At 39.2% G+C, this 1,133,903-nt stretch overlaps 8 protein-coding genes, 1 long non-coding RNA gene, 1 other non-coding gene and 4 pseudogenes across 89 annotated transcripts; 5 read left to right on the plus strand and 9 right to left on the minus strand.

Annotated features, from left to right (window-relative positions):
* The first annotated feature begins 705 nt into the window (after window positions 1–705).
* TANC1 (tetratricopeptide repeat, ankyrin repeat and coiled-coil containing 1) lies at window positions 706–264,402 on the plus strand. Of its 7 annotated transcripts, none has more exons than XM_055108612.2 (27): window positions 706–952; window positions 33,266–33,375; window positions 97,693–97,768; window positions 129,444–129,641; window positions 167,920–168,024; window positions 180,872–181,002; window positions 182,101–182,287; window positions 195,009–195,272; window positions 200,993–201,115; window positions 202,264–202,545; window positions 203,874–204,025; window positions 206,706–206,937; window positions 208,105–208,271; window positions 210,305–210,912; window positions 217,538–217,646; window positions 218,650–218,772; window positions 225,993–226,229; window positions 228,346–228,531; window positions 230,712–230,790; window positions 249,247–249,380; window positions 250,988–251,111; window positions 251,442–251,617; window positions 255,965–256,097; window positions 257,421–257,512; window positions 259,559–259,705; window positions 260,535–260,635; window positions 261,317–264,402. In XM_055108612.2, exons 3-27 carry the CDS (start codon window positions 97,708–97,710, stop codon window positions 262,749–262,751), a joined length of 5,586 nt encoding a protein of 1,861 aa, XP_054964587.1. In that variant the 5' UTR covers window positions 706–952; window positions 33,266–33,375; window positions 97,693–97,707; the 3' UTR covers window positions 262,752–264,402. The 7 variants fall into 7 exon arrangements, with proteins under 7 accessions (XP_054964587.1, XP_054964590.1, XP_054964591.1 ...); XM_055108615.2 differs by having other exon boundaries at window positions 200,993–201,094; XM_055108613.2 differs by lacking the exon at window positions 706–952 and adding an exon at window positions 1,840–2,151.
* LOC103786524 (transcription factor BTF3 homolog 4-like) lies at window positions 35,926–36,737 on the plus strand (annotated as a pseudogene).
* LOC112439113 (U6 spliceosomal RNA) lies at window positions 59,143–59,249 on the minus strand. The gene has a single exon (XR_003027419.3). It is a non-coding gene; the product is annotated as a U6 spliceosomal RNA (small nuclear RNA).
* Window positions 87,958–92,924, minus strand: LOC103786525 (glutathione S-transferase Mu 3-like; annotated as a pseudogene).
* Window positions 264,403–266,612: 2,210 nt separating the features above from the next.
* On the minus strand, window positions 266,613–318,138 carry WDSUB1 (WD repeat, sterile alpha motif and U-box domain containing 1). Of its 14 annotated transcripts, none has more exons than XM_055108617.2 (11): window positions 317,900–318,138; window positions 314,164–314,585; window positions 311,557–311,741; window positions 307,336–307,428; window positions 303,484–303,577; window positions 291,662–291,695; window positions 289,797–289,837; window positions 289,610–289,716; window positions 288,052–288,231; window positions 280,241–280,381; window positions 266,613–268,033 (listed from the first exon to the last, which is right to left on the minus strand). In XM_055108617.2, exons 2-11 carry the CDS (start codon window positions 314,559–314,561, stop codon window positions 267,876–267,878), a joined length of 1,431 nt encoding a protein of 476 aa, XP_054964592.1. In that variant the 5' UTR covers window positions 314,562–314,585; window positions 317,900–318,138; the 3' UTR covers window positions 266,613–267,875. The 14 variants fall into 14 exon arrangements, with proteins under 14 accessions (XP_054964592.1, XP_034810227.2, XP_034810225.2 ...); XM_034954336.3 differs by having other exon boundaries at window positions 317,937–318,108; XM_034954334.3 differs by having other exon boundaries at window positions 317,890–318,108.
* A 29,607-nt stretch (window positions 318,139–347,745) lies between these two features.
* BAZ2B (bromodomain adjacent to zinc finger domain 2B) lies at window positions 347,746–746,943 on the minus strand. Of its 8 annotated transcripts, XM_057301418.2 has the most exons (41): window positions 746,813–746,943; window positions 745,215–745,392; window positions 705,215–705,317; window positions 671,661–671,802; window positions 653,030–653,389; window positions 590,947–590,989; window positions 575,397–575,494; window positions 514,268–514,414; window positions 489,284–489,472; window positions 483,898–484,059; window positions 482,434–482,627; window positions 474,664–474,867; window positions 473,958–474,350; window positions 468,423–469,029; window positions 466,526–466,819; window positions 464,864–464,924; window positions 463,975–464,083; window positions 447,930–448,140; window positions 440,625–440,717; window positions 440,452–440,513; window positions 436,200–436,265; window positions 434,416–434,481; window positions 432,933–432,977; window positions 431,356–431,421; window positions 418,309–418,449; window positions 415,330–415,584; window positions 414,134–414,348; window positions 412,584–412,658; window positions 411,538–411,781; window positions 403,385–403,447; window positions 401,747–401,891; window positions 378,419–379,068; window positions 377,718–377,991; window positions 377,389–377,544; window positions 376,201–376,361; window positions 366,256–366,461; window positions 365,631–365,766; window positions 361,220–361,366; window positions 354,319–354,584; window positions 353,561–353,704; window positions 347,746–349,188 (listed from the first exon to the last, which is right to left on the minus strand). In XM_057301418.2, the coding sequence occupies exons 7-41, from the start codon at window positions 575,443–575,445 to the stop codon at window positions 349,035–349,037; spliced, it is 6,450 nt and encodes a 2,149-aa protein (XP_057157401.1). In that variant the 5' UTR covers window positions 575,446–575,494; window positions 590,947–590,989; window positions 653,030–653,389; window positions 671,661–671,802; window positions 705,215–705,317; window positions 745,215–745,392; window positions 746,813–746,943; the 3' UTR covers window positions 347,746–349,034. The 8 variants fall into 8 exon arrangements, with proteins under 8 accessions (XP_057157401.1, XP_063451457.1, XP_063451459.1 ...); XM_063595387.1 differs by lacking the exons at window positions 671,661–671,802; window positions 705,215–705,317; window positions 745,215–745,392; window positions 746,813–746,943 and adding exons at window positions 432,656–432,688; window positions 463,606–463,707 and having other exon boundaries at window positions 366,151–366,461; window positions 483,898–484,065; window positions 653,030–655,964; XM_063595389.1 differs by lacking the exons at window positions 575,397–575,494; window positions 653,030–653,389; window positions 671,661–671,802; ... (1 more) ...; window positions 745,215–745,392; window positions 746,813–746,943 and adding exons at window positions 432,656–432,688; window positions 463,606–463,707; window positions 583,782–583,905; window positions 652,182–652,368 and having other exon boundaries at window positions 366,151–366,461; window positions 483,898–484,065.
* On the minus strand, window positions 497,624–505,662 carry LOC134728729 (F-actin-capping protein subunit alpha-1-like; annotated as a pseudogene).
* On the plus strand, window positions 649,676–654,829 carry LOC134728730 (uncharacterized). The gene is made up of 2 exons (XR_010109468.1): window positions 649,676–652,241; window positions 652,535–654,829. It is a non-coding gene; the product is annotated as an uncharacterized LOC134728730 (long non-coding RNA).
* On the minus strand, window positions 715,670–746,859 carry LOC134728679 (small ribosomal subunit protein eS1-like; annotated as a pseudogene). The gene is made up of 4 exons (XR_010109328.1): window positions 746,813–746,859; window positions 745,215–745,392; window positions 724,177–729,950; window positions 715,670–723,918 (listed from the first exon to the last, which is right to left on the minus strand). The product of XR_010109328.1 is annotated as a small ribosomal subunit protein eS1-like (transcript).
* Window positions 746,814–802,666, plus strand: MARCHF7 (membrane associated ring-CH-type finger 7). 50 transcript variants are annotated; one of them, XM_055108651.2, is made up of 13 exons: window positions 746,993–747,105; window positions 749,051–749,092; window positions 750,174–750,259; window positions 753,511–753,618; window positions 763,474–763,640; window positions 777,525–777,717; window positions 779,911–780,078; window positions 781,947–783,045; window positions 786,528–786,697; window positions 793,356–793,465; window positions 797,007–797,120; window positions 798,725–798,773; window positions 801,377–802,666. In XM_055108651.2, the coding sequence occupies exons 5-13, from the start codon at window positions 763,488–763,490 to the stop codon at window positions 801,433–801,435; spliced, it is 2,115 nt and encodes a 704-aa protein (XP_054964626.1). In that variant the 5' UTR covers window positions 746,993–747,105; window positions 749,051–749,092; window positions 750,174–750,259; window positions 753,511–753,618; window positions 763,474–763,487; the 3' UTR covers window positions 801,436–802,666. The 50 variants fall into 50 exon arrangements, with proteins under 50 accessions (XP_054964605.1, XP_034810260.2, XP_003820999.2 ...); XM_055108636.2 differs by lacking the exon at window positions 750,174–750,259 and adding an exon at window positions 750,026–750,124 and having other exon boundaries at window positions 746,998–747,105; XM_055108629.2 differs by lacking the exon at window positions 750,174–750,259 and adding an exon at window positions 750,026–750,124 and having other exon boundaries at window positions 747,022–747,160.
* A 54-nt stretch (window positions 802,667–802,720) lies between these two features.
* On the minus strand, window positions 802,721–832,853 carry CD302 (CD302 molecule). 2 transcript variants are annotated; one of them, XM_008974432.5, is made up of 6 exons: window positions 832,570–832,853; window positions 817,790–817,900; window positions 815,298–815,414; window positions 814,417–814,590; window positions 812,040–812,066; window positions 802,721–806,150 (listed from the first exon to the last, which is right to left on the minus strand). In XM_008974432.5, the coding sequence occupies exons 1-6, from the start codon at window positions 832,634–832,636 to the stop codon at window positions 805,948–805,950; spliced, it is 699 nt and encodes a 232-aa protein (XP_008972680.1). In that variant the 5' UTR covers window positions 832,637–832,853; the 3' UTR covers window positions 802,721–805,947. The 2 variants fall into 2 exon arrangements, with proteins under 2 accessions (XP_008972680.1, XP_008972681.1); XM_008974433.5 differs by lacking the exon at window positions 817,790–817,900 and having other exon boundaries at window positions 802,944–806,150; window positions 832,570–832,822.
* A 4,587-nt stretch (window positions 832,854–837,440) lies between these two features.
* Window positions 837,441–939,628, minus strand: LY75 (lymphocyte antigen 75). The gene is made up of 35 exons (XM_024928001.5): window positions 939,461–939,628; window positions 933,604–933,975; window positions 928,822–928,992; window positions 925,116–925,280; window positions 921,278–921,388; window positions 920,011–920,151; window positions 916,980–917,171; window positions 915,939–916,096; window positions 914,116–914,226; window positions 913,490–913,578; window positions 913,181–913,350; window positions 910,427–910,626; window positions 906,882–907,024; window positions 899,285–899,366; window positions 895,264–895,332; window positions 892,803–892,917; window positions 889,342–889,377; window positions 888,801–888,976; window positions 888,071–888,138; window positions 887,715–887,794; window positions 886,636–886,775; window positions 884,799–884,904; window positions 884,413–884,573; window positions 876,664–876,793; window positions 875,155–875,381; window positions 869,905–870,070; window positions 868,469–868,636; window positions 866,116–866,232; window positions 854,165–854,359; window positions 851,245–851,471; window positions 849,844–850,012; window positions 844,958–845,107; window positions 842,881–843,003; window positions 841,405–841,572; window positions 837,441–839,654 (listed from the first exon to the last, which is right to left on the minus strand). The coding sequence occupies exons 1-35, from the start codon at window positions 939,552–939,554 to the stop codon at window positions 839,476–839,478; spliced, it is 5,169 nt and encodes a 1,722-aa protein (XP_024783769.2). The 5' UTR covers window positions 939,555–939,628; the 3' UTR covers window positions 837,441–839,475.
* Window positions 939,629–967,703: 28,075 nt separating this feature from the next.
* PLA2R1 (phospholipase A2 receptor 1) lies at window positions 967,704–1,098,583 on the minus strand. 3 transcript variants are annotated; one of them, XM_063595200.1, is made up of 31 exons: window positions 1,096,421–1,098,583; window positions 1,079,238–1,079,621; window positions 1,076,501–1,076,674; window positions 1,067,449–1,067,622; window positions 1,063,372–1,063,485; window positions 1,062,723–1,062,866; window positions 1,057,192–1,057,386; window positions 1,054,629–1,054,786; window positions 1,051,131–1,051,229; window positions 1,047,756–1,047,868; window positions 1,040,150–1,040,319; window positions 1,022,030–1,022,232; window positions 1,018,797–1,018,942; window positions 1,014,716–1,014,800; window positions 1,012,170–1,012,302; window positions 1,011,571–1,011,606; window positions 1,010,950–1,011,107; window positions 1,005,030–1,005,094; window positions 1,004,138–1,004,241; window positions 1,002,422–1,002,561; window positions 991,389–991,506; window positions 990,577–990,707; window positions 990,078–990,225; window positions 986,215–986,453; window positions 984,483–984,651; window positions 982,288–982,428; window positions 981,670–981,786; window positions 979,789–979,965; window positions 977,002–977,034; window positions 976,621–976,867; window positions 967,704–975,442 (listed from the first exon to the last, which is right to left on the minus strand). In XM_063595200.1, exons 1-30 carry the CDS (start codon window positions 1,096,821–1,096,823, stop codon window positions 976,653–976,655), a joined length of 4,686 nt encoding a protein of 1,561 aa, XP_063451270.1. In that variant the 5' UTR covers window positions 1,096,824–1,098,583; the 3' UTR covers window positions 967,704–975,442; window positions 976,621–976,652. The 3 variants fall into 3 exon arrangements, with proteins under 3 accessions (XP_063451270.1, XP_057157405.1, XP_057157403.1); XM_057301422.2 differs by having other exon boundaries at window positions 967,704–976,867; window positions 981,676–981,786; XM_057301420.2 differs by having other exon boundaries at window positions 967,704–976,867.
* LOC117979314 (elongin-B-like) lies at window positions 1,098,480–1,104,010 on the plus strand. The gene is made up of 3 exons (XM_055108391.1): window positions 1,098,480–1,098,531; window positions 1,099,605–1,099,651; window positions 1,103,518–1,104,010. Exons 1-3 carry the CDS (start codon window positions 1,098,480–1,098,482, stop codon window positions 1,103,959–1,103,961), a joined length of 543 nt encoding a protein of 180 aa, XP_054964366.1. The 3' UTR covers window positions 1,103,962–1,104,010.
* Window positions 1,104,011–1,133,903: the final 29,893 nt, after the last annotated feature.

Here is a 1,133,903-nt window from a genome sequence, read left to right on the forward strand (position 1 = left end):
GCCACCAACCGACAAAATAATAGCATCTTTGTGTGTTCTCTCCCCTCCGTCCCTCCCACCTCCTTCCGACAGAAGCACGACGCTGGCCCTCTGTGAATGTAGCGCAGACAGCACGGGCCAGCCCGGAGCGGTCGCAGGAGGCTCTAGACCCGCGGCCCCAGGGACGCCCGGGAAATCACCGGCCCCAGAACGTCCCCCATTCCTTTTGGGAAATAAAAAGACGCAGCCAGCGAGATGCCTTCTTAGACCTTCCAGCTCATTTAGCTGATTCTGGCCCCAGAAAGAGTGTTTGTGTTTGTGTGTAGTTAAGTGAGGCAGAGAAAATCCAAGAAAGCCGCACAAGCCACCCTAAAGCGTCCACGGAAACTCCAGCTCGGTTAATTGCTCCCATATGTCCTCCTCGGCTGTGGTAAAAAAGCAGCGAGGAGGGAAGGCCGGGTCGCTTTATTGATTTTGAAGAGGCTGTAAAAAAGACTATGGCCCATCCCATTTTGGTCCCAGAGGGGCCTAGGCGCAGCCCCGGGGGACCCGGTGCCCAGAGGGACGGTAGGGTGCCTCAGGCCCGGACCTGGCGCCGACAGGCGGGACAAGGGGACCTCGCGCCCAAGCCCCGCGGAAAGTTCGCGCTCCGCGCTCCAGCCGGTCCCTGGATCCGCCGCAGCCCGGGGCGGGGAGGGGCGCGGGAGGCGCGGCCGGGGCGGGCGCGCGAGAGGAAGGTGCCTTCGGGAACACGCGCAAGGGCGGGGATTCGCGCTGCCAATGAGGCCCCGGTGTGGGCCGAGCAAGGCGGGGGGACGGGCCGGAGCGGAGGCTTTGCTGTGGCAGCTGCTGGAGCGGCGGCCGCCTCGGGAGCCGGAGGAGAGGCAGCCGCGGAGCGCCGAGCTGGCCTCGCCCCGAGGCCCGGCCCTGGGTGTGGGGAACCGCGCTGAGGAGCTGGAAACTTTCCCGGCAGGTAACTCCCGCAGCCCGGGCTCCGCCGCGGGCCTGCGAGCGCCCCGGGCATGGCCAGCTGCCAGTGTGCGGAGAGGTCGAGAGGGACCCGGGGTGGAGAGGGTGATGGGAGAAGGGAAAGGCGTGTGGGAAAGTTTCTGGAGCGCCCCCTCCTCCGCCGGGCACACCCGGGAGCTTTCCGGGAATAGGCACAGACATGTTGGGCGCCCCGGGCCTTGGTCTCTCGGCGGCTTTGGGGAGTCCGCACTTTCCTTGCGCGGTTCCCCCGCGCCGGACCGAGCCGGCCTCCCCTGGAACCGGGGTGGTGGGAACCGGGAACGCTTGGGGCACGCTCGAGTTCTGGGACCACCCCCGCCCGGCGCGCCCACTCGCCCCCTTTCCCGCCTTCTCTGTAGCCCTCGGGCTTGGCAAGGGCCTGGGCTACGCATGGTACCTGGCGCGGGGGAGGCGGGGGGAGGCGCGCCTGGCACCGCGGGGTCCTGGGCGCCCCCCGGAGTGTTGGGGTGCGCGGGTCGCGAAGTTGCCGAGAGAACTTAAGCCGGGGGCATCGTATTGCCCCAGTCTGAGCTGAAAGTCTATTGCTTTGCTTCCAAGAACACTGCGATTAGCATATCCACACTCCTTTATTGGGGGTGGGGGTGAGTTAGGATTAGACGTTGGGGGTTTTTCTTTAGGGGTGGGGCGCTGAGAAGAGCGGTAATTGTCAAGATTGTGAGCCCCCTTGTTCTTGGATGCAGAGTGGTCATTTTCGGGGGACGATATCAGGGCACTGGCTTCCTGGAGGACTTTGGGGTGCGGGCGCGCAGCGCTGTGGGTGTGCGGGGCTCCCGGCTTTGGCGCGGCGGCTTTCTGGAACGCCTGGCTGGGAAGGAAGCTCTAGGCATTGTGTGGTGTGTTTGCAGACAGAAAGGTCCCTGGACCGGTGTTCTCAAAACTTACTGGACTTATTGTGTAAAGCTCCGGGAGGAAATGTGGCGTTGGCCAGGTAGAAACGCGGCGCTGCGGCCAAGGGGCGGAGGACGCCAGGCTCGGCAACGGCCTTCTCCCAGCCCCCTCCTGCCAGCTCCAGATCCCCGTGCCTCCAGTGTTGGGACCGTTCTCAGTGGCGTTGTTCCCTGCTGGAGTTAACTTGGGAGGTGAGGAGGGAACCTTCATCTTGAACTTGACCCCAGAAGCAGCGTCGTCCGTACAGGTTACAAGGTAAATGGAAGCTGAGTCTTAACGTGGGTTGGACCGCAAACTCTCGCTGGCGCGGAAAGGAAGTTCCTGGTTCAGAATCTTTGAGGAAAGGGCTCAAGATTGTTGAGATCGCTCGCTCTGGAAATGCCAGACACACCAGACTGCAGAAGTTAATGCGTGTTTGGAGGGGTGGGGGTGGGAGAGGAAAGGAGAAACCTGGTTAGTTGGCACAGAGGGCTGGTATTTCTCTGTAGTGGAAATGAAGGGAGTCTGCGTCTCTGCTTTCACCAGATCCGCTACCCTCTTTTTTCCTTCCTTGGTCATCTTTATTCCTGCCAGGCTGGCACTCCTGAGGCAGGGGAAGGGAAGGAGAGGAAAGCAGTTGTGAAGCTTCCTGGGTCAGCCTGGAGGTATTTCAGATCTGCTACTAGGAAGATTCCAGGATTTTAACAGCTACTTCTTGATTGCTGGGAATGAAAGAATTTATGAGCGGCTGAGACTACTTCATTATAGAAGTAGTCTGAGTGTTTTACTCATCTAAGCTACTTAAAGACCTCACAAGGGACCTTCCCTAGAGTATGCCGGTTTCTGCAGTTTGTGTCAGCCAGAATGCTTGGTGAGTGTTAGTCAAAAAGCATCATAAATATATCCTGGTGGTTCTGAAATGAAAAGTATGTGGCAGTAAAGGAAGTATGGTATCTGATATCCTTCAGGACTTCCTCCTAGGGTTGTTCCTGTTACCTGCCAAGTGAACTTGGTTCAGGCTTCCGGACTGTTGTGATTTGACAATAAGAGATGGGAAATAGTGTCATCGATTTTAGTGGAAGCAGGAAAAGTCCACAAATAAATTTAAGGTGAGTTTTTATGACCCTGTCTTGCACATGTGGTGCCCCAAACTTAACTTTTTGGCACCAAGCCTCTTGGTTTGAAGTGTTGCTGGAACTTGGAAGCAATGGTTTTCCTGCTTTCTTGGTTTAACCACCAGAATACCCAAATTATTATAATTTATATCCATCCTTGATCTAAGATATAACTGATTCATAGTCAGCCTTTTTCTGCTTCCCATAACAGCCTGTAGAAAAAAGAACATTTTGTCTCTTTAACCACACACAATTTATTTGGTGCCATAGTAGGTTTTGACACTGGGTGATTTAGGGCATAATTTTAGAGACAATGGAGTTGTCTGGATTAAATCGTCCATTTTTAGGCAACGTTCTCTTCTGAGTTGCTGATTAATTCTTTATTTCTCTGGGAACATTAAAACCAGCATCCCTGAGCCAGTGGAACTATAATCCATATTATAATGACTCCTGCCAGCATAGCTGGAGGTTAACTTTATGTCGATGTTTCCATTAGACATTTCTAACCTAATTGTAAAGATTTTGTCTCAGTTGGGTTGAGAGTAGGGTTGAGAGTCTCATAGAAAAAGAAATGGCTTTATTTTTATCTTTATGATAAATAGTTTGTGTTACAGGAATATATTTACAGAAGCAAAATAAAGAAGAGTGTTTATATATTTGTGGGGAGGATTTGTTTTAGTGTTTAAAATAGTTTGGTTTTCAACTGTCTCTTAAATGCATATTTCAGTGGTGGAAAAACCAGAACCTCTCCCTGCCCCCTTTCTCCCCAGGTTACGAAAGTGTTCACTGTACAAAGAACTCTTAAGCCTTTCTGGGTCTTGGTTTTCTCATTTTTTTCATCCCTAAAATGGGATTACGTTGCATCCCTAAAGTTCTGTGACTCTCCAAAAGTTTGAGAAATGTAGGAATTCTGGAGCCAGTGCTGTAATGTTAGAACACTGCTATGGGGTTTATAAGGGCTTGATTTACATATTTTATCCCTAACCCTTTATTTGAATAAACCAAGGCCTAGAAAGTTAAATTAGACCTGTATCATCTATAAATAGTTGAGTTGAACTTGAACCAGAGTCTTCTGATTCTCCCTAGTCTCTTCTCTTCTGTTTATTCAAACCTGCCAAACAGACTAAAGTTAATATGTGGCAATTTCTCACAATACATTTTTAGGGTTATATATGAGTTATTTTGATTTCAGAACCCCAGGGTTAACATCTATGCTTTGATGTCAGGGATTAAAAACAGTTCACCAATAATGGTAATAAAACTTTCTCCTCAAGAGAGTTTCAGAAAGTCACATGCTTCAAACTAGTCATTTGTTTATTTTCAACTTCTTTTTTATTAAGTAGGCTTCAGGGTGTAATGTGATTTATAATCCGGACTAGTAACCCAGACAGCATTCTTAAGGAAATCACTTCTCAAATCTGTACCTCTTTTTAAAAATAAAAAAATGAACATATCATTTGCCTTTGATCTTGGTATCTCTCAGCCTAATTGCAAAGCCTGGGTGAGTATTCCTTTTTTTGGTGTCATCATTCTTGGACTGTTCCTACTGATGGCTGGATAAGTCTGATTTTGCAGCACTTTCCATGCTAAATACATCCTTCCCTTATGCTGTTGGGTTGATGGTAAAGAGGTAGTAGGTTGCAGGTGACCCATTTTTGCTGTGTCTCTAAATGTTTGTGCTTTGTCCCGCTTGCCTAGTTAGCAGCACTCACTGCAGCTTGACACTCATCTGGAGGCTGGTATTGATTTTCTTTAACAGGTTCTAAAATGCAATTATGTGTTAAGCTGTAGGCTCTTTTATGTCTGAGCAGCTTGTCCATCTTCAGCTTTTTAAACTTATTCTCAGAGGAATGTTTTTTCAAAATATTAAGCAATGGGGTTTAAACCTCAATAAGAAGATGTATCAGTGCTCATTGGCTGGGAAAGAGGTGTAGTATATCTGAAATTGCCGCCATTTCCATGAGCAAGAGAAGAGAACATTATGAAGCGCTATTTGCCAGAGAAGTTGGGACACTTTGTACCAGGAGGGCACAAGAGCAGCAAAGGAGAAGAATGATTCTTGGTTTTTAATAATATTATCAGGAGCATGGATTTGGAATGATAGAGGACTTTGATGAAGAAGGCTTTCAGAGGACATTATCTTGTGGAGAGTGAAAGGAGTTCTCCTGGTTTGGTTTAGCTGTGTTGCTGATGGAACTTGCCCTTCTAGGGTCGGTGTTGTCTTTAGGTTCCCCTGCAGGTGGGTGTGATCAAGGAGAATGTCCTAGAAAGAAGAGTTCCATAGACAGAATGTCAAGGACAAAAGTGTTGCAGAGGGATGACATAGTTCCTGGATTTTAGCACAGATTTTTTCACTAACATGAGGGAATTTATTAGGGAAAACCTTCCAGTTGCAGAGGTAGACAGATGCGAACCCATCATGTTCAGTTCACATAGCCCAGAGCCACAGTGACTCAACCTCTTCCCTGCCCCACCTCAGCACACCTAGGGTTACGTGCCAGTCATGAACAGTGGCTTATTACCTCTTTGGGTAGGAGATGGGGGTGGAGAGTAGGGAAGTCTCTCAGAAGCACTCAGCTGTGACCTTTTCATGCATGTATACTCATGCAAAAATGGGATCTTCTGTTGCATGAGCTTTTGAAGAAATATGAAAAAGATCATACGTATACGGCTACTGGTATTATAGCTCTCAAGCCTCATATCCAGAATTGGCCTTTTTGATGTTAGTTCCAATTTGGGAAAGCCCTGGAGGGAACCCGAATTGGCTTGATGCCAGCCAAAGGAGAGTTACGGTTAGACCCATAAAATGGGGCTGTGGGGAGACAAAGTATCCCGCAAAGAAGAGGGTTATTGTTAATGGAAGAGGGAGGGAGCTGGATCAACAAAAGAGCTAGCCAGGGCAGTGTACATTTCCACAAGTGGTATTGCTGATCATAACAACATACCAAAGGATATGAAGATTCTTAATGTTGTTGTGATGTACACCCCTGTAGTCTTGAGGGCAGTGGACTTGTCCACATTCTGTGGGACTCTGAATTGCTATGTATACAGACATGAGGGGGTATTGAATTACTGCTAAAAATGTAAGAGTTGGTCATTATTCCCATGTAACCCATTACACTCCCCTCTCTCTGCCATGCTTTGTTCTAAATTACTTGGGATAAGTAACATTAATTATTAATGTTTATTGAGTGCCGGCTGACTCTGAACTACATGTTTGAATTTAAAAAGTCTGTGGATGAAACAGTTTGGTTCTTTCTTCCCCTGTTGTCCTACATACGTGGAATACTATGGCAGGGATGGTCACCATACAACAGCATTCTGTGTTCTGGTCCTCCTTGCTTCTTGTGGCTTAACAACAACTGTTTATTTGCTTGGGATTCAGAAATGGGGGCCAGGTTCCCTGTGCCTAGGCTCACTGGTGCCGTGGTGGTTACATGATTCATTGAGGGCCATTGCTGCAATAGTTTACAACATTATAACCATCCTTGATACCTATGGAAGATTGGTTCCAGGATTCCTACGGATACTAAAATCCTCAAATGCTTAAGTCCCTTATTAAAAATCATGTATTATTTGCATATAGCTTATGCATACCCTCATATATATATATTTTTAAATTTTATTATTAGTTTCGAGACAGAGTCTCACTCTGTCACCCAGGCTGGAGCACAGTGGTACAGTCTCGGCTACTGCATCCTTTGCCTCCCGGGTTCAAGTGATTCTCCTGCCTCAGCCTCCCGAGTAGCTGGGATTACAGGCATGTGCCACCACGCCTGGCTAATTTTTGTGTTTTTAGTAAAGATGGGGTTTCACCATGTTGGCTAGGCTGGTCTTGAACTCCTGACCTCAGGTGATCCACCTGCCTCAGCCTCCCAAAGTGCTGGGATTACAGGCGTGAGCCACCTTGCCTGGCCTCCTTTGTATTTTATTTTGAGAAAGGGTTTCCATTTGTTGCCCAGGCTGGACTGCACTGGTGTGATCATGGCTCACTGCATCCTCAACCTCCTGGACTCAAGCAATCCTTCCACCTCAGCCTCCTAAGTAGCTGGGAGTACAGGTGCACACCACCACACCCAGCTAATTTTTGTATTTTTTTTTTTTTTTTTGTAGAGACAGGGTCTTACTATGAGACCAAACCAGGCTGGTCTCAACTCTTGGTTCAAGTGATCCTCCTGCCTTGGCCTCTCAAAGTGCTGGGATTACAGGCATGAGCCAACCCCCCAGTCCTCCTTCATACTTTAAATCATCTCTAGATTATTTATAATACCTAATATAATGTAAATGCTAGATAAATAGTTGTTATTCTGTATTGTTTTAAAATTTATATTTTTATTGTATTTATTGTATTTTATTGTGTTTATTGTATTGTTATCTTTTTTCCAGTGGTCAGTTACTAGAATATTTTTTGAATATTTTCTAACCTAGGTTTGTTGAATCTGTGGCCATGGAACCTGAGATATGGAGGGTTGGGTGTGGAGGGGGTGACTGTGCTTACTACTATAATCCTGCTTTTGATTAGTTTTCCACTGGCCATGTACTTAAGGGTAAGGTGGATGCGTCCCCTGCCCAAGGGAGTGAATTTTGATTAAGCCATCAATTTCAGTAATGCCATACCTTTTGCCAGTGACTCATTAATGAATATGTATGTGACGCCTGTTAGGTCCTGGCATATTTGAAGCATAAGGTTGTCAGCACAAGAGAACAAGTAGCACCGAGTGCAGACTAAAGGTGCCTAAGACCACAATTACTTTTTTTTTTTTTTGTCGGTGTCGGGGGTGTAGGAGGCGGGCGGGTAGAGACAGGGTCTCACCATGTTGCCCAGGCTCGTCTCGAACTCCTGGCCTCAAGCAGTCCTTCCACCTCAGTTTCCCAAAGTGCTGGATTACAGAGTGAACCACCATCCCCAGCCCACAATGACTTATTTTAGCTGCTGATTAGCCAGCCCTAGAACCACTGTGACTCAGAACTTCTGTGAGAAAAAACATTTTCATTATTGTTTCTTTCTTATCTTTTTTTTTTTTTTTTAAGCTAGGGTCTCACTCTGTCACCCAGGCTGGACTGCAGTGGCATGATCATGGCTCACTGTAGCCTCTGCCTCCTGGGCTCAAATGATCCTCCCACCTCAGCCTCCCAAATAGCTGGGACTACAGGTGTGCACCACCACACCCGGCTAATTTTTGTATTTTTTGTAGAGATGGGGTTTCCCCATGTTGCCCAGGCTGGTCCCGAACTCCTGGGCTCAAGTGATCCTCCCACCTTGGCCTCCCAAAGTGCTGGGATTACAGGTGTGAGTCACTCTGCCCAGCCTCATTATTGTTTAAGCTCAGTGGTCCCCAGAGTGGAGTGTGCTAGATCATCCAATATGGGAGGGAAGAAAATATTCAAGAATGTTAGAAAAAATTAAGCTTTTAAAATATTTAATGTATGAGTTGACACTGGTTGGTATATCTGATAGTCTTTTATCAACTTACATTATATGAGGTTGCCTGAGGGAAGACTGGGCCTTTTACAACCTGGTGGAATTGACAGTGGTACCCTCATTCTTATTCTTGCCTTTGGTGAACTCTATCCATCTAAATACATTTATAGCTAGATTATCTGGTTTTAACTAAACTGACCCCCAGAAAATGGGCGAGTGGTTTAAAAAGATTCTTGCAAAGAAAGTGTAATGATAATGATATAAGTATAAAGGAACAAGAAAATGTTCTTATGAGTTTAGAACATGACTTTTAAAACAAATTTGACAAGAAGGTGGCTCAAAAATTATGTATGGGCTGAGCGCGGTGACTCATGCCTGTAATCCCAGCACTTTGGGAGGCCGAGGTGGGCAGATCACCTGAGGTCAGGAGTTTAAGACCAGCCTGGCCAACATGGTGAAACCCTGTCTCTACTAAAAATACAAAAATTAGCCAGGTGTGGTAGTGTACACCTGTAATCTCAGCTACTCGAGAGGCTGAGGCAGGAGAATCACTTGAACCTGGGAGGTGGAGGTTGCCGTGAGCCAAGATTGTGCCACTGAACTCTAGCCTCGGCGGCAGAATGAGACTCCATCTTGAAAAACAACAACAACAACAACAAAATTATGTTTGGATTTGTATTATTAATAAAAATGAACTTAAAAATACTGTTTGACTCCCATCCTTTAAAAGTTTTAAATGTTGTATAATGTATATACTACATTCATGTATGTATATACATACCATTCATAACTAGTTTTAATTACACATAAATTAATACAATTTATAATATGTTAGTATATATGTTATAAATTTTTTCCCCTGAAATTCCTGAGCTTCAATACGTTTTTAAAATTTTTTACTTTTTATTTTTTTAGAGGTGAGTCTTGCTCTGTTGCCCAAGCTGGAGTACAGTGGTGTGATGATAGTTCACTGCAGCCTCCAACTCCTGGGCTCAAGTGATCCTGTCACCTCAGACTCCCAAGTATCTGGGACTACAGGTGTGCACCATCACACCTGGCTTAATTAAAAAGAAATTTTTTTTTTGAGATGGAAACTTTCTCTGTTGCCCAGGTTGGAGTGCAGTGGTGCTGTCTCAGCTCACCATAGCCTCTGCCTCCTGGGTTGGAGTGATTGTCCTGCCTCAGCCTCCTGAATAGCTGGGATTACAGGTGTGCACCACCACACCTGGCTAATTTTTGTATTTTTCGTAGACATGGGGTTTCACCATGTTGGCCAGGCTGGTCTCAAACTCCTGAGCTCAAGTGATCTGCCCGCCTCGGCCTCCCAAAGTGCTGGGATTACAGGCATGAGCCACCGTGCCTGGCTAATTTTTTTTTTTTTTTTACTGATAGTCCTGCGTGATCAAAAAAGCTTTGATACCACAATTTAAGTCACTTAGAGTTAGGTATTTTTGTTACTTGCAGCTGAAAGCATCATACCTGATATAAGGACAGATAAGAGTAGTAGCTGTCCCTGTTTTATTCTTAGCTTTCAAGAATCTCTGTGATCTGGACCCTAACTTCTTTGCAGGCCCAGCTGTCCTCTCCTTGTCTCTGCTAGTACCACTGAACTCCTGCCCGTCCCTGATACTTTGTTTCAATTTTGCCTCTTCCCTCACCCTACCACCACCACTGAAATTTTGACTTTCAAGGGCTAGCTTAAATAAATATTGCTTTCTTATGAACATTTTTTTCTGATTTACCCCCGCTTCCACATTTCAGTTTTTCTTTCCTTTTAGTCTCCCTAGTACATTGTACATTCATTATAATGTCTTTCTCTGTTTGCTTTTTATTATTAAGTTGTTCGCCTATTGGCTTTGCAGATGGGTTGTAGGCTTTTTGATGGTGGGGGTCCTGTCTTACCTTTCTCATTTAAAAAGAAAACAATCTGTTTCTCCTTTGGGAGAAAGGGAGACAGAGAATCCACAGTTGTTAAACATCACTCTGGACTTGTTACTCTGGGGTGGGTCTCGCCTCCAGCCTTCTGGCAGCCTTAGGAAGGCAGGGAGCTCCATGTACATGAAAGGAGATTGAGGGCAGGGAGCTCACAGAACCAAGACAGCAGGACCCAGGATTCAGACCTGGAAAATTTTTATTTCCTGGCTGGTTTGTGTGCCCTCATGCATGTTATTTACAGTGCCATGTTCTTTCACATGGGAACACTGACACAGGTGAAATGGGAGGTTCCATAGGATGATAGTGCAAAAACATTAAAGACAATCCTAACAGATGCAGTGAGTTCAAGGGAGAGTCCTTGTGGAGTAACAGGAAAGGCCTGGTGGATGAGATGTATGAAGATCTAAATGCCTGCAGATAGTGAGCTGTCTGCAACTACCACAAAGCAAAATCATGGGCGATAACTCCCCGGGGTAGGATCTGGCCTGAGCATCCCCATTGGGAGATGGGAGGTGATGGGCTCTGTAGTGCTTAGCTGAATAGAGTTATCTATGTCAGTATTCCCTCTATGCAAAGATAGTTGAGAGTTCACAAGTTGTAGGCTTTCAAGTTGAGCTATGTTAGATATATGCTCCCCTGATGGAAGACAGACATGTCTCCAGGGTTTTGAGGGTCAAATGACAGAATGTATATAAAGTGTTTTGAACATTATAAATTGCCTCCTTAGAGGCAAGGGAACATCAAATTTGGTTGTTTTCTTGCATCAGAGACTTCTAGCTCAGATTTCTTTGTTGGCCATTTTTAAGGGCATTTCCAATGAGTTTTTAAGTGTAATGAGTTTTTAAGTGTTGGGGTTCTTAAATGGAATATGATATAATTTTTTTCAGATGAACTGCAGATATTACTTAAAATCTTGCTGTGAAACTTTCACCTGTGGAGTAAGTAGAATTCATGATTAAGGTGAATCTCTTTTGGGATCCAGTTCAGTTTTCCCAAAGGATCTGTTTATAAGCATAGGACCACTTAGCTGAGTGTGGTTGCTCATGCCTATAATTCTAGTACTTTGGGTGGCTGAGGTAGGAGGATCTCTTGAGCCAAGGAATTTCAGACCATCCTGGGCAACATAGGAAGTCTCTGTCTCTACAAAAATTTTTTTAAAAAATTAGCCAGGCATGGTGGTACCATGCCTGTGGTCTCAGCTACGTGGGAGACTGAGGTGGGAGGGTCGCTTGAGCCTGGGAGGTTGAGGCTGCAGTTAGCTGTGATTACAGCACTGCACTCTAGCCTTGGCGACAGAGCAAGTCCTTATCTCAAAAAAAAGAAAAAAGAAAAAAAAAAAACTTACCGTTTTCATAAAGATGGGAATCTGTGGGGCTTTTATTTCTGGTCCTGGAAACCCTAAGTACCAACTGAAAGACTCAAAAGAGCTTTGATTTCAAGGTTTTTTGTTGTTGTTGTTCTTGGCTACTGTAAATCCAGTAATTTATTTTCATGAGTCTTTGGAAAGGGTTAGGGAGAGCTTTGAAATATCTTAAGGTAGTTTTGAAAGTAAAAAGTAGGTATGGTTTGACAATTTGAAATTTGTTTCATTGTAGATTTCCAAGGCAATGGGTTTGAATAAATTAAAGTTAATTCCATTTCAAAGAACTTTTGCAGTGGGATTTCATACTGTAGAAAGAGTCTGACTTATAAATCAAAACATGTTAAAGAGTAAACATATTTATAGATGCAAAAGACATCAAAACAGTGAGTGGCTCCTAAATTGCAAATAGATGCAATTGTGAAATTCTTATTCAGGGGTTGTTGAATCATCCATGTAACTTAAGAGGGCCTTATTTTTCTTAGGATTTATTTAAGTAAAGCAAGAATTCCCAAAATGCATTCTGGGGGAAACTGAGTCTTAGGAAGTTAACAGGTGTTACGCAGGGGAAAAAGTCCTGTGGTCAAGTAAGTGGGAAAATCTGGGTTAACCAAAGTAAACCAGGTATTTTTGTTTTTAACTACAGGTCTTTTGAGCACCCTTAGATCTAGTGTTCATTATAAATATCCTGGAAGGGAAATAGAGTAGTCAGTGTTTTCCAAACACATTGAATTGTAGAAACTTTTCTTTTTTTTCCAGAACATCTTTTGGCCAGAGAACAATGTTTGTTGGGTTATCTAATTTGTTGAAATACTTAAAAATCAAATCTCAGACATCATGTAATTTTGCCTAACTTTGCTATGCATTTCTAACTTAGGACTTAAAAAAATCACCACCCCATTATCACTTTTAATACAATTAACAATAATGTAAAAATATTATCTAATTTGGGCTGGGCGCGGTGGCTCACACCTGTAATCCCAGCACTTTGGGAGGCCGAAGTGGGCAGATCACGAGGTCAGGAGATTGAGACCATCCTGGCTAACACGGTGAAACCCCGTCTCTACTAAAAATACAAAAAATAGCCGGGCATGGTGGCGGGCGCCTGTAGTCCCAGCTACTCAGGAGGCTGAGGCAGGAGAATGGCGTGAACCCAGAAGACGGAGCTTGCAGTGAGCCGAGATCGTGCCACTGCACTCTAGCCTGGGCAACAGAGCAAGACTCCATCTCAAAAAAAAAAAAAAAAAATTCTCCCTTAAATAGCATTTGTCACCATTTTTGTTTTTTGGAAACCAAGATTCAATCAAGGTTCACATTGCACTGTGGGCTGTTGTTGTTGTTTGTCTCTTTCGTCTTTTTAAATGTAGAAAAATAATATCTCATTACCTCCCTCCCTCCCATTCCTGACTTTTCTGGGTTGTCCCATATTCTGAATTTGTTTCCTGTGGTGGTGTTTACCTTGTCCCATTGTTTCCTGTATTTCCTATAAACTGGAGGCTAGGTCTAAAAGCAAGATTAGAGTCAAGTAAAATATTTTTGGCAAAAATAGGTCCTAGACTAAGGTTCCCCTCTGCACTCCCGACCCCCTCTATGATTTGAGAACAGACATTTAAGTTTAGCCATTCAGAGCAGCATGGTGAGTCAGACACACCTGTAATCCTGGCACTTTGGGAGGTGGAGGTGGAGGCAGGAGGATTGCTTGAACTCAGGAGTTCGGGACCCTGGGCAACACGGTGAGACCTTATCTCTATTGAAAGTGAAAAAAAAATCATCTGGGTATGGTGGTTCAAGCCTGTATGTAGTCCTTGCCACTAGGGAGCCTGAGGCGGGAGGATTGCTTGAGCCTGGGAGATGATTAAAGCTGCTGCAAGCTATGATTGAACCACTGCACTCCAGCCTGGGTGACAGAGTGAGACCCTATCTTTAAAAAGTTTAGCAATTAATATATAGCTTTAAAATATATATATATATAAAGAAGTAACAGCTTAGAGTTTAAAAATTAGGTTTATTAGTATATCAAAGGGATGCAAGTTGAATTGATTCCAGGTGTGTTTGGAAAGGTACTCTGAATAGTTGGCATGGTTAAAAGGATATGTTTTCAGTATATCTTGAGACTATAAACCATGTGTCTCTTGGGTAAAGTGGCCCGGGTGTTAAACGTTTTTGGTGGTTGAATTTTATTTAGAATGACAAGTATCTGAGTTGTGATGGTAAAATAATACTCCATAGACACTTATTTTTAAAGCACATTTAGGAATGTGCATTCTTTCTACCTCTGCTTGATAAATTTTTAACAGAATATTTTCCTGATAAATGCTTATGCTAATCTAAAATACAGCCATAAATTCAAGGACACCCTCAGGGTGATAATTTTCTATGTACATTGTCTTAGAAACCCAGACAAGCAAATAAAAGTTCCTATCATAGCTAACTTTGCTAACTTAATTTGCTATTTACATTTTTTTTTCCCTTGATATCCTTCCAAGTGCTAGTTGTATGTCTGGGAAAAGTTAAAGGATTTTGTGAATCTTAATGAAGAATAGCTTAGTATATATAAAGAAGCTTTGCATGATGAATGGTAGCTGTCATAAGCAGCTCCCAGCGCATTCTTATATTTAATCCTTTAACCAGCAGGGACACTGTTTTCTGCATTAAAATTTGCCTGTTGTGAATAATAAGGTGACTTGGACAGAGTAGGTACTTTGTAACTATATTTAGTCCATTAAAAATATACATATACACTCTTTTTTTCTCCCCTCTTTAAAAAAACACAAACATATAGGATATAGTAAAAAGGATGATCTTTGAAACCAGATAGACTTTGGTTTTGTGTTTGGCTCTGGCAATTTACTTGACCTGTTTCTATGTCTGTAGAATGGGGACAATAATTCCTGTTTCATAGAGGTTATGCCAAGGCCAAAGGCGAAGCCCTGTATGAAAGGCTTAGCACCGTGCATGGATCAGAGCTACCAAAACCAGATCATCTTCCACCTTCTCCTCCTCTTACCATATTTTATTTTATTCTGTTTTCCTTTGTTTGTTTATTTAGTTTTTGAGACAGGGTTTTGCTCTGTTGCCCAGGCTGAAGTGCAGTGGCACAGTCTTGGCTCACTGCAGCTTCAACCTCCTGGGCTCAAATGATGCTCCTGCCTTAGCCTCCCCAAGAGCTGGGACCACAGGTGTGCACCATCATGCCTGACTAATTTTTTTATTTTTTTATTTTATTTTTTCTGTAGAGATAGGATCTGCTATGTCGCCCAGGCTGGTCTCGAATGCCTGGGCTCAAGCAGTCTTCCTGCCTTGACCTCCCAAAGTGTGGGGATTATAGGCTGAACCACCACATCCAGTCCTTACCATATTTTATTCAGCATTCTGGATCAGTTGTTAAATTGAAGTTTTTAATTGTTCTGAGTGTTTTAAAAATTGTGAATTTTGAGGTACTTGTTACAGAAGTCGAGATAAGTTCTTGATTTCAAGATAATCTGTATGGGAGTTGGTTGCTTATATTAAAACAATTATATGCCTATATGTAATGTTTTGAGCTAACAAGTAGGACAGTTTTAGATGGTGATTTATAGAGGAGAAGGAGTAAGAGTCAAAAGTGGTATTTTAGCCAGGCGCGGTGGCTCACACCTGTAATCCCAGCACTTTGGGAGGCCGTGGTGGGTTGGATCACGAGGTCAGGAGATCGAGACCATCTTGGCTAACACAGTGAAACCCCGTCTCTACTAAAAATACAAAAAATTAGCCGGGCGTGGTGGCGGGTGCCTGTAGTCCCAGCTACTCGGGAGGCTGAGGCAGGAGAATGGCGTGAACCCGGGAGGCGGAGCTTGCAATGAGCCGAGATCGCGCCACTGTACTCCAGCCTGGGAGACAGAGCAAGACTCCGTCTCCAAAAAAAAAAAAAAAAAAAAAAAAACACCAAACAAACAACAAAAAAGTGATATTTTATTATTGGCACAAAAATATTGCTAACAAACTCTGGTTTTTATGAAAATCAGTATTTTAAAAATCAGTTTTTTTTACTGAGACTGACAACATGTGAAGCTCCTCAGACTTTTGTAATGTTTTGCTTGAGTATGGTTTAGAACAATACACTTTATTTAGGTGGAATAAGTCTATTGTACTGTGCTCAAGTCATACATGCATATTCATTTATGAAATAAATATTACCGACAGGAGAGCAGGCTTTTCTAGAGAAGAGGATGGTCAGTGCTTCATTCAAGATCCTCACAGTGGAGAAATGGGGATTCTCCTTATTGCCTTTGTGCCTATTAAAGATGCACGCGAAGGTGGAATTAATATATCCTAAGTTTTGAACAGAAATGGAGGAACAGTTTGGAGAATGCCTGGATATCTATGGTCCTTGCATTCTTGCCATTTATGGGTAAACCAAAAAGTGTTGTCTTCTGTCATCAGCTGTTTCCAAGTCTTGGGACATTTGGCTTTGAATCTGGCTTGGACAAGAAAAGATCTCAGCCAGGCAAGGACTCACACTGCTCCTTCCCAGATAGTGCCTGTTCTCTCAGAATGAACTTGATTCCCTACAGACTTCAAGTCAAGTGGTACTTGAGCTTTTTACACTTTTCCTCTACCATTACAAAGTTTTGTTTAATCTCTTCCTTTCTGAAATGTTTTGCTTCAACAAAAAGGACCCTTTTAACTGTCCCAACTCTACATACCAAAAGTTAAGCCAGGAGGAATCAAAGGGTGTTAGTTCCCCCTTCCATCTGGAAAAAAGAGATGCCATTTCTAGGACAGTGATTGAGACCTAAGCCAGTGGAAAATGTAAAGAGACTTTACCTTCTTCACAAGGCTTTTTTGCTTCCTTCATAAGAGTGGTGTTAGCCAACTCAACAAATAGAATTTCCTTATGAGTTTTTTAAAGATAAAAAGTTACCATGAAGGTGGTCACTATTTGACAAATTAGAAACCGTTTTCATTTGTCAGCGGGTGGTGGAGGTCTTGTATTCATTTTTCCACAAAATGTTTCTTGAGAGCTGGTCATTGTGCCCTTCAGGGTTTCAGGCCCAGTGCTGTGTCTCAATCTGAGGAGACAAGTGCACACACAGTACCACTGCAAGGTGTTAGGGAGTGCAGGAGGAGGAGGAGTAGGGGGAGGAGGAGGAGTTGACAGTGGCTGGGGAGAGCTTCAGGGAGGAGGGGGAGGAGGTGAAGGTGACTTTGCCAGGTGGGAAAGAGGGTGAGAGGCTTTCTAGAGAAAAGGAGCGCAAGAAGCAGAGGCTGGGAGGCATGAAAACACAAGTCGTGTTTGGGGTGTTGTTACTAGAACAGACGGTGCTTGGCATTTGGGTACAGTGGCAGGGAGAAGAGAGCCAGATTGCAAAGGCCTTGCATGCCAGGCTAAGAAGTGTGGACTTGATCCTGTAAGCAAGTGATAGCTGTCAAAGGTTTTTCAGCAGGGAGATGATGTAATCAGATCTGTGTGTTGGAGAAAAGCTTTGGCAGCGGTGGTGTGGAGGAGAGACTGGCCTGGGGACAGATGGGCTGCAGAGCTCTCTGTTAGGAGGCTTTTGAAGTAGGTCAGGTGAGAGATGATGTTTGAGGCCTGAGTTAGCGGGAGGAAGAGAACTAATGCCAGTTGAATACCTTTGAGTGTGCACTTAAGGTGAAGGTGCATTAGCTCATGTAATCTTCACAGAAAAACTTTTCATAGGGTGCTGTTGTCATCCTCATTTTGCAGAAAAGGAAGCAGGCTCAAAGTAACCTAGTTCAGCCAGGATTGAACTTGGGTTTACTGTCCTGTGCCACCATGGTTTTTAGAACAAGATGTCAAAGAACAAAATTTCAATAAATGAAGCTTTAAAGATCTAATTGTTGTTTTTTAGGGGTCCATGAACTAGGCAGCACCCAGACTACAAAATAGGCAGGCGCTCTGCAGGGCATGGCTGAACAGCGGGTTTTGTAAGGCAGCTTGAGCAGGAGCACAGAGATTGCATAGTGCCAAAGGTGGACTGGTTAACCTCAGATTATTACTTCAGGTTACTTTCCTTGTGTGGGTTAAAGCAGAGGGGATTTCCTTATTTTTGCCAGCTCTGGTTGACTGGGCCCGCCTTTTTTTTCCCTTTTCTTCCAAGACAGAGTCTCGCTTTGTTGCCCAGGCTGGAGTGCAGTGGCGTGATCTCGGTTCACTACAGCCTCCACCTCCCGGGTTCAAGCAATTCTCCTGCCTCAGCCTCCCAAGTAGCTGGGATTACAGGCATGTGCCACCACACCCAGCTAATTTTTGTATTTTTAGTAGAGACTGGGTTTCACCACATGGCCAGGCTGGTCTGAAACTCCTGACCTTGCGATCTGCCTGCCTTGGCCTCTCAAAGTGCTGCGATTATAAGCATGAGCGACCGCACCCAGCTGACTGGGCCCCCTTTGATTGGTTGTCGTGAATCTTGTGCTTTTTGAAAACTGGCCTGTTTGGAGATTTGACTATCATTTCTCTCCTGTTTGCTTGGAGGGTCCGATCTTACAAGTAAACAGCTTAGGTTTTGGTTTGGTGACGTGAAACTTTTGCATGAATGACTCCATTTGGGTTGGTCTGTTGGATTCTAGTGCAAGAGCTCAGTCCAAATCAGTGGCTCCCTATCAATTTCACTTAACAAGACGGAATGAGAACATGAAGAAGGAGTGCACATGGTGTATGATTTTTGGACTGGGATGAAAAGGAATACTTAGCAGCTTACTGAAGGTAGAGAGTTTCCAGGTGTGGCAACAAGGTATGGATGATGAACAATACTATAACAGCACTCTCTCAGGAGGGGAGGGGCAGAGTTCGGGGGCCATCTGGGATACCCAGTTGGAAATGCCCAGTCGGTGGTTGGAAATTTGGCATTCCTGTGGAAACTCTTTTAAGCTAATGATATACCTCCAGGTAGGCATGGACTTAGAATTTGTAGGAGGGCATGGTTAATGCCTAAGCATCATCTGGGGCACTTAATTTGGAATGCAGATTTCCAGGCCCTGCCCCCAGGAGGTGCTTCAGTAGGCCTGTGGTGGGTTTTGGGGATCTGCACTCATGTCAAGCTCCTGGGTTGAGAGTGAGACAGGTTCTCACATTTGAGAAATGTTTGGCTTTCCCAATGGCCTAGGCTGTCTTGTAATTTCACTTCCTTCAGGGAGCTTTTGATAACTCCTCAAAGAATAGGATGTTGATCTCTGGTAAAAAGCAACATCTGAGAAAATTGCTTGTTTTTAGGAACCTGTGTACATTCATACTTAATTCTGCCAATGATGCTTTTTAGTTTTTTGGATTAACACTCAAAAGTAACAAGTCCTCAAAATTAGGTTTGTTCTGTTGTTTTAAGTGGACCTTTGTTTGGCAAGAGATTTCTAGTGAAGCTTGATTCTGAGTACTTTTCTCATGTATTAAAAAGAGGCTGGAGGAGGGAACCTGGGACGTGGAGAGTGAGGAGTGATAGCCTGAGGTTCTTGGTTTGCCAACCTGGGGAAACCCTGTCTCTACTTAAAATATATATATATATATACAAAAATTGGTCAGGCGTCATTGTGGGTGCCTGTGATACTAGTTACTTAGGAGGCTGAGGCAGGAGAATCGCTTGAACCCAAGAGTTGGAGGCTGCAGTGAGCCGAGATTGCGCCACTGCACTCCAGCCTGGGTGACAGAGCAAGACTCGTCTCCAAAAAAAAAAAAAAAAAGAGTCACTGAAGGCTGGGTATGGTGGCTCATGCCTGTGATCCCAGCAGTTTGGGAGGCTGAGGTGGGTGGATCACTTGAGCTTAGGAGTTCAAGACCAGCCTGGGCAACATGGCAAAACCCCATCTCTACAAAAAATACAAAAATTAGCCGGCTGTGGTGGCGCACACCTGTAGTTCCAGCTACTTGGGAGGCTGGGGTAGGAGGATCGCTTGAGCCCAGAAGGTCAAGGCTACAGTGAGCTATGATCACGCCACTGCACTCCAGCCTGTACAACAGAGCGAGACCCTGTCTCAAAAAAAGTACTCAATTCCTTGAAATCTGGGTTGTAAACCTGATCACTCATTCATTAGACCATTTGCTTATAATTAGTCCTAACCAGCCTAGGTTCCCCTTCCCCTCTGTCATGCATGTCTTTTTCTCAGGAGTAGAAGCTTTGAAGCCAGACAGACTGGGATAAGGTCCCAGTTTAGTCCCTTTGCCCCACTATGACCCTGGACAGGTTACACAGCCTCCCTGAGCTGTTTTCTGTGAATTTGGAATGTGGGAAGGTAGTTTTGGGAATGGAGTGGATAAAGTCAGAACACCTGGACTTGAGCTAGTGCCACTCTGAATCTTGGGCGGGAAGGTGAAGGCTGGGCACCTGCCTGGTTCATTCAGCACACATTAAGTGCCTACTTATTCAGCTAGAGAGTGTATTTAGGGTTGACCGTGTGCATTGCTTTACATTACCTGCCTTACTCTAATTTTCCTCCACAGTTGGAGGGGATTTTTGTGTGGTTGTGGTTGATGGTTATCAAGAAAAAGTGGCCAGGCGTGGTGGCTCACAAGTGTAATCCCAGCACTTTGGGAGGCTGTGGTGGGCAGATCACCTGAGGTCAGGAGTTCAAGACCAGCCTGGCCAACATGGTGAAACCCCGTCTCTACTAAAAAGTACAAAAATTAGCCGGGCGTGGTGGTGGGCGCCTGTAATCCCAGCTACTCAGGAGGCTGAGGCTGAGAGACTTGCTTGAACCCCGGGAGGTGGAGGTTGCAGTGAGCCGAGATCGGGCCACTGTATTCCAGCCTGGGTGACAGGCAAGACCCTGTCTCAAAAAAAAAAAAAAAAAGAAAAAGTGTTTTCGTTTTGTTTTCAGCTTGTGTGTCTTTTTTGTTGGTATCTTGTTACCCTTGGGATAATTTTTACTTTCTCTCCCGGGAGCAAGATTTGGGTTCATTAACTGCTTGCTGCTGATTAGTTCATTTTTCCAATGTGTGGGAGAGAGGAGCATCTTCCTTTATTTTCCCCTCCACCTTTGCTAAATGCCGTTACTACTTCCTGTTGCAATGACAGGGCTTCCCAGCTCCCAGCTTCTTTTCCTTAGTCCCCATCGTGTTGGGGAGGACACAGGAGAAAGTTGGCTTGCTCACTGGTTGGTTTACTCAGTCACTTAACAGGAGCCAATTGAGCCCCCACTGTATGCCAGGCTCTGTGCTAAGTGCTAGTCTAATTCAGCCCTCTTGAAGGCCTTAAGAGAGAGCAGGCATTCTTTCTTCCTACCTCATGGGGTTTTTGCAGGTGAGGCTCTGTACCTTCCCCCAGGTCTCATGGCAGGCTGACTGGACCCATGCTGCCCCAGGTCTCATGGCAGGTCGACTGGACCCCTGCCACCTCCTGCGGTGCTGCCCTCCTCACCCACTCCTTGCCCACTCTCACTATCGGCTTCCTAATAGGCATTTCCTGGGGCGACTGTATCTGACCAAAATTGGTCATTTTGTAGATCCTTTAGGGGTCCTGGTCCAAAGGTCAGTTTTAATGAGTGGTATGGGGACTGTGGAGTTGCAGGGTGGGGAGAGAAATGTGGACCATAACTGACAGTGTTCACAGGGAGAGCACACTGGGGGAAATAAGCCTCACTATTGCAGCTGCTGAGACTGCACGTCTAGTTCATTTTGAATGGCCCCTCAAAGATACCCCCTGAGGATGCTAAATGCAGATTTGTGGATGCTGTTGGCAGAATTTGCTTGTTTATAATACTTTTTTTGGGGGGTGCTGGGCAAGGTCACTCATGCCTATAATTTCAGTACTTTGGGATCTCACCTGGCTCCACCATGATTTGGGAACAGGCATTTAAGTTTAGCAATTCAGGCCAGGCACAATGGCTCACGCCTGCAGTCCCAGCACTGTGGGAGGCTGAGGTGGGAGGATTGCTTGAGCTCAGGAGTTTGAGAGCAGCCTGGCAACGTAGTGAGACCTCATCTCTACTAAAAGTTAAAAAAAAAAAATCAGCTAAACGTGGTGGCTCATGCCTATAGTCCCAGCCACTTGGAAGGCTGAGGTGGGAGAATCACTTGAGCCTGTAAGATCGAGGCTGCACTGAGCTATGATTGTGCCACTGCATTCCAGCTTAGGCAACAGAGCAAGACTCAGTCTCAAAAAAAAAAAAAAAAGAATCTTTTTTGTTTTCGGCCAGTTTGGTTCTACATTTTAGATTGCTTTCGACTGACTTTTTGGGAGACTATCGTGCCCTTAGAGTATCCATAATAATTATGAAGATGTCAAGTCCCTTGGGACTGCATGTTTGACTTAGCTTTCAGCATCAAAACATGCATCAGAACAGCGTAATGGAAAGATCAGTGATTCTGGAGTAAAGTAGACTTGGTTTCAAATTCCAGCCCTCCTCTAATGCCCTTGGATAAATTTCTTCACGGCCTTAGTTTCTTCATCTGTAAAATGGGGATTTTTTTTTTTTTTTGGAGACGGATTCTCGCATTGTCACAGTGGCTGGTGTGCAGTGATACAATCTCGGTTCACTGCAGCCTCCACCTCCCGGGTTCAAGCGATTCTCCTGCCTCAGCCTCCTGAGTAGCTGGGGTTACAGGCCCCTGCCACCATGCCTGGCTAACTTTTTGTATTTTTAGTAGAGATGGGGTTTCACTATGTTGGCCAGGCTGGTCTTGAACTCCTGACCTCGTGATCTGCCCGCCTCGGCCTCCCAAAGTGCTGGGATTACAGGCATGAGCCACAGCACCCGGCCAAAATGGGGATCATTTTACAAGGTGAGAAATAATGTTTGTACAGTACTTTTAGAGTAGCTCCTAGCACATAATAGATGTTCAGAAGTTCCCTTCTTGTTTGATTCAGCAGGAACTAAATTGTATCAAACTGTAGGCAGTTTGATGAATAAGATGTGGTTTCTATCCTGGAGGAACTTAAAATCTAATGGGCTAGGCTGACACATGAATTCATCCTGAGGAGGTTAAGTGCCAAGACCCAGGTTGAGGCTGGAGCAGAGCACAGGAGCATTTCCTCTGCCTGGAGGGTTGGGAGAGCCTTCTGGGAGGAGGTTATGCCTAAGCCCTGTCTTGAGGGATTGAGTAAGAATTCACTTAAGCAAGCAAGGTGGGATGGGTTGTAGCCAAAGCAACAGCATGAGCAATGGATGGAGTATTTAGGGGCACTACATGCAGTTGGGGGTTGGCTGGATGGAATAGTGTGAAGTAGGAATTCCTAGGAAATGAGCCTAGAGAGCCTGGTGAGTGTGAACTTGCTGGTGGGCCTTGTGTACCTTGCTGAAGAATTCAGGGTTATGGGCTGAGTGCTGTGGCTCACACCTGTAATCCCAGCTCTTTGGGAGGCCAGGGTGGGCGGATTGCTTGAGCTCAGGAGTTTGAGAACAGCCTGGGCAACATGGCAAACCCTCGTCTCTACAAAAAATACAGAAAGTATATGGGCATGGTGGCGGGCGGCTCTAGTCCCAGCTAGTGAGGAGGCTGAGGTGGGAGGATTGCTTGAGCCTGGGAGGATTGCTTGAGCCAGGGAGGTGGAGGTTGTGGTGAGCTGAGATTGCGCCACTGCACTCCAACCTGGGTGACAGAGCCAGATCCTGTGTCAAAAAAAAAAAAAAAAGTAGAAAAAACAGCAGGGCTAGAGATCAGAGGTAGTTTAGGGATTAAAATACACTGTTACTGATTAATAATACTTACATGTAAATTTCCTGTTTTGATAGGAAGATGTAGAATTTGCTAGGAAAGAAAATAAAAGTACAAGGAAAAATAATATATAAATAGTGTTAATAACATACTCATGCATTTTTACAGTGCACGGTCTGATTAAGTAAATTGTGGTACATCCATACGATAGAGTGGAATGCAGATGTTAAAAGAATGAGGTAGGTTTATGTGTGCTCTTAAGGAAAATTTTCCAAGAATATTATTTAACAAAAAATATATATGCATAGAGTATCTTTAGAAGTATATATAAGAGGCTGGGGAGGGTGGCTCACGTCTGTAATCCCAGCACTTTGGGAGGCCGAGGTGGGTGGATCACGAGGTCAGGAGATCGAGACCATCCTGGCTAACATGATGAAACCCCATCTCTACTAAAAATACAAAAAAATTAGCCAGGCGTGGTGGCGGGCACCTGTAGTCCCGGGAGGCTGAGGCGGGAGAATGGCGTGAACCTGGGAGACGGAGCTTGCAGTGAGCTGATATCGCACCACTGCACTCCAGCCTGGGCGAGAGAGTGAGACTCTGTCTCAAAAAAGAAAGAAAGAAAGAAAATATTGTAAAGAAATGACTAACACTATACATTTTCAGGTGAGCTGGAAACCAAGTGGCAGAACATAAAAATAACCTGTGCTACTACAGTGTCATAGTATTATGCATAATGCTAGATTATTTCATGCTCTGACAATAACAGCATTCATTCATGGGGGTTTTTAGAGTTTTCACCATTCGCATACATTATTTCAGTCAAAATTAATCACTCTTCCATCTGTGCTCTCACATCAATTAAAATATTTTAAGAATTATAAATGTTAAGTGATGTTATGTAAAGTTTGGAAAGCGAGAGAAAAGAGTAATACACGTTTAGGCTGGGTGTGGTGGCTCATGTCTGTAATCCCAGCACTTTGGGAGGCTGAGACAGGCAGATCGCTTGAACCCAGGAGTTTGAGACCAGCCTGGGCAACACAGGTGAGACCTCATCTCTAGAAAAAATACAAAAATTAGATGGGCATAGTGGCGTGCACCTGCAATCTCATCTACTCCGGAGGCTGAGGTGGGTGGATCGCTTGAGCCCAGGGAGGTAGAGGCTGCAGTGAGCTGTGATCACACCACTGCACTCCATCCTGGGCAACAGACTGATACCCTGTCTCAAAAAAAAAAAAAAAAAAGAAAGTGTTTAAGTGCAGCAGCCATGATTTTATTCTCTTCCTTCCTTCCCTTCTGTTCTTTGCCTATGCCTTAAAAATGTATAGCTGTAGCTAAGGTATACATGTACTTATAGGCTTTTCTGTGTAATATATTTCTTTTTTCTTTTTTTTTTTTTTTTTTGGAGACGGAGTCTCGCCCTGTCGCCCAGGCTGGAGTGTAGTGGCGCGATCTTGGCTCACTACAAGTTCTGCCTCCAGGGTTCATGCCATTCTCCTGCCTCAGCCTCCTGAGTAGCTGGGACTACAGGCACCCACCACCATGCCCAGCTAATTTTTTTTTTTTTTTTTTTTTTTTTTTTGTATTTTTAGTAGAGACAGGGTTTCACCGTGTTAGCCAGGATGGTCTTGATCTCCTGACCTCGTGATCCGCCCGCCTCGGCTTCCCAAAGTGCTGGGATTACAGGCATGAGCCACCGCTCCCGGACTGTGTAATATATTTCATGCATTTCCCCAGGTGTTGTGTGGTTCTCCTCCTTAGCTTTTTAAATAGCTGCTGTTTTGTGGAACATTGTGATTACTTCACTGTGCTTCACTTGCACCTTTACTCATGTGTTCTCCATCACAGCCGCGTTAGTTTACTGCCTTCATGCTCATCTCTTCCTAGACTCTTGGGGCTGGTATGACCTCTTTGTCATTAGAATCAGGGCAGAGAGAAAATATTTAGCAAGTATGTCTGAAGGAATAGATGTTCCTTCTGGGCTTTATAACAGCGTTTTAAGGTGTAGGTAAATATGAGCAGTTTTCAGCCAAGGAAAGGAGTCAGATTAAACGGTCACACAGCAGCTATGTGGAAGTGGGTGAACTCAAACTTCGGTTCAGTTCTCCTAACCCCAGCAAAGCACTTGGCAGTGTTTTGTTTTGTTTTTTGTTCTGTTTTGTTTGTTTTGGAGGTAGGATCTCGTTCTGTCAGGCAGGAGTGCAATGGCGCGATCGGCTTACTTGAGCCTCCTAGGCTCAAGCGATCCTTCCACCTCAGCCTCCTGAGTTGCTGAGATTATAGATGCATGCCACCACACCTGGCTAATTTTTGTATTTTTTGTAGAGACAGGGTTTCACCATGTTGCCCAGGCTGGTTTTGAACTTGTGTGCTCAAGTGATCTGGCGTGAAACACCGTGCCCGCGTTTATTTTTTATTTTTTTTAAGGCTAGTCAAGTGAAGCAGTGGGAATGGGAAATCCTCTGTTCTTAAGAAATAAAACATGGGGGTCGGCTTTCTCTCCCTTGAACTTTCAACTCTTAAATTTTTTTGTTAAAAATTTTAAAAGTTAATTTCTAAAGCCATCTTGTGGTTTGTCTCAAGAGAAGACATTACCTTTTGTCCTGAATTCTCTCCCCTGAACTTTCTCTTCCTCGAACTTTCAACCCTTAAATTTTCTTGTTAAATTTTTAAAAAGTTAATTTCTAAAGTCATCTCCTGGTTTGTCTGAAGAGAAGACATTACCTTTTGTCCTGAATTGCCTTTATTCCATAACAAATAGCATTTGAATGCCTTCTGTATGAATGTATGTTCTGAGGTTTGGCCAATACCTACAGTGTTCATTTGACACTATCACTCTGGTCATTTAAAGAGTACTTAAAAATTTAAATCATTTTAATATGAAAAACCTTTCTCATTGTTTGGACCATGCACTAGTGCCCTAGTATCTCTAGTGCACTACACATATCTGATTTTCACTTTCCAGGGGGGGATTTCTATCTCAGGGTAATGGAGATTATAACTATCAACGGATCCTAATCTTTTTTATTTCGTGGTTTCTGAATGATAGAATTGTTTTGCAATTAACCATAGAAGCAAGAATCTCTTTTGGGGGTGAGAGGTGGTACGTAGGAGCAGAGAAGGGATATATAGGAATAGAGTGATCTATTTTATTTTACTATTTTTTCTTTATATTTTTTAGAGACAAGGTCTTGCACTGTTGCCCAGGCTGTAGTGCAGTGGTGCATAGCTCACTGCAGCCTCCAACTCCTGGGCTCAAGCAATTTTCCAGCTTCAGCCTCCTGAGTAGCTAGGACTACAGGCGAGTGCTACCAAACCCTGCTAATCTTTTATTTATTTTTTGTAGATATGGGATGTCTACTTGCCTAGGCTGGTCTACAGTGCTTAGGCTCAAGCCATCCTTCTCCCTTGGCTTCCCCAAGTGCTGGGATTACAGATGTAAGCCACCACACCTGCCTAGGGTGATATATTTTAAGAGTACAAAGTAGATTAGTTGTCATTGAGAATGAAAAGAATCAAATCTAGATGTTCGTGTCTCAATTTGAGATCTTCATGTTGCAAAAGGTTATTTTTGATTTGTAACTTTTTAAAACTTTGTAATCAAGTTGATTTATTTGTGGTTATTGTAATACTATTTTGCCAAGTCATAAATGGTTAACTTTACTGCATTCAGATTTGAGAATATGCTTTAGGTTTTAAAGTTGCAATCTTGACATCATGTATGAATTATCTCACAAAATAACTACTGTTTGGAGAAAGAACTGATCTGATTTCTTCTTTTTAAACCAGTGATACTAAAGGTGTATTTAAGCCTGTTTTGAGTTTGTTGAAACATCACTCCAAAGTGGAAACATGGAAGGCTTTGAGCTGGACAGAGCTGAGTATAAATTTAAATTTTTGCCATTTCCAAACTAGCCATTTATGGGGCTGATCTTTGCCTTGTTTGTTTTGAGGATTAAAGGAGATAATGGGTGTAAGATACCTATGCCTTGTCTAGTTAAGTGTTCAGCAAATACTAATTCTCCCCCACCTGTTACAGTGAGCTGGGGAGTCCCTGTGTTTGCATAAGGTTGTCCTGTAGCTCTTTCTGTATTTACATATGTGATCTAGTCTTGAAGGTGGCTGGCTGAGGGGGCGCTCAGTTTTGTGTATTGAAAATTGCTAGAAACTGAGAGTTGGTTATTATATTGCCATTGAACTTTCTGTGTAATGGATGGTTACCATGTGTTTGTGTTATTCTCTGGTAAAAGGCACTTTTTATACCAGTGGAGTGTAAATTCCAATGTGAAAACGTTAATCTTTGAAAACCCTGAGCTAGGCTCCTGTTATCAGCCACTTGCGGTTATCTGGTGCTAGAGGCTAACCAGATCCCATTACGCAATCCTTTCCCTCCCTGTAGCACATTACCCGAGGGTGGGACTCTTGGAAACTTCAAACTGAGGCTCCCCATGGCTGTCATTGCTTAAGATCTCCCCTGGGTTTTTACAGAGTGGGATAATGAGAAACCTTCCAGACAGAGGGGCAGTCTTATACCTGTCCCCATTCATTTTGCCTCCCTTCCTCCTCCCTGCCTCTATTTAAATCTTTCCTGTTCTTTAAACCCTACGTTTCTCAGGATGCTTCCCCAGACAGCTCTCAATTCCACCCTTCTGTCTGTATTAAACATATTAGCACTGACACCCACTGCCTTACCTACTGCCTTGGCCTTTTTGATGCTCATCTCGGATTACAGCCGACCCGAGGGCATCCACCAGCCAGCCTGCCGTGCCCTGTGCATCTCTGGCCTGGCTCAGCCGTGGGTGCACTCTGCCTGGTCCACAGCAACTGATTCTGTTTCTTCTTTGTCAGATCCAACACTCTGTCTTGGAAGAATTCTCTGTAAGGTTTTCCACGCAGCAGTCTTCTGTCTGTTACTTTTAGAAAGAAATGAAAAAAGTAATTTAAAAATAACTTGATGGCTGGACATGGTGACCCACACCTAAAATCCCAGCACTTTGGGAGGCCAAGGTGGGAGGACTGTTTGAGCCCAGGAGTTCGAGACCAGCCTGGGCAACATAGTAAGACCCCCCAAGTCTGCAAAAAATACTAAAATTATTTGATAGCTGGGTGTGGTGGCATGTGCCTGTAGTACCAGCCACTCGTGAGGCTGAGGTGGAAGGATCACTTGAGCCTAGGAGGTTGAGGCTGCAGTGAGCCGAGATCTCACCACTGTACTCCAGCCTGGGTGACAGTGACAGCCTGTCTCAAAACAAAAACAAAACTTGGTATATGCCTTCCTTAAGTGTTTTTCTTTTCACAGACATATGTTAAATAAATGCCATACTTTTTGCTGTATAACTTGATATTTTTGTACACACACAGTGTGTATTATATCAATATGCATTCTTCTAGAAATGATTTCTAGTGATTGCATGTAATTCATTTTCCAGCCTGTAGGTGTAACATAATTTTTTCAACTATTTACTTATTACTGAATTTTAAATAACACTGCAGTGAACATTGTTCTAGTTTTATTGAATGACTTCCAGCAATTAACTGTGTTGAATTACTAAACATAGTAGTTTCTTTCAATAAATTTGTGGAATATGTTCATCTTATTAGTATCTGAGTAATTTACTTCGTGGTCCAGAACTGAGCTAGGTGTCAGGGATACACGTAGACATAAGTATTGTAGTACTAAGGATAAAACAATGTGTATACCAATAGGAAGGGATGTCAGCTACTTAAGTAAATAGACTTTAATTATTTAGATAAAATAGGCATGAAAGAACTTTAATGTATGCAAATTTATAAAACGTCAACCAGCAGCTGTTCATACCTCTCCATGTGTGGGGTGTTGGGAGTGGGGCACTGAGATGCAGACTGTGGCAAAAAAAAAAAAAAATCTACCTGCTTTACAGACTGTGGGAAAAGAATCCACCTGCTTTACAGTTGCATGACATGGTCACTGAAGAGAGTGGGGACAGAAAGACATGGACCTGGGTAGCTTTGGAAAATGGTGTTTTGACTATAATCTATAAAAACTACAAAAAGAACTGCATAAACGCTGTACTCTAGTGGGTAAAGTTTCTCATGGGACACAGGTTGACAGTTCCAACATTGTTTTATATATGTACAAGGGTTAAACAAATAGTGAAGGGGTGGTGGATGGAGAGAGCCAAATTTCCCACAGCTGGAGAGGAAAGTCAAAGGTATGCAAGGAAGGAAAGCTAGAACGAACTTTGTGGGACTGTATTAAAGTCAGAAACCTCAATGTGAACTTAGGTTTAGCTTGACATAGATACAGAAATAATTATATTTTAGTGTGTATTCATGGATTAGGACACACATGTATTTCCTAGATCTGTTCACTGAAAGAGCTTAGAAGCAATAACACCCCAGTATCTTGGTTCCTAAATTCCATTCTCTAATCACAGTAACCAGGACTCCTTGAAGAAATGGATAATTATAGGTCTGGGACATCTTGCATTGTCAGAAAATAAGGAAGTGCTCACGAACAAAGGACATGGGCATGTCTGAAGGCCATACCAGCCAACCTCAAAGAGCTCCTAATAGCCAAAGCTGGAATAATTTGAGCAACAAAATAAATAATATGATGTACTGCATTGTAGTCCAAGATATAAAATAAATATACCTGCACATAACTGTATACTGGGAGAAGAGACATCTTCCTTATAGAAGAATTTCGAGTAATGTTTGCAGATACCTCCCCCTTCACTAGCTAGGCCTTAGTCCTCCCTACACCTTGAGTGTGGACTGAATTTAGTGACTCACTTCTAAGAGACAGAGTATGGAAAGGTGGGGAAAAAGTAAATTTACAGTGGAGAAACCTGCCAGCACTACCTTGACCAAGTAATCAAAGTTTAACACAACCAGCAGTAAACCATGTTCAAACATGAAGAAAAGTTTCACTTTGGGAGAATTGCTTGAGGCCAGGAGTTTGAGACCAACCTGTGCAATGTAGCGAGACCCCATCTCTACGAAAAATAAAATTTAAAACTTAGCTGGGTGTGGTGGTGTGCGCCTGTAGTTCCAGCTACTTGGGAGGCTGAGGTGGGCACATCGAGGTTCCAGTGAGTCGTGATTGTGCCACTGCACTCCAGCCTGGGGGACAGAGTGAGACCCTGTCTCAAAAAAAAAAAAAAGAAAAAAGTTAAAAGAAATGTACAGTGAATACTGACATACCCCCCACCTAGATTCTATAATTAAGATCATGCAATCTGGGCTTTATTACATATCTACCCATCACACCATCTTATTTCAAAAAGTATTTCAAAGTAAATTGCAAACATCAGTACATGTGATCCCCAGCCCCTACCCCCAACAAAAATTTGTTTAAAATGTAATTTCTACATTCTCTGCCAAGGTTGTTGTGCAGCACCTACCAGCCACAGCACAGTTGACGCTATGTGATTGTGCCCTGTTGAGCCTCGAGGCGTGTGGGAAATTGGAGAGGATGTAGGTGATGTAGGCATGCTCCGAGGTGAGCACAGATGTGTGTGATTGGGTGACCCACTGGACTGACGTGGATCTGTACTTGTGGGTGCTGGGGCATCATGGGATCTGTGAAGATCCAGAAAATAGCAGCTGTTTCCTGGCACAAGGGCGGCTTTAAGGATGGCGAGAAGGGATGGTGAGTCTGCTCTGGGACAGAACTGAGCTACTAAAGTTGTAATAATGTAGACTGCCTGAGCATTTATTTGGGGAGAGCCAAAGGCCTGCCTCACCATGCCATTCCCCCCTCCCCTCTGATCTCTTGGGAAAATAAATAGAGCGGGAAGAGAGGGTTTAGCTCAGGAAGGGGTAGGAACACTGATCAGCTCACAATCATCAATCAGGAGAGTGCAATTATGCAGAAAGGACAGAAATCACTCCCTGAAGGCCACAGACTTGGGGATTTGCCCAGAAGAAGACCTTACAGCTGCTAACAGTAGCCCTATTCAGTTGGGGTGCATAATGATTTTAAAACTAATCAGGAACCAAAGCCTGAGGCTGGGGACAAGCACAAATATCTTGTTGACAGAGCAAACATCTAGATTTTGTCAGATAGGAAGTTTCCGAGGAGGTCAGAGTGATGTAATGGTGTGCACTAAGCTTTCATCCTTAAACAGATGGGCCCCCGAGGTACCATCTGCAGCTCCCTGGGGCCCTTAAAAATGACTTCCTATAAATTAAATAGTCCTAAATTGGTATCGAGAAATTAGTGTGGTAGCCATATACCAGAAGCAAAACTAGACAAAGGAAGGAAATTTCCATGGAGTTACCCATTTCCTTTTCCTCCCTTGCTTTATAAATAGCAAGGGAGGTTTATTATTTTGATCAACTTTCTTGGTTAGCATGTGAATATTATTGCCTCCCTCAAATAGCCATCCAAGGTAAACTTCCCTTTCTCCTCTTCAGCTGGGACAACTGCATTGATCCCTACCTAAGCCAGTGTCAGCTGGATGTTTTTCATAAACTGCCTTGCTATTTTGGGCGTTCTGTTTTTGTTGAGGAGGAAGTAGTGGTTTTGTTTCTGGTTTTTTTCTTTCATCAAAGGGATATTTGTTCTGGAAGGGCAAGGAAAGGGGATGCTTCTCGGTCTAGATCGAGGGAGAAAATGTCCGACATCATATGTAAGTGGCTGATGATGAGTCTTAATTGGTGAAACATTTCAGAACAGAAAGTGGGTCCACTGTACTCATCCTTTTATTTATTCAACACTTACTGGCACTTTGATTCGCAATGGACAATATAGCCTCTGTTCTCAGGGAGACAGACAATCAAAAAATAGCGAAGTAAAGTTTACATAGGTATGAGTGGAGTATTAGAGAAGCTGGGGCAGGGGGTTCAAGGAGGAGGTAATTTTCCTTTCTTGAGATGGAATCTCACTGTGTTGCCCAGGCTGGTCTCTAACTCCTGGGCTCAAGCGATCCTCCCTCAGCCTCCGAAATCACTAGGATTACAGGCATGGGCCTCCATGCCCAGCAGGAGGTGATTCTTGAGCTGCGTCTCAAGGGAGTAGCCAGGTGAGGTGGGAGTTGGGTTGGGGTAGGGGGGACCACCCTAGCCAAGGATGAAAGGTGAACCGGCTGGTGTGTGTGGGTAAGTGGATGGAGCGTGGGGTGCGGCAGGGAGCTGTGAAGAAGGTTGGCTTGGAACAGGAGTGAAGAGGAAAAGCCGAGGCAGGTGCATGTGGGTAAGTGGGTAGGCGAGGCACCGGGGCGGGAAGCTGGGGTGTTAGCACGTCAAGCCTGCCGGCTTCTGTTACCTGAGTAAAATGGGAAGAAAGGGCATTTGCTAGAGTAGGATGGAGGAGAATGACAAAAGTTTGAAACAGTGGTTGCAGGGAGTGGGAGGAGGGCCTTTTAGAATATTCAGGGTCTTTTGGATCAGAGAATTCAAGTGCAGTGGCGTCTTTCTGCACAGTGATGCGATTTCTGTGGTCTTTCGGGCCCAGGGTGTAGGTGAGGACAAGCTGAGTTGTGTTATTAGTTCCCTTGGGTTTGGCTAAAGAGGAGGGTTGCAGAAAATTGAGGGTGCTGGCAAGGGGGTGATTGGTGGTGGAGTCCAGACTGTGGGAATGAAGAAGGGGACATACTCAAGGGACATCCGAGAGCAAGGACCTCAGGAGGGAGGGGGTGTGCGAGCCGGAAGGATAGGAGGCTGTGGTCATGAAGCAAGAGTATGGAAATACGGCTTCTGACTGAGGTGTGACCCTGGAAATGGCTGGCCAGAGTCAAGAGCCAGGGATCAGAGCTTAAGTGTAGGCGTAATGAGAACATCTGCCATCACTGACCCTGCGCTGGACACTGCCCTAAGTGCTTTGGACTATTCATTCAACCCAGCCCCACAAATAGGTACTCTTATTTATTGCCATTTACAGGTGAGGCAGCTGAGGCCCAGAGAGGTGAAGTAATTGCTCAGGGTCATGGAGTTAATAAATGGTGGAGCGGAGCTTCTAACCCATGTTGTCTCCTCTGCTCTTGTTCCTTTAGGAGCTGACTACTGGGCAGGAACGTCTCTCAGGAGAAAGAGTGGAAGAGAAAATTGTGAACTAAGGCCCCCTGCCCCCTTTTCCTGGTGCATGTGAAGTTATCAAAAACAGGTAGGTGATGGCTGAGGATTGGGGTAGAGTGTGGTATGACTGTGAGTAGTGACTCAAAGAGGGATGAATCTTTACATGAGGTTAGAAGAGAGATGGTCTGTAGAACGTCCAGTCTTTCCACCTGCCCAGAGCCACTGGTGAGCCAGCGCCTCCAGGGGAGAGAAGCCCTGTCAAAAGCAGAGATAGGGGAGTTAGTGTTTAATGAGTACAGAGTTTCAGTTGGGGAAGACAAAAAACTTGTATAGGTGGATGGTGCTGATGGTTGCAGAAGGACGTGCTTAGTGCTACTGAACTATATACTTAAAAATGGTTAAAACGGTAAATTTTATGTCTATTTTATCACAATGAAAAATAAAAACGTGGTGGAGGGAGGGAGTAATAATCACTACCATTTATGAAACCCTTTCCTGGTTCAAAATTGTCACTTATTAAATATTTGAATGTGTGCTGGGGATTTTGTTAAGTGCTTTATGTGTATTTTCATTTAATCCTCACTTTCAGAGATGAGGTAAACTCTGCTGTACAGATGAGGAATCTCAGGTTTAACCAGATTAGGCAACTTGCCCAAGGTCATACATCCAGAAATGGTAGGGGCTGGGCTCAACCAGATCCTCACACTCCAAAGCCCTTGCTTGTAATTGTTAGGGAATTGAACAGTGGACAGAAGGTTCCAGAGGCTGTGGGGGAAGGGAGAGGGGGTTGTTGATGGAGGGAGGACCTGGGATAGGGAAATGCTGGGTGAAAAGAGGAGGGTTGGGGATAGAGGAGCAGCTAGACCAAAGGAATGAGAAGTCGGATGGACAGGATCATCCTCCAGTGTCCAGACTGGGCATGTGCTGTCATGGAACTGGCAAAAAGTCCAAGTGACACCAACTTGTTCTCAGAAAGGGGCTGGAGGTTACGGAGAAGTGGGAGAGCCCAGCGTGGGGTGTGCCAGTGTGATCCAAAGAAAGTCTTGTCAGCAGAGGATTCTTCCCAGACTGGGACCTGCGGCCGGAGGGGCTGGCGGTATGGACAGTGTGGACATGAGTTCAGCCTGGGTGCCTCTTCTCATCTTCCTCCTGAATGCCCTTTCTTCCTGCTGGCCTGCCCGAGGGGACCCAGGCTGCCCATTGAGCCTGAAGTCAGCAAGCTGATCGTGAATTTAGGTGCATGAACGTAGGGAGGGGGTGGCAGTGAGGAGGACTGAATACCTTTCTAATGCTGACAGACCAAATGCCAAGGGTGAGGGTAAATCATGACCAATTACCTGGCTTTGTAGATGATCAGCAAACTGCAAATATTTTGCCACAGATTTTCTTTGTTTTTAGCAGAATGGTATGAAATGCATACATGAGGAAATAAATTTTATCTGACTCCTTCACAGAGATTTTGAGGTTGTAACCTGTAACTTCTAAGGCGTGGCCAGTGGTATTTGTGATCCTCTGGGTGCAGATGTGGGTTTGTCTCAGATATTTGGGTTTAGTGAGGCGTTTGTGAGCTGCTGAGGAGGGAAATGCGCTCTCGAGAGTTTCTGTTACCTTCCTGTGTTTACTTTAGATTCAGCAGGATTCTTTTACTGTCTTGCTGGTGGTTCTACAATCTGTGCTAAAAGCAGGCTGCCTGAGCAGTGCTTTCTGTGTAATAGAGGTGACCATGGAGAGCGTGGTTCTGTGATTATATAATAATTTTGAATAAATAAAAAGATGTCTCATGGCAGGTCCTATAAGGGCAGCCTGGAAGTGACATCATGAGGGATTAGGTTGCACTGCAGCTGAATCTTGCAGCTATCAGACATGCAGCAGTATGTCAGCTGTAACCTCCAGGTGTAAATAGACCTTCATCAGCATCGCTGGAAAGTGCTAGGAGGATCCAGAGTGCTGCGGGATGCTATCCATCAAAAGTCGTTTGCAGAACTTTGTTCCTGGCTGTGATAGGTTTTTAACCCCTGTAGCTGACTGGATCTGTGGAGCTTTTCATAGTTTATTTCAAGGAAAGGTAGCGGGTATATGTGCTCACTGGTGCCAAATTCAGATTGATCGTTTTACTGTCTCCTTTTCTGCCCCTTTTCACCAGCTAAGAAACAGGAGCTAGGTAGAATTTGCCTTAAAATCAAAACAGGACTAAGGTAATGTTAAGAGAAGTAGCGAAGTAGCCCTTTGTTTTGGGAAATAGTAATGGCTAACCTTATAATGACTAGTTACCTTCTGTGCTTTCTTGGAATTACCTAACAGGATGCTTAGGAACAGGATTGTGTCTTTTATTCACTGCCATATCCCTCAGCCAGAAACAGTGCCTGGCTTTTACTAGGCACTCTAATAAAGGAACTTCATGCAGATTAGGATTCTAAAGCACAGAGAGGTTAAATTGCCTGCCCGAGGCTACACAGTTAATGGGTTGGATTCCTTAACAACTGGTAGAGGCATAAAGTGGAAGTCACAGAAAATAATGTTTTCCCTTCAGAAGCTCTTCATTAACAATATTTGGGTTGGAGTTCAGATGTGCGCTCCCGGGATAGGCTGCCCCGGAGAGGGAGAGGCGGGGTCAGCTGTATCACGTGGATCTGCTCCAGCCGCGGCTGCGGCAGTTGTCGTCTTTCTCTGTCTCGCCTGAGGCAGCCATCTTGCTCTTGCCGCGTGCTGGTGTTGGAGGACCCTCCCTGCTTCAGATTTACCAACAGCATGAATCAAGAAAAGTTAGCCAAACTTCAGGCTCAGGTCCAGATAGGGGACAAGGGTACAGCTCGCAGAAAGAAGAAGGTGGTACATAGAACAGCCACAGCTGATGACAAAAAGCTTCAGAGTTCTCTAAAAAAAACTGGCTGTGAATAATATAGCTGGTATTGAAGAGGTGAACATGATTAAAGATGATGGGACAGTTATTCATTTCAACAATCCCAAAGTCCAAGCTTCCCTTTCTGCTAATACCTTTGCAATTACTGGTCATGCAGAAGCCAAACCAATCACAGAAATGCTTCCTGGAATATTAAGTCAGCTTGGTGCTGACAGTTTAACAAGCCTTAGGAAGTTAGCTGAACAGTTCCCACGGCAAGTCTTGGACAGTAAAGCACCAAAACCAGAAGACATTGATGAAGAAGATGATGATATTCCAGATCTTGTAGAAAATTTTGATGAGGCATCAAAGAATGAAGCTAACTAAAAGTTTGGTTTTTGGAAGCTGGCATGGACTAGATTGAACAAATCAGCTATGTGGTTCCAAAGTTTTACAGACACAGAGAACATCACCTGTTACTAGTTCAGTAATATAAATATTTTCTATATTAATAATGCTGTTTGTTCAGCATTTTTCAGTCATTTGATTTTGCATTTTGCACTTCCTCCCAGGATTTTTTTCTGGTCAAAATATGAAGTATTGGTGCAGTTTGAGGGTGTTTTGGTTTTTAATTCCTGGTTTTTTTGTTTTTTGTTTGGGGTATTTTTGGTGTATGTATGTTTATGTATGTGTGTGGGTATGTGTGTATATAGTGGAGAGCAAATTGGAAAACAGTTCTATTTATCCTCCTCCCTCCCCAGTAGAAATAAAAAAAAACTTTACAAAAACAAACAAACAAACAAAAAAAACAATATTTGCCGAGACCAGCTCAGTTGTGGAGACCCTAACCCGGGGTGCTAGAGGAATTAAAGACAGACAGACACACACACACACACAAATATAGGGTGTGGAGTGGGAAATCAGGGGTCTCACAGCCTTCAGAGCTGAGAGCCCTGAACAGTGATTTACCCACATATTTATTGACAGCAAGCCAGTGATAAGCATTGTTTCTATAGATTATAGATTAACTAAATGCATTTCTTACGAGAAATAAAGCGATGGGCCGAAACAAAGGGATGGGTCTGGCTAGTTATCTGCAGCAGGAACATGTCCTTAAGGCACAGATCACTCATGCTATTGTTTGTGGTTCAGGAACAGCTTTAAGTGGTTTTCTGCCCTGGGTGGGCCAGTTGTTCCTTGCCCTCATTCCGGTAAACCCACAACCTTCAGCATGGGTGTCATGGCCATCACACACGTTACAGTGCTGCAGAGATTTTGTTTATGGTCAGTTTTGGGGCCAGTTTATGGTCAGATTTGGGGGCCTGTTCCCAGCAATATTGACCATGGTTTTAGAGGAGGCTTGAATAAAACTAAAGGCCAGGTGTGGTGGCTTATGCCTATAATCCCCGCACTTTGGGAGGCTGAGGCAGGTGGATTGCTTGACCTCTGGAGTTTGAGACCAGCCTGGGCAACATGGCGAAACCCCATCTCTACAAAAAATACAAAAATTAGCTGGACATGGTGGCTTGCGCCTATAGTGCAAGCTACTGAGGCTGAGGTGGGAGGATCACCTGAGCCCAGGAGGCGGAGATTGCAGTGAGCTGAGATCACACCACTGCACTCCAACCTGGGTGAAAGAGTAAGACCTGTCTCAAAAAAAAGTAAAATTTCTGTATCTATTAATGCTAGTTTTTATAATTCATTTTATTAAAAATAAATATAATTTTATGATATAATTTTATAATTTTGTTATGAGGATTAAATGAGAAAGAACTTAGAACAGTCTGTACCATGTAAGTGCTATACATGTTTGAAAATTTGCCTGGTCTATTCTGAGACCACTACAAAAACAAAATTGAAAAAGAAAAAAAAAAGAAAATTGTCCTTGAATGTCATTTATTTTTTAGGATATTTGATGGCTTACTTGGTTTTAATTTTTAAGTAAAGGCCAAAAAAATTTTTTTTAAACTATGGAGATGTCTTTAAGACTAGACCTGAATAAGAAAATGTAATTCAAGATACAACAGGAAGGCCAAATGAGGTCTGATTTTTAGTAATTAGAATGTTATGGCCGGGCGCAGTGACTTACACCTGTAATCCCAACACCTTGGGAGGCCGAGGCCCATGGATTGCTTGAGTCCAGGAGTTCGAGACCGGCCCTGGCTAACATGGTAAAACCCCCGTCTCTACTAAAAATACAAAAATTAGCCAGGAGTGGTGGTGCACACCTGTAGTCCCAGCTACTCTGGAGGCTGAGGCAGAAGATCGCTTGAAACTGGGAGGCGGAGGTTGCAGTGAGCCGAGATGGTGCTGCTGCACTCCAGCCTGGGTGACAGAGTGAGACTTAGTCTCAAAAAAAAAAAAAAAAAAGAATGTCACATTACAATCTGAACACTACATTAATACAAAATATTTTATAAACCAAACAACTAGAATACAAACTTTTAGTAGGAATTATCCACACAGGACCAAGAAAAGTATATTAGGAGAAAGTGTTATTGTTTGGTACAGTAGTCTTTAAACATTTTTCACTTTACAGTCCTTTAAGTAAAATACTTTTTGCTCATACCTGCAACATTTGTAAATTTATAATTACACATTGTTTACTAAAGCTATTTCCATTATAAAATATAGAAAAACAAATAATGAGACAAGTAAACATGACTACAAATTTCAGTATTTTCTTTCTATACCCCTAGAGATCATCTTTTACTCTCTTTTAAGACATCTGGTTTAGAAAGAGTAATCTAGAAGAGGAGACCCACAGCATTTTTTGAAGGAGAGTTTATTATTTCTTTGGAGTTATATGTAGATGAGATATTGACAGAAAGGTATATTGTTAGACAGATTGAATATAGGATGTTTGGAGAGTAAACCAGAAAGCTATCCCTGGCCATCTGTCTAAAAATATTGGTGAGGTATCACAAACTCCTAAGGATTAAAGTGTCCCATTAGAATTTCTAAATCATTTCCTCATAACTGACAATAATAATGCTGTGCACTCTGGAATAGGGGAAAAATATAGTTCTTACACAGGTATGCAAAATTGCTTTTAAATTTGAAAGGTATTTCAACAACAGTCATGCACCATATAAGGTTTAGGTCAATGACAGACCACATATACAATGGTGGTCCCATAAGTTTATATTGGAGCTGCCCTATACGGGTGTACTGTTTTTTATCTTTAATACTGTTTTTTTTTTTTTTTTTTTGAGACAGAGTTTTGCTCTTGTTGCCCAGGCTACATTGCAATGGTGCGATCTCGGCTCACCGCAACCACTGCCTCCCTGGTTCAAGCGATTCTTCTGCCTCAGCCTCCCTAGTAGCTGGGATTACAGGCTTGTGCCACCACATCCAACTAATTTTGTATCTTTAATAGAGACAGGGTTTTTCCATGTTGGTCAGGCTGGTGTTGAACTCCTGACCTCAGGTGATCTGCCCTCCTTGGCCTCCCAAAGTGCTGGGATTGCAGGCATGAGCCACTGCACCTGGCCATATACTGTGTTTTTACTGTCCCCTTTCTATGTTTAGATGTATAAGTACTTACTATTGTTTTACAGTTGCCTACAGTATTCACTACAGTAGCATGCTATATGGTTTTGTATCCTAGGAGCAATAGTCTCTACCACAGAGCCTAGGTATATAGTAGGCTGTCCCATCTAGATTTGTGTAAGTACACTCTGTGATGTACATACGGCAAAATCTCCTGACACATTTCTCAGAACGTATCCTCGTTGATAAGTGATGCGTAACTGTATTCCTGAACGGAATGGTAAGGAGGCCAGGTTAATCTTTCAGAAGTGAAGTAGTGGAGAGGAGATGAAATCCCTGGACTTAATATGGACAAGAGCTGTGGGATAGATAGCTGAGTAGTGAGGAGGTGACTTGGCTCAAGGGCCCCCAAACAGACCAGGGTGGAGGTGGCCGAAAACTGTGACAGGGCAGGTGCAGAGTCTAAAGTGGGGCGCTCACCCTCATTGTGGAATATTTGCTGGTACATTAATCTTAGTTTCTTCACAAATTAACATTTTCTAAGATTGTCAATCCTTTACGTGTTTTTGGACCTAAAATATCACTTGAAGAGAGATTATCAAGTTAAACTGGATCAATTGAAAAATTTGCCCCTGTGGATCAAAATCAAATTTTTTGAGTGGTTTTATTTTTGAGAAAATTTTTATTTCAAGAGAAAGTAGCAACTATTGTTACTGGAATTTCAGCTTATGCTGTGATTAATATCTGTTATACAATTGCTGTTGCAAACTATGCAAGCGTTACTTTGAACTGCATCTGATACAGCTTGGTAGTCCAGGTCATTACTTGCAAATTGATGAGTCCTGTAGCCATAAAATCAAGTATCACAGCTGTGCCCTATTGAGGGAAATATGGGCTTTTGGTGTAAGTCATCAACGAGCTGTTGATTATTTGGAAATTGTTGGTGACAGTTCTGCCCAAACTTTGCTGCCTACTTTGCAGGCATAGGTTTGCTGCTATTCATGGGCTGCATAAAATAACATTCAGCCTTTCCTTGGTTTCCAGCATGCTCAGGTTAACCATAATGATTCAACGTTCACTTCCTGTTGCCTTTTGGTGTGCATACCCAAAACGTCGAATCTTACTGGAAAAACAAATGTAAAGCAAAGTGCGAGACCATGAGAGGAGTTTTTCTTGATATGCTAGACTCATAGTTGTCTGAATGTATGTGGTGTGATTGATTTGGAAATAATGCTTTCAATTCTCTTTTACTGCATATATCAAATAATTTCATGTTTAATATGATGTTTTGGCTTTTGGTTTTAGTATGTCTTAGTACAAAATTCAGGGATAAATTCTTTAATTGAATACATCTTGGAGACAAAGTATTCGGTTGATCTATTAAACTACCCTCTGCTCAACTGGGGAGAGTCCTGTAGTAGGACTCCCAGGGTAGAATTCATTGGCCTTGCAACATCAGTAACCACCTAGACCAACAAATGGTAATGAATATGAATTTAAATTTATTTGGGATGATGGTTGGGGTAAGCTGATCATTCTTAGTTTCCTATTGATCTTGGGGACTGGGCTTAACTACTGAAGAAGGCAGCAATTTCAGACATTTAGAATTAAAACTATCCTTTCTTGAATAACTAAGAGCAGGTTGGAAAATAAATTATAGATTGCCCAAAGCTTCATTTTCACTTGAGAGTGTTTAAAACTATGTACTTTAATTAGATGTGAGCCCATAAAAAAATAAAAATAATTGAAAACAGGTGAAGGTGCCTCAAAAAAGCTAAAAACACAGCTACCATATGGTCTACCAACCCCACTACTGAGTATATATCCCAAGGAGAGGAAATCAGTATGTTGAAGACATATCTGCATTCCCATGTTTATTGCAGCCCTGTTCGCAGTAGTCAAGATATGGAATCAACTTAAGTGTCCATCAGCAGATGAATAGAATGTAATATACAATGGAATACTATTTAGCCATAAAAAAGACATTCTGTCATTTGAGGTAACATGGATGAGGTTGGAGGACACTATGTCAAGTGAAATAAGCCAGGCACAGAAAGATAAATACCGCATGGTCTCACTCATATGTGAAAACTAAAAACGTTGATCTCATGGAAGTAGAGAGTAGAATAGTGGTTACTAGAGGCTGGGAAGTTCTGGAGGAGGGATGGAGCTAGCTAGAGGTTGGTTAACAGATACAAAATCACAGCTAGATAGGGGGAATAAGTCCTAGTGTCCTATAGCAATCTCAGGTGATGATAATTAACCGGAATTCATTGTATATTTTCAGATAGCTAGAAGAGTGGATTTTGAATGTCCCCAACACAAAGAAATGATAAATGTTTGAGGTGATACATGTTAATTATCCTGATTTGATCACTATACATTGTATACATGTATCAACATATCCCACTGTACCCTCTCAAAAAGTTAGCAATAATTTACAAATTAAAAAAAAAATCTGTGTACCTAGTACTGGAAAGAAGATAGAAATTGACAACATTTCAGCAATGATGGCATTCTGTGAATTAACAATTAAAATATTTAAGTGTTATTGGAGTATTTCCAGCAGAAAGATTTCACAACAAGAGAAAAGATCTGGAAATAGGTGGGCAGATATTAAAGAACCAGAGGAAATAGCAAATATGGACCACTGGTGCATGCCTTTCATTCCTCAGTAACTTCCTTGAAAGATGAGCTATGTAGGGAGCTAGTCTGGCAGTATTCAGCCCTGGAGTTTTCTTAAATGATAGTTATGCTATCATTCAGAGAACATTAGTAGTAAGATTCTTATCCTTAATTTTACATAAGAAAGACTTAGTCACTTTCATAACTAATTAGTTGCATTTGTGGCTTAGATGGGGGAAAACTGAGAAAATGATAGTTGGCAAATACTTAGAAGTGACAGGAATAAAATAAAAAACTGATAAAATAAGAATTTGGGGTTGCTAGGAGTCCTTGAGAAAAGTAGCCTCACTAAAAGAGTGAATCAGGGAAAAGTTGTGCTGATTCTAGATGCATTACTCATTAGGAGAATGCAAACATGCCCTCCTCACTCTTGAAGTGGAGGCCGTGGGCGTGTCGGGGGAGGGCCTGGCTGTGGCAGGCATGCTGGCAAACCCTGGGGTCTGCCTCACATTGTTTGTACAGTAAAGAAAGATTTAATACTGACACGTGGCTCTAGTTTACAGATTCTAATCTGCCAAATCCTATTTCAAGGATGTGGACAGGAGACTACATTCAGAACTATGTGCTTATAGAAATGAATGAAAGGCTTTTTTTTTTTAATGAAAGCCTTTAAAATTTTTTCTCTGAATGACCTTAGACAGATCACTCATTCACACTGGATCTTAATTTCTTATCTAAAAATGAAGGAAAGGTTTATTGGAATAATCTCCTAAAGACCATTCTGCTTCTGAATCTGTCCATTTTGGTTTTTTTCTTTCTTTTGGTTTTTGTTTTGAGACAGGGTCTTGCTTTGTCGCCCAAGCTGGGGTTGAATGAGTCCGTTGTGAAGAGCTGAGGATGGAAGGTGATGTTATTTAATACTATCCCCATGAGTGTTCTGGGGCTTTACATACAATAGTTGCTTTAATCCTGCATTATTCATTCACTCTATAAATCACACCTATGAGTTTAGGATATCACCATCCCCATTTTACAGATGAGAGTGAGTAACATGGACAAGTTCATTTAAGTACTACTAGTTAGTGCTTGAGGTGGAATACATTGACCAATGGCTGTAATGATATCAGTGAGTCATTGTAAGGTTTAAATGAAATGAAAAAAGTCATTGTTTTGGGTATTAGAATTGTTCTGGTTTTTCTCTTTCTTTCTGTTTTCTCACAGATTACTTGGAAGTAAAAACAAAACAAAACAAAAAAAAAACCTTTTTTAAAGATAGTAAGATCTCAAATCTACTCCTCAAAGAGGAAACACTCAGTGTTTGGATTCTTTGGATCTGATGAGGGCAGGCAATAAATGGTAGGTCAGTTTTCCCTGTCTGAATTCTGAACCAGTTCTGAGAGACAAGGAGAAAGAAAACATGTGGAATTCAAATTACACCTTAATTTTTTTTTTTTTTTTTTTTTTTTTGCCAAGACAAGGTCTCACTCTGTTGCCCAAGCTGGAGTACGGTAGCAGGATCATAGCTCACTGCATCCTCAAGGTCCTGGCCTCAAGCCATCTTCCCTCCTTAGCCTCCTGAGTAATTGGGACCACAAGTGCACACCACCATGCCTGGTCAAATTGCACCTTTTTAAGATGATAGAACTAATATCAGAGACTTTGACTTACATTTTTAAAAAAATGATTTTTATATGTGCCAAAAGTGTACATCCCACTCCTGAATTCCACAGTAGAGACAGCCTGCCCTCCTGCTTCCTGGCAGTGTTGGGCCATCAAGGCTTCCCATGTGGGGCCAGAAGGCTGACCAGACTTAAACCTGTGCTTCCAGAGAGCAGCTCAGTCCCCAAGAAGAAGGAGGAGGGAAGGGCTGGGACCCATCCCCAGTCTCTATTCCTAAACTTCCTGGGTTAGGAAAGTCACTAGAGCTTCTAGGAAGGGGGCTAGTGACAGGCCAGAAGAGGAGCCCAGATGGTAAGCTAGAGGGGTGCTGTCCTCATAGAAGGAAACAGGAACCAGGCACACCCATCCCACCCCTGGACCCCAATCATAAATGCTCTGTGTTTCCTAAAGCCAGCATCATTCAGAATAAATTATTTTCTTTTACTTGAGATACCAGCTTTTCTAAAAGTGAAATTGGATTAAAAACAAACAACAACAAAAAACCCTAACCTTGTTGCTGAGGCCAGTGCTGCTGCTGTTTCTATTTTAGTAGAAGTCAAAGTAAAATATTCTGGCATGTATTCATTCCGTGCTCTAAGAAAGTCCCTGTACATGATTGTGCCGATAGCAATGTCTTTCAGAACCCAAATTCAAACACGTGCCTCTGGAACCTTAAAATACCTTGGCACTCTATTTTTTTTTTTGAGATGGTGGATAGATGGAAGACTTCATGTAAACAGAAACTGCCCCTCTCTATTGCGGCGGTTGAAGTCTCTGCCACACAAGAGACCCAGTTTTAAAGTTGTGCTTTCCCTCACACAGTTTTTTCCTAATAGGAATGGAAGATACTGAGACTGAAAATTTCTGTGGGTAACTGACTTGTCAATTTCTGAAGTAACATTTTTATTTAACAAGGAGTAAAACAAATTTGCCCAACTAAATTATTCAGAGGAATTACAAAACTTGTCACTTAGAGTGGATGTTGGGATATTCAGGTCATTTAGGAGGCTGTGGTTAAAAATAAAATGACCTAAATATAAAGCTCTACTTTTTTTAAAAAAGGGAATTTTGAGCTTTTAATTTTTGTTTGACATTGTTCCTAATTCTGTTTCTGTGGGGGGATGTAGGAGGCTACTCTTTCGGTGTTCCAAATAAAGAAAAATTCTTCTCTTCTTGTTGGTAGTTTTGCATGGTATTTATGTAGCTCTATTTTTTAGCCAGGATATATAAATTCTGTATTCTTTTTGATATATTAGGGGGATGTATGTGTGTGATGGAGAAATTGGAGAAGGTCATAAACAAATGACTCTCTTCCAAGAAAAATTGAAGACAATTCATTAATTGTTCTGGTCATTCTTTTTGTACTTTTAAGCAAGGAGCATTTGAAATATGAACTTGCCCCAATCTGCTTTTGGGCAATAATTGGAGCATAAAATGTTGAAAATCAATTATGTATTTAGGGAGGATGAAACAGGCTGACATATTGAAGGCATATTGTATTATGTTTGGTGCACTAACCAGGACAGTTACGTCATATTCCTGCAGTCAAATTGTGTCTCGAGAGGGTGAGACACAGAGGATCACACATCCTGATGTACTCAAACTTCACAGAACATGAGAGTATTTATAATAGGCCTGCCATCTGTCCTGGGAACGAGTCCTATCTTAAAAATTGGCTATGCATTTGTTGTTATTGTTGACTGATAAGCACAGAGTTTGATATTTTTGTATTATACATGCTTATACCTGATTTATAGCAGTGTGATAATTTCACAATGCATTATGAGTTCCCCATGCTGGCTAGGGGGTAAGATCTTTGCAGGAGAGGGTAGAGAGAGTTTTAGATTTCTCCCGTAACCCCAATGTGCCTGACACAGTACTGACGGTCCATATCCCCAGTTGTAGATTTGCAGGAGATTTGCAGAATATTGTCTTGTGTCCTCCTGATAGGAGAGGCACCCGAGGACTGGGTTGTGTTGTCTGAGGTCACATAATTGGTAAGCAGCTGTATTAGTTGCTAGGGTGGCTATAACCAGGTACCAGAAAGTAGATGGCTTGAATAACAGAAATGTATTGTCTCAGAGTTATACAGAGGCTGGAAGTCCCAGATCAAGCTGTTGGCAGAGCTGGTTCTTTCCTAGGCTCCGGGAGGGATCTGTCCTGGGCCTCGCTCCTTGACTTGTAGAGGGCCATCTTCTCCCTGTATCTCTTCATGCCATCTTCTGTCTGTGCCTATGTCCAAATTTCTCCTTTTTAAAAAGACACCAGTTAAATTGGATTAGGGCCCACCCTAATGACTTCATTTTAACTTGATTACCTCTGTATAAAGAATCTATCTCTAAATAAGGTCACATTCTGAGGTATTGGGTGTTAAAACTTTGTATTAGTCCATTTTCACACTGCTGATAAAGACATACCTGAGACTGGGCAATTTACAAAAGAAAGAGGTTTAATTGGGCTTACAGTTCCACATGGCTGGGGAAGCCTCACAATCATGGCAGAAGGCAAGGAGAAGCAAGTCACGTCTTATGTGAATGGCAGAGAATGAGGAAGACACAAAAGTGGAAACCCCTAATAAAATGATAAGATTTTGTGAGACTTACTCAGTACCATGAGAACAGTATGGGGGAAACTGCCCCCCATGATTCAGTTATCTCCCACTGGGTCCCTCCCACAACATGTGGGAATTATGGGAGTACAATTCAAGATGAGATTTGGGTGGGGACACAGAGCCAAACCATATCATTCCACCACCAGCCCCTCCAAAGCTCATGTCCTCACATTTCAAACCAATCATTGCCTTCCCAATAGTCCCCCACAGTCTTAACTCATTTCAGCATTAACTCAGAAGTCCATAGTCCAAAGTCTTATCTGAGACAAGGCAAGTCCCTTCCACCTATGAGCCTATAAAATCAAAAGCAAGCTAGTTATTTCTTAGATACAAAGGGGGTACTGACATTGGGCAAATACAACCATTCCAAATGGGAGAAATTGGCCAAAACCAAGAGGCTACAGGGCCCATGCAAGACTGAAATCCAAATCTTAAAGCTCCAAAGTGATCTCCTTTGTCTCCATGTCTCACATCCAGGTCATACTGATGCAAGAGTTGGGTATCCGTGGTCTTGGGCAGCTCCACCCCTATGGCTTTGCAGGGTACAGCCTCCTTCCTGGCTGCATTCACAGGCTGGCATGAGTGTCTGTGGATTTTCCATGCGCACAGTGCAAGCTGTTAGTGGATCTACAATTCTGGGGTCTGGAGGATGATGGCCCTCTTCTCACAGCTCTACTAGGTGGTGCCCCCTTAGGGACTTTGTGTGGGGGCTCTGACCCCACATTTCCTTTCCACACTGCTGTAGCAGAGGTTCTCCATGAGGGGCCTACCCCTACAGCAAACTTCTGCCAGGGCATCCAGGCATTCCCGTGCATCTTCTGAAATCTAGGCAGAGATTCTCAAACCTCAGTTCTTGACTTCTGTGCACTGGCAGGCTTAACACCATGTGGAAGCTGCCAAGGCTTGGGGCTTATACCCTCTGAGGCCACAGTCCAAGCTCTACGTTGGCCCCTTTCATTCATGGCTGGAGTAGCTTGGACACAGGGCAACAACTCCCTAGGCTGCCCACAGCATGAAAACCCTTGGCTCAACCTACAAAACCACTTTTTCCTCCTAGGCCTCTGGGCCTGTGATGGGAGGGGCTGCCATGAAGACCTCTGATATGCACTGGAGACATTTTCCCCATTGTCTTGGGGATTAACATTGGCTCTTCATTACTTACGCAAATTTCTACAGCTGGCTTGGATTTCTCCTCAGAAAATAGAATTTTCTTTTCTATTGCATTGTCAGGCTGCAAATTTTCTGAACTTAGATGCTCTGCTTCCCTTATAAAACTGGATGCCTTTAATAGCACCCAGGTAACCTTTTGAATGCTTTGCTGCTTAGAAATTTTTTCTATCAGATACCCTAAATCATCTCTTTCAAGTTCAGAGTTCCACAAATCTCTAGGGCAGGGGCAAAATGCTGCCAGTCTCTTTGCTGAAACATAACAGGAGTCACCTTTGCTCCAGTTCCTGATGAGTTCTTCATCTCCATCTGAGTCCACGCCAGCCTGGATTTCATTGTCCATATCATTATCAGTGTATTTTGGTCAAAGCCATTCAACAAGTCTCTAGGGAGTTCCAAACTTTCCCACATTTTTCTGTCTTCTTCTGAGCCCTTCAAACTGTTCCAGCCTCTGTATGTTACCCAGTTCCAAAGCCGCTTCCACATTTTTGGGTACCTTTTCAGTAGCACCCCACTCCTGGTACCAATTTACTGAATTAGTCCATTTTCACACTGCTGATAAAGACATACCCGAGACTGAGCAGTTTACAAAAGAAAGAGATTTAATTGGACTTTTCCATGTGACTGAGGAACTCTCACAATCATGGCGGAAGGTAAGAAGGAACAAGTCCCATCTTATATGGATTGCAGCAGGCAAAGAGAGAATGAGGAAGATGCAAAAGCAGAAACCCCTAATAAAACAATCAGATCTCATGAGACTTATTCACTACCACAAGAACAGTATGGGGGAATGACCCCCATGATTCAATTATCTCCCACTGAGTCTCTCCCACAACACATGGGAATTATGGGAGTACAATTCAAGGTGAGATTTGGGTGGGGACACAGAGCCAAACCATATTAGACTTTGACATGAATTTTGGGGACACACAATTCAACCCTAACAGCAAAGATCTGGGGTCACAGTCTCTTTCTGTCTCCTAATTCAGTACCTTCCTCTGCCCTGTTTAATAAGTATTTGTTTTTTAGTTTATATGCAGCTTGGTCAAAAAAAGTTTTTTTTTTTTTTTGAGATGGAGTCTCGCTCTGTCGCCCAGGGTGGAGTGCAGTGGTGTGATCTTGGCTCACTGCATGCTCTGCCTCCCGGGTTCATGCCATTTTCCTGCCTCAGCCTCCCAAGTAGCTGGGACTACAGGTGCCCCCCACCACACCTGGCTAATTTTTTGTATTTTTAGTAGAGACAGGGTTTCACTGTGTTAGCCAGGATGGTCTTGATCTCCTGACCTCGTGATCTGCCCGCCTTGGCCTCCCAAAGTGCTGGGATTACAGGTGTGAGCCACTGCACCCAGCCTAGCTTGGCCAAATTTTCTAGTCAAAGAAATATCTACTCCTCTTCTTATATTTCCTTCCATTGCTGGTTTATGGATTGAAATATTTTTCTTAGATGGTGACAGTTTTGCTTAAGGCTGTTTTTCAGTGATTTTTAAAAAATTTATCTCCGCCCTGTTTGATCCTAGGAGTATAAAAGTAATTGCTATTTGATGTACACATTGTTTTTAAAGAGGTATAAACTGCATACCTTGCCTATGATCTTTTCCCTTTTAGTCTTTTTGGAACACTTCTTTGGCGCCCTAACAGGGGAAAATGATCAGTGTTTGAGGGTTTATTATATGGGACATACAGCCACCTGGGGAGTTGGGACCTTAACTGTTAGGCAACGGTGGAAATCAAGCTGCCAGCTAGTTCTTGAGTTTGGGTTGGTACTCAGAATGTAATATTTATAAGATAAAAGATATTATATTCTCTCACTTTGAATTACCAATAGTATTTTAAGGAACCTTTTATGCCAAACAGCATTTGTGCCAAAAAGGCATCAGTTTATTTAAGAAATTCCCAAATGCAGTGGAGTTTCTCCTTAGAGCTAGGTGTCTTCTGCCTGACTCAAGATTGTAAACTCACAGGGGATGGCCCTGTAAATGTTAGGAAATAAGTATTTGCAGTGGTTCTGAGTTTGGAAGACTGTGAATGCAGACTGGATATACCTGTTTTGTGTGTGTGTCTCAGGTTAATTGCAGTTTTCAAAGTAACTTTAAATTTGCTTATATTTCACATTTTTTTTAATGAAAGAGAGATGCCTTGCAGATGAACAGTCTGGGTAACAGCAACAACAACATATATATATATATATATATATATATATATATATATATATATGAAAGAAAGGGGAAGGAGAGCATTAGGACAAATACCTAATGCACGCGGGACTTCAAACCTAGATGACGGGTTAATAGGTGCAGCAAACCACCATGGCCCATGTATACCTATGTAACAAACCTGCATATTCTGCACATGTATCCCAGAACTTAAAGTAAAATAAATAAAAAAGAAAGAAAGATGCCTTAGAAAGTGGCAGCATGTAGAAATGTAAAAATAGTACCCTGATTGGGATGTTCTCCTATGTGTGTTGATTTATAGCCTGATGGAACTCTTAGTGTATGTGTGCGTTTTGAATACTGTTATAGAACAGGCGTGAATCAAACCTGGTCAGTGTTGTGCAGCATCCCACAGTTCAAAGGCAGCCAGTTACATAGTGCTTGGCAGGAAGGCTTCCATTTTTAATACTGGTTGAGAGAAAAGAGAGAATGAGGAGTCTGTTTGGAGCATTTTATTATGAAGGAAGCACAGCCCAACTGCTCTAGACAGGTATTAAAAGCCTATCCCACTGGCCTCATACTGTATTTGCTACAGATGCATTCCCACAAGGCTTCGAGATCGAAAAGGAAGCCCACTGTTCTGCTGCACAGCTGTTAAAATAGTTAATACTGCGCTTCCCAACCATTATGGGATGTGCCATATGTGGCCTTTGAGAACATGAACTTATAGTGCATTGGGGGTCTTTGGGATTATTAACAGTATAATTCTAGCAAACAGTAGCAGACAAAATTATGCAGGCTACAGTAATTCTTTTTTTAAAAAACTGTAGTAAAATATATGTAACATAGAATTTACATTTTAGTCCAAAATGTAAGTGTACGGTTCAGTGGCATTAAGTACATTCACATTGTTGTGTAGCCATTACCACCATCCATCTCCAGAACTTTTTTATCACCGCAAAGAGAAATTCTGTACCCATTAAACAATAACTTTCCATTTCTCCTTCCCTCAGCCCCTCTAACCTCTATTCTACTTTGTCTTTATGAATTTGTGTATCCTAGGTATTGCGTGCAGTAGAATCGCGTATTCGTCCCTTTGTGTCTGATGGCTCTAGTAATTCTTAAGTTGTATCTGTATAGCTTCTACTATGTGCCATTTTCTTTTTGATCATAAAGTAATTTAGTAGATGACTTCAGAATATTAAAACTTGAGGGCAAAAAATAAAAGAAAGAATAAAACTCAAGGACAGAAATTTGAAACTCTTATGCCTTCTCGGGCATGAAGGTAGTAACATCTAATATTTATAGAGCATTTATTTCCTGTATCAGGCACAGCTCTGAGCACTTTGCAGATAATAACACATTGACACTCATGCTAGCTCTGTGAGGTAGATACCATTAATAATACCCTAGTTTTGCAGATGGGAAACTGAGGCCCAGAGAGATGAATTCCTTGCTTAAGATACAGACATGGCTGGTGTGCAGCAGAGCCGGGATTGCAGGTCAGCAGTCTGCTCCAGAGCCCAAGCTCCTTCGAGCACCTTAGGTGCACAGGTGCACTGGGCTGGGGGAGGGAAACTGCAGCCCAGCAGCCACGCAGTGAGCTGAAGGAAGCAGCCAGCGATCTTCAGCCCGTGTTAGGAGTGATGGGAATAGAGATTCTGCACCGGTAGTTGCTGAGTGGGAATACAGGCATGATACTGCTGGCACTTGCAAATTTTCAAGAGAAACTAGAAATCCTTATTTATGTGTAACCTCCTGCTTTCTAAGTGTTGGCAACCTAATTCAGTTAAAGACAAAAACAAAGCATGTGGGCCACACAATATCTGTGGCCCACTACCTTCAGACCTTTGCTCTGGAGGTTTCAGGACAATCTTTTTCTTATCCAGACCCCTCAGCAGTTGGTACTTCTGGGCAGTCGTCCACTTGTTTGGACCTGGAGGCAGGGTCTTGATGATCTTTGCTTCCCTAACTGCAGCTTGCTTTCTTTCTGTTTTTTGTTTTTTTTTTTTTTGAGGCAGAGTCTTGCTCTGTCACCCAGGCTGGAGTGCAGTGGCATGATCTCTGCTCACAAAGTAGCTGGGACTACAGGTGCGTGCCACTATGCCTGGCTGAGTTTTGTATTTTTTGATAGAGACGGGGTTTCGACATGTTGGCCAGGCTGGTCCCAAACTCCTGGCTTCAGCCTCCCGAAGTGTTGGGATTTCAGGGGTGCAGCTGCAGCTTTCATATAGCAATGGTCAGTAAATGCATGCTGAGCAAAAGTCTTGAAAGCACTCAAGACTTCTTTCCAAGCGCTGCCAAGAGTTCACAGAAAATCTAATTTAACACAAAATAAAACTAGTCGATTTTGAGAGGATTGTATCTTTTCATGTAGAACTTCGTAATTTATTGTTTCATTACGGACTCCTTTGAATTAACAATTCTGACTAGAATAGGACTTTATTTTTTATTTTTATTTTTGAGATGGAGTCTCGTTCTATCGGCTAGGCTGGAGTGCAGTGGCACGATCTCAGCTCACTGCAACCTCTGCCTTCCGGGTTCAAGTCTCCTGCCTCAGCCTCCTGAGTAGGTGGGATTACAGGCACATGCCACCACACCCAGCCAATTTTTGTATTTTTCATAGAGACAGGGTTTCGCCATTTTGGCCAGGCTGGTCTTGAACTCCTGGCCTCAAGTAATCCACCTGCCTTGGCCTCCCGAAGTGCTGGGATTACAGGTGTGATTATAGGTGTGAGCCACTGCACCTGGCCTTAGAATAGGACTTTAAAGTGATTTTTTTTTTCCTTCAGAAAAAGTCCCACCAAAGAAATTTAAATATATGCTGTGTGTAACACATACAAACCTAAACTTCTTTTTTTTCAATAACAGCCACAGCACAGCATTTATGACATACTTACTGCATGGTAGCCACTGTGTGAAGAGTTTTACATGCCTTATTTTTTTAGTGTGAAGTCAACTAAGAATTTGTGAATTTGAACTGAATTTAGATTCAGAAAGGCTTGAACATATCTAATACAATGTACTGGCTTTGCCTATGAAGCTGCTCAGGGGCAATGAATTTAAGAGACTTTAAGAAAATTTAAGAGTCCAAGGTCATACATCTGTTGTGTGGTACAGCCAGAACCCTCTGGACACACACATCTGTTGAGTTATATAGACAACCTTCTTGGACACACCTGTGGTGTGGGGCAGTCAGTCTCTTTTTTTTTTTTTCCTGGCCTCGGGTCCAGTTGTGTCTTTTTAGATACCGTGGTGCTTCTACTTTTATCTTTCCATCATCTGTGGAAAGGTAGGGTTAAACTGTAATATAATGTGTCACTCATATACATCTTCTGAGCTACCAGTCATTACCAGGGTATTCGAAGTGGTTTGCTAGTACTGGTGTGGATTTGGATTGTCTTTTTGCCTCTGTGAGATGCCTGGAGTTAACAGTTACCTGTGGCCAAGAAAAGACCGTACTTCATTAGAACAGAACCCTAAACCAAATGATCTGATCATCTTATAGATAATACAGTAAATGAGAATGTAAGGAGAATTTTAAACTTTTTTTTAAATGGGTAGTTTACACATAATGATATAGTAATCATCACATTCATCTCCTTGACTTTTGTCCTCTTAATTTGGTAGGTAGACATCAGTGGTTTTAAGATCAGTTTCTAGTGGGGAGGGCAGGGTTTGTATCCTTCTCTCATTCAACTGAAAATCATTTGGGCTTTTCTTTTAAAAAGATAACCAAAGTAATCTAAGCTTCTGGTAGAACTTATTAAAAATAGGGAAGTAGCTGGGCAAGGTGGCATGCGCCTGTAGTCCTAGCTACTCAGGAGGCTGAGGCAGGAGTAGCAGTAGAGCTTGAGCTCAGGGATTTGAGGTGGTAGTGAGTTAGGATCATGTCTGTGAATAGCCATTGCACTCCAACCTGGGCAATGTAACGAGACCCTATCTCTTTAAAAAAGAAAGAAAGAAAGAAAGAAAAAGTAATTTTGCATTCAGAAATTTGCTGTAGACATTTTAAAATAAAATAGTAACTTAAATTTAACAGAATACAACTGAAATTAAAATTAAATGAATTGCTGAACTTTGGTTAAATTTTTTTCTCAAACTTTCAGTCTTTTCTGCTTTACTATACTGTCCACATGCAAGAGAAGTATAAATAGTATAGACTGGCATGTAATTAAGGACTAGAGTCTGCTATATAGGTCGTAAGGCCAAGTTTGAGGAAGAATGGAGAAATCTCAGGGACATGTAAAGTCTCATTTAAAAAATTAAAAACCTTAAAGCCTGTCTTAAATTAAGACAGCTGAAAAATTTTCAAGATAAATTAATGGAGAGATCAATGTCTTTTTCAGTGTTTCAGAACTGTGGAAAAAAAGAGCTCTGCTACTTAGAAGTTGCTTTGAAATCCTGGTATACATAACTTTACTCGTTCCCAACAACCTTTGGTGGTATTCATGTTTTTATCATTGCACGCTGTTGAAGGCTGATGGAGTAATGTCACTCTGGAGGTGACACTACTTATCAGAGGAGTGGCCAGAATGCCACTCTTTCTCAACTATCACTCTTGTTATCCCATTCACAGTTGCAACTTGGGAGTTAAGCAGGGAAGCCCTCTGAGCAGTTCAGAATATGTGATACATGTATGGGGTACACACCAGCGTGTATGCACCTTTTTCCTAAGTGTGTGCCCAGGACCTCTTGTTTTTGATCTGGAGACCACTTGAATTCAGGATGTTTGTTCCAGGGTTCTATTCATAAGAAATGACAAGCTGGAAATTAGAAGTGGAGGTGGGGCAAGGCACAGTGGTTCACGCCTGTAATCCCAGCACTTTGGGAAGCTGAGGTGGGCGATTGCTTCAGGTCAGGAGTTTGAGACCAGCCTGGCTAACATGGTGAAACCCCATCTCTACTAAAAATACAAAAATTAGCTGGGCATGGTGGCACATGCCTGTAGTCCTCGGGAGGCTGAGGCAGGAGAATCGCTTGAACCCAGGAGGTGAAGGTTGCAGTGAGCTGAGATCACACCACTGCACTCCAGCCTGGGCAATAGAGCAAGACCCTGTTTTTGAAAAATAACATAAAAAATAGAAGTGGAGGTGGCCTGGAGAAGCTGGCATTCCTGACTGGGTAAGGTCATCAGCTTGGGAAGCACACAGGCTATGTAGCTCGACAGACCTTCCTAAGATCTCTTGGCAGGACAACAACTGGGTTTTTGATGACTTTGGGCTAGGTCTTGTTCATGACCCAAATATTCATCAGGTGCATACTATACCACGCGCTGGGTGTGTGATGATAAACAAATTAGGGTCCCTTCCTTGTTCACAGCCTAAGAGGGCACATGGTTTCATATATAAATATAAGATAGTATACTAAGGATTACATAATGGGATGAGTGGCATATAGTGGGAGCATAGGGAAAATTGAGACTTCTGCTTCCAAGTGAAAGGAAGTCACAAATATCAACACTTTGTCAGTCTTATTTCAGTAACCCTACATTGCTTTTTTTGTGTGTGGTCTTGGGGAGTGACTAGGAGTTGTCCAGGTGGAATAAAAGGACATTCTAGGTAGAATTCTCTCTCATTCTAGAAAGAGAGAGATCTGTGTATGTAAAGTGGACAGAATCTGACAAATTTTAGAGAAAAGTTTATACCAAATGGGTAACCCATGGCCTTTTTTTTTCTTTCTTTTTTTTTGAGGCAGAGTCTCGCTCTGTCACCCAGGCTGGAGTGCAGTGGTACGATCTTGGCTCACTGCAACCTCCACCCTCCCAGCTCAAGTGATCTTCCCATCAGCTTCCTGAGTAGCTGGGACCACAGGCACATACAACCACGCCTGGGTACTTTTTTGTATTTTTGGAAGAGACAGGATCTTGCCATTCTGCCCAGGCTGTTCTCAAACTCCTGAGCTCAAGCAATCCTCCCACCTCGGCTTCCCAAAGTGCTGGAATTACAGGCATGTGCCATGGCCCCTGGCCACCCATGGCTTTTAAAAGTCATTATAGAAATTGTCAAAAATAAGGCCAAGTGCAGTGGCTCACGCCTGTAATCCCAGCACTTTGCGAGGCCGAGGTGGGTGGATCACCTGAGGTCAGGAGTTTGAGACCAGCCTGACCAACATGGTGAAACTCCATCTCTACTAAAAATACAAAAAATTAACTGGGTATTATGGCACATGCCTGTAGTCCCAGCTACTCGAGAGGCTGAGGCAGGAGAATCACTTGAACCCAGGAGGTGGAAGTTGCAATGAGCCAAGATCGTGCCACTGCACTCCAGCCTGGGTGACAGAGTAAGACTCCATCTCAAAAAAAAAAATTGTCAAAAATATACAAGTAATGAGGCATATAACAAACCATCATGTATCTACCAACCAGCTTCACAAATATTAACACTTTGTCAGTCGTGTTTCAGTAACCCTACATTGCTTTTTTGTGGTTGGAGCAGTTTATTTTTTATTGTATATATTTAAGGTCTACAACATGATGTTTTTGTATATAGTCATGTGCCACAACATGGCATGTATATGCAATGGCAGTCCCGTAAGATTATAATAGGAACTGGAAAATCCCTATTGCCTAGTGACATGGTAGCCATTATAATGTTATAGTGCAGTTACCTTATTTTTAAAATATATTTAGTGTAGCCTAAGTGTACAGTGTTCATAAAGTCTACAGTATTGTACGGTAATGTCCCAGGCCTTTACAGTCACTCACTGACCCACCCAGAGCAACTTGCAGTCCTGCAAACTCCATTTGTGGTAGGTACTCTATGCCGCACTGTTTAAAAAATCCTATAGGCATGGGCGCAGTGGCTCATGCCTATAATCCCTGCACTTTGGGAGGCTGAGGCAGGCGGATCACTTGAGATCAGGAGTTCAACACCAGCCTGGCCAATATGGTGAAACCCCGTCTCTACTAAAAATATAAAAATTAGCTGGGCATGGTGGCATGTGTCTGTAACCCCAGCTACTCAGGAGGCTGAGTCAGGAGAATCGCTTGAATCTGGGAGGCAGAGGCTGTAGTGAGCCAAGATTGCACCACTGCACTCCAGCCTGGGTGACAGAACAAGACTTCATCTCAAAAAAAAAAAAAATCTTTTAGATCATATTTAGATTATATTTTTACTGTGCCTTTTCTATGTTTAGATATGTTTAGATAACACAAGTACTTCCCATTGTGCTACATTTGCCTACAATATTCAGGACAGTAACATGCTGTTCTGGTTTGTAGCCTAGGAGCAATAGGCTCTAGCATATAGCCCAGGCTTGTGGATTTGTGTAAGTACACTCTGTTATATTCGCACAGCAATGCTGATGCTGAATCCCCCACCTTCCATCCTCTATCCCCATCATTAAGCCACCTATGACTGTACTTATTGATACACATATACATAGTGAAGTGATAACTATGGTCAAGAAAATTAACATTCCCATTATCTCATATAGTTACCTTCCTTTCTTGCTTTCTTTTTCTTTCTTTCTCTCTCTTTCTCTTTTTCTTTCTTTCTTTTTCTTTCTCTTCTTTCTTTCTTTCTTTTCTCCTTCCTTCTCCTTCCTTCCTTTTTTCCTTTTCTTTTCTTTTCTTTCTTTTCTTGTGGTAAGAGTACCTAAAACCTACTCTCTTAACAAAGTACCACTAAGCAATACAATGTTATTAACTATAGCCTTCATATTGTACATTAGATCTCTAGACTTACTCATTCTGCATAACTGCAACCTTGGAACCTTTGACCTATATTTTATCCCCAGCAATTTAAAGCAAATCCCAGACACTATGTAATTCCCTTTGTAAATAGTATGTATCTATAACTCAGTAAAGATCCCCCCATGACATTAACACAAAACAAAATGAGGATAATTCCCTAATACTCGTCAATACCTAGTCCATACATAGATTTTTCCTGTTAACACAGGTTTCAGTATCTAAGGGATTCCTTTTTTTTAGCACAGTAAGTTTTTCAGGGATGTTGGATACATGGGGCTTTACTATAATACCATATTTTTATTTATTTCTTTGAAATGGTATACAATTTATCTGGTCTTATTTCTGATCATTTAACTAATCAGGTTGGCCCCAATGGATGGCTGTGCCTTAAAACTTTCTTGATTGCTTGTTTGTCATATAGGAAGGCCTTTTCAGGGATTCAGTGAACATTCAAATTCTGAGAGCTAGATTATAAATGGCTTAGGGAACTCCGACCAATTCCTTTGATTTTGCTTCAGTGTTTTTTTGCTATTTTTATTTTTTGTAGAGACAGGGTCTCACTCTATTGCCCAGGCTGGAGCGCAGTGGCATGATCATAGCTCACTGAAGCCTCCAGTCCTGGGCTCAAGCGATCATCTTGCCTCAGCTTCCCAATGGCTAGGACTACAGGGGTACCCACAATTCCTGGCTAATTTTTAAATTTTTTGTAGAGATAGGGTGTTGCTGTTGTTGCCTAGCATAGTCTTGAACACCTGGCCTCAAGCAGTCCTCCTGTCTTGGCTTCCCAAAGTGCTGGGATTACAGATGTGAGCCACTGTGTCTGGCCTTGCTTCAGTTTTTAGCTTCTAGTGTTTAGTTCATGTCCTCCTCAGCCTTTAAAAGCTGTTGCCTAGCATGCCTTCTTGGCGTGGACCAGCTCAGTGTCCTTACTCAGATGCTTGTAGCAGTCCCTGCAGCCTCAGCTGATCCTTCAGGGTTGGACCTATGTTGCCCTTTTTTTCTGAGGCTTTCCTCGATGACCTCAGCTTCTTTGGCTTCCTGTTCCTCTCCATTTCTCCTACCTTGCACTCTAGCCTTTAATTATGTGCTGTTTTCCATTGCTATAACTGAATATCTGAGACTCAGCAATTTATAAAGAAAATTTATTTCTTACAGTTTTGGAGACTATGAAGTCCAGTGTCTTGAGGCTGCATCTGGGAGAGCCTTCTTGCTGGTAGGGACTCTTTATAGAGTCCTAAGGTGGCTCAGAGTATCCTGAGCCTGGTACATGCTGCTAGTCCCTGCTGCTTGTACCTTCTGGAGTGCTGGGTTGAGCTGCACTTGGGGTCGCTTGAGCCACAGCTGGGGTGGCTGAGGAGTGCTGCACTGGGATGCAGAAAGCAGAGACCCAAGGGGGCCCTGGGCAGCAACCCCATGAAGGGTGCCTGGGTCCTTCTGAAACCATTCCGCCCTTCTAGAGCTCTGGGCCAGGGATGGGAGGGACAGCCTCAAAGATCTCTGAAATGGCAGGGGTCTTTTTCCTATTCTCTTGATAATTTCATCTATCAATAGTAATCTCCTTAACAAATGATGGTTTCCTCTCCTGAACACACTTTTTCACTCTTTTTTTTTTTTTAAACATGGAATGCTTCATGAATTTGCGTGTTATCCTTGTGCAGGGACCATGCTAATCTTCTCTGTATCAGTCCAGTTTTAGTATATGTGCTGCTGAGGGAAGCGTCTTTTTCACTCTTTATGTGGCCAGGCTGCAGAGTTTTGAAGTCTTCCCATTCTGTTTTCCTTTTAATTATACATTTTGTCTTTAAGTCATTTCTTTGCTCTCACATATCACTGAATGTGGTCAAAAGTAACCATGCAATATCCTGAATGCTTTGCTGCTTAAATATTTCTTCTGCCAGATATTTTAGTTTATTGCCCTCAAGCTCTGCATTTCACAAAGACCTAGGACATGGACACAATTTAGCCAAGCTTGTTGCTACTTTGTGACAAGGATGGCCTTTACTCTAGTTTCCAGTACTTTGTTCCTCATTTCCGTCTGAGACCTTGTCGGAATGGCCTTTATTGTTCAAATTTCTACCAACATTTTGGCCACCACCACTTAAGCAAATCTTGAAGAAGATTCAGACTTTTCCCTAGCTCTCGTCTTCTGAACCCTCATCAGAATCTCCCCTAATGCTCCACTTATAGCAATTACAGGCTTTTTCTAGCTTGCTCCCTCAAACCCTTCCAACCTCTACTCATTGCCCAGTTTCAAAGCCACTTCCACATTTTCAGCTATCTGTTATAGCAATGACCCCATTCTTGGTACCAATTTTCGGTCTTAGTCCGTCTCTTGCTATAACTGAATGCCACCTTCTGCATAATTTATAAAAAAGGGAAAATTATTTCTCACAGTTCTGGAGGCTGTGAAGTCCAGGAGCATGGTGCTGGCATCTGCTTAGCTTCAAATGAGGGTCTTCTTCCTGCTTCATAACGTGGTAGAAGGTATCACACAGCGAGAGGGCAAGAGTGTGCATGTCAGCTCAAGTCTCTCCTCTTTTTTCAAGCCGCCAGTACTATCATGGGAGCCCCATCCCGATGACCTCATCTCATCCTTATTTCCTCCCAAAGGCCTCACCTCCACTCCACATATGAATTTGGGGATTACGTTGCCAACACATGAAAGTTGGGGGACACATTCAAACCATAGTATATGCTAATTGCTTTTTTTTTTCTTGATATGGAGTCTCACTCTTGTTGCCTAGGCTGGAGTGCAATGGTGCAATCTCACCTCACTGCAACCTCTACCTCCTAGATTCCAGGGATTCTCCTGCCTTAGCATCCCAAGTAGCTGGGATTATAGGCACACACCACCACACTTGGCTAATTTTTGTGTTTTTAGTAGAGACGGGGTTTCACCATGTTGGCCAAGCTGGTCTCGAACTTCTGACCTCAAGTGATTCGCCCGCCTTGGCCTCCCAAAGTGCTGGGATTACAGGTGTGAGCCATCATGTCGGGCCTATTCTTTACTGTTTATACTTCTCTTGTGTGTAGACAAAATGAAACAGTAGAAAGGACAAGAACTTTGAAGCTAATGTAATCTGAATCCTTGAGTTTGTATCCTCATATTTTAAAAAATTGTGGTTACAAAACAAAACACATGAGATCTAACTCCTAACAAAATTTTAAGTGTACAGTGTTGTTAACTTATAAACACAATGTTATACAGCAGATTTCTAGAAGTATTTCATCCTCTGTGACTGAAACTTTATATTCTTTGAACAATTCTCCATTTTCCTCTCTCCCCAAGCTCCTGGCATTCACCATTCTGCTCTGCTTCTATGAGTTTGATTATTAATTAATTAATTATGATTATTATTGTTGAGATAGGGTCTCTCACTCTGTTGCCCAGTCTAGATGCAGTGGCTTGATTGTAGCTCACTGTAAGTTCAAACTCCTGTGCTCAAGTGATCCTCTCAAGCAGCTGAGACTATAGGCATGTGCTGCTATACACAGCTAATTTGTAGATTTTTTTATAGAGATGAGGATCTTGCTATGTTGCCCACGCTGGTCTTGAACTCCTGGCCTCAAGTGGTCCTCCCAAGTCAGCCTCCCAAAGTGTTGGGATTACAGGTGTGAGCCACAGTGCCTAGCCGAGTTTGACTACTTTATATACCTCATAAGAGTGGAATCGTGTGCTGTTTGTCCTCCTGTGACTGTTTTATTTCTCTTGTGTAATGTCTTCAAGTTTCATTCATGTTGTAGCATGTATCAGGATTTCCTTTTTTTATGGCGGAATAATCCATTATGTGTATATATCACATTTTGTTTATCCATTCATCTGTTAGTGAATATTTAGGATGCTTCTACACTTTGGTTATTGTGAATAATGCTGCAATGAACATGGGAGTGAAAATAGCTCTTTGGGATCCTGACTTCAGTTCTTTTGGATAAATACCCAGAAATGAGATTGTTGGATCGTATGCCTCACTTTTTAAGTAAAGGTTTGTAATATGGAACATGTGCATTGTTCCATGTAATGCATGGCATACAGAGTGGGTTCTTTCCTGTCTAGGCACCCTCTTTTGAAACCAAGTGTCCATATAGTTTGAGTATTTTCACTGTGGTTTATCATAAGTACTTAGTATTTCTTGCTTAACTAATGCCTTATAATTATTTTTTAGAGACAGTCTTGCTCTGTCAACCAGGCTGGAGTGCAGTGGCACAATCATAGTTCACTATAATCTTGGACTCCTGGGCTCAAGCAGTCCTCCCACGTCAGTCTCCTGAGTAGCTAAGACTATAGGTGCTTGCCACCACACCCAGTTAATTTTAAAAATTTTGTGTAGAGGTGAGGTCTGTGTTGCCCAGGCTAGTTTTGAACTCCTAGTCTCAAGTGATCCTCCTGCCTCAGCTTCCCAAGTAGCTAGGTCTACACGTATGTGCCACCATGCCTGTATTTTTAACATAGTGATATGGGGTCTTGCCATCTTGTCCAGGCTGGTCTTGAACTCCTGTTCTCAAGCAGTCCTCCTGCTTTGACCTCCCAAAGTGCTGGGATTATAGGTGTGAGCCACTGTACCCAGCCTCTACTATTTTTGATCATGTCTTCAATAACACTGAGAATTATTTTGGAGAGAAGTCAACATTTCCCCACAAAAACCCTTTTATTCACTGGTCACTCACAGCAGCTGTGTCATTGAGAAGTGTTGACACTGCTTTTGGTTTTTTAAGTGACTGTGTGTTATTCCTTCCCGGGGTGAAAAAAAAAATTGCAAGGTTGGAATTTTCTGGATTGTTAACAAGATCAAAAAGCAAAGATATAAAGCCAAGGGGGGAATGTCTTTCTACGGAATGGTGGTAGAAAGCAAAAAATGCTAGAATTTTGTAGAAATTACTAGGTATTACAAAAATAATCTTTGACCAGAAAATGAAGGTTGCTGTTTTTTATGTTATTCTAAAGTGTAGTACACTTTAACCAGCTAGGGGTTTTGTCTGGATTTTTAAAGTATATTGATAAAAATGCACATACACATTTATCTTTCTTTTAGAAGATGACTTGATTTCCTAGGACAGAAGTTATTTCATAGTTGTAATTTCAATAACCATGGATGTTAGCTTTGAAGTGGTTGATAAGAAGCTCTCTGATTCTCCTCTATTCAGAGAAGACACAGTTGTAGCCATTTCTCTGATTTTCCTCAGTTTTCGCCTTAGAACTAGTAAAAGAGGATTCAGTGGCTTCAGCATACTCAAAGCCAACATAGGGGTGTTGAATTCTCCAGGAAAAGAGAGATCCTGTTTTCTCAGTTTGTTGTTGGGGTTTTGTTTTTGACATTTTTTGACAGCTAAGATCAAGATCTCATGACTTGTGTTCTGGCCAGAGGACCCTCAGCTTTTTGTGATGAGTCATTTCCTAATGCGTCCCGAGGCACTGGGCTTGGAACCCCCATCTTAGAGTTGGGGGCAGCAGATCCAGCCACTGCAGCTGGGAGGGAGTCCAGGTGTCAGGAGGAAAGGGCTGAGGTCTTCAGGGCTGGTGGCTCAGGGTATATGAGTAGCCTGACACAGGCACCCATGTCCCCAGACCTTCTCTGGCCATATGGAGTCAGAGTGACCTCCAGTCCCCTGGAAGATTGCCAAGAGCAAGGCAGCTCCTCAGCCCCTGAGGAGTTAGCAGCAGATTATCCAGAGAGGGTCTCAGGCTCCTTATCAGAACTGAGCTAGAGGGTGATTTAGGCCTGTGGAATGCAGGAGCAAGAAAGCCAAGTTACTGGATACAAGGTCAGGGCCTGCCTGTTAAGCAGCAAGAGCAACTTAGCCAGAGCTATTTAAATCTCTATCTTAGAAATTCCCGCTGGGTTAAGCCAGCAAGGGGAGTGTGGGGGCAAGGGTTAAGAGGCTTCAGCTGTGGGGAAGGAAGGGCCATGGACACTGAAAACAACAGGCCAGGCCTGGATGTCCTGACAGCCTAGACCTAAATAGAGAGGTTTTTAGTGTCCTGGTAGGTCATTTCAGCCTGCTTGCAAGTGAATGGGTCTTAGGGTGTAAGGTACATATTCAATCATGAGCTTGAAAACTGAGAATTACTTATGTGAATCTGGAAGTGGATGTAGTTTTAAATTCAATTTAGACAAAACAAATTCCTCAATTTTTCCCAAGTGTAAATTATAACCCTATATTACAGAACTGTCAGTTAAATTCATGAAAGTACTCTTTACCAAGCCTGAAGCAAATTGGTGCTTTTGAGTGCTATTACTTATCGAGAAATAAATATATAAATCAGAAAGCTGAGCTTTGGAAAAAAGAAATAAATATGAAGTCACCCAATAATCCATTCTGAGTAGATGAATGATTAAAGATACGTGAGGTGAGGTTGCTTTAGAGCAAGGGAAAACTCACCCTAGCCTCTGTGGTTCACATGGGCATGCATAACAGTACAGAATTTATTCCTTGGCTCTGTATGTCATACAGATTAGATTCCAAAGTCAACTGAAGCTTGCCTTATTGATCACAGAATCCTAACATTTAAACCAATTTTATCATCTTTAAGAAAGTTGAAAACTTAATACCTTTAGAGACTACAGAAACGCTTAGGCTGTTTAAAAACACTCTCATTCAAATACCTTCTTCCCTAAGGTCATATGGCCCTGGGGTATCTGGGCAGATTGAACTGGCAAAGATTCAGAAGGCTTCATTGGTGACTTAGGAGGAGATAGGGGGCGTGTCATTAATACAAAGGCATAGTCCATCTGCTCAAAGAAGTTTATAATCTGGTGAGGAGCTTTACTCACAGATACCATAAGAAAAGATGGATGAGAATAATGAATGGGAGAGTACTCAGATGGAATATTCCAGATCAGAATGGCAGTGCTTTTGAGAAAGCCTGTCCTGGTTTCCGTTGGTGTTAGAGACCACACAGAGACAGCACATTGCAGTTGGATACAGTCCCCATTCCTATTTTTGAGGACATTTGGATCTTGTGGACTGAGGTTAGCCATGTGGATATCTCTCCTGGATATAGTGGCAGAGACACACTGTGAGCAAAGTAACCTTTTCTTGGTGCCCAGGGTCACCTTTCAGAGCCAAGAATTGTGCTGCTTTAAAATGCTTTTTTTTGGTGTCCTTGCATGCATTTGGGGATTGAAAGGCTGTTAAAATATAACAGCGTGTAATCTACTGTTTCGAATTTTACAGATTCTCTCCTGTCAGTCGCAGCTTCTCAGGGCTGTCATTGTGCCCAGATCTAACACTGTCCCTCCATTCTCTTAACTTACAACAGTCTGGGAAACCATATATTCTCTCCTGTTAGAATTGAATCTGAAAGACAGTGGGAGGGCTCTGAGGGAGAGCCTGTGAAGAGGTGTTGGGGGTTGGTGTGGGGGTTAGGAGGTTCGCTTCTGCATTGTGCATGAACTGAGCCCCAGATTTTGGCAGCTTTGAAGACTTATTTGCATCTTGGTTCTTGGTGTTTTCTGGATAAGTTGAGGTTGCAGCATATGACTTCTGTCTTTGATAGGCCTCCCCCTTTTTTCCTCCTACTCTTGCCTGAATCAATTTTGTTATGGAAAGAATGAAAGTTTTCTCAGGGAAAATGAGAAGAAGCTGAATGGAGGAAGACCCAGGGCTGAGCAAGCCTTGGCCGGTCCATCAGCCACTGTTTGTACAGCCTAAATATACTGAGCCCTGCAAAAGGTTCAGTGGGATGTCATGGACCCTGTCATCAAGAAGCCTAGTCTGTGGTTGGGAGAGAGAACAAACAGACCTCAAACTCCCGATTAAAAGTAGTGGTTTTGCATCTTGTGTGAGTTCAGAGAAGAGTGATTTAAGTCAGGGGCTTGGTGTCGGGAGGGTGGGATCCAAGTGGGATTCAAGTAAGTGGCCATGGATGAATTTGTGAATCACCAGTTAGGAAGTGGCAGAGGTTAGGGACAGATGTAGCAGCACAACTGAGGAACTCATTTCAAAGGAAGAATCGTAAATGTATGACCGCTTCACAGACTGTTGAGTTGTGTGGTTGATGAAAATGCAGTCTCTTGGGCTCCAGGTGTGATTGCCCATGGGCTGCGGGAGAGGGGAAGTGCCCAGGAGCAGCTCAGGTTGCTCTAGTACAGATGGGATACACTTTGGGAAACATTGGTAAAGGATGGGTAAGGCAAAGCAGATGAATTTCCTTCCCATGAGAGACAGAAATTGGGGAAGCCATCCAGACTCAACAGCCTGGTGGTTGTCCCTCTATTACAGAAGAGCAGGTAGCAAGCAGGTATCCCTAAGAATGACGGGACATGGGAGTGACAATAGGGTTAGCACCTCAGATGGAGCCGGTGTTCCCGCAGGCTTCACCCCAGGTTCTTTCTTATCCAGCCTCTGTCACATCTGAAAACATCATGATGCTCATGAAATCAAGGTCACATTCAACCTGCATGTGCGCCAGCTGGTTTTATACCAAGGAAAGCTCTGTTCTTCAGGCACTGTGGCTCTAAGTAGTTATCCTTGAATGCGTTGTGCTTTGTCAAACTTGGTGAGCAAGAAAATATGGATCCTCAGTAAAAAAACAAAAACAAAAACCCTATCAGGACTATTAGAAGAACAGGTGAAATCATAGTGGCAAATACAGTGGTGCAGTAAATTCCTCACATCTGAAAACCATCATATCACTTCTCATATAGTTAACACTTAATGGAAATATTCTTTACAGATGAGCTTTGAATTGCTGCCTCTTGGCCCTGCCTCTACCTGCCAAAGCAGCCGGACTCAATGCAGATGCCATGCAGGGCTCACTTAGTGAATGGCCTAATCTGTCCCTCCTCCTGCCTTCTCCCTTGGGCCACACCTTGCACCCACTCCAGCGATCATCACCTACAAATCGTTAGTCACTCCAACTTTCTTCAGCTCTCTTCCCTGGTCCATTTGCTTTTCCCTCTCTCCCCTGTTTTTGAGGCATAAATATTTCCCACCTGACCCCATCAGGAGGACAAAAGAAACAGCTGGGAGTTGGTCAGGTGTAGTGACTCTCAATCCTGGCTACACATTAAAATCAACTGGTGGGTTTGAAAAGCGCCAGTGGGCCCTATTCCCAGAGATCCCGTTTCACTTCTTCTAGGCCTCAGAATTTTTAAAGCTACCTAGGAGATTCTCATGGGCCATGGGATGGAAAACCACCTCAGGGCGGTTGATAGGTGTAACAGTACTAGCAGGACACCTGTCTCATGGAAATGGAAGCTGAAAGATTTGGGATGGAAATTGGTATGTTTTAATGCCTTTTGCTACTCAAGCCCCAAATGTAGGACAGATCCCCATGAAGTTCTCCTCCTCCCATCTTCCTCTGTTATGTAAGCTTGCTTTCTATTAAGTAGCAGCATTCAACATGAAAGAAGAGCTTTCTTTTATTTGCTTTAGGATTTCTGTGGTATTGTTTCCACTGTGCTGTGGTTGAGTGTGACTTGAACGTCCTCACGAACTCACCGACGCTGGCTTTGCCTGAGTGGTCTTTGTCACGTTGTTTAGCCTCTCTGGGCCTCACATTGTAGTCAAAGTAGTGTTCAATGCTGCAGAACCCTTTACAGCTGGAGGATTTGGACCGTCACATGGAATCGATGGAGACATGCTTTGGTCCGTGAACACATACAGTAGCCTTTGTCTTGTGGTCTGAGGAGGCCCAGTGCTAGGCTTTAGAAGGGTACTTGGGAGAAAAAAAATTTTTTTGATGAATACTTCTATTGGATAAACAAATTTGAAGTGTGTCTGTTCATCCTTGCAAGAAAGTGATGACCACGAGGTAAACTGTAATAATTCTCTATGAAGTTTTTTTTTGAAGGAGTCAGTGGGAAATTAGATCTGAAAAGAAAAAGCTATTGATGGGCATTTGAAATTCTCATTCAGCTAGTCTCTAACCTCCTGCGTTTTAGGTTTCAGAAAAATTCCCACAATAAGTATATTTTGTCATCTTTTACATGAGAATATTTCGTGGTGTAATGCTCATTTTTTCAAAACTATCATGGGCCCAAATGCTGGGTTGTGCATTGAAGAAGGCCTTTGAACACAGGAATGCCAAAACAGTAAAAGTTCATAATTTTTTTGCTAATCTAAAATTGATTCTGAAGAACAGCAACAAAAATCTCAAGGCATAGTTTCTTTTCTGCGTCTGATAGGTGATCTCGCTGTAGTTATAAGTAACCTCTCAAACACCACTCAGTTTCTCTGGTCTCATTGACCTTCCTTTTTCCTTTCTGTAATTACTAAAGAAGGCCCTTAAAACCCATGTAGGACCAAATACAGAATCTAAACTCTGTGATCTCATCACCACAAAAACAGGCTGGAGGGACAGTCTTCCTCCTCTCAGGAAGCTGCCTTCCTTGAGATCTCTGCGACTCTGTAATTTATAGTGGTGCCTTTGTAGCTTTAAACTCAGAAAGGACTTTTCCCCTGCTGCCCTTACAGAAGTTTTATAAATGGGTTGCTGTAGATGGGGAAGAGGCCAAAGAGAAAGTGCATGTCTATGTGTACATGACCTGTTAGATTTAATTTTAAGGGTGCACACGCATCTGTGGGTCCTCCGGACAGAGGGTCTGAGAGCGGGCATGCTGTGAGAGTGGGCGTGCTGTGGGCTATGATGGGTATTCTTTTATACTTGTCTGTCGGTTGTGGTTAGGACAGATGAGGAGTCTCCCTTTTCTGCTGAGGTGTGCTTTATGAAAGGAGACTTGGCTGAAGGACATGCAGCAGCTGGGAGACGATTCCCTTCCTGGCTGCCAGGGCCCTCTCCCTTTTATGAGCCTGTCCTGGGAAACCTCAGGTATTTGAGCTACGACTGTTCACCAGGTGGTGCTGTCCTGCAGTGAATGCTTAGATACATGCCAGTGAGGTCATCAACCTTATGTAGGAAAAACCTAGGGTGCTTAGAAGCTCTTGCAGCATTTGCAAGCTGTCGCTGAACGTGAGTTGAGGCTTTTTGTAAAAAATTATTATTATACTTCAAGTTCTAGGGTACGTGTGCACAATGTGCAGGTTTCTTACATATGTATACATGTGCCATGTTGGTTTGCTGCACCCATTAAGTCATCATTTACATTAGGTATCTCTCCTAATGCTATCCCTCCCCCATCCTCCCACCCCATGACAGGCCCTCGTGTGTGATGTTTCCCGCCCTGTGTCCAAATGTTTTCATTGTTCAATTCCCGCCTATGAGTGAGAACATGCAGTGTTTGGTTTTCTGTCCTTGTGATAGTTTGCTGAGAATGATAGTTTCCAGCTTCATCCATGTTCCTACAAAGGACATGAACTCATCCTTTTTTATGGCTGCATAGTATTCCATGGTGTATATGTGGCACATTTTCTTAATCCAGTCTATCATTGATGGACATTTGGGTTGGTTCCAAGTCTTTGCTATTGTGAATAGTTCCACAATAAACATACATGTGCATGTGTCTTTATAGTAGAATGATTTATAATCCTTTGAGTATATACCCAGTAATGGGATGGCTGGGTCAAATGGTATTTCTAGTTCTAGATCCTTGAGGAATCACCACACTGTCTTCCACAATGGTTGAACTAGTTTACAATCCCACCAACAGTGTAAAAGTGTTCCTGTTTCTCCACATCCTCTCCAGCACCTGTTGTTTCCTGACTTTTTAATGATCGCCATTCTAACTGGTGTGAAATGGTATCTCATTGTGGTTTTGATTTGCATTTCTCTGATGACCAGTGGATGATGAGCATTTTTTCATGTGTCTGTTGGCTGCATAAATGTCTTCTTTTGAGAAGTGTCTGTTCATTTCCTTTACCCACTTTTTGATGGGGTTGTTTGATTTTTTCTTGAAAATTTGCTTAAGTTCTTTGTAGATTCTGGGTATTAGCTCTTTGTCAGATGGGTAGATTGCAAAAATTTTCTCCCATTCTGTAGGTTGCCTTTTCACTCTGATGGTAGTTTCTTTTGCTGTGCAGAAGCTCTTTAGTTTAATTAGATCCCATTTGTCAATTTTGGCTTTTGTTGCCAAAATTGTTTTAGTCATGAAGTCTTTGCCCGTGCCTATGTCCTGAATGGTATTGCCTAGGTTTTCTTCTAGGGCTTTGATGGTTTTAGGTCTAACATTTAAGTCTTTAATCCATCTTGAATTAATTTTTGTATAGGTATAAGGAAGGAATCCAGTTTCAGCTTTCTACATATGGCTAGCCAGTTTTCCCAGCACCATTTATCAGATAGGGAATCCTTTCCGTGTTCCTTGTTTTTGTCAGGTTTGTCAAAGATCAGATGGTTGTAGATGTGTGATGTTATTTCTGAGGCCTCTGTTCTGTTCCATTGGTCTATCTCTCTGTTTTGGTACCAGTACCATGCTGTTTTGGTTACTGTAGCCTTGTAGTATAGTTTGAAGTCGGGTAGCATGATTCCTCCAGCTTTGTTCTTTTTGCTTAGGATTGCCTTGGCAATGGAGGCTCTTTTTTAGTTCCATATGGACTTTAAGGGAGTTTTTTCCAATTCTGTGAAGAAAGTCATTGGTAGCTTGATGGAGATGGCATTGAATCTATAAATTACCTTGGGCAGTATGGCCATTTTCACAATATTGATTCTTCCTATCCATGAGCATGGAATGTTCTTCCATTTGTTTGTGTCCTCTTTTATTTCGTTGAACAGTGGTTTGTAGTTCTCCTTGAAGAAGTCCTTCACATCCCTTGTAAGTTGTATTCCTAGGTATTTTATTCTCTTTGTAGCAATTGTGAATGGGAGTTCACTCATGATTTGGCTCTCTGTGTCTGTTATTGGCGTATAGGAATGCTTGTGATTTTTGCCCATTGATTTTGTATCCTGAAACTTTGCTGAAGTTGCTTATCAGCTTAAGGAGATTTTGGGCTGAGATGATGGGGTTTTCTAAATATACACTCATGTCATCTGCAAACAGGGACAATTTGACTTCCTCTTTTCCTAATCAAATACCCTTTATTTCTTTATCTTGTCTGATTGCCCTGGCCAGAACTTCCAACACTTGAATAGGAGTGGTGAGAAAGGGCATCCCTGTCTTGTGCGAGTTTTCAAAGGGAATGCTTCCAGTGTTTGCCCATTCAGTATGATATTGGCTGTGAGTTTGTCATAAATAGCTCTTATTATTTTGAGATATGTCCCATCAATACCTAATTTATTGAGAGTTTTTAGCATGAAGGGCTGTTGAATTTTGTTGAAGACCTTTCTGCATCTATTGAGATAATCATGTGGTTTTTGTCTTTGGTTCTGTTTATGTGATGGATTACATTTATTGATTTGTGTATGTTGAACCAGCCTTTCATCCCAGGGATGAAGCCCACTTGATCTTGGTGGATAAGCTTTTTGATGTGCTGCTGGATTCAGTTTGCCAGTATTTCATTGAGGATTTTTGCATCGATGTTCATCAGGGATATTGGTCTAAAATTCTCTTTTTGTTGTGTCTCTGCCCAGCTTTGGTATCAGGATGATGCTGGCCTCATAAAATGAGTTAGGGAAGATTCCCTCTTTTTCTATTGATTGGAATTAGTTTCAGAAGGAATGGTACCAGCTCCTCTTTGTACCTCTGGTAGAATTTGGCTGTGAATCCGTCTGGTCCTGAACTTTTTTTGATTGGTAGGCTATTAATTATTGCCTCAATTTCATAGTCTGTTATTGGTCTATTCAGGGACTCAACTTCTTCCTGGTTTAGTCTTGGGAGAGTGTGTGCGTCCAGGAACTTACCCATTTCTTCTAGATTTTCTAGTTTATTTGCATAGAGGTGTTTATAGTATTCTCTGATTGTAGTTTGTATTTCTGTGGGATCATTGGTGATATCCCCTTTATCATTTTTTATTGCATCTGTTTGATTCTTCTCTTCTTTATTAGTCTTGCTAGCGGTCTATCAATTTCATTGATCTTTTCAAAAAACAGCTCCTGGATTCATTATTTTTTTTTTTGAAGGGTTTTTTATGTCTCTATCTCCTTCAGTTCTGCTCTGATCTTAGTTATTTATTGCCTTCTGCTAGCTTTTGAATGTGTTTGCTCTTGCTACTCTAGTTCTTTTAATTGTGATGTTAGGGTGTCAATTTTAGATCTTTCCTGCTTTCTCCTGTGGGCATTTAGTGCTATAAATTTCCCTCTACACACTGCTCTAAATGTGTCCCAGAGACTCTGGTACGTTGTGTCTTTGTTCTCATTGGTTTCAAAAAACGTCTTTATTTCTGCCTTCATTCATTATTTACCCGGTACTCATTCAGGAGCAGGTTGTTCAGTTTCCATGTAGTTGTGCAGTTTTGAGTGAGTTTCTTAGTCCTGAGTTCTAATTTGATTGCACTATGGTCTGAGAGATGGTTTGTTGTGATTTCTGTTCTTTTACATTTGCTGAGGAGTGCTTTATTTCCGGCTATGTGGTCAATTTTGGAATAAGTGTGATGTGGTGCTGAGAAGAATGTATATTCTGTTGATTTGGGGTGGAGAGTTCTGTAGATGTCTATTAGGTCCACTTGGTGCAGAGCTGAGTTCAAGTCCTGGCTATCCTTGTTAACCTTCTGTCTCATTGTTCTGTCTAATATTGACAGTGGGGTGTTAAAGTCTCCCATTATTATTGTGTGGGAGTCTAAGTCTCTTTGTAGGTCTCTAAGGACTTGCTTTATGAATCTGAGTGCTCCTGCATTGGGTGCATATATATTTAGGATAGTTAGCTCTTCTTGTTGTATTGATCCCTTTACCATTATGTAATGGCCTTCTTTGTCTCTTTTGATCTCTGTTGGTTTAAAGTCTGTTTTATCAGAGACTAGGATTGCAACCCCTGCTTTTTTTTTGCTTTCCATTTGCTTGGTAGATCTTTCCCCATCCCTTTATTTTGAGCCTGGGGGTTGCTCTTCTCAAGGAGTATCTTTGTGGTGTTCTCTGTATTTCCTGAATTTGAATGTTGGCGTGCCTTGCTAGGTTGGGGAAGTTCTCCTGGATAATATCCTGAAGAGTGTTTTTCAGCTTGGTTACATTGTCCCCATCACTTTCAGGTATACCAATCAAATGTAGATTTGGTCTTTTCACATAGTCCCATATTTCTTGGAGGCTTTGTGCGTTTCTTTTTACTCTTCTTTCTCTAAACTTCTCTTCTCGCTTCATTTCATTCATTTGATCTTCAATCACTGATTCCCTTTCTTCCACTTGATCAAATTGGCTACTGAAGCTTGTGCATGCGTCATGTAGTTCTCGTGCCATGATTTTCAGCTCCATCAGGTCATTTAAGGTCTTCTCTATACTGGTTATTCTAGTTAGCCATTCGTCTAATCTTTTTTGAAGGTTTTTAGCTTCCTTGCAATGGGTTTGAACATCCTCCTTTAGCTTGGAGAAGTTTGTTATTACTGACTTTCTGAAGCCTACTTCTGTCAACTAGTCAAAGTCATTCTCTGTCCAGCTTTTTTCCATTTCTGGTAAGGAGCTGCGTTCCTTTGGAGGAGAAGAGGCGTTCTGGTTTTTAGAATTTTCAGCTTTTCTGCTCTGGTTTCTCACCATCTTTGTGGTTTATCTACCTTCGGTCTTTGATGATGGTGACCTACAGATGGGGTTTTGGTGTGGATGTCCTTTTTGTTGATGTTGATGCTATTCCTTTCTGTTTTTTAGTTTTCCTTCTAAGAGTCAGGTCCCTCAGCTGCAGGTCTGTTGGAGTTTGCTGGAGGTTCACTACAGACCCTGTTTGCCTGGGTATCACCAGCAGAGGCTGCAGAACAGCAAATATTGCAGAACAGCAAATATTGCTGCCTGATCCTTCTTCTGGAAGCTTCATCTCAGAGGAGCACCCAGCTGTATGAGGTGTCAGTTGGCCCCTACTGGGAGGTGTCTGCCAGTAAGGCTACATGGGGGTCAGGGACCCACTTGAGGAGGCAATCTGTCCATTCTCAGAGCTCAAACACTGTACTGGGAGAACCACTGCTCTCTTCAGAGCTGTCAGACAGGGACGTTTAAGTCTGCAGAAGTTTCTGCTGCCTTTTGTTCAGCTGTGCCCTTCCCCCAGAGGAGGAGTCTACAGAGGCAGGCAGGCCTCCTTGAGCTGCGGTGGACTGCACGCAGTTCGAGCTTCCCGGCTGCTTTGTTTACCTACTCAAGCCTCAGCAATGGTGGATGCCCCTCCCCCAGCTAGGCTGCCACCTTGCAGCTCGATCTCGGACTGCTGTGCTAGCAGTGAGCAAGGCTCTGTGGGAGCGGGACCCGCTGAGCCAGGTGCAGGATATAATCTCCTGGTGTGCCGTTTGCTAAGACAGTTGGAAAAGTGCAGTGTTAGGGTGGTAGTGTCCCGATTTTCCAGGTACAGTCTGCCACGGCTTCCCTTGGCTAGGAAAGGGAATTCCCCGACCCCTTGTACTTCCTGGGTGAGGTGATGCCCTGCCCTGCTTTGGCTTGCCCTCTGTGGGCTGCATCCACTGTCCACCCAGTCCCAGTTGAGATGAACCAGGCACCTCAGTTGGAAATGCAGAAATCACCTGTCTTCTGTGTCAGTCACGCTGCGGGCTGAAGACTGGAGCTGTTCCTATTCAGCCATCTTGGAACCCTACCCCATGTTCGAGTTGAGACTTTTTTTGAGGAAACATTAGGCATTTGACATGGGGGTGACCACCTGGTTCATGTAGGGTTCTCCTCTGTGCTTGGCTCAAATGAGATCTCAGCTGACCCTGAAGTCAGGGAAAGGCTGAACCCATCCCCTGTATTACTTCCTGGTTTCCTTCCAGAGAAACCTCCTATTCTCCGTTCTCATCTTTGAAGTCCTGGTGGGGAAGGCAGCAGGTCTTCTGGAGCTCCTCATTAAACAGACTTAGGAGGAGGAGAGGCCTCCACCCAGCCTCGGCACGCACAAACCTGTTAGCACCCTGGTGCCCTGCCAAGGTGGTTTTTTTGGCCCAAACGTGACTGCACATGATCCCGTTCTTTCTGGCAGTGAAGCCCGGCAGGATTGACTTGGGCAGGAGCCTAGTTGGTGGTGTGTTTGAACATGGAGAGCACCCTTGAAAACGAATGTTCTCCAGGACGTGTAGCAGTGAAAAGGACACTTCCCAGGGAGATAGGCTCTGGGTCAGTCACAGGAGCTCCTTGTTGGAATCTTTCAATGAGCAAGCGTGCATGGAGCATCTGCTTCTGCTTGTGATGAGAGTGAGAGGGGGAGGGTGGTGGATGATGCCAGGGAAGACCAGCCCTGGAGAGACTGGTAGGAGGGGAGCTCAGGCAGAATGAAGCCAGTGCTGCAACTCAGAGGCCAACCGGGTGTTCTGAGCACAGAGAAAGGGCTGGCAAGATTCCGTGGGGGGTGGCGTGGGCATGCAGGTGATATTTGAGCTGTACCTGGAGGATGACTAATTTCCAGAGAGAGAGGGGGTTTCAGGTTGAGGGAAGAGAAAGAGCAAAGGTGTGAAGTTGAGTGGTGTGTTTGGGAATGGTGAATTTTGTAGAAACCTGGGACTCCTGAGCGGTGAGGCAGGAGATAGGGGAAGGAGGTGCTTAGGAGGACTTCAGCATGCTAAGGGTTTGAGAGAGGTTCTTGGCATGTTATCTTAAACCTTTAAAACATTTCGTTGTGGACTGGGCTGTAAACCTATTAGCATCACATAAACAGAAAACCTGAGATAGTGGTGGTAAACCGGATGCATCTAGTACCTTGCTTAAGAGCAGGTGCTTCTTGGTTGATGTCCTGACTCAGCTTAGATAGTGAGCATCTGAGGAAGGAATGGATTCTCTTGGTTTTGCCAACCCCCGGTCACTCTGCTTTTACTGGGCTTGACAGTATGTCCATGTGATGTCTTTTTCTCCATTACTGCTGCTTTGGGATTTTTGGGGAGGTCAGAGCTGGTGTTTATAAACTCTGTGCCTCTCGTCTCATAGGGAAGAGTGCTGACGGGTTTTCTTTTTTCCAGTTCTTTTGCCAGCTTTCTATGGTCATCTTGTTGGGAGGAACTTATGGGCATCCCTGAGTGAGGGAGACAACCACTCTCTGTTGCAAGCAAGTGGCATGTGGGGTGAGGAGAGTTGAGACCAGGGATGTGCTTATAGGGAATCCATGCTTTGACAGGCCAGGTATTCAAGGTATGCTATTCTTGGTAAATTTTGAGGGCTTTGAAAGTAAATCAGATTTCTTCGAAGAAACTTAAAGTAAATCATTATCTTACTGTGTTAAAGCACTCTTACTAATAACATGCGTGCTTTAGTGCACTCTTCTGAAGCTTTCCTAATTTTATTGACTTGTGCCCATTTTAGAATTTTGGATCCCTTTTTTATGGTGTCTAGCACAGTACTTTTCCATTGAAAACATTTAATATATGTTGATTGAATGGCTTAGTATCTTTGTTTACAGTTTAAGTACAGTTGTCAGAAGTATAACTGATAAAATTTTCACATTTTTAATAAAGTCAGACTGGCTGTCTAATCCGTATCATTTTCATTCTTCTACTCCTTATTCCCCGTGAAAAACTTCTTAAAGTTTAATGACAAGGCTCCTTATCGCTCCTGGAAGACAAATAAGGAAACATTTACAGGTTGCCTTACCTCAAATGCTCTTCATAGATTGGCTTTTTGGGGTCATGTCAGTTAAAGCTGGCATAGGTTCTGCCTCATGCCCGTTCTACAGACTGTCCTGTTAACTTACTCTGAGTTGTCATCCCTCTTCTTCCCCTGGGTTTCAAGGAGGATTTTCTAGTTGTGTGGCTTTAGGAACTTGGGGAAACTTGCTAACCGTGTGCTGAGATCTCCCTGTATTGTAGTCTTATATGTAAGTTATGAAACAGAAATACCTATTTTAATGCCAGGAACAATGGCTCTCGCCTGTAATCCCAGCACTTTGGGAGGTTGAGGTGGGAGGATCACTTGAGACCAGCCTGGGCAACGCAGCGAGACCTCATCTCTACCAAACCAAACAGAACAAAACAAAAATGGCTGGGTTATGGTGGCATGCACCTGTAGTCCCAGCTACTCGGGAGGCTGAGGTGGGAGGATCGCTTGAGCCCAGGAGATTGAGGCTGCAGTGAGCTCTGATGGCGCCACTGTACTCCAGCCTGGGTGACAGCATGAAACCCTGTCTTAAAACTATTTCAAGAGGTTTGGCGAGGCTGGAGGCGCCTAATGTATATGATCTTTGTTCTAGTCATCTTTTTATTTGCATTCTGTCTCCAATGCCTAGCATCTAGTAGGACTCAGATACTCCCTCTTTTAAGAAAGAGACCTGGCTGAGAATGGTGCCTCCAATCCCATCTTAAGTGAGCACAGCTTGGAAGACTGGCTATTTATGCCTAGCTGTGCACAGTGGAGGCAGCAAGCAGGAGTCCCCAAGACATCCAGGACCAAATGGCTGACTGGGGGCATTGGAGACACCCGGCTCCCTTCTCCATGGGTGTTGGAAATACTGCCCCAAGGGGATGGGGGTCAAGATAAAAGGAGCTTCCAAATTGCTGTGAGTTCTTGAAATGTCTATGAGATGTGCCCATGTACTCTGCCATCTGTTTTGTGTGACTTGCCAGCAGGATTTCATTTTCTGCATTCAGTTCTCCTGCCACACCCTGCTATCCATGAGGAATGCAGTGGCCATGTTGCTCCCCAGAACTTTGGGTGATCCTGCCAAAAGGCGGAGCTTCTCCACAGGGGCAGGGCAGCAGAGTACATATCACAATTCCTGTGAAGCTTTAAAAATTAGGATACTGGGACTCACTTGAGGAGTGCTGAACTAGAATTAGGGGGAGGAGGAGTCCCTGCTGTGTTGTTGTTGTTGTTTTAAAGTTCCACAAGAGGTGATAGTGTATATCATGAAGTAAGATAGCCACATATGGGCCGGGCGCAGTGGCTCATGCCTGTAATCCTAGCACTTTCAGAGGCTGAGGTGAGCAGATTGCCTGAGCTCAGGAGTTTAAGACCAGCCTGGGCAACATGGCGAAACCCTGTCTGTACTAAAAATACAAAAAAATTAGCCGGGCATGGTGGCACATGCCTGTAGTCCCAGCTACTCGGGAGGCTGAGGCATGAGAATTGCTTGAACTCGGGAGGCAGAGGTTGCAGTGAGCCGAGATTGCACCACTGCACAACAGCCTGGGTGACAGAGCAAGACTGTCTCATAAATAAATAAAATTAAGATAGCCACATATGATAAAGAGTTTAAAGGATACATAAAATTAGTTACCAGAAGATCTGAAGAAATTGTCTGCTTAAATTCAGTGATGCATACAAAGAGTGAGTAGTATTTTTGGAGGACTGTATTTCAGAAGCCTCAGATCTTCAAATTTTTTTGCTTTATATTAATGACAATTCTATAATAGTCATTAATATTTGAGATATGTAACTTTTGAAAAATATTTGTATGGGGAGTAAACTTAAAAACCTCTTTCTTAGCCTGAGCCGATGTTTAGGGGAACTTTTTTGAATTCCACTGACCTGTTTAACCAGTTGACACTGCCAACCCAAACATTCCCTTGTGCCATAATTCATATCGTAAAACTATTTTATAATTTTCACTTAAAATTGCATGCGATAGCATTTTCTATGATTCTAACATGACAAAGAACAAGAAAAATGACATGGAAGAGGAATTTACTAAATTCAACCAGAGTTTAGGCTTACTGAGAAATACAGGTGGAAATCTGCTTAAATGGAATTTTACAATAGATTTGCGTATTGAAACCAAGCCTTTCTTCCTGTGGTAACACGTTTCTCAAAGTAACATTGAAATAGCAATTTAAGTGTATTGCCCATAGAGATTTATCAGAAAGGAAATTTATTTAGAAAGTTGTGGGGGTTTTTTTCCCCCTTCAGTTTTTGTTTGGCAGAGAATTCACTAATTTTTCTCCTTCCCTGGGACCAACTTTAGAAAATAGATAGGAACTTAATAGCAAAAATCATGTTAAATGGTTTTGTGGTTTTAGACTGCGTCTCTCTTTTGCAAATTCCTTTTCTGTGAAAGAAAACCTTGCAACACATTGCTATTTGATATTTTATTAATTTGGTGGGTTTGAGGGAGAAGGGTGAGTTTCAGTTTTGAAGTTAAAGAATTTTACAATTTAGGAGGGACTGACCCTACAGATGGCCTGTCTCCTGGTTTCCTTGGCCTCAATAGAAACTGCCCTTGTCGACGTCCCAAATGGCCTCTGATCATTGAAGCCTGTTGTCACTTGTTAGTCCTTGACATGACTTTTCCCGTAGTATTTGATTCTGCTGATCATTCCTCATCAAAGCTTTCTCTTCTGGGTTCCTATGTACCATTCTTTTCTTTTCTTTACTTTTTTTTTTTTTTTTTTTTTTTGAGGCAGGGTCTAGCTTTGTCACCCAGGCTAGAGCGCAGCGGCACAATCTCAGCTCATTGCAACCTCTGCCTCCTTGGGCTCAAGCGATCCTCCCACCTCAGACCCTCAAATAGCTAGGAGTACAGGCGTGAGGCACCAGGCCTGGCTAATTTTTTTTGTATTTTTTGTGGAGACGGGTTTTCACCATGTTACCCAGGCTGGTCTCAAACTTCTGAGTTCTAGTGACCCACTTGCCTCGGCCTCCCCAAAATGCTGGGATTACAGGCATGAACCATGGTGCCCCGCCCCTTTGCACCATACTCGACTGCTTTGTTTTTGCTTCTTTAATTTCCTCTTAGGTCCTGCTGTATCTGCCCTTATGTTCCTGGTTCATCCTTGGTGGTTTTCTTTTAGTCTGCTCAGCCTTTATGGGGGAGACCTCAATAATTCTGTGGCTTCAGCCACCATCCACACTTCATGGACCCCCCAGGTCTCTCTGAATTCATCCTCCTCTTAGACAATCTTTTGGACATTTCTGCTTGGATGACTCATAGGTACTTTTAAATCAGGATATCCAAACTGAACTCATTTCCCCCCCAGTTATTGCCTGCTTCCTGCTCCCCACTCCAAACCACTCACCCCACGCTTGTCTGCTTTTCCCATTTTGGTCATTGGCACTACTTTCTACCCTGTCACTCAAGCCAGAAATTTGTGATTCATCCTTCAGCCCTCCCTCAGCCCCATTTTAAAATTGCTGATTACATTTTATCTTAATTTCCTAAATAAAGAAGGAAAAGGCAAACTTAAGTCATTCCACCGTGAAAGAAAAATATCTTGGGCCCCCAAATCGCTAAAGCTAAAAGAAAATTCAAGCTGGGAACTACTTAGGGCAAACCTGCCTCTGATTCTATTCAAAGCCATCCCTCTGCTCACTGAGATAAATGCATATCTCATTGCCTCCTTTGGAAAGGCTAATCAGAAACTCAAAAGAATGCAACAGTTGGTCTCCCACCTGTGACCTGGAAGCCACCTCCCCATTTCCAGTTGTCCTGCCTTTCCAGACCGAACCAATGTTCATTTTACATATATTGATTGATGTCTCATGTTTCCCTAAAATGTATAAAACCAAGCTGTGCTCTGACCACTTTGGGCACATGTCATCAGGACCTCCTGAGGCTGTCTGAAGGGCATGCATCCTTAACCTTGGCAGAATAAACTTTCTAAATTGAGACCTGTCTCAAATTTTGGGACTTCACACCACTAACATTTAATTATAAATGTTTAAAACTCATCACTGGGCCTATATAAACAAGTGTAATAATACAACACATTAGTGACCATTTCTATAATATATATTTCATGCTAGGTATAGTCCTACAAACTTGTCATGTTTTATTTCTGATTTTTTTTCACAGCTATTCTGAGGGATGTCATCTCTGTTACAAGTGAGGAATCTAGGGTCAGAGAGCTTGTGTCCAGGCCCAGGGGCACAGGGCAAGGAAAGCACAGTATAGTTGGGGTTTAGACCACATGGGCTGGTGTTGGTTGACCTGACCCCAACACCTTTGCCTTTGGTATCATGCCACCTTGTTTTGAGTTGTTTCTATAATGCCACAGCACTGTTGTAGATATCTGGCAAGTAGATTGGCTTTGGGGGGCAGTAACTGGTCTTGTTCATATTTGAATCTGTTAATGTGTATTTTTTCTTATAATTAGTGGTAAAGACATGACTCTTGATGGTCCATGTTGTCTGTGGCTTCGTCTGGATACCAGCCCTGGCTCTTCCGTGAACTGTCTATTAGCTGGGTGGCCTGAGACAAGGACAGTAGGATCATGCTGCTCACCCTCAGAGGGTTTTTATGAGGAGGAAATGGAATGCCGTACAGGAAAGTGCTTCTAAATTCAGGGCATTTTTGAAAAGTTGTGTTCAATTGTGGGAATTGATCATTTGCTGGCTTACATGAGCCCTCTTTTTTAATAAACGACAATGTGAACATAGAAATTTTCCTGGATTTCTGATGTTGATGCTGATCATTCTTGCACAGGCAGAAAAGGCAAGAAACGACCTTGTTTATAGCACATATAGACCTAAATTTTGTTAGTCCTTAGTAAAACTAGTTTAGAACAGGTAAGGATATGATCTACAAAAATCATACAGAACCTTTTTGGGTGTAGGCGGGTGAACGAAAGCAGAGTCTACTGAAGCTTTTTGTAGAGATGGGCTCTTGCTATGTTCCCCAGGCTGGTCTTGAACTCTTGGCCTCAAGCCATTCTCCCACCTTGGCCTCCCAAAAGTGCTGGGATTACAGGCATGAGCCACCACAATTGGCCCTCTTTATTCTGTTAAATTGCTCTTGGGAGCATGGATGGACTTTTGTGCTGTACCACAATGAACTGTAAATTGAGACCTGGCCGTTTTATGTTTTGTTTCCTCATAGGTCCCTCCTTTTGCCCTGTTCTGAAAAGGAAATGCTCCTTTTTCTTCATAGGTCTCCCTCTTCCATCATATTTGGTTTTTAGAGTGTGTCTAAGGAGAGGGCCCTTTTAATACATAGATAAACTCAATCTATTATTGTGGAATTTAGAAATTGTTTAATTTTCAAAGTCTTGGTTTCTTATAAAATTGTCCTGTAAATTTAGGGGCAGTGCTGTGTATTTTGCAGTTGTTTTGACTGAACTTGACAGACTGTGACTCACAGTAGGTCCTTGGCAGTTGGTAGCCATTACCATCCAAACTTAGTTATCAGAGACCTAAATGTTCAGATTTTACAAGGGTTACATTGGTTTATGTTAAGATTCAAGAAGAATTTTTGTAAGTGTTGTAGAAAGGGAGGGAGGACAGTGTATAATAACAGTGGTTCCTGGGAGTGTGGACCATGAGGGACTGCTTCATCATCAGCAGGGTAGCTGTACCCCAGACCTAAAGAACCGTCGAGGGTGGGGTCCAGCAGCCTGCCTCTTAACAAGTCCCCCAGGTAACTCTGATGCACTTAACTGGCCTAACGTTACAGGTTTCAGCCTGAAGTCCACCCAAGAGATAGTGAGGACCTCCCCAGAATGGTGGAAGCGAATGGAGGGGAGTCAGGACTGGTGAGACGGAGACCTGTTTGGCTGTTTACCAGACAAGGAAGGGAGGCCATGAGAAAGAGGAGGGGCTTTGAGTCTCATGAACTAAAAAGGATGGTGCTTTATCAGCAGGAACCTGGACCCAGACTAGTGAGTGGGTTTTGGAAGTGGGGAGAGGAAGATGGGTTTAGTTTTGGACATGTTGGGGTATGTGAGCCAGGGCTGATGACGGCAAGTTGGAAATAAAGTCGTGTAACTGTAGCACAGATAAAGAATGGAGAAACAGATTTGTGACTTGCCTGCATACAGGCAGCAGTTGAAGTGGGTATTCTGGTCATTTTTCCAAGGATGATAGCACAGAGAAAGAGAGCCAAGAATAGACTGATATGGGATTGGGTGCTTGGGAGTGCAGCATTTGTTTCTCTTTCAGAAGAGTAAGTGAAAATGCTTAGGAATACATAGTGACATAATTTTTTTTGTTTAAGAGCCTAACTCTGTTATCTAGGCTCAAGTGCAATGGCATGATTAGAGCTCATTGCAGCCTCGAACACCTGGGCTCAAATGAGCCCACCTCAGCCCCGCAAAGTACTGTGACTACAGGCATGTGCCACCACTCCCAGCTAATTAAAAAAAATTTCTTTTTGTAGAAACAAAGACTCACACTCCTGGACTCAAGTGATCCTCCTACCTTGGCCTCCCAAAGTGTTGATTACAGGTGTGAGCCACCACACCCAGCCTGTGATATAGTTTTAAATTAAACCAGGTTATCAGAACAGCGTTGCAGTTTTGCCATTTATCTTTAGGCCCCATGCTGTGTAACAGAGACTTGTTCTTGAATGTCATTTTATCTGGAAATCCAAGGCTTAGGGTGCCAAGGCATGGTTTTAGTGCATGTTTTTCTTGCAAAGGAAGAAGTGGAATGAGGTGTTAAGAGCTAAGGTGTGACCTAGAGCAGGCTGCTGAGATTCTCTAAGTCTCAATTTCCTTATCTGTCAAAAGAGGATAATTATAGTTCCCACCTGGTAGTTGTGAGGACTAAACAGGAGGTTGTCTGTGAAATAAGTTTCTCTACCTCTGCCATTGCTTTTGTGGTTGGTTGCTGGATTTGTGAAGTAAAGGTCTTCCATTTGTATCGATAAATCTTCCATTTGTATTGATTTATGATATGAGGATTATAAAAAGTGATGTCAATTAGAGATGAATGCAGTTTTATAGTTTTTAGTGAATTATCAGTACATTGAAATATGGGCTTTGTTAGGTTTGTGAGAAGGCAAAAGAGAGTTGGCTTGAGAAGTTTTACTGCATAAAAACAAGAATCAGATATTTTAAAAATTATTTTATATCCAGCTTTGTTGCAGACTGACATATTTTGCTGTACCAGGAAGATGTTTTGCTGAGACCATGAAAACTTAGTACATCTGTGCAACATCTTCATTATATCTAGAACAATTTTACATCCACTGTCTCTAATTCAAAGCCATTCAAGAAACATGTGTCTTGTTTTCCACTGGGTTCTAATTGGGCTGTTTTTCCTTAGTGGGAGACATTTGGACCACACACTTACATTTAGGAAATAACTTGGTAACTCGGCTACATGTACAAGAGTGTATAAAGAATGTTCTCATTGTGGAAAAAGTAGCTTCTGCAACTCCCTATTCCTCCCCAAGAAAAGAAAGCTGTGTGTATGTATGTGTGCATGTGTTTTCTGTGCTGCGTCACAATAGTGATTTTTGTTCTTTAGGTCTGAGATGTTTCATACTAAGAGAAGTGATGACAGAATCAGTGATCAAAGGTTTCACTGCAGAGTTACTAAGAGCTTTAATTGAATCTTTCACTGGGTTTTAGAGGAAAAACATCTGATGTTCATACATGGCACGTAACATACCTTCAAGTATAAGGCTTAAACTTCATAGGTTTGATTAGTTTTATGGGACCCCTACAAATAACATGTCATATCCACCCATAGGAATTAGCTCTAATTCAAAATTTAGTTGAAGTGGTGTGTGTGTGTGTGTGTGTGTGTGTGTGTGTGTGTGTGTGTGTGTGTGTGTTTGCTGTTGGGTTGGGTTTGGATGCCTTCAGTTTAGTTCAGAACTACCACCCCAGCTCTTCCAGAACTGCACGAGGCTTGCACCATTCTGGGAAGTTTGGCTGCTGCCACAGCTGAAATACTGAGCCAGACTTAGGTTATTTTATTAGTCTAGAAAGAGTATTGCGCTCTTGCAGCTGTTCCTAACCATGAAAACAAAAACCATCTCGGTTACCCAGGATCCATGAGAAATTGGCAATGGCTCAGTTTAAGTCCGTGTATTTTGGACTCTGAATTATATTTATCTTCCTATGGGCATCCCCTGATTTAGGGCATACAGCTGGGGAATGGCCTGTGACTGTATGAGGCAGTGGGGGTGGGAGAGGCCAAGCCTTGGGTACCACATTCATTAGGAAGCCTGATCCAGTTAACTGAAACACTGCAGTTTCCAGAGCACAAATACTTTCAAAAAGAGTGAGGAGAGCACCAAGAAAACAATACAACCAACAGCGTGTATTAAAAACACCTGTCTCAAATATGAAATGTGGCATTTTGTTTTTGTACATTGTCTGTCACAGTAAATATCTGGAGTCTTTCTCCTGTCATGCCAGGCCTGGTTTTTGTAGATAGTAATTTGGTGGTGATGGACATTCTTGATAAATAGGGCTTTTACAGACTATTCTGAAAATGAATCATGGGACTTGCCTTTAATTGCTAGCAGTGGCGTGTATGTGACATACTCGCTCCTGCTAATGTGTGCCAATCAGTAAGTTACTGTTTAATTTTCTGAATTTTATGGGATGATGCAGTAAGAAGGCACTCCCCAGAAGTGGGCTCCTCGATCTTGGACTTCCCAGCTTCCAGAACTGTGAGCCAAATAGAAGTTTATAAACAAACTTCTATTGTTTATAAATTACTGTCTCCATGATATTCTGTGACAAAAGTACAAAATGGACTAAGACAAGGGATCTGTGAACTTGAATGGGTGGAGAAAAACTCAACTGTATTTTCACTAACCTCTAGCCAAAATATAGCCATTGCTTCAATCATGAAAGTGGGCAACCAACCATGTAAGATCAACAGGACATGTAACTTTGTCACATGGAAATTAACTGATTTTTGTATCATATTGTGGAAATAGTTTAAAATACATTTATGCCCATCGCTGCTTTAAAAACTGCAGTAGTTATAAAACCTGCTGCTGTGTCTTATTTATGCGTTAAGCATACTTTAGTGTATCAGGTTTGCTTTTTGAACATTTTGCTATCTGTGTTTCAATATAATTAGTTTTCTTTGTAATAAGACTGTCTACTTAAAAATCATTCAAAAACACTCTGAGGGTACAGATTGCTGAAGCCATCCATGGAACTTAAAAGGTTACAGATTCATGCCTTGGATATGGCACCCTTGTGTCTTTCTCATCCTCATTTGAGACTAGATTTGTTAACATTAAACCTGAATTTTTTTTTTTTAAGTCTTAACATAGTTGGCCTTTGTTTTCTAGCATGACTTGTCTGTGACTTTTATCATCTGGAGCTCTGGTATTCCCCTTTTGGGGCTGTTGGAGTTAATTAAAAAATTAAGCCTTCAAGTCCAACAGAGCTTAAGGGAAAAAAAAAAAGAGAAAAAAATAAAGCTATTGTCCTTGCCCATATGCCCTTTCTCACAGGCTTCTGTGAGACTGCTTACTGCAACCAAATGTTTATGGCCAAGAATGGTTTCCTTTACAAATTCCAGAGGAGAGCGCAGTGATGCATATGCTGATGTCATTGCTTTAGCTATGGGAAGAGATGATGCTGTGTGGCTTGTATGAATTTGATTCAGCTCTCCACTGCAGTATCACTGCAGGCATATCTTGGTTTAATTTAGAACTTGATATCCAAGGTTAAAACCTCACTAAATTTATTAGACTGTATAAAATTGCCCAGAGAAAGACATTGAGATCATCAGGCCATTTCTCACTGCATCCTGTCACTGTGTAACAAGCTTTATACAATTTATTCACAAGAAATGAGGCAGTTTTCCGGGTTTTTCATGAATACCATAGTTGCTAACTTCTGGGTAAGTGTTAGGAATAGGGGCAGCATTGTTTGTATGACACAAAGGTGTCTGTCTCCCCAAATCCTCCATATTGGCATTGTAGCCCACCTCCCAGGGTTCTCCCCCTGTGGGCTAATGAACTCAAGAGCTTGCTCATTTTGGCATGAGTTCTGTTGCATGGTGCCTCCAGGTCACACATGGACAGCACTGTAGTTTGAAATAACTGATAACTCGAGGGACTGTACTGTAGATGTCTCTCAGTGGAGGCAGGTGTTTTTGTTTTTTTCAGGATAGATTTGCAGCATGGGATGCTGCTCTAGGAGTGAAGTGTGTGTGAGCCGTGTGTATGTTTGGCCAAAGCCAATTTATCTTTTCCACCTGTTGAGCAGCTTTGCCTTTGACTCTCACCACTCCCTGGGGGCTGGTCTCTCTTCTTTTCAACTGAAAGGAGGCCTGGTAGACTGACTGCATGGTCAGGCTGGGGATCAAGACTGCCTGGATGCACACTGAGTTGTGTGACCCTGGGCAAGTCACTAGCTTGTCTGTGCCTTTGTGGAATGGAGATTAACAGTACCTTCCTCAGACGGTGGTTGTGAGGATTTAATGAGTATATGCATGGTAAGTGCTTAGAACAGGGCCAGGCATATGGATAGTGGTAAATAAGGGTTGCTGGCTGCACATTAGAATCACCTGGTGGAGTTTTAAAACCCTGCGTGGGTATTGAGAACTCCAATCCTAATGAAATTAGGGCCTGGGGAGGTTATAACCTTGTTCAGCAAGTGGAGGAGTGTTTTTGATGTCTTATATTCTGGGCATTAAGTGAAAGATCCATCTGTCAGCTACATAAGCAAGAGATCATTCTGTGATGAATAGCTGCCTTTCACAGGCATCTTTGAGGCTGTCTGACCCTTCACTTTGAGGCCAGATCCAGTGCAATTTAAAAATTTTAATTTCCTTAGGTTTATAATACCAAATTTCATTCAGCTGGCATTGATTGAGTGCCTTTTAACACTTTTTGAAAATGTCCTCAAGGTCTCTTTTCGTAGTAAAAGCTTATCACGCATACAGTGGCCTCCTCTGAGGGGTTCCTTTTTCATCTGTGATGATGGTTTATTATGTACTGTGCTTACAGTGGTCTTAGGAACAAGAAAGTTTCCCCCTTAAAAATTATAATGCCTACAGGTGGAAGAGACCTGAAATTATCCAGTCCAGCAGGAAAGGGAACAGTATTCTTGGTGAAATAACAACTTGTCCAGAATCACTTTGTATACATAATGCCTCTACCTGTATTCTGGGAGTTGCGATTGCACATCAGAAAGGTGGGCAGTGTAAGTTGGGGATTGTAGCTCTGTTGTATGACACAAGTGGGAAACAACAGGAAGGAGAAAGGAAAAGAGAATGTAATTCTGAGTGTGGTTGTTGTGGAGCTAACTGTCATAAGGAGGATTGGGACTTGGGTTTCCGGTTGCCCTAAACCTTACACAAGGGAAGACTCTATGGCCCTAGCCACGCCTTCTACTGAGTTATGTGAGAGGAGGAGACCACGATCAGACTGTGGTTCATACTCAAACCCTAGGTGGTTCTCCAGGAGCTTTTTAGCTGCATGGCTACTGGGTCCCTGAGGTGATGCTGGTATCCATAACTGCTACACTTTCATCCTCATGCAAAGCCTCCCTTTCTTTGAGGCGTGTATTCTGTGCTGTCCTGATCACCTCCCTATTCCCCCTACCCTCAGTTCATTGAGGACTTTGGAGGCAGCTATTCAGTGCCTGAGCTTTCAAGTCAGGCCTGGGTTCACATCACAGATTTGCCTTTACTAATCCTGTGGGCTTTATCATTGTCTGGAATTGTTCCACATCCAAAATTTAAAAATTCTTTAAAAAGAACCAGACTCTTTCAACTTCCTCATTCATTTATTCCGACTGTGTTTGTTCTTTGATCTCTTTGAGACACCATACTTTTTCTCTCTGGCTATCCTAGCTACCTCTCAGGGCTTCATTCCCTTCCTGACCAGCCTTGATTTCACAGCACACCACTCTGAGCACTCCTGTACTGGCCCCTGCACTGTGAACTCCTGATCATTGATCAGATCCTGCATTCTCTGGACCATCCCTGGATGGTTCTTGGGGCTGAGCGTCAGAGAAGGGAATTGCACAGCATAGCTTATTTATTTATTTATTTATTTTAGCCCAAGTGCTGTTTATTTAAAAGAACAAAAAAGAGTGGAGGCCCCCTAGGGACGGGATGAAACAAAACTAGCAGTGCAAGTCTGCCTCTAGCTCAGCATAAAAGCTTGTTGCCCCACTGGGCCATCTTGTTGTTGATAGGCATCTTCAAGAAGCAGTCAGACTGCATGTAGGCAGCAATTTTCTCCAAAGCCTCAACGGCACATGAAAGCCTTAAGATGTGGGAACTCATCCAGGCACTTGGACTCAAACATGCACTTCTGATCCAGGACGTCATAGATGGGAAAATCCACAAAGGTGAGCTTTCCCCTGCAAACCATGAGAATTTCTCCCAGGAATATGGAGAATTGTTTCAGTTGTTCAGGTAGCTGTTCCAAGTACTGAGGTTTCAGGGTTGGTTTTTATTTATTTTATTTATTTATTTTTTTTGAGATGGAGTCTTGCTCTGTCGCCCAGGCTGGAGTGCAATGGTGCGATCTCGGCTCACTGCAACCTCTGCCTCCCGGGTTCAAGCTATTCTCCTGCCTCAGCCTCCTGAGTAGCTGAGACTACAGGCGCCCGCCACCACGCCCAGCTAACTTTTTGTATTTTTAGTAGAGACAGTGTTTCGCCGTATTAGCCAGGATGGTCTTGATCCCCTGAACTTGTGATCCACGAGAAAAGAGAAGCCTCCCAAAGTGCTGGGATTACAGGTGTGAGCCACTGCGCCTGGCCAGGTTTCAGTTTTTCATGGTCAGAGTTGTAACAGCGCTGTATCAGTTGTTTGCAGAAACTGGTTGCTTGGTTCCCTAAAATGTCCACTTCAATCTTTTCAGTCTTACCACACATGTGCCTGCCAGCAGTGTAGCACAAGATGGCATTGCTCTGGGTGACCTTGTTCTTCCCGTCCATGAAGTTGGGCAGATTAGGAAAGTCCAGGTCTAGCTTGAATATCACATCCAGCCATTGGCTTCAGTCATAGTCAGGAGTTTCCTGGCATGTGTACCATTTCTCCTCATAGGACATATCTGTGAACTACAGGAGCAGGCAAATGGTCTGTGCCAGCCCGCAAATATTCCACTAACCCAGAACCATAGATGAGTTGCACGATATGATGATGCTACTTGTGAGCCTTTGAGGATAGGAGCAGTTTCATAATCGGGTGTTATGGCCTGGTCTGCAGCCTAGTTTGGATGATCAGAGCTGTTCAGCTGTCCGTTTTATTGTTTTTGGTTTTTCTGAGAATCTCCTTCTGTTGCCCAGGCTGGTCTCAAAGGCCTGGGCTCAAATGATCCTCCCAAAGTGCTGGGATTACAGGCGTGAGCCACCATGCCCAGCCAGCTGTCCTTTTAATCTCTTACTTGCCTTCCTCTCATCTACAGGGCTATCCTGAACCTTCACTGCACCTCTTACCTTGTTTTTACCTTGTAGACAAAATGGAGGCATGAATGTTTTTAGCTTCCTGCTCATGTTTGGCCACATGTTGTCTTCCTCCTCTATCAGATTGTACTTGCCTTTGTGTCCCTTGTTGTTTGGCACAGGGTAGCAACGTACAAATGTATGTCGAATGAAAACCTCCAATTGCTAACCCAACACTCATTCCTTAATTGGAAAATTAGGTTGTAACCCAATTTCTGCCACTTGCTGGTCCAGGAGAGCCAGGGCAAGTTTCTCCATTGCTCATAGCCTGTAGAAGGATATTAATTTTACTTAAAGTTATTAAAGGATAACAGTCTGTTTTTAGGTACAATAATTCCCTTTGAAAATTATAGATTAAAATTATGTTTCTCCACAACCATTCATTGATGTTGAAATTGGAAAACAAATACTTTGCTGGGGTGGGGAGCAAGGCAGGGTCTGACCATTCAGAGGCCCAAAGCCTGGTGAAGGAAGCAGGTGTATAAACAATTAAAATAAGATGAAGAAGGCTTCTAAGATGAGGTGATTCTGTGGTGTGTTTTGAAGTGGGTGGGCTTATGAAATTCTTTGGCTTTCTCTAATATATCTAAACATCTATGTAAATACCTGGATGATGTACAGTACTAGTGACAATATTGGAGTTTTGTCTTCTAGTTAGCCGTGTTTTGCTGCTGTGGTAGGGAGGTAAGTCTCAGCTAGGGAGCACTCAGGTGACAGGGAAATGAAGACAGGGAACTCCTGCCTGTAAGTGAGCAGGAGCTCTCTGCAAGACTGAGCTCTGCCTTGCACAGTAGCCATTGGCCTGGGAGACATCATGATTATTGCTGGAAATGCTGCCCTTTCTGAACCCTTCCTTTTTTTGAAGGAGAGTGTATTGATTTCAGATTTTTGGCTACTGTCTTTGCACTTATCCCTTCTGTGTGCCTATTTGAAATACCCAAATAAAACCTACCTGCAGCCAGTGCTTCTGAAAGCCTGATATTTGAACAGATCTTACTATGTTAAATGTGCACTTCTTCATGTATACACCAAATTATTTTGACCATAAAGTTGGGAATTAGTACTTGGTACCAGAATTCTTAAATTATTAGTCCAAACTCCTTGTTGGAAGAGAATTGCCGTTGATTTTGATTTCCCTTCCATAATAACCCTGCCACTCATTTAAAGACTTTTTTTTTAGTGTTTGTTGTGTGTAAGGTACATTGCTAGATGCCATGGGGGATTTGTGGAGTTCAACATTTTTCACCATAATTTTGATCTATCATCATATTAGAACAAGGCAGGATGTAGAATTAGAGAAAACATATCTTTTGACCATTGTGGCCTGAGAAGGCTTTATGGAAGAGATGGTGTTAGAATTTGGATTGAACAAATCCCTTTACAGGTATATGAAGATGGCTCTTGTACTTAGAAGGAAGCAACTTCTTTATCTTCTCCTCCAAAAGTGAAATTTTCTTTCTGCCAAGTACTTATCAAAATACTAATTTTCTAGTAACTTGAAATACTGGCTAAGGTAAGGTGTTTTGTTTGTTTGTTTGTTTGTTTTGGTAGAAACTCTTCCTGAAACAACCTATATGAATGTACAGAATATTTTAAATATAGGTGGAAGGTGATTTCACCACAGTAGTTTCCACTTAATTTTGGTGTATCAGAACTTAAGCATTTGATTTCCAATTTCATGCCCAGAACTCTTTTAAATTCATATTACTTGTGACTGTAAATTTACTATGCTTTTTAATAACTCATACTTAAATCTGAAGTGTTTTTGCTTAGGACAAAACTATAAAGAATAGAATAGTAGAATAGAGGTTCAGTTTGTAGAATGGGTTGTTGAATAAAGAATAAATGACTGGATCTATGTGTCTTAGAGAATAAATTATAGTTTAATGTCATATTTTCCAGCTATGCAAATTAAGAAAAACCAGACTAGGTGCTGTACCTCATGCCTATAATCCCTGTGCTTTGGGAGGCTGAAGTAAGAGAATTACTTGAGCCCAGGAGTTTAGAGACCAGCCTGGGCAACCTAATGAGACCTCCATCTCTATGAAAAAATAAGCAGCTGGTCTTGGTGGTACATGCCTGTAGTCCCAGCTACTCTGGAGGCTGAGATGGGAAGATAGCCTGAGCCTGAGAAGACAAGACTGCAGTGAACTGTCACTGTCATGGTGCCATTGCATTCCAGCCTGGGCAACAGAGTAAGACACTCTCTCTAAAAAAAAGCCAAATATATAAAAAAAAGAAGAACCAAAGGCCAATTATTTACTTGTCACAATTATTTACGAGTTGTTCTAGCCATCCCCCGCACCCTGACACACTTTTCTGGATGAAGCATCTGGATCCTGGAGAAGTTCCGTTAGTTGTTTCCAGTCATATTGGCAAGGTCTCTGTCAATTCCTAGGATTTCTCTACTAAAGTGGGGGAAAGTGTGAGAGAAATCTTGGAATGTCAAAAACTCATCAAGGGCTGGTTTTTCCCAGCCTCCTAGGATCTCCTAGGAGTGATGAGACATGGCTCTTGCTTTCAGGAAATTTCTGTGTACAGGGTTTTCCATGAGTTTCTAGATAACAGCCAGTGTACCATCTAGCAGACCTCTTTGTGTGTGTGTGTTTGTGGTTTTTGTTTTTTTTTGGTTTTTTTTGGTCTCTTACGCTTTGTTTTTTCTTATTTGCTTTAGTCTGTATTATTTATTTTGTGGGCTGCTTCAGACTCCCTGCTACCACCACTACTTTCTTGTTGCTAATAGGAAGAACAGTTCTAAAGGTGTTATACAGAAGGCATGACTGTTAGTTACGTGAGTCAGACTAACTAGGTTTTAAGAACTTTTCAAGCTTCTAACACTGAGGATGTTTTTGATGCTTCTTTGAAGCAAAGAAGAAAAATGTCTTAATTAAATGTACCTTAGTTTACAGTGTTTCACTTGTAAATGTTGCTACTCTGGCTTTATTATTTTTGACAAACGCAGCATCTTCAGAGAATTTTGCTTTGAGGCCAGGTGGATAGTTTGATAGGAGAAGCCTCTTCATTAGAGCGTGCACAGAGTATGTGTGTTTAGGTATTTGGGGTAACTGGACTGAGGTTCTAAGGTTAATTCAGATGTGGATATGAAGAGACATTGCTAAATGCAGCATTTTCCTCCCTAATATCTCATTGTCTGATGTCACATGGATTTAACTGAATTTTCTTGCATTCCTTGCAAGTGTGAATATATAGGAATATTCTTTGTCAATTATAAACTGCTATAAATGTTTTTTAATTGCTTGATTTGGAGGAAATCTTACATCTGTATTCATTGCAGCCTGTCAACAAATACTGAGAACAGGGTGGGTGCGAAGCCTGTGTTCTGGCTTCTGTTTGTATCTGTTAAAGAATAAACATAGTCTCTGCCCTCAGCTCCCAGATTCCACTTGAAATTGTGTAAATAGGCAGTATGGCACTCCAGAAGAGAAACGTTTTACTGCCAGTACTCTTCTATGATCTCAGACAAGGTGGTCATGGTTCTGATATTGCCACTGTGATTACAGACTGAAATAGATTTTGTCTTGTTTTGGAATCATCTTACTATTTTGTCTAGGGTGTTTTTTGTTATATTTTATATGCCAACTCAACATGCTGTGCAGAATTCGAATACATAATGTAGAGAGGTTGTGCCTGTCCCCAAAGACTTGGTGTGCTGAAGGAGAAATACCAGAAGTAAAAGTAAGCTTTTGATAGTCTATTTAACTTCTGGGGGGCTTAAAAGAAGAATCTGTGACATTTGGAAAACTTACATGTTGAATGATAGTAGAAATTTAGGTGACTTCAGGCCATTGGCCCTCTCAGAGTAATGTTACCTATTCACCTTTTCTCCTCAATGAACGTTACAGGAAATTTACTTCTATTAGTCAGTTTTAGTTGTAGTAACTTTTAGTTGTAATAACAAAGAGGCTGGTCTTTCCTTTTGTTGGGGCTCAGGACAGGATACCCCCCAATATGGCACCTTGGCATATAAGAGAAACTGCAGAAGAAAGGAGGTCCCTCTGACCTCCCCTTGCTTTTCTCCCCTGAAGCATGGTCATCAAGGAATTCTCTGACCTATCTCACCTGACAGTGAGTTATAAGACTCTCATTCCAGAGAGGTCCTGCCCTGTACCCAGAGGACAAGAAGAATCTGGACAAGCAGGCCTTGCTAAGGGCCCCCACCCCAATTATTAGGCCTCATTCCCTTTTTGTTCAATCATGCTTCTACGTGGCTGTCCATTCTTCATTGTACTTAAGCGTAAAAATTCAAGTTTCCTAAGTCTCTGGATCCTCATTTCTGAAGGCTCCTGTGTCATGCAAAACTTTGGTTGAATAAATTTGTTATGCCTTTCTCTTGTTAATCTGTCTTTTTGTTATAGGGGTGTCAGCCATGAACTTTGCCATGGGTGAGGAAAAAGATACCTTTTCTCCCCTACACTCTCTTCCTCAAAAATATATAATGGAAAGAAATGACATCTGACGTTCTTCACATTTTCAAAGACTTATTCTTAAGTATTTGAGTTCAACAGTACCTTTGTTCTACTTGCTGTCATAGAGGCTAAGGTTTTATGGGGCAGAACTTCAGGGACTGTTTGGTCAGTATTTGAGTTATACCTGTGCCTTTGGTCTATAATATAAAGTAGGCCGGGTGCGGTGGTTCACACCTGTAATCCCAGCACTTTGGGAGGCCAAGGCAGGCAGATCACCTGAGGTCAGGAGTTTGAGACCAGCCTGGCCAACATGGTGAAACCCCATCTCTACTAAAAATACAAAAATTAGCTGGGTGTGGTGGTGGGTGCCTGTAATCACAGCTACTCAGGAGGCTGAGGCAAGAAAATTGCTTGAACCCAGGAGGTGGAGGTTGCAGTGAGCTGAGATTGTGCCACTGCATTCCAGCCTGGGCAATAAAGTGAGACTCCTTCTCAAAACAAACAAACAAAAAACAAAACAAAAACCACACACATACACATATAGTAAAAAAGAACATTATTTCTTATGTTTTATCCTATGATACTTATCCATAAGTACTTCCTTACCATACAGTATGTTGGGCTTGTCATTTAATCTGCTGAGTCTGAATTACTGTGTCAGAAAGGCTGGTTTGCATCATTTCTATTTGGTTCAAGTGCATGACAGCTCAGTGTTCACCCTTTTAGGGGAAAAATGACAGTAGTTGAAGTTGCTACTGGAAGGGAAGTGTGATGATGCAGAAGAGGAGAGCCTGCTGGCTGCCTACACAGGTGGGCTTCAAGGTGCCATTTCCATTGAGGAATTTACCACTGCCTTCTCTTTGGTCCTCAGAAACTCAATATTCTCCATGTCTTAAATGGATGGGACTGGGCAAAGTGACTCCCTTTAATAAAGCAAAGCTCATGAGAGCTTCTGTTTAAAGCTGGAGTCCCGATTTGTTAATTTATTCTCAGAATTGTCTGTCAGCAAGCCAGACAGTTGTGTGAACTGGACCAGCACACTCTCTCCCTACTATTTGCAGACTAAGAAAGGAGCCAAATTACGAGGTGTCTCTCAGTGTGAACAGAACCAGAACAAGAAGTAGTTGTATCATGCCAATGTGTGACAGCACCTAGCTCCAACAGCCCAATGTGTCCATTTCCAGAATTGGATATAGGGGTATGTGTTTATAAGTGTGCAGATACCAGATAGTCTTCTCTGGAGTGTACTGTCATTATTGGCCCCTAGGGTCTATTCCTATAAATGCTATTTGTGACCATCCCCCTTTCAGTGGGCATAGCCTGTATGTCCATTGGTGACTGTTAAGTTCCAGTTATGGGTTTAAGGCCAGAGACGATTGAAACTTCCAGGTGACTTTGTATAGCTCCACTCTGATCTGTGTTAGTTTCAGAATTTAACTTGCTGGGAAGACTTACTTTTTTCCTTTCCAGTCTGGGGGAGGGGAGGATGGTTCCTTATTTTTGCACTCAGGTATAATCAGTTAAAGTTGCTCCAGGTCGCAGTTTGAATAGCTTTTTTAAGAATATAAAATTTAAGCTATTTCCCTTGAGTTGCTATTTATGGAGGAAAACAGGAACTGGAAGAAATATTATAGCAGATATTTGATAGCCTCTTTCACTTAAGACCACTGATGTGGAAGGTATGTCTATCCTGAAAATAGCTGGGTGCCCCAAAATAGGAAAACAGGGTGTCTGGGATGAGATACCAAAGTCAGTGTCACCTAGTCCTTGCCCCGTGTGATGCCTATTCTGAGTGGCATGGTAGGTGTACTGCCAACTGGTGATGACCTGGGTGATTAATCAGGAGCAGCTCATAGATGTGGTGGGGCCTGAGCTTGGTCAATGATCCAGGTAAACACACGGCTCTGGAAGAGTTCACCAAGGCTTGGTGCAAGGGACCTTGCATGAGCTTTGGTGGCATGGCTCTGTCAGTATTTTTCTCTTATTTTTTAGGTAGTTTTTGCTAAATTATAAACCCCAAAGTTGGTTGGTTGAAGAATATGTCTGTGTTTACCTATCTATTTATTATTAACTTTTACTACCATTTTTTTATACTACAGTGTTTTTCATTGTTTCTCTGAAGTGTGCTTGTTAAGAGAAGTTTGTGTTTTCCATCGGTTCCATATGGAAACTATTGCTGCCTTCCAACTTTAGTGTTTGCCCTTTAGGTGAAACCTAAATTTTTTCACCAGGGTTTATTCAAGCAGCATTTTCAAAAACAGAATTAGGCTCTAAGCCATGCCCCTTCAGTATGTAAAACTTGTGTGTAAGATGATTTTACTCCGATAACCTTCAGTATGGCTTTTTCCAAATTCTGCCTAAGATAGTATCTTTCTAGTATCACTCAGTTTTGTTTGATTGTTGTTGCCCAAAGCTTTCATTGATCTGTGAGGAGAGACCAGCCTGGTGGAGGGGAGGAAGGTGGTCCTGCTGGGCTGCTGCAGATTTGGATTCTGGCCCTGCTGTTAATTAGCTTCGTGACCCCTGGCAAGCCAGCCTCCCTGGGTCTCTGTTTCTTCATCAGTAAAACAAAAGGCTTGGGAAAACAAATACAGGCTTGGACCAAATGATAAGAAAGGTCACCCTGCCTTTTTATGTTGTGTGATTCTATGAATGGCAACACATTGGGATTCCTTACCCTTCTCAACGGGTGCCACAAAACTTCTGCTTACTCTGGGGGCTGAGAGGTGGTGTGTGGTGTGTTACACTGAGGCCATTTGAGGCATTTGTGCTAACTAGGCAGATGTGGGAGCCCTCCTACATAGGAGTTTCTCCCTCCTTGCCTCCCTTCCTCTGCTCCCTTCCCCATCCTCATTCCTCCCCTCCCCACCCCTTTTCTTGCCTGTTCAATAGAGACCTGCTTGCCTTCTGCTTCCCTTAGTGCATTAATAAAGGTGTGATGGTAACACAACCCACTAAGATTGGTTACCATCTGGGGTTGTTCAGCCATCTCATCTGAGTTAGCAGTGGGGAGAGAGAGCTTGAAGGAGACTGGCTTCATGATGAAATAATGGTCCTTTTGTCTGTCTCTTGCTGTAGAGATGGTTTCATGTTTCATCTTAGACCTGGGCCATTGTGGTGTTTTTACAAGCTCAGTACAACCCTGCTTAAAGATACAGCCTTTTCTTTAAAGGACCTGGCCATAGTGCCACAGGCCTGTTCTACTTACTTCCCTTCCCCACCCCAAAGTTATAACTTCCTATATATAGTAAAAACCCACTGTAGTGTGTGCTGTTTAATTGGGTTCTCTGATCAGGGTTAAAATGTGTTCCACTGTATTTATTTTGCAAATGTTTATAAGATATGCCTCATTTCATAACCTTCCAAAATGTTTTCCTTGTGATTATATAATTAGTAACACCTGTAAAACATTGCCTTTAACCATGTAGCTTCTTTCATTATCTTTTTGATTCCATGTTCTAGTGCCGCCTTTTGATGAACTGGGATTGGGAAACTGTGCCAAATATCTTGCAGTACTGTACCCAGGTTTAGCCTCATAACCTTAATTAGATGTGGAATGCTGAGAATGCACTATTGTTTTTTTTTTTTTTTTTTAGCTTTTCTAACAACAGTGAACTTCTGAGCACTTCATTAAAAGTTATAGAACATTCCTTGTGTCTTCAGCATTTAGTTTCCCACCATAGTTTATTCAAAGAAAATTAATGTAAGGCTTAGGGTACCTTAATATTAAGCGGTCTGTTTGTTTGAACACAAGTTACCTCTTTTGTCAAGACACAAGTTATATTCCAACTTTCAATGTTTAATTCCTCTTCTCTCTGTTTCTTTTCTCCTTAGAAACAAGTGTTGAAAATGTTAAAGGCTGTGCTGAAGAAGAGCCGAGAGGGAGGAAAGGGAGGCAAGAAGGAAGCAGGTATGTGTGCAAGAATGAGCAGCTCAGCCATGGACAGCGGGCAGCAAGCTGCTCCTCACCCCAGGCCGGATGGATTTGTTGCTTTGGGAGTGGGTCAGAGAGGGTTACCTGGGTTAGAACAAACAATGTGCTGGAGGCTATGAGAAATGAAATAGGCCAGACATGGTGACCCACACCTGTAATCCCAGCATTTTGAGAGGCCAAGGCAGGAGGATTGCTTGAGGCTAGGAGTTCCAGGACCAGCCTGGGCAACATAAAGAGACACTTTCCTCTACAAAAAAATTTTAAAAAATTATCCGGGTATGGTGGCACATACCTGTAAATCCTAGCTACTTGGGAGGCTCTGGCAGGAGGATCTCTTGAGCCCAGGAGTTCAAGGCTGCAGTGAGCTATGATAATGCCACTGTACTCCAGCCTGGACAACAGAGCCAGACCCTGTCTCTTAAAAAAGAAAAAGGACAGGAAACATAATTTTGAACTTTATTATGAGAAGTGACTTTGAGAATTGAGTTTGGGTTATAACCAAATCCTTTCCCAGAAACTTTAAAGGTTCATAATTTTAATAGGTCATTCAGATCTGGAGGGAGTCAAAGTTAAAGACATTGAGGGATAGCAGGTGTGTTCAGGAATTTGGTTTCTAGAAATCCCATTCCCTTTCCCACATGATTACATTTTATATGTTTGACCAACTGCTGGCTGACTGGTCCTCATCGTTTGGAGTATCAAATTTTACTCCTAACAGGTGGAGCCCCACTTAATGCCAGACTGCTTGTTTTCATTATAATGAGAACTACTTAATTTGGCTTGAATTTCATTCTTGTTTGTAGAGTTCTGGTGCATATTGTCACTGTGACTTTAATAGCATTACATTCCTTGTGCTAACCTATTCTAGGATTATTTTGGTGAATACTCACTGGTACACCATTTTTCTCTCGCTAGAGAAACTATATATTGTCTACCTGTATTGCACAATAAAAATATGTTAGCATGAATTGACTTGCCTGAAATGTTACATTTCACTCTGTAAACCCGTGTTAATCCAATCTCCTTGGAGAATGACTGGTTTTCTGAGTTACTATGTCAAATAACGTTTCAGTTTTAATTTCTGTTTTAAGAAGTATGCTTATTACTAAAGCATCATAAAATTATGGTTAACTCTTTAATTCAAAAGATCTTGCAGTGCCTTGTGATAATAATGTCTGTTGTTTCCATACTTATATAAGAGAATAAGTGGGTTTCTAACGTTTTTGGTTATATAGAACCTAGACAAAATTTATTTTTCTTGCTAATTATCCCTTAAACCAAGTCTGCAGAATGACAAACTCACCTTAAAAGTAGAGCCTTTATTGCAAGGCTGCTGTTAAAGCTTCTCATCAATGCCTGGGTGAGCAGACACCAAAGAAAAGGAGAAACCAGTTTTTAATGACCTAAACAGGAGACCATAGTTAACCTTAGAAAATCAACCCCTGGCTTTGAATAATTAATTAGAATTGTTACTCTGGAGAAATTTCGTTCACAGAATTTCCATCCAGGGGGACATTCACCCTCTGCTGGGTCAAGGCCAAAATGTCTTTCTTGTTAGTTTTCTGAAAGCTGTTTAAAAATAATAACAACAAAAAACTTTTTCAGTTTTGGCTCATCTGTCACCAATCATGGGAACTTTATTTGCTTCTTTAGAAGCCTTTGTAATTTCCAGCATAAAGTTACCTCCTAAGCTGTCTGTTGGGGTGGAACTGCCAACCAGTGGGTTATTTTTCTCAGGACCAGGGTCCCCAAGCCTAAACTCACCAGTCGGTAACAGTTCTTCAAAACAGGCCTACCATCCTCTTTGACCAGTGCCATACTTAGAAGAAATAGCAATATATTAATAATCTTCAGCACCCATGCCTTTCAGACACACCAGACAGGAACATAATTTGCATTTGAAACTTTTCCAGTTTCAGAGCGTGTGATTTTGGGTTTATTTCTCCCTTTGGTCTTTAAAAGCAACTATTGCTTTTTCTGAATCATTTCTTCATAATAATTTCCACACTATGGCTTTTTCACTAATACAAACCAACTTGAAAGACCAATGGGAACGTTTCCCATAAAACATCTGCATGGTATGTGCCTTTTTGCTCTTAACTAGAACCTGGTTGTATTAGGCTAGCAACAAAGCAGATGGAATTTTAAATCCTGATAAAGTTATATCACAGGATTGTTGGGGGAAATACTTGGAATTTGACCACTCATATGTTGAGTCCATGCCAGTCCTCATTATATAAGTAAATCATAGCTAAGATTTTCTATAAATTAAAGCTGGCTAGTCTACCAAGACTGCTCTGAAACTTAGGTAATATCTCCTGCAATATGGAAAAATTTTGCTGTACTGTTTCCAATTAAAACCAGTCTTTGTTGCAAAGACATAAGAAAATTCATTCCCATGTACTTGAACTCATAATCATAGAAATTTAGGAGACATGTCTAAAAACTTGAGTTCAGCTTTTCATGTCCTTTATAGGTTGTTTTTGCAGGCAATCTTTTACTACACTTTTATGTTAAACCTATTTTGAGAATTTGGAAAAATGCAGTAACTGAGATAAACTTAGTATCCTTCAATGGAAACCAAATATTTTTCAGAAGCGTTGAACAGTTGTTATTCCCTCATTTATCCCTAAAAAAAAGTTATCACCTATATCTATAGGTAAAACTTTAGCAGGTATTGAATTCAAACTATATGTATATAAGGATATTTGCAATATTATGTTTGTTGGTTCTTATTCTTTTGAGACAGCCTGTGTCTTTTGAGACAGACAGACTCTGTTACCCAGGCTGGAGTGCAGTTGTGCACCATCTCCACTCACTGCAACCTCCGCCTCCTGGGTTCAAGCAATTCTCCTGCCTCAGCCTCCCGAGTAGTTGGGATTATAGGCCCGTGCCACCACGCCTGGCTAATTTTTGTATTTTTGGTAGACATGGGGGTTTCACCATGTTGGCCAGGCTGGTCTTGAACTCCTGACCTCAAGTGATCCACTCGCCTCGGCCTCGCAAAGTGCTAGGATTACAAATATGAGCCACTGCGCCCAGCGGATATTTGCAATATTATGTACAGTGAAACTTAAACTATTGAAAATCATTGAGTAAACTCAAAATAGCAGAATTCCTCTCTTTTTTGTGATTATGCATTTTTACCTAGGAAATGCTTATAGCTGGGCAAAAAGTGTTTTCAGAAGGCAATAGAGGCATGGTGGAGAATGTAATTTTTAAAACTTTACCATGTTTTTTTAGAAAGCATATTCACCTTGTTCCTGCTGTTCCATCAGTGCAAATGAGCACTGTATTTTTCTTGACCTTGAGTTTGGCCTAAGGGAGCAAAAATCAGTATTAAACCATAATACAGGGAGAAGGCCAGATGAGGGCATCTTATTTTTTTTCCTCTCCCTGCTTTATGTTAGGACCTTGATCTAAAATAAGCAAACGAGGTGCTGTGTTTATTTTTGAAGCTCTCCAGAGAGGCCTACAACCTTTACCACATGTTTCTTAATTTTAAGTGACCTTTACTATCAGAAAACATTCATATTACTACTATTAAACAGTTACTTAGTTTTAAAAATTAAATAATTACTAGACTCTTAAGAGTATTGTGATATTAAATCTGGACCTAGTAGGAGTTTACAGTAGATATAAGAGCCACACTGGAAGTTAGTATCTTTCTGTACAGCAACACTGTTTGGAAAATGAATAGGAAAAAAATTCCCATTTTACATTAGAACAAAAACTTTATCAACCTAAGAAGAAATATGTGCAAGCTTTTTTTTTTTTTTTTTTTGAGACAGGGTTTTGCTGAGTCACCCGGGCTGGAGTGCAGTGGCGTGATCTCGGCTCACTGCATCCTTGACCTCTCAGGCTCAAGTAATTCTCCCACCTCAGTCTCCTGAGTAGCCACCACGCTACCATGCCTGGCTAATTTTTGTGGGGTTTTGTTGCTGTTGTTGTTTTTTTAAATAGAGATGGGGTTTCCGCCATGTTGCCCAGGCTGGTTTCAAACTCCTGGGCCTACACAATGCACCCACTTTGGCCTCCCAAAGTGCTGGTATTACAAGTGTGAATCACTGTGACTGGCTATGCAAGCCTCACATTAAAGAAAATAAAACTTTATTGAAGGACTTAAAGGAAGACCTGAATAAGTAGAAGGAAATACTGTTTTTCTGAATAAGCTGATTCATTATTTTAAACCATCTAGCTCCTCCATAATTATGTAGACATTCCATTTAATCCCTAATGAAATCCCCAATTTTTAAAGAAGGCTTTTTTTTTTTTTTTTTTGAGTGGTTTTAGGTTCACAGCCAAAATTGGGAGGAAGGTTCAGAGATTTTCCCCCACACATGCATAGCTTCCACCATTATCAACATTTTCCACCAGAGTTGTGCATTTGTTACAACTGATAAACCTACGTTGACACATTATTATCACCCAAAGTCCATAGTTTACATCAGGTTCACTCTTGATATTGTGTATTCTGTGGGTTTGAACAAATGTGTAATGACATATCTACCATTGTTGTATCACAGAGTAGTTTCATGGCTCTAAAAATCCTGTGTGTTTTTTTAAAACACTACAAAATTGATTCAAAAATCCATCTGGAAGAGAAAGTGCTTAAAGGAAAATCAAGGACAATTTGAAAATGTGAGGCAGGTGCATATAAATGGCCGAACCTGGTTCACGTGCCTCGGATCTAGCTACATGAGAGAGCCCGGAAGAGTGTGTTTGGACTTCTTGGCTAAGATTTGTACAAGATGGACTTTACTATCCACCACCATATGCATGGTGGAGGATTCTTCAGTCATAGACATTGGGCAGGTTCCCTCCCCTTCAAAAACTAAGGAAGCACAGATATCTAATTGCAGCTCATTATGGTAGCTGTTACTACCACATAGCGAGTAAATGGCTCAGCTAATATTTTTTTTTCTACTGGTCTCCAAGAAATGAAACATAATTTGATCTAACATCTGTGATGTAATTAAAGCTCACAGTTGGTAGTGTTTCTGTTCTTTCTTTAAACCCTGGAGATTTTGTCCTTACTCTGGAAGCATTAGGTGGTCAAGGCCTCTTGCTCTCTAGAGAAGGCTGGTCTACTTCTGTCCCTTCTGCCTTCCACCAGTCTTCAATCTGTAGTGTTTTGCCTGCTGTAATTCTCCTAGTTGTTCAGTATTGGTGAGGAAGTAGGTTCAAGCTGAGGCAGAACAGCAAAGTTCAGTGAACTTTTAATTGCAGTACTGCCTCAATTAAAATACAGAAAAAATATAGACTGATTAAGGAATAGTTCCTTAATGTGCCAAAATAATAACTGTTTATATTAAGTCTTTTATTTGTAGTTAAATTATTTGTGCTTTTTTATTTTTCCCCAGTAGGGGGGCTTAGTTTAAAGCAACTTGTTAAAAAAAAAAATTTTTGACCTTTACCTTTCTCTCATTAAAACCCAGGTGGTTGGCTAAATACACTTGTAATGATGTTAATTAAGGCATTGGATAGTCTCTAAGCCTGTGTGTGTACTGAATTAATCTATTAGCTTTGCATCTAATTCTTCACTTTGAATTTCAAGTAGAAGGAAGCTGTTTGCCTCTAAAGTTTAAAAGCCATTGATGTGATTGTTAAACTTGGTATTTTAAGCCATTCCAGGCTGCAGCCTGGCTTTCAGTGGTACCTTCTAAACATGCCTCAATACAAATGATGCTTTGTTTTATGTAGAAAATACGAAGCTGCTTTTGATTATTCTGTGCTGCCACTGCCCGTTTTCTGTGGTTGTGGACTATTTAGGAATTTAGTGCAGTGACTCTCTTGCTGAGCTATGGATATTTGGTATCTTCTTGTTAACATTCTCCAAAAGTGTTTCCCAAGCAACAAAACAAGCAGAAATAATTAGTATAAAGGTATTGTATTTTTCTTTACTGGGGCATTTAAACAAATTCTGCAAAATGTTAGAACATGATTTAAACATAGAATGGGACTTCTGTGTTTTTTTGTTTTGTTTTTTGTTTTTTGAGACGAAGTCTCGGCTCTGTTGCCTGGGCTGGAGTGCAGTGGGTGCCCTCTTGGATCATTGCAACCTCAGCCTCCTAGGTTCAAGCGATTTTCCTGCCCAAGCTTCCCAAGTACCTGGGATTACAGGCATGTGCCACCACACCCAGCTAATATTCGTATTTTTAGTAGAGGTGGGGTTTTGCCATGTTGGCCAGGCTGGTCTCAAAATCCTAACCTCAGGTGATCTGCCCACCTCAGCCTCCCAGAGTGCTGGGATTACAGGTGTGAGCCACTGCGCCCAGCCTGATTTTTAATAGGAGCAGGAATGCTGGTTGTTCCCTCTGGTTTGATAGGTTCCTTCATCAGATTTTCTTTGTTGTCCCTCATGTATGTCACAAAGTCAAGAAAAAGCATGGACTTTGAAATTAGAGGACACAGACTCACATCCCTGCTCGATCACCTCCTATTTAACTTGAATTTGGACAGATTTTCTTAACCTTGATTAAACTACCTTATAGTTGTAGTGTCAGGGTTGAATACGAATACCTTTCTGCAAAAGTGTTTTAGCTTGACATTTGGCCTCTGCTAGATATCCAGTACATCTTTTCTTTCTTGAGAAAACTGTGTGATACCTTAAAGAACTAACAAAACCCTTAAAAATATATAAATAAAAGATATACCTAATGTTAAAGGACGAGTTAATGGGTGCAGCACACCAACATGGCACACGTATACATATGTAACTAACCTACACGTTGTGCCCATGTACCCTAAAACTTAAAGTATAATAATTTAAAAAAAACAAAACTTCTTATTCCTTTTCTGTTATGGAGAAGACAGGACTGATCTCAGATGAAGAGTGATGTTCTAGAAGCTTCTTTCCATGACTTCCTATTCCCAAATATTCTGGCATCTCCTCTGGATACTAAAGGCTCTTCTCCCAGCTTCAGCCTTTCCCCTATAACAAAACTGGGGAAGCTCTGAGTCATTTGTCTGCCCTGTGGTGGTTTATGCTTTCAAAATAATGTATTTTACCTTTTAACCTCTATGAAGTACTTGCATTTTATGGTTTTCTCTTTATGAAGTTAAACTGAAAGGCTTTTCTCCTTGCTTAAAGGGATTTCGGGAGTTGGCAAGCAGTTTCGAGAATAGATTTCTAAGTACAGTTTATAAAATGTTATCTCAACACATCCTTTGTGAATGAAGGTCTTTATATATGGAGGGCCCTTGTCCCCCGACCTCTTCATAGATTTTCCATGTGTTTTAGGGAAATATAAAGGATGAAAGAGTTAGGGGAAGTAGGGAACAGATATCTACCGTTTTATCATTAGGCACCTACATGTAAGGCCCAAGCTGGTTTCATGCTGAACTGCCTGTTTTCCTGGTGGGGGGCGTACTTGGAGAAAGCTCTGGACCCCAGAGGAAAGGGAATTCAGTCACCCTGGACTAATAAGACCTTTTTGTGGCATAAGATCTCCAGCAAGGCACCACCTATCTGAATCATCATAAAGCATGTGATAAAACTCTCAAACAATGCTTCTTTACTTGAGCTGCTTTTTGTATGTGTATGTATAAATGCCATAGGAAGCTAGATCAGTAGTAGGCAAATGAGCAATTCCGAGTTCATTTTTAAATTATCAAATCTAATTTTATTTCACAAATTTTTATTAAAACTCCTCTGTAAAACACAAAGGTCTTATTTTGTACAGACTTAGTTTTCAGAAAGTTCCATGTATATGTAACTTAATTCCCATAAAAAGTTTCATCTTTGCTTTTCCATGTTTTCTATTTGCACTTCCTAGAAGGGGAATTCTAGGAATTCCTACAGGAAAGTAAAAAAGTTGATTTCCTATAATCTACTGGCAAGTGTAGTTCCTGAGTGGGGAGATGGGCTACAAAGGATTCTGAAGTAGATTGACTTTTATTTCGTGGCTGGTGATCCAAACTGAGTATTCCTCATAAGAGTCTTAAGGGGATGGTGTGTTCACCAACCAGTTGCCTTGCAGTTAATGAGGGTGGACATCAGGTGACCAGCTGGGTAGCCCTAGCTCTGGATCAGCATCAAATTGAGAAACCTTATTCACATCCAGAATCAGAGTTAGAAAGCAGCATCTGTGTGTCTTCTCTCTCCCACTCCCCTCTGTCCTTTTAGGGGCAGGCTAGTTATAACTCATCAGCCATGAAAATACCATTGTTCTTGTCCTGTGTTCTGGTGACCACAGTGCAGTGGGTAAAGGTAAAACGAGCAACTGAGCAGCTGGTTTTAATTCTTCACACTCTTAAAGTTTGTCAGGGAGTTGCCCATTTTTAAGGTAGTTTGGAGCCTTCAACTGCTAGATTTGGTACATGGTGATGATCTTTATGCCCTGGGATGTCATCAGGAATGATGTCTCTGATGTGAGACATGCATGGAGGTGGCTGTAGTGGTTTGAGATCTTGTCTGGGTTTTTGTAGATCACGAAACTGGCTGATAGCAGAGGCTAAGAGCCTGGAGGTAGACTCCAGGTTAAGGATGGAAGAGAGCCACCTGCACACAGGGTCTTCCTGATGATTGTGTTTTTATTTCACTTAACAAAATTAAGGAATTTATGTTAATGCATTGTTTCTTTGTGAGGGCTTGCTCTTCACTCCCCACTAAGCAAATTTTCTATATGACTTATCTAGAAAGCTTCTTTCCAAGTACGAGATGTTAAAAATATTTTGATTTTTGATAGTACATCTTTGTGTTGTCTTAGTTTGCTTGAGCTGCCGTAACAAAGCACCATTGACTGGGTGGCTTTAACAATAGAAACTTATTTCCCCTCACCATGCTGCAGGCTTGAAAGTCTGAGATGAGCGTGCCAGCATGGTTGGGTGCTTGTAGGGGTTGCCCTCTCCCTGTGTTCTCACATGGTAGAGACAGGGATAGCAAGTTTTCTGGTATCTCTTCTTATAAGAGCGCTAATCTCATCATGTGCTCATGTAACCCAACCATCTAATCTGACCTCATCCAACCTAATTGTCTCCCAAAGGCCCCATCTCCCAAATACTCTCACATTGGGAGTTAGAGCTTCAACATAGGAATTTGGGGAACACAATTCATCTATAGCACTTTAATGTTGTTATTATAAACACGATACCCTGGAGAATTGGCCATGAAACACCATTATTTTATGTACTAAGGAAGAAAAAAAGTCAATCAATTAGAATGTTTATTACACTTAAGATTTTCTTTAAACTACTAGAGAAGTAAAAATGAGAATATCAGTATTTGAATCCATGCCTAATATTTATATACTCAATGTACAAAATTCGAAAAATACGCTGGGCCCAGTGGTTCATGCCTGTAATCCCAACACTTTGGGAGGCTGAGGCGGGAGGATTGCTTGAGCCTAGGTGTTCAAGACCAGCCTGAGCAACATAGTGAGACCTTGCCTATTAAAAAAAAAAAAAAAAAAAACTGGCCAGGTGTTGTGGAACATGCCTATAGTCTCAGCTACTTAGGAGGCTGACATGGGAGGATTGCTTGAGCCTGGAAAGTCGAGGTTGCAGTGAGCTGTGATCACACCATCACACTCCAGCCCAAGTGACAGAGTAGTAAGACCCTGTCTCCACAAAAAAAAGAAAATAGAAAACACTCATAATACTTACAAGCAAATAACCCAAGATATTCTATATTTTTTGCTTTATCTGTTTTAAATACAATGTCATTTTTTTGTATAAAAAAATGCCTAAGATTTTATTGTACCAATGTACCATGGTTTTATTTGGGCCCATTTTGTTTCATTTAAAAAACCCTCTGGAAAATACATACCTTGGTATGAATTTTATTTTAGAATATGTTTTCAAGCATGGAGTTAATAGGGAAAGGAAATGAACTTTTTATAAGCTGTTAGTGCCTCTTGCCAAATTGTTTTCTAGAAAGCTCATGTTGGTTGCCACCTGTATAAGCAGTATGTGAATGTGCCTGCTTGCACAATTCCTATTACTAGGGGGTATTTGTGGGTTTTAGTAATCTTTGTCACTTTTATAGGTTAAAACTTGCACTTCATTGTTTTTAATTAGCATTTCTTTGAGACTGGTAGACCTCTTCCAGTATTTATTGCTCTGTTACATTTCTTCTTCAATGATTGTCTTTTTCATGCTCTTGTACTTGTTTTTTTCTGTTGGGATTGTGAGGGGCTTATTAGTTTTGTTCTTCCCTTTTCCTAATGTGGCTGTTGTGTATAGTAATGCAAATTTTCTATATGACTTATCCAGAAAGCTTCTTGGGGAATTTTTACTGAAGTCGCTGATGGTGAAACTGCCTATGTTCTATAGGTAAAAGTTTCTCTGCGTTGTTAACATTTCATGTTTGTGCTGAGGCTAGAGATCCACTAGTCTGATTGGCTTACATTCAAGAATTTATAAAGAAACCAAAATAAAAGCATAAAAGCAACCCCATTGAGTCATCAAGCCATCCACAGTACTTGATAACATTCTGTCTTTGTGCACAGCCAAAGATGTCAAAGTTCCTCCTCTACCCAGATGTGCTGGAAGCCTGAGTCCTGGTAAGTTCCCAACAGTAGATGGGGATAGTTCCAGCAACATTTCCTTAATAAATTGCTATAATCATAAGTGCAAACTTTTATCCATGGCTGCATGTTCTTAGATTATTATGTGTAGAGATTCTTTTTTAAACTATGATAAAGTAATGACATTTTGAAGTTTTAGATCTAGGAGGATCTTAGAAATTGAGTTCAATTTCTTGCTTGAGGAAGACCTGGAAAAAGAGGCATTGAGCAACTACCCAAAGTCGTATAGCTAGTTAAAGCAAAGATGGACTCAGAGTGTAGTGTTTGTACGTTAGTGGTTTATACTATGTCTCCGGCTGGCTTCCTTTATTATCTCACACTGAGTAAACATAAAGGAAAACATATCTCTATGTTATATCTCTATATCTCTATCCCTGAGATAGAAGATAGAAAATTTTCTTTATAATTTCTTCCTTCAGGGATGTTCATTTTGTTTTTTTTTTTTTCCTTTAGATTTTTTTTTCTTTTCCTAGAAGGATTATTTGTGAGATTCTTACATGGTCTTGATCTAGACTGAATCACTGAGTAGACAGGGTCTTGCTTTGTCACCCAGGCTAAAGTGCAGTGGTGCGATCATAGCTCACTGTAGCCTCCAACTTCTGGATTACGCAGTCCTCCCACCTCAGGCTCCCTAGTTGCTGCGCTACAGGCGTGCAGCTCTACACCTGGCTAACTTTTAAATTTTTTGTAGAGGTGGGGTCTCAATATTTTAAAGCAAAGTTTTGCTTGGTATCCTTGAGACTGTCCTAATTCCATCCTATTCTAAAATCACTTGTTTTCGTAAAGCCATTCAAACTCCATAAATGTAATAGTGTACACAATTATAAAAACAAAACCTATATGATGGTATTAAAACAGACACTATTCCTATTTCTTCTCTGCTTCTCTTTTCGCTCCCCAAAGGCAATTAATGTTAACAATTTCTTAGATGATCGTTCAAGATATTTTCTGTGCTTCTGTGCATATATGTATGTGCATATGGACACACATCAATACATATATCGATCCTTAAGAAACCCCACATGGACTTTATAATACATCTTATTCTGTAAACTACTATGATGATTGCATTTTATACATTTTTTTCGTATTGGCACATATCGATATATAGCCTTCTAAAAAGTAGCTCAGTGTTGCATTGGGTAGTTACAATTTATCTCATTCTTCTGTTGATGGACACTTAAGTTATATTTTTTTGTTTTTATTACAAGTCAGTTCTAGAGTGAATCTCCTTGTACATAACTGCCTGTGCTTTCATAAGAATAGTTGTAAGAAATTCTGTTGGGTAACAGGTTTGTTCATTTAAAACTTTTCTAGGTTTTGTCAAATTGTCCCTTTGAAAGGTGGTAAGTTTACAATTCCACCAGTAATATAAGAGAATACTTGTTTATTCAAATCCTTAGGTTATGATCAAACTATTTCATCTTTGCCAGCATGAGAGGCAAAAATTGTGTCTGTTTTTAATTATGCAGTTCTTTAGAATGAACTCAAACACATTTTTATATGTTTATGGGCTATTTGAAACCATACTTCCTGGGTTTGTATCCTGGCTCCACAGTTTATCAGCTGTGTGAACTTGGGCAAATTACTTAACCTTTCTGTGCCCTGTGATTCACTTGTGAGGATTAAATGAATTACTATTTATAAAGGGCTCAAGCCCATGCTTGGCATATAGTATATGTTATGTCAGTATTTGTCAAAAATTAAAATTTAAATTTCTTACTCTCTCCTACCTGTTTGTTTACCTATTTTTGTCTTGGGTTCAATAGCTGTTTTAATATTTTGGTAAGTGGTTAATCATCTGATAGCTTACTAGCTAAAGTTCTAAGCAAGGCAAATGTGTGTCTTGTTTAATTTTGAATTATAAAGCCTGAAAAGATATATGTAAGTCATCCTTTATTTTTTATAGGATTAAGTGAAGGATTTTGTATCAGTTCTGTAAATTTACTGTTGAAAACTAAGAGGTTACAAAGCAATATTTCATGGAGGTCAGCTCTCTTTATTTCCCTGCTTTGTCTGTGAGTTTTGATTCTACTAATCTGATTAAACCTCTTAGAGCTACATCCTTAGCTCCAAGATTCTGAAGATTAGAGATTCTGGAGGATTTTTTCCCCCTCCATCCATTAAATTGTTACCATGGTTATTGGACTCCTCCAACAGTACCTCTAATCCTTCTGATTTCTGGAAGCAGTATCTTAAGGGTGAATAACTCTGCTGGTTTGGTTTCAAAAAACTTAAGTAACGTAAGAGTCTGTTTGAATATGCCTACAGTTTTCTTTGAATAATTTTTTCTGAACCTGTTTTCTTGCCTACAAAATGAAGTTAGTATTGCTCTGTATCATTAAGTAATTATGAGGGTTAAATATTTTTTTAAAAAACTTCAGGCATGATAGTGTTGAAGATACAGGGTTGTTTTGTTTTTGTATTTTTTTAAACCTATGGTATACCTGCTTTTGGGAAATGCCCATTAAGCAAGGAACAATAAAATATATTTGTAGAGATATTTAAATTTATATTGGGGGTTTTTGGTACTTAAATGTTTGGGGGAGGGATGAGATAATGCTCAAGATATTAGAAACCAGAAGGTGAATCTCAGTTCAGCAAAAAGTGAATCTTTTGGAGAAAATATGATAGCACTATGAGAAGTTGTTGTTTTTTAAAGAGATGGGGTCTCACTGTATTGTCCAGGCTGATCTTGAATTCCCGAACTCAAGCGATCCTCCTGCCTTAGCATCCCTAGTAACTGGGATTACAGGTGTGAGCAACCTCACTTGGCTGAAAAGTGTGTGTGTCTTTTTTTTTTTTTTTTTTTTGAGTGTTTGCTGTGTTTCAGACAGTGTGCTGCATGTTTATAAACAGTTACATCATCAATAGCTTATTAATAGAGGTCAAAGTACTAGCTTAAGACTACATAGTTACTGAGTGTCAGAGCCATGGTTTGAACCTAGTTTGTCTCCAAAGCCTATGTTTTGGGCAGTATAGCAGCCAGGCTGCTTGGGTTCACCTGCATCTATACAATGGGGATAATAACAGTATCTATGTCCTCTCCATTGTGAAGATTAAATAAATTACAGTGCTTTGTTGACAAGGGCTGTCCCAAATCAATAGAAAGGGAAAGGGTGGGCGGAGTTAGTGGAAGGTTGAGGGAACCCATCACGGACTCAGACAGTGCCACTTAGGGTAAAGCCAGTGCCCGCAATAACAGTTTATCATGCTCATTAATTTGGGATTTCAAAACACAAATGAGAACTCACACCTACCCACCCCCAAGTGCATGTCTTCATCATGTAAAAAGTAAGTTTCCTTTGAAAATATCCTTTTGCCCCTATTTTTGTTTGTTTAGACAAATATCTAATTTATAAGAAGTGCATGGGAGGGGTTTTAGAAGTTTAACAAATTTTTAAATGAGAAAGGGTAGTTTGGTAGTCTACTTGAAAATGTTTCTGGGAGATTCCCTAAAAACATAGGATTTTGGTGACCTTAGCTTCTGTGTTCCTACTGCCACCCAGAAAAGGGGCAGGGCTCTGCAACCCCCGGGACAAATGGGCACCCCATGCCTATACCTCCCTCCCTGAGCTAAGTCCCAGGGCATCTGGGCCTTGCCTGGAGACTGGGCTAGCTCTGTAGGCTCGGAGAGCCTGGGGAGGGTGTTACCCCACCTCTTGTATTTTGGGAGACAGGGAAAGTGAACAGACTTCCCCTTCCCATACCCCTCAGGGTGGTTTCCCTACCAGTCAGGCTTACTGCTTCTAGAAGAGAGCAGAGAGTGTCAGGGAGTGAGACTGCATTTCTGGGCTTAGAAGTAAAGGATGTGAGACTTGTTCAGTATTTGCCATCAGTACAGGGAAAACCAGGAGAAAGCCTGGCTCTAGGACCTGGAGGCTTCTGCCTCGTACGATCAGAAGGTGGATAGATCTTCCCACTCTAGCATGGCTAGAACTCTTAAGAGTCTGTGGTGCTCCATCTCTATTGATGACCCCAGCTCAGTAACTATACCTGGTATATTTCCTATGTAAAATCTGTACCTTGAAGGCAGAGCATTCTGAATAAAGTTGGAAAAAGAATAGCTTTGCAAAGATTGATGACAGACTGGTTCCCCATAGGCCTAGGCTACGCATCACCCCTTTTTCCAGAGCGAGGGCCTGGAATGAAGACAGTTCCTCCTCTGCCCCTGCAGCCTGAGATTTGCTTTGGCTCCTTGAGGTGGAAGAGGCTAAGAGTGCAGCTGCCCAGAGCAGCTCTATGTACAGCCCGGCTCCTCTTGGGTTTCTGATGCCTTCCGTGGCACTGTGCCCTATCCCTCAGCCAGCCAGACGGCCTCCCAACTCCTGACCAGCAGGTAGGTTTTGGAGTGGTTGGTTGGTATGGTATTGTGATTAGAGCAGCTTATGGTGCCAAGGTGGCAAGCTAATTTTCACAGGCTCACTCCACCTCGGGCTCCCTGTGGGAATGGTAGGCCAGGCCCAGCAAGCCATGTCCCACCACATCCTCCTCTCAGGAGGAAGGGCCAGCTGTCGAGCCAGCAGCTGGTCCATAGCATGGCCTTATAACTGTATAAAGCCAGGCATTGCCCGTGAGCAGAGCTGGAACCAGAGCTTCAGTCAGTAAGAGGGAGGATTATCTTCAGGAGAAGACAAGGAAGAAAATTGGCTATCTTTATAGTTGCACTGTCATAACCAAGTGTCCACATTCAAAATGTATAGTGTCCATCCCTCATGTAATGGTGGTTTCTGGCCCAAAGTGAGACTGTCCTTTCAATTAGAGAAGGGTACAGAGATAGTCTAGGTGGGAAGGCCAGAAATGCTGGCTGCTTAGCCACTGGGACCACCTGTTCTTGCCCCACTGCCATCTAATAGGGCCAAAGTAAAGGCTGGCTGTGGGTGTCTGTGGATTGAGAATGTGGCAGGGACTGGTGCTCCTACCTCCCTCTGGCCGAAGATGGGGTCTACCCTCTGTGTGCATGTCACCACCAGCAGTCATAGCTTCCCAAATGGAGATGTGGCAGGAAAAAGTTTAAAAAAGAAAACGGGCAACTGTATTGTGTTGGGGAGAAATTGATGGGAGATGAGAAAACAGTTTGGATTTTGTGTATGGGAGTATAGTTGTCTGTAACTTTGCTTATATGCTTTTTTTTCCTTTTGTATTTTAAAGTAAGTGAAAGGCTTTGGCTTGGAAAACCCTAGAGAGATTGGAGGGGTGGGGCAGAAACCTGAGGCTGCTGCCCCTTTATCTGCCTTCACGGTACTGTCCCCTTCCCCCAGCTCCTCCCTGGCCCCATGGGCCAGGCCTCAGACCTTCCAGCTAACCACTTCCCAAGAGCCACTTCTCTGATGTTAGCCTATAACCAAAGGAGCTGGGGGATCCAGGTCCAGTGACCAGCCCTTCTCAGCCCACTCGATCAGGGTGCTCCCCACCTGCAGGCAGGAGGCAACACCCTATATGCTACCATCAGACCCTTCCAGAGCCCACCTGCTGCCCAGCCCTGCCCTGCCCAGCCAAGCCATACCCTGCTCTGCCCCATCTGGGGGTGCCCTGCTCAGAGATGGGCCAGCAGGGCTATACTCAGCCTCCCTAGTAAACAGAGACTAAAGAAACCTCTGGGGTCCTGTTTTCTGGTCGTGTGATCCCAGGGGTGCACACAGGCCCCTTGGGTGTCTGAACAGAAGGACATGGGAGAGAGGGCCACACCCCTGCAGTCTTGCTCTGCTGGTGTAGCAGGCAGCTGCCCACTGCCACCCAACCCTGTACCGAGGGCTCCTGAGTCAGCAGATTAAGTATTTTGTAAATTGTATTTAAAATACAGGTTTTAAACTTGTTTAAAAAAAAAAAAAAAAGACGGTGCTTAGAACAGTGCCTGAACCACAGTAAGCATCTTACAAATGTTTGCTTTTATTATAATTTAGGTAATTTCTATACCATTTTGGCTTGCTTTTCTGCTCCTTTACACTCTCCTTTTGACTTTGGTAAGTGGTGGCATCTAGGATATTTTTGTTTCCTAGCTCACTTGTCTGTGTGGCAAACATGACCCTCGCCTTTCCATCTGGAGCAGATGGGGGAAAAAGCCATGGTAATAGGCATGTCCGTAGCAGAGTGCTGTAGGGACCGTTGCTGTAAACAGGCTTGGGGGATATGTGTTCACTAGGAGACAGAAGGGGGCAGGGATATGAGGCCTGAATGCAGGGACCTAAAACCAGAAACCTGTGTGTCTTCAAAGATGCATGCACATTCAAAGAGTCAGTGTTCACCTTTGGCTTTACAAGAATGGGCTCTACTGTAATTGTGTAGTGCAGTGATTCCTAAACCTGGCTGGTTCACCTAGGCCCTTGTGACTCAAATTCCCTTAAGACCTACCGAATTTAGTGTTGGGGTCCAAGCATCTATTTTTATTTATATTTTTATTCTTTATTTATTTAAGACAGAGTCTTGCTTTGTCTCCCAGGCTGGAGTGCATTGGCACAATCTCAGCTCACTGCAACCTCCACCACCTGGGTTCAAGTGATTCTCCTGCTTCATCTTCCTGAGTAGCTGGGACTACAGGCACCCACCATATGTCCAGCTAATTTTTGTATTTTTAGTAGGGATGGGGTTTCACCATGTTGGTTCAAGACCGCCAGGCTGGTCTTGAACTCCTGGCCTCAAGTGATCTGCCTGCCTTGGCCTCCCAAAGTGCTGGGATTACAGGCATGAGCCACCATACCTGGCCTATTTTTTTTTTTTAAATAACGATTTTTGAATGGTTAGCCATGTTTGGGAGTCACTGGTATGCTGTTTGTTCCTGTGTCTCCACAGGGCCTGCCCCCACCAGCCATGTTGTATGTGACTTTAAAAACTCTTAGAAGATCCCTCATTATCTAGTAAACTCTGTTTTTGGCAGTTACTGTAAAGATAAACTTGGAATACAAATATACAAGCAGATGAGTGAAAGGGTTCCATTAGAGAAATAACAAAGGAAGAGTATTTGATCAAAGTAATTTGTCAGTGTATTTTGTTTGGTTCTTATACTTATGTTGATTTCCTTGTCAACATTTGCTTATTTTCATACTGATACTTGCAAGTTAGATACACAAAAAGTAATAGCTATTGAACGTAATTTTCATGCTTAATTTACATGCCAATTTATAGAATTGTTAGAGGGCTCTTTTCCCAGAGTAACACTCAAAAAATGAATGAAGTAAGTAATTCACATTCCATTTTATATTTGAGAATTCATGATTAGAATGGAATGTTAATATGGTTAGCTGTAGTCAGACAATATTGACATTGTTGCTAAGATATTTTACGAGACATGTCATTGAGACTGCTGTTTGGAAAACTGAGCAGTGAATTTTTTTTTTTTTTTTTTGGTGCTGATGGTGGAATAGGGATAAAGTAAACAAAATATACAAGATGCATACAAATAAGATATAGAAAAATGCAGTCATCAGCCGGGCATGGTGGCTTACGCCTGTAATCCAAACGCTTTGGGAGGCCGAGGCGGGCGGATCATGAGGTCAGGAGTTCGAGACCATCCTGGCCAACATGGCGAAACCCCCTCTCCACTAAAAATACAAAAATTAGCAGGGGGTGGTGGTGAATGCCTGTAATCCCAGCTACTCAGAAGGCTGAGGCAGGGGAATGGCTTGAACCTGGGAGGTGGAGGGTGCAGTGAGCCGAGATCGTGCCACTGCACTCCAGCCTGGGTGACAGAGCAAGACTCCATCTCAAAAAAAAAAAAAATTCGGTCATTTCATTTTCTTCGTCACTCCTAGCTCCCCCCCAATACAGGCCTGGGAAAGACCTTGTTATATAGCCACATGTACACGGCAGATTTAGTCTGCTTTTTTCTAGAATGTGAGCTAAGTTGGTAGTATTTTTGAACATGTTTTTGTGGGGAAGAAACTTTAAATACTGCCTAGAAACTTTGAGGCATTTTTTCCCCCAAAATGATCCCATTTTCCTTGTAAGGAGTTGAAGTAAGATAAATGGTAGCAGCTCCCTTTTATTCTCTCCCTTCTCTTGTAAGGAGGCCTTTTGGCAGACAGCTTTGCTGACGGGACTGCCAGAGTTTGGATTTGAGTAGTTAGTGAGGGGGTGGTGTACTGCTTAGAGTATTGTTCTAAAAGTCTTTTTCCCTTCCACTTATTTTTCCACCCCCAAAATGTCAGCATGTCCAACATGACAGAATGTTCCTGACAATTATCACTCAGGGAAACATGACTTGCTAAATTATCTGGGGCTAAGTCAGACTTTCTTTAGCACCAAGCAATGCTCCATGCTCAGTATACACCTTGGTTAGGGAATATGCTATCTGGGACAGTCCAGTGTGGTACTGTGGTTAAGAGTTCTGACTCTGGAGTCAAACTGCCTGGGTTCAATTCCGGATCTGCCACTTTCAGGGTAGGGGATCCTAGGCAACTTAGCCCTCCTCCAAGCCTTGATTTCCTCATCTGCAGCAAGGGGGCAATGACAGTGTCATTTTAAATGGAATGGGGTGAATAATTAGTGTATTCAAGTTAATGTATTGCTGTGGTTTGTTCTCACCAAAACCTCATGAATGGCTTGGTGCTGTTCTCCTGCAACAAGTCAGAGTTCTTGCTCTGGGAAGACTGGGTGAGTCCTCATGGGAATGGATTAGTTCCAGAGAGAGTGGGTTGTAACAAAGCCAGGATACTTCTCAGCTTTTCCCCTCTTTGCTTGTGTCCACTTCCCGTTTGACTGTCTCTGCCGTGTTGTGATGCATGGGGAAGCCATGGCCTTGCCCTTCTACTTCTCAGCCTGCAGAACGATGAGCTAAAGAACTCTCTTTTCTTTATTAATTGCCTAGTCTCAGGTATTCTTTTATAGCAACTCAAAATGGACTTGATATATAGATGTAAAGTGCTTAGCAAGATGTCTGGCACACAAAGGAAGGGCTTAAGAACTGTCAGCTTGATCATCATTATTAGGGCCGATATACACAATGGGCATTGTGTTAGTCCATTTTGCATTGCTATAAAGGAATACCTGAGGCTGGGTAATTTATAAAGAAAGGGGGGTTATTTTGTCTCACAGTTCTGCAGGCTGTAGTGCCAGCATCTGCTTTGGTGAGGCCTCAGGAAGCCTTTATTCCTGGTAGAAAGCCAAGGGGAGCAGGCATGTCACATGGCAAGGGAGGAGGTGCCAGGCTCTTTTTAATAATCAGATCTCTAGTGAACTAATAGAGTGAGAACTCACTCATTACTGCTGGGAGGGCACCGAGCCATTCATGAAGGATCCACCCCCATGACCCAACACCTCTCACTAGGCCCCATCTAGTGCGGATTACATTTCCACATGAAATTTCAAAGGGGCAGATGTTCAAACTCTATCAGGCATACACACATAGGTAAAACAGTACTCAATGTAAATCCTGTCATGTTACTCAGGAATGAAACAGTATGTGAAGTTCGAGGATAAGTGGCCTCTGGCAGTAATCTCAGGGCTTGGTGAGTAATTGGGATGGAGAATGGCTTTAGCAGTGGGGTATCCTGTGGTTAGTTGTTGTCCCTGGGATGGCCTCATTGCACAGCTCCGGGGGCACTATTAACATAGACGTGACAGGTGCAGCATGGTGGTCCACTACTGTTGTCATTTCTCATGTCACCTTCAAGAAAGTGCTGTGAAAAAAATGTGGAGTTCTCTGTTATTATAAATTAAGAGGGTGTATTTGGATTTTTTTTTTTTTTGAGAAAGTTTAATGTTAAAGCATTAACTGGTTGAGATTGCAGATAGCTGGGGCAGTGAGGCTCCTTTTAAGTGCTTTGAAGCACCTAGGGTGAGGCACTAGATCTTGGACCCTGCAGTGTCTGTAGGGTGAAGCTGATCCAGAACTTCATTGTGAGAACAATCAATAGGAAAGACCATCTGACATTAGAGAGATCTGGATATGGTCAGTTGGAGCTACATGGACAAGGGCAAGTGTGTGGCAGGCAGATTGAGCAACAACAGTGGGCATAGCTCGAGGTGCCTGAATAGGGGAAAAGTGAGACCTTCCTGGAAGAGGACTCATGACAGCAGGAGCCTCAAGAACTTGGCAGGTGTCCAATGTGGCAGCTTGCAGGGGAACCTCTGGAAATAAAGGGAGATGGATACAAATTTGAGTTTCAAATAAATGTTCACTGGAAAATAAAGTATATTTTATTTTATAAAACATGTCAGAATATATGTCAAACTGAAAATGTAAAAGGAAGGGGAAAAAACCGTTCATACTTCCACTCCCTTCAAAATAACCACCTTCATCTTACTGACTGCCTTCGAACTTTTGGGTCATGTATCTTACTTATTTTTCCATTATAAAAGATTGTGTATACTAGCTTAAATGTTTTTTCTACATGTTTTTGAAAATGTTCATATGGTAAACTGATTTTTTTTTTTTTAATTTGAGTTCCTTGGCAATGAAAACAGTCATTGTGGTGTTCCGTGCTACTCTGCTTGTTTAGAGGGGTGGGTGGGGATAAAGAGAGCTTTCCTTGCCCAGCGTCCCAGTCGTGAAAAATGTAAGCTATTGTTAGCGAGTTCTGGCAGGCAGCATCAGTTATTGCTTTAAGGGTCTCCAGATAAAGTAAGAGATTCTTTCTGCACTGTGGGGTGAAGGATGTGGTTCAAAAAGCCCGTTTCCTGAAAGAGAAGGCTGTGGAAGAGGGGCAGTTGAGTGAAGTGCTGGAAGGGCAGGATTGGTTTATACAGTTTCTTATATTTTTTAAAAACCATAATGTCCCCACTGTTGAGTAGTGGATTCTGTTTTTTCTCTGAAGGAACTTGTTTCTTTCAGAAGGATAAATGGGTTGTACATTTTCTGAGCTTTTGAGTATCTGAGAATGTTTTCTGGTTGATATCATGTATAATAGCCTGGTGCAGTTTTAGAAGATTTGGCCGTGCTTTTTTTCTCCCTCAAGTTTTGTAGATGTTGCTTTTTTTGTTTTTCTGGGTTTTTTTTTTTTTTTTTGTCATTGTTGTTTGTTGTTTGTTTGTTTTGTTTTTGTTTTTTTTTGACACAGGGTCTCCTTTTGTTGCCCAGGCTGCTGTACAGTGGCACAATCACAGTTCACTTCAGCCTCAACCTCCTGGGCTCAAGCGGTCCTCCTACCTTTGCCTCCCACAGGGTTGGGATTATAGGTGTGAGCCACCACAGCTGGCCAATGTTGCTTTTTTTATTTCAGGCTTTCGGTGTTGGACGGGAGGGGACAAGGGTTGTGGGTGAAATTGTGTTCACCAAAAAGGTACATTGAAGTCTCAACCCTTGATACCTGTTAAAGTGATCCTGTTTGGAAATTTGCTCGTTGCAGATGTCAGGAAGTTCAGATGAAGTCACGCTAGGTTAGGGTGGGTCCTAATCTAGTATGACTGTTGTCCTTAGGAGACACAGACACAGAGGGAGAATGTGATGTGATGACGTAGGCAGAGATTTGAGGCATGAATCTATAATCCAAGGAATGTCAAGGATTGCTGACCACACCAGAAAGGAAGAGAAAGGCATGAACTAGATTCTCCCCGAGAGCCTTCAGAGAGATCATGGCCTTGCCTGATACCTTGATGTTGGACTTGGAGCCTCCAGAAATGTGAGAAAGTAAACTTCTGTTGTTTAGGCCACCCTATTTATGGAACTTTGTTACAGCAGCCCCAGGAAACTAACACAAGAGTTCTGAGTGCAGTCGGGCTCTGGTGCCTTTCAGAGGCTCCGAGGTTTTGTTTGTATCCTAGTAAAACACCTTTTTAATGCTTACCTGGAAGCCTGTGATAATTTTTCTTAGGTTTTTAGAAAAATTACTTTATCTTGTCCTTATTTCTTCTCAGAAAGGTTTTTGTTTCCCATATCTATAATATTTTCTCACATTGTTAAAATTTTAGCTCCTTCCCTCTGCTTCTTGGGGAAACCTTCCCGAGCTTATTCTCTTTATCATGGACTAAGTTTTCTATAGTATCAGTTTTCCTTGACTACCTGAAATGTGGATCATGCTTTTTAAATTTCCTGCTTTTCTTTCCTTATCTTTAATAGTCTATAGTGTAGATATATAGTATAGAATGCCTTAGTCTGTAGTATAGCTCAAGCTTGTCCAACCCACGGCCTGTGGGCCACATGAGGCCCAGGACGGCTTTGAATGCGGCCCAACAAAAATTTGTAAACTTTCTTAAAACATTATGAGACTTTTTTTGTGACTTTTTAAAAAAACTCATCAGCTATCATTAGTGTATTTTACGTGTGGCCCAAGACAATTCTTCCAATGTGGCCCAAGGAAGCCAAAAGATTAGACACCCCCGGTATGGATTGTCATCAGGAAAGAAACACTCTATGAAGGGTCTGGAGGCCAGGCCATCTTATATTCTATTGATGGTACCAAGCGGTTCACAGAATTTTGTTCTCAGTCGTCTTTGAGTGTTCAAGCAGATGTTCTCTTTCCTTTCACTAATAAGCTATGTTTTCTCAGTCCTGTCATTGATTATTTTGGGTGTGGTTGGGGGAGGCTTATCAAAAGAGAAAAGATGCAATCAGCCAGGTTTTACTGATCTGGAGCTGTTGTTCCTGCTGGTGGGCACAGGGTGGAGATACAAAGGCCGACTCCAGGGTCAGGGGTTTGCTATCCTCCCCCCTCCACGGTGGGCTGGGCTCTGATGTTTTATAGACTGGAGTGTGGTTAGGCCACCAATTGTTTATTGCAACAACAAAGGATCCTCTTTTGTCATCTTTAAAATTACTGGAAATTCTTTCCTTTTCTGGCAGTCTCTTCCTTTTAGTATGGTTTTTTTGCACTTGTGAGTTTTCTTACTTTGTAGTTAGATATTTTACTAGGGTATTGGGAGAGGCCTTGCCAGGACTGCTAGCCAGATGCAGTTTTAAAAAGAAACAGGAATTCATGTGTTTATCGCCTGCACCCCACCTCCACCCCTCCCTGCTCCTTGAGTGGCTGTTCCCCCTTTTCTCTTTACTTCTCAATTCCTTGGTCCTGTCCTGCCTCATTTCCTTCCTTTTTAGCATCTGTTTTCTTCCCTGTCCTCCCATTACACTCCAACCCTCATGTCTCTCTTTCCCTCTTTCCTCCCTGGCAGACTGGATGTTTTCCTAGTGCTTTGGATTATCCATGTCCCATGTGAGCAGGCATCTGCAAGTGTGCCCACACCCAACCACCAACAGCAGAGATGACCAGGACCTGGAAGAGAAACAGAAGGGTGGGAAGAGAAGAAATGCCAGCTGACCCAGAGCCCATCAATGACAGGAGTGTGGCAGGCTCAGCACTGCTGGCATCCAACCTTCAGAGCAGGGCACTGGCACTCTTCTTCCTGTCATGCCCGTGTCCACTGTAGTCAGCTGCAAACAAGCTTGCCTCCAAGCAGTGCCTACACACATGTCACTTCGAGCACATGCTTTGTGGAATAGAGCTTCATTTCACCCACTTGCCAAGTTAGGCCTTAGTAGGTGGCCCATTTATCCTAAAGATCTTAAAATTGACACATGGCTCAATCCTCGGGAATGTACATTTAAATATTTACAGGAAATGTGCACATAGGAAAAAATATAAACCATCTAAACGTGTGTATCTTAACACCCATGCTTCAGTTGATCAGTTCCCATTCCCAGAGGCAGCCACTGCTACTGGTTCGATGTGTATCCTTCTCGAGACCCTCCATGCATGTACAAGTGTCCATGTTTGTATAGATGTAAACATAATGTGTGTGCATACATACATATGTAGATACACATATATATACCCTCAAGGAATGTACATTTGGAATGGAAACTTTTATTTTAATCATCTGCATTACTTAGTACAGTAGGCCTTGTAGTTCCTTTTCTCCCGACCTCTTTGTCTTGGGAAGTGGCATAAGCATTCCAGATCTTTTTGACCACCTTCTTGCTTCTGTGGCTCTCAGTCCTGGCTGCACAGTAAAATCACTTGGTAAGCTTTAAGGACCATCACCTGTGCCATTTTCCCAACCAGTTAAAACAGCCTCGCTCGGCAGGGATCGGGGGTCCCTCTGTGTGGAGGGTGTTGGGAACTGCTGCTCTAATCAGGTGTAGCATCAGTAGTCCTGGCAGAGCCATGGAATTCAAGCTGCAGTGTGTTCCACAGGACTGGTGGACCTGGACAAGTCTGTGCTGGCAAGGAAATGTAGAATCCCAAATTCCATGCAGATTGACGGTGAATCCTGCCAGGTTGCCTTCCACCACAGCTAGCTCGCGACTTCACCCTTCATTGGGCCAGGCAGAATGACCAGAGCCAGCGCCACTGTGCTGCAGAAGCAGCAGGCCCAAATGCTGCAAGAGTTAATAAATGTCCAGTACCCACGGAGAGGAGAGGAAACTAGGGTGCTTGATGACTAAACACCTATCCTGGATCCACTTCGCTTGTATGGTGACAGCATGAGGTGTGACTGAGAGAAGATTAATGATCACTGGGCCTGGGTACCTCCCAAAAGGAGTGCTGCGGGAGTGCTGTGGAGCTAATTAACCAGCCGGCATGAAAAGTGAAAATAGACGAGGGAACAGGGTGTTTTTTTGTTTTTTTTTTTTCCCCTCTGTGGTGGCCCAGTACTGTGCGTAGACCTACATATACTATTTTTGGTTTTCCTTCTTAAGTATGCAAAATGACATAATGTTGAAAGCCTCTCTCAGTAGCCTTCTCCAAGGGGAGCAATACTGAGACAGTGGACTCTGGATCCCGCTGCCTGGGTTCAGACTCAGCTCTGATATATGCCAGAGTGGCCTTGGGCAAGATACTTGATCCTTTCTGTGCCTCAGTTTCTTCATCTGAAAAGGGGGCTAATGGCAATGCCTAATTTGTGGCGTGGCTGTGAAGATTAAGTTTAAATAATATATGTATAAAGCACCCAGAACCCTGTCCTGGCACCTAATACATCTAAAAAAAAAAAAGAGCATTTATTTTAAATTGCACCCCTCTGGGAGTTTGGGGGTGGGAGTTTTTCTGAGGTCATTTATTTTTAAAGCACAGAAACTCTTGCATGCTGATATGTCTTAAAAGGAAAACTTTGACAATTAGAGAGGAAATGCCAGTCTGTTTACTCATCTGTTTCAGGATAAGGCACATTTGTACGTTTGGTTCTATAACCATTGAGTATTAAGAATAAAACCATGTGGACAGTATTTACTGATCTCTATTTAGATCCCACTGGGTGGATTTTTGAAGACAAGGATATGCTGTCCTGTTGGCTAGGTTTCTTGTACCCTAGGGGTTAGCTGCTTTCTTGCCTCTTAGTGGTATTGTTTGAGAATTAATCATGATTGTCTGAATAAAGTTTTTGAAAATTGTTTTCTTGGATGCATTTATTTTCAGAATGTTCTGCCTGAATATTAGGAGATTCTATAAGACATAAAATGGCTTCAAGTGCTTTTAGTTGTAGTCTTCTGAAGGGTCCAAAAATGATACTGGATCTTGTGGAAGAAATCTTTCAGTTTTCTGTAAATATAGGTGTGTGTGTGTGTGTGTGTGTGTGTGTGTGTGTGTGTGTGTATGTATGTGTATGTAGAGTTATGTGGTTATACAACCTTTAAGAAACATTAGTGCACTGTAAGGCGGGGACTGCACAAAAGGTGCCCTAACACATTTAATGCCCTAGTTAAATGCATTGCACAAGTTCCGTTTTCTGGAGCTGGATAAACAGAACATCTTTCTTTTTCTATTTTAAGCTTCTATCGCCCCACCCCACCTCAGCCACTTCAGTGGCACAATAAATGGAAATCTTATTTCCTGCCTCTGCAGACCTATTTACCTGAGTGTCTAAGTGCACCCTTGCCTTTCTCAGGCCTTCCCTTCCTGAAATATGCTTTTACTTTCATCTCCTTGCCTTCGTTGCCCTCATTTTTTAAAGCTGTCTCTAATGCTGCACTCTATGTACTTTAATCTGTGATGTTGGATGTTGCCATTCTGCATAGCTGCCTTTAAACATTCATCTCCCAGATTGACATTTTCTTCCATTATGAATTGAAATCCCTTTTCACAGCCTGTAATGGTAAAAACATTTTAAAATAAAGAACTGTTATCAAAAGCCATTTCTGCCAATTTAAAACGCCTTATTGGATGGCTTTATTCCCTTTGATAATTTTGTTATCTTTGCAAACTATGACTTTGACTTACTTGTATGTGTATATATTTTTATTTATTACGAACAGAGAGGTTCTTATAGATGTCTGTGTGTCCCCTTGCCCTTTCTGGACTTTTATTTTTGGACGTAAGGGAATTGATGATTTTAAAAGAAGCAAAGGAGTGTGTGTGTATGAGTGACAGAGGCTATATGTAACCTGCAAAGCCTGAAATATTTACTGTCATACCCTTTGTAGCAAAGTGTGCTGACTCCTTATGTATTTAAAATACTCATTAAAAATGTGTCTGTTTTGGGGATCTCTATCTTTTTCCCCAAATTAAAGCTCTTAAACGTGTGAAGTGGTGAGAATGTTAGAGCCTGAGCTGACCGGTTGTGGGGAGGTTGTAGCTGTGATCCCTGTTCCTCAGGGTTACCTTCCAGGCCCCAGTCTCCCATCTGAGACAGTGTGATTGCATTTGATGCTGTGCGATGGAAAGCATTTTGGGGTAGGTGGGACTGTCTGTGGTGTGTAAATGTTCCAATGGAAACACCTGCCAGTGAAGCTGGAGGAGGTGAATTACTAGTCATTGATAACATAGTTTTCATACCCTGGAGAGGTTGCATCGTCCTACCTGGCATTTCTGCCTGCAGTAACAGGAAGGGTGATTGAAATGTGCTTCCCATCACTTAATCAAGGTGGGGAATAAAATAGGTCATAGTTAAAAGAAAACAGTATCTATTCAAGGGTTAAGAAATATGCCAGCTGTGCTGGTTGTTGCAGTGAAACATCTTTAATTCCTCTTAAATGTCTTTAAGCTTCTGCTGAGGAATGTTACATCTACTGGAGAATCTCTGGTGTCTTGTTGCCCAGAACCAATATTGTATTGTTCACGTGGATGCCCCTAAGAGATTTTCACTTTCTGCCCCTGGCATCATCGTGATGCTTTCTTTGTTTGACCGTATTCCCCTTGCCCTTGTACAGTTAAAGCTCCTGGCTCCAGAGTGCTAGATCCACCCAGCTTTGTGCTTCCTGTTCATACATAAAACTTCTCTCCCTACTTTGTGCCTTTCTAATGAAAGGATACTGGAAGTTAGAGATCTTTCATTGCCTCTGAAAAACAAACCAAACAGAACAACATGTTTGAGAGTGATTATAGTGAGATGGTAAAGTAAACTTGAAATGGAAACCCCCCTCCCCCTCCCTCTTCTCTTAAGCCTCGTTTTATTGCAGCCTGCATAAAATCATAGTGCTGGAGACCAGCTGCTCCAAAGGCTGAAGGTCCTCATGCTTACAGCATGCTTTGGAAACTCATCCGCACCACATTTGCAGTTAATGAAAATATTTGCTTTGCTTGTTATAAACAAAGTTTATGGGCAGAATTTATAATTAGGAAACTTTTTAATTCTTTTTCCCTTCAATGCCTAATTTCTCTTGTGTCATGTTGGAGAATTATAAGTATTTAAGAAAATAAACCTTTTCTCAATGCTGTTTATTTCTGGTGGTGGTACATGTATTTCTCCCTTCTTTTGTGTCCTCATGCAAATTAAAGGACTTGAAATCTGGGTTTTTATTTGTTTTTGTATAGGTCAGTAATACTCATGTGTGAGTAGGGGAGACAGTGCCTTTGTGGCCTGTCAGGCCATCCCACAGCCATTTGACTAGCTGGGTCTGTGATTTAGGCTATGTGAGAACAGCCACAGGGCAATGTAGCTCTCTTCAAACCACATGGAAAACCAGTGTCACCTCTTCAAGGTCCCCCACATGTCTTTTGTATGTAATGTTCTGGGGCTGTGGCCTCAGTGCTTTCCAAGTTCTGATCTGTCTCTTGGTGATTCTTGCCTGTACACCCATGAATTAGGTGACGTGATGTGGTTCTTGTAGGCACAGCACCTGCTTGCATTCTCAGTGTGAGAGTGAGGTGGTGATGAGAAAACAACTATCCCTCAGCTTTTACAAGTTTGTCGGGTCAGAGGGCATCCAGCTCCACTGCGAGCTGGCATCATGGTGCAGCCTAGCTCTGCCTTAAGATCTGTTTCCTCGCCAGACAGTTGAAGGGAAAGCAGCTGGGGAAACTCGTGACCTGGCTGAAAGCCTCTAGGTGGTTTCTCAAAGATTCCAGACTCATGCGCAGTGCTATAAGACTGGCCCCTGTGGTTCTGGGGATTGGTGACAATGGTATCTTACAGTGCTGGCTAGCAAAAGAAGGTGGATGAAGCTTGTGTGTGTGTGGGGGTGGTGGGGGCCAGCCTGGGGGCCACTGCTGTCCACACAGCCTCTAGGAGGAAAGGCCTCTAACTCCTGTCTGCTTCTCTCCCTTGAGGACAGAACTTTGTCCTGGGCATTTGCATGAATGTCCTTATTTTTGTAACGCCAGTGAGAGGTGTTTTTTTTTTGTTTGTTTTTTGTTTTTTTTTTTGAGATGGAGTCTCGCACTGTTGCCCGAGCTAGAGTGCAGTGGTGTGATCTCGGCTCACTGCAACCTCTGCTTCCTGGGTTCAAGTGATACTCCTGCCTCAGCCTCCCAAGTAGCTGGGATTACCGGTGCCCACCACCATGCCCAGCTATTTTTTTTGTATTTTCAGTAGAGACGGGGTTTCACTGTGTTGGCCAGGCTGGTCTCGAACTCCTGACCTCGTGATTCGCTTGCTTCAGCCTCCCAAAATGTTGGGATTATGGGCATGAGCCACTGCACCCAGCCCTAGTGAGTTTTCTGATCTGTCTTGTTTCTTCAAATGCCAGTCATTTGGGCAGTGAGTGATAAATCTTTAGTTTCCCAGGTTTATAAAAACCGTCCATGCATAGATAACCCAGGAGAGACTAAAATTATCTGACTTTGCTGACATGCCCATTGTGGGGCTTTTCTGTTCACTGCTCTGCTGTGAGTTCCCTTTAAAAGTAAGGCATGTGCTGGCCAGGCGCTGTGGCTCATGCCTGTAATCCCAGCACTTTGGGGGCCAAGGCAGGCAGATCACGAGGTCAGAAGTTCAAGACCAGCCTGACCAACATGGTGAAACCCTGTCTCTACTAAAAATACAAAGATTAGCCGGGTGTGGTGGCAGGCGCCTGTAATCCCAGCTACTCAGGAGGCTGAAGCAGGAGAATCGCTTGAACCCAGGAGGCGGATGTTGCAGTGAGTCGAGATCGTGCCACTGCACTCCAGCCTGGGCAACACAGCAAGACTGTCTCAAAAAAAAAAAAAAAAAAAAAAAGGCATGTACCTGTCCTATATGTCTCATATAAGGCATATGTCCTATATGGAGGGGGTGACTCTACTTCCTCTTCACTCCTAACACAAAAAACAAGCACAGTGATACCACTTGAAACTTGATGGTCTGGTTTGTATCCCCTTTGAGCCTTGTACACAAAAATCTGCAGAATTTAGTTCCTGCCTAGCTAGGCAGCTTTCATTGTTTCTTTTTTTAAAATCTGGTCTTTGATTGTGTGTGTGTATGTGTGGTTTTTTTGGTTTGTTTTTGGAGCCAGGAAGGCGTGGCAAGGACTGGTTGGATAGCTTTTGTCATAGAGACTGGTGTGCTTGTGGGAAAGTTTATACATCTTTCAAATTCTGCTCTCTGTGACTTAGAGTTTGAAGATGCTTTTTAAGAAGCAGGTAATGATTTACATTCTTTCCCTGCACATCCTCAGTTCCATCTTAGTACATACTAAGGAGCGGGGAAGGTGATTGGTGGGGAGAAGCAGTCAGAGGAAAATGTGTTATCTGAATACATGAGGACTGGCTGTATTTTTTTTTGGGGGGGGGAGACTAGTTCCAGCCAAGATACTCTTTCTTGTATATATTTTTTAACATTGTGATTACATCCTTTCTGCTTCTTAAGGTTCTGCCTACCCTAGAATGTTGTTAGAAATGCTTGTTCCCTGGTGCCACAAAGAAATAGCACTCAAACATAAATTTAATTATCTCAGCAAGGCAGTTTTTACTTTCTGCAGAAAGGGTGCTCATCACAGATGGAACAATGGCGAGAGCACACCTGGACAGGGGAGGGGCAGGAGTTCTTATTCCTGACGCAGGTAGCCCCTGCTGCTGTGTTGTTCCCCTATTGGCTAGGGTTGGACCACACAGTCTAAGCTAATTCTGATTGACTGTTTTAAAGAGGGCAGGGGTATGAGCCAGAATGGCAGGGTAAGTAGTTTGGTGGGAAGGACGGTGAGGAACAGGTAACTAAAGGTGACTTAGGTCAGAGCAGGTGACCGGGATGAGTCAGGACGGAGCAGGTAACCAGGGAACAGACGTGAACTACTAATTAGGATTGGCGGGAAAGTTGTTGACTGAAACTAGAAGCGAGAAGCCAAAGAGAACCAGGAAGTTAAACTTTAAAATGGAGAATCAAAGAATAAGAGCTGAACATACTGACATACTGGTTTTTTTGAGGAGAAATTTGGGGTTTACCATATTTAACAATGTTTAATTTCCTAATAGTAAGCTTGTTTGTTCCCAAGCTTGTTTAGGGGCAGAGTGTCAAGCGGAAGCTGCCTAATAAGTGAGCAATGTTTCCAGTCCCATGACTGGTTTGGGGCTGTTTGAGTTTTAGGAGGGTGGCCCTGTGTCATGGGGAGTGTTGAGTAGATGGGATGAGAGCCAAGGGATGGTGCTGGGGAGGAATGTGGATGTAGACTACACTCTCACTTAGACTTTTCTTATTAGAGAGGAGCAGTGGAGGCCTGGGAGTTCTGGAAGGGTTGGTATCTGAATCTGTTTTACTGATACTCATGTAAGGCTAGTAAGCCCTCTCCTTTTCCTTTTCTGAGATCAAAGCTTCTTGTGGATCATTCATACTTGACCTTGATCTAATCCCAGATCAGTGGCTTCCTGGATCCTTTGTTAGGGATTGAAACCAGATCAGTTAGGATAGTGCAGAAAGGCACATGGAGCAGAGTTCACTGATGCTTGAGTTTTCCCTCACAGGGTAAAAAGTTTCAAGAGTAGTGGGGGAAAAGTCATTTAAAAAAATTCAATACACACATCTGATATGTGGGAATTATATTCTGAGAATATAGTTTATAGGAATTAAATTTGCATCAACTTATAATGAATGGATGGTTTAACCTAAGTATTCTCTCTCTACTCTAGGAAGTGACTTTGGTCCAGAGACTTCTCCAGTCCTGCCCCTTGACCACAGTGCTAACTCTCCTGTGAGCAGTCTTCCCGCAGCAGAGGACACCTATAGGGTGAGCTTGGCCAAAGGTGTCTCGATGTCTCTGCCTTCCTCACCTTTGCTGCCTCGACAGTCTCACTTGGTGCAATCAAGAGTGAACAAAAAATCCCCAGGTAAACAGGCAATGAAGGAGCTGCCTTGGTTGTATATGTAGTACCTGCATTGAAAATAAGCAAAACTAGTGCCCATGAGAAATCTTCTGGGACAATGTTTTTTCTTTGTTGCAGTATCTTCTAGAAGAAATAAATCTTTTTTTTTTTTTTAATTTAAGGAAAAAGTATGGTTTTAATAGATTCATCCTGTTTGGACTACCAGACTAGATTTTTATAAAGATTTAAGATTTTGTTATCAGTACTGATGTTAACCAGCAATTTTGTTGTTTTCTTGCTGATGAATTAAGGAGCACTATACAGTTATGGCACCGACTAATGATGTTTCTTTTGATCAATGACAAACTGCATGTATGATGGTGGTCCCATGAGGTTATAATACTGTGTTTTTACTGTACCTTTTCTATGTTTAGATACGCAGATACTTGCCACTACATTAATAGTTGCCTACTGCATTCAGTATAGTAACGTGCTGTACAGGTTTGTAGCCTAGGAGCAATAGGCTATGCCATATAGCCTAGGTATATAGTAGGCTATGCCACCTTGATTTGTGAAGTACACTTGAGGATGTTCGCACAATGACAAAATCACCTAATGGCGCCTGTCTTAGCATGTATCCTCATCATTAAGTGACACATGACTGTAATCCAAACTCATACGTGGTGTGTTTAAAGGTTATGGATGTAGGCAAATGTCATCTGACAATAGTCTATTTATTACTACCTAGTATATACTGATGTATTTCATTTGATTACATCATCTAGCATTTGAACAGCTATAAAGTTTGTTTGTGAAAACTCAGACTTGTAAAGGGGGGTGGGGGAAACAGACTTTGGATTATTCCTATTATACTTTGGAAGTATTTTGGCTTCCCTCTATCAATGTGTTTTACACTTAACATTACCCAAAAAAAACAAAACAGAACTTTGAGAGGTTATGATTCACATGTGAGGAAAGCCTTTCTAAAATGCTGATACCTTGAGTTTTAAAAATTCTTGGATTCTTTTTTTTTAAGGTTTGCGGAGTGTTTACAAAAGGCAGGGGCCCAGTTGATCATATGCCAGTGTAAGGATTCTTCTCAATTACATGTAAACATATTCAGAATCTATCAAAAATGTGCCTAGGGCTGTGAAATGGTATCTGTTTCTCTGATTTCATGGTAATATTTGTATTACTTGAGATCACATATGCTGACTCATTTAGTAGATCTTTGAGGTTTATGTGCGGGTAAAATTAGGAGGGCATCCTTAAAGGCTCTGAATGTTAGAAATGGTGCTATGAATTGGTGAGTGTCCAAAATCTTTTATTGTTGCAGAATTTTCTGGTTTAGGACAACATTGTTTACAATCCATTAATTAGCTGGAACTCAGGAACCTTTTTGGTATGAAGTAATTTCCTGTGCCAAGGAATTTGACCTGTTTATCAGTATTTGGGGAAGTTCCTGGAATGTCCGTCCTTCCTTCTTTGCCCTCCCTCACTGCTGTATCTCTTTGTCACATTTCTTCTCTTCCTTCAAATCATAGTTCCCACACTGCCTGTCATACTGGGTTATCCTGATTGGAATTACTCTTCCCAAAAAGTATGCACAGTGTTTTACTTTTTCTTTATTATCAGGTACGTCATTTGTCCTTTTCCCCTGAATTAGTGTGTATATTGACCAAAAACAAAACAAAACAAAACAAAACAAAAAAACTTTGGTTGGCTACACTGTAGTCATGCTCCTGAACTTTCTCCTAGGTCTGTGTGTGTGTGTGCACACACATTTTCTTGTAAAATCCAGGTTTAGCTAAGAAGCATGCTACTAAGTTTAGCAAGAACGCCTCCCCACCCCCACCCAAATCTGATTAGATTCCTCATCCTCCACCATCTTCCAGGTGACGTCTGGTCACCCTGACCTGTCTTTAACAAGAATTGCCTTCCTACCCCTGATGTTGCCTCTTAGTAATTTTTCATGCACCGATACCTACCCTGTTCCTTGACTATAAATTCCCACTTCCCCATGCGGTATTTGGAGTTGAGCTCAATCAACTCTTTCCCTAACTGCAAAATCCTACTGCATTGGTCCCTATATGTGTTAAGATGGTCCTGAATAAAGTCTGCCCTACTATGCTTTAAAAAGTATCACTGAGTAGTTTTTTCTTCTTAAAAACATTATGTGCTTCCTCTGTCTGATGCTTGAGGACAAACAAGATGTCTTATACCTCATCTCTATATAATAGATAATAGAGATAATTCAGAAACTATCGATATTTTTAAGGGATCTCTGTTGAAGGTAATGCCAAGTGCAGAGATTTGACCTTTTGTACAATTTGCCTACCTATAGTCTGTGCTACTGCAAATGAATTAATGTTGCTTGGGCCTTAGGACTGGGGAAAACCTGAGAGACTTCAGGGAAGACTGCATGTCAGATATAATTTTATTCACAAATTCAGTGTTTTAGTGGGACTTTAGGTGGGATTGAATGGCATGGCAAGCCTGGAGAGTGTGGCTACCCAGAAAGGTTTCATGGAGGTTACAGGCATGGAGGCAGAAGAATCCCTGATGAAGCCGTGTCTCCTTATATGTGTGTGGACCACATTAGTTTTTGTCTTTTTTCAAGAAAATATCCTCAAGTTTTTCTCCATAGGAATGAAATTTATTTTTGCTAAATTCTTTGCAAGGCCTTAGAATAGAAGGTTAGTAGTTCTGAAACATACAAGCTTCTGATGGATTTGGGATGTTCTCTCTATTAGATGTTTTTGGTCCAAATGATAATTAAATAAACTAAGCAGATACATCTCTAACGGAGCAGTGCTTGTTCACTGCCCAAATTTGTACAGCAAATTAGTGTCTCACAGTGGTAATTTGGCTTCATTATCTTGGTAATTTTAATTGGAAAAGTTTAGGGCAGAGATGCTGTTTAAAAATGGCAGTGACTCAATACATCAAATGATGAACAGTATTTTTTTTCAGTGTCTAACACAGATTTCTGCTTAAACCATATTGTTGGTAAAAGTATCCAGAGCTCTAATGTTCTACCTGCCTGGTTTTAATAATAATAATAAAAAAAACTGACATATGGTTGTGAATGTGTACTGGATTTAAAAAGACTCATCTATTTTAAAAGCTAGCACTGTTGCTGCTAATGATAGAGTCAATACAGTGTGTCTGCAGCACCCAGAGGTATGGAGCCACTCCCCTCCTCTCCTTCCACGCCGGCCCCACAGTGGGTCATGCTCCAGGGTCGTGCCATCATTCAGACATGTGCTCTGAAACTACCTTGATGACTTCTGTTCTGATTTGTAAGATGCCCCCCACCCCTGCCAATTCCTCTCTTGTTCAAGGTTAAAAAACAAAAACAAAAAAACCAAACTTGTTTCAGTTGTTTGTATAGAAACTCTTCTCTAATTGATGCTAATCCAGAAACTGTTAGGGACTGGAACAATTATTCTTGCAAGGATCAAATACTACAAACCCCTGTAAGAAGACACTCTGAACAACACAGCCTGTATTAATAAAAATATGTATGTTAATACAATTGATGATTACTTCCTGGATCTTGGGAACTGTGGGCCAGAGATAATTTAATTAACCTTGCAATAATGTGACCCTGCATGTTACATGATTGAGTTTCTTACTTTCCACTCATATTGAGGTTATTATTTTTATTTACTCTTCTGCCACCTTCCTCCATTTATTTGGTTTTTTTTTTCATTGTTAGAAGATTGTTTTCTGAGTATTGTTTCAAAACTTTTGTTTTTAATGGTAAATATATTTTCTGTTAATGAAAACAAGGACCAGCATCCATTAAAGTAGTTCTGTGGCAGTTGCAAGTCTTTTTGGATTAAGAATTCATCAATATTTTTAATGTGTGCTGCTGTTTTCCAGAGAAGAGAAAAGCTCATTTCCTGTGATTTATTAGTAATATCATTAGATACTTTATAAAGTATCTGCATTTATTTTCCCAGATCACTCTGGGCCCATTATCAAACAATCAAAACATCATGCATGAATGAGAAGCAACCCTTTGAAATGCTGTGATGGAGTAAGACAGCAGATGGTGACAAGTGGGCGATACTGCCCTACTCCTTGTATGGAGACACTGGAGAGTGCCGGCCACTTCCGCTTCTGCCGATTCCAGTTCCAGTTCTGTCTCACAGTGGACATAGCTGATGTAGCAGTTTTGAAAACTTCTCTGCCTGTTTTGTTAAGGGAAAAACCGCTAAATTGACAGGCTGTGGAGTAGAAGCCATATTGTCTCTTTGATTCTTGGACCATGAGTTAATGTCTGCGAAGGCACTCCCTCCCCCAACCCGCAAGTATTTCTTGTAGAAAATCGGGAAATCCCATCGAGAAAGAACTACTGTGAACATCTTTTCTTCTAGTCTTTTGAAAAAAATCTGCTCCACCTAAACCTGAGACCACATTATGTAACCCTCTTGTGTGCTGCTTGTGTCACTTAAGTTTTTTTTATTTGTTTTGAGACAAGGTCTTGCTGTGTCACCCAGGCTGGAGTGCAGTGGTGCTATCAAGGCTCACTGTAGCCTCAACCTCCTGGGCTCAAGCGATCCTTCCACCTCAGCCTCAAGTAGCTGGGACTACAGGCATGCACCACCATGCCCAGCTAATTTAATTCTTTGCTTTTTTCTTTTTTTTCCTAGAGAAGAGATTTTCGCCATGTTGCCTAGTTTGGTCTTGAACTCCTGGCCTCAAGTGATTCTCCCAACTTGGCCTCCCAAAGTGCTGGGATTACAGGCATGAGCCACTGCACCCAGCTCTTGCTTAATATTTTATCACGAGCAATTTCCAGTTTACTTGAAGAGCTTGATATTTGTTGTCCATTGTTTCAGTATTTTATAATTGATTTTTAAACATTCCTGATTGTTGGATATTTGCTTTTTTTTTTTTTTTTTTTGAGATGGAGTCTCGCTCTATTGCCCAGGCTGGAGTGCAGTGGTGTGATCTGGGCTCACTGCAAGCTCCGCCTCCCAGGTTCACGCCATTCTCCTGCTTCAGCCTTCTGAGTAGCTGGGACTACAGGCGCCCACCACCACACCTGGCTAATTTTTTGTATTTTTAGTAGAGACGGGGTTTCACCGTGTTAGCCAGGATGGTCTCGATCTCCTGATCCCATGATCCGCCCACCTCGGCCTCCCAGAGTGCTGGGATTACAGGCATGAGCCACCCCGCCCGGCCAGATACTTACTTTTTAAAAAAATTTTTAGCATGTTATAATGTTTTCGCTATTCCTGGTGTGAATATTTTTAATTATGGTGAAATACATATAACAAAATTGACCATCTTAACCATTTAAGTGTACGGTTCAGTGGTAATTACACTCACGTTGTTGTACAACCCATCTTTAGAACTTCCAACTGGAATACTTTTGTCCAGTGATATTTACAAACATCTCTGATATCTCCTTGGGGTAGCAGGTTCCCAGCAGTGGAATTATTGAACTAAATGGCCTGCATTTATAAAGAGTCTTGATACATAGTGCCCACTTCCTTTCCAGAAAGGCTGTATTGATTTCATATTCCCCCCAGCAATCTTTGAGTGGCTGCTTTTTGAAATTCACATCTTCTGGGAACAGCTTAAATGGATGGTGCTTTGTGCGGCCTAACTGTGGACTACTGACAATTTTAAGAGGCTGAGACGTCATTCTGTAGCTGCCTTCTTTAGAACTTCCCTTCTGTCTGCACTTCTCAGGCAATTTTCATTTTCTTTCTTTGCATGAGACTGTGTCGGGAATTATGACAGCTGAGTCAGATCAAGTTCATGGTCAGAAAAACATTCAGCTGGCTCCCAGTTTCAGCCGCCTGGTGCGGATCCTAGAGATCATGGAGGTTCACAGGCATGTTGGAGTTGGAGAGGCCTCCAGAGCACATCCTGTCCAGGCCTCTTTGCAGATGTGCAAGCAAAGACCCCTTGGTCATTAGGGAACTTGTCCAAAATTCATACAAGTTATTGGTAGACCCTGATCCTCCATGCTGTTCCCAGCGTCTTCTCTTATGTCAGCCAGCCTGTGCCGATGTTCTGCCTGTACGTTGTTGGCATGTGAGCTGTAAATAATGTGAGTGTGTTCTGATTTCATAGAAGGTGTGGGCAGGAGGAGGGCATGGGCTTAAAGCCTCACATGGATCCATGAGGCTGCTTCTTGGAGGGTGAAGAATAACACAGGACATGCACAGCCCCATTTCTCCTTGTAGAGCCAGCTGGTTCTAGTCCTTGCTTCCACTGCTGAGTGGTTGGGACCACAGTTGACATCTAACCTTCAGAAAGGATAGTTCCTCCTGCTGAGGTGAATAGGAGAGCATTCTTTGTTTCCTCCTGGAAACTTGTTATATGATGGCCTCCTTACTGCGTGCCCAGCTGTGAACGTGACACACAGATTTTCTGTTGTACTTGAACATGTGTTCATACATAGAACCAGTGTGCATGCATTTGCTCTACTTCAAGTCCATTTATTCCCCTGCCAATGAGTCCTGGTTCACCTGTATACAATTTGGCTATACTCTGGAGTCAGACCAGGAATTTTAAAGGGTACTGATGATGCCCAGCTCCTACGTTCAGAGACTCAGATTAAATGCATATGAAGTATGGTCTGGACATTGGGATTTTTAAAAAGGCTTCCTCGGTGATTCTAATATGTAACAAAGTTTGAGAATTACTGATAAAGAATATGTGATTATCTCATATAATTGCTTTTTCATGAGGACAAATATATGTGTATATATTTGTTTTGAGACAAGGTCTTGCTGTGTCACCCAGGCTGGAGTGCAGTGGTGCTATCAAGGCTCACTGTAGCCTCAACCTCCTGGGCTCAAGCGATCCTTCCACCTCAGCCTCAAGTAGCTGGGACCACAGGCATGCACCACCATGCCCAGCTAATTTAATGCTTTGCTTTTTTCTTTTTTTTCCTAGAGATGAGGTTTTTGCCATGTTGCCTAGTTTGGTCTTGAACTCCTGGCCTCAAGTGATTCTCCCAACTTGGCCTCCCAAAGTGCTGGGATTACAGGCATGAGCCACTGCACCCAGCTCTTGCTTAATATTTTATCATGAGCAATTTCCAGTTTACTTGAAGAGTTTGATATTTGTTGTCCATTGTTTCAGTATCTTATAATTGATTTTTAAACATTTCTGATTGTTGGATATTTGCTTTTTTTTTTTTTTTTTTTTCTGAGATGGAGTCTCGCTCTATTGCCCAGGCTGGAGTGCAGTGGTGTGATCTGGGCTCACTGCAAGCTCTGCCTCCCAGGTTCACGCCATTCTCCTGCTTCAGCCTTCCGAGTAGCTGGGACTACAGGCACCCACCACCACGCCTGGCTAATTTTTTGTATTTTTAGTAGAGACGGGGTTTCACCGTGTTAGCCAGGATGGTCTTGATCTCCTGATCCCATGATCCGCCCACCTCGGCCTCCCAGAGTGCTGGGATTACAGGCATGAGCCACCTCGCCCGGCCAGATACTTACTTTTTAAAAAAATTTTTAGCATGTTATAATGTTTTCGCTATTCCTGGTGTGAATATTTTTAATTATGGTGAAATACATATAACAAAATTGACCATCTTAACCATTTAAGTGTACAGTTCAGTGGTAATTACACTCACGTTGTTGTACAACCCATCTTTAGAACTTCCAACTGGAATACTTTTGTCCAGTGATATTTACAAACATCTCTGATATCTCCTTGGGGTAGCAGGTTCCCAGCAGTGGAATTACAAAAAGAAGTACAAAATAATGAAAGTATTGAGTCCCTCTATACCCCCCAAAAGACAACCACTTTTGATGGTCGCTCCTGCTTTGTTTCTATAGTACGTAACCAACAGTAACACATTTGCCCATTCCCCCAGCATTGGACAGGTAAGAGGTCCCCCGTTTTCTGCTAAAAAATAACATTCTTGTATATTAAGATTTAAAGGCATCTCTGATATTTTTATCAGACTATGAAAGTGAGTTTACTGGGCCAAAACTTACTTGTTTAACATTGTAGATGAATTATTATATTCTTAATGGCCATTGGTAGCTTTTTCTTTTGGAAATTCTTTGTGATAGTTGTCCTTTATTCTACTAGGACAATATGTGTTTCTTATTGATTTAGCACAGCTTCATTGTTTTAAGGGTATCAGTCATGTATGTTTAAAAAAAAAAACTGTTTCTGGTTCGTTTTCCATCTAATTAGGTTACAGTGTTTTATGACTCACAGAAGTTTTTCATTTTCTCCAGTCAAATTTATGTATTTTTCCATTGTGATTTATTCCATTGCATTTTTTTAAAAAACAGCTTTATTGAGATATAATTTACATACCACATAATTCACCCTTTTAAAGTTTACAGTTCGATGTTCTTTTTGTAGCATTTTCACAGGGTTGTGCAACCATCCCCACAGTCTTAATTTTAGAACATTGTTATCTCCTCCTCAAAGAAACCAAAGCAAAAACCCCATACCCGTTACTAGTCATTTCACATTCCTCCCTGCCCTTACTCTTCACTCCCTACTTCCTAGCCCCTAGTAACCACAAGTCTACTTTATGTCTCTTGATTTGCTTATTCTGGTCATTCCATTAAAATGGAATCATAATATGTGGTATTTTGTGACTGGCTTCTTTTATGGAGCATCGTGTTGTCTAGGTTCATCCATGTTGTGGCATGTATCAGTACTGCATTCAGTAAAATATTGTTTGGTAATAAAATAGAATGAAGTACTCCTACATGCCACTCGTTTTGTTTATCCAGTCTTCCATTGGTGGGTATTTCGTTGTTTCCGCATTGGCTATTTATTATATATAAAGCTGCAATCAGCTTTTGTGTCTGCATTTTTATATGGACATATATTTTTCCCTTGGGTATATACCTAGTGAAATTGTTGAATCATATGGTAGTTCCGTAAAACCTTCTTAAGGTGCTGCCAAATTATTTTTTAAGTGGCTGTACTATTTTATATCACTACCAGCTGAGTATGAGGTTTCCAATTGCTTCATATCCTTGCCAATGCTTGTATTGTCTTTTTTATTATAGCCATTCTAGAGAATGTGAACTGATATCTCATTGTAGGTTTATTAAGTTGTGAAAATTGTTTTTATATTCTGAATACAGGTTCCTTATGAGATAAATGATTTACAAGTATTTTCTTCCATTCTGAGGATTGTCTTTTTTACTTTGATTTTATTGGTGGTTTTTTTGTTTTTTGTTTGTTTGTTTGTTTGTTTTTGAGACGGAGTCTCGCTCTGTCTCGCCCAGGCTGGTGTGCAATGGTGCTATCTCGGCTCATTGCAGCTTCCACCTCCTGGGTTCAAGCGATTCTCCTGTCTCAGCCTCCTGAGTAGCTGGGACTAAATGCATGTGCCACCATGCCCAGCTAATTTTGTATTTTTAGTAGAGAGGGCATTTCACCATGTTTGCCAGGCTGGTCTCGAACTCCAGACATCAGGTGATCCACCTGCCTCAGCTTTCCAAAGTGCTGGGATTACAGGCGTGAGCCACCATGCCCAGCCGCTTACAGTGTTTCAAGTACAGCAGTTCTAAATTTTTACAAGGTTTTAAATTTATTTATTATTAGTCTGTCTTTTTGATGTCATGTCCTAGTAACCATTGCCTAATCCAAGGTCATACAGATACATATCCCTGTTTTCCCCTAACAGTTTTGACTCTTACATTTAGTCCTGTGAACCATTTTGAGTTCATTTTCTTGTGTGATGTGAAGTAGGGACCAACTTCATTCTCTTTCACGTGGATACCAGTTGTCCTGGCACCATTTACTGAAAAGACTGTTCTTTCCCCACTGAATTGTCTTCTCTTGACCAAATCATTGTTGTGCCTTCACCCAGCCCTATTGTTCCTCTTTCCCCATTGCTCATCCTCTGGAAATTCCTATGCCTAGGTCAGAACCTTCTCCTTAGGAGTTGACCGTGGGTATGGCTTGCATCTCTTGCTTGGTCCAGCCTTTCTCTGTGCCTCTCCTTTTCTCTAGGTGAGAAGTAATATCCTTTTGCTCCGAGCATCTGTAGCACTGTGTCTCCTTTTTGCTCTGCATAACCCTTTATTTCGCGTCTCTGCCCTGACATTCTGTGACATTCTCTGTAAGGACTGCTGTCTTGTCTTTGTTGACATCTTGTCATTCCCCCTTGGGAGCACTGAAAACAGGATCCAATCGTATCTTCAGAATCCCATCACTTCCTTTATCCTGGTGATGGAGCATAGGTAAGTAACTGTTAAAACAAATAGGATTTTAGTATTTCCATGCCCATCAGTTCCATGTGATTGGTTGAAAATACTAATGGACGCATAGGCAATTTTAAATGTAACAGTCCTTTACATTTAGAAAGCTGGGAATGTACCTTTCCCCATATCCAGAGAAAAGTGATGCTTTAGGTCCAGCCTCCCTCTTAGGGCTTTTCTGTCCAGGCGCTGAGCAAAAGGGAGTGTGTCTTCAACTGGGTTTGTCAGTAGCCGCTCAGCCTTGCTTTCCTCCACTCCTGTCTCTCTCCCATTTTCACGCTTTGGCATTTTTGCTGCCCATTTCCCGCCGCCTGCAGTTAATGATGACTGGGTTTTATCCAGTCACACTTTACAGCAGTGTCAGCTGCACCCTGTGGTGGTGTCAGATGGCGGCTGGAACAAACCCAGTGCCATGCTCAGAAATGAATGTTTTCACCTCAGAGAAAATAGATGAGGGCCGGGGCCTTGGTGGTGGAGATCTTTTTCATCATTTCTGATTTACAGAGAAACAGAAGTCACAGGAGCCCATGCAGGTGATTATATCTAGTGCTAATGAGCACTAGTGTAAAGCAGAAATAAACAGGAAAGAAAACCTGATATTCCAGCTCGACTCATCAGGTTTGCTGTGACAGGACTGCGCGTGCGTCTGCGTCTGTTGGCAGGGGTGGCTGGCTGCCTCCAGGCAGAGGGGCAGCCAGGGTTGTGCCAAGTGGAGGTGGGAAACTAAGATGAACACAGAGTGGTGATTTCTAGAAGGGAGAGCCCAGTGGGAACCAGAGTGCCTTACAAAAGGGAAACTGGTACCTTTGGGAAAAACATCATTATTAGGGTCTGGAGCACTGAAACCAGAAAGCCTTGCCTGGGGTGGGGGCCTATCGAGATAGTTAACTGTGCCATGCAGGGAGCCCCTTTTCTGGACAAGGGCTCTGAGAAGTATAATTTAGGAAACACTCTTCAAAGGAGATGTGATTTTCTTGTTACTTCCACCACCAACAAAGTCCTCTTTATTGGTCACAGGTCCTGAGTACAGCTAATGAGCTGACCTTTTGAAGAGGCTAGGAGAGTGAGTTCACCACCCTAAATCCAGAACTGGTGAGACTGCAGTTCAGCTAATGAGACGTGAAGGGTCCTGACAGATGCAGGCTGTCTCTGTCTGCCCCAGTCATGAGTGTGTCTGTCTGCCCCAGTCATGGGCAGGTGGACGCAGCTGGATTCATGTCCCAGCTCTGTAGGCTTGAGCAGGCCATAGGTGTTTCTTCCTCTGAAACATGGGGTAATAATGGGGCTTCTAAGATGTTATGGACTGCATGTTTATGTCCCCCCAAAATTGATGTTGAAACTGTAACCTCTAATTAGGATGCTATGAAGAGATGGGGCCTTTGGGAGGTGATTAAGTTTTGAAATCAGGAGGGTGGAACCTCCATGATGGGATTAATGCCCTTATATAAGAAGAGGAAGGTACTAGAGCTCTTTCTGTTAGCCATGTGAGGATACGGTAGTTCTTCCTTATCTGTGGTTTCAGTTACCTGCAGTCAACTGTGGTTCAAAAATATTACATGAGAAATTCTTGAAATAATTGATAAGTCATAAATTGCATGCCATTCTGAGTAGCATGCTGAAATCCAGCTCTTTCCAGCCCAGGACAGGAATCTTCCCTTGGCCCAGTGTCCATGTGCTGCACACGCTACCCTCCTGTTAATCACTCAGTAGCCCTCTCAGTTGTCAGGCTGACTGTCACAGTATCACACCGCATGTGTTCAAGTCAACCTTATTTTACTTAACTGTGGCCCCAAAGCATAAGAGTAGTGACACTGGCAATTTGGAAGTGCCAAGGAGAAGCTGTAAAGTGCTTCCTTTAAGTGGAAAGGCAAAGTTCTTGACTTAATAAAGAAAAAACATTGCATGCTGAGGTTGCTAAGATCTATAGTAAGAATGAATCTTCCATGAAATTATGACAAAGGAAAAAGAAATTCATGGTAGTTTTGCTGTCATACCTCAAACTGCATAAGTTACTGCCACTGTGTGTGATAAATTCTTAGTTAAGATGAAAAAGGCATTCCATTTATGGGTTGAAGACAAGAACAGAAAATGAGTTCCATTTGTTGGCAACATGTTGCCAAGAGAAAGCGTTGAGACTATGTAGAAAATTCTGCAAGAGAGGTCCCCTGAAATGAGTGACACAAAGCCATTTAGTGCAAGCGAAGGATGTATGTATAGGAAAAAGCATAGTGTGTATACAGGGTTCAGTACTATCCTCAGTTTCCACTGGAGGCCTTGGTATATATCCTCTGCAGATAAGGAGGCACTGCTGTTCAGTGAGTAGGCACTGTCCTCAGACACTGGTTCTGCTGGTTCCTTGATCTGGGACTTCCCAGCCTCCAAACTGAGAAATAAATTGTTGTTTAAGCCACCCAATCTATGTTTTGTTTTGTTTCTTTAAATTTTTTGAAAAAGATGAGGTCTCACCATGTTGCACAGGCTGGTCTTGAACTCCTGGGCTAAAGCAATCCTTCCGCCTCAGCCTCCCAAAGTGCTGGGATTACAGGTGTGTGCCATGGCACCCAGCCTTCTGTGGTATGTGAAAAGTAGCAGCCTGAACTAAGACACAGGACAAGTGAAATTTAAACGAGATGTAGACTGTAAAGTGTAGGGTCGTGGTGGTTGCAATTTCCATGTCACCATCTTCCCTGGAGCCCACCTTCAGCTTCCCTCATGTGACTTGGTCGCCATGAATGGATTCCCATGGTATCTGTCCCCTTGATTGTTTATCCTCAGTCAAATGCCCTCCAGTGGGATTCCACCCTCAGGTCTGTGTTTTCTGGCAAGCATGTGTCGTCTTGACATGCAGCACAGCCCTCCTTCGGGGCTTTGTTCCCTGGGAATAGGACATGAAAGTGGAACGCAGTGGGTTCCACTTCTAGCCCTGCTGCCAGCTTCTTGGATTATTCATCTTCTCCTGGTTTGCACATGATTTGTGTGAAGTGATTAAAATGTTATGTATGTAGAATTACCCTATACAGAAAGCCAGCTCTTAGAACTGGTGATGTGAGTATAAAGGTCTAAGAAAGCAATGGTTCTTGGCAGAAAAGAGAAACACAGGTAAAGCAAAAAGGCAGGATGCCTGGTGGTGCCCTGCCTGGGTAATTTGTGAAGCTGCCATGTGCACACTATGGAAATGAGAGCCTCTGATTCATGAAGCTGATGGAGAGTGTAAATGCTGCAAGGTGGTCCAGGTTTGCTCTCCAAGCAATGAGAACAAAACTCCGGTTGAAGCTGAGCACATAGCTACATACTGTTCAAAGCTGTGCAACACAGCAGAGAAACACAGGTGCTCCTTACACAGGTAAGTGATAAAGTCAGCACTTGAGGCAGAAGCCTTTGTGTCAGGTTACCCTTGAACATCCCTCAGATGACTTAAATGCCATCTGCAGACATGCTGTCTCTTGATGGCACAGCTGTTGTTCTGCCATTTAAACAGATTGTTGTTTATTTGGACGAGCACCAGATGAAGTAGATAGCTTGTACTCAGGATTACACTGTACCAGAAACACATACCTGGTACACCAGAATCCCGTATAGGAGGGGCACGTGGGGCTGAGACGGGCTGAGGGACCAGCAGATGAGTCTGCGCCACAGTTGGCAGTGCTGCCTCCTCCTTTTAGAGTGCACACAGTGGAATGCAAGTGAGGTCATTGTGCCCTGGTCACAACTGCACCATGATGCCAGATGGAGGCGTCCTCTGAGAACACAGCGAGTATTATGGAGGCTTCTATCTTGGGCTGTTTGAAGTTTGTTTGATGTTTCACCAGGACTTTGGATGTAACACTTGGATATTGAAGGTCTTTGGTAATCACAGAAAAATATATGCCCATTGTACGCCTTGTAGAGTCTAGTGTTAACATTTGATACAGAAATTGTATGTCTTGAAGTGAGACATACAAACTAGAATCTCCTGTTGTGTCAGTCAGAAAGAGATTGTGGACTACAGCTCTTCAGTGAAAATTCAGTAGGGATTTCTTTTCTTGAAAGTATTTTACTTTTACAAAATAATTCACTTTTTTCAGTTATACAGTTGCTATTAGAGCAGATATGTGCACTCAGAGTTGAATGAATGTGTATGCACTCATATGTACATTAAAATTTGAATGTAGGCATGCAAAATATTCTCAGTAAGTTTTTTGGGTTTTTTTTGTTGGTTTGTTTTTTGTTTTTGTTTTGTTTTTGAGACAGAGTCTCACTCTGCTGCCCAGGCTGGAGTGCCGTGGTGTGATCTCATCTTGCTCGGCTCACTGCAACCTCCCCCTCACAGGTGCAAGTGATTCTCCTGCTTCACCCTCCCAAGTAGCTGGGACTATGGGCAGATTCCACCACATGCAGCTAATTTTCGTATTTTTAGGAGAGACAGGATTTCACCATGTTGCCCAGGCTGGTGTCAAACTCCTGACCTCAGGTGATCTGCACGCCTCGGCCTCACAAAGTGCTGAGATTACAGGCGTGAGCCACTGCACCCAGCCTTTTTTTTTTTTTTTTTTTTTCTTCTCCTTTTCCTAAGAGACAGGTTCTTGCTTTGTCGCTCAGCTGGAGTGCAATGGCACAATCGCAGCTCACTGCATCCTTGAACTCCTGGGCTCCTGGGCGTAAGCAGTCCTCCCACCTGGGTCTCCTGAGTAGCTAGGACTACAGGCACATGCCACCATGGCCGGGTAATTTTTTTATCTTGCATTTTTATAGAGATAGGGTTCTGCTGTGTTGCCAGGCTGCTCTCAAACTCCTAGCCTCAAGCTATCACCCGGCCTTGGCCTCCCAAACGGCTGGGATTACAGGTGTAAGCCACCACACCCAGCCAGTATTTTTTTTTTTTAAGGTTGTGAAGTTTAAGCAGATTTTTTTCTTTTTAAACTTATGGCATTTTTTAAAAAAATTTTTTTGAGACAGGGTCTTGCTGTGTCACCCAGGCTGGGGAATCTCGGCTCATTGCAACCTCTTCCTCCTGGGCTTAATCGATCCTCCCACCTCAGCCTCCCAAGTAGCTGGGACTACAAGCATGTGTCACTACGTGTGGCTAATTTTTGTATTTTTTGTAGAGAAGGGTTTTCTCTGCCTCACCCTGTTGCCTTCAGCCATATTGCCCAGGCTGGTCTTGAACTCCTGGACTTGAGCAATCTTCCCTCCTTGGCCTCCCAAAGTGCTGGGATTATGGGCATGAGAAGTTTAAGCAAATCTTAGCTGCATTAGATGATTTTAGTATATTGTCCCTTTTACTGCCTCCTAAACAGAAAAATTCTACCCAGGATATTGTATTGTAGGAGGACAGACAGACCTGGGTTCAATCCCAAGACCTTGTTCTTAGTGGCTCTGTTTCCTTAGAAGAGTACTAAATTAATGTCTCTAATAGTTGGTTTCCTCATTGAGAAAGGAGAATAACCTATCTACCATACGGGTCTTTGAGAGGATTGGAAGGAATGTAAAGTGCCTGGCTCCTAGAATATGTTGGAAGAATGCTGCCCTTGCCATGTTCCATCAAACTGGTCCTGACATCTGAGATTGGGGTAAATCGCCCCTTCTGCCTTTTATTGTCCTCTCTCCTGTATCATCCTCTTTTGCCTTTAGTCTGTTTCTCTCACCTGGAGAATAGAGAAGGCACCACTCCTTCAGTGGAGGACTCTTGAAATCTAATTGCTTGCCAGGCACAGCAGTGCACTTGTAATCCCGATTACTGGGGAAGCAGAGGCTGGAGTATAACTTGAGCCAAGGAGTTTGTGATAAGCATGGGCAGCATAGTGAGACTCCAATCTCTTAAAAATTTTTTGAACAAAAAAATCTAATTGCTGACATTTGGACTTGGGTTAGCAAATATTGTTGAAACCATGAAAACCAAATTATTCATCATTGGGATCTGAGTTTTTGAATTGTGGGCACGGCTCTGTGGATGAGCTGACCCATCTACAGCTTCTGTGGGAAGGGTCTTGCCAGATACTTAATTGGTTTTCATTTCCTGAAGTGTGTGTTGCTTCCAGCCAAATGCTTTATGCTTATTTATTCTTAGTCCTATTGTAGCTTTTATTAAAAGTGATAAAGATCAGTGAGAGCACAAGGAACCAAGTTTTAGAGGAGTGTGAAAAGCAGTTCACAAGACAACGAGCTGATACCAAAGATTATGGGGACTGAAGGTAGGGAGCCAACCAAGCACCCAACTGTCCTCCTGAGGGGAGGACAGATGTGGCCTGGCTGTAAAGAGATGCCTTGCAGGGGCCACCTGAGTCCCATAAGATTGTCAGGAAGAAATGATATCAGTGGCCAGGTCAAGGAGCTATCCATTAGTATCTGAGGATGTAATATTTACTAATATTTACTTGGTTTTAGGTTTTACTGTACACTTAATTTTTTCTTATAGTTTGTGGTATTTTAACAGGCAAGCAGGTGCTTTTAAGGTGGGGGGAAACATCTTAACTGTAGGATGAAATCTTGACTTACTGACAGTGTTGCTAGTAGAGTAGTGTGTGACACCCAGAAAGGAAAAAATAAACCTGTTGAGTTCAACATGTTTCCCCTGAAATGAGCAAGAAACATATATCAGACTGCTTAAGAGAATCCCATTTTTATTTGCATTTTGACACTCTTTTATTATTTTTATGGTATACTTTTCCTGTTTCTTCCTTTCAACCTGGAAATTATTAGTTTGTGTGCCCTTTGGGCTTTAAAATAAAGTTCATTTTATTCTGTGGTCATCTCAAGAGCTCTTACTCCCCCAGTTCTCCTGGACTTGTTTTGGTGAGAGCCTGTTCCAGGATCCCTTTCATTGTAAGGAGGACATTGTATGGGTGGATATGATGACTTTTGGTGGTGATCTTTATTTTTACAAATGGCCTCAGAGGCACTCTGAGTTATTCAGTCTTTCACGCAGTGATTTCATGAGCTTCCATAAACATTTGTTTTATACCAGTTTATTGAGCACCAGCCATGTGTTGGGCTCTGGACTAGAGATGTGGTGGATATAAAGGTAAATAAATACTCGGCTCTAAGCTCTGGGGACCTCCCAGTTTGGCAAGAGATGACAACAGTGAAGACATTGAGGTGTCTACAAAGTGTTGTGACCTCACGGAGAAGAGCGAGACTCTCCTTTCGGAAGCTGGTAAGGGTGTGTGTGTGTGTGTGTATGTATGTGTGTCCGTGTGTGTGTGTCATTGGAGGAGCCAGGCGTTTTATTTTGGCAGTGATGTCCTATGACAGAGTTAAGCAGAAGAGGGATGAAATAAATAGATTTGGTTTCTAGGACGGTAACTGTTTCACACAGGCCTCCTTGGGGTTGAGACTGGGACTCCTTGAGTCAAATGCAGTATAGTGGCTTAACTCTGCAGGGGAATGTGCAGTGTGGTGGAGGTTGCTTTGAAAAAGTTTTAGGAAAAAGAATCTTTAGGTTGTGGTGACCTGTTTGTACATGAGAATTAGGGAAGGAAGAAAGTGCAGAAGGAAAGTACTCAAGGCAGGGGCTTCCTAGTCCTTTTAATCTCATGGCACATATAGGAGATTTTTGTACAGCAAATGGGATCAATGAACTGTCCCTCAGGCACTGCCCCAGACTCTGCCCAACGGTCCGGAGAGCTGAGAGAATCCATATCCTGGCATACCCTTAACTCATTATTTGCATGCCATTGGGAAGCTTGCTGAGCTCCAGCTTGGTTTTCTTGATAGGTCAAGATTCAAAATATTCTGTTGTGCCTCATGACTTTGTTTTTCTCCCCAGTTTAATTTTCATAGTATTTCCAAGGTGGGCATTATTCCTGTGTTTTGGGTAGGAATTCTAAGGTTCTGAAAGGTAGAATGTCAGCCCTCGTTGGTCCTGGGATTCCAAGTAATGCTGTTTCCGCCCTACCACAGGTGTAGGTGCTGGTGTAATTAACTACAGTGTGGAGTGGTTTGACTTTGCCTATCTTGAACTTTGAGTGCTCCACGAAGCCATGTTTGTGAAGAGCACCAAGGAGTTGAGTGCAGAGCCTGAGCTAAGGTTGCTGGCCTCAAGAGAGAAAAGAGGATTTTGAAACAGGGCATCTGACACAGAGGCTGTGAAGGTCAAGTATGATAAGGAATGAAAAGTACCTGTTAGTGGCTGGGCGCGGTGGCTCACACTTGTAATCCCAGCACTTTGGGAGGCCGAGGCGGACAGATCATCAGGTCAGGAGTTTGAGAACAGCCTGACCAACATGGTGAAACCCCGTCTCTACTAAAAATACAAAAAAATTAGCTGGGTGTGGTGGCAGGTGCCTGTAATCCCAGCTACTCAGGAGGCTGAAGCAGGAGAATCGCTTGAACCCAGGAGGCAGATGTTGCAGTTAGCCGAGATTGTACCACTGTATTACAGCCTGGGTGACAGAGCAAGACTCAGTCTCAAAAAAAAAAAAGAAAACAACAACAACAACAACAACAAAAACAAAGGACCTGTTAGCTTTTGGAAATATGGCAATTGATGACCTTTGAGCAGAATAGGCAAACTTTTTCTGTCAAGGGCCAGATAGTAAATATCTCAGGCTTTGAGGGCCACACAGTCCCTGTTGCGACTATGTAACTCTGCCATCGTAGTACAGAGCAGCCTTAGACAATACATAAATGAGTGGTCATGGCTGTGTTCCAGTGATATTTTATGTATAAAAACACTCAGTGGTCCAATTTGGCCCCTGGGCTGTAGTTGGCCAATGTTAACTTTTGTCTCAGGAAAGGAAAGGAGAAATGGAAACTTAGCATTTATTCAACCATGTGCTAGACACTGCATGAACATTTTCAAGCCTGCAGCTTAGGTATGAACCCCACTTAGAGTGAGTTGATGGAGCGCCCCAAGAGCTTAGTTATAACTTTGCTGAAGGTTAGACTGCTCGTTGATAACCAGTTGGGATTTGAACCTCAGTCTAATTCCAAAGCCTGGGTCATTTTCACTTTACTTCATTGCCACCCGGAATAGTGGCCTTCGATCACTCTCGAAAGGTGCAGATGGCACAGGAGCCCTCACACTCTGCCTTTCCACCATATCCTTCACATGACCTTCAGTGAAGCAGTGTTTGCTGCTTTACCCTCCTCTATGCTGAGGGTGAAAGGACTGTCAGGAACACAACCTAAATACAACATAGAAAGTAAAAGGACTCTCCTGTATGTGACGAGACCTCTTAGTTACCATTAAAGCTTGGGTGAACTTCTATTTTTAATAAAATTTAAATTCAGAATAGCGTTAGATTTATAGAGAAGTTGCAAAGAATGCAGAGTTCCCGTGCACTCCATACCAAGTCTCCTCTTATTAACATAGGACATTAGTATGACACACTTGTCAGAGTTAATGAACTGATATTGATACCTACTAAAGTCTGTACTTTATTCCTTTTTTTTTTGAGATGGGGTCTTGCTCTGTTGCCCAGGCTGGAGTGCAGTGGCGCAATCTCGGCTCACTGCAAGCTCTGCCTCCTGGGTTCACGCCATTCTCCTGCCTCAGCCTCCCGAGTAGCTGTGACTACAGGTGCCCGCCACCATGCCCGGCTAATTTTTTGTATTTTTTAATAGAGACGGGGTTTCACCGTGTTGGCCAGGATGGTCTCAATCTCCTGACCTCGTGACCCGCCTGCCTCGGCCTCCCAAAGTGCTGGGATTACAGGCATGAGCCACCGTGCCTGGCCTATTCCTTTTTTTTTTTTTTTTTTTTTTTTTTTAAAGCTTATACCCAATGTCCTTTTTCTATTCCAGTATCCAAGAGGACACCATATTGCATTTAGTTGTCAGGTCTTAGACTCTTCTTGGCTGTGGTGGTTGCTCAGACTTTCCTTGTTTTGATGACCTTGGCAGTTTTGGGGAGTGCTGGGCTGGTGTTTTGCAGGTTGCCCCTCTACTGGAGTTTTTCTGTACTGGAGTTTTTCTGTACTGGAGTTTTTCTCTACTGGTGTTTTTCTCTACTGGTGTTTTTCTCATGATTAGACTGGAGTTACAGGTTTTGGGGCAGAAACCACAGAAGTGAAGTGCCTTCTGCTCCCATCTTTTGATGTACACAGTAGCTACCTGGCTTATCACTGTCTTGACTTCGATCACCTGGCCAAGGTAGTGGGTGCCAGGTTGCTCCGAGGTGAAGTTATTCGTTTCCTTCCCTCCCCCTTCCATATATTAACATGAACGCATTTGTATGCTTGCATAGATGCTGTATGTGGAGTGCGCTGTACTCTCCAGAAGGCAGGAAGCCGCTGTGTGCAGCCCACACTTAGGGGTATGGTGGTGTACACCACCACCATGAGAGTGGAGGATCTATGTAAATTGTTTGGAATTTTTCTGCATAGGAGATTTGTCTTGTTTCCCATTTATTTTCATCAGTATGGATTCCCGGGAAGATGAACTCCCAGTGTTGTACTTTGGTGTAATTCAGGAGTATGCAAGCCTTTCTGCCCCACTTTGTTGCCTTGTTAACTAAGGGAGGCTGAGATAAGTCCTCTCAGGTGCAGTCAGAGTCTGTCCTAAGATGGGGGTAGGGAGTTGCTGTGCCTCAGTGGTTTACTTTCTCAATATAGACTGTTAGCCATATGTGTATTACCTGAAACCTTAAGGAGAAAGCATTTTTGGCCGGCCTGGAAAGGACACAAGCAAATGTAGCCTTGATGGTGGAGAAACGTCTCTAGCAGGGCTGTGCCTCTGAATCAGCATTGAAGCAGCGCCACCTTGTGGTTGATGCTGAATGAGCGGTGTATTCGGCCAGGTTCTGTGATTCTTACCCTGTCTGCATGCTGTTCGAGTAGCTAAAGTACTTTAGAAAAGAAGAAACACTTTAAACTCTTAAAGAAAAAGAGAAGCTACCTTCTAACTTTGCCTTTGTACATGACTGGGTACACAAACAGCAGACACCTTAAAGTAAAAAATCTCTGTAGTTACTTTGTTTGACATACTGTTAATCATGTATTTTCTGCTAAGCCTTTTTGTCTCTGATTGTTCAAAATTGTTCAATAGCTGAGGCGTAGAAGTAGAATAGGTTATAACCCCAAGCCTCTGTCATATTTTTCTTTGGTATAGGCAGATTGGGCAGTTATTTTAATATTCATTCTTCTTTGCCCCCAAATGTCTTCAGATGTTTTTGTACACATGCCTAAGAGGTTTGAGCCTATGTAGGAAGTAGCCAGGGAGTCTACTGAAGTCCACTGTAATGTGTGGGAATGTGGAACCAGTTATGATTAACAGCTGTCTGCATCCTGGATTGTTTAACCCATTGTTTACACCCACTCTTCAGAACCAGTGGAGGTGGGGGAGTTGGGAAGATGGTTTAATATGACCTGTGGTTGACCTGATTGACTGTTAGCAGGTGCTAAGATGGAGATCAGTTTCAGTTGGTTTTAAAAAAAATCAAGAAGCAGCCACTCTGTTGTAATAAATCATTGTATATTCAGGAATTCTAACTTTAATGTAAAATCTTGATCACCTGTTTTAGAGTAAGGTAAGCAGTGACTGTAGTTGCTTTAACCAATAAAAATTCTACATCAACCTGAGCTGTAGCATGTTTAATGTGGAAACCCTGTTCTCTGTTTTGTCCTGAATGCTGAACACTGATAGGAAGTCAGATGCGGTAGCTGAGAGGTCACGATGGCCTGGGTTGCTGCAGGGGACGGCAGCAGGCACTCTTAGGAGGTGAGCTGCGGTCGTGGCTTATCTGGCCCCTCTCACTGATGTCACGGGTTACCTATGCAATCTGTGAGTGCAATTTGTCCTTTTTAGACTCTAAACAGATAATGGCTGAGCCCCCAAATATGGCTTTGCTGCTGCGCTTGATGTTTGCAAGAGGGAAGAGGTGTTTCAGATAATGGAAAGCATGTGCTTGCCAGTGTGAGCTCATCAACAATGAGGTCAGAGGAGGACAGTGCCTCTTGCTCGCAAGCCCAGCCTTCATACTGCCTTTTCTTTCAGTCTCAGGTGCAGCCTGTTGTGGGATTGTTAGAGGCCCCTTGCGTGTGGTCTGACATGCCAGCCTTCTGACCATGTGCAACAGGATTGTGGGCTACTCCTGACTTCAGAGATAGCATCTTTGTACAGATGCCAGAGATGCCAGAGACACCCAGGAGTTGAGTCTGCTGGGGGACATGGACAAGGACATGGGTGACAATAGTGTATGTGCTGTGGGGAAAGGACGACTGTGGTAGCATGTGGAAGGTTCTAGAATTCAGAGGGTAACAGAAATGAGATGGCAGTCCTTACCAGCAGGGTGGGCACTGTGGGATAGGGAGTAGACAATGGTGGACTTGGACTTGAGGGAGTGGTTTTTTTTTTTTTTTTTAGAATCTTGAACTTCCATTAAGTATTCTGAAAGGGAGAGATTGACTTTACATGGTGGAGGGACTATTTTGAGCCTTTTGATGTTGAGAGAAGCATTTTATGTACAAATGATATGAATTTTGCATTGCTATTCAGTGCATTATGGTTAAAAATTTTAAATATGGCTTCCCACAAGCCTTAAAATTCAATGTGTCAATCTTGTGTTTAAAAAAATTTTAATTATTTTTAGAATGAATTTCACTTAAAGCTAAAAATTATGTATTTCAGGATAGGGTGTGGTGGCACAATGGATCATCACTCACTGCAGCCTCAACCTCCCAAGCTCAAGCGATCCTCCTACCTCAGCCTCCCAAGTAGCTGGGACTACAGGCACACACCACAACTAATTTTTGTATTTTTTTGTAGAGATGGGGTTTCACCATGTTGCCTAAGCTGGTCTTGAACTCCTGAACTTAAGCGATCCTCCTGCCTCTGCCTCCCAAAGTGCTGAGATTACAGGCATGAGCCACCGTGTCTGGCCTCTCCTTTCTCTTTTACTTATGGCAGTTGAGGCCCACCTAGATAAGCCCCTCATCTCAGGATCCTTAACTTAGTCACATCTACACAGATGATTTTTCCAAATCAAGTAGCAAATACCATAGGTTCCAGGGAGTATGTCTTTGGGAACCATTATCAGTTTACCACACCTTCCTAACACAAGGTAACCTGATGGTCTAATAACATGTTTGCTGGAGTACTAGCTAGCATGTCCACATGTCCTGCCAGAAGAAGGAAAGAGAAGAACAAAATGGGGTTTCTCCCAGCTGGCTCATCTTTGTAAACAGTCTTCCTTGAAATCCTACCCGATGCTGGCTCACCTCTCATTGGTTCTGTGGACCTAGCTGCCAAGGAGGCTGGGAAATGCAATTATTTATGCACTTAATTGCACTAGGGTGCTAAAGCATAATTTTCTCCGCTATTGTTGTTGTTTGAGACGGACTCTCACCGTTATCGCCCAGGCTGGAGTGCAGTGGTGCAATCTTCGCTTACTGCAACCTCTGCCTCCTGGGTTCAAGTGATTCTTCTGCCTCAACCTCCTGAGTAGCTGGGGTTACAGGTGCCCACCACGATGCCTGGCTAATTTTTGTATTTTTAGTGGAGACGGGGTTTCGCCATGTTGGCCATGTCTCAAACTCCTGACCTCTGGTGATCCACCTGCCTTGGCCTCCCAAAGTGCTAGGATTGTGAGCCACTATGCCCAGCAGTTACAAGAAAGGCAATAGCATAATTCATTAATTAGGGAATCCAAAAAGATGTTAATGGTTTAGGAATTTGGGTTATAGAGATTTATATTGTCTGCCAGAGAATTGGTATGGACAAACATTGCTAGGGACAGGAATCATTTGCACTGCCAAGTTTTCTGCAATTTACAGACCTGTAAACTAGTCAATAGAAAGTCAAGAGTGTACACAGCTATGGAAAGATACTGTTGGAGGGTCTGCTTTACATAAGCAACATCCAGGCCCACTGAAGGTACACCCTGTTATCTCTTTTGTCCCTTTCCAAGTGTTTGAAACTTTTTATTTATTTATTTTTGAGAGATGCTCTCGTTCTGTTGCCCAGGCTGGAGTGCAGTGGCAGGATCACGGCTCACTGCAGCCTTAACCTCCCAGGTTGAAGTGATCCTCCCACCTCAGCCTCCCAAGTACATGGGACTACAGGCACACGCCACCACACCCACCTAATTTTTGTATTTTCTGTAGAGACAGGGTTTCACCATATTACCCAGGCTGGTCTGGAACTCCTGGGCTCAAGCCATCTGCCCGCCTTGGTCTTCCAAAATGCTGGAATTACAGGTGTGAGCCACTGTTCCTGGCCTATTTTTTAAAATAGTGAAAAATTAGGGCTTTCTTACAGAGGTGGAAGGAGATGATAGATGCTGGGGCTGGCCTTTAGCTGTTGCTGTCTATACATGGGTCAGAGACGTTTACCCAGGATTTGAGACTTGGGGACTTCCTATAACTGGGTATCACTATTATCATTGAAGTGGCCAGACCCTCTTTTCTAACTAAAAAAAAATTTTAATGTGTTTTTTTAAATTAACATAGAGCAAAAATGAACTTTTTTTTCTCATTGTACAGATCTGTGACTGTCAAATGCACAGTTGTGTAACTACCACAAAGATACCAGTTCTTTCACCCCAAAATATTCCCTCATGCTGCTCCTTTGTCATCAACACCCAACTCCTGACAACCCCTGAACTGTCCTCCAAACCTATAGTTTTGCCTTTTCAGATGTCGTGTTGAGAATTGTGTATAACCTTTTGAGTCTGGCTTCTTTCGCTTAGCCTAATGCAGTTGATTCATTCATGTTGTAGTGGGTATCAATTCTTTTTCTTTTTTTTTCTTTTTTTTTTTTGCAGAGTAATACTGTTTTCCAAAGTGGTTCTACCATTTTGCATTTTCACCAACAGTATGAGGGTTTCAGTTACTTTGCATCTTCACCAGCAGTTTTTATATTTTTTTTAAGTTTTAGCCATCCTAAAAGGTGTGCAGTGGTAGCTCATTGTCCAAGCTGGCCCTTTTAATGGTCTCAGTGCAACCTAGTCAGGTTGAAACTATGATCCATAGCTAATCTTTGGACCTAATCTGATTAAACTCATAAATCCTATTAAGAGCAACAGTGCTTACAGGTATTTCTCTAGAGACAATTGCGTTCTGCATCTCTGTTCCCTGTTCTTGCCCTTGATCTCTGCACCCTGATCTTGGCCCATGAGTGCAGGTAGAGGATTCACTGTGTGTGGATGTATGCAGATGCATGCCAGAGCAGGTAGGTGTGAGGATGGGGCTGAAGAATTTCCTTCAGGTGCTCCCTTCCGATGGTGATTTTTTTCTGTATAGGGCGAAGGGTGGAGTGTGTATGTGCGTGTATTAGATTTGTTGGAGAAGGCTGGGATAGTCTTGACCTGGTCACTGTGGAGGATGGAAAGAGAGAGTGCTATTGAGTGAGACATAGGACTGCTCTGCCTTCACCCTCTCCTGGCTGGTTAGGGAGGGGTCGTGGAGCACCTTCTAATCAGTGGAACCTTTCAAGGGACTGGGCTGGGACTCACGCTTCCCTCACCCCACCTCAACCCCTCCAACACCTCCCCATACCTCCCTTCTCACATTCCTCCCCTTACTTCTGAATCTCCTGCCCTGACAGAAATGAAATGGAATTCTGTGGTAGCCACTGTACTGAGTAAATATTGGAGAAGACATTCCCAAATTACAGGATTTCTTAGAAGTTACTAATTTATAGCAAATGAGTATAATTTACTTAAAAAGCAGAAATAAACTTTTTCTTATTGAAATACATATTTATGCCCCACCTGAGTACATAGCTCTGTGCTAAACACTGTAAAGAAGCTAAACAGAGACAAAGTTCTCTTCCTCCAACTGCTGTTACTTCGTTTAGGAAAATGCAAAGAGTAAAACCCCCTGCCTCCCACCTCTGTGGTCCCATTCAGTGACGCCAGTCCCCCCTCGTGCCCCCAGCCTCAGGTACAGCTCAATCGCTGCCTTCCTCCCTCCCGCTGCTGTTTTTCTCAAGTCATTTAACATCATACTGTTTTGTCTTCATACTTGAATTTTGAGCTTTCTTGGGCTGTGGGCAAGGTCTTGCATAGCTACTCCAGACAGGCCGTGCCAGTGGGTTTCAAACTTGAGTGGGAGGCTAGGTGAGGTGGCTCACACCTATAATCCCAGCACTTTGGGAAGCTGAGGCGGGCGGATCATTTGAGGTCTGGTGTTCGAGACCAGCCTGGCCAACATAGTGAAACCCTGTCTCTACTAAAAATACAAAAATTAGCCGGGTGTGGTGGTGCCTGTCTGTAGGAGGCTGAGGCATAAGAATCACTTGAACCTGGGAGGCAGAGGTTGCAGTGAGCTGAGATCGCACCACTGCACTCCATCCTGGGCGACGGAACGAGATTTTGTCTCAAAAACAAAAAACAAGCCTGAGTGGGGCATCGGAATCACTCTGTGGTCTGGGGAGGGGCTGAGAATTTGCATGTCTAACAAGTTCGCAGGTGATGCTGTTGCTGTTGGTCCAGGGGCTGGTCTGAACCCACAGGGAAAGAAAATTCTCAAGGATCCTGCCTTCCTTTTGGAGTCAGTTACTTCATGCAGTGGAGGGCTCATTTCCTCCTTGTGCAAACAACAGAAGAGCCCTGTGGCTTAAGGCCTACTTCCTGAGTTCCTTAGACAAACTCTGAAATTAGCCATTCTAGGAAGATCGATCTTTCTTCCAGGGATATCTTTAAATCAAAGTTTGTGGTGGTTCAATTGTTTGTAGCTATTTTCTTAACCATTCCTACAAAGCTAAGGAAATCAGCTGCATTTTTTTTTTTTTTTCCGGAGACAGGGCCTCATTTTGTCACCCAGACTGGAGTACAGTAGCGTGAGCATGACTCACTGCAGCCTCGACTTGTGTGATCCTCCCGCCTCAGCTCTCCCCACCCCCCGCCCTCCTCACCAAGTACAGGCATGCACCACCATGCCCAGCTAATTTTTGTATTTTTTTGTAGAGATGGAGTTTCACCATGTTTCCCAGGCTGGTCCTGAACTCCTGGGCTCAAGTGATCCTCCCACCTCAGCCTCACAAAGTGCTGGGATTTCAGGCGTGAGCCACCATGCCCAGCTGGTATTAGATTCTTTATGGCACATTATAATTACTACCAAAAGTCAGAGGAAGTAAGAGCTAGAGATTTCCTCCTTGTGAGCTCACAACCAGGCATGAATGAAAATAAGGCTTAGGTGGAGTTCTGCCCATACAGATTTATTAGTAGGCTGTCACAGCACAGCCACACAACCTGCTTTATACGCCTGGTGAGGCTCCAGCTTTGTCCTTTTCAGGAGTCTGCTCTGACAGCAGCTTGCATTTGGTGTTTACCTGTAGCACATGAGACAGTGTTTCATAGACATTGTGTCAGTGTTTTATTGCTGCCCTGAGAAATTACTACAAGCTTATCTTAAATCTATTATCTCACAGTTCTTTAGGACAGAAGTCCAGGCACATCTGGCTCTCTTCTCTAGGTTTCCTTAGGCCAAAATCAAGACGGTAGCAGGGTGGTGTTCTGTTAAGGCTCAGGGGATGAACCACTTCCAGGCTCATTCAGGAGGGCAGAATTCAGTTCCATGTGACTGTAGGACTGAGGTCCCCATTCCTTCCTTCCTCCCTCCCTCCCTCCCTCCCTTCCTTCCTTCCTTTTTTGACAGAGTCTCACTCTGTTGCCCAGGCTGGAGTGCAGTGGCGTGATCTCAGCTCACTGCAACCTCCGACTCCCGGGTTCAAGCAATTCTCCTGCCTCAGCCTCCTGAGTAGCTGGGAATACAGGTGCCTACCACTCCCAGCTAATTTTTGTATTTTTAGTAGAGATGGGGTTTCACCATGTTGGTCAGGCTGGTCTCGAACTCCTGACCTCAGGTGATCCACCCACCTCGGTCTCGAAAAGTGCTGGGATTACAGGCGTGAGCTGTTGAGCCCGGCCTAGGTCCCCATTTCTTTACTGGCTGTCAGCTGAGGATTCTTCTCAACTTTAGAGGCTGCCTGCATTCCTGTTTGTGGTTCCCTTCCTTCATCTTCAATGCCAGAAAGGTGGCTTCCTTCTCACACTTTAGTGTCTGACCCTTCCTCCTGCCTTTTCTCACTTCTGCTTTCGAGGGTCTGTGTGATTACAGCAAGCTTACCCAGATAATCCAGGATAATCTATTTGAAGGTCATCTAATTAGTATTCTTAATTCCATCTGCAGAGTCCCTACATGGTCGTACCCAGATTGTGTTTGATTCAGTAATGAGGGGATGGGATCTTGGAATGATATCTTTAGAATTTGGCCCACCAAAGGCAGAATTCAGGTTTTCCTGCCATTTTACATCAGGGACTTAACAATTCCTGGGAATCAGCAGCTGGACCTGGGGCCATTTACTTATCAAACCTAGGGCACCATTCTTAACCTTGAGCCTTACATTTCTGAGGCTTATTACAATCTGGCCTGCTAGATTTTTATATTTGGGTCACACACAGGCAGAGTGTTTCTGACATTTCCAGTCAACTCCCTTACCTCAAATATCATCAATTTCACCACTGAAAATGTTCCAACAGCTGTAATACTAATTAACAAAATCAGTAATTTAACCAATGTGAAAGCCCATTTCTGGCCCAAAATATACTAGTTAACATAACCTGCTGTTGGTTGGTGATAAGGATAGCTAGCAGACTGGCTTGCAGTAGTGTCTCTTGAGTGTGGCTTTTTGATTAAAAGCTGGTTAACTACTCTTGGAGCCTGTCTTCCAGATTAAGACAACTCATTGCCTTTAGGCAGTTGGCTTACAGCCACTGGACATATCCCAGCTTATGTTGAAGTGTTTTGAAATAAAATTCAAATGATATAGTAGACTCTTGCCATCTTAACCGAGAGCATCGAGAGAGTTCAGTCATGTCTGTGGTTCTCACCCTTGTGCCTGGTATGCAGTGGATGTGTCACAGATATTTGTTGAGTGAATAAAATGAATTAATGCATTTCCATGCTTTCATATATAACAATTTTAGTACAGTGTGAGAACAGCATGACAAATTGCACTGGAAGAAAGCGGAAATGTTACTCAAGTTACTTTGTTGTACTAGGAGCTTATTGTACTCATGATGCTATAAACATGTAGACTACAAACTGGGACTTGAAAGTGTTAACATTTATTTTAATGATACCTTATTGAAAGGAGCATGGCTACAAAAAAATCCCATCAAAAAGTGGGCGAAGGACATGAACAGACAATTCTGAAAAGAAGACATTTACGTGGCCAACAAACATAAGAAAAAAAGCTCAACATCACTGATCATTTGAGAAATGCAAATCAGAACCACAATGAGATACCATCTCATGTCAGTCGGAATGGCGGTTATTAAAAAGCCAAGAAACAGATGCTGGTGAGGCTGTGGAGAAACAGAACCTCTTTTACACTGTTCCTGGGAATGTAAATTAGTTGAACTATCATGGAAGACAGTGTGGCGATTCCTCAAGGATCTAGAACCAGAAATACCATTTGACCTAGCAATCCCATTACGAGGTATATACCCAAAAGAACACAAATCTTTCTGTAAAGACGTGCACACGTATGTTTATTGTGGCACTATTCACAATAGTAAAGATGTGGAATCAACCCAAATGCCCATCAGTGATAAACTAAAGGAAGTGTAGTACATATACACCATAGAATACTATGCAGCCACAAAAAGGAACAAGATCATGTCCTTTGCAGGGACATGGATGAAGTAATGAGAACACATGGAGAAGAACAACACATACTGGGGCCCGTCAGGGCACAGGGGGAGGGAGAGCATCAGGATAAGTAGCTAATGTATGTGGGGCTTAATACCTAGGTGATGGGTTGATAGGTGCAGCAAACCACCATTGCCATGTTTACCTATGTAACAAACCTGCACATTTTGCACACGTATCCTGGAACTTAAGATACAATTTGGAAAAAAGGAGCATGGCTCCAGTTTGATATACTGTTTTCCTACTAGATTGTGAACATTTACATCCTCACAATGTCTTAGGCGTTGCACCAATGAATAAAGGCTGTCTGCCCTTTCCCAGTGGATCTTCGCAAACAAGGTATTTGAAATAAATAAAAGGAGGCTTATTAAGAGTGGTGTTAGGTGACTTTTGTGTTCTCTTCACTATCAGCAGGTGACACACTTTTTTGTCTTCTGTTTTTTTCTTCCCTAGAATTGCAGTCTGAATTTCCCTAGATCTCACTTGTCTTTGGATTAGGATGAGGTCCCAGTAGTAGTAACTCAAATCACACTGATCTTTTGCCACTACCTTTTCATACAAGGCCCCAGGCCCTTGTAAAAGAGTTCCTGAATGCTTCTGGAAGTACCCAGAGGGTGTCTGCTGGGACAGCTGGTGCACTTCTGTTTCCAGGTGCCTTGTCCTTCATCCATACCCTGTATCCCGGGAGTTGTGGGGGGCCTGGTGCTGCGTTTTGTCATTCCCTGGAGGAGAGCTGTCAGCAGTTTAGTTACTTAATTCCCTTCTGCCTCTCATGGGAGATATCCAAGGGATGGATGCCAGGCTGTGTTTGAAATTGCCCTCCTCTTTGGCCAAGGTTTTCCAGCTTGGTCAGTTCATTTTCTGTCTCCTTCCCCCAGGGTGAATCTTCCCAAGAGGCTCTTACCCTGTAAGATGGTGTCTTTGGGCGGTGCCTTCTGTCCCCCCAGCCGTGCCTCAACTCAGGCAGGAGACAAAAGCACAGGGAGCCAGCCCATGTTCCTGTTATAAAGACTCCCTTTATCCTACAGGCTTGGGTAGGCCAAGTCATCATCTTTTTTCAGTCCCTAATTGCATGCCACCTCATTCTCTTCCCTGACCAAGCACTCTTTTGTTGCGGGGGCAGGGGTGTGGTGTGGGTACTAGAGGAAGAGGGGTCAAACTTTAGAAGCTCTGTCTGGATGTCTTGCTCCTTAAAATCCAAGACTTATCTGGTAGTTTACCACGGTTTGCCATTAGGAATTGGCTATTTAGTGCAATTTGCCTTAGTGATAAAGGTTCCCCCTGCCCCCAAAATATTCTCTTACTCATCTCTTTATTTTCCTCATCTTGTGAAATTTCCCACTGTAGAATGAAAACCTAGATCAGATAAAATTGGCAGGAACCTTTACTGTGAAAGTTCAGGATGCAAAAAAATCCCTAAAATGATTGATAACATACAGTGTCACTTTTCACAGCCTCCAGATATCATGAAAAATGTAAGATCCACTTTAAATGCAATAAGTAGCCTCAGGTGTTCTGTGTCCCAAATATTGCTTTCATATAAATATATAATTATCTTTAACCGAAACACTCAGAAATGAAAGGTAATCCCTGCCCTTCTCCCTTTCACTGCCTCGAGATAAAGCTGGGTTTGGTTTATTTCTACCATCCCTTTTAAAAAATACTCCTTATGTGGCAGTTTCTAAGCAGCAAAATAGTCAGCTGTGTGATTAAAATGTCAAAAAGCAGGAAAACTGGCCGCTGGGAAAGTCTATTTGGAGATTTATGTAAAGGCAGAATTCTGAATGGGGAGAGTGCTGTACCTTCTGGGCTGCAGAGTGGAGTAATTAAGGGAGGGTTCTGGCCACATCCTTCCAGACTGACACAGGCCCTGCTACACAGTTAAAGAAGCTGACAGGTGCTTGGGTTTTGTTTTGTTGTTTTTTTTTTCTTTTGCAAGCTGCATACTTGATATCTTTGGGTTTATGGCTGTGTAACTTACTTTTGGCACTTTGTTGTTTTTAATTTTAAGGGTCCTTTATAACTTTGAGATCCACCTTCTCGTGTATCACATAGTGGAGATTGTGAGGGGAGGGGCAGTGGCCTGGGGAAATTGGAGTGAGGAGAAGGATCTAGAGTTCAGATGAAGTAGCTTTAATTTATGATGGAGGATAATGCCCATTTATCTTAAATCTTGTAAACTGAACACGTTGGTGCTCCACTCACAGCCACTGCACTTCACTTGAACCTGACTGGAGTGGGTGGTAAACAGCGGTCTTCCCTAGAGACCCCGTTCGTGCTACCAAAGTGTCATCTGTGGTCCCAGCCCACACCTTGAACATCAGAATCTACATTTGAAGCCTGTGCACGTTACAGCTGGAAAAGCGGCAGCAGCAGGATACCAGTACCGGGGGCGGCGGGGGACTGGGAGCCCAGCCCTGGAGACATGCCAGCTCCTAGAGGAGCTGGTTGTCAGCTAATACCAGGCGGTCTTTCCTTGTTCTCGTTGTTGTTGTTGTTGTTTATTTTATGTTTTTATCCACAGACAAGTCTTGTTTTGTTTTTAAGAGCCTCCTGCGTTAAAACATACCCAGTAGCTGGAATATCATGCTTTCTGGGTAATTATTATGTAGTATTACATTCTGGTTAATTTGGGGGGATTAACCTTGTAACACTTGGTTTAAGTAAAAGGGGGAAGTTAAAAGTAGCTTATGCTTGAATATTTTGTTTTAAACAAAAAGTTGTGAGGGGAAGGTGCTGGGCAGTAGTTTTCCCTGAGTGAGGGCTTGGGGAGATGGATTTTTCAGTCTGGATCTCTGTTGATAAGGACTGTGGCTGCTTTATGTGGGGGAGTGTTCCGTATAGATGGCACAGCGATTAGTTTCATTGTGGTTTAATAGGTGGTCATGTGTGATTGGCGCTTGGTGACTGTGATGGCTCCTGACTGTGTGGCCTGCAGTTGTTCTGTAGCCGCAGCCTGCTTAGCTGCCCACATCATGGGCTCCAGGTGTCCCTTGTCCCAGTATCCTTTTGTGTAATAGAAGCAGTATTGCTTTTCTTTCTATAGGGCGTTTCTTCTTTTCTCTCATTCCTTAGTTTATTTTTTTAAAGAGACAGGGTTGGCACAATCATAGCTCATTGCAGCCTCGAACTCCTGGGCTTAGGCAGTCCTCCCAAGTAGCTGGGACTACAGGCGTGCACCACCGTGCCCAACTCAAGAGTTCCTTTCTTAGTCTGTGTCAGTTGCTGTCTTTCAGGGTAGGTCTTTCCTCACCTGCCTGGTGGTCCTTGGCTCCTTATTTGTATATAAGGTGCTAAAAGCTGATTGAAAGGGGTACGTTGAGGGCAAGCTGTGCTGCAGCATGATGGTCAGGGATCTACCTTTCTTGGGGTAGGGGGATCCCCAACTATGATTATCTTTAGGCCTTCTTCTCTTGATGAGCTTCCCCAGAGAGGAATCCTCCCATCTCTTCCTGCCGTGGCCTATAAGCTTGGCTGTCAGATCTCATAGCTGGGGGCTGGGGGTGGGAGATACGTCTCTGGCCCATCAGTCTGCATGTAGAATATTTCTTGATCTACTTTTTCCTTAGCAGTTACAAGTTTAAAAAAAAACACGAAAAGAAAACAGCACTCATGAGTTTAGCTCTTGAATCTCTCTCCATGGTCTTAGAATTGAGCCTTTCCAGAGAATAAACTTGGCCTCCAGGATGAGGGAGGGGAAGGGATGCTCCAGGCTTAAGAAATTTCTGGGATTGGGGGGTCTCACTTTTCCTTCAGTAGTTTTCAACCAGCCACACTACTGGATGTCACCCGCGCCCCTGCCTTCCGATGGGCCTGCTGTCACCGAGGCTCTGGCCCGGGCTGAGCCCTCATCACTCCCCCCCCCCCGCCCCTTCCCCTGCCCCCACCCAACACTAACCTTTCTGCTCCACCTGCTCCACTGCTCCTTGGCAATCTGTTTCCTACCTTCAGAGGCTTGGTTTCTGGCCAGTGGCTCTTTCTCCTTTCCCCACTGGTCTTTCTTTAATCTTTTTGCTACAACTTTAATGGTGTTTTGAGAGGGAGTGGAGGCAAACACGTATCATCTGCTCTGCTTAATGCAAAGTATGCACAAATTCTCTAATGAGTGATTGTGGGGGACAATAAAACCTATGGCTATAAATTCATCTTGTTTTACAGCACTTTATGTTCAGCTGTTTGTGAAAAGCAATTTAAATACAAGGATCATGCAGGAGAACAGTTGTTTATATTCACTTAATATTTCCTCTAGTAAAAGGGAAGATCAGAGACAAGTAGGATGCATAAACGATTTGCTGCCTCTGCAGCCAGCGTCCATGGATGTTGATGACTGGGTGGTGGAAGTTCCCAGTGCCTTGGCTTTTTCTAGAATTGCATATTTAATCCAGATTTGATAGTTGTATAAGTGCTCAATGGTGATTCAGTGCATGGGCTTCAAAACTGCATAGACCAGGGTGTGAATTCCTTCCTGCTTTGTCATGTGTGGGCCGAGTTCAGATAAGAACAACTTATTTGAACCTCAGTTTCCTGACCTAAAAATGAGGGAAATTGTACTTTTCTCCCAGAGTTATTAGGAATGAGTGAATTAATATATGTGCGTGCTTTGCCTTGTGTGACCACTGAATATATGTTTTACTTACTTTGTTATATTCTAGGTCTCCTTTCGTATGTGACATTACTGTGATTTCGTGTGCCTGGGAACCAGGTGGGCCTGGTCTTTGTGCGTGGATTTTCCCCTTGTAGCAAGAGGTTCATTTGCTCACCTTTAGGGTCTGGGACATAGTAAGGCCTGAGTTAGGGGACATGAGGAGGGAGGGGTACAGTTTTGTTTTGTTTTGTTTTGTTTTTCTTTTGTTTTGTTTGAGACAGAGTCTCACTCTGTTGCCCAGGCTGGAGTGCAGTGGTGTGATCTCAGCTCACTGCAACCTCCGTCTCCTGGGTTCAAGTGATTCTCGTACTTCAGCCTCCAAAGTAGCTGGGACTACAGGCACATGCCACCACGCCCAGCTAATTTTTTTTTTTTTTTTTTTTTAAGTAGAGATGGGGTTTCACTATGTTACCCAGGCTGGTCTGGAACTCATGAGGCAATCCACCCACCTCGGCCTCCCAAAGTGCTGGGATTACAGGCATGAACCACTGTGCCAGGCCTGGGTACAGTATTTGAACCTAGGTCTGCCCAACTCATGAGTCCCTGCGTTGAGTATCCTGGCTCCTCAGGGTTGAGTCTATGAGTTAGGGGTTGGATCTGAATAGAACCGTTCTAAGACAGTTAAACAGGCAGGCATGTGGATGCTTTCTGAAGGCTCTGGGTGATACTGGGTTCCAGGATCCAGACATTTACAATAACCATCATACATTAATGAAATAGCCCACATTTTAAGAAAGTGCTTACTATTAGAGAATAGTTTTGAAGACTCTCTTGGGTAGGTAGATTGGAGCTTGGAAATAGATCTCTTTAGATTTGCTGTTACTGTACCCTGAAGAGTTAAGGGGAGCAGAAATACAGGCACTTCTTGAGCAGTGGCCATGCCTGCTCATTGGGCAAATTATCAGGCAATAATAACAAAGAGCTTTACCTCCCCAGGTCCTTCAAATGGACGAGGGCAGATGAAGGGAAAATATGTCAGCAGTTCATTTTACCTTAGAGAGTAGGTGGCAAACCAAAAGTGTATATGGGTTCTTGTCTTTGTTCTGGTTCCTTTTTTTTCTCTCTCTTTTTTGTCTGAGACAGGGTCTTGCTCTGTCACCTTGGCTGGAGCGCAGTGGTGCAATCACGGCTTACTGTAGCCTCCAACTCCTGGGCTCACAAGACCCTCCTACCTCAGCCTCCTGAGTAGCTGGGACTACAGGCAAATGCCACCACACCCAGCTAATTGATTCCATTTGTATCTGTCCTATTCAGGCCCTTCTTTCTAGTTTATGTCTCTTACACAGCAAATAGTTTAGCTCCACCCCCAAACCCCCACAAGTCTTTTTCCCTACGCATATTTATGTGTGGATATATATATATATGTTGTAGATAAAGTCTGGATACTGTTGAATAGCCTACATCCCGCACTTAGATTGCAATTATGTGTCCCCTGTAATCATTCTATTTTAATCTTTGTAAAAGTTCCCTTTATGACAGGGTTAAATTATGAAGACCGCCAAGTGATTAAATACTACATGAATCATTTAAAAATGATGGTTCCTGAAGTTTGAAATACCGTCCTTATTTGTAAAGTATTATTAGCTTATTTGATAACAGTCTAGTTTAAGATGTAGTACACCCATGTAGCTGGCTAGGAATTGGATTATTTTTATAGTAGTATAAATGCTTTTGTAGTATGCCTTTAGATGGCAGCATCTCTCACCATAAACCATCTTTTGAACAGAATTTCTTAGATGCAGAAGACGTTTGAGACAGAAGGATGGTCTATCTGCATCACCCCATCATGACACAGTGGTGGAACTGGGCCCCTGGGACTGTCAGGGCTATGGCCCAGGGCTAAGAAGAGGGGATAGTTGTAGATTGCTGCCTGCATGTCTTCTACTACCCCTTCTCTTACTGATGTAAAATGTTTCCTATCTTTGTGGTCTTGCTAAAAGCCACTTTAAGGCAACCAAAGAACACTAGAATCAAGGAAGTGATTTTGGACCAAAATGTAACAGAATAGGCAGTATTTTCTTTATTTTTCAGACAGGGTTTCACCCTGTCGCCCAGGCTAGAATGCAGTGGTGTGATCTTGGCTCACTGCAACCTTTACCTCCTGGGCTCAAGTGATCCTCCCACCTCAGCCTCCTGAGTAGCTTGGACTTCAGGCACACATCACTGCACCCAGCTAACTTTGTTTATTTTTATTTATTTATTTTTTGAGACGGAGTCTTGCTCTGTCGCCCAGGCTAGAGTGCAGTGGCGTGATCTCAGCTCACTGCAGACTCCACCTCCTGGGTTCAAGCGATTCTCCTGCCTCAGCCTCCTGAGTAGCTGAGATTACAGGCACCCACTACCGCGCCTGGCTAATTTTTGTATTTTTTTTAGTTGAGATGGGGTTTCACCATCTTGGCCAGGCTGGTCTCGAACTCCTGACCTCATGATCCACCCGCCTCGGCCTCCCAATGTGCTGGGATTACAGGCATGAGCCACCGTGCCTGGCCTCTTTGTTATTATTTTTGTATAGAGACCAGGTCTTCACTGTGTTGCCCAGGCTTGTCTCAAACTCCTGGGCTCAAGTGATCCTTCTGTGTTGGCCTAAGTGCAAGAATTACAGGTGTGAGCCACCGCGCCTAGCCTTTTAATTTTTTTTAAGCAGTTTTGTTTAGGTATAATACACATCCATACAGTTCACCCATTTAAAGCATACAATAGACTAATTTTAAATATATTCATAGAGTTGTACAACCATCCCTACAACCTAATTTTAGAACATCTGGTCACTCTAGAAAGAAGTCACATATCCCTTACCATTACCCCACAGGCCTGCATAGCCTGCATAACCCCCAGCCCCGGCAACCATTTATACTTTCTGAAAGATTTGGCTATTCTGGGCATGACATATGAATGGAATCATGTAGATCCTTTGTGACTGGCTTCTTTCACTTAGCAGAATGTTTTCAAGCTTCATCCATGTTGTAGCATGAATCGATACTTCATTCCTTTCTACTGCCCAATAATATTCCATTGTGTGGGCAAAGAACATTTTGTTGTTGTCATTTGACATACCTTTAGCTAGTACAAATGGCGTTACTATGAGCATTTGTGTACAAGTTTTTGTGTGAACATATATTCCCATAGGAGTAGAACTGCAGGACCATGTAGTAACTCTGCACTTAACCTTTTGAACGACTGCCAAACTGTTTTCCAAAACGGCTGCATCATTGTATGTGAGGGTTCCATCCAGTCTTACGAAGAATTCCGGATTTTCTGATAATAAGCAGGGGCTGTGGGAACAGGAGGTAGGAGATAAGCCTGTTGGTCTCTCCTATGTCTGACCCGCTTGCTGGCTGCTGTGCCCCGCACAGTTACTGTGCGTCACCAGCCAGATAAGATGCCTGCGTTCTTGTGGCTGGTGCGCAGACTGTGTTGCTGTTACAGGCCGGCTGTTTGTAATCCTTGCCCCCTGACTTTAGAGATACCAAGCTACCAAATCATCTTTGTCCCATCCTTGTCCTAGTTAGAGGAAAATCAAACCCTTCATCACAAAGCAGTCCAGGTTTGAACATGTCAAAATCACCCACTTGACCAGTGAAGACAGCTGTAGCGACTTCACAGCAAGAGAGCAGCTTTTGTTTTTGTTAGGGTTTACATTCTCAAATCTGAGCTTACTCTTTTCTTCTTTGGCAGGCCAGACTGGACGTTCCCTCGTCTGTACTGAAATTGTGTGTGTGTGTGTGTGCGCGCGTGTTTAAGGGAGGGGAAGGCACTGGCTCTTCCTCTAGGCATATTTGGGTCCTGGTAAGGACACACACTGTACATTCCAAGGCTTTGTTTGCATCTGGAAAAAATTAGCCACACTCAGATCTTTCCCACTACAGGTCCCGTCAGGAAGCCCAAGTATGTGGAAAGCCCCAGAGTGCCTGGAGATGCAGTTATAATGCCATTCAGAGAAGTATCCAAGCCAACAGAGCCTGATGAGCATGGTAAGAATGTTTTCAGTGATTTCCTTCCCCCTCTACCAAAGATTTTATACAATGACACTTCATTTCTGAATGAAACTTGAGTGTCCTTGCAGTACTGCTTTGCTGAGAATGTATTTGGGAGGTATTTTCCCCTCCAGCAGTTACAGAGATCTGTTTGGCTAACGGAAATTCTTGGAAATTGTATACCTGGCGTATAAATAGTTAAGTGGGTACATATGCATTATTTAAGGATTGAGTCCTATTTCCTCTGAATTTTGACCTACCAGGTCTTGGAGGATAGGAAGCGTCACCCAGTAGATTGCTTCCAAGATTTTGTTTTGTTTTTAATATTCTACTGCTTGAGAAAATTCAACAACAGGCTTTGGCTGAAAAGCTGAAACCTTAACTGGACAAAGCATGTAATTGCTAGCTTTAAAAAAAGCATTTGATGTCTTTTGAAGGCTGCTTTTTTTAACATCTGAAGTTTTTCTTTAGGGGATGTTGAAGTAGGAGCAAAAAAAAAAAAAAAAACCAAATTGATGGAAATATTTTTAAAGACATTTTATATGTATATATATTTTATACCTGGAAATATGTGTGACATTACAAATTTGCAGCGTTTAACAGATATATTCATAGTTGTTTATTTTAAAAAATCAATTCAAGAATTTTCCTGTTTGTTCCTTTCTGGGGAGTCCCCAACTCACATCTCTCTTGCCTTTAATTTGGGTGTTTTGAATTTCCACCCTGTTTTTCTGCAGAAACATGGGACTAGGAATCTTGCTGTATGTAAAGGGGCTTGCTTTATCCTCAGTGTGGACAAAAGTTTATGTAGCAATGCTGAAAGAGAACTCAACCATATTTTTACTTTGGCATATCTGGCACCTTCCTCTGCCTAATTGTGGGTGGTGGGAGATACAGACCCTTTATGTCCTAACCTGTGTGTGCCTTTTGTGTTGCTGGTGCTGTATGGCAGGGAGTGGGTAATAAGTAGGACATGGGAAGACAATATACTGGAGTGGTGGTAAAAATACAGCTAAAAATGAGCTGTGAGGAAGGATCAGCAAAAGCTGAAAACTGGGAAGGGAAGGGGAGTTTGGGACATGGGGAAAAGATGGGGCCAGGCACTGGGCACTCTGGGCAGGCAAGAGGTGCTATTGCAGGTGTCTTGGCATGAGAAATGCCACCCTTTTCCTTTCTGTCCAGGCACTCATTGTGTGGTTGAGGGAAGAAGTTTTGAGCTGAGGATTTGTGCACACCGAATGTTGCTGGTGAAGGTGGAGATTCCACTGTGGTGTCTGGTTAGGATAGCCAACTGCTGGTACATGAGGCCTCTCTTGATTGTGCGTTCACGTGGGCAGGCAGTCTGTTCTCTCTCTCCTCGGTGTCCTGAAAGGAAAGTAAAATCTCTCTCTCTGTAGTGAATATCAGTCATCAAATGTCTAAGCTGTCTGCCTGGCTCAGATTAAGCCTGCTACCTACCTCTTCCCTTCTTCCCCACCCACCAAAGCCTTTGTAGCCCTGGTCAATTATGCCCCTGGCATTTTGGCTGGCCTAGGCTCATTATGTAACCTCTTCCTCCCTGGCTGGGAGTATCATTAAGGTTGTGTACAGGGATTGGGACCTCCTCCTCCTGGTGTGGGAGTGGGGGTAGAAAATTTGGATTTTTATTAGGCAATGAAAGGTTATAAATAGTTCCTATTGTTAACTTTTCTCCCTTGCTCAAAGCAGAATTGGCCACCTTTCTTGACGAATGGAAGTGTTCTTATGCTTGGCTGTGGGCTGAGCTAAATTTCAAATGCAGCAATTGGTCTTGCGGAGTAGCCTGAAGTTTGCATGTGTGCTCACTCGTGAGACCTGAGCTTTCTGATTCGGCATCTTTAGTCTCCATGGGGACCAAAGTTATGAGATCTATGGGCTACAAATACAGGACCAGACATTTCGGTTTCGCCTGAAATTAAGAAGCAGGGTATGTTTTCATTTTTGTTAAGTGTCTCGGGAGCAGGTGTAGTTCACGTCTGTGGGTGCATGGTCTTGCCTGAAGATAGCCATGATGTTGGTGGATGCCGCAGCAGGGTGAGCTTTCTCTTGGTTGATGAGGAGAGGTGGCTGCCTAACAAAGTCGAACAGGACAATTAGTATAGAATGGTATGTTTTGTAATCCCCATGGAGTCCCTTAAATTTCAATGGGGTTAATTAAGTCTGCCCTGTCAAAGTGTAAATTTTATCCAGATCACTGAACCCAAAGGAAATGATAGAGCCAACTAAAACTAATTGAGTTTGAGTGTTAACCGAGGTGTGTACAGATACATGATGGGCAAACCCTCATTTTTCGGGTTTAATATCAGCATCATCACTTAAGCTTTACTTTAAAACGTGGTCTTCTGTTATCTATATTTCCTTTGGACATTCTTGTTTAAGTTTCTAAGACGCTTTTCTGGGTGCTGTCAATAATAGCATGCCAGTATTCACCAGACTAACAGACTCCACTGAAAACAGCTCTTTGTGAAGTGCTTTTGAAATTTCCCATGGACTCGTGAAATAGCAGGTTATTCCTAAATGCTTGAAATACTTTCCTGCCTCACTTTTGCTTTGGTCATGTAGCTCCATCAACTCTTGATTCTTAGCTCTCTGTTTGGATTTTAAATCAAAGGAAAACAAACCAAAGAACATTTTGAATTTGCTTATTTATAAGTAATTGCATTTATGTGTGATGCACGTTTTAGCCTTCTGGGAAGTGTGGGTTCGATGATGTAAGAAGATGAATTTTTTTTTTTGTAAGCAAATAACTTGTTTCTTAAAGCTTGCAAGCTGGGCACTGTAGCTCACACCTGTAATTCCAGTGATTCAGGGGGCCGAGGTGGGAGGATTGCTTGAGACTGGGAGTTTGAGAACAGCCTGAGCAGCATAGTGAGACCTTGTCTCTTTAAAAAAGAAAGGAAGGAAAGGAAGGAGTTTGCACTCACCTGGAAACATCTTTAGGAAAAAACATTCTATCTTAGTATGTTTAAATATATTTGAAACACAGCATTTTCTACTCTAGGAAAAACGGATGACTTAATAAAATCATCAAACAAAATACAAAGCCCATTTTCATGTCAAATGGTCCTAATAAGCTGTGTGTCAGATAGAATAAGTTCTTAATGAGTAAGCTTCCTATTGCTAAATCAACATATCGTTTAGGGGAAAGCTCATTTACCCACAAACAATATCTGCGTTAAGGGAAAAAAGACCTTCAGATAAATTAGAGATGATTATTATAACAGGATCCACGCTTTATTTCTTTGATTTAGGGGTAACCATAATTTATTTAGGTTTGCATTAATATATTTCTAGCTACTAGGGCAAGTTTTGAGGAGGGGCTAAAAAGTTTTTAGTCTCATAAGTCATTGCTCTGTGAAGATCAATCTCAAAATGTGATGAAACTTTTTTTAAATGATATCTTCATGTCAGTCAGTGACGAAACTTTTTTCCTGGCAGTCTGACTAAGCAAATAAAGCTAACACATATGAAAGAGCAGAATAATTCAATGTGAAACTATCTTCTGGGAGGAGAGGGTCTTTAGTTATATGCTTAAGTAAATATTTTGACACCTTATGTTTTTTATTACCATTTTAGATGGTCAAACAGGTATAGAGGATTAAAGAGGTATAAAGCATAAAGGGGCTGGGTGTGGTGGCTCGCCCTTATAATCCCAGCACTTTGGGAGGCCAAGGCAGGAGGATTGCTTGAGCCTAGGAGTTTGATACCAGCCTGGACAATGTAGCAAGGCCTCATATCAACAAAAAGTCAAAAAATTAGCCAGATATAGCAGTGCACCTCTCTGGTCCCAGCTACTCAGGATGCTGAGGTGGGAGGATTCTTTAGCCAGGGAGGTGGAAGCTGCAGTGAGCCATGATCACACCATTACACTGCAGCCTGGGAGACAGAGTGAGACCCTGTCTCAAAAAAAAAAAAAAGTGAAAAAAAGAATGTGATTGAAAAAAATGCATAGTCATGTTTTATTTCTTAAAACCCTTTCTTTCCCAAGAGGTAACCTCGATCCTGCTTTAATTTTCAGCTTCTTAGAATGGCAGTGCAACATTCAACCAATGGTTGAATGAGGTTTTATTTGATGGAAGTATAGAAAAGGGGCATACCTGGTATGTGTGCACAGAAGAGAGACTCTTGGAAGTAGAGTATCCATTCATTCTGCATTTCCTTGAATAAGTATTCAGTTTCTATGCTGTGAAAAACCACTATGCTAAATGCTATTTGAGATGGGTTATCAAGCATAGGTCCTGTCTTTATGGAGCCTTAGAGTCTGGCAGGGGATTAGAGACCTGTATATGGCGTGACTGTAATAAAGGAGGAAGTAATGACTAATCCAAGCTGTGTGATGAACTAGGAGTTCAGCAGATGGAGATTCTCTTTTTTTTTTTTTTTTTTGAGATGGAGCTTCATTCTTGTTGCCCAGACTGGAGTGCAGTGGCACAGTCTTGGCTCACTGCAACCTCCGCCTCCTGGGTTCAAGCGATTCTTTTGCCTCAGCCTCCCAAGTAGCTGGGATTACAGGCACCCGCCGCCACACCCGGCTAATTTTTGTATTTTTAGTAGAGACAGAGTTTTGCCATGTTAGCCAAGCTGGTCTCAAACTCCTGACCTCAGGTGACCCACCCGCCTTGGCCTCCCAAAGTGCCAGGATTACAAGTGCGAACCACTATGCTTGGCCAGCAGATGGAGATTCTGAGCATGGAAAGACTTAATTGTAGCTATGCCTTAAGATTTACCTGTTGTCTTAGTTCAGGCTGCTATAACAAAAATACCATAAACTGAGTGGTTTATAAACAACAGTAATTTATTTCTTAGATTTGTGCAGGATGGAAAGTCCAAGATCAAGGTAGTCTGCAGATTTGGGGTCTGGCAAAGGCCTACTTGCTGGTTCATAGACAGCCATCTTTTTGCTGTAACCTCATGTAGTAGAAGGGACAAACAAGCTCCCTCATTTATAAGGTCACTAATCCCATTCTGAGACACAGACATTCAGACTATAGTACGTGGCAACAGAGTAGGATGGAGTGGGACTGGAAAGAGACTACGGTTAAGAATGATTAAAAAATTGTTTTAGTAATTAAGTGAGAGGATAAAGTCTCAAATTAGTTCAGGTTCAGTGAAGAAGAGGTGGTGAATGGGAGATTCTTGAGGAATTGCAAGGACCTGGGAACTGAAAAAGACAGAGACAACAACTTCATGCCTTTGAGACCACATTAAGGGACACTGGAGGAGCAGGGACTGTGTTTTGGTTTGAGTTCAGTTTCAGGCATGTAGACTTCAAAGTGCTGGTGGAACATCTTCGCAAGTGTCCAGCCACCAGTTGGAAAATCAAACTGGGTATCAAGAAAGAGCTCAGGATATAAACTGGTCAGCCATTTGCTTGGAAGTAATGCTATGAGACTAGGCAAGTTACAGTAGGGAAACAGGTCGTTGACAAAAGAGGGCTGAGAAACTGGTATTTCATTTGTGAGCTGGGACTAAGGTGCAAGGAGCACCAGCAAGAGGGACAGGAAAAGACCACACAAGACCACAGTATTCTGGTAATCATGGATTTTTCCCTCTGTGTGTCTCTTACAACAATTGCCACTTTACACCTTGCAGGACAGAGTGCTTGCAAGGCCGTAGATCTACAGGAAAATCAAAAGAGAAGGTGTACTACAAAAAAGGAAAAAGAAAAATTAATGTGCTTAACAGGGCTGTTTCAGGAGACTTGTGAAGGTCTGTGAGTTGAAGTTATAGGTATGTGATAAGGAAATGGAATTGGTGAGAATAGAGAGCCCTCTTTTACCCCCAAATTAAACAGATAAAGATGGGAGATCAGTTACTAGGATGAGAGATGTGTGCAGCTGTGGTTTTTATTTAACACAGTTGTAGACTTAATTCAGAGGTTCTGACAGTGTAGGCTGTGGACTTCTAGTGCCCAAGACACTTTCAGGGGTTTGTGATGTCAAAACTCTTTATAATAGTACAAAACCCTTTTGTAATAATACGGAGAAGGTATTTACATTTCCCTTTGTTGACATTTGCACTGATGCTGCAAAAGCAATTGTCGGTAAAACTTCTGATACCTTAGTATATGTCAAGGCACTGGCTACACTGGTAGTCCTGGTGTTCTTCACTGCCAAGTGCTGGCTTCACAAATAATTCACTGAAGAATGTCCTTGATGAAGCACTAAAAGTAATGTTATTAAATCTTGACCCTTGGAGACCCATCTTTTTAATATTCTGTGTGATGAAGTGGGAAGTCTGAGTAAAGCCCTTCTGCATGCTCGGAAGTCTGATGGTTTTCTTGAGGCAGAGCACTTGTATGATTGAATTGCAAGCTGAACTCGCTACTTTTAAAATGGAATATTGTTTTTATTTGAAAGAATGACTGACAACCCATGGTTATTCTGAAGTAGGTATTTGGCACACTTTTTCTTCAACAGGAATGAAATTAGCCTGGCACTTCAATTGAAAAAAAAAAAAAAAGGCCAGGCGCGGTGGCTGACACCTGTAATCCTAGCACTTTGGGAGGCCAAGGCGGGCGGATTGCCTGAGGTCAGGAGTTTGAGACCAGCCTGGCCAACATGGTGAAACCCTGTCTCTACTAAAAATACAAAACTAACTGGGCATGGTGGTGGGCACCTGTAATCCCAGCTACTCGGGAGGCTGAGGCAGGAGAATTGCTGGAACCCAGGAGTTGGAGGTTGCTGTGAGCCAAGATTGCACCACTGCACTCCAGCCTGGGCCACAGAGCGAGACTCTGTCTCAAAAAAACAAAAAACAAAACAAAACAAAAAAAAACAAAAAACCAACTCTGACAGGATTAGTTGCCCATAATAAAACTTGACATTTCAAATGAAAATTAGGTTTTTTGGGAAATTTTACACCTGTCACATTGAGCTTGATGGTTTCCCAAGACTTTTCAATTGAGATCTCTCGTAATGTGATGTTTTGATATTATGTGATAACATTTGTCAACATTTGCAAAATCTGTAAAACCATTATTTTCCAAATGACCCAATGCATAATGTTACACAGTCTTGCATGGGTAAAAGATCCATTTACAGTATAAAACAGACCATTGGATCTTACTGTAACAGTACAAAAAATTCATCGATGCAGATTGAGTCAACAGTGGAACTTACCTTTAAGAAATTGCTGTTTCCAGCACTTGGGGAGGCTGAGGCAGGAGGATTGCTTGAGCCCCAGGAGTTCATAACCAGCCTGAGTAACATAGCGAGACCCTGTCTCAAAAAAAAAAAAAAAAAAAAAAAAAAAAAAAAAAAAAAAAGGGGGAAATTGCTGATTGTCAAGTTTTGGCTGGGTATCAGAGAAGAATATCTATAATTAACTAAAAAGACTCCTGTCTTTCCCAATTATGTATCTGTCTGAGGCTGCAGTTCTTCACATGCTTCAACCAAAAGAACTGATCCCCACAGATTGAATGCAGAAGAAGTTATGCAAATCCAGCTGTCCTCTATTTAATTGCACATTAAAGTTTGTAAAATTGTAAAAACAATGCCATTCTTCTTAACTAATCTTTAAAATCAAAAGTACAGCTTTTTACCTATGTACCCATAAGTTAAAAATTAGTTTTTTAATTAAAATATAATTGTTAACATGAAGTTTTATAACATTAAAATGAACTAACATACAGTTTAAAAATTCTTAGTTTTAATATCTAGTATGATAAATGTCAATAGACATAACCCTCCTAAGCCTGCAGTCCTCAGTTTTTAAGAGTGAATTCTGAGACCAAAAAGCTTAAGAACCTACTGGCTCTAGAGGAAGGAAAAGAGGGAGAAAATAAAAATAGAGATTAGAAAATTGATCCAAACTCTGATAGTCCTCTAGACTTAAGAGGATGAAGACTTTAAGTTGAGTGATGGATGACTGAAGAAGAAAAGGCTAATTCAGGAGGCATTTTGAATGGAGAAATAGTAAGTTTGGTGATAATTTCAATATGGGGTGGATGACATGAAAATTTTGAAGGTAACCTGCATGATAACTATGTTTTGGTATTGCAGACCAGAAACAACAAATTATTGACAGAAACAGAGCAGGTCCATGGATGGATGTTCCTTTTTATTTTTATTTTTCTGAGACGGAGTCTCGCTCTGTCTCTCAGGCTGGAGTGCAGTGGCACAATCTTGGCTCACTGTGACCTCCGCCTCCTGGGTTCAGGTGATTCTCCTGCCTCAACCTCTGGAGTAGCTGGGATTACAGGCACGTGCTACCATGCCCAGTTAGTTTTTTTGTATTTTTAGTAGAGACAGGGTTTCACCATGTTGGCCAGGCTGCTCTCAAACTCCTGATCCACTCGAACATCTGATCACTCAGGTGATCCATCTGCCTCGGCCTCCCAAAGTGCTGGGATTACAGGTGTGAGCCACCGCATCCGGCCAATGTTCCTTTTTAAATACTATTTTTGGAACTCTAAGGAGGGAGGGAATGGTAATGGCTGAGAAGGAGCAGACAGAAACAGGGAAAATACTTGTAAGTAGGAGTCATGGAAGGCAAGAGGATAAGTGAGAAGCAGGTCATGGATAGATAGAGGCAGAGGATTAATGTCAAACCAAGGGCCTGTCTCATTTAGCAGACTAGATTCACAAGTGCTATCTTGGACACTTGGTATTAAGTCAACTTCGAGGTCACATGGTGATAGGTCACATGATAGTGAACTGACGAATGTCGTCAGCAGTACTCAGTGTTCTTTAGAGTCTGAGGAGGACGAGAATGGAGGAAAGACTTTTCTCTGGAGTGATAATACTTGGTGATCACTAGGGACCTGCACTCCTCCCCTGGCTTTAAACAAGAGAGAATGATTGGAATGGAAAATGAAAGCAGTAAGGTGCAGGCCAAATTGGGATGGTTTGGTAAGCAGAAAAAGGAGGGGGTTTGTTGTCATGGAATAGTGAGTTTACAAAAACCTATTTGAGGCAGAAAAATTATGAACAGAAAGTTACGTAAGACATACAAGCACACTTGAAAATAGATATGAACTTGTGAAACCAGAAAATAATCGCAAGGAAGTGTGGGCTCTTGGTGTTAAAGTTGGTAGAGAGAATGACCAATTCTATAGCATCTTGTGGTTTATAAGCTGTTTCTCACACACATTGGTTTTGAGCCTCACAACCTGTAGGAGGTGGGTATGGCCACTTCCCTCACTAAGAAAGTGCAGTTGAGAGAGGTTCAGTACCCAAAAGGGTCTAGATGGTGGTTAGCACTGAGAACACCCTGGCTTCCCAGACAGTGGCGGAAGATGAGAAGATGATTGTAGAGGGCACTGATGGTTTAAAGTTATGATGGCAGTTGGGAGCTGGTCAGTTTGTGGACTGCTCCTTAGCATTTGTGCCCCCATATGTGGTCCACAAGGGGGTGAGTAGCTGAATAGAGGCAGTCAGAAGTGATTCAAGAACTTCCCTTTACCTTTCTCCATGCAGTCAGCCTTTCACGCTATGTAATACTGAGGGTTCCATGAATGTGCTGCTTGGGGGAGTATTGTTCTCCACTTGCCTAATGGATTCCTAGGGCATTCTCTCATCTCCAAATATAGCCATCATACAGTCGTCAGATATTTAAATCTGTGAAATGAAAAGTGAAGTCTTCTCTCCAGCCCTCATCCCATTGGTATTGGGTAATGTACACCCATTATTGATCAGCAATTTAATATTAACTACATGAATGAAAATAGACTTGCTATTTAGAGTGGTCTGTTTGAATTTGACTTGGAGGTGCTTTTGTAGTAACTAGCTTAAAACCATCTGGCTGTTCAGATCTCAGTATTCAGTGAACAGCTATGCAAGTAGACATGTATTTCCATTTCACAGCGTGTCCATGTGAGTTCCTAAGCAACTCATCACTCCCAAGATGGCTCAGTGACACTTCTCCCAGGCGGTCCTTCTCCCAGAGTGGGAAGTTCAGTGAGAGAGGGCTCTGTGCATTAGGGAAGGGAGAGATTCAGACAGCTTCATTGGATTAAGGAATTCAGACTGAAGGGGACTTTTTAAGGGGATGATCACTGGGATGACACTTTAGAAGACAGAATAATATGAAAAGACAGGTGGGAAGCCTTTGGAAGAATACAGTTGCAGTGCCTTAATGGATATAAACATGAAGTAAATAAAATAACGTCTGTCCATTCATCCCAACCCCGGGTAAGGGTTTAGAACTTGGGTAGCAGCAAAGTCCAGGTTGTGCAGTTAAGGGAACAGTTGATCATGAATTTGGGTGTCCCTTTTCCTTTTTTTTTTTTTTTTTTTTTTTGGAGACAGAATCTTGCTCTGTTGCCAAGGCTGGAGTTCAGTGGCACAATCTCGGCTCACTGCAACCTCTGCCTCCCGGATTCAAGTGATTCCCCTGCCTCAGCCTCCCGAGTAGCTGGGATTACAGGCATCTGCCACTACGCCCAGCTAATTTTTGTATTTTTAATAGAGATGGGGTTTCACCATGTTGGCCAGGCTGCTCTCAAACTTCTGACCTCAGATGATCCACCCGCCTCGGCCTCCCAAAGTGCTGGGATTACAGGCGTGAGCCACCGCACCTGGCCTAGGTGTCCCTTTTCAACTCAACCATTAAAGCTGGAATCGCCACTGCTCCCCAATTTATCTGAAATGGGTTGGATGGTACGTTGTTTTTGGATTAAAAAAAAAAAATGAAACACTTGAGATCCTGGAGTATCTGTTTGCAGACACAGTGTGGAGGCAGCAGCCACTGTGCTGGGGTGTTGCGGTCCCCCTGCTGCACATAGGACCTACATAGGATCAGGGTCCTCCTGCCAGTCCCAAGTGAGCCGCAGGCATGGCCCTGTTTGTTGTCGAGGTGAATTCTGTGGAGCCAAGCTCCTGCAGCTGCTCTCTCTGCCTCCACGGCAGCTGCCAAATGGGAGTCGTTTCTGGCTCTCTACACAGAGTGTTTCAGGTTGAACCAGAAGCTAGACATTCTGGGGCATAATCACAATCGGGAGCAGTGTGGAGATTGTTTCGAAAGGGAAGCAGGGTGTGGAGTGGAGAAACTGCGGAGATCTGCCCCCTCACCCACTTCTTCCCTTTCCATCTGCGTCCTGTTCCCTCCCTCCAGCCCAGCTGCCACCTGAGATAAAGTAGCTGCCCTGCCTGGGCCCGGGGCAGAGGCGGAGGGAGGGCGGTGCCATCCTGTTCTGAGGGCCTCACCCCTTGGGTGTGCCTCTGTCTGCTGATCTGGTTTGGTTCCCGCCCTCCTTTCCCAAACGCCCAGCTACCTTGAGAATCAAAATGTGCTTTGAGGTAGGAAGGGACCTCCTGTAGAGCGGCTTTGGCATGCGGTCGACCCGCCCTGGGGTGGCTCCTTTTCCCTGTGTTGGCTTGGGGCCACTGCCCCTTCATGTTTGGCTCACATGGTCCAGAAGCATCAGGGCTCTTTTAACCCAGAATAGTCAAGCCTTGGTTTCCTTACCCCTGCAGTTTTCCAGAGCAGCTAAAAAACATCCAAGCTGGCAAACCATTCTCCCTACTCCAAACATTAGGAGCTTTTACCAGTAAGCAAGGGGTGGGAAGCTTTTCCTTTCTTGAAGATGCTGCCAGCGTAGTTTCCCTTGTAGCTGCCATCCTGGGTGCATGACTTGCAAAACTGATATGTGAGTGACAATAAACCAAATGGCCTTTGCAAAAGCTCTGCTTACTTTGATTTTTGTGGTTCCTTACAAAAGGCGAAGTGAGCATTGATCTTTGTTGGTGCTGTTGTAGCTCAATGGCAACATCACTGTGTTGTTTCCTCATTTTATTTTTCCTAAAACCTTTACCCATTATCTGCAGATTTTCACATCTAAGCAAAATAGGTTCATATGAGTCCAGTTACCTAGACAATTAATAAAAAAGAGCAAAATGTTGAGTGACTATGTCATAGGTTACTTATTGTTAAGTTACAACTTTGTAAGCAGCTTGCTTTGTAAATTTTTCATCCCCTGATGGATGCTGATTTTAGAAGGTGAGAGAAGTGTTAGAAGGATGTGAATATCGTTTTATTTATTGGCCATAATTAAGTGCCTTTGGGCTTTTTGGGTACAGGGTTAAACTACAGCTCAACATTTAAATCAAATCCACCCATAAAATTCTCTTAAGTACAAAAAAACCAGATGACCAACCTCAGGGAGAACCCAAGAAAAGGTGGGCTTTCCCAGCATTGCTGTGCAGCATTCTGAGAATACAGCTTGATTTTTCTACATCTTTGCATGGGCAACAGTGGTACTGGGTCCTGTCTCTTGGGACAAGTTTCACTGTGATTTAAAATTTTTGTTTCAACTTGGATTCTTCACGATTGACCGTCAAGTCGAAATCCTGGTTTTGACTTTCACTACTGTGGGATGTGCACAGGAAGTTTTCCACCAAATTTTCCACGTCGTTCCCCTGGCTTATTTAATGAGAGCTTGGATTTCAGTTTTACTCCAACACCTAAATAGCCTGGGTCTCTACCAGCATGCCACTAGGGTTTTACTTCATTTCAGCCTCCTGTGGGCATTGGACACCCGGCACTCTGTGAGGGTAACATGAAAGATAGGCCCTTTTCTTACCCAAGCTGATGTCTGAAGTACCCGTTTTCACATGACTCGGAATTAGGAATTGCCGTCAGATAACACTGGGCTCTTCTCACTCACCCTTTGCACTTGGAGTTTTTGTTTTACTGTTTCCTTAACCTGTCACAGTCCCTTAATTAGAATGTATTGCTAGAGGACAGGCTGCATTGTCCAACTTTGTGCACATTTTATAGAAACACACAAAATCACCAGACAAAGCAGCTGTAGTGTGAACTCATCCAGATGCGATACTGAAATTCCCCAGAGGGGCATCTTCATTGTTTTCTTTCTTTGTTCCAGAAGCAAAGGCCGATAATGAACCGAGCTGTTCGCCGGCAGCTCAAGAACTGTTGACAAGGCTGGGATTTTTACTGGGAGAAGGGATCCCAAGTGCCACACACATAACCATTGAAGACAAAAATGAAACCATGGTAATGCCCGAGGAAGACACTACATTGCATACCTCTTCAGAGGATGAACGAAGCAATAACCATCTTCTCCCTTTCCTTGAGCAGGGAAGCCATTGTTCAGTTAAATGAGTTCTGGGCTGTTGTGTATTGAAATTTATTTCAACAGTTTGGTTCTGGGTTTTTGCAGTGGGGAGGTGGGGAAAAGCAGAAAGAAGCAGAACGTAAGAAAATGTCCACATTAACCTTCTAGTCACCACCCAGAGAATAATGGCTACATGAATTAAAGAGGCTAAAAGAATGCCTTCATAGTGCTACCAGTACTTTTACCTTTATAGCACCGTTCTTCTCATCTGGTTGCTTTGGTATACACTTTCCTGTGCTTTTTTAGCTGTTGAGATTTTGGAGGGTCAGTGGGGTGAGGAAAAGATTTATAGGAGATGAGGCAGAGACAAAATAAGATGAGATCAAATGGTCCATCTATCAGGAAAGCACTTGCCCTCCAAGGGAGCAGCAGCATGCACCCTGCCACCTCCCAGATGTGATGTATGCATCTGAATAGCAATGCAGGATGGAGCTTCTACCCTGGTGAAGGTCTCTACACTGCAAGGGAGGGTGTCATGCATTGATTGAGACTGCAGTGGTCACCAGTCTCCTTCCCCTGATTGCAGAGCCCATAAATCTTGAGGAATTGAATCAGGTTGCAGTGTTCGTGAAACATTACAAAAACAGAGTTCCCAGGTTTTCCGTACAGAGGTCAAATAACCCATTTGTCTTCTGCAGACTTCAAATGAAAGGAAGTCTGCCTGTTTGCCATTTCTGTTGTACAAATGTGCATCCTCACTAAATTATTGCTAAGACTGACCTTTTAATAAAAAGGAAAATCACAAAGGAGGGGAACAGAGCAAAGATACTGCTTTCTCAAAATTTGGAAGACCACATATACATTTATATAGATAAAGCTCCATGAATCCATATCTATACACACATATCTCTTTAGATTTTTTTTTTAAAACTTCCGTTTTCCTGTTCTTAGTTTTATTGTTTTAGCACAAAAACAAAAGCATGTGTCGAAGCATCCTGTGTAAGCCGTGCTAACTCCTCCTTCCATTCGTCTTGCAGTGCACAGCTCTGAGTCAAGGCATCAGTCCTTGCTCCACACTAACAAGCAGCACCGCATCTCCTAGCACCGATAGCCCCTGCTCAACCTTGAATAGCTGTGTCAGCAAGACGGCAGCCAACAAAAGTCCCTGTGAGACCATTAGCAGCCCTAGTTCCACCCTGGAAAGCAAGGACAGTGGAATTATAGGTAAGAAGCACACTGCTCGGTAACATAATGGCTCGAAGCTCATCAACCAGAGCATTCACCAGGCACTTCCTCAGAGGGTTTTAGCGTGGTCTGTGAAGGTCAGTCTGCCAGCGCCTGCTCTGTTCTTTGCAGGCAGCACTGACTCCATGTATAGCTGAGAGAGTGGAGCATTGGCTTTTACATTCCTTGATGTTTACTTTGTAACAGTCAGCTCATTTGTTAAAAAAAAAAAAAAAAGGAATTCCAGATCAGATCTGGCCTGTGAAGCAAAAATCATTGCTCTTCTATATTCAGTTCCATTTGTTGGGCATCAGGTCCCACTGGGGCACACAGCAGAGCAATGAAATTCCTGCATATTAAGACGTCGTCTTATCCCAATCTCAAGGTCACTTATTTTCCTGATGATAGCTCAGGCGTATGTTTTCTAGGGTTTCTTATCATGGGATCTGACTGCGTTTTGAGGCCAGAATTTTCTAAGGATGACCTCCCTGAGCCCCTACACCCACGTAATAAGTGTGGTTGTCCTGAAGCCTAAGAGTCAGGAGACTTGGGTTCCAGTCCGGACTCTTAGGCTGATTTGCCCGGTGACTTGAGCAACATTGAATTTACCTTTTTGCACACTTTCTTTCTCTAGATCATTAAGGATTTTGATTAATCCAGTAGTTTTCAGTCCCAGGTTTGTATTAGAATCATCCATGGAATTTAAGAGTCTTTATTTTTATATGCTATCCCAGACAGACTGCATTTATGTTTCTGCAGCTGGGCTCCAGTGTCTGTGTGACTCAGGTCTCCAGCTTGGTGCCTTTCAGGTAACAGATGGGTGGGACCCCTGGAGGGGATTGTTCAGACCTTCCTCTGTTCCAAGATTATATTGCAGTTTCACGCAGAGCTCTTCTGAAAGATTTAACTCCCCTTTTGCTGAGTTATGCACGTGTCTTTGAGGGATAGTTTATGCTTTATTGTGGACTGAGTGCCACTTCCACATTAATATGTAATCAAATGGAATGAACGACCTTTGAGCTCCTTATTTTCTTTAGTCACCTGCAGTTTATTTCAAGTGTAATTTGGAAAACCAGGCAGCAGGTTCATCCAGTTTTCACTTTGGAGATTGCCCCAGAAGGTCTGTGAGATTCCTGGGATTGGGTTATGGGCTCTTTGGTGTAGACCTCACTATAGCTTCTAGAGGGGCCCCTCAGCTTAAGGAAGGTGGCTTCTTGCCATAATTTTCAATTGAATCAGAATCTTTAATGGATTTTTGTTTTATTTTACCTTCATTCTTTATTAAGATGAAATTCACATACCATAGTATTCACTCATTTGAACCATTTGATGGTTTTTAGTATATTTTAAAAGTTGTGCAACTATCACCACTATCTGATTTTAGAACATTTTCATTATCCCCAAAAGAAACCTTGTGACCATTAGAAGGCACACTCTATTTCCTACTCCAAGCTCCCCAGTCCTAGTCAACCAGGAATCTATTAATCTTTCTGTCTCTGTAGCTTATTCTGAACATTTCATATAAATGGTGGGCTGAGTTTTGTGTAGCAAATTTATATTCTTTTCACTCAGCTTGAAGGCCTTCCAGTGAGCTTGTTCTGCTAATTCCCCATTCTCATCTTACCCTGCTTCCCCAGCTGCTGTTTAGTCTAGTTCAGCTAATTTTTCCTAGCGTTACTTCTGTTCTTACGCCCTATCTCTTCTGAGCTGTCCACCATAGATGGATCTTTGGTATTTATTCTGAGATAAGCAGATGACTTTCTTCACAGTATTCTCGGTTCTTCTGAAATTTTGTCTCCTGCAGATAGTTTATCTTCAAGGATGTGGCCACTGCAGCACTGTTTTGACAGGCTTTTTCTTTTGAACATCCTGGCCATTGGCATTACATGCCTTTGATTATAACCAAATTTTTTTTTTTTTTTTTTTTTTTTTGCTTTGACAGTTACAAACTTTTCTTGAGACAGGGTTTTGCTCTGTTGCCCAGGCTGGAGTGCAGTGGTGCAATTGTAGCTCACTGCAGCCAAACTTCTGGGCTAATGCAATCCTCCCACCTCAGGTTCCCGGGTAGTTGGGACTACAGGCATGTGCCACCACACTTAGCTCATTAAAAAAAATTTTAACGTATTTCACTGTGTTACCCAGGCTGGTCTCAAATTTGTGGCCTCAAGAATTCCTCCCACCTTGGCCTCCCAAAGTACTGTGATTACAGGCATGAGCCGCTGTGCCCGGCCCAAACTTTTAATAACTGAGAGCCACCCATTCGTTTATTTCTCTTTCTCTCTCATTGAGATACAGTGCCACAATTTTTAAGGTATTCTAAGCAGAGGAAAGAAATGGTGCTGGTTTGGTTTTTTGTGTTGTCAATGAAAGATTAAACTGCAGGTGGTTCTTAATACTTAATCTCATACAGCCCTACCCAGTAGCTGACTGATTAGACCCCTCTTACATGTTCCCCATAGTGTCTCAATATTCCCCTTCAGTGTATTTGTTCTTGTTTTGTTATTTAATTTTCTCTCCAGATATAAACAGGGGTCTCATTAATCCAGCTATCTACTAGGTTCCTAGCATGGTGCTGGAAATGAGAAATTAAGGAAAGAGAAGTGTTGCCAGTGTCGAGTTGCATCGGGAGAGGGAACGTTCAGTTTATAAAGAAGCTATGCAGGATCCCCATTCCACATGGGCTTTGTCAAACCTTTCAATGTCTGTGTTGTAACCTCTGCCATGATGACAGAGTAGCACATTTCATGACATTGAAGCTGTGTTTTTCCTCTGCTCAAGCCAACATGTTCCCATAACTCGGCTGAGCATGAAAAGTGGCAACTGTAGGTGAAAGCAGAAGGAATTAGGAAGTGGCTGGTAAGTCCCTCTCATCCAGAAGACCTCAGCTCTGGAGACCATGCCTCCCACTGTGTTTTCCTGCAGGTTGCAAGGGCTGTAGAGGGATGAGAGGGAGGCACTGCTGTTGACAGCGTTCCTCTGTTCTCTCTCCTTCCGTGACATGCAGAATTAGAACCTGTTGCCAAGGGACACGCTGGAGGTGTGGTAGGGAGGAGAAGGAAAAGACACAAGAATTTCCTCTCCAGGCAGACTGTAGCCACAGGTCTTTGAAGAGGCAGGAGTGGTGGGGACAGAAAGGGGAAGAGCTTCCTTTTAAATCAATACAGGGTGTGCAGGTTCCACTGCCTCTTCACAGAGCAGGTTATCTATGACTCAGTTGTGGTTCTGTGATTGCTGGAGTAGGGGTGTGCCTTTTCCATCTGAAGAGCATGCCTGTTTTTATAAGGTGTAGCCTGGGAATGGCAGCTTTTGGGCATTGTAAGTGTTTCACAGAGTGAAGTATTCAAGAGCACCATGACCCTAGTTGGGCGGAGATGAAGATGAGATACCTTGGCTTCCTGCTTTGGAAGACCTAACAGTGGCTTGTAAAACAGGCTGGTGAGGACCCATGCTCCCAATTACATAGGGCCTGGAGAAGGCAGGAAGAGGCTTTCCATTTAATTTTCCATTTTAAGTAGTTTAATATTTGTCAGCCAGTAGAGCTGGGTTTGGAATGGCAGAGGCTTTGGGGGTGGACTGTTACAAAGTGCACACAGCTGCCGAGGCCTTGCAAGCTTTGGGCAGCTGTGGGCTCAAAGCAGGGTTCCACGTACAGTATTCACATGGTTTATTCAGAGCAGTTTGGGGAAATTTCCGACAGTGCTAAACCATCCTTTAAAATTCCTGGACCTTTCTTTACTCTTTAAGTTGATTCGCATCATGTTGGTTATATTTAATCTAAATATTTTTGTCCAGCAGATGCAGGGACAGGAAGCTTGTGTTCCCACATGCCCAGGCACCCAGTTTAGAAAGAAATATAAAGTATGTGTTTTCATCGGGACTGCCACAGGGTGCCCTGCCTGTGTTCTGTTTCCACTGCTTAGGAGGAGAAAGGGCAGGCTAGTAACCAGTACAAGAATTTACTGGGCCGCCTCCAGTCTTCCTCTCTGGAGGCCAGGGCTTAGTAAACCCCTCCTGCCCCTTGTTTCAACTGTATTATGTTATCCAGAGGGGAGTCCCGCTTTATCCTCTTTCAGGAGGTCCAAGTTCTTCTGACATAAATGTCTTTAGAAGTATAATAATTCTGTCATGTAGAAATACTGTCTAAGCTGAGTGGGATTAACTGAATTCCCTATGATTATCTTTTTTATTTTTTTAAGTGAACTTCTTTACTCTTTACATGTTAAAATCATTGGCATTACCTACAAGTTGGTGTCTGATTTTCAAATTTGCAATGTGAAAATCTTCTCAAGGTGAAACCCAACTGTACCCAATCACCATAAAATAGCTTTCAGTTACTTACTGTGAAAAGAAAAACTTTACAGAGTATGCTTTTAAAGGTGTTTCCTCCTTGTCTGAGAAAACATTTTTTCTTAGTGACATTCCTTTGAATATGTCTTGCTTCCAACTGTTACAAATGGAAACTGTAAGCTGTATTAATCCCAGTTTAGAAAGAAATATAAAGTATGTTTTCATTAGAATGTGTGAAAACCAATCTGATTTTCAAACAAAGCATCACTGAAAATGTGTTTTAAAGTGCTTTGAGATAAATTTAATTTGTGTTTATGTACATATCGTGATAAAATTTTAAGTGTGTATATTAGTTTCAAGAAAATAGGCTATTTCTGCATTTAGGAAGAAAGAGGATAGAGCCTGGATGAGAAGAAACGAAGAAAACCCAGCTTTCCTATCAAAATAAAAAGAAATCCTTCCTATCCATTAATGATAGATGTGCAGAGGGGAAGGACTTATTCTGGCTGAGGGAGGGGCCGTTAAGTCAGTCACTCTCTCCATTCGTCTTTTTAATCTGCCTTTCTTTACCTGTTGAGATATGTAATCTCCGGAGTATTTTTGTAGTGTCCTGAATCGGCCTCCTTTGGAGAAACAGTGCTAGGACAGTTCCATGAAGGGAGGGGACCCTGAGGGAACAGTGGCTGCCTCTCCCCAGCTGGGTGTGTCTGCCACACAGAGCAGGTGTGTCATCTACCTGCCCAGCTCTCAGCACCTGAGCTGGCAGGCATGAGCCGCCACATTCCACCTGGCTAGGTGGCTTTCTGGGTGATTAAGTGCTCAGAATTCAAGCTCTTCTGAATGCCTTTCCTTTGCTTTCCTCATGCTTACATTTGTTTTCTTCTTGCTCAGTTTGAAGCAGAGAGGCAGGTATGCATTTAGACAGGGGAATACCTTCGTAGAAACACTTCTGCAGAAGTAGCTTGCAGTAAAATATTAGACAACTGGTTAGTATCCTGCTAGAGTATCTTGCTAGAGTTTGATAATATTTATTTTTCTGCCTAGTTGCTTAGGATATTTTTTTAAAAATTATCATGGGCTGACTTTTATCTTCCTTTGACTCTCTCCTACCTCCTGCTAGGCTTATAAAATGAAAGTGATTCCAGAGGTAGCTTTAGACCTTTTATTTCCTGGACTTTGTGCCCCAAGGGAGATAATCAGATGCAGAGGCACACAAAGATGAATTAATTGTACTTTATTTTCCTTTTTGACTTGTTGTAAATCCTGCCCTTTTGATTTTATGCTAATACTGCTTTGTTGCCACCTGTATCGCCCTGCTCACTACTAAATTGAAATGCTTTGAAATTGATTTGGTAATAACTATTTAGACTGTTTCAAGTCTGGGTTAATATTCATTTTGCTACATTGCCTGCAATTTTTAAAATCATCCTTAATTATAGAAGCCTTTTTTTTTAAATCTCTGGGGTGAAGAGAAGAATTTTTCTTTATGTATATAATTTGGTAATATGCTTAATGTGGGAAAGAAATTCTTGGCAATGATTTGAGTCAGCAAAGAGCCTGCTGTACTTTTATTCAGACTGTAGTTGGATTCTTCAGGCTGTTCTATTGGTGTAGCAAGCATTTATTGGCGCCTACTGTGTACCAGGAGCAAGCATGTTCAGTACTGGGACAATAAAGATAAGGCACAGCATCTATTGTCAAAACTTGTCCACTTGTGGGACTACAAAATGGTCTTCTGTTCTGTGGAGAGTCTGAGCAAGTTGTGAATTACTGAGAAGAATTTAAGACATGACAGTGATTGATACCTCTGACGGAAGATGTATGCTGTGGGTGCATAATGATACCACTAATCGAACTCTTTTCCAAAGTCTGGAAAAGGGTCATTAGACTGTGTGAGAAGCTCCAGTGTCTGTGCACAGGTTATGTGAGGCTTTACCAAAACACTGTGCTTTTTCTGGAAAATGTCATGTTATTTAAGTCCTTAGACTTGTCTCTGGAGACTTCTTCTCAGTTGGGCAGTGTGGTGGGTCCCATCCTCCCTGCCCAGCACCACCTGCTCCCAGCCATTCCTTTAGGTGTTTCCTTAGTTGAAGAGCCTGATGAATGTGGCTGGGAATGTGCTGCTCGGGCCCCTGGCCTTGCTGCATGTCATAGCAGAGCATGCCTTGCGCAACACAGGTGAGCACTGAGCTAGAAATTTCGTACAGAGATCTGGCTGTCACAAGCCAGCATACGGGGCTCCCAGAGCAAGGCCAGAGAGGGAGCAGGGCCCTGTGGCGCATTGGATGGGGCTGGGCAGTTGCAGAAGGAGAAGCCAGAAGTCTCCTGAAGCTGAAGGTTACCGTGCAGGGTTGGGGCGGGGGGTCCCACCTGGGACATTCTGTTGGCATTCCAGGCAAGGTGGCTTAAGTGCCTTCACTAGACCCCTCAGGTTAAAAGCTGTGGCCGCAGGTGAACCAGGGACTTTGTTCTCTGTGGTTGGTTAGTTTGCAGGTGGCCGGGGCTGGGTAGGGGTGGAAATAAAAGTACAGTCTGGCATTTCTGGCCAGAAAGGTTTAAGTCAGGCCGGTTTCATTGTGCAGGCTTTCCCTTACACACTTGGGAAAATCCAAAATCTGGCCTGGTGGCTTGAATGCCTGCTGGGTGTGAGGTGTGGGTGCACAAGAGAGGGACGCCACCTGTCAGCCAAGAGGCCTACAGACTTCTGCGCTCGTTGCCTTGACTTGTCTCTGATCTTTTCCTGATCGGACTTCCTCTGCAGCAGTGAAACCTAATTTGGAAAGTTCTTAGTCACAGGAGGCAGTCTCGCTACAGTAGTGGGCTTTTCCTTTTCTATTCACTTCTTCCTTTCATCCACTTTTATGAGCGGCCATTATGTTCCTTTCTTGTTTGATCCTTAATTCATTGGTCCAGTGTTTTAACTTTAAATTCTTCCTGTCAACCACTAAGCTAAATACAGAGGTTAAAAAATGTTTGCTTTTTAAGTGCTACTTTATTTTTCTTCAGTTGTGTGGGGAGGAAAACATTCCTGAGCATTCATGATGCCTGAGGCACTTGACATATGCCCTTATGTCTAATTTTCTCTGCAACCCAGGGAAGGACAAATCACTCTCTTCAGAGAGTCCTCTCAAAATGCGTATTTTCTATTATAATAGTATATATACATAATTTATAGTACATGTATTTGGGATGTACGCCAAGTCTTGTCTTAATAGTATGGTATGATCAGAGCAGTGTAGAGAGGCCGGGCATGGTGGGTCACGCCTGTTGTCCCATCACCATGTGAGGCTGAGGTGGGAGGATCGCTTGAGCCCATTAGTTCAAAACCAGCCTGGGCAACATAGGGAGATTTTGTTTCTACAAAAAAAATTTAAAAATGAGCCAGGGGTGCTGGTGGTGCATGCCTGTGGTCCCAGCTACTCAGGAGGCTGAGGTGGAAAGATCATTTGAGCCCGTGAGGTCGAGGCTGCAGTGAGCTGTCATTGCACCACTGTACTCCAGCCTGGGCAACAGAGCGAGACCCTGTCTCGAAACAAAAAAAAAACCATGTAGAGCCCCATTCTAGGATAGAGTGGGACTTAGGGCATTCTGGGGCTTTCCTGTCCATAGGGCTGTTAATGAGAGTCAGTGAGTTGAAGTGCAAAAAGAACTTAGAATGAAGCCTGGCATATAGTAAACAGTATTCCAATATTCATCTTAGCCACTGTTGTGATTTCTTAAGGATCATTACTTAATTCCTCACCAGTGAATTTGAAATGCTCAAAACAGAGCATTTTCAAAGGAAAAAACCAAGATTTTTCCTTTTCCATGAAGGTATGAGTTGGGGAAAGTATGAAATAGGGCAAGAGAAAAGATGCATTGAGGAGTCACATTCATAAGACTGTATTCTTCTTATAAGTGGGCAGAAAGCTTTACTCCTAAGTTTCCTGATAGCTAGTGGAAAGAGAGAAAACACATGTGGAGGGTGGTGTTTATAAAGACAAAAATGTCCATTGCCCAAAATGGTACCGGGTCTGGAGACGCATACCTCCTTGTGGACCCCCTAGAGGGGAGAAGCCAAGGTTGCAGCAAGCCCCTTGCTCTTTTCACCCTTGTCTTCTCTGTAGCTCAAAGAGAAGGTTCTGATGAATTGTTTGTGGCATATGTTTGGTATCTCTGGTCCTTAGTTCCTGAACAATTCTGGGCTAATGCTGTAGTCAGGTTACAGTTAGCTTTCTTCTTGATGTTCATTTAAGCCTATAACTTGATTTGGATCCCACCAAACTACCTATAGGGCCCTGGACCGACACTGATTTTATTTTTCTTTTGCTGATTCTATTTTAAGTGTCCATTCAACATAGCACCTTCAGAAGGCAAGGGGTAAAGTTGGCTCCTAGCACTTTAGGAGGCCAAGGTGGGTGGATTGCTTGAGCTCAGGAGTTCGAGACCAGTGTGGACAACATGGTGACACCCTGTCTCTACAAAAATATAAAAAATTAGCAAGGTGTGGTACCTGTAGTCCCAGCTACTTAGGGGGCTGAGGTGGGAGGATCGCTTGAGCCTTGGAAGTTCGAGGCTGCAGTGAGCCGAGATAGCACCACTGCACTCCAGCCTGGGCAAGAGAGTGAGACCCTGTCTCAAAAAAAAAAAAAAAAAAACTTTGGGAAGGTGAAGAAAGAGTGCAGTCGTATTTCAGAGCCTTGCAGAGCAAAGTATTTGATGACTGAGTGGATGACTTTTTAACAAGGCAGACTTCATGAACTTTTAGCCACAGATAATTAACTCCTTTTGTGTAATGAGCACCATGCAAGCAAATGGTGTTTTAAAAATACGCTGTATGTATAATCAGAAGAATTGGTATTAGCTATACCACTAATTGTGCATACACATACGTGTGTGTGTGTGTGTGAGAGAGAGAGAGAGAGAGAGAGATCAGGTTCTCTGGAGCCTTTTATCTCTATAAGGTGGGGTTGATGGTTCTCAGCCTATCTGCCTCCTCTCATGGGATGTGATCAGGTATACGCCCTGTTATATTAAGAAAGTGAGCCAGGTGCAATGATGTGTGCCTATAGTCCCAGCTACTTGGGAGGCTGATGCAGGAGGACTGATTGAGGCCAGGAGTTTGAGACCAGCCTGGGCAGCATAGTGAAATCCCATATTATTCAAAAAAAAAAAGTGTTTTGGAAGTATTCTACCCCTGTACACTAGTACAAAGGAAGATAAGACACTGTCCTTGAGACTAAACGGAATGTAACACTAAATTGTGAGGCACAGCCTAACCTCACAGCCTTATAAAATTTAAGGCCTGATAAGTCGCTCAGTTTCAGAATGCTCTGTGTCACGAGGGTGGCTGAGACCCAGTTTGGGTGATGATAGCAAGCTGTAATTGACAAAAGCTGCCATCTATACTAGTCCAAAGAACAAAATGCTAGGATTTTTAAATTATTAAGGCAACTATAAACATTAGCCAGTCTCTGGGAAATGTCAAATAGCACTTTTTAGAGTTTTTTTTTTTTTTTTAAGTCATCACAGTTAAGATGCTGCCCTTGATGTGTACGTGTACCCACAAGCATTCTTGAGAGTGATTGACTGGGTTAACCTGATTAGGAGTTTGAATTTCTGTAAGGTTGGAAGAAAGAAAGATGTCGTTTATTGGAAGAACCAGCTTTCTCTTCTTGGGGACTCCGGGGCTGCCATGTTTGGTGTTGTTCTTAGGTTATGCAGGGAAGCCAGACTGATTTGGCCTTCATCTGCTCAGCTGGATCTGCCTCAGGGCTCAGATGGAGCTGAGCCAAGATGAGAGTGTCTGGGCTTCCACCTGTGTAGGCTACATCTGATATTGAATCCCAGGAAGGAGTGTCAATGGAGTGGCTTCAGATTTTCCAGCCTCCCTGCCTCTGAGAACCCTGGGACATGTGGACCGTGGAATGCCTCTCTCACAGGAACTTTGTGAGGGCAGCAGAAGGGCTGCCTCTTCTTCCTCACTAGTCTCCTTCATATAAACACTGACCTTACAATATGTTCATTTCTAAATGGTTACCCCATCTGGGACTTCTCTTCGCAGTGACTGCTCCTGCAGCTGAGCCCTTCCTCCCCCACCCCTTTTCCTTCCTCTCCCTGCCAGGACCTGAGTGTTGCCCCTCCGCCCCCTCTCCCCCTCCACGAGATGCTGGGCACAGTGTAGGGCACATATCTGCCAGTGAGAGCCACACCTTCCACCTGTCCTGCCATCAGGAGCTCTGACCTGGCCTTCCCAGCCGTCCTCAGCTGCTCCATGGGTCCCTGAGGTCCTGATTACAGTGCTGTCACTTATAACAGGAAGTGAGCTAAGTCCTTATTTCCCCTGCTTGAGGTCCTAGTTAGGACTCAGATCTTTGGGGTTTGTTTCAGAAGTGCTTGGCACTTAGGGAGAGCACTTTGACTTTTGGTTTAATTTTTCAGTTTACAAATACGTGCTCTCCAATGTAACAGCCACAAAAATAAAACCAAACAAATCCCCTCTCTCCCTAGCCTGGAACTCTTCCTGTCACTTGGATGTTGGAGTAGCCTGTGAACCTAACTTATTACAATATGTCTGAGAAAAGCATTTTGAGTTGCAAATGCTGGATTTAAATGTGAAGGTTTGTAACACCACAATCTGTGTTATGGGATGGCCCACATTTTTATGCTTCAAGCTTATTAACAGGATTACCATTAATAAGCAATAATCTTATCAATAAATTAGACCACTCCTGAAAAACATTAGCACACTTCTAGCATATAGCAAACCTTCAGTAAATGCTAGCTTCTGCTGTCAACACCACCATTGGCATTTTTATGATGGAAAGAGTCATACTTGCTATGCCTATGTTCATATAAATGGTCTATTTAAAAACACAAGGAAGGCTGTGATTGATTCCAAAGAGGTGGAGGTATGGTTTAATACTGCTGATGGAACACTGGCAAATGCTGGGAATCATAACGATGGGCACCCAAAATCAGATCCTGAACTCTGGTAAGTGAGATTAAGTGTAGTGTCTCTGACCACAAATGGAATTGAAGTTTATTCATTTGCTCATTCATTCAATTAGCAAGCATTTATTGAGCACTTACTATGTGCTGTGCTGTGCTATTCAGAAAAGGAAAAGGTAGCCATGGATACTCTAGGGAAGGCTTCAGCATTTATGTGGGATTTTTAAAAATAGGCAACCAGAGAGGGTGATAAGTCCAGGCTGCAGCAGCAGGAGGAGTAAAGACAGTCAGAATTGTGACAGGATGTCCTGTGGCCACTGCAAGGAAATAGTTTTGTCTTTACTTCTAAACCGTAAAGAATATAAACAAAGCTAAACCCTTCAGACCCTTTGATCCTAAATAACTGACCCTGAGCTAATTTACCAGCCTTATGATACAGTGTGTATCATCTTGGTGTGTGGCTAAAGCAGCCTGATCCAGGAGCTGGGTTCTGAATGCACTTTGGCCCTGTGCACTCCCATTTAACAGGCTTGGAGTTGAGGGCCTAGGTGACTGGAATCCAGATAGGGAAAGAGGCATCGGTGGACATGGCCCCTGTTCTCAAGGACGCAGCCAGCGTTAGTTCTAACAGTGGGGCGGTGTGAGTGGCCCAGGTGATGATGACCTGTGGTTGCAAGGGGATCCCGTATGGCTCAGCATCTTTAAATTTGAAGTGACTCTTTGTAGAAGCTATGTAGGGTGAGTATTGCTTCGCTCTTTGACCATGTTCTTTCTGCTCTTTTGCCAAGATGTTTACAAAAGGTTTTTTGTACCTTTTTTCTGTGCTGGTTTTCTTTCTTGGAGATTAAATGTGAATTCTGCAGTCATAGTATACCTTCTCCTGCTGGTGCTTCACCTGCGCTGGATATGGGAAGGTTTTCCATTTCGTGTTGCTGAGGAAATAATAAGTCAGTCTCTCTGGATCATCTTGAATAGATGTTATAAGCTTTAAGGGTCAAATTCTCTGTTTGACTTTATAATTGTATTTTTGTTTCTAAAGATTTTCTCCTGCACCGTTTCTGCATTAACCATTCTGTTGTTTGTTCCCGCTCCCCCACCCCCAGCAAATGTTATTAATTTGGAAAGTATATTTAAAGGTTCAAAGGAATTTAATGAGACATGAATTCTTTTGTGAGTAATCTTTGTTAAAAAGAGGATACATTATCTGCAAGTTACATAATTTTACTCTTAACTCTGATACTTTTTAGACAATTTTTTTCATTATCTTCCTATCAGAGTTTCTCCCTCTCTCCTCTTCTCTGTAGAGTGATTTAGCAGCTTATTTCCCCTGGTAAGCCACATTCTTCTAATTTACCAAAATACATTGTATGGAACATACTTTGATAAAAATCTGTGTGGACTGGAAAACTTTCCATTGATCCTGGGGAGGGCAGTGTGCATGTTTTAACTCTTCAGCCCCAGCTGTGCCTGGCCTCCTTCAAAGTATTTTGGTCTTTCATTTCAGCCACAATTACAAGTTCATCCGAAAATGATGACCGGAGTGGCTCCAGTTTGGAATGGAATAAAGATGGAAGCCTAAGATTAGGGGTTCAGAAGGGAGTGCTTCATGACCGCAGGGCAGATAACTGCTCCCCAGTGGCAGAAGAGGAGACCACCGGGTCAGCAGAGAGCACGCTGCCCAAAGCAGAATCCTCAGCTGGAGATGGTCCAGTCCCTTATTCTCAGGGCTCCAGCTCACTAATAATGCCACGGCCCAACTCAGTTGCAGGTAAGGCCACACCTTTCCCTGGAAGGATTATCTCAGGGAGACCAAGGTGCCCTGTGTTCACTGTCTTCACATGGGAAGGCACTCCAGATACAAGCCAGCTTCGTGGCCGTGGGTCAGGCACTTACCTTTTCTAAGCCTCAGTTTACTAATCTGTAAACACAATAAGGCTGTACTTAATGGTCTTTAAGTGATCCTTCTGCTCTGGAATTCTTTAAATCGATTATTTGGACTGTCGGGCTCTTTGTATATAAGAGAAGAAAGTATAAAAACTCTCCTCTCGGTTTTTGTTGTTTTAAGCCTTAGAAAATTCATTACTGTTTATTACCTCCTGGTAAATGGGAATTGTTGAGTGAGTTTGTTAATATCAGCTCGAGGATCTTCTTACCAAACTTACAAACTTATTTTCGTCTAATTGAGGCCGATTGTACAGGCAAGAGGGCCGAATTTCTGTACAATTTAGTTAAAATGGAGCTCACGGCTTAAAATGTAAGCAGTGGAAGTAGGAGCTCTCAATCAAGGAAATGAAAATATTCGAGATAGACATGCTTTACCGAGATGCAGCAGCTGGAACAAAGAAGAAAGCACAAAGGCTGGCAACTGTCAATAGTCAGACTGGTCGCCAGGTGTGTGTCAAGCAAGGAGAATACAGTCAGTCCCCTGTATCTATAGTTCTACATCTATGAATTCATCCAGCCATGGAGCAGAAATACCCAAGGAAAAAAATCGATAAAAAATAATAAGAATTTAAAAATACAGTCTCACAACTATTTACATTGTATTAGGTATTATAAGTAATCTAGAGATTATTTAAAATATATGGGAGGATGTTTGTAGGTTATGTGCAAATATTACCCCATTTTATAGTAGGAACTTGAGCATCTGAGGATTTCGGTATCCTCAGGGGGCCCTGGAAGTGATCTCCAGTGCATAGTGAAGGATGACTATAGCTCCAGGTGGGTGGGGAAAGGAGCTCTCTGCATCTGAGCTGTGGGGCCTGTTTTTAAGGTTTCTAGTTTCTAAACTCCATGCCCTGTGCTGAGTTTAGAAGAGGAACTTGTTACAGTCATTCTTAGTTATCAGTGTAGCACTTAACATTTCTCTTCTACTAGTGCAGGGACCCAGATTCTCCGCTCCTACGTCAGAGAATTTCTCTGTGATTTATACTATGCTTTCAGGATGCGGTGGGTCACTCTGGTGGTTGTTGGGTGTTCTTTTACAATGGGACTCTGAAGTAGCTGATAAATAAGTGACCCTAATGGAAAAGTTCTGAGGCACAACTCTAATTCACTTTCAAAGGAAGTGAAATGGCCTTGTTCCAGAAGAGGGATTTGGCATGTCTGCTGGAGAGAAATACTAGAGAACATTTTACAAGTTGACTGATAGTCCTTCCACAAGCTTTCCTGTCCTCCCACCACTGTCCCACCACTTTAACAGAGTATGTGGCACCCAAGGCGCTTTAGACCGTATTTACCTAGTTATGATGAATGGATCATTTGTATTATCCCAGAACTTGATCACTTTATTGACTTCAACAAAAATAGTGAACTTGTGCTCAATTTAGTCAAGCTGTTTTAAAATTAGGAAACATGACTGTGTTAATTTTAACAGTGTTAAAAGCATCCCATTTGGGGTTGTTTTCTGCTCGATGTTCTTTATGGGTCTCCTGCCATGTGAAGTGACAGTGGGTGTGAGCTGAGCTTTTCCAGGAGGCTGCCGTGATTATAGAGCAGAGCTTTCTGATTTCTGCTGTGCGCATTCATTAGCTTCTGCGTGTGCCCTTGAGCTAGACCTCCTGTGGAATGGGAGGGTTTCACCTCTAGATTTGAGCAAAGTCTACCTGGCCTAATGGGTTTGCTCATTTCTTGTGTGGTACGTGTTTTTTAAACTAAATGCATATTTTGAAAGGACGTGAGCAAAGGCCTATTTCATGATATCTGTTAACAAGCTAGGAGTCTGGTAGATTCTTCATTGCCTCCCTTCCTGCCCCTGAAGTTGAACCTCAGTTAAGAGGAAATGGCAAGATTTTTCAAGTACCATTGAAGAGTAAGATTCAGGTTGTATAGACTCTATGCAGCACTATTTAGTGATTAGAAGGCAGGCTGCTACAAACAGGGCAGCAGAGAACACTCAGTGTTAGAAGAATCAGAATAATATGTGAAGGACTGTATACAGAAATCTCTTAGAAGTATTTGCATGTTATGATCCAGGTAAACAAATTGCCTTTTGGTGGGAAAGGTGTTTTGGCATATGAGGATTGGCAGGTAAAGGAAGGGTGATGCCAGACCTCTGTTCACAGCCTCCTCATGGGGCTGGCCCCTAGGGGATTGGGTGCAGAAGTTCTTCCTAAGGTCCTTTACTGAGCTTGCTACAGAGAATGGAATTGTCTGTTAACCATGTAGTACAGTGACAGGTTTTTTTTATTTTTATTTTTTGACAAAGATTATAAAAATAAGTTGGCTAGGTTTAAAGATTATTTCACTATACAGATTTTCTTTGTAAAGATATTTATTAGAGTGGGATTGGTTTGGACAACTATATATCACATCAAAATGCATGACATGGACACCTCTTTCCTTTATTAAAAACAGACCTAGAAGCCTTTAAAGGTATGTTTTAAATCAAAGAAGTTGGGTAATGGGTTCTATTTTTTACTATTTTTTTCCTTTCAAAATACTTTCTGAGTGGATTATAGAACACTGTGTTTAATTTTCCAGGAAACAAGCATGATTGCTATCCAGTTTTCCTAAAACTGGTCATTGCCCTGGACTTATTGGCATGGACTTTCCATAGGTTAGACCACAACTTTAGCAAATGTTCCTCTTTGTTCAGCTTAGAGATGTCTCCCTCTGCCTTGCCCCACCAAGCCCACCCTCACCAAAAAACGGACTTTCCTCCACATCTTGAAATGTGCTTCTTATCCAGATGTTAGATATGGTGTGTGTGTGTGTGCACAACAAGTATATAATTAATTTCGCTGTAGAGATTCTAGCAGTGGGTTTATTATAGCATGAAATTATTGCTTTACCTTTGGGTTTTTGGGGCCCTGAGTAGTGTCTAGGATTTTGAAAGTGTTTATGGGTAAATACTGAATGTGAGTCTGACTTTTGCATAGGTAACAACTGAGAATCTACTGTAGGCATGCCTGAGAGGGCAGAGTGGCCCAAGTTACCTGCTCAGAGGGTGGGGAGCACCTGGGCACATAGCTAAGCCACTGAAATCTCCCTGCCCTATTCACTGGCACCTCTATTGGTGGCTTCGAAAATGCCTCAGAAAACTGAGATAGCTGGCAGGTGGTGGCTTAGGGCCCTGCTGCAGCTTTCAGCTTGGCTTAATCGTATTTGAAATTGAGAATCAGCCAAGAGCTGTGGAAGTGCTGAGGCTGCTCTGTTGCAGATTTTGGTGCCGAAGCTCTAGTGACTGGGAATCTGAAAACAGGCCTGTGGAATCTTAACATCTCCTGTACCTGTTTAGATACGATCTAGGGCATTTTTGCAATCCTTTATTTGGAATGTCTTTTATGGTCACATATTTTTAATCCTTTCAGTTGTTATAAATTTATAAACTGTTCTAAGGAGTCAGGGGAAGAAGGGAAATAGGCAACACTTTTGAGGCTCTAAAGCATCTTTTTATTCTCTAGGGCTGCAACATTATGTCAGATGTTCATGACTGTTCTGGCTCTGAAATGAATTACGGGTTATGAATATGGCTGCCTGCCCCTTCTACCTGTGCCTTGGTGGGTGCATTCACCATGAGGCATGTGAGGAGAAGGGTCTCAGTGCTCAGGCAGGAGCCTAGAAAATGTTCCAAGCTGTGTTACTGTAGGGAGGTAAGAAGGTTTGGGGAAGACAGTGTAGTCCTGTTAGCCCTCCGGGAGATTTTATACACCCTACTTATGAAGGGCCTAGAGAGAAGCTAGACGCTGTCCTTGGATTACCGTACATTCGATCCATTTAAAATCCCCAACAAGTAATTAGCTGAGTCTTTCTAATGGGAAAGATTTGTGTGGTAGCTGGCAAAGTGCATAGAATATTCACTTAAATGTGTATACACTGTGGATATGCACCAGGAGGATACAGAGGCATAGGTGCATGCTGTCGTGAAGTCAAGGTTTCAGGTGTTTCTTGCTCGCTGGGAGGATGAGTAGGCAGGGCACGTGTTGGATTGCCCTTTGGAGGATGCAGCGAGAGGGGATATGCCAACACAGTCAGGCCTGGAGCCACCCAGGTGGCTGTTGAATGAAGGAATAAGAGAGGATGATATGGATAGTGAGGAAGAGAAGGACTGAGATCTTAGTAGGGGGAAATAGGAAGGGTGCAGGTAGGACGGATGGCACTGGTCAGCAGCTGGATGCTGGGTCAGAGCCTGTTGGGCAGCCAGAGGGTTTTCAGAAGACAGATGGCCCAACTCGACTTCTGTGCCCTGCACCTTGGTCCCACTGAAGATGTGTCCCCAGTGCTAAGAAGGCTTTACCCAGGCACTATGTCTCCCTCTAGGCTCTCATTTGCCCTCAAGTCACTGTATATTTTCTTGTCCTGAAAGATAATAATCTGACTAAGATTAACAGTACTTCATGTTGGGCTTAACCCATAAACCAAATTAGGTTAATTTTAGATTTTCCTCAATGTAATAACAGGAGGGGTTTTTAAAAGGCAAAAACGTGTACTATCTACTTGCTTCTAAGATTTCTTGAGAATTAGCAAAATTATTTTGCGGTAGTTGTTTTTGTAATCTAACTTGTATGAATGTTTGAATAGATCTTTAATTTTTTTTTTTTTTTTTTTTTTTTTTGAGACAGAGTTTTGCTCTGTCACCCAGGCTGGAGTGTAGTGGCACGATCCTGGCTCACTGCAACCTCTGCCTCCCGGGTTTAAGCGATTCTCCTGCCTTGGCCTCCCAAGTAGCTGGGATTTCAGAGACCCGCCTCCATGCCCAGCTAATTTTTTTTGTATTTTAGTAGAAATGGGGTTTCACCATGTTGGCCAGGCTGGTCTTGAACTCCTGACCTCAAGCGATCCACCCACCCCAGCCTCCCAAAGTCCTGTGATTACAGGCGTGAGCCACTGCACCCTGCTCTTTAATGCTTTATAACAAATACTTAGGTGATATGAGTCTTACTGACTTGGTCAGAGGTAAACATAACTTATTTTTATAATAAAAAACACCAAAAAATGCGGTATGATATAGAATGTGTATATAAGTCTACACATATATTTGAAGCTTAGGAATATGATTATACTATTACTACTGAGCCAACTTTTAGTGTTCTCGGTGCTGTGGAATTGTACACATAGAATCTGCCCATTTAATTAATAAGTTTGGAATTCCAAACAGCAGAAAGCTCCCCAGAGCTGCAGAGAAGAATCTAGCAGCATGCCACCTGCTTGTGGTGTTAAGTACTGAAGCTTTGCTGTGTGCCACATGATTGTCAGATTTCCTCATCAAACACTTTATGGTGAATTCTGTCTCTTTCCAGGAATAATGGAGAATTCTGGCAACTCAGTCAACGTAACTTTAAGAAAAAGAAGCATTTGGTTTTTACCACTTTTCAACTAATGATACTGCCAGAAAAATAAACTGGGGCAAACAATATCAAAATGACGTTTAAGTAAATTTTGTTGAAAGCCTGAACTGAATTGCTTAGTGATTTATAAGTTATAGTCACTTAGGTATGAAATTTAAAGTCACCTTTGAAGATACTAAACTTCAGTTTAATATTACAGCAACAAGCTCAACCAAATTGGAAGATCTGAGTTATTTAGACGGGCAGAGAAATGCTCCTCTACGGACGTCAATTAGATTACCATGGCACAATACGGCCGGAGGTAGGGCACAGGAAGTTAAAGGTATTTATCCTGGCATCAGCTGCGATAATGGTTATGACTAACTCAGTCAGTAACTTTGAAAGTCTGTGATAACCAGCATTGAAGCCAACTGTGTTTATAACATGATGGAAAGTGTGTTTGCGCTAAAAGCATATCTGTGAGGTGTGCTAAGAGGTCATCCTCAACGGTTTGGGGCTTCTTCCTTTAAAATATGTGATTGACTTGCTTCTGGAATTGAAAAAGTAATTCTGCAGTAAGTTATTTTGAAGTGAGGGGTAGTTTTGAAGTGAGGGGTAGTTTAACACTCATTAGGTGTTTATTACTAATAAAGTATAAGCTTTGTTTCAATTCTTGGACTAGGCCAGGCGCGGTGGCTCATGCCTGTAATCCCAGCACTTTGAGAGGCCGAGGCGGGTGGATCACCTGAGGTCAGGAGTTTGAGACCAGCCTGGCCAATGTGGTGAAACCTTATCTCTGTTAAAAATATAAAAATTAGCTGGGCATGGTGGCAGGTACCTGTAATCACAGCTACTTGGGAGGCTGAGGTAGGAGAATTGCTTGAACCCAAGAGGCGGAGGTTGCAGTGAGCTGAGATCGTGCCATTGCACTCCAGCCTGGGCAACAAGAGTGAAACTATCTCAAAAAAAAAAAAAAAAAATCCTTGGACTGTATTGGCCATGTTCTCTGTCTACCTGTAACACAGTTGTGTGAGGTACACAGCAGCCTCACTGTACAGGCAAAGAGTCATCACACCTGGATGAGAGCAGAGCCCTATTTCTAGGGAAAACATGTTTCTGTTTTATTCATACAGCAGGGAAGAAGCACGTCTTAAATGCAGTTCCAGATGAACCAATGAGACATGATTTGGCCCCTCACATGGCTTGCTCTAATCCTCTGTGTGTCTGCCTTGAGTCCTGAGAATAATTCAAAGCCATGACAAGACTAGACAGTAATTTCAATAGGACGCTCTAGTTTCCTATTGGTCCAATAGGGTATGGTAATTGAGGTATTACAGAAGTATTAATAGAACGAGATTGGAAATGCTTACAGACAGATCCTAGTGGGGGGTAAAGCTAAGGATTTAATGTAACACACAAGCAATGATATTTGAGTTTCTTAGTTTATAAAATTATGACATTTTTCTAAAATTTTTTTTTCTTCTTTTGAAGCACGATTTGCTCCCTACAAGCCACAAGACATTTTGTTGAAACCCTTGTTGTTTGAAGTACCAAGCATAACAACAGACTCTGTGTTTGTGGGAAGGGATTGGCTCTTTCACCAGATAGAAGAAAACTTGAGGAACACAGAACTGGCAGAAAACAGAGGCGCGGTGGTGGTTGGCAATGTGGGATTTGGGAAGACGGCAATCATTTCCAAGTTGGTGGCCCTGAGCTGCCACGGAAGCCGCATGAGGCAGATTGCTTCCAACAGCCCGGGTTCATCACCTAAAAGTACGTGCATGTTTAATTACTTGTCTAGTTTATTAACATAAGATAGATGGAGGAAATTGCTGTTCACATAGACATAAAATACCAATTTTCCTCAAGTTGTTGCAGCTACTATATCAGGTTTGCCATCATGTGTGAAGTGAACTGTTTCAATATGTCCCTCCATCATGATGTGTATTCAGCTGTAAGCTGGGGTGAGGCCAGTGTTCCCTGATGTCCTCCTGAACTGTAACCCCCTCTTCCTTTAGATACAGGCAGAGATGGGCCAGTGAGGCCTGATCAAGTGTCCTGGAGAATTTGGGGCCCTAAGAGCAAGGGGTTGGGCTCCTGGCAGAACAAGCTCAGATGGACTCTAATGTGGAGTTCTTTTGCACCCTGTTTGGCATAGCCTTCGTCTTCTGTATTGGATTTTCCAAAATTATAAAGACATAGGATAGAGTAGCCAAATGTTTGACTGTTTACTGTTTATTTCATATGCAATAAACCCACTCTAAACATGGTGAACAAGTGAATCATGCGAGATTTTTAAGACACAAAAGAATTTAATAGGTCAGGCGCAGTGGCTCACATCTGTAATACCAACACTTTGGAAGGCCGAGGTGGGAGGATCACTTGAGCCCAGGAGTTTGAGACCAGCTTGGACAACATAGGGAGACCTCGTCTCTACAAAAAATTAGCCAGTCATAGTGGTGCCCGCCTTTTGTCCCAGCTACTCAGGAGGCTGAGGTGGGAGGATCGCTTGAGCCCAGTAAATCAAGGCTGCAGTGAGCTGGGATTGTGCCACTGCCCTCATGCCTGTAATCCCAGCACTTTGGGAGGCCAAGATGGGCAGATCACCTAAGGTCAGGAGATTGAGACCAGCCTGACCAACATGGTAAAACCCCGTCTCTACTGAAAATACAAAAATTAGCTGGGTGTGGTGGCGGGTGCCTGTAATCCCAGCTACTTGGGAGGCTGAGGCAGGAGAATCACCTGAACCCAGGAGGTCGAGGTTGCAGTGAGCCGAGATGGCACCACTGTACTCTAGCCTGGGCCACAGAGTGAGACTCCGCCTTAAAAAAAAAAAAAAAGAAAAGAAAAGAAAAAGAAAAAAAAAATTTAATAGAGGAAACTGGAAACAGTACACTGATGGCTGTTCTCCAGGGAGGGGAACCAGTTGGGTGGCAGACAGATGGAGATGGGAACCTGTGCTCTCGTGTGGACCTCTGAATTTTGGACCATGTTCACTCCTTGCTTATTAAAATATGCCCTGGCACGAATCAAGAAATATATTCAATACCACACCCTGCTCCTACTGTGATGTACATAATGAAATGGGTCTTTCTCTGCAGCCTCTGACCCCACTCAGGATCTTCATTTCACTCCATTACTTTCACCGAGTTCTTCCACAAGTGCTTCCAGCACAGCTAAAACACCTCTTGGGTCTATCAGTGCTGAAAACCAGAGACCAAGAGAGGATGCAGTGAAATATCTTGCTTCTAAGGTAATCTTTCTTGTTTTATGGGAGCCTTCCACATAGAGAGATTTGCTAGTTTGGTTTCTGAGAAGTAGATTGGAAAAGGAAGCTTAAAACAGAGACAACTGCTTAATGATAAAGTATAGCTTTTAATGAAATAGTGATAAAGTTCTCCAAGTAAAAGTGTGAATGACAGTAAGTATCTGTTTTAAGACATTGGCAGTGGACCTGATCCATCTTAAACAATGGATTGAAAGAGTTCCTCAAGGCAGCAGAAGGTAGCATGTGCACTCGCCACAAATCCGTGCTTATCTGCATGTGCTCTTCTTAATTTGGTATGTGAGCAGGAAATTGGGAGCTTTTGACTTGACCCAGACGTCTTCCCCTGCACTCTGTTGTCTGAGGCCTTTGGTTTCCTCGGCTTTCTGACAGAGGTTTCTCGTGAAGTTGTAATAGAGCCTTCCTTGGCTAACTTTCCCTTCTTAAATTTGTGATCATCAAGGTCTTTCTGAAGTTTTTCTTCTGCTTAGCACCCATCACTGGCTCACCAACCGCACTCCTGCATTAAAGCAGTTACATCCCTTGCTCCTAGTGAGCTACTTAAGTTTCCCTGGGCAGCAGTGGTGTGAGTCGGTGGAGCTGGAGAGCTGCTGGAGCCAGCAGCCATGGGGACACCTTGTGAGGAGGCCCTGTGGGGAGGTTGGTGAGGGGAGCTGAACCGAATCCTGCCCTGCACCAGATCCCCGTCCCTTCTGCTTTCCGGATGATGACTGCTCTTGGCGCCATCACCCCTGATGGTTCTGACCACTGGTTCAGAACAGTCCTCTAGTCATGAGTGGGTGATTTGAGATGAGTGATGTAGTGCAGGCTTCAAAGCCATCCCTGCTTATGGTGATTTTCAAACTCCATTGACTGTGACCCACATAAGAGATACATCTTACACTAGAGATCACTCACACATAATCACCCACATAACTAAAGCATTTTAGAACTATGTTTATTCTTATATCCTATAATACACTCTAGTGTTCCTAAGTTTATTTTTTAAAAAATTGTGGCTCTAAATTGATTTCAAGGCCGGGCCTGGCGGCTCATGCTTGTAATCCCAGCACTTTGGGAGGCCAAGGCGTACAGATCACTCCAGTGGTCAGGAGTTGGAGACCAGCCTGGCCAACATATTGAAATCTTGTCTCTACTAAAAATACAAAAATTAGCCAGGCATGGTGCCAGGCACCTGTAATCCCAGCTACTCGGGAGGCTGAGGCGGGAGAATCACTTGAACTCAGGAGGTGGAGGCTGCAGTGAGCCAAGATTGTGCAACTGCACTCCAACCTGGGTGACAGAGCAAGACTTCATCTCAAAAAAATAAAAAAAATAAATAAATAGATTTCATGACCCACTGTTGGGTTGCCAAGCTGTTTTTGTCAAATGCCATGTGAGACTGTGGTACTGGACATCTCATGATGGTTTGCACGAGCTTACGGGATCCTCACATGTATCCCTGCTAATTTCTGTCCAGGTGAGAGTTGGAGAGCAGCCAGCTTTCCTCTGTTGATGATAAATTTAATCTAAACCAAAAGTCTCATGGCAACTCCAGGTTGGCCAGAGAAAAGCTGTTGCACATTTACTTTTGCCACTTGCCTTTTAAAGATTCTGCAGACTTGGGATCTAATCCCACATCCCTGACTGTCTGTGTCAGGTTGGCAAGGCATCTAACCTCAGTGTCTGGTGCCCTCAGTGATGAACTGTGGCTAGTGGTTCTTGTCCTACTTCCTGCAGGCGCTTGCCGCACCCAGTGGGACAGCAGCAAGGCAGATACTCCCAAAAAACAGGTAGCTCTTGGCACGAGTGTTTTGCTCTTCTTTTCCTTCCTTACCTTCTACTTGTGTTTCTCCTATCATCCTCCTTTGGAAAAGTATTGGATTTTTCTTCTATCTATAGCACGCCTCCCATTCCCAACACTTCAGTGTCTGGCCCTTTCGTGGGGTCCCTCTCACAAACAGCCTGCTGACACTGCAGGTCCCTTAGAACAGGGACCATTCCTTTTCCTCTCAGTACCTGGGCAGCTCCCTCTCAACTCCAACTTATCTCTCCACACGATGGGCAGAGATTTGGTGATTTCGGGTTTCATTCTTCAGACAGCGCCCCTGTAGAACTCCTCCACAGTGTCCCTTGATGCAGTGTGGGTGTGGGGAGGGGCCAAGGTCTTGACCCTCCTGACCAGGAGAAGGAGCTGCTGTGACTCTACAGCCCCAGTCTCACAGCCACTAGGTTTATCATCTGCCTTTTGGGATCAGCAAAAGGGTTTCCTAAAGAGGTGCCGCTGCTCTTGAGAACAGAAACCTAGTGAAGATGGCACTTTTTGATGTTGAGAATATTAGGATGGCTTGGAGCTGCTCTAAGCCAGGGTAGGTTTTAGGTTTTATGAATGCTGTTTGTTTATATTAAATACAAAAATAAAAAAATAACTTGTGCTGATTTTTATGCTAATCAAGATGGCTTTGTGGATGCAGTTAAAGGTCTGCAAACCACATAAGTGAAGGAAGGAATAAATGGAACAATTATGCTAACAAATGACCCAGTCTTGGGGAATAGATGCTATGTATCTTGTTACCAGCGAATGGGCAGAGTTGTGTTCCTGTTTGAGATTGCAGAAGGAGCTGTGTGAAGAGGGTGAGGTGATGCTGACGGTTCTGCTTCCCCCTAGGTGGTGGCCTACCACTACTGCCAGGCTGACAACACGTACACTTGCCTGGTGCCCGAGTTTGTGCACAGCATCGCAGCTTTGCTCTGCCGGTCCCATCAGCTGGCCGCCTACAGAGACCTTCTGATAAAGGAGCCCCAACTACAGAGCATGCTGAGCCTCCGATCCTGTGTGCAGGACCCGGTGGCAGCTTTCAAGAGGGGAGTGCTGGAGCCACTCACAAACCTGAGAAATGGTACTTCGCAGCAGCTACCCACAGCCCCATCTCAGTAGTGGTACAGCAGACACAGGTGGTCCCCAGAAGGCAGGTGGTCAGCCGGGCTGGGGTAGAAGTGAGGTGGAGCATGGAGAGGATGTCGAAGCCTCCGTGCCCATCCACTCCTCTTTCTCAGAACCAGCCCCATGAGGTCGCTCCTACACCACCCCTATGGTATAGTGTTAAAAGAAGCACCCTGATAAGAATGAATGTGATGACTGAGCAGTTCCAAAGTAGTCAGCTTGTAAGTGTGGGCTGTTTAGGTGACTTGCACCACAGAAGACTGTTGCGTATTTTGCACTCCTAAGTATCTGAGGGAATAAGTGGATTATTTGGAGGAATTTTCCAGCATATATATTTGTCAGGGCCTCTGCTCAGTTGAATTGAAACCTTAAAGTGACTTCTAAAGGTTTCCATTTTAATTTTTTGTCCCCGACAAGGTAATGGACATCAGTGACCTGATGGGCCCTTCAGTTTCCCATCCTCTCTGCCCTGGACTCCTCACCTTTTGAGCTTGTTTACTTGCCCACATGGCACCTCTGCTGGAAGGTGCTAGAGGGATAGAAAACAGATATGTCATCATTTCTTCTCTATTGCCTGGGCAGAAAATCAGCACTAATAAATAGAAAACCAGATTCAGGCTCGCAGAGAAAAGCCCTGTTGGAGGAGTCGGTAGCGTGGAGCTCTCACGCTGTGTTGGTTGTATGGCTTGGCCAGGGCAGTTTGCCCTGGGCTGGGGGCAGTGAGGGGGTCAGTTTCCCTTCCCTGGAATCCACTGGGGAGCTCTCATGGGGGGACCTAGTGACCTTTCCGAATTGGGCCTCTGTATGTGTTCATTATCTTTGTGTAGCCCACCCCAATGACAATGGTTTATGAAGAGCTAACTGTGTTACATACACGAGTGAGATTCTGCTAACGTGTGTCATGCAATATGTTTGTTTTGTGAGAATTGGTTTTCTTTTGGCTCTGTGCTCCAGTTTCCATTATAAATTTAATAGAAAATATGCTTCTGTGAAAACTGTTTCTTGTGCCATATGTAAACCTTTTTAGTTTCTAACACTAAACTGGGCACTAAAATACACTGGGTGTTGCTGTCTTAGAGAAATGTATAATTTCTTAATTTGAAAAAATTATTTTATCCTGTAGAGCAGAAAATTCCTGAAGAAGAATACATTATTTTGATAGATGGCTTAAATGAAGCTGAGTTTCATAAACCTGATTATGGAGATACGCTTTCTTCATTTATTACCAAAATTATTTCTAAATTTCCTGCCTGGTTGAAGTTGATTGTGACTGTAAGAGCAAATTTTCAGGTAACAAAGAATTCTCAAATCTTTCTCCAAGTCCCCATTCCAATTTTACAGTGATAAATGTTAATAACGTAAAACTGTTGTAAACCATTCAGCTGCTTGAATTGGAAACTATGTTAAGAATTTGAAAAACTAGTCCAGAGAGCCGGACATGGGTGAAACTCTGACCTTTTTAGCCCCAGGTATATTTATCAAGATGTCAGGTAAGTTTCCTGTTGGCATCGAATTGCACGTTCACTTTTCAAATGGTGGCATCTAGCCCTGGTTACCGTCATGGAGTGTGTGGGGCCAAGAGGCCTGCCAGAGTTTAAAGCTACTCCTGCTGGTAGTTATTTGCAAGGGTTTACTGTGGGGCTTTGTGTTTTTTTGAAGGGAAAAATGAAGGTGAAAGATTTTTTTTTTTTTTTTTTTGAGATAGAGTCTCGCTCTGTCGCCCAGGATGGAGTGCAGTGGCATGATCTCGGCTTAATGCAGCCTCCGCCTCCCTGGTTCCAGTGATTCTCCTGCCTCGGCCTCCAGAGTAGCTGGGATTACAGGCATCTGCCACCATGCCCAGCTAATTTTTGTATTTTTAGTAGAGACGGATTTTCACCATGTTGGCCAGGCTGGTCTCCAACTCCTGACCTCAGGTGATCCACCCACCTTGGCCTCCCAAAGTGCTGGGATTACAGGCGTGAGCCACTGTGCCTGGCTGAAGGTGAAACATTTTTAAGGCCTATTCCCAGAGGTCTATTTTTTCACAAAACTTAAGCATGAGGTAACATTTGCAGCGAGGGGTAGGGTGATTTTTTTTTTCTCCTCCATCTTCTTCCTCACTTAAACCCTGAAATTGTATCTTAACCATTGACTCCTTCTATACCTATCCTTTTTCAGTGAAGACTTTTAGACATTAGGTTTTGATTTTTGCCCTTTTATGATATTTATTTAAAAACAGCATTTGGAATTTTTTCATTATAAAAACTGAAATTAGACCTCGGTTGAACTTGATGCGTGTTTTTTGGACATTCAGTTTGTATATTTTTCAGTCATTTTTTACATAGTAAGCACAATTTGTCCATCAGATCATAGGAACCAGGAATCTTACGTTCTTCTTCCCAGCTGTGTAAGTTTTCAGAGCTTCAGATAGCATCCATGTAAAATGGGAATAATTGTATTCTGCCCTCTTTATCTACATTGTTATATTAAATGAGCACGTGCATTTAAATACTTCAGAAACAATAGTGGGAAGTCTTTTTAAAAAGGCAAAACTCTTCTTTGCTTTTAGGTGTCAGATGTGCTTAATCTTTGGAATGGGGAAGAGATGGGAAGGGCACATGAGGCTTCTGAGAGCTGAGGATGTTTTGTTTCTGGGTGCTGGTTACATAGGTATATTTGACTTAGTGAAAATTAGTGACACTGTGCAATTGTCATTTGTACACAAATCATATGTTCATTGTTAGACTTCAATTTAAAAGTTTACTTTAAAAAAGCAATTAATAAAATAACGTGCTATACCAAAGTAGGCAGCTTTGTTAAGATGCGCTGTCGTTGAGACACAGCCCAGGGGCAGACTCAGATTTCCTGATTGGGTTACACAGCCCCAGTGTTTGCTGCATAAAGAAGGATGTCTTTTATCTTGGCGTCTGGCCGTGTTCTTAGATGTGCAGTGTTGGTTGGTGTTTGTCCTTGTTATATAAGCAGTTTCACAGTGTAAGGATTATGGGTATCAGGTCACCTGCAGAGTCTCACTGCCCTTACTGGCCCTGACCTTGTTGCCGCTGTCTGCACAGGGCTCTTACTCTGCTCGCTAGGCTCAGGGTCCTTGGATGAGGGCCTCAGGATAGCACTTACTGATTCCATCTCCCATCAGGATTTCTTTCACATAAGCTTTTTATCTTCACCTTATCCTATTACACGTTTTAATGCAAAACAATGAGTCCCTGTAATCCATGAAAATCCTCCTTGAAACAAAACTAGTGAATCTGGTTTAAAATGCTGCTAAAATAAAAAAGGAATCTCTTTAGAGTGACACTGTGGGTTTTTGTTTTCTCCCCCAGGAAATCATAAGTGCGCTGCCATTTGTCAAGCTTTCCTTAGATGACTTCCCAGACAACAAAGACATCCACAGTGACCTGCACGCCTACGTCCAGCACAGGGTGCACAGCAGCCAGGACATCCTCAGCAACATCTCCCTGAACGGCAAGGCTGATGCCACACTCATTGGAAAAGTGAGCAGCCACCTGGTGCTGCGGAGCCTCGGCTCCTACCTGTACCTCAAGCTCACCCTGGACCTTTTCCAGAGGGGCCACTTGGTCATTAAGAGTGCCAGCTACAAGGTGGTGCCCGTGTCTCTCTCTGAGCTCTATTTGCTTCAGTGCAACATGAAGTTCATGACCCAGTCCGCCTTTGAGAGGGCACTTCCGATTCTCAACGTGGCCCTCGCATCCCTCCACCCCATGACAGACGAGCAGATCTTTCAGGCTATTAATGCTGGCCACATCCAGGGGGAGCAGGGATGGGAAGACTTTCAGCAGAGGATGGACGCCCTCTCCTGCTTCCTCATTAAGAGGCGAGACAAAACCCGCATGTTCTGCCACCCGTCCTTCAGGGAGTGGCTTGTTTGGAGAGCAGACGGGGAAAACACGGCCTTCCTGTGTGAGCCCAGGTACGGCAGGCGCTTTCTTTCAGCTCTTTGTAAGGAATCTCGTGTGCAGTTGGGGAAAGGATTTAAATGTGATGCACGTGTCTCAATGGAAGGGCAATCCAGAATGACTAATTCAGTGTTACTGCTTTGTTTTATTATTTTTCTTCCTTTTTGGCAGAAGGATGGGCAATGGGGAATTCTCTATACAGAGGCTGCCTTCTAATTGCTAGGACTCCCTTATGGATGGTACATGTGGATAAAAGAGAAGCTGGGTGGTGCCTGTGTGGTCCTTCCTTACTGCCCATTCTCTCATGGAGACCCGTCTCCTCCCCCACCCAGCTTCTGCAGGGTCATGCATGGGAATGTGTGAGATCAGCCCCTGGGAACAGGGGGCTTCTCTAGAGGGTGTTCCCTGTGTGTCTGCAGACTGTCATGGGTCCTCAGCATCTCCACTCCCCTGCCACCCCTTGAACATGGAGTGACTTGTCCCAGGGATCAGGTATATCTGTGAGCCCAGAGGGAGCACCATGATCCAATCTAGCCTCCCCGCTCCACACCCTTCACCCTTTGTCGATGAGCTCTGTGTGGTGGACTGGACCAGGCTGGGATGCAGTTCTCCTTGCTGCCTGGGCCGCTGTTATCACAGTGGGATGGGGAAGGAAGCCTGTCTGCTGTGTGGCTTGGTAACAGTGTGAGAGGTCAGAAAGTTTGAGGATGCAGATGCTTTCAGATATGTATATGGCAAGCCCCCAACTTCCACTTGGCCCTGGCTTTGGCCTGTGTCTCTGCTGTCTCGAGTGGCTTCTGCTATCTGTGAGCCAGAATTGCCCCCTGCTGTAGTAACAGGGCTGGCAAGCTGCTCAGCTGACCCGTTAGGCATTTGACCAGATGCTGGGATCCAGAAATGAAGAGGTGAACAAGCATTGGTGAGCCCTGGGAGCCTCACAGCCACTTTCCTCCCTGTGAATATTGACTGAACATCCACCTGATAGGCCTGGCTGCTGTTCATGTTGGGGCTATTATTATTTTCTTCAGTAACACTGGCTGAAGGTTTGTTGTTATCTTTTGAACCTGGTTTGGGGCAATAAACTAACATCCAGGTTATTTAGCCAGACCATAATAGCTAGGTGAAACATGTGCTGTGACATTTCTAGCCAAGTCAGATTACTTTCTAGGGAAAGTCCAGTCATTTTCTAGGAAGATTGACTATAGCTGAGTTTGTAGAGACATAAAAACAAATTGAAAGACTCCATCAGGCGTGTAGGTTGTTACTGGGTTGGAGGCTAAAGTGGCTGGACTGTAGTCTTCATTAAGCTTCGCTTCATTTTGGGTATTGGTGGGCATTGAGGTTATGTAGCCTAGGTCAGAGCTAGGGTGGGTGCCTGTGGGCTCCTGAATGCCACTGTGTTCTTAAAAGCAGGCATGCGGACATCCCCTGGGGCAGGACCTGGACTAGGTGGAGGCAAGAGAGGTACCAAGGGTGCAGAATTTAAGGAAGCACCCACTCCTGGGTGGTGCGAGTTGTTGCCATTTTCCCAAGACCCCTGTAGTATTTGAGCTTCATTCAATTGAGAGGATATAGAACAATGTTGGAAGGAAGCTACTGGATTCAGTTCAGCAACAGTTTTTGTTATATGCAGTTATGTGCAAAGTACTGTGGCAGACACCAATTCTTGGGACAAGGACCCTGCTCTCAGGGCTTCCCACACAGGGCAGGGGAGGCAGGAAGTGATATGCGAGAGGGAGGCACACTTCATGCGGACCTCACGAGAGGGAGAAGCTCCCAGCGTAAGTAAAGGGGCCTGGGGAGGTGATTTTAAAACATGGTGATGGTGGGTTGGGCCTCGAAAAATGGTAGCATTTCTTCCCCAACTCCCAGTTGTCGTATTTTTGCCCTAATTATAAAAGCAGAAAATTTCAACCCTCAGACAAAGACAGTTCATTTTTTATTTCTGCCTCTCTCTGTAGCATTTTAAATGATATACCAATCTTCTTTTTCTCTTGGAATTCTTGTCTGGGTTTTTGCTTAACACATCACGGGCACCTTACTAAGCTGTTAGAAGTCTTAGAAAAGTGTCATTTTCATTTTTCATGGTTGTGCAAAACTCCTAGGAGGCAAATTATTATGTACTTCACTATACCCTCGTTGGATTTTTTTGTTTTTTTGTTTTTTTTTTTCAGACGGCGTCTCACTGTCGCCCAGGCTAGAGTGCAGTGGTGTGATCTCAGCTCACTGCAGGCTCCGCCCCCTGGGGTTCACACCATTCTCCTGCCTCAGCCTTCCCGCGTAGCTGGGACTACAGGCACCCGCCACCTCATCCGGCTAATTTTTTGTATTTTTAGTAGAGACGGGGTTTCACCGTGTTAGCCAGGATGGTCTCGATCTCCTGACCTCGTGATCCGCCCGCCTCGGCCTCCCAAAGTGCTGGGATTACAGGCGTGAGCCACTGCACCCGGCCCCCTCGTTGGATTTTTAAGTTGTTTCTAAATTACTTACAAACAGAACAACCTGTCATGTCTTGGTGCCTTGCAGGTCTGGATTCAAATCTTCCATTGATTCTTGTATATTTTTCTCTGCATGAAATATATTTTAATTCTCCATGCCTTCCTTCCTTATCTATAAAAAATGAGTGTCTTCTCACTGAGTGCTGGTAGCTATTAAATCAGATCTTAAGACGATGTACTACCTCTCTTCTTTCCTTTCTTCTCTCTTAGTTTTGATTATGCCCTAGGTTAGCATTCCAGAAATAGAATTATGAAGATAAAGAATAGTTTGAGTCTGGCCAGGTGCGGTGGCTTACGTGCGTAATCCTAGCACTTTGGGAGGCAGAGATGGGTGGATCACCTGAGGTCAGGGGTTCGAGACCAGCCTGGCCAACATGGTGAACCCAGTCTCTACTAAAAATACAAAAAAAAAGAAAAATTAGCCGGGTGTGGTGGCAAGCACCTGTAATCCCAGCTGCTTGGGAGGCTGAGGTAGGAGAATCGCTTGAACCCAGGAGGCGAAGGTTGCAGAGTCGAGATCGTGCCACTACACTCCAGCCTGGGCAACAAGAACAAAACTGTCTCAAAAAAAAAAAAAAAAAAGAAAGAGTTTTCATTCATATCACCTAGACTTAAACATATTTACATTTTGCAATATTTGCTACATCTGTTTCCTTTTTTTTGTTGAAGTATGTTAAATTGTAAACATGACATTTTACTTTAAATAACTGAATATTCATCTTAGAGATATTTTCATACTTAACCACGCTATTACTGCACCTAAAATATTAATGCAAATTCTTAATAATCTTAAACATTTAGCCATGCTCAAATTTCTATTTTTTAGTATGTTCACATCAGGATCCAAAAAGTCCATAAAATGCATTCGATTATCTCTCTTAATCTATAGTTTCTCTCCTCATCTTTTTTTCTTTTTCCTCAAAATTTATTTGTTTAAAAAGGGCAGCTGGGTAGTTCATCCTGTATAGTTTCCCATCATCTGAATTTTGTGTCCTCATGTTTTTTCATGTGTTCCTCTCACCCCTATTTCCTATAAATTGGTAGTGAAGTTTAGAGGCTTGTTCAGATTCTATATTTTTAAACAAGGACACTTAGTAGGTGGTGGTGAGTACCTCTCTCAGGAGGCGCATGACATTGTCATGTCTCTGTAGGCACTAGAAGCCACTGATGACCATTTTTAAGATCCATCAGTTTTTTGGGGTTGCACAGGCAGTCTCATCTGGAACAGTCCCCCATTAGCTCTGTTCTCTGTTAACTCGAGGAGTTAATAGGTATTAGTAGGTAGAACAAGGCTGTTGCAGACAGGAGGAGCTATTGAAGACGTCGCATCAGAATGAGCAGGCCGTGTTCTGCAACAGCAAATCTAGTTTGACTTGACCTTTTTTCATGGAACAGAGGAGAGGAAAGAGCTGGCAGAAGGAGTGTGCAGGGCACAGAGTGTATAGGGCCTACTATAGCAGTCAGGAGTGGGGACTTGGGGGGACTGGGGTTAGAGACGGGCCTTGCTGACATGAGGTAGCTGTTGTGGCTTAGCTAGAGGAAGAAGAGCCAGAAACTAGGTGTGGCATTGCTCTTGGGAAGGGTAAGAAAGGCAGGTGGTATGTGGCAGGCTTTGCAGGGACAGAGCTGGTTTTAGTTTTCAGCAGTTGAGATTGCAAGATAGCCGTCTGTCCCAGGCAGACAGGTTCCAGCGCCAGGGAGGGTCGGCAGGTTGGAGGAGAAGCTGACAGTTGAAGATCTAGCATCACTGATGGAGAGGTGTCTGGCATGACTAGGTGAGGAAGCTCATGTCATTAGAGAAAAGATAGCACTGGGCTTCCAGGGCGTGGAGGAGGGTTTCAGGGAGGGACCTTACGGATGTAAGTGTTGCCAAGAGGTGAAGGGAAATGACGGTTAAGAGGAAGCCATTGGATTTTCAGTGAGGGAGGAGGGTCCTGGATCCTTAGGAAACTCCGCCTGTTGGGTTGAGAGGAGAGAGAGGAGGGAGCCAGCGTCTTGGGATGGGAGGTGGAAGGGCTTAGGGGGCGGGTGGTTTTGTTTGTTTGTTTGTTTTTTAATAACACAGGAGATTGGAACATTGTCAGAAACATCACTGAGAGATAGTGTGGAGAAAGATCCATAAAGAAGGAGAAATTGGGAATGTAAGGAGGAGGGACCGGGGCCTGAGTGACGGGGCAGGTTGTCTCCTCTTTGTTCCCGTGGAATCTGTTCACAGCACCCAGTTAACTGACTTGCATATCGTTTGCGTGTCCCCTCCCATTGCTTAGAGCTTCTCAATGGAAGCACCTTGCATTGTTCCCCCATAGAATCCCCCCGTCAGACGTGGTGCCAGTGATAAGGTGTAGTTGTGAATGAATGGAGGACTCAAGCTCCGCAGGTTAAGAGCACAGGCTCTCCTGTCTGACCAACTTTAGTTCAAATCTCTGTTCTGTCATCTAGCCATGTGGTCTTGCACAAGTCGCTTAACCTGTTCAGGCCTCTGTTTCTTCATGTAAGCATATGGGGGTCATAGTACTTAGTCACAGGATTGTGCAGGTAAATGAGATAATTCAATTAGGTTTCTGCATCTGGCATAGAGTAAGAGCTTGATACCTGGAAGCTTTGGAAATTAACAGAATCATGAATGCAGATTGTCTTAGAAGGGGATTGCTTGGTCTCAAGAACAGGAGGGCAGGGAGGAACGATGAGCAGGGTATGCAGGAGTATAGGTGGGGAGCAGTGGCATGGGGAGTTGTCTCCTCAGAGAGGTGGGATGCCCTGTGCTCAGCTGGGAGCACTGGAAACTTTAGGCCCGGCCACCAAGGGGTGTGTGGTCATCACCCTGTAAAGTGATAGTTAGTGCGTCTTTGTGATGGACACGGTTGGCCTGGCCACAGAGCTCAGCCAACTGGGAGACTTAGGAGGACTTAGCCTGTGGTTGGGAGAGTGGCTCCCAACTGACATGAACTGGGCCAGAATGAATCCTGGGATCAGCCCATGGGTAGGACCTGGGGAGGCCTTGGGGGCCTAGAGCACTAGAGAGATGCTGACAGCGGTTTCCATGGGAATAAGGGAGGAGGGGAATCCCAGGCTCAAGATCTGGGACATGGAAGGTGTTCAGGGAATGACAGGGCATGTGCTCGTGGGAAAACTTCAGGCCATTACAAGACAATGGACGAGACTCAGTGGGCAGTGTGGCCTTAAACGTCATGCCCTCCCCTGTAGTATAAAAACTGATTCCTTGGCCTCCATCTGCCTTGATTTCCTCATCTGTAACACGGTTTATAACCTATTTGAGAAGCAGGCATGCACCTGGAAAGACAAATGCAGTTTAAATAATGCATGCTTTTAATCATCTAGATTAGCAACTACTAGGAGGATGCGTTTTAAAACATATATAATGTTTATCTTTTCCTCCCTCCACAACTACCTGCTCTTCCCCAACCAAACAGCTCAAAGTTGACAGGATGATAGAAATGAAAGTAATTTACATTGCATAGAAGTCACTCCTATTGGAATAAGCAACTCTGTGTGTCATTTAGAAACTAATTGGCTCAAAGGCATGGGATCCACAGGAAGACAGAGTGAGTCCTATGGACATGGAGGGCAAATGGGCAGGATGGCCCTTTCACAAAAGGGAAATGGGCAGGAAAATAGGCAGGATGGTACCTTCACAAAAGGGAAATGGGTGCTGTTGGCTGGATGTCCACCATGTGCCAGCCACAGCAAACCCACTTAGATGCCTTAGCCTTCTTCTCACCACAAGGACTTGTGTGCCATCCAAGCCTAGAATTCTCTGCTTTCTTGATCATGAGCTGTCACCTAGCACGGCCTGGCTTTTCTCTCCTTCCCACATGAGACCTTGTCCTTTGTCTACCCCTAGTGGTGGTGATCCTGAGGGGACCTGAAGGCTAGGCCCAGGGATGGTTCTGCGCTCTGTGTCTATTCATGCATGCATTCCAGAAACACATTTGAGTGTTCACCAAGTGCTCAGCACTTTGCTAGGCATTATGACTCAGATGAGACCCTTAGCCTCCCGGAGTTTACATCTTTGTCACGGGCATAAATCAGTGACTAAGGCAATGGGCGGTGAATTGAGGGGGGGTCTGCGGTGTGGTGGAATGGGCTCTTCTGCTGTGAGCCTTTGTATTCCTTCCCCTAGGAACGGGCACGCGCTCTTGGCATTCATGTTCTCGCGTCAGGAGGGCAAGTTGAACCGCCAGCAGACCATGGAGCTTGGCCACCACATCCTGAAGGCGCACATTTTCAAGGTGAGATGCACACCAACTTGGGGAAGGGTTTCTTTGTTGTCATTTTGAGGTTTTGCTTTGGAGATTTTAGACAGCTCTGTCAGCCATCCAAGAAACGCTCCATGCACCTCAGCCCAGTTGCAACCTCCTCCTGCCTCCCCTCTCCAAAAGTAACCGCTGTTCTGACTCAGCCTGGGCATTTCCTTGCATTTTGCTATAGTTGATTGCTCAAGTGTATATCAGAGTGCTGTGCTTAAGTTTTACTTCTTTCCACCTTTAAATCTCTGATAAGTTTCTTTTTATCTAAAGGTTCCACTTTGTTCACTACTTTTTGTTTCCTTATTATTGATTTGTTCAAGAACCTGAGTTTCTTGACCTGTGTGATTTTATACCACCTGGACTTTCTGACTGTGTTTGCCCAGGCTGGAGAGCAGTGGTGCGATCATAGCTTACTGGACTCAAGCCATCCTCCCGCCTCAGCCTCCCAAGTAACTGGGACTATAGGCACGCTCCACCTTGCAGGGCTCAGATGGTGATATTCTAATTCTGTCATTTATTCTTCCTCTAATTTACTTCCAACATGGTAAAACCTTGTCTCTACTAAAAATACAAAAATTAGCTGGGAGTGGTGGCATGTATCTGTAATCCCAGGTACTTGAGAGGCTGAGGGATGAGAATCACTTGAGCCTGGGAGGTGGAAGTTGAAGTGAGTTGAGATTGCACCACTGCACTTCCAGCCTGGGCAACACAGCAAGACTCTGACTCAAAGAGAAACTCTCATCTGCCATCTGTCTCCCAAGGCACAAAGTTAACCTAGTGAAGGCAGGCTGGTTCCTTGACCCTTGGTTTCAGGTAGTGAAAGCTCGCATGTCCAGGCATTCTTTGTGTGTGACCCCGTGCCTTCTGCAGGTATCTGCACCCTCTGCGGCAGACCCACTTTCAGAGTGACCCTGCAGGTGGGAAGGAGATGCTCAGGCAGATCTGTCTCTGATTGTTTCCAAGATCTGTCTCTGATTGTTTCCAGGGCCTCAGTAAGAAGACGGGAATTTCTTCAAGCCATCTCCAAGCCCTGTGGATCGGCTACAGCACCGAGGGGCTGTCCGCCGCCCTGGCCTCTCTCAGGAATCTCTATACTCCCAACGTGAAGGTGAGCAACCTTCTGCACAGAGAGCCGGAGACCCAGCCCTGGCCGGCTGCTGGCCGTTCCTCCAACAGCCCTGTTTCCCTCTGCCCTGGGTGGTGGTGAGAGGACGCAGAGGAGCTTCTAAAGATGTGCTTCCCTGATCACACGGGCTTGGGTGCTGTATTACTCGTTCTTCCAGTAGTTTAGCTTTTCTTTGGCCAGGAAGATGTGGGTGGTCGGGGCTGCTCTGAGCACATGTGGTGACTGTTTCACAGCAGATGTGATAAGGAAGCAATTTACAAAAGAAATCAAAGATCAGAGAGATTTCTAGGGAAAACGGATTTTTTAAGTGTCCTGCGTTACTAATCTGGGCCATCTCTTTAGAGTTCATGGGAAATTAAGCATGGATGGGTGATGCACAGAGATAAGTACACAGAAAAACAATCATCGAGGTTTCATGTATACATATTTCTGCCTATGGAAAGGGTATCAGCATGGCCTTCTGTGGAGCCAAGAGCTTCTTCACTTCTTGGTCAGTGGCTTTCATGTCATGATGTTCCACTCAGCTTTTTAAGGTAGATTTTTCTTCCTGATTTCATGTAGCCTGGGAATCTGAAGCACACAGAGGCCAAGCAGCCTGTTAAGGCCACAGAGACAGTGTCCAGGCCTTTCAGCTTCAGGCCCTGATGTACCCGGCTGCCTGTGGAAGCCCTGGGTCAGTTTAGGGAGCAAGGTCTTCCCCCCGAATCACTCACATTGTTTCATCTTTCATTTCAGCTAAGAGTGTATCTCTCGGCTTCTCCATAACTAATAAAATTCTATAATCATAAGAAAGATGAGAATAAAAATGGCAATATGTTTTCATATGTTAATGAATTTCTGGGCATAGAATTTATTTTAATATGGAAATAAGTAAATGGGAAACATCTGTTGAGTACAAGTTTTTAAGACAGTAAATTTAAAGGTACTGCATAATAGTGTAATGAGCATGGCCCTCCTGAGATTATAAACTTTGCTCTTTAACGTATGTGCGATTTTAAGAGTTAATCATTTTTACTTTGTTTTGTAAAACTCCAGTGTCACCTACATCTACACCATCTCCGAAATTATTTCTATAATGTGGTTATAGAATCTTAAGTCTTTTCATTATCCTTCTGTTTCTTTTATCTTTCAAGGGGGGAAAAAGGTTTTCACAGGATCTTGAACAAATTACAGTAATTTTAAATTATGCATGCAATTAAGGAACTTTTTTTAGAGTGTATTAAATGTTGTCATACAGGAATGAATGTCATTTTGAACAATAATTGCAGTTTGCCACTTTGGTAAATTAAAGTGACTTGCTCTGGTAGATGGTAGATCTGGTAGATCTGGTAGATCTACTTACTTGGTAGATGGATTTTAGTTGCAGTGGCATGCCAGCAGTCTCTAACCATGTTGTCTCCTGTGGCCAGGCCAGGATGGGGCCAGCCTGGGCCCCGCTGGCCCACTGGAGTCCAATCCAGCCAGTGGTTTTGTTGTACCATCTCATAGGACTGGTGGCCAGCCGCAAGCTGTGGCCTCAGGAGAATTTAGGTTGCAGTTCTTTTCTCAGCTGACAACAGAAAGGAGAGGAGAACAGGAGCTAGGTGAGGCCTTTGGCCCAACTTCCCTTGGCCGGGAGATCCAGTCATATCCTACATCATAGTCAGGAAGGACACATTTAAAAACAATTGTGCTTGTGTGAGCTTCCAGTGTACTTAGTGGGAATGCTGATGCTGCCCTATGGCCACCCTGGCCAAGCCTCTTCTGGTCCTCATGATCGTATTGCCTCGCATATCCCCAGCTCCCTTCCTGTTTTCCTGTTTTCATTAAATCCAGAAGTTGAGAGATACCACCACTTCTGAGTGTTGTCCAAGGAGGGCTTCTGTGATCATGGTCGGAAAATTTCCATATCGTTGGGGGAAAATCTATAGGATGAATCATTTAAACAGGTTCCTTCAGCACAGTGCCGTCTCAGCCAAGACTGCTGCTCTGCCACCTGGCTGCTCTGTGACCGTCATTAGCTTTGTGCTTAGCGCTCAGCTCTGCCTTACTCCCTCTGAGCCTTGGCTTTCTCACCTATAAAGTGGAGACACAAAAGAGGCTGTCTCTCAAGTGATGAGAAACCTTACTGAGATGTTAAAGTTACTGGGAACATACTTGGCATTTATTATGTTTACATGAATTGTTGTTAGTGCTTTGCCTCATCTCTGGAAACAGTGGCTCTGCTGTAGGCACCTGGGAAGTTTTGGATGTGCCAGTTGGTGCTTGTTAATAGGAGCTGCCGACCTTGAGGATGTGATGGTTGCAGGTGACTTACCTCTGCCCTCATCTCGGCATGAGGTGTCCCTGCTGCTCTGTGCTGGTGAACAGCCCAGGCTGGGCATGCAGGGTGATGTGGACAGGAGGGCAGAGCTCCCTCCTGTGCCTTCCAGAGGTCAGGGACCTGAGTTCTTGTCGTTTCTGAAGACTCCATGAAAGGTTGATTATAACATCGATTAACGTTTATTTAACATGTACAGATGCTGAGTGCTGTGCTAAATGCTTAATGCACATATATATACATACACTTTTTTTTTTACACATTGATTTTTAATCTTTACAACCACCAAGTGAAGTGAAACTTTTATCCTCATTTTTTTAGATGAGAAAACTGAGGTTTAGGGCAGTTGATACTTTCCAAAATCACACAGCTGGAAGGGCGCCTGACACTCCGCAAGCCCTTGCTCTGCAGGTGCCTTTATCACTTGATGTGTTTACAGCCCTGGCTGCCAGCTAAAATCACCTGGGAGCTCTGGGCACCACAGCCCCAGCCCCAGTTAAGTCAGAATCTCCAAGAGTGGGGCCAGGGTATTGGAAACTTTCAAGCTCCCAGGTGGTTTCAGCGTGCATCAAGGTTAAGAACCATAGTTTAGGGGAAGGTGATGGAGGGTTAAGTGGTAAAGATACCTACAGCATTACACCGACAAAGGAAAATGTTATTCCCAGAAGCAGAGGAAGTGTGAATTGATGACATCTTTAGGAAACCTCTGCCCTGAGCACATGCCTTCCAGGTAAACTCTTGTAAGGGATTCATCATGGTACTCCAAGTATACCTTCCACCATTATTAGCAAAAGAGTACCTGTTAGATAGAATGGGATGGCATGCTGCTGTTTTCTTAGGTGGCACCTAAAGCACAGAGAGGTTGAGGAATTTTCTGAAAATCACACAGTAGGTTAGTTTGGGGGCTGGCTGAGAACTCACACCACTTAATCCTTCATTTTTTAGGCCCATGGATCTCAAGAAGGTATGGGGTTGATGGGGGAGGACAGATTGTAACTGGCTGGCAAAATTATCCAGGGAATTTACAAATGATCCTGCCCATCCTGTGGCTAGCAGAGTCTGGTGTGCCCCTTGGTGGCATTGCGTGTATTTCCAGATGTGTATCTTCTCTACTCCTTTTGCTGAGGACTGGTTTCATTGGCCTTAATAAAATCCTATTTCTTCAGCATAATCTGATTCTGTCCACGCTGTTACTCAAAGGGATTTTTAAAACACTTTTATTATTTTATTTTTATTTTTATTTATTATTATTATTTTGAGATGGAGTTTTGCTCTTGTTGCCCAGGCTGGAGTGCAATGGCGTGATCTTGGCTCACTGCAACCTCCGCCTCCTGGGTTCAAGTGATTCTCCTGCCTCAGCCTCCCGAGTAGCCGGGATTACAGGCGTGTGCCACCGCAGCCAGCTAATTTTTGTATTTTTAGTAGAGACTCAGTTTCACCATATTGGCCAGGCTGGTCTCAAACTCCTGACCTCAGGTGATCCACCCACCTCGGCCTCCCAAAGTGTTGGGATTACAGGTGTGAGCCACCATGCCCAGCCACACCTTTATTAATGTTGTAGCATAATGCAGTCTTAAAATGCTTTTGAATTAGATCAGAGTCTAGTGGCATTTTTAAAAAGCAAGCCTATATAGATCTGTAGAGCAGGCTTGGTGGGGATTAATTAAGTCATTTGCCTGAAGTTGCCCATGAAACAGCAGTGTTAGGACTGGACACCCTTTCTGATCTCTCATCCATTCCTCCACAAGTGCAAGTTGACAGCGAGACCCTAGAGGCTGGGTTGGTGTTCACCTGGATCTGGCTAGACAGTGGTCTCTCTGATGGTGTAGACAGCAGGGTGGTGGTCAGGTGGTTGGCTGGCTCCTTGTCACTTGCACATGGCCTGTTCTTCCTTAAATATAGATGGCAGTCCCAGCAGTGTGAAGAAACTGATGTGTGGGTCATCCCCATCCATGGAGGGGCTCTGTTTGCCTTTCTTCTCTGTGAACTTCTGTATCGTAGAACCAGTGTCTGGTGCAGTGGACTAAGCAGGAAAACAGAGCATGCTGAGGGATAGAGAGGGCCTGGGTGCACAGGGTACCCTCTCCCCCATGTCCTGGCACTGGAGCAGAGCCCTGCAGGAAGTGATTATATTTATGGAATGAGCATTCCAGTCAGGGAACTAAAAGTGGGTAAAGACCATGAGGCCGGCCCTGCTTGGCATTGTCACAGCACGTGTTGGGTCCAAGGTGGCTGCAGTGAGGGAAGGATTCTGCAGAGAAGATCAGAGAGGAAGCTGGAGGCCTGTATCACAGAGGTTCAAGCTTCAGCAGCCAAGACATCTTCAAATTTGACACCTGGGGTTCTAACCTGTCACTATGCCATTGTGAGTTATGGTTTCACTACTTGGTAGTATAATTTTCCAGACCCATTTGTTTGTAAATATTCTGTTTGTCAGCTACTCTTGTGGACATGTATCACTGAAATACCACGAATTTTTTATGCCTTGTCATCTCTCTGTATCTTTTAATGATCCCCATGTGTCTCTAGTCAATAAATGATAGTCTCTGTGGTTTTCACATTTAGTGGGCAGGTGGAGGACGTGCCAGGCTTTGGCAGGGGCAGTGATTGATGTGGGTCAGGACCATTGAAGTAAGCCATTGAAAGAAACACACTGGGCATCTTAATAGCTGTTAAAGGAGCATCATTTGTATCTAATGATCTGAAGATCTGAAAGAAAAAATATTAATATACCTAAAATTTGCGTATGTTCAGTAATTTTATTTTAAAACCTGTAGATAAAAAGCTTTTCCCAATACCTAGATCCAGGGAGATTACTAAGTGGGGGATATAGTAATTAGTGGAAGCAGCACATTATTTTCTAGCAGTGTTATGCTGCGGACAATCCTGGCACATGTGGACATTTCCATATTTTCTGTTTCTTTTAGGAACACATCCCTATAAAGTATTTGTATTTACTTTTGGCCTTATCTCACTGTTAACACCATGACTATTTTTTTCTTTTTTAAAAAATTTTTTATAGAGACGGGGTCTTGCCATGTTGCCCATGTTGGTCTCAAACTCCTGGGCTCAAGCAGTCCTCCCTCCTCAGCCTCCTAACATACTGGGATTACAGTTGTGAGCCACTGCACCCAGCCACAATTATTACTTCATTACCAGGAAATGAAGTAATATGAATGAAAATGAATTTCCTGGTTTTGTTGAGGTTAAACAGTGATTTTTCAAAGTGTGGTTCCCCAAACCAAGAGTGTCAGTATCAACGAGGAACTTATTAAAAATGTACCACCCAGATATAATGTTTTTGTTTTGCTTTTGAGACGGAGTCTTGCTCTGTCCCCCAGGCTGGAGTGCAGTGACGTAATCTCGGCTCACTGCAGCCTCCACCTCCTTCGTTCAAGCGATTCTCCTGCATCAGTCTCCTGAGTAGCTGGGATTACAGGCGTGCGCCACCACGCTGGCTAATTTTTGTATTTTTAGTAGACACGGGGTTTTCACCCTGTTGTTCAGGCTGGTCTCGAACTCCTAACTGCAGGTGATCCGCCCGCCTCAGCCTCCCAAAGTGGTGGGATTACAGGCATGAGCCACCTTGCCTGGCTATTTGTTTAGTTTTTATTTTTAATTATGGTTAAGAAACACATAAAAGGAAATTTACCATCTTAACCATTTTTAAGTCTGCAATTCAGTAGTGTTAACAATATTCACATTGTTGTGCGATAGATGTCCAGTACTTTTCATGTTGCAAAATCAAAACTCTATATCCCTTAAGCAACAACTCTCATTTCCCCTGTGCCCAGGCCCAGAAACCTTCATTCTACTGTCTGTGAATTTGACTACTGTATATATCTCATAAGTGGTTTCACACAGTATTTGTTCTTTTGCGTCTGGCTTGCTTCACTTATTTCACTTCCCCGAGGTTTACCCATGTTGTCACATATGGCAGGATTTTCTCCCTTTTTAAGCAGGAATAATCCATTGTATGTATATGTACCACATTTTCTTCATCCATCCACTGATGAACACTGAGGTTGCATCTACCTGTTGGCTGTTGTGAATAATGCTGCAATTAACATGAGGGTACAAATATGTCTTTGAGATCCTGCTTTCAATTCTTTTGAATATGTACCCAGAAGTGGGATGACTGATCACATGGCCGTTCTATTGTTATTTTTTGTTGTTTTGTTTTTGTTTTTGAGACTGAGTCTCACTCTGTCGCCAGGCTGGAGTGCAGTGGTGCAATCTCAGCTCACTGCAACCTCCACCTCCCGGGTTCAAGCGATTCTCCTGCCTCAGCCTCCCAAGTAGCTGAGATACAGGCACACACCACCACGCCCGGCTAATTTTTGTATTTTTAGTAGAGACGGGGTTTCACCATGTTGGCCAGATGGTCTCGATCTCTTGACCTCGTGATCCACCCGCCATGGCCTCTCAAAGTGCTGGAATTACAGGCGTGAGCCACCGCACCTGGCCTCTACTGACATTTTTAATTAAATTTTTTTTTTTTTTTTAATTTTCACATCAGGGCCTTGCTGTGTTGCCCAGGCTAGAGTGCAGCAGGCTGTTCACAGGCATGATCATAGTGCACTACAGCCTCAAACTCCTGGCCCCAAGCAATCCTCCCACCTCAGCTTCCTGAGTAGCTGGGATTACAGTCACGTGCCTGGGGCAGTAGTTCTATTTTTAATATTTTGAGGAACCATCTACTGTTTCCCAGTAAGCTACACTATTTTACATTCCCACCAATGAGAATGTGCATTGTTAATATATTCCCAGGTGATACTGGTGCACATTCAAGTTTGAGAACCACTGGATTAAAATGATACCGAAAATTGAGGATACTGCCCATTTCCAGAAATGTTTAGATGACATACATGTGACAATCTTGTTGGGGGGCCTTGTCCAACAGGTGAGCCGTCTCCTGATTTTGGGAGGGGCCAACGTGAACTACAGGACAGAAGTGTTAAATAATGCCCCAATCCTGTGCGTCCAGTCTCACCTTGGCCACGAGGAAGTTGTCACTCTGCTCCTGGAATTTGGTGCCTGCCTGGACGGAACGTCAGAGAATGGCATGACTGCCCTCTGTTACGCAGCAGCTGCTGGCCACATGAAGCTGGTGTGTCTGCTGACCAAGAAGGGAGCGAGAGTAAGCTGCAGCCTGCTCTTTTGGGGCTGGGGCAGGGAAATGGCTTCATCTCATTGCTAGAATTGTTATTTGCTGGGCCAGATTCTCTTGTCTCTGAAACCACAGCATACACAGAAAGGGTCGGGCTCCAGGGATTGGTCACTTTGTAATGTGGCAGCCTCAGAGAGGTGTGTTTTGCTCATACACAGCAACTCTGCTTAATGTTGTCCAGCGGAAGGCAGAATTCCAGGGAGACCCTGGCTCCTAGCTGCATGAGGAGGGCCAGCCTTTAAAAAGCCTGCAAGTATCGATCTAGAAAGCACCAAGATTGGTTTAAAATATTTTAAATGTTTGCTTTTTCCCCCTCTCTTCTTCTTATCCCATTTTATGTCCTTTTAAAACAGTAGGATGAGTTCCATGAACTCATGAAGAAGCCATGTGCCTGAGCTCCAGGAACTAGATTGCCTGGAATCTTCATCTTTCCACTTGCCAGCTCTAGGGTATTGGGCAAGTTATTGAGCCTATATATAACTTCAGGCTTCTTATCTGTAAAATGGGCATAACAGCAGTCCCTACCACAGGGCTGTTGAGTAAGCATTCAGTTATATATGAAGTAAGTATGTATTGCTATACAAGTTACTCTAGAGCCATCAACTTTTTTTTCTGTTTTGACAGTCTCACCCTGTCACTCAGTCTGGAGTGCAGAGGCATGATCTTGGCTCACTGCAACCTCCACCTCCCAGGTTTAAGTGATTCTCCTGCTTCAGCCTCCAAGTAGCTGGGACTACAGGCACATGCCACTGTGCCTGGTTAATTTTTGTATTTTTAGTACAGATGGGGTTTCACCACGTTGGCCAGGCTGGTCTTGAACTCCTGACCTCACATGATCTGCCTGCCTTGGCCTCCCAAACTGTTGGGATTATAGGTATGAGCCACCACGTCTGGCCAGGAGCTGTCAGCTTTAATAGGGTGAATGAGAATAATATCGAGCTCACAGTAAATGCTAGGTTTACTGGAAGCATTTTTTTGGGAAATGTGCCTTTTGAATAACAGTAGAGATAAACTGCTAATTATCTTTTGTCTTTTAATTAGGATATTTAAAGTTCAAAAAAATTAGGCTTATAACAGCTGTGGGAGATTTATTTTTTTCTCTCAAATCCAACATTTGGGACATACATAAACTTCAGTTCATGGAGAAGGAAATGTGTGGCTAAGCCTTTGGGGTGGGTATGTTACTGCTGCACATCACCGCACCTCCATTTACGGATGGCAGCTGGGCTTTACACTTTATTCTGAGGCCAGCAGGCCTCCCCCCATCACAGCTGAAAGCTCTGGAGTAGGAGGCTGAGTGCTATGTCAGGGGGCTCTGGCAAAGCCTCTGAATGAGGGTACAGGGCGTCCCCAGAGTTGGCAGGCATGCAAGGCTAGGCCCTGGGCTCTGCTCCCAGGCCCAGTACTCTGGGGTTTAGACAGGGCATGAAGGGCTGCCGCTGCTTTGGGGCCTTGAGGAGGAGGTGTGTGGCACTCACTCACTTTTTCTGCCTAGCTGGCCTGCCCTGACTTTGTGGCCGCCCCCCCTTTACTTGCCAGCATGCCCAGGCCACCGGCCTACATGAGACCTCCTTCCCAATCAGATGCCACTTGGACTCCTTTCCTGCCCTTCCACACTCAGCTGTTTTTCCACATCCCTCTCTTTCTTTGGATCCCCTGGCTCAGTGACCAGAGAGTGGCTCTACTCCTTCAAATTATAGCTTGTCACAGCAGACTTAGAATGCCCCACCCAAGCAACCAATGTTGGGAAATACAGGGCTTTGTCCGAGGTTTTGGTCTGTGTCTCCACACATGCTCACAAGAGAGTTAGGAGCTTTGTGTAGTTTGCTGCAGGGACATGGGAGTAAGGAGGGTGTTTTGTGACCCTGAATCTTGCAAAGGGAACCTGAGGCCTGGAATGGTACATTCATTACCATCTGGAAGTAATCCAGACTAAGGTTCCATGTTCTCCAGAAAGACAAGTTGGACTGTGAACCCCATGTATGCTTACAGGGAGTGGGGTTTGCACACAGCTAGGTGGTGTGCATCTGCATGCTCAGAGGCAAAGTAATGCTCAGCCGTAACCTTCCCCTACTCCTGCCCCCAGGTGGACCACTTGGATAAGAAGGGCCAGTGTGCGCTTGTCCACAGTGCCCTACGGGGCCACGGTGACATTCTCCAGTACCTGCTGACTTGTGAGTGGTCGCCGGGTCCTCCCCAGCCAGGCGCCCTGAGGAAGAGCCACGCCCTGCAGCAGGCGCTGACCGCGGCGGCCAGCATGGGCCACAGCTCGGTGAGTGGGGCAGGGGTTTCCCTCCTGGGAAACAAGAAGCTGTAGGCCAGCAAGTCAGTTGACACACCGAAGGACCGAAAGAAGGAGGATGCCAAGAACTAGCATTTGGCATTGACCACCTGCAGTAGAAGGTCTTCTATGGGCACCACATCCTTCCCGTGAGTGACAGTGCACACTCCTATGCACACGTGATGGGGACAGGCAGGCTTATTTTTCTATGGGAAGCCTTTTGATGACATTCACTCTCAGCTCTTCCTCATGTCTCTCCTCCTTCCCTGCTCTGCCCTCTAGACCTGCTGTTTTAAATTTTTTCCCCTTTGATTCATTTCTTCTGTCCTTGTGTTCATTTAAAAATAATCACATAGAATCCTGATTCTAAAATCGTTCCTGAGTATTTGAAGGATTTTTAAAAATAGAGCTTTAATGCTTTGATAGCATACAAGAATGCTTGTCATTTACAGCTCCTCTACTGAATGAAAACTCCATGCAGTAGTTAAATAGAGCATTTATTTCTGACAGATGTTGGTATTCCTCAGTTTGAAGATTTAATTGTCACCTCCTGACCTGTGTGTCTTGGCTTTCTTTATCTGTGAATTTAATAATGTTTTGCTCGCTTCCTCCTGTGTATTTCTTACTCTGAATTATCTTCAAGCAATTAGAGGTGCCAGTATTTGGTAAGATTCTTTTTCTAAAATGACTTTAGTAAATTCGAGTGCGAAGCTGGCTGGCTGACTTTGGCATTCAAAACTCATGGGCGGACACACACACAAGCATGAAATAGTGGCTGGCTAATTTCTGGTTTAAACATTAAACACACACACACACACACACACACAGAGATACTGTTAAACACACATATGAAAATGTAGATGTTTTCCTTTTTTTAAGTGTGAAAAGTCATCATTGGGAGGACCATGAATGCCTAGGAATGACCTTGGTCTTAATCCATGCTAACCCCCTTGTTTTAAAGCTGGTTGGGAGGAAATGCTGAGCGAAAATCACCTCAGCACAGCCAGTAGGGTGAAAAAAGCAGGGTTTGTTCACCATAAGACTTGGAGGGTATGTTAGTTTCCTAATGCCATTATCACAAATAGATGCAACCTTAGTGGCTTAAAGCAGCACACACTTACTCTTAGAATTCTGATGGTCAGAAGTCTAAAATCACACTATTGGGAGGTCAGCCTTCCTTCTGAAGTCTCTAGGGGAGAACCTGTCTCCTTGCTTTTTCTCAATTCTTGAAGCCACCTGTATTTTTTAGCTCATGGCCCCTTCCTCCATCTCCAAAGTGCCTTACTTTCACCTTAGCCTCTGTCATCTCATTTCCTCTGTCCTCTGACGTGGACTCCTCCTGTCCCTCTTAAGAGGATGGTTGTGATTGATTAGATCAGGTGTGTATCAGATATAGACCTTGATAATTTGAGATAATCGCCCCATTTCAACATTCATAATCACATCTGCAATTCCTTCTTGCCCTGTAAGGTCACATTCACAGGCTTTGAAGATTGGGATGTAGACATCTTTGGGGGCCATTATTCAGCCTACCACAAAGGGTGTGGGCTAGGAGACTGGAAGGTGGCTTTGTCGTGTTCTCCCGTTGCTCGCTGCTGTTGCTCAGGGTGAACGCCGGCTCAGGTCCAGGGCACAGATGCCTTGTCTCCCTGCAAGCCAGGCTTCCTGCCTCCATACCTGTGACTTGACCCGCCCTTTGACAGGAAGAGTCCCATAAGGGAAAAAGAATAATGCTACCAGCAGAAAATGTATTTGAACAATACTTTGTAAAAATTTGCAAAAACGTATATCGCTTTGTTTTCCTTCCTTGTGAAAAACTGATTCACTATCTTGTGATTTATGCAGAAACTGCACTTTGTGTGATCTGCCATGTCCTTTGTTGATTAGGCTGGCATATTTGGGTCATGTTGGAATTCATTAGAATTCTGAGTACCTAGTAATCCTGAACCATATTGCTGAAATTCACTGAGATTTTTTTTTAATTCTTCTCCAACTGAAAGTGTGAATAGCATATGAAATTATGCTTGAAAACAGTTTTCATTATATTTTTCTCTCCTTGGGCAGTGTGAGATAATGGTTAAAAAACAACACACTGTCTCCTTTGATACATGGGCTATAATAAGCACCTCTTGCTAAGAGAACTCATTAAATCACCTTGCCACTTCTGACAGGTGGTCCAGTGCTTGCTGGGGATGGAGAAGGAACATGAAGTAGAAGTCAATGGCACCGACACATTGTGGGGAGAAACAGGTAATTATAATGCCACTGCTTGTAGTCTGGGGCAGCTTGCTTGATGTTTTAGCCCTATTTTGGCCTAATTGTCTTAAGAATGACTGATATATGTAGTCCTGTTTTTATTTTATCACAAGCATTTGAAGTTTAGAGCTCCTTGAACTTTCTACATGAGTAGCAAAACTTTGCTGGAAGCGTAAGATTTTATTTTTTAAAGCAATCCTATTAACTGATTATTTTGAATTAGACTAGCAGTTACGGTACATCTGATGAATGTCAGATGGAAGTACCTAAGTAAGGTGTTGTTTTCTGATTTGCCAAATCTCACACATCTAACCAATGTGATCCTGTGACCTGTGCATGGCGAGCCAGGCATGAACTTCTGTCCCCATCGTCACACGAATCAAAGGCGGCTCAGCACAGAAGGCAGTGGCCTGCCCTGCCCTGTACAGAATGAGGGTAAAACTCAGCCTCGTGGGGTTTACTCACATTACCGTATGAATGCAAGCTATCGGGTCATTTCCATTGGTCTTTACAGTGAGAAGCCTGGGCTGAGCACATCCTGGTGAAGATTTGAGTTGGTTACTTGTGAGACTAAAAGTAATGCTGCTTTCCAGTTTTCCACTTGACTGGATTAGTGTTAGAAATCTAAGACTTTAAATTACAAGTTGTTTTTAAATAGATGTCAGCATGAGTATTTAAAATGAATTTCCAGGTTATGTTTCTGTGTGTGTACCTGGTATATATGATTTCCATTTTTCTTGCACAGATTTGTTTCCAAATGCTTCTAAATTATTTCCTAATAAGCCAAATGGTGGTGTGAAGAGCTTATTAGATAGCTCACCCTAGGGGAAAGCCGCAGAGCTTCACCTTCTGGCAGGAGTGCAGGCCTGTCCTTCAGAGCCTCACAGCTGTTTGTTCCATCCCCTTTGTGGGTCCAAAGAAGGAGCTGGGTGTGCTCCCAGGCGCAGAGAAAGTACAGAATTCCAGCGGAGTTGGATTATGTCTACGGGTAAAAGTATGTGGATTGAAATATTGCCTAATTGTTTATGGAGTCCTTCCCCTTCCCTTTTAAACAGTATAGGCTGCTCTATAATTTGGTGAAAGAAAAGTTTCCATCACATTCCAAATGATGTGGTGGGCAGCAGTGTTGCTGAGTGGATAAGAGCATGACTGCTGACAGCCAAAAGGTCCAAACCCCTGTTCTTTCATTGCCTAGTGATAAGAGCCTCCTGGGGCACTTGGGCTTAGACATTCTGATTCACTAGGGGGAAAGCCCAGGATTTGATTTTCTTAACAAGCATCCCAAGTCATTTCAGGTTACTCCTAGCTCCCTGCAGAGCTGTCTAGAAAGCCTGACATAGAGTGACACACAGTGAGAGGTACCCATGAAGACGATGGACATCAGGTCTAGCAGCCATGACATCACACATTTAGCTCAAGTGAGAATTTCTAACATTTTAATATTCAAGATGACTTTTTTATTTGGAAGAAAATTCCAGAGAAGGGCTGACTTTGAAGGCTTTGTTTGAGCGCTCTTCTCTCAATGACCAGTCCTGAATTGCATTATCATCCTGCTTGAGAATCTGCCCATCAGTTGATGGCTAAAGACACACATGAGAAACAACAGACTTCCCACCAGTCTTTATCTAGATCAGAATTCTTGGCACAGTTTGGCTGGATTCTCTACTTCAGGATCTTACCAGGCTCCTAATTGGGTATTGGCTGGGGCTGTGTTCTCGTCAGAGACTCCACTGGGGAAAGACCCACTTCCAAGCTCTCAGCTGTTGGCAGAATTCATCTCCTTGTAGTTGTCCCTCGGGTCTTAATGAAAAGGTAAACAGTAACTTGGCCCCTCCCTTCCAAAGCCTCATGAGTAACCTCCAGACCACTTTGCAACCTGGGAAGCAGTTCACACTCTTCCTCACCAGGCATCAGGGTGAATTTCATCAGGCAAGAGTTTACTTGAGACGTTTGTTAAAATTTAAACCAAGAAGAGGCAAGCTAAGTGCTTTTTTTCAGGCTTAGCCACAGTGGCTTTCTGTGGACTGCATGTCAACAAAATCCACCTTGCCTTCTCTGCATTTTTCTGTCTGGTACCTTTCTCTTGTGCCCCTTCAAAGACAACCACTATCGTCTACTGCCCCAAACCTTCCTACTTTCCAGGCCTGCATTTGTCAGAGGAATACCCTGAAATCTTGCAGGGGGTTTCAGCTGAGAGAACATCTGCAAATATAGGTCTTTACACAAATGTATACTGCATGCTCTGGAATGTGACATGTGTTTTGGGATTTGGCCACGTGGGGTCTGTTACCGACCCTAAATGTGGGAATGAAGGCAGATGAGGCATCGTACAGAGAACTGAAGGCCTTGAGAGTGAATGGGTCAGCTCACAGTCCTGGTTCTCACCAAGGCTCAACTTCAAGCCATGGGCCCCGGGATTCCCCAGCCTGTGTGGCTGTACTGCTGTGTGCATTGTTGCTCGTTGCTATGGGGACCCACAGAAGGGAAAGTAGTGGTTTTGCATCCTGTTCTCGTTTGGTCCTCATTGCTGGGTGTAGTCAATGGTGTTTTGTGTCCAAAACACTCTAGGATGGACTGTATCTGTCCCTAGCCACAGCACAAGGATAGGATCCCAAGAGTAATACTTATCTGGGATGTGGGAAGGTGGCAGAAAAACTGGAAGCTTTGTGTGGATAACAGTTCATTATTTATTTTGAAACCTTAAGTATGTTTACACAAGTCTGTCCAGCATAGATTTAGCTGTGAACAGCTTGGCTTTAAAATGCTAGCTGATGAGGTGACAAGGCAGAGCTTCCTCGTCTGTTTTGACTCACCTGCCTGCCTTTGAACAGCCTGTGGTTTTCCTGCAGGGATACCCCCGTTAGGAGGACAGCTACCTGCCCATCTCTTCTCTGCCATTGCCAGAGCCAGTGGCGCAGGAGCTAAATTCACGCACAAATTCTTCCTCCAGTTTTCTGCTAGGAGAGCCTTGCAATTCAGTGAATCTGTTCCACATGGCAGAAGTGTGGTTGTCGTGCCTGTTGCTGATTGGAAGCAGTGGGTTCTTGGTTAAGAATGACGGCCACCAGCCAGGGAACAGCAGCCCTGTGGAGGTCCCCCTCACTCAGGCCGTCAGTGTAGTGGCACTGGGCACAGCAGCAGCCCTCCACCCTCAGAGCCCTGCACATCTGACTGCTGGTGACCCTGAGTCAATGAATGTCATCACAGAAGTAGGTGGCTCCTGTGTTAGGTTGAAGGAGACAAGAAAATGTACAATAGAATTTTAAGACGTTCATAAAAAATGGGAACAGTATTTAGTTTAGGGGTTTATTGCAATCAACTCACAGCCTTTAGAAAACTTGCAGACTGTCTCTACTGGTTTTGGAGAGCAGAGGGCTTAACTTGTTTAAGTTTCTGTTTTCACCAGCATCCAGGACCATTTGGTTTTTGTCTGTCCAATGTTTAGGGACCAGCCATTCAGAACTCAGTTCTGTCGTTCCAGTAGCTCTCAAGCTCTCCCTCTCGCCATGCATCCTCCCCACCCTCAAACAAAAGGCTCTAGTGGAGAATAAGTAGTATGATCCATTCATCAGAAGAAAGCTCAGAGCAGATGATGAATGCCTGCATCTAACAGTACCACCCTCAGGATGCCAAGGCTCTTGGCTCGGTGATATTCACAGACTCGGTCAGTGTCTGTTCCGTAGTTTCTCGGCAGCCTGAAACATGGTGAGAACCCACCAGATGCTTATGGCATCTGTTTCAGGCATTCCACAGCTGTGACAACTCCATGCTGCCTCCCAGAAAGTTCTGGCTACACTGAGTTACTATCTCCATGTCAGTGTTTGCTGTGAATCAGCCCAAGCCGAAATGACCAGAGATGCTTAGCTGGTGACCTCATGCTGCTGTGGATTGGCAGAAGGACTGTGTTTGCAAGTTCCAGGCCACACTCAAGTGTGTGAGCCTGCTTGTGGGCTTCTGGTTAGAACCTTGCTCTGAATAGAAGAGAACAGAGGCCCTTCTGCTCCAGCACTTGCCATTCAGGCAGATGGTCCTGTCTGGTATCAGAGCCTTAACCCTCTCCACTCCCTTGGCTCACTCTCCAGTTCCCTTTGTAGGACTTACCATCAGTACATCTTATTCGATAGGCTTTTTTTTTTTTTTTTTTTTTTTTTTTTTTGAGATGGAGTCTCACTGTGTCACCAGGCTAGAGTGCTGTGGTGCAATCTTGGCTCACTGCAACCTCCAACTCCCTGGTTCAAGGGCTTCTCCTGCCTCAGCCTCCCGAGTAGCTGGGATTACAGGCATGCACCACCATGCCAAGCTAATTTTTGTATTTTTAGTAGAGATGGGGTTTCACTGTATTGGCCAGGATGGTCTCCATCTCCTGACCTCATGATCCACCCACCTCGGCCTCCCAGAGTGGTGGGATTACAGGCGTGAGCCACCACGCCCAGCCTTGATAGGCTTATTTGATGTGGCTTATTTGATAGGAGGCTGCTTTTCCCAAATTGTGAGCTTTTTTGGGTTTGTTTTTTGAAACAGGGTCTCACTCTGTCACCCATGTTGGAGTGCAGTGGCACAATCACAGTTCACTGCAGCATCTGCCTCCCCACACTCAGGTGCTCCTCCCACCTTGGGCTCCTGATTAGCTAGGACTACAGGCATGAGCCACCACACCTGGCTAATTTTTGTATTTTTTTTGTAGAGATGCAAAACATGGGGATTCGCCATGTTGCCTAGGCTGGTCTCAAACCCCTGGGCTCAAGCAGTCCTCCTGACTCAGCCTCCCAAAGTGCTGGGATTACAGGCATGAGCCACCACACCCAGCCAGTCATGGGCTTTGTGAAGGCAGAAATTTCCCTGTCTCTTGTCCACACCATTGTGTATGGCAACCGTCCATTCTAGTGCTGCCCAATAGAACTTTCCGTAATAATGGAAGTGGTGTCTGTTTTGTCCAGCATAGTAGCTGCTACTAGCCACATGTGGCTATTGAGTACTTGAAATGTGACTTGTGCAACTGAGGAACAATAGTTTAAAATCTCATCTTAATTTATCTAAATTACATGTGACAGGTGGCCACCAAATTGGACAGTGCAGGTATAGCCTGGTCCTTGTCATATAGGTATTGACCAAGTGGACAAGTGGATTTAAATGAAGCAAAGTCATATTTTTAGTGAGGGAGATGTTCACTTGCAGAATAATTTGGGAGAAATACCTGTGGTTGGAGGGGGAGCAGTAAGGGGCCTAGTCACTCATAAAGACCCAGTGTCCTGATTTCTTGGTGTCCTAGCTCAGACCATGCTCTGTTGGACTCCAAGATGGCTCAGATCCTCTCCCCAAGTCCTCGGTGGGGCATCTGTGCTGAGGGCATGGTGGGCTGCTGGTTTGGGTCTTTGGGAATACAGCTAATAGCCAAGCATGGTGTGGGCATAGCCCCATCTGTGTCCATAACATCTCCCTCTCTGCAGCCTGGGTGTGCTGTGTCCTCATGCTGGTCTCTGGCAGTCGTCCTGCCCTGTCATGGTCACCTCCTCAGAGGTCCTTCTGTTTGAAAGAAGGTCGCCAGCACACCCAGAGCCCCATGCTTCATGCACAGGACGCTGGCGGCTCCCCAGGGCTACGCTTCCCTAATTTCTGGAAGGGGATGCCCTATCGGAGTTGGTTAAAAGTGTGACTGAAATACTTCATGTGAAGTGTTTTTATGTTAAGTCAGTAATATTTTAATTGTTGAATACTTTCTAAAGGAGTTTATTCAGGTAAATAATTTTTATTGCCAAAGCTACTATTTGCCTCTGTTCCTAAGATGGGCCAGATTTTCTCCGCTGTGAATTGAATGGGCTATTTAGCTGCATCGTAGGCCTCCCTTTGTGTAGCGCGTTGAAGCAATTCCACTTGGCATGTGTGCTCACCGTAGTTTACTGTTCACTAATTCTGGATGGAATTTTGGACAGAACCTGGCTCCCTCTGGATCTTGAGCCTCAGGCAGTGCCCTGCAGCTGGGGTGGGTGTTTCCAGGCCCCTCTTGGGGGTGGGGTCCTCACACCTGTTTCCAAATTGGGCTGCGAAGCTGGGTCCTGTTGTATTTGACACTTTGATGATTTTCGTTTCCCTCTTGTTTCCATGGGACTGCTTTCCTTTCCCCTTTTGTGGCTCTTTTGGCTTCAGTCACAGGGAGGCCCCAGGCGTGGACGGTGGGCTTCCCACATCCAAGGCTGCCCCAGAACACAGGGAGCTGGATGCCTAATTACTGTTGGTGTAAAAATGACCCGTTCTTCATTTGAATTTACCTTAGGCATTTTGGAGAGAGAAGGGGCTGTTCTTTGGTAAGAATGTAAAATAAATGTCAGGCCTACTGGATTGAGCCTTGCAGTCACATATACAGCCATCCCCCACATAATGATGTTTCTGTCAGCGATGGACTGCATGTGAGAAGGTGTTCCCATACAATACTGTGTCTTTATTTTTTCTATGTTGCTACTTTTTCTATGTTTTGTTACACAAGTACCACCGTGTTACAGCTGCCTACAGTATCCACTACAGTAACAGGCTGTACAGGTTAGCAGTTTAGGAGCAAAAGGCTGTACCATATAGTCTAGGCATGTAGTAGGCTACACCATCGAAGTTTGTGTAAGTCCACTATGTGGTGTTAGCACAATGATACAATCACCTAACGACTCATTTCTCAGGATGCATCCCTGTCATTGATGATGTGTGGCCTTTCTCAGGAAGTATCCACCTCATTAGGTGATGCATGCACATCTCAGGACAGAATTTCAGGTGAGAGATTGGAAGGAAAGCGTTTGCCCATGGCTTGTTGGGGCATGTGGAGAATATGTGTTACATGGAACGCACATGGAGGATGCTGTAGAGAAAACTGTGACTTGCTGTCGTACACTGAAGATACTGGATTTTTCAGAGGTCCTGAGCATCTCACCAGTACTGGTTTTGGAAATTTTTTATCAAGGCATTCCTTCCTCTGCAAGTGTTTGTTCTAAGAAGGTTCAGTAAGATTAGTGGGCATGGAAGTCCAGACTGCTGACAGTCAGAACTATCCTCGGCAAAGCAACACGATGGGGAGTAAGCCAGTACCCTCAAGGGTGCGTGGGAGGGACCACCCAGGATCCTGAAAGGAGATGGGGTGGGGTGACCCTGTGCCCTGTAAGGGGAGGGACAAAGTGGGGTTACCAACATGGAAGGGGTAACAGGGCTCTGGATGGAGGAGGATGTGTATGGGGGTCCCCCAAACAGTGGAGGCAGATAGGGGATCAGAACTGAGGGGGCTGGGTTTGTCCATACCCTATCCTCCTGGTCTCACAGACCCCTGGGTTTTGCCCCTGATGTGGGTGGGTTCCGGAGACCACTCCTCTCTGCGAAGAAGGCAGAGGGGTCAGGTCAGCATGTCCCCGCCCTGTAGGGCAGGCTGAGTGGCCAGCAGTGAGCAGGTAGAAACCCAGGGGTGGTGTCTCAAGCACGAACAAATTAGCCCCTTGACCACCTTCATCAAGCTGTTCTTGCTGTACAGAGTCCATTTTTCTAGTGAGTGATTCCTGAGTATTTAATAAAAAATACTTCTGCCTTCAACAGAAAAATGTATTCATTCATATTTTGGGAAGGATTACACTCCCACAGAAAAATCATCCTTGTTTCTTCTTGAAATGATATTTGGATTCTTTCTGTGTTTTGGGGGCCAGATGTGAGGTTGTGTAAAATGCTTTTGTGGAAATGCCCCCTTTTTACACTGAGACCTCATGTGGTGTCCTGGCATGTAACGAAGTCCTCAGCACAAGCTTAGCCCTTACCGAGAGGAGAGAGAGAACCTTATGCCTGCTTTAAATAACTTGGTGTGTAACCCAGCCTTCCACATGCGAACATTCTCAGCACACTTTAGAAGTGACAGCTGTCCAAAGGTCCGGTCTTCTCATGGATTCTTAGAAGAACAAAGTCTGTATGAAAGATGGCTTATGTTGTTGATCTTTTAGGAAATTATTTTTAAATTGAGGTTACATTATTTATAGCACACACATTATTCCTCAAAGGATTTGAAGAGACTTACTTGAAATGATGCAGATAAGAACTTTAAAACACTAAGTCAGGAATAGGACATGAGGAACCGCTCAAACATTCGTGCCATGGCATACTAAATTGAGCTACTACTGTGGCTGTGGAATGCCATGTGGCCAGAATTAGAGGGGAACACAATCCTTGTAAACCATTTTTATTGTCCATGGGAGAAATCGCAGCAGTTCCTCAGAAAAAGAGAAGCACTTTCTGGTACTTTCATTCTAAACAACTCTCATAGAAGGCTGTTGGATGCTTTAGATATTTTTAAAGGTGACTTCCTGGAGGCAGCATTGTAGGAGCTAAGAACTCAGACTGGCCAGGTCCAGTGGCTCACGCCTGTAATCCCAGCACTTTGGGAGACTGAGGCGGGTGGATCACGAGGTCAGGAGTTCAAGACCAGTCTGGCCAACATGGTGAAACCCCGTCTCTACTAAAAATACAAAAACTAGCCAGGTGTGGTGGCGGGTACCTGTAATCTCAGCTACTCAGGAGGCTGAGTCAGGGAATTCCTTGAACCCAGGAGGCAGAGGTTGCAGTGAGCCGAGATCGTGCCACTGTACTCCAGCCTGGGCGACTGAGCAACACTTGTCTCAAAAAAAAAAAAAAAAAAAACTCAGACTTAGCCACACTCCCTCTAGCTGTGGGACCTTAAGTAAGTGGTTTAATTTCTGAGGCTTATTTTCCTCATCTGTAACAGAGAACTAAGAGTAGTGCTTGCCTCATAGAAGTTGATTGTGTTCACTGAATTTATGAATATGGAGGACCAAGAGCATCGTGTAGGCAGCCCTTTACAAATGGCATGGTATGTTATTTAAATCCAATAGCATCTTCCTGTTTTAATCAAGAGCATGACTTCAGGTCCATTCAGTTGCTTGGGTTAAATTTCTGATACTGACACTGATTCCCTTTGTGATTTGGGGCAGATGATATAACCCCTGTGACTCAGTTATTTCACCTCAGTAACATGGGCATCATCATGACACCTGGTTCAAAAGGTTCTTAACAAGATTAAATGAGAATCCACCCAGGGTATTTTGTGCAGCTCTCAGCAGTTGATACGTGTTGATACAATGCTATGTATTGTCAGGGTTGTGATAAGTTGATTAATATTATTAATATAATATGTTAATGTATGCTATACATTTGTCAGTTGAATAAGTGGATGTATAAGTGATGGAATCTTCAATTTTGCAATTACTTTGGAAGATGGAGTCATAAGTGAGGGATGGAAAAGAAAGGAATTTTGATCACACACATGAAGTCTTGTTTACAGGTGCAGTTACACATTTTATTTTTTAAAAGAAGTTGGCATTTTGAGGTTCCTGTTTAATCTTGAATGCACATACAGGCTGACAGTGTTTTTACCGTAGAATTTGTAACATGGTCAGGAGTGTTCTGGTTACCCAGATTTGGATTCTGCCCTGTATTCACCTCTGTTAGATAGCTCGATGAAAATGGGGTCATGTCTGTCGGCAGAGGGAGCCACATTTTTCCATGATGCTTTGTTGATGCCTGTTGCCTTATAACACAGAATCCCCATACTTGGCTCCAGCCAGGCTGCTTCTGCAGGCCCCATCATGGCCATTGGGCGATATGGCCCTCCTGGGAGAGTTTTGCCAAATGGGAAACAATAAGGAAGGTGTTCAAAACCACAACTTTTTAAATTCGTGCATGAGATAGTTCTGAGAGATGCATCCTTAGGCGATTTGGTCATTGCGTGAACATCCTCCAGTGTACTTACACAAGCCTGGATGGCACAGCCTATTGCTCCCAGGCTCCAAGCCTGTACAGCATATTGCTGTACTGAATACTGTAGGCAGCTATAACACAAAGGTAAATACTTGTGTGTCTAAACATGTCTAAACATAGAGAAGGTATAAAAATATGGTATTATCATCTTATGAGACCACTGTGCTATTGTATACGCAGTCTGTCGCTGACTGAAACATCATCACACAGCATGTGACTGTACCTGGGCAGTGCTGGCTTCCATTTGTGAGGTCACTGAGCAGCAGCGCCCCAGCCTGCAGAAGCTTCAGTTGAGGCTGGCAGTGTTGGAGGCTTGTCCCAGACCCCAAGGCTTGGGGTGTTTGTCTCCCAGTGCAAGTACAGTTTTCTGGAAGAGCCATCTTGATTACCTTTCATTTTATCCTTTAAATTGTTGAGGATTAGGTTAGATAACTGCCTCGTCTTTGTAGAGGTGAAAAATTTATAGCTCTTGGAAAGTATGTTCTTCTTTCTAATAGAAGCCTTCCCCTCGCTCAGAGACGGGAGGAAATGCCTAACAAAGAACACAGTGAAGCTATGAAATTTGGCTTCTGTAAATCTTAGTCCTATTTCTAGAAGGTGGGGCGGGGAGGCAAGGCACATTGCCTGGCCTTTTGGGGAAAGGTTGCTGCTTTCAGCCAGGGAATGTGGGGGCCAGCTTCCCTGAGGCCCTCAGTGTGACGGCCGAGCTCCCAGTGGCAGCAAAGCGAGCCTGACCGGTCAGCCGCCATATAGCCACTTAGAGTCAGTTACCAAGGCAGGGCGGGCAGTCATTCCCAGAGTTTAAAAAAAAGAAAAAATCCTAAAATCCCTCATTACATTTTACCATTGAGATAAAGTAGCTGAGAAATGTGCAGTGTGTCAGGCACACTCTTTCCTGATGTTCTCTGCCTTTACAGTTGAGCAGGGTGTGGCCATCGGGCCTGCCGCTGAGGGTCAAGCATCACTGCCTTCACCACATCTCACAGTTCTCACCTTGGCCACAATTAGATGACATTTATGAGGACCCTGCTGCTTTCAATTAATGTTGACACTCATTTTTTTCATTTTCCACTCATTTTTTAAAATATGGGAGAGGCCAGGATAATAGGAAGTAAATTGCACACGTGAATACAAGCAAGTAAATTGCACATGTGAATATAAGCATACAAGCAGAGCCCAGCCGCCCTGCCCTGCCCTGCCCGCAGTGCCCTCTCAGCTAGCAGGAAGTGGGTTCTGCAGGTACAAGCTGTTCTCTGGAGGTACTCAGTTCCAGTTTGCAGAATGGTTTTCATACATCCGTGGGTAATGCATGAAAAGGTCATAGTCTGCCAGCGGGAAGCTGCTTCTGTGTGCGCTGACCCTGCCGCCCTTCTCTCCAAGCCCCCAAGTTGGGTCCAAAAGCAAATGTGGGTGGGAATACAGACCCATTGTTGTGATCTGTAAGCCAAGCGATCCTGAGCCTGGGCAGCACATCCTGTGAATTTGAGTGACAGATCTGCTTTAAAATTTTAGGAATAGCCCTGTTTGTGGAATGACTGTGTCCCCGGCAAGTTGACAATTGAGTTTTTGCAAATCAAATCTTTTCCCAGAGAACTTTAATATATGAGAGATTCCTGCAAACCATCCATTTTATGGTGCCAAAAGCTCTCTCACTGCTGTTTCCAATACGTTCAGATTGTTGTCAGGTTTTGTTTGTTTGTTTGTTTTTTGTTTTTTTTTTTTGAGATGGTGTCTTACTCTTTCACCAGGCTGGAGTGCAGTGGCGAGATCTCGGCTCACTGCAAGCTCTGCCTCCCGGGTTCAAGTGATTCTCCTGCCTCAGCTTTCCCAAGTAGCTGGGATTACAGGAATGTGTCATCACGCCCAGCTAATTTTTGTACTTTTAATAGAGACAGGGTTTCACCATGTTGGCCAGAATGGTCTCGATCTCTTGACCTCGTGATCTGATCTGCACGCCTCAGCCTCCCAAAGTGCTGGGATTACAGGCATGAGCCACCATGCCCGATCTTTTATTTATTTTTTTTTTAAGATGGAGTCTTGCTCTGTCGCCCAGGCTGGAGTACAATGGCACAATCTCAGCTCACTGCAACCTCCGCCTCCCAGGTTCAAGCGATTCTCTTGCTCAGCCTCCCGAGTAGCTGGGATTATAGGCGCGTGCCACCACTCCCGGCTAATTTTTGTATTTTTAGTAGAGGCAGGGTTTCACCATGTTGGCCAGGCTGGTCTTGAACTCCTGACCTCAGGTGACTTGCCCGCCACAGCCTCCCAAAGTGCTGGGATTACAGGCATGAGCCACTGCACCTGGCCAGTCAGGTTGTTCTTAAAATGAACGTCTGCCATTACAAACCTACTTGCCTTCTCAAGACAGGACAGTGTTGCTGAGGTGAAATTATTCAGATCGTCAGAAAATATGTGCTTTCATGGGAATCTAATTCACAAATGCCATCTTGTTAAGGATTTTACAACTAGAAGAAATTGTGTCCAATTTGAGTCCTAAAAAGTGCCATCTGTTCACGTTGATTTTTGAGCTCCCATTTCATACCAAGTCTTTTTTTCTCCATCTTTGTATTTCATTGGCCAGAAGGCAAGGTACTGCCCATAGCAAGGCATTCTCTTCTCCTGCCCTCCCCTGCCCTCTTTTCCTTCGGGTCAGGTGGGGTGCATTAACCCTCACTGGAGCCTGGTGGGCAGCACCAGAGGTCGGCCTTTGCAGCAGAATAGCTGGAATTCCTGAGCATAATTTAGCCATGGTTCTGTTTGCTTAAGCATGTGGGTGGCTATTCTTCAGTCTCTCTTGTGTTCGTAAGTCCCTGTGGCTGCTAAAACTTGAGATCCCCTGAAAATGGCAGAGCCTCAGGAGTTCGCCGTGATGGCCCCAGAATACTCAATCTGCTTAGAAAAAGGAAAACACAGATCTTGTTGTCTGTCTGCATCATTTGTAAACGAGAGCCTTGTCAGGAATTTGTGTGTAGAACGTGATCTGTTTTAAGCCTGAGCAAAGTCTGCCTGTGCTTACAGGTTTTTAGTTGCCTCAAGAGGGAGTCACCAAATACATAGCAAGGGTTGTGAAGGAAAAGGAGGACAGGGTCCAACCCAGTTGCCATGCCCGGGGTGGCGCACTCGCCCCTTGTCAGTTGCTCCAACTTGTGGTTTCTCTGACGCCCCTGTGAAACAGAGGTCCCTATTTTTAGTGCTGGACTGTCATTTCTGATGTGCTGCTGTTGCAAAAATTCAGTAGCAGCTTTAACAGAAATCCTGATTTAAAGGCCCCGTTTATAATGTAGATGAAGCTTGTTTACCAAATAAAAGAGCAGAATGCTGTGGTGGATTGGCTGCTTCAGATCTCATCAAATGGAAGAGTCCTGTGTTTATTCCTTTGCATGGCGTCATGCAAAGGCCCTGCCTCTGGCCTCTGCGTGGAGCCCATGCGTCTTTGTTTTGATTCATTCCTTCTTCTGGTCAACCAGGGAGAGGAGGAAGAGGGAGTTGTTCCTTGCCTAGAGGAAAATGGCAGAGCAGCAGCAGATCCAGGTAGTGGTTCAATACCCAGATCTTCTAGCGTAAGAATCACGCGTGTTCAGGGTCACGATCAAATCAATCCAGAAAATGTATATTGTAGGAGAGGAAGAAATCACTTCATCCCTACCCTTCACAGTTCTTGGGACAGACTGCAGCAACGAAAGACAGATTAACACAAACAGAAGTTGAATAGTAGGTATATCTTGTGTTGTATCCATGGGAGATACCCAGAGAAATGAGTCAGTGTCCAAGAGGTGGCTTAGATTTTAGTCTTAAAAACCATCATCCTGGCTGGGCACGGTGGCTCACGCCTGTAATCCCAGCACTTTGGAAGGCCAAGGCAGGCAGATCCACGAGGTCAAGAGTTGGAGACCATCCTGGCCAACATGGTGAAACCCTGTCTCTACTAAAAATACAAAAATTAGCCAGGCGTGGTGGCACATGCTGTAATCCTAGCTACCCAGGAGGCTGAGGCAGGAAAATGGCGTGAACCCAGGAGGCGGAGGTTGCAGTGAGCTGAGATTGTGCTACTGCACTCCAGCCTGGGTGACAGGGCGAGACACCGTCTCAAAAAAAAAAAAAACATTTCCCTGAAACAAAGATAAATGGTTTGGGGAAGGCCAGTTATGGGGAGGTACCCAAGAAAAGCAGTTAACAAAGGTAAGGTTTGAGAGCCAGATTCTCCACTGATAGAAATCTCTAGTGATGTAGTCATCCTTCTCTTCTTGGTAATAGAAAGGAAGACACCCATGAATTTTGTCTTACAAGAGGATAACTTACCTGTTTTTGGGATATCTCCTGTGTTTGCAGTCTCTCAAAATAATCAACTCAAAATCTTTATGCGAAAAGGCATATTTTGGGGTGTCATATTCTGGTCTCTCACAATATAAAAGTACCCCAAGCCTTACGTTAGTAGGAATCATTAACGTTATCATCGTGGCAGGAAGAGACTACAGCGGGAATTCCTGGGACAGCAGGGACCAGAACTGGTTTGTGTAGATTCTCAGAGTATAGATAGGATCACATTGGACCCTGGTTTCCAAACATTTTAGGTATGGGAACCCCCCCACCTCTGTCTCAGTGCGTCGGTATGTAAAACTGACATAAATACCATTAGCAGAATGGTATTTATGTCAGTTTTACATACCGACACGCTGAGATGAAGTTTAAATGTCTGCTCAGTAAGGGCAATGGGCCTGTTTGCATAACACAAATATGAATGGTACCTGCAGTCCAGATCAGCTGTAGCATCCCTGCCCTTCAATATTTTGTTCTGGTTGCACTGTCTTGAAAGAATCCACTTCATCATCCAGATCAGTGATGCAGATGGCAATTGTTGTTAAGAACGGCTCTTCCTGTAGTTCTAAGAAATTATCTGACTAGAAAGATGACAGGAAAAGCACTATTATGAGACTGCCCAGTGATAAGTTATTCTGGGCACCCATGGTAATGCACTGGGCCCCAAGGTATTAGAATTTAGTAACAGCGGCCGGGCACAGTGGCTCGCACCTGTAATCACAGCACTTTGGGAGGCCAAGGTGGGCAGATCACCTGAGGTCAGGAGTTCGAGACCAGCCTGGCCAATATGGTGAAACCCCATCTCTACTAAAAATATAAAAATCAGCCGGGCTTGGGGGCTCGTGCCTGTAATCCCAGCTACTTGGGAGGCTGAGGCAGGAGAATCCCTGAACCTGGGAAGTGGAGGTTGCAGTGAGCCAAGATTGCACCACTGCACTCCAGCCTGGGCAACAGAGCAAGATCCTGTCTCAAAAAAAAAAAAAAAAAGGGGGGGGGGGGAATTTAGTAACAGCAAATGTTGTGGTGGTTGGGGGGGGTTGGGTATTGTGTTTGTTACAAATTTTTAAATAAGCTGCATTTAAAAAATGAAATTTGGACTAAGCATTTGCGGAAACTTTGGCCTCTTCATAACTCTGGTCAGGCTCAACTCTTTAGCTTTCTGCAGGGGAAAACTGAAGCTCACAGACCTTGAGGATTTGCCAAGGTCATACATAGCAACTGGGACTAGATCATATCTTCAGGTGTCTTTCTTGTGTTACATCCTGGACCTTGGGACTCCAGAGCTGAGCAGTCTCTCACCTGCTGAGAACCATGGTGCACAGGCCCCCTGTGCCCTCCACTAGGGTGACTCACTGAACACACATGTTGGTACCAGCACTGACTTCTCATGAGGACCTTGGCTCGGCTTACCAGCTACCTCCTTGGAGAGCTGCAAGGGACTATGTCCCAGTGCATGTGAAGGACTGTTCTACCACGGAGGACTGAAGTTGTTACGCCTCTTGGAAAAATATTGTAGCATCAGGTGTCAGAGCATCTTGACAGCTGGCAGATGCCTGCTCCCTCTGGTGTTCAGATAAGGCCTGGGGAGCTGGGAATCAGCTCCTGACTTGTTACCTCCTCTGGTCCACCACCGCTTTAGTGCTGTCTGCTGCAAACATAGATTAAGAGGCTTGAGGACATCCAACAGGACAGAGCCCTTTAAATGCATTTTTCTGGAGAAATGTGGTGGCCTCCTTTCTGAAAAGAAACAGGCCATCATCTGGGTGGTGAGGAATAGGGCGTGGAACATTCGGAATCAGCCAGGCCTACAGACTGGCCCTGAGCTCCCTGGGCTGCCATGTAAACTCTTATGAGGGGCTGGTCTGTGATGAGGCCACTGAAGAAGTTCCCCTCACTGCTGAGGTCCACACTGACTGAGGACCAGAAGCAAAGTGAGAGCTGCCTTACCATTCTGGAAGGATGGAGAAGGGGATGCTTTCCCCATGGTCATCCTGGACCTAACCCTTACATTCTTAGGTCCACAAGACCAGGACTGCCTGCTGCCCACGCTTACTCCCTCACTTTCCGGTGACGAGGCCCCAGATAGAACGCAGAGCTCAGGTGATCCACGGGAGAGATGTGGCTACCTCTCTGTGACATGTGAAGAGGTGAGGTTGCCAGCCACACTGCACCATGGCCCTAAGGACAGTCGGTAGAGACTGTTCAGTAGGAGGGCTAGTTTCTTGCAGGGAGATAACAGGTTTGCCGCCTTTTGTGTATGTGGCTCCTGGAGGTTAAACCATGGCCATGCTGACTGGTGTGACCAGAGGAGGTCACAAATCAGCAACAGACTCCCAGCTTCCCTGGGCATTATTGTAGGCACCAGAGGAAGCAGGCATCTGTTAGCTGCTCTGAGGGCTGTCAAAGAAGACAGGCAGACCAAGGGGTGCGTGCAGACACCAGCATCACTGAGCCCTTGGCTCCCGGGGCTTAGCTCTGAGACCCGAGCTCAGAAGGTGCGCAGGAGACAAACCAGGTCCCACCCTTGCTAATCGGAAGCCCACAGATGACCCTTTCCCGAGATGGCTGTCGTGGCACTCTGCTTTTGAACTATGTATGAACAAAATCCTCTGTGTGTTTTCTTTTGGGTTTGGTTTCTTTCAATCCTTGTTAAGTTTGTGAGACTGACTTGGTCAGTCGTGTTTAGCTGCGTGGTGTTTATTTTTGTAGACATGTAGTGTTCTGCTGATTGACTGTGCCACTTTCTTGTAGCTTGCTAATGATGATGATAGTTGTTTGGATTGTTTGCAGCCCGGGGTGCGGTGAGCATTTTTGCTTGTGTTTCTGGTACACCTTGAGAGTGCCTGCAGGGTGCATCTCTGCAAGTGGGTTGCTGGGTGGGGAGATACACCCGTCTTCAACTTACTCGTAGCGTCAGCCTGTTTTCCAGAGCAGCCACCATGCACCTTTCTGCTAGCAGGGTGCAAGCTTTCCTGTTGTTCCGCATCCATCTCTCGTTAGTGAGCCTGGTTACTAATGGGGCTTGGTGCTCTTCATAGGCTCCCTGGCATGGGGACCACACCTTTTGAAGGCCTGTTCTTGTGTTGCCCCATTTTCAGCCTGAGAGGTCTGTCTGCCTGACTGACTTGTAAGAAGACTTCCCTGTTCTGGAAACTGGAAATATATAGGTTCGAGGCTGTATTTAGAAACAGAGCCATCCCAGGCACATGCTGGGAATAGAGCCAGGGTGCTGTGCTCCATCTCCTTCCTCCCTCCAGAGGAACAGCCATCCCTCGCCACTCAGCCTTTTCCTGGCCTCTGGTCCCACCAAAGAGCTGATCATCCTGGCCTGGGGTTGTTTCTGCCACCTCCTCCGTCCTCCTCTCTAGACAATGATTCTTGCGATGAGCAGAAGCAACTCTTCGAACTACACCCCCTGCTTATTACCCCCAAATTAAGAATCGGGGAGTGGGGATGCCCAGGCTGACGGGAGGGTGTCGTGAGTACCCCGCCTCGTTGTCCTTTCTCCTTGCATGCCATTTTTCTTTCATCCTTAGCTGACTTCCCGCAGCACCACCACGACAGTGGGCAGCTCACTGCCTCTGGGCCAGCGTGTTCACTCGGGCCCTCTACGGTTGGATCTTCTTTTCTTTCTTGACTTTCTTAACCCTGAATCTTGACTTGTTAAAGAGATTCTTTAACAAGGGGGGAGTGACATGCACTCTAGACTGCCTCAGTGATTATTCTTGTTGAATGAAATTTTATGATTTTAGGGTAAGAGGCCAAACTAGACAATAATACCAACCTGTGTTTGCATTGCACTGTATTCTGGTTATCTCTTCCTGAGAAAAACAAAAACAAAACTTAGCCACCTCTGAATCTACAGTTTGGGCCGGGCATGGTGGGGATGGCTCACCTCTGCTCACATGGCTTTAGCTGGGGCAGCTTGACCCAGGCTGGTGGATCCCCTTCCAGATGGGACATGCATGTGGCTGGCTGGCTGGTGCTGGCTGTCTGCTGGGAGCCCATCTGGAACTGGCAGCCATGCCCAGGCCTCAGTTCTTCTTTCTGTGGGTCTCACCACAGGACTGCTTGGGCTTCCTCTCAGCATGGCATCCGGGCTCCGAGAAAGAGTGTTCAAGGAAGTGCAAGCAGCCCATCTCTTAGGACCTGGGCCTTGACATGCACACAGAATTGGTTCTGCTGTGTTCTGTTGGTCAAAGCTGTCACAGAGCCCCCGCAGGTTCAAAGGGGGAGGACATATAGACCCCATCTCCCACTGGGGGAGAGAACTGTTAAAGAATTTCTGGCTATCTGTGCTCCACCACATGCTAACAGATTCCCCTCCATGTGACTTTCCTTTAGCCCTGACTGCCGCTGCAGGAAGAGGGAAGCTGGAGGTCTGTGAGCTGCTGCTGGGGCATGGAGCTACTGTGTCGCGGACAAACAGGAGAGGGGTTCCACCTTTGTTTTGTGCAGCACGCCAGGGGCATTGGCAGGTACCCAGGGGGCCCCTGAATGCTTCAGAAGCAATGAGTGGGGATGGAGTTCACTATTGCCTCGCTCCCCTGAGAACACAATGCAGCTCCCCTGAGCCTGTCTGTTCCCCATCCTCGGCTTCTGCTGTGCCATCAGGACTGCTTGATAGAGCCACGTTTGACAAGATAACACAGTTGGCCACGTAGGCTGGGGAGCAAGGCTGCTCAAGGCTGAGCTATCCAGGTCAGAGACACAGCCACTGCCTTCAGCTGTGGAGGGAAGTGGAGTGGGTGGATTCATCGTGGTAACAGGAGACTCGCTTTAACATATGTGCTGTTGTAGTTTGGTGACGCATTTGTCCAACATACTTGGAAGAAGAGCAGTTCTTTTGTGCTCTTTGGAAAAGAAAATGTTTCCCTCTGGTCCAGCACTGATTCAGGCTGGGTTGTTTGTTTGTTTTTAGTTTTTGTTTTGTTTTGTTTTTTTACTATGAAATGATGTATTGTTGTGGTTCATTCAAGGGAGCAGGGAATCCTTGTTCCTTCATTTCGTAAACAGTGACCACATACCTACCCTACACCTAGCACCAAGTTACACATACACTACGGATGCAAAGGATGTTATGACCATTACAAAGAAGAATTTTCTAGACCAAAGTTTTGGTCATGGAATCGCGTCTCTGCTGATGCCTGCTGGCTCCCTTGGTAGGAGCTGTGAGTGCTTCCTGGCAGGATTCTTCTCCCCTTTCCATTCCTAAGAGCTTGTTTTGTACCATCTGTTCCCTGTCACCCTCACTGCTTCACCTTGATCATCTGGCTAATCCTTTCCTGGCCCTGCTGTGTCCTAAGTCACGGGGAATTTTGGAAAGCATTTGTTAGTGGATAAACGAGCAAGAAGGCAGTGGGATTGTGTTGCCTCCTGTTGCTGCGGCCATGTAACAGGTGATGTGTTGGGGAAAAATGGGCTAAGCTACGGGTGAAGCAGTTCCTGCTGGGATGGTGGTGATGGGATACCCCTGTCTGGTTTTCTAGGGTTTTTTCTCCCCAAACTTATGACTATGCATGGTTGAAAGGCATATTTCTAGGGCTGAGAATCTCCTCAAGGTGCTTTGCTAAAAGTTGCCTTCCCTGAAGGGCATGCCATCCGCCAATGCTGCATCTTAGGAAAGCCCATGGCTTGGGTGTGTGGTGGGAGAGCTTCTTTCTGCGACCCCCTCATGCCCTGCACTCAGCTGTAGGTACTTAGTTTCAGTGCCCGTGGGGGACCCCATGACCGCTGCTCGCCCCTCTTAGTTATGCTTCATTCTCCCACGCCCCTGTGGCTATCTTGTCCTTGTAGATAGTGATTGGCATCCCTCCTCCCCCAAATTACCATTTCTGTCTGGTATGTGTATATTTAGTTGATAACAGCAATGAAGTGGGCATGTTAAAAAGAGTACATATTTTGGAAAAGGTTCTGTTCAAAGGAATACAGTGGAAAGATTTTCCAGGCCCCATGGTTCACACAACTTACAGATTTTTGAAAGAAAGTCATTTGACTATTTTTAAAGGTTGAGAAACCTGTCTGGGTATAGCAGGTGTGGTGGAAAAGGCAGCAGGAGGATGGTAATTCCAAGTGTCTCTTCCAGATTGTTAGACTGCTGTTGGAACGCGGCTGTGATGTGAACCTAAGTGACAAGCAAGGCCGGACGCCCCTCATGGTGGCTGCTTGTGAAGGGCACTTGAGCACCGTGGAATTCCTCCTTTCAAAAGGTAGCAGCGTGATGCCCTCCAAGGTTTCTTTTGGACGGACACAGAGAGAACTTTAGCAGACCCATTCAGTGCTTTCTGATTCAAATTCTAAGTTTTCTGTTAATGGAAATTTTCTAATAAACAGTAGAGAGAATAGGCAACACAGCCACATGCCTGGTATTCCTCTTCAGCAGCGATGACCATTCTGCCAGCCCATCCGGCCAGTGTCACCCTTCACAGTGCTTGACTGACACTTGGTTCAGGCCAGGTGTTCCGCAGGTGTGAAACGATTTGCTTTCTGGCTTTGTCATCTCATAATGTTCATGTTCTGTGAATGGGCTTTCCTTTCAGGTGCAGCCCTTTCTTCTCTAGACAAAGAGGGTCTGTCAGCATTAAGCTGGGCTTGTCTGAAAGGTCACAGGGCAGTGGTCCAGTATCTGGTTGAAGAAGGAGCTGCAATAGACCAGACAGACAAGAATGGCCGCACACCCTTGGACCTGGCTGCCTTCTATGGCGATGCCGAGACTGTGAGTACCAGCAGGTGTTCCCCACCTCCACCTGCATTGGAAAGAAACCCCAGGAAGTGAACAGCTCAATCCAGGGCCTGCATGAGGTTGTGTCTCAGTGTCATCAGAGTGTGTGTGTGTGTGTGTGTGTGTGTGTCTTGTCAGGGATCTTTCATTTTTCTCTAATTCTGTGACATGCAATCTATTTCAGGACTTAAGATTTTAGTTGACTCTTAAAAGCTTAAAAATACCTGCTTGCAAATAGCACATACAACAGACACATACGTGAATATGCATACACATGTGCATATGTGATTTTCTCAGTCATCCATATAAATAAAACTTTTGCATAGATCATTTAGAAACTACTTTTATATATGGTAAGTGACTAATCAAATGACTACCTGGTTGCTTTTTTTTTTTAAGTTGTTTTGTTTTTAATTTATTAATTTTTTTTTTCCCAAGATGGAGTCTTGCTCTGTTGCCCAGGCTGGAGTGCAGTGGTGCGATCTTGGCTCACTGCAACTTCCGCCTCCTGGGTTCAAGCAGTTCTCCTGCCTCAGCCTCCTGAGTAGCTGGGATTACAGGCATGCACCACCATGCCTAATTTTTGTATTTTTAGTAGAGACAGGGTTTCACCATGTTGGCCAGGCTGGTCTTGAACTCCTGACCTCATGATCCGCCTGCCTCAGCCTCCCAAAGTGCTGGGATTACAGGCGTAAGCCCCTGCACCTGGCTTATTATTAATTTTTGAGACACAGTCTTGCTCTGTTGCCCAGGCTGGAGTGCAGTGGTGTGATGACTGCAGCCTTGTTCTCCTGGTCTCAAGAGGTCCTCCCACCTCAGCCCCCTGAGTAGCTGGGAATACAGGCATGCACCACCGTACCTGGCTAATTTTTAGAGACACGGTTTTTCACCATGTTGCCCAGGCTGGTCTCGAACTCCTGGGCTCAAGTGATCTCCCCACCTTGGCTTCTGAAAATGGTAGGATTACAGGCATGAGCCACCATGCCCGGACAAAGTTTTATTTTTAATTGACAAATGATTGTGTATATTTATGGGGTACAGTGATGTTTTGATACTTGTACACATTGTGGAATGATCAAATCAGGCTAATTCATGTATCCATCACCCAAATAGTATTTCTTTTTGGTGAGAGCATTTGAGATCTCTTTTCGCTATTTTGAAATAAACAATACATTACTGGCCGGGTGCGGTGGCTCATGCCTGTAATCCCGGCACTTTGGGAGGCCAAGATGGGCAGATCACTTGAGGTCAGGAGTTCGAGATCAAGCGAACTTGAGGTCAGGAGTTCAAGATCAAGCAAACTAGTAGATACTATTTTAGTATCTACTAAAAATACAAAAATTAGCCGGGCGTGGTGGCGGGTGCCTGTAATCCCAGCTACTCAGAAGGGTGAGGCACGAGAATCACTTGAACCCGGGAGGTGGAGGCTGCAGTGAGCCAAGATCATACCATTGCACTCCAGCCTGGGCAACAGAGTGAGATTCAGTCTCAAAAAAATAATAAATAAAAGTTATTAATTCTAGTTGCAGTACTGTGCAGTAGATACCAGAAGTTACTCCTCCTGTCTAACTGAATCTTCATACCCTTTGACCGGTGCCTACCCTTTCCCCAGGTCCCCCTGTCTCCCAGCCTCTTTCTATTCTCTGCTTCTGTTGTGAGTTCAACTTGTTTAGATTCCACATATAAGTGAGATCATGCTGTCTTTCCGTGCCTGGCTTATTTCACTTAGCCATAATGTCCTTCAGCTTCATCCATGTTGTGGCTAATGACAGGATTTCCTTATTTTAAAGCCTGCATAGTATTTCATCATGTACATATACTGGTTGTTTTTAAAGTGATATGGCATTGCCTAAAAATAATATGGAAAGCTTTGGGCACTATCTTTATCTCTTTGCCAAATGCCCATGTCTAATCGAGGTTTGGGGGAATAAAACCTTGATAAACTGAGAACTGTGAAATGTCTTTCAGGGCAGAAACTGATTTTATCAGGCTCCATGTCCCAGGCACCCAGCAGGTGCCAGAGAAATAGTCAGCTACATGAGAGTTACCAGTTTCCAATAATTCAATACATCTAATGGAAGGACTAGCTGGAGAGACAGATGCTTGCAAACCTGGCAGTGGAAGCCATGGCCCTGTACCTCTGTGCCTTGGTGCTTTTAGAAGGCAGCGCTGTCAGAGTTCAATGGTATAAACTTCAGTACCTTGTAAACTCTACTTCATGTCAGTTTTCAAAAACATACTCAACTAAATCTCACATGTCTACACTTATTTTTCAGCTACCTTCCCACATTGTGTAGTTTATCAAAATTAGAGAAGAGTGAAGGAGCTTAGCATTCCAACATCATTTTTTTAATATCGTGGCAAAAACACATAGCATAAAATTTACCCTTAATCATTTCTAAACATATAGAGTTCAGTAGTTTAAGTATATTCACATTGTTGTACAACCAGTATCCAGAACTTTTCATCTTGCAAAGGTGAAACTGTATTTGTTAAACAACTCTCCATCTCCCCCAGCCCATCACAGCCACCACTCTACTTTGTGAGTTTTTTACCCCTTTAGATATCTCATGTAAGTAGAATCATATAGTATTTGTCTCGTTGTGACTGGCTTATTTCACATAGCATAGTGTCCTCCAGGTTCACCCATGTTGTAGCGTGTGTTAGAATAGCATTTCCTTCCTTTGTAAGGATGAATATTGCTCCATTGTACATATATACCACATCTCGTTTATCGTGTCATCTGTCAGTGGACACTTAGGTTGCTTCTATGTTTTTTGCTATTGTGAATAATGTTGCAATGAATGTGGGTGTCCAAGTATTTATTCAAGATCCTGTTTTCAGTTCTTTGGGGTATATATCCAGAAGCAGAATTTCTGGCTCATATAGTGATTGTATTTTTAATTTTTTGAGGAACTGCCCTACTTTTTTTCCACAGCTGCTGCACCATTTTACATTCATAGCACAGTGCATAAGGGCTCCAGAATTGTTCCACATCGTCACCAATACTTGTTTTTTGTTTTTGTGTTTTTGAGATGGAGTCCCGCTCTGTCACCCAGGCCGAAGTGCAGTGGTAGAATTTCAACTCACTGCAACGTCCGCCTCCTCGGTTCAAGCGATTCTCCTGCCTCAGCCTCCTGAGTAGCTGGGATTACAGGTGCCCACCACCACACTCAGCTTATTTTTGTATTTTTAGTAGAGATAGGGTTTTCACTATGTTGGCCAGGCTGGTCTTGAACTCCTGACCTCAGGTGATTGCCTGCCTCGGCCTCCCAAAGTGCTGGGATTACAGGCGTGAGCCATCACGCCCAGCCAGTACTTGTGGAAGGACTAGCTGGACAGACAGGTGCTTGCAGACCTGGCAGTGGAAGCCATGGCCCTGCATGTCTGAGGTGCTTTTTTTAATAGTAGCTTTTTTTTTTTAATCGTAGCCATCGTAATGGGTATAAGTTGAACATCTTCTCATATGCTTGTTGAGCACTTGTTGATCATTTTTGTAGAAATCTATTCCAGTCCTTTGCCCATTCTAAAGATGAGGTTATTTGGTTTTTGTAGTTGGGTTGTAGTTCTTTATGTAGATAATCCCTCTAGTTACTGTCATTTTGAATAGTGGGGTGGATGATAGGAAGCATATATTTTTAGATTCACATGAAAATCTAAAATAGCCACAGGCTAAAAAATGGCTACAGGCTAAAATGGCTCCAGTAAATGGAGAAATTTTAGTGGCCACAGTATTTCTTCCTCTTGTTTCCAGTTTGGTTCAACTGACAGCTATTATATCACATCAAATCAGTCTTTGTACCGTGGTATCAAACTTGCCATCTTTACTCTCCCAATTTCCTTCACATCTCTTTGAAGTGGATTATACTCGGGTCCATCCGGTCCCAAGCTGCCAATCTTAACAGTCTGCCGTGCACAGGTTGTGTGGGTCTGAGTATTTCTAAAGTCACCACTGCTGTGGCCTGCTCATTTGTTAGAGCTCATTGCAGAAGTCTGCTGCCTACTTCATTGGAGATGCAAAGGTGACTATGTCCCGTCTCTGTGGCCTGGGAAGTGGTGTGAGACAGAGACAGATCACGCATGTGTGCACACACCCACCTGTGGTAGCATGTCCCCTGCTTTCCTCATCCCTGACAGCAAAATCTCTTCAGCAGTGAAGGTTCTAGCTGTGGATTGCAGCTCCTCTTCTCTGTTTCGTGTCCACTTTATTTCTAGTCTAGGATCCTTAATAGGCAGAGGCATCTAAAATCAGAGTGAAGCTAAGACTGCCCACCCCTAAATCCGTGTGCGCCCCTGAACTCCTGTTCCCAGCTGCTGCTTAGGCTTCTGCTGTCCCTGCAGGTGCTGTACCTGGTGGAGAAGGGAGCCGTGATCGAGCATGTGGACCACAGCGGGATGCGGCCCTTGGACAGAGCCATCGGCTGCCGGAACACATCTGTAGTGGTGGCGCTACTCAGAAAGGGAGCCAAGTTAGGTCAGTGAGCACTGCCTCCATTGAGCAGGAGGAGGGGTGAGCTCCCGATTGTAGAAGCCTAGACAGCACAGAGAGTGACCTGCTCCCAGGTTAGGAAGTAAGATGTCAGATGTTTGCAGATCTCTGTCTCAGTCTCACTTAATCACCATTATACACAATGTGTAAGTAGCTCACGGTGTTTCTGCGGGAAGGGTGTGGAAAGCAGAGGCTGGTGTTGAAGGACAGTCTGGAGTGGTATCAGTGGCCAGGAACCACGCCAGAGAGGAACCACAGCCTCTTGCTGTGGGGTGGGGCCGGGTGGTGCTGCTGGAAGCTCGCCCAGGTGACTCTGAGCAGCAGCGGAGGCTGAGCCACTGTTCTGGAGCCACCAGTCAGCTGTGTGGGGAAATGGCCACCACAGCAAGTTTCTGTGAAGAAGTAGTAGTATGATTTCATGGAGACAAACTAGGACGATACTTGAGGATTGTGTGGGGGACCCTGAGTAGGGAAAGCCCTTTCCACGTGGCTGGCTTTGACACAAACACACCATTCCAGATGTGGGGAGGGTCACTATTTTGGTTTGATGTATGGAGCCCTTGGTCAGGAGCAGCTCTGGGTAGGGCACTGTGATGAAAATGCTATTCACTAATACTGTCAAGCAGTGAATAGTGCCAGGAACTATCCAAGCAGTTTCGCCCTCTGCCTTAATCCCTACCACAGCCCTGAAAGTCTCAGTGACAATCCCATGATTTTACAGATGAGGAAACCAAGGCACCGAGCAGCTAAATGGCTTCCCCCAGGACTGCCTTGTGGTACTCGCCGTGGGGACCTAGCAGCTGGCTCCAGGGCTGTGCTCTTCAGCACTCCTCCCACAGTGTCCCGAGAGCTCAGGCAGGGGTTAGAGAGGTTGTGGCCGAGCTGTAGGGTAGGAGAGAGAAGCCATGACATCTCGGAGTACAGCAGATGACACAGCACAGGGACTGCGTGCTGAGAACACATGCCTGCACGGTGGCCGCTGCAGGAACTGAGGAGGTTATGCTGAGGCCTCATTTAATTAATTTTCCCCACATCCCACCCGGAAGGGAGGAATGAGTGTTCGCTGCTCGGATGCCTTCGTTTCTCATTACTTTTTTCAGTAAAATAACAAGGACAGATTTGAGTGCCCAGGTCAGTGGGAAAGGATTAGCAACAGCCTCGCCGGCGTCCTGCTCCCTCCCTCATCGTGCTGTGGTCCTTGCAGCTGGGCTCCTGCTGGTGCTGACCTCCAGCTGTGGGGCCACGGAGGAATTGGGATCCTTTCCGCAGGGCCTCTGAAGTGCCTCTGAATGCGTGTTTGTTTTGCAGGAAATGCTGCTTGGGCGATGGCCACTTCCAAACCTGATATCTTGATTATACTTTTACAGAAATTAATGGAGGAAGGAAATGTGATGTACAAAGTAAGTGGTTCCGCCCTTTTCTTTGCCATTGAAACTGCCTCGGAGCACCCTCTTAATTGGGTATATAATGGCTACAGCTGTGCTACTGCACAGACTCCATGTAATAGAAGTGCAAAAAGTGGCTGGGTGGGGTGGCTCACGCCTGTAACTCCAGCACTTTTGGAGGCCGAGGTGGGCAGATCACTTGAGGCCAGGAATTCCAGACCAACCTGGCCAATATGGCAAAACCCCATCTTTACTAAAAATACAAAAATTAGCCAGGTGCCTGTAATCCCAGCTACTCGGGAGGCTGAGGCAGGAGAATTGCTTGAATCTGGGAGGCAGAGGTTGCAGTGAGCTGAGATTGCACCACTGCACTCCAGCCTCAGCAACAGAGTGAGACTCAGTCTCAAAAGAAAAAAAAAAAGTGTCAAGAGGTGCTGACCTGGCCTCATGCCCGTTGTTGGCTTAATATCTTTCCGGCAGAATCTTAAAGGTAGAAAGCACCTCTCTTTGTGTCTGAGAGCCATTATTTCTGAGCTAATCCTTGAGGTTGTAGTGGTGACTTCCTGTCTGAAGCCATGGCGTGAAGCTGAGTCACCTCTAGGTCAACTGAACGTCATAGAGAAGGTTCCTCAGCCCTTCACATTCTGAGTTCAGAACACCATGCTGAGGCACAGTCATGAGACGTGGGAGAGGAACACCCAGCAGACATTTCTAGAAGAAAAGGGTTATTCTGTCTCCTAAGCCTTTCCTATCTAATTTTTAATATCTATTAATTTCTAGAATTTGAAAGTGTTTTTAGAGATTTTTACTTAATACAGTCAAGTAATACCTCAGTTACTCAGAAGACTGAATTAATTTTTTCCATTTTCCCTTGGAAATGGAAATATGATTTACAGATCAATAAACTTCACTTTAAATTTTTCCAAATAAGACATCAGTTTAGGTCAGAGGTCAGCAAACTTTTTTTGTAAAGGGCCAGACAGTAAATGTTTTAGGCTTTGCAGACTGTGTGGCCTCTGTCACAACTCCCCAGTTCTGATGTGAGGGCACAGATAGCACAGAGTGAATGAACACAGCTGTGTCCCAATAAAACTTTATTTGTAAACATAGGTGGCTGGCCAGACTTAGTATCCAAGCTATAGTTTGCCAACCCCTGGTTTAGATAGATATGCAGGCCATTTGCATAGGTCACTATTCTTTGCAGCTCTGCGATTAGACAGAATTAAAAGATTATAGGGGAAAAACTAGATTATGACCATTTTAATCCTTTTTACTGTTAGGCAGCTGTATTTGATATGTTGTAGATTTTTTTCCTTCTCATTTTTTAAAATAGTAACAAATAAATAGGCAATATAGCATGACCCAGCAGGGTTCCTGGCTTGGAATCAGCTTGAAATTGAGTTGAGAGTGTGTATTGTTGTGGCTTTGAAGTGCTTTTAATATGGATTGGTAGGCAATTATGTCAGAAATAGGAAGCCATTTTCAACAGGCTTCATACCTGCTGTGCAATGGGACTGACTGAGCAAATGGATTTTTTTAGCTTTGAAAATGATGTGTGGTGCTGTTCTGATTTTTAAAGCCCATGTTTTAGTTCCTCTTAGAAGAAAAATTATTATTCTGCAGCAAGCTCTCTAGGTTTATCTACAAGATGCTACTTGTCCTAGGAATAGGATCAGTTTTTCATCTGATTTCTATTACACTTAGCATTCAAATAGATTTGAGATCATTCTTGAAATAATTTTCAAAAATACATACCAGAAGGTAATCTGATTCATTAAGTTTGGTAATTATCAATCTAGCAGTTTACAGACACCTTATTGTAAAACCAGCTTCTTTCTCACTGTGTAACCACAGGATGCGGGTGCATGTGAGGACAGTGAAGCCCTCATGTGCCAGCCCAGTTAGTGAACTAGCTCCCACCTTGACACTTGTTTGGATGCTTTCAATGTTCTGTCATGGGTTTGCAGGGGGAAGTAAACTCTCCACAGTGTTCCGGGTGTGGGAGTTATTCATTTTAGAACCTCTGAAAAAGGACAAATGTTTGTGATTTTTGAATCCTAGAAAGGGAAAATGAAAGAGGCAGCCCAGAGGTACCAGTATGCCTTAAGAAAGTTTCCTCGAGAAGGATTCGGAGAGGACATGAGACCCTTCAATGAATTAAGGGTTTCCCTCTATCTCAATTTGTCGCGATGCCGAAGAAAAACAAATGTAAGCTGTGCCCCTTTATTCCAACCCAGTCTTCCAGCAACAGAGCCCTTCTCCAGCGGTGAAGGCCAGCCCTTCTCCAGACCAGATCCTGGGCCCTCCTGTCCAATTTGCTTGCACATTTACATGAACCTGGCATGTGGGAAACAGCTCCTATCCGTGACTATCGTTTGGTCACGGGTGCTACGCTCCTCGCATGATGTTGAAGGAATGCACTTGGGTTTCGTTTCCTTGGCCTCAGTAATGAGAAGCAAATGCAGTCTGCTCCTCTGCAGCTTCCCAACACTGTTGCTGCCGGCACTGCCGTCCCCGGATTCAGGAGAGTCCAACCCAAGCCTATTGTGGTGGGCCTGCCTTCTGTGTTAGGTTTGCTCAGAGGGTCTGCCAGTAACTAATTTGTAACTGGTCGTGGGGAACTCATAGTCGATTTGTAACTAGTAGATCTGTTTCAGTAGTACTTCCTACCTTTTTTTAACTGTGTCCTCCTGCCCCAGTCTGTTGAGCTGCCTGCTTCTGTGCCCTGCTGCCGGAATAGATGCAGTGTCTGCGCTCCTCTCTGAGGCTGCCCCTCCACCGGGCTGTGAGGTTCCACCATCTGGCCTTCTTGGGGCACTGTTACTACCACTGTTTTCATAGTGGATTCTTCTCCTAATGATATTAATCAACCATCATTATCTCCTCACTTTAAAACAAGATAGAAAACGGAACTTTCCCTTCCTCCTTCTCTGGCTGTGCCTCAGAGCGCTGCTACCCTTTAGAACAAAACTAGACGGGCTTCCCACAATCGTGTGTCCAGGCTGCTTCTGACTCCTGTATTTCTTGTCGACACCAGGACTTTGGCATGGCAGAGGAATTTGCTTCCAAGGCTCTCGAATTGAAGCCCAAGTCCTATGAAGCCTTTTATGCCAGAGCAAGAGCGAAGAGAAATAGCAGGTACCGTCTGTGGTTATCTTTGTGTCTAGAGCTTTTTTTCTTGTGGGATCAAACCTGCCTGTTGAATTTGGGGAGATTTTGCTGCAGAAGTGTTGCTCAGGTGCCTCTCATCCTTTTTAGTACTGAATTAGTATTACTACCTGCTTCCAAGAGGCATAGTAGTGGACATTATCAGTGATGAGTAAACTTCTATTTTCTCCTGACGTCTCAATAATTATTCCTTCCCACCCCTCCCCCCATGTGAAACTTACTGCAACATGAACTTCCTACCTAGTTTAGTCCATATTTCAAGGAAACTGCCAACTAGGGACATTAGGAAGTTCAGAGGTGGGGAAGAGTGATATAAGCCTGTTGACTGAGAGGTGGGCACAGTGTTACCACGGGATGGTAACAATATTAAAAAGATTCTGGCGCCCACTGATTCATGCTTCTCCCTATTCCCAGCCCAGTGGTCTTTATGGAGAGCAGGGCTGTAGAGTCACACCCATCTAGGTTAGAATTCAGCACTGCCACTTAGCTGAGTTACTCTGGGCTGGTTAAGTGGGTCCTGGCCACCACCGTAAGTGTTCAAAACTCACTTGCTACCTTCTCTTTCCTTTGAGCACAGCTCTTTTATGAACAGTTACACTCTGAGCATGTTCGTGTGTGGTTTGTAATGTTACCTTACATTTTCCTACAAAGGCAATTCGTGGCAGCTCTGGCTGACCTGCAAGAGGCTGTGAAACTCTGTCCCACCAATCAGGAAATCAAGAGGCTTCTGGCCCGCGTAGAAGAGGAGTGCAAACAACTCCAGAGGAGTCAACAGCAAAAACAGCAGGGCCCGCTACCAGCCCCACCCAACGACTCCGAGAACGAAGAGGACACCCCAACCCCTGGCTTAAGTGACCACTTTCACTCTGAGGAGACTGAAGAGGAAGAAACTTCTCCCCAGGAAGAATCTGTTTCCCCAACTCCCAGGTCCCAGCCATCCTCATCTGTCCCTTCCTCATACATCCGAAACCTTCAAGAAGGGTTACAGTCCAAAGGAAGGCCAGTATCGCCACAGAGCAGGGCAGGAATCAGCAAGTCCCTGAGAGAGCCTGTGGCCCAGCCAGGGCTGGTCCTGCAGCCCTCCAAGCAGGCCCAGATCGTGAAAACCAGCCAGCACCTGGGCTCTGGCCAGTCGGCAGTGAGAAATGGCAGTATGAAAGTTCAGATCTCTTCTCAGAACCCTCCTCCAAGTCCCATGCCAGGGAGAATCGCTGCCGCTCCTGCTGGGAGCAGAACCCAGCATTTAGAGGGAACAGGTACTTTCACTACAAGAGCTGGTTGTGGCCACTTTGGGGATCGGCTGGGCCCCAGCCAGAATGTCCGCCTGCAGTGCGGTGAGAATGGCCCTGCACACCCTTTACCAAGTAAGACGAAAACCACAGAGAGGCTTCTGTCTCATTCCTCCGTGGCTGTGGACGCAGCCCCTCCAAACCAAGGTGGGCTGGCGACCTGCAGCGACGTGCGACACCCAGCTTCCCTCACCAGCTCAGGCTCTTCTGGTTCTCCATCCAGCAGCATAAAGATGTCAAGTTCAACCAGTAGTTTGACTTCGAGCAGCAGTTTTTCAGATGGCTTCAAGGTCCAAGGACCAGATACTCGAATTAAAGACAAGGTTGTAACCCACGTTCAGAGCGGTACAGCTGAGCACAGACCCCGCAATACGCCGTTCATGGGCATCATGGATAAGACTGCGAGGTTCCAACAGCAGAGCAATCCTCCAAGCCGCACCTGGCACTGTCCGGCGCCAGAGGGGCTGCTGACAAACACGTCTTCTGCAGCTGGCCTGCAGTCTGCTAACACTGAGAAGCCCTCTCTCATGCAAGTGGGAGGATATAATAACCAAGCCAAAACCTGTTCTGTTTCTACCCTGAGTGCAAGTGTCCACAATGGGGCACAAGTGAAGGAGCTAGAAGAAAGCAAGTGCCAAATTCCAGTTCACTCTCAAGAGAACAGGATAACTAAGACTGTTTCTCATCTGTACCAGGAAAGTATCTCCAAACAGCAGCCTCATATTAGTAATGAAGCCCACAGGAGCCACCTCACTGCAGCCAAACCAAAGCGATCATTTATAGAGTCAAATGTGTGAACCTTAAGAAAGCCCCATTTGTGGAATTTGGAAACGTGTGTTGACTCCTGGTGGTAAATTAAATAGTTTTTTTCATCATAAAAATTATTTTTTAGCCATTTTTTTTCTTTGGGGTGGATCTGATGCCATTGATATATCTAGAATGTGGGATAAAACTTCTTTAATAGCTAGAAATCACCATAAATAAGAATGCTAAACAGAATTGAAAATTATATCAACTTAAAATTTTAAGACAGCCCAGAAGACATTAATGACTCTCACTTATGAAATTGTTTGGCTTTTGCCACTTTCCTCCTTGCCTTTGCTATATGGTAGAATCACAGAACTTACTTAGAGAATAAATATGTCTATTGTTCAAGAGTGACAGGTTTAACTCATGACCAAGTGATGTACATCCAAGTGATGTATTCTGGAAACGATGGAATTTTACAGTTACAGTTCCATTGAGTCAAATCCCATTTTATATATACATAAAAATTAAGTTCTGAGTGAGTTCTAGCTAAATATAAGTGTGACTGTAAATGCAGCCATTTTTTTTAAGCAGAATATGAGAACACCTAAGTATTCCCTTCATAGCAGTTCCTATAAAGGGATTAAACACTTATTTCTGTGTTATGGTTCTTATTCATATATTTTTATAGCACCTTTTTTTGGAACCTATATTTGTGCTTGAAGGTGTTTTTGATATTTGGAAACAGTATAAGCCATTTGGAGTCATGATTGGTGGTCAAGTGGATTCAAGCTAAAATACTAAGACCAGCATTCTTAGTGGCGCTTATAAATTAGCTCTCACCTGGTTTACAAACTGCTTTTAACAATGGTAGTGCTCCTGGAACAATCCTTCCAAGCTCCTCTAAGGACAATATTTAATTCAGATACTAAAGGTAAGACTGGTTGTTACTTTTGTTTTGTTGTACAATTAGTACTTTATAGTCACATGTTGTATATATTAAATAGCCCAGTTTTATTCAGACTTGTAAATAGAACTATTTCAATGTAGTTAATCTAAAAACAAAAAAGAAAACCCCAGTCATGATTTGCATGTTCTCTGTAAGCTTCATCGATGCTGGTTATTGCACTGAATGATATATTATTATGGCATGTTAACAGTATACCAGTAACAGCACTTTATCTCATTTATATGAACACCTTTGAGGTGCTACTTCAGTCCAAGCTCTGATGTATTATTCATTTGTAAAGATAAGGTACAGGAATGAACCTTGGTTTAAAGGTATTTTTATATGAAAATGGTGTGTTATTGGAAGATGTTAAAATGCTAATTTGAGAGAAGTAGGAGTGTATCTGTTTTATATGTTGGGATGTGAAATTTATTTTCTAAAATTGAGGAGAAGGAAGTTATATATTTGTAGAATGTTTTAAAGTGAATTGTTGTAATGAAGTTCCTGTGAACATCATTATGGTTTTGTACAAATAGGAACCTCTGATGTCATTCTTCAACGTTTGTTCCTGTGTGTACAATTGTACTTTGTATGAACAGCTTTATCATTTTTATAGGCTTTCCATGAGTTTTGCTGTAACTACTATGGCTTATTTATTTTCTTTAATATTTGTGAAAGTCTTACTCCTTTGTTAGTTTTGTTTCTGCACAACTACTGTACTTTTCCATATGGAATAAAGACTATTAATAGAATGTGTTTTGCACTAAATGAGTCAATGGATAAGTAGAGAACAGCCTGATGACAGCTATCTCTGTTGCTTTTAATCTTTGTTACCCTAGAGGGAATAGTGAAAAGCATATTTTATATTAACACTACAAAATGCATATTTAATTTTGTTTTATAATTTCAGAATAAGGGTGACAGCTGCTAGAAATTCCACAATACTCAAGGGCCAAATTTAGTCTTTTTGCCTCAAATAGAAAGAAAGCATGCAGGAAAGCAATATATACTTCCTATCTATCTGTTTCAAGACATCTTGGTGTCTGTTTTTACTGGCAACGGGACATCTTTACTACTGTAATTCTCAAACACTTTGGCAATACACTGAACACTGTTATGACAGTTTGTTCTTTAACACATTTGTATTATCTTTCACTTAAAAGTATGTTTGTCTTTATGCCTACATATTTCAAAGTAATATGAGAGAGAACATTAAACTGTGTTGTATTGTGATAAAATTCTTGGAATCTTAAACATCATAATACCTCAGGTTATTTGGTCACTGCTCTTGCTAGCAAGGCTAAGTAGTTTCCGTCCTTTAGAGCTTTATATTTAATGGAAGGTTAAAAACAAAAACGGGATGGGAAGGAACGTATCGCCTAATACATAATTCTTGTCATTAGATGATTTTTCCTGTAAAGGAGCTAATAAGAATATTCTCATAATTTATTGTTCATTATGATTTTGATATATACTTAGTAAAGATAAGTAAGGTACTTGGCCCAGCCAGGAAGAGGTGATACATCCTTAGAAAGCTAATGGTCAGTCCTGACAGGACTGGGTGGTGGGCAGGTGTTGCTGCTCCACATTGCCCTGAACTAACAAACAAACAAACAGTGGGGTCTGGAGCGCCCAGCATGGGGGCTGTTTCGTGTCCCCTCTTACTGATGGTTTTGGTTTGCTTGTGTGGAAGACAGTTGTTCGGCTTTGGTTTATGTTTTATACAAGAAGAGATGTGTCAATTAGGTAAATTACTGGCATCTTAGTTTTCAGCAGTTTTGTTTTACAAGAAACTAGCCTGGTAAAGTATAAGAATGCAAAATACTGGCTGGGCGTGGTGGCTCACGCCTGTAATCCCAGCACTTTGGGAGGCCAAGGCGGGTGGATCACGAGGTCAGGAGATAGATACAGACCATCCTGGCCAACATGGTGAAACCCCGTCTCTACTAAAAATAAAAAATTAGCTGGGCATGGTGGTGTACACTTGTAGTCCCAGCTACTCAGGAGGCTGAGGCAGGAGAATCACTTGAACCTGGGAGGCAGAGGTTGCAGTGAGCCGAGATTGCACCACTGCACTCCAGCACAAGTCTCAAAAAAAAAAAAAAAAAAAAAAGAAAAGCAAAATACCTTAACACTTCTTTAAAAAAATGCCTTTTTGGCCAGGCGTGGTGGCTCACGCCTGTAATCCCAGCACTTTGGGAGGCCAAGGTGGGCAGATCACGAGGTCAGGAGATCGAGACCCTCCTGGCTAACACACGGTGAAACCCACCCCGTCTCTACTAAAAATACAAAAAATTAGCTGGGTGTGGTGGCGGGCACCTGCAATCCCAGCTACTCGGGAGGCTGAGGCAGGAGAATGGCGTGACCTGGGAGGCGGAGCTTGCAGTGAGCCCAGATCACGCCACTACACTCCAGCCTGGGTGACAGAGCGAGACTCCGTCTCAAAAAAAAAAAAAAAAAAAAAGCCTTTTTGCATTTTCTAGCAATGACTTTGAATGATTTAATTTTTATTTAAAAAACAGCTAACCTCCATCGGAAAATGTCTATCAATCAAAACAGAGACAGTTGGACCAATGGTAAGTTCTTTTAAGTTAAGTTTAAAAAGTGTTCTGTTGAAATTATTAGCATACTTTATTTAAAGAATACAACAGAAAAACGGCCGGGCCTGGTGGCTCACGCCTGTAATCCCAGCATCTTGGGAGGGCAAGGCAGGTGGATCAGGAGCTCAGGAGTTTGAGACCAGCCTAACCGACATGGTGAAACCCTCTCTGTACTAAAAATACAAAAAGTAGCTGGGTGTGGTGGCACGCACCTGTAATCACAGCTACCTGGGAGTGAGGCAGGAGAATTGACTGAACCCAGGAGGCAGAGGCTGCAGTGAGCCAAGATCGTGCCATTGCACTCCAGCCCGGGTGACAGAGCGAGACCCTACAAGAAAAGAATACAACAGAAAAACACCTAGAACATGCTTCTAGCCTTTTTAATCCTGAATAGTAAGAATGTGAGAAGCACGTCATATTAATAAAAAAGTTTTCTGGAACCATTGATTATGAATCCTAGTTATGTCGTAAAGGTTAACAAAGTTTAGCAATACATTAAGTTAAAAAGGTTTACAAAGAAAGAATTATTATAAAGAAATGTTTGGAGATTTCCATGTTAGCAAGGCTTGCTGCCTTTCTGTGAACATGCAGCATATTAGCTATGAGTTCATAAAATGCGTAGTCAGCCTTTTCCTATATTTACATTGCTTTTCCCTTTTTATTTCCAAGTTTCAACGTTCCTGAACAGTTCTTCAGCAACTGGAGGTAATTAATAGTGCAAAGAAGGGTGCAGTCCCAGAGGCTCAGCCTGCGCTGACAATGCAGTTCTAACAAGCTTCCCGCGGATGGCTTCCATTCTAGTAACAACTTTGGACAGGCAAGAAGTTAGCACCACCTTTACTTCCTGAACCTGAAGTTTTTTTCTGGAGTGAACATATCAGGCTATTGTGTAAAAATGCCTTTGTATAGTTACTCCAGCTTAGAATTATATGTGAGAACATTTAATAATTCTTCATTCTGAAGGGAGGCTAGAGTTTGTCACGTTATATATTTCAGCAAAGTCAACTTGACTTACTCAGAATTTATTTCATCTAACTTGTACCTAAGTTTGGAAAATAAGAAAAAAATCATTATCCTGCAAATTTAAAATCCAAAAAAATTGCTTCAACATCTGAAGTGATTTTTCTCAATTTAATCATAAACAATCTACAACCATTTTGCTACAAATTCTCTTTAAAAGGCCTCCAAAGAGTTATTGAATGAATGGCTATTACCTAGAATGTAAACATCTGTTATTCTAGGCTATTACCTAGAATGTAAACATCTGTTATTCTAGAGTAGTCCAACCTTTAGTTATAAAGAGAGATGACCTACATCTAACAAGAATAAATGTGGGCACTGTTGGGAATGATAGTAAGAGGAATTTTAAAAACTTAGGACACTGCAATTTAAAGTATAACTTTATTTCTATATAGCTGAAGATTCTTTTCACTAGTACAAAAAGGCTTTTATAGTAAGTCCATGTGTTTTTAAAGAATGAAAATTGACAATTTTTATAGGTAACTAAATTTAAGAAGTTTACCTTTTTCCTGTTTTGCTTTTAATAATGTCTGATTAGTATTTATTTACCTATAAATCATTCAAATGAGATCACTGAAAATATAAATAATACAATATCAACAATTTTACTTTTGGTGTGTCTCCAGCCATCTATTGATGGCCATTTTCAGAGTCCTATTTGGTGTAAGTACCGCTGAAGGAAGAACAAGATTTGTCATGGGACTTGTACGTTTCTTTTTGCTGATCCAATTTTCCATTGCTTCCTTTTCATATGAATAGCCATCTAAAAAAAAAAATCACACAAATTACATGATGTAGGAAAGGGAAATGAGGATTTCTAAAATGAAGTGAATGTAAAAACTCCTTGCAGAGGCCTTTATTGTGACTTAAGGGTTATTCCTGTCTTGCTTGTACCAGCACCCCCAAAAATCTCTCTGCCACAACACCTGAAATGCATTGATTGGATGGAGATGTATGAAGCAAAAATTGCCCAGAAGAGTAACATTATAAACACTTTGAACAGTACCACTGAGACCGGGACCCTGTCAAATTCAGACACAGTGGAAGAGAAGAAAGGAACAGAGCTGGGAAGAGTGGGAGTGAGGATAAACTGCCCATCAGAGCTGTTGAAAAGAGCCTTATGATTCAGCCAAACTTTCCAACACCTTGAAAAGTCAGGAAAACAGGTACCCAGAGATGACAGAATTTACTCCCCTAAGGATTTGACAGTGAAGGGACTTAGGTTTTTTTGTTTGTTTGTTTGTTTTGAGACCAAGTCTCACACTGTTGCCCAGGCTGGAGTACACTGGCGAGATCTTGGCTCACTGCAAGCTCCACCTCCCAAGTAGCTGGGATCACAGGCACCTGGTACCACATCCGGCTAATGTTTTGTATTTTTAGTAGAGTTTCACTATGTTGGCCAGTCTGGTCTGGAACTCCTGACCTCAGGTGATCCACCCACCTTGGCCTCCCGAAGTGCTCGGATTACAGGCATGAGCCACCATGCCCGGCCACTAAGGTTTTTTTAAAACCATATTCTTGCAAAATTATTTGCCTTTATACATGTAAAGATTGGACTTTTGCTTCACTACTTTCATTTTTATACTTGTAGCTCTTTCTCAAGCTGAAAATCTTGGTTCCTGATTTCATTTACTCATTTAATCTACAGTACATATCACTGTTTCAAAATAATGCCAGTATATTTACTAACATAAAACTGAAAGAAATTTTAAGATTACTTTATGGTTCTTTCTGTCATCAAGGTAGATTCACTACAGTGGTCCCAAAATACTGTGTCTGAAAACAACACTTACTTGGTTTCAAAGTTAAAACTATAGGCTGGGCGTGGTGGCTTTCACCTGTGATCCCAGCACTCTGGGAGGCCAAGGCGGGTGGATCCACTTGAGGTCAGGTGTTTGTTTGAGACCAGCCTGGCCAACATGGCAAAACCCTACCTCTACTAAAAATACACAAATTAGCTGGGCATGGTGGCAGGTGCCTGTAATTCCAGCTACTCAGGAGGCTGAGGCAGGAGAATCACTTGAGCCCGGGAGACAGAGGTTGCAGTGAGCTGAGATCGCACCACTGCACTCCAGCCTGGGTGACAGAGCAAGACTCCATCTCAAAAAAAAAAAAAAGTTACAACTATAAAACAAGGTACCTTCAGAGGGGTCTAATCTAACCCTGTCCAATCCTTGTTACCCACCCTTCCCATATAAGTAACCATGTGTAATCCATTTTCAAATATGTATATGTGCACACAGTACATATACATTCTACATAAAAGCTAGCATACTAGCAACACTATTTTGCACCTTGGTGTGTTTATTTTCCCCACAGTACTCCACTGTAAGGATGTAAGATGTAAGGACATCTGGGTGGTTTCCAATCTTTGCCTTTTACAAATAGTGCTGTACCAAGGAAACCCCAAGAAAACCATACACACACAAAATACAAATAGTGCTGCAATGAATCTTTGCCTTTTACAAATAGTGCTGTACCAAGGAAACCCCAAGAAAACCATACACACACAAAATACAAATAGTGCTACAATGAAGTCTTATGCATGTGTCACTTTTGGGGAGATTTCAGAAGTAGGATTGCTAAAGCAGCATATATAATCTCGCTAGATAGTGCCAACTTCCTTCCATAGGAATTCTACGTTTTTCATTCCTGCTAGCAATGTTTATGAGAATGCCTTTTTCCCCTACAGCCTAACCAACAGTATATGTTGTCAAACTCCTGGATTTTTGCCAGTCTCTAGGTAAGCAATGGTACAATATATCAGCTGGAGAATCTTTTGTTCATATGTTTGAGCCATTTGCTTTTCTTTTTCCTGTGAGCTATTCATATTTTTTGCCCATTTTTCTACTAGGTTGTCCTTAAGATTTCAAATATATGGAATATCAACACTTCATCAATTTCTCCCTTGATTCCCAGAGAGCGAAGTTTTCCCAATTCTATCAAGGAATTTACTTACATTGTCTTTAGGACTTTAAGTCTTTGAAGAGATGGGGTCCTGCTGGTCTCAAGCTCCTGGGCTCAAGTGACCCTCCTTACATCAGCTTCCGGAATAGCTGGGACTCCAGGTACAAGCTGCTGCGCTCTGCAGGTTTCCCTTTTTATGTCTGGGTTTCTGATTCATTTGGAATTTAAATGTACACTATGCAAGATGGATCCAATTTTATCCTTTTCCACAGGGTGATCTTATTGTCAAAATACCACTTGTTAGAAGTAATTTTTACCACTGATTTTAAATGCTATCTTTATCAATCACTAAATTTCCAAATGCACATGGATCGATTTCTGGATTTTAAACTTTTCCATTGTTCTATTCCTGGGCCAACACTACACATTCACTTATGGAGGTTCTCGACATGTAACATCTCATAGGACTAGCAACCTTCCTCATTGTTTTTTTCTAGGTTATTTTTGCTGTTCTTGTTTATTAGGTTCCACGTGAAGAATCACCTTGTGTATCTCTCGGTAAAAAGTTTTATCAGGATCATGTCAACCCTATGAAATGGAGAAAGCTGATATCCCGCAGCCACTGAGTCTTCCTACCCCTCAGCATGCTCCACCTGCCATTATACTTTCACAGGGATGTTTTTGTTTTTATGTAGGGTTGAAAGTTTTACCTATTTCTTAAGTTTGGGGTTTTGGTGTGTGTGGTTTTTTTCTAAGATAGGGTCTCACTCTGTCACCCAGGCTAGAGTCCAGTGACATGACGGTAGCTCACTGCAGCCTCGACCTCCCAGGCTCAAGCAATCCTCTCACCTCATCCTCCCAAGTAGCTGGGACTACAGGCATACACCACAACACCTGGCTAATTTTTTAAATTTTTTTGTAGAGAAGGGGGGTCTCATTATGTTGCCCAGGCTGGTCTAGAACACCTTGGCTCAAACAACGCTCCCACCTTGGCTTCCCAAAGTGCTGGGTTTACAGACATGGATTACACTGCACCCAGCCAAGTTTAGGTCTCATTTGTTCTAGTTTTTGTTACTGTAACTTAACTATTCAGTTATAACTTTTAAGTGCTTTGGTTCACTGAATCTTACTTAACTTGCTACTTTACGAAATTCATATTGTTTATAGATTTTCTATTCTTTTGGGCTTTCTACATATACAGTTATATAGAAAGGGTTTTTCCCTTTCAAGTTTTTTTTGCGGGGGGGGCAAGGGGTGGCTAATATTTCTAAAACAATAGCTGAGAGAGAGCATCCTTTATATCCCTGACTGTAATGGGAATGCTTCCACTGGCTTCTGTGCCAAGGTATATGTACTTTTTATCATATAAGAAAGTCGGCTAGGCTCAGTGGCTCATGCCTATAATCTCAGCACTTGGGAGGCCAAGGCAAGTGGATCACTTGAGCCCTGGAGTTTAAGACCAGCCTGGGCGACATGGTGAAACCCCAGATCTGGATTGTTTTGGTTGTTTCACCTCTGTGTTACTTTTGCCTACTTACAAATTAGTACCAGCTGTGTAGCTCCCCCACCTTGGGGGCCTGAGTTCTGGCCCTGAGAGACTGAGGTTCTGAGAAACTAAACTTCTGTTTCCTCCGTCCTAGAGAAGGAAACATGCTTTCTGCAGAAACTGTTACCTGTGACTGCCTTTTGCTCTTTTTGAGATATATTTCACACCATAAAATGCACCCATTTGTGGTTCTTGGTATATTTCAGAGTTGTGTATCACTCCATCAATCCCATACCCATTAGCAGTCACTGCCCCCGCAGCCTGTGGCCGCCTCTAACTGACTTTGTCTCTATGGATTTGCCTGTTTTGGGCATTTCATATAATGGGAATCATACACTATGCAGCCTTTGGTATAGGGCTTCTTGCACTTACTTACCATAATTTTTCCAAGGTCCATCCTCTACATATTTGTGCATTTTTATGGCTCGATATTCTCTTGTAAGGCTATACAACATTTCATGCATTCACTTGTTGATGGACATCTGGGTTGTTTCCACCTTTGGGCTACTAGCTGCTATGCCTGTACAACTTTTTGTATGATTATGTGTTTTCAATCCTCCTGCCTATAGACTTAGGAGTGGAATTGTAATAACTTTCTGAAGAGCTTCCAGACTGTTTTCAACAGCAACCACACATGAAGGTTCCATTTTCTGCACATCCTTGCCAACACGTATTTTCCTACTTTTTGATTCTAGCCATCTTAACAGGTATGACATGGTTTTGTTTGGCATTAATGACACTGACCGTCTTTTGAAGTGCTTATTGCCAAATAGCATATCATTAGACCATTCCAGGGCACCATTACCTATATTAACTTCTTTAATCTGCACAACAACCTTATGATGTAAGATATTGTTAGCATTCCTATTTTACAAATGAGGAAACTGAGGCATGGCCTGAATAACTTTCCAGGGTCACACAGGTAGGGAGCAACTGACCTGGGATTTAAACCCAAGCAGTGTGGCTCCACAGACAATGCTCTTACTCTCCCTGTACATGGGACTTCCAGAAAGGACAACTATAGTAACTGAAATTTAAAAAAAAATCTCATTGGACAGGTAAATAGCAGTTAGACAACTGGAGGAAAGACAACTGGTAGGCAGGTCCAAGAAAAACACCTAGAAAGGCTTAAGAGAGACGCTGCAGGGGATGAGAATGGCTGAAACATTTCCAGAACTAGTGAAGGGCATGAAAGAGAAAAGTCTATGAAGACAAATAGAAATTAGACAGTATACTTGAACTGCAACTGAAAAGCATACCTGAAGTCAGAGTATAACCAAGTATAACCCAACACGGTGAAGGCTCTAGAGAAAAAGCAGAGTGGGCAGATCAGGTTTAGGAGGTTTTTATATGTTCAGAATAGACCTGAAAGAAATAATCTAGCTGGAACACCTACCAGTGCAGGGCAGGCATTTCTACTCTTTAGCCCCAGTTAACATTTAGTTTTTAGGTTTTCTGTAATTCTAACCAAAATACCACTTTGTGTTGTAACATAAGATGATTCTAAAATTTATCTTGGCTGGGCACATCACTTGAGGTCAGGAGTTCAAGACCAGCCTGGCCAACGTGGCAAAACCCTGTCTCTACTAAAAATACAAAAATGAGCCAGACATGGTGGCACGTGCCCATAATCCTAGCTACTAGGGAGGCTGAGGCAGGAGAATCGCTTAAACCCAGGAGGTAGAGGTCTCAGTGAACTGAGATCACGTCACTGCATTCCAGCCTGGGTGACACAGTGAGACTCTGTCTCAAAACAAAAATTATCTTGACAGCTAAATTGGCAAAAATGACCAAGCCAAATTTTTTTAAAGATTGGACATAACTAAAAATGTACAGCAGTGCCTATCAGTATTAGGAATGTATACAAATGTACCTGTAAATACATGACTGGGGATGTTTTCTTTTTTCTTTTTTTTTTTTTTTTTTTTGAGATAGAGTCTTGCATTGTCGCCAGGGCTAGAGTGCAGTGGCATGATCTCGGCTCACTGCAACCTCTGCCTTCCGGGTTCAAGCAATTCTCCTGCCTCAGCCTCCCAAGTAGCTGGATGTTTTCTATAGAGTCACTTGTGGTAAGCTGGCAAAAAAAATGGAGAAAGATGCCTATAAACAGAGTAAGAGTTAATTTCAGTAACATCCATACCAGGAAATGCTATCCTGCAGATAAGAATGAAGCATGTACTTCCAAATATACTGACAAATGGTGTTCTCTCTGATACACTGTTGATAAACAAAAGCAACTTTTATTTATTTATTTAGAGATGGAGTCTCGCTCTGTTGCCCAGGCTGGAGTGCAGTGGCACGATCTCGGCTCACTGCAAGCTCTGCCTCCTGGGTTCATGCCATTCTCCTGCCTCAGCCTCCCAAGCAGCTGAGACGACAGGCACACGCCACCACACCCAGCTAATTTTTTTTTTAATATATTTTTAGTAGAGACGGGGTTTTACCGTGTTAGCCAGGATGGTCTCGCTCTCCTGACCTCATGATCTGCCCGCCTCGGCCTCCCAAAGTGCTGGGATTACAGGCGTGAGCCACCGCGCCCGGCCAAAAGCAACTTTTTAAAAATATGCATCAGGCTGGGTGAGGTGGCTCACACCTGTAATCCCAGCATTTTGGGAGGCAGGCAGATCACCTGAGGTTGGGAGATCGAGACCATCCTGGCTAACAAGGTGAAACCCCATCTCTACTAAAAATACAAAAAAATTAGCTGGGTGTGGTGGCACATGCCTGTAATCCCAGCTACTCAGGAGGCTGAGGCAGGAGAATCGCTTGAACTGAGGAGGCAGAGGTTGCAGTGAGCCAAGATTGTGCCATTGCACTCCAGTCTGGGCAACAAGAGCGAAACTCCCTCTCAAAAATAAATAAATAAAAGTATGCATCATAACTCATTTGTTATAGGACACTATAAATGGATGGAAAAATATCTAGAAGGATACACCTAAACCGTATCATTGCTACATGAGAATACAGAAGAGCCCCCATTTTTAAAATCGCTTGTCTGTTTTTCACTAAGCCCGTATTACTTTCATAATTTAAAAGAATGAATAAAAATGAGGTATAAGAATGCTGAAATACAAACAGGTCCTGAAAATTTTTCTGAGGCAATTAGTCCAATAGATATAAAAATATACATAAGGAAAAACTGAAAAAAGATGTATTCTGAATATTCAGAAAAATGTAGGTGGGAAAAGGAAAGTAGAAGAGAAATTAGAATTATATGCTGGCAGGAATTTCTCCACACATGTATCAATCAATAGAAAGAAATTGGTTCAATTCTGCTATTAATGATTAGGATTGGGTTTTTTAAAAAAATTCAACTGTATGTTTCCCATAGGAACACCTATAAAACAAAGTAACACAGGAAGGTTAAAAACAAATGAGTGGTAAGTCTACAGGGATTACGCTAAGAAAAAAAAGCCACTTGAAAGCTGTTTTACTACATGATTCCACTGATATACCATTTTTGAAATGGAGGACAAATTAGTGGTTTCCAGGGGCTGGGGTCGGAAGACAGTAGGGAGATCATGGGTCCAGTTATAATTTGGAAGTGCTCTGTCTCAAATGTAGTAAGGTAATCACAAACCTCTAGACAGGATAAGACTGTGTAGAGCTTCACACACACAGATAAGTACAAGTAAAACTGGGGAAATCTAAGATCTGTGGGTTCTAGCAATGTCAATATCCTGGTTGTGATATAATAGTATCATTTTGAAAAATGTTACCAGTGGGGAAAGCTGGGAAGTGCACAAGGTATATGTCTCTATTGTTTCTTATAACAGCATCAATTAAAAATAATAAAATTTAAAAATAAATGTGTGGTACCAGAAAGGTTAAAATCAAAGACATAGACAATAGGAAAAAGTAAGGCTGTGAAGCAATTAGAATTCCTATACACTGCTGGTGGGCATAGAAAGTGATTTAACCACTCTGGAATGCTGTTTATGTATACCTTCTCCTAGGAATATAGCTAACAGAAATGCATACATATGTTAACCAAAAACATGTACAGAAAGGTTCATGGCAGCACTATTTATAACAGCCAACAATGCCCGTCAACAGAATGAATTATATGCACACAATGGACTTCTATACAGAAATGAAAATTAAACTGCTTTGTGCAACAATATAAATGAATCTCACAAACATGTTTAAGAAGCCAGACCCAAGAGAGAGACACGTTATGATCCAATAGCAAACTAATAAAGTAATCTATCCTATTATAGTCTAAAGGAGAAAAAAAATATGTCAATAGCCTAAAAATTCTCAGCAAACTGGAGATAGAAGGGAACTAACTTGATAAGGGGAGCTAATTATCATACTTAATGGTGAAAGTTGAATGCTTTCCCTCTAAGTGCAGGTGAAGGTAAGAATGTCTACACACCACTTCTTTTCAACATTGTACTGGAAATTCTGACCCAAAATAACATGAAAAGAAAAAAAGGATTCATACAAATTGGAAAGAAAGAAATTACTTAGATGACACACTCATGTATGAAGAAAGTCTATTAAGCTTCTATTAAAAAGCTACTAACAGCCCTACATATCTAAGGAGTCTGCATCCACTGATTCAACTAACTGCTGATAAAAAAAAAAAAAAGCCAATACAGTATAACAGCTATTTACAAAGCACTTACATTGTATTGGGCGCATAAGTAAGCTAGAGATGATTTGAAAGGGGACAGGACGTGTGGTGTGTAGAGCATCCACAGACTTTTGTGTTGAGGGAGTTGGTTACTGAAGGATGACTTTACTACTCAATGTAGCAAGGTCACAAAGTCAATATATAACATTGTATTTCTATTTGCTCAAATTGTACAGTTATAAAAATATGAGCTACTGGCCAGGCTCAGTGGCTCACACGTCTTATCTCAGCACTTTGGGAGGACAAAGCAGGAGGATGGCTTGAAGCCAGAAGTTCAGGACCAGCCTGGGCAACAGAGAGACCCCATCTCTACAAAAATAAAAATTTTTTAAAGTTAGCCGGGCATGGTAGTAGGTGTTTGTGGTTCCAGCTACTTGGCAGGCAGAAGGATTGCTTGAGCCCAGGAGGTCGAAACTGCAGTGAGTTAAGATTGTGCCACTGCATGCCAGCCTGGGCAACAGAATGAGACCTCATCTCTAAAAAGTAAAAATTTAAACATTTTTTTAAAATAAGCTACCTAAAGATAATTTTGACAAAATGTGCAAAACCTATAACGGAAAAGAAGACCTAAGCAAATGCAATGCAAAGTGATACCATGTTCATGGATTAGAGCAGTTCAACTCCAAACTAATCTATAGATTAAACACCATCCCAGTGAAAATCCGGGCAAGGAAACTGAGAAAGTGTTTCTAAGATCTATGTGGAAATGCAAAGGGAGCAAGAATAATCAAAACAGTAAAAGAACTAAGTCATGTGATTTTCACTATCTGACTTCAAGACTTACTATAAAGCAGCTGGACACCGTGGCTCATGCTTGTAATACCAGCACTTTGGAAAGCCAAAGGAGGACAGACCCCCTGAGGCCAGCAGTTCAAGACCAGCCTGACCAACGTGGCGAAACCCCATCTCTACTAAAAATAATAAAAAAAAATTAGCCAGGCATGGTGTTACACACCTGTAATCCCAGCTACTTGGGAGGCTGAGGCATGAGAATCACGTGAACCCGGAAGGCGGAGGTTGCAGTAAGCCGAGATGGAGCCACTGCACTCCAGCGTGGGCAACAGAGCAAGACTCTGTCTCAAAAAAAAAAAAAAGACTATAAAGCTACAGTAATCGAAGCACTGTGGTAACCGGCCCCCAGATAGACATAAAAATCAATCAAACATCATACAAAGTCTAGAAATGGATGATTTCAACAAACATGCCAGGTAATTCATTAATAGAATGATTTCTCAATAAGTGATGCTGGAACAACTGGATATTCATTTAGGAAAGCCATATACAAAAATGTGAAATAAGTCCTAGACCTAAACCTAAAATTTAAAACCTTAAATTGTCTAGAAGAAAAAAGGATAAAAGATCTCTGAAACCTTGGGGTAGGCAGATTTCTTAGAACTCAAAAAGTATGAAAGTGAAAAATAAGATTTCATCAAAATTAAAAACGTTGTCTCTATAAGAGACATCATTATGAAACTGATGAGGCAGGCTACAGACCAAGAGAAAATATGTGCAATACATTACCTTACAAAAGACTTGCATCTAAAGAACTCACAACACAGTAAGATAATCCAACATGAAATGGGGAAAAGACTTGAAGATATAAATTACAGAAAAGATATATGACTGGATAAATAAGCTCACAAAAAGATGCTCAACATCATTAGTCAAGAGGGAAATGCAAATTAAAAACACAATGAGAGGCCGGGTACAGTGGCTCACGCCTGTAATCCCAGCACTTTTGCAGCCCAAGGCAGGTGGATCACGAGGTCAGGAGATCGAGACCATCCTGGCTAACACTGTGAAACCCCGTCTCTATTAAAAATACAAGAAATTAGCCGGGCATGGTGGCAGGTGCCTGTAGTCCCAGCTACTCAGGAGGCTGACGCAGGAGAACGGTGTGAACCCGGGAGGCGGAGCTTGCAGTGAGCAGAGATCACACCACTGCACTCCAGCCTGGGCGACAGAGCAAGAGTCCATCTCAAAAAAAAAAAAAAAGCACAATGAGATACCACTTCATATCCACTAAAATGGCAAAATTTAAAAGACTAGCAATACCAAGTGCTGGAGAGGATGTGGAGAAACTGGAAGACTCAGCTAGGAAATTACAATGATACAATCACTTTGAGAAACATTTTGGTAGTCCCTTTAAACATTCGCTTATCGTACAACCCAGTAATTTCACTCCTATATATTTAACCAAGAGAAATGAGAAATGTCCAGACAAAGATCTGTACATAAATGTTACAGCAGCTTCAGTCATAATAGCCACAAAATAGAAAAGACCTGAAAGTCCACTGACAGGTTAATGGATAAACATATTATGGCATATCTATGCAAGGAAACATTACTCAGCAATAAATATAAATTACTGATACTACAAGCTAGATCAATCTGGAAAGCTGAGAAAAAGCAGCCAGACTCAAAAGAGTTGCAGCCAGAAGGAAATGTTGGATTGGTATCTGCCTCATGGATGAAACTAAAATTTGAGACCTGTCTATGGTCACGTGTGGTTTTTTTTTTTGTAGCAAAAAAGCACACTGAACATCAGAGTGAATATTCAGAAGCCTCTCAATAAGTTGAGACAGAACCCTATTACACTCTTTGCTGCCAGGTTTTCCTAAGATTCACTTTTAATAAATCAACTGCAAACAAGAGTCCTGATAAACCAGTCAAAAAATGTGCAGCCACTGCTATACTCACAGCAAATTTCATAGCCTGAAATAAAAATAGCTAATTGACTTTTATTGAGTGTTTATTATATGCAGGTACAGCTTTAAGTACCTAATACAGATGAACTCATAACGATAAGACACTACATAATTAGTTCCACTAATGTGGACGGTGGACAGCATATACAAAGTAAGTCCATCAGCTAATTATCAGAGAAGATGAATAGATGTTTTATACTCAAATATATGTAAATAGTAAACTACCATGTAAAAAAAATTCATTGCCTCCCTAGCAAAGTAAGGACTATAGTTTCAAAACAACTATTAAGCTGGCAAAAGTAAATGGAGTTATAAAATACAATGATCACAAAACTGGAAAACCAGGTACAATTAGATATATTACTGGCAGTACTCTAAACTGTTTTTTTTTCCTAGAAAATAACACATCTAACAAAATGTGTCAAACTGTTTTCACATTCATAAAACATCCTCAAATTGACTAATTCTGCTTTGCAACATATAACCCACGTAAATAACCCTAAGAAATGGTAAAAACAGAAATGTGCCAAGTTGTCAGCATAATGCCATTTACAGTGTAAAGATTTGCAAGCACATACACACCAACTAACAGAAAAGTCCAACACAATGTATCATACAGCCACAATGGGATAAAGCTATTCAAAGTGAAAACTCCAGACAAAGTCAACATAGACTAAGCCAATATTCAGAAACATATAAGGAAGCTGTAGGCCAAAATTAAATATATATATATATATATAAAATTTGGATTCACTGATTACAACTATGTATAATAAAGTATGTAGGTCTGTTAACAACACTTAGAAATATGGAATGATACAACTTTATAATTAAATTCTTTGTAGAAGATTGTTTAAATTCATGATAGACAAACACAAGAGATCTCAACAATCTGTCTTTAAAAAATAGTATTTTATCTTTACATCCTAGCAACTAAATACACATTTCACAAGTTTAAGTAAAACTTAATCCTTTTGTGTCAACTCCACAACTACTCTGTCCAATTTCATTATGAAATATACAATATTCATTTGTTCACCCAAGGTTTAATTAGTTTACGAAAAAACTACTTAAAATTCTTCACATTTAAGCAAACTTCTGAGAACTGTCTAAACTTTTTATTCATTTAGCACAAAACATCCCCTGAACTTAGTATAGCATCACACATACCTGATGCGATGACCGGATCTTTCATAAGTTCTCTAGTTATTGGACATATAAATTCATCAGGAATTCCTGAAGAAAGGGATTTAACCTTGGTCCTGAGCTCTTCAATTTTCCTCAGCACTTTACTACGCAGTCCTAGAGATTCTGAAAAGAAATTACTGTTAGGGCTGGATAACTACTAGTAATCCTTACTACTAGGATACTACCAGTAATCCTTATTCACAAATAGAGTTTGTTGTTGGGGTTGATTTTGAGACAGGGGCTCACTCTTTTGCCCAGGCTGGAGTGCAGTGGCAAAACGATCACCACTCATTGCAGCCTTGACCTCCTGGGCTCAAGTGATCCTCCCACCTCAGCCTCCTGAGTAGCTGGGACTACAGGCACATGGCACCATGCCCAATTAATTTATATATTTTCTGTAGAGATAAGGTTTCACTATATTGCCCACGCTGGTCTCAAATTCCTGGGTTCAAGTGATCCTACTGCCTCATCCTCTCAAAGTGTTGGGATTACAGGTGTGAGCCACCACAGCCAGCCACAAATAGAGATTTTATCTACTACCACCAGAAATCTTCTGACATACTGTTTTACCGCATGAACTATTGTTTTCTTTATAAATTCCTTAACAAATCTCTGTTGTATAGAATACTGTTGGTTAAAATATATCAGCAGCTAATAGCTCATTTTAAATAGATTCTGAAAGTTCAAGAATTTCAGGTTGCCAGACACTAATATACTCTACAAAATCAGAAAAGGCTCATTACTGGTTACTTACACAACAAAAAATTTCCTAAAAATCATTTTTAAATATGTTTGAGTTCAAAACGTAAAAATGCCATGTTACGATATTTTTAAACTTAATGAAATTGGATATATTTGCTGATTCTTGCAAGAAACACAATCACAAATAAAGCTCATCTGTTTGTCCAAACCATAAACAGTTTCACTTGTTTTTATTCTTAACTTTAAAAGATTTTTAGTTTTAGAAAGTCTAATGAATTTTAGGAATTTTAGAATTATTGGCTGTTTACACTTTTAGAACTAGTTGACAGTTCTACTTTAGGTTGAAGTGGGTAGAAGAATTAGATTTCAGAATGCCTTACAGTTACTAGAAAAAGCCAAACCAACTTTCTTTCTGTTGGGAGGTAATGCTCCATGAGGTTTATACATGTCTTAGGACACCCTGTGTTTCAGACAGTCTTCTTGAGGATGTCTGAAAACATCCTTGGAAGCTAGAGATAGTGCGTCCCTCCCTGTGGGAGGGCAGATGTTTCCTGACCACTATAATGTCTTGCCTCTTGGGGGCTATTTGCTTAGCCCCCTCATAAGACTGGGGGTTTCCCAAGCTCAGGGCTCCTCAGCTGTGACATAAACATAAACCACCACCATGAAACTTAAGAGGGAAAGGGGAGGCTGGGTACAGTGGCTCATGCCTGTAACCCCAGCACTTTGGGAGGATGAGGCAGGTGGATCACTTGAGGTCAGAATTTCAAGACCAGCCTGGCCAACATGGCAAAACTCCATCTCTATTAAAAATACAAAAAAAAAAAAAAAGAAAGAAAAAAAATAGCTGGATGTGGTGGCACATGCCTGTAATCCCAGCTACTCGGGAGGCTGAGGCAGGAACTTCACTTGAACCCAGGAGGCGGAGGTTGCAGTGAGCTGAGATGGCGCCACTGCATTCCAGCCTGGGCGACACAGTGAGACTCTGCCTCAAAAAAAAAAAAAAGAGGGGAAGGGGAAACAATCAGAACCTGAAGTGCAAGTGTCTGCTGTGTCACGAGTAATAAACCGTTTGAGTCAGTCAGGGCTCATTGCCCACATTCATGTGAATGTGGCAAGTTACCCTAGCAGCTTCCTGCCACCGAAGGGCTGCTTTCCTCTGACTTCCTTCCAATGGGATATGCTGAGACCAAACTGAGGATTTTTAAAACAATTTTTTTTAAAGTGTCACAAACAAATCAATGATTTCTTTACATGTTGAATATGATTTTGCAAAAATATTTATAACTCAAAAAGATTCCCTCAAATTCTTTATGAAATCACCATCCAGTTTCAAGAGAAAGCTATTTCAACACAAAGTACTCAAAAGTGCTTAGTTAGGGAAGTACCTCTAAAATGCAGCACAGTGTTAGCTGATCACCACAGCCAGCCTTGAATGTAACAAATCAGAGAATGGTCATGACAGTTTATCGAGTCCACCTCTTCCCAGAATGTCCCATTCACAACGCTGTGTTTTCCAAGGGTTAGCTGAGCTGTGTTTTTATTTTGCCAGGCAAATACAGTGGAAGGTTTACGAGGAGTTATAATGATGGATCATGTATTCTAAGCTAAGTAAGGTGGAAAATAAGAGTAGAGATAGATAAGAGGTACATAAGATTAATAGAATAAAGGCTTAAATAAGATCAAGATTTGCTGAAGTGGGGTATTAGAGGATGAGATGGTAGAAAATCTGTCGTGACTGGGGTATGCTTCCTAAAAATCTTCCACCTGGGTAGAGACATGGCTTCAAAAACTGTCATAAATGTTTCCAGAACACGTTTGCAATAAGACAGTAGACATCTCATTTAAAGAGATAATTATATAACATAATAAGAAAAGGAGGCTGGGTGTAGTGGCTCATGCCTATAATCTCAGCACTTGAGAGGCCAATGTGGGAGCACTGCTTAAGACCAGGAGTTTGAGACCAGCCTGGGCAACATAGCAAGACTCTTTCTCTACAAAAAAAATTTTAAAAATTAGCTGGGCATGGTGGTGCATACCTGTAGTCCCAGCTCCTCAGGAGGCTGAGGCAGGAGAATCTACAGAGCCCAAGAGGTAGAGGCTACAGTGAGCCATGTTCATGCCACTGCACTCCAGCCTGGGCAACAGAGTGAGACTCTGTCTCAAAAAAAAATTAAGAAAAAGAAAAAAATATAGGAGCAACTAATATTCTTTAAAAAGTATATTTTCCTGTCAAAAATATTCTACATGTGTGCTAATACTTACAATGCTTCTAATATTTATAACAGAGAACACAGAAGGCCTAATTCAAAATTCCCCAGAGAAGGTTAAATTGGGCATTATCCTTCTCCAATCCTAACGTCATTTAGAAATGAAGTCAGATCATCTTGCCCTCAGGGAAGCGTTTACTAAACCATATCCCCAGAGCTCTACCGGAACCAAACATCTCCTTTTGTGATTGGGAGTTAAGAATAAGTCTTATACACTTAATTGCTGAGAAAGAAAGGACCCTTACCAGCTAAGGGCTAGTAAACCCTCGGTACCAGTATTGGGCAATATCTGGCTATTACTGACTATAATCCTGAAAAGACATCTTGATGACAAGTTAAAATCACCCAACTCTGGAAATGCTACATCACTGAGAGTTTGATGGAATCTAGACACTAATAACCATCAAATATACAAAACTAAACTAACGGATATAAAAACTCAACCCCAAAAACCTCTGACGAAACAGAAGGTAACGGGGTTCCGGAGTGAGAGCTGGGAAATGACAGCATAGAGCAGAGATGTGGGTACATGAATGAGACAGAGACCTTCCTACGTGTGCCCTTTACTCTCCCAACTTTGTGCTGTAAGTACCGATGCCACAGCAGCCCCAGCTGGAGGCCAGTTACCAAGACAGCACGAGAGCCTGGAATTGAACAAGCACAGACCACCAAGCTGGTCACTGACTCACCTCTCCCCTACCCTGACAGAGAACAACAGAACCAAATGCTGGTTTCTTACGAAGAAAGCTAAAAATCTGCTTTTTAAAAATATATTTTTTAATTTAAAAAATCAAATTTCTACATAGAATGATCAAGAGAAGACACGAAACCTATATTAAGGATGGAAAACACAGCTATAGATACATGAGGAATTTTTAAGAGGGTATGAAGAACAGGATAGAAGCAGTATAGTTTTTAAATTTCTCTGAAAAAACAGCAACCAGATAAACTCAAATTGCATGGACATTTCCAACAAAACAAGGTAGCAAGATATCTTCATGAACCCTACAATATACGTGAGTGAGGACAAGCCAGTAACAGCCATAAAGACCTGTGGTTGGCATCTGTGTAGAAGAAAGCAACAGGACATCTGATGGGCCTGAGCAAATGAGACCCCAGCATGTCCAACAAGTAAGCACTGGAAGGGAGAGTGGGCCAACTTCAGACAGCAGCTGACCAGGGAGGGTTATGCCCTTTCAACAGGGGGTCATTGCACAGTAACTAGATTTGAACAGCCTATTTCACTTTAATCACATATAAACAACAACAAAAAAACTGTAAATGTTCAATTACTTAACAATAAATGCAGTTACATAGGCAACAAGTGAAATCTACGTAACGAATTAATAAGAACCGAAACATGAAACTTTGAAAACCCGACGATACTAAGACAAGTGATGTATTTAAATTACTAGTTTTAATTTTAAATTAGAAAATGATAAAAATGTCTTATGTGCTTTTATGATTTCTTGGAAAGAAGAGCAAATGGAAGAGTGAACCCTTTGAAAAAAATCTTGTTCCCAATTAGGCATCTATGGTTGATAATTATCTGAATTTCATAAATACCAACATGATATACAATAGTTCCTTAGCATTTGTCATTTTAAGTTTCTATCATTTTATCTTCTATAGCAATTCCAAACTCCAAGATACGTAGCAATCTGCCGCATTCCCAAGGCCTAGATATAAACTGAGACCAATGAGTAGCTAGATGGAAGCTGTGTGGCTAGTTAGTAGTAGACTCAACTCGTTGCGTAATATCACATCTAAAAGTGACTTTCCTACTCTTAACCTTTCACACTTTATGCCTTTTGAATGAGATATTAAATGTTATAGTAGTAGTCACAAATTCATAGCAAATGTCTTAAGACATATCCCTCTCAACATCAAGGATCTCTTGAACCTGTACTCTGTCCGGACATTCCTTATCCAAATATAGTTCTAGATATAAGGAATTATTTCCTAACTAAAGCTGTACGTCTATTGTACCCTAGGCTTCCATTAACACAATCCTAGAAAATGACTATTATCCTTGGGTAAAGCTCCAAAGTCAAACATACTCAAGTCTGCAGAAATTTCATTTATTGTGTATTTACAAAAGACCCATTGAAAAAAGATTTGATAAACTGCTCAATTCCTTAAAAATAATTTAAATGTCAAACATAATAGATATACGACTTTGGTCTCAAACCCTCCAATGTACTTTACTGTACAATTAATCAACTTCCTCCATTTGCTGAATGTTAAACTCAGATTTATTCACATTGACATGGCAGCTGTTTTAAACAGTTATATCACAAAGGCAAACGCAGGTAAAACAGATATGCATTAAAAAAGCAAAATTCAATAGCATATATACTCATTGGTTCACCTCAACATATTTGTTTCTAGACCAAATTTAATTCTCTATTAGTGCAATTTACTATTTTGAGGTCTATTTTTCTGAAAATTCAGGACCAAAAGAAATTCATTGTAGCTTACAATACCATTTATAGAAGATTAAAGTTAGCCACTTGATCCTTTATAATGAAGTTTGCAAAAACCTTAAAATACATTAGAATGACATAAAAAATAAATGTTACAGTCAATTTTTACTACTTTATTCTAATTTGTTGAGTTTGCTAGATCTCCATATCTTAAACACAAGCCTAAGAGTCCTTATTTACTAGAGAATGTGCAACATTTTTGTCTCCATTCTTAATGGTTTTTCAAATTCACCTATTAGACCATCACAGAACTTGTTTAAACTGTATTTCAATTTTGGCTTGGGCCTGACACTTCCAAAACCCATTTCACTGAACTTTGAAGTAAAATGATTACTACTGCTAAACCTGAGACTCATCCTTCAAAAACTAATTGAATCATTAATTGATCATTAATTGAATCCTACAAGAATGTCTTATTCTTGGCCAGGCGCAGTGGCTCATGCCTGTAATCCTAGCACATTGGGAGGCCGAGCTGGGAGGGTCACTTAAGGTCAGGAGTTTGAGACCAGCCTGGGCAAAGTAGTGAGACCTCATCTCTACAAATAATTTTAAAAATTAGCCAGGCATGGTGACACATGCCTGTGGTTCCAGCTACTCACGAGGCCGAGGCAGGAGGATCACTTGAGCCTAGGAGGTTGAAGCTGCAGTGAGGCATGACCATGCCAGAGGACTCCAGCCTGGGCAACAGAGGGAGACCCTGTCTCAAACAAAAAACTAGAATGCCTGATTTACCTAGTTATAAAAATAGAATTGTATTTCTATTGTTTCTATATGCTTTTCTTATGTTTTCAAACATCCTTTGTTGAATCTGAAATTATTTCATATTGTAAAGTAATTCTACTTGATAAGGTACCCTTAAGATTGTGAGAGATTAACAAGAAATTAAGATGCTAAATTTGTGAGTTTTTTTTAAAAACAAAGCCCCTACTCTATTACCTACTCTCAGAAGAAAGAGGAAGTTGAAAGGAAATATTTTATTACAGAGAGATGCTGGGTGCAGTGGCTCATGCCCATAATCCCAACACTTTGGGAGGCCAAGGCTGGAGGACTGCTTGACCCCAGCAGTTTAAGACCAGCCTGGGCAATAGAGAGACCTCATCTCTACAAAAATTTGTAAAAATAAGCTGGGCGTGGTAGCATGTGCATGTGGTCCCAATTACTTGGGAGGCTGAGACAGGAAGACCACTTGAGCCTGGGAGGTCGAGGCTGTAGTGAGCTGTGACCGCACCACTGCACTCCAGCCTGGGCAACAGAGTGAGACCCTCCTATCTCTTCCCCCACCCTGCCACCCCCACACAAAAAGAGATAGAAAAGTGACTGTACTTGGCCAGGCACGGTGGCTCAGGTCTGTAATCCCAGCACTTTGGGAGGCTGAGGCAGGCGGATCACAAGGTCAGGAGATCAAGACCATCCTGGCTAACATGGTGAAACCCTGTCTTTACTAAAACTATAAAAAATTAGCCAGGCATGGTGGCAGGCACCTGTAGTCCCAGCTACTCGGGAGGCTGAGGCAGAAGAATGGTGTGAACCTGGGAGGCGGAGCTTGCAGTGAACCGAGATCGCGCCACTGCACACCGGCCTGGGTGACAGAGCAAGACTCCATCTCAAAAATAAATAAATAAAATAAATTAAATTAAATTAAATTAAGAAAAGTGACTGTACTCAAGTATAGCCTGAGTATAGTACAAAACCACTTATGTGTTTTCACAAAATCATTCTGTTAACTCCTTAAAAGGCCATAGGCTTCCAAGAGATTTAAATAGGCTCACGTACTATGTTTACTATGTAAGGAAAGTAAAATACTTATAATACTATACTTTAAAATGGTTTTCTATAACAAAGATTTTTAGTTATTTCACTCTTCATTAGTAATAAATCTCAACATGAATATCTTATTTCCTGAGCTTTCTGGTTAACTAAAATTTTACTATAGCATATTAGTAATAGTGTCTGGCAATTATGTTTATTAGAGCATGATATCAAAACTTGTTTTTGGTAAAGATCTAGTACCCAGAATACATAAACAACTCTTACAAAGTCAACAATAAAAAGACAACCCAGTTTAAAAATGGGCAATGGATCTGAACAGACATTTCTCCAAAGAAGATATATAAATGGCAAATAAGCACATGAAAGATGCATGTCATTAGGTAAATGAAAATCAAAACCATAATGAAATTCCACTTCACAACTGCTAGGATGGCCATAATCAAGAAGATGGGTCATTAGTGTAGTGCCAGAACATTAAGAAGAAACCATTAATGCAACAAAATCCAACTGCAGAGTAATTTGGTAAAAGTTGTTTTGAAGATTGCCTATCTTTCACTAAGCTTACCAATTTTCAAATCATCAGCCAGACTTTCTTTTGTAAGATTCAACAGTTCTTTTCCATCGATGTTATTCATCTTGAAAATACCAACAAGATCTTTTAAATCTTGTGCACAAAGCCATGTTGAGACATCCTCCTCTGACCAATCTTCGGTAAATTGCTTCAGCTGATGTTCTGTGCTCCTTGCTTAAAATAAACAAACAGGTAAGTGAGATAACAAAAAAGTATTTCCTTTATAAACATTCTCACTTTGAATTAAAAGTAAATGAAATTTCCTTAAATCTGTGTTCTATAGCTAGGTACAGTGGCTCATGCCTATAATCCTAGCTTCTCAAGTGGCTGAGGCAGGAGGATCACTTGAAGTCAGGAGTTCAAGACCGGCCTAAGTAACATAGGGAGACCAGTCTCAAAAAAAAAAAAAAAAATTGTTTTACCACTTTAACTTGCTTTTGGATCATTTTCTTTTTCACATCAGGGAAACAATTTTTTATTATATAAAATTCATACCAGCAAAGGTATTCTATTTGCTCCATCATCTGCATATCAGCACCAATATTTAGATAATTCTGACAGTGATAAAAATAAAACTCCTAAATTATGTGCCAATGTCGCTTGATGCCAAAATAAAACCAACAAAATACAACGATAATTTCGATTTTGTCCTGAGGTTATATTTACCTGAAAAATTAGTATGGAGTATAAACAAATAACTTACAAACCATGGGAGGAGTGGGACACATGAATGTGCACTGAAAGCATTTACCAACAGCTTTAACACAGCCCAGCCACTTCAACACTGGCTTCTCTAAAATTATTATTATTTTAGAGATGAGTTCTCACTCCCTTGCCCAGGCTGAAGTACAGTGGCGTGTTCTCAGCTCACTGCAGCCTCATGACCTCCTGGGCTCAGGTGATCCTTCCCACCTCAGCATCCCAAGTAGCTGGGGCCACAAGTGCACACCCCCATGTGTGGCTAATTTTTGTCTTTTTTGTAGAGATGGGGTTTCACCATGTTGCCCAAGCTAATCTCAGACTCCTGGGCTCACGCAATCCATCCACCTCAGCCTCCCAAAGTGCTGGGATTATAAGTGTGAGCCACCATGCCAGGCCAAACTATTTTTAAATGACATTAAATTTGGATGTATACTTTATATTGATAAAAGCAACGTGAATAACCTGTCAAATGATTTACTAACTTTTTTTTTTTTTTGAGATGGAGTTTCACTCTTGTCGCCCAGGCTGGAGAGCAATGGCACGATCTCAGGTCACTGTAACCTCCGCCTCCCAGGTTCAAGCGATTCTCCTGCCTCAGCCTCCCGAGTAGCGGGGATTATAAGCATGCACCATCACGCTGAGCTACTTTTTTGTATTTTTAGTAGAGACAGGGTTTCACCATGTTGGCCAGGCTGGTCTCGAACTTCTGACCTCAAGTGATACACCCACCTTGGCCTCCCAAAGTGCTGGGATTACAGGTGTGAGCCACGGTGCCCAGCCCGATTTACTAACTTTCTGACCCTAATGGTGAGTGGGGTTGAAATGAGTGAAAAATGATGTCCTTACTAACCTTGGCAAAGTGTTTCCAGGTCAAATTGCCAGATGTTCACTGTTTTGTCCATTGAACCAGTAGCAAGTAAAAGGGTATTAGGTGCAAAAGCACAAGTTGTGACATACCTAGTTAATAAAAACAACTATTATGTATCTTCTGACTAATTTTTAAATTATATTAATACAAAGTGAGGTTAAGTTCAGACCTGGTGTGCTGAGTCAATCTGTGAAGTATATTCTCAGTATTCTGAAAAACAATAAAAACAGCTTTAAATTTACTCAAGTAAGAGTAAAGTTACTGATGAAGACTCATTTGACATAAATGGGTTGTATACTAAGTGGATATATTAATATTTATTAGTAACTAACATAAGTTGAAACTTTACTCAATGAATAGCAGAAACAGCATCTGTAACAGCATTCTCAGGTACTTACTTCACTTTTTGTCAATTATCGGCATTATTGTCTGCTAGCCACCTCCTTAGAAATTTTTAGTACAGTAGACCCTTGGCATTTGCTCATCTGTTTGAACCTACTAATAGTAACCTAAACATCTATTATCTGAAATAATTCATATTTTTGACTATGGCATTTGACTTGTATACATTGCAGGACCAGTGAGTAGAAATTAGTCCCTTGGCCGGGTGCAGTGGCTCACACCTATAATCCCAGCACGTCGGGAGGCCGAGGCAGGTGGATCACTTGAGCTCAGGAGTTTGAGACCAGCCTGGCCAACACGGTGAAACCCCATCCCTATTAAAAATATAAAATATTAGCTGGCATGGTGGCACGTGCCTGTAGTCCCAGCTACTTGGGAGGCTAAGGCAGGAGAATTGCTTGAACCCGGGAGGCAGAGGTTGCAGTGAGCCAAGATCGCACCACTGCACTACGGCCTGGGCAAAGGAGCAAGAGTCTGTCTCAAAAAAACAAATAAATAAATTAGTCCCTTAGAGTACACTAAGGTGTCCATCTAACATTTTAGGTGTATTTAAGTGGGACTCATACATATTTTACAGAGACAATTTAGTGTTATAATTGTTTTTGAGAATGTAAAATCTCATGAAACGTTCATGAGAAATATTAAAGATTTACCTCACCTAGCTTGAGTATTCTTTCCCATTTCCTGCCAGAACACTCAGTGACTCGAACTTCTGTGTGGAAGACTAGCTTACATCACTTGCTTAACTCGCTACCCTTTGATTACTTATATCTCCATTTATTTGCTGGCATAGCTACAGCATTAGGAGGCTCCACTCAACATTTTCTTCTTTTGGACAATATTTTTTTCAACTACTTTATTTTTGAGACAGGGTCTCACTCTGTTGCCCAGGCTGGAGTGCAGTGGCACAATCTCAGCTCACTGCAACCTCCACCTCTGGGGTTCAAGCCATCCTCTTGCCTCAGACTCCCAAGTAGCTGGGACTACAGGGACGCGCCACCACGGTCAGCTAAGTTTTTGTATTTTTGGTAGAGATGAGGTTTCACCATGTTGGCCAGGCTGGTCTTAAACTCCTGGACTCAAGCCATCTGCCTGCTTCAGCCTCCTGACATGCTGGGATTACAGGTGTGAGCCACTGCACCCGGCCACAACTTGGTCTTTACCCACACATGGATCAGTAAAAAACTCCCATTTTCCAAGTCCATGATAACCTATCCTTTCTTATGCCTCTCTCTAAATCCAGCTAGGACTCTAAGAATGGTAGGTCACTTTCAACCATATTCACCAAAAACCCTAGGGTAAACATTCATCCTTTGCTATTATGGAAGCCTGGTGTAAAAGTTTAATAATTGATTGTATGTGATGTTTTGAACACTGGTGCTCTTTAAATATGTATAGTTTATGATCACATTTAAAATCTATCCATCTTAAAATCATTACTGAAATATTTAAGGGCTTGTTGCAGAACCAATATCTTACTTGCATAACTATTTTAGCATTTGTGAAAATATTTATGTTCTTAGTCATACTAAACAGAAAAAATATATACTTTTTCTACCAGGCCTAACTTGAAGTTCAGTAGTCTAATAAACATAACTTTCATAGATCACCACAAGATTTTTAAATACTTACAGTATCATATACTATGACAGACTTATCCACTGACCTTAAAAGAAAATAAATTATAGGTGAAAAGTTCTATAAAAACAAAGTACAGCATTTATGTAATTAGTATTTTTAAGTAATTTTAGTAACTTTTCTAGAAAAGACAGATATTAACATACATTTAGAATGCAATCCTTTTGTTCATATGCATGAAAACTTTAATTCAAAAAACTACACGTGGCCAGGCGCAGTGGCTCACGCCTGTAATCCCAGCACTTTGGGAGGCTGATTCGAGCGGATCATGAGGTCAGGAGTTTGAGACCAGCCTGGCCAACATGGTGAAACCCATGTCTACTAAAAATACAGAAAAAAATTATCCGGGCATGGTGGCGTACACCTGTAATCCCATCTCCTTGGTAAGCTGAGGCAAGAGGATGGCCTGAACCTGGGAGGTGGAGGTTACAATGAGCCAAGATCATGCCACTGTACTCCAGCCTGGGTGGCAAAGTGAGACTCTATCTCAAAAAAAACAACATGCCATATATAAAATTTAGAAAATTATAAGCTTTATTAAAACAATAGTATATACTATTTACGCTACATGACCATGAACAGAACAAGCATCTCTGATATATAAATAAAACACGACTCTATAACAAGTTAGTAACTGAATGGGAAAAACCACAAGGAAAAGCTATTATTTGCTACTTAGTTTTGTTTCAGATAGCACTATTCTTTACCATTGATAAGGCGTGCCTTAAATGCTAATCAATGTATATATGTTTTGATTATGATCCATTTTTGAAAATTATAATTCTAAACTTGATGTTGACTACATGATTCCTTGTAATGGTATAAAAATTAAAAGCAGACATCTGGGGTTATGCTAGCAAAGAAAAAGAACATCACACACACAAAAATACAACATTATAACAAAATGAGTAATTTAAAACAATGGATAAATATGCCTCTATCTGGCATTTCTACCCCCCTTGGAAACAGGCTTTTATGCCAGAACAATATACACTACAAGGTGAAAAAACATCTGCAATACAAGTGGTACCACACTCTGCAGAACATTAATATTTGTACTTATTAAGGGAGCTGATCACAGTCTGACCACAGGATTCACACCTATTAGCTTAAAATTCCTTGTTCAGTAGACCCTCCAATGTTGATGATGGATACTGACTACAGAATCTTTGTCATAAGTTCAAAACAGAAATTATACTTTAAAAGTTCAAAGATATAAAATGAAACACAAGAACTTGGGAAGCATATACTGTCAGCCCTCCATATCCACAGGTTTCCTATCTGTGAATTCAACCATGAATCAAAATATTCAAGAAAAACATAATAAATTGAAATAGGAAAAAAATAACAAAAACTAATACAAATAAAAATACTGCAAAACTATTTACATAGCCCGTACATTGTATTAGGTATTATAAGTAATCTAGAGATGATTTAAAGTATATGGATAATGTGTGTAGGTTACATGCAAATATCACACCATTTTATATAAGGGACTTGAGCATCCACAGGTTTTGGTATCCAAGGTAGCAGTCCTGGACCCAATCCCCTGCAGATACCAACGGACAACTGTAATGCATTCCAGATGCAAAAAGAATTATAGCTTTCAATGTTAAACTGCATCCAAAATACAGTGAGAAATAGTATTGAGAGCTAACACTACGTGAGTATGTATATGATGGACATAATTTACAGACACTTTTATTTAGTCCTAAGTTCTTCAAGGTACAAGTTCTTATTTGTGAAATATCTGAAATTCTTAGGCCAAATTCTGCTATTTTGAGCATCCTTAAAACACACACACAACTAAAGAGTGATGTCAGCAAGATGGCAGAGTATAACTTCCCATGCTTGTCCCCTCACAGGGACATCAATTTGAAAAAGTATCCACACACACACAAAAATACTTTCATAACAGCTAAGGAAACCAGGTCTCCAGCTATAGCTACATGGCTGGGGGTCAGAAGCATGTTAAATATTACTTTTCAAGATTATATGATGAGATGAAAGGAAAACTGGTCAACTGAAACTCATATATATATATTTTAAATAAATGAACTGGTCATTGGGTGAACTGGCTTTTGGTTAATTGACCTAGAGCCCAGTTCTGCTTAAGCCTGACTTTTCTAAAGGGATAATTAGCCAAAATTTCATCTGGAGCTGGCTAGAGCCCAGCCATGCTAAGCTTACAAAGAAAATGGTTCTCTCATCTGGTCCCCATTACACTGTCTCAAATAAAATCCTCATTGGTACCACAAATCAAAAACAAAACCCCAAAATTAAAAAGAAATCCCACTTTCCTAGACTACCACCAGAGACAATTCAAACCAACTCATCACTTAATAAGCAGGATTATCCTTAGTGATCTCTATGAGCATTGGATTGGGAAGACAGAAATCAGTGCGACAAGCAAGAGTCCACATATGGGAATGGCAAGCAGTAAGGCTGAAAACACAGCCCCGAACAAAAATACAAAGCACCCTGAGTGTCTGCCCAAGGAATCTGGACGATTTCACAGGCCACAGCTAGCCATGAGGGCAGTGGAATAAGTTCACTTGCTGATGAGGTATAAAAAGGAATTTGAGAAGCGCAAGGCCAAACATGAATAAACCAGTAGGAGACCACTGAATCCATGAAAAAAAAAAAAAAAAAACGAAAATTATAAACACATGAACAGACCTGCAGGCTCTGGAAGAAAGGATTTTAAACTCACTTCCTATTCTCTTTAGTTTAACTAATGATGATTCCAAGGAAGATGCAATAGGATTTGATAATTCATTAGATTTTGAGGAAGGTAAATTAGGGTTAGGGAAAAATAACAGAAGTTTTCAATATTTTGAGATTTGAGTTTGAGAGATCAGGAGAATAAAAGCCAACTTACACAGACACAAAATAGTTTGAAACTACTGAAGCAATAAAAACCCTCAAAACATTCCCTAAATTGAAGCCAAATCAACAACCACTAAACAAAAAATCCAACTGTTTGGTGTCCCTGGTTATGTATTTTCTTCCTGCTATAGTTCGTCCCCCAAATTTTCAGTACATACATTCTGCCACAATCTGCCCTGTCATCTTTCCCCCAGTTTCCTCATGAGGCAGGTATTCAACCCTTTGATACTCCATTCCTACAGTTTTGTGGTGCTCTAAAACCTCAGCTCTGCTCACTCAAGAATACAAGAGAAACCCATCAATTATATCTAGACAGCTACTGGACAACATCAACAACACATAGCTATGTGCTTGACATGGACGTGGTGTAATCACAGACTCCTCGAGATCCGTGACATCGCAGTGACCCATCTCAAAACTAACTTTGTACAATGGCCAAAAAACTAATCAAATACAATCACTAGCAATTATTTCCTGAGCCCAAGTATGTTGCTAACATTTAAAGATTTTACACTTCAGTATTTTAATTTTAAATGTATTTATGTTTCTTCTCATTTAGAAAGGATTTGCAGTCTCTTACAAAGATAGAGCAAAAACAAAAGTTACGTGAAGAACCTGAAGGGGAAGAGAACGTAAGAATGAGGTGAGGGGAGAGAATGAAGGTGAAGATTAATATAGATTAATATCAAAAACACGTGTCATAGGTCCAGTCCACTTTGCCAAAGAAAGGTTGCATGTTTGATTCTGAGCTTCTTCAGTAGCAATGCAAAAAGGAAATATGACCAGTTATGCAATGTAAAATAGAAACACAAACCCAATGCTTGGGGAAAAAGGACATGAAGCCCTCAGACTGAGACCTGACAGGACCACTTTCCCCAAGGCCTTTAGAGGAGGATGCTATGAAACATAAACCGAGTCCTCGACAACTCTTCCTGAATGAAAATAAGTTTCAAAGAGCTGTTCTGTAATGCTGCTTACTGTAAGCTAATGGCTAATAGCTCAATTCAGAAAAATGGGGTAAAATACGTTATATAATTGGTGTTCTGGATTACATAAATTATATCTATTATTTTATGTACTATTTAATATATATGTATTGAGCAGTGATGTCCCAAACATAATAAATGCTTTATCTGCATTTTCTTAATCTTCATAACAATGTTATGAGGAAAGTGCTATTACATTCTCCATTTTATAGTCAGAACATGAAGCTGGGAGAAGACACGGAACCAGAACTTGTTCAAGGTCCTGCAGCTAGTTAAGTGGCAAGGCTGGGGTTAAAACCCAGTTCTGTGTAATTCTAAAACCCATGTTTTTTAATATTATGCTTGCTAAAATATCTTCCCCCAATGTATCAAAATTGATTCAACACAGGCACATACTCTGATGATTTCAGCCTAAAAACTTGAAAAGTGATGGTGTGGCTATTCAAATTTCACTAAAGCTCTTAGAAGACATCTACTTTCAAGCAATCTAGCATCTGATAACCCTCCGTGATACACAGATGGCAACGTGTCCTTTTCAGTTACTAAATAAACTTACTTGTTCAACAGGACTATTAGCAATATTGTAGAGAAAAAACATGATTTGCATTTTGGGAAAGATAACGTGAAGCCTTCTTCAGCTAGTCATCGCTGAGCAAGAGGGGGCTGTTCATGAAAGCACTCCTAACTCGTGACAATAAACTCTATCATTTACTTACAAAATAGATAAAATATAAACAACTGTCTTGTTGGGGAGAGGAGAAACCTATTTCCCACCCCTTCTGGGGTAAGATTCTTGGCCTCTTTCCTCCCTCTCATGCCTAGCGGAAAATGACAGATAACTGGAGAGTGTGGGGCAAGCGCTGGGCCATGGAGCTGAGCCCCTTCTGGATTTTCTCTTTTTTCTGATCTGCACTGGCAGGGGAAGACTGCAGTGGTCCATGCTGCCCAAAAGCAGGTGGGCAAGTGGGTTGCCGATCAAAAGTCATGTTACCCAGTCCCATATTGCCCTCTCATTGGTTTTCAACTCAAGAAAAGGAAAAGGGCCAGGCGCAGTGGCTCACACTTCTAATCACAGCACTTTGGGAGGCTGAGGTAGGCGGATCACCTGAGGTCAGGAGTTCGAGACCAGCCTGGCCAACATGGTGAAACCCTGTCTCTACTAAAAATACAAAAATTAGCCAGGCATGGTCGCGGGCGCCTGTAATCCCAGCTACTTGGGAGGCTGACGCAGGAGAATCACTTGAACCTGGAAGGCAGAGGTTGCAGTGAGCTGAGATCGCACCATTGCAGTCCAGACTGGGTAACAAGAGCGAAACTCCATCTCAAAAAAAAAATAAATAAAACAACAACAACAACAACAAAAAAAAAAAAACAACTCCTAACTGACTGGGCCTGGTTGCACACACCTATAGTTCCAGCTACTTGAGAGGCTGAAGTGGGATGACTCTTTGAGCCCAGGAAGTCAAGGCTCCAGTGAGCCACTCCAGCCTGGGTAATGGAGTGAGGCCTTATCTCTAAAGCAAACACACACACCACACACACACACACACTCACTCTCTTTTCTTCCTTTCTGTCTCTCACACACAACTGTGGGCATTTTAAAAACTCATTTCCAAGGAATCCTAAACTCTGAGACCTTCTGGAAACAGGCAGACTTTATTTGAATTACAAAGACTGACCCGGCTAGGTGTGGTGACTCATGCCTATAATCCCAACACTTTGGGAGGCCAAGGTGGGAGGATCACTTGAGCCCAGGAATGAGATCCCTGACTCTACAAAAAATACAAAAATTAGCCAAGCATGGTGGCCTGCAAGTGTAGTCCCAGCTACTCAGGAGGCTGAGGTGGGAGGATCACTTGAGGCCAGGAGGTCAGGGCTGCAGTAAGCCATGATAGTGCCATCACACTCCAGCCTGGGTGACAGAGGAGACCCTGTCCCAAAAAAAAGACTGACTCTTCCTGTTTTAACAGCGGCTGATATATATAATGTTTGTTGTATCTGGCTAGATCAAGAGAAGTAGGGTGGAACAAAAGACAAATTCTGCTAAGGGGCTGGAGCAAAGTTATTAGGGGACAGAAGTGGAGAAAGACCAAGGGAAAAACCTCTTGCGTATTTTGCTACAGGACCTGTAATGCCATCACAGCTCTGAGGGCTGGTGGAATATGTGAAGCAGATGTGAAAATCCAGCTGTCTTCTGCTATGCCAGACATTGAAAAGATCTTCAAAAATGTAGAACAATGCCACTCTTTTCACTATTTATTTTTTCCTCAAAAAGCTAATATGCAATAATCTATTGCTTTTAAATGAATTTAAAATATTTCAGAATATTCTCGATTGTATTTTCTAGTATTATAAATAGTGATAGATGTAACCCATATAAGTGAAAGCTCTTTAGGGTAATAACTTTTAAGAGTGTCAAGGAATCTTACTTTTTTTTTGAGACAGAGTCTTGCTCTGTCGCCCAGGCTGGAGTGCGGTGGCACGATCTGGACTCACCGCAAGCTCCGCCTCCCGGGTTCACGCCATTCTCCTGCCTCAGCCTCCCGAGTAGCTGGGACTACAGGCGCCCGCCACAACGCCCGGCTAATTTTTTGTATTTTTAGTACAGATGGGGTTTCACCATGTTAGCCAGGATGGTCTTGATCTCCTGACCTCATGATCCGCCCGCCTCGGCCTCCCAAAGTGCTGGGATTACAGGCGTGAGCCACCGCGCCCGGCCAAGGAATCTTACTTTTAAGAATGTCAAGGAATCTTAAGACCAAAAAGTATAAGAACCACTGACCTAAATCATGATTCAATTCTTCACTTCTCTATTCTGACCTATAACCACATTCTGTTGTCCACTCACTTTTCATTTCTAGCCACTTATATTCATCTCTAGACACTAGTCTCCTATAGCTAGGCTTTGCATGTTAGAATTGCTTTACAAGTTTCAGAAGTTCTCCTAAATTTAATATATAAGGTTTGAACAAGTTCTAACACCATCCTAGGTTCTCAGGGGTTTTTTTGTTGTTTTTTGTTTTGAGTCAGGGTTTCACTCTGTTGCCTAGGCTGGAGTTTAGTGGCACGATTGTGGCTCACTGCAGCCTCCACTGCCTAGGCTCAAGTGATCCTCCCACCTCAGCCTCCTGAGGAGCTAGGACCACAGGTGCAAGCCACCATGCTTGGCTAACTTTTTTATTGTTTGTAGAGACCAGGTCTTCCTATGTTGCCCAGACTGGTCTCAAACTCCTGGGCGCAAGTGATCCTCCTGCCTCAGCCTCCCAAAGTGGTGGGATTACAGGCATGAGCCACCATGCCCGGTCCATCCTAGGTTCTCTGTTATCTCTACAATCTGTTTTTCTGGCCTCATTTCTCCTTATTTATTTGAATGTTTATTATACATTTTGATCTACTCAAGAATTTCCTGCCTCCTGGAATGCTCTTTCTGTTCCTCAATCTTCCCATATCTGCATAGAAATCCTATACTGCCTTTTCCAAGGCCACCCCTATCTATGCCGTACACACCTTCATTAGTACACCTCTTTTTTCTTTCTTCTTTTTTTTTAAAGAGACAAGTTCTGACTTTGTTGCCCAGGCTGGAGGGCAGTGGCATGATCATAGGTTGCTGCAGCCTCAAACTCCTGGGCTCAGGGGATTCTCCTGCCTCAGCCTCCCAAGTAGCTAAGACTACAGGCACACACCCCTATGCCCAGCTAATTTCTTTAATTTTTTTTTGTAGGGACTGGGTCTCACTGTGTTGTCCGGGCTGGTCTCAAACTCCTGGCCTCAAGTGATCCTTCTGCTTTGACCTCTCAAAGTGTTGGAATAACAGGCATGAGCTCCACACCCAGCCCTTAGTACACAATTCTGACCTACAACCACATTCTGCTGTCCATTCACTTTTCATCTCTAGCCACTTATATTCATATACAGCCTCCTTTTATCCTACTCACTTTTTTTCAGTCTCCCTCTTTCCCATACATATTCATTCTATCTTATCATTGACTTTTAGTCACAAATAGAATCTATCATTAACTAATTGACCTATTTTTATCTACTAAGTATGATTTAAATATGCCTGTCAATTCTTCTAAAAACTAAATGTTTATTAAGTTTATTAATTTACATTTCTCATTCATTTGCCTGTATATTTGTCCAAATAAACTAGAAATATTCAGAAAAATATTTGAATGTGACCTTGAGCAACACCATATACCCAAAAGCACTTGATAATGTAAACTTCCATTTATCCAGAATGATTGGGAAAGACACATTTCCATAAATACAATGTTAACTAAGACACACATATATACAAACTGGCAAAGAATTATACCGCTATAAAATGAACTTAAAACAATACTGAGTATCACTTAACACTTCCTCCATGACTCAGAGGATAAGTACATGTCAGGGTCTTGCAGTGTTATTAGTTCATCACTATGAACATCAACTACTAAATAGAAAAGAGGGGACTTAAAATGTCTTCAAGAGCACAAACACTGTCTTATACTTCCTTTTCTATGCCCTACTCCAACTGGCAGAGAGCTGGGCACATAATCATTCTGCCAGCTAACCTGTCCCCTAACACAGCAGACAGAGTTCAACTTTATTTGTTTAAACTTTCCAATGATTTAAATTCTAGGTCAAAAGACAATTACTATAAATACTTTTTGATGATGAATAATCTTCATCTTGAGAGATCAAACAGCCACATCTACAATAATGACAACAACATAACTAGTAATTTGGCTGTTTGGCAAGAATTGGAGCATATGGAAAAAAAGAACCATCAGCCTTAGTCCAGACATTCTAAATGGAGGTTAGGAGCCTAAATATCTTAGCTGGAATGAAAGCTGCTATGAAGAGCCATAAATGTGGGTCAGAATGCTATGACCTGTGAGATCAGACAGGAAAGTTTTAGAAAATCTAATGGCAAGGAGAAAATATACAAAAGTATTCAAAAGGAAAAGAGTATAAAGTAATTGAATCATGCAACGATGTTCCAGCCCATTGCCTAACAGAATAAAGCTTTGAAAAATAAAAGCCAAGGTTGACAATTTCAACACAGAACTGGAAATCATAAAAAGTGACACCACTGAAAAAAATTGCCAAATAGGAATTCTAGGACCAAAAAATAAAATAAGCAAAATTAAGAATTCAATGGACCAGTTTAATATATTAGCTGAAGAAAGGAAAGGGAAAACCATCCAGAATGAAGCACAGGAAACAGGAAAAAACAAACAAACAAAAAAAAAACAGAAGCATAAATACAAAAGAGAGAATAAAGTTTACAGTGAGGTGTAATGTGCCTTTAACTGGAATCCCAGAATTAGAGGACAGAAAGAAAGGAACAGAGGCAATATTTGAAGAGATAATAAATAAGAATTTTCCAAAAGTGGTAAAATATCTTTCCACAGATTTTTTTTTTTTTTTTTTTTTTTTGAGATGGAGTCTTGCTCTGTCACCCAGGCTGGAGTGCAGTGGTGTGATCTCAGCTCACTGCAACCTCCACCTCTTGGGTTCAAGCAACTCTCCTGCCTCAGCCTCCTGAGTAGCTGAAATTACAGGTGCCCACCATCATGCCTGGCTAATTTTTGTATTTTTAGTAGAGATGAGGTTTCACCATGTTAGCCAGGCTGGTCTTGAACTCCTGAGCTCAAGTGATAGGCCTGCCTCTGCCTCCCAAAGTGCTGGGATTACAGGCATGAACCACCACGCCCTGCCCAACATCATTCCAAGGATTTAAGAAGTTCAATGAATTCCAAGCAAACTAAATAGGAAACTCATATGTAGATACAAAGTGGATGTGCAAAAACCTCAAAACAGAAAATTTCATGAGCAGCCAGAGAAAAACACATGAATTACATCCAAAGGAACAACAGTTAGAATGAAACTAACTTTTCTATAGCAATACACAACAATAATATACCCTAAAATTTGTTTGTTCCAACAAAGCAAGGTTGGTTTAACATTTAAAAATCTTGTAATTCACTCCACTAACAGAGTAACAGAGAAAAATTGTATCATCTCAAAGATGTAGGAAAAATCATCTGATGAAATACAATACCCTTGCATGATTAAAAAAATAACAACAAAACTCTTACAAACTAAAAGGAATAGAAGAATAAAGCTTATCTCCCCAAAACCTACAATGATCATATTGAATAATGAAAGCTTTCCCTCTGCAGTGAGGAATCAGACAAGGCCTGTTATTGCCACTTTTATTATCCTGGTAGTATCAACAGTTCAGTAAGGCACAGAAGATACCAAAGATATAAGGATTAGAAAGGAAGGAACAAAACCATCATTATCCACAAATGATCTGATTTCATATACATATAATCCAAAATAAGAAATTTCCTAGGTAAGTCCAATTTATTTCCATTATATATTTCCTTATATTGGCCACATCTTTTATATACTAACAACAAGTGCCTAGAAAGAAGGCTAATAAAAGATGAGAACTTCTACACAGAAGACAATTATTGAAATTCAAAGATAAATAAATGAAGAAATATGCAACATTCTCAGATTACAAGACCAATATCATAAAGATGTCAATTCTCCCCAAATTCATCAGACTCTATATAATCCTAATTAAAACCCAAACAGGTTTGTGTCTGTGGAGACAGGAATTGGGGCAATTTAACAAGTTGATTCTAAAATTTACATGAAAATGTCAATAGCTAGGAATAGACAAAATATAAAGCCTGGGAGAGACAGAATGATATTAGAGCAAGGACAGAAACAGAACAAAGTAGCAGAAACAGTAGTTAAGAAACAGACTCACAAATATATTGTCAGTGATTTCTGACAAGGGAGTACAACAAAATGGAGGAGAAAAGTGGTCTTTTCAATACGTAGTACTAGGACAACTGGATATTCACGTAGAAAGGAATAAAATGGGATTCCTATTGCACATCATACACATTAAGTGTGAAAGGCAAAACAATGAAGGTCTTAGAATATAGGAAAATATCTTCATGACCTCAGAACATAAAGAAGCTGACTACACTAAAATTATAAACTGTGAAAAGGCAAATCTAGAGGCTGGGAAAATATATTTGCAACTAGCAACAAATGGCTCAAATATAAAAATACACACACACACACACATACATATATAACAACAAATCAGTAAGAAAAAGATAACCTAGAGAAAAAAATGGGCCGGAGGCATGAACGGGCACTTCATACGAGAGAAAATACATATGGCTAATAAACTTCTGAAAAGGTTCCAACCACTTTGTTCTGGGGAAACGCAAATTAAAACCATAGTAAGGCAACACTACACACTCATCAGAACGGCTAAAATTTTAAACACTCACAATACCAAGTACAGGCTAGGATACAAAACAACACCGCTATAGAAGTATTAATTGTTCAGCCACTTGGAAACTGTTGTTATCTGCCAAAGTTGAAAATGCACATATTCTATGACTCAGCAAGGCCATTCCTAGGTACTTATCTTACAGAAATCCATGAACATGTACACCAGGACATACAATATATTCATAGAATTATTATTGTAATGCTCTCAAACCAGAAACAATCATATAACCATTTACATTAAAATGAACTATTATATATATTATAATGTATCCATGCCATGGAATATTACACAGCAATGAAAATCAAAGGGCCACAGCTCCGGGCAATAATATGAATTAATGTCACAAGTGTAATGTTGGGTACAGGAAGCCTGACAAAATAATTCATATTGCGTAATTTGTTTTAGGTCAGTTTTAAAGAAAACAGCAGTAGTGCATATGATCTAACATGTTGTCACCAAAAAGGGGCACTTGGAAGGGGAGGGCTTCTGGGGCAGAACCAGCAATGTTCTATTTCTTGACCTTTGTGTGGCTCATCAAGCTATTCTTTGAGGTTTCATGTACTTTTCCGTGTGTCTGTTTGATTTCATATAAAAATGGTTTAGGAAAATTAAACCAACTAGCTTACCCTGAGACTAGCATCTGCCCATCATGGGAAAAAGCACAAGCCAGAACAGGAGCACAGTGCCCACTCAGTGTACTTTTATATTTTAATTCAAAACCTGCAAATAACAAGGTAACAGAGATTAGAAAGCTGACCATGCTTAGAATTGATTTTTAAGTCAACACCATTTCACTTATTTATTTAACAAATAATCTTTGAGTGCCTAAAGGACACAAAAATTAAAAATCCTCATGCAGCTCAGATATCTATAAGGAAATAATTGGGATGCAGTGTGATTAACTGGTTTCTGTTGACTGAAGAATAAAGTCAAGTTTTTAAAGAATTGAAGTAGCTTTACTCAGAAGTCTTACTGAGGACTATAGACTAAGGCCTATGGCCTGGGAGCTACAGGGCAATCTGTGAGACCACTCCCAAGCAGCGTTTCAGCCCGCTGCATACATACAGGTGGTAGAGGTTTAGTATGTGCAAAATCACGTCAAACAGAAGTTACATTAAAGCAGAATCACCTCAAGGTCTGGGTTTAAGAGTACATCTGGTTATAGATTTCTAAAGTGCATTCGGTTACGGATTGCAGAAACATGATCACTAACCCCACTGGACGTTATCTCAGGTAAGAAAAGGCAAGGCTGGGCTCATTTATCTTTTAAGGAATGTAGTGACTCAGGGAAGAGACATGTGGGACTCTGTGCTCTCCTCTGTTTTGTCTTCAAGGCATTCCTCCAGAGAGCTGCACGTTGTCACAGAGTCGGGGGATTTGTCAAATTATGCTGGCAAGCAGAAAGGAGCAAACATGGCTTCTTGTGTTTGTTACTGTGTCTCACATTTCAAAAGCTCAGTAATGGATTTTAAAAAGCAGTTCAACAAAGGCTAGATGGGGTAATTTCATAACTACCAAAATTTTTAACTTTTAAACTATACCACAATTTTAGTGTCTGATAAAAACAAAATACGCCAATTGCCCAAAAGACTTAAAAAAATGCTTATAATTTTTTAAATCTGGCACTTAAAAATATTTTCTCATCCTGTAAAAAAATACTTTCTCATCCTGTAAATAATCAATGGTAATTTACACATCTTGTAATTCCAATATTATCTTTATAAAATATAACACTCCTACAAAGTATAAAAAGGTATAAAATCCTTTTCATGCTTTTAGAATTACTAAATATAAACTCACAACTACTTTAAAAGTATACTGAGGGAATTCAATATATTTTGGTGACAACCTATAAAAATAAAAAGAAATTGGCAGGGGTTGGGAAAGATGGAAAAGGAAATACACGAGGGAAATTTATAACTACATCAGACACAATAAAACCTTTTTTGAAGTGTTAAATGTCTTTTAGTGAGGATAACAAGCATTTAAAGAAAAAGGTCATCAGAGTAAGTAAAAGTTTCAAGCTCAAAACAGGAAAAAATATATATTTTTATCTGGGAGAGCAGAGACACACACTAAAGACACCATGCTAAGTGCTAGAAATACAATGATAAACTTCAAAAGGCTTTAATTCTAACTGGGAACAGAGCAATAAATAGGCATGATTAATCAAACAAAGCAAACATATTAAGTTGCACACCAAATTAAGACTATAAAACTTCAATACAACAATAATAGGTTATGTCCTCAAGTATAAGACCCATATGTCTCTCTACTCCTCCCTACAAATAAGCAAATAATAAGGTACAAATGATGATAAATGCTTTATGAAAAGATTTTGTTTTTATTATTTTTTTTTTTTGAGAGCATCTCCTTCTGTCACCCAGGCTGGAGTGCAGTGGTACAGTCTCGGCTCACTGCAACCTCCGCCTCCTGGGTTCAAGTGATTCTCCTGACTCAGGCTCCCAAGAAGCTGGGACTACAGGTGTGCACTACCACACCTGGCTAATTTTTGTATTTTTGTCAAGACAGGGTTTCACCATGTTGGCCAGGCTGGTATCGAACTCCTGACCTCAAGTGATCCGCCTGCCTCAGCCTCCCAAAGCGCTGGGATTACAGGTGTGAGCCACCACGCCCAGCCTTATGAAAAGGTTTTAACTGCACGTTTATAAACTGTCATGTATGTTTTTGTTAAAAAGTCAGTGTCAACATATTTTCCAGTAAACATATGAAAGGCTTTACTTTTGAACAATTACTAAAGGAACATATTTATTTCCCGATAAAAGGTTCTTCTCTATACACTATAAACTAGGATAATTATGAACAACAAAAATACAGTTTGTCATTTAACTGAAGCTTACTAGGTAACAAATAATAATATTCTGAGGCTCCTGAATCAATCAAGATGACCACAAAATTTCAGATTCCCCATGAAAATGTCAAGGAAGGAATTAATAAAAACAGAAATGTACACTGGTAAAGAGAGTGGGAAGGGGGCATCAGCAAAGCAGAAACTGAATCAACTTTGGGGAGGCAGAAAGCACATTAAGTAATGAAGAAGTATAAAAGAATAACAGCCCAGCATACAAAGAGACAGGGGTACAGCCAAGAAAGTTATTCTGCCCTAGAAAACACCCCAAGACTGGCCACGCGCAGTGGCTCACGCCTGTAATCCCAGCATTTTGAGAGGCCAAGGTGGGAGGATCATTTGAACTCCGGGGAGGCCCGGAGTTCAAGACCATCCTGAGAAACAAACTGAGACACTGTCTCTATAAAAAATTTAAAAATTAGCCAGGGCAAGACCTGAGAGAGGAGATGGAGAGGGTAGGAAGAAAATACCTCAAGGTTCCAGAATATCAATAGCCAGGAAAAAGGAAAATTAGAATGACACAGACATAGACCTGAAAAGAGAAAAATGAACTGACTGACTGTATACAGACCATTCAGTGTCTACCTCCAATCTCTCCCCAACTTCACCCTTAGTATGCTGCACAAAAGCCAAGCATTTATCCCTGGCGAAACCTCTCAAAAAATACAACTGCCTGGGAAGCTCTAGGGTGACAGAGTGTCTACTCCCTAAGTCCCCAGTCCTTCACCCAGAAGGGCCAACTACCCACCTCCTCATCCTAGAGGGAAGCCAGCAATAACGAACCACTTCTGTGCACAGAGTTTCTGAACATTGTCTAATTCTTAAATGCAAACAGAGTACTGAGCAAAAAGGGGACTCAACTGCAAACAAAGATCAGAAAACAGAAGGGAACTTAAAGCAAAAACTCCTAAATGACATCCTGAGAGTTTTGAGATCTTACATTTATAAAGGACACTATGAAAAGAAAACAAAGAAGATGGTGAGCTTTTAGAATCTGAAAATATGATTAATGTGATAAAACATTCAAAAAAAGGTTAAGAGAAAAAGCAGAGAAATTTTCCCCTAAAGTACAAGAAAAGAGAGAGAAATGTGGGGGATAAAAAAAGAGAATCAATTCAGGAGGCCCAACATTCAATTAATGGAAGTTGTAAAAAGAGAGATGAATTAAAGAAATAACATAACGGAATAGTTTATTCCAAAACTGTACAAAATAAGCTTCCTGACTGAAAGGGTCACCTGATGGAATAGTACAATGGATGGGAAAAGACCCACACACTAACAAAAAGCAGTACCTACAGTGAATAAATAAAAAAATGTAGTGGTATAAACAATGTTTACAGAAACTGTGAAAACCACAAAGGAGTTGAAATCAAGTGCAAAGTGGTCACCTCTGGTGAGCAGAAATGTGCATGGCAGTAGAATGGGTGAGGTCATGATCAGCAATGAGCGTCTGATTTTTAAATCATGTGTATTATTTTGACTAAAAGTTTCTTAAACCATATTTTAATACTTACTTTTAGATACTCAGGGTACCTTAAGTAAAAAGATTAAATAGAAATTTTATCCAGACCACAAATAATTTTAGAGAAGCACTATTTGGCATACATACCTAAGATATGGGTAAAAGAAACAATCCAAATTTTGACTTGGCAATCCTGACCACATGATGCCAGTCGAAAAAACTGAAGACCTTGTTCTCCATCTAAAATTTATTAAAGATAAATACAGAGAATTTGTAAAACACTGAAACCTCCCAAAAATTCCCATTTCTTATACTAAGATCTATTAATTCTACTCATTTAAACCATGTTCACAAGTTATTAGTTAACTTATATCATTTAACAAAATGCTGATTAAAGAATTTCTTTTAAACAAGGTACTATGTGGGATTATTAGTCCTCAAGTTGCTACAAAAAAATACCTTTCATTTTCCTTCCTCAAAGAATAGAACTCAAGGCTGCAAGGACCAATACTGAGCCACTCAATAGAGCATCCTCCTCTAACTCAATTTGAGAGTCTATGAGGCTAGCACTGATAGGAAAAATCAGGAAGAAAAGTCAGTTACTTTGAGAGTGTTAAATGTTTAATCATTCCTAACCTTTTTTTAAGGTCATAGCAATTTCTTCCTTTTTTTTTTTTGAGATGGAGTCTCGCTCTGATGCCCAGGCTGGAGTGCAGTGGTGCGATCTTGGCAGCTCACCGCAACCTCCACCTCCCAGGTTCAAGCAATTCTCCTGCCTCAGCCTCCCAAGTAGCTGAGATTACAGGCATGTGCCACCACACCCGGCTAATTTCTGTGTTTTTAGTAGAGATGGGGTTTCACCATATTGGCCAGGCTGGTCTTGAACTCCTGACCTTGCAATCCGCCTGCCTCGGCCTCCCAAAGTGCTGGGATTACAGACGTGAGCCACTGCACTGGCCTAAGGTCATATCAATTTCTTAAAAGCCTGATCTATAGTTCACATGGAATAATAATGGGAATTTTTTTCCATCTGATTTAATCAAGCCAAAGGCTGGAATTATAGAAATCAAAAATAACATCAATTCACTCCATTTGGTTGAAAATATTATATTATTTTGGGAAAGTAATCAGTTATATGGTGTCCCAGAAGCACTACTACTTTACACTTACTTAATTTTAGTGTATCATTATATATCTACTAGATTAAGTTCCTAAACAATTTTGGATAATGTAAATATTGACATCATCAATGCAATTTTATACAAGTTGCACCTAATATCACAAGTAGTTTCATCAAGTAAGTTTTGGCACTCATATGCAGTAAAGCACAATTAAGAAATTGAGGCTGGGCATGGTGGCTGAAGTCTGTAATCCCAGCACTTTGAGAGGCTGACACCAGGAGTTTGAGACCAGGCTAGGAAAGATGGTAAGACCCTGTCTCTACAAAAAATTTTTTTAAATTAGCCGGGTGTGGTGGCACACATCTGTAGTTGTAGCTACTTAGGAGGCCGAGGCAGGGGATCTCCTTGAGCCCAGGAGTTTGAGGCTGCAGTGAGCTATGATCACACCACTGCACTCTAGCCTGGATGACGGAGCAAGACCCTGTCACCAAAACAGAAATCTAATATCCATCTTAAGATTGCACTCTGGCTTAACAAATTTTCAGTATATAAAATTTAACAAACGTGTACACCTGGGCATGTACATTTTTTCTATGGACTCTGCCTCTTTGAAAGTACAAACACTTTACTAACGAACAACAAATTAAATTCCATTTCACTGAAAGCTTTTTTAACTCCATGGGACTTCCATATTTCAATAGCATTTTTGTTTCTTTCTGTAGCATAGATTTACCCAAAATATATCCTTTCTAAGAGAGATCTTGAGGGATACAAGCAATTCCTGATAATCACTGTCTTTTTAAGACAAAACATTTTATTCAATAAATGGCTGAGAGCAAAATATTTCTGTATTAGACCTAATTAGCAACGCTATTTGTTTCTTAACTAAATAGATCCTTTGAAGTTAATTCTGAAGTTCTCTAAGGAGTGAAAATTCAGCTAAGACAATGGAAAATTACACAAGTTAAAATGTGCTTATGTTCAGTATCTAAATATAATATTTAGAAACATACTTTTCTTCAGGAAAAATATTTAAATTATAATAACCTAACCTACACTTTATCATTTAAAAACTGGAGAGAAATGATCATTTACTCTCAGGTGCAAACAGGATTATTTTTCCTTATTTCAGCAAAATGTCACAAGATGAGTCAATATGTCATAAGTATTTACAGATAATAACAAATACGAAATTAAATAAATTGAAATTATATACTTTGTCTTCTAAATAAATACAGTTGTTCCCACAAATTCCTACAATAATCACTTTAAAGCATGTATCAATTTGTTTCAGAGAATTTACTCATAAGGTTAAGATATATTTCAACAGCAACACTAAAGGAACTAAAGAAGGCACAAAGATTAATATTATACCGAGAGAAGTGTATAATATGTTCTAAAGGCAGGGTGGGGATGTGGGTATCATTTCAGAATCTCACCTAGAATTCTCTGCCTGGTTTAGTGAGCCTTTCCTGACCCCATAAGCTCCCAATCTCTCTAAATGCAGGACAAAAAAGCCCTTATTTTTATTCTAATATTAACTAATATAATGGTATTTTCATTGGAAATCTATCTTCAGATCATTTAGAACCAAAAAAGGAACCTAGATCTCTCCACACTTATATAATTCACCAGATTCATTGAGTGCCTACAAGATGTAGAGAAGGTCCCACAGAAATGGAAGCAATGGCTTGTTTGTTACAAGCTGTTCGTAATTACCGTAAAATATCACAGAACAATATACTAAAAGAATAACTGCCTTAATTAAATTAGGGAGGGAGTTTAACATAAGAATGGGTTTATGAAAAGAAAATCTATTATTTCAGCAAATCATTAAAAGGAATCTTACTCATCAATCTACATTTCAAGGCCTATTCTGTATCAGGCACGATGAAGAAAGGAGACCCAGGCCCTGCCTGCCTGGAGCTTACAAGCTAATAGGAAAAACACCATTAAATATTATCCATATAAATATAGAATTAAAAATTGTGATAGTACTGTAACAGAAAAATAAAGCATGCAAAAAAAGACTATATCAAAATTATACAGATTTAATGCAGGGGTTAAGATCAGGAGAGACTTATCTTTAGTGATTTTCAGCCAAATTCTAAAGGATATTAACAGCAAACCAGGTAAAGGGTCTGCACGTAAAACCCTTGGAAAAATCTTAGAAACATTCCAGGAATTAAAGAAAGTCAATGTGGCAAAAAATGCATGAGGCCAAGAGCAATTTGAGATTAGGGGGAAGCAGAACATGTTTTGCTTTTGGGATTTGAGATCTTAATCATATCTTAACAAGCCACTGATGGGCTTGAAAAGGGGGGAAATACCAAAACCTTTCTGTCTACTCTTTGGACCTGTTTTGTCCAATAGGGCAGTGACTGGCCATATGTGGGTATCAAAGACTTGAAATGCAGCTAGTCCAAATTGAAATGTACTATCTGTAATATACATACCAGATTTCAAAGACTTAGTACGAAAGATAAAATCTTATTAATAATTTTTATTATCAATTATTGAAACTACATTATAGATATATCAGGATATATTATTAATTAATTTCATCTACTACTACATTTTAAATTTTCCTAAGTGGCTTGCATTACGTTGTTATGGATAGCACTGGTCTGGTAACAAGACTGCAGGGGGACAAAAGCTACAGAACTCCCATCCACTAACACGGAAAATGAAAACTCTAAAGAAAGAACTTTCCAAATCACTGTACCTATTTAAAACCAAGAGACTATATTCAGGAGTTCTGTTTATTTCTAAAAAACTAATTGTGTTGGCAAACATTTTATAAATTTAGCTTTTCGAAGATTAAATTAGTAAATGGAAAACACAGCTTCTATTTCCAATTTTTAAAGTTTACATTTCTACTTGAATATCAATATAGTGTTCTTTTAATTGCAATTGTATCAATAGGGTTAGGTCCTCTAAATTGCCATATCCAAGGAATCTGAATCTGTTGTACCAATTTGAGCCACCCCCTGCATATAATAAAGAATGTAATTTTCTTGCAGGAAACTCCAAGACCAAAAAAAAAGAATGCAATTTTCTCATATATTTTTTCATGATTTCATTTTTGGTCAAAAAAGAGAGAAGGATAATCCCTTTACAGGAATAAATTAAGAGGGCTCCTCACTCTACTAATGATAACATAAAAAAGAATAAAAGAATGAAAAGTCATATACAGCACAAATTACAAATAGGAATTTCTAGTGCTTAAAAGAATAAAATAACCAACCAGAAACTGGCTGTGAAGAAAAATCGCAGCAGGTAATTCCAAGATCATGTGCTTTTTCACTATGCAGACACCTCATTTTATCATCCCACACTGTTAAATCACCACATGAGGAGCCAGTGACAAAGAAGCTTCCATTAGGAGAAAATGCACATGCCGCCAAGGAGCCATCTTTAACACTACCACATCTGAAATAAAAGCAAAAAGTGGGTTTTCATTTCAGAGTATCCTTTACTTTATACCACAGTCTCTAACAGCAGCTTGATACAGTGAAAAGAGAATAAATGGCTATCACAGAACTAGAGAGAAAGGACAACTGATGCCTACAGAAATAAAATATCATTTATATGCTATGAACTGAGATATACTGTCTAAAAGCAAGGGAGGATTTAAATATCCTCCCTTAAACATTTTAACTGGTATGTTCAAGCCTAAATTACAAACCAAAGTCCACATATCTTCATATTTTTCCACAGGGCAAATCAGTATAAACACATTAAAATCTGTAAAACTTAACCAGAAAAGCAATGACAAGCAACATCAACTACAGCCATATTTTTTAAAAAAAGGTAAGATAAAACTATTTTTATTGGAAAATATGTTATTGGAGTCAAAGGTACTTTCAACGTCTGTATTAAAAATTACCCAGAAGCAATGGCGAGGTCTTCAAATATAAATTATTTATGAAAGGAAAATGCTGTGGGCAAGTTAAAATTACGTTAGGAAGACAGGGAGGCACGGTGCTGAAGTATTAGTATTTGCTCAATTAGGAAAAATAAGCTGTTAAAAACCCAACAATTAACACACTGTCCCATCCAGCAGGGTATCTATCATTTATATATAATTAATTACATAGTTTAGGGATAGTTATGCTATAGAGCCAGAAGTCGTCATTGGATAAGTAAGATTCCTAGTTGACAGCTGGATTTCATGCATATAAAAAAGATATTTGGCATAAGTGTTTATTAACACCACTTAAAACATGTCACCCTCTTCAACCCAAAGACCTAAGCTAAAATGAGCAATAGTTGTTGACCAACTGGCATTTGTGCTCTGAAAGATGTTGGGAGACAGAAGGAGGGGGAGGTACACTAGGCTCTTTTAATTGGTAATTACTTAAAAGCGCATGGTTTCTAATGTACTTAATGTCATCTAAAAGTGTTAGCGTGAAAATTTTAACTTTTTTTTTGAGACAGGGTCACTCAGTCACTCAGGCTGGGGTACAGTAGTGCAATCCTAGCACACTGCAGCCTCAAACACCTGGGTTCAGGCGATCCTCTCACCTCAGCCTCTGGAGTAGCGAGGACTACAGGCACACGCCACCACGCCTAGCTAATAAAAATGATAACTTCTGTTATGTATATTTTGCCACAATATAAATAAATGTGAATAGTTTTAATGTTGTTAAATTGCAATACAATATTACCAATGTAAATTAATTGGTTTTTTCCAAAAGAGTTTTTCAGGTGAGTTTTTAAGAAATGATAAATAACACATCACCACCACACCAGGCATGAGGTTCCTTCTTCTGGGCTTGGTCATTCATCCAGCAAGAATTGCAGTCACAGAAATAACTGCATCTCTTAGCTGAGCTTTACATACTATTACTTTATTATTGAAAACACTTGGGCCAGGCGCAGTGGCTCATACCTGTAATCCCAGCCCTTTGGGAAGCCAGCCGAAGCGGGTGGATCACATGAGGTCAGGAGTTCAAGACCAGCCTGGCCAATATGGTGAAACCCGGTCTCTACTAAAAATACAAAAAACTCGCTGGGCGTGGTGGCAGGAGTCTGTAATCCCAACAACTCGGGAGGCCGAGGCAGGAGAATCGCTTGAATCCGGGAGGCGGAGGTTTCAGTGAACTGAGATCCCACCACTGCACTCCAGCCTGGGCAACAAGAGTGAAACTCTGTCTCAAAAAAGAAAGAAAACACTTAAACCACAAGTGACAAAAATAAAGCCTAAAATTACTGAACCTTCAAAATACTGCTTTAACTCTTACAATTAAAAAAAAAAAAACCATAAAAGTCTAACAAGATTAACTCTTAATTTTAAGATTGGCGCTAAGCAAATCTACTATAAGAATCATATTAAACATCTCTCTGGGTTTTTGACCTTTAGAAGGCCAGTTAAAAAAAAATTTTTTTTTTTTTTTTTGAGACGGAGTCTCGCTGTGTCACCCAGGCTGGAGTACAGTGGTGTGATCTCGGCTCACTGCAAGCTCCCCCTCCCTGGGTTCACGTCATTCTCCCGCCTCAGCCTCCCAAGTAGCTGGGACTACAGGCGCCCGCCACCTAATTTTTTGTATTTTTAGTAGACGGGGTTTCACCATGTTAGCCAGGATGGTCTCGATCTCCTGACCTCGTGATCCACCTGCCTTGGCCTCCCAAAGTGCTGGGATTACACGCGTGAGCCACCGCACCCAGCCCAGTTAAAATATTTTTCCTTGTGCTACCTGAAAACTATTGGCTTCCTAGGGTCATCAAAATATTTTTCTTTTTTTCTACATCACTTAGACTGTGCAGAGTATCAAAATATTTTGCTTTCAGTTTTTTTTTTAAGTACACCTAGTCAACAGGATTAAAACAGGAAGGATTTAAATATCCATACCTATATAATTTGTATGACTGTGCATTCCACAAAACCACAGTTCCATCAGCTGCCCCTGATGCCAAACACGTGGAGTCTGGGGAAAACTGGCAAACCCTCACAGGGCTGCCACTAGGCTGTTCCATCACTGCCAGCATCTGTCCATTTTCAGTATTCCATAGGACAGTGGTACCATCTGTTGAACACGATGCCAAAATATGCCCTGAAGGGGAGAAACAGCAGCAGTGGACAGCATAGGTGTGAAACTTCAATGGAGAATATGGCAGTTCAGTAAAGTCACGTAACGAGTACAGGCGAATTGTTTTGTCCAAGGAGCAAGTAGCCAAGAGGGAAAAGGAGAAGGCACAGCAGTTGACATCGTCACCATGATCAGCTAATGTGTGAATCAGTTTCACCATGTTCTTTATTTGAAGTAAAACAGCCTGAAATTTTTAAGCAGATAAAGATTATTTATTCTAGGAATCAGATACATGCAATTTGAGTCTATATAAAAGGGCCAAAATGTTTTAATTTGCTCAATGAAAGCTTCTACATCAACATTTTAAAGCAGTGGTCCCCACCTTTTCGGCAGCAGGGACCAGTTTCATGGAAGACAATTATTCCCTGGACTGGGGTGTGGGGGATGGTTTCAGGATGAAACAGTTCCACCTCAGATCATCCGGCATTAGATTCATAAGCAGCACACCCTCGATCCCTCGCAGGCGCAGTTCATAATAGGGTTTGTGGATGCCTGGAGCCCCAGCTACAAAAATTAGCTGGGTGTGGTGGCACATGCCTGTAGTTTCAGCTACTTGGGAGGCTGAGGCAGAAGAATCCCTTGAAGGGAGGAAGAGGTTGCAGTGAGCTGATATCGTGCCACTGCACTCCAGCTTGGGTGACAGAGCGAAACTCCATCTCAAAAAAAAAAAAAAAGAAAAAAAATCTAACACTGCAGCTGATCTGACAAGAGGTGGAGCTCACTCATGCCCTCACCTCCTGCTGTGCAGCCCAGTTCCTAACAGGCCACGATGGGTACCAGTCCTCAGCCCTGGGGGTTGGGGATCTATGTTTTGTTTTTGTTTTGTTTTGTTGAGACAGGATCTCCCTCTGTCATCCAAGCTTGAGTGCAGTGGCATGTTCTCAGGTCACTGCAACTCCCGCCTCGCGGGTTCAAGTGATTCTCCCACCTCAGCCTCCCAAGTAGCTGGGATTACAGGCATGTCCCACCACGCCCGGCTAATTTTTTGTATTTTTAGTAGAGACCGGGTTTCCCCATGTTGGCCAGGTCTTGAACTCCTGGCCTCAAGTGATCCGCCCACCTCAGCCTCCCAAAGTGCTGGGATAACCAGTGTGAGCCACCGTACCCGGCCAAGGGAGCTCTGTTTTAAAGGACAACCTGTTACCTGGGATAAGAACAATTTGGAGAAAAAAAAAATCTATAAGACTATAACCTCTGATTCTCACAACTACCGTTGTCATACCAATAAATTTCCACAACTCCTCAAAAAGAACCTTCAAACTGTCAAATAACTTCAAACTGATTTGAGGTTGAGCTTTCAAAACCTAAGGTGTTTATTTCACCTTTGAAGCCTTTCTCATAAGGAGTTCTCAAAAATACCTCACTCCAGATCTGCTCATCTCAACTCAAAAAGTATTTTCTATTCTAATAAACTATCTTAGCTGTTCCCTTCACAGGATGGAGCCAAGGCTATCTGCTCCGCCTTTAAAATCAAACTGTAGGATTTGCTCTTAAAAAAAAAAAACAACAGAAGTCTCATTGAAAATTTATTAATAAGTGACCATGTGGAAAGCTGTCCTATCATGGTTTGTCATCCTGTCTGATAAATAGTAAAATTATACAAAAGACTTGGGGTGAGGAACCACCTCTGAATGAATCAAGGAAACCAAGAAAAGAAAACCTAAGAAAGTGTCAAAAAATGAACTTAGCCAGACCACGCTCAAGAACAAATTTACAAATTTAGAATAAAATCAAACTCCTCATCATGGCAAACAAAATCCTATATAATTCCCACCTGCCCACTTCTCAGATCTCAACTCTGGCCACTGTCCCTCTCTTCTTTCCAGCCTCCTTGGCCAGTCTTCCGTCTCCATAAAGCGGTTTTCTCAAGCTGAAATGTTCTTGCCTCTGCTCTTGGGATCCTATTTGTCATTTAGATCTCAATTTCAGTGTCTCTCCTCAGAGACGGTTTCCCTATTTAAAGTAGCCACTCCCTAGGCTAGCACATCACCCTATATTCTCAGCAATTACCACCAGCATCGGATATTTGTTAAATTGTCTCCCCCGACTAGGATGTAAATCCCAAAGGAGTAGGTACTTTGCCATCTTGCTCATTTCTGTATCCACACCATGTAAAACTGTCAGGCACCTAATGTACTTAAATAAATATATGTTGAATATTTATTTTGTTCGAGCCCAACTGAGTTCCAGCCTTTAAATAATCCATATGTAATATGAAATTAGAAAATCTACCAAGACTAAATATATATACACACACAGAAACATAACTGACGGTGGAAAACTGGTGTCAAGTGAGGCAGAATCAGCTCTGAAAGGGGCAGGTATAACCTTGACTTGTAAAATTGATAATCCTTTGTCCTAGTCTTATTTATGGAAACACCTCTACCAAAGAAAAAAAAAAGTCTGGGCGCGATGGTGCACACCTGTAGTCCCAGCACTTTGGGAGGCCGAGATGGGTGGAACACTTGAGCCCAGGAGTTTAAGACCAGTCTGGGCAACAAGGCAAGACCCCATCTCTCCAAAAATAAAAATAATTAGCTGGGTGTGGTGGCGAGCACCTGTAGTCCCAGCTACTTGAGAAGCTGAGGAGGGAGCATCACTTGAACCCCGGAGGTGACGCCGGCGGTGAGCTGTGATTGCACCACTGCACTCTAGCCTGGGCAACAGAGCAGGACCCCATCAATCAATCAAACAAATATTAAGGCATGAAGAGCATGCCTTTCCCTATCTTCATCTTATCCTTTAGGATAAGTTCAGCTTCTTTTCTTCGAACATAAACTCCAATAAAGCCTAAAAACCAAACACGAAAATTTCTGGTAGACTATCCCTGTACTGCTGTCTTGAAAACAATCAAGACCAGGTGGTGCTTTCTGGAGAGCTCGCAAATCCCAGCTGTGCAAGTGCGCACAGGTGATTTTCCAAACAAACTCCGGCTCCCAGCCCTCTGCCGCACTCAGCTCCCTTTGCAGTTCCAGGGCATTCAGTGGGAAGCACCGAGGCCACCGTCAGCTGAACAGTTTGTTTTGAAAAAGCTCTCAGGCCTACCCAGGACCTGCCTTGGGGTGGGGGGGGCGGTGTGGGCGTTCCCTCGGGCCTCGGCTGTCACGCGAACAGTAAATTCCCGGGCACACCAGGTCAGCTGGCCAGCGTAAACACATGGATCCCATCTCATTCAAAGCAAACCCGAAAGGTGTCCAGCGCTCCCAAAATAAAGTCCGCCACTTACAACCCCCACGCACGAAAGACCAGGAATGTGCCCCACTCTAAGAGCGGCCGGGCCTCTGTGGACTGAGCGACCCCAGGCAAGAGGGAGGCCTGGGAGGCAGGGAGCTCACCCGCAAGGGGCTTCCTTCCACCCGACGCCGACACGCCCGCCCTAGCCCCGGGCCAAGGGTGCACGAACCACGCCTCGCCGCACTCAAGGTCCCGGTTGGGCCCTGCTGCGCGGTTAGAACCGGGAAATGGAGGGCTCAGACGCGCTTCCCCACCTGCCGCCACCGCCGCTGAGCCGGCCCGTGGGCGCGGCCGCTCTCACCTTCAAGGTGCCCACGGGCGGTGCGGGTCACGTGCCGCGCAAGTGAGGCTGGCGGGGCGGGCGCCTGCGGAGACCCAGAGCAGAGGGAACAGGCCCCGCCCCCGAACGCCCGCGGTGACCCAGAGCGGAGGGAGTAGGCCCCGCCCCGCGAAAGCCTGTGGAGACCCAGGGCGGAGGGAACAGGCCCCGCCCCCGGGACCGGCCCCTGAGGCGGCGCATGCGCGCTCTTCCGCCCGGACTGCGAGTTCCTCCCCAGCTTCTGGCTCCTAGGGTCAAGGCGATTTCAGGCTTGGAAAGGGACTTCCGTCGCAAATCTTTCTGTTTTGCTAAAGCTGCGGTCGCAAGGCCTAGTGATCGCCTGAAACGTCGTTTTAAAGGGGCGTTGCATGGAATGTTCGGCCATCCCTGCTGAAAGCTTTTACCTCTTTCTCCAGTTCTCCACCCTGCACTGTGTACTCCGAGGCCGGTCTCCCAGATTGGCCTTCTCTATTTCGGCCACCCTGGGCGGTCCGTGACTTGGCGTCTTCTGCCGTCGCCTCCTCATTCGGGTTCCCCTAGGGGTCTCTCCCGGGCAGGCTGCCTGCCCCGGGCCCCAGCCCTGCCGTTGGGTGGGTATCCTGAGCTCACTGGAACCCCGGGCGCCTTTTCTTCAGCCTTTCCCAGTGCGTCCCAGTGGCTCATGGTAGACTGGTTTCCACGTGTCATTGACTACAAAGTGGCCCTGCCAGTGCTTTTTGAGATAAAAATTATCCAGAAAAAAAAAAGTTCCTGAGCAAGTTACCACTTGTTAACTAAATGCGCAACATAGTGTGGGACTATGTTCAGATGAAAATCAAAGATACAGAGAGCTTTTATTTTTAATCCATGAGGAAACATTAAAAATATATCAGCCTATGGAGACCAAAGTTACATTTGAAGAGTAATGACCTAAAATGCTCACATTTAAAGATGAAGTTGAGACCGTGGGAAACTATTTGCAATGAAAAAGACTAAGGGGAAAGGGAAGATCAAAATTAGGATTTTGTGAAGTTCTTGTTAATTTTTTAAAATCAGCGGAGTGCATCATGATTGAGACTTTGAACACCAAATTCCATTCCAAAGTATTGCCAAAACAGTATTTTTCTAAAAACAAGTTTTTGATTGTATAAATAATAGAGCTCTCTGTAGGAAACACAGAATATATCAACAGGAAAATAAATAGTCAATAATTACACCCCTCAGAGATAACCCACTCAGAGATAACATTTTCTCTCAGTCTTTCAGAAAAAACTAATTTTACAAAAAGTCCTGGAAACTGCCTTTTTAAACAAACTTGTGTCATGAGCTGTTCCCATGTCTAAAATTTCATTAGCTTTTTTTTCTACATAATGGTCTACATGTAAACATACCATAAATTATTTAACATTTTCCATGTTGCTGGATGGTTTCAACATTTTTGATCTTAGTGTAAATAATGCTGGATTAAATATCTTTGAACCTAAATCTTTTTCTTTTAGCCTCAATATATTACCACGTTATGTACATAAATCTTTTTCCATATTTATGAATATGTACTTAGGATAAAAATTGAAATGGAGGCCAGGTGCGGTGGCTCACGCCTGTAATCCCAGCATTTTGGGAGGCCAAGCTGGGTGGATCACCTGAGGTCAGGAGTTCTAGACCAGCCTGGCCAACATGGTGAAACCCCATCTCTACTGAAAATAGAAAAAAATTAGCCGGGCATGGTGGCACGCACCTGTAATCCCAGCTACTCAGGAGGCTGAGACAGGAGAATCTCTTGAACCCAGGAGGCTGAGGTTGCAGTGGGCAGAGATCACCCCATTCCACTTCCAGTCTGGGGGATAGAGTGAGACTTTGTCTCACAAAAGAAAAAAAAAAGAAAATGGAATCACTGGGCATAAAGGTGTAGACAGTTTTAATAAGTATTACCATACTGCTCTTCAGAGAGGTTGTACAGTTTACACTCTCAGCAATATGTAGTTGTGTTTGTCTCTCCACTTTCTTGTCAAACTTGAGGGATACCTTTTTTATCTACACTAATTTGTGTGTGGGTTTTTTTGTTTGTTTGTGAGATGGAGTCTTGCTCTGTCGCCCAGGCTGGAATGCAGTGGCACGATCTTGGCTCATTGCAACCTCCACCTCCCGGGTTCAAGTGATTCTCGTGCCTCAGACTCCCAAGTAGCTGGGATTACAGGCGCTTGCCACCGCGCCCGGCTGACTTTTTATATTTTTAGTAGAAACAGGGTTTCACCATGTTGGCCAGGCTGGTCTCGAACTCCTGACCTCAAGTTATCCACCCACCTCAGCCTCTATCTACACTAATTTGATAAGCCAAATTGGTTATAATATTCTTTAAGTAAAATATATAAAAGAAGCCCGTGACTACACCTGCCAGTAGTTTAGCACCATGACCTCATGTCCAGTATAGTCAGCTTTGCCTGTCCTACAGAGACAGGCAGTTTCAAAGATAGAAGCCTCATTGAGGCTGTTCTCCAAAGATCTAACTACTTTAACCCTCTGTCCTGTACCAGTTCACTCTACAAATCTATAAATTCTTATAAATGTATCTTTATAAATTCTGTTTCTATAGTATATTGGCAAGATATTTTAGTTAACATCTCCCAAAGTAGTTAGACCTTTGATTCGGAATATTAAAGATTTGAAAGTTTTATGCATTCCTCACCCTAATTGTGTAGCTGTGAAAATCTTATTTAAGGCTGGGTGCGGTGGCTCACACCTGTAATGACAGCACTTTGGGAGGCCAAGGTGGGCAGATCATTTGAGGTCAAGAGTTCAAGACCAGCCTGGCCAACGTGGTGAAACCCCGTCTCTACTAAAAATACAAAAATTAGCCAGGCGTGGTGGTGCACACCTATAATACCCACTACTCAGGAGGCTGAGGCAGGAGAATTTCTTGAACCCGGGAGGCAGAGGTTGCAGTGAGCCGAGATCGAGCCACTGCACTCCAACCTTGGCAACAGAGTGAGACTGTGTCTTCAAAAAAAAGAAAATCTTATTTAAGGATAAAAATCCCATTTTGTCATTAATTTCTTGTTCTGCTCCTTAAAATAATGCTACTTGAAGAATATAGAAAACAATTTTAAGTGATGTATTTAAAGAAAAACCACCTTTTCTTTTCTTTTTTTTTTTGAGACGGAGCAAGCTCTGTCGCCCAGGCTGGAGTGCAGTGGTGCGATCTCGGCTCACTGCAAGCTCCACCCCTGGGTTCATGCCATTGCCCTGTCTCAGCCTCCTGAGTAGCTGGGACTGCAGGTGCCAGCCACCATGCCTGGCTAATTTTTTTATTTTTGATAGAGATGGGGTTTCACCATGTTAGCCAGGATGGTCTCGAATTCCTGACCTCATGATCCGCCCGCCTCTGCCTCCCAAAGTGCTGGGATTACAGGGGTGAGCCACCGCGGCCAACCAGAAAAACCAACTTTTCTTTTTTTTTTTTTAATTTTATTATTATTATACTTTAAGTTTTAGGGTACATGTGCACAACGTGCAGGTTTGTTACATATGTATACATGTGCCATGTTAGTGTGCTGCACCCATTAACTCGTTATTTAGCATTAGGTATATCTCCTAATGCTATCCCTCCCCAACTTTTCAATTAAATAGTAAGCAATACATGTTGTCAAAATACAGTGGCAATGGGAACCGAATAGATGTGAAGCAATGAGTGAGCCACCAATTACTAAAATATGTGGTCCTGAGTAAACAAGAGCTTAACGGAGAGATGAGAGGCGCCTGTGAAGTTGGAAAAGGTGGGCATAAGAATGTGTGCTAAATAGACCTGAAGTCTAGGCCGGCTGAGGGATGAGCTTTGGAAATACCCAGTTTCACAGTAAATACTCAGGCATGTATTGAGGTTGTTTTCCTTTGCAGGCAAACCCAATGTCAGAGTTTCCAGAACAGTTGGACAAGGTAGAGCTCAAGGTATAAAAACTCCCTTGAGGTGTTTAGTTTATGAAACTATATCAAGCTGAACGCATGAAATTTGCCTTTTTCTATGTGTATATTACACTGCAGAAGACGTTTTTAAAAACATCCTGGCAGATTGCCCAGAGATTATCTCATATCTGATGCAACCATCAACTCTCCACATCTGGTATGAGCCACAGTGCCACCTCCTTGTAGAGAACTCTGGGGATCTGGAAAGCTGCAACTCTGCCTGGGAGAAAGATAACTTCTGCATCATAAAATGTTCTCTTAATTTGCTTTATCCTTTGCCACTATGTAAAATTTACACCTTCGAACTGGCCATCTTTTCATTAAACCATTCAGAGTCCCTGTGTGCCAACCCAGTAATAAGAATTAGCAGAGTTCTTTAGAAACAACTGGAATTCCATACAGGAAAAAAGAAAGATCCGGGGGCTGCCTAACAACAAAACAGAGGGTTGGGATGAGATGGTGTATATTGGGCACAGTGAGAACTGCCTGACAGCAGAAAATATGCATATGGCTGGAAGTAAGAATACCAGAAAGAAATGTAATGACATGTATGAAACTTGGTATTTGGTACACACTAAAAAATTTTTTTGCAATTCTCACTGTGCCTTTTTCTGCCTTTATGGTACAAGAAATATTTTTTGCTTATGAAATTTTTATTTTGTTTTGTTGGTTTTGTTTTTGTTTTGTTTTCCAATTCCTGGGCTCAAGCGATCCTCCCACTTCAGCCTCCTGAGTAGCTGAGACTACAGGCGTGCAACACAAACCCCAGCTCATTTTTTGATTTTGATCTGTATAGAGACAGGGTCTCACTATGTTGCTGAGGCTGGTCTCAACTCCTGGGCCCAAGCAATCCTCCCCCCTTGGCCCCCCCACCAAAGTGCTGGGATTACAGGCATGAGCCACTCCGTGCCCAGCTTTTGTTTATGAAATTTTAAATTGCAGTTTACATTTTTTCATTTTCTTATTGTCTCATTTTCTCAAATTCTTTATTTTCAGATACTATTATTAATGTTCTTCAAGAGAATTCAAGATGTTAATGCATTTCTGAAAAAAATACTTTTGTTTCCAGATTTACGGTTTTTATTACATAAGGTAAAAATATTACAGATATGGAAAAATTAATTCATTCAACAATAATTCAATTTACAGAATTACAGATTATGTTTCCAGTTTACTGCCTATTATAGTCTGGAATACAGTATTTGATGCTACCAGTCTTTGGCATCTTGTAACATTCTGTCAATTAATTGGCCAAATAATGCTAGGTCTCCATTTTAACCTGATTATCTGGAATTAATATTTCTCCATATTTTCACTAATGACTTTCAAACTAGTTGACTGATTTTTGCCTAAAGAAAATCACGATACTTCTTTAGTTTTACTTTTTGTTTGTAACTTAAAAAGGGAAGGACAATTGTCACATTTTAAAGAATGTAATAAAATGTCATACCTGATGTAGCAAATTGTATTTTTCAAAAATAACTACAACAATATATCCCATCCCACATGCTCTTCCAAAACTTTGCCACTCACCCTCAAGAGGTGGGGGTTATGTCCCTTCCCCTTAATTTGTGTGTCATTAGACTGACACACGTGATAGACAACACTGTATAACTTCCAAGCCTGGGTCTTAAGAGGCAATACGGTCCTTGAGTCACTTTCCCTCAGCAGCCAGCCACCGTGCAGTGAGGAAGCCTGGGCTACATGAAGAGACCCACATGGAGAGGAATGAAGTTCCTATCTCTCAATCCAGGCTGAGCTCCCAGACAATAACCAGTGCCTGTGAGTGACCCCTCTTGGAGAGGGGTCGCCAACTCTCAGTGGAGACACCAAAGCTGATGTCATGTGAAGCAGAGATGAGCCTTCCTGTCAAGCCCCGTCCAAGTTGCAGATTGTTATTTTAAACCACTAAGTTTTGAGGTACCTGCTTTTGCAGCTAGATAACTGCCAGAGAGATAGAAGTGTAGTAATTAAAGGCTGAACTTTGCATTGTTTAGAATTTCCTTATCACTTCAGTGAATTACGAATAGAAATATGCCAACACAATATCTCTTTGCTTAAAATGGATTAAACTCAAACTTGTTAGTTATAGTTATTTGTCCAAAATTTGAAAACTACTATAGGGAAATATAATTTGGTTACTTTCTTTTCATTTTATTTGCATTTTATTTTTTCTGAAGCAGGGTCTCACTCTGTTGTCCATGCTAGAGTGCAATGGCGTGATCACAGCTCACTGCAGCCTCGACCTCCTGGACTCAAGCAATCCTCCCACCTCAGTCTCCTGAGTAGCTGGGACTACAAGTGCACGCCACCATGCCTGGCTGATTTTTGTATTTTTTTTTATAGAGACAGGGTTTCACCATGCTGTCCAGGCTGGTCTCAAACTCCTGACCTCAAGTGATCTGCCTGCCTCAGCCTCCCAAAGTGCTGGGCTTATGGGTGTGAGCCACTGCGCCCAACCTGTCTAATACTTTTTAATAAACTTTCATTCCTGCTCAAAAACTTGCCTTGGTCTCTCACTCTGCCTTATGTCCCTCAGATGAATTCTTTCCTCTAAGGAGGTAAGAATCAAGTTGCTGCACATTCTGTGGATTTGCCGCTGCTAACACCATGAATGTGTGTCCCTTTCTCTGTAGTGACTTTTCTATCTTTTTTGAATATTACAATCTAAATAATTTTCAAGACCAAGACCAATGGTTATCTCATTTGTGAAAGAATCTTCCTGGCTCTATAATATACTATCAATTGATGTGCTACATCTACACATAGAGTTTGAAGAAGCCAACAGATCTGTTTTTCCCATCTGAATTCCATGCCAATTGAAGAATACAGAGACAACAGAGATCAAAACATTTAATATTGAAAAAGTCTAAGCTGGTGACGTGGGCGAGGTGTTTGCCACAATGGGCTTCTTGATTCTGAACCCCAGAATTAAACTGATTTGCCCACCCAGTAAGTGCAGAAAAACTGGAAGCTTCCATCCATAGGACAGGTTTTGCTGCCAGGCTTGCAGCACAGCCCACATCAACCAGAATACATGCTCCTATAGGCAGGCCAAAGAGATGGGAGGGGGCACTGAGCTATACAAGCTCATTCTCTTACCTTAACCCACCTACCGCAGAGGGGAGGCATGAGTAAAGTATGGAAGGACCAAGAGTACCACACTGCTGGAGGTCCCATCATGGGGAAATCGAACCCAGGAGTGCATGTTCTTCCAACCCCAGCTTCCTGCAGCTTGTTCTTCTCTTCACTGAACCACTGAGGAAGGCCAGCCAAGGTTGCAGCCATCCCCTGAGGGTATTGTGGGAAGGTCCCACACTCCTGGATTGTCTTGCTCCTAACTTTCACTAAGTTACTCCCTTAATACCAACTACTGTTTTTTTGTGGATCATTTTTAGTCAACAGAGGTCAATATTAATTTTTGCCCCCATAAAGCTCTGACATAGGCCAGATCGGTGTATTAATTAAATCAATTATGGGGCCATTCTGTACCCCAAACTGAATAATTATTCCCTAATCTTATTCCCATTGTAGACTATGTGCCGCCATAGTGTCCAGATTTGTTCATGAGAGGCTCTGCAATGAGATTAAGTAACTAAATTAAAATATTCCAGCAACAAAATGACTAAAATATGACTCTAACTGCTTCCTGTTATGAAATTCATAAAATAAAATTAAAGACCTAAGTTTAAATCTCCTTGAAAATTAAAGTCCAAAGGCATAAAAAGTCAAAGGAATTTAAGTTAAATCCAATTACTTTTCCAAAGAAAAAATATTTTGTTTTTTTGATACATATAGATTTTGTCTTATGGAGTCTTCCATGGTGATGGTTATGAAATTAGCGTTACTAGAACTGCCAAAAGCAGTGTCAACCCAAACTGAGCCACAGAGAGACCAAGAAAGAAACAAAGAAGTTGTTGGAGAATGGCAAGGGCTTGCAATCCACAATATGAATGCATTGGCGACCATAGATGCGTCAGAGGGGGTTGGGGCAACAGGAAGTTTTTAGAGGCAAAAGAAGAAATCAGCCAGGCATGGTGGTTTATGCCTTGTAATCCCAGCTATTAGGGTGGCTGAGGCTCAAGCCCAGGAGTTTGAGGCTGCAGTGAGCTAAGATCACCACTGTACTGCAGCCTAGGTGACAGAGCAGGACCCTGTCTCTAAAAAAATAAAAAAGGAGAAATCCACTAAACTGTATTGAAACAACACCCTGGGCTATAGGGGCTTATTACAGATGGTGGCATTTGTTCATTAGTGGTACCAGCTATTGCTAGAAGAGCTCCATCATAGAAGTGGCTTAGCTGGAAATTCCAGTTGGGAAAGTCCTTTGTGACAGTTCCTGTTACAGGACTATGTGTGAATGACCGTACCTCCTTTACAACCTTCCAGCTCCATTTTGTTAGGGTTTGACATAAGTGATTCCATTTTGGTACTGACAAAGCATTTGTGGTTTAAATGAATCTTGTCCACCTTTACCTATCTAGGATAATCATACCCAAGAAAGAGTCTCCTATGAGACCAATATATAATAGGTCTGGACTTTTTTTGTTTTGTCTGTTTTTTTGTTTGTTTTTGTTGTTGTTGTTGTTCATTTGTTTGTCTGTTTTTAGGAGATAGGGTCTGGCTGTCACCCAGGCTGGGGTGCTGTGGTGCAATCATAGCTCACTGCAGCCTCCAACTCCTGGGCTCGAGCCATCCTTCTGCCTCAGCTTCCCAAGTAGCTGGGACTATAGGCATGCACCACTGCGCTGGGCAAATATTTTTAGTTTTTGTAGAGATGGGACCTTGCTTTGTCACCCAGGCTGGTTTCAAACTCCTCGCCTCAAGTGATCTTCCCACCTCAGCCTCACTAGTTGCTGGGATTACAGGCGTTAGCCGCTGCATGCCTGGGTCATATTTAATATACTTCATCTTTCTTATGCCTTCCAATTTCTCAGGCATGTTCTTTAGGGAATAGGCAATATTTGTGTCCACACCTACAATAATTGTATCACCTTGAAATTCAACAGTGAGTCAGTGAGACGACTTTTTTTAACAGCTTAATTGACTTTAGGCCTCTGAGCCCAAGCTAAGCCATCATAACCCCTGTGACCTGAACGTATACATCCAGATGGCCTGAAGCAATTGAAGAACCACAAAAGAAGTGAAATAGTCAGTTCCTGCCTTAACTGATGACATTCCACCATTGTGATTTGTTCCCACCCCACCCTAACTGATCAATTGACCTTGTGACATTCCTTCTCCTGGACAATGAATCTCAGGAGTTCCCCACCGAGCACCTTGTGACCCCCACCCCTGCCCACAAGAGAACAACCCCCTTTAACTCTAGTTTTCCACTACCTACCCAAATCCTATACTGCCCCACCCCTATTTCCCTTTGCTGACTCCTTTTTTGGACTCAGTCCACCTGCACTCAAGTGATTAAAAAACTTTATTGCTCACACAAAGCCTGTTTGGTGGTCTCTTCACACGGACGCGAGTAACATCGACATATAATGTATATGCCATACAATTCATCCATTTAAAGTATAGATTTCAATGGCTTTTAGTATATTCACAGAATTGTGCAACCATCACTGCAATCTAAGTTTAGAATATTTTTTATAACTACAAAAATAACCCTATACCTATTAGCAGTTACTACCTGATCCACCCAACTCTACCAACAAACCCGATCAAACACTAATCTACTTTCCATTCTCACAGCTTTTCCTATTCTGGTCATTTTATGTAAATGGAATAATATATAATCCTTTGTGAGTGGCTCTTTCATTTATCATAGGATTTCCAAGGTTTGCCCATATTATGGCATATTTGCCAAGTAATATTCCAGTGTGTGTATATATATATATATATATGGCACATTTATTTTATTCATTCATCAGTTGATGGAATTTGAGTTTCCAGTTTTTAGCTGTTATGAATAATGCTGCTATGAAATTTGTGTATAAGTTTTTGGTTGACAGATGTTTTCAATTTTCTCAAGCATATACCTAGGTGTAGAATTTCTGGGTTATAAAGTAATTGCTTAACATTTTGAGGAATTGTCAAACTGTTTTCCAAAACAGTTACACTATTTCACAATCCCACAAGCAATGTATGAGAGTTCCAATCTCTCCACAACCTCACCAATACTTAATATTTTCTGTCTCTTTTATTATAGCCATCTTAATGATTCTAAAGAGGTATCTCATGAAGTCCAATTTTTCTATTTTGTTCTTTTGTCACTTACGGATTTTATATAGTATATAGGGAGAATTTGCCTAACCCACAGTTACAAAGATTTACTCCTATGCATCCTTCTAAGAGTTTTTAGGCCAGGCGCAGTGGCTCATGCCTATAATCCCAGCACTTTGGGAGGCTGAGGGTGGATCACAAGGTCAGGAGTTCGATACCAGCCTGGCCAAGATGGTGAAACCCAGTCTCTACTAAAAATACAAAAATTAGCCGGGCGAAGAGGCAGGCGCCTGTAATCCCAGCTACTCAGGGGGCTGAGGCAGGAGAATGGCTTGAACCCAGGAGGTGGAGGTTGCAGTGAGCCAAGATCAAGCCACTGCATTCTAGCCTGGGCAACAGAGCAAGACTCTGTCTCAAAAAAAAAGAGTTTTATAGTTTTGGCTCTGACATGTAAGTCTGTGATCCATTTGGACTTAATTTTTATGTGTGGTTAAAGGAGAAATCCAACTTTATTATTTTGCATGTAGGTATCCAGTTATCTTAGCACCATTTGTTAAAAAGGCTGTTTCTCCCGTTGAATTGTCTTGGCACCATTTTCAAATCAATTGGACATAAAGATAAGGATTTATTTTTGGACTCTCAATTCTGTTTCATTGGTTTATATGTCTATCCTTATGCACTGCCACACTGTGTTGGTTACTGTAGTTTTTAGTAAGTTTTCAAATCGGCACATGTGATCCTCCAACTTTCATGAAAGTGTTCTTTTTCAAGATTGTTGTGGCTATTCTTGGGCCCTTGCATTTCCTTGTGAATTTTAGAAACAGCTTGTCAATTTCCACACACACACAAAAGCTATCTGAGATTTTAATAGAGATTGTGTTAAATCTGTAGATCAACTTGGGGATTATTGTCATCTTAACAATATTAAGTCTTTCAACTGTAAAAATGGCTTGTCTTTCCATTTATTTAGGTTTTATTTCATTTCTTTCCACAGTGTTTTATAGTTTTTATGGCACAAGTTTTATACTTCATTTGTTACATTTATTTCTAAGTATTTTGTTCTTTTTGATGATATTACCAATGGAATTATTTTATTAATTTCATTTTCAGACTTTTTCATTGCTAACACAGTAAGTCCTCACTTAACATCATGGATACATACTTGGAAATTGCAGCTTTAAGTGAAATGATGTATAATGAAACTAACTTTACCATAGGTTAATTGATAGAAACAAGAATTAAATTCCTGCAGCATATTTCTGGTCACAAAAACATCACCAAACTTCTAAATAAAGACCAAAACACTTGTAATAATATTAAACATTGAAATAAATGTGAGCTATCCATATATTTAAGACAGATTAATAAAAAACAAGTAAGATAATTATTTACCTGCTGATTCCAGTTCAGGGCCACAGGTGGCCAGAGTCTATCTCAGCAGTTCAGGGCTTGAGGCGGGAACCAGCCCTGGACAGGACAACATTCCATCACCAGATGTACTCACACACACCACCCACACTCAGACTGAGGCAATTCAGACACACCATTTAACCTAATGTGCACATCTTTGGGAGGTGGGAGAAAACAGAATACCTGGAAAAAACCCACACGACAAAGGGAGAACGTGCTAACTCCAAACGGGACAGGGGATCTGGTGGAATCAATTTTTTTTCTCATTCTTATAATGAAACAATGTAGAAGGAACTGACGTTATTCAAAGACCTGCTGTATACAGAAATACAATTGATTTTTGTCTATTAGCTTATATCCTGCAAACTTGCTGAACCTGTTTTTTAGTTATAATAGTTTTTTTGTGTGTGTATTTATTAGGATTTTCTCTGTATAGGAATATATCCACCGTAAAATAGAGATAGTTAGTTTTACTCTTTTTTCCCAGTCTGGATGCCTTTTATTTCTTTTTCTTGCCTAATTGTCCTGGCTAGATCCTCCAGTACAATGTTGACTAGAAGTATGTGACTTGTTTATTTCTTGCTTATATTAGGGGGAAAGCATTGAGTGTTTCATTATTAAGTCTGATATTAGCTGTGGGTGTTTTGTCAATATCCTTCATCTGGTTGGGGAAGTTCTCTTCTATCTTACTTTGTTGAGTATTTTATCACAAAAAGGTGTAAGATTTTATTAAATGATTTTTTTCTGCACCTATTGAGATGATCACGGGCTTTTTGTTTTTATTCTATTGACATAGTATATTACATTAATTATTTGGACATTAAACCAATCTTTTATTCCTAGAATAAATCCTACTTGGTTATGGCATATAATTATTTTTATATGTTGATGGATTTAGTTTGCTAATATTTTGCTGAGGATTTTTGCAACTATAATCTCATGAGAGATATTGGCCTCTAGTTTTCTTCTCTTGTGATGTCATTTGATTTTTGTTTTAGGATAAAACTGGCCTCATAAAATGAGTTGGGAAGTAATCCTTTCTCCAAATATTTTGGAATCATTCATGAAGAATTGGTATTAGTTCTTCTCTAAATGTTTGGCAGAATTCAGTGGTGAAGCCATTTGGGTCTGGGCTTTTCTTTGTGAAAACTTTTTAAAATTCTCATTAATTCAGTCTGTTTCCTTGTTATAGTTCTAGTCACTTTATCTCCTTGATTGACTTGCAGTACGTTGTGTCTTCTAAGAATTTGTCCATTTACACCTAAGTCATCTAATTTGTTGGGATTCACTTGATCATAGTATTCACTTATACTCCTTTTTATTTACTTTTGTAAGGTCAGTAGTAATGTACTCTCTTTCATTCCTGACTTCAGTAATTTGTGTCTTGTTTTTCTCAGTCTAGCTAAAACTTTGTCCATTTTGTTGGCAAATACTGTGTACTTTCACTTATATGAGGTACCTAGAGTAGTCAAATTCATAGACAGAAAGTAGAATGGTTATTTCCAGGGACTTGGAGAAAGGGAGAATGGTGAGTTATTATTTAACGAGTATAGAGTTTCAGGATTTTTTTTAACAAATCAAAATTACATATATTAAGATATACAAAGTACTGTTTTGTTATATGTATACATTGTGAAATGATTACCATAATCAAGTTAATTAACATATCCATCACCTCACATTGTTACCGTGTGTGTGTATGTGTGTGTGTGTATGGGTGTGTGTGTGTGTATGGGTGTGTGTGGGTGGGTGGGTGGGTGTGGTGAGAACGTTTAAGATCTACTCTCTCATCAAATTTCAAGTACATAATATAGTATCATTAACTATAGTCACTATGCTGTACATTAATTTTAATAAGAGCTTTCTGCCATATGAACTTGTCTGCTGCAATCTCTCCCTGAAGGTGAGCTACATGGAAAGCCAACTGAATAGAAACAAACGTTCTTGCTGAGTGAGGAATTTGAGCAAGGAAAGTTGGTTATTTGATTTGGGTGTATAACATAACTGTATCTTTCTTCACATAATACTCCAGCTAGTCTGGAGAGCTACTGCTTAAGGGTCTCAGATGGGCATTCTCAGTATTTGCCTCCACATTGTATTTTTTTTTCTTCAACTTTTATTTTAAGTTCTTGGTACATGTGCAGGATGTGCAGGTTTGTTATATAGGTAAACGTGTGCCATGGTGGTTTGCTGCATAGATCAACCCATCACCTAGGTGTTAGGCCCAGCATCCATTAGCTATTCTTCCTGATGCTCTCCCATCGGCTCCACCCCGCTGACAGGCCCCAGTGAGTGTTGTTCCCCTCATGTTCCCATGTGTTCTCATCGATCAGCTTTGACTTATAAGTGAGAACATTTGGTATTTGATTTTCTGTTCCTTTGTTAGTTTGCTAAGGATAACAGCTTCCAGCTCCATCCCTGTCCCTGCAAAGAACAGGATCTTGTTCCTTTTTATGGCTGCATAGTATTCCATAGTGGATATGTACCACATTTTCTTTATTCAGTCAATCATTGATGGGCATTTGGGTTGATTCCATGTCTCTGCTATTGTGAATAGTGCTGCAGTGAACATACGTGTGCATGTATCTTTATAATAGAATAATTTATATTCCTTTGGGTATATATACAGTAATGAGATTACTGGGTCAAATCGTATTTCTGCTTCTATGTCTTTGAGGAATCACCACACTGTCTTCCACAATGGTTGAACTAATTTACACTCCCACCAACAGCGTAAAAGTGTTCCTTTTTCCCCGGGTTCAAGCAATTCTCCTGCCTCAGCCTCCTGAGTAGTGGGGATTACAGGCACACGCCACCATGCCTGGGTAATTTTTGTATTTTTAATAGAGACAGGGTTTCACCATATTGGCCAGGCTGGTCTTGAACTCCTGACCTCAGGTGATCTGCCCGCCTCTGCCTCCCAAAGTGCTGAGATTACAGGCATGAGCCACCACACTCGTCCTTTTGCCCATTTTTTAATGCGATTGTCTCATTCTTGTAAATATGTTTAAGTTCTTTTTAGACTCTGAATATTAGGCCTTTGTCAGATAGATAGATTGCAAAAATTTTCTCCCATTCTGTAGGTTGTCTTTTTATTCTGATGATAGTGGTTCTTTTTTTTTTTTTTTTTTTTTTTTTTTTTTTGCTATGCAGAAGCTCTTTCATTTAATTAGATCCCATTTGTCAATTTTTGCTTTTGTTGCAATTATCTTTGGCATTCTGGTCATGATATCTTTGCCTGTGCCTATGTCCTGAAGGGCTGAAATACACAGACCAGTGACACTATGAAGCAACCACATAACAAGTCTGCAAAATAACCAGCTAGCATCATCATGACAGGATCAAATTCACACATAATAATATTAACCTTAAATGAAAATGGGCTAAATGACCCCAATTAAAAGACACAGAATGACAAGATGAGTAGAGTCAACACCAATTGGTATGCTGTCTTCAAGAGACCTATCTCACGTGTAAAGACACATGTAGGCTCAAAATAAAGGGATGGAGGAAAATTTACCAAGCACATGGAAAACAGAAAAAAGCAGAGGTCACAATCCTAGTTTCTGACAAAACAGACTTTAAATCCACAAAGATTAAAAAAGACAAAGAAGGGCATTATGTAATGGTAAAGGATTCAATTCAATAAGAAGAGCTAACTATTGTAAATATATATGCACCCAATACAAGAGCACCCAGATTCATAAAGCAAGTTCTTAGAGGCCTACAAAGAGACATAGACTCCTACATAATGATAATTGTAGATGTTAACACCTCACTGACAACATTAGATCATCAAGACAGAAAATTAACAAAGATATTCAGGACCTGAACTCAGTTCTGGATCAAGCAGGCCTGATAGATATCTACAGAGCTCTCCACCCAAAAACAACAGAAAATATATATTCTTCTCATCACCACATGGCACTTACTCTAAAAGTGATCACAATATAGGAAGTAAAACACTCCTCATCAAATGCAGAAGAACTGAAATCCTAACAGTCTCCCAGACCACAGTGCGATCCCATTAAAACTCAAGACTAATAAACTCACTCAAAACCACACACTACATGGAAATTGAACAACCTGTTCCTGAATGACTCCTGGGTAAATAATGAAATTAAGGCAGAAATCAAGAAGTTCTTTGAAACCAACGAGAACAATAAGACGGTGTACCAGAATCTCTGGGATGCAGCTGAAGCAGTGTCAAGAGGGAAATTTAAGCTAGAAAGACCTCAAAACAACAACCTAACATCACAACTAAAAGAACTAAAGAACCAAGAGCAAACAAACCCCAAAGCTAGCAGAAGACAGGAAATAACCAAGATCAGAGCAGAACCAAAGGAGATAAAGACATGGAAACCCTTTCAAAAAATCAACAGATCCAGGAGCTGGTTTTTTGAAAAAATTAGTAGACTGCTAGCTAGACTAATGAAGAAAAGAGAGAAAAATCTAATAGACACAATCAGAAACGATAAGGGAGAAATGAACACTGACCCTACAGAAATCCAAACAAGCATTAGAGAATACTACAAATGCATCTATGCACATAAACTAGAAAATCTAGAAGAAATGGATAAATTCCTGGACACATACACCCTCCCAAGACTGAATCAGGAAGAAATTGAATCCCTGAATAAACCAATAACAAGTTCTGAAATTGAGGCGGTATTTAGCTTATGAACCAAAAAAAGCCCAGGACCAGACGAATTTACAGCTGAATTATACCAGAGGTACAAAGGAGAGCTGGTACCATTTCTACGGGAACGATTCCAGTCAATTGAAAAGGAGGGACTCCTCCCTAACTCGTTTTATGAGGCCAGCATCATCCTAATACAAAAACCTGGCAGAGATAGAACAAAAAAAAGAAAACTTCAGGCCAATATCCCTGACGAATATAGATGCAAAAATCCTCAATAAAATAGTGAGTTTCAGGTTTGCAAGATGAAAAGAATTCTGGGGATGGATGGTGGTTGTGGTTGTACAACAATGTGAACACACTAATCACCAGTGAACTGTACACTTAAAAATGATTAAGATGATAAATTTTATGTTATGTGTATTGTATCACAATTTTTTACACTTGATCTTAGCCAAAAGGCTGAAAAGTGATTTTTTTTTTTTTTTTTTGAGACAGAGTCTCGCTCTGTCACCCAGGCTGGAGTGCAGAATGCAATGGCACGATCTTGGCTCACTGCAACCTCGGCCTCCCAGGTTCAAAAGAGTCTCCTGCCTCAGCCTCCCAAGTGGTTGGGGTTACAGATACCCACCACCACGCCTGGCTAATTTTTGTATTTTTAGTGGCAACGGGGTTTTGCCATGTTGGCCAGGCTGGTCTTGAACCCCTGACATCAGGTGAACTGCCCGCCTCGACCTCCCAAAGTGCTGGGATTACAGGCATGAGCCACTGCGCCTGGCCTATATCACAATTTTTTAAAAGAAAAAAGAGGCAACTAGAAAAAGTGAGATATTGGTACCTGGCAAATGGTGAGTGCTAAATTAGTATAGTATCGGTGGGAATGGAAATTTGCAAATGAATTCACACTATAGGAATTTTAGAGGAAGTCTCAACAGGATATTGTGGAGAGGGGAAGTAAAATGAGAAGTCCAGAGGAACTCTGAGGTTTCTAACCTTGGGTGGCTAGATATGTGTTAATCCTGTTAACCGAGGTATGGAATGCAGAGGAAAGAGCAAATCAGAAAGTAGGAAGATTATGAACTCAATTTTAGATGTGTTGAGTTTGTGTTACCTGTGGTATGTCCTGGTAGGGGATTAAAGATAAGAGTTTGAGGTCAGAAGAAGGAAAAGGAGTACAGTTGTTCCTCAATTTATGATGGGGTTATTTCCCAAAAAACCCATTGTAAGTTAAAATATCCTAAGTCAAAAATGCATTTAATACACTTACTGAATAGCATAGCTTAACCTAGCCTACCCTAAATGTGCTCAGAACACTTACATTAGCCTACAGTTGGCCAAAATCATCTAACACAAAACTTATTTTATAGTGAATTGTTGAATAGCTCATGTAATTTATTTGAATACTTTACTGAGACATGATTTCTACTGAATGCATATTGCTTTTGCAACATGGTAAAGTTGGAAAATTATAAGTCAAGCATTGTAAATCAGGGGCCATCTGTGTATGAATTGATATAGGAATCATCAATGATAAGTAAAGCTGAGATTTTCCAGCCTTTTCACGTCTCTGAATAAAATATTAGTGTTTTAGTGCTACTTTCAATGTTCCAAATAGCTGCAAATGAATGGTACATGCACCTGTCATGATATCGCATAAGCGATAATTATTTTAATGCCATTATTTGGTAAATATAACATTTTAGGCATGGCATCATGGAAATACAAGAACAATTACAATAACAACAACAACAATTGTTGTACAATAGATGTACTTAATGTTTGCCTGTTTGTTTTTGAGACAGAGTCTCACTCTGTCACCAGGCTGGAGTGCAGTGGCGTGATCTCGGCTCACTGCAACCTCTGCCTCCTGAGTTCAAGTGTTTCTCCTGCCTCAGCCTCCTGAGTAGCTGGGATTACAGGCATGCGCCACCACACCTGGCTAATTTTTGTATTTTTAGTAGAGACAGGGTTTCACCATGTTGGCCAGGATGGTCTCAATTTTCTGACCTTGTGATCCACCCACCTTGGCCTCCAAAAGTGTTGGGATTACAGGCGTGAGCCACAGTGCCCAACCGTACTTAATGTTAAAAACATTGAGAAATAGTCATGGAAGTAATATTTGAAACTGTATAAAGATGAATAAGGGACATAATTTTTATTCTTGGTTCAGATAAGGCATCAGCCTGCTACATTCAAAGCTGAAGTGCCCCATTTTTCAAAAGACAGTTTCTTTCCACTTGTCTTTCATATGACTCTCAAATTATCTAGAGGGCTTAAACGTATTTTACGCCACCATAGCACCAGTTCCACATGGAAAAAAATCAACATTGAAAGATGAACTACCATGAAAATCTAGCCTGTAGTGGTGACCACATCCTATGCTATAAAGTGCTGATAAATAAAAATGATGGATAAAACAATAAAATTCAGGATGTAACACATCCAGATACCAAATCTTCAGGTCTCTGAAGAAATGGACTATATTAAAATATAATTTATGTAAAATAAAATGCAACTATTTAAACTGCACAGTATGTTGAATTTTAACATCATTTAAATAGTAGAATAATTCCATCACACAAAAAATTCCCATGACACTTTGCAATCAATCTTTTTCCACCCCTGGCTGTAGGCAACCACTGATCTGCATTTTTTCACTGTAGATTAGTTTGCCTTTTCTTGAATTTCATAGAAATGGAATCATATGGTGCATAGTCTTTTATGTCTGGCTTTTTTGTTCATTATGTTTTTGAGATTCAAACTTGTTGGCATATTAGTAGTTTATTACTTTTTATTGCTGACTAATGTTCTATTGTACAGACATAGTAAAATTTGTTTATTCATTTGTTAATGAACAGTTTTTTCCCCCAAATTCTGGCTATTATGAATAAAAGTGTTATTAACATTTATGTTCAAGTCCCTGTCTAAACATGTTTCCATTTTTCTTGATTAATACATAGAAGTGGAATTAGTATGGAAAGTGTATCTTTGAGTTTATAAGAAACTTGAACAATTTTCCCAAGTGGTCATACCATTTTCCATTTCCAACAGTACTGCATGAGAGTTCCAAATTCCTCTACATCATTGCCAACAAGTGGTATTTATTTTCAGCCTTTTTAGTTTTAGCCATTGTAGTGAGTGTATAGTTGTATCTCATTATGCTTTTTAAAAAACTCCCATTTATTTGATATTAATAAAATTAAACACATTTGTGTGTGCTTACTGTCCATTTGTATATCTTCTTTTGTGGAGTTATATTTTATAAGGGTTTTTAACATATTTTTGATACAAACCTTTCAAAAACAGGTGTATTGCCAATTCTGTGTTTTCTCCCAGTCAGTAGTCTCTTTTCTTTATAAAAAATATTGTTTTGAAGAGCATACGTTTTTAATTTTGATGAAATCTAACTTAAGCATTTTTTTCTTGGGTCTTGTGACCTGGCTAAATTCACTTATTAGTTTTGATCACCTTTCTGTAGTCTCCTTGGGATTGTGTATATAAATAATCATGTCATCTGCAAATCAAGACAATTTTGCCTCTTCCTTTATATTTTGAGTGCTTTTTATTTCTTCTTTGTTACTGTAAAGGCTAATACTTTCAGTGCAATGTAGAAGATATGTGGTAAAAATGAATATCCTTGCCTTGTTCCCAGTCTTAGAATGGTCAAAGTCCATTAGTCTAATGGACTAATGGTCAAAGACCAAATAGATGCGATGCCATGTATAGGTTTTTCATAATGCCCTTCATCAAATTGAGGAGATTCTCTTCTAGTCTTAATTTGCTTAGAATTTTAAACATGAAATGGTAAATTTCAAATGCTTTATCTGCATCTATTGAGATAAGTGGCTTTCTTCCTGTATTGTTAATATGGTAAATTTTCTAATGTTCTATTACTATGATGTTTTTCAAGAGTTAAACTAAACTTGTACTCTTGTGATAAATCCCACTTGATCATAATATATTTTCTTTTTGTATATTGTACTTAAGAAAAAATCCCCAGGGCTTCTGTTTGTTTTTGATATATTTCATTCTCTCTTCATCATACTCATTTTTCCTTCAACATATTTATAATATCTATTTTAAAGTCCTTTCCTCTTAGTTCCATCATCGTTGTCATTTCTGGGTCTGTTTCTCTTGAGTGATTTTTTTCCTGGTTATGGGTCATGTTTTCCTTCATTTCATGTCTAGGTATAGTAATTTTTGATTGAATGGTAAACATATTAAATTTTACTTGTTGAGCGCTGAATTGTGTTGTCTTCTCCAAAGAGTATTGGACTTTGTTCTAGTAGCCTGTTAAGTTACTTGCAGATCATTTTGATCCTTTTGAGGCTTGTTTTTAAACTTCATTAGGGCAGGAGTATAGTAGACTTTTCTCTAGGGCTAATTTAGTCCTACTCTTAAGGTATGACTCTTGGTGTCTCTACTCAATTTCTTGAAAGTTCTATGAAGTTTCTCTACTTGGGCTGGTCAGAACTCAAATGTCTCCCAGCCCTGTGTGAGCTTTGGGGATTGTTTGACTTACAGATCCCTGGTCATTCTTTGCATGGCCTTAGAGAGTTTCACCCTATTGATGTGCAGGTTAGTATTTATCAAGTGTCTCAGGGCAGACTTGATTTCTGGAGCTGTTTCTGTGTAGCCCTCTGTTCTCTGGTATTATAACCTGGAAACACCAGCAACCTCAGCCTTCCTAGACTTTGACCTCTGTCTCCTCAACTCAGTGTGATTTCTGTGCTCTATTTAGAATATATCTCCTCTGCTAAAGTCCAGAAAGTGCCTTCAGAAGAAGCCAGGGAAAACACAAGGCCAGCTTCATTTGTTACACTTATTTTAGGAATTAGAGTCTTGTACTGCCTATAATCTAATGTCTGAACACATTTATTTCATATATTTTCTCCAGTTGCCTGATTGATTACAGTAGGAGGCTTAAAGTTAGACCTAGTTTCTTCCTCATGTACAGAAGCAAAGTTAGCTTTCATTCTTCTTTTTATATTTTCATTCCAAAGCAATGTAACTGTTTCTAAATAAACTAGTATGCATTAATATTTTAAGAATAAACATCCTGGCTGGGCGCAATTGCTCACGCCTATAATCTTGCTACTTTGGGAGGCCGAAGTGGGAGGATTGCTTGAGCCCAGGAGTTCGAGACCAGCCTGGGCAACATGGCAAGACCCCATCTCTTAAAAAAAAAATAGCTAGGTGTGGTGGCATGGGCCTGTGGTCCCAGCTACTCAGGAGGCTGAGGGGAAGATTGCTTGAGTCCAGGAGGTTGAGGCTGCAGTGAGCCATGGTTGCATCAGTACACTCCAGCCTGGGCAACAGAGCAAGACCTTATCTCAAATAAATAAATAAATAAATAAATAAATAAATAAATAAATAAACAAAATGAAAATAAACATCTAGATATTATTCTGTAATGCTATCAGTGCTCAAATCAGTTTTGGAATATTTTGTGGAAAAATGCATTCAACAAATATTTAAGGTCATCAAGAAAATCAGTCATAGCATGTTCTGAGGAATGCTGTTTTTGAAGGCCAAAAACAAATGTTTAAGTCCTAACTCAAGTTTACCAAGCTGGGTGGCAATGAGTATTAGCAGTATTGGTTATTAGTTTTCTTATCTGTAAAATAAGCTGTACCCTAATCTACATAAATGAAGCACGCTTGAGTTGTACAGCATGTAGCCTGAATAACTATGAAGCAGTAGCCCTGGCTATATCAAGATACTTCCATCCGAAAGAAAAGACTCAAATCAAATGGCTTGCACAATAAATTTATTACCTCACCTAGCAAAATGTTCAGATGTAGTGGTGGTTCCAAGGTTAATTTGATGGCTCATGTTATTACCCAAGTCCTTTCTTTCCCCCTCCCGTCCTCACCCCTTTCCTCAGTTACTTTTATCTTCTCTCTGCAGTTATATAATGGATGCAGAAGCTCCAAGCATCATGGCCTCTGACAACCATCTCCAAAGACAAGAGAATATGTCTCTTTGGGGCACAAGTTCTCCACAGGACACTTCTCCAGAAGTCTCCCAGCAGATTTGCTCTCGTCACTACCTAGAATTCTATCACATGCCTTCATTAAGCAATCACTCGCAAGAGGAATGGAATTACTATGGTTGGCTTACTAACAAAGATTCACCCCTGGAATCATATGGCCAACCAGCATCTAAAAAGACTGGAAGGAAGGAGTGAAGATAGACAAGACTGCTACTGAATAGGCAACTGAAGTGTCTATTTATTATATAGATATTTTACATACAAAATATCTATACAATAAAAAACTAACTTAAGTTAGATCTTATATGTGAAGTTAACCTGCATCTCAATCATTATGTAATGTTATATCAATTTTAATCCTTAAATGACATTTTTTAGTAAATTCACCAGTTATATCTACTAGCTAAATTGACCCTCCTTGGTTGTAAAAGATTTTTTAAATGTTTAAAAAGCAAACAATGTACATTTGCTGCAGAGATATTATATACAGATAAGGAAGATGACATTAGTCTTTCCAAATTCTACCAACTAGAGGAAAAAGCTAACATTTAAATACATACATACAACCCCTTCAGAATTTTCTCCATGCTAAGTACAATATATTTTACAGAAATACTCTATGTTCTATACTATAGCCAGCCTTTCAACTTAATTTACTAATATTTACATAGATTTACATAAGTTTTAATGGCTGGGTAGAATCTGTCTTTGTTTCAAAAAAGTCACTTCTGTATTCAAAAGAATTGAGACTTGGCACAATGAAGATAGGAAAGTGCATCACGAATGCTGAATGCAATCTTGAAAAAGCTGTGAAAATATCTGGAGATTAGAAACATGATTAGAATAAGTCTATAGCCTCTCCAGGCCTTTTACTGTCTCCATGCAAATCTGTGTCATGTGAATGCCTCACTCATTTTTAATGGCCTACTAAAGTCACTGAGCTTTCCTTTTACCTCCTACCCAATATCTATTCCCAAATGGGAATAAGCCTTATTTCTCTTTTTCATTCACTAATGAATTTCTCTTCAAAATTCAACCACATTCTTTTGATAGCCACTACCATGATTATTAGGGCTATTTTTACTAAGGGACATAACGAGGAGTCTGTTCAGAGGTAATAAGGATATTCTTTCAAGTCCAGCTTAATACTTAATTTTTAAGAAAGGTTTTATTTTATTTATTTATTTGGGACAGAGCCTCACTCTGTTGCCCAGGCTGGAGTGCAGTGGCACAATTTCAGCTCACTGCAACAACAGTCTCCTGTGTTCAAGTGATTCTCCTGCCTCAGCCTCCCCAGTAGCTGGGACTACAGGTGTGCACTACCATGCCTGGCTAAGTTTTGTATTTTTTAGTAGAGACGGGGTTTTGCCATGTTGGCCAGGCTGGTCTGGAACTCCTGGCCTCAGGTGACCTGCCCACCTTGGCCTCCCAAAGTGCTGGAATTACAGGCGTGAGCCACTGCACCTGGCCAAAAAAGGTTTTAAATTTAAAAAAAATTTAAAGAATGAACTACGCACAATTTATGGTATTCCCATAATGCATTTTTCTTTAGGCATCTAATGAGAACAACCCAGCTAATCTTCATGTGTATGGCTAAGGAAGAGAAACTACAAATTGATATCACATAGTAATTTTGCCACTGCCTTTCCATGGACTTAAATGCTAAGGTGCAAAATTCTTTCCGTGAAGGTCCAGAAGAACCCAATGAGCTTTTTCCTTTCACCTTGGATTTAGCCAACTGCCTATCCAGCACACCTACAAATACTTCTTTTGCTACAGTAACTCATAAATCTGTTAGCTCCAGTCTTACCCAAAACTCTATTTTCTAGGAACTTCTGTATACCTATCTGAGCTTTTCCTTTAGCACCATCAGTCTTTCCAAGTAACCACAGCAAATGCGAATGTTTCATCTCCTGAATATCACTTGCTGAAAGTAAAATTTGGGGCCATTTCTACAGTCTAGAAAGCAGATAGGGTTAAGCTATGTCTACATAAGATAAAAACTACAAAAAGGTAAATGAAAATTAAAGCTGTTCATGTGACTAGAAAAAAATGCTTGATACTGCTCAAGGAAACAAGAGAGGACACAAACAAATGGAAAAACATTCCATGCTCATGGATAGGAAGAATCAATACCGTGAAAATGGCCATACTGCCCAAAGTAATTTATAGATTCAATGCTATCCCCATCAAGCTACCATTGACTTTCTTCACAGAATTAGAAAAAACTACTTTAAATTTCATATGGAACTAAAAAAGAGCCTGTATAGCCAACACAATCCTAAGCAAAAAGAACAAAGCTAGAGGCATCACACTACCTGACTTCAAACTATACTACGAGGCTACAGTAACCAAAACAGCATGGTGCTGGTACCAAAACAGATATATAGACCAATGGAACAGAACAGAGGCCTCAGAAATAATGCCACACATCTACAACCGTCTCATCTTTGACAAACCTGAGAAAAACAAGCAACAGGGAAAGGATTCCCTATTTAATAAATGGTGTTGGGAAAACTGGCTAGCCATATGCAGAAAACTGAAACTTACACCTTATACAAAAATTAACTCAAGATGGATTAAAGACTTAAACGTAAGACCTAAAACGATAAAAACCCTAGAACAAAACCTAGGCAATACCATTCAGGACATAGGCATGGGCAAAGACTTCACGACTAAAACACCAAAAGCAATGGCAGCAAAAGCCAAAATTGACAAATAGGACCTAATTAAACTAAAGAGCTTGTGCACAGCAAAAGAAACTATCATCAGAGTGAACAGGCAACCTACAGAATGGGAGAAGATTTTTGCAATCTAGCCATCTGACAAAGCGCTAGTATCCTGAATCTACAAAGAACTTAAACTAATTTACAAGAAAAAAATAACCCCATCAAAAAGTGGGTAAAGGATATGAACAGACAATTCTCAAGAGAAGACACTGATGCAGCCAACAGGCATGAAAAAAAGCTCATCATCACGGGTCATTAGAGAAATGCAAATCAAAAGCCCAATGAGACACCATCTCACGCCACTTAGAATAGCGATCATTAAAAAGGAAATAACAGATGCTGGAGAGGACGTGGAGAAATAGGAATGCTTTTACACTGTTGGTGGGAGTGTAAGTTTGTTCAATCATTGTGGAAGACAGTGTGGTGATTCCTCAAGGATCTAGAACCAGAAATACTATTTGACCCAGCAATCCCATTACTGAGTATATACCCAAAGGATTATAAATCATTCTACTATAAAGACACATACACACGTATGTTTATTGCAGCACTGTTCACAATAGCAAAGACTTGGAACCAATTCAAATGCCCATCAATGATAGAGTGGACAAAGAAAATGTGGCACATATACACCATGGAATACTATGCGGCCATAAAAAAGGATGAGTTAATGTCCTTTGCAGGGACATGGATGAAGCTGGAAACCATCATTCTCAGCAAACTAACACAGGAACAGAAAACCAAACACTGCACGTTCTCACTCATAAGTGGGAGCTGAACAATGAGAACACACGGACATAGGGAGGGGAACATCACACACCGGTGCCTGTGGGGGGATTGGAGGCTAGGGGAGGGATAGCATTAGGAGGAATACCTAATGTAGATGACGGGTTGATGGGTGCAGCAAACCACCATGGCATGTGTATACCAATGGAACAAACTTGTACATTCTGCACATGTATCTCAGAACTTAAAGTATAATAATAATAATAAATGCTTGATACTTTTCAAAATTCAAAATCTGTAATAAGTTGTTAGGAAAAAATAATCCAAATATTGAGCACTGGTTGGGCAGTAGGGAGAAAGAGCCCTCTTCCATTGATGGTAGGAGGCTAAACTGGTGCAGTCGTCTGGAGAGTAGCATGGCAATATCACGGCAAGTTAAACAAGTACAGACCTAACAACTGGGGCATACTCCCCTGTGTAGATCCAAGAGAAACTCTTACCTCAGGATATTAGTTATCTATTGACGGATAACAAATTACTCAAAACGGAGTGGTTTAAACCAACAATAAACATTTATTATCTCATAGTTTTTGTGGGTCAAGAAATCAGGAGTGGCTTAGCTGGATAGTTCTGGCTCAGGGTTGCTTATGAAGTTTCAGTCGAGATGTTGGCTGGGGCTCCGGTCATCTGAATGTTTAACTTGGGCTGAAGGGTCCACTTCTAAGATGCCTCAGTCACAGGGCTGGTAAGCTGGTGGTAGCTGTTGGCTGCTCCATAGGGCTGGGCTGCTAAAGCATCCTCATAACATAGTGGCTGGTTTTGCCGAGAACAAGGCGGAAGCAGCAGTGTTATTTTATGACTTAGTCTGGGAATTCACAAAGCTATCACTATGCCATATTAGGTTGGTCACAAAGATTAACCCCGACACAATGTGGAAAGGGATTATACATGGGCATGAATACTAGAAGACAAGGGTCACTTGGGGATACCTTGGAAACTGGATTCCATACACAAGTCCATGTATTAAAAAAATCACTGCAGTATTATTTGCAGTGACAATGAGTTGCAGGCAACCTAGGTTTTCATTTCTAGAGAAATTTGTAAGTAAAATGTTGTGTATGCCTCTGATGGAATACCTTATAGCAATCAAAACCAATGAACTAGAGTTACACATTTTTTCAACTCAAAAGAAACAGAAACAAAATTTAAAAACAATAAGATTTATAGCATAATACAACTGATATGTCTAAAAACCACTGTGTGTACATACGTATTTTTCATATTATATAAAGAAACATATTGCTAAATAAATACATAAGTAGTCAACTGGAAAGGCATATTTTAAGTGGTTGTATATGGGGGAAAGTGGAGATGAACTGAAGAATAAAACAAAAAAAGTAACACAGAGGGGCTTTGCAAGAATAATGTAAAGAGTGTGCCATGAATTGAAGAAAGAAATTAATTACCTCAATTATTTGAGGTTTAAAAAAATTCCTTTTTTTGTAGAGTTGTAATGAGGCCAAAGCAAGTCTAAGAGATCTTGTTGAAGCAAGATTCCCAGCAGATAAGATTCTATTCATTTCCCTATTTTTTAAAGTCACATCCCGGTAGAAAGACAATTTTAGTGGCTTGGCTGGGCGCGGTGGCTCACGCCTGTAATCCCAGCACTTCGGGAGGCCACGGGGGCGGATCACGAGGTCAGGAGATCGAGACCATCCTGGCTAACACGGTGAAACCCCGTCTCTACTAAAAATACAAAAATTAGCCGGGCGTGGTGGAGGCCGCCTGTAGTCCCAGCTACTTGGGAGGCTGAGGCAGGAGAATGGCGTGAACCCAGGAGGCAGAGCTTGCAGTGAGCCGAGATTGCACCACTGCACTCCAGCCTGGGTGACAGAGCAAGACTCCATCTTAAAAAACAAAAAGAGAGAAAAGAACATTTTAGTGGCTTATGTCTGTAATCCCAGCACTTTGGGAGGCTGAGGCAGGCAGATCATCTGAGTTTGAGAACAGCCTGGCCAATATAGTGAAACCCCCATCTCTACTGAAAATACAGAAATCAGCCAGGTGTGGTGGCACGTGCTTGTAGTCCCAACTACTCAGGAGGCTGAGGCACAAGAATCACTTGAACCCATGAGGCGGAGGTTGCAGTGAGCTGTGATCACACCACTGCACTCCAGCCTGGGTGACCGAGCAATACTCTGTCTCAAAATAAAATAAAATAAAATAAAATAAAATCCCTCCTTTCTTCTCCTTGTTGAAATAAAATTCTTTTAGCAAGACACAAACCTCTTTCATTTCTCAAATGGAGATATTTGAAAAGCAAATAACCTTGAAAGAGGAAGCTCATAAATTAAATGTACAATTAGGAGTAAATGTCTGATAGCAGATTTCCTTGTTGAGGATGTGTTTAAAGGGAGAAAGCTAAAGGGACAGAATTTTGAATTTCCTTAAAGAATATGGGGATTGAGGGGCTGGAAAAGAGAAGGAGCATGGAGGGGTACATTAAGGTACTAAAGACAGATTAGATCCTTCATAATTCAGATTAAAACTGGTGCTTGTGACAAATTTTATTTTGGAGTTGGAACAAGAAAAAGATCACCTTGCATTTATGGTTAATTTACTTCTTTTGGGTTTTAGGTGTACCTATAGACACATCTTCACCTGTTTAATTTTCACTGTGGTTAACGACTCCAATATTAATTTACTGTCTGCATACTGTTTCAAACTGATGATTATTTTCTGTGTTCAACAGTAGTGGATTGTTTGGTTATCCTTGGTTGGTCACCACTTGAGTGATAATCTAAATCTAAACTTGAAAGTAGGCCAGTTTCTTAATAATTTACAGATTTTAGGACTAAAATGAGGAAGGTTCAGGTGAAAGCCTAATTTATCTTAAGGAAAATATGTTGTATATACTTGCAATTATGTGACAGCAGAGAGAGTTAGGATAATCTTTTTTTTTTTTAATTTGAGGAGAACAATGATACTGGTTTTATTGAGAATAAGCCCAACCAAGGGCACTGGGAGTGCATGAATCACTTACATAACAAGTGATCCACGTATGTATAGTAACCACTGTCATGTGCTCCAACCTCAGCCCTTGTGGGCTCATGCCCACTCAGTGTTTAACAGCTACCTCTGCTGAGTAACAACAATGAAGACACCAGTCCGAAGTAGCCAGTGTTTACCAAGCCTTCCTTTTTTTCCTATTTATTTTTAAAATTATCACTCTCAAAACATTTTGTGTGTGTGTTTAAGTACTTTCTTATTTATGAGCCCCTGAGGCACCAGACATGTTATTATCAAGCCCCTTATATACCATCTAATATAAATTAACATAAGCATATATAATCTCTAAGGCAAAAAAAAAATCATCATGAAGAATCCCCATGGAGCATCAGGCAGTTCTAGAAACACAAAAACCAGACACTTTTATTCACAGTGCTGCCTTCTTCCCTGCTCTACAAAGCATTTTTGCTTAAGCACCAGCCCCTTTAAGGCATCACTGCAATATCTGGTTAACAGAAACTGACATATTTACATAGTAACAGCTGATTTTTCATATAAGTCTTCACAAAGAATCTAGAGATACTGAAAATACTCTGTGGCTTTGAAGCTTTGTGAAGTTAAAAAAATTTTTTGCAAAACATTTCTATATTCTCTCTTCATGATAAAAAGCAGTGGACATTATCTAAGGCCCACTTCAAGGGGCTATAAGCTCCATGAAAGCAAGGCCTGTCTTGTACGCCAATGATTCTCTGGAGTCTGGCGGAGCCCAGCAGGGCAGCAAATTGCATTTCTTGAATTCTTGGAGAAATACATGTCTTATTAGACTAATTTATATATCCGTTTTTCTTCTTGACAACTGAGTTATTTGGCTACCCATAGAGGCATTTTTCAGACCAGAACAAGATCTAATGTATTCTAATATTTTCATCTTGAAAATGTGAAATAAGAAAGAAGACGAGGTTCGGAGAAGTTCACAGACCAGAGAGGCTTACAGGCTACAGAAGTTTGGCCACCTGACTTAAACTCACCCTCTTCCACCCAGCCCAGTGCTCTTTGAACCACACTCTACACACTGTTCCTCCTACAGGTCTCTGTAAAAATCAAATTTAAATTAACTGGCTTTTAAAAAAGAATATATTTTCAGGTACATTAAGAAAAACTAAAAAATTAGTTTGTAAAAGTCTTTTATTGTATCCGTGCCACACATAGTGAAAAATAACACTCCTAAAAAAAGAATGCTACCTTTTCCACAACATTTTATTTTAAATAAAACTTCAAGTACTCTTACATAGGTACAAAAAAAATCTGATCTATTTGCCTCCAACAGGCCACCACAACACACAGTAGATAAAACACAGTGGTTACAAACGTCTTTTAAATTTATTTCTGAGGCAAGGCAAATGGGAGGGAAATGTTTCTATGAAAAAATACTGTGTGCGTAGGAAATTGTCACAATTTTATTCCACATGGATACAAATGATTATACTTTAATTTAGGCCCTGGTGGCTTAAAATTATATAACAAAATAGAAAAATGGAAAACTAATATCCCCTACACCCTGTTTCAAAGGCAGGCACTACCAAGATTAAGGAGACGCCACAGTGTTGGTAGAGGATAATTACTGTACAGACTGTATAGCTATCATTACCTTCAGACGAAAATAAAATGCTACAATCCTCTAAGGCATGAACAATAATGTCTGCAAACAATATATACACATAATACATATTTAAAACAAGACTTAATATAAACAAGAATGAACAGTATATACATGTCAATTTTTTCACTGTTTTGAAATACAATTTAACTACACAAGTGATGCAGCAACATATATATATAAATGTACTTGTAACTCTACAGTAAAGTTTCTTTTTGGTGCTTTTATAGCACATCAGTGTAAACAGTTTAACTTGGCTTTGTTTTATATTTTAAAACATTCCTTGTTGTATTTTCAAGATTTAAAGCAATTTTCTAGTTCTTCCTTTTCACAGAAAACGAAGATTCTGGATGTGGTTTAATCATAAATAATTCATAAAATTAAATACATTCACTAAAAAATAAACTACAAAGTAAAAAAATGAAAAATAGATATTTATTGAGAGGGAAAGGAGAACCATTTCCCACATTAGAGCTCTGGTGTTGAGTATTCAGTGCGATTTGATATATTTTAATTGCTATTGCACTATAACACCCTTTCCTTTGAAAATTCTTTGGGTGTGCTTCCCTGTTCTACCTAAATTAGCTGATAAATCACACAAACCAATAACCGAGGGCCTTGGTTGTTGTAGGAATGAAGCCTTTAAAAATGGTATCATTCTTCTGATACTTTTTTTTTATACTTAAGGAAAAAGAAAGTCATTATGTATGTGCCTTGCACGTTTATGTAAATACAGTTCACATTGCTGGTCTCATTTGTCCTTGTTTAGAAGGAAAAAAATAAAGAGATTATTATAACTTCAGCTCACTTTGAAAGTATCTGTCCATTTTTTTTCAAAATACTTCCTCATATTGTGGCCAGCTCTGCCTATATCAGAATCATCTTCATTAAATGTTTCACAGTTGTCAAAAACAAGCCTGACATCTAGAGCAAAGGTTTCAAGGTTTGGATACCTGAAAGAAAACACATAATTAGAGATTGCGTTCATGGAGTGGATTTGTTTTGTAAACAAATGAAGAGTTAATAAAGGGTAAAAATGAAAGAAAAATGATTAGGATAACTGCATTTAAATTGATATAAAATATATGATATCCTCTTACAAATGGAACATTTAAACATTTTTGTATGTTCTGGAACATACTGGATTTAAAGAACAGGTTAAATGAAAAAATAGGTTTCTCCAAAGATCAAAACATATTTCAACTGGCATTTTCCCCATAACCCAACTCCTGTTTGACCTGTATCACACAATTCTGTCACAGGACCTATCCCACTTGACTAGTTTATTAAGTTCTCTGACCAAATGTATCACTTGCAGAATCCTATTATCCATATTAAAAAATGCTCAGCTGCAGTAGAAATTATGTCAATGCTCCCCATGCAATGATAAAAATTACACTTGTCCTGTAGCTTTTATATACACCCCAAGATATGGTGCTCTGCGTTGTCTTCCCCATTTCCTATTTCTCTTCTCTTCATATGTGCTCTTCTGCCCAAGCAATAGAGTATGATGAACCCAAACAAGCAAAACAAGCATATGCTATCTTTCTACTAGAGGTAACATTATGAGGGTCTGTCTTTCAACAAGAAGCACTGTGGCTTCTGTGCTTTTCTGGCGGGATAAGCCCAATTCTCTTTCTCTGTAGAAAAACAGAAAAGAGAAAAGAAAGGTGAATGAATCTGCAGAAGCTTATTAGTAAGAAGGGAATGGTCATTTCAAACCAACTCAAGCCAGTTCAATACATTTTAAAAGATAGCTTTTAGAAATGCAAATTTTAAGTTAATTCTAACCTATGACAATCTGTATACTAAAATAATGTAACCATTAAAAATATCTCATGAGTGTAAATTAGTACAACCACTATGGAGAACAGTTTGTAGGTTCCTCAAAAAAACTAAAAACAGAGCTACCATGTGATCCAGCAATCCCACAGCTGAGTATATACCCAAAAGAAAGGACATCAGTATATGAAAGAGATATTTGCACTCCTATGTTTGGTGCAGCACTGTTCACAATAGCCAAGGTTTGGAAGCAATCTAAGTGTCCATCAACAGACGAATGGATAAAGAAAACATGGTACTTAAACACAATGGCGCACCATTCAGCCATAAAAAAAGAATGAGATTTTGTCATTTGAAACAACGTGGATCAAACTGGAGGTCATTATATTAAGTGAAATAAGCCAGGCACAGAAACACAAACATCACGTGTTCTCACTTATTTGTGGGATCTAAAAATCAAAACAATTGAGCTCATGGAAACAGAGTAGAAGGATGGTTACCAGAGGCTGGGAACTGCAGTGGGGAGGTGGGGATAGTTAATGGGTACAAAAAAATAGAAGGAATGAATAAGACCTAGTATGTGACAGCACAACAAGGAGACTATAGTCAATCATAGTTTAACTGTACACTTTAAAATAAGCAAAAGAGTAGAAGTGGATTATCTGTAACACAAAGGATAAATGCTTGAGGTGATGAATACCCAGTTTTCCATGATGTGATTATTATGCATTGCATGCCTGTATCTCATGTAGTCCATAAATATATACACCTACTGTGTACCTGCAAAAATTAAAATAAAAATTAAAAAAAGAGAAATACCCTATGAGGCACTGATGCTGTGAGATCTTGTCAAAGTGGAATTCTATTTCTTCGGTGAAATATCTTGTATGACCTTTCACTCGCTTCTTCTGTGTGATAATGAAAGAAATATTTCTCTATGTGTAATGTGCTCACAGAGTTAAGTCAGCCCTTATGTAACCTCATCCATTTTCCTAGGAATTATTTGCTTATTTTTATTGAGGTTAAGAAATTCACATAAAATTAACCATATTAAGGTGGACGGTTCAGTGGCATTTAAGTCACAACACTGTATTATCGTCACCTCTAAAACACTGTCATCACCCTGAAAGGAAACATCATACTCATTAAACAGTTATTCCCCATTCCTCCCTCTTCCCAGTACCTGGCAACCACCAATCTTCTATCTGTCTCTATGGATTTATCTATTCTAGATACTTCATCTAAATGGAATCATACAATCTGTGTGGGAATGATTTTTACAAAATATTTTAAAGTTGATTTGAGAACTACTTCTGCCTTTGTTCCTTACCCTAAGAAAAGGTTAATGATTAACATTAGGGAGAGTGGAGTCCAGGAGAGAATTCTAGGTGAGATTCTAGGTGAAAAAAGTATACAACTCATATGTGTGTCCTTCCTTTATGGGATGGGGCAGCTAATGCAACTCAGAAAAATTCATGTAAGTAGGCCCGCCCCTCCCTCTATTCTAAAAATTTCTAGTTTAAAAATTTGAAATATGGTTTGTGAGTTTTGGTTCCAACTCATTAATTTGGGTTTAATCAAACAACTCAAAGTGGAGAGTTCGAGGAGCTTGAATCCACTGAAATTTTGCTTCCCACACACCTGGCATCACAAACGGGAATACACAGACTGTTTCCTTCTCTCTTTCTCTTCCCCTGTGACTTCCTCCATTCACTGGGACTCATTTTTCAAAGGAGCTCTGATTTTGTAGCTTTTTTTTTTTTTTTTTGAGACAGTCTCACTCTGTTGCCCAGGCTGGAGTGCAGTGGTGAGGTAACTCACTGCAACCTGCACCTCCAGTTTCAAGTGATTCTTGTGCCTCATCCCTGAGTAGCTGGGACTACAGGCATACACCACCATGCCCAGCTAATTTTTGTACTTTTAGTAGAGATGAGATTTCACCATATTGGCCAGGCTGGTCTTGAACTCCTGACTTTAAGTGATCCATCTGCCTCCACCTCCCAAAGTGCTGGGATTACAGGCGTGAGCTACCTTGCCTGGCCCATGTGATTTTGTAGCATTTTTTTGTTATATATATTTCTAAGCCTATTTGTTTTAGGAATTTTGAGGTTTACGTTAATCTTTTGTCCAGGAATTGGAAGATCATGGAAGTTAAAATCAAGAGTTAATTTAAATACTAGTAAAGTCTTCATGTGTAATTCTTTTTCTTGGCCATGTTAGTTATAAATTTCATTGTGCCATCTACCTAGACAACTATTTTGATAGAACAGACAAAAGAGGCTGGGTGAGGTGGCTCACGCCTGTAATCCCAGCACTTTAGGAGGTGGAGGTGGGCGGATCACCTGAGGTCAGGAGTTCGAGACCAGCCTGGCTAACATGGTGAAACCCTGTTTATACTAAAAATACAAAAAATTAGCCAGGCATGGTGGCGTGCACCTGTAATCCCAGCTACTTGGGAGGCTGAGGCAGGAGAATCACTTGAACCCGGGAGGCGGAGGTTGCAGTGAGCCAAGATGCACCACTGCACTCCAGCTTGGGCAACAAAACTGAAACTCTCTCAAAAAAAAAAAAAAAAGAACAAACAAAAGAACTAGTCCATATCTAGGTAACAGTGTTTGCATATTGGAACCAATCAGTACCAATCAATCATTTAAATGCTTCCTTAATTTAGGCAGATCCCTTCTGTAATTAAAAAATAATAAAACAAAACAGACATAAACCTTTGGACGGCTGTTATTTCATCCTCCAAAGAAATAAATTCGTCATTTGGTCAATCTAGTAAATCAGTTGATATATGTGAGGGATGCTGATCATTATAAGTTCTATTTAACTCTTCTAAATTGAATATAAATCATAGAGAACAGTTATTTTCACCAAAAGAATGTATAGGAAGAACTAAATAATATACTGGATAATAACAATGTAATTAAAATATATATTGTATGAGTATCAGGAAAGCCTCCCAAAGTAAGTAACTTTATTCTTGGAATAGGATTGCAAAGAGAATATGGTAGAGAAGAGCAAATAAGCTTTCTCTCCCGCATTTAATAAATGGAATTTTGGTATTCTCCAATAACTCACATTAAAGCTCTTAATATGTAAAGCTTCCAAAGATCTTCTATTTCTACATTGTGATAATCTAACAATATTTGAGTCAATTTTTGTTAAATCCATATGACGTGTGGTTGATACTCCATGGATGCAAAATACAAATTCCGGCTTATATGTTACTTACTTTGGGAGGCTCTCCTGATACTTTTCCTTACCTTCAGCTTGGGTTTGTGGTGCTCTTTCAATGTCAAAAGCAGGTTTATTACACGGGTTTTTAATTTCTTAAATAATTTTAGTTGGTTTCTCTTCTATACTATTCTACTCTAACCAAATACACACACACACACACACACACACACACACACACACACCTGCCTCAAAGGCAGGGCCTATATCTTGCTGTTAATTAAAATATCTTTGGCTCACTAAAAATATGCCTAGCATATATCAGGTATTCAATAAATATTTAGTGAACTGAAATGATTTACTTACTGTCCACCACTTAGTTTCTCTCTAATTGTGGAAAAATCCATAGGCTTCTTAATAACTTTCTTATAACCAGGAACAAGTTTCAAGTTTACAGGAAGTAGAAAAGGCCATGCATCCTCATGAGTTTCCATTTCAGTCAGAATCATACTAAAGAAAATAATGTTTGAAATCAGTATCCATACTTTACAACTGTCTTATTTTTTAATTAAAAAAGCTTTCAGTTATTATACATATGATATATATATATATATATATACGAGATAGGGTCTTGCTCTATCTCCCAGACTGGAGCACAGTGGCACCATCTCGGCTCACTACAACCCCTGCCTCCCGGGTTCAAGTGATTCTCCTGCCTCAGCCCCTCGAGTAGCTGGGATTATGGGTGCACGCCACTATACCCAGCTAATTTTTGTATTTTTAGTAGAGACAAGGTTTCACCATGTTGGCCAGGCTGGTCTTGAACTCCTGACCTCAGGTGACCCACCTGTCTTGACCTCTCAAAGTGCTGGGATTTCAGGTGTGAGCCACTGTGCCAGGCCCAATTATAATCTTTCAAATAAAAACTCAATGCAAATTAACATTAAAAGAAGATAAAGGAATACATTTACTATACTTTTACTTATATATTTTCTTAACATTTATGCTTTACATTTTTTTATTTACATAAATTATCAGAAACAAAGCTTTAATATGGTAAAAGGTTTCTAAACAAATAAAATGGGACATTATAAATATACAGTGCATGAAAACGGAAATAATACCTGCAAAGAGCTAGGTCCTTGGAGTCATCTCTTTTAGGTTTCTTAACTGAAGTAAAACTTTCTTGTTTTGACAAGTTAATAGAAGTGTTTTCCTCCATTTTTCTTTTCTTGAGGTCTTTGTTTCCTCTTTTTAGTGAACTACTTGTAGATGCAGAGTCTTCATCTTCAGTATCTCCTGTTAAAGTTACCTTCTTGCCTTTCTTTGACTCATTAGTCTTTTTTCCTTTGACATGAAGTTTTTTGATTTTTAGAGTTTGACCACTTGCCTTTAATTAAAAAAAAAAGTAAATGAGTTGTAAGAAAGTGACTGTCTACAGACCTATTATTTTAAATTATGAAAGTCTGACAGGACAAATAAGTAAAAAGAATAACTCTGATCTAGAATGTTGATAACTATTATTCTTAAGAAAGATCTGTGTATTTTTTCCTCTCATAATATAAGGATAAAATCTAATAAAACATGAAAAGTCTATTCATCTTAAGAATTCTTAAAACTTGAAGATGCTAATCTCATGGTAATTCATCTACAGAAGGTGTCTGTAGTATTCTTTCAGTCTAGGTCACTACTTGAATGAGTTTAAAGATACAAAAGAATTCTCTTTTGGAGCACAACAGAATTAGGAACAAAGATGAATATAAATGAAAATATAGAGATTGTTAATAAGAAAGTTGAAGAGGTAATAAAAAGCCAGGCCAAAAAATGAAAAAGAGCTAAGGAAGTGTCAAATAGAGAAGTCCAAGTGATCAAATCTACTAGAAATTGATTTGATTTTTTTTCCTGGATAAAAGATAACAGGTATTTGCAATAAGAAGAGAGTTCCACAAACTTGTGGTTCCCAGGTGTGAACAAAGCAGTGGTGAAAGATGGGGCAAAAAGATGTCTGTTTTTGAGAAAAACAACATAGAAAGAAATGACATAAAGGACATTATACTTGGAATCGAAGGATATGAATTCCAGCTATGGCTCTGCTACTAAACTTTAAGCAAAAATATTTGTGAGGCCCTGTTTTCTCACTTAAAAAATAAGGATGACAAGCCACATACTTGCTAAAGTCATTCTAGCTCTAGAATTACATGCAAAAAAGAACTCTCAACATGGTCTTATGCAATATAACTACAAATTGCAGGCAGCACACTGATGCAACAAGAAGGGTGCCCCACCCTGTATTCATAGAGAAAAAAAAAATCTGCCTTTTGAGAGTTAAATGTTATAATAAATATAATAGATCATGAAAGAAAGATACGTAAACTTCCGGCAACGTATGGCTTTTATTTTTATTTTCCAAATATGTGGTACACACCGAACACTTTTAGAAAACTACTATTCCCTTAACCAGATTGTTAAGAAATCCTAGACTGCAAAGTCACATAATCAGTGTAGCAATAATTTAAAGTTGGCTGCAATCTTTCTTTTTTTTTTTTTTTTTGAGGTAGTCTCGCTCTGTTGCCCAGGCTGGGAGTGCAGTGGTACAATCATGGCTTACTGCAGCCTCAACCTCCCGGGCTCAAGACATCCTCCCATATCAGCCACCCGAGTAGCTGGGGCTACGAGTGTGAGCCACCATGCCTGGCTAATAAAGGTGGTTGTATTCTTAAAATTGGCTGAAAAACAGTCCTTTGGAGTATTTCATAGCATTGTCTTTGAGGATTTCATGACCCCTGCCAGTACATTACTTAAAAACGCTCTTAAGCAGTTAAAATTATTTGTTTCTTTATTGGCAGGTTAAAGTATAGTTAAGGAGATATTTTAATTGACTAAATAAGGCAAACCATAAATCCAACACTTTCACCATATCATATCAAAGAATCACAACCCCTGTCACTAACTGAAATAATAATATGTTTTATTTAGTCTCCTCTCCATTTAGTTATTTATATTCATTAAAATCTGATTATTTTGGGTTTTTATATTACACTGAACTTTTATTCTGAATCTCTAAAATCATTAAAAAGGGGAACTTAATATAATGAGGAAAAAGTCCATTTAATGACAAGTTAGATTAAATAGCTGTGTTACTTAAAACAGAGCTGGAATTATGAATAGTGGGCCAAAACATTTAGTTTCTATTTGAACTAAAATATTATTTGGGATAATTTTCTAACAAATTAATATTCACAATAAGAAAATATGAAATTGGGCCAGGTGCGGTAACTCACGCCTGTAATCCCAGCGCTTTGGGAGGCCCAATGGGGGCGGATCGCCTGAGGTCAGGAGTTTGAGACCAGCTTGGCCAACATGGTGAAACCCCGTCTCTACGAAAAATACAAAAATTGGCTGGGTGTGGTGGTGCACACCTGTAATCTCAGCTACTTAGGAGGTTGAGGCACAAGAATCACTTGAACCTAGGAGGTGGAGGTTGCAGTGAGCTGAGATCACACCACTGCACTCCAGCCTGGGTGATGGAATGAGACTCAGCCTCAAAACAAAAAAAAAAAAAAAAAAAAAAAGAAAGTATGAAATTGAAATCACAGAATCAAAAAACTTGTGATTTTTTAAAGACAAAAAATGATGTGTGTCAGCTGATGATCTCATTAGATAGTGCACCTACACATACTTTAAAAGCAAACTTTTATCAAGTTACTCTGTTACCTGATTACTTTGCTCTTGGGCAGGGCATCCCCCCAACCCCCATCACCTTTTCTTGGCTAGAGTACAAATTCAAAGAGGAACTTAGTGGGTCTTAAGCAAAACTTATCAGATTTCATGAACAATGGTACATATCTTTCTAGTTTATATATTGATAGAAGTCACGAACTGGTGGCTCACAGGCTCCAAACAGGCCACAGAATGTATTTGGTTCATATAATGCTTGTAAAAATTCTGAATTTGTTTCCAATATTTAATATTTGGGAGGACATAAAAATCCATAGTCTTGACTTCCCTTGAAATATTAGTGGGTTCTGGAACATGGGGCCCACATTCCTACATGGCAACAATTGGGTGGAGTTGAGCTTTGACTATTAAATTTAAATAGGGCCGTGACTCCCCTGTTTGCCACAGTGCCCATGAGGGGTCCAATGAACTCTTTCATGTCATTTACTTGGCTTTTGTAGGCACTGAAGTTTGAAATGTCTAATATGTGAGTTTGTGTGTGTATGTGTGTGTGTATCTAAGAGTGTATATTCATATAATTGGCCCTCCATATCTGCAGGTTCTACATCTGTGGATTCAACCAGCTGCAGATGGAAAATATAAAACAAAGGCCGGGCACAGTGGCTCATGCCTGTAATCCCAGCACTTTGGGAGGCCGAGGCAGGCAGATAACTTGAGGTTAGGAGTTCGAGACCAGCTTGGCCAACATGGCAAAACCCCATCTCTACTAAAAATACAAAAGTTAACCAGGCATTGTGGAGCACGCCTGTAATCTCAGCTACTCAGGAGGCTGAGGCAGGAGAATCGCTTGAACCCGGGAGGTGGAGGTTGCAGCAGTGAGCCAAGATCGTGCCACTGCACTCCAGCCTGGGCAACAGAGTGAGACTCTGTCTTAATAGGAAAAAAAAAAAAAAAAAAAAAAGAAAATATAAAGCAAAAAATCCAACCCCCTCATAACAAAATAACAATTAAAAAATAATAAATAAAAAACAATATAGTCTAACAACTATTTGCATAGCATTTATTGGGTATTTATTGCATAGTTTTATTGGGTATTATAAATAATCTAGAGATGACTTAAAGTATACAGGAGGATGTGTGTAGGTTATATGCAAATAATATTCCATTTTATATAAGGAACTTGAGCATCTGTGACTCTGGTATCCATGGTGGATCCTGGAGCTAATCTCTTGCAGATTTGCAGATACTGGGGTATAGCTATGTTGTATATATATGCACACACACACAAACACATACACATCTTTTCAATTCTGTGATCCTGTGATCACATATATACATACATACACACACACATACACGCAGAGTAAAAACAGTTAATCAGGATAATGTATGCAGAAAAAGCCACTTGAGAGCAAGGTGTATGTATAGTATAAATATTTTTAAATAACTATGAATTAAATTGAAAGATACTTTAAAAACCTTAACTCTTCATTATATATCAAAATCAATGTTTAGAGTTTTACTGTTGTAAGAAATATCTAGTTCACTACATTTAAAAAACAAAAAAAGCAGAAGCTTAGAAAGCTGTATTCACATAGAAGGGCTTGAATGAGATTACAGATCTTATGTCTCCAAGTTTACTGCTTGAATGGTAGATAGCTAGGATACTAATTTAAGAAAATTTATTGAAAACAAATGTCCAATGACCTACCAGGTGATACTCCCAAGACCAAAAACACTAATCTGTTAGTAATTCATAGAGTATTAGAGAAACTTTCTATAACTTAAGTTATGAAGTTATAAGATAATTTTATGTACATCAGTGAAGACTGCTGTTAAGTAATATTTAACTATGTATGACAAAAATGATCAATGAGAATAATCAAAATAATCAAAAAATGACTATTAGTGAATATGATGCCATGTAAGACCACTTGCTATCTTGTGAAATATAGTCTAAAATATAAAGTACTAAAATAAACATTTCACAGAACTATAAAGTTATAAAAACTTTCACATTTATGACCTTATTTGATCTTCACAAATTCCCACAAAGCAGATACTATCCCATTTTACAAATGATAACCTCGAGGCAAAAAAAGCACTCCCATGTTTACAGATCAGGAAGGTGGGGAGAAATCGATGAAGATTTGAGAAGAAGCAAAGACTGGAAAGAAAACCAGGAGAGTATGGTATCCTAGAAGTCAAGTGAAAATCAATGTTTCAAAGAGGAGAGAGCGTTCAGTTCTATCAAATGTAATAGGTCAGATGACATAGGCACTGATCACTGGAGTGAGAAATGTGAATGCTGTTTGTGGTCACGATAAGAGCACTTTTGGAGAAGCTGTGGAGGTGAAAATCTATAGTGAGTTCAAGAGTGAATCAGGGCCAAGTGTGGTGTCTCACACCTGTAATCCCAGACTTCGGAGGCTGTAGTGCGAGGATCAGCTGAGCCCAGGAGTTTGAGACCAGCCTGGGCACATAGCGAGAACCCATCTCTACAAAATTAAAAAAAAAATAGCCAGGCATAGTGGCACAGGCCTGTAGTCCCTGCTGCTTGGGAGGCTGAGGTGAGAGGATAACTTGAACCTGGGGGACTCAAGACTGCAATAAACCGTGATAGTGTCACTGCATTCCAGCCAAGGCAACAGATCAAGATTCTGTCTTAAAAAACAAAGAGTGAACCAGAGGAGAGATATTAGATAGAACCAGAACAAAAAATTTTCCAAGTGTTTTTCTGTAAATGGAAGGAAAAAATGGAGGAACTGGATCAAGGGAGAAGTGAGGATAGAAGAGGGTTTTTGTTTAGTTTTCTTAAGATGGGAGAGATAGCAGCACATCAGTAGGCTAAAGAGAGGAACCCAGTGGAGAAGGAGAAATTGGTGATGCAGGAGAAGGGAGAACTGCTGGAATAATATTCCCAAGGAGGTAAGAATGGATGGGATCTGAGGCACAAGTGGGAAAAATCGCTTAGTTAGGAGTTCATGTCAACAGCAGAGAAGGTAAGGTATGTGAGCCCGGATGCAGAAGGACAGCAGATGTGCTGGCAAGATGTGATATTTTCTTCCAATGACTTCCATTTTCTCAGTTGAATGACAATAAATTGAGAATGAAGATGGAGGAGGCAGAGCTAGAGATAAATTATTGACATCATTAAAGGCCTCTAACACCTTATTTATTTATTTATTAATTTAGAGATGGAGTCTCACTCTGTCACTCAGGCTGGAGTGCAGTGGCATGATCTGGGTTCACTGCAACCTCCACCTCTGAGGTTCAAGCAGTTCTCCTGCCTGAGCCCCCCAAATAGTTGGGACTACAGGCATGTGCCACCGCTAATTTTTGCCTGGCTAAAATTTTGTATTTTTAGTAGAGATGGGGTTTTGCCATGTTGGCCAGGCTGGTCTTGCTCTCCTGGCCTCAAGTGATCTGCTCGCCTCGGCCTCCCAAAGTGCTTGAATTACAGGTGTGAGCCAACATACCCAGGCCTTAAAGCCTTGAATTTAAAGGCTGAGTATTACACAGCTATATTCAGATACAAAGGTATAGGTGCTAGAGAAATCAGAGAATTGTATTAACCAGAATAACGGTTTTACCAAGGGCAGGGGCAGGCAAAGGACCTAATGGTGGAAGCAATGATTGGGATAATGGGATAATGACACATAAGACAGAATAGGAGGAAAGAGAGGACATGAAGTGGGAGAGCAACAGTGAAAAGTCTTAAGACAAACCGAAAGTCCTGGTGAGATCCAAGGATTGTTGGAGTTGAAGTGCTACAGGGAGTGAACTGGAAGGGAAGAAAGGAGGTGGACAGATGGATGTTTGAAGTGAGTTTATGGAGAGGCGGTAGTTAAAAATTAGGTTAAGAGATTGTTAACAATTAGCTTACTGTTAATAATTAGGTTAAGAGATTAAACATGGGAGAAAGTAACTGAGGTAGGGAATACCTAGAGTCTGCCTTCAAAAATAAACACCATAAAATTCTGCATTTTGATCTAGTAATTAAAAAGTTGTTTGGAGCCAGGTGCAGTGGCTTGCATTTGTAATTCCAGTGACTTGGCAGGCTGAGGTAGGAAGATTGCTTGAGGCCAGGGATGAGACCACTGCAGGCAACATAGCAAGACCCTATCTCTCTCTCAAAAAAAAAAAAATTAGCTGGGTGCAGTGCACACCTGTAGTCTCAGCTACTCAAGAGATTGAGGCCAGAGGATAGCTTGAGCCCAGGAGTTTTAGGCTGTAGTGGGCTATGATCATACCACTGCACTCCAGCCTGGGCAACTGAGACCATGTATTAAAAACATAATAAAAAGATAAAATAAAATGAAAAGTTTAGTTTTAGATTGGTCTTACCTTAGCAATGCAAGCTGGACAAAACCAGTCTCCATCTGGGATTGTTGTAATCTTGGGTCTATGGCAGTAGGTATGACAGCCTTTGTCACAGCCATCACAAAGAAGAAGCAGTTCTTCATTATCTCCCTTTCGACAGATTTGGCAGTACTATAATACATGAAAAATCATTTAAAATTAACGCTCTGCCATGAATAATAGTTATTGGGATGTTAAACACACCATAATTCCTAATTTATATTAGTAATGAACATTCCGCTTGCTTACAAATATACAGTAGCCATACACATCTATGTATCTTTCGTTACACAGATTTGGACCACATGACGGGTGAGCAGTTCTATTGGGGTAAATGCACATTTCAAGTACACTGCAAAGAACAAAGCTAGAGGCAGAATGCCTTGCACACACTTCAGAAGCATGTACACATTAACATATGAAATAATTAACATGACATTAGAGCACATAAAGCAATGAATAGCTTTAATACATGGTGTTTTATTTGTTTAATGTGCTTCATCTTTTGCTTATCTTAGCATCCTCATGATATCCTGAGAAAGAAATAAGAGTTAGAGTATTTTTTAAAATCAAAATTAGAAAACTTGTATTAGTATCATAATTATGTATAATAAAAAGATAACCCTAGATTTTTGACTAATTCATCTATATATTGTGATAGATTGGAAAATGTGTTCAAACCAGGAAACTTTGAAAATCAACCCAAATCAAACATGTGTCACAAGTGCAGAAAATGGATCCTACAAAATGGTTTCTAAGGAAAAAAGATACAATACATGTAAGAAGTTAAGAGGTCATTATTTATTTTTTTAGAATTAAAAATAAAACTAGTTGTTTTCTACTGAAAATTTTCTAATATAATTAAAGACTTTAAATCTGCAAAAAGAAGACTTTTTCCATGTACACATATTCTGTACAGTAAGTTTTACAAAGGAAAGAAGAAAAGTTAGACAAGTAAAAACTTCCAAGATGGCTTTAAAAGACAGTAAGCATTAACACTGTTTTTTGACATCTAGTTCATACTCCAGTCACAAAAAAAAAGTCCTGCAGTCCATATTTTTAAAAATGAAAACATTTAACCAGAAATCATTTAAACTACTTTAAAGTTAGGTATTTATACGCTCTTAAAAACAAAATAGCTTAACTGTTCAAACTTACTTTAATTTTCAATGCAACATTATATCTTAGTCTGGGAAAGTCTAAAATGGTCTTCTTATAACTTAGTATGTATACCAATGACAGTTGTAGAATCTTATCAAAACAGCAGACACACTATTCAAGTTAACAAATGTTTATCAAATGTATATACTATATATTTCATATTAACATTGGCGTGGTTACCAAGGGCAAAAGCAGCAGTTTAACATTCCAATACTCAGTACCTATTTTTTGACCTTTCCTAACATCACCATCACTGAATACCTTAAGATGGTGTTGTTTCTCCATATTTGAGTTACATCGTTAAAACTTCTATTGTAAAAGTATTCACTGAGAAATAACAATTGCAAGGTTATATGTATATCCCTGTAACAACACAATTTAAAAATCAGATTCATGAACATAAGTAAATACTCATTGTTTTCTCTACTAGGCAACTATAAATGCTACAAGATCTGTCTTACATCTCACACTTAGGATTTAAAAATAAAATTATTTCCTGATACTTTTAAAGAAAGGGTGACAGATATCAAACTCATAACAATTTTGAAAAATTATAGGAATAGCTCACAATATGTTACAGTAAATATATTATTATTTGGTTTTAATTCCTCTGCTACTACAGTAAAAAATAGTGGATGCTGCCTACTGTTTAACAACATAAAGCATACTGTGGGTAGAGAATTATCTAGAGGCAAATTATGACAACTCCCTCTTTTTCTTGATAACCTTGGTCTTTGTCCAAAAGGGTATTTCTAAAGATATCGAGCACTTTAATATTTTGTCAGGACTTACTATGAGGATTACTATAGGCACTGTTATGTCTCTAAAGGTTATAAAGTGCTTCTTAATTTTTGAATATGAAACACTGCCTTCTTTTCAAGGTAGTTTCATAGCAAGAAATGTATTATTAAGCATTTTAAAAAGGAAATGAAGATTGTGAGAGATGGAGTTATATGATTAATAAGAGTAGATGAAGAACAAGAGAAAGGTTAATGAATTTGCAAAAATGGAAATAAAGCTATAGATTGCAGAATTTAAATATATCAACATAAAGGCAGGTTTTGATACAAGTTTTAGGTTTATGTGTATAAGTTTATAATAAAACTGAACACATCATGATGACTGCTTTGGTGTAGATGAGAAAAATATAAATACAAATTTCATTTTGATCTAGGACTTAATCTTTTTTTTTCAATTTTATTTACAGACAAGGTCTCATTATGTTGCCCAGGCTATAGTGCAGTGGCTGTTCTCAAGTGTAATCATAGCACACTACAGCCTCAAACTCTTGGGCTCAAATGATCCTGCCTTGGCCTCTGGAGTAGCTGGGACTATCAGCATGCACCACCATAACTGGCAAGAAATCAGTCTCAGTTTCTCTCTCTTTTTTTAAAAAATCATTATTGCCTAGATCTCACCAAATATATTTGTCTAAGGTGACATTCAAGCTGGTTTTAATAATAATTTTTAGAAGGAAAAAATATTTGTACCTGGTAAAAACACTATTAAATGAATTGAACAGTGCCTTAAAATTTATAGTAAATTCTGTGCCAGGTGCGGTGGCTCATGCTTGTAATCCCAGCACTTTGGGAGGCCAAGGCAGGCGGATCATTTGAGTTCAGGAGTTCGAGACCAGCCTGGCCAACATGGTGAAACACTGTCTTTACTGAAAATACAAAATTTAGCTGGGCATGGTGGTGCACGCCTGTAATCCCAGCTACTCGGGAGGCTGAGGGCAGGAGAACTGCTTGAACCCAGGAGATTGAGGTTGTAGTGAGCTGAGATTCTGCTACTGCACTCCAGCCTGGGCAACAGAGACTCTGTCTCAAAAAAAAAAAAAAAAAAAAAAAAAAAAAATTATAGTAAATTCCAATCTGAATTGAGAAAGACCCTGTATTCCAGCACATTATGAAACTGCAGATTCATAGATGTTTTAGGAAGCAGTGAAAAACCATAGAAGAAACGTAATTTATTTGTGTGGAATTAATAAGGCCTTGAGTAGTCTAAGCATAAAGGTAAAAATGAAAGAAAGAATGCTAAGTTATTTAAGAATCAATTCTTTTCTTCAGGGAAACAACCATTTTAAGTAAAGGAATTTCACCTTTAACCATTCATGAAAAGAATCTCAAATGTTTAAATTTTAAAGCTAGTCTGTAATTCAAAGTAAATGGTAGCCAGGCACGGTGGCTCACGCCTGTAATCCTAGCACTCTGGGAGGCTGAGGTGGGCGGATCACCTGAGGTCAAGAGTTTGAGACTTGCTTTGCCAACATAGTGAAACCCCATCTCTTCTAAAAATACAAAAATTAGCCGGGTATGGTGGTGGGTGCCTGTAATCCCAGTTACTCAGGAGGCTGATGCAGGAGAATCGCCTGAACCCAGGAGGCGGAGGTTGCAGTGAGCCAAGATTGTGCCACTGCACTCCAGCCTGGGTGAGCGAGACTCTGTCTCAAAAAACAAACAAAAAAGCAAATGTTAAAGTAATTCATAAAAGACTACATATAATAGATAATTCTATATATGATAATATAAAAGAGGCAAGAGGGACACTTGTACATGATTTAAAGTAAATATTTCTCTGGAAAACATGAATTATAGCTCTGTATTTTGAACACACACCATTTTGGTGCCTGATACAAAATAGAGATTTTTGTGATAAACTAAATGATAAACTAATTGGGGTTGTAGAAAGAAGGTGGAAAACCAATTTTAATTAGTAGAAGAAAGACTAAAGGATCTACTGTTCATGTCAACCACATCTGATGCCAAATACATGATATAAGCACATAAACTAAGAGTTCTCTGCTTATCTTGTATTTACTTATCTAAGTGCTTCTTAGAATTAAAAAATGAAAACTGATAGAAAAAGACATTTTAGCAACGCAGTAATATAGCAGGTAATGTTAGCAATGGAACTGTTTACTACAGTGAAACGGCCTTCAAGATTTAGATTAATAACTATTGTGCTGACGGAATGTGGGAGACAACTTCAGTTAGAGTTATAAACGATATTCAAAGGAGGCAGAAGCAAGATTTTAAAAAATAAAAGATAACACATTTGAAAGGTTCCTTCAGTAAGGAGGAAAGTATCAAAAATCTTTTAGAATTAGAAAAACTCTCAAGTATAGCATACATTATTATGACAATAGGTAATGTATAATTAAGAAAGATCTGGAGGTTGGAAGAAACAGGACAAAGTAAATTAGTTATAATATTTCTTAAATAAAAACACTTACAACTTTCATAATTGATTTTTCCCATGCTATTGATTTCTGTAATTGCTGAATGCACAGAGCTACCTGTGCAGCACTGCGAGCTTCTGATAATGCCCTTCTCCATACCCTGAGCCCTGGAGCAATATCCTCTTCAATTCTGCATTGAAATATAGAAAAATTAAGTAGGTCATGTCCACACTTACGATTACGGAATGTGAAACAATCATCACACTGAAAGCCAAGCAATGACAAAAACATGTAACAGCCAATAAGTATAAGGTTTAAGCAACTAAATTTGATGTAGTGCACAGACTGTGGCTACGTGCCTCAAAGCTTAGTCACAACCAGGTAGATGTAAGATCACTTTGCAGGATTATCAACGCACATAACAAAAAAAAAGTTTTTACAAAGCACCATGCAAATAGCATGATCCGTATGGATCACAGACATACAAGAAGATACATAGATAACAGGCAATAGAAAATAGGCTCCAATTAGCAAAGAAGCACAATAATTTTTCAAGTTAATCTCAATAACCTACCCGTCACCATCACCACTAACGGATGGTGCAGGAGCAGGGACAGTAACTGTGCCCACATTATCCAGTTTGATCTGAATGGTGGTACTTAAGGGGCTCTTCAGATACCTTCTTTCAATGTTCCGCTCCAAATCAGCCAGCCTGGTTACAGCTATATCTAGGGGGTTGTCACTCTTCCGTTCTAGTGCATGTGTACTGCTTTCGTCTTCGCCAGTAAATTCTCCATCATGCTCCTTGCACAATTTAGTAAATGATTTATGTTCAAAATATACCAAGTCCTCCCTTTCTGATGCAGGCTCTGGACACATCCAACCCTATATATCAAGAGAATAGTGTTATTATGGTTTCCTCTTAAAATGCTAGGTGGGTGAATTACCTTTACTTAAAATACAGCATTGGATACTGGCAGATCTCAAGGATTGTTACTAAAAGATTTTACCTTGTGTTTCCTAAAACTAGGTGGAAATAAGAAGAAAAAAATGAAAAGAAATAGTTGTAAGAAAAGTTTGAAAAATAAAATTTATAAACTTTTGATATTATAAAATGTATAAGAATAATCAGCAAAATATTTTGAAGGATTTTAGACCAAAATGCTTATCAGTTTCATGGGATCACTTAAATGGAAATCTCTGGGTAGCCTCTGAGCCTTTGCTCTTCCTTTCTGTTTTCATTCCTTCCATTATTCTTCTGTACAGGTCCTTCTGTGCTCACCATTTTTCCTTTGACTGCAGGGGCTTCAAATATGCTATTACCTTTATCTGTATTGCTTTTCTTTTGCTCCTCTTCACCTAGTTAACGCCACTCATTTCGTAGGTCTCATGTTAAGATTCACTTTAACATGAAAGGATCCTGATAGGAATCCTTTCCTGACCTCTTTCAGGAGCTAAGTCCCTCTCTGACAGGTTCTCATAGGACCATGCTCCTTAGCCTTGTCATATATGTAATTTTATAGTAGTGTAATTATTCGATGAATATTTTTCTACTTCTAAATTCCATGAGAGCAGGGACTATGTCTGCTTTTACTCATTTATCTCCAGTACAGTGCAGGCAAATAATGGGCACTCAATACATGTATGTTGACTGAACAATCAATGATCCTGTAGCTCAAAATCCTTCAAAGATTTCCTATTCTTTAGGAAATGTTCATCATGGCATTGAAGTACCTCAATCTATCCCTTTTCATGTTCCCATTCACACATCTTATGTTGCAGTCAAATTCTATAATTTGCTCTTCCACAAACATGGGATAAGCTTTCCAATCCTCGTGCTCTGCTCATGCTGTTCCCACTTCCTGGGATGATATTGCCTGGTCTCCAATTGTCCAAACCATACTCATTTTCTTAAGTTCCATTTCAACTTCTAAATGAAATCTTCCATATCTCTGCCAGAAGTCAGTATTCTTCTTCTAAATTCATACATTACTCTGTTCTCAACAATCAGCTACTAGATTCTGCATATATGTATATGTCTGATCTCCCTATTATATGACAAGCTTTCTTATGGTAGGAACTACACTTTATCCAATTTTTTGGTGTCCACTGCCTGAGATGCAATAGGTATTTAATAAATGCATATTAAATGAAAAATGGAATAAACTTAAACATCTCTTCAGATATAATTATTTTATCTTATATACTAGGATAAATTCTTCCCCTTTAACTCAGTAGAATATTTATATTTAGAAAGGAAGGATGGACTCTAAAATGGTGTCACAGATACAAGCTGGCTTCAGTTCCTGCCTCCAATGCCCCCCCGTCCCTGCCGCCAACCACTCAGAAAACCCAAAATAAATATACGGCACTGAGACGATCACCAGCAACATCCCAAAATTCAAACATGAGGATGAGATAGTTCCCGTGGCAAGAGAGAAGTGAAAAAACTCTGAGCAGATGGTAAGAGAACTGGACTTCCATATCCACGATGCTTCTCTACCCTCATTCTGCCAGGAACCAAGCACACAGAAAACTTCCCCCTAACTCACAGTTTCTACACTGAAAAAAGTGAGATCAAGATAGACAACCAACTTATCCACTATGAAAAACAGTGTGAAAGTTCCTCAAAAATCTGAAAATAGAACTACCATATGATCTAGCAATTCCATTAGTGGGTATACATAGAAAAGAAAGAAAATCAATATATGGAAGAGATATTTGTACTCCTATATTTACTGCAGCAATATTCACAATAGCTAAAATATGGAATCAACCTAAATGCCCATCAACAGATGAATGGATAAAGAAAATGCAGTATATTTATAGGATGGAATATTATTCAGTCATAAAGAAGAATGAAATCCTGTTATTTGCAGCAAAATGGATGGACTGGAGGACATTATCCTGGGTGAAATAAGCCAGATACAGAAAGACAAATTATTATATGTTCTCACTCATATGTGAGAACTATAAAAGCCACTCTACTCTAGAATGTAGAGAGTAGATTGGTGGTTACCAGAGGCTGAGAAGGGTAGGGAGAGAGTGAGAGTAAGAGAAATTGACTAATGGGTACAAATATATGGTTTGACAGAAGAAATAGGAGAATACATAAAGACAATTAGACAAAATCTGGAAAACAATTCATGATTTGAATGAGAAAATCAACAGAGACAGATATAAAAAAGAACCAAACAGAAGTTCTAGAGCTAAATAATTCAATGAATAAAGTAAAAAATACAAGACTAGATCAAAAAGACAGACTAGACCAAGGGGAAGAAAGAATTTCTGAAGACAGGTCTTTTGAAGTAACACAGGCAGACCAAGGGGTGGGGGGAAAGAAAGAAAGGAAAACAAAGAAAAAGGAAAAAAGAAGGAAAAAGCCTATAGGATTTATGGGACACCATTAAGCAAACAAATATTCCTGTGGGTGTTACAGAAGGTGAAGAGAAGGGAAAGGTGAGGAAAAAAAATTTAATGAAATAATAGTAGAAAACTTTCCACATCCTGGGAGAAAGAGGAAAATTCAGGTACAGGAAGTTTGAAGAATCCCAAGAAATTCAACCCAGACAGGTCCTCTTTGAGGCATATTATAGTCACCCTGTAAGAAGTCAAAAGACAAAGAATTCTGAAAGCATTAACAGTGTCAAGTCACATATAAGGAAATCTCCATTAGACTAACATTGGATTTCTCAGCAGAAACCTTGTAGGCCAGGAGAGAATGGGATGATATATTCAAAGTAGTGAGAGAAAAAAAAAACCCTGCCAGCCAAGAATATTATACCCAGCAAAGCTAGCCTTCAGAAATGAAGGAGAAAAAGAATCTTTTACAGACTGAGGGAAACTGAAGGAATTTATCACCACTAGGCTAAACATGCAAGAAATGCTCAAGGACTCCTATATCTGAAAGTAAAAAGATGATAACCACCATCATGAAAATATGAAACTATAAAACTCACTGGGAAAGCTAATACACAAAGGAGAAAGGAAATTATTACACACATAATTTTAAAAAGCCTGATGATAAACTGTATCCTTATGGAAAAACACCCAGCCACAAAAATAAATAATAATCAAGGAAGTAAGGAACAAAGGATTATACAAAACAAGAGAAAAGCAATCAATAAAATGACAGGAGTAAGCACTCACCTATAAATAGTAATCTTGAATGTAAATGAATTAAATTTCCCATTTAAAAGACATAGACTGGCTGGATTAAAAAAACAAGGCCCAACTATATGCTGCCTATAAGAAACTCCCCTCACCTGTAAAGACATATGTAGACTGAAAGTGAATGGATGGATAGAAATAGCCCATGCAAATGAAAACCAAAAGTGAAGAGGAATAGTTATACTTATGTCAGATAAAAAAAACAAACAAACAAACTTCAAGTTAAAAGCTGTAAAAAGAGACAAAGAAGGACAATTATATAATAAAGGGATCAATTCAACAAGAGAATACAATAATTGTAAATATATATGCACTCAATACCAGAGCACTCAATACATAAAGCAAATATTATTAGATCCAAATGTAGAGGTAGATCCTAATATGATAATGGCTGGGGATTTCAACATCCCACTGTCAGCATTGGACAGATTTTCTAAACAGAAAATCAACAAAGTAACATCAAATTTAATCTGCACCATAGACCAAATGGACACGTACAGAACATTTCATCCACCAGCTGCAGAATACACATTATTTTCATCAGCACATGGAACATATGCCAGGACTGACCATATGTTAGAACTCAAATCTCAAAAAATTTTAAAAATTTGAAATCATATCAAGTATATTCTCTGACTACATGGAAATAAACTATAAATCAGTAACAAGAGGAACATTTAAAACCATACAAATACATGAAATGTAAACAACAGGGTCCTGAACAACCACTGCGTAAAAGAAGAAATTAAGAATGAAATTTAAAAATTCCTTGAAATGAATGAAAACAGAAACACAACATTCCAAAATGTATGGGACACAGCAAAGGCAGTATTAAGAAGCAAGTTTATAGCAATAAATGCCTACATCAATAAAGTAGAAATATTTCAAGTAAACAATCTAGCAATGCCCTTCAAGTAACTGGAAATGCAAGAACAAATCAAACCCCAAATTAGTAGAAGGAAAGAAACGATAAAGATCAGAGCAGAAATAAACCAAATTGAGACAAAAATACAAAAGATCAACAAAACAAAAAGTTACTTTTCCTAACAATAAAATACCTAGGAATGCAGCCAACCAGGGAGGTGAAAGATCTCTACATGGAAATTGCATCACACTGCTCAAAGAAATCAAAGATGATACAGATGGAAAAAATCCCATGCTCATAGATAGGAAGACTAAATATCATTAAAATGGCCATACTGCCCAAAGCAATTTACAGATTCAATGCTATTCCTATAAAACTACCAATGAAATTCTTCTTCGAACTAGAAAAAACTATTGAAAAGTTCATATAGAACCAAAAGAGAGCCCAAATAGCCAAGGCAACTTCACTTCTTGGGCTCAAGCCATTCTCCCACCTCAGCCTCCCAAGTAGCTGGGACTATAGGCATGTGTCACTACGCCCACCTAATTTTTGTATTTTTTGTAGAGATGGGGTTTTGCCATGTTCCCCAGGCTGGTCTCAAACTCCTGAGCTCAAGTGATCCTCTCACCTTGGCCTCCCAAAGTTCTGGGATTACAGGCATGAGCCACTGTGTCTGGCCTCAGCAGCATTTTGATACATGAACAATGAATTCACTAAAAAAGAAATCAAGAAGGCAATCCCATTTACAATAGCTACCAAACAAACAAGCAAAAACAAAAACAAAAATCCAATTCTAGGAGTAAATTTAACCAAAGAAGTGAAAGACCTCTACAAGGAAAACTATAAAACACTGATGAAAAAAAACTGAAGAGGATGAGAGGATACAATCATGCTTATGGATCAGAAGAATCAATATTGTTAAGATGATAATACTACCCAATGCGATCTACAGATTCAATACAATCCCTATCAAAACACTAATGACATTCTCCACAGAAATAAAGAAAAAATATTAAACTTTGTGTGGAATTACAAAAGACTGAATAGCTAAAGCAATCCTGAGTAACAAGAACAAAGCTGGAGGTATCAGACTACTAAGACTTCAAAATAAACTACAAAGCTGTAGTAATCAGAACAGCATGGTATAGGCATAAAAACTGACACATAAACCAATGGGATAGAATAGAAAACCCAGAAATTAATCCACACCTCTACAATCAACTGCTTTTTAACAAAGCTGCCAAGAACGCTCATTGTGAAAAGAATAGTCTCTTCAATAAATGGTGCCAGGAAAACTGGATATCCATATGCAGAGGAATTAAACTAGACCCCCACCTCTTATCCTATACAAAAATAACTCAAAATAGATCAAAGACTTAATGTAAGACCCCAAATGATAAAACTACAGAAGAAACAGGACATTGGTCTGGGAAAATATTTTATATATAAAACTTCAAAAGCACAGGTAACAGAAGCAAAAATAAATGCAACTACATCAAATGAAAAAACTTCTGTACAGCAAAAGAAAAAGTCAACAGAGTGAAAAGAAAATCCTCAAAATGGGATAAAATATTTGCAAATAATACATCTGAAAGGAGATTAATACCAGGATATACAAGGAACTCAAACATCTCAACAGCAAAAAACCAAACAATCTGATTAAAAATGGGCAAATAATCTGAACAGACATTTCTCAAAAGAAGACATATACATGGCCAACAAATATATGAAAAAATGCTGAACATCACCACTCATCAGAGAAATGCAAATCAAAGCCACAATGAGATATTATCTCACCCCAGTTAGAATGGCTATTATCAAAAAGAAAAAAAACGGCCGGGCGCCGTGGCTCACATCTGTAATCCCAGCACTTTGGGAGGCTGAGGCGGGCAGATCACGAGGTCAGGAGATCAAGACCGTCCTGGCTAACATGATGAAACCCCATCTCTACTAAAAATACAAAAAATTAGCTGGGTGTGGTGGTGGGCGCCTGTAGTCTCAGCTACTCGGGAGACTGAGGCAGCAGAATGGCGGGAACCCGGGAGGTGGAGCTTGCAGTGAGCCAAGATCACGCCACTGCACTGCAGAGCCTGGGCGACAGAACAAGACTCCATCTCAAAAAACAAAAAAAAAAAAAAGAAAAGAAAAAAAATGAGATGCTGGTAAGAATGCATAGAAAAGGGAACTCTTACATACTGTTGGTGGGAATGTAAACTAGTACAGCCACTATGAAGAACAGTATGTAGGTTCCTCAAGAAACTACAAATAGAGCTATCATATGATCCAGCAATCCTACTACTGGGAATTTATCCAAAGGAAAAGAAAATTGTCATATTGAAAAGACATCTGGCCGGGTGTGGTGGCTCATGCCTGTAATCCCAGCACTTTGGGAGGCTGAGGCGGGTGGATCACCTGAGGTCAGGAGTTCGAGACCAGCCTCAACATGGAGAAACCCCGTCTCTACTAAAAATACAAAATTAGCCAGGCGTGGTGGTGCATGCCTGTAATCCCAGCTACTCAGGAGGCTGAGGCAGGAGAGTTGCTTGAACCTGGGAGGTGGAGGTTGTGGTGAGCTGAGATGGCGCCATTGAACTCCAGCCTGGGCAACAAGAGTGAAACTCCGTCTCAAAAAAAAAAAAAAAAAGAAAAGAAAAGACATCTGCATCCCGATGTTTACTGCGGCACTATACACAATAGCCAAAATACAGAATGAATCCAGGTATTCAACAACAGATAAATGGATAAAGAAAATGTGGCATGCATACACAACAGAATGCTATACAACCATAAAAAGAACGAAATATCCTGTCATTAGAGGCAACATGGATGGAACTGGAGGACATTACTTTAAGTGAAGTAAGCCAGGCACACAAAGTTAAACACTGCATGTTCTCATTCATGTGGAAGCTTGAAAAAAAACTGATCTCATAGAAGTAAAAAGTAGACCAGAGGATATACTATAGGCTGGGAAAAGTGGGGGCAGGGAGGGATAAAGAGAGATTTGTTAAAGAATACAAAATTACTGGCTGGGCGCAGTGGCTCACACCTGTAATCCCAGCACTTTCGGAGGCCGAGGTGGGCAGATGATCTGAGGTCGGGAGTTTGAGACCAGCCTGACCAACATGGAGAAACCCTGTCTCTACTAAAAATACAGAAATTAGCTGGGCTTGGTGGGGCATGCCTGTAATCCCAGCTACTCAGGAAGGCTGAGGCAGGAGAATCGCTTGAACCTGGGAGGTGGAGGTTGCTGTGAGCTGAGATCACGCCACTATACTCAAGCCTGGGCAACAAAAGCGAAACTTGGTCTCAAAAAAAAAAAAAAGAATACAAAATTATTGGTAGGTAGGAGAAATAAGTTCTCGTGCTCTATACCACTGTACGATGACTATAGTTAATAATATATATTGTTTCAAGTAGCTAAAGGAGGATATTATTCTTAACAGAAAAAAATGGTAAATGTTTGAGATAATGAATATGCTAATTACTCTGATCTGATCACTATACATTAAATGTACCAAAACATCACCATGTACTCCATGATACTGTACATTATTATTTATGAATTTAAAACAATTTATGAAGCAAATTCTACTTATCTTAGCTACTGATAACACAGCCAAGAACATTTAAGCAGTCAGCAATGTGATAAAGGTCAAAGGACCAAAATCTGAGTATGTCACCAGGAAAATGTTTCAGGCCCACACTCGGACTTTACACATATTTTTTAAAAGGCTGATGATATACTTTCCCAACCAACAGTCAACTAGAATTGGCAAATGAGTTGGGAAAAAGCTGGAGGAAAATAGGGCTTATGGAACCAATCAAATTTAAACCAGCAAGTAGTATCAACTGACAAACTGAGAGGACAACCACAGACTATAGAAAGTAGATGTAGCAGTTTTAAAACCAAAGCACACTAGGATCATTTAGGTTAGGTGCAAAACCTCTTCTCATTTCCTGAGGGAATTATTGTCTGATAATTGATCTTCATACTGATGATTCTGTGCCACCATGAGAAGTTAAATCAGGCTTTTTATTTTCAATTTAAGAAGGCAGTGAAATGTGTAACATAAGCGATCCAAAAACACATTAAAAAATTCTAGCACTAAATGGAATAATTTTCATTTCTCCAGAAAATAAAATAGTGTGAAAGGGTTCATCTGTTGAAGATGCCAGAAAGATGACAATACACGAGGCACTTTTATACTGTATTATAGAACCTGGAGAAGGAGACATAGTTTACTAGCACAATAGTTTCAATAATAAATTTTTGCTTCCCAAGGTTGGTAATTATGTTTGTCACAAGAAAGGGATATTTTATTAGCTCTGGAAAACTACATTTTTTGAGATCCTCAAAAGTGTCCAAATGCCTATGTTAAACTAATTATGAAGCAAAATCTCAATTATTAAATAGGATAGCATTATGCCATAAATTTCTCATTCTGAATAAAGCAAGGCATTTCAAATCAAATTACATGGAGATTAAGGTTTCTAAACCTTTAGTACCTTAGCAGATTCTAGCCAGGCACAGTGGCTCATGCCTGTAATCCCAGCATTTTGGGAGGCCAAAGTGAGTGGATCACTTGAGGTCAGGAGTTTGAGACCAGCCTGGCCAACGTAGCAAAACCCCATCTCTACTAAAAATACAAAAATTAGTGGGGCATCACGGCTTGTACTTTGGAAGCCTGAGGCAGGACAATCACTTGAACCTGGAGGTGGAGGTTGCAGTAAGCCAAGATCACGCCACCGTACTCCAGCCTGGGCGACAGCGTGAGACTCCATCTCAAAAACAAAAAACGAAAAACAAAAAAACAAAAAACCCCCAAACCAAAACAGAACCTTAGCAGGTTCTAAACCTTTCATGCTTTTAAGGAGACCTTTATACCCCTCTTTACAAAACCAAAAATTCTTGCACAAGGGTAAAGCTTTCCTTTTGTTTGTCCACTGGAAACCAGTTCTGATCATTACCTGTAACATGATAATACCCAGGAGATAGATGAGGGAATGAATGAATAAATCAGTAAACAAAAACTTTATATATATATATGTAGGGTATGTGTGCATGTGTCAGTATATCATAATGGTCTATAACATATATTTGGATATATCTATATTGGTCTCCAAATTAAACTATATAGTATAAAAGTCTGACATATAACAAGGCTTGTATGTAAGGAAGTTCATGGCCCTATATGAAACACTACAATAGGAGTTTGATAATATTTGTACTAGATCATCACATTCATCTCAGTGAAACTGAAATTCTGCTGGTAGTAAAGAACTGCGCACCAGAAATAATACCTCTGAATACCATTAAGGAGGTAGCAAGATTACTAAAAAGAACATGGGCTCTGGAGTCAGACTTGATTTAAATGCACATTTAGGCACTTACTATATGACCACTGGCACATTACTTACTCTGAGCCTGGTTCCTTAACAGATGGGGCAAATTAATCCAGGATTGTTTTCAGAATTAAATGAGACAAAATAAAAACATTTAGCACATTAACTAGCATATATTAGGCATGTAATAAACATTAGTTATCTTCCATTATCCTAAAAACATATTTTATTCCAAGTCGATTTTACCTTCACTTGCAAACTTGCTGATGCAACTCTCCTTTCTAGATCTTCTACCTGTTGAAGGACACTCAAATCCATTTCCATTGCTTGTTCTTCTACTGACCAGTTCTCCACAATATCTCGAGTTACTTGGTTTTCTTCATTTTCATTCAGTTCAATAATAGCAACTACATTTAAAAAGAAATTAATTTAAAAATCCACTTATTAAGCTTTTCCCCACAGAGACTTCTTCCAGAAAGTGAATAAAATTCTAGGAGACCCACGTACATCTAACTTGACATACACAAATGCACTTGTGTACGTACAGGCAGCTTACTCTTAAAAGTAGAAACACGCTAAGAAACACAAAACAATATGCTACGGGTGTAAAAAATTACAAGACAGTAACACCAACTTAAAAAATGTAAATAGTTTGTTGAGTAAAACAGAAAAAAATAGTAGTGCATTAAGATATCATTTCTCTCTTGATATCTGTGGGGGATTGGTTCTAGGACCCCCTCTGCCCCCACGAATACCAAAGCCTAGAGATGTTCACATCCCTTATATAAAATGGTGTTGGCCAGGAGTGGTGGCTCATGCCCATAATCTTAGCACTTTGGGAAGCTGAGGTCAGAGGATCACTTGAGGCCAGGAGTTCGAGACCAGCCTGGGCAACATAGTGAGGCCCTGTCTCTACAAAAAATTTAAAAAACTAGCTGGGTGTGGGGGCATGTGCCTGTAGTCCCAGCTACTCAGAAGGCTGAGGCAGGAAGATTGCTTGAGCCCAGGACTTTGAGAATGCAGTCAACTATGACTGCACCACCATTCTCCAGCCTAGGTGACACAGCAAGACTCTCTCACAAAAAAAAAAAAAAAAAAAAAAGGTGTACTATTTGCATGTAATCTATGTACATCCTCCCATATGCTTCAAGTTATTTCTAGGTTACTTATAGTACCTAAGACAATGTAGATGCTATGGAAATAGTTGTTATACTATATATTATTTAGGGAAGAATGATAAGAAAAAAAAGCCTGTATACGTTCAGTACAGATGCACCCATCTTTCTTTGACTGTTTGATCTGCGATTGGTTGAATCCATAGATGTGGAACCCATGAATATGAAGGACCAATAGACTGTACTAAAATATGCTTTAGAATAATTAATTCTCATAACTAAGCAAGAAAGAAAGCTGAAATCTCTTTTAGGTACACACCATCCTTATTCTTGAGGCAGGCTTGAGTAATATAATCCAAATGTTTCTGAATTTGTTTTTGTAATGCCTTTTCTCTTATTCCTCTGAGATGCAGCACTTTGAGCAAAGCTTTTAGGTCCTCCGGGTCAATAATTCTCCACCAACCAAACTGCATTTCTAAGTCAAGATAAATAAGTAGAACTTTTACAAATATTTTGAATAGGAAATGACACCATGGAAATAAAAAGATTTATTAACTATATATAGAACCATCAAATATTCAGTTATAATATAGGAATCCATAATGTTGAAATTGAGTAAGTGGCTGTAAACCATCTCAATGTACCTACCTTCTGGAATAGGTTTTGGACTAGGAAAATCTACTGGTTTTGCTACTTCAACAGCTGCAGGTTGAGCTGAAGTGGCCTTTTCATTCTGTGGTACTGGAGATTCACTTTTAGTTGAAGCAACATTGGAAGTCAAGAATGAATTACCATTTCCTTCTGATAACCCTAACCCCGATCCTAGACTAGGTACAGATGATGTAAATGGAATATTAGAAGTAGCCACACCAGTGGGCCATCCACAAAACTGAAGTCCCATCATAGATACTCCACCTTTCACCTGCAAAAAGAAAACATTTATTAATGAAAAGTAGATTACTCTAAGAAGTTAGGAAAAATGTTTGGAATATGAAATTATTTTTCAAATTCCAAAAAATATTCTTTCATTTATTACAATTACAGGAAAATGAAATAGATTAGCAACAAAAATGTTAAATTCCATGTTCTTATTTGTTTCCCAAAGTAATTTTCCTTTCAGATATACCGTTACAGTAATAAGTTAAAAAGTAATTAAAGAAGACTTAGACAAAGGCTAGAAATCAGTAGTTCTAATGAACCTTGGTGACAGAAATTCTGACTTGTTTTAGTTTTCAAACTGTAGCAGGAATATTTTAACTATCTGAGTGAGCCCCCTTGAGCAAAAATCTCCATGGGGTCAAAGATTACATAAAGCAATATAAAAATGAGTTACAGTTAGCAGTACTAACCTGAAGAGGTGATAAAACAAATGGATTTAAGCCAACAGGATTCTGAGCAGAAGATCCAAGAGGAGCTGGGGTAGGTGAAGGTGACTTAGATGGTGGCTGAGACTGAGGAGTCACCAAAGAAGCAGTTGACATATCGGCATGAGTAAGTGAAGTGTCATCACAGGGTGTTCGTGGCAAAAGACTAAACCATTGTCTATTCTTTTCAGTCAGTGTTTTTAGTAACTGGTCATTGGGGAGAGGACTGTAGAACTTCCCTGGACCACTTGAACCAGTATTAAACAGATTATTAGAGTCTGCCTTTTCCACATTGCTTTGCGTTGCTGTTGACTGAACGCTGCCCAGTGAATGTTTTCCACTGTTCTGATAAGACAACGTGCACCCATTTGCACCAGCATTTGGTTTGGGGGTCATAACCTCTGACTCAGGAGGCATCTTAGCTACTTCCAAAAGCTTGCTTAATTTGGAAAAAGAGCCAGGTTTCTGAAGGAATAGATTTGTGTTATCTTTTTCTTTAAGATCTTCCTTTTGTTCACAGTGATCTGTATTTGAACAATTTAAACTGTCCCCAGAAGTCTCAAACATTTCTTCTTTGATCTGGACACTTTCTGCCTTTTTCAGTTTTTCTCTTTCTTTTGCAATTTCTTCTAGACCTACAAAATCAAAAAGCATTATGAACATCAGTTACTCCAGATCAAACCAATACTGTAATTAAATTTCATTACTCTTTATCAAATTATATGCATAAATACTTAAACTTTTCTATATTACCTAATACTCCCTATATTTTCCTTTTTTATAGATTATAGCTTTCACTCACTGGAAAATTAACATATATATATATATTTTGTTTGTTGGTTTGTTTACATTTTATTTTGAGATGGACGGAGTCTCACTCTTCCGCCAGGCTGGAGTGCAATGGCGTGAATTCAGCTCACTGCAACCTCTGCCTCCTGGGTTCAAGCGATTCTCCTGCTTCAGCCTCCTGAGTAAATGAGATTACAAAGGTGCACCACCATGCCTGGCTAATTTTTTTGTATTTTTAGTAGAAACAGGGTTTCACCATGTTAGCCAGGCTGGTCTCGAATCTCTGAGGTCAGGCAATCCACCTGCCTTGGCCTCCCAAAGTGCAGGGATAACAGGCATGAGCCACCACTCCCAGCCGGCATTAACATATATTTGTTATAAAAAATTAAAATCCAGTGGGGGGAGGGGGGAGGGATAACATTGGGAGATCTACCTAATGCTAGATGACGAGTTAGTGGGTGCAGCGCACCAGCATGGCACACATATACATATGTAACTAACCTGCACATTGTGCACATGTACCCTAAAACTTAAAGTATAATAATAATAATAAAAAATTAAAATCCAAAAATATTAAAAGTACAAAAAAATATTACAAGCCGTACTACACAGCAAAAATTATCCTTAATATTTTTGTATTAAACTTCTAGGAGTTCTGTATGTGATACATACACACTTAAATCCACATACTTAAGGAAAGAAATTCTACTACATACATAATATTCTAAACTGCTAGAGGGTTTTATTGAATAATACCCTGTAAACACCTTGACATGTCGATAAACATATAACTTCATCATAAATTTTAATGGCAACAGAATGAACTATATCATAACTTAAATAATTTTCTACTGATATATAATAGGTCCCAATTATTCACTATTATAAACAATGCTGTAAATAATGACCTTTTATCTGTATTTTTAGACTTGTTCTCCCGATTTACTTCCTTAAAATAAATTCCTAAAAAAAAAACTAAGATGTGTACTTTTCAGAGTTTTTGAAATATACTGTCAAACTGTCCTCTAAAAAGTCTGGATGAATATATACTCATATTAAAGTAACTGAGAGCATCTGTGTGCCTACACCCTCAATGAAACTGGATGCTGTCAGTATTTTTTGTCTTTGCCAATATTTGAGGTGAAAATCTAGATTGCATTATTTCTGGTCATTAGTAAGGCTGAATATCTTTTCATAGGTTTATTGGTATTTCTCTTTTGTAAATTTCTGGTTCATATTTTTGCTCATTGTTTTAAAAATAATTTATAAGAACTATTTTAAAAACATAAATCCACTACTTTATTCAATTTGAAAAGTAATATGCTCACAAGTTAAAATATTCAGTCATGAAGGGTATAAAGTAAAGGCCTTTCTACCTATTCCTTCAATCTCTATTTCTACACTTCAGGGGTAGCCATGGTTAATTACATCAATACACCTTCCCAGAAATAGTATATACGTTATCTATGACTACCATTTTGCATTATTACATAAATGGAATACTACTATTCACTTTTCTGCGGCTTAGAATAAAAACCAAACTCCTAACCAAGGCCTACAACATTCTATAATCTGGTTCCTGAAAACTTCCATCACCTCTGCACCACTCTTGTCCTTGATAACTCTGCTCCTCTTCTCACTTTCTATTTTCAGCTTCTTGAACATGCTAAGTTCTTGCCCTTCTCAGAGCCTTTGATCTTGTTCTTCCCTCTGCATGGGATACTGTTTTGTTGACTGGCTCCTTATCCTTCATGTCTCAGATAATAAACGTTATTTCCTTACGGAGATTTTCTCTGATCACCTTATCTAAAATTAGGACCCCCCATTCATCTTAGAATGTCATTCTATATATTTCCTTTACAGAATTTAATATTAATCATGATGTTTGTTTATTTTCGATTACCTTCCCTTCCACGTACTAGAATTTAAATCAACAAGCTCTGTTTAAAGGCAGAGCAATGTCTATATCTTATTTTTTTTTTTCTTAGATAGGGTCTCACTCTGTCACCCAGGCTGGAGTGCAGTGGTGTGATTAGGGCTTACTGCAACCTCGACCTACCAAGCTCAAGTGATTCTCCCAACTCAGCCTCCCAATTAGCTGGGACTACAGGTGCACACCACCATGTCCAAGTAATTTTTGTATTTTTTGTAGAGACGAGGTTTCACTATGTTGCCAGGCTAGTCTCAAACTTCTGAGCTCAAGCCATCCACCTGCAGATTACAGGCATGAGCTTTGGGATTACAGGCATGAGCCACTGTGCCCGGTCAATGTCTGTATCTTGCTATTATTGGATTCCAAATGCTTAGCATGGTGGCCACTACAAAACAGTGGCTCAGTAAACCAGGCACAGTGGCATGCACCTGTAGTCCCAGCTACTTGGGAGGCTGAGGTGGAAGGATCGCTTGAGCCCAGGAGTTTGAGTCCAGCATGGGCAACATAGTGAGATCCTGTCTCTAAAGAAAATAAAAGAAGGTGCTCAATAAATATTCCTTGATAACGAAATAAAAGGATGAATTTAATTCTTTCACTAACAGTATTCCTTAGAGAACTTTCCAAAACATGTAACTGTAGTTCATCTGTAGTTCATTTTTGTGATCAGCTGCACAATTTTGTTATATAGGTATATCATAATTTATCCAACCAGTCCTTTATTAATGTTTGACATAGCCCTCATATCCTTCTCTTCAAATTAGTTTCTAGTTGAAATTAAATCCCTATACATCAGATTTATACTTCTGACCAATATAGAGTAACAGGGACTAGATTACCTTCTTGTATGAAACAACCAGAAACAGATAAAATACATGAAACAACAGTTTGCAGGAAACTGAACATCAAATAACAAAGTTGAAAAACAAACTCAGTGAGTCTTGTGATTGCCCCAGCTTACTGCCTTGGGATAGCTTCTAGGATACAGCAATAAGGAGGAGTAATCCAGGTGGAGCCTGGCAAACTCCCTAAGATGAGAAGATGCAACTGAAAGCTCAGGGAGACAAAAGTGGCTAGAGTGCTCAGGAGAATATTCTGGAAGGGAGAGAGTTGCACAGAGAACTCCAGTGATCTGCAGAGGAACCCCTCGAGTATTTAGCTAAATACTGATCAGCACATATGTGTGAGGCTTGCTGAAAAAAGAACCTTAAAGGATTAGAGGGGAAAGTGCCAGGTGCTCACACAGGCTGGGAATAGTTCCCGTTCCTACCCACCAGAGTGGGAAACCTCAAGATTCATAGGCATTGGGTAGAGTACTCAGAAGGATCTTGCTTTAGGAGCAGGGGATAATCAGTCCTAGAATGAGCACTGTTCTAGTTCTGCCTGACAAAGTTTAAATGCAAGACTTGAAAGGATCGAACTTTTCCAAGGATGTAACTTAACTGTGCCTTGGTTAAACAAAGGTCAAGAATACAGGAACTTAAAAATATCCAGCACCCAACAAGGCAAAATTCACAATATCTGGCATCCAATCAAAGTTAGCAGGCATGCAAAGAAGAAAAAAAAACAAGACATATACTTTTACCTCCAGTTAGGGACATGTGAAAATAGTCACAAATATTTTCCTCATATACCTGTGTGTTCCAATCCTTTTAACTTTAGATAATGTATTAGTTAGTAGTGGAGTACTAATATTTGTATTCTGAGAACTAAAAAAATTTCAAAAATTGCTGTCATATATTCTAAAACAAATAAGAAACACGCCTATTTTTACGAGTTTGAGACTAGAAGATGACTTATTTGTATCTAATATTGAGCTGATGGTAATTTCAAAAGTCATGGCTATCTTTGACTTTTACATTCAAATTGCTTAATCCTAACAGTTAAACCTCTAATTAAAAAAAAATATATATATATATTTTTTTTTTGAGATGGAGTCTTACTCTGTCACCCAGGTAGAGTGCAGTGGCATAATCTCGGTTCACTGCAACCTCCACCTCCCAGGTTCAACTGATTCTCCTGCCTCAGTCTCCCAAGTAGCTGAGACTAGAGGCACGTGCCACCATGACTGGCTAATTTCTGTATTTTCAGTAGAGATGGGGTTTTACCATGGTGGTCAGGCTGGTCTCGAACTCATGACCTCAGGTGATCCACCTGCCTCAGCCTCCCAAAGTGCTGGGATTACAGGTGTGAGCCACCGCCTCTGGCTGTAAAATTACTTTTAATCATTTGAAAATATATATGGGATATTTAGTGTAAAGAGATTCTTTAATTTTAAATAGTTTTCTATCTTTTATCTCATATAATCCCCTGGTCTTTCTAGTCCTTACTTCTTTGACATGTGTCAATGACTATAGATAACCATCTTCAAAGCAGAAGAAAGAAGAGGAAGGCAAGTAAGAGAGAAAATTGGAAGTACTCTTCACTTAATTAACTACCCTGGCAGCAACTGCAGTACACAATGACAAAATATCATTTCCTAATTTAAATGAATGCTAAAAGTAGCAAAGTTTGCTACTGGAAAGAAGCTATGTCTTCTTGAGTTTTACCAGAATCACTCTGACCCTTGTTAGTTCACTTAATTGTTCTCACGGGATTCTGGGGGTCAATCATTCTTGGTTCCAGTGAAACATCTTTCCTTTGGCTCCCCTTAGTTGGACTGAAGCAAGCTAAAACTTTCAGAGAGTTTTTACTAAACTCTAAGTGAAAAAGAAAAAGCAAGAAATGTAAATATAGAGTACAGGTTGAAGAGAGGTTCAATCACAAATGGCCCCTTCCTAGGGTTCAAGCGCCCCTACCCACTCAGTATGGCTAAACCTTAGGAGTACTCGCAGAGCTTTCCCATCTTCAGTTGACAGTGTTACCACAAACCAGCTCCTAGGAAGCATCTTGAAGATCGTGGAAGGAAGATGCTAGGAAGCATCTTGAGATTATTGTGGAAGAGACTAAAGGAAGCAGATTCTTATTATGTCTATTTAGGATTGTTCCTTTCCAGGCTGATCCAGAAAATTTTAAGATGATAACATAAAACCATTACCCTTAATGAAAGATTTTCACATTTCCATGGTAGCAATTACATTGTATACTTGCACACTTAATGCTGTAACCATATCCTAATACAAAATGGAAGAATAGTATTCATATCACAGTATAATTAACAATAAACTTGTTTCAGTTTCCATCCAATACTGAATAAATTATCTATAATCTAACATATCCCAAATGGCTTTAAAAAAAACAGTGAACTTCTTCCAGGCAAGATGGCTGAATAGGAACAGTTCCGGTCTGCAGCTCCCAGCGAGATCAACACAGAAGGTGGGTGATTTCTGCATTTCCAACTGAGGTACTTGGCTCATCTCATCGGGACTGATTAGACAGTGGGTGCAGCACACAGAAGGCGGCCGAAGTAGGGTGGGGCATTGCCTCACCCAGAAAGTGCAAGGGGTCCGGGAACTCCCTCTCCTAGCCAAGGGAAGCCATGAGGGGCTGTGCTGTGAAGAATGGTGCACCCTGGCCCAGATACTACGCTTTTCCCACGGTCTTTGTAACCCACAGACCAGGAGATTGCCTCCAGTGCCTATGCCACCAGGGTCCTGGGTTTCAAGCACAAAACTGGGTGGCCATTTGGGCAGACACTGAGCTAGCTGCAAGAGTTTTTTTTCATACCCCAGTGGTGCCTGGACTGCCAGCGAGACAGAACCATTCACTCCCCTGGAAAGGGGGCTGAAGCCAGGAAGCCAAGTGGTCTAGCTCGGTGGATCCCACCCTCACAGAGCCTAGCAAGCTAAGATCCACTGGCTTGAAATTCTCACTGCAAGCACAGCAGTCTGAAGTCGACGTGGGATGCTTGAGCTTGGGTGTGGGAAGGGGTGTCCACCATTACAGAGGCTTGGGTAGGCCGTTTTCCCCTCACAGTGTAAATAAAGCTGCCAGGAAGTTCAAACTGGGCGGAGCCCTCTGCAGCTCAGCAAAGCCGCTGTAGCCAGATTGCCTCTCTAGATTTCTCCTCTCTGGACAGGGCATCTCTTAAAGAAAGACGGCAGCCCCAGTCAGGGGCTTATAGATCAAACTCCCATCTCCCTGGGGGAAGATGCAGCTGTGGGCACAGCTTCAGCAGACTTAAACGTTCCTGCCTGCTGGCTCTGAAGAGAGCAGCAGATCTCCCAGCACAGTACTCAAGCTCTGCTAAGGGACAGACTGCCTCCTCAGTTGAGTCCCTGACCCCCGTGCCTCCTGACTGGGAGACACCTCCCAGCAGGGGTCGACAGACACCTCATATGGTAGAGCTCTGGCTGGCATCTGGTGGGTGCCCCTGTGGGACGAAGGTTCCAGAGGAAGGAACAGGCAGCAATCTTTGCTGTTCTGCAGCCTCCGCTGGTGATAACAGGCAAACAAGGGTCTGGAGTGGACCTCCGGCAAACTCCAGCAGACCTGCAGCAGAGGGGCCTGTTAGAAGGAAAACTAACAAACAGAAAGGAATAGCATCAACATCAACATAAAGGACATCCACACAGAAACTCCATCCAAAGCTGACCAACATCAAAGACCAAAGGTAGATAAATCCACGAACATGAGGAAAAACGAACGCAAAAAGGCTAAAAATTCCCAAAACCAGAATGCCTCTTCTCCTCCAAAGGATCACAACTCCTTGCCAGCAAGGGAACAAAACTGGACGCAGAATGAGTTTGACGAATTGACAGAAGTAGGCTTCAGAAGGTGGGTAATAACAAACTCCTCTGAGCTAAAGGAGCATGTTCTAACCCAATGCGATGAAGCTAAGAACCTTGAAAAAAGGTTAGAGGAATTGCTAACTAGAATAACCAGTTTACAGAAGGACATAAATGACCTGATGGAGCTGAAAAACACAGCACGAGAACTTCAGAAAGCACACACAAGTATCAACAGCCGAATCAAGCAGAAGAAAGGATATCAATGATTGAATATCAACTTAATGAAATAAAGCGTGAAGACAAGATTAGAGAAAAAAGAATGAAAAGAAATGAACAAAGCTTCCAAGAAATATGGGACTATGTGAAAAGACCAAACCTATGTTTGATTAGTGTACCTGAAAATGATGGGGAGAATGGAACTAAGCTGGCAAATATACGTCAGGATATTATCCAGGAGAACTTCTCCAACCTAGCAAGACAGGCCAACATTAAAAAATACAGAGAACGCCACAAAGATACTCCTTGAGAAGAGCAACCCCAAGACACACAATCGTCAGATTCACCAAGGTTGAAATGAAGGAAAAAATGTTAAGGACAGCCAGAGAGAAAGGTCAGGTTACCTACAAAGGGAAACCCATCAGACTAACAGTAGATCTCTCTGCAGAAACCTTACAAGCCAGAAGAGAGTTGGGGCCAATATTCAACATTCTTAAAGAAACGAATTTTCAACCCAGAATTTCGTCTCCAGCCAAACTCAGCTTCATAAGCGAAGGAGAAATAAAATCCCTTACAGACAGGCAAATGCTGAGAGATTTTGTCACCACCAGGCCTGCCTTACAAGAGCTCCTGAAGGAAGCACTAAACATAGAAAGGAAATACCGGTACCAGCCACTGCAAAAACATGCCAAATTGTAGACCATCGACACTATGAAGAAACTGCATCAACTATTGGGCAAAATAACCAGCTAGCATCATAATGACAGGATCAAATTCACACGTAACAATATTAACCTTAAATGTAAACAGGCTAAATGCCCCAATTAAAAGACACAGACTGGCAAATTGGATAAAGAGTCAAGACCCTTTGGTGTGCTGTATTCAGGAGATGCATCTCACATGCAAAGACACACATAGGCTCAAAACAAAGGGATGGAGGAATATTTACCAAGAAAATGGAAAGCAAAAACAGAAGGGGTTGCAATCCTAGTCTCTGATAAAACAGACTTTAAGCCAACAAAGATCAAAAGAGACAAAGAAAGGCATTACATAATGGTAAAGGGATCAACACAACAAGAAGAGCTAACTATCCTAAATATGTATGCACCCAATACAGCAGAACCCAGATTCATAAAGCAAGTCCTTAGATACCTACAAAGAAACTTAGACTCCCACACAATAATAGTTGGAGACTTTAACACCCCACTGTCAATGTCAGAGAGATCAACGAGACAGAAAGGTAACAAGAACATTCAGGATTTGAATCAGCTCTGGACCAAGAGGACCTAATAGACATCTACAGAACTCTCCACCCCAAATCAACAGAATATACATTCTTCTCAGCACCACATCGCACTTATTCCAAAATTGACCACATAATTGGAAGTAAAACACTCCTCAGCAAATGCAAAAGAATGGAAATAATAACCAGCAGTCTCTGAGACCACAGTGCAATCAAATTAGAACTCAGGGTTAAGAAACTCACTCAAAACCACACAACTACATGGAAACTGAACAACCTGCTCCTGAATGACTACTGGGTAAATAACGAAATGAAGGCAGAAATAAATAAGTTCTTTGAAACCAATGAGAACAAAGACACAACGTACCAGAATCTCTGGGACACAGCCAGAGATTTAGAGAGAAATTTATAGCACTAAATGCCCGCAACAGAAAGCAGGAAATATCTAAAATCGACACCCTAACATCACAATTAAAAGAACTGAGAGGCAAGAGCAAACACATTCAAAAGCCAGCAGAAGACAAGAAATAACTAAGATCAGAGCAGAACTAAAGGAGACAGAGACACAAAAGGCCCTTCAAAAAATCAATGAATCCAGGAGCTGGTTTTTTGAAAAGATCAACAAAATAGACAGACTGGTAGCCACACTAATAAAGGAGAAAAGAGAGAAGAATCAAATAGACACAATAAAACATGATAAAGTGGATATCACCACTGATCCCACAGAAATACAAACTACCATCAGAGAATACTAGAAACACCTCTACGCAAATAAACTAAAAATCTGGAAGAAATGGATAAATTCCGGGACACACACACCCTCCCAAGACTAAATCAGGAAGAAGTCCAATCCCTGAATAGACCAATAACAAGTTCTGAAGCTGAGGCAATAATTAATAGCCTACCAGCCAAAAAAAGCTCAGGACCAGACAGATTCACAGCCGAATTCTACCAGAGGTACAAAAGCGAGCTGCTACCATTCCTTTTGAAACTATTCCAAACAATAGAAAAGGAGGGACTCCTTCCTAACTCATTTTGTAAGGCCAGTGTCAATACCTGATACCAAAACCTGGCAGAAACACAAAAAAAGAAAATTTCAGGCCAATATCCCTGATGAACATCGATGCAAAAATTCTCAATAAAATACTGGCAAACTGAATCCAGCAGCATATCAAAAAGCTTATCTGCCATGATCAAGTTGGCTTCATCACTGGGGTGCAAGGCTGTTTCAACATATGGAAATCAATAAATGTAATCCATCACATAAACAGGACCAACAACAAAACCCACATGATTCTCTCAATATATGCAGAAAAGGCCTTTGACAAAATTCAACAGCCCTTCATGCTAAAAACTCCCAATAAACTAGGTATTGATGGGACGTATCTCAAAATAATAAGAGCTGTTTATGACAAACCCACGGCCAATATCATACAGAATGGGCAAAAGCTGGAAGCATTCCCTTTGAATACTGGCACAAGACAAGGATGCCCTTTCTTACCACTCCTATTCAACATAGTATTGGAAGTTCTGGCCGGGGCAATCAGGTAAAAGAATGAAATAAAGGTCATTCAAATAGGAAGAGAGGAAGTCAAATTGTCTCTGTTTGCAGATGACATGATTGTATATTTAGAAAATCCCATCGTCTCAGCCCAAAATCTCCTTAAGCTGGTAAGTTATTTCAGCAAAGTCTCAGGATACAAAATCAATGTGCAAAAATCACAAGCATTCCTATCCACCAATAATAGACAAACAGAGAGCCAAATCATGAGTGAACTCCCATTCACAATTGCTACAAAGAAAATAAAATACCTAGGAATCCAACTTATAAGGGATGTGAACGACCTCTTCAAGGAGAACTATAAACCACTGCTCAAGGAAATAAGAGAGGACACAAACAAATGAAAAACATTCCATGCTCATGGATAGGAAGAATCAATATTGTGAAAATGGCCATATTGCCCAAAGTAATTTATAGATTCAATGCTGTCCCCATCAAGCTACCACTGACTTTCTTCACAGAATTAGAAAAAAACTACTTTAAATTTCATATGGAACCAAAAAAAGGTCCCATATAGCCAAGACAACCCTAAGCAGAAAGAACAAAGCTGGAGGCATCACACTACCTGACTTCAAACTATGCTACAAGGCTACAGTAACTAAAACAGTATGGTACTGGTACCAAAACAGATATATAGACCAGTGGAACAGAACAGAGGCCTCAGAAATAATGCCACACATCTACAACCATGTGATCTTTGACAAACCTGAGAAAAACAAGCAATGGGGAAAGGATTCCCTGTTTAATAAATGGTGTTGGGAAAACTGGCTAGTCATATGCAGAAAACGGAAACTGGACCCCTTCCTTACACCTTATACGAAAATTAACTCAAGATGGATTGAAGACTTAAACGTCAGACCTAAAACCATAAAAACCCTAGAACAAAACCTAGGCAATACCATTCAGGACATAGGCATGGGCAAGGACTTGGTAACTAAAACACTAAAAGCAATGGCAACAAAAGCCAAAATTGACAAATGGGATCTAATTAAACTAAAGAACTTCTGCACAGCAAAAGAAACTATCATCAGAGTGAACAGACAACCTACAGAATGGGAGAAGATTTTTGCAATCTAGCCATCTGACAAAGCGCTAGTATCCAGAATCTACAAAGAACTTAAACAAATTTACAAGAAAAAATAAACAACCCCATCAAAAAGTGGGTGAAGGATATGAATAGACACTTCTCAAAAGAAGACATTGATGCAGCCAACAAACATATGAAAAAAAGCTCATCATCATGGGTCATTAGAGAAATGCAAATCAAAACCACAATGAGATACCATCTCATGCCAGTTAGAATGGCGATCATTAAAAAGTCAGGAAACAACAGATGCTGGCGAGGCTGTGGAGAAACAGGAACGCTTTTACACTGTTGGTGGTAGTGTACATTAGTTCAACCATTGTGGAAGACAGTGTGGTGATTCCTCAAGGATCTACAACCAGAAATACAATTTGACCCAGCAATCAATCCCATTACTGGGTACATATCCAAAGGATTATATATCATTCTACTATAAAGACACATGCACATGTATGTTTATTGCAGCACTGTTCACAATAGCAAAGACTTGGAACCAACTCAAATGCCCATCAATGATAGACTAGATAAAGAAAATGTGGCACATATACACCATGGAATACTATGCAGCCATAAAAAAGGATGAGTTCATGTCCTTTGCAGGGACATGGATGAAGCTGGAAACCATCATTCTTAGCAAACTAACACAGGAACAGAAAACCAAACACCACAAGTTCTCACTCATAAGTGGGCGTTGAACAATGAGAACACATGGACATAGGGAGGGGAACAACACACACTGGGGCCTGTCGGGGGGGTGAGGGTCTGGGGGAGGGATAGCACTAGGAGAAATACCTAATGTAGATGACGGGTTGATGGGTGCAGCAAACCACCATGGCAAGTGAATACCTATGTAACAAACCTGTATGTTCTGCACTTGTATCTCAGAACTTAAAGTACAATGAAACAAAAGAAAACAAAACAAAAAACAAACAAATTAAAAAAAAACAGTAAACTGGACTGGAAAAAAAATCCTTGGTTTTGGCTGGAAGGCCATAGGGGCTTTCTTCTTTCCCACTTCCCTGAGAGGCAGCAGAAGGTCAGAAGGCCTTCAGCTGAGGTCAACACTGTTCTCAGCGTCCTCCCTATGTAGACTTTGACCCTTGATATGCATATGTCCTAGCACTGTTTCTAAACCCCAAGGTCCCTTGATAATGTTTATCATTACTCAGAAATTAAGTGCTTTCTACTCTTTCTCACACTAATGCATACAGGGCAAGGTGTGGGGTACAGTGTTTCGTCTCTTGGAGTGCTCTTGTTGCATGTCCAAGTCCTGTGGAATCATTATGGAGGCTGGGAATCCTGTGCACGGTTACTTCTTTGCTTGTAGGTTACTCTCACTAACAAACTTTGCTGCTATTAGCACCATGTGTGTTAGTGGTTTGTGTAACCATCTTGTACTACAGTTGGTGCCCAACAAAGTCCCGATGTCATGGCTTTCTGAAAGAGGAGAACCCATGGGTCAAAGAATTTCTCCTGGGGACAGTGGTAATTCACTTGGCAGTTAGGATGGTCTCAGTAGCTACGCCTGAGAATGGCAGAAGCCCTCAAGTGGTAAAGAGGGTTTCCAGTGGCTTGAAATTAAGTTCTATCTCTTCTCCTTATCAGCTTAGAGATTTTCAGGAGTACAAATTGGTAGGGTGCACTAGAAAGGGTGTGGTAGTCTCTCTAGAAGGGAAGGTGGGGCAAATTCCCACTGTTTATCTGTAATATGAGGCAACTGGTCCTGCTGTATGTGAAGCCAGTTACTGTGAGGCACGGTGTACAGGAGCCTGAGTGAGAACACCAGCAGGAGGAGATCCAGCATTATACAGAGCAAGAGCAAGACTCTTACTAGGTCCACTACTGTAGGGATAGTAGAGGCTTGGCCTGCTAATTTGCATGGTTAGGAGACAACAGTGTTGTTAAGGGAAGCTGAGTAAAAGGAAACACATGACCTGGTTAAACAATGAGCAGTCTGGGTTGACTAATAATACTGGGGCTGATGTTGTAACCCTGCTTCTAAACTGGATGCTTGGTAGCATGGGTAATACGTATTACCATTGGGGTGATTTTCCTGACACTTGAATGTGAAATGGACTAGATCCACAGATAGTGTAGTTACTCTGACACACTCTGAGACAACTGGCTGTGTTAGCGTAACTGTAAGAAAATCCAGGGTTTGAGTAGAGAATCCCTGACAACATGCTCTTGGTGCAGAGAATGTTGGATGACCGAATCAGAGCAGGTCCTCCTAAGTGGACAACGGCTTTGACTTATTCCTTCATCTGGGAGGCAATGTTGGACATGAAATAGTTCTTTTTAGGTCATACAAGCCCCACAGCAGAGGCGGAAATGGAAAGAGACAGGGTCTCATGAGATGCACAGGTTTCTGCCCAAAATATAAAGAAAGAAGGAACAAAAGAAGGAGTAGACCGATAGGCTGAACTCAGGCAATCTCCCTCACACCAATAAATGTGATACTGCTCATAAACAGAAGGAATGATAAGACAGAAATTGAGAGACGGCCTAATTCTTGAGTGTGGGAATGTAGTCCTATTCAAAAAGTTAAAAGACCCACTGAGACTGTGGAAAAGGGACATGTGAGATGAAACATGATACTGAATAGTTTACAGACTTGAGTAATTATTGGGAGAGGTGGAGTCACCAGAAGATTAGGTGAAGAAGGTCCCTGGGGAGGACGAGGGCTATTGAGCTTCATCCACACAAACTGATAAGATCTAAAGGACATAGAGACAGGGAGATACTCTGCATTGTCTTGACTCTGGAAGTGGCATTGCTGGTGGGAATCCTCCTAGTCATCAGCTCCACTTTATGAGTTTGAGTCAACTCTAGAAGCCAAGCTTCTTTGTTCCTAATCTGAGCCCTTTCAAACTCAAGGAGAAATACAGGTGGGCTCAGTCCCCTTTACTCTCTTCCAAGGGATCACTAACCATGTACCCCAGATGATTATGCTGGAAAAGAGAAGAGCCTCCAATATTTATGGGTTTGCTAGAAATGGAGGACCAAGTATCATAGCTCCAGACTGCAAAAGAGCTCTGGTAAACAAGTTCCTCAACTGGGGTTTGGAGTCCATGTTACCTATGGCTGAAAGATTAGAATTACAATCACTGCAACGGCTTTTGGACCTTTTGCGTGAATTCTAGTTGTTTCTTTATCAGGGTGGGGTAATTAAGTCCACATGTCAGTTGGACTTTTTTTCTTTTCGAGACAGGGTCTTGCTCTGTCCCCAAGGCTGAAGTGCTGTGATGCGATTGTGGCTCACTGCAGCCTCGAACTCCTGTGCTTAATTGATTCTCCCACCTTAAACTCCTAAGTAGCTGGAAGTATACCTGGCTAATTTTTCTGTAGAGATGGGGTTCCACCATGTTACCCAGGCTGATCTTGAATTCCTGGGCTCAACTAATCCTCCCACCTCAGCTTCCCAAAGTGCTGGGATTACAGGTATAAGCCACCATGCCTAGCCCTTAGTTAGACATTTTTTGTGACTTCTGTTAGTAGCTTCTATAACTGTTGGCCAGCTATGTTGCCAAAACCCACCTATACTTACAAGGTTGGCAGATGTTGTGTGACACTATACTTACAAGGTCGGCAGACGTTGTGTGACAGTGTTGTACACCTAGAGGTGAAACAGGTTGCATTTCTTATACAAGAACAGACTCAGGCAGGGGTACTGCACAACACCATTTCATAATTTAACAACCCCGTTTGCCTAACTCTGTTTGACACTAGTACTGCAAGTGATCTATGACTGGTCTCAGGCAGAGACTCTGATGGCATGTGTTAGTTTTTGGGTGTTTGATCTCCTCTAGCTAATGAATGGTATACACCTTTGGGGTTACTGTGTCTCCTGCATTTGCAGATAACATACATATTATCAAGACTTAGGTATATTATTATATATTGGGGTTTCTAGATATGACACAATTAAGCAATGAAAGTGCTTTCACAGCTGCTGGCATTCTACAATGGGATCGTGTAGAATGGTATTGCCAACATGGTACTGAGTGGCTGTTCTAGGCTCGTTCTTAACCACGGGCAGTATAGAATGCTGGAATAGCATTCTGAAAGACAGCTGTACCCATCCCTTTAACAATGACTTCTATAAGATTGTCTGGTCCGGGTGACCTCTGCTGTTTATACTCATAAAGGTCCCTCCACTTTGGTGAAGTTCCTTGGCACCTGGGAGTCAAAAAGCAGAAACAGACGAAGAATCTACTTGGTATGCCAAGACCTGAGTTTTTACACCTCAATAGTTATTTCCTTTTGTTGTACCTGTCATAATTTCAACAGGTGGCTGGGAGGTTTCTGTGTTCATATTACAGACAAATGGATGGATACAAACTTGGATGCTCTCCTGACTTCCTGATGACACTGCTAGCTACACCTACAGAAGGGCAATTTTGATTCTCTCTTTATTCCAAACATTCTAAATCTCTGTTGTATGCTTATTCTGCAAGTGGGAGATTTTGCTGCAGTCTCTATACCCATATAGTATATTCTATCCACAGAGTTTCTCTGGTGGGAAAGTGCAACTCCTGCTTTCATGTGGAACTTACTGTTGCAGAAAGAAAGAACAGACCACATAGGTTGTCCTTGAAGATAATGATGGACTGTGCTTGGGCATAAACGTGCCTGACCAAAAAAAGTGAAAGTGTGGTTGGAGCATGAATAACTCTCTCTTAACCTTTCTTGCAGATATTAACAGACTGTACCAAATAATCCTCTGCAGCAATCCCACACAATGACAGTGCAAAGCTATCACAATGTGGGATTTGTTATGCTTAACATACTCAACTGTGGAGGACCTTCTGGAAATTCTACTCCCAGATAACACCATGGGAATTACTCCTACCTGGTATTAACCAGAGTTCTCATTTGCCCTGGCCCTCCATTAACTCTTCCCTTACTAGTCATGCTGTGTAAAACTCTACTCAACTTCTCAGGTGCAGAAAACACCTACTCTTACATCTCGGCTCCCAGTGGATCCATGTCCCACATTAGGAGAACCCCAAAGCAGCATAAAACTCTCAACCAAATACTTCCACTTCAGACCTGCAGTTGAGTCTAATAGCAGGCCGACAGTGTGTTAACCCCGGAAAAACATAAATGCCAAGTGGATATAAAATGTAGCATTAAACCTCTGTAATCCAGTGGAACCTGTCATGTTATGTGAAAGGCATGCTTTCCCTGCCTCCCACCTGTAAATAACACTGCACATTTTGGAAGTACTATGAGACCTTTAATAGTGACTCAAAATCTAACACTGGTCACTTTTCCAGCTGTGGTCTCCAGGGCTACATTAGAGCCTATCTGCAGGTGTCGAGGATACAAGCTTTCATTACTTTGTACAAGGGCTCTTGCCTTGAATAGTCACCTATGAAGCTGAGGATATGACCAGCAATTGCTATCATGGGAAACGCTGCCACTGAGAAAGCCTGGGATCATATCACTGAAATTAGTATTGCTTCCTTGACGTGAGTAATATTAGAGAATTGCATAGCTTTGGACTTTTTGTTGGATATGCAGCCAGATTGCTCATGGGAGCTCTGTATCTCCTAATGCTGTGGTATATTGTTTGTTTCAGAATTTCTCTGGCTATATGACTCTTTCAGCACTGTCAACAAACACTGAAGGCACCATTTAAAATCTAATTGCTTTCTATTCCAGATGGGGACACATATATCTAGTGAGCCACACCAAGGGTCAGGGGGTGGACTGAGAAGGAATAAACTCTCAGTCTTAGCTAAATGGCCATGGGGGCTCTCTTCCTTCTCTTGTTCCCAAGACCCATCAGCAAACCTGCTTAGCCACCGAGCTGATGTGCAGAGGAACAGTAGGGTCTTTAGCTGCTGTTCTCAAAGTCCTTGGTTTGTAGACCCTGGTCCTTTGTAATGCATACTCCCTAGTGTTGTTCCTAGGCCCAGAGGTCCTTTGAGATATATGTTGTTTCTTAGAATAATGAAGGACTTGGACTAACCTCGAAATATATAGTGGTATGAAGGCAGAGCCTTCTCTTTGAGTGATCTTGTTTCTTGTCCAGTCTCCAACTGGACAAGGCACACCCCTGCGGAACCACTGTAGGGGCTCAGAGATCCCCTGAGTGCTCTGTTACTTATCTGAAGTTATCATCACCAATAAACATTATTGTTATTAGCACTGTGTGTAATGCTTGTGGTATATATTACCTTGCCTCTTGTACAACATGAATTTAATTTAATTAATATTTTTCTGTGAAGGCAATCCAATGTCTGATATATTCTCCCCATAATATTAATTGATGTTAATGTTATTATAAGAATTTTTTAAAAACTTGTACATTTAATGTTAAATCTAACCTTTCTTTATTAAGAACACATTATATTTTAAGGAACTTTTAAAAAGTAATAAATAAGCAGCTGGGCACAGTGGCTCACGCCTGTAATCCCAGCACTTTGGGAGGCCGAGGTGGGCGGATCATGAGGTCAGGAGATCGAGACCATCCTGGCTAACACAGTGAAACCCCATCTCTACTAAAAAAATACAAAAAAATTAGCCAGGCATGGTGGCGGACGCCTGTAGTCCCAGCTACTTGGGAGGCTGAGGCAGGAGAATGGCGTGAACATGGGAGGTGGAGCTTGCAGTGAGCCAAGATCGCACCGCTGCACTCCAGCCTGGGAGATAGAGTGAGAATCTGTTTCAAAAAAAAAAAGTAATAAATAAGATGATGATAATAATGTATATTGTTAATGTTGAATTAACTTTCAGCACCCATTTATTTACAGTAGTTTCTACTAGTTTGACACTTACTGATCTTTATCAGCCTTGCCTGTCAGACACACTACTTGCTCATATTATACACTTGTATGTTCTCTTTGTCTTCATATGTGCTATATCTTTCCAATTAGATTGTGAGCTTTTTGTGGATAGGGACAGGTTAACTGATTCTTTTGCATCTTGTTTTGCTCAAGTGATCCCCCTATGTCAGCCTCCTGAGTAACTGAGATTACAGGTGCACACCACAGTCAGCCATATATATATGATCTTAGTAGAGACAAGGTCTTGCTACGTTGCCCAGGCTCGTTGTGAACTCCTGGGCTCAAGCAATCCTCCTGCCTCAGCCTCCCAAAGTGCTAGGATTACAGGCATGAACCAGTGCACCTGGTCTTCTTTTGCATCTCCACAGCACTTAGTACAAGGCACAATACAGGTGCAAATAAACACTTGATGAATAAATCATCTGAGTTTTTTCCTCATTTTAATTAGCTGTAAGATAAAGAGAAGGAATCTATACCTATTATTTATAAGTTCTTAGCACATAGAATATAGCAGACGTATATTCCCTTATTATTTCATTAATGTCTATTAATATGTCTATTAATGAAATAATAAAAAACTTCAGAAGAAAATAAAGTGAAAAATTATCTCTACTTCCCCCTGCTCTGCAATGACCACAAATAAGAGTATAAAGTACAACTGCTATTTATATATCACTTTGCAGTTCTTTTAGATCCATTATCTGACATGATCCTTGTAACAATCGAAGAATTCATATACAGCTTATTAATATTTTTTTGCAGAAAGAGAAATCAGCATCCAGAGAGGTTATGTAGAAGAGCCTGGATGGAAATGGAGGTCTAATATGTAAATTCAATCAATGATAATCTGAGAGGCCTAAAAAAAAAAAACTGTCTCCTATAAGCTATTCTTATAAAACCTTATAAAGACATTAACTTATTTATTTACTTATTTAAATCTTAAAGTATTTTAAGTGTGCCTGTGATATATAAAGTACTATCCTTCCAACACTATGGAAAATTAAAAGCACAGATGAAGATTATAAGATTTAAATAAGGAAATAGTATATATATTAATGTGCTAAAATAATGGTCTAATTAATTATCTGCTTTTCTGGGAGTTCAATTTCATGTTTATTAAAAGGTCCACTTAAATAAGCTGGTAAGTTTGTGGAAAAGCTTAGGATTTGAGCTGGATCAAGAAGGATGGGTGAAATTTCGATGGTAGAAGAAAAGCAGATTATTATTATAATAAACAAGATTTGGCAAAGATGCAAGGGGAGGAATACACATGTGTTCAGTGAGTAGACTGGACTAGGTGAATTCTCATTAACAGAACAGCATAAAGATAGCTTGGGGTCAGAATTGTATACAGTCTTGAATGCCAGGCTAAGTACATATTTAACTACATCATGTTACAGGTTATAGAGGTCATTTAAGGTTTCAGAGTAGAGACATGATATGATGACAGAATGTGATGGAAGGAGGGAATTGTATATAGAGAAGTTGAGGACAGGTGTAATAATCCAGGTATACAATGATAAAGAACTGATTTCAGTAGTGTTGCAAAGAGACTGATTTCAGGTATTTTGAAGGAAAGTTGATGTCCTAGATACTTCAAGTTTACATGCCCAAGTGACTAAGAAGAATGTGGCTCTTAAACATATTGAATATTTAACTGGTCTGGGGTAGGGCTCAGACTGATCATTTTCTTAAGCTTTTCAGGTGATTCATAAGGTTAAAAAGCCACTCACGTAGGCATTAAAAAAAAAATCTTTGTTGGACATTTGGGTTGGTTCCAAGTCTTTGCTATTTTGAGTAGTGCTGCAATAAACATACGTGTGCATGTGTCTTTATAGCAGCATGATTTATATTCCTTTGGGTATATACCCAGTAATGGGATGGCTGGGTCAAATGGTATTTCAAACCAAATGTCCAACAATGATAGACAGGATTAAGAAAACATGGCACATATACACCATGGAATACTATGCAGCCATAGAAAAGGATGAGTTCATGTCCTTTGTAGGGACATGGATGAAGCTGGAAACCATCATTCTCAGCAAACTATTGCAAGGACAAAAAACCAAACACTGCATGTTCTCACTCATAGGTGGGAATTGAACAATGAGAACACCTGGACATAGGAAGGGGAACATCACACACCGGGGCCTGTCGTGGGGTGGTGGGAGAGGGGAGGGATAGCATTAGGAGATATACCTAATGTAAATGATGAGTTAATGGGTGCAGCACACCAACATGGCACATGTATACATATGTAACAAATCTGCATGTTGTGCACATGTACCCTAGAACTTAAAGTATAATAAAAATATATATTTATTTAAAAAAAAACTGCTCTTAAGTCTCCTAGGCACTGTACTACCTTTTTTTTTTTTTTTTGAGACGGAGTCTCGCTCTCTTGCCCAGTGGCACAATCTCGGCTCACTACAAGCTCCGCCTCCCGGGTTCACGCCATTCTCCTGCCTCAGCCTCCCGAGTAGCTGGGACTAGAGGCGCCCACCACCACGCCCGGCTAATGTTTTTTGTATTTTTAGTAGAGACAGGGTTTCACCATGTTAACCAGGATGGTCTTGATCTCCTGACCTCGTGATCCGCCCGTCTCCGCCTCCCAAAGTGCTGGGATTATAGGTGTGAGCCACCGCACCCGGCCCAGGCTCTGTACTTCTAAATGACCCATAATTTTGTCATTTTAAATTAGATCCTATACTAAAACTTTGACTTAATTTCATTTCAAACAACCCCTCCTATTGACTGCTCTAATTCATTTTAAAGTATCATTCATTTATTTATTTATTTAGAGACAGATCTTCACTCCTGTTGCCCAGGCTGAAGTGCAATGGCACGATCTCGGCTCACTGCAACCTCTGCTTGCCTCCTGGCTTCAAGCGATTCTCCTGCCTCAGCCTCCTGAGTAGCTGGGATTACTGGCATGCGCCACCACACCCGGCTAATTTTTTTGTCTTTTTAGTAGAGATGGGGTTTCTCCATGTTGGTCAGGCTCGTCACGAACTCCTGACCTCAGGTAATCTGCCCGCGTTGACCTCACAAAGTGCTGGGATTACAGGTGTGAGACACCGCGCTCGGCCAAAGTATCATAATTTTTGTTATGTGTGTATATATGTATGTATTTATTTATTTTTGAGACAGGGCCCGCTCTGCCACCCAGGCTGGAGTGCAGTGGTGCACTCTTGGCTCATTGCAACCTCTGTTTCCTGGGTTCAAGCGATTCTTGTGCCTCAGCCTCCAGAGTAGCTGGGACTATAGGCACGTGTCACTGCATCTGGCTAATTTTTGTACTTTTTGCTAGAGACGGGGCTTTGCCATGTTGCCCAGGCTGGTCTCAAGCTCCTGGCCTCAAGTGATCTGTCTGCCTTGGCCTCCCAAAGTGCTGGAATTAAAGGTGTGAGCCACCATGTCTGGCCCATAATTTTTCTATTGGGAATTAAGCCATTAAATTTATCTCTAATTTCCACTTTCCTACATTATACTCAATAATTTCTTACAGCAATTCAACCTTCAAGATCCTTCTTTCTGTCTTCCTTTTATCCCTGTTTGCTCCTGAGGTTATGGCCTCCCTACTTCTTAGCTGGGTTACTGTAACGGTTCCACAGTCAGTTTCTTTACTACTTCTTCCAATCCAATGCGTACTTTGCTCCCAGGTTATCTATTTTAGTGTAATTCCCCTGCCAAAATTAGTCTCTGTTCTCCAAGAGCTCACAGTCTAGTGGCAGAGATGGCCATCTGTACCAAACATTATGACAAAATGTTAAGTAAGGTACATAATGTTTCTCAGCTTTGATCCCTCTAGGCACTTCACTTTCATAGGTTCTGAACTTACTCTTTAGTGCAGAATCCTAACATTATTAGAGATGCCTCTGGGATCACTCCTGAATTGGAAAGCAAGTATACAGAACAGAGGTCTATTTGTATAAGCTAGAAAATTATCCCAAGTAGATCAATCAGAACAATTCATTTTTGTTAGATATTGAGATTCTGCATAACATTTTCATTTAAAAAAAAAAGTGATCCCATTACTAAAAACAAAACCCTTAAAAGCAACTGCTTTATTTATATTTTCTATTAGAGTCATCTATATGATTAGCCAGTCTTCTCTCCCCAGTGGACTATAAACATGACATGGATTCCATTTTATACAGCTTTGTGTCTCCTACAGTGCCTAGAAATGTCTAGCACATAGCAGGCATTCAAAAATGTGTTTTATCTTCCATGTCTGATGGGGACAAAAGTGTTAATGTTAGTGCTTACAGATTTTCAGAATGTAAGAACATTTTTGCTTCCATGTACCAACATGAGTCAATAGCTATTCTAAAATATATAAGCACTAACATAACACTTTTGTCCCCATCAGAATTTGGCATTTGAAAATGTCCAGACATGGAGCTCTGAAAAGTTAAATTCGAGGTTTACTGAGCACATAAATGCACAATGCACTCTGCTAGTTAATGTAACAGAAACGGAGCCAGCGAAAGAAATCTAAAGGTAGAATATCATGAATTTGTGGTAACACAAAATTCAAAAAAGGAAGAAGTCTGAAGGAGAAGGAAGTGATCACAAATTTCAAACATTAACAAGATTTGAAAAGGAATGAGGATTATGATGAAGATCTTAGATTTAAGCAAGTTACCTGCAGGGGGTTACTGTCAGGATGTATGCTTATTGTAAAAGAATAAACCACTTATTGGGAAGTTTGACAATGGGAAGAAAGAGAAATGGAGCAGCAGCTATAAAAGGTAATATAGATGGAAATACAAGTCTCTGTCCACCAAAGAAAGAAAGAACAGCTTATGTCTGATGTCAGAAAGAGTAGCAAAAGAAATATCAAGGGCTAGGAGGAAGTGTGTATCAGTGAAGGGGCATTATGAGTGCAAAAGGAATGAGAATTAAGGTTTTACATGTTTACCAAACATTGATTATGGGAATACAAAATATATTGAAGAAGTAACAGAGTTTTAAAATATACAGTTTCTTAGTTAACAATTTGTATCGGATTATGAGTTCTTACCTTCACCACTCTCCATGCCTTCTACAAAAATCCCCCCACATTGGGGAAGAATCCAGTACCGGCGTCTGTAACGATCTTGGCCAAACATCACTGAACGCAATGAGTGAGACGCATCAAAGAGCTTCCTTCTGTACTGACTCTGTTGCTGTTAAAAAAATGGTACATATAATTAGGTTTGGGATGTTAAATGCTTTAAAAATTAATATATATGTAACTTTATACTTATTATACCTTTAAGCACATAAATTTCACTACTGGGAAAAGAGCAAAAGGTCTAAATATTCATGCCTGACTTCAATTTCAGTAACATTTATAAAGATAGAAATCATTTTAAGGATAATTATTTTTGTTGCCATGGAGTAAAAGGATAAGCTACCTGATAAAATAAAACTTATCCTTTTACTTGATAATAAACAATGGGATCAAGTATTTTATGGAGCCAAAGCAAACTGGTTCAATTCAATTCTATTGTTTACAGTATATAACAAATAATACATATAATATGGCCAGGCACAGTGGCTCATGCCTGTAATCCCAGCACTCTGGGAGGCTGAGATGGGTGGGTCATTTGAACCCAGGAATTAGAGACCAGCCTTGGCAACATAGTGAGACCCCATCTCTACAAAAAATATGAAAAATCAGCTGGGCACGGAGGCACGTGCCTGTAGTTCCACCACCAGGGAGGCTGAGGTGGGAGGATCGCTTGAGCCTGGGAGGTCAAGGCTGCAGTGACCACGCCATTGCACTCCAGCCTAGGTGCCAGAGCAAGACTCTGTTTCAAAAAGCAAAGCAAAACAAAACACAAATAATATATATGTAATTGGCTAAACCTGTATTTGCCTATGTTTACACTCATGTTGTAAACCTAGACAACATATAATTAAGTTTTGGGATAGGTCTGTGAAGAATCTAATATTAATACCATACACAGGCATCTCGTAATACCTTTGAAAACTCATTTTTGTTCTTATAAAAAGCTCATCTTAAATTTCACTAATGCTATGAAATTCAGTTTTTCTTAGTTTTTTTTTTTTTTTTTTAGAGACAGGGTCTCGCCATGTTGTCCAGGCTTTTCTCAAACTCCTGGGCTCAAACGATCCTCTCACCTCAGCCTCCCAAAGTGCTGGGATTACAGGCGTAAACCACTTCTGAAATGGAATTTTTAACAAGAAGTATGTAAATACATCCACAGTTTACAAATCCAATGCAAATAAAACCCACAAATATACAAATGTAAAATAAAACCAAAGATGCTGAAACTGTTACTATGAAATTCAACTGAATTTTTTAGTAATTAATTCCAAGAAATAAAACTATGCCTTAATTGACATTTTGTATTTATATGAAGAGCTGAAGAGTATAGAATATTTTCTTTCTAGGCTCTGATTAAGTTCAGTATCACGTTTTAAGAGGCAGGCTTTTAACCTTGGCATTAAGCTTGTAAAGCTCAATTGTAAGAATGTTTCTAGTGTTCCTCATCTTATTTTTTTTTCTGACAAAAATGCTATTCAGAATCTTCATTTTTAATTACTCACCAAAAGCCTGTTTTTGCTTAGCAGTCAGAAAAACTAATCACCTTACAATGTAGATTTCTAAAACACTGTGAAGAAGTTAAATGTTAATCAGAAAAGTGCTTACTTTACTCAGTTTTTCAATCTGTTTTTCCAGCTCTTCAACACTTGCTGCTTGGTCACCTTCATCCTATACATAAGAAAATACAGTGTCATTTATCTGTTTTAAGATTTATTTATTCAATCAGTAAATATTTAATGAAAGTCTCCTATATGCAAAGTACTAGAAGAGGCACTGTGGAAAGGTATTAAGACTCAGTTCTTTTCTATAAACTAATAATCTGGTAGAGAGATATATAAAACATTATGTTTAAAAAAAACACAAAAACCTAGGTATGGTAGCTCATGTCTGTAATCCCAGCACTTTAGGATGCTGAGGTGGGAGGATCATTTGAGGCCAGGAATTTGAGACCAGCCTGGACATCATAGTCAGACCCAGTATCTACAAAAAATAAAATTAGCTTAGTGGCTTGTTCCTGCAGTCCCAGCTACTTGGGAGGCCGACACAGGAGGATTGGTTAAGCCCAGAAGTTCAAGGCTGCAGTGAGCTATGATCATGCCACTGCACTCCAGCCTGCAGACCCTATCCCCAGAAGAAACAAAACAAAACATAGCAAACCACACACACACAATAAACCCCCCCAAAGCAGGAAAGTATAAGGGTCTCAAAGAGAGGTAGTGATTAAAACCTGTGAAGTTCAAGGCAGAGTAAGACTACTTTTAGTGGAAATGTATACCAAGGGAGGCTTTATGAAGAAGTCATGTTTTAATTAGCTACTAAAGAATGGTTAGAAATGCATCCAGCAGAGAAAAGAGTCTGACATGTCTTGACATGAGAGGTGCATAAAGAGGTAAGGTAGGAGATGAGGCAAGATGAGTTTAAGGCTAGATTTTGAAGAGCTGTAAATGCTTGGCAATTAACAAAATGATCCTTTGAGGGCGGGTTAAATATCAGAACTATGCTTTCCAAAGGTTGTTCTGGCCATAGTTGTAAGATGGCGTGGAGCAGAGAAAGGATTAAAATTGGTAAAACTAGCTAACAGATTAGAGAAGGAGGGATATGGTTCTTACTAGCATAAAAGAAATAAAGATGGAAAAAAGCAAATGGATGTAAGAGATATCACATAGTTATAGAGCTGTTAAGTCTTGCCTGCTCATGAATATGTGGCACAGAGGGGCAAGGGAGATGATGGAATAAATAAATTATGATGTTAAGGTTTTAAATCTAGGAGACTGGAAAAATACTGATACTATCAACTGAAGGAGTTATTTTTTTTTTTTGAGACGGAGTCTCGCTCTGTCGCCCAGGCTGGAGTGCAGTGGCGCGATCTCCGCTCACTGCAGGCTCCGCCCCCTGGGGTTTACGCCATTCTCCTGCCTCAGCCTCCCGAGTAGCTGGGACTACAGGCGCCCGCCAACCTCGCCCGGCTAATTTTTTGTATTTTTAGTAGAGACGGGGTTTCACCGTGTTAGCCAAGATGGTCTCCATCTCCTGACCTCGTGATCCGCCCGCCTCGGCCTCCCAAAGTGCTGGGATTACAGGCGTGAGCCACCGCGCCCGGCCCTGAAGGAGTTATTTTTGAAGGGAAGAAGATTAGTTATACTATATACTTGATATACTTGAACACACTGAGTTTTTAGAATAAAAATAATTCCTAACATGCATAGTCCTAATTTCATAAATAGAAGGTTTGTAAGTAATTGTGTGAAATTTGTCATTCCAGAAAATGACAACAGAAGAACTATCTCCAAATTGTAGGTTTTAGAGGGAAAGCATGAACAGAAGGTACAGGGGTTTCTTTGGATCTTATCTGCACTACTAGACATAGGCAAATTACTTAACCTTTGTAAGTCTATTCATCTGTAAATTTGGTGATAATGTTACCTACTACATGAAGGTTTTGTGAGGACTAAGTAAGAACAGATCTGAAAGTAACCAACAGTGTTCCTACTTTAATAAGAAGATGCAGGTACAGCCCAGATTAAAGAAAAATAACAACTTGTTTTTGATGTTTACTTCCTATAAGCATTTATAAAAAGCCACACTGTCACCAACCACACACAAATATATATTTCTGACCAGTATGGCTACACCCAATGAAAAAAAAAGTGAAAAAAAGACTCCCATAGTTGTACCATTATCTCTCATTCATCCACTCCTTACCCAAACTTAGGGAACCAAGTTACAAAGGTATTTAGGCACATTATTTGTGCTAACAGTAACATGAATTCTATTTGGAATTAAAAGAAAACTTAAAAGATAACTAGCTCAACAACTCTTAAATCTTGACTTTTATGTGAATATTTATATATAGATTCTAAAATGATCTTCTGATCAGCAGGACAAATGTCTGATAATCTGTTCATGCAAAAATACAGTTCAATCAATAAATATTCAAAATAGATATCAAATATTTGAAAATGCCATGTATCAGCGAAATATTCTAACTGCAATTTTTAAGACTCTTCCTACGATGCAAAAAGAAATAAAATGTCTCCTAAAGTTTTATTTAAAGGAGTTTTGGCTAATCGTACTTAAAATTTTCAGACATTAAAAAAACCTTGGAAGAACAGACAGAAAGGTAGTAGCAGCAACAACAACTAAGAACACAGAATCTATCCCAGTCACAGTTCCCCAACCAAAAAACAGCATCATTATATGTCCCTATATGTCAGAGTTTAATTGTCCAGAGAACCTCTCACAGGCCAACTTGTGAGGTTAAACTCCCATAGGTCTCAACACAACTCTACGGAATGAAGGAATGAAGAGTGAGGAGAAGAGGGAATTCTCTTTGAGATAAAGGGGCTATGATCTAGTCAAGGGCAGTATCTCCTAATCGAAAGGGATCCTATGGGTCTCAATAAAAAAACCTCCCTGCCTTACAGGAAAAGTCAATCCTTTAAGGAAGGTAACTACCAATACTCTACTTAAAACTTAACTGAGAGGCCAAATCTATTTTTTGAGAACTAATGTGCCTAACTTATCAATTTCATTAAGTAGTCAAAATTTTACTTACATAGGAAATTGATGTGTCTGCCAGTTCTTTATTATAAAGAATAATTCAAATCATTTAACATGAAATGTTAATTTGACTTCTTAGGTCCTAATATTTATTACTTTACAAAATTTTGAAATTGTTTTCTCACATTACTAACAAGGATCTACCTTTGCCAGTGAAATCCTAAAATCTATTTAACTCTATAATTCAACACTCATAAAAAAGTGAAATATGGCTGGGTGCAGTGGCTCACGCCTGTAATCCCAGCACTTCAGGAGGCCGAGGAGGGCGGATCACGAGGTCAAGAGATCGAGACCAGCCTGGCCAACATGGTGAAACCCTGTCTCTACTAAAAATACAAAAATTAGCTGGGCGTGGTGGCAGGCACCTGTAATCCCAGCTACTCGGGAGGCTGAGGCAGGAGAATCGCTTGAACCAGGAGGCGGAGGTTGCAGTGAGCTGAGATGGTGCCCCTGCACTCCAGCCTGGGTGACAGAGCGAGACTCTGTCTCCAAAAAAAAAAAAAAAAAAAAAAGAAGTGAAATACTACCTTAAATGACACATCTCCTTTAAAACTTTAATAATGATTTTCAAATAGTCTATGTGTAAAGAATAAAATGTATGGTTTGTTAGTTCTCTGTTAAAAAAGAAACCAAGTGAAACAAATAATTTCTGTAAATAAATTCTAGTTTAGTAAGATAACTATACAGGGGAATAAACTAAAATCCCAGTACATAGTTGTCCAAGTTATTGAACTTATGAGTTAACACTTTAAAACAATTTATAATGTGAAGTGCTAAAAGAGGCTACTAATTCTATGAAAAGGTGATTAATTTTGGTCAGAAAGGCTTAATTCCTGCTATGGAAACAGCTCCACTTGCCAAATGAAGCAGATTGCTTATAAATGTTATCTTTTGTTTGGGTAATTACACTTCTGATACTCAAATTATATACCCTTCATATTATTTGTCACAGATGAATGTACATAATTCAGTAGTTTCAAAAGTATAATATTATGAAATAAATTATTTCTGCAAGGAATCTCAATGTAGTCTCATTTTCAGATTGGTACTCTTAAAAGCAGTAAAGTTAAATTCATTACAATGAGTTCTTGAATATGACATGAAAAACACAGGGAATAAAAGCAAAAACAGACAAGTGGCACTATATCAAATTAAAGTGCTTATTCATGGCAAAGGAAACAACAGACTGAAAAGAGAACCTACAGGACAGGAGAAAACATTTGCAAATCATATATTTGATAAGGTGTTAATATCTAAAATATATAAGTAACTCTTACAACTCAATAGCAAAAATCAGATAACCAGATTTTAAAAATGGCAAAGAACCTGAATAGACATTTTTGAAGTGAAGACATACAAATGGCCAACAGGTATGTGAAAAGATGTCCAAAATCACTAATCAGGGAAATGTAAAATCAAAATCACAATGAGATATCATCTCACACCTGTTAGGGTAGTTACTCTCAAAAAGAAAGAGAAAGAAAGAGACAGACAGGAGTGTTGGCAAGGATATGGAGAAACTGGAACTCTCATACACTGTTGGGAGTGTGGGATTGTAAAATAGTGTAACCACTATGGAAAACAGTATAAAGGCTCCTCAAAAAATTAAGAATAGAACTATCTGATCCTGCAATCCCACTTCTGGGTATTTATTCAAAAGAACTGAAATCAGGATATTGAAGTATTTGTGCTGTCATGTTCATTGCAATGTTATTCACAACAGCCAAATGGTGAAAGCAACCCAAGTGTCCACTGATGGATGGATGAATAAACAAAATGTGATATATATATACAGTGAATATTATTCAGCCTTAAAAAAATCCTGCCATAAGTAACAACATGGGTGAACCTTGAAGACATTATGCAAAGTGAAATAAACCAGTCACAGAAGGTCAAATTCTATATGATTCCAATTATACGAGGTATCTAAAACAGTCAAACTCATAGAACCAGAGAGTAGAATGGTGGTTGCCAGGGGCTGGGAGGACAGGGAAATTGGGGAGTTACTATTCAATGGGTGTGAAGTTTCAGTTATGCAAGATGAATAAGTTCTAGAAAGCTGTTGTACAACCTCATGCCCATAGTTACCAACAGTGTATACTGTACACTTAAACATTTATTAAGAGGGTGAATCTTACGTTAAATGTTTTACCAAAATTAACAAAAAAGAAAAGTTCATTCTAATAAATTTTACCATTCTGATTTAAAATACAACATTGGAAATGGAGAATTTATGACAACATTTTGTACTCATGATATTTTTACTTAAGAAAGAGAATTATGTAGCATATTATAAATTCTACATTCATTCATAAATTTGATTATCATTGGTTCCAACTAGATATTATTTTCACACATTCCATCGATAAATTCATCTCTCAGCTTTCTTTCACATTCCATTGATAAATTCATCTCTCTAAGCTTTCTTTATTTCTCCAGCATTACTGAGTTGATGCAATAAGGGAAAAGAGTTCTTTCTAGACTTCCTTAGCTAAGAGCTCTTAGCATTGAGGGCAGAAGAAATAGTTAGCTGCATGTTGTTTTTTGAGTTCAATTCCACAGCCCTATCTAGCATTCTTTTCTGATAAAAGGTGAACTTCAATCTTTTATACGTGTCCATTTTCATGACTTATGGTAGCTTTCCCTAAACTCATATACATACACACACACACATCCCTCTATGACCTTGCCTTCTTCCCTTTGACCTACGCTTCAAAGGTAGCTCCTTCACCTTGATTGAAGCCCCTCCAAAATCTTTAGAACCTTATACCACAGTGCTTTTAAAAATTTCTTTTATCTTAAATCCCCTTCTCTCATTTTATTGACTCTTTCCTTTCCATCAAAAATCATCTCGTCTTTAACATCTGTAAAATCCTTGGCTCCTTCTCCTGCTCTAGGAACTCCCTGTCTTCTGAGGCACAATGCTTGAAATAGTCATCTTCATTTTCTCACTTTCTATTGTAATCAATCAATTACAGCCTGGTAGGTGTGCTCATCCCTCTAATAAAACTGTGTTGACACTGGTTACCAATGACCTCTATGTTGCCAAATTCAATCAACATTTTTGGTCCATATCACACTGCTTTAACACTGTTTATCACTCTCCTTTTTGCAATGTTTGATTTTCTTGATTACTGTTACTATTACATGTGTAGAAAAGACTTAACATAGCAGGCCTGATTGGTATCCTCTGGAAGGCCTTCTTACAAGGTTGGTCCTTGGCCTGGCATATGGGAACTTGGATTTTGGGAGGGTTAAGATGAGCTCTTAATATGGACCTGAACTATTTGCGCTAACAATGTGGATTATGCTGAATACCTGCTTTTCTTCAGGGAATCTGATATTTTGGCACATGCTATGCAGAGGGTACCTACAGGTACCAGCCCCCAGTAAAAACCTGGACACTGAGTCTCTAATGAGCTTCCCTGGTAGATAACATTTCATGTATGTTGTTGAGTGAATTAAGCCTATCCTGTGTGACTCTGCTGGGAGATGATTCTTGGAAGCTTGTATCTGGTTTCCTCTGGACTTTGCCCATATACTCTTTGCTGATTTTGCTTTGTTTCCTTTTACTGTAGTAATTCATTGCTATAAGCACAAGTATATGCCGAGTTCTGTGAATCATCCTAGTGAATCACTGAACCTGAAGGTGGTCTTGGGGACCCCCAACTCACAGAAATCTCTAACCTCTCTGCTCTTGCTTCTTGAACAAGGAGCCTTGTGGGCTCCTATTAAATACTGATGTTCCCTGAGGTTCCAACCTCAGTCCACTACTCTATTCACTAAACCAATCCCCCTCTGCAATCTTATTACCTCATGATTTTAAATTATCATCTACATGATAGTAACACCCAGATCTATATTTCTAAGAGCAAACTCTTCTTCAGGCCTCAGATTCCTAAATCTAACTGACTGCTGAGCTCTTATACATGGGTACCTCAAACTCAGCAAGTCCAAAAATAATCATTTCCTGTCTTCAATTATCTGTTCCTTTACCTCCCCCTGCCCCCAATTATCTACTTACTCTGTTCCTGATTTCCCTATTTTAGTTAATGGCAACAATAGCATGAAGTCTTCCAAACCAGACTGCTGGAAATCAATCCTACCACTCTAACAACCTACATAGTCTACCTTCCATCTTCAAGTCCTGCCCATTCTTCCTCCTAAATATTTATTAAATCATTTCCTCCCTCATCCCAACTACCATTGCTCTAGTTTCTACCCCTCACAACTCATCTAAACCATTGCAGTATCTCCTGACTGATCTCTGCACTTCTGATGTTGCCCCACCTTTTGTGTCTTTCTCACAGCTGCCAGAGTGAGTAACTTAAAAATTAATGCTGACCATGCCATTCTCTGATTATAACCCTTCAGTGGCTTCCTGCCGCTGAAAAAGCAAAAGATCCTAGTTCATCATTGTTGCGTATGAGACTCCAGTAACACTGAAGCACCTGCAATCCCCTTAAAGCACATTGTGGTTTCCTGCTTCTGTGCCCTTGGTCATGCATTTCTCTCTGCCTGGACACTCTTCCCTAGACCTTTACCCAGGTTAATGTTCAGCTCAGCTTATAGCCTGAGCTGATGGGTCCAGAAACTCTTTGTGGGAGTTTATTACTCAGAAAGTCTAAATGCTCTTAAGTTGTATCTGCCTAGCACATTGTCAATACCCCTCTCAAAGCAGTTAACACATTATGTTTTCTTTTTGCAAATCCTTCTCAGTGAGACTGTAAACTGAGATGGGACTTTCAGTGCCTTATTCGTCTTTGATTAAAAATACCTAGAACTAGAGAAATAGTAATTGGTGTTTGAGGAATACATTATTTTCACTAAACCTGACAACACTTTTAAAGGCATGAAGCGCTGTACAAATGTAACACAGTATGTTAACAGAATGAAACAAAATACCTGAAATTAAAAATCTGCATATCTCTTTGGAGAATTCTCAAGAAATTATATTAAAAAAACTTCTTTTATTCAGTCTTAGTGTCTTTTATGTATAGATATTCTACGAGATATTTACATAACCATCACAAAAATCTTTATGGGATACAGATTGTAATATTTGTTTTTCAGATGAGGAAACTGAGGCAAGTAAATGTCAAAACTGAATTCAAATCCAAATCCATCTGACTCCAAATTCTGTTTTTAAAAATGTTATGCAGTTCTAGTTGTCTTAAAATCAACCTAAATTTCATTACCTCATCTTCACAGATATCAGTCTTTTTTCCTTTTTTGTCTTCTTTATCTTCTTCATCCTCATCATCTTCATCCCCTTGGTCATCACTGTCATCGTCATCATCATCGTCATAGTCACTGTCTCCTCCCTTCCTTCTTCGCTTGCGTCCTGGAGTGGGTGTGCCCAAGGGATGTTGCTCTTCTCCCAGATCAATGCCACCTGAAGTGTCTCTTTTGCCTGTTTTCTTAGCATGAATGATTCTGAGCCTTTAAATATTATGAAAAGTGATGACAAGGAAAAAAAGACTTCTCAATACACTTTTAAAAGAGCAAAACATGAGTTGTATGCAAAAATACCTTATGGCATTTCTTTTGTGTTAAGCGATATACCAATGTTAAAAAAAATTAGAATTAGGAAACTTAAGAAATGTTTCCATAAATTACAGGATGCATTCACTTTCAAGAGTTATTCTAGATATCTCTTTGGAATTTGACTCATTAAAAAAAATGATGAAAGTTGAAAAGAAGAATTCTAACAACGGCTGAGTAATAATTTCTGATCCCATACTAACTGACTGAATAAATTTCAATTCAAATTACTACAAAGAAACTAACCTCTTAACATAGGAGTAATTTCTGCCTGATATTTTCTGGCAGGAAGATAATTAAGTTTTAATGTTGAATAAGTTTAGCTAGATTCCGTAAAAGCAAATTTTAATTAGAAAGCAATTAAGAAAAAAAGTTACAGTTCCAAACATTCTATTTGTGATAAAAGCAACTTAATAGCAACCACAATCTTAGAAAATGTAATTGCTTGACTTGTTTAAAAGAAAAAAGAGAAAATGACTTTCTTCTAAGTATGAAGAATATAAGCTCAATGAATCTCATTATATCTTTTGTCCATTGCAAATTCTGCCCGAGTTTTATTAATTTTATATCCCATCTAAATTGAGCATTATCTTTTCTTTAGACAATAAAAGTTTAAATTCTATCTTTGCAATTCATATGCTTTACTGGGAATTTGTAGAAAAAGAAAACAGTATATTAACTTTAATAAAACAGGACTTACTTGCGGAGTTTACCTTCTACCACCCATTTATCTCTCCTCAAGTTTGACATATAATCAATGTTCTTGTCGATTTCACTGCCAATGCAAGAATTTATTAAAAAGTGTAAATTAATCAATTTATGCAATGCATTAATTTGATATGCAATAAACTTGATACGTAAATTAATGCATTTTTGAATAAGTAAAAATGATACAACTGACCTCATGCATATACACTTTCATATATGTATGTGTTTATATATGTATACACAGATGTTGAAAAGTGATAACTTCTTCAATGGATACAACATTAGTATTAGAAAATTCACTGTGGTTTCTATCTTAAACCAAGAAAGAAACTATGCATCAATTGCCTTAGAAAGACAATATTCCAAGTTTTGTTGCAGGTATTTAAGATGTGATAATTTCCAAAATCAAAGCAGGATACCAGAACACACATGGATATTTACATAAGTGCACATACATACATATGCATATACACTAAGTGTATATATATAAACAACCAAACAGTAACTAAGAATATTATGATATTCTTTACCATTCTGTTTTACTTTACCAGTAAAGTCAAATAGGGGTGCTTTTTCCCTTCTAAGGCAAAAACCATAGTGTACCATTTACATTGAATTTGGGTGTATGTGTTTTGAATAAGTGCCACTTAGCATTACTATTTGTTACCATGCTCATGCTTAAATGAAATTATTCTTTCATAAAATTGTAAGACGTGAATATTATTATATTTTTTAGAATGACTGTCAGTGAATAGCAGAAACAAACAAAAAATTACATTAATACAATATCATAGCTAAGATAGGTACAGAAAACTTAAAATTTCCACACTGGTAGAAATGCATGACCCCGAATATTTGGATTGATCCTTTTTCTAGAAGGGTAAAGGACTAAAAGTTGTTAAAAATCTGTAAAATAATGAATAACAAGGACAAGATGAACATGAATTTGTTCAGAAATCCTGAATACTAGAGTACATGTTGGTATTAGTATTTTACTAGTAACAAGTACTAGAGCGAGAACTCTTGACTTTTAAATAGGATCAAATGCTTTAAAAAAGTATAAATTAATACACTGATAAATAAATACTCTATGGTTCTATTAGCATACAACAAAATAAAAAGTGGCTACGTAATTCTGTGAATGGCTACTAAGCAAAATCAGGTAGTCATCTGTCCTTAAAAGACATGAAGGAAAAAAAGAATTCCGTATTCTTGTGGTGGTACCACATTCTGGTACCATAGCAACTAAAAATATAAAAAAAGTTATGTATAAAGAATTAACAAAATTATTAAACAAAACAGGTGACAAAGACCACGTATTACAGACACACAGTATAATCCAAATTTTTTTTCAATACACTACAAAGAAATACATGAAAATATTATTAGTGGCCATCTCTAAATACTGAGATAAGTACAATTTTAATTTTCTTCTTTGTGCTAGTCTGTAACTTTCCAATTTTCTATAATCAATTTGTATTACTTTTTGATTAGAAAAATTCAAAATGGAAAAATCACGGAAAAGCCTGGGCATATGCTCACCTGACCACACTCTTGCTGCATGCCAGTTCATTGATCAGGAAAGCCAGGACTGAAGCTTTCTGTGCTGGAGTGTGAGCCTGAAAAGCTTTGGTCTTCAGACTTTCAGTAAGCTCAGTTTGTCCACAGTGGGCTTCCATAAATATCTGTAAAATCTCGGAAACATTGTCTCGATTCACACCAACATTCAGCAAATGTTCTCCAAGAGCTGTTTTAGCCTATAAAAGTTTGGCATTTTTATCAGTATTACTCACAACCATTTATACCATAAAAACAATAAGATTAAAAATCCTCATATTATTTGATTTAGATACTACTGACAAGAGCTTTATTCACTTTTTTTTAAATGAAAGAGACACAAAAATAGTCAATAGAAGACAGACAAATATTCAAGTATTTGTATCTTTCTTTCCCCGCTTCAAATCCTTGGTTCCAAGTCAGGCAGGGAGAAGAGTATGCAAATTCATGGGTAGCAGAAGTTTTAAATTACCTATCAAGTCTTCCATGACTATAAAAGCGACACCAACCTTTCCCCAAGTTGCATCTGGATATTTTATCAGGAATGACAGAGTGGGGAGGTTAAAAACCAGTATTGTTTTCTACCTTTAAAGTGTTATAGGTTTTACTGGCTGGGGATAATAAATAGGGAAACACTGAGGGAGATAGAAGAAAAACAGGTGCATCTGGGAGGTTCTCTCTCCACAATATTATCTAGAGCAAAGCTCCCTGGAATGTATACTGTATTTGGAATTAAGATAAACGTGAACTTATTGAGGATCCACTGAGCAGCACAGGGTCTTAACGTGCTGGTCTGTAGGTGCCTTGATTAGCTTCAGTTATTCACAGTGATTGAGAGAGAACAAGGTATAATATCAGAAGGCACATACAAGTTCTAGTTGCCTTATGAATTATGAATTCTGTTGTTGATGAATATCGCTTAAGGATTTCCTTAAATCACCTTGGTCTTTGCCTACAGCTAGAGGAAAAAAGAATAACTTGAGAATGGTCTACATTCCTTAAGCTTTATAACCAGGTTTTCTTTGTATGAAGTGTAACCTGACACAAATCTACAGTTAACTTTGTGAGACATTATGTGGAAAAATTAGATCAATCTATATAATCTGCTAATATGCTAAAGCTATCTACCAATGCACTGACAGTACAAATTTAAAACATTTTATATTTTGTTTTTTTTTTACCTTGTATCCTGTTATTAGACCTGGATCACATACAGCAGCTGAGAGGAGCCTCACAAGCAAGTCTTGTACTTCACCCATGCTGTCCCCTATATTTAGCAATCCCTCTTGAAGAACACTCAGGTTTGGAACATCAATATTCACATCAAAGCCCAAAACTTTACCAAAGTTTCGTAAGAACTGCACCACCATGAGACAGTCTGAAAATGTACTTCCAGAGAGAACAAGTCCTGGAATACGAGGCAACTCTGGCAAAGGCTGAAAATAAAATGAAATACAAATAAAATAAAAATAACTTAATTTTTTAAAAGCCATGATTTCATATCTTCTAAAGTAAAATAAGCTGCTACCTTTTTTCCCCTCTTGTATTGTACCAGTAGCTTCCTTTGGGATGCTAAATTCTCTGGGGGCATTTCTGTAACCCCTGTGGAACTAAGCATAGTGTCTTGAAGTATCTTCATACAAGTAAGCAACCATTAATAAATTTTGGTTGAACTCAATTATGAACTTAGATCTTTGCAAAAGAGACATTAATTTTAATCAACTTGCATATTCAATCAACTGACATATCCATATTAACAAAACATGGATTATATAACTGGAGCAAAAATTAAATAAAATATAAACATTTCAAAAGTACTTTACCATGGACATACTTATAGGGGCATGTGTACCAATTTCTTCTAATGATGATGACATTTAAAAATCACACTTTTTGTAGCTTAGAAACGAACAGCATGCATCTGTGGGCTCTATGGTTGGGGAAAGTGGTACCATCTATGGCTAATGAATGCAGATAAATAACTAGGTCCACATAACTAGAATCCATGACCCTGTACATAAACCCAGTTATAATGCAACTAAAGGTCTTTAGGTTTCCCTGTATTTAGGCAAGTATTAGCTTCAGTATTAAAATTAGCTATCTCTGTTGCTATTTCTCAAATATGCTCACATATTAACATTTTAATGACTTAATTGCAGTACCAGTTGTCATCAACATTTTAAAATTTCAATAAATAGGTAATCTGAATTAAAAACATTTTGCCTGTTAATGAGAGCCTAAAAAAGTACTTTAAATTTTAATTGGAAAAAAAGTGACATAAATATTTCTATTTATCTGAATTGGTCCTTGTTCAAAAATATTTCTCCACCCTGCATTTATTGAGGTAACCAATTGAAGACTTTTTCTGTTAATACTGTGTGGAAACACAAAACTATAGATAATAGCTCATCTCATACAAATATTTTATATTCTTCTTGAAAACCAGTTAATTCTCATTCTCCCTTTTTCTTGAACCACATGAAACATATACATTTCTATGTAATTCTAAAAATTTATGTAACAAAGCTGAGCTAATAAAAATATGGCTTAAAATGGACTTACATATTTGATATAGTACATATGAATTTAAATGAAAATAAAAGATACAAGAAAATGAAGCTCACTTAGGATTTAAAAAGCTTGATCACTATGAGCTTATTAAATGTGTTAACTAATTTATATACCCATTCTCTGCTTAGGAAAATTTAAACATCCAAATGACTAAAACTAGTAAGTATACTCTCATTTTTATTTAGAAGCATTTATGCTAAGTAAATAAATAGAATATTAATATAGTTCAATCCATTCTAGAGTACTAAAAGTTTTCTTTAAGCACTTTAGAAAAGAGCTTACATAATCCAGTTAATGGGTGCAGCACACCAGCAGGGCACATGTATACATATGTAACTAACCTGCACATTGTGCACATGTACCCTAAAACTTAAAGTATAATAATAATAAAATAAAATAAAAAAGAGCTTATATAAATCGAGATAATCATTATTTGCAAATCATTTGAATATTGCATATAAGTAAATACATATCCTACTAATTAAGTATAATAATATAGAGATGAAATACATTATTGATATTTTTCTAGAAGTACCATCTTCTTAACTATAGTCAAAACATCATTGATTTTTACTCAAAAGTATATGAAATTATGCTGGTTGCCAAGATTACAGCAATGTTTCTAAATTTATACTTTTATGTATTTCAGCAACATTACATGTCTGTGAAGCACTATGGAAGACAAAACACATATGAGGTGCTTTGGTTGGACACAGTTTCTTGGCTTTCAGGATGATAAACAGTATAGGCTCTGGAGTTTAACAAACTGGAGTTTGAATCCAAATCGCCATTTATTAGTTGTGTAATCTTGGGCAAGTTCCTTAACCTCTTTGTGTCTCAGTTTTCTCATGTATAAATGGGAAGAAATACTAACTCCACAGGATTGTATTGAGGATTAAATGAGAAAATTCAAATAAGTGCTTAGCACAGTCCTAGCATGTAGTAAACATGTTCAACAAAGGTTTGCCACCTAAAGCACTGAAGGAGGTCACAGATTATAAATCCTAATTTATTTAAATATCCATAGGGATGTGGGGAGGAGTTAAGATTTTTCTGTGCCTGGAATCCCAGAACTTTGGGAGGCTGAGGTGGCTGTATCACTTGAGCCCAGGAGTTCAAGACCAGCCTGGACAACATAAGAGTCTGCAGCTACAAAAAATTAAAATAACAAAAACCCAAAAAACTAGCCAGGCATGGTGGCAAGCGCCTGTGGTCCCAGCAACTCAGAAGACTGAGGTGAGAGGACCACTTGAGCCTGGGAACGAGAAGTTGAGGCTTCAGTGAGCTATAATCCTGCCACTGCCCTCCCTCCAGCCTAAATGACAGAGTAAGACCCTGTCTGAAAACAACCAACCAACCAACCAACCAAACAAACAAACAAACAAAAAAACTGCCATTACCAGCACAAGAGCTCCAGAGAGGTTTACTTCTAGCTATCTAGGAAAGGCAAATTGACCTAGAGTTGGAAATTCACTGCTACAGTTAAAAATGAAAGGCTTTCACAATAGCAGCTCTGGCAAAGAAATCAGGTAAGAAAACTGGAAAAATTAAACTTATGAATGAAATGGTGTACATGACGTATAAATTACCTTTTGGTCTGCTAAGCACATGTCTTCATTAGGCTTCTTTAGTTCCTTTGCCATTTCTAATTCTAATCTTCGCTGCTCTAGTTTACGCTCTTTATTTAATCTTTTCTCATCACGTTTTTCTTGCTTCAACCGTTCTTTTTCCTTAAAAAGAAAATCATGTACACATATTCTTCTTAATCATTATATATGTTGGAATAAACTTAGAATTATGTAGCAACATTGAATTATTTTGCTTTTCATTAATCTTACTCTCTAATTTTCAAAATAATCTTATGACTGTATATATTTAATATCAATATTAGATTTGACCTAGACTATTTTGTTATTCAAAATTTGTTCAATCATTTGCCAAGTTATAAGAATAAAATACTTATTAATACAAGCAGGTACATAAAATGAACATGGGCAACTACATATCTTATTAAATAAAGTTATTAGCACAAATTTTAGTGTGGCTCCAGCAAGCAAATGATTTACAGCAGGAAAGTGGAAGTAACATGTTTGAATTTGCAAAAGTAGTTCTTTCAAAGTGAATTAGCTAGTCTTAAGACAGCACCTGTGAGGAAAGAAAAATATTATTCACCACCATAAACAACACTTAAGAGAATGTAAAATCAGTTGTGAAGGCAATGTCAAAAGCATTAAAAATGTTTTGGTAATGGCAACAACATGGAAATAACTGACTTGTCTCTCTGTTGTAGGGAATGACTTTGTTGGAGCAAGTGATTTTCTATAATACCATTATCGTTACTTTTTCATCATATCTCAAATATAGCTCTCATTTATTTAGGGGAGAAATAACAGTAGAATCATCAGTCAGTTCTAACCTACTACCACACACGTGCCACACATTGCTAATTGGTTTACTTTTGTAAGGCTGATTATATCTCTTCCTTGATTAAAAGTCTTTCGATTTTCTATCAAAATAAGGTCCAACTCCTTACTTTTGAATTCCAGACTCTTCTTTTCCAATCTTACCTCTCATATTTTTTTCTGTGTAGGTTTAGAATTTTCTATTCCTGATGAACATTTATTTCCTCAGCTGCTTATACTGGTTCACTCCAATCAAGATGTTCATTTTTCCCATCTTGCATATTTAAATCCTAATTAAACACTACCAATTTCTATTATGTTTCATAGCTCTTAACTCTGATTTTAACACAGCAGTCATTGCTTTCTGTACTATATTACTATTTTTGCCCATATTCTAATCATCTCCATTTCGATTATCACTTGTAAGTAAGCACCCTGACTGCTGCTGGAGGGAATGGCCAAGAGGGAGAAAGAGAGGAGTGGAGAAGAACATGGGATCAGAGAGTAGAGAAAGTACAGTGTGTTTGAAAAATTGCTAGCAGTTTCAAGACTGGAGTGTAGGCTGCAAGTTGAATAGTTGCTGAATATTATGATAGCCAGAGGCCAGATCCTAAGGGCCTTTTTATATGACATGCACAAGTTACTGTTCATTTTTATACTGCCTCTGGATTTCTGGGTTACTGATTCATGCAGACATTCTGGGAGGACAAACTATAAGGGAGCTTATAAGATTGTTGACACCAGCAAAGTTCTATAATTAATTTTACCAATTATAAACCAAAAAGCAGTTTCTGAGGGTTTGATTTTCAAATCAAATTATTAGTTAATAGCCTGAAGTACTATTATTACTAGCCCTTACAAAAGGGCAGCAGAGTCACCGGTAGAATAACTTTTTTCCCCTAGAACTGAAATTTCGATTCTTAAACCCATGAACTGTTGCTCTAAGAACTTTCCAAAGAAGGGAAGATTTAAGTTTTTGGTTCCTCACCAGAGTAATGAATTAGCATCACTAATAGAAAAAAGCATATTAAATATCTCTTACTGATTTGAAAGTAGATACTGTAAAATTTTCTGCTGCACTCCTATGCCACGTGATGTTTGTCACTAAAGAATTGCATGTACTACAGTGTCTATGCCATATAGCCCAGATGTGTAGCAGTCTATCTACCATCTAAGGTTTGGGCATGTCACTCTATGATGTCTGCACAATAATGAAACTGATTAATGACACACTTCTCAGAATGTATTGTCATCGTTAAGTGACACATGGCTTTACATAGCGCTAATCCAGATCTATTAATGATGTCCATAACAGCAATTATAAACATCATAATTGAGACTACTAGTTACTAAAGTTGTTAAAAATGGTTGCTATTACTTCTTAAAAAGAGAGAAAACCCATGTGACACTGATGCTCTTTTCACTGTGCCAACTTCCCACTGGTAGCAATCCTGGAGGTACATACATACTCAATAGACACATGGACAACAAGCTAGATAGAGTGCACTGAATGCCATAAGATAAATATGGATTATATTCTTGCAGTTATCAATTTTAGCTGGTGACATGCAATACTTTTTTCCACTTGAAAAAGTAAAATATGGAATAGAATGCAAAAGTCATATCGATATTTATGATAAAATGGAGATTTCCAAAAAATTATAGAAATCGGTGTGACCTTTATCAGTTAAAGACAAGCATTTATTACTGTCTACTATTAGGCATACTTTAATGGAAATGTGGAGTCTCTCAATTCAGCATGAATTGAATAGAACTAATACAAATTCTGTGGTTATGGTACAAGTTAACTCTCAAAGAGCCAGAGCTTCCAAGGGCCCCTCAACCACCAACTAATATTTATAATGGCATATAAAGCCAGTCACAATCTAGCCCCACACAAGTGCTAGTCTCACATCTCACAATTCACAGTGGATTTCTCATGTTCCAGCCACACTGTATGACACACCTGTGTGGAGAAGACAGCGTAGCCCCTTTGAAGTTACTGCTTGGATGATTAATGATGATGAAGAAACAACAAAGCCAAGACGGGCATGTACACGAGGTTAAAATGGCTAATACCCTCTTTGTACCCCCACCCCCAGGTCTTGTTTAGTCACAATACTGTACCTCTGTATATGCCATACCTACTGTCTAGAATGCCTAGTTCCTCCTCCTTCACAAGAAGTCTGTATAAAGCCTGTTTTTTTTTTTTTATCGTTCCCACAACTACTTCAGACATGGTAGTACTTCTTGTTTTCCATATAACTTATTATAGCATTTGTCGCACTGTGTAGCAATTATTTGTTTAAAGTTGATCTCTCTCACTCAAGTATAAGCCTCTTCTAGAGGGCAGAGGAACTAACTTATTCACCTGTTTCTTCATGGACCTATTCAATTTCCCCCCTGGACACCTGGAGAAAGTTTTTAATGAGTTTATCTTTCTCTTTGAATCTTGAGCCTGTATCAGTCCAACTTTCCTCTCCCACTGGTCTCCATAGTCTAAGTATTGTTCTTACTTCTGACTACAGTAGTGATATGACTGTAATAGATACATGCGGTATGCCATGGCATATAAAAATTATTTGAGCATTTATAAATTTGCTGAATGATTAATTCTTCAAATGACACAAACTAAAATTAAGGTAACATTTTGAACTGGTTATTAAACGAATTCAATAGGCAATTTCTTCTTCACTTTTGATATTTTACTCTGTGGGCAAACATAATTGCTATCTTCCATTTTCAGTTAAGAGTATTTATAAACCTGTAATCCAAAAGTGGAATTAAATACATTTATTAAGAATATTTAGATTACATTTAGAAATTTAAAAATTATCTAAAGTATATTTTTACATCTACTTCAACATTATTAATTTCTTAGCCATATAGCATGTATTGTGATTTGATACACTTGCAAATAGATACCCCTCCTATAAAAATTAAACAGATTTATTATCTAATAATTTTGCCAAAAGCTAAAGTTTAAAGTGGCAGTGCTACTTTAGGCCAAAAATGAAGGCATGTAAATTTGTATAGTACCCTTGCTCCTAGACTTAGTATAATGCTCGGAAGAGCAATCTATTTACCTACTTTTTACCTTAGCCTTTTCTTGACAAAGTAAGCTGCCATATTATGAACCTATATCTAATTTCTATAATATTATATTTTGTTGCTCTGCCAAATAATAGGATTTTACAATGGAATTTTGTGATTTTCCAAGGTCAGTTCATAACAGACCTCTGATTTGCCAGAGATAAGACATATTAAACCTATCCTAACATGAAAAGAAAGGTAAAACATATTTTATGTTAATATTGGTGAAACCGCAGGACAATAACTTAGACTGTCTACCAATGATTACAAAATGTAGCTCTAGATTTTAGATTAACTACAAATAATTATAGGCGCTGGGTTCGGTGGCTCACACCTGTAATCCCAGCACTTTGGGAGGCCGAGGTGGGTGGATCATCTGAGGTCAGGAGTTTGAGACCAGCCTGGCCAACATGGTGAAATCCTGTCTCTACTAAAAATACAAAAATTAGCTGGGCGTGGTCTCGGGCACCTGTAATCCCAGCTGCTTGGGAGGCTGAGACAGGAGAATGGCTTGAACCTGGGAGGCAGAGGTTGCAGTGAGCCGAGACTGTGCCACTGCACTCCAGCCTGGTCAACAAAGATAGAAACTCCGTCTCAAAATAATAATAATAATAATAATAATAATAATAATAATAATAATAACAAGCAAAGCAGCATACATCATCCTAATTTTTTTTCCTTTTTCCCTCTATCCCCACTCAGTTTTCCAGATACAGAAATTCTTGAAATAAATATGGGCTCTTGGATTGTAAGTCGTTTATAACAAAATATCTTTTTTATCATCCTAATTATATATTCTTAGAAGAAATATTATATAATGGGATCTTTTTGTATCAAAATCTTACTAATATCTTAGTTAAGAAGTCAGTTAAAATTTCATTTCAAAGTTGAAACATCTGTTGATAGCAAATGCATTAAATTTAGATTATCCTAAACAGTCTGGTTTCACATAGGGTGAAAATTTAAAAATCAATTTTTTACTTACATGAAAAGATTATTTTAGGGACTCCAAAACATAAATCAAAGGATTTCCACAAGTCAATAGCACAATAACAAATGTATGAATAAATTTATTCTATTTTAGAATTATTTAAGTTAAAAACCCAAACAATAAATGTAGTAGAATGATCCATTAGTGTGAAGTTTACAACTTATAGATTGCAAAACAGGCCATTTTGAAGAGATCATGTTGCACAGAGACTTATGGTTTTTGCATTTGATGATTCTACCGGGTCTCTCAGGTGTTTGTTCTGGGCATAATTAGAAGAATACATTTCATTTGACAGCAATCTGTACTCAAATTTAAAAGACAAAAATATAATTTAAGAGACACAGGTTTACCTCAGGGTACAGGAAGAATAAAAGTGTAAATAAGATTAATAACACAAGCCACTTATAGATGACAGATGTAAAGAACAAATAAGACACTGCTTTATGGGCCAATATTGACTGTATTTCAGGTAATTTTTTTAATAGGGCCTATTATTTTTACATTTCAATTTTATATTTATATACTATAAAAATTAACTTAAAGGAAAAAATTATGAAGCACATGATTCCAGAAAACCCTAAAGATACTTCTTATACTTTATAGGCATAAAATACTTAAAAAGAATAAAACTTTCCACTTATCATGTTCTTACAAAAGTATTACATAAAAAATTCTGTACTTATTTGTATTTTTTCCCATCACCTTGAGCATTTATCATTTCTTTGTGTTACAAACATTCCAATTATACTCTGTTAGTTATTTTAAAATATACAATGAATCACTATTGACTGTAATCACCTTGTGCTATCAAATACTAGATCTTATTCATTCTATCTAATATATTCTTGTACCCATTAACCATTCTCACTTCCCCTCCACACTCCACTACCCTTCCCAGCCTCTGGTAACCATCATTCTACTCTCTATATTCCTGCCTTCATTGTTTGTTTGTTTTTGAGATGGAGTCTTGCTCTGTTGCCCAGGCTGGAGTGCAGTGGCGTGATCTTGGCTCACTGTAACCTCCTCCTCTTGGGTTCAAGCGATTCTCCTGCCTCAGCCTCCCAAGTAGCTGGGGCTACAGAAGCCCGCCACCGCGCCCAGCTAATTTTCGTATTTTTTAGTAGAGATGGGTTTTCACCATCTTGGCCAGGCTGGTCTTGAACTGCTGACCTCATGATTCACCCACCTTGGCCTCCCAAAGTGCTGGGAATACAGGCATGAGCCACCGTGCCCAGCTACATTCATTGTTTTAATTTTTAGCTCCCACAAATAAGTGAGAATATGTGAATTTTGTTTTTCCCTGCCTGGCTTCTTCTACTTAACATAATGACCTCTAGGTCCATCCGTGTTGTTGAAAATGACAGGATCTCATTCTTTTTTTTTTTTTTTTGGCCGAATAGTACTCCATTGTGTATATGTACCACATTTTCTTTATCCATTCAACTGTTGATGGACACAGGTTGCTTCCAAATCTTGGCTATTGTGAACAGTGCTACAATAAACATGGGAGTATAGGTTATCTTTTTGATATACTCATTTCCTTTCTTTTGGGTATATACCTATGAGTGGGATTGCTGGATCATACGGTAGTTCCATTTTTAGTTTTCTGAGGAACCTCCATACTGTTTTCCATAGTGGCTGTGCTTTTTATTTACAGTCCCACCAACAGTATATGAAGGTTCTCTTTTTCTCCACATCCTTGCCGGTATTCATCATTGCCTGTCTTCTGTATAAAAGCCACTTTCACTAGGGTGAGATGATGTCTCATTATAGTTTTCATATGCATTTCTTGATGATCAATGATGTTGAGCACCTTTTCATATACCTCCTTGCCATTTGTATGTGTTGAGAGAAGTCTACTCAGATCTTTTGCCCACTTTTAACTTGGATTATCAGATTTTTTCCTATTGAGTTGTTTGAGCTCCTTACATATTCTGATTATTCTGTACTTACTTTAGATAAACTGTCTTTAAATATTATATAGGATAGCTACTATTACGTAAATGTCTCCTAAATTAAAATTGACATTGTTAACAATTCTTGAGTTAGAGATTTTAATAAGTATAAAAAACAATGCTTTCCAAAGTCTACTTTTTTACATAACATTTAACATTCCACCGAGTTTTTTTTTTTTTTAGACAGAGTCTTACTCTGTCACCCACGCTGGAGTGCAGTGGCGCAATCTCGGCTCACTGCAACCTCCGCCTCCCAGGTTCAAGCAATTCTCCTGCCTCAGCCTCCCAAGTGCACAAGTAGGGACTATAGGTGCACGCCGCCACGCTAATTTTTTGTATTTTAGTAGAGATGGGGTTTCACCATGTTGCCCAGGCTGGTCTTGAACTCCTGAGCTCAGGCAATCTGCCCACCTAGGCCTCCCAAAGTGCTGGGATTACAGGTGTGAACCACCATGCCTGGCCCCTGAATTTTTTTTAATTTAATTAAAAAAAAATTTTTATCTTTCCTATGGTGCTAAATGTTAAAGTGTTTATATAAAATAATTTAACATTTGTTTATAAAGGCAATTTAATTTTAAAATTGAAATAAATTACATTTGCATAAGTATTGTTTAAGTATATTTACTATTTTGTCAACCAAAAAGTGTGTTTGCTTAAAAACTGTCTACATGTGCAGTTCTGCTTATTTTTTTACTAAATAATGACTGGTGTAAATATATAATTATGAAATATTCTTTATTACTTGAATCATTAGGAATATTATGCATTTTTTTTTCTGCTTTCTAATTGTTTATTATATGACTTCTGAAACCTGAAACTTTCTTCTGTTTCATGGCTTTCTCTCCTAAAGTGCGGACACAGTCATTCTGTGATAGATGCACGTTTAACAACCTTTTGCAGTTTATTGATCCTTGGGGAGACATGCAGAAGACTGTGTTAAAATTACTATGGTTGATTATTCAGTTAATATGAGTAAATTGATAATAAATTTGTGACTGGTATAGTTTGAAGTTTTCATAATGGAAACCAAAGATTTTGAGTTAAATGTTACTTTCTCATGTTGCTTAAACCAACCTTGTTTCTAGGGATTAGTAATAATGAAAGCAGATGTATTTCATATTAAATTATATTAGAAAATAAGCTTTTTGTATTCACGAGGCTAAAGATTATTTCTTACATTATGAAAATATTTATGAACTATGATGATACACTAATGGCCCTTTAATATTAATATAATAATAATGAGATAATTTATATAAATCTGAGAATTTTTTTTACTAATTATAAATTTATATAACGGAAAAACTATAAAAATTAGATTTCACAACTAGAAAACCAATAGAAATTTGAGAGTTTTTTAGTGAAAAATATATCGAAGTAGTACTAAATCCAAAAGATCATTGTAGTGTACACAAAGAATCACACAAGTGGTGTTTTTGTTACCTCCTTACTTTGATAGGTGTGGGGAGTCTCTTGGAATAATTTCAGGTAATATAGGAGATTTTTAATCAACATGGTGAAAGCAATTTGTTTTTTAAACTTCATTACTCATTAAACACTATTCATAACATTTTCATTTTAATCCTAGTTTTCTTTCTTTACAATAGAATAATTAAAGATTCAAAGGTATTAACTTTTATAATCAGGGTTATGCACAAGCCAATTCAGAATTTTGAACTGTTCTTGCCTAAGTATCATTTGGCCTTCATTTTATAATAAAGTTTATTCTTTAAATAGGTAATAACAGAAAATTAGTACAGATTTGGGCTATCAGGAGGTAACGGGTGGCAGAATATGAAGCCACAAGGTGCCCATTATTGACATTCCACGAGTTACATCTTGTGCATGTTAAGTAATAATGAGGAAATGGGCAAGTACATATAGGAATGCTTTGTTAATACCGAGGTTTGTTAATACTGAGGTTTATGTAAAAGACTGGGTGAAAGTTTTGATCATCGCTAAAAATAGGCCTTTTATTGCTTAATCACTTACACTGTTCAGTTTTATCTCTCTGATATGACTACTGCATCTTGAATATTCTTTTTGTTTTTCCCACAGTATCTAATTTAATCTTGGGCACACATTAGTAGTTTGAGAAATTAACAGTTGATCACAGATCTATGGGCACCATTCATTAGAGCAGTGGTCCCCAACCTTTTTGGTACCAGGGACCAGTTTCATGGAAGACAATTTTTCCACAGACACAGGGGTGGGATGGTGGGGGGATGGTTTCAGGATGAAACTGTTCCACCTCAGATCATCATCGTTCCACACTCAGATTCTCATTAGGAGTGTACAACCTAGATCCCTCGCATGTGCAGTTCACAATAGGGTTCATGCTTCTATGAGAATCTGATCCTGCCCCTGATCTGGCAGGAGGTAGGGCTCCGGCATCTGGCTCAGGTGGAGGTACTGGTCTGAGGCCCAGGGGACCCCTGCATTAGAGGAACATAATTCAAAATCAAAATGACTGATAAAATTACCCAGTCCATGAGTCCTGTTCATGGGTCTATGGTTATCAGACGGTAACATTTTTTTTAGACGGAGTCTCACTCTGTCACCCAGGCTGGAGTGCAGTGGTATGATCTCTGCTCATGGCAACCTCCGCCTCCCAGGGTCAAGCAATTCTCCTGCCTCAATCTCCCGAGTAGCTTGGATTACAGGTGTGTGTCACCGGGCCCGGCTAATTTGTTTTGTGTGTATTTTTTAGTAGAGACGGGGTTTCACTACCCTGTCAGGCTGGTCTTGAACTCCTGACCTCAGGTGATCCTCCTGCCTTGGCCTCCCAAAGTGCTGGGATTACAGGGGTGAGCCACCACACCCAGCCAATAACATTTTAAGAACTCAATTTTACCTACGAGATTATCTGAAACATTCTGATTGAGGATTATTTGTGGCATATGTTATTGCATTGTTAAATAATAGTTCCTTGAGTATTTGACTATAACAAAAGAACACCATCTAGAGTAAAATAAAATTAAAATATTTTACTATCATACAAAGAGAACTGCATAGAAAACATAATAATATACTCAAAATTTAATGATTGTTTTGTACTTAATTTGATTTTTTAGTTCTGCCACAATAACTTTAATTTTATCCTATCCATTCATTCATTTACAATTTTCTAGGCACCTCCTATTTACTTGGTTCTAATTGAGGCACTGGCAATACAATGGCACAGACAGACAAGAGTCCTGTCCTCACAGATCTTATATTCTGGGAAGAACTAGCCCATAAACAATAAGATGAGCGAATGGGGTGGGGTGTAAGGAAAAGCAAAATTAGGTGTTCTGGGAAGGCCTTTTTTTTTTTTTTTTGGAGACGGAGTTTTGCTGTTGTTGCCCAGGCTGAAGCGCAATGGCGCAATCTCGGCTCACTGCAACCTCCGCCTCTCAGGTTCAAGTGATTCTCCTGCTGGGAAGGCTTTTTTGAAAAGTTAACATTTGACCGATGACTGAACAACAAATAGGAACCATGTGAATATTTGGTGGAAAAACAGCAATAGTACAGACCGTTCATTGAGGAATAATAACAAGACAAAAATGACCAGAATATAGTGCATAAGGGACAAATTGTATGAAGTAAAACTGGAGTGAGAGGCAGAGGTCAGTGGGAAAATGCCATGGTGAGGAGTCTGAATTTTATCGTAATTGCAATGAGAGGCCCCTGGATAGTGTCAGGATATGATCTGGTTTACTTTTTGAAAAGATCACTTTGGCTGCTCTGTAGAGAATGCATAGGGAGTGCTGAGGAAAGCAATAATGAGAACAGAGAAACCAGGCTCGCTCTTTCAGCTATTAGGATTTAAGTCATTACTTTATGTACATATGCACTTATTGGCTTTATTTTGGTTTAATATTTTAACACAGTTGCCTTGCCATTTCTTTTCAAGTATTTATGCTTAATATGTCCAGCCCTATTAATAACTTGTATTGCTCCAATATAGGTGGGTTAATTTTCCTTCAGCTCTTCTCCCTTTATCTGCTACCTGTTTTTAGACTTATAAGTAATTCAGATTTGCCCATGAGTATTCTGTATTCTACTTCTGTTTCTTTTTGCTTAGGACAAAGGTAGGTAGGAGAGGGAGAGCTATACCAGGTTTCTGGTATCTCTCAGTTTTATTGGAAGAACTGTAGCGGACTCACTCTATTTAGTCAAGAGTATATCCTTTTCCTCTTGAGAGGTGCTCTTGGGCTTTGATGGATTCTTAGAATATCTAATTTTAATCAGCTGTATTTATCCTGTGGCTACCACCCTCCACTCAACCCAGATCTCCTTTACCTCTCTGCAGCAGCTTCCCCCACTCTCCCCAGGCCCTAGTGGGCAAATATGAAAAACCAGCGGGAAGGTTCATGTCTCTGAGGCCTTTGGGGTGCCTCTTTCACCTGGGCATTCCCCATCTCAGATGATCTCATTCTTACTATTTTACTGGATCTTCTCTTCTAATGAAGCCTAGTATGCCTGAAGATAACGTTCTGGGTTATTTTAGTTAGCTTTCCTCCCTGCCAAGAAAAACCAGAATGGCAAGCCCTGGTTCTTTTTATTCCTTCTGATTAAAAAAAAAAACAAAACAAAACCCATGATTGGTAGGGAAGAACTTGTCTCCTGAGAGATTTTCTAGGTCTTTTCCCTGAGCTACTAATTGCTCCCTCCATTTCCATCTCTCCAGAATGAGAGAATTAGGTTCAGTGTTCAGGCTTTTAATTAGTCCCCTTCCTTACTCTTCCCTTCACTGTACTGTTTCCATAAGCGAATAGAGAGCAGCCATGCCAATTCCTGGAATACGTTACCTCTCTCTTTCCCTGACTGTCATTTTTCAGAGATTATGGTTACAATTCCACGCACAGATGTATAGATTCTATTATTATGTTAGGTATAGAGGGTGTCAATAGGCCTGGGTAATCAAAAGGTTAGGGAAAAAAAGATAGCAGGAAAAGTGTTGGAGTAAAACTTCCATAACCTTTAGGAAAAGTCACAGAAAGTGATTGCTGTAATATATGTTACATGCTATGTTAAGTCTATGCTAAGAGGTAATCTATGTCAGTAGTTCGCAACCTGGGATGCATCTTGCTAGGCCCATTCTACACATACGTAGTATCAATGGTTAAGTACTATGTGGTGCCAGGCACTGTTCCAAGAACTTTACATACACAGAGACACATATCCATTTACTCATCTCTTCAGCCCTACAAAACAGAATTCAGTATTATCTTCATTTTATAGATGAAATGAATCACAGAGAAGTTAAATAACATGCCCAAGGTCATATAGCTGGAAAGTAATGAAACCAGAATTCAAATTCAGATAATCTGGCTACTCTGCACAGGTTTCAAAACAATACACCTATTTTCTCTACGCATCAGAAACCTATATTGCTAATTTAAGCTAGAGCTGAAACCAAAATACTGAAATACAGCCTCCCAGCTTCTAGATCAAACAGTGTCATTTTCATTAATTCTCACTTATTAAATGCTTATCCCACTCGAAAATCCCATACCTAGGAGGTAGGTATCATCTCAATTTTAAAGAAATGGCTTGAAAATGTAAAGCAAATTGGTGGCAGAACCAGCAGGGGAATCTGTGTCTTTCAACCTCCAAAGCCCCAGTTATAATGACTCTATTCAACAGTTTCAATACAGAATGTTATTCCTTTGTAACATATATCTATTTCAACCTTTAAGTGATTTCTATTAACCTCCAAATAAGCTCATTCTGATGTACTGCAATAATTTTCTTATTCTGAATTATTTGTTAAAAGTTATTTTAAGAAAAGTACTTAGGCCTAATTTTACATAGAGAATGCTAAAGAATAATTCTTAGGGCAGAAATCCATGGTCGGAATGATTTGTGTTTGAATTAGGACATACAGGATTTGTCTAGGCATGCTGTAATACTAGTTTTGTGAAACTCTGGTGTAATAAATAGCTACTTTTATCTAAACCAATGTTATTTACTACACTAAAAAAAGACAATTAAAATCTTAGCCAGGAAAACTAACACATACATTGGAACTCTTCCTACATTCTTTTATGTTCTAACACTCAGTTGCTATCTCAAAACTTTTGGTTTGCATATGAAAACCAGTAAATCACAACAAACCTATATTCTGAAAAATTTATATTTAGAAGAGCCAATGCTTTAGGAAAAAGTATTACTTTATAAGGTAATATTTTTCTAGAAACATACACTTACTTCTGCTTTTTTACGAGCTTCCATAGCTTTCATAAGCATCATGTGTTGTCGCCTTCGCTCTCGTTCCTATTAGGCCAGATAAAATGTGGAAAATAACTCAGCCACAATTAACAGTTTGATTTTCCAATGAAAAAACAAAAACAAAAACAAAACAAAAACTCAGTATAGCATGTTTAGCATTTATAGACAAGTCACAGTAAATACTAAATATAAGACAAGAATGGCCAGTCTGTGCATGTTTTAGTTCAGGTTTAGAAAGCAAATACAACAATCAAAAGCAAAAAGGTAAAGCAATGAACATGGAGACAGTGTAAACAGAAGCATACAAGATTTACTTATGGTCAGTTGTGATGCTCCTTCAAAAGCTGGCAGAACAAAAAGCATAATGGTTGGCTGGAACAGGTCAGTTACCTTACATCTGCTATTAGAAAAACCACAAATACTATGGCCAATTAAACTAACGGTTGTGTTGTTCTTAAAATTTTAGATCAGGAAGAAATTGATTTATAGTCACTTTAACTTCATGATTTTAGAGTTGGTTATTTTCAGTACAAAATCATTTTGCAAATCCAATAAGCCACCAATAAATTAGAGTTTTTTTAAGGCTTTTATACCAATTTAGTTAAACTAGTCTTGTTTCACATACACCACCAATGAAATGGGATATTCCTATTTACTGATGTCTGCCACCTGATACACTATTTAAAGCCACAAAAGCTGCACCATGGGCTCACAGGTGGAATCTTAAAGGCACAGTATGAAAATAAGGTAAGCACTAGTTTAATTTGACATTCTCACTTTACTTTTAAAATAAAAAAATCACTTATTTATAATATCTCATCAATTTTTTTTGTTTAAGCATATTTGGTTTCTCCAAAGGCATATTTCTAAAATTATTTCTAAAATTTGTCTATGAAACCAGAATATATTTCATATTCTCTCATCAAACAAACTCAAAATTCCCACTGTATTCAATGGCAGTTTTGCATCTAGAATGATGGGAGAATACGGGTCATAATTATATCTAATTGTATAGTGATCCAACTTTCTTTGTGACATCAGTAATGTAAATTTTTAGAGAGCAGCCTTATTTAAGGCTTGTACAATTCAATGTAAAATCTTGGAGATGCATCATACTTCTTTATAGACAGACAAGCAGATGTATGCAATGCACTGTGCTGTAAAGCCATGCAGCAGTATGTAATATGACAGCAGCCAGTGCTACACTTTATGCATTGCTATGACAACCATATCACAACCAAATCACAATGCGGTGTTAGATGTACAAAAATAAACATACCCATACCATATCTAGTCTATGCCTCTCCAACTCCTGGTAGAAAGAGTTGGCACAACATTATGAAACAGAAATCACAGAGTCATAAAACCAATTTTTTAACCCCCCAAAAAGACACCAATACCAAAGCAAGGCAATAAACTGTAGGTTGAAGGAAAAACTTAAGCAGAAATTATATCAGAAATTTTAAAGAAAATATTTTGAAGATTTTCCCCCAAATAGGTTTAAGCAATATTATAAAATGTACATTCAACAACTGTATAACTATACATATACAGACCTGATGTTTCAGAAGAACAGCTTGTTGTCTTCTCATTTCTTTTTCCTTAAAAATAAGAAACTTTTAATATGTGATTTTTAGAGAAGATTTAGAACATGTTAAAAGTATTAAAAGTTCCTTTTCTGAGATTCTATAGTTTTTCATTAGGTTGAACCATATGAAATGGCCAATATTCAATTATTTTTTATTTATAAAATGTCAATTCGATTTTGTATGCTTCTACCTAACAAATATTTACATAGAAATCATATAATATGGTAAATATGGTAGCAAGGATCTTTCTTCAGTAGTCAATTTAACTTAAAATTTAACAAATGACTGACCTAACTGCACACTTCAATGGCACATTCATTGAACTAACTAGCTAGATGGTCAGAGCCTATCAGATATAACCCACACATGTATTTTTAAATCAGTTTAATACGTTATGGTGCAACCCTCAAATCTAGCTGATTAGAACTCTCTCCATTCTGAATATAAACTCTCAAATATACTCTATAATTAATATCTTTTTTTTCATTTCTATACACTACGTATGAATTAAAGTGACAAAAACTAGGCAATCAGTGTGAAATTTTCATGTCCACCTATAATTCAGGGCACCATTCCAAGGGGATGGGGCTTAAGGCAAACCATTCTAGGAATGTCACCAATCTCAGTATTTCTATAAAGTTAAAATATGGATGAAATTAATATTAACGGCAGACATGAAAAGGTAGAAATTTAAAAAATAAAGTAAGAGAGTCTATGTAGAAAAAATAAACAGTTCCCTGGCTTTACAAAGTATAACTGTGGTGGCTGTTTCCAGTACCAGTAGGCTCACCCAGCTACGCCCTTTCAGTATTCAGTTACTGGTGGACGGCAGGGTGGGGGAGGGGAGGAAGGGGACAACTCTCCTATACCCCACGCCAGGAAATCAGAACAAAACACCCCCAAATACTTGAAGTTAAAATAATTAAAAGCAGCTAATTTTATTATTGGTAAATAACAGTTGATGCAGTTTGGCTTTTGTTTCTGTAGGCTTTTCATTTTTAATAGATAAAACAGTTGCTGAATATTAACAAAGAAAAAGTTATAAAGGGGAGAATCAGATTGAGACTCAAATATAAACATACCTATACCATATCTAGTCTATGCCTAAACATAAACATAAACATAAACATAAATAACACACAAAACAGTTTTGGGGGGGGGTCATTCTTATCTAGCAAAACTACATACAGGTATTAAGCAACAATTTGCATTTCTGATTTGATGTCTCCTAAACAGCTCAAAGCATTACAAAAAACCCTGCATAATAAAATAAAACTACACATACAATATACATACAAATAAAAACATACACTATACACATGTAGTATCTGCTAAACATATTTTCAGATAGTCATTTTGAAGAAAGCTATTTTTTCATATAACTGATGCCAGTATAACATATAGTTTTTATTTTTCAAAAATAAAAACTCTGATTCTCATCTAAACTAACCTTTATTCGTTTCTCGGCCTCCAATAATTTGGCATTTGCCGCTTCTTCCTTCTTTTTCTTTTTAGCCTGTGCATGCAAAACAGGTCTCAAAGTCATGCAACAGCACCACTACAACTTGCAAATAATGTCAGACTTGAAATGAAGCTACATGTCTCACAAGGTACGAAACAGTATGTAACACATATGTAGACAATTACAGATTTCCCCCCAGTTAACATTATGTTTAACATAATAATTTTGTTTCTAATTTATAGAATAGCATTAGAATATACAAAAATTTGTTAGAGTCATAAGAATATGACAGCTTTTCTTCTTCAAGCTTTGTTAAAAGTCTGAAATAATTGAGGGTTTATGTTCTTTTACCTTAAAATTTAATCACAGAAAAGTGATTTTATGTCACTTATTGTTTTTCTGATTTTAAAAGTAAAACATAATCACTGTAAAACATTTAGAAAACAGAATAGATTTTAATTAATAAATAAAAATTATTTCAAGAATTAGTAATATTTGAGAATGAACCTGTTAACTTTATTTAAAATTTATTTTTAATACTTGAAAATTTGAGATAAAGAAATTCATTATTGGTTTATGTCTATTAAGTGAAGCATATTAAGTCTGATTTTCCCCATCTCTGTATAGTGTGGTTAAGTTCAAGTGTTTTTTTTTTAATAGAATGAAAACTTGTAATCTCATCTTTCATGAGGCACAATCTATTGAGACCATGCTATTTATCAAACATAAGCTTCATAATCTTAAAATCATTAACTGTGTAGAAGTTTCATAACTAGTAGTTACTGTCAGTTTACTTTAAAATAAAAACATTTTCAATTTCTGGTTTTTAAAATTAATTTGAAATGGGTAAGAAAAAATGTGTGTGTTTCTAGAAGGAATAAAACTGTAACAGAGAAAACCTCAGCTATCCGGAGCCCTCAGGGAATAAACTGTTCTATAAAGCAGCAGTTTCCAGAATGGTGGAGAAGTTGTAATAAATTTAAACATGAAAAGTTTATTTTCACTCTTTTAGATGGAAATAATTTTGAGACATGCCTGCTTAGACACAGTACACTAAACATAATTTGGCATTTTCTTGATGACTCAGGGCAATTATTTTCAACATCAGTTATACTGCACAGCTCCAAAGAGTAATGCCTTTGGGCTATTAAGGTTTTGAAAATTGCTTGCTATTCAAATAAAAGATTACAGGCTGTTGCTAGGCTTTTCAGTTCCTATATATGCTAGCTGAAGTTTTCCTGTATTTTTTCCTTGCTGTCTTTTGCCTATTACTTTTGCTGTTGCCAACAGATGTCCTCTATCTCTATTCTAATTAGCCTTGCAGGGAAGAGGGATATGCTAGAAACCAGAAAAACAATCTGATAAAACTTTGCACATTTAAAATTTACTTTTACTTTTGAAATCTTACTTCTGTAAACATTTGTTTCTAAACTAAAAGTAAATATCAGACAATAAGCCCTAATGATTTTTCTTTTGTTGTTTACTTTTATAAAAGTAAAACATTTTAGTGCATGAACTTTATGACAACTCCACTGACTGCTCAGAAGTTTTCCTGTTTCTTTTGCCTCATTTTGTATATCTTTACTGTTGGGATTAGATTAGCTTGCTAAATAAGGCTCAGATAAAGTTTTATTCTATGCAGAATGTTTAAAGAGAATATCTGACAAACATATTAATTTGTGTGAGAAAACATGCACGCAAAATATTTATTTTTGCAGACTTAAAAATATATGGCTAAATTACTTTAATTATATTAAATTTAAGACTTCTACCTCTAGAATTTGCTGAGCTCGAAGTTCTTTTTCCATTCTGATTTGCTGTATTCTCTTAATTTTTTCCTGTAGGAAAAGTTATGATAACTTGAGATAATAAAATAAACTATCTGAGTAAAGAGTATTTGAGTGGAATCAAATAATTAAAAATATAAGTACAGGTCAGGCGCGGTGGCTCACACCTGTAATCCCAGCACTTTGGGAGGCCAAGGTGGGCGGATCACAAGGTCAGGAGATCGAGACCATCCTGGCTAACACAGTGAAACCTCGTCTCTACTAAAAATATTTAAAAAAATTAGCAGGGCTTGGTGGCAGGCGCCTGTAGTCCCAACTACTCGGGAGGCTGAGGCAGGAGAATGGCGTGAACCCAGGAGGTGGAGCTTGCAGTCAGCCAAGGTGCACCACTGCACTCCAGCCTGGGTGACAGAGCGAGACTCCGTCTCAAAAAAAAAAAAAAAAGTACAAAATTACCAAAGGATGGACATAAAAATTTCATTATTTAGCATAAAACCATATATATTTTCATGTCTGAAATTAATATGATTTGATAAGGTTTCTCACAGTAATTTGTAAAATGCAAATGCTAAATAAACAGAAACTCAGTGAACCAAGCTGATTAAACTATATAGCCTGAAGATCTTTATAGATATTTGCAGTTACAAATAATACTTAACTTGAAATAATATAGGACTGAGTAGCAGAAAAATCATGTATCAGCAGTCAGAAAACATACAGCCAGTTCTGGATTACAGTCATTTATTGAATGGTCTTGAGCAAATAATAACTATTCTTCTATAAAATAGTGAGAGGTGTTTGCCCTTTCTCATTTGTCACAATTAAATAAAATGCTTTAAAAAGTATATAGTGACACAATTGTAACATTATTATTAACAATAATTTCCATTCTAAAATTTATTTCACATGTTGAATAGCATGATAATATAACATTGCTTTTAATTACAATTAGCCCATTTCAGAAATAACCTGTAACATTATTTTAAAATTAATTAATTACAATTTAACATTCCAGGGAATTATTTGTAGGACATAATTGGGGTACACATTATCTAAATTTAATGAACTGGTTATTGGATATGTTTTATAACTTAGTGATCATATAAATTTTGATAAAAATTTACATTTTAACTTAAAAAATTATCTCATATTCTATAAACACATTCTTAGCAATTTCATGTTCCTTAATCCGTTCAAAAGTCCCAAATTGGCATTGATGAGAATAAATACAAGTTAAAAAAGAAAATTCAAAGTTTCCTACTTGAAAATTGTACTTATCCTAGAATTTCCAGCGCCAACACCTGTATTTCACAATGCCTGCTCCCATCTCCAGATGCTAGTTGTACCTATTGAAGCTATACATTAATATGCATTTTAATTTTTTTAATGTACACTGATGTTATTGATTCCCTGCAGGATTCTACTGCAGGATGATGAAATTTTGGGAATTACTGTTTTGATTTTACAAGACTGATCACATTCTTCGATTTTGGTGATCTCATCATGGTACTGAATATGAATTGTAGGCTGTCAAAAATAAAAACCCCAAAGTGGGCCAGGCACTGTGGCTCACACTTGTAATCCTAGCACTCTGGGAGGCCGAGGCGGGCAGATCACCTGAGGTCAGGAGTTCAAGAAACAAACAGTGCTAGGTGGTGAAACCCCATCTCTACCAAAAATGCAAAAAATTAGCTGGGTGTGGTGGTGCATGCCTATAATCCCAGCTACCTGGGAGGCTGAGGCAGGAGAATTGCTGGAACCCAGGAGGCGGAGGCTGCAGTTAGCAGAGATCGTGCCACTGAATTCCAGCCTGGGCAACAGAGGGAGACTCTGTCTAAAAAACAAACAAACAAAAAAACAAAACAAAACAAAAAACAAAATGAAAAACAAAACCCAAAACCCCAAAGTGTATCTTTTGTGTAATTTCCAAATCTTAGAAAAGATTGATCCATATTTGAAGTATTTATTTGAATTAGAACTTGATATCTGAGAAAAGTATACTCTTGATCTGACTTTTCTGCTCTTGTATAAGGTGCTATGTTTTCAAGTCAGCAAAAGTCACTTGTTGTTCTCTTATGCACAGACAGGCAGGGAATCTTGGGGCTTACGTACACAGTCTAAAGCTTTATCTTAAGTATTCAAGTGACTTTTATATATATCCATATATATTTGGTAGTGTTATCATTAGCATGCAGATAAACATGGTAAATTATTATAATACAGGTTAACTTTGTAATGTTGAGTACTTAGTCACTGAGCCGGTCACTTTACATTTAATATCTTGTCAATCATTAAAAAATCATAGAAGCTTAAATTATCTTCTTTTTACATACGAGAAAACTGAGGTTCTCAGAAAGTAAATATTTTGTCTAAAGTCCAATACTTAGTAAATATAGAGTCCTTGTCAGATCCCAGTGCCTGTGTGCCTCCTGCTTTGTAATAATGTTTCTGAAATCTTCCAGAAAACTGTCTTAAGGACTATCTGGTGATATTTTTGGTCTACTAGGTGGAAAAAATAATCCAAAGGATGAAAACACATGTACTATTTTATTCTAGATCAAATGCTGACTTTAAAATAGACCCTATATAACAGAGAGTATGAGTAGAATTACTCTATACTTTGATTCACTTTGTTGAATCAAATAAATGAGATGGTATTCTGAGATTGGCCTCAGATAAATATCTTGATAAATATTAAAACCAGTTCATTTGCATTAATATTGCTGGAAACTTTGGAGCTCAATGCTTTTTCAATGAGTAGCAAAGACCATGTGGATTTAGGTTGTAGCTACTGTAAGACTTTAGGATCATAAAGCTGAATTAAAAGTACTGATGGGATCTAATGAGTCTCCAGCCATTAGTAAATAGAATAAGCTATAAAACTTTTTCAATAAAAGTATAACAGAAATAACAGTATTTCACTTAAAAATGAAATATGAACTTATTTTTTCATATATACTCTTTAGTAAATATATTTTAACGAATGCATTCACTAGCCTATTTCAAGTCAATCTTACAATGTCTAGCAGTCACAATTAACAAACTAAGCATGGAATTCAAGTTCACAACTGCTACTTTAAATTATGGTGGTAAAAGAGTATACTGTGTAGTTGGATGTTTTATATTTATCTTTAAAAAGTTGAGCATGTGTTTTGTTGCCAGTCACTGCAGTAGGCACTTTATGTTCATTATGTCATTTATTCAGATATTGCAGTTAACTTCTTTAATGATGGAAGAAATAAAGACTTAAGGGTTAAGCCATTCATCTAAGGTCACAAAATTATTAAGTAGCAGAGCCCATATTTAACTGTAGGCTGACTGACTACAAACTTAAATCCTAAATCCCAACTCTATATCAACTTCTCTAGTCATATTGCTTTAGTTAATACTGGAAGAAACCTTGGAGATAACCACATCAAATCCAACCCAAGCCATTTATTTAGCAGGTATTTATATAGTAACATAATTGATTTCATTTCATTCTCAGAAATAACTACATGCTTCCTAATATTTTTAAAAGAATAGTGCTCTCTCCCCAGTTCCTTTCTGCTTTAATGTTACCATGAATATGAGGAGATGGGAGAGTAGTTTACACATTCTCATCTTAAATGAAGCTGAATACCTTCTCACTTAATTTTTACCTATGAAAATTTAAAAATTACTTCTCTTTCCTAAACTTAATTTTGAAAATCACATGGGGAGAAATATTGTAGATACAAGACAGAGAACTCTGGATTTGCTAAAATAATGCTGTCATCTTTTTTTTTTTTTTTTTTTGCAGTGGCAACTTTTAAGTAATCCTGAAAGCATTAAGAAGCAATGAAGGCAAATCTTATTTTGTATAACTTGAATTTAATTTTCTACTAATATTTTACATGTTTAAGAAAAACAAGCTTTTATTAAAATTTGAACATTCGAGCAATATACTTCATTGACTGATACATTAATTTAAAAATTCTGAAAATTGTTCAAGATATCAACTTACACAAAGTCTACCAGGATATTAAAGTACTTACACAAATTTACTGTTTGGTAATCATTTCTTTAAACACTTGGAAGTAGAAGACTTTATTAAAAAGGTAAAATTTTAATTAATAGAAGATAGCAACTTTCTAAATAAGACACAAATATTAATGTGAAATATAGCTATTTAAGAAATCAAAAATAATGTACATTACTAACAGATCCTCAAAATAAGTCCCATATTTTAAAAGTCACTTCCAATGTATACACATACCTGCTGTTTCATAATCTTTATCTGTTCTTTTTGCTTCCGCTTCTCCTCAGCAGCCATTATTGCTACAAGAAACCAAAGGATAGATATCATCAAAAAGGGAATGAAGAAAAGAAAACTCTTATGAATTCCCCAGTACTGACTCTTCGAGTTTATGTTACATTTAAATCACTCACCTTGTTGTTTTTTGGCTTCTTTAGCAACCCGAGCTTGCTCCTGCTTTTGAAGTTTTCTCAAAAGCTTTATTTGTGCTGCTTGCCTGGCTATTTCTGAAAAACACAAAATTTCAAAGAATATTAACAACTTTGTGTAACTACTAACCAAAAACAATAACTGTGTGAAAATGGTATCATCATAAAGGATATAATTATTATTTTTTTTTTGAGATGAAGTCTCACTCTGTTGTCAGGCTGGAGTGCAGTGATGCGATCGTGGCTCACTGCAATCTCCGCCTCCCAGGTTCAAGTGATTCTCCTGCCTCAGCCTCCCAAGTAGCTGGGATTACAGGCGTGCGCCACCACACCCAGCTAATTTTTGTATTTTTAGTAGAGATGGGGTTTCACCATGTTGACCAGGATGGTCTCCATCTCCTGACCTCGTGATCTGCCCACCTCGGCCTCCCAAAGTGCTGGGATTACAGGTGTGAGCCACCACTCCCAGCCGAGGATATAATATTTAAGAAAATTGCCTAAGGTCAGACAGATACCAAGTAGAAGAGTGGTGTGGTAGACAACGTCATGTTCATTCCAACGGAAACTGAATGTTCATTCCAATGGAAATAATCAAATTATTTGATCAAATATGATCCCATATCTAGGACTACATAAAAATGAGGTTTCTTTTAATCTTTATCAGAGAGGCTTATTTAAGTACATTTTTTTCACATTTCAAGTAAACCCCACTTAGTGGGAAAATAGCTGCTAATATTTTAAGACTTGTAATGTAGCTTCAGTCTTAACATATAAAAAAAAGAAAGACTCTCAATTAAAACAAATACAAAGTCCCCTCCCACCCAAACTTAGTATTTCAATTAGCTATAATGGTTAAGTTCCTGAATCCAGTGATATTTTCATTTATGAAGGAGAGGGACTAAATCTCCTAAATAAAAAGAAAGCAGAATTTCAATGACTTTTAAAGACAACCTAGTTCTTATCTTCAAGGATACATGTATGAAACTAGGGTAGATGAACAAAGTTAATGTCCCCAATTCTTCATTTCTCCTTTTATCCATGACATTTGTAATGTGACTTTGGAGCAATTCCCATCAAGAGGTGGAATATATTTTCCCGTCCCTTGATTCTGAACTCAACCATGTGATTTTCCATGGTTAAGAGGAGGTTAGCAGTTGTGATGAAAACAGAGCTTGAAAGTTTAGTTGTATTCTTTCTGCTTTTGTTCTTGTGCTTTGCCCAAGACTGAAGATATGATTTGGGGGCTAGGCTATTGGGAGATTGGGACACAGGTAGCAGTTGACCCCACAAATGTGAACAAGCCCAGCCAAGATAAGCAAAGCTGCTTAGCTAATTTCCAGCTGATTCCATGTGCACAAGTGATTAAGACAGTGTTGTATGCTACTAAGGTTTGGTGGTTGTTACCAAGCATTACTGTGGCAAAGGGTGTAACAGACACAGAAACCATGTAATATCCTTGCTTTCTTCTGCTGGCAAACTTGGTCTGAATACTTCTAACTCTAAAAGTGGTATATAATATTACTCATATAATCATTTTAGAAAGCATCACTTTGTATTATACATTGTTTAAATTTTGTAGCCACTGAACAAAGAAACCTAAATTATGTTCATTGACAAGGAACATAATTGCTAACACGTGAATCACTTGAGCTCTAAAAATTTCCACCATTTATTGATCGCAGGCACTATTGTGTTTAATTTTTCTTTTCCTTTCTTTTCTTTTTTTTTGAAACGGAGTCTTGCTCTGTTGCCCAGGCTGGAGTGCAGTGGCGTGATGTCGGCTCACTGCAAGCTCCACCTCCCAGGTTTACGCCATTCTCCTGCCTCAGCCTCCCGAGCAGCTGGGACTACAGGCACCCGTCACCACGCCCAGCTAATTTTTTATATTTTTAGTAGAGACGGGGTTTCACCGTGTTAGCCAGGATGGTCTCCATCTCCTGACCTCGTGATTCACCCGTCTCGGCCTCCCAAAGTGCTGGGATTACAGGCTTGAGCCAGCGTGCCCGGCCTGTTGTGTTAAATTTACACCACCTTGTTTAATGTTCACAGCTACTTAATAAGATCAACATGATTGCCCCGCTTACACACAAAATAACTAAGGCTCCTAGAGGTTAAATAGCATAGCCAAGAAAAAAACCCACGACTGGCTGGGCACAGTGGCTCATGCCTGTAATCCCAGCACTTTGGGAGGCTGAGGTAGGTGGATCACTTGAGGTCAGGACTTCCAGACCAGCCTGGCCAACAATATGAAGCCCCCACCCCTACTAAAAATACAAAAATTAGCCAGGCGTGGTGGTGGGCACCTGTCATCCCAGTTACTTGGGAGGTTGAAGCAGAAGAACTGCTTGATCCCGGGAGGAAGAGGTTGCAGTGAGCTGAGATTGCACCAGTGCACTCCAGTGAAACTCTGTCTCAAAAAAACCCCCAAAGAAACCCCAGGACTTTCTGACTCCACAGTCTATATGCCACTATTTCTAAAAATCTTTAAGCAAAGTTTAAATGCCTTAAGATTTTAGCTAAGAACGTAACCATATGTCCTCATAACAGCTGAAGTGAAGTTGGTCACTATGGCCAGTTTTCTATCACTGAGACTTTTAAAAAGGAGAAGAGATGAAAAAAGTCGAATTTCATCTAGTAAACTGGAAGTGTTAATGAAAAATAAAATGGAAGATGATGATAAAGTATTATCTCCAATGTCCCAACCATTTTCAATATTAGGAGGTTACAGGCATCATCAAAAATTTCTGGGTCACACAAAAAAGATCTCCTGTTCACTAAATACTCTAGGACATAAAAACCTATAAACTGACCTTCAGGGTCAGCAACCTCTGATAATAATATGGGTGAAGAATATTATTCTCATCTATAATAATGCCAGATAAATATTTCTTTAACATTAAGAATTGAAAGTTTTGAATTCTACAATAGAGGCCTGACTCTGTCTTGAAATGTAAAGATGTGCTGATAAAAATGTTTCCTAGAAAATATGGCATAAGTACGATCTTTTGCTGCAAGCTAAACTGATATTCTCTAATATAAGTTTAACTTTTAATAAGAAAATTCTATAATATATATAGAACCATGTTTGTGTATGAGCGTATCAATCAATTTCAAGCCCTACACAAGTACACAGTAATTTTTGTTTATTTGTTTGAGACAAGGTCTTATTCTGTGACCCAGGTGAAGTGGTATGATCATAGCTTGCTGTAGCCTCCAACTCCTGGGCTCAAGTGATCCTCTCCCCTCAGCCTCCTGAATAACCAGGACTATAGGAGTGCACCACTTTACCCAGCTAATTTTTTAAAAATTTCTTTTTGTGGTCTTGCTTTATTTCCCGGGCTGGTATTGAACTCCTGGCTTCAAGCAATCCTCTCACCTTGGCCTCCCAAAGTGCTAGGATTACACAGGTATAAGCCACTGTGTCTGGCTAGTAATTTAAACAAATATTTGGGCCAAAAAAAATTAAAAGTTCAACTCACATCTTTTTACTTTAGCAAGAAATATAAAATTTTAACTAATCATTAAAAATTTACATAGATTAAATTTTACATTATGGGCAGTTGGAAAAGAAGATGATGTGAAAAAAAGAAAAAGCCCGGGCGCAGCAGCTCACGTCTGTAATCCCAGCACTTTGGGAGGCCAAGACAGATGGATCACCTGAGGTCAGGAGTTCGAGGCCACCCTGGCCAACATGGTGAAAACCCAACTCTACTAAAAATAGCAAAAATTAGCCGGGCGTTGTGGTGGGTGCCTGTAATCCCAGCTGCTCAGGAGGCTGAGGCAGGAGAATCGCTGAACGCAGGAGGCAGAGGTTGCAGTGAGCTGAGATCGCGCCATTGCACTTCAGCCTGGGCGACAAGAGTGAAACTCTATCTCAAAATAAAAATAAAAAAAAAAGAAGAAGAAAAAAAGAGAATACAGAGGAGAGAGAATGAGTTAGATACCTAGAAAAGTTCACCCAAGCTGTAGAAATAAATTACTTCCAGTATCTTCTCATTTATTTGTTTTTTTTTGGTTGGTGAATATATTATAATTACCTTTTGAAATACTAATTTGGAAAGTATCTTTTGTGGCTTAAGAAACTGTCTGCTTTAATTTCAAAGATGAAGTTTATTTTCAGATAGAATTAGAGATATTTTGGATATAACTCATTTCTTTGATCCTAAGATGCATTTTTAAACATTTTGACATCTCTAAGGTCAGAATGTAACTGATAACTGGCAGCTCTTTTCTTTCTTAGTGTACATCTTAAAATAACGGTGCATGGTATAGATTACTTATAGGCATCTCAGTTTCAATCGCATATGAAATGAATAGGTGCTACTTCATATTTTGGAAAATTTGAGATATTAATAGTATCAGTCAATCAACAAGCAGGTTTATTTATATAGAATGAAAGTCTTTATCATATTCAAACTTTGTCAGATTTTTACCTATATTCTGAGAAATTAGAGTTCTCATTTCACAACGTTTGGATGTACATTCAAAACTCACATTTATCTCACTATTCTGAAACTTTCTTCAAATTAAGTCTGGTTTTTCAGTCTAGTTGGTCATAGAAGGATAATAATATACAACAAAAACTTCTTCTAGAATCCTCTCAGATAACCCCCCAAAGTGTTACCAAAGAAGGCTTTTAGAAATGAAAAAGGTGATAAACTGCTTCATTTTTACTTTCTTTTCTTCACAGGAAAAAATGCAAACAATACTCCATACACTTGTAAATATTAATAGATTATTTACTTACTGTTAAATAATCTTTATATACATGTTGAGAAAGAGTACATGTAATATACAATAAGGTCAAAGGTAACAGAACTTGCAAAATGCAATCCAATGTATTATAACAAGGGTAAACTACGTAATTGAATACAAATCAATTTGAAATCTGGAAGGAGAATAAACATTCGGTAAAAGTTGAATAATTAACTTCTACTTTGTTACAACAAAAATATAGTTAATTTTCTAAATTTAAATTTGCTATTTTAGATTCTAACTTCTAATGATAATTAGATACGCCAAATATCCATGAAGATCCCATGTTTTGATTATCAGTTAATTTCAAACTTTCTTATTTTATGCAAACAATGTCCACATTCCCCAGCATTAAACATTATTCAGAAGGGTCAATAGCTTACTGACAATATCAGTTTTTAAAACCCATCTATGCCTGTTAATTTATTGACTTTTTAACCTTCACTAGTAACTCTTTGGGATGAAAGTCTTATAAGAAGCCAAATAAAATAAAAAAATCTGACTACCATACTGATATGGTTTGGCTCTGTGTTCGCACCCAAATCTCATCTCAAACTGTAATCCCCACGTGTCAAAGGAGGGACCTGGTGGGTGGGGATTGGATCATGAGGGGGTTTCCCCCCATGCTGTTCTCATGATACTAAGTGAGTTCTCATGAGATCTGCTAGTTTTCTAAGTGGTGGATTCCCTTGCTCTCTCTCTCTTCTGGGTGCCTTGTGAAGAAGGTGGCTGCTTCCCCTTCCACCATGAGTGTAAGTTCCCTGAGGCCTCCCCAGCCATGCGAAACTGTGAGTCAATTAAACTTCTTCCTTTATAAATTACCCAGTCTCGGGTCATAACTTTATAGCAGTGTGAGAATAGACTAATACACATACTAAGATAAAAAATTTATATGATAACTGCTAGGCAGTTAACAAGCTATTAGTCAAAGTATGAACTGGAGACAATATTTGCCGCTATCCATAAAAACTTGAAAATGATTTGTGTAATATGTTTAGATTTGTATAATATATGCTTAGAAAAGTGTAATATATATTTATTATAATTGTATGATAGTGAAGATCTGGAAGTAGCTTAAGCAGTCATCAAAAAGAGATTGACTCAAGTCCATTTATTTTAAAAATCAAAAAGGATATATATGTATATGTGAGTGGTTGCGTGTGTGTATGTGTGTACATATTTCTGGAAAGATTAATTATTCCACTGATAACAATGAGAATGTCTTTTATTTATTTCTTTAGAGACAGGGTCTCACTCTGTCAGCCAGGCTGAAGTGCAGTGGCATGATCATAGCTCACTGTAACCTTGAATTCCTGGGCTCAGAGGATCCTCCCACATCAGCCTCCACAATAGCTAAGATTAGAGGAGTGTGCCACCACACCTGGCTAATTTTAAAATTTTATTTGTAGAGATGGGGTCTTGCTTCATTGCCCAGGCTGGTCTTAAATTCCTGGCCTCAAACAATCCTCCCACCTTGGCATCCCAAAGCATTAAGATTACATGTGTCTTTAAAGCATTCTATTCTATGAGTTTTGTCATAGATATTTGTTTTATAATAAAAAACAAAGCAGCAACAGAGAAGTCAATATTATGATGGTGTTTACAATGAATAGAATTAAGTCTTTTATACATTTCCTCCACATTTTGCTTATTTATAGGGATAATAAAAAACCCATGAGAAGTAGTAAAATTCTGTTAGATTTTTAAGTCAATTTTCATTATTAAACCTTTATTTTACATTGTTACATATCTTTATATATATGCCTTGCAAATATAAGGTATCTACACATATGTTGATATATTCAGACAGTCTTAAGCGGCTTCACATTTGTAACTAGTAACTCAAACTGCAAAGCCAAACTGTTCTATTTTACTCAGCCTTCTCTTTGCCATACATAGCATGGGACTTTCATGTTGACATTTTATGTATAATGTCAAATCATTAATACAGTTTAGGTTATTATCAGCACTTTGAGCTTGATAAATGATAATTTCTGGTTATCTTAAAGTACTTTTTGATTTTAATGTATTAATTTGTTATTCTGAAAATATATATACTATATCTGGACTACAGGAGAACCCGAACTAAAAGACTGGGGTTACTTACCAGTAATTGGAGTTCTCTGACTGAAAATTTACTCCACAGATCCACATATTTTGGAGTTATTCCCATGTACCACCTCAAGGAATCGGGAGCTGTTAAAATGAGAATTTCCAGAAGGTTGGCACGACCTTAAGGCATGTGCCAAGTGCTGGTTGATTCCCTTTCTGTGCAAGCCTTAAAAGCTTAACACCCACCTTTGTAATTCTAAATACACAGGATAGGATGTGTTTATGAGTAATGGTTCTTGAAAGATTACCTAATCAAAGAACTCCAGTTACCAGCGGGACTCCTTATTTTTTCACTTTATTCTAACACAAATATTTACTGTTTAAAAATTGAGAGCAGTGTCAATCCTAAGTCAAAAATATTAGAAACACTTTTAGTATACTTTTTAATATGATTATTAGTGTCAGACACATTATGTTTCTTACCTTGAGCTTGCAGTTTTCTTAGCAACTTTGCATCTGCGTTATCTAGGAATTCAGCATTGCCAACATTTGGAGGTCGACCTTTCCGACGTCTCATCCTGGATTCCTCTCTTGCTCGTTGTCTATCTGGATTTGGTGGTCTTCCTCTACGACCTTCCATTGCCCTGATACGAGGAATGACATCCTCTTCTTTCAAAAGACACCACTGCATTCCCTTTTAATTAACATTTTATAGAAATAATATATTACAAACAAAATAAACACAAGAGATCAATATGTCAGAAAATTCTAGCTAAAAATCACATATATTTTGGAATTTATAACATTGGTATAAGCTTTAGGAATTTCATTTTTAAATTAAACTTAGATGTATAATTATTCATGGCCTTTGACATAGCTTTAATATTCTTACTTTAATGACTTAAGCTTTAATTAAATATATAGATTTGTATCTGTATCTATAAACATAGAGATATAAATCTTAATCACCATTTCTGAACTATAATGACCATCGAGTTAGCAGATATTTAAAAATATTAGTTGTACAATGATGCCACTATAGATTGCTCTTATGGGTTATCAGTTAAACCAAAACACTAAGCTACCCAAATAATACATGAAAGTTTCTCTTTATAAATATTACAGCTAACAAATTAAGACAGAAAGAGTTAGAATATCAGGATTCTGCAATACCTAATAAATTAGTGAACTGAAGAATTGAACTTGAATGGTTGCCTATCATCAAAAAGAGACACAACTAGACAGATATCAGCCTCCTGATGGAGGCTCATACAATCACCTATAAAATAGTACTGCCCCTCACACACACACAAAAATCAAACCTGGATTTGATCAAGCCTCTAGATTTAATTACAATAACTTTAAAAGAAACACGGAAGTATAAGTTAAACTATACGGCAAAATCCATTCTGTGGGAAATTCTATAAATGACCTAGTTTCTTCAACAAATGTTGCAAGAAGTAAGAAAACTGTAGGAAGTTTAAATGAACCTTAAAATATGTATCAAACAAGCCCAATTTGTGGACCTTACTTGGATACTTATTTAAATAGACAAACTGGCTGGGCGCGGACTGGCCGGGCACAGTGGCTCACGACCTGTAATCCCAGCACTTTGGGAGGCCGAGGCAGGCAGATCACCTGAGGTCAGGAGTTCGAGACCAGCCTGGCCAACATGGTGAAACCCCGTCTCTACTAAAAATACAAAAATTAGCTGGGTGTGGTGACAGGCACCTGTAATCCCAGCTACTCGGGAGGATGAGGCAGGAGAATGGTTTGAACCAGGGAGGTGGAGGTTGCAGTAAGCCGAGATCGCACCATTGCACTCCAGCCTGCAGGATAAGAGCGAGACTTCATCTCTAAATGAATAAATAAATAAATAAATAAATAGACAAACTGTTAAGAAAATTTGAACAATAAAGAGACAACTGAAAATCTGAGCAATGACTGAGAGTTGATGATATCAAGAACGTATCAATGTAAATAAGTACAACCACTATGGAGAACAGTTCGGAGGTCGCTCAAAAAACTAAAAATAGAGCTACCATATAATTCAGCAATTCCACTGCTCTGTATATATCTAAAAGAAAGGAAATGAATATATTGAAGAGGTATCTGCACTCCCGTGTTTGCTGCAGCACTGTTCACAATAGCCAAGATTTAGAGGCAACCCATATGTCAGATGGATAAAGAAAATGTGGTAAATATACACTACACAATGGAGTACTTACTCAGCCATAAAGAAAAATGAGATCCTTTCATTTGCAACAACATCATGGATGGAACTAGAGAATATCACGTTAAGTGAAATAAGCCACGCCCAGAAAGGTAAGTTTTGCATGTTCTCACTTATTTGTGGGAGCCAAAAATTAAAACAATTGAACTCAACGGAGATAGAGAGCAGAATGATAGTTACCAGAGGCTGGGAAGGATAGTGAGAGGAGAGGGGCAAGGGAGTGAAGATGGTTAATAGTTATAAAAAATATGTGGGTAAAATAAATAAGATCTAGTATTTGATAGCACAACATGGTGACTACAATCAACAATAATTTATCATACATTTAAAAAAACCTAAAAGAGTATAACTGGATTGTTTGTAACACAAAGAAAGGATAAATGCTTGAGGTGATGAATACCCCATTTACTCTGATGTTATTATTTTGCACTGTATGCCTGTATCAAAATATCTCATGTGGTCGGGCGCGGTGGCCCACGCCTGTAATCTCAGCATGTTGGGAGGCTGAGGCGGGTGGATCTCCTGAGGTCAGGAGTTTGAGACCAGCCTGGCCAACATGGTGAAACCCCGTCTCTACTAAAAACACAAAAATTAGCTGGGCATGGTGGCGGGTGCCTGTAGTGCTAGCTACTTGGGAGGGTGAGACAGGAGAATGGCTTGAACTCGGGAGGCGGAGGTTGCAGTGAGCCGAGATGGAACCACTGTACTCCAGCCTGGGTGACAGAGCGAGACTCCATCTCAAAAAAAAAAAAAAAAATTCTCATGTACCCCATATATATATATATATATATATATATATATATATATATATATATATATATGCCTATTATGTACTCACAAAAATGAAAAAAATTAAAAAGAAATTATATATTAAAAGTATAATAGTGGTACTGTGGTTATGAGTCCTTACCTTTTAGAGACACAAATGGAACCATTCCTTCAACAAATTTTGGAAGGGAGAAGTAGATGAGGGTATATGTAAAACAGTATTGGTCAAAATGATAATTCCTAAAACTTATGATGGGTACAAGGTCTATATTATCAGTCCATCTATTTCTGTATATATTTGAGATTTCTCATCATAAGCCTCCTAGTGGAGGCACATGCCAACACAATGCTAGTGTATCTGCGGCCGGGCTCAGTGGCTCATGCCTATAACACCAGCACTTTGGGAGGCTAAGGCGGGCAGATCAAAAGGTCAGGAGTTCAAGACCAGCCTGGCCAATACAGTGAAACCCCGTCTCTACTAGAAATACAAAAATTAGCCGGGCGTGGTGGTGTGCACCTGTAGTCCCAGCTACTTGGGAGGCTGAGGCAGAAGAATTGCTTGAACCCAGGGGGTGGAGGTTGCAGTGAGCCAAGATTGCGCCACTGCACTCCAGCCTGGGAGACAGAACAAGACTCCGTCTCAAAAAAAAAAAAAAAAAAAATACTGCTTAGCACATAAATACATGTATCCTGCATGTGTCAATCAAAACAAATACACTATTATATTACCTTATAGTCCAAAATAATATGTTCAGATATAGGAGACATCTTTTAAAAATAATTGTCTTATTATTTCTTTTTAAGAGTTAATTCCTTCAGTATGAAGGTTAAGGAAATTTTTAAAACGTGTTTTTCTCTAAAAATATCCTCAAAGTAGAAATTTTGGTTGAGTCACTAGAAGAAACTGTGCAACCAAAAATAACCCAAAGTTCTTGAGTTTTACGTTATAACATGATTTGCCTAACCTGGGGCAAGAAGTCTATGAATATCGCAGTTAATGGGCACTAAATTGTACGTGATTATGGATAATAGCTACATCCCACATTCTAAGTATTGTGCTTTGTTCCAGATACTTTGAATAGACTATACACTTTAATCTTCACAACATTTCTATCTCATATGGTGGGTTTTATTGTCTTTACAATTGAGGAAATTCAGGCTGAGTGAGGTTGAATAGACAGCAAAGAACAGACTGTGATTCAAACCCATGACTGTCTCACTCTAAAACCTGTGCTCCTGACCACTATGGGTACTTGATGTTATAAAGATGTTCTTATACTTGATAAGTGACAGATCATAACATTTAGCCATGAAAGCACAGCCAAGATTATGTCAAGAAAAGATCGTCAGAAAAAAACTAATGCATATGTTCATATATATATATATGCTAAAAATAACATCTATACTAACTCCTTTCAGTAATTCTTATCTTAAAGATAATTTTAAAATTTAATTCTGAGGAAAATGAAAATTTTTTGCTGAGATTCCAAATAAAGTCAATAGGAACAATAGTTGTACAAAGTGTATTTTTAGGCCATAAGCCACTAAAAAGGAAGATATCAGCATAGTTTTATGTCAGGTTATGTTCACCAGCATGGGAAGCTTTTGATTAGTTTAGGTTTTCTTTTTTTTATTATGTTCTTAAGCACCAAGGCAGCATGTATCATATAACTTGTAAAATATAAAGGTAACATTCATGATACTTGGAAGAGAAGAGTGACTACTAAAAGTCTGTAAACAAATCTGCATTCGGTTTTTAAAGTATCTTATTAATAACAAAATCAATTTTTGGCCAAAATTTTAAGAGTTCTGTCAACTTTTCTTATCTAATTTTTACATAGTTACGTTTTTATTCAGCTAGGAAAATACACCTGTGTCAAAAGAGGAACAAAATATGTTGGTGCCTAGAACTTCGCAGACAAATATAGTGACCATATCATTCACATTTTTGCCCTTGGCATTTAAAAAGTAAATACTTTCTAAAGGGATTGCATATACTGGATTACGTATAATGTCTTCTGGCTCTTAGATTTTAGAAAATGAGAAAAGAATCATTAGGAAAATCTGAAACTTATACAACAGCTTTAATTCATTGAAGAGCCAAAATAATTGTGGGTGAGAACAAGTAGTATTTTTCTCAATAAATTTTTCCTCAGGAAAAGCAAATACAATTTATATCATTTGATTCACATGCCATTGGCTTTTTATCTATCAGAAATTATATATCAAAAGAATTTAATTCTTTTTTCTTGATTTCTAAGACTTAAAATAGTAAATATTTGCTGAAAATAATTTTTGTTGACTAAGATTTTTAAAATATGGATAAGAAAAGATGATCAACAAGATGGAGATAGCAAAAGATTAGGTTTTTTTTTTTTTTTTTTTTTTTGAGCTGAAGTCTCACTCTGTGGCCTAAGCTGTAGTGTAGTGGTGCAATCTCAGCTCACTGCAACCTCTGCCTCTTGAGTTCAAGTGATTCTCCTGCCTCAGCCTCCCAAGTAGCTGGGATTACAGGCGCTTGCCACCATACCCGGCTAATTTTTGTATTTTTAGTACAGACAGGGTTTCGCCATGTTGGCCAGGCTGGTCTTGAACTCCTGACCTCAGGTGATCCACCCGCCTTGGCCTCCCAAAGTGTTTGGATTACATGCGTGCGCCACCAAGCCTGGACAAGATTATGTTAACTATATTATTCTAATTCTGCTTTCGAGAGTTGCTAATTTGTATTCTTAGTGAATAATACCTTCACTTCTATAAATACTACAAAGAGAAAGAAGGAAAAAAAGAAAAGGGTTTATGTTTTATTTCGGAAGACTGAATAATCCAGGTAAATAAGGTAATGAAATAAGTGAAAGTACACTGTAAAGCTGTAATATATTATAAAAATGAAGTTTTCACTACTTAAATATTTGTTGAGGCACCTTTACTCTGAGCAAGGCATAACATTATCTAAAAGTCAGCTAGAGAGAGTTCTTTTCCCTAAAGGACCACATTTTTAACAAGGACCTCAGGCTCAGTCAATTCTAAGGCAGGTGACCCTAGGACCACACCCTCAGTAATGCATTAGAAAAAGAGTTTAGAGCTTGGGAGAGAAAGTTGTCTCAACTGTCCATATAAAAATTATGATGGCCTGGATTAGAGCACAGGAATTAGAGCTAGAAAGAGAGATGAATAGTACATTAGTCTTTTGGGAGAGAGAACTGGCTGAAATTGAACACCGCCTGGATGTGAAGGAGGAAAGCCTGAATGTAGACCAGAAAGGCAGTTAAGGTTTGGAGTAGTCTCTAAAGAACATGGAAAAGGGAAATAAGTGGCAATGATGTTTTCTTACTGAACAAATAAGGATGCAGAAATATTTGAGAAAACTGGAAAACAAATTTATTGCTCAACTTTTTTATGACTTATAAACAGACTTTTAAAGAAAGAAAATATTTCTTTTTAGTGAGTTCTTAAATATTTTCTGTATTCAGAAATTCAAAAGAGATCATGAAATTTATTTTCAATATGATCTTCCTATTTCAACATTTCTGTTATATAGTCTTCATAAATAAATGACTCCAAAGGATAGGTGAACCCTTCATGAGGGACTGGTTTGTTTTCACCTTATCTTATAGACAGTAAATTGCCTAATTAACTGGGTTTCCCACGTTTCACCGAAAGCTAGAGTAAATATGTGGTTTAGCAGCCACATGTTTAGGTCTTAATGGGATGTGTTCTCAAGTCTTATTCCTGATTCAATTTTACTCATCCTGGCTTGACTTTTTCTTTTGTTGCTCCCATTTTTTAAATACTTGTAAGCTGATTTTTTTTTTTTTGGGAAAAGCAGTATATAATTATGTAAATACAGTATACCAGTCCACCAAAAGCTGATTAGCTGAATGATTTATTTGCTAAGTTATTGATGACTATTTTTAAAGTTTTAGTATCACCAAGACTGGGATGCAGCAATTTCACATGGATTTACAGTCCTGCGCCACTAGATGCCCAGCTTCCCAAGTTAACATTTGAGATGCCTAGTACTGTCCTTCTTGAATGCTCAATGTTATGTAAGTGAATGGAAGGACTTTGCTCTTCTCATATTTTTCTGGACTGAGACCTGTATCTATCCCAGTCCTTGCCTCTGGTAGTAAAATATTTGTGGGGTATGTTTTAAATCTGGATTAAGGCAATTGGTTTGACAATTTAAGGCCTATTAGTCATTTGGTGGATTGATCATTTACCAAATTGATTTCTGGTTAAATAATTTTCAGTAAATTTAACCATAGCATAAGTAAACAAAGTTAATTTTTTACTACCTTTCCTTTTGAAATTGTACTTTCAGAATCCTTTACTTCCCAATTTGTTTATATGAAACTTTTAGAATGTGACACCTAAAAGCAAATTGATCTTAAAGACCTCTTATATGCATTTACATTACAGATGAGAGAATTAAGTTAGCTTCAGTGTAAGTAATGTAAGATACGAAATTACCCTTCTAGAACTAAAAAAATTCTTTGGGAATGAGCAAAGAAAGGGTATCAGATATTCGCGACGAAATTTGACAATTCACATGAAAAAATTAACATCATGAGAAAAAAATCAAAATTTTGTTGGATTTCCTTACGCCTTTTCAATTTAGTATTATGTCTATTTCTAGCTACTTAATAGTGCCAGAGGTAGGCAGTGAAAGGGTGATAGATTATAAACTTTATGACAGATATTCTTAAGTCACACTAGTCATATAGCTTATTATACCATACACTACATAGCACTTTAAAGATGTGAAAGAGTAAGAACCGTGAGAAAAGGTGTCATCTATTAAAAACAAGTGAGAAAGATGTGGTTTGATACAACTGTTTCCACAATGCTGACTATGCTTTCTACTTACTCAAAGTATGTCATCCTCTAATAGTCAACGACTTTCAATATCTCCTCCTTCTATATCCTTGGATTCATACAGTTGTCCTCCTAGTATAGGCCTTGCCTAGCCGCAAAAATCCTACCTGGTAGATTAGTGACATAAATTTCCGGACTTATAGATTTCTGGTACTGATCTTTCATGTTCTCAGTGTCCATTCGTGCCCACGGCTATGTTGCATTAGGTGTGACAGTTAACAGCAGAGCTGAATTAGAACTCTGGTTGTTGACTTCCAATCTTTTGTTCTTCACTTAATTCGAAATAATTACCAGCATTATAATTGTGCCAGAAACTGTGTGTTGCCTACCTTACTGTGAAGCCTCCTCTTACTCCTTATTAACAAAACCCTAATTTTTAGCTGGGCAGCATTGTGCCAACTGTTTTATCTTCCTCAGAGAATAAGCTTCTCTAAACCAACAATCATTTTTTTGTATTCTTCAGTTTCTCTATGAACATTAGTTTTTCTTCAAATTCAGGCTTTCAACTTCATTTCTGTACTGAAAGTTGTGTTCACAATTTGCTCTATGGGAAAATGCCTTTAGGGGACATCTACTTACAGAAAAAACTGCCTGGCACATTAAGTATTTGCCACACATATTTGCTGATTAAATGACTCAGAAAAAAAGGCTCTTTTCATTAAGAACTGTAGACATTTTACTTTTTATGGCTTGTGCATTAAAAAGAAGAAACACTGTACTTTTTTCTAAATGCAACATCTCGAAGAAAAAAAGCAACATTTTCGGAGTCATTTTAAACTTGCTTCTTCTTTGCATCTTTCAATTTTATGCTTTTTTTGGGCCTGGTAACAGTAGACATTTCATACTCTAATGGTTCTAAACCTCCTGGTTGAAAAAAATAAACTTAAGGTCTTCATGCTTAGATGTATAGCTTTCTACAATTCACAAAAAATGCTTTTCAAGGTAGATCATCATATATTTCAAAATAATACGTTATTAACAATTTATTTTGATGCCTTCCTCTATTCCTAAGAAATATGTAAATACCTCTTATCTTAGTGTTATAGTTAGGTAAATAAAAATAATGCTATTTTATTACCAAAATATGTCTAGCTCAACCTTATCTTCTTTTATTCTGACAATCAAACACAAAGTAAAATAAAAACAATGCCATTTTATTCAACAATTTTTTTATAATGTGATGAAACAGAAATCTGTAGGAAATTTATTTACCTTACACCATCTTCAAAGGTGTTTCTTAAACTGCTAACAGAAATTCATTAAAAGGTAGCCAGCCAGTACAGCATAGGCTTATATAGAGTATTACAATTGTTTTGTTCCATGAAGTCTATCACTCCTCTAAAATCAAGATTTTTACAGAAGCTGGTAAGAAGTGTTTGAAAACTATCAGTATGCTGAAAAGTAGCCGATGCTACAAATTCCTCACTACATCTGTGGACCAAAATAAATAAAACTGATAATGGATATATTAAGTGTATCTTATTCCCTATTTCTTTCTTTCCATTTTTTTTTTTTTTTTAATTAGAGACAGGGTCTCAATCTGTCACCTAGGCTGGAGTACAATGGCATGATCATAGTTCTCTGTAGTCTCAAACTCGTGGGCTAAAGCAGTCCTTCCACCTCAGCCTCCCAGGGAGGTGGGACTACAGGCATGCAGCACCATGCCCAGGTAATATTTTTATTTTTTGTGGAGATGGAGTCTTGATACATTGCTCAGGCTAGTCTTGAACTCCCAGACTTAAGCATTCCTCCTGTCTTGGCCTCCCAAAGTGTTGGGATTACAGGTATGAGCCACTGTGCTGGGCCTTTTATCCCCGTTTCGTTTGTAATCCTATTTTCTTGAATTAAGGGCATCTCCTTTTCTAAAGGTAATAATTACATTGTTGTCCTTCAGTAAATGATAAATTTACCTAAATTTTAATAAATATAAGCTCACACACCTCTCATCTTATTGTACTATACAAAAGTTAGTTAATATTTTCAACAATTGCTTGCTGTTAATATTAACAAATACATATATAATCATATCTTAAGCCCAGAAATATCTTGAATCAAAAAATGATTAAGCAAAATATCCATGGTATTCAACAAGAAAAAATAAAAGGCATCCAAATAGGAAGAGAGGAAATCAAACTATCTGTCTTAAGAGACAAAATGATTCTATACCTAGAAAACCCTAAAGACTTTCACAAAAGGCTTCTAGGACTCATAAACGAGTTCAGTAAAGTTTGATGATACAAAATCAATATACAAAAATCAATAACATTTCTATACGCCAATAGCATCCAAGCTGAGAGCCAAATCGACAACGCAATCTCATTTACAATAATAGCCACAAAAATAATAAAATACCTAGGAATATAGCTATCCAAGGAGGTGAAAGATCTCTACAACAAAAATTACAAAACACTGCTGAAAGCAATCAGAGAAGACACAAAGAAATGGAAAAAGTTCCATGCTTATGGATAGGAAGAATCAATATTGTCAAAATGGCCATATTGCCCAAAGTAATTTACAGATTCAATGCTTATTCCTATCAAACCATCAACGTAATTTTTCACTGAATCAGAAAAAACTATTCTAAAATTCATATGAAACCTAAAGAGCCTAAATTGCCAAAGCAATCTAAGCTAAAAGAACAAAGCTGGAGGCATCACACTTACCTGACTTCCAACTATACTACAAGGCTACAGTAACCAAAACAGCATGGTACTGGTACAAAAACAGACACACAGACCAATGGAACAGGACAGAGAACTCAGAAATAAGACTGCACACCCATGACCACCTGATTTTTGACAAAGTCAACAATAACAAGCAATGGAGAAAGAAATCCCCTATTCAATAAATAGTGCTGGGATAACTGGCTAGACATATGCAGAATATTGAAACTGGACCTCTTCCTTTCACCATATACAAAAATTAACTCTACATGGATTAAAGACTTAAAATTCCTAGGAACAAACCTAGGAAATACCATTCTGAACATCAGCCTTGGCAAAGAATTTATTACTAAGTCCCTAAAAGCAACTGCCAAAAAAATAAAAATTGACAAGTGAGACCTAATTAAACTAGAGCTTCTGTACAGCAAAAGAAACTATCACAGACAACCTACAGAATGGGAGCAAATATTCACAAACTATATATCTGACAAAGGTGCAATATCTAGACTCTATAAGAAACTTAATTCAACAAACAAAAAATAACCCCATTAAAAAATGGACATGAACAAACACTCCTGAAAAAAAGATACATGGAGCCAACAAATATACACAGAAATGCTCAACACCCTTAATCATTAAAGAAATGCAAATCAAAACCACAATGAAATACTATCTCATTCTGACACTAGTCAGAATGGCTATTGTTGGCCGGGTGCGGTGGCTCACACCTGTAATCTCAGCACTTTGGGAGGCCAAGGCAGGCAGATCATGAGGTCAGGAGATTGAGACCATCCTGGCTAACACGGTGAAACCCCGTCTCTACTAAAAACACAAAAAAATTAGCTGGGCGCGGTGGCAGGCGTCTGTAGTCCCAGCTACTCAGGAGGCTGAGGCAGGAGAATGGTGTGAACCTGGGAGGCGGGGCTTGCAGTGAGCCGAGATGGCACCACTGCACTCCAGCCTGGGTGACAGAGCAAGACTCTATCTAAAAAAACAAACAAACGAACAAACAAAAAAAAGAATGGCTATTATTAAAATGTCAAAAAACAATAGTTGTTGGCAAGGTTGCAAAGAAAAGGGAACACTTTATACACTGCTAGTAGGAATGTCAATTAGTTTAGCCACTGTGGAAAGGCAATGTGGAGATTCCTCAAAGAACTTAAAACAGAACTACCATTAGACCCAGCAATCCCACTACTGGGTATATACCCAAAGGAAAATAAATTGTTCTACCAAAAAGACACATGCCCTCACATGTTCATTGCAGCACTATTCACAATAGCAAAGACATGGAATCAACCTATATGCCCATCAACAGTGGACTGAATAAAGAAAATGGTATATATACACCCAGGAATACTATGCAGCCATAGAAAGAATGATATCTTATCCTTTATAACAACATGGATGCATATGGAAGCCATCACCTAAGTGAGATAATGCAGGAACAGAAAACTAAATATCACATGTTCTCACAAGCGAGAGCTAAACATTGAATATCCACAAACACAAAGATGTGAACAGTAGACACTGGCGACTACTTGAGCAGGGAGAGTGGTGGCGGGGGGTGGGGCTGAAGGTTGAAAAACTACCAATCAGGTATTGTGCTCCAGGATCATTTGCACACTGAACCTCAGTGATGCACAGCTTGCCCACTTAGCAAACCTGTACACGTACCCCTGAGCCTACAATAAAAGTTGAGAGAAAAATAAATAAAGCACTGTGTCCCTAAAAAAAGCATCAAACTACATGCTTAAAAACGATTTCATTTTATTGCATGTAAATATGCCACAATAACATTACTTTTTAAAGAAAAAAGTTTTTTCAATTATGGGCTTTTTTTCTTTAAAAATAATATTAGCAACAAAGAAATTCTTAAACATAAGACAAATTAAAGATTTTATCTTTTCTGAAATAAAATATTGATGGGCTGTTGCTTCTCTTTCAGATTTATCACAGGTTGCTGTATAGACTTTGGGGGTGAGGGGACTTGTTTTTGTTTTCAATTAGCTTTTTTACTTCTTTAGTATTTAATGTTGAGATGAATGGCCTTTTATGTAAATTATACTACTGGAAGGAATAAATCATTATCTCAATAAACTAGAGAAAAACCCAGAATTCTGCAATGCAGGTATTATCTTCTAGCAGAAAGTATTATCTCCTAAATTTTATATATAATATATGGAGAACTGGAATTCTGCTGATGCAATTTTTGTAATGTGTTAAGTAAAATTAGAACATATAGAACTAACGTTGGGGGTTTTGGGATATGTTTTAAGATTAAAAAATGATGAAAAAAATATACTTCCCAGGAAAACGTTTTAATAGGACAGTGATTAAGAATAGAGTTGTCCCTTAGTATCCAGGACCTCCCTCTATGAATACCAGTATCTGCAGATATTCAAGTCCCTGAATAAAAATAACACAGTATTGGCATATAACCTATACCTATACTCCTATATACTTTAAATCATCACCAGATTACTTATAATAGTAAACACAATGTAAATTTTATGCAAATAGTTGTTACATCATATTGCTTAGAGAATAATGACAAGGAAAAATGTCTGTACATGTTGACTACAGATACATTTTTTTTCCTGAGAATTTTCAATCCACAATTGCCTCAATCCGCAAATGCAGAAAACACAGATATGGAGGGCTGACTGTACTAATGAATCCACAAATACAGCATTTCATTTGCTATCAAACATCACAATAGATACACAAAGCTTGGAAAACTGTAGTGGCAACATTTAAGATCATTTTGTACAATCTCCATGCATTTGGAAAACTATGAATTCTCAGTTTTATTGAATTACAAAGAATAGGGGTATTTAGTTTTAAAAGACAGGAAACTGTTTTTCTGTTGTTTTTTTTAGATGGAGTCTCACTCTGTCGCCCAGGCTGGAGTGCAGTGGCCTGATCTCGGCTCACTGCAACCTCCACCTCCCAGGTTCAAGCAATTCTCCCTGCCTCAGCCTCCTGAGTAGCTGGACTACAGGTGCCCACCACCATGCCCAGCTAATTTTTGTATTTTTAGTAGAGAACAGGTTTTGCCATGTTGGCTAGGCTGGTCTTGAACTCTGGAGCTCAAGTGATCCGCCTGCCTCAGCCTCCCAAAGTGCTGGGGTTACAGGCATGAGCCACAATGCCCGGCCTGTTTTTCACATTATATACATAAAACAAGCAAATTTTAGAAAAGACACAACATGCAAAAAATGTAGAAAGCAAAAAAAATCCATTGTTATCACCATTACATCCATCATTAGTTTTGACACATTTCCTTCTAGTCTTTTAATATCCAGTTTTTTAAACATGTTTCATCATCAAACCACTTACACAATTTGCATAAAAGCAGATATATTGTAAATACGTATGATCATCACTGCATAGTAGCAGTAGCTTTGTGTCACACTATATTTTACATCTTCTACAAAATTTAGGGTGATCAAAATTATTTCACATCATAATTACTATAACAAAAATATATAATCTTGGTTTTCAGAGAACATTCTTATATAATGATATACCTTTCCAGTTTACCATATGCTTAAACCTATTAATCACACAATCCAGTATATAAAAATGTACATGGTTTTATAACTATATGCATCTCTAATTAATTAACTAGAACACTTTTTTGGATGACTTACCTTTAATTGTTGTTTTCTAGAAGTATCCTGAATTCCTGTGTACTAATTTTGGTTTTAGCTAAAAGAAATGCTCTAAAAATTACGAATGTTTTCCCCTAGCATTCTGCTGAAATGTTGGCAGCTTAACATATTTGGCTTTAGTAATTCATCCTATTTCCTTGATTGGAATTGATCTCAACAAGACAGTATGCATTTGGAAAACACTGATTATATTTAATAAAAAGTGAATGCATGTCAAGGAACATTCTACTCTGTGTAATGAGGCTTTATAGATTAGGTCTAATTATCACTGATATAAAACTAAAAATCCTTTATATGCTAAATAGCAATTAGCTTTCCTCTCCGAACAAAAATCTAGTGAACTTAAAATCACAAAGACATCTTTGGCATAAATAATACAAGTAAGAATCTGACAACATGAAACAAAGACTTTTAAAACGATTAAAGTTCCTAATATGTTTTATGACTTTAAAACTGATATCGTGTATACAGAATGTGTAACACTGTGGTTCACTAAAATTCTAAGAATCTGGTGACAGATTTAGTCTAAGTCAAAATCTTTAGTTTTTAAAAAAATAGAAAACCCTAGAATATATTTCCATATATTTCTATAAATCTCAGATAAACCCATTTTGACATTTTAGAACTACCAATAAAGAGACAGGTAGATCTGGACATAACTTCTTTCTTTAAAAGTCATGGACTACAATAGAAAATAGGTTACATGATGTATGCAAAAGATTACTTTTTCAGAAAACTTGAGTTCTAGTTATGTCTCAGCCTTGTGTGTGACCTTAAAAAATTCCTTTAAGCTTCCAAACTCAAAATAAACCTCTTACAGAATGAGGGAGACCTTTTCCATTTCAAAATTATAAAATTAAAGGGTAAGATAGGATAGAAAAGCTCCCTATTCACAAAGAAAATATTAATTGCCAAAAAATTTTTCTATGCATTATAATGGGACAGAAGAGAGAGAGGTTCAATGAAGAAGGAAAATATCAACTTCAGCTGGCTGAGCATTTTAGCCTTTTGAAACATTTTTATGCATATGATCTCATTTTAATCTTGCCATAATCCTATGAGACAAGAAGTGTAATTATAATCGTTTCTATTTGGCAGATAACAAAGTGGAGGGAAAAGGGGGCATTATTTTGTTATTGTTCAGAATTACAAGAGTATTTCACGGATTAACAAGAATCTAGGTCTCATCACTCCTTAACTGGGACCCCTTTCAATGCAGCTAAAGGGAATAATAAGCACATGCAGCTGAATACAACTAAGGAACAAAGGGAAAGCATTAAAGAAAACATACAGGAAATGAGATCTCCTTGGTGGGTTCTTTTTGCTGACTGGTGAGGATGTGTACTTAACACTGTAAGCTCAAAGGGAGCTGTGGTGATATGTTCAGAAATGTGTACCACTTAATGTAAAAACTAATTTCTGCAAAAACCAGAAATTTCATTCACCTAATTTTAAGAAACGACAAAAAAAAACTTATCAAACTTGTGAAAATGCATCATATAGCGTGGCATAATCAAATGGACAAGATTCTTCCAAAACACTAGGGCATACATATCCTCTTTTGGACTGACTTATAATAACAGGGTCTTCATATTCAAATTAGTTTTTAAAACTAGCTGTACTTTTCAGGAAACTAATGTTTTCCTATATTTCATATGAAGATGCAGATGCTTTTATACCTATATAAACTGCAAAGTTATTGGTTGAATTAATAAACAGAAAAAATTTACTTAAATATGAAAAAGATACCTATTATGTCAAAGCTCCTTGTTACTGAAACATAGTTAATTGAGGCCTTAATAAGTGCTTACCACAAAGTTATATGTATAGCCATATGAACTAATTAAAGAAAGGCAATGCTCCAGAGTGTAGTGAAATTTACTTCATTTAGGTTATGGTACTACTTTTTGGTTCAAAGACTATACTTTTTAAAAAGTGGATACCTGCGGTCCATCTCTGGCTTCATAGAAGTCACCCACTCTTATTTTTGCACTGAAGCTGAAATTGTCCCTTGAGATATCCATTATTCCATTTCTGCTGAGATACTGAAAAAATCACATATTTTTCCACTTCAGGTTTTAATAATTACAACCCAGCTTTGATGTATAGCTAGCTTCAGGACACTAATGTTTTGCATATTCTATCAAGGGGCTCTAAATTTATAGGAGATCAATTTAGGTTAAGTACAATAGTCCCATACATGAGAATATTTAGTATCAAGGAACTTTATCTGAGAAAGGAGTACACTTTTTTTTGTACATGATCATGCTTAATAGGCACCAAATGTACATTATTTGGTGAAAAGTATGTACCTTTATTACTTCAGGGTACTGCCTAAGTTTCTTTCCACATGGAGCATAATATGCTACTTCTCCTTGAAGGCGCCCTCCAAAGTTTCTTATTCTTGTCTCTCTCTGCCAGCTACACATAACAGAAATGAAGGTTATGACATACTTAATTTCAAGAAAGCTTTTAAAAATTAAAAATAAGTTAAAGTATACATGTTCTCTAGAAAACATAAAAAATGAAAACAAAAATAAACTCCTCAAACAACCCAAATATATTAACTATCAAAATTATTTAGATTTTTAGCTAATTCAACTAGAAAATTAATTATTCAATTTATATATTAAACTCCATCAAAATTTTTAGAAATCATACTTGATTACTTTGGGTACTCTGACATTTCAGTAACATGCTAATGTGTACTGATTTTTTACATCTGAAAAGCTTTAAGGGAGGAGTAAAGTAAACCTGGCTCTCTGCTGCTTGGGGTTCACGTACATCCAGTCTAAAAGCTGTCATTTCTACTTAAACCATTTTAGCCAAACTCTGGTTGAGTCCCTCAATTTTGACCAAAGTGGCTTTTACTGTCCTTTAATTCTATCTTCACAAAAACTTCTCACAGTCTCATGTACTCCTGCCCTTTGCCATCTGATTTGCTCTTGGTTCTTTTTCAGTCATGTTCCTACTTGGCTGTATCATCCCACCCCAGCTCTGCCATACCTCCAGGAAACAGGATTAATTTCAGTTTTCTGATATACCAAATTCCTTGCCCTTTGCTCTGGCTCTTCTGCTCTAATAAATACTATGCAGCTATGTACTTCTTCTATTAATTGTAGAGAATGAGAAATCAAGTATACATCAAACATGCATAAATATATGGGGGAAAAAGAAAAAGGAAAACCTTATTTTGCATACCCATATTCCAATGGAATACGCAGTTCACGTTCATCTGTTACTCTTCTTCTTTTGGAAGTGCCTTTAAAAAAATTCAATTGGTTAATATAAAACATTCATTAATATAAATAATAATATTGATAGTTTAGAAACTTTTCTTTAAAAAAGTATATGTTAATAACTTGGATTTAGTTATTTCTGTAATTTATACATTATTTTTAGATGGTTTTCAATAAAACACTGTATAAGGCAGGGGGCTTTTTTCTTCTTTTGGGTCTGAATGACAGGATAACTAGTTTTTCTCTCTAAAGAAAATACAATCCAAGGTAAAAATATACACCTTTCCTCTCATTTTATTATTAAAGAAATGGCTAGAGAAGCAGGAGAGAAATAGAGGTTTCAGAAAATCTATTTAAACTGTTGACTTTGAAAATAGGAGTTTTTGGATGCTGAAAAATTTCAACAGCTGGCTCATATATCTAAAGACGATTTAATTTCTATGTCCATATAAATCCATAGTCAAAAACACTACCAGGTCTTTTAATTAACCTAAACCACCAAGGAACAGGATTATGATTTTATGTAAAAATTTTCTAAGACCGAGATCAAGTTTCACGAACACAAATAAGTTCATCTAAAATTAGTAGGCTATCATATTGGTATGTGGTAAATGAAAGTAAAGCTAGAAACTGACAAGAGGAGAGTGAAATAAGTAAAACAACAAAATATTTTACTATATACATCTATATTTTCTTAGACATTGAATGAGAACTGAGAGTAGTTGTGGAATATTAAGTGTAGAAATGTTTAATGAAGACCTCTAGGAATTTATAAAAAGTCAAATGGGAAAAAAAAGGACATGGCACGTTAATGGAATAAGAATGCTACTCTCTAATAGAAAAGACACTGGCTATATATTGGGCAGATAGCATCTTAAGTAACCAAGTGAGCTTTTTTATAAAGTACAGTTGGCCCTTGAACAATATGGGTTTGAACTGTGTGAGTCCACTTATATTCAGATTTTCCTCCGCCTCCGCCACCCATGAAACAGCAAGACCAATCCTTCTCCTCCTCAGCCTGTTCAACATGAAGATGAGAATGAAGATCTTTATAATGATCCACTTCCAGGTAATGAAGAGTCAATATATTTCCTCTTGCTTATGATTTTCTTACTAAAATTTTTCTTTTCTCTTTATTGTAAGAATACAGTATATAACACATACAACATACGTTAATTGACTATTCATGTTATCAGTAAGGCTTCTGGTCAATAGTAGGCTAACAGTTAAGTTTTTGAGGGGCCAAAAGTTAGATGTAGATTTTCGATTGTGTGTGGGGCCAGTGCCCCTAAATCCTGCGTTGTTCAAGGGTCAACTGTACAAAAAAGTCCAACTGTCAATTAAATTCTATATTCTAGAAGCACAAACTGAACACAAAAGCAGAAAGGTTCAAAACCAAAGGAACTATCATCAATCAGATCCTTAAACTGGAAACTCGGGGGGAAAAAAAAGACCAGGTAATGAGTCATATCCTTTGAAAATACAGGCTCACCTTCCTTAGCCAACCTAAAATCTAACTTTAATCTTGATTCCAGTGAGATCATCTCCAGAACACTCTTATCAATAAAAATTCTTGCTATGGTTTGACTTCTACTTTAGAATAATAAAAATAAAGTGTAGGTACCAGAGTGTGGGCTTGAAGTAAGTGTGGAAGAAGATGTACCAAGAAAAGCAGGTGACTGGGATTCAGAACATAAGGCAGCAGGAGCAGAGCCTGGGGCTTTTGCTATGTGGAGGTTACGAGGTGTTGAGTGACCTGTGAGACTCATGGAAGGGCTTTTGACAGAGGAAGTTGTTTTATTCAGTTTCATTGAAGTTTTCTCTCCTTCAGTATCACTATCTGATTCATCTTGGTCTTTATCATCATCATCTTCTTCTTCTGATCCTTCTGTATCTGATTCTGAATTACTATCTGATTCTGGGAAGTAAAAGAAGCATTTGTATATTATAACTAGATAATCACCAATAATTTGCAGTTTGTATCTAAATGGACTAGCTCAGGAACCAGCACCTGTGAATGAGAACTCAAATGAGCAATTTTCCTACAGAGTAAATGTTATAAGCTATTTGAGAACAGTGTATTTAGGCTATCAATCTTCAAAAAAAATTTTTTAAGTGTAAGTTTTACTCAACACTTTAAACAGTTCTCATGTGACACTATTCACATGATGAGTTCTGCTTAATGGCATCAAAATAATTTTTTATTTAACAGAGAAACTAAAGTAAAAGAGGGGATTAAATTGACTGTTCAAATGAACAGATTCCAATGGCTTATGAAGTACAGTAAGTCAAATATGAGAAAGAGAAATCTGGAACTACCAGCATACTTCCATTTGGGCTTTGGAGTAAAAGAAGACAATTTTCAACAGGAGATTCTTGGTCTTTTGGCTGCAGTTTTTCTATTTACATACAAGACTTCATCAGGCTTTTCAGGCCTCTCAAAAAACCAGGCTTACAGAAATAATTATAGTAGGATAATTCAATAATTTAAGTTTGTTCTAGCTACGTAGTTCTATGTATGATGCATCCATTCCTCTACATATGTAAAATCTATTACTAGATTAAACTTGATAAACATAGGAGTGATACTTAGACTGTTTCCTCATAGTTCACGGTACAATAGCTTCTGTGGAATTCTGGTTTGTGTTATACCATTTGCCTATATTGAAATTCATTATAAAAGTTAGTTTTGAAAGTTATGAATATTGATATTTATGATCTATCATACAAAGTTGTTTTATGGAAACCCCAGGAAGAGTGGTTTTACCCTGAGCACGAAGTTTGTTTTTAACTTACAGACACTTTAAATTGTACAGCTGAGTATATTTTCCTATTCATATTAGCTGCTAAAAAAAATTAGTTGAATCTGTAGTTGACCAGTAACAAATCCACAAACATTTATAATATGTATTTCATTTTTGTATTCGCAATTTCAGCTCTCTTGTATTTTATGTTTTCAATCTTCTGTGGAATGAGGAGAGGGAAGGAAAATAAAAATGCAAAGAAGTTAACCCTAGACCCAGCAAAAAGAAAAAAAAAAGTGACTCAAAATTAAATCAGAGAGTCCTCTATATGTTATTTAACAAATTTTCTGTTATTGATGAACATTCATAGAGATTTAGGTTTTTGGTACTTTCTGAATGACTATGACTATAATTTTATCTGTGTTCAAAACAGCTGGTGATGCATTTTAACAAGTAGCAGAAGAAATGAAAAAAGAGTGGTCCTGAATGAAATAAAAATTAAGCAAGTTGATGAAATTATGTCTTAATTTATGCATCATTTGTATTCACCCTAAAGTGATTATTTGTTTAATGTCAAATGAATAACAAGCTGAGAATCTGACTTAGGATTTCCAGTATCAATTACTCCTGTATTTTACGAGCTCATTATAGAAATGCACAAAGTTGTGTGAAACATAGTAAATGACACTGATTTTAAGTCTGAATTAAGAAACCCTTTAAAATGTTTGGGTCACATAGCATTTAGAGAAACACTTTAAATTTTAAAATGAAAATAACCTGATTGGCTGTCATCAGATTCATCATCTTCATCATCTTCCTCATCTTCTTCCTCATCATCTTCCTCTTCATCCTCATTTGAATCTTCAGAATCTTTACTACTGGGAATGTCTGAATCCGTTCCTCTGAATTGTTCCACTAAAGATTTTGCAGGATGGGAGTGATGCTGTGTTTTTACTGGGTTTACATTATTGCTAACTGCTTTTTCCTTCCCTTGACTATGCAGGATGGGAGAGGCAGAGGGCATTACAGGTGTCTGATTGCCAGGGGTTCTTCTCCCACTTGTACTCAAATTTACAGGTGAGGAAAAAGGGGTGCTACTTGCAGCAGCAATGTTTTCATTAATCTTGCTCTGCATTTTAGTTTTGGTAGTAAGTGCTAGAGGAGCTTCTTGAATGACACTTTGAATAACTCCATTTGGTTGGTGATTACCTAAAAGTGCATTTGTCAAGAATGGATTTGGGTGGTTGTTTTCTAATGTTTGTTTTGGATGTGCTGGTGAACTAGAGGTTGCTTTTGGATTTGACAAAGCTGCAATAACCTTCTTCAGGCTCTTCGATGACTCTTGTTTCTTTAACTGTGATGGGAATGCCTGTTTATATTGTTCCTGTTGAAACATAAGTTAAAAAACACAACAAAATGTACCACAAAACAAAGATTGCTTTTATTTGCTTTCAATATCTGAAAACAAATTATAGCTATTATATCATATATAAATTTAAATCATGATATACAAATGCTGTAAAAGTAGCAACAGCTATGACTAGTTGGTTGCTACATTTTGGCTGTAATTTATTAAAATTTATTTAGTTTTTCCCCATTAAAAATTATATGCCTTTTGACTAGCCTCCCCTCTTTACCGTTGCTTCCATTTTCACAATAATCCAAACTTAAAACCATTTTCTTTGCATGAAATAGCCTCCTCTTAGAAATTTCAAGCTGACAAAATACTGTTTATTCTTCAAGATCCAAACCAAGAAGCTTTCCAAATTTCCCAGCCAGAAGCATTCTTTGCCTCTTTCCTTTGAGCTCCTTTACCTCTTTATATAGATGCTCCTCAGCTTGCCATGGGGTGACTTCCCCATAAACTCATCGAAAGTCGAAAATATCATTAAGTCAAAAATAGATACAATACACCTAACCTACCAAACATCATAGCTTAGTCTAAACTACCTTAAATGTACTGAAAACACTTACATTAGCCTAAAGTTGAGCAAAATAACCTATCAACACAGTAAACTGTAGAGTATCGGTTGTCTGCCCTTGTTATCAAGCGGCTGACCAGGAGCTGCGGCTCACTGCTGCTGCTCAGCATCAAGGGACTATTGTACCAATTTCTACTGAATGTGTATAGCATTCGCGCCATTGTGAAGTTGAAAGATCATAAGTCAAAGAATTATTATTATTATTATTATTTTTGAGATGGAGTCTTGCTCTGTCACCAGGCTGGAGTGCAGTGGCGCGATCTCGGCTCACTGCAACCTCTGCCTCCTGGGTTCAAGTGATTCTCCTACCTCAGCCTCCCAAGTAGCTGGGACTACAGGCATGCACCACCATGCCCAGCTAATTTTTGTATTTTTAGTGGAGACAGGGTTGCACCATGTTGGCCAGGATAGTCTCGATCTCTTGACCTCGTGATCCGCCTGCCTTGGCCTCCCAAAGTGCTGGGATTACAGGCGTGAGCCACTGCGCCCGGCCAAGTCAAACAATTCTAAGTTGGTGACTATATGTACTCTTACGCCATACCAACTTTAGTATACATAGAATATGCCTATATGACTTAAACCTCTAAGGAGATAACATCTTTGATAAATTCCTCAGGGTAGAAACACTCATTTATTCACCTTTATGGTCTTCCTGAGACATTGCTCAGAACCCTGTGCTTGATATGTACTCAAAAAACAATTTTATGTTGCTGAATGAATAACTTCCTGAGCAAGAACTTCTTTGAAGCAAAGATTTAAGATACTAAGCTGGTGGAAATGGACATTCAACATTCTGTGGGATCTACTTTAGTGTGCCTTTGCACAGTAACATTCCCGAGTAAACAATTTAGAAAAATACAATTTTCTTGGAAAAGATTATAAACTATTAAGCCATAAAATTTATGTCTATGAACAAAAACTTATTTAACTATTAGAATCCCCTTGAAAACAATACAATCATGAATTTTATTAAGCTACTATAATTAAAATATTACAGCAGCAGAATTATTAAAATCCTTTGAGTTAACAGAAGGAGTTGAATTTCTTAATCTAAGGTAAAATTCTGCATTGAAAATGATTGCCTTGAAATTAAAATCAGCAGTGTTGTCAGCATCAGACCTGGGCTCCTAACACTAAAATCAGCAAAGATTTGTGATGGAGATTTCACAAGTGTAAATGCTGATGGAATGTTATATAAAATACTTATAAATATTTTATTATTATTATTTTTTGCACTCTGTCACCCAGGCTGGAGTGCAGTGGCACGATCTTGGCTCGCAGCAACCCCCACCTCCTGGGTTCAAGCCTGCCTCAGATTCCCGAGTAGCTGAGACTATGGGCACGTGCCACCATACCTGGCTAATGTTTTTGTTTTTTTTAGGTTTTTTTTTGAGACAGAGTCTCACTCTGTTGCCAGGCTGGAGTGCAGTGGCGCGATCTTGGCTCACTGCAACCTCCACCTCCTGGGCTCAAACGATTCTCCTGCCTCAGCCTCCTGAGTAGCTGCGACTACAGGCACACCCCACCACGCCCAGCTAATATTTATATTTTTAGTAAAGATGGGGTTTCACTATGCTGGCCAGGATGGTCTCGATCTCTTGACCTTGTGATTCGCCTGCCTTGGCCTCCCAAAGTGCTGGGATTACAGGCGTGAGCCACCACGCCCAGCCTTTTTTTGTATTTTTAGTAGAGAAGGGGTTTCACCATGTTGGCCAGGCTGGCCTCGAACTCCTGACCTCAGGTGATCCACCTGCCCTTGGCCTCCCAAAGTACTGGGATTATAGGCGAGAGCCACCGCACTCAGCCTGAAATACTTATTAAATATTTTAAAGCAGCAGTACTAACAAGCAGTAAGCAATGTAAACTTTTTATCTTATTTAACATCTATACTGTATTAGTTTAGAAAATTGTTAAGATAATTCTTTGTAAATAAAAACTGTCACAAAATATTTGTACCTAAGGCAATACCTTACAAAGAGAAAGTGCTTAATTAGTAATTAATTATTCAGTAAATTCTAGAAAATTATGCTAGTTAGATGTACCATTTCAATGTAATTTTATAGCAAAATTCTTACATAAAATACTTTAATATACAAGATTCAAATTTTCAGCAGAAAAATTAGTGTGTTTTCGTCTGTTAGAACATAATTATGTCATGTAATAATTTTGTAATCTTTTTTTATAGGTAGTAAGTTTTCCTTCTAAATATATAGGTCTAAAGGGCCATGAAAACAAAAGTCCCTTTAGTATTGTATTTTAATTTTCTGCAACTGTTCCTCACTGTAATTCTGAAGAATCACTTCCCATATATTGACACCAATAAGTTTTTAAAAATAGCCAAAGATTTCTATATTTTATCCCAATTACTCTTTTATAGTACACATATTATCATTTTTAAAATCAGGAGTGATGTGTAAAAAGGAGATGGAGAGAAGATTGAGACCTGTATAGTAGCAAATCTCTTGCTGCTTTAAGAGATCCATTTGGGGCCAGGTGTGGTGGCTCACGCCTGTAATCCCAGCACTTTGGGAGGCCGAGGCAGGCAGATCACTTGAGGTCAGGAGTTTGTGACTAGCCTGGCCAACATGGTGAAACCACATCTCTACTAAAAATACAAAAAAATTAGCTGGGCATGGTGGCGGGCGCCTGTAGTCCCAGCTACTCGGGAGGCTGAGGCGGGAGAATGGCGTGAACCCAGGAGGTGGAGCTTGCAGTGAGCGGAGATCTTGCCACTGCACTCCAGCCTGGGCAACAGAGCGAGACTCTGTCTCAAAAAAAAGAAAAAGAAAAAGAAAAAAAAGTTGATAAAAGAAAGCTGACATAAGATCTACAAAATTCTACTCCTGGTCTATGTATTCAATCAATCTATATGGATTTAAGTTACATTTTCTTCAGTGTAAGGGTACTGAAGGATTCAATGATTAAATAACCTTTAAGAAAATAATGAACTAATGAGGGATGCAGGTAGGTACCTCTACCTCAATAATAGGTACTGACAAAGAGAAGGTAGTACCTTTTAGAGTTGAGTCTAATGTGAATGTCTAATTTTATCATCTGTAAATGAGGATAATATTAGTAGCACTCATAGATATTATTACCAATAAGTTAAAGTATGTTCAGCAATTAAAACAATGGCTGGCAAACAGTAGATGCCCTACAAGTGATATCTAATTAAGTCGCCTAAAGATAATATTTGTAATATTGTGTTCAAACATAATGGTTTCCTACTCTAGGCTGATTCTAGAATAAAAAGCAATAATCATTTAATTATTAGAATTTTTTGCTGGACATATGAATTTAGTCTATGTAGTAAAATCAACAGCAAGAAAAACAAAGATGAGAAAATTCTCTGGAGTGTTTCCAGTGTTTGTGTAAGTAGAAGTTATATTTCATATAATCCATTAAGAATGACAAAGGAAAAAAATTTTTTTTTTTTTTCGGTAGAGACAGGGTCTCACTATGTTGCAGAGGTTGGTCTCAAACTCCTGGGCTCAAACAGTCCTCCTGCCTTGGCTCCCAAAGTGCTAGGATTACAGGTGTGAACCACCATGTCTGGCCAGAAAAGTGATTCTTTATGAAGGGTTTTTACACTTAAAATGTATACATTCTAGGACTACAGAGGTAAATTACTTGAGTTCACTTCTTTGAAAAAGAATATATTTGGCCGGATGTAGTGGCTCATGCCTGTAATCCCAGCATTTTGGGAGGCCGAGGCGGGCAGATCACTTGAGGTCAGGAATTTGAGACCAGTCTGGCCAACATGGTGAAACCCCATCTTTACTAAATATACAAAAATTAGCCTGGTGTCGTGACGCATGCCAGTAGTCCCAGCTACTAGGAAGTCTGAGGCAGCAGGATCACTTGGATCCGGGAGGTGGAGGTTGCAGTGAGCTGAGATTGAGCCACCGCACTCCAGCCTGGGCAACAGATTGAGACCCTGCCTCAAAAAAAAAAAAAAAAAAAAAATTGGTATTAGGAAAAAAAGGACATTAATTTTAAACCCAAGTAATTGTGAAGCTTGTCTTACTCAAACATATTTATCCCCTTATTTCTAAATCCTTAGATCTTGGGTGTGGGGACTTACCTTAGGGATGGGTTGCAGGGGAGCTGGAATGACATGATTGCATTGCCAAAAATACATTAAACAGATACATATATGAATATAAAATCAGAGAAATTTAGTTTTCTGATGTACATATTCTATTCCTGGAGACTAAGAAAGTATAAAAATGAAGGTAGAATTTAACTTAAACTTGTGTATTGTAAGACAATATAGAAGCTCTATCTTTCTCTAATAGTAAAATTCTTTTATAAATAATTTGTAACTCACCCGTTTGGATCTCAATTCACTGGTCAATGAACTAGATTCTTCAGAGGTATTTTTATTCCCTGCTTTAAGAACATCAGGAGAAGGAACTATGAGTTTCATGTAAGTTTCCTTTTTGGCTTGATTTACCAAAGATAAAGGTTTCACATTGGACACCAATCCCGTAGACTGTATTACACTGGTGTGTTTGTTCACAGATTCCTCCTTTGCCTGAGAGCTTTGGAAAATAAATGGAAGCTGCTGTGACAAAACCTGAGGCTGCTTCTGCTGGGATTGGAATGAGTGAGTCTGGGATTCAGACGCAAGAGGTAATGGCTGGTGTATTCTTTTTTCCTGGGCTTTTTCAGTTGCTTTCTGTCCATCTGCTTTTGGGTCTGAAATACCATGTAATAGCACCTAGATATAAAAATGAAAAGGTAAGTTCCTAACATCTATTAAGACAAAGACTATCAAGCAGTAAAACCTGGAGATAAAAACGGGTACTTTAAAAGTGTTCTTAATGCCTTATGATAATATCTAAAAATCTAAAAATTCGTAAAAGAAATACCGTATGTCCCTTTAAAAATATTTCTTCATCTTCTTTCTTGGGCAAAAGTATGAACTCAAAGTAATGATTAACTTTAAAACTACAGACTTTGAGAGTCAAGATAAACCAGTTAATTCCTAAATATGAATAATGTTTGGATACTGTCCATGAAAAAAATTATACCTGGTTGTTACTTTTATGTTGTGCTTCACTCTCTGAATCAGAATCATCATCTTCACTTTCTTCAATACTTTGATCTTCTTCTTCTTCATCTTCTTCTAGATCATCTGAATCACTACTACTAATGCCTTCACTTGAGGTGTCTGATGATGTGCCTGAATCACTATCACTGTTGCTAGAACTTTCCATTGCTTTCTTCCTTGGTTTCTGGATAACGACAAGGTAGTTGGCAAGACTTTATTTTTGGAAAACATTCAAGTTTCAATAAAAGGTGTACTCTTTTTAATTTTCAAATGATATTTTCAATCTCCAAATGTCATTGTAGGAAAAAGTCACATATTGTAAGGATAATTATTTAACAAACTGATCAACTTAACTTACATGACAGAACTCCTCAATGAAAAGTGCAAGCTCTGTCATGTAGAATATTGAAAATATCAATATAGCATATGTGTAGATGTACTCATATGGCTGTTATTCTTCAAAATGTATGACAGATTAAAAAGATCAGTTCACAAAATAACTCCAACTATGATACATACATCAAAAGTTACACATTTAGCTTTAGTCTTCTTTCTTTTTGCAGACAGTGAGTCAGTAGCCAAACATTTACCTATAACATGCCACACACACCTTTCTGGGTATGTCCAAGACTGAGTCCTTGCCTTCAAGAAACTTACTAGTGCTGGTGATAGGGGGAGGGTACACAAATGCTTAATATAAAAGCAAATTATTCCATATAATAATAAGTGCTGTAGAGAAGATAAAGTAGGGTAGCAAAAGACCTATGGGGCTGCTTTAGTTAGGGTCAAGGAATTTAACTGTTTATGTTTCATTTCAGAAAATATTAAAAAAAAGGTAGAAGATAAGGTAGATAAATATGACGAGAGAGATTTATTTTTGGAACATTTAAGACTCTGCAAGAAAAATAAAATCCAAAGCTGGTAGAAAGTGGTATTAGGTCACATAAAAGTGAAGTTTTGTGTTCAAGAAAACATAATAGTAGTGGATAAAAAGAGGAAAAATCATGAGATGAATTATAACAAATTAACAAACCAATCAATTAACTTATAAAAGAACTCCTCAATAAAAAGTACAAGCTCTGTCATGTAGATTATTGAAAATATTTATAATTATTTAACAATGGGAAAGTTAAAATTTCACCAATAGAAAGACTGAAAAGGAGAAACATTGAAATGATGGAGCCACAAGATTAAGTACAATCTAGGAACATTTTAATGGCATTTGCTGATAAAGAACAAAATATAGAAAAAATAACAATAAATTACAAAAGTTATGATCTTAACAGAAATACATCCTTTTATGACTACTCGGGATTGGGGAATGAAATACAGTAATATATCTCCACAACAGTGAGCCAAATTGAAGCCACGGTTACAGATTGCAATCTGTAGTCTTTTTATTGTGTCTTCTGAACATTGATTCAGGTAACATTCACATGAGTGAGGAGAGTCACTCCCGCCATTATATTCCGTTTGCAATGGCTCTGTTTTTTTTTTTTTTTTGGAGACAGTCTCGCTCTGTCGCCCAGGCTGGAGTACAGTGGCACGACCTCAGCTCACTGCAACCTCTGCCTCCCAGGTTCAAGCAATTCTCTGCCTCAGTCTCCTGAGTAGCTGGGATTACAGGCGCCTGCCACCACGCTAATTTTTGTATTTTTAGTAGAGACGGGGTTTCCCCATCTTGGCCAGGCTGGTCTTGAACTCCTAACCTCATGATGCACCCGCCTCGGCCTCCCAAAGTGCCGGGATTACAGGTGTGAGCCACCACATCTGGCTTTGCAATGACTCTGCTTTAACTGCTCCAAACTAGTTACAAGAAGGCCTCTTTCAAAGATACACACTTCAATAAGCAGACTAATAGTTCCCATCATTTCTTGAGTTTTCTTCCCTCAAAGTAGGGCAGACAGGAACGAGAAACTGAATTGGAATTGTATGGGTACCCACAAAATGAGAAAGATCACAAGGTAGAGATTAAAGGAAAATAATAATATATTAATATTAAGACTACCATTTATTTGTCAAAGAAACAGCTACTTCTTTGCAACCAAAATCTGTTGTAGTTTTCTAAGCATGTATAGCAAGACCACGAAAATCATAAGGTACCTAAACTGAAATTAACATTTTTGTTTTAGTAAGGGATAACAAAGAAAAGAAATAAGAGAGCTACAGTGATTTAGCAGAGAAAAATTAACTCCTATTTAAATGCCCAAGGAATAAGTGTGTAGCTTTTTATTTAAAGATGGCATGAGAAATGGGGACTATACTCCCCAGGAACAGTCATCCAGAGGTACTGGTTCTGAAGCTTTAGGGTGCATAACATTCCTGAGTCCCACTTCTAGACAGGGCACTTAATGTGATTCTGATGCAGGGAGTCTCTGCCGAGCATACTTTGGCCATGTGTAAAGAGTTCTATTTTTATAAGGTAACACATTTAGTACTCATTAAAACAAACAGAAATGAGAAGACAAGTGTGAGTATTAGAGAAATAGGGAAAAGATGGGTTTGTATCACCAGTTTCATTAGAGTATATATGTGTCATTTCCACAAATAATTAGCTAGTAAGTCTCTTTTCTCTCATTTAAAATGTTTTATTACTTACAAATTTTTTTAATTTAAAACATTTTTTTAAAATGAGTCAGGGTCTCACTTTGTCACCTACGCTGGAGTGCAATGGTGCTTTCATAGCTCACTGCAGCCTTGAACTCCTGGGCTCAAGCGATTCTCCTGCCTCAGCCTTCAACTAGTTGGGACTATAAGCTAAAACATTTTAAAAGTTAGTCTTCTTAGGTTTATCAAAAAGTGATCAAAGAACAGCTTATTAATTTTCCCCCATCCAATCTGGGAAAACTTTTCAGAACCTTATCCTTGAACCTTCATTTCACTGTATATTTATTTCTTTTAGTAACAAAACAAATACATATTCAAGGCTATGATGTACCAGGCATAGTTGCTCAAGTCTCTGGGGATACAAGGGTGTGAGAAACAGACACCAGCTCTGTCTAGTGAGAACTAGAAGAAGAGAATCAACAAACAATTTAAATAAATATTTTGAGTGATAAATACCATAAGTAAAACAGAATAACTGGATAGACAATGTGTGGTGGGGAGTGGGGTGGGGTTTTGCTTTACATGTAGTCATCAGGTAAGACATTTCTGAGCTGAGACCTAAGGGAGAGCAAGAGCCAATCACCCAAGGACATAAGAGAAGAGCCTTTCAAGACAGGAAACAGCAAAGGAAAAAGCCACCAGCTAGAAGTGGGTTGAGTGTGTTCAAAAATGAAAAGGTCAGCAGACCAGTTAGAGCATAGTGAACCAGGGAGACAGTGATAGGAAATAAGCATGGATGAACTGGTGGAGGTCAGATCACACAGCTCTTATAAGTCATGGCAAGGACTTTATTCCCACTGGGATAGAACACTAGTGGAGGGAGTGATGACATTTGATGTATACTTCCCCCTCATTTTTTTATTGTGGTAAAATACACATAACATAAAATTTACTATCTTAACCATTTTAAAGTGTATGGTTCAGTGATATTAAATACATTCATAATGTTGTGCAAACATCAGTGCTATCCATCCTATAAAACTGAAATTCTATACCTATTAAACACTAACTTCCCATCCCTCCTTCCATGCTAGCCACTGGCAACAATCATTCTACTTCTCTACTTCGGTCTATAATTCTGATGAGTCTAAGTACCTCAAATAAGTGGAATCATACAGTACAGTATTTGTCCTTTTGCATCTGGTTTACTTCACTTTGTATAATAATGTCCTCAAGGTTCATCCATGTTGTAGCAAATATCAGAATTTCCTTCCTTTTTAAAGCTGGATAATATTAACATGTATGTATGTGTACACATGTGCCTCCCCACATATTTTGCTTATCCAGTTATCTGTTGATAGACACTTTGGTTGTGTCTACATTTCAGCCATTGTGAACAATGCTGCTATGAGTATGGGTATACAGATACCTCTTTGAGACGCTGCTTTCAATTTTGGGTGGTATATACCCAGAAGTAGAATTGCAGAATCACATGGTAATTCAATTTTTAATTTTTTGAGGAACTGCCATACTGTTTTCCACAGTGGCAGTATCATTTACTATTCCCTAACATGTGATACTTTCAAACCATAAAAAATCAGATATGTTTTTAAAGGCTATTTTGGTTGTTGTGGTAAGAATAACTTGTACGACAGTTGGGAAAAAACTCATTCAACCTTGAATTGTTTTATTCTTTTCTTAACAGGCTGTATATTTTAGTCTTAGTTTAATTATTTAATTAAAATATCAATATTTATTCTAAATGTATATGCAGACTATATGAGGGGATTGGACTTAATCAATGACTTTCAATGAGAATGGCTGAGATAAGTACCCCACCTCCCATGGGAGGTATCAAAATTAGCTGAACTTTTTTTTCAAACTACATGTGAAAAGAATGAATGAAGCAACTTTTTAAAAAAGTTTTGAAAACTGAAGAAATACTGGGTGAAAAAGTATAGGATTTTCTTCTTTAGTTCCAGTGCCCTTTATCTCCATTTTACTTGAGCAACCCACTCCCATAAACCCATGCTGAACCACATATCATCTGAAAGTGCTGTTCTTTTGAAATCGTAAGTTCTAGTATGCCTCACTTGAATAGACAATCTCTCTATAATGTTATTTCTGCTTAGTTGCCTTAGACACTACTATGGTACCTCAGAATCTATCTCTAAAACTGGGTAGAAAGAGGTGCCTCTTTGAGTTTTCAGTATGTTCTCCTAGTAACAGTTTTTAGTATGACAGCACTGATTCTGTTTAGGAATGTCAATGTAGATTCCTCATTAGAACTAAGTACAGGAACTGTGTCATATTCATGCCTCCAAGATCTTGTACAATGCCTTACACATTGTAGAGGCAACAGAGATTTTACTTCATTTTAGCACTACTTCTTAAGAGGTAGGATAGCATAAGGGTTAAAAGCATGGGCATTTAACTTTTGGAAGCACATATAAAAATGCATCCAATGATATGATGTCTGGGATTTGGTTCAAAATAATATGGGAATCAGAAATGGATGGTTTCAGTCAGTGTCTGGCATCAGAGAAACTGGCAGTAGCTCAGAGATAGGACCTTAGCGCTTACACTAATGAGACTGCCATTGAAACAAATCCTATGGGAGAAGAGCCAAGAGCAGGTACAGAACAACAGGTGGAGAGTATGACACTGATACCTGTGTCCCTGGGAGGAAACAATTAAGAATCTTTTATCATGTTTGCTTCAGTGCTCAGTGGTGTGGGTTGGAAGGGAAAGAAAATGGTTGTCTTGGGGCCTATGTACAGTACTTTTGCATTTTTGTGATGGGTACCGTCAAGCTTCTTAGCATTACCAGATGGCCTTCCCCCAAGTCTTCATATAAGCATGTTATACTCTGGAAAATGTTTTCTATTGAGAAGGAAATTTAAAGATTTAGAGGAAATATATCTATGAAATATGCTCAGCAAAAGAAAATAAATGTATTTGTTCAGTTCTGTTTCATTTGTTCCAGAAAATATATGGAGCTTGATGCTGTCTTGAAAAAGGATAAAGAAAAGTTTGACAAAGTAGTTCTTAGGATTAAAAATTGGTGTATGAGAGGCAGTAGTTCAGATTTAAAGTTTGGATCAATGTCATGTGCAGTCAGTGACTACCCATATCTTGCTATTCTTGTTGTGATGTATCAGAAGCTTCCTGTCACAATATTACAGCTGAGATGGTGAAGAACATCATGTGTGTAGGATCACAAACTTTTGACTCTCTTCCACTGGAAAACCAGGCCCTGAAAGCAGTTCTTATAAAACATAGAAGAGAAGACACAACTCTTATCTTTGTTTCCCAAATGTTTGCAGTTGATGACAAGGCTTTAACTGGGACCTCTCACTCAAGAAGAAATTAAAAATTGGAGCAGACTAAATCCACTGATAAGAGTGTTCTAATACATAATATTCTAGATCATATAGTTAGAGGCTTCTCAGCTTACTTAGTTAGATAAATGAAACCTGGACTCAATGATGACCTACATTTTATAAAATTGAGATGTCACAGCTTCTGGCATAATGTGGAAGAGGGAATCTAAAAGTGCAGAGTGATCAGAATGTAGAAGTGAATTTACCACCTGCAAGCTGCATACCCACCCTACTCCTGGAACCAATGATAGAGCCAACAAGATCTACTCAGGAGGAAGAAATCGCATTAACAATCTGAACAGGAAAAATTTAACATAAAGAATTATTGATTAATAACAGAAGATTAACTACTAAGAGGGATAAAGTGACCTCTAAATAATACAGGAAAAGGAGATGTAGGGAATATGTACTTTTTGTAGGGCTAAGGTAGAGTAATGAAATAAAGATAACCTTTGAAAAGGGACTTTTTCCCCCAACCCCTTCATTCACCCAAGGCTAAGTTTCAGACTTTGTGGGAGAGGATGTGGCTATTGCCCACTGGATGGCAGAGAAACTCAATGAGGTATCACAGTCAAGGCTGACACACACAAAACACTGCTTGCTAAGATACCAGAAAAACATGGCTGGGAACCTGTCAGCTACAGTGGCAGTAAAATTAGTTTGAAAGCCACCTACTTTCCAAAACTTGCTAGTAAACTGCCTGCTGAGATGCCAATGAAACTCACTAGACAGTGTATACTACTGGGTCTCCTGACCACCACTGGATCTCCTGGATACCACCAGTAGAGAAGCTGTCAGCCAGCAAGCAAGCCACCCATTGGCAGCCACAGCGTAAGAAAAAGAAGAAAACACTAGAACCAGAAAAAGAAGTCCCAGCCACATGTGGTGGTTCATGCCTGCAATCCCAGCACTTTGGGAGGCTGAGGCGGTGGATCCCTTGAGCTCAGGTGTTCAAGACCAGCCTTGGCAACATAGTGAGATCCCATCTCTGCAAAAAATGTAAAAATTACCTCGGTGTGGTAGCATGCACCTGCAGTCCCAGCTTCTAGGGAAGCTAAGGTGGGAGGATAACTTAAGCCCGGGAGGTGGAAGTTGCAGTGAGCTGAGATTCTGCCACTACACTCCAGCCAGTGCAACAGAGCCAGACTCTGTCAAAGGAGAAGAAAGAAAAAAGAAGAAAGAAGAAGAAAAAGAAGTAACATCTTCTCCCAGTGTTCTTCCAGGACCTTCTACTAACAAGGACTAACACTGCAAGAAGTGGCAAAGAAGAAAAGAGTGATTGAGAGCTGAGAGGCAATAAATTGATAACTTGCAAAGTTGGGGATATACATGAAATAAAACTGGCCATGATGCGACAACTGTTGAAGCTGAATAATAGGTACAAATGATCGTTCTGTCTACTTTGTATATTTGAAAGTTTCCATAATAAAAGGTTTTCTTATTCACTCTTTTCTAATGCACAGGAGTTAACCCACTTGCTTTCAAATCCTGGCTCAGTCACTTAGTGGCTAATTATTTTGGTGCTTTGCTCCTCCATTTGTAATAACAGTAGCTACTTCATTTCGGATACAGGGAAGAGTTAAAAGTTATATGAAAAGCAATTAGAGCAGAGCTGATATGCAGTAAATTCTCAATACATGTTATCTATTATTACTATTTGTATTATTTATACTGGTACTGACACCATAAATCACGTATCTATAAAAATAAAAGTTGGTAATTCATAAGAAATTAAACCATAGATTCTGCTGATTTGACCTTCAGAATGCTCATCTTATATATAGATCTGTTATATATTAGTCCTTCCAAGTACAACTTACCTTATCTTTGATTTTGTCAACTCTAGCATCCAAAGGCTGGTTTTTGCTTTGTTCCTGATTACATTTTCGATTTCCTCCACCTGAGCTTGTACTTTTAGTTTGTCCCATGGAACTTGAAGCAGTAGTGGATAGTACAGATGTGTTGATACCAATTACAGATGATGTATTACTTCCATTTATTGAGCCATTTACACCTTGAAAATAAAAATAAACATGTTTATACAATGGAATATTATTGCATCATTTAAAAATGAAGTACAGATATATGTACAGTTGGATGAACTTGAAAATATGATAAGTGAAAGAAGACAGAAAAGGTCATGTTGTATGATTCCATCTACATGAAATATTCAGAGCAGGTAAACCTACAGGGACAAAGTGAAAACTGATGGTTTCCAGGGCTGAGAGAGAGGGGAATGGGAGGCAACTGCTTAATGGGTACAAAGTTTCCTTTTGCAGTGATAAAAATGTTTCAGAACGAGATAGAGGTGGTGGCTGTACAACACTGCAAATGCATTAAATACCACTAAATTATTCACTTTAAGATGGTTAATATTATGTTAAGTGAATTTCACCTCAATTAAACAAAATGTTTAGAAAGATAATGAAATGCAAAACTTTGTGTTTTAATTGTAAAACACATTAGAGAACTTTGTAAAACACTTCAGTGAAAAGAAAGATAGTAAATCATCTAAAATGTTGTTATAATTTTCAAATTATATTCTAAAAAGTTATTAATTGCAGAAATATTAGTGATCATTTAAAAAAAGTACTAGGTTATTAGTTTTAATGAAGTTAATACTTAATTACAGAAGAAGTAACACACTATATTGGGTTACATATAGGGAGGTAATGAAATACAGAGGAAAAAACAGTAGAATTGGGCTGAAATCCTGACTAGGCCACATCCATACGTAAGTAGTATTTTCTTGAACAACTTATTTGACCTTGGCTGTAAAATTAAAATACTTCTAATCTCAAAGAATTATTTTAAGAATTAAGCAAGAAAATGTGAAAAGGTCTAGCATAACACTATAAAACTGTTATTAAGGCCGGGTGTGGTGGCCTACGCTTGTGATCCCAGCGCTTTTGGAGGCTGAGGTGTGAGTATTGCTTGAGGCCAGAAGGTGGCCAGAAGTTTGAGACCGCTGGAAACACAAAGACCCTGTTGCTACAAAAAATAAAAATAAAATTTAAACACGTAGCTGGGCATAGTGGTACATGACTGTAGTCCTTGGGAGGCTGAGGCAGGAGGATTGCTTGAGCCCAGGAGGACGAGGCTACAGTAAGCTATGATCACACAACTGTACTTCAGCCTGGGCAAAAGAGTGAGACCTTGTCTCTATTAAAACAAACAAACAAACAAACAAAAACAAAAAACAAAAAAAGGTATTAAACCTGAACATTATGAAAATAATATTAGATGGAAGATTTATAGTACTTCACTTATGTTAACGTGGATACCTTTTTCGGGACCATTTCGATTACTTTTTCCCGAAGTCCTTGAATGGAATGAAGAAGAATCATGATTCTGGGCTGGGGGAGCAAATAGTGGTGGAATTCCCAGTAATGGTGGAAAGAAGGTTGCTCCTGTACGAGTATGAGCATCAGTTGTTCGCCACCATTCTGCACCTCAAAACCAAACAAACCAACCAAACAAAAATATATAAATTAACTTTCCAGTTAATGTCACAATGGCTTTCTATGTTTTATTTAAAAAAATTTCAAGTTTCATCTTGGAACAAAACTGAATTACTCATACTTCTGATCATTTTCCTAATTCTAAACAGTAGAACTTGTACACTTATCACTCTTCTCATTAGGCCAGTATCTAAGGATCTTCACTTGGCAGCTTTGTAGAGTTCAAGCTTGTAAAGGACAAAGGTAGTCCATAGTTTAAAAAATGAAAGTGAAAACTTGGAATATAAGAGAAGTATTTCACTCTTTGATGACTTATCCCATAACTTTTCTCATCTGTTTCAAACCCTTAGAATTTAAGTTTACATCTACAACCTACGTTAAGACTTTCCTCAAATTACATACAATATAAATCTGGCTCTGATAAATCAGTTAGTCTAAATAATAATATAAGACTACTGTAATCCACTATATCTCAAGTACATTTATGGAAGAAAACTTCTATACTTAAAGATAACCATAAATATAGCAAAATCAGTAGGCCTTTTTATGTTCTAAAAAATAAGTTCTCAAAGGAGATTTCAAAAACAAGTAATTTCACATTAAAATATTAAAGATTTATAAAGCCTCTCCCCTTAAAGTTAATGATGAAAGCCTGAATTTTGTTTTTACTTCCACTCATTAATTACAGATAACAATGATTGTTTTATTGATATAAAATGACCAGTGGTAGAAAATCATTCAATAAAAGGTAAATACTTAAATAGTGTCTCTTAAAGTTTTAGAAAAGGAAATAAGCCAAATTTTATACATTTTTCAAGGAAGGATGAAGTAATCTTATATTGACCCACCTAAAATCTCAAAAACAATCTTCTCCAACTGGCTAGTCTGCTAGATTACCAAATCAGTTATTATCTTTCAGACCAATCTTCCAAAAGATATGGGGTATTTTTCATTGACTGTGGCAACCATAAGAACATTAGAGGAAAAAACCCCACAACAATACAGTATGGGAGAAACTCAAAATTGTCAGTCTATTGTATTATATAATATTAAAAACTTTTCTAGGAATATCCTTCATTAAAAATAGAATGTAAAATGGTATGCACCTTCATTATCTAATGGCAAAATCGGGTTTAAAAGAAAAGTGAAATTTTCATGGTAGCTGCCAGTCTCAAAGGTCTAAAAAACAGTATAAGTAGAAAACTGCAAAAGCTATTCTTCTGCACTGCAGGAAGGCATTACTAGTAAAATGACACCAACGTATATTCAGCCATGCCTGAACAATGGGAACTGAACCAAGAATAACTATACAAAAGCATTGATCATTTATCCACTGTTTAGATGAAAGATGTACATTTAGATAGGAAGAAAAAGTATGTGTTTTGGGCTTGTATCAGCACAGTCACAATCTTGTTATTTATAGGTTTGAAAGCTAAGTTCTACCTAGCTGATAAAAAGTTACTGTACTGAGGACCAGGCACAGTGGTTCACACTTGTAATCCCAGAGCTTTGGGAGGCTGAGGTGAAAGGTTCACTTGAGGCCAGGAATTTGAGATCAGCCTTGGGCAACAGAGAGAGACCCTGTTGCTATAAAAAATTTTAAAAAGCAGGGAGGGACTGAGGTTTCCCAAAGATATTTATATAATTTAACACAGAGTCTGTAATTAAAGTGGAATTCATAGACTTTGTAAATAACCAAAAAATTGCTAAGGTAATCAAAGTGTAATAAGACTCAAATATTTTAGACATAATCAAACTCAGAAAAAAAATTTTAAAAAGTATTGGAGAATGTCAATGGTAAATAAGCACATAGCTGGTGTGGTGGTATCGTTCTGTAATCCTCACTACTCGGGAGGCTGAGGCACAAGAATCACTTGAGCCTGGGAAATGGAGGTTGCAGTGAGCTGAGATCGCACCACTGCATTCCACAGCCTGGGTGACGGAGTGAAACTCTCTCAAAGAAAAAAAAAAAAAAAAAGTAAAGCAGCACACAGTAGAGATTAGAGAAAACAATGGGAAAATGTGTGTTATAAATAACCTGACACCACAGAAGAAAATACAAAACAATAAGATCAGTTAAATAAAAAGATGTGAATGGTAGAGCTTCTGACTATAAACTTTACAAATGTCTGATACTATTTCATAGGAAATAATTTTTGTTAAGTGACAAGCTTGTCTTCTAAATTTAGGAAAATAAACAAAATTTAGTCACAAACCAGCTTGTTGACAAAATGAAAAATACAAAATAAGGATTACATAAATCAGCATATGGTAAATTTCTAAGTATATTCAAAAGAAAGAACAGCATAGTAGCAACATTTAACTCTTTTTTTTTTTTTTTTTTTTTTTTAGACAGAATTGTGCTCTGTCGCCCAGGCTGGAGTGCAGTGGCCTGATAGGGGCTCACTGCAACCTCCATCTCCCGGATTCAAGTGATTCTCTTGCCTCAGCCTCCAGGGTAGCTGGGATTACAGGCATGCACCACCATGCCTGGCTAATTTTTGTAGTTTTGGTAGAGATGAGGTTTGGCTATGTTGGTGAGGCCTCAAGTGATCTGCCTGCCTCGGCCTCCCAAAATGCTGGGATTATAGGCACGAGGTACCATGGCCAGCCAATATTTGACATATTTAACTCAAAGATTCTATTAATAATATTTCAGAGGACATAACAGATCTCAATTTGAACCTAGAAGATTTAGCAGAATTTAAAAATCGTTCATACTTGATAGAGCCAAAAATACTTCGCAAAAATTCATGGTAATTTAATATGAAAATTAACTACAAAAAAGTACAAATATTTTTTAAATTATCATGAAATACTATTTCAATATAAAATGGAAATAATTTTATTATGCTAATACCCATTAAATAAATTTACATTTATTGATTTAATCTGAAATGCATAATACTTTAGAAAGTGCATAAAATATAAAAATAAATTATTCCTCATTAAAAACTCCTAGTAATATCTTCCTGTTGTGTCCTCATTTATTTACTGGGCGATTTAAAAGTCTGGCAATTTGGTTACCCTTCTGAATAAAGCCAATTATAGAAAATTTATATTTAAGTTACTGTAGGAAATCTGCAAATTAAACAAAATGAATCTTTGAAAACTAGGCATAGTCTCTGCCCATTTGGCAAAAAGTATGCTCATCTAGGCATACTTTTATCACTAAAGACTCTGTCTTGTAATTGTCTGTTCATCTATCTCCTAAAAACTGTAAGCAACATATAATATACTATGTTTATTCTTCTGTTTCTGGCCTTGTGTGCAGAGCATAGTAGATGCCCAAAGAATTTTGTACCTTAAATGAATAGTGAATACTTTATTTTGGCTGGGGGAGCTATCAAATTTTTTTCTATATAGTAGAAGTATCAACATTATTGAACTCCAGATGAGTAATTTTTTAAATGTGCTAACCATCATTCTAGTACAAAAGACATTTGATTTTAATAATATAGTATTTACATTGTGGCTTAGAAATGTTCAAAAGCAACAGTGTAATAAAGCATGATAAAACAATAAAAATATTTAAGATATCACTATCTATATTGTTTTTATCTATTTTGATATTTATTCAGCAATCTTGTATTTCAGTAAATATCTGTGGAATGCTCATCTTGCTAAACAACCATGCTAGAAACTGAATAAATTCCTATTAATATTTTTGAAGGAAATGTTAAAACTTGGTTTAAGACTTCTTTAACTGTCCACTCACATTACTCCTCCTTAGCATCCCTGCTTCCCAGACAACTGAATTAAAGAAGTAATATAACTCAAGAAACAGTACTTGAAACACACATTTAACCATCTGTCCTTTCTACACGTAGTTTTAAAAACACTTCTTTCCTTTTAAGGAAGGATTTCATAAATTATTAACCATTAAAGTGGGCAAAATAAAATAATAATGATAGTTACCAATTATGGACTAATTATGTGCACCAGATACTGTACTCAGCACTACATATGACTTAACTCCTTTAATCCTCACAAGAACCCTCTAAGTCAGATACTATTATTATGATTCTCATTTTTCAGATGAGAAAACTGAGGCTAAGAGGTCAGATAATTTGTTCAAGGTCACACAGCTATGAACTAACAAAGCCAGATTTAAATTCAGGCCTATGTGTCTCTAGAATTATAACGTTTTAAATTATCTTACATACACTGAAACATGCAGACCTCACTAAAATTTATTAAAGCCAAATTAATCTATAGAAAATACATACAAATTTAGGCTTTCAAGATAATATAACAAATTGAAGCATGTTTGTCTAAAGTTTTAATTAACTGATGTCTTACTGAACTACTAAATCCTCATTATCTATAGAATTTTGGATAATACTTGTCTTCTTCCATGTAAGTGGTACAACTCTCTAGTTGTTTTGATAAAATACAGAAAAATAGGCTGGGCACAGTGGCTCACACCTGTAATTCCAGCACTCTGCGAGGCCGAGGTGGGTGGATCACTTGAGGTCAGGAGTTCAAGACCAGCCTGGCCAACATGGCGAAACCCCGTCTCTACTAAAAATACAAAAATTAGCCAGACATGATGGTGCGTGGCTGTAATCCCAGCTACTCGGGAGGCTGAGACAGGAGAATTGCTTGAACCTAGAAGGCGGAGGTTGCAGTGAGCTGAGATTGCACCACTGCGCTCTAGCCTGGGCAACAGAGCAAGATTTCGTTTCAGAAAACAAAACAAAACAAAACAAAACAAACAAAAAACAGAAAAATAAAGAAATTTAAGAGTCTAGCTCATTTTCCTTACAGTGAAGAAAAGTAAGACCTTGAAATAGGAGTGTAAAAATACTCATAAAACCTGAACTTTAGTTTCACACTAAATAATTTTTTTAAAAATCAAATAAGGCTGAGAAAAATTCATTCAACTCTACATTTACACTATGTATACTTTTCTGTATATTATACTTCAACAAAAAACATTAGAAAAACTTGCCTGAATTACTCTCTCCTGTGACAGACACCTATTTCTCTAGTTACATACCTGGATATCTAATTAACTGCTCTGCCACCTAACACACTTAGGGTGTTTAATTTTTTGCACATGATAAATAGGATTAAGCCAATTCTTGCACCAAAGTTTTAAATATACCAGGCATATACTATTCCTTTTGTTCAATAGACAAATTATTGCTTGAACATTCTCAAGCTTTCCTCCTTCCCTTGAACACTGTTTGTAACAGATGTTTACCTGGAAAAGATGCTAGTTGGGGATGTGCGGCTAAGGCTGTGGGTGTACCAAGTGTCCCCAAACCACCAAATTCTGAATGCCCTGAGCTGGCTGAATGTAGACCAAAGACTGGGTGGCTGACCATTGGGAAGGCACTCGACACTGTGGACAGGTTAAACGGTTGATCCCCAGCTGTTCTGAATAAATGTCCTGGGAGGGAAAAAAACACACTTAAAGTTGTACTATAAAAAACAGATGAGACTTATCTGATTTCAGTGTTTATAGTTAAAATTTATAATAATTTACCTATTACATTTTTATTTTACCCTTTTCCTGCTGCATTTTCTACTCTTCAAACCCTATAAAATGTTTCTAGAAACATGAAGGCATGCTAAAAATCATTAAAATGAATGGCATAAATTAACTTACTTTGAATTTGAGATTTGAGAACCAATGTTTTAAGTAAATAATTTTCACTAATTAAAATTGTCTGACCTGAGGAAGTGAGGCCAATTTTCTGTTAATATATATACATTAATATATTTTCAATATATTTTACTCATAAGAAGGGAAATAAAAAACATCCTATTAATCTAAGGTTGAAAGCCACTGAAATAAGTCCAGGATCTGTCACCAGGTCAATACTCAAATTATTATACACTCTAAGCAAGGCCATCCCAGTTTCAACATGCCAGAGTTGAAGCTCTGTTCTCTAACACAGTCATGAGTTGTTTAATGATGGGGATGCATTCTAAGAAATGCATTGTTAGGTGATTCTGTCATCATGCAAACATTGTACAGTGTACTTACACAACCTAGGTGGTACAGTCTACCACACACCTAGGCTATAGGATACAGCCTATTGCTCCTAGGCTACAAACCTGTTCAGCATGTTACTGAACTGAATACTTCAGGCAGTTGTAACACAGTGGTAAATATTTGTATATCTAGACATATGTCAACCTAAGAAAGGTACAGTAAAAATATGGCATCATAATCTTAGGGGGCTACTGTCATATATGTGGTCAGGCATTGACCAAAATGTCATTATGCAGTGTATGACTATACTTCTTAGGTGAGAAGAGTACCTTGATACCAAAAAGGGAATATATTCTAGTCTAATAAAACAATGCACAAGACAACATAAGTACTTAATAAACTTACAAAAATATTTCTAAATGTGTTCACAAGTGGTTACCAATATAAAAATCATTTTTAGCTTTCTCTGAGTAAGACAATGTTCAATTCAAATGAGTCTGACATTTTAATTCTATTTTTAAAGATAAGTGTTGTAACTCCAGGTTGGAATGTTATATGATAAAAACATGACTTATTTTTCATACTTTGTAGCAATTTGGCAGAAAACTTTTCTAATACTTGGAAATCTTCCCTTTACTTCCAGGAAATAATTAAGGTACCCTGTCTTGCTACTGTGAAAAGAGAATACTCTAGGTTATCTTAAGAATTTACTGTGTGAACAGTATTGTGCTCTGTGTTAATATTAGAATAAAGCTTCCTTATTATCTCTTGTTTATATTATATCAGTCCTGACTGTGCACTGCAATTTAATTAGTTTTAACATAGTATGTTTGAAATTTACAAATGTCAGTTAAAAATAGTATACTTATTATTATTTAGTTATCAACCAAATCTCTTCTCTTTGCTTTCTTGCTCCCTGAAAACCAAGGGAAAGTCCTAAAAAACGGTCAGTGTACCCTCTAAAGTCTGATATAAAACCTATATTCTTTATTAAAATAATGCTATATTCTTTACTGAAACAAGAAGATCTGAATGACTTTTAAAAATAAGATTTAAATAAATTGCATTAAGTATGTTTTGTATCAGGCTATATAAGGAAAAAGTTCTGATTCAGGATAGTGCTCCACTACAACAAAGCAGTAACTAGATCTCACAGGGAAGATCCTCAAAGTATCTTTACAAGGAAGGCCCACAAGGAAACTGTGAGGTAAGAGGACAAGGAAAGGGCATAAACTTGGGTGTCTCTTCTAAATCAGCTAATCATTGTTTTTGTTGAATTGGTTCTTCTGTTTTATCAGAGTGGACTGCAATAGCACTGAAGATGAGTCAAAATAAAACAGAGTATGCTACTGCCAAAAAAGCTACCCAAATGTCATTATCTTTAAGACCAGTGATAGGTTACCAGAAATATTGTGGTTTTTTTTTTTTTTTTGGCAAATTCTCAGAAACCCAGCTAGTTTCTCAAAAAAATGAGCTTGTAACTGTAAAAACCAGTTTTTACTTTCATTTGTTATTACATATAAAATCTCTGGTTCTCACCAGTCAATTCAACTTCCTGACTCAAATGTTGTTAAATGTTTTATTTATAAACATACTATGATCAGTTCTTTTCTTTCTCCATCAATTTGTGTGGTAATCAAGTTGAACTGAACATTGCAGTTTTGGAGAATTTGGGGTCATCTGTAATTTATGTTTTACAAATAACAATTCCTAAATTATATCAATTACATGTATGTAGTTGTGATTTAATACAAAGAAATTTGAGGGAAGTAACCTCAAAATTACAAAAGCTATATTAAATATTACAAAAATCCAGAATAATTGAAATTATCAAGGATTAGAAACTGATAGAAACACTTCTGCAATAACTAACTGTAATTACAATTAGTTGTAATAACTAATTGGTAATAATTGGTAGTAAGTAATAAATAATTGGTAGTAATAAATAATAAGTAATACATAATTGGTAGTAAGCAACATTCTTAGATGCATAGTTACAGCATTAATTTCATTATTGGGAAGAAGCAAACAAGCTAAACTTTGTAGTCTCACAAGCAGAAAACATAAGCAATAAGTAAATGAAGTTATCACTCTTGTGGCAACAATTAAGAACCAATGATACATAATTTGACAACAAAAAGTTCTTTTTTAACTCTAAAAGGAATGACATGTGGAAGCAACTGAGTAGAAAATTTCAGCAAAATGAGCTGTATACATCACAGATTCAAATGAAAAAAATATAGATCTGTACACAAGAATGACATCTATGCCTGGCAAGAATGCAGAGATGGGAGTTCAGATCAAGGCTACTTCAACTCTACTTCCTAATTCTTTCTTCTAAAATTCTTGGTTAAAATAGTTAAAGCATGGAAAGCATCCTTAGTGACGACTGAGTCTTACAGGTCCATTCCTTGCTGGTGAGAAAAAGATTCATGTCTATATTTAGTAAAGTATACTAAGATCACTTATCATGATTGTAGTAATACCATGCACTAAAAAAATACCCACGTGAAAGACTTCCTGTTTCATGTGGGAAAGGTTATACTAGAGAAGGGAAATAATTTAAGAATACATTTCACAATTTTACTATATTTTGCCTTTATAGCAAGAATTTAGAACTCAGTGATATTTTTTAAAAAGTAATCTTTTTCATTAAAAAGTTCTGTAATGCCATATATATAATTTTAATACTGTTTTTCTTCCACCTTTTACAAAACACAGATAGTAATTCCATGTAAAAATCTTACAGAATTATTCTGTTATTTAACAGTTTCAGTAATTCAAACATTTCATGAACATACCTATTAAACATCAGGTGCTATGCTTAAGTAACTGGCCTACAAGGATGAGTAAGACAATCTCTGACCTCAAGGAACTCATGTTTTGAGCATAATTTAAACAGTGCAAGACTATTTTTATACCATAATGTATAAAACAAGTTTGTTAATATTTCAGTATTACAAATTGGTACTGTCATATACAGGACTCAGTAATACAACCCAAACACCTAAAACAGTGTCTAGTACATAACGGACATAAAATAAATGTTTTTAATGAATTAATTTACTACTCATTTAAAGCAGAAGAGGCCTATCCATAGGACTCATTCCAAAGGCTTTCAATCAGAACAAAAAGCTGTCGTGAGTCTTTAGGCAAACTTGCAGTTATGGTTCCTAGATTCCTTTGCCTTATTTCCTCAACCCCTGGTCCTAATTTGTTAACATTAACACTGGCCCTTTATTCCTCCTTGATTCCATTTAGGTCACATGTTGGATTTGATCACACAAAATCCTACCACCTCCAGGATCTTAAACTCTTAAAGTTTCACCCTTGAACCACAATTTTCACATTTCCATTCCCTTATTTCTCAGCACGACCTCCAGCCCCTCCCAGGGCCACTCCCTTACCCTGTCTGTCTCTTTCCCTCTCAATACATCAATACCTCTCCTGTGTTAACCTTAAAGGAAACGTCCTATACCTGCTATGTCTGCTTCCTCCTCACTTCTCAGAATCTTTCAACATTTGTGCCAAGCCCCAAGCCTCCCTTCCACTTGGTCTGTAAAAGGAAAGTTTTCATAATTCCTAGATCCCTCTAATCTTTATTGTTTTCATTCTCAACCTCTTATATAAGTCTGGCATTCCTGACTGCCTCTTTCATATTATTATTTTTTTGACATGGAGTCTCCAGCCACCCAGGCTGGAGTGCAGTGGCACAATCTCAGCTCACTGCAACCTCTGCCTCCCGGGTTCGAATGATTCTCCTGCCTCAGCCTCCTGAGTAGCTGGGATTTCAGCTGTGTGCCACTACGTCCAGCTATTTTTTTTGTATTTTCAGTAGAGACAGGGTTTCACCACGTTGGCCAGGCTGGTCTCAAACTACTGACCTCATGATCTGCCTGCCTCTGTCTCCCAAAGTGCTGGGATTACAGGCGTGAGCCACTGTGCCTGGTCCTTTCTTTTCTATTCTTTCTTTTTTCTTTTTTTTTTTGAGACGGAGTCTCGCTCTATTGCTCAGGCTGGAGGGCAGTGGTGCGATCTCGGCTCACTGCAACCTCCGCCTTCCGGGTTCACGCCATTCTCCTGCCTCAGCCTCCCAAGTAGCTGGGACTACAGGCACCCACCACCATGCCCGGCTAATTTTTTGTATTTTTAGTAGAGACGGGGTTTCACTGTGTTAGCCAGGATGGTCTTGATCTCCTAACCTCATGATCTGCCCGCCTCAGCCTCCCAAAGTGCTGGGATTACAGGTGTGAGCCACCGCGCCTGGCCTGGTCCTTTCTTTTCAAAACCCATTATCATCCTTAAGATCTAGGTCGTGGAACCCTCTTGATCCTCTTCTTAACTATACATCTTTCAATAATACTATCTCCTTTATTGGATTTTCTTTTGCTTTTTTCCCCCTAAATGTAAAACATTCCTAAAGATTTTGTCCAGCTATCTCTTTCCTTCTCTTATGCTTTCTCCTTCAGTATTTCACATGCTTATACTGTTTAAACTATCACCTCTATGCAAATGAATTATAAGCCAGGATTTTAGATCTTTGAGGCAAAAACTGCATCTTATTTAGCTCAGGATTTCCAATAATCTGAAACACAATAAGAATTTAATAAATTGTTTCTCACTGCTGTATTTTTGGTCACATTATTTCTTCCACTTGAGAACCTCCAAAGCCTATATAATATGCTCTTTGATTTCTACCCTTTATAATTATATTCTTTACTAACTATTTCAAAAACCTATTGCTCAAGAAGTATTCCTGAATCTCCAGACAGTTATATTTGGGGCCTCTTTTCATTGTTCATGATAGATTATTGGCAATTTGTCCTTTATCATACCATTACTAGGGTATAAAAGTTATGAAGGAAACAGCCATTTCTTAACCATTTTTACTCTTTACAAAACATTGCACAAAGCAAACTGTTATCAGTTGGCAGAGGCAACACTTCATAATACCTGCTATAGGCATCTCCAAAACAGTAGTTTTCAATTCTTTGTTTCACTCTTCTTTTAAAAGGCTAGAATAACCGGAAATTATTCTTTAAATGATTAAAATATAACATGTCACTTTGCTCCAATTGCAAAAGTCACTCACAAGGTTAGTAAAAGCTCACTAGGTATTTAGAATGATGTCACTTTGTGGCTTTAATCTTTTTATACAGCAGGGATTGCTGTTTTGTTTACACCCTTGGCTCCATTGCCAGGACAATGCCTTTAGTCTTCAACTATCTTAACATTTCAAACTACTGTTCACTAGGAAAATTTTGATCATAGACTGATGATGGCTCAGTCAATCCTATAATTACATTTAAAACAAAGCATATTCAGTATTAATAAAAAAGCAGAAAGATACTTTCACAAAATGAAATACAGCTCAAGTCAAATAGGCTCTATTAACCTTATAAGTACAAAACAAAATTACCTGGATAGTAGAATGTTTCACTTTTAGAAAAGCAAATGTTTCTTACATTAATATACTTAATATCAACAGATGTATTGCTCACAAAACCTGTCTTGATGAAAACTTTTGAGTTCTGCTCAGAGAAAACATTTGCAAGCTGATGAATTATACCATAAAACAATATTTTTAGAAGACCACAATTTTTTGCAGATATTAACATTCAAACATAGTTTCAATATTATTAATGTAAATATTATTTTAGTTTCTATTTTAAGATAGGTAACTGTATACATTTTACATAATAAAAATTAATACACATCTGCAATGCCTATGTTCTCAAATTACAATGAGCTGAATATTTTTTAGCAAAGCTTTTCAAATTCTACTAGCCAAATCAAATCACTACATATAAAAGTGATTAAAATCAGTACACAAATGCTGGTGTGTGTCAGTAACAAGGCATGGTAACTACAAATGCCTTTATTAATATTAAAGAATAATTCAACAAGGTTTTCCCCCTATCAGAATGAAATTGTACTGAACTAATGCCTTGACTCTAAACTACCAGTGAACAAAATCTCCCATCACTAAGGAAAAGTCCAGAAAGCAAATAAAACAAAATAATTGTAAGAACTAAGTATGTTAAAGCACTCAATCTTTTTAAAAGTCAAGAAAATTGCTTACCATGACATAACTTCACGTTTTTCTGTGTGCTAAAAGTGTCTTTTAATCTTTCAATGCTACACAAAATTGTTATATCATGTCTTCAAATTTTGTCTCCAGTTGTTCAAAATGGTAAGCATAAATTTGCAACATCAAAAATCAGGCTCTAATGTACATCTTGCAAAGTATGGCTATTCATTAAAAATGGTGGTATATTCAAATAAAGTTGTTATGAGGACTTTAATTAATATCAGTAATAACTTAGTGTAATAGCAAAATGAACATCATCAAAATTACTGTAAATCAAAGCAATATTCAAATTACTGGCTCACATATTAAAATTCTTAAGTATATTAATGTTTAAATATTTCTGAACTCAAAATGTCCAAATTCTGTAAACTTGAACTTTGATTAAGAACAGAAAGAAGTCTACAGTTACTGGTGACAAAACATTTCTCTCCAAGTAATTCTCATTTCACTCTTGTATTCTAAAAATGCTTTGAGCCAGTTAACCTTTATATATATTTTTAGAACAAAACAGGTATATTTCTATTAGACTATCTCATACAGAAGATAGTGTGGTATGGATGGATAGTATGGATGGCAAATAATACAAATATATTTTATTTGAAATAAACAAAAATGCATACACAGCTCAATGGGTACTTGGAAACAAACTGTTCCTTGACTATATTACTGAGCAAAAACAGAACTGAAGCACAAACACGTTTTTTTTTTTACATGTATCTGGAGATAGGCAGGAAGACATTACTTGTTTTTTTTTAAAACTGACCTTCCCTTAAGGCCTGGTCATAGAACTGTAAGCAATGTAAATGAATCCACCATTACCAGTTGTTATATTATATCTATGTCACCTGTGTATTCTGAGATTACACACATACCTGCCAATATACCTGGGACAGGTTATTTTATCACAGTTACACTTGAGTTCTTGGCAGGCAGGACTGAGGAAGAGTAATCTGAAATAAGTTTTACATCCTATTTAGAAGAAATCGTTAGTATTTCCTTAAATAACAGGTTACAATAGAAAGATACTGCCTGGAAGTTATCCTTTTCATTTTGGTTCATTTTCAGTTTTTGTTTATGATTTACATAGCTGTTTAATTCATTTGCTTATAGTACAATCCTGCCATAAAGTATTAAAGCACAAGATACCTATTATTCCTTCAACATCTGCATTTTTCAAGTTTTATAGTCTATATCCACAGTATGTCAGCAGTTCTTGACTGTTTAAAAAAATAAATGGCTAAAACTCTTCTAAAAATGCAGATGTCTATAACTACAATGGTACTAAGATGGGAAGGAGACAATGAGAGAAGGGATGAAAGCAAACGTGTTCAAGTGCAGGGAATGTGGTTCAAGTCTTTGGATTTAAAAACAAGTTCCCCAGAGAAGCTGACACTTCCTTTGCCCTCCAAAAAGGACCTGAAAAGTCCCAATCCAAACTTTGGAAAATTACAGTTCTGAGATGCAATAAATGATGATCAAAGCAGTCAGAGGGAGAAGGATGAATGTGCCTTCCACTTAGCTATAGACTGTAGTACAGCCTCTTTAGGTGCTGGTGGATCAGTAAAAACCACTGCAGTATCAGAAGTGCTTGGAAGGATAGGGGTAGAAAGTAATGACCATAATACCTTGTCTAAATCAGTAGCAGCGCTTCATGGCTAGGAAACTTTTTTAAACAGTAAAATGTCTCTAGGATAGATCTCTCTCTCCAACATTAAATGTGGCAGAATTTAAAAAAAAAAGACTTACACTTGGATATAGCAATAACAGAAAATTACAAAGCAGAGAACACAAAAGAATCAGACAATGCTATAGGTTCAACAGTATTCCATGAGGTTAGAAAACTGGTTAACTTTGAAAGCTCTAGCAAAATATCACTCTTGTTTATAAATCACTTATTTATCATATGACCACATGTTGAATCCTTGTCTTTCCACATACTGAAGAATCCTACATTCAGCCTTTAGGCATTCTGCATTTCTTTGCTAATGTTGTAGCTGAGTAATCTTGTTCCAGTCAATTTTGGTGCGGGTAACCGGAAGCTGCCGGCGCAAGACCTTGAATGTGGTATCTGACATTGTTTGACAGTTTTCACTAATTGCTGTCTGATATTCATTTTCTGCATTCTCTATGATTTTAATAAACTCCTTGGCAGTTTGTGCGTCATTCGAAACAGTTAGCGAATCCTGTACATCTTTATGACTAACCAACTGAACACTGCCATCTTCGTAATAGTGAACCTGAATCTTAAGCACTCCAACCACCTGGGCTGTAGGTGGTGTGATGGTAAACTTCCACTCTGATCTCCAACGACCATTCCAGAAGTTTTTAGGCTGACACTCATGGCTTTCAATACATGCAATAATAGTCTGTTGCCCATCGATAGTTTTTAGCATAAACAGTACAGAAGCCGTTGGAATAATGGTCTTTCACATAGGCTCTTAAAGCACTGTCACAGGATTCTCTCCAAGACTTCAGACCTCCATCTACTTGTTCTGGCTGGGGGTCACTTGCTTTTTTCTATACGTGATCAAATGTAAAGGAAATTTTGTTTCTTGGATCTAAAACTCTGCTATTACCCAGGTCCCCCATGCTCTGTAATTATGACCTGATCTTCACATCCTTCCATCTTCACGGGTGTGAACTGATCCATGTTATAATGGGCAAATGCACGTGCTGCCCTTTCCCTGAGGAGACTGTCATTATTACATAGTAGCCGAATATCACTGAATACTTCATTAAATTCTCCTGTGGGTGCATGAGTGATGAATTTAGCAGCTATGCATACCTTCTCCTTATCCAACACACAATCATTGAAGTTGGCCATCTTGGGCTGTTCTCAACATTTATATTTTGACACTTAAAAAAGACGATTCCTTAACGTGTCTGTTGTTAATTGTTCTGCAATGAACACGGGAGTGCAGACATCTCTTAGACAAACTGTTTACAAGTCCTTTGGGTAAATCCCACAAACAGGATGGCTGGATTATATGGTAATTCTATTTTTAGTTTTTTGAGGAACCTCCATACTATTTTCTATAAAGGCTGTACTAATTTACATCCCCATTAACAGTGTACAAGCATTCCCTTTTCTCCACATCCTTGCCAATACTTGTCTTTTGTCTATTTGAGAAAAGCCAATCTGAGAGGTGTGAGATGATATCTCATTGTGATTTTAATTTGCATCTCCCTAATGAGTAGTGATGTTGAGCATTTTTTCATATATCTGCTGGCCACTTATATGTTTCTTGAGAAAAGTCTATTCAGATTGGGTTTTATTATTATTATTATTTTTTGAGACAGAGTCTTGCCCTGTTGCCCAGGCTGGAGTGTAATGGTGCGATCTCCGCTCACTGCAACTTCCACCTCCCAGTTTCAAACAATTCTCCTGCCTCAGCCTCCTGAGTAGTTGGGATTACAGGCGCCCACCACCACGCCCAGCTAATTTTTGTATTTTTTAGTAGAGATGGGGTTTCACCATGTTGGCCAGTTCGGTCTCAAACTCCTGACTTTGTGATCTGCCCACCTCAGCCTCCCAAAGTGCTGGGATTACAAGTGTGAGCCACTGCGCCCAGCCTATTTTTATTTTTAAGTAGTTATTTTGAGATTATTTTGACTCACAAGAGTTGCAAAAATAGTACACAGAGTTCCTATATACTGTCTACCCAACCTTACTTCTCCTTATGTTATCATCTTACATGACTAAAGAACAACTTTCCAAACTAAGAAATTAACCTTGATTAACTAATTAAAATAAAGAATTTATTCAGATTTAATTAGTTTTCCCACCAATGTCACTTCTCTGTCCCAAGATCCAATCCAGGATCTCATATTACATTTAGGTGTTGTGTCTCCCTAGTTTTGTACAGTCGTGTTATTTCCTCAGTCTTGTTTGTTATGACTTTAATACACTGAAGTGTACTGGTCAGAGGTATTTTGTAAAATGTCCCTCTGGTTGAGTTTGTTTGATGTGTTCTCATGATTAGAAGAGGTGATGCATTATTAGAAAAGATGGTCAATGTGCCCTTCTCAGAGCAATTTATCTAGGGCCCATAATGTTGCTATGTAGTTCTGGTGACATTAACTTCGATCACTTGGTTAAGCTGGTATCTGCCAGGACTCGCCACTGTAAAACTACCATTTTCTCTTCAAAAGGCATTTTTATTAGAAAACAAGTCACTGGGAGCCGCGGTAGCTTTGGGAAGAAAAGCTGCCATTTAATAACATCAAACATGCCGAATAAGCTTTGTTCAAGAAATGATGCACCAATACTCAGGCAAATGACTATTCTTAAAAGATAAGGACAGTTCCTCTTCTGTGATAATTTTTGTTGGATCTAATGAAAATAATTAGAGTTCATAGATTAAAATGCTAAAAATACGGAATATTTTATATACGTTTCTATATTCAAATATAGCTGTACTTCTAGTAAGGAAACAGAAAAAACTAAAAGTAATATAATTCTTGTTTTACTTTACTTACCTTAACCTAAATCTTGTTCTACTTATGTTTCAATACATAAGAAAGTCTTAGTTTTCCCATAATGAACATAAATTATTACAATCAGCTTTGAAAGTATAGACTGGGTGTATTAGTTTGCTAGAGCTGCCATAACAAAGTACCACAACTGTGTGACTTAGAACAACAGAAATTTATTGTCTGATAGTTCTGGAGGTTAGAAGTCTGAAATCAAGGTGTCAACAAGGCCATGTTCCTTCTGAAGGCACTAGGAAACATGGGTTCCATGCTTGTCTCCTAGTTTCTTATAACCTTGGGTATGCTTCCTGTGTCTTCACATGTGCTTCCTGCTGTGCATGTCTCTGTGTCTACATTTCTCCTTTGATAAAAATACTGGATATGTATTGGATTAAGGCCCAACCTAATGATCTCATTTTAATTTGATTAGCTCTGTAAGGTATCTATATCTAAGTAAGGTCACATTCTGAAGTATTAAGGGGTTAGGATTTTAACCTATGTCTTTTGAGGGGGAGGATACAATTTAACCTATAGTATTTGCTTTATTTTTAAGAGAACTTAATTGACTTGAACATATTAACTTTCTCAAGTAACCTACTACTAAAATCCCAAATTAAAACTACAAAGTTCTACTAAAAAGCGAAGAAAAATAATATTCTGAAAATACTTGTGATCAAACCTTTCATTAAATAAACCCCACTGCAAAAAAGGCTAGACAGTTGAAAATTCAACAGCCTGAACAGGCGCGATGGCTCTTGCCTGTAATCCCAGTATTTTGGGAGGCCGAGGTGGGCAGATCACTTGAGGTCAGGAGCTTGAGACCAACCTGGCCAACATGGTGAAACCCTGTCTCTACCAAAAATACAAAAATTATTCAGGCATGGTGGCATGTACCCAACTTCTTGGGAGGCTGAGGTGTGAGAATCACTTGAACCCAGGAGGCAGAGGTTGCAGTGAGCTGAGATTGCACCACTGCACTCCAGCCTGGACAACAGAGTGAGACCCTGTCTCAAAAAAAAAAAAATTCAAGAGACTTTATTTAGGATGTATAGACGCCTACAACATTAACACATCAACTAAAAGAGAAAATCATGCTGTAATAGTTCAGAGTATAACATAAATACTCAAAGAAACTTTGGCTTTATCCACAAACCATGAAGAGCAGGCCTATCTCATTCCCTGATGATTCTCTACTAAGTATAAACTTAAGTCTTGGCTGTCTCTTAAGTTCTAGTTAAACCATAATTTTGACTTTCAGGTTTGTTTTTCATACATTGCCTCTTCAGTAATCTCAACTGATCTTTTAAATTCCTTATCCTGTAGCTTATGATGCCCATCCCCAACTAAAATCTGCATAGTCACTTGATTATTACCAGAGCAATGCACAGCACAGCTCAGAAAACTTATTAATCAGAGTTAATTATCATTTAAGTTTTAAGTCTTAGTCCTGTGAATTCATCTCTCCTTCCCTTCCTTTCTTCAATAATTGTTTCTTATTATTATATATTTTGTGTCAGGCACTGACTGGATACATATTGGTAAAACAGATAAAGTCCTTGCCCTTTAAATGCAGAAGAATTGACAAATAAGTAAAACAACACCAAATGTCCAATTCTAAATTGTGAATAGTGCTATGGAGGAAGTTATAGCTGCAGCAATTACCTAGAGACTATAATTAGAGGTCTAATTAAGGTCTGTATTAGTCAAGATTCTTCACAAAACAGAACTAACAGGATACACTAATTTATTATATATGATTTATTATAAGGAATCGAGATTATGGAGGCTGACCCAGGAAAGCTGGTGGTATAATTCTGAGAACCGAAGGGCTGATGGTGTAAGTCCCAGACACGGAAGAAGACTGATGTCCTAGATCAATCAGTCAGGCAAAGAGAACTACTCCCCTCTTCCTCCATTTCTTTTCTTCTCTGCAGGTCCTCAATGGATTAGATGATGCCCACCTACACTGGGGAGGACAATGTGCTCTACTCACTCCACTGATTCAATTGCTAAACACCCTTACAGACACACCCAGAAATAATGTTTTACCTGAGTACCCACGAGCCAGTCAAGGGGACACATCAAATTAATTATTATAATATCTCAGGATATCTAACCTGAGACAAAGCATGAGGAAGAATCAGCTTTATGAAGATTTTCCAGACAGAGGGACAGCGTATTTGAAATTCTGAGTTGGGAAAGAATGTTTTGTATCTAAGAAGTAAAAGGTCAGGGAGGTTGAAAGATAAGGGGTCAGAATGAGAACAGTGCCAGATAAATTTGAGAAGGCAGGCAGGATTAGGTCATGGAGGATGTGCAGCCTTATGTAAAAATTAAGTTGAAAGTACAAAATATCCAGCTCGATATGGCTAGGTGAAAAAGTTAATCTAATGACTCACAAAACTCAAAAGCTTTTGGAAAAGGCTCATTGTAGAGATGAAGAAGCTAGACTGAAGGTTTACTAAGACCTAATTTATCTCTCCTCTTCTGGTTCTGCCTCCCTCAGACGGGCCTTTCCCCCCCCAGGTTTCTGGAGCAGGAAGCTGCGGGGGCCAGTGCAAGGGGAGGTATTTTTCCTCCCCCAGCACCAATAAAAATCCCAGAATGGAATCTCTTTGCTTTGATTAATTGACTTATGTTGTGTCCATTCCTTAACCAATCATTCTTGTCTAGGAAAGATGATATTTGGATTGGCTAGGCTGGGTCACATGCCACACATCTGTAGTGTCTTAGGAAAAAATTTTTTTAAATTAAGTGATTTATTTTGGGGTCGGAGACAACTGCTGGTAATGGTGGAGGAGTGAGGTGGTCGTACAAATCCTCCACAGAGAATAATTACTAAAATTGGGCTTAAAAAAAACCCCTGAAGATACTGGAAAGCATCCAAAAGCAGAAGAATGGCAGAGGAGAGTTTAGTCTGGACCAATGGTTAACAAGAAGTAAAAAGTATGACTTTGTAGCTTTCTGGTCTGCTGCCTAAATCACATAGTTATAACTACAGATGATGGTCAAATAAAAAACAGCAGGCTTATCAACTAAAGGTGCAAGAGGTCAGAATTCAGAGCTAAGGCAGCATCTCAAAATGTAAAGGGGAAATCTTGGTAGTGAGCAAACCACAGAAAGTATGAGACCCAAATTCAATTTAAACTATCCAAATGCCTAGCTGCAAGTATACTGTGCATGAATGAAAAAGGACTCCAGGGTCAGCACAAACTAGCTGGCAGAGAATGAAGATAAATCTACTCTTGAAAAGCAGAGCTGTATATAGCAGATCTGCTGGGTTTGATGTATTTATTTACTAAGTGCACTCCCTCATCATGATTATCTCAGGCGGCAGGAAGTACGAAGTGTCACAGCACTGAGCCCAAAGCTGGCAGAGCAACTGAAAATTAGGGGGTAATCTTAGAAGAAAAACAACAACAACAACAACAACAAAAACAAAACCCAAAAAAGAAACACAGAGGAAAGGAGATCCATCTCTGCCTAAATACTTTGCCAATCAAGAATTTTCAAAGGTACAGAGGAGACCCAGAGGAGTCTAGCACGAAAAAGCAGAAGTGGGAAGCCAAAAGAATCATAGCACAAATATTATCAGTACATTTTCTAACCACAGTAAAACTAAAATGGATATTGATTTTAAAAACTAAATGTTAATGACTTCCAAACTACCCATCAGCCAAAGAAGAATTAACAAAGGAAAATAGAAAATATTTTTACTGGAATGGTAAGAAAATGACACATAAAACTTATGTGCTGCAGCTACAGCAGTAATTACAAGGGAAATTCATAGCATTAAATACATATATAAGAAAAGGACAAAAGTGCTAGATAAACGATCTAAGCTTCCCTCTAGAAAGTAGGAAAAGGCCTTGTGCGGTGGCTCACGCCTGTAATCCCAACACTTTGGGAGGCCGAGGCGGGTGGTTCACAAGTTCAGGAGTTCAAGACCAGCATGGCCAACACAGTGAAACCCCGTCTCTACTAAAAATAAAAATATAAAAAAATTAGCTAGGTGTGGTGGCGGGTGCCTGTAATCACATCTACTTGGGAGGCTGAGGCAGGAGAATTGCTTGAACACGGGAGGCAGAGGTTGCAGTGAGCTGAGATTGAGCCATTGCACTCAGCCCAGGCGTTAGTTCAAGACTCTGTCTCAAAAAAAAAAAAAAAAAAAAAGTAGGGAAAAAGAGAAAATCATACCCATAGAAAAACAGAAGGAAATAATTAATGAGAGAAAAAAAAACAGAAAATTGAGAAAATTCAATGAAACCAAAAGCTTGTTCTTAAAAAAATCTGTAAAGTTGAAAAACCTCTAGTCACTAAAAAGAAAAGACATAAGTTATGTATATCAACGATGAAAGAAAAAATCTCTCTACCAATCATACAGACATTAAAAGAACGAGGTAATATCTGGAACAACTTTGGGCCCATACATTTAATGATGTAGACGAAATGAACGAATTCCTTGAAAGACACCAACCAAAGCTCATTCAAAGAGAAAAAGATATCCTGAATTATTCTATACCTACATTTTTTACTTATTTTATTTATTTATTTATTTTTGAGACCGAGTCTCGCTCTGTCACCCAGGCTGGAGTGCGGTGGTACAATCTCGGCTCAATGCAACCTCTGCCTCCCAGGTTCAAGTGATTCCCCTGCCTCAGCCTCTCAAGTAGCTGGGATTACAGGTGCCTGCCACCATGCCTGGCTAATTTTTTATATATATTTTTAGTAGAGACGCGGTTTCATCATGTTGGCGAGGCAGGTCTCGAACTCCTGACCTCAAGTGACCTGCCTGCCTCGGCCTCCCAAAGTGCTGGGATTACAGGCATGAGCCACCATGCCCGGCCTATACCTACATTTTAAAAGGTGAATTCATGATTTAGTATCTTACAACAACAACAACAACTTAAACAAACAAACAACCAAAACTCTCCAGGCCCAGATGTTTCACCAGTGAATTCTACCAAACATTTAGAGAAAAAATAATATAATTATATATTCTTTGAAAAACACAAGAGAGGCAGGAATCTTACCCACTCATTTCCAACAAATCAACTGCAAGAAAACTATAGACCAATAACCCTCATGAATACAGGTGCAAAATTCCTTAAGAAAATTTTAGCAAATCAAATTCAACAGTGCTTTATTTCTATACTTGCTTCCTGCATGACCAACACTATTCTGAAAGGATAACCCATCATAACCAAGTGGGATTAATCCTTGAAATGCAAGATTGGCTTAACTATAAAAGAATTAATCAACATAATTTGCCAAAATAGCAAGTTAAAAGGAAAAAGCCATATAATCATTTCAGTAAGTGCAGAAAATGCATGTGACAATATTTAATACCAATTCATAATAAAAAACTCTCAGCAAAGAACGAATAGAAGGGAACTGTCTCAGTAATTGCCAGGGCAGGGATGGAGGGAGGAATTTAACTTCAAAAAGATACAAGGCAACTTCCTGGAGTAATAAAATTGTCCTACAGCCTGGAGGTTACATGAATATATACATTTGTCAAAATTCATTAAAGTATACATTTAAAATGGTGAATTATATTGTACATAAATCACACCAAAATAAAGAAACTAAAAGTAGGAGGGTTTGCATGTGCAGCTTCACTCTGTTCTGAGAGGAACAGATAAAAGCAGGGCAAGCATAGAAGTGGAGAGCCAGTTAGAAAGAACTGCAATGATATAGATGAGAGATTTTAGTGCAGACTAGGGCAGTGGTAGCAGAGACAGAAAGAAGTGTACAGACTCAAGCTTTATTTTGAAGGTAGAATCAACAGACTTTAGATGTGAGGGTGAAAGAGAAATAGATAAATCCAGAGATCCCTATATTTATGGCTAAGCTACTGGATGATTGTGGTATCATTTAATGATAGAGAATGTGAAGGAAACAGGTTTTGGGAGAAAACCAAAAGTTTGTTTTTTGGATGTGTTAAATTTGTTAAGTTTGAGATGCCTATAAAACCTCTATGTAAAATGTATATGTTCAGGAGCTCAGAGAGAAAGTCTGGGCAGAGTCTTCCTATAGGTGTATTTAAACAAAAAGACAAGAAATAACAGGCCTCAGAATCAAGGCTTGGAAAATGCAAGCCTTGATTTATGAGTACAGGAATCTGGGGGAAAAAAAAAAAACTTAAGAAGGAGTTGTATAAAAAAATTTAGAGAAAAACTATGAGTAGTATAATGGAAGCTAAAAGGAAAGATTTTCAAGAAGAAGAGAGTGGTCAGCTATGTCAAATTCTGCTGAGGTTGAATGAGATGAGGCTAGAAAGATGACACTGCTGTGAGTTGGGATGTGTGTGAAAGACAAGAAGAAAGCATATGTAACTATCTCCTTTCAGAAGTTGGGCTGTGAACATTCTGGCAGAAAACAGGGCAATAGCCAGAAGAGTATTGGGATATAAAAATGGTTTGGGAGCCAGGCGCAGTGGCTCACATCTGTAATCCCAACACTTTGGGAGGCTGAAGCAAGAGGATCACTTTAGCCCAGGAGTTTGAGACCAGTCTGGACAACAGAGTGAGTCTCTACAAAAAAAAATTTTAAAAATTAGCTGTGCTTGCCTGTAGTCCCAGCTACTAAGGAGGCTGAGGTTGGGGGATTGCCTGAGCCTCGAAGGTTGAGACTGCAGTGAGCTGTGATCACACCACTGCACTCCAGCCAGACAAAGTGAGACTCTGTCTCCCCCTGGCTCCCCCTAAAAAGAAGGTGTTTTGTACATACTGCTTTTTTTAGGATGGGTGATACTAAGAGCATGCTTTTATACTGATGAACATGATCCAGTAGATAAAGAAGAATTAATGATAAAGTACAGAAGAAATGAAGTACTGAAAAAGTCCTTTATAATCTTTAATAAAAAACCAATAGATATTTGCTATTGTCTGTGAAAGTTAAGAGCCATATCACTTTGAGTTGAGCATTTATTCTATTTGGCTTAATTTATATTCTTACATAGAACAGGATTTCAAAGGAGATTTGTAATAAATATACATAAGCTACTAGATGCACTACTGAAATAGATTTTAAAGAAATGGGCTGTTGAAATGGGAATAAAGTTCATACACATGTATCAGAAAAGTTTATTACAATACAGAGCTGGGGAGATATGGCAGAGGAGCTATAATCAGATGAGTTCAAATGGGTAGATAATTGGTTCATTCAAGATTTGTTTCAACTTCTTTTTAGTGAGCATGGAATGTTTTTCCATTTGTTTGTGTCCTCTCTTATTTCCTCGAGCAGTGGTTATAGTTCTCCTTGAAGAGGTCCTTCACATCCCTTGGAAAGTTGTATTCCTAGGTATTTTATTTTCTTTGTAACAATTGTGAATGGGAATTTACTCATGATTTGGCTGTTTGTCTATTATTGCTGTATAAAAATGCTTGTGATTTTTGCACATTGATTTTGTATCCTGAGACTTTGCTGAAGATGCTTATCAGCTTAAGGAGATTTTGGGCTGAGATGATATATACAATCATGTCATCTGCAAACAGAGACAATTTGATTTCCTCTTTTCTACTGGAAATTTTCTATTCCTCTTTCCTCTATTGGAATACCCTTTATTTCTTTCTCTTGCCTGATGGCCCTGGCCAGAACTTCCAATACTATTTTGAATAGGAGTGGTGAGAGAGGGCATCTTTGTCTTGTGCCGGTTTTCAAAGGGAATGCTTCCAGCTTTAGCCCATTCAGTATGATATTGGCTGTGGGTCTGTAATAAATAGCTCTTATTATTTGGAGATAGGTTCCATCAATACCTAGTTTATTGAGAGGTTTTAGCATGAAGGGGTGTTGAATTTTATCGCAGGCCTTTTCTGCATCTATTGAAATAATCGTGTGGATTTTGTCATTGTTTCTGTTTATGTGATGGATTACGTTTATTGATTTGTGTATGTTGAACCAGCCTTGCATCCCAGGGATGAAGCTGACTTGATCGTGGTGGATAAGCTTTTTGATGTGCTGCTGGATTTGATTTGCCAGTATTTTATTGAGGATTTCCGCATCAATGTTCATTAGGGATATTGGCCTGAAATTTTCTTTTTTTGTTGTGTCTCTGCCAGGTTTTGGTATCAGGATGATGCTGGCCTCATAAAATGAGTTAGGGAGAATTCCCTCTTTTTCTATTGTTTGGAATAGTTTCAGAAGGAATGGTACCAGCTCCTCTTTGTACCTCTGGTAGAATTCGGCTGTGAATCTATCTGGTCCTGGGCTTCGTTTGGTTGGTAGACTATTAGTTACTGGCTCCTCTTTGTACCTCTGGTAGAATTTGGCTGTGAATCCGTCTGGTCTTGGGCTTCATTTGGTTGGTAGACTACTAGTTACTGCCTCAGTTTCAGAACTTGTTATTGGTCTATTCAGGGATTCGACTTCTTCCTGGTTTTGTCTTGGGAGGGTGTATGTGTCCAGGAATTTATCCATTTCTTTTAGATTTCTAGTTTATTTGCATAGAGGTGTTTATAGTACTCTCTGATGGTAGTTTGTATTTCTGTGGGATCGGTGGTGATATCCACTTTATCATTTTTATTGCATCTATTTGATTCTTCTCTCTATTTTTTATTAGTCTGGCTAGCAGTCTATTTTGTTGATCTTTTCAAAAAACCAGCTCCTGGATTCATTGATTTTTTGAGGGGTTTTTTGTCTCTCTATCTCCTTCAGTTCTATTCTGATTTTAGTTATTTCTTGTCTTCTGAGAGCTTTTGAATTTGTTTGCTCTTGCTTCTCTAGTTCTTTTAATTGTGATGTTAGGGTGTTGATTTTAGATCTTTCCCGCTTTCTTTTGTGGGCATTTAGTGCTATAAATTTCCCTCTAAACACTGCTTTAGCTGTGTCCCAGAGATTCTGGTACATTGTGTCTTTGTTCTCATTGGTTTCAAGGAACATCTTTATTTCTGCCTTCATTTCGTTATTTACCCGGTAGTCATTCAGGACCAGGTTATTCAGTTTCCATGCAGTTGTGTGGTTTTGAGTGAGTTTCTTAATCCTGAGTTCTAATTTGATTGCACTGTGGTCTGAGAGACTGTTTGTTATGATTTCTGTTCTTTTGCACTTGCTGAGGAGTGTTTTATTTCCAATTATGTGGTCAGCTTTAGAATAAGTGAGACGTGGTGCTAAGAAGACTCTATATTCTGTTGATTTGGGGTGGAGAGTTCTATAGATGTGTATTAGGTCTGCTTGGTCCACAGCTGAGTTCAAGTCCTGAATATCCTTGTTAATTTTCTGTTTTGGTGATCTAATATTGGAAGTGGGGAGTTTAAGTCATCCACTGTTACTGTGTGGGAGTCTAATTCTCTTTGTAGGTCTCTAAGAACTTGCTTTATAAATCTGGGTGCGCCTGTATTGGATGCATATATATCTAGGATAGTTAGCTCTTCTTTTTGCATTGATCCCTTTACCATTATGTAATGCCATTTTTTGTCTCCTTTGATCTTTGTTGGTTTAAAGTCTGTTTTATCAGAGACTAGGATTGCAACCCCTGCTTTTCTTGCTTTCCATTTGCTTGGTAAATATTCCTCCATCCTTTTATTTTGAGTCTATGTGTGTCTTTGCCCATGAGATGGGGCTCCTGAATACAGCACATCCATGGGTCTTGACTCTTTATCCAATTTGCCAGTCTGTGTCCTTTAATTGGGGCATTTAGCCCATTTACATTTAAGGTTAATATTGTTATGTGTGAATTTCATCCTGTCATTATGATGCTAGTTGGTTATTTTGTCTGTTAGTTGGTGCAGTTTCTTCATAGTATTGATGGTCTTTACAATTTGGTGTGTTTTTGCAGTGGCTGGTACTGGTTATTCTTTTCCATGTTTACTGCTTCCTTCAGGAGCTCTTGTAAGGCAGGACTGGTGGTAACACAATCTCTTAATATTTGCTTGTCTGTAAAAGATTTATTTCTCCTTCGCTGTTGAAGCTCAGTTTGGCGGGGTATGAAATTCTGGATTGAAAATTCTTTTCTTTAAGAATGTTGAATATTGGCCCCCACTCTCTTCTGGCTTGTAGGGTTTCTGCAGAGAGATCTGCTGTTAGTCTGATGGGGTTCCCTTTGTGGGTAACCTGACCTTTCTCTCTGGCTGCCCTTAACATTTTTTCTTTCATTTCAACCTTGGTGAATCTGACGATTCTGTGTCTTGGGGTTGCTTTTCTTGAAGAGTATCTTTGTGTTCTCTGTATTTCCTGAATTTGAATGTTGGCCTGTCTTGCTAGCTTGGGGAAATTCTCCCGGGTAATATCCTGAAGAGTGTTTTCCAACTTGGTTCCATTCTCCTTGTCACTTTCAGGTACACCAATCAAACATAGGTTTGGTCTTTTCACATAGTCCTATATTTCTTGGAGGCTTTGTTCTGTCCTTTCATTGTTTTTTCTCTAATCTTGTCTTCATGCTTTATTTCATTATGTTGGTTCAATCTCTGATATCCTTTCTTCTGCTTGATTGATTCGGCTATTGATACTTGTGTATGTTTCACACAGTTCTCATGCTGTGTTTTTCAGCTCCATCAGGTCATTTATGTTCTTCTCTAATCTGGTTATTCTAGTTAGCAATTCCTCTAACCTTTTTTCAAGGTTCTTAGCTTCATCGCATTGGTTTAGAACATGCTCCTTTAGCTCGGAGGAGTTTGTTATTACCCACCTTCTGAAGTCTACTTCTGTCAATTCGTCAAACTCATTCTTCATCCAGTTTTGTTATCTTGCTGGATAGGAGATGTGATCCTTTGTAGGAGAAGAGGTGTTCTGGTTTTTGGAATTTTCAGCCCTTTTGCGCTGGTTTTTCCTCATCTTTGTGGATTTATCTACCTTTGGTCTTTGATGTTGTTGACCTTTGGATGGCGTTTCTGTGTAGACATCCTTTTTGTTGATATTGATGCTATTCCTTTCTGTTTGTTAGTTTTCCTTCTAACAGGCCCCTCTGCTACAGGTCTGCTGGAGGTCCACTCAAGACCCTGTTTTCCTAGGTATCATCAGTGGAGGCTGCAGAACAGCAAAGATTGCTGCCTGTTCCTTCCTCTGGAAGCTTTGTCCCAGAGAGGCACCTGCCAGATGCCAGCCGGAGCTCTCCTGCTTGAGGTGTCTGTCACTGCCGCTAGGAGGTGCCTCCCAGTCAGGACACACGGGGGTCAGGGACCCACTTGAGGAGGTAATCTGTCCCTTAGCAAAGCTTGAGCGCTGTGCTGGGAGATCTGCCACTCTCTTCAGAGCTGGCAGGCAGGAATGTTTAAGTCTTTTGAAGCTATGCCCACAGCCGCACATTCCCCCAGGTGCTCTGTCCCAGGAGTATGGGAGTTTTATCTGTAAGCCCCTGACTGGGGCTGCTGTAAAAGGCTTTATTTTAAACATGGACTACAACACTGTGAAAGTTAAAAAAAAATTATTTTACCTACAAAATGAAAAAAACTCATGTTTTAGGTACTAAAAATATGTGTTAATAAATGACACATTTCTGGATAAATGGAATTATACTTTCATTCAATGTAAGCATCTCAATATAAATACTCTATACTCTTTTTTACTAGTAGCAAATAATGATTAAAAAAACGCATCCCTTTCTAGACAAGGTTTCTAATGTTATTCAGCAACTCGGCATACTCCATCCCTTCTGCAGCTTCCAACCATCCACTAACAAACAAAAATTAGTGCCCAACATATGACTCATGAGAACTGCAAGCAAATTCCAATGTCACTAATTCAGAAAACCAAGTGAGAAAAAAGTGTTCAGAAAACTCAGAATCTGTACTCAAGGATGCTATTGAAGCCTTCAAACAAGAAAAGACATTTCTTTAGGAATACTATGTATGTTAAAGACTAATTCAGAAATAAATAAGACAGCAGATTAGAATACACTGAAAGCTCACAACAAGGGAAAGAGAAAGAAGAGTTACAAAAAACAGGAAAATATAACTACACAAGTACAACTGTGTGCAATCATTTACACAAAGTTATCTAAGGTAAAAAGTCAATCATAGCATCGCTATTTTTGAGCACAGTATATCATCAGAGGCTTGGACACTTACAGTCCAGCCATCATTTTGCATATAAGGGAAATGTGAACAAACTTGTTAATTACTTGATGAAGACTGTACACAAGGTGGAGAAGTTATATTGATTTTTAAAAAATATATAGTGCGGCTGGGCGCGGTGGCTCACGCCTGTAATCCCAGCACTTTAGGAGGCCGAGGAGGGCGGATCATGAGGTCAGGACATCAAGACCATCCCGGCTAACACGGTGAAACCCCGTCTCTACTAAAAATACAAAAATTTGGCTAGGTATGGTGGTGGGCACCTACGGTCCCAGCTACTCGGGAGGCTGAGGCACAAGAATGGCGTGAACCCAGGTGGTGGAGCTTGCAGTGAGCCAAGATTGTGCCACTGCACTCCTGCCTGGGTGACAGTGTGAGACTCTGTCTCAAAAAAATAAAAAAATTTTTAAAAAAAAAGTATGTGTATATATATATATATATATACACACACATATATACACACATACACACACATATAGTGCTATTTTAGTTATTTTGTAATCCCTAAGAATATATTAGAAAATGGTTTGATCATAATATAATGACAGAATGACATCCTTTTCGTCATTCCATTGATTGGAAAAACAAAAATAAATGAAAACATTTATTTGACAATTTGCTAAGGTATTTTGTAAGCAAATATTACATATTTATGCATCACATTTATGCAAAAGTTTCCATTTTAATTCTGAATAAGAAAAACATCATTTAGTTTACTGCTTATAAACATGAAATAATGTATAAGATAAGAAATAGTTAAAGTTAAAATGTTTCCTACCGATAAATAAATGAGTTAATTAACTTTAGGTATTTAATAAAAGGAATGTATTCTACCACACCTTTGTAAAAGAATCAAGAGTGATTTTGGGAGGTGCTTAAAGATATCTTCTACCTAATTAAACAAAATTGAGGATATTTTCACGTTTGAAATAAAGCTCTCCTTAGTTTCGCTCTTGTTGCCCAGGCTGGAATGCAATGGCGCAATCTCGGTTCACTGCAATCTCCATCTCCCGGGTTCAAGCGATTCTCCTGCCTTAGCCTCCTGAGTAGCCAGGATTACAAGCATGCGCCACCATGCCTGGCTAATTTTGTATTTTTAGTAGAGATGAGGTTTCCCCATGTTAGTCAGGCTGGTCTCGAACTCCTGACCTCAGCCTCCCAAAGTGCTGGGATTACAGGGTGAGCCACCGTGCTCAGCCAAATTTTATTCATGTTTAAGAAACTTGTTATGCCCTAAACTTTAAAAATATTTTCCATCAAGTAAATGATCTGCCTTAGTATACATCTGTGAACTGGAGTAGCTGGAGCTTACAAGGTCATTTCAAATACTGGAAGGAAATCTAGGGCAAAGTGTCTACCAAGGACTTCCTTCTATTTCTTTCCCTCTTGGGCCTATTGTTTTAAAAGACTTCATTAATTTATTAATTAAAATGATAAAACAAATTAAGATATCAAGATTTAACTCTCAAAGACAATTCCTAGGAAGTACAGAATAACCAGTGCTATCCCAGTGTAAAATCCTGAAAAAGCAAAAAGACTAGGTGTTTCACCTAGCCTTTATTCAACAGGTCAATGCAAGTCATGAGAACATTTTATTCAGTGCTCAATAAAATATTATGCAAATTATTAAAAGAATGGCATTCTAAAATTGAGTTTAAAAAGGGTATTCACCACATGGGTTGATTGTAGAGCTAAGTGAAGCAACTCCAGTGGAAAGGCCACCTTTTGAAACTACTGAAGCCACAGAAGGTGTCGAAGATGAAGTTGGTGTAGTAGAGGAGGCTGCTGAGGATGGTAACCGTTCTCCAGACTCCATATCTATGAGAGGGGAAAATGTTAATTCTCAGTATCAGATAAAAAATTTTTTCAAAAGAATTCAACATAGTTAAACTTTTTGTATACTTTTAAAAATATAAAATAAATTTCTAAATACATGTTCTTTGGAAAGAGAAAATATGGAGTAGATAAAAACAATATAATTTAAAATACCAACTTATGGAATAAGTTTAAGTATACCAAATCCTCTTGAGTTTTCTTATACCCCCCAAATTAATAGTGGTTTGAATATAGTAATTTCACACAAAATGTGTATTGCCACAACCATAAATTAACATGTTATATTCGTCTTATTCATCCCAAATTACCTCACATCGGTTCACTTGCAACAGAATTCCTATGTTACCTTAATGAATAATTAAAAAAAAACACCACCACGTTTGAATGGTCTGCACTCTTATCTTCTAAATACAGATAGCAATATACTTGTAGCTCTTAAGTGTCCAAGAATCTGGCCTGGGAATCCCCCCCATACCCCTCAAAACAGGCAAATACATTTCAGAGTTTAACTTGAGGCAAGTTTAAACCATGATTTCAAAATGGCCTTAGTTGTGACCCATTTAAAATGACAAAAGCACTTCTAATCATCTTTATTAATTTGTTGGGCTTTATGGTTGTAGCCTTGCATTGGTTTTATTGCAATAACTAATGCTGATATTAAAAATTTGGAATATAATGGGCATTTTATATTCATTTTAATACTCTATGCATGCACTGATCCCACAATCAAGCAAGAAAGTCATTAAATTCACAGATGCTTTAAAGAGAACACGATCTACAATAAGAAAAAAGATACTGCTTGCCTATAAATGAATTTATGATCAGCCACATGAAAACTCTCACCATTTAAATAATCTAACTACAGAAAGATTTCTGTATTGAATTCTACAGGCAACTCACAGAAGAACTGTATCTTTACTAAAAAAAAAGTTGGATTTCATTTAAAAAATTGACTAATTAAAATAATGCAAGGCTAGTGTTTGCCTAATTGTTGATTGAATCCATAAAGTATGTAGATAATTTTTCTCATAAGATAGATATATATGGGGAAGGTAATCTTAAATTGACATGCAACATCATTAGAAAGACCATTTCAATGAGCTTTCTAATCATATAGAATTCAAAAACTTCTCTTCATATTCTAGTATTAGCTTTCTAATCATATAGAATTCAAAAACTTCTCTTCATATTCTAGTATTGCTGTAAATCACTTCCATAAATGACAGTACTGCTATGATGAGTCTGTCCATATTCTTACAGAATTTGTATTTCTCTTTATCAGCATTCATCATGGGAAAGGCATAGTTGCTACTGATGGCTACATGCAACTAATGTTTAAAGAGTAGGTTTTGGGTCAGCAACAGTAACTAATGAACTCTGAGACATGTGGCTGTCTGATGGTAAGGCCCATAAAAATTATTTTTACCAAGTCTAATTTCACTAAATACAAAAAATATGGACTCTTTACCTAGAAGAGAGTTTAGGAAAAAGCTATTTTTTCTTTATAGCTGGTAACCTCATTGTCTTCAAGAATTCTATTTGCTACGTAAATATACTATGTAAAAAAAATAATGGAAGGGATTTAAAAAAATTTGCCTTTGTACTCCACAGCAGAAGTAATTTGGTGACATAATAAGATAAGCACTTTAGCTGAGTACTTGGCATATAAGAGATCAATATAAAATAGTCATTAACTTTTTATAGGATAATATGCTATGAAGTATAGGTATTTCTTATTGTTGATAAAACCTGATTCAGGACTAAAGTAAGGAAAATCAAGAAGGCAAAAGAAGTAGTCTTGTATACATACTGCTTAATGGATATTACTTTCCCTGAAGAATTAATCTGAATAATTATTTAAATAAACGCACATGCACAAATATGTGTGCACGTGCACACACACACACTCACAGATAAAGTATCATTAGGTAAAGTGATATATACAACGTTGTTTGCTACAGTACTGCTTAAAAATAAAATTTAAAACTGGCAATGAGAGTAGAACTAGAGCTAGCAGTATAAGGCTGGGGCCTTTTTTAGTTTCAGTAAAGGTGTAATTTTTTTTTCTTCTATATCTGGTTCTTTTTGCTCATTTAAGTAAGAAGGGGCTTAACTTCTTAAAAACATATGCTTATGTAACTATTTTCCTTAGAAGCTCTATTATAGACATTATTCATGTATTATTTTATTTCAACTATATTTATACTAGGTATTTTTAGCCTAAGATTTATTAGCTGGCTGAGTAGTCTTCTTGCATGTAAAGTACTAATTCTCTCATACTGGTCTTAAGTAGTTGTTGTTTTTAATAGGCTTTTCTTAGTTCTAATAACCAAAAATTGGGTCAACTACTGCAAGTTCATCTTACACATACCCTTTTTTTGTCATTTTATAGAAATTTAACAAATCCACTCTAGCCTTTGCACTCTAGAATGAAGATTGTCTTATGCCTGAATTTACAAGGTTTAGTTTTAAGTCTTCTTTTTAAGTTAAATATTATTCTTTCAGTTTTATTTACTATCATCCCCTCTAAAGCACAAGAAATCCTGGCCATCAACTTGATAGTTAAAAGGTGAGAAGGCAATGCCTTTGTAATTGTGAAATTGTATAACTGTGAAAAATCCACAAAACAATCATTGGCTTACCATATCGTAAGAACTAGTCAAAGAACAGGTATAGATATGTAACAAACCTGCATGTTGTGCACATGTACCCTAGAACTTAAAGTATAATAAAAAAAATATAAAAATAATAATAACAAAATAAAATAATATGCACCAAAGGTTACTAAAAGCAGTGGGTCAAAATTTGAGGAGAAACAGGATATTTGCATAGTCTCAAAGTATCTCCTCCAAAATATCAATTAAATGAAAAGATGAAAAGAATAGTTTCACAGTGGAGAAACAACATTACCTATAACAAAATATCAACATCATGTATTTTCTGATGCCCCAGAAGAGTCCATCACTTCTGTGGTATTCTTCCCAAAACTACACAAACTCAGCTGAACCATGAGAAACCACACAAACCCAAATTGAAAAACCATATACAAAATAACTGACTGGTATTCATCAAAAGTGTCATGGTCATGAAAGAAAGAAAAAAAAAAAGACTGTGGAATTGCCATAGGTTGGAGACTAAGGAGACTAGGAATTCCTTAGTGTGAGACCTAGGATCCCACAACTAAATGTGATGTGGGATCCTAAGCTGGATTTTAGAACAAGAAAAGGATATTAATGGCAAAACTAGTGAAAATCATATAAGGTCTGTAGTTTAGTTAATAGTATTCTATCAATGTTAATTTCCTGATGTTTATAATTTTGATAATTGCACTCTGGTTATACAACTTATTAACATTAGGGGAAGCTGGATGAAAAATATATGTGAACTCTGTTTTTTATTTTTAGGTCTAAAATTATTTCAAAATAAAAAGTAAAAAAACAAACAAAAATAAACCCCACAAAGTCTTCCATATAGTAAGCACTAAAAAAAAAAAAATACATATGCATTGAAGTTAAAGAGTATAAAAAACTAAACCTTGAAGGAATGAAGAACAGACTACATTGTGTCACTGAGATATTTGCTAATAAACATTATCTGGGTTCAAACACTGTGCCTGAAGTTTATTAGTTGTGATTTTGTAAAAATTATGTAATTTCTCTCAGTTCTCAATTTCCTCATGAGTGATTTGAAGAAGATGTAGTTGGGAGGATTAAATGAGATAATGCATGTAAAGGGCAGAGTACCTAGCATTTAATACTTGTTAGCTATTGTTTTTAATGAGTGAGCATCTATGTATATAATTACCCATGTGTATATGTGGCAAGAAAAGAAACCTCAAGGTATTCTAAATTATTCATGTTAAAGTGAATATTTAAGAGTTATACTATTTATAGATTATGTATATCCTTACCATGGCATTATATTTTTAGCCAGATAGATTACGTGCTAAGAATTTAAAATAAATGTCTCATAATTGTACAGATATCAATGTGGTAAGGTACGTTATCTTAAAATTTTCCAAATAAGCTGATTTTTCATCTATAATACAAATACAGATGAAAAATTAATACATTCATTTTGTTGACAAAATATGTTATCATGAGTTATTATTTATAATTCAAGCATAGTACATAAAAATCTGCAGAAACTCATTTATTCATATCTTTTTAGAAAAATATATTCATTAAAATAAAAACAGTTCAGGTATCCAAGAACCATCTATTCCTAGATTTCTGTTAGGGCCAGAGCATCCACATCTGACACCTACGCTCCTATAACGGCCTCTCGTTCTGACCCTTTGTGTTAAGAATACTCCTTTCATCTTGGGTTCCAAATGATCACGAACTAACCCATTCTTTGTGTTCAAAACCAGCCTAGATATCACAAGATCACAACAAATGGAGTATAATAACATGACCTCCCGTCTATAATTCAACAATGGAAGAATATCTAGTAGGTACATCTTTTAACTTAAGGCCATTCAAGAGATTATAGTTTCTAATGTATAACTTGGTCATTTTTTTTGAGAACAAGGTCTCTCTCTGTCACCCAGGCTGGAGTGCAGTGTTGTGATCATGGCTCACTGCAGCCTCAACCTCCTGGGCTCCAGTGATCCTCCCACCTCAGCCTCCCAAATAACTGAGACTACAGGTACCTGTCACCATGCTTGGCTAAGTTTTTCTATTTTTTGTTAGAGACAGGTTTTTGCCATGTTGCCCAGGCTGGTCTTGAACTCTTGAGTTCAAACTATCTGCCTGTCTTCGCCTCCCAAAGTGCTGGGATGCCTTATTTCAAAATTTAACTAGGCTGGGCGCGGTGGCTCACGCCTGTAATTCCAGAGCTTTGGGAGGCCGAGGTGGGCAGATCACTTGAGTTCAGGAGTTCGAGACCAGCCTGGCCAACATGGTGAAACCCTGTCTCTACTAAAAATACAAAAATTAGCAAGACCCACGCGGTAGTGGGTGCCTGTAATCCCAGCTACTCGGGAGGCTGAGGCAGGAGAATTGCTGGAACTCAAGAGGTGGATATTGCAGTGAGCCAAGGTTGCACCACTGTACTCCATTCTGGGCAACAGAGTGAGACTCCGTCTCAAACAAAACCAAAACCAAAACAAAAAAATGAGAAGAAAAGAAAAAAGAAGGTTAACTAGTTAAAAGACGACTATAACCACAAATTAACGCAAAACACTATAGTAAAAAAAAAAAAAAAAAATGTTGTGAACCATGGGAGAAATATGTGCAAAAGATGAAGGGACTACAAACGATTTGATACATTATAGATGTTTCCTGTAGCCTAAAGCAGTGATTTTGGTTTTCTGACACACCATCTCCCCCACCAGGGAACATATGGGTGACATTTTTGGTTGTCACAACTGGAAGAGTGCTAACGGCATTGAGTGGAGATAGAGGCCAGGGATGCTGTTAAATACCCTAAAATGGACAAGAAGAACAGTCTTCCCCCTACAGAATTATCCAAACTAAGTTGTTAGTGTTGCTATGGATGAAAAACTCTGATCTAAAATATCAAAAAGGGTATTATTTGAAATTCAACTAGCTAAAACTTTAATAGTAATTCTATATAACTATAATAGTAAGATGAGTCAAGCTGATTTTGATGACCCAAAGCTACTGTAATAAGTGATAAAATTATACTCAACATCTTTTGTGTCAGCATCCTTCTAAGAGTCTAATATTTCACATTTTATCCAAATGTTTAAACACTGATAATGTATCACATGCAATTAACACACATCACAATGCTCACTCATACTGGGTAACATACATTTGCTGTATTTTACTAAAATGACATTTATCTATAACAATTCTGAGCGCAAATAAAAATCCAAATCTATGAAAATGACAGACCACAACTTCTTCCCTGCATGATGATTTTATGTACTATAAAAGGATTCAATGATCAGTTGTTAATGATAATATTGTTCAAGTTTATGTATCTCAAGTATTCCTGTTTTGTGTAATCATAGAGTTCATGAACACTGACAGCTGGTAGGTGTAAACCTGAACAGGTGCTAACAGGGAGACCAAGACACGTTGCCTGAGATATGTAAACATGATTAGTTCCCTGTGTTTCAGGTGCACTGATACTTTAGTGTTGCCATATACTGTCAAGAAAAGCAAGGTAATAAAAAAAAAAGTATAGCCACAGATTAAAGATGCAGAAATTACAAATAAAAAGACTTAGATATTTTTCCTGAAAGGACTTTTTTTAAGGAATGATTTTATTTGTACTAACAGTAGCAAAAGTTATCTGTGGGAGTTCAAAACACAGCAGATTCAGTGAGTCCTTACTTTTCCTTTATAATGTAACCTCAGAGAAATATGATAATTAGGAAGAATATCAGGAGGTAGTCACTATGCTACTTCTTTTGGTTTATCAGAACCACTAAGAGTAGAGTTTTATTATACAAGTTCAATATTTTCTAAAAATTCTGAGAAAGGTTTACATATAATTATTTGTTTAGACAACTTCCAGGCAACTGAACATTTGAACATATAAAACTTCAAGATATTAAATAGCAAAACAGAAACAAAAACCAGGCAACAAATGAAAAATTTTCTGTTAAAGGACATTCAGAAATAGGGGATGCGGCCAAAATACCTTATCAGACAGCAGACAAAATTATTCTTTGAAAATAATATGTTCATAGGAAAAAGATTCTATTCACAAAATTTTTATTTACCTACATTTTCTGAAACAGAATTTCAAAGAATTAAGTATGGTATACAGTGGTTTAAAATGTGAATATGTAAAATGAATTGCTTTTTTTGTCATTTGACACGTTTTACCACTATAAACAAACAATTTGTTACATCCTCAAACAGAACTGGCTGGCAACCAGGTGTTCTGTGTGTTAACCTGTGATATTCAGCAAGTTTCAGACTCCCCTAAATACTAGTTTCCTTACCTAAAAAATTATGAGATTGAATTAAACCAGCTCTCAAGTTTCTATCAGAGTTTTACAAAATTGGTGGTTAAAAAACAACTGACCCCCAAAACCAACAAAAAACACACACAAAATTAATACTGCATTGAAATATTTAACAATTTAATTCAATTTTGTCCTTATCATTCTTTTCATTGGCAGTCTTGATTCTATCTCCAAATGTGTATCATGTTAAATTATAGATTTCTGTTAAATCTTTTAAAGATTTACTCTTGCTGTACTTCTATCTCAAGAGACCTGATGGTGAGAAATTATCCAAGGGTAAAAGCAGTGGTTTTCATATTGCTCAGCAAATAATCTATTCAGAGAGTATCCCTTTCCATCCAAAGGATTAAATATTCCTTTGCAATGAGCTATCTGTGGGGAAGACGTTATCCTAAGACTTATGAAAAAGATATAAAAGATAATAAGAGTTAAGAAAGATTTAATATCTCTGTATCAACTAAATTGTAGGTATAGTCTGTGAATTTAAATACTAACTAGACTTAGAAATGTCTAACAAGGAAACAAAGGTTAGAAAGATAAAGAGAGAGATGGTGTATGGTTAGCTGATCCTTTCATCTACAAATCCAAGGGGCTCCAAAGAACAAGCAAAAGACCTAAAACTTTGCTTAACTAAGAAACACAGTTAAAATTTTAATTAGAATATTTAAGATAGTTCTGGAAAGCAACTGAAACCAATGCATGAGATGAAAAAATAAAGCAGAGAATCAAACAGAAATCATATTACTCTATATAAAATATCCATGTATACTCAGAAGCCCAGGAAGCAAAGTCTAAGTACTACATGTCTGATGAACTAAAATAAAAAGTCCCTTTTAATAGGAAAGATGCAGAACCACATAACAGGAACAATATACCTCTTAAAGAACAAAGTGGGGATAACAGGTTGTGAATACCGTGCAAAAAATGTGGGCTTTTCTTTTTCTTCTTCTTCTTTTTTTTCTTTTGTGCTAGTCACCCTCACATTAGGTTTGTCTTTTTAGTATTACCACTTTCCTACTCAAAAGTCTTCAAAGGAATATATATCCTAGAAATATACTCAAACACATTGGTAAATGTATACATAAAGGATATTTATTACACCACTATAATGGCAAAAGACTTTTAAAAACACATTTCCATCAATAAAGAATTGTTAAATTAGATTTTAAAAATCTTTACTAGATTACTATGCAGGTGTTCAAAAAGAAAGAGGTAGACCTATACTAGCTAATATGTTAAATATAAAGAGCAAGGTGGGGGAGACTATAAATAGCAAGATCTCATTTGTGATAAAGAAAAATAAGAGGAAGATATATTCATATACTTGTATGCTCATAGACTATTTCTAGAAAAACATGTAAGAAATTTGTAACTGTATTTACTTCTAGGCAATGGGGAAACTGGATTCTAGGATGGGATAATTATTTTTCACCACATATTTTTTCTGCTTGAATGTTTTACCATGTGATTGTATTAATGACAGTTAAGTCAACAAAAAGAGAAAGATTTCTAAAGGTTTGTTATTGCTAGAAATTACCTTTCAAAATGCTCCAGAGTCTTATGCTACCTTTAAGTCTTAGGAAGCAGGGAACCTACTCCCAGTAACCTTGAAATAGAGGCTCTAGCTCTGGCCCACATACCAACTACTTGTGTCAAGGATCTTCTTTTGTATGTTTTGTACATTGTGATTCTATGTGAGATTTTGTTTAAAGAAAAGGTCCCAGTGCTTTTTTAAATAGGTGGTAAACCATTGGTTTAATGAATATCAGTTCTCATTCCAGTTCTTAATAACATGGGTATCTTTCTAATCCTACTCACTGTGATGTCAGAGTCTGAGTTCTCACCTTCAAGTAGGAGGCGCTTTCACTGTTCCCTGGTCTTTAATTTCTAATTTCAAACCACTGCCCACGGTATCTTAAATCTTATTTCCTCATGGTGATCATATTCCTAGTTCTGCATCCTAAACATCTAGACTCTGACCTGTTGAGTCAATCACCTACTTGGGGAGGTTTTAAGTGATTTATTTTGTTATCTATCCACTATTCCCTTTCCAAGTTTCAACAAGAGAAGCAAACAACCAGAAGAAAGAACTTCAGAGCTTGAAGACAAGGCTTTCAAATTAATCCAATCAGATAAAGAAAAAAAAAAGAATTTAAAAAAATGAACAAAGCTTCTGAGGACTCTGGGATTATGTTAAATGACCAAAGATAAGAATAATAGTGTTCCTGAGAAAGAGGAAAAATCTAAGTTTGGAAAACTTATTTGAAAGAATAATCAAGAAAAACTTCCCTGGCCTCGCTAGAGATCTAGACATCCAAATACAAGAAGCTCAAAGGACACCTGGAAAGTTAATCACAAAACGATCAGGATTACAGGCCACAGCCCAATTGGATTTTTTTTTAACACAAAGAATTGGATTTTTTATTTTTATTTTTTAATTTTTTAGACAGAGTCTCACTCTGTTGCTCAGGCTGGAGTATAGCAGTGCAATCTCGGCTACTGCAATCTCCACCTCCTGGGTTCCAGTAATTCTTCCGCTTCAGCCTCCCAAGTAGCTGGGACTACAGGTGCCTGCCATTACTCCTGGCTAATTTTTGTATTTTTAATAGACACAGGATTTCACCATGTTGCCCAGGCTGGTCTTGAACTCCTGACCTTAAGTGATCCACCCGCCTCGGCCTCCCAAAGTGCTGGGATTACAGGTGTTAGCTACCGCACCCACCAATAATTGGATTGCTTTTAACACAAAGAAAGGATAAACACTTCAGGTGATGGATATCCCATTTACCCTGATGTGATTATAATGCATTGTATGCCTGCATCAAAATATCTCATGTATCCCATAATATATGCCATGTACCCACAACATTTGAAAATAAAAAAGAACAAAAAAAAGAAATACAGCAAAATGTTAACGATGGTTCTCAGAATGGTGAAATTATAAATGAGTTTAATTTGTTTTTATACTTTTCATTTGTTTTTTATATGTTTCAGTCTATTTCAATTTTCCACATTAAAAAATATTACACAAAAATGAAACACACCCATTTTCTGTTTTTTTTAGGGGGAAGAACTAACCTTAAAATTTATATTTAGCATAGGAAAAACTACTGATCACAAGGTGATCAACAATGAAATGAGCTATTTTACAGAGGTAAAATCTATCCTTGATGATACTTTAGGAAGCTGATTAATAGTCATTTCTCCAGGATGGTCCAAAAGAAGTGAATTAGTCACAAACTCTGGAGCTTCATTTCCAGGTACCATTAACCTAAAGAGTCACAAAATTTCAGTAACACTAAAAAGAAATAATTTTACATTAAAAAGCCACATGTATTTTGAGAACCAACCTATCAGTGTTACTGGCCTATTCACTAACCAAAAAGCAAGATTCTAGATTAACTCATAAAGCCTATTTCCTCTCATTTATGCTTTTCCCCTAATAATGAAGAGACGGCATACTATCCATGGATAGGTATTTCTTGATGTCCAATATGTTACACCACTGAGTCGCTGATTATTCAGGTTATCAAGAACATACTTGATAGAAATGGAAAAACAGCAATGAAATAGAAGACATAAAGAAAACTAATAGAAACTTTAGAACTGACAACAGTAATCTGAATAAAAAACTCACTGAACGGACTCAATAGCAAAATGAAGATGATAAAAAAAAAAGAGCCAATGAACTCAAAGGTAGATCAATAGAAATTATCCAGTCTGAACAACAGACAAAATAAGCATCGAAAAACAGTTAAAACTGACCCAGGGACCTGTGAGACGATAACAAAATGTCTGAGATTCATGTCAACAGAATCTTAGGGGAGGAAAAATGGTGTAGAGTTGAAAAATTATTTGAAGAGGTGGTGGCTAAAAACTTTTCATTTTTGGTTAAAGACATAAAAACCTAAAGATTCAAGAAGATGAGCAAACCCCAAACCGGAAAAACCCAAAAAGAAATTGAAATCTAGACTGAAATGCCAGGTGTGATGGCTCATGCCTATAATCTCAGCACTTTGGGAGGTCTGGTGGGAGGATCACTTCAGGCCAGGTGCTAGAGACCAGCCTAGGCAAATTAGAAGAACCCATCCCTACTAAATTTTTAAAAAAAATTAGCCAGCCAGTATGGACTACAGGCACCTATCTGTAGTCCTAGCTATTTGGGAGGCTGAGGCAGGAGGACTGCTTAAGCCCAGGAGTTTTAGGCTGCAATGAGGTTTGGCTACACCACTGCACTCCAGCCAGGGTGAGAGTGAGACCCTGTCTCAAAAAAGTTAGAAAAAGAAATCTAGACAGAAATGAACAAAATGGACAATTTTCAACTATACAGCTTTCATCAATTTATTCCTTGAAAGTAAGCTGAAACTTGGAATTACATTATATTGGTTTTCACCTATTCTTTCTTAGTCAATGTCAAAAACTAACTTCTTATAATGTTAATTTTTCCCTACATTTATGACAAAATTTCATAAATGCTAGCGTCTAAAAGAATACATAGCAAAATCATGCTTTAATTCTTTTTGTAAATACTAAATTTACTTATAATTAATAATTCTTAATTGAGAAACCATACATCAAACAGATATGAAATATATAGATGAAACATGTAAGATAGTCAAATCTCCCCTTGTTACACTTTTCAATCCAAGCTTTAAAAAATGGTCCAATTATTTTAAACAAAATTTTATAATGCAGAAGTCCAAAATAGCAATAGAATCTACGCGACCTCCTAGAAGTTTACTAGCATGGGTATGACCCATCTAACCTAAACCAAATCTCAGTATTATGGTTTCATATTAACTTTTCACGTTAACTCTTTCCAGATTGATAATATCAAAAGTAAACCTTGACGTTTTGGGTTTTAGAGTTTTTTTGTTTGTTTGTTTGTTTGCTTTGAGACATGGTCTCACTCTGTCTCCCAGCCTGGAGTGCAGTGGCGTGATCACAGCTTACTGACTGCAGCCTCGATCTTCCATGCTCAAGCAGTCCTCCCACCTGAGCCTCCTGAGTAGCTAGGAGACCACAGGCTCATGCCAGCACACCTGGCTATTTTTTTTTTATTTTTATTTTTGAAGAGATGGGATCTCCCTATGTTGCTCAAGCTAGTAACTTGAAGGTTTTAAAGGGGATATAAACGCTATAGACACATAAAGAAATTAACATTTAACATACACTGTGCTTTGGTTAGCACATTGCAAACCTCTGGAGCTCCAGCATGCATCCCTGGTCAGCTTCCATTTTTCTCAGAGGTCTCCATTAACGTAGGCAAGATTGACAACAAAATGCACCTATAACATGCTTTCTGACATTACTGGTCTTGTCTAGAATGCATGAAAACTTCCCCCAAAAACAGCTTTTTCAGAACCTGTTATAAAGATCTGCAAAAACCCAGAAGTTTGCAGGAGTCTATTTTATAGCTACTATTAAGTTTATATAAATTTTACCTGTTTAATATGTCTGAGGGTCATATTAACCTTAAAACAAAATTTTTAAAGCAGGCTCACAAAAATTTATTCTAGTCCTATCAATACTCACTAATGTATGTCCTCCCTCCTTTAGTTGGCTATTGATATCAATAACAAGGCTTAGAAATATGCAACAACCAAATTGCTTATAGATTTAAAAGGTAATTTCAAACATTCCCAATTTAAGTAATGTGCACTTCTGATGTTTAATGGTTTCTAAACTAATGATTGCTAGTTTAACACGTGCCTATCTGCTAGAAAGGAGGTATATAATAATACTAGTGTTTGGGAGAAAATTAACTCTCTAATTGATGAGTATTAAAAGTCTTCTGTTAAAGGTTAAAGCATTTTAGAGCTCTAAACTGATATTCAAATTTTTAGCAATCATATTACTTTAAAACTTCCCATAGGCTATAACAGAAGTCAAAATTCTCCTATTAATAATTAACTATTATAGCCAACTGTTGCTGAAGATAGTCATTATTACTATCCTAATTCTTCTTTTCATTTCTCTGACCTGAACTGTCATCTAATTCATTCCTTTCCCCATGAACCAATTCATTGACAAAAGTCATGTGGTAGCACATATCTATTCTCCCATTCGTATTAACAACAAAATTATACTGAAACTCCTTAGGCTTGACCTTATAGGCTTACTTACTTCTCAAAACTTACTTTCTCTGTATTTCCAATCAAACTTAATTAGTCACCATCACCTGGTTCTTGCACCATACTTTCCCAAATCCTTAATTCCAACTGCATCCCTCTCCTTAAGTTCTTCATCCCTTGCCCCATAATTGCGTATCAAATCCTCCCTACGCTTTAAACCCCAGGTCAAAGTGACACCATGAATGACACCCCTGACAAGGATACCCATAAATTACCTAAGCTGAAAGTCAGATATCCCAAACCCTTAGCACTGTTGACTGCTGACAATTTGGAGAAGTCAAAGTTCTAAATCCATAATAAAGTATTTTATCCCTGTCTCTTTCACTGCACTTACCATATTTTATCCTGTATTACAACTATGAACTTGCATACATTTGCCTAAGAATTAGTAAGCTTATGGGAGTAGAAATCATGTTTTTAGTATCTTACATTTCCCAGAGCCTTAGAGGAATACTTTGCTTAAAACAGTTGCTTATTGAATGTTTGTTGAATAAATGAAAATGTGTCTTCATTATTTATGTGCCTTAAATTAATACTTCATATTTTAAAACAAAAATATGACAAGAAAAACAGCAACACTGTAACTATTAAGTTATAAAATCTGGATATTGGAGCTAGTATTTTATCAAGTCTGTTTCAAAATTATCACAGATTTTAAAATTCAAAGAAAATAATTGATTAAAAATAATTGTATTTCATACTTCAATGACAGAAGTCATTATCAACACTTTCAATTCAAACTCAGAATTATAGTATTTTTGTTGTTATCTGTTTTTACATTTGTAGTCCTTGCTTTTAACATGTCAAAAATCTCAGTTAATGTGCCAACAACCTCTGTTCTTGACACTTTCGGCACCAACACTAACATAATAATACAATTACTGAAAACACAGTTCTTTTGATCCTCAAAATACAGTCAACTAGTAAAACTAAAATATCTAAAAGTCACTTTAAACAGTTCTTTTGTGTGGTTATACCTTCAACTAGACACAAAATCAGGTCCACTCATTACATTTCATTGCAATTTTTAAGGACAGCATTCAACCATACAGCAAGCAATTCGGATGAACCCAAAATCAATGTATCAAAAGTAATATCTAAAAGTGCACTGTCCAATAGGACAGCCATTAACCACATGCAGAAAATTACATTTAAATTAATTAAAATTAAATAAAATTTAAAAGTCACACTAGCCATATTTTAAGTGCTCAACAGCTATCACATCATTATAGAAAGTTTTATGGCACAGTGTCTATCTAAATGATAATATTCTTCCCTCAGACCTGAAATCCTCTCACTTAGTGAGGAAGCCTGTTTCATACTGAGTAACTCGACTATTAAAACTGTTAAAACATGAGTTGGCAGCTTTAGGGCAGATACTACCTTATTAAAGTTTTCTTCAGAAAGATGGATGTGCAGTATTAGATACAAATCAGCAGTTAGCTCTATGAAGAAACTTAAACTAATATCATGTTACCATGTTTTCTTCACAGGGTATACTTACCATTACTAAAATGTTGGAATTTCATTAAAATCAGTGGTAGATTACTTGAGGTGGAGTTTAGCTTATTTATAAAGTATTCACTTAAAAGCTTAAACTATTCACTCAGAAGATACCCTGAAATAACTCTCATTACATCTTTCATTACTTCTCAAATGTTTCCACTGAAATATCCCTAGCACAAATTGGAAGAATTTTGTTCTATTTGCAATATTGTAGGTCCAGTTTTTACTGGCAGAAGAGGCCATAAACATATACCTGATATAAGTGCTCAATGTATTAGTTAAAAAGAATTGAACAGAAAAAAAGCAGAAACAGGTTATGTGTGCATGGGTTTCCCTTTGCCCTTCCACTGATGCTGATGACACTCTCCGTACCGGGAGGGTCTTCAAGAGCTGATAAGAAACTAAAGCCTAGGTATTCCACTGCCCTTTTATACACTAAAGCCGAGGTATTCCACTGCCCTTTTATACTAGCACTTGCATTAGAATTCCAGAAGGGCCTATTACTAGGTAGGCAAACCAAACATAAATAATATACAGGTAATGCTGGCTACCAACTCTAAAATTTTAAGTCATTTCTATTGACTGAACTCTTTAGTCCCAGTTACAGCAATATTTTTAAAACTTTGGGTCATAACCCATTCAAGGTCATGAAATCCACATAGTAGAATCATAAAAAAATGAAATATTCTGGGTCACTCTCAGAGATATTTGAAAAACACATATATATTTGGTTTCCCAGTAATGTATGGTTTCTACAGGGAAGCACAGAAGGATTTTACAATCCCTAATCATACTAGCTGCTATATTAAAATGATTACTACTATATGCATATATAAACTACTATTTATATATATAAATACATTTATATAAACATACACACTCACATATACATGCACATACTACTACTACTACACTAGCAGAATTCAGGCTTTCTGTACACAATTCACTGATGAGAGCAGCTGTACAAAATTCTAAGAATTCCTCTAGGGCTCAGTGGCATATACTCTTAACCTTCCAGTCTATGACAAAGAAATATGGAGTATTTAATTTGGCTGGGCACTTGGAATGCCACCTAAATACTAGTCTTTTATTCTATATACTCAACTAATTAAAGATACATCAAAGTTATTTCACCCAGATGCTCTAAGTGATAATTATACAAACTTTAACCATTTATGAAAACATCTGATGTTCAACCTTTCAGAAAGCATTTGCCACACCATGAAGCATGCTAGGCGCTCAGGATATAATGAATAAGTCAATTAGGTCAAATACTCTACCTCAAGGGTTTATACTCTAGTAGGTTGGAGCAATAGTGGACCTAATCAATGCTGAGTTAAACAGATTCTTACTAGTAAGAAATTGAGCTAAGTGATAGTACCTGGGTACTAGGTATTAGAAGATGGTATTATATAAATTTAGGAAATGAGGTGGCCTTTTCAGGGGCCATATGCGTAGATGAGCAAACAAATTAAGAAAATAAGTAAGATATGCAGTTGGAAGATATTATATTTATTCTTAATTTTGTTAATAATTAGGGATATCTATATTAAAAGTTATGCATTTTCTCATGCTCCAAAAAATATAAAAACATTTAATATGAAAAAAGAAAATGCTTCTGAAAATAGATTGCCATCTTAGAATCCAATACTAGTTATAGATTTAGAATAGTTTTTATAATATATAGGACATTATATAATTTTAATTATTTGTTAATTATCAAATTTATGATTCATCTTTACTTACAAATTTTAGTATCTACAAAGACCACATGGTAGTATTGGAGTAAAATAGGAGAAACAGATATGAGTATCTAAAACTATATATACATTTTAATCGAAGAAGAAATACTTTTTTTTTTTTGAGACAGAGTCTCGCTCTGTTGCCCAGGCTGCAGTGCAGCGGGTCATTCGGCTCACTGGAAGCTCTGCCTCCCGGGTTCTCACCATTCTCCTGCCTCAGCCTCCCAAGGACCTGGGACTACAGGCATGCATCATCCCGCCCAGCTAATTTTTTTTTTTTGTATTTTAGTAGAGATGGGGTTTCACGTGTTAGCCAGGATGGTCTCGATCTCCTGACCTCATGATCTGCCTGCCTCGGCCTCCCAAAGTGCTGGGATTACAGGCATGAGCCACTGCGCCCAGCCAGAAGAAATACTTTTTAAAAAATTAGGCTGAGCACGGTGGCTCACGCCTGTAATCCCAGCACTTTGGGAGGTCAAGGTGGGCAGATCACGAGGTCAGGAGATCGAGACTAGCCTGGCCAACATGGTGAAACCCCATCTCTACTACAAAATACAAAAAACTAGCCAGGCATGATGGCACATGCCTGTAGTCCCAGCTACTCAGGAGGCTGAGGCAGAGGAATCCCTTGAACCCAGGAGGCAGAGGTTGCAGTAAGCCAAGATTGCACCACTGCACTCTCCAGCCTGGTGATAGAGCAAGACTCCATCTAAAAAAAAAAAAAAAAAAATTAATGCTACCAGAATGGCTTGAACGTGGGAGGGCCGATTGCACCACTGCACTCCAGCCTGAGCAACAGAGTGAGACTCTGCGGGAAAAAAAAAAAAAAAAGCCAGCCACGGTGGCTCATGCCTTAATCCCAGCACTTTGGAGGCCAAGGCAGGCGGATCACCTGAGGTCGGGAGTTCGAGACCAGCCTGACCAACATGGAGAAACTCCATCTCTACTAAAAACACAAAATTAGCCGGGCATGGTGAGGCATGACTGTAATCCCAACTACTCAGGAAGGCTGAGGCAGGAGAATCACTTGAACCTGGGAGGTGGATGTTGCGGTGAGCCAAGATCGTGCCATTGCACTCCAGCCTGGGCAACAAGAGTGAAACTCTGTCTCAAAAAAAAAAAAAAAAAAAAAAAATTTTAAATGCTACCATAGTTAAAGAAGAGAATTTTGAGAATTCTGATAAAAATTCAAGAAAAAATTGTTACACATTAAGGATTTATTCCTTTTTTGCCTCTTGTGTTGAAATAGGTGGTGTATTATTTATTTAACAACTATTTTTGAGCATTAACTACAAATCTCTATGCTGGTTTAGTTGTTAGAAAATAAAGATAAAATCATAGTCCTTACCTTATAAAAGTTCATCATTTAATAATTCTCACTACTCAATTTTCTCTAAATTTCTTTTCATTTAATACTGTTATCTCCATAATTCAACATAAATCTCAATTACTATAATTTTTTTATTTTTCTGATAAACAGAAATGTATGTGCTCACTTCACTAAATTCGGAGTAGTGAGAGGGGTACAAAGGAGATGCAAACACAAAGATTTTGGAGACAGGCAGTTTCACTCATGAACTACCAGGAAGAAAAAAGACCTTTTGCCTTGATGTAATTTTTAAATGATGACAGTTTTCATAAAAGTTCCACCCTCCACCTCCATCCAGGAAGTAGGAAGATCCATGACTCATTATGCTTTCCCTGTGCTTGACTCAGGCTTCCTCTTTACAGACTGCCTAATTCAGCAGATAGGACTTCCTGATGTTGAGGAAATCCTTGTCTCTTAACAGTGGGCCACATGGTCCCATTCCTGTGGTCAAAGCTGTCTGAAACAGATATAACCCAAGGAGACAAGAGTTGGCCAGAAATCTATGTGTCAGTGGTCTCTAAAAGATTCTATACTCTAATCAGATTCTTTCTGATATAAACATTTTCAATGATAGAAACAGGGAAAGTGGTTGCTGAGATTAAGAGATCCTTAAGGCTGGGGGCCTAAGTATACAAGTTTAAAAAAGTGGGTTGGAAAAAAATAATGGAAGAGTAAATGTACAGAGAAGCTGAGTGGCCTTGAGAGAGAGAGAAGATACTCTTCTGTTACTGTTCCCTGCCAACGAAAGAGCCTAGTAGAAAACTTCCTAACAAATATGATGCTTGTCTTTTCTCATGTTCACTCATGCTACTTACACCACTGAGACATATTCTGGTTTTCACTTCCAATAATCCAAACAATATACTCCTTTAAATATACGCCCTAGTGTTCCTTTATCCATAAGCTGGATGTGACTAATCTTGGGTCCCAACTTCCCATCTTTGAATTATGGAGCACTTTAGCTTCTACCCAGGAAGCTGCTAATTACACGACTTTTTTACAGCTCTGTATTTGTTTTATGAATACACTGTATTATTCAGCACACAACTAGTATGTCTGTTGAGCTTTGGTTGCTGAATCAGTACAATGAAACTAATTATGCTTACTTCAAAGAGTTATAAAGAGAGGGCCTAGTACACTTCCTGCTAGGTATTTTGTTCTTACGTGTTTGGCCAGGAGAATACAAAGAAGAAAATATTTTCTTTAAACTTATGATATAAGGGTAAAAAAAAGCTCAATAAAAGTCAACATTATTTATTTTATAAGTTAAATGTAAGCAAACATGTTGAAATGTCAAGATAATTTTCAATTCCAAGCCGATTTAGTTCACAGGTAAACCTAAAGAGGTGTTCAAGAGTATATTAGGCGATCCCCTGTCAATCTAGCTTTCAAAAATGCCATCTTTACCTTAGCTTTAGATAATAGTATAATTTGAAATTTTGTTTTAGATAACAGTGACATTTTTATTTTAGTTCTTAGATAACTAAAATAGTAAAACTGCTTTTCCCTGAGAAGTTAATATGTAATTTTATAACCTTCATTATACACAAAATTAATTTTGTTCAGACTATAACAGTGCATTTTTCAGTAATCTAGGGACCAAGTTTTCTCCTTTTGACATTAATAATCTCCAAATATACACAGAAAGTTATTATTATAATTCCCCCTACCATTCTCTTAAGTATACCATTTGGTCAAATTATGTATTAACTTATTGTTTCAATTATGCCTCATCCATTTCCCTCATAATTTTTATTATTTTCTGAATTGCATACACTTGTCCATGTCTTACTGTACTTACTGTATTGGCAATACCCAAATATTAACATAAATAACGTTGACTTTTATTAAGCTGTTTTTCTACCCATGTATCTTAAGTTGGAGAAAATATTTTCTTTCTGTATTCTCCTGGCCAAATACATAACAAAAATACCTAACATGAGGCATGCTACACCCTCTCTTTATTATTATTATTTTCTTCTACTTTTAAGTTCAGGGGTACATGTACAGGATGTGCAGGTTTGTTATATAGGTAAACACGTGCCATGGTGGTCTGCTGCACAGATCAACCCATCCATCACCTAGGTATTAAGCCCAACATCCATTAGCTATTCTTCCTGATGCTCTCTCTCACCCCCGTCCCCGCCACTCCGACATGCACCAGTGTGTGTATATCTCCTCCTTGTGTCCACATGTTCTCATTATTCAGTTCCACTTACACGTGAAAATATGCCATGTTTGATTTTCTGTTCTTGTGTTAGAATGCTCGGGGTAATGGCTTCGAACTCCATCCATGTCCCTGCAAAGGACATGATCTCATTCCTTTTATGGCTGCATAGTATTCCATGGTGTATGTACCACATTTTCTTTATCCAGTCTATCATTGATGGGCATTAAAGCTGAGTCCATATCTCTGCAATTCTGAATAGTGCTGCAATGAACATACACGTGTATGTATCTTTATACTAGAATGATTTATATTCCTATGGGTATACACCCAGTTATGGGATTGCTGGGTCAAATGGTATTTCAGCTTCTAGATCTTTGAGGAATCGCCATACTGTCTTCCACATGGTTGAACTAATTTACACTCCCATCCACAGTGTAAAAGCATTCCTTTTCCCCTGCAACCTCACCAGCATCTGTTGTTTTTGACTTTTTAATAATAGCCATTCTGACTGGTGTGAGATGGTATCTCGTTGTGGTTTTGATCAGCATTTCTCTAATGATCAGTGATGTTGAGCTTTTTTTCATGTTTGTTGGCCACATGTATGTCTTCTTTTGAGAAGTGTCTGTTCATGTCCTTTGCCCACTTTTTAATGGGGTTGTTTGTTTCTTATAAATTTGTTTAAGTTCCTTGTAGACTCTGGATATTAGACCCTTGTCAGTTGGATAGATTACAAAGTTTTCTCCCATTTTGTAGGCTGTCTGTTCACTCTGATGATAGTTTCTTTTACTGTGCAGAAGCTCTTTAGTTTAATTAGGTCCCATTTATCAGTATTTGCTTTTGTTGCAACTGCTTTTGGCATTTTCATCATAAAATCTTTGCCCATGCCTATGTCCTGAATGGTACTACCTAGATTTTCTTCTAGGGTTTTTATAGTTTTGGGTTTTACATTTAAGTCTTTAATCCATCTTGAGTTAATTTTTGTATATGGTGTAAGAAGTGGATCCAGTTTCAGTTTTCTGCATATGGCTAGCCAGCTCTCCGAGCACCCTCTATTAAATAGGGAGTCCTTTTCCCATTGCTTGTTTTTGTCAGGTTTCTTGAAGATCAGATGATTGTAGGTGTGTGATCTTATTTCTGAGTTCTCTATTCTGTTCTATTGATCTCTGTGTTTGTTCTTATACCTGCACCATGCTGTTTTGGTTACTGTAGCCTTGTAGTATAGTTTGAAGTTGGGGAGCCTCCCGTGATGTTCTCTTTGAAGTGATGCCTCCAGCTTTGTTCTTTTTGCTTATTGTATTGGCCTTCTCTTTATTATAATATTCCTAGTTTTTATATGGAAGAATGAAGACCCTCTGTGACAATGTTCAGAGAAAATAAATTCCTTCATAGTACAAGGCCCTAAGTATACATCCTAAGCATGTCTTAATATCACCTGCATTAAAATATGAAAACAGCTGGGAGGCCAGGTGCGGTGGTTCATGCCTGTAATCCCAACACTTTGGGAGGACAAGGCATGCAGATCACCTGAAGTCAGGAATTCGAGACCAGCCTGGCAGACTGGGTTTCACCCAGTCTTTACTAAAAGTACAAAAATTAGCTGGGTGTGGTGGTGCATGCCTGTAATCCCAGCTACTTGGGAGGCTGAGTCAGGAGAATCGCTTGAACCCAGGAGGCAGAGGTTGCAGTGAGCTGAGATTGCGCCACTGCACTCCAGCCTGGGTGACAGAGCAAGACTCTGTCTCAAAAAAAAAAAAGAAAAAAGAAAAGGAAAGAAAATGGCTGGGCACGATAGCTAATGCCTATAATCCCAGAACTTTGGGAGGCTGAGGCAGGCGGACTGCTTGAGCCCAGGAGTTCAAGATCAGCCTGGGCAACACAGTGAAACCCCAGCTCTGTTTAAAAAAATATATATATATAAAATATATATTATATTTCTATATATAATATATATTTTATATATATAATATATATTATATTTCCATATATAATATATATTTTATATATATAATACATATTATATATATAATATATATTTATATATAATATATAATATATATTATATTTATATATTATATATTTTATATATATATTTATATATAATATATATATTATATTTATATATATTATATATTTTATATATATATTTATATATAATATATATATTATATATAATATATATTTTTTATATACATATTATATATATATAATATATATATTTATATATATAATATATATATTTATATATATATATATAAAGTAGCTGAGCATGGTGGCTTGCACCTATAGTCCCAGCTACTCAGGAGGCTGATGGGGGATGATCACCTGAGCCCAGGGAGGTTGAGGCTGCAGTGGGCTGTGATCATGCCATGCACTCCAGCCTGGGTGACGGAGTGAGATACTGTGTCAAATTCATATGCTGTACACATACACACACACTGTGTGTGTGCGTTTGTGTGTGAAAACATTCAATGGTTAAACACAGTGATATCATGAATATAACTATGAGCCAAAAATTTTTTAGTATTTCTACAAAGTAAAACAAAGTACAAACTCAGTAATAAAATTATTCTAGAAATGACCATTACCATGATTTTACACTTTTTAAAGTATCCTTTATAAACATAGTTTTCTGATTACTAAAATTAATGTAGTCTTATGATAAAACCATATATACCTAATTTAACCACAAAACTGTCTGTACTTTAAATGATCATCTAAATATTCTACTTCAAATGTTGAAAAGTTAAGAATATCCGAGTTCCTCAAAAGGCTAAACATTAAGAGTTACTGTATGACCCAGCAATTCAACTCTTAGGTAGAATTCTACTCCTATTCTTGGACATATAACCTAAAGAAATGAAAATATATGTCTATACAAAACTGGTACCTGAATGTTCATAGCTATTGTTCATAATAGCCCCAAAGCAAATAACCCAAATGGCTATCAACTGATGAATGAATAAATGTGGTATATCCATACAATGAAATATTATTCAACAATAAAAAGGAATAAAGTGATACATGACGCAACATGGAAGAACCTTGAAAACACTGAGCTAAGTAAAAGAAGCCAGTCACAAATGACCATGGGTTACATGATTCCGTTTAAATGAAACATCCAGAAAAGGATACTCTGTAGAGACAGAAAATATAGAACTATGGGTAGGTTGGGGGAAAATGAAGAGTGACTGCTAATGGATATTGGGTCTCTTTGGGGGATTATGAAATGTTTTAATTGATTGTGGTGATGGTTGCACAACTCTGTGAATACACTAAAAACTGAATTGTATACTTTAAATGGACAAATTGTATGATATATGAATTATATCTCCATAAAGCTATTAAAAAAAAAAGGCTGGCAAGGTAATTTACACTTGCAGTCCCAGCACTTTAGGAGGCCTAGGTGAGAGGATCCCTTGAGCTCAGGAATTCAAGACCAGCCTGGGCAACATGGCAAGACTCCGTCTCTCAAAAAGGAAAAAAAAAAAAATTAGCCAAGCATGGTGGCACGTGCTTGTGGTCCCAGATTCTTGGGAGGCTGAGACAAGAGGACTGCCTGAGCCTGGGAGACTGAGGCTGCAGTTAGCTGTGATCGTGACACTGTACTCCAGCCTAGGCAATAGAGCAAGACCGTCTCCAAAATAAAAGAATATCTGCATCTCTCAATGGTACTCAATGACAGAATGCCATTTGACTTAATGAATTCTCTATGGGAATTTTAAATTCAATATTCTTGATTCTAGACTCTATATCCAAGACCAAATGTAGAATGTCTCTAATATGATTTTTCATGTGCTATAATGAATGATATGCTGAGACAGAAAATCAAGTCACATACTCTTACCAAACTCTCTCAGGTGCTCGTCCATTTAGTAATCTTGCACCTCCACATTACATATACTTTTTAAAAACTTGGTAAAGCTATATTAATTCAGTTTGGGGACTAACAAGTTTATCCAATATTAAAAGTATATATATCTTCTCTCTATTCCCACCATCATCTTAATACAATCCTGAATCAGTTCTTATTGGAAATAATGCAGTAGCCTTCCAAGAGGTCTCTGCTTCTCTTTCCTTCAATACTGTTTCTACCAAGAGTAATCCTGTTTTTTTTAAAGCAGTAATCTTTTTAATATAAAAATCTGATCCCACCACTCCCCTACTTAAAATCTTTCAGTGTCTCTATATCACCTGTATGATAAATCCCATGTCTTCTGCTAGGCATAACAAGGTCTACTTAATAAGCCTCTGGTTTCTTTGGTCTCCTTTTCCACTCTCTACTCATACATTAGGTGACTAAACAACTTCTTGCCATTCCCAAATACACCACTGTCTCCTCCTGCATCCGTGCTATGTTTTTAGTGCATGATGTTTGTTCTCCCTCAAATGCCCTGCCCTTATTCTCTGCCTTACTCCTACATATACTCTAGGTCTCAGCTCATGTGTAACTTCTAAGGAACTGTTCCGACTCACAAGGAAGTCTTAGGTCCTTTCTTGTTAATCTTGTGTATTCCCTAATTAAGTCACTTATAACATTGTACTACATAACAATTTTTTATTTTTTATCTGCCTTCTTCTTTTTTATTTATTTATTTATTTTTGAGATGGAGTTTCACTCTTGTTGCCCAGGCTGGAGTGCAATGGTGTGATCTCAGCTCACTGCAACCTCCCCCTCCCGGGTTCAAGCAATTCTCCTGCCTCAGCCTCCCAAGTAGCTGGAATTACAGGTGCCTCCCACCACGCCCGGCTAATTTTTTGTATTTTTAGTAGAGACAGGGTTTCACCACTTTGGCCAGGCTGGTCTCAAACTCCTGACCTCAGGTAATCCACCTGCCTCAGCCTCCCAAAGTGCTGGGATTACAGGTGTGAGCCACCGCGCCCGGCCGATATCTGGTTTCTTCTGGCAAATCAGAAAATCTCTTCAAAAGTTCCCACAAAGTAGTGAATTGAATAAAATATGCCAAACGTCTATATTTTGCTTTAATGTTTTCTGAATATACTGTAAACTTAGTAAGGCAAAAGCATTAATGTTGATTAGTATATTTATCCTAACATTAAATAAACATGACTTGCAAAGAATATTATACAAATTCTTCTGATAAGAGATGCATGTTGGCACTTAGGCCTCTTAATTTTTTTTGTAATACTTCTTTATTTTTTAAATTTATTATTATTATACTTTAAGTTTCAGGGTACATGTGCACAATGTGCAGGTTAGTTACATATGTATACATGTGCCATGCTGGTGTGCTGCACCCACTAACTCGTCATCTAGCATTAGGTATATCTCCCAATGGCCTCTTAATTTTAATAAAGTGTTGAAACCTTAAAAAATTTTTTTTAAGAGATGAGGGTCTTACCATGTTGCCCAGGCCCAAATGCAGTGGATATTCACAGGCAGACCCTAGTGCACTTCAGCCTCTAACTCCTGGCCTCCAGCAATCCTCCTGCCTCAGCTTCCTGCGTAGTTGAGACTACAGGCACAGCACTCTGTCCAGATTGAACCTTAAAATTTAACTTGCCAACCAAGAAATCTATTTGTGCCAATAAACTCTGCTTTTCCATATTTATATCAAACTTCTCAAATTCACTAAAGGCAGGGAGTTAGGCACCAGTAGTTTATTTGTGTAAGCTAATTATATTTTACTAAAAACACATCAATACCTTGGGATTAATCCAGTCACATTTGGTTTATCAGTCCCATATTGAACATCCTTCTCTCTTAAGACATATATTGGAATCTCATAAAAGGCAAATAGGGTTCTACTCAGCTTAAACCGTAAGATAATTTTTATATAAATATGCAATACTATATACAAATACATAAAAACACAAGTCCAGAACATTCCTTTAGCTATCAAAGTTCTACATGAACTTATTTGGTTCTCTAGTTCAATCTGTATATATAAGCTATATTTTAAACAAAGGTGCAGAGAGCAATTATCTTTCACAATCTGCCTTAGATGATAGAACTTAATTTATAAAGCTACATATTTATAATATAATCATGCTCAACTGATTTTAATCTTGATGGACAAAGAATAATATTATGAAAATGACTTATGCAATATCTTCAGATAAAAGTAATAAGCTCATTGTAAATGGAGGTGGTCATATACTTAGAGAAAACTTGACCAATAAAAATCTTAATTTAGAAAACAGTGAAGCAAAGAAGTATATGTAATTTCATAGAAGAGAATTCCAGCAGGGTGTCATCTCGTAGTTTTTCAAGTATTTTCTGAGTGTAAAATGAATTTTTTACTTCATAAACAAGTTTACCATACAATTCCTTGAATGTAATGATTCACAAGCCTGGCTGCATATTAGAAACACATGGGGGATCTTAAATATATATAAATCTGTGACAAGGCCCATCTCCAGATCAATTATATCAGAATCTCTGGGGGTGGGGATGTAAGCATTAACAGGTTGGGAAGCCCTCCAGAAGATTCCAAGGTTAAGAATCACTGCCATAGAGCTTTTATAAGCTTCACTATTGCCAGATTATGTCAATTTTGAAGTTCAAATGAAAATAATAACTAACATTCACTGTCTTGTTGGCCCAGTACTTAATATTAAAGATGCTATAAGACTCACTAAAACAAACAAAAATTTAAAAAGAAAGAAAATATCTGCTAATATAAGGGAATGGGAAAATATCTGCTAATATAAAGAATGGGAAAAATATACAGATAGCTTGGATGAAAAGGTCCCATAAGAAGGTGGCAAGAATATAGAATTCATCATCATCTTAAGCCCCAAAAGCCAAGTAGGAAAATAAAAGGAGAACAATTCATACAATTAACAGCAGGTATGTGTATAAGGCAGCTTCTAAAACCTGAAACTGACAATGAAAGACTTGAAAAATAATTGGCTTTACTGCTAACTGAGGCTCTGAATAGTTACACATTGGCAAGCTAAGCGTATAATACATTATAAACTATCTACCCGGTGTCCAGATGAGCACTCAGGATGAGAGGTAACAAGGACAGTTGTGAGAACTCCCAGCTATCCTCCTGTCAACAATGACAGAGAATCTGAAACACGGATCTCTCCTTTCCAAGAGTCTTCTGCCCCTCCCAAAAATCTCTTACAAGGGCTGGCTGGCAAGTTTACTATAACTAGAGTAGGCATACGGAAAGGTGGTAGCAGGACCTCCACCCCTCCGAAAAAATTTCTACAAGGACATGTGACTACCTGGGTAAGGCTCTCTACCCATGAATCCCTTGCTAGGTAATCCTTACCATGGTCTATTGCTTCTTGAGGCTCTACCTCACCTATATCCAGAGCGAGCCAGGATGACAGGAGGGAAACTGGACCTAGCAATGGAACCTACTGACCCAGCTATCCAGGAGATCTGAGCTGTAAGATGCTGTATTACACTAGGATAAATGAATATCCACAAAGTTCCATTTCAACATCATGTCTAAGGAATGATTAACAAGCAGATTTGAACATACAGATACTTATTAGGAAATAGAAAAGCTTCCAGACAGGGTTGATGTAGACTTCTATTAGCTGCTTAGATGGAGGAATATCTCCTGGTACTTGGGCAGTAACTCCACAAAGAACCAGATCGGCCCAGTCCAGAAAAACTCCAAACTTTCAGGAAGATTACTACGAATACTTCAGGCACAGCTTAGAAAAGCTTAGAAAAGAAAGCCTGCGTTTCAGAAACTGTGTTATCTATAAGAATACAGGACCAACAAGGGAAACACCATTACCACAATGTCTTTTCTCCTCTCAGTTTTTAACCCTGAAAACTTTCCTTTTGGGGTCACAAACAAATAATAGAGAGTACTGAGTTCTTTTCCACCCTCAGTAATTTGTGTCCTAGAGTGAAAGGAGGATAAGAAAAAGGAAAAGAGAAAGAGTAATTCAAGCAAGAGAATCTAACAAGCAAGATAAACTATCCAAAGAGGTCAGAGTCTGAAAACTGGCACTACTGGTGGGACTGATGAATAATCCATTACTCACACACAAATCTCTTGTTCAGTGTCAGGTGCAATACTTTGTGGAGCAGGTCAAAATAAAAGTAATGGTACTTCTACTAAGTTATCTAAACTATAATTATAAAAGTTTTAGATTCATGGGGCCCCAAAATAAAGTCTGGTATAATTACAAATCAAGGCCTTCTGAAAAATGCTTAGATGGTCGTCAAAGAGAGATTAGATGGCTGCAAAGAAGAGCTAAATGGTTTTGAGAACAAAAAACTTGAGGTTTCCTGTGTAAAATATAGCCTGATACATTAAAGAGAAGTACAAAACTTGAAGAAATAGGCTCCAGAAAAAGTTTATTAGGCAACAGATCAACAGCTGATTTAGTAATGAAAGTTAGGCTTCAAACAACTACGAGAGTGAGGAGGTTAAACAAAAAATCTAAACAATTATATCTAGAAAGAATATTAATTCCAAGTTTTGGGTGAAAACTAAGAGTTGGAAAGGTGTTTCTTTGAAGAGAAAAGCAGTGGTCTCCCTAAAAAAATTTCATTTGAATTTCACATATACTAGAGGTCCAGAAAGTTCTAAGGTATTAAGGGTTTTTGAATGTGTGTCTGCTTGTGTATAAGGGATTAATATGACTTCGGAAAATTAGATGTATTTTTCAATCAATGCACTAAAACATTAGGAATCAAATTAGATCTAGGATTCATTATAATCTTCCTACCATGAGAAGTAATCTAAATTGAATAACCAAAAAACTTTAAATTAAGAAAATGAGAAGGGACAAAGTGGGTAAGAGTTATACTAAAGGTATGATTACTTTTAAAAAGAAGGAACTTACACGTTTTAAAAAGGGAGGTTCAAAAGAGATCATGTTGTTTCAAAATGGTGGTAGAGACGTTTTGAAATAAAAATAACAGCACTACATAAGTTACTTATTTATTTATTTAGAGTCTCCCTCTGTCGCCCAGGCTGGAGTGCAAGTGGCATGATCTCAGCTTGCCACAACCTCCACCTCCCGGTTCAAGTGATTCTTGTGCCTCAGTTTCCCGATTAGCTGGGATTACAGTCATGCGCCACCATGCCCAGCTAATTTTTGTATTTTTAGCAGAGATGGGGTTTCGTCATGTTGGCCAGGCTGGTCTCGAACTCCTGGCCTCAAGCAATCTACCCGCCTTGGCCTCCCAAAGTGTTGTGATCACAGATGTGAGCCACAACGCCTGGCCTATCTATCTGATTTCAAATATGGGCTATTATACAGCCTCATAAATAGAACTTCCATCACAAGTTCAGCACGTTCCTTGAAATGGAAGTTGGCTTTGACATTTTCTTATCCTCTTTAAATTTTCTATTTCACTTAATTTTTAGTCACAGTGACTTCTTACTTTCTTGCCAGATCAGCAAAGTCAAACTAACAACATTTAAACTACTTATCTAATTATTGAATTTGTATTCAGTAAGTTATTCAGAGTATTCAGTTTGTTACAATTATATGCTCTATAGATTATTGAAATTTTGCTTTTAACCAAGTGGAAACTTATTTCCCAAAAGATTTCTCCAAGTCTAACTTTTGTTAATGATTTAAACACCCTATAATCTCATTCCCAGTTCCTACTTAAGATTCAAATTCATATTAAGGCAAATTGCCTCAGAGGTTTGCCAAAAGAAAAAAAAAATTCCATGAGCTATCCATGTCAGTTTCTTCAAAATTGCTGGCTATTTCAATCTCCCTATGCATTACATACTCTCATGTATACCCCCTGACCAGAAATTTAAAGAAAACTTCCAATTAGTTTTCCTTTTATTTCCAGAAATTACTCTCCGATGTCCTAAATAATATTCTCATCAGGATGACCCATTGTATCTGTTATTACCATTTATTTCCTTATTGAATCCACAAGTGGTAATTCATTACTGTTTGTGGGTTTGTGATATTATATATCCCTCTTAGGGAAACTTGTAATTAGGTCAAAGTTTCCCTATTTTAATATTGCTCCCCATTTCCTCACTCTTATAACCTTATCAAGCCAGTGAAATAATCCCTGCCTTTTGGCTTAGTGGTCCCTCACTGATCCATGAAAAGATAGGTAAACATTGTTCTCCTAATCCATATTGAATTCCAGAATTTATACTTGTAAGAGTGATCTCAAAAATGCTGAATGAAATCATTATAGTCCTCTCTCACTTATAAAATATAAAATATTAACATATATCAAAGAAAATAAATTGACTAAAAAGAATATATTGGAAACACTTTCCAGTCAGATATAATTCAGTGATTTTATATTATAATGCAAAAAAGGCAACTAATAGATATCTTAAAAATGGGCAGAAATACACTTTTAATTCTAATTACTTGTGGAAACATCCTTTTATAACATTGTTCCTAGGGACTAAGAAATTCAAACTCAACGACCACTTCTAGAAAATATTACAAAACTGGGGTTACATACAACCAGAAGGCTTAATTATTTTTTAAAAATTCACTTTAAGAGGTGGCTATTTACACATACATATGTTTTCACACATAACACATATGGCTTTTTTTCTCTCTTTTAAGAAAAATACCCTGTATGTGCTGAAGCCAGTATTCATTCAGCCTAATCTTTTACATTCACTATACAGTGTAACAGAATAAAATCAATGCTTGATTCAGCTATCTGGAAACAGTTTTGTGGTTCCTCCAAAAAGTTAATGTAAAATTACTACATGAATTGAAAACAGGGACTTGAAAACATACCTGTACACCTATATCCCTCAAAAGATGAATGAATAAACAAATGTGATATACATATATACATATTTAATATGTATTTGCATATATGTACAAACATATGTATATATGTACATTTGTATATATGTGCAAATATATGGATATGTATACACAAATATATGTATATATGTACATGTATATATGAGCAACTGTGTATATATGTACATATATACATACTAGTGTGTATGTATAAATGTACATTTGTATGTATATATGTACACATATACATATATCTATAAAATGGAACTATAAAAGGAAATGAAGTTGTGCTACATGCTATAACATAGATGAACCCTGAAAACTCTAAAGTGAGATAAGCCCAACCCAAAAAAGGACAAATATTGTATGATTCCACTTATGAAAATATGTAGAAGAGGAAAATTTGCAGAGATGGAAAGTAGATTAGAGGTTACTAGGAGATGGGGGATGGTGAGGGAAATGGGAAGTTACAGCTTTTTTTTATTTAAAAATTTTTTTTGAGACAGGGTCTCACTCTGTCACCCAGGCTGGAGTGCAGTGGTGCGATCACAGTTTACTGCAGCCTCAACCTCCTGTGCTCGAGGCCTGAGTAGCTGGGACCACAGGCGTGTGCCACCATGCCCAGCTATTTTATTTTATTTTTGTAGAGCAGAGGTCTCACTACATTGCCCAGGCTGGCCTTGAACTCCTGGTCTCAAGTGATCCTTGAGACCCCGTCTCAGCCTTCCAAAGTGCTGGGATTCAGGCATGAGCCACTGCATCTGACCAGGAGTTATTATTACTTAATGGTTACAGAGTTTCTGTTTGGGATGATGGAAAAATTTTGGAAATAGACTAATGATGGTTGTACAGCGCTGTGAATGTAATTAAGACCACTGGATTGTGTAGATAAAAATGGTTAAAATGACAAATTTTATGTTATAGATATTTTACTGCAATGTAAAAAAATGTAATATACCAAAATCCATTAAACTATATACTTTAAATGGGTGAACTGTATGGTATGTGAATTATATCTCAAAAAAGCTATTTGTAAAAATTAATGTTTGAAGTCCTTCTTCAGTGCTTGAAGATACTGTTCTAGTTCCTTTTCCTTAAAGGAGCTTCCCTGGTCATTCCAATGACCCCTCTCTTACTGTCAACTCATAATATTTTACTTACATATCACTCATTAAGCAATTAATCTTATGCTCCTTTTGACATCTCTGGTGTTTTTTAATTACTGTAACACATTTAATATTTGATTACGCTTTGCTTGTAAAACTAGACTGGTTGCTCAAATTATCAAATCAAGACTCATTTAGTATTTGTTTATACTTTATTTACCAAACTAGATTAGTAATAGCGCAGATTGTCAAATCAGGACCCAGTAGCCCTCTATGTCTTCAAATCATCAAAAAATATTCAATTTTATACTTGCACAAATACATCAAATTTTAATAATGTTAAGGCAAACTATTCCAGAAAAAATTAATCAGAATACTCATTCTCTGGACATTTCTTTCTTTCTTCCTTTTTTGAGATGGAGTTTTGCTCTTGTCACCCAGGCTGGAGTGCAATGGCGTGATCTCAGCTCACTGCAACCTCTGCCTCCTGGGTTCAAGTGATTCTCCTGACTCAGCCTCCCAAGTAGCTGGGATTACAGGCACCCAACACCACACCCGGCTAATTTTTTTGTATTTTTAGTAGAGATGGGGTTTCATCATGTTGGCAAGGCTGGTCTCGAACTCCTGAACTTAGGTGATCCACCTGCCTTGGCCACCCAAAGTGCTGGGACTACAGGCGTGAGGTGTCGCGCCCAGCCTCTCTGGACATTGCAATTTATAAAGGATATAACAGATTTAGTTCAGTATAATTATTTAAAAATAGGCAATAATAAAATACTTTGAACAGAAATTTTTTTCTGATCAACCAGTCATTTCTTTTTCCCCAACTGAATCAAAGACATTGTCCAAATAAAACAAATTTTAAAACTAAGTGATACACAAACATTTAACACATACACTACTATTTTTATGACTAAGTAGAAATGCTCAGGAAATATAATTTTAATCATAAGTGGAATTAATTAAAATATGAAATTACATAGATAACTTAGTTAAAATAAAGAATGTTGTAGGGGTCAAACAACATTTTTGTTTACTTAAATAATCTGTTTAATGATTACAGTGACCATAAAATAAGTTATACCTAAAGAACTCTTTAAGTCATGATAATAAAAGGAAAACTTTAGAGAAAGGTATAGGAAGAATGAATACATCTTTTTTGTTCCTTTGAAAAAATAGCACAAAATTTTGAGAAATGTATCAAAACAGCAGACTTAGTGTAAAGTCATGTATTTATAGAACAGAAATATATAGACAATGTAAAGTTTCTACCTATTCCCTTAGTATATACTTAAAATGATCATTTAGACTCATATCCTATTTTAATCTACAACAGGTTTTTAAAAAAACTGGTATTTCTGTATGTTTGACATGGCTTTGTAAAAATATTTCTTTCTTGCAGTTTGTCTGAATGACTTGCTCTTAAGTATCTTTAAAAACATCATAAATGTAAACAGTATTAACTCACATGAAATAACTTCTATTTCGATCCAGAAGGCAAAAGGTTTAAGTTTTTAAAATATGGCATTGTCACCTCAAAAGTAAGTATGTTTCAAAGAAAAACCATATTTTTATTCCCTACTGAAGTTGAACAACTTACGTTCACTTTTACAATGAAAATACCCAGCGGCATCTTAGAGATTACTGGTTTTCCAGTAAGAAACATAGCTATTTAGCAAATTCACTTGCCTAAAAAACAGCCAAAAAAGGAAAAGAAATAAAGATGGTCTCTAAGCTGATAAAATGTGTAGATTAAAACTCATTCTTCATTATTTAGAATGTCTTTGTGCCCTTAATCTTTGAAGTTTTATAATTTACACATGATTCCAACAAGCTTGGGTTCATTCCCAAGGTCACAGTATAGTACAAACAAAAAGATGATGATAATAGCAGCTGTAATTTTCTAAGCACTTATTAAGCACTATACACAGGGATGGGAACCAGGAGTAGAGGGAGTGTCTCTAATAGGTAACTATACTGAAAGCTCTGCAGTTATTCAAAGAACAACAACAAATGGTTTGACTCCTTGATCAAGAATCTAAAAACCTTATGTCCCAAGGGTATCACTGTGTTACACTACAGAATGATAACTAACATTTAAAAAAGACAACTCCTTGTGACCTCAAACAGAAGTCTAAAAAATTTTTAATTTTAACATCATACATTTTTAAAATAAGGAGCATGATCAATGGAATCTAAAGACCTGGATTTGAATCCAGGCCTATCACCTAATCTATCAATGACCTTAGGGAATATTAATCTCCCTCGTACTCAGTTTCTCCAAATGTAAAGCAGAAATACTATTTACGTTACAGTACTAAAGTGAGAATCAACATATGTAAAAGCAGATAGTACAATTCATGAAAACAGCAGTCAATGAAATACTCTTAAAACTTGACTACCCAGAATAATTTTGTTCTTAGAAATATTTTTATTACTTTTTAAATGTTTTTACTTATTAGATGTTTAGCTGTTACTTTCATTAGTAAATATGTAAAGTAGATAATGCCAAGATTCATTCAAGTATGTAGCAAATGCTCTCAAATTTCACTATAAACTACCTGTTTGACTAGGTAAGTCCAATTCATTCTTCAGTCTCAATTTGGGTTGTACCCACTCTGTAAAGCCTTCTCACATCTCCACTTGCATATCTAATGAACATTTTGGTCTACCACATCCAAAGTCAAAGTCCTGATTCTTCATCCTCACCCCAAACCTTCTCCACCTGAAATTCTTCCCTATGTCACAGGTGATGGCAACACCATCCTTCCAGCTGCCAAAACCCTTAAAATCATCTTTTCTCCTCTTTCCTTGTATCTCACATCCAGCCCATCCAGAAATCTTTTTGGTTGTACCTCAAAAACATCCAGAATTTAACTGCTACTAGGCCACTACCTTCTCTCATTTAGATTACTCTAAGAACCTTCTAACTGGTGGTCCATGACTCCTTACATATAGTCTATTCTAAACATAGCAGCTGGAGTGATCCTTTTAAAAAATACTGAAAGCCCTGGAGTGGCTCCTCAAAGTCCCCACTAAGGCCCTACATGAATAACCCACTCACTCATTTCCTTTGACAATACCTCCTCTTACTCTCTCTCTCCATACCCGTACTCACAATGACAACCATTCATTTCCCTGAGTAAACCAGTCATGCTCCTGCCTCATGCCCTCTGCCTGGAAGACTTTCCAAAGGTATCCACATAGCTAACTTCCTTAATCTTTCCTCAACATCATCTTTTTTGTGAATCCTTCCTCAGCCCCTGAATCCCATCATCACCTAACCTTCACATCCTGCTCCTTTTTCTTTACTTCATAACATTTGTCATCTTCTAAAATGCTATGCAGTTTATTTATTATTATTAATCTCCACTCCTACTACATGTGCCACAAAAGCAGAGACCTTTGAAAGTTTCATTTGCTGATATTTCCCATGTACCTAGAACACCACACAAATATGCAAATTAAATATGGAAATAAAACAATACATTGGATATCTCTCCTTTGCGTCACCTTTAGCATTCTGTACTGACCTATATTTTATCAGTTATCACATTGTACTGTTAACAGCCTATTAATTTTCTGCCTCTTCCACTAGACTGCAGGCTCCTTGAGACAAGGGATTTTGTATTGCTTTATAATGCTATTGCCTGTAATTCCTTAAAGTGCCTGATACTTAGGCATTCCATAATATTTGATACATTAATGAAAAAAATAAAACCATCCAAATCAAGTGTGTAAGCACCTTTACTATCTCCAAAATATAAACACAATGGTTAAGGGTATGACACTGGAGACTGTTCTGGATTCTGAATTGTGTTAGTGTTTTCAGTCTGGCTCTGGTATTTACTGGCTAAGGACCTTAATCAAATTATTTAAATTTTCTACAATTTATTTTCTCATTGATAAAAATGGAAGTAATAATGGTACCTCCACCTCATGTGATTATCATGAATAGTAAATGACAAAAGAATTAGCCCAGAGGTTTGCATATAGTAAGTATTCAATAAATGACATAAATTACTTATTATAAATTAAAATAGAGGCACTATTATAACTTTTACTTTGATAACTTGACTAAGCTAGAATACTCACAAACTTAACCTTTAGAATCTCCTCAGAATATGCCAGTAATTTATATCAAAAATTACTGAGTTACCTAAAATAACCCTGATAAGCATTATGTGAAAGAAACTACCTTAATTCTTTCAACAAAAGAAGGAGTCTATTTACATTATCCCATTTTTTAACATTCCTAGATGTTAGGTTCTATAACATTCTTCAGTAACTACTTTTGATTTTTCATAATCTTATGTTTTCTTTTTATACAATCAACATACCTAATACTACAGTTTAAAAATTAAACATCTTACTACATAGATCACCTACACTTATATGTCCATAATACATACATACATTCTTCCCTCTACTCTGAACAATTTTACTTCCAGAAATAAGACTTTTGAGAAAAAGTTAAATAATTTTAAGTATATTTGTCACTCTTTACTAAATCACCTTTAAGCTTTCTACTTCCCATTTTAGTCGTGTATCCAACAACATGTATATTCCTATGTATATTCCTTTGGTAATATTATATTAAAGATTGAGCAAAACTAAGAGTTCTGTTCCAAATTAAAAAGCCAATGTAATGGTGTTTCTTTTAAAGCCATAAATTTTATTTATCTGTCTATTGTTACTGCAAATGTTTTCCTATGTGCAGAGTCAGTTCTCCATTTTATAAAATACTTGTGAAATTCATTTCCTTTGTAGTTTGTAACACTATAAAGAAATAAACAAACATACACATTTTACTTAAGCACTCACACAGACAGTAGACAAGACAACTGAGGTAAGCAGTTTAAATGATTGTCCCAAGACCACAGATGGAGTGACGGCCAGATTTAGGATTAAAACTAAGAAGCTCATTATTCCCTTCTTATATTCTGAATACTTAACATTGTTTTTATATCATAAGGATCTCTTTGCTAATTTAAGAATAAGTTAATTTCATAATTAAAATTGAGATATTTTGAGAATATGTAAATAGAATTATGAAACTTATTAAATCAAGATAAAATTAGAGTTTATCCAAAGTCTCTGAAAAAAATAATCTTTTTACTACATAAGTTATTTTTAAAATTTTGTTTAGAGTGGCAAGAAAGTGGCAGCTTAATATCATTTATCATTTCAATGTCTTTATTTAATAAAGCTAATTTCTTTAACCAAAACCTACAGTATGTGTATGAGTTGGTTGGATTTAAGATACCAAACAGAAATACTTTTTCATTTTAAAAAATCCTCCAAACTTAAACAGTAGTTTCTACTCTAATTGTAAACTTTAACTTCAGGATATATTTATAAGAGATCTATCTATGAAAAAACAATGTTAAAAAGTAAAGAAAACACCAAATACCCTTGCATTTACAGGAGAAAAAGACATAGAGTATAACATTAACAGCTTACTGTGGAGAGTGGTTTTAATCAGGAAGTAGCCATTATCCTTTCGATTCAGAGCAGTGACAGCACTCCAAAACAACAAGCCGTGATATTTTTCAGTTAAAAGGCATGAAAGAATACCTACTATTGTGTCCTAGCTTTGCTGACCCCAAGGGTCAGCATATGTCTTTTATCAAAAGCTATCATGAAAACATAATCCAAGTAAGCATTTACAATGCTCTATTTGTTGAAACACCTAAAATCTACCTAACACAACCTCTCTCTCTCTCAGTTACTCACAAAACATGGCTGTCTTATTCAGAGATTAGCAATTATTGTAATGAGATACTGTCGGAGAGGGTCAAATAGTACTTCCTGCAGTTTACACATCTTGATTTCCTGGTAAACAAACTGAAAGGCAGGTGGAGCACTTAGATCACCAGCAAATGTGAATGCTCACGTGATAAAACTAAGCCAGGTAAGGTTGATGTCTCAAGTAATCGTTCTTTTCTTAATTTTATTAATGTCAAACAGACAATAAAGAGAAGAGGTCTTTCTTCCTTTTTAAAGAAGGGTTTACTCCTCACATAAACTCACATGATAGGAATGCTTGAAAACTGGCACTGTTTAAAAGCAGGTTTCAAAAATCACTTCTGGCAGATAAACTATAAAAACAAAGCAATGCTAACAAATAAGAATAACTGCTCAAAAACCTGCTAAAAATAAAGAAAAGTCTTTAAATTTCAGCTGCTACAACAAAGTACACAAAATAAATTTCTGAGTTATAATAAAAGACCAAAATTAATTGTTTTGTGGTCAAAGCATAAGTCTATTTTTTTATTTGGACAACTTCCTGCAAAATAAGACTGCTTTATAATTTATGTGGCAGTCTTTGAAAAAAAAATTCCTATGATCAGAAAGTTTACATAATTTAAAACTTTTCTCTACATCATTTTAAACTCATATATCAAAAAGAAAACAAAACAAAATATTTAACCTGTGAGCATTTTTTAAAAACACTGTTAGCTTGAAAACTAAGTTTCTTTGTCCATAGTTTTTTTTTCCCCCCAAATTGCTGTTTTTTCACTCTCTGAAATTTTTAGTGTAGTTTGATGAGGGAAGATTTAAATTAGCCATGGGTATCAAACAAACAAAAAACCCAACTCCATCAAAATGATAAACTAATTTACTACTTAAAAAAATCTAGATAATTCTGTAAATTCATAAAATTTGCATTTATCTTTAAAATTCTATATTTACTAAGGCCATGCATCAATATCCTAACTATTTAGAACAAGTAAGATTTAATTTTAATGCAAAAATCTCTTAAGAGCCCTTTACAACAATATAATCATGTTAAGATATTAAAATTATACTACTTAAATTAGGTTTGTATTTATTCATTTTGCAAAATAAAGTTCTAATGCACTGAAATAGAACAAAACAGAATGATAATAAATAACAAAAAGAACACCCAGGAGAGAAGACTGTGCCAAGAGTATAGAATCTCAGAACAGGTCTCATTACATATACGTAATATGTCATTTCAAGGAGTATGTATTCGGTATTGAGCCACATTAATGCAAGTTGCTAACATCACTAATCACCACCTTCACTACAATGACACATGAAATAGCAAGTTTTCAAAAAACTACAACTACGAAGTTAACATTTCCAGCTGAATTTCTTGGTCACATTAACATTAAATAATTTAAAAACCATAGTAGTCACATGGAATGCAAAACACAGTTCTTATTTCCTTTATAGAAAATTTGAGATGTAATTCCTACCACATAAGTAGCTTTGAGTATGTAATTCATACACCAAAACAAAACAAAATTTTAAATCAGAAAATTATTATTTCAATTGTTTCAATGATTTATGACCATCTTAGTTTCCTATAATGTGTCAAATTTAGAGCACGATGAAATGAAAACATAAAGAGGTACAGCAAATAAATTTGATATTTGGTTTCATTGAAGGTGGTTTTTATCAAGAGGCAGTAACTTTTGATATTATGAGTTTACAATTCAGTTAAAAGGTAAGGAACAAAAACCAGTTGGAAAAAGACTTGCCCTCAGAGCTGACAAATGAGAAAAATATATCTTTTCCTTCTCTTGGGTATATTTCAGCCCTACTTACCCTCTCAGGCATTCTTTAACTGGACCTGGTAGTGCTATACAGACAAAAAGCTTCAGAGTGAATTCCCCTGTACTCTGGAAAGTCCAAGAAACCACAGAGCTCAGTCGTCCATATTAAGAACTATGTGCAAAATGAGGTGGGAAGGCAGAGGGAGAGACAAGAGGAGGAAGAAAGTTTCCTACTTTTTACTTGCTTGCCTTCTGCTACAATAAATAGGTGTTACATAATTATTTATATCCCATCTTATTCCAACATAATTTAAGATGACTTACAAAACTATGAGTAGAAGAACAGAATGCCGTCTTTAAAACTAATATGAATAAAAGGGAAAATAAGAGGACATGAGAAAGATGAAAACACAAGGTAAAGCTGGAACAAAGAAACAACTATCGTAAGGTCTTGCACAAGTCTATGATGTGGGTGGTTCAGCTCCTTAGCAATCAAAGTGGGAAACAAGATCAAATTACAAAATTCTCATTCTCTGTAAGATGTAATTTACAAACAAGCTCCAAAGCATTCTCTAGGACTTAGAATTGAGAGAAGTTTTAAAAATAATTTTCAAAAATGCAACACTGGAGCATACAACAGTTTTCTCAATAGAATCTTTACAGCAATTAAAATAACAAATTTCACATAAAAGTTTCTTTTAACATTTCCTCAGTGCAAGCCAGAGTGATAACATAAGGAAAGATTCCCCAAAATAAGCCATCTTGCTAGGAAGTGTGCAATTCTTATCTGGATCTTTAAACATACACTAACAATTTCCAGAATCTTATGTTAAATTCCATTTTCAAATTCCAACTTCATATTCTATTTTCTAAAGTCAGGTTCTTATGCTAGATGAGAGCATAAGATCACATAAAATGAGATAACCAGGGTTCCAGATCAGGCAAAAGATAAAACATTGGTAGGTAGGTCCAGACAATTATAAGGGACCTTTCTTCTTCTTCTTTTTTTTTTTTTTTTTGAGACGGAGTCTCGCTCTGTCGCCCAGGCTGCAGTGCAGCGGTGCGATCTCGGCTCACTGCAAGCTCCGCCTCCTGGGTTCACGCCATTCTCCTGCCTCAGCCTCCCCAGTAGCTGAGACTACAGGCACCCGCCACCACGCCCGGCTAATTTCTTTTTGTATTTTTAGTAGAGACGGGGCTTCACTGTGTTAGCCAGGATGGTCTCGATCTCCTGACCTCGTGATCCGCCCTCCTTGGCCTCCCAAAGTGCTGGGATTACAGGCGTGAGCCACCACGCCTGGCCAAGGGACCTTTCTTTTTAACTGAAATGAGTTCCTCTTTTCGTTGGTGATCTTCCTTCCATGATCCTGCCCATTACAACAGCTGGGAGTCCAATCTATGATGATGTTTAATCCTCCCCAGTTTGGTATTTCTAACCGTAGTAGATAAATGTGACTCTGTCTTCACATTCAGTTTGCATCAATTTAGATTCATATTTGCATACTTTTAGAACATTTACTTTTTGTTACTGGTGCAGAGGAAAGACAGCAAAACTGATACAAAGGAAATGTCCTATCTCTTATTTTATTATACAAGAAAAAACAAGATCTACCAGTGATGTCAAACGACATGCTACCATGGTATAATATCCAGCCTGAACACTAATAAAACGTAACAATGATGCATTCTGGTTTTCATGTCAGGTAAACAGGTTGTAGCAAATCATATCTTCCTTACTACTGGGTTGGTCTGCTCTCTGCCTCCCAAAGTTCCTAAATTTATGTCCTCCTGCCTCCCAGATTATGCTTATGTTGTTTCATATCTCTTCTCCTACCTCATTATCAGTTTAGGTCTCATCACTTTCAGGATGGCTCTCTCTCAGACTCTACTTGAAGGGCCCATAAAAGCTTTCTCTACATAATTGAGCTATATATTACTATATAATTATTTGGGGATTCTCCTTACTAGATCTTGAAATTCCTTCTTTTATATTACCCACCATGAATAACAAAATGCTCAACATGTAGCAAATACTCTAAATACAAATAAACTTACTATAATGCATTAATAAACTGCTGTATATATTTATAACAGCTCATGTTTGTTCAACATAACTAGGATATTTATTATGATTGCATCAATTGAACCAGAAGGCAAATTTTTACCATACAGGTGATTTCTGCATGGTATACAATCAACCCATATTTAATCAAACCTTGGGCTTTTCTGTTTTCAAGCTTGTCAAAATAATTTCAATTGTGAGACAACTTTTGAGAACACTACCAAAAACCAAATCTATTTTGTAAGCTAGTGTCAAACCTCAAAATGACGAAGATTAAATGACAATTTTCATCCAATACAGTTTGATTCATATTTGAACTCATAACATAAAATTTATGAAGCTTATTACTTTATTACCATTCAAAGAATTCTTCCAATGTGTAGCCACTAAAATTTATATCTGAACTTCCTATTTTATAAAAATTCAAACCTTATTAATCTCAATATATAATTCTGCTATTGTAAAAGGTAGTAGTCTTTAGATTTGGCATAATATATACACTCCCTTACCATACTTTCCTGCAATAAGGAAAACCACTCCTAATATTTAAAAATATGTTAGAAAACATACACTGAAGTATCTCATATTATCGACTTAAATCAATCAAGATTCATTCTGTTCATTAAAAAAGTTATAGGATAATTATCATGGTTACATTATTAACCATCTTATAATTGTTTACTTCAAAGAACAAAAGTAGGAAACATATCCATAATATAAATTGAAATGGCTTTTGAACAAATTTAACAACAAAAGAATATTATTCAATTTTCTTTCTTTTCCTTAAAAACAAAATGGAAAGAGTAAGCCAAAGACAGATACAGATGTGTATATTTTCATTTATTGCAACATAATAGATACACACAGAGGCTGTGAGAATACAATATTCATTTTGCTGCAGAAGAACAGACATTGCATAACAATGAGATTTGCTAATGAAATCAACCATCAACCTGAAATACATATGTATTAAACCAAGACCTCAGTGTCATTTTCTTTTTGAATCGTTTGTTCTTACTTTCATTTTTTTCTCGACCTTTTCAGTATTTTTGTCCTTTAGATTTTAGAACTTATGGGTGAAGCAAAATCAACTCTATATTACAATGTATTGCTTTTTATTCATCACATTTATTTTTAATGTAAATTCCAATTGTTCTGCTTCTATCAGCACTATTAGTGTACCTTCAGAAAAAAGAAATCAATGGATGCTACCAGAAGAAACAAAGGAGGTTTATTTCTATAGAGAATTGTTGGATCTCAGGTCCAAAAAATTTTTTATCAATATTTCACATAAATTCTATGTGAAAACTTTAATTGCAAGGCGAGTGCTTACTTATTTAATAAGAAATAAGAAAATAATAAATACATTTTAAAGTCACTTTTGTAATACTATAATTTCCTCGACAATTTTGACTACTGATAATTATTAAATGAAATAATGTAGGGCTAATATAATCATTAAAATGAAAATTATTCTCAAGTTTTTAAAATAAAATAATACTTTTCCCTCAAAATGTTTTACTATCCTGGTCTGCAAATGTTGATTACCAATTAATATTTTCAAAAATAAGTAATACTGGGAATTTTCTTAAAGATTTATGATTTAGTTACAATCTTCAATAAAAGCACAAGACTATGAAAGTATTTAATGTGATGTATCTTAAAGAAAAAATAAGTATTAATGTACCTCCAGAATCAATTTATATCCTTTTGAGTATAGGATATTTAACTAAAGAGCTATCTGTGCTATTGGTTATCCATTTACACAAATTAGGTTTTCAATTGACCTGTGCTACAGATAAAATTAACAGGCTAATCTCTGGTATACAATTGCTACTAATTCATAATAATAACAGCTTTAACAACAACAACAACAAAAAGCAGTACTTATACCAACTAAAACATCCAGAGTCAAACAGAAGATTAAGTTTCCTGTTATATTTTATACTACGTTAATGTCTAACCTCAAACAATACCCTGCAAAAATAACCAAAGGCAGTATCAACTACAATTCTGTTGGAAATAAGTAAACAATTAGACGTTCCTTATTAAATGTAAACTCTGAAAGTTGTCACTGACGTCTAATAATTGTCAAGGCTATTTTTAAAACTTTGAAGAATGACTTGAAGCAACAAACCACACAACCACAGAACGATCAATCTAAACACAAGAGATTTTCCTTTAAAAATCCAAAAATTTCTATTAAAATGTCAAAATATACATTAGACTGTAGAGAAACAGACACTTTAAACGAGTATCTGTGCAATACCAAAAGCCTACTTTTACTACTACAAAAAAAAATCCTAAAACACGGTGATAGGGTTTGGAAAGTCATCTAGCTCATTGCTACTCCAAGTATAGTCCACAGACCAGCAACATGGAAATTATTTGTTAAAAATGCAGAATCTTGGCCAGGTATGGTGGCTCACACCTGTGATCCCAACATTTTTGGGAAGCCAAGGCAGGAGGATCACTTGAGGCCAGGAGTTCAACACTAGCCCAGGCAACAAAACGAGACCCCATCTCTACAAAAAAATAAAATAATTAGCCAGATGTGGTCGCATGTGCCTGTAGTCCCAGCTACTCAGGAGGCTGAGATGGGAGAATCACTTGAGGCGAGGAGTTCTAGGCCAGCCTGGGTAATAGTGAGACCTGGTCTCTACAAAAAATATTAAAAATTAGCCAGGTATGTTGGCACGTACCTGTAGTCTTAGCAACTCAGGACATTCAGGTGGGAAGATCACTTCAGCCCAGGAGTTCGAAGTTACAGTGAGCTATGACTGTGCCACTGCACTCTAGCCTGGGTGACAGAGCAAGACCCTGTCTCTAAAAAAAAAAAAAAGAAACAAGGCTGGGCGCAGTGGCTCACGCTTGTAATCCCAGCACTTTGGGAGGTCGAGGCGGGCGGATCACAAGATCAGGAGTTCGAGACCAGCCTGGCCAACATAGTGAAACCCCGTCTCTACTAAAAGTACAAAAATTAGCCGGGCATGGTGGCGCATGCCTGTAGTCCCAGCTGCTCGGGAGGCTGAGGTGGAAGAACTGGTTGAACCCGGGAGGCAGAGGTTGCAGTGAACTGTGCCACTGCACCCCAGCCTGGGTGACAGAGTGAGACTCCGTCTCAAAAAAAAAGAAAAAGAAACAGAAATGCAGAAACTCAGGCCCCAGACTAGACTTACTCAGAATATTCTGTACATTAAAGTTTAGGAAGCCCTGATCTAGTACCTAACAATTTATACACCAATTTCAATAATTTCTGATATAATAACAACCCCTCAAAAAATCCATATTAAGAGACAGAATACTCAGAGAATAATTTATTTGTTGTGCCCAAAGTCCACGGCCTATCTTTTGCTTATTCATCTAAGTCTCATTCATATGGACTACTGATTTAAAATTTGTGGTAATATGAGGAATAAGAGGGCAGAAATAATGTTTCTATAAACTATTGGAAAAAAATACATATAAAAAACAAGAAAACACTCAGCAAAATTTTAAATTGATTCAGCAGAGGAGGCCTTTCTTCAAATAAAATATGTGAAGAAGCCCAGTATGTGCTCACACTGAGGTTACAGGCTCACACCTGTAATCCCAACTCTTGGGAGACCAACGAGGGAGGATACATTGACGCCAGGAGTTTGTGACCAGCCTGGGCAACACAGCAAGACCCCATCTCTACAAAAATTTTTAAAAATTAGCCAGGTATTAAAAAAATAAATAAAATAAAATTAGCCAGGCATGGTGGTGCATGCCTGTTGTCACAGCTACTCAGCAGGCTAAGGTGGGAGGATCGCTTGAGCTGGGAAGTCAAGGCTGCAGTGAGCTGTGATCATGTCACTACACTCGAGCCTGGGCAACAGAGCGCAACCCCATCTCAAAAACAAAACAACAAACAAACAAACCCAGAATAGCAGAAAATAAAGAGCTGCTTTTTGGGGTAGAGGAGATACCTAGCAGCTGCCAAGATATTTCAATAGAACCAATTCACATGGTTCTGCAGGGGACACTCTGACTTGAGAAAAGGGGATTACTTAAAAGTCTAAAAACAAGTGGAAAAGTTGTTACACTAATCACAAAGTTCACTATTTATCAAAGCAAGTCCTCAAGTTTATTCTGTAGTATTTTAAACTAAGAACACTGGATTAAAATTACATAAATTGTTTGTAAGTAAAATTGATATTTTCCTAAATAAATCCAATCGGCGAAGTTAGAAGTAACTAAGGTTATCTTTAATTAAATTATTTTAATTAGTAGTAGGCCTATCATTTACAAGGCATTATGTTAAATGCTAGTAATATAGATGAATGGACAAAGTACTCTATTTATCATCTTGGAAGAATAAAATAAATACATGGTAGTCCCAGCTACTCAGGAGACTGAGGCAGGAGGAGTTCTTGAGCCCAGGAGTTCCAGACCAGCCAGAGCAATATAGAGAGACCCTGTCTCTAAAATAAAGATAAATACACGGAACATACTACCATTTATACCATAAGAGTGGTATAAATAAAGTACTCTGAGAGCAAAATTAACTGAGGATGTCAGAAAAAAGGTTTACGAAAAAATGACATCTGAAGTAGGTTTTAGAAAGTAGTGTAGGAATTTGAATAACAAAAGTGGGTAGGTGGAGGAACTAGGAAAAGAGGCATCCCAAGGGGAAGGACAAGATAAGCTAAGGATGAAAAGCTGAAAAGCACTGGATATATTCTGAGAATAGCTAAGGTGGCTTCCAAGCTCCCTAATAACAGGAATCATGAGTTGTTCCTTTTATAGCAGTAGCACCTATAACACACAAGAGTTAATATACACGTTGAATATCCAGAATTTGAAAAGCTCCAAGATCTGAAACTTTTTGAGCATCAACATGATGCCACAGGTAAAAAATTCCATACCTGACCTTATGTGACGTGTTGCACATTATTTAAAATATCATATATAATTGCCTTCAGTTTATGTGTATAAGGTATAGATGAAACTAATAAATTCAGTGTTTAGACCTGGGTATCTCCCCTCCCCAAGATATCTCATTATATATATGGAAATATTCCAAAGTCTGAAAAAATCTGAAATCCCAAAAGCTTCTAGACCCAACCATTTCAGATAAGGAATACTCAACCTGTACCTGGGCAGCATAAGAGCTTGTTATGTATATACTGTTTGAATGACTCAATCAATCAGTAAAGTAATATAGTCTGGCTAGTACAAAGGACATATGTAAAAAATAGTGGGAGACATATTTATTTGGCTGAAAACGTACTTTAAGACCTTATTGGAGATGACCTTAAATACCACACTAAGTGTTCGATTTTAATGCTGCAAACAATGGTAAACTACCTGCTTAGAAATATTGATCTAGCAGCTTTAAGGAGGATGAATTGAAGCAGGAAGAAGTTTACAATAAGGATATTGCAATAATTGGTCTCCTGAGATAATTTAGGCAAAAGTGAGGTTTTGTACTAAGGTGTGGCAGAAGAGTGACAAATGAGGGGATGGATAAATATAAAAGTTATTCATATATAGAAGTAGGGATAATTTTTTTTTTACTTCTTAGCTGGTTAAAGTAGAGAAAGAAATTTAAAAATTGTATTGTAGAAGTAAAATTTATTGGACTTCAAAGCAGCCTTTATATGCAGAAAGTGGGAATACAAAAATTAAGCAAATGCCAAAAAAGTAGAGCAGAAATCTTTTATGCATTGGTCACATAAACTGGTACAATTATATAGAAAGAAATTAGGCAACATATAGTAAAGTCAAAGCAGCATGTAGACCGTAATACAGTAATTCTAGATATCTCACCCAGAAAAGTTCCCATACATGCACATTAAAAAGTCATGTATACGAATGTAAATTGCAGTTCTATTTGTAGAGTAAAACCCTGGAAATATTGGAAAATGAATAAATAAAAATATCACGGTATGTTTTTATAATGAAATACTATATGGTAGTTAAAATGAATGACATAGAGCTACTTATATTAACATAGATATATATCTTTAATATGCTAACACAAACACTTGAGGGAAGTGAAGGTTTAAGGTTTTGTTTGCACTTCTGTTTATCACTTTATTTCATGCCAGGACAATCCTTTGGATAACAATGAAATAAACCAGTCATGAGGGAGAAAAATGAATGTCTTTTGGCAGATCATGAAACAAGCCTCTAGAGAAGGCAGAAGTGAATAAAAATAAAAAAGCATGAAGTTTTAGGTTTAGTAAGGAGGTGAAACACTTCATTTCTCAGATATGGGTAGGGAGGTAGAAGGAAAAAAACCTAATAGTTTTTTGTTTTTTTGCTTTTGAGACAGGGTCTCATTCTATCACCCATGCTGGAGTGCAGTGGAATCTCTGCTCACTAGCTTATATAGTAAGTGTGTGTTTCTTCCTTTTTTTTTGGAAACTGCAAACTATTTTTCAGAGTGGTTGTACCATTTTACATTCCCACTGGTAATGTATGAGAGTCTAATTTCTTCATATCTTTGCCAGCAATTCATATTGTCGTTATTTTTAATTTTAATTTTTATAGACAGGGTCTTGCTGTGTTGTGCAGGCTGGTCTTAAACTCCTGGGTTCAAGCAAGAGTTCAACTGTTCTAATAGGTGTGTGGTAATATGTCATTTTTCAATTTCTCTGACGGCTAGTGACGCTGAACATCTTTTCATGTGTTCAGCTGACATCCGTATATCCTTTTTGGCGAAATGAATATCTTTTGCCCATTTTCTAATTGGACTGTTTGCCTTTTTACTATTGAGTTTTTAGTTTTTATATATCCTAGATAAGAGTCCTTTGTCAGATAAGCAGTTTTCAAGTATTTCCTCCCAGTATGTAGTTTGTTTTTTCATCATCTTAACAGGGCATTTTGCAAAGCAAATGTTTTTAATTTTGATAAAGTCCAATTTACAGATTTCTTTCTTCTATGGATCATGTTTTTGCATCACATGGAGAAACTCTTCACCAAGTTTTGTCTTGTAGGTTTTCACCTATGTTTTCTTCTAAAAGCTTTATATTTCTACATTTAAATGTATGATCCAAACAGGTTCTGAGCTACAGGAGAAGAAGAACTGAACAATCTTTTCATCAGGACTTCAACTACTTAGTCTAGTTAATTTCAACATTTACTGGGTATCCACTTAAAGTGGATACTACTTAAAGTAGTAGGCACTTAGCACAGTTACAAAGTATCAGTATCAGATACACACAGCAGAAAAAACACAAATATATATTTTTTTCACTATTTTCAGTGTTTTGATAAGAGTTATACATGAGTGCACCTGACTTACCCAGGAAGAGCTTGAGAGTGTTTCTGTAGACTACATTTGCTCTAAACTTGGAAGCCTTCCCACGGGGGAAGGCTATGTCAGGAAGGGATAACAGCACTCAGTAAAGGCAAAAGGACTATATACACACCTCTTGCTTTAAGGAAGTATAAATCATTTAACATTTGGAGACTAAGTATGGGAGATTGAGGCATTACTTTTAGATGTAAGCAGGAGACAGGCTGTGGAAGATTTCATATACCCTGTAAATGAGATTAAATTGTATTCTGTAGTGGTTGGAAGCTAATAAGGAGTTTAAGTAGGTAAATAACCTAGTTTGATTTGTGATGTCAATTATATCATCACTGAGAGGATGATGAACTTGGACACAGCAAGACTAGGGACAGAGACACTAGTTAGGGGGTTACTGTGACAGCCCAGGTGAGACATGATGCAAATCTACATTAAGATTTAAGCATCATGAACAGAGAAGGAAAGACGGATTTGAGAAATATTTAGGGGGACAAAAAGAAATGTAGTCTTTGTTAAAAACAGGCCGAGAACAGTAGAGAAGGCCAGGTGCAGTGGCTCATGCCTATAATCCCAGCACTTTGGGAGGCCAAGGCAGTTGGATCACCTGAGGTCAAGAGTTTGAGACCAGCCTGGCCAACATGGTGAAACCCCGTTTCTACTAAAAATAGAAAAATTAGCCAGGTGTGGTGGTGAGTGCCTGTAATCCCAGCTACTTATTAGGCTGAGGCAGGAGAATCACTTGAACCTGGGAGGCGGAGGTTGCAGTAAGCCAAGCTCGCGCCACTGTACTCCAGCCTGGGTGACGAGCGAAACTCCATCTCAAAAAAAAAAAAAAAAAAAAAGAATAGTAGAGAAGTTATGAAACAGCAATTGATTGTAGAAAATCCTTTTATTAACCTCTAGTTAACCTGTAGGATTGTCTAATACAGCACTTACCAAAGCATGAAAAACACTAGTCCCATAAGATGTTCTTTGAAGGAAGGGTCAAATAAGTTGGAGGTTCACAAAACACATTAACACATTTTAAAAGGCTCAGAAAAAGTTGTTAAATAAAACAAAACCCTTTGGATACAGGAAGGGGAACATCACACACCAGGGCCTGTCGTGGGGGGGTGGGGGTGGGGGGAGGGATAGCATTAGGAGATATACCTAATGTAAATGACGAGTTAATAGGTGCAGCACACCAACATGGCACACGTATACATATGTAACAAACCTGCACGTTGTGCACATGTACCCTAGAACTTAAAGTATAATAAATAAAAAAATAAAAATATACATAAAAAATAAATAAAACAAAACCTTTTAACATTAACCCTATGTCTTCCAGACTTACTTGACCATGGAACCTTTTTTCATGAAATACTCCATACAACCAACGCTCTACCAAAACTACTTTGGGTACCACTGGTTTGGCAACAATGTGGGCTTTGGTTAAGCTTCAATCTTCTCTTTAAAAAAAAAAAAAGACTTATATGCTTAAATGTTCATTTATGTGAAATCTCTCTGGCTTCCTTTGTAACTCTCTCTCATTGCTCACACAACTCTAGCCATCCTGATTTCCCTATTATTCTTGGAATATGCTAAGCACAATCTCTCTCAGTATCGTGGCATTTACTGTTTTCTTTGGAACAGTTCTCACCCAGGTATCTACATGGCTCAACTCCCTCACTTCCTTAAGATCTCTGCAAAACTGTCATCTTATTGGAGAGGTCTTCAGTAGCCAATCTGTAACAAATACTAATTCATACCCCTGGCTAATTCATACTCATGACTCTTAATTTGCTTTACCTTTCTCCTAAGTGTTAGTTGCCATCTAATATACTACATATAACTTATTTATCTCTTTCACCAATAGAATGAAAAGCTCCATGAGTGCAGAGTCGCTGTTGTTTAGTACCTTATCCTTAGCACATGCAAGTAACTAGGCACTTAATAGTTGTTGAAGAATTTAGTGATCATCATATAACCTCTGATTGTATTTATTTTATATTAAAGTAGATAATAGGTAAAATACCTACATATCAACATATTCATTGATAAAAACAGTATTTTCACTTATGATTTTGTTTTTCATATTTTTCATGTCCACATTCAATATGAAAGATCTGACCAGTTTTATCCATTAAAAAAAGTGAGGATTTTGGAAGCTTTCAACTCTAACTTTTCAAACTTTTCTCTTCATCAAAAACAAATCTAAAATTGCTACATAATTATATCTTTAGAAAATGCACAGTCATTTTAGTATAACTTCTTAAATTTCTCTTTAGCACTTCCTTAGACACTGGCCTGCAAAGGACTACCTATAATATTGAAAGTAGTAACCTTCACCCTCTAAAACAGAGTCACTTTCTTTTGTGATGTACAGTGATTTCTTTCTATAACTTTTGCAATTGTTAAGTGCTTTCATAGGTTTTAGGTGTGTAATGCCTCTACTTTTAATTTTAACCATGACTTATTACTCTTCAGTATAGATCAACTGTCCAGCTGAACATATTTCACATAATACTCTCATAGTGACATATATTCCCCTTAAAACGGAAAGAAATGCTCACTGATAAATGCAGCAATTTTTCAAAATATCTCAGTATATCTATAAATAATCTATAAAACCCTTAAATATTTTAATATAAAATGCAATATTTCTACAAGAAAGGACTTTAAAAAATACCCAAATAAGTTAACACAAGATATATACTTTAATTGGTTCTGCTTCATATAAAATATTTATTGAGGAATAACAACAGAATTATGCATATATAACTTTATAATCCAGATATAAACTCTCCATTCATCAAAATTTTTCTATATAGCAATATATTAATAGCAAAGTAAGGCCGAGTGCAGTGGCTCACACCTTAATTCTAGCACTTTGGGAGGCCAAGGTGGGTGGATCACTTGAGATCAGGAGTTTGAGACCAGCCTGGCCAACATGATGAAACCCTGTCTCTACTAAAAATACAAAAATTACCCAGGCATGGTGCCGCATGCCTGTAATCCCAGCTACTCAGGAGGCTGAGGCAGGAGAATCACTTGAACCCAGGAGGCAAAGGCTGCAGTGAGCCAAGAATGCGCCACTGCACTCTAGCCTGGGCAACAGAGACTCCGTCTCAAAACAAACAAACAAACAAACAAAAAGCAAATTAAAATGAAAATTCTGAATTCCTTCCAGTAAAAATACCTGCAATTGAAAAATAAATAAAAGTCTCTGAAATTATTATTATCATTATGCATCTGTCATGAATAATTAGGTGTATTCTGTGGGTATTATGTTTTATTTAAAGAGAGTTTTACCTATAACTAAAGATATTTTATAACAAGTCATAATTTAAGAGTCATAAACTAGCTAAGTAGTCTTAGTTAAGTCACACTCTCTGACCCTTACTTTCTTCATCTGGAAAATGAGTGGACTGGTCCAGGGTTTTTAGCACACTGTTAGGCTTTAATATTCTGTGATTCTAAAAAAATTTTTTTCGATCAATTTGATTGAAAAACATCTATGAGATGTTTTTACTTTTGCAAACCAACTGAGAAATATTTCTGATACAAGAAATGCACATTCTCTTAAAAGCTTATTTCTTTAAAAAGTAGACAATAAAATATATTTATGTTTCTTTATAATGAAACACCTCAATTTGTACTGAAATGTGATGACAACTATTTATCTACTTTAGGTGAATAAAAGCTGATAACAATTTATTAGACCATGGAAAAGACTCCTGAATACTAGAAGGTCACAGCCTATATGCTGAGCTGCTAGCAAAACATCTATGTGCTCCAAAGCTGCCATTTTTCTTCCTTGACAAAGACTCCATCTGCCACCGAGCCATTTACAGCCTCCAAGTCAGAATATCAATGATTTCCAACCATTCTGCAAGCCTGCTTTCACCTTGACATCACCTTTGTAATACATCTACAGCAGATGATACATATATCCCCAACTACAAGCATGAAGCCCATGCTTTATTCACCTGAGAGGTATTTAAGCTGCTCTCTAAAGTACCATTTTTATTCATGCTGACTTGCAAAAGAATTTTAAAGTGTATATATTCAATTATCTATACACTTACATATACTTTCCTATAATTCCTTTTGCTTTATGTACCTGAAATCAAATATATTCCTAAAACTTTAAAACCTAAAATGACTTTAGTTTGACATAGTTTTCAATGGCTTAAAAACTAAGACAACAGAAGTACATTATATTTCCATTTAACAATCTGCCACAAAATTATTTTTTATAAAATATTTTATTTCCTTAGAAATTGAAAACACTAGAACAATGAAGAAATATTGATAACATTTCTAGTTTTGTACTCTAATCAATGTTTTTTAACATTTTAAACAAGTGAAACCCATTTACATAGTAATAAAATAAAACCAGAGAATTTTTCAATTATATTTTGTAGAATGCTAACTACCAAGAACTATTAAAAACACTTCTTCCATCCTTTTAAACAAAAGCAGTAAAATCCTTGGCTATAATATCCGTACAAATGAAAATAAAGTCTTACACTTTTATCTGAAAGTAAATGTTCTCTACCAAATAAATAAAAAATGAATTAAGGCCTATTATGTGCAAAATATTACGGGGAGAACAAAAAAGTTTAAAACAAGACTCATGGCCTCAAACTGCGGAAATAATAAATGCACTCATGAACAAGCATCTAAAAAGACAATGCACTGGACAGTGATAGGAAGTGTGTTACATAAGAAGGAATTTTGGAATTAGAAGTTAGGGACTTAAGTTTACTTGCATCTCTGCCCTGAAATCTCTAAGTACTTATGTTAATCATTTAACTCCAGGAAAACCACTAACTCACCTGTAGTTAAGTGACCATTATAAGTGGTATCTAAGGTCTTTTTCTGCTCTAGCACTCTCTGATAAAAGGATTCTGTGTCAAGATGTCAAATGATTACACATGCTACCTGGCCCCAGATTTTACAAGTCACACTCGTTTTAGGTAGACATGGCCAGTACAGAGAAGGAAATGAGATTTTAGTTGAGTCTCCAAGAATGTGCAACATTAAAATATACATGGAGAGACAGAAAAAGTATCTCCCAGAAAAAGGAAATACCATAAACAAAGGTGTGAAAAACAAAATCATGACTTCAGATGTGTTTATGTGGCATTGTTATCCACAAAAAGTAAGAATAGGAGACATGATACTGGAGACAGAGAAACTAGAAAGTAAATTAATATGGCAATCTAAGCATGACCTGATAGGGTGGTGGTGGGAGTGAAAGGAAAACAAAGGATGCAAAAGATATTGAAGATAGATCACAGGCACTTTTAAGTTTTGATTATTTGAAGCCAGAGAAAACAGCAATCTAAAGTGGTATCAAGAGTTGTTATCTTGTTGTGGGAAATGGTGATACCATTAACAGTAATAGGCCTGATACATAATCCTTTTTCTAAAACAATACGGAAAGAAGAATAGAATACATTGAAGAGGATTGAAGAAAGTCACTTAATTTTCAGAAAAAGAACACTGGACTAGGAATTCGACACCAATACCAGAGTCTCACCATAAACTAGCTGTGCAATATAGATCAAGTCACTCTGAGGTTTGGTTTTCCAAAATGAAAGTGCTAAACTTATGATCATTTTCATCATTATTTTCAGCTTTATATATAACACATTATCTTAATTTCCCCACAAACTTCAAGTTGTAGAAGCAGGCAATCTTTCAAAATCCCTTCTTAATCTTGACTGATTTAAGATTTAACATTTTTTACACATATGAAAGGCTGAAAAGTACAAAGTACTTTATAAACAAAAAAGAAGAAGAAAGATTTTCACCAAACAAGTATAACTAATAACACAACTGCCACAAAACTAAAAGCAGAATCAGAGATTTCAGAATTAACCCGGCATTTCTGATCCTGCTTCAGCCATTAGCTGGTCATTCATTAAATATCCTTTATGAGCAACTAAGAGTAAACCAAAAGATATACAGTTTCCATGTTTAAGCATATCATAACTTTATTGGTGAGATAAAAATGAATGTATGTGAAACAAAAATGGACTTTTAATGTAGACTAAGCCACATACTAAGAAAATCATTACTTAACATTTCTAACGAAAGCTAAAACTGAACTGTAATCTGAAAACTGTGGTTAACAGAATAAATATTGTAAGTTTTCCTTTAACGAGAGGCCGTAATCAAATTAAAATTCTATAAATATTTCATACTATTTTTTGCACAATGATTCCTCATAATTTCAAGTAAAAACCTTGTATCTATTCCTATGTTATGATTCCAAATACATGGAGGACTTACAAAGTGTGTTTCTGAAGGGATGTGTAAAGCAAATAGAGTAAAACAATTTTATTTACTAAACAGAATTTACAGTCATGCATCACTTATCCACAGGTATATGTTCTGAGAAACGTGTTGTTAGGTGATTTTGTTGTATGAACATCACAGAGTGTACTTACACGAACCTAGATGGTAAAGACTACTACATACCTAGGTTATATTGTATAGCCTGTTATTTCTAGGCTACAAACCTGTACAGCATGATACTGTATGGAATACTGTAGGCAACTGTAACACAATGGTGTTTCTAATAGAAATAGGCCTGAAATGTGAATATGAAAAGTATTTGTATAGGTAAACATATCTAAATATAGAAAAGAAAAAGTAAAATTATGGTATTATAATCTTATGGGACAACTGTCATATATACAGTCTGTCCTTGACCAAAACATCATTATGCCTCCTGTGACATTGTATTCTGAAATAATTTGTACTCCAAACATAATTTCTTCTTTTTTTTTTTTCTGAGACGCAGTCTCGCTCTGTCGCCAGGCTGGAGGGCAGTGGCGCCCACCTCTCAGGTTCAAGCAATTCTTCTGCTTCAGCCTCCCGCGTAGCTGGGACTACAGGCGTGCACCTCTGCACCCAGCTAATTTTTGTATTTTTAGTAGATAAGGGGTTTCACCATGCTAGCCAGGTTGGTCTCGAATTCCTGACTTCAGGTGATCCACCTGCCTCGGCCTCCCAAAGTGCTGGGCTTACAGGTGTGAGCCACCACACCTGGCCTCCAAACATAAGTTCTAAATTAATAAACAATTTTTATAGGGAAGTAAATTTAACAAACGTAAAAAAGGGAAAAGTTAACTTCTAGAAACTTGTCTTATTTCTTCCATTAAAATAAGTATGCCAATAATAAATAATTAAAATCATATACCAGAGCTTATTACTCTTAATTTTTCAGTACTTACTATTAACATATACACAACTAAAGATATAATTAAATTGGCAAGTGCTACATATGTTCCAGTGAGGTAAATTTTTGCTCTTTGGGAAAAATATTTCTATATACTCATGGACTTTGATCTCCAAGATGACTTCTTGCTTATGAAAAATACACCTGGCTGGGCGCGGTGGCTCACGCCTGTGATTCCAGCACTGTGGGAGACTGAGGTGGGCTGATCACTTGAGGTCAGGAGTTCAAGACCAGCCTGGTCAATACGGTGAAACCCCGTCTCCACTAAAAATGCAAAAATTAGCTGGGCATGGTGGCATGTGCCTATAATCCCAGCTACTGGGGAGTCTGAGGCAAAAGAACTGCTTGAACTCGGCAGGTAGAGGTTGCAATGAGCCAAGATTGCGCCATTGCACTTCAGCCTGGGTGACAGAACAGTGAGACTCTGTCTCAAAAAGAAAAGAAAAATACACCTTTATTTTATTTGAAGAATATTATGACTCAATAAACTTTCTCTATTTTGCTTTAAAAGCTCATTATCAGTATGTAAAAATGATCACAGTATAGTACTTAAAATAAGACAAACAAAATTAATTAGAAATGTTCTGAGTGTTACCTATAAAAATACAACTTCAGATAATAATGAACCCCAGCTGTCTTTAAAGACATTAATATTCTCTCTTCATTATTAACATTTTACTAAAATAAAATCAATTCTTTTTCCACTCCTCAAAGCAAAATCCATGTTAGAAAATGGTCTGCAGCTACCAGGTCACTTCTGCAATTGTCTGTCTGAATCTTTAGCCAGTGCTAACCATATCTGTGTGGCAAAGGTTTGTGATTTATTGCTGCTGTAGTGATTTGGTAATTGGTCCCCAAGTTCTCATACATTAATGCTTTATTTTTAAATGGCACATTAGAAAAGAATAATTAATAGAAAGTAACTGATCCACAGTATGTGTGAAATTATGTACAGATTTGCTGAACACATGAGCAACTAACTACAAATATACATTAAAAACCCGTTTAGTCCAGTGAATATTTATTGTAAACAAGTTTGAGGGGTTAAGTTCCAACACTGAACAGACATATGTGAATAAGGTAGTTTTGTCCACAAGGAGCTCACAATCAAATATTTATTGATTGATTGATTTTTATTTATTTACTTTTTTTAAGGCTAGTCAAGCAAAGTAGTGGGAGTGGAGGAAAAAAACAAAGAAATCTGTCACTGGTTGTGAACAATTAGGTGTAAACACCAGGGCTCTCAGATCAGCCACAATCAAATACTTTAAATGGAAAATTTTCTAAGTGTTCATATTTTTAATGAAATAATAGCGTATTTAAATTTGTATTTCTAATAATAAATAAAATAAGAGTATTTCTCAGTAACCCAGAAAGAACAGGCTGAGAAATTTAAATGCATACCATGTGTGTTAGTGAGTGGCAATCAGATCAGAGTGTTCAATACCTGTGTCACATGGAGATAGCTACCATGATGGTTCTGAATTTTTTGCATTTTAAAATTTGTTGAAAGAATAGAAGCATGAGGTGAACTAATAAGAAAATGAAAGCCAATGAAGGAAGAAAATCTTCGCTAAATTCTTCAGTTGCGTGTATCTGCTCAAAGTTTTTACATGGCACATCAAGATGTCTTTTTTATTTCAAAAACCAATGTTAAGAAAAAAAGTAATGATAATTACTTTTATATAATAACCAAAGTGGATACAATTATCTGTTTTCTGAATTACGACAAAAATTACAAAAACAAACCAGTTTATTTGTTGACATTGAAAGAACTTCAAACATCAGCAAATGAAAGCAATCTTTAATATTTACATGTGGTACAGCAAAATTTAATCTATGTTTAATAAAAAAAATAAAAATATCACTTTAAAATGTCGATATCACGATAGTGAAGAGGCAAAAGCAACCCAAGAGTCCATCCACAGATGAATGAGTAAATAAAATATGGTATACACACACACACAGGAGTATCATTCAGCCTTAAAACGAAAGGACATTCTGGCACATGCTACAACATGCATGAAACTTCAAGGACATGATACTAAGTGAAACAATCCAGTAACAAAAAGACAAATACTGTATGATCTCACATATACGAGGTACTTACAGTAGTCAAAATCATAGAGACAGGAAGTAAAATGGTGGGTCACCAAGGGCCAGGGGAAAGTGGTCATGAGGCATTATTGTTTAATGTGCATAGACTTTTAGTTTTGAAAGATGAAAAGAATTCTGGAGATGGATGGTGGTGATGACCGTACACCAATGTGATTGAACTGTACATCCCCAAAGGTCTGACTTTCAGTCTTCTTCTGGATAAAGGGATAAATGAGGCACTGTTACCTGTCTGTGTTAAGTGGAGGAGACTGAGGAATCTAACTAATTGAACAGACTTTGTATGTTTAATGAATGTTTAATAAACATTTCCCATTTTCATATAGTTTTTATATGCAGAGCTTCGCCTGTACCTATAACTATAACCTTCTTCTTCCCTCCTGCCCATTCTAGAGATACACAGAACTGCTAATTGCTGAGCCTTTCGGAGTTTCAAATGTGTAAACTGTTTTTTCTAGGCTTTCTTCACTGTCATCTGATAATTCAGTTATTCGGTTCTCTCAATCTGATAAATCAGTTACTATTTATCTATTGCTCTCCAGCTTCCAGAATTTTGTTGGTATTCATTCTTCTCCTGTTTCTTTGCTTATGCCTTTTTGAAAAATTTTTTTTCCTATATAATTAATGGGGCTTCAACAGTTAGCTGAAGTAAGTGTGTATGTTAATCTACCATCTTTTTTAGGAGCCTATTGTCCTCTTCCTCAGTCTCATGAAATCCTTTCTATGTTAGAAATTGTCTTCTGTAGGAAGAGGCTGGTTTCATGAGTAAATACTATGTGCAATTAACTTTTTTGTTTGTTTGTTTGTTTGGGAGGAGTCTCACTCTGTTGCTCAGGCTGCAGTGCAGTGGCCCGATCTTGGCGCACCGCAACCTCTGTCTCCTGGGTTCAAGGGATCCTCCCACCTCAGCCTCTCTGGTTGCTGAGACTACAGGTACGCACCACCATGTCTGGCTAATTTTTGTATTTTTAGTAGAAACAGGGCTTTCACCACGTTGCCCAGGCTGGACTCCAACTCCTGTATGTGCAATTAACTTTAAAGGTCAATTTTATAGAAAGGCTTCTGATCTTCACTTGAAATTCTGCTATGTCTGCTGTTTTTATCATTTCTTTTAATACTCACTGTATATATGAAATATTTGCACAACACCACAGTCTTTTTTGATTTAATCCTTGCATGTGGTACTCTGCATTTATTTGTAACTGCATTTTCATTTTAGGAATCTGCCTAGATTTAACTTTCTAAGAGCCTTCCTCCTGCTTCTTGGCAAACACACTTAAAAATCACATCATTTTCTCTATGGTCATGTTGCCCATTCCAGTTGTACAGGCATTCTCATGTACCACTCTGGTGTGTCTTACTTATGAAAGTGTCTGCTTAATATTATGGCAAAAAAGCATTGTATATCTATACCTAGGGTTTTGAATTGGGGAAAGATCTAGGCACCCAGTTGAGGACCAACAGAGGACATTATCACATGATCAGAGATAAATCAATTCCTTTGTTTATAATCATACGGCCCAATACTCAAAAAACATAGTGGCAAAATTTGCTATGAAGCCTGCCTTCAAAACTTTTAACATTTTATCTTCTCACCTTATGTAAACTTACAAATACAAAAGAAAAGGGATGAGGGAAAAAGGAAGGGGAAGAGGACAACAGTAACAAAATGCAACATAACGCTTTTTCACTCTCTACTTCCAAGAGAATTCAACTTTTTCATGTGTCTTAAGACAGATACTACTTTATTTTCCTATAAAGTTGGAAAACATAAACTGTTTTTACATATTTTTTGCAGCATCAGCATCACTGTTCAAATAGTGATACCTATACTCTGCTTCAAAACGCAGGGGGCGGAAATCTCCATAGAGTGAATATTTTTGATGTGGCCTTTCCCACCCATAAGGATCATATCATGCTTTCTATAGTCAAAAAACATTAAACATACACCTCTACTGTGCCATCTACCACAGCTATAATGACCAGTTTATGTGTCTGTCTCTCCAGTAGAAGATAAGCTCCTAATGAAGAAAAGAAGAACAGTGCATTTTCTACTTTTATAAATTTAGTAAGTAACTCAAAAAGAACATAATGCTTATTAAATCAAGGAATAAATCATAACCATGAATTTCTCTTCAAGATAATGGAAGTTTCTTAAATATGCCAGCAAGGGCAAATAATTTAGGGGCAACACAGAAGAATGCAACCAAAAATATAAATTCATACACAGCATAAAGAATTTATAATAATGCTTTAATACCATTTATGTACTAGTGTCCTCCATAAAAATCTCCACTAGGAGAAAAGCTGAATATGAAACAGTCTCAAATTAAACATGGTGGTGGAGGGATTATTAAAATCAACCAACCAAAAAAATCTTCCAGGCTAGCCACGGTGGCTCATGCCTGTAATCCCAGCACTTGGAGTCAAAGGCTGAGATAAGAGGACTGCTTGAGCCCAGGAGTTCAAGACCAGCCTCAGCAACATACTGAGACCCTGTCTGTATTTAATTTAAAAAACTAAAATCAAATGAAACATCTTCCAGTGGCTTCTCTTCACATTAGAAAGAAGCTTAAACTTTTTTTAAAAATGATATCTGCCTACCTTTATTCCCACAGCTCACTACATTCCAGCCTCACTGGCACTGTGATCACTATAACCTCTGATTTTCACAACACGACACCTGGCTCTTTCTGGTGATTCATTTCTCAACACAAGTGTTACCTCATCAGGGAGACCTTCCCTGACTGTTATATGTATGTTGCCCTCAATTCTACCTGACTACCTGTATATGCTATCACATTTTCCTTCCTCCATCCCTGTTTGGAGCTCTTATCAATAATTGAGAATATTTTACTTATATATTTGTTTACTTCTCTCCAGTAGAAAGTAAACTTAATGACAGAAGAAACTTCATCTTATTGACCACAGTAACCCCAATATCTAGACAGTGGAAACACACAAGCAGCACTCCATAAATTATTTGTAGAATGAATAAATGAGTGAATGAGTGACAGTATGTGAAGCATACAATATAATGACTAAATGAATAAATGGCTAAAAATTCCTACCTAGGAATGTGCTGTCAGGCAGAATCTTTGAGACCAAACCACTTTCCATCTGATAGCTTTCTTCATGTCTCTTTCCTTACTGAATATCAATACTACAACTGAGGTACACAAAAATAAAGATAATTAAATCAGAGAGATTGGCAGTATATAAGTGGGTTGAAGAATGCGTCTCATAAGATCACCTCAGGGCACACACTAGCTGATTCTAGAATTCTTTTATTTCATAATCCTGTTTCTGTCATTCAATCAACTAGCAAGTATGCACTGAAGATGATGTTTTCTATTTCTAAATATCCATACTAAGGTCTCTTGAACACAAGTTAGTTTTATATCCTTTGAGAGTATTGTAGTAAAAACAGCATGGTCTTCAGTTAGTGAAATATGAATTTGAATCTTAGTTACAACCAGTACTAGTTATGTCAACTAGGAGCAGTTACTTAATTTCACTAAGTCTAAGACAAAACGATACTTGGAAACTATCTGGTATATAAGTACCTTCATTGTTAGTTCTCCCTTAGAGAGCAGGAACTGAAAAGTAGAAGAAATCGTAAGAATAGATCAAATGTATCTTTATTCTAATGTTCACTGTTGAAAACTGTGGTTCACCTGTTTACTGAGAAGCAACAAGTCACAAGCAGAGCTAACAAAATTAATGTAAATGTGACTACATTTGCAAAGGGTAAAATCACATCTCTCAACATAGTAGGCATTCATCTGCTGAAATAATAATAACGTCAGGTCACAGAAACTTCAGCCTTTAAATTTTTTACACATTTCCTAGATTTGTATTTCTAAGAAATGGGGTGATACAGATGTTAGATCCAAACATTCCTGGATTATGACCTTTGTTTTACTGCTTAATCACTGTATGACCTTGAGAGAGTTATTTAACTTCTATAAGCCTCAATTAAAATCGGGTTGTTGATAATTTAAACATACTTCAAACATTTCCCATTGCTCTAGGGTAAACAAACAAAAGCCCTTATTATTATTATTATTATTATTATTGTTTTGAGATGGAGTCTCGCTCTGTTGCCCAGGCTGGAGTGTAGTGGCATGATCTCAGCTCACTGCAACCTCTGTCTCTTGTGTCAAGTGATTCTCCTGCCTCAGACTCCAGAGTAGCTGGGATTTCAGATACCCACCACCATCCCTGGCTAATTTTTTGTATTTTTAGTAGAGACGGGGTTTCACCATGTTGGCCAGGCTGGTCTCAAACTCCTGACCTCAGGCGATCCACCCACCTCAGCCTCCCAAAGTGCTGTGGTTACAGGTGTGAGCCACTGCGGCCAGCCAAAAGTCCTTGTTATTAAACAAACAGAAGTTCTCATTATAGTCTACTATGTCCTGTATTTTCTGGTTGCTTATCTCAAACCGCAATCCTTGCTCTCTGTACTCCAGTCATACTGGCTTTTAGTTCTTTCCTTCAAAGTGCTATGTTCCCTTCCTATTTATCTGAGTAGTAACCTTTCCTGGAGTTCTTTTTTTCTTCATATGCCTTTAAGTTACTGTCCAGGTTCCTTTCCTTTCAGCCTGAAGATCTCCCATTAGGGCATTTCTTGTAGGCAGGTTTACTAGCAACAAATTCCCTATCTAAAATATGCTCAAAGAGCAAAAGGAAACCCATAGACAAAAGAATGAAAGGAAACCAGGAAAACAATGTATGAACAAAATGAGAATATCAATAAAGAAACAGAAATTTTAAAAAGGAACCAAATAGAAATTACAGAGCTAAAAGTTATGATAGCTAAAATGAAAAATTCACTAGAGGGATTAACAGCAGATATGAGTAGGCAGAAGAAAAGAACCAGTAAACTTGAAGATAGGTCAACTGAGATTATTCAGTCTAAGGAACAGGAAGAAAACAGAATGAACAAAAGTGAACAGAGCCTATGGAACCTGTAAGACACCATTAAGTGGACCAATATGCATTATGGATATGCCAAAAGGAGAAGACAGAGAGAAAGGAGTAGAAACAATGTTTGAAAAAATAGTGGATGGAAACTTCCCAAATTTGAAGAAAGACATGAATCTACATATCCATATCCACAAGCTAAATGAACTTCAAGTAGGATAAATTCAAAGAGATCCACACAAAGACACATTATAATCAGCTATTGAAAGCCACAGAGAAAATCTTGAAGGCAGCAAGAGAAAGGCAACTTGTTATGTTCTTATGTACAAGGAATCTTCAATAAGATTAATAAGCCAGGTGTGCCGGTACATGCCAGTAGTCCTAGCTATTCAGGAGGCTGAGGTGGGAGGATTGCTTGAACCCAGGAGTTCATGGCTGCCATGAGCTATGATCATACCACTGCAATCCAGCCCGGGCAACAGAGTAAGATCCTGTCTCTAAAAATAAAAATAAAAATAAAGAAGTATGAGTAAGATTAACAGCTGATTTGTCATCTGAAAGCATAAAGGCAAGAAGGCAGTAGAAAAACAAATCTGAAGTGCTTAAAAATAAAAAAATCCAAAGAACTATTAACCAAGAATTCTATAATACATCCAGCAAAACTATATTTTGAAAATAAAACAGAAATTAAGACCTTCCCAGGAAAATGAAATAAATAAGATTAATATTAAAAGCACCTAGTATCATAGTAAAAAGAGAAGAAGTGCAGCATAACAATAAAGACACAGGCTCCATGTCAAATGCCTGGGTTTGAATCCTAAACTTCACTGATTGCCATGTAACTCTGGGAAAATTCCTTAACTTCCCCACAGCTCAGTTTTCCCACCTGTAAAGTAAGAATAATAATGATACCTCCCCCTCACAAAGTTGTTCGGAGGATGAAATAAATTAAAGCTATAAACTCATGACAGGGTGCCTGGCACATATTAATCACTGAAATGTTGACTATTACTTATTATTATCATTATCATTTTATAGAGGTTCTAAAAATTTTAGTTCTTATTTCCTTGAATTTCCCATATTTCTGTGAAACAAACACTGACTATTGAGGAGGTATGATACAATAATAATCTTTTTGTTTGCAGAAGTATGAATTGGTAAAATAATAAAAATTTATTTTAGGTATGATAATGCTATTAGGCTAAATGTTCTATCACCTCCTTTAGCAAATCCTTTATTATCAGAGACACTGAGTAAAATAAGTGATAATGAATATACTTTTTTTTTCTCTCTCAAGCTTTGCCTCTGAGATGCTTATCTTTTTGTGGTATGGACTTATGCTTTTTATATAAACAAATAGCCCCACATTATTATCATACCTAAAATCTTAACAATTCTTTTTTTTTTTTTTTTTTTTTTTTGAGATGGAGTCTTGCTCTTTTGCCAGGCTGGAGTGCAGTGGTGTGATCAAGGCTCATTGCAACCTCTGCCTCCTGGGTTCAAGTGATTCTCCTGCCTTAGCCTCCTGAGTAGCTGCAACTACAGGCACACGCCACCACACCCAGCTAATTTTTGTATTTTTAGTAGAGACGAGGTTTTGCCATGTTGGCCAGGCTGGTCTTGATCCCTTGACCTCATCCACCTGCCTTGGCCTCCCAAAGTGCTGGGATTACAGGCATGCGCCACCGCGCCTGGCCAACAATTCTTTCATATCAAACACTCAGTCGATGTACACATTTCTTCGTCTTATATTTTTAAATTGCCTGTTTGTTTGAATCTGCACTCAAATAAAATCCATATATTGGATCTGGCTGATATGACTCAAGTCTCTTTTAATCTCTAAATGCTCTAGCCAATCTTTTCTTTTTCCTTCCTTATTATTTTTAGCTAAAGAAACTAGGTCCTTTTCCTTTTAGAGTTTTCCACAGTCTGGATTTTCCTGACTCTGTCCCCCTGGTGTAATTTAACATGTCCTTCTCTCCTTTTTATTTCCTGTAAATTAGGCTTGATCATATTTAGTTTTTTTTTTTTCCTTTGGCTGGACAGCCTCATAGGGGAGGTACATACTTTTGTTAGCAAGTACATAATTTCTTTCTTATGTAAAACAGTGATAATAATGGTGTCTAACTCTTAGAGTTAAGAGGATTAATTTACTACAGGTCAAATGTTTAGATTAGTACCTGGTGCACAGTGAGCACTCCACTAACATTAGCTCTTATTGTTACAATGCATATAGAGAATCAATAGGATTTGATACCAGCTTAGATGTGAATTTGTGAAGAAGCTGAAGATAACTAATATTTCTACCTTGAGCGGCTAAGTAGATGTTGATATCATTGACTAATACAGGGAATATATAAAGAGGAGAAGGTTTCTGGAAAATTAGAAGAAAATGAGTTCAAGTCTGAACAGGTTGAATTACATGTCTGTGGGATAACCAGGTACCAATCCTATATAGAGAGCTGCAAATGGAGGTTCTGCAATTTAAAAGAGAGGTCTGGGGAGCTACAGATAAAGATCAAACGTTGGGCGGAAAGGGAACTTAATGAAGGTCACATTTATCACTAAAGACTACAAGACCTCTTTGAAGAATGGATTGGCATTGGGTAAGGAGAGGTAGTGGCACTTCGAGAAAAGGAAATACGTGGAAAAAAACATTCCGACAAAATCGTCAGTATATTTGTGGCTAAAGGAGTGCTTTGACTATAAAAGAATGTGTGTTGGAAAACAGAGGGAAATTAATTTATGTAGATAGGGACAAGGCTACATTTAAATGGCTTTGAAATTCAGGAATAGGTAATTCAATTTAAGTAGGAAATAAGACACTGAAAAAGTTAGCAAGACAGCTGAATTCTGCTGTGGCAACATTATACAAAAAGCTATCGTAACAGAATCTGAAAAGTAAAATGTACTTGCTATATTATTCGAGAGGATTTTAATTTATGCCAGTTTTATTTCCACTGAAGTTAAAAGGAATGTTGACTAGGCACTGTAACTTTAGGCAATAGCCCAAAGGTGGAAGACGTTATCTTTAGTACCTTCCCATATCACTTCCCAGTCCCTTCTCCTGCCTCTCCACTTCCCTGATGAACCAGTGTTCTCAATCTGCTCTAATATAAAAAACTACATTTTTGCAATGATGCAATGTCTTGTTCCCTGAAGCACTCTGGTTACATCTCCTTGCTCAGTTCTACCCTGCCAGGAAATCATTCATTCTCTGTCGCCACTCTACAGATCTCAGCTAAGAAAAAGACAAAAACTGATTATCTAATTAAGGTAGTGCATACAACACTGTAAGTGATCAAAATCCTAGGAGATATTTAATTTCAAAAAGAGGAATCTACTAACACCTATGAATTTCAAGTTGTTAAAATATATACTATCTCTCTGTTTTCTATACTATACATTCCAGTTACACACTAAAAGGCAAAAAATGTCACTAATTTTCCTTATATTACACTTTGCACACCAGCAAAGCCAAGTTTGTTGCATAGATATTTACTGGGTCACTACTAGGAAAAAGTACTGAGACAGACTCTAATGAAACTGCAAGGATGAATAAAATATAATCTGTGCCTTTACTAGATTATAAGGAGTTTACAGTCTAATAGGTAAAACAACTGAACACATAATCATCACGTAAGGATCTAAGGACTCTGTAACGTTTCTGAAACTTAACCTATGTATAAACCCCTTATGAAGACAGAAAAAAGGTTTTGTGAAACACCCTCCACCGACTGACTTATTATATTGTTACTGAAATATAGAAAAATACAACTACGGATAAGGATAAACTATTCCTCTTGCTTCCAGATCTTATTTCAAATACAATACCAAAACAATTTCCAAATATGCACATAAAAGCTATGAATAACACATTTCAAGTTAGTATCATACAATGTTTTTGTGAAAATGAATCATTATAGTCAACATAAAAATGGTACTGACTGCTATTTCTCCATTATTTTTCAGTTACATTTTGGTTTGACATGCCTATAGTCTAGTGATATGGTTTGGCTGTGTCCCTGTCCAAATCTCATCTTGAATTGTACCTCACACAATTCCCACGTCATGGGAGGAACCCAGTGGGAGGTGACTGAATTATGGGGGCGGGTCCTTCGTGCGATGTTCTTGTGATAGTGAATGAGTCTCATGATATCTGATGGTTTTAAAGACGGGAGTTTCCTTGCACAAGCTTTCTCTCTCTGCCTGCCACCATCCATGTGAGATGTGATTCCTTCACCATGATTCTGAGGTCTCCCCAGCCACGTGAAACTGTAAGTCCAATAAACCTCTTTCTTTTGTAAATTGCCCAGTCTCGGGTAATCAGCAGCATGAAAATGGACTAATACATCTAGTATGCCCTAAATGGTTTAATATCATTTGTTTCTACTCAAATGACTGCAAAACTTTTAGTTCACTCTGATGTCATCAGGCTTTCACTTAGTACAAGTGAACCATTTACAATATTAAATCTATTTTTGTTCTTTTCTCATTAGACTAACATAATTAAACATAATCATAGCCCTGAAAATACATGGTAGTAACTGGTTGTAAGGTAGGCATGGCATACCACATGATCTAAGAATATGCTCATACTGATTTATTTTATATTAACATTGAAATTTTAGCCTCTTTCTCCCTGTGGAGAATATATTTGCACACTCAGGTCCATGTACCCCTGTGTTGAAGTAAATTGCCATAACAGAAATAACAAATCTGAAAGGCAGAAATGATAGGGAGATTAATTCCAACTGAAAAGGATCCAAAGGTTTTATGGAGGAGGTAACATTTGAAATGAACTGTGACATTTGAGTTTAGTGCCAAGTGTCTACGTTTTCTGAAATTTCCTTTCCATAAAGATGACACTGAAAATATAAAGCTACTAGAGTTTAGAAAAAAAGACACACAGGAAATATTCAGTGGTAAGGGGAGTGAGGAGACAAAAATCGTAAATTTTATGAACAAAAGTTGAGGGGTCTCTTTTGAGGAGAAAGAAAATCAGAGAATAAAATTGCAAGCATTAGATGTGTTATTTGCAAAACAAACAGCATACTTTGCATGTTGTAAAGTTTACACATACTATCTTACATTCTGATGCAAATGTAGCTATTGATGTAATGTTTTAAAAATGCATTTAAAAATGCATTCACATAAGGACAGCTTCAGGAATATTTGTATTAGTTAAACTTCTTTAACATTCATGACTCGCAAACTTTTGATGCTATACAACAAAAAAAATTTTCCATTTTTGTCAAAATTCTTTCTCCTCCATGGTTTTTTCTGTGTATATTTATATAAAAAGAACAAAGAGGTCAAATATCATAAACCCATAACTCAGTGTACAACACCCGTTTTCTCATCTCTAGTTTCTGCAGACTACAGTTATATTTTATCCACTCCCTGACTAACATTTCTTATATCTCACAGCAGAAGTGTGCATTGGTGTTCTACAAAGTGTGAGTGGAAGAAAACAATTTACTAGCCAGATTAAATTTCAAGTCACCTTAATTCAGGAAATATTTACCTAGTCTATATGCTAGACACTGCTGATTACAATAAGAAAACATCAAACCACAGCAGAAAACTGGTTTTTATTTTATATTCTCTGATGTTTCCATAATTATTCCTAGATCTGTAAAAGTTTCTTTTTTTAAGACAGATTTATTAAACAGTAGCTCATTTAGAATTTTCTGATAAATCAGAATCTATCTTTAAATCAAGGGATTGTGTAACATTACACATTTTGACTTGTTCAAAAGAAGCTAAACTTATATCTGTGCAGCATGGTGTTATTTATATATGCAGCCACTCATACAGAGAACATCATGCATGCTTTTAGCTCCATTAATTGTTAAATGTTAAAACAGTACAACTTCTGAGAAAATGCAGTAGAGGTAAAGAGAGGGTTTCTTTCATCCAAATATACATTTAGGAATAGCAATGGGAAATAGATTTACATGAAGTAACTGAAATGGCTGCTACATACTAATTTTGAAGATACTGTTCAAAATATTCAGACTCTAGAAAACAAAATGTTTAGGACGTATTTTATAACGTCACTGTACTACATTTTAAAATTTTAACACCTTTAGATTTGTCACTTGCTATAAAATATGGAAATTCTTAAAAAGATTTTCACTTCCAGTTTTATCACTGTTATTATATTTTACTAAAGATATTTTAAAATTGACTATAACTCTACTTTTGGTATTAGAAAAGTGAAAAATAAAGGTCAGATAGTACATAGTAAACTTGTTCTGGAAATGACTATTTTTTGCACTTTTCAGATAATGACTTAACTATCACAACACACTAGGAAAGATATTTGACCTTTCCAAGTCTCAGTTTGGGCATCTGTAAAATGTAATTATATATCTTTTAAAATTGTTAAAGGTTCAAATAAGTACCTAGCATCTTAAAAAATCAGTGGATAAATAAATATTAGCTTTGTTCTTCATTCCTCAACACATGTATCAAAATATATTTATTAAAAATATTTAATGATAGTCAAGTACAGTGGCTCACACCTGTAACTTCCATGCTTTGGGAGGCCTAGGTGGAAGGATTGCTTGAGGCCAGGAGTTTGAGGTTCCAGTGAGCTATGATTGTGCCACTGTAGTCCAGCCTGGGTGACTGAGCAAGACCCTGTTTCTAAAAATAAAAACATAACCAAAAAAAACCCCACTAAAATTTAATGGAAAAGCAATAAATAATATTAAATTTACATTAAAATAACTCATCACTAGGTATCTAGCACTTACCAAAGTTTTTAGTTTATAAATTCCTATAAGAGCTGACCATTAGGCTCATTTACTTCCTCAAATGTTATATTTCAACAACATTATACTAAGGCCGGGCGCGGTGGCTCATGCCTGTAATCCCAGCACTTATGGGAGGCCGAGGCAGGCAGATTAGTTGAGGTCAAGAGTTCGAGACCAGCCTAAGCAACATGGCGAAACCTCATCTCTACTAACAATACAAAAATTAGCCAGGCATGGTGGCATGTGCCTGAAACCCCAGCTACTCAGGAGGCTGAGGCAGGAGAACTGCTTGAACCTGGGAGGCGGAGGCTGCAGTGAGCCGAGATTGCACCACTGCACTCCAGCCTGGGCAACAGAGCGAGATTCTGTCTCAAAAACAAACAAACAACTAAAACTAAAACATTTACATGTCTCTGAACATATGTTCTTTCAAGTCTATATGCCTATTTCCTCTTTCTAGATTCTCTTCTATATTATACTTCAAAGTCTAGACCACGTGTCTCACTCCTCTGCAAACGTTTCTTGATCCCCTGTGCTAGACAGAATGAATCATTTCCCTTTGCATTGTTCTCCTAAAACTTCCAGGGCTGTCTCATCTTTTGGCTTCCCTGGGCTACACTGGATGAAGAGGGATTGTGTTGAACCACACATAAAATACAGTAACACTAACGATAGCTGATGAGCTAAAAAACAAAAATCACACAAAAAATCTCATAATGTTTTGATAAAGTTTCCAAATTTGTGTTAGGATGCACTGATAGCTGTCCTGGGCTGCATGTGGCCCACAGGCCACAGGTTGGACAAGCTTGACTTAAACCATGGAGATAGTAGAGTTCAAATAAAACAAGTGAGATGTTTAAAAAAAAAAAAAAAAAGACATTTTCACACTGGCATAAACTTTTTTCTTTCTTTTCTTTTTTTTTTTTTTTTTTTGATACAGAGTCTTGCTGTGTAGCCCAGGCTGGAGTGCAGTGGTGCAATCTCAGCTCACTGCAACCTCCGCCTCCCGAGTTCAAGCAATTCTCCTGCCTCAGCCTCCCGAGTAGCTGGAACTACAGGCATGTGCCACCACGCCTGGCGAATTTTTGTATTTTTAATAGAGATGGGGTTTTGCCATGTTGGCCAAGCTGGTCTCAAAACTCCAGACAAGTGATCTGCCCACCTCTGCCTGATCCACCCACCTCAGCCTCCCAAAGTGCTGGGATTAAAAAAGGCGTGAGCCACCGCATCCGGCCACAATGGCATAAACATTCTTCGTCAAGCTAGCTTGGTGTATCAGGATTAGTTTTGGCCAGGAGTGACAGAAAGCCCAAAAGTGAATGGCTCATACAATACAGAATTTTATCTCTGTCATGTCAAAGAAGTCCAGGGATAGGCAGGCCAGTAGGGACAGTGTAACATCATGTTAGTAAGGATTTTCTTTCTTACTGCTGCTTTACCCATTCTCAGTATAGGGTTTCCACTCACAGTCCAATTATGCTCACAATTCAGCCAGCAAGGAGGAAGGGGCGAAAAAGAGGATGTGCACCCATTCCTTTAAGTATACATCCTGAAAGTTGCACACACTACTTCTGCCTATATATCTCTTGCCAAAATTTAGTCAGATTACTATACCTAGCTGCAAGGGAGACTGGGGAAATGATGTTTTTATTCTAGGTAGTGATATACCAGAAAAAAAATTAGAAGAGGGGGAAAACCAGTATTAGGGACAACTATCAATCATTGCCATACTTGGTTATATCTTCTCTGTGGTAGGTACCTGACATTTTAAATTTACTAGCTAACACCAGTATTTCTGACAGTATGTACACTATAAAGTTATACAGCAATTCCTTCTACATCTCAATTATTAAGTATTACTATTGGGAGAGATGTATCTCTACAAAATTTAAGTAATATTCATAATAAAATTACCAAAGAGAAAAATGGAAAAAAAAATTTTTTTGAGGCAAGGTCTTCCTCTGTAGCCTAGGCTGGAGTACAATGGTACAATCTTGGCTTACTGCAGCCTTGAACTCCTGGACTCAAGCAATCCTCCCACCTCAGCTTCCCGAGTAGCTGGAACTACAGGCTTGAGCCACCATGCCTAGCTGATTTTGTTTATTATTCTGTAGAGACAAAGTCTCACTATATTGCCCAGGTTGGTCTTTAACTCCAGGGCTCAAGCAATCCCCCCTGTTGGGCTCCCAAAGTGCTGGTATTACAGGAGGGAGAGCCACTGTGCCCAGCCAAGAAATTTTAATAAAAACAGAAAAAGCCACTTTATTTAAAAGGTTGCCGGCCGGGCACGGTGGCTCATGCCTGTAATCCCAGCACTTTGGGAGGCCGAGGTGGGCAGATCACAAAGTCAGGAGATCGAAACCATCCTGGCTAACATGGTGAAACCCCGTCTCTACTAAAAATACAAAAAATTAGCTGGGCGTGGTGGCGGGAACCTGTAGTCCCACCTACTCAGGAGGCTGAGGCAGGAGAATGGTGTGAACCCGGGAGGTGGACCTGGCAGTGGGCCAAGACTACACCACTGCACTCCAGCCTGGGTGACAGTGAGACTCAGACTCAAAAAAAAAATAAATAAATAAAGTTGCCTTAGGACAGATTATTAAATATACAGTAAAATATTAAATAAGAATATCTGAAGATAAAATATAGCCACTATAATAATGAAATTACATATAAACAAGACTGCATGTAAATGCAACTGCAAAAATACGCTCAGAGAAGACAGAGGATTAAGGGAGATTTAAGCAAATAACCTCTGAATTATTTTATTATACTTTCTATAAATGCTATTTAGACATCTTTAATCAAGTAAGAACTGATCACGAAACAGAACAGTAAAAATTCTAACAGGATAAAGCAAAGTCAGGTTAGTCCAAGTTCTCAAATCATGTAATTTTAGACAAGTAACTTTACAGATATTGATGAGTATGATGAGGGTAAGAAAAATGTAGTATGTGCCATCTTTTGTGCTAAGTGCTTTATGAGCAATGTTTCATTTAATATTCCAGACATAATAATATTATCCCTACTCTAGAAAAGAAAAAATTGGGTCTTAGACTAAGAAACTGACTCATGATCACATCAGCTACAGAAGTAGCAGAACACAAACTAAAACAAAGGTTTTTCTAACCCCAAGTCCATGTCCTTAACTATTATGTGCACTACTTTCCCACAAACTCTCTAGACCTTGGTTTTCTCGCCCATTACCTAAGGGGAATGCAGAGTACTCTAAACTACTCTATAGTTCATTTTGGTTTTTTAAGATGTTGCCATTCTAGTTGTCTGACTCCCTTTTCCTCAAATAAAATAACATTATATTAATAGGTCCAATTGGCCTCCTTGCTGAAACTTGCTGAAAGTCAATAAAGTCATCACTAGTATACATAATGTAGAAATCTATTTATTAAAACAGACAAAATGGCCACAATTTGTAAGTAAGGTAAATTTGAATGTTTAGGATATATCACTGAACTTTATAGTAGATTTCACGCCCATTGGTGTTATCTGTAAAGGAGTAAGCCATAAAATTCTATCAGGAAGAGGGAGGAAAGCTAATAAAAATAGAATTTAAATTTCATAATCCTTTTAAATTCAAATAATGCATCGTTTTATAGGTGAAGATACTGAGGCACAAAGAGGCTGACTTGCTAGAAGTCACATCGCTAGTACACAGTGACGTTAGTACTTGAACTCTATAGGTTCTAAAATCTAAGCTCTTTTCTATCCACCCTGCTTCCTGTGGTTAAATTATATTAATGTATTAATATCCTTATTTCAATTTTAATATAAGAACACTAAAGATACTAATTGATTTAGCACTTTCTGGTTTATTATGATTGCCAACAAACATTTGCTGAGTATAGTAAGAAGATGTGTATTAAAATAAGTACCCTAAATACAATTATGTTATCAGTAACCCTGGAGTAATAAAAATTAAGCATTACCAAATTATTAGGAACAGAGAACAAGGATGATTAGGGAAAACCTCAGGGAGATGATTATATGTGGATATGGTATTAGAGAGACAGTTTGATTTCACCAGAAGAAATTTTTTTAAGTGTGAAAAGAAAAACAATATTCTAGGTAAAGGGAATAGCATGAATGTAAGTGTGGAGCCAAAACGTGTATCCAAGGTAGGGAATGTAGTCCACATTAGGTAGAGTGTACAGTTCTTATTCTTGAATAATAGAAAATATGCTGAAGACAGCCTGGGCACAGTTGTTCACTCCTATAATCCCTGCACTTTGAGAGGCCAAGGCGGGTAGATCACTTGAGGTCAGGAGTTCGAGGCCAGCTTGGCCAACATGATAAAACCCTGTCTCCACTAAAAATACAAAAATTAGCTGGGCCTGGTGGCACCTGCTTGTAATCCCAGCTACTTGGAAGGCTGAGGCAGGAGAATCACCTGAACCCAGGAGGCAGAGGCTGCAGTGAGCCAAGATTGCACCACTGCACTCCAGCCTGGGCAACAGAGTGAGACTCTGTCTCAAAAAAAAAAAAAAAGAAAGAAAAGAAAAGAAAGAAAGAAAAGAAAATATGCTGAAGACAAACTGAGGAAGGATCTTAAATACCAAGTTAGAAGGTCTGGATTTGATCACATAGGAAATGAGAAGCCACCAAACGTTTTCAAGTAGAGAAATAAAAGGAACCGAGCAATGCTTTAATCAGATCAAACTGGGAGTTGTGTACAAGTTTCAGTGGAATTGATAATGGCCAGGAAGAAGGGAGATCAGTTAAAAGGTTTTGACATTTATATGGATTGTGACACAAATAAAAAAACAGCAATTCTCCTGACTTCTGAAAATTTTGATTAAAACATATATAAAGTATATATTACATAATATATAAATAGCTACTACACTTGAGCTCTGAAACAACCCATAATATAATCTCCCTCTCTAACCATAACATTTTACCTTTAGTTCTTACTATGTCATCTCATTATACCAGTTTATGTATCTATGACTAGTCTCCTGACCTCTCTACTTCCTTTGGATAAATCAGCCCTTTCCTGGCCTCATTTTATTCCAGCCACATGGTAAACATATATTTGAACTACTCTCTCACTAGCACTCTGAACCTGAATCAATGTTGAAATCTACCCTCTTTTCTTAACTCAAAGGGCCAGCAAAAGCCTCACAACAGTGTCATAACAAACTTAAGGTTTCTAATATCAGTCACTTATGAACCTCTCAAATGAACACTTCTTACTCTTTAACTGATATTTAACATTTAATAATATTAAATATCATCTCTCTTCCTGAAATTCTTGGATTTAGATCAGTTGCAATTAATTACTCTCTTAATGTTACCCTAAAAATAAACTGTGGGAAAAAAAATTTTAAATAAAAATAAGCTGTGGGAGTCAGCATTTTTAAATTTTAAAAAAGGTTTCATTTAATGCTAATGTTAACTTCCTTGATTGTAAAGCACTAGATGCTAAACAGAAGGTTTCTATAGAAATATGTCAATATTTTATTATAAAATATTCAGTTAAGGCAATAAAGTTCTAATTAAGAAAAAATAAACAAGGAAAGAGCTACAAATCAAAGAAAGCTAAAATGCTGCCTCAGGAAAATGAATAAAATATGCTATAAGCATTAGTAGACAAAATTATGATGGTAAAGCCTTTAAAAATAAATAAAATTTCTCTCTAGTCTCTGCAAAATGTTAAACTTAACAAATGAACCAGTTTTCAAATAAAAAAGATTGAACATAAATACAAACATTATTGATATGTGAATTTATACTTCTAATAATTAATGCTTCTGGATTTAATGAGTTAAAACAGTTGAAGAAGCAGGATCATGGAGTAAATAATTTAGTAGAAATTTATTTATCTGTTATTTAAGAGAATTTTTCAAAAATGATATAAAGTTCATGATTGTAATTCAGATTTTATCACTTAGAATTTTCTAATGTGGATAAAGGCCCTGGAAAAGTTTTTCTTTAGGTAATATATGTCCTTACACACAACAGAAATTAACACAAAATAAAATTAAAAAGTATCAGTTACTTAAGAGAACCATCCTTTTATCAAAAAACTCTCCATATCTGGAAGACTCTACAAATCCTATAAATATCAATAAAAAATTTAAGCAAGATGCCTAAAAACTCTACCAAGGCTATATATATGTGGTATGTGGTATGTGGTGTATGTGGTGTGTGTGTGTGTGTGTGTGTGTGTGTGTGTGTGTGTGTATTTTTTTTTTTTTTTTTAGAGATGGAGTCTCTCTATTGCCCAGGTTGGAGGGCAGTGGCACAATCTCAGCTCACTGCAACCTCCACCTCCCGGGTTCAAGTGATTCTCCTGCTTCAGCCTCCCGAGTAGCTGGGATTACAGGTGTGTGCCACCATGCCCAGCTATTTTTGTATTTTTAGTAGAGACGGGGTTTTACCATGTTGGCCAGGCTAGTCTCGAACTCCTGACCTCAGGCGATCCACCCACCTCGGCCTCCCAAAGTGCTGGGATTACAGGCGTGAGCCACCGCGCCCAGCCTACCAAGGCTACATTTTCATAATCTTTCCTTAATAATTCATTACAATCTCAAGTAATTTACTTTTATATATATTTCCTAATGTGGAATCACCTTAACCTTTCTGTCATTTTCTGGTAAAAATAAAAACTCAAAAAAGATGACGTTCAGAATTTAACTCACACTGAAATAATTTAGTATATTTAGGCCTATAATTTCAGTTGTAAATTAAAAGTAATTTTCATTTTAAATGTTTTTTAAATCCTTTAAAGTAATATTTTAAAAGTATTTAAATAACTAGCTAGAAGTATAAGATATGATTCATTTAAAATGTTAACATTCAACTGGCTAGCAAAAGAAATAATAATTTCAAATTATATATGTTTTCTAAGTCAATTCTCATTCTCAGGGAAAACCAAACTTCCTTAAAAGCTTAACTATCATTTTGGTCTTACTGTGATCAATGTGGTCAATCTTGTGACATCACTGTTGGGAAACCTGCAATAGGAAAACAAGAATTCGCAATCAGCTGAAGCATACTTAAGAAATTTCAGAAACTAAAAAGTTTGTTTAAAATTTGTGTCTTTCTTGATGCTGTTAAGTCATATTGAAATTAACCTACGGTATCAGGGTCCATATAATCAGTATGACAAAAATAAGCATAAAAGGACTGGAGTTTATTTATAGATCATTATTTATTATAGTATGGCAGATCATGTTTTTGTTTATAATCACCAACACCCTAGGGTGAACATAACATATTTAAAAACAAGCTGTAGGACATTTGGGTTACAAGTTTTATTTGTCTTCAAATTAAGTACTCAGAAGAGAAAAACAATGTCTTAAATACGTCACAAACTGAAGACAATTAGGTATTATTTATAAATACTTTTCTGTCTATGATTATCAGTACAGATTAGAACCAAAATGTCATCTACTTAATACTGGAAACATTACTACATGCTAATATTTATGAATAGTGACAAAATTATCAAAAGATTGAAAATATCACTGGGAAGAATTTAGAAGAGGAAAAAACTATTTCCTAAACTATAAATGGCTTCAAGTTTATCCCTGTGAAATCTTAATTTTTGGAATTTTTTGTTGTTTTTTCGAGACAGGGTCTCACTCTCACCCAGGCTGGAGTGCAGCAGCGCGATCGTGGCTCACTGCAACCTCTGCCTCTTGTGTTCAAGCGATTTTTGTGCCTCAGCCTCCTGTGCAGATGGGACTACAAGTGTGCACCACCACACCCAGCTAATTTTTTGTATTTTTTGTAGAGACAGTGTTTCGCTATGTTGGCCAGCCTGTTCTCAAACTCCTGGCCTCAAGTGATCCACCTACTTTGACCTCCCAAAGTGCTGGGATTACAGGCATGAGCCACCGGACCTAGCCTGGAAATTTCTTTATTAACAAGGTCTAATTTGAGATGAGCCCTTAAATGTTTAGTATCAAAAAGTAACACATGGTTATGGCATTTTAAGGTTCATAATGGGCTTTCATGTATTATTTTATCAGATCCTCATAACGATTCCTTCAAAGGGGCAGGAAAGAGATATTCCTTATTGTAGACTCCAGGAAAACAGAATTTAGAAATGATACATGACTTGTCTAAGCACAAAGAACTGAATTTTTCCTGGTTTCTCTTTTACCTCAGACCTTTCACCTAGTCCGTCCTACCAACTACTCTTCGTCACTCTATCCTTAATTTTACCTTACTACTTCATGATTACTGGCTCTCCTATATTACCATTATAGCCTCCCTACTTCTATTCTTTTTTTTTTTCCCCTGCCTCAGCCTCCTGAGTAGCTGGGGACTACAGGTGTGTGTCACTACACCTGGCTAATTAATTTTTTTTTTTTTTTTGAGATACGGGGTGTCACCATGTTGCCCAGGCTGGTCTCAAACTCCCGGTCTCAAGTACCTACCTCTGTTCTTAAAGCAAGTTAATCAGATCACATCATTCCCTTACTCAAAACTGTACAATGGCTTTAGCAGCTCTTAGAATAAAACCCACAATACTTATTATCATGACCTCTTAGGCCCTCTGTTACCTGGTGCCCTGACTGCATTTCCTGCTTCTACCACGTTCCAATCACAATCACCCTTTTGATAATCCCCAAACATATCAAATTTGTTCCACTTCAGGGCCTTGACACTTGCTCTTCCCTCTGCCTGGAGCAATTGTTCTCCATATCTTCATAGCACTGGTTTTCTCACTTCAATCGGGTCTCATAACAAACACCACTTCCTTAGAGAGGCCTTCCTTTACCACCAGAGGCTGCTGTTAGCTTTAACTCCATGAAGGAAGATCACTGGAGCACAAGTTTAGTACCTGGAACCCAATAGCTAATTAGCTGCTGAATGAATGAGTGAACAAGTATTTATCAAGTTCCTACTGCATCCAGCATTATGTCAAGAGCTACAAAGGATCCAAAAGAAAGTTTAAATAAAAACTCTTCAAGAATTACTATCTATTTAAAGAAAATATGCCATAACAACTTGGTATATGTTTTTAAGTCACTGCAAGAAGCATTTGGGAAGCTTAAAAAGAAAAGCAAGGCAGGGGGTGATGGGAAAGCAGGGGTAGTGAATTAAAGGTGTACGATAATGAGGGTCTGGATAGTGAAGAGGAAATGCAGAGGGAATGGGAAACCCAAATCTTAAATGGTGAAACCAGAAGGCTTCATGCTAAACTAAGTATTAGGAACAAGGATAGCAAAAGAGTGAAAGATTACTTCAAAGATTCTCACTCACATAATGAAAGAAATCTGAAGTGGCAGGGTGGGGTGACTTTTGTTTAGAACAATAGGACAGGCCAGTGTCACCATAGGCCATTCAAATGAAGACGCTTCCCACCAGCAGGTAGAAATTTATTTATTTATTTATTTTTTGAGATGGAATTTTGCTCTTGTTGCCCAGGCTGGAGTGCAATGGCGCGATCTCAGCTCACCGCAACCTCCACCTCCCAGGTTCAAGCAATTCTCCCGCCTCAGCCTTCCGAGTAGCTGGGATTACAGGCATGCGCCACCATGCCTGGCTAATTTTTTTTTGTATTTTTAGAAGAGACGGGGTTTCTCCATGTTGGTCAGGCTGGTCTTGAACTCCTGACCTCAGGTGATCCGCCTACCTCGGCCTCCCAAAGTGCTGGGATTACAGGCGTGAGCCACTGTGCCCGGCTCCAGCAGGTAGAAATTTAGAAGAGTTCAAGATTTGAAAATCAGTTACATAAAAGTAGAGTTCAAGCCAAGACTGTGGGCAAGTTCACCAAGGGAATATGAAGAAAAAAACAGAACAGCCAGCATAATTTGGCAGAGACCTATAAGTAGGGCCCATGGGAAATAAGAGAAGTGGAATTGCAGGGTTTTTTGTTTTGTTTAAGTTCAAGAAGTAGAGACATAGAAAATACAATGAATAAAGGCACATGAAGAAAGATTTCCAAAGAGGAAAACATGTTGAACAGTTTTAGAGGGGTAAAAGTGTTAAGATGGGTAAAAGAAGATAAGACAGGAAACATTCTCTCTAAACTAACCTTCTCTACCCCATCATACCAAATTAGATCAGAAGGTAGCTACATAGGCCAGGCGTGGGTGGTTCACGCCTGTAATCCCAGCACTTTGGGAGGCTGAGGCAAGCAGATTGCTTGAGCCCATGAGTTCAAAACCAGCCTGGGCAACATGGTGAAACCCTATCTCTACAAAAAATAGAAAAATTGGCAAGACATGGTGGCACACGCCTGTAGTCCCGCCCAGCAACTCATGAGGCTGAGGTAGGAGGATCACCTGAGCCCAAGGAGGTCAAGGCTGCAGTGAGCTCTGATCGTACTACTGCACTCTATCTTGGGTGAAGGAGTAACCCTGTCTAAAAAAAAAAAGAAGGTGGCCACGGAGATAAAACACATTACTCTCTCTGTATCCAAAAAACTGCTTTCAAGGACCTACTTGCCTAACATTAAGCTCTCAACTTTAATGAATGCAAAAATAGTCTTTTGATGGTAACAGAGTCAATGCAAGAAGTCTTGTGAAGGAAAAAACTACTTCTATAAAACCCTGTGATACAAAACAGGTATTAAAACTATTGTAAATAGTCACATTCTAACTATGCATATCTGAATAAAAGATAAATTCCATTTTACTTTTGATTTTTTGGAAAAATTATAAGTTAAGGATAGATCTACAGTTAAAAATATACAGTTTACTTAAAGCACTAAAGCTCATAGGATAAAAAACTAGTAAAGGCATTCCTTCCTCACGGTAGCAATTTTTATACATGACTTACTAGGTACTTGCAATTGCATGAGGAAAAAAATATGTGAAATTAAAATGACACTAGAGGATAAAGCCAGACTAATCTTAAAGCTGCTCATAAAAATCCTAAGTGGCTTTTACAAGCAAAAGGTAATTCTTTCAAATCATTTCAAAGCTAAGAAACGTATTCAAATTACACATATAAAAAGTAATGTTACATTTTATGAAAACATAATTCAACTAATGTATTGGTTATATGCTATTTCTCTACAAGTCACTGTTTTAGTAAATATGCACAGACAAAAATCTCAATAATATTAACCCCCAGAAAACATCTACAAATGTTACCTACCTACCAATGTGGGAAAAGAATTTTAAGTCATGATATGCAATCCTATGAGTATGTTTTCAGCAATCAGCACGTACTATCTTTATTTTTCCTCATGCTCTGCCCCAAAACAAAGTCTTTATGTACTCAATTTTAACATACTCATGTCTTAACCTTTCCTTGACTATACTACATACCTACAAACTAAAGATATTTATCCATACCTACTTCAATAAAAAGAGTCAATGAAATAAATGAATAGAATACCTATCTGCTTTTTCTCACTTTGCTCAATCTTAACACAGAAGTAATGCTGATTAATCCTGAAATTTGTCTGTAATCATCACAAAATATTTAATCATTCATTTATATATCAGTTTGATTTTGTGTGTGCTCTATGCTCTTTTCAAGGTATGGTTATACAATAAAAAAATTATTTTCAAAATTTACATGTGAAAAATAATCTCACAAGTCATGTGTTATTTGTAGACTGTATCAGTGTTGTTATCTTGGATTATGGACCATGGACATGGAGAAGTTAAGGACTGTCATTCTCTTTTTAAAGTGTCAACTGTACATATTTTGGCATTTATTTTTAAGGTTTATAAAACAACTTTTTTTTTTTTGAGAAAGAGTCTTGCTCTGTCACCCAGGCTAGAGTGCAGTGGTGCAATCTCTGCCTCAGCCTCCTGAGTAGCTAGGACTACAGGCGCCCACCACCACGCCCAGCTAATTTTTGTACTTTTAGTAGAGACGGGATTTCACCATCTTGGCCAAAGCTGGTCTCGAACTCCTGACCTCATGATCCACCCGCCTTGGCCTCCCAAAGTGCTGAGATTACAGGCATGAGCCACCGCACCCGGCTAAAACCCTAACTTGCTAATCATTTCAAATACTGACTTCTTAAATTTGAAGATTATTATTCAGTATGGAAAAAAAATCACAGACTTAGGATATAAGCAATACTTTTTTGGCAGGAGGGGAGGATACTTGAAAATAATAGAAAACTATATACTGGGAAACTGGTGACAATGTGATCTATCCAGTGTTGTGCAACAGAACTTTCTGCAATGATGGGAATGTTCAGTGTCTATGCTGTCCAATATATACCTGCTATGATTTGGATATGGTTTGTTTGTACCCACCAAATCTCATGTTGAAATTTTATCCCCAGTGTGATATTGCAGGAAAGTGGGACATAAGGTAGGGTGTTTGGGTCATGGGGGTGGATCCCTCATGAATGGCCTGGTGCTGTTCTGGTAGTAATGAGTGAGTTCTTGCTCAAAGACTTGATTGGTTCTCTAGGGAATGGATTAGTTCCTGTGAGAATGAGTTGTTATAAAGCCAAGACACCTTTGGGTTTGGTCCCTCTCACCCATGCCAGCTTCCCCTTTGACCTTCTCCACCATATTTTGATGCAGCCCTCACCAGAAGCTGAGCTGATGACAGCACCATGCCTCTTGTACAGCCTGCAGAACTGTTAGCTTAATAAACCTCTTTTCTTTATAAACTACACAGCTTTAAGTATTCCTTTATAGCAACACAAAATAGACTAAGACAGTAGCCTATAACCAAATGTGGTTACTGAGCACTTGTAATATGGCTGGTGTTACTAAGGAACCAACTTTTAAATATTATTTAGTTTTAATTACTCAAATGTAAATAGCCACATGTGGCTTATGGCTACCATATCAGATGGTACTACTATGTATTTCAGAAACCATAGCTGGACTGAACTGTAAATGGTGTTCCTAAATATTTGAAAAATTATTTTCTCCATTTTTTATAATTGGAAAAAGAAAACCTCAATTCTATTTGGTAGGATATGTACATTTCAATAAAACTGCTCCAAATTGGGAGGAGAGGAATTCTTATATCTTCAAATGTCTTTCAAGTTTATGTTTGGGGAAACAGGTTTATTTTACCATAGAATCTTTAATGTATAATAGAGCTTAGGAAACGAATCTTGGATTTTGGAGAACTGAGTTTTAAACCTCTTCAGATTGCATCATTATGGCTTGGTATTTAAAAGCTGCAATTTGCTTTACTTTGGTCAGCTGGGCAGAATTGCTTTACTTTTTCTCATGTACTATTATGACTAAAACTAAATTTACATTTCCATAAATTACTAAGAGGTATCAATAATTACACCATCCTTTCTGGAAAAACTGGCATTCCATCAAAATGCATTACATTCTTCATTTGCATCACTTGTCTTTATTGTTCTGTGTGACTGAAACTTCTCTAAAAAAAGGTATAATTCCCATAGGTTGAATCACAAAATTTTCAGACAGCTAACAAAAGCCTTATTACATGAAGTTTAGCGAGACCTGAGATGACAACTTCATTGTTTTGCTTGTGATAAAAAACCATGGAAACAAAGCATAACTGGCTATTAGACTTGGTAAATTAAAAAAACACACACACACATAAGCTGCCTGTTTTTCCACACTTTACCACTCTATTCTTTCAACACTGGTTAGCACTTCACAACATCTTTACTCATTCCCTCTTAAGTTTCCATTTTAGAGCCATAAATGGGCTTCCAGTAGAGGAAGGAGGTAGTAGCACTGCCAACTGCTATTGAAACATTCTTGAGGTTAATGTATATACACAATATCCAAAAGTGAACCAATCACTTGGGTGAAGTAATACAATGAAGTTTCATTTGAGAAAAATTATGTGTTGTTTTAGTTATATATACTTTTATTTATCTAACTACAAGTTTTTAGGGAATTCAATTCAAATTGTAGCAACCCACAGTGAGCTTTGGGTTGAACCTTTAGGAATTAAGTTAAAGCACATTGCCTGATTATAGAAATTTTTAGTTTTTTATACCAAAATTAGAGTCCATTTTGGTCCTGTCCACAAATGCCAAATTGACAGATAATTTGACCCTCGCAAGATTGCTTTTTAAAAAAAAAATCACTCAAATAAGCCAGCAATCAAGACAAACATAAGGTAACAGTTTCATAAAGTTTTCAAGCACCATAGCTGAAGAACAGACATGATGCTATTCCAACCCACACCTTCAAAAATCAATTTCAGACTATGGCTGTGAAGACTGGAAAAATAAGCATGCAATCTAATAATACAGTGGTCAAAGAAATATTTAGTTAGGTCAAATAACTAAAGTTATCATTACTAATAAATACAAAGTTTCAGAAAATTTGTATTTTACTGTTTTTATTCAAAGAACATTGCTATGAATATTTAGAGAAATTAAATGATTACTGCTCTTGGTTTTTCCTAGAACATAGAATAATTTCATCACAAACAAAAAATTTGGTCTAATGTTTTCAACAGGGACTACATAATCCTGGTCCTTACTCAGAATTTTGGCATATATTCATTATGTACCTTAGGCAATCTATCAGTATTTCTTCAGTTTGCAATACCATAATTATCGACTTCACAAGGGATATTGTGAAGTTTAGTTAATTATGTTTATAACATTTTTTGAGGGTCACAGATGAAAGAGGAGTGTAAGGCATACATACAATTAATTTATAGTACTTGGTGAAAAAATGCCACTTAAAAATATTTAACAGCAACAACGTGGATGAACCTTAAAGACATTATATGCTAAGTAAAATAAGCCAGTCACAAAAGGACAAATACAATATGATTCTACACATATGTGGTACCCAGAATAGTCAAATTCAGAGAGACAGAAAGTAAAATGATAATTGCCAGGGACTAGGGGAAGGAGGAGTGGAAGTTCTTATTTAATGGGTACAGAGTTTCGGATTTGGAAGATGAAAAAAAGTAATGGTTGTACAACAATATGAATGAATATACTTAATGCCACTGAATACACTTTAAAATGGCTAAAATGGTAAATTTAATGTTATGTATATTTTACCACAATAAAATCACAAGTGTGAAAATCAGAATATGAATCACAAGCCAATTTTAACATTCTCTGATTCACTCATTAAGACATGAATCGAATAATTCTTTTGTTCATTCAGTAAATATTTATCAAATGATTTCTATGTGGCAGGTACTGTGTTAGACCTGGGAGTATAGCACTGAACAAGACAAAGTCTCCGCTTCATAGAATTTACATTTTAGCAGTAGAGACCTACAAAATCATTTTTGCAAACTATCCTTCTTATAGTGATAAGTACTACACTGAAGGGTAAAGAGATGAAATGACGGCAAGGAGGTATCTCTGAGAAGATAATTACCCTGAGAGTGAAGTAAAAAGGAACACTCCAGATAGAACAGAAGTGCCAAGGCCCTGAGTTGAGAAGGCCTGGTGTTTTCAAAAAATGACAAGAATGCCCAGGGCTAGTGCAGAGTAAGATAGGGGGTAGGAGAGCAAGGCAGAGACCACAGAGGGCCTGGAAAGCAACAGTAAATACTCTAGATGTTATTCTACATGTGCTGAAAGCCATATGGGATGTTATGACTAAGTGAATGATGTGATTTGATTTTAAAAAACAACAACACTCTAGCCACTGTATATGGAATGATCTTGGGGATATGGGAGAGAAAGGAGAATCAAAACACAGTGACCAGTTGAGCAACTGTAGTAACTCAGGTAGAAATAAGAAGACTATCACGGTAGCCATATTGGTGGTGAAAAAAGTGATTATTTTTGATATCTGATTGCTGATGACTAAACAAGAAAAAAAACAGAATAATTAAGGATGATTCCAAGGTTTTGGTCAGATTAACTGGGTAAATGACATTGCCAAATTTTGAGATAAAGAACAATGGAATAGGAATAGGATTGCTGTTGGTGGTAGTGGTAATAGTAGTAAGGAACCAAGAGTGTGATCTTGACAAAGTTAAGTACTCAAGTAAAGAGTTTCAGGAAAGACAACATGACAAACTGTGACAAATGCTGCCGGGAAAACAACATGAGGACTGAGAAATGACCACTGGATTTAGCAAGATAAATTATTTTTTGAGGCAGAGTCTCACTCTGTCACCCAGGCTGGAGTGAAGTGGTACGATCTTGGATCACTGCAACCTTCACCTCATGGGTTCAAGTGATTCTCCCACCTCAGCCTCCCGAGTAGCTGGGATTAGAGGTGTGCGCCACCACAATCAGCTAATTTTTGTAATTTTAGTAGAGACAGGGTTTCACCATGTTGGCCAGGCTGGTCTCAAACTCCTGACCTCAGATGATCCGCCTGCCTTGGCCTCCCAAAGTGCTGGGATTACAGGTGTGAGCCACCATGCCGGCCTCAAGACAAATTTCACTGCTGTCCGTGACAAGAATGTTGTCAGTGAAGTGGTAAGGACAAAAGAATGAATACAGTAAAAAGCAGAGAAAGTGAGATGAGGATATGAAAGCAGCATATATGGACAACTCTGACAGAGTATTGCTCTGAAGGGTGGTAAAGAAATGGTACTATACCTAGAGGGGGAGTAGAGTCTTCAAAGTTATTTTTGTATTAAAATGGGAGACAGTATAACACATATGCTGATGAGATGATCTAGAGAGAGAAAAAATGATGGCAAAAACTGCAGAAGCAAAATCAGTGATTACTAAGCATCTAATAAATGCTTAAGGCCAGGCGTGGTGGCTCACACCTGTAATCCCAGCACTTTGGGAAGCCAAGGGGGGGGGATCATGAGGTCAGCAGTTCAAGACCAGCCTGACCAATATGGTGAAACCCTATCTTTACAAAAAATACAAAAATTAGCCAGGTGTTGTTGCGCGCGCCCGTAGTCCCAGCTACTTCGGAGGCTGAGGCAAGAGAATCGCTTGAATCTGGGAGGGCGAGTTTGCAGCAAGCTGAGATTGTGCCACTGCATTCCAGCCTGGGCAACAGAGTGAGACTCCCATCTCAAAAAAAAAAAAAAAAGAAAAAAAAAAGAAAAAGAAAGAAAGCTTGTATCTGTCCTTGCTGCTGGAAATACAAAGGTAATAAATATAAGACATGAAACTAATTGAAGGATTATATGGAAACTATATTGAAAATCATGAAGGGAAATACAACAAATAGATAATTAAAAAATCATTTAGAAACAATACTATTTGGTAATAGGCTGCCATGTTAAAAATATTACATAAAGCAATGTTGACTTCTTTGTTTTTCAGAAGGAGTTTCGCTCTTGTTGCCCAGGCTGGAGTGCAATGGCTCGATCTGGGCTCACAGCAACCTCTGCCTCCCAGGTTCAAGCAATTCTCCTGCCTCAGCCTCCCTAGTAGTTGAGATTACAGGCATGCACCACCACGTCTGGCTAATTTTGTATTTTTAGTAGAGATGGGGTTTCTCCATGTTGGTCAGGCTGGTTTCGAACTCCTGACCTCAGGTAATCCACCCGCCTCAGCCTCCCAAAGTGCTGGGATTACAGGTGTGACCCACCGCGCCTGGCAATGTTGACATATCTTATGATGTGACAGCAATGTCCTTCTAAGCTATAAACATGCAGTTGCACAGTGTAAAAACGTCATGTACAGCCTTTGATTTGATTAATCAGAGTTAGATTTAGACTGATTTAGACCTTAGACAAAAAGCAAAGCCAACAATTTAAGAAAACATTTCCACTGCGCTTCCCCTTCTCCCTTTGCAGTATTGACCCATTTCCGTTTTTGAATTTTCAGTATCCCTGAATTCTATAATTCACCACCTTACAACAGGAGGCCATTCACATATCAATCATTTACATAAATTTTCATCATCTCCAGAGTTCCCTTCCCTTTGCTTATTTAACTATTTGCCACTTGCTCTCTTGCCTCCTTAAAAAAGTTAAGAATTTGAAAGTTATAAAGACTACTAATTACATATTTGTGTAAATTAATATAGATAAGTTACTCAAACACACATTTGCATTTTTAACTTTTCCCACTCTAATTATAAGATCCTTTTACACCTTTTGTAATTTTATATCCTTTACTGTTCTAAAATAAGATGTGAGAGGTTATATACTAAGGTACATAATATACAGGTTAAATGCAAACTAAGGAAATGGAGAAAGAAAAATAAGATGAGGTTAAGAATAAGGGTAGAATTAAAAATGCATTCAGGGGCCGGGCGTGGTGGCTCACACCTATAATCCCAGCACTTTGGGAAGCTGAGGCGAGTGATCACCTGAGGTCAGGAGTTTCAGACCATCCTGGCCAACATGATGAGACCTTGTTTCTACTAAAAATACAAAAATTAGCCAGGCATGGTGGTGTGCACCTGTAGTCCCAGCTACTCAGGAGGCTGACGCAGGAGAATCGCTTGAACCCGGGAAGCAGAGGTTGCAGTGAGCCGAGATCACACTACTGCACTCCAGCCTGGGCAACAGGCTCAAAGAAAAAAAGAAAAAAATTCATTCAACAAGACCCTGTAACTTTTGTTACTGGGGGGGAACCTATAAATACATGGCTTTTAGTTTCCTGTTCATCAGTGCAGAGAAGAAATGGCTGTCATATACAGCTTTTATTTGTTTATATCACTTACAGTATTCATAAGGTAAAAATAAATCATTTTCTTGAAAGAAGCACAGTTTTTGTTACTGAGACCTGAGGTAAATCATTCTACTGAATTGTCAAAGATACTCCAGCAATAAATTCAATGTGTTTTGTAGGACTATTTCTTTAACATCTTTCAGAGTTCGTCAATGGCATATTGCTTGGGCATTTTAGCTAAAATAAGAGGGTTTGAGAATGTTGCACATTATTTTAATTCCAGGATGAGTTTGCAATATCCAGAGTAGCAGTATTCCACGTGTTTCAGGTATTCCTCCCTAAAATATTACAATTTAAAAATCAGGCTGGGCGTGGTGGCTCACGCCTGTAATCACAGCACTTCGGGAGGCTGCAGCAGGCAGATCACGAGGTCAAGAGATCGAGACCATCCTGACCAACATGGTGAAACCCCATCTCTACTAAAAATACAAAAATTAGCTGGGCATGGTGGCACACACCTGTAGTCCCAGCTACTCGGGAGGCTGAGGCAGGAGAATCGCTTGAACCTGGGAGGCAGAGGTTGCCGCGAGCCAAGATTGTGCCACTGCACTCCAGCCTGGGGAAAGAGTGAGATTCCATCTCAAAAAACTAAAAATAAATAAACATAGAAATCACAATAAATTTTTTTGAGATAAAACTCACCATTTTAATCTCTGGAAAGTGCACAATTCAGTGGTTTTAGTACATTCACAATGTTGTGGAACCATAACCACTATCTAATTCCAGAACATTTTATCATTCCCAAAAGAAACATCATATCAATTAAGCAGTCACTCTCCATTCCTTGGTCTGTCTCTGGTGAATTCTCTTCCTCCTCACCCATCAGATGTATTGCCTAGCTAATGAACAGCTGATGTCCATAGAAAATCATATTGTTAACATTCAACAAAAACTTGAAATTGTCAAATAATCAGAAAAAGGTAGATATTAAAGCAGCATGCAGCCTTTCAACAAAAACTATGAAAATCAATAGATTATAGCTTGAAAAAGAAAAAGCATGTAATTTTTTCATCATGACTGGATTAAGGCACGCAACAAAAAAATTATCAGATGAATCAACTGCTGAAAATGATTAAATTTGTATTTATATGTAATTTAACTATAAATTATTTAAATGAGTTCTTAAGTTCTCATTCATGAGAAAGGAGTTCATGCAGACTGAAAAGTTAAAAAAAAAAGCTCTTTTATTTTGGAACTTTAAAAGTAATACTAGTTTTATTCTCTTTCAACAGTGTTAGCTAAGATGGTTGCCTGGATTGATAGTGCCTGAATTACTCTGGACTGAACGGGCAATATGTTTCTTTAAAGGTATGGGAATAGAAGATACTGATATATGCTCAAACTAATTAATCAGATTCAATTAGTAGCTAAAGTGAAAATAACACTTCTGAGTTTCCTAATTGTGATTCTTAAGAGCTGAATTTACAACAATAATACTGGGAGAAGAGGACAAGGTCATGAAAAGTTGTCAAACTTAATCACCTGAATATCTAAATTTGATTAGGCATAAATTTTAATTCACTACTATCTTAGTACATGAGTTTTATTATACTATTTACAAGTTTTCCCTCATATTAGGGTTTTCGTGACACTAGATTACTTGAAACGATCTTTTTTTTCTACTTATTGATGCACTGGCAGCATTTACTAAATAACAGTTAATAGATGTGATCCATTCCATAACAAATTATGCCTTGACTTACAATTTCAACATATATCTCTATTATAAATGAAACATAAGCATTACATATTTACACCACTCAGCGTTGTTCTCAAAACAACCAAAAAAGATTTAAATGAAAAATAGATTATTGTTCTCAAACTGCTAGTGAATTAAACAAGCATAAAAGATAGAATTAATCAAAGAGAATGGCTACCCACAGTCTCTGAAAAAATTATGACATGAGCTATTCAAGATGAAACAATGATTGTTTGGGGAGCAATTCAAAGAATATCAACTTTTGCAACACGTGCAGATTCTGTTCTTCCTTTTCTTATATCTAGGCAAGACAGGCAAAAAATTTTTAATAAAAATAAGAAACAAATTTAATGCTAAACTTCTATAATTACCCAACTCCCCAGCAAGTTTTCTAATATTAAGCAGAAAAAGTATAAAAAGATACAAATATAATATTTGCATTTTTTTAAAAGTTGGTAGATTTAGGATTTTACAAAGTAACATATAATAAAAGATATTTAAACTTTAAAAATGTACTTTTTAGATTCAAAATTCAAAAATGATTTCACTTTTCTAACTTTTTTCTTGTCATAGTGTTTCAAAAATGTACCCAGATGCGGTAGCACACACCTGTAATCCCAGCACCTTAGGAGGCTGAGGTGATAGGAATGCTTGAGCCCAGGAGTTTGAGACAGCAGTGAGCTATGACCACCCCAGTGCACTCCAGCCTGGGTGACAGAGCAAGAGCCTGTCTCATAAAAAAAAAAAGTACATAAATGAAAATTAGGTCATTTTCAGCAGTTGATTCACCTGTGAGATCATTTTTATTGTTGTCTACCTTAATTCAAGTAAGCCAGGTCAATAGATTAAAATACAAAAAAAAATCCATGATGAAATAAGTCTGTGCACAGTCTCTAATACATAGTACATTTTCAATATACATGTGTTAAACTAAGTTGTATATATTATCTATGCCTCACCATCCTCTGAGGTACAATACCAGTGTAAGGAGAATAAAGATTCTTATCTATGGTTTAAAACTTAAAACTTAGAATGTTCTTACTTAGAAACCAATTTCACTTTAGAAAATAGAATTGTTTTTTTTTGTTTTTTGTTTTTTTTTGAGACAGAGTCTCGCTCTGTGGCCCAGGCTGGAGTGCAGTGGCGCAATTTCAGCTCACTGCAATCTCCACCTCCTGGGTTCAAGAGATTCTCTTGCCTCAGCCTCCCGAGTAGTTGGGACTACAGGCGCAGGCCACCATGCCTGGCTAATTTTTGTATTTTTAGTAGAGACAAGGTTTCACTGTTGGCCAGGCTGGTCTCGAACTCCTGACCTCGTGATCCGCCCACCTCGGCCTCCCAAAGTGCTGGGATTACAGGCGTGAGCCACTGCGCCCGGCCTCCTTACAGTATTCTTAATGGGATTTCACAATATAGAAGAAGACAGGATATAAAAAATGTAAGTAATACTCAATTAGAAAATCTTTCCTATATATCACCCTGAGAAGATAGTGACCTCACCTTGACTGACCCTTTCCTGCCATTTATATCCCAGCACATTTTTCACCCTTTCTCTGTCTCTGTCTTATTTCCACTTGTCAAGCAAAAAGCAACCTTCTCCAGAAATACTTTTTAACCTCTGACCTCTCCCTTCCAACTCTAGTTGTGCTTCATCGCACTCCCTGCAGGTTGGATAAGTGTGGTAATCCTAATATTCCATAAGATGCTGTGCATATCTTTATCATTGAATAATTTATCCCCTATTGTTAGCATTTTCTTTTTTTGTTTTTTTGAGATGGAGACTCACTCTGCTGCCCAGGCTGGAGTGCAGTGGCACCATCTCAGCTCACTGCAACCTCCTCCTCCTGGGTTCAAGAGATTTTCCTGCCTCAGACTCCCAAGTAGCTGGGGTTACAGGTGCCTGCCACCATGCCTGGCTAATTTTTGTATTTTTAATAGAGACGAAGTTTTGCCATGTTGACCAGGCTGGTCTTGAACTCCTGACTGCAAGTGAATGGCCCGCCTCGGCCTACCAAAGTGCTGGGATTATAGGCATGAGCCACCACGCTCAGCCAGGATTTTCTTTTCATCAATTTGTTTTCTGTCTTCAAATTTCATAAAAGCCAGGATTATGTCTGATACTGATGGGGTTCAGGAAATGCTCTCCCAAAAAACATGACACTGTGACATACTGAATATTTTAAGCTAAAGAAATCTGAGAAACAGCATGTGCGGGAAGCTTAGCCATGAATCTAGGATGTGTAGAAAGAAAGATTTTTTTTCTTCTCTATAATATATAGTAGATGCTGTGGTGTAGTAATAAATATTTGATCTTTACCCCTAGTTACTGGTACAGAAACCTAAAAACCCTGGAATTTACTGTCTCTTATGCTAAACAGATGATTTATGGGGTGGGGAGAGCTAGACAGCATCATCATGGGTCTGCTCTGCAGAAAAACCAACCACATGATTAGGGAGTTAGAGCTTTCAGTCCTACTCCCTGACATCCAGAGAGGGGAAAGGGGCTGAACACTGAGTTCAATTGCTAATGGACAATTGTCTTAGTCCCTATTCTGCTGCTATAACAGAATGGCACAGAATGGGTAGTTTATAAATAATAGCAGTTTATTTTGCTCACAGTTCTGGAGGCTGGGAAGTCCAAGAGCATGGCACTGGCATCTTGTGACAGCCTCCATGCTCCATCATAACAGGATGGAAGGGCAAGGGAGTGCCCGAGATAAAGAGAGGATATCTGTCAAATCCATCTCTTGATCAGGAGCCTACTCCCAAGATAACAAACCCACTTCCCAGGTAAGTGCATTAATCCCTTCATAAGGGTGGAGCCCTTGTGGCCTAATCACATCTTCAAGGCTGCACCTCTTAATACTGTTACAATGGCAACATCAAGTTTCAACATGATTTTTGGAAGGGACATTCAAACCACAGCACCAGTTTTCATCAAGCATGCCTATGTAATTAAACCCCCATAAAAACCACTAAATTATGGGATTTGTAGAGTTTCCAAGTTGGTAAACAGATCCATGTGCTGAGAGGGTAGCACACCCTGACTCCAAGGGGACAGAGGCTCCTATGCTCAGGATCCTATTACACATTGCCTTATATACCTTACCAACTGGATGCTCATTTGTTATCTGTTATAATAAACTGATAAGTATAGCACTTTCCTGAGCTCAATGAGTCATTCTAGCAAATAACTGAAACTGAAGGGGGTTGTGGGAACCTCTGATTAGTTTCAGTCTGTCAGAACTGTGAGTAACTGAGAGACCCTATTGGTGGCTGGCATCTGAAGTGGGGACAGTATTATGGGACTGAGACCTTAAACTGTGGGGTCTACAATAACTTTGAACAGTTACTGTCAGAATGGAATTAAATTGTTGAGACAAAGTTGGTGCTGAATAATTGGAGAATTTGTTTTTGGAAAAGCACACACAATACTCAATACATTTATTTTGGATAAATCAATAAATGAGTGAAAGTGAACAATAAATAGAAGATATATTAAACTACTCATATATTTTATTATTATTATGCATAGGCATGTTTGTAACACTTTTTAGAGCTAGATTTTTGCTGTTCTTGCAATTCATTTGTATTGAATTTTTCCATATAGATAGTGCTTGCTTTTATATTTTACAATTATTTTAACATAAGTACATGCTTTTAAACTATTATTTTCAAGTTTAAAAACACTTAAGCCAACATCCATTACCAAAACCAAAACAAAAACAAAAATCAGATTCTCCTTTATGAAACACAGAGATTAGCATGAATGTACCTGCCTCTCTCTTAATATTATTTATCCTAAGCAACATGAGAATGAGGATTGTGTTTAATTGGAATTTTCTTTTCCAGAGATTAACAGGGTGCTTAGAAGATGAGAAGTGCTCACTACCTGCTGGAAAATAAAAAGAAATATTATGAGGGCAAAATATCAAAAAGAGGACCAGAAAGTGGGAAAGGAGATAGTTTTCTAGAAAACTGAAAAAGGACTAAAAAATTAGGGGTGGGGTATAACTGAATTGGGCCAAAGATTATAAGTGACCTTGAAGAAAGTAATTTCAGATAAAATAGCATGAAAAGTTAAATTTTGGATTATTTTGGCCAGAATTGCCAAAATAATCTTGAAAAGGAAGAATAAAGTTGGAAGGCTCACACTTTCTGATTTCAATTTACTACAAAGCTATAGTAATCAAAGCAGAGTAGCATGGCTTAATGCTAGACCTTTACATCAACAGAATAGAATTGAGATTCAAGAAACAAACCCTTGCTTACATGTACAGTCAAATGATATTTGACAAGGGTGCCAAAACAATTCAATGGGGAAAGAATATCTTTTCAACAAAAGGTGCTGGAACAACTGAATATCCACATGTAAAAGAAGGAAACTGGACCCCTACCTCACACCATACACAAAAAGGAACTAAGAATGAATCAATGACCCAAACGTAAGAGGTAAAAACGTAAAATTCCTGGAAGAAAATAAAGGCGTAAATCTTCTTGACCTTGGATTAGGCAATGTTTACTTAGATATGGCATCAAAAGCACAAGCAATCAAAGGAAAAATAGATAACATGGACTTTTGTCCTTCAAAGGACACTATTAAGAAAGTGAAAAGACAACCTACAGAATGGAAGAAAATATTTGTATATCATATATCTGAAGACAGTTGTATCCAAAATATATATTTTAAAAAACTCTTATAACTACTCAATAAGTAAAAACAACACAGCCAGGCACAGGTGGCTCACATCCATAATCCTAGCACTTTGGGAGGACAAGGTAGGTAGATCGCTTGAGCCCAAGAGTTCAAGACCAGCCTGGGCAACATGGCAAAATCTCTTATCTACAAAAAAATGTAAAAATTGGCTGGGTGTGTTGGCATGTGCCCATAGTCCCAGCTACTCGGGTGGCTGAGGGGGAGGATCCCTAGAGCCTGGGAGGTTGAGCCTACAGTGAGCCATGATGTGCCACTGCACTCTACCCAGGATGACACAGTGAGACCCAGACCCTGACAGATGGAGAGACTGACAGACACACACACACACATACACATACACACACACACACACACACACACACACACACACACACACACAGCACAATTTTAAAATGGGCAAAGGGTTTGAATAGATATTTTATCAAATGAAGATACACAAATGGCCAATAAGCATAAGAAAAGATGCTCAATATCATTAGTCATCAGAGAAATGCAAATCAAAACCACAATGAGATGGCACTTCACACTCACTAGAATGGCTAAAAAACAAACAAACAAACAAAACAAAACAAAAAAAACCTAATAAGTGTTTGTAAGGATGTGGGGAAACTGGAACCCTTACACAATGCCAGTGGGATTGCAAAACATTGCAGCCACTTTAGAAAACATTTTGGCAGTTTCTCAATAAGTTAAACAGAGTTATGTCACCCAGCAATTCCATTCCTAGTTATATACACAAGAGAACTACAAACATATGTCCATAAAAAAACCTACATGTATGTAGGTTTTGTACATGAATGTTCACAGCAGCATTATTCATAATTATTCAAGTGTTCATCAAATAATAAATGGATAAACAAAATATGACACACTCATACAATGAAATATTATTTGGTAAGAAAATGAAATGAAGGCTGGGCGCGGTGGCTCACGCCTGTAATCCCGGCACTTTGGGAAGCTGAGGCAGGTGGATCACGAGGTCAAAAGTTCGAGATCAGCCTAACCCCATCTCTATTAAAAATACAAAAATTAGCTGGGCATGGTGGCATGCGCCTGTAATCCCAGCTACTCAGGAAGCTGAGGCAGGAGAATCGCTTGAATCCAGGAGGCGGAGGCTGCAGTCAGCCGAGATCCTACCACTGCATTCCAGCCTGGGTAACACAGCAAGACTCCATCTCAAAAAAAAAGAAAAGAAAAGAAAGAAAAAAGAAAATAAAATGAAGTTGTAATACATGCTGCAACAAGGATGAACTTGGAAAGCATTATGTTACATGACAGAAGCCAGTCACAAAAAACCATATATTGTATAATTCCACTTACATGCAATGTCCAGCATAGGCAAATCCATAGAGAGAGAAAGTAGGATAGTGGGTAATGGGAGTTGGGGGAACAGGAAATGGAGAGTGACTCCACAGGGAGTCCTATGCTTCTATGCTCAAGACCCTTTTGGACCTTCCCTCATTCATACCAGGGTTACTCCAGCCTGGGCGACAGAGCAACACTCTGCCTCCCAAAGAAAAAAAACCATGCAGAAAGGGAGAGTAGATAGCCCGAAAGAGGTTAAAATATACTGGATAAAAAATAGAAGTGAAGTCAATTCAACAGGCATGTATCAAGGGCTTACCATCTTCTAGACACAGAGTTATACAGAATTATAACATTAGGGATATAAAGGTAAATGGAGGAATTCATTAAGTTGAGAAGGCTTAACAAACCTTTGCCTCCAAACAAGTCAACACCCAAATGATCCAAATGAAATTACAACTGCTTTTAAGGTTGGACCACAGTATTTGCCACTACTTAATTATTGAACCTCTCTAAGATTCCTAACCTGTAAAGTGAGGAATGGAGACCCTAGATCACTCACTTCTAAAATTTGAAGAGTCAAAACAATGTTGGCAGACTAGAAATTGGAATAATAGGTCAAAATCCACAAAAAGCATGATTATATGTACTCCATTAACATGATTATAAAACTCTTGAAGTGATACTAGTATGTACTCAAGAATATGATTTTCAAAAGATAAAAATTTTAACATGATTGAATATGAAATCTCCAAAAATACGTTCTTAGAAAATCTAAGAATCTATATGTTTTCCTTCATTCATTTTAGACTACATGAAGTTTGGAGGACAGAAAGCTCAATTCTACAAACAGCAGCCTAAAATGCTAGGACCAAAATTCACATACATTAGTAAAATATCTTTCCTTTAAGATTTAGAAACTTAAATAATTTCTGAGAAACAAACAGCTTCACAACATTACTAAGAATATAAATTAGCTCCACAATGTTATTTAAAAGGTCAACTAAACCTAGCTGCTCTTACTAAGAATCAGTAAGGGAAATCTGAATTTGATTGCTAGATTTACTATACACTAGCTATGTAATCTTGGGCAAGTTACTGAGTCACATCTCAGTTTCCTCAACTGTAAGTAGAACAAATATACCCACCTAAAAGAATTCTTGTGAGGATTACACAAATAAATATATGGAAAGCTCTAACAGCAACATCAATGTGGTCAAAAGATGTTGACAGATAATTTACAGAAAAAAATAAAAGAGATCAGTCTGGTCAACAAAGTGAGACCCCGTCTTTACAAAAAATAAAAACGAACAAATAAATAAGAAAGAAATAAAGGTGACCGATACATGAAAATAAACTAAATCTTGCAGAGAAATGCAAATTTGAACAAATTTGAGTTATTATTATGCACCAATCAGATTATCAAAGGTTTAAAAAAAAAAAAACCCAGAATTGGTAGTTATAGAGTGAGTGTAAATTGATACCACCACTCTGAAAGGCAGTTCAGTAACAAGTATAAAAGTTTTGGCCGGGCACGGTGGCTCACACCTGTAATCCCAGGACTTTGGGAGGCTGAGGCAGGTGGATCACGAGGTCGGGAGTTCGAGACCAGCCTGGCTAACATGGTGAAACCCCGTCTCAACTAAAAATACAAAAAATTAGCCGGGCATGGTGGCGAATGCCTGTAGTCCCAGCTATTTGGGAGGCTGAGGCAGGAGAATCACTTGAACCCAGGAGGCAGAGGTTGCGGTGAGCCGAGATCACGCCACTGCACTCCAGCCTGGGCTACAGAGTGAGACTGTGTCTCAAAAAAAAAAAAAAAAAAAAAAAGGAAAGTGTGGCCAGGCACGGTGGCTCACACCTCTATTCTCAGCTCTTTGGGAGAACAAGGTTGGAAGACTACTTGAGCCCAGGAGTTCAAGAGCAGCCTAGGCAACAGAGTGAGACCCTCATTTTTCCAAAAAAATTTAAAAATTAGTTGGGTGCAGTGGCGTATGCCTCTAGTCCCAGCTACTCGGAAGGCTGAGGCAGGAGGATCACTTGAACCCAGGGGGTCAAGGCTGCAGTGAGCCATGATGGCACCACTGCACTCCATCCTAGGTGACAGAGTGAGATCCTATCTCTAAAACAAATTTACTTAAAAAATAACATGTTCCAAAACATATTATTGATTAAAAAGGAAAATTACAAACCAGTAGAGTATGACCTTATTTTTATAAATGTGTGTGTAGATTTATAGGGAAGAGCATTTACCACGTTAAAGAGGTTAGCTCCAAATAGTAGAATTTTAAGTGATTTAACTGTCTTTAAAAAATTCTTTCTGCATTAGTTACACTTTCTGTAAGTATGCATTACCTTTATAATCAGAAAAAAACTATTTTGATTTCTTTAAATAAATTTGAAAAACAAAGAACTAAGAGGACATCAGTTCTTGGTCCAATGATTCTTTTTACTACACAAAATGATTTGCTTGATCCAAGCAAATGTTCAGTTAGGGAGGAAAAATACTTTAAATGTGCCCTAAGATTAGAGAAACATGACAGCCTAGGGAAAGATGAAAAATAATAACAATTATGTGACAAGACTCAAGAATATCTCTATCTTAAAACATATCTGCTTCAGTTTAGATTGACCAAAGTCCTTTTATACACCACAAGAAATAAAAGTAGGTACCTTAATGAGAAGGAGAAAGGCTAAAGAAATAGCTAAGAAACTTACTAAACACACTGAAACTTATAATACTGCTTTTCAAGCTATTCTTAAAGTAATTAAAAGAATTATTCAACATGAGAAAAGAACTGGTTCATTTATGTTAGAGGACTTAAGTAATTTAAAGAAAGCTACATCAAATTGTCTGAAACCTCACTTGTTTTCACTTGTCATTAATTACCTACCAAGATATCACCTGCTGACAAAAAGAAAAACCTAAAGACATAGAAACTTTAACTTTCCCTAGTATGAACACATGAAAACTGTTCTTTTCCCTTATAAAAACTCTAGTGCTTAGCTTTCTTATTTGAATTCAGGAAAGAGTACTAAATGAAGACAAAAATTCAAAGCAAAAGGAACAACACTGAACAACAGAGTCAAGAAACAGACTGTGGTTTCAATTTTCTACTAACTCTTAATTTTATAAGTAAAACAAGAAGACTGACAAGAGCTTCAAATACTTTTAATGGAGGATCAGTGATACAATACACTCTTTGAAAAATTCACAGTTCATTAAAAAAAAGAAAAGTTCTATGGTAAAATAAGTTCAGAAAATTGTGCACACCCTTTGCCCTTTTTGGAGATCCATAATGCAGAACAGAAAATACTTCTGTATAACCCAATGTTTCCCAAAATGAGAGACAAACAAAATGTCCCTCAACAAAGGAATGATTTTAAAATGCTTACATTAGACAGATCAATGAGACAAAAAGTTAACAAGGATATCCAGGAATTGAACTCAGCTCTGCACCAAGCAGACCTAATAGACATCTACAGAACTCTCCACCCCAAATCAACAGAATATACATTCTTCTCAGCAACACATCGCACTTATTCCAAAATTGACCACACAGTTGGAAGTAAAGCACTCCTCAGCAAATGTAAAAGAACAGAAATTTTAACAACTGTCTCTAGGACCACAGTGCAATCAAACTAGGAATCAGGATTAAGAAACTCACTCAAAACCGCTTAACTACATGGAAACCGAACAACCTGCTCCTCAATGACGACTGGGTACATAACAAAATGAAGGCAGAAATAAAGATGTTCTTTGAAACCAATGAGAACAAAGACACAACATACCACCACCTCTGGGACACATTTAAAGCAGTGTGTAGAGGGAAATTTATAGCACTAAATGCCCATGAGAAAGCAGGAAAGATCTAAAATTGACACCCTAACGTCACAATTAAAAGAACTACATAAGCAACAGCAAACAAATTCAAAAGCTAGCAGAAGACAACAAATAACTAAGATCAGAGCAGAACTGAAGGAGACAGAGACACAAAAAAACCCTTCAAAAAATCAATGAATCCAGCAGCTGGTTTTTTGAAAACCTCAACTAAACTGATAGATCGCTAGCAAGACTAATAAAGAAGAAAAGAGAGAAGAATCAAATAGACGCAATAAAAAATGACAAAGGAGGTATCACGACCGATCCCACAGAAATACAAACTACCATCAGAGAATACTATAAACACCTCTACGCAAATAAACAAGAAAATCTAGAAGAAATGGATAAATTCCTGGACACATACACCCTCCCAAGACTAAATCAGGAAGAAGCTGAATCCCTGAATAGATCAATAACAAGCTCTGAAATTGAGGCAATAATTAATAGCCTACCAACGAAAACAAGTCCAGGACCAGACGGATTCACAACCAAATTCTACCAGAGGTACAAAGAGGAGCTGGTACCATTCCTTCTGAAACTATTCCAATCAATAGAAAAAGAGGGAATCCTCCCTAACTCATTTTAATGCCAACATCATCCTGATACCAAAGCCTGGCACAGATACAAAAAAAAAAGAGAGAATTTTAGACCAATATCCCTGATGAACATTGATGCAAAAATCCTCAATAAAATACTGGCAAACCGAATCCAGCAGCAAAAGCTTATCCAACATGATCACGTTGGCTTCATCCCTGGGATGAAAAGCTGGTTCAACATACACAAATCAATAAATGTAATCCACCATATAAACAGAACCAAAGACAAAAACCACATGATTATCTCAATAGATGCAGAAAAGGCCTTCAACAAAATTTAACAGCCCTTCATGCTAAAACCTCTCAATAAACTAGGTATTGATGGGATGTATCTCAAAATAATAAGAGATATTTATGACAAACCCACAGCCAATATCATACTGAATGGGCAAAAACTGGAAGCATTCCCTTTGAAAACTGGCACAAGGCAGGGATGCCCTCTCTCACCACTCCTATTCAACATAGTGTTGGAAGTTCTGGCCAGGGCAATCAGGCAGGAGAAAGAAATAAAGGGTATTCAATAAGGAAAAGAGGAAGTCAAATTGTCCCTGTTTGCAGATGACATGATTGTATATTTAGAAAACCCCATCGTCTCAGCCCAAAATCTCCTTAAGCTGATAAGCAACTTCAGCAAAGTCTCAGGATACAAAATCAATGTGCAAAAATCACAAGCATTCCTATATACCAATAATAGAGAAACAGCCAAATCATGAGTGAACTCCCATTCACAATTGCTTCAAAGAGAATAAAATACCTAGGAATCCAACTTACAAGGGATGTGAAGGACCTCTTCAAGGAGAACTACAAACCACGGCTCAACAAAATAAAGGATGACACAAACAAATAGAAGAACATTCCATGCTCATGGATAGGAAGAACCAATATCGTGAAAATGGCCATACTGCCCAAGGTAATTTATAGATTCAATACCATCCCCATCAAGCTACCAATGACTTTCTTCAGAGAACTGGAAAAAACTACTTTAAGGTTCATATGGAACCAAAAAAGAGCTCGCATTGCCAAGACAATCCTAAGCCAAAAGAACAAAGCTGGAGGCATCACACTATCTGACTTCAAACTATACTGCAAGGCTACAGTAACCAAAACAGCATGGCTACAGTAACCAAAACAGACATAGAGACCAATGGAACATAACAGAGGCCTCGGAAATAACACTACACATCTACAACCATCTGATCTTTGACAAACCTGACAAAAACAAGAAATGGGGAAAGGATTCCCTATTTAATAAATGGTGTTGGGAAAACTGGCTAGCCATATGTAGAAAGCTGAAACTAGATCCCTTCCTCACACCTTATACAAAAATTAATTCAAGATGGATTAAAGACTTAAATGTCAGACCTAAAATCATAAAAATCCTAGAAGAAAACCTAGACAATACCATTCAGGACATAGGCATGGGCAAAGACTTCATGACTAAAACACCAAAAGCAATGGCAACAAAAGCCAAAATTGACAAATGGGATCCAATTAAACTAAAGAGCTTCTGCACAGCAAAAGAAACTACCATCAGAGTGAAAAGGCAACCTACAGAATGGGAGAAAATTTTTACGATCTACCCATGTGACAAAGGGCTAATATCCAGAATCTACAAAGAACTTAAACAAATTTACAAGAAAAAAAAAATCAAACAACCACATCAAAAAGTGGACAAAGGATACGAACAGACACTTCTCAAAAGAAGACATTTATGCAGCCAACAGACACATGAAAAAATGCTCATCACCACTGGCCATCAGAGAAATGCAAATCAAAACCACAATGAGATACCATCTCATGCCAGTTAGAATGGCGATCATTAAAAAGTCAGGAAACAACAGGTGCTGGAGAGGATGTGAAGAAATAGGAACACTTTTACACTGTTGGTGGGACTGTAAACTAGTTCAACCATTGTGGAAGACAGTGTGGTGATTCCTCAAGGATCTAGAACTAGAAATACCATTTCACCCAGCTGTCCCATTACTGGGTATACACCCAAAGGATTATAAATCATGCTGCTATAAAGACACATGCACACGTATGTTTATTGCGGCACTATTCGCAATAGCAAAGAGTTGGAAACAACCCAAATGTCCATCAATGATGGACTGGATAAAGAAAATGTGGCACATATACACCATAGAATACTATGCAGCCATAAAAAAGGATGAGTTAATGTCCTTTGTAGGGATATGGATGAAGCTGGAAACCATCATTCTGAGCAAACTATCACAAGGACAGAAAACCAAACACCGCATGTTCTCACTCATAGGTACGAATTGAACAATGAGAACACTTGGACACAGAGTCAGGAACATCACACACTAGGGCCTGTCGTGGGGTGGGGGGAGGGGGGAGGGATAGCATTAGGAGATATACCTAATGTAAATTACAAGTTAATGGGTGCAGCACACTAACATGGCACATGTGTACATATGTAACAAACCTGCACGTTGTGCACATGTACCCTAGAACTTAAAGTATAATAAAAAAAATGCTTACACATCACTGTATAATCCTTTTAAAGAAAACGTATTTATATATATTCACATGGCAGACTTCTGTGACATAGGTAGAATATACAATCAAACTGCAGAATGCATATTTAGATTTTTAAAAATAAGTATATATATTCATGTGCATATTAAAAAGGTCTGAAAGAATGTACAGCAAACCATTTTAAAGTAATTCTGGAAACTGCAATCAGCAGGGCCAAAGGGAATATATTTACTTTATGAATGGACAGATTTGAGTTTCTCCAGTAAGAATATATCGTTTTATAATACAAATAAGTAGCCACCAGAAAACATAAATCCACTGGGTAAGTTCACATACTTTTTTTTTGAGACTCTGTAGCTCAGGCTGGAGTGCAGTGTGCGATCACGGCTCACTGCAGCTTCAGCCTCCCAGGTTCAAGCTCAGCCTCCAGAGTAGCTGGGACAGCAGGCCAGCACTACAACGTCTAAATAATTTTTGTATTTTTTAAGAGATGGGGTCCCACTATGTTGCCCAGGCTGGTCTTGAACTCCTGGACTCCAGTGATCAGCCCACCTCAGCCTCCCAAAGTGCTGGGATTACAGGTGTAAGCCACTGGGCCTGGATGTTCATATTATTTAAAATAAATCTTTTCACAACAAAAATCTATTGGCTCTTTTATAAATATGAAATTTAACACATTTCTTCTAACACAATGTATCTCCAGGTTACTGAATTAAAGACTTCCTAAGATATTCACTGAAGCGTTACCTATAAAAATATACACTGGGAACACTTAAATGCTTATAATAATCAATAGTTAAGTAAATGACTAAATATCAACCCAAGAGAATTTTTCAATTTGCCTATTTTGTTTATGAATTGTCTACAGTTTTATAAGGATTTTGAAAGCTAACTCAACAAAAAATAATGTGTATAATTATGTAGAATACATAGCAATACAAAATACTTATACATATAAGTAAAAAAAATTCCAATGCATATTTGTGTTATTTTACCTGTAAAAAATATGAAATATATTCTTTTTTCTTTTCTTTTTTTTTTTTTTTTGTTGAGACGGAGTCTCACTCTTGTTGCCCAGGCTGGAGTACAATGGCACAATCTCAGCTCACTGCAACCTCTGCCTCCCAGGTTCAAGTGATTCTTCTGCCTAAGCCTCCCAAGTAGCTGGGATTACAGGTGCCAGCCACCACACCCAGCTAATTTTTGTATTTTTAGTAGAGACAGGGTTTCGCCATGTTGGCCAGGCTGATCTAGAGCTCCTGAGCTCAGGTGATCTGCCTGCCTCAGCCTCCCAAAGTGCTGGGATTACAGGTGTGAGCCACCATATCCAGCTATGAAATATATTCTTTCATAAATTGAGCAAACATCATGCAAGTCATGTATGTTTACCACTTATGAAACAGACTGCAGGAGTCACAGCACTTGCCAATCAAGAAGCTTACAGTCAAGTGGAACAAACATAAGTAAATCAATTATTATAGTACAATGGCATTCATTCATTCCATAAAAACGTATGTAGTGCCTACTGTGTACCAGATATTGTCTAGATGCTACTCATTTGTGAACAAAAAGAAAAAAAAATTCTTGCCTTCTTCATGGGGAGAGACAGATAACAAAAATATAAATAAAAAAAATTTATAGCATATTTGAAGGCCATTAAGTATATGGGGTGGAAATAAAGCAGAAAAAGAGAGAGTACAGGGCAGACGGTTTATTTTTGTTAGTGTTAAGGTAAAGAGTCATGTGGAAGTGTACATCTGAGCAATGGTTTGAAGGATGTTAAGAACAAGCCATAAGGTTATTTGAAGGAACAGCAAATACAAATAGCTTGAGGGAAGAATGTGTCTGATAAGTATACAAGAAACAACAAGAAGGTTAGTGTAGCTGGCCCAGAGTGAAGAAGAAGAAGTGTATTAAGAAATAGGAGAGAGGTAAAATGCTGCGAGGAAGATCATGTAGTGTAGGGTCTTGTAAAGACTCTTGCACTGTAAGATCATTGTAAAGTCATGGTGGGGTGTGAACACAGGAGGGATGTAATCTGATTAGAGTTTTTTTTTTTTTTGAGACGGAGTCTTGCTTTATTGCCAGGCTGGAATGCAGCAGCACGATCTCGACTCACTGCATCCTCCATGTCCCAGGTTCAAGCGATTCTCCTGCCTTAGCCTCCCGAGTAGCTGGGACTACAAGCATGCGCCACCACAGCGGGCTAATTTTTGTATTTTTAGCAGAGATGCAGTTTCACCATGTTGGCCAAGATGGTCTCCATCTCTTGACCTCATGATCCTCCCCACTCGGCCTCCCAAAGTGCTGGGATTACAGGCGTGAGCCACTGTGCCCAGCCTGATTTAGGTTTTAAGAGGATCACTTTGGTTGCTATGTTGATAATAGACTCTTGGGAGTAGGAGCAGAAGCCATTTAGAAGGCTACTACAAATATCCAAGAAATGATTGTAACCTGGGCCACAGAACAGTGAAAGTGATGAAAAGTGGTGAGAATTCGAATATATTTTCAAAGTAGAGTCAACACAATTTGTTGACGCCTTATAAATGGGATATGAGAGGAGTTAAGATACAGAAAAGAAGAGTCAAGAATGTACACAAGAAAGGAGTCAAGGATGACAGGACATGGTTTAGATCTGTGTCCTCACCAAATCTCATGCTGAAATGTAATCTCCAGTATTAAAAGTGGAGCCTGGTGGGAGGTGATTGGATCATAGGGGTGGACTTCTCATGAATGGCTTAGAACCATACCCTTGGTATTGTTCTTGCAATAGTGAGTTCTTGGGACATCTAGTCATTTAAAAGTGTATAGCACCTGGCCCTCTCTCGCTTGCTCCTGCTTTTCACCATGTGATGTGCCTTCTCCCCCTTCGCCTGCTGTCATGATTGGGAGCTTCCTGAAACCTCCCCAGAAGCAGATGCCACTATACTTCCTGTACAGCCTGCAGAACCATAAGCCACTTAAACCTCTTTTCCTATAAATTACCCAGTCTCAAGTATTTCTTTAAAACAGTGCAAGAGCAGACTAATAAAATAGCGTTTTCTTGGTATGTGCAGTAAGAATGAGTTGTCACTAAGATGGGGAAGACTGTTACAGGGATAGACTTGGAGTGGTAAAGTCAAACTTTTGACACTGAACATGTTAAATTTAAGATGCTTCGTCAGTGTGCAGGTAGAGAAGCCAAGAAGACAAGAAGACAATTGGCTGTAAGAGTAAAGTGGCTTGCTCCACTTCAAAGAATGTGATAGGAAACTTCTATTTTAGGGATATAGTTGCAAAAAACACAATGATTTACAATTAGGGGATCCATCTTCACAGATAAAATATTGTCTGGCCCTCAACAGACACATAAAAAAATATGGCAAATGAATGTGAAAACTGTATTAAATGTTTACATTTATATGCATATGTATTTTTTATGATTTCCTGTTTTGACCTTTTTGATTAAATTAATAGCTATCAAATCCAACTGGATTGGATAAGAAGTCTGTTGCTGTACATTTTGCAAATAATGGTTAAAAGCCATTTTTAAATGTTAAGTATTCATACTAGAAATATTCTAAATATAATGGTTAACAGACTTCTACTTTCTCCTTAATTGTCTATTTCTGATACCCAGAATTATTTAATAAAATCAGTTAGGTATTTCCTACGTGTTAGTTTTATAACTGTAATATAGTGATGCCTTCATTCAATGACTAGGACTTTGTCCCTATGCTAAATGGCGCCAGCCAGACTGCTTTCAAGTTTTTCAGTTTCCTCTTATTAGAAGGCTTGTCAGCTGTGACCTGCTTGCTGCCTAAATGCTTACTTAAAGCTAATCTTTTCAACTTTATTGGCTTAAATAAATGACTTTTTTCTTTACATGTCTACTTATGCCAAATTTTTGGCAAAAGTCACCTTTACATTGCTAACTCAGAAACTTTAAGTATGAGTAAGGCAGATCTCATACTCAGAATCTGAATGTACAAGTCAGTCATTTTATATGTGCTTAGAAGTAGATTATTGTTTTTACACTAATTATTTTACAACATCAACTTTAACTTTAAAATTTCACGTTAAACCTAAGAACCCGTTGCTATTTACTATTAATTTATTGATAATCTATACATTGTGGTAATTATATTACAATTATAATTTTTTACATCTGACACAGCAAAAAAGAATTTGCGAGGATCTCAAGACTAAAAGTTATTACTTAACCCTTGAAAATATCTGTTTTATTTTGTGACCCAAACAGTTTTGTTTTGATTTTTTGTAGGGAAAGTGCTAGGCTATATATACAAACCTGCTGAACAAAAATAAATAAATCATCTACACAGAATTCAGAATTTTTCTTATAAATTACTACTAACCTTGCTACCAAGCTACCTTAAAAGTGTTACCAATTTTCAGTTGAACCAGTTTATCAACTTCAGGCTTCTAAGTTTCTTACTGAAGAAAAAAGAATTTAAGGAAGACCAATAATTATTACCTTTGTTCTGTATATACTGATATAAATGAATTATTTATCTTGAACATTAAAAGACTTAAATCCTAGCACTTTGGGAGGCTGAGGCAGGAGGACTGCTTGAGACTAGGAGTTCAAGAACAACCTGAGCAACAAAATGAGATCCTGTCCCTACTTAAAAATAATATAAAACATTTTTAAAAAACTAAAGAATAACTAAAAACATATTGAAAAATTAAAATTATTCCATATAGAATATACTTAGGCTTGCATAATATAAACTCTAAAACTAAAAAATAAATTGATGTATAAAAGCTAAAATTTAGATCTTCCACTTACAGTTTGATCCTACAAGATCTTACAAGTCTGAAGAGTTCACTACCTAAGAAATAACATTTCTCTCCTCCCTCAAGTACATCTTACAGAATGCCAATAGACATACCTTCCTAAAACCTAAACCTCACTAAACCTAATCATGTCTCTTCCCCTTTTTAACAACTTAATGTAAAAATGGGGGGGAAAAGCTTTAATAATATCCTATCACCTGCAACTTTTTTTTTTTTTTTTTTGGAGACGGAGTATCGCTCTGTAGCCCAGGCTGGAGTGCAGTGGCGCAATCTCGGCTCACTGCAAGCTCCACCTCCCGGGTTCACGCCATTCTCCTGCCTCAGCCTCCTGAGTAGCTGGGACTACAGGCGCCTGCCACCACGCCTGGCTAATTTTTTTTGTATTTTTAGTAGAAATGGGGTTTCACCGTGTTAGCCAGGACGGTCTCGATCTCCTGACCTCGTGATCTGCCCACCTCAGCCTCCCAAAGTGCTGGGATTACAGGCATGAGCCACCATGCTCGAGGCAACTTTCTTAATTGCCTATCTAAACCTCACCTTCCAATGTTATTTGCTAGCACTTCCTGCAATATCTGAACTTTAAGCCTGCCTGTCCTTTCCCACTTTTTACGTCTGGACATACTTCAATTCACTCATCAAAAATTCACTGAAATCTAAACTTTTTAACCAGCTATTATTTACTGACTAAATTACCAAGTTTAAGGCCCAGTGCTGTGTTGTAAATATGTAACTCTTAAGATGCAGTCCTTGCCCTCAAAGTTTAACAATCTGGTGAAATTCTCCCTAAAACCTTACCCCTCTCAGAGCTACCTTTTACATTAAATCTAATTCTCCGGATGTACTTATCATACTATATAGTAATTATTTACATGACTGTTTTCCCCTACTAGTCTGCGAACAGAAAGAAAAGTAACCGCGTTATTCATCTCTGTAGTTCCAGCACCTAGCAAAATGAATTACCAATAGTAGTTGCTCAATGCTGCAATGAATTGTATACAATATATCAAGAGCAAAAACAAAAAATAACAAAAAAAGGCCAGGAGCAGTGGGTAATGCCTGTAATACCAACACTTTGGGAGGCCAGTGTGAGCATACCGCTTGAGCCCTGGAGTGTTAAGATCAGCCTGGGCAACATAGTTGAGACCCGGTCTCTACTAAAAATTACACAAATTAGCCGAACACGGTGGCATGTGTCTGTAGTCCCAGCTACTCGGGAGGCTAAGGCAGAAGGATAGCTTGAGTCTAGAGTTTGAGGCTGCAGTGAGCTACGATTGTACCACTGCACTTCAGCGATTATACCACTGCACTTCAGCCTGGGTGACAGACCAAGACCCTGGATCAAAAGAAAAAAAAAAAACCCCTGCTTGCCAAATGAAACAAAATGTGACAACACCTTACCATTATATAACCATATTTAAATGAGCCTTCATTTTAATCTACAATATAAGATATATTTATGAATTAATGGTGAATCATCTCAATCAACAATAACTCCAAAATAGGCTGGGTGTAGTGGTTCATGCCTGTAATCTCAACACTTTGGGAGGTCAAGGTGAGAGAATCACTTGAGCCCAGGAGTTGGAGGCTGCAGTGGGCTATGATTGGTCACTGCACTCCAGCCTAGGCAACAGAGTAAGATCTACACACACACACACACACACACACACACACACACACACACACCCTCTTAAATATGACCATAGTCCATTATTTCCCCAGTGAAGACAATTGTTCACTGGGGAGGGTCCATCCCAAACTTTGCAGATGTTTAGCACTGCTGGCCCTGCAGACTCAATGTCAATAGCTCGGTTTAGTCATTATGACAAACCAAAACATACAACACATTGAAAATGCTCCCTAGGTGAATAAGCAGCCTCTGAGGTGAGAACCACTGCTTAGCTTTGTGGCTCTTTTTGACTTTATTTACAAATAAATCATATATTCCATAGAGAATACTCGCCATGCATCTCTAAAACAAAAACAAAATGTAAGTAAAATTAAAATTGTAGTATGAAATTATTTCCTCAAATACTGGGAACACATTTTATATAGTCAGCCACTCTACCTTAGGGAGATATACATAAGCAAAAAGACTAAAGGCAGGCTGAAGCAGTAAGGACGAGAAAGAAAATATGGCATCTAAAGTCTACATGCAGATGCCAGAATTAAACAAACTAATTTCTTCAAAAGTAGGATATTCAAGATGATCTTTTAAAATGTGGGAAGAAATCATAAAGAATCTAACTTTTATTAAGAGAACGAGAAAAATTTGCTAACTACTAATATTTAACACATGGATGAAGACTGCTGCCACTCATAGGATTGAATATTAGGCTTTTTATGGCAAGCTACCTGGCAGGAAGAGTGTGAATTCCACATTGTAGAGGAGCTCACAGTGGTATCCTTACTCACACTGCTCAGAATCATAATTTATGGGTCTACAATGAAGTAGATTTATAAATTATACCATTCTAAGCCAACTTTCATAAAAAATGAGGGGGCTTTAAAAAGATTCCTTCCAAAAAAAACATAGATTAAACATAATACTAGTTAACAGAATCACAAGAAATAACACAAAGTGCCAAAGCTGATGCTTTTGCTGCTAGTTATCAGCCACACTGTGAGGAAAAAATGATGATCTCAGCCAAAAAAATAACTATAAATTTAAGAAGAAACTATTTGAGTTACAGTATTTATTATTGTTAACAATCGCCTTAGTTTCTAATTCACTTTGAGAAACTGGCTAATAAGAATATAAAGCATTCACAATTAGCAAAATATCTTAAGACACTGTTTATATAATCTTTATCTCATTCTATTTCATTTATATTTATTAGTGTATATCTGACATAAAATACTAGAATATTAGTAAATGTATATAATCCATAAACAAATATACATATACTGGTGATCCATGCTCCAAAACATTTTTACTGATTGGAAACACAAAATAGTTCTAAGACCATCAATATATAAGACAGGAGTCTAAAATAATGTAGTCTAAGAAGAATTTCCCAAACCTTTAAGTCAACCAGATTTAAGCATACCCAGCAAGGCCGGGCCTGATGGTTCACGCCTGTGATCCCAGCACTTTGGCAGGCCGAGGCAGGCAGACCATTTGAGATCAGGAGTTTGAGACCAGCCTGGCCAATGTGGTGAAACCCCATCTCTACTAAAAATACAAAAATTAGCCAGGCATGCTGGCAGGCACCTGTAATCCCAGCTACTTGGGAGGCTAAGGCAGGAGAATCGCTTGAACCTGGGAGGCATAGGCTGCAGTGAGCCAAGATCATGCCACTGTACTCCAGCCTGGGCAACAAGAGCAAGACTCCATCTCAAAAAACAAAACAAAACAAAACAAAAACCCAGCAAGAACTGGCTATTGTTAATCTTCCACTCAAAAAAAAAAAAAAAAAAAAGTAAAAATGCCTCAAAAATAGGCCAGGTGCAGTGGCTCACGCCTGTAATCCTAGCACTTTGGGAGGCCAAGGTGGGTGGATCACCTGAGGTCAAGAGTTCAAGGCCAGCCTGGCCAGCATGGTGAAACCCCGTCTCTACTAAAAATACAAAAAATTCGCCAGGCATGGTCGTGGGCGCCTATAATCCCAGCTACTAGAGAGGCTGAGGTAGGAGAATTGCTTGAACCCGGGGGGTGGAGGTTGCAGTGAGCCAAGATCGTGCCACTTCACTCCAGCCTGGGAGAAAGAACAAAACTCCGACTCAAAATAAATAAATAAATAAATAAATAAATAAATAAATAGATTGGATATAAGAATTAAAAAATTTTAAGGCAACAATCAGTGAAAAGATGCTTTAACTCAGGGTCCTAAAGCAAAATAATTCCAAAAAGGTGTGCTATTCTCTAATTGCAAAAATGGGGGTGGGCACGGTAGAATGGAAAGAAGCAAATTTTTAGCAATCTCTAGTAGTTCTTCTATTTACAATCTGGACTTTATCAGATTTATTTACGTTTCAAGAGGAAAATAAAAAGTGTAAAACAGCACTTTTAAAAGGCTTCTAACTAGCCTTTAAAGATCATTTTTACATTTAAAATTTTTATTTTTTAAACATTTCTTGAGTTGATAAACATATAACATTAAATATGCTTACATTTAATAGTATTTTAAAGCATTCTTATCAGAGTATAAGATCTACGTCTCTTTCTAGGTTCACTTAAGTAGTATCTGTGAAAACATTTTGTCCACAGTGGGCTGACATGAAATAATATCAAATCTCATTGCCTAAAACTTTTGTAGATGTTACTACCTATGAATAAAAATCACATTATAAACATTTAAAAGTATAACCATTACACAGAAATGAACAGTTCTTTTCCAACTATTAAAAAAGCTCTTTCCTAAAAGCTTTCTAGGCAAATGAACAACTCTGAAGCAAATGAAAATTAAGTTCCAGACTTTTTTTTCTGATCAACAGGCTTCCATTACACACTTACTTCCATTAAAACAGGAGTTGTAATGGGACATGGCAACTACAGGTGAAGAGTTATCTCATTCATTTCAGTTGCTGGGTTTCTTGCCAGTTCCCCAGTCTACTTCTGTTTCTATGGCAACAAATGTAGGATAAGGAAAACAGAAGGAACACTTTAAGATAACAGCTAAGTGGTGAAAGTCAAAGTATTGAATGGCATATACAGTAATTTAATTTTAAGAAAATAATCTAAAATATAAAAAGAAGGAAATTGCAGTTCATACAACCTTAAAAATACTCAAAGGGAGGAAGGACCTTGCCATTCCAGTATTTTTTCCTTGATTGTTTTCATGAAAACATATTTAAATTTTACTGATAACTTTTCTAGAAATTTGATTCCACTCCTACTATGGGTGGCCCAAAACTCAAAAAACAAAAACCAGAAATCACCAAATGTCCAGATTCATTTTCCAGCAAAAATCACGGTACTTTAAGTAATGCTTTTTAAAAAATATTCTATCATATTTTGTGATCCTAGTTAGGAATTTACTTTAAACTCTTTCTTTAAAATAATTGATTCTAACATGGCCCTTTAAGCTAAGCAAAGCAGCTACATTCAAGCTCGAGACGAGGCTGGGCAGCAAGGCAAGACGCTATCTCTATAAAAATTTTTAAAATTAGCCAGGCATGATGGTGGGTGCCTGTATTCCCAGCTACTCAAGAGGTTGAGGCGTGAAGATCTGTTGAGCCTGGGAGGTTGAGGCTGCAGTGAGTCATGGGTGCACCACCAAACTCCACCTGGACAACAGAGTGAGACCTGTCTCAAACAAACAAAAAAACAAAAAAAAAAAGAAAAAAAAAAGAAATAAACCCATCTGTTAATATGAATCTTTCATATAGATATACTGCATATCAATAAATTACATACAGCGTGTCTGGAATAGAAGTTTCTTCTGTAGATTTACTAAGTAATTCTGGGATCATGTTAAGTCTGTAAATATTCAGTATCATGAATTTTAATTACTTATTTATTTATTTTTAGAGACAGGGTCTTGCTATACTGCCCAGGCTGGTCTTGAACTCCTAGGCTCAAGCCATTCTCCTGCCTCAGCTTCCCAGTGCTGGGATTACAGGCGTGAGCCACCGCACCTGGCCCAATATCATGACTTTAACAGATCTTTTAAACTGCTTGTTCTTTTTCAAGTTGCTCTATGTTCAAATTATCTTCTTTCCTCTTTCACAACATTCTCATTCTAAAAAGAGACTCTGTCTCTCTCTCAACTCTCACCCACTCACTTTGGTGGAAGGAAGCTGCCATGTCAGACACAGCACCATGGAAATGACCATGTGATCAAGAACTATGTCCTCCCACCAACAGAACAGGGACAAGGAAAAAAGGCATGCCAAGAACTATATGAGCTTGGAAGCAGATCTTCTAGCCCCAGTTGAGCCTTGCAATGACTGCTGCCCCAACTGACAGCGTGACAGCCACCTCTTGAGAGATCTTAAGCCAAAACACCTAACTAAGCCACTAAGAGATTCCTGAACTACAGAAACTCCAATAACAAATATGTTTTACCCTGTTAAGTTTTGAAATATTTGCTAAACAGAAATAGATAAATTGATAAAGTATCTTATTCATCTCTTTATTCCCTCTTACCCCAACACTGAGTTCCTTGCCGGGAGAAGATACTTGGCAAGTAAATGATGAAGCAAAGCCTTAAGATTTGTGATGCGGTTTGGCCAAAACTCATGCCAAATGGGCTTACTCTACTGCTAAGGGAAACAAAAATTTAAGCCCCTAACTCCATATGAAAACTAAAGTAATAAAAAGAAAATACATGTTCACTTAATAAAACATATGATATGCTAATCTGTATCATCAGAGAACAAAGAGTATGTCCAAAATCTATATTTCCACCTTTAAATCTATCATTATTTTCCTCAGTGATCATGCAAACTTTGACCAAATCTCTGTATTTTATCTTTGTAGAATCTGGAATGTACTTCTATGTATTCCATCAGTTGAAATCTTACCCCTCTTAGGATAATGTTCCTGCGAGGAAAAATTATGGAAGACTTTAACAAAGGGAAAAAAAAATTATGTCCTATCTAGGGCATCATACCAAGTTATCCGTCCCTTTCACTATCCTTTTTGTTTTGGGGGTTGTTTTTTGTGGTAAAATACACATACCAGTAGTCCCCACTTATCCACATTTTCACTGTGAGGCTTCAGTTACGAGCAGTTGGCCAACGTCCAAAAATATTAAAAAGCAAATTTTAGGAATCAACAATTCACAAGTTTTAAATTGTGTGCCATTTTGAGTGGCATGATGAAATTTCATGCCTTCCCCCTCAATCCTGCCTGGGACACAAATCATCCCTTTATCCAGCATATCCACTCTATAAACGCTACCTGCCTGTTAGTCACCTAATAGTTGTCTAGCTATTAGATTGACAAAACATAGTCATCCACTGGGGGTTAGGCAGCATCCACTGAGTGTCTTGGAACGTATCTCCTCAGGGACAAGGCAGGGACTACTGTAATATAAAATTTGCCATTTTTGCCAGTTTTTTAAAAAGCCTACATTCTCCTATCCAAGTACTAACCGGGCCTGTCCCTGCTTTGCTTTAGAAATTAGAGATCGGGCACATACTTTAACCATTTTTAAGTGTACAATTAGCTGGCATTAAGTTCATTCACAACACTGTGCAACCTCCACCACTATCCATTTCCAGGCCTTTCAATTCTCTTTGAACTAAATTCTCAGACAATAAAAACACTGAACTTCTAATATTCTGCATGTGCATTAAAAAACAAAAAGTAGGCCGGGCGCGGTGGCTCACGCCTGTAATCCCAGCACTTTGGAAGGCCGAGGCAGGCGGCCTACCTTGTGGTCAGGGGATCGAGACCATCCTGGCTAACACGGTGAAACCCCGTCTATACTAAAAATACAAAAAAATTAGCCAGGCGTGGTAGCGGGAGCCTGTAGTCCCAGCTACTCCGGAGGCTAAGGCAGGAGAATGGCATGAACCCGGGAGGCGGAGCTTGCAGTGAGCTGAGATCGCGGCACCGCGCTCCAGCCTGGGCAACAGAGCGAGACTCCGTCTCAAAAAAAAAGTAATTAGAAAAACTAAGTATTTTAGTTTTTAATCTTAAGAACCCAAGTTTACAAAAGAAAGGTAAATCTTTGGCAAATGGGACTAATTTAATAAATTCTAATTTTAAAAACTTATGGCTTTAACCAATCGGACAAGCTAGCATTAATCCTTAAAGTTTACAACATGAAACAGATAAATTCCCATGTTCAAGTAAATTGAGTCATTATTTTGATAGTTTTTTTTTTTTTCTTGACATGTAATCTTGCTTTGTTGCCCAGGATGGAGTGCAGTGGCATGATTATGGCTTGCTGCAGCCTCCGCCTCACAGGCTCCAGGGATCCTCCCAGCTCAGTCTCCCAAGTGGCTGGGACTACAGGCGCGTGCCAACATACCCAGTGAATTTTTTGTAGTTTTTGTAGAGACAGGGCTTCACCATGTTGCCCAGGCTGGTCTCAAACTCCTAAGCTCAAGCTGTTTGCCTGCCTTAGCCTCCCAAAGTGCTGGGATTACAGGCCCAAGCCACCGGGCATGGCCCAACAAATTTTTATTTCAACAGTAAGTATATTTTGCAGCATGGCAGCTTGAAGATAATTTTCAAATCTTTAGGTAGCCTAAAACCTTGGACTGATATTAAATAATTATTCAATGCATAATAACTTCTAAGCAAAATACTGAAACATTGATTACTATGCATCCTTTTAAACATCCTTTTAAACTATGCATCCGTTTTTTTTAAACGGAGTTTTGCTCTTGTTGCCCAGGCTGGAGTGCAATGGCATGACCTCGGCTCACCGCAACCTCCGCCTCCTGGGTTCAAGCGATTCTCCTGCCTCATCCTCCTGAGTAACTGGGATCACAGGCATGCACCACCACACCTGGCTAATTTTGTATTTTTAGTAGAGATGGGGTTTTTCCATGTTGGTCAGGCTGGTCTCAAACTCCTGACCTCAGGTGATCTGCCCACCTCGGCCTCCCAAAGTGCTGGGATTACAGGCTAAACATACACTTTTGTTTCTTGTTTTTATATACTAATGACAAGCTGTTTTAGGTCATGTTAGTGGAAATGTCAATTTTTGCCACTTTAAGAGGCGAAAAAGAGGTATGCGTGCTGTAAAAAGTGGCGTTGTGTGTGCTCATGAATTCTACTAGTCTGCTAAAATGCTGGTATATGACACAGTTCTCAATTATTCACCTCCAACTTTTCTCTGTAAAACAGAAATTAGTCACTTCAACTAAAAGTTACAATTAATATGATTCATTGAAATCTGTTATGTAAGTTTAGCCTAAAGCTGTCTCTTTACATATTTTAAATTCAGCCTAGAGGTTTCTCTGTACATTCTGAACTATATCTAACAAGCGGAGGTACTAACAGTCCACAGCCCACTCTTGTGCCAGTCACCCAGTTTTGGCATATCAAATGTGGCCAACTGTTCCAACTGTGTTTAACTAAGGCAAATACCAAGCTGTAACCAATCCAGCTATTTCTGTACCTCACTTACGTTTTCTGTATGTCACTTCCTTTTTGTGTCCATAAATCTTCTTCCACCACTTGGCTACGCTGGAGTCTCTGAGCTTACTCTGGCTTGGGAGGCTGCTTGATTCGTGAATTGTTCTTTGCTCAATTAAACACTTAAATAAATTTGGCTGAAGTCTTTCTTTTAACAGACTATACCAGGAGCTACAATGACACGGAATCACAGCTCGGTACGTGCATTTATTTTAAAGGAAAAGGAGTAGTATTGTCCTAAAGAACGGATTCTTGTGCATTTTGGTCTCCTGGCCTCTTTACACTCTTAGGACTTGTTAAAGACTCCAAAAGAGTTTTCATTGTACATAGGTTGTAAGTCTTGATGTTTACCATATTGGAAATTAAGACTCAGAAATATTTTAAGCGCTTATTTACTGTTTCATTTGAAGACAACAGTGAATGCTCATGGGTAGGAAGAATCAATATTGTGAAAATGGCCATACTGCCCAAGGTAATTTACAGATTCAATGCCATCCCCATCAAGCTACCAATGACTTTCTTCACAGAATTGGAAAAAACTACTTTAAACTTCATATGGAACCAAAAAAGAGCCCGCATCGCCAAGTCAATCCTAAGCCAAAAGAACAAAGCTGGAGGCATCACACTACCTGACTTCAAACTATACGACAAGGCTACAGTAACTAAAACAGCATGGTACTGGTACCAAAACAGAGATATAGATCAATGGAACAGAACAGAGCCCTCAGAAATAACGCCACTTACCTACAACTATCTGATCTTTGACAAACCTGAGAAAAACAAGCAATGGGGAAAGGATTCCCTATTTAATAAATGGTGCTGGGAAAACTGGCTAGCCATATGTAGAAAGCTGAAACTGGATCCCTTCCTTACACCTTATACAAAAATCAATTCAAGATGGATTAAAGATTTAAACGTTAGACCTAAAACCATAAAAACCCTAGAAGAAAACCTAGGCATTACCATTCAGGACATAGGCGTGGGCAAGGACTTCATGTCCAAAACACCAAAAGCAATGGCAACAAAAGCCAAAATTGACAAATGGGATCTAATTAAACTAAAGAGCTTCTGCACAGCAAAAGAAACTACCATCAGAGTGAACAGGCAACCTACAACATGGGAGAAAATTTTCGCATCCTACTCATCTGACAAAGGGCTAATATCCAGAATCTACAATGAACTCAAACAAATTTACAAGAAAAAAACAAACAACCCCATCAAAAAGTGGGCGAGGGACATGAACAGACACTTCTCAAAAGAAGACATTTATGCAGCCAAAAAACACATGAAAAAATGCTCATCATCACTGGCCATCAGAGAAATGCAAATCAAAACCACTATGAGATATCATCTCACACCAGTTAGAATGGCAATCATTAAAAAGTCAGGAAACAACAGGTGCTGGAGAGGATGTGGAGAAATAGGAACACTTTTACACTGTTGGTGGGACTGTAAACTAGTTCAACCATTGTGGAAGTCAGTGTGGCGATTCCTCAGGGATCTAGAACTAGAAATACCATTTGACCCAGCCATCCCATTACTGGGTATATACCCAAAGGACTATAAATCATGCTGCTATAAAGACACATGCACACGTATGTTTATTGCGGCATTATTCACAATAGCAAAGACTTGGAACCAACCCAAATGTCCAACAATGATAGACTGGATTAAGAAAATGTGGCACATATACACCATGGAATACTATGCAGCCATAAAAAATGATGAGTTCATGTCCTTTGTAGGGACATGGATGAAACTGGAAACCATCATTCTCAGTAAACTATCGCAAGAACAAAAAACCAAACACCGCATATTCTCACTCATAGGTGGGAATTGAACAATGAGATCACATGGACACAGGAAGGGGAATATCACACTCTGGGGACTGTGGTGGGGAGGGGGGAGGGATAGCATTGGGAGATATACCTAATGCTAGATGACGAGTTAGTGGGTGCAGCGCACCAGCATGGCACACGTATACATATGTAACTAACCTGCACAATGTGCACATGTACCCTAAAACTTAAAGTATAATTTAAAAAAAAAAAGACAACAATGATTAATATATTGCATTTTAGCAAATTTTAGTATTTTTATAAAAATATGTGTGACACCATAGATCCTGTTAGAAGCACGGCCCTAAAGTTTGTTCAAGAATATAAAAGACAATGAAGGGCCTAACCTAGAAAGTAAATTTGTCTTGATTTGTAACAGCTAACATAGAAAAGAAGCTACCAAACATTTTATTTTTGTTTTTTCTCCATTTATTTATTTTTTTCTATTTTTAAATTTTTTATTTCCATAGGGCATTGGGGAACAGGTGAGGTTTGGTTACATGAGTGGTGATCTGTGAGATTTTGGTGCACCCAACACCTGAGCAGTATACACTGCATACAATTTGTAATCTTTTATCCCTCAGCCCCACTTCCTACCCTTTCCCCCTGAATCCCCAAAGTCCACTGTGTCATTCTTATGCCTTTGCATCCTCGTATCATAACTTAGCTCCCACTTATGAGTGAGAACATATGATGTTTGGTTTTCCATTCCTGGGTTACTTCACTTAGAATAATAGTCTCCAATCTTATCCAAGTTGCTGCAAATGCCATTAATTCATATCTTTTTCATATAATGACTTCTTTTCCTCTGGGCAGATACTCAGAAGTGGGATTGCTGGATCAAATGGTTGTTCTACTTTTAGTTCTTTAAGGAATCTCCACACTGTTTTCCATAGTGGTTGTACTAGTTTACATTCCTACCAACAGTGTAGAAGTGTTCACTGTTCACCGCATCCATGCCAACATCTATTATTTTTTGGCTTTTTGATTATGGCCATTCTTGCATGAGTAAGGTGGTATTGCATTGTGGTTTTGATTTGCATTTCCCTGATCAATAGTGATGTTGAGCATTTTTTCATGTTTGTTGGCCACTTGTATATCTTCTTTTGAGAATTGTCTACTCATGTCCTTAGCCCACTTTTTGATGGGATTGTTTTTTTCTTGCAAATTTGAGTATTTAAAATGTTCGAAACATTTTAAAGTTTAGAAAATTTCACTCAACATTGATGGACTTGCTTCCTTAGAATACTAGTTAATTCCTTCATCTTCAATGTGAAAGGCTATTCTATACCTTCTGTGTAAAGTGCCTAAATAGCAGAAATTCTGTATCCTAACAGAATAATTTTCTGTGCTTATGTTGAGTTCATTATGTCCTTGATCATCTAAAGAAACAAAAATGAATAGCTTCCTCCTCAGGTATGAAACAGGTAAGGTCTTACCTTTTTAAAATTTTTTTTTGGTGGAGTCTTGCTCCGTTGCCCAGGCTGGAGTGCAGTGACGCGATGTCAGCTCACTGCGACCTTCGCCTTCCAGGTTCAAGCGATTCCCTGCCTCAGCATCCCAAGTAGCTGGGATTTCAGGCATGTGCCACCACACCCTCAGGTTATCTGCCCGCCTTGGCCTCCCAAAGTGATGGGATTACAGGAGTGAGCCACCTCCTCCAGCCAGGTTTTCCCTTCTCTGTGTATGTTTATTGTTACTTTGATTAAATAAGTAACCAAAGCTTGTTTCTCAGGCAGCCACGACTCTATCTCAATCAAACCCCAAATATCCTAACAACTCTCTATTTGCATTCCCCCAATCACATCCTAAATACAGAAAAATAAAACTTTCACAATACACTAAATACACTAAACTATCTTTGAGATTTCCCAGAGTGCCTCAATAAGACCACATAGACCTATTCTTTTTTTTTTTTTTTCTGAGACGGAGTCTCGCTCTGTCACCTAGGCTGGATGCAGTGGCACGATCTCTGCTCACTGCAATCTCTGCCTCCCGGGTTCAAGCGATTCTCCTGCCTCAGCCTCCCGAGTAGCTGGTACTACAGGCGCCTGCCACCACGCCCAGCTCATTTTTGTATTTTTAGTAGAGACAGGGTTTCACCATATTGGCTGGGCTGGTCTTGAACTCCTGATCTTGTGATCCACCCACCTCAGCCTCCCAAAGTGCTAGGACTACAGGCGTGAGCCACTACGCCTGGCCGACTTATTCTTTCACCTCATAAAAAAAGAGCTGCTGGAAAGAATTGGGTTTACTTGATATGTTACTCTCATAAGAATTGCATGGGAACAGTGTCAAATCAAAAGAGATATTTAGCTTTTCCTAAGTTAAGATTATATAGATAACACGTTATTAGTACAAATATTTCAGAAAACTTATGTTTTATGAGAAATCCCTGGGAATGTGTCAATGTCTTTACTGTCCATTATAATTTCACTCTTGGGGGAAATACTGATCAAAAACTCAAGAAATAATTACAGGCAGGTGTGGTGGCTCACACCTGTAATCCCAACACTTTGGGAAGCCCAGGTGGGTAGATTACAAGGTCAGGAGTTTGAGACCAGCCCGGCCAAACAGACCAGCCTGGCCAACATGGTGAAGCCCTGTCTCTACTAAAAATACAAAAATTAGCCAGGCACCTGTAATCCCACCTACTCGGGAGGCTGAAGGAGTTGCTTGAACCCGGGAGGCAGAGGTTGCAGTGTGCCAAGATTGAGCCACTGCATTCCAGCCAGGGAGACAAGAGTGAGACTCTGTCACAAAAATAAGTAAATAAATAAATAAAATATAGCTGTTAACTGGGTGTGGTGGCAAGAGTGAAACTGTCTCATAAATACATACATACATACATACATAAAATATAGCTGTTAACTGGGTGTGGTGGCTCATGCCTGTAATTCTAGCACTTTGGGAGGCCAGGGAGGGAGGATCACTTGAGGACCAGCCTGGCCAACATGGCAAAACCCCATCTCTACTAAAAATACAAAAATTACCTGGGCTTGGGGGCACACGCCTGTAATCCCAGCTACTCAACTTATTGAGCAACTGACGTTTTACCTAGAGTGTCATATTTGAGAACGATGCTTACTTAAACAGGTACAAGTTACTTTTAAGGAACTAATGTTGACTTTACGAGCCCTCCCTGGAAAACTAGCCTGGTCCCTGTCTTACAGGGACTCAGCCTTTTAGGTGATAAGGAAGATCACTTTCTGGCAGGCCACACAAACTTAAGAAATCTGAGGGACTGCCGAGCGCGGTGGCTCAAGCCTGTAATCCCAGCACTTTGGAAGGCTGAGGCAGGCGGATTACCTGAGGCTGGGAGTTTGAGACCAGCCTGACCAACATGGAGAAACCCCGTCTCTACTAAAAAGACAAATTTAGCCAGGTGTGGTGGTGCATGCCTGTGATCCCAGCTACTCAGGAGGCTGAGGCAGGAGAATCGCTTGAACCTGGGAGGTGGAGGTTGCTGTGGGCCGACATTGTGCCATTGCACTCCAGCCTGGGCAACAAGAGGGAAACGGTCTCAAAAAAAAAAAGAAAAAAGAAAAAAGGAAATCTGGGGCCTGGCATGGTGGCTCACGCCTGTAATCCCAGCAGTTTGTGAGGCTGAGGCAGGCGGATCACGAGGTTAGGAGATCGAGGCCATCCTGGCTAACACGGTGAAACCCCATCTCTACTAAAAATACAAAAAATTAGCCGGGCGTGGTAGCGGAAGCCTGTAGTCCCAGCTACTCGGGAGGCTGAGGCAGGAGAATGGTGTGAACCCGGGAGGTGGAGTTTGCAGTGAGCTCAGATCGCGCCACTGCACTCCAGCCTGGGCGACAGAGCGAGACTCCTTCTCAAAAAAAAAGAAAAAGAAAAAGAAAGAAAGAAAGAAATCTGAGGGATAATTGGGGGTACTATAGTAGGTAAAATCTCGTAGAATGTCCCAGGCTTGCTTTCTAGCCTGAGGAGAGGAAATATCAGTAATTTTTAAATGTCCTAGCTCAGATTCCTTAGAAAAAGTTCGAAAGTTAATTTTGTAGCTTTAGTAGTTGTACATAGTGCATAGGCTCAAGGATACACGCAAGTTAACTCAAGGAAGCCTGTGTAGTTAATATTTTTGCACACCTATGTAAATAAGCCATACCTCATGAGACCAGCCTTTTGGGGGTGATCAGGAAAAATCTTTAAGATAATTATTGTATGATCACATTGCTACAAAATCTTACCAGAACCATTCCTGCCAAACAATTCAGAAACAAATATAATTCCCTAACAAATTTAGGAATATATGATTATCCATAAAAATCAAGAATATACAAATTAAAATAATAATATTCCCACTGTTAAAAAAAATGAAAAAATATTCTCAACTTCCAATTGCAAGAGTATACAAAATGATACTAATTCTTCTGAGGGGGATTTTTGTGGATATGTGAAAAGAGCCTTTAAAATCTGAATAACATACATTCACATGATCTTGTCCCGAAATCCACCAAACAGGACAAAAAGGACCAAAATTAGTGTGGGAACCAGGGAAAATACCAGTACTATTTTAATAAGACTGATTCTATATGCATATGCCCTAAGAGGGCAAGGTTCACAATTTAGTAAGTAAGGGAATATTCAGAAATGTCCTAACCCATAACTTTCATAGTTGCCGTTTAGAATCATGGGGGGCCTATAAAGAGAAGTGGGGGGAATCACAGATCTTGGGACACATGTTTGCAAAGCAGAATATAATCGAGCTACTTTTTTGGCCTCATCGTTTTTATTTTTCTCAACCTTTCATTAGAGTTGAGGAGACAGCTTTGAAGGTGAGGATCAAATCTGACTAAGCAGACAAAAGCTCTGACTCATCACACAAAACTCATAATCCACAGGATTACAGAGAGTCATTCTCTCCCTCCTCCCACTCACATCTTCAGGTGTGCCAAGTTCTCCCTAAAGCAGGGAAACTGCTAAAATCGAAGTTCCACCCTCACATATAGAACAACAGCAAAGATCTCAAGAGACTCAGAGAAAAAGTTCTAGGAAAAAATATATGTAAACTATACTTCCTGTTGCCTAGCTCTTCTTGCCCCTTATTCCAAATGTTTAAAATGATCAACATCTATACCTGTAGCACAAATCATAAAACAAGGAACCAAAAAAACCCCTTCAACAACACTGAGGTAAACAAGCATTACCAGTTTCCCAAGCATTTAATAAAATTCAACTTCCTTTCCCGATTTTTAAAAAGTTTAAAGAATCACTTGCACCTGGGAGGTCAAGGCTGCAGTGAGCCTAGATTGTGCCACTGCACTCCAGAATGGGTGACAGAGTGATACCCTGTCTCAAAAGAAAAAAAAAAAAAGGCTGGGTGCGGTGGCTCACGCCTGTAATCCCAGCACTTCGGGAGGCCGAGGCAGGTGGATCACAAGGTCAGGAGTTCAAGACCAGCCTGGCCAACATGGAGAAACCCCGCCTCTACTAAAAATACAAAAATTAGGCAGGTGTGATGGCAGGTGCCTGTAATTCCAGCTACTCGGGAGGCTGAGGCAGGAGAATCACTTGAACCTGGGAGGCAGAGGTTGCAGTGAGCCGAGATTGTGCCATTGTACTCCAGCCTGGGCGACAGGAGCGAAACTCTGTCTCAAAATAAAAAAAAAGATAGAAATAGATGCATGCTTGCTTAACATGATCTTTAAAAATACATATAACAAATCAAAAGGTAATATCATAAAAGAAGTTTAAGTACTAGAATCATTTCCAAAGTCAGGAAAAGATAAGAGTGCCCAATGTTACCAACACATTGCAAATAGTAGTCAGCTTAATTTCATTCTTTATACAATAAAGTTACAAATACTAAAGGTGGCAAAATTATCTTTGTTTGTATATGATTATATATCTAGAAAACCCTAGAAAATCAACTGAAAAATTATTAAAAACAATAAGAGTAATTCAATCAACAGTCGGTAGGATGTTTTGGGGAAAACTGGAGTCTTCTGGAAGAAAAATAAGTTGGGAATCTAAACTTCACTTCTTTCACTTAGACTCCACCATGCATGAAGATTTCAGTTTAAAGCAAGATAAACCTAGGAGCCATAAATGAAAAAAATGATACACTGGTCTTCTATACCCATATTTCTCGCTATATTGGAAACAACAGTCTGGGGGTAAAAAAATTCCACCATACATATCAGAAATGGGAGTGAGAAACAGGAAGAGGAAAGGAGGAAAAGGAGAACTAAAATAGATAACCTAGCATTGGTATGCTAGAGCTTGCTCATAGTGGCTCACAAGAGTCAACTGATAATTCTTGGGAATTCTTGAAATCTAGTTGTTAAAAACAATCATTATTAATTAAATTATATAAACTTACAGTCAATAAATTATAATAGGGTAATAAACACTCAAAACATTACTTCCTAATTATTTTGCATTTTATTATTTATGCTGTAGGAAGTTATTTACATCTATAGTATGGTTATGATGAAAATACTATACAATGATTGTACAACTACATTTCTCAACTTTGTTCAATGGCATTAAGTTGTAGGATTGAAACAGGCCATGGTGGCAGTTTTTACACAAGCAAAAGACACTACAAATCAAGGCTCTCTTTGCCACATATACAAACCAGTTAATATTTTCCAGAATACCATAAAATATTCATATTCTTTGACCCAGCAATTCAAGCTCTAAGAATGAATCCTACAGAAATAACTTAGAATAAAAAAAGCTGAGGGATGTTTGATGATATTTCATCCCATCATATAATAACATAAAGTGAGGCTAGGCATTGTGGCTCACACCTATAATCCCAACACTTTGGAAGGCTGAGGAGGGTGGACTGCTTCAGGCCAGGAGTTCAAGACCAGCCAGGTCAATATAGTGAAACCCAATGTCTAATAAAAATACAAAAATTAGCCGGGCATGGTGGCATGTGCCACTAGTCCCAGCTACTTGGGAGGCTGAGGCAGGGGAAGTGCTTGAAACCAGCAGGCGGAGGTTGCAATGAGCCGAGATCGCACCACTGCACTCCAGCCTAGGCAACAGAGCGAGATTCCGTCTCAAAAAAACAAAAACAAAAACAAAAAACTTAAATGCCCTAAGATTGGATAAATTATTCAGTCTTTTAAAATACTTAATGACAAGAGAAAATGCTCATGATATAATCCAAATAATTAAGAGCTAATAAACAACGGAGAATGCAAAAACTACATAACAGCTACTTTGTAAAAATACATACATTTTAAAAATGGAAATTAAAACTTGTTTTATTTAAAATGCCGTAAGGAGGCATTTCTGTTAGAAGAAATGCTAATATTTGGAACTAGGACTCTCTGAAATTTCTTTCCTCAAGCTCCAATTTCACCACTATGCATTCCCACATTTTTTCTTTCCCTCTAGTTACAATGAAAGAGTATCTCTCATTCTAGTTCGTGATAATCAGTCTAACATGGATCTGGAACCCATTTCTTCCCATTTCTTACAGAATCTCTGAATTATATCCTCTGCCCCTGTATCTTCATTCACCCTGTTAAAAAAAATCATCTTCCTATATTTCCTTCCCAGAAACTACCAAATTTCTTTTCCTCCTCCTTACAAAAAAAAAAAAAAACAAAACCCCAAAACTATTTAAACATGTTTCCATTTCTATAGCTTTAATCCAAACCACTCCACTGAAACTATTAATGCCAAGGTCACTAATGTCCTTGTCACTTAATCCAGTGGATTATTTTAGTTCTTTCTTAGGTAATACCACAGACGCATTTCACTCTATGGCCACTCCTGTCATTTTCATCTTTTGCAGGAATAGGTTCATGACACTAACCTGCTGTTTCATTAATGAACACCTTCATTTCAGTAAATATTTCATTTCAACATAAAACAAACTAATAATGCATATAGTAGCCTGTGAATAATAGAATTTTGAACATTTGAAATTTTTATCTTAATGCTTTTCTGTATTTTTAAAAACTTTTATTAATATTTTATAGTGAAGAAATACACTTTTAATTTTAAAGAAGAAAAGTCAAAGGACAATGAATATGATTAACTGTAAGAAGGAATAAGTAACTGGCAAGTTGTACAGCTGCATATACCCTTTTAACATAAACAGGCAAATGACACAAATATGATATGGGAATTTATTTTTTTTAATTCCAAGTTATATTCTCAAATAGTTTTTTTCCCTTTCTTATACATGTATTTTATATTTTATTTTATTTTTAGAGGTAGGAGTCTTACTATGTTGCTCTGGCTGGTCTCACACTCCTGGCCTCCAGCGATGTTCCCACCTCAGCCTCCCGAGTAGCTGGGATTACAGGTGTGAATCATCATGCCCAGCTATTTTTAATTGACACATAATAATTGTACATATTTGTAGAGTACAATATTTTGATACTCAAATAGTTTTAATTTAGGCATCTAAAATGTAATAGAATTACTTACCAGTATGATAAGCCTGCCTTATCAAAGAAGCATAGTTTGAATACTCTCAATATATTTAATAAAATTAGTATTTTTTCAAAAGATTCCTGTCACAAGAGGTTGAAACAAAATTACAACCAAAACATGACAATGCTTTAAAAAATTGACCTTTAGTTATCTAGCTCAACATTCCTTATAATAGAAATTTTAGAGAATACAATATCACATGAAAATATGGTATAGATAAATGTTGATGGGAAGTTGGGCCTTAACATAGGCATAAAAGGACAGTTTTACTAGCAGAAAGGAATGCAGAATCATTAAATGTCAAAAAATTAAAAATATGAGAAATAACTATAAAAAGTTTGGTGAGGAGGGCATTTTTCAGCTTAAAAGTAGGAAAATTATTGTTAAATCTAAAGAACTGAAAAGTTAACATATTTTGTGTGTGTGTGTGTGTGTGTGCGCGCGCACGCTAGGAGAGAGAGAGAGACAGGATCACACTCTGTTACCCAGGCTGGAGTGTGTGCATGCACAGGAGAGAGAAAGAGAGAGAGACAGAGACAGGATCTCACTCTGTTACACAGGCTGGAGTGCAATAATAGCTCATTGCAGCCTTGAGCTCCTGGGTTCGAGCAATCCTTCCACTTCAGCCTCCCAAGTAGCCAGGACTACGGGTGCATGCCACCACACCCAGCTGATTTTTTTTTTTTTTAATTTTGTGTAGAGACCAAGATCTTGCTATGTTGACCAGGCTGATCTTGAACTCCTAGCCTCAAGGGATCCTCCCATTTTGGGCCTCCCAAAGTGCTGGGATTACAGGTGTGAGGCACTGCGCCTGGCTTGATAAGTGATTTTTATTTATTTCCATGGGTAGCTGTAGGATTATTTTTAGCTCACTTTTAAAGTGCTGAGATTATAAATATAGAAATAAACATGTATTTTTACCCATGTACATGTAATTAATTTAGTTGGTACCTGCAATATATTAAATGCTACTTGGAACAAATAACATATTTGCAAAAATAATCTATTTCACAAAAGGTGGCTCATATTAAAATGCAAAAGGTCAAATTCAAGGTACTATGTCATAGAACACTTCATTATTAAAAAAAAACAGCTGGGCCCAGTGGTGCATGCCTGTAGTCCCAGCTGCTCAGGAGGCTAAGATGGGAGGATCTCTTGTGCCCAGTTCAGTCCAGTCTGGGCAACAGAGCAAGACCCTGTCTCTAAAAAATTAACAATAATAAAAATTTAAAAACAGTAAACTTCTGGTCACATTCAATTTAGCTTTTCTTCCCAGGCATGCCTTATTCCTACCTTCCCATTTCACATACAGTACGAAAACATTTTCACGTTCTTTAAAACAATTCTTCTCTTTTGTGAGTTTTGGCAAGTGTACCTACAAACAGGCTTCCTGCAGCGGGAAGGGCAAAGAGAGCTTTTATCTAACTGTCTAAAGTTATTACATGTTCTCTTCCTGGACCAAGTGTTTACTATTCACACTGCCCTTCCCTAACCCTTCAACTTTTTACTTCAAATCCCCAAGGCATGATTACAGATAAGAGTTATTTTCCCAACAAGCTGCAGAAAATATTAATGACAAGGCACAGAAATTTAATGTTAAAATACTTACACTACTATGGACAAAATCTTGATATGTTCCAAAAGGACTTGATTACATAACAATGCTCCACTCTGACTGCATTTAGAAACCTTATTTAAAATTGTCTCCTTTTTTGTTGTTTCTGCCCAAACCCTAAGAACACTTAACTTTGGCTCCAAAGTAACCCCTCTTTTAAAATAAAGAGATTTGACCCACAACTCTGTCAGTTAATGTTGTCTTGCAGAGCCTGTTTTTCTCAGCATGCTGCACTAACAACCCAGAAACGAAGAAAAGGTCATTTTGTGACTTATACACGGCTCCTGATTTTTTCAAATGTTGAAGATAGGTTTTGGTGCTTCCTATGTTATCACAATGGTTTATGTTAACAGTAATACATTACCCAAAGATCAGAAGAATGTTTCAACAACCATGTCATCATAGAAACCAGAAAAGATAGTAAGTATGGCTTTGAACTAAACTTAGACACTAGATAACCTTTTATTTCCACTGTTTTCCATCTTTAATTTACCTCAAAACTTATCCTTGTACAAGATAAAAAATGGTTACATAAAAGTTTTAAGGTTTTCTTATGACAAATCTCTTGCAAGTAAATGTTCATCACAATACTGCAAATAAAACATTTCATTAATATGCAATAATAAATTTCATTATTATTATGATGTAGTAATAATGAAGTTAGGAAAAGACTAACTACTAAAATTTATTGTCCTTGGCCAAGACATTATGTAAAAGATCTTTCGTACATTTGTGTTTTGAAAATTTTTTAAATCTTTCCTTTTTCATACTCTTTTTTAGTGGGATTTCTATTTTTTTTTTTTTTTTTTTTGAGACGGAGTCTCACTCTGTCACCCAAGCTGGAGTGCAGTGGTACTATCTCAGCTCACTGCAACCTCCGCCTCAAAAAAAATAATTTTTATATTTTTAGTAGAGACAGGGTTTCACCATGTTGACCAGGCTGGTCTCAAACTCCTGGCCTCAAGTGATCTGCCTGTCTCGGCCTCCCAAAGTGCTGGGATTACAGGCATGAGCCACCACGCCTGGCCCTCCTTTTTGTCCTTATGGATATGCCCGTTACTGTCAGTCCAGCAGTCTGCTTGTCTTCTGCATTCATCCGAAGGAACTAAAAGAAGTAAAAGTGTTTTTTGAGCCAGAGCCATCATCATGGAGAAAAGGGATACACATATATCACCCTCTGCTCTCTACTCAATGTTCTTAGCAGGGGGGATCATGCATTAGATTTCCAGAAAAACTGTTCACAAAAGCATACGAAAAGAACCAAGGAAAAGGGAGGGGTTCTGGTTAATCTCAAAACAGAAGATTTGAATACCTCTAACCAGAAAGGGTAGTTTTGTCAGTTTTAACCCGGCCTTCACAAATAAGCCTATCATTGAAATGGAGGATTGAAACTGATTAACCCATCTTCTCCAGAAAAAGCCAAGCAGTCAATTTTGAAAGCAATGGAGGAAAGGAAGGATCCCATGACATTTTCTTTTCCTTCTAGTGGAAGAGGTATGGGTTGGGGTGACCTTGAAAAGGCAGAACCATCCCAGATGTCAAATGGACTGGCTCTAATATAGAGCTCTAGCTCTATATTTGTTCTATAATAGGCTTATGCAGTCCTTCTTTTCTTGGATCTTTTCTTCCTGATCTGTGAATATTCAAAATTTAATTGTTCTTGATCTAATTCAATGCTACCTAAACCGAAGGGCCTTTTCTAATTATTCCAATGAGAAGCCATCTCTCTCCTACTATGAACTTCCATAAATTGTTATCCATAGCTCTCCCAGAGCATGCCTGGAGATAGCATTCAATAAAAGCTTAAAGAATGAAGGTAGATGCCTCCTCCTTTTCCTATTATTAATACTAGAATAATACAAATGTATCAAATATGTGCAATTCTGTGGTGGATGTCACTGAGTCACTTTACTTTTTCAAACAACGTCTAAATTTTTTGTTTTGCTGGGTTACTAATACAGTATAGAAAAATTCAGTCAGGCCAGAAGTGGTGGCTCATGCCTGTAATCCCAGCACTTTGAGAGGCCAAGGTGCGCAGATTGTTTGAGTCCAGGAGTTCAAGAGTAACCTGGAAAACATGCTAAAACCCCGTCTCTACAAAAATACAAAAATTAGCCAGGCATGGCGGCGTAAGCCTGTAGTCCCAGCTACTTGGTGGACTGAGGCGGTGGGGATCCCCTGAGCTCAGGAGGTTGAGGCTGCAGTAAACTGGGATCGTGCCACTGCACTCCAGCCTGGACAACAGAGTGAGACCCTGTCTCCAAAAAAATAAAAAGTAAAAATAAAAATTCAGTCCATTAACTCACCCTTCTTCTTTTCTAAATATAATTATGTAATGAGAACCAGAAAAGGCAGACAAATAAAATCCCAAACCTGCATTTTAGTCAAAAAAGAAGTGGGGAAGGCAGGGAAAACCAGATTTGTTTGAATTTTCCTTCCTTTATTCTGTGATGAGATGCTAAAGAGCAGAGAAATAAATGAAAGGACAATAGTCAAAAGGGAGTGAAGAAGACATAAAATAATTTACAAAATGCCTGATATAATCTCAAATAATGGAAAGTTAACTAATTATAGTTATGATCCTATGCAACTCAAAACTAAAACACAATGCATCATCCTTTAATAACCTTTGGATTTATTGTTTAAAAAAAAGTACAGCCTATTATCAGCTGGATTAAATTTGGCCATATATTCTGTTATATTACAAACCTATCCAGACATTTGTGAAGCCAAGAAAGAGTAAAATGCACTCTTAGGACTGGTACTCAACCTTGAAGTGCTGAGAGCTACTTCATCATCTAGTGTGGGGACAAAAACATACATGCACATGTGAGCCTAACACCATGTGTGGAAACGCATCATTGTAAATCACTCAGGTATTCACTTATTTTAATATACACAAATCAAAGCACAGCTCCCTGTGATTCCTAAAAGGAGAGCTGAAATAGCATTTAACATTTTCTCCTCCCACCCTTCTCACTAAAAGCTTGAGATACAAAGGTGTTCTCCTCTTTCCTTACACTTATTACTGACAACATGCAGGAAACTATTATAGCTGGCCTAACTTACCAATACCACCTAAATACTGTAAGAGCATACCTGTGCTTAATATTCCAGAAGTGACTCAAAAAGCAAAAGAGACTCCTTATTAGATTTCTTCTAAAAAAGTAGAGTAACTCTATAGTTTTAGGATTAGCATTATTCCAATCCAGTTATAAAGTCATGCAAATTTTCCCTTCTATCTTGCTTTACACCACCACTCATAAGCTAAAAGTATTATACTACTTTTCTACATATTAGATGACATTGTTTTAGACTAATTAATCACAATCTACTGTTAATGTTGTTTCCCAAAACTATGTATAACTAGTAAAATATTATTAGCAATATTTTCAAATCCAGGATAATTCTGTTATTGATCTATGGACAAAATCATAAAACACATATTCCAAAAATTATAATAGTTGTATAATCTAGGTTTGTTTGGTTGATTCTGGCCGTGAATAACTATATGACAGGTAAGACATGACCTTTTACACTTGTTTCCTTCAAAGCTTCTTCATTTTATTCAGCATTAAGTTTAAATTAAATATTTAAAATTGAACCTGTTCTGTGTTGCAAACACAGCTAAAATAAAGAGCTTCTGTAGCAGCAGTGACCAGATTTTAAATGCAGGTAGATCAATAAAAAAAAAAAAAAAAAAAAAAAATCACCAAGCACAGGCTCCATGTGAGTGGAATGGTTTATAATAGCTTGCAAATGACTATGTGCTTGCTGTAACCAGCTGTTCTTAAATTATGAATATGCAACCAATTCATGTTAAAGCCAAATCCCAGCACTATTTCTACAGAGAAATCCCAGTAGTTTTGCTTGGTCTACATGTTAGCTCTGTTAAGGATACAAATAGCAGTAAGCTTCTGAACAAATAGGACCGAACTATTGGCATTTCATGCACTAGGTCCATTATCACAGCAGGCAATGTCAATCATTGGTACATTCCTATAACAGCTCAGGCAATATGACAATGATCTCGTAGGAAAAAAAATCAAAATCTCTGCAGCATACTCAAAGTCCTTCTGACAACCTAATGCTTTCTTACTACAGCCAATCAGATTGTCAGACCTGACCTACTAGAAGACTTTCACCAAGCTTGAAACATTTAAAAACATCAATCATAAAAACAAAGACAGGACACTGAATTATACAGTATTAACCTCCACGGTTTGCATACAAAGACCTTAGATTTATTTATGTCCTAGCGAGTTAAGAGCTTCAGTACACCGTTCTTTACACCAAACTGACTGCCAATTTGATGAACCTCTCTGCCCTCAGCAGGAGTGCACCGTCTTTGATTAATGAGTGCATGTTTGTGGAAAAGTGTTAAGAGGAGAAAACAGGAAAAAACACCCAATTATGTCTACACATAGCTGAAGTACTAATCCAAGAATTATCTTCAAACCAAATGCTCCTTTTTCTTATATACCATGCACACATGTGCACAACACAAAATTAGTAAAGGTTCTTATCTATGTTGCCATCATTATTATTATCCCCAATATGCAATAGTTTTTATTTGAATGAAAGGCATTCAAAAGCCAAAGTACAAGTTGAATTTTATAAATTATAAAAACTATTTTTAAAGCGTTATCTTTTAAAACAAATTGAAATACTCTTACCTTATATAGTAAAAATTTAAGTATGTGGAATAAAAACTATATTTTCACCTCATATTCTTATAAAACCCTATTAAGGTTAAAAACTCAATGTTTAACTGTAAATATCCATACTTTTAAATATTTTATATTTCAAACTCTATTATGACTGCCACAAATCAAATAGCACTCAAAATACATTTAAAAGTCATATATATTCATTTACTTTTCCTGTTTTCAATAAACATGTGGCCAATATTTTATAACTCAATATGCAGTTGAAAATGAATTAAATATATTTATTACCCATAATTTCATACTTAATATAGTCAACAGAAAAAACTGTAAATCAAAGTTTGAACTTTTAAAATGACCTTTCTATTGAGAATTACCTTCCTTTAAGAAATCTGATGCCTGAAAATTCCTACTTAAACTACAGGATGTTTATGTGTAGTACAATTAAGACTATATTATCTCTAAAAATAAACGAAGCATCAGGAGTCCTTTAAAAAAAAGTTCACATTTCATACACAATTCAATGTTCCTTAATTTGATTTATATGAATATCTACCTCAACAAAAATATGTTATGAGTAAATACATTTCTTAAATATTGAGTCATAGTCAAAGGTAACAGAATGATTTTCTTTTTAAGGAGTTGTATGGCTACTATGTAAAAAGGGTTGAGAAAGCATAATGTCTGAATATAAATCTTAGCTTTAGTCAGTAATGTACAACCTATTTAAAAGGAAAGGGTCCCTATAAACTTTGATTTCAGGAAATCATAATTCTGGAATCAATGGCATAAGTGTTAAAAATTTATAGTGTAGAGGAAGTTTTGAGCAAATTATATATTCTAATCAATTTCATATTTTAAGTATTTATTTTTGTAATGGCAAATTATTTTAAGTGTTACAAATTTTATGCTCTTTGAAGAATTATTTAAATGCCTAATACACCTAAAGACCTACAAATTAAAAGTCAATAAATATTGGGACTAGAAAAATTCTCTTAACATAGTAATAAATAAACTATATTATATCCTCAAATCTTATTTACATGAATTTTTTAATGGATTTTTCTGTGTTGGGATTATCACTTTTCATTCTTCCTCTTTTCTCCCTCCCATTTCCTCTACCACCAAAAAACACCATGCAAATAATTAGAAAAAGTAGAATATATGTAGGCACCAATGGGATGACACCATTTTAGTATCACATATTTAGTATGACACCATTTTAGTATCACATATTTAGTATGACACATTTTAGTATGATAGCTGAAACTATCAATAAAAGTTATAACAATAAAAATATAATTTCAATTTTTAAAAATCATTAAATGTCTACTAGTAAGTTATTTTAGATCATAGTTTGTATGAATTTTTAAATAACATTTTAGCCTCATTATAAAGAAAAATTAAATACAAAACTGCCTCTTTCCCCAATAATTATTTCTTTTCTTTCCTGATTACTTCCTAGAACAAAAGTTTAAAGAAACAGCCAAATGGATTAACATTTATTAAATAAGGCAACAGTATTTTTAAAACTTCATGGTACAAAATACTTAATTTTATGTAACCAAAAAAACTCTTAAAATACCTAACTAGGTAACTTAATTAATCCCCCAGGAAATCAAATATATTAATAATCACTAAAACTTGATGACATAATTCCTCTTAAGGGTCAAAATCACCATATTAATTTGTGCTAAATCACATTTCTTCTTTTGGTAGTTCTACTCAGAAACTACAACTTAAGATCCCTTCTCTGAGAAACCTTTAAACCTAAAAGTAATCAAGTTCCAAAATATACTTTCACTAATTCAAGGAGATAAGACAGAAATCCTGAACTTTCATGCAACTGTGATATCCTACATCTTGTATAGTAACACAAAAGTAGCAACAAAGACATTAACAATTGCAGTTCAAGCTGGGAATGACTGTTCTGTTTCAATTCAATGACACCACTAATGGCTTCTTAGCAGCTCCATGAAATCAACCAGCTGTCAAGTTGATGCATCAGAAGGAACAGTTATGCACTCCCATAAGAAAAAGCAACACATCAGGATGTTTGGCAAAACATCTGCTCCTTTACACTGCAGTTCTATAATAAACATGCAAACAAAGAAATGGGAGAAAGGGCAACAGAATTAAAATTCTAAGGTTTCCATTACAGTCTTATGTGCATTTTAAATGAATGGCTTATAAAAAATAAAAACAAATTTCTACCAAGTTGAATACTTTAAGCTATTCCCAATTTTTTGAAAATGCTAAATATAATTACTCAGAGACTGTTCTAGAAAGAAAAAAACTGCATAAGAATCCATCTATTCTAAAAATTGTAAATAAACAATATTCAAGTAAAATCAGTATCATAATGTTATGTACAAAACTCAAAAATTAAAACTAAAATATATCCTTCCTTCATTTAATAAGTATTTCATAAATGATGCCAGCAGTATTCCAATAAATGCATTTCCAAGACTGAAGAGTTTAGAAGTATTTTTTCATTAGTGTTTGTAAGAGTAAATGGTACTACAATTCGGCACTAGTTTAACATGTGAGAACAGTGAAGCTACTATTATCTGGATTTTAAAATATGTACCCATTCCTGTTTCTCTCCAACCATTATAAGAACACAATATTAAGTTCTCATAAATAACTTTGTATTTTTAAAGCATACAATCTGATTTCCTAAAAAAAAAAAAAAAAGACTCTTCATCATCATCGTAGGCTTAAAATAATTTTAAATTCAACCACTTGTTTCAAATACTTGTAAAAATTACTTTTTTCTATCTGAACCATACGAGTGTCTTAATGTTGTCCAAATTACTGATTATGCAGCAGAGTGACAATAATATGTACAGTGTTTACAATAGGTGTGAGACATCAAATGTACTTAACTACCATTTTCTTAAACTGCTTATCCTCTGTTGCTTGCCATTTATAATCTGCCAAATCTTCTAGTCCTTTGTTGCATGTATAATTTAGAACCATCTGTTCTATGTGCTTTTAACTATTTAAACATTTTTCACCTACCTACAATTCACATAAATGGCAGACATTCAACTCAGTCAAGCTTTCTATATAGCATATTACATGAAGCAAATTCCTGGATAAATAGATAACACCAAAGAAGACTGCTACAGAAATAAAAACGTACCATATAGAACATAAATTTCTGTGTGTTAGACAAACCTTTTCAATGTATTCAGAATTGTTTCTATTAGCTTTTTTTAAGTTAATTGTAGTCAGTGTTTTTCCCTCAACCCAGAAGACAAAGAGAATGCAAATTAAATACAGACAGTTTCATGTCCTTGTTAGAAGAGATGTAAATATGCTGACTGAAAATGACTACAGGAGACAGAATTCCACTTTCCCATTCAATATACAGTGCCTCTTATTTATATACTAGTCAGTGTATCATTAAGTTTGGTCATGTGACCAAACCAACTTTTGTGAGGCGAAAAACTATGTTAGACAAGCAAATTAAAACAGTGCTAGTTTTTGTTTATCTGTTCATAATGGCTGACAAAGAGTTTATAGCTAGCGATTATAAAATAACTTTTAAAATCAATTCTGCCTCTTAAATACTCAACAATTGTTTGACTTAATATCTGCTACTAAATTTTAAAGTATCCATTATCTTAAGGTATTTTCCATAGTCATTTCTTTTCAAAATGTAAATAAATAATAGAAAAAGAAAACCCCAGAACATTTTATTATAAACGGGGAGCCAGATAATCTAAAATAACCATACATAAATATTAACCAAGCTAATTTTCAAAAAATCCATAAGGGAGAGTGGAGCAAATAAGAAAGGGAATATACTGACTACAGATAACAGTTGAAACCTTTAAATTAAAAAAAAGTACACAAAAACCAGATAAATAACAAATGACGCACAAGTTTTTTACCATTTTTTGCACATAATCTTCCACCTGTTACCAAAACATACAATACGCAGACTTCGTATACTCATTTTGAGAGCAAAACACAAAAATAAGCCACACAACTTATTAGTAACCTGTAAGTTACACAATCCTATAAAACAGGAGAAAAATTAAGCAAAAAATTTACTCTTGGGAAAATTTCTCCGTAAAGTTTACATGACGTCACTGGGCCCCCTGAACATTCCCTAAACTTTGAGCCTTATCCAGACACACTTCCTAATACTTCTTTCCTTTCCTCAAAAATAAAAAAGAGAGAGACTTGGGAATAAAATTGCCCAAGATGGCGAAACGCTTGTTGTTTAGAGGGCAGGAAAAAAAATGGAGGATATTGTAATATACACAAAGGGATAAATTTCAACAACTCGGCCAAGGACTGCAGCTGCTTCCCTCTTTATAAGGAAGCAACAGACAAAAGATAAATACAGAGGGAGAAAGAAAAGAAGAGAAAATCTCCCAAACAACAGAGCCAGCTCTGACTCTTCAAACACTTCCTTCCCCTTCCCAAATCCCAATTCTGGGGTTCGTGAAACTACTTAAAGGGGAGGGAGCCGCGAAAGAGAACGGGGGCGGGGGGGAGGGGTAGCGACAAGAAGATTAAAAGAGGGAAGCAGAGGAGTTGGGAGCTGGCGGTCGTTCCCGGGGAAGAACTGCTAAAACATGAGACCAAGGCACAGACCTTACTGTATGAGAAGCAATGCTCCTCAAACCTTCTGCGTGCTGACATAGACCTTCCCAGGTATCCAGATCTTTTCCCAATCCCACCTGCCCCACCCCCACCCCCGCTCATCTTCAGTAAACTCAGAGCCTCCAGCTACACACGGGAGAGCTAGAGGCCCAAGCCGGGGAGTGGGGGTGGCAGACGCAGCTCGTCAGTCCGATAGGGAAGAGGGGGCGGAGGCAAAAAAGGGCAGCAGGAGGCGGACGGGGGTGGGGGGTGATCCAGAAACTACCCCGGCAGGGAGTGGGGGAGCAGCGGATATTCCGGGGTAGGAACGGCCATCGCAACGCTGACAGAGGTTGTTTTTTAAGAAGCAAAACTGTTGGCGGCGACCTGAGCGCTGGAAGCCGAAGGGGAAGAGGAAGGAGACGCGAAGCCAGGGCGGCCGGCACAAAGGCGGCGGACTCGCGGCGGCAGCGCCTGCCCGGCCGGGAGCACAACCCGCGGCCCTACTCCAGCGAAGTCCCGCACCGGCTTCTAGGAATAAAGTTTACGTTCTCCTGAGGCCGCACCCCCCACCTCCCACCCAGGACGGCACATCTCCGTGTCCTCCTCCCCCAAACTCCACTCGGGACCCCGAGAACCACCCCAGCCTTCCGGCCATCACAACAAAGAGCCGCACCGACCGGCGAGGATAAACAGCGGCGGAGGGCGAGAGGGCGGCGGGGCGAGCGCCTCCACGCAGCAACTCCGGAGTCCCTCGCTTGCCCGAGCGCAGCTTCTCCGCTGCTGTTTCCACCGGCTTTGTAACACTGGGAATTTACATCCTCACCCGCACCCCTCACGCCCGAGGATTTTAAACTCACCTTTACTCTCGAACTGAGAGTTGCGGTAGATGGGATTTTTGCCTTTTCCCCAGATGGTTGAAGGTTAAGATTTTTGGAAACCCCACCACCTCCTGATTTCTATTATTATTTCTGCAAGAAAAGTATAAAGAGAGTTGTAGTGGAGGTGAGATTTGTGATCGGGAAAGCCTTCGACTCCCTCCTCCTCCGTCTTCCGCCTCTCTCTCTCTGATTAGTTCCTATCCAGCAGCAGATTGAAGCAGGAGATGATTCTTCTCAAGGTTTGTTCAGCAGCTTCACTTCTAGGCGAAGGCTTCATGAACCAAGTGACGTCAACCAACAAGGCTTCTCTCTCTCTCCTCTCTCTAACAATGAAAGTTGCTGTTAACAAGGGAAAAAAAGAGAGAGAATTGTTTATACCATTTCAGTTCCAATAATAAATGACCTATCAGCTCCTAAAGGAGCCAAGGGAGGGGGTTGCTGCTTCTTTCCAAGAATACTGTAGCTTTGAGTTTGCACCGTTCCTTGTCCCAGGAAAAAGTTAAGAAACTTAAAATGTTTTGTTTTGCTTTTAAAGAAGACAGGACAGAAAACGGGATTTAAAACTTAGTTTTTAAAAAAACAAAAGCTACAGAGTAGGGAGCATAGGTCAACCATCTCCACCTAAACTTTTTTTGTTCCTAAACTCAGAATTCTACAACCCAACTAAATTAATATGCCAAGATTTTGCGGATGTTAAAACTCAAAAAAAGCAGTATGCAAGACGGTCCCGGGGTAAAATTCTACTGCCTTTCCACGGACAAGTTAAACTGGCTGTAATGTTTATGCACTAAGTTAAAATAAAATTTAAATAAAAGACGTTAAAATAGTCGTTTTAAAGTTATATGCACACACTGTAAAAGGTAATCTCGATAGCTTTTTTTCCAGTTTCTGAGAGATTAGAAAAAAAGCATAGCAAATTGTAGGCACTGAACACTTTTTAAAAATCAAGTTATGAGTAAGACTGGTAGCCCTTTGCTCCTTTAAACTACAAATGCAGTCATATGCTATGGTCTACCCCCAGAATCTCTTCCAACTTTCTTTTTACCCTTCCACTCCCCCAACCCCAATTCCCAAATCCTGCAACCAATCAAGTTAAACTAAAGATACAACAGGCCCCATTCCCTCCCGCACCCCATCCTATAGATTCCTAAAAACAATTTTTTTAAAAGCCTTAATCTTGATAACACTTTATTAGCCAAGAAGATACGTATTTTTTTTTTTAGAAGTTCGTTGAGGTACCGTTTTTTCCCTCCAGAACACAAGAAAGTCTGAAAGTTCATATAATTAAAAATTGCATAATTTAATTTTCAGGATGAAGAGTAAGTAAAAATTAAGCTATCGGAGAATAATTTTATCATCTATGTATATTTTATACATATGTGGATAAATGTATCTTAAAAGATGCTATTGTTTTATGTTTCCTCTTCAGCCACTGGCTGTGATTTTAATTGTGCTGGAGGATCTTCATTAGTATTAACACATGGGGAGATTTCACAAAGCTGCTTCATTAGGAAAAAAAAAAGCTTGGCAGACTCGGTCTTTTTGCATGCACTGAGAATGTCAGCCTTACCTCGGTCATTTGTAACATAATAAGTGCAAGTACAATGATTGCAATGCAGGAGCACTGGGGGAAGGGCAGAAATACTGCCTGTCTAATAGGGATATCTGAAAAGAAGGCTGCTCATTACAGAGTAAAATGTATGCTAAAAATTAGTGAAGATGATGTCTCAGGAGACTGATGCTAAATAAATTAATGTGCTGATATGTTTTTAATTATTATTTTTGTAGTAGTTTATTTCATTCTCAGGATTCACATTGAGCAGCAAAGCTGTGCTAGCACTTATTGATTTTTTTTCCCTGCCACATTCCCGGAATACAGATTTTAATCATTTCACTACACCACACTCAGTAATTTCATTAAAAACTGGAATCTTCCATCCCCAGAAAAGCATTTAATTTCAATGACATACAATTTCTCTTTTAGCAGCAAACTGTCTCTACAGTAAAAACTGGCCTAAGGTTCAAATGCATAATTTAATCCTGAGTTTTCCATGCTCTGCATTCCTTTCAAGCTATAATTTGAGTAACTACCTAATAACTGTAATAAGGACAATAATTTCCTTATAATATATTATTAACTCATATTTAATTAACTCGGAGGCCAAGCTCTGTACATGTATGACTGGGTCAACAGTTCTATAATCTCAAAATTTACTAATAATGTTCCAGAAGAAAAATATAGATTAAAATATAAGTATGAATGCACTTAGTATCTAAGACTTCTATCTCAAGTCACATACAAAAAAGTTAATGCATTGTTCTATAATGGTGGTCATTAAATAAATAATATTTTTAAGTATGTGGAACTAAAAAATGGAATACACTGATATTTCTATGCGTAAAGTATTGAATATTAATATTTTAACAATCTATTACTGACACTTTACCTAATCATTAGCATTACTGTTGAAAATATTTAATTTTGAAAAGATAAGGAAAAAGTGCTAGATTCAAGTTATCTTGATTTTCATAAAGAATTCTCCCAAAATATACCTCACTTGAAATAAAGTTAAGTGGCACACTGTAACTCGAATAATTAAGAATACATCCTTTGCTTAAATACTTCAAACAATATACTGCAAAGCATGGTTCAATTTTTGGTTCCAATAATATTTTGAAATATTGGGATTGCAGATGCCACACTGGTTTCCCAAACAATGGTTTCATAATGATATGTAATTTACATTGCCTGGATTTTAGAAAAGAAACCTGTGAAAAAAAATAATTTAAAGTAATAAAATTCATTAATTTAAATTGTGGAAATATGTCTAATCTACAGAAAAAACAGAATATATGTAATGAAAGTGATTAACTACTATATAAAAACTCCAATCATTCCCCTGAGTAATTTTAGAATCATAATTCAAAAATTTTTATAAGAATATGTATATGCAATTTCAAGCTGGAGCCACATACAACCCAAAGTTGTCTTTTACTTGATTGTACAAGGAAGTAACTTATAACAAAATACATCTTATCATCATCAAAAGGTTGGAAAAAAGGAGAAAAGGGGTGACAGTGAAAACCTTGATTTTAATGTCTTCTAAAAACATTTTAAAATATGTTTTTATTATGAAGGGCTGGTTATATACTTCAGGAAATATGTGACATTCCCAATGGTGAAGTTATATGGAAATCAATAATTAACAAAATAGTTGCTAAATGAAAGACTGACATAGGTATCTCAAATTCATAAATATATTTCTCTATTTCAATAAAACTCAATAATAAAAACTTTAATTTTATATTAAAATATATATTTAAAATTATTTAATGTTATTTGGTAATTCAGATATACAAATTAAAATTATTCAATTTAATCTGTATTTTAAAACTGATTCTTCTTAAAAAAAATGATTTCCTAGAAATTTTAAACTGGATTACTCCAAGTATTTGATACCTTCTTACTAAGAAATTGTGCTTAAATTATTTTTAAAATATGATTCCTTCCCTTTTTCATGTTATCATACTTGATCATTTCAGAGATTATAACATAATCATACAGTTGAGGGGGAAAACTTCAGATAAAATAGTTGCTATAGTTATAAAATAATTTAACTCCCAACAGGACTTCGTCTTCTACCCAAGATCATCATCTGTATTAGTGCTTCATCATGTACATAATTGTGATAGAATTTAATGATCAAGCAGATCTTTTCCAATTTTAGTGAATAATTAACTCTGAAATTCTATACCTATTTACCTATCCCACAGACTACGCCACCAATATGGACTAAATTGTTGCACTTTCTTCTGTAAAGCAGCATCTGTTTTTACGACAAAGACAGAACTTCTTAAATAGGTAGATATAGAGTTGGATGGCTATCTAACTTACTACTATGGGTATTGTAGATGGTTCCTCAAAGAGTAAGAAATTGCTATGTACAGAGAATGAAGTCTAGGAAGGCTGACTACAAAGAAAAACAAACGAGAGATCTCAACAGTATAACAAGCTGGCCACTGTTATATCTTATTTCTGTTTCAATCATTACAGCCTAATGAAGCTTTATTTGTTTTCATTCATTGAACAAACATTTGAGTGCTTGCTATATGCTACGCGCTATGCTAGAGGCTGGAAAAACATGAAAAGCTCACATTCTGGTTGATGTGGAAAGTGTGAAATGCCTGGGAGATTAGAGACTCATATAAATCACATTATAAAGATACAAATAATAAAGTTTTGTGAGAATAAAGAGGATGAGGCAACTAATTCTCACTGAGAGACTAGAAAAGGCTTTATCAAAGAGATGTTATTTGAACCGCATCTCAAACACTGAGAGCTTACCAGGCAAAGAAGTTCGGGGTGGGAGGTGGTCTTCTAAGTGAAAGAAACAACAAGTGTAAATATGCAGAGATACTAGATCTGGTGTCCATCCACTAGTGAGAAATTCTGTATGCGGGAATATTCAGTATGGGGAAGGACAGAGATAAAGGAATGATAGGGATGTCATGACCAAGATGAAGGCTGGGACCTGACGGTAAAAGGCCTAAGTACCATGGTAAGGTGGTTGAATTTATCATAAGAGCCAACAAAGGCTAGCAAAGGAGTGGCATGATTGACCTTGTTTTGAGGGAACAATAACCGTATAGGCAGTGCAAATGATAGACTGTAGTATTAAGAGATTGCTTAACAGTCCGTAAGAATGATGGTAGAGACAGTGGCATTGGAGATTTACAGCCAGATATTTCTGAGGTAAAATTTCAGTTTGGTGACTAACTGAAAATAGAATTAAGGAAGAGGAAGGAGTGAAAGAGGACTAGAGAAATTTCTGGCTTACAGTAGTTGCTGTAGTCATTAACTATGGGCCAGAATACATAAGGGAAAACAAATCATAAAGTAGTCTGGAATTAAAACCTGGCTATGACGCTTTATAGGCCTCTTTTAAAAATGGGATTATCACAATCAACTGTAGAGATTGTTTTAAATATCTAGAATTGTCCCCAGTGTCCAGAATTCACTATGTGAATTCAAATGTCCCCAACGTCCAGAATTCACCATGTCTGGGTGGGGGGTCAAGTATTTCTTTTCTTCTTCAACTCTAAAGACGCTTCTGATAAACATCCCTGATTAAGAACACGGCTGTAAGCACAAATTTGTTAAAAAATTCAGGTGGAAAAAGAAATAAGAAAAACACAGGAAATCTTGAAAAAGAGAGCTTTGCCAGGGGTGGAGGGGACAATCATAACAGATACTAAAGCATTATAAAACCTTTAAAGCTTAATAGTTGGCACTGGCACATGAATAAAAAACCAATAAAACATAATAGGAAAATGAGAAATTGACCCAAGTACATATGGAAATTTAGTATAGATAAAAGCTGTATCTCAAAGCGGTGAGGAAGAGATGGACTTTTTGATAATTGGTGTTCAAGGCCACACATGGTAGTTCATGCCTGTAATCCCAGCACTTTGGGAGGCCAAAAGGCGGGAGGACTGTTTGAGCTTGGGACCAGCCTGGGCAACATAGCTAGATCTTGTCTCTACAAAAAAAATTAAAATTAGCTAGGTGCCAGGTATGGTAGCTCACGCCTGTAATCCCAGCACTTTGGGAGGCCGAGGCAGGTGGATCACCTGAGATCAGGAGTTCGAGACCAGCCTGACAACATGGAGAAACCCCCATCTCTACCAAAAATTACAAAATTAGCCAAGCGTGGTGGCACATGCCTGTAATCCCAGCTACATGGGAGGCTGAGGCAGGAGAATTGCTTGAACCCGGGAGGCGGAGGTTGCAGTGACCCGAGATCATGCCATTGCACTCCAGCCTGGGCAACAAGAGTGAAACTCCATCTCAAAAAAAAAAAAAAACTAGCTAGGCATGGTGGTGCATGCATGTAGTCCTAGCTACCAGGGAGGCCAAGGCAGAAGGATCGCTTGAGTCCAAGAGGTCAAGGCTGAAGTAAGTCATGATTGTGTCACTGCACTCCAGCCTGGGCAACAGAGTGAGTACTGTCTCAAAAAAAAAAAAAAAAAAAAAGGCAAAAACCAAAGTGGTATTCAAATAACTGGGTATTCGTAAGGAAAAGGATAAACTTGGATCTGTTCCAAAAATAAAACCGAAAAGGATCAGATATTTAAACATGAAGAACTGAAACTATACAAGTACTAAAAAAAATTATGGGAGGATTCCCCAATAATTAGAGCCTAAAGAAAACTTTCCCAGCAATGGTCAAAACCAGATACAATAAAGGGAAATATTGGTAAATCTTACTACATAAAATAGCTTTTCTATAGCCAAAACAAAAACACCACAAGCAAACTATAAAGACAAATGACAAACTGTAAAGAAATATTTGCAACTTATATGAGACAATTGAATAAACTTATATGTAAAGCCTGCCTAAAAACAGAGAAGAAAAAGACTAACAACCTGATAGCAAAATGACTAGAGAGATAAGCAGTCATTTTACAGAAAAAGAAATGGGGCCAGGCACAGTGGCTCATGCCTGTAATGCCAGCACTTTGAGAGGTTGAGGCAGGCAGAGAATTAAAAGACCAGCCTAGGCAACATGATGAGACTGTCTCTACAAAAAATACAAAAAGTAGTGGGGCATGGTGGTGTGTCCCTGTAGTCCCAGCTATTCGAAGCCTGGGAGGTCCAGGCTGCAGTAAGTCATGATCAAACCACTGGACTCCAGCCAGGGTGACAGAGTGAGACCCTGTCTCAAAAAAAAAAAAAAAGAAGAATGAAAGGAAGAGAGAAACAGGAAAGGAAAGAAAAGAAGAAAGAAAGAAGAAAGAAAAGAAAGGAAGAGGGAAGGGAAGAGAAGGGAAGGGAGAGGGGAGGGAGAGGGGAGAGGGAAGGGAAGGGAGAGGAAGGGAGAGAAAAAGAAAGATAAAAGGAAAGAAGGAGGGAGGAGGGAAGGAGGGAAGGAAGGAAGGAAAGAGAGAAAGAGCAAGAGCATGCACGAGAGAGTGAGCTGGGTGCAGTGGTATACACCTGTAGTCGCAGGTACTTGGGAGGTTAACCTAAGAAGATCACTTGAGCCTAGGTGTTTGAAGTTGTAGTGCACTATAACTAACCACTGCATTACAGCCTGGGCAACATGCAAGACCCTGTCTCAGAAAAAAAAAACCAACAAAAAACCACACACACACAAAAAGAAATGCCCAAGGGCATTTAAGGGGAAGAAATGCCCCTTAAATAAAAACATTTGTAACCTTGCTCTTAGTAAGAGAAATGCACATGAAGAATTGCGGAGATACTGTTTCTCATCCTTCAGATTCCCAAAAGTCCAAGTTTTACAAAACAGGCTGCTAGTGAGTGAGGCTCCTATAGAAAAAAGGGGCAGTTTTTGTTTCTTTCTTTTTTTCTTCCTCCTCTTCTTTTTGGAGTACAAAATGGAAAAACCCCAACAAGGGAGAATTTGGCAGTATGTAACAAAGTTACATATGTGTTTATTTTATTTTTGCTAGCAAATCTCACTTCTAAAAATCTGACCAACACTGACAAAAATATGAAAATAGGTATATATACAGGAAGTTATTCTTTGAAGCACTTTATAGCAAAAGCCTGGAAATAATCCAAATATCTGTCATAATGAAATGGTTGAATTAATTATGGAACATCCACACAGTGGAGTACTATGCAGTTTTTAAAAAGGCATGAGGCAGAGCCCAGCAAGCTAAGATCCACTGGCTTGAAATTCTTGGTGCCAGCACAGCAGTCTGAAGTCAACCTGGGACACTTGAGCTTGGTGGGGGGAGGGGCATCTGCCATTGATGAGGCTTGAGTGGGTAGTTTTATCCTCACAGTGTAAACAAAGCTGCTGGGAGGTTCGAACCGGGTGGAGCCCACCACAGCTCAGCAAGGCCTCTGTGGCCAGACTGCCTCTCTAGATTTCTCTTCTCTGGGCAGGGCATCTCTGAAAAGAAGGCAGCAGCCCCAGTCAGGGGCTTATAGATATAACCCCCAACTCCCTGGGACACAGCACCTGGGGGAAGGGACGGCTGTGGGCACAGCTTCAGAAGTAAACGTCCCTGCCTGATGGCTCTGAAGCCAGCAGCGGATATCCCAGCACAGTGTTCAAGCTCTGCTAAGGGTCAGACTGCCTCCTCAAGTGGGTCCCTGACCCCTGTGCCTCCTGATGGGGAGACACCTCCCAGCAGGGGCTGACAGATACCTCATATAGGAGAGGTCTGGCTGGCCTCTGGCAGGTGCCCCTCTGGGACGAAGCTTCCAGAGGGAGGAACAGGCAGCAATCTTTGCTGTTCTGCAGCCTCCACTGGTGAGACCCAGGCAAACAGAGTCTGGAGTGGACCTCCAGCAGACCTGCAGCAGAGGGGCCTGACTGTTGGAAGGAAAACTAACAGAAAGGAATAGCATCAACATCAATAAAAAGGACATCCACTCAGAGACCCCATCCAAAGGTCACCAACATGCAGCACCAAAGGTAGATAAATCCATGAAGATGGGGAGAAACCAGCCCAAAAAGGCTGAAAATTCCAAAGACCAGAATGCCTCTTCTCCTCCAAAGGATCATAACTCCTCACCAGCAAGGGAACAAAACTGGATGGAGAATGAGTTTGACAAATTGACAGAAGTGGGCTTCAGAAGGTGAGTAATAACAAACTCCTCTGAGCTAAAGGAGCATGTTCTAATCCAATGCAAGGAAGCTAAGAATCTTGAAAAAAGGTTAGAGGAACTGCTAACTAGAATAACCAGTTTAGAGAACGTAAATGATCTGATGGAACTGAAAAACACAGCACGAGAACTTTGTGAAGCATACACAAGTATCAATAGCTGAATTGATCAAGCAGAAGAAAGGATATCAGAGATTGAATATCAACTTAATAAAATAAAGTGAGAAGACAAGATTAGAGAAAAAAGAATGAAAAGGAATGAACAAAGCCTCCAAGAAATATGGGACTACGTGAAAAGACCAAACCTACATTTGACTGGTGTGCCTGAAAATGACAGAGAGAATAGAACCAAGTTGGAAAACACTCCTCAGGATATCCAGGAGAACTTCCCCAACCTAGCAAGACAGGCCAACATTCAAATTCAGGAAACACAGAGCACAACACAAAGATACTCCTCAAGAAGAGCAACCCCAAGACACGCAATCATCAGATTTACCAAGGTTGAAATGAAGGAAAAAATGTTAAGGGCAGCCAGACAGAAAGGTCGGGTTACCCACAAAGGGAAGCCCATCAGAGTAAGAGTGGATCTCTCTGCAGAAACCCTACAAGCCAGAAGAGAGTGGGGGCCAATATTCAACATTCTTAAAGAAAAGAATTTTCAACCCAGAATTTCATATATAGCCAAACTAAGCTTCAAAAGCAAAGGAGAAATGAAATCCTTCACTGACAAGCAAATGCTGAGAGATTTTGTCACCACCAGGCCTGCCTTACAAGAGCTCCTGAAGGAAGCACTAAACATGGAAAGGAACAAATACTACCAGCCACTGCAAAAACATACCAAATTGTAAAGGTCATTGACACTATGAAGAAACTGCATCAACGAACAGGCGAAACAACCAGCTAGCATCATAATGACAGGATCAAATTCACACATAATACTAAACTTAAATGTAAACAGGCTAAATACCCCAACTAAAAGACACAGACTGGCAAAATGGATAAAGAGTCAAGACCCATTGGTGTGCTGTATTCAGGAGACCCATCTCACATGCAAAGATGCACACAGGCTCAAAATAAAGGGATGGAGGAATATTTAGCAAGCAAATGGAAAGCAAAAAAAAAAAAAAGCAGAGGTTGCAATTCTAGTCTCTGAGAAAACAGACTTTAAACTAACAAAGATCAAAAGAGACAAAGAAGGCCATTACATAATAGTAAAGGGATCAATGCAACAAGAGGAGGTGACTATCCTAAATATATATGCACCCAATACATGAGCACCCAGATTCATAAAGCAAGTTCTTAGAGACCTACAAAGAGACTTAGACTCCCACATAATAATAGTGGGAGACTTTAACACCCCACTGTCAATATTACACAGATCAACAAGACAAAAAGTTAAGAATATTCAGGACTTCAACTCAGCTCTGGACCAAGCGGATCTAATAAACACCTATATAACTCTCCACCCCAAATCAACAGAATATACATTCTTCTCAGCACCACATCACACTTATTCTAAAATTGACCACATAAGACGTAAAACACTCCTCAGCAAATGCAAAAGAATGGAAATCATAACAAACACTCTCTCAGACCATAGTGCAATCAAATTAGAACTCAGGATTAAGAAACTCACTCAAAACTGCACAACTACATGGAAACTGAACAACCTGAATGAATACTGGGTAAATAACAACATTAAAGCAGAAATAAAGATATTCTTTGAAACCAATGAGAACAAAGACACAACGTCCCAGAATCTCTGGGACACATTTAAAGCAGTGTGTAGAGGGAAATTTATAACACTAAATGCCCACAAGAGAAAGGAGGAAAGATCTAAAATTGACACTCTAACATCACAATTAAAAGAACTAGAGATGCAAGATCAAACAAATTCAAAAGCTAGCAGAAGACAAGAAATAACTAAGATCAGAACAGAACCAAAGGAGATAGAGACATGAAAAACCCTTCAAAAAATCAATGAATCCAGGACCTGGTTTTTTGAAAAGATCAACAAAAGAGATAGACCACCTGCCAGACTAATAAAGAAGACAAGAGAGAAGAATCAAATGGACGCAATAAAAAATGATGAAGTGGATGTCACCACTGATATCATAGACATACAAACTACCATCAGAGAACACTATAAACACCTCTACGCAAATAAACTAGAAAATCTAGAAGAAATGGATAATTTCATAGACAAATACACCGTCCCAAGTCTAAACAAAGAAGAAGTTGAATCCCTGAATAGACCAATAACAAGTTTTGAAATTGAGACAGTAATTAATATCCTACCACACAAAAAAAGTCCAGGACCAGACGGATTCACAGCTGAATTCTTCTACCAGAGGTACACAGAGCAGTTGGTACCATTCCTTCTGAAACTATTCCAAACAATAGAAAAAGAGGGAATCCTCCCTCTTTTTATGAGGCGAGCATCATCCTGATACCAAAACCTGGCAGACACACCAAAAAAAAAAAAAAAAAAAAATTCAGGCCAATATCCTTGATGAACATCAATGTGAAAATTCTCAATAAAAAACTGTCAAACCAAATCCAGCAGCACATCAAAAAGCTTATCCACCACGATCAAGTCAGATTGAACCCTGGGATGCAAGGCTGGTTCAACATATGCAAATCAATAAACGTAATCCATCACATAAACAGAATCAATGACAAAAACCACATGATTATCTCAATAGATGCAGAAAAGGCCTTTGATAAAATTCAAAACCCCTTCATGCTAAAAACTCTCAATGAACTAGGTATTGATGAAGCATATCTCAAAATAATAAGAGCTATTTAAGACAAACCCACAATAAATATCATACTAAACGGGCAAAATTTGGAAGCATTCCCTTTGAAAACCAGCACAAGACAAGGATGCCCTCTCTCACCTCTCCTGTTCAACATAGTATTGGAAGTCCTGGCCAGGGCAATCAGGCAAGAGAAAGAAATAAAGGGTATTCAAATAGGAAAACAGGAAGTCAAATTGTCAATGTTTGCAGATGACATGATTGTGTATTTAGAAAACCCCATTGTCTCAGCGCAAAATCTCCTTAAGCAGATAAGCAATTTTAGCAAAGTCTGAGGATACAAAATCAAAGTGCAAAAATCACAAGCATTCCTACATACCAATAATAGAGAAACAGAGAGCCAAATCATGAGTGAACTCCCATTCACAACTGCTATAAAGAGAATACAATACCTAGGAATCCAACTTACAAGGGATGTGAAGGACCTCTTCAAGGAGAACTACAAACCACTGCTCAAGGAAGTAAGAGAGGACACAAACAAATGGAAAAACATTCTATGCTCATGGATAGGAAGAGTCAATATTGTGAAAATGGCCATACTGCCCAAAGTAATTTATACATTCAATGCTATCCCCATCAAGCTACCAGTGACTTTCTTCACAGAATTAGAAAAAACTACTTTAAATTTCATATGGAACCAAAAATGAGCCCGCATGGCCAAGACAATCCTAAGCAAAAAGAACAAAGCTGTAGGCGTCACGCTACCTGACTTCAAACTATACTACAAAGCTACAGTAATCAAAACAGCACAGTACTGGTACCGAAACAGATATATAGACCAATGAAACAGAACAGAAACCTGAGAAATAACACCACACATCTACAACCATGTGATCTTTGACAAACCTGAGAAAAAGAAGCAATGGGGAAAGGATTCCCTATTTAATAAATGGTGTTGGGAAAACTGGCTAGCCATATGCAGAAAACTGAAACTGGACCACTTCCTTACACCTTATACAAAAATTAACTCAAGACGGATTAAAGACTTAAACGTAAGACCTAAAACCATAAAAACCCTAGAAGAAAACCTAGGCAGTACCATTCAGGACATAGGCAAGGGCTAAGACTTCATGAATAAAACACCAGAAGTAATGGCAACAAAAGCCAAAATTGACAAATGGGACTAATTAAACTAAAGAGCTTCTGCACAGCAAAAGAAACTATCATCAGAGTGAACAGGAAACCTACAGAATGGGAGAAAATTTTTGCAATCTATCCATGTGACAAAGAGCTAATATCCAGAATCTACAAAGAGCTTAAACAAATTTACAAGAAAAAACAAACAACCCCATCAAAAAGTGGGGTGGGTGAAGGATGTGAACAGGCACTTCTCAAAAGAAGACATTTATGCAGCAAACAAACATGAAAAAAAGCTCATCATCACTGGTCATTAGAGAAATGCAAATCAAAACCACAATGAGCTACCATCTCATGCCAGTTAGAATGGCAATCATTAAAATGTCAGGAAACAACAGATGCTGGGGAGAATGTAGAGAAATAGGTATGCTTTTATACTGTTGGTGGGAGTGTAAATTAGTTCAACCATTGTGGAAGACAGTGTGGCAATTCCTCAAGGATCTAGAACTAGAAATACTATTTGACCCAGCAATCTCATTAGTGGGTATATACCCAAAGGATTATAAATCATGCTACTATAAAGACACATGCACACGTATGTTTATTGCAGCACTATTCACAATAGCAAAGACTTGGAACCGACCCAAATGCCCATCAATGATAGACTGGATAAAGAAAATGTGGCACATATACAACATGGAATACTATGCGGCCATATAAAAGGATGAGTTCATGTCCTTTGCAAGCACATGGATGAAGCTGGAAACCATCATTCTCAGCAAACTAACACAAGAACAGAAAACCAAACACCGCATGTTCTCACTCATAAGTGGGAGCTGAACAATGAGAACACATGGACACAGCGAGGGGAACGTCACACACTGGGGCCTGTTGGGGGATAGGGGGCTAGGGGAGGGATAGCATTAGGAGAAATACCTAATGTAGATGATGGGTTAATGGATGCAGTAAACCACCATGGCATTTGTATACCTACGTAACAAACCTGCACATTCTGCACATGTACCCCAGAACTTAAAGTATAATAAAAAATAAAATATAAAGAAATAAAAATTAAAAAGTATGAGGGACATATACAGTATGAAGCACTTTACAGTGAATTCCAGTATTTATCGTTAAGTGAAGAAAGCAAGTTGGAGAAAAATGTAGTATGGTATGTCACCATTCATCTAAATATTTACCTATTTTTTAACTGAAAGGATAAATTAAAACCTTTAAAAAAACATGGTTACCTAAAAGGAGGAAGGGAGCAGAGTAGTAAAAATAGGAACAGTACAGTATGTGGGTATCTCATAAAACCTGTATTGTAGATGTGAATTTGGAACCATATAAAGTCATTTACATTATTATAATAAAAGAGAAACAAAATTAAAAAGCAGGCCAGTTGCACTGGCTTGCATCTGTAATCCCAGTGCTTTGGGAAGCCAAGGCAGGAGGATTGCTTGAGCCCAGGAGTTCAAGGCTGCAGTGGGCTATGACCATGCCACTACATTTTAGCCTGGGCAAGAGAGTGAGACTGCATCTCAAAAAAACCAAAAAAACAAAATACAATCCCATAAAAGTGAAACCCAAATAAATAAATGAACTTACTTGTATGTGAAGTTGGTGGCATAACCATAGAGAATTATTCCAAGTGACTTTAAAACACAACAACTAAAACACACTAATTTAACAGTATATAGTATTCAAAGCAACAAGACAAAACAGCAACTGAAATTATCACTAACCGTATTCTTATGCTATTATTGGTGGTGTTATTGTAACACTGTTGCAAGCACAGTCTAAGAAAAAGCAAATGGCCAGGCCCAGTGGCTCACGTGTGTAGTCCCAACATTTTGAGAGGCCCAAGTAGGAGGATTGCTTGAGCTCAGGAGTTAGAGACCAGCCTCGGCAACGTGGTGAAACCCCAACTTTACAAAAAAATTTTAAAATTTACCCGGGCATGGTGGTACACACCTGTAGTCCCAGGTACTCAGGAAGTTGAGGTGGGAGGACTGCTTGAGCCCAGGAGGTCAAAACTACAGTGAGCCATGATTGTGCCACTGCATTCCAGCCTGGGCAACAAAGCAAGACCCTGTCAAAAAATAAATGAATAAATAAATAAAAAGAAAAAAATGAATATGTTGGTGTTTTTGGGAAATTAATTTTTGAATTGCATAAAAACTCTGTGATACTGAATTTAAAATGTATGTATTAGAATGAACTCATTTTATATTTTATACTTAAAAATACATCTTACTTGCATACTGTAAATACCTAGAAACAGGGACCAGTGTATAGCAACCAGCACATACCCACAGTATACAGATTATGGTCTCTATACACCATCTACCCCTAAAAAATTCCATGAAGCAATGGCTGACTCCATATTTGGGTCAAGAAATATTCAAAAATGAGCTTAGAATACCCTGTCACACCAGTAAGCATGGAAATTATGAAAGATTATTGGTGCCATGTCAAAAGGACTTGGTAGCCAATTTGAAGGGTCCAATATGAGGTGGCTCCCATTGGCCGAAGATGAAACAATTTGAATGTTAACAATAACTGCAATGGATAGAAACATAACAAATGTGTATTTTAATAAATGAGTTCATAATTATACTAAAAAAACCTTTTTGTTCACCTTTGAATGATGCTAGGGAACCAACTCATTTTGAAAACTGGTAAATAAAGGTAACAAATCAAGAATTTACTCAACATTTCCTTTCAAATGTTGGTAAGAAACCAAATTTCAAATGGTACATGCAAATATGTGTCCAATACATGTATGTGTATATATATGTACATATATATATCACAAGATTTCAACATAGATTTCATTTTTAAAAAGAAGAAATTTAAAGATCTCATTGTCCTTTAACAGTTATAGGTAAGCTTCAGACAATCTACCTGTGAGTTTCAATGCAGACAAAATGAAGAGGGAATATAATTACCATTCTCCTTATCTGGTAAGTCAGAAATTTAGCAATTCATTAAGACAAAATTAACAAAATATTGGAGTAATAGAGAAAGTTTTTGAAGTAATTTTACATCAGGTACATAGAGATCATTTGTATGATCTTTCCCATGACAATCCTGTATGAAATCCAAGGGCATAATAACAAATAGAATAAATTGATTGAGTTAACTAACAGACTGCTGTTCACCCAAGCCAGTCACACAAAGCTGTGTAGGTTATGCACAGCACTACAGGGGCATCAATGTGCTGGGCCTGATTCTGCCCAGCTTATAAAAGTCAAATGCTAAATTCTCAGGAATTTTGCAAGCTGGTTATTAAATAGTCATTACCAAAAAATAAATATCTTCAAACATAAAATAAATTTAAATTTATTTATTAAAAACAAGTCCTTAAAACTCATCACATCTTACTCTACTATTATGTATGCACTTGAGGTTATTTATCTCTATTGTACTATGGCAAAGAAACACCTATGTAGTGGTGTGCTACTGTCCATCTCTTCCCAACTCTGTGATAAGTGATGTCATGTTGGAAGCCTGAAATCAGCCATGGTGGGAATGTTTACGCCTCATATATAACTTAATGTGGGCTATAATTTAATGTGGTGCTGATAAATTTAAGAAAGAGACAGAAAAAATTTACATAGTGCAAATTAAAGTGATACACTGTAAATATCACAAGAAATGAGGTTCCAATATTTCAAAACTATTAAAAATCTAGCAAGAAGTTGTTCACATCACTGATGAAAAAGTAAAGTTCCAACATATACTTTTGTTGTTTTATGTTCCTCTTACTCGTTTAAACAAAAATATCAATAAACATGCATGTCAGAATTGCATTTGCTCAACAATTGCAACCATAGATTGGCTACCAGTAAGACTACAGACACAAGGGTTGGGTAAAAATCAACTAGAGCATTCTGTGAGAATCAACTGGCTATATGAATTTTACAAGACAGTACTGCATATTTTATCATTATTTGTGAATTGTATGATACCGCTGTTACATCAATAGAATTTATAAACTTAGGTATGTACTTATAAGCATACATTTTTATTCCCAGAAAGTCTTTTTTTTTTTTTTAGACAAGGTCTCACTCTCCCAGAAAGTCTATTTTTAAAAGAGTTACCAGCACACCTCTGTTGAGGCGGAGCAAAACTGCTAGCCCTTGAAGAATGCACAGTCCAACTGAGAGGCATTCACACCCCAAAGTATCTGATACAATGTGATAACTACTCTAATATAAATATTCAAAATAAAATGATTACACAATTTACTTAGTAAGGAATGACTACTTTTTCTGGGTAGAGACAGGCGAAGGAGAATACATATCCTCAGTGTGTTAAAGAGGCCACCTGACAGTGATTAAACCATGTTTGCATCATAGGTTGTCCTCACATATTATCTTCAGCATTAAAATTCATAATAGTTTAGCCCTGAAGGACAGTTTCAAGCTATTCATGGTACTACCACATGCCATTTGGGAAAGCTCCCTGAAATCAATAAAATGGTCTTTTTTAGGGTCATGGGGAAATGTTTTTATCTCATATCTGATTTTAAAAATTCATGACTACCTTCTCTCTTGACAGCCAGTATGTTTCAGGTTGGAAACCAGAGTTTTTATATTCACTGCCCATTTATTTTCACTTTATTCTTTTTTTTTTTTTTTTTAAGATAGAGTCTCACTCCGTCACCCAGGCTGGAGTGCAGTGGCACGATCTCGGCTCACTGCAACTCTGCTACCCAGGTTCAAGCAATTCTCATGCCTCAGCCTCCCAAGTAGCTGGAATTACCAGAACGTACCACCACATCCAGCTGATTTTTGTATATTTAGTAGAGATGAGGTTTTGGCATGTTGGCCAGGCTGGTCTTGAACTCCTGACCTCAGGTGATCTACCCACCTCGGGTTCCCAAAGTGCTGGGATTACAGGTGTGAGCCACCGTGCCCAGCCATATTTTCACTGTATTCTAAAAAATATATACACAAGGACCAAAATTCAATAATGAGTACAATTTTCACTACTGCCTTTAATAAGAGAATCAAGATCAGAGTTCACATTTATAGACAATTATGTTCTAGGAATAGCACAGTGTGAGAATATTCTAGTGCAATTTCTTTAACGTAATGGTGATCTTTCTTGTTCTATAGCTGCTGCTCTGTTAATACTGATCTCAACACATCATTTTTAGAAAACTTTTTTGACTCACAAAATAATCACAAGCCAATTTTTAAAAATCTCATCCCCTTTTTGCATGGATTTTCAATATGAAAGGAACAAGCTGTCAAGCACTTCCCCCCTTACATGAACCGCATGTAGATCAAAGATTTGCTCATACCCTTGCCATAGAAAATCTGCATCCAACTGTAATGGTAATTATCCATTAGCATGCACATGTTAGAATAATTGTGCTTTCATATTATATATTGTTGATATTATACTGTCCAAAAGTATCATGTGTATAAAGAATTTTGACGAGTTGATTTTTGCCTTCACTATAGACAAAATATTATTTCGCTGCTGGTTTAATGAATTTAGCAACTGTGTGGTTTTATGTCTGATTTTACTCTGAGGAGTGCAATACTGAATGATAACTTCCTTAGCTTTAGTTTCTTCTCCACCTTTGAAGACAAAAATACTAAAAAGCATTATTTTCTGCTTATTTTGGAAAGCGTTTACTGTTTTACCAGTAATGTTTACTGAAAATGTCACTGAGTTTTGTTTAAAAGATAGTCAATGACTTTAAAACATCCCTAGCCTGAATGACTTAAAATTACTTTTTAAAACTTCTCTCTTTTTCCCTCCATATATTTAATGAAGAGGCAATCCAAAGAGAGGCGAATTATCTTTGGAGAAACAAAACAAGTGGCAGAAGTCACATGGCTACAAGGTGCTACAAACAGGATTTTTTCAAATAGCAAAGAAAAATGGCCATACCATGAGAAATTTAGTATGGCTAAAGTCTAGGAATAGAAAGAAGACATGTCAGCTGGAATTTTGTGGCAACTTTAATGTGCAGCTTTGGGTGGAGGAATGGGATTCAGCTGTTTGAGATTTTCTGGGAGGTTTGCCCTATCTACTCAGGAAAGGGAACATACCTTGTTCTCACTGAGAGATAATCCTTGGAATTTAGATCATTCCCTCAATTTAGGAGTCCTGAAGCTTCTGCTTCTGCCAAGAAATCAGTGTTAATTCTTCACTTTTCAGCTTTTAGTCATCTCTTCTCAGCAGCTGTTTCTACTTTCACAGAGTAAGAGAAAGAAAAATGTAAAAAAAAAAATAAAAATAAAAAATAACAAAACCCAAAACAAAAACTCCATAAATCGATTCCTCTACTATTTCAGGTATATTAATGATGAGTCTCAAGATCACAGCTTTTTCGGAGCACATGTGGTCCTGGGAGCCACACTATGCTTTAGGAAATTTTCTATTTCTTTCCTTGGCTATCATCTTTTGAAATGTATGATGAAATTCTATCCTGTTTGTTATTTCTGGTTGCTGCTGGTGAATAATTTGTTTCTTTTTTTTTTCTTGTCTGGTTCTGCTACTCTTCCCTTCCTCTTTTTAACATTGTTATAGTGCATATTTTTAGGTATCATAGGAGGACATTTCTGTAGCTTCTTTCTACCAGCTTTAAACAGGAGTCTTTTTTCCTAATTGAAAACATGCTTAATTGAAACCATGCAGATATCTAAAGCATTGTTTAGATAATAATGGTCCATAATGGCAAAGCTGATACTCAAGAGGTATCTTACTCTTTAAAACAAAAAGTCCCTGGGCAACATAGGGAGACCCTGTCTCTATAAAAAATTTAAAAAATAGCCAGGTGTGGTAGCACATGCCTGCAGTCTCAGATACTAGGGAGGCTGAAGTGGGAGGATTGCTTAAGCCTGGGAGGTCAAGGCAGCAGTGAACCATGTTCATGCCACTGCACTCCAGCGTAGATGACAGAACAAGACTCCATCTCAAACAAAAGAAAACAAATAGAAAAAACATAACATGGATAACGGGGGGCAGAGCACGGTGGCAGAATAGAAGCCTACACTGCTCGACCCCCAAATGGAACACCAAATTTTAATTACTATCTGCACACAGAAAATCACCATCACAAAAACCAAAAGTAAGGTGAGCAATCACAGTACCTGGCTTTAATTTCATATTCCTGAAAGAGGCATTGAGGAGGGCAGGAGAGATGGTCTTCAATTGCCACTGCCTCCCCGCTCCCACCTCCTGACGGTAGTTGTGTTGCATGGAGAGAAACTCTCACCACTGTGGGGAGGGAGAATGCAGCTCCTGGGAGAATTATACTGAACTCAGTGATGCCCTGTCATAGTGGAGAATAAACCTGTGCTGGACTCAGCTGGCACCTATGCATGCAGGGGGCTTTTGGACTACAGCATTTGGATCAGAACTAGGCAGAGGGAAATCACTCATCGCGGTGGTCAGCACTTGAGTTTCTTGACAAGCCTCACCACTGTGGGCTGAAGTGCTCTGGGGTCCCAGGTAAACTTGAAAGACAGTCTAGGACACAAGGACTGCAATTCCTAGGCAAATCCTAATGCTAGGCTGGGCTTAGAGCCACGGAACTATGGTGGCATGTGACCTAGGAAGATACTAGTTGGGGTGGCTATAGGAGTGCTTATGCCATCCCTCTCCCAATCCAGGCAATCCAGCTTGTAGCAATGAAAGTGACCTCCCTCCTTTTGCTTAAGGAGAGCTAAGAGTAATAAAGAGGACTTGGTCTTGCATATTGGAAACCAGCTCAATCACAATAGGATAGGGCACTGGGCAGAGTTGTGAGGCCCCCACTCCAGGCACTAGCTTCCAGATGACATTTCTAGACATACCCTGGGCCAAAAGGGAATCCACTACCTTCAAGGGAAGGACCTAGTCCTGGGAAGATTCATCACCTGCTGACTAAAGAGTCCTTGGGCCCTGAATAACCAGCAGCAATACCTGGGGAGTACACAGTGGGCCTCAGACTCTGAGATGTACTGGCTTCAGGTGGGACCCAGCACAATCCCAGCTGTGGTGGCTATGGTGGAAGACTCCTTCTGTTTGAGAAAAGTAGAGGAAAAAGTAAAGGGGACTTTGTCTTGCACCTTAGGTACCAGCTTGTACACAGTGGGGTAGAGCAACAAGCAGGCTCTAAGGGTCCCTAAGTCCAGGCCTAGGCTCTTGGACAGAATTTCTGGACCTGCCCTGGGAGGGGCTCCAGAGGGGAGCCCACTGTCCTGAGTGTGAGTCCCAGGCCTGGCAGCATTCACCATAAGCTGATAAAAGAGTCTTTGGGCTTGAACTGAACATCAGCTGTGGCCTGGCAGAACCTGCCATGGACTGTTGGTGGTGCTGGCCACAAGAAGAAGCTCCGCTGCCTGTGGAAAGGAGAGGAAACACTGGGGAAGGCCTCTATATTGTGGTTTGAGTGCTAGCTTAGCCATAGTAAAATAAAACATCAGGTAAATTGCTAAGGCTTTTTATTTTTATTTTTTTCGAGACCCTCTGTCACCTAGGCTGGAGTGCAGTGGCACGATCACAGCTCACTGCAGCCTCAACCTCCCACACTCAAGCAATCCTCCCACCACAGCCTCTCAAGTAGCTGGGACTACAGGTGCACACCACCATGCCCGAGTAATTTTTTTTGTATTTTTCTGTAGAGACAGGGTTTCACCATGTTGACTACACTGGTCTCGAACTTGTGAGCTCAAGCAATCCATCTACCTCAGCCTCCCAAATTGTTAGGATTACATGTGTGAGCCACCACACCTGGCTGTAAATTTCTAAAGTTTTTGACTCCAATCCTTGGCTCCCAGACAGCATCTCTGGATATGCCGGGGACCTGGAGGAACTTGCCACCCTGAAGGAAAGGTCCTTGGGCAAGGCCCATTGCTGTGCTGGCTTCAGGTCTGACCCACTGCAGTAACAGTAGTGGTGGCTAGAAGGGTGCTTGCATCACCATACCCCCAGTTCCAGGTGACTTAGCACACAATGAGAGAGACTCCGTTTGTCTGGAAGAAAGTAAGAAAAAAGAACAAAAGTCTCTGCATGGTAATCAAGAGAATTCTGGCTCTTATCCATGACCACCAAGGAGATACCTTAGGCATGAGTCCACAAAAACCACAGCATTATTGGGCTTGGGGCCCAAGTCCCTTTGAATACCTAGAAAGACTTCTCAAGAACGACAGGCACAAACAAGCCCAGACTGTGGAGACTATAATAAATACCTAACTGTTCAATGTCCAGACACTGATGAACATCTATAAGCATCAGCATCATCCAGGAAAACATCACCTCACCAAATGAACTAAGTAAGACACCAGGGAACAATCCTGGAGAAAAAGAGATATATGACCTTTCAGACAAAGAATTCAGAATAGCTGTTGTGAGGAAGCTTCAAAGAATTCAAGATAACACAGATAAGTCATTCAGAATTCTATCAGGTAAGTTTAACAGAGAGATTGAAATAATTTAAAAGAATCAAGCAGAAATTCTAGAGTTGAAAATGCAATTGACATGCTGAAGAATGCATCAGAGTTTTTTAATAGCAGACTTGATTAAGCAGAAAAAAAACAGTGAGCTTGAAGACAAGCTATTTAAAAATACAAAGTCAGAGGAGACAAAAGAAAAAAAAAATACAATGAGGCATGCCTACAAGATCTAGAAAATAGCGTCAAAAGGGCAAATCTAAGAGTTACTGGCCTTAAAGAGGAGGTAGAGAAAGAGACGGGGTAGAAACTTTATTCAAAGGGATATAAAGAAATTCCCAAAGTTAAAGACATCAACATTCAAGTACAAGAAGGCTACAGAACACCAAGCAGATTTAATCCAAAGAAGATTATCTCAAGAAATTTAGTAATCAAACTCCCAAAGGTCAAGAATAAATAAAATATTCTAAAAGCAGCAAGATAAAAGAAATAAACAGCATACAATGGAGCTCCAATATGTCTGGCAGCACACTTTTCAATGGAAACTTACAGGCCAGGAGAGTAGCATAACATATTTAAAGTGTTGGGAAAACACACACACACACACACACACACAAAGCAACAACAACAACAACAAAAACCACTTTTACCCTAGCATTCTATATCCAGCAAAAATATTCTTCAAATCAGGAAGGACAAAGATGTTCCCAGACAGACGAAAGCTGAGGGCTTTCATCAAGACCAGACCTGTCCTACAAGAAATCTTAAAGGGATTTCCTCAATCTGAAAGAAAAGGACATTCATAAGCAAGAAGAAATCATCTGAAGTTAAAAAACACTGGTAATGGTAAGCACATAAAAAAACCCAGGATAGTACAACACTGTAATTGTGGTGTGTAAATTACTCTTAAGTAGAAAGAATAAATGATAAAACAATCAAAAATAATAACTACAAGAACATTTCTAGACATAGACAGTTACAGTGAAACAAGGAGAAACCACAAAAAGTTAAAAAGCAGGGAGATGAACTTAAAGTATATTGTTTTTATTAGTTTTCTCTCTCATATTTATTTGTTTATGCAAGCAGTGTTAAGTCGTCATCAGTTTAAAATAGTGGGTTATAAGGTAGTATTTGCAAGTTTCACAGTACTGTCAAATCAGAAAACATACAATGGATGCACAAAAAATAAAAAGAAATTAAATCATACCACTAGAAAAAAATCAAACTAAAAGGAAGACAGGAAGGAAGGAGAGAAGGAGGAGAAGACCACAAAACAAATAAACAAACAAACCAGAAAACAAGTAGCAAAGTGGCAGGAGTTAGTCCCTACTTATCAATAATAACACTAAATGTAAATAGACTAAACTCTCCAATCAAAAGACACAGAGTAGCTGAATGGATTAAAAAAAATAAGATCCAGTGATTTGTTGCCTATAGGAAACACACTTCACCCATAAAGATACACATAGACTGAAAATAAAGGGATGGAAAAAAACATTCATTTGGTGCCAATGGAAACCAAAAAAGCAGGAATAGCTATATTTACATAGACAAAATAGATTTCAAAACAAAAACCACAAGAAGAGATACAGAAGTTCATTACATAATCAGAAACGTTCATTCAGCAAAGGATATAATAATTCTAAATACATATATATTCAACACTGGAGCAGCCAGATATATAAAGCAAATATTATTAGAACTAAAGAGAGAGATAGAGTCCAATACGATAATAGTGAATTCAAAATCCCACTTTCAGCATTGGACAGATCTCCCAGACACAAGATCAACAAAGAAACATCAGACTTAATCTGCTATACACAAAAAATGGGCCTCATAGCTATTTACAGAACATTTCATGCAACAGCTGCAGAATATACATTCTTCTTCTTGGCATATGAATCATTCTCAAGGATAGACCATAAATTAGGTCACAAAACAAATCTTAAAACATTCAAAAAAAAACCTGAAATAGTATCAAATATATTCTCTAACCACATGGAATAAAACCAGAACTCAATAACAAGAGGAATTTTGGAAACTATGCAAACACATGAAAATTAAACAATATGCTCTTGAAAGGCCAGTGTGTCAATGAAAAAGTAAGAAGGAAATTGAAAGCTTTCTTGAAACAAATAATGAAACACAACATATCAAAACCTATGGAATACAGTGAAGGCAGTAGTAAGAAGGAAATTTATGGCTGTAAGTACCTATATCAAAAAGAAGAAAAACTTCAAATAAATAACCTAATGATGCATCTTAAAGAACTGGAAAAGCTCAGCATCATAAGACAGGATGAAACATTAAAAAAAAAAACTAGAAAAGCAATAGCAAATCAAATCCAAGATTAGTAGAAGAAAAGAAATAATAAAGCTCAGAGAAGAAATAAATGAAATAGAAATGAAGAAAACAAAACAAAAAATTAGCAAAACAAAAATTGTTTTTTGAAAAAAATAAAATTGACAAACCTTTAGACAAAGAAAAAAACCCAAATAAATAAAATCAGAGATGAAAAAGGAGACATTACAACTGATATTGCAGAAATTCAAAGGATCATTAGTGTCTACCAGGAGCAACTATATGCCAATACATTGGAAAATCTAGAAGAAATGATTTATAGCCACACTGTCTTCCACAATGGTTGAACTAATTTACACTCCCATTAACAGTGTAAAAGCATTCCTTTTTCTCCACAACCTCACCAGCATCTGTTATTTTTTGACTTTTTAATAATAGCCAGTCTGACTGGTGTTAGTATCTCATTGCAGTTTTGATTTGCATTTGTCTAATTATCTGTGATGTTAAGCTTTTTTCCACATGATTGTTGGGCCACATGTATGTCTTCTTTTGAAAAGTGTTTGTTCATGTCCTTTGCCCACTTTTTAGTGGGTTTTCTTTTCTTGTAAATTTGTTTAATTTCCTTATAGACGCTGCATATTAGACCTTGTCAGATGCATAGTTGGCAAAAATGTTCTCTCATTCTGTAGGCAGTCTGTTTACTCTGTTGATAGTTGCTTTTGCTATGCAGAAGCTCTTCAGTTTAATTAAATGCCATTTGTCAATTTTTGCTTTTGTTGCAATTGCTTTTGGAGTCTGGTCATGAAATCTTAGCCTGTGCCTATCTCCTGAATAGTATTGCCTAGGTTGTTTTCCAGGGTTTTTAGTTTTGGGTTTTACATTTAATTCTTTAATCCATCTTGAGTTGATTTTTGTATATGGTGTAAGGAGGGGGTCCAGTTTCAATCTTCTGCATAATGGCTAGCCAGTTATCCCAACATTGTTCTTATTTTGAAATTATAAACATACCTTAGTTATCTCTCAAATATAATATTATTTTCATATTTTTCCTTTTTTCTCCTCTGCTCACAAGGTAAACTCAGTATCACAATGTTTGCACATTTAGGTACATATTCCCTCTAATATAGACATAAATAATTCTACCAGTGAAGCATTAATCTACTTAGAATCTTTCCTTGTATCATTCAACTCCCTTTTATCTAATTCTGAAATTTTTCTATTTTAGTTTGCATTTTCTGCTCAAGTTCTATTAAGATCAAGCTTACTCTTTAACTATAGCAGAAATTGAAAATGTGGATTTTTCTTCTACTTAATTTTCAGTGTTACATACATTGAATTTTGACGAGAATGTTTCTCTTGTTCTACAGTATGTTTTCCATAGATTGATTGTTTTCTATTTTCTTTTTCCTTTCTTTCTTTCTTTTCTTTTTTTTTTGAAACAAAGTCTCGCTCTGTCACCTAGGCTGGAGTGCAATAGCAGCACCATCTTGGCTCACTGCAACCTCTGCCTCCTGGGTTCAAGTCATTCTCCTGTCTCGGCCTCCCAAGTAGCTGTGATTATAGGTGCCAGCCACCACACCTAGCTAATTTTTGTATTTTTAGTGCAGATGGGGTTTCATCATGTTGGCCAGGCTGGTCTTGAATTGCTGGCCCTCAAGTGATCCACCCGCCTCGGCCTCCCAAAGTGCTGGGATTACAGGTGTAAGCCAGCGTGCCCAGCCAAAACATTCTTAATAATTAATGGGGGAAATTATAATTGTCCTGTGACTTTTACTAATTTTTGGCAAAACATGGAAAACTTTCCTAATGTAGGAATAAATTATAGAAAAATGAAAAAAGATTACAACTAATATTTATTTTGTATGAAATAATTTAAAACATTAAAAAAGAGAATTAAAATGTTTTATCTTTGTTAAAAATCCTATCAAGAGTAGGATGAACAGTGCTTCCCTTCTTCTCCTATAAATTAACGTAGGGAATGTTCACCTTTTCTAAGCCTCGGTGAATTTCATACTCCTTTCTAAGTATGGATCACGTTCCATCATTTTATCCTTTGTGTTTTCAATATTATCGAGTATCTCATGAGTTATCTTGAAACTTTTTTGCTGTATCACTTTCCTTGGGACATCTTAATACTTCTCCTCACAATCACTTTCTTCATTTATGTTGATAACTTCACCAATACTAAGTTCCTGACTTAATATCTAGAATCTTTTGAATGACAGCAATGTCAACATTTTCATAATCAGCCATTTTTTCTATAACTCCATTTATGATAGACTTGAATATCACTAATGGCATTATCACATTTTACTTGTTTGCTTCACTTTCATCTTTGTGAGTGTATTTGTCTGCTTGGGTTGCCACAACAAAATACAATACACTGGTGGTTTAACCCACAAAATTTTTTTCTTATAGTTCTAAAAGCTGGTTAAGTCCAAGATCAAGGTCATGGTAAGATTGGTTTCATTCTGAAGCCTCTTCTCTTGGCTTATACGCAGCCACCATCTTGCTCTTTCCTAACATGGCATAGGGGGAAAGTGAACTCTCTATCATCTCTCCTTATAAAAACACTAATCCTATCAGATCAAGCCTCATTCTTACAATCTCACTTACCCTTACAGGCCCCATTTCCAAAAACAGCCACATTGAAGTTTAGGGCTTCAACATATGAACTTTCAGAGGATCTAAATATTCAGCCCAACATTCCATCCTTGGTGCCCCGTAATTCATACCCTTCTCATATGCAAAATACATGCCTTAAAAGTCTTAACTTGGCTGGTGCGGTGGCTCATGCCTGTAATCCCAGCACTTTGGGAGTCCGAGGTAGGTGAATGACCTGAGATTAGGAGTTAAAGACCAGCCAGGCCAACATGGTGAAATCCTGTCTGTACTAAAAATACAAAAAATTAGCCAGGTGTGGTGGCGGGCACCTGTAATCCCAGCTACTCAGGAGGCTGAAGCAGGAGAATCGCTTGAACCCAGGAGGCAGAGGTTGCAGTGAGTGGAGAATGTGTCATTGCACTCCAGCCTGGGCAACAAGAGTGAAACTCCATCACAAAAAAAAAAAAAAAAAAAAAAAAAGTCTTAACTCATTCAAGCATCAACTCAAACATCTAAAGCCCAAGTCTCATTTAAATATTATCTAACCTGGGTAAAGTGGCTGTCACATGTATTACTAGCTACATGGAGGATGAGACGGGAGGATCTCTTGACCCCAGGAGGTAGACACTGCAGTTAGCTATGATTATGCCACTGCACTACAGAGCAAGACCCCATCTCTAATAAAGGATTAAATAAGTATCATCTAAATCAGATATGGGTGAGACTCAAGGTACTATTCATCTTGAGGAAAAATTCTTCTTCAGCTATGAACTTGTGAAACCAGACAAGCTATATGCTTCAAAAATACAATGGTGGGCTATGCATAGGATAGACATTCCCATTCCAAAAGGGGGAAGTAGGGAAGAAGAATATGATGGCAGGTCCCTAGCAACTCTAAAACCTAGTAAGAAAAACTTCACTAGATCTTAAGACTGGAGATAAGTGTGTTTGGCTTGATATCCCACCTTCCAGGCCTACTGGGATGGCAATATCATGCCAACAGCTGTTTGGTCTGATCCTGCATGCACCTGTGGCTCTCTGTGAGGGCATTACCCTCTGAAACCAACTAAGAAGCTGTCTTGCCCCTTAGGCTAGTGCTGGTAGTAGCAGCACTCATGATTTCTGAATCACCTTTGGTGTTATTCTTCCCTTTCCTTGAGAATAGTGCACATTTGCAGCTGAACAGCTCTACGTTCCTGCCTGGTAGAATTCAAGAAGTCTGAAAGCCTTCCTTCATTCTGTCTTGTCTTTCTCTGTCCTCAGTTCAAACTGGCAGTGTCTTTGTTGTTATAATTGCATTTCTATTCCTAGCTTCTGCTGAGATTGACGAATACACCCAGGAGGTGCACCCACTATTTCTTTATCAAGTGGTTCTTCAGCCATACCACCCTTCGTGTTCTCTTCAGAACAAGTTTTGTGCAGTATGGATAGGCTAAGAATTTTCCCAATCTCCATCTTCTGAAAACTTTTTCCTTAATAATTCCTTTTTCATTTCTTGCCTCTCATATTTTACTATAAGTAGTAAGGAGGACCTATGCTATATTTTCAATACTTGGCTTTAAAAATCACCTCTGGGCCAGGCACAGTGGCTCACACATGTAATCCCAGCATTTTGAGAGCCCGAGGCAGGTGGATTGCTTGAGCCCAGGAGTTCGAGACCAGCCTGGGCAACATGGTGAAAACTTGTCTCTACAAACAATAAAATTAGCGAGGTATGGTGGCATGTGCCTATAGTCTCAGCTACTCAGGAGGCTGAGGTGTGAGGATCACTTGGGCCTGGGAGGTAAAGGTTGCAGTGAGCTATGATGGTGCCATTGTACTCCAGGCTGGGCGACAGAAAGAGCCCTGTCTCTAAAAAAAGTTTTTTTTTTTTAAATCACCTCTGCTAAATGCCCAATTTCATTGCTTAAAATAGTGGTCCCTAACCTTTTCGGCACCAGGGACCAGTTTCGTGGAAGACAATTTTCCCACAGATGGAGCAAGGTGGGAGGGTGCCATGGTTTCAGAATGAAACTGTTCCACCTCAGATCATCAGGCATTAGTTAGATTCTCATAAGGAGTGTGCAACCTAGATCCCTCCCATGCACTGCTCACAATAGGGTTCACATTCCTCTGAGAATCTAATGTCACTGCTGATCTGACAGGAGGTGGAGATCAGGTGGTAATGCTCACTCAACTGCTGCTTACCTCCTGCTTGTGTGGCCCAGTTCCTAATTATCGGGGAACCTGCCCCCGATAGTCACGTAGGTTCTTTTCTATTTTCTCTAAGCATCGGCCAGGTTGAAAAATAAAGGGACAGAGTACAAAAGAGAGAAATTTTAAAGCTGGGTGTCCGGGGGAGACATCACATGTCGGTAGGTTCCATGATGCCCCCCGAGCTGTAAAACCAGCAAGTTTTTATTAGGGATTTGCAAAAGGGGAGGGAGTGTACGAATAGGGTGTGGGTCACAGAGATCATGTACTTCACAAGGTAATAGAATATCACAAGGCAAATGGAGGCAGGGCAAGATCACAGGACCACAGGACCAGGTTGAATTTAAAATTGCTAATGAAGTTTTGGGCACCATTGTCATTGATAACATCTTACCAGGAGACAAGGTTTGAGAGCAACCAACGGGTCTGACCAAAATTTATTAGGTGGGAATTTCCTCATCCTAATAAGCCTGGGAGCACTATGGGAGACTGGGGCTTATTTCATCCCTACAGTTTTGACCATAGAAGACGGCCACACCCAAGGGGGCCATTTTAGAGGCCCACCCTCAGGGGCGCATTCTCTTTCTCAGGGATGTTCCTTGCTGAGAAAAAGAATTCTGTGATATTTCTCCCATTTGCTTTTGAAAGAAGAGAAATATGGCTCTGTTCCGCCCGGCTCACCGGCAGTCAGAGTTTAAGGTTATCTCTCTTGTTCCCTGAACATTGCTGTTATCCTGTTCTTTTTTCAGGGTGCCCAGATTTCATATTGTTCAAACACACATGCTCTACAATTTGTGCAGTTAATGCAATCATCACAGGGTCCTGAGGCAATATACATCCTTCTCAGCTTATGAGATGACAGGATTAAGAGATTAAAATAAAGACAGGCATAAGAAATCACAAGGGTATTAATTGGGGAAGTGATAAGTATCCATGAAATCTTCACAATTTATGTTCAGAGATTGCAGTAAAGACAGGCGTAAGAAATTATAAAAGTATTAATTTGGGGATCTAATAAATGTCCATGAAATCTTCACAATTTATGTTCTTCTGCCATGGTTTCAGCTGGTTCCTCTGTTTGGGGTCCCTGACTTCCTGCAACACTAATAGGCCATGGACTCATACCAATCTGCAGCCAGGGGTTGGGGACCCCTGGCTTAAAAATTCTACTTACTGCAAAATACTAGAACATAATTCAAACAAGATTTTTGCCCCTTTATAACAAGGATTGCCACCTGTTCCTCTTTTACATCTGAGAGCCTACCAGAATGGCCTTTAACATACATATTTCTACCATTCTAACATTCTATTCATGATTATTTATGTGTTCTCTTAAAGACAGATGCTTTCTCTCCTGCTCTGCTGTTTTCCCTCTGAGCCCTCACCACAATCGTTCATTAAACATATATATTTCTAGGATGCATCTCAAAACTTTCAGCCTCTACACTTACCCAGTCCCAAAGTCATTTCCACATTTTAGGTATTTGTACAGGAGAACCCCACACCTTGGATCCAAAATCTATATTAGTCAGGATTCTCCAGAGAAACAAAACCAAAAGGATGTATGTATAAAGATATTTATTATAAGGAATTCACCCATACAATTATGTATTAGTCCCAAGACCTACAGTCAGCAAATTGGAAACCCAGGAGAGACAATAGTTTAAGTCTGAAAGCTGGCAGACTCAAGACCCAAGAAGAGCCAATGTTTCAGTTCAAGTCTGAAGGCAAGAAAAGTCCAGTCTCCCAGCTCAATAGTTAGGCAGGAGTCATTTCCTCTTACTCACAGTAGGATCAACGTTTTTGTTCTATTCAGGACTTCAACTGATTCACATCCACATTAGGGAGAACAATCTCCTTTACTCAGTCTACTGATTCAAATGTACATTTCATATAAAAACACTCTCAGAGACACACTGAGAATAATGACTGACCAAATACCTGAGCACCCCATGGCCCAGATTAATTGATACATAAAATTAACCATCACAGTTAGCCAATTCCCTTGATTATTCATTTTGGTAAAATGTCATGTAGATTTATTACTGACAGACTAGAAGACAACACAACTACATGCTTTGCTGTCTGTGCATGAACTGAACAACGACCAATAAAATAAAAAAATCATCACCAGATGACTTTGAAAAAGTAATGTGATGGGTCACTCATGCCATGCATCTGTTATTTATAATGATTTGTGGACTGAAGAGCTAGCAGCAAACATTTTACTTTATGCAATTATTCATAATAAATATTCTGTGGTAAATTTAAAGGTTTCTAGGGGATGGATGAGATTTAACTGAAGTATGCTGACTGAAATTTTTGCATACTGGAACCATGCAAAGTGAGAACTTATTGTAATTTGCATACAACAAATTGCACATATTTAAAATGCATAATTAGATCATTTTGTCACACGTATGTATATACTTGTGGAAACCTTAACATAGTAAAGATTATGGATATATCCTTTACCTCCAAAGTTTCCTCTTGCCCTCCCCCACTATTTATTTGTTTGTTTATTTATTTATTTATTTTTTTTTTGAGAAAGAGTCTCACTCTGTCATCCAGGCTGGAATGCAGCAGCATGATCTTGGCTCACTGCAACCTCCACTTCCCAGGTTTAAGAGATTCTCCTGCCTCAGCCTCCCAAGTAGCTGGGGTTACACGCACATGCCACCATGCCCAGCTAATTTTTGTATTTTTAGTAGAGATGGGGTTTCAGCATGTTGCTTAGGCTGGTCTCAAACTCCTGACCTCAACTAATCCACCTGCCTCAGCCTCCCAAAGTGCTGGGATTACAGGTGTGAGCCACTGCCTTCAGCCCCTCTTGCTCCTTTATAGTGCTTCCCCCCACTCTTCCATGTTACCCAACTCCATGGATCCCAGGCAATGACTGATTTGCTTTCAATCACAATAGATTACTTTGCATTTTTGGAAGTTCATATAAATAAGATCATATACTACGTATTCTTTTTTGTCTGGCTTCTTCCATTCAGTATAATTTTCAGATTCACTCATTGTTTGCATGTTTAAATTGTTCGTTCTCTTTTATTGCTAAATTGTATTTCATTATACAGATATCAGGTTTTATTTACCTACTCTTGGGTTAATATTTAGATTTTTTTCTACCTTTTAGCTATTACAAATCATGTTGCTATGAACATTTATATAAGAAATTTTACACAGACTTATGTCATTACATCTCCTGGGTATATACCAAGGAGTGGAATAGCTGGATCATATGGTAGGTATGTATTCAATTTTTTTAAAAAACTGCCAAACTGTTTACCAAAGTGGCTATAACATTTTACATTCCCACCAACAGTGAATAAGTACTCCACATATCCCACATCCCTAGCCAAAATGAGGGGGTAGTTTGTTTTTTAAATTTTAGTCATTCTAATAGGTGTGTGGTGTTATCTGATTGTGATATTAATTTGCATTTCTCTAATTACTAATGATGTTGAGCATTTTTATATGTTTATTTGCCACCCTTTTATATTTTTTGGTGAAATGTCTGTTCAACTCATTGGCCATTTTAAAAACTGTGTTATATGTTTTCTTATTATTGAGTTTTGAAAGTTCTTTATACATTTTGGATACAAGGCCTATACAGCTCACCATAATGTAGAATGAGGGGAGCCCTGAGCTTGTTTTCCTGCAACTAGATGGTCCCATCTGGGGGTGATGGGAGACACTGACAGATCATCAGGCATTAGATTCTCATAAGGAGTGCACAACCTAGATCCCTCACATACACAGTTCACAATAGGGTTTGTGTTCCTGTGAGAATCTAATGCTACCACTGATCTGACAGGAGGTGGAGCTCAGGCAGTAGTATGAGTGTTGGGGAGTGGCTGTAAATACAGATGAAGCTTCTTTTGCCCACCACTCACCTCCTGCTGTGCGGCCCAGTTCCTAACAGGTCACAGACCACAACTGGTACCAGTCCATGGCCCAGGGGTTGGGGATCCCTGCTGTAGGTCATATGTCTTTTTTTTCCTCAAGCTGCTTTCAAGATTTTCTCTTATTACTATTTGTGAACAATTTGATGGTGACCTACACTGACGTAGTTTTCTTCATGTTTCTTGGTTTTTGGTTTGAGTTTCTTCAGTTTCTGGGTTTAAAGCTATCATCAAATTTGGAAAAACTCAGCTATGATTTTTTTCTGCCTTCCCTTCCTTAAAGGGGTCGCATTACAAATATATTATGCTATATTTATAGTTGAATACAAGTGATGCACATCTGTTATTTATGAAGGTGTCTCACAGCTTAGTGCTGTTCTATTCATTTTTTAATAATTAATTCTTCTCTTTATGCCTTCCTTTGAATGTTTTCTATTGTAATTTCTTCAAATTCACCAATCTTTTTCTTCTACAAGATATGTCCTCTAGTTAATCCCATCTCTTGTGTTTTCCATCTCAGACATTATAGTTATCAGCACCAGAAGTTTGTTTTGGATTTCTTCTATATTATTCATTTTTTTACTTAACATGTTTGATCTTTTCTCCAGCTTTATCTTACATACAGAATACACTTATAAGAAGTTTTGGTATCCTTATCCATCAATTTTACAATTTTAGTCTTTTTTTTTTTTTTTTTGCTTGTTTCCATGCCTGCTAGTTTTTTTTTACTGGGTGTCATATATTGTGAATTTTATCTTGTGAGGTGCTGAACATGTTTGTATTACTATAAAGATTCCTGGGCTTTTTTTCTGGGTTGTAGTTAAATTGGAAACGATTTAATCCTTTCAGGTCTTGCTTTTAAGATATGTCAGACAGAACCACAGGAGCATTTAAGTTTAGGGCTAAGGATTCCACACTACTGATGCAAGATCTTTTAAAACATTGTACCCAATGCCCCATAAATAGTGAGGTTTTCTAGTCTGGTAGGTGGCAAAAGGCACTATTCCTATTCCTGTGAGAACTGCGTACACTCTTCCCTCTTCTAAACCTTTTCAGTGGTTCTTTTCCTAGCCTTGGGTAGCTCCCTCATATTCATACACTGATTAGTACTCTACTGTAAACATGACAAGGATCTTCTGCAGATCTCTGGAGTTCTTGTAGTGACTCTCACCACTTCAGTACTGCACCCTGTGATATCTAGTGACCTTGGTCTCTACAGACTATCATCAATGTCTCCTCAAGTCATGAGTCTTTGAGTGCTTACCTCTGTTCCTCTTTTGTGTGACAGAGCCTGGAAAGTCTCTCACAGCAGTAAGCTGAGACCATAATAGGGCCAACCTTGTTTGATTAATGTCTCTCAGCAAACAATGTCCTTTGTTGCCCAATGCCCAATGTCTTAAAAACCACTTGTTTCACATATTCCTATTATTTCAGGCAGCAGGTTAAATTTTTCCAGTTACTCCATCTCATCTAGAAATATAAGATCCTATTCATTTATTTTTAATTGATAAAAATTCCTTTTATTAACTAGCCTTAAAATTCCTTAAAAAAACATTGTGATTATAATCTCCAGCACATAATGTTATCAAGATACTTTCTTTCCTCACTTATGTGGGGAATCATATATCCAAGAATTGCAATGCACTTATTTTACCATTACTCTTACATTGTGAATATAGAAAAAAATAGAAATGGGTTGGTACAGTATTATGGCCATCTTAAAAACAAGTAATGAGATGGCTATAGAGCCTTCTGATTATTACAAACCTCATTTCAATCAAGGGGAGTTAATAGTAGGAGAAAAAGTTTCTCTCTTTTTCAAGGACCAGAACTGATTTTATTTTATGAGGAAAAGTATGTGATTTATGTTTTTTCTCATCCCAGCTCTCTCCTTAGTGTTAGTGAAAAAACCTTGTATATTCTCATAATCACTTTTCTGCCAATCTTAATCTTTGGCAGTAGTGTAGGTTTTCATTTATTATGTTTTCAAGAGTACATTCACGGGGTCAACTATGTCAGGATTGGTAGGAAGATATAATTTTTTGAGGTTTTAAAACATTATTGAAATATAATTCATTTACCATAAAACTTACCCCTTTGAAATATATAATTTAGTGCTTTTTAGTCACAAATTTGTACAACCATCACTACAGATTTTCATCACCCACAAAAGATACCCCACACCCATTACTACTGACTCCCCTCTTCCCCCAGTTTCTGAAAAATATGTGGACTTTGCCTATTCCACATATTTTATATAAATGGAGCCATAAAATATGTGGTCTTTTGTGACTAGCTCCTTTCACATAGCATAAGTTTTCAGGGTTGATCCATATTGTAGCATTTATTGGTACCTCATTCTGCTTCATTGCTGAATAATATTTCATTATATGAATAGATCACATTTTATTTTTCCATTCATCTATTAGTGAATAAATTGTTTCAAATTTTGAGCTATTATGAATAATACTGCTATAAACATTCATATACACGTTTTTGTTTGAAAATGTATTTATTCCACTCTTTTGGGTATATACCTAGAAGTAAAATTGCTGAGTCATATAATAACTATAATTTTCTGAGGAACTGACAGACTGCTTTCCAAACTGGCTATACAATTTTACTTTCTCCCCAGCAATGTACAGGGATGCCGATTTCTCTCCATCTTTACCATCACTTGTTACTCTCTTTTTTTTTTTTTTGAGATGGAGTTTTGCTCTTGTTGCCCAGGCTGGAGTGCAATGGCATGATCTTGGCTCACTGCAACCTCCACCTCCCGGATTCAAGTGATTCTCCTGCCTCACCCTCCCATATAGCTGAGATTATAGGCGCGCGCCACAACACCTGGCTAATTTTGTATTTTTTAATAGAGACAGGGTTTCATCATGTTGGCCAGGCTAGTCTCAAACTCCTAACCTCAGGTGATCCACCCACCTCGGCCTCCTAAAGTGCTGAGATTACAGGCGTGAGCCACCGCGCCTGGCCACTGTCTATCATTTTGATTACAGCCAATCTAGTGGGCACAAAGTGGCATCTCATTGTGGTTCTGATTTGCGTTTCCCTATAATTAATGATGTTGAGCATGCAAGAAGTATTTTTTTTGAGACAGTATCTTGCTCTATTGCCCAAAGGCTTCATGCATTGTTGAGTGGTATAAACATGATTTACTAACAGCCCTAACCTCCTGGGTCAAGTGATCCTCCTGCCTCGGCCTCCCAAGAAGTTGGAACTACAGGTGTGTGGTACCATGCCTGGCTAATTTTTTTGGTTTTTGTAGAGATGGGGTCTCACTCTGTAGCCCAGGCTGGTCTCAAACTCCTAGGCTCAAGCAATTTTCCTATCTTGGCCTCCTAAAGTGCTGGAATTACAGGCATGAGCCACTGTGCCTGGCCCAAATGTCCTTTTTTATTTTTATTTTTATTTTTTTTTGAGGTGGAGTCTCACTCTGTCACACAGGCTGGAGTGCAGGGGTGCCATCTCAACTCACTGCAACCTCTTCCTCCTGGGTTCAAGTGATTCTCCTGCCTCAGCCTCCCAAGTAACTGGGATTACAGGCACACGCCACCATACTTGGCTAATTTTTTATACTTTTTGGTAGAGACAGGGTTTCACCATGTTGGCCAGGCTAGTCTTGACTCCTGACCTCAAGTGATCCACCCGCCTTGGCCTCCCAAAGTGCTGGGATTATAGGCGTGAGCCACCACACCTGGCACCAAGTGTCCTTTTTAATTAACCTCCCACAGCAACTTTTTATTAAAAATTCTGTAAGAATTTTACCTAACAAATATTCAATAAACACGTGATATTACTATTCTTTTTAAAAAATCATTTCTACAACATTTATTCTATTAAAGTATTTTGGAATTTGTTCAAATGTATACCCAACCTCACATATGCAGCTGACCCAGATATTCTATAATTCTTTTAATAGAATATATCAAAGAGTTGGAAAGAATCGTATATTATAGGTTTTGTGTTACCTAGTACCTCTAAACAAAACTTGAGATAGTCTTTGCTCGGCACCCTAGAAATCAAAACAACTTGAAATTGAATTTTACAAGTGAAAAAGATCCTAAAGAAAACCTCGATCTTCTGGCTTATATGATACGTGATGTAATTACACATAAGGTTCAGTGACTTCTAAAATCATTTAGCTAATTATTGACATGGTTGTCACTAAAATCTAGATATGCTGACTTCTATATTAGTGTTCCTTCTAATGGAATTATTGACAAACTCAAATAATAAAAGATTTATCATGAAACAATGGCAAGGGCAATGGACTAGTAATCAGAAAATGTGCTTGTATCTTACAACATTTGGTTGAGCCTATAGAATACTAATTTAACCTCTGTACCATATCTTCATCAAATAGGAAATTCTACTAGATAATCTCAAATTCTTCCACATTTAAAAGATTCACTGGAATATAAAAAAGCATTAAGTAGACTTGGAAGTTAACCCCCAAAAAATAGTACAGGAGCTTTAAACAACAATAAGCCAAAATCTTGGTGGAATTTTTCCTGTTATAATAGTGGGAATGCAATCAGAAATATATTCTATCAACAAGAGCAGCTTGGACTAACATAGGCAGGAAAAGAACTCAACTCTCATTACATGTTGTAATATATTGATCAATAAAAAGACAGCCGTTTCCCAACTGCACGGAGTAATATTCTGAGGAAACCAGAATGAGAAGCCTGCCAAAGATTCCACCATAGCCTCTTTTCTTTGTTATATCTACAGAGTTTATAACTCCCAGCATGTAACACATAAAGAAGCAGGAGCACAGGGCTGAAATATATATGTTGGTAGTAGACAAAGGATGGAAAGATAGGCTTGAATATATCACATATTATCAAAGCATTGTGAACTGAGATCTGACTAATTTAGACAGAGAACCCAAGACAAAAAAACCCCAAGAAGGGCCAACAAGATCCATTTAAGATAAATGTCAACAAGTATTGCAGAGAGAGGTAGAAACCTGCCTTCTAAGGTAGCACTAAGAGCACAATTTGCTAGCAGTTTAATATGAAAGTGAGGAAGTATAAGTTTTCTTCTTCAATGCTCTCTATTGAAAAAAATGCCGGAAGAACTTACTAAGTATGTAGCAAAAAAAGACAGAAAAGAAAAGAAGAGTGTTTTGAAAAGAAACTACAGGCCGGGCATGGTGGCTCACACCTGTAATTCCTGCACTTTGGGAGGTGGATCACTTGAGCTCAGGGCTTCAAGACCAGCCTGGGCAACATGGTGAAACCCCATCTCCACAAAAAAATACAAAAATTAGCTGGGCATGGTGATGCATGCCTGTAACTTGGGAGGCTGAGGCAGGAGAATCGCTTGAGCCTGGGAGGCGGAAGCTATAGTGAGCCGAGATAAAAGGTAAAAAGACATGTAAAATAGCATATATTCTGTAAATAGTTTCCTCTGAGGAAAATATAAACATTTATTTTTCATGTGCTTGGTTATTTCAAAGAAGATGCAACAGGAAAGTCAAAGAGAGGAATTAAAATAAAATGATAACATGAATTCAAAGGCAATTAGTACAGTGTAAGGAATTGGCTAATGGAAAATAACAAAATAACTTAAACAAACATGCACTATAGTCACATTAAAAGTGAAGAAAGAGGCTGAGGCAGGTGAATTACCTGAGGTCAGGAGTTTGAGACCAGCCTGGCAAACATGGCAAAACCCTGTCTCTGCTAAAAATACAAAAATCTCTCAGTTTTTATTTTCTTGGAAACATCTTTTATTTCACCTTCATTTCTGAAGGCTAATTTTGTGGTATATAGTATTCTTTGTTGTCAGTTCCCTCCATAAACCCACCTCCAGGACTTTAAATATGCCATTGTATCGTCTTCTGGAGATCACTGTTTCTGAAAACAGCTGATTTTTCTTGCTTCTTTCAAGAGTTTCTTTTTGACTTTAGCTGTCAGCACTTTCACGATAATGTTTCCAGGTGTGGTCCTTTAGTGTTTTTCCTTTATGGGATTTGTTGAGCTTCTTGAATCTCAAGTTTCTACCAAAACTGGGAGGTGTTCATTAATTATTTCTTCAATTATTTTTTCTCCCCCCTCACCCTCATACTGGGATGCCCATTACATGTATACTGGTTACCTGACATTGCATTGGATAATTTCTAATGATCTCATTGGGTAATTTTTAATGGTCTTCAAGTTTACTGAGTGTTTCAAATTGCTGCTAAGTCCATCAAGCAAATTTTTCATTTCAGTTATCTTACTTTTAAGCTCTAGAATTTCTATTTGGTTCCGTTTCTATAGATTCTATTTATCTATTTAGAGTCCCCCTTTATGTTGAGTCACTGCTATTATGTTTCCCATTACTTCTTTGAATGTAAGTTTTTAAAAATTTTCAACATATTTTTAATAGCTGTGTTGAGGTCCTTTGCAAAATCTAACATCTGGGCCCACTCAGATTCAATTTCTAGTGATTGTTTTATTTCCAGAGCATGTCTCATCTTTGCATATCTAGTAGTTTTGACTTTTAGAGAGCATGTAGCAACTCTAAATTCTGTTGTATTTTCCTGAAAGTTTTGTTTATTTATTTTTAGTAACTTGCCTGGACTTAAAGTTCAGAATTTGTCTCTCATGCAGTGTATAGCTACTGATGTCTCTGATTATTCTTTTAAAAATTAATATACTTTTTAAAGCAATTGTAGTTTTACAGAAAAATAAGTTGCAAGTACAGAGAGTTCCCATATAAACCCTCAAATCTCTTCCCCAGTTATTAATATCTTGAATTACTGTGGTACACTGGCCACAACCGATGAGCCAATACTGACACATTATTAACTAAAGTTACAGATTACATTGGGGGTATGCTTTCTGTTGCTTTGCATGAGTTCTGACAGATGTATAATGACATGTATCTACCATTATTGTATCATACAGGATAGTTTCACGATTCTACAAATTATGTGTTACACCCATTTATCCCTCTCTCCCTACTTCACCCTGAACCCCTTGACGACCACTGCTCTTTTTATTGTCTCCATAGATTTACCTTTTGCAGAATGTCATATAGTTGGAATTAAACAGTATGTAACCTTTTCAGATTGGATTCTTTCACTTGGCAATATGTGTTTAAGGTTTCTCCATGTCTTTTTATTTCTTAATAGGTCATTTCTTTTTAGTACTGAATAATATTCCATTGTCTGGATGTAACACTCTCATTTTAATTAACAATTCCCTAATGGCATACGATGCTGAGCATCTTTTCATATGCTTATTTGCCATATGTATCTTTTCTTTATATGTTTAGATCCTTTGCTCATTTTTTAATCAGGTTGTCTGTTTTCTTATTTTTGAATTTAAATAGTACTCTGCATGTTTGAATAACAGTCATCAGACACGTATTTTGCAAATATTTTCTCCCACTCTGTGGCTTGTTTTTTCATTCTCTTAATGGTGTCCTTTGCAGAGAAGTTTTAAATTTTAATCTTGTACAACTTACCAATTTTTTTCTTTTATGGAGTATATGCTTTTGGTATTGTATCTAAAAATTCCCTGCAAACTCTAGGTCACTTAGACGTTCTCCAGTGTTATCATCCAGGAGTTTTACAGTTTTGCAGTTTTACATTTAGGTCTATCCATGCTTAATTAATTTTTCTGGAAGCTGTAAGTCCTATGTTTATATTCTTTTTTTTTTGCATGTAGATGTCCAGTTCCAGAACCATTTATTGAAAGGACTATCCTTTCTACATTAAATTGCCTTTGCTCTTTTGTCAAAGATCCATTGACTATTCTTTGCGTAGGTCTATTTCTGTGTTCTGTATCAATTTGTTCTCTCTTTTATCAGTACCACACCGTGTTGATTACTGTAGCTTTACAGTAAGCCATGAAATTGGGGAGTGTCGTCCTCTAACCTTGTTCTTCAATATCGTCTTGGCTTTTCTGCATCTTTTGTCTTTACGTATAAACTTCAGAATCAGCTTGTTGATGTCCCAAAAATAATTGGCAATGACTTTGATTGAGATTCTGTTAAATCTATAAATCAAGTTGGAAAGTGCTGACATCTTGACATAATAGACTCTTCCTATCCATGTACATGGAATATCTCACAATTTACTTAGATCTTTGATTTCTTTTGTCAGAGTTTTATAGTTTTCCTCATACAGTTCTGGTACATACTTTGTCAGATTTATATCTAAGTACTTCTAGGGTTTGGTGGTAATGTAAAAGGTATTGTTTCTTTAATGTCAAATTCAAATTGCTCATTGCTGGAATACAAGAAAGCAACTGGATTTTGTATATTCACTTCGTATCGTGCAGCTTTGATACAAGTATTTATTAGTTCCAGATTTTTTGGTTGATTCTTTAAATCTGCAAACAAAGACAGTTTCATTTCTTCTTTCCAAATCTGCAGGCATTTTGTTTCTTTTTCTTGTCTTATTGAATTAAATAGGCACTTCAGTATGACGTCGAATGGGAGCGGTGAAAGTGGACATCTCTGCCCTGTTTCTGATCTTAGTGGGAAAGCATCTATTCTCTCACTATTAAGTATTTCAGAGGTAGTTTCTCTGTTGATGTCTTTTATCAACTTGAGGGAGTTCCCTTCTATTCTCAGTTTGAAAAAGATTTTTGTCATAAATGGGTGTTGGACTTTGTCAAATTGTTTTTATGCATCTATTGATAGGATCATATGATTTCTTTAGCCAGTTGATGTCATGAATTTCATTAATTGATCTTTGCTAAACCAACCTTGCATAACTGGAATAAATACCAGTTGGTCATGGTATATAATTGTTTTTGTGCACTGTGGGATTTGATTTGCTAATATTCAGTAGAAAAAAAACATTTTTTCTGCGACTGGGTCTCGCTGTGTCACCCCGACTGGAGTGCAGTGGCACAATCATGGTTCACTGCAACCTTGATCTCCTGAGTTCAAGAGATCCTCTCACCTAGGCCTCATGAGTATGCAGAACCACAAGCGTGTACCACCATGCCCAGCTAAATTTTATTTTTATTTTCTTTATTTATACTTTTTTGGAGACAGAGTCTTGCTCTGTTGCCCAGGATGGAGTGCAGTGGTGCGATCTCAGCTCACTGCAACCTCTGCCTCCCAGGTTCAAGTGATTCTTGTGCCTCAGCCTCCCAAGTAGCTGGGACTACAGGCATGCACCACTGAAGTCTGGATAATTCTTTGTATTTTAGTAGAGATGGAGTTTTACCATGTTGCCCAGGCTGGTCTTGAACTCCTGAGCTTAGGCAATGCACTCACTTTGGCCTCCCAAAGTGGTCTGATTACAGGCGTGAACCACTGCACCTAGCTAAATTTTATTTGTATTGAACAGATGGGGTCTCCCTATGTTGCCTGGGCTGGTCTTGAACTCCTGGGATCAAGCAATCCTCCCGCCTCGACCTCCCAAAGTGCTGGGATTACAGGTATTAGCCATTGTGGCTGGCCTTAGCTGAAGATTTTTGCACCTATACTCATGAGAGATTTTGATCTGTACTTTCCCTTTCTTGTAATGTCTTTGTCTAGTCTAGTTTGGGTACTAGAATAATTCCAGCTTGACATAATGTGTTAGGAAACATTCCCTTTGTTTCTATTTTCTGGAAGAGATTGTAGAGAATTTGTATAATTTCTTCCGTGAATGTTTCTGTTCCGTTTCTTTATTCCTACTATTATTTTGTAATCTGGCTTCCTAGAAGTTGCCTGTTTCAACATTACTCAGGGGTCAGCCAACGGTTGTGGCTCAATCAGCCTCAAGGTTGTGCTCAAATATCTTGAGCCAGTAAGATTTCTACCACTTGCCAATTATCTGTGTGTGGGTTGCAGAACCTACTAAAAGTTTGAGCCAAATATTTAGTGTCCTTTGTCTTTTTACTTTTTGCCAGATGCTCTTGGGTATTCTTTGAACATGTGTAGTTTGCTAGTTAGCAAGGGATGTGTGGAGAGCCCCTATACAGATCTCATTTCCAGGTCTCCCAAGTGGAACTAACTTTTGGTTAACAAAACTGGGGGTTTTCCCCACCACTTTAAAACTAATTTGACAATTTTAGCTGGCAAAGACACACATTTTTATTCTCCACTTCTGAGTATTCCTCTGACATCAAATGTCATAGTATCCATGACCACTCAAAAGCTGGTAAAACTACCATTCTTGTCCACTAAGTTCCCTGGTGTAGGGGTATAGGAACAGCTCCAGACAAGAAGGCCACAGACTCTCACTATTCATACCCAAAACTGCAACAGTTTTTCAAGAATTAATGTTTCTCAATGTGTTGTCTGCTTTGGGTTGATTTCCAGTGCACAGAAGTTGTTGTTTCTGACAAATTTATCCACTTTTATACTTATTTTTTTGTGAAGAGAAGTCATCAACTATTTCCATTTACCATAACTGGAAGTCCTCTATTCATTAAAGTATCATAATTTCATGTATTACTTTTTCATTGAGGTAAAATAAATATAACATCAATTTACTATTTTAACCATTTTGAAGTGTACAATTCAGTGGAATTAAGCACATTCATAATTTTGTGCAACCACCATAATTTTCCATTTCCAGAACTTTTTCATCATGCCAAACAGAAACTCTATACCCATTAAACAATAACTCCCCATTCATTTCTCCCCATAGTATTTGGTAAGCTCTATTCTACTTTGTCTCTATTAATTTGCCTCTATGAGGTATCATATATATCACAAATAAGTGAAATTATACATCTGTCCTTTCATTTTTGGCTTATTTCACTTAGCATAATGTTTTGGAGAGTCAACCATCTTGTACCATGAATCAGTACTTCATTCCTTCTTACAGATAAATAATATTCCACTGTATAGATACATAACATTTTGTTTATCCTTTCTTCATTTAAAAGAATTTGGGTTGTTTCCATCTTTTGGCCATTATGATGCTGCATGAACATTAATCTGTGACTTCTTCTGTAGACATATGTTTTCATTTCTCTTGAGCATATACCTAGTTGTAGATGTGATGGATTTAATGGTAACTCTATGTTTAACTTTTTAAGGAACTGCCAAACTGTGAAAAGCAACTACACATTTTTCTCTCCCATAAGCAGTGTACAAGGGTTCCAATTACTCCACATCCTCATCAATATATATATATTTTTTGAGACAGAGTCTCACTCTGTTGCCCAGGCTGGCACAATTTCAGCTCACTGCAACCTCCACCTTCCATGTTCAAACAATTCTCCTGCCTCAGCCTCCTGAGTAGCTGGGATTAGTCGTGCACCTCCATGCCCAGCTAATTTTTATATTTTTAGCAGACATGGGGTTTTACCATGTTGGTCAGGCTGGTCTTGAATTCCTGACCTCAAGTAATCCACCCACCTCGGCCTCCCAAAGTGCTAGGATTACAGGCGTGAGCCACTGAGCCTGGCCACTAATATTTTTATTTTAAAAATAGCATTATTAAAGTATAATTGATATACAAAATACACATATGTACAGTGTACAATTTGATAAATTTTGACTTATGAATATACTTGTGAAACAGTACCATAATCAACCTAGTGAATATATCCATCACTCCAAAAAGTTTTTTCATCCCTTTTGTAATCCTCTTTCCCTCCCTACTCCCCTTCTTCCTGTCCCCAGGCAACTAACAATCTATTTCTTGCCAATAGAGATTTGTCTATTTTGTTTAGAGTTTTATATAAATGAAATCATATAGTATGTATTCCCTTTTTGTGTGGGTTGCTTCACTTAGAAAAATTACTTTGAGCTTCAGCCATATTGTAATGTGTGAATAATTAATCTTTCTATATGGCTGAGTAGTATTCCATTGTATGGATATACTAGTTTCTTTATTCATTAACCTGTTGGTGGACATTTCAGATGTTTCCAATTTGGGGGCTATTACAAATAAAGCTGTTAGGTATATTCTAGTTCAAGAGTCTGTGTGCCCATATCCTCTCTTTTTCTTGGGCAAATTCCCAAGAAAAGAGTGAATGAATCATGTGGTTGGGTTTTGTTTAGCTTTTTAAGCTTTTTAAAGCCCCCAAACTGTTTTCCTAAGTAGTTTTACAATTTTATATTCCCACACATAGGGTTCTAATTCCTCTATAACCATGTCAAAACCCAGTGCAGTCAGTTTTAAAAGTTTTATTTCATCTATTTGATGTGTAGTGATATCTCAATGTGTGAGTGTATGTTTGTATGTGTGTTTTATTGTGTAAATTCCCATAATATAAAATTAACGATTTTAAAAGGAACGATTCAGGGGCATTTAGTACATTCACAATGTTGTAAAACCATCATCTTTTTTTTTTTTTAATTGAGACAAGGTCTCAGTATATTACTAAGGTTGGTCTCGAACTCTTGGGCTCAAGCGATACTCCTGTCTCCACCTCCCAAAGTGCTAGGACTACAGGAGTAAGCCACCATGCCTGGCCAACAATCTTATCTAATTGCAATACATTTTCATTACTCCCTGACCACCCCCCACCCAAAATAACCCATGCCCATGAGACAGGTATTCCCTTATTTCCTCTTTCCCCTGGCCACTGGCAACCACCAATCTACTGTCTGTCTCTGGATTTACCTATTCTGGATATTGCATACAAATGGAATCATACAACATGTGGCCTTGTGTATTTGGTTGCTTTCACTTGGCATGTTATCAAGGCTCATCTGCACTGTAGCATGCACCACTATTCCTTTTTGTTGGCCAAAAATAATATTCCATTGGATAGATTATACCACAATTTGCTTATTGATCTGTTGATGGACATTTAGTTCTTTCCACCTTTTGGCAATTGTATATAGTACTACTATAAACATTCATGCAGAAGTATTTGTTTGGGTATCTGTTTTTAATTATTTAAGGTATATACCTAAATGTAGAATTGTTTGGTTATATGGTATTTCTATGTTTAGCTTTTTCATGTACTGCCAAACTGTTTTCCACACAGTGGCTGAACCACTTTACATACCTGCCAGCACCATATGAGAGGTTCCAATATTTCCACATTCTCACTGATTCTTGTTTTTTACTTTTGTTTGTTTGTTTTGCTTTGTTTTGTTTTTGAGATGAAGTCTTGCTGTCGCCCAGGCTGGAGTGCAATGCCGTGATCTCTGCTCACTGCAATCTCTGCTTCCCGGGCTCAAGTGATTCTCCTGCCTCAGCCTCCCGAGTAGCTGAGATTACAGGTGCCCACCACCATGCCCGGCTAATTTTTTTTTTTTTGTATTTTTAGTAGACATGGGGTTTCACCATGTTGGCCAGGCTGGCTTTGAACTCCTGACCTCAAATGATCCACCTGCCTCAGCCTCCCAAAGTGCTGGGATTACAGGAGTGAGCCACTGCGCCCAGCCCTTACTTTTGGTTTTTAAACAGCCATCCTAGTGGTTGTGAATTAGTATCTTATTGTCATTTTGATTTTCATTTCCCTGATGGCTAATGATGTTGAACATAATTTCATGTGCTTATAAACCATTTATATACCTTCTTTAGATAAATATGTATTTTGATTCTTTGTCCATTTTTTAAAATGAGCTTTTTATTGAATTGTAAGTGGTATTTATATATTCAAGATACAAGTTTCTCATTAAATGTATGATTTGCAAATATTTCTCCCATTCTGTTGGTGGTCTTTTACCTTTTTGATGGTGACCCTAGGACAAAAGTTTTAACACTGGCAATTCTAATTTATCTAATTTTCTTTTGTTGTTGTTGTTTTTTTTCTTTTTTCTTTTTCTTTTTTTTTTTTTTTTTTGAGACAGAGTCTCACTGTCGGCCAGGCTGGAGTGCAGTGGCATGATCTCAGCTCACTGCAACCTCCGCCTCCCAGGCTCAAGCAATTCTCCTGCCTCAGCCTCCCAAGTAGCTGGGATTACAGGTGTGTGCCACCACGCCCAGCTAATTTTTTGTGTTTTTAGTAGAGATGCAGTTTCACTATGTTGGTCAGGCTGGTCTCAAACTCCTGACCTCAGGTGATCCTCCCACCTTGGCCTCCCAAAGTGCTGGGATTACAGGTGTAAGCCACCACGCACAGCCTGTTGCTAATGTTTTCTTTTTTTTTTTCTTTTTTGAGATGGAGTCACACTCTGTCACCCAGGCTGGAATGCAATGGCATGGTCTGGTTTTGGCTCACTGCAACCTCTGCCTACTGGGTTCAAGCGATTCTCCTGCCTCAGCCTCCTGAGCAGCTGGTATTACAGGCACATGCCACCACATCGGCTAATTTTTGTATTTTTGGTAGAGACGGGGTTTCACTATGTTGGCCAGGCTGGTCTTGAACTCCTGACCTCGTGATCTGCTTGCCTTGGCCTCCAAAAATGCTGGGATTACAGGTGTGAGCCACCGGGCCCGGCTGCCTGTTGCTAACTTTTAAGAAACTGTCAAACCATTTTCTAAGGTGGATTCCATTTTACACGTCCACCATCAGTGTTTGCAAATTCTAGTTGGTGCACATCCTAAACAGCATCCCATATGGACATCTTTTTTAGTTTTAACAATTGTAATGTGTGTGAAATGGGTGTCTTTGGTTTTAATTTGCATTTCCCTGTTGACTAATGATGTTGGGCATATTTTCATGTGGTTATTTTCACATTCATGTATCCTTTTATGATGTACCGAGGCAAAACTTTTGTTCATTTGTTAAATGGGTCATGTTCTTCTTGTTAGTGAGTTGTAAAAGTTCTGTTAATATCCTGCAAGCAAGTCCCAGTCCTTTGATATATATTTACAATATTGTTCCTCCATGCATGCACTGCATTTTCATTTTATTAAGTGTGTTTTCAAAGAGCAAAAGTTTTAAATTTTGATCTTTAAAAAAAGGCCAATTTATTATATTTTTTTATGATTCTTTTTTTTTTTTTTTTTTTTGAGACAGGGTCCCGCTCTGTCACCCAGGCTAGAGTGCAATGGCCCAATTTTAGCTCACTGCAATCTCTGCCTCACTGACTCAGGTGATCTTCCAACCTCAGCCTTCCAAGTAGCTGGGACTACAGGTGCACACCACCATGCCTAGCTAAATTTTTGTATTTTTTGTAAAGATGGGGTTTCACCATGTTGCCCAGGCTGGTCTCAAACTCCTGGGCTCAAGTGATCCAGCGACCTCAGCCTCCAAAGTGCTGGGATTACAGGCATGTGCCACCATGCCCAGCTGATTCATACTTTTAAAATTCTAAGAACAGGCCAGGCATGGTAATCCCAGCATTTAGGAGGCCAAAGTGGGTGGATCACTTGATGTCAGGGGTTCGAGACCAGCCTGGCCAACACAACAAAACCCCGTCTCTACTAAAACACAAAAATTAGTTGGGTGTGGTGGCACATGCCTGTAATCCCAGCTACTCAGGAGGCAGAGGCAGGAGAATTGCTTGAATTCAGGAGGCGGAGGTTGCAGTGAGCCAAGATCAGGCCACTCCACTCCAGCCTGGGCAACAGAGCGAAGACTCCATCTGAAAAAAACCAAACCAAACAAAACAAAACACACATGGACACAGAGAGGGGAACATCACACACCAGGGCCTGTTGGGGGTGGGGGGCAAGGGGAAGGATAGCATTAGGAGAAATACCTAATGCAAGTGGGGCTTAAAACCTAGATGACGGGTTGATGGGTGCAGCAAACCACCATGGCACATATATACCTATGTAACAAACCTGCACGTTCTGCATATGTATCCCATAACTTAAAGTATAATAAAAAAAATAAAACTAAGAATAATTTTCCCATTTCTAGATTGCAAAGATTTTTCTCCTGTTTTTTTTTTAATTTTTTTCTCAGCGATTTACAGTGCGAGGCTTTAGATTTAAGTTTATAGTTAATTGAGTTTTTTTCTTCAATATAAGATAGGATTAATAATTTCTCCCCCATTTTGGCAGTCAATTATATCAACATTTTATTGAAAGGACTCTCCAGCCAGACATGGTGGCTAACACCCATAATCCCAGCACTTTGGAAAGCCAAGGCAGGTGGATCACTTGAGGCCAGGAGTTTGAGACCAGCCTGGCCAACATGGTGAAACCTTGTCTCTACTAAAAATGCAAAAATTAGCCAGGCATGGTGGCACATGCCTGTAATTCAAGCTACTCAGGAGTCTGAGGCACGAGAATCGCTTGAACCCAGGAGGTGGAGGTTGCAGTGAGGTAAGATTGTGCCACTGCACTGCAGCCTGGGTGACAGAGTGTGACTCTGTCTCAAAAATAAATAAATAAATAAATAAAAGACTCTCCATTCCCTCACTAAATTACCTTAGCATCCTTGGTGAAAATCAGTTAATTATATATGTGTGTCCCAGGCCTATTTTAAGATTTGATTCTGTTCCATTGGTCCACGGGCTTTTCATTTTGCCAATAACAAATAGTTATGATTATAACTTGAAGTCTTGAAATCTGGATAGGTTCTCCAATTTTATCATTTTAAAAACTGCATTGTCTATTATTGCTTGTTTTTATGCATTTTCACATTGATTTTACCATCAGCTTTTCATGTTCTCTCAAAATGGTCTACTGAAATTTTAATTGAAATTATATTAGTTTTATTAATCAATTTCATTAGAAGCAACATGTCAACAATCTTGAGTGTTGTAATTCATGAACATGGTATATCTATTAAATTCAGTCATTTAAAAATTCTCTCATCAGTGTTTTGTAGTTGAACAGGTAGAGATTGTAGATGTATTTTGTTATATTTATTCCTATTTTTCTTTTGATGAAATTTTTTAAAAATACCAATTGTTTGCTACTAGTATATAAAATATTCAACTCATTTTATATTAATATTATATTCTTTAACATTGTTAATTCATTCACTTGTTCTAGTAGTTGCTTTTGCAGAGGGACAGTTTACTTTGTCCTTTAGGATCTTTATACACATTATTGCTGTTATTCTTTTGCCCTAATGCAATGTCTAGAGCATTTGTTACAATGTTAAATACAAACGGTGAAAGAGGTCATTCTTTCCATGTTTCTAATCCTTGGGGTAATATATTCCATCTTTCACTGCTATGTATGATGTTAATTGGGGGTTTTCCAGTATATACTCCTTTTCAGGTTAAGAAGTTCCCTATCATTCCTGGTTTACTGAGTTTATATCATGAATGCATGTTTAATTTTGTCTACTGCTTTCTCTTTTATCTCAATCATGTAGGTAGGTACATGTTTATTTTGTTTTTCTTTTCAAATAATCAGACATTGGTTTTGTCAGTTTTCTCTCATCTGTTTTTTGGGTGGTGGATTTCTGTTCTTATCTTTATTCCTTCTTCCTTCTACTTAGTTTAGGTTCAATTTGCTTTTCCTAGTCTAGCTTCTTAAAATCTCAGGTCATTAATTTTAGAGCTTTGTTTTCTAATTTAAGAAACTGAAATGGGTTGACGCCTGTAATCCCAGCACTTTGGGAGGCCGAGGCAGGCTGATCACTTGAGATCAGGAATTTGAGACCAGCCTGGGCAACATGGCGAAACCCCATCTCCACTAAAATACAAAAATTAGCCGGGCATGGTGGTGCATGCCTGTGATTCAGGCTACTCGGGAGGCTGAGGCAGGAGAATTGCTTGAACCTGGGAGGCAGAGGTTGCAGTGAGCTGAGATCATGCCACTTCATTCCAGTCTGGGCAACACAGCAAGAGACTCCGTCTCAAAAAAAAAAGAAAGAAAGAAAGAAAGAAATTGAAGTTATGTCACCCTGTAAGCACTGCTTTATCTACATTCCTCAAGTTTTGATCTGTTGTATTTTCATTATCATTCCCTTCAAAGTATTTTCTAATTTCCTTTTTGATTTCTTCTTTGTCCTATTTTTTATTTAGGGGGGTGTTAAGTTTCAAAATATTTGGTATTTTCCTATCTTACTGTCATTGAATTTTAATTCTGTTGTGGTAAGAGAACAAACTGCATAATTTCATTCCTTTTAAGTTTGTTGTTTTGTTTTATTGTCTATCACATGGTCTCTCTTTGAGAATACACCATGTGAACATAAAAAAATATGTATTTGGCAGTTATTTAGGTATAGTATTCCAAATGTATCCATTAGATCAAATCGGTTCAAATCTTCTATGTCTTTATAGATTTTTTTTTAGTTGATCTATCAATTACTGAGAAGGGGGTGTTAAAATCTTCTACCATGATCTCAATTTTTGCTTCATGTATGTTTAAGTTGCTGTTACACAGGCATTTGTGATTACGTTTTCTCAGATTGTGCCTTTTTTCGTTATGAAATATCACACTTTACCTCTGATAATACCCTCAGTCTTAAAAGCGATTTCATCTGATGTTAATATAGCTGTTTCTTCTTTTTATGCTGTTTACCTGGTATAGTTTTGTCTATTCATTTACTTTCAATATATTTGTATTTTTAGGTCTAAGATAAATCTCTTGTAGGAAGCATAGTTTGTTCTTTCTTTTGTATCTGCTCTAACAACCTAGCTTTAAATTTTAGTATTTAGACGTTTAATATTTAATGTGATTATTGTTATCACTGAATTTCATTTAATAATTTTATTACTTGGCTCTATTGTCTCTATGTGTTGTTGCAGTAGTTCCTGTTGTTCTTTCTTTCCTCTTTTTTTTCTTGAGATCGAGTCTTGCTCTGTCGCCCAGGCTGGAGTGCAGTGGTGTGACCTCAGCTCACTGCAACCTCCGCCTCCTGGGTTCAAGTGATTCTCCTGCCTCAGCCTCCCAAGTAGCCGCGACTACAGGCATGCACCACCATGCCTGGCTAATTTTTGTATATTTACTAGAGATGGGTTTTTACCGTGTTGGCCAGGCTGGTCTCAAACTCCTGACCTCAAGTGATCCACCCGCCTCGGCCTTCCAAAGTGCTGGAATTACAGGCGTGAGCTACCATGCCCAGCCTCTTTTCTACTTTTTAGAAAGATAATTTAAATACTCTTTAGTACTGCATTTTAACAATTCTATTGGCTCATGAACTGTACCTCTTTGTATTTTATTTTTAGCAATTTATGTAAGGATCACAATATACATCTCTGATCTTTCAGAGTTCAAGCAGAACACTATATCTCTTCTCTTCATGTAAAACACATACACCTTGCAAGCATATAGGTCCCTTTAATCACCTGCCCCCTTGCCACATACCATACGTTGTTATAGTTTTATGTATTTTATAGTAGTTGTAAAAATCACTATTGTATATTAACAATGTAAATATGTATTACATCTGCATACATTGAAAACTCCAAAACTCCAATGTTATAATTTTGTTTTAAATACCCAAAGGTCATTTTAAAGGACTTAAGAGGATAATAGTCTTTTATTTTTATCCAGATATTTACCATTTCTGATGTTCTTCATTTGCTCCCGAAGATCCAAGTTTTCTGTTAATATCATTTCTTGCTCAGTTGAAGAACTTCCATTATCATTTCTTGTAGTATAGGTCTGCTGGAGACAAATTTCTCTTAGTTTCCCATTTGTAAAATTGTCTTAATTTTGCCATCATTTCTGAAGGATACTTCCACTGGACACAGAATTCTGGACTGACTGATTTATTGTTTCAGGTTTTAAGATGACGTTATACTGTCTTCTGGCCTCTATGTTTCCTGACGAAAAAATGTTGGCCTTCAAATTATTGTTCTTTGGTATGTAAAGCAAACTTTTCTCTGTCTGCTTTCATAATTTTTTCTTTATCTTAGGTTTCAGTTTATAAGTGTGTCTAGGCCTGCTTTTCCAAGAATAGTACTCACAGTTCTAAACTGCACCTCAATATGCCTCATCCCTTGATTTTGTCAGGTCAAATACATTGATCCTTTAAATCTGGTCCTCCCTTACTGCCTACTATCTTCACTCATAAGCTGTCAAGGTTGATGTTCAGAACTGCTGACTTACTGGTTAATGTTTTATAATTCATTTGGGTCACTGGAGCTCCTCGCAATACTTTCGTTCTCCCAAAGAACCATTTCAAATAAAAAAAAAATGCATGCAAGGGTGATACATATTAAGACAGAAAATAATTGGTAGCTATACGGGACATAAATAACTAATTCTTTCTAGAAGGTACTACCTCAAATACTTTTAAAAGTGAACCCAGAGAGGCAATGTTTTTAAAATGAGTTTAAATATAAATATCTCAATTTTAAAAATAAAAGAACATATCAGGTACAACAGTTATTTATTGGGACGATTTCACCAATTAGACAAAAAATAATAATTGCCCCATCCTGCTGAACTTTTCAGAGGCCTGGTCAGTCAATGAATACGAACTCTTTCTGCTCAGGAATACTCAGTATATTAGTCAAACTAGCAGAAATAGTTTATGTATTCTTAGTAAATAATCTGATATATTTATACAATGAAGACCAAACACTAGAGATGCTTAAGCTAATGGCCTTTCAGATTTGGATAGCACGTTGTTTTTCCCTCTAATGGCCACTTCTCATGGATATATAATTTTTAATCTATCAACAAATTCCTTTATAAAACAACTAATCCTAACTGTACGTAATATTGTTCCACAACTCTTAGAATAGTTCTCTTGGGAGCCGCTCAAGAATACAACCATGTTGTCAAACTTTAGCATGACTTGAAAATTCTTCACCTCATTTTCATCCCAGAAACATTTTGCTTCTTTTTTCCTTTGTGTACATATTGTTATGTTATATTAGGCATTATTATTTCATTTTCCATATAAACATTCTAAACTTTTGTATAAAGTTTATATTAGGCATTACTATTTCATTTTCCATATAAACATTCTAAACTTTTGTATAAGACGTGAGAATAGTTTTCTAGTTGCAACAAAATAATAATTTTGCTTTAGAATATAAGCCTGCTCATAATCAATTGAGACAATTAGGATTTATGGTACACATTTCAAAAATGTTGAAGAGGAAGCGGTGTTAACAACCGTGAATGTACTTAAGGATTTTATTTTAGCTGATTTATACCAGTCAATCACATAAACACACAAATTGTAAAGTTTTAATTGTTAAATCCAAGGGATCTCACCCACATAAACAATGTTCAACAATGGCCAATATTGTCTTTTTCTTTCCCATAAATCTCCCAAGTTGGAAAGATAAAAAGAAGAAGATAAAACTATGCAATTTTCATTAAAATAGAAAGTAAACAACAACACATCCTGTACAGAATCCTGGGGCCTTAGAATCCTCATGGAAATACAGTTGCCAGTGATGCTAACCAGAGTGAAGGTTTTTCCAGGTATAAGCAGCATCTACTTTATTCTTTTGGAGAGAGGGAGGTGTTATGGCTTCCTAACTCCTCCCCCTGAATAGACAGAAGACCAGTGAGGAAGAATAAGATTCTAAAAACTGACAAGTATAGATTTAGAAATTTAGTATGCAATAAAGGGGTTATCTCAGAAGACTAGAGGAAAAATGCACTTTTTGATAAATAATGTTGAGATAACTAGATAGCTATTTGGAAAATGATATATCTGGATCAATTCTGCACACCAAACATATGCGTACACCCCAAGTAGACCTAAGTTCTAAATGTAAAGTATGAAATGATACAAAGAGTGAAAGAAAACATATATTAATTTCCTTATAACTTAGGTATTGAGAAAGACTTTATATATATGACTCAAACTCTAGATTCATTGAAAGAAAATATTGACAAATCTGTTACATAAAAATGAAAAACTTCTGCATGGCAAAAAACATCGTAAGTAAAGTCCAAAGACAAATGATAAGCAGGGAGGAAATACTTGCAACATAAACTACAGGTAATAGGCTAATATTCCTAATATATAAAGAACTCTTAGATAACCAATTAAAAACTCTAAAATCCCAATAGAAAAATAGGCAAAAAAATTTAAACAGATGATTCAGAAAAATAATATGAACTGGCTCTTAAACATATGAAAATACATTCAGCTTCACTTTCATGAGTCAAATGCAAATTAAAACTACACTAAGATACCATTTCTCACCTTTAGACCAGTAAAAACTCTAAAGTTTGACAATTACTCTGTTGGTGAGGTTGTGAGGAAATAGGAACTTAACCATTGCTGGTGGGATATAAAATGCTATAATCTCTATAGGGAAGAATTTGGCAACGTCAAACAAAACTACAAAAGTGTTTATCCTTTGATTTAACAATTCCATTTCTGGAATTTACCCTGAATATACAGCTCTAAATGCATAAAAATACGTATGTACAAGGTGATGAATTGTAGCATTATTTGTAATTGCAAAACACAGGAAAAACACATAAATGCTCTTACATTAGTAGGTTAAACTATGGACACCCACGGACTGCACATCACAAATTATGTAGCTGTAAAAAAAAAAAATGAAGATATCTATGAACTGATAAAAATATATCCAGGATATATTAGCCAAAAATCAAACAAATCAAAACTATAAAAAAGTACGTAGAGTAGCTATATTTTCTGAAAGAAATAAGAATATATAATTATATGTGAAGATATACATATTTTCGCACACACACAGAATGAAAACCAAAAAGCAAAACAAACAAATCCTGTAGAGGAATGATAACCAGAAATGAAAAAAACTAGTTATCTAAAGAAGATGAGTGAAAGAGTAGAAGGGACAGAAGAAGGAATGACATTTCATTGATTACATATTTTTGTATAGTTTTTATTTAAGAACATTTAAGAGTAAATGACATAATTAATTTTTTTTTTAATTTAAAAGAACAGGGACGTCAGATGCAGTGGCTGATACTTGTAATCCCAAGCACTTTGCAAGGCTGAGGTGGGCAGATTGCTTGAGCCAAGGAGTTCAAGACCAGCCTGGGCAACATAGTGAAACCTTGTCTCTACAAAAACTACCTGAGTGTGGTGGCATGTGCCTGTAGTCCCAGTTACTTGGGAGTCTGAGATGGGAGGATCACCTGAGCCCACTAAGTGAGGGCTGCAGTAAGCTGTGATCACACCATTGCACTCCAGCCTGGGCAACGAAGTGAGACTCTGTCTCAGAAAAAAAAAAAAAAGAAAGAAAGAAAAGGAAAAGGAAGGGAAGGGAAGAAAAGAAAAGAGAAGAAAAGAAAAGAGAAGAGAAGAAAAGAAAAGAAAAAAGAATGGAGGCTGGGCACGGTGGCTCATGCCTGCATTCCCAGCACTTTGGGAGGTTGAGGTGGGCCGATCACTTCATGTTATTAGTTGGAGACCAGCCTGGCCAACATGGTGAAACTGCATCTCTACTAAAAAATACAAAAATTAGCCGGGTGTGGTGGCACGCATCTGTAATCCCAGCTACTTGGGAGGCTGAGGCAGGAGAATCACTTGAACCTGGGAGGCAGAGGTTGCAGTGAGCTGAGATTGAGCCATTGCAGTCCAGCCTGGGTGACAAGAATGAAGCTCTGTCTTAAAAAAAAAAAAAAAGAACGGGGAAAACCTGAAGTTGAATACCTGAAGAAACAAATAAATGTAAGGATTTCTGAATAAATAACATAGCCATATAGAACAAGGAAAATAACTAATCCAAATAATTTCTGAACACAGTATTTGAAGTATATACCTTTCACTGGAAAATAAAGAGAAATGCAAAAATTTCTTGAGCTCTACCTTAAAAGTCTATTGTTTGTAATAACATTGGAGCAGCATTTTTGTATGATTTTGTATTTGTCGCAGCATTAAGCAAATGAGTAAATATATAAAACACTCTTGGGGAGCCAGAGTACCTCACTGGAAGAGAAGGAACACACAAATATGGAACTGGGGAGGACAAGACAGAATCCTCTCATTTTAGACTGGAATAAGACTTATTATAAGCTGGCACAGAGGCTCTTACTTGTAATCCTAGCACTTTGGGAAGCCTGGGTGGGAGAATCACTTGAGGCCAGGAATTTGAGACTGTCTCTATTATAATAAGTAAATTAAAGAGGCAATAAAATATTAAAATTTTTTAAAAGTTATCAACACATCACACTTCTTCAGTTAAAAAAAAAAACGCACAACAGAATACAATTTAACAAATGTTAAATGAGCCCATTAACTGTAAAAATCCTCTGATTCCTGAATCATAGATAGGAAAAATTTGTATACATCAGTGAAGCTATTCACTATTTCTGGTGAAGATAGGATATGAGGGAATAAGTTTAAGGTGAAAATATGATAGCAATGTATGTAGAGCTTTATAAAGGGAAACCTCTCCAGTTATAGAATTGTGAAACCAAAGAAAGACAATCTGAAGAAATACTAAAAAACGGATCAATTATTTTTTGGAGATAATTAAGGTACAATTTTATCTAAAATAATGTACAGAAAATGATTCTCCAGATTTCCCCAACTGATTTCATAATTATCTACCTATTTTCATATTTCCCCATATATCATCTCTTTAGAGAATATAACGAAATCCCAGCTTTTCTATGTGAAAGGTTTCAATTACCTTTGTTTCTTTTTTTTTGAGATCGGGTCTCACTGTCACCCAGGCTGGAGTGCAGTGGTGTGATCCTAGCTCACTGCAACCTCCACCTCACAGGCTTAAGCTATCCTCTCACCTCAGCCTCCCAAGTGACTGGGAATACAGGCGCACCCCCTACGTTCGGCTTTTTTTTTTTTTTGAGACGGAGTCTCACTGTCACCCAGGCTGGAGTGCAGTGGTGTGATCTAGGCTCACTGCAACCTCCACCCCCCAGGTTCAGGTGATTCTCCTGCCTCAGTCTCCCAAGTAGCTGGGATTAGAGGCACCTACCACCGCACCCGGCTAATATTTGTATTTTAGTAATGATGAGGTTTCACCATCTTGGCCAGGCTGGTCTTGAACTCCCGACCTCGTGATCCACCTGCCTCGGCCTCCCAAAGTGCTGGGATTACAGGCATGAGCCACCACGCCTGGCCTAGGCTAATTTTTTTTTTTTAGTACAGATGAGGTCTTCCTATGTTGCCCAGGCTGGTCTTGAACTCCTGAACTCCAGCAATCCTCCCGCCTTGGCCTCCCAAACTGCCAGGATTATAGGTGTGATCCACCATGCCTGGCTTCAATTATCTTTTCTGAATAAGATATCTTGTAAACTTACTTATATTAGTGACTTGGTTCTTTGTGACACTTCACAGCTATTTGTATATATGCACACACCACTATTCATGGCATTATATTTCTCCTAAATGACAATAGTAAACCTTTACCATATTAAATTTTCTCATTCAAGTGGAAAAATTAAAAATATGTAGTCATTTTAAGCTGAGCACGTGATGGGTGCCTGTAGTCCCAGCTACTTGGGAGGCTGAGGTGAGAGGACTGCCTGAGCCCAGGCGTCCAAGTCCAGCATGGGTAACACAGTGGTATCTAAATGCATGCACACACACACACACACACACACACACACACACACACACATACACACACAGAGTTGTTTTAAAGTTGAGTAATTCAAGGCAAATTCATAAAGACAGAAAGTAGATTAGAAGTTACCAGAGACTGGGTGCAATAGGGAGTTATGGCTAAATGGTTACAGAGTTTCTGTTTGTGGTGATAAAAAAGTTTTGGAAACAGTGGATGGTTGCACAATAGTGTGAATGTACTTAATGCCACTGAGTTGTAGGCTTTAAACGATTAAAATGGTTAAATTTATGTTACATAAGTGTTATAATTTTTAAAAGTGGTTAAAATAGAAGTTTTGTTATATATATATATATATATATTACAATTTTTAAAAATTGAGTTGTCAATTAAAATAAAATTGTCAGCCCTTATTGGATAGAAGTCCTGTATTGTGCTGAAAGGGAATCTTCAACAGTGATAATGATGGATAAAGATTAAAGCTTATATAGTTACCAACAAACACATATATTTGCTTGAAAAGTAATAAAATATATAGTTATATGATAAAAATTCTCAAGAAAAAATTTGAACTCCTGAGAATACACAGCTTCCTTCATTTTAAAGATAAGAAAGAGGAAAAAGTCTACAAAAACAAAAAGCCTTGTCCTTTTCCAATATTTTTTTCTAAACTCTTTAAAAGACTGAATACAACACAATGATATTTTGTTTCAAACCTTTGTTTTAAAGAAATTCTCAATATTTTGTGTAACTATGCTTTTTCTAATTATATGTAGAAGACATAAAATAATTAATAAGCCATGAAATTAATATAAGTTTTTACAGTATGTTTTAAAAGAGGCAAGTTATCATTCACTATTTTTTATAGTATCAAAGAAGGGGACAGAAAAACCCAGGAGAAAAAAATTGCTCTGTGTCTTAAGTGCTACATTTTATTTCTAATTTTGTATCTGTCATTAAACATCTGTGAGGACAAAATACACTTATAAAACAAATAATGCCACATATTGCAACAACGGAGAGTCATTCAAAGACAGTCATTTAAAGTCATTCATATTTGGGTTTCACAATATGCTATTTGAGCATAGAGGACTTCATTCTTAGTTCAGAAGCTTAATTTTCCCAAATCCAGATTACTAAAACATTTAGGAAGATAAAAACAAGTGGATTTGTTCTTTGTTTTCTCCCCTCTTTTCTGGGAATTAAACTTAAAGCTGCATCAAGTTACTTCAGAGCACCAGAAACAAATGCTATATTGTTTACATCCCCATCTAGTGGTCTTAAATTTCTGTTCTGCATAGTATTCAAAAAATAAATACTTAAAGATGAAAACTTAAACAAAATTATCTGACAAAAATTAACACAAACCAAAACTTTACAGCTATGAGAAATACTATTATGTTACCTAGTCTCATGCTATTACAATTAGAATGGAATGGAATGGCAGAGACTATGTGAAGCCACTAAAAAAAATAAGGAGCATTTTTCTGGAGCATCTATTTTACGTAATGCTAAATAATTTAAAACATTTTCTATTAATGCAAACATAGTCTGGAATAAAATGTTTACTAGTATTTCAGTTTGAGAAGCACAGGGTACAAACTCATTCCATTGAAAAAGAACCTAATAACTTGAGCAATTAAGTTATTTGATCAAGTTCCCTCAACCCGACCATAATAGAGCAGTATCAATAACATAGATATTTTATACTTTTTCCATTACAAAATACAAATACAAAATACTAAATACCAATCCCAAGTGCCTAATTGCAATATACTTTATTCTTTGCATATAGTTTCTTAGACATTTTATTCTAACCCCCAGAATTTCCCTTTTACTTCATATCATAGCACAGCACAGTTACAACCTGTACTAAAAGTACTATTTTCCATTCTAGTGGTGCATGCCTATAGTCCCAGCTACTAGAGAGGCTGAGGTAGGTAGGACTGCTTGAGTCCAGGAGTTAGAGGACAGCCGGGGTAGTGAGACCACCTTGTGTCAAAAAAATAAACTTATTATTCTACATTTTTTCCTAAAATTGATTTAAAATTATGAAACTGATCTGATGGTGGGTGAGGCAAATAGTTCTGTAAACATAAAAACATATACAGATTTATGTCACTACCACCACAATCAGGATACAGAACACCTCTATCACACACACCTCCAAAATCCCTTGTACTATTACTTTTGCAGTTTCACAATCCCTAACCCCTGATAACTACTGATCTGTTTTCTAACAATATAGGTTTGTCTTGTCAAGAATAGCTTATAAATGGCATGATACAGAAGGCAACCTTTTTGAGAATAGTTTCTATGCTGCATGACTTTGAGATTCACTACTCAAGATGTTGAATGGGCCGGGCGCGGTGGCTCACGCCTGTAATCCCAGCACTTTGGGAGGCCGAGGTGGGCGGATCACGAGGTCAGGAGGTCGAGACCATCCTGGCTAACACGGTGAAACCCTGTCTCTGCTAAAATTACAAAAAATTAGGCTGCTGTGGTGGCGGGCGCCTGTAGTCCCAGCTACTTGGGAGGCTGAGGCAGGAGAATGGCGTGAAGCTGGGAGGCGGAGCTTGCAGTGAGCCAAGATTGCTCTGCTGCACTCCAGCCTGGGCGACAGAGTGAGACTCCATCTCAAAAAAAAAAAAAAAAGATGTTGAATGTGGGTTCATTCCTTTTTTATTTCTGACTCTGTTAAAGGTGACATGCTTTTTTATTGCTGAGCAGTATTCCATAGTATATTATATACTATATGTGGTAGTATATAGAATGGTATAGTATAAAGTAAAATAGCAGAGTTTGTTTATATATTCATCCATGGAAGAACATGTGGGTTGTTTTCTGTTTTGGGTGATTATGAATAAAATAGCCAACTAGGTTCTCTTCTGTTGAATAATTTTTAAATGTAGGTGATTTAACATTATAAGCCTTTCCTAATTTTGACCTTTATACAGAATGTGATATGAAAATGTAACTTCCAAAAAAGTAATAATTTAAATAAATGCTTTCAATGCCTAAATTACTTCATCACTATTCAGGAATTGGCATTAAGAAGACAATTATTCATATTTATATATGAGAAAAGTGAAATAGGAAAATTAAACTTCTTTTAAGCATGAGGATATGTAATAATTTACTTAAAAACCTAGGAAGGAAATGCCAAATACTTGGGCCACCATTACCTCTTTCTCTGCCCAGGGCATACATCAAAAATCATTCAAAGTGCACTTTGCTATAGAGTGCTGATGCAGCCTCAATGCTCAATGCACAGTTCTAGGCAGTAATTACTACATAATCAGAGTTGGGGCTCCCATTGCGATGAATTTTGTATCTCTGGCTTAGGCAAAATTATTCTCAACAAACTGTAATCTATAGAAATTATTTTCCCTTTAAGGAAAAAATTATGTTCTGTAACATTCTTAATCCTAGGCTTATTATGTTAATAATGTGTGATGTTTTACAAGACTGAGCAAGAAAAACTGCTGGGGTAGTTCTGGACAGCTATCAGTACCAGAACAAAATCCAATGTATACAAGAGAAAAAAGTATAATCTTACAAAAAGCAAAGCAAGGACAAAGAGGAAAAGAAGATGAAGATTACAACCTGTTAAGAAATTGAAAAATCTTTTTTATTATCCATTGCGTTAAGCTAATTCTTTGAGCTTTGTGTCTTGTGCTTACTTGACAATAAGTCTGTGCTTTTATGTCTTCATACTACCTATTTGTTAGATACCACGGTTAGATTCTGATAGAATAAGTATATACATGGATTTATTTCCTATATTCCAAAACAGATTAAAATGTCAAATAAAATTTTAAAGTAGAAAACCAAAAGGTACAATCAGGTTCAAAGTCAAAACAAACATGTGGACCAAAAACTGAAGAGTAATATAAATTAATGAATGGGGCTGTTACCCCAGGCACGTTAGTCTCCAGTCCAAAAGCAGGCAGTGACAGCAGCTGAAAATTCAGCCTCTGTGGAGTAACGCTCACTAAATATGCTGTATGTGATAATAAGGGATCAGAGACAGGCTCACTATTTGAAACTACAGGTAGCTGCAGGACAGGAATAATATATATTCCTTATATATATTCCTTATCCTTATTCCTGTCCTTTGCAGTAGGGGCTGTTACCCCCTATTGCAAAATAAGGCTACAAAATGTGCTACCAACCTATTGCCCGGGATCCAGTTCTGTGGAGTTATATTGGCCCAGCAGACAGGAAGACAAAAATATAGCCTCATGATCATGCCTGTCAGGATGAGCAGTATCCCTAAATATATTACAGTGTAACAGCTCTGAAATGATGATACAAAACCTATTGGTAGACTGGGGCAAGACTTGGGTAGAGGTAACCTCAAAATTGCTAGGGAGAGACTTCTGAGTATAGATCAAGAAGTAAAGGAGAAAGAGGGGGGGAAAAAAACTTCAAAATTTCCTTCTACATAAAATGAGCCTGCTAATCTAAATTCCAATACTGTAAGTTTTACCATAAGAGAAATACCATATGTTTTACTATAAGAGAAAATCTTATGGTAAAATTTATCATAAGAGAAAATTACCATAAGAGAAAATCTTATGGCAAAACAGCTATCAAAATTAATAATCAGAACACTAGTTTACTATAAAAAATAATTTTATACAAGTCTGACAGATTTTAAAAGTCAGTGTTTAAGTGTTTAAGATGTTCAAAGAAATAAAGAATTCAAATTCATCAAAAGAGGATAATAAATTATAAAACAAAATCAGGCAGAAATGACACAATACATAGATATGAAAAAGAAACAGACCAGACACAGTTTGACCAAAAAAAAAAAAAAAGGAAAAAGAAACAAATCAACATCTTAGACAAGAAAAATATAGCCACTGAAATAAAAACCTTAACAGATCTGATAATTGCTAGATTGAAAGAGAGAATTACAATATTGAAGGATAGTTTTATCAGTTTGGATAATATACAGTCAGGGTTCCAGCAATTAAACAGTTGTTACACCCAAATTAAGATTATTTCAGGCTGGGTGTGGTGGCTCACGCCTGTAATCCCAGCACTTTGGGAGGCCGAGGTGGGCTGATCACCTGAGGTCAGGAGACCAGCCTGACTAACATGGTAAAACCCCATCTCTACTAAAAATACAAAAATTAGCCAGGTGTAGTGGTGGGTGCCTGTAATCCCAGCTACTCGGGAGGCTGAGGCAGGAGAATCACTTGAACCCAGGAGGTGGAGGTTGCAGTGAGCTGAGATCACGCCACTGCACTCCTGCCTGGGCAACAGAGACTCTGTCTCAAAAATAAAAAATAAATTTAAAAAAAGATTATTTCAGAAGGAATTAAAAAGCACATTAAGGAAACCACAGAGAATAGTGCAGTATCTCAGGATTAGTATAAATGGCAGAGAACTGTGAAGAGAGGGCTGCCTTGAGAGGAGCTGTGACTTTCAGTAAAGGAACGTAGTCAACCCATCAATGGCAATCTTATAGGACTGGGGCCAGGGTAATAAATATCCCCTCAGTCTCTTCCTTCCCTCCTGTTTTCTTTGCTTCCTGCTCAGGCTCTTTTTTGTTTTGTTTTGTTTTTTTTTTTTTTTTTTTTTTAGACAGTCTCCCTCTCTCACTCAGGCTGGACTGCAGAGGCTCACTGTAGCCTCCATCTCCGGGGTCAAACAATCCTCCCACTTCAGCCTCCCCAGTGGCTGGGACTACAGGCATGCATCACCATGCCCAGCTAATTTTTGTATTTTTTGTAGACAGTATCTCACTATATTGTCCAGGCTGGTCTTGAACTCCCAGGCTCAAGTGATCTTCCTGCCTGGGCTTTCCAAAGTGCTGATTACAGGTGTGAGCCACCAAACCTGGCCTTCAGGCTCTTTCTATTGGCCAAAACATTTGGAACTGGAAGGCAAGAGAGCCCACTAATATTGTTCAACCATCCAGAATGGAGTGCAGAATGGAGAATGTTGAAGTAAATCTGGGGAGACAATAGAAGATACTGTGCACAGAAGCTCTTGGCTATGCAAAACAGCACAGCCAACTATGTAGGGGCATTGGTTGGTGATGCGGGGGCAGAGAATGCTGATTATTTCATATAACGAGAAGACAGAACAGTTCCAGGGTTGACTAATTCATCAACTCAATAATAGAACACCAGCTCAACTTCTCTGCAATTTCCTCTGTTTTCTTCTTGGCTGCAGGAGTTCCAAACACTGCATTCTCTTGCAATTATTCCAGAAGATGAAAAAAAGCACCATTTCTTCTCAAGCATCTCTGTTTTAGAGATAAACCACCACCCCTCCCCCCCACCAACACACACACCTTTCTAGGAGTCCTCCCAGCGGACTTTCCCTTACATCACCTTTTTTTTTTCTTTTTAAATCTCTTTGTTATTTTTGGCTAACTGTATAAGAATTCAGAGTGCATTTCCCCCATGGAGCATTATTATTTATGCTCTATGTACTTGTATAGAGTTGCCATCTGTATTATACTTTCGACAAATGTATAGACTTTCCTTGGGCTGTCCAAGACACCAAGCAGCATGTCTAATGTCTAATTTTTTTTCTTTGGGAAAATACGTTCTGAACAAAACATTTCTTTAAAAGTCAGGTTTATTATAGTATAACTAACATACAGTAAGTTCACACTATTTTATTTAGAGATGGGTTCTTGCTATGCTCTCCAGGCTGGTCTCAAACTCTCAGACTGGTCTCAAACCTCCTGGGCTCAAGCAATCCTTCTACCTCAGCCTCCTGAGAAACTGGGACTACAGGCATGTGCCACCATGCTTGGCTAAAATCACACTTTTTAGCATATTGTTCTATAAGTTAAACACATAGAGTCATAACCACCACCACAACCAAAATATAGAACAGTTCCATCACTCCAAAATATTCCCTTATGCCCCTTTGTAGTTGGGTTAGTTTTCTTGTTGCTGCTATAAAAAATTGCCATAAACTTGGTTCCTTAAAATAACACAAACATAGCTCCTCATGTCAGAAGTGTGAAATGAATTGTATGAGGCTAAAATCAAGGTGTTAACAGGGCTGGTTCCTTCTAGAAGCTTCAGGGAAGATATCTGATTCTTGTTCCTTTCAGCTTCCAGGGACTACCAGTATTCCTTGGTTCCTGGCTACATTACTGCAATCTGTGCTATGTCTTCTCCCCTACTAACTCTTTTTTCTCTTTAAGTATCTTTGTGATTAAATTTAGAGCTTACTCAGATAATCCAAGACAACTGCCCCATCTCAAGATTTTCAGTCATATCTACAAAGTCTTTTTTGCTTTATAAGGTAACACTTTCAGGTTCTAGAAATTCGAATGTGGATATCTCTGGGAGGCCATGATTCAGCCTACACAGTAGGCAACCCCTCTGTCCTCCAGCTGCTAGCAACCACTGCTGTTAGTCCTGTCCTATTTTTACCTTTTCCAGAATGTCATATAAATGCAATCATTACAGTAAGGAGCCTTTTGAGTCTGGCTTCCGTCACTTAGCATAATACACATGAGATTCATCCATGTTGTTCTATTTTCAGTAGTTTGTTCTTTTGTATTACTGAATAATTCCACTGCATGGATGTACCACACTTTAACCATTCAAAAGCTGACGAATATTTGTGCTGTTTAGGGTTTTTGACAAGCATGAATAAAGCTGCTATGAACACTGATGTGCAGCTTTTTGTGTGAACATAAAATTTTCACTTCTCTTGAGTAAAACCTAGGAATGAGATTGCTGAGTTGTGTAGTAAGTACACGTTTAGCTTTCTAAGAAACTGACAAACTAAATAAAGACTAAATTATTTGACAGACTAAATAAAAACTTAATTATTTAGTGGTTACCCACTAAATAAAGAAAAAGTGGAAGCAGTAGTAATTAGTTGGACAATATTGTCTACACAATGATAGGATGAATTATCTCTTTTTCTCTTTGTAAAGGCTGGAGTGCAGTGGTGCAATCATGGTCCACTGCAGCCTCAAACTCCTGGGCTCAAGTGATCCTCCCACCTCAGTCTCCCGAGTAGCTGGGAAACAGGGATCAGACCATACACTGTAACTGTCTTTACTCATATTCCCCTTTACATTATTTGGTAACATACTCTTAAGTGTCACTAAAAGTTAAAGCATAGCTATACTTTTATTTGCACACATTCCTTATCCATTCTAATATTCTGGAAGAAATCATTTATTTTCTACAATGGCATTCTATGATATAGAATAAAATAATTTGATTTAGTAGTAACCTTCTTATATATCATAGATCAAAAAGGTATTTTTAAAACCTTCTGTAAGAAATGCTATATTTTCATACACAGAATTTCCTGCCAAACAGGCCAGCTGTCCTCATCATGCTTACTCACTAAAGTGGAATTTGTGGGTGGAGGTATCTTTGCATAAAAGAGTCATGGTAATGTCCAGAACTCCTTCCTTTATGCCCCTGCTATGCCTTTTTATGTATGCATATTAAACTAGACTGCTTACTGATTAGTTTTATTATATAAAGTTTTATGGATTTAATCATAGGTCTCTATGCTTTTCATAAGAAGAACAAAACATGACAAGGTGTTTCCACCTTATGGAAAAAGCTACAAATAAAATATACAAAAATGTTGCACTGAGGTTGTAGTGTAATTTTATTAACAACTTCCAGATACCAAGTGAAGTATAAATATAATTTTTATTTAGAAAGAAGTATCTATAAATAAGTTAACATTTGGTAACTGAAGCTTAACTAAGGTAGAACACTTAAGAATTACAAATGGGATGTGCATCTTACAACATTCAGCTCTTAAAATTTTTTTTGCAATAATTTTACACTTAAAGAAAACATGTACAAACTACCTAGTGCCAAGATCTTGGTTTCTAAATATCATTCTCTAATAAAAGGAATAAAGAAACCTTGAAGAAATAGCTGATTACAGGGCTGGATGAGAGAAAATAGAAGAAAAGGCAAAAGCATCTTGTAGTACCAGAAAGCAAGGTAATGCTCAAAAAACAAAGGAATGGGGCCATGTTAAAGGGCCACAAAAGCCTACCACAGAGAACTCCCCATGGCCAATGCTGGAATAATTTGAGTGACAAAATAAATAATGGCATTATTACACTATACATAATGCCATATTACACTATAATGCAAGGAATAAAATAAATAAACATAAGTCCATACTGTTATTAATACATGATAAATAATAAATAAGAGTGAAATCTTCCTTACAGGATATGTAAGAGATATAGAAACTCCTCCCTCCAGGAGAAACTCAACTGCACCCCCTGACCTCAACTCCTTCCTTTCAGAGTGGGCTGGACTTAGTGACTCCTTTCCAAAGAAAAGAACAAGAAAAATTGGAATTTAACAATAAAGAATAATAGAGATTGGCCCTGGTGGCCCCCACCTGTAATCCCAATGCTTTGGGAGGCTGAGGCAGGAGGATCGCTGAAGGCCAGGAGTTCAAGACCACCTTGGGAAACATAGCAAGACCTTGTCTCTACAAAAAATTTAAAAATAGTTAGCTGAGTGTAGTGGCATGTGCCTGCAGTCCCAGCTACTCAGGAGGCTGAGGCAGGAGGAGCCCTTGAACCCAGGAGTTCAAGGCTACATTGAGCTATGATAGCATCATTACATTCCAGCTTGAGCTATAGAGCTACTTTAAAAAGAGAGAGAGAGAGAAAATGGCAGATTACTACCTTAACTAAGATATCAAGGTTTACCTCACCAGAGAGATCATGTTGATAGCATCTACCCTCTGATATGATGTAATGAAAGGGTACTTCACCTCTGCGGTATTATTTCCAAAAAACAAATAACCCCACTCCAATCATGAGAAATACATAAGGCAAACCAAAACGGAAAAACAGCCTACAAATGTCTCACCAATACTCCTCAAACTGTCAGAGTCACGAAAAACAACACTAAGAAACTATCACAGACCAGAGGAGATTTGAGAGATGTAGCAACTAAATGCAATGTAGTAACCTGAATTGGATCTTGAACAGAAGAGGGATATTAAAAAAATAATAAGTGAAATCTGAATGAAGTCTGGAGTTTAAAAAGACATTAACCGAAAAACAGGTGAAATCCAAATAGTCTGGGGTTTAGATAACAGTAATGTGCTAATGTTGGTTTCTTAGTTTAAAAAAATATACCACAGTAGGCCAGGCGTGGTGGCTCACACCTGTAATCCCAGCACTTTGGGAGGCCAAGGCGGACGGATCACAAGGTCAGGAGATAAAGACCATCCTGGCTAACATGGTGAAACCCTGTCTCTACTAAAAATACAAAAAATTAGCTGGGCATGGTGGCGGGTGCCTGTAGTCCCAGGGAGGCTGAGGCAGGAGAATGGCGTGAACCCGGGTGGCGGAGCTTGCAGTGAGCCGAGATTGCGCCACTACGCTCCAGCCTGGGTGACAGAGCGAGACTCCATCTCAAAAAAAAAAAAAAAAAAGGCACCATAGTAATTGAAAATATTAACACTAGAGGAAACTGAAACTGAGAAGGGTGTATTATATAATAACTTGCTGTACTATTTTTTTCTTTTTCAACTGTGAAAATAGAGTATTCGGTTTTTGTCTCCAATTCCTGGCACAAACTTTATAAAACTCTGGAAGCTTCTTGAGTAACAATGAGGTGGAGGAGAATGTTTTGCTATTCATAGCAAGCTCCTTTCAACCATACCTGAATTTATGCTACTAAGGTGAACAGCCTCAAGATAGAGGCTGGTTGCCAGGGCAACCAACCATGTGATCAGATGGTTCCAACATTCAATCCTTCCCCCAGACCTCTGAGGGAGGGAAGAAAGGGTGGAGACTGTAGTCAATCACCAATGGACAATGATTTAATCAATCATGTCTCTGTAATGGAATCTTCATGAAAACCTTAATCTAACAGGTTCAGAGAGGTTCCAGGTTGAATGCATTAACATGCCAGGAGGCAGAATGTGTCCAAAGCTCCGTGGAGACAGAAGCTCCTGTACTCAAGAACCTTCCAGACCTCACCCTATATGCCTCTTTATCTATTTGCGCATTTGTATCCTTTATAATAAACTGGTAATAGTAAAGTGTGTCCCTGAGTTCTGTAAGCTATTATAATAAATCGTTGAACATGAGGCAGAGGTTATGGGAACTCCCAATTTGTAGTCAAGTTAGTCAGAAGTACTGGAGAACTGAGATTTTGATTGGTGTCTGAAGCTGGAATTGAGGCAGTCTTGTGGGACTAAGCCCTACTTAGCCTGTGGGGTCTGATGCTAACTCTAGGTGGATAGCATCAGAATAAAATTGAATTGCATTGGTGTCCACAGTAAACTGGAGAATTCCTGGTGTGGAAAATTGATACATTTGGTATCAGAAATGTTGTGAGTACAGGACAAATTTTTTCTTCTATCTACTTTTACATATCTTAAATTATTATAAAGTAAAAGTTTATTTTCTATTTTATTATTGTTTTTTAAGGCAGAGTCTTGATCTGTCACCCAGGCTGAAAGGCAGTGTGAGATCCTAGTTCATTGCCACCTTGATCTCCCTGACTCAAGCAATCCTCCTGCCTCAGCCTTCCGAGTACCTGGGACTACAGGCATGTGCCACCACACCCAGCTAGTTTTTTTTAATTTTTAGTAGAGATGAGGTCTTGCTATGTTGTCCAGGCTTGCCTTGAACTCCTAAGCTCAAGCAGCTTCCCAAAATGCTGGGACTACAAGCATGAGACACCAGGTCCAGCCCAGACATTTATTTTTTAAAAACTACAAGGAATTTCCATATACATGTTACTCAGATTCCCCAAACTTAACGTTTTGCCACATTTAACTTATCAGTCTCTTTCTACTCCCTTTATAAAGATATTTTTCATCATTCCCTTTTACTCCTGAATATTTCAATGTATATTTCTGTTAAAAGTACATTTATCAAAATAAGGAAGTTAGCATTAATAAAATACTATCCAATACAGACCATCACATTTCACCAATTGTTTCACTAATGTACTTTATAACAAAAATATGAAAAAAGAGTAATATAAAATAAAAATTGGTTCCATTCTAACCCATGATCCAATCGAGGGTCATACATTATTTTTAATTGTCATACCTCTTTGGACTTCTTTGATCTGGAATGCATTCTTCAGTCTTTGTTTTTCATGACCTTGACATTTTTTAAAAGTACAAACCATTTATTTTGTGAAATGTCCCTCAATTTGGGCTTTACTGATTGTTCTTCATGTTTATGTTCAGGTTATGCATTTTTGCAGTAATACGGCAGAAGCGATGTGCTCTTGTGAATCCTGTCGAGATGCATGCTATTGGTCCCACTACTGTTAGTGTTAACTTTCACAACTTGGTAAAGGTGGTATATGTCATGAATGTCCATTGTATAGTTGCTAATTTTTTTTCCATTTTTGATTAGTATCTTGTGGGGAGATATTTTGAGTATGTAAAAACATCCTCCTTGTAACCAACTCTTCACAAAACACCATAAAATCCATTAATGATTTTTGCCTGAAACAATTCCTGACTAGAATTCTATTCTACATCAACTTGTCTAGCTCCATAAAAGCGCACGTATTTTTCTCACAAATAGGACTTTTTATTTGCCACTATTATAAGTCTGAACTTTAAACAGATTCTTGGACTGGTGGTTCATATCCATCAACTCATTCAACTTTAGCACCTGTCTCATCCCCAGTGGCTTTTCCAGTACTACTACCTTCACCATGAAGCTCCATGAGTTTTCCCAATTCAAACTTGGGCTTCTTCAGCATTTTTACTTTCCTTTTTTTTTTTTTTTTTTTTTTTGAGATGGAGTCTCACTCTGTCTCCCAGGCTAGAGTGCAGTGGCACGATCTCGGCTCACTGCAACCTCTGCCTCCCAGGTTCAAGTCATCCTCCTGCTTCAGCCTCCTGAGTAGCTGGGATTACAGGTGCACACCACCACACCTGGCTTATGTTTTTGTATTTTTAGTAGAGATGGGGTTTCACCATGTTGGCCAGGCTGGTCTCAAACTCCTGACCTCAAATTATCCGCCCACCTCAGCCCCAAAGTGCTGGGATTAGAGGCATGAGCCACTGTTCCCGGCCAGCATTTTTACTTTTCTAACAAAGAAATCATGGAGACGATAAATAGATTGGCAAGACTTTTCTATGTCTTTTCCAATGTTGTCTGGAATCAATTTATTGACCACTTCTTTCAAGTCATTTGTCTGCACCTCTTGGGTCATGATTTCCATCATCTTCTTCCAGATTTGGCAGAATTGCTGGTGCTGAGCATAAGAGGTCATCCATATCTGATTGTTGCGTATTTTAGTAAAGTCAACACAGAACAGATGAAGCAAGTAACTATCAGTAGTCTTGACATCAACAGGAGCTTCGATCATTGTCTGCCATTTTTTGACCATAGAACACATTTTGTTACAAGTAAGATCCATGACATGGAAGTTGGGCAGTTTTTGCCCTGAATGTCTTCAGTAATCAGTTTGAATTTTTCTAAATGCAACTTCATCATTCTGCAAATCAGCAAGACTCACTTCAAACACATGACTCTTGAGGCCATCAGATGCAGTTTTGGTTCCTTGGATCCTGGTGACTAGCGTCTTTCCAACATTTCTTATATTGAATATAGCAGGTGCTTTCACATTATATCAATCTTTCTTAGAAAATAGATCAGCCACTTTCGTCTTGGCTCCGTTCTGCCACCTTTCATAAGGCGCTCGTTCTCGCCAACTGCTGTGGTGCTGCTCATAGAGCCAAAAGGCCATGTTGGTATTTTTATTGAGATTGTCTTTCACAAGTATTTTAAAGCTTTTCTCAAATAGCTTTTACATACTTCTGGTTACATTTATTCCTAAGTATTTTATCTTCCTCATTGTTATTTAATTGGGGTTTCCCTTACCACTCTATTTTCTAACTGGTAGTTATTGATACATATATATATATAAAATATTAATTTCTGAATGCCAATTTTATAGGCTACTAGTTACTGATTTATTATTTGAGTTAGTTTTACCATTGATTTTCTAGTGCAGAAGTCCGCACACTGTATCTTTTCAGTAAAAACATCAGACTGTAAATATTTCATTTTTGTGTGCCAAAAAGTTCCTATCACAACTGTTCAACTCTGCTGGTGTAGTGCAAAAGATGACAGAGGCAATACAAAACCAAGTATATATGGCTAAATTTGGCTCTCAGTTTGCTAAACCCTGCTCTAGGGTTTTCCAGATATACTATCATATCATCTGCAAATAGAGATAGTTTTATTTCTTCTGTTCTGTTGTACTTCTACTGATTCCTCTTGTTTAACTGTATTGGCTAATATTCCCACTAATATGATGAATAATAGCGTAATTACTAGATATCCTTGCCTTGCTCCTGATGGTACTAGTAAAAATGTCCTTGGTGTTTTCCATTATGATGATGACTTTAAGGTGTGTGTGTGTATATATACATATACCTATACATCAAAGGTGTGTATATATATTTATCATGTTAAGAAAATACCCATCAATTCCTATTTTCTTGAGTGCTTTTATCAGAAGATGTTGATTTTTGTTAAAGGTCTTTGCAGCATCTACGGAGATAATTATATGATTTATCTCTATATTTATTAATATCGTATATTAATGGATTGCCTAATATTGAAACAATCTTGTGTTTTTGGAATACAGTTGACCCTTGAACAATGTGGGGGCAGCGGTGCTGACTCCCCACTCAGGTGAAAATCTGCACATAACTTTTGACTCCCCAAAAACTTAATAATTGCCTACTATTGACCAGAAGCCTTACCTATAACATAGTCAATTAACACATATTTTTTATGTTACATACAATACTGTATTCTTACAATAAAGTAGGCTAGAGAAAAGGTTATTAAGAAAATCATAAGGGAGAGAAAATACATTTACAGTACTGTACTGTATTTACTGATACTGTAAGTTTATGTCATCTGTTTACAAGATTGTTTACAGAATTGCCTGTCTGAAATGGAAAAAAGGCATCTGCAGCTGCACACCTCAATCTGTAGTACATCTCAAGCAATTTGACTTTTTATTGTAATGTCATGACTTCACTGCTTCTTGGTAGCAACTCCAGCATCAGTAGTAGCGCTTGGTATGGATCCTATAGTGTTACTCAAGGTTTACGGTATTACACTAAACAGGATAAAGAATACATGAGAATTGCAAAAGATCACTTTTTACTGTGATACAGTGCCATTTACTGAAGAGATGAACTGCTCATCTGGAGATGATAAGTATCATAAGGACTTTTAAGCATATACTATGAACACTTGAGCTCACCACAATAGCAATAGGAGGCAGCTGCAAAATTACTACAGCAGTACAACGTGCTACAATTAACTTTATGCAGTTATTAATACTGCATCATTCTGCTTGCTTACATTTCTCTCCACTGTGAATGATGCCATGTATGATCTATGTTTATATGTGTGAGTTTTGACAAACTTTAACTTTTTATATCAGATTTGTGTATATTTTATGGTAGCAAATGATAAAATAGACTAGTACCTACATATATTTCATGCATTCATGATATACCTAACTTTTTCTTAATTTTTTTTTTCTTTTTGAGATGGAGTCTCACTCTGTTGCCCAGGCTAGAGTGCAGTGGCACAATCTCAGCTCACGGTAACCTCTGACTCCCAGGTTCAAGCGATTCTCCTGCCTCAGCCTCCCGAGTAGCTGGGAGTACAGGCATGCACAGTACCATGGCCAGCTAATTTTTTGTATTTTTAGTAGAGACGGGGTTTCACCATGTTGGCCAGGCTGGTCTTGACCTCCTGACCTCAGGTGATCTGTCCACCTCAGCCTCCCAAAGCGCTGGGATTACAGGCATGAGCCACTGTGCCTGGCTTCTTAATTTTTTTCAATATTTCTAGGCTATGTGGTTCATCTGCAAGTTTTTTCAAATTGTCACAAATCTTCAGAAAATATTCCAATATATTTATTGAAACAAGTCTGCAGAATCTGGGCATGGTGGCACACGCCTGTAATCGCAGTTACTCAGGAGGCTGAGGCTGGAGGATCACTTGAGGCCAGGAGTTCAAGATCAGTCTGGGCAACATAGTGAGGCCTGTCTCTTTAAAATAAAAAATTAAAAAATAAAAAAAATCTACAAATAAATGGACCTGTGCAGTTCAAACTTGTTTTGCTCAAGGGTCAACTATAAATCCCATATGGTCATAATATGTTATTTTATTTTAGAGACAGAGTTTCATTCTGTCACCAAGGCTGTAGCACAATGGTACCACAGCTCAGTAGTACTATCGAGTACAATAGCTCACAGCCTTGAACCCCTTGGCTCAAGCCATCCTCCTTTCTCAGCTTCCCAAGTAGCTAGGACTACAGGTACGTGCCACCATGCCAGTTAGTTTTCAAATTTTTTTGTAGACATAGGGTCTCACTGGTCTTGAACTCCTGGCTTCAAGTGATCCCCCTGTGTTGACCTCCAAAAGCACTGGGTTTATAGGTGTAAGCCACCATGCCCAGCTTATTTTCCTAATATATGACATTGGAATTTGTTTGTTAATATTTTATTTAGTAATGGTATCAATACATACAATTGATATTGGTTTGTAATTTTTTTTCTTTTTTGTGCTGTCTTTAGGAATTGGTATTATCCACGTTCAATGCTCAGCACCAGTTTACGGAGCATTGAGAATATCTTTGAGTGTTTCACAGATTATCTCTATAAAACCATCTGGGACTGGTGCTTTTTTATGAGGTGGATCCTTGATATTCTTTTCTATTTCTTCTACAGAAATTAAACTTTCTCAAATGTGGCCAATTTTGATGAAATATATTTGCCTTAAAAATAAACTTTTTTTTTTTTTTTTTGAGACAGGGTCTCACCCTGCCTCCCAGGCTAAGCGCAATGGTGAGATCACGGCTCACTGCAGTCTCCACCTCCAAGGCTCAAGCGACCCTCCCATCTGAGTCTCCCAAGTAGCTGGAACCATAGGCATGTGCCACCATACCTGGCTAAGTTTTTATTTTTTGTAGAGTCAGGGTCTCACTATGTTGTCCAGGCTGGTCTTAAACTCCTAGATTCAAGGGATCCTCACACCTCGACCTCTCAAAGTGTGAGTCATTGCACCTGACCATCTTTTTTTTTTTTAAGAGATGGGGTCTCATTATGTTGCCCAGGCTGGAGTACCGTGACTATTCACAGATGCAGCCTTAAACTCCTGGTCTCAAGCAATCCTCCTTCCTCAGCCTCTTGAGTAACTGGGACTGACAGGTGTGTACTACTGTGCCCAGCTGAAAATTACTTTTTTCATTTAAGTTTTCAAACTTATTTGGAAAGAAAAGTAGGTTCTTATATTTTTCAAAATTGAGGTATAATTTACATATCATAAAATTCACCCCTAGGTTTTCAAGTGTTGTGTCTCCCTCCCCAACTAAATTCACGTGTGGAAGTCCTAACACCTCTAGTACCTTAGAATGTGATTGAATTTGGAGATGGGACCTTTAAAGAGACAAGTAAGGTAAAATGTCATATATGTGGGCCCTAATTCAATATGACTGGTGTCCTTATAAGAGGAGGTTAGGACACAGACAACACACAGACCAAGGGGTGACCATGTGAGGCCACAGGGAAGTTAGCCATCTACAAGCCAAAAAAGAGGCCTGAGAATGAAAACAACCCTTGAGACATTTTGACTGTGGACTTCTAGACTCCACATGGTGAGAAAATACATTTCTGTTGCTCCAGCCACCAGCCTGTAGTATTATTTGTTATGACAGTCCTAACAAACAAATACATAAAATATATAATCCAGTGGCTTTTAGTATATTCACAAGTTCATAAAACAAACACCACTATCTAGTTGCAGAACATTTTCATCACCTCAAAAAGAAACCCTATACTCATTAGCAGTCACTCCTACCTCTTGCTTTTCCCAGTACCTGGGAACCACTTATCTGTTTTGTATCTCTATGGATTTGCCTATTCTGGACAGTGATATAAATGGAATAATACAATGTGACCTTTTATGTTTGGTTTCCATCTCTAATGATAATGTTTTCAAGGTTCATCCATGTTGCAGAATGCAGCAGAACTTCATTCCTTTTTAAGGCTAAATAATATTCCACTGGATGGATATACCACATTTTGTTTATCCATTCATCCATTGTTGCACATTTCAGTTGTTTCCACATTTTGACTACTATGACATGAACATTTGTGTATAGGGTTTTGTGTGACATGTGTTTTCAGTCCTCCTGAGTATATACTTAGTAACGATATTGCTGAGTCATATGGTAATTATAATTAAACTTTTGAGGACTGCTAAACTGCTTTCCCAAACAGCTGTACCATTTTACATTCCTAACAGCAATATATGAAGGTACCAACTTTCCACATCCTCATCAACATTTTTTACTGTCTAGGTTTTTTATTGTAGCCATACTAGTGTGTGTGAATAAATACTTCCCTTGTGGTTTTGATTTACATTTCCCTAATGACTGCTGAGGCTGAGCATATATTTATTGTCTATTTTTTATGCATTTATTGACTATTTTTATATCTTCTTTAGAAAAATATCTATTTAAATCCTTTGCCAATTTTACAATAATGATTGTAAGCTATTTTACAATTAGATTATTTGTGTTTTTATTGTTGAGTTTTAAGAGGTTCTTTATTCTGGATACAGGTGCCTTGTCATATATAGGGTTTACAACCTTTTTCTCACATTCTATGTGTTGTCTTTTCGCTTGCTTAGTGGTATCCTTTGAAGCAAAAGGTTTTTCTTTGTTTTACTTTATGAGGTCCAATTTATCTAGTTTTCTTTGGTTGCTTATACTTGAAGGTGTCATATCTAAAAAAAAAACCACTAGTAAGTGTGAGGTCAAGAATACTTACATGTAATATTCACATTACAATTTTTTCTACAAGTTGTATAGTTTTAGTACTTAAAGTTAGATCTTTAATCCATTTTTAAATGAATTTTTGTGCATGGTGTGAGGTAGGGGTCCAACTTCATTCTCTGCATGTCAATTTCCATTTATCCCAGCATCATTTGTTAGAGAGGTTTTTCTTCCCCCATTGAATTATCTTGGCATTCTTGAAGAAAATGAATTGACCATAAATATAAGGGTCTAGTTATAAAGTCTCAGTTCTATTCCATTGATCTATATATCTTTTTTCATTTTTTATTTTTATTTTTTTTGAGATGCAGTCTCACTCTGTCGCCCAGGCTGGAGTGCAGTGGCGTGATCTTGGCTCATTGCAACCTCTGCCTCCTGGGTTCAAGTGATTCTCCTGCCACAGCCTCCTGAGTAGCTAGGAATACAGACACGCATGCCACCATGCCTGGCTGAGTCCTTTCGTTTGTTTTAGTAGAGACAGGGTTTCATCATGCTGGTCAGACTAGTCTTGAACTCTTGACCTCAAGCGATCCCCAGCCTTAGCCTCCCAAAGTGCTGGGATGACAAGTGTGAGCCACCACACCTGGTCTATATATCTATCTTTATGCCTGTGTTTCTTAGGAGGGGGTTATAGGTATTTTCATCAAATGAACCTCATTGCCTATTTTTTATTTTACCTTCATTTTCTATTTTCTTTCAAAATTGTTTATATATAGTTAAAGGTCCTGTCACTTCTTCTTTTCTGTGAACAGGACTGGCTGTTTGAAATAGTTTACAAGATTCCCAGTTCAAAAATGACTTCTGCTTTTAGTAAAGTATGGTTTCTTTATTAGTTGGATTTGGGGGCAAGGCAGTGTGAGATTTGTCCTCCAATTAAAAAAATATTTTTCTGTCTTGCAGGATCCTAAATTTTTCCCTTCTATATTTTTCTTAACTGTTTAGTTTTCAGAGGGCATTTATCCCTTTCTTTTTTACCCTCTTCTCCCCTAATGAGTGTCTTTCCAAAACTGCCTTTTTGAGTCCCATATACACTTGTAAGTCCCTTCCCTGTAGTCTCTTCTGATCTATCAGTATTTCTTAGGCGGAAATTCTTCTGGAAATGTCTTTAGATCAGTATCTTAAGCCTGTCACTAGCTTCTTTCTTCTCCTGTGCAGTTTTTCCCAGATCACCCTTGCTTTCCACCACAGCTTGCACAAAGGCATGAATAATGGCTGGCTAGGATTTAGTATGTATTTTTCTACTTACAGATAATTTGAAGTTGGAACATTCTCTGCATTCTAACATTAACATATGGTTATGTGCAGTGTTTTTTTGTTTTGTTTTGTTTTGAGACGGAGTCTTGCTCTGTCACCCAGGCTGGAGTGCAGTGGCGCCATCTCGGCTCACTGCAACCTCCGCCTCCCGGGTTCAAGTGACTCTCCATGCCTCAGCCTCCCAAGTAGCTGCGACTACAGGTGCGTGCCACCACACTCGGCTAATTGTTGTATTTTTGTAGGGACAGGATTTCACCATATTGGTCATGCTGGTCTTGAACTCCCGACTTCAGGTGATCCACTCGCCTCAGCCTCCCAAAGTGCTGGGATTACAGGTGTGAGTCACTGTGCCCAGCCTGGTTATGTGTAGTCTTATTTGTTCATCTTTATTGGTTTTCAGAGGATGTGTGAGGATTTTCAGAGTAATGCATTTGCCACTACTTTAGCTCCCCAATCTTTTAATAGTTTTGTAAATATTTTGCCTGCTTGTTTTTTTTGGATAAAGAATTGTCAGGTTTTTAATGGTCTGGGATATGTCTATTCTAGCATTACAATGGTAATACTGCTTAAGGATAATATTGAAATTGGCTAATCTTAATTGACTCATTGGTTAATATATACTAAGATAAATTCTTCCAAAAGATACTATACTCCTACCATAACAAACAATTCATAAATAATGTGATATCTAATCAGAAATTACAATAGAAAAAAACACTGTTCACTAAAATCCAAAATAATGTAAAAGTCTTTTATGCAAAAGGAGCTACTTGCTTTTGTTTAGGGGCTTTCTCCATTAGGACAATCATTTTTATATTTAAACAGTCAAGTTCAATAAATAAGTAGTTTATCACCCTGGCTATATGAAAGAGTATTTGAATCACAGTCTATACCAATTTTGGCTTTTTTTGCACTTTGCTTACCAGAAGAGAATCTATGTAACTTAATGATCATGATATTAAAAACAAAATATTGAATGAAATTACTATCTTCTTAAATATAAATATCTTATATAAATATGTTTATACTTAGAGGATTTTACCTTGGAATCCTCATTTTAATAAAGACATTTCTTTAAACTGCCATGACAATATTTTTATTGTCAAGTTTATTCTTGGAGGTACAATAGTATTTCTTAGCATTACACTGATTTTATTTTATATGCGGGTTAGAGTTGAGTAACGGAAATTTGGAACTACTCAGGTTCCATCAGTTAAATACTGTGTGGTCTTAGGTAAGTAACTTTGCCTCCCTCAGCTTTTGTTTTTTCATATGAAATATGGAATTAATTTAACAATACCTATTATAAGAGAGATTTTGAAAGGTTTAGTGTTTGTAAAATACTTTGAATATCAGAATGAAAAGACTCCATTGCAAATTACTAACAATTATAAATTTGCCCAGTACATATTAGTATGCTAATCACCAATGGTAGAAGTTTCATTGCAGTACCTGATGAGTTTAAGAGTTTTCCACGAATCTACTCTCTCTACTTAGTATAAAAATATTTTACTAGGCCAGGCATAGTGGCTCATGCCTGTAATCCCAACACTTTGGGATGCTGAGGTGGGAGGATTGCTTGAGTCCATTGAGTTTGAGACCCGCGGGGCAATATAGCAATACCCCAGCTCTACAAAAAATAAAAAATTAGCTGGGCATGGTAGCGTGCACCTATGGTCCCAGCTACTTAGATGACTTGAGCCCAGGAGTTTGAGGCTGCAGTGAGCTGTGACTGCACCACTGCACTCCAGCCTAGGCAACAGAGCAAGACCGTGTCCCCCACCCTCCCACAAAAAAAAAACAAAAAAAACAAAGAAAAAGAGAATGTTTAGCCCTTTCTAGTAAGTACTATATATTATATAGTATTGAAAACTGCCTACTTTTTCTCCTCAATATAAAAATATTTTAATATGGACTATTGCTACTTCATATATTAAGAATGTTTAGCCCTTCTCATCACATTTTTATAAAATAGTGAGCTGACTTTAATAATCCCCTAAATCAATGCTTTCTTTCTCAATACTTCTTAGGAGTTAAAAATCTGACTATTCATTTTATAATTTTATCCAAAGCAATAATAATTTTAAAATTTCTAATAGTTAAAAATATTTCTTACATAATTGAATAGTAACTTGAACTGAAGATTTTCTTTAGCAAGAAGACAATATTTACTCTGTCTAAAACATATTAGTACATATGCACTGCTACCAGATAATTACTACTTAACTTCTTTAAGCAATTTAAAACACAAAAAACCACAGCAACGTGTCTGCTCATTATTTCAACATTTATTGAGTGCCTATAGCTTTCAAGGATTGTCTTCTGGTAATCCTGGATACCAGAAGTAGCATGTGGTAACAGAGCAAGGAATATAGGGTGGTAGCAGACATACCCAGTATCCTCAGTGGGGCTGATAACATAAAATCTCCCTTGTAAAATTGTGATACACTTTCCTTGGAAGTTTTTGGATTGTATAGAAAATCAATATTTAGGTTGCTCCAAGCACATCAACACTATTATTAAAAAGCTCCAGGGTCAGGCACAGTGGCTCAAGCTTATAATCCCAACACTTAGGGAGGCCAAGATGAGAGGATTGCTTTAGGCCAGGAGTTTGAGACAAGCCTGGGCAACACAATGAGACCCCACCTTTTTTAAAAAAATGAGCTGAGTGTGGTGGTGCAGGCCTGTAGTCCTAGGTACTTGGGAAGCTGAGTCAGGAGGATCACTTGAGCCCAGGAGTTTGAGGTTGCAGTGAACTCTGATCACACCACTGCACTCCAGCCTAGGTGACAGAGCAAGACCCTGTCTCTTAGAGGACAAAAAAAAAGAGCTGGGGTTAGAAACAAACTGATTTTTCAAAGTTTATTCTTCATAGAGCTTACAATAAATCAGTGGAAAAATGCTGTTCAATATTTTGCCTCAGCACTTTGATTAATCAGTCACTCCTAATGTTGCTTCTTACTTCTTTCTACCCATCTGAATCCTACCCTTTTCTGGGCCCAGTTGTAAAGCCACATCCACAAAACCTACAATATATTTTATTCACTCTTAATTACAATGAATTTTATCAACTCACAACTCCTAGAACTTTATCTATGCTGCTTATCTGCCATGTTCTGGAGTCTGGGAACTCCAACATCAAGATGCCAGCTGGACTGGTATCTGGTGAGAGCTACTCTCTGCTTTCAAGATGGCACTTTGTTGCTGCTTCCTCTAGAGAGGAGGAATGTTGTCTCTTAACATGACAGAAAAGAAGACAGTGAACCCACTCCCCTCAAGCCCTTTTTCAAGGGCCCTAATCCCATCCATGAAGGCTCTGCCCTTATGACTTAATCACCTCACAAGTGCTCCAGCTCTTAACTATCATATTGGTAGTATTATAATACTATTCATGAATTTTGGAGGACATTCAGACCATAGAACTTCACTAATAGCAGACTTAGAATTTAATAGCAGACTTAGAATTTACAAAACAATTACAGTTGTCCCTTATTATAGGGGGGAATTAGTTCCACAACCTCCAGCGGATATCAAAATCTATGAATGCTCAAGTGCCCTATATAAAAAGGTGTACTATTTGCATATGATCTACATAATCCTCCTGTATACTTTAAATCATCTCTAGGTTACTTATAATATCTAAAACAATGTAAATGCTATGTAAAAGTTGTTATACTGTTTCTTAATTTGTATTATATTTTATAATTGTATTCTTTTGTTTGTTTGTTTGTTTTTGAGACAGAGTTTTGTCCCTATCGCCCAGGCAGGAGTGCAGTGGTGCGATCTCGGCTCACTGCAACCTCCGCCTCCCGGGTTCCAGTGATTCTTCTGCCTCAGCCTCTCGAGTAGCTGGGACTACAGGTGCGCGCCACCACGCCTGGCTAATTTTTGTATTTTTTTGTAGAGACAGGGTTTCACCATATTGGCCAGGCTGGTCTCGAACTCCTGACCTCGTGATCTGCCCGCCTCAGCCTCCCAAAGTGTTGGGATTACAGGCGTGAGCCACCTCGTCCTGCCCTGTATTGTTGTTTCTTTTTGTTTTTTTTCCTTGAATATTTTTTGATATGTGGTTGGTTGAATCCAAAGATGTGGGACATGCAGATGAATTCTATCTAACTTAAGTTCCATTTAGCAGAATCTTTTTACACTAATGGGTAAGACAAACAATTTCTCAATTTCATAAAGTGATGTCTAATTTTTATTAGAGAAAGATGTTCAAATAAAATTTATATTAAATTCCCAGTTGTTACACAGATTAAATACGTGATTTAATCATGCTTAACATTAGAGCAAATTTAATTGGCAAACACATTTTTCATTAAAGAAAAATATTACAAAACTTCGTTTTACTATACTAAATAGAAGAATGCTTGGTCTCTCATAAAAACTACAGAATAAAATTTATTTCTAATCAATGGAAATAAAAAAGTTTTAATATATTCTATGAATGAAACCTCAATGTCTCTAGTGTCTGAGTCACAAACCACCAAGCTAGAAGACACATTTATTGTAAAATACAATTTATACATACAATTTCAAGTGAGAATTTTAAAACGAAGTTAATTTAGTTATAGACACAAACATAATCTGTTCTTTTTTTATTTTTCTTCTCATTAATTTCTGTAAATAATAATGAAGGCTACTCTAATGTATTTCTTGATTTTTAATAGGAGTATATAGTCACATTCTTAAGCATTGAGGATCTGTATCATTCCTTTTTTTTAGATACAGGTAACTTACTCATCTGTATGGATTGATGGATGCTAAATTCAAACTTTAAAAAAATTCAGGGAAAAGAGGGAAATGTTCTGTTACAACTAATTAAAAATGTACAATGTATTTTTTAATAGTTGTATTTGTAGTTTTAAAATTTGACTTCATATTTTATTCTTCTTAAATTATATATGTATATATAATATATATTTTTATAATACATATTTTATATTTTATATTGTATTATATTATACTTTTATAATACAATATATTTTATAATATATTACATATTATATATATATTTTGAAACAGAGTCTCGCTCTGTCACCCAGGATGGAGTGCAGTGGCATGATCTTGGCTCACTGCAACCTCCACCTCCCAGGTTCCAGTGATTCTCCTGCCTTAGCCTCCTGAGCAGGTAGGACTACAGGCGCACATCACCACACCCAGCTAATTTTTGTATTTTCAGTAGAGAAAGGGTTTCACCATGTTGGCTAGGCTGGTCTCGAACTCCTGACCTCAGGTGATTGCCCGTCTCAGCCTCCCAAAGTGCTGGGATTATAGACATGAACCACTGCGCCAGGCCATTCTTAAATATATTTTATATCCACACCTACCTTAATTTGTGTAGATTTTTTTCACTACATATCTGTGCCAATTTTGTTCTGACAAAGTTTAAATTCCACATTTGGTTCTGCTAACAAAAACCAAAAATCTTCTAAGCAAGATGTAAAAGCTTCTATTCAATGTCTAAGAATTGTTTTTCTCCCATTTTGGTCGGTTAAAAAGCAAAGTGTTATATTTTTAATTATTTCTATACATTCTTTCTTTTAATCAGAATTAATGCTAATCATGTCTATGTAGCTTTCTTCTAAGCACAGACAAGAGTAAACACTAGCAGTTTTTATTTCTGGATATTATCAAGAATTATTAAAATTTAACTTAAAAACTCTTTGCCCAGACTTTATAAAGACAAATTTTCATCTGCCCAATTAATTTTTAATGCTACTATTTAATTAATGACTCATTCTTAATACATCCCATTAAAGTCTTGACATACAACTTTACAAAAAAATTTTTATTTTAGTAGTCCTCTAATTTGTATTATCAGTAATAACAAAATAGATGGATCTGGAAAGCATTTGGTTATTAACACAAGAAAGTGAAGCCTAATGCAAAACAGTCATATCATTATGTTTATAAAACTGTTAAAGGGCTTACAAGGAAATCAAATATTCATTAAAATTGTTTTTCACATTTTCATTCCTATCTTAGGACCCCCAATACGCAAAAACATGTTTAAAACTTTCTTTTGGCCAGGCGCGGTGGCTCACACCTGTAATCCCAGCACTTTGGGAGGCCGAGGCGGGCAGATCATGAGGTCAGGAGATCGAGACCATCCCGGCTAACAGAGTGAAACCCAGTCTCTACTAAAAATACAAAAAATTAGCTGGGCGTGGTGGCAGGCACCCGTAGTCCCAGCTACTCGGGAGGGAGGCTGAGGCAGGAGAATGCCATGAACCCAGGAGGTGGAGCTTGCAGTGAGCCGAGATTGCACCACTGCACTCCAGCCTGGGCTACAGAGCAAGACTCCGTCTCAAAACAAACAAACAAAAACAAACAAAACAAAAACAAAAACAAAAACTTTCTTTCTTTTTTTGAGATGGAGTCTTGCTCTGTTGCTCAGGCTGGAGTGCAGTGGTGCAATCTCTACTTACTACAACCTCTGCCTCCTGGATTCAAGCAATTCTCCCTGCCTCAGCTTTCCAAGTAGCTTGGATTATAGGCTCCTGCCACCACACCCAGCTAATTTTTGTTATTTTTTTTTTTTTAGTAGAGATAGGATTTTACCATGTTGGCCAGGCTGATCTTGAACTCCTGACCTCAGGTAATCTGCCCACCTCAGCCTCCCAACATGCTGGGATTATAGGCGTGAGCGACTGCGCCCAGCCAAGGCTTTCCATTTAAGTAACTATTTGTGATAAACATAAGCTTAAAAAATACCTTAATAAATGGACTTTAAAACAATGAAATAATCACTTCTACCCCCCCCCAAAAAAAGCTTTCCCACAAATGTAGTCAAAATTAATCCCAGGCAAACAAACAAAAAAAGCGCTGAGTTAAATATCCTTTAAAAACTGAATTAAAATTCAATTTTGGGTCAGGCATGGTGGCCTGCGCCTGTAATCCCAGCACTTTGGAAGGCTGAGGTGAGCAGATTGCTTGAGCCCAGGAGGTCAAGACCAGCCTTGGCAACATAGCGAAACCCTGTCACTATAGAAAATACAAAAGTCAGCCAGTAATCCCAGCTACTTGGAAGGCTGAGGTGATAGGATCTCTTGAGCCCAGGAGGTCAAGGCTAGAGTAAGCAGTGATCGTGCCACTGTACTCCAGCCTGGGCAACAGAACAAGACCCTGTCTCAAAAAAAAATTTTTTTTGAAAAGTACAGAGGTCTCAGCTTCAAAGATAACAATATTCAAACTACAACAATCAACCACTTCCACCAACATGCTTATGTGCCATGCTAAAGTTAAGACTTACATAAATATAAGATAAATATTTTAAGTGTGTTACCATTCCCATACCATTTTATGATGATGTAATAGAAAAATATGAAGGATTTCTTCTATACTGTCCTTGGTATAAATGGCATGCTTGCTGTCAAGAGCACTGAAGCTCCATGGTAAGAAACTTAGAATGGACTCTGGGATAAAAAATACGGTTATTTGAGAAACTAGTTAAGTAGTACATATGTCATATGTATATAGCTTTTAAAGTATTATTATGATATACAAAAGTACAGATGAGGTGTTTTTAAATAACTGGAGTATATGTATTCAATGGCTTTATCCAACTGCTAAGAAAGTGAAACAGGAATAGTGGAAAAAATAAGTTAACATCATTCCCAGGCATGTTGGTAGTATAACATGCACTGCATAATGCAAAATCAGTTAGGTATATTGGGTGATTCTGGAGGACACAGAGTTACCATTTCCTTCCTTCCTCCCTCCCTCCCTCCCTCTCTTTCTTTTTCTTTTTCTTTTTTTTTTTGAGACGGAGTTTTGCTCGTTGCCCAGGCTGGAGTGCAATGGTGCGATCTCAGCTCACTGCGACCTCCACCTCCCGGGTTCAAGTGATTCTCCTGCCTCAGCCTCCTGAGTAGCTGAGATTACAGGTGTGCACCACCATGCCCATCTAATTTTTGTATTTTTAGTAGAGATGGGCTTCACTATGTTGGCCAGACTGGTCTCAAACTCCTGAATTCAGGTGGTCCACCCGCCTCGGCTTCCCAAAGTGTTAGGATTACAGGCGTGAGCCACCGCATTTCGGGTTTTTTTGTTTTTTGAGTTCTCGCCATTCTCCTGCCTCAGCCTCCCAAGTAGCTGGGACTACAGGTGCCCACCACCACGCCCGGCTAATTTTTTGTATTTTTAATAGAGACGAGGTTTCACCGTGTTAGCCAGGATGGTCTTGATCTCCTGACCTCGTGATCCGCCCAGTTCGGCCTCCCAAAGTGATGGGATTACGAGCCACTACGCCCAGCCTCGTCTGGCCTTTTTTGGTTTTTTTTTTTTTTTTTTTGGAGACAGGGTCTTGCTCTGTTGCCCAGGATGCCAGGCTAGAGTGCAGTGGCGCAATCTCAGCTCACAGAAACCTCTGCCTCCTCAGCTCAAACAATTCTCCTGCCTAAGCCCCCTAAGTAGCTTTGACTACAGGTGTGTGCCATAACATCTGGCTAATTTTTGTATTTTTTTTGTAGAGATGGGGTCTCACTATGTTGCCCAGGCTGGTCTCAAACTCCTAGGTTCAAGTAGTCTGCCCACCTCAGCCTCTCAAAGTGCTGGGATTACAGGTGTGAGCCACCACGCCCAGTGTAGTTACCACTTCTTATAACTGAACAAGTAGGTGACAGAAAAACATAACAATAATAAATGAGAAAGACTCAAAAGATAGGAAAGCAATATTTTGTTTTCTGAATAGTTTAACATTTATAGTTCTGAATAGTTTAGTTTTCAGAATAGAAAACCCAGAAATATATTCAGCATAAATTTAAAAATTCAATATATAACAAAGGTGGTCTTTCTAATTACAGAATTAGTCTTTCTAATTACAGAATTGGTCTTTCTAATTACAGAATTAGAATGCTACTGGCACACCTGGCTATCTATTGAGAAGACAAAAAAATTAGATCCTATTATCTTATTCCATATACAAAAATGATAAATTTTTTAAGATGTAAGAGATCAATTGAGAATAATTAAGCACAATCTGGAAAATGTAGGATACTGCCTGATAATATCAAAGGATAAGTAAGATTTTTTAAGCTAAACTGGAAACCTAGAACTTATTAAAGAAATCACTGACACATTTTACCATCTAAACGTATCTATGGCAAAAAATACTACATGTAAAATCAATAGAAATGAAAAAAACACTGTGAAAGCAGCAGAGTGATAATATCTATTACAAACCAAAAGCAAAGGCTAAACAACTAAACATCAATAGGGATTTAGAGAAAAGGTACTATAGAATGAAAAAAGTTAGATGAAGATGCATGCTTAAATTTGATTTCATTTTATAAATTAAATGGTTAAAAAAACTCCATCAATACCAGTATTTCTGTAAACATATATAACACACACACACACACACACACACAAACACACACACTCTTTTATGATTGTGTGACCATGCAGAAAGTAAGGTGGGAGGATACACAGTAGTCGGTCAACATGAGCTGCAAAGGATGTTTGTGGAGTAGCAGACAGAGGCAGAAGAGCCAAATTAAGAAGGAAAAGAAAAAGGCAAGGAAAAGGCGAAAAACGGAAAAGAGAAGGACTACACTAAAATAGTAGGTATGATACAATCACATACACAGCTTTTTATAAAATTGTACACAAATGTGGACACAAAAAAAAATTTAAGATAAAACAGGATGCTGCCTAACTTGGCAGAAGGAATGCTCAAGGAATTTATATCTTTATCCCCTTCTGCTTCCAATCTCAAAAAAAATGTAGTCTGAAATGGTCATGGAGGCCAAGCATGGTCCTCGATTATTATAATTCTGAAGTTCGTGTGTGCCTCCGTGTGTGTGTGTGTTTGTGCACGCACGCGCGCGCATGTGCACACTTGGCTGAACTCTATTACAGGAACAATGATTGTTAGTTCAATTTGGTTTTATGGTTTACTCCAGAGGTCAGCAAACTTCCTGTACTAAATATTTTAGGATTTCTAAGTCATACCATCTCTGTCACAACTACTAAACTGTTCTCATTGTAGGGTGAAAGCAGTTAAACTGTGATGGTTAATTTTATACGACAGCTTGGCAAGGCTAGAGTACCCAGTTATGTAAGTAGCACTAATCTGGGCTGCTGTGAAGGTATTTTGTAGAAGTGGTTAATATCTACAATCTGTTGACTTTAAAGAGATTACTCTTGATAATGTTGATGGGCCTCATCCTGTCAGCCTTAAGAGCAAAAACTGAAGTTTCCTAGAAAAGAAATTCTGCCTTAAGAATGCAGCATCAACTCTGGTCTTAGTTTCCAGCCCTACAAATTTCAAACTTATCAGCTTCCACAATTACGTGAGCTAATTCCTTAAAATAAATATTCACAGACAGATAATGTATTGTATACTACTGGTTCTGTTTCTCTGGAGAACCCTAATATATAATGCACAACAATAGACAATACACAATCTAAATTACATATTTAAATTAAATACATAATTAAATCTAAATTATGTAAAATAACAGGTAGTGGGCTACATTTGGCCCATGTACCACAGTTTTCCAACTCCTAGTTTTATCAATAATAAAAAATAGGGCTGGGCATCGTGGATCACACCTATAATCACAGCACTTTGGGAGGCCAAGGCAGGAGGGTCTGGGAGGCCAGGAGTTCAAGGCCACCCTGAGCAACATAGTGAGAACTCATCTCTATTAAAAATAATAATAATAATAATAATAAAATATAGCTGTTGGCCTGGTGCCTGTAATCCCAGCACTCTGGGAGGCCAAGGTGGGAGGATCACCTTAGGTCAGGAGTTTGAGAGCAGCCTGGCCAACATGGTGAAACCCCATCTCTACTAAAAATAGAAAAATTGGGGCTGGGCGTGGTGGCTCACACCTGTAATCCCAGCACTTTGGGAGGCTGAGGCGGGTGGATCACAAGGTCAGGAGTTCAAGACCGGCCTGAATAACATGATAAAACTCCATCTCTACTAAAAATTACAAAAATTAGCCGGGCATTGTGGTGCGTGCCTGTAATCCCAGCTACTCAGGAGGCTGAGGAAGGAGAATCGCTTGAACCTGGGAGGCGGAGGTTGCAGTTAGCGGAGATCACACCATTGCACTCCAGCCTGGGCGACAGAGCAAGACTCCATCTCAAAAAAAAGAAAAAATTAGCCGGGAGTGATGGCAGGCGCCTGTAATCCGAGCTACTCGGGAGGCTGAGGCAGAAGAATCACTTGAACCTGGGAGGTGGAGGTTGCAGTTTGCCGAGACTGAGCCACTGCATTCCAGCCTGGGAGACAAGAGTGAGACTCTGTCTCCAAAATAAATAAATTAAAAAAAATAAAATATAGCTGTTAACTGGATGTGGTAGCTGATGCCTGTAATTCCAGTACTTTGGGAGGCCAGGGAGGGAGGATCACTTGAGGCTTGGAGTTTGGGACCAGCCTGGGCAGCAAAAAATTTAAAAACAACTAGCCCCACACTGTGGTGGCACACCTGTAGTCACAGCCACACAGGAGGCTGAGGCAGGAGGACAGCTTTAGCCTAGAAGCTTGAGGCTCCAGTGAGCTATGATGGTACCACCGTGTACTCCAGCCTGGGAGATGGAATGAGGCCTCATGTACTTAAAAACATGAATAAAATGTATCTGCTTTTCTTAAGCATTCTATATATTTCAGGCAGTGTGCAAGGTTTGAATTCCAAGTGTTCCACAAATTGGGGATTATTCCTGGTGAGGCCAGATATTCTAGAGCAACTAAAAGCAGGAATGATCTTTCTAGAAGCAGTGAGATCTAGCCTGTAAGCTTAGATGTAAGAGAGGTTTCTCAGAGAGGGTTTCAAGATGGTACTCTCTTTACGTGTTTTAATAACCTTTTATTTATTTATTTATTTTGAGATAGGGTCTGTCACCCAGGCCTGAATGCAGTGGCATGATCCCCGCTCACTGCAAGCCTCAACCTCCTGGGCTCAAGCAATCCTGCTGCCTCAGCCTCCCAAGTAGCTGGGATTATAGGCATGCACCAATGCACAGGGCTAATTTTTAAAATTTTTTTGTAGAGATGGGGCCTTGCTTTGTTGCCCACGCTGGTCTCAAGCATCCTCCTGACTCAGCCTCTCAAAGTCCTGGGATTATAGGCTTCAGCAACTACATCTGGCCTCTATATCCTTTTAAATATTGGCTTGGGGAATTGAAAGTTTTTGATGCTAATCCAGTAGAAGTCAACCAACAGAATTTTTTGGATGTTCATTTACTAAATATGGCAACTTTAAATAAAACGTGATGTGGGGAAAATAAAAATTTATAAAGGCACTAAATCGAGAGTTTATTATTTTTGTTATGAAAGGAATTCCTTACATCAAAGACTTAGAACAATGGACCTTTAAGTAATATATCCCTTAGAAGTAGGAGTCCTCATGACATTTTGGGCTGGATAAAAAAAGAAAAAAAAAAAAGAAGCAGGGATCCTTGGCCAGGCGCGGTGGCTAACGCCTGTAATCCCAGCACACTGGGAGGCCGAGGCAGGCAGATCACCTGAAAAAATTGTTCTCAATCAGGCAGACAGTAGAATGATAGTTACCAGAGGCTGGGAAGGGTATGTGTGTGGTGGGGGTGGGGACAAAAAGAGGATGGTTAATGGGTACAAATATAAAGTTGGATAAACGGAGTAAGTTCTAATGTTTGATAATAGAGTAGAATGACTATAGTTAACATCATATTGCATTATTTCAAAATAGCTAGAAGGGAAGACTTGAAATACTACCAACACAGAAGTCATAAATGTTCTAGATGATGGTTATCCTAAATACCTTGACTTGATCATTACACATTCTATGCATGTAACAAAATATCCCATGTATCCCATAAATATATACAAATATTATGTATCAACAAAAAATTACATGATTTGCAAAAAGCAAATGTAACCACATCTTTTCAATGTCCCACCATTTATGCAAAGTAAAGGATATCTCTACAACTGCCCTTGCCAAAGAGAAGCTTTTTAGAAGATTAGGTTGTGGGATGAATAAAAGAGGGGAAAACAAGAACTTTGAAATTCAATATCTGAAAGAGCATTCTAAGCTATCAGGTGGAAGAAATGCTCAAAACATTAAGAGTAAAGGGTTGAATGACCATGGGTAAATAACAGACAAGTTTATAAACTAAAAGGGGGAAAATTGGTTAATAGTCAATAAGATGCTAACTTAGAGAAGAAGCCAAGTTTAAAAATGAAAACTAAGGTGAGTGGTGAGGGCAAGTGGTGAACAAAGATATTTAGATACAGAAAGGTATGTCAGAGTCACTCATAAAGGATAAAAAGTAGCAAGGGAAGGTCAAGTGGGGGAACTCTGTGGATAAAAGGCAAGCATGGTGTCTAGATTGTCTGGAACAGTTTTGACTTCAAACACTTGCCTGTCAAATCACTTTGTGACGATTTTTAGTTAAGAAACTATGGTCATTTTCCATGACCATGTTTTACCTATTCACATCCACAATTCCTAGCAAAATGTCTTTTTTTTTTTTTTTGAGATGGAGTTTCACTCTGTTGCCCAGGCTGGAGTGCAGTGGCATGATCTTGGCTCACTGCAACTTCTGCCTCCTGGGTTCAAGTGATTCTTCTGCCTCAGCCTCCCAAGTAGCAGGGACTACAGGCGCCTGCCACCACGCCCGGCTAATTTTTTGTACTTTTAGTAGAGACAGGGTTTCACTGTGTTATCCAGGATGGTCTCGATCTCCTGACCTCGTGATCCACCCACCTTGGCCTCCCAAAGTGCTGGGATTACAGGCGTGAGCCACGGCGCCCGGCTGCAAAATGTCTGCAGCATAGCAAAATCTCAATAATTATTTATCACTCATGATAATTACCTGAATACTAAAATCAGAGAGTACATTAAAAAGAAACACAACGAACCATTCTTAAATAATAAAAACATATTCATCAGGGGTCTTTATTTACTAGCACCAATAAAAAACTAGAAGCTCTGTTTAGCATAGGAAATTGGTGTCATACTCACTTCATAATATCATCAGTGCTGGGTGGGGACAAAGCCATAATCTGCCAAAATCTGCAGCATCCTTGCCAGGTTTGGGAGTTCTGTAGAGTAGTTACCACTGCCAGGTCTGACTGCCATAGCTCAGGAAAAGGGTGCAGTCATTTCTCTTAGCATAATCTTGAGAAGATGTCTAAGAGACCTATGTAATATTAAGTCACAGAAAGAAACAATATTATTGGTGGTTTAGACATGGAATGTAATAGCTAACAATTACGGAATGCTTACTTGTTTCAGGAACTGACGCGTTATCTCATCTAAACAACGCTACAGGGCATGGGTACTGTTATTAACCCCGTTTTACAGGAAACCTAGGTTTAGCAAGGTTAAGGAATTGCTTGAGATAACAAAAGTAGTAAGAGGCAGGGGTGGAATTTGAAGCCATATAGTCTGGTTCTTCAGGGTGTATACATCCGTGTATCTATAACCACAATGCTGCAGGGGCACTCGAACAGGCTGGAAAAGAATTATTTTTCTTTAAAGGGCAAATTAATTTCCTCAAAAGTAATCTCTGTTCACTTTATCCCATACCAGATGCTTATTTTCATTTCATATCCTAAAAGTCAGATTGGCACTTACATGCCAACTTAAAATACCTTTAAGTCTTTAAAATTTATAGTATTTTAGAATTTATCATAGTGAAACATGTACAGTCTGTTAGTCCCCAAGACAATAAAATAAGGATGATAGTGACTGATACTCCATTCCCTTCCGATGTAATGACAAACACGTAGAAACACTGTGTTTCACTTATTGGAATTATTTGGATCCAAAGGATTGCTTTTAATACCTTAACAAATAGGTCATTAAAAAAAATCAAGTGCCTTTCAGTATTTTTCCAAGTTTCAATAACTGATCTTTTCCATTAAAAAACTTTTGATTCATTATTCCAAATCAACATATCATCTAAATATTTCCACATAGTTAGATGTAGCTTTTCCCTAACCTACTCCCTTTTATTTATTAGTACTCATTTACATCTTAGTTTGCCACATTTACAGTTCTTTGAAAGTTTCATCTAATATTCACCAGACCATTCACCTCACAATTTTCCTCCCTCTTTCTAAATAGGTGAATTTGTTTACTGCAAAATCGATGGCTACGCTATTAAAGGTTACTATCACGATTTTAAAAGACATGATCACCATCATTTACCAAGATTCTTACCACAAGGAAATGATCACAATGTTGGACAAACAGGCTCCAACTCTTAAGGGAAAGGGCTTGCAGTTAGATCACACAGGGCGGGCAGGGAAGCAAGCGGGGAGGGGTAGGTCGGAAAAGGCAGTGCTTGATTCAATTCAACATTCACTGCGCCACTTACCAAGAGCCAGAAAAAGAAAAAAAAAAAAAAAAAAGCCAACCAGCTGGGCGTTATTTCGAGCACGGGGCCCTGCAGGTGGGCCTGTGGGCGGGGACCCGGAGCCCGGGAGGGAAGGGGCTGGCTCAGAGACTATAGACGGGCGGGGACCGCCACCCCGGGCCGGGCCTCCAGCGCCCGGCGCCCGCACACTCGCCAGCCCAGCTGCCGGCACGCCGGCCAGCCAGCCGCTGCCGCTTACCAGTGGCGCCTCGCTGACTCCCCGGGGGCAGCTCTTCAACGGTTCCCGCAGTCAGAGCACCACCCCGCGGTGGGGTACCTCCAGCCCGTCCGCAGCTCTCGGTCCCCGCCGCGCCGCCACTCTCGCGAGAAGCCAGGAAGTCCGCGAAGTGGGGGGAGGAGGAGCAGGGAGGGGCACTTAACGGTGGTGGCTGGTTCTGCGCCGGATCCGGGAGAGGGGCGGGCGCCATTGTGCTTCGCTGCCGCCTGCATTTCCTCAGTCACGGGCCTAGAACTCCAAGGAGAAAGGCGGCGGTGCGTGTTGCTGCGAGTGGGACGCGCACTGGTCAGTGCCGGCTCAGGAGCCGGGGTAATGAGCTGCGGAGCTAGTTCTTCTCCGTCTTGGGAGCTAGTTCGGGACCAGGCCGCGAGTGGGGGAGGGGAGGAAACGAAGAGGCCTGGGGCCGCGGAGGCCGCTTCCTCTCAGGATGAGGTGGAGAAGCTTGGTCCGGGGCCACCGGGGCCACAGCGCAGGCCTCCCTTGCCAGGGGCCTTTTGTCGGGTGGTGGAGTTTGTGGCGGGTGCAGGGGACAGATTGTGTGTCTTCCTCAGGGACGTGTGGCGGGTGACGGGAAGAGGCCTGAGCCCTCCTTTGGCGCGGGGCGGCCTCCTCTTGGGCCGTGGGGCGGGGGGTCTTCGGAGCCCTGCGGGCCGCGGGTGTCGCGCGTGAGCTCGCCGGTGAGCGCGGGGCAAAGGCGGGCAGGGCTCCGGCTCGGCCAGCCCGGCCTCGAGTCGAAGTGACTTCGGTAGCCCCTTAGATTCGGCCAAGATTGTCTTATTGGTAACGTCAGTTTTTGAATATCGTGACGCCCTGAGAGTTATTTTTGTGTTGTGGTGAATCGTGGGTTCTGCAACTCGAAGTAGGTGATTGTATTAAAAATGGACCTGTTGGCCTAAGAAGTAAAAATAAGGAAGGCGCCGGGAGTAGGAAACTCCCTCATTTTGGTGAAACTGCGTATTGAAGATGAGTGTGTCCACCCCCTCACCCCAAAATGCTGCACTTAATACTTTTTCTCAAGTACCAAAGTAAATATATTGGGAAAGTCTCTATCTGGGTAATAAATTCGTCACGACTGAAGTTGTTTGTTACTATTAGTTAAATGTGTGAAAACTGAATTTGGCGAGGTTTTTTCCCCCATTTTGTAGGATTGATTAGCTGTTTTTCTGATTACATGTTATTTTAAATCTCCACCTTTCTGTCCAGAACCAAGATGTAGGATTAAAGATGAATTTTCGATTTAAAAATCCAATAGTGTACAGTTATTAAGAAGGCACACATGTAGTGTAACTAGATCTTTTACTTGAGGTAGCAAAAAGTTTGTTTGAGAAATGAGGTCAGTATAATATTTTTATTTAACAGCTCTACAGCATTTTGGGAGACAGGACTGGTGCATGAGGCAGTAGCATCAGACCCAGAAGACCTGGGTTTGAGTCTTGATTTTTGCCATAGTTATTTAAGTTCACGAGATTGTCTCAGAAACATGGCAGTTAATTTCTAGAGAGGATTAAATTTGCTGAGGTGGTGTGTGAAGCAGTCACTGGGGGACATAATACTAGTCTTGGTTTTTTTCCAAGTTTAATGCTGGGTCAGGTGTCTTGAATTAAGAATTCCTACTTATTCAAGTACAAATGATTTCTTTTTTCTGCCACCTGGAAGAGGGCTATTTTCCCAGATAAAGCACGAGGATGCCCAGGTTATGTTCTACACGAAGGTGTCAGGTACCGAACTTGGACACAAAAGTCATCCATGACTCTCATGTAGCCAATTTTTAGTCCGCTCCATACCCACCTTACACAACTCTTTTATCTGCTCTATGTTCAAGAATCGTCTACATTTTGACATTTTATTGCAGGAAAATAATTTTATAATGCAAAATCTGTCAAATATCTTAAAACTTTTTTAGATAATTTGTAATTTGTTGTAGTCAAATTACAAATTATGGAGAGCTTCACATTACAAGAATGAGCTTGACATGGTATCTGCCCTCCACAACTCACTGTTTAGTCATCAGACTAATGTATAAACAACTATTATTATCTTAATATGACTGTACAGTGGTTCTGTGGGAGCATAGGGGAGGGGTGCTTAATCTTGGACATTTTACAGGATTTATTTATTTATTGCCTGAACTAAGATGTGAAGGCTCACTAGGACTTTGATAAAGAAACTGCAAAGTCATGATATTATGGTTTGTTTTAGGAGTTCATGATTTGTTCCTGTAGCTGAAACATACATTGAATGGTAAGTTAGAGCCCGACATAAAAGACTTTCTGTACTGTACTAGAAAATTAGTGTCTGCGTGTGGTGGCTCACTCCTGTAATCCCGTCACTTTGGGAGGCCAAGGTGGGAGGATCGCTTAAGGCTGGGAGTTCAGCCAGGCCACAAAGACCCCATCTCTACGGGCGTGGTGGTGCGGGTGTAGTGGTGCGCACTGCTACTACTAGCTACTTGGGCTGCTGAGGCAGGACGATCATTTGAGCTCACGAGTTGCAGAGACTGCAGTGAGGTATGATAGAGCTCCACTGCACTCCAGCCTGCACCACAGAGTGAGACCCTGTCTCTAAAAAAATAAAAATAAAGTTAGTGCTCTATGCTGCGGAATGGAGAGCTATTGTGTTCCTTAACAAAATAAAAATAATTTTTATATAATCTTTGCTGATACATCCTTCTGTTACCACAGATAATTAAGTGCCAGTAATAAAGAACAGTGGGACATGCATGAATGAAATGCACAGCGTTGCATTAGACTTTACTTTTAAACAACAAATTAACTAATGAAGCTTTTAACTGTTAAATAAGTGAATCAACTGATCACATTAGAATGATTACAATTTAAAAGGAATCGGATTTTAAGTTCCTACTAAGATTACTTGAATTCACCAAAGCAGAATTCAATTGCAGTCAAAAAATTTATCTTAATATACAGTATTTGCTAATCATAGGATGAGCCAAAAAGTCTGAAGTTGGGGAGAATGAAATTATAATTTGAGAGTTTAGGTGGGGGGGGTAATAATTTTGTGTGTGTGAGTGTGTGACAGGGTCTCACTCTGTTTTCCAGGCTGCTGCAGCCCCAGTCTCCCAGACTCAAGCAGTTCTCCCACCTCAGCCTCCTGGGTAGCTGGGACTACAGGTGCGCGCCACCATGTCTGACTAATTTTTATATTTTTTTATAGAGACAGTTTCACCATGTTTCCCAGGCTGGTCTCCAACTCCTTAGCTCAAGGAATCCTCCCACCTCAGCCTCCCAAAGCGCTGTGATTACAGGCCTGAGTGTGAGTCACTGCATGCTGGGGTTTAATTTTCATTAATCTTAATTTTCAGCTTTCTGCCCTGGCATGAACTTACATGGTCAGAGCTGGTTTTTCCTGCCCTCAAATATATTTCTTTGACTCTACCGGTTAGACTAGGTAAGTTGAACACCTGGTTTTAAAATCACCTGCTGCTCTACACCCATTTTTGTCAACAGCTTAAAAAGAAGGCAAGTTTTGAACCTTAAAAGTAATTATCTTTCCATTATGATCATTGTTCATTAGTGTGATGTTTCATACTTTGTAGAAAGAACCCTAAAATGGTTTCTACTTAAGATCGAAACTTGATGCTTAGAGATTAAATTCATTTCAAGGAGAACAGTTTGCCTTTTACAGTGGTGTAGTGTAGACTTAACATCATAGTCATATTTTCTCATGGGATGTTAAGCTTTTTTCTAATTTTTTAAGATTTGGGCATGTCATATTTTTGTGTTTTAAGTATTTGTCAGCTAGAAGTTAGTTAAGGGAGACTTTTTTTTAAGGCCCAAAATGTTGTATACTTTCAAAGTGATTCCCTCATTGACCCACCCTTAGCTTCCATGTCTCCATGTTAACTATGATTTCCCACTAAGGAAAAAAAAAATTTCCCCAGAAGCAGATTTTTTTTTTTTAAGAAAAGGATATGCAAAGTATATGTAAATAATGAAATAGTAACTGCGCGTTTGTATTTCTGCAAGACTCTTGAAATATTGCATTGGGGCTGGGCATGGTGGCTCACTCCTGTAATCCCAGCGCTTTGGGAGGCCGAGACAGGCAGATTGCTTGAGCTCAGGAGTTCAAGACCATCCTGGGCAACATGATGAAACCCCGTCTCTACTAAAAAATACAAAAATTAGCTGGGTATGGTGGTGCGTGCCTGTAGTCCAGGCTACTCAGGAGGCTGAGGTGGGAGGTTCACTTGAACCCAGGAGGTCGAGGCTGCAGTGATTGTACCACTGCACTCTGGCCTGGGCAGCAGAGTGAGACCCTGTCTCCAAAAAAAAAAATGATAGATTACATTGGTATTTTGTGTGATTGCTCTGGCCTTTGTGCCATGAGTTTATCCTATAGTAGTGGTGTACTTTTAGTAATTCAGTACCTGTAATCTTCCCTGGATATTTAAGATAGTTCCCAGGTTAGACTCAGTTAAAATCAGAGTTTTCAGAGACTGCGGGCATAAGATAATGGTATGGTAACAGTAGAAAATAAGGATAAGTAATGAATCTTTGTTCTATGGCTGCATAACAAACCACCTCGGGACCTAGTGGATTAAAACAACTGTTTACTGTTGTTTACAGTTCTAGGTGCCTGTTGGGCAGTTCTACTGATTTTGCCCGGGGCTTACTCCTCATGTACCGGCATTCAGCTGGAGGATTTCCCTGGCTGGGAGATCCGAGATGGCATCACTCATGTTTGGCAGCTAGTGTTGGTGGACATATAGGCCTTACTCTTTGTGATCATTTATGACACAGGAATCTTGGGACAGTATTCTAAGAGAAGCTTTTAAGACCTCTTACAACCTTGAAAATCTTACAGTGTCACAGTCCATTCTCTTAGTCACACAAGACTGGGGTGGGGAAGTAAGACTGCCTCATCCTAGGCAGTGCAGCAACGTTGCATTACAAAGGGGGCTATTACTAGGATGGGGGACATTTGTAGCCATATTTTGTAATTTACCATAGGTTCTTTAGACCACTATAAGAATAGGTAGCCTCAAAGATGTCATGCTTGGGATTGCTTTAAAATAATAGAGTGGGTGGTAAAATAGGTTAGGGAGGTTGAATGTGGATAATAGTTGAAGACTTGATTGGTACATGGAAGCTCATTATTGGCTGTACCTTTGTGTATGTTTAAAATTTTTCATGATAAAAACTTTAAGTCATACTCAGGTAATCTGACCTTCATTTTGTGAAGTATTTTAACTTTATCTTTCACTTAGTCTTTACTAGAGTTATTTTTGTGGTATGTAGCTACTAAGGCTGTAAACCAGCAAATTAGAAAGGGAATTATTCTCCTTAGGACTTCTGTAATACAAGTTATTTTAAAAATGCCTTTTCCTCTGGCAAATAATTGTTGCCCTCAATTAACAAAGTACATTAAAGAATTTTTTTGAAAACTAAGTATAAAGAAGAAAAAACACATTAATAATACCATCACCCGAGATAACAGTAAAATAATAAAAATGGCTATTTCTTTCCAGTTGTTTAATGCATATACTTAATATAAGTAATCTTGTATAGGTTTCTTTACCCTGAAGTGAATATCCTGTATGTAAATCTGAATGACTTTGAAAGATGTTTTACTATGTGTTAAAGACAAATTTCGAATAATGAAAAAGCCAACAAAATTTCTACTGAGCTGTTTATATGAAAACCTTCACGCTGATGGTATTGGTTAATAATAGCTAGTATTTGCTGAACACATGCTGTGTGCCAGCAAACCTCACAATATACCTGTGAAGTTGATACTATCATTATCACCATTTTGTAGGTGAGAAAATTAAGCATTAGATTATACCTAGAGTCATACCCAAGCATACCAAGTGAGGGGCAGACTTTGAAGCTTGCACTCAGCTAGTGTATTTCTACAAATAGAAATTGGCTGATGTGCAAAAATTAGGCAAAGATTGACTTATTTTCTGCCTAGCCTAGCCTCAGTTTTCTATTTTGGAAAAAAATAGGAAATGAATTTTATTAATATATTAAATACATATTTATTAATACATTAACATACAGGAAAAGACTTTTAGGTGTGGGAGGTAGCATGTGTTAATAGGGCTGAGGCATTTTTGTTAGACTGGTTATTTTATGACTACTGTGTGACTCTTGACAGATACCTGATCAAGGCCATTATTGTAATAATGGGACACAGTGATCCGTAGCATAATGGAAGGGGATACATAATACTTGAGAAAAACCTTCATAAGCAGAATCAGAGAAAAACTTTTGGACATTGTACTGCTTTTAGGAGTTCACAGCTTTCCAAATTTGATAAACTAAAAATCCAAGCTCTACCTGGTAGGCAGCTTGTGGTTGTGGTCAGAGAAAGCTTTAATCATAAGTAGGGTAATTGGTAGAACTACTTTCCTCCTAATGTTTTCTTAAACTGCCTGAAGTTTTTCAATTTACTTTTTCATAGTACCCCAAATTCTACTAGAGATAAGTTTGTGGGAAGAGTGCCAAATAGAAGGTACAGTACAAGTAGAAGGCAAGGAGGTAGCATATGTATCTGGAAAACAGTAAATAAATCAGTGTATGTAACTGAAAAATATACCGTCAGCCACACTGCTCTCTTATGTTTTCAAAACTGTATTTCCAGCGTTCTCCTGGACCTTCTGGGCACTTCTAATTGCTTATTATTATTATTTTCAGAAAGTGTCTCACTCTGATGCAGTGGCGCGATCTCCGCTCACCACAACCTTCACCTCCCCAGGCTCAGGCAATTCTCCTACCTCAGTTTCCGAGTAGCTGGGATTACAGGTGTGCACCACTACCGCCCGGCTAAATCTTTTTTTGTATTTTTAGTAAAGACAGGGTTTCATCGTGTTGGCCAGGCTGGTCTGCTTATTCTTTTTTAAAAATATTTTTTGTAGAGATGGGGTGTCAATATGTTACCCAGGCTGGTCTTGAACTCCTAGCCTCAAGCAATCCTGCCCTGGCCTCCCAAAGTGCTGGAAGCCACCACAACCAGCCAGACAGCTCATTTTTCAAAACCAACTAATCTTGGTGTGCTTCCTTGACCACCCCCCACCACCACCCCGCCCACTCCCAGTCCCCTGAAAGAAAAACAGTAAAATGTTCTTCATCAGTATTATAATTGCCTCCCTTCCCAGTTATTAGGTAAATCCTTTCTGACTTGAAGTATGTATTGAATCTGACTTTTATCCATTTCCACGACTTTGGGTCCTCATCCTTGGAGCCATGTCTCTTCCCGTAATGATCCTAATACTAATTTAGTTTGAGGGGATTTTTTTCTAGCTTATTTCCTCCTTCCCCAGTTTTTCAATTTTACCTAGTCTATTGTTAAACCCATCAGTTTGCTTGTTTGTTGACATTGGGGCCATGTCTTGGTCTGGTTCTGCCATTTTATCTCTTGGTAATGGGGTGATTTTTTTTCCTTGCATTTTTGTGTATCATACAAGTTTTGACTAAATGCTAAACTAAAAACAGAACAGATTAGAGACTGAGATAAACAATATTTATGCATTGATATGGGCATATTCTTCTGTCGGGGCATTAGTATGGTGGGTTGACTTTGTTTTGTCTGTAGTCGAGATGGATATGACCTTTATTATTGCTTTATTTACCTTCAGAGTATTCCAGTAGTGAACTGCCGCTGCCTAGCGCTTAGTATGAGGCCAAGAATGTTGGAGGAGTGTCCCGCCCTCCCCCCTCCAGCCCCAAGATGGAGTCTTGCTCTGTTGCCCAGGCTGGGGTGCAGTGGTGCCATCTCGGCTCACTGCAACCTCCGCCTCCTGGATTCAAGCGATTCTCCTTCCTCAGCCTCCCAGGGAGCTAGGATTACAGGCACGCAACACCATGCCCCGCTAATTTTTGTATTCTTAGTAGAGATGGGGTTTCACCATGTTGGCCAGCCTGGTCTTGAACTCATGACCTCGTGATCCTCCTGCCTCGGCCTCCCAAAGTGCTGGGATTACAGGCGTGAGCCACTGCACCCAGCCATGGAGGATTTCTGAAGAGTCTAGGCCAATTATCTTACATAATGTCTTCCATTTTGGGTGTCTCATCCTCATGGTGGTATTTATATTATGGCTATTGTATATTTGTTAAAAAGTGCTCTTTTTGCAGTTTCCTGTTCCTTGCCTGTATTTTTCAAGCTTCTCTTTATTCAAACACGCTAAGCATAGTTTTATAATCTGCCTGAAATGCTTGATTTGGTGTTTTTGCTACCCTATTTTTTTTCTCTCATCTTGTGTCTCAAAGACCTTGTTTGTGGTATCTTATTTTGCTGTATACTTAGTTATCCCTTGTTCGTTATACTTGAAAAAATACTTGTAGAAATAATTTGAAAGTTAGCATGAAGATATATTCCTCTAGCAAGATTTATGTTGGCTTCTGCCATGTTCCTGGTAGATTACTAAATTGGGACCACCTTAAACCAAATTCAGGATTTGAACTTCCATTTACCAAGCAGGCAACATTAACCTGGGCTGCAAATCTGCACAAGAGCTGGTTTACTACTATTAATAGCTTAACTCTTTCCCCAACCCCTCAAGACAGAGTCTTGCTCTATTGCTCCGGCTGGGGTACAGTGGCATGATCTCGGCTCTCTGCAACCTCTGCCTCCCGGATTCAAGCAATTCTCCTGCCTTAGTCTCCGGATTAGCTGAGATTACAGGCGCGAGCCACCACACACAGCTTTTTTTTTTTTTTTTTCTGTATTTTTAGTAGAGACGGTTTCGCCATGTTGGCCGGGCTGGTCTTGAACTCCTGACTTTGTGATTCACCCTCCTCGGCTTTCCAAGGTGCTGGTATTACAGTCATGAGCCACCACGCTGGGCCTAATACCTTAACTCTTAATCTGAGGTTGTGGTCTTTTGGAGTCCACCTTATTGTGAGGATTCCTGTTAAGATTCCTTACCTTGTTTATGTCCTGGATATCTTCAGAGTTTCTTAGGATGCCCAGAGGAATGGAGTCACTCATTTAAAAAAGCAGTTCACTTTTTTCATAGCTAAAGCAAGCCCACAGGTTTGTGAGATATAGACAGACTACATAAATTGTTGAATTGGTATGAATACCAGTTTTTTACTCTTGTTGTTGTGTCAGCCACTATTAAAATGCCTTAAGGTGAAGGCATACTTCACAGAGTAAAAGTATGTCTTATTAGGTAAACTAGCAGCTGCATTATCAGCTTCAGAGAATCTTCATCCAGAAACTTCATCTCAGAAGTCAAAAAGTTCAATAAGTGAAAAATCTCAAATACCAATCGTACGATTTTTGTCTGTGTGTGTATGGTTTTGTAGCTAATTAGATTCCTTACACACTCAATACCAGTTCTGGAGAATAGAACGTGTAGCCTCTTGTCAGTGCCTCCCCTTCCTCAGTCATAGACTTGTTGATGAGGAACATGAGGATAAAATTCTAGTGGATCTATCATGACTGGGACTTCAGTGAGGCATACTTTACTGCCCTATCTGACTCCACTTATAAAACACAAATTCAAAGATAGAATTTCAGGATGTCAGTTGCAAAACTTTTAATGAAGCTTGGAGCCCACACCTACAAAATCAGCCCTGGTGATAAGTTTCTTATCACCAAACAGGAAGATAGCCTAACTGTCCAGCTCTGAAATGAAATCTGAATTTTAAAAAGCATGACATAGTGACAGAAGGAAAAGACCATTTCATTGACCATTGAGGAAAGATTGTACATGTGAACTTTTTTTGCGCTATTTGTTTTTAAGTCTTGGTTTAAAACATTAAGCTTCAAATGCCTCTTTCCAGTAGTCTGCTCTTGCTTATACCTTTTTCTTTTTCTTTTTTTTGTTTTTGAGACAGTCTTTCTCTGTTGCCCAGGCTGGTGTGCAGTGGCCCGGTGTTAGCTCACTGCAACCTCCACCTCCCGGGCTTCAAGTGATTCTTGTGCCTCAGCCTCCTGAGTAGCTGGGATCACAGGCGCGTGCCACCACACCTGGCTAATTTTTGTATTTATAGTAGAGAGAGGGTTTCACTGTGTTGGCCAGGCTGGTCTCGAACTCCTGGCCTCAAGTGATCCACCTCGGCCTCCCAAAGTGCAGAGATTACAGCTGTAAGCCACCATGCCCAGCCTATACCTTTTCCTTTGTAGCACTTAGAACTATTGAAGTTATGTGATTATTTATGTAGTTTGTTCCATATTAGACTACAATTTCTTTACAGGCACCATCTCAGAACGTTTAGTGTTGTCCCCCTACCTCATTCGCTTGTTGAGTATTAATTACTGTGCTTAGTGCATGAGTATCCAAAAAACTTGGTTAAATGAATGAATGGACTTGAAAAGATGTCTCTTAGAACCTTCTAAGTGATTCGATAGAAGTTTTTCAAGGACTGCACATTTTTGTTTTTCACTATATTTTGTGCTTTTGACCTACAACTTACGCAACCAAATTACATAAGTTTTCATGTAACACCTACATTGTCAAAATTCAATCAATTTATGTAGAGGAGTTGCCAAAAATAGTTTCATACAATATCAAATTATCTCTCTCAAAGGACTCTGCCTCTTTGCCTTCTCCCAAGGAGGTTTGTTTTAAGCAGATTTCCTACTAGGTTAGTTTAGTTCTGCAAGTAAGAACTGGGTGTAAATGTAGTCAGAGTAAACTATAAGAGGTATTATTAGGAAACATTATTGTTGTTATAGAACTTAATATTGACGTATGTCTTTTAAAAAGCATTTTGTTTCCCAAAAATCCTCTGATTGCAAATACAGTCCCTTTAGTGTCTTCATAGCTGCCTTGATAAAATACCACATCTGCTACTTGTTAAATTGTTCATGGGCTTTTGCATTGTCACTGTTTAACCATTAATATTCTTTCTTCTAATGAATGCCTTTAAAAAATTTCCAGTTCAGAATTTACCTCTTTTTAATGAAATATTTTGTATGGACTTACCAAATACGTATATAGTTTGTAAAAAGCCGATGGTAGAAAAGATTTCTAAGTTAGGTGACCATATGCTTTATCATCCAAATGAGGCCACGTTTAAGAGACAGCGTAGGTACTATTAGTAATTATTCTGGGATAATAAGCATAAATTAGAATTTTTCAGCACATAAACTGGGACTGTTCTGGGCAAGTGGGGAAATATGGTCATCCTGCTTCTAAGGAAAAGAGCAGTCCTTTTCCTTACCCTTTACCCCATCTCTAGTCCCACTTTGCAAAGGCAGTGCCCCTCTGCTATTTAGCTATTTCTTTTAGGACTTACATACTTTCGTTTTTCTAAACAGTGTGCTTATACTGTTATTTCATGGTTTTTCATTGTTTCCTACCATTCTTATTTCCACTGCCCACTTCCATCTCACAATATGTAGCAAATTGATTCAGTAGTCTATATTTACATTATTAAGACTATGTAAATATTAAAGAGCTCACCTAATAACAATCATGCCTTTCATGAACAGCTAAGTTTTTCCAAGTTAAAAAATTAATTTTTAAAATTGCCTTTTCTTCTATATACACAGTTTTTTCAAGTTGTACCACCATCTCTACCACATGGCAATGAGATGTAGTTTCCATGTGATGCTTTTTCTTTTCTTAGAACTTCTGCTACCTGAGGTCCTGCTCCAGTCCGAATTGTTTGCTTGCCATGCTTTCTGCATAGCATCCCCCTTAAGTTCCCCTTTATCGCTGCTTCCTGGGTTTCATATCTTGTTATTTCCTGCCTCACACTCCCATTTTTCTAGGACATACTCTTCATTTAGCTTCCTCTGGTAGTGTTTTTGGTCGTTGTGTTTTGTTGAGACCTTGCATGTCTGAAAACATGTTCTGTTCTCCACTTCAAATGTACTTGCTAGATTGGTATTCAAGGCTAAACATTTTTCTCAGTATTATAAGCATTATTTCATTGTCTTAAGACTTTATTGTTGCTGTTAAGCTGTTCTGATTACGTTCTCTTTGTATGTGACCCATTTTTTCCACTCTAGTAACTTATAGGATCTTCCCATTACTTCTGGTTTTCTGCAGTTTCAAGATGGTATATTGTGCTTAGTGTTGGTCTTTTTTCTTTGATGCTCTTATGTAGTCTTGAGCCCTTTCAATTTGGAGAGTTCTGTCCTTCGTTTCTAGAAAAGTTTATTTGGTAATTTTCTCTATATTTTTCTGTAACCACAGTCAAATTATAACTCTCTAGATAATTATTTTCATGTTACATTTGCTATTTCTTTTGGTTCTGCTTTCCAGGAGGTTTCTGCAACTTACTCCCAGTCCTTATGTTGAATTTATTTCAGTATATCTCATTTTAACAAGTATATGGCATTTTGAATTTCCATAAGCTCTTTATAATGCTGTCTTTGTATTCTCACACATCCTGTTCTTATTTTATGAATGAATTTTTTTTATACTTTAAGTTCTAGGGTACATGTGCACAACGTGCAGATTTGTTACATATGTATACATGTGCCATGTTGGTGTGCTGCACCCATTAACTCGTCATTTGCAATAGATATTTCTCTTAATGCCATCCTTCCCCCTCCCCCTACCCTAAAACAGGCCCCAGTGTGTGATGTTCCCCGCCCTGTGTCCAAGTGTTCTCACTGTTCAGTTCCCACCCATGAGTGAGAACATGCCATGTTTGGTTTTCTGTCCTTGGCGATAGTTTGCTGAGAATGATGGTTTCCAGCTTCATCTATGTCCCTACAAAGGACATGAACTCATCCTTTTTTATGGCTGCATAGTATTCCATGGTGTATATGTGCCACGTTTGCTTTATCCAGTCTATCATTGATGGGCATTTGGGTTGATTCCAAGTCTTTGCTATTGTGAGTAGTGCCACAGTAAACATACTTGTGCATGTGTCTTTATAGTAGCATGATTTATAATCCTTTGGGTATATACCCAGTAATGGGATGGCTGGGTCAAATGGTATTTCTAGTTCTAGATCCCTGAGGAATCGCCACACTGTCTTCCAGAATGGTTAAACTAGTTTACAGTCCCACCAACAATGTAAAAGTGTTCCTGTTTCTCCACATCCTCTCCAGCACCTGTTGTTTCCTGACTTTTTAATGATCGCCATTCTAACTGGTGTGAGATGGTGTCTCATTGTGGTTTTGATTTGCATTTCTCTGATGGCCAGTGATGATGAGCATTTTTTCATGTGTCTGTTGGCTGCATAAATGTCTTCTTTTGAGAAGTGTCTGTTCATATCCTTCACCCACTTCTTATAGGGTTGTTTGATTTTTTCTTACGAATTTAAGTTCTTTGTAGATTCTGGATATTAGCTCTTTGTCAGATGGGTAGATTGCAAAAATTTTCTCCCAATGAATGAATGTTATTTGATCCCTGTGAGGATAGAAATAAGCCCCTTTCCCCCAAATTTTCCTCTCCCTGCAACATCTTAAAGTTTTGTTTTTATTGTTGTTTACTTTGGTCCTTCTTTCATATTGGAGGCCTTCCTTGATTACATGGTAGTCCTTGATGTTTGTCAGTTAGAGGGAAGCATTAAAAATCCTGATGAGAAACTCCTCGTGACTAGCAGCCTTTGTTGTAGGATAGAATGGTCTAGTGGAAGGCTAACCTTTAAAGTGGAAACATTTCAGATGACATTCAGAAATCTTATCACGGGTGTTTGGTGATCCAAGAGTAGAATCCCTTAGTCTCCTGACAGCATTGTAGAAACAGGACCACGAAAGAGTCTGTGGGTCTCAATACTGAGTATATAAATTTTCTTTTATTCCTTATACTGACCCCATGCCTAAACTCCTGTGGAGATTATTGCATGTCGTGTGTGGGAGATGGGGGGTGGTGGGGACACAAGAGTGTTACCTAGGAAAGATTTATTTGCCAGAGAATAAATATCCTACCTTTAGGGGAATGGAACTGGGGAAGAATCTGAAGCTCTACTACTGCTCCAGATACAGGTTTTGTTTTGTTTTGTTTTGTTTTTTGATACCGAGTCTCGCTCTTGCACCCAGGCCAGAGTGCAGTGGCACGATCTCTGCTCACTGCAAGCTCCGCCTCCCGGGTTCACGCCATTCTCCTGCCTCAGCCCCCTAAGTAGCTGGGACTACAGGCGCCCGCTACCACGGCCGGCTAATTTTTTGTAATTTTAGTGGAGACGGGGTTTCACTGTGTTAGCCAAGATGGTCTTGATCTTCTGACCTCATGATCCGCCTGCCTCAGCCTCCCAAAGTGCTGGGATTACAGGCGTGAGCCACCGCCCCCGGCCAGATACAGGTTTTAATTTAACAACTTGCTTTCCAGCCACATGCACCATTACCCCCAACCTGTTGTTATTTTTTTGTGATAAAATACAGAGAACATAAAATTTTACCATCTTAACCATGTTTGTGTACAATTCAGTATTATTGGATATATTCATAATGTTGTGCAAACATCACTATCATCTATCTCCATCATTCTTTTCATCTTGTAAAACCAAAATTTCATACTCATTAAACAACTCCCCATCCCCTGCCAACCACCAATCTTCTTTCTCTATGATTTGACTATAATTATTTTTAATGTATCTTTTCTCTGTTTAGTTATATAAATACTTACCATTGAATTACATTTGTCTACAGTATTCAGTACAGGAACATGCTGTAAAGATTTGCTGCCTAGAAACAATAGGTTATACTATATAATCCAGGTATTAGACTATACCATCTAGGTTTGTGTATGTACACTATTATTTTTGCACAGTGAAGAAATCACCTAAAGACGCATTTCTTAGAATATATTCCTGTTCTTGAGTGATGCATAACTATGCATACAATACAATAATATTCAGCCTTAAAAAAGGAAGGAAATTCTGGCATATGGTACAATATAGATGAACTTTGAGAACATTAGGGTAAGGGAAATAAATTTGCCAATCACGAAAAGACAAATATTGTATGATTCCACTTATATGAGATACAGTCAGAGGCCTTGTAAATCCTTGCCTCAGAATATTTTAAAAGCTTTTTAAGGCTGGGCACGGTGGCTCATGCCTGTAATCCCAGCACTTTGGGAGGCCGAGGCGGGCAGATCACGAAGTCAGGAGATCGAGACCATCCTGGTTAACATGGTGAAACCCCGTCTCTACTAAAAATACAAAAAAATTAGCTGGGCGTGGTGGCGGGTGCCTGTAGTCCCAGCTCCTTGGGAGGCTGAGGCGGGACAATGGCGTGAACCCAGGAGGTGGAGCTTCCAGTGAGCCGAGATCGTGCCACTTCACTCTAGCCTGGGCAACAGAGTGAGACTCCGTCTCAGAAAAAAAAAAGCTTTTTAAATTATAGTAGTAATGTGCTTATAGTAGCACTATTACAACTCCCAAATGGAAACAGTCTAGTGTACATTCATGGTAGAATGGGAAAATAAATTGTGTGCCATATGGTGGAATGCTATGTAAAGAAATTAGAGTGAACTGAAGACTGCATGCAACAACACAGATGAATCTCACAAATATAGTGTTGAGCAAATGAAGTTGGACACAAAAGAGTACTTATTGTATGATTCCGTTTATACGTATTTAATAAGCAGGCATAGGTAATCATTACTTTCGTCGTGGGTTTAGAAATGTTTAGTGAGGAAAACTTGGAAATTATTAATCTATAAAGTGGAAAGCACTCAGTTCCACAAAATAAATTTAACATTTTGTTTTTTTCTTAGAAGTTTTATTCATTTTATTTGCATAAATAGAATCATACTGTATGTGTAGTTTTATAGATTGACCTTTTTACTTAAAATGTTACTTTCCAATAGTACCATAAACAATCTTTGAAAACATTTTGAGAAACACTTTATTAGCTGTGTGATCATGTGCAAATTGCTTAACCTCTCAGTGCCTGTTTTCTTATTTATAAAGTGGAGATAATATAGTACCTGTCTCACAGGGTTGGTCTGGAGAGTCAGTGAACTAACAGATAATCAGAAGGTCCTTACTGTCAGACCTTGCATATAATACTTAATAAATATCAGCTATTGCTATTATTTTTGTTATAATTAAGAGATCCTATGAGTGGTAAATAAAAAGAAAGTTCATTCATTCTTACTTGTGTTTATTGAGTACCTATTGTATCCCAGGCAGTGATTTTAAAATACTTTAAATGATTCTGACCTAGAAAATTCATTGTTGAGATGGGGAAATAGAAAGGTAAACAAATTACAATGCATAGTAGTATCAAAAGTATGTATGAAGTAGAAACATATACAGAGAAGAAAGGTACTTGTGTTTAAACAGATGACCAAGAATTGGGTGGGGAATGTATAGAGTTTCCAGGCACATATAAAGGTTTGTAAGAACATAGTGTGTTAAGGGGTATGCAAATAGTACAACAGGTATGAGCATTGAACACTAAAAATAGAGAATACCAAGAGAGTCAAGGACAAATTCATGTAGAATATGTAATAGACAAAATTGAGTAAGGAAAAGAGCCCAGATTTTGGAAACAGCAGACCTCAGAGTTCTTCATTCCACTTTTACCATGTTTGTTTGCTTCCTTTTATGGACGATAGGAAACCTTTGATGAACTTCTGCTTTGCGGAAGAGAAGTGGTGATCATTTCACAATTTACCTTGTCAGATATGGTTAATTTGTATGGTTAATTTTTTATTTGAGCTGATGATTAAGGAGGATTAAGCATTAAAGGCTTTCATATTTTCCCAAAGGCAATTAATGAAAATGTTTATTTCACAGAAAAATCTTTAAGAATGGAGTCTAAACCTTCAAGGATTCCAAGAAGAATTTCTGTTCAACCTTCCAGCTCCTTAAGTGCTAGGATGATGTCTGGAAGCAGAGGAAGTAGTTTAAATGATACCTATCACTCAAGAGACTCTTCATTTAGATTGGATTCTGAATATCAGGTAACATTTTTATTTGGAATATATGTATACAGCCTTTTTCAAAATCCCTAGGGCCACTCTTTTGGGGGTATTTAAAAAATGTGTTAGCTGGATCTGAGGCATCCTGTAATCAAAACCAATATATACGTAGCAAAATGAATAACATTTTTCAAACTTTTTGGACTTCAGAATTATGGATAACAGATTGTAACCTCATATAAAATCATACTTTTGGGCTGGGAACGGTGGCTCACGCCTGTAATCCCAGCACTTTGGCAGGCTGAGACTGGCAGATCATTTGAGGTCAGCAGTTCGAGACCAGCCTGGCCAACATGACGAAACCCCGTCTCAACTAAAAATACAAAAAAATTAGCTGGACATGGTGGCACACACCTGTAATCCCAGCTACTTGGGAGGCCGAAGAGGGAGTATTGCTTGAACCCAGGAGGTGGAGGTTGCAGTGAGCTGAGATCATGAGACTGCACTCCAGCCTGGGTGACAGAGTGAGACTCCATCTCAAAAAAAAAAAAAAAATGCTTTCCAAAGACTTGGAAAACCTTGTACATAAAAACATAAGTATAAATTTAACTAAACTGGTCAATCAATGTGAATGGCTTTGTCAGAGGAACAAAAACTGTACCTCCTTTTCCTCTAAGATCACACTGATTCATCTGACTTTTCTCTGCATATACACAAAGCAGTGGTGAAATAACAAATGTTAAGTGTTTTTCTGTGAGATTATAACTTCTAAATATTTTGCTTTGAATGTTGAATGATTTTTAAATTAACAGGTTATCTTTTTATGAAAGTGCTAAAAGTCTTTTACATGAATATTTAAATTTGATTTTTATGGTGAGTAATGAGTTTGTATTGGTATGTCCATCTACTCTTATGTAGCTAGTTTTCGTTAGGACCACAAGCTTTTTGTTTTGTTTGAAACAGGGTTTTGCTATGTTGCCCAGACTGGTCTCAAACTCTGGCTCAAATGACTCTCCCACCTCATTCTCCTGAGTAGCTGAGATTATAGGCACACGCCCACCATGCCTGGCTAGTTCTTTGGCTTTTGAAATGGCTTATCATTGTAGCAAATTTAAGCTCATTGCATTTTTGGCTGAATGTTATAATTAATGTTTGATTTGCAAAAGTCTGATGTTGAGGTAATCTAAAAGAATCCTTTGAAAATTTCTTTGTGTTAAGTATTTATATATTTATATGTTATGTGATCTGATATATGACAAAGTCTCATAAAAATGTTCCTACACAGTAGTAAGCATTCTTTAAGATATTCAGAGCAAGACTGAAGTAAAAAACAAAACAAAACAAAAAACGAAAATGCTCATATCTACTACCCATTTAATTGACTTTATATGAACTGTTTACCTGGTCTCTATTTTATTTTAAACTCCAGCTCAGCAGAACCTAGTCTCATTTTAAATGTCAATTGATACTGTACATTTTCTGCTGCTAGACAAGTTTATGATTCCTAGAGGTGTAGAATCATATATTTTGCCTTCTGTAGAAATGTCATGGTGACATATAAAGGGCACGGAATTGTGTTTTCCTGTATTGTCTTCATAAAATTTTGTCTACTCATTATTGTCTAATTTTAAAAATATATATAGCTTATTAATGAGGAACACAAATTTTGAAACCAGACTGTACTGCCTAGAGAGGAGTCATGTTTCATGACTTACTAGCTATTGACATCTTTTTCTGTTGTGATTGTTTTTGATTGTTTGTTTGTTTCTTTTTTTGAGACAGGATCTCACTCTGTTACCCAGGCTGGAGTGAGTGGTGCAATCACGGCTCACTACAGCCTAGACCTCCCAGGCTCAAGTGGTCCTCTCACCTCAGCCTCTCCTCCAGCAGCTAGGACTGCAGGGACGTGCCACCATGCCTAGCTAATTTTTGTGTTTTTTTGAAGAGATGGGGTTTCGCTATGTTGCCCAGGCAGGTCTCACACTCCTGGGCTCAACCATTCTGCCCACCTTCCCTCCCAGAGTGCTGGGATTACAGGTGTGAGCCACTGCACCTGGCCGACATCTTTTTGTATCACCTACTTTATCCAGTTGTTATAGTTACATGACAATGCTTTATGTTAAATGATAATAGTGCCTGGCATATGATAAATACTATATAAATGTTAGCTACTGTTGCATGTTTTTTATAATTGTTATAATAATTATTATACTAGTGTAGGTGCTAAAATCCTGAATATATTTAGTAAATTTATTGACATTCTCCTTAAGATATGACCATTTTCAAACTGTTTCTTCTAACTTGTTAATGTTGTAGATTATTCAAAAAAGTTCATTTCTGGCCTGGCATGGTGGCTCACGCCTGTAATCCCAGCACTTTGGGAGGCCGAGGCAGGTGGATCACCTGAGTTCGGGAGTTTGAGACCAGCCTAACCAACATGGAGAAACCCCGTCTCTACTAAAAAGACAAAATTAGCTGGGCGTGGTGGCGCATGCCTGTAGTCCTAGCTACTCGGGAGGCTGAGGCAGGAGAATCACTTGAATCCTGGAGACGGAAGTTGCCATGAGCCAAGATCGTGCCATTGCACTCCAGCCTGGGCAATAAGAGTGAAACTCTGTCTCAAAAAAAAAATTCCATTTCTTATTATGTTAAACAAATAGCATTTTTTAAAAAAAACCATTTAAATTTCAGCCGGGCACGGTGGCTCACGCCTGTAATCCCAGCACTTTGGGAGGCTTAGGCAGGTGGATCACAAGATCAGGAGATCGAGACCATCCTGGCTAACACAGTGAAACCCCGTCTCCACTAAAATTACAAAAAATTAGCCGGGCGTGGTGGCGGGCACCTGTAGTCCCAGCTACTCGGGAGGCTGAGGCAGGAGAATGGCATGAACCCTGGAGGCAGAGCTTGCAGTGAATCAAGATCACGCCACTGCACTCTAGCCTGGGCGACAGAGTGAGACTCTGTCTCAAAAAAAACAAAAAACAAAAACACCATTTAAATGTCATGTTAATGACTTCAAAATGACCCCACCTAAATGATGGTTGTAGTAACATATTAGTGTTGATTTCATTCTGTTCCAAAATTTTCATGTATTTAAGTACCCAAGTAAAATTCAAAAATTACTTGCAAACATCCAAAAACCAAGTAGAATTTTAAAAATCTTTATTGATTCTTAAGATAAATTATTTTTATAAATTTTAGGTATTTTCTAAATGCTTTTTAGTTGCTTTAAGTTGCTTACAATCAGTTTTTTAATCGCTTTTTTCTTTTTAATGGTATGGGGAGCAGTTTCAACCATAAGTCAACCATTTTTAGGCTGCTTTGCTTATTTAGTTTTGATTTAGAAATTGAAACTCCTGTGTTCTTGAACAAAGTGTTACACTTTTTAAGTGACAGGGTCCTGCTCTGTCACCCAGCTTGTAGTGTAGTTGAGCAATCATGACTCGGCGCAGCCACAACTTTCTGGGCACAAGCAATCCTCCTGCCTCAGCCTCCTGAGTAGCTGGGACTACAGATGCGCAGCCCCCTGCCACACACACACACGTGGCTAATTTTTAAAAAAATTTTTTCTTATAGAGATGGGGTCTTGCTGTGTTGCCCAGGCTGGATTCAAACTCCTGGCCTCCAGCAGTACTCCCACCTCAGCCTCCCAAAGTGATGGGATTACAGACATCTGCCATCATGCCTGGCCCGTATTTTATTTATCTGTTTTTTCTTCTGTAAAATGGTGATAGTGATAGCGGTTTCTTCATACAGCCACATCTATATGTGAGATGTAAGATGAACAAGATTGTTCATCTTAATTGTTAAGATTAATTGAAAGAAAGAATACATGTGAAGCACTTGGAACAGTGCCTAGAACATAGTATAGGGGTTCAGATGTTAATAATTATAATTATTTATAATTGTTATTTTTATTTATTTATAATTATTTATAATTGTTAACTTTTACTGTTACCATTATTATTTCCTGGCTTTACATTGGTTTAAGATAATATCTGTAGGGTATAGTATAATGTTATCCAAATATTAAATTACGTATAGTATGTTTAGTTTTATTTAGCATTGTTAAGATTACTCAGTGTCAAAGGGAGCATTTTAAAATTATTTAGTTTTTGAGACAGGGTCTCACACTCACCCAGGTTGGAGTATAGTAGCACAATCTCAGCTCACTGAAGCCTCTGCCTCCTGGGCTCAAGCAGTCCTCCCACCTCAGCCTCCTGAGTAGCTTGAGAATACAGGTGTGCACACCACACTGCACTGATTTTTAAATTTTTTGTAGATGTGAAGTCTCACTGTATTGACCAGGCTGGTCTCGAACTTAGGAGATCAAGCAGTCTTCCTGCCTCACCCTCCAAAGGTGCTGGGATTACAGGCATGAGCTACTGCACCTGGCCAGAGGCAACATTTAAAAAAAAAAAAAAAAAGATTGTTGAGGCTTTTTAACTCACAACTCTTGGAGACATAAAACTTCCATTATCTCAGGCACTTGGTAAATCTGAAGCTTCAGAGAAAAGAGGGTCAGGGGGTAGGACATGATCAATTTCAGTTATGTTATAGACTTAATATGGGAACACCTTATATAGTGCTTGACATTTTATAGAACATGTTTTACTTCTGTTTTTAGTTAAGATGGATATTTGTGTCAGTTCATCGATAAGGTTCTGAAATCTAGAAATATAGGTGGTTTCTCTCACTTACACGATTATTATGTAATATACTTGAGCTTAAGAATCCAAGATTCTGGATAGCATTGTTTCTTTGGGAAAATGTAGATTCTAAGTTCCGAACGGTTGATTTCCTAAGTATCTTTCAGTTCTCAGCCGTTTGTAAGCTGCGCTTCACCTGCTACTAATCTTGCTGTTACTTCTGCTATCCCATCTTTAAATTTTTATCACAATTTGAATGATTGGCAACTATGATCATCTTACGTCTTTAGTAACAGTAAGCAAAGTTTACATGTTTTTAAAGGAAAATTTAATTTCTATAAATATTGTTAAAAAGGGGTTATTTGTGGATATGTAATTTTGTTTTGGTGTATTTTTCTGTAACTTTAAGGAAGCACTAATCTGTTTAGTGTTTGTTCTGACTGTTTTGCCTTGTTGAGAGGTTGATTACTTTTAATATGAAATAATTTTAAAAGGAGGCTTTTTATAAGGTTGTAGGGGCTTTTTAAAGTTATTGATACCTTTTTTTTTTAGTTTGTAGATAACTGCTATAGAGATCAGTACCATTGCATATTTTGCATAGTGTAGAACCAGTGGTCATTAATTTTTAAAACTACCTTATGCAAGTGTAGTTTTCAAGGAAATAAATACATAGATGCATATACAATTAAACAAGAAAATGAAAACAGTTTAAAATAGGATAAGGAAATATACAGATAGAATACTGAGAGTAATAAATATGGAGAGTGGGTCAGAATTGTAACATTGATAGGCATTGCATAAACCCTGCAGCATTTTTAAGTTAAACTTGCTCTCATTTTGGGTATCAAGAAAATTGCAGGAAAACACAACTAGCTCTATAATGAGTATTGCATATAAGAAAAAGAGACTGGACATGGTGGCTCACTCCTTTAATCTCAGCACTTTGGGAGGCCAAGGTGGGAGGGTCACTTGTGGCCAGGAGTTCGAGACCAGTCTGGGTGACATAGTGGGACCCCTCTCTTAAAAAAAAAAAAAAAAAAAAAAAATTAGCCAGGCATGGTAGCACACATCTTAGTCCCAGCTACTCAGGAGGCTGAGGCAGGAAGATTGCTTGAGCCCAGGAGGTTGAGGTTGCAATGACCCTTGATCATGCAATTGCACTCCAGCTTGGGTGACAGAACAGGACCCTGTCTCAAAAAGAAAAAGATTTACCATTCCTCCAAGGAAACACAGCTTGTCAATTTGGTCTTAAAGTGTACAGTGGAGTGACATGAGTTTCTTCGGCATTGGTGTGGAGATGGGTACTCTCCATCACATGAATATTTCAAACAAGGGAGAGCTCAAAGTCTTAAGTTGTTGCTCATGGCTAAGGTAATGTTGTTCTGGAAGTCTTTCAAAGCAGGATTTATTCACTTCACAGTCAAGTCATTAACTCATGGAAATGAGGAGCCCAGGAAAAGAATATCATTCTGGGCTAGTTTCTGTTCCTGTGCATTACATGATTTTTAATGATTAATCATTTGCCAGTGGATAACATTGATGTAAATTTGCAAGTATCTTTAAAGTTCTTTTTTAAGAAATGACTTTATTAAGTTGTAATTTCACATACCATATAGTTTGCCCATTTAAAGTTCAGTAGTCTTCAGTATATTCACAGAGCTGCACAACCATTATGGTTATCACTGCACTGCTCCTCTAGTCCCTCTTCCCCTACCAGTGCAAAGCAACCATTAATCTACTTTATATCTGTACATTTCCCTATTTTGGATTTTCATATACATGAGTAGAAACAGGTACTATGTAGTCTTTTGTTAGTAGCTTCTTTGACTTAGCATATTTTCAGTGTTCATCTATATTGTAGCATATGTCAGTACTTTATTCTTTTTTGTGGCTGAATACTATTTCATTGTATGGATATGCCATATTTTGTTTATCCATTTATTTTCTGATGGACATTTGGGTTGTTTCTACCTTCTGACTATTATGAATAATGCTGCTATAAACATTCATATGCAAGTTTCTGTGTGGACTTGTGTTTTCACTTGTGTTTGGTATGTACTAAGTGGAGCCAGGCATGTTGGCTCATGCCTGTAATCCCAGCACTTTGGGAGACAAAACGGCAGGAGTATTTAAGGCCAGGAGTACAAGACCAGCCTAGGCAATATAGTGATAGCCCATCTCTAAAAAAATTTCAAAACTAACCTGATATGGTGGTGCACACCTGTAGTCCTAACTTTTTGGGAGGCTGAGGTGGAAGGATCCCTTAAGCTCATAAGGTTGAGGCTTCTGTGAGCTATGATGGCACCACTTCACTACTGCTTGGGCCATAGAGTGAGACCCTGTCTCTTAAGGGAATGGAATTGCCGAGTCATGCATAACCTCTGTGTTCAATCGTTTGGGGAACTGCCATACTGTTTTCAAACTGGCTGGATCATTTTACATTCCCTTTTGTGTGTATGAAGATTCCAGTCTCTCCACATTCTCATCAGCACTTATCTTACTTTCTGATTCTAGCCATCCCAATGGGTATGAAGTGGTATGTATCTCATTGTGGTTTTGATTTGGATTTCCTTGATGACTAATGATGTTATACATCTTTTCATGTGCTAATTGGCCATTTACTGTACATTTTTCAGAAATGCCTATTTATAATAGTTCCTTTGCTCATTTTAAAGTACAGTTGTCTTGTTACTCAGTTGTAAGTGTTCTTTATATATTCTAGATACAAGTTCCTTATTGGATACATGATTTGCAAATATTTTCTCCTTAAGTTTTTTATTTTTTTAATTGCATTGTTTTAAGGGCATTTGTGTTGGGAAAATATTTTAAAACCTTAGAAATAATTTTCTGAAAGCAAATATTGACTTATACAATAGTAATAGTAAATGATTTCATTGACTATACTTCCAGTAAACCTCTTGTTGGAAAGGTGGTATGAATAACTATTATGAAGGTAAAAAGAAATAAAATGAAAATTGGATGCCTGCTAGTTATATAAAGTCTTGGAAAGTTATTTTCTTTTCATTGTGCATAGAGTATCTATAGCTATTAAGTCTCCAAGCTGTCTTATTGATGATTTCTCAGATACACTATATAGTATTTCAGCTACTTTGGTTGGGCTAGATAGCCTTCCACCTCTTCCCTTATTTTATTGAGTTATAATTCATATACCATACAATTCACCATATCACAGATAGCCTTTTGAATTGGAAATAACTGATGAAAACTATTTACTCTGGGAGCCAAATCTGTTACCTGTCTGGGTAGAGACTGGAAAGTTAATGAAAAAGAAAGAAACCTCTTTAAACTCCAGTGTAAATTTAGTTGCTTCCATCTAGTTTCATGCGAGTGCTCATAGTCGGGAGGCAGGAAATGCAAAAAAAAAGATTGATTAGTTTTCATAAAAATTAAAATTTGTGTGCATCGATACCAAGAGAGTGAAAAGACAATCCACAGAATGAGAGAAAATATTTACAAAGCATATATCTTACTGGATACTGAGACTTGTATCCAGAATATATGAAGAACTCTTACCTCTCAACAATAAAAATATAACCCAATTTCAAATGGGCAAAGGACTTTAATAAACATTTTTCCAAAGATATATTAATGGCTGATAAGCACATGAAAAAATATTAGTCATTAGGGAAATGCAAGTCAGAACTACAGTGAGATACTTAACCACTAGCATAGCCAAAATAAAAAAGATGGATAGGCTGGGCACAGTGACTCATGCCTGTAATCCCAGGCCTGAGTTGGGAGGCCAAATCTGGGAGGATTGCTTGAACCCAGGAATTTGAGACCTGTGCAACATAGTGAGACCCATTCTCTACCAAGAAATAATTTAAAAATTAGCTGTGCATGGTGTCGCATGCCTGTAGTCTCAGCTACTCTGGAGGCTGAGGTGGAAGGATTGCTTGGGCCCAGGAAGTCAAGGCCACAGTCACCTGTGATTGCATCACTGCATTCTAGCCTGGGCAACAGAGCTGAGACCCTGTCTCAAAATTAAAACAAAAGATGGACAATCACAGTGTTGGTAAGTGGTGGAGAAATTGGAACCTTCATACATAGTTGATGGGACTGTAAAATGGTACAGCTGTCAGCACTTGGAGTGTTGCTTTTCCAGCTAGAAGCCTCTGTGGCTGGTGGTGCCTTTGCCCAGGTTTTGCTCGGGCCTGCTGGGTGTGTTCTGCCTACTCGGACTGGCAGGCTTTGTTCGACTCGTGCTATCAGCTCGGATCCCACGCCTGCCAAGGGTGAGCCAGACATGGATCGGCAGGGGGTGCATGGGCAAGTGAGCGCAGGGTCCGGCCACCGTTTACAGCCAGGCACACTGGGTGCAGTGGGGCAGGCAGCTCTAGGCACTGGTGCCCTATGAGGCTGTGGATGGATCAGGTGTACCACAGGCAGCAGCTTCTGTGGGCACTGAGGAACGCAGTGGCACCCAAAACCTTGGAGACACAAGGAACTACAGAGCCCCAAAGAGGTTGTCACAGCCCTGGTTCAGGGAGCTCCTAGGTCTGGACTCCCCAAAGGGTCAGAGCTCTTCTCTCCTTGTCGCCGGCAGCATGGTGAGTGGGGGGTAGGAAGGGGTGTTTCAGCACTGTTTGTGTTACAGCTCTTCGAGTCCAACCATTTGGCGGGTCCCGAGTTCTTGTCCCACGTCCAGAGAGAATGAGGTACACAGACAGTTGGAGGGTTAGCAAGGCGAAGAGGGGCTTTATTGAGCAGTAGCACAGCTCTCAGGAGACCCAAAGTGGGTGGCTCCTTTCCACAGGCAGGTCATCCCAACGAGTGTGTAGCTTTCAGTGGAGAGGAGACCAGACAGAAGTGGGTAGCTCCTGTCCATAGGGAAGTCAGCCTGACATCTGGCTGAGTCAGATTTTCATGGGCTTCAGAGAAGAGGAAGTGCATGCTGATTGGTCCATAGGAGGCAATGGGTGGGCCTGGGATAAGCACCATAAGTTCTCACTCCGGTCCGTGGAACTGGCAGCCCAGCCTCCATGCTTCAGGCCATCCCAGGCTTAAAGGTAGGGTTTCACTAGGGACCTGCCCCTTTTCACCCAGGAGCATGTCTGCCTCCTGCTACTGTTCATGGCACCCAGGCTGTTTGTGCCAAGGGATGCCTGCAGACCCATGCCAAGCCACCCTCAGTTCCCCCTTGGCCTCCCTTTGTGCTTGTTGGTGCCCAAAGTCCAGAGGGGGGCCAAGGTAGCAGTGGGCTGGTGTGTCGGCACTGCCCCAAGCATGCGCATACACACCTGGATCGTGACAGTGCCCAAGCTTGGCCAAAACTTTGCTCCAAAATCGGAGCAGGAGCCGGGGGCAGGAAGGGAGGCTTCTCAGGCCCCTGAGAGCACCGGGATACCCAAGTCTACAGCCACAGCTGGGTCAGGGAGCACAGGGCTCCCACCCCACCAACTTGGAAGTGGTCAGGGCTCCCACCTGTTGCTGACTCTGTGGAGCACACAGACCCTGCCACGCCTCCCCTGCTGCAGCCGGCGTCTTTGTGGCAGCCACTCCAGATGAACTGCTGCTGCCATCACAGCTGTTAGCATCAACCTATAGTTGGAAAAATAGTAATTCCCCCAAATATCAAACATCAAGTTACTACATGATCTATCAGTTACACCCAAGAGTATTGAAAACATACATCCATACAAAAATTTACAGTTGTTCATAACGGCATTGTTTATAAGTGAAAACAACCCCAAAACTACTTGTTCAAGGATTCGTCATGCCCAATGTGGTATACTTTGAAGACAGACTTATTCCCTGATTTCATTTGGCCTATAGTTCTGGACAGCAGAAGAGATAATATATTGTTAAATGAATCTGACACTTTATTTAATTGTTCAAAGAATTCCGAGGGAAAAAAACCAATTGGTTCAGACTGAGGATATTTGAACAAATATGGACAAAATTGGATTGTAGGAACCAGGAAAAGGTTTGATTTTGAACTCAAGCCAATAGCAAAACTAACCAAAACATTCCTTCTATATACTGACATTATGTATACTGATATGTATATCTATATGCTGATATTAACAAACATTTTTTGTCTTGGATATAGCCATATAATCTACATGTTGTGTCGTGAGTCATGAAAATTGTTTAATGAACAGTGAGTGTCACTTTAAGTCTTTGGACACTTCAGCATTCAAGAATCAAATGAAATTCATTATCTAAATCTGCTCCCCTATAATCAGTATTTTTAATGAATGGCATAGTCATTTATTTCACCAGTAGACAGTACCAAAAAACTTTTTTCTCTATTTCTCACATTGTCCCTAAATCTGATGAATTTTTATCTTTTATAATTGCCCTCTGTTCCCATTACTTCATAGGGACTTATTTCTTGATATTCTAATGGCTTCCTAATTGGTTTTCTTTCTGTTCATCTATTTCGTCTTCCACATGCCTCTAAAAGTCTTTCTATATAGTAGTAGATCTGATTTATCCCCCCCTTCATTAGTTCCCAAAATCATGTTTGCAGAAGTGCTATTCAGTAAGTTTATGCAGTCTGTGCAAAATGAGAAAAATAATGACAAGTTATGGAGTTTGTACAAATGTATTCAATTTAAAGTGCTCATTCTGAATTATATCCTTTATGCCTTTTTTAAAAATTGGGGACAGGATTAGGTATTAGTTGCTATTTTAGATGTCCTACTGGTCAAAAGTGACAGTTCTTTCTCAATTTTAAATTAAAACATTTTTTTATTTTGGTCTCTGAAATCCAGAGGTTTTAGAACCACTGGCCTGCAGGATAAGGTCCCTGATACCTTGATGATGATGGCATATGAAATGGTTTGATTCTAAAATATCAAATTAATTTCATTTCTTGTGCTAGCTCCAGTTCATTGATTGGGTGTCTGTAATATTAGGTACAGAAGGCTTGTGAGACTAAGTTTGTGCTAAGCTGAAAAATGCCATTATCAATTTACAAAATATTCTCTAGGCAAAGGATGGGCGAATTCCTGATGTAGCCCGTTCCTACCTTTTCAGCCTCACACCTTCTACTTTATTTTCAAAGTTTCTTTTCCAGTGTTACCATGAACTAATACATCCCCTGAATGCATGCAATATGTTTCTCATAATTGAACCATATTGGCTGGGTACAATGCCTCATGCCTGTAATCCCAGCTGTTTGGGAGGCTGAGGCAGGAGGATCACTTGAACCCAGGAGTTCAAAACAAGCTTGGGCAACATAGTGGGACCCCATCTCTATAAAAAATAAATTTAAAAATTAATAATTGAAGTATAATAGAAAATAAAGTATAAATAGTAATGTCTTAGAAGAAAGCCAGGCCAGATGTGGTGGCTCACACCTGTAATCCTAGCACTTTGAGATGCTAAGGCAGAGGATTGTTTGAGCCCAGGAATTCAAGACCAGCTAGGCAACATGGTGAGACCCTGTCTCTACAAAATAAAAATTACCTAGCCATGATGATATGTGCCTGTGGTCCCAGCTACTCTGGAGACTGAGGTGGGAGGATCAAGGCAGCAGTGAGCTGTGATTGTGCCACTGCACTCCAGCCTGGGCAACAGAGTGAGATGCTGTCTCAAAAAAAACAACAAAAAAATCTGATGGTAAAATGGTTTATACGTCTTTTTGTGTTGTTTATTTGTAATTTCTTTTTTCATTCATCTACCCCGTGAACTTCAGTTACCATCTTCTTTGACTCTTCCCCTGTGTCCTTCAAACATAGTTAGGGTCTTTCTGTAAAACTTTCACTGTACTTACTATTATAGTACTTATTTATAGTGTAATTATTTATTTACTTATCTGTTACCTGTACTGTAGAGCTTTGATGGACTACATTATTTGGGTTCTCATGTTTATCATGTGAATTTTAGATGAATGTAGACTGAAATTATGGCCCATGATGCATTCCATTTTAACTCTTTTGTTAAACAGAAGAACACTTAAAAGAATTTGGTTTCATTTTAATGTTCTTTAGCATAATAAACTATTTACCACATACTTAACTCATGGTAACATGCTTTAAAAAATTATTTTTCTTTTATATCCTGAAAAATTACTTTTATTTTAGAGGTCCTTATTGTCTCTGAGCCATTTAGAGATTATATGCCAAATCTATGTTTCTTAGTTTATCTGTGTCCTGTCTGTGTGTGTGTCCAGATAATTACTTTGCCATGATGGAAACATTTTTGTAAAAAGAATAGTACAATTTCAATAATTGTGGTTGAAATATGTTGTCAATTAAACCTAAATATTTAAGGAGACAAACTGTTGCCTTTTTAATGCATTGTAGTGAGTGAACTTAACAAATTAAAGAATTGGAGAGAAGTAAAATAGTTTGTACATTATCAGTGATACTTGTTTACAAGCTTTATTTTGTGTACATATATGTTAAAAGAGAAAACCATGAGCCATGTTTTAAAATATGTACTTGTTTTAGTTGTTGATTCACTGATGAAGAAATTTCTGATGTTAGGATTTTTTTTGTTTGTTTTTTTAGCATACTGTTACTAGTGTTGTATGACCGTATTCTGGAGACTAGGCATCACAACAAGAATAAATTTGTTATTAGTTGAAAAATCTGATTTTCATGGTAGAGTAATTCACAGTTTCTTTATAGCTTAGTGTTCTGTCTACCTCTAAGAGGTGGACAGGGTTCCTGAAAAGACTGAAATATTAAACCAGTACAACAAGGATTTCATTTTCAAAAAGAAAAAAACAAATATTAGGAAAAATGATTACAGTTTTTGGTCTTCAGTGTTTCATAACCAAGTGTTTATATACGGTTAAAAAAAGGACTTACTCTACATCAGATTGAGAGCCCAGCAAAGTACAATTATAGTGTATAGTAAATGGACAAGTGGGTAGAAGGAACAAAGACTAAAGAAGAACTACATGGTGGAGGCCAGGCACAGAGGCTCGTAATCCCAGCGGCCGAGGCAGGCAGATCATGAGGTCAGGAGTTTGAGACCAGCCTGACCAACATGGTGAAACCCTGTCTCTACTAAAAATACAAAAATTAGCCGGGCGTGGTGGCACACACCTGTAATGCCAGCTACTCAGGAGGCTGAGGCAGGAGAATCGCTTGAACCCTGGAGGCGAAGGTTACAGTGAGCCAAGATTGCCCCACTGCACTCCAGCTTGGGCAACAGAGCAAGACTCAGTCTCAAAAAAAAAAAGAACTACGCGGTAGAAAAATTGATGCTTGTGGGAATTTATTAGAGGACTGTGGGTTAAATTTAGTACTGAATGCAGCCTTTTGTTGTTTAAAAAATTTTTTTGAACTCACAGTCTACGTCAGCATCAGCATCTGCGTCACCATTTCAATCTGCGTGGTATAGTGAATCTGAGATAACTCAGGGAGCACGCTCCAGATCGCAGAACCAGCAACGGGATCATGATTCAAAAAGACCTAAACTTTCCTGTACAAACTGTACTACCTCAGCTGGGAGAAATGTTGGAAATGGTTTAAACACATTATCAGGTAAGAATGAGTTTCTGTAGGTATTTTAAGCCGTTTTTCTCCAGGTGTAACACAGTTGTTCTTAGTTTTGGAATGAGGCAAGTAGATTTTATATGCAGACAGTGGGTCAGAAATGTAGTGGAATTTCCAAAATCTTACTTTAAATTAATGCTAGAACTGATACTCTTCTGCATTTTTCTTGTAAAATTGATATAGATATCCTAAACAGGACATTAGCAGATTTTAATTAGAATAGCCGGTATTTTATGATAATCAAATTGGTAAATGTATGTATTCTTTTGGTTATTATATTTTGTAATTGTTACAAGGAAAGCTAAATCTACTGATATGTTTAAAATATTGCTTAAGCATGTCTTATATAAATGATAAACATTGTAGTATATAATATTTATTTTCAGAAAATACGGAGGCTAAGGCAGGATGATCGCTTGAGGCCAGGAGTTTAAGGCCAGCCTAGACAACATAGTGAGACCCTGTTTCTACCAAAAAAAAAAAAAAAGAGAGAATTAGCTGGGCATGGTGGTGCATGCCTGTAGTCCCCAGCCACTTGAGGGGCTGAGGCTGGAGGATCGCTTGGTCCCAGGAGTTTGAGGTTATGGTGAGCTATGATCATGCCAATGCACTGTAGCCTGGTAGACAGAGCAAGACTCTGTTTCTTAAACAAAAAACAAATACGGAAACTCTTGAGTTACAAAAAAATGGTGGTTATTTTAGTAGGAGTTCTATACAAGGGATTAGAAAGTCATAGTTTTAGTCCTCTAACTAGATGAGTGGCATTGGGCAAGATACTAACCACTCTGGGATTTGGATGGTCTATCCATAAAGCTTCATGCCTGGTATTATGTACTGAGACACATATTTTTCACACACGTTGAAAAGATCTTTTGTTGAAAGGTCAGGAGGCTACCGTCTCACTCATACTCCTCTTCCAATGAAATGTTAGCCAGTGCCAGTGTTTAAGAGGAGCCAAAACTTGTGGTGACACAATTGGAGGTAAAATTCTTTAAATGTTTGTGTATTACCAGTTGAAGTAGTGTAAGCAGTTCCTGTCTATTTTGATAAGCTGGAATGCCATGGGAAAGACGTGCCTATCTGAAGGATATTAAGAATGTTGTGATAGCTAAGAGCAGACTGTTAATAACTTTGTAGACAAACACCACTGTGCCAGAGATATTTTTGTTCTCTTCTGCTATGTGAAAACGTTATAAATACTCTAGGCCATTTCTCTTAATAAAGAGGAATTATTAAGGCTACTAGGATTAGGGAAGAAAGAATCAAAATTTCAAGGTAAATAGTGAAGGAAAGAGGTTTGAGACTTAATGTTTAATTTACTTTTAAATCATATCTAATAAAATTACGATAACTGTAACAATACTTTGATTCTTAGAATTAAGAATTCTAGAATAAAAAATTAAGCAACTGTGGTAGCAGTAAAAATAATTCTGATGAAATTGTGTTGTTCACATCTTCCCTTTCCGGATGCCTTTGATTTTGATACTGGCAGTTCTCCAGCATCACTTTCATTGACTTTTTTTGTGAAATTCTCCATCTTTGGCAAGATTTACATTTTTGTTCTGTAATCGTTTTACATAATGTATAGGTAGATGTTGTGAGAAGTGATTGAGACATTGACATTGTGTATGGGGTAGATTTTAATGTTAGGCAGAGAAGAATATGTTTAAAGTAGGAAATAATTTTATAAGTGATTAGTTCATTTGTGAATAGTTTTATGTTTTACTGAATTGTGTTTCTGATAACAACTATATAACCGGGGATTCTCATAATAAACAACAGTAAGGCCGGGTGTGGTGGCTCGTGCTGTGATCCCAGCACTTTGGGAGGCCGAGGTGGGCGGATCACTAGAGGTCAGGAGTTTGAGACCAGCCTGGCCGACAGGGTGAAACCCCATCTTCACTAAAAATACAAAAATTAGCCAGGCATGGTGGCACGCACCTTGTAGTCCCAGATATTCAGGAGGCTGAGGCAGGAGAATCACTTGAACCCAGAAGGTGGAGGTTGCTGTGAGCTGAGATCGTGCCACTACCCTCCAGCCTGGGTGACAGAGTGAGACTCCATCTCAAAAAATAATAATAATAATAAATAACACTAACTTTCCTCTCTATTACTGAAGATTGTCATCATCCAAAGCCTTGAAAGCTTTCTCTGAAATAAAACTTCTTCATTTATTTTAAGATTCATCTTGGAGGCATAGTCAAGTTCCTAGATCTTCATCAATGGTACTTGGATCATTTGGAACAGACTTAATGAGAGAGAGGAGAGATTTGGAGAGAAGAACAGATTCCTCTATTAGTAATCTTATGGATTATAGTCACCGAAGTGGTGATTTCACAACTTCATCATGTATGTATAAATTACATCAAGTATAACTTCTCATAATGTTCCATTTTCCTCTTTATGCATGTTACTAAAACAGCAGTACAAAGGAGTAAAGTGTATATTTTGTCTTATGAAGATTTCAGAATACCTTAATATTTTTTTCTAGTACTTGTTTTGACCTTAAAAAATAATTTAAAATACAGTAGATGAATATGAGTATCTAGATTCCATCTACCTTTACGTTGTTTAACTTGCATTTTTCCTTTTAAGAATGTCCGTTAGAAAGTAACATACTAAGTCGTATATCCTCAAATAGAATTTGCCTGTAACAGATGTAGTTTAATAAATAACTACTTCTGATTATTCTTCTACTTCTGAAATAACTGAAAGTTGAAATCACCATTTTAAGGCATAATTTGCAATTACTTTAGTATAACATGGATGTGCCTCTAGTTTTATTAAATTGACCTCAAGACCCACACTTTGTTTTTGGTTTGTTTGTTCTGAGATGGAGTTTTGCTCTTGTTACCCAGGCTGGAGTGCAATGGCACAACGTCAGCTCACTGCAGCCTTCGCCTCCTGGGTTCAAGCGATTCTCCTGTGTCAGCCTCTCAAGTAGCTGGGGTTACAGGCATATGCCACCATGCCCAGCTAATTTTGTGTTTTTAGTAGAGACTGGGTTTCACCATGTTGGCCAGGCTGGTCTTGAACTCCTGACCTCGGGTGATCCAACCGCCTCGGCCTCCCAAAGTGTTGAGATTACAGGTATGAGCCACTGCACACAGCCACACTTTGTATCATTGTACATAGCCTTAAACTATCATACTAAGTTACTGAAGAAAAAGGTGCTAATTGAAGTTGACAAATATAGTAGGCAGAAATGGAGTTTGATTTACATAGTAGGAAATAATGTTTTGTTTTTAAAGGTTTAGGTTATTTTAATTTATCTTACTGGGGGAAATCTTTATTTATGACAAATGAAAACATTTTATCTGCTTGGCTTTGGATGGTAGAGCTTTAGTAGACAGTATCAATAGCTTTTAGGTTTTGGAGTATAAAAGTACAGGATAGAAACAGATTTAGTTCCTAACATTTACCCTTTCATAAAGCTCCATATATCAGCAGAGTAGTAATTTAGCTCTTACACAGGTTAATGGGTAGTTTCTTTGCAAAGGAATCCTATAGTATTTCTCATCCCATTTGAAGATTTAAACCACCAGTTAAGGAATCCTTTGAAAAGTGCAGATGTCATAGCCCTATTCTGATTCATAGTTCCTAGCCAGTATTTTAGCAAATATAACACACGTGATTCTAAATATTGGCTAGGAACTATAGGATAAGAACCACAGCTGTTAACCTGAAAGGAAAAAAAAATTGGAAAAAGTTTTAGCTATTAGCAAGATTTTTCATAAAATTACAAGGGTTTAAAACAGCTTTTTAATTTATTGCACAGAGTAAAAAAAAATCCCCAAAACAGTCTCCCTTGGATGGATTTGCTTTTAATCATTTTAAGAGTCATTTACATTGTATTATTTGGCCTGTTCAAAATCGTCTCATTTTAAATACTAGATATTATTGTATCATACCAAATAATTTCTGATCAATAAATTCAGCTGTTTTAATTTTATCAAATAAAATCTTCATAAGCTCATAATACATTTCTTTTTTATATATTTGTAATGTTGACTTTACACAGCAGTACTGGATTTTACCAGTAGGAATAGAAAGAGAAATACATTTATGTTTTTTCTATAATAATAGTAAACTCTGTAGTTACAATATAACAGTATTAAGTTTGAATCCAGTGCTTCGTTTTGGCATTCAACATAATAAATGCAAATAATAATGCTCAAATTATTTCATGTAATTGGTTATCTTCCTTTCAAAAATAGATGTTCAAGACAGAGTTCCTTCATATTCACAAGGAGCAAGACCAAAAGAAAACTCAATGAGCACTTTACAGTTGAATACATCATCCACAAACCACCAATTGCCTTCTGAACATCAGACCATACTAAGTTCTAGGGACTCCAGAAATTCTTTAAGATCAAATTTTTCTTCAAGAGAATCAGAATCTTCCCGAAGCAATACGCAGCCTGGATTTTCTTACAGTTCAAGTAGAGATGAAGCCCCAATCATAAGCAATTCAGAAAGGGTTGTTTCATCTCAAAGACCATTTCAAGAATCTTCTGACAATGAAGGTAGGCGGACAACGAGGAGATTGCTGTCACGCATAGCTTCTAGCATGTCATCTACTTTTTTTTCACGAAGATCTAGTCAGGATTCCTTGAATACAAGATCATTGAATTCTGAAAATTCTTACGTTTCTCCAAGAATCTTGACAGCTTCACAGTCCCGTAGTAATGTACCATCAGCTTCTGAAGTTCCCGATAATAGGGCATCTGAAGCTTCTCAGGGATTTCGATTTCTTAGGCGAAGATGGGGTTTGTCATCTCTTAGCCACAGTCATAGCTCTGAGTCAGATTCAGAAAATTTTAACCAAGAATCTGAAGGTAGAAATACAGGACCATGGTTATCTTCCTCACTTAGAAGTAGATGCACACCTTTGTTCTCTAGAAGGAGGCGTGAGGGAAGAGATGAATCTTCAAGGATACCTACCTCTGATACATCATCTAGATCTCATATTTTTAGAAGAGAATCAAATGAAGTGGTTCACCTTGAAGCACAGAATGATCCTCTTGGAGCTGCTGCCAACAGACCACAAGCATCTGCAGCATCAAGCAGTGCCACAACAGGTGGCTCTACATCAGATTCGGCTCAAGGTGGAAGAAATACAGGAATAGCAGGGATTCTTCCTGGTTCCTTATTCCGGTTTGCAGTCCCCCCAGCACTTGGGAGTAATTTGACCGACAATGTCATGATCACAGTAGATATTATTCCTTCAGGTTGGAATTCAGCTGATGGTAAAAGTGATAAAACTAAAAGTGCGCCTTCAAGAGATCCAGAAAGATTGCAGAAAATAAAAGAGAGGTAAATTCGAATACCTGTCTTAAGCCTATAAATCAAAAATAGAGAAAGAACTCTTCATTTCTTTTTTTTCCTTTTTTTTTTTTTTTTTTGAGACGGAGTCTCAGTCTGTCACGCAGGCTCTCGGCTCACTGCAGTCTCGGCCTTCCGGGTTCAAGCACTTCTCCTGTTTCAGCCTCCCGAGTAGCTGGGACTACAGGTGCACTCCACCACGCGTGGCTAATTTTAGAATTTTTAGTAGGGACGGGGTTTCACCATGTTGGTCAGGCTGGTCTCAAACTCCTGACCTTAGGTGATCCACCCACCTCGGCCTCCCAAAGTGCTGGGATTACAGGCATGAGCCACTGTGCCTAGCCTAAAACTCTTCATTTCAAAATTGGCTTCTTATAAAATTGAAATCTGAAGGGTTGTTTTGTTTTTGTTTTTTGTTGTTGTTGTTGTTGTTTTTGAGATGGAGTCTCTGCTGCCCAGGTTGGAGTGCAGTGGCACAGTCTTGGCTCACTGCAACCTCTGCCTCCCTGGTTCAAGCAATTCTCCTGCCTCAGCCTCCCAAGTAGCTGGGATTACAGGCGCCTGCCACCATACCTGGCTAATTTTTGTATTTTTAGTAGAGGCAGGGTTTCACCACATTGGCCAGGCTGGTCTCGAACTCCTGACCTCAAGTGATCCACCTGCCTCCACCTCTCAAAGTACTGGGATTACAGGCATGAGCCACTGCTTCCAGCAGGAAATTTCATCCCTTTACATCCAGTAAGATGTCTCATTCATAGGTAAATAGATAAGAATTAATAACTGAAGGTAGGCAATGGTTGGGGGGGGGGGGTTATGAATTGTGTCAGAAAGTAAAGGTTATTTTAACCAGGTTGGAATACATATACACGCAAAGACAAAAACCTTAATGTCTTACCCAATTCCTTAGTAGACTAATGCTAAATGGGGTTAGTAAGAGGAACTGGATGACCATGGATTACCAATAAATCTGTCTTAGCCTTTATTAAGATGATTTATTAACCATTTATTTACATTTCTCACTGCAAATCTTTTTTTGGAATTTGATGCACAAAATTTACTTTGATTCACAAGATAAAATTTGATGCACAAAATAATTTTTGTGTTTGAAGTCCAAGTATATACTGAATATTCTCTTTCTTTAAACTTTTTGTAGAGACAGGGTCTCGCTTTGCTTCCCATGCTGGTCTCAAACTCCTGGCTTCAAGCGATCCTCATGCTTCAGCCTCCAAAAGTGCTGAAATTACAGGCATGAGCCACCATGCCCAGCCAGTTCTTTAGATATTAGTATTTAACAGAGATACCAGTTTAGGCCGGGCGCAGTGGCTCACGCTGTAATCCCAGCACTTTGGGAGGCCAAGGTGGGCAGATCACAAGGTCAGGAGATTGAGACCATCCTGGCTAACATGCTGAAACCCTGTCTCTATTAAAAATACAAAATTTAGCTGGGTGTGGTGGCGTGCACCTGTAGTCGCAGCTACTCAGGAGGCTGAGGCAGGAGAATTGCTTGAACCTGGGAGGTGGAGGTTGCAGTGAGCTGAGATTGCACCACTGCACTCCAACCAGGCGACAGAGCAAGACTCTGTCTCAAAAAAAATAAAATAAAATAAAATAAAATAAAATAAAAAAACAGTTTAAATGCAGGGCATAGAATCTTTTTATACAAAGAAATCTTTATAGAGTTGAAGGTTGCTTATAAATCACTGTTAAGAGTGAAAAGACAAAAAACAAGAGATCTTAGTCCCAGCCTGACTCTTAATTTAGTCATCCTAGTCTAATTACTTAGTATTAAAATAGTTATTAAAATGAGATAAATTAGTTTATTTGAAATACACTTCGAGGAAGAAAAGACTTATATAAAGTTAATGTTGTGGGATTTTTTTTTTCTTTTTCACAAAGGCCTAATAGAATTGTTAGGAAGCATAATTGTTACTGTTATTTTTAGATTTTTTTGTACTTTAATAAGAAAATACTTTCAAATCCAACTCTGGTGATAAAGGAAACTCTGCACACTTTCTGAGATGTTGGGCATTGGGCTACCATACTCCTATTTTTCATTTTATAGGACAGATTTTACCATGTGGCTGTTATTTTCCTGCTTTTAAACTTGCTATTTTTCCTTTTTTGTAGAAAGATATTTACTCTACCCTGGTAGTGTTTGCTTTAATGTTTGCTTATTATAGCAGCTTCCTCCAATTGCAGGCTATCTGCTGTCTGCTAAGGGATGTAGTAACATATTTTCAGCCCTTAAGGTTAGATTAATTTAAGTACAGTAGTGTAGGCAGAGAGCAAAGCGTTACTTTAGTTATCTTCAGAGAGAAATGATTGAGCCAGTACCACTCTATCTGGTTAATTAAAAAGCAGCATTTGGTTATTTTGCCAGAGAGAGTGTGTGTGTATGTTTGTATTTCTGTATTACATCTTTCCTCATACCTAAGGATTTTAAGACATTCTACAATTAAAAGTGGTACAGAAAAATTGAATCCACCAAGTGAATAGTTGAAACCAGGAAGGGAAGAAAGTTAAAGGTAAAATGTAAATACCATGTTTTCAATCTTTAAAAATAATTTATGCTTGAGGTTATGTCTGATTAACCCAGGGCATGAAAGTCTCCTAGCGGCTGTATATCCATCTCTTTTCACAAATCTTTTGCTAAGTTCATTTAGGAATCCATGTATTCCAGGTGGTATTTCAGTAACAGTTCAGCATTCTGTATTACCAATTTACTGTATACCTGTTTCATGCCAACAGTAGACTAACGCAGTAGGAATTTTAACAACTACTTATTATATAAAACTATTACTCTGCATTTATATATTAAGCAGTACACAATGGCCTGTTAAATAGAGGACGTAGGTTAATGGAATCTTTTATAAGATTGCTGCGCCGAGGGGGCAGATGGAGAATTTTAAAGTATTCTTTCAAATTTTTTTCTGTAATACAAAAGTTTATCAGTTTAAACATGGTTCTGGTAACATGTAAATGAGAATCTACAAGCCAGTATGTGTTTAATTCATGGAAATAGCCCTAAAATTTGAGGGGAGGCAAGGGGCAAAAGTGATAAGTTTATCTTACCTTTATACTGTTGGACTTGAAGTAGTCTGGAATACTACAGAAATTAAAATCTCTTAGGGGTACTTGTAAAGTCATTGAGAAAAATATAGATCTTAAACTGTCATTTGCCAATGACAAAATTACTTAAATCATTTGAAAATAAATGATAGGTTAGCCTATTTTACTTACCTTTAAAATACTTGTTACAATTTTTATTCTCAATGAGAGAGTTTTTCATTTTCAATCAGAGGGTTGCTGATGAATATAATTGTTATTGTTTTGTTGTTGTTACTGTTTGCTTTTTTCCACCCAGAGACAGTGTGAGTAGAAATAACAAAAAAGAAAGCTTGTGATTATGTATGACTGAAGTAACCAACCAGGATGAGTTATGATAGCTTTGGGAAATGTGCCTTCTTTTCCAGCCTCCTTTTAGAGGACTCAGAAGAAGAAGAAGGTGACTTATGTAGAATTTGTCAAATGGCAGCTGCATCATCATCTAATTTGCTGATAGAGCCATGCAAGTGCACAGGAAGTTTGCAGTATGTCCACCAAGACTGTATGAAAAAGTGGTTACAGGCCAAAATTAACTCTGGTAAGATTTACCCTTTTGTGTTTTCACAATTTTTCTAAGAGATGCATGTATGTATGCGTTTGGTTAACAAATTTATAATTTATAGATTGTTGAATTTAGACTTTTAACAAGTGTCTTAATCATTTTTGAAGTCTCAGCAGAAGCATTAAAGAGCATTAGTCTTTCTTTGTAAATTGTTAGTAATGTGTCTTATGTTTCATTTCCTACCAAACTGTTTACTACTTCATACATGTATAATACAGCTGTAATTTGTGATCACTAGTGTGTCCCTTAAATCATGGAAGATCCTTTTGAATCAAGGAAATAGACTCACCATTTACCAGCTGTGTGTCCTTGAGAAAGATTTATTTCTAATGTTGCTGTTGTGTCACTTGGCAAATTACAATTATAGGCTACTGTGGGGATTTATTTGTTCATTGAGTGCCTGTAATGGAGCCAGGCACAGTAGTTCTAGATGTTGGTTATAGGATGGTAAAAAGACAAGGCACCTGCTTCTTGTAGTGATACTGGGTATTAAGGAAGTGCCTTTTTGAGGTGAGAACATGTAAATTGAGAGCTGAGCTATTCCATAATTAGGGGAAGAGCACTCTAGCATAGGGAACAGCAAGTTCAAAGACTTTAGGGTGGGAATCAACTTAGGTCTATTTGAGGAGCTGAATTATGCATAGTGTGGCTGGTGTATAATTAGTCTTAGTCGGGGAGGGGAGATAAAGTTGTGATGAGAGGCCGGGCGTGGTGGCTCATGCCTGTAATCCCAGCACTTTGGGAGGCCGAGACGGGCGGATCACGAGGTCAGGAGATCGAGACCATCCTGGCTAACACGGTGAAACCCCATCTCTACTAAAAATAAAAAAAAAATTAGCCAACCTGGTGGCGGGCGCCTGTAGTCCCAGCTAGAATGGCATGAACCCAGGAGGCGGAGCTTGCAGTGAGCCGAGATTGCGCCACTGCACTCCAGCCTGGGCAACAGAGCGAGACTCCATCTCAAAAAAAAAAAGTTGAGATGAGAAAGATTAGCAGAAGTTAGTTCGTGCAAGACTTTTAAAGGCCCAAATCTTGGATTTAAATATGATGGGAAGCTACTAAAGAGAAAGGGAATGAAATGATCTTATTTATATTTGGTTGCTTTGTGGAGAATGGATTTTTAGGGGGACAAGAGTAGTACAGGGAGACGAACCAGGAGTCTATTATCAGAGCACTTGCTAGAGTTGGTGATGATTAACATGTAGCAGTGTGATCGTGATGATAGAATGGATAGATTCTGGTATATTTTGTAGGTAGGTTCTGTAAGACATCCAATTCAGTAAATTGGATGTGATGGAATGAAGGAGAAAGAACAATTAGGGAAGCTTGTATTTTTGCCTTGAGCAGTTAAGTGAATGGCAGTTCCTTTTACTGAAATAGGAAGCTGAAAAGGGAACCAAGTGTTCTGTTTTGGACATTATATTTGAGCTACTTACTAGATAACCATATGGAAATGTCATGTAGGCCGTTAGCTAGACAAGCCTGGCGTTTCAGGAGAAACACTGAAAGTTAGTTTCAGTTATGAACACGAGAGTAATAATGTTTGAGGTTTTGGTATTAGATAAGGTCAGCTAGAGGAAGAGCAGATATCAAAGAAATAGGCCCAGGACAGAGCCCTGGGATACCCAGATGTTTAGTGAGAACAGAGGAGATTTGAAAAAGCAGCCTTTAGGAAGGAAGAAAACCAAGAAAATGTGTTGTGCAAGCCAAAAGAAGACTGCTTTAAGGTATATGTGATCAACCCTGCACTTCTGAGAGGTCAGGTAAAATGAGAAGAAAGAATAATTGGATTTGATAGCATAGATGTTCTTGGTGGTTTCAGTCTCTGGAATGGTGGGTTCCTAAGCCTGATTAGATTAGACTGAGTAGAGAAAAGGAGGTAAGAAAGGATAGACAGCAACATAGGTTCGATACTTTGAACAAATTTACTACCAAGGAGACTGGAGATAGGGAACAGGAATTAGAGTTACATGGGATCACAAGAAGTGTTTTTGTTTTATTTTGAGGTAGGGGATTTTAAGGCATGTTTTTATTTTGAGACTTCTAACAGAAAAAAAAATACGAAAAGAGGAGAAAGAAGATGGGGTCCAAAGCACAAGTTGAGTGGTTGTCCTATAATAGGAGAAAGGATATTTCCTCTTCAGAAGGCTAGTGTTGATATGGGTGTTGATCAGTTTGTTGCTTTGATGGGAAGATTTATGACTCCCTGTGTTAATTGCATCTGTTTTCTTAGAGGTAAGGTCTTTAGCTGATAAGGAGGCAGGTTAGGAGGTTTTGAGGTGTGAGGAAAATAACATTTTAAGGATGTGGATGTGTAGTAGGATTTCCAGATTGTATTAGTGTCTATAAAAGTGATTTTAAAGTGAGGTACATGTACAATTTTTTTAAAGCAGTTTTCAGATGCGTGGGATATAGCTATGGACTAGAGTTCAATGCTGGTGGGTCTTTTGCCAGGCAAATATGATGAAGGGAGTTAAGGGTATCTATAAGGACATAATTGTGGCAACCATAGAAATTAAAATCAGGAGGAAAGTAAGGACCTCAGGAAGTGTATAGTGAGAAAGAGGTAGAGTATCTTTGGATTTTATTGACATTGACGTAAGTAGGCTAAAATAAGAATTGGTACACAGGAGGGGACGCTTAAAATGGCTATTTAGGGGTAGTGCAGCAAATTGTGATGAGGTCAAGGGTATGAACTGAGTTGGTGACTAAGGTGGGGAAGGGTAATATTGGAAGCAAAGATATTGAGAAAGTTATAATCCAGTGGGTCTGGTCTTGGATGTTGAAACAACCAAGGATTTAGTTGGCAAAGAAGGGTAGAGAGCCAGGTGCTGAAGTCATTAATGAATGAAGGGGGAATTAAGATTTGAAAACAGTAATGGGTGTGTTGGGTGGGCAACTACTCTCACTTCTTGGTCCTGAGTTACAAGGGACTGTGGGGATAAAATGGCTATAGAAGCATATATATAGGTATCATTAGTCAGGAGGCACTGTGGTTCAGGCATGAAAGTAAAGAGATAGTTCAAAAAAGAAAGGTTGGTGGTTAGAGGAATTTACTGATATTAGACCACGAGTACCAGGGGACATAGAAACAACTAGTAAGGTAGAAAATTAGATCAGATTTTAAATGTACATAATTGTGAAATTGAAGATCTGATCATTATAGCATAGTAACATAGACAACTATGTTGTGAGGTATGATGGCACTGATTTTGATTTTCATAATCTGTTGGAGGAGTTGGGTTCAAGTTAGAGATTATGGGGATACTGGGAAAATTCCTGAGGCTCCCAGTAATGTGGTAGTCAAGTGGTGAGCAGTAGACCCCTAGGGGGCACAAGAGGAGAAAGCAGTATCTTTTCTTCTAAGCTAATCTGAGCTCAAGGGCTCTGAACAAGCTGTCTCACCTGGAACTGCCTTTTCTCTGAGCTATATGGTGTTACAGTGACTCACAGGTTTTGTTAGTCACTGCCCTGAGGTGTTAGAAGGACTAAATGAGAGATTACATGTAAAGTGCTTAGTATTTTGACACTTAAGGGCCCAGAAATGTTAGCTATTACCAAAATGAACAACAACAACTTGACTCAACTTCTGATACACACAATTGAATTATTAGTGCTGGATATGGAGGAAAACAGATAATACAGTTTATTGTTTAAGAACATTGGCTTTTTGAAGTTAGACAAGCCCAGTTTGGAATGTTTACTGGAACACTTAGCTAGCTATAGGGTCTTGAGCATGTTTCTTAACATTGGTTCTAAACCCTGGCTGCTGATGAGAATCACCCACTGGAGTTTTTAAAAATACAGATGGGCCAGGCATGGTGGCTCACACCTGTAATCCCAGCACTTTGGGAGGCTGAGGCAGGTGGAGCACCTGAGGTCAGGAGTTCAAGACCAGCCTGGCCAACATGGTGAAACCCCATCTCTACTGAAAATACAGAAATTAGCTGGGTGTGGTGGCGCACACCTGTAATCCCAGCTACTCGGGAGGCTGAGGCAAGAGAATCGCTTGAACCCAGGAGGTGGAGTTTGCAGTGAGCCGAGATCACCCCATTGCACTCCAGCCTGGGTGACAAGAGTGACACTCAGTCTCAAAAAAAAAAACAAAAAAAAACAGATGATTCAGATTCACTCTTAAAGATTCTTAAGTAGGACTAGGGTTGGGCCTCAGTTCCATCTTGAGTAAAATTGAATAATACCTCATAAAGTTGTTAATGAATGTCAAAAGAGTTATTGTTCATAGTTTCCCACTGTACCAGGCACATGGTAAGTATGCGATTAAATTAAATGGGAGTTAGTTTGTTTTTGTTTTTGTTTTTTGAGACGGAGTCTTGTTCTGTCACCAGGCTGGAGTGCAGTGGCACAATCTCAGCTTACTGCAACCTCTGCCTCCCGAGTTCTAGTGATTCTCCTGCCTCAGCCTCCTAAGTTAGCTGTGATTATAGGTGCACACCACCACCCCTGGCTAATTTTTTGTATTTTTAGTAGAGATGGAGTTTTTTCAAGTTGGCCAGGCTGATCTCGAACTCCTTGCCTCAAGTGATCCACCTGCCTCGGCAGCCTCCCAAAGTGCTGGGATTACAGGCGTGAGCCACCATACCTGGCCTGGAGTTAGTTTTATAAGGTTATAATAAGTGCTTTTCAAGATATGGCCAATTCAATGTATAGGTCTCAGCAACTGAACTTTCCTGATAGGCATCTGAGAAGTATTTCTCAGAGCTGCACAAAGACCCCATCTGGTAGAAGGTTCATTCTGGTAGAGATTTATTTAAGCATTTATTAAGAAGCTACTATGTTTGGATTGCTAAAGTCTACAGGATATACAAAGATGAATAAAATAAGTCTAGTACAAGTTTAGGCAGATGCAATTCAGGGTGTAATGGAGAGAGCCCTGATTAAGAAATATAGGAGTAGGCTGGCTGTGGTGGCTCACGCCTGTAATCCAACAGGACAAGGTGAGAGGATCCTTTGAGCCCATGAGTTAGAGGCTGCAGCGAGCCATGATCATGCCACTGCACTCCAGGCTAGGCAGCAGAGTGAGATCTTGTCTCCAGAAAAAACATGTAGAAATAAATGGGTTGCTCCCGGCTGAGTGTAGCCTTTTTGAATGACCTTAATAAGGCTCTTACTCCATAGAGGAAGAAAATGAAGCCCTAAGATATAAGAGAATCTGTAGTAAATTATCTCCAAGGTCCATATTACATTTTCATGTATGCTAGACTCCAAAAAGACGCTTGGTTTCATTCATATACTCAAAATATAGTGAAAACTCAATGTAATTTGACTACAGCCCATTTTGAGACAGCATACTTCTTCAGATTAGCACTCACTTTCAGCTGTTTTCTAGAAAATGTACATAAGTTACTGCTGTCTTGGACCTTATGCCAAATTTTACTCTTAAAAAATTCTAACACTAGTTATTAGAGTTTTATGAGCTCCTTGAAGGCAGGGCCTACTACTTAATCTTTTTTGAATCTCCAAAACCTCTAATTAATTGCTTGCACCTAACAATCACTCAACAAATGTTAGTTGAATTGAATTTAAACCTATCTACCCTAATTTTAAGGCCATTTTCCCATTTGAAACCCTCTCTAAATATAAACAAACAAAGGAAAAGGCAGAAAGAACCTATAAGTTTAATTACACAAGACTACTACCTACCAAATTGGAACCAAAAAGCTTAGGAATAATCAAATGTTGAATGAATATGGAAGTTTTCTTTTTCTTTTTAAAAAAAGGTTTGGTAAAAACAAGTAGATAAATAACATAAAATATGCCATTTTGACCATTTTTAAGTATACAGTTGGATCCATTCACAGTGTTGTGCAACCATCACTCCTATTTCCAAAATTGTTTATCATTCCAGACAGAAACGCTAACCATTAAGCAGTAACTCCTTACTTCCTATTCCCTTCTCTGCCAAATCCCTAGTAACTTCTGGTCTACTTTCTGTCTCTCTGAATTTGCATATTCCAGATATTTTATGTAAGTAGAATCATAAAATATTTGTCCTTTTGTATCTGTCTTATTTCATTTAGCATAATGTTTTTAAAGTTCATGTTGCAGCATATATAAAGACTAATTCCTTTTATGACTGAAGGGAGCTGTTTTTATTTGGACAAGGGTGGGGTCCCTTTTTTCCCATTCTAGCAAGTAAGGCAGACACATTCCTTAAACTCCAAAAGGTCTTAGGTATGTGAGGTATGTGTTGTCACATCAAAGATACTGGCTTGGGTGTGTAACTAGGTGTTTGAGATGTTACATCACTAAACATTGTTTTCATGGCATCACGTCAAAGTACTTAAGGAGGAAGTAGGAAGTACAGATGACATTCCATTGCCTCTGTCTGCTTCCCATGATCAAGGATGTATGAGTATCTGGGAGGAAGAAAACAACCAAGGTATCTAAATAATGGTGGTGGCTTATTATCATAGGGCAGGACCTGATGTGCACATTGGATATTATAGACTGCTGTATTAGGGGACATTACTGGTTTACTGCAGAAATGTAATATTTCCTTTTCTTCTTCTTTCCTTTAAGGTTTTATTTATTTTAAGCTTAAAACTTAACGAGGAAAAGTGTTTTATGAAGACATTATAAAACTAAACTTTATTTGTAATTTAATTTTTACCAGGTTCTTCATTAGAAGCTGTAACCACCTGTGAACTATGTAAAGAGAAGTTGGAGCTTAACCTGGAGGATTTTGATATTCATGAACTACATAGAGCTCATGCAAATGAACAAGTTAGTATATTTTGCCTAATTTGGTAAGTGTCTATTCTGTGCTTCAAGGACAGCTCTTGAAGAAAAGATTAAATCATGGTCAGAAACCTTGCATTAAAATAATAACAATAACAGTGATAATGTTCTTAACATAATTCTGTTACTGCATTAGGTGTTAGAATTTCATACTTTTTTTTTTTATTTTTCCCTTAAGCTTAGGAAAGTTGTTCCAAAATAGGGATGCCAACCTTATTTCCCCATAGCTGTAAGTTTTTTGAGATGCATAAATGATACAGTTAGAATGAAGAGCTCAATAATTTCCTCCTTTTTCTTTACTGAAGGAAAATTCGGGAGGTGGGGCAGATGTGTGTTTAAGGAGATTACAAGGGTGACTTTAGAGCCAAATTGTTGAAGTGTGGTTAGCATATTTGTTTAAAAAAAACAAACAAAGATATGCTGTAAAAGGAATGCATGAAGTGCTTGAAAAACACTTTTTGGCCAGGTACTACAATGGCTCACACTTATACCTAGCACTTTGGGAGGCTAAGACGGGATGACTGTTTGAGGCCAGGAGTTTGAGACCAGCCTCAGCAACATAGCAAGACCCGGTCTCTACAAAACAGAAAACAAAAACACTTTTTAAATGTAGGGATAATGGGCCTCCCCTCTTTTATTATATTGAATGAGATTTACAAAACATGAAAACCATTTTGTGCAGCCACCATCTCTGTTTAGTTCCAAAACATTTTCATCACTCCAAAAGAAAACCCTCTACCCATTAAACAGTTGCTCCCCATTCTGTGCTCTCAGCCCCTGGCAACTACCAGTCTGTGTTGTTTTATGGATTTACTTATCCTGGATATTTCATACAAATAGAATCATACATTAATATATGATATTTTCTGAACCACTTTTTTTTAAATGTGGGAATAATAGATACCCTTTGAAAATCTGATTAAAACTATGTACCCTTCTTATAAAATATATAGACACAAATTCTGTCTCTAAGGGATTCCCAGATCCTTTGAAGCTAATTGTTTGGATCCAGATAAAGAATCACTGATCTAAAGAATGAAAACATTAAGCAGTTAATGTAGCACAGGTGCTACTCTAATGCCAGTTATGTTGTTTTATTCTCTGATGCACTAGTTGTCCAAAAAGAAAATCACTTTCAGCAATGAAATGTTTTAAATCCCCAGGGAGTTCTCTGTAGCTGGCTGAGCATTGGTATTTAAAAACCAGGGGAAACATGGAAAAGTGGAATCATGGAGAGATAAATATAAATACATAACTTGTCTTCTCAAAATGAGAGTAGCTTTCAAAAGGTTTGTTTCTCCTGCCATCTTCCTTCCTGAGATGCTTCATCCTGTCTCTCAAAGGCAGTTTTTTCCTTTTTTTTTTTTTGTTTTTGTTTTTGTTTTTTTGAGATGGAGTCTCGCTCTGTCATGCCTTTTCCTTTTTGATCTCAGGAATGTTTTTATTTTCTAAGCATTTTAATGACCCATATTCTTTAGAAGTTTTAGGAAATATTAGGTGGAGTCATTGTAAAAACAGTGACAGCCTTGATTAAACTTTCTGGTTTTAACTTGTTTGTTCTGTATGAATAATAGATTCTAGTGGCCTGATAGCTACACTGATTTTAAGTGATTAGTTTAATAAGTCTATTTCCACATTAACCAGTGGCTTGATCTTTTGCAAGGTGATAACCATTTAATTTTTTTTTTTTTTTGAGATGGAGCCTTCCTTGTTGCCCAGGCTGGAGTGCAGTAGTGCAATCTCAGCTCACGACAACCTCTGCCTCCTGAGTTTAAGCGATTCTCTTGCCTCAGCCTCCCAAGTAGGTGGGATTGCCACCCGCCTCCACACCAGGCTAATTTTTTGAATTTTTAGTAGGGACGGGGCTTCACCATGTTGGCCAGGCTGGTCTTGAACTCCTGACCTCAGGTGAGCCACCTGCCTCAGCCTCCCAAAGTGCTGGGATTACAGGCGTGAGCCACCGTGCCTGGCCCCGTTTAAAATTTTTTAAAAATGTTCTGGATATATTATTTCAAGTTAAAAATAAGCAACAATAATTATTAAGTGAATCATTTCTTTTTTTTTTTTTTTTTTTGAGACGGAGTTTCACTCTTGTCACCCAGGCTGGAGTGCAATGGCATGATCTCGGCCAACTGCAACCTCCACCTCCCGGGTTCAAGCGATTCTCCTGCCTCAGCCTCCCAAGTAGCTGGTGTTACAGGTTCCTGCCACCACACCCAGCTAATTCTTGTATTTTTAGTAGAGATGGGGTTTCACCGTGTTGGCCAGGCTGTTCTTGAACTCCTGACCTCAAGTGATCCACCCACTCCAGCCTCCCAAAATGCTGGGATTATAGGTGTGAGCCACCGCACATGGCCTCAGATTTCTTGAATACTCAGTAGACTCTGATAATCAGTTACTTGCTGAAGTTGGTACTAAGAACATAGAGTTCTTAACGTCTGATGAACCAGTTGCCCAATTCAGTTTGTAAATAGTTCACTGTAAAAATTACAGGACAGATTAGATTATTAATAATACTATATTTATGATTTGTATTCATGGCTTGAAAACAACTATGGGGGGAAAAGAGAAACTTTTAATCTGAGGAATATGAGCCCCTTTAAATTGTCAGGTTCAGAGAGGTATTTAAAATGTAACAGCATTCTCATCTCACTCTCCCTTGAGCTAAATACACCACTTGCTTTGGGGCCTCTAGACTAACTAGTGCCAAGTAGCTATAAAATGTCGTATACCCTATAGTTCAATAGTGTATAGCCAATCACTAACCAACGTTATTTCTGTAAACCAATGTTGAGAATTCAGAATGAACAACTTTTGTTATCTCTCCCTTCCTGATTTGTCCTTTTTTCTTTAAAAATTTGAGCCTTTCTTTTGTTCTCTGGAGCACTCTCCCCAAGGCAGCTTGGAAGTGGGAGCCTGGCAGCAGTCCTGAACCTTGACTAAAATAAACTCTGTTAAATTTCGTCTCAGTTTCTTCCTTTTAGGTTAACACAACAGAACAGTTTTGAATTGAAGAACTGTTTCTACCAACTACAAATTTCTGTGTGAATGATTAATCTCTTACCTTTATTAATTCATTCTTTTATTTATGCCTTTATGTTCATCATATTACACAGAAAAACACTTGAGCTGTCAGAATAGATTTTAGTTACAGCAGTATATTGGCATAGCTATAGATGAAATGTAATTTTTAACTAAATATATATAGCTATAGCCATTTGTATAATTAAATCTATGAGCTTTATAGAAAACCAAAGCATTCATTCCACCATTAAATTATTTAAAAGTTCCATTTTTATATAAAGTCATTACACTAAAGAAGACTATGTGAGAATAAAAAGTAAAATTTTATGAAATTATAAAGGATAGTCTTTTTTCCTCAATAAATGGCATTGTATCCCTTATTAGGAACTGGATATGAATACATTTCCTCTAGTTTATCAGTATACTGTGAGTATCAATCTCAATTCTACTAATTTTTCATTCTCTGTATTTTTCTTTTCTCCTGTTTGCTTCCCTGTTGAAGGCTGAGTATGAGTTTATCAGCTCTGGTCTCTACCTAGTGGTGTTATTGCACTTGTGCGAACAAAGCTTTTCTGATATGATGGGAAATACAAATGAACCAAGCACACGTGTCCGAGTAAGTAATAATGAAGTTGGGGAGAGGGAGGGTATGATGCAGCAAGTGTGTGCCTTGGAAAGCAGATTGTTTCATATGTTGACATCTTATTTCCTTTGGGAAGCTTTTATTTTTTAAATGTTTCTTAAAAATAAAGATACCGTAGATTTAATGGAAATTGCTGTCTTCTATAACAAGCAGCCTGATTTTCTCATAAAGTTATTTTAGAGAAAGAAGTAATTTTCTAGCTCTCAAAGGTAATTGGAATGTATTTCATTGAAAAACAGAATTGGAAACATCGAGGGAAAATGGGCTTTTTATTATTAAAACAAAACCTCAGTATTATCACTTAGAAACCTGAAATTGAACTCCAAAAGCCAAAGAGTATGGGAAATTAACTTCAATTTATTTGTTACTGTTCTACAAAAGATTACCAGTGTACTAATTTTTAAGTGTCCATATTACAAAGTATTTTAGATATGGAATAGTTGGTTGTTTACTGTGTGTGCTGTTAGCCATAATACAACATTTTGGCCAGCTGTATGTTAGGTATTTATAAGTAAATGATGCTCTTTGTGTCAGTGTACCAGAGGAAACTTTATGCTTTGCTGTCTGGGCCATTTTGTGTAGCAAGGGCTAGGGTCTCTATATATCTGCCATTATTGTAGCATTCTGAACACTTCATGTCTTGAAATGTGTTCATAAGTATATCCTTCAAACTTTCTTATATGTTAACTTCGGTGATAAAAGTGTAGTAGAGTTCATGTAATGTTTTTATTTTGAAAATTATCAAATAACTGCAATTCAATGTATGTAATACTCCTTCTAAATTAGTAAAAAAATTTTATTTATTTTATCATGTGGACATTATTCCAGTGAGCTGGTTAACAGATAATTACCATTGAAGAACATTCATATTATCTATCAAGAGCATTCAGAATTTGAGCAAAGATCTCTTGACTTCTAAGTACTTTACAAATTGTGAGCCCCTAAAACCTTAATACCGTAAAATGATTTCTAAAAAGGTACCTTAAGTCTTCAGGATGAATAAACCATATAAAACATGTAAGAACTTTTGAATTCATGTGTTTTTAAAAGTTCAGATTAACAAGTTTTACAGTGGAAAATTACAGAATTTTTGATGATACTCCAAAGTGGAAGTCATTAGGATTTTTTTTAATGTATAGAACTGTATACTTTTATCAAATTTAGGTAGGAAAATATTGGTTCTTGGGAGTTTTTTGTGTGTGTGTGTGTGTGTGCCCACTGAAACTGAATTTATTTGGGTCCAAATACAAGGGTGGTTTTTTGTTTTTTGTTTTTTTTCCTCCATTTCATAATTTTTTGAAGTGTTTATAAGAAGACAATATCATTGGATAAAATTATTGTATCTGCTCCCAATTTTAAAAAACTGGTTTCTACATGATTATAAAGATTATATAAAACATTTAAAAATTAATGCCATTAAGCTTGTGATTTTTGATGTTGGGGGGAGAAAAACCCCTATTTAAAGGCTTAAACTGATGTTTGACTTTTTAAGTAGAAATGAATCTCCTATACTGATTCTCTCTTTAGATCCATTTGCAACATTTAAACTACTGTATTTCTTTCTGCATTGTTTCTAGTTTATTAACCTTGCAAGAACTCTTCAGGCACATATGGAAGATCTCGAAAGTAGGTGGAATTTCCCCTCCCCAGACTTGTTGAATTTACTTTTGCAAATTAAACCCAAAGCAAAACCTAAGTATATGCTCTGTTCTGCCAAATTAGAGCTCATTTATAGGCTTAGTAATACCAACATGATTGATTTGGGAAATATGGGTTGGGAAACTGACATTAGTTTGGTTTTTTTTTAAGCATATTTTAAGGTATGGAAGCATGTAATTTTAACTGCATTTTACTTTTTTTTTTCCAAAGAGAAATTTATTGTTGATCACCTTGATTTCAGGATTTATAATAAAAAAGGCATAAATCTTAACTACTAATCAAACCAACATTTCTTAATCTGTTAGGATTTTGTTTTGTTTCGTTTCTGGTAAGAAATTTTACCTGTTACTCAGGTTTGTTAGATCATAAGAGATTATTCCTGGGCTTACCTATGATTCCAGGAAAATATGGGACAAGGAGTCCTAATTCTGAATCCATATCAGAAGCCATGAAGGGCTTTGTTTTGTGGGTTTTTTGTTGGTGGTGGTGGTGGTGGTGGGGTTTTTTTGGCTTTTTGTAGGTCCTCATGGACCTTTAATAGGTAGCCAGCTCTGCCAACAGCTCAAATCTCTTAAGATCACATTCCAGCATCAGGATTTCTGGCTGGGATTATAAGTGAAGGCACTTAATTCTCAAATCTCTACAGGCATCTGTACAGCCTACCCTCTTCTTAATGTCCTGTAATTTCCAGTGTGCTTCATACCATGTGGGCACAGGTATTGGTGGCTCTGGAATAGTTTCTAGAAATTGAAGATTACCCCACCCAACCCCTACATATTTTACTTTTTCACCCTTTGTTGCCCATTCCAAAACACTATCCAAAGTGTCTTTTTAAAATATGTATTCTTCAGTTGAATACTTCTATACTCATCTTCAGACTATTTGGAGTGTTATCTATAGTGTGCATAACATCTTTACTTTTAGAGAAAGCTCAGCATCCTTTGAAGTAAGGTTTAAAAAGGACTTAGTCCTCATAGGAACTTTTTAATTCTAGATAATCTAAAACATAGATTTTTGTCATTAAGTCTATACTACTTTCAAGTTTTTAAAGGTTTTGAGATGAAACCAGGTAACATTTTCACAGTTTTAATTAGGATATGTGAAAAGAAAGTCAGTGTGAATTCACTTGGTGTAAAATTTTTTCCCTTTATACCTTCTTTCAGATCCCTTAGGTTGGCCTAATACAAAGGTCTCTTCTTTGTTTTTTTAAATTACAATTTATACTTTGTCCAACGTCATGATAGTAATTTGTTTCAGTGTATGTTTTCCCCAGATTTCTCCATTTTAAAAAACTAACATTCTCGTTTAAAATTTAGTTTCTTAAACATAGTATTGTCTGCTCCTAACATGTGGGAAGAAAAAGATGGAGGTGAAATATGTCCATACTCAAATAAGCATGAAAGACAAGGGTGCTGCAAGTTAACCCCTAAATATCAGAGTATTAGTACATTCTGAAATGGGTTCTGACTAAATTATCCTCTCCTGTGGAGTGGAGTTAAATGGAAAAACACAAGAAGTTCCTTAATAAGCTGTAATTTTTTAGTTTGGTATTTCTCAGTGATAGAGCATAAAACTTAACAGTAGAGTTTATATCAGTCATGACTTAGTTATATGCTTTGTCATTTATTAAATGGATTTAAATCTATTAGTGTTGCATAGTTTTTCTGTGCTTTGCCCTAGGTTGATTCCATTTGTTGGATGCTCTTAATTTGTCCAATGTAAATATAAAAAGAGAGGGCATTAAACCGTTTTGCCCTATAATGGGGGAAAGATGCTGGTTAGATGTTTATTTTAGTGAGCTTGCATTTTCTTTCATGTGCAAAGCAGTTCATAGAATTCATAGTTTTATACTTACTATGTCTTTCCTAAAGACACCCAGGATGCTTTATTTTTAACTCTTGAGCCACTAGTGACTTGAATAAATTGAGGTCAGAAATGTTGCAAAAGTGGTAAGTTTCTGACAGTGTGGAGACAGGGGAATAATCTCAACAGTAGGTTTTTACTGAATCCAATTATTTTAATTTAGGCTGTGTCTATATGAAGCTTTTTTGACTTACTAAATGAACTTTTATCTTGGCATTGTATAGACATAGCTTTGATGTAAATTGCAAGAACACCCATAACCTCTTATTCTATGTACATTTCTTTTCATTCTCATCGGATGCACCAAACATGCAGCGGTAATAAGCCAGATTTTACTCAGGTGTGTGAGAGCACTTGCCTTAAGTTGACTTTTTTCCTAGTGTTTATATATCATTAGCTACTATGAACACAGATTGATCTCAGAAACATTTTAGAAGATGCTCTTGAACCACATTTTTAAGCATTTTCATTTTTATAAAAATTGATATAACATTACAAAACGATGTGGGGGCGGGGAGAATTGTGGTTGGGTATCACCCACAGTCAGACCACCCTAACCCTGTCATACAACTTATCATTTTGATCAAACAATATACTAAATTGGGATTTTTGTTTTTACAAGTCATTGCTGTTCTGGCTTCATATTTACACTTCCCATTCTTATCCCCCTTAAAATCATTCTTGATCATCCTGTTTTCTTTCAACAGCTTCAGAGGATGATTCCGAAGAAGACGGAGACCATAACAGGACATTTGATATTGCCTAACTTCATATAAGACAGATGGATGATCTGTGAACACAAGTGTTTATTAAAAATGGCAATTAAATATAAATTACTTTTGTGGGGGAATGCCTAATAAATACATTGACTATATATAAAATGAATATATACATACACATGTATGCCTGTATATATATATTCATTCTCAAGTGTTGCTGAATTAAAATTCTGCTGGACTTTTTAACATAGCAAATCCGATGTTTATAAACTGGTAATCAAAAAGGTTTTTTCTTTTAGGTGAGTGGGAAAGTATTACCCTTGTTTTAAATATCTAAGCAATGCCTATCAACCCTTTTTTGTGTTATGATTACTGTAGTCATATTTATGAAAAAAGGTTTGTGTTTTACTCTTGCTAGTGAGAAAAGTGGGACAAAATATACTTTTGAAATAAAATGCTATATGGCACCTAATTATTTTTTCTTTTAAAATGCCTTAAGTTGCAGTCTCATTTTGATAATCATTTGCTTCCAGTGTTTAAAAATTAAAAAAAGAATGGGGAGAAGGTTATGAGAAGAGCATTATTAAGTTTCCAAATTTAATTTGAATTCCAAATTCACCTAGCAATAAAATCTAATTTTTAAAAAGTATATAAATATAAAATGTATAAATGATGGATAGATTTTTGTATTGATTTGCAAAATGCAGATTATATTTGATAGGCTATAGTATGTAGATATTCCTTTTAGGAATATTACAGCTGTAAATTATATGAGACTTGCCAGTCAAATGCTATTTGGTTTAAAAAAATTATTGCAATCTCAAGTTAATGGAATATTTTTAAATCCCACATTCAGAGTTTAAAACACTGGTTTTCAATGTGTTTTTTAGTGTTGTCACTTCTTTATAGATAAATATATAAATAACCTGTTTGGATCCTGGTCCTTTTTAACTGTTCCTTGGTAATTCTGAGCATTTATTTGATGACTTAATATTTTTCACTACCTTTGGAGAACAGATGAACATTATTCACCACGAATGGATCTATACTGTGTGGTCATGAGTTGTGTATACTTCCATAACACTGTATTTTTCTTCTGTCAGTACCCTTAGGATACACTTTAAAACACCTTAAGGTCTGATGTTATGGCAACAAACTACTTTTTCAAACCTAAATAGGAACCATGTAATTTCTCAAAAGTGATTGAACAGTTTGCCCACACTTAGTTTGTTGGTCTTATGTAAAACATTGGCTCAAAATAAAGTACACACTGATTTATTTTACTGTTTGAAATGTTTCCTTTTAAACTGGTGCTCAAAGAAGACATCAGACTTCATAACCAAGAATTTTATTACAATTTCAAATCTCATTTTAAGCAATAATATAAATGTTCTAAAACATTTGCTCACCTCTTGCCAGTTACCTTTGCATTGTCTGTCTTAAAGCAAAAATATAAAATTTAAGGGTGGTAGTTTTAATATATTCTGTGGGTCCTAAGGGATGCTTTGAATTTGAAGTATATATACTTTTAATAAAATTCAGTATGACAGTTGTCTTCTGCTTAACCCATAAAACTTTATTTAAAAAATTTAACTAGATGGTACAAAACATTCATTGGTATGCACATAATTCTGTACAGTTTTGTTATTAAATGCTAAATGACAGTGATAACAATGGCTTAAGCTTTACAGTATTCTTGTAGTTCCCTAGTACCACTTAGTATTTAAATATTGTCATATTAGCTTCAGATTATCATGTAAATGATGGTAGAGGAATAAGAGAAAAGGCTTTCATTGGTTATCAGTTTTAAATTCTGAACAAAAGAGACCATACACTGCTCACTACAAGAATGCAATTTTCTAAGAAAATGTAGTTTAAAATGTTATTCTGAATATCTGCCAAAGAATTATATTGTTATTACTAGCTAGAACCAAGATGTTGAAGAAAGCAGTTTCTACATTCTGGATGTAGTAAACAAGCCTGCCTGTGTAATCCAATTATCTCTTCACTAATGAGTAGATAAGGTGCCTGTTATAGATGTTCTGGTATATAAAGAAAAAATGTAGGCCAAGTGTGGTGGCTCACGCATGTAATCCCAGCACTTTGGGAGACCAAGGTGGGTGGATCACTTGAGGTCAGGAGTTTGAGACCAGCCCAGTCAATATGGCGAAACCCCGTCTCTACCAAAAATACAAAAAGTTAGCTGGGTGTGGTGACAGATGTCTGTGGTCCCAGCTACTAAGGAGGCTGAGGCAGGAGAATTGCTTGAAAACCTGCAAGGCGGAGATTGGAGAGAGCCAAGATCGAGCCACTGCACTGTAGCCTGGGCAGCACAGTGAGACTCCGTCATATATATATATAGCACTTCATTACCAGAGGCCTCTTGGCCTGTTGAAAAATGAAACCAAATATTGAAAATTAAATCAGAGTTTAAAGCAGCTATTTTGGAAGAGCTGCCATTAGGTAGAAAGTATCAAAATGTACAAAAGAAAGTTGTATGGGAGTTGAATGGAAGGTAGGATTTAAGAGCAGCACTGCCCAATAAAACTTCCTATAATGAAAATGTTCTATAATGTATGTTGCCCTGTACAGGAGCCACTAACCACCTGTGATTTGAACACTTGACAATGTGGCTAATGTAATTCGAAAACTGGATTTTAAACTAAATTTACTTAAATAGCCTCATGTGGCTAGTGGCTCATTGGACATTGGACATTGTAGTTGTAGACGTTTGAGACTTGGTTTTAAGTTGGACTTAATCACTTTCCTACCCAAATTCTACCACTCCTTTAAGAACTCCTTTAGAACTCTTTTAGTTCACATAATACGCCATATTTTTTTTACTGTGCCTGTAGTTCTTCAAGGAGTGGTACAATTTGGGTAGGAAAACCAGGCAGGAATTCCAGGGTAGTGTTCAATATTGACATTAGTAATAGTCTATCAATAATAAAATAGACATCTCAATCACTATACAAAATCTCAGAAATGTAAAGCTCTTACAGAGCATGCTTGTGCTTGTGTAACAGCTGGTGTAATGCCTGCATTTTCAGTACCATGTAGCCGCACTGTTAATAGTTTTCTGTCACTTTTTAGTTACTCATGTCTCATTAATGATAGTGCCATTAATTGTGATGAGTGTTTTCGATTCATGTGGTCAATAAAAAGAGACTACACAAGCTGGAACTTTGTTGCCATTAGTCAAGCTAGTGAGATAGTATATCTCCCCAGAAGAAAGTAAGATAATTGATGGGGTGTGGATTCAGAAGAGGGATTACTTTTCTTTGAGCCTCAGACTTCTAGACAGTATACTTCAGTCAGTAATGGACCACATATAGAACAGTGTTTCCTTAGTAGACCATATTTTTACTGTACCTTTTCTATATTTAGATACACAAATATTGTGTTACAATTGTCTGCAGTATTCAGCACAGTAACATGCTGTGTAGGTTTGGGACAAAATAGGCTCTACCATCTGGGTTTGTGTAAATACAAGCTGATTTTCACACAAGATTCCCTAACTATGCATTTCTTAGAACGTATCCCCATTGATAAGTGATACGTGACTAATTTACGTGAAATTTATACATTCTTTATCTTTCCTGTTTTTGGTTTATTGATGGTGAGGAAAATTACTCGTTTCAGCTTTTTCATTTTTTTACTCCCCAAATGATTTTCACCTTTTTCTTAAAATGTACAATAAATGCACTGAAAACTTTGATCACTGTCACTACAGTTGTACTTAAGTGTTTTTCTTCGGTTTTTGCTTACACAGTTTTCATGTCATTGAAGGAAAAATTTATAAATGCTTGAGGAGAATGAGATACATCTTGTATAGGGGAAAGTACAAAAGGTATGGTGGCAAGACAGAAATCCTTAAAGGGGCACTATAATATGTAAGTGTTAACCTAATTGCCAGCTTTCTCTATGCCATCCTGGACACAGCGATCATATTTTGTTTCAAATGATTTATAAACATTCATTAAAACTTGAGTCATTTGTGATAAAATGGTGTGTGTAAAAGTAATGAAACTAAAATTGGTGTGGGGTGTTAAAAGTTGTAAAATTTTCTTCATCTAAATCATAAAAAGATACACATTCTAGAGGAATTATCTGCCAAAAAAAATAACAATTATCAAAGATATTTAAATGTATGGGATGTACTTAAAATCACTTATTCCCCATTTCATGTTTACTAATAAACATATAAACTAAAGTGGGTCAACTAAATAGGGAAGATACAGCAGGCAAGACAAATAGGCTGGGCTTTTATTTTTATCTGCTTCTTGGGCTTTAAGCTTTCCTTCATTCAAGTGACAGATTCTGCCTTTGACGGGATGCTTAAAATCACTATATTAGATCTAAGATCATTTCTAAAACCTGTTTTTTTAATGAACCTAAAGACTTTTCACAGCAGATGAGTACATAAAAATGTTACTGGAATAAGGAATACCATTAAAGCTCTAATATCTAATGTCAAGTTTTATATTAAAATCTTTCCCAAGTTATCTCTGCCAGGGCATTTTGTTGATGTCTTAGTGCAAGATTACCAAAAACTTAACTTAGTCAAATTGAACAGGATATTCATTTTCTTCTCCAACTACCAAAACACAGTCTTCATTATAAGGTGATTGGGGTGCGGTTGAAAAAACTGTGGTGAAACGAGAATCAGAATGTTTTTTGTACAGGAACCAAATGATTGCTCCCAAAACTGTCAAAATTACCGTGCTAGCAATCACCAATGCTGATATTAAAATGTGGTTATCTGAAAAGGAAAAGACAAAAGAGTATTTGGGAAATTAGGGTACACAAGTTGCAAGTATATTTTGATGAGCACAACTGTAGTTTTGTGTAAACATTTCTCTGTGTTGAGAATTTCCCACACTGATGAGAAAACCAAAAATTTCGCATTTGTTGTTACTAACAAGATTTATATTTCTTAGCCTGAAGAATAGTACTCAAATTTTCTAGGAAGTTGTGCACTTCTCCACTCTACTGAAGACCCCATAGTGGAAATTACGCAAGTACATACCATGCTCCAGTTTGTCTTCCTTCGCTTTACTTTCTGATCTAAGACTACAAATTCAGACCTACTGTTCCCTTTAGGAATTCTAGTATTTAGATAATGTGTTACATTATTGAGGTTTAATGGTTCACCTGGCTTTGGGGATTTAAGATTTGTTTAACTGAAAAAAACACCAAGACCTGCAGTAAAGTACCTGGTTTTGTGTGTCTTTGCATTCATTCATTCTTTGTGTGTTTCCCTAAATTTCTGTAAGTATGCACAACTTTGCAGTTCTTGCCTATTCAAACCCTTGTAATCTTTCTATAAGAATCCAGTTTAATAAATTGAGGAAAATAACTTGGTTTAGGAGAACGAACATACTTTTGGGCAGGTACTTGTATTATGTATAGTAATCGACTCTAAAGAATGTGAAAATTTTTCAGAATTATTTTGACAGATTTTTTTATTATTAAATATATTCATAATACCCATTATTTCAACTGGTGCTTGTTAAAATGAGACCTGGAAGAATTTAAGATTAGTGAGAGAAATTTGGCCAAATTATTTGTTAAAGTGAGGGAGAGCCATTGATACTTTTCAAATATTGACAGGATTTTTTGGGAGGAGTGAGGAAAAGGCCCCAAGTGAATTATCTTTTTAATCCTGAAATAAAATTTGGTAGTAAAGATTTGGTAAGGTGTGAGGGTAGATTTGGTGGTGGTATCATTAAAGACATTAAAATGAAAAAAAGCCAAGAATTCTGTAAACTGAGTTCAAATGGGGTTCTTCCATAGTTTTTGGCTACGGCAACCTCCGCCTTCTGGGTGCCAGGGATTCTCATGTGTCAGCCCGGGTAGCTGAGATGACAGGCGCACGCCATGATGTCCAGCTAATTTTTGTATTTTTAGTAGAGACAGTTTTGCCATGTTGCCCAGGTTGGTCCGAAACCCCTGGCTTCAAGTGATCTGCCCCCCTCGGCCTCCCAGAGTGCTGGGATTACAGGTGTGGGCCACCGTGCCCAGCCCCGTAGTTAGTTTTATTAGAATTAACATAGTCCATTTTCAGTGTAGAACCTCAACTTTACCAGTGTGAACACACTTTATTTCAGTGTACTAATGATTGTACAATAATGGCTTCATAATCGGTAGCATCTACTTTAAATAGGAATTACATGATAGTAATATAGAAAAGTCTGAAAGATCATAGTAATTGAGAAATATTTACAGACTCAATCATAATAGCTTTAAAAGACCGGGTATCCTAAGAACTGGACAGTATCCAAGATGGGCGAGACACAGTAAGTATATATGCTGCTTTTCACATTCTGCAAGTGACCTTTAGCCAGAGTTGCCTCCAGGGGTTTTAGTTAGCTAGCTGCATACTACTAAAATGTGTGACAAAGTCAATTGTCAAGGCAACTGATAAGCAGTGTATTAAAACAATGTGTAGTTTATATCTGGAGGTTAGGATAGTTTTACATTAGGAAACGTATTATCTACCTCATTAATTAAAGGAAAGGTCCATTGCTTGCTTGACAGCATATAATAGCTATTTACCATGAAATCCTGTTTTTTTAAAGAAACAAAATTTAGGAAAAATACTTTTTAGCCTAACAATGTTCCTTACTTGAGGAAACAGCAAACACTGAAACAAGCTCACTTTTTCATTTCTTAAGCCCATTTAATCCATTTTCTCAACATTTCTTCAGAAATTTCTGTGGCAAAGGTCACCAATGATCTCTTTATGACTACATGCTTAAACACGTGGATGTTTTAGTTCATCCTGAGGCAACTAGATTGTTAGCCGTCCAGCCTTGAAGTTATCTCCTACTCACTTGGCTTCCCTGACTGCTCTCCTGTTTTTCAGACGACTGCTTCCTAGTCATCTTTGTGGACTCAAAGCTTTCCATGGTTGATCTCAACCATTCAAGTCTTTTATGTAAATCCATAGATAAATATGTGTGTGTAGCCCTACTTCCAAATTTCTTCTAACCTGAATTCCTGCAAATAGCCACTGTCCAGTCATCCAATCTGGAAATTTATAGACTTCCTCTCTATAAATTGTGAAGACTACACATTTTTCTTCTGTTTCCTATTTATCTGACTGCTACCTTAATGCTCTAGTTCTAACACTGATCATCTGAGGCCCGAACTATACATAAGCCACCTCAAAAACTATATGAAACATTTTGTTGGGCTGTAGCCTCAGGTGAGAGTGCCAACTGTGTATTTAATTCTGAGGCACAGGGTTTAAATGACTTGCCCAAGTCCATTTAGTAAGTGACAGCAAAAATTCAACCCTTCACCTTGGTCCTGATTTGTCACCTCAGATAACCTGTCCTGTCTCCTGCCTGATGTCTACTTATCCTTGAAGATTTAACTCCTGCATCCTCTCCAGTAACCTTTGCTGAACCCAGCTTGGACTAACTTGACCTTTCCTGTGTGCTTGCCACACTAGGTGCATCCGACTATGGACACCTTAATTCTGTTGAAAGTATTCTTCCCAAGGGAGTCTTCCAGCTTACCCTTGGTATGAAGGGGAATTCCCTGTTTGCCAAGATGGCAGCTACACTTAACTGTTGGGTTGTTTCCTTGCTGCTTCAACTCCATGTTCTCTGCTGTTACTCCTTAAAGTCAGACTAAGCCTAATCCCTATCTACATGACAGGCTTTCACTTTGACTTTAGGTCTTCATTATGCAAAATCATGGCCTTATCAAATGAGGCCTTCCCTGGCCACTGTACTAAAAATAAAGTGCAACACCTCCCTTCTTGCACTGGGATTCATCCTTATCTGCCTGTTTTCCCTATAGGATATGTCACCATCTCACATATTTTTGTTTTACCCTTCCCACTAGAATGTATGCTTGAGAGCAGAGGTTTTGTTTTGTTCATTGCTTTGTCTTCAATGTCTAACTTTAGGAGAAAGCCTGACACATAGTGTTTACTCACTAAATCACATACACATATTTAATACAGATTTACATGCACATATATACATGCATACATGTAATGAATTCAGAGATTACTTTTCTTGTAGTCTGAAGACCATATGTTGCCAGATCTTTCAACTATTCGTTTTTGAAGCCACAGACCTATTTTTTTCTAAATGTTCCAACTTATGTGTATCTTTATTTTTTCCAAAGTAATACATTTACATAGCTTAAAAGTCATAGTTCTAGAAGATACGTAGTGAAAATACTGTGCTCCTGCTCCACTACTCACCTGAACATCCATTCCTTAAAGTTAACTACTCCTGTTGCTTCAGCTATTTATCTCCATGTCTAAATAACATGTTTCCGCTACTTGATTTTTTTAAAATGTAATTTAAAGAAATACATGTAACAGATACCATCTTAGGTGAGCAGTAGCATTAAGTACATTCACTTCGTTGTGCTACATCACCACCATCCATTCACAGAACAACTCATTTTGTAAAATGGAAACTGTACCTATTGAACTCCCATTTCTTCCTGACCTAACCCTTGGCAAAGAGTTTCTGGGTGAGGTTGACTACTGTAGGTACCTCATACTGTAGGTAAGAATTATACAGAATTTGGCCTTTTATGACTGGCTTCTTTTTCTTTTTTTTTTTTTTTTGTGGTGGTTTTGTTTTGTTTTGTTTTAGATGGAGGCTTGCTCTGTCTCGCCCAGGCTGGAGTGCAGTGGAGCGCTCCCGGCTCACTGCAGCCTCTGCCTCTAGGTTTCAACTTTTTTTTTTTTTTTTTTTTTTTTTTTTTTTTTTTTTAAGTAGAGTCGGGATTTCGCCATGTTGGCCAGGCTGGTCTCAAACTCCTGACCTCAGGTGGTCCACCGGTCTCAGCCTCCCAAAGTGCTGGGATTACAGGCGTGAGCCACTGCGCCCGGCCTGTGCCTGGCTTATTTTGTTTAGCCTAATGTCCTTCAGGTTTATGCATGTTGTAGCACGTGTCAGAATTTTCTTCTCTTTTAAGGCTAAATGATACTCAATTGTATGTGCAGATTGCATTTTGTTTATCCCTTCATCAGTGGACACTTGGGTTGCTTCCACCTTTTGGCTATGGTAAATGATGCTATGAACATAGATACACAAATAAATATCAAACAGATGGGTGTACGGATATTAAAGAGTCCTTGCTTTCAGTTATTTGGGATACATACTCAGAATTGCTGGATCATACGGTAATTCTTTTAATTTTTTTTGAAGAACCACCACACTGTTTTTCACAGAGGCTGCACCATTTTACATTCCTACCACAAGAGTTCCAATTGCTGCATATCCACACTAATGCTTGTTATTTATTGTCTTCTTCCTATAGATTAATGAGGATGTAATTCCTGTATACACACAAACCCAACACTTCTTTTCTCCTCCTCTGTCGTAGTTCTATCGTAGTAACCCCCAAATAGAAAACTGGCAAAGGACTCACATCCAATATATTTTTTTTTTTTTGAGATGGAGTCACTCTGTCGCCGAGGCTGGAGGGCAGTGGCGTGATCTCGGCTCACTGCAACCTCCGCCTCCCAAATTCATGCAATTCTCCCTGCCTCAACCTCCCAAGTAGCCGGGATTACAGGCACCCGCCACCGCGCCCGGCTAAGTTTTGTATTATTTAGCCCGGCCCATATACAAATTTAAAGAAACAAAATTTGTTTTAAAAATTCCCACCAAAAATATAGGCAGCTCAAAAAAAATATGGGTGGCTGGGCATGGCAGCCCAGCGCCTGTAATCTCAGCACTTTGGGAGGCTGAGGCGGGTGGATCCTTTGAACCCAGGAGTTTGAGACTAGCCTGGGTAACATGGTGAAACTCCATCTGTACAAAAAAAGTTAGCTGGGCATGGCGGCCCACACCTGTAGTCCCAGCTACTTGGGAGGCTGAGGTGGAAGTATCGCTTGAGCCCAGGAGGTCGAGACTGCGGTGAGTCAGGCTCACACCACTGCACTCCGCAAATGGGTAAAAGCCTTTTCACAAAAGATATACAAATAAATAATCATCTGAAAGGTGCTCAACATCATTATCAGGTAAATGAAAATTAAAGCCACAAGAAGATCACTACACACCTGATCTGAATGGCTAAAAATAAAGAAATTGACAATACCATCATGGGATGAACATGGAGCAAATGGAACTTGGACGCACTGCCAGTAGTAACATGATTCAAGCATTTTGAAAAATTATGTGGTGGTTTCTAATAAATCTAAATATATATACTTGCCCTATGACCCAGCTTTCTACTTTCTAGAATATACTCAAAGAAAATGAGAACATAGGTCCAAAAGAAGATGTGGGAGAATGTTCATAGGCAGTTCTATTCAAATTAGTTTAAAACTAGAAGTGATCCAAATATCCATAAACAAGAGAATGGACAATATATGATATATTTATAAAGTATTATGACACTTCTTAGGGAAAAAATTCAGTGAATGTGCACAACACAGATGAATCTAAAAAAAAATTCCCGAGTAAAAGAAGCCAGACAAAACTACATATTGTAGAATATATTTAAAATGTTGAGTCTTATTACTAAGAGACCTTTCTACATTCTTATAAAAATTGTTCTACTTTATATTACATAATTTTAAAAAGGGATCTGTAATGTATTTTAATATGCCAGAATTTTGATATATTTTTAATTGTGGGAAAATTTTAAAGACCAAATCATTACTTACCTGATAAATATTTCCTTTTGTATGGGACTAAAATACAAAAGAAAATAAAAATTAGAATTTAATTATGCTTTATTATAGGATTGACTTTAAACGTGTTCACAATCATTAAAAATAAACCCTTTTATTAGTAGCTTAATATCAATATATTCATAGCCTAAAATCCATATTTCTTTGCCTCATTAATTGTCTCTGTTGTCTATTTTGAACTTAGTTTTTAAAGAAAGATGTAGAGGGCTAACAACATGCATTAGCTTGGTTGGTGGAAAAGAATACGGGATCTTGAGGAAAAGACAATAATGAGGTAAAGGAAAAAAGAGGATTCTGGTTGGAGAGTCTAGAAAACAAATGTCATAAAATTAAACAACTGTGACCCTAACTACCTTAGTATGGATGTACTCACTATTTCTGATGTTTTGAAGTTATAGTTTAATTAAAAACTTTGTTTATGTAATGGCACCCTGAGGTGCAGAACCTGAAAAGAACCAATTTTTTAAAAAACAAATATTTGAAGTTGAATACTGCTACCATAAAACTATGACGAACATTTTGATAATCACTGTAAAACTAACAGTAGTCAAGGATCCTGCTGTAGCAAGTAAAGAAATGTACATACTTCCATATGTAAAGAAAGGAAATAATCAAAGCAGGATGTGGAGTTTTGGTTTACAGTTGAAGTAGAAGGGGAAAATACTGAGGATGCAAAATGGGGAAATGGTTGTTTATATCATGTTTTAAGCACCCTAAATTCATATTTTGAAACATTAAAAAAACTAAAAACTTTTTTTGTAGAGATGGTGGTCTTGCTATGTTGACCCAGGCTGCCTCAGCCTCAAAAAGTGCTGGGATTACAAGCATGAGCCACTGTACCCAGCCCACATTTTGAAAATTTAATTTTCTTTAATGAGAAAACAGTTACTTTCTAAAACTTAGAATAACAAACTGTGTAGTGTTTTAACAAATAACATCAAAATACTGTTGTGGGCCAGGATAATTTCTGTTCATTAAAAAACCTTCTGGGCCGGGCACAGTGGCTCACGTCTGTAATCCTAACACTTTGGGAGGCCGAGGTGGGCAGATCACAAGGTCAGGAGTTCGAGACCAGCCTGGCCAATATGGTGAAACCCCATCTCTACTAAAAAATACAAAAATTAACCGGGCATGGTGGCGGGTGCCTGTAGTCCCAGCTACTCGGGAGGCTGAGGCAGGAGAATCGCTTGAAGCCAGGAGGCAGAGGTTGCAGTGAGCCAAGATCGCGCCACTGCACTCCAGCCTGGGCGACAGAGAGAGACTCCATCGCAAAAAAAAAAAAAAAAAAAACCTTCTGACGGGTCAGAAGAAAACATTTTTTTTTTTTTTTTTTTTTTTTGAGACGGAGTCTCGCTCTGTCGCCCAGGCTGGAGTGCAGTGGCGCGATCTCGGCTCACTGCAAGCTCCGCCTCCCGGGTTCACGCCATTCTCCTGCCTCAGCCTCCCGAGTAGCTGGGACTACAGGCGCCCGCTACCACGCCCGGCTAATTTTTTGTATTTTTAGTAGAGACGGGGTTTCACCGTGTTAGCCAGGATGGTCTCGATCTCCTGACCTCGTGATCCGCCCGCCTCGGCCTCCCAAAGTGCTGGGATTACAGGCGTGAGCCACCGCGCCCGGCCAGAAAACATTTTAATTCCAAATAAATTATAAACTATGATGTAGTTTTTGTTTGCCTAAACAAAGGATGTTCTTATGGAGAATCTAATTCCTTGTAAAGTAACACGAGAATTCTGGAATTATACATGATTACTCTTCACCACTTCTCACTCAAATCACACGCAAAGAGATTATAATAATTCCTCTGAACAAGAAACTTTTGACCTCTTGCAAACACTAAGCAGACAGAATAAAAGTATGCCTATTTCATGTGATCTGGCCTTACCTCCTAAATGTAAGAGAATTACAATTTGAGTTCCAAGAGACTTAAGAGCAAACCATCCTATTAATATATTCTGAAGTCTTATTCCCTCTATTTTTTTTTTTTTCTTTTTGAGACAGAGTGTTGCTCTGTTGCCCAGGCTTACTGCAGCCTCAACCTCCCAGGCTCAATTGATCCTCCCACCTCAGGCTCCCATGTATTTCGGACCGCAGGTGCACGCCACCATGCCCAGCTGATTTTTGTATTTTTTGTAGAGATGAGTTTTCGCCATGTTGCTCAAGCTGGTCTTCAACTCCTGCGCTCAAGCAATCCAGTGCCTCAGTTTACCATAGTGCTGGGATTGCAGGCATGAGCCACTGTGCCTAGCCTTATTCTATTTATTGAGGCACACTTATCTCAAAATTATTTTAAAAGCAGTCCTACTTTCTCTGCCCCTTCTAGAATGGAAAAACACCTTCGGTCATACTTACTAGCTGTTTTGCATAGTGTTCCTTCCACAGAAGAAACTTCACAATTTCCTTTTTTCCATTCACCTGTCTTGATGTGCAGAAAAGCACAGGTGTCAACTAAATCCTCATCATCATCTTGGTCTGTCCACTTATCAAATGTCATATTTGAATTATCAAACCACTTGAAACTCGCATCTGTCAATTAAGGAATATTTTCAACATTATGACAGTTTTAAAAGGTGTTCAAGCCAAAAAGGGTGTAGGATTAAAGGTGGAAAGTTACTAAGGTATGTCTGGTCTAAACTTCTGATTGTAGGATTAAAATTAGAAGGAGGAATATACCCTGTGTACAGCCAAATCATCAAAAGCTATCGATTTAAGAGGTTTCTGAAGATGATCCAATTTTCGCAAAAATATATACATGTATAATATTCTCATGGGAAAAAAGTCAAGAAAAATAGTTAAATATTAGTAGTAACCTTAGTAATTTCATTTCATTTGAAAATGTTTACATATGTACTTTTATATTTGTACATATGTACTTTATATTTGTCTACAGTAATGATAAATGTTTATATAATAGAACCGTGATAATTTAGTCTATCCTTAGCCTATTAGTTGCAGACACTAATACTAACCTTTATGATCATGCTATATTACAAAAATACTGAGCCTTAGAGCCACATTTTAATCCAGACAAGAATCAACTGTGGCTTTCATCTGTGTAACTCATTGAGCTATGCAGATACAAGCTGTGGTATGATCATAGGTGCACACTGAAAATTTAACACCTGGAGGCCACAGGAATCATCAACTTGAACCAGAGAATTGAAGAGCCATCAGTTTTGCTACATTAAAAAAAGAACAACAAAGTCATGTCCCACGAGGTAAATATCACTTACCATCTGTGTCATAAAACATGCCTAGTAGGATATCATCTGGGCCTTTCCATTGCTTTTTCAAAGTATCCAGTATAAAAGCATTTTCTTCTTCATTATGTATGCTTATCATGTCCGCTCCTGAAATTATTTTAAAGAGAAAAAAAGTCAGCATATTCCAGAATCAGTGAAAATCACTAGGTACATAAAAATAATAAATAGTTGCTTAACTTTCTATATATATTAGAGCTGGACAATAAACTTTGATCTTACAGTTCATACAAGCTAATAAGGTTACAGGGACATGTCTTGGCTCTCAGCCTCTAATATGATTTATGTCATTGAAATTATGTTTATGTCTCAGTATACTTTACATAATTTTTTTTAAGGGATGGAAAATAGTTGTAGGGGCTGGGCGTGGTGGCTCATGCCTGTAATCCCAGCACTTTGGGAGGCTGAGGCAGGTGGATCACCTGAGGTCAGGAGTTTGAGACCAGCCTGGCCAACATGACGAAATCCTGTCCCTACCAAAAATAAAATAAAATAAAATAAAATTAGTTGGGTCTGGTGGCACCCACCTGTAATCCCAGCTACTCAGGAGGCTGAGGCAGGAGAATTGCTTGAACCCAGGAGGTAGAGGTTGCAATGAGCTGAGATCACACCACTGCACTCCAGCCTGGGCAACAGACTGAGACTCCATTAAAAAAAAAAAAAAAGGGGGAAAGAAAGAAAGAACAAATGAAAAGAGAGAGAAAGAAAGAAAAGAGGAAGAAGAAAAAGGAAGAAAGGAAAGAAAATAGTTGCAGGGGAAAACTTGTTTTAAAAATATTCTAAGACCAGCAAAATTGCTATTATTTTATTTCAACTGCCTTGAAATAAAACCACATTGGCATGTTGGAAATTTCGTCCTGTTTTCACAGAGCCAATGTTCATGTAAGACTTTTTCAAAGGGAAACAACATATATGTATTAAGTACCATGTGGCGCTTTAATAAGATTAATAACTTTGGTGTTTACATTTATTCCTTCTATAATAAATGTATATGATTTTGATTAAGGTATCCCTAGTACAATTTGATACATTCTTCCAAATGTTATTGTTGAAGAATATAACAGTAATAAAAAGCACCTTTAGGCTGGGCATGGTGGCTCACGCCTGTAATCCCAGCACTTTGGGAGGCTGAGGCAGGTGGATTGCCTGACCTCAGGAGTTCGGCACCAGCCTGGTTAACATGGTGAAACCTTGTTTCTACTAAAAAATACAAAAAATTAGCCAGGTGTGGTGATGCACCCCTGTAATCTCAGCTACTCGGGAGGCTGAGGCAGGAGAATCACTTGATCCTGATCACAAGGTCAGGAGATCGAGACCATCCTGGCCAACAGTGAAACCCCGTCTCTACTAAAAACACAAAAAATTAGCCGGGCCTATTGGTGGGCGCTGGTAATCCCAGCTACTCGGGAGGCTGAGGCAGGAGAATGGCATGAACCCGGGAGGCGCAGCTTGCAGTGAGCCGAGATCACGCCACTGCACTCCAGCCTAGGCGACAGAGCGAGACTCCATCTCAAAAAAAAAAAAAAAAAAAAAGACATTTTTTTGGCTGGATGCAGTGGCTCACACCTGTAATCCCAGCACCTTGGAAGGCCAAGGTGAGAGGATCACTTGAGGCCAAGAGTTTCAGGCCAGCCTGGGCAACATAGTGAAACCCTGTCTCTACAAACAAACAGATAAAATAGCTAGCGCACGCCTGTAGTCCTGTCTATTCAGGGGGCTGACATGGGAGGATCACTTGAACCCAGGAGTTCAAGGCTGTAGTGAGCTATGATCATGCCACTGCACTCAAGCCTGGGGGACACAGCAAGACCCTGTCTCAAAAAAAAAAAAAAAAAAAAAAGACACTTTTACTTCAAATATTTTACAATGTGAAGTTATAAATCTATTTCCTAGAGAACACTGAGTGTATGGTCTAGCAAATAGCCTTTTTATCATTTTTCCTTAATGTACTCTTCTTTACTACAGTCTTACTTCATGGTCCTATGTAATCTGACTTCAGCACTTTCCAGGCAGAATAACTAAGTGATTAAGAACTCTAAGCCTAAAATCCAACAGATTTGGGTTAAAATCCTGGCTTTGTCAATTATTTCCTGTGTAAGCTTGAACAAATAACTGAAGTTAATTTCATCTCTCAATAAAATGATAATAATACACTACTTGATAGGTTTGTTATGATAAAGCCAGGTAAAGTATATGAGGTGCTTAAGCACAGTGCCTGGCACAGGATATGCATGTTAAATAGACCCTGCTTTGGACAATATTGTCCAACAACTGTCTTCCAACTCCAGGATTAAATATATACCCAATTCCACTGCCTGTAGCTTGTGTGTTGTCAAATAAAAGTTGTACATTAAATCTCAGGACCCAGTTAAAAGTCAGATGTGACAAAATCAATTTTTAAAGAAATTAATGAACACTGTTCACTAATTTGTGAAAAAACAAACAGAAAAGAATAAGCCTTTTACCATGGTCAGTACACTGATTTCTGACATCCTCTAAGCTTTCTACTTTGATGGCTTCTTGGAGAAAAATGTAACAACTGTCTTGGAACTGAATCCAAGTAGATGAAGGACAGTCTATGTAGAAAAAAGAAGAACACTGTTAAATAACTTGAGAAAAAGAATTACATGAATTCCCAAAGATAAGGATATTAGATACTAAATTTTCACACACAGACAAAGGCAATTTCCTTTGTTAAATCTTTATTAAAATAAGAAATCAACCAGTGTAACAGGAATTTGTTTCTCTCCATTATTCATACGGGAAAAGAGAAATGTGCCAATGATTCTCTTCTGACTTTACAGAGCAAAGATACAAGTTTTTAGGTTGTTTAGGAATTCAGACATGTAAATTAGTGTTATCACCAAGGCAACAAACTATCTAGAAGACAGCCAATCAGGATTACACACTTCTCTTTGAAGGTTATCTTTGCAGTATTTAACAATTTCAAAAGTCTTAAGACTTTTACAAGGCCCTGTTGTTCAAATTATACCTCCAAGAACAGAGAAAAGAAAAACAAGTTGCTAGCCTATAAATATTCACACAAGTTTTCATATTGCACAGGAAAACAAGATTGATGTTCTTATGAATGTTCTTAATTTAACACCTCATCAAAGTAGATTATTTGAGGTAGTTCAATGAAATAGAACCATAACTCTTCCTCTACTGCTCTAAAGGGACATCTCCTTCACCTCTGTCTTAGTCTCTTTTTATTATAAAGATTTGCATTTTTAAGCCTAGGCTCTAGAATTTAATTGGTTAGTATTAAAAGCAAAAGTAACCCTGCAAGAGTTGATTTCACTGGCCAAAATGGAAAGAGAATTTTACTTAATTCCAGTGAATAAAGAAGTACAAAGCAGTAAGCTTCCATATTCTGTTAGGTTTGTATATAGGTAAAAATCTTAGTGATTTCATCTATATAAATATATAGCAATTTTGTTTTAAGTTCTGCTTTTTTTTTTTTTTTTTTTTTTGAGACAGGATCTTGTACTGTCGTCCTGGCTGGAGTGCAGTGGCGCGATCTCAGCTCACTGCAGCCTCTGCCTCCTGGGCTCAAGGGATCCTCCCACCTCAGCGTTCCGTGTAGCTGGGACTACAGGTATGTGCCACCATGCCCAGCTAATTTTTGTATTTTTTGTAGAGACAAGGTTTCGCCACGTTGCCCAGGCTGGTCTCAAACTCCTAAGCACAAGCGATCCACCCGCCTTGGTCTCTTAAACTGCTGGAATAACAGGTGTGAGCCACCACGCCGGGCCTAAGTTCTGCATTACCTTTTTAATATAAACAAGTAGAAGCAAGCCCTACCACAAAGATCAGAATTTACCAATCAGCTACATTAATCTAAATTAATTCAACACTCTCAAGTTTACTAAGCTCAGAATATGGCAGAGAGCATTGGCTGTCCCCAGTACTGACCTCAGCTTCTTATATAGCACAGAGCACACGACCACCAAGCTAGATTGCTTCGCAGTCTTATAACTTCTGGATAATTAGGGTTTAGCAGAAGTGGAATGTTCAACATAGCGGTCTTGCCTTTAAAAGGAAGCAGTGTGCTCCCTGTATCCGTACAGACTTTTTTTTTTTTTTTTTTGAGACAGAGTCTTACTCTGTCACCCAGGCTAGAGTGCAGTGGCATGACCTTGGCTCACTGCAACCTCCGCCTCCCAGGCTCAAGTGATTCTTGTGCCTCCGCCTCCTGAGTAGCTGGGATTACAGGTACACAACACTACACCCGGCTAATTTTTTAATTTTTTTGTAGAGACAAGGTCTTGCTATGTTGCCCAGGCTGCTCTGGAACTCCTGGGCTCAGCAATTCTCCCACCTTGGGCTTCCGAAGTGCTGGGATTACAGGTGAGAGCCACTGTGCCCCACCTATAATTTATTTTACATCCAAGTTTTTTTTTCCTTCCAGCTGTTTTATGAGCACTTGAATTACACATATGACTACGTTGGGTTTAACTCTGGCAGGAATCTAGAACTCTCCCACAATGCTGGCTTAAAGATACGGTTGTTTTGCAACAAGCACTTTGCTTTGGGAAAATGTTCATTATGAAACATTAAAACAATCTGGCTATAAAATTACATGATACCAACATTTACAAAGCAAAGAAGTCCAGAACAGAGTCAGGAATTGGAGACGCCAGACAGCTTTGTAGGAGGAAGGTCTGAAAACAAGACACTTGGTTGAAAGTCTGTATATGGAGCAGGTAGATCCTTTCCCTGAGAAACAGCACTCAGTCGTCTCAGGTTCATTATACATTTCTGCCACCTTCTTTGAAAATCTGGCCTTTATTCAGAGAAAAGACTCTTCTTCCTTCAAATCCACTTCCAGGCCATCAAACATTATTCTCTGTCTGCTCATCCTCTGAGGCTCAGGCCATCTATACCACCTTCTCCAAGACATCCCCACTAGAATTGATTGTGACTGTTGCATGTAATTTCACCACACACCATCCAATGGCAGTGTAAAGTACCAGCAGGAACACGGCTTTAACGTCAGACAGACTTATGTTTTTATCTTGGTGGTGAGACCTTGGAAAACTTATATTATTTCCTGTGTTTCATCAGGAAAAGGGAGATAACATCTACCTCATTGGATTGTTGTAAATATCAGGTAAGATACTGCAAACCTGCACAGCACAGTGTCTCGTACAAGGAAAGTATTAAAAATATGTAGTTCTTACAGACATCATCATTAGCATCTTTTGCTCCTGGACAGTGCCCACTCTAAAAATAGGGACTAAGCCTTATTAATTTTTGGATTCCTAACACCTCAGATAGCTCTTGGATTATAATAGGGACTTAAAATATTCAGCTGAATGAATGAATCCTCTTATTTGTCCTTAAGTAGCTTAATTTATCATCTCTTCAGCATCTTCAAACACTCCCTTTCCCTGTGGGTTCAACCTTTCCTTCTTGAAGCATGTTAAGTTTGTCTTTTTCTTTTTTTCTTTTTTTTTTTTTTTGAGACAGAGTCTCACTCTGTCGCCCAGGCTGGAGGGCAGTGGCACAATCTCAGCGCAATGCAACCTCTGCCTCCTGGGTTCAAGTGATTCTCCTGCCTCAGCCTCCCTAATAGCTGGGATTACAGGCTCCCGCCACCACACCCAGCTAATTTTTGTATTTTTAGTAGAGACAGGGTTTCACCATGTTGGTTAGGCTGGTCTTGAACTCCTGACCTCTGGTGATTGGGCCACCTTGGCCTCCCAAAGTGCTGGGATTACAGGCATGAGCCACTGCGCCCGGCCAAGTTTCTTACATACTAAAATATAACTGAATTGACCTTGCTGCCAATTCTAATACCTTTCCTGATACACTTTTTAAAAACTAAACTTTTTATTCAAATAAAACATACATGCAATGCACAAGTCATAAATATACAGGTTGGTGAATTTTTTTCTTTTTTCTTTTATTTTTTGGTGAATTTTTTATAAAGTAAACATACCCATATAATTATCAGAGGAATGAGGAACAGAACATTAACCCCTTTTGCTCACCATCCCTTCCAAAGGTCATCTCTAACCTAACTTCTAACACCATCGATTAGTTTTGCCTGTTTTTGAACTTTATAGTTATGGAATCATACATTGTGTACTTTTTTGTGTCTGGCTTCTTTTGATAAATGTTACTTTAAAAATCATTTTATTTAAGACTTATCTAAGAACTTATTCATTCTTCTGTTGATGAATATTTGGGTAGTTTCTAGTTTGTGGCCATTGTAATGCTGCTTTAAACATTCTATGCATACTTCTTGTGAGCACCTTTGTAGAAGTAGATTGCTGGGGCCATCGAGTATGCATGTGCCCAGCTTTCACAGATACTGCCAAACACTTTTTCTAAGTAGTTATAATTCTTGCAAGCAGCAAGTAGTTTTTTTTTAAAATCCAGCTTGATCACCTTTGTCTTTTAATTGAAGTATTTCCAGTAATACTTAATGTAGTTACGATGAATTGGAGTTTATATCTACCATCTTAATATTTGTTTTTCATTTGTCCTACTTATTTTATGTTCCTTTTTTCTCATTTATTGTCTTTTTTGTATTAAACATTTTATATTTGATCCTTTTTCTTTTAGCTTGTTAATTATATATTCTTTAATTTTTTTCTGTAGTAGCTACCCTGAAAATTATAATATGTGACCTTGATTTATTAATACCTCAAATAAATCAGTACTTTTACCACTTCCTAGGCAGTCCTAGAAACATACAATATTTTAATTTCATTGACTTCCTTTCCTTTATCTTATTGTTTTATTACTGTTTTGCCTGGCCGGTGTTCTTTTAGATTTAAATACATATTTACCCTCTCTGTTGCTCTTCATTCCTTCTCGCATTTCTGTATTACTGACTGAGATAATTTTCCATTTGCCTAAAGAAATCTCTTTGGTATTTCTTTAAGTGCAGGTCTACTGGAAACTCCCTCAGTTCTTGATACTCTATAAATGTCTCCACCAGGCACAGTGGCTCACGCCTGTAATCCCAGCACCGAGGTGGGTGGATCACCTGAGGTCAGGAATTTGAGACCAGCCTGGCCAACATGGTGAAAACCTGTCTCTACTAAAAAATACAAAAAATTAGCTGGGTGTGGTGGCAGGTGCCTGTAATCCCAGCTATTGGGGAGGCTGAGGCAGGAGAATCACTTGAACCCAGGGGGCGGAGGTTGCAGTGAGCCAAGATTGCACCACTGCACTCCAGCCTGACAACAGAGTGAGACTCCGTCTCAAAAAAAAAAAAAAAAAAAGAAAAAGAAAAAAGGTCTTTATACTGTCTTCATGTTTGATGGCTATCTTTGCAAATACAGAATTGTAGAATGGCAGCTTATCTTTCATTTAAGATGTACATAGTCATGCACCATATAATGACATCTTGGTCAATGATAGACTATATATGGCAGGGTTCCCATGAGGTTATAATACCATTATTTTTACTGTGCTTTTGCTATGTTTAGAAACACAAATACTTACGTTGTGCTACAACTGCCTACAGTATTCAGTATAGCAACATGCCATACAGGTTCCGCAAGTTACTGCAGAGCAATAGGCTCCAGCACGTGGCCTAGGTGTGTAGTAGTAATACCATCTAGGTTTGTGTAAGTACACTCTACGATGTTTGCACAATGACAAAATTGCCTAATGAAAAATTGCATTTCTCAAAATGTATCCCTGTTGTTAATTAAGCAATGAATCACTATAGTTTTGTTGCTTGGGCTTCCATCATTTCTACTGAGAAGTTAACTGTCAGTCTCACTGTTGCTTTTTGGACAGTAATGTGCTTTTCCCCCTTCTTGCTGCTTTCAAGATTTTCTTTGTCTTTGGTTTTTAGCAGTTTTACAGTGGTATGCTGTTGTTTTAGTGTTTTTAAATCCTGCTAAGAATTCAATGCACTTTCTGAATCTGTGGCTTATTTTAATTGGTCACTTTTGAAAAGTTCTTGGCCATTATCATTTCAGATGCTACTTTTGCTCCATTCTCTCTCTCTTCCCTTTCTGGGACCAAAATTACATCTATGTTAGACTTTTTACCATGTCCTGTATATCCTTTTGCTCTTTTCAATACTGTTAATACTCTCCATAATATAATCTCATTCTTCCTGGTTTATTAATGCACTCTTACGTTGTAACTTAACTGGGGTAAGGGTAACTCCAATTTTTTTTTTTTAAGACAAGATCTCTCTCTGTCACCCAGGCTGGGGTACAATGGCATGGTCATAGCTCATTGCAGCCTTGAACTCCTGGGCTCAGGTGATCCTCCCACCTCAGCCTCCTGAGTAGACAGGATGGCTAATTTGTTTGATTTTTTTTGTAGAGACAGGGGTGTCACTATATTGCCCAGGCTGGTCTTGAACTCTTGGTCTCAAGCAATCCTCCTACCTTGGCCTCCCAAAGTGCTGGGATTACAGGCGTGAGTCACTGTGCCCACCCTACTTCAGTTTTTCATGCTGTTAAACCCCATCTATTGAGTTTATAATGTCAGTGATTTTTCAGTTATAGAATTTCAACTTGATTATATTTTTAAAATTTCAATTTGATTATATTTTAAAATTCTCAGTCTTAGTATTTATATTCTTTAACTTATCATAGTTATTTTAAAGTCCATTTCTGAAAACTCTAATTTCTAGGTCAGTTATTAGTCTGTTCTCTACTCTCCTACCCTGCACTCTCACACCCCCTTAAGCCTGTTTTTTTTTTTTGTTCTGTCTGGTAGTTTTCTATCAAATGCCAAACACTGTGTATGAAAAATTGTAGTAACTCTAAATGATGTTATCTTCCTTTAGAAAGGATTCTGATCAGCAGGGACTGAGTCTATGTGAAGAGGTGTTCTAGACTTTGTAGACTTTTGATCCGTAGGGATTGCCAGTTGAAAGCCTGGATATTAACTAGAGCCACCTCCTCTTTGGTGAGTTAAGACTCATGTTTTTTCTTTCCTCAACACTATGAGATTGCCAAAAACTCTGCTCTGCTTTTAGCTATTTAAGATTTTACCAGCTCTCCTAAGGAGAAAAGTAATACACAGACTGTTGGGCTCACCTCAGCAAACTGCCTTAGCAGCTCTCTGATGCCAGCAAATACGATTCTTATGGAATTTAATCTAGATTTTCTAGTTGTTCTTAATGGGAGTGTTAGTCTCCTACTCCATGATAGCCAGATGCAAAATTCCATCTTTTATACTTTTCAACAAGTTGTCAACAATTGGTCACCCATCTACCCATCATCCATATCAGACATTTGCTGAGCAACTCCTATGTGTCAGGTATAATGCTTAGTGTTAAGGGGTGATGAGAAAAAGAGTAAAAGTCTTCTACACTTGAAGTGGTCAGTCTGATGGAAGAGTCGGACAGACAGACATAACAGATATTCCGAAGGTAGGATAGGTAAAATGCTATGAGATGTAGGAGAAGGAGAGTATAACTTTGTAGAATAAGTGAGCATTTCAAAAAGTAGGCAATATTTAAGCTACATCTCACTGGATAAATAGGAAGTTGCCACGGATAAAAGGAAAAAGAAAAAAAAAATCCAGGCAGAGGGCATATGATAAAAAGCACAGTTACAGGTACCTAGTAAGGTCTCCATAAATATTCATTGAATGAGTGAACTAGGATAAAAAGGCAGGTTTCTTCCCTCCTTCCCCTCTCTGCTGCCAGAGACATGACAGAGGACACAGAAGTCATTTCCAGAATAAAACTCAAACTGAAAGTCAAAAGGGCAGAGGCTCTAAATTGCAAACTTTGATTATTCTTTCTCTTCTTTTTTCCCTTTTTACTTTCTTCTGGTTCCTTTTATTGCTCTTTTTCTTTTACCTTATGGAATTTTAAAAAAGTGAAATGGAAACAGACTGCATTACCACACTGAATGACACCTGAAACACTTTTATAAATCATTGGCAATTATTGAACCACAGGTTCAGAAATGCACTTTTGTATTATTTCTAGTCAAAACTACAGATAGTGTTTTCTACTTATAACAAATAACTCGACAATATATAAAAATGAATTAATTTTTGAAACACCATTTATATAAAATATGTCTAATAAGTCCACAAAAATATAATCAACACTCAAGTCAAGCACTTATAGTTCTTTTTTTCATCTTTTGCTCCTGGCATGCTGTGAAAACATGTAGTTCTTATACTTTATAAATTAAAACGATCTGAAGATATGATCTCTAAAACACTGATTAAGGTATATTCTTATTTCAGTGGCAGCTCATGTGTCAATTCTCCATGAAGTGTCTCAGCCTTATCTTCCTCTAACCTGTGACTCCTTTGAACATCTGTAGGACTTTTAAACTGCATTATGCATGAGAGGCCTTTTCTGGCAACAAGGACTAAAGACATGCTCAGGCTACCAGATGATACATTTATTGTACAGATACGTGGCCAATAAGAAAACTGAGGATACTATCTCAACAGTCAAATAGGCTTAGCGTTCATATACTAGGCCCCATATTGGGCTGATGCCTAGCCTAGAGTAGCCAGCTTTTGACTAAGGAAATTATCCTTATTCCAATTAGTTGTGTCTAGGGTTTTAAAAATAATATGGCACAAATCATAAGAACTATGGGTAGTCATTCTTCTTTGGAAAAGGAAATGTGTTACCCTCTGATGGCCTATACACGTTTACATAGCACTCATTAGATCCTGCTTTATATAGCGGCTATCTGATATGCATCCTGTTTTCCCAAATGATTGTTAACGCCACGACAGCAGAGACCATGTCTGAGATCTAACTACTCTCAATAATAACTATCCTTCTGTCTTGAACATAACACTGGAAGGGATGCATAGAAGTGGGTCAATACAGGACTCTGGTTAAGCCCATTAGACTGTGGAGAAAAGTCTGGCTCTGACTACACAATCGTGGACATGTTATTTAACCTTACTGTGTCCCAGTTTCCTTATCTGTATAATGGGAATAACAGTACCTATCTGAGGGGGTTGCTGTTAAAAAATTGTGCTAGGTGCTTGAGATTCCACAGTGAACAAAAAGGAAAAAAAATTCCTGCCCTCCTGGAAATTTATGTTCTAGTTGACGCAGATATGCAAAAGGAAGACAAATACGTAAAATAATATGTTAGATGGTGTATTGTGGTCTATTGCTATGCAAAAAATTAGCAGCTTAAAACAAGAAACACTTATTATATACAGTTTCTCTGGGTCAGGAATTCTGAAGCAGTTGCTTGTCTGGGTGATTCTGGCTTGGGGTCTCCATGAAGTTACAGTGAAGATGCTGGCTAGGGCTGCAGCCATCTAAACACTGAACTGGAGCTGAAAGGTCAGCTTCAAGAAGCCTCACTCATATGGGTGGTGAGCTGGTGCTGGCTGTGGGCAGGACACCACAGTTCCTCACCACGTGGACTTCTACACAGGGGTGCTTGAGGGTCCTTATGACATGGCAGGTAGCTTCTCCCAGAGTGAGTGATTCAAAGGAGGGCAAAGGTGGACATGCAATGCTTCATACAATCCAGCCTTGATTGTCACACTGTCTTATTTCCATACTATCCTATTGGTTATTGTATTAGGGTTCTCCAGAGAAACAGAGAACCAACTCTGTGTGTGTGTGTGTGTGTGTGTGTGTGTGTGTGTGTGTGTGTGTGTGTGTGTGTCTGAAGAGATAGGAGGCAAAGAAGTCACATGGATATTTCAGGCAAACAGAGGGAGGAGCAAACACAATGCTACTGTGTTGCACAGTATGGGAATGACTATGATGATGATAATGATAACCAGCTACTCAAAGACCATTGCTGAATAACTAAGTTAGCAATACAGAAATGGTCCCGAACTTAATAATGGACAACTTACGATTTTTTGACTTCACAAGTTTATTGGGATATAGCCCCATTCTAAGTCGAGGAGCATCTGCATGTGACAAGACCAAAAAAAAATTTTTTTTAACAGGGTATGTATAGAAAAATAGAAAACAGACTGTTGACTCACTTCCCCGAAACTTTCAACTGCCTTCTCCTTAGGCTCACTTCAGCATTAGCAGTAACTCCAGTTAATTCAACATGGAACCCCTTTTCTCATGCTATAGATCCCCGATCAGAGTGTGTGCCCCAGAAACAAGTTTTAAGCACTACTCAAAAGATATATTTTTACTTTGAGAAGAACAGTGCTCAAATAGAGGCTGGATAACTCCTGTGAGGAGATTGTTGACGTTCATGCACCTCATGAACAAAAGACTAAACTAAGTCGTCTTCAACGCTAAGTATCTTTGCTATAATCCTAATATAATTAAAAACCTGCCCACTAAGCTCTCTGCAAAGGGCCTATTACTCTTATTTCTTCACAGCAGTCCTGAATGATAGGTTGTTATTAATAATGCACTTAAATGACTCTTAGGGATTTTATAATTTTATAATTCTTTAATTTAATACGTACAGAAATTCAGGAGCCTCATGAATATTTTAAAAGCTGTACTTAGCATAACTCCAAAAGTTTCTATATAGATCCTCTGCCTAAAATTATCATGTGCTAAAAGAAGATAATGTCATATCCACAGGAATATTTTGCATTACCAGTCAAATCTAATAGAACTCTCTGTTCCTTTATAAGTTCTCTGTCTCTCTTTTTTTTAAAAAAAAGAAAAAAAAAAACAGGCACAGCATGAGGAAGTGATTCTTGGGACATACTTGTTCTAAAAGTTAACAAAGGAAAAGGGAAAGACTTCTTTTTCATTTTCATTGTCAATAATAAGACCTTTGCTCCTCTCCCATTAAGATATGAGTTGTAGTCACGTAACTTCCGCAAGGGCAACTGTGGCACAGACAGATGAAGAAGAGGGGCTATTTATTACATTTATAATGTATGGAGGAGGGAGTGGCTGTTCCAAGTCCCTGACTAATCCAGAGATTCTGTGGCTGTACTCTGAGCTTCAAGATCTCTCTGAATCCCAAATAAATTGAGGCACTCTGACACCCCATCCCCTCTCCATATCACTCTTCCCAATCTAGCTTTCAAGACATCCATCTCCATATTGTCCCATCACTTCCCTCTTCAGAAGGGCTGTTATAATGTATATTCATAGAAGGGGTGTGCCATTGTTAACCTGTACCTTTCTCTTTGGGCATCACTGGTCTATTTTTTAAAGATTTGGTCTCAAGATTTGCTCTCAAAATCTAAAATAGGCCAGGCGTGGCAGTTCACACCCGTAATCCCAGAGCTTTGGAAGGCTGAGGTAGGAGGATCACTTGAGCTCAGGAGTTTGGGACTAGCCTGGGCAACAAAGTGAGACCCCACCTCTACAAAAAAAAAAAAAAAAAAAAATTAGCAGGGCATGGTGGCATGCACCTGTAGTCCCAGCTACTCAGGGGGCTGAGGTGGGAGGATCACTTGAGCCCAGCAGGTCAAGGCTGTAGTGAGCCATGATTGCACTACTGCACTCTAGCCTGGGTGACAGAGTGAGGCCCTGTCTCAAAAAAATAAAACAAAACAAAACAAAACAAAACAAAAAAAACACTAAATAACCCACAGAAGGAATGAAATACTTGATATGCACAATAAAAATTATGGAAAGTAACCTTGCTGCAAAACTAGTTTTCAACACATAAGCAAATTGTTAAAAGATTCTCAACAGTAAAAGAAGTCCTGAAATAATACCTAATTGAAATTTCACTTTTTCATTGGAAGAAAAATAAACATTAACATTTCAAAATTAATTAATTAATTAATTTATTTATTTATTCATTTATTTATTTTGAGACTGAGTCTCGCTCTGTCGCCCGGGCTGGAGTGCAGTGGCGCGATCTCAGCTCACTGCAAGCTCTGCCTCCTGGGTTCACGCCATTCTCCTGCCTCAGCCTCCTGAGTAGCTGGGACCACAGGTGCCTGCCACCATGCCTGGCTAATTTTTTGTATTTTTAGTAGAGACGGGGTTTCACCGTGTTAGCCAGGATGGTCTCGATCTCCTGACCTCCTGATCCACCCGCCTCGGCCTCCCAAAGTGCTGGGATTACAGGCGTGAGCCACCACGCCCAGCTCAAAATTTATTTTAAAATACTCTAATATTTAATCTGAGATAATTTCCCCTGAAACATAACTGTGCCATACACAAGAGTCAGAAAAGGTGGCATCGGGCCGGGCACGGTGGCTCACACCTGTAATCCCAGCACTTTGGGAGGCCAAGGTGGGCAGATCACGAGGCCAGGAGTTTGAGACCAGCCTGGCCAACGTGGTGAAACCCCATCTCTACTAAAAATACAAAAGTTAGCCAGGCATGGTGGCGCATGCCTGTAATCCCAGCTACTCGGGAGGCTGAGGCAGGAGAATTGCTTGAACCCAGGAGGTAGAGGTTGCTGTGAGCCGAGATTGCGCCACCGCACTCCAGCCTGGGTGACAGAGTGAGACTCCATCTCGGAAAAAAAAAAAAAAAGAAAGAAAAGGTGGCAGCAATAGATTAAGATGATTTAAGGCTTTGAATTCATTATGAAATGAGTGCATAGCAGAGGTAATATAATTTGAAAAAAATTGCAATCCACTTATCCTACCTACTTTTTAAATAACTCACCTAAATTTTTTCATCCTTTTATTATAACTTAGAATAAAGTGCAGAGACACAAATCAAAACAAAACAAAAATCCACAAGATGGTAAAATCTCTGTTATGGAGCTTCTTTCCCCTGGTAAGAGAAGCAACAAGCAAGACAGATGAATAAACACGATGCATTCAGAAAGGCTTGGAAAAGATAAAACATGGACATGTGACGGAGAATGTGGGTGTTCAGGGAGGCTTCGGAGAAGGTGACATATGAACAGAGATCTGAATGGTGGAGGTGGGGGCAGCCATGCCAAGGACTGGGGGAAGGTGGTGTACACAGAAGGACCAGAGGTGTTGGAGTACCCAGATACTGTTTACTCTGTGGATACACAGAGTGAATGGCAGGAAGGGTGGTAAGAGATGACATCAGGGAAGAAGGCAGAGGCACCTCATCTAAGGCTTGTAGGACATGGCAATTCAAAATCCCTAGATTCTGATCCACATGATGATCACAGAATGAGGACTTACTCGGAACATGCTTGTTCACTCAGCTCATGCCAGGCATAGGAAACCACTGACCAAATACATACTGATCATCTATTATGTGCTTAAGCACCCTTACGGAAAAACTTTTTAAAGCGATGCCATGGATTTTCACTCAGGAATTTAAAGAATGTTTTGTCCACTGTGATTTTCAAAATAATAGCTAAGAACAAGGTTAAGATCACTTCACTAATAACCTCCAGAATGACAGACAATAACAATGATTTCCGTTTCAACATCACATTTATATGCAATACCCATATTTATTATGCAACATCATAAGAGCTTTTCTATTAAGATCTTGGTATTCAGCAACAAACTCTTTCTTGACTTAGTTCTAAGCCAAATATGACCCCTGATCTTGCTTGGATGGGAGATTTGTAAAGTATTATGAAAAACACACTTAGTTTTTCAGCCCTATAACATTAGCATACATATGAATGTGTTCAGTAACCATAAACATCCAATATACATAAGGTGGTATTCATACGTTTTCTGGTTGCAACAATTACCCTTCATTTTGTATGAAGAGAATAAAGGGAAGGAAACCAAGATGAACCACGCCTGTAACAGGGACTAGACGTGGAGTTCCCACTTAATGCTCCCAATAGCCCCATGAGTAAGTATTATCTCTGTTTTACTGAAGTGCAGATAAGTTGGTTAACTAGCTAGGTCAAAGCTCACACTCATTTCCAAATTAATCCTTAAAGCTTCCTGACTGGGAGGAGCTGATTAATTAACATTAATTTATTCATCATGCACTTTTCTAAAGCTCTTGAAAAGCCTATTGATCCACACTGGACTTATCAAAGGAAATGCACAAAAATTTCCAAAGGGAAATTTGCCCTCTATTGCTGGTCAAAACAGCTTCACTGAAGAAGAGACATACCAAAATCTAGAAACTGATTTTCTTTAAAAGTCTGACAAGAAAGAAAAATCTGACAAGAAAATTCGACTAGCCTAAAGTACAAATGCACAGCCTCGCAGAGGGTGGTTTACATGAGAGTTGAGATGTTACTGGCTCGCAAAATGAGGGTGTGCAGAAGGAGGGTTCAGAGACAGCCCAGCTTTGTCTTAGACAAAATTAATGTTCCCAGTCTGAACAATGTGAACATGGGCACATCTTGTTTCTGCCCCTTTGATGGGCAGCAGATGTCACAACCAGTCATAAATGCAGGTCCACAAAAGTTTTCAAGAAAGGAACCTTGGGTTTGTATCCAAGTTCTGAGCTGCTGCTGCCTCCAACACTGAGGTCCATTGAAATATTCCTGTCAGTAGACTTCGAGCAGGCAGTTATTATAAAAACGCAGTGAAATTTGGGGCAAGCGGTGGGGGGGAATCTCTTACATTTTATTTAAATCTCTTGTACTTTATTTAAGCCCACACAAGTACTCATTTAGTTCTTGTTTATTTTGCTCTTTAATTCCTGGAATTATTCAGTCAGTGGTGTTTTTGGAAGTCTGTGTTCTCCAGAGTCTCCCCATCCACATATTTTTGACATGCTTGTATGGAAATTTTTTAAAAATAAAGACCACAGTCAATAGAATTGTGCATTTTCCTCACGAGTCGTTTTGTAAATGAATGATCACGTGTGTGATTTTTCAGATGTCACTTGCACAACAGCAGACTAGAACTTTAAAACTCCTTGATTTCAGTGAAATCCAAGCTTCGCCTGTTCCCGTTCCTCTTCCATCCAGGGGTTATTTGGCTGAACTGTTTTCCTGTTTAAACAACTTGAACACCAACCAACTAGACAAACAGCGCTGCTTGCAAAAGAGGGCCTACTTCCTCCGGCCCCCACCCCCATCCCAGCAACCCCACTCCTGCCGCGCACCAGCAGGGGAAATCGCCACCAACGTCCCCGCTTCTCATTTCAGCCCGAAATTGCCCTGAAACGGCGCCCGTCGTGCGACTCCAAGTCCCTCAGTTCTCCGGCCAACTGGCCTAATTTGGGGGTTCCCTCCCCGCGGAGTGGGGTCTGCGGTGAGGATGTGGACTCCGAGGAAGACAGAGCCCTCCCTTATTCTCGGCCACCTCCCCTCCCCGAGGGCAGGCGGGTGAGAGGTGACCCGGAGCCAGGACCCACGGGGGACGGGCGTGCAGGGAAGGGCGGGATGTCCGGCCGGGTGTTGCGTCTGCGGGCCGCCCTCGGGTGCGCGGGGACGAAGAGCGTGCGTTGGGAAGGGGGCGAAGGCGGTCGCGCGCGGTCCCGGCGAGGGACTACGTAAGGGCTTACCCGCGACGGCAGCAGCGGCGAGGCCCAGCAACGGCAGCAGGAGCGCGGGCAGCGCGGCCCGGAGCATGACGGCGGGTGCGGGTGGGCGGCAGCGGCTGCGCGGCCGGAGAGGAGCGGGGCGGGGCGGGGCGGGAGCGGGGGCGGTGCTTCTCGCGTGCGAGTTTAATCCCCCCACCGGGCGGAGCGTGAACGGCACTGGGGGCTCCCACCAGGAGGACCCGGGTGTCCCGTCCCGCAGGAGCGGCTGGCGCGCGGCCTTCTGGAACTTCTAATTTTTGTTTTTTAAACTTTTCATTTGAATTGAAATAATTTAGGACTTTCGAAAATGTTGCAAAAACAGCACAAGAGATTTCCGTAACCCTTCAGCCAGCTTCTCTAAATATTGACATGGTATATAACGCCAGTGCAGTGATCAAACACAGGGCACTCGCACTGGGATAATGCGATTAGCTAATCTACAGCACTTACCACATTTCATTAATTGCCCCTCTAAGGGTCCTTTTCTGTTCCAAGATTCAATCCAGGATCATACATTGCATTGAGATGTCGTGTCTCCTTAGTCTCCCTTTAATCTAGGACGGTTCTCTGTCATTCTTTTTCTTTCACGATCAAGCCACATTTAAAAAGTACTGGCCAGTCGTTTTGTAGAATGTCCCTCAGTTTCATTTTGTCTGACATTTCCTCCTAATTGGATTCAGGTTGCGCTTTTTAGGGAAAGAGTTCCCCAGAAGTGATGTACGTGCTCGAGAAGGACAAGATGTCGATGTCTCATCACTGATGTTAACTTGGATCAGTTGGTTAAGGTGGCGTTTGCCAGCCTTCTTCTTTGGATCTACTGGCCAGAATCCTCCTTTTCAAAGACTCCTTTCAGTGGACTATGTCTCTTAGACAACTTTTCTCTGTTACCAGCTCCTGGATGAAGAGTCTTTAAGCTATGTTTGCTACAATGTATGCATAAACTGTGCAATTATACTTCACCCATGAGGGCCTCTGGACAACACTAGCCAGGGTCAAGCAAGGGTGCTTGTTTAAGCCTCATGTCATTGGCAAAAGAGTTCTATAAAATCAAATCTAAACTCAACAACGTGAAAACAAATGACCCAGTTAAAAAAATGGTCAGATGATCTGAATACACACGTCATCAAAGAAGTTATATAATGGCAAATAGATGAAAAGATGCTCAACATCATAGGTCATTGCTGAATTGTATATGAAAACAAAAATGAAATACCACTACATACCTATTAGATACCAGAATCCAAAAACACTGACAAGACCACATGCTGGCAAAGATGTGGAGCAAAAAGAACTCTCATTCAATGCTGGTGCAAATGCAAAATGGTACAGCCACTTTGGAAGACAATTTGGAAGCTTCTTCCAAAACTAAACGTACTCTTACCATACCATCTAGCAATCACAACTCCTTGGTATTTATCCAAATGAGTTAAAAACTTACATACACACAAAAACCTGCACATGAATGTTGATAGCAGCTTTATTCATAATTGCCAGAACCTAGAGGCAAACAAGATGTCCTTCAATAAGTCAATGGATAAACAATGGCACATCCAAACAATGAAATGTTACTCAGTACTAAAATTAAATGAGCTATCAAGCCACAAAAAGACATGGAAGAACTTTAAATATGTATTGCTAAGAGAAAGAAGCCAATCTGAAAAGACTACATACTATATGATTCCAACTATATGACATTTTAGACAAGGCAAAACTACGGAGGCAGTAAAAAGATAAATGGTTGCCAGGGGTTGGGGTGGGAAGAAGGAGGGGATGAATAGATGGAACACAGAGGATTTTTAGAGCCATGAAATTATTCTGTAGGATACTGTAATGGTAGATGTGTATCACTATACATGTGTCAAAACCTATAGAATGCACAAAACGAAGATGAACCCTAGTGTGGACAATGGACTTTAGTTAATAATGTGTCAATATTGGCTCATCCACTGTAACAAATGTACCTGCTAATGCAAGATGTTAATAATTGGGGAAACTGGGGTATGTGTAAGGAGGTACATGGGAGCTCTGTACCTTCTGCTACATTTTTTGTATACATCTAAAACTGCTCAAAAATTAGTCTATTTTTAAAAAAATAAAATACCCTTTCCAACTCTTTCTAACCCTTTCCACACTTCTGATAATCCAGAGTGGTTACACCAAGGAAATTTGACCCAAGGGGTCTATAAGGAGAGTCATAGAGTGTTAGAAGTGGTAGGGGTCATCTTCATTTACTAGTAAGGAAATTGAGTGACCCAAAGAAGGGATGTGATTCCCCCGTGGGCTCACAGAGAATGCCAACAAATGAACCAGAGCCCAGCTCCTCTGCTGGACTCTCCCACCTATTCCAGGTTCTGCCCCTTTGCCAAAGTATTAAGGTCTTACTTAACTTATTTACTTCCATTCTTCTTCTCAGGCTGCCAATACTGGGTTTATTATATACCAAACTCCAGACCAGAGCGAATCCTTCCAAAGATACTCTGTATTGGAATATTGACACATCTTGATTCTGGACTCTTTTGCCCTCCTAACTACAGAAGTAAAATGAACAGTTCTAAGCAATCATGTAATTGTGAAAGTTATCTCTTCCACCCCCACCTCAGGCACCAAAGTATATTTTATCAATGTGGTTTTCTTTGTGTTAAGCTACTTTTCAAATATTTTTATATTTACAATAGAATTGACATCCTAATGAATCAATCTAATTAAGGCAAAACCCATTTTAACACTGTCATTTTAAGTCATTTGTACTAAAGAAAATTATATTATTTTATTGTTAACTCTGGTGCACACTGCCTCATTTTTGATGCTAATCTGATGAAATAGACTACTTATTGCCTGTATGTGGGTACTGTTATATTTCGCTCTCCAATTTACTCTCCAGTTACACCTCATACCCTTAATTTTCCTTCACTCTGTCTCCAACTTACATCCTCTTTTGGCTCATGCCAGACTTCAGTCCCTTGCCTGCATTTTTCTCAGCCTTTTATTTCTCCCTTCTCCACCCAGCCGGAATACCACATCCTCTGTCCCCGTTCCTCTGGTGTGCTCACCTGGCCAACTCGGAACCTGTGGTCTCCGCTTTCTTCTTCAGGCTTTTTTTTTTTTTTAGACGGAGTCTCACTCTGTCCCCCAGGCTAGAGTGCAGTGGCGCTATCTCAGCTCACCTCAACCTCCACTTTCTGGGTTCAAGCAATTCTCCTGCCTCAGCCTCCCGAGTAGCTAGGATTACAGGTGTGTGTCACCACACCTGGCTAAGTTTTTTCTATTTTTAGTAGAGGTGGGGTTTCGCCATGTTGGCCAGGCTGGTCTTGAACTCCTGACCTCAAGTAATCTGCCCGCCTTGGCCTCCCAAAGTGCTGGGATTACAGGCATGAGCCACCTCGCCTGGCCCGTGCTCTCTTTTTCCTCAACTTTACTGAAGTTAACTGAGGACAGGTGGAGGAAATCAATCAGTTCTCCCGATGGCTGTCACTATAAACAATATGGCTTTTAATTTCATCTGGGCCCTCTATGCCTCTTCTGCAATCCTTGTATTTGATTTTACCTTAGTCACTGTCCTCTCCTATTTCTCTCATTGAGTCTTTCAAATTTATTACTCTTTTCAAGCTAAGATCCCAGGCTGGGTATGGTGGCTCACACCTGTAATCCCAACACTTGGGAGGCTGAAGTGGGAGGATCACTTGAGCCCAGGATTTTGAGAGCAGCCTAGGTAACATTGAAATCACCTGTCTCTAGGAAAAAAAAAAGTTAATGTTGGAGGTCGAGACTGCAGTGAGCTAGAGTTGCACCACTGCATTCCAGCCTGGGCAACTGAGCCAGACCCTGTCTCTAAAAAATTAAAAAACTTTTTAAAAGACCCCATCTGCTACCCATCTTTCTCAGCAGACCTTGCCTTCTAGTACACAAGAAAATAGGGGCCATTACATATAGACAAACATCTTCAAATGCTTATCTGCAGTTCTTCTCTTGTGGCCTCAGAGAGGAAGGCATGCTTCCCCAGCCCACCCAAACCAGTTCCTCTTTCTGCTTAGGACTGCCCCCCTCATTTTATCTTCTCCAAGATCTTCCATTAATGATTCCCTCTCCCCACTGCATCATCGACTGCTCTCTGTCCATTATTTTTGTTTTTGTTTTTGTTTTTTTCATCTCAGCTTCTAAACTTGTGAACCTCTTTCTCTCCCCTTTAGAAAAAAACCCTTTTTCAACCCTTCTTTCCCCTCTGGCTATGGCCCAGCCCCTTTCCTTTCTGTCTCCATCATACTTCTCGAAATCTCATGTTCCTCATCTCCTAATTTCCCTTTCAATTTTTTTTTTTTTGAGACAGAGTCTTGCTCTGTCACCCAGGCTGGAATGCAATGGTACGATCTCAGCTCACTGCAGCCTCTGCCTCCTGGGTTCAAGAGTCTCCCGCCTCAGCTTCCCAAGTAGCTGGGATTACAAGCATGCACCACCACACCGGGCTAATTTTTTTTTTGTATTTTTAGTAGAGATGGGGTTTCACCATTTGGCTAGGCTGGTCTCAAACTCCTGACCTCAGGTGATCCACCCACCTCGGATTCCCAAAGTGCTGGGATTACAGGTGTGAGGTGCCACACCTGGCCTTCCCTTTCACTTTTAAACTCACTTCCATCTGGATTCTGGCTTCACTACTCTGCCACATTTGCATTGGCTAAGATGGTCATTGGTTTCCTAATTCCGAGAATCCAGTTTTATCTGACTTTGCCTTTCCAGTATTCAGCAATTGGATCAATATCGACTTGTTTTTCAAAACAGGGTCTTGCTCTGTCACCCAGACTGGAGTTCAGTGGCACGTTCATAGCTCACTGTAGCCTCAAACTCCTGGGCTCATGGGATCCTCCTGCCTTGGCTTCTTGAGTAGCTGGCACTAAACATGGGTGCCACCACACCTGGCTAATTATTTTATTTTTTTTAGAAATGGGGTTTTGCTTTGTTGCCCATGCTGAACTTGAATTCCTGGGCTCAAATGATCCCCCTGCCTTGGCCTCCCAAAGTGTCAAGAGGGATTACAGGTGTGAGCCACTACCCGCCTATTTATTCTCTAAAAAATGCACACAAAATCTCTTAGCAAATGCCTCGCTTTACAATAGGTGGTCAATTTATTTCTTGTACTATATGCCTAACATAAAAAACCCAATCTAGAGATTTTTTTTCAAGAAGGATCAACTCCAGCACTTTTACTTTTACTTAAAAGATAAAACAACTTTATTATGACATCACCATTATATACAGCTGTGCTTTTCACATCAAGTTGGCTTAGTTCTTGGAGGAAAGTCTTAGTGACTAAAATTGTACACAGATCATAGGACAAGAGAACTAGTCTAACAAATTCAATAAGAAATCAGGACAACTGTAGACTATATAAAAACTGTCTTAGAAAATTATTTACAACTTTATCATAGTGTAAATACTCTAAATGTAAAATAAATCTATGGATTTTATACAAAAATACTCTAAAGGACAAATGTAAGTTAAATGCTGAATAAAACATTTTCACCTTTTCCAGTGGATGCTATTACTAAGAATATAATCTAGGTGTCAAAACTTAAAGTGATAACCACAAAGCACTGTTTTCTTAATCACTCATAATTTTAAATTTGTTAGTAGTCATCACAAGGTTTAGAGTTCCACTGAAAAAGTCTCATTTTTACAAATGCAACTCATACACTTTCCTTCATGGACCCTTTCTCTGTTTAACACATGTTAAAAAAGTAAAACAAAATTCTTAGTCAAAAGTTGACATGCTATGTGAAGCATATAAATTGTAAAATTTATCAGTCTTAAATACCTAGTTGATTCTCTTTACAAAAGAAACAGTCATGTAATACATCAGAAAATACAAAGCACACTGCTACAAGGTACCTACTCAATCTAAAAATAATGTTCCCACACTTGGGAAAATGTTAAGCACTAAATCTTTAAAAGTCATTGTTTTATAAACAATTATAAACAGAAAAAAACTCTTCATATTTACATAATAATGGTATGAAATAACTTTGGAATAATATAAGAAACATCTTGCCAAGAGGAATCATTTTGCTGTATAAAAAGTAAGCAGAGGCCGGGCGCGGTGGCTCATGCCTGTAATCCCAGCACTTTGGGAGGCCGAGGTAGGAGGATCACCTGCAGTCACGAGTTCGAGACCAGCCTGGCCAACATGGTGAAACCCCATCTCTACTAAAAATACAAAAATTAGCCGGGCATGGTGGCAGGTGCCTGTAATCCCAGCTACTCAGGAGGCTGAGGCAGGAGAATAGCTTGAACCTGGGAGGCGGAGATTTGCAGTGAGCCGAGATCATGCCATTGTACTCCAGCCTGGGCAACAGAGAGAGACTCAGTCTCAAAAAAATAAAAATCAAAAAGTAAGCATGTCTTATTGTTTATTTTTCCCCAGTGCTAAAAATGACTATTTTGAAACAATGCTGATAGAGTTTACAGTTCAATTTTTACTTTGAGGTACTAATTTTGCATTTGGCCGGATGCTCTTAAAAATTAAAAAGTAGACATGTCACCTAGTAATATGCCTATTTTAATTTTCTAAGAAGTTTTGTTAAAAATTCTATTAAAATATACATATCCTAGTTACCAATCACATTCATACAGAGAAAATGAACATTAAACATATTACTGTACAAACAATTTGGACTTCAGTTCCAGCTTTGGAGTCCCCTCCATTCTATTAATTAGGGTGATAAACATGGCATTTAGCAGGGAATTAACTGTGGATACCAGCACATGCCTAAGATCTAAACAACTGAAAAAGTATTTAAGAGTTCTACTTTGGAGCAGAGTAAATACTGACACTGGGACATTTTAAGTGACTAATTTCTCATAACACATTAGTGCAAATTAGAAAACTTTTAGAAGAATTTAGTCATGGAAAGAAGGAAGCATAATCTCATCTTCATTCACTCCTTGTGCATATCGAACTGATGAGAAACCCGCCAGGTGCAAACGGTGCCTTTGGAAGAGGAACCAAATCAGTCCGCCCATGAGAACTAAGATACTTAGTGTGGCAACTATGATAGCTATTGCTGTGTAATCAGGGCCTGGAACAGGAAAAGGTTTGATGTTGGAGGAGAGAATACAAAAGTGATCATTATTGATTTTATACATTATGGGTTTTGTCATACATGTAAACCTGTAAGCTGTATACAGACATAATAAATCTGATTGTTTCATAGCGCTAACATAGAATTCAAACTCATCATCAGATCAAAAGAAACACTTAAGTGATTTCTTTTCAAATGTAAGTGTTTTCCTATTCATTCAAATCCTCTTCATTGCGATAGGAATTTTCTTCCAAATACATTAATGCGCTATGATTATTCTCACATTCCCCCTTCCTAACACCAATTTGGGAACATCACTACCTGTATATTATCCTACTTTGATAGCAAATTGCTAAAAAGCTATAAATTTTTGTTTTTGACTTACCTGGGGCTAAATAAAGTGTTATTTGCTTCAAAATGATTTAAGCCTCTCAGATGAGTTCATTTAGTGCAGCTGCTGTTCCAAGACCCTTATCTGCATGCTGCCCAGATGGATTCGCTCTGTTCCATGACTTTAAATACCATTGCTATGCACACTACACATCTCGTCCCTCTATGGATAACTCAAAATGGCCAACGTAGAACTTTTGATTTGCAACACCCTAACTCTGCTCCCACCCAACCCCCCAAATCTTCCAGTTGCTTTCCATTCCACTCAGAATAAAACCAGAACTCAAGCCTTGCTTCCAAAGCTCTGTATGTCTAGCACCTGCCTACCTTTCAGTTCTTCCCTGAGCACTCAGCGAACTTGTTCTGCCTTAGGCTCTTTGCTCCAACTGGTACCTCTGTCTGTTATGCCCTTTCCCTTGAAGTTTGCTTGGCTTGATTTTTTAGATCTTAGCTTCAGTGTCTCCTGCTTCTAGGCTTCTTCCCTGGTTTCCTAATCTAGAGTAGCTATCCACTGAGTCTCCATCACATAGAGTTTATAACTATTTGATATTTTCCTCTCTTTAAAAAATTGACCTGTTTACTTATCTTTCTTCACCAGATTGTAATCTCTGTAAGAACAGGTACCTTATCTGTCTTGTTCTCAGGTGCATCCCAGTGTGCAAAACAGGGCATGGCATATAGTAGACACTCTATTTACTGTCTCAGTGTGTGTATACATGGATACTGATTACCTAGAATTCAGGTTTTATCTTTAATATTTATATACCAGAAGCAAAATTTTATGCAAGATCTTTAAAAATGTTACTGTGAAAAATTTGGAGCTCTTTCTCCAGAAATGAAGTTAATATAACATTTTAATGGTAATTTTATGTATCAATTCATAATGAAATGTAAGTTCAAATTATGATTTTTTATAGATACCCTGAATGTTTTCAATAACTAAATCCAGTTTTGCATTGTTTTAAAATTAACCATGAGTTTTATGGGATTAGGAAGAAAGGAAGCAAATTAACTGCAGAAATAGACCTTTAAGCTTTTATATAATCAAACTATGGAATAAAATACATCTCAAGAACATTTTAAAAGAAATTACTTCCCTAATACCCTGGCAACTTCTGTTTTTCTTAGGAAAGAATTATATAAAATGTATACTGGAGTCCTGGACATCTTGTGCAGTTATCGTCCCTTGTAATCTATTTTTCAGGGGGAAATCTCTATGACTTAATCAAGATAGTTGGATATACTTTAAGGACTAAATACTTCAAGACTAAATACAGAATTTTGTACATAATTGGATTGTACATTTATTTCCTGACTGTTCTGCAAAAAGTCTCCTAAGGACAGGTTCCATACTTACCCAGAGGCACTTTGCAGAGAACTCTTCCAAAACCATGTTCACATTCAACTTTTTTCCAAGTTTCATTTGAAGCTATCAACATGCTACATCTTCCAACACCACTCTTACTTTTATTTTCCCATTTGACAAATGTCACTTCTGATCCATCTAACCAACTCCAAGACTGGTCTGAAGAAAGAAATTAAATACAACTATGTCTACTGCCACTAAACTAGTAAGTTACAAGCATGGGTTCATGTAACTCATCAGAACTGTGCTGTCCAATATGATAGCCACTTGTTAAAATAAAATGCATTAAAAATGAAAAAAATAAAATCAGTTCTTCAGTTGCACTAGTCACATTTCAAGTGCTCAAGAGCCACATGTGGCCAGTGACTACTATATTGGACAGTGCAGATATAGAACATTTCTGTCTTTGTAGAAAGTTCTATTGGACAACACAGATAGAGAATGTGGTGTTTCCGTTAAAGTGCAGAATGCTTGCACATTTATTTTGTGAGGGAGAGATTTCTAAGGACCCATATCCTTCCCCTACTCTAATTGTAAAAAGTCATATCGTTAAAGATATGCTGGTGGAAGAGGAAGAGTGCAGGAATCTCCATCCCCACCTTTCTCCTACACCACCACCAGGACTCCATTTTTGCTTTCCAGCTGAAGTGGCACCACCTTGTGGTGACAGTGTAAACATGATTTAGGATTCATTTAGATGGACAACTTGGAATCCTTTTATTTTTTGACAAGTACTTAACATTTTAAAATTCACATTTTAATAATTTAAAATTCAACTTTGCATAAAATGTGAAAAACCTTATCTTCTGTCATATTTATACTCTTATTTCTACCAATTCCAAGTTCACCTAAACCCTGTATCTACTATTTCTTATTAAAAAATCCTTCCACAAATTTTCTTTGAATCAATTATCTGCAATTTTATAGGTTGGCGCAAAAGTAATGGCAAAAACTGCAGTTACTTTCGCACCAACCTAACACTAAGACAGTTTTTAAAGATTACTATTAAGACATAATTTTAACCAATGGTAAAAATATTCTTAGAGAGAAGAGAATAACAAGAAGATAACTTTCTGAATAACGAAGTTATAAGCTGCAAATCCATGCGGTGACACGCACTAGAACTCTAAGAGATGGCAGGCATGGGTTCCTTGTGGGGACACAGACATTGCTGTGGAGAAGAAAATGTCCTGATGTTGATCCAAGGATCCCAGAAATAAGCCTCTAGAAAGACTCCACTTTATTAAACAGGATTTTCTGTGTCATTAGTGGTTTCCGTCATTGCTAAGTTAACTCATGGATTCATTCAAAATTTATAACCATCCAGAACAGCCAGCGACCTAGCTTATTTATCCAGAAGAGGCATCTGAATTAGCCACTACTTAACATTCTTTAGCAAGGATGACTTGTTATTTAGGATGAGTTAGAACTCTCTTTGCACACTACACATACAATTATTTCACTTACCAACAGAATGTTGAGATAATCCAAGCCAAACTCTCATGGTAATGTTATTATTTTCCCTCATCAGTCTGCTCACAAATTTATTCTCATCTTCATCTTTTATGGAAACGATAGTTGCAGAGTGATCTGTTGAAGGAAAACAAATTCTCAATTAGCTTTATGGAAACTAGAGAAGTAGTTTATTCTCAACTAGCCATTTGAAAAATGCATATATTATTAACAAGATCATTGATAAATTCAAGCCTTACACGGAGACAGTTTTTAAAAACTGGTATTTAGGTCAAAATTTTATAAGTACTTCAAAAAAATTACTTCCAAACACGTATAAAGAAATTTTGTGTTTCTTCAAAATATTTATCTGGCAATATTTTTTTGGCCCTGGAACTGCCTACCCCTGAGACCTCTCTCACTGTTCAGATGAGAAAAGAGAAAGAGTTGGGTAACCTCCCAATGCCACTTAGCTAGGATATGTGGGAACTGGGATTTGAACCCAGACCCTCATGCCTCCAAGTCTTAAGTGTTTAACCTACATATTAGTTTTACAGTAAACCATTCTGTTTTCTCCTTTAGGAGAAAAAGGTTTATGACTTTCAAAACATACATATAGCTTACAGCAGTTTCCATCATGTGTATACAGGTATAAAACTGAATGGTTCCCACACAAAAGTTCCCGGTAACTACAAGATTTTTCAATCAGTCAAGTGTCTCCACAATGGTTATCAGAATAAATTAGATAAATGCCATCCATCTACCTGGCTAATTTGCTACCCAAGGAAGCAGGTAAACAAGTTTTGGTCTTTGAACTACTCTAGGTAGTTTCCCTAGAAGTTATTTTACAGTTTGACTATGGATCAAATTTGTCACGGGAAAGAGCCAATCATTGCTACTCTTTCTAAAATAGCTAAATCTGCAGGCAAAAAGCACTGCCCTTTATGGTGGTCAGAGGATGTGGCCAATCCTATTGCAGAACGGATGGACAACCATACTACTTTGATTTGTTACCCTGGTGAGGCTAAGCTTATGTATTAATAACTAAGCAATGGAACAACTATAATTTTTATTTACTACTTAGCTAACTTTACAAAAATTTTACCTCTTAATTCCTTTTTCTAAGCATATCTAGCTATAGGTAAAACCATTTCCAATCATTTGTCAGTATTTTTACTTAGCAGTTCACTTAGCCACTTTTATTTTATTATTTTACATTTATTATTATTTTTATTATTTTATTTATTTATTTATTTATTTTTGAGATGGAGTCTTGCTCTGTCACCCAGGCTGGAGCGCAGTGGCACAGTCTTGGCTCACTGCAACCTCCACCTCCCTGGTTCATGTGATTCTCCTGCCTCAGCTTCCCGAGTAGCTGGGATTACAGGTGCACACCACCACGCCCAGCTAATTTTTGTATTTTTAGTAGAGACGAGGGCTCGCCATGTTGGTCACGCTAGTCTTGAATGACTAACCTCAAGTGATCCTCCCACCTCGGCCTCCCAAAGTGCTGGGATTATAGGCGTGAGCCACCGCACCCAGCCACCACTTTAAAATTCTACTTCTTCCAACTTATTATTTTCCATGTACTTATTATTAACATTGATAATTTTTTTTTGAGATGGAGTCTTGCTCTGTCACCCAGGCTGGAGTGCAGTGGTGCCATCTCAGCTCACTGCAACCTCCGCCTCCTGGGTTCAAGCGATTCTCCTGCCTCAGCCTCCCGAGTAGCTGGGACTACAGGTGTGTGCGACCACACCCAGCTAATTTTTGTATTTTTAGTAGAGATAGGGTTTCACCATGTTGGCCAGGATGGTCTTGATCTCTTGACCTCATGATCTGCCCGCCTTGGCCTCCCAAAGTGCTGGGATTACAGGCGTTTTTAATGGCTATTCCAATATTTCATTGAGTTCCTATGTCATCAGATACTTAACCATTTCCCTACCACTGGGCAATTAGTTTATAGCGCTATTAGAAATGGAAAGTGCTTTAAAAATATTTTCAAAAATACAATCATTGCTTCAAATTATATCCTTAAGAAACATTTCTAAAAATTATTGAGTCATAAGAAAATCAACAAATTTTAACTCACCATGTTTTGAACACAATTTTTTGGCCTCTGAAAAACTGTGCAGTGCCTGATCAGACTTGTAACAGTGACCCTTGTACTGGATCCACCGTGGCGCATTCTCTTTTGCTGCTGGACATCTTGATGAATATGTAAGACGGGACAGCTTTTTAGCTATAAAAATGTTAGACACAGTTGTAACAATGCACGGAAAAAAAAGACTGCCTTTCAAAATCTACTTCAATGTCCCTGATTGGAACTGTTGCGTTTGTGGTTGAGTAGCATTTAACTCATACCAGAGAAAGCCACAGCCCACACTCTATAAATACATATTTTAATTAACTTTTTGGAATACTGTTTAAAAAACCTAGGTGATAGAAGTGGAAAGTGCCTTAGCTTTCTAAGACTGATTTGGACTAAAGTAGAAACAATGAGAAACACAGACTGGAAAAAGAAGTAAAGACAGGCCAGGCAGACCTGAAAGTACTCTGAAATAATAATTACAATTATTTCTTTCTTTGGATTCCTTTTTTTGTTTATTTTATTTTTTTTTAGTAGAGACGAAGTTTCACCATGCTGGCCAGGCTGGTTTCAAACTCCTCACCTCAAGTGATTTGCCTGCCTCAGGCTCCCAAAGTGCTGGGATTACAGGCGTGACCCCACAGCGCCTAGCTCCTTGGATTCCTTTTTATTTTGATAATCTAAATAAATCTAGTTTTACTTAGTCATAAAAAGAACTATTTTTAAAAAATAGCTAATTTGTTTTACAAAGCATAATACATCAGCACCGCAACATCACTCAAACAAAAAAAGACTAGGAGTGGCTTCTTAGCTCTTAAAAATGCCCCTGGTTTCCATTTAAATTGATTTTTAATTGTGCTGAGTAACAGAAGCAGCCTGAGGAATGCAGCTTGTGCCCTTTAACACCTGTTTTTAATTCCAACCGAAGAGCATATGAAAACTGGAAAGTAAATTGTCAATGTCGTATTAGTGAGGTACAGCTTATCTGAATCAAATATCTGACCTGGTACCAGTCAGTAATCTCAACCCAAACTATTGCTTTGTAATGCATTCTGTATGATCTTTATGTCCTTCAGTAAGTAAAAGCTTTTTCTGTTTTTTTCTCCAAATCTCCACTTGGCAGAGTCCTTATTTGTGGTCTCTGTGATTAGAGAGGAATGGCGGCTACTGTTTCTTTCATCATCAAGAGACTCTTTAGTGGCCCTTAGTTCCTTCTGCTGCTTCTCTATCTTCTGTTAGAAACCAGACTTGATCTTTTTGAACTTCGGTTATTTGATTGGCTTTTGCCTCCATTCTTCTCACTAACGCACCAATTTGAGTACTAAGTCTTCAGTTCAGCAGTTGGACTCCTGGGTAAGTTTCCCAGCTGCTGCAGATCAAAATGCATTTGCCAAATTCATCTATACAATCTATAAAACTTCTCACAACTCCTCATCAATGCTGCTGTTGAAAAGAAATGTTACTAGTAAGTTCTTGTTTTTACCACCTTATGAAAATAGTTGGTTGGGCAAAGGTATATTGCTGATTACTCATTGTTGCACTGGGCTCAATTGTTAATGCAAAACTTGTTGAACATTGATTGTTACGGCATCATTAGGATAGGGAACTTTTCTGAATGGTTTGACCTTTTTTTTTTAACATTACTTCTTGCACTGGCAACATAAGGAACTGCCTTATCTTTGGTCTATTTGTTTCTAGTATAGTCTGCAACTGGGGTCTCTTAGGTTGCATACATTTTTTTTTCTTCCTGTTCTTCATGAAGTTTTGCTTCCAACTCTTTTTTTTTTTTTTTTTTTTTTCTGTAAGGGCTTGCATCGTGGTAAGTGTGTTATATTCCTGTTCAAGAAGATCCATTTTTTTAATTGTGGTAAAATACACATAACATAAAATTTACCATCTTAACCATTTTGGTTTTGTTTTGTTTTTAGAGACAGGGTCTTATTCTGTCACCCAGGTTGGAATGCAGTAGTGCAATCATAGCTCACTGCAGTCTCAAACTCTTGGGTGCAATAGATCCTCCTGCTTCAGTTTCCCAAGTAGCTGGGATTACAGGCATGTACTACTGTGTCCGGCTAATTTTTACATGTTTTTGTAGAAATGGAGTCTTACACTGTGTTGCCCAGGCTGGTCTTGAACTCCTGGGCTCAAGCCACCCACCTGTCTCAGCTCCCCAAAGTGCTGAGATTACAAGCATGAACCACCACATCTGGCCTTAATCATTTTTAAGTGTACAGTCCCGTGGTGCTAAATGAATTCACTCTGTTGTACAACTATCACCACCATCCATCTCTAAAATTTTTTATCTTGCAAAACTGAAACTCTATACCCACTAAACAATAACTCCCCATATTCCCCTCCATCTAGTCCCTGGTAACTGCCATTCTACTTCCTGTCTCTATGAATTTGACAATTCTGGGTACTACCTCATAAAAATGGAATCATAGAGTATTTGTCTTTTTGTGACTGGCTTATTTCACTTAGCATACTGTCTTCAGGGTTCATCTGTGTTGCAGCATGCATCAGCATTTCCTTCCTTTTTAAGGCTTCTTATCCATTTGTCCATCCATGGACACTTGGGTTGCTTTCATCTTTTGGCTATTATGAATTATGCTGCTATGACATGGTTGTACAAACACCTGTTTGAATCCCTGCTTTCAATTGTTTTCAGTATATACCTGAAGTGCTGGATCACATAGTAATCTTATGTACATGTTTTTGAAGAATTGCCACACCATTTTGCACAGTGGTTACACTGTTTTATATTCCTACCAGCAGTGCATAAGGGTTCCATTTTCTCCACATCTTCACTAATGCCTGTTATTCTCTGTTTTGTTTTGTTTTTTTTTTGAAGATCCAGTTTTTAAAGTTAGCTCTTGTATTCGTTTCCTTGGGCTGCCATAATAAATTCCACAAAATTGGTGGCTTAAAACAACAGAAATGTATGCTCTCACAGTTCTGGAGGCTAGAAGTCTGAATTGAAGAGGGTGTTAGGATTGGTTTTCATTGGAGGCTGTAATGGAGAATCTGTCTCGTGCCTCCCTCTCATCTTCTGGTGGTTGCCGACAATCCTTGGTTTATCACTCTGTCACTGCAATCTCAGCCTTTGTCATCACGTGGACTTTTTCCCTCTGTGTGTCTGTATCTCCCTCTTATAAGGACACTAGTCATTGGATTTAGGGCCCACCATTATCCAATATGTCCTCATCTCAACTACCTAGATCTGTAAAGACTATTTCTCAGTAAAGTCACATTCTAAGGTTCTGACTGGACAGGAATCTTTGGGAAGGAGGCACTATTCAACCTGGTAGAGCACAGAACTTATGTCTGGCCATCTTATCATTCTCTATCCTATAAAGCCTGTTTCTCTATTTCTGCATGCCTTATTTCTCATGTATTCCAATTGTTTTTCTAAAAAGTTACATTTGTTTTCTGTGCCTAACAACTGAGAAGTCAGTTCTTGATTGTACCTTGATTCCTCATTCTTTATATCATTCTCCCTTTCTTTTATTAACCTGCTTCTCTAAAGTTTTCACATTTTCTTCGGCCTGAATCTGTTCAACCAAATGTTGAATCTGCCGTTCAAGATTCTTCAGAGCAGAAAACATGGTGAGCATTGAGAACCAGAGTCTTCGGAAACCAATGCCACCACCCCCCCAGCCTGTCCTGCAGGCCTCTGCAGTCCCCGGTAGTTTGTTTTTTTTGTGGTCTTCCTCAAGGTTCATGCTTTATCCACCAGGGGTGACCCTAAGTCCAGCCTCTAATGGAAGGGGCTCTTCCCTTAAACTTTAAGGATCATATAAATTTGGAAAATGCTTGGTTACACAAAGTTAAACAGACTTCATTATTACAGAAACTCTCTTAGAACCTTTGGCCAGGCGTAGTAGCTCACACCTATACTCTCAGCACTTTGGGAGGCTGAAACAGGAGGATTGTTTGAGCCTAGGATCCTAGTTCAAGACCAGCTTGAACAGCATTGTGAGACCCTAACTCTACAAAATATTTTAAATATTAGCTGGGTGTGGTGGCATGTGCATGTGGACCCAGCTACTCAGGAGGCTGAGTTGGGAGGACTGCTTGAGCCCAGGAGGTCAAGGCTGCAGTGAGCCATGTTCATGCCACTGCACTCCAGTCTGGGCAACAGAGCTGAAACCCTGTCAAAAAAAAAGAAAAGATAAGAAAAGAAAAAAGAAAAGAAAAGAAAGGAAAAGAAAAGAAAAGAAACTCTCTTAGAAACTTTAATACGGTAAATCACATGAGGTGTTTTCCAAATTTATATGTTGTGGGACCCTTTTTTGAAATAAGCATCTCAGCCTTTGAAAAACATTGCTAAGTGAAATCAGAATTCACAAATTCTAGGGTAGAATTTACCTGGTGACAGAACAAATGAAAGTCTTTGGGAACAAATTCCCTGAGTGCTTATACTGTATTTGTTTCCATTTACAAAGTATCAAAATTATTTTCACAAAAATTATTTGTGAATACATCTTTTTTTTTTTTTTTTTGAGACGGAGTCTTGCTCTGTCGCCCAGGCTGGAGTGCAGTGGCGCAATCTCGGCTCACTGCAAGCTCCGCCTCCCGGGTTCACGCCATTCTCCCGCCTCAGCCTCCTGAGTAGCTGGGACTACAGGCGCCCGCCACCACGCCCAGCTATTTTTTTTTGCATTTTTAGTAGAGAAGGGGTTTCACCTTGTTAGCCAGGATGATCTCCATCTCCTGACCTCGTGATCCGCACGCCTCGGCCTCCCAAAGTGCTGGGATTACAGGCGCGAGCCACTGCGCCCGGCCCTTGTGAATAAATCTTTAAATAAAAATTCCACTGAGCTTTTAATTATGTGCATAAATGATGTCACATTTTCGTAAATGTACTGTTACTGAAATTGAAGTCTTACATTTTGTAGGTTTATAACAAATAGCACCATCCTTAACAGAGTTGCATTTTTCATGTTTCCAAGTTCCTTTTGGATCCAAGAGAACACAATTTCCAGGAGATGTTTGGCCTTTCCATGGGATATAGTCAAATGTACTACCATCAGACCATTCAAAACTTGATTCACTTCCCTGTTGTAAGAACAATAGAGATAACCTGAATCCAGATGTTTGACTTCAAAAAGAATACAAAGAATAACATACATACTTTAAGAAATATTATAATGGAATATTAATTATTTGCTTACAGTATTGTAGGTCTGAACCTACTATTATTGTAGGTCTGATTTACTTCTGATGCATTGATTTGGGACATTTGCTCTGATACAGTTTATGGAGAACTTTAAACTTACAGACAGAGTTACTACACCTGGTCTTCAGATTTTTTTGAAGGATGAGTTTATGTGACACTTGAAATTAAACAACATGCAAATGGCTTCCATTTGTCATAATTACAAATTTACAATCCCAACCTTCATATTGTTCTGAATATTGTTTTCTATGTTTTATAGTTTTGTGTTTTGTGTCTCTGGCTACATTTTTCACACTACAGAGGACACCAAGCAGTAGGGAGCTAGAAAAGAGAAACACTTCCCAAGAAACTCAAAATGGGAAGACTATTTTTGAGTTTTCCTTGAATTTATAACCTTAACTTGCCATGCTTTTAAAAAAAAATCTTCCCCACTCTGTTCTAAAGATTATTTAAATTAGAACTACAACTCTAGTCTCAATAGATAACCATTTTTTGTACATAAGACCCTATTGTAAGTACATAAATGATTAAATAATATGATTCAAATAGTGGCACAGATGTCTTTACTAGCAGAATTAATCCTAAGTAGTATAATTTTCTAGAGGAAAAGTGGGAAGAAGGTATACGTTTATTAGTCCTAACCATGTGGAGAATTTTAGATGGTACTTTGTATAAACTTTTGTGTTAAAATCTCAGTGAAATTATTATTACCCTGATTTTCTACATGAGGAAATAAGGTTGCAAAGGTTAATGATCACCCAGCACATAAATGGAAGATCTGCTACTGGTACTCAAACTCAGGGTTTTCTGATACTATGCTATTTCATTTTTATCAGCTTTCCAATTTGTCTGTCCCAAATAGGCTATAGAGGTGTTGTTGAGATAGTCATCCACTGGGCCCTTGGGATGGCCTGATCATTTGTCCTAGTGCATGCTACAGTAAAATTTTCTATTTGTTCTGTGTTGTAAAAGGTAAGAAAGCACCATGCTATGCAAGCGGAGTCCCAGTACTTCATCTAATGTTGTACTTTGTGTTAATACTTTACGCTCAAATTTCTAACCCTCAAAATAACACATTTGAAAAGTTTCTGGAAAACGAAGCAAGACTTACATCATGACTTGAGAGCCCAACCCATAGTGGAAATCCATCACGTTTTACAATATCTTCCAGAAAGAGCTGGCCATTTTGGTTGTGAACGCTTGCCAAGTGACCTCCACTTTGAGAACACATGTTTAATGCTTCATACCATGTTACCTTTTTTTGAATAACACTGTAAATACCATCTTCATATGGCATAAACTGTGGCAGTGTAGTATTATATTCTTCTTTGTAGTCAACTATAATAATTAAAAGCACTGGTGATTAAAATGTAAATTATTTCAAATACATCTTTTGGATGAGACAACATGCAATCATTTCAAAAGTTAAATAAAACTGGGTTTCTTATTAATAAGGGAGGTCAAATGTATATTTTATTTTTCTTACTGGTATGACACATATCTTAGGCTCTTAAAGTTCTCTGATTGATATTTTAAAAGGCATAAACATTTTCTTTCATTTAAGAAGCTCATATATTAGTTGGAGACAGAAACAACAATGGCTGAAATGATGGCAAAACTGTTAACCAGTAGGGTATGTGAAATTGGTAGAGATTCATTTGAATGAGAAGAGTCAGGAAGACTACTTGATAAACCAGGTCTCAAGGGTTAGGTGAAATTAAGACTAAAAAGAAATAAGGTAACCAGAAAGTAAGGAAGTGCTTAAAACAAGCACAAACAGCAAAGCCACAATGACGAGGTTATTTCAAGGGACATGGGAGCCAAGTGAAAGAGTTCCCAAGGGCCAAAGCTGGAAAGACTTAAGCAAAATATTACAGAATGCAGTATGTTAGATTATAATCCAAAGTATAAAATAAATAACAATGAACCTATACTAGATCTAGAGGATTGGGGGAAATCAAGAATAAAAAGAAGGTAAGGAGAAAGTATGGAAGTGCTACAAACAAACAAATAACAAAAAAACTACAATGATGAGGGTATAATTAAATGACTGAATAAATTTAAAAATTGGGGCCAGGTGCAGTGGCTCACGCCTGTAATCCCAGCATTTTGGGAGGCCAAGGCGGGGGGATCACCTGAGGTCAGGAGTTCAAGACCATCCTGGCCAACATGGTGAAACCCCGTCTCTACCAAAAATACAAAAAATTAGCTGGGCATGGTGGGGCGTGCCTGTAATCCCGGTACTTGGGAGGCTGAGGCAGGAGAATCGCTGGAACCCGGGAGGCAGAGGTTGCAGTGAGCTGAGATGGTGCCACTGCACTCCAGCCTGGGTGACAGAGCAAGACTCCATCTCCAAAAAAAATAAATAAATAAATAAAATAATAAAATAAAATAAAAATTGGAGAAAATAGACAAATATCCTGTGCAGAAGAATTTCAAGTAATTTATATAGATACTCGCCTCATAGGAAGGTGGAGGATAACTTTCTACCCGATTGAGTGTGGACTCAACATAGTGACTTCCTTGGAAAGAAGACAGTATGGAAAGGAGGAAAAGAGGTAACTTTGCAGCAGAGAACCTAACAAACACTACCTTGGGCCAGGTGGCCAGTGATAAGTCATATGAATAGTACATGCTGTCCATGTGAAGTGAGAATGCTCCCTCACATCTTTGGTCTTCCCTCAAAAACTTATAACCCCAGTTTAATCATGAGAAAAACATACGCCAACCCAAACTGAGGGACGTTCTACCAAATACATGACCAGTGTTCCTCAAAACTGTCAAGGCCAGCAAAAATAAGAAAAGTCTGAAAAAACACCCAGCCAAGAGGAGCTTAAGGAGGCAGGAGAACTAAAGGTAAGGTGGGATCCTAAAAAGAAAAAGTATGTTAAATAAAAACTACAGAAATTTGAATAATGTGTGGACTTTAGTTAAAGATAATAATGGATAAATATTGGTGTATTAGTTGTGACAAATGTACCATACTAAAGTAATATGCCAACAGTAGGGGAAATTGATTGTAGGGTAGATGGGAATGCTCTGTACTATCTTTGCAACTTTTCTGTAACTCTAAAGCTATCCTAAAATGAAAAGTTTATTAAAGATGTAAAAAAAATAAAGAAAGAAAGAAATTGGAAAACTTCTTGGCAGAAGGAAAACATAAAGGTGCAAGTATGAGGATGGGCACACACTGTGCCTGGGACAATGAAGAGACCAGCTTGATTGAGAAAAAGATGCTTTGCTGAGCAAGAATGGGGAAAAACAGGGAACTGGGAGAAGGCCTAGAAATTGGGGATAGAGACTAAGTTTCTAAAATGTCTCAAAAGTTTACATGCACTCAAAGTAGGTTAGAATAAGGAATCCCTGGAGGTTGCTGGTGGACACGGTCTTGGGAAGTGACTGCGGCGCTGTAAGTGAGCCAACTAGCCAGCACTCCACCTTTACGGGCTCCCAGTGAGCAGGGAGCTTTGGGCACAGTGGGAGTAATGACAGTTTTAGGGCACAGTGGTAATAATTAACAGTTTTTAAGCTGTGAAAAAATTAAAACTAACATATATTTAAAAATAGATTTATTTAAAGATTAAGCAAGGTGGAGAGACATTCACTTTGCACGGAATGTTAAAACTCGTCCCCCAAACACTTTCTTATTTATATAAACCCTATCCATTTTTCAAACCCCAACCAAGTTTCACCTCTTCTTGAAGCCTTTCCTTTTTTTTTTGTTATTCCCCTTTCCAATGTATCGGTTTTGACTTCCCCACAATTTAAGCCTGTATCAATTAATCTAAGACCAATTTACATTAAACAATGATAAGGAATTTAATGCTGTCTCCACAACTACATTTTACTCCTTAGGGTCAAAACCTTGACAGCGGGGCCCGTATCTTTTCCTTCCTCGATAACCTCTGTAACACCTCGCACAGGACTGAATACAGAGGAAGCATTCGATTGTATGATTCCCACTGGTGGAACTAATAGCCTTATATTCTTTCCCTGGAGTGAAAGAAAACTCTATATTTTACTATACTTACCCATTTCAATTTTACAAGCAAGAATGCTGTGCTGGTGAAAATAAAGTGTTTCTTCAATAACTTTAAAGGTTTGAATATCCCAGAAGCCGTCAGTACTTAAACCAGCCAAAAACTTCTCATTTTTTATAGTTGGTCTTCCTGCTCTCCAATGTGTATATGACAGTGGGGTCTTATCAAACCACATAAGAGAATTATCTAGAGAAGAAACATTTTTTTCCTATGCTTAGAGATTAAATCAAGACTTGAATTACACTTATACAGTGAAGATTTCAAACTTGACTAATTTTCTCTTTTCCCAACCTTCTAAAAGGTTGTATGATTATGTATAACCCTTTAAGATATTTTCTGATTATAACAGTAAATCATGCTCATTTTTAATTTGAATATAAATACAAACTATAAATTTTGACCTATAATTCCACCATCCTTCAGTAATAACATTTCATTTTTGTCATCAAATATTCTTTTCTTGAAGTCATTATATGAAAAAGACACTTGCACATGCATGTTTATAGCAGGACAATTCACAATAGCAAAAATATGGAACCAGCCCAAATGCCCATCAATCAACAACTGAATAAAGAAAATGTGGTAATGTGGTATATATGTACCATGGAATACTACTCAGCCATAAAAAGGAATGAAATAATGGCATTCGCAGCAACCTAAATGGAAATGGAGATCATTATTCTAAGTGAAGTAACTCAGGAATGGAAAACCAAACATTGTGTGTTCTTACCAAGTGGGAGCTGAGCTATGAGGATGCAAAGGCATAAAAATGATACAATGGACTCTGGGGACTCGGGGGGAAGAGTGGGAGGGGGTGAGGGATAAAAGATTACACACTAGGTACAGTGTACACTGCTCGTGTGATGGGTGCACCAAAATCTCAGAAGTCAACACTAAAGAACTTATCTATGTAACCAACCACCACCTGTTCCCCAAAAACCTATTGAAATAAAAAAATATTATTTTCTCTTACATATACGTTTAATTGCATGGAAATGAACATAACTATTTTATTTATTTAAAACATGATTGATAAGTTATAAAAGTCACCACAGAAATCTCTTCTCTGGACATAAACTGTTCACAATTGTGCATACTTATGGTCAATTAATTTTTTTTTTCTTTGAGACAGAGTCTCACTCTGTCACCCAGGCTGGAGTGCAGTGGCACGATCTCAGCTCACTGCAACCTCCACCTCCTGGGTTCAAGCAATTCTCTGCCTCAGCCTCCCAAGTAGCAGGGATTACAGGTACCCACCACCACGGCTGGCTAACTTTTGTATATTTTAGTAGAGATGGGGTTTCACCCTCTTGGCCAGGCAGGTCTTGAACTCCTGACCTCGTAATCCATCCGCCTTGGCCTCCCAAATTGCTGCGATTATAGGCATGAGCCACCGTGCCTGGCCGGTCAATTGATTTTTAAGAAGGATGCCAAGACAATTCAGTGTGGAAAGAATAGTCTTCTAAACTGGATATCCACATGTAAAAAAAAAAAAATGAAGTTGGACCCCTTTCTTTCACCACACACAAAAATTAAAGTAGATCACAGACATAAATATAAGCGCTACAGCTATAAAATCTTTAGAAGAAAACATGGAAGGCCAGGCATGGTGGCTCACCCCTGTAATCACAGCACTTTGGGAGGCTGAGGTGGGCAGATCACCTGAGGTCAGGAGTTCGAGACCAGCCTGACCAACATGGTAAAACCCCATCTCTACTAAAAATACAAAAATTAGCTGGGCGTGGTGGCGGGTGTCTGTAATACCAGGTACTCAGAAGGCTGAGGCTGGAGAACTGCTTGAACCTAGGAGGCAGAGGTAGCAGTGAGCCGAGATCATGCCACTGCACCACTTCAGCTTTGGTGACAAGAGCGAAAGTCTGTCTCAAAAAAAAAAAAAGAAAGAAAACATAGGAGTAAGTCTTCATAACCTTGTGGTAAGCAAAGCCTTCTTACATATGCACAAATGACAAAAGAAAAACACTTTTGTGATGGATTGCTGGAAAGATGGCCAAATAGGAGCAACTCCAGTCTGCAGCTCCAAGCAAGATTGATGCAGAAGGCAGGTGATTTCTGCATTTCCAACTGAGGTACCGGGTTCATCTCAATGGGACTGGTTGGACAGTGGGTGCAGCCCACAGAGGGCGAGCTGAAGCAGGGTGGGGCATCGCCTCACCTGTGAAGTGCAAGGGGTCGGGGAATTTTCTCCCCTATCCAAGGGAAGCCATGAGGGACTGAGCCTGAGGAACTCCGGCACAGATACTGCACTTGTCCCAGGGTCTTCGCAACCTGCAAACGAGGAGATTCCCTCTGGTGCCTACCCCACCAGGGCCCTGGGTTTCAAGCACAAAACTGGGCAGCCATTTGGGCGGACACCAAACTAGCTGCAGGAGTTCTTTTTTCCCCATACCCAAGTGGTGCCTGGAATGCCTGTGAGACAGAACTGTTCACTCGCCTGGAAAGGGGTGCTGAAGCCAGGGAGCCAAGTGGTCTGGCTAGGTGGGTCCCACCCCTATGGAGCCCAGGAAACTAAGATCTACTGGCTTGAAATTCTCGCTGCCAGCATAGCAGCAGTCTGAGATCGACCTGGGATGCTAGAGCTTGGTCGGGGGAGTGGCATCCGCCATTGCTGAGGCTCAAGTAGGCAGTTTTATGCTCCCAGTGTAAACAAACCTGCTGGGAAGTTTGAACTGGGTGGAGCCCACTGCAGCTCAGCAAGGTTGCTGTGGCCAGATGGCCCTATTTCTCCTCTCTGGGCAGGGCATCTCTGAAAAAAGGGGAGCAGTCGCAGTCAGGGACTTATAGCAGAGTTAAACATCCCTGCCTGATGGCTCTGAAGAGAGCAGCGGACCTCCCAGCACAGTGTTCGAGCTCTGCTAAAGGTCAGACTGCCTCCTCAAGTGGGTCTCTGACCCCCATGTATTCTGACTGGGAGACATCTCCCAGTAGGTGCTGACAGACATTTCATACAGGAGAGCTCTGGCTGGCATCAGGCAGGTGCCCCTCTGGGAAGAAGCTTCCAGAGGAAAGAACAGGCAGCAATCTTTGCTGTTCTGCAGCCTCCGTGGGTGATAACTAGGCAAACAGAGTCGGGTAGACATCCAGCAAACTCCAGCAGACCAGCAGCAGAGGGGTCTGTTAGAAGGAAAACTAAAAAACAGAAAAGAATAGCACGTCCACTCAAAGACCCCATCTGAAGGTCACCAACATCAAAGACCAAAGGTAGATAAATCCACAAAGATGGGGAGAAACCAGTGCAAAAAGGCTGAAAATTCCAAAAACCAGAACACTTCTCCTACAAAGGATCACAACTCTTCACCAGCTAGCGAACAAAACTGGATGGAGAAAGAGTTTGATGAATTGACAGAAGTGGGCTTCAGAAGGTGGGTAATAACAAACTGCTCTGAGCTAAAGGGGCATGTTCTAACCTAATGCAAGGAAGCTAAGAACCTTGAAAAAAGGTTAGAGGAATTGCTAACTAGAATACCCAGTGTAGAGAAGAACATTAGTGACCTGATGGAGCTGAAAAACACAGCATGAGAACTTCGTGAAGCATACACAAGTATCAATAGCTGAATTGATCAAGCGGAAGAAAGGATATCAGGGATTGAAGATCAACTTAATGAAATAAAGAGAGAAGACACGATTAAAGAAAAAAGAATAAAAAGGAATGAACAAAGCCTCCAAGAAATATGGGACTATGTGAAAAGACCAAATCTACGTTTGACTGGTGTACCTGAAAGTGATGAGGAGAATGAAACCAAGTTGGAAAACACACTTCAGGATATTATCTGGGATAACTTCACCTACCTAGCAAGACAGGCCAACATTGAAATTCAGAAGACACAGAGAACAACCCAAAGATACTCCTCGAGAGGAGCAACCCCAAAACACATAATCATCAGATTTACCAAGGTTGAAATGAAGGAAAAAATGTTAAGGACAGCCAGAGAGAAAGGTCAGGTTACCCACAAAGGGAAGCCCATCAGACTAATAGTAGATCTCCCTGCAGAAACTTTACAAGCCAGAAGAGAGCGGGAGCCAATATTCAACATTCCTAAAGAAAAGAATTTTCAACCCAGAATTTCATATCCAGCCAAACTAAGCTTCGTAAGCAAAGGAGAAATAAAATCCTTGACAGACAGGCAAGTGCTGAGAGATTTTGTCACCACCAAGCCTGCCTTACAAGAGCTCCTGAAGGAAGCACTAAACATGGAAAGGAAAAACCGGTACTAGCCACTGCAAAACATACCAAACTGTAAAGAACATTCACACTATGAAGAAACTGCATCAACTAACAGGCAAAACAATCAGCTAGCATCATAATGACAGGATCAAATTCACACATAACAATATTAACCTTAAATGTAAAGGGGCTAAATGCCCCCAATTAAAAGACACGACTGGCAAATTGGATAAAGAGTCAAGACCCATCAATGTGCTGTTCAGATGAGATGGGTTCAGGAGACCCATCTCATGTGCAAAGACACAAATAGGCTCAAAATAAAGGGATGGAGGAATATTTACCAAGCAAATGGAAAACAAAACAAAACAAAAAAGCAGAAGTTGCAATCCTAATCTCTGATAAAACAGACTTTAAACTAACAAAGATCAAAAGAGACAAAGAAGGCCATTACATAATGGTAGAGGGATCAACGCAGCAAGAAGAGTTAACTATCCAAAACATATATGCACCCAATACAGGAGCACCCAGATTCACAAAGCAAGTTCATAGAAACCTACAAAGAGACTTAGGCTCCTGTTAAAGTGGGAGACTTTAACACCCCACTGTCAATATTAGACAGATCAACAAGACAGAAAATTAACAAGGATATTCAGGACTTGAACTCAGCTCTGGACCAAGTGGACCTAATAGCCAGCTACAGAACTCTCCAGCCCAAATCAATAGAATATACATTCTTCTCAGCACCTCATCACACTTATTCTAAAATTGACCACATAATTCAAAGTAAAACACTCCTAAGCAAAAGCAAAAGAATGGAAATCATAACAGTCTCTCATACCACAGTGCAATCAAATTAGAACTCAGGATTAAGAAACTCACTCAAAACCACACAACTACATGGAAACTGAACAACCTGCTCCTGAATGACTACTGGGTAAATAACGAAATGAAGGCAGAAATAAAGATGTTCTTTGAGACCAATGAGAACAAAGACACAACATACCAGAACCTCTGGGACACATTTAAAGCAGTGTGTAGGGGGAAATTTATAGCACGAAATGCCCACAAGAGAAAGCAGGAAAGATCTAAAATTAACACCCTAACATCAAAGTTAAAAGAAGTAGAGAAGCAACAGCAAACAAATTCAAAAGCTAGCAGAAGACAAGAAATAACTAACATCAGAGCAGAACTGAAGGCGATAGAGACAAAAAAACAACCTTCAAAAAATCAATGAATCCAGGCGCTGGTTTTTGAAAAGATGAATCAAATAGATAGACCACTAGCCAGACTAATAAAGAATAAAAGAGATAAGAATCAAATAGACACAATAAAAAATGATATAGGGGATACCACCACTGATCCCACAGAAATACAAACTACCATCAGAGAATACTATAAACACCTCTATGCAGATAAACTAGAAAATCTAGAAGAAATGGATAAATTCCTGGACACATACACCCTCCCAAGTCTAAACCAGGAAGAAGCTGAATCCCTGAATAAACCAATAACAAGTTCTGAAATTTAGGCAGTAATTAATAGCCTACCAACCGAAAAAAGTCCAGGACCAGACAGATTCACAGCTGAATTCTACCAGAGGTACAAAGAGGAGCTGGTACCATTCCTTCTGAAACTATTCCAAACAATAGAAAAAGAGGGACTCCTCCTTAACTCATTTTATGAGGCCAGCATCATCCTGATACCAAAACCTGGCAGAAACACAACAAAAAAAGAAAATTTCAGGCCAATATCTCTGATGAACATCGATGCAAAAATCCTCAAGAAAATACTGGCAAACCGAATCCAGTAGCACATCAAAAAGTTTATCCACCAGGATCAAGTCGGCTTCATACCTGGGATGAAAGGCTGGTTCAACATACGCATATCAATAAACATAATCCATCACATAAACAGAACCAATGACAAAAATTACATGATTATCTCAATAGTTGCAGAAAAGGCCTTTGACAAAATTCAACACCCCTTCATGCTAAAAACTCTCAATAAACTAGGTATTGATGGAACGTATCTCAAAATAATAAGAGCTATTCATGATAAACCCACAGCCAGTATCACACTGAATGGGCAAAAACTGGAAGCATTCCCTTTGAAAACTGGCACAAGATAAGGATGCCCTCTCTCACCTCTCCTGTTCAACATAGTATTGGAAGTTCTGGCCAGGGCAATCTGGCAAGAGAAAGAAATGAAGGGCATTCAAATGGGAAGAGAGGAAGTCAAATTGTCTCTGTTTGCAGATGACATGATTGTATATTTAGAAAACCCCATCACCTCAGCCCAAATTCTCCTTAAGCTGATAAGGAACCTCAGCAAAGTCTCAAGATACAAAATCAATGTGCAAAAATCACAAGCATTCCTGTACACCAATAACAGACAAATAGAGAGCCAAATCATGAATGAACTCCCATTCACAACTGCTACAAAGAGAATAAAATACCTAGGAATACAACTTACATGGGAAGTGAAGGACCTCTTCAAGGAGAATTACAAACCACTGCTCAAGGAAATAAAAGAGGACACAAACAAATGGAAAAACATTCCATGCTCATGGATAGGTAGAATCAATATCGTGAAAATGGCCATACTGCCCAAAGTAATTTATAGATTCAATGCTATCCCCATGAAGCTACCACTGACTTTCTTCACAGAATTGGAAAAAACTACTTTAAACTTCATATGGAACCAAAAAAGAGCCGGGATAGCCAAGACAATCCTGGACAAGAAGAACAAAGATGGAGGCATCATGCTACCTGACTTCAAACTATACTATGAGGCCACAGTAACCAAAACATCATGGTACTGGTACCAAAACAGAGATATAGACCAATGGAACAGAACAGAGGCCTCAGAAATAACACCACACATCTACAACCATCTAATCTTTGACAAATCTGACACAAACAAGCACTGGGTAAAATATTCCCTATTTAATAAATGGTGTTGGGAAAACTGGCTAGCCATATGCAGAAAACTGAAACCGGACCCCCCTTCCTCACACCTTATACAAAAATCAACTCAAGATGGATCAAAGACTTAAATGTAAGACCTATGACCATAAAAATCCTAGAAAAAAACCTGGGCAATACCATCCAGGACATAGGCATAGGCAAAGACTTCATGTCTAAAACACCAAAAGCAACGGCAACAAAAGCCAAAATTGACAAATGGGATCTAATTAAACTAAAGAGCTTCTGCATAGCAAAAGAAACTATCATCAGAGTGAACAGGCAACATACAAAATGAGAGAAAATTTTTGCCGTCTATCCATCTGACAAAGGGCTAATATCCAGAATCTACAAGGAACTTCAACAAATTTACAAGAAAAAAACAAACAACCCCATCAAAATTGGGCAAAGGATATGAACAGACACTTCTCAAGAGAAGACATTTATGCAGCCAACAGACACATGAAAAAATGCTCATCATCACTCGTCATTAGAGAAATGCAAATCAAAACCACAATGAGATACCATCTCATGCCAGTTAGAATGACAATCATTAAAAAGTCAGGAACAACAGGTGCTGGAGAGGATGTGGAGAAATAGGAACACTTTTACACTGTTGGTGGGACTGTAAATTAGTTCAACCATTGTGGAAGACAGTATGGAAATTCCTTAAGGATCTAGAACTAGAAATATCATTTGACCCAGCCATCCCATTACTGGGTATATACTCAAAGGATTACAAATCATTCCACTATAAAGACGTATGCCCACGTATGTTTATTGTGGCACTATTCCAATAGCAAAGACTTGGAACCAACCCAAATGTCCATCAATGATAAACTGGATAAAGAAAATGTGGCACATAGATACCATAGAATACTATGCAGCCATAAAAAAGGATGAGTTTATGTCCTTTGCAGGGACGTGGATAAAGCTAGAAACCATCATTCTCAGCAAACTAACACAGGAACAGAAAACCAACACCGCATGTTCTCACTCATAAGTGGGAGTTGAACAATGAGAACACATGGACACAGGGAGTGGAACATCACACACTGGGCCTGTCAGGGGGTAGGGGGCTAGGGGAGGGATAACATTAGGAGCAATACCTAACGTAGGTGACGGGTTGATGGGTGCATCAAACCACCATGGCATGTGTATACCTATGTAACTAAACTGCACGTTCTACACATGTACCCCAGAACTTAAAGTACAATAAAAAAAGAAGAAGAAAAAAGAAAAACACTTTTGTGGTATAAGTAAAATCATGGGAGAAAATATTTGGAAATTATTTATATCCAGAAATATAAAATTTTATATTTTATATAAATTTTAAAATAATTTGGAAATTATTTATATATTTATATATAAATACTGGAAAGTATTTATATCCAGAATATATAAAGAATTCTTACCCCTCAACAATAAAAAGACTCAATTTAAAACATGAGCAAAAAATCTGAATAGGGATTTCCCCAAAGGTGATATACAAATATTCAATAAGCACATGAAAAGATGCTTAATATCATTAGCCATTAGGGAAATGAAATAAAAATCCCAGTGTGATATCATTTCACACTCACTTAGATGGCTATAATGAAAAACACACAAATGTTGGCATCGATACAGAGAAATCAGTACCCTCATATACCGGGAATGGAAAATGGTATAGCTGGTTTGGAAAACAACCTGGTAGTTCTTCAAAGGGTTAAACAAAAGATGCAGCAATTCTATTCCCAGGGGTTTACCCAAGAGAAATGGAAACATATGTCCATGCAAAAACTTGTACGTGAATGTTCAGAGAAGTATTATACATAATAATTAAAAATGGTTTAAAATTTAGGTTGTTTTACCTAAATGTCCATCAACTGATACATGGATAAATAAAATGTATTATATCCATAGAATGGAATTTTATTCAGTCATAAAAAGGAATAATGTACTGATACATGCTACAATGTGGATAAACCTTAAAATCTTTATGCTTAATGGAAAAAGCCAGTCACAGGCAAAAAGCACACGTGGTATGATCTCATTTATGTAAAATGTCCAGAATTTTAAATTCAGGCAATCTGTAGAGATAGAAAGTAGATCAGTGGTTGCTGAGGACTAGGAGACAGGGAGGGAATGCTAGTGGGTATTGTGTTTCTTTTTGGGATAGTGATGATTGCAATAAAGCTTTAAAAAAAGGTGCTAGGCATATTACAATTATAAATTGGTATAAAGATTGATGCCATCACTACCTACACATACCCAATGTTGTCCTGGTTATTTCTGGTCTTCACTGATTACCATCTCCCAAGGCAAGACCCCTAAACATCTGCCTGCAGCAATGACACATTAGAAGCACTGCACACATGATTTGGTTCTTGTTTGCTGCTTTATATCATCTCATGCCTTCCAGTTCCTCTTCCCTTCTCCCAAACTTCAAAGTTATCAATTTTCTGACCAATATGATGTGCAATGGTAGATTTCTAAAGTTGTTTTAAGAAAAAGTCACTTTTTTCACTTGGCTTAATGTATCTCTCAGTTGACATACTGTGGCTTCTCATAGTAATTTCTATTCATGGCACTGCTATTGAAAAATAAAAAATGTTTAAAAAAACAAACTTCTTTGGGTAGGTGCCAAATACAATTAAATATTCTATAAGTATATCAACGTAACCAAAAACAGTGACTTACAGTGATTTCTATTCATGGCCTTGCTATTGAAAAGTCAAAACTGTTTTAAAAACAGAATTCCTTGTATAGGGGCCAAAAAATTAAATATTTTATAAGTATATCAAAGTAACCCAAAACAGTAACTTACAGATGTAAATTAAGTCAGTAAGAATGAGATTCAAATCAAACGTGCCATTTGCCTGAAATGTCTTTCTATATGTCCCTCATATGCCTGTATATTTTAATAGAAATTTTATTACTCAAACATTTTATGAAAGAAGGTAAAACAATAAGGGAGTCTTCTGATCTAAAAATGCTTTTTCAGAATTTATAATAGATTTTCAGTTGTTTCTGATAATATAACTACAAAGTATATCAAAGGGTACAATTTCAATCTCTCTGTCCTGGGTGTGGTCTCTATGGCTCAATACAAGACCATTGTTTCCTCAGTCACTTTCAGGTGAAGCCTCAGAATTTTCCAGCTAGTTTTTCTCCATTTTAATTCAAGGGTAGTTAAGTGTCATCAGAGAAAAGGCTTGGGCCAACTAAGTCCTACTATGATGAACTTATCCTCACCTGGTAAACCAAGTCTTTATCTATTGCTTGATAGTTTAATTTCCATTAACCCCTCTGCCAACCATAAACATTTCAGGAAAACATTGGTAACCCCAAGAAACAGATGGGTTAGAGAGCAAAGGAGAAGCCTATTTTTAAAACAGGCAGATTTGAGTAATTTAGCTTCTTTTCCTTCCCTACCCCTGGTTATCATTGTCCTGTGCCCCTTATCAAACCCTCCTTAGAGTAAATGTATGCTTTTGATGCTCTATGGCCGTGGAAAGGTTTTCCTAATTCCAAAATGTCTATGATTTTCAGGACATTTCTGAGCATCTTTCTAAATGCTCAGAAGCATTTAGAAACAAGACCTTGTTTCCTCTATATTAGACTCTGTTTTAAAAAAATTTGTTATCAATCATATTTTGGATTTGTGGTATTTAGTCCAAATTCCAAATATTCGAGCCCATTGTCAGACCATGTGTCTCATTTTTCTATTCTTTTTTTTTTTTTTTTTTTGAGATGGAGTCTTGAGTCTCTGTTGCCCTGGCTGGAGTGCAGTGGCATGATCTTGGCTCACCGCAACCTCTGCCTCCCGGGTTCAAGTGATTCTCCTGCCTCAGCTTCCCAAGTAGCTAGGCACACGTCACCATGCCTGGCTAATTTTTGTATTTTTAGTAGAGACAGGGTTTCACCATGTTGGCCAGGCTGGTCTTGAACTCCTGACCTCTGGTGATCCACCTGCCTTGGCCTCCCAAAGTACTGGGATTACAGGCGTGGGATGCTACACCTGGCCATGTGTCTCATTTTTCTAATGCTTATCATATGTGGGCCAGTATAAACTAAGCCAGGGTTATAAACCCAAAACTGCAACACTAATAGAGTGATTCTGTTCTTGCTCATCTCACATAGTTAGTGGAAACATAAAGTAAGTATTGAAGATTTATATGGGATGGTGATCATTTTTAGTTAGTCTTGAGTTGCTAGATAAAAGAGTGAAAAAAGAAAATTGATATGGTTTGGCTCTGTGTCCTCATCCAAATCTCATGTTGAATTATGATCTTCAGTCTTGGAGGAGGGGCCTGGTGGGAGGTGATTTTCCCCCTTGCTGTTCTCGTGATAGTGAGTGAGTTCTAATGAGTTCTGGTTGTTCAAAAGTGTGTAGCACCTCCTCCTTCACTCTCTCTCCTGCTCCACCGTAGTAAAACCTGCTTGTTTCCCATTGGCCTCTGACATGATTGTAAGTTTCCTGAGGCTGCCCAGCCATGCTTTCTGTAAAGCCTGTGGAACCGTGACTTAATTAAAGCTCTTTTCTTCATAAATTACCCAGGTTTGGGTAGTTCTTTTTAGCAGTGCGGGAACAAACTAATTCAGAAAATTATTTTCCGCCATTTAACTTTAAACTCGATGATAAAGGCAGAGCAGAGACATAAAAACTGTCTTGGTATTTATGTAAGTTATGCTAAGACATAATTATACTTTCACGTATTGATAGACATGTACTTTGAAGAACTATGGCTTGATAATTATGTTATAATGAAGTACAAAAACAAATAGAGAAAGTTGGCAGATTTACAACTTACTTCCATAAGTTATTCCTAACATGACCCATGAAGCCATATAATTGAAGTACAGCAGTTGCTCAAGAACAAAGTTATTCTCCTTTTCATCTCGAATACTCAGAATATGTGATTTTGGATCTGTTGAATAAAAAATAATAAATGATTTTAACAATTACTTATCTAGAACACTTTTATTTGATAAGTTTAAAACATTTTAGTTCTCAGTTTAATATACTTCAAAATGTAAACAATATTGGACAATTAGAAAGATACGTAAAATAAAATTATCCCATTGTACTAAAATTAATAGGTTAAGGAGTTTTCAAATGTTTTGATGTTAAATTTGGTCTTATGGTATAATAGAAAACTAGTAGCTGAGTAGAGAATTTAAAACATTGATTCACTTCACTTTCCCCTATTTAAAGGTAATTTTCAGTTGGTATAAATCCACCCATAGTAATGATATACTGTCAAATATTACACTATAATAATTAGAACCTCTTAGATGAACTATAACAGGGGTTCCCAACCCCCAGGCCACACACTGGTACTGTTAGGAACCAGGCCTGTTAGGAACCGGGCCATACAGCAGGAGGTGAGCAGCAGGCAAGCGAGCATCACCGCTTGAGCTCTGCCTCCTGTTAGAGCACTGTGGCATTAGATTGACAGAGGAGCGCAAACCCTCTTGTGAACTACGCATGCGAGGGATATAGCTTGCATACTCCTTATGAGAATCTAACTAAGATCTGATGATCTGAGGTGGAACAGTTTCATCCTGAAACCATCCACCCCTCCCTGTCAGTGCCAAAAAGGTTGGGGACTGCTGGGCTATACGACAGATCTTCCTTTTCCTTAGTTTTCAGTATGAGGGTTAAAAAGGCTTAATATTTCCCAAAGGGTGTTCCTCACAAAATTAACAAGGAAGTTCCAGAAAAGATCTACATGGATTTTAAAAAAAGTTTGCAAACATTGGTTTAAACAAAATTAAACTAGTTTATGCCAGTATTTCTTAAGGCATATGTTAATGTACATTTGTTAATGTCCAACAGGAAGCTATGGTGTCTAGTGTTTCTCAACTTTTTTCTTTTTTGTTGGTTATTTTTTTCAACCTTATTCTAAGGACTTTTTGCAGAACATCTCTCAAGACTGATGTTATACGGAGCATGCTTTGGGAAATACTGGTTTGATATTTTCTATAGCAACTTTCACTAAGTTCATTGTTCCATTGGTTCCAACAGTTCCATCATTTGGAAGTCACAAATCCTTAGTGGATGTCATAGGAATTATCTGAAGACTCTTGAGAGCTGAAAATGTGAAATGTGCACTTCTTTAAGCTTAGCTGCTGCTTTGTGGTGTATCTAAGCTTTTGACTGCTCCAACTAACTTATTTTCACTTCCCCATAGCCTAGCTTGATTTAATGTCCAGTTCTCTGCTCTCTTGTGTGTCATTTCTTTCCCCCTTCCTTTTTTTTTTTTTGGAGATAGGGTCACCTGTTATCCAGGCTGGAGTGCAGGTGGTTCAATCACAGCTCACTGCACCTTCAACCTCTTGGGTTCAAAGATCCTCCCTCCTTAGCCTCCCAAGTAGCTAGAATTACAGGCATGTGCCACCATGCTTTTAATTTTTTGCAGAGAGAAAGTCTCACTATGTTGCCCAGGCTGGTCTTGAATGCTTGGTGTCAAACAATCCTCCCACTTCAGCCTTCCAAAGAACTAGGATTACAGGCATGAGCCAATGTGCCTAGCCCATTTCTTTTCCTTTTAAAGGAGAACCTGCCTTCCTTACAAACATAGACTAGTTCTTGAATGGATGAGTAAAGAAAGGAGTTATGCCTATACTTTCCATTTTAACTAACACAAATTTTAATACTTTGTCACTGATAATGTAGATATTAGGAGATGAATATTTTTGACATCTAGTTACTAGTGCTAATTAGAAATGTTTATAACACAGGAAATATTTTTTTAATTAGCAAAATACAATAAGTAATGACAGTATAATATACTTGATATGGTTTGGCTGTTTCCCCATCCAAATCCCATGTTGAATTGTAGCTCCCATAATCCCCACGTGTCATGGGAGGGACCTGGTGGGAGGTAATTGAATCTTGAGGGTGGGTTTTTCCCGTGCTGTTCTCGTGATAGTAAGTCTTATGAGATCTGATGGTTTTACAAAGGGCAGTTTCCCTGCACATGCTCTCTTGCCTGCTGCCATGTAAACATGTCTTTGCTTCTCCTTTGCCTTCTGCCATGATTGTGAGGCCTCCCCAGCCATGTGGAACTGTGAGGCCATTAAACCTCTTTTTCTTTATAAATTACCTAGCCTCGGGTATGTCCTTATAGCAACGTCAGAATGGACTAATATAATACTTACTCAGTTTCTGGCATTTAGTATGAACTTCATCCTGTGTTGTTGCCATATGCCTATTCTTTGTTATTAGGAAATTGTAGCAACAGTTCTGAAATGGTATCCACGGAGTATTTAGAACAGGAGATGGACATTTAACACTGTCAACTGGTTTGACCTCTTTTTCAGTCTTATCTAGAAAAAGAGTTAATGGTAAGAATTCTAATTTGAGATATAAATGTTAAATCCTGTTTGCAGTCATTAGGCTTGATTTGTAGGAAATATTCAGGAAGCCGAGAAGTAATATCCTGGTGAAGCCTGTCTCTGTTTATACTCAGATATAGCACACAAAAAGCCAGCTTTCTATAGGAAGGAAATTACTTGACACAATTTTCTTACCCCTGCTGTGGCATGGAAGAATGTAAAAAATGAGGTGCTATTAGGTTAAATGCAGTTTCTGTCTTCCTGCATTACCAAATGTCAAGTACAAGGGACCACCCCTAGAGATGCTGTACAAACATATTCATTATTAAAAGTCACCTAACTATAACTCTGAGAATTTATTTTCAAGTTTCTGTCTACTGATACTATTAATTTTAAAGGAACATTTAAATGAAACACTGATGTTCTAAATAAGTTATTGCTTTAACCAAGTCAAACAAAAATAATATTTAAAATCTGACATCTACAGTATCTGATTATGATCTTTTTCCATTTTATGAAAAGGCCATACATTCACAAAGATACAAATATAAACATATTCCACTCAAATACATTAAACTGATTTAATATGTGTCAGAGATCACTCAGTATCTCTCCTGGATCACAATAAGTCCCTTTGTCCATGAAGCAGTGTCTTCTTTCTACCACAGACCCACAAATGTGACCTTGCCAGTTGTAAAAACACTTTCCTCTGACTGGGCTAGAGACTGCACACCTGACTCAGGCTAAGTTCATGAGATTTTCTCTAAGGATTTACAAAGTGAAATTTAGAAATTGTCAACTCATCTCCAGTTATAGGTTCAGCTCTATCCCCGTTTTGCAGATCCTAAATTTCCCCTTGTCTTAAGCTAGCTTGAGGTGGTTGCTGTGAATCTTAAGACTCATAAAAGTCCTGTTAGTTGTGATATTATGAATCACAAAAGAATTCTCACAAATGTAAGCTTTCTACAACTATAAATATATGCAGAAAGAGGTAGAGTAGCAATGGGATTTTAAGTGTTAATCCCCATTGTCAGCTGACATAAAAATAAAACATGCCTAAAATAACCCATTAATAATAATATATTTAATATATCATTCTACTTGAATACAAATTTTCACAACAAATGTTGCTGTAAAAAGACATGACTATAATTTCTTCACAATTCCAAAACCAGATTTTATAAAACCACTCCTCAGAAATTCTACCACTTATGAGACTGTTAATAATTTAAGAATTAAAAGATCTGAAATTCACATACCTCCTGAATAGTAGCAAATAGCACCTGGTTGATTGTCATTGCAATCAACTGTTTTCCAGAATCCATCAGTGTCTAATACTACACAGTCTTCAAGTTGCCCATTAGTTTCAGCCCAGCGACTAAAATGAAGATGTTTCCCATCTGACCAACCAAAGTTGAGTTCATCCTGTAAGGAGCAGAAATACATTTCAAGTGGCAATATTGATGTTATCCCTTTGTATTATTTTGACTCCCATGGTCAATCTAATGATTTTTAATTTTTTAATATTTAATACACATTTACATACCATTTACTACATAACAAGCATTGTTCTAAATGCTTTATAAATATTGGCTTACTTAATCCTTGTAACAACCATATAGGAGAGGTACTATTATTATCTCCATTTTAAAGATGAGGAAACTAAAGGTATGTAACTTGTGCAAAGTCCCACAGAATACAAACCACAGTGCTGGGCCTTTCTGCCAGGCTGTCGATCCCCAGAGTCTATGTCCTAACCATTATGCTATGCTGCCTCACACATAATTGGATCCACTGGTTATCAGAAATCAGAAAGCTAAAATGGGGTGGGGATCACTATAAGTACTGATTAGATCAGAGACAACCTGGCGTAGTGGAAAGAATATGGGCTACGGAGCTAAACCTACATGGTTTTGAATCCTGATTCAGTCACTTACTAGCTTTCATGTGCCATCTCTCCAAATTTCCATCCCCCACCAAGTTAAGTGCGACACTTAACTTCGTGGGGCTGGAATTAATGGGATAACATGTGTAAAGCCCGCAACCCAGGGGCTAGCTGGCACACAGAGAGCTGATGGTTCCCTTCCTCTGAACTCCTCAGGCGCTGTGGCTCTCACATCGCTGTTTTCACACTTGTTGTTGGGGAGAGAAGCTTCTTCATTCACTAGATTCTGTTGTGTGCTAGAGGTCTGTGAACGTCTGCCTTTACACCCTGACAAGGTCCTGACCACCCATCTAGGTACAGGAGATGGATTGTGGGGTACAGGCCTGTCTGAGCTTCCCCATGGTGCTGCCAGAGACCTTACATACCCACTGGTGGGCCTGGTGTTGGCCTAACAGACCCACTGAGCTAAGCTTTCCTGAGTCCCAAGACAATCTACATCACTAGTTTATTTGAAATATTGAACGAATCCACACAGTCTCCTTAGTAAACCATAAACAGCAACACAGTCAAGCCTCAACACCACTCGCTGCTTCATTCTGAAATGTTCATCACCAGAGTTCCAGCTGTAATCCTAGCCCCTAACCTAACCCAGTTAGGGCCTAAGCCACTGTGGCCTCCAGTGTGGCCCTTCGGCCATGCGACTTTGCCTGCACTCATTCAGACTGCCCTGCATTTCTTCCCCTTTGCTGCACTCCCCACCTAACCCTGTCCCTGATCCTTTGGAATTTCCATTCCATCTAAATAAATCATCCCACACCTTTTATCTTTTTACTGAATACAAAATATGCAGACTATAAATATCTTTTCACTAAATTCTTGATCTTAATTGATCTTAATTTAACTCTGGCTTTTCCAGGGAATGCTCACACATTGTTGGTAGGATTATAAATTAGTTCAGCCCCTGCGGAAAGTAGTTTGGAGATTTCCCAAAAAACAAAAATAGAATTACCATTCAACCCAGCAATCCCATTACTGGGTATATACCCAGAGGAAAACAAATCGTTCTACCAAAATACAACTGCGCTCATATGTTTACTGTAGCACTATTCACAACAGCAAAGACAGGGAATCAATCTAGATGTCCATCAGCAGTGGATTGGATCAAGAAAATGTAGCACATATACACGATGGCATACTGTGCAGCCATAAAAAAGAACAAAATCATCTCCTTTACAGCAACATGGATGTAGCTGGAGGACATTATCCTAAGTAAATTAATGCAGGAACAGAAAACCAAATACCACATGTTCTCACTTATATAAGTGGGAGCTAAATATTGGGTACACATGGATGTAAAGATGGGCATGATAGTGTCTGGGGACTCCAGAAGTGGGGAGGGAGTGGAGCAAGGGTTGAAACACTACCTATTGTGTACTGTGTTCACTATTTGGGTGACAGGTTCAACTGAAGCCCAAGCCTCAGCATCCCACAGCGTCTGTATTGTAACAATCCTGCACTTGTACCCCCTGAATCTTAAATAAATACATAAATCTGGCTTTTCCAAGGGAACAATCTCCTTTCACCACCCACAGGGGAAGACTATTTGATATTCTATTCTCAGATACCACAGGACTATGAGAAAGGAGTAGTGGATATTTTTATCTCCTTTTATTTCCTTTGAGGATTATTCCCCTTGTATCACTGCAAACTCCCCATGACATTCACTGAGGACTTGGTCGCCTTGCTCCTCCCTGACATTTACTAAGATGTCCCAATTCTTGCTGTCCTCCCGGTCCTACCATTAACTTGGGATGCCTGTGTTCATGTTTCCAGGCCTTCTTGACTTCCTTTAATTCTATGTATTTTTATTTCTTCAAGCTGGGTACTTGAGTGACCCACTGCATGGCCACACTGCACTTCACATAACCCAGAGCTGCCTCTCCTCAGACACTGTAAAGGCCAACAGCATTTCCTGCATGAATTTATAGAAAAATAATTGCTCTCCCTCTCTCCAGCTGCTTGTGTCCTCCCCGGCCTTCCACACAGTGTCGTCTACTTAAGTAAAGTCTTATATTGCTACTACTCTGTTTAAAATCTTTCAATATCTTCTCATTGCTTTCAATGTAAAGTGTTTATTAACATCCTGTCATTTTCAAAGAATTAAGGCAGCTATTAGGATATATAGTTAAACAGCTACACAGAATATGTTAAAATTAAGGGTGAAAGGGAAAAGAGAACCATAGGTAAAGGTTGAAAATAGGATAAGAAGTAAGACCCAAATCATTAAGTGGGGAGGGGAGTTACAAAATAGTCTGACTCCAGCTGTCTAAAAAACAAATAGGTACACATAGAAAAATAACTTGAAAGATCCATACCAAAATATTGATTGAATCATGTTTATTTTTAGGTACTGGCATTACAGGTGACTTTAATTTTGTTCTTTTAATTTACTGACAAATTTTCTACATTGCAATACTGTTTTTGTCTCAAAAGATTTAGGGTGACTGAAACTAGGAAATGTAATCACTTATTGTTTCCTCGCAACAGACACAACAAAGTGTTTCACAGAATTTCCAATGCTGAAGATAAAGCAAGTAAATGCAATGCTATAAAACAATTGAAACTGTGAGGACTGAGTAAGCAGCTTCCCCATCTCCTGGCTTGCTCTGGGTTAATTTAATTAAATTAATTAATTAATTAATTAATTAAGAGATGGAGTCTCACTCTGTCGCCCAAGCTGGAATGCAGTGGTATAATCTCGGCTCACTGCAACCTCCACCTCCCAGGTTAAAGTGATTCTTGTGCCTCAGCCTTCTGAGTAGCTGGGATTACAGACGCCCGCCATGATACCCAGCTAATTTTTGTATTTTTAGTAGAGACAGGGTTTCACCATGTTGGCCAGGCTGGTCCCAAACTCCTGACCTCAAGTGATCCACCCACTTTGGCCTCCCAAAGTGCTGGGATTACAGGCATGAGCCACCATGCCCGGCCGATCTGGGTTAACTTTAGAATACCCCGTGGCTCAGACAGACTATTCTTTAAGCTATTCCTAAATGCTACTTTTAATTGAGCTTTTGATAACAATTCTTGTTTTTCCATCCATTCTTCAGTTCAATTCTGAGTCTTCAATCACATTTTTTCCACGCATCCCTAGACCCATCCTGGTATACTTTGGGAAATACCATGGCTGAGAAAAGAGGTGGCCTATAATGCCAATAGGAATACCACAGCTTTATTTAAAAATCCCTTATTTAATTATAGCCAAAACTTCAGCTGTGTAATGATTCCGGTTTGTGCTACATGTGCAGAGGTTAGTGATGCGAATTAGTAGGAGACTAGCATTCTTTGTTGGGCTCTGAAATGAATGAGAAGTGCCTGAGACATCTATCTAGGATCAGCACTTGAGATGGAGGAAAACACTATTCAACCTCCTTTTCAGAGTTGCTTAATTTTACTTTGCTGAATTTTTTCTTCTTAAACTAGAGACTGGGGTTTTGCTATGTAGTCCAGGCTGGATTTGAACTCCTGGGCTCAAGTTATCCTCTTGCCTCCAGAGTAAATGGGACTACAGGTGTGCACCACGGTGCCCAGCCATGCTGCTGATGTTGAAAGGGATGGAAGCTGGTTGTGGTGGCTCACACCTCTAATCCCAACACTTTGGGAGCCTGGGGCGGGCGGATCACTTGAGGTAAAGCATTCAAGACCAGCCTTGCCAACATGGTGAAACCCCATCTCTATTAAAAATACAAAAATTAGCTGGGCGTGTTGGCGCATGCCTGTAATCCCAGCTACTGAGGAGGCTGAAGCATGAGAATCACCTGAACCTTGGAGGTGGAGGTTGCAGTGAGCCAAGATTGCACCACTGTACTCCAGCCTGGGTGACAGAACAAGAACCTGTCTCAAAAAAAAAAAAAAGAAAAAGAAAAAAGAGAAAGGGATGGAAAGGACTCTTTAACACTATCCATAGTGCTTCCACACAACTGATTTTTAAATTCTTCCCTTATCTTTTCATTGGCTGAAGAGATATGGCAGCTCCAGATTCTAGCTCGTCTTTGATTAGAATAAATAAAAAGAAGTGCTCAAATATATATATATCTCCACTAGAACCTTTTCCTCATTTAAACAATGAAGTACTAGATCTTTCAATAGTGGAAAGATAATTGCCTCTAAAAACCACATATTGCTGCTAGGTGCCATGGCTCATGCTGGTAATCCCAGCACCTTTGGGAGGCCAAGGTGGGCAGAGTGCTTGAGTCTAGGCATTTGAGACCAGCTTGGGCAATATGGCAAAACCTCGTCTTTACAAAAAATACAAAAATTAGCCAGGTATGGTGGTGTGTACCTGCAGTCCCAGATACTCAAGAGGCTGAGGTGGGAGGATCGCTTGAGCCCGGGAGGTCAAGGCTGCAGTGAAGTGTGATCACACCACTGTACTCCAGCCTGGGTGACAGTGTGAGCCTTTGTCTCAAAACAAAATTAAAAAACCCCGACATATTCCATGAAATTTACTGGAGTAAGATTTTCAGGTCTTCTGTTTGCTTTAGTCTGCTGTGAGAGAAGCTATGCACAATAAAAAATGTCGCTTTCCATCACCCAGTCCTGGCAGTTGGGACTGAACACTTACATCTTGACTGAAGAGTCCGATCCATAAGGAAGAGTTGTGAAGGAGCGCCTGCACACTGAGGAATGCCTGCTGGTAAGGGTCCGTGATGCTCACCAGCTGCATGTTACTTTTCAGACACTCCCTTTTAGCACTGTGCCAAGTCAGAGTCTTTGGGATTATTTTGTACAGATTATTTAGATACTTTACAGTTTCTGAAGCATTCTGCAATGTCTGTCTGCTTTTAACTTCTGCATGTAAAAGAAAACAACAACAACAACAAACCCTTCCCCACACTCTGCAAGTTATGGGACATTTTTTTCACATTTCTCCCCATACTAATCTAATTTAGATATTATTTGCCTATTTATTTTAGATTTTGGGTCAGAGAATTAGGTATGTCTTGCTGTATACCTTAAGTAAAATGTGTGAGCTGCAACGTTTGTTTTCTAAAATCAGAACAATATTCTGTTTCATTTTTCTGATTTATGAAGAGAATATCTGCAAATAAATGTAACCTGCATTATCATGTCATGTCGGTGCTAAATACCTCTTTTGTTTGAAGGAAATAAATGTATTAAGTATCCCCTTACAAAGTTTTCACCTGGGAGAGCTAGCATGAAGAAATGTAAGAAACCATCCACAAGAGGAGGTATTTGAATTATTGCTTTATAGTACTTCACTAATAAAGGAGTTAGTTAAAAACATGGAAAAAATGGGTAAAGATTAATTTAGCAAAAAAAAATTCTGCCAAAGCACATGAGATATCTACTTACAGTTCTCATTATATGACAAAATTTTTTCTTGATCATTTGTAAAAAACACATTGTGATCAATGAAAAATAATGTAATACTTTTTTAAAAATATATTTTTCAAAATATGGATGATTCCTACTTTTAAGTATGCATTCTACTTTTATTTGGATTATGGAAAGGCATAGACAGTGATCCGTTTATAATGTTTCAAACCCCCACTTGTTTATTTGTTAATGCTAAATTTAACAGTGAATACTATTAGTGGACTTAATACTCAATACTGCACTCAATTAAAAATATGAACTTTTTTTTCTCCTTTTCCCATAATAAAATGTAAAATCTGAAAAATGCCAGAGTAGAAAAAAGAACAGAATTCAATTACTATAATGGGATAACTACTATTAACAAATTCCATCAGATACAATTAATTAATTTAATTAATTATGGCAATGATCCTTTAAAAAAATCACATTCCATTTGATAAACTCTGACTCACTAACCCAATATGGATTTAGCCATGCTGAAATTTTAAGCCATATGATTATAAATTAATATAAATTCTTTTATAGTATTAAAAAATTTTTTCAGCTTTTATTTTAGATACAGGGGGTACATGTGTAGGATTGTTACATGGTGTATTGGACCCAGGTGGTAAGCATACTACCCAATAGGTAATTTTTCAACCTATGTTCCCCTCCCTCCCTATAGAAAGTGACTATATACACATATATATGTAATAGCATAAAGTACCATAGTTATCTAGATAATAATTGTTACCTGAATATTTCTGACAGAGAGACACAAAGTGGCGTTCACTGCAGGATGTAAAATTCCACGTCCCAGTAAACGGTGATTTTTGGAGGTTGAGTATTAGGGCACAGTGGTAGCGAGACTCTTCCTCAAAAAACTAAACAAAAAGGCAAATACATACATGCAATCATGTAACAATGGTCTGAAGCTCCTAGCAAGAAAAGTTTAGATTCTAGATTGAATTTGTCCCCCTATAAAAGAATTCCATGAAGGACCTGACCATGACATTTCCTAGAAAATCTTTAAAAACTTTCAAAGCATGGATAAAGGGCAATTAACTTATAAAAAACAAAATAGTGGCAATCTTGATAAACATATTTTTAAAAGAGATACACTATTAGAAATAAGATAAAACACCTCCAGCAATATTTAACACTCGACTACAATATAAGCAAAACATAATGATTATTAATTCAACTTATTAGATTTTTATAGACTTTTTGTAACAAGTTGTGTACCACATAACAGAATATACCTTAAAGCTCTGATCCTATACTAGTCACTATAAAAATCTCCATATATTAAAACAGAAGTATCTAGATTTCATTTTCTAATCACAATCAATAATATTAGATATGAAAATTTATTCCAAGTATATTATCCCTATCATTTTCTGTATGTTTGAAACATATCACACTTAGAAAAATAAGAAAAGTAAGTTTATACCAGGAGATACTGACAAAAAAAAAAAATGCTACTCAATAAATAGTAAACCAAAAATGAACTAAAATAATTATAGGAAAGAATAAAATGAGAAATGTCAAAAAAATTGGTATGAGTAAAACTTTATGTGGAGCCAAATGTGTATTATTAAATATATTCTCTTTTTTTTAAAGGAAATATGAACTGAATTCAATATAGGAGATTGGAAAATGAACAAAAACAGAACCCCACGAAAAATGGGGTAGAAAAAGGTAGAAATAGTATTTATAACACAGGTCAAGCAATAGGAGTAGAGGGTGGAGAAGAGAGTGGACAAAACCAATAACATGCATCTGTTTTTGTAAAAATGTAAATAATGCAAACTAAAAATGTTAGCAAAGATAATGGAGATTTTTAAAATACCATAAGCAACTTTACTTCAATACATTTGAAAATCTAAATTAAATAGACAACTTTCTTGAAAAATGCCAATTAGCATAATTGTCATAAGGAAAAATGGAAACACCAAAATGTAACAATAACTTTGAAGGAAATGGAAAATTAATAATGGCCATTTTTTTTTTTTTTACTATCTGTCAGGTACTATTGATAAAGCTTTAAATAAATTATCTTATATAATCCTTATATTGACCTTATGAGGTAATGCAACAGAATTAGAGCTTGCAGATAAGAAATTGAGGCTTAAGAAAAGTTAAGTAAACCTCCAAAGGCATAGTAAATGGCTGAACTGGAATTCAAACCTAGGCAATCTGACTCCAGAGCTTGGGCCCTTCACTGCTGCACCAAATTCCTTTATCATTAGAGTATGATCTCTGCAAAGAACAATGTAGTGTATATTTCAAGACACATAGAAGAGAAGGTTTTGAATGTTATCTTTACAAAGAAAAGATAAATGTTTAAAGTGAGGAATATGGTAATTACCCTGATCAGATTGTTTATACAACACATGCATGCATTGAAACATCACACTGCACCTGATAAATTGGTACAATGATTATGAGTCAATTATAAATAAGGAATAATTAAAATTTTTTAAAAAGCAAAAATGCTCCTGGATAAGGGTTCTAACATTTTGTAGGTAGTTCCCCCAAACTTTCAGGGAAAGAGAATTCCCCAAGCTGAGTCAGAATTTCAGAACACAGAAAAGATGGAAAACTACCCAGTCATTTTATGAGGCTAACATGATCAGAAAAAAATATGACAATATAGCATAAGAAATTGACTCTATGAAGAGAGAGGAACACATTCCCAAGTAAAATTCTAACAAATATAATGCAGAATAGTAAAATATTAATCCACTCTGAGCATCCAGATTTTACAACAAGAATGTAAAATGGTTTAATACAATATCTACTAATATATACCACGTACAAATAGGCCTAATGGTAAAAAAAAAAAAAAAAAAAACTATATGCCAATCTTAACAGATGCTGGGAACAAGTTTTAGAAAACCCAGTACTTATTCCTGATTAAAAGTTCTAAACAAGCTAGTTATAGAATGCTATATCTTAAACCAAGAGTCAACATAATGTTTAACAACCTGTTGAGGTCCAGATCAAGTCTACAATGGTGGCTACTACTGCTCCTGGTATTTGCCATGGAAATTCTGGAAATTCTAGCATATGTGGTGAGGCATGAAATGAAAACGAGAGAGGTAACTATAGGAACGAGGGTCACTGTTGCTTGTATATTATTATTAGCTACTTAGGAAACCCAAGAAAATCTAATGAAAAACTCAGAGAGAAAGAGCTTTTAGTGAGACAGATGCCTATGGGGAAAAAAAAACCCATAACAAATTCAAACAATAGCTTCCCCACAAATCAGTAAGAAAAAATTTTTAAAGCTGTCATTCTTTTTTTTTTTTAATTTCAGCTTTTATTTTAGATATGGGGGCACATGTGTAGGATTGTTAAATGGGTGTGTTGGACCCAGGTAGTGAGCACAGTACCCAAGAGGTAGTTTTTCAACCCAGGTCCCCCTCCCTCCCTCTCCCCTGTGCTCAGTGTTTAACCTCCACTTGTACGTTAGAACATGCAGTATTTGGTTTTGGGTTCCTGTGTTAATTTGCTTAGGATTATGGCCTCCAGCTCCATCCATGTTGCTCCAAAGGACATGATTCCATTCTTTTTATAGCTAAAGTTGCCATTGTTAATGACAATGAGAAAGAGATGGAACTATAAAACTTCACAGAGTGATCTAAAGGAAGAGTTGAATAAATAGATATATCAAATTCATGAATTGGAAGATTAATAGAAAGATGTCAATTCTCCCTAACATGTAGTCAAATTCTCATCAAGAGTTTTACAATTTTAACTATTTGGATGAAAAATGACTAATAATTCTAAAGTTTTCCTGGAAAAATGGACAAGAATATCTAAAAGTATGTTTTAAGGGCATGTAATAAAGTATAATTAATCCTATTATAGTTTTAAAAAATATGGTAAAATTATAATATTTAGATCAGTATGGTAGCTTTTTAAAAATATTTCTCATATATATAATATGTGTATGTGTGTATATAACATATCAATACAGTCAGCCCTTCATATCCGTGGGTTCTGAATCTGGATTCAACCAACTGCAGATGGAAAATATTTGAGAAAAAAATTTTTTTGTCTGTACTGAACATGTAGACTTTTTTGTCATTATTCCCTAAAAAATACAGTATAACAACTATTTACATAGCATTTACATTGTATTAGCTATTATAAGTAATCTAGAGATGATTTAAGTATACAGGAGGATGTAGGTTAAAAAATTTTTTTCTCAAATATTTGCCACCTGCAGTTGGTCGAATCCAGATTCAAAACCCATGGATATGAAGGGCTGACTGTATTTGTATGTTATATACACACATACACACATTATGTATATGAGAAATATTTTTAAATAGCTACCATACTGATATAAATATTATAAAATACAGTATATATATACACATACACATATATATGCATACACACGCAGTCCTAATATATGATAAAAGAGGCATCCTATATTGCTATATTGTTTTCTCTCTTTTTTTTTTTTTAAACATAGACAGGGTTTTGCTGTGTTGCCCAGGCTGGTCTCTGGTCGCAAATTCCTGGGCTCAAGTGATCCTCCTGCCTCAGCCTCCCAAAGTGCTAGCCCAGGCCTATATTGTTTTTAACAAATGAAAGTATATGTAATAAATGATGCTAGAACAAGTGGCTAGGATTAGGGAAAATAATTAAGCATGCACTGACAACATGTATCATATACCATGGATGTAACATGCTATCAGAAAGGGGAAAAAAAACCACAAAAAAAACAGAGGCTGGGTGTGGTGACTCCTGCTTGTAATCCCAGCACTTTGGAAGGACCATGTGGGAGGATCACTTGAAGCCAGGGGTTCCAGACCAGCCTGGGCAACACAATGAGACCCTGTCTCTACAAAAAAATTAGAAAATGTAGCTGCGCATGGTGGTGCGCTCCTGCAGTCCTAGCTACTTGGAAGGCTCAGGCAGGCGGATTGCTTGAGGCCAGGTTATAGTAAGTTATGAATGCACCACCACACTCCAGCCTAGGTGACAGAGTAAGACCCTGTGTCAGAAAAAAAAAAAAAAAGGCAACCTATGAAACAAAACTAGAAGAAAATATGGACATAGATTTAACTAATATTTACAATTTACATGATGGACTTTCTAACCTAAAAGCAACAGAGGAAAAATAAAAAGGAAATATACAGATTTGAACATATTAAAAAATAGTCATAATTTATTTCTGTAATATTTTTGGCATTCAGACTTAAAGAAAACTTAGGAAAGTATTTGCAATAAACACAAGAAATACAGGGTCAGCATATTTGATATTTCCAAAGTCATAAAATCAATAAGAAATACATGAAGGGTTTGATAGATAAATTTGCAAAGAAAAAGAACACTCCCACTTGATGAACTATGAATGATTATTTAACTTATTGAAGTTTGTTTTCATTAGAAATCAGAGAAAGATAAATGAAAATACGATATCAAACTACCAAATTAAGAAGAATTTTAAAAACCAAGTGCTCTTTAAAGGCAATTTTTTTCTCTCTCTCTTTTATTTTATATTATTTTTGGAGACGGAGTCTCACTCTGTCGCCCAGGCTGGAGTGCAATGACACGATCTCAGCTCACTGCAACTTCCGCCTCCCAGGTTCAAGCCATTCTCCTGCCTCAGCCTCCTGAATAGCTGGGAGTACAGGCCCACACTGCCATGCCCGGTTAATTTTTTGTACTTCTTAGTAGAGATGGGGTTTCACTGTGTTGCCCAGGCTGGTCTCGAACTCCTGAGCTCAGGCAATCCGCCCACCTTGGCCTCCTAAAGTGCTAGGATTACAGGCATGAGCCACCACGCCCAGCCTTTTTTCTCATTTTTTAATTAAAAAAAATTTTTTTTAGAGACAGGGTCTTGCTCTGTTGCCCACATGGGAGGGCAGTGTTGCAATCATGGCTCACTACAGACTTGAACCCCAGGGCTTAAGCAAGCCTCCCCTTCTCAGCCTCCAGAGTCTCTGGGATTACAGGCGTGAGCCACCATGCCCACCCAGAACCAGATGTCAACCGTGACTCTGCATGCATAGGCTGCATGATCTCTGGCAAGTTACTGACTCCATCTTCACATTTCTAAGGTGGGGCAGGGGTAACATCTTTATTTCATAGCTATTGGGCAAATTAAATGAAATAATGTATGTGATACATTAGCAGAGTGCCTGGCACATCTTAACTGCTTGATATATGTTGGAAATTAATAATATGCTGGTGAGGATAGAAGGACAATCACAATATGCTGTGAATAGGAATGTAAATTCATAAACCTTTCTGGAAGCAAGTTGGTAATCAGAGCTTTATATTACCTATATCCTTTGATCTGGCTACATGACTTCCAAAATCTCTCTGCAGGTAATGTGAAATATAGGCTAAGATTATATACAAAGGTGTTCATTGCAGCACTATTTATGATTGTGTAAAACTGGAAACAACCTAACACCCAGCACTGGTTAGGTAAATGATGGCATATCAATCAAGAAATATTGTGCAATCCAATTCGCAATTATAAAAATGTGGAACCAACCCAAATGCCCAAATCAGTCAATGAATGGATGAAGAAATTATGGTGTGTATATATATATATATATATATATACACACACACACATACACACACCATATATATGGTATATATATGGTGTGTATTTATATATGGTGTGTGTGTGTGTATGTGTGTGTATATATATGTATATATATGTATGTATGTATGTATATATATGATGGAGGAATACTACTCAGCCATAAAAAGGAATGAATTAATGGCATTCACAGCAACCTGGATGAGATTGGAGACTATTATTCTAAGTGAAGTAACTCAGTAATGGAAAACCAAACATCGTATGTTCTCACTAATAAGTGGGAGCTAAGCTATGAGGATGCAAAGGCATAAGAATGACACAATGAACTTTGGGGGACTTAGGAGGAAAGGATGGGAAGGGGGTGAGGGATAAAAGACTACAAATTGAGTGCAGTGTATACTGCTCAGGTGATGGGTGCACCAAAATCTCACAAATCACCATTAAAGACTTTACTCGTGTAACCAAACACCACCTGTTCCCCAGCAACCATTAAAATGCTTATCAAGTAGATCTTTTAATGGCTGAAGAAACTACTTATGATATAATACAAACTGAGAAAAGCAGAGTAATAGTATATATACTATGATCTCACTTACATCAAGAAAACAATGTATGGAAAAGCCCTAGAAGAAAAGATGCTCAAGTACTCATTGTAATTCCCTAGTCTAGGGCTCAAATATGATTGAGACTCATTTCGTATATCATGAAATCACTTAAGTGGATTTTGGCAAGTATTTGTGATAATGAAATAGAACAGAATAGGAGAGAGTAGGATTGGACAGTAAAGGATAGGATAAGACAGGAGAATGGAACAAAATAGAAGAGAACGAACATATCAGAGTGAATAAATTATAAGGGTAAGTATTGTTCCTTGAAACTTTTGTTTCAATTAATATTATATCTATATCTATGTACTAGATGGTGATTTAAATGTATTTCTTACTATAGATTATGCTTAAAAGTTTAAACTGTCTTAAGTTTAAGATTAGGGTTGACATTTTTCATTGCTGCATTTACTCTAACTTCCACATCTTCTATAATAACCAAGTAATAATTTGATATTTATGTTGTACATAGTTACTCACGATTGAGAACTTCCCTTGCTACCAACATCAACTTTGAGCAAAGTAACATTATGTCAGGAATATCAGTTGATTACTGTCTAAGACATACTTTTGGAATTAGACTTTTATGTTAATTTCTCAATCTTTGCCCTTTGTGCAAAAGGTAATCTGCATCCAGAAAGTATAGAGAACAGAAGCAGTGGGCGGTAATACTGTGGTGTCAGCATAACTACTGTCAGTATAATGCCTTCTTCCCTTCTCTGACTTCCTTATATTTAGCTCTTGGGGAAAAATGATCACCAGTTACCAATTTTGTACTTTTTGCCTCAGGAGACTGAGGCTGAGAGCCCAAAGTCCCAAAATGTAAAGCAAAACATCTGTATTTGCTTCTATTTACAACTCACTACATGATGGTTTTATATGGTTATGAAATAAGTGCTATGGAATCTGATGCTACTGTGAAAAACCAGTACATCCACCAGAAGGCTGGGGAGGCACCTGTTGTTCTTGCAACAGCTTTACTGAGCTATAATTCATATATGAGACAATTCGCTCATTTAAAGTACATATTCAATAGTTTTTAGTATATTCACAGAGTTACACAACCATCACCCCATAAATCTTAGAACATTTTTGCCATCCCCAAAAGAAACTCCATACTCTTTAGGCACTATTCTCAATCCTTCCATCCCCCGTAGCCTCTAGCAATCACTAACCTACTTACTATCTTAGATGTGCCTATTCTGGACATTTCATACAAATGGAATAATACAGTGGGGTTTTGCTTAGTCCAAAAATGTATGAAAGACTCAAGTATTTCACAGAGGTATGAAGAGTATTGGTTTTTTAAAAAACTTACATTTTCTGGTATTCTCAGCCTCCCACTAACCAATAATGGGTGAAAGTTACTGTACGTCAGCTCTCTGTTATCCGTCCATTTGTTTATCTTTTCATAGGCAGTCCAGCGCAAACCAATCCATAAAGTAGCTTCCATATCCGGAAGCAAGGATGTAATAAAGTCTGTTAGAAAGAGATTTTTAAAAAGCATTTGATTTATTCAAATTAAAGATATATTAAAAATGTCAATGAATATATTTTGTTTATCTAACTATCAACATAGTCTTTTATCTGTTCCATAACAAAAGAAGTTTAATAAGAATTTTTGTATGTTAATTCCCCATAGCCTCCTAAAACTAACCTGGCCCCAGATCAGAATAAAACATGTTTCCCAAATAATTCCAGTACCTTGTTCAATCTGGCTCAACACTGAAGGAAGGGTGCCACCATAGGAGTGACAGGTATCGCTTGCTTGAGAAAATGTGAGAGACACGGGTTTGATCTTTAGAAAACACTGCAAACAAAGACATACGTGAAGCATGAGATTCCAGACACAGGAACGCTCACATAGGAAGTAAAATGCTTCATCTTTTAGAGGGCTGCTAATTTTCGGTCTGTGAGATATGGTAATTTGCAATGTAGTACCATAAGAATTCAAGTTTATGCTCTCATTAATTATTTAATTTTTTAAGAGACAGAGTCTCTCTCTGTTGCACAGGCCGGAGTGCAGTGGTGCAATCATAGCTCACTGTAACCTTGAGCTTCCTAGGCTCAAGCTACCTTCTCAATTGAAACAACTGAAGAGCGGTCTTCAAACTTTCATATATATATATAAATATATATTATATCTTATATATAAGATATATATTGTATATCTTTAAATATATATATTTTATATTATATCTTTAAATATATATTTAAAGATCTCTCATTTATTGAGTGCTTCCTATGTGTTAAGCAGTTTGCGTAGTATTATCTCATTTAATTCTCACAATGGAGACAGAAACTGAGGCACAGGGACATTAAAGAACTTGATCCATAAGTGAAATAGCCACACAATAGTAAGGTCAGTATCTGTACTCTGTTCCACCTAATTTCAAAATCTGTGCCCTTAATCATCATCTCCTTATGTCAAGAAACACTGTTGAAAAATTCATCTCTTTCTTGGCAGGATATTTTAATTCAAATTTATATCAGCTATGCAAATTAACACAGTACTATTACCTTGAGGAATTAAAAAGATTGTCCTAATTTTAAAAAGTTAAAACGTACCCCTAGCTTTACTACAGATGCTTTCAGCTGTCAGACACATCTCTTTTTTCCCTTTTTCACATTATGATCACTTTAGTGTAGAGTGGTATGTCCCAAATTGTGTTCCTTGAAATATCTTACAAAAAAAATTTTTTTTCAGCTTTCTTATAGACTGGAGTGGCCAATGAGCCAAGCTACCCAATGTGGACAAACTCATCGGGTAACTTCTAGAAAAGACCCTAGAGAGAACACCCTGAATTTAAGCTCAGAAGCCTTATATTAAGGATGGCAGAGCAAAACCAAAAGAAGCCTGATTTTGAAGACTTCATGGTGTTTCCACACAAACCTGCTTATCTTCAAATGTCTTTAATGTGACAGAATAAATCTTTTCTCATACTGTAGCAACCTCTTTTCAGAAGCCAAATGCATTTCCTAATACATACATATACCAACATGGATTATGCATCTCAAAGAGGCAGATACAGAATGCAGCATTTCTCAAACCTATTTAATCATAAAACCCCCATTTGGAGGCAAGGTCAATGATTAACAGTTTGTAGCATATGTGTAGTCCCCAAAAAGTAGTTTGTGAAATGCTGGTCTAATTTGATTGGCAGATGCTGCTTGGATGCTCTCCTTGAGGGGAAAAAGAAAACACAAGCCAGAAATTAAGTCAGTTTCCTATAAGGCCATAGAGACAGTCCTGATTATTCAATGCATCCCAATCCATCAACAGATCAACTTAAGCAATTTAAGTGTTAGTAGCAACAAAATAGAAATGCTGCACTTTAAAAGACCTGTAGGCATGACCAACTTGAGAGTTAATTCTTGATATCATCCACGGTTTCTGGCAACACAGGGGGCCAGGTGGGATCCTGAAACATGCAGAGTCTATTTCGGTGATGTTGTCACTAATGGGTTGCCATTCTGCCATAGGCTATAAAACCAGCATGGAAGCAATCATTGTTGCATAATGTAGCAATTCTCTTTTTACCTTATTCTGAAAAGGAATCCATTGCTCAGAACATTGCACTTTAGCTGCAGAATCTGGGCTGTATTTCTCTAACGAAGAAACATTATATTTTTCACAGATGAAGGGCAACTTGGTACTACAGTCTGTTGGTTTACCTAAGTCTGAGAAATGAAAAGCCAGGATTACTATGGTGAGAATTTTTCAGTCAGCACATTTTTATTTTGTTTTGTGTGTTTTTTGTTTTTTTGTTTTTTTGTTTTTTTGAGACAGAGTCTCGCTCTGTTGCCCGGGGCTGGAGTGCAGTGGTGCAATGTTGGCTCACTGCATCCTCCACCTCCCAGATTCCAGTGATTCTCATACTTCAGCCTCCCAAGAAGCTGGGATTGCAGGTGCATGCTGCCACACCTGGCTAATTTTTGTATTTTTAGTAGAGACGGGGATTCACCACGTTGGCCAGGCTGGTCTCGAACTCCTTGCCTCAAGTGATTCGCCTGCCTCAGTCTCCCAAAGTGCTGGGATTACAGGCGTGAGCCACCGTGCCCGGCCAAGTCAGCACATTTTAGAAGCAACCCAGTAGTAAAGAAAGGCTCTTGAAATCAATCTTTCCTAAATGCTTAAAATATATTCCCTTTCTTCTGTAGCCATTTCTGTCTTCTAAGATTATTTTTATCAGTAGGTTACAGCATACCAATACTGTCTATGAAATAGCACACATTTTGTGTGACTACCATACCATCCCAGGGTGAAGGCAGGAGGTAGGAAGAGAGTTGAAGGGGCAGTGTAATCAGGGGGAGGTGACTTAAACTATATTTTAGAACTGCTGCCTGCTTATCTTTGAAAATTTGCTTAGACACTTATCAGTTAGGAAAGTGGTAAGTTTATTACTAAGTAACTGCTTTAGGATAAAGGAAGTTAAAATATTCACAGTGAAAAGTACCTTTATTTGCACTGGGAATTTGAGCTATTGTTGTTAATAATAAATCAGAATACGATGAAATTACCAAACATATAATTAAAAGGAAAACAAGATTAAGCTAGAAACTGAACCTGAACTTCACATATTACATAATCAGCATTAAAGGATTTAGAATTAACTTTACCGATAAGCCAAGTCTTGGCAGACATGTACAAGCATTCCTCTCCAAATGTCACAGGAAAGCGGTGCCATGGATATCGTGAGCTAAAAGAAAATGACAGATTTGACAACTCGTAATGTAATTAGGTGTTCCATTTTTTTCTTTTTACTGTAAGTTATTTTATTTCTAAATTTAATGTTAATACCATTACTTATACCCCTTTTTTCTTGATGCTAACATGCAAAAGGGCTTGGTTTCTCTAATTTAGGCAGTTTATGGATTAATATTCAAACTACTTATAAATAGAAATCCATTTAGTAAAAGGAACTGCTTCTTTTAAGTGATAACTTTACAAAGGTAGAATCAATGATGTCACCTACTATGTAAAATGATCATCTATTGGCCACTCGCTAATTCTTATCCACCACTTCTGTCCATCACCAGATATCTGAAAAACAAGCCAAACATCCATCCTTATGTGTGCTGAGCTTTCTTGAGGGTTTTGATTCAAATACATTGTCTTACTATAATCACTAACCACTAAAATTTCCAGACATTCCTTACTTAGATTTCAAAATTATACAAACTAGGACCTTTTGCCAAAGAGTAGTTGAAATTTCTCAGTATATTTACAGATCCTATTGTGGGTTCAGGAAATATGGTAGCTGTAATTATGGGCATATATTAATTAGACTAATACTTTAAGTGGGCATACAGTATCCTATTGCAATTGATTATAAATTTAAAAATACAGAAATTATTTTTCTTCCCAAAAATTATTTTGCAAAGTTACTTATTAGTAGAAACAGAAACTCAAGTTAACTATAAAGTTGACTTTTAGTAAAAAATGTAACTGGAAATTAGAATGATCTATATTATCTACTGATATTTACCTTATAAAGTGACATTTATTATTAATCTTGTATATTTTAAAACATAAGCAATTCTACTTAATTTTTCTAACATGAAACAAATTTGGATGTTGTGAGGCAGATTTTACATTAAAGAAAAATTTAACTTTTGTAGATTTTGGCAAAATTTTTGTAATATTTTTAAATGGAATAAATACAAAAATAAGAAATATATTTAAAATATATTCTTTTAAATTACATTTGCTATTTTGTTTTTGATGGCTTTTAGTCCCACAAAAGATGTTATAGTCGCAAGAAAGCTGTGATTGCTGGCACAGTACAGGACGGCTTCTTCATAGTTTAGGTGAAGATCAGCAACAAACCAATATTCACTTCCTTCAATTATAAGTGGAGGTCCATGAATTCCAGCACGCTCTAAAGAAGAAGAAAAAGATTAGAATTATGACTATGCAAAGCAAACTGTGTCCTCTAAGCATGAGTTAATGTTCAAAACTATAAATAGTAATTCAGATTACTGGCCCTCTCTGGCTGGGGCAGTACTGACTACAAGGAACAAGAGATTCCTGAGCCAGTGACTCTGCCACTCCCCTGCACTCACAGGGAAGGAAAAAGCCACCCTCATCACCTCATCCCATACCAGTCACTCACCTTCCTTGCCTGGAGAAATTTTGTCTCACTTGAAGATGTATAGAGAAGAAGCTGGCACTTAAATAATTAACTAAATGCATTAGTGACAAGGTAAAAGCAGCTTTGGTTAAATTTCAGTTTTCTTAACTCACCTGGATTGTACCAGTCTGGTGTTTTTGGAGTACGGCCTGTATGAGGAAGAAAGCAAGTGGCATTAGTATTCCATGACAGATCAGGGTATACTATAAGTAGGGCCTTTAATGTAGCTCAAAAGGACTTGCAGTATTGTTGAGGCTTGTCCATTTCTGGCCAACCCACTTCACGTTTTGATCACTTTAGTTGTATTTTGTGGGGCCGATGCTAAACCTGCTTCAGGAGCAATCCAAAAGGCAGATACGTTAAATATTAATGAAGTATTTCTAGCAGTCTTTTACCTTGTGTCACAGAGGTCACAAAAGAAGTAAGATAGATAAAATATAGCTAAGAATGAGAAAGTAAAAACAAGTAAATAATGATATTGTATGTGTTACACAGGAGCATAAGAAGTAGGAACCAAAATAACGATCATTGAAAAGGGAAGTTATTCAGGAACCACTTCTCCATCTAATGAAACAAGTTAACTATTCTATAAACTTAGGTTGATAGAGTTCATTGTCTTCCAAGATATCCTTGGAAACAATGTACAATGCTCCAGTGTTGAACCTTTTGAGAAGATGAGACAAAACTGAGAGGAAAATAATTAAAAGTGACTCAGGATTCCCAGATGGAAACGGAGTAAATAATGGCATGCTACACAGAATTCCGGGTTGGAAGCTGGGCGGGTCAGTGTGCAAATGCCCTTATGCATTTTGCTGCCGTGGTATTTCGGATGAGTTGCTTAACCCTCTCTGAGCCCTGATTTTCTCCTCTATGAAAACTAGATGGCTACCTGACTCACAGAGAGTGAAGGTCACATGTGATGCCCTGGAGGAAGTGGCCAGCACAGGACCAGGCACAGGGAAGTTCCCCATGGGAGCCTATTTGCGTTCCTCCCCCTTTTCATTCTGGCCACAGATCACACTGGCTTCAAGTCAAAGACATCATTTGCTTAATCTTAGAAATTACAGAGTAAAATAGCTGGTCTTAATTTTGGTGTGGCATGTGAGCCTCAGGCAGGCATCAGAAGACCTGACTCAGAGGACTGCCTGAATATCCAGCATCTTTAGTCTCTCTCTGAGCCAGTTCTATTCGTATTGGATAATTTCCAACAATAATGTTGCAAGTCAGTTCAAAATGTACATAGTTTCTTGTCTGTAATCTTGTCAAAGACTTCTGATTATTTGTGTGGGGGGGAGGGAAAGCTATGGCTAACCTTTAAATATCTTTAAATTAGTGAGAAAAGTAGGATGCAAGGTGTTTTTTATACAAGATTGCAAACATGTATGTGTGTACAAGGTATCAAGAAATACAATAAAAATTGCTGTGTCTGGGTAATGGCATCATAGGTAATTTTCCTAAAAACACTTTTATGAGCCTTATTTTTGACAGCGTTTTCTCAAAAAATAATATTTAAAAAGTACAAATATCCACTGTGGTTGAGGTAACTTCAAATTTACAGGTTGTCAAAATATCTCTTTTAGGGAAGAGAGGATTAATTAGAACCAAGTAATAAAAAGGCAAGAGCCAGAGAAGAGGCATGGTGATTTAGGATACATAAGAGGAAAACTTCTTTAAGAAAACCAGAAAATACAGATGAATACAAGTTGAGTAAACTTAGGCTGCTCTAATAACCAAGAAAATATCCAACCAGCTGAATGCATCACATCGTAACTCAGAAAGTTAGGTACAGTACGGTCAAAAAAGGGTGAACATAACATTTAAACCCTGGAGCAAGCAATCATTGATTTCTTCAAGTGATTGGGACAGGCTGAGAACAGGAGTTTAGTTTTTTATTTTATTTCTGCATGGGGATAATGGAGGTGGAATTATTTAGATTTGTTCGATTAATTGATTTATATTTTTAAGTGGGTTAATTCCTTTCTCTCTTGTTAAAAAATATATATTAAAAAAATATATATATATACACCTCCACATGCCCTTCATACTATTTCCTGTGGTGGCTAATTTGCCATTTCTAAGGTTGCCCTTGTTTAAACTCTGGGGTCTGCTCCGCTGCTCAAACAGGAGGTGAGGGCAGCAGCTCCCATCGAGGGCACTTTGGTTGGAACAATGACACTGTCTGTGGAATGCTAACAAATGCCAGAGAGTAATGGGAGGCTCACATTAACGCTTCAAAACAGAGACATTGTCTGAATTAATTATATACAAGTTACTTTTCCACTTGTTTAAAGGAGATCCAAACTGGTTTTCCTTTGTCCCTTTTTTGGGTTTAATAAAATAATCAAGAATAACTTAGGCATAATTTATCCTTTAGAAAAACCCATCAACACAACTGTCTTTCCCTTACAACTGGTTTGACAGTTTGCCTTTGTGAAAGAGATTTGCTACTACCTGATGTCACATCTGAAGCTCTTTTAACTATTTTAGGAATAACAATCTTCTAATAGGCAGTTCCATGATGTGAACTTTGGGTTCTTTGAGAACTTGTAGGAGGATATACCTTTAGTTTCAATGATCTGTTTACATTCAGTTCAGAGATTTATTTAAAAACCTTCTATGGGTTTTCTGCTAATTAATTTCATATAGCCAATCTCTGCTTAAAAATAATTCGAGGCTGGGTGCAGTGGCTCATGCCTGTAATTCTAGCACTTTGGGAGGCTGAGGCGGGCCAATCACCTGAGGTCAGGAGTTCGAGACCAGCTTGGCCAACATGGTGAAACCCTGACTCTACTAAAAATACAAAAATTGGCTAGGTGTGGTAGTGGGTGCCTGTAGTCCCAGTTACGCCAGCGGCTGAGGCAGGAGAATCACTTGAACCTGGGAGGCAGAGGCTGCAGTGAGCCAAGATTGTGCTACTGCACTCCAGCCTGGGAGACTGAGCAAGACTGTCTTAAAAAATAATAATAATAATTTGAGAATTAAAGTCTTAACATTTTTCTTAATATTTCATGTTTTCCTGGAAAAAGTAAAGTAAAATGGTATCTACATTTCTCCCCACTCTCCCTTCTGTTATCAAAGGCTATACTATCAATCTAACTGGCTTCTCAAATTTGAATTTATATAAAGTATTAGCAGTTTTATAGTTCATTGAAAATTGCTTCTAAATTTTACAGGGACCTGCCAAATTTTTATTTCTTGACTTCTGCCTTATTCTTCCCAAGATTATCTTTATTTTTTCATTTTGCATCAAAATAAAAACTAAAATGATTCTGCATTTCTCCTTTTGCTTAAAATAATATTTCATCCAAAATCTAATCTCCCTGAATGAGCCTTACATTTTATCTTCTATGCAAATTCTTCCATGATCAAAGAGTAAGATATCACCAAATTTCAATAAGCTAGCCTTCTATTAGAAGCCGGAGTCAGGCAGGGGGTGCTCCACATATTAATTGCATCATCATCATAGGCTTTTAGACATCAGAATTATAGATCAAAATGCTCCCCTAGCTACTTTGAGCTAAGCATTCACAATGTTAACATGAGAAGGTTGTGAAAAGGAATAACTACCACTTACCTTTTGGAATTTGGCACACCCATTCAAGTTTTGTATCACAAGCAAAAGGCCTCAAATAAATAAATTCTCTATCATCATAGAAATGCCAGCCTCTTCGCCATGGCCTATGAAATACCTATAAGAGGAAAAGTATTGCAGAATATTTTGAAGTTGATACATCCCTTATGGAACACTAAACTGAAAGCCCTATGACTTTGATCTCTATTTTAGCTCTAGCACCTAAGATATTTGTTCGATAAATGAACACATGAATTAATGGAATATTTAAACAGTAATACCCTGAGCAAGAGCCTTCAAAGGGGCTAACAAAGGAAATATGTTGTAAAGTCATGTTTATGTCCAAAATGCAAATTTTCTCCCCCACACCTGACAATTTTTGTTAGAATATTTATTTCAGAGGTATCCAAGCACCAAGCTGTGATCAAATTAGATCAGAAAGCGACATAGAAGTCCAGCCTCAGCGGCTCAGGCTCCTTCTCTGGTGTTACCATGCCATTTCTAGGATTTTGCCCTTCTCCACATGGTCCAGGATGGCTCATTACAAATTCCAGTCAGCAAGTAGGATAAAAAGGATAGGGGAAGGCATTACTTGGGAGAGACATCCATCACTTCTTAGACTATTTTCTCTTAAGACCAAGTTTCTGGGGGTTCTGTGGCAGGTGAGGTAAGATTTTCCTTACAGAACACTGCCCTGGCTGGGCTTGTTCCTGATGCAGGTTGCATTAGTATCTCTTTATTTATTTGGTAGATTTTCAAATCTCTGCATACTTGGCAACTCTATTTCCCTAGAACACAGTTTATTGTACCAGTGTTCTCAACACTACTAAAAATTCCATAAGCTTCTCTGAAGTTTTCACCTTTTCTTGTGTTACATTGGGAATTCTATAAAAATGACATGTACTACACAGTTTATTACTAGAAGAGTTACTTTGAAAACAGTGCTTTCCTGTGGTTTTGTCAGTTCTTATATCCCTCAGCCTTCCTGTAACATTTCTGGTCATCCACCTTGTTGAATCTTTTTCTTGGACTACAAATCAAAGATATTAACTGATGTCTCCTCCATCTTCATCTCTTCTCACTCTATATATTGGTAGTTCCTCCAAATCCACTTCTTGGCCCTTTTTTAAAAAATATACATTTTCCTTTCAACTCAAGACTCTTGATCTCAACTTACCATAGCATACATCTTATAGCTAGCTTGGATTCAAAATATCTGAACTAAAACATACAATTTTCTCATAAATCAATACCCTTTCTATTTCTATAAATGCCTAGTCATATAGCATAGTGGTTAAGAGTACCAGACCCAGACACACATGGGTGTAAATTTCAGTTCTTTCAGTTTAAATTTACTCCATGTAAGCTGGGGTAAATTACTCACAGCTCAGATTTCCATGTGAGATGAATACAGTAACAGTGCCTACCTCACAAGATTGCTTATGTGCTATGTGACATATGTGACATGCCTAGTACAGTGGCTGGCTCATAAAGGAGTTAATCAGTGTTAGCTGCTCCATCATCATCATCACCACCACCATGGACCATCACCATCACCATCCTTATTATTCTTTCATAATATTCTTGTTCTTGCATAAAACTTGTATTTCGCATGTCATAGTCTTTACTCAGTGGTGTTGTAATTGCTTGTTTACTTGTCTTTATTTCCTACTAGACTTTAGTTTTGTGAAGACAATAGCTATGCTTTGTACCTTGTCATTGTTCTATCACCCAGTGCCTCACTGACTCCTTGGACTGTTTATGAAATGGATACATGAATGCATTCTGCAAAGGAAGATGCCTCACTGGTCTTCTATGCCTTCCAATCTTACCTGTTGCATTTTGACATCTGTCTCAAGATGAATCTTCCTCATACCCTCCTTAGCTCATGTGACCCTCCCTACTCAGAAACTTTAAAAAATGCCCTGTTGCCTATCAAGAAATGTAGAAATTCCTTAACGTGGCATCAATCTGATTTCCTAATACTGTTATCAAGGACAGCACCAATGAAAACTTCTTGATCTGTATTCTGTTCTCCACTGCCCTCTTCCACTTCCACCTTATTTTATGCCACTTTCTCATACCATCCCCTCATGAAAAAACCTTACCCTATCCCATTTGTAGAAACTCTATCCATCCTTAAAGTCCCAGTTCAAGTCCCACCTCTTCCTGGGAAATGGCCATGGGACTCACTTTCTCCTCTGAATTTCATTAGCCTTCCTCAGCCCCCTCATTTGGAGCTTATTACTGCGTGGTAATGAGAGAGGTTTTCTTGAATATGAATTTTATCCTCTCAAATGAAGTGTAAGTTAGGCTGCTGAGGGCCAGGCCATGGGTGTGCTTATCCCTCACCGCATCTAACATCATGCTTCACATACAAAGACACTCCATGGATCTGTTACTTGACTGCATATGATGATGGATTTATGTTTTAAATATGCAGATTTTCCAGCATTGTACTGACCTTGACAGCAGCACAGTCTCTGATGTCATAATCCTGCTGAAACTCATTTGGCATGATAATAGTAGACACCTGAAAAGACAAGAGAGGCTTGAGAATTTAAGACTGATGTATAAATATTTGCAATTTAGATGTAATTTAGGCAGCCTTAATCACTCAAGTGCATTCATATGCCACAGAAAGAAAACTTTTTCATCTCTTTTTTATATCATGATGCTAAATCATGAGAGGACTTAGCAAATGTCATAATGTCATAAGTTTCCAAACAAAGGAAGCCACAGTTTCAGAAGTGGAGGTTAATGGTGTATTAAGTTCACCGCTGGAGTCATAGAGAATCAGGTTTGCAAAATACTTTTTTCTTTTTTTGCATGTGTTGAAATGCTCATTATTTGATTAACTAATCTCAGATATGCTCCAATTTGAAAATAAACTCAAGGAGTTTTACATTTAGAAAGAATAAAAAAGGAGGTGATGTTGGAGTCACCAATTTTTGGTGACAAAAATTGGAGTAAATATTGAATATCTGAGAATAATTTTGCTCCTATAACTATTACATTAATATATCCTTATAATATAAATGTGGAATAATAGCAAGGATTTTCTAGAGGTTTCTCCAAACAAATAATTTCCTCCAATAAGGATACTTTTGGCCAGGCACAGTGACTCATGCTGGTAATCCCAGCACTTTGGGAGGCCAAAGTTGGCAGATGGCTTGAGCCCAGGAGTTCGAGACCAGCCTGGGCAACATGGTGAAACCCCATCTCTACAAAAAATGCAAAAATTAGCTGGATGTGGTGGCATGTGCCTGTACTTGAGAGGCTGAGACATGAGGATCAATTGAATCCAGGAGGTTGAGGCTGCAGTGAGTCATACCGGCACCACTGTATTCTAGCCTGGGTGACACAGTGAGACTCTGTCATCCCCACCTAGTCCCCCCAGAAAAAGATATTTTATTTTTTGTATAACTCTTCCATATTTAGATAATAAAAAGAAAAGCTTCTTACTATAAAAATGAAAATAAACAGTATAAAGAGAAAGCTTTGAAAACAATCACTTGTGGCCAGATATGGTGGCTCACACCTGTAATTCCAGCACTTTGGGAGGCTAAGATGGGTAGACTGCCTGAGCTCAGGAGTTTGAGACCAGCCTGGGCAACATGGTGAAACCCTATCTCTACAAAAAAATATAAGAATTAGCTGGGCGTGGAAGGGCACGGTAGCTCACACCTGTAATCCCAGCACTTTGGGAGGCTGAGGCGGGTGGATCACAGGGTCAGGAGTTAGAGATCACCCTGGCCAATATGGTGAAACCCCATCTCTACTATAAAATTAGTTGGGCGTGGTGGCACATGCCTGAAGTCCCAGCCACTCAGGAGGCTGAGGCAGGAGAATGGTGTGAACCCGGGAGGCGGAGCTTGCAGTGAGCAGAGATTGCACAACTGCACTCTAGCCTGGGCAACAGAGTGAGACTACGTCTCAAAAAAAAAAAAAAATTAGCCGGGCGTGATGGCATGCACCTGTGGTCTCAGCTACCGGGGAGGCTAGGTGGGAAGATCGCCTGAGCCTGGGAGGTGAAGGTTGTAGTGAGTTGAGATCGCAGCACTGCACTTCACCCTGGGTGGCAGAGTGAGACCCCATTTCAAAAAGAAAAAAATCACTCATACTACCCAAAGATGACTACTATATTTATAGCTTTACTATTTTTTGACTATATATAGAGAGACTATACATATGGGTTTTTAAAAATAAAAAGAAGACTTGTAACTTGTCTTTTCCTTACTGCCTATATGAGACTCTATTTTCATTTCAATAAAGACACATAATTTTAATGGTTGTATGATACGTGAATGTATTTATTTTATTTTTTAAATTGGCAGATAAAAGTATATGCATTTATCATATACAACATGATGTTTTGAAGTATATATACATTGTGGACTGACTAAATTTAGCAAATTAACAAATGCATTATCTCACACAGTTATCATTTCTGTGGTGAGAACACTTAACATCTACTTTTAGCATTTTTCAAGAATATAAAATATTAACTATAACCAACTTGTTGTACAATAGCTCTCTTGAACTTATTCTTCCTATCTAAATGAAATTTTGTATCCTTTGACCAACATCTCCCCAGTCCCCCACCTCATCTGCCCCAGCTCTTGAAACCACCATTCTATTCTTTAGCTCTATGAGATCCTTTTTTTTTTTTTTTTAATTCCACATCTCAGTGATATCACGTGGCATTTGTCTTTCTGTGCCTGGCTTCTTTCACTTAACATAATGTCCTCCAGGGTCACCCATGTTGTCACAAACGGCAGGATTTCCTTCCCTTTTATGGCTGAGTAGTACTCCATTGTGTACATGTACCATACTTGCTTCATCCATTCATCTGTTGATGGACACTTAGGTTGATTTCCTATCTTGGCTACTGTGAATAGTGCTGCAGTCACCCTCCGAGTATCTTAAACATTCTCATTTCACTTCCTCTGAATATATGCCCAGTAGTGGGATTGCTGTTCATGTGGTTAGTTCTATTTTTAATTTTTTGAGGGACCTTCATAGTGTTTTCAATAATGGTTGTACTAATTTACATTCCCACCAACAGTGTGCAAAAGTTCCCTCTTCTCCACATCCTTACCAACATGTATCTTTTGTCTTTTTTATAATAATCATTCTGAGAGGTGGGAGGTGATAACTTACTATGGTTTTAATGTGCATTTCCCTGATGATTAGTGATGTTGAGCATTTTTTCCTATGACTGTTGGCCATCTGTATGTCTTCTTTTGAGAAATGTCTATTCAGTCATTTGGACATTTCAAAATCAGATTGTTTTCTTGCTATTGAGTTGTTTGAGTTCCTTATCTACAGTCATGCATTGCATAATGGCCTTTCAGTCAACCACAGATGGCCTACATGTATGTTCCTGCCTCCATATGCTTGTGTAGATAGTCTTCCTTGGAAGGCCTATCCTTCCTCCTCTTGGCCAGTGTGAATACTGGCATTCAGATCATGGCTAGAAAGAAATGTTAGCCATCCCTTGAAGATGTGTTCCCACGAGATTATATCTTTACTGTACCTTTTCTATGTTATCATTGTGTTACAAATCCCTATAGTGTTCAGTACGGTAACATGTTCAACAGGTTTGTAGTCTAGGAGCAATATAAAGCCTAGATGTGTAGCCTATGTGTGAAGTAGGCTGTACCATCTAGGTTTGTTTAAGTATGTTCTATGATGTTTGCACAAAAACACTGCCTAACTAACAATGCATTTCTCAAAATGTATCCCATTGTTAAGTGATGTACGACTGTATTTTGGATATTAACCTTTAATCAGATGTATAATTTGCAAATATTTTCTCTTATTCTGTAGGTTGTCTCTTCACTCTGTTGATTGTTTCCTTTATTGTGCAGAAGCTTTTTAGTCTGATGTAATCCCATTTGTCTATTTTGGTTTTTGTTGTATGTGTTTTTGAGTTCGTATCCAAAAAAATCATTGTCCAGACCAATGTCATGGAGCTTTCCTCCTGTGTTTTCTCCTAGTAGTTTCATAGTTTGGGGCCTACCATTTAGGGCTTTAATTCATCTGGAGTTGATTTTTGTATATGGTATGAGATAAGGGTTTAATCTCATTTTTCTGCATGTGGAAATCCAGTTTTCCCACTATCATTTATAGAAGAGACTGTCCTTTTCTCATTGTGTGCTCTTGGTATCCTTGTTGAAAACCAGTTGGCTATAAATATATGGATGTATTTTTGGCCTCTCTATTCTGTTCCGTTGGTCTAAGTGTCTGTTTTTATGCCAGTACCATGCTGTTTTGGTTACTATAGCTTTGAGGTGTATTTTCGAGCTCAGGTAGTGTGATGGCCTCCAGCTTTATTCTTTTTGCTCAAGATTTCTTTGGCTATTCAGGGTCTTTTGTGGTTCCATATAAATTTTAGGTGTCAATGTATTATTTAACAATCAACTTGTTATTGAAACAAACAGTGTTTCCATACTACCTAAAACAATAACGTTTTAACTTACTGGTGTACGATCACTCCATTGCCAGGATCCTTGTAAATCTGGGCTCCTTTTATTCAAACCAATCCACAGCCAATGCTGGCCACTATGTAAAAAGCAAGTGTTAAAAATACAGGACAATGCTTGGCAAAAATATTTAGCACTCACATGTCTAAAGTTTATCACTAATTGAAAAGCACAGTTTCAAGCAACATAAAGAAGTCTTTTGAAATGAAACTAAGCCCTTAATGTGGGGTAGTTATAGAAAAAGTACCATACTTTTAAAACTACATATTAAGCTGTTTTCTTCATATGAAAGGCAAAAACCATTCTACTTTGAATTTTAAGAGGAAAAAAATGGAAATTATTCCAAGACTTTTACTGTAGTGCTTGAATATTAAACAATATTTTCAGATACAGTCAAAGGCAACAATGGCATTTCTTTAAAGTGTTTGTCTATAACACTATCAAATATTCTTCTTTAAAATGCAGAACTATTTGGCTAAATTTTTGTTAAACAATATTTGAAACACAGTTGAGTTCCTACTATCCACTAAGTTTAAACAAGCATTTGAGTATTGCCTATGTGCCAAAGAAATATACCAGAAAAATATATTAAGCAATAATTTAAGTGATTATACTTATCACCTATAAGTATTATACTTTTATGTAAAAGGCATTGAGCTAGGTGCAATGATGACACAGAGAAGTATAAGACCTACATCGACCCTCAAATGTGATAAGATATATATGAACAAAAAAGTAAAGACCATTTATGAAAGCTATCAAATGAGTTATATACATTTTAGGTGACACAAAAGTTCAGAGAAAGGAGAGGTCACTGCGGACTGCAGAAAATGAAGAAAGACTTTGTGAGGTTGGTAGGACAAAAGATATTCTTCAAGGGATGGCTAACATTTCTTTCTAGTCATGATCTGAATGCCAGTATTCAGATTGGCCAAGAGGAAGAAGGGTAGGCCTTCCAAGGAAGACTATCTACACAAGCAATATGGAGGCAGGAACATATGTCTAAGTAATCCTTTCCCCTCAAATACATTTATGCTCTGGCCAGGGATAAATATCCAGCATAAGTAGATGTAATATAAGCATAGAAAATTTTCTCTGCCTCTAACTCCATTTGAAAATATTTTCTAAAATTTATTACACTTTTAGGCGACCAATAATATTCCACATAATTTAACCTTTTGTTGGTGCATGGTATGTATGATCAGTACATATGTGTGTATACATATATATAAATGTAATATGCCTGTAAGTGTAATACAGATACATTTTAGAGAAGGGGTAGATTCCAAATCTAAAAACAATGCATACTCTCAAGTTCAGCAGAATATATGGAATATATGGAACATATAGCTACAAGTCTACAGAGAAATATAAGTGCATTTTAATAAAATGTACTAGTGAATCAAAGGCTGAAACAAAGAATTTTAAACTGATTTCTTATTTTTTAATAAATAATTGCTTTTCTTTATTTCTTACCTTTGTTCAACATTCCCTCATATTTTAACAACAATAAGTACTTTTTCATCTTTTCAACCTCAAGGCTTTTGGACTTAATGCAATGGAATATGAATGAGGACTGTCCTGTTTTGGTTTTTAATGTTATATTGTTTTCTTTCATAGAGAAAGATCCACCAATTTGTGGACCTAAGATATATCCAGTGGAGACAATTAAATCCAGTTTAAATTTAGTAGCTACAAGAGGAATTTGCAGTTTATGCCTTCAGCTCATCGGAGCTCTCTTACAGGCTTCCGAGTGTATCATACTGCCCGAGTGCTGGATTTCTAAACCACAGGGTCTAGACAATTGGCACACACAGCACAATTAAAGCCAGATGGCTAAAATAGAGAGGCAGTTAAGTTTTCTTCCTCATATTTACTTGGGGAAATAACTGCATTTCTCCCAAATCTTTGCACATTATATATTTGGGCCTGGGGAATTCGTGTAGAATTTTGTGTTTCCCTAAAGTAGGCATTAGCTATTTTATCTTCTTTACACAATCCACAATACAACCAGGAAGACGATCAAAGATCATTTGTCACCTGCATTGTAGAGGCTCCCACTGGCAGCCTTTTTAGAGGTTCATCCTCAACTTTCTAGGCTCCTCAAGCCCTTACCCAGTCTTCTCTCAGCTAATAGCTCCCCTTCCTTCCACTTAGAAACATCTCTGCTTTCAAGCCCATTTCTGGCTCCTTTGCTGCACCTCAGAGGACAGCTTCCTAGAGAAAAGAGTTTGCTCGATTGTCCAAAATTTCTAATCTCCACTACTTTCTGAAACTGTATTTCAGAAATGTTTCATTTGAACACAGAAATTTACAGATTGAAAAAAGTTTCATTTGAACACAGAAATTTACAGATTTCAGCTTCATTTTAAAGAACTCACTAGCATGTCATAAATACAGAAAATAATAGCGACATGTATGTATTTTTTTTGTGCGGGATCAGAAGTGGAAAATATTTCCTCAATTGTAACTCACTCCTGGTTTGGCCTAGTTTAGCTGTAGGCAGATAAAGGGAAGAAGAAATTGGATATCACATTAATCATTGCACACTTCCAATGTTGATTTTAGAAAATGTGAAGGAAAAAATTGCACCTGATCATAACTGGGGAATCAAGTCAAACTGAGATTCCCTCTCTCTCTTTATAAGTTCCTGGTACTCCAAGCACTAAGTATATGGTTTTAAAACTATTGGGTTAAGAAGAGATAGCATAAAAGGTTAATATGTGTAATTGTGTTAAAATTCCTATTCTCAATCAAATTTCCTGCTGCATTTGGTTGCTAAGGAAAACAGTATCTCAGCCATAAGCCCCAATAAATACTATTTGATGAGGGTGCTTATTCTACAAAGCCTTAGATTTATGTCTAAATCCATTCATGCCACATCACAGGGGGTAGTGTACACAGCAGCAATGGCATTGCAAACAAGGCTTTCTTCTCTAATCCTATGGCTATTTTTGCCCTACAATGGCTTTCCCTGTTGGGCTGCCATTAAGAGTTGCAAAGATCTTAGAGCCTTAATGATTTGGTGCACCATGAATCCTTTTCACTGAAATACAAATAGAGATGTGGAACTTAGATTGTGAGAGGTACAGCAGTAATCTGACTTAACTCCTTGGCATGCAATACACAATTTGGGCAATGGATATCTTGCTAAGAAAGGTCAATTCCTGCAATAAAAAGCCAAGGCATTCAAGGAGTATGCTTTAGAATCATTTTCTAATATAAATGGGTTTGCTTCCTTCTTTCCTTTAAGCCATGGTTACAATTTTGGTTTTAGAATATGTTCTCTAAGCACAGCACAGGCAAACAATTTCTTTATTATGGAGAAGTTATTAAGCAAACAAAGCAGTCTGCTTACCATGGCATTGTGTTAGCTGTTAGGATCAGAGTACAAATAAAATACAGTTCCTATAAGTGAAGGGATTAAGGAGATTTGTTTTTTCTCTGTGCTGTTCTGTTTTCTAAATTCAATGTGCATTACTTTTGTGATTAGAAAAAAATTAAACATAGTACATTCTATGGAAAATAGGTTTTGTAAAAGCTATATGTGTAGAGATGTAAGTAAACGGAAAGGGTTTACACTAAGGGTTTACTATGTTTATAATCAGGAGCTAGGATTTGAGGTGATCGTTTGCTTCATTACCCATTTTTATATTTTCCAAATTTTATATAATGAATTTGTATTAATTTTTTAAAGAAGGGAGTGCTCAACAAGCGTGATTCAAAACAAAGAAACAAATCATAAAAATTTCCTTTCATGTTTTGTTTCCTAGTGTAATTCGTTCTGTATATGGATGCTCTTAATGGTCATTTCTATCACATATGATATTCCAGTGTTTTCTACTTATTGTTTCTCACAAATATCTACAACCTCATTCATTAGTACTTATCCATGGCTCCTCGTTCCAGTTAGAGTTACTAACCGCTTGCTTCGAATCTAGAGCTTATGTCAGCATTTTACTTAAAAATACTTTATCTGGATAGTATGATATTGTGTGTGTCAAGCTTGAAATCTAAGGGCCATTAAGTTGCCCTGCTTGAAACTTACATGTCAGGAAGTATTGGTGGTGTATTTGAAAGGCCATGCCCCACACATATACACCATGGAATACTATGCAGCCATAAAAAAGGATGAGTTCATGTCCTTTGTAGGGACACGGATGAAGCTGGAAACCATCATTCTGAGCAAACTATCGCAAGGACAGAAAACCAAACACCACATGTTCTCACTCACAGGTGGGAATTGAACAATGAGAACACTTGGACACAGGGCGGGGAACATCACACACCGGGATCTGTTGTGGGGCGGAGTGATGGGGGAGGGATAGCATTAGGAGAAATACCTAATGTAAATGACGAGCTAATGGGTGTAGCAAACCAACATGGCACATGTATACATACGTAACAAACCAGCATGTTGTGCACATGTATCCTAGAACTTAAAGTATAATAATAAAAAAAAAAGAAAAAGAAAGGCCATGCTCCAGAGGTGGCCACCATGAGGACTTCCATGATCACCAAAGTCACACTGGAGGCTTTGGTCATGAGCAGAATGAATGTGAGAACTGGGTTAATGTCAGTGAAATCGGAAGCTTGTTCATCAGCATGATGGTAGGATTGGGCTCTCACTGGTGAAATATAAGTTATTTGAGATGCAGGGATTAGCTAAAATATTTAGAGAAACTCTCACACTTCTCAAGAGTGTATTAGAATCTTGCGAGGCCGCAGCCTGTATCTTAGTAGGGCTTGATTCTAAACAACCCCACATCCAGTCATTGGGTCAGGTGATTGTGATGGCCTGATACTCACTACAATGGGAACAGAACGCTGCCACATCTGCTTCAAGTAAATCTGTGCAAGGTGATAGTTAAAACACCAAAAAGGACAGATTGCTGGAATGTTGTCAAGCTTACAAAACACGTTGTATAAAATGTTTTGTGTCTGCTTCAATGAATGTTTGCATAGCAAATGTCTGTATGTGTGGAAAATTTTGGTCTGAATTTTGTATTTGTTATAATCTATTCTCAAGGTTGAGGGAATAGCTAACACTCACCTCACAAAGAACCCAAGAGTTAGTATTTAGTATATACAAATTACCTTGGGTCAGTCTGCAGTGAAATTTTGTATATTAATTTCTAACACTGGACAATGATGTCTAGAATACCTGAGATTCTATGATAGATGCTTAATAAATAAATATTTATGGAACACAGGTATCGTATTTTACATTAGATTCCCAGTACACTGTAGTGAAACTACATTCTCTAATGAGAAAAACACAGCAGAAGCTATATTAGAGCAAATCTGGGCCAGGCACTGTGGCTCACATCTGTGATCCCAGCACCTTGGGAGGCCAAGGAAGGTGAATCGCTTGAGCCCAGGAATCTGAGATTAGCCTGGGCAACATGGAAAAACCCGTTTCTACAAAAAAATACAAACATTAGCTGGGTGTGGTGGCATGTGATTGTAGTCCCAGCTACTTGGGAGGCTGAAGTGGGGGGATTACCTGAGTCTGGGAGGTTGAGGCTGCAGTGAGCTGTAATCACGCCACTGTACCTCAGCTTGAGTGACAAAACAAGACTCTGTCTCAAAAAACAAAACAAAAAGCAAATCTGGAAAATATGGAAATTTTCAAAGAAAACATTTTATTCATTTATTTTTTACAGACAGCATCTCACTCTGTTGCTCAAGCTGGAGTGCAGTGGCACTATCTTGTCTCACTGTATCCTTGAACTCCTGAGCTCAAGTGATCCTCCTGACTCAGCCTCCTGAGTAACTAGGACTACAGGTGTGTGCCACCATGCCCAGCTAATTCTTTTTTTTTTTTTTAAATAGAGATAGGGTCTCCCTATGCTACCCAGGCTGGTCTCGAACTCCTGGTTTCAAGCAATCCTCTCACCTCAGGCCCCCAAAGTGCTGGGATTACAGGCATAAGCCACCACACCCAGCCCATAGAAAAGACTTTAAAAATCACTCAAAATCTTACTTCCTAGAGATATAATAGCCATTACCCTTTTTGCTGTATTTTTGCAGTCTAGTTTTAAATGTAAATAGTATATTTTTTACTCTTTGATAATTTATCTTTTCCTCTGCTTAATATATATAAACATTTACACATTATAGTATTGTTTTTATCTTAATGTGCAGGAGTTGAATTTCAAACCAAGATTAACAATAGTGATGATATAGGGATGCTTACCTTTTTCTGACTTTCAGGGAAATGCACTTAACAATGCTTCATCATTAAGTGTGATATGGCTATTAATTTGAGCTATTCTTCTATTCGAATAAGAATTTACATATTAGTTATATTTACTAAATATAAGTGTATATTTATGTATTAAACCAGGAATGAATAGTGGATTTTACCCGATGCATTTTCAGTACCTATTAAGATGATCACATGACTTGTGGTTATTAACTCAATTGCTATTTGAGTAAATATAAGACAAGCACATAACATAAGCAAGTGAAGTGGGGTCAAGAAGTAATAAATTAGAGACCTGGCAAATTGGAGAGTCAGGCCCCATTTCAGGAGGCCACCAGCTACTCAGCACTAACTTTTATCTGTTGCACAATGAAAATGTTGCTAGTTGCTTTAATTTTTAAAATTAAAAAATTTAAAACATTTTTAAATTTTTAAGGATTTTTATTAGAATTTCACAGTTTTGTAGTATTTTGTGGCCCCTTCCTCCCAGGAAAAGAACATTATAGTCTTAGAGCTGGATAAGTACTAATTGGCAAGCTTTGTTTTAAGTCTCTTTCAAAAGTGGAGAATTGGACTTTATTATTATTGAACAAATTTGCAGACTCGCACTTAATCAAAACTGATAATGGGCTGGGTGTGGTGGCTAATGCCTGTAATCCCAGTACTTTGGGAGGCTGAGGTGGGCAGATCACCTGAGGTCAGAAGTTGGAGACCAGCCTGGCTAACCTCTTCCTCTCTGTGTATATATGTATATATGCAGGTATATGTGAGTGTGTGTAGATATAAATACACACACACACACCTTGTTTTTGTTTTTTGTTTGGTTGTGTTTAATTACTTAAGATCAAACTCCTTCCCTGGCAAACAAGGACATTCCAATTTCATATCCAAATTCCATTTTCTAGCTAATTTGTATGACTCATTTCTCCTTGACCATATCTGTATATTCTGGTCTTAGTTCCTTTGCTTATGTTCTGTTTTTTTTCTGGCTCCTTCTCCTATCTTGCCTTTTGAAATAATACCTACCTTCCAAGAATCAGCCTTCTTTATGACATTTTTCCTGATTATACTCCCAGAAACACTCCCTCCCTCCTCTGAATTCCCAAGGCCCTTCCTTGCCTATGTTCTAGATTTTCTGCCATACATTGCTGTTGGACTTTATTAAACAAAGGGTAGGGAATACATCTCATTCATTTTTAGATTCCTCATAGTGTCTGCACATTAAGAGTGCTTAATGTTCCATGACTGCTAAGCACCAAATGACCTTTTAGATAATAAAACACATCCATTTTTTTTCCAACAGGGAGTGAGGGTAAGAACATGTCGATTTTGAATATCTAGAGGACATCAAATTCAGCATAGAAATTCTCATTCTAAAAGTATTACCTGAACTGGTCCATTAAAAAGTGAAGAAATTCCTTTATTTCATCCACATGGCTGAAGCTAGAAAGGTGTGCTCCAAGGGCTTGGCAGAATCGTTCAGCTTCTTCCCAGTTCCTCTTTCTTACAATTCTTTCTGCATGGAATACCTTAGCAAAATATAATATTAATTTGTTTTCTGGTATTATCATAAAGTATTTCATAGTGCTAAAGTCAATTACTGTCACATGTGTGGGCCCCTGAAATGAATTCTTAAAGGTGTAGTGAAGGCATAGGTAAATGCGCATATACTAAGACACAGACAGGTCCTGCTGAAAGTGTCAGTTCAACTAAAGGCCAGCACAGATGCCAGTCCTTGTGTTCAGATGGATGGCCTTCCTCAGCCAGGCTGGGGAACTATTCCAACAAGATCCACGTTCTCCTGTATTCCTAGGACCTTGAAAGATAAAATGAACCAGGAGGCAAGGCTGTAAAGGATACATATAAATGCTTTGGGAGTAGCCTTTGGCAAAGAAATGTGCTAACAATAGAAATTTCCAATATAAGACACTGTGACCCACACAAAAATAGCACTATTTTCTGACGGGGAACAACCAAAGAGCAGTCTGCACTGGTGTGTGAATATTGACAGAATGTGGCAAAAGTAAACCTGGAACTTGGGCTGTTTCAAAAGAAGAAGAAAGGAGAAAAAGAAAGAAGAAGAAAGAAGAAAGAAGAAAAAGAGGAGGAGGAGGAGATAGAGGAGGAAGAAGAGATGATGACACAATGACAGGATGAATTATATTTGTCCCAATTCTTCAGTTCCTTGTAATATAATTAGATGGTCTTGCCACAGCCCCCTGGTGGGCGGAGTATACTTCTTTGTACCTTGGCGTGGGGCTTGGCCATATGACTTACTGTGTTGATGGGATATTAGTGAAGGTAAAGTGAGCAGAGGCCTGAAATGTGCTTATATGGTTGGCTTGCCTTCTTGGGCTCCAGTGATATACCATGAGAACAACAAACCCCTGTGAGCTGTTGCCCTTTCAGCCTGAGCCCTAGAAGGAAGGGCTGGAGCCCAGCACAGCTGACCTGAATTTGGGAGCAGAGGTCACCATTCAAGCTCAAACTAGATCAGTCAAACTCTAGCTGGCCTGAAGATCTGTGAGAATGTGAGGCTAAATGTTTGTTGTCATAGCCACCGAATTTTGGGGTGGCATCTAGTGGTTTGATATGGAACTAGCTGACTGATGCAGACCCAAATATATATGTAAATATATATACATATAGTAAAAATATATACACACATATATATTTCGTGAAAATATATACACGCATATATATTTCGTGAAAATATATACACGCATATATATTTCGTGAAAATATATACATCCATATGTATTTTGAAAATATATATACGCATATGTATTTTGTAAATATATAAACGCATATGTATTTTGTAAATATATAAAAACGCATACGTATTTTGTAAATATATATAAACGCATATGTATTTTGTAAATATATATAAACGCATATGTATTTTGTAAATATATAAATGCATATGTATTCTGTAAATATATATAAATGCATATGTATTTTGTAAATATATACACGCATATGTATTTTGTAAATATATATAAATATGTAGTTTGTAAATATAAATATATATAAATATATAAATATATATTTGTATATATTTACAAATATATATATTTGTAAATATATATATTTGTAAATATATACATATATATTTGTATATATATACAAATATATATATATTTTGTAAATATATATATATTTGTAAATATATACAAATATATATTTGTATATATATACAAATATATATATTTGTAAATATATACAAATATATATATATTTGTAAATATATACAAATATATATATTTTGTAAATATATACAAATATATATATTTTGTAAATATATACAAATATATATATTTTATAAATATATACAAATATATATATATTTTATAAATATATACAAATATATATATATTTTATAAATATATACAAATATATATATTTTGTAAATATATATAAATATATATGTTGTAAATATATATAAATATATATGTTGTAAATATATATAAATATATATATGTTGTAAATATATATAAATATATATATATTTTGTAAATATATATATTTTGTAAATATATATAAATATATATATTTTGTAAATATATATAAATATATATATTTTGTAAATATATAAATATATATTTTGTAAATATATATATATTTTGTAAATATATATATATTTTGTAAATATATATATTTTGTAAATATATATATTTTGTAAATATATATATTTTGTAAATATATATATTTTGTAAATATATATAAATATATATATTTTGTAAATATATATAAATATATATATTTTGTAAATATATATAAATATATATATTTTGTAAATATATATATATATTTTGTAAATATATATATATATTTTGTAAATATATATAAATATATATATTTTGTAAATATATATAAATATATATATTTTGTAAATATATAAATATATATATTTTGTAAATATATAAATATATATATTTTGTAAATATATATAAATATATATATTTTGTATATATATAAATATATATATTTTGTATATATATTGTAAATATATATAAATATGTAAATTTTGTAAATATATATATTTTGTAAATATATATTGTAAATATATAAATATATATTTTGTAAATTATATATAGTAAATTATATATATTTAGTATATATAGTAAATATATATATTTTGTAAATATATATAAATATATATTGTAAATATGTATATATATTTTGTAAATATATATAAATATATATATTTTGTAAATATATAAATATATATATTTTGTAAATATATATAAATATATATATTTTGTAAATATATAAAAATATATATATTTTGTAAATATATATAAATATATATATTTTGTAAATATATATATTTTGTAAATATTTATAAATATATACATTTTGTAAATATATATAAATATATACATTTTGTAAATATGTATAAATATATATATTTTGTAAATATATTTATAAATATATATATTTTGTAAATATATTTATAAATATATATAGTAAATATATTTATAAAATATACATTGTATATATAAATATATATATTTGTATATATACACACAAATATATATATGTTTGTAAAAGTGTAAATATATACACTTTTTTTACATTATTAGAAGTGCTGGAGCTGTTAATTTGACAACAAGAATTAGAGGAATATGAGGATCATAGGCATAGTGGCAGTATGGCATATAGTACACCAACTTACTGGGAAAAAAAGACCTTGGGGAGGAGCCACTTCTGGCTTTGGGCCTGCCCTTTCAGGTAGGACACGTGCAGGGTGTGGGGCTGAGGCACCTCACACCAGAGGTTCAGCGATGCCCTGCCAAGGACTCTGTGCTCCAGAGCACTTTAGTTAGGTTACATAGTACTATGGAGAAGAGCATAATTTGTACAAGGACATGAACAAGGGTAGTGGAAAAATAACTTCATTGAAGGATAGAATGAGAATGTCACTTTACCTTATAACAAGAAAGACTTGCGGGGAAACTCTGCCAGCCTTCAGGACAGGGGTCATCAGGCTTAGGGGCTGCTTCTTCAGGCTCAAGGGGTCCACTCATTTTCTTGCAAATTGAAAGTGCTTTGAAGCTTCTGCAGTCCTTCACCTCCCACTTTCCAATAGACTTTCCAGTAGACATAGCCACGCAGCCGCCCGGGGAAGCTGGGATTGAAGTGGAAAGCTCAATTAAAAATTAAAACGTTAAAGTTCAAACATTTTCTAGTGTTTCTACTCTTTACTTCAGCCAAGTTGGGGAGAGAGAATAAAAAAAATGGAACAAAGAGAGGAAAGAAATATGTTGTTCAGAATAATAATGACAGGTGTTTATTATTTGTAAAGTACTTTTTGAAAAAGATTAATCCTCATAACAAACCTATAGAGGGGATTCTATTGTCATAATTTGAGGTACAGTGAGAATGAAGTGACTTGTTCAAGGTCATAGAATTAGTAAGTGGTTGCCCCAGGATTTGTGCCCAGGTGGTCTGTTTCTAGAGCTGTACCCTAAATACTATTGCTGCTTAGGATAGTGGTTCAAATTAGCTTAAAAACTTTGAGCAGTTTTTAAGCAACTTAGTTAACCTGAAAACACAACTCTCCCAGATTCTGATCCAAAGGAAAAGCTGGTACAATAAAGGTAGAAGGAGGTATGTGGTAACATACATTGGTTTACCGTTAATTTTATGACAGTCATAATTTTATGTATTCATAACAGTATTAAAAGGTAGTTTGAATTATCAGTTCCATTTTGTAAATGAAGACTAAGTAACTTGCCCACAGTCAGAGTTAGTGAATGGTAGAGTTGGGGTTGAAACCAGATTTGTCTGACAAAAGGTCATGTTCCATTTTCCATTACACCACACTGCCTGAAGCAGGTAGAAGACAAGAAGAGTTACATATACTGAAAAGTAATAGGACAACTTCTATCCCACCAAACAGAGAAGCCACATAGTCTCATATACACAAACAGCAAGAGGAATAAGAAACTGGGAAAAATAATTGCCTTGCTACCCTGAATGGGTGTGCTATTTTTCCCTGTTCAGTCCTCCTATCCATGGTGTGCCCATGATAGACCAAGTTGGTTGAGGATGGGTGCAATAATGGTAAAGAGAGCTTCACATAGCCTTTCTGGCCATAGAATGGAGGAAGTAGTCATGGTAGCTACTTCCCAAGCACCTCTCCAACCACCAAGACTTAGTTATCAAGAACGTCACCTTTACTCTTAGTGTCTATAAAACAAATCTGGCCAGGCACGGTGGCTCACGCCTGTAATCCCAACACTTTCGGAGGCTGAGGTGGGTAGATCTGAGGTCTACCTGAGGTCAGGAGTTCGAGACCAGCCTGGCCAAAATGGTGAAACTCTGTCTCTACTAAAAATACAAAAAAAATTAGCTGGGCGTGGTGGCAGGTGCCTGTAATCCCAGCTACTCGGGAGGCTGAGGCAGGAGAATTGTTTGTACATGGGAGGCAGAGGTTACAGTGAGCCGAGATCGCGCCATTGCACTCCAGCCTGGGCAAGAAGAGTGAAACTCCATCTCAAAAAAAAAAAAAAAAAAAAGAAAAAAGAAAAAGAAAAAAAGAAATCTATGTGCTTTATCCATTAGAGTGTTCCTAATCTGAGATTTAACCAGGATCAACATCTGTACACTCTATCTTTTTCAGACATAAAAGGATGACTTTGTTACTAGCAACATCACTCATGTTGATGGTGATGACCATGTGTCCTAACTTTTGTGGGCATTTTCTATTTCAAATAACATGTTCAATTGTAAGTTCATATTTTCCAATCTCTGTGTTATAAAAAATAGTCTTCATGATCACATTAGACTAACACAATAAAATATAAATAATTCACAGGGTGAAAAGTAGAATGCTTTATACTGCTGTCTTATTCAAAGCCACTGGCTTAAAAATCAGGAACTCTGGATTTCATTAATTCAATAACCAGATGATCTTTGTCAAGTAAATCACCTTTTAAAGTCTCTGTTTTCTTAACTCTAAAAGTATTTCTGAGGTCCTTTCCGGCTTAAGTGTTCTGATTCTATGGCAAATTATGGTCAATGCTTTAGGCTGGTTGGAGAAAGAGGAACTAACTTTCAAAATAAATAAGAAGCCAGGCACAGTGGCTCACACCTGTAATCCCAGCTACTTGGGAGGCTGAGGCAGAAGAATCACTTGAACCTGGGAGGCAGAGGTTGCAGTGAGCCGAGATCACACCACTGCATTCCAGCCTGGGCAACAGAGTGAGACCCCATCTCAAAACAAAAACAAAAACAAAAACAAAAACAAAATAAATAATACAAGATAGCCTCCATAATTCTTACCCATTGAGAATAATGGAAGAAAACACATTCAGTTTTGAAAAAAGGTTAAGAAGCAGAGAGATGAAAATGTAAAGAGCCTCACACGGGAGCTTCTAGATTCTATTTGAGATTTACATGGAAAAGATTTTAAAAACTCACACTGGTGCTTCCAGCTCTGAGCCATTAGATGGTGGTTTGGGAGAACTAAGTTTTTGAATTTCTTTCATTGGATTATTCCCAAGGACATAATAGGGAAGACATAGCCACTGCTTCTATTTATGGTTCCATAGATAGACTCCAATCCTGAAGATCATCATGTCCCTCACATTTCAAAAGTAAGTGAGGAACATCTTTGGGAGGAGTGCTGCCTTTCACTAGTCACAGTATACTACTACTTCAAAGATTAAAACACTCACCTGGCTCAAGAAAATTCCAGTTGGAAAAGGTTACAGCCCGCCTTCTTCCACCAACAGTTGCCCAGTTATACTCTCCACGAGAATCTACATCTCTCAGGCCAGTCCAGAAGTATTTTCTTAGAGATTTATCATACTTTTTCATCAAATCATTTAGGTATTCTTGCTCAAATCTACAAAAGGAGAATCAAATTGGCAAGTGTTTCACAATGATTGACTCTATTTGAAGATGCACCTTTTACTTAGGAAGACTGTTTGGCAAAAGAACTCAGAGTTGAAAGTTTATGAGTACAAGTTTACTGATGGTCACACCTGCTAGTGATAGTCAGATTGCAGTTTGTTCCAAAAGGGACCTCATCCTCATAAATCTTGTAACAGGTTTCTCCATGTCTCTTCCAGCCCTAAATCAGAGGAAAAATATTGTCAAACTCTTTTCCAGACTTGATGGTGTCCCGTCTGGCAAGCATGTTTCTGCTACATTGATAACATCTTAGAACTTGTGGAAATTGAGGACATGGCTATTGAAATCATACATGTGATGAGGGTGGGATGCAATTTCACAGATAACCTCCACAAGACCGTGGGCCTGTGTCAGACAAAAGGTATGGGTTACTTCTCATATGGGTGGCTGGCTCATCATAAGAGTATAATATTCACTGGATGAATTATTTTTGAATATTGATATTAGTGGGGGAAGTAAAGACATCAGCCTTGAGGATAGTAATTCTACAAATATTTATAGAAATTTTCAAGTTTCTGCTTCTGTAAGAAGGCCAATATGCTATGACTCACTGCCTTCTGGCTTGTTCTAACTTAAATGAACAGAAGCTAGTAGTTTCCTCTATTTTATAAGTCTGAATTATTTAAGTCTCAGCTACCATTTCTAACCAAGAAGTTGTAATACTGCTTGAGAAAATTTACATAGGGATTTTACCTACCTCATCTGGAGGACACATCTTATCAGAACTTGCGTCATTCAGTTTTTCTCCCTTCCTCTTGCATACATATTTTAGTTTCTCCTCACATGATTGGACTTTCCACTGACCTAGCTTTGAAAGGAGACAAAAACATTTGCTTGGAAAGGAAATTATTTACCGCATATTCAGAACTGAATTCACAAAAACTATGACAGAGACAGAGAGAGAGAAATGAATATAAATGAATTATCAAATGTGAGAACACACTCCTAGAAAATGCTACTCAACAGGCCTGCAAAGTGATGGCTCACAGCCAGTTACCTCAGCATCACCTCCAGGTCACATTGTGGATAAATTTCATTTTCTTATAAGAGTAGCAATAAAACCATCAAAGGACACTTAGTATAAAAGTTGAAGAGAGAAGAACTCAGCCCACAGTTCCAGCATTCTAGTCTTCTAGACTAGAATGGCACAGCCAAAGTTTGAAACTTTTAGGTACATCATCAACCTCCCTTTCTCGGTTTCCTCACGTGTAAAATGATGATGGTGGCTAAAATAGCTATTCTCCACGAATTCTAGGTCAAAAGTTTCTTTCAACTCTACTTCAATCTGGACTTCAAAATTCTCTCTTTCAAATATGCTACTTAACATTAATTTGCTTAATTGACTACGTCACTTTGCTTTGTTTGAATTAAATTTTAATAAGTCGATTGTGATAAGGGTCAGTTTTGAACATTGGAATGCTGTCTAGGTATGCCATCAATTCACTCGTGCCCATGGGAACACTTTTCCATTTCTGATGTTCTTCTAAAGACATGTTGGATATCCTTTTAAATAGAGCATCAAATGTGACACCTTTCTAAACTTCTTTTAAATACACATAATATTTATTGCTTCCACTTAAGTCTCTTTAGACGTCTGAGTGACACAGTCACTTTCATAACCAATTAGGGGTCCACAGGAAAGTGATACAAACAAAACGTAGAGGTACATATATCTTTTCTGCTCAAGACACAGCCTATTTTGGATTATTAAGTAAAAGATGTTCAAAAAATGTTTAAGCATTCTATAGGAGTAAGGTGGTTTCTGAAAAATGTTAGGCCTAGTTTTTAAATAAAACCATTTTTTTACTTCTCAAAGTAGTATCGATATAAAACAATCTGAACATGAATTTGGAAGATGGGATTTTTCAGGTTAAATTGTGGCTATCTGCCGAATATCACACTGATGCAGAAAGGTGGGTGCAGGCCCTGGTCCTGAGGGAAAGCAGGTTGCTAGAATCAGTCGGCACAAGAATGTGAGTTCTAAAGGGCTTTTCTGTATCTGTTTGAGACCAGAAAAGATGCTCTCAGATAGGATATGGGTTGCTTATTTAGTAATTGCTTTTATTTACCTTTTTAAAGTAGCTACCAGAAAGACAATCTAAACTTTAGATTATTTTTTGCCAACCTTTGGCACCAGGGACCAGTTTTGAGGAAGACAATTTTTTCCACAGAGGGTGGGGAAGAGGATAGTTTTGGGATGAAACTGTTCCACAGGGAAGTGCAACCTAGATCCCTTGCATGTGCGGTTCATAATAGGGTTCACCCTCCTAGGAGAATCTAATGCGGCTGCCGATCTGACAGGAGGCGGAGTTCAGGCAGTAATGCTTGCTTACCCGCCGCTCACCTCCTGCTGTGCGGCCCAATTCTCAACAGGTAATGGTCCGTGGCTCTGTACCCTGATCCAGAGTGCTCTTACCTTTTCTTTTCCAGCTTATACGCAAACTTCCCAACCAAAGAAGTCTTAATATTATCATTAGGTAAAACAGTAAGAATATAAAGAAACCACAGGAGGTTTCGTACCTCTCCTAAGTAGGAAACACAGTTGGGCGTCTTATTGTAGGGAACATTTGGCTCATTCTCATCCCAATATGTTAGAGTAACTTCAGTACCATCTGACCACTGAAATAAAGTTGGTATGTTTATGTTCTTAAGGCCTATCCACACTTCTTCTTTGATATCTAAAAGAAAAATGTATTATTTGTTTGGTTTTGCTCAATTACATACTGTAATATGTACATTGTTATACAAATTTTTATATTCTGATATGGAGTTTTAAGAGCCTTTGTAGTATTCTTAATTCGGTTATTAATATGTTGATACGACAGGCAGGTTGGGTAATGCAGGCTTTTCAAGTAACTTATGCAAATAAAGTACACAGGTAGAACATCTGCAGGCTGGGTGTTCCTGATATCTGGTGTAGATAAACTTTGCTTTGTGGGGTGAATGAAATTCTATAAATACAATCATACATATCCCAATTTGAATAGAAATACTGTCCACTGCTGCCCTGGTATGACTCTGCTGCCTTCACAAGTGAAACAAGGAGCACCAGGCTGGCACTGAGTAGGTACCTACTCTTAGCTATTCTAGCTAAGAGTTCTATTCTAGGAAGAGATCATAATACTGTCCGTCTAGTATATTTTCCTTTACCAGTCTTTAGCTTTCAAATAATTACAAAAGTGAAGTAATTATCACTTAAGTTTTTTGAGCAACTTAAATAGAATTTAGCTCATGAGAAGAGGGAAATCAATCAATGGCAGTACTGTCAAATTGGTTGCCACTAGGCACATGCGGCCACTTAAATTAATTAAGATGAAATAAAAGTAAGAATTCAGTTCCTCAGTTGCCCTGGCTACATGCCAACTGCTCAGAAGCTGCATGTTGCTAGTGACCACCATACTAGACCAATTGTAGAACAGTTCCATCACCAGAGACAATCCTATCTGACAGGGCTGATCTGTGGGATCAAACTGTAAGCTTTTCATTCCCACCAAGAGTCTAAAACCAGGGATACTTTAAAATGGCTTAAGCCTCTCAAATAGGGTATTTTTAAAAACTTACCCTCATTATGGAGTTTTGTGACAACCACCTCCACATCTGCTAGAGAATGAATGCTGATTAGGTCACTACTGAAGGCTTTGCATTTCGCATGTGCCTTATCCCAGGAATTACTTTCATTTACCAGCAGATAGCAAAATCCATTATTTGGCAGCCAGCCTGCATCACAGTGGGTATCTGAGTATGTCCAGACATCTGGGGGAAAAGCAGCTATTTATATTCCAGTAAAGATACATCTATTTTGAATCAATAACATTGCAAATTCTTTTTTCTTGAATAATGAGAGTCCTGGAAAACTGGGGACGTGATGTCAGATGCTACGGTGACATGAATTCATGTGGTGCCTACCACATAAATGAGGTATATATAGCATCATAGGAATTCCCTCTGGGATTCAGAAAATGATGTGACTTTAACATGCTTCAATGTGCTATATGGCTGAGCACAGACTATTAAGGGCTTGGACACAGTCAAGGGAGAGATTGCCCTTAGTCCAAGTAGACAGTAGAAAGATGTGCCTTAAGTCAGTTTCTGACAAATCTTTTCCTGGATATGGAATTTGTTAGGTTTCCCTCCAGTCTCTGTCCTTGAGAAGATTATAAGAGGGCAAGCCTCCTTTTCTTGTATGGCCAGCTTAGCAAGGGGATGTAGATTAACGCTCACCGTTGAACAAAGGACAGGCAGAGATTTAAGGGACAGAATAAGACATTTATACACTTCGCATCCAAGAGATGAGAGGGCAAAGGTTACCCCTGGACTTCTTTCCTCCCCTCTGCTAGACAGATGGTCCTCATGGAATTAGTGATTCTGTTTTGACCATGATAAAGCTCACAATCGAAGGTCTAATCTTTCCAGATTAGAAAAAAAGAATGAAGTATGAAACCCTACAGAATACTTCTATCCCCGTTAACAAAACCAGAAAGTGAGTTGGTTACTCAGACTTCACTGATTTAGAACCATTTGGAATATTTGTTGTAAGAAAACACAGCATCTCTGGGGACTGTTGTGGGGTGGGGGGAGGGGGAGAGGGGAGAGATAGCATTGGGAGATATACCTAATGCTAGATGACGAGTTAGTGGGTGCAGCGCACCAGCATGGCACATGTATACATATGTAACTAACCTGCACAATGTGCACATGTACCCTAAAACTTAAAGTATAATTAAAAAAAAAAAGAAAAAAAAATGTGGACAGTTTGTTTTTTTTACTGAAGGATAAAGTGATTCAGATTCAGCTAGCCTCTTACACTTGCGAGATAACTCAATTAACTTTAATATTCTGAAATAGCATGTATTATTGTTATATTTTATAATTATGATAAAGGAACAGAGGAAAAATATCACCCATAATGGAACTTAATGCAATCATTTTCATATTCTAGTCTTTGTCTCAATGAATACATATTTTTACAAGATTAAAATGATAAGTAGGCATATCATTTGGTTTTGTTCTTTGTATTTTCCTGCTGGCACAGTTATTTTAGTAAATGCATATTATTCAATCATGTGGAAACATCATGATTTATTTAATAATTGCTACTGCAAGGTATTTACTTAATCTATCATCAATTGCTCTAGTTTATTTTCATTTGTGCTGGCTTTTCTATTATGCCTTTTGTTGTATGGACTAAATTTGGTTTGAATCAACTTGGAAGACAAATGTTCATTTCCCCTATTATCTTAAAATATCCCCACAGATTCTTTATTTTATATCTAGTTTTTCCTTAAAAATTGCTCTATGCTCCTTTTTAGATGACAAGACATTTGGATGCTTTATTCCCTTCACTCATAGTTCCTTAAAGCAGGACATTTAAAAATCATCCTTTCCCCTTGACATGGTTTGGCTGTGTCCTCACCCAAATCTCACCTTAAATTCCCATGTGTTATAGGAGGGACCTGGTGAAAGGTAATTGAATCATGGGGGCAGGTCTCTCCCTGCTGTTCTCGTGATAGCGAATAAGTCTCACGAGATCTGGCGGTTTTATAAGGGGGAGCTTTCCTGCATAAGCTCTCTTTCTTTGCCTGCCACCATTCATGTAAGATGTGACTTGCTCCTCCTTGCCTTCGGCCATGATTGTGAGACCTCCCCAGCCACATGAGATTGTAAGGTCCATTAAACCTCTTTTTCTTCCCAGTCTTGGGTATGTCTTTATCAGTAGCATGAAAACGGATGAATACATCCCTCCAGCTTTGAGTATTAGTTTCTCTCATTTGGTGAGGATGTAATTAAATACCAGGTATACATCAGGCCCTGTGCTTGACAGTCAATACACTCCTCTTCTCCATTCTTTCAAAAACTCCTCACACCCTTCCACTCCTCAAAAACTTCAGCTGTTCTTGTGTCTCTTTCCTCCCCAAACGCCCTGGAAAAACCCCCTCATTGTACACATTTTGTCCCTCTGCACCTCTCCTTTTTTACTTGATTTTTCAATGCAAAGACTTGCCTGACAGAGAAGGATAGAAGAGGGCTGGGTGCTGTGGGGCACAAGGTAGAGAAGCCTGGGCTTACTCCTGTGTCTATAGGTTTTGCCTCATTACGGAGGCATGAACTGCAGTGGTTCTCAGACTTGAATACGCATCAGAACCACCTGGAAAGTTTCTTAAAATACAGATTGCTGGACCCCATCCTGTAGTTTCTGATGTAGCAAATCTGGGGTGGGTCCTGAGAGCTTGCATTTCTAACAGGAAGAGGTGATGCTGATGCTGTTGGTCTGGGGACCACCCCTGGAGAACCACTGCTCTGGAGAAAAAAGAGCCACGCACGAACAGAAGTATATTTCCTATCTCAAATATCTCTGCCTTCTTCTGGGTGCATACATATTTATATTTAATATTCTTCATTACCTCAAATAAAGCTTTATTCATATATGGTTGATAATATCTAACCACAGGGTTAAAAATCAAGTACTTTTCTGTACTGTCAGTATCAGGAGAAGGAAAGGTGGAAACGGATGTTGGAAAAGATTTACTTGTTTTCACAAAACTATGATTTTAAGACCTATTTGTCTATTTGTATGAGTATGTGAGAAAGATACCTGTTAACTCCACTGTATTATTTAATGGTTTCCTGCAGACATAGGGCAGCTGAGCTTCACAGGAAAAGCTCTGCCACAGACCAGACTCAACATCCATTCTTGCACAGCTGGAGCCACCTATAGTAGGTGCACTGGGCCTGTCTTAAAAGGGAACATTTTTCAAAGCATTAGAATGAGAAAGTTAGGGCCAGGATGGTGTCAGAAAGAATAATTTGTATTCCTAATTTTATGCTTTTATGGGAACTCATATTATAGTTAAAACTTAACTAAATTGAAACATATAAGCCTCAATGAATAATTATGTGCTTAAATATGTCTTTCTTCTAAAATATAGAATCTAAAGTGAAAACATTATGATATGTTGTAGTTAATTTTAAAAACAAAAACCAAACTTTTTCCTCAAATGACTTCCAGGCCATATTCTATGGTTAGTAGCTCTTAATCTGCTACTCCATAAAATAAAAATATTAATTTATCATTGTCATGCCATTAAGGCCTTGAGTTAAAGATTAAATTATCTTTAAATATTCTATTTACTGAAATAATAAAAGTATTACTTCATTTGCTGGTAAGGAAATTTAGCAAACTAAATTAACTAAAGTGGCTAATTTGAATTTTATTGCTCTTAACTCAGTTTTCCTATTATGTGTGCAGGCAGCTTTATACTGAAATTAGTGTTAACTTTAGGTTCTACATTTGTCATAAGCCTAAGATTTTATTTTTCAAAGTTGTCTAATCCTTCCTTTGGGAAGAATGCTTTTTGGCTAAGTGGCATTTTGCTTGTTTTATTCCCTAAAAGACTTTCTTTGAGGTATTTATTTGTATTATAAAATACAACCATTATATTGTCAGTACTTGGGTGCTATAGTGGGGAGAGACCCCAAGAGTTTGAAAACGAGCGGATAATTCCATATTAGAGTTCAGCTGCAGATGAAACACAGCATGGGTGAGTTATAAACATGCCAAGTCCTTTAGGGACATAGAATGGCTCCTGGGCCATGTGGTGGAGCTCATTTTGCTCTTACATAAAAATGTAGGGTTGTTCTAAAGGTCTAGAGGTTCAAATGCTCAGTTGTCCATGGTGTGATTCAGCTTGGCAATAACAGTACCACAATTAAGAATGGTTTAGGAAGAAAAAATTCTTCTGAGAGGTAACCATAGTAAGAGCTGCCAAGATGTGAAACTTTTCTAAGCTATTGGTGAGTGAGAAGCTTTTGCTTTTTTGAAGATTTGTTCTGTGCAGAGGGGGTAGGGAAAGAGCAGTTACCTGGATCCCAGTTGAGAAAGTTTAATGGTTTGTGGTCTGACCATTCCCAGCCTCTAGCAGAGTATAGCTGATTTAAACCAATCCAGAAAATCTTAGCAATGCCTTCTTTTTCTGTAAGAATTAAAAAATTTTTAAAAAGTGACAAAGTTGCCTAAGTTATTATCTAAATTAGACTTATTCTACTAATAACAAACAAATCTGCAGACCTTGATTGTAAGGCAGCAATCCCTGTAGAGGGCTGTTTATGCATCAAAGGTAGGCAATGCTAATAGACAAAAATCTTCAGACTATTGAGAAACCCAAAGGCTGAGAAGTTAATTCAGTTCTGCTCTCCTATTAGCTTGTCAAATTCCCTTTCATCTAAGGTAAGGACAGAAGCTTCTTAGAGTAGCTGTCTCACTATCTATTTTTAATCCTCTTTTATTAATATAGAAGAGTTATCAAAAGCAGTTTCCATTGTACTTCTAGATTCAGAAGATCTGACTGTATTCTAGACTGACAATTTAAATTCATTAGGCACACATATTATTTGCCAGGTTCTAGGGATATAAAAACTGAAATGACAAAGTCCTTGCCCTCATGAGAATTTCAATCTAGTAGAAGGAGACAGACATGGATCCCCACATGATCAAGTTTTTCTGGGACTGGGTCAGAAATATGTATAGGAGCTGTTTCATAGACAATGGAATATATATATATATATATATGTTATATATAATATAACATATATATATATATATATGTTATATATAATATAACATATATATATGTGGCTTATGGCTCTAGGGCCCAAAGGGTCCTGTTTAGACTAGAGATACAGAATGAGAGTGAGAGTCACACACACACACACACACACACACACACACACGTGGTACAGTGGAGATAGATCATTCAAATTTATTATTTGATGACCAGATGCTATCAGCAATTAAGAAAGATAGAAGGCGGGTGGATCACCTGAAGTCAAGAGTTTGAGACCAGCCTGGCCAACATGGTGAAACCCTGTCTCTACTAAAAATACAAAAATTAGCCAGGTGTGGTGGCGTGTGCCTGTAATCCCAGCTACTCAGGAGGCTGAGGCAGAAGAATTGCTTGAACCCAGGAGACAGAGGTTGCAGTGAGCCGAGATTGTGCCACTGCACTCCATCCTAGGTGGCAGAGCAGGCCTCTGTCTCAACAACAACAACAAAAAAAAAAAAAAAAAAAGAAAAAGAAAAAAGAAAGAAAGATAGAAAGCAGAGTTTTAGAGGTTAAAACACAGTTTTCTTGGGTCTTGGGAAACCAATAGTCATAATTAGGCGTATTGATATGCCTAAGAAGCTTTCACACTGGAAGAGGAATTTGAAACATTAGAAACAGATATACTTCTAAAATTAATGATATGTATTAAATACGGGGCATGTCCGGCCAGGAGTAGGGTACAATAAGGTCCTTTACCATATTACATTACTTTCATGAGTTATTAAAGAAAACTGATGCATAAAGAATTGTGCAACATTTGATTGTCACACTTTGGCACTTTTCTCCTTCACTGAAGTCATCGGTTTCCAAATGTCAATATTCTAGGAAACTTGAATTTATTGGCACTTTTCATTCGCAACAATATTTTTTCTGAGGCTTCAGTGAGGTCTGGAATAGAACTCCAATGCCAAACACTAGCTCATGTGGCTTATTTGGCAGATTTTCATTCTAAAGATCTGAATATTCAAGTGCCAAACAATACAGGAAAAGGGTAAAGCTACAAGTAAGAAAGGAGGTCTGAATAAAGCTGTAAACAAAAAGAGCGACAAAAGACCTGTGGCCTTTTAATGATAAAAAGAGATAAAGATATCTAAGAGGGGTACGTAGTATAACAAAAAAGCTGGGCATGATCCTGTGCTCCTGTAGTCCTAGCTACTTGGAAGACTGAGGTGGGAAGATCGCTTGAGCCCAAGAGTTTGAGGCTATAGTGTGCTCTGATCACACCTGTGAATATCCACTGCACACTAGCCTGGGCAACATATTGAGACCCTCTTTCACATAAATAGAGTTCTGCAATTCTATATGTTGATATTCAAATCCCAATCTGATACTTCTTAGCTGTATGCTGTTGGGTATATTATTTCTAAGGATCAATTTCCTTATCTAGTGATAAAACATTTGTTTGATGAGGTTGTAGTAATGATTAATGGATTTATCTGGAGAAAGTAGGGCTTGCTTACAGTAAGCATTTATCAAATATTTCCAGTTATTATAAAATAGTGTGACAGAATGTATCTGAATTACTTAGACAATACATGTTTGCTTAATATATAGCAATAAAGCTTACAGCTTTGTACAAAAGTGAAAAACAACCCATGAGACCCATTTCTGCCTGCAAAGAACTTACAGTCTTATAAAAGGTGAATCCATTTATATGTGTGATACAATTTGTTTTCAAGTCAAACTGACTCTTCAAATTTAGGCTCTGCTAAATACTTGTGGGTGACTTTGGACAAGTTATGTTTCCTCTCTGAGCCTCGCATTCCTCATCTGCAAAATGAGGATAACAATAACGTCCACCTCATAAGGTAGTTAGATGGGATGAAAGGAGATAATGTATAAAAAGCATTTAGTAGTCTGTCTGGCACATCATCATTATCATATATTACAATTATTTGTCTTTCATTCAAAGAATAACTAATCAGGGACTCAGTAACTTAGGTTCCTTGATTTTTAAATATAATATTAAAATTTCTGTTTATATAGTTTCTTTTGAAAGATATACAAGACTATGGAAAGAGTTATAGAATTTTACTGAGTACATAAAAGAAGTCCTAAATAAATAGAAAAGCATATCATTTTCATGGTTGAGAAGACAATATTGAAACTGCAATACCTTTTATTTATTTATTTTTTAAGACAAGGTCTTCCTCTATCACTCAGGCTGGAGTGCAGTGATGCCATCATAGCTCTCTGCAGCTTCAATCTCCCAGGCTCAAGCAATCCTTCTACCTCAGTCTCCAGAGCAGCTGGGACTACAGGCACATGCCAACAGCCAATTAAAAAAATTTTTTTGTTTTGTAGAGACGTGGTCTCACTTTGCCCAGGCTGGTTTCAAACCCCTGGCTTCAAGTAATCCTCCTGCCTTTACCTTTTAAAGTGCTGGCATTGCAGGTGTGAGCCACCGCACCCGGCCAATTCCTCTTTAATGAATCTATGATTCAATACAATTCCAATCAAAGTTCCAATAGGGTTTGTTATTGAAATTAACAAGGTGATCCTTAAATTCTTATGATAGGATAAATGGTCTTTTAAAGTTTTTATTTATTCTTATCTATTAAGTTTTCATAATTAAAAATTAAAAAATTACCACTACCATCCCCCAAACAAAACAAAACAAAGTCCTACCCATTCTGTGTCCATGTTATTAAATCCACTTTAAGATTTAGTAAAACACTCCTTGCCCCTGAGGACTGTACCCTTTCACTCAATGTAAGGATGTTTACTGAGGCCATCTAGTGTAACTTAACCATCTTCCTTCCCTTCCTTTAATTCTCTATTTTTCAATGTTCAAAGAGTTTATTCGCTTTTTGAAAATCCTTTCATTTAGGATTAGGGTAGCAGTTTAATCTTGCTACCCAACCTTGTTTTCTGAACATCAATCTCTCTTTAGTTTCCATCACAAGATACATTTCTCAATGGTGAAATATGATTACATTCAGTGCTTTTTTGCTTATGGGTTTCAGTGTAGAAGTTTAAATCCCAAGAGAGGTCAGAAAAGATACATACAAAGAAACACATCTGGATATGAAAACAGAAGAAGAAGTACCTTTACAATTTTAGCCAATTTGCTCTATCACATGCAAATAAAATCTACCTTTAAGGTAAGTTAATTCAGCAGCACTGTTGATGCTCAGTAAATCAGCTCGTTGATTCTGACATGAAACATAAGCTTCTTTCCAAGAAAGAGCCGTCTGAGTATTAAATTGGTAGCAACTTCCAAACTGCTCGTTCTTTTCCCAATTATCTTCACAACCATTTTCTGTTGATAAAGACACGTTAGTGATCATAAAGTAAGGACATAATGTTTTCTATTACTTAGAATGCTTAGAAATACTGCAAGTCAATTTGCACACTCTTAGGATATGCCCAAATGGAGACTGCCATCACTCATTTAGACCATATTTTGATCACAATAAAATTGGAATCATGACACACCAAATGACTCAGGCTGGTTGAAGCTTCCACTCTTTCTTATTTTCCACTCTCCTTTTATCCCTATCAATTACAATGCTGTGTTTTCGCCCATGTCCCTGACTGCCCTCTGCCTGAGATATGAGTCTCAGTGTGCACATGTCGTGAACACTGAGCTAATGGAAAACAAGCTCATTTGAACATAGTGGCAGATGACAGAGGGTTTGCCCACAGCCTGCATAGAAACCACTGTATGTGTATGTGTGTGCACAGACATGCTGCTTAAATGGCCAAGATATTGAGCCCAAGTGACTACCTTATTTGGGAAACTATGTCCAAATTTCTCCTTAATACTTTAATAAAGAATATATGATATGTAATTCACATTACATACGCATTATATATGTATATGTGTGTATATATGTGCATAGAAACATATATACATATGTGTTTGTAGAGTATGCATAATTTCAGACAAAGAAACTGCAAGCTGTTTCCTGAATGAGATATAAAAATTTCAAAACAACTGGTTCAAAATATATTCAGAGCCTCCTGTGTACTCCCCACAAGAGGGGAAGTCCAATGCAGGCTGTGTCAAGTGCATCCCAGGCTCCAACTGGGGGACTTTCCAAAAGGCCTCCTATAGCCAGTTACATATCAGATGTTATACTCATGATCCTATAAGCTGGAAGGGCCTTTAGAGATCATCTTGTCTAATGTCCTTATTTCACAGACAGGAACAAAGACCTAGAGGTGACTGTGACAGAGCTATAATGAGGGCACTGGTCTTGTTGATCCTCTGATGGCACATCCTGCTGCTTCAGCCATTTTTCTATAGCATAAATAGCAACAGAGATTCTGACGTTTGATAAAAACAAAATAGAGTGGATTTGAAAGCACATTGTCTAAAGGTTCATTATTACCACTGAGGCCCTACACTTGTAAATCCAGAAGCTTCCAGGAGTGGGATGGCAGTGTGTTTGCTATACAACATGACCTCCATGATTTAGCAGCCCTCAGGTTTGAGAAACTTACTCTTGCTTCTTCCATAAAAAGTAACTCTAGGAAGCATATGCATGCATTAACACCACTGTATGTGTCACACCCCCAAAGCCCCAGCACACACACAACACCCACAGGAGGCTAAAGGCACCAAGATACATTCCTGTCAAGGCAGCAAGGTACAGTGGGGGTAAATATGTACAGTGGGGAAGGAGGATAAAGAATCCTTCACTAGTTTCCACAAAAATGTGGTCTGACCCCGACAGGTCATTTCACTGATCTGGGCCTGCTGCCTCTCACCTGAGAAACAGGGGTTTACATTGGATTACCTCTAAGCAAACTTTCACATCTAAATTTCTGATCCAAATGATAAGGAGAGTTAAATGAAGTTGATACCTGGCTGACCAAACTCTGCTTATTATCAATTATAGCTGAAGAAAATACTGGCTTTTTCTATTTTAGTAGGTAGGTTACAGGTGTTGAGAAGCCTGGGCCTCTAATTAGATATGTAATCCTCCAAGTGTGGTTCCCAGACCAGCATTATCAGCACTACCTGGAAACTTGCCGAATTTGGGGGGGCCACCAAAAATCTACTGAATCAGAATCTCTGGGCCCTAGATATCTGTGTTCTAACAAACTCTCCATGTGATTCTGTTGCACCCTGAAATCTTAAGTCTTAACCCAGTATAATCTCTCCAAGTTGCTTAGAACTCTGCATTCTGAAGCTCACGTTCCCGAAGGAGGGATCAGCATTACTAATACCACCTGGCTAGCTACTCAATGAGTCAGGCTAGTGTAGCTGTTTGGGACAAGGACTTCATAGCCAGACTTCCTGGGTTTGAATTCTAGTTCTGATATTTATTAGCTGTGTGATCTTAGGCAAGTTACATATCTCCCTTGTGCCTCACTGTGATCATCTGTAAAATGGGGATAAAGTATGGTACCTTTCAGGGTTGCTGTGAGGATTCAATGAGTTAATGTATATTGAGAGCCTGAAACAGTATCTGACACCTGGCAGAGCCCTGTTAAGTATTAACTATTATTACTTAGGTCTGGAGCTCTTTCCTTTCTCTTTGCTATAGATTCTTTCAACCTATTGTCCATTAAGTAATATTTTGTGAGTACCTATCACATGTCAGGTACCGTGATCCCCTGTAACTCTCACCTAATTGGTGAGAAACTGTGTCTCAGTTATGTGCCAGATAATGATGTAATTGCTACTTTGGTCTCTCTCTGTCTTTCTAAAGAACAGCAAATTCTTTAGCAAATCCTGAACAGTTTGCTTCTGGTAAAAAGTAACGAGAAAAAGCACTCTGACAAACACACAGGAATGGTGGAAGGAACAGTGTCACCAATTTTGAGCCAGGAAGATCTATCTCTTCTCTTTCCCGCTCTTTGCTTCAGGCCATAAACATACTTAAGATTTCACCATTCTAAAAGTGTTTTTCAACTGATCTCTTTCTTAAACTACTCTTTGCTTTTTTAAATAAAAATTATAGGAGGCCACTGTTTTGGACTAAGCTCCTGATCTAGGACTCAAAAATCAAAATGGAGTCACCCATGCCAAAGTTCCACATCACCAAACTGAAACAGAGTTGTCATCTGGTCTTTTGAGAAATCAGGAGAGAGAGACAACTGCCTAATTTCCCCAACAGGCCAGTTTCAATCTTTAATTGGCCTGATAATGAAGTTCCCTCTGTTTCAATGCTTAACCTGAAGTCACCTGATGTTGACCAATCAATTATTTCTCTATTGCTCTTACAAGGAAAGTTACGTTGAAATGACCAATCCACTCTTCGGTTTTTGTTTTTGCTTTCTTCAGCCCTTTTTCTGTCTACAAAGCCAATCCCCTCTGTTCAACGAACTGGAACACTTACAGTAGTCTATTTTATGAAATGAGGTGTTGCCTGATTCTAGAATTGCAATAAAGCCAAATAAGATTGTAACTACATAAATTTGTTGCAATTTTGTCCTTTGCCAACTGTCTCTTCTTCTGCTCCGTGAAACTTACGAGGCTTACTTCCTTCTGTTCATGCTTCATTCCACTACAACCCAGCTTCTACCCCCTCTAGTCTTCTGAAACTACTAAAGGTCAGCAGCAATTTCCTAATTGTGCATGCCTTTTCCACACTTCCTCTCCCTGGGGTGCTATGGAACACTCCCTCCTCCTCCTCCATGACACCATCCGCCTTGGTTCACTTCCGGGCCTGCTTCTGAAGGCAAATTCATGGCTACACATTACCTCTCTCTTCTCCTCCAAACATACACTTCTTATCCGGGATAATATTTTTGCAGTCACTTTTGAGTCACTTTGAACTCTTCCTTCTCCCTATTGCCTCATATAAATGTACTACTTTTCCACATAAAATTTACCAGCCCATACATACCAGGCTTTAAGCAGATGCCCCACTTTCGGTCATATTCATAATTCAAGGTGGTGGCACACCATGGCCCACTATGATCTTCATCAAGAATGCAATCATGATGCCAGGTCCCATCAATTAAGAATGGAAATTCACAAGGTCTCCCATAAGAGTTCCCATCTCTGGTATAGATCTCTGGGTTGGAGAGGAAGTTGGGGAAAAGAGAGTTAAAAACTGGGTAGTCAGCGTCAGTTGGCTAATTTCTAAAACTGTTTTTAAAAGAAACATTGTTTAGAATACAATATCCGAGTGTAGGAATTCAGAGCATGGGTGCTGTCAGGTCTGGATATGAATGCTGGCTCCCTGCTAACCCACTGTTTGCCTGTGGGCTAGCTATCCAACCTCTAGTAGCCTCTGTTTCTGCTTTTGCAAACTGGGGATAGCGTTCAGTGATCAACCATGTGAAGCTTCACTTACTGTGGTGTGATGAGGAGCTGAAAGAGCCTGGCTTGATCAGGTGAGGGTCTACTAACTCTGCTGTGGGCCGCAGAGCACTTCACCAGAAAGGGTGCCCTGGCTGAGGTTACATTTATCTCTATTTTCTTTTCTTTAGAAAGTGTTGGAGCCAGAAAAATACCTTGGAACCACTGAGGGTGGGTGTGGACTTTGGAACCACCTGCGGCATTAGAAAGAGGGACAAATAGTCCCATTGTTCAGAGACTGGAGGTAGAATTGAGACTGTGGTTTTTGAGGAAGTAAAAGGAAGAGCTGCTGAATTTCTGAGTAGATTCTTGGGAAGGTACAAGGCATGGTAATTTGGGGTGTGAAAGAAGCAGCAGCTTCAATGGGGCAGTCATGTGACCGGCTGGGGGCCAGTGAGGTAGTAGACATAGCTTTTATTTCAATCATTTTCCCTGGTACATGGGGAGGAACTGAAAAGTGATTCCAACCTCAAATATGCCTGGAAATGCTGGAAAGAGTGTTTGATACTTATATCAATACTAATTCTCTTGGAAAGGTGTTTTTATAGAACAGCTATCCCTGTATCTCTTTCTGTCACAATTTGCCAAAACCTTGGTCCACAATTTGCTAAAAACCTCAGTCATTAACAGATCAAATAATGGCCATTAGGTAAATCATAGTAATCAGATCTTATCACCGTTTACCAGGCAATTAGGGTTCCTCAAAATGTCTCACAGATTTGCTTAAAAGTGTGCTTAAGACAGTATTTGATTCTACTTTCTTTTCCTCAAGTGTCCGTCTAACTAAAGTGTGAGGCCATTTAACAGCTTAGAATGTATTAAGCAGAACTATAGCAAAAGGTAATAATAATCTGGATGCTTTTCTTGGCAAATAGTCTTTTAAAGATCACTGGTTTTGTTTTGCTATGTCATAGAAACAGTTTTCAAAAGGGTACTTCTGTTAAAGAGTGTGTTGACCTTATATTTTATAAGGATTCGCTTATTACCCATGTTTCAGTTTAACCGCATCGAAACCCCCCAATAGCTCATGACCAATTTCTTTTCCCATATTACAAACCTAAGAGGACAGTCCCTGAACACAAAGACTGTTCCTTGTAGAACCATCAGTTTTCTTTTCTAAAACCTTTGATTTTTGGAATACAAAGTGCCTTGGTATACATTTCTGTCATTTGTTCTTTAACATAAACCTGTGAGATCATAGGGGAAGTATTATACTTGTCTGGGAAATCCCCATTTTTGCAGAGTAGTCAAGTGATACATTCAGGCACTCAGCTGCAAGTGACAGGGATAAGAATGGGCTCTCTCTGATTAGACTCTTGACCTATAAGGACAATTTGTGACATCAGTGGGTGCCTTCTCAAGTTTCAAGTTAAATTTCATAGCTCAAAGCTGGGCTTCAATTAATAAGCTCTCTAAGTCACAATATATGCTTTGAAGAATGATAAGCATACAACCACCACACCAGAAGCAGCTAAATTACGCTAACTATTCACTAAGCATTTTGTTCCCACACATTCTTTGCTGATGCTGGCCTCTTACACACCATGGGCTTCCTTAGCAAGACAGACTTTCCTGGGAAGAATCTTCTCTGAATGTGCAAATTTATGGTGATAGCATCCTTAAAACAACAGCTTTATTATGCAATAGTTACAAATTTGTGAGATGAGGTGATTATGCAGAAAACTAGCAAATTAATGTCATCAGTAACATGAGACAAAATAGTTTCAATGGATAAAGAGGTTGTTGGCAGGCTTCTAAGAGTTGCCCAGAATTCTGATAGTTCTGCAGCCACCCTGCCACAAAAAGTCCATTTCCTCTGCGTGATTCACCAAACATTCAAAATTTGAAAAGTGCTAGTGAGATCAAGGTATCTTAATGATATTAATGTACACCTGGGTGCTAGTCAAAAGCAGTTCACTCATAAAATTTATTCAACTTCAGTTTTCTCTGAGATGAACACGACTCACAGGATAGGAGTTGGGGTGAGAGGCAACCCAAGGCACAGTGATAAATTAATGTTCTTGTATCGCAAGTGAAAACTTGGTTTATACTGCTAAAGCCAAGGGGGAAAGAAAGAAGCTATGTTTGGGGAATGGAATACTGGTTTTAAGCCCTAGCTTTGCTGTAACAAACCAGGTAACCTTGGATTTCACTTTGTTGGGACTTGGGTATCTTGTATGTTTTGTTTATATACTGCTAGATAAGAAGGTGGGGACAACAATCAGTATCGAGAGTCTGAGAGCGGAGTCCTAGAGAAAGTCCCTAACTTAAGACAGCAGTCCCTAACCTAAGAACAAGAAGGGATATGCATAAATTGAAAAGGGTAGAATTTCCAGGACTTCATATTTGATTATATTGGAGTGGTGGAAGAGGCAAGCCTGCCTGAAACCTCTCAGGTGACTTGCTGATTTCTGACATGTAGAACTTAGATGGTACCAGTCACCCAGACAGAAACAGAGAAGAGGTGGCAAGTTTGGCCCTGGTTTCTGTGCAAATTAAAACTTGAGGTATGCCTTGACTAGTCACAACTATATATGCTTTAAAAAAAGCTTTAGTGTTTCAAATACTATATTTGAAAAGGTCAAGAAACACTTCATGCCTTTGGGTTATGCTGGTGGCATTGCTTAGCTCTCTCTGGGTGGTCCCCTGGGTAGATCCTTAACCTTTTTTGTGCTACTGATCTCTTTGGCAGCTGGGTGAAATCCACAGTCCCTGTCTCAGAAGAACATTAGAAATGCATACATAAAATACATAGGATAAAAAGGAAAACCAGTTATATTGAAATGAAGACGCTCTGGGGACTGAGGGAGTTTAAGATTACAACTATGCCCCTCAAAAGAATTACATCAGGAGACTAAAAGAACCCTGCCAAGAAAATTATCCTTTCTGATCCCTGGACAAATACAATGAAACAAGTTAAATCCAATTAAAAGGCATTTTGTTTGGCTCTGTGTTTTCTCTTAGTTGGCAAGTTGGAGAAGGGCTTTTGTGGCACAGAATTTAAATTTGCCATTAAGTCATATCCAGAAAGCAACTGCTTTACTTTTAGGAGGAAACTGGCTCGCAGAAACAGACTGTCAACTATTCAAAGGTCAGGGATTGATGAAAAGGAAAACCCTATCTCTAATTCTCTAATATTTCTCCACAACAGAACTTGACATTCTCAGAATAATTCCTGCATCCTCACTAGGAAATAGAAAGCTAGAAAGAAAAACTTGTGCAGATGGATAATGGAAAGTATGGGAGCGAAGCTGCTATCCTGACTTTGAGGCCAAATTTAGCTTAAATGATCTTTAAGAGAAGAAGAAAGCCACCGTAAAGCTAGGGAAATTTGTAAAGAAAGGCAAGGGGAAATAATAGGACTTAGAGGACATAATTATATGCATATCGACATTTGGTGTAATTTAGAGCAACATAATGAAAAATATTTGCTTGGGAGATACCTAATTACATTTAATGGTTAAAAAAAAATAAATCTACTCATTCTTTAACTTAGAAATTAGTTGCAATCCAGTCCCTAGACTCAGGGCTAAGTCCATGGTCCGCTCCCCCCAAGGCAATATTAATATACTTATTTTTGGAAGCAACTGAAAAACTCCACTCTTAAAATGCTGAATCATAAATATAAACATCAAAATTTGGTTGCCATGCAAAAATGAAAATAAATAAAATCCACTCAAAATTTTCCCATTTTATTCAAAATCCGTAGGCAAGAAAAAAAATATTTTTCCTCCTTCTCCTTCTTTTCTTTTTTAAGGATGGGGGTCTCACTATGTTGCCCAGGCTGAAGTGCAGTGGCTATTCACAGGCGTGATCATTACACACTACAGCCTTGAACTCCCGTGTGCTCAAGTGATCCTGCTGCCTCAGTCTCTCGAGAAGCTGGGACCGCAGCCATGCACCACTACGCCTGACCTTTCTTCTTCTTTTAAAACTTAGAATAAGATCAACATTATTAGATCATTTGACTTTTAGCCTGTACAAATCTAATGTTTCCTTTCCTCTAGGGTTTCCTTTCCTCTAGGGTTTAGAAGACCATCATAAGAAGTACATATCTATCTGATGAAATCCCAGGTTTATCACAACATGGCTGTGTGACCTCAGACAAGGCACTTAATCTCTCTTAGCCTTACCTGCAAAGTAGAGGCAAATACCATGGACTTGTAAGAATGTCGCTCAAAGTAACTGCACAGTGCCTGGAACTGAAGAGCTTACTCACTGCCCTTACTAATGTACGACTCTATTTTTACTAAATTGTGCATGTTTAATGCCACATGTGACAAGCACAACAGCAAATCGGTCAAAGTCCCTCTCTAATACTCACCATGATAAGGCTGGTCACAAAGGCTTTCCTCTGAGCCTCCTTTCTTCCAGACATCAGATGCGTTTGAGATTGCTGTGCCATGTCCATCCTTCAGAGCCAGCCGGTACCGGGCAGCTCCGTACAGAGAGTGGTGCTCACATTTCCACCACAGCATGGCACTGGAGTCACAGCTGAACATTCTCAGCTCATTTGCCGATTTGGTAATATCGAGGCCAAGGCACTTTTGGGAGTGCAAATGAAAGAGCCGATGCTGGGACACCCACTTCCATAACTTGTCCTCAGTTTCATCACAGTCGTCTGCTACTATCCAGCCATACACTGGCTTGATGCACTTGCCCGTATTTCCATGGACAATGGTGAAGGGGTCATTAGCTGAGTCAAAGGGACAGACAGATTGTAGATTATGTGGTTGAAGTGCCTTGCTCCCTGCCTGCTGAGGAGAGTCTGAGCACTACTGGACTGTTCCCATCCTCAGTCTGTTCCCACTGTTTTTAAGCTGCAGGGGACTACAAAAGGTGGGACAGTGGTGAGCAGAGAGGCAGTGCAGTGTGTAGGGTCAGAACACGGGCTCTGGAGCCAGTCCACCTGGGTCCATATTTTGCTCCTGCTACTTGTTAGCCATAGGATCAGGGCAAATCATTTAACCTCTGTGTTCCAGTTTTCATATGATGGTTGTGAGCATGAAAGGAGCTAATCCATGTAAAGCATGTAGAGTAGCATGTATATTTGTTGTTGCTATTTCATGAAAGATTTTTCCCTTCTCATTTAATAAGATAAAAGGAGCTCTTTAGTTTTCATCTCAATGAAAAGTCTAGTTGGGACCATAATTCTGCCTTGCTTACATGTTAGCTACTATGGCAGGGTAAATTATTACATGAAAAGTCGATGCTTAACACAGCATGTGCACTATATATATGTTCCTTTCTTCAGATGCAAGTACATAGTGAGGCCTCTGTGCTCCTCTGCCTTAGGGCAAGTTAGTGGGGCCACTAAAAAGGAAAACTTAAGGACAATTTTCTTAAAGACCACTTCCCCCTAGATATTTTTTGGAGGCCTAAATTCATTGAGGTATCTCAGAGGAAATGGGGAAATTTCTGAGGGAGCAGCAGAACAGTGGGGTACAGAAACAAGAAGAAATAGAGGTCTGGGTTCTGAGGGTAGAACCTGTGGCCAGCTCCACTGTGGCAGTTTCATTGTCCTCAGTTTCATCACAGTCGTCTGCTACTATCCAGCCATACACTGGCTTGTGGCACCCTCAGGAAGGCGACAGGGCCTGGGGAAAGCCTGGGGGGATTGACAGTGTGGATCACCTAAGAAGGCTGAACCCCAAACTCCAGGAACTACCAAAGTGATGGCTGATGAGTCTTGAGCCACCAGATACAAGATCCTGTGGGTTTGGACAATGGAAAACCCAGAGGTAACCAGCGGGATCCAATGACTAAAGAAGAATCCTCCCTGAATGTTCCCCTGGCACTTTGCATGAGCTGGCAAAGACCCCAGTAAGGACAATTATTGAAGTTCTGGCAACCTGGTGGAATGGGAGCTCAGCATCAAATTTAATTTGGCTTTCTGAAAATAAAGTAATGCATTGTTTCTTGCACACCTGAGTTTGTGGAATAAGATTCACATCTGTTACAACAAACTATAATCAGATAATTTGGTTAGTTATTTTACAAAGGAAAATTTTAAACAATTACAGCACAAATCATGTTGATAAGAGTAAAGCTGAAATATTTTAGACAAGCTTAAGCAATCACTGTCAGTGAACCAGAGTTCAGCAGAAAGACCTGTAAAATTTTGGTTCCCAAAAGGCACTTTCATTTTGATACCAGCTTCACAGTCACTGGTTTCACTAACACCAGATGATTTTCCTAGTAATAATTCAAAGGCTTTCAGAGTTAAAAATTCCCATACCAGGGACTGGTGACTTGAGGGGAATTTTACCATGTAAATAATAACTATAAAATTAAGTCTCACTGCAGCTTGAACTTTGGAAGGATTTTTTTGTTTTGTTTTAAATAACAGAAGCAACAACAAGAGAAACAACAACAGCAACAACAATCCTTTAAAGCTTAAAGTTATTCTAAATCTGAATTTTAGAAGTATTCCACAGGATTGCAGCTAAGGATGTTTGCCATAGCAGCTTTCATCCTTCACACTTTTTTTTTCTGAGATGGAGTCTTGCTCTGTTGCCCAGGCTGGAGTGCAGTGGCACAATCTCAGCTAACTGCAACCTCCGCCTCCTAGGTTCAAGTGATTCTCATGCCCCAGCCTCCCAAGTAGCTGAGATTACAGGTGCCTGCCACCACACCCGGGTAATTTTTGTATTTTTAGTAGAGATGGGGTTTCACCATGTTGGCCAAGCTGGTCTCGAACTCCTGACCTCAGGTGATCCACCCACTTCGGCCTCCCAAAATGCTGGGATTATAGGCATGAGATACCGTGCCCAGCCACATCCCTCACACTTTCTTCTTTGACATTCCTCTGCCATTTTCTACTTGATGGACACAGGCTGGGAAGACAGTCAACAAAAAAGGAAAATGTGCTATAAGATTACTACTTACACTTTCTCTCATGGCCTTCTCCCACAATTCAATAGCTACTCAGATCTCTGATCTACATCTTTTCCAAAGTATTCTCTCTTGCCTCTCCAAAGTAAATCTTGCATTCCAAAGTATCAAAAATTACAGAAGAAAAAAGAAGTCTGCTCCTGCAGGAGACGTGCCCATCACCCTTGTTGGAAACATCCCCTCTCCTGCCCTGTAGTCTTGCTGCTGTCTTTCCCGGGCATTCTGCTTTGTGTGCTGGATCCCAAACAGGTGAACTGGGGAAGCAGCAGCTTTGCCTTCCTTTGCAGTTTGCAGTTCTGGCTTTTTCAAAATTTTTGTAGAATCCAATGGATTAGCTACATTTCTTTATACAGTGGAAAAAGCAGGAGTTAGGAGTCCGAGATTGAAACACTAAAACACTACAGGAGAGGTGTGGAGTAGCTCTGTTAAAGTGGAGCTGCCAAACTTCCTAACAAACTGCTACACCTCTGAATATAGATGTTTTTCTCAGACTAATCCCTTGTTTGAACCAAGTATGCAATTTCAATGTGACACTTATAGTGGTCACTTAGTACAGATCTTAATTATTGATATACTTAAAGGAAACTTATTAGCCTCCATATATAAGGTATGTATAAACATACATTAGATAGGGAGAGTCCTATCCTTTCATGATGCTTCCCCGTATCTTTCTTTAACCTTAGCAGGAGCTGTTGAAACTGCCTCAGTCTTACGACCCTTATTGGGATAGTAGGTTGAAGAGCTGGAAGGAGGACTGAGAAAGCGTGAACATAATCCCTTATTTACAAAATTTGGTACAGAAGGGCATATAAGCTATATACTTTGAAAAGGTAATTACAGAGTAGATTTTATTTTATAAAACTTATTTTATAAAATAGATTCTTTATTAATAGCTTTCTACTGGGTTTTGTTCACTTTACAACTTTACACCAGTCCTCAATGGAGTTTTAATATTTACCTCCAAATACAATATTGGGGCAAATCTAAAAGGCAGAAGTTGATGAAGAGAAGCCTCATTACCCCCTAGATGCATTTTGTATATGCTTCATTTTATATAAATTCTCCAGTGGTGTTTGAGAGAAAATGGCTAAGTAGCATTACCATAAATTGAAAATAAATTTTTAGTATTTTTACATCCATCAAAGGCAAATCATCTCTTTCATATTTTCTTATTGTCTGATCACTAAATAATTCCTGCCTTTGGTCCCTAGACCAAAAAGCTTCACACATTCCAAAGAGAAGCTGGATATTGACATTTATAACTACAGACAAATGGATAGGGAAATAGCTTGGGAAAACAAGAAGGATGAAGATGGCAGCATTTATAATTTCAGGGGAACCGTCCATAGATCACATATTAAGCATTTTGTAGAGTGTCTACCATGTGTTCAGAATGTACAGGTAGGTGCAGCAAGAGAGAATCAGAAGTCTAGGTTTGTTAGTTCAAAAACAGGTCCTGAAGTGACAGTTGAGTCCATGGCAATGTCCAGGGAGTCAGAAAGTCTTCACGCACGATTGGGTGGTGTTGGCTGGTGAAAACCTCAGGAGTCCCTTCAAGCTGTTAGCTCTCCAAGCAGGCAAAAATGTAAACTAAGCACCTGGCACCTCCCCAAGGACACAGAGGTGCTCCTTCAGTGTTTGGGTAATAGAGGCCACCTGCACAAGCCTAGCCGTGCACATGTGACGAGGTGCATGCCATCACCAGCATCATGAAGCGGACACTCTTGCCAAACAATTGACCCAAATGGCTGGGGGTTCAAAATTCCAGTGCTTCCCCAAACAAGGCCACAAGTCTGCTCTGAGGGTGAGAGAAAATCGATCAGAGTAGCTGCTAGGAGTAAGAAAGGATACAGGATAACAAAACCTGTGGGAACATAGCACAGGGGGAACAGAGTTAAACCTGGTGCTTTTCGCTTTGGGTCAGTGATAAAGGGCAGTGATTGCAGAGATTGCAAGAATTAAGGAAATCTTGAAATTTGTGAAGGAGATAAAAACAGGACTGAAGCAGATGTCGATGGGAACCAAGAGGTTAGTGATTGAAAAGTTAGTGCATTTTCACTGTAGTTAGTTGCTGCAGTGAACTTTTCCACCTTGGATTGTGGGGCAGGCAGAATAAATTATCAAGGCAATAAAGGATCTTATTTTAAAGGATTCTTTTAGTAGTTCCTAGCACACAGGGTCAGAGGAGAATAGAGAAGTGTGACTCAGAGCAGGGTTCATTTCCAGGTCCTTGCTGTAGATAGGATGATGCCATTCACACTCTGAGAAATCTCTTCCCATCGCTCTCCGAAGGAAGTCTAAACCAGATGGTAACTTAGCTTAGCTGCAAAGAAAATAAGAGCCACCAACAATTTAATGTTTTTCAAACTGCCTGGACAATCTTTTCCTTCCTCATACAGGCACGATAACAGAAGTGGCCGGTGGAGGGTGGCCCACTGAGTGCCCATGATGCAGTCCAACCAAGAAACACAGTCCTCTGCACACCTCTCGCCCAGGCAAAAAGAGAAAGTAAAAGCAACCGGTTGCTGCCAAGGGGTGTGGTGGGGTGGGGCTGGCACTACCCTGAACATCAATGAAGGCTGTCTGTTTCTGGTCCTGCTTCCGCAGTAAGAGGCAGCAGGTCCCCAAGCAGGCGACCTGCCCTTCAGCGTGAGGCTGTCAGCCTTGGGGGAGCGGGGTCATTTGGAGCTGATAAACCAATGAGAAGAAAGGTTTGTTGCTCTAGGCAGTGGGTGAGGGCATCATAGCTGACTCTTGGTCTTGGTCACTTTCGGAGGAGATGGTTTATTTAACCTGACTTCCTTCCTGATGCGCACCGTAGGCGCAGTGAAATCCGGGAATCGTGGGGAATCCTTGGCGCTGTGGGTGGAGGCTCCTCTTGGCCCTGTGGCCAAGGTGACCAAGGGCCGAAGGAAAAGCGAGAACGGGAGGGACGGGACGCAAGAGGGCAGATGGGGAACTCCATACTCCAGCAACATTTTGTAAGAGAGGCGACGACGGAGAAGGGCACCCGGCCAAAAAAGCCTCCGTGCGCCTACTCTACGGTGCACCGCGTCCCCTCTGCACCAGAAGGGCCCTGTCTTCCCACATCCACCGCGCCCTACTCCGGGCCCCCGAGGGCACTGGGGCGCCACCTCTGCCAGACCTCCCCCGCGACTCACTCTTCCGGCTCTAGAGCCCCCCCGCCCCAACAGCAAAGCAGCCGTGACCTGCCCCAGGCTGGAAGGCAACAGAGCTGCGGCGTCGAGGCACCCAGCGGACTGCGGGGCGGACGTGCCCGCGGTTACCTGCGCGGCCAGAGGGCTCCGCGAGATCGAAGAACCAGAAGAGCAGCATGAGGAGCCCCGCCGGGCGGCGAGGGGTCGCCCAGCCTGTCCTCATCCTGAGCTGGCGCAAGCCTTCCGGCCGGGTCCTCGGGCGCACGCGGCTCCCGCCCCTCCTGCTGAGCGCGGCCTGCCCCGCCCGCAGCTCTGTCTAGGCCTCTGGGGGCGCCCCGGCCCCGCCCCCGCCGCCCTCGGCCAATCAGACGTGCGTCTCCTCGGCCCCGGGGCGGAGCGGGCCAGGTGTGGGAAATGAACAGGGCGGGGCGCTAGATACCTGCGTGGGGTAGGACCCGCGAGGAAGAGGTACGTGCGGGTCGGTGGGAGAGCCAGGCTGCACAGGCTCCTGCACTGGAGGGTTCGGTCCCCGCCTCTTCATCAGCCAAGCTGGGGAGATGCGGCCCTTACTGGGACTTGGCACCGCCCTGGTGGGTGGGTTCTATCAGTTTAGAACCTTGGCCTCTGCCTGGCGCACTGTGGTCAGGGACGACTTCTCCATTCCAGCCTGGACTGAAAAGGGACCCAGGATCTCTTTTACCCCGGAGGAGGAAGTGAGCACCTGCCCTGTGGGTGGCTGCGGCCAAGCCTAAGAATTCAGTCGTCCTTGGCAACGTCTTGGGTATTTTGATAGTGCGGTATTTTGATAGTGCAAACAAAGGTGGAATAATGGTACACTGCAGTTCTACCCATAGTTGTTAAAGAATTAAAAGCAAGAATTACTAGAATGACCAAACGACACTTCCAAGGATGACTTATGCTTTATAAAAAGTTGACCTTTGCGAGTAAGCTCTTTGCTTAATAATTTAATGATAATAATAATTAGCTGGTAGAAATGTAGAAGTCTGCATGCAGAACCAGAAATTTCATGTCCCACTCACTCTCTTCCTGTGGACACTGCTATCATTATAAAGAGGCCAAATTCTTAATGACCTAAGTTGCTCAAATGTGAATATTTTATACTTTTAAATCCCCTCTTTGCTGAGCACATAATGTGTACTTGAGGTGGCCTCCATCCTTGTTGCATGAGGATGCAAAGACCTAGGTTGCTCTTCCTGACTCCCACTGCCAAGGTTTCACAGTTGGCTCCCAAACCTGCTCTGTCTTCTCCCCAGGGTCTGGCCTTTCAGTTCCATAGATATAGTGAGCACCTGCCATCACAGGATCTGGGCACGCCATGGAACAGAAGGACAAAAAGACAACATCTCTGCCCTCCCCTGAATACTGGGGAGACTGAGGCACTGTGATGGATAATATTGTCAGCTTGATTGATAGGAACGAATGCAAAGTATTGTTCCTGGGTGTGTCTGTGAGGGTGTTGCCAAGGAGATTAACAGTGGACTGGGAGAGGCGGACGGGCCCTCAATCTGGGTGGGCACCATCTCATCAGCTGCCAGCATGGCTAGAATAAAAGCAGGCAGAAGTTGGAAGAACTTGACTGGCTGAGTCTCCTGGCCTTCACCTTTCTCCCGTGCTAGATGCTTCCTACCCTCGAACATCGGACTCCAGGTTCTTCAGCTTTTGGACTCTTAGACCTATAAAAGTGGTTTGTCAGGGGATCTCTGGCCTTCGGCCACAGACTGAAAGCTTCACTGTTGGCTTCCCTACTTCTGAGGTTTTGGAACTGGGACTGGCTTCTTTGTTCCTCAGCTTGCAGACAGCCTATTGTGGGACTTCACCTTGTGATCATATGAGTCAATACTCCTTAATAAACTCCCTTTCATATATACATGTATCCTGTTAGTCCTGTCCCTCTAGAGAACCCTAATACAGGCACACTCAGTGACACAGGGCAGAATGAATGGGGAAACTCTGACAAACGTTGAAGGAAGGCAACATCTTAGCTGGGTCTTAAAGAATGGGTAGGAATTTGAGCAGGCACAGCTGGTGGGAGAAAACCAGTGACAGGGCAGAGGCCAGAAAATGCAAGCAGAGTCAGAAGACAGTCCAGAGTCCAGGGTAGCTGCCCTGCAGGGGGTGTGTCTGCGAGAGAGATCAAAGTGGTTGTGGTGGGGTCCCCAGTGGAAATGACAGCAGAAAGGTGAGTTGTGTCTGTTTTGTGAAGGGCCTTGAATTTATTCTAAGGCACAGATGGTGGGAAGTTCTGAGTAGGAGAATCTTCCACTGACCTGATCCCCTCTGCCTCTGTGGCTGCCTGCCTTTCTTTCTGATCCTACCCAGCTTGGAGCTCCTTGAGGGCAGTGGTCTTGCCATATTCATTATCACATCCTCAACACTGGGCACAGGGCCTGTCCCAAAGTAAGCTCTCAATAAATGTTAGTTTAATCAATGGATGGATTCCTAGGGCCACCACCTTAGCCTAGGGCCATATGAGCTCCTACTTGCATTGTATTGCAATAATTTCTCAATTGACCTCACTGCCAACAGTTATTATCCTCTCTGGCAAATGAATCCTTCTAAACACTGTTTGGAACATGCCACTTTTCTACTCAAATCCTTTCAGTGCTATTTGCATATAGCAGGAGCTCCTAAATGCTACTTAAGGGAAATTATGAAACCCTGAAATTTTATGCAGCTTTATAAATGCAGTATGTTTTGAGGAGGAGGAAGGGTACAAGGCTTTCATGAGAATCCCAGAGAAGCCCATGATACAAAAAGGAAACTCTAAGACAAAAAGCAAGTACCTCTACAATTTGACCCTTTCTCTTTCTTTGAGATGGAGTTTCACTCTTGTTGCCCAGGCTGGAGTGCAATGGCGCGATCTCAGCTCACCGCAACCTCCGCCTCCTGGGTTCAAACGATTCTCCTGCCTCATCCTCCTGAGTAGCTGGGATTACGGGCATGCATCATCACGGCCAGGCTAATTTTGTATTTTTAGTAGAAACAGGGTTTCTCCATGTTGGTCAGGCTGGTCTCGAACTCCTGACCTCAGGTGATCCGCCCGCCTCCGCCTCCAAAAGTGCTGGAATTACAGTTGTGAACCACCGTGCCTGGCCTAATCTGACCCTTTCTCTTTACTCCCTTCATATGTCACTCTTTGGTTCAAGCTACCTGTCTGAACCTGTCTTGCCTTTTCTTATATCTGCCCATATATGCATATCCAGAATGCCATTTTCCCTTTGTCTTAGTTCCAACCTTTCTTGAAGTTTCTGTTTAGATCTGACATTTTATGTAAAACACTTCTATCAAGGGGTTAACCTTCTTCCAAATATCTACCTAATAGTGTGCATTCCTTTCACTTGGCATTTAACATGTATTACCTCTTGCCACGATTTTTTCTTCAGGGACATGTGCACTGATTATTTCACCTAGGTTATAGATTCTCAGTAAATATTGTCAATGGTGACAATAAAAAGCAATGTGTCCTTCAGGTCTCACCTTGGACGTTACTTTCTCAAAGAAATTTTTTTTTTTTTGACTCTACAGTCTAGGTGAGCTTCCTCTATAACAGGTTCTCCAGGCTTCCCACACTTCTTCCTGATAGCACTTAGCACAGCTGGAGTAGATCATTCTGTGCTTGCTCATTTGTTTAATGTGTATCTCCCTCACCAGGCTGCAGGCTCCATGAAGACAGTGACTATGCCTGCTTCATTCACTTCTGTGTCCCTAGTACCTGGCACATGATTTGCTGCATGAATGAATAAGTAAATATATAGTAATACCTCATAAATGATGCAGGCAATGGAAGGTCTAGACATTTAAAAGAGGGGAAAATTGGCTTGGGTGGGAGCAGCAGTTTTCAGGCATTGAACTGGATGTCCTTGGATGAGAAGCATTCAGTAGATAGAGGCAATGAGGATGCTACAAGCTGAGACAATGGTGTAAACAAATTACAAACATCTGCCACCCACTGGAAGCCAGACCATGTGCTAAGCATTTCCCATGTACTCTCTTGTTTAGGAATCATCCTACAAAGTAAGTACTCCTATAATCCTCATTTTATAAATGTGGAAACTAAGATAACACAGAGAAGACTGATACCTAGACCAGGTTAGTAGCCACAAGTGAAGACACTATGATGGAAATCTAACTATAGAACTTGAATGAGTGTGTGAGAGTGTTAGTGATATTTTATTCCCAATCACAATTAGGGAGGAGGGGAAAAGGAGCTTTTAGAATCTCTGAAGTCATGTTTTTTAATTATAAAATAAATCATACCCCAAAAAAGAATAGCTGTGCTTATTGGCCTCTTGTGATCATATTCACCTTACTCCCACATAGAGGTAACCTCTCCTCTGAATTATTCATCACTGTTTCTTTACCATTTTCCCATATATGATTCATTCCTTAAAGAGTACCTATAATTTTACATATTTTTGAATTTTATGTAAATGAATCATTTCAAGGGTTGGGTTTTTTTTGTCACTTGTCTTTTTGCTTTAAATTCTGTCTGTGACATTCATCTGTGTTGGTGTGTGTAGTTGTAGTTCATTCATTTTTATGTAACATTTCATTATAAGAATAAAGGATACTTTATGCATTCTCTTGTTGGGGGACATTTGAGTAGTTTCCTGCTGGATAGTTTCCATTTGGGTAGCTTGTATTTGCTGCTCTTAATGCTCCTGTGAAGTTTTTGTACCTGTCTCTTGGTGCACATTGCTAGAGTTTCCTGAGGATATGGTCCTAGAAATGGAATTCCTGGAGCATAGGGTATGTGTAGCGTTACAATTACTGGACAATGCCAATGAACTTTCTGATTTACACTCCCATTGGTGTGCATAAGCATTCCCACTGCTGAACATTTTCATCAACATTGGCATTGTAAAATTTTTGGTGGGGTGTAAAATGGTATCTTTTAGTGGTTTAAAATTGTATTACCCTGATTGCTAATGAGGTTGGACATATTTTTCTCTGTGTATTGGTTATTTGTATTTCCTTTTCACATTCTCGTACAGGTTATTTGCCTGTTTTTTCGATCTGTTCCCTGCGCTTTTCTGCTTTGAATCCCAAGTGGCTTGCACTTCCCAGACCCCTCTTGCCTGTTTCCTTCTGGTTAGGGTCAGCCAATGGCCTGAGATAGGAATTTGGAAGGAGTAGAACCCAGGGTATTTCTTTCCTCTCTGCTTTGGGAGAAGACCAAGCAGTGGCTGTGCCTCTTTGTGGTTCTAGCTCCTGCCTGGAAGCCCCAGCCTTTGTGTTCCAACTCCCACCAGGCAACCCCTGCCATGCTACCAGCTCCTTTTGGGTTCTCCAACGTTCTAGCTCCTACAATGTATCCCTGGTTCCCGCACTGATAACATCCCTTCCCTGTCCTCAGGCCCCATGGATGTCAGTAGCTTGTTGTAGTCGTTGCTTTCAGAGTAGCCTCATAAGCACTTATTTTTAGCTCTTCCAACACTTCTGTAACTCATTATTTCCCCATATTAGATTTCTTCAATTGAACTACCTAGCATGGGTTTTGTTCTCCTTATTGGACCTTGATGATATTGATTTTACATACAACAGAATTGTACCTTGAGACAGCATCCAAAATTGAGTTAGATGTGGACTAGAGAAACAACACATGGAACATATTCAACCGCATGGGGAGTTGTGGCATGAAGAGAACCAGTGTGGGATTCATATAAACTGCAATTATGACGATGCCCACAGATTGTCCCAGGTGTAGTAAGAAGGACCCAGGAGGCCCAGATAAGGACTTTGTCAAAGAATAAATTTTAAACAATTCTCACTACACCACAACAATTAAGATCTGCATTTATTCCTGGTCATAAGTAAACTCTTGAGGCCTGTAGTCATGGATGTAGACCTCAAAGGGCAAATATAAGGTTATAATTCAACCACTTAAAAAACAAAAGCAAAACAAAAAATTGAGCAACTCATCTTATTAGAATAAACTGAATTTTCTCCACTGACTTTAGAAAGAATTTCAGACAAGCAAATGCCCAACTAGCATATCTACCGAACAGTGACAGCAGAGACTGGACAAGGAGTAGATTGGTAGACTCATTCACTTAGTCCACTCCCTGTCCTCTCCCTTTATAGACAAGGAAACTCTTGGGCTCAAGCAATCTGAATTTGAGGCCTGTCTTTTTTCTTTGTGGTATCTTTTATTGTATAGACATTTTAAGCTTTAATTTATTCAGCTGTATAAATCTTTTCTTTATGATGATGCATTTTATCCTTGTTTAAGAATTCCTTTCCTATTTGAAGATCATAAAATTATTCTCCTATATTTTCTTGTAAACATTAAAACATTTTCCTTTACACCTTTAGATTTTTAATCCACCTGGGGTACATTTGGCTTTATGATGAAAAATAGAAATTGTTAAATGTTTAATTATCCCAAGTTATCCTTTCTACATTGATTCACAGTGCTTCTTCTGTCATACATACACATCCATAAATTAATGGGACAGTATCTGGGCTCTGTATATAGCTTCATTAAAATGTATTCCCCTCATCTTTGCACCAATAGTAGCATAATATTTTTATACATTATACCTTTAGAATAAGGCTCAATTCCTGGTAGAGCAAAACAGTTCACTTGTTTTTCCTCTTCAAAATTACCTTGGCTATTCCTGCCCTTTTGCTCTTCTATCTGAACTTTAGAATCAGTGTGTCCAACTTTCATGAAAAACCTGTTTGGCTTTTCATTGGAACTGCGTTTAAGAACTAATTTGAGAAAGATAACATCTTAATGATGCCGGTCTTTCATTCTTTGTGATCTTGGCCTTGCTCTTTCTTCAGTCTGGTCTTATTTGGCACCTGTCTGAATGCTAAACAGGGGATGGGAACCGGATTTGGCAGTTGTTTGGGTCTCACTAAAGGTTTCTGAGTGGAAAGAGTGACATAATGAGAGCCTTGTTTTGATAATATTGGTCTGAAAGTGGTAGCAATTTGATGGCAGACAAGAGATAGAGAAATTGATCAGGACTCTTGCAAAGGTCTAGGGAAACAATAATGGAAATCTGAATTTTAGTGGTTGCAGTGGAAATGGAGATAAGATAGCTGTGAGAGACTTTCCAAAAATAACATAATTGCTCTCTTTTGTAAGAAAAAGAGCCAATCGGGCTTCCTGCTTCTCTTCTTAAAGAGAGATGAATGAAAAGCTCTGAAAGAAAAAGATGCTAAGACTTGCAGGGGTTACTTTCACCTGAGATAGTGAAAAATGATAATCACTGGAATAAGCCCTTAGAGCATCTATTCCCTACTGCTGCTGCTTCCTCTTCTTGTTTTTTGTTTGTTTGTTTGAGATGGAGTTTCGCTCTTGTTGCCCAGGCTGGAGTGCAGTGGCGTGATCTCGGCTCACCGCAACCTCCGCCTCCCGGGTTCAAGTGATTCTCCTGCCTCAGCCTCCTGAGTAGCTGGGATTACAGGTGCCCACCACGCCCAGCTAATTTTTGTGTTTTTATTAGATACAGGGTTTCACCATGTTGGTCAGGCTGGTCTTGAACTCCTGACCTCATGTGATCCACCCGCCTCAGCTTCCCAAAGTGCTGGGATTACAGGCATGAGCCACTGTGCCCGGCCTCCCTACTGTTTCTTTTTGGAAATTATATGTTCCCTGAAGTCTAGTTCAAATAGACCTCTTCCATGAAGCCAACCCTGATTCTATCAGTTAGAATGAGGATGCCTGACAGGTTTTCCTTTGTTTGACAATTATGTGGATGCTTGTCATTCACGTGGGAGCTGGAACCAAGTCTTATGTTTTTATTCTCTACTCTCTGGCACAATTCTTTTAATGCAAGTAAAAGAATATCGTTCAGTAACAAGGGACGATCATTCAAGAATAAAAATGGAAACTTTTGTTTATTCCATAAATGACACTGGGTTTTTCTTCTCCCTTTTGGGGAGTAGGGTTTGGACCATTGTGCTATATGAGGCCACTACAAGCGAATTTGGGTAGAATCTTTATGGGTCCTTCTATCCTCAATTCCTTCAAAGACACCTTGTATATTTTGTGACTTCATCGATTGTTCTCCTGTTTTATAATATTGTTAGTATATGATGACATCTATGTGTGAGTTCAATAGTTATTTGGTTTAAAGGATTTTTTAGTGTTTTATTATTCTTACAGTGAAATAATGTAATGTATAAATCACCTACCAGATTACTCTGTGCAATTTGTAGTATGAAAGATAGATACCTAACAATTCAAAAATTAAAAACAGAATACAGTCATACATAAAAGTATACCCTGTCTACCACGTAAATAGCTGTAATAGGTTTCTGTCCCATGGGTGCTCAGACTTCCCCTGTGAGTTAATGAAAAACTAAGAATATATTATTAAGGTTCTTAAGTGTGGTTCAACTCACATTGTTCTCAGTGAGAAAGGCTGACTTATGGAGCCTTTCTATGTGTGTGCGTGTGTGCTTGTGTGTGTGTATGTGTGTGTTTCCTATTGAAGTTATACTCCCACGTTTGTTTCTTATATTCTTGTCTCATATTGTGAGACAAAATATGTCTCATATTTAATTCATCTCATATTTAAATTACAATGACACATTGTCATTTCCACATTGGATACAGAGAGCACTTTAGTTTCTTTAATTTGACGTACTCAGTTCACAATTGTTGCCTGCACTTGTTATCACTTTGCCATTCTAAAGCCCAGCAGACACTATCCAAATGCATATGAATGCATTATCTGGAGAGATCTCTGGTTCTTGCCTTGTGCTTCTTATACTCTGAGAGGTTGCATGACCCATGTTCAAAGCCCCTGATGAGGCACATATTACAATTCTCTGTTCCACATGGCCCTCAACCCTCGTCATAGCTGATTGGATGAGGGATGGGTGCTTGCTTCAAAGACAAGCCAATCTCTAAGTGGCTTAGCAGAATATGAAAGAGGCCTTTTCTGAGATGGAGGGATTCCCCAGAAGCAGGTACTGGGATGAAGGTTTGTATAAACAGGCCCTGGTGAAAATAAATCTGCAAATAAAATCCAGGGAGTTTGTCTTGTTGCCACAGGACTCTTGAGGTAGGACATATTCCCAGAAAACAACTAGTAGGGTAGTGGGGAACATGCAACGGGAAAGAAAAGTAAGACAAACAAGGGTGGAATCAAGCAAAGCCCTGTGGAAGGTAACTGTCTCAATTCTGCAGGGAGTGGATCTGGAGACTCATGGGTCACATCATAGACAATTCCACCAGGGCTGAGGGAGCTGGGGTATTTATACTTCTATACTTGTCAATCATCGGCTAATGCTTAACCTGGGGGGACATGCATTCCCAGGCATGGTCTGCTGTCTCTGCATGCAGAAAAAGCTGCCTCACGCAGTCTGAGGGCAGCCCTCTGACAAAGAGTTGCACGTGCTGACTGTTGGGAGTAAAAACACACCGGAAGGGAAGTACACAAAGAGCACAGCCATCAGAGGGAATCTGCATGGAGCCTTGTCATTGGGTTCTATAGGCCCAGTATGAGAGGTTGCTCAGCAGGGACTACCGTGATTATTGGAACTAACCAAATCCTCTCTCTTAGGGATTCTGGGTATGAGATACACAGTTAGCAAGAATTAATAAAGCAGCAGCATCTAGGAGCACGAAGAAGCTGAAGGAGTTAAAAAGAATAGAAGCAAAAGTGTACTGTTGTGTGTGCATGGGTGTGCCCTGGTTTCACTTAGCTGCACTCTTTCATTCCCCTTGGGCAATGGTCTTTCATTACTCTATCACTGCCTTTTGTAATGACAGAATGCCTTAAATATAAAGTAAGGACAGGAGGCATGACTCCCCCCAAAGAACCAGATGGTCAAATCCTTGGGTTCAAATACTTTATTATTCTGCTTCCTTCTGTTTCTTCCTTACTTGTCTAGGTCAGGTGAGGTATAGATCATCACTGAACTCAACCTACTGTGATTTTTCAACATGAGTTATGGATATCTCGGTAGAATTAGTCTAGAAACTGAAGGCGTTTGTAACACTTCTCTACCTCACTGGAAGGGCCAGCTTCATGGTGGGTAGTAGGCAGTTGCCTACAAACTATGTGAATTGCTGCCAAGGCTTGTACTATAAGTACTTCGACTTCTGGCCTTTTACCCAGCCCCCAACTCCTCATTTATTATGTTCATTCAAATGTTTTCTGGAAATGACCCATATCAGTTAACAATCTAAGTTCATGTGCTCATGTATGATGATACAGCTAAAAATTGCAAAACTATGGTTCCACAGAACAATTAGTTTTTATAATCCAGAGTAACCCTCAAATCTGTCTTAGTAGTGACTTGCCAGAGACAGGATTTAAAGTAGATAAACATCAAATTAGTGCAAGGACTGCCCACTTTGTGATATTGAGGTGAGCATTTTTTCTCCCCAGGCCTAGTAACTTCATTTATGTGTCTGACATTTTAAGAAAATGTATAAGTAGGACTTCATGTAACCATTCATGTAGATAATGGTCAGGTCCAGATGAGATTGGGGAAGGGAAAAGTGATTTACAATGTCAGTACAGCATGTGAAAACAAAAATAAAAACAAAACAACACAATTAACCTTGAGGCCCAGTATACATGGACCTTCAGCATGGCAGATAATCTAGCTCCTTCTAAAACCAAGTAGCTGTATCCATGTCATTGTATACACCTTACCTGCACCAAGATTTCAACTTCCAGTTGTAATAGTATCTGGGAGCTCCCAGGAGTAATGATGATATGACTACATTACATTTTTTTTAAAAAGCAATAACATTCATTAACATTTTTGAGCACCTACTCTATGCCTTGCTTTTCTTATATATAAAATGGGGCTAATAGTAATATTCACTTCATAAAGTTATTGTGAGAATTAAATGAAGGAAGCATTTAGATCAGCACCTGAAACATAGTTCTAGTATGTAATAACTGATATTTATTATTATTGTTAGCTATTAAGGTTAGTATTGGAGCTATAAGAAATAGACAAGATATCTCCCTCTCTTCAAGTAGCTCTGAGGCTAAAGGAAAATGAGACATATGAAGGAACATTTATGATTTGGTAGGATTTAGTGCAACAACAGAGACATATTGAAGTCAGGGTCACAGCTTAAGGGAGGGAGTGGCTAATTTTTCTGGAGTATGCCATGGCAGATTTTCCAGAGTGGAAGGCCATGGGGCAGCATATTGACACTGGGAACTTGGGAAGGTTGCCATATGGGTTAGTTGCAAGAACTGAATGTGTAGTGTCATGAAGATATGACACAGTGTAGTGCTCTTGGGATCTGTGAGTGGATGGATACCTAGCAGTGGCGCAAGGTCTGCCTGTACAGTAGCATCCATAGGTGATGCTGGATGGTAAGGTGGAGCCATGTCAAGAAAGGTCGTATGTGCAACATTAGGGGGCTTGGTCCTTATCCTCTGTACACAGCAGATCACTGAAGGGTTTTGGCCTCCCCCACCCAAAAAGATATAATCAGATGTAAAACTTAAAAAGATTACACAAAGACTCTGACAGTTGTGGATACCTTTAAAGTTGATAAGACTGGAAGAGCTAATAGGAAAGTCCAGGCAAGAGGTGATATTGGGAAAGGTAACTAGGACAGTATCAATGGGATATAGCAGAGATAAGAGACAAGAGAAATCTTACTAGGATATAGACTATAATAAGCTGCTATTGAAAAGATTAGAGATATGACTGATATTTAAGGTATAATAAGACCCTCCCGATTATTCTAAAGACACTTCTCATTTTAATGATGATCAATCCATGTACAATTGAGACTCCTTGCATTTCTCTTCAAATTGTATATTGTGCTCTTGGGTTTTGTTGCACCATCCAACTACACTTATCTCCATTTACACTGTAAAAATTGGAAGAGAAGAATAAAGTCAGCAATCCCTTGATGATCATTGTAGCTTAGCTTGTATTTCCCATAGTTTATTGTCCATGAAAAGTGTCAGAATGAAGAATTTAGAAATACTGTCAAGTTAAAAATGGAGAATTCTTGAAGTATAAAAGAAAAAATGGGATACTAATGAGAATATGTAAGGATTATACTGATATATGTTAGTGAATTGCTCTATTAGAGTATCAGCACTATTTGGAAAGCCGTCAATGTCATCTCATATTTAAACTATTAAGTGCATGTTTAAACTGTGCAAATCTCTTGCATTCATTTCATGGTTAATCAATCCAGTCTGAAATAGTTTGCCAAACAGTAATGGGATTTTCTCTAACAGCCAGATACTTAAGTCACTAGACACCAAATTATGGGATAAAAACAATCAATTCAGCATCCCAGGTAATTATGGGCTTAAAACAATATTGTGTTGAGCCCTGGCACATACCCACTCATAGCAGATGTCTTTGTTTTGGACCATTTTGATTATCTTGGTAACTCTAGCATGATGAATTAACGATGCAAATTATTTTTTCGTTTTAATTTTTCATTGTAGATGGAGCTATTGGCCTTTATTATAACTTATTTTCTGTTTCAGCCAAGGCCTAAATTAGAGCAGTACCAGAGGAGAAGGAGAGCAGGTGACATATTCTAGAGCTATTGGAAGGTATAATATCCAGAAGTATAAATGGTTGTTGGGAGAATAAATTCCATGCTTCTGAAGTGGGCAACTGGTAAATGATGGTGCCATTTGCTATGATGAAGGACTCAGGAAGAGGGGAAGATTTAAGGGAGGATAAATTTATTTTTCAGATTCGAGGAATTTTAGATATACACTGTATGAATATGGAAAAAATTCACTAATCCCTTCAGTCTGGAACTCAGGAGAGAGCTGTGTTGGAGACAGAGATTTGAGCATTATCAGTGCACAAAAAGTAGATAAAAGTTCTAGGAATGTCTAAACAATGAAGAATCTGGGGAATACTAACATGTCAGGAAAAGAGAGAGGAAGAGGAGGCATGAAGGCAGCCAAGAAGAAAACGTCAGAGTGGAGAAAGAAACTATGAGGAGTATTACAGTTTCAAAGGTTTGGAGACCATTGATTTAATGGCCGACTTAATTGATTTAATGGTCTCCAAACCTTTTAAATTGTGTACCCAATCAATAAAGATTTTTTTTTGAGAAAATCCCATATATGTATACTTATAAATTATATATATTTTTAATCCATATAATAACTATTAGTAAAATTTAATTTCTTACAAAGTTAGACATAAACTAAATATATATTTTCTACTGTAAAATGCTTATTTTCCCAATTTTATTGTCTGTCCATAAGGGAATTGTGATGATGTTGTATCTCCGCATAAATGAACTTAATCACAATGAATCATAGTGTCATTATTTGTAAGTTTAAATAAATTTATAAGTTTAAATACATCTAAAAGAATTCTTGTAATAAATATTAACTAAACTTGTAAATGACAAAAGGAAGCTGTGTCATTTAATTAGAAGTGTTTTCCTTCTTGGTGATAGGTAAAATAATGGCATATCTTACCATCAATAGAAATTGTAATGTTTTCTTCCCACACCCCAGTGGATCATCTATTGTGCTCCACTTTAAGGACTGGATTTAGGCCAGGCGTGGTGGCTCACACCTGTAATCCCAGCACTTTGGGAGGCCAAGGCAAGCAGATCACTTGAGGTCAGGAGTTCGAGATCAGCCTGGCCGACATGGTGAAACCCCGTCTCTACTAAAAAAAAATACAAAAATTAGCTGGGTACTTTGGTGGGCACCTGTAATCCCAGGTGCTCAGGAGGCTGAGGCAGTAGATTTGCTTGAATCCGAGAGGCAGAGGTTGCAGTGAGCCGAGATCATGCCACTGCACTCCAGCCTGGGTGACAGAGCGAGACTACATCTCAAAAAAAAAAAAAAAAAAAAGCCTGTATTTTAAGAGGGAGGAGTCAACAGTATGTAACACCTTGAAGAAATTAAATAAAATATTGTCTTAAAAAATGGAAAAACATTAATAAGTTTTAGCAACTAGAAGATCACTGGAGGCCTTGATGGGGGCAGTGTCAACAGTAGAAGAGGAGCAACCAGGTTGCAGAGGTGCAAGGAATAAATAGTAGCAGGTTACATTGAATGTACACTTGTTACATTGAATGTACACTTACTACATTCCAGACACTGTGCTTAGGACTTTGCATACAACACTGAGAAGTTATGATTATCCCTAATTTAAGATAATAATCAGAGACTTGCAAAGTCTAAGTGACTTGTACTAGGTCATAAAGCTAAGTAAGTGGTCCTAGCAGAATTTGAACCCAGGTTGACCATCTCAAAAACTGAGCTCTTAAATAATATGCTCTAAGGTCTCCCAGTGTGAGGTTAGTGGAAATAGTGACCGAGTGTAGACAACGACTCTTCCGGGTAGCCAGGAAGCCAGGTAGCTTGTCTACGGATAAGAGCAGAAAGAAAGGGAAATGGGAAAGTGTAGAGTTAAGGGAACTTCCCCCTCACTCCCTCCTCCCTTCTTTTTTTAAAGATGTGTGTGAATTGAGCATTGTTATATAGTGAAGGGACTGAGGCAGGAAAGAGACAGCATTTGAGGCAATTCTGCAAGAGAGGTGATAACTGATATGAAGATTGCCAATGATCTATAGCACAGATGGGAAATTCAGCCTTAAGCAGGAGAAGTCTGCCTCCTCCAACACAGGGAGGAAAGTGGTAAGACTGGAGACTGTACAGAGAAGTTTGTAGGTTTTATGTGCAGGGGAGGAAGGGAACACATGGAAAAGTTCAAGTGTAGGTTACTTATTTTCCCTGTGGAGTAGGAGACAAGGCCATTGCTTAGAGAGTGTGCAGGCTGGGGAGGAGACAGGATAGTCAGACTTGATAGGTGTATTACTAAGCTTGAAACAGTAGTTGTGGAGAATGAGAACTGTAGCTTACTTGGGACTGGTTAGAAGCTATAAACTACTAATGACACCAATCTGCATGGTGTAGGATTTTTTCCCCCAATGATACCTGCCAGCTTGTACCTAAGAACCAAACAGGTGGATTGAAACAATGTTAGGATTTTTCGCAGTAAAGAGAAGCAACTGTTGGAAGAAAAGGAGGCAAGGGAGTTGAAGATTGCAAGAAAGGTGGAAGGAGCTGATGGACTAGAGAAAATCGGGTTATCGATGTTCTGGAAGTCTCAGTGAAATTACTGGTTTGGCAGATGTAGTGGGAGTAGGAGAGTGAGGAAGCTTAAAGAAGAGAAGAGAGTTGAATCCAGGCATTTTTGCATGTCCCCCACGCCACACCTTGGAAGGGGAACAGTTATCTCCCATTCTCCCAGTGACCATTCTTCTAAACTCTTCCTTTTATGGCAGGACTGGAAATTGGAAAGTTACATTTCCCAGACTCCCTTTGTCAGTGGAGTTTCAGTTTAGAATCTACTGATGAGGGACACTTGTATGAGATTTGCAAGGTAATAAAGGAGAAGCCATTTTTCTCCAGCTGCAGCTAGAGGCAAGCTCATGAGCACTGGCAGATGGCAGACATCTGGGAAGACCTCCCTCAGATTTCCAGGCATGTGCCTGAGAATCACTTTGGTGCTGCAGAGCTGAGATCCTCAGTAGTGGTTTCTGCAACCCACACAACCCTAAATTTCTTGAATTGCAACAGTGGCTTCTCAGATCTTTGCTCCCTTGGACCTTCCAGACTGTATAATCTTCTAGTTTTCCATATTAAATATGTTTTACTTGACATATTTAGAGAGCTGTTTCCCTAATATAACTTTGGCTAATATATCCCCCCAATTTTTCAATTAAGCTGGATCACGAGCTTTTCCATGGTCACATTCATCAGTCAGGATGATCACATTTCTATCAGTCAGTATTTTTAGTTGCCAGAAACAGAAAATAAATATAGCTAATTTAAAAAGAAAAGAAATTTAATGAAAGGATTTCAGATAGCTTGCAGAATTGCTGGAAATGGTGGAAAACCAGGCTGTGAGAATGAATCTAGGGAAAGTGGGACACAGGCAAAATCATGCCATAGAACCAGGGAAGCAACTGCCACTGTTGAACGCAGAGGCTGAGTGTCCCTACTTTTTTTTTCAAGACAGAGTCTCACTCTGTTGCCCAGGCTGGAGTGCAGTGGTGTGATCTCAGCTCACTGCAACCTCCGCCTCCTGGGTTCAAGCGATTCGCCTGCCTCAGCCTCCCAAAAAAGCTGGGATTACAAGTGCACGCCACCACACCTAGCTGATTTTTGTATTTTTTGGTGGAGATGAGGTTTCACCATGTTGGCCAGGCTGGTCTCGAACTCCTGACCTCTTGATCCACCCACCTCAGCCTCCCAAAGTGCTGGGATTACAGGCGTGAGCCACCGCGCCCGGCCCCTGAGTGTCCCTAATTGAGAAAGCCAAGCTGTGCCCCTGTGCCCTAGACTTAAAGATGACAGAGAAAGTGAGCATCTGATCTTTCAGCTCTTAGAGTCATAGCTGTGACTCATAAGATGGGGAACCTCAAGAGATTCAGATGCTGGGAAACCTCACAACTGATAAATGTCTACTCTGACATCTGGTTTGTATATGTGTGTGTGTCTGTGTGTGTGTGTCATAGTTTTATACCTTTTGTTTTCTTTGGCAAACCCTCCAAATGCTCATTGTCCCCACTAAGTCTCCTTATCCTTTAAGATTCTGCTTCCTCCCTGAAACCTTCCCAGCTGGAAGTGTCTGCCTCCTGCTCTGAACTCCCAGTGCAATTTTTATTATTTGACCTTATTAAATCCTCACTTGATTTTTATTGATATTTGCGTTAAAAATATTAAGTTCTAGCATATTTAAGGTTGAACGAACATTAAAGGTCATCTACTCCGATGCCTGGTAGCTCATCAGCTCATTGAAGTCATGACCTGTCTTCCCCATGTTTGAATACCCCACAGTTTTGGGCGTAACACTTGCTTATGATAAACACCTTTAAATATTAACTTGTATTAAAGGAGCCCCTCCAGGATTTGCTTGTCCTCATTTCCCTGTCTGTTCCCAACACTTCCCTCCACCACCACCTCCTTCTCCGTGCTCCCAGACAGTTCTTTCTACCAATAATAACTCTTTCAACCAATTGCCAAACGGGAAAATTTTAAATCTACCTGGAAGGCCCGCCACCCTGCTTTGAGTTGTCCCTCCCTCCAGATAGAACCAATGTGAATCTTACATGTATTAATTGATGTATTATCTCTCCCTACAATGTACAAAACAAGTTGTGCACCGACCACCTTGGGCATGTCATCAGGCTCTCCTGAAGGCTGTGTCACAGATGCGTCCTTAACCTTGGCGAAAAAAACTTTCTAAATTGATTGAGACCTGTCTCAGATATTTTGGGGCTCCTACCTTCCTCACTGCTTTATTGAACAGTGGTCGATTTCTTCTGCTCGGCCTCCGCATCCTAGCCTGTTTGGGAAAATCATCGGGGTTAGAGCTGGGGAGGCAGGCAGGACCCGGGGGACGGTAGTAGGGGCCGTTTCCCTCCCACTCCCCTCCGCTCCTTCCCTGCTGGAAAGCGGGCATGTGACCTGCGCCCTGTCAGTCAGAGGCTTCAGCCTGGGACAGTCAGAAATCACTTCTGGAGGTGGAAGCCCCACTGTCTCAGGGCCGAGGGTGCAGCATCAGCCATGGCGAGCTCCCCCTGCAGGCAGCATCGTGGTGGCATTCGCACCAAAAGCTCCTGTGGCCGGAGTGGGCTTGTAGCAGTTCTGGGCTGCCTGCCTCACTCGGTTGCCTCTTGTTTTCTGCGCCTGGTTCTCCAGCTCTGGCTCTGTGTTAGCAAGACCATATCCCATCAGTAAATCCTGTCTCAGCTTAGGTGAGCCAGAGTTGGGTGTTCTGTGATTTGCTCCTAAGATCCCTGGCTGGCACATTTTCTTCCTCCTTCTCCTAAATGAGAGTATTCCCAGTGGTTCTTTTCCTGGCTCTTTTTCCCCGCCATCCACACTCTTTTAGCCAGAAAGTTAATCTATTTCCTGGGTATCAGTTATCACCTTTGCACCAATTTCCCCCAAATCTTTTCCCAGGTTCCACCTCTCTCCTGAGTGCTGGTTTAATCTCACATTTCCAATGCACTTCCCATGCTTGACCTCTGATGCATGAAAATCAACAAGACTAAAATTCATACTCACCAGTTTTCATCTTGCTGATACACCTACTTCTCCTCCAAATTTCTATCTTCCTTGCTGGACACCCAGACTTTAAATTTTAAAATCTACTCTGCCTTTTACATCCCCAAACAAACAGTACCAAGTTCTGTTTGTTTTCCTGCCCAGTAACCCTTACATTCTTCTTTTCTCATGTACTGTCGCTACTTTGTTCTTGCCTAACAACTGCAATATGCTATCTTCTGAGCGCCTCCTTCTAGCTGTCCCTCTGAGTCAACTTGACAACATGTGGTCAGTGTAATTTTCCTAAAACACAGTTCTAGTCATGTCACCCTCCCACCTGCCCCTCCACACACCTTCAATGCCTCAGGCTAAAGTGAAACTCCACCTTGACCTTCCACAAACAAATCCTAAACTATTTCCCCTTTATTTATCTTATATGTAGAATTTCATAAAACACCTTATGATCCCTGATCAAGTCCCATACTTTCCCACCTTCATGCCTATGTTCAGGGTATTTTCTTTACCTGGGATGTCTTTCTCTCAGTTCAACCCAAGTCCCAACTCAGGTGCCATCTCCTCCAAAACGTCCTCTTCCTTGTCACCTTGTAAAGAGCTTCCAACCCTTCCAACCTTTAAAATGCATATGAATCACTTGAGCATCTGTTAAAATGCAGATTCTGATTTATAAGTCTCAGTTAAGGTCTGAGAGTCTACTAATACATTTCTAACAAGTTCCTGAGTGATGCCACAGGTCCCTGGACATACTTGGGGTCGTGAGGCCCTAAGGTGAGGCATGCTCTAGTATTAAACCACAGGGCAAGATAGCAGGGCAGGAACAATGTGGTATTCACTTACAATATTCTACAATGTTTACAGTACCCATTTAGCCTCCTCAAACACAGGGATTGGGCTTCATTCATCATTATTTTTGTTGAATACAGTGACTTGACCAGTTTATCTTAATTGAATATGCTTCTGACATCACCTCCTTTTCTTTTCCACCAAATGGTTTTGCTTACTTTTTAGTTTAACTGGATTTCACATGGATAAATATCTGGGAGAAGGAGATGCCCTACACATGATCTGCTACAGGTGAGGATGGCCCAACATGTTGAAGATCATGCTAATTTAATTATTGTTATAGCCAGCATTCTCAGTTGTAAAAAATGGAATGCTCTATAGTTCAGGCAGAAAAGTAATTTGTGAAAATATACTCAGTAGCTCACAGGATTGTAGAGAGGGTCAGAGACAACATAGCAAAAGCAAAGCACAGATTATACTGGAGCACTCCACGGCCAGACCTTGTGGACATAGACTCTGCAGCTCACTGTGAACTAGAAAGCAGTCCTGGAAACTTTGCTACTGCTGCTTCTGAAAGCTGTATGTGGCTGCCACCAACCTCGTTAGAATGCATTCTCTACGGGGCCTACTTCTTTATGTTTGTGTTAGTTTTCAGTATGTAACAAATTACCACAAACTTGGTTGCCTGAAACCACAGAAATTTATTCTCTCACAATTCTGGAGGTCAGAAGTCCAAAATCAGGTATCATTGGGTTGAAATCAAGGTGTTGGCAGGGCTGTGCTCTCTCTCTCTGGAGGTTCTGGAGGAGAACTCGTTTCTTCCTTTCCAGCTTCTGGGGTCTACCAGCATTCTTTGGCTTGTGGCTGCATAACCAGAATCTTCAGGTCCAACATCTTCAAATCCCTCTCTGGCCCATCTTTATATGACCTCCTCCTCTGCATGCATGTTGAATCTCCCTCTGACTGCCTCTTTCAAGGATACATGTGATTGCATGTGAGGCCCACCTGGGTAATGCAGGATGATTTCCTCATCTCAACATCCTTAACTGAATCCCATCTGCAAAGACTTTGCCACATAAGGTAACATTCGGATTCCAGGGATTAGGATCTGATATCTGTAGGGACTACTCTTCAGCCTAGGACATTGTCATTTGCTTCTGAATCGAAGTCTCTCTTATACAGATCTCATTGGTGGAGCCTATGTCCCATGCCTGCTCCTGAGCTGCGAGGAGGCTGGGGAGTAGCTTCATGTCAGGAAAGGTGTTCAAAGATGAAAGCAGCCAAAATGAATGTCAAATATCAAGTATGATAGTCTTCAAAGATTCATAAAAATGAAATTCTATATAATGGACCAGCCAGAATCTTTAAACTGAAAGAAGGTACCTATTGCTGAATGCTTTGGGCACCAAATGCCAAGCCATGCAAGTACTGCTAAGGAAAGACCATTTACCTAGAAAACAATTTTCTTTTACTCTGGGGGCTGGGGTGGGGGGGGCGCGGTGCGAACAAAAATAAAAACACGAGAAGTGGATTTGGGGTCATGTTCTTTTTTTTGCTCCCAGGAAAAATCTGTTCCAGACCCCAGTATGGACAATTTGGTTAGATCCTATATTTTGTTAAGAATAACAGTTGGTTGTATGTCACGGTATGTTCCATTTCCTATCTGGTCTGAGGCATATTACTCCTGTGGTGCCCCATGTTGTCCAATACATTTATGGCAATAAGGACTTGGGCAATACGATGTGGATAACTTCTGTTTCCTCAACACTTTGATATGTGATTTTCAAACAAACCAAAATGATCCTTCTTATATCTGCCCCCTTTCCCCGATACACATGTATTTCTCCATGTCAGCAATGAATTTTCCAGCTCCTCTCACCTGTATACCTGTTAAAAACAATGGTGCTAACTCTTATTTTCCACGTCAGTTATAAAAAAAAAAAAACAAATAATCAATTAGGATCTTGCATGTCTTAATTGTGTTACAGCAATGGTAAGCATCTTACAGGTTGCACAGTGTCTGCATTACTTCTCCATTGTAGGTGTGCGTATGTGTGTATTGACAAGGGGGAGAAAGCCATGTAAAAGATAACTGAAATTAGCATTTACAGCAACTATGTAGATGTCAATATAAATACATTTTGGGCTCTTATGTATAAATAATCTTCTGAGAACATTGTTTTTATTGTTGACACTTTCCTGCAGGTTTCTGAGACACACTTAAAATTTAATCTGTTCCCTTGAACATTTTTGTGAATTTGGCAGCATAATAAAAACTTTCTTTTAGAAGGCCTGGAATCAAAGCAAAAAAAAAAAAAAAAAAAAAGTTGTGAAAAAAATGATTTTTTCTTTAATCTTGGAGGCTTCCTATTTCTTTGTTGAGAGATTTTGTTCAGGAAGGGACTGTAGTAATATGATCCGATTGACAAGGATCCCAGCTCCCCAAACACTAGCTGAAAATTTGGGGCAAATTCCTGACCCTTTCTGGTGCTCCATTTCTCATTATAAGATGAGAATAATAACCAGGTCACCTTCTTATTTTTCAGCAACAGTTACTTTCCCCTTTCTTAGACGTGATTGGCATTTTTAGAAAAGTATATTTTAGTGCTTGTCTCTCCCTTGGGTTCTAGAGTGGTTTTGTGTACATGAAACACTGACAAAATGCCCGTCTCTGTTTTGTCCCTGAACCCCTGATTTGATGTGACCTTTTTGGTGGGGGGAGGAAGGATGGAGAGCCGGAGAGGTTCTGGAAGCTTTACTCTATGAATTAATACTTCTGCTTCAGCATAATGTTGGTATTTGATCAAACGTAAAAAGCTTCAAGCTTTTAATGTCCTGCTGACACCAGTATCAACAAAGCACTGAAGCGGAAGCTTTCTGGCAGCTGATTAGAGGGAGATTTTATTTCACTAGCTTTAAGACTAAGTATACCTTTTAGTAGATCTTTCTCAAGGATAAGCTACCTCGTGTATTATAAATCAAATTCAAGAGATTTAATAAAGAACCCTTGATAATTTGGTAATATATTATCACTGTGTTTTGGAAAGGCGATAAATGACTGCTTTTTATAGTGTAATTTAAAATAATAATATGGATTACAGTTGTGTTCAGTCATGAAAGTATAATTTAGCAGTTTGGGCTTATAATAACCTTTTTTTTAGTGTCCACTCTTATTTTAGATCAAGAATGGCTTACTTGGGAATGATTTACTATGCTTGCTCCCAGAGTCTAGTAGGGCTGAACATGTGTTTAATTGGAATTTTATGTTGTTGTGTTGGAAAAGCTTCCCACAAAAATGAAATGGAAAGTTGGGGGAAAAAAGATGGCTAAATAGTGAGCCATTCCAATATCAAAAGCATGTGGCATGTTTGCAAGCTTGCTGTATAAGTAGGGGCTCTCCAGGAAATGGGTGGCTCACTCGAAGTGGTCACTGGAGAGAGTTTAATAAAGGGACTACTGTATTTATAAAGGTGTGAGAAGGTTAAGGGAAGTAACAAGGGATGATGAACTACCCCTTCCCCCCACCCAGCTCCATGGAGCAGGGAGCCTTCACCACCCCAGGCCTGAAGAGGCAGTGTGTTTGCTGTTCCTGGATCTGGAAAACACTGAAGCTACGGAGAGGAGCAGGTGACCAGCACTGCGTCCCCGGTGGAGGAATGTGGCCAGTGCTAGGTTCCAGCAAGGCAAGGAGGGAGCCAAGGGGTCCCAAATGTCCAAACTTGCTTACTTTCCATCTTCAAATCTCCTTTCTCAGCCCCACACTGGGCTGGACCCAAACAAAACTAGAGGGCAAGGACACCAAGGGACATCATCTGAGGCACAGAGCAAGGTAAAGAAGGGTGGAGTGTGACTTTGGAGGAATAGCCAGCATCCATACAGGACTGGGAGGGAGGAAGGGTAAATAAAACTGATGCTAAAAGACTTTGCATTCATATTTGATATACATGTCACCAATTGGAATCTAAACTCAATGATCTTCTAGTTCCCTTTTTCTACTTTCCAGTTATTACTACTGAAAAAAGACTCTTTTAAAGTTCTCTTTTTACCTGTGATTAGGTGACTTGCAGGGCTGTTTGTTTCTATCTTTGATCAGGTTGGATGCAAATCACTAGCTTTTCATAAGAATGCATCAGTCTCTAGAAACATGGAGCAAAACAGAAGCAACCCACTTCTTGCTACTATCTAGGGCCGTAGGGGGATATTTTGCCATTCCTAAGATCCATCAGTAAAATCAAATGGGGAACTTTGAATTTAATTGTTTGTCAGGCATTTTGTATATCTCCTCTGGGGTTCCTGATTCTCCCTTCTGTACTCCCTTCCTTTAACTCCCCACTTTCAGAACTCTCCTTGGGGTTTCTTTCTATTCCACAGACCTATTTGGGTTCCACTGCATAAATGCAACTATATCTCACCTTCCCAGGTATCTGAGTCAGGTGAGAAGCCTCTTTCCCTTTCTCTGATTTTATGGTCTGATAGCATAGACTCTTTCATTATCCCTGGTCTACGATGACCCACAATCCTCTTAACCTCCTCCTTTCTTGCAGTGTTCTGGGGTCAGTCACACTGCAAGACACCCAGATCAGAACTGGGAATCATGAGATTAGTTCTCAAGTATTGCCACAAATTAGCCATGTATTACTGGTGAAATCAAAGAATATTTCTAAGTCTTGCTTTTGTCATCTGTAAAACTGTGCTTAAAACAGATTTGTGATCTCTCAAATACTACCATGTAATAAGAGAGATGAGAGCTGGTAGAAGTGGCCTAGTTGTCTTCAAAGAAAAGGAAGGCTGTGTGGAGATGGACCGGAACTTAAAGATGACCATTATGTCTCAGGCCTGGTTCCTGGTTTCAAGCCACAGAAACATACTCTTTTCTGGACCAGGGGATGCCATGCTTTGGCTTACTCAACTAAACACCTGCAAAAGCTGAGGTAGATGTCGTAATGCCAATATATGACTGTTCTGCCATCTAAGAAAGCCTGGTGTCCCTGTTGTGGAATCACTGCACCATGACAAGTTCCTCAGGTCTAGACCCCCTTTCTGGTGAGACTGCCCACACCTATGCACCTCCTACAGCAATGTTCCAGAGCTGCCACTGCCCAAACAAAATCATACATGAGACTGAGGAGGACATCACAATGTCAGTTTATTAATTTACAAGGAGAAATAAAATGTTTAGGAATATACTTAACCAAGGAGGTGAAAGACCTCTACAAGGAAAGCTCTAAAACACTGCTGAAAGAAAGCATACATGACACAAACGAATGGGAACACATACCATGTTCATGGATAGGTAGAATCAATATTGTGAAAATGACCATACTGCCAAAAGCAATCTACAAATTCAATGCATTTCCCATCAAAATACTACCATCATTCTTCACAGAACTAGAAAAAAAATCCTAAAATTCATATGGAACCAAAAAAGAACCCACATAGCCAAAGCAAGACTAAGCAAAAAGAACAAATCTGGAAGCATCACATTATCTGACTTCAAACTATAAGGCCATAGTCACCAAAACAGCATGGTACTGGTATAAAAATAGTCACATAGACCAATGGAACAGAATAGAGATCTCAGAAATAAAGCCAAATACTTACAGCCAACTGATCTTCAACAAAGCAAACAAAAACATAAAGTGGGGAAAGGACACTCCACTCAACAAATGGTTCAGGGATAATTGGCAAGCCACATGTAGAAGAATGAAACTGGATCCTCATCTCTCACCTTATACAAAAATCAACTCAAGATGAATCAAGGACTTACATCTAAGACTTGAAACCATAAACATTCTAGAAGATAACATTGGAAAAACCCTTCTAGACATTGGCTTAGGCAAAGACTTCATGACCAAGAACCCAAAAGCAAATGCAACAAAAACAAAGATAAATAGACAAGACTTAATTAAACTAAAGAGCTTCTGCACAGCAAAAGAAACAATCAGCAGAGTACACAGACAACCTACAGAGTGGGAGAAAATCTTCACAATATATACATCTGACAAAGGACTAACATCCAGAATCGACATGGAACTCAAACAAATTAGCAAGGAAAAAACAATCCCACCAAAAAGTGGACTAAGGACATGAATACACAATTCTCAAAAGAAGATACACAAATGGCCAACAAACATATGAAAAAATGCTCGACATCACTGATGATCAGGGGAAATGCAAATTGAAACCATAATGTGATACCACTTTACTCCTGCAAGAATGGCCATAACCAAAAAAATATAAAAAAATAGATGTTGGTGTGGATGTGGTGAAAAGGGAACACTTTTACACTGCTGGTGGGAATGTAAACTAGTACAACCACTATGGAAAACAGTGTGGAGATTCCTTCAAGAACTAAAGGTAGAACTACCATTCGATCCAGCAATCCCACTACTGGCTCTCTACCCAGAGGAAAAGATGACATTATACAAAAAAGATAACTTGTACACGCATGTTCATAGCAGCACAATTCGCAATTGCAAAAATGTGGGACCAGCCCAAATGCCCGTCAATCAATGAGTGGATAAAGAAATTGTATATGTATATGTATATATCTATATGTATATATATGTGCATGTATATGTATTATATATTTGTGTGTGTGTGTGTGTGTATATATATATATGAATACTAATCAGCCATAAAAAGGAATGAAATAATGGCATTCGCAGTGACCTGGATGGAATTGGAGACAATTATTCTAAGTGAAGTCACTCAGGAATGGAAAACCAAACGTCGTATGTTCTCACTCATAAGTGGGAGCTAAGCTATGAGGACCCAAAGGCATAAGAATGATATGATGGACTTTGGGGACTCAGGGGGAAGGGTGGGAGAGAGATGAGGGATAAAAGACTACACATTGGTGGCCAGGCGCGGTGGCTCACGCCTGTAATCCCAGCACTTTGGGAGGCCAAGGCGGGTGGATCACGAGGTCAGGAGATCGAGGCCATCCTGGCTAACACGGTGAAACCCCGTCTCTACTAAAAATACAAAAAATTAGCCAGGCATGGTGGCGCGCGCCTGTAGTCCCAGCTACTTGGCAGGCTGAGGCAGGAGAATGGCGTGAACCCGGGAGGCAGAGCTTGCAGTGAGCAGGGATTGTGCCACTACACTCCAGCCTGGGAGACAGAGTGAGACTCCATCTCAAAAAAAAAAAAAAAGACTACACATTGGTTACAGCGTACACTGCTTGCATGATGGGTGCACCAAAAATCTCAGAAATCACCACTAAAAAACTTACTCATGTAACCAAACACCACCTGTTCCCCCCAAACCCCTTGGAAATTATTAGATCCTCCTAGGGGTCTAATATACTCAAAGTCGGAGTCAGACTTTCTCTCAGTGCCAGACACGCCTACACGGAGGACTTAAATCCTAGCTAGAGATTTTTGGTGAACATGGAAATGAAATGAAGGAAGTTGTGCTTACAGCAGATCCTAATGATGTATCCACCTCATCACAGGGATGTCCTTGGAACCCTAAAATCATTTAGCCATATCCCTAGGAGCCTTGGCTTCAGAAGTGCAAGTCCCTTCTCCCAAAACTGCTGAGGACACCTGTCTCTGAGCCTGCTTCCATAGGGGACTGTTTCTCTTCCCACTCCTTCCTCAGCACCTCCGTGATTTCCTTTTTCAGACAAGTTAAATCAAGTTCCAATCTGACAGGTGGCCTGGGGAGCTATTCTCTTTCTTTCTTGCTTATTTATGCTCAGATCTATTCTGTGTGGATTCCAGAGTTCAGTTCTGAGGGAAAGTCTAACTTTCTGTACGTGGAATAAGTCTCAAACACGAACAGCTGAAGCCGCAGCTTACCACTTACCTGTGCTGTGGGACCAGCCAAGCTACCTGTGAAATAAGGCGGTCCAGGCTGCTCCACCCATGGGTTCCCTCATATGCTTAGCACCAGTTGGTTGTGTTTGTTCCGAAATCCGTTAATGCCAATTGTACTAGACATTGTAATTATACAGTTTGTAAAACATAAAATAGGGCCAGGTGCAATGGTTCATGCCTACAATCCTAGCACTTTGACAGGGTGAGGAGGGAGGACTACTTGAGGTCAGGAGTTTGAGACCAGCCTGGGCAACAGAGCGAGACCCCGTCTCTACAAAAGTTTTTTTAAATAATAAGGTGGGCATGGTGGTATGTGCCTGCGGGCCCAGCTACTCAGGAGGCTGAGGGAGAAAGCTTGCTAGAGTCCAGGAGTTTGACATTGCAGTGAGCTATTATTGAGCAAGACAACTACAGATATTGAGGAAAATTATACACATTTAGGGCTTGCACTCAAATTGTTCTACAGCTATCTTTATTTTTGAGACAGGGTCTCACTCTGTTGCCCAGGCTGGAGTGCAGTGGTGCGATCACAGCTCACTGCAATCTCAATCTCCCCGGGCTCAGCCTCCCAAGTAGCTGTACTACAGGCATGCACCACCACACTCTACTAACTTTTTTGTATTTTTTTCAGAGACAGGGTTTCATTTTCATTTACAAAAAGCCAGAGATTGTGAACAACACCTTATAGATATGCTTTATGCATAAAACCAACAGGAAGGAATATTAAAAGGAATGACATTGTCCCTACACCAAAAGATTAGTGGATAAATGTACGTTTATGTGTTCTAATAGAAAATAAAATGTTTAAACTGTTAAAACAATTCTTATGATTCCTTCCTTTAACTGACTTTTTTGATTTCCTGACCAACTAAGTCAGATAAGAGTGATTCAAATGCAGTAACAAATATAGGTTATTATTTAAGTGTAACGTTAACTTTACTTATTAATATGCAATTACAGATTATCTTCTAAAGCAATGCATAAACAAGTGGGCCTTCTTGCTTAATATCTCTTTTTTCTCCCTTCACTTCGCTTGGGGCGTTTAGTATAAGTTGCAGTAGCAATTGCAGGGAATTTCTACCTTAAGCACCAGTTTCACCAAGCTCTCCAGTCCTTGCCTGTGGTCAGGAGGGTCTGCTTCGTTCACGCACTGTCTGTTTGGTAGTGTGCAGAGATGGTTTTCTTTTGCACCTTTAGGTGTCATCTGGAGTAAAAGGGAAGGAAACAATTCCTTGTCTGATCGGAGGAGCCCTTGCTTAAGGACTGCCCGAGCCAGTGGCTTAGCACATCGATTAAGGCATGCTCTGTCCTGAAGTTTGTCCTCAGCCTCCACAGAACCACATTTTGGGCTAGGAACTCCAAAGCCCTTGGTGACTCACTGAGGCAACATGTCCTGTTACGTTTCCATTCCTCCCCATTCCTTTCTTTGAGTTTTTCCTTGTTCTGCCTTCTGGTTCTCTATCTCTCCCTCCCCCAAGTTCTGATGTCCACAGGGACAAGAACCCACTGTTTCCTAAATCTGTGAGTCGGGTTTCCAGCTCCTACCAAGCTCTGTATACTAAGAAGGTAAAAAGTAAAGTTTAAATAATCTCTTAGAAGTAGGAACTCAAGGAGCTCAAGTTAATTCACAAACAACAGTGTGAAGACAATAATAAAACCACAGTTTCAGGGCTAGGGAGGGCCAGGAGAAAACATTATAAATGGTCCTTTAACAATTTGCAATTTGCTGTATTATATTAAAAATATATTTATTTGAAAAATATCCAGGAACATATACATTGGATCTAATATAAATAAGAGACTTAATGGGAGAAACAGAAACACATTTTACATTAATCTTGAAAAATCAATTTCCATTAATAGAAGCACAGGAAACAAGTTGAAAATAGCATAGATCATGATGTCTTTTTTTTTTTGAAGAAAAAAGATGGTATTGCTATTCATAATTACAAGAAATGGATGATAATATTTTAAATGAGTTAACTTTGGTCCATCATGCTTACTTCATGGTGTGAAGAAAACGGCACTTGAATGATTTTTTCCCTTAATTTGTTCTAAATTACAGCAAAGTGCTCTGCAAGAAACAAGTGCTTGTGTTAATTAATTCTGAGTAAAGAAGGTCACCGGTATACATAGGGTTCATTTTGTGGTTTTAGTTATTGGCATCCTTCTGCAATTAGAATTCGTCATTAGGTATTAGAGGAACATGCAGATTTTCACTTTTTTAAATCCAGAATTTCAGATTTAGGCACATTTTAAACTTTTTCTCTAAAAATATTCTGACCCCAAGCTAAAAACTTGCTTTCTAACTCAAAAAATACTAAAGAAAGCTGTTTATCTAACATTTCCTACAATTTAATACATATCACTTATCTTGTTAAGCCTTTCTCTACTTCTGACAGAATTAACCAGTCCCCTCTCCTTTTTTTTCTGATTCTCTTCCTCTTGATATTATTTATGTCACATTGCATTGCACTTATCATTTACATATTCCTCTCCCCCGAGACTGAGTTCCATGAGGGGAGAGATGGGGTGTTATTGGTATTTATAGCCTCTGAGCCCAGGACACTCTCTGGGCCACAATAGGCTCTAAATAAATGTTTACTGATCAGAATTGTTTATTGATATATTTTAAGTGCTATCCATATACATTAACATAACAGTGCTTGCTAAGATACGTGAAAGTATGCAAGACTTCCCCATTTAGGTTTTCACTTTCTAAATCAGGGGTTGGCAAACTTCCTGTAAAGGTCCAGAAAGTAAATATTTTAGGCTTTGCAGGCCATTCGGTCTCTGTTGCAACCACTCAGCTCTGTCATGGAAGCATGAAAGCAGTCATGCACAGTATGTGAGTGAATGGGGAGGGCAGCATCCCAATAACTTTATTTCCAAAATAGGCTGCAGGCTGGATTTGGCCCTGCCAACTCCTGTTCTAAATCCTTATTTTGAAAGGTGGGGAAAGAGGGAATAAATATTCCAAGCATGTATCTTGATAATCACTACAGTCAAAGTTTCTTATAAATGTTGGCAATAAGAATTATGATGTACATGCCATTTTGGAAATGTCTCCAAATTTTTCTTCTCCAAGAACAAAATGGAAACTAAGTGAGTTTTTCCCTGCTGTACCCTATTAATACTAAGGCACGAGGTTGTAGGGGATAGCAGGACTATGAGAATTAGAAGTACTGACAAGACAGGGAAGTGACACAAAAGAAGAATGCAGGGAAAAGAGAGCAGATGGAAGTGAGCATGGCCTGCAGCAAGACGTGTCTGGGTCCTAATCCTACAGTGGATGGTGTGTTAGGTAAGTTGGAGACACACAGGGTTTTGCCCTGCTTCTCATCTGAGACATGAGAGAAAAAATGTCATATAGCAGTGGTCCTCAAACTTTTTGGCTAGCATACAAAATTGTTAAAAGAATCGTGAAAGAAGGCATATTGCTTCACGAATTTCTAAGTTGACAGCCAAAATTTTTTATAATTAGGATGCAATTTTCAGAATATTATAAATAACGACATGTAAAAATAAAAGTGCCTTATCACCCTTTTAATATATCCAGTGGTGTCTAATATCATAGCAAAATGTTAACTTTTTATATTGAAATGATTTTAGATTTACAGAAAAATTGCCAACTTAGTCCAGAGAGTTCCTGTACAGCCTCCTTCAGCTTATTCTAATGGTACATCTCATAAAACCATGGTATAATCATCAAAACAAAGAAACTAATACTGGTACAATACTATTAATTAAACCATAGACTTTATTTTACTTTCCCATTTTCCCATAATGACCATTTTCTGTTCCATGATCCATTTGAGGATTTCAACTTGCACGTAGTTGTCATGTCTCTTTACTGTCCTCCAATCCTTGACATTTCCTCAATCTTTCCTTATCTTTCATGACCAGGACACTTTTGAAGTGATCATTTATCTTGTGGAATGTCCCTCAACTTGGATTTGTCTAATGTTTTTTCATGATTGAGATTATGCATTTTGGGGAGGATACCAAAGAAGTCATGTGCCTTTCTCAATGCCATACCAGGGGGTACATGATGCTGATGTGGCTTATTACTGCTTCTGTTAACCTTGATCCCTTGATTAAAGAAGTTTCTCTACTGTAAAGTTATTACTTTCCCTTTGTAATTAGTGATTATTTTGGGGAAAATACTCTAAGGTTATGCAAATATTCTGTTTTTCCTCAAACATTCACCCACTAACTTTCGCACCAACTGGTAGGTCTTGCCAACAATTATTACTGTTGTGTTTTCCTGATAGTGATTTTTGTTTCTCCCATTTCTTCTACATTTATCAATTGGAATTTACTGGGGAGAAGAACTGTTTCTTCTTTTCATTCATTCATTCACTCATTCAATTGTTTACATCAGTATGGACACACAGATATTTATTGTGTGGGTTATAATCCAATATTATAATTTTTTATTGTTTGCTCAAATTGTTCCAGCATTTCCACTGGAGAGCTCCTTCAGGTTGGTTCCTGTAGCCTTCGGACATGTGCCATCTTTTTGTGAGCACCTCCTTATTTTCTGCCATCACAAGATATTCCAGTTTCATCTTGTATTTTCCTGCCTTAGACCTGCAATCAACCACTTTCTCAAGAAGCCTAAGTTCCTTTGACTGGAGATACTACAACAATTTGAATTCTATCATAATCTATTTAAAAATAGAAATACACACAAATAACCTCTTCAGCAGTCAGAGATATTACTTTCTTTCAATCTTGTATTTCCATTCCAACTCCCCCACAGAATTTTATCCTAATGAGATATACTTTAATTTGTGAAATATTTTATTCATTACCTTGTCATATTTTCCTGCAGTAAATGTATATAAATTAATTTTTTTTTTTTTTTTTTGAGAGAGTCTCGCTCTGTCGCCCAGGCTGGAGTGCAGTGGCGCCATCTCGGCTCACTGTAAGCTCCGACTTCCGGGTTCATGCCATTCTCTTGCCTCAGCCTCCCGAGTAGCTGGGAATACAGGCACCCGCCACAACACACAGCTAATTTTTTTGTATTTTTAGTAGAGATGGGGTTTCACCTTGTTAGCCAGGATGGTCTCGATCTCCTCACCTCGTGATCCACCCGCCTCGGCCTCCCAAAGTTGCTGGGATTACACACGTGAGCCACCGCGCCCAGCCTAAAATTATGTTTTAAGAAGTCCCTGTGAACATAGGCTCTAAGTATTACACATTTTCTTCTATATTGAGTTGTCATTTCAATTATTGTTAGTATACAATGGATCAGAACAAAATAAATATGTTACAAAGATTAAGATAGTATATGTCAAACTAAAATGATAGCAAATGGATCTGTTAATGAAATGGATATATCATAGATAAAAATTAATTAGTATTAAAAACTGCTAGTATAAATCAAGGTTCAGCATCAATTCTGTTCTCTCTCTTCTTTTTTTGTAGCTATACATGTTGAGAAACTCTGGTAGCAATTGCTGGTGCTGTCTGTAGTCCCTTATCCTCTCTTTCCTGAGCACACAAAGCAGAAGACTTCCTGGACTTCCTTTCAGTTAGGTTAGGTCATGTGACTAGTTCCAGCCAATGACACGCGAGTGGAAGTGCCACGTGTTTCTTCCTAAACCTGGGAACTTAACAGTTCTCTAGTGCCATAGCAGCACTGGAAGCCCCATGTTCTGGAGGCAGGACACAGCCTGGATCTGTGAGTTACTGCTTGGAGGCAAGTGTCCTGACCATAGCAGGCTTTGCATGATCAATAAATTAACTTCTGAGTTTTGTTTTTAACCACTAGTATTACAGGGTTTGTTTCCACAGCACACTCTAACTTATGTTAACATAGAAACTTTGTTCAAATAAATAAGTAGATGGGAATAAAAGGAGGTTTGTTATAACAATATCCCTCTATTACTTAAATTCCTTTCTCATAGGTGCCAAAAAAATCAGTGATTCTACATTAAAAATTATTTTCTATATCAACCAACTGCTTGATTATGTTCTCCTTCAGTTTTTTTTAAAGCATAGAAGTGGAAACACCCTACTTGCAAAGTGATTTGTTACCCAGTCATTAGAATGATTCATGTCAATTTCCTACAAGTAAAATTAAAAGGCTTTACTAAGACTCTTCAAATAACTGTTCATTATGCCTGTTACTCTTTCACTTACAGGCACCTTGCTTTACCTGATATACAAATGAAGGCTGGGAAAAGTAAAATATCACTTCATTATAGTTCGGTCAATACTATTTTTCTATTAAAATGCCTTTATCCTATTACAAGCTTTAATCAGAACACAAGAGCAGCAGATTTAGTTCATTCAATTAATACAAAATGTTCATCATAAAACTTAATGGGTAAAGTCAATCCTTGTTGTCAAACCAATGAGCCAAATAAAAAAAAGTTCAGAAAAGGTCTGAATTCATTTTTCAGTTCAAATAAACTTGTTAATACTCATCCTCACAACTCACATAGAAATCTAAGATAAATCAAGCCTTGGGACTTTCTTCTGGATAACATAAGATGTTAGGTTCTTGGCAACACATGCTTCACTTTGCTTTCACCAGACTTTTTCTACAGCTTGTTCTCTGACAATAGTCAGGCAGTAGATGATATAAATTTTCAAATGAAAGTAGCACTCCAGCTGTTCCACTGTATAATACATATTAATTCAGAATATGACATGGGGCAAAATAACTCATTTCTAAGTCATCGCTTCAACTTTAACAGAAAAATGTCCTAACACAGAGAAAGACGTGAGGATCTACAGAATGAGTTTACAATTTCTTTATTAAAAGAAGCTTCACTGACATCAATACTTTGAATATTTTTCTTTGGAGCCATGGAGGATTTTCCCATAGTAAGATCTGAAATGAAAGCCATTTCTTTTTCTTTTTCTTTTTAAAGGTAGAGAAAGGCATCTGTGTAAAGAGAGATGGGAAAGAAGAACCAGGGGTGCTCTCAGGTAAATCAGTTTTAAGAAAAAATATACATGAAGATTCTGGAAATTAAGTTTCTTAAATACCCATGCTCCTGTATTCCTTAGGCATGTGTCCCCAGTTTGAGGACTTTTGACTTAGAGGATTTCAACAGCCTGTGGAAGCTCCATAATGAATCAAAGATGGGTCTCAAGTCAACATCCTCTGTCAGCCACAGATTGGAGGCCCATGGAGGACTCCAGGCCTTAGGAGACAGAGGGCTGGCTATATAGGAGAAGCATGGACCCATGAATGACTGAACAGAGCAAAGTCCTCTTGCCAGCCCATGCAGGTGTGGGTGAGAAATAAACCTTTGCTGTGTTAATCCACCAAGACTGTGGGATTGTTTGCTATGGCATTTCGCCTTTCTGGACGAAAAGAGTAGCTAATGGTAGCTAATGGGATCTCACCACTGCAGGGGTGAAGTGACTGCCTTGTAGCCAAGAACTGCAGTGTTCGGATAGGGAATTCAACAGGAGACACAGCCAGTTCTCAAGAGATAAGACAGCACCAGGGACAGCCAGAATGAGGCCAAATCAAAGAGAACAGACTACAGATTAAAGCAACTGCAGACTTCACAGCAGATGCCAGCAGAATTCCCAGGAGTGAGGCCAGACAGCTATTCTCAGTGGACACCAGCTAACATACATCCACAGTAAGTTATCACCTTCTCCCCTCAACACTACCAGGACACAGCAAGTTCTTATATATCCAACCACCATTTTGAGAAGAGTAAAGAAACTCCAAAAGACTGAATGTTTAAGTAAACATTCAGTTTAATCTTATCTTTAATAAGGAGTGGACCCTTCAAGAGAAGAAATATTTAACCCGAAAGAAGACTGTTGTAACTGTAAGAGCCCAATATATTGTTAAATGGAAAAACCCAGGCATTTCCATTACTCAGAGTCTATAAAGATCCTCAGGTTAGTCATAGAACATAATTGACTGTTGGAGGGGCACATTAACTATGTGTGAATTTGTGATCCTGCCGCTTTTTTGGCATAAATGTAAGGAGTACAAGTGTAATTTTGTTACATAAATACAGTATGTAGTGGTAAAGTCTGGTATAACCATCACGCAAATAGTGTATAATATACCCATTACCTGCTACTTTTTTTTCTTTTCGAATTATAGCTATAAAATCTAGTTCACATTAAAAATACAGATGAGGCCAGGTGTGGTGGCTCATGCCTGTAATCTTAGCACTTTGGGAGGCTGGGGCGGGTGGATCACGAGGTCAGGAGATCGAGACCATCCTGGACAACATGGTGAAACCCTGTCTCTACTAAAAATACAAAAATTAGCTGGGCATGGTGGCATGTGCCTGTAATCACAGCTACTTGGGAGGCTGAGGCAGGAAACTTGCTCGAACCAGGCAGTCGAAGGTTGCAGTGAGCTGAGATCATGCCACTGTACTCCTGCCTGGCAACAGAGCAAGACTCCATCTCCAAAAAAAAAAAAAAAGAAAAAAAGTTTCAAAAAAAATGCAAATATAAAAATGTAGCAGAATACTTCAGTACTATTTCTGCAAATTCAGTAATGGCAAGAAGTGTGTGATCTGTCCATGGGTCCAGATTATCTGGAGATGTTGTTCAATACTAAACATCAAAGTATGGAGCACTGACAAGCAATACAGCTTCTTTCTGCAAAATCACTTTCCTAATGGTGTATTTTGTCAAATTATTATGTGTGACTATATACCTTGACTGGAAGGCTGGTTGATTAGCAGTTTTTACCAAGTCCATTGAAAAGAACAGAACTTTAATTCCACTCAAAAGATGGTTAAATTGGGCTTTTATACCATCTGGTGAGTTCAAGCCAATTATTTTTTGAGTCATAAATATGCAACTGCCACATAATATAATATCTTTTAAAAAATGAAGTCCCAATACTTAAAAAAATTATGGAGGTAGACTGTCCCAGTGTGTAAATTATTATAACAGTAGCAAAGAGCTGCTTTTGGAAGCTGGATTAACTGTTGCAGGCCACAAGGATTCCATTCTTAGTGGTATGCTCTTCAAATTGTATTTCTAATGATGATGGTTTGCCTCTTAGAAATTCATTCATACTTTCAGAGCTCCCCCTTGTGACTAGTGGCCACTGGTTTTGAGGCAGTTGGTTGTAATAATTAAAATGCATACTCTCAGGGAGGCCCTGAGAGTCCCCCAGTTTCTCTCTATCATGGAACCTTACTTCATTTTCATAACCACTTGCTATTTTATGCATATGCATTTCTTTACTGAGTTACTGTCAATTTTCCCTCATTAGAAAATAAGTGGCATGAAAAGATAGCCCTTACCCCAAGTTGCTCACCTTAGTACCTCTGTTTCTAGAACAGCACTTTTTTGAGTTGGGGTCTCATTCAGTTGCCCAGGCAGGAGTGCAGTGGCGCAACCATAGCTCACTGCAGCCTTCAACTTCTGGGCTCAGTTGATCCTCTTCCCTCAGCCTCCTAAGTAGCTGGGACTACAGGTGCGTGCCACCATGCTCAGTACACTTTTTTCTTGATAAAATTCAATAAACAGTTATGTAATGAGTAAATTTTTAGATATTGATTATGAAGCTGTTTTCTTTATAAGGAACTAATAAAGGAAAATAAAATCTGTACTTTTTTATTTACAGACAGTATCATAATCATTATTTACCATCTACACTAACTAGACTAATATAAAAGGAGATCGTTCCCAGAAAATAGTTTATTAAATAGAACACCTAAACTCATTTACATAATAAAGATATCTAGATTACTAATTTATTTAGTACTTCTCAACAACATCTGTCTGGTTCTAATGAGACTATAATTCAGATCTTTAGCTCTTCTCCTTTAAATCCAAGTTACATTTTATATCTTCCAGTTGTTAAGAGTGTTACATATTATTTTATATATTTAGTTTTTCAGAAAGTCCATGAGTTTTAACAGTACAACTGTTAAAGTTTCAATATATTACTTTAAGCTTATCTATAAGACATTTTAAAATATCCAACTTAATCATCATTTAGTAATTGAAAGTTTAAGGCCACATTTTAACTATATGGTTGTTTATAAAAGTGTGCTGCTAATGAAGGTCTTTGCCATTTAAAAGAAGGTATTTTTCTTTCTCCTTTAGCTTGAGATGTTAGACCTAATAAAAATGAATGTCACCTTAAATATCAGTTGAGAGCCCAGAACCTGTGACCCTTAAGCACAGAAATTAGTATTTTCCAAATCCTGCTATTAAAAGTGAATTCAAAAGAAACAACTAAGCATCCTCTCAGAAGCCCTTTCCTTTTCCTCTCATATACAAGATTAATTTTTTTTTGCTTCTTTCTGTCTTTCTTAATGGTACGAGTGCAGGTAAATGTCTGAATAGATACCAGATTAGTTTTAAAATTCCCCCAAATTTTAGTAGAGATACATTAACGCAAAAACTATTATTCGCATTGATTTCAGAGTTTTCAATAGGGAGTTTCTTCTAATAATTCTTGTCTTTCTGAAAAATAACCAATGCATAATTTACCCCTTTTAAGAATGGATCACAGTTTAGGGAAATGAATAAATCAAAACCCATCTGATTTGGTTAAAATTCAAAACCAGTAATCACTTCAAGAATAATTAAAATAGTGACCCAATTCACATTCTAATGGCATCTGTGCTGTAAAGGGAAAGACAGATGAGACTCCTGTTTAGTCTTCTTTACTTACCCTGGTGTCTGTGGCATTCTCTGACCTCATTATTATTGGTCACTTTTCTCAAGATCAGAAATGAGAATATTTTCTTCTAAATGTACTGTACTAAAGTTGGTTGCAGGATAGTAAGGATTCCGAAACCCTGCAAGTCTCCTGAAGAAGCCACTGTTATGCTTGTATATGCAGAAGGAAAGTGTGCAAATGGCCACAATGACTATCAGTGTCAGTACAACCGCAAGAGGAATGATGCTGTGACTTGGTCCTGAAAGAAGATATTTTTTTTTAAAAAAGAAAAACTTCAGTGGTGATGAAGTAATATAGATACTGTCATACAGCTGCTTTCTATCTTATTATTTCTAAGAAAAATCAAAATGTTCTGTATGGTTTCAAACGTACCTTTTTCTGGCAGCGACTCTGCAGTGCGAATATCTAAAATCAAATACAAAAATTAAAATGAGGTTTTTCTTTTAATTCAGCAAAAATATGTCATTACTTACTCAGGGATCAGCAAACTATGGCCCATGACCCTGTTTTTATAAAAAATGTTTTACTGGAACTTAGCCACACTCATTCATTGATGTATTGTTACAGCTGCTTTCCTGCTACAATGGCATGTGACAGAGACCATATGGCTCCCAAAGCCTAAAATGTTTACTAGCTGGCCCTTTACAGAAAAAGTTTGCTGACCTTTGATTTATTGTAATCATCGTTATTAGTGCTCACAAACATACACCCTGCTTGTTTTTTTTTAAGCCAAGAAGTTTCTATTCAGTCCCAGCACTGTGCTGCAATAAACATAGAGTAAAATATAAACCCTGCATACAAGGAACTCACAGTTTTGTTGGGATCTTATATGGAGTTTGTCCAGCAATGATAATCTGCCTGACTCTTTGTAAGGATTTTAAAATCAGCATCTTCTCACCTTTGTGATCTCATGGGTCTTGGGGAATGAGCAACAGCTTCTCCATCCAAAAAGTTAGAGAGTTTCTGTTTTAAAACTTTCTACTGTAAAAACACATCTTTTAAGTAGATGTTATATCAAAATGTGAACTCTTCTATTTTTGATCTAGGTAAAGATCCAGAGAAAGGTATAGAGAATGAACCAGAGGAAGATGAAGAAATGGATTTGTGAGTAAAAGAACTGCCTTGATGTCCTACTGATGCTCATTCACTCTGATAGACATGAAAAAAATCACAACACTGTTACTAATAGCAAAACCATACTTTTAAAAACCAGACTTGTTCTTTTTTTTTTTTTTTTTTTTTTGAGATGAAGTCTCACTCTGTTGCCCGGGCCAGAGTACAATGGCGTGATCTCGGCTCACTGCAACCTCTGCCCTGGGTTCAAGCAATTCTCTTGCCTCAGCTTCCTTAGTATCTGGGATTACGGGTGTGTGCCACCACACCTGGCTAATTTTTGTATTTTTAGTAGAGATGGAGTTTTGCCATGTTGGCCAGGCTGGTCTCGAACTCCTGACCTCAAGTGATCCAGCTGCCTCTGCCTCCCAAAGTGCTGGGATTACAGGCGTGAGCCACCACCCCCGGCCCAGACTTGTTCTTTTAATATAAAAATAATGCCATTTAACATTGCATTAAACTGTCGAAAATATGTATTATTGTGTTTTTATGAAGACACTTCTTTTAAATTGATGCATATCAGATGCACAAATTTTCAGAATACAAGTGATAATTGAATATAGTCATATAATTTGTATAGTGTACTTGGGATAACCATCACTTTAAACATAAAGATACATCTTTAAGAAAGACGGTTAAGAGTGTTTGTTCTCAGGATAGAAGCAGTGGGCGGCATGGAAGGAGCACTTAGAAAACTTAGAGTTTTCTCTGTAGTCCTCGATGTAGCCTCAGTTTGCACAGGCACTTTTCCCGTCTGTAAAATGGGGATATTTAAATTGCTCCACTACCTTGGAAAGCTGCTGCGAAGGATGAAACAGGTGTCATCTGCATTATAGGAAACTTTAAAGTCCTGTAAGACATGAGGTGTTTCTGATTTGTTCTTGATATTTAAAAGCTAGTGATAACTTGGGCACATTATTTATCAGGCTTAGCCATGTTTTTCTTTTTTTTTTTTTTCTCTCACACAGAGTTGAGACTCACACTGTGGGGGTTTCAAACATTGGTGCCCACACCTGCAGTGTTTTCTTCTTCATTCCCAGCTCAAATCAGTCAACAGGGCCGGTGATTCTCTCTTCCTATTTCTCCCCTCCTCTTTCGTTCCTAGTTTAATCACTCAAATTACAAATGTTTCTCTTCATATCCTCATGAATTCTACTTCATCACAGGTGTCTACAGAGCACATAGGGGGTCTGTCTCTTCCACCACAAAGTTCAGCTCTTTAGCCTGGCACTCTCTGTGAAAGGATCCTACATTACCGTCCAATTTTATTCCCATCACCCCCTGACGTGAGCCCTTTGCTCTAATTGAAACACATTCTTAGTTGCTGCCTTTAATCAGGCTGGGCCTTTTCCTCTTCTGTTCCAGCTTCTATAATTCTCTTCATCCTTTGGGATCCTAAAACCTCATGTCTGAAGCCTTCTCTAGCAGTCCAGGCCACAGCAATCCCTCCTTTATAATACTGACATCTAGAAATTGCTGTAATTATTATAGACATTTTCCCACCATCAGTGACTAGAATTTTCTAGCTTAGATTTCTAAAATTATTGTTTTTTTAAATTACTAAACACTAAGTATGTTACTGATGATTAAGTTAAAATGTGACTTTTATGACACATTATGCTTGCAACAGGGAATCACATCTTCTTGTCTACAGCAAATATACATAAGCCTAGATTATATTTCCTGAGGCCAAACATAAACCTTAAAAATTCCGAGTAGCAGTCACCAGAATGAAGGTTGCTGGTTTACATTCCTAGTTCTATTTGCTTGAGGGAAAATGATTTTTTGCCCATTAGGTGATCAACCTGGGTGACACAAGAAAAATCATAGTCTTTGAGTTGACTTATAATGATTTTTTTTCTCATATCAGAGAAAGAAGGAGCTGAACTATTCTCTGACTTGTTTGGTGCAGAACACAACAATAATGTCAGAATCTATCTGAATACTCTCTCAACTTGGATTTTAAAACCTTTAAATGCTAAAGAAGTCAGTCAACATTAGTTAAGGTAGAATCAAAATGAAGAATTACTCTCTGACTTTACCTACCTGCCTCCATTTTACATATAAAGCCTTTTTTTTCTTGACACGGGGATAGCTGCCATAATCCTTCAGGGATCCTCAAGGCAACACAATGATGGGGCTTGAAGTAGTCTGTGTCTGACTTCCAAATGCCCCAGTTTGACTGGTCTGTGGGAGTTCCATCAAACCACTTTATGGTTTCATCTGTGAGAAAATTGCTGACTCATTATGAATTATGTGCATGGTTATCAAACATACTAAGACTGGAATTAACCATAAAAAGCAGCCCCTGAATTTTTTTATTTTTTTATTTTTATTTTTTTATTATTATACTTTAAGTTTTAGGGTACATGTGCACAATGTGCAGGTTAGTTACATATGTATACATGTGACATGCTGGTGCGCTGCACCCACTAACTCATCATCTAGCATTAGGTATATCTCCCAATGCTATCCCTCCCCCCTCCCCCCAACAGTCCCCAGAGTGTGATGTTCCCCTTCCTGTGTCCATGTGTTCTCATTGTTCAATTCCCACCTATGAGTGAGAATATGCAGTGTTTGGTTTTTTGTTCTTGCGATAATTACTGAGAATGATGATTTGCAATTTTATCCATGTCCCTACAAAGGACATGAACTCATCATTTTTTATGGCTGCATAGTATTCCATGGTGTATATGTGCCACATTTTCTTAATCCAGTCTATCATTGTTGGACATTTGGGTTGGTTCCAAGTCTTTGCTATTGTGAATAGTGCCGCAATAAACATACGTGTGCATGTGTCTTTATAGCAGCATGATTTATAGTCCTTTGGGTATATACCCAGTAATGGGATGGCAGCCCCTGAATTTAATGAGACTCTTGAACTAATACATTCAACTCAGTAAATACAGTGATGTACTCAACATCAAAAGGTAGGCATTAATAAAGTTGCCTCTTTATTTTAGGTACAGTGTTCTTATTTAGGTCATTTAGGTTATCATGTTTCTTAATGTGACAGTTTGAATTTTGAAATATTCCATATATATATATAATCGATTTAAAGAAATCATTTGATAAACAAAACTAATCGAGTAAAGAAAAATCCTTTGAAGTCCTAACATCTTCATCATTACAAAATGGCTCACTTTCTAAAAAGATTTTACAGTGAATTTCTTTAATACCAAGCCAGCCATGTACCAAGGGGGTAGGGGCGGTAGGAGAGTCCATCCCATGTGTGGGCAATAGTGTATTGTCTGAAAATAATTTAAAACTAACAATACAGCTAACTAAAAGTTGGTCTGCTTTTTATTATCACCATCTGCTTGAAATTCTAAACAATGTTGGTGATTAAAATACTCCTCCTCGAAAGGGTAGGCTCACCCCCAACCTTGGTACACCACTGTAACAAGCTCTCCATACCAATTAAAATAATTTTCTTCACAAGTACCTTTCAATAACCATCAATTACATAAAGAAAAGAATACTATGCTTCCATTTTATTACAAACTCTGGTTTTTATGAGTAGCAAATAAGAATCCTAACAGCACAGTTCATCATGGAAACATTTCCATAACTCTATTGTGCTTTTATAACATTTAGAAACCTGGGATATTTTCCAGTAAATATGGTTTTGGTATGCAATGACTAAGTCTGTGAACACAAAGTTCCAGCCAAGCATCTTCCTGCTAAGGGTAAAGATAAACATGTTATTGTTTGTTTTTATTTTTGGTGTTCTGGGATTATTTTAAAAGACAAAAGGGTAAAGAAAAGGGTTGCAATGTTGTTTTTGGAAGAAATGGCTTTAGGCTTCATGCTATTTTTTCTCAGAAAACGTATCCAAGGAGAGTTTTCTGGCTCACAGATGCCATTATCATCAGCTTTAACAACCATGTATTTATTTATGTCCTCTCCTCTACCCAAATCACTTACTGTTACCATCAAATTGAGCATTCAACCAAACCATCTGGACAGAAGAACCAAAAGCAAACAGCTCTTCTAGGAGAAATGCATTTTCAGCCTCATCCTTGATTGTTAAAAGATTAGAACCTATAAGAGAGACAAGTAGCAAAGGAATATTTGTGTTTACACATAAATATACTTTAAAAAATGTTTCCTATATTATTAATTGTAAAGCTCAGGTTTTGAAAAGTGAAAATTTCCATTATAAAGAAGAGACTTTAAATTAAAAAAGTAAAACCACATTTTTTAAAAGATACAAGCTTGCATGTCAGAAGTTAAGGCATAGAATATTAATTTTAGGGAACATTCAAAATTCATAATGCAAATGCATGCAAAAGGAACGTTTTCTTCAGAAAGTGCAGTATGCTGAGACATCATCTTAGGTTTCCAAATTCTACACTGGACATTGTTTCATATAGTAGCTGTCCTCCAAACAAGCAATTTCAATAGTATTTATTTTTTCAATAGTTTAGTTTTTGTTGCTCCTAAAGTCACTAAATAATGGGATGAATAAAGAAATCCACATTGTTTACTGAAATGGCAAGAAGGAGCACATGAAAGCATTTTTACCATCACAAAAACAATTACCTTCCTTTTTGCAAAATTCATGAGCAGCCTCAAAACTCATACTGTCTAGGACTGTAGAAAAACTGTAGCAATTACTTTTAAATTTTATCCAGGGAATAGATGTTTCTGAGCACAACTCTGGGTGTTCAGATTGTCTTGTTTCTGTGAAGAAAAGCCAGTTATGATTTCAGGGTGGTGACTGGGTTTATTTATTGAGATAAATATTACATTACATTCTATAAAAGATCAAGATAAATATATGTAACAAGATTTTCATGGTAATACTCTGAAAGATTGGGTTTCATGTAAATGATTATAAAACTAGGACCAGTTTATAGCATTTCTGACAGAAATAATCTTTACCTAAACATAACAAGATATGTTAAGGCACAGCTTTGTAGGCTTAGTTTGGGTGCTGCCTGGGTGAGGGTGGCTCTTTCATGTTTACAATTAGCATCCTAAAGGTTGGAACAAGCAGGGGCTATGACTCCCAGAGAGAGTGGCAGCTGACTGATGCTGGTAAAAGAGATTTCCAAATGTATGCATTTCATGCAGTGCTGTGTATCACAGATTTGAAAAGTCCTTACCCACTAATAAACCTGTGAAAGAAAATAATGCATTCAATAAAGTATCATAACATAGCATAACATAAAATAAATAAGGGAACTCCAGGGGGACTTTATTTCAGAGAGCAAGCATGAGAGTTAGACACATCCATGCTGAGATCCCGGCTCCACCACTTACTAGCTGCGTGACCATGGGCATGTTACCTTGCACTTGGTTTCTTTATCTATAAAAGAGAGCTAACAACAAAACCTTTAAAAATATTTTTTTTAATTACAAAAAACTTTTTAAAAGACAAAGTCTCACTCTGTCACCTAGGCTGAAGTGCAGTGGCACAATCACAGCTCACTGCAGCCTCAAACTCCTGGGCTCAAGTGATCCTCCAGCCTCAGCCTCCCAAGTAGCTAGGACTACAGGCACGTACCACCAAGCCCAGATAATTGAATTTTTTTTTTTTTTTTTTAACGAGTCTCACTGTGTTAACCAAGCTGGTCTCAAACTCCTGGCCTGAAGAGGTCCTCCTGCTTCTGCCTCCCAAAGTGCTGGGATTACTGGTGTGAGCCACACAGCCACCTTCCTTACAAGTTGAGAAGTTTCAATGAGTTAGAGCCTGACACTTCTTAAGCATTCAATAAATGCATTGTTATTGAAAGGACAAGATTCCAAGAAAAGGCAAGTGCTAACAAAAAAAAAAAAAAAAAAAAAAAGGAAAAAAGGGAAGGACAGCTTTTATGGTGTTTTAGAAGCAGAATTAGCTTTTCCAAGATATATGTGGCTATCATTTACATTTAATCCTGAATTGTTTTGATCTAAAAATATATAATTTGTATGTTATTTGATACAGTACCCAGAATGTAAGTAAATACATGCACTTTTACTAAATGAGAGATTTAAAAGGAGGCCAGCTTGTGTTAGTGAATTCTATGCAGGAAACTTGATTTCTACTCTTGGTACTGGTGATGGACAGCTGTGAGACACTTAGGAAACTATTTAATGCTCTGAGTTTACATTTCATTTTTAATAAAGGGGTTAGGCCAGGTGAACTTTAAGTGTAAATGAGATATTATGTAAAGTGCAGAGCCAGATATCTAGTAAATATCCAAACAATATCACCATCATCATTATTGTAGCTCTGGAATCCTATCAATCTTTGATTTAAACATGAATCCTCAAAGTCCTCCACACATGCTTGAAGCCCATGTTTCTCATCTAATTTCCCACCCCTCCCTTACGCCTAACCTGCATTCAGGCAAATCCCAACATCGGCTTTGTCTTACATAAGCCTCGTCCTGTCTTCCTTCCCCATTTTCATCCAGCTTTTCTCCTCAGAATGCCTTTCCATGTCCCATTATTACCCATCTACACCCACCTATTTATCAAGGCCCATCTGCACTGCCATGTCCTTCAAGAAGCCTTTCTACCTTTCTCCAAATGAATACAATGTATTCTTTTTCTTGATAACCCCCATAACATTTGCTACCTCTCTTATATCATTTTGTAGTTCTGTTATTCTTTACATCACCAACCAGACCAGAGGCTTCTTGAAGAGAGACTTCTTACTATACTCATCCTCATATCCTTTGCTTAGCACAGTGTCTTGCATACAGTAGTTACATAAGGTATATTTTTGAGTTGAATAGAATTGAACCTACCAGGGGGCACATGACAAATGGCACCTTGCAGAAATGACTCGCAGGCTGTGCTATGCCAGCGTCCGTTGCTGTCGGCAAAAACGCAGTCACCAAGGAGGGAGGACTCCTCATCTTTCCAAAAAGTGAAAGAAGATTTGGTGCCATCAGACCAGTCAAAATTAAGACCATTCTGTGGAGGAAAACTGAGCCATCATTTCCTTGCCACGACTGCTGGCAGCATCACCCAATGTTATCTGAGCATGCTACAATTCCCATATCGATTGCTATTTCTGCACACCTTTTTAAAGAGGGGCTAGGACATCTGTGAATACAGCTTGACAAACAGGAACATCTGCCACAAATGAGATCTTTTTTGATTTTTAGGAATTCTTGGCTCCCTGCCACAATGATTTTCTAGTGAGCAATCGGCGTGAAATTGGACCAGTACCTTGTCTTTTACAGTGAAATACATTTCAGATTGATCAAATATTCAAACATAAAATTGAAAACATAAACATGTTAAAGAAAACCTGGTTAAATTTTTTTATACTGTTGGTGTGGGGAAAACCTTTCCAAGTCATAGAAAATCCAGAGGCTATAAAGCAAAACTGACTACATAAAGTTAAAACATTCTGTACTACATGATGCAATAAATAATCATGAAATATCATTCATTTATCTCTCCCACTGGCAAGGATTAGAATTTTGAGAATACCTGGTGTTGACAAGGATGTGAAAAAACTAGACATTATCACATACTGTTGTTGGCATGTAAATTGGTGCAAACTCTTGGAGGGCAATTTGGTAGTACTTGTCAAAATTTTAAGTGTACGCAGCAATTTTACTTCTAAAAAATTATCCTACTGGCACAAGGATATTTGTTGTGCATTGTTTATAACTGTGAAAAACTGAGAAGAACCCAAATGTCTATTCACAGGAGAATGGTTTAATAAGTTGTGGTATATCCTTATATGCTGCGTTCTAAAGAATTCATGAGATTTTTATGTGCTGACATGTGAAGTTGTTAAAGATATATTAAATTAAAAAGCAAGTTTAAAGACAGCATGTAGAATAGGATCTCATTTGTGCTTGAAAAACAATGTACATATTCTTCCATTACATGAATATATATGTGTATACATGGAAAATTTCTAGATGGCACACAAGACAGTGTTCACAATTACTAACATTAGGCAGTAGAACTAGGGGTCAGGATAGACTAGTTTACTTTTCACTACTTTGAGTGTACAATATTTTATTTAAAAAAACGAAAATAACGTATTCTCTAAAACACATCCCTAGAGGAAAATGAAACCTCAAGTGCTTAATTACAAGGGGTACTAAACTAATTAATAATCACATTTCTAGACAAGAAGCATGATTCGTTTTTTCTTGGGGATTCATTAAATGCCGCAAATTCCCAAATGCAGTGCTTGAGTTTCAGCTGTGTTCCAGTGCACATGCAAGGCAGTATCGGGGTACTTGGAAATTTTCAGAGAACCTTTGAATGGTATTAATTTCCAGACATTAGGCAAGTGGATGTTTACCCTAAAGAGGTGTGCACTCTTATTTTGTAGTCATAGGCTGTTCATAAGGTTGGTCAGGTAATTGCATAAACCAATTATTTAAGTGTTATATTTATTATTATTTTTGGGATCTTTTTTTCAGTGCTAATTTCAGTGGCCAGATCATGAAGGAGGTAGATGCTAAACTTAATTATTCAAGGATATCTCAAGGGAGTTAGGATACCTACATCTGTGGTGAACAGTCCAATCCAGTGGGCATATCCTAGCCGGTTGAGGACAACAGTGAGGAAGGACTGGTGATACTGGTCTGTGATGCTGACCAGTTGTGCTTTGTGCATCAGGCAGGTTTTTATTGCTGCATACCAAGTCATATTTGCATTAATTATTTTGTAAGTTCTGTTTCCATATTCTAAGGTATTGGGCATTGGATACATATCAGATGTATTTACACCATGTCCAGAAGTATCTAGAACAAGAACAGCAACAAAAGTCATTTGCAGCATCTGGATGACAAAGGAAGAGGCAAAGCTTAGCATAGATCCTTGTCACTATGATCCATGTTGATCAGAGTGCTTTCTTCTGGAATTGACTGTTTCAAAACAAAAACACTATCTGAAAGTGTAAGTGATGCGAAAAAATGAGAACACTCAGGAAATTTAATGAATTGTTTTTCAAAAACATAAACATAGATTGAACCATTTCTAGAAGATTTCCCAGTTTTGACCATCCTTTATCAAATTGACTGCTTTTTGGTGGAACTGATGGTGATCTTCTTAGGTGGGTTTCACTCCACTAACTACACTTGGCTTAATCCACACTGCTGTGGCAGAACTTAATGCTTATTAATAGCAGAGAGGCACATGTTACATAGTCATATATTGCATTGCAAACCTAATATTACAGGTGCATATTATCAGGTAAAATACTCGATTACACTTTTGAGACTGATAGTCACTATTATGCTTAATGTTTGCATGTATAAATTCTAAAAGGAATTTTTGAAAAATAAAGTTAATAAACTCTTAGAAATACACACTGTTCTTATAAACAGTTACTATTAATATGTCACCTGTCACAGTCAAAGTTTATAAATTAAAAGGCAAGGTTTTCCCACACGTTGTCAAGCATTGGTGCTTGAGCATCTGTGAGTGGCTGTGATCATGTGAAAACCAAGCCTGTGTTTATGAACACGTGTTTCCTCGCTAATATGTGCATTTGCCTTTCTGTTTACATAGAACATATGTTCTATATGTTATGTACTAGGATATGTATAGAACATATGTTAGGATATGTATAGAACATATGTTCTGTATGTTATGTACTAGGATAGACTAAAGGTTTAGAAAACCTAAAGGACAAAAACAAGGTAAGAGTTTTTGTACCTTCTCATCCAAAGTGACTTGAATTTCTGTGTACTGGTTTTACTACATTTGGTGTTGGAAAGAAGCATGTGAGGTGTGGATAGGTCATGAGGCTGGGACTTAATCCTATTCCTGGCCCTAACTGGCTAAGAGCTCTTGGGCAAATTAACCTTTCTAAACCTCAAATTTATGGTCTACAAGAGATGATGAGGGTCTCCCTTGGAGGGGTGTGGATGGAATTGAACGAGATATCCACACAAGGCACACACTATTGTATGGAGACACAGAAAGCATCCTATGAATGTTGCTTCTTGCTCCACTCTCCTCCTCCGGTCATACTCCCCCCAGTAAAAATGGCAAAGTGGGAAACTGACCTTTATCTGAAACCATTACCTCAATACAGCAGCTGTACATATGGAAAAACCAAAGTAAAATGAATCTCTTTAATTTCTGTAAATTGTGATGGATCACACTTTTATCATATTTTTATTCTTTGCTATTAGTCTGTGCCCAGCCTACGTGCCCAGTGTAATGGTTATTCATACAAAATCAAAATAATATCAAAGTAGCTATTTTAAAATGCTAACAATTCATAACATTAAATGACATTCTTTGTATATGTTACCCAAATGCCAATTTGACTGTTTTTTCCCCACTGAGTTATATGTCTGTATTTTTACATATATAAATTTCTCCGTATGTAATTGATTCCGTTAAGTTTCAAAACAAGTGATTTTGAGCAGCATGGTTTTGCCACCCATTGCCCTGAAAAAGAAAGATCTATTGGAAACCAAGTTCTAAACTGGGGAGTCTTGCTTTGCCCTTGTGTCTCTTCTTATTCAGTTTCTTAATTTTTTTGGCAGATAAAAGACTTTGGACTCAAGCCCAATGTAAGCACATATGTATCTGACAAACAGAGAAGAGGAGCAGAACTTGAATATTTATTGTTGGCTACAATAACTAGTGTAGTTGAACAATACTTTCTGGAAATAATAGAAAAAACTATATCGTTTGTTAAATATATGCTAGAAGTATGCTAAGTGTTATACATACATAGAGTGTGTGAGATGGCTATTACCACATTTTGCAGATGCAGAAATCATGATCACAGAAGATAAGTAACCTTGACTGAAGCTTATCTACAAAGAAGGGTGGGAACCCATGTGTGGTAGGCACTCCAGTGCCTATGCTCTCAATCACCACTATTTTGTACTATCTCTAAAGGAAAATCTACACTGTTAGTCCCAAAAATACCAAAGAGAGAAAGTGATCAGAGGGCACATTCCAAGAATAAATCAACATCAAGGTAGTGGAATAGAATCATTGTGTTTAACTGAGACACCTTGAGTGTGTTATTTTTGTTTTGTTTTGTTTTGTTTTCCTGGAGACAGAGTCTCACTCTGTAGCCCAGGCTGGAATGCAGTGGTGCGATCTCGGCTCACTGCAACCTCCGCCTCCCGGGTTCAAGCGATTCTCATGCCTCAGCCTCCCTAGTAACTAGGACTACAGGCACCTGCCACCACGCCCGGCTAATTTTTTGTATTTTAGTAGAGACGGGGTTTCACCATGTTGCTCAGGCTGGTCTTGAACTCCTGAGCTCAGTCAATCCACCCGCCTTGGTCCCCCAAAGGCTAGGATTACTGGCGTGAGCCACCGTGCCTAGCAAGGATGACTTATGTTTTTAAGCCTCAAGTTCCTCATCTGTAAAATGGGAGACTTTTACCTACTTCATAGAACTGTCTTGAGGATTTTGTGGCATACCGCACATACACTCAAGGCACAGGGTCAGGTACATCATAAGTGTGTAAGTACCTGGCATGCTCATATTATTTCTTTCCCTACAAGGCTCTGCTGTACCCATATTACTCTTGCTGTTACAGATCTAGTATCATTTTTTCAGTTCCTGACCACTATAATGTTTAAGTGGTAACTGAGAACCAGAAATGGAGCTTCTCTGGCACTGCTTTTTTGAGGATGAGTTGATAGTAACATTAGAGACTTCACACGTATGCCACATTAAGAAGTAAAATTCCTATTCCAAATAAGTATATATATATATATATATATATATAAAAATATATGCTAGGCTGCCCAGAGTTCCATACAGCTCTAGACACCAACTATGGCTTTCTTGGGTGGTGTGGACAGGGATACCCAGCATTCAGTAAAAGCATGAGCTGTTGTTGTTTTTATTTATAGTACTCAAGGTCAGTTATAGTGCATTCACACTATTCATTGACCCTGTTGGCTATTTGTAATAGTGTGGCTTTGGCATTTCACACAGAAACCATTTGGGGGTTCCGCCCATCAGATCTAGAAGCTTGCTGCATGCCACATTTAGCCACAGAGACCATTTTCAGGGTTCCAAAAAAGGAGCAAATATGAGTTGGTTTATTTCCCTGATTCTTTCCCAACATTTTCTCAGTGACCTTTAAAAATTACCTGAACAGATACATAATCCCAGAATGAAGCAGTAAAGCCATTTAATATGACTAAGATAGATACATAAATTTGGTCATCACTCAAGTGGCCTCGGCAGTCCTTAGAATCCCACTAAAGGGCATAAGCCTAGGGTAGAGGAGATTAAATAACTAAACTTATGTAAAGCCAAAGAAGAAGTGCCTGACACTGTTAGCCAGGAAACTTAGCTACACAGCTGTGTAAAACCAACATGAAAGAGAAGGATGGACTTTGGAAATGAAAGGAATAAAAACCCAAATATTTCTTACCTTGCATTTTTTCACAAACAAACCCATAGCCTTCCTTTCCACAGTCTTCAAAATACCATTTTCCAGTGAAATGAAAATTAGGATTACTTGAGAGTAAGGCACAGAGAGGAATGTGTTTCTGAACTTCAGTGGTATTGTGACTTGGAATCTTTAAAATAATACACGTTATCAAAAGTATGATAACATATAGCATTATTATAACATTAAAATTTTTATTAAGACATTATTTTTAAAATTAAGACACCATTATTCCTTTATTCACATTTAATAAACTTATTCACAAGTCATTTCATAACCTACAAAATAAACAATTATTGTGATGAGTAAAGTAATTATATTAATGGAACACATAAAATTACATTAAAAATTAATATATTAATAAAAAACTAATATAAATTTATACCTACAAAATATAGGAAATAAAAAAAGCTTTAGTAAACAAGTCTTGAATAAAATATCTTGCCAAAGTGATCTCCAAAAAATAAATCTTAAAACTTACATTTATTATATCAAATGGAGACCAGTTAGAATATACCACAGGCTTTCCATTTAGCCATGTTTCATAATCATCATTTTGTAAACCTATCCACACACTGGTGGTCTGGCCAAAAAGATTCATAGTAATGAAAGCTGAAAAACAGGAATACATTATCTAATTTAATACTGTAGAAAGCATTTGGGTAATCACTGCATCCTATTTATAGCTATGATTATATTTAAATGCCAGCAAAACATAATTATGAATCATTTATAGGAATTTGTTACTTTATCCTTGTTAAGGTAATGCAGTTTCTTTCACTTTTGTTTTAGTTTCAATTGACAGAAATCAGCTGGATAACCTGAGATTTCATCATATCATTAACAAAACAATTTCCAGTGTTCATTAATTACCTTTCTAAACAAAAGAGGATTTATCTGCTATATTTAAACTAAAGTATATAATTGATTAAATATCAAATAAAAGCATGTAGGTAAATGTAAAGGGATCTAAAAATCATACCATGCAATTACATGTAGATCATACTTTTTAGCCATTTTGAAATATAGGCCATGAATATGTCCTTATTCTTTCCACTGCTACTGGTGAGAGACAAGGCTCCAATACCCAGCAGTTTATAAGCAATGCAGTACACTAACTTTTACAGATATCATGAAATAAAACCTATGGGTCAAACTGAAAACTCATGTATCATCAGCAACACAGTATCTTAAATGTTGATTTGGGAATGTTAGTATAGGTGGGGGGGATATTTTAATAAATACTTGAATAAAAATGGTTATCTTGGCCTGGTTGGATCTTGAGTACTCTACCTTGCTCCACCTCACTTTCAATGGCGACCAGGGTGCCCCCTTCTTCAGCACAGAAATGTTGAGCATGCGTCCAGTTCTTCCAACTGCTTGGGTCTTTGGGGATATTCAGCAGAAGGCACTATCAAAAAATGTCAAAACAAAACATTCATTTCTGTATCTTTCTAAGTGAATTAAAAATTTCCCAAAGACACTGAATATCAGCTTTGAAAATTCTTTATAATTTTCTTGGGCAGAAAGAACTCATTTTTCTTTCAACTCCTCCAAAGGTGTTACAGTAAAACAAAGAGGAGCAGCTTTCAGGGTGAGTTAATGACTTGCCTGCATTTGCAGCAGGCAGGAACAGAAGCAGGGATGCGTTTTGTCTTGTGAAATGTCAGAACAGTGCCTTCAGCACAATGAAAAGTAGTATTCTTCCTAAAAAGGAGCCACTCTGATTGCAAAGTTTACATGGGCACATTTAATCTAAAAAAAAAAAAAAAACAAAAACATTCTGGGGGTGGCAATGAACAGCTTAGTTCAATTTTATTTACAAACACACTTCCTTACTTTAAGTGAGAGAGAAATAATGGGGAGTCAAACACATCAGGTATTTAAATTCACTAAATACTTGAGTCAGCCATTTGGTCACTAAGTCTGTTGGGAAGAGCCAGAGAAGAAAAATAAATGATCCCAGTGGGACAGAAAGCAAGGGTATGACCAAAGAAACCTGGGAAGAAGTAGAAATGAAGGGGAAGGTTGGCCATCAATGTTAGAGGGAACACAGAAAAGGTTGTGGAATTTGGCAATAAAAGTTGAGTGTTATGCAAGAGAGAATCATGTCTGCATCATGGCAGAGGTTTCTTTTCTTTTCTTTTTAAATTTTTTTTGAGATGGAGTCTTGCTCTGTTGCCCAGGCTGGAGTGCAGTGGTGAGATCTCAGCTCACTGCAACCTCTGCCTCCTGGGTTCAAGTGATTCTCCTACCTCAGCCTCCTGAGTAACTGGGACTACAGGTGCGCACCACCATGCCTGGCTAATTTTTGTATTTTTAGTAGAGATGGGGTTTCACCATGTTGGCCAGGATGGTCTTGATCTCTTGACCTTGTGATCCATCTGCCTTGGCCTCCCAAAGAGTTGGGATTACAGGTGTGAGCCACTGCTCCCTGCCACAGAGGTTTCTTTCTTATGGGATGAGAAATGGAATGATACATACTTGGCAGGACAGGCAGGGTTGAAGATAAGTTTGTTTGTTTTTCCCCGAAAGTTCGATGAAATTTAAGAATGTTGGTAGGAACAGATGGAGTTTGGTGAGAGGAAAAGATAGAAGAGAAAGGTTATAATGGATCAGGCAAAATTCCAGAGAGGTCAGGAGAAACTTTATGCAAAGGATGTTTCATCTGGAACTTGCTGGGGATTCTTCTCTCATAATCAATTCTCTCATCAATGAACACAGATAACCCTAGTCATTGATAGATCAGATCCTAAGATCTCGCCACTACAGGATAATTCTAGGTTAGCGTGGAAACCTACACTTGAAAAAGCATCCTTTCCTACCTTATTTTGAAATGATATCTGATATAGTTTGGATGTCTGTTCCCTCCAACTCTCATGTTGAAATGTAATTCCCAGTGTTGAAGGTGAGGCCTGGTGGGAGGTGATTGGATCATGGGGCAGATCCCTCTTGAAGGCTTAGGACCATCCCCTAGGTGATCAATGAGTTCTCAGTTCATGCGAGATCTGATTGTTTAAAAGTCTGGAACCTCCTCTCACTTCACCCTCTTGCGCTTGCTCTTGCCATGTGACATGCTGGTTCCCTGTTATCTTCTGCCATGATTGTAAGCTCCCTGAGGCCCTCACCAGTAGCAGGTGCCGGCACCATGCTTCTTGTACAGCCTGCAGAACTGTAAGTCAAAATAAACCTATTTTCTTCATCAGTTACCCAGTCTCAGGTATTCCTTTATAGAAATGCAAGACTGGTCTAATACAATATCTTTCCCCATCATTCTTTAATTTCCAAATTTTTCAGTTCTCCACCCCTTCCCCACCATCATACACCCCTTAAAAGCAGAGAGACTAAGTCTTACTCCTCTTTGAACATCACACCAGAGAAGGCCCCTAGTAAACATTTATTAAGCAAAATAAAAGCCCCTAAAATGGTTGTCAAATGACATTGTCAGTCATTCTAAATTTAGCTCAGTGGTTCTCCAACAGGACAATTTTGCCCCTCAGGGTATATTTTGATAATGCCTGCAGATATTTTTCACTGTTACAGTTGGGGAGGGGATTGCTATTGGCAACTAATGGGTAGAGACAAGGATGCTGCTAACCATTTGCAAAGCACAGGTCAGGTCAGTCTTTCAAAAGAAAGAATTATCTGACCCCAAATGTCAATAGTGTAAGGTAATTCTTTTTAAAACTCAGTCCTGATCATGTCACCCTTTAGTTTAAACCCTTCCGGAATTTTCCACTACTCTTAGGATAAAAACCAGAAACACTGAACTAGCTTGAGGTTGAGTTGCCAACTAAGAGAGAAAATACATTTTCAATTCTTCTGGTCCTTTTTGTCTTGTTTGCTTCACAAATAAACTGAATTGGCTTTCAAGGAGTTTAATTTTATAACAACTATCCTTTTATCTATTTCCTTTCATTTTGCCTCTTTCCTCTAATTACAAATTCTAAAGAGTGGCACATATTAATTATTGGGAAGTCTTATCATTTAATGTGAATTCACCTTGTGTTCAGATAGTTACACTAATGAACCATTCATAAATACCAATGAACCTCATTGGTTCAGTTAGCTCAATAAATCTCTCCAGAAAAACATTTCCTCTGCTTCCTCTATGTTTGCCTCAGCCAGGATTTACTAGCTTGACTACGGAAGTGTGGCCTGCCATTACCACGACTTCATTGTTTCTAAAAATATAACATATTTACTAACACACTCCGAAATTGTGTCATTAATAATTAAGGCAAAGCAGCAAGATGAAGTACAGCATCCTTAATTTAAAATTGTTTACTTACTAATTTGCAAAATGTGATCAAGTTTAATGCATCTCTGATTATTACTGTGAATTAATGGGGTCCTACTGTATTCTAAATGGGTTTTCAATATAAAATTCTTTTTTGTCTCAAAATCATTTCTAGCTCAATATTTGAAAATGAAATTCAGTTCCCTCCAAACTTGGTCCTTTCCCAGTGTTCCTACTCACAATGAATGGCACGGTCTGCATGCACTTATACACATACAATAAGCCTGAAACCTCAGAGGCATCCTTACCTTCCCACTCCATCTCCCCAACAGCCATACCATTTGGACATCTCATCTCCCAAAAAGCCCCCTCACCCATCCCCATTCCCACTGCCTCATGGTCTCTGCCACCACTATCTTAGCCCAACCTACTAATCTCTTGCCTGCACTACAGCAATAGCTTCCTAACTGCCCTTACCTTTCTCACCCTTGCCCTTCTTCCATATATCCTTGGCACTACATCTAGAGTAGCTTTTTAAAATTTGGTCCTGGTCACGTCCTTCTTTAGTTTTAAACCTGTCAAGGGTTTCCCACTGCTCTTAGGATAGAGGCCAGAAGTCCAACACGGTATCACCCTTTCCACTTCTTTTGTCTCACCTTTGGCCACTCTAGTTCTCTATGCTTCCTTTAGTTTCTTAAATATCATACTCCCACCTTGCTGCAGGACCTTAGCACATGCAGCTCCCCCTATTTTTAATGTTCCCTGCCTTTCTGACCACTTCAGTCAGGTCCTCTGGCTATACACTTTTCTAGAACCACATAGCTTTCCTTCATCATGTACACCACAGTTTTAAATTACACAGCCATTTTCCTGATCGATTTACTAATGTTTGTTCTCCCTCTAGTGTGTAAGCACCAAAAGAGAAGGGGCTGTGTCTGTTTTTCCTCACCACTGAATTCCCGACATCGAGATAGTAAATGAATGAATGAATGAAGTGCTCCAATTTGAATAAATTCCAAAAAGAGGTGAGAGTATTTTTAAGAAAAAACTATGTTATGCACAAAATCAAATATTGACTAATCCCAAACTAGACGGTGCAAAGCAGCCATTACCACTCAATCCAGGTCTTGAATAAAAATATGTAAGTAGAAGCACAAGAGTTAATCACACACACACACTTAGAATTTCTTCCTCCCACAGATCTGCTGGGACAAGTATCTTAGATGACTCATTCTTCCTGGGTAAACCCCTGGTCAAACCTCTGTTACATTGTCAAACACAGAGAAAACTATTTATGAGACATTAGAAAAGATGCTTAATTTCTGTGTATCTCAGTTTTAAAACCCACTTTTAAAACCCACTTAATTTGCCAATAAAGTGGGATTTTTTTCCTTAGAAATAACCAATAAAAATTAGTCCTAGGAAATTCACAAACAATAAGCAAAGTTTAATGGGACATAATATATTGGAACTCATTTCAGAATTGTGAAGTAAAGAAGGTCCATCATTGTTATCTCCCAGTTTTCCTTCTGTAGCTTTATTTGTTAATAGGGAAAAACCATCCCACCGCTCTCAGCTATCAACTCTCCTATTAACAGTTTTTCTAATAATCTGATAAACTTACTTGTTTCAAGATGTTGATGACAGATGAGGCAATCTCAAAAATATTTCCCTTTTAAAAATAAAGGAAAGTGTTGAGACAAAGGAGAGAAACTCCAGTGGTGGAATTTTAGGCATTAATGCGCAGGAGAAGGCACTGTGGGTGGGGAGACATGCATGGTGACTCTGACATTGTGCCAGGTGAATTGCCACCTACTTATGAAGCCTGCTGTGATGATATCCTTTGTAATCAAATGCTCCTAATGCCTTGAAGAAAGAGTTGTGGAACTATGACTGTTGAATTGCTGGGTAAATATTGGCCACACATTAGAATAACTGAGGGAGCTTTAAAAAAATACGGATGCCTGGATCCCATGCAGATCAGCTAAATCAGAATCTTCAGGACGTCTCCTGCACTGTATGTTTTTAAAAAGCTCACCTGCTGATTCTAAATATTTGACCAGGGCTGAAAACTACTGATCTAGCTGTTAGTTATCAATAATTTTTTTTTATAACTCTGAGCTACATGAGGGTGTTTTAATCATGCCCCAGGGCTAGCTTCAGAAGGCGCCTCCCCTCCCCGCCATTCTCATGCACATATTTATTCCCCTCTCTATTCCTTTCATGGGAAGCATTCACTTGCTCTTTTGCCCTGGGTCTGCTCCACCATCACTGCCACCATTCCCATAGATACACACTCTCTACGTGTGTACAGGAGGACACATGGGATGGAGCTGAACTGTGTGGGTAAAAATCAAGTTTGGGGGAAGGATAATAGCAAAAGGCTGAACCAGAAACAACTATTCCAGGTTTCTAAGAATTATTTATCAAATGCTAAGGATTTGACTTGTCATTAATTTCCTTAAAATATCCTCTTTTAATCCTAGAACAAAACCTGGGCAATACCATTCAGGACATAGACATGAGCAAAGACTTCATGCCTAAAACACCAAAAGCAATGGCAACAAAAGCCAAAATAGACAAATGGGATCTAATTAAACTAAAGAGCTTCTGCACAGCAAAAGAAAGTATCATCAGAATAAACAGGCAACCTACAGAATGGGAGAAAATTTTTGCAATCTATCCATCTGACAAAGGTCTAATATCCAGAATCTACAAAGAACTTAAACAAATTTACAAGAAAAAAACAAACAACCCCATCAAAAAGTGGGCCAAGGAGATGAACAGACACTTCTCAAAAGAAGACATTATGCAGTCAACAGAAATATGAAAAAATACTCATCATCACTTGTCATTAGAGAAATGCAAATCAAAACCACAATGAGATACCACGTCAGGCCAGTTAGAATGGTGATCATTAAAAAGTCAGGAAACAACAGATGCTGGAGAGTATGTGGAGAAATATGAACACTTTTACACTGTTGGTGGGAGTGTAAATTAGTTAAACCATTGTGGAACACAGTGTGGTGATTCCCCAAGGATCTAGAACTAGAAATACCATTTGACCCAGCAATCCCATTACTGGGTATATACCCAAAGGATTATAAATCATGCTGCTATAAAGACACATGCACACATTTGTTTATTGCAGCACTATTCACAATAGCAAAGACTTGGAACCAACCCAAATGTCCATCAATGATAGACTGGATAAAGAAAATGTGGCACATAAACACCATGGAATACTATGCAGCCATAAAAAAGGATGAGTTCATGTCCTTTGCAGGGACATGGATGAAGCTGGAAACCATCATTCTCAGCAAACTAACACAGGAACAGAAAACCAAACACCACATGTTCTCACTCATAAGTGGGAGCTAACAATGAGAACACATGGACATAGGGAGGGGAACATCACACACCAGGGCCTGTTGGGGACTGGGGGCCTAGGGGAGGGATAACATTAGGAGCAATACCTAATGTAGGTGACGGGTTGATGGGTGCAGCAAACCACCATGGCACGTGTATATCTATGTAACAAAATTGCATGTTCTACACATGTACCCCAGAACTTAAAGTATATAAAAAAATCCTCTTTTACACATGAGAGGAGGCATGAGTTAGTAACTAGGACAGTTGTATTCATGCTTTTGGGTTGTTCACTATCTGTACCAGAAATGTGATTTGGAGATTAGCTAGGCATTCCTTTATGCCTGTTCCCTAGAGACCATGCCAGGATAAACTTGTTCTAACAGTTGTGAAAAACTAATTGTCACATACTGGAGTGAATTCAACATGGATCAACAACCTAAATATAAACGCTAAAACCATGAAGCTCTTAGACGAACACACAGGGGCAAATCTTTATTACCTTGGATTTGGCAGTGAATTCTTAAGTATGATACCAAAAGCACAAGTGACGGAACAAAAAGTAGATAACTGGGTTTCATCAAAATTAAAAACTTTTGTGCATCAAAGGACATTATCAAGAAAGTTAAAAGACAACCTACAGAATGACAGAAAATATTTATAAATCATATATTGGATGGGGTTTAATATTTAGAATATATAAGGAATTCCTATAACTCAACAATAAAAAGGCAAATGATCCAATTTAAAAATGGACAAAGGACTTTAATAGACATTTTTCCAAAGAAGATAAACAAATGGCTAACAAGCACATGAAACGATGCTCAACTTCATCAGATAATAGAGAAATGCAAATCGAAATCACAATGAAATAACACCTAACGTGCTCTAGGATGGCTATATAATAGCCAGAGTTGGCAAAGATGTGGAGAAATTGAAACCCTCACACACGGCTAGCAGGATTGTAAAATGGTTTGGTCGCTGTGGAAGAACATTTGTCAGTTCCTCAAAAAGCTAACTACTGAGTTACCATATGACCCAGCAATTCTATTTGTAGGTATACATTCAAAAGAATTGAAAATAGGGACTCAAACAGAGACTTACACACCAATGTTCATTGAAGCATTATTCACAATAGTCAAAAGGTGAAAACAACCCAAGTGCGCATCAACAGATGAATGAATAAACAAAATATGCAATATTCACACACACACACACATGCCCGTGCCACACAGGAATATTATGCAGCCACAAGAAGGAATGCAATTTTGATATATGCTAAAGCACAAATGAACCTTGAAAACATCATGCGAATAGGCCAGACACAAGGACGAATATTGTATGAGTTCGCTAATATGAAATATCTAGAACAGGCACATTCACAGGGATAGAGAATAGATTAGAGGTTACCAGGGGATGGGGAACAGGAAGTTAGTGCTTAATGGTTACAGAGTTTCTGTTTGGGATAGTGAGAATGTTTTGGAAATAGAGATGATGGTTGTATAACATTGTGCATGTAATTAATGCCATTGAATTGTACACTCAATAATGGTTAAAATGGCAAATGTTATGTTACATTATTTATGACCATAAAGATGCTTTAAAAAACTAATTGCCAAAGGTTTTAATAAAAGACTTAGTAACACTCAGTGTCTTATTGAATATTAGCTACAAGTTTCTCATACTAAAATGTGAAAATAATTTATACCTGGTAGAAAGATTTTATAGTTTGAGAAAATAGGAAGTATAAAGTATCAATGATTAAAAAATAGTGTACCTCATTGCTATAGTAAAGTTTTAGAGTAAATTACACTATTCTAGAAAATATCTCATGGTGTCACTGAGCTCACTGTGTCATAGGGCTAAGCTGACATGGCAACCCTTTTTTTTTAAAAAAAAAATTATTAAATACTTCATTTTTTAAAGAGCAGTTTTAGGTTCACAGCAAAGTTAAGAGGAAGGTACAACTTTGGGAGACCAAGGCGGGCGGATCACCTGAGGTCAGGAGTTTGAGACCAGCCTGGCATGATGAAACCCCGTTTCTACTAAAAATACAAAAATTAGTTGGGCGTGGTGGCAGGCACCTGTAACCCCAGCTACCTGGGAGGCTGAGGCAAGAGAATCACTTGAACCTGGGAGATAAAGGTTGCAGTGAGGGGAGATCATGTCACTGCACTTCAGCCTGAGTGACAGACTGAGAATCCATCTCAAAAAAAACCAGGAAGGTACAGAGATTTCCCACCTGATCCACACATACACAGCCTCCCCCATTATCACATGCCCCATCACCCCAGAATGGTACATCTGTTACAATCGATGAACCTGCATTAACACATCATAACCACCCAAAGTCCATAGTTTACATTAGGGTTCACTCTTTGTGTTGTACATTCTATGAGTTTGTACAAATGTCTAGTGACATGCATCCACCATTGTGCTATCATACAGAGCATTTTCACTGCCCTAAGAATCTTCCACAACTTCATCCTTCCCTCCCTGCAACACCTGGCAACCACTGATCTTTTTACTGTCTCTCTAGTTTTGTCTTTTCCAGAATGTCATATAGGTGGAATCATACAGTATTGTAGGCTTTTCAGATTGGCTTCTTTCACTTAGTAATATGAATTTAAGTTTCCTCCATGTGTTTTAAAGGCTTGATAGCTAATTTCTTTTTAGTACTGAGTAATATTCCATTGTGTGGTTGTACCAGTTTATTTATTCACCTACTAGGGACATCTTGATTGCTTCCAAGTTTTGGCAATTAAGAATAAAGATGTTATAAATATTCATGGACACGTTTTTACGTATACATAAGTTTTCAACTCCTTTGGGTAAATACCAAGGAGTGTGATTGCTGGATCAAATGGTAAAAGTATGTTTAGTTTTGTAAGAAACTGCCAAACTGTCTCCCACAGTGGCCATACCATTCTGCATTCCCACCAGGAGTGAATGAGAGCTCCTGTTGTTCGGCCTCCTTGCCAGCATGTAGTGTTGTCAGTGCTCTGGATCTGGGCCGTTCTAGTAGCTGTGCAGTGGCAAATCACTCATTGTTGTTTTAATTTGCATTTCTGGAGTGGCAGTCCTTAAGTGCCAACGTGAAGTGGCAGGCATAGGAAAGGGGCAAGACCACCAGACTCAGGGTCAGAAAACAAAAAGTGCGTCTTGGCCTGATGCGTATTCACTGTGAAGTTTCAGAAAAGTCACACAATTTTGTTAGCATCTGTCTTCTCATATGTAAAATGAGGATAGTAATTCTATATATTTTTAAAATTCAGTGATATAAGAAATAAACATACAATCAATTAGCTAAGAGGGGACGTAACTCAAATGTCCACCAATGGATGACTGGATAAACAAAATGTAGTATATCCATACAATGGAATATTGTCCAACCGTCAAAAGGAAGTCCTGTCGCATGCCAGTGTGGGTGAACCTTGAGGACATTATGCTAACTGAAATAAGCCAGTCACAAAAAGGCAAATACTGTCTGATTCCACTTACATGAGGTATCTAAAGTAGTCAATTTCAAAGACACAGAAAGTAGAACAGCAGTTGCCAAGGGGTTCAGAGTAGGAAGAACAGGGAGTCGTTTAATGGGTACAGTTTCAGTTTTGCAAGATGGAAAAGGTCTGGAGATTTGTTGAATGACAGTGTGAGTGATACTTAACACTAGTAAACAGTAAACAAAAATGGCTAGAATGGTGAATTCTATATTGTGTGTATTTACCAGATATTAAAAAAATTTAAAAGTCAGTGCCAAATGTCTGGTGGGTACTCAATGAATGTGTGAAAAATCCAAGTGGCCTCATTTCTCAAATTAACAATGGGAGGAAGATCACAAAGGAGAGAAAGCCCTGCCAATATAACTGAACACTTAGATTAAAAATTGGCTGTCCACAATTGAAGAGGAATTTCATATTAGCATATGAAATGATGACACAGTTTGGGTTTTTTAATTTTCTAAGAGTTAAACAATTATAATTTGGGATGCATTTTAATTACTTCCACCTAAGGCCTATAAAGTTATTTTATTATAAAATATGAAGAGTGGAGGGAGACTAGGCCTTAATTGAAGGCAGCATCAGAAATAATAAATCTGGTTTAAAATATCCCCACTGGCAATTTTTTTTTTCTTAATTCAAATCTGCATGGAAGCACCAGCTTTATGAGGCTTAAGATGACATTGACCAAGCTAAGTTATTAGTCCCTCAATTCACTAGTGGGCAGAGCTCTATGCCGGCTCCAGGCAGGGAAAACACAAGAGTAGGAGATGGAGTCTGGGTCCTCTGAAATTTACAGCTTATTTGGGAGCAGAACCTAGACACACAGGCATGCAGGCACATACATACACGTGCACACACACGCACGCACATGAGCACACACACACATGCATATGCACACACACATGCATACATACATATACATACATATGTTACACCTAATGAAACATTCATACAGCACAATAAATGACTATGCCAACAGTAAAACTGAGTATAGAAACGAGGGGCAGTGTCCAGGCTGTTTTTGACAAAAATCTTTTGTTCCAAAAGATTTGTTACTAAACGGAAAACTCAAATTTCTTGAAAGTTGTGACAAAAAAATTCCAGGTCCTATGAACAACTCACAGCTTTCAAAAGCCACTTTCACTTTTTGAACACTTTCCAAAATTAGTGTCTACAAAAGAGAAACAAAGGCAACTTTTGAAAAACAAGCTTACCTTATAGTTAAAATATAGCCATCCTTTGGGACACGTTCCATGTTGTTTTGGTGTATCTTTCTTTTTCTCTATGAGCCAAACCTTTTTTCGCTTACAGATACTAGGCATAGAAACTGAACACTCTTCACTACCCCAGAGTCCTGGAGGAGAAAATGGGTTAGAAATGGCTTAGGAACAATGGCGATTCTTTGAAGGCATTCTCTATTGATCACTATTTTTATGAGGCTACGGTTTTTCATAATTTATTTTTTAAAACCTAGAAACTGAACTAAACTACTGATCTTAGATTTCTCTAGGGACAACAGCTAACTGGGCAAGGCCAACTCAGTAATTTTAATTTAAGAATGTAAAAATTTTGCAAATTAAAAAAATCTAAATAAATACTGCAATTTGAATCATAGAACTGATTAAAATCTTAAGAATATTTGACTTGTGTAGCAAAAGAATACTTTGTAGGGTAACAATTTCATTTTAAAATGTTCAATTTCAATGTACAGAGAGGAAAAAGATTCTAAAACAGTAGATAATTTCTACTTTATAATTCTTTAGAAAATATAATAATTTAGAAAAATTAACTCAAGAACTTCCAAGAAAACAGCATTTAATACTGATCCTTAAGTAAACCAGACTCACATATAGACATGTCTTCAGTAAGAAATATCCTCAAATCCTTAGCCTCCGACAAACTAACTGCTTTTTTTTTTTTTAATTTAGAAGAGCTATATTTTCAGAATAAGGATTATAGAATGCATTTTATTGGCATCCAAGTCATAAATTCCAGAACAGGGCAGAATGCATGCCAATTGCAAGGGCAGGCTCAGTTTTCTAGATCAGCAATATGAGCCCAAAAGATGTTGGCATTTTGAAGAAAGGGCTGGAATGCTATTTTCAATGCAGATTAGCTGCTATTCTCCCAGACTCTCAAAACAGTCCTTTCTGTAGGCTGTTGTGACACCTGCTGGTAAAAGCAGGCTGATTAACCACACGGATTTTCCTTTCCTAACTCTCTGCAGAGGCCCTCACACCCAAAATTATTTTCTGTGTTTATCCCTCTCCTGGCCTGGGGCACAGGTTAGTTATGAATCTGTTAGAGTAACGGGTATCATTATCTTTTATTGGTTAGAAAGAAGGGGAATGAGTGGACAATCAACCTAACTACACTGCACTGATGAAGAGAATTTAAAAAACCAATCTTCAACCTAAATGTGCTTCTAAATCCAACTTGCAAACAGTTGCCATTCTAAAGCAAGCAGCAATTGATGACAGGTAGTAAAAGAAAAAAGAATACTGACTTGAATCAAAACATTTATTAAATAGGAAAATGGAAGTAAATTTCACAGAGGTTAAAATTCTGGCCCATTATAAATTGGATATAGGAACAGATTTTTTTAAAAAGTGCTTCCATTGAAATACCACAGAAAAAAGTATTTGTCAGGCATATATTTCTTTAAAGTTTCACTGGGCCCATTTCTGGTGCTGTCTTGATTTATGAGGAAGGACTTATTCAGATGTAAATTATTTCCAAGAACATGAATGCATGGATTGAACAGAAAAAAATGGCCATCCTTAAGCCTTATGGCAGACAAAACTGAACACGTCAACTGAAAAGAGAAATAAACAGAAACTTCTCATGGAAATGATGCAAGGAAAAGACTTTAAGCCTCCTGAAAATTATCAGTTTGTATTATAAACCCAAAAATGGGTAAGTAAAATAACCTGTTATAGAAGAAATAAAGCCACATCTCTGGCTCTGATTATTCACAGTTCTTTCTCTTCCTGTGTCCCAGTTCTGGTATATCACTGGTGTTCCATCTCTCCAGCTGTGGGAAGATTAAAAATGTTAAGGTCTTCTCTCATTCTGCATGTCCAGTCTCCAACATCATTCTTAGAGTTCTGAGGTAGGGATTGAAGATATAATATTCTATTAAATTTAAAAAATATACTCATATGTAGCATAGTACCTATAGTTAACAATATTGTATCATATACTTAAAATTTTTCTAAGGGGGTAGATTTTTTTTGAGATGGAGTCTCTCTCTATCACCCAGGCTGAGTACAGTGGCATGATCTCGGCTCACGGCAGCCTCTGCCTCACGGGTTCAAGTGATTCTCCTACCTTAGCCCCCACAAGTAGCTGGGTCTACAGGTGCGCACCACCACGCCCAGCTAATTTTTGTATTTTTAGTAGAGAGAGAGTTTCTCCATGTTGGCCAGGCTGGTCTTGAACTCCTGACCTCAGGCGATCCGCCCTCCTTGGCCTCCCAAAGTACTGGGATTACAGGTGTGAACCACCGCGACCAGCTAAGAGGGTAGATTTTATGTTAAGTGTTCTCATCACAAAAATGAATGAATTAGTGAATAAATAAATAAATGAATAGAGCAGGAAAGAAAGCTTTTGGAGGTGATGGATATGTTTATGGCTAGATTGTCGGGATGGTTTCATAAGCATATTCTTTAAAAAACACTCATGTCTTTGGTTAGAGAAGTGAAAATTTATAAGTTAATGTTTGAAGGGTATTCAACAAATTGATCACTAAAATTTAATCTAATCATTCTGCAAATAAAACCTGTCAAACAAAATTAAATGCAAATGAATCTAGGTTCATACCGAAATTCATCATTGGCTCTTTCTTCTTGAAGTCCAATCCACCAACTTGCACCATACTTTGATAGCTATTGAAAGAAAAAAAAGTCAGCATTTATGCTACTTGTTTTCCTTTTTCACTATTAAGAGTAATGGGGTTGCTGCTAATAGCTTTCTATTCTTCAGTATTTTACCCAATTATCTAAGGAAGAATATACTAAGGCCTAGCATCTTGAGAAAACCTGAAACTTCATTATTCTAAAATATTCCCCCCATTACGAAGAAAAACTGGAATCAAACATGGAAAATAATTTTAGTTTCATACAACTTGAAAAGTAATGTTTCTAACTCTCTAAGAAGGTTTTAAAAAGTAATATTAGAAAATGAATTCATTTTCTGACAAAAAATTATTGGCTCATCCTCTCAGTTATTTACCCTCTCAGTGATTTATAATTCATTGCATATGTCACATGTATTTGAAAAACAATTCAAGGTATCAAGGCATCATTAGTATAAAGATACTGATTTTAGGTATTAGTCTGATTGTTAAGCTTTAAGCAGTATAAGCTTTCCTTCCCATTCAAATAGAGAGACACAATATAGGACAAAAGAATACTACAGAGTGCCCAGTGTTTGACAACTAGAAAATTATCCTTTTGATGAGTTCATGTCCTTTGCAGGGACATGGATGAAGCTGGAAACCATCATTCTCAGCAAACTAACACATGAACAGAAAACCAAACACCGCATGTTCTCACTCATAAGTGGGAGCTGAACAATGAGAACACATGGACACAGGGAGGGGAACATCACACACTGGGGCCTGTCGGGGGGTGGGGGGCTGGGGGAGGGATAGCATTAGCGGAAATACCTAACGTAGATGACAGGTTGATGGGTGCAGCAAACTACCATGGCATATGTATACCTATGTAACAAACCTGCATGTTCTGCACATGTATCCCAGAACTTAAAGTATAATAATAAAAAAAGGAACCAGATTTATATGTGTCAACATGAACACATTTCAAAATATGTACTTTTTAATATAAAATTAAACTGTATAACAAAAAATTGGAATTTTAGTAGATTATAAATTCTATGTTAACAGAGTGATATAGTTATCACCAATAAAAAAACCGACTTAATCTAAGATTGTATTAGTAATGTTGTAGTGTTCAGAATAAAGGTAGTAAAAATTAGTAAGGAAATAGAAGACTTGAACAACAACAACAAAAAGAAAATTATCCTTTTACATTTTACTAATTTTATACCACTATTAATCACTTGGACCTAAGTACAATAAAGTATAAAATTAAAGCACTATGTGCATGCATGTGCACACGTGTGTGCGCGCACACACACACACATACACACACACACACATTAGGGCAGATGTACTGACTTATGACCCAGGAAATTGAAATTCCCTCTTTAACTATTAGAGGAAGAGGAAGTAAGGGTTTTTCTAAGACCTGTAAATCAGTATACTTAATGGGGGTGTGTGTGTGTGTGTTGTGTGCTGAACTGTAAGTTAATTTTTATATGCTAAAATCCTGTTAATTTGAAGGCATTATATATTTAAATTTGTACTCTCATTTCTTCTGTAAAGACTTCAGAAGAAATTTTAAGATATATTATTTTTCCATAGGAATTTCAGCTCTCCATACAACAGAACCCAATAGCCCTCTAACAATCTAATTTATAAACAGGTATTTTTATTCTGTAAACAGCATGGCTATTTGTCATATCAGCAATTTGAGAATAATGCAAGATGGAACAACTGTAATTTTGTATCCCTGAGGTGTTGTTTCGTGGACATGTTCTTACAGGCTGAATTCAGATTCCCATTGTCAGACGTTGGAATGGGTCCACTGAGACTGGCTGTGAACTCAGTGGGGGAACCACAACAATTTCATTCAATCTAAAGAGGTTTCATGTGCCACGGGACTGGAAATCATGGCCTGGATTGTTCACTGCCCCAATTAAGGACCTCTAAAGAGAAATTATAACTGCTGCATCCTAAGTGGCATATTTATTACCACCTCAATTACGGCGTGGTAACCTCCACATGGCACATCACAACCTGTTGTGATATGGCACAGAACTGAACTTCATAGGAGATGCTAGAAGATACCCAGAATGGAACATCCAATGTGAAAATGGATGTTTGAAATTTTAGCTTAAGAAGGCCACAACAATAGAAGACTTATTAACATGTGTTTGCATAAAGAAATGTGATAGAGAAGTAAGCTCAGGGCTTAAAAAATGTCATATGAACATGCATTTTATAACATCAACTATGTTTTGGTATTTACAAACAGCCATTATAGTTAGCATCATATGGAAACAGCATTTACCAAAAACAAACAAAACCCCACAGTGACAGTCACTACATTAATCCATAAAGCAATATAAGGAAGAACAACCTGTCATCTTTTAAAATGTTCCCATCAAGGATGACAAATGATATTTTGGAGGAGGACTAATAGATTTGATATGTATTTTGAGAAGCATTTAGAAATAAAAATTTAATAATAATGGTAAATTGCCATTTCAAAATGACAATACTGCATAACAGTGTAAAAATGTCAGATAAGTAGACTAATTAGCTAGTAGTTTGTGTCAAACAACTCCTAAAGTGCTTGCAGCGTTTTTTCAGCATTAATGTGATTATCAAGATGGCTCAAAAAATAAATTCACTCTAATCATGCTTTATGGTCTTCTGTTACTCAAAGAGTGGGAGAGAAAATATTGACATTCTTTTTCCAAGATGGAAACATTTTATTAAAATTTTTATTTGCTTCAGATTTTTAAACTGTATCTAGCTTGCTTGTTCATAATTAATTTTTTTGACACTGCAACTAACTGTTATTTTTGTTTTTCACAATTCTAATCACTGCTCTTCTTAGGGAAGCTACACAAAGCACATACGTAATTTTAAAAATATTTAATTACTTATTTGTACTCTTCCTACATTTATAAGATAAATGTGAGACAGAAGTGAGTGGAATCACCTCTACACATCTTGCTCCTCATCCTGGAATGAAGTAACTTCTGGATTGACCCATTCCAGCAGGACGTTCTTAGGTATGGGGTTTCTTTCTTACAAAATGTGAACACCACTATCACCACCACCAACAATAAGTGCCCAAGGTAGGCACAAATTATGCAGAAATAAGAATTTTTTGGAAAGCAACAGCTTTCTTCTTTCTAATTTGATATCCTTTCCCCTTGGACCCCACTACAGACTAAATGTTTGTGTCCCCCTAAAATTTACATTGTTGAAATCCTAACTCTCAAGGTGATATATTACAAGGCAGATGGCAGATGATAAGGTCATGAGGGTGGGGGGTGGGGGTGTCTCATGAATGGGATTAGTGCCCTTAAAAGGGGACCTTGGAGAGCTCCTTTGCCTCTTCCACTATGTAAGGATACATATGAACCAGGAAGTGGGCATTCACCAGACATCAAATCTGCCAATGCCTAGATCTTGAGTTTCCAGCCTCCAGGACTGTGAGCAATAATTTTCTGTTGTTTGTAAGCTGCGTAGTCTATAGTGTTTTGTTATAGCAGCCTGAAAAGACTAGGACAGTCCCCTGGCCCTGTTCTCAGTATTCAAATCCTATACCTTCCCACAATTTTCTTTTGTAGCACAGTGGGGAGATTAGTTAGCACCTTACCCATGAAACTGATGGGGCATTCTACATCAACATGGTCATAGGCCAGGTGACAATTTTGCCATATAAGGCACCATAAAGTTTGTCTGATTTGAGATCAGAATCCTCAACTAGATCATGGCAGTGGCTATGATGACTCCAACTGCTCAGCCTGTGGGGTTTCGCCCTTCCCTTCTATGGGAGGCATTATCTACGCCATCCCCATTGGCTTCCCAACTTCCAAAGATTAGGAGATGAATTAAGAGGAAAGGTGAAGACAGAAGATCTACAGAAGTTCCCAGCAGAGCTAAGCTCTGTTGGAAAGATTAAAGAAGCCCTTCATTGTTCATGTCTGAGACGAAGCTGGCAGCCATGTTTTGGGGAGGATTTTGGAACTAGCTTTTGATGTAATGAAGACGTTGTGCTCTTACATGCCCTGACACTGCTGTTCCACTGTCACAGGCAGCACCGTGTAGGGTTTTTAAATGACTGGATAAGTAAGATGGCCTGGGTTTCTTTCCAAATTCCACCACTTAGCTGCTGTGTAACCAAGTTGCTTAACCTCTTTGAAGTCTTAGCCTCCTCACCTGTAAAAATGTACTAATAATAGGCTTCCCACAGGGGGTTCTTGGGAAGATTACATTTTAGTACTTATCATAGTACCTGAAACAGTTATGGTAAGTATAGCCAAATATCAGCTCTTTTTGGGTTGTATACTTTGCATGTGTATGGATTAGTTTTCAGCCATTCATCTGGTCTCTTGTTATTGCCCTCTGAGGTGAGGAGTATGGTGTCTGGCTAAAGAAATGTGTATTTTCCGACATCATGGTATAGAATTGAACATGCTCATATTGAACATTATGGTTTTGGCTTGAGTGTTCCATTCGTAAGAGTGGAAGGTTGACAAAATAGTGTACAAATTTCTGATGGGGAAAATTCCACATCTAGTGGTTGTTCTGCAACTGAGTGTCTGTGGGACCATGTGATTGTCATCTAACTTCTCTTTTTCTCGGCTTCTTCATCAGAATGTGGCAGGAGTCCTGACCTGCTTGTACCTCATGGGCTGTATGTGCAACAGACAAGATACAGAGACAGTAAATCCCCATGAACTGTGAGGAAAGACATTTCTTTCTCAAGCCTAGGATGCTTTAATACAGGGCTTCATTTTATAGTCAACTTACAGAGATATAAAAAGATGATAGAGTTAGAAAGGATTCCTGAAGATCATGAAATATGATTAAATTACAGGAAAAGAAAATGGCTTTTTCTTGCTTTCAAAGCTTCCAAGGGAAAGGGGAGTGAGGATTTCCCGCCTTCGTGCCCCCATTGTAATTTGCACTTTCTGTGCCCTTTCTATTTACTACATCATATCACTTCCAGCTTTAGTTTTTAAATTTATGTTTTAAAAATTGACAAATAAAATTGTATGTATTTATTGTATACAACATGATGTTTTAAAGTATATATATCTAGCCTTTTTAAAAACAGAGACTGTCATACATTTTTGCATCTTTGACAAATATCCCAGTGCCTGGCACATATTTGATAATGAATGCTTATTGAAGGAACACACTGAAAAAGTACACTATTCTTTGCCAGTTTATTTTATTATTTAATAGGTCTTGCATGTTTCTTTCTTACTAGCTTAGTTCTGCAAGGAATTAAGTAGCCTTTCTCTACTTTAAGTTGAAATAGAAAACTACTCCTTACTATTTTATGTATATTAGTCTTTACAAACTTAAAAATAATGTACTCTTGTAAGATTTGAAAGTTTAAAACTGCCAGGCACCCCCCAGGTATTCCTCATCCCTCATTTGAGCTTAATTTTCCTCTGTGGCATTTATCCACTTATTTTTTCTAATATATTATATAATTCTATTTACTCGTATTGATTATGGTCTTTCTTCCCAGACGAGAATATAAACTCCATGAAGATAGGAATTTGGGTCTTTTTTAATCACTAGTAAAACCCCAGTTCTACCAGTGATTAAATGATCGAATGAACCTCATGAAACAATCTCGACGTGCTCACCATTGTTGCTAACAAAGAATGAAGAGAAGGGAAATGACTGAGCAATACAGTAAACCTGTACCTCCATTATTTTCTCTTAATCTCTATAATAGAAAAAAAATTCTCAAAAATCTATGGCTTTACTGAAATCTATGGCTTTTACTGAAGTTTAAATAAATATCCGAAGTCAAATCGAAAAAACTATCCCTCCCTCCCTCCCAAGGGCAAAAGAAGGTGCTAAACTCTGAATTTTTCATGGTGAGTTATGTTCAAGTACCGCTTTTATTTTGCTGTGGATGAATTCTTGCTCATGTGCAGAATGAATTGTGAGAAGATCACTGTGCAGCCAGCTACAGACAAACTCAAAGTTCAACCATTCTGAGGCAAAGGTATGAAAAAGGTATTCTGCATCCTGATAAAAGAGCCAGGGTACATCTGAAAGAAAAAGAAACAGTGAAAATAATGCTGAAATGATAAATAGGTATGCTAGGATTGACCCCAAATTTGAGATTTGGTCACTCAACATTAAAAATAATTGTATACACACACACAGGAATTTGAACACACACACACAGACACATATGCACATAAATAGATACATAACTTGTTTTTTTTCTTTGGTCTATCTCTTACAAGATACCTTCACTAGTATTAAAAGGTCGGGGATAGGTACATATTCTAAAATCGCATGTCATGAAAATGATTGATGATACTAGTCCTTAATCATATTAAATAACTACATTTATTAATTATTAATTTGAACAAATTAGCTCTAGGTTGACACAAGAAAAGAGAGGCTCGATTTGAGAAATGTAACAACACATTAATGGTATATAATAGCACTTATATGGTATATATTAATAATTAGAAATTCAAGAGCTGCCAGAGTCGTTCTTACCGTACTGGTACCAGAACGGAATCTTGGGTTTCACATCTGCAAAGTGAAAGCAAATCACTTTGACTGATCTTGCTTCTCAAGTGCATTGTCTGTGAATTACTTCAGCTCTAAACACACTATTTTGTCCTTCATCTTTTAAAACATCACTTTAAAACAGGTACATTGTGCTGTTTGGAATATATGGTGAGTTCTCACACTTGAAGAGGAAGCTCCAGAGAGGCTTCTAATTAAAGAAGGAAGGACATGAGCACTTGCTGAGGCCACTGTGTGCCACACACTGTCCCAGGTGCTTCCACTTACTCATTGTACAAGTAATTCCATTTGCTCTGTAATGTCAAAGTGACATTTTTCCCCGACTATACTTGCACTATAAATATTCTGCAATATTAGCTGGTTACCTTAGTTCCCAATGAACTAACTTGGCATCCTGCATTGGTGTCGCCTTTTCCCATTTCCTATAGAAACATTTTTTGCTAAAGTAGTGTAATTTGTTTTATCATGCAATTTGTTGATATTGTGGTTTGGGGTGTTTAAATTGGGAAAGTACTAGAGATTATTAGAAATCAAACATATAGCAAAGATCTTACTACTATTTTTACCTCTTGGGATTTTGCATATCCATTCACGTTTGGAACCACAGTGTAAGGGCAGCAATGTTTTGTTTGCCTTATAAACAGCACAGTTTCTTGCATCTTCTCCAAAATAATTGTTGTCTAAAAACGAAGAGACAACCTGCAGCAGATGAAGTTCATTATTCCTTAATGATGATCCCCCCACAAAGTTTCAAAAGATCAAAAAGGGCATCCCTGTACATAAGCATTATAGGCTTCTCCAGGAAGCTTCAGAAATGTCTGGATGTCATTCTAGTTGAAGGTTGTTTCACATTTGTGAAGAACAAGCTAATCAATATTTAGCATTTTTTTCTTAAAGATGCCTTTTTAAAAAACAAAAACAAAAACAAGAAAACAAAAGGCCAGGCACGGTGGCTCATGCCTGTAATCCCAGCACTTTGGGAGGCCGAGGTGGGCAGATCACAAGCTCAGGAGATTGAGACCATCCTGGCTAACACGGTGAAACCCCATCTCTACTAAAAATACAAAAACAAAAAATTAGCTGGTTGTGGTGGTGGGCACCTGTAGTCCCAGCTACTCGGGAGAATGGCGTGAACCCAGGAAGCAGAGCTTGCAGTGAGCCGAAATCGCACCACTGCACTCCAGCCTGGGTGACAGAGCAAGACTCCGTCTCAAAAAAAAAAAATAAATAAAATAAAAATTAAAAAAAGGTATGCTATTCCTTTCTCCAGAAGGAACAAATCAAATGCAAGCTTTGGTCTGAATTTGCACATTTTTCTAACTGGGAAAATTTTCTAGCCTTGGAATCCTGGGTAAACTTAGGGACTCAAGGGTGTGCCAGATCTTGGTATTAACTTTGATTTTGATTACTTTGAACATATGCTAAGTTTTTTGTCTCTAATAACTAAATTCTAAGCTATAGCTAGCTTTAATCAGGAATCTATCAGGTCACTTTCCATGAGTGATCACATAACTCATATAATTCACATTACGGGGGTATTAAAGAATCAACCTTCTCAATTATTTAATGACTATCTCACAGAAGAATGGATGTACCACAAGTAAAATTGGGGTAAAAATTTGGGGAAAAAAAGGATGTTTTAAAATCCTTTATATTCCTCCTCAAACATGTACACTGTCACGTAATAATTCATCTATCTAAAATATATATAGCCTCAGGTTCAGAAAATGGTGTGATTTGAATTCATTTTGTCCAGCAGATATTAGTGAGAAGCTCGGCCACTGCTTCATGGCCTTATCTAATTTATTCTGACCCAGATTGTCTGTTCCTCTCCTATTACTAATGAGTTTGTTATACTAAAACAAAAGAAAGTGTTCTCAACTTCTATGTATCACATTTCTTTTTCGAGTGCTACATTGACTTGAACCACCCAGCTGTCCCATGTAGTGGCTGCCATTTATGGAGTAAGTTGACCCTGCTATGCCTTTTCTGTTTTCTGAGCCTTGGTTTCTTTATCAGAAAAATGGATTAGTGGGGCTGAATGACCTTTAAAATCTCTTCCTACTCTTTTCTATAAACCTCTTCCTTGACATAAATTTGAAAACCATCTTGGTACGGGGCTTTCTCTATTGTTCTTTACTACTTCAAAGTTTGGCTACTGATATTTTGCCAACCATGAGATATTATAACATTGTGACTTTGGAGTCAGACAACCTGTGTGCAAATCCTGGCTCTCCTATATATTTTAGGCAAGCCACTTAATCATTCTAATACCCATGGCACTGAGTTATTGTAAGGATGAAATGAGATCATGTAGGAGTGCATTCAGCTCAGCGCTTGGAACAGTATAAGGACTCAATAAACAGCAGTTGCATTAAATTCTCACTGCAGGCTCTTAGGAGTCTCCCCATTTCACAGGTGAAAGTGAATAATGTGATTTTTCATGTGCCGTAGGATGGATCCCACTTCAATCTAGGATACTACTTCAGTTTTTTCCCTGTCATTTTGAGAAAAATGTGAGAATTGCCCTTTGCAACTGGAAAAAAATGCAATAGTGAGTTCTCTGTGTCCTTCATAGAGGTTTGCAAGTATGGGAATGAATGAAAACCAAGACTTTTTTTTTCCTTCTGGAATAACTTGCTCTAGAAGGTGATATTTCCAAAACTTGCATTACTGTCCTTTCAGAGTGAGATAAATGAAAAATCATTCTCCAAAATAATCTTCATTTCATTATGTCATGGACAAGGTTCCCATACTCAGATAATCAGGTGATATGCAGGATAGGGAGGTATAGGGTAAAGGGAGTCTTGTGTTATTTTAAAGAATAGCTGCTTCTCTGCCAGAGAGACTTCATATGGGAGATGGTTTGGGGGGACTTTTTGGAGGTTTTTGATACTTTTTCAGGCTGAAATTGTACAATGGCCTCAGAACAATATGGCTAGCAAAGATTTCCCAGGACCTTGCCAAATAATTCTCCTGGTACTAAGGTCTGGTGCAGTTTTGTCATGGGAGCTCTGGCCATCATTTCTAGGTTCTCTTGGTTGGTTTACCAAGTGGTCCCAGGCCCACTTGTTTTGAATCCATCCCTTTTCTCCAGTTTGAAAAGACTTACAGGAGTTCTATCAGACCACTCCCATGAGCCGGCATTCAGTGGGTTTCTTTTATTAAATCCAATCCAGAACTGCCTTTCTTCTGTCCTGTGAAGAGAAGAAACAAAAGCTTTGCCTCTCCCATCAAATTTACAGCATTATGTGAAAGGTTCAAAAAATACCAGCATGGCACATGTATACACATGTAACTAACCTGCATATTGTGCACATGTACCCTAAAACTTAAAGTATAATAATAATAAAAGAAAAAAATATTTTAAAATATTTATGTATGCAGGAAACAGCTGATGCTACTGGCAGGATTGATCAAGTCAACAAGCATTGAACATTTTAAATGCGCAAAACCCTGTGCTGTGACATGAACTGAGAGAAGAATAAGCCTCACATTCTATTACTCTTGGTTTGTGTGGTTTGCTCACAGGTGATATACAGGTGGGTAAAAGTCAGCTTTTATTGAGAACATGAGTTTCTCATGAGGAATAGCAAAGCCTTTCAGTCAGGACAAGAACACATGAAAAGAAAATTGGTAAGAAACTTTGGAACATCTCTAGCCAAGAGGACCTTTCACTACTTTACTGTGTGTTTGCTACTTCACTATACTATTTATTCTACTTTACTATGCTTTGATTTGTTGTTCTTTTGTTAAATGTTCATGTATTCTCTGAAAGTCAACCACCATCATCTTCACTGAATAAAAGGTACACAGTAGGTTTTGGGTTTTTTTCAGATATCAACATAAATAATTCTAAAGCCAGTCACCCTGAGCCATGGTTCATTAACTTCAGTTGTCACCACTGGTTTATACTTGGTGAGAAGCTCCACAGAGAATCACCTTCCCTTCTATGAGGCAGAGTACAAATGTGTCCACAGAATACTCAATAAATCGAGTAATAAAGCCTACCTGTGCAATGAACCATCTCACTAAGATAATTTTCTGAGAATAATTTTGAAGAATCAAAGATTTAAAATATTCAGATGTCAGGACAGATACTTTATTTTCCTTCGTGCAGAGAAGCAAGGAATTCCTTCTCGGATATGTCAGCTACTCTGCCTGGATTTCACAAATTAAATTCAAATTCAGCTTAGAAATCCAAGAGATCACTGGTGCCCGGTTGGTCATTGTCATGATGATACTTTCATTTAAGGCTGGGAGAAGGTGAGAATGGCCACCTTCAGTTTAAGCCAAGCACATTAATCTCAATGGCATAGGCTGAAAATCCATGTCACTCTCCCGGTGTTGTGACCTTTTTCTTTCCTCACTGAATTCAGAGTTCTATGTCTTTCCTGCTATATACTGGCTCCTGGGAGATGAAATGGTATTTACTTTCTCTTCATCAGTTTCCTGAAATTGTATAATATTTAATAAACACACATGTATGTGCATACGTGTGTGTGTGTGTGTGTCTGATTAATAAAATAGAAATAGAAAAGCAGTGCCATAGGAAGGAAAAGCAGCATACCTGCTATACCTGCTAACTATGAGATCTGGTATGTTTGCTATAATTAAGCATCAGATTTGACTGAATTCTCTGGTAGTCTGGGAATAAACTGAAACATACACAGTTATTGATAATTTTTTTGAGACAGGGTCACACTGTCGCCCAGGTTGGAGTATAGTAGCACACAATCTTGGCTCACTGCAACCTCCTCTTCCCAGGCTCAATTGATACTCCCACCTCAGTCTCCTGAGTAGCTGGGACTACAGATGTGTGCCACTACACCTAGCTAATTTTTTTGTATTTTTTGGTAGAGATGGGGTTTCACCATGTTGCCCAGGCTGTTCTCTAACTCCTGGGCTCAAGCAATCTGCCTTGGCCTCTCAAAGTGCTGGGATTACAGGTGTGGGTCACTGCACCCAGTCAAGAATTTTTAAATATTTTCTTTAAAGACGGTTCTCGCTCTGTTGCCCAGGCTGGAGTGCAGTGGCACAATCATACCTCACTGTAACTTTGAACTAGGTTTTGCTGGGACTACAGGTGTGGCCACCACACCCAGCTAATTTTGAAAAATTTTTTTGTAGAAACTGAGTCTCACTACGCTGCCTAGGCTGATCTTGAATTCCTGGCCTTAAGTGTTCCTCCCACCTTGGTGTCCCGAAGTGCTGTGACCCACTGTGCCTGGCTCATATTATATGACTTTTGTGATCAGATATTGAAGATCCATGATTTAGCTTGGGACTAAATTCTGCTAGACATTTCAAGCATGAGAACTTACATAAACAGAAATGACAGTGACATTTGATCTTAAAGCAAACTGGGAAGCAGTGTGTGTGTGGTTGTCATATGGCAAACCTCACTAAAATGCAAGGACAGAATATGCAAATATGTTTTAAAGGAAGCTAAAGTAATGAAGCAAAATGTAACTTTGAACAATGGAGACTATCACCTATCCCTTGGATTTGCGGCCTCACACCTGGCTGATAATCCAATTAGCCAGAAAGCTTCTTAAACTTTTCTTCAGACTCAGAGAGTCTGACTCAGCAGCTCTGGTGTGAGGCCAGAAAGCTCTGTATTAAAAGGTGTCCCGACCAAGTGTGATGAGCAGCCAGGTTCCTGAGTCATGGCCTCATGTCAGCATTTCCCGTAGGGACTAGCAGTTCTGTGGGATGTCAATAAGTGTTCTTAAAAAAGGGAATTGTGGTCAAAGAAAGTGCTTCCTTCTAGAACCCTTTACGATGCTAATGTACATGGCAAATCTCCAAGATTGTACATTGTTTTGCAAACATATTTGACCATAAAATCTCCTTCCTCCCCTGCAGAATGCTGCACAAGACTCACATGGAGAGATGTCAAAAACTCCCAGCTTTAAGGTCATTGCTGTAGATGTGGAAGATGAATAATTTGATAGATGTTGCATGTTAATCTTTTTATGGGAATGTCCTACAAGGAAACTTGTGGGAAAGGCCAGAATTTTCCCGAAAAAATAGTACAGGACTTTTCTCTGGGATTCAGGCCAGTGTTTCATTGAGACTCTAGATTTCCAGAGCTTGAAGCAGAGTACCTATTATTATGGTTGTTTTCATTAAATAAATATACAGAGTCATGGAGGTGTGCTGATCACAACATCCTCAGAGGCAGGATCTTGTTTGTCATGTCTATTGAATTATCCAACCAGCTATGCATGTAACTGTGCCCCTTCCACAGAAGATACTCTCACAATGCAGGCTGACTGACAAGAACATTCCAAAGTGAGAGGCCAAAGTCGGGGGTGGGGGGCTCACAGGAAGGAGACAAGATGACTGTCTTCAAATATTTGAAAATAGAGTAGATTTGATCTGTATTTGCTCTAGCTCAAACTGAGGGGAGGCAGATTTCTGGCTTATTAGAAAACTGCTCTTTGAAACCAGCCTTCTGCAATGGAATGGGCTTTCTCCCAAATAAGAAGCATTCTGAAACTGGAAGGAATTATGCAGACAGCAGATGACCACGGTATGTGGTGGGAGGTAGCACAAGACTGTTTAGAGTTCTTACAATTTAAGCTTGAGTTTCTAACTCCACTGAATTCAAGGTTCTGTAAACTTGCAAGATGGATACAGATAAGGGAAAGCTTGTTTCCTCAAATGAAAACTTAGGAGGTTGGGTTGGAATTAAAAAAAAATTACTGGGACTCTTTTTTTTTTTTTTTCCAAACAAAATCTTACATAGGCTCCAATTATATACAAAATAATTAGCAGTGGAGCTGGTCGGAGCCGCTCTGGTGAGGCGTGGAAGGAACTAGGAGCTCTGCCTACGTGGCCCTCTCATACTCCTGGGGTTCCAGGATTCTTGGGATCCTTCCACAACACTTTGAAAACCATTGGGGTAGATAATTCCTGAGTTTGGCAGGAAAGCTCTACAGTTCTGACTTGAGGCACAAAGAAAAGATTTCAAATATCTAAACAATTGTCACTTTGTTCTTTGTTTTATGAAATGAGAACCTGGTACAAGATAAACATAAAACTATATGTATATTTATTTTTCTTGGCTTTGGGCATAATACAAATATGGGAATTTTAAACAACTACTTGGGATACTCACCCCTCAGAAGCCATTACTGGGAGATAGAATATTTGACTGTAATTTTTCATAATTAACAAGTATTTACCAATTAAATTTTGAATGTAAGAGCTCATTCACAAAATTCTCTTCCTCAATATGGGCAAAGCTTGCAAGATGAGCTCCAAATTCTTCGCAAAATGCTTCAGCTTCTCTCCATGTTCTTTTCATCAGAACTTTTTCACTATGAAATACCTGTATAGTAAAAGAAAATAAATTAACATTGTTATAGATAAAGTCAGGTTGTTAAACTCTGTTCAAGAAAGTAACAGTAATATTAACATAATCATCATTATTATTTATAAAGAGCTTGATCTAGTGGGAGGAAGTAATATTTACTGAATTAGAATGTGCCTAGTCATCACAAAACTATTAGTTCCTTTTATCCTCATAACAAATTTCTGAGGAGAATATAATAAACTCAGTTTTATAAATGAGCTTTTTGAAGAATTTTTTTTCACCCTAAATCTTCTGTGACTGGCATGTACTTGTCCCTCAGTAAATATTTGTCAAGAGATAAATAAAGTCAGGCCAAGAGAGGTTAAGAATTTTAGGTCACACAGCTATAAACTGGCAGAGCTAGAATTAGACCTATAATACCTTGCTTCCAGAGTCCATAAACTTCCATCCCACCAGATTGCCTTCTGACAGATTAGAATTAGCAGATTGATCATTACTCTGGCTGACCCAGGGCAAGAAATGAGAAATTAGACCTGGGACCTAGGGTAGCTCTATTTCTAGAGTCTTTGGATCTTAGTTGAACTGGCAGTGCAGTGGTTCAGCTGTGCCTAAAATCTCTGCTGCTTCTCAGCTGTCTTCATGGTGGCAGGAAGAAGCCAGATGAATGGAAGGTCTTCTGTTGGCTTTATTTAAGATTGGGGAAAGGAACTGAAGACCCAGAGCTTGCAATCCCAGTCCTCTTACCCTTCTTATTTTTAACTGCCTGGCACTAAGCCTGAGCCTCTGATGCCAGACAGGTACACCCTGTGGCCAGCCCTCACCAGGCTCTTACTTGCTGAGACCAGAATGAATAGCTTTCCAAGTCCTGTGGACCACAGCACAACCTTTCCATCTTTTAAATTATATGTCAAAACTTGCCTCCTCTGGGAACCTCTTCCCGAATCACTATAAGCTCATAAATCCTACCACCATGCCTATCACACACACCATGCATTTGTTGACATATCAGGGTGATATATAGTAGAAAAGGCACCAGACCAGAAGTCCTAAACCAGGCATTTATTCCAACTCTGTCAATAAATAATCGTGATCTTGGGCAAATTACTACATTTCACAGTCCCCAGTTTACTCATCTCTAAGGTTTAACTTATTAATGGGCGAGGCCACTTTTGGGCCTATTATTCTATGAATGTAATGTAGGATTATACATGTGTACAATTTAAATCGAGCACATTCACAGCTGCTTCATGCCATCTACAAGCTACAACAGTTCCAGAGATAGAGTCTGTCTTCATTCTGCTCTGCCTGTGCAGAGATGCTGGGGAACTTTTTCCCAAGATTTAGTGAACCCCTATTTGTAAAATAAACCAAGACAAAACCACCAAACATTTTTAAAAATCATATTTCAAAAAATGTGTTTCTGACAAGATTGTAGGAACTAATTTAAATGTAGGATCTAAAGCTGATTTTAAAAATAGAAATGTCTTCACTTATATATACACACACATACATACACACACACATATATACACATACAAATCAACCGTACGCATTAATTTGTTTGATCTTCACGTGTCTGGCAAGCTGCAAAAGCTATCCTTATTAGTAATATTGTATCATTCAATAATAAAAACTTTATTTGTTGGTTTACAAACAATTTGAAATTATACCATTTAACACCCTCTGAGTGTCTACCTCCTTCACTTAGTGTATGAACAATATTGACTGGGGCCTCAATATTGCAGGAGGACAGGTCCCCAGATGACCCTTGCTGACCCAGCTCTTCCTCTTTTTCTTGGCAATTCTCAGGCAGAGTGTACCAAGAGTGCAACGTCCTGAGATAAGGAGGAACTGTCCTTATCCCTCCTAGAATAGGATGTCTTGTAATACTTTTGCTCAGTGATTCAGGTGGCACCTGGGATATAAAACCCCGAGAGAAGCGCTTTGGGGAGCCCTCAGCTGTCATGCAAAGTGGGGCATGTGCAGACAAGATTCCACCTTCCTGGGGGTGCTTTCCTGAGCCTTGGGGGAATGGCTCACCATGGATCCTAGGCTTCGGTTGCTTCTTGCTGCCTATCTGTGAATACAAGTTGAGCATCCCAAATCCAAAAATCCAAACTCCAAAATGCTCCAAAATCCAAAACTTTTTGAGCGGTGACAAGATGCTCAAAGGAAATGCTCATTAGAGCATTTTGGAGTTTGAATTTTCAGATTTGGGGTGCTCAACTGGTAAGTGCAATGCAAATATTAAAAAAAAAATCTGAAATCTAAAGCACTTCTGGTTCCAAGCATTTCAGAAAAGGAGTACTCAACCTGTAATAAAGTTACTTTGCCCATCTTGTTGTGTGGGAATTCTGTCTCACCAGATTCATACTCTGGCAGCCAAGTTTGTGCAAAACCTCCTGTCAGAGCTAGGAACTTACGCAGAAACTGGTTAGGTGTTTAGAGTCCTCCCCCAGGAGTGATAACCAGAGCATGGTGCCCTCCTTCCAGGTATTAATATTAGCGCATGCTATTTCTTTTCTTTCCTTTTTTTTTTTTTTTTTTTTTTGATATAGAGACTCGCTGTGTGACCCAGGATGGAGTGCTATGGCGCAGTCTCGGCTCACTGCAACCTCTGCCTCCCGGGTTCGAGCCATTCTCCTGTCTCAGCCTCCTAAGTAGCTGGGACTACAGGTCCATGCCACCATGCCTGGCTACTTTTTGTATTTTTAGTAGAGATGGGATTTCACCATGTTGGCCAGGCTGGTCTGGAACTCCTGACTTCAAGTGATCCGCCTGCCTTGGCCTCCCAAAGTGCTGGGATTACAGGCGTGAGTCACTGTGCCTGGCCCTGTGCATGGTATTTCTGCTTAACAGATATCAATCTTCATGAGGAAGCCTTCAATATCACCAGGATGTATCAATTTTTTTTACTTAAAAATTATTTGGAATATGATTGAAAGGATAGAGACAGGCAACAAATGTTGATTAAGCACCTGCTGTCTGTCAGGCACTGTTCTGGAAAAAAAAAGGGCCCCGGAATAAAGGAATTTGGGATACATGGATCAAATTAAAATAGTGTTGGTCCTGTTAAGAATGTCCATGTAACCTTGGTATCACCTTGAAGCAACTGGCCAGACCAGGCTCTGACTCCCAGTCCAAATAGCAGGGGTGAAAGGGCCATCTCTCTTCATACTCTGCTTTTTCCTGATTTTCAACTGGCTGCTTGCACAAGGACATTGCCTTAAAGTGCCGACAGTGCTTCACTTCCCAGCGACCAAGTGGATGCCTTCCTCGCATGGCAACACAGCCACCACTGTAGCCTAAAAGCAGAAAACAAGCATTTTTAATACCAGACGACTAAAACGTTTTGTGCTCAGAAGACTGCTCTTTAGAGTGTTGAATAATTGACATCTCATAATTAAGCACCCAGACAAGAGCAATCAAGATGAAAACGAATGTCTTATTGACCTGATTATGTCATTTCTCTTCATCTCTGGAGAAAAGAATGCAAGATGGGAAAGAGAGAAAAGAGAGTGTGAAGGCTGAAATTTGGACCTTGTCTGCTTTGTGCTCAGGTGGCAAATGATGAGGAACTAGTAGCTATTCCTATCTGGAACCAAAATATCCCCCATATTTCAATATTGTACTTCAAAATCCCATTGTGAAAAATCAACAATGAAAGGTGCATAGTGCTCATCCTCTAACAACTGGATTCAACAGGGGAAAATATGTGAATAACAGATTCAAGGTAGACCACAAAGTATACAACAGAAAACCAAACTGTAAACCTTGGAAGAATGAAGAGAATGAGATGAATTCTCTAAATGAGGTAAAGATCTGGGGGCAGGGACAAGGCAGACATCAGGGAAAAGGAAGACAGAATTAGAGCGAGAGGCTTTTATATGAAAAGCAAAGTACTGAGATTTTCCCTCCCACCTTCATAGTATATGTGAGATATTGGAAAATGTGATATACTAGTTATGGACAAAACTCCACTTTTTTCTTTGTGTATTCTTGAACATTTTAGAAGGTAAAATGTATTTTTCCACAGAAACAATTTATAAATTAAGATTCTTAAGTTTGTCAGCAAAATCTATACAACTCATATGACAGCAAAAAAAAAAAATACACTTCAAATTTCAGTGAAGAACAGTAGAAAGCAATTCTATTCCAAAAATAGAATTAAAATGAGTAAGAATGAGCTTGTTTTTTCTTGAATCCTGGGTGATCATTTAGTTAACTAAATTCACATTCATCAACAACAATAAAAAATTGTACATCCGCAATGTGCTCAGCTAGGCTGTATATTAACTGCTTGAAAAAAAGGATGAAGCAAAGCAAACCAAAAACCAATTCTTAGTTTAGTGTAAGACACAGACACATAAATAAGCAATTCTAATAAATATAATGTGTAAAGTGCTACAGTAAAAGGTGTGTTCAAAGTTCTGGAGGAGACATCAGAAGGGGTGATGGAGCCTGTCCAGAGATGTCAGTAAAACATTTGCAGGAAGTGACAATTGAGCTGAATTTTGAAGGATGAAAAGGAGAAATGAGTTTTCAAGGCATGCTTGTAAAAAGAGAGTGATTATAGATGACTGACGACTTGCGATGATTCTGTACCTGAAGGCTCTTTAAAAAATGTCGTCACTTGCTACTTGATATTTATCTTGCTTAATTTCCCTTCAGAAGTAATGGCTTCAATTTTTTCAGATACTGAGTACCTGGCATTGTGCTTGTCATCTATGTTCTGATTGTTTTATGCTCATGGAAAGACACAAGAGAGGGAAAATGAAGAGTGCAAAGGAGAAGAAAGAAGACAAAGGATGACATAGAGCATCTGTTTAGGAATGGAATAATTTGCTAAAGAATGAGTGTATGAGTGTTTGTGTCTTCAACAGCGCTGGCTGCACAAGTGTGTTAGGCACCAGCATCGCCATGGCAAGATGGTTCTGATCTGGAAGAACCCCCTGGGCCTCTGTGATGAATCAGAGACCCTCAAAGGTAAAAATGTCCAGTGGTAAAAGAGGAAACACGCTATGTCTCACATAGAAGAAAAGAAAGTCAAGGAAGAGTTGGTGCATCCAAAGGCCATCGGATGGCTCTACTGGCCCAGAACAGCTAGCTGGTATTAAAGATGCAAGGTTGTGGGCAGGCAAGGGGGAGAGATTATAGTATGCAACTGCCCCTGCCATTAATGGAGCTTTGCAGGCCTGTTGAATAATTTCAGAATGCAGCTCACAGTCCAGCTGGATCATGAACAGTACAAGAGATGCTGCATGCTCTGTAAAATAAAACTGAACTGGAGAAATCCATGTGGAAGCCCCAAATGCAATATACTTGTGGAGCTGCTCTAGTTGAAAGAGAAGGGAACACACACATCCTGCTCCATTCCCCCGTCCTTTGAGGGGCCCCAGTGGAACCTCCAGTTACTGCACAGCACAGGCAGGAAACCTCATGGAAAGAACTTCGGACTTGGAGCGTGAAGTTTGGGGTTCTAGTCTCAGCACAAATCTTTAGTAACTGGAAACTTGAGGATGTGAATTAATCACAATAGGCCTTGTCTAAAATATGTGAATAATAATTCCTTTTCTTCTCATGGGTTTTCATGAAGATCAAATGAAATAATGAATTGAAAAGCACTCTATAAAATATGAAGAGCTAAAAATACCCCTGCAATGTTGCTATTATGCTTATGGCCATTTTCACTACAAAAACTAGGGTTTTGTGGCATAAGTTCTGCCTGCATGTTCAAAGAATTTTTCAAAAGTTTGAATCAGCAAGTTTGAAATGTAATATACTTTTTTGTTGGTCTTGCATTTTGTCTCACTTTCCCACATCAGACAATGATTAAATAGCTTTGGTTTTAGATGCTATAAGATATTCGACTCATCTTCATTAGTGAAGAAGGAGATGTTTGTGAACCACTATGAAGATGAAAAGTGCTGCATAAGTGTTATTGGTATTCTAAAGTGGTTAACTTAATGGAACATTTGACCCAAATTTTAAGAGTCTCAGCCCCAAAGAAGCAGTAAAGCGGTATAATAAAGGGAGACCAGGCTAAGGGAGAGATAAACTAAATTTATAAGCCTATATCGTGGGGATGCTTGCAAAGCCAAATAATAAGGGTAAGGGTGTGGGAAAGAGCAGAGGCGAATTTTCTTTCAGAGAAGTTGTTCTTAAATTTGATAACTCACTTCCCACTGGAGAAGAAAAATGATTATTCTCAGAGGTGAATCTCACATTTTAACAGATTCTCCTTACCTGCCTTACCCCCACCCCACTCACTCTCTCCTGCAAACACGAATGGGGAGACTTTCTGTCAATTAAGAAATTCTGATTCACCAAGTTATCTATGCAAAATTAAGTGAGTTGGGAAAACCTCCACTGTCCACCTCCCTGTTCAAATACCTAAAAACAAACCCATTGACCAAAACTTTCTGTGCTGGCTTTTCAGTGCCTCTAGACAATTATTTCACTTGAGTCTGCCTGCTTATTTTCTGGTTCCCTGCAACAACCCTTTACATCCTCATCTCTCAAGTCCTCTACCCTCTCACCTTCCCTCTCTCTCCTTCTTCTCTCCTCTAACAGAGAAAAGTGAAGCTCTTTGGGTAGGCAAGGCAAGTTTCCTGCAATGCTGTGTATCTGCCAGGCACTGTGCTAGGCAATTTCTATGGTCTTTTCCCTATTTAACTCCAGAAACTCTTCGAGACAGGCATTAGTGCCTGATTATGCAGTTGGAAAAATTAGGGCACAGAGGCTTAGTAACTTGCCAAAGGCCACAAACGTAGTGGGCTTGCTCCAGGATTTGAAACCAGATTTATTTGGGTCTACTGTGAGACAGGCACTGTGCTAGGCAATTTATATGGTCTTTTCCCTATTTAACTTCAGAAACTCTTTGAGACAGGCATTAGTGCCTGATTGTGCAGATGGAAAAATTAGGGCACAGAGGCTTAGTAACTTGCCAAAGGCCACAAACGTAGTAGGCTTGCTCCAGGATTTGAAACCAGATGTATTTGGGTCTGTGAGACAGTATCAAGGTACAGAGTGAGTGGGTGGGCATTCAATAAGCAGTTGAATAAACGAATGAATGAGTTCCCCTAAAATTATGTTCCTGTTCCATGGAGCTCTCTTGCATCCCTCTGATCCTGTTTCTCTCCTATGTGTGGCCACAGCATTTCCTTGAAGATCTACTGTCACATTTTTACTTTGCATGACAGTTACTTATATGATTATGAGGAGATATGGAAATGTTCTAAGGGCTCTCAGAAATGAGACTGGGTTTATCCTTATTTATATGGTGGCTCGTTTCAGAGCTCTGATGAGCCTTAAAATGGATTGGCCTCTCTAGTGTCTACTGATGGGACAGGCTGAAAGTGCAGGGCACTTTCTTTTTCTTTTTTTTTTTAAGTTTTTCTTTCTTTTATTATTATACTTTAAGTTTTAGGGTACATGTGCACATTGTGCAGGTTAGTTACATATGTATACATGTGCCATGCTGGTGCGCTGCACCCACTAACTTGTCATCTAGCATTAGGTATATCTCCCAATGCTATCCCTCCCCCCTCCCCCCACCCCATGACAGGCCCTAGTGTGTGATGTTCCCCTTCCTGTGTCCATGTGATCTCATTGTTCAATTCCCACGTATGAGTGAGAATATTCGGTGTTTGGTTTTTTGTTCTTGCGATAGTTTACTAAGAATGATGATTTCCAATTTCATCCATGTCCCTACAAAGGACATGAACTCATCATTTTTATGGCTGCATAGTATTCCATGGTGTATATGTGCCACATTTTCTTAATCCAGTCTATCATTGTTGGACATTTGGGTTGGTTCCAAGTCTTTGCTATTGTGAATAATGCCGCAATAAACATACATGTGCATGTGTCTTTATAGCAGCATGATTTATAGTTCTTTGGGTATATACCCAGTAATGGGATGGCTGGGTCAAATGGTATTTCTAGCTCTAGATCCCTGAGGAATCGCCACACTGACTTCCACAATGGTTGAACTAGTTTACAGTCCCACCAATAGTGTAAAAGTGTTCCTATTTCTCCACATCCTCTCCAGCACCTGTTGTTTCCTGACTTTTTAATGATTGCCATTCTAACTTGTGTGAGATGGTATCTCATTGTGGTTTTGATTTGCATTTCTCTGATGGCCAGTGATGATGAGCATTTTTTCATGTGTTTTTTGGCTGCATAAATGTCTTCTTTTGAGAAGTGTCTGTTCATGTCCTTCACCCACTAAGCAACTTCAGCAAAGTCTCAGGATAAAAAATCAATGTACAAAATCACAAGCATTCTTATACACCACCAACAGACAAACAGAGAGCCAAATCATGAGTGAACTCCCATTCACAATTGCTTCAAAGATAATAAAATACTTAGGAATCCAACTTACAAGGGATGTGAAGGACCTCTTCAAGGAGAACTACAAACCACTGCTCAAGGAAATAAAAGAGGATACAAACAAATGGAAGAACATTCCATGCTCATGGGTAGGAAGAATCAATATCGTGAAAATGGCCATACTGCCCAAGGTAATTTACAGATTCAATGCCATCCCCATCAAGCTACCAATGCCTTTCTTCACAGAACTGGAAAAAACTACTGTAAAGTTCATATGGAACCAAAAAAGAGCCCGCATCGCCAAGTCAATCCTAAGAACAAAGCTGGAGGCATCACACTACCTGACTTCAAACTATACTACAGGGCACTTTCAAGAAAATAAACCTGACTTACTCTACTGGGATCTTATTTTCTTTGTCACTTGCAGATTTCCATGGGTTTGGAACAATTGGGTTTAACATGCCCCGGAGCCATCCCATACGAATGAAACACGCCAGGGGTATCTAGGTCTAGAAACAAAACATTTTTCACAGAGCCTGAGTTATGGAGGGCTGCAAAGGAGTGATTGAAAGTGTTTATTTTTCTCAATACAGACACCTATGAGCCTCTAATATAACTTGGAAAAGTGTTTTCGAATGTCTTAACAAGTACAGACTCATCTATTCTCTTTCACCATACAGCAACCTCCACTTATATTGAATCTTTAATCTAGGGGTACAAAGTACATTTTAGTTTCTAAGCATTAGCTTCTCCTTGAATGAGAAGCTAATTTATCATCTTTCCATTTAATCAGTGGCAATAATTAGTATGGATGAAAACCATTTTTCCTGTTTCACCTGAATATTTCATTTCTCTTGAAATACCAAGTGTCAGAGAGTCCCTTTGTTGTTGCTTTTTACTAAAAATAACAGGATTTTCTGGTGTTTTGAGAATGGGAAATTTGGCATGAAAGAAAGGAAATCCAGTTAAAATATAGGTTAATTAACCTTGTAGTCCTGAATTCAAATTGTAAATATGAATTTGAACTCAAAAAGTGTTTAATTTACACACACACACTTCCTAGATCTGTCCATTGAAATGGCCTAGAAACAATAACAAACCACAAACGACGAGCACCCTTAAGCCCAGACTGTGATGCTGAAATAATATCATTTCCCATCAAAAGAAACCAGGGTTCCTTGATGCAATGGACGCTTCTAGGTCTGCAGCAGAAATTTATATCTTGTCATACCAGATAGCAAGGACACTATCAAAGACTACTAGGATCACATCAGAAGGATTCAGAAGATATTCCTTGAAGAGATTCCCATCACAAGGCTGGGGCAATTTGAGCATTAAAAAGGATAATTGCAACGGACTAAAACATATCAAATATGTTTAAAACCCTTACTCCATAGTAATGCTAAAAAAAGAAAAACACCTCTAATGGGTCACAGATGAAGGATGCTAATGCAAAAATAATCATTTTGAAAGCTAGTAAAGGGAAAGAACTAAGCGTTTGTTCTGTGTTTCCTATAAAAATTGTACCACGGGGTAACAAAAATTGATTAAAAGGAATTAGCTTTTTATAGGACTATCCCAGCTATAAATGAAGAAACCCCTAATGAGTCAATGGATCTAAGAATTGACCATCAAAGGCTGCTAATGTCACAAAAAGAGAAAAAAAATGGGACATTATGTGCCTCCAGACAGAGCACACAACTACCTAGGAAATGATCTTTCAAAAAAAAAATAAAATCTGAATTTGATCAATCCTTTCATTCTTTTTAAAAATAAAAATGCCCATTTTATGAAAAAGAAAATAGAGTAACACATTAAACAATGTGATGTGAATACAATCAACAAAGCCCAGACTGTAGGAAAATTTATAAGACAAAACACATTTGCATTAACAAATAAAGGCAGGGGTGGAAATTGGGGAGGGGCGGGAAACACAGAGATGAAAACAGACTTTAGGAGATCTATCAACCAATTACAATGTGTGAACCTTCTTTGGATCTTGATTCAAACTAACTGTAAAATACATTATGTAATATTTATGAGCCATTTAGAAATCTGAGTATTAACTGAAGATTTATAATGATAGGCAATTATAGTTAATTACTTTAAGGGGTGATAATTGTATTATTATGTCTTTTAAAAAGGAGTCTTTATTTTTTGGAAATAATGCTGAAATGTTTATGGATGAAACAATATGATGTTGAGGATTTGCTATGAAAAAATATGGGAAAGGGGTGAGGATACAGATGAAAGAAGATTGGTCATGAAATGATAATTGCTGATGCTTGGTGATGTACCACAGTGGTTCTACTACTGGTAGATACCATCTGGTGGTAATACTATTTGGTAAACTTAATACTAAGTTGAAAAAAAAAATGGCGGAAAGGTGATTCCCTTCTGATTTGCTTTTATGCTAGTGAAATGCGTGACAGGAATGATAGGAGGGATGAGAGGGACTTTGGGTGGTTCTGATGTGTTCATGTAGGTTCGTCAATTGTAGCAAATGTACGACTGTGGTGTGGGATGTGGGGTGGGTGAATATTTTGCTGGTATGACATGAAGACAGAGTCCTGGCTGAGTTTATAAAAAGCTGTAGGCTTCCTGTTCAGTGGTCAATTCATGTAGTTAGTCTTTGCTGGATTAAGATTCTGATGTGGGGACCAAGCTAATGGATTCTTTTGTGACAGGCAGGAAAGAAAATGTGATTTAGGTAGTGTCTCTGCAAGCTGCAATTTAAAAGAAAAAGGGAAACACAGGAGCTTTTATATTGCTATTTTCTTCAAAAAGATTTACATTTTCATCTTATTCAGAGACAATTTACTCAGCGTCAATCAGCTTGAGCAGCCAAACTGAACATCATGGCATTATTTTTTCTTTAGGGAAAAGAGAAAAAGAGTAGTGTCACTCAAATAAATTACAGCAGAAACTTATGAATGACAAGGAACTCTGCTTCAATTCCAGATTTTCGACATCTAAATATGCCCCAAGAAACTTAATATTAAAAACCAAAGATTTTCTCTACTCAAAATGTATTAATTTATTTTGACAGTTACAGACATTCCTAACAAAATTCCAAAGTATATAGAAATGATACCTAAACTTTTATTTTTTTGCAGTATAGTGTGACATGGAAGTTTATTACTCTCTTTATTTTAATAATATTCATAGATTTGTAGAACAAGGTTGTTCTGTTGAGCAAATTGTGATGTTACTTGTTTGGAGCTATGGAAAGTCACCAGTTTCCATACAAATTTCCTAAGCTGATGTTTATACACAAAAATTCTAATTTGTCTTCATTTCACTTGGCATGCATCTTTCAAAAGTATAATTTTAAAAATTAGTAACAGAGAGTTTTAGGTTGACAGCAAAATTGAGCGCAAAATCAGAGAGTTCCCCTCTAACACCACTGCCCTCCAATCTCCTTCACTATAGACATCCTACACCACAGTGGTATATTTATTACCACTGATGAACCTACAAGGACACATCACAGTCACCCAAAGTCCCTCTTATCCCTTGCGTCATCCCTGTCACTCATTTCACTTGTATAAAAGCAAATCTATCATCTATCTGTCATCTATCTATCTATCTCACCTATGTCTGAATATATTGCTATTATTTTAAACATACTGTTATTTGTTGGATCAATTAAGACTAAGAAAAATAGAAGTTTTTATTTTACCTTCATTTATTCTCTGATGCTCCTTCTTTCTTTATATAGATCTGAGCTTTTATATCATTTTCCTTCTCTCTGAAGAACTTCTTTGAATATTTCTTGCAAGGTAGGTCTACTAACAACAAATTTCCTGAATTTTTGTTTGATAAAAATCAGATAAAATCTGATAAAAATTCTCCTTCATTTTTAAAGGATACTTTCACAGAGTATAGAATCCTAGGTTGGAGGGCTTTTTTCTCTTAACACTTTAAATATTTCATGCTACTTTCTTCTTGCTTGGATGACTTCTGAAGAGCAGTCAGATATAATTCTAATCTTTGCTCCTCTAAAGATAAGGTGTTTTTCCCTCTGGCTTCTTTCAAGATTTCGTCTTTATCTTTTATTTTCTGAAGTTCGGATACAATATGTCTATGTGTAGTTTTTCGTGCGTTCATCTTGGTTGGTGTTCTCAGAGTTTCCTGGATCTGTGGTTTGGTGTCTGATATTAACGTGGGGGAAATTCTCAGTTATTATTGCTTCAAATATTGCTTCTTTTCCTTTATTTCTTTCTTTTCCTTCTGATATTCCCATTACACAGTTTGAAGTTGTCCCACAGTTCTTGAATATTCTGTTCTGTTTCAGTCTTTTTCATCTTTGTTTTTCAGTTTTGGAAGTTTTTATTATCATATACTCAAGCTCAGAGATTCTTTTCTCATCTGTGTCCAGTCTACTATAAGGTCAGCAAAAGCATTCTCCATTTCTGTTATGGTGTTTTTGATCTGTAGCATTTCTTTTTGTTTTTTTCTTAGACTCTCCACCTCTTTGCTTACAGGATCCAGCTGTTCTTGCATGTTGTCTACTTTTTCCATTAAAGCCCTTAGCATATTAATCATAGTTTAAAAGAATTGCTTGTCTGGTAATTTCAACATTCCTGTCATAGCTGATGGGCTCTGATGCTTGTTCTGTCTCTTCAAACTGTGTTTCTTGCCTTTTAGTACGTCTTGTAATATTTTTGTTGAAAAGTGGATGTAATATATTGGGTAAAAGAAACTGCAGTAAACGGGCCTTTGTGATGGAATGGTAAGGTGTGAGAGGAGGGGAAGTGTTCTACAATTTTACCATTAGGTCTCAGCCTTTTGGTGAGCCTGTGTTCCTGGACTGCGCCCTTGACCAGTGAATGCTTCTCAGTTATTTTTCCCTGCTTGGTGGGACAGGATGGCTAGAGAGCTGGAGCGGGGTATTTCCTTTCCATCACGTGAAAGGATAGAGCTGGCTGGAGTTGCAGATTTCCCTTCCTCCAGATAAGTTAGGCTCTGATAAAACTCCAGTAGCAGTCTCTGGTAAAATAGCCTTTCCTGAGGTGGGGCCTTGTTAAGAACAGAATGCTTTGCTATATTTCAAAATGGTTATTTTTCCTCTCCCTCTGCTGGAAGCATTAGGCAATTTTTCTCTGATATTTCACTGTGATAACCTGATAGATCACCTGGAGCTAGAACTCACAAAAGTGTGGGGGTCCCTTATGACTGAGTCCCCTACAGTTTTTAACCCTTAGAGTTGTCTGTGTTGAGCCTCCAGCAGTTTTATCAATGACAGTTCAGATGTTCCTCTCCCAGCACTGGTTCCTCTGGAGATTTCTGCTCATGGGTTTCTGATCCAGGAAGCTGTGATTCTCTGTATCTTTTTATTTCTCCAGTTTGGGGCAGCAGTGGTTTGCCTTGTGATGGATCTAAGAAGAGTTGTTGATTTTTCAGTTTGTTCAGCTCTTTACTCATTAGGATGGTGTAAATTCTAAACTTCTTATATGCTCGTCTGGGAACTGGAAGTCTTCAAAAGTACAGGGTTTTAAACCATGTATTTAACAGAGAGAATGTAAACTGACTTTCTTTGATCTCTTTTTTTGTTTTTCTAATATCAGGAGGTCTAAAGGAATTTTTTAAAAAACATTTAACACTAGCTCATAAGTGTTGGGGAAATGTATGTGTATAGGCCACAATCATACCTTCCTTTAAAACTCTGTGGTTTCCCAGGGTGCTCACATTGGTGGCTGGTCCAGCACAGAATAGGTCCTGCATCTTAGAATGTATGGGTGAGGAACCCTAATAGGTTAGCAATGTCACTATCTGTAGCTTTAGGTAAAATCCTGCAAATTATTTCTCTGCAATAAGAAAGTCTAATATTTATTAAGTATTTACAATGCAGTAGCAACTATGTAATATTTCTTTTAATCCTCACAACAATCCTGTGAGGTAGATACTATTACTGTCTTTATTTTAAAGAAGAGGAAACTGAGATATGAAGAGATTAAATAACTTCCCTGATCATAGAGCTGGAATTTGAACTTTAGTTCAACTCAGTAGTGGGTAGGTGGTCTTTATGCATATGTTATCCTGCAGTGCAGTCTCTTATATCTGTTTGTATCACCCTACTTAATACCCTCAATGAAGAACACTTCCGATCCAATATTTTTCGATCCAAAACCTCTAGTGACTTCCTATACCTAGAGAAGAAGTGAAAACTCTTTAGCTTGTAATATTAAGCTGTAGTTTCAATATCCTACTCTGGCCTTATCTTTTACAACTCTTTTGCATGTATCTTAATCTCTAATTACACAGTGCTCCTAAAATTTCTCAAAGTTGCCCCATATATTTCCTCCTGCTGAGAAAGTTCTTTTTACTTCTTTAACCACTAAATCCTACTATATTTCAGACATTTTCAATCCCAGGTGAAAGGCCACTTCCTCTTGAACTTTTATGATAACTTCAATGGGAATTAATCCTCCCTTCTTAACTGTTAGAGTTCTTTATTTTATACTTCTTACAACACTCACCACACATTTTCCTGTTGCCATGGTTTGAATGTAATATATCCCTCCAAAATGCATATGTGATAGTATTAAGAGGCAGGGCCTTCTGGGAAGTAATAAAGTCATGAGTGCTCCATCCTCATGAATGGGACTGGTGCTTTTATAAAAGAGGCTGAGGGAGTGTACTAGTCTTGTTTTGCTCTTTTGCCTTTCCACCATGTGAGGGCGCTGCAAGAAGGCCTTCAGCAGACACTGAATCTGCCAGCACCTTAATCTTGGACTTCCCAGCCTCTAGAACTGTGAGAAATAAATTTCTGTTATTTATAAATTACCCAATATGTGATATTTTGTTATAGTAACAGGAATGACTAAGAATCTATATATGAGTTATTTATTGTATTTGCTATCACCACTCCCAGATTATAGCAACATGAAGGCATGCACATTACATAATTTCTAAATGTCCCTTGTCATACAAATGCCTTATAAAAGTTCATTAAATGAATGGCTTTAATTATGCAATAGGGTTATAGAAAGAAAAAATTTTTTAAAAACACAGAGGGAGACATCTCAAAGATTGAGCAGTAGACTGAATACATATGTTTATCTCTTCTCTATCCTAAAATCTCATGTGTTAAAATAAATGGTGCTATGAGAAATAACCAGCAGATTAGGTACCCTTAAAGATTCTTTTGGTCAAACTAGTTGAAATGCTGGATAAAACATTTTGAAAACATCTTTATAAATGTATGGCTGAGCTGGCATAAAATAAACAAATCTGTAGAGCTTGCAAATGAAGTAAAAGTATGAACCATGGTAGCCAAACTACCTTCCTAGTGGGATTTACCCTAAAGGTTTCTTTCCAATTCTGGAGACCTTGAGCATCTGCTTTGATAGTTGCATGGAGATTTTAAGGGAAAGGAGATGAAGCCTAAGAGATATACAAAATGAAAAGTCTAACAGAAGAAACCTGCATAAAATAGAATCCCAAATGGCCACTTTTGGTAAGCGTACATGAGAATATATTCACTCAGCTGTTTCTAAGGAAACTTGTCTCTGTCAATCTTGGCAGTGAATAATAAGAAAAGAAATAACTTTCTAGAGAATTTATAACCACAACCCAAACTTCATGCAGGTTAGTCATCGAATTCATGCTACCTATGTGTTCAAGAAAACCTCAGTCAGAGCTTTTAAAGCAGTCCTTAGTTGGCAGTGCCTCAGACTGAGTGGTGGAAACAAATGCTAATTTTCACTGGAGGAGCCCAACTTCAACCTGGGGGTGAGAGAACTCCCATAAATAAAGTACAAAGAAAAATCAGTAGTTCTAGGCAAAACCCACAAAGTGAAAGCGATGAGATCCAGAAACAGACCCATACAACTTCAGGTATGAGATTATTAGAAACCAAATATAAAATAACTGGGATATGTTTAAGGAAATGAAAGAGAATCTTTAAAATATGAGTAGGAAACAAGTGACTACAAAGAACCACAAACCAAATTTAAAACAGAAATAGACTTTCTAGAAATGAAATAAATATAGTATCTAACACTGAAAACTAAAAAATAAAATTTAATTAGATCTGGCTGAAGAGAGAATCAATGAATTGAAATAATTCATGACTTTATTTAAAATGCATCCTTGAGAGACACAGAGGTAGAAAATATTTTAAAAATATTAACAAACATGGAGGAGAGGCTGAGTAATTGGAATGATAAAAGGAAATATTAGAATGAATGGGGAGAGGCAGTATTTGAAGAGATAATGCTTGAAAAATTTCCAGAGTTGTGTAAAACCAACCATCTTCAGGTTGCGGGAGTCTAATGAAAAGGATATGAAACTGAAGGTGTCCCAGATCACAGAAGGAATGGTACACTAGTATATGAATACATCTAAACAAATATTCATTGCAAAGATAACAACAACAAAATCATGGCTAACAGAAATGAAGCAGTTCAGAATTTTCAAAACTAGACAGCAACAGCAAATTATAATCCTTTTAAAGATGAATAACTTTGATATTGTTGATTTTGTTAAGAATGCATGTTGAATAGCTAGTGTAACAAATAAAAAAATAGATTTAGATAATACAATTTTCAGATAAGTAAAGGGGACAGAATGAAATGAGAAAAGAAGAAAAAGATACATTCAAAAGATGGCAAGAAAGAAGAGAAAACATGACTAAAAAATGCAGGATAAATGGAAAGGACATAATAAAATGGAAGAAATAAATCCAATTCTATACATAATCACAAAAAATATAAGTAAACCAAACTGTACAGTTAAGGACAAAGAATGTGTGAATAGAGTTTTAAAAATTTAGTTATATGCTGTTTATAAGTGATACATTAACTCTAAGAACACAAAAACATTCAAAGTTAGAAAAAAATTTTAAAAATGTACTAGGCCAACACTAATTTTTAAAAAGTTACTGTAGCTACATTCATGGACAAATTAACTCTAAGGAGAAAATAATTTTGAGAGAACAAGAGGATCACTTGGGATACTACTATACCGATTTTGACACCACAGGTGGGATATCACAATTCTAAACTTGTATGTTCCTAATAAAACAGCCTAAAAAGTATGTAATACAAAAATTCGACAGAACTACAGGGAGAAGTTTACACATCTACCATCATAGTGGGAGGTATCAAACACTCTCAATAATTGATTGATCACGTGGGCAAAAAATATTGAGGCTATAGATGATCTGAACAACACATTTAACATAATCTGTTGACATAGATGAAGCATTTCAGGTAGCAAAAGCAGAATATACAATCTTTTCAAGTACATATGGGATATATATATATAAAAAGAACACATGCAAGGCCATAATACCAACTTTGTATTTGAAAGGACAGGCACCAAACAAACCGTATTTCTTGACCACAGTGCAATTAAATAAGGTATTGACAACAAAAGGAACTAGAAACACCTGTATTTTGGGAAATTAAAAAAAATCTTCTAAATAATTTATGGGTTGAAATCATATTCATATTGGAAATTGGAATGTATTCTAAATTGAAAAATTATAAAACTCTACTAAATCTTGTGAAATACAACTCAAGCAGCACTTGGAAGGAAGTAGGAAGCCTCAGTAGTCTTATAAGCATTACAGAAATTGAATTAGTGGTTTTTAAATTTCCTATATAAAACATAAGGCAAATTCTAATAAATGTTTACTGTATATATAGTTCTGTAGAGAATAAAAGTGAACACTCTCCAATTCATTCTATGAAACTTAGCATAATCATGAAACCAAAGCTGTATACAAATGAAGAAATGTGGACTAGTTTTCCCTATGAAAAAAGGTTGCTAAAATCATAAACCTACCACTCAAAGGTTAGTTTGTGTACCTGCAACATAGACAGCACCTAGGAGCTTTTTAAAAAATGCGGATTCTTGGACTTTATCCCAGATCTACTGAATCAGAATTTTAACTTCATCAAAATCTACAGGATATTCTTATGTACATTATAGTAGGTGAAGCTTTGTACTAGCAAACTAAATCCAGAGATGTATTAAAATACATATCACTAAGTTAAGTTTACCCAACAGTACAAAGCTGGTTTACTACTGTAAAGCAATTTGTCATATTAAGAGAGTAAAGGAGAAAACCTTAGGATTGTCTTAGTAGATTCAGAGTGTTGAGTAAAATTTAAAATCTGTTAATAATTTTAAAAAAGAGCTCCAAGAAAACTAAGAATAATAGAAATTATATTCTTGTATTACTGCTCTCTTTTCAGCTACATTGATTCTATTTTTTCTATTTCTTTTTCAATACCACACTGCTTGAATTATGTTAGTGCCATATTGGCAGGGAAACAGAAAATGAGAATGTAGGTTATGTTTATTATGGTATTTCGAATCAGTAGATGAAAGGGTGAACTTACTATATAGTGTTGAAATTGGTTACTATTTAGAAAAATTAAAATGAGCTATCTCCTAGAACATACTTTTAAAATCTCAGATCAATCAAAATTATACATTTAAAAAGCCAAACTATAAAAATATAAGGTTATATTTATATAATCTTTGGTTGAGCAAAGCCTTTAGAAAATATAAAAATCTACAAAGCTAAAATGAAAAATATAAACATTTTTACTACAAAAAGTTTAACATTTATGTGTGACAAAACATACCATAGAAAAATTAAAAGGCAAATAGCAAACATGTAGAGTTTATATTTAGAATATAATGAAATTTCCACTAAGTAATGAGAAAATAGAAAGTGTCCAAAATAAAAATAGAAAGTGATCAAATTATGTGACCATGTAGTTGAAAAACAAAACAAAATGTATAGAACAAATATGAAAAATTGCTCAAATAACTAAATGAAAAGGTAGAAATTAAAAGAATAGTAAAACTTTTTTTATTCTATCAAATTGGCAAAAATGTAAAAGGTTGTTACATTCAGTATTGACAAAAATGTGGGAAAGCTGCCACTCTCAAATTTTGTTAGATGAACTTGTAAACTGATAATGCCTCAGTAAGATGTACACTTTTAGGCCAACATGCTCATAGTTATGCCCAGCGACATTAACATAAAGATATTTGTTGTAACACTTTTGTAGCAGAAATGAAAATGAATTTCACCCAATGTCCTTCAACAGGGTCATGGCAAAGCAAATTATGAGTCCTACATACTATGAAATTCTACGTAGCTGTTTCAAATGTCGACTAATAAATATTGATGTGGAAAGTTCTCCAAGACAGATTGCTAAGTGAAAAAAATCAAATAACAGAAACATGCAATCCTTATATCCATTTAAAAAGTACATATGCATAAATGTATTTAAATGCAATGCATAGACAAACACCAGCAGGATCATACCAAACAGTTAACAGTGGTTGTTTCTGAAAAGGGAAATGTATTGATGTTGGGAAGGTGAAGAGAAAGATGTAATGGAGTACTTCCACATTTTACTTAGCACACTTCTCTATAATTAGAGCATCTACATAATTTACCATCCAAGCCAGAAAAATTTGGAGTAAAAATACCTGCTGTTAATTGCTCTGGGACACCAGACATAAATTAGAACTGTTCTGGGCAAATGAGGTATATGGTCACATTATCTATAGTAAGAATATATTCATGATTTCATTGTTGAATTTTAAAAATCGGTGGAGCTTTGCCAACCACTGTCTAGAGTTGGGATTAGCAAACCACCTTGGACTGGACTTTTGTAATTATGAGAAACAAGGCTTGTGTGGCCACTTTTATATTTTAGTGTGAGGCCACACTAAAGGGGAGATATACCTCCCCCTGTGGCTTAGCAAACACTTTCCTTACCTTGGTATATAGAGCTCTGAGGATGGAATAGACCAATTTGTATAAAGAGCTCCGGGCCTTCAGGGAGGGAAGAGCCTGGGGCCCCTAAGCCATTTCCTCTAGATACAAACTTGGTAACTCTTTGCTGTTGTCTCTGGCACAGCCCTGATGGAGATACAGGCAAGCAAGAACTCACCCTGAAGTAGAGGGGCTGTTGGGTCTAGGCTGTCAACCTCAGCTTAATACAAGGGCCTGAAGCTTGTTCCACAGAGACTGGTTCTAGTGTAGGCTGTGGCGGAAGACATCAGCTTCTCTGGTACTGACCAACCTGGCACAGTTTCATGCCTTGGGATTCAGAGCTGAACACCTGAGGATGAACTAGTAGAGCTGTTAACGCTGGAATCCTGGCTAAGGTACCCCAGGCAGTGACTGTGAACTGATTGGATGTACCCATATGTGCCCATCCACCGTACTTTGAAGTTTAACTGACCATTCTGAACTGAGTAAGCGCTTGAGATTCTTAGACAGTGGGGGGTGCAGGTGGGGAGAAAGACATTAGGAGGGAGAAACTGGACTTGCTGCTAATAAAGGCAGTGGTGGTCTTGAGCGATGAATTTATACCTTTAACATGTCAAATGACTCATACGGATTATACTTTTAAAAATGACCATTGGGCCAGGCAATTTGGCTCATGTCTATAATCCCAGCACTTTGGGAGGCCAAGGTGGGAGGATTGCTTGAGCCCAGGAGTTCAATATCAGTCTGTCTCTACAGAAAATACAAAAATTAGCTGGGTGTGGTGGTGCATGCCTGTGGTCCCAGCTACTGGGGAGGCTGAGGTGGGAGAATCACTTGAGCCCAGGAGGTCAAGGCTGCAGTGAACCGAGATTGCACCACCGCACTCCAGGCTGGGTGACAGAGCGAGACCTCGTCTCAAAACAAACAAACAAACAAATAAATAAAATAAATAAAAACAAAGATCAGCCATATGTCACCCCCTGTTAACCTGTGTTGATCCTTGTAATTGATTTAGGCATTAAGAAAACATTAAGAAAGAATCAAAGGAGGTGGACCAAGGGGTGGAAGGAATTTGGAGTAAAGAAAACAGGAACCAGAGGTGAGGGAGGGTTGGTGATGCAGCACACTCTACTCACGCGGCTGGTGTGCGTTCCAGTGTGTGTACTGCACCGGCTCGGGTTTCTGCCTTACTGGCTTCCAAGTGTATTCTCCCGTATCATTTTGGTCCTGAAGAGCTATCCAAAAATAACTGTCCTTCATTTTTACCACACTACTGATCAAACTGGTAATAAAAGCCTGTTCAAACCTTAAAAGGGGAAAAAAGAAGTGGTTATATTAAGTTTCTGGGCAATAAAAAAATGTCATTAAAGCATAATGAAGTGCACAGAATGGCCCCAGACTAAGCATTTCTCATTAATTCTTTAGAACATGGAACAGGAAAACACCCAAAGACCCTGAACATTACTAATAAATGCCGAATGTCAGTGCAATTCCCAGAACTATATGAGTGAGCAGAATCTGACTCTTGCATATGGGGCTTAATTCTTGCACAGAATAGAGAGTCCAGCTCCAGTTTCAAAGCATAGGTGGTAAAGTTCACATGGCCAGCAATGCATTTCTTGGAGTACGATGTGGCCTATTTTGTAATTAGGCCACACACCACACACACCATGCCACAATATGCACAGGGTAAAGGTGGGCAGGAGGGAGGAGGAAAGATATTATGCTTTTCTGAATGAGCATTTACTAATACAGAGTTCACACACACCCACCTACCACACTTGCCTGGTGAGAAAGAAACAGAAATTAAAGTAGCAATTTTATGTCTCCCAAATCAGTGTGTTCATTGGCAGAGGTAGGTCTCAGCTTATTCAAATGTGTTTAAATCTGCGTGTTCACTGAAGAAAAATGTGAAAGCCTAGGAACTAATCTAAGGCCGTACATCCACTAATATACTTCCCAAACAGCTGAATGAATTACTGTTCAATGATTGGTGGCAGTGCCCCCTTTCCAGTATGAATGCATCAAAAGCAGAATATAGAAGACTCACATACATGCTTCCACATGCACACCTACTAAGAAAAACATGACTATTAAAATTTAACTAGCATTGAACCTTTCAGCTAAGTTGAAACTATCTTGAGAAAGCTATTTTTAGAACATACAAAGTTAGAAGAAGCACATTTGAAACAGTGGTGACTTCTGGGAAGACCTGCTGAGTCAATGGAAAAGGAAAGGCTGAAGCCATTACCCAGGAAACCTAAGGAGAAAGCAAATTAGACCTTTTCATTCAATTTTGGTGGCTTTTTTCATTACTGTGCATCCTTAACTTGCTAAGGGAAGCAAAAGCAATGAGGTCATTTATGAATAGAAGAGTCTCAAAGGAAATAGGAGATAAAAAGAGAAAAGAATAAAAAGTAAAAATTTTAAGTGCCTTACAGATATTATTAGCAACATTTAGAGATCTTAGGTATTTATGGTACTCATCTTTGCAGGGGATATAGATTTTCGTCATACTTTAGTAAATATTTTCTGCAGATACTCTATTAATAACCTAAATAGCACACATTTGAAACAAGAAAAGTTCTTTTTTTAATCCAGATCATACTGGCAGAACCTTATATAAATGTGCTTCAAAAGGAACGTATAGAAGACTAAATATTGCCTACATGGTGTTGTAATTTTCCTTACACTTCTGTTGGTTCATGCTCTCAATAATATACGATCTGCTTTTCTCTATCTCCTCTGAGGCAGAGTAGTAATACCGGGTCAGGGAAGTGCTGGGAGGAGAAGGGCGGGGTCCCTGGTTAGGGCTCCACCCCCAGCCTCTGCCCCCAGACCTAGGTGAGGACAAGCATTTCTGTTTTCATGCCCAAATGTTGCATTTCCCAAGACCACCCTGGCTTGCCACACCCCCATCCTGTGCTTGTAAAATCCCCCGAGACCCTAGCCGGAAGACAGACAAGCGGCTGGACATCCAGAGGAACACACCGGTGGAAGAGCACACCGACAGGCACTGGCAGATGTCGGCAGGCCGTCGACAGGAAGAACGATGTGGAGTTTGGCCAGAAGAAAGTTAAGAAAATAACTCCACTTACAATAGTGCCCCCAAAATACATGGGAATAAACTACACAAAGACTTGTATACTGAAAACTTGTATACTGAAAGGTGAAAGACTTGTATACTGAAAACTGCAAAATGGTGCTGAAGGAAATTAAAGAAGGCACAAAGAAATGGAAATAAATCCTGTGTTCATGCCTTGGAAGACTTAATATTGTTAAGATGCTCATACTACCTAAAGTGATGTATACATTCAATGCAATCCCTATCAAAATCCCAATGATATCTTTTTCAAAAATAGAAAAGTTCATCCTAAAATCCATATGGAAATTCAAGGAACCCTGAATAGCCAATATAATCGTGAAAAGAAACCAAGTTAGAGGTCTGACACTTTTTGATTTCCAAACTTACTACAAAGCTACAGTAATCAAGACAGTGTGGGCTGGGCATATTGGCTCATGCCTGTAATCTCAGCACTTTGGGAGACTGAGGCAGGCAGCTTGCTTGAGCCCAGGAGCTCAACACCAGCCTGGGAAACATAGTGAGATCCTGTCACTACAAAACATAAAAAACATTTGCTGTGGGTGGTGGTGTTAGATGCCTGTAGTCCCAGCTACTCGGGAGGTCGAGGCGGGAGGATGGCTTGAGCCCAGGAGGTCAAGGCTGCAGTGAGCTATGACTGAACCACTGTACTCCAGCCTGGGTGATAGAGTGAGACCCTGTCTCAAAAACAACAAAAACAAAACAAAAAACCAGTGTGGTACTAGCATAAACACTAACACATAGGCCAGTGGAATAGACTAGGAATAAACCCTTGCATATATGTCAAATGATTATCAAGAATGGTGCCAAGACTTCAGTGCAGAAAGGACAGTCTTCTCAATAAACTGTGTAGGGAAAACTAGACAACCACTTGCAACAGAATGAAGTTAGACCCTTACCTTATACTATGCACAAAAATGAACTCAAAGTAGATTAAAGACCTAAACATAAGAGCTAAAACTATAAAACTCTTAAAAGGAAACACAGGAAAAAGACTTCATAACATTGTATTTGGCAATGATTTCTTGTATATGATACCAAAAGCACAGTCAACAGAATAAGAAATTAATAAATTAGACTTTATAAAAATTAAAAACTTTGCGCATCAAAGGACACTATCAACAGAATGAAAAGGCAACCCACAAAATGGGAGAAAGTATTTGCAAGTTGTACATCAGATAAGGGATTAATATCCAGAATATATTAAAAATTCCTATAACTAAACAATAGAGAAGACAAACATCCCAATTAAAAAATGGACAAAGGACTTGAATAGACATTTCTCCAAAGAAGATACACAGATAGCCAATAAGCACGTGAAAAGATGTTCAACATCATCAATCACCAGTGAAATGCAGATCAAAACCACAGTGAAATACCACTGCACACCCAATAGGATGGCTATTATCAAAACAAAACAACCAGATAATAGTAAGCATTGGCTAGGATGTGGAGAAACTGGAACCTTTATGCACTACTGGTGGGAATGGAAAATGGTGCAGCCATTATGGAAAAGAGTACAGTGGTTCCTCAAAAAATTTAAAATCAAATTATCATATGATCCAGCAATTTCACTTATAGGCATACATGCCAAAGAATTGAAAGCAGGGACTCGAAGGGTATTTGTACATTCATGTTCATGGTAGCATTAGTCACAATAGCCAAATGGTGGGAGCAACCCAAATGTCCATTAATGGATGAATGGATAAACAATATGTGTATATACATACAATGGAATATGAATTAGCCTTAAAACAGAATTTCCAGAAACGAAATTCTGACACTACAACATGCTAAATGAAATAAACCAGACACAGAAAAACATAATTCCACTTATATGAGACATGTAGAGTAGTTAAACTCACAGAGACAGAAAATAGAATAGTAGTTGCCAGGGTCTGGGAGGAGGGGAGAATAGGCAGCTATTGTTTAATGGGTACAGAGTTTCAGTTTGGGAAGATGAAAAAAGTTCTGGAGATGGATGATGGTAGTGGGTGAACAACAATCTGAATGCAGTTAATGACACTGAACTGCACACTTAAAAATGACTAACATGGTGAATTTTATGTTTATGTGTGTTTTACGTATATTTTACCACAATAAAAAAAATATTAACTGCAAAAGTGTTTTGGGGAGATATGACAGTTGCAGGAAAACGGTAGAGCTGTAAAAATGCTTTAAAATAATGCACATTTAAGCTTAGGAGGGGTATAGTGGCTCACACCTATAATCCCAGCACTTTGAGAGGCCGAGGCAGGAGGATTGCTTGAGCCCAGGAGTTCAAGACCAGCCATGGCAACATGGCAAGAACCTGTCTCTGTAAAAAATTTTTAAAAATTAGCCAGGCATGGTGGTACATGCCTGTAGTCCCATCTACTTGGGGGGCTGAGGCAGGAGGATTACTTGAGCCCAGGAGGTCAAAGCTGCAGTGAGTCATGAAGGCACCACTACACTCCAGCCTGGGCAACAGAGTAAGACACTGTCTCAAAAATAAATGAAAGTAAAATAAACTTAGGAGAAAATGAGATATTGCAGAATTTCTCACTTTTGGCAAAATTCACAAAATTGAATGCCATTTGGATTATTTTGTACCAATATTCTATGGCTGATTGATTCAAAATTTAGACATACATGGATTTAGCCAATTATCCATTATAATTTTGGAACTCAACTTTTGCATTCATGCTTTGTCTGGAAGCAAAGTGGCCAGGCCTGAAAAAATTTTGTAACAATCAGCAAGCAAACAAAAATTTGTTACTCAACAATAAGGATCTGTTTTTCTTCCCCTCTCTATTCCACAAAGTGTTAAAAGTCTTAGACCAGGAGCAGTTGCCTGATCACAAAAGAAATAAGTAATTTGTAGCAGGTGGTTCTAATTGTGCCCATCAAACCTGTCATTCCATTGTGCAGAAGAGTGGAAAATCAATTAGCAACTACAAGCTTGGGTACTGAAGAGTGACAGGAGTGTCTTAAACAGGAAAGCAGTAATGGAAGAAAATGATTACCATGGCCACTAGTGGACACTCCTGGATCTGAGACACTTTCCATCTACTGCCCAACCTTCTCAGACAAAAGATGCTGTTTGCAAAAATTCCAACGTGTATGGTGAATCAAAAGCAGTACAGTGTGGACCCTTGTTTCTTCCCTGATGGACTCTGAATGATTAAAAACCAAGAGCATTGGCCCTTTCTTTCTTCAACTCATGAGTCCTGTGTTGGAGTTGCTGCTTTGAATGTAGACATGTTTTGGGGGTAGCATAAGTATATGTTAACTGACTTGGACAGATGACACATCCTGCTCATCTGTACTCCCTCAGGGCTTGGCGGGTGACCAGGCAGCACACCAGCACAGGGCAATCTGGACAGGCGTAGGAGGCCAAGACTGGGATAAAAACAAACTTCTCTATGCCATAGTTCTGCTTTACAGATGGACCAGGCATGAGCGCTGGCTACTGAATACAGTTTACCAGAGAAAACATTTAAAGTATTCACAACATAGTCTTGTATCCAGTTTTGGGGAAAATGAAACAGATTTTTTTTCCCAGATACTTTCTGTCATTTGTATGAGGTCCCCAAAGGGTTCATGGAATATGAAGCATTTGTTCTAACAGATTTCTGCCTTAGCTAGGGTCACTGTGGCACTATGGGTTATCTGTAATGTCACTGTGAGTTTATCCATTTATTGTGCTATTCTACCTTCTTCACTTATTTCTTGTGTCTATGTTCGATCTCTTCAGCTGCTGGGTTTCAGAAAGCACTGGACAATAATAGCATGCCTTTTATTTCTTGTGGATAGCATGTCAGTGTTTAATATGGGGACTCTCACAAAACAGGTATTCAAAAAAATTTTCTAATAAACTCTTGGCTATTAATTTTTTGTGTGGTCAGATAACATATGAAAAATAATTAACACAGTGCCAGGTATGTGACAGGCACTCAATGAACATTAAACAAAAAAATAAAGAATAAGACATAAAAAACAGGTGAAACAATTGGACTTATTTTCTTTGGTAAAAAAACATAATTAAATTGTAATTAACAAAAGAGCATATAGCTTCATTGGTCAGCCTCCTGTAAAGTCCAGTGTTGACTCACTGACTGGGGGACTTCCAACCCAAGGTGCTCTTGGAACCTTTTGGGTGAGTTAACAAATTGATAAAGGCTTTCTTCTGCCTGTTAGCCAAACCTGGGAGGAGAAAGGTAGAACTAAAAACAATGCTGAGATACATCAAAGGTAGTGCTATATTTCGACGGGAGGATCTCCTGAAAGTAAAATGTTTCGCCAGGTGACTTAGTCTGCCAAATGCTATCAATCCATTTGAGTGTGTGTGTGTGTGCGTGTGTCTGTTTGTGTGTGTGTGTGTGCATTCCTGTGCATTGTTTGGAACAGAAGCTGGGTAAGAAGGCAAGAAAGAGGGTAAGAGGAGGAAGGACATACTGGCAGCTTTGGATGTTGACTTCCATTGTGGGAGGAGCAGAGAAATCATACAGGAATTCCTCTACAAATTAGGCTTATATGGGAAGGGTCTCTAGGTAAAACCAGTTGTCCTATTTGCTGGTATTCAGTGAATATTTTTAAAGGCAATGGCCCAGGTAAATATGCAAGTGACTTGCTTTGCAGGTGTAGTTTCCTGTGGCACCACTGGAGTTCTACCCCGCTTCTGTCTTCCCCAGGAGGAGTGGGTCTCCCAGGTGTTCCAGCCCCCACTGTCCTCCTGGCATCGATACTGATATGAGGTCACCTTTGCTCTTGGTATTTTTATCCCCTACAGGTATTATGCATCGGTACCATGGGGCAGATTGTATGGAGTGTAAAAAGGGCACAGTCTTTGTGCCAGCATCAGGAAGGCATATGTGCACAGAGAAGTCTCAATCTAAATAAAATAGATGGAAGAAGTGATGGTGAAGGATTTGAATATCCTCCACATTTTATAGCTTTTCTGCTAAAAACACCCCCATACAACTCACATACATTACATCAAAAAAATACTTGTTAAATAATGTGTTTTGGCTGGGCGCGGTGGCTCATACCTGTAATCCCGGCACTTTGGGAGGCTGAGGCAGGTGGATCACTTGAGGTCAGGAGTTCAGACCAGCCTGGCCAACATGGTGAAACCCCGTCTCTACTAAAAATACAAAAATTACCAGGGCGTGGTGGCAGGTGCCTGTAATCCCAGCTACTCATGGGGCTGAGGCAAGATAATTGCTTGAACCTGGGAGGTGGAGGTTGCAGTGAGCTGAGACTGCACCACTGCGCTCCAGCCTGGGCAACAGAGCAAGATTCTGTCTCAAAAAAATGAAAAAAAATAGAATAAAAAATAAATAATGGGTTTCATTTCCCATATAAGCAGTTAGAAGATAAAATCTAAAAACATCTGAATATATTAGAAAAGCTGGATAATTAATAAATCTTTATGGATAGTAAAGGTCACCTTACATTTTATTATTTATTACTCAAAAATCAATTCTGGAATAACATAGTATAATTTAAATTCATCTCAATAAATAACTTAAATAATTTAGTACTTTGATGTATAGCACGATTTAGATTTGAACAGTTATGGTTGTAGCTAGATTTTATCATTCCAAGAGTCCTCATGTGAAAGCCGTCTTGTTTCTGTTAAAAAAAGTTTAATTTACCTGTTTGTAATGGTTACAAGTGCAGGAGGACAGTAATAACCACTGGAAGCTTGGTCAAAGCTTCGAAGGACTGTGTCAATTTTGTAACAGAATCCACCATGTCTCTCCCATCCCTTAAAAAGAATAAAAGGGAAATTAAGGACACAATCTCATTTAGTTAAATACCAAGAGATATTTTCGCATACTCTTTTACCACCTACATAACTTTCTTCTCTTACTCCTTTAAAACTCCTTGAATTTTTGTCTTGATATTTTTATATTTATTCTATCCGGTAATGCCATTAACTACACCCACTTCTACATTTATTTAATTTATTATCTTAAAACCTAAAATTTTTAATTAACTTAAAACGTAAAACCTTAAAAGTAAATGAAAATAAAGGGCATTCATTCAAGATCTCTACCTCTCTCTTTCTCTCTCTCTCTCTTTCTCTCTCTCTCTCTCTCTGTGTGTGTGTGTGTGTGTGTGTGTGTGTGTGTGTGTGTGTGTGTGTGTCTCTCTCTCTCTCTCTGACTTACAGAATTTCATATAAATGGCCCCGACAGGAGGGTAGAAATTAAGTGTTGGCTCTAGGGTCAGGATGCATGGGTTTGAATTCTGGCTCCACTACTGTGCAACCTTGTTTAATATCATAGTTTTTTCATCTATACGATGAGGATAATAATAGTATTTATGGAGCTGTTCTGAGAATCAGAGAAGGACAATGCAGACAGAGATTTTAGAATTGAACAGAGGGGAAAGAGAACATGAACAAAGAGAATATATGTATCTAGATAATATTAGAGATTTTTTTCAACTTTCATATTGATTATTTCATGTTATCCCTCTGAGATTCATTGAGATTAGGGACTTGGATAAAGTCAAACTAGTGGATCAGTTGGGCCTGAAACCCAATTCTGGAACAGTCCAGGATGGTCTTGTTTGGAGCATAATGCTTCCAAATAGAGAATGGCCAATATATGTATTTTTTCTTTTTCTTTCTTTTTTTTTTTTTTGTAAAGATTATTCCTAAATTAACTGGCTGGCCTTTTGGAGGGGAAGAAAGTAAGCTTTGGCACTCAGACAAAAATGAGAAACATGTAGGTCTATGTTTTAGCCCTGGGAACAATGAAGGGTGGCTCTTTCTTTGAAATCATGCAGTACAGTCTATGGCCACACCACCCTGAACGTGCCCGATCTCATCTGAAATCACACAGTATGGTAAGACATACATTCATTAGTCCTCTATATTTAAACTGAGCTATTTTAGTTCTTTTTTCCCCAATATTATTAAATCACATCATTTTTATCTATTTTAATTTATTCACCAGTTTTAAAACACTCTTCATTTTATGCTATGCCAATTCTTGCCAGCTTTTGATCAGTTATAAAATGATTTCTCATAAATTTCTTGGAAAAGATGTTGGTCTTGCAGTAAATTAAAGAAAACCTTAATTTAGAGATCAGCTGTGTTAGTTCAAACATATCATTAACTGAGGTAGGAAGCACAGGAGCTCCCACATCCAGCCATCTAGGATCTGCTCTGAACTCACTCCCCTTCACTTCTATTCCCAATCTTCTCTCTGTGAGTAACTGACAGCTCCATACAGCTCCTTCATGCATCCCTCCAGGGTAGGAGCAGGGATATTAGACTGCTCCTGTACTTGGAAGGACAGGGAGAGGGAGGCTGGCAATTTGACCTTTCCGATAATGTATTCTTCTTCATTAGCAGTTTTTAGATCATAGGCTGCTTAGCAAAACAAACAAACAAACAAATCCAATAACTGAACCAGCTCAAGAAAAGGGAGGGAAAAAAAGATCTGGCATAGAATAATCAGAAACACAGACTTGTTACTTCAAGGCTTTGTCCACACAATGAATACGGGAAGGATAACTGATTATATCAGTTAACCCTTTGTACACTAGGTGCCATTTCATTTTTAAATGAAAGGATGGTGGTGACAAAACTGAAGGAATTGCTCATATTGTCCAATCCCAAAAAAGTGACTCAGAAGGAAAAACAAATCACTTCTTTTGCTTTGAAATTATCAAGATTGATTTTACAAATTGATTTTTCAAGTGCAGACTGTTTAGAGAATTGCATTGAAGCAACTTTCTAAAAAAGAGAAAACTTTCAAAACCATATTCATAGACTGATGCATAATAAAATTACTGGAAATTTCCTCACAAAGCTAGAGAATTGGCTATGAACTCAGAAACTTTAAATACTGGTAATGCTGGCTGGAAAAGGGAAGCCATGAACAAAAGTTTGAATAGAACATCAGTTTTGTATTTGCAGTGTAAAAAGTTAATTGTCCTTTCAACAAAAATAAAACACATTGAGTTTCCCAGAAAGCCACAGTAAGACAAATCCCCCCACCCTCGCCCCTGCCCTGTCTTCAATATTTCATATCAGGTAGAGATTAATCAGAGATCAGCTATAACTAATTCAGAGATTATAATCATTAGATAAAATGGTGACATGTCAGCTATGGCACATCTACTATCCAACTAGAGTATGAAGTTCACATGTTTACACATTGATTAATGAATAAAATGAAGATTCTAAGGGGATGGGTCATTGTTCAATTGCAATACAAATAACTGGATTAGAAGAGAAAATAATTAAAGCATAGTTGCATAAAGACCAGGTCTGGAAAACTGTTGAGACTGATAAAGCATAGTTCACTCTGACTCAGAGGAACACAATTGTTTTATGACATCTCACTTGAAAACTAGGAAAACCATAGGTCAGGCACAGTGGCTGAAGCCTGTAATCCCGGTACTTTGGGAGGCCGAGGCAGTAGATCACTTGAGGTCAGGAGTTCGAGACAAGTCTGGCCAACATGGCAAAATCCCGTCTCTACTAAAAATACAAAAATTAGCCAGGCGTAGTGGCGCACGCCTGTAATCCCAGCTACTCGGGAGGCTGAGGCATGTGAATTGCTTGAGCCTGGGAGGTGGAGGTTGCAGTGAGCTGAGACTGCGCCACTGCACTCCAGCCTGGGTGACAAAGCAAGACTCTGTCTCAAAAAAAAAAAAAAAAAAGAAAAAGAAAAGAAAGAAAGACTAGGAAAACCAAGTGTGAGACAGGGCATCACACATCACAGGATAGTCACTGTACAGATGCTGTATCAGGACCATTTACACTTTTAATCTCAAAAGAAAAGTAATCCTGTGTAGAAGATAGCAAGACAACGTTTCTCAGGACAGGAAAAAAAAGAGGAAAGGAAAGAGGCGGGGGGGGGGGCGGCGAGGAGAGAGAGAGAGATGAAAGAGAGGAGAGAGAGAGAGAGAGAGGAGAAAGATAGAGAAATTCACTTCAAATTGATGGTGGAATTGATATTCTAGCTATGAAGTCCCTGTACCTAAATTGCAATGTTAACAGCACTTACCTCTTGACATCCTGATTCAGCATCAGAGAGGACATGGCCTGCTTTTTTACAAATGTAAAAAAGTCTTTCTTCACAATTTTTGACTTTCCAGTGTCCCTCCTATGGAGAAAAATGTTACAAGAGAATGAATACACTCTGTGCTGATGCCGATGGGCAATAGCAATTCTTATAAAAAAAAATATGATGAATAATGTGCTCCCGCATGGGATAATGTTTCAGGCGGCACCCTGCTTTGTCACGGAAAGGGTTGACACTTTGTCTAGGGAAAGGCCCCTCTCTCCAGCACGAGTTCCAAGGTGTGCAATCTGTAACTGGGTGGGCAGGAGAGAGGGAGCAACTATTAACAACTGGTGCTTCTTGATAGCTGCCATGTGCTAGGCTTAATGCAGGGCGATTTTCATATATTATCTCAATGTTCCAGTGAGGTAGGGATTATTATTCCCATTTTAAAGGTTAGAGTTAGCATTTTACATGGTCCTAGAGTCAGTAAAAATTGGAACTAGGATTGATACCAAGGTCAGCCTGGCTTTCCATTAAGCTGTTCTCAATTTTTCTATGAAAAGATGGGATAGAGCCATGGTTCTCAATCTCGAGTGTGCTCCAGAAGCACCTGGAGGGCTAACTGAAACCTAGATGACTGGGCTGCACGACCAGTGTCTCATTTGGTAGGTCTGGTGGGACTTGAGAATTGGCATTCCTAACAAGTTTTCAGGTGATGTTAATGCTGCTGGTCTGGGGGTCACACTGTGAGAACCACTGGGATGAAGCCATCCTCCTGACCAAGTGAGAGTGCTGACGCCTCTCTTCAACCACTTCTAAGTGTTACATTAAATGCTTTGCTGCTTTCATGTCTCTACCTGATGCTGGGGAAATTCCTGGAAGCTACCGTGAAACACCCTAGGTAATACTGGCATAGCTGAAACTCATGTTCACCCTTCAATGATCCCTCCATCAGGAATTCGAACAGCACCACCCCATCTCCTCTTTATATGCTAGGCAGATACTTTCATGTCTTTCTCTAATCCTATTGAAGGCTACTCTCAGATCTTTCATTAATAATGATATAATAACTGCTAACATATTAAATTTTTATCCTCCCATAGGATTTTTTAATAACACAAATCAGAACCTTAGGCTAAAGTTACACAATTCAAATTCCAGGTGGTATTTCACACATCTAGAATTTTAGGGGAATGTGGAGCCCTTCCATGACCCTTAGAAAAATACAACGTCCAGGGCTGATACCTTCATCTGTAAGAGGAGCCCTGCATCGCTCCCCCATGGAGTCTTCCAGCAAACAATCCAGTTACAGGATAGTGTCAGGCATACTGTAGTTAAGAACTGTTAGATGAATGGAAGAACAAATGAATTGTTTCCTAGGCTCTCATATTCAAATTTGTGTCAACTGTGATTGGGGAACTTGTTAATTATAATAATTATATTCATACTAAGTTCTACTCCATGGAAATAAATGTTAATTTTTACACATCTACTATTTAAGGAGCTTCTGAGCTTCCAGAAAAGGGGCCATAAAATATTACACTTACGGCAGCATTGTCCTGACATATCCAATACTATTAATACCTATCCTCAATCTCTTAAAAAAAAATCTCTGTCCAAATATTGGCTCCTGTTCTGTAAACTTGCAGAGCAACATACCCATGCCTGTCAATAAGAAATGATCACCTAAATTATATCAAAACTAATGAACCAATAAATCAGCAGATACTGTAGAATAAACTGTGGTGGGCCAGGCGCGGTTGCCCATGCCAGTAATCACAACACTTTGGGAGGCCAAGGATGGTAAAGTCCAGGAGTCTGAGACCAGCATGGGCAACATGAAACCCCATGTCTACTAAAAATACAAAAATTAGCCAGGCATGGTGGTGCAAGCCTGTAATCCCAGCTACTTGGGAGGCTGAGGCATGAGAATCTCTTGAATCCAGGAGGCAGAGGTTGCAGTAAGCTGAGATTGCACCACTGCACTCCAGCCTGGGTGACAGAGTGAGACTCTGTCTCAAAAACAAACAAACAAACAAGCAAACAAACAAACAAACAAACATTGTGGTGGATTTCAGCAGAGCTAGACCCAGGACAGACATTTAGAGGTATTGTTTCTCCTTTATATGGGGCTGAGAGACACTGCCTTAGCATGTATAATTGTTAACGGCACTGTACAATTGTAATTGTCTGTGCTAGCACTAAAAGATGAAACCATGAAACATGTCACAAAAGTTAAGTGCTTAGAAATGCTTCCTGTTTTGCTGGCATAATTACTTTGTCAAGCCACATCAGTAACATTTAATAAACTGCCTCTTCGGAGAACCTGACAGAGTATCCTGGTGGTTAGAAGAACAAGGACATCTACCAAATCCCAACAACCCCCTAAAACTCAGCCAGTGTATTCAGCAGCTATCTTGATCAAAGAGATTAAGTCTGTTTTAGGCATAATAAACTGTTCAAATGGCTTGGGATTAAGCTAATTCTGTATAATCAGATGCTTTAGATAAATGAGAGACTAGAACATAGGGATGAATGTGATGTTCAGGCTACTGGGACCACTCCATCCACGTGAGGAAAAAAAGCAAGATTTGCCACTGATCCACAATTTTCAAAGAGGTTACACATACTGTTTAAATCCTTTTATGTGAATAACATAATGGAGCTTAAAAACCATCACTCTCCAGAGTAATCTTCCATCCCTCAGTTCTTCCCCTCATCTTCATCACAGCAGTCAATGGCACCACCATCCACCAAAACCATGGTTGCTCAAGCCAAAAGCCGACCTCTCTCTCACCCCCACATCTAACTTAGCAACACCTTCTGTTCTCCAAAGCACACTTGGATCTGTCCACTTCTCTTCACAGTCACTACCCTAAGTCAACTCTGGTGTAGCCTCCAAACTGGCTTTTCTGCTTCCATTTTATTCCTCTCCTAACCATTCTCTGTGTAGCAGCCACAGTTAATTGTAAAATGTAAATCAGATCATGCCCTTTGTTTCCTTGAAGTACTTTATTGGTTCCTATACCACAGTCTAGAAACCTGGCATTTTAGAATTCCTACTGCCCATCTCTTACGACCTCCTCACCACTGGTCTCCTTTTTGATCATTCAACATGGCAAGTCTTGGTCTGCCTTTGGGCCTTTGCACTTGCTACCCTCTGCATGTTCTGCTTAGAATATTCTTCCCCCTTCTCTCTGAGAGCTTTTTTTTAAGTCCACGCTTAAATATTAACTTTTCAGAAATGCTTTCTGTGGCTGTCCTGTCCTGCCCCAACCCAAGCTTTTCACTATCATGTCACATAGTTCCTTGGAGCAATCATTACAACTATAATTACCATGTTTTTTCTGTGTGTACTTGTTTGCTCTCTAACATGGAAGGCCCATGAGGAACAGGGACTGCACCTGTCTTGGTCTCTGCCACAGCCCAAAGCTCCAACACAGGTGGCCTTCAGTACAAGACCAGCAAAGTGAGCACTGAACAAATGAATCAACTTACAGACTGCTCTGCTGAGACACACAGCTGGCTTCTATTTGGAAAAATGTGGGGCTCAAGTGTGTGCCAATTAGTAAAGATGACTGAAGAGTCATTAGACCATTCAAAGGAAACTGGAATTTTATTGCTGCTCAAACCAATCCATGTTTCTGATGCATTTTCTGTAAGAGATAAATGTAAATTACTTATGGGATCCTATTATTTGCAAAGGAGATAACACCCTGGAGTTATTACTAAAATATACCACTTCACATGTGATTTCTTCTTTATTTCTTTGCATGATGAAATCTGTTTAAGTCTTGGTATAAAATGTCTGTTTAAACATTTTCCCTTCCCTGCTATGGTTTGAATGTTTGTTCCCTCCAAAATTCAGGTTGAAACTTAATCCCCAGTGTGGTAGTATTGAGAAGGAGGCCTCTAAGGGGTGAGTGGGTCATGAAGGCTCTGCCCTGATGAATGGATTAATGGGTTAATGGATTAACTAGTTCTCATGAGAATGGTACTGGTGGCTTTATAAGAAGAGGAAGAGAGAGCTGAGATAGCATACTCAGCCCCCTCTCCATGTGATGCCCTGTGCCACCATGGGACTCTGCAGAGAATCCCCACCAGCAAGGGGACCCTCTCCAGATGTGGCCCTTTGACCTTGAACTTCCCAGCCTCCATAACTGTAGGAAATAAATTTCTTTTACTTATAAATTACTCAGTTTCTTTGTATTCTACTATAATCAATAGTAAATGGACTAAGACTTCCCCATAATATCCAGATCTGCTTGATATAGGCCTTATAAGTGAGGCAGAATGTGAGCTAAAGCCAATGCAACAACAAAGCCTAAGCAAGTTGGATTCCTGGGGCTCTGGTTTCTGCTAGAACCATGTATGTATGTTAAGTAGATCTGAAAAATCTGGTTTTGCTTCTGCCTAGAGAAAGGAAAAATAGGAAGGCCCACTGGAATATGAAAAGGGCATGAAACAAACAAACTTTTAATGATAGTCTAGCTTAAAGATAGGAGTTTTTTTTTCCCAACAGATGTTGGTGAGGATGCAAAAAAAGGAACACTTATACACTATTGGTGGGAATGTAAATTAGTACAACATTTATGGAAAACAGTACGGGGATTACTCAAAGAACTAAAAATAGAACTACCTTTCAATCCAGCAATCCCACTACTGGGTATATACCCAAAGGGAAAAAAATCATTATATCAAAAAGACACCTGTACTCATATGTTTATCACAGCATTATTCACAATAGCAAAGATGGAATCATGTAAGTATCCATCAGAGGAGGGTTGGATAAAGAAAATATGGTATATATATATATATATACACATACACACACCATGGAATACTACTCAGCCATAGAAAAGAATGAAATCATATCTTTCGCACACAGGTAGCACTTGAGGCGATTCTGCTAAGTGAAATAACTCAGAATGTCAAATACTGCGTGTTCTCACTTATAAGTGGGAGCTAAACAATGGGGACACATGGAGATACAGAGCAGGATAATAAACACTGGAGATTCCAAAAGGTAGCAGAGGTGAGGCTGAGGGTTGAAAAATCACCTGTTGGGTACAATGTTCACCATCTAGGTGATGGGGCCACTAAGAGGCCAGACTTCACCACTGCAATATATGCATGTAAGAAATACTCACTTGTACCTCTTAAACCTATTTTTTAAAGTATTTTTTTCCTTTTTCTTTTTTCTGCCATAGGAAAAAAGGAGCAAAACCTCTTAAAGGCATTGAAATGGAGTTGCTGGAAAAGTAATTAAAACTTGACAGCCTAGGTAGGAAAGGACCCTATGTGGCTGAAAGAGATGTGTAAGTGCCCTTGTTGAGATAAGCAGCCCACAGGGTTCTTTAATCCCAAATGCAAATGATTAGGAAAAATAACAGAGAAGGATGCATGTTTTTACTCCAAACTAAAATGTAACAATTGAAAAGGTCATCAAAGGAGATCCTGGACTTTTTTTGTATTTTTAAAAACTGAAAAATGAAATAAATAATTTCAGTATTTTTCAGCATAAGTCTATGTCAAATACATGACACAGTGAAGAGCAGGCCAACTCTGATGGACTTAGGCTGTGTGGAAGCCAGGAGCCTAAAATTCCTATACATGGGGAACAATCTGAACATCACCTCAGCAAATAAATTACCCATGTTCACTGGCTAAAATTGTTTAAATCTAATTATTTGCCTAAGGGGTTCCCTTTATTATGTGGATTACATGTTAACAACACACTACTGCTATCTAGTGGCCATAAAGCTAAATTACAGGTTTAGGTTTTTCGTTAGAAGTTTTAGGAAATGAACTTTCCTACTTTACAAAAAGGTTAAAAATCATCTAATATATGTGACATATATGAAGATGTTACAAAGTTTCTGAACATGTATTTTGTAAAAATCCAATAAATTTGAACTCCTGAATAACATTTAGAAACTTTAAATATATGTGCAATGAATAACCACTTTTAAATAGCTTAAATTTCTTTTCAACTCCACTAATAAAAGTAGTTACTACATTATATTTTATGCCTTTTAAACCAAAGGCAGCTGGGACTCACCATCTCCAAGGAGGGTTACAAGAAACTCCACCTCTGCTAATGAGGTTATGTCTATTAATGCACTGTTATCAGCCTGACAAGAACGCAGAGCCTCATGCCAGGTCTTTTCTTCTTTCTGAAGTTTGTAGCAATTACGATTGTAGGGATTCCAGCCAGGCTCACAGTGGGTAGCATAATATTTCCAAGCATCTTTTTCTTTTTAAACCAACAAAAAACAATGTCATTTTCCACAATTATTTTAACATTACTTATTACAGCTTATGTAAATTGCCATTAATATGATTACTTTAAAAATGTGAAAAACAGAAATATACAAAATGACATATATCATGGAATTCTAGATCTTCAGAGTTGAGAAGGGTCTAATCTATGATCTAGATTTAGATCTAGGATCAAATGAACCTCAGTATTTCATTTTCCGGATGAGCTAGTGAAGGTACAAAGAAGTAAGGAGAGGAGGGATGGCAGCAAGATGGCCGATAGAGACACCTGTGTCAGAGGCCTTTGAACAACAGCAACTCCATCTTGTTTAGGAGCTGGGTAAAATAAGGCTGAGACCTACTGAGCTGCATTTCCAGGAGGTCAGGCATTCTAAGTTACAGGATGAGACAGAAAGTCTCATCAAGAAAGCTTGCTAATAAAACAAGCTGCAGTAAAGAAGCTGGCCAAAACCCATCAAAACCAAGACGGTGAGGAAGGTGATCTCTGGTCATCCTCGCTGCTCATTATATGCTAATTATAATGTATTAGTATGCTAAAAGACACTCCCACCAGTGCCATGACAGTTTACAAGCCATGGCAACATCAGGCAGTTACCCTACATGGTCTAAAAGGGGGAGGAACCCTCAGTTCCGGAAATTGTATACCCCGTTCCCAGAAAACTCATGAATAATCTACCCCTTGTTTAGCATATAATCGAGAAAGAACTGTAAGTGTAATCAGCTGAGCAGCCCAAGCTGCTGCTCTGCCTATGGAGTAGCCATTCTTTATTCCTTTACTTTCCTAATAAACTTGCTTTCCTTTTATGGATTCGCCTCCAATTCTTTCTTGGGGTTTGGATCAGGACCCCTTTCTGGTAACACCTGGGATCTCGTCCCTGCCACAGGAACAGCCAAAGCAATGAATAAATGACTACATTTTCACGAAGGCAGCTGAAGGAGAGTGCTGGAGCACATCAAGGGAGTAGCAGAAACAACATGGAGCACAGAAACCCTTGCTGCCCCCACCCCCACCATCTCCCCCAACCCCCGTTATAAGCAGCTTAGAGCCAGGAGAGACTTCTCTCTGTAAGGAAAGGATGAGCAAGAGGACCCTAGCAGCCTCCAGGGTCACCTACAGTTCTTGCCACTGGGGACCCCTGCAGCCCTCACAGGCACTAAGCCCAGTTGAGGGGGCTGCCTGGAGTCTACAGGACTATGCTTGCCTCAGAGAAAGTCCTGATGCTGCACCCTGTCCCTCTGTGGACTATGGGTCTATTGCGCTGCACAATGTTGAAAAAAGAACCACTGCTAGAATGTCACGTTCTGCTCCAGTAGTGAGTAGCCACAGCACCCCTCCATCCTTGAGGCTTTGTAAACACTGCACCACTTCCACCTCGTGGCCCACCATCCCCATGCCAAGCTGCTGTGGGGCTCTCACTCTACCTGGTGTGGCCAAGTTGCCACAAGCTGCTCCATCTACCCTTCCTGGTTGTTGCTGTGCTGTGCCCCTCAGAGCCTGAGCTGGCTTATCACCCTGCCTCCAAAGAAATGGTGCCTTGGCCTCCCAGAGCAGTCATGTTCCCCAGTGTGTGTGCTGAAGTGGCACTCTGCCTCCCAGGAAATCCCTACCCTGGCTGCCCAGAACAGTCACACCCCTGGCACCTGAGCTGAAGTGGCTCCCAAATCCAGGGGAAACAGTGCTTTAGCTGCCCAAAGCAGTCATACCCCCCAGCACCTAAGCTGAAGCAGCCCCATCTCATGGGGGAATGGGTGCCTTGGCTGAGCTGAGCAGCTGTGCCTTGTAGGGCTTGGCTGATATGGTACCCTGCATCCAAGGGAAACTGCATTGGCAAGGCTGGGACATCCTGCCCTCCAACACAAACAGCTGTAGCACCCTGCTTTCCTGGAACTGGACTAGTCCCACAAAGCCTGAACTGCTGAGGCACCCCACCTTCCTAGGGAGAGGAGTCATCATTTTGCTGCTCCTTGCCCCCCAGGAAACAAACCACAGGTATATGCCACCATTCCTGGGTCCTTGCTGCTACTGAACCTGACCTCACAGAGTCTGAGATACTGCTGTGTCCCACCATCCCACGGTCTGGAGTCACCACTGCCTGGTGCTTCATCCCCTAGAGCTTGAGTTGCCACTGTACCATACTGGTTCTGGTTCCCAAATTACAGCCGTGCCCTGTTCCCTGGAGCCAAACCTCCAGAGTACCCCTTCTTCCTTGGAGGTAAATATATAGCCAAATTCAGAATGTTCAAATACTGTAATGGTGGTCTGTAAATCATTTATATCTCTACTATGAAGACTAAAGTCAAAATTGTCAAAAATAGATTGGGCACAGTGGCTCATGGCTGTAATCCCAGCACTTTGGGAGGCTGAGGTGGGAGGATGACTTGAACCCAGGAGGTCAAGCTATGATCATGCCACCATATTCCAGCCTGGGCAACAGAGCAAGACCCCGTCTCTAAAGCATAAATAAATAAGTAAATAAATAAATAACCAAGATGGTAAAACATAACTATAGCTACAATAAATTAAGAAATGCACGATATTAAAAGATGTAAATAGCGACATCAAAATTTTAACTATTGAGGGTAGGGTAAAAATCTAGAGTGATTGTATGCAACTAAAGTTAAGCAGTTATCAGTGTAAAACAGTCCATTATAACTATGTTTTATGTAAGCCACATGATAACCATAAAGCAAAAAAAAAAAAACAAAACTATAGCAGATACACAACTGATAAAGAGAAAGGAATTGAAATTTAGCACCACACACACACAAAAATCACCAAATCACAAAGGTAAACAATAAGAGAGGAAGGAAGAAACAAAGAATCTATAAAACAAGCAGAGAACAATGAACAAAATGGCAGTAGTAAGTCTTTACCTATCAGTAATTACTCGGAATGCAAATGGATTAAATTATCTAATCAAAACACAGAATGGCTGAATGGATAAAAGGTTACTAGGAGTCAACAAGAGAAAATGAGCAGAGGTAGGAAAAGGGATACAAGTAGCAGATATGTAGGATGAACAAGTCTGAAGGTCTACTGTACAGCATGAGGACTATAGTTAATGTAGTGTATTCAGGATTTTTGATAAATGAGTAGATTATAGTTGCTCTTGTCACAGTGGGGGAAATGGGTAACTAAGTAAGATGATGGATGTGTTAATTTGTTTCACTAAGATAACCATTTTACTATCTATATATGTATCCTATGACATCATGTTGTATAATCTGAACATACACAGTCAATTTTATTTTAAAAAATAGTAAAAAAGTAAAACAACAACAACAAAACCAAAGAAGTAAAGAGACTTGACAGAGGACATACAATGAAAGCAGAGTGTTGGGGCTAGATATAAAATTTAACAGAGCTGCTCATTTTTGAAACCTTTTTATATTTAAAAGAAGTATTATGGAATACAATTTAAATGGTATTCCAAGGATTTTATACATAGTATGTGGGTGAGGTAGATATTTATCCCCAGCTGAAAAGAGCCTAAAACTCTGATGACTTCCTTTAAAATGGGGATGACAAATAGGTTTCACTTTGAAAATAAGTCTTGAGTGTCCACGATGTTCCTCTGGGCTGATATGAACCCCAGGTGGGGCTTTCAGGAACACAGTGCCATGATGTTTTGGACATTGGAGGGCAGTGGTGATGCACATGCTTATTTTGGCTTTCCTTTCTCACGAGACTGTCCCCAATCTGATGATGGCATTTTTACCTTATTTTATTAACCACAACGAGGTGCCTCCATTAAGAACGAATTTAGTTAAACTAAATATGATTTCACTGCTATTTGGGAAACAAAACATTCTTTTAAAATTGTTTCTAGGACTCTGACAGCAATTAGAATCATGGCCAAAGAGTGTCAGAACTTTGTATATCATTGACCCCAATGGTTTTCAGCCTAAAAAAGCACTCACGAAATCCTTTTTGAACTTGGAATTTTAGGCTGCGCGTGGTGGCTCACGCCGTAATCCCAGCACTTTGGGAGGCTGAGGTGGGCGGATTGCCTCAGGTCAGGAATTCGAGACCAGCCTGGCCAACATGGTGAAACCCCGTCTCTATAAAAATACAAAAATTAGCTGGGCGTGGTGGCAGGCGCCTGTAATCCCAGCTACTCGAGAGGCTTAGGCAGAATTGCTTGAACCCAGGAGGCGGAGGTTGCAGTGAGCCAAGATCATGCCATTGCACTCCAGCCTGGGCCACAAAAGCAAGACTTCAATCAATCCACAGAAGAATGTGTTGAACTTGAAGCAAAGCAAATAATCCAAATAAGCTAACTTAACTACTCCATTTCTGGTCTTCTGACCTCAATTAGCAGATAGAAGGATAAATATAACAGAAGGAAAGAAGGGTGGCAGGAGGGAATGCAAGATGGCATAAGAAAGAAAGAAAGAAAAAATGAAAAGAGAAGGAACGGAGAAAGGAATATGAAAGAAGGAAGAGAGGGAGGGAAAAGGACAATAACAGGTGGTAGCAATTTCAGCAAATTCCTGAAATAATGGAAAAATCTCTACATAAAAAAATGACAAGATGCTTCTTCTTTCCCCAGCTTGTACCCCATATTCTACAAAACTTCTAGGCTTAGCTATTTAAAGGAAAATGAAAGTTAAAACCCAATTCTAAGAGACAATATTTAAAAATGATAATTCAGCTTATTATTTTAAATCTAGAGTTTTTTCTAATTATTTTTGTAATGATTCTTTAAAAAATGGTTATACTTTTATCTCTACATTTGGAGCTAAGACATTAATTCTCAGAGAAACTAAAAAGAGGTTATAGACCTGAAAAACAGAAATAATTGGACTTCTGGTACTAGATTGTGATTAGATATTATTTAAGTATTAACTCCATCTAAAAGTTCTGCATGTAATTTCAGGGAGGAAGGTGTGTTACTAATAAGAGATTCAGAGTGTGGCAGAAAATCAATGAAGTAAATAATTATATAAAATTGTTTTCTAAATTATGTTTAATTTCTAGGGGAACAATAAACTCAAAACTAGAATAGAAAAAGAAACGTATCTTATTTCTCTAATACAGAATGACTAAGCGTGCAAATTTTTTAAAAGAGAAAATGTTTGCTATGCTCAGATTATTTCAGATTTTAGTATAAACCTAAATGCATTTGTTAAAATCACAGTCCCTTTGACATAACAGATATTGTCTAGTTACACATCTTTTCATATAAATATAAACTAGATTTAGCTAAGTTTACATTACGAATTATTAGCAAAAAAATAGAGAAATTTACATATATTGAGAGGACAAGTAAACAACACCTAAGAACAACTTAAAATAAAAACACTTACCAACTATTTCATGATCAATGTGGTTTAGATATTTTTTACATATATATGGCAAGGTGGACTCACAATCCCGACTCCTCCAGGCACTTGGCATAAATGAACTAAATGTTCCACAGTGATCTTCAACAAATGGCTCAAAATTTACCTCTGAAAATACAATGAGTGTCTTTAATATTAGAAGCAAAAGCAGTTAGTTTAATATATATTGAAATGTGGTTTTCAGCATCGGGGGACAGCGTTTCTATTTGTCATATATAGTAAATCCTATAAGATGTTATATCCTATAAGATGTTATCTATGATTTTGCAGTTACAGTCCAGGCATGTCAATTAAATGATTTCCCAAAGATTCCAAAAGACCCACTTTTATTATCTTAAAGTAGAGAGATATTTTGCAATTTGTAGCTATTTTTAAAACAGCAGACTGGAATCTTGGCTTACACCCAAATCCTCCTGCAACTTTGGCTAAAAAGCTTATCTTCCTGGTCCCTATTTTCTTGTTTGGAAAAGCTTGCCTTAAAGGAATTCAGTCAGGCTAAAAAATGTTTATAAACTACTCTCAAAAAAGCATGTCCTATGTGCATGGGAAATGCTGCTGTGTAAGGCTGCAAGATGATGCCACGTGACGAAGGCAAAGAAAACACTGCAGGTACCTGGGCTCCAATTCAGATAGTTGAGCGGCGTTCCATCAGACCACTGCCAGCCAGCGTGTTCATCCAGCTGATTGAGGCCCATCCACACCTCCACTGTTTTACTGCTCATGTGCTCTGAAATGAAAATTATGGAGCTTCAAAAAAAAATCCAGTGTTACACATCTTTCTTGTTCTCCTATTCCTGGATCATGGAGTCAGAAACTAATTCCACTCAATGACGGGAAAGGTGCACAGAATGCACGTGGTGCTTCTGAGTGATAAAGCAGGCTCCCACCATCTTGAGAAACAGAGCAGGCTCACTGACGGCTGTTTTTCAACTGTGAATGCTTCATGCAAGTACCCAGAAAGGTTGCCTTTCAGGGTTGTCAATCTAGACAAGGGTGCATGGTTGCATACTTGAGGCCATCTTACTTGAGTGAGCTCATGAACTTAAAGGTTTAATAGGGTGGAGGAAGAGGTGTGCAGGGTCAGTCCCAGAAAGTGAACAGAGGCACATCTTCAAAGGTAAAAAGGTGTGCTGAAGTAGATCAGGAAGGGGTGTAGAGTGTGACAGCCACCAGGAGATGTCCGCTCAACAGGAGGGACCAGAGTGTCTCGGGGGATCCCTAGCAGGTTGGGACCTAAGGCTGTGTGCAGTGCAAACTGGAGGCTGCTTCCACAGCTTGAGGTGGGAGAAGTTTAATGGCAGGCTGGCTCTGTGGCCCCTCCTCTTAACCAGTCCACTACAACTTGCAGTTTAATGCAATACCATTTTTGTTATAGATACTATGAATAAAAACATGCATTGACATGCAGAAAAACAGTTATCAAAATTATAGAATTATGGGAATTTTTCCTCAGTTTTTCTTTTTGTGCACCTAAATTTTAAACATTATTCCAGAACAAATAGGTACTACTTATGGAGCAAAATTTCGGGGGGAAAAAAACCAAGACCCAGTGTCAGAAACATAATGAAAGTGGCAATTTTGTGATGCTTTGAAATGTTGCCATTTACTCGTTTAATCTATAAAGGAGAGCATTGTTCGCTTACAATTCACCTGATTCAGAGCCCAATTTATTTTTAGTCAGACGCAGGGGTCCTGCCTAAGATTAAGACCCTGACGGATAAGGGTTATAAACAGGGTGACCGTATGCCCCCATTTTCCTGGAAAACTCATGGTTCATGCTGGTATTTCCAGAATAATTATTAATCACAGTCCCTTTTACTATCAAAAGAATCTCAGTTTGGATGATAGATTGTATGATTACCCAGGTTGTGAAGGTCATTGTAGTCATATAACAAGGCTGCAGCATCCTCAGTGACTACATATTTCAATACAATTGTGAAAAACTCAAAGAACCTAACCCATTTAAGAAAAGAGAAAAAGGTGCTTTATAATTTTGAGACTCCCAGAAATCAATAAACAGAAACAGCATACTATACACGGGTTTCACCCTTCCAAGTTTCTGTGGCATTCATATGGAATCTCTTTCTAATGTCCATTTGATTATTCCTTTCAATAGCACCATTCGATTGAATCGTTTAGCAGGTCTTATGATGATAAGAAGTGAAATGGATTGACAGGGCAGGGAGAAATTTTCACGTTTCACATCCAGGCAAGTGCCAAGTGATATTTTAAAATCTAGTTAAAATATTAAAACGTTAATTATTCTTATCTTAGAATTTTTTTTGAATACCCATTGTGCAATTGTTTTAATAATGCAGATAAAAAATCATTGTGCAATTTATAATCTGTGTCTGAAGGCACAAAAAACCATCTATTTACCTTTAGGACTAAGCTGGCCCACGATACTGTAATAAGAAACTCAAATTTAAATTCCTTTGGATATTTCTCGGCATTCATGACAGCTTAGATAATTCCTTGTACCATAGTATATGTTCACCAGAATTAGCAAGAAACATTAGACTATTTTCATCATTAAAAAATACCTTGGTTGGAACAGGTTTCTGTCTTTATGAACAGACTTCTGTTTTTCCAAACAATTCCCAAAGACTAATTATAGAACTGAGGTAGTTAAATCAAAGTCCCTGACATGTCTTATTTTTTTAAATGGTTATTCAAATTTGATGAATAAGTCCAGACCTTCTCATGAGAAATCCTGGCAGTTAAGATAGATAATTGTAATTCATAAATGGCATGTAAACTTTTATATAAAAACCATTTCAGGCTTAAAATGATTTTGAAAATTGATGTTTTCCTGCACTATGACTTACTCAAATCAAATTCAATAATAATTTCTGACTTTTAGGGCAGGCACGCATTGCTCATTCATTTCTTACAATCCTTCTGGAAGATATTAACGACTTACAAAAGCGCTTACTTTTCCATCCAGTGAACCCACTTCTGCAAACTTATAGAGAAATAATTGGGGATGTATGCACAAAGGTTTGTGCAGGGATGGTTTATAATATCAACTAATAAATACATAACAAAACAAGTAGTTTTATCAATATCTCTAATATATTACCACTAACTTATACTACTATGTAACCATTACAAATTATGATGTAGATCTATATTTACAGATACGGGCAAATGTTCATTAAATGCAGGTAAATAAAATAACCAGATTACCAAACTGTGTACGTAGTTGTTGTTAAATGGTTAACACACACTGAGTGTTTGTTATGTGTGCCAGGCACTTTTCTATGATTTCACCTGTATTAAAATATGTAATCCACACCAGGAATTTGCACTGTTATTATTTCCACTTGGTAGAAGGGGAAATTGAGGCACAGAGCGGTTAAATCACTTGCTTGAGTAATCCTGCTACTTAAGTGGTAGAGGCAGGATTCAAACCCAGGCAGGTGGCTCCCTGCTCCTAACCTGAGCAGGTGGTTAAATCACTTGCTTGTATCACTGTGCAATAGCTGCCATGTTTTTATTTATTTTTTATTTATGTATTTTGATATGAAGTCTCATTCTGCCACCCAGGCTGGAGTGCAATGGCATGATCTTGGCTCACTGCATCCTCCACCTCCCAGGTTCAAGTGATTCTCCTGCCTCAGTCTCCTTAGTAGCTGGGACTACGGGTGCATGCCACCACGTCCGGCAAATTTTTGTATTTTTAGTAGAGAGAGGATTTCGCCATGTTGGCCAGGCTGGTCTTGAACTCTTGGCCTCAATTGATCCACCTGCCTTGGCCTCCCAAAGTGCTGGGATTACTGGCGTGAGCCACTGCACCTGGCTGCTGCCATGTTTTTATATAATACCATTTTTTATATATACTGTGTATGTACACATGCATTTATATGTTTTTGCAGAGAAACACAGTTGTCTGGATTACAGAACTATGGGAACTTTTTTATTGGTTTTTCTTTCTATATACCTGAATTTTACAAATTATTCTAAAATAAACATGGACTACATATGCAATAAAATTTGAAAAAAACTGGCATCAAAAACTGTTAATGAAAGTGACTAATTTTGTGATATTTTCTAATGTTTCCACAAGTTTTTAAAGAGGTGAATGTACACACATACAAATACATTTAATCTATAAAGAAGAAGTAAGAGGAGAGTTTAGGCAATGAGCGAAACATAAGTCTTAGTTTATCGGCACAATTCTTTTAACATATTATTGTCTATACTGTTAACATATATGTGCTTTTGCTTTTCCCACTAAATTTTAAGGTTTTGTTTTTGGGACCCACCAGAAGGCCTATGATGTACCTGCACATGGTGAAAGATATGTAAGATTTTGTTTAATTAATAAAATGCTTAATGATTTATTAATGGAAATGGAATGGCTAAGATCTCCAGAAGAGCAAGAAAATAGCCCTTAAATTTAGAAATCTTCCTGATCCACTTGTTAGAACTGCAGCTCTCCTGGGTCCCTTGCTGTGGCCTCAAATTCTCTTCTCCAAGGAGGAGAAAATAAGAAAGACATCACTGGATGCCAAATGGAATCACTCAAGGCTCATGGAAAAATTTTGGGTGAGAGTTTTGGGCCATATTAAGGAAAGAAAAATATTTTTTAAGAACTTTTTGTCAGAATATATTTTTGTATATGTGAAAACAGTTAACAACCATCTTTTATTGTATCAATATCAATGTGCGTCATCCACCTACTTACCCCTTATGAAATTTTCTTCAGTTTCATCTGTAATACTTAACAGCGCACCTCCTTGCATCTGGCATGAAGAATGTGCCTCACTCCAAGAGAGAGATGAAAGCAGGTTGAACTGGTAGCAAATGTGTGAATTGAGGTCCTTCTCCCAAATAGTATCACAACCTACTTCTGCAGAGGCTGGAAACAATGGCCATTAAAAACAACCAAGTCTTATTTTATCTATACAGCAACATATTTCTAAGGTAAGTCTGAATGGAATTATTCCATCTTGCAATCTCTAAAACTTCAGTGCCTTATCTATTCTTGATTAGGTCTTTATGATAAAATCTGCATTGTTATTCCATTGCTAAGATATGGTTAAACTCTTTCATGATTTACCTAAAGAAATGTAAGAAATCACCAATGAAGAAGCTATGATCCTTTCCAGAGTAATAATAGGAACCAATTTTAAGAGAAGGAAGTAGAAGCAAAGTATTTGTGAAAATAAGATCTAAGTTCTTTTGTCATTTAGAACTTTATATTGAAAACTTGTAACTTTAAATGTTCATTTTAGTAGATACAAATGTTATTTCAAAGGCATTTCTCCCTAAATACAAAATGCTAAAATAAAAGGATACAGTAGGAATATGAGTCAATAGTAAACACAAGTTTTCAAATAAACATCAAGCACAGGAACACTGACATATAGTTTAAGAAAGTTCTTTCAGCCAAGAGGAATAGAAGCAAGATCCACTTGTAAGACACTGGCCGAAGATTGCATAGTGTGCTCAAAAGGAAATTTAATAAAGTATGAAATGTGGAGCTGAAGTCTGAAGTTTTTTTTTGAAATAACAGAAAATTAAGACTGAGTTTGGGTGCTTTTGCTAACATTTAAAATCAAACTCCAAGGTGAACTAAGTAGCCACAATAATGACCGGAAACCAAACTCAGAGAATGTCAGAATACAGAGAATGTGAGCCATACTGCAGCATGACTGAAAATGACTGACAGACAACCAGCTGAAGTCTAGGATGGCCTTTCCCAAAGTGTGATTCCCAAAGTAAGACAACTTTAAGAGGCTCCCCAAGAAAATCTGGACACAATGCATACATAGCGTTCTCTGGGAAATTCACAATGAACATTAGCATATTCAAGGCTCTGAGAAGTTTTGTAGTAAAGAAACATGCTTACTGTTAATTTAGTGTACTTCAAACTTATTTGACAATGAAATCTTTTTTGTTTGTTTTTTTTTCCTCCCTCATAGCAGTTAGATGGTCCCCTTGGGAAATGTGGAAAATTTATTTTCATGTCTGGTTGCAACACACATTCCAGAGGTTTTAAATCACATATAAATCTAAGGTTGTCTATAGAGTTTCCTGACTGATACATGTGTTTATAGAAGGATCCAAGATTAAAGGAAGGCAGAAGACAAGGCTATCACCAAGTAACACTGAAGGGAAGGAAAAGAAAGAAAGGAAAAAGAGAAGGGAAATTTTCAGTAACCATTTTGCCCAGGTGGCTGAAATTTCCCCATTGAGATGGAATCCTTAAAGATTGTTTTCAGTTAAAATCCTAGGCCTTCCCTGAGAAGGACAATATACTACTACGTGTTACGAGACACTAGTTCAGCCATACTCATCCACCATGACAGCTGAGACCATGATGGGGGAGCGGGGGTGTGTTCATAGTTTTGGCATGCATAAGAATCGTTTAGGACAGTCACAGTGGCTCATGCCTGTAATTCTAGCACTTTGGGAGGCTGAAGCGGGAGGATCACTTGAAGTCAGGAGTTCGAGACCAGCCTGGTCAACAAAGCAAGACCCTATCACTACAAAAAGAGAAAGAAAGATGCCGGGTATGGTGTCTCATGCCTGTAATCCCAGCCCTTTGGGAAGCTGAGGCGGGTGGATTGCTTGAGCCCAGGAGTTCAAGACCAGCCTGTGCAACATGGTGAAAATTTTTTTAGTGCTGACATGACACCACAAGTAGAAAATTCGACACCTGACCTCATGTGATGGGTTTTGGTCAATACTTTGTTTCATGCACAAAATTATTTTAAATATTGTATAAAATTACCTTCAGGCTATGGGTATAATGTATATATGAAACATAAATGAAGTCTGTGTTTACACTTGGGTCCTGTGCCCAAGAAACCTTATTATGTATATGCAAATATCCTAAAATCAGAAATCTAAAACACTTTTGGGCCCAAGAATTTTGGATAAGCGATACTCAGCCTGTATAAGAATTTGTACTTCTGTACTGGCAGACACAAGTCCTTTCTCTGCTTCTCTAGGATAGGCTGCATGTCCCTCCAGGAATCTCATTTGTAAGTTGTAAGTAACAAATGGAATGAAAATGTTGTCGTAGACACTGTGATGTGCTGCTCTCTAAGGACTGCTTTGGCAGAAGAGTCTCTTTGCCCTTTCACTCTCCCTTCCCAAGGGCAGCTGACACCATGACTGGTCAATGTAGTGGTATACTTAGCCCCTGTATCCCAACAAGGGGCAACTCTGAAGGGTCACCCCAGCTTGAGAACTCTGAAAATCAAAGGCTGGTGTCTCAGGTATGTTTATTATTCTTGAAAAATTCTAATCTAAGGGCTAAAATCCTATTGTTATATTCTTTACATCTTTGATTGTGTTTATATCATCTCTTCTCTTGCTAAATTATGAGCTCCAGGGAAGCAATTGTGTCATATATAACTTTGAGTCTCCTATTACGTGATGAGAGATTACCAGAATCTTTTTCATGGTGTTATAAATAGGTGATTTTTCCCTCCTAAACTACACCTCTTTTTTAATGAAGTGAAGTGCATACGTAGAATGACTTGGGAAGTGTTTCATCCTCTTCTAATTTCCCACTTAGTCTCATCCACTGAATCTAGCCATTAATGTATAGCTTGTTTAAGGTCATCAATGACCCCTGTGTTGCCAAATTCAGCAACTGTTAGTTTGAGACTTTATCAAACAAGGCCCTTCATCAGCACTTGGCAGGCTGAGTTCCCTCTCCGTGCTGATTTACTCTCTTTTCTTGACTTCCCATGCGTAGCTACCCTTATACCTCCCTGGCTGCCCCCTTTCAGTCTCCCTTGCTGATTTATTCTTCTCTACTCAAATTAAATGTTGGAGGCCTTAAGACTTGGCCCTGAGCCCCCTTCCTTTCTATTCTATACATTCTTTCTACACATGGCTATCTAACCTGTTCTCATGGGTCCATTTCCTATAACTTCCAAATACATAGAGACCATTACATCTACCTACCTAGTCCACATCTCTACATAACTGACTCACATGTAACATGTGCAAACCTGAATAGTATTTAATTTTCTTTTCCAAATGTATATCTCCATAAACTTAGCTATGCATGTCAGAAACATGGAGTCTGAATTAATGTCTCACTTTTTCTCCTAGCCTCCAAGTTCTTAGGAGTGAGAAGTCCTACTCCTGGTTAAAAACCTATATGTGATTCTTGAGGCCTGACCACAGGCAGTTACAAAGGCTTTACCTGGTAGGCCTCATGGGGGAAAGCTGCCCCTACCCCAGACTTGGTGCTGAGCTGGCACACTGCAGTTTCTAAAGAGAGTCATAGTTAACGGTTCAGGCCCCTCAAGCCCATCGTGCTCTGTGTTATTTGCATTTCTGGTGCAGGTGCCTTCCATTCCTAGGTCTCTTTCTATGTGAGGCCTTGGGCCAAGGTCCTCTTCAGGTGCCTCTGCTGAGGCTGGGATGGAGTGGGAAGGAGGGGAATCTTGAAGACACTTTTTCCCCACCCTGATTCAGTGCTCAGTACTTTTCAACTCCTAGCTCTTCCCCTCACCTTACCCCAACCCAGAATCTATACAACTGAAAAGCCTTTGTTGTTGTTTAGTGTTCTCTCAATGGTGAGCTGAGCTGAACTCCACATCTGTGCTGATCCACTGACCCTCGATGGCTGTGCTGTTCCCTGGGGAAAAATGGAACAGGGGGAGGTGGCGAATTCTTCTTTTAGTCTCTTTGTTATACCATTGTAGTGAGTCATCAACAGCTTAACACCTTCATTTTTGGCTTGTTGCTTTAATCAGCTACTCCAACACCTGACAGCTCTGCTGTCTCCAGCCCAGCTAAGCTCCTGACAACCAGGTCCTGTTCAGTTTATCTACAAGTTAGATCTTCAATACATCCCACATTTTTCCAATCCCCTTGCTGCCACCTAACTGAAGCCACCACTACTCCTGGCCCAGACTATTGCTCTAGCCTTCTACCTGGTCTCCAGGATTTGCCTATTGCTCCCTTCCAAGCCATTCAGTATAATAGAGCCAGAGTAATTCTTAAATATATATTTTTAAAATCATCACTCCCCTGCTTAAAACCCTTTGATAGCTTTCTTTTGCACTTAGAATTAGGTAAGTCCTTACCTTTATGACACTCATGGACTCTGTCTGCCCTTTCAGAGTGTCTTGTTTCTCTCTTCTTCAATCACTGTACTCTTGCCACATTGTCTTTCTTAGATGGCAATAACCTCTTTCCCCCCTCAAAACCTTCAGATATCTGGCCAGTGACATGCTGAGGGCTGGGGGTGGAGGAGCAGTCAGCCTGGACAGGTAAGCGTATTTTATCACTGACATTGTTTGGAATTGTTAGAGCGTGTGCCTGGTGACTCAAAAGCATGCTGTCTTTTACTTGGTTTTATTATTATTTTTTAGTTCTATTTAAACCATATACCCTCTTTATTGCCTGCATCCCATGCTGACCACTCCCTCTCCCCTTCCTTTGCACATGTCTGCATCATGCATCTCCGTGTGAATATCTCATTTCCCCACTTTCCATTTTGACAACTTCTACTCATCTCTTGGGCTACAGTTCAAATACAACTTCCTCAGGAAAACCTTCCATGACTCCCAATTTTAACTTCGGTTTCTCACTTGTAATACTGTATTTTTTTAAGGTAGAACTTATGACAAACTGTAATTATGTATTAATTTGGGTATTATACTTGAATGTGAATTTCATCAGGGCAGGCACTATGACTTTCACATTTCACATTCACGGTTATAACCCCAGGAGCCAGAGAAGTCCCTGGCACATAGTAGGTATTCAATACATATTTGTTAAATGAATAAATGGATGAATGGTCTGTGGAAATGGAGGTCAAGGTTAGGCATGCATTGTTGTAGAAGTCAAGAGGAGACAGTGCCCTGAAGAAGGTATAGACAATTCTTTTGTGAATTCTATTTAGAGGATGAGAGAGAGAGGTGTTTTCAGGAGGCAGAAATAGGGATGAAAGAATTGCAGTATTTTTAAGATGTTATTTTAAGACTCACACGGGTCTAACTGCTAAGGAAAAGGGCCCAGCAAAGAAGCACCCAGGGGTGTGCACTGGAATCACCTAGAAGTTTGTTAAAACACAGATTGCTGGGCTGCACTTCTAGAATTTCTGATATGATGGTCTAGGGTGTGACTGCTACTTTGCGTTTCTAGCAAGCTCCCAGGGAATTCCAATGCTGCTGGAACGGGGACCACACATTGAGAACAACTGAGATACAGGTTGGAGAAGGTTGGATGGGGCGCTCCAGAGCCCAGGTGGGGAGACTTGGCCCATGTAGGAGGAGGAACATCATCCTCGTGCATAGAAGGGAGGAAATAAAGATGGGCACAGATGCAGGTAGGCTTAAAGGTGAGAGAGCAGGAAGTTGCCAAACTGTCTGTCTGATGGATCTTTTTGCCATTATGAGGTAGGAACTGAGGTCAAATAATGAGAATCAGAAAGGAGATTGGAAGGTAGGGTTAGAAGTTAGAGGAGAATAGAGAGGTTGGCAGGGTCATTGTGGGGTGCGAGAACTGCATGACAGAAACATATAGCATTGCCGATCCATGTTGAAGGCTCAGGAGAGAGCAGCCATACCTTTGTTGTATCAGTCTGCTTGTTTGTCTTTTTTGTGGAGGGCGGGGGCAGGCGGGCGGCGACAGAGTCTTGCTCTGTCACCAGGCTGTAGTGCAGTGGCGCAATCTTGGCTCACTGCAACCTCTACCTCCTGGGTTCAAGCGATTCTTCTGCCTTAGCCTCCTAAGTAGCTGGGATTACAGGTGCCCACCACCACACCCAGCTAATTTTGTATTTTTAGTAGAGATGGGATTTCACCATGTTGGCCATGCTGATCTCAAAGTCCTGACCTCAAGTGATCTGCCTGCTTCAGCCTCCCAAAGTGCTGGGATTACAGGTGTGAGCCACTGTGCCCAGCCTAAATCTGCTTTATTATATCACTCGAGCAACTGATCAGAATTATATAAAAATAAGGTTCAAGGGCAATCATATCATTTCACAGGTTGGTATCGTAAAAATATCTCAAATTAACTAAGTGTGATTCTGCAGCTCTGTAAGGCACACAACCAAGAGAGACCAGAATGGCCCATAATTGCCTCTAAACAAACCCAGAGAGATTCCTGTGTGTCATCCTTATTGCTGAAGATGTTTTATTACATCCTTCACCGCTAGTATATTTGTGTGTGTTTATGAATACTACATTTAAATTTTGCTCATTTACAATCAACTTTTTTTTTTAAATGTAGCATCATTTTACATTGAGATATTTAAAAAAATTTCCCACATAAGAAGGATGAGATACAGCAGTACAGACCTTTACTTTATTCCACTCACTCTTCTCTGTCCTATCCACTTGTTGACCCCATGGAAAGAGCTATCAGCTTGCTCAGGTTTCAATCTCTGACACGTCATTTTGAGTTATATTGGCTACCGGGAGCCAAAAGTAACAAGAAAGGAAGAAAACTGGCACTGAACAAATAAACATGCTCTCTGCTGGTTGTGGTAAAGGTCAGGAGGGCTGGAATCTGGCAGGCTGTCAAGCAGAGGAAGCTTCTGAGCTGTAGAAGGCTGAACAAATAGATGGTCTGGGGAATGAAAAGCCTGGAGCACCACTGAACCAAGGCTTCCACTGGGAAACTGTCATTGGAAGTTTCCCAGTGGAAACTTCTTAAGGTTTCAGAACCTTAAGAAGAATATTGTAGTTTTTTTTTTTTTAAGTCCCTAGTATTAGAGCCATGTGAAGTATGTGTTAACTTTATTAGTATTGGTTCATTTATTTGGTTTTAATAATGACCTTTATTGGGGATGGAAAAGGAAAGAGAAGAGATGATGCAAATAATATGACAATAATAAAAATAATATGACATCTGTTTCAGGAGTCCAAGGAGTGTAGAGATTACATGCATACACACCTACATGCATACATTTAGATTCAAATAGAGAAGGCTGGTGATCTGACAGTTATAAAATAGTAAAATGCTTTCATTCTGGTTGGTGAATAGCCACTGTTCTGAGCTTCTCTATTACCCCCACTACCCAGGCTTCCCTGCACCCCACCCCCACATTGTAGCAGCTAAGGGGTTAATATCAGCAGAGAGCCTCTGGAATTCCCAACCCCCACACTAAAGGTCTCCATTGCGATTGACCAATAGCCCATACCATATTGGCTGTTAAATGTATTGATATTATCCCTGTATATAGATGTATATTGCATAGAATTATCTCCATATTATTGCTTGATGATGAATTATCTGCACCAGGGTCACCTGGGGCACTTTTCAAAAATGCAGATGGTTGAGTTTTACATACTGCACCCACTGCATCTCTGGAAGATGGGCCAGGATATGCATTTAAACTATCTCCCAGGTGATTCTAGGGTGTTGTCTCAAATACAACCTGCATTTTCTGGCATACAGCAAACCTGTCTTCTCTCTAGATGCCAAGTTCCTTAAAGGGAGGATCCTAAGTCCTAAAACTCTTGGCATTCACCACTATGCATAGCTTAGTGCTTGTTGACTTACAGCAGAGAGGAGAAATCATGGATTCAGAAGTGTATGCTGAAAATATAAATTGGGTTTGATGCTGCTGCTGCTATTGTTGCTGCTGCTTCTGGCTGCAATGGTTAACCATTGTGAGTACTTACTGTGTGCCAGATATTATGAAAAGTGCCTTGAATGCCTCATCTAATTGAATTGCACAATAATCCTAATAGGTACTGCTATTATCTACATTTTATGTCTGAGGAAACTGAGACTCAGATAGATGGAGAGAGCTTCCCAAAATTTCATTGTTGGGAGGAAGCAGGACTCCAATCTTGGCCTGTGTGATTATTTCAAAGCTTATACTGTTTCTTATTTGCTAAGCCATACTAGCTCTTGGATTAGAAAACAATTCTACAGATACTTTATAAGTCAGATTCTTTGGGGTTAATCTCTTCAACTTGCTTTTGCTTCAAATTTATTTGTTGCATTTTATATATGTGGAGGGGAGGCAGGCATGGGAGATGAAGACTGTAAAAGCTGTACTCTGACTCACAGAAACCAAGGAAAAGAAAATTGAATATAGAAAGTAGGAGGCATATATAAACATTCTCTAATACTTGGGAACAACTGGAACCTTTTTAGCTAAATAAAAATAAAATGAAATAATAAGGCACTAACTGAAAAAAAGAAGTTAGAACACTGCCACTGCCATTGAACTTTGAAAATCAAGTTAAGAAAAGAAAAAAAATGAGGTTACAGCCAGAAGGTAAATAGTAGGAAAGGGAGTCAAGATGAGAATCCACTGTCAAGAAATAACGAGGGCAATTGCGATTTTAGAAAGATCAAGGGGCCAGCTGGTGCCTGGGCTTGACAATGGGCGAGACAAGCAGCCTGGATGTGGAGAAATTAAAGCAGCTCATAAGAGATAGTGGATTGAAAGGCTAACTGGGCTTTATGTGCAATCAGGTTTGTTTTGAAGTATCCAACCAAGAAGCTGGGATCAATGAGATCGCAGAGTATTTATAATTTGATTCTGGTTAAAACATCATTATGCACTGAGCTTAATGAAGAATGGCTAATTAACATCTCTTGAATGTACGGCGAAAAGAATATATATTAGAATTGTCTTTTCAAGGCAAAAACAAACCCCAATCAAAATCTGTATTAATAGCATCAGGGTTCTTATTCAGACTTCAATATATCAATCCCAGTGCTTTTGTTTAGATACAGATAACTTTCTAATCATCTTTGATTCATTCATGACATATAGAGAAGACAAAATTTATTCTTACTGGGATCAGGGCAAAATCCCCACTTTTCATCTCTTTCATAACGGCTTGTCGTGGCACACCACAGTAAGTCATCTTCCCGACCTTCACGGGTACATTCATGATGCCACTGATGGTTATACTGGAAGGGAAACATACACGGCATCCCGTGGGTGTTCCCTTTGATTGTATGCAAATCTAGGAGAAAGAAATGTACAAAGTCAGATAAGTATGATGTCAGCTTTATCTTTGGAAACTGCTATATATCGAAAGCATTTTTTATGGACTGAAACCCTCTTAGGGGCAGATACTCACTACAGCAGAGTGAGCCCTCAGGTCCTCACTGTCTCCTGTCAGTAGAGGTGTGAGACCGAGTGCTGGGCTCAGAGGAAGTGCTGATACATGGTTTGCTTATGCATTTATCTACTTGTTTACTTACTATGGTGAGCTGTCACAGTAACATTCATATTTGTGGATGGATGAGAAAGAAACTTTAATGGAGATTTAACTTCATAATACCTTCCAGTCGCCAAATACATCAGCCATTAGCATCTAAAGCTCAATAGATTCATAGGCATTTATTAATTTATTCATTCAATAAATATTTATTGAACATTTAATGTACTCAGTACTGGGGATACAACAGTGAACAAACCAGCAAAAGTTCCTTTATGTGGAACTTCTATTCTATCAAGGAGAGAGAAAGAGAAAGCAAATATACAAGTAAACATACAGTATCATTGCAGGTAGCAGTGCCATGATGAAAAATAAATAGGATGAGAAGACAGAGTGGGGTGTGTGTGTGCGTGTGTGTGTGTGTGTATGTGTGAGACAGACAGACGGAGAGAGAGAGAGAAAGTGAGAGAGAGGGAGAGATGGGGTGGAGGGGCGCAGGGCACTACTTTGGACAGGATGGGCAGCGAAAGACCTCTCTGAATAGGAACTGGGTGACCTGAGAGTGCAGGTCTTTAGAAAAGAGGTGATCCAGCAGAAGGAACAGCAAGTAAAAAGAACCTGAGACAAGAACAGGTGAGGGGGTGAATGAAGAAGAGGAAGGAGGCCCTCTGGGTAGGGGAGCCAGGGACGTACTAGAGTGTCAGTGCACATAGAGCTGTCTCCCTGCCATACTGCGGGCTTTGGCCTCTACCCTGAGGGTGGGGGCAAGTCTCTTGCAGGTTTTGAATGGGAAAGTGACAGGATCAGATTTACATTTTTAAAGAACCACTGATGCCCTGTTTGCAAAGGGGCAAACAGCTGACATAGGGAGAGGGTGAAGCGAGACAGCTGGCTGGGTGGCTTCTCAGCGGTCTAGAGCAAGTTGACCATGCAGACGTGGCCTGCTGGCTGCCTTCTCAGGGTATTGCAATAGTCGGCCATTCTTGGCCTTAATCAGGAATCAACAAAAACTTTTCGTGACTCAACTGGGGCTGCCAATGGTATGTCCTGGGGCAAAAGGACCAGCAGTGGAGAGCCCCACCTCTTTCCTACAATTGGCAGGGGCTGACCTGAGCTCATGACATGTCACCAGTCACCAGCCTTAGCAGTTAGGGCTATTTAGGAACCGTAGGTATTTCAGGACATGCCCTTTTCTTTCAGTCCCCTTCCTTCTACTCCGAAGCATATGTTCCCCAGAATCTTCCCCTGCATGCACCATGAGTGTGGGTATGTGGCTAAAAAGTTAACATAAAGCAAAATATCAAGTTCCTCTTCAGAACTGTAGATTATTCAGAGTGCTGGTTTGCAGCACTTGCTTTATTTTTGTGAGTCCTGAAAATGCCTGGCCCTTGGCTCTGTCTCTTTTTAATCATTTCTTCTTTAGGAGTTCCTTGCTCTGCTTCCCAGGACCCTACAAAATTCTTAGGAGGATATGCTCTTGTGAAAGCATAATTCTACAGAGCAGCACGAGGGGAGGGGCTCCGCCTGTCCTGCGGACCTTTGTAAACCAGGTGCCTAGTCCAGTGCCTGATGAATGTGGGGTGGATTTGTTAGCAGTGCTGTATAAAAATGCAGAATGAATGGATGGATGGATGGATGGATGGATGGATAGATGGATGGATGGATGGATAGAGTGAGCTACCAAACAAACGCTGAGGGACAGGTTTGAGATTTTAGAATTTAACTATGTAACTTTCTTTTTTTTTCTGTTTAGAAATGACAAAAATAACCATAGAAAATGAAATTCCCCTCTAAACCATGCTTCCCCACCAACCACGCTTGGCACACACCAAATAACCCCTGACAATAGTCTGTCATTTCTCTTCAAGTGACTTGCAACATGATTAATCACATGAATGCCAGCCAGCATCAGGCGGCATTGGAGGTGTCCTGGACACATACCTCCATAGGTGGGGATGAGTTTTTACAATAAGAGAAATGGCGGCAGGGGAGGAGAGGTTATTATATTTGTCATGACAAAAGTCTTCAAAGATCTTTTCCTTCCACCTTCCTTTTCTCTCTCCCTCCTGTCTGCTTATTCTTTCTGCTCCTTTCCATTGATTCCCAGAGTCAGTTAAATGTTTTTCCTCCCAATACCTTTAAATTCTGAGAAGTTCTGCTTCTGTAGCAGAATGTAGTATGTCCATTCTGAGACTCTCATAACCCTTTTACCATAAGCAAGGAAGCAACTAAAATGTATTTAGCAGAAGTCCCTTGAGGGTCCAGGCTTCGTGTACTTCTTTCACGTAATGCTTTACAAATCTTTACCTATAGGCAAACCTTCAAAAAACACCATTCCCTGAGTGCTTCTTTAAATTATTTTTACCTTTGTGTAGATATTCACAAATGTCTCCACCACCTGACCCATAAGAAATCCACTTATGAAAATACTTCCGTGAGGCCACCACTGTGTTGTCATGCGCCACCTGGACAGAGTACTGCAGCGGGCCTGTGATCATCTTCCTGTTACAGCGCCACCGTAAGGAAACGAGGGTGGAGTCACATTCATATAAGCTTAACGGCTGCTCTGGGGCAGAGAAATTCAGGCCCAGGCAACCACTGCCTCCTATGTTAAAGAGGCCATGGTTTGAAACCCATTTCCACAGCATGTGCTTGTTTGCTTGCTTGCAGTTCTCCAGGGTCAGAACCGATTTACCTGCTTGAATGCATTTCTTGAGACTCTCACTTTGGATAACAAATATTCCTTTATCTGAAACAAAAATCAAAGACGTGGCATGAAATTTTCATATATAATTAACTAGCGTCATGAGGATCTCAGTGTGCATATCTAAGTGCGATATGCGACAATTGCCAGCCATTTCCCACAGATCTGGAGTTGTTGGGCAGGGTCCACCTGAAGGGCTGTATTTGCATAAAACAGAGGAGTTTCTTGGGAAGCATAAAAGGTCTTACTGGAGCTAATGGGAGAGCTCTGATCTAAGACCTCATTGGCCATATGGGAACAAGGGTTACCTGCCAATCCACTCAGGTCTGTTACTGACAGAGAAGGTGTGCTCACACAATTGGTTAGAGAGAGGGATTGGTAATAATACTCAGGGCTCCCGGGGAGGGACACTGGGTGCCAATGGATATGACAACACTGTCTTTCTCAGACAAGTGCCTGAATGTTAGGAACACAGCTGCTGAATCAAGAGCCACTGAATGAAACTCTCTACCATCAAGTTCCTATAGAAAACCGAAAGGCTATCAGTGAAATGCTGCTTTGTGATCTGATACGGGATTCAATACTGGTCAGAATACAATGTTTCTCAGGAGTACAAGGGTGGAGGTGGGGACCTCTTGCTATGGGGATAGACTCTTAGTAGGAGACGGCTTGCTGGGTGGGCCAGGCAGAAGCAGGTAGATGCCCAGGCCACTAGCTATGGCACCACACCTTGAAACACGAGAGGTGACGGACCACCATTACGGTGGCAGAAACCAGAGGCCACATGGACAGGCGGAGAAAGCAGGTGTTTTGTGATATGCCCCTAAGCTCTCCTCCCTGGAGATGGAAGGAGGGATTTGGGTGAGTTTCCTGTGGAGAAGCTGTGGGACCCAGCTGGGGAATACATGTTAGCTGCCAGCCTGCTACCTGACTTAACCCAAGTTGCAGGCCTGGAAGGCACCTAGTACTCAACAGTTATGAACTTGTTTTCTCACAGGCTTTTTGAAGATGGAAACCAAGTCTCATTTCTTTGGTCTAAGCATGGAGTGTGCTGGGTACATGGTGGAAATTCAGGCAGTGCTTGCTGTTGATGAAACACACCGGCGGCTGCTGCTTCAGCCTTTGGCTGCTTAAGTCACCTCAGTTCACGTCTGGTCAGGCCCAGGTGCTCTTTTGTTCTCCCAGTAGCTAGGTTCCCCTCTTCTATTTTACTTCCTGTCTATTCTTCAAAACTCTGAAGGGACAAGATAGGGTTCCCTCCAATGTCTGGGGTTTAGGGCGGGTCATGTCATGGAGGGCAGAACAGGTACAGGCAGAGGCTTTGGAGAGGTTTGGGACAGTGCAGGACCGGCCTCCTCACGGATCCACGAGGGAACAATGCTTCATTCTGGTAAACGTTCTTTTGGTTTCTCCAAAGTTAATCAGCCTGAGGAGAACTGATTTACAGTAACCAAAATCACTTAAGATACTGTTTCAAAAAGATTGTCAATGTATTAATAAATGGTATACCTCATCTAATAGTTGATGACCTTACCTATAGCCATAGATTTGAGGAGTTGAATTAGTTGTCAGAGAATTGCTTTGATCACCATACATAAGAGCAAAAGAGAGGGGGTGGGGTGGGGAAAATGAATGGTTTTAGGGAGATTTCATTTAGATCAGGAAATTTGTTTTCCTAATGAGGGCCTTGTCTGCATGGTTATTAGTAATAGTGATTCAAAATCAAATCCACCTCTCGTCAATGTGATATGGAGTCCGATAATTAACCTTCTGTCCAACTCTCCTTTTCACCTTTTCATGCCTGGGTAGAATGTTTACCTTAATTTCTGTTGTAACCTACTAACCACTTTCTAGCTAACCTAGAGTTCATTAATTTTTCATTAAAGGATAATTATTTTACTATAATGGTTTTGTAGTTCAGCTTCTACCTAATATATATGTTCAAATGTATTATAAGCTCTGCAACGTACTGACTGTGCCTCAGTTTATACACCACAGATAGGTGTGTAGACGACCTGGCTAGTGGTTGAGAGCTCTGGAGTCATGTGGAGCTGTCACGGACCCGCTGTGTAACTTTGGGCAGATTGCTCCATCTCAGTGAGCCTCATCTTTCCTCCTTGAACTGGGAATATGTATGGTACTGACCTCTTAGGGATGTTAAGGATATTCCATTGAGTAACCCATGAAAAGCACACCACATACTACCATGAAAAGCCTTAGGAAATGGGAGCTATCATTATTACTTTATTCCTCTGACTTCCTGATTCTTGGTCTATAGATCCAGCTGCAGACCTGGTTGAACCTACAGAGTGCTAATCTCATCATCCCTCAAAGGCTTCTCTTCTTACACTGTTAGCACAAAAGCTTATTTTTACTGCAGTTTCTGCAGCACACAGTGGGTGCAGACATTTTAGTTTTAAACAATCCTGAGACACCACGCTATCATCTTTTATGGAGGAAAAATACTCTCCAAACAACCAGATAACAAAATATTTGCCTCCTTTGTTCAAATATGTGTGCAATGATGAATTAAGAGCCTTCATCTGTTGATTTTCTGCATTACCCACCTGTAAAGTCTACACTGTAGGTTTTTTAATACGAAAGAGAAAAATACATGGTGTTGACAAGCAGTGTGTAGATGCGGGAATGGCTGGTCTGTGAATAAATAGACATGAAAATTACAAACCTAACATTTGGGGTGAATAAATATTCTGCGGGGCGGTGAGTTTGAAACATGGTCTTGCTCTGTCACCCAGGCTGGAGTGCAGTGGCACTGTCATGGCTCACTGAGGCCTCGGCCTCCCAGGCTCAACTGATCCTCCCATCTCAGCCTCCTGAGTAGCTGGGATTACAGGTGTGTACCACCATGCCTGGCTAATTGTTTGTTTGTCTGTTTTTGGTAGAGACAGGATCTCAATATATTGCCCAGGATGGTCTCAAACTCCTGGGCTCAAGCAATCCTCCCACCTTGGCCTCCCAAAGTGCTGGGACTACAGGTGTGAGCCACCATGCCTGGCCAATAATGCTTTTAAACTTCCAAATTAATAAATGTTAAGAGAAAAAGAGTGGCAGAAATTGGAACTTCTGTAGTCACACCAGCAATCATAAAAATACCTTTCCAAAGCAGAACATATTAGACACACCTAATCCATTGCTGCTTAATTTTGGGGTGCTACTTATATTTCCACACCAGCTGCCTTTAGGAAATAGCTTTAGAAAAGTTCTTCAGAATGTGCCATAGGCAAGTAGCTCTGGTTCACCAATAATAATCAACATGCTGCCTCCAAATATACTAAGTTAAAAAATGACTTGAGCCCATTTTTCCATTAAGTTATAATAGAATATGATCCTAGCACTGTTAATCTCCATAAATTCACTGAAAAGAATTACTTTCAAATAGACTGTGAGGAGACTTAATATAGGTATCAATATTCTGATTGTTATTATATGCACATAATGTCTCTAACAAAACTATAATGTGAAAATAAGCCACCAATCCTTAGTGTGCATAGTTGTTGGATTTTTTAAAAGATGAAAATCAAATGTGGGAGGAATCAAGATTGATTATACATGTCAAGGACATCAGTTCTGCTTGAACACTGATTAAGTGATTAATGAAGTACTGCCAGAATTACTAAATCTCTTTGCAGGAAAATGTTATTATACTTCCCTTCATAATTATAAGTTTAGGAGGAGAAAATGGATTCATTTATTAGAAGAAACTTATAAGCTAATTTCTATCCTTTTTTTTTTTTTAAATAAAATCCATGGAAGACAGTGGTTCTACTTTCTACTTCTGAGTTCCTTTAGGAGGAGATCATTTCAGATCCACTCTTTGGCCCCATAAGATAACGTGTACTCTTCTAAGGAGTGGGAAGAGAATGTTTCATTGATCAACTTTTAAACCAAAGTTTAGGTTATTACCTTTATGACTGCATATGGAACATTCATTCATTCAACTAGCTTTCACTGGATGCCAGCTACTTCATAGACACTGGGTAAGATGCTAGAGATAGAGAGAAATTATTTGCCTAAATATCTGTTCTTTGAAACTGTATATATTTGTTCTGGAATCATGGGAATTTGCCTAGCTAATGAAAAGAAGGGAGTTCCATCAGTTCCAAAGAAAACATTATAATTGCATTTAAAATAAGCCCTTAATGGTGGCTCACACCTGTAATCCCAGCACTTTGGTAGGCTAAGGCAGGAGAATCACTTGAGGTCTCTACTAAGAATACAAAAATTAGCTGGGCGTGGTGGTGCGTGCCTGTATTCCCAGCTACTCGGGAAGCTGAGGCACAAGAATCACTTGAACCCAGGAGGTGGAGGCTGCAGTGAGCCAAGATCGTGCCAGTGCACTCCAGCCTGGGGGACAGAGCGAGATTGTGTCTCAAAACAAACAAACAAAAAACAACAAATAAATAAAATAAGTTCTTAAAAACAAGTGATAACACTTACAAGTGGGAGGTGAACAATGAGAACACATGGACACAGGGAGGGAAACAACACACACTGAGGCCTGTGGCAGGGGCAGGGGAAGGGAAAGCATCAGGATAAAGAGCTAATGCATGCAGGCTTAATACCTAGATGATGGGATGATAGGTGCAGGAAACCACCATGGCACACATTTCCCTGTGCAACAAACCTGCACATCCTGCACGTGCATCCCAGAACTTAAAACAAAATAAAATAAACAATTATTTTAAAAGATTTAAAAAACCAAGTGATAACAAATAAGAGAAAGAAAATAAACCCAAATTTAAGACCCTGAACTGGCTCTTCAACTGATGTCACATGTGAGGTGGACAAGACCCCTCAGTGTCACCAGACTCTGAGCGGGGAGTGTGCACACACATGTACTTGCCCACTTTCTAGGGAGGACAAAGCAGGGCAGTGCTGGAAGGAAGACGGGTGTGGCAGAGGAGACTCACTTCACCCATAAACCCTGAACCGTGAACTTCAGAGCTGGATGGAACTGTAAAGATTATTTAACTGAACCACTCTTTCACTTTTTTTTTTCCAAATCCATTTTTGTCTTAGAAGTTTTATATCTATCTACTATATTCAGTCCAGGTGTAGCTTTATTTACATGCATTCATTTATAACTTAGAAGAAAATAAACTGCTATAGATTGTTGCCAAACATTTTGAAGTAGGTGACTTGAAATTTCAGACAACAAAGATCTATCAACTGCTTGATGTGGCATGGTTTAGGAACCCTGCAGACAGAAGGATATATATGTCATAGTGTTTGCCTGCAAGGAAGTCACATTCTCCCTGGGAATCCCTGAAATGCACAGAAAGAAATTATACCCTAATGCCAAAATATATTTTGACATAGGAGATATAAGCAAAAGGGGGTGCCATGAGGTTGGAGTCTAAAGCCTGGGGCCATTATTACAGTTTGATCTGTCTGTGTGAACAGCAGACTGGAGGTACCTAGAGGAAGTTTCTCCTGAGGCCTCTGCACTTGACCATCTGCACCCCTTCTGATCACCTCTACTTGCCTTTAGTGTTCCCTTTAGCTTTAGACAGCTCTTCTCTTAGAACTAGCTGAGTGAAGGTTTGAAGTGTTAAAATGAGTAAGATAAGATTTGTACTGTTAAGCCTTTGTGAAGTTTCCGCATTTTTAACAAAAAACACTTTAAAGAAACAACAAAACAACAATTTTAATGGTGGCATTTTAGGCAAACAAAGGACTTTCTGGTATTCAATAAATTACACCATGAAGGTGTTCACCTAATCCAACTATACACATAAAGTCAGTCTCTGTGCTGCTCCATTAAGGGAACTGGAAGGAAAAGTTCCAGTGCATGGTTCACATCAAGTGCAATGCTTAAGACAAGCTATTAGAAAGCCACAGCATGCAGGCTGCAACCCAATTTCAATCTCCTACCCCAGTCCATAGGTTTGAAATTGCTTCTACTCCATCTACCCACAGAGCTAGTGCTGGGCTCATGCCCTTCCTGCCCGGCAGCCTGTCTTGACTCTGTCCATTTCCTTGCTGTTCTGACATTATTAGGTTTCAGCAGGGATGCAGTCCAGAAGGAAATGGGGAGGGCATCTCTCCTCTGTAACCAATCTGAAGGTGAGCAGCTTCTCTCTTGAGATGTACTGACCTTTTCCAGCTTCACAAATTTGGGTTTGTCTTTATCTGTTCCATCTAGTGAACAATGGATTCAGAGCTGATTACGTTCCTAAGATTACTCTGTAGCAGGAAGGAATACTGTAAGCTGCTGAATCAAGTCCTATTCATGGCCGAGTGATGCAGAAAATCTGGATTCTTAATATGACCTTTCAAACCAATAAGTGAGGAATTTCTCATGCTTGCAGCAGGCAGCATGTGCATGGTTCTTCAAAGAAGAGATCCACAGAACAAAGTGAAAAGTGGGCCAGCCCTTCCTACCTCTCTCTGCATGGAAATGTGCATTTTATCTGAAATCATCTGAGTTTTCATGTGTCTCTTATTCTGAAACTTTTGAGTTCCTGTCAGTTGCCTTCTATTAATCAACTAAAAAGTTACCCAAGTACATTTTTTAAAAGACCTCTTTGTCCTGTCTCAGAACTTTCTTCTCTTTCCCTGTCCTAGCATTGTCCTTAACTCTTAGCCTTCTTTATTCTCCTACAGCTTCTGAACCTAGATAATCACCATCTCCACAGGGCCGTGGACCGCTCTTGCTAAATCTTTTTACATGTTCTCTTCCATTTTCTCTCTAATCTCACCAAATTGCCTCTCCAAGTTTCATGAGGCACACAATAGTCTTTCTCACATGTGGGAAAAATGAAACCCAGCATAATCAGTGCCACCGGACTGCAGTTCTGTGAGGCTTCAAATTGCCTGTTACCAACCCCTGTGCCAGGAGGGGTTAACCCTTTCAGACTGTCCTTGCCACTCCCTGGCCATTCCCGTTCCCTCCTCTGTCCTCCTGCTCTGTCCTCATTTAGCAGTTGCTGACCCTGGCAGAAAATCTCTCTTCCGTGATTCTTTGCTAGACCTCTGTATCTTACCAATGAATTTTTAAACTGAGTTGAAAACATTTTTCTTCCTTTTAGCTTTTAGTCTATTCTCCCATTGTTTTGCCTTTATTTAACTGGAAAGTACTTAACAAACATTGCTGGTATAAAAATCATTATTCACAACAGCTCTGTGATTATCTTATTGACTCTGTTGAAAATATACCACCTCAGTCAAAAGGGCACCTCATTACAAAGTGCAAGTTAGGGCAAGGACAAAAAGACAGAACACTGTTAAGATGCCCTCAGAAATGCCTGCATATTAAAGCCCGGGGGAAATGATTCAAAGACTGGGTCACAAAAACCAACAAAACCAGAAAACAACTCCATCATCAAACAAAACAACTCCGGAAATGATATGGCATTACTGAAAACAAAAGTGCTTACAATGAGCTATCCATCTTAGCTGCCTTGGGAGTATGCCCATTAAAAGAAAAATCATTTACTAAAGTGCAAGGTAGAAATGTTAAAAAACAAACAAACAAACAAACAAACAAAAAAACAACTTTTAGTGGTAGATAGAGTGTTAGTCCCTGTATCGGTTTGCTACTAGAGTTGCCATAACAAAATACCACAAACTGAGTGGCTTCAATGACAGAAATTTCTTTTCTCATAATTCTGGAGGCTGGAAGCGTGAGATCAAGGTGTGGCAGGGATGGTTCCTTCCAAGGGCTATGAGGGAAGGATGGATTCCTGGATTCTCTCCTTGGCCCCTAGAGGACCATCTTCTCCCTGTGTCTCTTCACATCATCTCTCTATGCATATATCTGTGTCCAAGTTTCCCCTTCTTATGAGTATACCAGTCATAATAGACTAGGGCTACCCTAACTGCCTCATTTTAACTTGTTTACCTCTGTGAAGACCCTATCTCCAAGTAAAGTCTCATTTTTATACGAATTTGGTGGGGGGGGGGGAAACAATTCAGATCATAACCATCCCCATCATTCTTATTCAGGCTGTCTACATCATTTGCAGGGTCCAGGGTGCAATGAAAATACGTGGTTTTGGCTGGACATGGGGAAGTCAAGTCAATGTCCCTTTCCCTCAGGCCCACAGGAGATTGCAACCTCTGAGCTATAACGTGCTTAGAATACAGTACCTGGATTGAGGATATGTGAGAGGTTCCCACTCAGCCCTCGCAGAACCCACAGAAGTGATATCAGTCCAGTGGTGACAAATACTGCCTTGCACTGCCCCGAAATGCTACAAGTCATCCACTCCCAGGGCCCAGGCCTCCAGTCCCCCAACTTCAATGCAACCTGGTTGCCACTGTGTGCAGCAGGCAGCATCAATTGTGGGGCAGGAGTTGGGAGGAGGCAGCTGAGAACCCATCCCGGGAGGTAGACAGGGGACACCAGGCAGAATTGAACAGAGGCTCCAAACCTCTGGCTCGAGTTCCATTGTTCCATTGGACATCACGTGCAGCACACAAATTCAAAGATAGAAATGATTATGAATCCCAAGACCCCAAACCATGGAGCTTTAAACCCTAAGTGGAAGGAAGGCCCTTCTGAGTATAGGGCCCTGTGCAACTGCACTGGTTACATCCCCATGAAGCTCTCCTTGTTTGCATTTGAACAAGATTAACATTATGTAAAAAAGACCTTGGCAAACTACCGAGCACTTCTTTCAGGGCAGAACTGCTTAAAACCAGAAGAGTATCTGCCTTGGTTTTCCCATCTGCACAATGGGTTTAATAGTAATGCTGGGGCTGGGTGTGTAGTTCACACCTGTAATCCCAGCACTTTGGGAGGCCGGGGCTGGAGGACAGCTAGAGACCAGGAGTTTGAGACCAGCCTGGGCAACATAGCAAGACCCCTTCTTTACAAAAAGTTTAAATTTTATAATAAAAAGAAAAAAATAATAGTGCTGGCCTCACAAGGCCTTGATAGGGATTATCTCAGTCATGATGATCACTTTATAAATATTAATAAAAATAAAAGCCAATCTTAACTTTGAACATGAATGGTGCCAAAGAGCAGCAAAATGAAAAAATGTGTATACTTAAATAATTACTTTGAGTTTCCTGTTTATATTTTCATAATTGAAAAGTTCTCAAGAGCAGAATACCAAAAGCTAGAAGTGGTAACACTATTTTATTTCCATATTTCTTTGGAACTGTAGTTGTCTAAAAAGTATCATAAATTAAAAAGCCAAGTGGCTATGACTTTTCTGTCTTGTTTAGCTCTGTGTCACAGAACCCAAGTTACAGATATTCTAATCATAATTTTCTAATTTTCTTGAGTGGCTTTATAAAATGTTTTTCCCTAAATGACTTAATATAGTGTTTATATGGTGTTCTTTTGTTTATTTTATGAACAATAATATTTCTTTTTGCTTTGATCAATTCAAAATATAATTTATGCTCCTAGCTATGTGTTGGAACATCTCCAAAAGGCTCTCAAGGATAATTTCTAAAAAAAAAAATGGAGGAAAGGGTTTATAAATGTCTTAAATCTATTACTTTGATAGATTACATGAGGATTTGCAGCATTAGGATTGAGTTCAGAAGAGGCAACACAAGGGGACCATTTCTTCAGAAAACTTGATATAAATAAGCAGATTGTTAGGTCAAAGAAGGGGAGCTGCAGGGACAACTAAGCTATCTGTGTGGCCCCATCTTTCCTGTGATGGGCTTGGAACCTGCATTGTGTGGCATCAGTTACTGTGACAACCAACAATAGGAAAAGAGTTAGAGGCTTAACAAGAAAGAGTAAATAGGACCAGGAAAACTGGACATCTATGCTGACTCACAAAGGCTTGCCAGGAAAGGAGCCAGGCAGAGAAGGTAGGATGAGAAAAGTATGAAGGGGAAGAAATGCGAGGGATGACAAACAGAAATGGGAGAAATGGAGTCAAGAAGGCTGGCATGATTCAGGGCCAGGAAGGGCAGCTAAACCACTATCCGATCACGCTTTTACTGAAATTCCGTTTCCAGATTAGTAGAATGGCTCATTGCCTAGGGACAGCAGAATTGCCTAGAACAATACATAAATCAGTAGCTTTGCACATTTCTGCTTTAGGAAAATATCACTCCCACATGTGGAAGGAGGGGTTTGGAAAAGGAGGAGTTGCAGAGAACAAGAGGCTGGCCTCCTATTCTTCCTGCTGTGAAACCAAATCGCATGCTTCTGTCATGCAGCAGGATACAGAATGAACCATACCATGGGGTCACAAGGCTATTCAGGGATCCTTTGCATTAGTGCAGAGTGCTTGGTTCGAATCCCCATGCTGCAAGCTCCTGTGGGCACAAGTTACTTAACCCTTCTTCATCTGTAAAAGAAGGGTATGTATTAATGTTGCCTACCTGTTTTGGTGAGGAGACAATGTGTCGATGTAAATAAAACAACAAAGAGTAACGACTCCCCAGCTGTTAGAAAATACTAGAAGCAGTAGAGGGGCATTTTTACCTTTGTATTAGAAACAGAGGCTATGCAGGAAATCTCAGGGCTACAGCTTCTCCCCACTGCCGCCTCCAGGTAGTGGCTCTCATCGCCCTCTTTCAGAAGGTGGCAGCTACCCCCCTTCCTCGCCACTGGGGCCCTCTGCCCTGAACCACTCTTCCCCCCATTCACCATGGCTTTGATACCAGCAGACTCCCCGCTATTCTCCACACCCCAAAGCCACTTTAGCTTCCATACAGATGACCCAACACTCTGACTCGATGCTTTCCCCACTGCAGGTTGTGGCCCATTTATGGTCTTGAAATCAACTGAATGTGTTATGACCAGCGAGACAAAATGAAACAGAATGGAACAGGGGGAAATGTAGCAGCATGTCATATTAGGTAAGGGTATTTTTTAAAAAATGAAACATTGTTTCAGTTATACATATGTAGACCTATATGCTGTGGGTTGTGATGTAAAATGTATTTCTTATTGTGGCTTGCTGACAAAAGAGTCCCAAACTCTACTCGACTTTAGCTTTGCTCTGGACATTGGGCTCCCTGACCTCCTCTGCTGTGAGGACCTTCTTTTGCCTCTTCTTCACTTTGGTGACCACTCCCACAAACACAGCTTGGATCTGGTCACTACCAAGAATAGGTCCATCTCCAAAACTTGGATTTTGCACTCTATAACCACTACCTCTCCTATTCTGCAATCTTCCCTCATCTAACTTTCACTAACTGTTTTCTTTTGTTGTTGTTTTAAAATATATATTTTCCTCTTTTTAAACCCTGTTTCTTGAACCCAAACTTTCTGCTCCTCAATCTTCCTATTGGGACTGACTTAGCTCAGCTTTAACTATCCAGACGGTTTCTTTGCTGCCCTCCAGAATTACCCTCTTCAAGGTGACAGGAGACCCTCTTCAAGTCCCAGACTGAACATGGCACTTCTAAACTTAAACATGCAATCTGGTTCCCCTTTGTGCAAACCCACAGGGCCCTTCTCAGCAGTACCCAATTCACTCAGCCAGACTTTTTCCAGAAGCAGGGTGCCTCCAACCAAACTCTTCCTCATCTCTCTCATGCTTCCAACTATAGACATGTCACTGCTTCTTGTTTTGCCTGGGACCCTACTCTGGTGGTCTATACCATCCACAGCCCTGGATGAAGCAGCATCCATCCCTGTGTCCACCTCCTGCCTCTACCATGGCCAATTAGCCAGGGGAAGGCCTTCGACTTGAGGGCAGAGCACAGGAACTGGCTAGCATGCTGTGAAGAATGTAACCAGACCCCTCTCCTAGGAAATTAAGGGACTCTTTCCAGGAAGCTAAGGGAGCTACAGAGGAAAGTCCTGCTAGTCAAAGCCAAAGAAACAGTCAACAGAAAGAACAACCAAGCAGGAACCACCATAGAGCCCCAGAGACAGAGAGAAACAGATAAAGTAATGCTTCATGTCAGTGGCCAGTGCCTGTTTCCCAGGAGGCCTGGCTGCCCTGAAGAACCTGTCCTGGGTCCCCCTTGAGATCCTGGGACCATTACAACCAACTCCACGTTTGCCTGAGTGACCTTCAGTGGGCCTCTTTCCTTGAATCCAAAAGAGCTCAGAAGGGAACTTTCAGCTCACTGAACTTTTACTGTTGCCTGACACGTGATCCTGTGCCTTTGCACATGAAATACATGTTCCCAGGAATGCTCAGTCTCCTTTTTCCTATATGGTAACTGCCCACTTATCCTTTAGGAAAACAAATGTCTTTTTATGAGCCTCCAGCTCCCCAGGCCAGTGCTTCCTCTGCATGCCTTCAGCACTTTGCTCATCCCTGGTTATCATAAGACCTCTCTCACTGTTTTGTAATTGTTTATGTTTCTGTATCTGTCCCTGGACTCTCAGCCTCTTGGGGCCAGTGTCACATCCTACTCATGTTTTTACCTCCCCAATCTGGAGGTGGGTAGCAGATTCTGTTGGTTTCCTTCTCACACCCTCTAACCTGGAGCTCACTCACCTGCAGACAGTCCTCGTGCACTCCCACTGACTTTCTGTGGCTCTCTGCCTGGGAGAGACCAGGAGCACCAGGGGGTGAATGCCCTAGGAGTGACCTTAGTCAATAAGAGGCGGGAGTTGGTGGATAAATACTTCAGCTTCCTGCCCGTTGGTGGGTCCACTGAGTTCTATACAGTTCCTCAAAGGGTCCTTTGTGAAACTGAGCCCCAGTGGCCTATGGTGGCTTTCTTCCCTCTCTGGTCTCATGTCCTCACTCCCTTACCATGCTTTCTAGAATCACCTCCAAAAAAAAAAAACTACTTGCACCCTAAGGAAAACATGTCTCAGGAATTGCTTTTGGATGAACCCAACTAAAACCGGTAGATAAAGCACATATTGCCTGACAGATAATGAACAACTGAGGCCATCAGCCCCTACCCCTCTTTCCGTCGGCGCAGCATGTCGAGAGACACCCCGTACACCCAACCCTGTTTCACTTTCTTCTCCCCAGATAGGACCTGATGGCAAGCACACTGACCACACACTCATCTGCACCCTCACCTCCTTTGATCACTGGTCATTTAGAAGAGCCTCCCCTGAGTGGCCCCAGGCACTGACATAAGACTTAGGTTCTTTCCACTCCTGCTCTGGGAAGCTGAGCACTACAGAAGGAAACTCTCCTACGATATATTAGTGGGGGACCATTTCACATTTATCATTTTTCAACCCTCAACAAAGCTTCAAAACCCTTTTACTTGCCCCCGATCATTTCCTTTAGCAATGACTATGCCCAGTTTTCACCAGGATGCTCCACCCCCTTCTTCTTTCTCCCCCCTGTCCACTTTGTATCTGGAGTACTTGAGTGAGTGAAGTTAGTGTGTCTTAGCACTTGCTAGAAGAAGGGCTCAGATTCTGATCAGGGAAAACAAACTAAAATCAGGCTCCTTGGAATAACCAGCTAGAGCAAAGGTCCCCCACTTTTTCTGCCCCAGGCACTGGTTTCACAGAAGACAAATTTTCCACAGGCCAATGGGGTGGTGGGGTGGGGGATGGTTTTGGGATGACTCAAGTGCATTACATTTATTGTGCACTTTACTTCTATTATTATTACATTGTAATATATAATGAAGTAATTATACAGCTCACCATAATGTAGAATCAGTGGGAGCCCTGAGTCTGTTTTCCTGCAACTAGACGGTCCCATCTGGGGTGATGGGAGACAGTGACAGATCATCAGGCATTAGATTATCATAAGGAGCTCGCAACCTAGATCTCTCACATGCACAGTTCACAATAGGGTTTATGCTCCTTTGAGAATCTAATGCCACCACTGGTCTGACAGGAGGTGGAGCTCAGACAGTAATGTGAGGGAAGGGGAGCAGCTGTAAATACAGATGAAGCCTCTTTTGTTCACTGTTGCTCACCTTCTGTTGTGTGGCCCAGTTCCTAACAGGCCACAAACTGGTAGGTGGCCTGGAGGTTGGGGATGCCTGAACTAGAGGAGACCTGCCAAGTACAGTGCTGTGCACCGTAGTAAGTAACTGTTATGGGGCTGTCAACCTGTCAAAATATCTGGATTGGCCAGAGGAAGAGGGTGCCATGGTGAGAGAGCAGCAAAAGGACAACACTTAGATGTATACTATTACTAGCTCCATTTTACAGATGAGGAAACTGAGCTACTGAATGGCAAAATACCTGTCCAGGGTCACACGGATGGTAAATGGCATAGTCAGGATTTGAACTCAGATCGTCTAGCTCTGAAGCCTGAGAACTTAACTACTATATAATACTGTATCTACTGACTTTTGAATACAGAATTGTATTACTCCATTTTCACACTGCTGAAAAAGACATACCCAAGACTGGGAAGAAAAAGAGGTTTAGTTGGACTCACAGTTCAACATGGCTGGGGAGTCCTCAGAATCATGGTGGGAGGCGAAAGGCACTTCTTACATGGCAGCGGCAAGAGAAAGATAAGGAAGAAGCAAAAGCAGAAACCCCTAATAAACCCATCAGAGGTTGTGAGACTTATTCACTATCACGAGAATAGCATGGGAAAGATCGGCTCCCATAATTCAATTACCTCCCCCTGGGTCCCTCCCACAACACGTGGGAATTCTGGGAGATACAATTCAAGTTGAGATTTGGGTGGGGGCATAGCCAAACCATATCAAGAATTATTGATAAATCATTGGAAAATCATCACAGTACAATCCATCATCTGCCTCCCAAGGCTGACATGCTTGTAATACATATCAGATCTACAAATAATACATATCAAACAATTCAGATAAAAAATGCTGTATGTATAATCTGCTGTGCATTATTACATAGCCATTATTAGTGGATTGGAAATGAAAAATGAGTGTGCATTTTTCTCTCAGTTGCTCTGTGGATGTCAATTGTGGCTAAAGTGAGTCAATGTGGTACAGTGAACACAGCGGTAAACTGAGGCACCCCAAAGCATGGCTAACTACATGGTAGCCATACCTCAACTTCCACATCTGAAGAATAGAGGGCTAGAGTAGACAATGTCTCAGGTTCTTTTCAATGTTAAGATTTTGTTTTTCCATTTTGTATTGACAGTAAAAACTTGACTTCAAACCTGTCCAGCTTACACTTGAAATTCTACTCATGCAGGTGACTGGAGTCAGGGAGGGAGCCTGTGCGAGGAATGGTACATAACCTCCGTGCTCCTTGGAAAATCAGCAGCAGCATTTTCATATCTGAAGAATCTCTATGCCAACTATGTCAACCTTTTCAGATGTGCAAATTGCACCTAGTAGGTACAAGGGCTAGCAGATGGCTCTAATTTCAGAGTGCCCTTGACTACTAAAAAGAAGGCACTGATGAGAATTTGTCTCAGGCCAGTATTTGGTTCTGCTACATATAGAAGGGATTAGCCCTTCACTCGGAGGATCACCAGCACATACTCTCTGTGTGGCCCAGTCCAACTTCTGTCCTGTGGGCTGCTGCCCTGTTCTACCACCTAGTGCCCAGGCAAAACCCACATTTTAAAATGCAAAGGAATAACCACTGCATGGTAAACTTAGTGGGAAGGAATCATACATACTACAGGATCAGATGTGCATCCACAGGAGCAATTTTCTGAATTGACCAAGAAGGTAAGAGCATCTCTGACTTTGGTCACTTTAGAATAAGAATGGTCTTGTTCTACCTGCCCCTGATTAAGCCTCCAGGGAGCTTAGGAAACACAGTCTAGAAAAGACTACCTCAAAAATGTAGACATATTCTACTGTGGAGGAAAAAATGTGAACGCAGATATTGATCACATCTTGTGTTACCCCTTCTCTCCAAACTTATCTCCAAAGGCAGAGAGGATGGAGGCTGTCTGGAGGCTCCTCCTGGCATATTTAACTCCCTCCTGTCCCCCTCCTACTTGCATATATGGACTTTTGCACTTAGGCGCAGGCTTCTCTGCCTGAGGTGGCCCATTCTCAAATGTGGGCCCCTGCAGGCCAGAAATCTCTCCTCCCTCTCTTTACACAACCTTCTGAGTCTCATGTGTAGTAGGTGCTCAATAAGTGTTTGCTGAATTGAACCCCGTTTTTCCACTGAGAGAGACTAAGGCAAAAAGGCTTCAGATCACGCAGTTCATGGAGCCACTGGGGCTTCTCTCCCTCACCTGGCCTGATGTTTTCAGGCGGGGTGCGGTGGGTCAGGCCTGTAATCCCAAAACTTTGGGAGGCCGAGGTGGGCGGATCACTTGGGCCCAGGAGTTCGAGACCAGCCTGGGCAACATGGTGAAACTCCGTCTCCACCAAAAATACAAAAATTTTGCTGGGCGTGGGGGCGCACACCTGTGGTCCCAGCTACTCGGGAGGCTGAGGTGGGAGGATCGCTTGACGCCGGGAGGCGGAGGCTGCAGTGAGCCGAGATCCCGCCATTACACTACAGCCTGGGCGACAGAGCAAGACCCTGTCTCAAAAAACAAACAAACAAAAAAAGTTTTCCTTAAGGAAGGGATGGACTGGGGAGGCCTGGCTTGGGGGTCACTCTCCAGGTGGCGACGCAGACCCTGAGCGCTTGCTTTGCAAGGGGACGAACTGAGCCATCTTTTTGCTATCATTTATCCGTCCCAAATAAGCAGCTCTCAGAAAGTTTCCGTTTTGAGACTTCTCCGACACTCCTATCCCGGGCTGGCTCCGGGCGCCAGAGCCGAGAGGAGTTACCTGCGAGACCAAGCGCCCCCGCCCCCGCCGCCCGACCCCCGCAGGAGCCAGGAGGGTGCCGGGCCGCGCGAGTGGGGTGCTGGGCCTAGACAAGAGGCTGCAGGACACCACCCGCTCCCCCCCATGCTCAGGACTGCTGACACACGAACCCCTACAAACGCAGCCGCCCTTGCCCGCCAGCTTGGCCCCTAGCTTCGCCCCTTCTTCCTCTCCTTCGACCACCCCGACCCCCCTCCCCAACGTACCGATCCAGTCCCCGACCCTGGGAGACTCACCCTGCCACTCCAGGAGCCGCTCGGGGGTAAGCGCCGCCGCCACACCCTCGGCGCAGCCCCGCGGCGCCCCCAGCAGCAGCAGCAGCAGCAGCAGCAGCGACGGCGACAGCAGCATCGCTAACCACTGGGCTCGCCGGGAGCCCCTTGTCCCGGGAGCCCAGAGCCGCGTCCCAAGCACCCGGCCCCGCCGCGCGGAAGCGGATCCGTAGCCTCCTCCGCGCCCCACCCCTCCGGGGGCCTTGCCAGCCCGGAGCCCTGGAGACCCACTCCGCCACCGCTGTCTCCACAGTGAACCGACACTCGGGGCTCTGGGCTGGGATGCGGGAAAGTCGCGGAGGTTTTCCTCGCCCCACCCACTGCGGCTTGGGGAAGGAGGAGGAGGAGGGGTGGGCCATCCGCCCATCCCAGAAATTCCTGCCTTTGGGGTGGGGACAGGCGGAGTGAGGCTGCTCGGGTCACACTCTCCGCTCCTCCAGCTTGCAGCCCTGCTCTCTCCTTTCTAGGGGAGGCCGAAGAGGAGTTGTGGGTGAGCGATTTGAGAATCTCCGGGACAAGGAGCCTGACATCCGGGTTTGCAAACCACCTGGATTCTGGTAAACACTGCGGATTTGCAGCGGGCAGCCTAGAGTGAACCCAGCTGCTCCGCGACGCAGGCGCTTTGGGAGGGCCCTGGACTCCTTTGACTTGTGGAGCACTGGAGACACCTGAGGGGCCACGCCGTGGTCTCCACCTTCCTTGCCCCAGAGTAACCCGAAGATTCTTCTATTCAGCTCCTTCGGTTTTGAAATAACCTCCTCTTTCCAACTCCTTTGATCCCCCAAGCCCCGCAAAGTAGCCGGGGTCCCTATTATCCCATTTTTACAGCTGAGAAACCCTGCCCAGAAAGTCGAAGTGCTTTGCTCTAGGTTACTTCCTAATCCAGCAAAAGTTACTCTCTAGCAAGTAGGACAGCCCTGGCTAGAATGTAGTCATTCTAACTGTCCTCCTTCAAATAACCAGCAGAACACTGGAAGCGTTTAATATTCTGAGAACAGGCTCATATAAGACCTTTCCTCAGCGGGACCTTGACATTAGTCATTAAAACATAAGAAAGGGGGAGGGGAGGGGCAGAAAGCAGAGCCTGGAAGGAAATGCCTAGCAGGGAGCAAGATTGAAGGTCAGAGCCAAATGGGGAAGAAGGGAAAGTGGTCGCCTTGGCCACGGCCTTAACAAAAGGTGCTCAGTCCTGCAGGAACCTCAGAGAGCCTCAGAACTGTCTGTCGAGGACAAAAGGGGCAAGCGTTTATCCATGGACTTTATCCTTCCCTGTTGGTAAGGGAGATCCTAGGGTTATTAACTCCTCTGCACTGTTCTACAGCAGTGGTGAGTTTCAGGCATGGTCCCATACCTTGTCTCTTAGAAGCCCTGGGTGCATAGCATGGCAAAAGGTGAGGCGCTGTCAGGTTGTTTCTCAGAGGGTTGGGGGTGGGGGACAGCTGGGGGAAACAGGCTGCAGAGGGGGCTGGAATAAGAGGTGGGTTGAGAGGATGTGAGAGGTTCCAATGTGTGTAGAGTCTATAACATATCATTACATGTAGAATTCAGCATCCCTGCTTGAAAACATGCAGAAAAGAGATGCTTTAAGCCTAGTAGATTACACAGACTTCAGCCACAAACTATGTATCCGTCTCTCCTATGGCCTCAGAACTACATTGCTATGGGAATATCCCCGTAGTATTATGATAGAAGATTTGGCCCTGCCCGAGCAGGCTGGCATGTATTGCAGCAGGCAAGTGCAATGCACATGACATAATTAGGTCATAAAACAGGACACTGATGCTAATCTCTGGTGAGGTCCAGGGCAGTGAGAGTAAAGGGGAGAGAGACTAGGCTGGAGTGAGCATAGAGGCCTAACTATGTTCAGATAGTATGGTGGGTATTGGGAGGAAGAGGCTGTTCTAGGATGGGAAGAAATTGTGAAAAAAAAAATTATACAAAGGTTGGAGTGAGAACGGCTTGTATGGGAGAGAGTGAGGCATGCCTGGCTGAAATAAAGGCAACCACTGGGGCACCCTGACGAATGAGGACAGTTGCTGGGACATTGGGCTACCTCTCACTGGCTGTGGACCAGGGTGAGTTATTCACGTGCTATGGTCCTGTTTTAGTCTCTGTATAATGAGGGGGGAAAAAGCCTCCCTTGACCCATAGCAGATGCTATTCTGAAGTAGCAGAGCTAGGTCTGTGAGTAGGATAAGAAGGGAGAAACAAACCTTATTTCATCTTCAGAGCAATTAGTATAATGAAGAGAGGTGATGACAGCTTCCTGGCCTACCAACCCCGTATTTTCTATTCAACCATTAGAACGCTCAGAAAAGAGCTACTTTTTCTTTTTTTTAAAAAAATCTCTTCCTGAAACACTGCAGCTTTGAAATGGAAATCTGTGGTAAAGGGCTTTTTAACCTTCAAGAAAATGACCACCACCCATATCCTGGGCTCACGTGTGTTTCAGGTTCATGAGGCAGTGTAGGGTCATGGTTAAATGAGGCAGCTCTGCCACTTACCAGCACACCACTTAGTTTGCCCCAGCCTCAGTTTCCTTCTGTGTAAAATGGAGATAATAATGTTTGCTTCATTGTGTGGTTGCATTAAATAAGCTAATGTATGCAGAGTGCTAGCACAGTGCTAACACACTGTGAAGTTCACCTCTGGGAGCTGTGGGTGTGTGGGGAGGGAGTGAGGAGCAGAGAGCAAGAGCAAAGGAGAGCTCAGAAGCCATGCTACAGAGCACTGTGCTAGTGGTAATTATGGCTCTGGACTTCAGCTGGGGAACACAGCAGGGAGGGCTCAGTGCCTGCTGGCCTTTGTACAGCTTCCCATTGCTTCCCTTCTCCTTTGGAGTTGGAATTCATTATTTATATCTCTCACCTGAATGTGAGTTCCAGGGCAGCACACTTCCTGGCACTTAGTCATCTCTCAGTCTCTGCTGAATGAGCGAAGGAATGAGGGAGGAAAAGAAAGAGGTTGAAAGAAATGAAGTCAGTCTTCAGTTAACGTCATCTATAGGTTCTTAGAGACTATGATTTTAAGCAAAATGGCATATAATGAAACCAATTTTCTTTTTCTCATCAATGTCATAATGAAATCACAGTGAAGGAAATAATGTTATTTGAGGACCTGCTGTATGTCATTTCACATAAAATTGCAGTTTCCAAGAACCTGTCCGTGGTGTTAAGTGAAGACTTACTGTACAGTGTGTGGAGTGATTTGAAACTTGAGAAAAATATTAAAACTTTGAATGGTATTGACAGTAAAGAAAATGGGATTTAAAACTCAATGTATAGGTTGCGGTTTGTCAAAATTAACAAAACTTTCTGAGCACTGTATGAATCAGGGTATCAGCAAGAAAGGGTGAGGTCCTGGTTTGTTGAATGTTTACCCAAGGGACTGTGAACCCCCAAAATTTGAGATGGGCCTCAGTTAATTTAGAAGGTTTATTTTGCCAAGGTTGAGGACACACACCCGTGACACAGCCTCAGGAGGTCCTGATGACCTGTGCCCAAGGTGTTCAGAGCACAGTTTGGTTTTATACATTTTAGGGAGACATGAGACATCAATCAATGTATGTATGATGAACATTGGTTTGGTCTGGAAAGGCGGGACAACTTGAAGTGGAGAGCGGGGCTTCCAGGTCATAGGTAGATAAGTGACAAGTGGTTGCATTCTTTCAAGTTTCTGATTAGCCTCTCCAAAGCAGGCAATCAGATATGCGTTTATCTTGGTGAGAAGACTTTGAATAGAATGGGAGGCAGGTTTGCTATAAGCAGTTCCCAGTTTGACTTTTCCCTTTAGCTTAATGATTTGGGGGGCCCAAGATATTTTTCTTTCGCATTTCCCCCCTTTTCTTTTGAAAAATCTTTTGAAGGCCGAGCATGGTGGCTCACACCTGTAATCACAGCATTAAGGGAGCCTGAGGCACGTGAATCACCTGAGGTCAGGAGTTCAAGACCAACCTAGCTAACATGGTGAAACCTCGTCTCTACTAAAGATACAAAAATTAGCTGGGTGTGGTGGTGCATGCCTGTAATCCTAGCTACTCAGGAGGCCAAGGCAAGAGAATCGCTTGAACCTGAGAGGCAGAGATTGCAGTGAGCTGAGATCATGCCACTGCACTCCAGCCTGCATGATAGGTGCATTCTCTGTCTCAAAAAAAAATCGTTTGGAGCAAATTAGTCTCTGGTTCCAGGTTTAGTCTTTTATCTGATATCTCATGGCTAGGATGATTTATTCCTAGACAGGTAGGTCCTGAGTTATTAGGAAAGCTCATTTTTAGAAGGTTGTGAAGTCTCATGTCCTATGAAGAGAAAATAGGGGGAGGAAGGGAGAACAACAACAATAAACAAAAGAAACATTTTGGAAAATCAATGTAGACCACATTACTCTGAAGTCCATACATCAGTAGGCAGGTATGAAAGTGGCTTATGTATGTAAATAGGTTGCTGTTATTTTCTTCTGAAGTTCAAGTTGTCTAGTTTCAGTTTGCAGAGCTTTACAAAAGCACAGCTTTGTTTTCAGTGACTCCAAATTAGGAAAAATGGGGGGAAAAGGAAAAAAAATTAAAAACATTATTTTGAAAACTTATAGCCAAAAAAAATTAGAATTCAGTCCAAACTGTAGAAAATAATAAAACTGAAAAACATCAGACAAGACTAGAATCTAACAACAGGTGTACTACAGTTTTTGAAACATAATTTTTCTCTCTCCAGTTTCCCTTTTTTTTTTTTTTTTTTTTTTTTGAGACGGAGTCTCGCTCTGTCGCCCAGGCTGGAGTGCAGTGGCGCGATCTCGGCTCACTGCAAGCTCCGCCTCCCGGGTTCACGCCATTCTCCTGCCTCAGCCTCCCGAGTAGCTGGGACTACAGGCACCCGCTACCACGCCCGGCTAATTTTTTGTATTTTTAGTAGAGACGGGGTTTCACCGTGTTAGCCAGGATGGTCTCGATCTCCTGACCTCGTGATCCGCCCGCCTCGGCCTCCCAAAGTGCTGGGATTACAGGCGTGAACCACCGCGCCCAGCCCAGTTTCCCATTTTTAAAGACAAATCATGGTAGGACTGATTTGCTTTATTATACTTGTCCTAATTATTTGCATACTGTGCAGCAAGAATAATTATTTTTTTACATAGGCTTTTAAATTGTCTTTGGTGGGACTTTATTCCATAGAAGGAATCTCAGATAAGACTTTTTTAAAGCCGAGCCCAGCCGTGAATTTGTGCCACCTAATACCTATGAGTTGGGTGATCCTTTCCTCTTGAGGTTCCAAGATAAACTTGGAGCTCCCAGGCCTGTCAGAAAGTAACATTCTTTACTTACCACAGGTCAGGAACCCGGTACAGGGAAGGTATGAGACCAGTTTCCCCAAGGGCTTTTATTGACTCCGTAAGTCAAGTTTGATTCCTTAAAGGAAAGCACACCATTAAAGCCTTGGTAAAATAACCAATGTCTCCAATTGCGTCCTGTTGCAAAATGAAAACAGATTCTTATTGCAGTTATGCAAATAACTGTATTGCCATAAGTTAAGAATACTCACAGATAGTTTCCAAATTCTGGAGAAATCAGGTAGAGGGAAACAGATATGCTCCAAATTGTGTTCATAGGAGTATACTAAATTGTTAAAGCTGTCAATAGCTCAAAAGAAAAGTTTCCTTGACTCTGAAAAAAGCAGAACAAAGGATCAGCAACATTTAAAGCAAAAATCAAAAAGATTAGTCTTCTATCAGTTCAGTTTACATAGTTAACTCCTGTTCTGCTTGATATTCATGAACATTTCAGCTCTCCATGAGAGTCCTGAAAGTTTTTCCTCTATTCTAATGTCACAATCTCCAAAGTTATCAGAAACCGGCATTTAAGAACACCTGTTAGACTTTTATAGCAGATTATAAAACCACCTCCTAAAGAGGACCAAAACAAGACAACAATTGTCTGTGGATGACAAAAAATTTTAGGGCAGCCATGGTCAAAGACACAATTGACAAGGAAATTTGTTACATCTGTGGCACACAATAATTTAACATAACAATTATAAGTATTACTGATAATGTACAGTAAGTCATATCAGAATTATAGGAGTTCCCATGATTTTGGAACAGATACCATATATTTATATAAATACAGCCTAAAGAAAACCAAACACCATTTCATCTTTGACAGTGTTTCCTGTATAATATTTATACCAGACAAACCAAACTATGTCATCTTTGAACTTTAAGGAACTTAATATCTTAAAGGATTGATTAGGTTAGAAAAAGACATAATTTATAATTTGATTTTGGAAAGTTCATCAAATATCAAAGGTTTAAAGCTCTTGATATCACAAAATAAGATCATTCATTTAACCAAAGTGATAACTCAAGGATTTAAAATGGCAAAAACCTTCATTCTTTGAGAAAGGAGACTTGACGTTCCAAACAATAAGCTCTAATAAAAACAGCATGAAGCCAATTAAATTTGTTTTTTGAAATTTTATAAATGATCTATAAAATTTTAATCTTGACCGTAAGATACAACTTCCATAAGCCTTTTATAACCTTTATTGAGGAGTCAGTTAATGCTTCAAGAAAACCTTGTTAATTTGACACAGGGGCCAATATGCTAGTCTTGCATCACTGTGCCTTTAACATTAATGATTACTTTTTAGAGAAACTGAACTTATTTTATCTTTCAAAATCAGCCCTTAGAATCTCACAGGCCCACCTTTTCCATGATAGTTCCTGGGCCTTGAGTTGAAATAGCTTTAATTTCTGGCCCTGTGTCTTAGGAATGCAGTTTATTTTGATTGGCATCTCCTACAGGGCCTGAAAATGGGGCTTTAACTGCTGTCAGTGTTTAAAATGTAGTAGGAGTTGTTGTCCTTTTTAGACCCAGGGGTCAAAGCCCTGTAACTCAGTGTCACAAGTATGTTAAAAGTGCATACGGAGAGATGAAAGATAGATGGATGTAATAACCTTAATTAAAAAATTTTAATCTCAGTTTTTTTTCCTAAGCAACCCAAAACTTAAATAATAATATGACAACTTGATCATATAAAAGTTTTTGGTTTTTAAAAAAATAAATCCTCGGGGAGGGGCGGCCGGGCCGGGCCGGGGGCGGTGGGGGGCGGCTGGGACGCGCGGGGGGCCCGGGCTTCGTGCTCACGTCGGCCCGCCGCCCCCAGGACGTGTTCCTCATGATCCGGCGCCACAAGACCACCATCTTCACGGACGCCAAGGAGTCCAGCACGGTGTTCAAACTGAAGCGCATGGTCGAGGGCATCCTCAAGCGGCCTCCTGACGAGCAGCGGCTGTACAAGGATGACCAACTCTTGGATGATGGCAAGACACTGGGCGAGTGTGGCTTCACCAGTCAAACAGCACGGCCACAGGCCCCAGCCACAGTGGGGCTGGCCTTCCGGGCAGATGACACCTTTGAGGCCCTGTGCATCGAGCCGTTTTCCAGCCCGCCAGAGCTGCCCGATGTGATGAAGCCCCAGGACTCGGGAAGCAGTGCCAATGAACAAGCTGTGCAGTGAGGACCCCCAAGAGGCCCATTTCCCCCAATAAAAGAGATTTGGGAGTCTGCCTGGTTGCTGCCTCTTTTTCCCGCCCCTCCCTGGGATGGGTCCCACTCACTGTGGGCTCCTTTTGGGGCTTGTGCTTGGCAGTTCCTGTGCTGTCCTGTCTCCCAGATCCTGAGACCCTGGCTGAGAACTTGGCCCAGCCTGCTGCTTAAAGGCACCATGGGGACCTGGGTTGCCCTGAGACCCAAGCCATTGTTAGCAGCTAGCCAGCCACACCAACCATGCCAGGGGGAGGAAAGGGAAGGACTGGGAGAGAGACAAAGACCCGAGCCAGCCTCAGGGACAAGAGATTCCAGTTTTAGGCCTTTTTCCTTCTAAGTGCCCCCCACCCCCATAGCCTGCATGTCCACTCCCAGACGATGGCCAAGAGCAGAAACACAAGCTGGAGCCAGTGTCCTGGTTTGACAGCATGTTCAATGAGGGAACCCCAAGACGGACCCACACAGGTCCACCCACGCTGGGGGCTGTAATCACGGAGGGAAGTGGCTGCCCCCTTAACACACCTTAATAAACAGTCTACAGACCCAAAAATAAATAAATAAATACATAAATAAATAAATAAATAAATAAATAAATCCTCTTATTGTGACTTACACAGACCATTCATGACATGCTTGTACTTTCTGGTTTGTTTTGAACATCCCTCTTTCTTAAGCAACTAGTCATTTTACTCTAGGACTAAATTTACCATACGAGATTCTTTCTCATATGAAATTATTTCCCTTTACACTTTCTCACAAAAAAACCCCTCTTTATTTTAATAACTTTCTGTACATCTCTTTTATTTCCTGGTTCCTTTTACCTTGTTTTATACATGACCTTTAAATAAGCTTTGAATTAGATAAAAATTGTTCACCTTTTTTTTTTAAAGGACACATTTGTTTTGAATGTTTTCCTACAAATATATTTTTATTGGAAAATACCCAAATAATAAAATATATGTGATTTAATTTGATATAACTTTAGATTCTAAATTATGATGAGCTTGTCTACAAGTATTTATCCTATTATATTTACCTAATAATTTTTTTGTCATTTACTTAGATTATTTACAAAAACTGTGATTGTCATTATTTAAAGTTACAGAACCACCATTGCAAAATTGTAACTGAGAGAGTGGAAAAGATTTGACCTGACTGACTCCATCTTACTTCTAACCTCCAAACTGTTCTGTTCATTCCTGGGCATAGGTCAAACTAACTTTGGGAGGAACTTAGTTTATAGTTTAGCTTTAAAACAAAGACTGTGACAGTCCTTTCCCAAAACAAACCTTACTGCCTGTAGAATGGACCACCTAAAGCCACAAGATTAGAAGATATGGTAATCATACTAAATTCAAGATGTAGAATTTTTTATTAAACCAATATCAATATCTTATTAAAGATTACTCAAGCAAAGGTCTTTCTGATTTGGGCTGGGTTTATAGTTTTATAACCCCTATGCCAATTTTTGACAACTTATAGTATTTGGCAGGGAAAAATATGAAATTGCCTGATTTATAAATGCAAACAAAAACGTATGCTGGCAATTCTTAAGACATTTCTAACAATACTTTACCAATAATTTTAAAGCTAACTTATTAAAGATTTTACTTAAGTTACATAAGCTTGAAAAAGCATTTGACTAGTCTTTTCTTTTATCCTGATAAAGTATTTGATTCAAGTGCTTTTATTTTCTTAATCCAATTAATTAGAGGTTTTTTATATATTTTCAGTAGTGAAACATTGTGTACACAACAAATAAATACAAAGACATATTAGGCATGCTGATAGAAATACATCTTATGGATTCATAAAAACCTTTTTTTTTCTATCTTACACTTTCAGATTCTAGATAAACTGTTTCATAGCCCTAGGCAGTTGTCAGCTAAATAGCCTTAAATTTGCATTTAAAGGAAACAACCCAGGTGAAAACCAAATAGCAAAATTTATGTCATAAGGTACAGAGAGAAAATATCTGGTGGTCCTAGAGGGATATTAAAGATGGATGCCAAATCAGACAAAAAATTATAGAAATCTATCACAGGATTGTATAAGAGGACCAATTTTGTCTACATAGGGACTACCTATCTTTTAACAGGATCTCTGAGCTCTGGGCAAAGCTCACACTGAATCCTGGGTCTCCAAAAAGGAAGAATTATTATGAGTTTAGACCATGTGATGCTTTTACAGTGCACTTAAAAAAATTTTCTTTTTAAATAAAGACATTTCCAAGTGTCTAAACAAACCACACTCTTCCTTAAAAAACCAAAAGTAACCTCTGCTGCAACAACTATTTTAGGCAAAACACACACACACACACAAAACAACCCAAACAAACAAACAAACAAACAGGAAACACAATACAAAAGTAAGCAGTTTAAGAGCTGAGACAAACTTGTCTGTTTTCATTCTTGTGATTCCATAAGGCAAAACAGGTTTCTCCCGTAAAGGGAGCCTGCTACCTTCTCTATTTTCTTTATGGAGCCCCACACTGCTATAAACTATTTTAGGTCCCCCATACAGCAGAGAGTGCAAAAGAAAGGAGAGACAACAGAAGTAAGTGAAGAAAACAGAATTCAGGCAACTGAGAAGAAAAAACTTTTGCTCAAAAACAGACAAAGTCCTAGGAGAAAAACAAGAAGAAAAACGTGAAGGCATTTTAAATACAAACACACACATATGCACACACACACACACACACACACACACACCTTGGATGTTAGCTTTCAATTAAGCTGACTTTTAACCATTGAGCTTCTTTAAAAAAAATCTTTTTAAGTCCCATTACCATATTTCAGCTAGAACAAATTGCTGCAATTTCAGAGTATCGCTATTGCTGTTTCAGTTTGGCCTGGCTAGCAAATAAGTGGTCTTGTTATGTAAGTAAAGCCACTTAGTAGTCAAAATCGAAAATCTTCCCTCTTTTTTTCCCCTTTGCTGATCATTTTTCTCCCCTCTACCACACCACCTTTTTTTATATTTGTGGGAATTTAGCCACTTCAGAAGCCTTGGTCCCCATAATTTGGAACTTTCATTGGATTTGATCAAGTCAGATAGAGTTGATCAAACCCAGTGGGAAAAAGACCCAACAATGAAAACAGAACCAAACAACCCACCCCCCAAAAAAAACAGTTAAGCAAAACAAACCATTGTACAACTTATGTGATTACTGAGTGCTCTAACAGTAAAGAGAAATTAAGACCAGTTGGTTGTTAACTTTTGCCAAGACAAAACCCCAGTTTACTTACCTAAGGGTGTGTCTCATGCTGAAAATGTATCTCCACCATCCTAGAAGCAGGAAAAAAAATAATAACTTATCTTCCCTGTTGGAAATGAGCTCAAACTCCATGAAGGGGTTACCTGCCTTCCATTGTCATGGAAGCAGAAAAACTTGCCTTCCTTGTTGGAAGCAAGTAAAACTCCAGGAAAAAAAAAAAAAAAAAAAGGGAGTTGCAGCAAAATAAACTTAAGATCTTGACCAAATTTTGGGAGATCAGGGATTCTCTGGAGGGGGTGCTCCCAGACTTCCATAAATTGTCCTATTGGTTTGAGCCATAAAGTTAGCTCATGCTGGTACCAAGCACTGAAAGGAGATTTGTCAAAGGTTAGGGACACTTCCACTCAGAATCCCTTCATGGTTACCAAAATATGAACACTGAAAATTTATGACAGGTCTCAGTTAATTTAGAAAGTTTATTTTGCCAAGGTTGAGGATGCATGCCCATGACACAGACTCAGGATGTCCTGGTGACATGTGCCCAAAGTGCTCAGAGCACAGTTTGGTTTTATACATTTTAGGGAGACATGAGACATCAATCAACATATGTACGATGAACATTCATTTGGTCTGTAAAGACAGGACAACTCGAAGTGGAGGAGGGGGCTTCCAGGTCATAGGTAGATAAGAGACAAATGAGTGCATTCTTTTGAGTTTCTGATTAGTCTCTCCAAAGGAGACAATTAGATATACATTTATCTCAGTGAGCAGAGCGGTGACTTTGAATAGAATGGGAGGTAGGCTTCCTCTAAGCAGTTCCCAGTGGGACTTTTCCCTTTAGCTTAGTGATTTTGGGGGCCCAAGATATTTCCCTTTCACAGGACTATTTACAAATGTATGGGCAGAATGAAGGGAACCAAAACAGGATGATGAAGCACCCAGCTTCTGGCAAGAATGAAGCTGTCTTTACCACAGGTAGACCTGAAGGAACACAGAGGCAGGGAGCAGTTACAGGGGCCTAATGAAAGCTGTGCCCTTGGGACAGAGGACATCTGCTAGGACAAGAGAACAGCAACTACTACCAACTGAAGCCTGGTGGGGACGAAGCTAAGACAGTAAATACCCTGTCTGTCTTCTCCTGCTTTCTGACCTCTTCCCGTTGGCACAACCCAGCTGGAATTCAGTGGGCAAAGAAGTCCACAGAAGCCAGCTTCCCAGAGTACAGAGCAGAGTGGAGGATGATAGAAAGAAAAATATTGTATGATCTCATTTATTTGCAGAATCTTAAAAAATAAAGTTGAATAAATAGGAACAGAGTAGAACAGTGGTTACCAGGGGGAGGAAATGGAAGAAAGTCAAGGATACAAATTTGCAGTTATGTAGGATGAGTAAGTCTGGAGATCTAATGTATATCATGAGGATTCTAGCTAATGATATTGTATTGTATACTGAAAAGTTGCAAAAAGAGTAGATTTTAGGTGATACTAGTACACATACATAAAGGCAACTATGGAAGGTGATGGAAGTGTTAATTTTTTGGCTTTTAATCATTTCACTATGTGTATATATATGTCAAAACATTATGTTGTATACCTTAAATACATACAATAAAAATAAATTTTAAAAAGCAATCAACATACAACTACTATATTTGTTTTCTAGGGCTGCCATAACAAAGTACCACAAACTGGGTGGCTTAAAACAATGGGAATTCATTCTCTCTGTTTTATAGACCAGGAGTCCAAAGTCAAGTACATCAAAGGAATGAACTATTGATGCATGCAACATGACTGTATCTCCAAATAATTCTGCTGAGTGAAAGAAGCTAGACAAATAAGAGTATATGCTTTATGACTGCATTTATAGAAAATTCTGGAAAATGTAAACTGATATGTAGTGACAGAAAAACAGATCAGTGGTTGCCTGGGAATGGGAATGAAGGGCTAGCATGGACAGAGACTTAGCTGAGTCAAGAAGGAACGCACAAATACTCCAGACAGACTGAATAGAGGTGAGAGTGCACGTAAAATGTGCTTCAGAGACTCTTGTAGCAGACAGGTTGAGGACTGTGTTGGGAGGTTCTAGGAGCATTGAGACTAAATAGAAAAGCTGGTGCTAGGTCCAAGATCGCTTTAAGAACTTTATGCTAAAGCCAAGAAGAAGTCATTAAGTGGTTTCATTGCGACCAGATTTGTTTTACATTTTAGAAAGAATGTTTCTGCTGTAGCATAGAGAATGGATGGGGTTGAGTAATTCATAAGGCTTAGGAGGCTGCTGCAGGCGCCTAGAGAGAGGGCAGTTGTCTTGACTAGGAAGGAGACAGTGGAAGGTAAAGAAATCTGAACATATATTTTGAGTTATTTAAGAGGAAGGATCATCAAGATGTAGTTTTGACTGAGTGTGTTGGGGAGTAAGAGGGGAAGTTGTCAAGAATGATTTCCCATTTTATGGCCAACCTAATTGCTTCATACACTGAGAAACAGGTTTGGAGAAGGTGGAGGATTTCACTTTGGGATATGCTGAAAGGCTGATGGGACATCCAGGTGGAGATATCCAGAGGGCAGTTGCATATTATGGGTATCAAAGTCAGAAACAGTCCGGGAGCATAGATTTGGGGGTTATCTGTGGTTAATAATTAAAGCCATGGGAGCATGTGCAATTGCCTAGGGAGTATAGGTTGAGAAGGAAGAGGAGAGACCTGAAAGAATCATAGGGAATAACAACATATAAGGACAGCTAGGGAAGCACACTGAGATGGAGTTAGAGAGGCAGGAGAGGGTAGGTAGAAAGTGTGGTGTTCTGGAAGCTGGGGAGAGTATTTCAAGGAGATAATGAAAACAGCTTCATATGCTCTGGTGAGGTCAAAGGATTTAAGGATAGACACATGTGCTGAATTTTGGGAGAGGGAGGTAAATGCTGACTTTTGGAAGAGTGCTCTTAAGGGTTGGAGACAGGATACACATTGGTGGTTTGAGAATGACTAGGAGCAGAGACAAGGATAGACAGCTCTTTCAAGCAGTTTGTAGTTGCAGGGAGAAGAAGAAATGGCTATATAGTCTGTGGGTATATGATTGGGAAGGAAGGAGAAAGTCCCAGGGCAGTTGCATATATGGGTATCAAAGTCAGAAACTGTCTGGGAGCATAGAATGTTGTTGTTATTGTTGTCATTATTACATTGTTAGATGAGAGATTTAACATGTCTGAACCCTGATGGAAAGACTGTACTAGGGAGGGACAAGTCAAAAATGCTTACTCTGAGAGAATTTATAGAGTAAGGCCCTTGAGAAGACTGAAGTTTCCAGAAGCAAAACTAAGTGGATTCACTTTAGAAAGGAAGGTGGAACCTCTCATATAGTTGAAATGCAGGAAATAATAGTGTAGACTGAGGTAAGACTGTAAGCTGTGGGTAGAGTTGAGGGTTCTATCATCTGCTAGCTTCTAATTTCCCTGAGAAGTGGCAGAGGAGTTCATCAGCTGAGAATGAAGGGAGAGGTGGAGTTGGAGAGAGTGGGTGAGGCTGGCTTCAATAAAAACAGCAGAGAGAGCTGCTGGGGAGATTGGACATCTGGAAATCACCAGGGGCCCAAATGCGGTCCAGGACCAACAAATGTATGATGACTCACGTGTTTTCTTAATAATATTCAGCAGCGCAGGTGTCGGCAGGAAGAAGGTGGACACTGGGCTTCTTCCGTGCTGATGTTGCCTAATCAGGATGTTACATGCAAAAGAGTTGAGGATATTGGCAAGGGAAAGGTTGTTGTTCTTGGTGGGAATCTCATTAGACTCAGCTCCATGACCACAGATGGACAGGTGGTGGCAGGCAGAGAGGGCTCTGGGGCCAGACTGCCAGGTTCAGATCCTGGTTTTGTCACTCATCAGTTGCGTGACTTGGGCTTGACCTTCATGTGCCTTAGTTACCTCATCTGCAAAATTGGAATAATAATGATAGTGCTGGCTAGGCGTGGTGGCTCACGCCTACAATCCCAGGACTTTGGAAGGCCGAGGCAGGTGGATCACCTGAGGTCAGGAGTTTGAGACCAGCCTGGCCAACATGGTGAAATCCTGTCTCTACTAAAAATACAGTAATTAGCTGGGTGTGGTGGTGGGTGCCTATAATCCCAGCTACTCAGGAGGCTGAGGCAGGAGAATCACTTGAACCTGGGAGGCGGAGGTTGCAGTGAGCCGAGATTGCACCATTGCACTCCAGCTTGGGCAACAAGAGTGAAACTCAGTCTCAAAATAATGATAATAATAATAATAGTAACAACAATAGTGCCTATCTCATTAGCTTGTTTTGGAGAATAAATGAATTAATACTTGAGAAGTGCTTAGAACAGTGACACGTAGTAAATACTCAACAAAGGTAGCTTTTATTATTAATTGTTATTACTTAAAACAAATAAAAATATCCTGCAGGCAAATAAAGAATAAGTAGTTATTTGTCTTCTTGCCAGGGGGAGAGAAAAGCCATATGACATTGTCCTTTTTCCTTCCTAATAGCTGCCATTTATTGAGAGGTTGGTATGTGCCAGGCTTTATGCATTGTGCTCACAGTGCAGTGGTTAAAAGGTCATACTGCCTAGATTGGAATCTTCTCTGGGACCTATGCTAAGTCATGGCACTTTGCCCAGCCTCAGTTTCTTTTGTGTAAATTAGGGTAGTAGAGTATCCACTCCATAACATAATACATGGACAGCACTCATAACCTGGCAAATAATGAGTGCTCGCGAAATGTAGCTAGGGTTGTTAGATAATACGACAACAGCTGCACCAGGAAGTTTGTATTTTTAAAATCATTAGATACTGATAAGGACAAGGCAAGAAGTTAAGTGACACATTGTTAAATCCCTATCCTGAGCTATTCATTAACTACATGTAATAAGCTATTTCATTAAGAGGCAACTGTACTACAGATAAAAGAGAACATTGGTTTATATAAGACAAGAGTTTTCTAACCTATTTAATATGTATATTTAGCAGCTATCTCCCAGCTACTTATTAAACACTTCTGGATGTGTTCAAAATATTGTTTTATGTTGCGATTTTGCAGAACCAGGATATTTTAACTAATAACATCCACAGAGGCTTGAGTACCAAGAGGTGAAAAGAAGTGAAAATTTACTGGGCTATGGGCCAATTTCAGTAGTGAATTAATGAACTAGCTGTTCACCTTAGTGTAAGCAGCAATTTATATCAATTTAATTCAATAAATGGCTTTCCCAGTGTGTGGTTCTTAGCCAGAAAGAAAGTTTCACTTACTCTGAAGTTCCATTTGAGCTTCTGTCTTTATTGGGCTTGCACAGGGTCTCTTTCTTCCCCTGTCAGTGAGCTAAGCCTAATTTCTGCATGCTCACGCCTTCCCTTCTGCTTCCTGTATATAACCTTGTTGAGGCTATGCAGAGGAAGCAGGCAAAGGGGCACGCATTGTTGAAAGAAAGAGGCAAACCCCCTGGAGAGAATGTGCACCTGCAGCATATGTTTCTGAAACCTACGCAGGCCCAGTAGTGCTCAGCCCTCACTGTGGCCAGAGTCACCTGGGAGCTTTAAAAATCAGCCATTACTCAGGCTCTCAGCCCCTCAGAGATTCTGCTTCAGTTGGTCTGGGGTAGGACTAGGCAACAGTATTTTTTGAAAAGCTCCTAAAGTGATTGATTCTAATATGCAGCTAGAGTGGAGAAGGGCTGGGTCTGTGCACAGAACCCATGCTGGGTTCTGAATAGAAAAGGGCAGGAGGTAATGCTCAGGACATGGAAAGAAAGGGAAATCAACAATAAGCTGCTCAGTTGGGGGAGAGAAGGCTGGTTTTAGAATACAATTTCCAACTGGCTGTGTTGTAATTACAAACAGAATGGGGAGCAAGGCACAGGAAGCCACAGCAGACATATGGCTGTTGTGGGAGTATGTTGCTGCCTGACTCTGGGAACCCCAGTTTGGGAACCAAAGCTACTGAGGCGTCTTCCCAGGCATTGCATCTCTAGTTAACATCCTTTGGACTCTATAACCTTCCTAGAACTTAAGGGGAAAGGCTGGAGAGTTAAACTAATATTTATTTAACATCTATTAATCATTTCCTAGGAATTTAAATATTCTATATCGGTCAAGATTCAGAAAAGTGTATAAAAGCTTTTATAATTACCAATGTTCCTTATAAATAAAAATAACAAAATATAAGATCTGGCATCTTTTGGTTTCATCCAAAGTACCCACCAATGAACGGAAGCAGAGTCTGTGAATGTATTCACATCTGGAAGGAAGAGGTAAGGGGAGAAAAAGGAGTCAGACAGACAGCAGGTTGGAATAGGTGGATGAAAACGCCTTCTTCCATTATTTCTTAGCTATGTTACCTGGGTCAAATTACATAATCTTGCTGTTTCTTCCTCTATATGCAGGACAATGAAAACCTGTCTTGCAAGGTTATTGTAAGATGAGAAATGAAGCGAGCCAAACACCTGGCACAAGCAGGTCCCCCAGAAGTACAGCCACAGCCACTCTGAGGGAAGGAGCCTGGTCCTAAAGGATCAGGGACAGTGAGCCTGCATGGTCATACTTACCTTGCTTGCTTGGAGGGTTGGATACTTTGTCAAGCTTTATTTCTAGGCAATTCAAAATGCTAAAGCTCAGGGTAGTGGAGATAATAGGGATTTGGCATGAGATGATCACGGGACTGTGAAAAGAAACTTGTGGACAAAGGTCTTCACCTAGCTTTCCTAGTAAAACTGGTTAACTATTAAAGCTCATTGTGGCTTTCTGAGAAGAAGATTTACAAAGCTAAGTGAATTGAGCACTAAGAAATTGGCAAGCCTGTTTTATATTGCTTAGCTCTCTTAAGAATCATTTGAGGCATGCTGTATGGTTTTTCCTTAGCTTAACATTTTTTCTGGGTTAAAACAGGAATTACAATGTTGCCACATGCAAATTTTTTAAAAGAGGACGATGTGGATGGACAAGTGACCAGGAATCCATGACTATAACTTAATTTTTTTCGTGCATTATGTCTATCAATTAATATATAGTTTTGTTCCTGCATAATGGCTTCATTTACATTTGATGCTAGAAAAAAGCAAGTTATTAATATAGGGCCAGAAACCTCAGCTTTTGATACTAGAATTGATAGATTACATAAAATTTTAATATTTCTAGTGAATCCAGTGAATTATAAAATTATATAAGCCCATTGTTATAGCTTTAATGGGGTATAAATGACAAATAATGGACTGTACACATTTAAAATATACAGTCTGAGAGTTTTTGACATACTTTTACACCCATGAAAGTATTACCATAATCGAGGTAGTGGTCACACCTACCATTCCTGCAAGCTTCCTGTGTTCTTTGGTAAGTCATCTGTTGTACCCTTTCCCACCCCAGCTCCCAGTCAATTATTGAGCTGCTTTCTGTCACTATAGATTCGTTTGCTATTTCCAGAATTTTATATAAGTGAAATCATACGGTGCATACTCCCTTTTTTTTTTGGTCTGACTTCTTTCACTCAGCATATTTTGAGTTACACCCATGTTACACTCATCAGTAGTTCAATCTTTTGTATTGCTGAGTTGTAGTTCATGGTATGAATGTACCAAAATTTGTTTACCCATCATCTGTTGATGGATATTTGGGTTGTTTCCAATTTGGGCCTATTACACATACAGCCGATACGAACATTCATGTATAAATCCTTGTATGGACATGACATTTTATTTTTCTTGTGTAAATACCTGCAAGTGGAATGAGTGGATCATACAGAAGTTATACTTTAACATTTTACATTCTCACCTGTAGTGTGTGAGTTCTAGTTCCTCCACATCCTTGCTGTTATGGACTGAACTGTGTCCCCTCAAAAGATGCTGAAGTCCTAACCCCCAGTACCTGTAAATGTGACCTTATTTAGAAATTCGGTCTTTGCAGATGATCAAGTTAAGATGAGGTCATTAGGGTGAGCCATAATCCAATATGCCTGGTGTCCTTATAAAAAGAGGAAATTTGGACATAGGCACAGACATACAGCCGAAGAGAACACCATGTGAATATGAAGACAGAGGTTGGGGTAGGCATCTACAAGCCTAGGAGAGCCAAAGACTGCCAGCAAAACACCAGAAGCTAGGAGACAGGCCTGGCGCAGATTCTCCCTCACGGCTCCCAGAAGGAACCCACCCTGTCAACATCTTGATCTCAAATGTGTGGCCTCCAGTACTGTGAGACTATACATTTACATTGTTCAAGCCACCTAGTTTGTGGAAATTTGTTAGGGGAGCCCTATGATATGAGTATACTTAACAACATTTAGTATGGTTGATCTTTTACATTTTAACCATTCCAATAGGAGGATAGTGGCATTTCATTGTGGTTTAAATTTCTGTTTATCTAATAACTAATGATTTTGAAAATCATTTCTTGTGCTTATTTGGTATCCGCATGTCAAATAGTGGTGGAATACACGTTCAAATTCTTTGTCTCTTTTTTTTCTTCATTGGGTTGTTTTCTTCTTATTGAGTTTTGAGAAATTTTTATATATTCTAGATACAAGTTCCTTATTAGATATATAATTTATTAATATTTTCTCCCAGTCTGTGGCTTATATTTTTGTTGTCTTAATATTGTGGGTTTTTTTTTAGACAGAGTCTCACTTTTTCACTCAGGCTGGAGTGCAGTGGCACAATCTTGGCTTGCTGTAACCTCCACCTCCTGGGTTCAAGTGATTCTCCTGCCTCAGCCTCCCCAGTAGCTGGGACTACAGGTGCACACCACCACACCTGGCTAGTTTTTGTATTTTTAGTAGAGACAGAGTTTTGCCATGTTGGCCAGGCTGGTCTCAAACTCTTGACCTAAGGTGATCTGCCCACTTTGGCACCAAAGTGCTGGGATAACAGGCATGAGCCACTTTGCCCATCAATATTGGTTTTTTGAAGAGTGTAAGTTTTAGATTTTGGTGGTTCACCTTATCAATATGTTCTTTTATGGATCCTTGAATCTAAGGAATCTTTGACTAACCCAAGGTCACAAAGATATTCTATGTTTTCTTCTAAATGCCATTATACTTTTAGATTTTACTTTTAGGTCTGTGGTTCATTTGGTGTTGATGTTTATGCATGCTGTGAAGTTTTTTAAAAAAATATGAATATTCAATTGTTCCTACATATTTATTGGATAGACCATCCATCCTTTCAAAGCAGCATCATTGTCTGGGGTAAATACCTAAGATTTGTTGTCTCATGGCCACAGAAAACTAGGACAGAGATACACAAAAGGTGAAGTTCAGAGCAGAATTTTAATAGGTGAAAGAAAGAGAAGAGCTCTCTCCTGCAGAGAGGGGTCCCGAGTGGGTTTTCCGGTCCACAGCGAAATGCAAAGGGTTTTATAGATGAGCTTGAGGAGGTGGTGTCTGATTTACATAGGGCAAAAAATATTGGTTGGACCAGGTGTGCCATTTGCATAAGGTGTGAAAATCTGGTTAGGGCTAGGTGTGCCATTTGCATTAAGTGCAAAAATCTGGCCACCCCCACCCTAATCTTTTACTATGCAGATGGATTCTCTGCCTGGCCGGCACCACGTTGCCTGCCTCTTTACTGTACACATGGTGACAAAGAAAAGGGAAGATGGAGCCTCCATGTTGAATATACCTGGCCCCCAGGTAGCCCTCTTCTATTGGCACAGCTGCCAGCATTCCCCTGTGCAAGCTTCCAGTTTGATAATCTATGTCTTAGATTATCAGCTTGTCTTAGATTATAAGTAGCTTGCTTATCTATGTCAGCAGCTTGATTTTTCAGGCTGCTCTTTGTTAGAAAAGGAATGGTTTTGAGGCTGCTTTTTTTGTTAAAAGGAAAATTCTGCTGAGGACTCTGTCGTCCTTACTATCTGCCTAAATAATTTCTTTCTAGATCCTGTATCATAATCCCCCCTCAGGAGTGGTAACCCTAACTGCTATTAGGGGGTGTTGGACGATGACTCTTTCTGGCTACTTCCTGCTGAAAAGGGGCATCGTGTGGGGAACAGCAGTTAAGGCTCCTCCTGGGGTCAATCTAAGGACCCTCAGAAGAATGGTGTGTCCATGCATGGTTTCATCACAGCACTGTTTGAAGCTTAATAGCTTCTAGGTGAGAAGAGATAAATTTTACAAGAAGGCTTGTTGTAAATATATGTTCAATATAGGGTTTGAATATGAGTATTAGGTGTAATACTCACATTAAGAATATGAGTATTAGGTATAGTATATATATGTTCAATATAGGGTTTTCATATGAGTATTAGGTGTAATACTCATATTAAGAATATGAGTATTAGGTGTAATACTCATATTAAGAACATGAGTATTAGGTATAGTATATATATATATATATATGTTCAATATAGGGTTTTAATATGAGTATTACAATTACCACTATTTGGCCAGTCGTGGTGGCTCACACCCGTAATCCCAGCACTTTTGGAGACCATGGTGGGCAGATCACCTGGGGTCAGGAGTTCAAGATCAGCCTGCTAACATGGCAAAACCCTGTCTCTACTAACAATACAAAAATTAGCCAGGCACGGTGGCAGGTGCCTGTAATCCCAGCTACTCAGGAGGCTGAGGCAGGAGAATCACTTGAACCCATGAGGTGGAGGTTGCAGTGAGTTGAGATCACACCACTGCACGACAGAGTGAGACTTTGTCTCAAAAAAAAAAAAGGATTACCACTATTAGTGCGGGTATTATAGGCCATAACCATGACAGTAGAGTTTGTTTGACACCTCTTAGTCATTTTGATGGGTTGTAATACTGGTTTGACTCCACCAGATTTCACTGTACTTTACCAGAAGCATTAATATAGAAGCAACATTTTTTCTTTCAGGAAAAGTGGCATTGGATTGGGTGGCCAGAGTAATTTTAGTGTTAACTTTGGCTAAATCTTTCCTGTAATTATCAATCCTGTTATAAAGATGATAACTAGGCAGAATATTACAGCAATTATAATTTTCCATCCAGAATTCCACTTTGCAGGTGCCACAGTGGCACCTGTGCAATAGTCCTAATGCAAATAGTACAGTGAGTATAGTAATCCTACAAGCGTGGCAAAATAAATAATTTCCATTTAAAATTTTACTCACCAAGATATAGAATTTCCCTTTAAGGGTCAAAAAGGAGTTCTAATATCTGACAGCAAATCTTGAGAGGAAAAGTAGAAATGACTAAAAATAGAGAAGGTAGGAGTGGGACTGAGTAGGATGCATAGCCCTTACTCATTTACTTATCTTTTATGATTTTCAGCTTAAGATCTCCTATTTCTTCGCATTGACATCCAGGACGTTCCTCTGGGCTGTCTGGGGCTTTCCAGCTGTCCCAGCTTTTCAGCTTTGACTCAAGTGTAATTTATCCAGGAATCCATACCTGTAGCTTTTACTGTCGAGTGGGTTGAAAGAACAGTGTAGAGTCCTTCCCAGCTTGGGCTTAGGAAAGGAGAGCAAGAAGGGAGAGCTTTCACCAATACCGGATCTCCTGGGTTAAATAAACGTGGTCTTATTTCTTGGGGTTGGGCTTCTGCTAGTTGTATTAATTCCTACTGGAAGTGAGCCAGAGAGGTTACATGCTTAACCATTTGAGAGGTTTCCTGGTCTAATAGAAAGTCATTGGTAAGGAAACGCTGTCCATACAGCATTTTGAAAGGGCTTAGACCTAACTTTAAAAGGGTACTTCTCACCCACAGTAAAGCCATGTGAAGAAGAGTGACCCAAGGAAGGTGAGTTTCTTGGGCTAGTTTTCTGAGATGTCTTTTGATAACATCATTTGTTTTCTCTACCTTTCCTGAGGACTGGGGTCTCCAAGCACAATGGAGAAGATATTGTACGTCTAGTGCCTTTGAAACCCCCTGTGTGATGGCTGCCTTAAATGAGGGGCCTTTGTCACTTTTGAGGTATTTTGGTAGGACAAAGTGGGGAGTTATTTCATTAACTAACACTTTTATTACCTCAGAGGCCTTTTCTGTACAGCATAGAAATGCTTCTACCCAGTTAGTGAAAGCATCTACCCATACCTGGAGGTATTGGATGCCCTTCATCTTTGGCATATGGGTAAAGTCTACCTGACAGTACTCCCCTGGATAGCTTCCCATACTTTGGGTTTGAGGAGGAAGGAGCCACCTATTGAGGGGATTATTTTTAAGACAGACTTCACAAGCATTAACAACCTATTTGACTGTTTTTAATAAGTTCTCTCCTGAAAACAATCTCTGGGCACACTGATAAACTTATCCTTTATCAAGTGAAAAGCTTGGTGAAGGATTTTAAGGACTTTCCACAGGCTGGAGGCTGGCAAGTGGAGTTTAACCTCCTCTGACTGTAGCCATCCTAAGGGCTGGAAAGTGTACCCTCGAGAGATGGCCCATTCTATCTCTACAGGGGAGTGCTGAGGCTTAATTTCTCTTATGGAGCCTTCCCAGATTAGAGGGGCTTCAAGTGTGTTGATACCCTGAGGCTTCATTGCTGCTGACTTGGCTGCCTGATCAGCTAGATTGTTTCCTTTGGCTGTTCCCTTCTGATGTCCCTTACAATGCATCACTGCTATCTCTTGTGGAAGAAAAACTGAGGATAATAAGCTGTTAATTTCCTGGTGGTATTCAGAGCGACTACTGCATACCCTGCCTTATGAACTCCTTGCTCTACAAAGTTATTTCCATCCATAAAGAGGGTCCAGTCTGGATTTTCTAGGGGAGTTTGCCTGATATCCTCCCTGGCTTCATAGGTCTGTACCATAACTTGTTCACAGTTATGTTCAGTTTTCTCAGGGAGGAAAGTGGCCAGATTTAGGCAAGAACAAGTTTTCAATTGGATTGTAGACACTTCTAACAGCAAATCCTGATATTTAAGGAGCTGGCTGGCTGTTAGCCAAAGGCTTTCCCTGGAAGACAGCAATCTTGCTATATTATGTGGGGCCTAAATAGTTAAGCCATTTCCCAGGGTCAATTTGGCGGCCTCTGGTACCAGTCAGGTCACTGTGACAACTGCTTGGAGGCATGCTGGCCATTCTTTAGCCACCAAAATAAGTTCCTTACTCAGGTAGTTCAGTGGCTGTTGAGCTGGTCCTTGGGGCTGTGTTAAAACTCCCAAGGCCATTTCCTTCCTTTCTGATACATAAAGATTGAAGGCCCTCCCTATGGGAAGGCTGAGGGCTGGTGCCTTAAGTAAGGCTTGTTTTAACTGGTTAAAGGCCTTTTGAGCTTCAGGTTCCCAGGTTAGGAAATAAGTTTTAGCTGCTTGAGTTTCTGTTATGAGGTGACATAAGGGAAGTGCTATCTCGCCGTACCCAGGTATCCATAGTCTGCAAAATCCCATAATGTCCCCAAATCCTCTTAGTTGCTTGAGGGTTTTAGGGAGGGGAAAGGAGGAAATAATCCTTTCTTCCCCTAGTCTTCTGGTCCCTTCTGTCAACACTAAACCCAGGTACTTCACTGAGGTTTGGCCAAACTGGGCCTTAGATTTTGAAACCTTACATCCTCTGTTGGCTAAGAAATTAAGAAGAGCTTCAGTGCCTTCCTGAGAGGCTTCCTCAACTGAGGCACAGACCAATATGTCATCTATATATTGCAAGACCCTGACCTGAGGATGGGAAAACTTGGAAAGGTCCTTTGACACCGCCTGTCCAAACAAGTGAGGACTGTCTCAAAATCCCTGAGGCAGCACCATCCATGTTAACTGGGTGGTTTGGCTGGAGGGATATTTGAAGGAAAACAAGTATTGAGAGTCAGGATGTAACACTATACAGAAAAAGGCATCCTTTAGATCCAGGACTGTGAACCATTTAGCTCCCTCAGGTATTTGAGTTAGCAAGGTATAGGGATTAGAGACCGCCAGATGAATTGAGACTATGGCCTCATTAATGAGATGGAGGTCCTGAACTAGTCTTCATTCCCCATTGGGTTTTTGCACTCCTAATATTGGGGTGTTGCAGAAGCTGTTACAGGGTTGAGGAGGCCCTGCATCTTCAGCTTATTAATAATGGCTTCTAGCCCTTTCCTAGCCTCTGGCTTTAGGGGATATTGACTGGTTAGGAAAAGAAGTGTGATCCTTAAGATGGATCTGGACTGGCCTAGCGGTTATAGCTCGACCTATTCTTCCTTGAGTTGCCCATACTTCTGGATTAATATTAACTTCCACCAGGGGGAGACAAAGAGTGTCTTGGGGCTAGCAGGATGCTGGCCCGCATGCGAGCTAAAATATCTCTACCTAATAAAGGAGTGAGATTTTCTGGCATGATTAAGAAGGCATGTGTAAATAATGGGTCCCCCCCAACTACAACTAAGGGGTTAAGAAAAATTTCAGGTTAGAACCTTTCCCGAGATGTGCATTATGGTTGTGCTATGGGAAGAGGGGAGGTCTGGATCAGAGAGAAGAGAGAGGCTGGCTCCAGTGTCCAGAAGGAAGTCCACCCTCCTTCCTTCAATTTCCAGAATTACCCAGGGCTCCTGTGCAGTGACAGCAGTTTGAGGTGCTGGAGCTAAGGGTTTGAGCCCTGAGAGCATCAGTCCTGTTGGACCATCTGTGAGACTGGTTTTGAACCCAGTGACCTCCATCTCTGGGGGCAGTCTGATCTCCAGTGGTCCTGCCACAGGCTGGACAGAGTTGAGGTGGCTTCCTCTTGCTGCCTGGGCACTCCTTCTTAAAGTGCCCTGACTTGCCACACTGGTAGCAACTAGTGGACGCACCTCAGGGATCCTGGACTTTGCAAGCCTACAAAGCAGTTACTAAAGCCTCAATCCTTCTCTTGTGTTTTCTATCTTTCTCTTGGGCCTCCTCCTGGTCTCTCTTATGAAAGACTGAGGTGGCTACCCTTAGGAGGTTTTCCAAGGTGCTATCTGGCCCTATAGCCTGCTTCTGCAGTTTCCTCCTAATATTGGGAGCTGCCTGTGCAATAAACTTTTCCTTTACAATTAGCTGTTTCTTGACTGAATCGGGGATAAGGAGGTATTTTTATTAGTGCCTCTCTCAGCCTTTCCATAAAGGATGTAGAATTCACATCTGGCTTTTGGTCTATCACAGATAGTTTAGTGTAATTAAGAGGTTTGGCCCTAGTTCTTCATAGGTCTCCAATATGCACATTAAAAAATGATTCCTTTTCCAGATGAGTTCATGTCCTTTGCAGGGACATGGATGAAGCTAGAAACCATCATTCTTAGCAAACTATCACAAGGACAGAAAACCAAACACCGCATGTTCTCACTCATAGGTGGGAATTGAACAATGAGATCACTTGGACACAGGGTGGGGAACATCACACACTGGGGCCTGTTAGGGGGTGGGGGGCTGGGGGATGGATAGCATTAGGAGAAATACCTAATGTAAATGACGAGTTGATGGGTGCAACAAACCAACATGGCACATGTATACCAATGTATCAAACCTGTGTGTTGTGCACATGTACCCTAGAACTTGAAGTATAATAATTTTTTAAAAAGTGTTTCCTTTTCCATTCATCTGTGAAGTCACTGGGGTTCCATTCAGGGTTGTCAAGAGGTACTGCCACTCTTCCTATTGGGATTAATGGTTTCCCTATTTCTTCACCTTGCCTATGTTCTCTTTTCCTTTTTGGCTTACTATAGGAGACATATTTCTTCTCTCCAAACTTCTCTGCTGCCTACAGAGCTGGCTGTTTTTCAGCTGCAGTTAGGGTTTGGCTTAGGAGCAGCATAACATCCATCCATGAGAGGTCAAACACCTGAGTTAAATTTTAGAAAGCTTCTATATACCTATCAGGGTTGTCAGAAAATCAGCTTAAGTCTCCCTTTATTTGCATATTTCATTTATTTGTGATGAGAAGGGAACATGAATCCTAGTGGCATCACCTCCGTTGGGCATTTCCTGTAGGTTTAAGAGTGAAGCTGGGAGGGTGGAGAGTTTTGGAGATGGTGGAACTGGAGGAGCTGATGGCACAGTTGGAGGGGGCCCAAATAAGGGGGACAAGAAGGGCCTGGACACTCAATAGCTGCCTCAGATAGTTCCCCCAGAAGTTGCTTCTCTAATTTTGTGGAATCATTCCCTATGGGCCTGCCTACTATGACTGCTAAAAGAGCTGGGTAGATTGTGTCATGCTTGCAAAAGTCTAGTAAGAAGGCTGTATCCTTCTGCAAAAGCAGAGTTTCAGAGGAGTGCAGGCTGAAGATGGTCTGTTACCCATGTAGAAAGCAAAGTGAGAAAAAAGGTGTCCCTTTAGTCTCTTTCCTTTCCTTTGGAATGGCCCAAAGTGGAGGGGAAAATAGAGGGGGCATCCCCTCAACTGTTTTCCCTCCTTGGTTCCCTTCCCCAGCATCCATTAAAAGTGCCGCCCATGGATGCAGGCATGACCCTTAGCCATGGAAATGGAGGAACTGAGTGATTGGGAGTAGTCACGCTCACCCCACCCGTGTGACTGTACTCCTCCACTGGTGGTTTCCCTTTGACTTCCTAGACCTGTGTTACCTGTGTGGCTCCCCAATAAATGGATCTCAGGTGAGACTATGTAACAGTTGCATTTGGCAAGGCCCTTTAATGGAGGGAGTCCTGGACTAAAACATTTATTTTTAGGCTGTGGCTCTGGTTAAGTTGCAGACATAAAATCCCCTTACTATTTAAGTACCATTCTAATTGGAGGCAGAATAGGTGCCTTAAAGAAACACAGGGACTGAACGGCAGTCTTCCTGGTGATGGGACAGTATCAAGACTAGAATTTTGTTTTGGAGAACATTTTCCTCACCATTGTTGAGTTTTCCTGTTCACAGAAGGGACATAAAGCCTGGTCTTTAGTAGAGGGGTGCCAAAAAGGAGGAGAATTAGGGAACTAGAGTGTTTCATCAAAGGGAGGATTCTTATTCCACTAGGTGGTGCTGTTGGCCTTAAAATACCATGTGCTCTCCAGACCAAGGGTAAAGAGAGAGACACTCACTAGGGTGGGGTGGGGGATGATGGCGGGGGGGAGAAGACCCCATGTTTCTAGGAAATCACAAAAACGGCAACCCCTTGAGCTATATTCCTGGTTACTGTGGCATTTCCTGATCTTGACTAACAGGATTACTTCTCTGAATTGTAAAAATTCCCACAGCATTGCATACAGAGAGTGGATAGGAGACATGGTGGTCGCAGACAGAAAAGGAGGAAAATTGTGATATGAAAAGCTTGGAGATCCTGTTTCCAATGCCCATCAGGCTGTCAGAGGCTGGGGTTAGTCCAGAAGGCTTCAGATAACACCAGGGTGTGGCCCTGGCCAGGAACCCTCAGTTACCTCTGAACCTCTTCCAGCCTCATGTGACAGCTAGGCTTTCTGTGAAAAGAAACCAGTTCAAAACAAAGCCAACATTCCCAACACCCTGAGGGCAGAGGGATTTGCTAAGTTCTCCTGGCAAGCCTGTTCCCCAAGTCTTGTTAGGCTTGCAGCCACACTAACTGTTTTTAAATGACTGAAGGGAGCGCAGTGTTTGGTTTGATTTTAAAATGGAGGACGGAGGCCTCAAAATGAAAACAAAGGGTTGGGGTCTGCTGCTATACTCACCCTTCTGATGAATCTACCTTGGATCCTGGATGGGCCCCCAAAATGAAGCAGTGCCATTGTCTGGGGTAAATACCTGAGATTCGTTGTCTTATGGCCATGGAAAACTAGGACACAGACACACAAAGAGTGAGGAAGAGAGCAGAAGTTTAATCGGTAAAAGAAAGAGAAAAGCTCTCTCCTGCAGAGAGACGGGTCCAGAGCACATTTTCTGGTCCACAGCAAAATGCAAGGGGTTTTATAGATGAGCTTGAGGAGGTGGTGTCTGATTTACATAGAACATGAAAGATTAGTCGGAGCAGGTGTGCCATTTGCATAGCATGTGAAAATCTGGCTGTCCCCATCCTAATTTTTTCTTATGCAGATGAGTTCTCTGCTGGGTTGGCACCATGTTGCCTGCCTCTTTACTGTACACATGGTGACAAAGAAAAGGGAAGATGGAGCCTCCATGTTGAACATACCCTTTTCCATTGGCACAGCTGCCGGCATTCACCTGTGCAAGCTTCCAGCTTGCTTATCTATGTCTGTACTCAAAAGAGTAGCTTTTTCAACCTACTCTTTGCTAGAAAAGGAATGATTTGGGGCTACTTTTTTTGTTAAAAGGGAAATTCTGCTGAGGACTCTTGCCCTTACTATCTGCCTAAACAATTTCTTTCTAGCTCCTGTATCAGTTTTTCCATTAAATTGCTTTGCACCTTGATGAAAAATGAGTTATCCATATATGTCTATTTCTGGGCTCTCTTTTCTGTTCCACTAAATTATTTATCTTTACATCAGTACCACATTGTTTTGATTATGGTAGTGTTATCATAAGTCTTAAAGTCAGGTAATGTTAGCCTTCTAATTTTGTTCTTCTTTTTCAAAATTGTTTTGGCTGTTGAAGATCCTTTGGATTCTGATTTGAGCTTCACAACCAGTTTGCCGATTTCTATAAAAGTGTTACTGGGATTTTGATTGGGATTGCATGGAATTAAAGATCAATTTGGGGAAAATTGACATCTTAACAATATTGAGTCTTTTGACTCAATGAACAAGAAATATCTATCCATTTATTTAGTCTCCAACTTTTCTCAGCAATGTTTAGTAGTTTATAATTTATAGATCTTTTATATTTTTGTCATTTTTATTCCAAAATATTTCATATTTTTGATGCTCTTATAAGTAGCATTCTTTTTTAAATTTTCCAATTGCTTGCTGTGAATATATAGAAATACAATTGATTTTGTAGATTAATCTTCTATCCTGAAATCTTGTTATCCTCATTTATTAGTTATAGTAGTTTTGTAGATTCTGTTGGAGTTTCTGCATATATGACCGTGTCATCTATGAATAAAGACAGCTTTATGTCTTTCTTTCTAATCTATTTTATTTATTGCCTGATTGTACCAGCTAGAACCTCCAGTAGTAGCTAGGATAGTTAGTAGGTTAACTCTAAAGTTTTGTAGCTGTCCTTTATCAGCTTAAGGAGGGTCCTTTCTGTTCCTAGTTTGATGAGAAGTTTTATCAGGAATGGATGTTGGATTTTGTCAAATAATGCTTCTGCATCTATGAGATGATCATATGATTTTTCTTTTCAGTTTGTTAATATGGCAAGTTATCTTACTGATTTTGTATGTTAAACAAACCCTACATTTCTGGAATAAACTTCATTTATTCCAGGCCTACTTTTACCTTTCCTTTTCTAAGCTCCATGAAGGCCTTTGCTTTCCACTGACACTGTCTTCCTTCAGACCGTACAGTAGAAAATATCATCATTTGTCTTGGAGCTTTCTTGTGGAAATCACATCTCAACCCCATTCTTGTTGCCTTAATTCTATTTGTGGGTTTCCAAATCTCCCTAAATCTCTTATTCAAAGATGGTCTCTTGGGTTGTTTCTAAAAATGGTTAGTGACCTCCATTTGAGCTGACTTCACTCTCTGAGTGATTTTGCTTTCAAAGTACTTTAATTTCCAAATCAGGGTGGTACACTTCTACTTTATGGGCTGGATAAAGGCTTAAACTAAATCACAGGTGGCGTAGCGGTACTTTCTAAAACATTCCACTCCCTCAGTGTGATGAAATACTCTGCCTTCTGGAATTTTCCCTGCTCCTTTGTCCTTAATTATATTCCCAGAGAAGTTGTGTGACTCACCTGTATGAGCTAGAGAAAATCTATGCATCTCTTTTTAGTAAATTTCTGTTTTGACTTGTGCATTCTAGTCAGGTAAATTCCTGTTTGTTAGTAAGAGCAGTTATTTTCAGAAAGGCTAAACCCAAATCTGAACTGGTCCTAGCTTGTTTGAGTTTCTTAAAAAATGAAATCTGGAATCTGTCATTTGTGCTTGTTATTTATCATAATAGTTGTGGCTTTGTTATTTCCATCAGTACTCTTATTTTTGGCTGTAGGTCCTCACGACCTACATCATTCCTCCACTCCTTCCTCCTTATTTTCCCACTGCCATCCTACTTCCCAGAAAAACCTGAGATTTGTTTGGTGGACTGTCCCTCTGGGAGGACTGGCTAGGGAAAGGACTGAATAAGCTTACTCTTAGAAATGAGCAATGACCTCTAAGGGTCTACAAATATTAATTTAAGAAGTGTTACTTTAAATTGGTTTTCCTTTGGCTACCTTCATATCAAATATTTCTGCCCTTTTTTTTTTTTTTTTTTTTTTTTTTTTTTTTTTTTTGAGACAGACTCTCCCCATATCCCCCAGGCTGGAGTGCAGTGGTGCGATCTCAGCTCACTGCAAGCTCTGCCTCCTGGGTTCATGCCATTCTCCTGCCTCAGCCTCCTGAGAAGCTGGGACTACAGGTGCCTGCCAACACGCCCGGCTAATTTTTTGTATTTTTAGTAGAGATGAGGTTTCACCGTGTTAGCCAGGATGGTCTCGATCTCCTGACCTTGTGATCCTCCCATCTCAGCCTCCCAAAGTGCTGGGATTACAGGCGTGAGCCACCGCACCTGGCTTATTTCTGTCTTTGAGTCCCAAACCTTTCCAAGTGTCAGTGCCTAGTCGGAATTAACAGTCTTTTTAACATTCAGACCTGAATTTTGTGGCCTGTGTTACTTACCGCAGTCCCTGGAAGATTTGAGAGGCCCCTTCCAGTGCTTACACTCACCTCGAGTATCTGGGGATACTCAGGGGGCACCTCACATGCCCTCATGGCAGCTTGCCAGTGCTCCTTCAGGCAGCTACTTCCTTAGCAGCCTCCACAGCTCCATGCCCAGGCCCAGAACACTGCCCCACCTTCCATTGCATGTTCTGAGCACCTGCCTCTAGGCCCCCTCAAGGTTCCAGTGGCCCACTGTGTTCCCTGTGCTTGCCTGTCTCTAGGCTTCTGCTCAGTCTGCAGCATTAGCAGGTCCCTGCTCCACTGAAGCCACTCACCTCCAGTCCACAGCATGATGCTCTGCCTTCTGAGCTGACAGACCTATCTTACTTTTAGAAGGTCTCCTCTTCTGTACTCTACTTGTCTCAAAAGGGCCCCACATTAGTATTGCTTGGGCCCCAAAAGTTCAGTAGGTCAGATTTTAGTTTATATATAGTTCTTTTAAGGTCTAGTTTAAGGAACTGCCACCATATTTACCCAGAACCAGCATTCTCCTCTTGCAATATGACCCTTGTTCTGAGTTATCTAACTCTGAGGCCCTCAACATTTTTGGCACCAGGGACCAGTTTCATGGAAGACAGTTTTTCCACAGACTGGCCAAGGGGATGGTTTCAGGATGATTCAAGCACATTACATCTATTGTGCACTTTATTTCTACTATTATTACATTGTAATATATAATTATACAGCTCACCATACTGTAGAATCAATGGGATACCAGAGCTTGTTTTCCTGCAACTAGATGGTCCCATCTGGCAGTGATGGGAGACAGTGACAGATCATCAGGCATTAGATTCTCACAAGGAGTGCAAAAACCTATTAGAACTGATACATTCAGTAAAGTGTCAGGATACAAAGTCAGCATACAAAAATCAGTAGCATTTCTATATGCCAACAGCAAGCAATCTGAAAAAGACATAAAAAAAAATCCCATTTGCAATAGCTACAAATAAAATTAACTACCAAGGAATTAACCAAAGAAGTGAAAGAACTCTGCAACGAAAACTATAAAACATTGACACAAGAAATTGAAGAGGAAACGACAAAATGGAAAGATATTCCATATTCATGGATTGGAAGACTCAATGTTGTTAAAATGTTCATACTACCCCAAACAATCTACAGATTCAATGCAATCCCTGTCAAAATACCATTGACATTCTTCACAGAAATGGAAAAAGAAAACAGTTTTATATATATATGGAATCACAAAAGACCCAGAATAGCCAAAGCTATCCTGAGTAAAATGAACGAAACTGGAGAAATCACATTATCTGGTTCAAATTATACTACAGAGCTATAGTAACCAAAACAGCATGCTACTGGCATAAAAATAGATACATAAACCAATGGAAGAGAATAAAGAACTGATATGATTTGGATTTGTGCCCCCTCCCAAATCTCACATCAAACTGTAATCCTCAGTGTTGGAAGTGAAGCCTGATGGCAGGTGATTGGCTCATGGGGGCAGAGTTCTTATGAATGGTTTCGCACCATCCCCTCCATGCTGTTCTCATGATAGGGAATGAGTGAGTAATCATGACAGCTGGTTGTTTTAAAAGTGTGTGACACCTCCCCCTCCCTGCTCCTGCCATGTAAGATGTCCACTTTGCTTTCTGCCATGAGTTAAGAGCTCCCTCAGGCCTCCCCAGAAGCAGAGGTGCCCATGCTTCCTGTACAGGCTGCGTAACTGTGAGGCAATTTAACTTCTTTTCTTTATAAATTACCCAGTCTCAGGTATTTCTTTACAGAAATGTGAGAAAGAACTGATACATGAACCCAGAAACAAATCCATACATCTACAGTGAAATCATTTTCAACAAAGCTGCCAAGAACATTGTTGACAAAAGAACATTCTCTTCAAAAATAAATGGTGCTGGGAAAATTGGACATCCAAATGCAGAAGAATGAAACTAGACCCCTATCTCTTGCCATGTACAAAAATCAAGTCAAAATGGATTTAAAGACTTACATCTAAGACCTCAGACTATGAAAATACCACAAGAAAACGTTGGGGAAACTCTCCAAGACATTGGAGTGGGGAAAGATTTCTTGAGTAATACTCCACAAACATGGGCACCTAAAGCAAAAATGGACAAATGGGGAGCACATCAAGTTAAAAGGCACGGTGGCTCATGCCTGTAATCCCAGTACTTTGGGAGGCCGAGGTGGGCAGATCACCTGAGGTCAGGAGTTTAAGACCAACCTGGCCAACATGGTGAAACCCCGTCTCTACTAAAATACAAAAATTAACTGGGCATGGTAGCAGGCCCCTGTAATCACAGCTACTTAGGAGGCTGAGGCAGGAGAATTGTTTGAACCTGGGAGGCAGAGGTTGCAGTGAGCCGAGTTTGTGCCACTGCACTCCAGCCTGGGCTACAGAGCAAGACTCTCTGTCAAATAAAAAAAAAAAAAAAAAAAAAAAGCTTCTGCACAACAAAGGAAACAATCAACAAAGTGAAGAGACAAGCTACAATATGGAAGAAAATGCAAACTCTCCATCTGACAAGGGATTCATAACCCAATTATATAAGGAGCTCAAACAACTCAATGGGAAAAAAACCAATAATCTGATTTTAAATTGGGCAAAAGATCTGAATAAACATTTCTCAAAAGAAGACATGCAAATGGCAAACAGATATATGAAAATGTGCTCAACATCACTGATCATCAGAGAAATGCAGATCAAAACTACAATGAGATATCATTTCACCCCAGTTAAAATGGCTTTTATCTAAAAGACAGGCAACACATGCTGGCAAGGATGTGGAGAAAAGGGAACCCTCATACACTATTGGTGGGAATGTAAATTAGTACAACCACTATGGAGAACAGTTTGAAGGTTCCTCAAAAAACTAAAAGTAGAACTACATACGATCTAGCAATCCCACTCTTAGGTATATACCGAAAAGAAAGGAAATGAGTATATCAAAGAGATATTTGCACTCCCATGTTTATTGTAGCATTGTTCACAATAGCCAAGATTCGGAAGCAACCTGTGTCCATCAACAGATGAATGGCTAAGGAAGATGTGGTGCATACACATAATGGAGTACTATATTCAGCCACAAAAAGAATGAGATCCTGTCATTTGCAACAACATGGATGAAACTGGAGGTCATTATGTTAAATAACCCAGGCACAGAAACACAAACTTCACATGTTCTCATTTATTTATGGGAGCTAAAAAGTAAAACAAGTGAATTCACAGAGATAGAGTAAAAGGATGGTTACCAGAGGCTGGGAAGGGTAGTAGGGGGGCAGGGAGAGGAAGGAGTGACGGTTAATGGGTACAAAAAATATAGTTAGATAGAATGAATAAGATATAGTATTTGATAGCACCACAGGGAGACTACAGTGAACAATAATTTATTGCACATTTCAAAATAACTAAAAGAGTATAATTAGATTGTTTGTAACACAAAAAAAGGCTAAATGCTTGAGGTGATGGGTACCCCATTTACCCTGATATGATTATTACTCATTGTATGCCTGTATCAAAATATGTTCTGTGCACCCTAAATATATACACCTACTATGTACCCACAAAAACTTAAAATTATAAAAATAAAGTAAAATAAAATGCTCAGTAAACTTCATATAAACTGAAGTTGAGTTCACTTCAAGCTGGACTCTTCCCTATTGCAATAGCGTATTACTGATTAAAGTCTGTTGTTTCCACCTTAACTAGTGTCTGGCTTTGTTTATCTTTGACACTTCGAAGTCTGTTAAGCTGTGTGACTTGGGGAATTTACTCAACATCTCTGTGCCTCAGTTTCCTCACTTGTAAAATAGGAGATAAAAATAATAACCCCCCCCCCCATAGGGTTGTTGTGAGCTCTGAATGAGTTAACATGTATAATGTATTTAGAACAGTAGGTGTTACCTTAAGTCAAATTAGGTTTAGCTTAAATCTGCCTCTTGGTAAATTTGGCCTAAAGGTTTCTCCATATATAATGATGTAACCTAACTGGGTGTGGAAACAGACTGTAACCTACTTTTGTAATGAGTAACCAAGTCTCAGCCCATCACAGAAGCCATACTTCAACCACGTGTAGGTGGCCAACTGATCAAATCGTGTTCAAATAGGGCAAATGCAGAACTGTAACCAATCTGACTGTTTCTGCATGTCAATTCTGTTTTCTATACCTTGCTTTCCCTTTTCTGTCCGTAAATCCTCTCCGACCACACAGCACTGCCTGAGTCACTCTGAACCTACTCTGGTTGAGGAACTGCCCAATTTGTGAATTGCTCAATTAAACTCTGTTAAAATTAATTCATCTAATGTTTTTCTTTTAACCCTAATTTTTTTTGAGCTTTTGATTTATTTTATTTTTGTTTTTTCTTTTTTATTATTATTATTATACCCCAAGTTCTAGAGTACATGTGCGCAACATTCAGTTAACCCTAATTTTTATTAACAATGCAAGCTCTTTAATGCTAGTAAGATATAGCTATTGAAATAAGAAATACATATGTATGTATTTACATATACACATACACACACATCTATATTATGCATAGCAAAGTCAACTGGATTAAAAAAATAAACTTTTCATTGGGTCAGTTATTGACAAACAACAGAGTTCCTTGATACGGAGCTTCGGATATTGACCTGGAACAGGATTGATTAATATGCAAGACTATAAATGTAAATACATTTTAGGCCAAAAAAAAAAAAAGTACTATTTGAGCAGTTCTTTCATAAACTACATACCTGGAAATTGCAAAGGTCAGATTAAAATTTCAAACTGAACTAGATCCTCCGTGGGATTTGTGAAGTCTTGCCATGTCAATGACACCAAAGAGTGGGGGGTGGGGTAATGGTGGTCAAATCTGTGTCTTTGACTGTCAGGCCTCTCCCAGGACCTAGCTCCAGGAGAGCTCATGGGATGCAAAACTTCTGGGGTGCCATGCTGCTCCCTTGCTGGTTGTGTAACCAAATGAAAAGACAGAAGATCAAGTTTTCCACCCTTTGCCCTGTCTAGAGCAATTCACTTTTGGATTCACTTTCCCAGAAGGCGGAAATTGCAGTGAGCTGAGATCATGCCACTGCACTCCATTCTGGGTGACAGAGTGAGACTCTGTCTCAAAAAAATAAACAAATAAAAATAAAAGAAATTACAACTCTTTCTAAGGGTGCACTCTCACAGGGCATTGTGTAGCTTTTTGTCCTGCTTTATTTTCTGCATAGTTCTTAGGACGGTTAGACAGTCTTAGTCCAGTCTTCTTATATAATAAGAACCCGAGCAAGGTTATGTGCTAATGTTTTATTGAGGGGTGCTAGCCCAGTGAAAAAGGGCAGGGAGGCAGCTAATGAGGGAACGCAGGTACAAGGTGAGGCATTGGGAAGCTGGCCACTGCTTCCCCAGAAGACATCACTGGTGGCTCAGCTCCTGTTCATCTGCTTGTTCCTTCTTATCTCTGTCTCTTATGGATCTACATTCATTCTTCAGAGTGTTGACTCCCCTGAACCTCCCTGTTGTGTTATGTGGTCCCTTGGGGCAGCAGCTAGGGAAGCCATTCTGGACTTGGGCACAGGAATTGCAGCAGCTCCTTAACCTGTTAGGAGTTAGGAAGAAGCTGGGGTTTTACTACCAAGGAGACTGTGCAGGTTGGTGCTGGGGTAACTTCTGGCATAGGCCTGGAAGGCAGGTGGGGCCAAGTGGATCTGGGGTCTGCACAAACTGGGTCCAGGACCCTGATAATGTATATTTACTTGTTTATTATTTTCTCTCTCATTTGGAAGCATAGAGATTACTTGTTTTGCTCATTGTTCACTATATCCACAGTCATAAGAACAGTGTCTGGCATATACCAGGCATTCAATAAATATTTGTTGAATGAATTTATTGAGTTGCTACTGTGTCAGGAATTGTTATAGCTGCTAGAAGACACAAGAATTCCACCTCCCAGATGGAAAAATTAAGACAAGAAGGGACTTTCTTGGTGCTATTCAAAATGGGAGCTGTTTCTCTATTTTCAGACATTTGGCCTTTAGTTTACAAGAGACAGTGTGTTTCAGAATATAAGTACTCTTGATTTGACTTTGCCTGTCTTTTTGTAAGAAATGGGCCTAAGAGAAAGATTAAATTGACTCCTTTTTCCAGCATTAGGT

The sequence above is a fragment of the Pan paniscus genome, chromosome 13, assembly GCF_029289425.2.
Source record: "Pan paniscus chromosome 13, NHGRI_mPanPan1-v2.0_pri, whole genome shotgun sequence".
Lineage (NCBI taxonomy): Eukaryota > Metazoa > Chordata > Mammalia > Primates > Hominidae > Pan > Pan paniscus.

Coding starts and splice junctions, on each gene's coding strand:
- BAZ2B (XM_063595387.1), bottom strand. CDS start 575,445: ATGGAAAGTGGTTTGGTCTCAAAGATTCTGCCTGACAGCACATTCCTA. Junction 418,450..431,355: donor AAGCTCGTAAAAAAGCAGAA/GTAAGTGTATGT, acceptor TTTCTTTTTAAG/GAAAAAGAACGGTTGAAGCA. Junction 411,782..412,583: donor GTAGAAGGTAAACTCCGCAA/GTAAGTCCTGTT, acceptor TAATATTTAAAG/GCTCAGAATCATTCATGCTA.
- MARCHF7 (XM_063595393.1), top strand. CDS start 763,488: ATGGAGTCTAAACCTTCAAGGATTCCAAGAAGAATTTCTGTTCAACCT. Junction 763,641..777,524: donor GATTGGATTCTGAATATCAG/GTAACATTTTTA, acceptor TTGAACTCACAG/TCTACGTCAGCATCAGCATC. Junction 777,718..779,910: donor TGGTTTAAACACATTATCAG/GTAAGAATGAGT, acceptor ATTTATTTTAAG/ATTCATCTTGGAGGCATAGT.
- CD302 (XM_008974432.5), bottom strand. CDS start 832,636: ATGCTCCGGGCCGCGCTGCCCGCGCTCCTGCTGCCGTTGCTGGGCCTC. Junction 817,901..832,569: donor CGCCGCTGCTGCCGTCGCGG/GTAAGCCCTTAC, acceptor TTTTCTACATAG/ACTGTCCTTCATCTACTTGG. Junction 812,067..814,416: donor AACACTATGCAAAACAGCTA/GTAAGTATGACC, acceptor TTTGTATTTTAG/TCCCATACAAAAGGAAATAT.
- LY75 (XM_024928001.5), bottom strand. CDS start 939,554: ATGAGGACAGGCTGGGCGACCCCTCGCCGCCCGGCGGGGCTCCTCATG. Junction 917,172..920,010: donor TAATACAGTGGAGTTAACAG/GTATCTTTCTCA, acceptor CTTTTCCCCCAG/ATGTCTGGACATACTCAGAT. Junction 843,004..844,957: donor AAAATTGTGTTCAAAACATG/GTGAGTTAAAAT, acceptor TTCCTTCAACAG/ATCACTCTGCAACTATCGTT.
- WDSUB1 (XM_055108617.2), bottom strand. CDS start 314,561: ATGGTGAAACTGATTCACACATTAGCTGATCATGGTGACGATGTCAAC. Junction 280,382..288,051: donor GGCTGATGATTTGAAAATTG/GTAAGCTTAGTG, acceptor ATTTCTTTTCAG/AATCTCTAGGACTGCGTAGT. Junction 268,034..280,240: donor AGATCCGGTCATCGCATCAG/GTATGTGTGATG, acceptor TTTTTTTTTTAG/ATGGCTATTCATATGAAAAG.
- LOC117979314 (XM_055108391.1), top strand. CDS start 1,098,480: ATGAGGACAGTTGCTGGGACATTGGGCTACCTCTCACTGGCTGTGGAC. Junction 1,098,532..1,099,604: donor CTCACTGGCTGTGGACCAGG/GTGAGTTATTCA, acceptor ATAAAATTGCAG/TTTCCAAGAACCTGTCCGTG. Junction 1,099,652..1,103,517: donor GTGAAGACTTACTGTACAGT/GTGTGGAGTGAT, acceptor ATCCTCGGGGAG/GGGCGGCCGGGCCGGGCCGG.
- PLA2R1 (XM_063595200.1), bottom strand. CDS start 1,096,823: ATGGGCGGATGGCCCACCCCTCCTCCTCCTCCTTCCCCAAGCCGCAGT. Junction 1,005,095..1,010,949: donor TCCACAGCAAAATAAAAGCG/GTACTTGAACAT, acceptor TTCTTTCAATAG/CTATCAAAGTATGGTGCAAG. Junction 990,226..990,576: donor CTCCATTTGATATAATAAAT/GTAAGTTTTAAG, acceptor ATTATTTTAAAG/ATTCCAAGTCACAATACCAC.
- TANC1 (XM_055108612.2), top strand. CDS start 97,708: ATGTTAAAGGCTGTGCTGAAGAAGAGCCGAGAGGGAGGAAAGGGAGGC. Junction 228,532..230,711: donor CCAGCATGGGCCACAGCTCG/GTGAGTGGGGCA, acceptor CACTTCTGACAG/GTGGTCCAGTGCTTGCTGGG. Junction 251,112..251,441: donor GGAATTCCTCCTTTCAAAAG/GTAGCAGCGTGA, acceptor CTTTCCTTTCAG/GTGCAGCCCTTTCTTCTCTA.